The 1,153,433-nt window shown below is 37.5% G+C and overlaps 3 protein-coding genes, 1 non-coding gene and 1 pseudogene across 5 annotated transcripts; 1 reads left to right on the forward strand and 4 right to left on the reverse strand.

Annotated features, from left to right (window-relative positions):
* Window positions 1–85,055: 85,055 nt before the first annotated feature.
* Window positions 85,056–125,063, reverse strand: LOC133066831 (small ubiquitin-related modifier 2-like; annotated as a pseudogene).
* Window positions 125,064–249,274: 124,211 nt separating this feature from the next.
* On the forward strand, window positions 249,275–859,013 carry UNC13C (unc-13 homolog C). 2 transcript variants are annotated; one of them, XM_061158385.1, is made up of 32 exons: window positions 249,275–252,269; window positions 392,182–392,204; window positions 392,781–392,845; window positions 474,536–474,614; window positions 475,646–475,651; window positions 476,805–476,876; window positions 489,214–489,433; window positions 511,703–511,930; window positions 512,937–513,078; window positions 547,148–547,317; window positions 550,008–550,123; window positions 552,228–552,391; window positions 573,721–573,877; window positions 584,906–584,974; window positions 588,569–588,658; window positions 595,059–595,187; window positions 642,964–643,097; window positions 661,331–661,416; window positions 729,791–729,917; window positions 739,644–739,740; window positions 740,374–740,517; window positions 749,076–749,153; window positions 753,175–753,252; window positions 768,635–768,723; window positions 781,740–781,889; window positions 786,409–786,532; window positions 788,275–788,331; window positions 793,805–793,885; window positions 807,822–807,969; window positions 854,501–854,593; window positions 856,101–856,260; window positions 858,728–859,013. In XM_061158385.1, the coding sequence occupies exons 1-32, from the start codon at window positions 249,278–249,280 to the stop codon at window positions 859,011–859,013; spliced, it is 6,654 nt and encodes a 2,217-aa protein (XP_061014368.1). In that variant the 5' UTR covers window positions 249,275–249,277. The 2 variants fall into 2 exon arrangements, with proteins under 2 accessions (XP_061014368.1, XP_061014367.1); XM_061158384.1 differs by lacking the exon at window positions 475,646–475,651 and having other exon boundaries at window positions 249,278–252,269.
* On the reverse strand, window positions 521,772–521,843 carry TRNAC-ACA (transfer RNA cysteine (anticodon ACA)). The gene has a single exon. It is a non-coding gene; the product is annotated as a tRNA-Cys (tRNA).
* Window positions 859,014–965,134: 106,121 nt separating the features above from the next.
* LOC133067216 (large ribosomal subunit protein eL31-like) lies at window positions 965,135–965,549 on the reverse strand. The gene has a single exon (XM_061158386.1). It carries the CDS (start codon window positions 965,543–965,545, stop codon window positions 965,165–965,167), a length of 381 nt encoding a protein of 126 aa, XP_061014369.1. The 5' UTR covers window positions 965,546–965,549; the 3' UTR covers window positions 965,135–965,164.
* A 7,459-nt stretch (window positions 965,550–973,008) lies between these two features.
* On the reverse strand, window positions 973,009–974,349 carry LOC133067219 (coiled-coil domain-containing protein 117-like). The gene has a single exon (XM_061158387.1). It carries the CDS (start codon window positions 974,347–974,349, stop codon window positions 973,516–973,518), a length of 834 nt encoding a protein of 277 aa, XP_061014370.1. The 3' UTR covers window positions 973,009–973,515.
* Window positions 974,350–1,153,433: the final 179,084 nt, after the last annotated feature.

Raw genomic sequence — 1,153,433 nt, forward strand, 5'->3', positions numbered from 1 at the left:
GATTCTTTTACAGCTGAAGCATTAGGGAAGTCATCTCACAAATGTGTACGATAACATAGACTTGAACTATGTATTCTTCAGAGCTATGAAGAAGGGTGCTTTCCCATCAAATAGAGACGAATGTAATCAGACATTGAAATTAGCCTATCCACCCCAGCTCTGACTGTGGGTGACCTTGACTGCTCCAGAGTCCCTCTAGGCCTCTTAAGAAGAATAGAGTTGTCTAGACACTGTAATTTTAAGACAACTTTGCAGACTCTCTCTTCTCAGAAATGTCACCTCATCTAAGTAGCAAATATCTAAACTTCACTATTAAAAAGCAAATATTTTCTGTAAGAACACTGTTTCCTATTCTTCAAAGCTTCTTGTATGGCTATTAAAATTGCTGTAATATTCATGCTCCACCTACACAACTTTTAATAGTAATTTATACTTGAACGATTTCTGTATTTGATGTTTTCCTAAATGATAATTTTCATGAAATCACTCTCTCCATGTGTTAGTTACAGGGTTAAAGTATAATTGTAAAAAAAAATACCTTTCAAGCACAACTTTCCAAACCTGTGGAACACAGCAAAAGCAGTTCTAAGAAATAAGTTTATAGCAAGACAAGTCTACTTCAGGAAACAAGAAAAATCTCAATCTAATCTTAACCTCAAGGAACTAGGAAAAGAACAAATAATCCAAAGTTAGTTAAGGAAAGAAATCATAAAGATCAGAGCAGAAATAAATGAAACAGACTTAAAAACCATAGGAAAGGTCAATCAAATTAAGAGCTAGTTCTTTGAAAAGGTAAAATTGATAAGCATATACTCAGACTCATCAAGAAAAAAGAGGGCCCAGATAAATAAAATTGAAATGAAAAAGGAGATGTTACCCTGCAGAAATACATAGGATCATAAGAGACTACTACAAACAGTTAGATGACAACAAAAAGGACAACCTAGAAGAATAGGATAAATTCCTAGAAATGAACAATCTCCCCAGACTGAATCTGGAAGAAATACACAAAAGGTACAGATTAATAACCAGTAATGAAGTTGAACTAGTAATAAAATATCTTCCAACAAGCAAAAGTAGAGGACCAAATGGCTTCACCAATGAAGAGGAAGGGAGTAAGAAGCTAAGGAAAATAAGAAGATAATAATTTCCAAGGAAAATAGGGAATCAGAGCAAAGAAAAAGAAAACCCCCAACCTCTCACAACACCCTGCTATGAGAGCTGCAAAACCTAGCAGTCTTAGGGATCTTAGTGTAAAAGTAAGTCGGCCCCCAATCTCCATCACTCCTGAGGGCTCCAAGGTATTCCAGCCCAGAACAATCACTGCTTATTATGGGTAAATAAAAGATGATGAGATGTCAAATGCACTCTGCTTAAAAAGACAGAAGCAGAAAGTAGTAGCAGTTTTAACAAGTTCTAAGGACAGAGTTAAATAGTAAGTTTCATTTATCAGGAAAATTCAATATTGGGGAATATCTCATTCCCAGAGATACCAAATAAATGTGATACAAATGAAGATTATTAAGATAGTAATGAGAAGTGCCACATGGGTTTTAACATTCTGCTGCTATAAACACTACTCCTAACTTTGTATTAGTCCTTCTAGTATTACAACTTTTCTCTTTTAGCATTGATGCTTTTGAACTGTGGTGTTGGAGAAGACTCCTGAGAGTCCCTTGGACTGCAAGGAGATCAAAGCAGTCAATCCTAAAGGAAATCAGTCCTGAATATTCATTGGAAGGGCTGGTGCTGAAACTGAAGCTCCGATACTTTGACCGCCTGATGCTGACTCATTAGAAAAGACCTTAATGCTAGGAAAGATTGAAGGCAGGAGGAGAGGGGGATAACAGAGGACAAGATGGTTGGATGGCATCACTGACTCAATGGACGTGAGTCGAGCATGCTCCAGGAAATGGTGAAAGACAGGGAAGCCTGGCATGCTGCAGTCCATGGGGTCGCAGAGAGTCAGACATGACTGAGCGACTGAACAACAACAACGGTATTACAACAAAAATCACCATTCAGAAACCATTTGCATTTGAACTCCATTTTTGGCTTGACACATGTGTGCTTCTCAGAAGTAAGAAGTAGTAGAAAGGGAGTGCTCATGGTCACACTGCTCCAGAGGAAACTGGGCATTTTTGTTTACAAGCAGTGTGCACTTGCTTCCTGCCCGAGGGCTTGTCTTTCACACTTTGAACTTTACCTAGGATGCTGCAGTCAAGGAAATTTCTCTAGACTGCTTAAGAAGAAATGTAGCAGAAACAAGTTTGGAGAACACCTGCCAGGGAATTAATATATTTGTAATGATTAGCTAAAATTCTACTAAAGATAAATAATTTCTTTGGTGAGTTATTTATATCCCCATTACTCTGGAAAATGATCTTCTCTGACTTGAATCACTGTGACACTGTCTACCCAATAATTGGCCACTTTATATTACCCTGTTTTTTTTTTTTTAATCTCTTAAAATTATCTGCTTTGCATTGATGTCTCCCTAATGAAATGATACAAATCCCCTGAAGACCAAGACCAGTCTTTGCTAAGTGTAGCGCCTGGCCCACAGTGGGTTCTTGACAAGTATTTTTTAACCACACTGATTCTGGTGCTTCTTCCTTCTACATTCTTTGTGAAGGACAGGAATCATTTCTTAATCATTATTATATTCCCTACAGGTCTGAAGCACAGGGCCTTGATTACAGGAAAACAGTAAATACCGATTGAATAAATTATTTTCTTTATAAGTTCTGTATTCCAAAGGGGAGAGAGTTGCTTAAGGGTATGAAATTTAAGTTAGGTTAGAATTAAACATGAGTCACTTAATCCTTCTGAGCTGCAGTTTTCTCATCTATAATCTGAGAATAATAATGATACCTAGATCAGGGCATTGTGAGGGTGGAATGACAGCAGGCTTATAATGTAGAGCACAGTGTGGTATTCAGTAAGTTACCATTATTTTTATTTACTTTAGCTCTTGTACTTCTAGACAGTGGTTACCCATATTTTAAATTGTTCCACCATCATACTTGTGTTTTATTCTTATTCCAATAAAATTCCTTTAAAATTCAATAGATTTTAAATCCTTCCAAGGCAGAGACTTCTGTCTGATTTGTCCATTGCTGTTTTCTCAGTGTTCAGAAAAGGGTTTAAGACAGGCAGAGTAACTATTCCAGAATAAATGAAGAAGTGAACGGAAGTATAGAGTCTAAAACTCACATCTAGTAAAGCAAAATCTTTACAAATATGAGCACTAACAAAATACAAGGCATTTGGAGTTTAGAAAATCAAATAAGTCAAAGCATTTCATGTATTAAAACCCTTAATAAGTCATAAGATTCCTAACACATCCAAATTAGAAGACAAAAACCACAAAAGCCAAAGCCACAAGAGATCAGATCTCAACCAGAGTTCATCCTGAACCGTCTAGATTGCTAAATGTAGTGAAAACAGACCTCGTATTCAGCGACCTAGATCTGGGGTTGCTCCACCACTTGTTTATTACCTTTATTTCCAGATTATAAAGGTTACATGTAGTAAAATGAGGATAGTATCACCTGCGTTGCCTATATCTCAGTATTCTTATGAGGAATAAATCCAGTGCTGCAAATAAAACTACATAGGGATAAATATACACACTATTCTATCATTATGGAGCTTCCCAGGTGGTGCAGTGGTAAAGACTCCACCTGCCAATGCAGGCGGCGCAAGAGACTGGGGATTCAATCTCTAGGTCAGGAAGATTCCCTGGAGGAGGAAATGACAATCTGCTCCAGTATTCTTGCCTGGAAAATTCCATGGACAGAGGAGCCTGGCAGGCTACTGTCCATGGGGTCACAAAGAATAGACTGAGCAATTGAGCACACATTCTATCATTATACCTTGTATATAATGCTCATATTATAAACTCCTATAACCTAGAATTTCAGACAAGAAGTAGTTTTGGGGATCATTAATCTGATAGCACTCACTTATAAGAAAACTAACAATGAGAAATGTGATCTAGATAACTCAGAATCAGTTCTAATTCTGAGATTCTGAGACACTAAGCAAATTGTACAGTGAGAATAAGTAACAGATTAAAAGGTTGCAAATCTCAAAAGTCACTTTTTTTCATACTTTTCCCTCTCTTTTTCTTTTGTGGCAAAATTATAAAAATAGCCCCAGAAACTTGGTGCCTTGATATGAAGAGAAGAGAGAGTAAATCCATGTTTCTGAGACCCTGTACAATTCTCCAGAAATCTCTGATTGAAAATAAGCCTCCAAGAAAAAAAAAAAAAAAAAAAGCCCATTGTAGAATCTCAAAGTTAGAGGAAAAGTCTGTGATGTGGAGAAGAAAGTCATGCCCTTGACTGAAGCATACTGTCCTGTTTCAAATAATTATATGTCTAGACAAGTTGTAAAATCTTTGAAAAGGGATTACAAAGCTCTATCACAGCCCTCAATGTATAATTATTGTATCCCAAATTTGAATGACTGAATGATATTTTGGAATGTCTAAAACAAGACTGTGGATAGATGTTTACATGCCCTTGAATGATCTCTAAATGTGGTTTAATTAAAAACAGTTTAAAATAAACACTTCCACTGGTTGGGATTTTAAAAAAGAAACATTTCCACAGACTGGGATAAAATTACAGATTATATTATAAATGTTTAAATAAATTTCCCTCATTTGGATCTAGTCATGGTACTAGAACAACATTTTTTATTATGATAGTGTATTTTGTTACTTATATAAGGAATACAATTAATATTTTATTATATAAGTATAGCTATCAAAATTATCATATAAACACACACATATATACAAATTTTACACTGAAATGACTTTCAGATAATTTCCACACAAATTTTTGACTGCAGCCTATCAAAATATCACAATCACTTCTCAGAGTGAGATAACTAGCCTTCAAGAAGCTCACAGGCCACAGGTAGAAAACTCTTGTAAATGAATTACTCACTTATATAGTAATATATATGTATATATTATATATATATATCTGTTCAGTTCAGTCACTCAGTTGTGTCTGGCTCTTTGCGACCCCATGGACTGTAGCATGCCAGTCTTCCCTGTCTATCACCAACTCCTGGACCTTGCTCAAAATCATGTCCATCAAGTTGGTGATGCCATCCAACCATCTCATCCTCTGTCATCCCCTTCTCCTCCTGCCTTCAGTCTTTCCCAGCATCAGGGTACTTTCTAATGAGTCAGTTCTTCTTATCAGGTGGCCAAAGTATTGGAGTTTCAGCTTCAGCATCAGTCCTTCCAATGAATATTCAGGACTGATTTCCCTTAGGATTGACTGCTTTGATCTCCTTGCAGTCCAAGGGACTCTCAAGAGTCTTCCAACACCACAGTTCAAAAGCATCCATTCTTCGGCGCTCACCTTTCTTTATGGTCCAACTCTATCATCCATACATGACTACTGGAAAAACCATAGCTTTGACTAGATGGACCTTTGTTGGCAAAGTAATGTCTCTGTTTTTTTACTATATTGTCTAGGTTAGTCATAGCTTTTCTTCCAAGGAGCAAGCATCTTTTAATTTCATGGCTGTAGTCATCATCTGCAGTGATTTTGGAGCCCAAGAAAATAAAGTCTCTCACTGTTTCCATTGTTTCCCCATCTACTTGCGATGAAGTGATATGACCAGATACCATGATCTTCGCTTTTTGACTGTTGAGTTTTAAGCCAGCTTTTCCACTCTCCTTTCACTTTCATCAAGAGGCTCTTTAGTTCGTCTTCACTTTCTGTGATAAGGGTGGTGTCATCTGCATATCTGAGGTTACTGATATTTCTCCCTGCAATCTTGATTCCAGCTTGTGCTTCATCCAGTCCAGCATTTTGCACGATATACTCTGAATTATAAGTTAAATAAGCAGGGTGCCAAAATAACAGCCTTGACATTATTTTCCTTTTGGAAAATATCCTTTTCCTATTTGGAACCAGTCTGCTGTTCCATGTCCGGTTCTAACTGTTGCTTCTTGACCTGCATACAGATTTCTCAGGAGGCAGGTCAGGTGATCTGGTATTCCCATCTCTTGAAGAATTTTTCATGGTTTGTTGTGATCCACACAGTCAAAGGCCTTGGCGTAGTCAATAAAGCAGAAGTAGTGTTTTTTTGGAACTCTCTTGCTTTTTCAATGATCCACTGGTGGTTGGCATTTGATCTCTGTTTTCTCTGCCTTTTCTAAATCCAGCTTGAACATCTGGAAGTTCTCGGTTCACGTACTGTTGAAGCCTTGCTTGGAGAATTTTGAGCATTACTTTGCTAGCATGTGAGATGAGTGTAATTGTGCAGTAGTCTGAACATTCTTTATACATACATATATATATATATGTATATTATATATATGTATATGTAATTTATATATATGTATATAAATTACATACATATATATATATGTATGTATTATGTATATATATGATTTTCCTTGGTGGTTCAGACAGTAAAGAATCTGTCTGCATTGCAAGAGACCCAGGTTCAATCCCTGGGTGGGGAACATGCACTGGAGAAAGGAATGGCAACCCATTCCAGTATTCTTGCCTGGAGAATTCTATGGACAGAGGCGCCAGGTGGGCTACAGTCCATGGGGTCGCAAAGAGTCAGACATGATTGAGACTAACATTTTTGCTTTCTTTTATATATCCCACTAAGTTTCCCAGAGTGGCTTTACTACTAGGTAATATCATAGCATAATGCTTTGGATATGTGTTCCAGTTTCAGTTTAGTCACTCAGTCGTGTCTGACTCTTTGCGACCCCATGAACTGCAGCACGCCAGGCCTCCCTGTCCATCACTAACTCCCGGAGTTCACCCAAACCCATATCCATTGAGTCAGTGATGCCATCCAACCATTTCATCCACTGTCATCCCCTTCTCCTCCTACCCTCAATCTTTCCCAGCATCAGGGTCTTTTCAAATGAGCCAGCTCTTTGCTATGTAAATAAGAGTGAGCTATGACCTACAAAGAACAGCTGGTGTTTCATCATCTTTCCCATCCTTTTGATTTTTATCCCTTTCTACAATGATAGTCTCTAAAAATGCCTTTCATATACATATATACTATTTTATTATTTTAATAATATAATGAAAAAATAATTTTAAGGAAAAAATTATTTTAGATCTAGTAATCATTAAAGTATTATAAAGCTGGTTTTGATACAATTTGATTATATATAAAGACAAATTCAATTTATACCTAAGAATGAAAAACATAGTATTAAATTTAGATGTTATTTCAATATTATGCATTTAAATATGTATTGCAATTTAGGTACATATCAAACAAGACCAAAATTGCATTTGTGACATACTGCTTGGATTTCTTACCTTTTATTGGGCTTCCCCGGAGAAGGCAATGGCACCCCACTCTAGTACTCTTGCCTGGAAAATCCCATGGATGGAGGAGCCTGGTAGGCTGCAGTCCATGGGGTCACGAAGAGTCGGACGTGACTGAGCGACTTTACTTTCACTTTTCAGTTTTATGCATTGGAGAAGGAAATGGCAACCCACTCCAGTGTTCTTGCCTGGAGAATCCTAGGGATGGGGTCGCACAGAGTCGGACATGGCTAAAGTGACTTAGCAGTAGCAGCAGTATTGGGCTTCCCTGGTGGCTCAGATGATAAAGAATCTGCCTGCAATTCAAGAGACCTGGGTTTGATCCCTGGCTTGGGAAGTTCCCCTGGAGAAGGGAATGACAACCCATTCCAGTATCCTTGCCTGGGAAATCCCATGGACAGAGGACCCTTGTGGGCTATAGTCCATGGGGTTGCAAAGAGTCAGATAAAACTAAACGACTAACACTTTCTTCTTATGGTTAATAAAATCAAATGTTCATTTTTTAAAAATAATTTCCACATTTTATTTTTCTAAATAAGAAAGGTTTCTGGCTGTTACTTCCAAATGGTTTTTAGTCATTCAAATTCCATGAAATTTGTGAATATTTTTCCTTTCTAGAAAAAGCTATATTGGATAAAATGATTTCTCATTTTTAACAATGATTTTTAAAGTTCTAAGTAATAACTTGATTTTCCATAAAAGAATCTTTATCAAATAAGTGCCTTTACAGATTGAAGGAACACCTTCTTATAGTGAATAGGCAGAATACTTACTGTTGTCATTTTCACTGACACAGAATTTCAACAACAGAGTTCTGTGCTTCCTTTACATACCCAATTATTGACTCTGTGTGCTTAGTCACTCAGTAGAGTCCATCTCTTTGTGACCCTTTGGATTGTAGCCCTTCAGGCTCCTCTGTCCATGGGATTTTTTTCAGGTAAGGATACTGGGGTGGGTTGCCATTTTCTCCTCCAGGGGATCTTCCTGATCCAGGGATCAAACTAGTCTTTTGCATCTCTTGCATTGTAGGCAGATTCTTTACCACTGAGCCATCAAGGAAGCCCCATATTCAGTAAATAAATGGGAGTTTCCAACTGTATGACTTGGCACACATTTAGGCTGTGAATAACTTGACGCAAAGGGTGAGAGAAACTGAAACTCTCAAGCCAGTATGTGTACAAAGATGGTCATTTTCTATGCTTTGACGTGAAAAGCATGGCAAACACTGAATTAAGTGAAACTTGTCTAGGAACGTAAATAAGTTAAAGCTGTAGAAGGTCCAAACCATTACAGAATTAGGAAAACCATACTGAAAACTAAGAAATAAATCTTCTGGTGGTGCAGTCATGCTGACAGTCACTAACTGTTGCACAAACTCTCATCATGGGCACCTGGGAGCTCCCAAATTGTCCCATTTTAAAAAGAAATTTTTCTAAATAGTATATATTTAAGTAGAAATAGCAAAGGGCTACCTGTTGTAACAACTTCCTGATCACCTCCCAAAGCCAGAGAGGCTCTTAACATCTGCCCCTCTTAACAAGCGAGACAACATCTACAAAGCTGTTAATTACAGCTGGTGAAGGATGGGTCTGTTTTTTCATTGTTTGAACCCTGGTCCCTAGCACAGGCCTGCCACATTAGGGAACATTTAATAAACATTTCTTACGTGACTGTAGTCAACCTTGAAAAAGCAGCAAGAAGAGTTCACTGGAAACTAGAAGAAACTTTAAGAATGAGGCATTAAACTCCTATATTGCTGATGAGGAATTGAAGGAAAGGTGATGTGATTTTCCTAGAATGAGAGTCTTCTTGTTTCTGGAGTACTTATGTTCTGGGGACAGTAATTCCTCCAGTTTCCCTATTTGTGTTCCACTCAAATGTATGGGAAAATATAGGGTTTCTGATTCTAGATTGATCACTGGAGTCTATCCAGCACACCACCATCTCCATTAAATTAAAAATGTACTTTATTGGGAAAGAGGCAAGAAATATAATAGGAGTTATAAAAATCTTTTTCCTCCATTAACAGCTAGCAAATATTCTTTGATCCTCAGTTTTCTCATCTGCACAGTGGAAAAAATAATTACCTTGGATAATTGATGTGAAAAGAGGTGAGTCTATACAGAAAATGCTTATAATTATTTGTCCATAATTGGACTCAGTGAATATTTACTGAATGAATGAATGAGGAAAGAATCACTGTGATTTTACACTGTGGGCAGAGAATGTGACTGCCACTTTCTAGCAATGCCTTTCTTTCTTCTAGAATACTGTAACTACAATTTATTTTCTCAAAACTCATACGAATATATACCAGAGCCATTGGCCATGAAAATGTTTAGCTGGCTATCATTACCTCTAAAATCTGTGATGATACTTTAATCAACAACTTCAGGTAAGATTAGGGTTTTCTGGTTTAGCAAATAAATATACAAGATGTCCAGTTAAATTTGAATTTCAGATAAACAACAAATAACTTCTTTAGTGTAAGTATGTCCTAGGCAACATTTGAGACTGCTCGTAATAAAAAAAAGTTGGTTATTCTACAGGACATGCTTATAAAAATTACTGTTTATCTGAAATCCAAATTGAACTGGGTATGCTGTAGGCATTTTAGGGTCACTGGCAACCCTAAGTTACAGCCAAAAGGGAGCCTTGAAGATCACCATCATCTCCCTCTCTTCTCCTACAGACAAGAGAATGAAGGTTTGGAGAAATTGTTTTCTTGGTCAAAGTAACCCAAGCAGAAAATAACTGAGTGAGACCTATAACCTGGTCTCTTAACACTCCTTCTATTATTCTCCTCCTGCACACCATGATGAAAACAACCCAACCTTCCTCATCAAAAAGTCTTAGTGACCAGCTAAGTGAAATTCTTTATGTTCATAGTTCTTTAAAAAAAAGAGAGAGAAAAGCAAAAAGTGAAGTAAAACAACAACAATGAAACCTCTTATGCATTCAGGCGCCAATGTGGCCTCCATTGCTTTTAAAAGCTGGCCTTAGGTTGAAGATCCCACATGCCACAACTAAGTCCTGGTGCAGCCAAATAAATAAGTAAATATTAAAAGAAGAAGAAGAAGAAAAAAAACATGCTTCTTAGTCCTTTCTCCATGATTATGATACCAGGCAAGCACAAGAGAAGACAATACGCCATTACAGCCCCCATCCTCTCCTCACCTTCGCCTTCTTCCTTGTAACAAGTTGCTTTTATCTCTGACATGTCTGATCTGAGGCAAGCAGAATAATAAATATGATGCAAATATGGTTTTGTGGCTGGTGTCTACTGGACACTAGAATTGTTTACCTCATCATAAATAGCGCTTTTCAGGGACACACCCTGACACTGAATCACTACCTTGCCTAGGAGGAAAGTAAAAAGAGTGTAGCAGTTAATAACACAAGTTTGGGATAGAACAGATCTGGGTCTGCATCTTAGTCTGCCTCTTACAGTTATGTGGCCTCTGAATCCATCTCTCTTTTTTTTTTTTTTTTGAAGATTTTTTTTTTTATGTGGACCATTTTTAAAGTCTTTATTTGAATTCGTCACAATATTGCTTCTGTTTTAAGTTTGGGGTTTTTTGGCCAAGAAGCACGTGGGATCTTAGCTGCCTGAATCCCATCTCTTAAGCAGAAAAGAATTCCACTTACTTTCTTCAAAACTATAGTCAGGTACTCTGAGGGCCACAGATAAATTAACCCCATGCTGCTTTCCTTCAAAGAAGATAACTTGGTCATCTTGAGTCCAGACGAAGTTTTGTTACCAAGTTTTCAGTCTAGGTTAGAAAAGCTTGGGGTATTAAAATTCATCAGGTTGTACACTTTAAATGAGTGTAGCTTATTGTATATAAATCATACCTTAATGAAGTTAAAAAAAAACCAGACTGGAGATAAGAATAAAATAGCTTGGTGGATGTCTTACAGATAGGGAGTCAATGGCAATAAACTAAGAGAAGATAGAAGTGGGGCTTTATGAAGCAACAAAGAATAGATGTGAGCTAAAGAGAAAAGTACCCGGGGTATGGGGAGGCCAGCGTTAGAGCTATTTTAACCCTGGGAAATGAAGCAAAGTACCTCAGGTTCATGCACAGCTGGTCTCAGCAGAAGCCTTATGGCCCCAAACATTTCTGTTTGCAGATGTTCCCAAAACAAAAGATCTTATTTTATCAACAGATTGTAATCAGGTCATTCCTTAGAAAAGATAAAAAATTGTTTCTTCAAAGTCAAAAGCTGCCCAAGGTGTATTTGAGTAACACATAAAAATCCACCTGGTTTACCCAGTGGAGCATGACAATTTCAGAATTAACCCGTTAACCATCATTAAAGCCAAGCACCACGCCCCCCCAATGTTATTATTGAGTGATTAACTACTTAAGAAACTCTAGAAAAAAATGTGTTTTAGGTAGGGAATAACTTAGTAAATAAACTCAATGGTAAAATAACCCAGAGATCAAGGGATGAATTAGACAGACATGCAAAATAATCTCTGTACTTCACTCATATGATCTGGAATAAACATAAAACCAAACAGCAAAGAAATCACATCCCTACCACTACATGGATGAGGTTTCCATCACAGCTTGCAATTCTGCCAGTCTTGTGAGTCAAAGATTACAAGGTATTATCTTCAAACTTCACCTCCTTGCTTATTAAACTGCAGAGCAACAGATTCAAAACAGCCCAATTAAATGCCAGAGTGTCCATTTGCAGTCATTGTCAAAGAGATGTGTTTGGCCAGAAAAAAAGAAATAGAAGAAAGGTAACTCATTTATTTCAGGGTGGCTCCTTTACTTCTTTTTTAATTTATTTTTTATTTGAGTATAGTTGATTTACAATGTTGTGTCAGTTTCAGATGTACAGCAACAGCAAAGTGATATATAAAATCTGACTATGGGACTTCCCAGGTGGTACAGTGATAAAGAATCAACCTTCCAATGCAGGAGATGCAAGAGATGTGGGTTCTAGCCCTGCATCAGGAAGATCCCCTAGAACAGGAAATGGCAACCCACTCCAATATTCCAGTATTCTTGCCTGAAAAATGCCATGAACAAAGGAGCCTGGCAGGCTACAGTCCATGGGGTTGTAAAGAGCAGGAACACAACTGATTGCATATGCAATCTGATTTTAAATATATATATATACATATATAAAAGAGTATATGTATATATTATTTTTCAGATTATTTTCCTGTATAGGTTATTATAAAATATTGAGTATATTAATACTTTCTTGTGCTATACTGTAGGTCCTTGTTGATTATTTATTTTATATATAGTAGTATGCATGCATGCATTACTCCCAAATGCCTAATTTACCCCCATCTTTCTCATTTTTGATAACCATGAATTTAATATCTATGTCTGTGAGTCTGTTTCTGTTTTGTAAATAAGTCCATCTGTATTAGATTCCACGTGTAAGTGATATCATATATTTGTCCTTTTCTGTCTGATATTATCACTTATTATGATAATCTCTAGGTCTCCATCTATGTTTCTGCAAATGGCACTATTTCATTCTTTCTAATGGCTGAATAATAGTCCATTGTGTGACTGTAACACACCTTCTTTAGCCATTCACCGGTTGATGGGCATTTAGATTGCCTCCATGTGGTGGCACTAGTGGTAAAGAACCCACCTGCCAAAGCAGGAGACATTAGAGATGCAGGTTTGATCCCTGGGTGGGGAAGTTCCCCTTGGTATGGCAACCCACCCTAGTATTCTTGTCTGGAGAATCCCCGTGGACAAAGAAGCCTGGTGAGCTACAGTCATTGGGTCTCAAAGAGTCGGACATGACTAAAGTGACTTAGCACAGTCCTGGTTACTGTAAATAATGCTGCTATGAACACTGGGGTGTATGTATCTTTTAGAATTGATTTTCTCTCCATAAGGAAATAGAGCTCCTTTACTTTATTTATATTCAGTCAGTGAAGAACTTCATGGAACTCAAATCCTCTTGTCTAAAACCTTATTTTTAGACTTTAAAAAGTGGATTTTTTTTCTTTTTAATTTATGCCACATTTAACTCTGAATATTTACAGTCCAAGTTATTGTTTTGTTTTGTTTTAACCTAGAGATTTCTATGCTTTTGAATTGTGGTGCTGGATAAGACTCTTGAGAATCCCTTGGACAACAAGGAGATCAAAATAGTCAATCCTAAAGGAAATCAACCTTGAATATTCATTGGAAGGACTGATGCTAAAGCTGAAGCGCTGATAATTTGGCCACCTGATGCGAAGAGCTGACTCACTGGAAAAGGCCTTGATGCTAGGAAAGATTGAGGGCAGGACGAAAAGAGAGCAGCAGAGGATGAGATGGCTAAATGTTATCACCAACTCAATGGGCATGATTATAAGCATACTCCAGGAGATTGAAGAGGAGAGCGGAGCCTGGTGTGCTACAGTCCATGGGGATGCCAAGAGTCAGATACAACTCAGTGACTGAACAACAACAAAAAGGTATCTAACATGAGCACAAAGTATCACTTTTCTAGTCTACTTTTTAATAAATTCAAAAAATATTTAATGAGAACCAAATGTATTCAAGGTGGTGGACTGATCTGTAGAGAATACAAAAAAAGAAAAACACAATCCCTAACCTTGAAGTATTTACAACCAAGTCATTTTATGATTAGGGCTTCCCAGATGGCTCAGTGGTAAAGAACCTGCCTGCCAATGCAGGAAACGCAGGTTTCGATCCCTGGGTCAGAAGGATCTCCTGGAGAAGGAAATGACAACACACTCCAGTATTCTTGCCTGGGAAATCCCATGGACAAAGGAGTCTGGCAGGCTATACAGTCTATGAGGTTGCAAAGAGTTGGACATGACTGAACACATGCATGTACACATTTTATGATTAGTTTTAACTAAGTATTCCTGTCATTAGACAAAAAAATTGTTTTGATGTGTATAAACTCTGAAAACCTCTTTCCAACCTTGAGCCATATTTTTCTTTCCCATATCCAAATGCAACCTAAAACTACCTATTTCTTTAAATTAATTCACTTATTTTTAAGTACTAAATTAACTTACTTAAGTATACATTGTTATATAACTATCTTCTTTAAAATTATCTTAATCATTAAAAACTATATAAAATGAGGGGATTTGACATGCTGCTTAGATTTTTTTCAAAATATACATTAAAATAAATACATGTCTATTAACATCAATGTTTACTGTGTACTACCTAAACTTACACTGGGAAACATGTCTCTAAATCCAGTCCCAAGTGAAATCTCTTCCTCTGCCCACTCATAAACCTCATTGCAACCCAGGTAACTCCTTACACGCCAATACTGTTAGTTGATGATCCCACCTTCCAATAAGAAAAGAGCTTCCTCTCATCACTTCAACAAACCATATCTTTTCCTCATTTTTAGCTTATTTCTCTAAGATATTCATAGTAATCTCCTATGATAACATCTTTATCATTACCCCAAATTTCATCTTCTGTCACCGCAGTTACTCCTTCTATTAGCTCTTATTTCTTGTTTTCAGGTGGTCTCCCTTTTCTTTGGCTCCTTTGCCTTTACTTAGATGCATTTGGTTTAAAAATATTTATTGTCTATTGTGTGTTAGAGACTATGCAAGATTCTAGGAATATAGACAAGAATCTACAAACCTCGAGGAGTCGCAAGTATGTGAGGAGACAAGGACGTCCTGTGTCACCAACCATGTCATGAGTGCCTTGTAAGGTAAATGCAAGAATGTTTGCAGAGGAAACACAAGTGGAACTTGAAGTCAAAGGTAGAAAGGATTCTCCCACGGAGGTTAATATCTAAACTCAAATTCCAAATATTATATACTTATCAATATTATACACATGCTGGTTTTGTGAGCCAGGGAAGTCTCTAGTTACTTTAAGCTTTATTTTCCTCAACCATAAAATGATAATGTTGTCTACCTTACCTGACTGTAATAAGATTAAGGGGACAGCCTGTACTCAGTGGTGAGGGCCCAGAGTTAGTGAGCTTGGATTCCAACGCCAACTCTACTACTGCATGTCCTAGGGTAGATTACTTTATAGCTGTGTATTGGAGTCCCATCAATAAAATGTAGATAAATAAAAATATCTATCTAATAAATAATAATATCTAATATCTAATCTATAAATAATATCTATTTTAATATCTATCTAATGGATGTGAAACTTCAGTGGGAAAATCCATGGAAATCATTAGATAGTGAACATTCAATAAATGTTAGCCACTCTTATCAGAACGCTTTTTAAATCTCATTATCTGTATATAAATCCTGTTAAGTAAGCAGCAAAACAATAAATATAATCCTCATTTATAATCCTTTACTTTATTATTCATAATTTACAATAGATCTGATCTATTAAGTGAATTAAGCAGAGGAGACTAAAACTTTAACGGTACCAAACTGGCTAAGTAGAAGAAAATCTACTCTCTTTCCATGTGTTAGGAATTAAGCCAAACTCACCCCAAAATTCATATGTTGAAGTCCTAACTCCCCAAACCTCAGAATGTGACATTACTTGGAATAGGGTCATCGCAGATATGATTAATTAAGTGATGATGAGGTCATACTGGATTAGGTTGGATCCCAAATCCAATATGATTCTTACAAATCCTTATAAAACAGGGACATTTGGAGAAAGATGCACACAAGGAGAGAGACACGTGAGGGTGAAGTCAGAGATGGGGTGGTATTCCCACAAGAGAAGGAATGCCAAAGATTGTCAGCAAACCACCAGAAGCTAGAGGAGAGGCATGGCATACATTCTCCCTCACAGTCCACAGAAGGAACAACCCTGCTGACACTTCAGTTTCAGACTCAGAACCTCTGGACTGTAAGATGATACAGTTCTGCCATTTAAGCCACTTAGTTCGTACTACTTGTTGCAGCAGCCCCAGCAAACTAATATACTGTCTGACACATCTTGTCTCTTTCTAGTAAGAACATAAATCTTAATAATGTGTAGATCAATTCTGGAGATATATGCTTAAATTTTAGTCTGAATCACACAATTGGTCATAAACCAAATTCTGTTCTCTACTTCTTCTGTGTAATACATCTCTTTTCTACCCACATTACAGGTTCCCTGAAGAAAGAATATATTCATTAATTCAATAGGTATCTATTAAACTGAAAGTCGCTCAGTTGTGTCCGACTCTTTGCAACCCCATGGTCTATACAGTCCATGGAATTCTCTAGGCCAAAACACTGGAGTGGGTAGCGTTTCCCTTCTCCAGGGGATCTTCCCAACCCAGGGATCAAACCCAGGTCTCCCACATTGCAGGCAGATTCTTTACCAGCTGAGCCACAGGGGAAACCCAAGAATACTGGAGTGGGTAGTAGCCTATCCTTTTCCAGAGGATCTTTCCGACCCAGGAATTGAACGAGGGTCTGCTGCATTGGAGGCAGATTCTTTACCAACTGAGCTATGAGGAAAGCCTTGATTAAAAACTCTACTAAATGGAAAATGAAAAAAAAAAATAGGTTCCTGATCTTTAGGAATAAACAACCTATGAGTCAAGCCACAGGTAAACAATAATTGATGCAAAGTAGACTGAGATGAGTATTCCTGATATACAAAAGCAAAGAACGCTTCACTCCCATGGTTTTGTATGGCTTATCCCTTACACCTAGGCATCTCTTTTAGAAAAATTCTGTTTTCCCACAGGCCAGTTGTCTCTTTTCCTAGGCCTAACATCTATTTCCCTTCTCCCATCTTCAGCACACACTGACACTGAAGTCAGTCCACTGCCTTTATGATAATCCTTTCCTCACAGAGTAAACAGACGGAAGGCACTCCCATAAGCAGGCATATGAACCTATGCAGACAAGTCCTATTTGGAGAAGGCTCCCTAATACCCATGACTGCAGTATTTTCCAACTCTGCCCACAAAACAGGGATGCTTCTGCCAGGGAAGCCTTTAAGACCACCCTCTGATATTCATGGGCTTCCTTGGTGGCTCAGATGGTAAAGAATCTGCTTGCAGTGTGGGAGACCTGGGTTGAATCCCTGGGTCAGGAAGATCCCCTGGAGAAGGAAATGGTTACCCACCCCAGTATTCTTGCCTGGAGAATTCCAATGGATACAGAAACCTGGCAGGCTATAGTCCAGAGGGTCACAAAGAGTTGACAAGACTGAGCAACTTTCACTTTTCTGACATTCCAGAATCCTAGCAGAAGCGTAGCCAAAACAGACATATCCAGAGACTTAGAGAGAGAGAGAATACCATAGTGGTTTATAGAGAGTGGTAGAGGAGGGCCACTACTTGAGGATCATAATCCAAAGGAACCTTAGCATTACTGGAGTAGTCAGTTCTTTAAAAAGATATTTCTGGGACTTCCAGCTCATTTCAGCATTAATTCAAGACACAAAGATGAGTCATTTGAAGCTATTCTTCTCACCTTTGTGGATTTTCTGTCAGGAGCAGACAAATCCTACCTCTTTTTTTTATATTCTCCTACCTCACCTCTTTTCACCATTTTCCCTTGTCTTGGCTCCTCCAGCCAGATCACACCCCCACCTCTTGCCTTAATTACCCTTTCCAGGACTGACTCATCTGTAAACAAGGTGGTGGTGTCATCACTGGGTACATTGAGAAGTGGGATGATCCTTGAAGTCAGACAGATCTAGGGATATAATCCTAGCCAAGGGAGTTAGACTTATTTACCAAGTCTCCTTTTCCTAATAAGACTAATGGTGGGTGTGTAGATAAAATGAGATCGTGCACGGGAAAGTCCCCTGCACAACACCACTTCTCAACATACTTGAGAGGAAGAGTACCCGATGATGACACCACGACCTTGTTTACAGATGAGTCAGTCCACCACTAAAAACTAAACAAATCAAAAACAACTTAGGTCCAACCACAGGGGTGATTAAGGTGCCATATCACTCTTTAATCTGAGAGTAAAAGTGCAAATAGATTATCTCTACTTAATCTACAAAACCTATCCATTACCTGTGTGAAAGGAGCATGCATGGACAAGAGTGTTTTCTACGCATCAGGACTGAATACAAAAATAACAGCAAAAAGTCTAGTGTAACACTGGTGTCATGGAACAAGATGGCTAGTACCAAGTGAGATTTCTACACTGCAGTGATTTCAGTGCAGTGGATGTCACAAGAGGTGGCTGAGGGAGACAGGGAAGGGGTGGGCTGGCTACAGGTCAATAGAAACCAGGCAAATATAGCACTTTCTGACATAACCTGGCTTCTGCTTAGTCTTAAAAAATATGTCCCTGGCAAGGGGGATCCCTCTTGTCACTTCTCTGTTGGGTTTCTACTGACCAAAGAAGTCATTGTCAGGTGATATCAAGAAAGTCTGTCTCTGGGGCATAAATAAATGCCCAACACCCATAGTTCACGGGAATACGAGAGCCTGAGAGGCCTGGAATCGATCCAACCCATTTTAACTAGCAAGAAACTACCTAGTAATACCTTGTTTGTATTTCTTGGAGGAGGGACACAAGAAACACTTATTTCATTCCACACAATAATTCACCACAATCAGAGGGGGCACAGCAAGGGCAGCACCATCTCCCAGCTGCTGATTACATCAAAGGCTTGCAGCACAAATTCAATTTTATGATGTTAATCTTGGCCTGCCACTCAGAAATTTTCTCTGAGGGATATGATTTTTCTCTGGATTTCGTTTTAAGAATGATTTTCTTCACCCACAATCAATAAAGATATGTTTTCATCAAAAGACTCTATCTTGGTAGAATTCAATTGGCTATTTCAATCCCTTTTGGTGACACAATATTAATTAAAATAGTTTATGTTGCACTTCAACTGGAAAAAGAGTCAGTGAAAATAGCAGCTACTCAGAACACATGTTCTATACGCATCAACATGGAGGGCAGAAAATAATTTTCTCTTTCTCCAGGCGGCCGGCATTAGCTATTCAAGAGAGTTGCTCTGACTTAGTTTATCTCTGTGTTATCACTGAAATAATAATAATAAAAAATAAGCTCTTCCTGTTTGTATAGTTTGCTCAACAGGAAATCAAAATACACATGAAGAAAATGCTTCAAATTCTCACCTCCTAGTGCCTCAGGAAGAGCGAAATAAATGTCTGTGCCCACGCAGCATAATGAGATATTAAGAATCACAGTCACTGTTTCTCTTAATTAAAAACAGTTATAATGCTATTAAAAATTCTTTTTATTTTCAATTTCTAAATAATGGTTGCAACTGAATGCATTTTCTTTCTAACAAGGAAACATAGAACAAGTATGGAGGTTTTCACACTTAAAAAAAGGGATAGAATAATGAAATATATTACAGGAAATGAATTCGCTTTTAACAGTGATTTTTAAAGTGGCAGTTAATTCACTTAACAAAAACATTTATCAAAGTACCTACTGTGTGCCTGACTCTGGTCACCACTTGAGGCTGAGAGAATCTGAACTTGAGGCTGGAAATCTAAATTTTAACCAGTTCTCCAAAGATATTCTTAAGCACATTTGAGGCAAAGGAACTTAAATCAATCTCATCATTGCCCCTGCACCACACAATTAATGGAATATACAAATTAATTGGTAAAATTAAAGAAATATTCACTGAATAAAAGACCAAAAAGAATAGATCCCTCAAAAATTGTTGCTTGGGGCCTGATCTGCATGACCACGTGAGAACATCAAGACCTAGCTGGCCTAATTTGGGCCTTCCACAGCAAAAAGTCCTCATCTGGCCCCTAACCTACTATTTTTCTCTGCAGTAACTATAGTTTAAAGTAGTTAAAGTCTTTTTCTATCTACTGCCATCTAAATGACACAGAGAAAGACATCTTCCCTGTTCTGTAGCACTTTGTAAGAAAACTACCTGAGGTCTTTCCTCAGAAATCCATGTGGGGAAAGGGCCTAAACAGGAAAACTCTTAAGTATTCAGTCATTGAGCAAATATGTACATTGTTTGCAAGAAGGAATAATTCAAGATGATTAAGGTAGAATTTTGAGGCAAAGTCTTCCACATTTCAAAGAATTTTAAGAGCTAACGCTACCAGAGAAAAATCATAAGAGGGTACAGTCCTTTAACAAATTCCTCCCAAAATGTTCAAGTTGCATTTTGGTATTCCAAAAGAACTAACACATTATCCAGATCCCATCCCCTAAAAATGTTTTTCTAAGACTCGCTTCAATTGCTCAGAGTGAAAACAAGAACTGGAGCAGGAAGCAGGGTCTAAAATGGTCTGAGATCCTATCATGTAAACACAGGAATGCTAACCTTTGTCCATCAAAGAATTCTTGGTGTGGTGGAACTCCTTTAACAGAGCCTGGTCTTAAAACATAGGTGGACATTGAAAGTAAACATTTAGTGGCTGGAAAATAGGGATAATAGAGGTGAAACTATAAATAACTTCATATGTCATTCTGAACAACAAGACTGGTTTGCTTTTTATGATATACTTGAAAACATGAAGTCCCATCTACACTCAAGCCTGGATTTCTGTTGTATTTTTCTCTCATCAAGAGACTAAGATGAATGGAGGGAACCAAATTAGTTGATTGTCACCTGTGCATCAAACAGTCTTGTGTTTTCTAGGCAACTAAGTCTCCCAACAAAGTTGTGATGTAAACACTCTTATGGGAGAGACTTGAAAATCAAATAAGGACCTAATAATGTAAAATAATGGGCTTCCCTGATGGCTCAGTGGTAAAGAATCTGCTTGCTAATGCAGGGACATGGGTTTGATCCCTGGGTCAGGAAGGTACCCTTGGAGAAGGAAATGGCAACCCACTCCAATATTCTTGCCTGGGAAATCCTATGGACAGAGGATCCTGGTGGGATTCAGTCCATGGGGGTTACAAAACAGTCAGACATGACTTAGTGACTAAACAACAACAATGTAAAATAATATACAACCCTCATTTTACGTTTGAGGAAACCAAAGCTCAGAGAAGCAAAATAATTTGCCAGCATCCTGTAGCCAGTAAAGGATGAAACAATATGTGTGAAGATTTGTATTTATCATGTTCTCTCACCCTATGAGACCTTCACACAAAAGTTTCCTTTGGCCTGGAATGCTCTTCCTCAGCATTTCCTCCTGGCAAACTCCTATAAAAATGGAGCCTTCAAAACTGAAACTAAATTGTAGCTCCTTTGAGCCTCTCCTGGGTGATATACTGCACTCCTCAATGTCCAGCACTTCCTTTTCTACCTTTCCAGAGCTCGGATCACTCTGCTCTAATTCTTCCTGTGTCAGTTACCTGAACCATACTATGAATGTTTAGAGGGCAGGAAACTGTTCTTTTTCCTTTGCATTTTGCTTGCAGGTAGTTTTACATGTAACAAAAAGTTAAAAAAAAAAAATGTTGAGGGGAATGTCAAAAAATTAATGTATTTCTTATGAGTGAATGTGGTATGGCTTTAAAAGTCACCTCTTTTTCTTCTCCCAGACAAGTCAGGTTGAATGTTAACTCTGAGGTCTGCACAAGGAGAGAAAGGGAGAGGTAGAAAGATATCTTTGGCTATGGACTTGTCTGTAATTACTATTGAAGCAACCTAAAATCTTATCAGCTTTCTGGGCCCTGAACTCACCTCTCACTAGGAGGAAACACAGTAAATTCACCGTGAGATTGAATGGTTCAAATAATGACAATTCCGTCATCCTGTACTTGCTTAGTTTTTATACACTCATGCTGCTGCTGCTGCTGCTAAGTCGCTTCAGTCATGTCCAACTCTGTGCGACTCCATAGATAGCAGCTCACCAGGCTCCCCCGTCCCTGGGATTCTCCAGGCAAGAACACTGGAGTGGGTTGCCATTTCCTTCTCCAGTGCATGAAAGTGAAAAGTGAATGTGAAGTCTCTCAGTTGTGTCCACTCCTAGCGACCCCATGGACTGCAGCCCAGCAGGCTCCTCCGTCCATGGGATTCTCCAGGCAATAGTACTAGAGTAGGGTGCCATTGCCTTCTCCATTATACACTCATACATAGGATTTTACTTTTTCCAGATGAAATTTCATTTTGTTAAAAGTAAAAAAAGGAAGTGCTAGAAAACCAAGATAGATTCAGGAGTCTCCAAAACTCATACCCTTAGCCACTGCACTGCAGGGGCATTGCCCAACATGTTAGGGAGCCCTTTGGAAATGAGAGCAAACTCTAGATGAGATGTTGGTCTAGAACAGTGATATCTAGCTCTAGAAATGAGACGCTGCCTTTTATAGAAGAATTCAAAAAGATCCAAATGTCCTTTAAGATCAACATAGTTTCCTTACTTTGAGGAAAAAAATTAATGTAAGTTAAAGGATTTGTTGGTACCACAGAGTAAAGCTGGGGACTTGCCAGGTGTTCAGAGACAGTCTGGTAAGAGAACTTACATATATTCTTTCCATCTTTATCCCTACCTCATTGCCTTGTCTCTCAGAACATAACTTAATCTGATAGTGTTAGACTAGGGGAAAAATAACTATACATTCAGAACAGAGCTTCCAGAGAAATGTCTGACAGAATTCTTAATAAGAGATGCTGCATATTGTACCATTATTAAATAACATAAAAAATAAGTAAATTGTCAAGTTACAGATATATTTGAAGGAAGCAATCTTTAAACTTTGAAATATTCCTAATACAACTATTCTCAAGGTTGCACTGTTATTTAATAACTTATATATACTTCTATTCCAGTTGGCCTCTATAAACTAGAACCTTAGAATTCTAAAGCATTCACTTCATTGGATAGACTGTTAATGCAAGTTATCACACACAGGGAGAGGCTTATACTTTAAGTTGATATTTTATTGATAAAGTAATTATAATTTACAAAATCTTCCCCAAAAGTGGTGAGGATATTAGAAGTCAATAGAGCCCCAATTTTTGTGGTTTAAAAAATAATAATCATAAGTTTACTAGAGGATTTCATGGACAAAGTTTCCCTTTCTCCTCTCACCCTTTGCATTCTTTACAGAAAACACTACGGGTACACTGTAATATTGAAGAAGCTAAAGGAGAGCTAAGGAACAAAAGTCACAAGACCGAATTAACCACAAATAATTGCATGCCAAAAGAAGCTGCTTTCTTCTTCCCTGATCTTTAAAAGGTGAGAATTCAGGAGAGAGACTAACCCACTGTTTGCTGCGGGCGGGAGAAGTGGGGGTGAGGGTAGGAAAGGGGATGAAAGAGACAGTTTCCAAATCCTTTCTTCAGATAAAACTATCCCCAACAAGTGACCTAGTTTTCAAAGATGACCTTGAACTCCTTTAGCATAAAACTACAAGGGGAAGGAACAGAAAGCTAACTTTGTTTCACAGCAACCTTCTGATTGCGTCTTCCTAACAGTTTCGAAATGAACACAGAAACGCTATAATGGATGAGGAGGGGGTTAGGGAAGCACCTGTCCGCAAGGGACTATTGCCAGTACTTCACCTTGGCCAGATTTTTCGTCAATGCAGACATCCCTCCCTGGATTTTCCTGTCCCTCGTCCTACTTTATAAGTGATAAAAGTGTGGTGTTCACAACCCTAATTGCTGGCGCAGCCGCGGGTGCACATCAAGGAAAGTTTTCACCAGATTCCCTGCCCCGACAGGTCCCAAGCTGTCACACCCTCTGCTGCCGGCGTCCACCGGATCTTTTCCCCAGCTACTCGACTCAGCTTAATGAATTCAAGGACTCCAGTCTGGGAGACGTCCGATTTCCGAGTCCCAAGAGACTCTCTCAATAGTGAATGGCGAGTCTGGGAGATCTCACCTACCCCGCGCCATCCAGCCCCCGCCACCACACTCGAAAGGACCGATTTGACAGGTGCATGTCTTCGGTCACTACGGATGCGACAACAGGACGAGAGAGTAGAAGAGGGAGTTTTCCACGTGCAAGAACTCGGAGCAGAAAAAGAGATTATAACTACTGCAACACGCGCTCACCTTCCTTCCCCGCCCCTCGGGATCCAAACCCTCGACTTGAGAGCGGAAAGCCAAGGGCAGCACGAGTCCGGGGCCGTCCGGGGCCTCCGCCTGGGACAGAGGAGCACGAGCCGAGCCCGGGGCGGCTGCTTTAACCCAGACTGGGTGCCGCAGCTTGACGGAGGGGTAGCAGGACACCGGGGCGGCCTTTCAGGAGTGGCCACGCCCTCAAACCTGACACCTGGCCCCACCCGAGAACACGCCCTCCCCCGAAGCCACGCCCTCTCCTCCCGCCCCTCGCCCCTCGCCCCTCCCCTGACTCCTGCCCGAACTCTGGCCACCTCTAGCCACTGGCGCCGCCTGGTCCGGCCGCTCCCTCCATCTCTCACGGGCGGTGGTGGCAGGAACAGGCCGGTCTGCGGGCGTCGAGGTGTTCTGTCCTTTCAGGGCTGGAGGGAGTCAGAGTTAGGACAGGAAAATCAAGGTAGGCCAGGTGATATGGACCCTCCCCGGCACCGATGGAGACTGGGAGCCGCAGGACCTTTGTTAAGGGAAGGGAGGAAGTTCCCCTCCACCTAGCAGAGAAGAGTGAGAGTCCAGGGAGCTAGGAAGGGTGGAGAAATTCACCCTTGAAACCGGAGTCCTGACCTGCTCTTGAGTGTGCAAGTCAGACTACTGACTGGGTAATTTAGAAAAATGGGAGGGACAGTTTGTTTTCCTCAGGTTTCTTGGTTATTTTACTTTTTCATCCAAACCTGTGGGCAGTGTAGTCCTGGATTCCAACACTCCCAGAAGCAGGTGGGGAGATATATTTTTATTTACTTATTTGATGTGGATCATTTAAAAAAAAACTTTATTAAATTTATTACAATATTGCTTCTGTTTTAGACTTTGGATTTTTTGACAGGAAGCATATGGGATTTTAGCTCCCCACCCAGGCATGGAGCCCAAACCACCTGCATTGGAAGCGTGGAGTCATAACCTCCCAGGAGAGAAATCCCTAATGGGGTGAGATTTTTAATCACTCCCTTTCACTTATACCTACCTGACTTCCCAAATACTAAGGATATTTGGCCAGGCCCAAGTCAGAGCACAAGTTCTAGGTCTCCTCTGAGATCTAGAGGTCTGAGGTCAGACTTCTCATACCCTGGATCTTCCTGTGTGAAACCCTGAAGAGGAGGACACTCCTCTCATCTTCCTCCTATGCACCAGGTTAGTTCCTAGTCTTGGTTCATCTGGAAGCTCACTTATCCCAGCAGGTTGGTGTTCCTGCTATTCACTCCCAAGTTGCCTCACCTATTATAGCACTTGTCACAACTTAGTGCAATTACTTGTTGCATTGGCCTCCCTGCTTGACTGTAAGGTCTGTGAAGGAAGGGACACCAAACATGTAGTGGATACATATAAAATACTGTTGACCCATGACATGTACCTAACGATTGCCTGTTAAAGTGACCCCAGCCTCCAGTTCTTTATGAACTTCCATCACCTATCCTTAACTTCTAAGTCTGCAGAATTTTATTTCAAAATTAACATTCCCAATGCTACTGCCATTCCCAAATCTTCATCCTACCAGTTGAGCAGAACTTCAAGCTTCATAAAGATGTAGATGGAGAAAGAAACTTAGACTTGGTTCCTCTTGTCTGAGCTCTGCCATAACTTAACTCAGTGGTTGTAAAGGCCCTCAACCATTCTGGGTCTCACATCAGAGCCTTGGATACTTTTAAGGCCAATGAAAATTGGGGGAAGAGGAAAAATGAAAAAAAAAAAAAAAAGCTTTTAGGAAAAAATAACCTCAGTAAAAAAATTAAAAATGAAATAAATGAGAAAATTAAATAAAAAATGGAGAAAATGTTGATAATATATAATATCAGTTTAATGGTTTTTATTGCTAGTGTAGTCATTGACAGCTTTGAACTTTCCAAGCCTTATAATCACGGAAACCAGTAAGAGTTACAGAAATCTTCCCACTTTTTCACATTCTGGAAATGGTAACTGGTTTATTGCAAGGAATCATCCTTTCCCACATGACTTAAATAAGACTTACCTTGTTTATCTATGACACACACCCTCCAAATTTCCATTCTTTGCATCATAAATGATTAGCTGAACCCTGAACCATTTGTGCTAACTAACCAATCTGAACAAAATATCTGATACCTTGACTTGATCAAACTTTAGTCCCATAAAAATTTTCTTTTGAATAATGTCTCTCTTTATCTTGTTTTTTTATATGACCTTGTAAAATGTAATTTTTTAATACAGGTATGCCTGAGGAATATTGTGGGTTCCATTCCAGACCACCGCAGTAGAGGGAATCACACATTTTTCAGTTTCCCAGTGAGTATAAAATTTATGTTCACAACATACTGTGGTCTATTAAGTATGTGATAGCATTATGTCCAAAAAAATGTATGTACTTTAATTAAAAAATAACACTTAGAAAAATGGTACTGATAGACTTGCTTAAGGCAGGGTTGTCTCAAACCTTCAATTTGTAAAAAATGCAGTATCTGTGAATCACAGTAAAGCAAAACAGTCTAAAATGAGTTGTACCTGTATCGTTTATAAGGAAAGGGCCCCTCAAGAGCAAAAGGGCCCTGTGTCAGTTTCCTGGCTGTAAAACAGAGGCAAAATCTTTTTTGACCCCAAAACTAGTGAATTCAGAAGCTGAATTTCCAAAGAAAAGCAAGTCAGATCTTGACCTCAAGTCTAGACCTCAGGAGGAAAAGCAAGCCAGCATCTGAGAACCAAACTGGGCACTGGAGGTGACTTGTGTGGCTAACCTGGGTGTTGTTGTTGCTGTTATTTTTTAATTTGAATTTGAATGTACACCAACTCTGTAGTCTTCATCATTTATATTACCTATTTGATCATTGAAAGCATTTAAGTTTGTGTCTCTAGAATGCTTTTGTGCTCTCAGAAAAGTGCCCTGAATTACAAAAATATCTCCTCCCTTTCCTCTACCATGTCAATAGGGATAGCCAGGCAATAATGTCTGTTAATATCTCTACTGGATGATTCAAGTGTTTGAATGAAAGGACAAATATTTCATTTATAGTTGAAATGTGTTTCTTTGGTGATAAGATACTAACCAGTGCAACAGTCTCTCCTTTTGAAGCTCTGAAAGATTTTTACCAGATAAAATAAATATCCCTGGAGGGTTTGTGGTAATTTAACTTCAAATCAGAATAGATTCTCTGACATGTTTTAGAAAATGAGTAGAAATAATACATAAGGGAATTAGTTTGGCCAATTCTATGAAATAATAAAAAATAACTTGTGATGGTTTGAATACATGTCCAAAACTTCTGTATTACCCCTCCCTCTCTGGTGGAGCCTATTTCCCCGTCTCCTGAGTGTGGGCTACATTTAGTGATTGGCTTCTAACAAACAGAATGTGGTAGGAATGGTGGAGCATAACTAGCAAATATACATGGTAAAATGACACTGGCACTTCCACCTTGCTTTTCCTCTCTCTTGTATCTCTCTCTGGAGAAAGCCTGTGAACATGTTATTAGGACATTCAAGGGACTTTATAGAGAGATCCATGAGGTTAGGAACTAAGATCTCCTGCTAATAGCCGTCAAGAAGCTGAGGCTGCCTCGTGTGAGAATGCCGTTTTAGACGTGGATCCTCCAGTCAGTTGACATCTTAACTGCAACCTCATGAGTGACCCTGCAGCAGACCCACAGAGTTCAACCATCCCTGAATTGCTGACCCACAAATACTCTGCAGTAATGGTTGTTGTTTTTAAGTCACTATCCTATAGTGATTTGCTATACAGCAGTAGAAAACTAATACAGAATTGATTCAACAATCTTCCCTGACATTAACATCCTAAAGATAATGCTAATAATACCAAGCATTTTTGGAGTTTTCTGCTTTATAATGGCTTATATATTTTCCAAAATCCTTTTGATAAGCTGAACCACATGGACATTTATCATTCTTCTCAACTAGCCAGTATTCATCCCTGTTTCCTATGTTTGGAGAACTCTAACCCTCCTTGTGAAGCAGAACCTACTATGTCTTCATGGAGAATCTGGAAAACAGTGCCTTGCTTACTCTGTCACTCCGTTACATACAGGTTATGGACACATGTTCTGAGTTGTGCCAATCAGATTCACAGCCCCAGACAAATACCTCCACAGCCACATCTAGTTCCCAGAGGCAGCAGTGAAGTGCTTCTAGCAGCTGCATCCAACGCACAGCAGCAGAGACATCAGTGTCTGTGCCTAATGCAGGTGGCTGTGATGCTCCGTGGTACCATGGCTGTGGAAGGATTTTGGACTTTATCATGATTGCATAATATCCAAACTTAGTTTTACACTTTCAGAGACATTTCCAGTATCCTTTCCTCAAACCTTTTTCTGCTTAGAATAGCAAGTATTGCTTTCTCTTGCACATAACTAGAAATCCTGACTGATACAAGCAGATTCTGTATCCATTTTACAGATGAGAACTTTGAGGACCAAAGTTCTTAAGTTATGTGTCCATAGATACAAGTAGCAAATGATAGAATTGAGACACATTGATTAGTCCAGATTAGGGTAAGCAAACAGATAATTAAATTTTACATTTAAAAGATAAAGGACTTGTGTACTTTAAAAGAAACAAATTAATTATGCTCATCTTTAAATCAGATGAAATGCTACTTCCTTGCCCTGTCCCTAATATTAAGTGCCGATATTATGGCATCAAATGCCTTCTTGCTTCAGGAATGGACTGTGTTCTTCCAGACTTCCTTGATATTGTACAGATACTTCTTCCTGCAAGTGCGCTTCTCTGTCCATCCCTGCCACCCACATGTTTTAGTTAGTTTGCATCTTCTTACTTCAAAACCCAGATTTGGTGATGATTCATCTTTGCAGCCTCTCCTGAGCCCTCCAGAAGAGGTAATTATTCTCACCCACTCCTCATGCCCTCTCAGAGTTCTGTTTCTATTCATGATAAAATGTTTGCTAAGCTTGTTAATCTGTGTTAACAACCCTAACACATTCCGACAAAAGAAACAGAAAGACTCCCAGCTCTGCCGACAATGAAGAGAGTCTTGAAAAAAATGGGGCTTAGAACAAAGTCTATTTATTGAACATGGACCCTAGGGCTTTAATGCCATCAGCTGTAAGAATGCTGACAGCTAGGTGTACAATCCCATATAAGACACTGGGGATGTTTTCTCAGATAAAAATGAATGATTCTAGAAAAGTCTTTAAGGAAATGACATTTAAAAGTTTCTCAAGTAAAAGAATACCCATCCAACGATGAAGGTCACTACTTGACAAGTCCAACCCTTACACAAAGAGTGTCTCTTTGGTTTTAGTACCTTACTTTTACATTTTAACTTAAAAAATTGAATTATATAGACTCATGTAGAAACCTCCAATACAAAGCAATAGTAAAAACATTTCAAGTCACATTAATAATGACATTACCCAATACCAAGGATAATAAGCAGATTCTAAAGTCTTCCAGAGAGACTTCCCTGGTGGTCCAGTGGTTAAGAATCCACCTGCCAATGCAGGGAACACGGGTTTGATCCCTGATCTGGGAAAATCCCATGTGTTGCAGGGCAGCTAAGTCCGTGCGCCACGACTACTAAGCCTGGGTGCTGCAACTACCGAAGCCCAGGTGCCTAGAGCCCGTTCTTTGCAATAAGAGAAGCCACCGCAATAAGCCCACACATTGCAGCAAAGAGAACCCCCGACTCTCAGCAACTAGAGAAAGCCCACACATAGCGACAAAAACCCAGCGCAGCCAAAAATAAATAAATAAATAAAAGTTTTAAATAGTAATAAAAAAATCTTCCAGAGAGAAAAATAAAGGTCATTTGCAAAGGAAGAAGAATAATTGTCTTAGGGCTTCCCTGGTGGCTCAGTGGTAAAGAATCTGCCTGCCAATGCAGGAGACATGCTTCCCATTCGCAGTCAGGGAAAATCCCACATGCCCTTGAGCAAAGCCTGAGTGCCACGACTGTCGAGCCGGCGCTCTGGAGTTCAGGAACTCCCGAGCCCTCGCACTGCAGCTACTGAAGCCCCCACACCCAGAGCCCGTGCTCTGCAAGAGAGAAGCCCCCATAATGAGAAGCCTGTGCACCACAACTAGAGGGCAGCCCCTGCTCACTACACCTGGAGAAAAGCCCATGCAGCAGCTAAGACCCAACGCGGCCAATATGAAATTAATTAATTAAAAAAAGAATAATTGTCTTAGACTTCTCTGGAGCAATGCAGGATATTAGAAGACAGTGTATCAAAATGGATAGTAAAAATTTAGCATTTACTGTTGACATTTCACATACATTCTTTCCTTGCATTATAATCCCCTAAACCAAGATGGTATAATGAAAACTATGATAATACCTGGCAATGGCAAAGACTTTAGAAACTTAAAATGTGCCCTTCTGATCAGTCATTGGGAGGAAAGTTTGAACGGTTTTATGCTGTTCAACTAAAGCCCTAACTATAAAAATTATAGAATTTTTAACGTTATCAAGCATAGTGTGACATTTTAACTAGGAGAATGGAAGTGTATGTGTCTCTGTGTGTGTATTCTTTTCTGAACTGTCAGTGAGATTGAAGATCCTTGGGTGACTTTTAAAGAAGTTATAAGCCTGTGAAACAAGGAGCTTAAAAGATGATGGCAGATTCTTGATTATAGCAGTGCCATTGAGCAACCCTATAATAAAATATTTTAGGTGAAAAGTAACATTTAGACAGGTTATTTTTTCTAGCACTTGCTTTCAAGGTCAAATATATTTCTTCTTCCTGTTTTGGAAGTGCTACACTGAAAGTAAAATGAGAAAAGACAAGTAAATGTATTTTTTATGATAGAATTCTGAATCTTAAAAAAAGCTAGCTATTGAAGCAATTTGAAGTTGTTGCTACAACGGCGACCAAATCTAGTTATTTTCCATGCTCTAAATGCTTCGTACAAAAGCAGAATAATTACCTGGGACAGTGTTATAGAATGAATGACCCAGATGCACTTTGGATTTTGCAGTGTCCTTGTGAATTCTGCTCAACTGTCTATATAATTGATTGCAACATTGTGTACGTAATTGTCAGCAGTTGGAAGCTTCCAGAAGAAAAGCTGTCCCATAGACTTTAGCATACTCTGACATGAAGGGAAGGTTAATTCCCAGAACTTGATTATATTAACATCTCAGTAAGAGTCAAGGAACAGAGTGGTCTGTCCTAGTACTATATATATTATTCTGGGAGAAGCAGTTCACAAACAAGAACTGAATTCCAATTTGTAATACCAACAATGACTTACATTTGGATGATGCGTCTTCAGTAAACTTTCATACATATTATCTTAACTGATGCAGTGAAAGGACAATATAGCAGAAATGGAAAATACAAATAACGGAGAAAGGACATAATATAGAAGTCATTTGCTTTTGACTTTGTATAACTTTTGGCAATTCTGCATGATGTCATTTTGAGGTGAAACTTTGTTGTTATTCTAAGCAGTCATTTCCTTTGAATTATCTTTTATGACTTAGTCCCTTTGATTTAACCCAGTTCATTCCACAGATAATATTAATTCCCCTCAGTTTTCAACTTTCCATTATTAAAAAATAATTCAGATTACTTTTTTTTGCTCATCTGTTCCATCTTTTCATGCTTCCAAGTTCTTCAGTTTACTCTGCTCCCACCCATGCCCTGTTTTGTTCTAAGTTTCTACTCCCATTATTTACCTCTCTGTTTTGTGGTTACAACCCCCATTCTCTCCTTTTATTGCACATGTTAAAATTGTGATTATATATCCATTTGCTTATTGATTCCCCTCCTGCACTATTAGAAGCTCCATCAGGTCAGTTCAGTTGCTCAGTCATGTCTGATTCTGCAACCCCGTGGACTGCAGCATGCCAAGCTTCCCTGTCCATCACTGACTCCCAGAGCTTGCTCAAACTCATGTCCATCAAGTCAGTGATGCCATTCAACCATCTCATCCTCTGTCATCCCCTTCTCCTCCTGCTTTCAATCTTTTCCAGCAGGGTCTTTTCCAAGGAGTCAGTTCCTTATGGAGTCAATTCCTTATGGAGCTTAGAAGCTCCATAGTAGTACTTAACCAGTCAGTTTCTTTCACCACTATACATTCATTTATAACAAGAGTGCTTAGCTTAGCATATAGAAAGTTCTTAATTAAATGTAGAATAATAAAATGAATAACTAAATTTATATTTCCAGTTAGCCAATTGTAAAAAAAAAAATTAGAGATGCTAACTCATATCTTACAAAAAAAAAAGATGAATTAAAGATTTAGAAGTGAAAAAAAAAGGAATTTCCAAACTTTTCTAGGTTAGGTTTTTATAAATATTTTAAAACTATGGTGTGATCAAACTTTGATGTAGCTTTTCTTTGTGATATTTCATCCTCTGCCACCTCTTCTGCCATTTAACCTCCCCCTCCCCCTTTCTCTACACCTCTGCCTTCTTTTTGTTCTGCTTTTAGAATGAAAATATAAAAATCATATTCATTTATTATCTTTAAAAAATAAAAAAAGGCTATTAAGAAAATGAAAGTCTATTCATAGTCCACACACCCATATACCCTTTTCCATCCCAGACAAACCAAGGTAATCATTTTAACTGTTTTTCATTTGATAAAAACATTTTGTGTATGTTTCAGAAGCTGGAATTATCTAGGAGAATTATCTAGGAGAATACTAATAAATTTTATTGTATAATTAAAAATCACCCACACATCAAATCCATTGTAAACATAGTTATAATAACAAATGTGGAAAAATACTTCCAAGTCATGTTGAAACCTTTAGGATTTATGGTAGATCAAACATGGAAGATATTCTGTGTCACTCTTTCATTGAGGGATAGAGTTTATTTCCCATCCTCTTGTATCTGAGCTAGCCCTGTGACTGCTTAACTGAAAGAGGATGGCAAAACTAACACTGTGCCAGTTGGGGCCTAAACCTTAATAAGGCCCAATGAGATCCCTTGTGGGCTTTGGGGAGTACTGAACTTCTATGCAAGAAATCTGACAACTTTGCTGGAGTGAGTGTGTGAAGAGACCACATGGAGAAGCCACATGGAAAGGAAAGGCCCTGAGACTAGACCCGGAAAGGGAGAGAGGACCAGGCATCTGAGTGTCCCATTCCAGGCTCTAAATGAGAGGGATCAAAACCAACTGGAGAATAATAAGGGGGCTGTCTTAGTCCATCTGAGCTCCTATAAAAAATGCTAAAGACTGGGTGGCTTATAAACAGAAAGCCATGTACCCCCCAGTTCTGGAAGTACAAGATACGAAGCAGCGGATTTGCTGTCAGGTGAGGGCCCACTTCCTGGTCCGTGAACCATGCCTTCTAGCTGTAACTTCAGTTTGTGGGAATGGTTAGGGAGCTCTGTGCAATCTGTTTTATAGAAACACTAATCCCATTCTTGAGTAGTGCATCATTAGGACCTAATCATCTCCCAAAGGCCATCAGTTTGGGCAGTAGGTTTCTAGATAGGAATTTGGAGCAGAGGGCACAAACATTCAGTCTGCTGGAATGAAAAACCTAAAATATGTGTCATTGGCCTTGGGACTGAATTAGGAGCCAAAGCTGAAAGGACCTCGAGGAGGTTGTAAAAGTTGGTTTGATCATAAACTGAATTGTATTTCCAACACAGTGTTCAGAAAATGGTATGGATGCTAAATAAATAGCTGATGAATAGACATATGAGGTCTTATAAACAACTAAAATACCTCAATTTAAAAATGGGCGTTTCACCCAGAACACAAAAATCCAGTAGGTATATAAAAACCTGCTTAGTCTCAATAACATTCAAAGAAGTGCAAATTAAAACAGTGTCCTGGTTCGGTATTTGTTTTACCTACCAAAATGGCTACAATAAAATAGAATGATCCTAGGAAGGTATGCATTCTTACTAGTGAGAATAGACATTGTGAAAAGGTTTATTTGAAGGGCAGTGGAAATGGCAACCCACTCCAGTATTCTTGCCTGGAAAATCCCACGGATGGAGGAGCCTGGTAGGCTACAGTCCATGGGGTTGCAAAGAGTTGGACACGACTGAGCGACTTCACTTTAGCAGTACACACTAAATGCCTCAAAAACACATATGCTCTTGAACCCAATAATTTAAATTTTAGAAAAATTTCCTGAGAGAATAATTAAGAATTACACTGAACTTTTAGCCAGGAAGGTGATCTCAGTGTAGTATTTTTTTTATAGTAAAGTTTGTTTATGATTGTCTGACTCTAGGAGTTGAACTGCTATATAGCAAAAGTGATGTTGCAAAATTGTATTAATGAATTTGAAAGGATGTTCATATCATTAAGTTAAAAAAAAACAAGTAATGTAATGATGTGTTTGGTATGATCCCATTTAAAAAAATATTATATAACAAAAATATACTATTGTATAAATATATAACCTTAAAATTCTTCTTGTATATGTCATGTATAAGACATATTATATACACAATATATGTTATACTGCATGTGTCATGCATATACCAGATCATTCAGGGTCTTTAGTTCCTAATAGAAACTTGGTTATTTCCCTGAGAGCAGCATGGAGCCATTGTAAGATTTTAAAGCAGTGTAGCAATAAGATCTGCTTGTAATGATTGCTGTGTAGAATATTTCAGAGCTGAGCAAGAGAAGCAGCTATAGCACAGTGACTAAAAACTTGAACTCCAGAGCAAGACAGTCTATAGTTAAATCCAAGCAACACCACTTAAAAGCTGCGTAACTTCAGACAAGGTATTTAATCTCTCTGGACTCCAGATTGATTCTTCTATAAAATGGTGATGACAATAGTACTTACCTCCCAGGAAAGTTATGAGGATTAAATAATGCTATATAAAGTATTCAGAGAAGGACCTAACACAGTCTGAACTCTGTATGTTATTATAATTCCCTTTTGAAAAATAAGGAGGCTTACTGAGTTTAAGTAACTTGCTTGAGGCCATCCATACAACTACAGTCTTGTAGTTGTGGTGTAGCTTCAGTTGATGATGGACTGGAATGACCACACATTCCCTATCTTATAGTATGGAGCACCATATTACCAATTAATATCCCTAAAAGACAACAACTCTACTGAAGATACAATAATAAATCATGATGGTACTTGTATACATGTACTTGATTCCAAGTACAGTAAAACATGAGTGAAGTTCTATTAGTTTTTTGGGACAACTGCACATTTTATGTATTTTTCATCAACATAAAAACTAACTACACACTGAGTCTTATGCCTTAGAGGGTTTTACCTAATCTATCTGATTAGCTCCTTCCAATGCAGTGCCTCTGCTCCCGAAGTGAGGAAGGTGGATGGATTTTAAATGGGGGACAGTAACATAGCGATGTATACCCTCTTCTAGGATTCAAACCTACATCTGCCCAACTACAAAGTTTATGCTTAGTCCATTGATTTACAGGCTTTCACTTCTATTAAAGTATATTGCTGTGGTCGATTTAGGGCTCTTGAAATAACATTAATGAGAAGTTCAAATCTCCTTGGTGTCACAGAGTGACATTTCCAGAAATGGTATATTAACAGACCTGGCTGTTGACAAACTTGTCAAGTAGAAGCAGTTGGTATGGCCTTACTCTTCGGGATATTTCAGTCAGTTAATTTATCCTGGTTCTCCCTTCAACTTGTCGTCTCCTTGAGAGAACACTTGTTTCTAACTTTCCTCATGTTAAATCCCGTTTCATCAGAGAGGGCCTTGTGACCCAGTTTATCTTAGTAACCAGTGCTGGGAGGCAAATGAGGCTGATGAAGTGAAGTGAAGTGAAGTGAAAGTTGCTCAGTTGTGTCCAACTCTTTGCGACCCCATGGACTATACCGTCCATGGAATTCTCCAGACCAGAATACTGGAGTGGGTAGCCTTTCCCTTCTCCAGGGGATCTTCCCAACTCAGGGATCGAATGCAGGTCTCTTGCATTGCAGGTGGATTCTTTACCAGCTGAGCCACAAGAGAAGCCCAAGAATACTGGAGTGGGTAGCCTATCCCTTCTCCAGTGGATCTTCCCGACTCAGGAATCAAATCGGGGTCTCCTGCACTGCAGGCAGATTCTTTACCAGCTGAGCTATCAGGGAAGTCCAAATGGGGCTGATGGGTTATCGTATTCTTTTGTGCATTCAAAAACAACAATCAATAAATATTTAGGCTCTTAATATTCCCTGCACAAATATTTAGTGAATGTTATATTTTAGGGGCTGGAGAAAAAGCAAAGAATAGTCTGTAAATTCTTAGTATTGTGTGCCTAAGATTGTTTCAAACTACATTGTTTCAACCTGATAGTGTGAAAGTCCAGGAAAAATTTCTATCCCATCAGTCTCTTCGCTCTAGTGCTTCTTTTGTACTCCCCCTAGTACTTATGTTCTCTCTCTTAAATAAATAAATAATTTTTTATTATTTATTCCCCACCGTGTCATAGGAAACATCAGAGGTGGTGAAGTTTTCTGTATCCCTTAGCAGTGGATTAAGGTATTTTTAGCTGGTGCACTAACTGATGGCTATGCTTACTACCTTTATCTCTCATCCCTAGAGGGAAATATTCTAATTCCTAAAACTATATCAAGATCTTCCTAATTCTAGGCTATCTTTCCTTAGTAGATTAGTTCTTTCTTCTCTACTTGTTTCCAGATAACAAGTAAACCTTAGTTTGAGTTTCTCAGGGATCTAGTACTTATGCAGGAGTCCCAAAATGTCAGTGTTTTAACCCAGATTCAGAATCTTATGGTGAGATCTCAGATATCCTGCTGCTGCTGCTGCTGCTAAGTCGCTTCAGTCGTGTCCGACTCTGTGCAACCCCATAGACGGCAGCCCACCAGTCTCCGCCATCCCTGGGATTCTCCAGGCAAGAACACTGGAGTGGGTTGCCATTTCCTTCTCCAATGCAGGAAAGTGAAAAGTGAAAGTGAAGTTGCTCAGTAGTGTCCGACTGTTAGCAACCCCATGGGCTGCAGGCTACCAGGCTCCTCTGTCCATGGGATTTTCCAGGCAAGATATCCTAACAGGGCCCAAATAATGAGAGTCACATCAGAAAAGCACTTCAATTGGCTGAATTGCCTAAGACCACTGTTGGAAGCAAAGAAAAGTGATTATTATAAGAAAAAAAAAACACAAAAAAACTAATCAAGTTAAGAAGTCCCTGCTTCTTTTGTAGGATGATAGATGTATGATCAGGCCATTCAAGCTGGCTCTTCTCTTGCTTCACTCACACGACTAGTCGATCCTCTTAATTATAGGGCTTAATGAGTCCCTCATAACTGATGAGCCCACTTGATGTCAGTTTCACCCTATAAGTGGTAGTCTCCTTCTCCCATGAGTAGCTGAGGCTGATGCCATGTCCTTCCTGTGTACCCTGAGGTGCACACAGTGGGATGTCACTCTGGGACCCTTTGTGTACGATCTCCCTGTCCAATAAATCACTGATGTCTCTGTTGCTATCCCTGCAAGTACAAGACTTGCAGGCCTGTGGAGCTCAGCCCAACAGTAGAGCAGTAAAGGGCTGGGAAGACTATCAGGTGGTCGTTCTCCATGGGGGCAGTACTGCCCTTTGGGGACATTATGGTTGTGACAGTACCTGGAGTTGCTCCGGCATTTAGTTCCCCGGGCCCCAGAATGCTCACCGTGTAGCAGAACCCGGATAAACAGCACTATTAATTCATTCTCTTGCCCAGGGGAAGGAAACACACAGTGAAAGCTTTCCCCCGAGGTCATATGCCCAGTCAACACCAGAGCTAGAACAGAATTTGTGTTAGTGACCTGGGTCCTTGGACTCTTTAATCATTAGAAATTGACAGGAAGCCAGATGAGAACTTTAGGCAAGGCTTTTTTGGGACTCTTACTGAAGCACAAGGGAGCGAAAACAAGTACCCTGTTTCCCAGGGCTCTAAAGGGGTAACACAGAGGCAGGCAGACAAGTTGGGCAGGAGGTGTGGCTTATATCGTGGTCTGCTCAGCCCCTTGGTGGTCTGTGGGCAAGGATATGCGCAGGACCTGCTTTTGCTCCCTGCATCTCAGCGTGGCAGTTGGCTTGTGACCTTTTTGTATCCTGTTGCTCATAACTGCACCAGATGCACGTGTGTGCAGTTGTATTTAGCCCCTTGTAGTTTCTTGTATTCTGTTGCCCCAGGATCATTCGTCCCTGAGTGAGCACTCTGGTAAAGAGTCCCAGGTCCCAGCCTATCTCACTTGGAACTCCACTGCAGGGCTTTTTCCACCGGAACCACTTTTCTACATAGTTGCTCCTCATGCAGCCAAAGCAAAATTGTCCCATTGAGATTTTCTTTAAGGTGTGATATTTTGGTTTTCTTCAGATGTTATTTCTCACACTCTAAATCCTTCTTTGGGGTGGTTTTCAGTGACATTTCAAAAGAAGCTTCATTACTCTGCAGCTGTATGAGTTTTTTTAGAGAGGGATACTAGTTATGTTGCTTATCCGCTCAAAAATCTTTTATTAAAATTTGATCTTTATTTCCCTACTTAATCCTAATAACTTTTGATTATATTAGAAAATCAAACCTACCTCCAAATGTATAAAATGTGCTGTTTTTAATCATCGAAGTGAAGGAAGGTGCAGGTTTCATTCAATATATAACATTCATTGCAAATGTATCATATTCCAGTGTTATGTTAGATTCTATGAGAACAGGAGCCATAATGTCAAAGGAAAACAATTGATTCCCCCCTACCCTCAGACACATGAGACAGTGAATCCCGTATAGTGGTTGTAGTGACATGATGGGATTCATATGAACGTCAAGAAAGGGCAGATTACCCATCTGTGGGTAGTGAGGCCTTCTATGGGGTTGATAACTCCAGTCGAGATTTGAGAGGTAGCCAGTAATAATCAGAAGTATAGTAGTAAGGTGGGGTTTGAAGAATAGGAGATAGAAATCTTGTCAAAGAGACTGGTGTCTGCAAATCTTGGGTTAACAAAATGTGTCACAACTGTGGTGAAACAAATAGTGTAGTTTTGTAGAAACACAGATAAGCATTTTTGTCAGTTGTGAAATAGAAATGGAAGGGAAGGGATAAAGAGGCGAGGAAGAGACTGGATGATGCAGATCTTTTAAGCCAAACCAAGGAATGTGAGAACCATTGAATGGTTTTCAGAAGAGAATTGGTAATTCCCAAAGTAGATTTTTGTAATAAATAATTGTTTTTATTTATTTATTAAATATTTATTTTTGGAATTAATAACCAGCTTCTAAAAATTAGAACCTCATAGACCAAGACTCATTAAATATAGAGAATATGGTCTGGCATTCTTACTGAAATTCATCACATCCACTCCCAGCAATGGTGTAAACATATTTCTGATCCTGGACCAATTTTGGCCCATATCCTCTCCCCCATTCCGTACTCAGTGACAAGGCACTCTCCCCAACCAGTACTTCTAATCAGAGCTTATCAGTCCTGGGGACAGATGTTGTCATAGTAAAGAATGAGGAGACATTAGTTCAGAGTGCAGGAAGGCAGCATCAAAGAGGGGATTTATTGCATTATCACATGCATAACACAATTGTTATTTTATATTGTTATTACATATATATAATAAATATGTTATTATATATTGTTATATATATAATATATATTGTTATACAATAATATATAATTGTTATTAATATAAATATTAATAAAAATGTCACTTTTCCTGCCATTGGACCAAATGATGAGAGATATATAGTGCTACTTCTGAATGAATGTTGGAGATGTAATTAACAATGTTTGGGGTGGGGGGGGAATGTGCTTTCACAAATTGCTAAAGAATAGAGGATAGATGACCAAAATGTGTCCACTGGAGATATATGTAGTAACTGAAGAGGTGTTTTTGAGTGCTGACAGAGGAATGTTTTGTTTGTAACAATAGCACTGTATTGACATTCCTCTGTGTTAAATTAAAGCACCAGCCATATTCACATGCTTAGTTTGGAGAAGCTGTTATATTTCACATACTGACATAGAAGTGAAAACTCAGTTTGAGCTTGAATAAAATAGCAGTGACACATTCATCAGACTGACTATAAAAATAGTACTAAACACAGCAGTAGTCAAAGAGTAAATGTTTTCTCAAGATAGAAAAATTTTGTCCTTATTTAAAATCACATGGCATGGAGACAGGCAGCAGAAGATTAAAGATACTGGAGAAGGGAAAATAAATAGGATTTTTTTTTTCCTGAGATAATATGAAAGAATGAAAAAAAAATACATTGAGACATGAGATTGTAAAGGTAACTGGGAGAGAAACAGAACATCATTGTTTATTTGTGCCTCCTCTATTTTCTAAAATAATTTGAAGTAGCCTACCAAAAAAAAAAAAAGGACAGAGGAATAATGAAGCTAGTAAACAGGGAAAACTAAGGACTTAGAAAAGAGGAAGAAGCAAATATGATAACCATGAGAGCTAATGTAGTTGGAGTGATCCGGTATCAAATTGGGCTCTGAAGTTTTTGGTAGTCTGGGCCAAGGAGAAATGTGATATGTTTCTAATTATCTCTTGCTAAATAAAAAGACACCTCAAACAGACTTTGAGCATTAGAGCATTAGAAATTGTTTATCAGTAGCTCACGGCTCTGTGAGTTTCCTGCAGCTCCGCGGGGAAGTTCTGGCTCTCCACGTCTCTTGCTGCTGTTGCAGGTAGTGCCTGGGGCTCGAATCATCTGAAACCCAGCTCCTTCACTTGCATGTGCTGGGAAGACAAACAGCAGGGCTGGAATAGTGAGGGCTCCTCAGGCATCTCTTATCTCTGCCTGGTCTCTCTAACAAACAACCTCAGGGTAGCTTCCAAGGTACGCGGTTCAAAGAGAGGCCAGCAGAAGCTGTATTTTATGACCTAGCCTTGGAAGTGCTCAGCCTCACTTTCTCTGCAGTTCTTTAGAAACAAGTCTCCAAGGCGGGCTTGTGTTCATGGGGAGGGGCATTAGACTTCTCTTTTTGAAAACAGAAAATGACAAATAATCTGAAACATGTTTTAAAAATACCACAAGGTGTAACAGGTTTTTCATTGTCGAAAAGGTAGTGGTGGTCTTTCTTTCTGTTAAAAAGGTAGTAGTATATCAATTGTTCAAGCTCCCACTTGACGTCAGTCTTTTGTTTTAGATGAAGCAAGGGAGGAGACCTTGAAGCATGAGAGCAGAGATGAACAGAGGATGAGATTAAGGAGAAAGGTGTGTGTTTGAAATATCTCTTCATAGGAGCATATAGCAGCAGCACAGTAGAGCCTTGCTTCTCAAAGTGTGGTCTAGGACAAGTGTCATCTGCCTAAGAGAGCCTGTAAGAAATGCAGAACTTGGTCTCTGCTTCAGACCTACTGAATCAGAATGGCAGCTTAACAAATTCACAGGGACTTCCTCTGCAGAAAATGACTGCTGAAGAGGTAAAAAAGAATTGCTGGGTAGTGAGGAGGGACAAAGTATTGCTGTATACACACCTAGAGCAGGCCATGTGTCCTCTTTTCTAGGACTATGACAGAATATGAGTGAGAAAAGAAAACTAAATTCATCCGAGGTTGAGAATTCCACACATTCATTGACCAGGATGTCTCAGAAGACTGTTGCATGCTTAGGCAGAATTGAAGTGGGAATAAGATCTAAATGGGTTGGGGAGAGCTTGGGTGCAATTGGAAGATGAAGGTTGGAATAAGACTGGAGAGCTATTCCTGCAGAAGTATGAACAGAGTATCCAAATAAGCCATAGCTAGAAAGGAAAAATACCAAGTTAGTTTTCAGAAAGAGATAAATATTATTTTGGTGCACTGGAATTGTATTGTATGGCCTGAAGCAAGTAGACTTTTGACTGAGACATTCACTCACTTTGTTTTATAGAAATATCTATAGCAATGACATTTACTATTTTGATAAACATCCTATATGCAGTGAAGGGCAGACAGCTGACAGACTGGTATCAAATATCAGTAAATTGCAGCCCATCATCACTGATATTTCATATTGTCTTATATGTGTGGTTTGTATTAAAAGTATAGGGCTTGTGAAGTGTTGAGTTCCTTGGAGAAGTGGCTGATACCAATTCTAGGCCAGAAAGTGCATAAAATGTGTCTGGCATATCTTATCCTACTGAAAAACAAGGAAGCTATTAGAGACTGGGTTCATATCAAATGGACATGAGAGCCAATTTGAAGGGAGTTGAACTTGCCAAAGATGGGGTAATATTAGCAACAAAAAAGAATGATAATGGGTTGAGATACATCAAATATGTTAAAATCCATTAGTTCTTAATGATACTCACACACAAAAACTCTCATTAGTCATCTTTGGAAGATGCTATGAAACCGACACTATGCTGAAAACTGGTAAATGAAGTAAAGCAACTGAGCTTTTATATTACATTTCTTATAAAAATAGTTTCTTAAGGGTGCAAAATAGTTAATTTGGAAAAGACTTTTAAAAAGAATTTCAGTTAATGCATATGGAAGCAATGGTAGAAATAGAATATCACCATTGAACTCCTAATGAAATAATGGATTTAGGCCATGATCATTAATGGCCCTTAAAACCATTAGGTGAATTGCTGATGGGAGGCTTTATAAAGGTGGATCAGGCTGACAACAGCAAACCTACTGCCCAGTCTTAATGTCACAAAAAAGAGAAAGAAGTAGACATTATGTTTCTCCTAGCGGAATTATACAGTACTCCTATAAAATAGTCATGCTATAAACCTGGGCTGAATCTGGCCATAATTTTAGCTTTCCAGAAAATAGCTTTCCAGAACCAGACAGATGTGAAAAGTCCTCATAGGGAGGCAAGGAGCAAAGTTTAGCTTATTTCTTCAAGAAATAAATTGTGAAGGAAGAAAGACAGTGAGGGAAAATTACAGATTTAAAAGATATGTAAGAGACTTTGGATTTCAGTTTTGAAACTGAAACTGTTTACCTCAAATTGGGGCTTGGCCCATATGCTGGAACTTGAACCCAGCCAAAACCCTGCTTGGAACTTGAACCCATGTGGCTAGGACAGGAACCCAGCCAAAATCCACGGTACCTGGTTTCAAGACCTAATGAAACTCACGTTCTTGATGTCTCATCACAGAAAGAATTCAGTGAGAGACAAAGTGATAGGTAAGAAATGGATTTATTCAGATTCAGAGAAGAGCACACTCCACAGACAGAGTGTGGGCCAATGCAGAGGGTGAGTAGAGGAATGTGGCCTGGTTAATGTGGCCTGGTTAGGCTGGGTGATTTCATATGCTAATGAGTGGGAGGAGGATTCCAACTATTTTGGGAAGTTCAGTTCAGTCACTCAACATGTCTGACTCTTTGTGACCCCATGGACTGCAGCACGCCAGGCCTCCCTATCGATCACCAACTCCCAGAGTTCACTCAAATTCATGTCCATTGAGTCGGTGATGCCATCCAACCATCTCATCCTCTGTCATCCCCTTCTCCTCTCGCCTTCAATCTTTCCAGCATCAGGAGCTTTTCAAATGAGTCAGTTCTTCACATCAGATGGCCAAAGTATTGAAGTTTCAGCTCCAGCATCAGTCCTTCCAATGAATATTCAGGGCTGATTTGCTTCAAGATAGACTAGTGGGATCTCCTTGCAGTCCAAGGGACTCTCAAGAGTCTTCTCCAACACCACAGTTCAAAAGTATCAATTCTTTGGCGCTCAGCTTTCTTTATAGTCCAACTTTCACATCCATACGTGACTACTACATAGCTTTGACTAGACCTTTGTTGGCAAAGTAATGTCTCTGCTTTTTAATATGCTGTCTAGTATGGTCATAGCTTTTCTTCCAAGGAGCCAGCGTCTTTTAATTTCACGACTGCAGTCACCATCTGCAGTCATTTTGGAACCCCCCAAAATGAAGTCTGTCACTGTTTCCATGGTTTCCAGTTCCATCTATTTGCCATGAAGTGATGGAACCAGATGCCATGATCTTCTTTTTCTGAATGTTGCATTTTAAGCCAACTTTTTCACTCTCCTCTTTCATTTTCATCAAGAGGCTCTTTAGTTCTTCTTCACTTTCTGCCATTAGGGTGGTGTCATCTGTATATCTAAGGTTATTGATATTTCTCCCAGCAATCTTGATTCCAGCTTGTGCTTCATCCAGCCCAGCATTTCTCATGATGTACTCTGCATATAAGTTAAATAAGCAGGGTGACAATATACAGCCTTGACATACTCCTTTTCCTATTTGGAACCAGTCTGTGGTTCCATGTCTAGTTCTAACTGTTGCTTCTTGACCTGCATAGAGATTTCTCAGGAGGCAGGTCAGGTGGTCTGGTATTCCCATCTCTTTAAGAATTTTCCACTCTTTGTTGTGATCCACACAGTCAAAGGCTTTGATATAGTTAATAAAGCAGAAATAGATGTTTTTCTGGAACTCTCTTGCTTTTTTGATGATCCAGCAGATGTTGGCAGTTTGATCTCTGGATCCTCTGACTTTTCAAAATCCAGCTTGAGCATCTTGAAGTTCAAGGTTCACATACTGTTGAAGCTTGACTTGGAGAATTTTGAGCATTACTTTACTAGTGTGTGAGATGAGTGCAATTGTGTAGTAGTTTGAGCATTCTTTGGCATTGCCTTTCTTTGGGATTGGAATGAAAACTGCCCTTTTCCAGTCCTCTGGCCACTGCTGAATTTTCCAAATTTGCTGGCATTTTAAGTGAAGCACTCTCATAACACCCTCTTTTAGGACTTGAAATAGCTCAGCTGGAATTCCATCACCTCCACCAGCTTTGTTCATAGTGATGCTTCCTAAGGCCCACTTGCTTCACATTCCAGAATGTCTGACTCTAGGTGAGTGATCATACCATCATGATTATATGGGTCGTGAAGATCTTTTTGTGTACTTCTTCTGTGTATTCTTGCCACCTCTTCTCAATACTTCTGTTCTGTTAGGTCCATACCATTTCTGTCCTTTATTGTGCCAGTGTTTGCATGAAGTGTTCCCTTGGTGTCTCTAATTTTCTTGAAGAAATCTCTAGTCTTTCTCATTCTTTTGTTTTCCTCTATTTCTTTGCACTGATTGGTGAGGAAGGCTTTCTTATCTCTCCTCACTATTCTTTGGAACTCTGCGTTCAAGTGGGTATATCTTCCCTTTTCTCCTTTGCTTTTCACTTCTCTTCTTTTCACAGCTATTTGTAAGCCCTTCTTGGACAGCCATTTTGCCCTTTTGCATTTCTTTTTCTTGGGGATGGTCTTGATCCTGGTCTCCTGTACAATGTCATGAACCTTTGTCCGGAGTGCCTTTCTTCAGGCACTCTGTCTGTCAGATCTAATGCCTTGAATCTCTTTGTCACTTCCACTGTATAATCATGAAGGATTTGATTTAGGTCATACCTGAATGTTCTAGTGGTTTTCCCTACTTTCTTCAATTTAAGTCTGAATTTGGCAATAAAGAGTTCATGATCTGAGCCACAGACAAAATGTGGTCCACTGAAGAAGGGAATGGCAAACCACTTCAGTATGCTTGCCTTGAGAATCCCATGAATAGTATGAAAAGGCAAAAAGATAGGACACTGAAAGATGAACTCACCAGGTCGGTAGGTGCCCAATATGCTACTGGAGATCAGTGGAGAAATAACTCCAGAAAGAATGAAGATACAGAGCCAAAGCAAAAACAACACCCAATTGTGGATGTGACTAGTGATGGAAGCAAGGTCTGATGCTGTAAAGAGGAGTATTGCATAGGAACCTGGAATGTTAGGTCCATGAATCAAGGCACATTGGAAGTAGTCAAATAGGAGATGGCAAGTGTGAACGTTGACATTTTAGCAATCAGTGAACTAAAATGGATTGAAATGGGTGAATTTAACTCAGATGACCATTATGTCTACTACTGTGGGAAAGAGTTCCTTAGAAATGGAGTAGCCATCATAGTCAACAAAAGAGTCCTAAATGCAGTACTTGGATACAGTTTCAAAAATGACAGAATGGTCTCTGTTCGTTTCCAAGGCAAACCATTTAATATCACGGTAATCCAAGTCTGTGCTCTGACCAGTAATGCTACAGAAGCTGAAGTTGAATGGTTCTATGAAGACCTACAAGACCTTCTAGAACTAACACCCAAAAAAGATGACCTTTTCATTATAAGGGACTGGAATGCAAAAGTAGTAAGTCAAGAAACACCTGGAGTAACAGTCAAATTTGGCCTTGGAGTACAGAATGAAGCAGGGCAAAGGCTAATAGAGTTTTGCCAAGAGAACACACTGGTGATAGCAAACACCCTCTTCCAACAACACAAGAGAAGATGCTACACATAGACATCACCAGATGGTCAATACCAAAATCAGATAGATTATATTCTTTGCAGCCAAAGTTGGAGAAGCTCTATACAGTCAGCAGAAACAAGACCAGGAGCTGACTGTGGCTCAGATCATGAACTCCGCCCTGTTATTTACCTGGGGCCAAACTATGGTGGAGGTAATGAAGATCATGGTGACCTCCTTCAAAAGGTCCCATGCATGTACTGCTACACTCAGTGCCCCCAACGCTGCAGCAGGCCACCACCAGCCCATGCCTCTGCTGGAGACTTACTCCTGGACAAGTCTGGATCAGTCTTTTGTGGGGTCCCTGCTCCTTTCTCCTGGATCCTGGTGTGCACAAGGTTCTGTTTGTGCCCTCCAAGAGTCTATTTCCCTTGTTCTGTGTAATTTCTGGCAGCCCTATGGTGGGGTAACGGCCACCTCCTCCAAGAGGGCTTAAGCCACACCCAAGTCTCCTGCACCCAGCCATAGCCAAGTCTACTGCACCCAGAGCCCCTGCCCCTGTGGCAGGCCACTGCTGACCCATACCTCCACAGGAGATGCTCAAACACAGTTCTGTCTGTCTCTGTGGGGTCTGTGGGTCCTGGTGCGCCAAAGTTTGTTTGATCCCTCTGAGCATCTCTGGCAGGAATGGGGCTTGATTCTAAATGTGAATTTGCCCCTCTTACCGTCTTGCTGGGGCTTCTCCTTTGCCGTTGGACATGGGGTATCTCCTCACAGCTGCTCCAGCGCTGCATAGCCGCCACTCCAGCGCCTACCATCTTGCTGGGGCTTCTTTGCCCTTGGACATGGGGTCAGCTTACATGAGCAGAAACCACTAGTTCAGTTTAGTTCAGTCACTCAGTTGTGCCTGGTTCATTGCAACCCCATGGACTGCAACACGCCAGGCTTTCCTGTCCATCACCAACTCCCAGAGCTTGCTCAAAATCATGTCCATTGAGTCAGTTATGCCATCCAGCCATCTCATCCTTTGTCATCTCCTTCTCCTCCTGCCTTCAATCTTTCCCAGCATCAGGGTCTTTTCCAATGAATCAGTTCTTTGCATTAGGTGGCCAGAGTATTGGAGCTTCACTTTCAGCATCAGTCCTTCCAATGAATATTCAGGACTAATTTCCTTTAGGATTGACTGGTTTGATATCCTTGTTGTCCAAGGGACTCTCGAGAGTCTTCTTCAATTCCACAGTTCAAAAGCATCAATACGTCAGTGCTCAGCTTTCTCTATGGTCCAACTCTCTCACATACATGGATAATTTTCCATATAAATTATGGATAAACATATTTTTGACTATATGGGTCTTTGTCAGTAATGTCTCTGCTTTTTAATACGCTATCTAGGTTTGTCATAGCTTTACTTCCAAGGAGCAAGTGTCGTTTAATTTCTTGGCTGTGGTCACCATCCACAGTGATTTTGGAGCCCAAGAAAATAAAGTCTGTCACTGTTTCCATTGTTTTCCCATCTATTTGCCATGAAGCAATTGGACGGGGTGCCATGATCTTTGTTTTTTGAATGTTGAGTTTTAAGCCAGCTTTTTCACACTCCTCTTTCACTTTTTTCAAGAGTTTCTTTACTTTCTTTTTGCTTTCTGCCATTAGGGTGGTGTCATCTGTATATCTAAGGTTATTGATATTTCTCCCAGCAATCTTGATTCCAGCTTGTGCTTCATCCAGCCCAGCATTTCACATGATGTACTCTGCATATAAGTTAAATAAGCATGGTGACAATATAGAGCCTTTATGTATATTCTTTTCCAATTTTGAACCTCCTTTCCCAATTTTGAACCAATCTGTTGTTCCATGTCTGATTCTAACTGTTGCTTCTTGATCTACGTACAGATTTCTCAGGAGGCAGATATGGTGGTCTGGTATTCTCATGTCTTTAAGAATTTTCCACAGTTTGTTGTGATCCACACAGTCAAAGGCTTTTGCATAGTCAATGAAGCAGAAGTAGATATTTTTCTGGAATTCTCTTGCTTTATCTGTGATCCAGTGGATGTTGGCAATTTGATCTCTGGTTCCTCTGCCTTTTCTAAATCCAGCTTGAACATCTTGAAGTTCACAGTTCACATACTGTTGAAGTCTCACTTGGAGAATTTTGAGCATTACTTTGATAGCATGTGTGACGAATGCGATTGTGTGGTCGTTTGAACATCCTTTGGCAATGCCTTTCATAAGGATTGTAATGAAAACTGACCTTTTCCTATCCTGTGGCCACTGCTGAATTTTCCAGATTTGCTGGCATATTGAGTGCAGCACTTTCACAGCATCATCTTTAGGACTTGAAATAGCTCATCTGGAATTCCATCACCTCCACTAGCTTTATTCATAGTGATGCTTCCTAAGGCCCGTTTGACTTCACACTCAAGGATGTCTGGCTGTAGGTGAGTGATCACACTATCGTGGTTATCTGGGTCATGTAGATCTTTTTTATATAGTTATTCTGTGTATTCTTGCCACCTTTTCTTAATACTTCTGTTCTGTTATTGTGCCCATGCCCATCTTTGTGTGAAATGTTCCCTTGGTATCTCTAATTTTCTTGAAGTGATCTCTAGTCTTTCCCATTCTATTCTTTTTCCTCTATTTCTTGAATTTTTTATTTAGGAAGGCTTTCTTATCTCTCCTTGCTGTTCTTTGGACCTTTGTATTCAGATGGATATCTTTCCTTTTTTGCCTTTTATTTCTATTCTTGTCACAGGTCTTTGTTAGACCTCCTCAGACAACCATTTTGCCTTGTTGCATTTCTTCTTCTTGGGGATGGTTTTGAGCACTGCCTCCTGTCCAGTCCTCCGTCCATAGGTTTTCAGTCACTCTATCTATCAGATCGAATCCCTTGAATCTATTTGTCACTTCCACTGTATAATTGTAAGGGGTTTGATTTAGGTCATACCTGAATGGCCTAATTTTCCCTACTTTCTTCAGTTTAAGTCTGAATTTTTCAATAAGGAGTTCATGATCTGAGCCACAGTCTGCTCTTGGTCTTGTTTTTTGCTGACTGTGTAGAGCGCCTCCATTTTTGGCTGAAATAATTATAATCCATGTGACTTTGGTATTGACCATCTGGTGATGTCCATCTGTATGGTTGTCTCATGTTGTTGGAAGAGGATGTTTGCTATGTTTGTGTTCTCTTGGCACTAGAAATCACTAGAACTGGAGATAAAAACACTTCCCTGTTAGTCCAGTGGTTAAGAATCCACCTGCCAATGCAGGGGACACAGGTTTGATTCCTGGATCAGATTCCACGTGCCTCAGGGCAACGGAGCCCATGCACCACAACTGCTGAGCCCGCCATGAGCCACAACTACTAAAGCCTGCATAGACCAGAGCCCTCACTCTGAAACAAGACAAGCCACCACATTGAGAAGCCTGCACATTGCAATGAAGAGTAGACCCTGCTCGCCACAGCTAGGGAAAGCCCTTGTGCAGCAACGAAGACCCAGTACAGCCAAAGATAAACAGATTAAAAAAAAACTCTTAAATGGCAGTTTTGATGAATTCCTGAAGGCTAGGCGCTGACTGAGGGTGAGAAACTACTGGATTCCCAGGCTTAGAGATTCCTTGTATCAGGGGAGAGGGGTTTACCTCCAGAAACCTACTAGTTTTCAAGGTATACAGATCTGAGAAAAATTTAACTTTGGTCAGGGAGAGGGAAAACCATTTGGAATACCCAGAGAATGGGCTCCATAACAAAGATCTACCTGCCTTAATTTAAGCAAGGGAAAATCCTTTTATCTGAGCCCGGGGCAGGGTGGTAAAGCAACTCAAGCCCCTCCAACTTTTCTATCTCATCTAAAATAAGAAAAAAAAAAGGCAAAGAAATTTATTGTGAAGGTCACAACCAAGGGTTGCAGGCCCACTAAAACCCTGAGATATAATTATAAGATTATAGCACACTTTACCCTCCACACCTTACCACTGCATCAACAGGGCTTCAGTATAACAGTGGGTTGTAACTGAGAGCTGCAAGATACAGACTAAATTTTAGAAACTGTACTTAAACCCAGAAAACAAGAGAAGAACGGCGGGTTGGGGGGGGGAGGTGCGGGGGGGACAAGAACACTACAGGAAACCCTTGGACTGCAAGGAGATCAGATTAGTCAATCCTGAAGGAAATCAACCCTGAATATCCATTGGAAGAACTGAGGCTGAAGCTGAAACTCCAACACTCTGGCCACCTGATGCAAAGAGCAGACTCACTGGAAAAGACACTGATGCTGGGAAATATTGAAGATAGGAGAGGAGGACGACAGAGGTCGAGATGGTTGGATGGCAACACTGACTCAATGGACATGAGTTTGAGCCAACTCCGGGAGATGGTAAAGGACAGGGAAGCCTGACAGTCCATGGGGTTGCCAAGAGTTGGACATGACTGAGTGACTGAACAACAACGGAGGAAACCAAAGCCTTTGACATCTGTGGCTATCACAAACTTTAAAAAGAGCGCAACTCCTCACTAGGTCAACGTCAAATCTCATACTAAAGCCTATTCATTTTCATTCCCATTACTCACTATATCCTGTCCTACTTTCAGTAGGAAATTGCAAGGTATGCCAACAAGACCAGAAAAAGAACAATCTGAAGAAACAGCAAACATCAGAACCAGGCTCATAAATGACATAAATTTTAGAATGATTATATAGGGAATTTCAAATAATAATGATTAATTGATTAATATGTGAAGAGCTCCAGTGGGAAATGAAGACAACATGCATGAAAACATGCAATGTGTAATGTTATAGATATAGAGACTCTAGGTAAAAATCAAAAAAGAATGCTGGAAATCAAAATTACTGTAACAGAAATGAAGAGTACCTTTCATGGAATCATCAGACTAGACATGGCCAAGGAGAGAATACATGAGCTTCAAGATAAATCAATAAAATTTCCCAAACTGAAATTCAAAGAAAAGAAGAATTAAATAGATAGTTAGAGATATATAGATAGAAATATGGGTTTCCCTGGTGACCTAGATGGTAAAGAATATGCCTGCAGTGTGGGAGACCTGAGTTCCATCCTGAGTTCCAGGAGGATCAGGAATATCCTCTGAAGAAGGGAATGACTACCCACTGAGGTATTCTTGCCTGAAGAGTTCTATAGACAGAGGAGTCTGGAGGGCTCAAAGAGTCGCAGAGTCAGACACGACTGAATGATTAACATACAACATTGCACAACAAATAGATATATCTATATATATCTCCAAGAACTATGACACAGTTGCAAAACATGTAATATGTGCATAATTGGGAATATTACAAACACTAGAAAGAGAAGAAAGAGAGAAAAGGACATAAAATGGTTGAAAGTTGTCCAAAATTAATGACAGAAAACAAGCCACCACAGATTCAGTAAATATAGAGGATGCTGAATAGGATAAATATAAAAAAATAAACATATTCACATGGTATAAAATTAAATACAGGTTTTTGAAAGAAGTCAAAGTATAAAACACCTTACCATTAAAGATACAATAAGAATTACAGTGAAATCTTGCCAGAAAGTATGCAAACAGAAAGTGGAATAAAATAGTCAAAGTGTTGTCGTTGTCTAGTTGCTCAGTCGTGTCTGATTCTTTTGTGACTCCGTGGACTGTAGCCCGCCAGGCTCCTTCTGTCCATGGAATTTCCCAGTCAAGAATACTGGAATGGGTTGCTGTTTCCTTCTCCAGGGTCTTCCTGATCCAGGAATCTAACGAGCTACTCCTGTATGGTAGGGGGATTCTTTACCACTGAGCCAACAGGAAAGTCATGAAAAGTGTTAACTGAGCAAAGAAGCACTAACCTAAAATTCTATATTCAGCAAATATATCCTTCCAAAGTGAAGAAGAAATACTTTCTCAGAAAAATGAAAAATAAAGAAATTTATCTCTAGTAGACCTGCCCCGCAAAAAGTGTTAAGAATACGGATCAAAGAGAGCTCACATTCATTTTGCGACAGTTCAAAAAGAGAAACTTTGGAAATACTTTGGCTGTTTGCTCTAGACCTTACCAGTCTTCTGACAAGATTGAGAAATTTTAATTTTAGGTCCTAGGTGTTTACCCAATTGAGTTAAAAATGTTTATTCATGCAGAAACCTACCTGTACATGTTTTTAGCAGCTGTATTAATAACTAAAACGGTGGGAATGTAAATTGGTGTAGCTAATATGGAAAACAGTGTGGAGGTTCCTTCAGTTCAGTTCAGTTCAGTCGCTCAGTCGTGACCGACTCTTTGCGACCCCATGAACTGCAGCATGCCAGGCCTCCCTGTCCATTACCAACTCCTGGAGTTTACCCAAACTCATGTCCATCGAGTCAGTGATGCTATCCAGCCATCTCATCCTCTGTCATCGCCTTCTCCTCCTGCCCTCAATCTTTCCCAGCATCAGGGTCTTTCCAAATGAGTCAGCTCTTCACATCAGGTGGCCAAAGTATTGGAGTTTCAGCTTCAGCATCAGTCCTTCCAATGAACACCCAGGACTGATTTCCTTTAGGATGGACTGGTTGGATCTCCTTACAGTCCAAGGGACTCTCAAGAGTCTTCTCCAACACCACAGTCAAAAGTATCAATTCTTCAGCACTCAGCTTTCTTTATAGTCCAACTCTCCCATCCATACATGACCACTGGAAAAACCATAGCCTTAACTAGACAGACCTTTGCTGGCAAAGTAATGTCTTTGATTTTTCATATGCCGTCTAGGATGGTCATAACTTTCCTTCCAAGGAGTAAGCATCTTTTAATTTCATAGCTGCAGTCACTATCTGCAGTGATTTTGGAGTCCAGAAATATAAAGTCAGCCACTGTTTCCACTGTTTCCCCGTCTATTTGCCATGAAGTGATGGGACCAGATGCCATGATCTTAGTTTTCTGAATGTTGAGCTTTAAGCCAACTTTTTCACTCTCCTCTTTCACTTTCATCAAGAGGCTCTTTCATTCTTCTTCACTTTCTGCCCTAAGGGTGGTGTCCTCTGCATATCTGTGGTTATTGATATTTCTCCCGGCAATCTTGATTCCAGCTTGTGCTCCTTCCAGCCCAGTGTTTCTCATGATGTACTCTGTATATAAGCTAAATAAGCAGGGTGACAATATACAGCCTTGACATACTCCTTTTACTGTTTGGAACCAGCCTGTTGTTCCATGTCCAGTTCTAACTGTTGCTTCTTGACCTGCATACAGGTTTCTCAAGAGGCAGGTCAGGTGTTCTGGTATTCCCATCTCTTTCAGAATTTTCCACAGTTTATTGTGATCCACACAGTTATAGGCTTTGGCATAGTCAATAAAGCAGAAATAGATGTTTTTCTGGAACTCTCTTGCTTTTTCGATGATCCAGCAGATGTTGGCAATTTGATTCCTTAGAAGACTGAAAATAGGCTACCATATGATTCAACAGTCCCACTCTTGGGTATCTATTTGGAAAAGATGAAAACTATAATTTCCAAAGATTGCTGTACCCCTTTGTTTATGACAGAACTATTTAAAATAATCAAGACATGAAAACAATCTAAGTGGCCATCCACAAAAGACTGGCTTAAGAAGATGGGGTATATACATACCATGGAATATTGCTCAGCCATAAAAAAGAACAAAATATTACCATTTGCAGCAATATGGATGAACCTGAAGAATATTATATTTAGTGAAGCAAGTCAGACAGAGAAAGAAAATCATTATATGATATCACTTATATGTGGAGTCTAAAAAATAATACAAATGAATCTATATACAAAGCAGAAATAGACCCATGGACATGGAAAAGAAGCTTATGGTTAACAAAGGGGGAAAGGAAGGGGGAAGGGAGAAATTAGGAGTATGAGATTAACAATATAAATTACCACATATAAAACAGACAACAAGGATATACTGTTTAGCACAGGTAATTGTATTCAATATCTTATAATAACTTATAATAGAAAATAATCTGAAATATGTATATACACACATGTATATATATATATATATATATATGCATGCACACACACACACATATATATGTGCACACACACACATATATGCACACACACACACACACACACACACATATATATGCACACAGACACACACACACACATATATATATATGCACACACACACACACACACACACAGAGCTCTCCTGGTGGCTCAGATGATAAAGAATATGCCTACAATGGAGGAGACCTGGATTCGATCTCTGGATCAGGATGATCCCCTGGAAAAAGACATGACTACCCACTCCAGTGTTCTTGCCTGGAGAATTCTGTGAACCGAGGAGCCTAGCGAGCTCCATGGGGTTGCAAAGAGTCGGACACGACTGAGCAGCTAAGAGTTTCACTCATATATACACATATAACTGAGTCACTTTGCTCTACACCTGAAACTAACACAATTTTGGAAATTAACTCCAGTTCAATTAAAAAAAAATCACCAAAACTGAAAGTTAACTGAGGTGTTCTTCAATAGATAGATGGATAAACACCAGTGATTCATCCATACAATAGAACATTATTCAGCAATAAGAAGAAATGAACTATTTTGCCATGAAAAGACTTGGTAGAATCTTAAATGAATATTGCCAAATGAAAGAAACCAATCTGAAAAGCTTCCACACTGTATGATTACAGTTATATGACATTATGGAAGGAATCACCATACTGTTCTATATAGTGGTTGCACCAATTTTATATTCCCACCAATAGTGTAGGAGGGTTCCCTTTTCTCCACACCCTCTTCAGCATTTGTTATTTGTAGATTTTTTTTAAGGATGGCCATTCTGATTGGTGTGAGGTGATACCTCATTGTAGTTTTGATTTGCATTCCCAAGAGGAACAATTTTTGTTTTGTATTTCCTTTCACTTACATGTGCTAGTTAAAAAAAAAAAAAAAAAAACTTCTCTGCATATTATACCATTTGGATTCTATCAATTTGGATTTATTTTGACTTCTTTTTTTTATTAAGTATAGGTCACATGTTTCTGTTCTTTGGATATCTACTGAGTTTCTACTGCCTACCTGACATGAATGATACATGGTAGACACATTGAAGGTTCCTAAGCAACAGTTAACTTGGCTGGACTCATACTACATACTCTGTCCCTCTGCAGTCAGTAGCTGACATTTCTTTCAGATGTGTAGTTTCCACCATTTTTTTTCCCCCAACTAGTATCTCTGTGGTCTCTCCTGTGACTCTTAGTTTAGCCAAATTTCAGGGCAATATTGGTTGTCTGGGAAGATCCCTTGCAGGAGGGCATGGCAAACCATTCCAGTGTTCTTGCCTGGAGAATCCCATCGACAGAGGAGCCTGGCAGGCTGCAGTTCATAGGGCCACACAGAATTAGACACAACTGAAGCGAGTTGGCACACATTGGTTGCATATTTTAGGACTTGTGCCTTACGTGGCTCTTCCCTTCCAAGCTCTTCTCAGTAGTTTTCTCTTTACTCTCCAAACCCTGAACACTGGCCTCTTATGCTTCAGAGCAGTAAGGCATCAGTGTTCTGATGTCCCAAGCTGCTATGCAGATTGCGGTTGTCCTCAGGCAAGAAGTTAGAAATTCCTTAATCTCACCAGCTGCAATTTCTGTTTTTCCAGAGTAGACATCCTTCCAATTTCTTCCTGCTTTTGGTTTTCCTCCAGTGTCTCCAGAAGGGTTTTCTTCTTTTACATAATTCTGTTCAAAATTTAAAACTTTAATCTTTGGATAGTTTGTCTATTCAAGCTACTTACTCTACCATTATCAGATGGAACTGTTTATGGAGGGCCAGCAAAGTTTGACCCAGTTTAAAATGAGAAGTGTGTCCTGTTTCTTGCTCATCCTATTGCACAAATATTCATTTAGTGCTTATGAAGTGCCGTGAGCTTTTCTTAGTTATTTGTGAATGCTAACTCATTCATTCCTTGAAAACAGCCCCTGTGAGATCTGCTGTTATTACTCCTATTTGCCAACAGAAAAATTGAGTTAAAGAGAGGTTAAGTTACTTGCCAAAGTTCACACAGCCAGGTAATAGGTTAAATGCTGAATCCAGCTTAGTATGTAGCCTATTCATCTTCTTTTATTAAAAAAAAAAAAAGAAAAAAAGCAAGAATTCATGCAAGAATTCTACCCCTGAGATCATACCATAATGCTGCCCTTTATAGTCTATGGGAGTAACAAAAGGGAAGACAACATCAAGATATCCTTATTAATTTTACACCTCGTTTTGGTATATCATGTTTCTTATCTCTCAGCCCCCGTTTACTCACCTGTGAAGTGAAGTGAAGTGAAATATACTGTTATTTAACAGTATAGTCCAGAAAGATCAGGAGTCTCATCCACCTGTGTAATTCCTCTTTGTCTCCACTAGAGGGGGAAGTGATGCCAGACAGTCCTGGTTAAAAGACCTGAAAAAGAAAATCCAGTGTAAAAAGTTTATTAAAAAAAAAGAAAAAGAAAAAAAAAAAAAAATATATATATATATATATATAATGTAATACTAGCTATTATATAAAGTAGGGTATGTGGAACAGCATAAAGAAGAAGAGAAATATCACTGTTGTAAATATTTTCATTCCTTTTAGCTGCCTAACTTGTGACCCTCCTTTGCTGTAGAGGTAGAAATGTTGGTTTCCCAACATTCCCTCCAGCTGGGGTGTGGGCGAAGGGCAGAAGCTTTTCTCCTGACTGGGATTTGAAGGCAAAGAAAAGCATGTGCAGAAATATTTTAGGGAGATTGTACAGAGAAAGGAAGATCCTGTTAAGCAGGGGAGGCTTGGAGCTAGCAAGCTGAGTATGAGTGTGTATGACTCACAGGCTTGTGAGGCTTCGACATATCTGTCTTCCTAGATACCGCTCAGATTTGTCTCCTTCTGTTTCCTCCCCATGCCACTGCTGACTTCCTTTCTCACCTGCACTACCGTGCCAGCTTCTTAACCTGCATCAACTTAAAAACTAGTCACAACCTAAAAATTGAGAGTTATGTTTTATTTGGTGGAAATTTTTAGAAACTCAAACCCAGGAGACAGCATCTTGAGTGACTCTGAGAGAACTGCTCCAAGGAAGTGGGGCAGGAGTCAGGTTATATAGAAGTTTGCAATAAGGGGCAGGTAGTCTGAACACCAAAGATTATTGTTTATTTAGGAAAACCAGATAATCTCAAGTTAAGGAATTTAGTGCTTTTCTATGTATGGGAAGATGCAAGAGTCTGGGCTTACTGAGATCATTCCTTTCATATGCTTCTTGGCTATCTGGAGTCAGTATCCTGCATTATTTTACATCCCTGCCCCTCTGCCCGGCTCCTCAGCGCTTGCAGGAAGGAGTGGCTGCAGCTCGATGGCTGCTATGCAATAGACATTGTTCTTCCTGGCTGCCTTCCTGGCTCAGAAATTCACACTTGGAGGGCCAGAATCACTGATGACTGTGATGTCCTTGTTTACTGATATGTCAGGAAATACTCCATTTCTCCCTGGATCTAGTCTTCTTTCTCCGAGTTTCTATGAATGCCAGACTGATTTTCTGTGGCACAAATTAGATTATCTCACTCTTCTGCTTAAAAATCTCAATGATTCCTGATTTTCTTTGGAAAAATGTTCCATCTTGTGTGATTTGGAAGATGTTTTCATGATTTGACTTCAGTCATCCTGCATAGACTTACCTTTTTTTAAAATTTGAATTAATTTATTTAATTGGAGGCTAATTACTTTACAATGTTGTGGTGGTTTTTGCCATACATCAACGTGAATCAGCCACAGGTGCACATGTGTCCCCCCCATACTGAATTCCCCTCCCACCACCCTCCCCCACCCATCCCTCCAGGTTGTACCAGAGCATTGACTTTGAGTGCCCTGCTTCATGCATTGAAGTTGCACTGGTCATCTATTTAATATATGGTAATATACATGTTTCAGTGCTATGCTCTCAGATCACCCACCCTTGCCTTCTCCTGCATAGTCCAAAAGTCTGTTCTTTACATCTGTCTCTTTTGCTATCTCTGCATAGACCTTTCATTCAGCCTTCCCATCTTGCACTTTATGCTCTCATCACATTTAACTGTTGGCAGCTACACAAACTGATCATGCATTTTATTACTGTGCATTTAAACATCTCCCTTATCTTTAGATCCACAGTGCTACATATAATGTACATGATAAGCATTTACAAATATTTATTGAATAAGTGAACAGTACATGTTTACATGTTCTCTGATATTGAATCAAGATGAAAAGAAAGAATTTGCGAGATTCAAGCATATCCAAGAGGTGATGAAATTCAAGGTTATAATAATCCTAATAATGATAGTAACATTATTACTGACAATTAGTAACAATAGCTAGCATGTATTGAACACTGTCTATGTATCAGACTTTTTGCCATAAGATACATTGTAATATCCCTTTAGTCCTAGCCACAGTCCTCTGAGGTAACTACTACTATACCCATTAAATAGGAAAAAAAATCTGAGGCATAGGCACAGTGTAGTTAAGTAACTTGCTTAAATTTATCAGGCCTGCCAAAGACGGAGACAAAATTTGAATACAATCAAACTAACACCAGAACCTGCTTGTTATACTACTTTGGAGCATACTTTCAATTCTGTGACATAAAAGAAATTCTGGGTAACTTCTGTGATATAAAAGGAAAAGGCATTTGTTTTGAAAAATTTGAGGAATTGTAATGTCAAGGTGTTAAATACTAACTAATCCGGATTTGTTTCTTATTACTTGTTAATTGTCTACATTCCCCTACTAGAAAGAAAACACCATAGGAGAAAAGGAACTTGTCTCTCTTTCACACTGAACACCAAGTCTCTAGAAAGTGTTTAGTATATGTAGTAGACATTTCATAAATATTAAAGGAAGGAAGTAAGGAAGAAAAGGATTACAAAGGATCTGTTAAAATTACAAAAGATCTGTTTGAGGCACTGCCCTTGTTTTACCAAATGTATTTTAAGTTCCTTAAGTGTATGTAATATTTTTTGCTTTTCCCATCAGTTAGCCTGGCATTGTGCATAGTAGGTGTTCAATAAGTAATTATTGATTGAGTGAAGAGTGGTAGAAAAATTAATGAGACACTTAATGAAAGACTTGGAAGTGAGTACCTTTTCAGGTTATCTCTGCTTTTCAACATTTTGGGCAACTTTACAACTCAATTAGTTTAAGAAAGTTAATAATAATACAAACTATTTTGTCCATAGAAATGCAAATTAGTTGTGTCTGGTGGGATGTAACTGATTATTGGTCAATTCTATTTTAGCATTCCTTGTCTCACTATATATATATGTTCTTTGAATTCTTTTTTGAACAGGTTATGAAAACATACTGGTTCCCACATTATTTGGAATGTTTTTCAGCCATGTAAAAGAATGAAATTTTGCCATCTGCAACATGAGTGGACTTGGAGGGTATTATGGTAAGTGAAATAAATCAGAGAGAGAGAGAAAAAAAATACTCTATGGTATCACTTATACATGGAATCTAAAAAGTAAATAAACTATTGAACAAAACAAAGCAGAAAATGATTCACAGATGTAGAGAACAAACTGGTGGCTACCAGTGGGGAGAGAGAAGAGAGGAGGGGTGAGATAGGGATAGGGAATTAAGAGGCACAAACTACTACATGCAAAATAAATAAGCTACACCAATATATTATACAGCCCAGGGAATATAGCCATATAATAAATAAATGGAGTATAACCTTTAAAAACTGTGAATCACTATGTTGTACACCTGAAACTATGTATATAGTTGTTTAGTTGCTAGGCCCTGTCCATCTCTTTTTGCAGCCTCATGGATTGTAGCCCACCAGGCTCATCTGTCCAGGGGATTTCCCAGGCAAGAATACTGGAGTGGGTTGCCATTTCTTCCTCCAAGGGAATCTTTCCAACATAGGAATTGGACTCACATCTTCTTCATTGCAAGTGGATTCTTTACTGCTAAGCTGCCAAGGAAACTTCATGTATATGAATTGTACATCAACTATACCTCAATTTTAAAATTTTTAAAAATTGAGCTAAGTAAAATATTTGATAGAGGATATTTTTATATCTATATGAGAGTCATGAATATACCCTCTTTTAAAAACTGTCCTTTGACAAGATGAAAAACACATATTTCTTTTCATTCATAATCATGTTGCTTCTTAGAAATGAACATTGATGGAATTTGTGGTATCTCTAGATCCATTCAATTATGAGGATTCACTGTGAACAGTTGTGTTTGGGTTTTGTATTGTGTTGTCTTCCCAGTTGAGGCCCAACCTCTTTAAAGTTTCTATTCTTTCACAACTTTTAAATAAGTGATAGGTACTTAATATCTTGCTAGATGCATTAGGCCTATCTGTCCACTAGGTGTCACCCTAACAACTTAGGATGCAAAGAAAAGAGTAATCTTTCTTTTCTAAGTAGGTTATTTTGGGTAGTGGATATATAAACGGTCCCATCTCTTCATGGCAAATAGATGGGGAACAGTGGACACAATGGCAGACTTCATGCTTTTGGGCTCCAAAATCACTGCAGATGGTGACTGCAGCCATGAAATTAAAAGATGCTTACTCCTTGGAAGGAAAGTTATGACCATCCTAGGCAGCATATTAAAAAGCAGAGACATTACTTTGCCAACAAAGGTCCGTCTAGTCAACGCTATGCTTTTTCCAGTAGTCTTGTATGGATGTGAGAGTTGGACTGTAAAGAAAGCTGAGCACTGAAGAATTGATGCTTTTGACTGTGGTGTTGGAGAAGACTCTTGAGAGTCCCTTGGACTGCAAGGAGATCCAACCAGTCCATCCTAAAGGGGATCAATCCTGAATGTTCATTGGAAGGACTGATGTTAAAGCTGCAACTCCAATACTTTGGCCACCTGATGCGAAGAGCTGACTCATTTGAAAAGACCCTGATGCTGGCAAAGATTGAGGGCAGGAGGGGAAGGGGACGACAGAGGATGAGATGGTTGGATGGCATCACCAACTCAATGGACATGAGTTTGGGTAAACTCCGGGAGTTGGTGATGGACAGGGAGGCCTGGCATGCTGCAGTCCCTGGGTTGCAAAGAGTCAGACAGACTGAGTGACTGAACTTAACTGATATAAATGGTTGATATTTTATGCCTTAATATAGGGGCTGAGGCAGGCAAGATTCGAGACAAAACTCAAGACTTCGTGGTTGTCCATGTTCCTGCTTAAGGCACTTTTCCACACAACACTGAATTTTTCTTCCTCCTAGAGTTAAAATATGCCTTTTTTTAGAAAATATTCTTTAAAATAAAAAATATATTCATTCACAAATAAGCATAAATATTTGTCATATGCTAGATCATATAAGAGTCCTCGTAATTCTGGAGCAGCATCCCTTTGACATCCATGGTGACAGTCATTGATTGTGGACAAAGACTCTCTCCTGGATCAAAACTTAGTCCCTCTCTTCTAGTCTGACTAGAGGAGCAAGCTAGGCCTTTTCCTTGGGCCGTGTCTCTGGCCTGTTTTGTCCAGGTGTAGCAAGGAATCTACTAACTCAGTTTATCGGGAATCTCACACCCTTGATATCTGATACTCTAACTTTCCTTCAGCAAGAATCCTATTAAATTGATTTTGCAAGAGTTCCCCTACACTTTATTCCTTTGGTTAATTTTCCATCCACTGACCTTTTCATTCTGCTCCTTGGCTATAAATTTTCAGTTGTTTTTGGTATATTTGGAGTTGAGCCCAACCTGTCTCCTCTTTTGTGATAGTCTTGACAGCTATTGCGGTAGCTGATGAATGGTTCAGGACTTCCTTTACATTCTAACAAGTGTCAGACTAACACTTTAACACTTTTTTCTTTAACAATTATAGACAGAATTTTACAATCAAACCCCAGGACAGGGTCATCTCACAAATAAAACAATAGGTACTTTGCATTCATTAGTCTCTGTTAATACCGACAGTGTTTTCTGTTGTCAAAAATTAACAACATTTCCTTATGCTCCAGTTTCCTCTTCTCTTAAGGATTCACTTGTCTTAGGCTTTAACTGGGGTGTGTATGTGTGTGTATGTGTGTGTGTGTGTGTGTGTGTGTGTGTGTGTGTGTGATGAGAAATTAGGATGGGCTTCTTCATCAGAGGTTTTCACCACATTCCAAAATTTGTACTTTGATGCAAATGATACCAAAGATAACATGTAATTCATTTGTTTCTAAGAGTTCATTCATTAAGAAAAAAAAGGAAGTAAAAAAATACAAAAAAGAAGGAAGTACATATGGATAGAGAATTCCAATGTCTGTAACATCAGGTAATTTAGATGTCTGATTTAGATGTTGATTAAATTCTCTTGAGTTTTTTGACATTTGCTTCAGATCCATAGAAAACCCAATCCATATAAGTTTAAGAATGTTTAGGTAATTTGATGAAGTAGGAACTTCGTTTGTTTCTCTCCAAAACCTGGGCTATAATATTCATGTCTCTTTTTGCCAGCTACATACAGTAGGCAGGGAACTAAAGTAAATTGACTTTGACTTATTGTGATTTAGTAAAACATCTGAAATGGAAAATTTATAAATCTTTATTTTAGAGGGAAAACTTGTATTTGTTTGGTGGCCCAGATAGTAAAGAATCTGCCTGTAATGTGGGAGACCCAGGTTTGATCCCTGGGTCAGGAAGATCCCCTGGAGAAGGGGATGGCTACCCACTCCATTATTCTTGCCTGGAAATTTTCATGGACAGAGAACACTGGTGGGCTACAGTCCATGGGGGTCAGATGTGACTGAATGACTAACATTTTCACTTGTATTATTTGGGCTTCCCTGGTGGTTCAGATGGTAGAGAATCTGCCTGCAATACGGGAAACCTGGGTTCAGCCCCTGGGTTGGGAAGAGTCTCTGGAGAAGGGAATGGCTACCCACTCCAGTATTCTTGCCTGGAGAATTCCATGGACAGAGGAGCCTGGCGGGCTACAGTCCATGGAGTTGCAAAGAGTCAGATATGACTAAGTGGCTAACACTTTCACTTTGTATTGTGTAGAGCAATGATTCTTTTTTTTTTTTTTTTTTTAGCAATGATTCTTATATCGATATACATTAACTGGGGTTTTTGTTCTTACCATATATTTTAACACAGTTAATTATATATAAAATTATCTAGCAAACATGTGCAAAGTAACTATGCAGTCCCTAATTCTCTAATAGAATTCATTACCTGTCTATTACTATACCAGAGGGAGCCACTAGGTGTCGATCTGACACAGAAATGATCTAAAAAGGCCCTTAGAAAACAAGTGAGCTAACTGTCAAGGTAGAAAGATGCTGTATTTTGCCTTTTTCAGTATATAGGTGAATTTTATGTTTACTCAGCTCTTTGCTATCCATCTGCCTGGAGAAATACTACAATTATTTTACTGAAGTAAAATTATTTTACCACCAAGAGAAATGTAATAAATGTCTTGATATCCAAAGTAGGGTTATTTTATTTCTTACAGATATAATACAAAAATATAAATTTTTTTTAGAACAGTGATAAAAAGAAAATCCTTGGGTGTAACAAAACTATGCAGAACACATATGAGGGAAACTTTATAGTAGTCTTGAAAGACATAACAATAAACTTCAGCAAGTTAAAAGCCTCCTTTTTGGATGTGATGTATTAGTGACCTGTGGATGTCAACACATGCATTTATTACTATCCCAGTTGAAATACTACAAGTATTTCTAGAGCAATATAGATAAATTCTAAGATTCATATAAAAAGTAAATTTACATGAAAAAAAAACATGAAAATTCTTTTGTTTATTTATTTTATTAAAAGGAAAGAATAATGAGGTGGCCTAATGCTGTGCTTAGTAGCTCAGCCATGTCCAGCTCTTTGCGATTCTTTGGACTATAGCTGGCCAGGCTCCTCTGTCCATGGGAATTCAGACAAGAATACTGGAGTGTGTTGCCATTTCCTCCTCCAGGGGATCTTCTGACCCAGGGATCAGATTCACGTCTCCTGTGTCTCCTGCCTTGCAAATGGATTCTTTACCCGCTGGGCCATCAAGGAAACCCCATCAGATATTAAAGCATACCATAAAGCCTCTTTCTCATGGGTTGGGAAGATGCCCTGAAGGAGAGCATGGCAACCTACTCCAATATTCTTGCCTGGAGAATCCCCTTGAACAGAAGAGCCTGGCGGACTACAGTCCTTGGTACTGCAAAGAGTTGGACATGACTGAGCGACTAAGCACACTTAAAGGCTCTATAATGAAAACATATGGTGTTGCGGATGGTAGATAGACCAATGGGGAGAACATCAGATACCGAGAAAAAGACCAAAGTCTGTACAGAGGTATATTATATGTGTGATCACTCAAACTCTGAGGAAAAAGATGGGCTTTTAAATAAATGGTATTGTGACAACTTGATGGTCATTGGATCACGCCTTATTTCATGCACAAGAATAAACTCCAGTGGATCAAATGTATCAATGAAAAAATATCATAGAAATCAAGAAAACCCTAGTGATTCTTCTTAAACTTTATAACTAAGATAAACTCCTGAATATGAATTCTTCCCTATGATTACAAATTCAGATAAAATAAAAGATAGATGAGTGTGATCCCAAAGTATGCTTTTCATGTCAAAAAAGAGTCATAGGTAAAACAAAATGACAACACACTGGGACATAACATTTGTAAAAGGGTAATTGTATATATTTTTAATGTATAAATTTTATTTAGAAAAATTTTAAAGACCAAAAACAGAAGAAAAAAGACCAAACCTTCCTGTGGAATGCTGGACAAAAGATATGAGTACAAAGTTCATTTAAAAATATTAACAAATAGTCCTTAAATATATAAAATATTTTCAACTTCATAACAAGGGAGAGGCAAATTAAAACACCACCAACGTATCATTTTCAAATAGCAAGAAATAAAAAGTTTGTGCACTTTGCTAGCACGGCCGTAGAGAAACACTCATATTGCTGGTGGCAATAGTGGACCCTTATAAAGGGGAACTTGGCAATGTTAGGATGCAGCCTCAAAAACGACAGAATGATCTCTGTTCATTCACAAGACAAATCACTCAATATCACGGTAATCCAAGTCTATGCCCTGACCAGTAATGCTGAAGAAGCTGAGGTTGAACGGTTCTATGAAGACCCACAAGATCTTCTGGAATTAACACCCAAAAAAGATGTCCTTTTCATTATAGGGGACTGGAATGCAGAAGTAGGAAGTCAAGAAACACCTGGAGTAACAGGCAAATTTGGCCTTGGAGTACAGAATGAAGCAGGGCAAAGGCTAATAGAGTTCTGCTAAGAGAATGCATTGGTCATAGCAAACACCTTCTTCCAACAACACAAGAGAAGCCTCTACACATGGACATCACCAGATGGCCAACACTGAAATCAGATTGATTGTATTCTTTGCAGCCAAAGATGGAGAAGCTCTATACAGTCAGCAAAAAAAAGACCAGGAGCTGACTGTGGCTCAGATCATGAACTGCTTATTGCCAAATTCAGACTTAAATTGAAGAAGTAGGGAAAACTACTAGGCCATTCAGGTAAGACCTAAATCAAATCCCTAACAATTATACAGTAGAAGTGAGAAATAGAGTTAAGGGACTAGATCTGATAGATAGAGTGCCTGATGAACTATGGACGGAGGTTTGTGACATTGTACTGGAGACAGAGAGCAAGATCATCCCCAAGAAAAAGGAATGCAAAAAAGCAAAATGGTTGTCTGAGGAGGCCTTACAAATAGCTGTGAAAAGAAGAGAAGCCAAAAGCAAAGGAGAAAAGGGAATATACCCATTTGAATGCAGAGTTCCAAAGAATAGCAAGGAGAGATAAGAAAGCCTTCCTCAGTGATCAGTGCAAAAGACAGAGGAACACAATAGAATGGGAAAGACTAGAAAATTAGAGATACCAAGGGAACATTTCATGCAAGGATAGGCTCAATAAAGGACAAAAATGGTATGGACCTAACAGAATCAGAAAATAATAAGAAGAGGTGGCAAGAATACACAGAAGAACTGTACAAAAAAGATCTTCATGACCCAGATAATCATGACGGTGTGATCACTCACCTAGAGCTAGACATCCTGGAATGTGAAGTCAAGTGGGCCTTCGGAAGCATCACTAGGAACAAAGCTAGTAGGGGTGATGGAATTCCAGTTGAGCTATTTCAAATCCTAAAAGACGATGCTGTGAAAGTGCTGCACTCAAGATGCCAGCAAATTTGGAAAACTCAGCAGTGGCCACAGGACTGGAAAAGGGCAGTTTTCATTCCAATCCCAAAGAAAGGCAATGCTAAAGAGTGCTCAAACCACCACACAGTTGCACTCATCTCACACGCTAGCAAAGTACTACTCAAAATTCTCCAAGCCAGGCTTCAACAATATGTGAACCATGAACTTCCAGATGCTCAAGCTGGTTTTAGAAAAGGCAGAGGAACCAGAGATCAAATTGCCAACAGTCGTTGGATCATCGAAAAAGCAAGAGAGTTCCAGAAAAACATCTATTTCTGCTTTATTGACTATGCCAAAGCCTTTGACTGTGGATCACAATAAACTGTGGAAAATTCTGAAAGAGATGGGAATACCAGACCACCTGACCTGCCTCTTGAGAAACCTGTATGCAGATCAGGAAGCACCAGTTATAACTGGACATGTAACAACAGACTGGTTCCAAATAGGAAAAGGAGTACATCAAGGCTGTACATTGTCACACTGTTTAACTTATATGCAGAGTACATCATGAGAAACACTGGGCTGGAGGAAGCACAGCTGAAATCAAGATTGCCGGGAGAAATATCAATAACCTCAGATATGCAGATGACACCACCCTTATGGCAGAAAGTGAAAAAGAAGGAGCCTCTTGATGAAAGTGAAAGAGGAAAGTGAAAAAGTTGGCTTAAAGCTCAACATTCAGAAAACTAAGATCATGGCATCTGGTCCCATCACTTCATGCCAAATAGATGGGGAAACAGTGGAAACAGTGGATGACTTTATTTTTCTGGGCTCCAGAATCACTGCAGATGGTGATTGCAGCTATGAAATTAAAAGATGTTTACTCCTTGGAAGGAAAGTTATGACCATCCTGCTGCTGCAGCTGCTAAGTCACTTCAGTCGTGTCCGACTCTGTGCAACCCCATAGACTGCAGACCACCAGGCTCCCCCATCCCTGGGATTCTCCAGGCAAGAACACTGGAGTGGGTTGCCATTTCCTTCTCCAGTGCATGAAAAAGAAAAGGGAAAGTGAAGTCACTCAGTCGTGTCTGACTCTTAGCGACCTCATGGACTGCAGCCTACCAGGCTCCTTTGTCCATGGAATTTTCCAGGCAAGAGTACTGGAGTAGGGTGCCATTGCCTTCCCCATATGACCATCCTAGACAGCATATTAAAAAGCAGAGACATTACTTTGCCAACAAAGGTCCGTCTAGTCAAGGCTGTGGGTTTTTCAGTGGTTATGTATGAATGTGAGAGTCGGACTATAAAGAAAGCTGAGCACCAAAGAATTGATGCTTTAGAAATGTGGTGTTGGAGAAGTCTCTTGAGCGTCCCTTGGACTGCAAGGAGATCCAACAAGTTCATCCTAAAGGAGATCAGTCCTGGGTGTTCATTGGAAGGACTGATGTTGAAGCTGCAACTCCAGTACTTTGGCCACCTGATGCAAAGAGCTGACTCATTAGAAAAGACCCTGATGCTGGGAAAGATTGAGGGCAGGTGGTGAAGGGGACGACAGAGGATGAGATGGTTGGATGGCATCACTGACTCCGTGGACATGAGTTTGAGTAAATTCTGGGAGTTGGTGATGGACAGAGTCCTGGCTTGCTGCAGTCCATGGGGTTGCAAAGAGTTGCAACGACTGAGTGTTTGAACTGAACTGGCAATGTTTAATAGAACCATACATAAATTTATCCTTTGACCTAGCAATTCTGCTTCTTGGAATCTACACTGAAGACATACCTCTGTTAATATGAAACAAAATGTGCATGTTATTCATTTCAGTATTATTTATAAGCACGAAAGATGGTAAATAACCTTGATGCCCATTCATAGCAAGTAATTGAATAAACTATGGGACATTTACACAACGGAGTTATTTGTTCAATTCAGTTCAGTCTCTCAGTCATGTCTGCATCTTTGTGACTCCATGGACTGCAGCACGCTAGGCCTCCCTGTCCATCACCAATTCCTGGAGTTTACCCAAACTCATGTCCATCGAGTCGGTGATGCCATCCAGCCATCTCATCCTCTGTCATCCCCTTCTCTTCCTGCCCTCAATCTTTCCCAGCACCAGGGTCTTTTCCAATGAGTCAGCTCTTCGCATCAGGTGGCCAAAGTATTGGAGTTTCAGCTTCAGCATCAGCCCTTCCAGTGAATATTCAGGGGTGATTTCCTTTAGGATGGACTGGTGGGATTTCCTTATAATCCAAGGGACTCTCAAGAGTCTTCTCCAACACCACAGTTCAAAGGCATCAATTCTTCCACGCTCAGCTTTCTTTATAGTCCAACACTCACATCCATACATGACTACTGGAAAAACCATAGCTTTGACTAGATGGGCATTTGTTGGTAAAGTAATGTCTCTGCTTTTTAATATGCTGTCTAGGTTGGGCATAACTTTCTTTATAAGGAGTAAGCATCTTTTAACTTCATGGCTGCAGTCACCATCTGCAGTGATTTTGGAGCCCAGAAAAATAAAGTCTATCTCTGTTTCCATTGTTTCCCCATCTATTTGCCATGAAGTGATGGAACCGGATGCCATGATCTTAGTTTTCTGAATGTTGAGTTTTAAGCCAACTTTTTCACTCTCCTCTTTCACTTTCATCAATAGTCTCTTTAGCTCTTTTTCACTTTCTGCCATAAGGGTGGTGTCATCTGCATATCTAAGATTATTGATATTTCTCCCTGCCATCTTTGATTCTAGCTTGTGCTTCATCTAGTCCAGCATTTCTCATGAGGTACTCTACATATAAGTTAAATAAGTGAGGTGACAATATACAGCCTTGACGTACTCCTTTTCCTATTTGGAACCAGTCTGTTGTTCCATGTCCAGTTCTGACTGTTGCTTCTTGACCTGTATACAGATTTCTCAGGAGGCAGGTCAGGTGGTATGGTATTCCCATCTCTTTAAGAATTTTCCACAGTTTCTGATCCACAGTCAAAGGCTTTGGCATAGTCAATAAAATAGAAGTAGATTTTTTCTGGAACTCTCTTACTTTTTCAATAATCCAACTGATGTTGGCACTTAAGGGATTATTTATAGTCAAAAATTAAAGAAAGAAGAGTTGAAGAATCTGATATGAAATGTTTCCAGATGTAAATTAAAAAAAAAAAGAAATACTGAGGAATATATATAGCATGCTAACATTTATATAAGAAAGAAGAGAAAATAAATATAAATATACTTTTAAATTAAAAGAAATATAGAAATTATAAACTAAAAACTCCTAAGAATGGTTACACAAATGGGAACAGTGGGAATGGAATAAAAATGAAACTTCTCTTTTCCGTTATCATATTGTTTTAACCTTTTGACCAAAGTTTTGCAAAACAACTGATTTGGATTCTAAAAATATTAACGTTATTAAAGATGAACATGCTGGCAAATTATTGCAGTTTAAAGGAGACAAAAGAACATTTTTTTAAAGACAAGAGTGCATAAATTATAAAGAAGAGCTCTTCAATTTTATTTGATGCACTTCAGTGAAACTTGAACTTTAAAAGGTATTAAAGTATAAGTTCTTTATGATGCCTCCAGAGAACATGTTTAAAGAGCATCAGTAACCTTTCTCTATCCCACTTCATTTTACTGATCCTTTTGACTAGTTATCAATTCTATATTAATGTTAGAAGGCATGGGGAATAGTCTTCCAATAAGACAAAAAAAGAAGCTTTGCTGTTTTGTCAGTGAGATGTCCTCTTTTCAAGTTTGCTCTCAAGTATTTGAAATTCAGTATAGTAGTCCCCCGTTATCCATGGGATTCTGTTCCAAGACCAGTAGATGCCTGAAACTGCTGATAGGACCAAACCCTATATAACATTGTGTTCTTTCCTATATATACATACCAGTGATAAAGTGTAATTTATAAATCCCACACAGTAATATATTAACAACTCTAACTAATGATAGAACAATTGTAACAATATATTGTATTGAAAAGTTATGTGGAGGTGGTCTCTCTCTCAGCTTCAACTCTGCCAGAAATGTGACAGCAGCTTCTTCACAAGGCTTCACTACTGCCCAGAAGGACACACAATGTAAAGCTTACAAATGGCTTATTTCTGGCATTTTCCATTTAACATTTTCAGACTGCCTTGGGTCTGAAGCCGTGGAAAGTAAATCTCAAATAAAAGGGGTACTACTGTAGATAAATTAACCCATTTTTTAAAAGGCAAATGACTTCATTTGTACATGATAACCATGTTGAAATTATTGCTTATATTGAGAACAGAAGTGGTGTTTGAGTTGTAGGAAAGAACACATTAGTTCAATGTAAGGGCTTGAGAAAATTTCTGACTTTCCTCAAGTGAAAAAAATATATCTTGTATAAAGTTTGAAATTAAAATCCATTGCTGGAAAACATTTGAGTGTAGGAGAGTTTGGTAAACTACAATACTATTGCCTGATTCCTCCTCCATGTCTGAGCTCTTCCTTAAGGTAAAGACAAAGCTTATTTGGTGATATTTGCAAAATAAATTTTCTACTTTAGAAGAGTATGACAAATAAATGTGTTAAGACCCAGAACAATTCATAACAACTATTAGATAAATCTTCTTTTTAGTTTTCAGTTGTCTAATTCATCAAATTAAAGAAAATTTTGGCTCTTAATTACGTCTCAAAAGAAAAACCATAACTCCATTGAAGAGTTTAAACTATATATTAGTATTTATTGTGGTAAATTTCAGATATGTACACAAAGTAAATAATACAAGTAGATATTAATATAATTAACCTACATGAACCCCTCACCCAGTGATAATGATTTTCAACTTATGTGAATAATCTTGTTATGTCTATACTGACCACTATATCCCCTCCTCTAAATTATAATAATGCAAAACACAGACATTTGCTCATTTCAAGATCAGGTTATACATTATTAGGATCCTTATCCTTATTCCTATTTTTATAACATGGGCTGTGTGCTAAGTTGCTTGTGGTGTCTGATTCTTTGCAACTCTATGGACTGTAGCCCATGGACTTGTAATCCACCAGGCTCCTCTGTCTATGGGATCCTCCAGCAAGAATACTGGAGTGGGTTGCCATGCCCTCCTCCAGGGGATCTTCCCAACCTAGGGATCGGATATCTCCTCCATTTGGAGGCAGGTTCTTTACCACTAGTGCCACCTGGGAAGCCCTTATAACCTGGGTATACCTTAACATATAAGCATTAGTAGATCTCAGCACAATGAAATAATACATTGCATTTGAACAGTTCTTTAGTTGATCAAACCTTACTAGTACCTTGTGGCATGTATCATCACGTGAACTTGGCAGCTACCCAAAACCTGTTTTCCTGGTCAGATCCTTGGCTCTAATAACTAATATGATTCTTTTAATTGTATAATAAAATGTGTCAGTTTGGAATATTTGCATAGCTTCATGAACCAATATTTTACCAATGACTAGAGTGTTACATTATAGAATCATGCACGAGTAAAAGACCTGTTCAAAATGTAAGAGAGACCAATGGATTTTAACACAATAGAGTATGAAAGTTCACGATCCAGCTTCATATTTCTCATTGCAACTAGACTAGAAAGTTGCCATCTCTGAGTCTTGGTACAGTGTCAAAGAAGAATATCTATAATTATCTGAAAGGCTATTAATGTGCTATTTTCTTTTCCAACTACATTTCTGTGTGAGGCTAGGTATTTTCTATATACTTAAACAAAAACAGTGTATTAAAGCAGATTGGATGCAGAAGCGAAAATCAGAGTGTAGGTGTTTTCTATTAAGCCTGACACTAAGGGATTTTTCAAAATTGTAAAACAATGTCACAGTTTTCCACCAGTTATTGAAAATATTCTGTTTTTTAATGTTAAAACATATTGATTTATTATCATTATTTTAAAGTAAATAATAAATGTTTTAAAATCCTCAGTTTATTGCCTAATATAGTTAACTATTGATAAATATAACTCATATAAACAAAGATTCTATGTTGTCCTCAGATCCACTGAGAGATTGCAAAGATGAAAGAAATCTCCCCCTTTATATACAATACGTAATCCTCAAGTAAAAGGAGTTGACAGCATCATTTGTCACACACTGTTTATCCTAACTTAATGTGGTAATTGGGGTGACCATTTGTCCTATTGAATTAGCTTTATCCAGGGGAAAACCAAATGTCCTCTCATTATGACAGGAGGTAATTTTGCTAGTTGAGGTGGATGCATAAGGAAGTTGGGCTACTGATCTCTCCCAGAAACTGGGAGATAGGGGGGCTATCTCCCTTGATGTTAATATCTCAGAAGATGGCTTGAGGTCCTTGAGAAAGACATTCCTAGATCATAAAGCTGACAAAATGTCAGTCTAGTCTTCAAAGGGACCTATGTACATTTCACAGAGAGGAGAAAATACTTAGATTTCTAAAGTAAATCAAAGAAAAAGGAGGAATGGGAAATTTCTTTATTTTCAACAGAGGGAAAAAAGCCTCTTTTATTTAATTTCTGTTTGTCCTTACAGTGTTTACAGTCTGGTTACTTCGTGCAGTGGTTCATGGTAACTGAGTGGAGAGGGGTCATGGAGAGAGAGGGAACTCTCTACTCCTATCTCACAACCCCTGCCTCTTTTTTCTCCCCAGTTTGCCATTTTCTCAAGTTTCTGAATGTTTAACTTGGCACTCATTGGCCAAGCCATGACCTGAAGTGATGACACCCTGCAAGTGAAGAGGAGTCTCTTCTTCAGGATCCTGACTTGCTGAGAGATCCAGGAATAGCTTTCTCAGCTTCCTCTTCCTTGATCCCAAGTTTACAAGCTCCAGGTTAACCTCTGGTTAATAAATACCAGGTTAATAAAGGAATAGAATGTCCCTCTAATCATTATCTAAATTATTTCTTTTTTGTCCTCCCTTTTCAAAATTATTATGTTATAGGTTTTATTTAAAACTGTTTTGCTATACAGAACTCATTTCAGGTATGGGCCAAGATAAGGTATGGTTCAGATAATCACATTAGTGACTGTGTCTGGAAAAGCTTTCTTCTCTTGCTCCCTGGGGTGCTTGCACTGTCCTGATTTTTCTCCTGCTTCACTGGCTACCAATTCTTGGTCTCCTTACAGGCTGTTCCTCTTCTACCTAGACTCTCACATTAAGGAGAGTATCTCTGTGGAGTTAAAAGTTTTCTCTTTATTCATTATCACCCCACAGATAGTTGCTTCTAATTCTGTGCATTTAATCAGTATTAATCAATACTGATATTGATGAATCTAAATTTATATCTTCAGCTCTGATCTCTCCTATGAGTTCCAAATTTCATATGCAATATAGCTTACTCGAAGCTCAGCTAAACAGCTCATAAGCAATTCATACAATATGTAGAAATAGAATTCTTCATGTCTCTCAGTTCTACCCTCTTACCAGGCTTCTTAATTTAACAACACCATTGTGCATTCAATGGTCCAATCAAAACACAAAAGAAAATAAAAATCTAAGAGTCATTCAACTGATGTGCATCGTCCACACCAAGTCCATTAGCAATTTCTGTTGATTTTACTTCTAACATGTGTTTTTTATCTGGCTCTTCTCTCAATTCTTATAGTTACCACCCCAGTCCTGTCCGTACCACCATCCTTTCTCAGGAAAGGATGAGAAACTGCCTTTCAACCAGTCTCCCTGCTTTCATTCATTAACCTCTTCCCCCGTATGTCAACTACCATAATTTTTTTAAGAATGTGAATCTTATTCTATAATCTCATGATAAATCTTTAAGAATTATAAATTGCATTTAAAATTAAATTAAAAATCTCTATAGGAATGTTCTTCATACTTTTGGTTCGAATGCCCTTAGGTATTTTTAAATGGACAACTTAAATTTTGGAGAAAAATTCCTTTCATTTAAAAATATCACTATTTTAAAATAAAAAGATCACAAAATTCTCTTAAATATATTGAACTAATTATTAATTATAACCAGCAAAATCACTTTGTAAAATCATTCCTTAATGAGACACACAGGACTTTTTTTTTTCAATTATATATTTCTGTAGAATAACACTTTTTATAGCTCAAATAAGATAGGGGTCACAGTTTAACATTAATTCCATTCCTAATGTGTATTTTTTTTTTTTTTGCATAGCCAAATTTCACAGGTTATTCAGATATGCCTTGATAAGCATAATAGAGAGATGAACCCTTAAGAATTATCATCTATGGTTGTATTTGTACTCTCATTTCATGATTAAAAGTATTAACTTATCATTATGCATTTGATGGAAGAGTCATATCCTATCAACAACTAAGAAAGAGGAATCCATCCTAATTGACCAAAGTTGATTTTCTGTAGTTCAGAACAAGTAATTTGGGAACATTTTGTTTCACACTCATAATTAAGTAGATACTAGGAATGCAATTTAATCAACTTTGTAGAAATTAACAGTAAGAAAAGAAAATATTAATCATTATTAAGTACAGTATGTGCTTGTAAAAGGTGTACTAGTTACAGGAGACTCTATAACATAGTCTTGTTAATTTAAATCTCTTGATGAATCATGAAAATATATAAAATAGTGAATATGTAGTTGTGTAACAATAAGCAGGAGGTTTGCCTGGTAAGGAATCCACATGGCAATGCAGGAGATATGGGTTTGATCCCTGGATCCAGAAGATCCCCTGGAGGAGGAAATAGCTACCCACTCCAGGATTCTTGCCTGGAAAATCCCATGGACAGAGGCACCTGGTGGGCTACAGTCTGTGGGGTGACAAAGAATCGAACATGACTGAGTAATTAAATAACAATAGCAACAACATTAAGCAGGCTGCTTTCCTCCAAGTAAAATACTAAGTGTGGCTTTATATACTCAGTGATGTTGCAGCAGCAGTCCATCAGATATTATATTTTGAAACTCTGAATAAATATTTAAGAATTTTAAAAGCTTCTATCTTATTTCCAATATATGAATATTTTTCTTTATAAAGTAATGTTGATTAGAAGCAAATTTTTTAAGAAAATCATTAATCTTTTCCTTAAGATCATGCACAACATGCCATGGAGACACAGACTGCCTCATGGACAGGTAGCTGTGTGTACCGCTTTGGCTGTATGAACAGTGCTTAGCCAAAATATGGCTCTCCTTAGATCTTTATCCAAACTGGGTCTTCTGTAAAATGGAACATACACTGATTCTTTGAATATACCTCATATACAGATTTCAATGTATATGAAATATATTTTCTTGATTCATCTATAAGATTTAAATTAACAAGACTATGTTATAGAGTCTCCTGTAACTAGTACACCTTTTACAAGCACATACTGTACTTAATAATGATTAATATTTTCCTTTTTTGCTGTTAATTTCTACAAAGTTGATTAAATTGCATTCCTAGTATCTACTTAATTATGAGTATGAAACAAAATGTTCCCAAATTACATGTTCTGAACTATAGAAAATCAACTTTGGTCAATTAGGATGGATTCCCCTCTCTTATTTCTCTGCAGTTTTCTTCCTAGAAGGGCTGATAGTTATTTTCAATTGATACCATGTTATCTTGTATAATTTTCCCTACTTAAAGGTCAATATCTCTTTTAGAAAATTTTAACAATTAAAAATACATATTTTTTTAAATAATGTATTTTTCCCAGAAAAAGTTAAATAGAATTGGATAATGATTCTGAAAAGCTCAAATGGTTTCAACAATTTTTTTTTTTTCAAATTATATACTATGCCAGTGTAGTTTTCTTTTTCTAGTTTAATTCTTTTGAAAATCCTGATTCAAATTGCAGATGCAGTCACAGCAGGCTCTCTTTCCAAGGTATGGGTCAATCCATCAGGACATATGCAGTTGCCTGTTTTCAGAAAAAGTCTCAGCAAGAAATGGCCAATGGAGTTTTATTCATTCAAGGCAGAATTCAGTACAACAGCTTGTTGTTTTAGGTTATACTTAGTATATCACCTAGAATTTAGTGTATTGGTCCTAAGATACTAATATATAAATAATACTATTTATATTTATATAATATATTTATATTTATAATACTAAAAACAAAACATACTATTTTATTTTTTATTTTTCTACATGACAAACAAGAAGTGCAGAAACTCCTGTTTATTTTTTCCCTTAGTCATTGCCGTAGCAAAATGCTACAGGCTGGGTGGCTTAAGCAACACACATTTATTTCTTACAGTTTTGGAGGCTGAGAAATCCAAGATCAATGTGCTGTTGATCAATTCAGTTTCTGACGAGAGCTCTCTTCCTAGTGGCAAAGGGCCACCTTGGCAGGCAGGATGGGGAGAAGGGAAGAGGGAGGAGGGTAATGGGTGGGAGTGAGGAGCAGAGGATGGAGGGAAAGAGGAAGAAAGGAGGAGAGGGAGAGAGAGGGAAAGAGAAGGGGAGAAGAGGGTGAAGGGCAGAGAGGGAGGGGAAGGAGAGAAAGAAAGATTTTTCTCTTATAAGACCACATTCCTATTGGATTAAGGCTCCACCCTTATGGTCTCATTTAACCTTAATTATTTCCTGAAGACCATATCTCCAGATATAATTAAATCGAGGTTAGGAATATTAACATATGAAGGGCTTCAATGTACCATATGTTGGGATTGCTGTAGGCATTGTGGGTTTAGAGGCAACCTAAAGAGTCCATGCTTTCATGCATTTTAAAGCCATTATGGGGCGCAGACAATAAACAAACAGAACAACATGGTATCATTAGCAACCCTGACTGTGGAGAAATAATAGAGATAGGAGGAAAGAGAGCAATGTAGATGAATATACATGCCATCTAGGATAGAGTGGTTAAGGACATTTTCCGTGGATAAAGGAGACATTTGAATAGGGACTTGAATCTGAGGGAGGGAGCTGTATACCTATTTAGGGAAAGGGCATTCTAGGCAAGTGGCAGCGTGACTGTGGAGTTCTTGAAGTGGGAGCATGCTTGAAGTATTTGTGGGATATTTGTGGAATAGCAAGCAGGTCAAACTGGATGATTGAATAAACTAGAGAAAGAAAATGTAATTGAAGAGAGAGCCAGAGGCCAGATCATACTAGGTTGTAGGGCATGATATCTTAGAGTTTCCTTTCAGTAGGTAGGAAAAAGCCCTTAGGGGTCAGGGTTGATGACTGGTTTGAGAGTAGGCGGTAGCTGACAGTTGTGGAGATAAGAGGCTATAGCACTGTTGGCTATCGCAGTCATCCATCCAATCTAGAAGACTCATCTCTGCCTCACTCTTACTCATCACTCACAACCCCCCTGCTTCCTGACCTTTGCTCTGATCTCTTTTAGACATTGTACCATTCCTCTCTCCACTCATTTAATCTTTTGTGATCCAGCTTCTGTCATTGACTGATTTCATCCAGCTTATTTTATACTCAGAAAAGCATTACAGGTGACCTCTCTTTATGTCTTTCATATAGTTTTAACATTCCTGGATTCTGCCAACTAAATAAGTTATTCTAAGTCTAATTCCTAAATGTGTATGATTCTACCTTACTAAAGTAACACTTTTCTTATCTGGAGATTCTGACTCCAAAGAGTCAGAATGTAAATGGAATTCAGAAGAGAATCCAGAAAAAAAAAAAATGCCTGTGGGCTGCCAGAAAATGGACTGGAATTCATGCCCTAAAGTCCACATTTTTTCTTCTTATAGTCTCATCTCCACAAATGACCATTAGAAGCGATATATGATAAATGTCCACGTGTCACTGAACCAAACTTGGGTCCCCTAGCCCATGCACACTAAAATCTATCTACAGACGCCAGATTGTGATGAAGGAAAGTTTGTTGCAAGGTGCAAGACAAAGATTATGAGTGGCTAATGCTCAAAAGACCTGAATTTCCTTATGATTTTCCAGGGAAAAGTGTTTACAGTGTGAAGGTAAGGGAGAGGGTTGTGGGGTATATGATCAGTTCATGGACACTTTCCTGACTGGTTAGTGATAAGGTAATCAGAAGTCAACATCATCAACCTTATAGTTCCAACTGGTCTGGGTCTACGTGCTGTGCATGTGGGCAGCATACAGTTAACTTCTTCTGCCTGGTGGGGGTTTTAGGATCTGCAAGACAACTCAAATGATATGACTCAGAATATTATCTGAAGCCCTTCTGTGCATGCATGCTCAGTTGCTTCAGTCATGTCCGACTCTTTGCAACGCCATGGACTGTATGTAGCCTGCTTGGCTCCTCTGTCCACAGAATACTCTGGGCAAGCATACTGGAGTAGGTTGCCATGCCTTCCTCCTTGGGGAGGAACTAAAAGTTTTTGATGTTGTTTAATGGCTAAACTAAATAATAATAAAAAGTACTATTTTTTCTTGTTTCATTGTTTTTATTTCTGCATTTTATCACTTCCCTGGTTAAATTTGTTCTTTGCAACCCAGGGAAGGCTTTAGGAGGCTAAAGCTGATTGACAAACAAGAGGCAGGTGAGGACATGGGGAGGGGAGGGGTGCAGTGGTCTGTCCCAGAAAGGCTCCAATGGGTACTGCTCAGTCAAACATGGTGCTCAGTGGCAGGGAGTTCCCCCCCTTTTTTGTTTCTGGTGGTCTCCCTTATTTTGCCTCTGAGCTAGAAGAAGAATTTATCTATCCCTAGCTGGTAGAATGAGCCTCTCATCTCACTCAATTTGATGTAGGGTGAAGTCAGTCTCACAATGTGAAAACTGCTTTATCAGCAGGAAATATTGAGGACACCTGAGGGAATAGGGGTATCTGACATTTTTTAAAGTATAGACAGGTCCTGGAATGGCTGGAGTTGACCAATTAGAAAGCATTTCAAACTCTTAAACTTGCTGTTATTTTTCTCTACTCCTCTTTCTTTCCACTGGCCACCTTCCTCTTTGTCTCTTTTCTGTCTGCCTATGTGGGGAAAGGAGAACATGTGTTTTGTATCATCCTGTTTATTCTTTGGGAATTAGAAACAAATTTGTGGAAATAATAAAAAAAAAAAGAGAAAACTGCTTCAAAGTGTCTTACAAATGCCTGCTAAAGCATTAGTCTTTATATTGGTGACAGCATAACATTTATTTAAGTCTAGCGTCTATTTTTAATGTTGCAGCCTTGGCACCTTGAATTAATCAAGATTAATGAATTGGCCCTGTGAATAGTGACAGCATCTGAGGGACTACTGTGTAGGCTCTCAATGAATGCCAGTTGAATTCAGTTTCAATAATTGTCCCATTAAATGAATGACACGAGTCCTGAGAAAGGCAGCTTATATATCTGGCTCATGACTCCAACAGCTGTGAAAGGATAGGAAGGCCCTTGGTGGACGCCTTAAAGACAATAAAATGAACGTCACACTCAGATTTCCAACAAGTCTCTGGAGTCCAACACATCTAGCTGGCAACCGGCTGGAAAAGTGGCAGTTTTCAGCTGCAAGAAGCATAGTTCCTGTAAGTCTCAATTTTCTTACTTATAAATGGTAATAATGATTAGCATGTGCTTAAACTTTGACGAGAGGCCAATGCCCTGGGAGCCGCCCCCTGCCCTCTCTGGCTATGCTTCTTGGCAAGGTGTGAAAAGTTGGTAGGGCCAGGGAGATGTCTCCAGGCAGAGCCTGCAGCACCCCTGCTCCACCCCAAAGACTAGCTCCGAACATGTAGAACCCAGAATTTCCCATTCATAGGACTCCGAGCCTGCTTTCAGAGCCTGCCTGAGGTGGCCAAGAGGTCCTGCTTAAGGAGGGGTATGAACAGAATTATGTGATCCGCTAGAAGGCTGGCCACAAATGTGCATTTTAGACGTCTTGTGCAGTACTGGTAAGAAGGTGAGAAGAGGGGTGACCTGGAATGGGTACCCCAGGGATCCTTGGGGATCCTGGGGCAGCCGCACACCTGTGTAAAAGTCCAAGAATGAGAGGACTTGAAATTTGAACCTGGAATTCTGGTAGTTATGATGCACATTTTTTCAAAGTCACGTTAGAGTGATGGAATATATTTTATTTAGCAGATTGCTTGATTTATTTTTAAAGATTATTTGTAATGTGAGGTAATTGCAGATTCACATACAGTTTTAAGAAATAATGTAAACGTATGTCTTGTACATTTTGCCTAGTTTCTCCCAATGATAACATTTTGCAAAAGTATAGCATAGTATCACTACCAGGATATTGACGTATATACAGTCCAAAGATATTCTGATTTCCCCAGTTTTACTTGGAATTGTTGGTATGTAAGTGTGTATTAAGTTCTATACATTTTATCATGTGTCAATTCATGTATTTGCTATTACAGTCAGACACTGAACACTTGTAACATCACAAGGATTCCTTGTGGATTTCTTACTTTTAAATACATAGAACATTTCCAGCAAGTGAGGGGGAGTAATATTAAACTTAAATGTTTGGCCTAGGCTAAATTTAGAGTAAAGTAATATCAATACATCAAAATGGAGGATACTTCTGAAAGGGAAAACTCTTCTTGAAACAAAATGCTTGTATTAACCCAGTAATTCTGCTGGGAAAGGTTTTCCTCCCTCCTGCACTTACAGATGGGGGTTGTAGGGAGGCTGTACCAGAAACCACGGCCTCCAATTCCTGGGACAGGCTGGTTCTTTGCCCTTTATTGCTCAGTACCCCACGTCTATATGGGGCTTCCCTGGTGGCTCAGTGGTGAAGAACCTGCCTGCCAATGCAGGAGACGTGGGTTCAGTCCCTGGGTCAGGAAGATCCCCTGGAGAAGGAAACAGCAACCCACTCCAGTATTCTTGCCTGGAAAATTCCATGGACAGAAGAGCCTGGCAGGCCACAGTCCATGGGGTCACCAAAGAGTCTGACGTGACTTGGTGACTAAATGACAACTACATCTATATGTTATTTACCCAACACACCTCTTGTTCTTTTATTGCTTAATATTCTGCATCTGTGAACATAAGAAAGCTATTTTATGGGGCAACCCTCTTATTTTAGTAAAGTCTTGGGCTTTCTAAAAGGCCTTGTTTTCAGAGTGTGTAGGAGGGTTGAGGACCATCCTGTTATCTTATTAGGAACCTATAAATATCTCAGGGTTACCTCTACCCTGGAAACAGACTTTTAGGCAACTAGGCCAACTCACATTCTATTGGGGCAGTTAACAAGGCAGAAATGACTTCTATTACCCGATGATGGCAGGAGCTATCACTAAAGCTAGGACCTTCTGGAACACATCAAATGAGAAAAATTGCTGTTGGTTATAGTCAGGATTCAGGTTCAGAGCATTTCTACCCCTGACCTTCCTGTAGCTTGTCCCAGGTGCTCTGAGGCCTGTCCTGGAATCCCTCTGATGGTTGGCAGGAGCCTCTGTTCTGCCTCCCCAACCAGATACAGCCTGTTGGCGGGCTGGCTCTCCAAGCTCTTCTTTTCCGGTCTTTTGGTTTCTAAGTCTCTGCATTTTCAGTAGTTGGTTGACTCCTAGCAGGAGCCAAGACCTGATCTGGGAATGAAGCCAGGACGCAGGGCAGTCAAAAGGCAAAAACTGGCTGTGAAAATAGACCGAGTGCTTCCGCAGGGACTCTGGGGCGTTAGCAATGTTCTGGAAGCGAACCGCTTGTTTATTTTAGGGTCCGTGTTATCGATATATATAAACATGTTAGACAAATGATTGGGGCTCTGGAGGTAATGCAACTGTGAGCATATGTTGTCGAAGTTGCCAAGAACATCAGTGTGGGCAGTGGGATTCCACAGAAAGGAGTGAGAGGGAGCAGGGAGTACTTGTGTTTGCCTCTTGAGCATCGTCAAAGCGTATAGAGGGGGGATTTGTTTCAGTCTTACAAACCTTTTCTGTTGCTTTAATTTTTTAAATATAAGAAGGTTATAAGTAAAATAATTATTTTACCATTCACAGAAAAATCACAATTAACATTTTGGCTTAGTTTCTTTTATCTATATATTTATCATAAATTATACTTGAATTGCAAGTGTTTGATCATTATAGAAACTATGGAAAAATAAAAAATAGACAAAATTAAGATGATTTGTAGTTTTACTCATAACACTTCGGCATTTGCTGTGTATTGTTCTAAAATGTGTGTGTATGTGTGTGTGTACCATCTGTTAAAACGTATGCTATATATACTTTAATAAAATTGAGTCATAGTATTCAGCCTATTTTACAATCTTCCTTTTCTACTTAATGATTTATCTTGAACACTTTTCCATATTCTTGTAAAACATGACTTTTAATGATTAAATAATATTCCATCATATAGATGTACCGTAATTGACTGAACGGTTTTCTTATTTTGAATATTTAAGTGGTTTCATCTTTGTAGAATAGGAGGTGGCAGGAATTCAGCTTTTCTGCATGTGGTATCAGATGGACTTTCTAAAAATGACTCTTCATTCTGTCTGTTGCTTCCAGCTCCTGCTGTTTCTGGAAACTTGCTGTATCAACCATCTCTCCTTTTCTCATTAAGGGCATGAATCTTATCCTCTTATGGTAGAACTAAGAGTGTGGTTGCAACAAGGCCAGACAAACTCAAATTTAAATATTTTTTCAAGATTTATTTGCTTTTTACTTGAAGGATAATTGCTTTAAAGAATTTTGTTGTTTTCTGCCAAACATCAGCATGAATCAGCTACAGGTATACATATATCCCCTCCCTCTTAAACCTCCCTCCCATCTGAATTTAAATCTTACCCTGCCATTTGCCAGCTGTCAAAGACTGAATTACCTATTATTTAAAATTGAATTATTATGAGAATTACATGAGACAGTGTACCCAAATGTATGTAGCTGTTGAGCTGATAATAGTATTACTTACTGACTCTTCTTTGAGACATATCTGTTAAAATGCTTAACAGGGCAGACATTGTGATAGGTATTGAAGATACAAAGACGGGGAAAATAAGCATAGATCTAGCTTTGTGGCTGTAACAGTTCAGCATTATAGAAAATCATCAAACAATGAAGTTTTAAAAAATTCAAAATTGCAGCCGTACCACATGCTAGTAAGGAGAGAGACCTGGTTGTCATGAGCTCTGTCGTCCAGAATTTGTTATGGCCATAGGGGCTCTTGTGTGTTCTGGAAAGGGCTGCAGAAAGATTGGTATCCACCAGAAAATATTCTATTTGCTCTAAGATACCTTTTTTTTGGGTCTTCTCTCCCAAATGAGCAGAAACTGTATGAATGTGACTTTGCAGTGATAGGGTACAGGTGGCAACCAGCAGGACATGTCTTTAACTCTTTCTTGCCTATGTGGCATGGCCTTTGATGGCAGTATCTGTGTACTTACAGCCTTTGACACGTGCCCCCAGGATAGGCCTTTGTAATGTGCTTCTTTGCCGGATGCCTGTTGTCTCCTAACCTGTTTGCTCTGCCTCCCTGGCAATCTTGATATTGCCAGAGCTTAGCAGGGTACCTCGCTTATGGTTGATTCTCACAACACGCATGGCAGGTTGACTTAGGAGCAATATGATATCTCAGGGCAGAGTTGACAACACGTGCCCAGGACGATGTAGGAAAGAAGGAGGGGGTTTCTGGTCCCTGCATACACCAAAGCCCTAAGACAATTCCTTTGCCTTTAGCTTCAAGGGACTCTTGAGAGTCCCCTGGACCGCAAAGAGATCAAACCTGGCAATCTTAAAGGAAATCAGTCCTGAATATTCATTGGAAGGACTGATGATGAAGCTGAAACTCCAATACTCTGGCCACCTGATGTGAAGAACTGACTCATTGGAGAAGACCCTGATGCTGGAAAAGATTGAAGGCAGGAGGAAAGGTGATGACAGAGGATGAGATGGTTGGATGGCATCACCAACTTGATGGACATGAGTGTGAGCAAGCTCTGGGAGTTGGTGATGGACAGGGAAGCCTGGTGTGCTGCAGTCCATGGGGTCACAAAGATTCAAACATGCCTGAGTGACTGAACTGAACTGACCTGAAGTCAATTCCATGTGAAAAGGAGTGGGAAGAAAACGTCAAGGGGCAGCTGCTAGAAAAGGGTTCAGTGAAAAAGAGGAAGGGGGCTTTCCAGACAAGGAGACTTGATGTACTGCACAGGTAAGGAAGGATGAGTGACATGGCCTGAGATAGAAGTATTGAGGTATGGCTGTGCCAGCGGTAGGGAGAGGCAGGGGGAGGGTTGGTAGGTGGATAAAGAGGAGGTGACACTGGGAAAGTAGTTAGAGCTGGCTTGTGAAATGTCTTCTGTCATTTATGTTAGAAACAAATTAAAAGAAAGCACACACAGAGACTGGAGAAGAGCAGGGCTTAAAAAATACAATTTAAATACTGTTAATGATCTGACAGCAAAGAAAAATAACACAGCAAAACAAATCCTCCCAGATGTGATCAGCATGCTTAAGGATCTTTAACTTTACAAGCCATTCGGAAATAAAACTTCCCGGGTCTGACATCCTTGCTTGTGACCTTGTAATTGCAGAGCTAATAACTTTAATGCTTGAAAATAAAGGGGTCTTGAGACCAGAGAAATACAGTATCATCTTTTTTTTTTAATTTTTGGTTCATTCTCATATTTTTGTATTAAAATATATAAGCAATAAGATTTTATACTTTACTCCACAAATAAATTCCTGTTGTTAACAAATGTCTTCATATACAGGTTAAAAATATATTTGTATAAAATTTCAAGTTTATGCAAGAAAGAAGTTTATTACCTGAATAAATAGGTGTTCGATATGCTTGCTTCCATTCTGTATCTATGGATTACATATAGTTTTTGTGTGACTATGTTCCGATGTGTAGAACTGAGGTTCCCCCAGACTCACTTCATTATTTCTCTTCCTAATTCCTAGAAACACACGTAGGGCCTTGTATCTAATTTTGGTCTCTTCTCTGAGGATTAAGAATTCAGATGCAGACCTCAGTCAGAACAGATCACACCAACCAATGGACAGTCATATGGATTTTGCCACCAAGCATTCTGATTTGGTGCCAAACTTGCGGAAAATAGGTGTATGTATCAGAGTCCGAGAAAATAAATGTCTCACTCAAGTTAGGATAGTTTATTTGCAAGGGGCTAATTACAAAAGCTTAAAGGAGTAAAGGTCATATCAGAATTTATTAGAGCTGAGTAACCCCTTTCATTCCCAGTTTTGCATTTCATTGTCTATTTGGAAAACAAAATAACAGTGTACCTGCTTGCTTACATCACTTATTTATGTACAAGTAAACTGAATCAAAAAGGGGGAAATAAAAGACTAAAGAAACCTACCATAACAGTCAGAGTGTGTTGAAACCAAATCAGGGTTTTTTCCATTTAGAATACATTGCTTTACTTGCGAGCACAGGTAGAGAAAAGTAGCAAGTGCTTTCTCTGTTTACTAGACACCTCTACCTGCTGTTAGAATACACTGACAACATCTTCATTCTCCATTTCCAGCTCTGCAGGTGTGTCTGTTTTATTGATTGGCCGCCCACCAAATCAGGAGCTGATCTGCCTTATTGAAAAGTCCTGTTGTTCACAATATGTTTTCATTAGTTTATTAAGTGGTCTAAACATTTTGATTTTAAACTGCACTATAGTGGCTGCCCTGCCACTTCAAATTAGCTTGATCCTCATTCTCAGTCCTGACTCCACACATGGGCTTTTTATTGGCCAGGTGAATGCTGGAGTAGTTTTAGCTGCCCTTTTCCAAAGAGATGCCAGGCAGCACCAAACTAGCATACAGATGGCACTCGGAGACAGCAGGAGAGGGAGATGACAGTCTCTTCTGAAAGTTAGAGTGTTTCGCTTTTGTATTTACATGTTTGAATATAGTTGGAATTGGTTTTTATGTGTAGTGTGAGGTAGGGATCCAGAGTCACATTTTTATATGGAATGTTCCCCCAGCACCATTTACTGAATAGTTTACCCTTTCCCCACTGATTTGCAACACCATCTTTGTTAGCAATCACATTTTTTATGAGTGTTGGTCAAATTCTGAGTTCTAGATTGTGTTCTATTGGTCTGCTTTACTTTTTTTAAAAATCAACGTATAACATTTATATCAGTAAATTACTATCAGATCTCTAATCTTACTATTTTGTTGGGTACTGTTTTCTTTAATCATCGGTTTTATGGAATATTTTTCTGTTTTTGTTTTTTGCTGTTTTGTGAAACATTTTAAATTAGCTTATTTTCTATGAAAATACCTTGTTAGGATTTTGATTGGAATTACATAAATTTATAGATCAGTTTGGAAAGGATAAATATATGTAAATATTACCTTCCTGTCTATAAGCAGAATATGTTTGCCCATTATATGTCTTCTTTAGTACTTCACTGAAAAAGAAAGTGTTAGTTGTTCAGTCATGTCCAACTCTTTGCAACCCTATGGACTCTAGCCTGCCAGGCTCCTCTGTCCATGGGATTTTCCAGGCAAGAATGCTGGAGTGGGTTGCCATGTCCTTCACCAGGGAATCCTCCTGACTGAGGGATCAAACCCGCATCTTCCGTGTCTCCTGCACTGCACTGCTATTCTTTACCTGTTGAGTCATTGAGAAAGCCCAGTACTTCACTAAAGTGTTATAATTTTTCTATAAAATTATCACAGATTATGCCATTGATTGATTGATTCATTGATTATTTTCTTGGAAGACTTACTTTTCAAACCAGCAAATTTGCCAGCATGCTTGTCTCATTCTTGATTTTAAAGAAATTAAAAAAAAAATTATTATTGTAATGCTTACTGTAGGTTTTTCTAAATATGTTTTTTTAAATCAGGTTTGAGTAAGTTCTCTTCTAGAATTTATTTTTATTGAATAGATGTTAGATTTTATTGCATGGTTTAGCTTATCTGTTGACACAGTATTATCATTTTCTTCTTCTAACTTTATGTGGAAAATTTTACTAGCGATTTTATATATTAAAACACTATAATATCTCTAGGATTTAAACAGCAGTTTATTTCACTCCAGAGTTGTGTTTTTTCCACTACATTTTTGCATCTCTCAATAAAATCAACTCTTATTCCTTTTAGCTGCGTCCTGAGAGCTCCAGCCACAGGTTTGGCTAAAAAATAGGCATTTTTACTTTTTCAAAATATAATTTGGATGGATTTTTCTAATTTCTTATTTCACATCCTTTTTCTCAAGACATTTTTATTAAGCATAAATCTTTAGGCAACCAATAACCTTTAAAGGAATCAGTTAAAAATTAAAGTTATCTGGGAGCCAATATGTGGAAATATCATCTTTTAAATGCAATTTTTAAGAAGTTTAGAGCACATGTAATAAAAGAGTATGTTCTATGAGATGCTTTAGGAATAGAAGGTTTAGGATTATGATTTTAGACAGTTATTTTCTTAATAAAATCTTGTAGTCTTATTTAATGGATACAGACACTGGAAGATTCTCAGGGGTCTTAGGTGGATCTATACTACTTGCCTGAGATAGTAACTATGATTGTCACTGCAGCTGATTAATTTTCAGGAAAGAATTGCATCTCCACATTGCAGAGATATTGTTGCCATGGTGATGTTATGACATCAAGATTTGCACAGAGGGTGCTGCGGCTTTTTACCTATAGTTTATGGCATGAGCTGCATAAAAACAATTTTAGAACTATTTGAGGAAGATATATATATATATACATATATATATGTTAAAGCCAGGATGAGAGTATAAAGCTGTTCTTTAAGATAGTGACTGTGACTATCTTAGTTCCTTTTTCTATTTTGATGTACATTGTAATAACCTGATCATAAGTGAGAACATGAGAATTGAGAACTGTATACTTGCATTTTCATTAATTGAAGCTTTCAGTAAAGTACTTTCTTTCACTGAAAATGTAGTCTCTTATTCCTGTTGAGCAGGAGAATTGGAAGCATTGGAATGTGGAAAGAATATTGACTTTAGAATGAAAAATAGAAATTAAAGTTCAATCCCACTTTTTATTATGTGACTGCATTTAATCCCTCTGAATTTTGGTTTATCCTTCAAAAAAATGTGAATAATTTCTTTTGTTGAGAAGATTAAAAAAAAAAAGACTGTCTAGATATCAGGTTTCTGGTAACACACCACCCTGATTTACCTCTGGGGAAACTATTCTCTACTATCCTTAATCCATGCCAACAATTTTCTCAGACCTTGACTGAGATTGTAACTCATAACTTGTGACTCTTGGTCATAGCAAATGATCTTGAGTGGATTTATGACATAGGCCAGGCTGTTGAGAATCCTTCTTGAAACTTCTGTCAAATATATTGAGAGAACTGTACTCTTATCAGGTATAGATACTTAGCTGATAAGCTATAAACTTGAGTTGACCATATCTTGATTACCAGTTGAGGATATTCAGCCTGAAAATGAAGTTTATGCATATGAAACCACTAGGTGGTATTTCAAGGGCTCTGAGGAGCTCTGGTTCTTTATGTCTTAGCACAAAAAAATAATTCAGTGAGAGCCAAAGTGGTAGATAAGAAGTGATATTAGAATAGGATGCTTGTGAGGCATCCTACGGGAGAGGGGTGAAAGGATGCCATGTCTTGAGTACTTAGTGGGCTAGAGTTTTATAATCAAAAGAAAAGTGAAGAGGGAGAAAAGACTGCCTTCTTCCTCATTCTCAAGTGGACATCATGCTTCATCATCAGCTTTTCCTCCATCAGGAGAGGGGTTTTCTTGTCCCTACATGGTCAAGCGAGGACTATCATGGCACTATGGAAAAATTATTTCAGGTCTAAATACAATGAGGGTCTTTCACTCTGAAATGTTACCTTTCCATAAATTACTGTATTTTTATGTGTGAAGAGAGCATGCCCTAGCAATCATTAACTTACCAAACTCACTGGGTAGGGTGTGGGTCTCATGTTACCATTGTTTTATTGTTTTGGCGCATGTCTGATGCTTCTGTTGCATGGTTTTGTTGCTGAGCAAGCCTGCACAGTTTTGTGGTTGAGCAAACCTGCTTTCTTGAGTAATCATCAACTTATAGGGGCCTCCTGTACTTTCCTCTTTACTTACAATCCCCTAGAGATATTTACTATTTAATTACCTACTTTGTCCCTTCACTCTGTGCCTATCACATAGGGAAAGTGATCTGAGAAAGAAACACGGCACACTTTGACAACGTGAACTCAGCAACATCTGATCTTTAACTTTTCAAAAATTATGTGAGCTGATATATTGATTAAACCAAAATCAGTTGGTCTTCTATAGCTCAAAGCTAAAAATAATTCTGAATACCAGAACCATCAATATACTTACATATATGTTATTTTAAATTAAAACCTACTAAATAACTAAAATCTTTCTCATAACTAAAATGATCAAAGATTAGCTGTCCACTGACTTTGATGTCACATGCTGTTTAGATGTTTCTCAGTTGTTTTTTGTTGCTATTTTAATATTTCTGTTTCTGAATAATATATGAGGTCAGTTATTTGGTAAATATAATTGACTTTTTAAGTACTCTTTCTCTTTAATTTTTTTTGGTGGGGCTTATCTGTTTGCATTTTATTTATTTTTTAACAATAAGTAACAGAACCATGTGACTAGTGATATTGTTCACAGTGGGATCAATGGATGAGACTGGACTAAAGTTAGAAGTTTAAAGGTTATATGTTACATGTATGTGGAGAAGGAAGAGTCCTTGAAGGAGAATAAGAATGAAGGCAAAGTGTATAACTTCATAGAGTAAGGGAAGTAAATGAAACATGTCATGAATATGTTAATATTCTGCATATTTAAATGTAATACAGAGACCCAATAAATGGTGCCTGAAAATTTTCCCTTGAGATCAGCATTTACAAGGCTTTTAGTAATTAGTGAGAGCAATTCCATGATATTTATTGAGAAGCTCTATATCAGTGAAATGAAAAGAGTGGATATTAAAAAATGGGAGTTGAAAAGTAGAGATGACTCACTGAACAATCATGAATAGGATGAGAAGAAATACAGTGAAAATAGGAGACCATAGGATCAGGGAGAGTTTAAAATCTTTTCAGAAAGAAAGACCCTACATATACTGATAAGTGAAGGAGAAGAAGCCAGTTTAAAGGAGAGGTAATATATAAAAGAGGGAACTTGATAAAGTTAGTTCCCAGCTGAGAGAAAAATGAGTAAGTGCCAGAGAGCATATATAAATGTGTCAGCCTTGAACTGGCAAGATGCCACCTGTGAAATCAGGAGAAAGAAGGCCAAAAGTGTGTCTTAGTGTGCACCAGTATGTTGATTATAAATCAGAAAGCTGGGGCTGATTACCACTGTTAATATAAATTTTATGAGTGAAGTAGGAAGCAAGATTGTATATGAGAGAATGACATTTGGCTATGATAAAAGAGAAACAGAGCTGGATGTTTTTTAAAGATGGCAGGACGGATTTTATTCAGGCTACTGCAGCAGTGGAGAGACTTCAGTGTAAACTGAGCTATCTTTGCTGAAACAAAATGTGAGAGGCTTTTAAAATCCTGGAGTGTGCTAATGGAATGTAAGGGGGTGGATTGGTCAATGTGATTAGGGTAGCTGTGTTTGCTAACTGGCACCTAAAAATGTTAGGCTCCTACCCAGCACTGAAATTAGAAGACAGGGGCCTTATCTTTTTCGATGATCACATTTCAAAGATATGGCTCCCAGGTCCTTGAGAAAGACATTCCTGGGTTGTAGAAGATCTGTCTCAAAAGGATAGAGAGAAGATTTATAATTGTTAATTGTCTAGTAAATTCTCTAAGAAAAAGGAGATAAGAAGCTCATAGTGAGGACTTGACTGAAACTACCAGCAAATTCTTTTGGAGCATTGAGCTTTCTCAGGCAGGCATTTCAAAGGCATTTCATTAACCTAGGGACATGACCTTGAGCTGATAGAAGCCTTGCTAGAATTTAGCCAAGAATAGAGTGCTTGTCACCACATTGCTGTTTGACTTTCTCAAGGTCATATTGATGTGCATGATTCAGATGTACATCCAGGTGATAAAGTAGCAAGAGTGATACATAAACAAGAATAAGAAATTTCATAGAAAGCTCTCTAGACTGATTATATAAAAACTGACTCATCATATGAAAAACTGACAGAATGTTCAGTTTAGAGCCATATGGAAAAATGAAGCAAATAGGTAAAAATACACAGCTACATGACTAGAATCCTAAAAAAAAGAAAAGGTAGGACAGAGCTGCAAGTCAGGCATGACTCTCAGACTTTACCTGTAGCCTTCAACAAAGTCTCATAATACAGAATTGGTTATTTAATACCAGAGCATGTTATTTCATCATGCATTTAGTGTTTTAATCATCCATGAGGTTTATTAAATGCCTACTATATGCCAAGCACTGGTCTAAGGATGAAAAACTCAGTGTAAGTAGTTGTAACTATTAATTGTGTGCTGTATACATTTATGTTTAATATAACTGTCAGTAAACTGTATGTGATTCCATCCCTGAGGTTGTGAAGCTCTGTTAATAAGTATTTTTATTTTCCATAAAGTCCTGAATTCAAGGAGATCTTTTAGGTACTGTTAATGAGACATTTTTGAAATGGAGCAGATCCAACTGACATTTATAGGCAACACCATCATTCCTTTAATTGGGCAGAATACTTATACTGAAATGATTTCATAAAATCTTTGCTTTATGATGATGTTTAGAACATGTAACTAATGAATTCATGAAGTCAGTCATTTTAGTTCACTTGGGCTCCTGTAACAAAATACCATAGACTCTGTAACAATAGAAATTTATTTATCACAGTTCTAGAAGCTGGGGAGTCCAAAATCAAAGTCTTTCTTGGCTGATTCAGCGTCTGATGACGGCTGGCTTTCTGGTTCATAGACAGCCATCTTTTTGTTGTGTTCTACCTGGCATAAGAACAAAGGATCTCTCTGGGGTCCCTTTTCTAAGGGCACTAATTCCATTTATGAGGGCTCTGCCCTCAAGCCCTAGTCACATCTAAAAGGTCCCTCCTTCTAATACCACCACCTTTGGGGTTAGGATTTCAACATATGAAATTTGGGCTATAAGCATTCAGTCCCTAGCGTTTTGTGATGCTCTTCATTTGTTTAAACACAATTAAAATTTTACGGTGGACACTTCTTGTTTGTTTGTCTATTTATACTTATTTAACAATTTTTACAATTATTAATGATTCCATGAAATCCTGATGTTATAAACTTAGCTTGAATTTCAAGTCTATGAACTTGGTTAAGTTACTTAATTTACACATTTTAAAAAAGAGAGTTTTAGTATTTAGCTTGCTGAGTGGCATGGAGATTAAATGAAATTGTCTTTTAGGTTGTTCACACAGTCAAAGCCAGGCATATGCATGTACTAATATATGGATAGTTTTTCTTTAAGACATTTTTAGGTAGTATTTATATACCTGAGTAAATTGCTGAAGAGCTCATTGGAACTTTAAAGGATAGTCTTAGTAACTAATTTTCCCTACAACCCAAGCTTGCTCATGTAAAGGAAAAGTAAGATCTGATTCAGATGAACACACATGCAAGCACATCCAAGGCTCATGAACCTTGATTTCTGTTTAAATGCTGTGCCTCTCATTGGCTTATGCCTCTGACTCTCTGAGATGTTCATTTTTTGGTAGGAACTACTTGCCTGAAGTCATGTACAGAGAATTTATTCCCCATCGAGGTCATTTAGCAGGGGATATTTGAATCACAGCAACTTAAGGTTTCATTATTCCAAGTAATTTTGAATTTCAGATGGGAGCCTTGAAACTAAGAAACACTTATGAATTTTAAAAGAATTACTTTGCTGTTGCTTTTATAGTCACTGTAATAGGCAGTATTGTTAAGAGGAATTTGAACTAATTTGCATTAAAAAATGAGCTATTTCTATTTTACTCCCCTGAGGGACAAAAAAGATTGGGAAATAGCATAGGAGGGGGGAAAAGGAAGCTAGAATGGAGGGAAGATAGTAAAGCCAGGAGGCTAGAGCCCAGATTATACCTTTTTTTAAAAGTTGGAAATTGGTAATAAGAAGAAGGGGAAAGAAGACAAAAAGACTAAGGAAGGAGAAGGTGTTTGAGAAAAAGAGACTGCCTGATAAATGTTGTTGTTTGTGTTTCTGTGATATAAATATTTCTGATATCTCACATGTTTAGCAGAATTTGCTAGGTACACAAAAAACTGAGTGAATGAATTTTGTAGAAATTAAGGATGACTGTTGGTTTCCCTATTTGGATTGGCACCAGGCAACATGAAAACAACATGCAGGAGATGGAAGGGCTTCTCTAAACTGATTTAATATTGGGAGAAAAAGCTTGAAGTCAGATTTGCAAACATAAACTCCCGGGGATTTTCATAAATCCAAGAGAAGACAATGTGATTTTTTAAGTTTCTTGGAAGGGAGATCTAGTAAAATATTCTTGTAAGTCTTTTGAGCAGAAAAACCCCAAGTGACCTTTATGTTAACCCCAGGCTTTGTGCTGCCTGAAACCAGTAAGACTCCAAGAGTCACTGGGCATCTATTATTAATCTACTGCTGTTGGCAATGGCAGTCTGCTGGGGAACATTATTTAGAGAAAAGATCCTATTTCTTCCTCATATTTTGGCAGAAGACTAGTAGGAAAATTACGTGAAAAATGAAATGATTTAATATAAATGTTATATGATAAAGTGGCTTTTTTTGGATGACACTTGTATTATCAGGCTGAAAGTACAGGGTGGTGAGCTGGTATGAAAGTTTTCTTCTGTATTTCTTAAAATAATAAATTCAAAGTTATTTTTAAAGTAACTTAGTCACCCAGAATTTATTTCATTCCCAAAGGCAGTTCATAAATTAAGATTTATACTTAACATGCTGCTTTCTTAATTTGGAACACATTAGTATAAGAAAATGACACATTATTTTGGGGCTTCTAAATTAGCTCTTGCAGAAATGGTATTTTTATGCTCATATGAATGTTGTATGTCATTTTAATTTTTTTATTTTTGATATGTACATCTATAATATTGGTGATTAGAGAGAAATAAGAATAGGCAATGTGCTATCTAGTATTCTATCAATTTCAACTCTGTTTTACAATGTATTTACACACAGTGAGAACAGAAGGTAACAATGTAAAATACTATAAGACTTTGGCATGCATTTTGAATTATTGCTTAGGAATATTATAAATTAAACTATGCTTGATTTTACTTTAGCTTTGTGACATGATATGAAAATTTATAACTTTCAGTGATAAAAATAACTCAGTTGTGTATCATACATTATCTCATTTTTTTCTTCATAATGAGATTTGGAAACAAGCTCAGAAAAATAATGCTTCTTTTTTGGTCTGTGGCCTAATAGCTAACATACTGCCTCTTAAATTTTACAAGTGTAAGTATGCATAGAGTACATATTCATGATTTATTTTAATCTTCAAAAGAATTGATACATAGTTTGGAATAAGTACCCAGCAGAAATCAGTCAGAGTTGCATGATCTGAAGTATAATTTTATGCCATAAATACATTTTATTGGAGACTAAAGTATTAAGAAGTTCTTATATGCATTTAGAAATATATGTGGGTAATGATGTTTAATAGTTTGTCTGCTAAATTTAAGTACTGAAAATTATTAGCTTTAATTTTTTTCCCTCACTTGAATGCTGTAAATGAGCATGTACCACTCGCAGAACAATAACGCTAGTCACCATGCATTCATCAAAGTACTTAATGAACACAGTAAAACTAAATAAAATAAAGAAGAACCCTATATAGTCTTTATAATATTTTGATGTTATTTAAAAAATCTGAATATTTAAAATTAATAAAGTTGTGACATATAGCAAATAATTTGTACAGTTATTGATTTCACTTACTAGATGAATTGATTCTTTTTTAGTCTAAACTTAACATATTACCCTGAGTGCCTCACATCAAATTACAAACACGAATTGATGTTCTGAGCCAGTTATTTCCAGATTTTTAAATTTCACAGACTGGTGAAATTAAAAGGAAAACAAATCAAGAGGTTGGCACAGGTCTGTTAGTATTTCCTATTGCCAGTGAGAGCATTAAACAAAACAAAATTTGCAGTTATCATTATGTTATAAAAGAGAGGATACATGAATACCCCACCCCACCCCACCCTAAAAAAAGGCAAAAAGTTATAATCTCATATAGGAGACATCTTTGAGAAGGAAAGTTATAAAACAAATTATCTTTCTTGCTCTCATATTGATTTTTTTCATTTTTCATGCTATGAACTTCCAATCTCATGTTCAGAAAGCTTCATCTAAATGGGCATCCAGGGAATATGATTCTTGGCTCTTACCCAGACTCTGTTTTTATCTCCCTGGCCAGAGTCTTGGCATCATATCTCATTTCCGATAGCTGTTTGTGATGTCTTTCTACTGCATAATCCTTCTGATTCCACTCCTGGTTTTGGTGACCTAGGTTTTATATTGATATAAAGGTTTTGGGTTATGCACATGCCCTTGGCTTTGTCATTCTCTGTTGTTTAGGGTGAGGAATACCTGTGCTGTCCCATTGCCCCTTGAAATCCTCACCCTAACTATGATGTTTCCTACTAACTAAAAATTCAGACATGATTTTCCCCACCTGGGACAAATTTCAGTTCTGCTAGTTATGCGGCACTGTGCATATTTTCTTCCTGAATATTAATGCTTCCTTGCTGCCCTTGACATTTTTTAAAAAAGAATATATTTTGTTCAATTCTATGAAATACTTCACTAGTTGTCTTGAGTTTTGAAGATGTGTAGGACTTTTTTCATTACCTAAAAAATAATTTACTGAGGTGAACCTCACGAAGTTTCAAAATTACAGGAGGATATTTTGAGGATCCTCCAGCAGGTCACTTGGAGTTAAAGAGAACCATAGAGGACATTGTTCCACTATTCTACTCACAATGCACAGTGATAACAGCTGAATTAAATGGCCTCCCAACCTCTATCTGGATAGTTCTAATCATAAAGAGGTCATCACTGCATAAGAATGGACATCATCATTGGAAATTTCTTTCTTACAATGGCCTAAAGTCTGTAAGTCTGTATCTTTTCTTAATAATAGCCCTTGAGTAATTTGATTATAGCTGTTAAATTCTCCAGGAGTCTTTGCTCCTTCATGTTAAATATCCCTAATCCCTTCAACCATTTACATTTCATATGACATATTTTTCAAATCTTTAATCTCTCAGACTTAATTTTCCTATATATGTTGACTATTTTGACAGTGTCCCAATTCTCATTGACTCCCAAAGCTGGATACAAGCCCTGAAAAAACAACCTTACAAAACAGAGAATGATGGACTATTTCCTTTGGGTCATCTGGACAGAGTAATCCTGTTAACAGAATTGAGATTGGATTAGATTCTTTAAGGTGTTCACATGAATTTTTTGACCAATTAAAGACTTAATGGATTTAATCTTCAGATTTAATCTTTGCTGCTATTATTTCTAACCAGTTCTTGTACCTTTGAATTTCTGAAGCAAAATTTGAGGTTTTAGATTTATCTTTGTTAAAATTGACCTTGAAAATACATTTTACATTCACTGTAAGATGGAGATGTGTCACATTATGGAATGAGATCACTTTTTTTACATTTGATTTTTTAAATTTGTTTGGTAAAAAAGGGGTAAATTGAGGAAGAGAATTACTATCTATTGTTGAGAAAAAGTAAAATAGTAATGACAATGGTAATGATAATATTAAAAATTTTAAACACATTCTCTGTGTAGAAATTGACTGAATTGACCATAGTTATATTGAGAAGAGATCTACTGAGCACTTTTGTGTAGGAAAAATAAGAAGAGCTTATTGCCTTTGCCTTTCTGATTGTTCATTTCCACTTTGAATAGGCAGAAAATTGTTATCAATATAGAACTCTTTCTTTTTAAAAGACTATTTAATATTGGAGTATCTGATTAATAGTGTGATAGTTTCTGGGGCACAGCAGAGTAACTCAGCCATACACATATATGTATCCATTCTCCCACAAACTCCCCTCCCACCCAGGTGCAACATAACATTGAGCAGAGTTCCATGTGCTATACAGCAGGTCCTTGCTGGTTATCCCTTTTAAATACAGCAGTGTGTACATAACAATGTCAAACTCCCTAACTACCTCTTCTTCTCACCTCCCCCGCCCCTCACATAACCATAAGTTCCTTCTCTAAGTCTGTGAGTCTGTTTCTATTTTGTAAATAAGTTCATTTGTATCATTTCTTTTTAGATTCGGCATGTAAGGGATGTCATAAGATACTTCTCCTTCTCTGTCTTACTTCACTCAGTATGACCCTCTCTGTGTCCATCCATCTTGCTGCAGATGGCATTATTTTCATTTTAATGGCTGAGTAATATTCCATTGTACATAAGTACCACATCATCTTTATCCATTCCTCTGTCAGTGAACATTTAGATTGCTTCCATGTCTTGACTGTTGTAAACAGTTCTGCAGTGAACATTGGGGTGCGTGTATCATTTCGTACCATGTTTTTCTCTAGATATACGGTTGTGAGTGGGATTGCAGGATCATATTGTAGTTCTGTTTTTAGTTTTTTAAGGAACCTCCATATTGTTTTCCATAGTGAAACAAAAATGAAAGTGAAGTCACTCAGTCATGTCCAACTCTTTGCAACCCCATGGACTGTAGCCTACCATGCTCCTTCATCCATGGGATTTTTCAAGCAAGAGTACTGGAGTAGGTTGCCATTTCCTTCTCCAGAGGATCTTCCCAACCCAGGGATTGAACCCAGGTCTCCTGCATTGTAGCCAGACATTTTACTATCTGAGACACCAGGGAAGTCTAGATCATTCTCCATAGTGGCTGTACCAATTTACATTCCCACCAACAGTGTAGAAGAGTTCCTTAAATGATCATTTTAAATTTTATTTTTTATGATATATATTTCTATTTTCTATTACATATACATTCAACTTAGCTTTTAAAATAAATGTGTTAAACATTAAATTGAATTTGTTCAAGTACTGTATATTTGAGCCCTCCCACCAAGTCTATACTTTTTCATTAATTCATATTATTGGTATAGTTGTCTGAAAGTCATGAATCCAATTAAGTATATTTTATTATTCAGGCCATGCTTTTATACAAGGATATAATTGGAAACTTTATGTTTGTAGTCTAAAAGATAATGGTGTCCAATAGGCATCTCAAATATAAAATTACCCAATTCAGTACTTTTGCATATATTACACATTGCATATATTTTTATTTTCTATAAGTTCATTGGACTTGTGTTCTATTATAATCAAAATATAATATCTTTATCAAAATTGTGTTTTTATTAAGTATTCTCTAGAAAACAGAGCCCCAGGCAACAAAATGATGCCGCCTAACGAGATGCAAATACACATGTGGTGAGACAGAGGGAAAAAGAGAAGAGAGGCAAAGAAAGACATGAAACACAGTGAGCTGGAAACAGATCCAGCAGGTTGCTCAATGGGCATGTTTACTTGGTATTCACTGTTCGGAGGATCATAAAGAGGAGTCACATTTCAGTGTAGTCTATGGAAGAGAGTTAAAAGGGAGAGATGCATCTACCTAGCCCTGTGTTCTTCTGCTTTGCATTTGTTCAGGTTCAGCAACACCAAGTCCTCACATTCCTGCCAGTTCACCTACCATGTGCCTCCAGCTTCATTCTCACCTGGTAGATAGATCTGCACTAGCAGGTCCATGGCATCAAGTCTCAAACTTGGAAATAAACCCAGTATTAGCCTCCTCAGACTGCTGTAACAAAATACTGTAGACTGTGTGGCTTATGCTCAGTCATGTCTGACTCATTGTGGCCCCATGGACTGTAGCCTGCCAGGCTCCTCTGTCCATGGAATTTTCCAGACAAGAATACTGGAGTGGGTTGCCACTTTCTACTCCAGGGGATCATCCCAGACCAGGGATCAAACCTGTGTCTTTTGCATCTCCTATATTGACGGAGAGATTCTTTACCACTAGAGACCTGGGAAGCCCGAGAGAGTGGGTTACAGGACAGAAGTTTGTTTCTCACAGTTTTGAAGGCTGGGAATTCCAAGGTCAGGGTACCAGCACGGTTGTGTTCTGGTGAGAGCTCTCTTTATGGATTACAGATGGCTGCCTTCTTGCTGTGTCTTTACTTGGCAGATAGAGAGCTTGAGCTAGGTCTCTGGTGTCTCTTCTGTTAAGGGCAATAATCCCATTGTGAAGGGCCACCCTCAGCACCCCATCTGTATCTAATTACCTCTCAAAGCCCCATCTCCAGTTACATCAGGGCTTAAGGCTTCAGCATATGAGTTTGGGGGAGACACAGTTCATTTTACTGCATCGACACGTGCTCACCACCCACGTTCATGTTCTCCCCTCATTTAAGATACTTCCATTTCATCCCAACATCCCCCAAACTTTTAACTTGTTCTAGCAATCTACTCTAAAGTCAGGTTCAGAGTTTCGTCTGAATATCATCTAAATCAGATAGGGATGAGAATTAATATACAGTTCATCCTGAGGCAAAATTCTTCTCCAACTATGAACCTGTGAAACCAGACAAGTTATGTGCATCCAAGATACAATGAGGACAGGGATAGGATAAATATTCTCATCCAAAAGTGAAAAAATTGGAAGAAAGAATGAGCTGACAGGTCCCAACCAAGTCCCAAATCTAGCAAGGTGAGTTCCTTTAGATTGTAAGTCTCAAGAATAGTTCTCTGTGGTTTGATGCTCTGCCCATCAAACCCACTGAGGTGGCAACATCACCCCCATGGCTCTTTGGGGTGGCCCTGTCCCTCTGACTCAAAATTCAGCAAGAAACAATAAAAATAATACACATTGCTAATTGTGTAATCAGTGCAGTCTTTTGGAAGAGCCGCTTTGCAATGCAAATCAAAAGCCATGCAACTTTGCATATCCTTTGATTCAGTAATTCAAATTCTGGCTATTTTTAATAATGATACTTCTTTGGGCTTCTCTTGTGGCTCAGTTGGTAAAGAATCCACCTGCAAAGTGGGAGAGCTGGGTTCAATCCCTGGGTTGGGATGATTCCCCTGGAGAAGGGAAAGGCTACACACTCCAGTATTCTGGCCGGGAAAATTCCATGAACTCTCATAAGGTTTTGGACATAACTGAGTGACTTTCACTTTAATTGTACAAAATATTTCAATATAAGAATGTGTATCACAGTTTGTATATTATAATGAAAAAATGTATAAACCCCCAAAAAAACCCAAGATTGATGTAGTCATTCAGTAGACTAGAATGCAGCCAAAAGGAGTGACGATAGCATACTTAGATAATTTAATACCCTGAAAAAGATTCAACGTAAAATAAATGAATGAGGCAGTTACCAAACAATATTCCAATTATGGTAGATGCTATGAGTACCACAGCTGTATAACTTTACCCTCGCTATTTTTGGTGTATGCTTGATATACTTCCAGTTGCCAGCATCTGCTTCTCTCTGCTTGAGTTTTCTTCTTCCATGTGCTTATCAGGCCAGAGATGCTGAAGAATTATGCCCCCGGGTGAGCACTGGCACACATTGACGGAGTTCATGTATAAATAGCTCAGGTCACACCCCTTTGTTGAGACAACCTTGAGACCCTTGTCCTATACATACTGATCGTGGGAGTCTGAGTTCCTTCTTGGAATCGGCTCCTGTTGCCCACAGTGGTCACCTCCTGGTAACATCCTCTGAACTGGCTGCTTTCCCTTTTCTGTCTCACTCTTTTACGCTCCTACGTGGGTTTCCTGACATCATTCAAATGAACCACTACCACTCAAATCCTTATCTGAAGGTCTTCTTGTAGGGAAATCCAACCTAAAAACAAATTCAAACAGAATTTAAATTGAAAATTGTATATCTGTATAAATCTGATTGGAAATATGTAGATTGAATTAGCAATATTATTACTGGGGATGCTGAGACGATAGGTGGGTCTTTTCTTCCTTTTTACTTTTTTATACTATCTTTAATGAACCTAGAAGAAGGGAAAAAATAAAAGTTATTTTAAAGAAGAAAAATTAACAAATACTTTCTCCCCTGTTCACTTTTTCTCAGTCCCATCCTCATTTTAGTCCTTTCAAAGGAAAGCTCTTAATATGAGTTTCACTGATATATAGTGCAAAGACTTACTGCATAATTATATAATGGTTTTCACTCAAAGAAATATTAAAGGTAATACAGACTTCAAGCAGTTCCTTCAGCAACTCAATTTCAATTTTAAACTTTCAGTATTCTCTCTGCCTTGACTACATCTTTAAATATTTCAGAGCTAGGAAATTCTCTTTTTCACCAAAAGAGGGTTTGACCTGCAGAATTTTAGGTATAGATATTCATGAAGAATACTTTCCTCCTAGATTATATTATTTACCATGAAGCAATCCTAATTCCTTCCAGATGAAAAGGTATCAGCCCCTATGATGAACTTCAGAAATGGCCATTTTCACAAAAGCTGAAGGGCAGTTGTTTAACTATCACGTAATTCTATTTGTAGAGATGGAGAGAAAAGTAAATTCTCCAGGCAAAGCTTTGAACCTGTGAAATGAGAAGTGTAAAGAGTAGGAAAAGTCATTGACCCAAGTATCAGGAGACCTGATTTCATAACCTTGGACCAGCTAACTATTTGTTCAGATGTGAGTGTGGTAAAATTCAAGCAGAGAGAAAACGTTAAGTAAATGAAAGAAATGAATTCATGTCTACTGGGAACAGACAAGTTACAAAACAAGTAAAGTGATCAGACTTGGACTTTTTGTTTTCCCACATTTAAAAAAGACAGGGATATTGAGAAAGATGTCTACCTCAGAAAAGGTGGAGGAGGCGTGACTGATGGGTAACAAGTACACGTGGCCTCAGTTGTGAAGGTGTGGCGGGAACTGTGGGCTGTGGGTGATTGTGCTATTAATGTTAAGAGTTTGCTAGGGTTGCCACAATAAAATATCACAGACACAAACAACAGAAACTATTTTCTCCCAGCTCTTCAGACTGGAAGTCCAAGATCAGGGCTTCAGCAGCTGTGGCTCTCCTGCGTTCTCTCTCCTTGTCTTGCAGATGGCCTCCCCCTCACTGTTTCTCTGTGCACAGGTCCCTGGTGTCTCTCCTCCTTCTAGAGGAAAGCCAAGGAATGATAGTCTCAGGTTTTGAGAAACACTGAACTCTGTAATTCAATGATCCATTAAAATCTATTTTGAACCTTTGTGTTTTTCTTGATATAGCTTTAAAAATATAGATCTAACATTACGTTTCTATTTACCTGTCTGTTTTCTTTTGAATTGTAAATATAGAAATTTGCTAAAAATTGGATCCACTTAAAAGTAAGTTGACTATGAAACATCCACACAAGAAAACTGTTTACAGATTAGGGCAAAGGAAAAATGTGAGTAAATTCCCCAAAGTATAAATCCTGAACCTACTAAACAATAGGGCAAAAATCAATGACTGAAAGATGGTAAAAATGAAACAGCAAAGAGCAGGAAGACAGTAAAATAACCACAAGGAAACCATTTTTTTAAAGAAACTCTTCTTAAAGCCTAGGTTAAAATGGCAAGTTAAAAACTATGTGGTAGACAAGGGTAATTAAAAAAAAAAACTTTTCAGTTGTCATTCTTAGTTATTCTGAAATTAGGATATTACAGTTATAATAGTAGATTAATATTTATTAATAAATGATAGTAAAGACAAAACATTTTAAAATTTTGTTATTTTTTGAAAGAAAAATCAAAATATACAAGCTGTACATTCTGAGAGGGCAGATAAATTGAAATACTGAAGAAGTAAGAATAAAGAAATTAATGAAGGTAAGAGCAGAAATTAATGAAATGGAAATAAAAAATACTGTCATCAGAGTTTTTTATTTGAAAAGGCAGTCTAAGACAATACGAATATGCAACCTCAATAATGAGGCATTTACTGAGATAATAATTTCACCATTTTAAATGAATACTAGCTATACATTTGTACCAATGAATTTGAAAATATAAAAGATATAAATAAACTTCCTGAAAAAATAGCAATTTGGAGTCAAGAATAGGTAGAAACTATAAAGAAAGATAGTCAAAGGGCTCTTTTCCCCCACCTCCACTCTGATTTGTAGGCACAAGATTCAAATGTTTGGTAAGTAAATCCAATACAAACTTCAAAGCATAAGAAATTGAGATTTTTAAGCTATTGTAAAGCATAGATAAAGATATACAAATTAGCAATTCATGCTATGAAAGTGGTATGCTAGTAGTTCCACAAAAAAAGAAATTTGCAAACTTATTTCATAAATGAACATAGAAGCAAAAATATTAAAAATAAGCATCTAATCTAGAGGAATATTAAAATAATGCTATACCATATTTCATAAATGCAGAGTTGGTTTAACATTAAGAAATCCACTGGTAATTCACTGCATTAGTCATTAAGGAGAGAAAATATATGATAGATGCTAGAAGGCATTTGATGAAGTTCAACATCTGTTTCTGGGGAATATCTTTAGTAACTTTGAAATTAAAGGAAATATGCTTACTTTGAAAGGTGTTTGTTTTTATAGCTATCAGGATTCCCTGATAGCTCAGTTGGTAAAGAATCTGCCTGCAATGCAGGAGACTCTGGTTCAGTTCCCAGGTCAGGAAGATCCACGGGAGAAGGGATAGGCTACCCATTCCAGTATTCTTGGGTTTTCCTTGTGGCTCAGCTGGAGAATCTGCCTGCAATGTGGGAGACCGGGGTTCGATTCTTGGGTTGGGAAGATCCCTGGAGAAGGGAAAGTGTTCTCACTCCAGTATTCTGGCCTGGAGAATTTCATGGACTGTATAGTGGCCACTACTGAGTGACTTTCACTTTCTTTTGTAGCAGTTAACAGTAGAAACCATACTCATGGGGAAATGCTGGAGGAATTCCCAGTAAATTTAGGAAAAAGAGAAAGATGTCCACTCTCATTACTATTATTTATCTTCAGACTGGAGTTACAGAAGAGGAAACGCAAATTAACAATGAAGAGTAAACATGAGAAAATGTGCTTGTCTCTCATACTAATAGGAATGAAAGCTAAAGCTGCCATAAAATACAATTTTTACATATTAGGTACAACATGAATGATGTTTGATTTTGATGAAATTGCTCCCATTACCTATGCCCTTCTTACACCTTCAGAGGTGACCATATCCTGCCCTCTCTTTCTTTGTGCCCCCAGCTTCTCTATGGATTAGCGAAAAGGACTTTACAACTAATTCTTTATACTTTCAAAGCCTCAAGACATCTGCTGAAAGTCAGTGGATTTATCTTCTGGAAAAACAGATGAATCTGAGTAATTGAGTGGGGGTGGTGTCGGGGAGCACTCTGGTCCTGTGGATGATGGCTGTTTTTTCCCTGAAATATGTTAAGAAAAAACACACCTTGCCACTGTGAAGATTGATTTCCTTTCTGCCCATTAACATGATGTGTATCCTATTTTCTGTAAAGTAATAGCCCTTATGTTATTTTGTGAAGGTGTACTCTTTCCCTCCTTGTTGAAGGTTAAATTACACATCTTTATCACATTAATCTGTCTATGAATAGAAAATGACCGAGTTGCTGCTTTCTGATACCCAGAGATTTCCATTGACCACTTGACTGTATTTGCAGGCAGGCAGGGTCGGGTGGAGGACATCTCAATGCATCCCCACCTCAGGATCCATTGGAAAAGCAATTATATCATATGCTTCAACTGATCAACAGAAAACTGAAGCCAGGGTCCACTCGAATTGGTAGTCTATGGTTCTTTAATAACAAGAGGACTTGTTATTTTTTAAAAAAGGAAAGAAAGTAGGTAGAAGAATCCATCTGAAAATCAGCTCCTGGTTTATCTTTCTTAGATCTGAAGGCTGAATGCTGGGCTTGTGTTAACCATGCTGCAGGGGCTGGAATAGCCTGCGTACCCTGCCCAAGCAGGGTTTTTATCTGTGCTTAATATGCAAAGTATTCTTGCTTGGGAAAGTGCCCAGTCCCCCAAAAGCCATACCCAAACATTCCTACTGTTTAAACCATAGGAAGTTAGCATTGTTGACTCTGCTTTTGGCCAAACCATAAAGAGCTAAAAGTGACCCATGTGGTGTGGAGAGATGAAAATTAGTTAAATTCTGAGCTAGAGACTCCATTCCATTACTCAGAGGAGTGGAAAATCTTTTTTGAGGTTTTCTATAGAGACTTCACTGTGGGTCAGATTTAAAAACAATAACCGTTAAGGTCAGAAAGCTAAACTGATGATTCACCGTTTTGGATGAGAGATGGGCAGAGATCTTGGATCAGGGTCTGGGATTTGAAGATACAAAGTTTAGGGCAGTGTAAAACCAGCGAAGCCTGAAGGACAAGGAAGCCTGGCGTGCCACAGTCCATGGGGTCACAGTCTGACACGACTGAGCAACTGAAGTGAACTGACCAGCGACCCCTGCAGTTACAAAGCACTACCACATGGGGGCAGCAAACCTTTGCTATCATGAAGTGGCAAGTGCTACTTGCTTCAAGGGCCTGTGACTCTCAGATGAGATAGCAACATATCTAATGAACTACCTAAAAGAAAGTTTTGCTACACTGGCATGAACATTCATGACTTTTTTCTTTAGATGGCATCCTAGGAGTAGAAGAAAATCATTACTATTTCCCTCCACAATTTCACACATTTGTTGTTGTTCAGTTACTCACCCATGTCTGACTCTTTGTGACCCCATGGACTACAGACAGCATGCCGGGCTTCCCTGTCCATCACCAACTCCTGGAGCCTGTTCACTCATGTCCATTGAGTCCGTGATGCCATCCAACCATCTCATCCTCTGTCATCCCCTTCTCCTCCTGCCTGCAATCTTGCCCAGCATCAGGGTCTTTTCTAATGAGTCAGCTCTTCACATCAGGTGGCCAAAGTATTGGAGCTTCAGCTTCAGCATCAGCCCTTCCAATGAATATTCAGGGTTGATTTCCTTTAGGATTGTCTGGTTTGATGTCCGTGTGCTCCAAGGGACTCTCAACAGTCTTCTCCAACACCATGGTTCATCAATTCTTTGGCACTCAGCCTTCTTTATGGTCCAACTCTCACATCCATGTATGACCACTGGAAAGACCATAGCTTTGACTAGATGGACCTTTGTTGGCAAAGTAATGTCTCTGGTTTTTAATGTGCTGTCTAGGTTTGTCATAACTTTTCTTCCAAGGAGCAAGTGTCTTCCATTAAAACTCCATTGTGAACTTCTCAGTTTCTCTCAATATTAGAATACATGTCTCCTCTCTTGCAGGACTTCCAGGTGGCTCAGACAGTAAAGAATCCACCTGCAATGCAGGAGACCTGGGTTCAATCCCTGGGTTGGGAATATACCCTGGAGAAGGGAATGGCAACCCACTCCGGTATTCTTGCCTGGAGAATTCCATGAACAGAGGAGCCCGGTGGGCTACAGTTCATGGGATCGCAGAGAGTCAGACACAATGGAGCGACTTTCACTTTCACTTTCCCCTCTCCTTGAAAACAGCTCATGAGTAATGTTTGGGGGTTATTGTATCTTTGTTCCAAATACTTTAATTCTCTCAATATCCCGATTATGTGGAGACAAATTCTTTGGGTTCTTCTTTTTTGTTATTGTTGCTTAGTCGCTGAGTTGTCTAACATTTTGCAACCCCATGGACTGGACTGTGGCACACCAGCCTTCCCTGTCCTTCACTATTTTCCAGAATTTACTCAAATTCATGTCCATTGAGTCAGTGATGCTGTCTAACCATCTCGTCTTCGCTGCCACATTCTCCTTTTGACTTCAATATTTCCTAACATCAGGGTCTTTTTCATTGAGTCAGCTCTTCACGTCAGATGGCCAAAGTATTGGAGCTTCAGCTTTAGCATCAGTCTTTCCAATGAGTATTCAGGGCTGATTTCCTTTAGGATCAACTGGTTTAATATCCTTGGTTTAATATCCAAGGCACTCTCAAGAGTCTTTTCCAATACCACAGTTCTAATGCATCATTTCTTCAGTGCTCAGCCTTCTTTATGGTCCAATGCTGACATCTGTATATGACTCGTAGAAAAACCATAGCTCTGACTATATGGATCTTTTTCTGCAAAGTGATGTCTTTGCTTACTAATAAGCTATCTAGATTTTTCATAGTTTTCCTTCCAAGGAGCAAATGTCTTTTAATTTCATAATATAGTTTCATCTAAATTCTTCTCCCTCAGTAAAACAATGGAAATATTTTATATTTTAAGTTTACCAAGTCTCACCCACCAAAAATATCTTTTTCCTGCTTTTCTTCTGTCATTCAAGCAGCTAATTGCTATCTTTATATAATACTAACATACATCAAATGTTGCTAGCTGTTATCTCCTGATATGCATCCTCTCCTTTTCTGCAATGACAATTCCTGAGTTTTCGCTCTACATACTTTTCACCTCTCTTCTTTTCCCCAGTAGCTTTAATGGAGATGGCCTGAGCCATGTGGATAAATATATCATCTCACTGATGGTAGAGCAACAAGTTTAGAGAGTCCTTGGCCATCTAGTTTGCTTTATTGGAATGCTTGCATCTGGATATTTAAAAGAAAATATACCCCGCCTTATTTAAGACACTATAATTTGGGGATTCTGTTATAGCAAGGGAGCCTATGTTGAATTAATACAAGCCTCTGATAGGTGCCTGGTAATAGTTGAACACTTTATGTGCGTCACACTTAATTTGCACAATCACTCTATAAGGTGGGTCTTATCCTTACTTCTATTTTACAAAAGAGTAAACTAAGGACAGAAGATTAAGAAGTTTGGCCAAGGTCACATAGCTAATGGGTGAGAGAACTAATGCCTCTACTCTGAACTAGCATGCCGTAGCTCCACCCCTTCTTTCATTCCTCACCTCTAATTAAGACCAGGGCCTGAGAATCACGCTTGACAATAATTTCATAATTTGTTCCTTTCCTTTCTCTTCATTCCTACTACCACCAGCCATCCTTATTCTCCCTATTTTTTTTTTCCAAGCTGCCAGTCATATTCTCCTCTAATTCTGATTCATTCTCATTTAGCCTACAAAGTTACCTGACCCCAAATAAACTTGACTGTTGTGTGTTGCCTTTGAATTCTTTGTCAAATTATTTTACAAAAGCCTTCATTTGTGATATGGGTCCTGGAATATCTTTTCTTTTTCCTTTGTGCAGTTGTAAAATACAACTTCCCTGGTAGAGTAAATATAGCTTCCTAGATGGCTCAGATAGGAGAGAATCTGCCTGCAATGCAGGAGACTTGGGTTTGACCCCTGGATTGGGAAGATCCCGTAGAGAAGGGAATGGCAACCTACTCCAGTATTCTTGCCTGGAGAATTCCATGGACGGGGAGCCTGGTGGGCTACAGTCCATGGGGTTTCAAAGAGTCAGGCAGGACTGAGTGACTAACACACACACACACAAAATATAATTTTACAATCAGTTATTTACTTATTTTTCAATTGAGGTATAGTTGAATTACAGTATTACTTTTGTTTCAGGCGTACAGCATAGTGATTCAATATTTTTACAGAATTTACTCCTTTCAAAGTGATTCTAAGATAATGGCTATAGTGTACAATATATCCTTGTTTCTTTTCTGTTTTACACGTAGTAGTTTGTATCTCTTACCCCTAACTTGCCCCTCCCGTATTTCCTATCCTCACGGTTATCCACCAGCTTGTTTTCTTTGTGAGTCTGTTTCTGTTACGCACATACATTCATTTGTATTATTTGTTTTTTTGCCCCACTACTGCTGCCAAGCCCTCCGTTCCCTCCATTCTCTAGGTTCCAGTGATACTTAATTGACCTTCCATGCTGATGTTGTGCTCAGCCATGTTTATTATTGCTTTGGAGCTTTTTTTCTTGCTGGGAATCTTGCTTCTTGATATCCCCTAGTTGACTTCTTCAGCTTCAGCTTATGTCTGAATTTTGGGACGCATGCCCTGACTCTGCAAGTCTGTGCTGACTGATCAATTCCATAGCAACCTCTGCTCATTTACATTCAGCGTAACGTTCTTCTTTTATGTCTTTTATGTATTCCTGACAAGGCTATGAGCCCCTTGGTCTATGTTGTTTATGACTGTATTCCAGTTAAGAGCACAGAGGAGGTCTTTAATACATATATTTTGAATAGCTAAATCTGTGGATGAAATTGGAAGGGGCAGCAGTTGATGAGACTCTCTAGGGCTGAGCCTATGGCTTTGGTTCAGGTCTGAAGTTTTGAACTTCAGAAATTGGAAATGTTGATGACTTGTGGCTTCTTCATGCTCACCCAGCGTCTTGATTGAAACAAGATGATACATCAAGCCTGTTACCAGTGGAAGGCATTCAGGTTAGGACAGTGATTGTTAGGGTTATGAGTGCTTCTACTTTAACTCTTCAATTTGCCTCCCCTTCTCTCCCTCCGCCCCCCACTAAAAAAATATGAAGGAAACAAATTTCTCTGCTGCTGGTTTCTGCAGCTGGTGATATTGGGAGTGTTCATGCAGTGGGTGTGTGGGATGGATGAGACGCAAATATCCCACTTTCAGGATGAACCCACAGAGCAACTGTTGGAATGTGCTCCAGTGTCCTCTGATCTAAGAGTCAGGAAATCTGGATTATTGTTTATGCTTCTAGACTCACAGCCAGATCTCTCAGAGAGCCAGGCATCTACCTCAACATTCAGTAGGACTGGCTACAATGCACCAACTCCCTTCTCAGAGGAGGGGAAGACTAGTGGTGATAGGAACAGCATTTTTGGTAGGAAGTGGTGGGATAAGGAGTGAAGCTTTTGATGAGTTGGAAGGGGAAATGACTCTAGGCCACACTGAGTGCTTCATATTGAGTTGGCCAAAAAGTTTGTTTGGGTTTTTCTGTAACATCTTATGGAAAACTTGAACTTTTTGGCCAACCCAATATTTTGTCTTAAAGTGACCACCATTCATAGCTTATTCTTTCTTTTCAATAAAGTTTGGTGTGAGGGAGTAGTGGCCAATGGTAACCATGATCTAGGTTCAAGAACTTCAAAGCAGGCTAGTTATCCTTTGTTCTTACCCCTTAGATTTAGATGGTTGCTAAGATCTTTAAGTTCTGTATGTAAAGCACCATTACTGTCTGTCTCTTATATTCCATTTTTACAGGCATCACTGGTGCAGGCTCCAGAGACTCAAGAGTCATCAGGATTATTATAACAACTTCCTTTCCAGTCTCCACATCTCTAGGTGGGGCATCTTCTAAGCGACACTACACACCCCAGCTCATTCAGTCCTCATAAAGGGCTGTATAGACCTGGTCCCAAACACTGAATGTTCCCTGTTACCTTCAAGATAAATTTCAAATGCAAATAAGTCAAAATTCTCACAATCTGGATGCAGTGTACCTTTCTGATGTCTTTTCTCCTTATTCCTCTAGGCTGACTATACCTGTAACTGACCTTATTGAGAGCACACATGTGAAATCCTAATTTGTTCTTTGGCCACTTTCCTCAGCAAGCTAAAGCTCTGTAAATGGCAGTTCCATCAGGTTCCATGACTTCTTGTCCACTCTAGTTCTCAAAAAGTCCCATCTAGTGCAAATTTAAACTCTCGTCTTATCTCCTCCCTTCCACGTAACACAGGCTCCATTTCTGTCCTGCAGGATCTTGAGGAGGGTGGGACGCCCCCTGTTCCTGCTGTCCTCTTTCCCTTTCTCCCCTGACTTGGAATCCTCTGGTGTTAAGGACCAGGGAGAGGGTCAAGGATGAGTCTCCCTTTTCCTGTGTGTGACCTTCCCTCTGGGTCATTCCTGTTACTATAACACCAACTCACCATCAACACTATCCCTGTTTTAGACCACTTAGTGTTAGCTCTGGGGAGAGGGAGCTGTGAGTGTCGGGGCTTCCCTGTGGAGGGGGGCTTCTTGGGGAGTCCTTTCTGGGTCTTCCTTTGCCCACTCTGTCTCAGTCTCTGATGAAGCAGCATCCCTGTGGACTTTGGGGCTGGAGTGCCGTCATGTGTTGCCTGCAGAATGGCTACACTTGGCTCAAAGTGTAGTCGTGCAGCGAACAGCATTCACCCTTCTGGCTGACTGAATCTCTTGAAGCAGAATCTCACTGGGCTGAGGGAGAATTGTGCTTCCCTGTGTCCCCATCTTGGGGAACCGAGGGGAAAAACAGTATGAAACTCTTGCCCTGGCCCATAACTCACATGTCTGACATGTTCTCGGGTGTCCTTCCCTCACGTTGCACATTCCACTGCTTGTGTAGGTTGATGGGACAGTTATTATGAGGTGCCAGCTGTAGGGTAGATGAGATGACTTAGTTATTACATACTTCCAAAAAGCTTTAAAGACGTATCAGCTCTTCCAAGAGTTTTCAGAATATTCTTATCAACTGTTAGTTCTTAACTTTAAGTTCTAGTTCCAATTCTGGGAAAACAGGAAAAGTCTATTTTTTAAATAAATTCTAAGATAGGTGTATTTCTCCTAATAAAAATAGCTAAATATAATGAGCATTTAAGATCCTAGGTACTGTACAAGCACTTTAATTTCATTCACTTCTCTGACACCCCAATGGAGGATGCATTATTAGTATTGTAGTTGTTTTATAGATGAAAGCAATTGAGGCTTAAGTCAGCTTTAGTTCTTGGGTCACACGTATGGGAAGCAGCAGTAACAGGACTGGGAAACAGGACTTTCTAACTTTAACCTGTGTGACATATTGATCCAAACACATAGTTCCATGAACTAAGTCTTTACTCCTGTTGTTGAAATTGGACTTGAGAGAGTATCTAGTTAGATATTTCCATCATGCAGAGGAGAACCTTCCCCTAGAGGGCAGGCAAATTTGTCAAGGTCACACAGCAGAACTTTCCTCAAATGCTTTTGTTACTCTCTGTATCCAAACTCTGGGCTTCCCTGGTGTCTCAGTCAGTAAAGAATCCCCCTACAATGCAGGAGACACAGGTTCTATCCCTGGGTGGAGAAGATCCCCCTGGAGAAGGAAATGGCAACCCACTCCAGTATTCTTGCCTGGAGAACTCCATGGACAGAGGAGCCTGGCGGGCTGCAGTCCATGGGGTTGCAAGAGTCGTTCACGACTTAGCAACTCAACCACCGCAGCCATATCTAAACCCTAGGTGGCCTTTAACACCTACCTCCAGTCCCACCCCATCCCACCTCCCAAAGCCTTTCCTGTCCAGCCCAGGCCTTAATGGTCTCACATTCTTCTGAAACATGTACCACTTCCTCAACCATGCACTCAATACTTCCACGTACACAGTTTTGGCATTTCCTTAGTTGCCATGTAACTAATTTAAAAGATCATTTCATATGCACATGACTTTCTCCTTTACATAGTTAATGACAATACTAACATGAGTATTAATTTTAAAAATTTTCCCTCATGTTGCAATTTAATTCAGTTGCCAGTTATCAATGAGTGGCTCTTTTGGGAGCAGGGGCTCAGACATGCCAATGGAGTCTTGATGAAGATCATACAATTTCCTGTTTTGTTTACTCTCAGTTTTAAAAAGCTGGCCTAATAATATTCTATGAGTAGCTACAGCCCTCCTAGTGACTGAAACAAAACTGCCTGATGTTCCTCTCTGCAGCCATGGTAGCTGCACAGACCCAGCTGATCTTTATACATACTTTTTAAAAAAGTGGTATATACTTGAAAAGAATAATAAAAATGGCTTTAAAAATGTGTTGAGCACCTAACATGATGTACCTAGGGATGAGTAAAACAATTCCTAATCTCAAGGAACTTTCTTTCTACTTAGTAAAGAACATTATTTAAGTGTGCAGATTTTATTGTTAAGAGAACAAGTTGTACAAATGCTATAGCTGTGAAATTTTAAAGAACAGATTGCATCTGGTTTGAGGGGATTTGGGAGACTTCTTAGAGGAAGCATACTTAAGATCGACCTTGTAGGTGAAGATGGGGATTTATGAGCATGAAGGCCAAGGGAAAAGAGGGAAAAGCAAGAAACAGCAAAGAGAAAGGCAAGCAAACAGCATTTGGGTGCAGAGCTTACTGTGATCTCCCTTGGGTATGGTGTGTGACCCAGCAGGTTGACTGTGGATCACAGTTTTATTTTGTTTGACCAGCATAAGATTATTTTTTTCCAGTTATAATCTGAATGCTTATAGATGGATCTTGCCTAGATATCATTTCTCCTTTCTTCCCTAGACCCTGAAGGCTTCTGAGTAAGTCAAGCAATGGGAGTATGCTGGTAAGGTGGCTGGGAGCCCAATGTTATGTCAGTGTAAAGATTTTCTTTTTTTTTTTAATAAATTTATTCATTTTAATTGGAGGCTAATTACTTTACAATATTGTAGTGGTTTTGCCATACATTGCTGTGAATCAGCCACGGGTGTACATGTGTTCCCTATCCTGAACCACCATCCCATCCCTCAGGGTCATCCGAGTGCACCAGCCCCGAGTACCCTGTCCCATGCATTGAACCTGGACTGGCGATCCATTTCACAGATGCTAATACACATGTTTCGATGCCATTCTCCCAAATCATCCCACCCTTGCCCTCTCCCACAGAGTCCAAAAGGCTGTTCTATACATCTGCGTCTCTTTTGCTGTCTCACCTATAAGGTTATCATTACTATCTTTCTAAATTCCATATATATGCCTTAGTATACTGTATTGATGCTTTTCTTTCTGGCTTGCTTCACTCTGTATAATAGGCTCCAGTTTCACCCACCTCATTAGAACTGATTCAAATGTATTCATTTTAATGGCTGAGTAATATTCCATTGTGTATATGTACCACAGCTTTCTTATCCATTCATCTGCTGAGGGACATCTAGGTTGCTTCCATGTCCTGGCTATTATAAAAAGTACTGCGATGAGCATTGAGGTACACGTGTCTCTTTCGATTCTGGTTTCCTTGGTGTATATGCCCAGTAGTGGGATTGCTGGGTCGTGTGGCTGTTCTATTTCCAGTTTTTTAAGGAATCTCCACACTGTTCTGCATAGTGGCTGTACTAGTTTGCATTCCCACCAACAATGTAAAAGGGTTCCCTTTTCTCCACACCCTCTCCAGCATTTATTGTTTGTAGACTTTTGGATAGCGGCCATTCTGACTGGCATGAAATGGTACCTCATTGTGGTTTTGATTTGCATTTCTCTGACAATGAGGGTGTTGAGTATCTTTTCATGTGTTTGTTAGCCATCTGTCTGTCTTCTTTGGAGAAATGTCTATTTAATGTTCTTGGGCCCAGTTTTTGATTAGGTCGTTTATTTTTCTGGAATTGAGCTACAGGAGTTGCTTGTATATTTTTGAGATTAATTCTTTGTCAGTTGCTTCATTTGCTATTATTTTTTCCCATTCTGAAGGCTGTCTTTTCACCTTGCTTATAGTTTCCTTTGTTGTGCAAAAGCTTTTAAGTTTAATTAGGTCCCATTTGTTTATTTTGGCATTTATTTCCATTACTCTGGGAGGTGGGTCATAGAGGATCCTGCTGTGATTTATGTCGGAGAGTCATGCAGGAGAGACTCAAGTTTTTGAGTGAAAGAGTGATGTGATTGGAGCTGTACTTTGGGCCAATGGATCTGGCAGAAAGACCTATTGAAGCAGGAAGAAGTGAGGATCAAGAAATCAGTGTTCCCTCAGGTCCCTTACAGGCACAGGAAACTCTACATCTCCAGTAGTTCTTGTGGTCTGCACTACACGATTTAGCAACATCTTGTGTTCTCCGTTTTTTGGTTTTTTTTATTGGAGTATAATTGCTTTACACTGATGTGTCAGTCTCTGCTGTACGGTGGAGGTGTATCAGTTATCTGCTGTGCTCAGTCATGTCTGACTCTCTGTGACCCTGTGGGCTGTAAGTCACCAGGCTCCTCTGTCCATGGGGACTCTCCAGGCAAGAATACTGGAGTGGGTTGCCATGCCCTCCTCCGGGGGATCTTCCCAACCCAGGGATAGAACCCAGGCCTCCTGCGTTGCAGGCAGATTCTTTATTGCCTGAGCCACCAGGGAAGCCCAAGAATACTGGAGTGGGTAGCCTGTCCCTTCTCCAGAGGATCTTTCTGATACAGGAATCAAACTGGAGTCTCCTGCATTGCAGGTGGCTTCTTTACCAGCTGAGCCACCAAGGGAAGCATGAATCAGCTGTATGTATATGCATATCCCTTCCCTCTTGGAGCTCCTTCTTGCCTCCTTCCACCCCACACCTCTAGGCCATCACAAGCACTGAGCTGAGCTCCCTGAGCTATACAACATGTTCCCACTAGCTATCTATTTCACACATGGTGATGTATATATGTCAATCCTAATCTCCTGACTTGTCCCACCTCCCCTTCCCAGGTGGTGCCAGTGGTAAAGAACCCACCTGCCCATGCAGGAGTCATAAAAGAGGCAGGTTCAATCCCTGGGTTGGAAAGATCCTCTGGAGGAGGGCATGGCAACCCACTCCAGTATTCTTGCCTAGAGAATCCCATGGAACATAGGAACCTGGTGGGCTACAGTCCACGGGGTCACAAAGAGTTGGACGCGACTGAAGTGACTTAGCACAGACCCCTTCCCCACCTCTTCCCCTGCTGTGTCAACATGTCTACTCTCTACATCTGTGTCTCTGTTGCTGCCCTGCAAATTGGCTCATCTGTACCATTTTTCAAACACTGTGGAGATTTGGGGTCATGCTTTGTAGCATTTGTGTGTCTGACACATGCAGGTAAGTCTGGTACAATTGTTTTACTGGAGACCCAGTGTTACTCCTCTTGAACAAGGAGTGAGCAAGGGACATTAATTCACATGCCATGTCAATTCAAATTATTAAAGAAGTTCTTTCAGGTGTCTGAGCACAGGGCATGTGTTCTAAAATGCTTTTGTTCAGTGCTGGGTGCACATAATGACCTTTTATGCTAAATAATCTTTAATGTTCAAGATAAAATACCTTTTTTTTCTCTAGTCCAGCATACATGTTGTGATCTGAATTATTCATGAGTGTTTTCAGCTTTTGCTTATGTTGCATTCTGAAGTTCAACGTGCACAGACACCTTAGTATAATGCAGTGCTAAGCTCACTCATTAATACATTGGAGTCTGTTTTCCTGATTCAATGGAACGTTAAACCTTTAAGCTCAGGTACTAAAACTTTGTGTGATTAGAAAGACAATATACTAATTGTAAAAACAAAACTACAAACAAATTCAGAGGCGTGTAAGACGAAGAAGCCTTCCTATGATTAAGAAGAGATAATCACTGTTAACTGATTCACCATTTGTTTCACCATGGGATGGATGGATGGATGGATAGATTAGGTAGATAGGATTCTTGATGCTTTGAACAAAAGAGTAAACAATGGTGTTTCTATAAGTCCAACTATAGTATATATATTCTTCAGGAATCATTGAGGCAGTTTATTTCACTTTAGGACTGTATCTTGGTTTAAAATTCAACAGCTTCGGTGGGGTATATTTCTTAACTGTGGCTGTTAAAGCGCTACTCACTCTCTAGCTGGTAAACCATTCTGTGCAATAATTTAAATCAGTGGTTGAGTTAACCTGGTAGATAACTTACTGGGTCCTGGAGATTCTGAAGCTGGTTTTCCTGGAAAATTTAAGAGATTGTCAAGATAAATTCCCTCTGGGGTAATATGGTAGCATACCAAAAAGTCCAGGTTAAACAATTCATTTTAAGGTGATTATTGAATTTGACTAGATGACTCATGCAAACATCTTTCAGTCTTCCATGGTAATGTATAGCAGAACTGGAAAAGACTCCTGCTCTCCTTGATCTAACTCTCTCCAGTGTCTGCTGCCTCATCCATCCCTTCAGTGCCATTCCTTCTCTAAGGTGAGCAGAAGCTCTTAGGATCACAGGGTCAGAACCTACTTCAAGGAATTTCTGCTCTGAGTGTCAGAGGATTGTTTAGGCTTAATCCAGCTTAAACTTAGGTCAATGCTCATAGAAATTAAAGAGAGAGGACTTTGCTTCCTCCAGGACTAGGATAGATGATGGAGAGAGACCTAGTTAAATAGAAAGGCTAGTGTGTTTTGCTGGGGTGGTAAAGAGAGAGAGGGAGGTAAGAGGGAGAGAAAGGGGAGGTGAGAAGGAAAAAAGGAAGAGGAAAGAAGGGAGGAGGAATTGGGGCCAGGGAGAGAAGGAGAGAAACCAGAGGAGGAGGAGGGGATGGGAAGGAAGGAGAGAGGGACACAGATGAAGGAGAAGAAAATGGAAGAGAAATGGAGAGAGAAGAGAGAAATGCTCACCTTTTAAAACTGTATGAGGTTAAAAAGGTGTGAGAAGTAATGTTACGTAAGTGTAGAATCAGATGAAGGTTACAACATGTGTACCTGTGTAAATGATTCCCAGTAAAGACACAGAACATTTTCTTTCCCTCAGAGAGTCTCTTTACTCAAGCTCCAGTTAAATGTTCCACCCTCTGTACAAATCTGGTGATTTCTGTCACTGTAGATTAGTTTGATTGTTAGCTTTATGCAAATAGAATTATATAGGCTGTTCTTTTTGGTATCTGGTGTCTTTTGCTTCATATAAAGTTTGTGGCATTCATTCGTAATGCTGGATATGATTGTACTTTATGAATATGCCACATTTGTTTACCCATGAAACTTGTCTTCTTGTTTCATTATGTGATATTTGATTTTTCATTTTGTGTTCCGATAACTGCAATTTCAATATCTGAACTGAGCATAAACGTGCTCACAAATGATGAGGGACCGTATCATTTGGAAACAAATGATAATTGAAATGTGGAGTCAACTTGGAAACTTCATCTGTGCCCTTTATTATCAGCTTCTTGTTACCAAATTTTAACCAAAACTAATAACCTCTAAAGTGCCCAAATCTTCTCGGTATTACTGCTTCACATTTACATAGGGCTCTATGGCTTATGGGCTTCCCTGGTAGCTCAGCTGGTAAAGAATCTGCCTGCAATGCAGGAGACCCCAGTCTGATTCCTGGGTCGGGAAGATCCCAAATTTTACCTTTGTGATGTTTTCCTCTATTGGATTTCTCTGGGACTATAATAAGAATGACTAATTCTCATTCTAATTTCTGTCCATAAGGACCAGGTCAGGGTTTCAGTGCAGCCAACCCGACTGCCCTGCTGACCTAGTCTGTTTATATCTGTGTGCTTTCTTTCTGTGCTGACCTTTGTTCACTGTTGGTTGGTCTTTTCAGTTCAGTTCGGTTCAGCCTCTCAGTCATGTCTGACTCTTTGTGACCCCATGGACTGCAGCACACCAGGCTTCCCTGTTCATCGCCAATTTCCGGAGCTTCCTCAAACTCATGTCCATGGAGTCGGTGATGCCATCTAACCATCTCATCCTCTGTTGTCCCCTGTTCAGTAAATCTTTAATCCAACTTTCTATTGATGGGCAGGGCTGTATCCCCACCCTGTTGTCTGACCTGAGGCCAAGCTGTGGTGGAGGTAATGAAGATGATGGCTTCTTCAAAAGGTCCCACTCAGACACTGCTACACTCTGCCCCTGACCCTGCAGCACGCCACCACTGACCCACGCCTCTGCCGGAAACTCCTGGACACTCACAGGCAAGTCTGGGTCAGTCTCTGGGGGTCACTGCTCCTTTCTCCTGGGTCCCGATGCATACAAGCTTCTGTGTGTGCCCTCCAAGAGTCTATTTCCCCAGTCCTGTGTAAGTTCTGGTGGCTCTATGGGGGGTTAATGGCGACCTCCTCTGAGAGGGCTTATGCCATACCCAGGTCTACGGCACCCAGAGCCCCTGCCCCTATGCAGGCCCCTGCTGACCCGTACCTCCGCAGGAGACACTCGGACACAGTTCTGGCTCAGTCTCTGTGGGGTCTCTGGGCCGTGGTGTGCACAAGATTTTTTTGAGCCCTTTGAGCACCTCTGGTGGGTGTGGGGTTTGATTCTAAACGCAATTTTGCCCCTCCTACCGTCTTGCTGGGGCTTCTCCTTTGCCCTTGCATGTAGGGTATCTTTTTTTGGTGGGATCCGACATTCTCCTGCTGACGGTTGTTCAGCAGCAAGTTGTAATTTTGGAGTTCTTGCAGGAGAAGATGAGCGCACATCCTTCTATTTCACCATCTTGGAGAAAATCTTTTACACGTTGCTTTTTAAAAGAAAGGAATTCTCTGTTTGACTTATTTCACTAAACATGATACCCTCTAGATCCACCAGTATTGTTGCAAATTGCAGACTTTCATTCTTTTTATTGCTGTAAAGCATTTCATTATGTGTGTGTGTGTGTGTGTGTGTGTGTGTGTGTGTGTGCGCGCGCGTATGTGCACTAAGTTACTTCAGTTGTGTCCTACTCTTTGCAACCCTATGGACTGTAGCCAGCAAGACTCCTTTGTCCATGGGATTCTCCAGGCAAGAATACTGGAGTGGGTTGCCATTTCTTTCTCCAGGGAATCTTTCTGACCCAGGGATTGAACCCACGTCTCCTATGTCTCCTGCATATGCAGGTGGGTTCTTTACTACTGAGTGCCACCTGGGAAGTATATATATATATGCCAAATCTTCTCTATCCATTCATCTGTTGATGGACACTTGGGTTGCTTCCATTTCTTGGTAGTTGTAAACAATGCTGCTATGAATGTTGGTGTGCATGTCTCTTTTTGAGTTAGTATTTTAATTTGTTTTAGGTGCATGCCCAGGAGTGGAGTGGGTGGATCATATGGTAGTTCTAGTTTTAGTTTTTTGAGAAATCTCCATATTGTTCTCCAGTAGTGACTGTATCAGTTTATATTAAAACCAATAATGCAGGCAGGAGGATTTCCTTTTCTCCACATTCTCACCGTTAGGTATTTTTAGGCTTTTTGATATTAGCCATTCTGACAGGTATGCAGTGATACCTCACTGTAATTTTGGTTAGCACTTCTCTAATAATTAGTGATGTGAGCTTCATATGTTTATTGGTCATTTACATGTCTTCTTTGGAAAATATCTATTCAGGTCTTCTGCCCATTTTTAATAGGGTTGTTTGCTTTTTACATTGATTGTATGAGTTGTTTCTTAAAAATATTGTAAATCAACTATACTTCAATAAAAATAAGTCAATTTAAAAATAAATAAAAGTAAAGAATATTTAAAAGCTATTCTAAAAAAGGAAATGAAAGCTCTAGCTGCATTATCAAGATATTTTCAATCCAGTATAGTTCTGAACTCACTTAAGGAAAAAAGAGATTTGTGTAAGTGTCCCTTTGTATTACTGAAGGACTACTTAGTATCTTGTCATGGAATTGAAACAAGAGAGAAAGGGACAGGGCATAACCTTTTAAAGTATGACATAGCTATTGAAGTTATGATAAAAACTGGTTAGATCCAATTAGGTTCAAGATGGTAGAAGACTCGACTTTCCAGTGGACCTTGAGCCTTATTATATGCTCTTTGTAATATATGAGATAAATGGCACTCATAGGCACCATGGCAGTTCTGAGGCCAAACATTAAAGGCCAAAACGTGAGTGGTGGTCCAATTCCTGGAAATCTCCACTCCTTCTCCAAAATAGTTGGAATAATCCTTCCCCTCATTAGCCTGTGAAATTACCGAGCCCATAAAAACTAACCACCCAATATTTCAGGCCTCTCGCCTGCTGAAATGGCCCACATCTGTCTGTGGAGTTTTTCTTCTAGGGCTGTTCTCGCTTTTTGAGACACCATATTCTGTCTATAAAATGTGTATCTCTCTCAAAAAATCCACTCCTTTCCTATCACTTTTTTCTCTCACTAAATTCTTTCTGTAATGAGAAATAAAAAATCTGAGCTTCATTAAGTTCTGAGACCAGGGATATGATTTCAATTAAAAGACATGGATTCAAGTCCTAATCTGAGTTGTACAATTTCAGAACCAACAAATAAATGAACCTCTAGAGAAATGAATGCACTTTTTCATATTGTGTGGTATCTGGAAAGGTGATGACCTCTAGAAAATGTGTTATGTTAAAAAGTCTTTGACCTACATTTTTAAAAACTTTTTATTTTGTATTGGGATATAGTTGATTAACAATGTTGTGATAGTTTCAGGTATGGCTTTCATTTCAAAGCTATTTTTTGCTTTTTAACAATTAAATCAAATCTGGTCATGGTTCCCCAGGAAAAAAAGTTGCCTCCAAACTCTCTTTGTAAAGATGACATGCCTTATATATTTTGATTGCCTTGCTAAGAAAAGCATATTGAAAAGTAAAAGAAAAAAATTTTAGCAAGAAAAATATTCCTTCATGATTCTAAATAAATGAAATTTTCATCAAATATTTTTAGCTATAGCATTTATGTTAATAGTTATTTATAGCTTCTGTCAGTAAATAATGAACTTTGTGCTTGTAGCTTTCTTGTCTTTCTGTGACTTTTTGGAAAGTAAATCCAGATTCAAATATAAAATATAAGGTATGCTAAAATTTTAAAATAAATTTATTATACAGAGCATGTATGTGCATGTATATATGTTATTTTTATCTGTTTTCAGGCAACACATTTTATCAAGGATGACTGGTATTCTTGTTTAAACCATGCAATTCCTCTACTAAGGTAAAATGGACAAATACTGTTCCACTTTACAGATAGGGGATGTTGATCCTAAATGGCTAGAAAGAGATGAGGCTGTGGTTGAAATTCAGCCCCTCTGAAAGATTTTTCAGTACTCCTTCTTATGCACATTTCTTTTTTGCTTATCTTTTTCCGTTTTGGGCATAGTCACCCAAGGAGAGGACCAGGCACAAAACCAGGAACAGAAAGGGTCTGCAGAGGGCATAATACGCGCTCTGGATGAGCAGTAATTTTTATTTGGATCTGAGAATTAGAAATCTGGCTGAAAAAGCTGGATGGATTATAAAAGTTGAACAAAACTAGATGGCAAATCAATATTCATCCAGAAGAAACTTTATTGACTAATTACTTAAATTTCAAAGAGGTTAATTTGTGTTGCAGCAGCTTGGAAGTTATTTTCTGAAGAGCTGAAGGACTAGCCCTGTAATGTTTGAACTGCACGCTTGGTTTTCAGAGACGGTTGTGTGCAGGGCCTTAGAGTAGGACCATGGGTCAGCATTTCCATGATAGCCTGAAAGGACTTGAGCTTCAAGAAGCTTTTGTGAGGTCAGTGGGGGGCTCTCCTAGGACCAAATCCTGACCTATGATTAGAATAATCCAGTCTTCTCTTGAAATGAGATTTCTAACAGGGATTAACCAGGGCCTCTTTTTCCTCTTTTTAAAAGCAAACTGCACTGTCATCCTTTATGGAAATTATCTCAAAAGAGGGGCTTGAGAGAGAGTGCTTCTGTTTAAGAAGTTGCTGTAGATAGTATATAAAATACCATGCAGGTCCCAACACCATTGCTTATCACTCTCTTTTAGAGAACATCCAAGGGAGTTTTAGAATAACAATGGCTTGGTTTTAATGTTCATGAATAAAAGAAGGAGCCTGTAAGAAAGTGTCTTAGTTTGGAAGGCAATAAAGAAACATATCAAGAGAGAAAAGGAACTTGAGACTGATTTGGAAGTGGAATAGAAAAGAATCAATCCTTCTTCTGTATCACCCCAAGTAATGTTGGCTTTGCCAAATGCATCACAGCTTGAGTCAAGTTTCTGTAGTGTCTGGGCTATGGCAAGGAAGAAGCCCATCCATTACAGGCAGAATCGACTCCCTAAGTCAGTTGGAGAAGTTGTATGTGTGTGTGTGTGTATGTATGTGTATGGGGGAATTTAAATCTATTTTTTTCTGTTTGCTTTGCTCTATGAAGAAGAAATGAAACTTATTTAAATGTCTAAGTTCTTCTAGTGTCTCAAAGTTGCCATCAATTGCATGATGATTGAAGAGAAACTTCTTACTCAAGTTTCCATGGTTAGGCAATGCTAGGGTTGAAATTGTGTTTAAGCCTGTGGAAAAGTATCCTACCCCATTGTGAAAATGATCATTTTAATTATCTTAAAGTTAAAAAGCTTTGCCTTGTATTGGGACCATAACTTCTGATTCGAAGACATTTGAAATCAAATTCATATAATTGTTAAAAAGTTTTGCTCAGCCACTTTCAGCCACTTTAAAGCAGATTAACATGAATGAGAAATAGTGTAAAGAATATCCTTTAGAGAATAAGTAGGTGCTGTCAACCTCTAGATCCCCTTCCCAGGTCACAGTTTAATTATCCAGTAGTGGGCATCTGACGTAAACTAACAATCAGAGCTTTTAACCACCTGATTAGGAAGCCTCTTTGTCATTTTTCTCTTGCTATGGAAATTGTGAGATTTGAAAGTTGATTTGTCACTTGCAATCAAATTCTTTACCAATGCATTTATTCATTTGGGGAGTATTTAGAGGGCTTATGTTCTCAAAAATCTTTCAATGGCTTCCAATAAGTGGATTATTTCTATATGATAATCATAATTAGAATGTACTTTTCACTGCATAAAACTATATAGGATCTTGTTAAAATATGACTATATCCGGAAGAACTCTATACCCAGCCCCTAACCTCTGTGATTACTTTAACACTAATTATCTTTCTGTTATCTAGTCAGTAACCTCTTGAAGTGTTGATTCAAAAGTCAGCACAAGGACTCCCTGGTGGTCCAGTGGTTAAGACCTTACCTTTCACTCCAGGGGGTGTGGGTTCAATCCCTGGTCAGGGAACTAAGATTCCACATGCCTGATGCCCAAGGAACCAAAACATAAAACAGATGTAATATTGTAACAAATTCAATAAAGGCTTTAAAAAAAATGGTCCACATTACACCCACCAAAAAAAAAGTCAGCACAGGCCAGTTTTGAAGGAAAAGAAAGGCCAGAAACAAGCCTAGGAGGTAGAGATGGTTCAAAGGCTGAACAAATAAGAGCACATTTCTCAGGGTTTTGGATGGAGTCACAAGCAAAAGATAACTGCCTTTGTTGCATCAGATTCAAGAGTCACTTTAATTTTCTTATCCCAAAAGAAAAGAGTAAAATACTGATGCGGGTCTATCGTATGTCCTCTCACAGAGTTGTTGCTAAAGCAGTTAAATGCACAAATGACAGAAATGATAGATTCTGGTCCCATTGTTGCTATTTTATGCAGACAGAGTATGTGTTTTCCCAAGATTAGATTTTTATGACAACATTTTTTTTTAAGTCATAACACAAAACTTTTTTTTTTTTTGGTCAAAGAAGATATATTTGGTTTTGACTGTTGCAGAAATCTCAGAGGAAAAATTCCTAGGCAGAATTTTACTTTTAAGAAGTATATGAACCTGAAGAGTAATTTTATTTTCTTTCCAAATAGGTTTTGTTTTTGACTTTGAAAGCCTCAGACTTCCATAAAGCATTATATTTGGAATAAATATATAAAATATTCCAAGGCATTGATATTTTATAAATATATAAAATATTTCAAGGTATTGATATTGATATAATTATTGATAAATAATTCTGAACAAAAAAAATCCTAGAGAAAGTCTGAGGATAGACTTCTTCCATTTTCTTTCTCTTGTTTCCAGTTTTCCAAGTTGCCTTGACTCAGAGGTCAGGGGAAATGCTTCAGGTCTTGAGTACATAGGGGCTAGGAACCACGAGACCAACTGAGACCATCATGTCAGTAAAAGAGCTTCACACAGTGCTTAAAGCTGGAAGCAATCGTCCAAATCAACTGTATAATCCTGTCGTTTTCCAGATTGAAAGCTGAGGTGCAGGGAGATGAAGGGACCTGTCAAGGTCATGATCAGCTAGTGTCAGAACTGTGATCCAAGAAGACTTACTCTCCATTCAGCCATTCTCTCAGTAATTTTCCTGGATCCTTTTTATTTCATCTTTGGTTTGTTTCCACTCCATTTCCTCCACTGGCCCCTGATCTTGATCAAGTTATTGTTTTAGCTTCAGTCCTGCTGTTTGGTTGTACTGAGTGGGATTTCCCCACCTCGAGTCTTGGCATTCTCTGAATGGTTTCGATTCAGAGGTACCTCCAGAGGTTTTATTTGCTGATGACCTTGGGGATTCCCGCTCCACCTGCTGGCCGTTACCTGCTGTGGTCATGCTCTACCACACCATAATTTATCCAGTTATGACTTCCTGCCAGGCAGTACTTTGCACTTGCCTAAAACAACCTCAAGTACTCCACATGACGGCTCTTTAAGATGAATATTTTACCACCTTGCTGTTGAGGAAATCAACGCTCAGAGAGGTTAACTCATGTCCCCATCATCTCATACTGGTGAGTGTAAGTCAAGATTAAAACCCAGGAACGTCCAAATCCCATTCTTTTTCCACGACACCCCTCAGTCCCAGTCTAAACTGCTTACAGCTCAGATTTTAGTGTCAAATCATTGCAAATTACTCTACTTAGAGCACTCTAGTTCCCATTAATCTGCTCTGTAAAATATACTTAATTATGTGTTAATACGTGAGGCTTCCCTCTTTGGGCTTTTCCACCACTAGGACTACCCTGCTTTATGCCCTTAGATATTCTGCCCTGTTATGTGTTCTGGATGTGGGAATGGGGACAGTTAAATGTCATGCTGTTGGCTGAGACAGTTACTCTGTCTGGCTGAAACACTGACTTCCTGACTGAAGCTCCAGCTGAAAACAGACTGTCCAAATGGCGAGATCATAGAATGCCCTGAATGTTTGACGTGACGCTGTTGAATATGTCTGTAGTCTTCCCTACTCCTACTTCTGCAGCTCAAGGAACACATAAATTCCCTTTTAAATCATTCCACCGTCGTCATCATGGTCAGGAGAGGTCATTGACAGCCTTTCTTCCAACAGCTGCTGGAGGACAGCTACTGTCTTGTTAGCTAAAGCAAGTTGCTTCCGCTTGCTTTGCTCCACCTTGTTGACAGCTGCTTAGATATAAACGTACTTAGAAGGCTCTTGTGTGACAGTCTTAACATTATACCTATTCTGGAAGGATTCTTCACTGCAAGAATGGAAAAGGAGGGAAAGTTAGTCATTGAGTGTTTATTATGTGCAGAAAAATATGCTACAGTTCTTCACATACATTACCTCAACTGACTGTCATAATAATTGTATGAAGTATGGGGTTTTGCGCTCATGTTAGAGAGAGGTTAAATCACTTATTCAAGATCACACAATTAATGGGTATGGCTGATGTTTGACTCTAGGTGAGACTGACCCTATACGTATTACCAGGCTGCCTCTGAATACTCCTAGGTCCTGGGGTCCAAACCTCTGTCATGGCATTCATCATTACTCTCATCCTACAAGGCTTAGACAGGACCCTGGTTTCAGAAATTCTAACAGTCTTCCCTAAGCTTTGAAAATTTTATCTCCATTTAACAGAGTGTGATTTACATTGCTACACAAAGACCACATGAGGAGCCTGTAGCTTCCTGTAGTTTCCCTCGTCCCCTCGCCTACACGGTGTCTGGGCAGTATCTCGGTGAAGATGATGCTTCTTGTTGCAGCGTGCCCCTGGTAGGTAGGGAGGCCAACATTCTTTTTCATTTGGCACAGAGTCAGTATATTCTTCTACCTAATGGTTTTATATATATATATGTGTGTGTGTGTGTGTGTGTGTGTGTGTGTGTGTGTGTGTGTGTGTGTGTTAAGTCCCAAGGGGGAAAAAAAAATCCAGCTGACTAGAGTAGCTAACTAATTCTTTCTCTGAATTGATAGCTCCAAACCTGACTTGAAGGAGAATTTCATTCAAATCATTATTCTCTTTCAGCCTCTTTCTCTCTTCCCATCCCTATGCTCTCCTGCTTTTATCCCCTGTGGCCAGCCCAACCCAATACCTTAAGCCCACATTGCCAGTATGCACCCAGTCTTCTTTTAAAGATATTCTTTTCTAAGAAGTTGATGATAAATGACATTTTCTTTTCTTTTCTTTTTTTTTTTTTTTTTTTTAGTAATTCAGGTCATCTTGGTAAACTTGAATTTCTTTTTCTGAAAAACAAGAACATTAAACTGAAAATATTACATGATTCAATATGTCTCTTAAACTGGTTAAAAGAGTTAAAACCTTAAAGAACAAATTTTATTCTTTACTCTGCATAAAATTTCAGCAGTGCCCTCACCAGCCACAAGGTACCACCTCTGTCCACCAGTGGGAGGCAGGGAAGGGTTGCCATTTCTCTCAGGTTTGTCCGTGTGGACCCTCCTCTTTCTGTTTCCTCTTCATGGACATCCCATTCTCTCCACAGTCCTCTTATTTGCTTCTCAGTCACCCACTAGTTCTCTTTGCTGACCAGGCAGAAGCTTCTGCCCCAGACTTTCTCCTGACCCCCTGACTGAGGTTTGTTCGAACTTGCTACCAACTTCACTAGACCATATTCAGTTCAACAAGTGTTGGTTTTGTGCAAACGTGTGTAAACCTGTGATGCTTGCTGTGTTTCCATTCTAGGAATACAACCTCACTAAGGAGAAAGCTTTATAGAAAGAAAAGCTTAGAGTACTTTTATTCATCCTTCTCTCCTTTTGAAGGAATTTTGCATTTTTCTCAATATCCAAAAAATAATTTTAAAAAATAAGCTTTTTCTATATTAATAAAAATCTTGATAAGAAAATGTATATATTACATCTTTATATACTTATATAATTTAAGGCTTCCAAAAGAGAAGAGTAATATGCTTATCTACTAGGTTTTATATTTTATATAGTATTTCAAGTGTATTCATGTCTTAGGCATGAGGTTTAGAATTCTAAAAATCTCCATTTTGCATTTAAGAAATTTGATAAGATATAGCAAAAAGTAGGGTTGGATGATTGAAGTTACACAGGAATTATGAACAGATTTATTCATATACTTTATGCTCATTAAAATAATACACTTAAGGCAGCATATCAAGTAAAGAGAAAGTAGTAGTTGGGTAATGTACCATTCCTTGCTCAAAGAAACTCATTATAGGATTTTACTTTTCTGAGTTTTAATGTAAGTAAGGAAGTGTTGCTCAGTTGTGCCCAGCTCTTTGCGACCCCATGAACTGCAGCCCACCAGGCTCCTCTGTCCATGAGATTTTCCAGGCAAGGATACTGGAGTGGGTTGCCATTTCCTTCTCCAGGGGATCTTCCCAACCCAGGGATCAAACCCAGGTCTCCTGCACTGCAGGCAGATTCTTTACCAACTGAGCTACAAGGGGAGTTTTAATGAGATACTTATTAACTTATTTAGCTTTATTGTGTATTATATGCAATTATCCTCCTGTATTGGTACAAAAGCAGTGGAGTAGAATTATTGATTCTTGCCTTCTAGGTCCCACAGTGATTCCAAAAGCACAGTCATAAATAACTAAGATGAAACAAATAAAGCAGTGGAAAGTCTTCAGCGTAGCTAAGTAAATATCTCTCAGCCTTGTTGGATTATTCACTCTTAGTTGTTTCTGTGAACATTTTAGGCCAAGACACATCTTAGAAGCTATTTTTTCGTAAGACTCCTCTTCCTTTTCTCCTAAAAGACTATTAAATACACTTTTAAAGCTCAGGGTTACTGTGCCTCAGATTTCTTTATGTCTCATTGGCACCATTACAGTACATCACCTCCAGTTCAGTGTCCCTTCCTGCGTGAAAACATTCTTGAAGTACCCATTAAATTTTGGAACTTCCTGCTTGGAATCCCACTTATCTTATTTTAACTTCAGGTGTGATCACCCTGACAGTTACCCTATTCATCTTTATTATAAGTTTTTCAAACACTCTACTCCCTCAACTTTGTTTATCCAGCAGCATCTATCAGGGATGTTGTAGACAGTGGCTATTTAAAAAACATTGGCTGAAAAGAATTCTTGAGCTGCTGATTGGCACCACTGTGATAGCAATGGAAAGTCAATATTTATTGTTCAGAAAGTAATGACCAAAGCCTGTCATTTGTCTAATCTGTGATTGTTTCTTTTCAATTTCATAATATGTTAGATTGAACCATATTCTCTTGCCATTTTTGCAGTTTAAAAATTGACAAAAGTTGAAAATATTGACAATTTCATGTAATTCAACTTATGTTTTTACTCATAGTTCTTTTTTCAATGTTTTATGGGCTTTTGCATAACTTGTGGACACTGAGATAACAACTATTAATTTTCCAGATTCCAAGAAGATTTTTTTATAGTAGAGAATCTCATTTGTGAGCATTCAAACCACTGTACCTGAATAGTCTATATATTTTCCTTTTGATTTTTTTTTCCAAATAAGCTCTCTCTATTGTGATGAAGTTAATTTGTCTTCACAATTTTTAAAGTATATGGGATATTATATGAATAGGAACATTTTCCTTTTCTGAAGAGCTTCAAAATCAGTGATCTTTATTTTATTTTTGTTCATTTAAAAATTGTTCAGGATATATAGAAAGAATGGATTTGTTGTCATTCAGTTATATTTTTCCCCTTTTGCATACAATGGAGATTTGTTTGGGAAAAAATATACAGATATTGGGTTTTGTGCCTATCCAGTTTGACATTCAATCTATTTTTCCAATCTTAAGCTTCATGTGTCTAAACCTGAGTCACTGATCTACTCCCCCAAACCTTCCTTATCTCAACTAATGGCAACTTCATTTTTCCAGTTGGCCAGGCTAACTATCACAGTCATTACAGGATCCTCTTTTGTTCACTTTCCACATCCTATTAATCAGAAATTCCCCTTTGACTCAGCCTTCACTTCTACTTCTCCCATCCTGGCTCTGTCTACCGTTATTTCTCCTCTCATTACTTGTTAATATTCTTGTTCACTTATTTTTCATTCTCAAAATGTAGTCAAAGTAGTGATTTTAAAACATGAGTCAGATCATGTTGCTGTTTTGCTCAAAACCTTAAAATGACTCTGCATTTCCTGCAGAGTGAAAGCCAGAGGCCTTACAATGATGTGCTTCCTCCCCCTGCAGCCCTCTCTGAGTTCTCCTTTTTCATTCGATGTCAGCCACTCAGCCTTCTTGTCATCACCTGAACATGCCAGGCACTCTTCCACTGAGGGCAAAAATCCAAACAAGTTCTCCACACAGAAGCAGGTGCTCAATTAGTATTTATTTAATTAAGTGAGTTGAAGTTAGTTTCAATCGGTAGCTATTATGATAAGATTTAGGGCCTTCCCTGGTGGCTCAGACAGTAAAGAGTCTGCCTGCAGTGTGGGAGACCCAGGTTCAATCCCTGGGTCTGGAAGATCCCCTGGAGAAGGACATGGCAACCCACTCCAATATTCTTGCCTGGAAAATCCCATGGATGGAGGAGCCTGGCAGGCTACAGTCCATGAGGTTGCAAAGAGTCAGACATGACTGAGCAGACTCACTCTCACTTTCGTGATAAGATTTAGGGGTGGGAATGCCAGTCTTGTTTTGCTGGAATTGTCATCTCATGGCATCTGTCAGTACACAAGCTCCTTCCCTCTTTCAAATGTCTGTTTTTGTTTTTTGTTTTTTTCCAGTTGATAATGTGGACTTGGGAGGTCTTCCATGATATGTTTTGAACAATAAATAAGATTTGGAACAGCATAAATATCCTAATTATTAGAATTACAGGAAGCACGTTGTTTGGGCAATTGACCAATGTAGGATGGGTTTCTTAATTCTATAAAATGATTTGGAAGAATTGTCCATAATCAAATTAGAGATTTATAAGGATGAATTTATTTACAGTTATCTCCAGGATACCACTTACTTGATTTTAAATTTAAAAGTTAAATTATGAGATAAATGCATAGCTACAAGTTTTTAATTTTGTATTTCATTTTTAAGTGTGGTAATATTGACAAGCAGCCTGAATGTTAAGACCTTTATTTTTGAGCACTGGTAAATAGATTAGAACACCATCTGCAAAAGCTTGTGAAAGGTTTACTGTGTTTTCACAAATGACATTTCATAGCAATAGCAAGTAATTTTGTTTTTTCAAAAAGGATTATAAAGCACAACATTTATCTTGGCTTCTTTGATGGCCAATGTAAAAATCTATGTTTATTTTTGTCTATGCTAGAAGTACTTCATATATGGAGATAGCTTTCTTAATTTATGAAATTGATATTTCCCAGGAGACAATATGAAACATATTGCATTTAAAGGTTTTATATTGTTGTTGGCCAGTGATTTGTTAATAACAACTGTGTTTTAATCATTAGTGTATCTTCCAACTAAGATAAACATTGAATTTTTGATTAAAAATTTTGTGTATAGCCTAAAAGGTTTTTTTTTTTAAACAAGATCCACAGGCTAACATCAACTCAAAGACTGAAAGGCAGCACCCCCTCCCCCAACATTTCCACTATGCATGCTTCTATTCCTTTTATATAAGTGACAAAACTACAAAGGTTCAAACAGTGTTGCAAGTTACTAGCTTCTCCTTATTAGTTTACCATGTCTACATTTTAGAAATAAAGATCCTTCAACCAAAAAATTAAATAACTGGGATTTGTATAAGGCTTGAGCAAAATTTATATTTATTAACTGAAGTACATATAATACTCTGTTTGTTTCTTGTGTGCAACATGGTGATTTGACATTTGTGTACAGTGTGAAATGATCACCACAGTAAGTATAGTTGCTATCAGTTATCACACAGAGTCAATATAATATTATTGACTGCATTCCTCATGCTGTACATTACATCCCCATGACTTATTTTATAACTGGGAGTCTGTGGCTCTGATCCCCTTCACCTATTTGTCCTCTTCCAACCACTTTTATTGGGGTTTCCTGATGGCTCAGCTGGTAAAGAATCCACCTGTAATGCAAGAGACCCCGGTTCGATTCCTGGATCAGGAAGATCTGCTGGAGAAGGGATAGGCTACCCACTCCAGTATTTTTGGGCTGCCCTGGTGGCTCAGCTGGTTAAGAATCTGTCTGCAATGTGGGAGACCTGGGTTCAATCCCTGGATTGGGAAGATCCCCTGGTGAAGGAATTGGCTGCCTGCTCCAGTATCCTGGCCTGGAGAATTCCAAGAACCCTGGATAAGGGAACAGCTACCCATTCCAGTATTCTGGCCTGGAGGATTCCGTGGACTGTATAGTCCATAGAGTTGCGAAGAGTCAGGCATGACTGAGTGACTTTCACTTTCAACCACTTTTATCAGACTTATTTCATTTAGTGTAATACCCTTAAGGTCCATCTGTGTAATAAATGGCAAGACTTCCTTTTTTATGGCTGAGTAACATTACATTGTGTATGTATATCATGTCTTCTTTATCCATTTATCTATCTATAGACACTTAGCTGGTTTCCATATTTCACTATTATAAATAATGCTGCAAGGAATATTGGAGAGCATATATCTTTTAAAGTTAGGGTTTTTTTTTTCTTTTGGTTAAATACCCAGAATTGGAACTTCTGGATCATATGGTAGATCTATATTTACTTTTTTGAGAAGCTTTCATACTGTTTTCTGCAGTGGCTGTACCAATTTAGATTCCTATCAACAGAGCACACGTGTTCTCTTTTCTTCGTATCTTTACCCATAGAGTGCCTTTATTTAAACAAAAGGCAAAGCACAACTTAGTGAAAGCGGTTCTATGGAAGCTAAGAAGGTAAGTTTATTCCAAAGGACACAGGTGCCAACTGAAAGAGCCTACAAAACTACAAAAATTTGAGTCCCCCCCCCAAAAAAAAGCAGTGTTTGACTACAACCCAAAGTATAAAGCGAATATCTATGAGTTCATATTGACAAAAGGAAATAATTGAATTATAAGTGTGGTGGTTGGTGGGAGACAAATCTCCATGCAGAAATTTTATAAATAATTTATGAAGGTACCATTTACTCGATGGACATGGGTTTGGGTGGACTCCGGGAGTTGGTGATGGACAGGGAGGCCTGGCGTGCTGCGGTTCATGGGGTCACAAAGAGTCAGACACGACTGAGTGACTGAACTGAACTGATGAAGCTACTCCACCCGGAAGGAGTGGGGAGTGTAATTCTCCATTCCTTAAGTACAGTTGTACTTAGTGACTTCTTTCAAAGAATACATTATTTAAAAGAGGAGGGGTTAACTTTGCAGTGCAGAAAAATAATAAAATGCTATTCAAGCCAGATGATCACAGTCAATACCACCGGATATGTCAGTTTGATAGTCTTTACTGCTGGTATGATGTGATGAATCTGATTTTTCTGGTTTTCCTCCCCTAAACCCATAGCTCTACTCTGATCATGATTAAAAGCATTATAGGGGTTTTATGTATCATCTTCTCAATTTTGTAAATATAAACCTGTTATGAAAGAAAGTTTATTTAAAAACTTGACTACATTAAAAATGTTCATTATCATCTACAGCCTTATAATCCTTTCTTATTTAGTATGTTTATTTTTCATTCTGCTCTGAACAGTATTAAATTGATAATTATAATGCTTCCAAATTCAATTATGTATACTTTCCCAGTGAACATTTTCATAGAAAAAGCTTTTTTTAAAAAATTATTATTGTTAGGATTATTTCTTTAAGGTATTTCCCTAGAAATGAAATTACTGGGTCAGTGGCTTTTTGACTTTTGATAGATAAATGTAGAAGATTCAGGTATGATCTGATATCATTTGAATCTCAGTTGATATCACTGAATGCTCATATATATTGACAAAATAAAAATAGTTTTCATAAAATATATCTCAGAATTCTTCTAGAAACATAATTAAATGTATCCCAGCCTAAGTAAGCTGCATATCTAACTAATAATACGTATAATCCTTTGCAGATGAGTTTTATACTCTCCAGCTGTCTGTGAGATTAGAAAGTGTGCAGATAGCTAAAGAATGAATAGTTTTTTGTGATTCTTAGGTATTATCGATAAGAAGTCTTAATCCATCTCTGAATTCATTATATCATTAATATTTCTACCAGTTTTGTAGTGTCTACTATAAATTCTTCATAGGTTTATGAAGTCACTGTTCTTTAATGAGCACTGAAAGTGTCAATTAAGACTTTTAATCAATCTATTGTTTAATCTTAATGTCCTTAACAAATAGAGTTCTAGTAAGACCAAAAATTAAGAATGTCTGAGTCTGAGGGTGAAGTTGAAGCTATTTAGTGCTGTGTTTTTCAATTTTTAGTATTTCTTTGAAGTTCTTCAGAGCTCTGCAAATATTTTATTTGATTTTTATTTAAAAATACATCTGAAACAAATTAAAATTTTAGTCAGAAAAGTAACATATGAACCTGAATATTCTAATGTCAAATATGACATATTAGTCACCACCATCAAGTTAATTTGAATTGCCAATGTGATACTCTTTTGTGCAGTCCCAAGAACAACAATTTTATTGAGTATCTTATAAAAAAGTTGTTGACTGAAGAGTGTAACTATCATTGTTTCATTTGGTGTTAGATATTTTTCCTTAAATGTGAGCAGTATATCTCTACCCATATAGTATAGCCCATACGTGCCAAACCAATTAAGTGACAGTAAGTTTAGATCTAATAGTGAATTGTGTCAATGTTTCATTGTAGTTTTAGTACTCTTAGTTGGGTGCTATTTTGCACTTCTGAGTTAGTTTAGTAGATTTCCCTGAGCTTTCACGGATTTTTTTTTGTTTTTCAAAAATACCACTTATAGATACTTGTATATGAATCAGTATTTTCTTCCTAATGCTGGATACCAGTATGGATGTTATTACAGTAATACTTTGGAAGCTGAAGTAGACGACCGGTTGTATCCTCAAGCAATTTAGCAGATGAATTCCTTCCTAAATTTCTACTCTATCCTCCTTTCTTAAGTGAACCAGTTTCAGGGCAACTGAATATTTTTCAGGGATGACAGTCATCTGAAAAATACTCATTTCCCAGCCGCCATAAAGGTGTGAGGGGTATCTGCTGGGGACTTCTAGGAAGTCTGGTTTGCCTAATATAGACACTATCCAGTGTTCCTTTGCATTTCTTTCTTTCCCATACCTGAAATGTGAATGTGAGATAGCTATCTTGCAGCATGGCCATAAGCATAAAAACTGCACCCTAAGGACAGTGAGTAGACACATTGAAGGTACTCGGAACACCAATGACATCATAAAACTACTCTACCAGTCCTATAATGCCTACCTCCTACCTTTTTGTTAAATGAGAAAATAAACTTTTATTTAGGAAAGCCAAATAATTAATTTGTTTTGGTTTTTGTTACATGTAATTGTTTAAAAACTTAAAACTGCTGATGGAGTTCAGCCTTCTCTTTTTTTGTACAAGTAACTGATACTTTATTTTTCTCCTTCACTTTACAACACTTTATCTAACTTTATTCTCCTTCATGGTAAATCAGGTAAAACTGTGTATTTATTTACTGTCTCTCTTCCACACTAGAATGTAAGTTCCCTAAGGGTAAGAACTAGATAGTTCTTGTCCATTGCTACATTCCTGGTACCTAGCACACAGCAGACACACTTGGTGTCCTTTGAATAAATGCATGAATCAGTGAGCTCTCAAAGGAGTCCAGTAACTAGATTAAGAAATGTAAAATAGGGATTAAAATCCAGTTGTCTGATAACCAGCTCAGTAACCATTCATTGCACTACTGCCTTGGGTGCTCTTTTAAGTCCTTGGATAGCCATGATAATTCTGTACACACATTAAAAGAGCAACACATTACAATCCAATTGAATATACTCAGTATGTCATCAAACTCTTATAGTATCGCCTCTTCCAGCTTGTCATTCATCTAATACAATTTTAGACACTTTTCCTGAATTGCCATGACTAGAAAATCTCCCTTAAAGGGCTCTATACATGATCTGTTTCTTGGTAAATCACAAGACACCTTCACATATTATTCTATTAATAATATGCACAATAATTTAAAAAATCAATTTAACACTTTCCAAATTTATTTTGGTGCTTCCCAGGTGTTGCTAGTGGTAAAGAGCATGCCTGTCGATGCAGGAGACATAAGAGATGCAGGTTTGATCCCTGGGTCAAGAAGATCCCTAGGAGGGAGATCAGTAGCCTTGCCTGGAGAATCTCATGGGCAGAGGAGCCTGGCAGGCTACAGTCCATGGGGTCTCAGAGTCAGACACGACTAAAGTGACTTAGCACACATAAATTTATTTTCTCTCTGAGTATCCTGTCTGTCTTCATTCTGTGGCTGACCCCTACTAAAATCCCAAGGAATTAGTGTTGTACTTTGAAAAACTGAGTCTTGACCATTGTAGTTTTAGTGAGGTATTTTATGTCCTTCAATTTCTTATGATTAAAGTCTTGATGAACATTGGTCTGATGATGAAAACCCTGCTCTGCACAAGTGTTCTTTTTTGGAGATAACTTTTACAGCTGTGAGATTCATGCTGGTCAGTTCAATATGAGAATTTCTAGATTATTTTCTCCTGCTGGCTCTTACAATCCTAAAAATGTAACCTATTCTTTTTTTACATAAAGCTGATGATCATTATTACCATCATCATTGCCATCTTCTTCTAATATTAAAAGTGCAGTATTATTTTTAGACAAGTCTTGTTTATCTTTTAGACGTGGCCATAATAAAATTATTTTAAATGATTCTTGCCCACAGACACAAATGCACACACAGACACACATGCACTTCCCCCCTACCCCAGTAGCTGCATCTTCACGTCTACTTTGAAATAACACTTTCCTAAATTGGCTTGCTCCATGGCAACCTAAACAGGGAGGTCACCATGGACTCTTCTGATCCCCTAGTGAAGGGGAAAAGAATAAAAAAGCTTCATCTTGCTGAAGGAACAGAGTGTTGACTGGGTTGTTTTTAAGTTAGCAGGTTTCAGGAATAGACAGTCCATGTATCTTAAGAACGGAGAAGCTTTTTTTTTTTTTTTTTTGTAGACCAATAATGACTTGAGAGAGGATTTTGTTGATCTTTAGATGAGCAGTTAGGCAAGAATATCCAGGGATTGAAAGAAAGAAAGAAAGAATGTAAAGTCCTCAGTCGTGTCCGACTCTTTGTGACCCCATGGTCTGTAGCCTACCAGGCTCCTCTGTCCATGGGATTTTCCAGGCAAGAGTACTGGAGTGGGTTGCTATTTCCTGCTCCAGGGGATCTTCCCAACCGAGGGATTGAACCCAGGTCTCCCGCATTGCAGGCACACTTTACCGCCTGAGCCATTTTCCAAAATATTGTTAAAGACTTCGATTTAATCAGACACATCTGAGTTTTAATCTACTACTCTCCCAAATTCAAAATGTTGATTATCTCAAGGCTCCATTCTTGGCTTTTCTTTGTTCTTTCCTAGAACAGCACATTTAAATATCACCTGATGACTCTTAGGTGCACATCTCTAAGCATTTCCTGACTTACAAATCCAAGTGCCTCTTCACCCTTACATCTCTCTTTCGAAATCTAATAGACAAGTCTAATTTAAGATTTTTAAACAGAAGTCTTAATTTCTATGGCCTGCTTTCTCCTAACTTTCACCATATCAGGAAGGGTCAAACCCAGTTGCTCAGGACATCAACCAATCAAAATTTTGACTTCCTTTTTTTCCTTCTGTTCCATATGCAATTCATCAATGAATCCTATTGATACTTCTTCCAAATATGTTCAAATCTGAAACCTAAAACCATTTGCCCTGATAAGTTCCAATCTAAGCCACTTTTGTTTCTCTTCTGGACTATTACAACAATTTTTATATGGGTGTCCTTGGTCCATCTTTGTCCTCCCATGGTACATTTTCCAAATAGCCAAATGTGTGAATGCCATTATATCACTCTCCAGCCTGCAGTGGCTTCACAGGTCAATGAGTAGAATGTCCAAGTTCCTACCATAGTTTGTAAGTCTCTACATGATTCTCTGACCATATCTCCTATCTTTATTCCTATTGCTCACTACATTTCTGCAACCTTGGCTTCTTTTGTTTTTGGTCCCTTAAATACACCATGCTTATTTCCTCTTGGGGCCTTTGTACTTCTTATTTCCTCTGTAACAGTCTTATTTTCATCACAGACTACTCAGATCAATGTCACTTCTCAGAGAGTTCTCTAACACTAGTAGGATTTTATGTATACAAAATCATTCCACTCGTTTGCATTTCTGTACTTACTTCAACACATATTTGCTACCTGCCTGCCTATATCCACTGTATATATCTTTGAGGTCAAGGAATTTGATAACCATGCCTAAGAAAGAACCTCTCATAATAAGTGCTCTGTAAGAACTTGACTGAATAATATGAATCCTTATAACACTTCATTGTCATCTTTGTCTCTAATCTCTTCCTTCGAATGACTTTCCTTCAAAATTAAGCTTCATGAAACATTAACTTCTTGTGTTCAAGAGCACATAATAGATTTCTCAGAGAATAAATTTCCAAACTCCTCTTCCTGAAATTTCAAGACACTAATTTTCTTAACCTACTCTTCATGAATATTTTTACCCATGAATTTGTAAACTTTTTATTGCAAATGAACCCTGGGCTGGAAGACTGAGTTCCATGTCCCTGAGAAAGTCTCTTTCTGGTCTCCCATCTTTGCTGTATCTAACCAACTATAAATTCTCACCCAGTTCCACACAGTTCAATTCCTCCTCCCGCCCTGCACTGAGCACTATTCCAGCTTATAGAAAGCTCTTCTGATACATATATCTCTTATTTTTATATTGTTATCAGATTATATAATATATCCTTATACTATTTTATTTATGTGTAGATTAACCCCCTGAAAGATTGAATCTGAATATAAGGGAGCCTTCTCCATGTGGCTCAGTGGTAAGGAATCTGCCCACCAGTGCAGGAGCTGTAGGAGAAACAGGTTCAATCCATGAGTCAGGAAGATTCACTGGAAGAGAAAATGGAAACCCACTCTAGTATTCGTGCCTGGAAAATCCCATGCCCAGAGAAGCCTGGCGTACTACAATCCATGGGGTCACAAAGAGTTGGACATGACTGAGCAACTGAGTACGCACATCTATCTCCTAGCATGATGTTCCACAAAGAGTTTATCTATTTAATTCTGATTTTACTACAGTTCAGTTCAGTTCAGTCGCTCAGTTGTGTCCGACTCTTTGCGACCCCATGAATCGCAGCATGCCAGGCTTCCCTGTCCATCACCAGCTTCTGGAGTTTACTCAAACTCATGCCCATCGAGTCGGTGATACCTTCCAGCCATCTCATCCTCTGTTGTCTCCTGCTCCTCCTGCCCTCAATCTCTCCCAGCATCAGGGTCTTTTCCAATGAGTCAACTCTTCGCATCAGGTGGCCAAAGTATTGGAGTTTCAGCTTCAGCATCAGTCCTCCCAATGAACACCCAGGACTGATCTCCCTTAGGATGGACTGATTGGATCTCCTTGCAGTCCAAGGGACTCTCAAGAGTCTTCTCCAACACCACAGTTCAAAAGCATCAATTTTTCGGTGCTCAGCTTTCTTTATATTTCTTTATAGTCCAACTCTCACATCCATACATGACCACTGGAAAAACTATAGCCTTGACCAGACGGACCAGCGATCAATGCAAAGAAATAGAGGAAAACAACAGAATGGGAAAGACTAGAGATCTCTTCAAGAAAATTAGAGATATCAAGGGAAAATTTCAGGCAAAGATGGGTTTGATAAAGGACAGAAATGGTATGGACCTAACAGAAGCAGAAGATATTAAGAAGAGGTAGCAAGAATACACAGAAGAACTGTATAAAAAAAGATCTTCATGACCCAGATAATCACAATGGTGTGACCACTCACCTAGAGCCAGACATCCTGGAATGTGAAGTCAAGTGGGCCTTAGAAAGCATCACTATGAACAAAGCTACTGGATGTGATGGAATTACAGTTGAGCTGTTTCAAATCCTGAAAGACGTTGCTATGAAAGTGCTGCACTCAATATGTCAGCAAATTTGGAAAAGTCAGCAGTGGCCACAGGACTGGAAAAGGTCAGTTTTCATTCTAATCCCTAAAAAAGGCAATCCAAAAGATTTTACAACACATGGTATCAGAAAAGCATTTATTTACTGTTAATTCCTACTTATTACAAAAAATATAAAAAAGCAAGAGTGATAACAAAAGGCAACTAGTATTTGATTTCATTGTTAGGAAAATAATAGGGATGGTGGTGAGGGTTATGCAGAACTGCAGTCACATAACTCACCTAGGGAGGGTCACCACAGCACATGTCCAGGGAATTATTACAGCTTAACAGTGGAGGCCCACTGTTCATTGGACCTGATTTTCCTTTTTCAGAGGAGGACCAGAAATATATATCCTTTATGTTGAAATACCCGATTCTTAAAAGTTCAAAATATCTGAGGCCCAAGTATATAAACTTTATTTTGTAATTTTGCAATGTTGACTCAAAAATTATTCTGTATTGTCAGTAACTGAGTTCCAGGAATCTGCACTTCATTCTCCCAACTTTATCTTCATTCATTTGCACTTGGCAAATATTTATTTTTTCTCCTTTCTAACACTAGTCTTAATAATTTATCAAAGATATTTTAAACATTTAGTATGTGTCTTCTGATGACAAAAGTAACATACACCCTTAAAGGAAACTTGGAAAATACTGGAAATTTTCTTTACATAAGAATATAAGAATAATTCTTCTATACAGTGCTATCATTTTTATGTATTTTCTTTAGTTAATCTATGTTATATTCAGTTAACATAATAAAGTCATTGGGTTTAGTTTTTATACAGGAAATTCTCCGTAAAATTAAAAATTCATGGTAAGCATTATTCTAGTATCTGCATAAATTTCTGTTGCTTGGATTCACCATAATTTATTTAGCTACTTCTCTATTGTTGGGCAATTATATTGCTTGCAGTGTTTCTCCCATAATGAATAATGTTGCAGGGAACAGTTTTGTACATAAATGTTCATCTATATGTCTTTGAATTATTTTCTTAGAAATGAAGTCAATAGATTCAAATATATGTAAATATTTTTAAGGCCAAGTTGATTTCTAAAAATACTTTGCCAAATTATAATGCTGCCAGCAATATGAAAGTGTATGTTTTATTGCATCCAGAACATTTGGATATTCTCATTAAAAAATATTTTAAGATACTTGGTAATTCCATGTTTCTCTCCTCTCAGGTCTTCTCTCTTGCCACTGACTTATCTCCACATGTGATCTTTGTTTCTTTTTTAAAGTGAAAATTGGGATTTCTGTCCATCTACCTACAAAATTATCCATAACCAGGCTCATTCTTATTCCTCCCCACTTGCCTCAATAAAACAAATTACCTTTTCAGTTTAGTTTAATACCTCCACTTGTCCTTTATTTCTCATCTCTTTCTATATCCTCCAAGATCATACTCTCTTAGCCACACTCCTGTCTTCAATATTTGCAATATCTTGAAAAAAATATATCAGTATATTCAATCTCTCTCTTTTGATTTTTACATATTGCTTATAACAGTTATCAATTTTGTTTTCTTAAATATTCTTCATTCTAGTTTTTCCTTTTAGTTTTACTCTTATTTCTCTACTTTCTTTTATAGCCAAGTTCCTTTGAAAGAGTGGTCTTAATGCACAAACTTAACTTTCTCCACTTCCTGCCTTCTCTTGGGCACCAATCTTTCCCAGCATCAAAGTCTTTTCCAGTGAGTTGGTTCTTCACATCAAGTGGCCAAAGTATTGGAGCTTCAGCTTCAGCATCAGTCCTTCCAAAGAATAGTCAGGGTTGACCGCATTTAGGATTCTCCAGCACCACAGCTTGAAAGCATCAATTCTTTGGCACTCAGCCTTCTTTCTGGTCCAACTCTCACATCCATACATGACAACTGGAAAGACCATAGCTTCGACTATTTGGACCTTTGTCAGCAAAGTGGTGTCTCTCCTTTTTAATACATGGTCTAGGTTTGTCATAGCTTGTCTTCCAAGGTGCAAGTGTCTTTTAATTTCATGGCTGCAGTCATCATCCACAGTGATTTTGGAGCACAAGAAAATAAAGTCTGTCACTGTTTCCATTTTTCCCCATCTGTTTGCCATGAAGCGATGGGGCCAAGAGACCAAATGCAATGACAGATGAGGACCAGAAAGTAGTTGAAACTCACAAGTATGATTTATTTATTCAACTTATATCAAATACTTCCTACATGCAAAGCACAGGCAATACAGTGTCTCAAGGTATAGGTGTAGATAATTCATTGTCAGTACTAGAAGAAACAAGAAGTTTGTAGTTATAGAAAGCAATGCAGAAACAGAAGGTCAAGGGTCTCCAGGTAATTTAGGGGGACAAGGATGCATGTTGACCATAGCCTAAATGCATCCCAGTATCAAGAGCAGAAGGAAGGCAACTGAAACTCATTTTGGAATAATACAAGTATGAAGGAAGGAAATAATGGTGTAAGAGGTATACTAGGAGAGATAGGAAGGAAATTCAGAAGCAATAGAAGCTTTGAAGGTGGCAGTGATGAAGCTAGACTGGTGGGACAAGTGTTCTAATAAGAGTATCTTTGAAAGGCGCCAGTGGAGTCACATAGTTAATCCAAAGTTTTACTCTTTTTCAAATAAATAGAAGATAATACTGATGCAATCAATTGTTCGCCTAAAAATATTCTCTAATTCAGAAGATAAAGTCTTCATAAGAAATTCAAATAAGTTATGTTGATATATAGATATTAGTCTCTATTTTAAAACTCTAAATCTAATGCAAATTGTGTGACATCAGATCAACTCAGACTTCAAGATTGCCTTAACCTCAGCAGATGTAAGATGTTAGAATTTCCTGGTGTAAATAAAAGGGTCCAGACATATTGTTCTACATCACTAGATTTTTTCATGTTGCCTATCATGCTAATCTCTCAAGAGAAAATGATTTCCATTTTAATTAAGTTTACAGAATTTGAAATCCAGCCAGAACAAGACCATTTTGATCCGAGTCACTGTGATGATACCTCCATGTGAAACTGGATAACCACAAGGCTGACCAGATAAACTCGCCTTTCTTCAATCCTATCACCCTCAGCCAAATCAATTGTATGGCAGTCCTTATCAATTGCCCATCTTGTCTACTATGATCAGTCCAGCTATTGCCCAGTGACTCTCTCTAGTAATGTTTCGTAGCCTGAGGGCAGGCAAAGGAAAACAGGCTGTAGGCATGATCTGGTATTAGAAAACTGGAAGTGGAGGAGCTGTGTTCATGGCTGGGTCACATATAAAATCATATGTGCAGCCTAACTGCGAATGAGAAGGTATTTAGTGACCAAAGGCCTCACTGAGAGCTGTCTTGGTGGTCATGGTCATGAAAGAAAAGGGAGATAATGAAGTTTCCACCTGAGATAGGGATTGCCTAGTGTAGATCTTGGAACTACATAAAAAAGGAAATATAATAAAAATAGAGACAGTATTATGCTGGGACATAAAAAGGTTAAAAATGATTCTCAGTAGTTCATTCACATGAATATCTACATACCTAAGAATTCTTAATTGATTGGTTGATTGATTGGTTTATTTGACTAATAAAAGCCAGAGAATAGAGATTTCAAATCTTAAAGACCTAATAAGGAGACCTTTCGTTGGGGGATTAAGAAGGAAAATAAACTTTTACTCTAGGACTTGAATCTTGAGTCTACTGATTCAAGGACTTAAATGGTCATCACTGCTTCTTACAGGTGGCAGTACCTGGAACTCAGGAGAAACTGGATTTTTGTCTGTTTTTCTGTTTTTCAACCGAGAACCCCAGAGTTGCTCTTTTTCAACCAAGAACCTCAGAGCTGATCTGTCTTCTCCCTTATTCAAAGCCTGTTTCTGAACTTCTAATCAAGCATATGAACTAATCAATATACTCCATTAATGTCATTATTTTTAACTTAGGGTGTATTTCTATTTTTGCAATAAAAGAACTCCTGAGATTGGGTGATATTTACTGGCCTGAACAGTACATGATTTTGCCTATTTATTGATGGTTGGTATATGTGTATACACACACACACACACACACAATGCTTTCAAAGGAAAGAACATATTTAATTTTTATAATAAATATTTGTAATAAAAGATCAGCATTTAGCAGACTAATAGAATAGATAACACCTAAAATGGGGGAGAAAGCTATGTAGGACTAGTTCTACTTCAAATTTGCCTCAGAACTTGTTGGGGACCTTGATCAGGTTACTTAATCTCTTTATCTGAACCAGTTTTCTCATCTGTTATGTGGGGATAATAATAGCTCTGGCAAAAGTAACTGCAATCATTAACTGAGGTGATGCATGGGAAAGTGGCACATAACTTTGCTAGTGGTTAGAATTCTGTAAATAGTCATCATTTATTATTATCCAAATAAGCAGTCAGGTCTTTCTCCTTTACCAGAGAGCAGAGATTATATCTATATTCTTTACCCCTGAATCTCTAGTCCTAAGCACGATGCTCATATAAATGGTGCTCAATAAATACTTGTTGAATAAATGAGTAAAATAAAAGCCAAACGATAAAGGGAAACATTAGAGGTTATATCACCCCATCATTCAGTGTGTTTCTGATTTTGTTCTGTTTCATCAGAACCAAGAAATTTCTAATTTTCACAGGTAACGTTTTTTATTATTTCTTTATTGATTTTTTGGCCTGTTGGGTCACCGTTGCTGTGTGTGGGCTTCTCTAGTTGCAGTAACCTGGGACCGCTCTTCATTGCAGTGCCCAGGGTTCTGGTTGCAGTAGCTTCTCTTGTTGTTGAGCATGAGCCCTAGGCACAAGGACTTCAGTAGTCGCAGCACATGGGCTCAGTGGCTGTGGCTCGTGGGCTCTAGAGCGTGGACTCTGAAGTTGAGGCGCCTGGGCTTAGCTGCTCTGTGATATGTGAAATATTCCCTGACCAGGGGTCGGACCCCTGTCCTCTGCATTGGCCTTGGATTCCTATCAACTGGACCACCAGGGAAGTCTGGTAACATTTTTAAAAATATAGGTATGGACGTTTTAGGATTTGTTTCAGTTACACTGAAATATTTGAAACAGAAGGAGGAGGATGTTTTTCCTTTATGCAGTTGACTCTTCTATTACCTGGTAGCACTTCTTATCATGAGTGTAAATACAGGCCTAGGTCCTTGGCAATGGACTCTGTGTTCAGTGTCAGTTGTGCACTCATTATCGATGAGCCTGCGCAGGAACACGCTTGTATCCTTGTCGCTGGAGTTTTTTGTGCTAGTGCTCTTGTCTGCCTTCTTTGTACCCTACCAAACTTGCAGAGACCTGCATTTAAAAGAGACTTAGGCAGTATTGGAAAGCTTTTAGATAATGGTACACACAGAAGTTAAAATACGCACTTAGAGTTAACAGTAGAAACTTAATTCTAGGGGTCACAAGAAAAAGTGGCCAGGTTAGCAGTGCATGACCAAGTGGGGCATGTCCACTGTGCTAAAAATGTAGAATAAAACATTTGATTTTATACATGGTTTCAAAAATTCCTATTTGAAAATACTTAATACTTTTTAAAACATTACAACACAAATCTCACATGTTGATTTTTAGAACAGTAAAAATATAGTAGCAAAATAGTGACATATTAGACAATTTTATCATTAACCAAACAGTGCTAATAACAGGTTTAATCTGTGGGAAGCATGTTTATATCCATACATAAATGTTTTATTGAAAACTCACAAGGTGTGTGAAAATTCAAACACTCAAGCAGTATTCATTGTAAAGTAGGTTTCTCATCTTGCTTCCTAAGTGGCCAAATCTCACTCCTCAGAGGAAACTGCCATTACTAGTACTATTTGCATTCTTATAGAAATACCTAATGAATATAAGCATATTTATGTGTGTATATTTTTAAAATTGTACATAAGAACATTTTCTGCACTGTCCTTTTTTTAAAAATCACTTTATCTTGGAAATCTTATTCTATATCAACACATATTAAATTATATATCTAGCCCTGAAATATGAATCCAAATTTAGTGGAAACCCTGCAGCACCAGGACATGGTTTTAGTGCTGACAGAGTCTAACTCCCCCATTTTGTGGTGGGAAGACAGGTTCAAGGAGGTAATGTGACAAGGAGAGTGTGACGGAGAAGGAAAACTTTCTCAATCCTGTGACTCTGTGTTATCACCTAGGGGTTGTTGTTGTTGCTTAGTTGCTAAGTCATGTCTCTGCCACCCAATGGACTGTGGCCCACCAGGCTCCTCTGTCTTTGTTTTCCAGGCCAGAATACTGGAGTGGGTAGCCATCTCCTTCTCTAAGGGATCTTCCCGACCCAAGTATCGAACCCACATCTCCTTCATTGACAGGTGGATTCTTTCCCACTGAAAAGTGGTATGTCTGGAAAGTTCACAGAAATTCTAGATTTCCTTCTAGGTGAAATATTGAAAGAAAGAGAAAAAGATTACAAAATAGTAACTGTGGTGAGTCAGTCAGTGTATTCAATTGAGAAAAGCTTAGAGGCTCTTTGCTAAAAGTTTTGGCTGAAGCAATTTTTAGTTCTGATTCAGTTACTGATTAGAAACCTGGAGCAGATATTTGAGGCCTTGGAAATTAGATGCTGCTACAATTACTAGCTTTCTGTCTGCCAGCAAAAGGGAGAGGGCCCCCTCCCCCTCCTCTAGCCCCACAGGGGACTGAGCCCAAGCGAACCCATGCCCATTCCACAGAGGCTTGTTCAGTTCTGAGCCTGAGCCCTGGGGCCCAGTTCAGCCCAGTGCACCAGTCTGAGCTCCTGGGGCAGTTTCCACAGAAATGTTCTACCTAATTAGGCAAAATATTTTACAAACTAAAAAATCTGTGGGGATATTGCTTTATCAAACACATTGACGAGACAATAATTTTCTATATTTACATTTTTAACACCTGACTTTCTCCTGGGGCAAATCAACTCATCCTGATCCATGCTGTAATTTCTAGCTTTTAGATAGAATTAGCTAACCATCTAACTGCTTCTAACAAAGTAACCATACTTTTCTATGTGAACTTTTCTTGGTATCTTTAGCAAAGCACCATTTAAGTTTACATATAATTCTGAACTTGGAGGTATAGTGTCTTTCCAATAGAGTGCTATAGTTTATTATAGCTAGGATTTTAGTATATTGAACATATTTGATGAAGACAATGGATCCTGACTTTGAATTCATTCTGTAGATATATTAATACTTGGCATCAGTCTCTGTGCTGGGATGAGGGTAGGCAGGGTGGTTGGGTAGAGTGAATGACTAATATAATACAGTTTCTATACCAAGGAGTGCACACTAAAGCAAAGATTTCAACCATGAATAATAACCTATAATACAAAGAGAACACCCTTTATTTCCTAAGCTTACTGGGTTTTAAAAGAAGAGTACAATAACCATACTATAAAGGAGACAGGTCTCAGGGATTATAGAGGCCCAAGAGAAATTCTAAGGCATAAGCCTTATCCCAAAATCAAGTAGATTAAGGGAAAATTAGAGGAAAATAGAGCAGCATACTTATTAAACAAATGGAGAAGAAATACATTTTTACATCAAGTAATGAAAAGCACATAATAATTGAAAACATTTACAAATGAAACTACAAACCATAATTTTTTAAAGTTTTCGCTTACATATATAAAATTTTCAAACAATCAAAGAAGAATACAGACTAAACACTGGGAAAATATTGTAGCAACTATGAGCAACAAAGTTTTTAATATTTCTTAAGATGTTCATATAAATAAAAAGCCATAAAGAACTTGAATGACAAATGGACAACAAACTTAAGTGAATATTTCAGAAATGAGGAATATAATTAAAAAACAATATTTGAAAACCATGCTAAATTTCACTAGCAAGCAAAGTAATACAAATTGAACAACAAGGTTGAATCATAACTTTCTTTTTACATCAGCAAAAATTTTAAAATAATATAAATCCGTGTTCAAACACCATACAATTACATTCATCTCACACTTGAGCAAAGTAATGCTCAAAATTCTCCAAGGTAGGCTTCAACAGTACATGAACCGAGAACTTTCACATATTCAAGCTAGATTTAGAAAAGGCAGAGGAACCAGAGATCAAATTGCCAACATCTGTTGCACCATAGAAAAAGCAAGCAAATTCCAGAAAAAACATCTACTTCTGTTTCATTGTCTACACTAAAACCTCTGACTGTGTGGATCACAACAAACTGTGGAAAATTCTTCAAGAGATGGGAATACCAGACCACCTCACCTGCTTCCTGAGAAACCTGTATGCAGGTCAAGAAGCAACATTGAGAAATGGACATGAAATAACAGAATGGTTCCAAATTGGGAAATGAGTACATCAAGGCTGTATATTGTCACCCTGCTTATTTAACTTATATGCAGAGTACATCATGAGAAATGCTGGGCTGGATGAAGCACAAGCTGGAATCAAGATTGCTTGGAGAAATATCAATAACCTTAGATATACAGATGACACCACCCTAATGGCAGAAAGTGAAGAAGAACTAAAGAGCCTCTTGATGAAAGTGAAAGAGGAGAGGGGAAAAGCTGGCTTAAAACTCAACATTCAAAAAACTAAGATCATGGCATCTGGTCCCATCACTTCATGGCAAATAGATAGGGAAACAATGGAAACAGTGACAGACTTTATTTTCTCATTTGGCTTCAAAATCACTTCAGATGGTGACTGCAGCCGTGAAATGAAAAGACACTTGCTCCTTGGAAGAAAAACTATGACCAATCGAGACATCATATTAAAAACCAGAGACTTTCTTTTGCTGACAAAGGTCCATCTAGTCAAAGTTAAGTTTTTTCCAGTAGTCATGTATGGGTGTGAGAGTTGGGCCATAAAGAAAGCTGAGCTCTGAAGTATTGATGCTTTTGAACTGTGATGTTGGAGAAGACTCTTGAGAGTCCTTGGACTGCAAGGAGATCCAACCAGTCCATCTAAAAGGAAGTCAGTCCTGAATATTCATTGGAAGGACTGATGCTAAAGCTGAAACTCCAATACTTTGGACACCTGATGTGGAGAACTGACTCATTGGAAAAGACCCTGATGCAGGGAAAGATTGAAGGCAGGAGGAGATGGGGCAACAGAGGATGAGATGGTTGCATGGCATCACTGACTCAATGGACATGAGTTTCAGCAAGCTCTGGGAGTTGGTGATGGACAGGAAAACCTGGCATGCTGTAGTCCATAGCGTTGCAAAGAGTCAGACACGACTGTGCCTGAACTGAACTGAAATCAATAGTTTCACACTGTAGCATATTAACTATTTCTTGAATGAATAAACAAAAGGATGGACTGATGAATATTGGAGGAAATACAAGATGCAAATTCTGTTTTTACTATGTTTGAAATTTACATGTACAATAAAGGCATATCTCTGAAAAATACTGATGGAACAATATCCATGGCTCTTCTCATTTTCCTTATCTGTAACACTGAGAAAAAAGAATGCATTAATTTCAGTATTCCTTCCTTTTATTTAAATTATCTTTCCAAGTTTACTTTTGCCCCCAAATCTCTATATTACTTATACTTTTAAAATAAAAACCTATAAAATAAGGGCTTCAGAATAAGTAACATAAATTAGATGTAAGAAAGAGGCAGTAGAGCAGGGTAGTCTGAGGTCAGGACTAGTTACAATTCAGGGAACAGTAGATGAGCTGACAGCCCAGGACAGAGATCTCCAGAATAGTTTAAGTCGTTGTCTATGTCTAAGGTTGGAGGGTGGACTAGGGAAGCCTGCCTTAAGAATACAACCCAAGTCACAGCCTGATGGCTAGGAGTTCAGGTCAGTTGAAGGTGGGACAAAATGATATGCCTGAAAAGGACAACTTGAACAATGAGAATCCAGTTATGACACTCTGTACATTCTGTACTTGAATCTAAAGAGTCAGCTGATCTGAAATGGAAAGGATGGAGGGCAAGTAGCAGTGAGGAGGTGTTTCAGGAGAATGAGAGGATGGTCATGTCCCAGGTCTCCAGAGGGTCGCTGGGATGAGCCACCAAGTGAGGGTCCTTGGCTTTGCACAGGAAGGAATTTAAGGGCCATCCATCATAAAGTGCAGGCTTCCTAGGTGGCATAGTTGGTAAAGAACCCCCTTGCCAATGCAAGAGATGCAAGAGGCATGGGTTCGATTCCTGGGTTGGGAAGATCCCCTGGAATGGGAAATGGCAACCCACTCCAGTATTCTTGCCTGGAAAATACCATGGACGGAGGAGCCCCATGGGCTGCAGTCCACGGAATCTCAAAGAGGAGGACACGACTGAGCATGCATGCATGCATAGTAAAGTGAAAGAAGGTTTCTTTAGAGAGAATCAAATTCCATAGGCAGAATGCAGTCCATACTCAGAAGGTGAGAGAGGTCTGAAATGGGTTGGTTAGTTTCTATGGGCTCGGTAATTTCACAGGCTAGTGAGTGGAGTATTATCCAACTGTTTGGGAAAGGGTGGATATTTTCAGAAATTGGGCCATCACCCACTTTTTGGCATTTTATGTTTAGCCTTGGAACTGTCATGGCGCCTGTGGGTATGTCATTTAGCTAATGTATTATGTTGAGTGTAAAGTGAGGCTCAAGTTCTACTGGAAGTCAAGTCTTCTGCTATCTTGGGCCTAATTGCTTCTAGCTAGTTTGTCATATCCTCAATGGCTATGTCATTCTTTTAAAGGTTGTGGCCTGCCCCCTTCTCTCCTGTCTCAGAAGGAATCAGAGAGAATGGAAACTGTCAGGACTTGCAAAGTAAACTGAGGCCTATCAGTAGTCAGAGAGTTGAGATGCAGAGCTGCCTGTGTGGTCAAGTATTCCGAAACTCTACATGGTGTTGTGAAAAGTGTGCTTCTATTTCAGAATTAGTGGGGTTGCCTTCTGAAAATGCAGATTGCCCAGCTTAATTCAGAAGTGTTGAATCCCTGTCCCCCAGGGTAGGCATTTTATGCATCTTCTCAAAATGATTCTCATGCACTTTAACAAACATCAGCATGCTTAAGAATCAGCAGGAAATTTCTAAAGAAGTGATGTATTCCTGGATTCCAGGACTGGAGATTCTGACTCCCTGCACCTGGGGAGTTGTCTAGATATTTGCATTTTTAACAGGCATCTTCAGGCTTGGAAGCAGGTGGTTTACAGATCGCACTTAGGGAAATAATGGTAAAGGTTCTTTGAATAAAGTTAGAAGTTAGTGGGGAGACAAAGTCATGATTAGATATTAGGTGGAGCATTACCATGATGTCCTAATTTCTTATTTGTTTGTTTACTTATTTACTTATATGCTACTCTAGTTCTGGTGAATCTGTTTAACATTTAAATAAATATGAGAACTTTGTGAGAGAATCTTGTCCTCTCTTATCTCCACACCATCATTACTGGTTATCATGTAGGTTGTAAACATGCAAAGAAGTGACTTGTGGACTTACTACTTGAGTAAAAAGTGGTTTCATGCAATTGTACCTCCTGGAATTCTTTAACAGGTGTCTGCAGTTAATGTCTGAGTGAGAAGCAGCTGCCCCAGCAGCGTCAAACACCCTCCTTCCAGCTGGCTCTGCCTTAAAGTTAGAAATGGCAGTCGACTACCAGATATTTCAATAAGAAAATACAATGAAGAAAGAAAAGAAAAATGGAAGTTGAGTTCTCTTACAGTCCCCAGGATAGAACTTGTAAGTGTATCAGTTCTTAGATAGCAAGAGGTCATTAATTGTCCTTTGTCTGAATGCAGGCTTAAAGTTGGTGAAAATTTTTGTATTTTAGGAAATGTAACTCAGTGGTAATTCAGACTGTGGACAGAAAAATCACACGCAGGATAGGAAGGGCCTCTTCTCCATCTCCTGCCCTTTTTCTCACCCTACTCCTCACCTCATGTACTCAAGTTTTCTCTAGCAAATTGGAAAGTAAGATGAGCAATATATACAAAGGGAACCAGCTTTGTAGGCTTAGGAAATAAAGGATTTGGGGCTATGTAAAATTCTTGGCTACTTTTGTTAGGGGAAGCACACTGATTGAAACCGCCCACCCTGGTCAGGTACCATAGTAACCATTTGCATGAGTTGTTTTATGGCAGGAGATCCTGATAAGGAATATGGAACTAATAGGCCACCACCAGCCGGAAGAGTTCAGGAAAGATCGAGAGGAGACACTACCTGTCCGTCCACTTCCCAGAATCCCTCCTGCTAGCATCCATCTTGGCTGAGCGATGCGTGCGCCACCAGGAAAGACTCTGAATTAGAATGATTGGCCAAAGACTACCCGGAAACTAATCCCATCACCATAAAACCCAAGACTGCGAGCCACGCGGCAGAGCAGTTCTCCTGGGTTCCCTTACCTACTGCTCTCCACCCGGGTGCCCTCTCCCAATAAAATCTCTTGCTTTGTCAGCATGTGTCTCCTCGGACAATTCATTTCCGAGTGTTAGACAAGAGCCCAGTTTCGGGCCCTGGAAGGGGTCCCCCTTCCTGCAACACTTTCACTAACTTTGCTTGTGAAATTGTACTTTTTAATCATTTGTTTTGGCTGCTTTCATTGATTTGGAGAGTGTTTGTCTTTTTCTTTTTTTTAATTTGGTTGCTATTTCCTTTTTTGCCCTTTCTAAAGTTTTACTAACTTAAAACACAGTCACCTGTCTTAACTGGGAGAAGAGGAAGAGTGAAAGGATTTTTGTTCAGTATTGTTTAGTTTAGCACATTTTAAGAAGAGTAAAATATTCCTTGGGCTGGGTGTGGTGCTAGCGGCAGAATCAGAAGAAAATAACCTAGTTGGAAAGTGAGATTCTCAGGGGGAAAAATGTGAATATGATTACAATAAATTCTACTTGCTTGCAGCAAAGGTTTTTAAAATTGTTTTTTAATGAGGATGAATGATTATTCCTTTTCAACCCTGGCTTATTGGGATATTTTGCCTGCTTATGAAAGCCACTCAGTTGTAGACGCAGCAGGGACTCAAATCAGCGGTGTATTGAGGCTCTGCACTTGATACTCTCACCAGTGAAGCCGCAGCTCAAGGGAGATGAGCAGGTTTTTGGCCTCAGGCCCAGTTGCCTTCCTCCTGTTGTCAACAACTTTTTATCTCCTGACTAAGATTCTTTTTATTTTCTCACCCTCTTGTCCCAAGTCACACTTATTAGTAGCTTGTTAACAGTCTTTGTGGTTGAGACAGAGGTGAAAACAGCACCTCAACCTTCAAGCTTTCAGAGGGTGTGAATGACTCTCCCTTCCCCTCGGAGGAGCCCAGCCCGTGACACTGATATCTGTGTCTTGTTTGTGTCTGTCCCCTGTTATAGCCAGTGAGTGCCGAGCGCAGGGACGGTCCAGCCCTGTAGCTGATATTGCACACTATCTGAGGTGACTGGAGACCGAACACTCTGACTGCCCGGTGACTACTGAGCTTGCAGGGACTGAAAAGCTGGCTGTATCCCAAGACAAACACTAGTGATAAAAGAAGGGCCATGAAGCCAGATGCTTCTTCCTGCAGGTGCCTGTCATCAGAGACCCTCCACCCTGCACTCCATGGAATCTGTCTGGTCATTATAAGTCACAGGTTTCTGAATTCTTTGGGGGCCATTGCATAGAGTACTCATAGAAAGATGGGGACACAAGGGGATTTTTGACAGTCACAGCATATGTACTTCCCTGGCTCCACACGAGGGAGAAGTAAACAATGGACTTCTTTTTCTCTCCAGTCTTTGATTCCTAGCCCGTGTGGGAATATCAGAACTCTAGCATTTGTGTGAATTGTATGCTATAGAGTTGAAGCAGGTATTTTTGAACTTGCCATTTTTTTCCCTAGAGTTTTGCAAATCTCATATTTTCATGGCAGCACAGTCTAATTGGTAAATGTGGGGGCTCTGGGTTCTGTTCTTGACTTGGACACTTAATGGCTTTGTGACCTTGGGCATGTTATGTACCATTGTGATATTTCACTCCCTTCATTAAAAAGTGGAGTTTAATAGTAATGCCTCATCTGTGGAGTTGTGTGAGTGAATGGAGCAGCAGGGCTCTCTTGCTCAGAGACGAGTCTGACACATCATAAACAAACATGTTAGCACTTGGTAAGCACGCAGAAGGGTCTGCTTATTTTCCTAAGAGACTGCGCATGCCTCAGTGAACCAGTTCTCTTAGGGTAGAGCTTCCCTGGTTGGGTAATGAATTAACTCCCTGATTGGAATTAGAGAGAGATTCTCAGAGGATGGTTCCTTGTAGCTCTTGGGTGCTTATTTCTAAGCAGAAGGCAATTGAAAACAATGCAAAATCATCAGTGTTCTAGGCCAGCACATGTCCATTTCTAATGCCATCCTGTGATGGAACACACTGCAATCATTGTGATATCCCATGAAGATGACACAGTCATCAATTCTTTGGCACTCAGCCTTCTTTATGGTCCAACTCTCACATCCATACATGACTATTGGGAAAACTGTAGCTTTGACTAGATGTACCTTTGTTGGCAGAGTGTCTCTGCTTTTTTAATATGCTATTTAGGTTGGTCATAGCTTTTCTTCCAAGGAGCAACTGTCTTTTAATTTCATGGCTGCAGACATAGTCTGATGTGATTTTGGAGCCCAAGAAAATAAAGTCTTTCATTGTTTTCATTGGTTCCCCATCTCTGTGCCTTAAAGTGATGGGACCAGATGCCATGATCTTAGTTTTTTGAAAGTTGAGTTTTATCAAGAGGCTCTTTAGTTACATTTTGCTTTCTGTCGTAAGGGTGGTATCATCTGCATAGCTGAGGTTATTGATATTTCTCCCAGCAATCTTGATTCCACCTAGAGCTTCATCCAGCCCAACACTTTGCAGGATGTACTCTGCATATAAGTTAAATAAACAAAGTGACAATATACAGCCTTGACACACTCCTTTCCCAATTTTCAGTCTGTGTTCCATTTTTGGTTCTAATTGCTTCTTGGCCTGAATACAGGTTTCACAGAGGCAAGTAAGGTGGTCTGGTTTTCCTATTGAAAGGTTGTTGCTGAACGATAAGACGCGGGATTCTTGGCCTCCGGAGGAGACGAATTCAATCCGGGGCCAGAGACGAGGCTGGATCGCTCAGAGATTTTGTGTAATTAAGTTTTATTAAAGTATAAAGGAGATAGAGAAAGCTTCTGACATAGGCATCAGAAGGGGGCAAAAGAGTACCCCACTCCTAGTCTTTAGCTGTATGTTATATAGTCACTCACAGTCTGTTAATGAAAAGAAAGGAATGTCATAAAATTTAGAATGGCACCAGATAATTCATCCCTGGCCATAAAACGATTGACTTGAATCTTGTAGAAGGGCAGAATACCAACAAATAGTTTCGTTTACATAGATTAGGGAAACAATACCTGAGTAAGTAAGTTAGGCTGTTTGGCAGAACCAACTTGAAGATAGAGTCTGGGGTACATTAACGTAGCTTAAGACAACATTTCCATAAGAAAAAGAAATGTATTGGTTAACTCAAGGTTTGAGAGTAGTTAGCTTCAGGTGAGACCAGGTGTCATGGCAACACAGCATTTTAAGAGAAACCTCCTTTTAAATTTGTATAGAGAAGAAAAAAATATTGTTGGTTTTTTTCCTCCTGCCGCTTAAGAGAGATAAAAATGTCTGGCACTTGCAGCTTCTTTCCTCCATTTGGAGACCCCTGGCCTTCCTGCCTGTTACCCTCTCACTATCTTGTTAAGAATTTTCCACAGTTTGTTGTGAGCCACACAGTCAAAGGCTTTAGCATAGTCAATGGAGTAGAAATAGATAATTTTTTACGGAATTCTCTTGCTTTTTCTATGATCCAACAGATGTTGGCAATTTGATCTCTGGTTCCTTCACCTTTTCTAAATGCAGCCTGTGCATCTGGAAGTTCTCGATTCACATACTGTTGAAGCCTAGCTTGGAGGATTTTGAGCATGACCTTGCTAGCATGTGAAATAAGTTCAATTGTGTGGTAGTTTGAACATTCTTTGGCACTGCCCTTCTTTGTTATTGGAATGAAAACTGACCTTTTTCAGTCCTGTGGCCACTGCTGAGTTTTCCAAATTTGTTGATATATTGAGTGTAGCACTTTAACAGCATCATCTTTCAGTACTTGAAATAGCTCAGCTAGAATTCCATCACCTCCACTAGCTATTTTCATAGTAATGCTTTCTAAATCTCACTTGACTTCACACTCCAGGATGTCTGGCTCTAGATGAGTAATCACCCTATCATGGTTATCTGGGTCATTGAGAATTTTTTGGTATAGTTCTTCTGTGTATTCTTCCACCTCTACTTAATACCTTCTGCTTCTGTTAGGTCCATATTGTTTCTGTCCTTTATTGTGACTATCTTTGCATGAAATGTTCCCTTGTTATCTCTAATTTCCTTGAAGAGGTCTCTAGTCTTTCCCATTCTATTGTTTTTCTGTATTTCTTTGCATGGATCACTTAGGAAGAGTTTATTGTCTCCTTGCTATTATTTGGAACTCTGCATTCAGATGGGTATATCTTTCCTTTTCTCCTTTGCTTTTCACTACTCTTCTTTTCTCATCTATTTGTAAGGCCTCCTCAGACAGCCAATTTGCCTTTTTGCATTTCTTTTTCTTGGGCATGGCTTTGATCACTGCCTTCTCTTGAAGAAGGAATTCACAGGGCCTGGACTCCATCTCAGGCCTGTCTGTGCTGATCGTGCTCGGCCACCTCTCCAGTGGACTGTGAACTCTCTGCTTAGTGCCTGTGGGAACGATAATGGAAGGATAAGACCCCCTCCAGACAGGGGAATCTTGAAGATCACATCCAGGTTACTCATCACCTAAGAGAAAACAGACACTAATCACCCCTGCCTCCGGACACTATCTATCAGAATGTAAGCACAGGCTTATCGGTTATTAACTATTTGGAATGTAACTGCGGGCTTATTGATTATTGACTGTTTGGACACGTACACATGGGGTAGGTGGTGGGTTTGGACACGTACACATGGGGTAGGTGGTGGGTTTGGACACGTACACATGGGGTAGGTGGTGGGTCTGGACACGTACGCATGGGGTATAAAAGATTTTCACAAATGCTGGACGGGGTCCTTGGCTAAGAGGAGACTCTGCCTTGGGCCCGCCGGCATAATAAACTGCACTCCACTATCTGCATTGTCCTTCTGAGTGAGTCTGTTTCCCGGAAAGTGTGGCTATAACACTCTACAGTATTACAAACTTCTGTCCATAGTTCTTCAGGCACTCTATCATATCTCATCCCCTGAATCTATTTGTCACTTTTGCTATATAATCATAAGTGATTTTATTTAGGTCATACCTGAATGGTCTAGTGGTTTTCCCTACTTTCTTCAATTTAAGTCTGAATTTTGCAACAAGGATTTCATGATCTGAGCCACAGTCAGATCCTGGTCTTCTTTTTGCTGACTGCATAGAACTTCTCCATCTTTGGTTGCAAATAACATAATCAATCTGATTTTGGTATTGACCATCTGGTGATGTCCATGTGTAGATGTTCTTGTGTTGTTGGAAGAGGGTGTTTGCTGTGATCAGTGCATTCTCTTGGCAAAATTCTGTTAGCCCTTGCCCTGCTTCATTTTGTACTTGAAGGCAAAGCTTGCCTGTTACACCAGGTATCTCTTGACTTCCTACTTTTGCATTCCAGTCCTCTATGATGGGAAGGACATCTTTTTTAGTGTTAGTTCTAGAAGGTCTTACAGGTCTTCATAGAACTCTTCAGCTTCAGCTTCTTCAGCATTACTGATTGGGGCATATACTTGGATTACTGTGATATTGAATGGCTTGCCTTGGAAATGAATTAGGATCATTCTGTTGTTTTTGAGATTGCACCCAAATACTGCATTTCAGACTCTTTGGTTGACTATGTGGGTTGACTTTTCCATTTCTTCTAAGGGATTATTGCCCACAGTGGTAGATATAATGGTTATCTGAATTAAATTCACACGTTCCTGTCCAATTTACCTCACTGATTCCTAAAGTGTCGATGTTCACTCTTGCCATCTCGTGTTTGACACTTCCAGTTTACCTTGATTCATGAACTTAACATTTCAGGTTCCTATGCAATATTGTTCTGTACTACATCAGACTTTACTTTCACCACCAGATACATCACAACTGGGGATTGTTTCTGCTTTGGTTCAGCCTTTTCATTCCTTCTGAAGCTATTTCTCCACTCTTGTCCAAGCATATTGGCCACCTACCGACCTGGGGAGTTCAGAGTTCATCTTTCAGTGTTGAAGTGGTTTGCCATTTCCTTCTCCAGGGGACCACATTTTGTCAGAACTCTACACCATGATCTGTCTGTCTTGGGTGGCCCTACATGGCATGGCTCATAGTTTCATTGAGTTAGACAAGGCTTTGATCTATGTGATCAGTTTGGTGTGTGAGTCAAGAAGGCGAAGTAGGAGGGTGTGCACTCATCTTCTTCTATGAGTGTTCAGGATTCTCCAGTAGAGGTGTGGGTCGACAGTGGCCTGCGTGGGGTCAGGGACACTGATGCCACCAGTCCTGGGAGGCACAGCATCCTGGCATAAGTCATTTTCAGGAGGTCACCAAAGGAAAATAACAGTATTTTGCATGTTCCAGGTACTCTGCTAGGCTCCAAGGATGTGATGATGAGCAAAATGATATAGTTCCCACCCTTTTAGAACTTGGTCTAGTGAGGGAATCATTGCTAATCAAATAATTGCATAAATGACTAGTAACTCACAACACTGTACAGCAGTTAAATGTGTTATGCCCTGAGGCTTAACTGTGGGGAGTGTCTAAGGCAAGAGGCTCCTGTAATCTGGGGCTTCCCTAATAGCTCAGCAGTAAGGAGTCTCCCTGCAATGAGGGAGAGCAGGATTCAATCCCTGGGTTGGGAAAATTTTCTAAGGAAGTATTATTTAGTTTAATTGTGAAGGATGAATACAAAGTAGATTAAAGGGCTGAGGTGTCTTCTAGTAGGGAGAAGAACATATGAACTGGCCCTATGGCAGGAGGGGAAAGACTCCCTGGGGTCAGAAAGTCGTGAATGCGTCGCTGGAGCACAGATAATGAGACATCTTCTGTTTTCTGGGACAAGAGACACATTGTTTTAGAATATTTACTCTGAATGTGAATGGGAAAATGGAGTTGATGTTTTTATAGCCTTTTATTCTGGAACTTCGTATTGCTACTGTAAAAATTAGTTCTGATATTGGTAAAAGCTTTCGAAGTTGCTTGGTGGTCTCTTTATGCACATTAGAAAAAGTACTCCATTTATAGTCAAAAAGTAAAATGAGTTATCATATTATTTATCTAACTCTCATTAGAGGAAAGTTATATCCATAATTTTATGTCAGTAAAAGACATTTCATTTTCAAGATGACTCTGAGCCAAGCAAAGCAAATATAAATATTCTGGTTAGCATTAAAGTTGGCCAAATCTCTGCAGAGACTATATATTTCATATGAAAGGAAGTCAACCTACTTAAATATCTGTTATCTCAGAGCTCTCCAATCTAATAAGTTCTTCAGTGGGATATCAACTTTCTAAATGCCAGGACAAATTACAGCTATTTATGACTTAAGATTCTCTGGGCTATAAAGGACTCAAAATGCTTGCTCTCTCACTCTGACATGTAGTCAGTGGGTGGATTTATAGTGCTTTGGGTCCATATATGTATATATATATATATATATGATTAATGAGAATGTTATAGTTATAACCTCATATTTTCATGGCACTTAAAATTTTCTACAACATTTCCATATTTCTTATTGTGTTAAAAGTACAGTTTTAGAACCAGAATATATCTGTGATTTAAATAATCAGACTTTAATGGTTATTTAAAGGTGTTTTTAACAGAAAAAGCAATGAACTGTGTTCAAATTCAAGCTCTGTAATGTATTGTATTAGATGAGTGGCTTTGGGCAAGTCATATAAACTCTATAACACAGTCTCCACATTTCTATATGGGGGTGCATGCGTGAGTGCTCAGTCCCTTTAGTTGTGTCCAACTCTTTGTGACCCTATGGACTGTAGCCTGCCAGGCTCCTCTGTCCATGGGATTCTCCAGGCAAGAATACTGGAGTGGTTGCCATGCCCTCTTCCAGGAGCTCTTCTCAGCCCAGGGATCAAACCAGCATCTCATGTGTCTCCTGCTTTGCAGGCAGATTGTTTACCGCCGAGCCACGGAGGAAGCCCCTATATAGAGGTAACTAGTACCAAATGTGTGAGGCTGGCATGAGTAATAATTGAGGGCACATATGAAACATTTTCCCAGATGTTTAATCTTTACAAATATTTTTTAAAATGCCACACTTGTTCACACAAAAAGTAAGACTTGAAAACTTGAAAAAAGTTCCCACCCAGGTGTTACTGGCTCTAGTTGACAGGTGATGGGATGGAAGAGAATGGGGCGAGCCACTTGTTTAAGACCACTTTCCAGTAAAAACAAGTTCTCCTGATTCTTGGTCTTTCATATTTCTCTCCATTCCTGTCCTTCTCCTTTGGAATTTCTTTGCCTGCCCATGTTCTCTTCTTCAGAGACTTATTCCCTTTCATACTAAGCAGAAAATAAATAGTATCCATGAGTTTTATTAACAAGACCCTCTGACCTCAAATTACCACTTTTATGTCTTACAAAAGATATCTCTAATCAGAAACTATCAGCTTACAATAATACAGCATGCAATGTTGCAAGGGAAAAAACTAAATTGGACATCAGGGAATTTAAGTTTTAGTCTTTCAATTTCAGTGATTAATTGTATGATTTTTAAAAAGACGCTTAACCATTCTATGCTTTATCAAAAAGATGATATTGGACTGGGATATAGCTAGAACTTTTCTACCCTTAATATTTTGAAAATTTATGCACAGATGTAATAATTAAAGTGCTTGTTACTTACCAGGAGCCATTATCAATAGTGAAATGTATGAGGTGCATCTTTGTAGCTGTGATTCACTAGGCCATTCTATACATTGTTCTGGAGATATTCTCTTTTTATTAAAATATTTCAACTTTAGATTTGTTGGGACTTTCTATGGGAGTTGATTATTCTTGTGTATGTGTACATTTGTGAAATATGTGCCAAGTCACTTCAGTTATGTCTGACTCTTTGCAACCCCATGGACTGTAGCCCTCAGGCTCCTCTGTCCATGGGGATTCTCCAGGCAAGAATACTGGAGTAGGTTACCACGCCCTGCTCCAGAGGATCTTCCCAACCCAGGGATTGAACCTGCCTCTCATGTCTCCTGCATTGACAGGTGGGTTCTTTACCACTGGCGCCACCAACACTGCTCTTTCTACTCCATCTTTACTGAGCTACTATTAACCTATAACAACCAAATCAAATGACATCATTTCTGTGATGCTTTCCAACTCATCCAAGTGAAATCAATCACACCAAAAGCACTTAATTACTACCCACCAAGTTGTTTATGTGTCTGTCTCCTATGCAAGACTGATATATTCTTATAATCTAATATAGAGCCTGGCACAAAATAGATTCTCAATAATTATTTGCTGAACAGATGAAGAATGATTTAGTAAGGCTCCATGCGTCTGTCACTGAATGTGCTAAAACAGAGCAATTTTCACATTATCCCAGGATTGTCTTCATTGCATGTTTGACTATGTGTGATGTTTATGGTGGAAACAGTAACGAAGAAGCTTGTGACAATCTGGGTAACTTTGATGACTTGCAGGACCTGACCCTGTGACCTTCAGCTGACACTCAGAAAGTAACTGTGTAATCCCATGCTTTGCATTTTCCTTCAGTGTGAGCTGTCAGGACAGAGCACATGTTATTTAAATTGTTTTCTGGTGGGAACTATCAAAATGTGGAACTGCAGAGAGTAGGATTTTGTTGAAAGAGATGAGCCCACAGAAAGCCCAAGGCATGTGAAAGGACAGCATGGTTTTTCCTTGGAACTATAACCTTGAGAATCTTCCCTTGGTTTATAAGTCCTCAACAGCTGCTTCTCAGGAACCCTCCCTGCATGCTGACCAGATCTGTAAGAACTGTTGTGCTAGAGTTAATTTACAACAGACTGGTAACCAATAGCAGTTTTGGACTAAGTAGATTATTATAGAGAACTACTGTAAAGTATATTCAACAGAGGTAGCATGGCATAATTCTGTGACAACAGACTACAGTTTTTCTGGTTCTGTCATTTACTAGCTGGGTGAACTTGCAGAAGCCATTTTATTGTTTGGAGGCTCAGCTTGTCATTTATTAAACAAAACTAATGATCTCTTCCTTTCTGTTTCATGGAATTGTGGTGAGGCTCAATTTAGAAGATAGATGTGTTTCAAAAATGTAGGATGCTATTATTTACCTCTCCCGTTTATATTTTACCTTCATAAATGAAGAAAATGGTGACAGACTGTACTATAATTTTAGCTTGTGGTTGGGCCAATGTTTAGTTGGATTAATTTGTGCAATAACACCAGTCTGTGATCTTGTGCTTAGCTTAACCTAAACAATTATTTAATTTTCACTGCAAATTTAGATGATTGCCATACATACAGCATGTTAAAAAGCAAAAGCTCTTCTTTCCTACTCTCAAAGAAAGCCTATGTTTAATTTGACTAAGTCATAGACTTTAGCATATTGGATCATCTGAATATGATAACAATCAAAATATGACTTCTTTAGACCCTAGTTAATAGACTCTTTGATTCAAAGCAAATTTTGCTTATAACTAAGAATTCCAAGGTGATACGAGAATTGAGCTTTCATTAGAAAACTTGGCTTCACAGCTGTTCTAGGCCAAATATTGAACCAGAGTATTATTTCAGTCATTGGTTTTTATAAAGAGAAAGTAGCACTTAGTTTCATGGGGAATGTCCCAGAATAAGTGGAATTTGTTTGCATTATTCTTCTTCAGTGAAGGGATAAATGTCACCCAGTGATCTGATTAGGTAGTAATGAACTTTAGCATTTACATTAGATTTTTATTTCAGACAGCCTCTTGTAGGGTAGAAAACTTCCAAAAATTGTAATCATATCTTTTTACCTTACAAAAGTTAAACCCAGTCTATAAAGAGGAGACAAAAACAAGACACTTTTGTTTGGGGCCTGTCAAGATTTCAAATCCCAGAGGGTTTGTGTTTGGCAATACAGCCTCTCCTTCCCAAGGGAAAAGCTTGTTTTCTTGGTGGCTATTAGCATTTGCCACACACCTGAAACTGGAAGGACTTCTGAGGTGAGGAGAAAAAATTAATTTGAGAGCTTTGATATAAAGTCCCCCTCACCCCCAAAAAACAAATAAAGGCCCTCAGCTAAGTAGGGCAGAGTGTTTTTGCATTCTAAATTCTGGCTTTTCTTAAACTCCTTGTAAAGGCAGACTAGCTCTTTTGTTTGGATTTTAAACATACAGCTTGCCTGGTAAAATTACAAGCTCTGAGAGTCTGGCTGCCTCATTTAATTTGTGGCGTCAGGGGAAACAATCCCCAGTGAAAACATAAACACCAGACTATTATTTACCAGTGACACTGGCTCTGGGCCTAATCTTCAGGTCTCTCCAAAAACTATTTTTTTTTTCAAGAATGACCTTCCTTGTTTAGATCTGATGAGAAAGTCTCCATGTCTGACCAGATGCTTTGTTTTTGTCAACATTCCTGCCTGGGTCTGTCAAATATGACATGATTTCACAGATCAGGCTTCCTTACCTGGAATCAAGGACTTGGTACCCTTGACTAGAACTCACAGACATTGGGGTCATCTCCATGGGAACACAAAGTACTTTAAAATAACACCTGTCTGGGAGCTTTGAAGACACATTTATGAGAACAAATGCATTTGACCAGGAACAATACTATTATTGTTGATGAGATAGTTTCAGTTCAGTTCAGTTCAGTTGCTTAGTCATGTCCGACTCTTTGCAACCCCATGTACCGCAGCACCCCAGGCCTCCCTGTCCATCACCAACTCCTGGAGTCCACCCAAACCCATGTCCATCGAGTTGGTGATGCCATCCAACTATTTCATACTCTGTTGTCCTCTTCTCCTCCTTCCCTCAATCTTTCCCAGCATCGGGGTCTTTTCAAATGAGTCAAAACTTCACATCAGGTGGCCAAAGTGCTGGAGTTTCAGCTTCAACATCAGTCCTTCCAACGAACACCCAGGACTGATCTCCTTTAGGATGGACTGGTTGGATCTCCTTGCAGTCCAAGGGACTCTCAAGAGTCTTCTCCAACACCACAGTTCAAAAGCATCAATTCTTTGGTGCTCAGCTTTCCTTCTAGTTCAACTCTCACATCCATACATGACCACTGGAAAAACCATAGCCTTGACCAGACAGACCTTTGTTGACAAAGTAATGTCTCTGCTTTTTAATATGCTGTTTAGGATGGTCATAACTTTTCTTCCAAGGTGCAAATGTCTTTTAATTTCATGGCTGCAGTCACCAGCTGCAGTGACTTTGGAGCCCCGAAAGATGAAGTCTATCACTGTTTTCCCATCTATTTGCCATGAAGTGATGGGACCAGATGCCATGATCTTAGTTTTTTGAATGTTGAGCTTTAAGCCAACTTTTCCCCTCTCCTCTTTCACTTTCATCAAGAGGCTCTTTAGTTTTTCTTTACTTTCTCCCATAAAGGTGGTATCATCTGCATATCTGAGGTTATTGATATTTCTCCTGGCAATCTTGACTCCAGTTTGTGCTTCTTCCAGCCCAGCATTTCTCATGATGTACTCTGCATATAAGTTAAATAAGCAGGGTGACAATATACAGCCTTTTCCTATTTGGAACCAGTCTGTTATTTCATGTCCAGTTCTAAGTGTTACTTCCTGACCTGCATATAGGTTTCTCAAGAGGCAGGTCAGGTGGTCTGGTATTCCCATCTCTTTCAGAGATAGTTTATTTATTTATTTATTTATTTTTGGATAGAAACATATGAATCTTACAGACATTAAAGCAGAGGTATTTTTGGAAGGATATAGAGGTGACCATATCATTAATTTCCCAGAGTATAACTAGTACATACAGTACAGAATGATAATCTTGAATGGAGGTTCTGGGACTGTGAAAAAAGCAAAACAACAACAAAATAGCCAAAACCAGAAGCACAGGATTTGAAATCACAAGCCTGTGATTATTTCACATTACTCCTGGGACCTCAGTTTTCTCAGCAGTAGGGTGGGGGTATTTTTTTGTGTGTGTCTGTGTGTGTGTTTTATTCTGTGTATCAAAATAAAATGACATAGTGTATTTTAAAGTGTTTTATGAATATCACAGCAGTAAGATATTGCTATTATTATGATTACTACTAAGCCTATTGGGAGAGGAAGGAGAGCACATAGAGAAAAATGTAAGTATTTGTTGTATCCTGAGTCCCATACTAGATATTATGCTATCTGTTAAGAATATAAGGACATATGATCCAGTCCTTGACCTGAACAAGCACGCCTGGTAGGGGAAGTGGCCTTGTAAAAATATAATTGCAAGGCAATGTAGTTGACAGAATAATAGAAATAGCTACTGGATCCTGGGATGAAACCAAAATGTAAGGGAGTAGTTTGATTTAAGTGAGTCTGGAAGGACTTTCAAAGGAAAAGGACACTTAATCATTTGAAGCTTGAAGGATTAGTAAGTTTCCTTCTACCTCCCGTGGGGAAGAGGGTATTCAGAGAGAAGAGTGTTGGAGGAATATAAGAGCAGGGCAGGTTTAGGATCAGCCATTAGTTTGCTATGCCTGGAGCTCTGCTTCTCTGTGGGGTAAACAGAGTGAGCTGAGGCCAGACAGGGAAAAAGGAGGCAGATTGTGGAGGGTCTCTTTCCCTCAGTGATAAGCACTTCCCTCTAGATAAGGGCTTTAAGCAGGTAAGTGGCATCCATTTATTTAAGTGAATACTTCTGTTGCGCTTTTTGTGTCCTGGGCATTGTTCTAAGAGTTTATGTGTTAATTTATTTCATCTTTATAACTGTCAAGTGAAGTAAAAACTGTTTTTATTCGCATTTAACTTCTGAGAAGAGTGAGGCGAAAACAGGATAAGTAACATTCCCAAGATGACACAGCTCATAAGTGATGGAACCACGATCCAACCCAGCTTCTGAAGTCCACAGACTTAACCACTCCAGTATGCTGTCACTCTGGATTACTTCCCTGCTTTAGAAAGATCACCCTGGCTTCTGGGCAGGGAATGGATTGGGGAGGAGGCAAGGCTACAGGCGAGGAGACCAGTGGGGATAGAGATATAAGAATGGAGACAAGAAATTGTGTTTCAGTGAGAGGGAATGGATGAGTTCAAGGGATGTGTTTGTGGTACAACTGATAGTAATTGGCGTGGCTGACTGTGGAGTATAAGGGACAGGGAGTTAAGGATCTCAAGTTTCGGGGCAAGTGATGATTCCATTAATAAGACAGGAAGAACTAGACTAAGACTAGGAGGAGAAAGAAAACTGATAGTGTGAATTTTGAAGCAACTGTGGAAAATGCAGGTGGCCAGGTATTGAACACAAATGGCTATAGGGGCTGGCATCCAAAAGAAAGGTCTAAGTCTGAATTTTAGATTTGGGAGTCCACGAAAGCTATGGGTATATATGTGAATGCCCAGGGACATTTCTAATGGATCCCTACTGACTTGATCCAGCTTAGGTGATTGAGTTTGGCTGTGGGCATAAAGTGACAAGAGCAAAGGTTTTGGAATAGAACACTACGGAAAGCCAGTTCTTGTGATGTCTTCAAGAATGATGGAATGAGCAAAATCCTGTCAATGTTTTCTGCCAGTAGTTACTTGAAATTAGGTATATGTAACTCCTCAGTTAGAGCTTAACAACTGCAGAAATAATAGTTTGCAAAAAAGAAAAGATAAAGTATGTCTGCATGCTGAGTATTTTCTCACTGAGATAGAATATCTGACTATTCGAAAGGAAAGTTCTTGAAGACTCCCTTGGGAAGATACTTGATTATATCTGCTTTTAGTTTTGTTATGAGAGTGTCACTGTAGGCGCTTGCAGTTGGGATTTATAATATAGGGTGGTTTTCAGGGAAATGGCTTTCTCGGTGCAGGCTGCGGTCCATTACTGGAAGCACTGCTGTTTTTACAGAGTACCCGGGAGGTTGAACTTTCTGTTTTATCCATTGTATAGGTAATCTTAATGTACAAAAGATCCTTTATGTCAGTGGATTTCAGGAAGAGGTCATGCCCTTTATTTTCTGTTTGGGAGGACTTCCTGCTGAAATTCAGCTTGGATGAAAAGGATAAGGATTACTTTATGGCAGGAGTCATTAAAGAGAAGGATCACACACTATTTTTTTTTTAATTAGTGTATAGATGCTTTACAATATTGTGTTAGTTTCTGCTGTACAATGAAGTGAATCAGCCCTGTGATAGTTGCTTGGTCATGTCCAACTCTCTGCAACCCCCATGGACTGTAACCCGCCAGGCTCCTCTGTCCACGCCTTGAGTATCTCGGCACTCGAGTCCCCAGAGAGCAAAAGCAGATGCTACCAGTCATCTTAATGGCCGGGCTCTAAACTCATGCATGTCCCTGCCATTGCGTTTTGTCTGTCAAAGCAAATCACAAATTCTCCAGGCAAGAATCCTAGAGTGAGTTGCCATTCCTTTTTCCAGGGGATCTTCCTGACCTGGGGATTGAACCTTTATCTCCTGCACTCCAGATGGATTCCTTACTATCTGAGCCACCAGGGAATCCGCTATATGTATACATAAATCCCTTCCCTCCTGGGTGTCCCTCCCACCCGACTTCCCCATCCCTCCACTCTAGGTCACCACGGAGCCCTGAGCTGAGTTTGTGCTATACAGCAGGTTCCCGCTGGCTGTCTGTTTTACATCTGAAAGTGTATAGATGTCAATCCCAGTCCCCCAGTTCATGCCCCCGCCATGTCCACATGTCCATTTTCTATGTCTACATCTCTATTCCTGCACTGCAAATAGGCTCATTTGTAGCATTTTCTAGATTTCATGTATGAGGAAGTCTAGAAAATGTACAGTTAATGTTAATCTACAATATTTGTTTTTCTCTTGACCAGGAAGGAGGCTTTATTGAGTTTACAACATTGTGCCACATTGTTTTGAAATGCCACTAAGGAACATGATGTTGCCAGAGATTTTGGATGCGTGTACCTGCTCTAAGTGATATTAAAACATCTAATACTGATGTAAAATGACAGAGGGAGAAACCATTTCCAATTAGAAAAATTTACATATTTAGGTATATAGTTAACTATATAGTGGAGCAACTTAAACCCGAACGATTCTTGCAGGTTCATGTAGTGGGGACAGACTACCTGAAATGGGGGCTTTGCTCTCCCTGTACTACTTAAGAATTATAGGAATGTTAAAAGTCTATGCATTTGAGTATTTCAAGTACAGCACATTTGATTATAAAAACTTTAGAGACTGTCTCCATTATAATAAGTTATCTGACATCGTACCCATTGGAAAGTTTTAGAAACCAGCATTTCCCAGCTACAGCTCTTCATTCTGAAAACTGGTTTTAACACTACAGCTAAAGGGAACAGAGTGGAATTTCTATGAGAAAAGTATTAAAAAAAAAGGCAGAGGTTAATGGCGACATAGAAGGGGAGAAGTGTAATGTCATGTCATTTGTTTTGGTTATAAGCTAGCCAAATTATAGAGACTTAAAACAATAATAGCTTTATTTCTTATCATTCTGTGGGTTGGCTGGTGATTCTTCTGCGCCAGCTAGCGCTACTCAGTTGGCTGCATTCAGTTGGCAAATGGGCTGTGCTAGACTGTCCAAGACTGCCTCTCTCACATGTCTGGAGCCCTGATGCTGACTGTCAGCTGGGCTAATCCGTTCTCCAGGGTTTTATATGGCCTCTTTTTCCACTTAGTATCTTATCATCCAAGATTTTTCCATAAGACCAATCTTTCCAGCAGGAGAGTGTGGGCTTCCTTATAACATGGCACTCGAGTCCCAAGAGAGCAAAAGCAGATGCTACCAGTCATCTTAGTGGCCAGGCTCTAAACTCATACATGTCCCTGCCATTGCATTTTATCAATCAGAGCAGATCACAAGGTCAGCTGGAATTCAAGAGAGGGGAAATAATCATCACTTTTGATGGGAGGAGTAGCCGGTTGCTGTAAGGATGGGTGGAACTTCTGGAGACAATTAACCACATCATTAAAATAGATTTTCGGAGATGAGGGCTACTATGGTTCCTTTCAGGGCAGTGCTGAACTAAGTGTCTGGATTACTGGTGCTGAAGAAGAACCGTATTGGTTCATCTGTGCAGAAAAGAGTGCTTCTCAGTAGTTTTGTTGGATTTTCTCTTTATCTTTGCCTTCTGAATTCATACATTATATTTATTACCTGACAGAACCAATAAAATGTATAGGTTTTTCTAATGTTTTCTTTGACAACTACTGAGGATCCACTCACTGTTAGGTCAGTGCTGGAAAGCACATGCATGATGCCAACATAATGCTGCCCTTGTGCATTTTACTTCTGAGATCTTAAGATGCTTTTCCAGTGTTAAGATTTCTCAAGCAATGAACTGAAAGTAAGATTTAAACCCAAATAAAGTTATTGTCAGCCTCTGCAGAGAACACTTTGTCATGGTGAATAAAAAATACTATCTAGTCATTGTCTACTGGGTTATTTCTAAATTGAATGTGCCTAATTGGAAAGGACACTTAATTAAGAGGTTTCCTGGAGAAAAAACCAGCAGGTGCCAACTGTCTAATGGCACTCAATAACAATGACTTCTGATTAAGTGAGCTGAGCTTGCCGTGTCAGGAAGGAAGTTGTTTTTTCCTTCTTTTGTTCATTAGTCATAACCTGTCTATCACAAAGTATATGCCTCTGTGTAAACTATCTTTGATGCCTTGTTCTTAATCATGCATGCTTTCCTGTGTGACTCAGGGTGAGGAGTTGATTTACAGGTCACTCAACTTCCAGCTAATAATGTCTAGCCTAAGCTTTAAAGCACATTGTTGAGACAAATAAACCAAAGTGAGTTGTGTGAAAGATTTTAGGATTCTCTCCTTAAGAACAATGGAATCAACTGAGTTGTTTTGGTTAACACCATTTCTTATTTTGCTTGTGAGAAGTATGTCTAATGCCACATCTGACACATACACTACATGTAGAGTCAGGTCCCTGGCATTATGATGTCACTGATTCATGTAGTAGAACCAGGTCACTGACTAAAATGCAGGTGAGTAACAAGATCATTAACCTGAACTGGAGCAGCGTCAGTATTTTTAACCCTCCACAACATGCACCCTGTGGTGCTCATACACTAGGCGCTGAACTAACAGTGCTGACCTCAGAGAGTTAAATGGCAGACACAAATGTTTCACGTTGAAAATACTATTCACGAGTGCTCTGTACTAAACTAGTCTGTGTCTATACTTCTGATTTAAAATTAACGCAATCTGTGTAACTACACGTACTCAGTAAAGACTTGACAATTTTAATAGGAAGATGAACATGGAAGTGCTGTTTACCTAAGACACAAACTCTCCCCTACCTGGATTGCCATGACTCCCATCTCTGCTCATACTGTTCCTAGCAATCTAAGCTTGTCTTCTGAGTTGCTTTTTCTGTCTTTTCTTCCTGTCACTCCACTTTGAATATTAGCATTCCCTTAGCTTCTGTCCTGAACTTCCTTTTTTATTCATTTTGCTCTGTGGGCACTTGTGTTCATTCTTATGGGCTTCTGACTGGTAATGCCCATGTATATTTATCATCAGGTCAGATCTCTTTTCAGAAGTTTGAAACCGAAGTATCTATCCTGAGCCTTTCCATCCAATTGTTAGAGAAGAGTCTCACAATTAAACACATCAAAAGTAGCGCTCGTTACATTTTTCACTAGACCTTCCTCTGTTCCCATCCCCCAATCCCCATGACTTCCTGCCCTTCACTTAGTCATCTGAATCTAGTGATACCCATGGAAGACATTCCAGATGTTTCCCTCTCTTCACCTCTCCTGTCTATAAGTGACTTGTGCTTAGTCACTCAGTTGTGTCTGATTCTTTGTGACCCCATGGACTGTAGCCCACCAGGCTCCTCTGTCTATGCAGTTTTCCAGGCAAGAATACTAGAGTGGATTGGCATTTCCTTCTCCAGGGGATCTTCCCAGACCAGGAGTCAAATCTATGTCTCTTGCATTGGGCAGGTGGATTCTTTACTACTGAGCCACCAAGGAAGCCCCATAAGTGACTAAAATCTGTTAATAATTTTTCTGTAAAGTCTTCCAAAAGCAATCCATTCCTTCCTTGCTAGCTCTAAAGCTACTGCCATAGTTCAGATCCTCATCATCTCAGTCTGAACACTATAATAACATCCTAACTAGTCTCCCTGCCCCTAATATATACTCCATACTGCCCCATACTCCCCTACCATGAGGACTTTATAATGCAAAAATCTCATTACTTTATGGTCCCGCTGTTATAGCTGTTGTATCCAAACATTGCAGGTAATGGGCTTCATCAGTAAAGGAAAAACTTAAACATACATTCCTAATATATGTATATTTATTCAGTTATAACATATCAACATGTATTACTACAGAAATAGATTTCATTATAAAGCACACACAAAAATAGAAATTAAGCATGAGATTAAAATAAATATAACTATACATTCTAATGCTTACTTCCTATGCTCCAGCGTGGAGTGTATTAGCACTGGTGGTAAATACATCCCACAGGCAGACCTCTGAACTATTGGATAGTTCCAAAGTTGTTTTTTAATTTTTTTTAAAATTGAAGTATCATCAATTTATGATGATGTGTTAGTTTCAGGTGTTTAGCACAATGATTCCTTTACAGATTCTTTTCCTTTATAGATTATTACAAAATACTGAGTATAGTTTGCTTTACTATACGATTAGTCCTTGTTGTTTATCTATTTTACATATAGTAGTGTGTATTTGTTAATACCAAACTCTTAATTTATCCTTCCACCACATTTCCACTTTGGTTACCATAAATTTGTTTTTTTATGTTTGTGGGTCTATTTCTGTTTTATAAATAAGTTCATTTGTATATATATATATTTTAGATCACACATATAATCAGTGTCATATGATATTAAATGTCTGTCTTTGTCTTCAAAATGAATGAAATAATGCCACTTGCAGCAACATGAATGGACCTAAGGGTGATCATACTAAGGTGGAGCCAGTTCCACAGTTTTAGGTCTTACATGGTCTGATATCTCCCTGCTCCTTCAGCCACTTGCCTTAACCCACTGAGCACACTCTGTGTTCGTCATGCTGAGCCCCTGCATCCCCCTGGAGCACCGTGCTGGCACGTGCCACTGCGTCTTTGCTCCCTCTGCCATCCCAGCTTGGAGTACCCTTCCCAACCTTGTCTACTGGGTGATCATTTATCAAATACTCATGGCACATCTCCTAAATCTTTTCATCGTTGAAGTCTCTCCTGCAATTTTACCCAAGAATTCTCTGTACAGAACCTCACCAAGAACATCATTTACACAATCTCACTGTACTTGCTTGTATCTATAACAGTCTACTGATACTTGACCTTCCATTCTTGTAACAGAACCCTTTTCTCTGCTGACCTAAAATGAATAGACTGCCAGTTATTTCTCTAGCAAAGAAGGGTTTGTTTGGGTCCAATGAAGAATTGCAATTCAGAGTCTGCAATGATGCTGAGCCACATGTAAGTCCTCACACAACAAGGAGAAGAGAACTCACTTAAAGAGGGGGAAAGGAAGGTGGGAGGCTAGAGTAAACAAAGAGGAATTGGAGGAATTGAGAGTTCAAGATATAATAGCTTTTCATTGGCTAAGTTGTGACTGTCTCTCATTGGTGGAGCTCTTGACAAGCAGGAAGAGGAAGTCTTTCTTCTTTCTGTTGGATGCTGCTATTGGTTTAAGGCATGAGGTCCATCCTCTGGCCTCCTGACTATTTTAACTGAGGTTTCTGTTTATTAATTTTTATATTTACCACTTTTGGTCAAGATCTTACTTTGAAAGCATCTCTGATTAAAAGTTAGGTTTTCTGGTTTCAATGACTTTTTTTCCTCAAGGCCAGAAGGAACTTTCCTGGGCATAATGCCCCATGTTTAAGGGAAAGTGTGCAGACTAAAACCTATTGAGGTCACATTTGTGTAACAAGGGGGTATAGGAGGGAGAACTCTCAGGCACATTTTATCTAAAGTCCAGATGTTATCAGGATATAAACAGTGGAGAATACAAAGGTTCTAATAGGCCTAGTCTGGATATGTTGGGAAAACTCGCATCAGATGTCATCTGCTTCTGTTCTTGGAAATCTTCACTTTCAGTCATTGGATGACATGCAGGTCCACTCGGGGTTCTTTCTTTAGGTGTATGATGTGAATCCAAGAGTCTATTCCCTGGAACTTGGTAGCACAGATGTTGGTTAGCAGTACCAGATAGGGACCTTCCTAGCAGCATTGAAGAGAGTCTTTCCAGGGGTGTCTTTTCCAATAGACAAAGTCTCCAGGTTTTGAAGTATGATCCTTAAGGTCTTCATCTCCCAAGAATACACTGTGAAAAGATGGCTCTACCAAAGCATGTAGAATTTTTAGTAAAGACAATCAGGCCTTTCAAATATTGAACCATTTCTCTTTTTATTAGTTGAGGGTCAAAAGAGGAAGGGGTCAAATACATTGGGTGTCCTGTAACTATTTCAAAGGGTGAGAATTTATGAGTTCCAAAAGGGGTAGATCTGAGATTCAGATGGACCAATGGCCAAGGTAATTGGAGGGCCTCTAAATTTTGTCAACTGAGTCTTATTAAAGCCATTACTGTGTTCAACTAAACCAGAGGACTGAGGGTGGTAAGCACAGTGAAAGTATTTTAAAACCAGCCAGAGAATGCAGATTTATCAAAGTACCTGGCCTGTAAAATCAGGTCCTTGATCACTGTGGATGGAGTTTGAGAGGAATTCCCCAAATAGGGATAATCTTTTCCAAAAGGACTTTATCCACTGCGAAGGCAGTATCCTGTTTGCCAGGTAAGGCTTCCATCCAGTGTGAAAACATACAGACCATGACTAAAACATATTTCTATTCTTGAGATGGAGAAAATTGTATGACATCCATTTGCCAGATCTTGAATGGTTCATTAGACAGTTTAATGTGTCTGGGAACAGGCTTACCTGGATTGTGTTTTGAATAAGTGGGATGAGTGAGGTAGGCACATTTTGTGGCATTGTTAAGGTTTGTTTCTCCATTGATATCAGTTCATGAATGCTATCACTTTATCAATAAACCAATTATTTAATGCCTGTACAATGATTAGGACTGGGAATGTTGGAGTCTCTACTAGAGCTGGGTTGTTATTTGATCCAAACAAGAGTATTCTCTTTTTATCAAAACAACTGATGAATTTTCAGTCTTGTTCTTTATTTTCTAAAGGCAATTTTTGGGCTTCTCTAACCAGTTTTTCTAAGTTATCATTTGGGGAATTATCCCACTGGACCATGACAGAGGTTTGACTGCTATTGGTTCCTTTAAAGGCAGTGTTCCTTGCAGAAATGTCTTGACTAAAGTTATTGAAGTCTTAAAATTGGGTTGATTGAAGCCTCCAACTTAATTTCTTTTTTAAAATATTTATTTATTTATTTATTTTTCATTTATTTTTATTAGTTGGAGGCTAATTACTTTACAATATTGTAGTGGGTTTTGTCATACATTGACATGAATCAGCCATGGATTTACATGTATTCCCCATCCAGATCCCCCCCTCCCACCTCCCTCTCCACCCGATTCCTCTGGGTCTTCCCAGTGCACCAGGCCCGAGCACTTGTCTCATGCATCCAACCTGGGCTGGTGATCTGTTTCACTATAGATAATATACATGTTTCGATGCTGTTCTCTTGAAACATCCCACCCTCGCCTTCTCCCACAGAGTCCAAAAGTCTGTTCTGTACATCCAACTTAATTTTTTTTCAAAATTGTTTTAGCCATTCTAGTTCCTGTGCTTTTCTATGTCCATTTTAGAAAAATCTAATCTCTATCTGTAAAAATTCTTGCTGGAATTTTGATAGCAATTGTGTTAAAACTGAGTATCAATTTGGGGAGAATTGGTATCTTTTTTGTATTACATCATCTAATCTGTGAACATGGCATATCACTCCATTTATTTAGATCTTTGATTTGTAGTATCAGTGTTTCTATGATCTTCAGCATAAAATTTTATACAAGTTTTTGGATTTACACCTAAATATTAAAGTTTTGGGCTTCCCTGGTAGCTCAGCTGGTAAAGAATCCATCTGCAATGCAGGAGATCCCAGTTCAATTCCTGGGTCGGGAAGATCCCCTGGAGAAGAGATAGGCTGCCCACTCCAGTATTTTTGGGCTTCCCTGGTGGCTCAGTTGGTAAAGAGTCTGCCTGCAATGTGGGAGACCTGGGTTTGATCCATGGGTTGGGAAGATCCCGTGGAGGAGGGAATGGCAACCCACTCCAGTATTCTTGCTTGGAGAATCCCCATGGGCGGAGAAGTCAGGTGGGCTACAGTCCATGGGATCACAAAAAGAATTGGGCATGACTAAGCACAGTGCAGCATTCAAGTTTTGAGCAACTATAAATGGTAATGTATTTAAAATTTTGATGTCATATATATATATTGCTAGCACATTAAAACACTATTTTATAGAAGACTGATTTTTTTGTGTGTGTTTATCTTGTATTCTGCAACCTTGATTTACTTATTATTTCTAGAAGGTGCTTTAATTTGGTAGAGTCCTTGAGATTTTCTATATAGACAATCACATCCTTTGTAAATAGGAACAATTTAACTTTTTCTTTGAATTATTTATGTCTTTGAATTACTTTTTTTTTTTTTTTTTTGACCTCATTCCACTGGTTACAACTTCTAGTACCATGTTGAATAAGAGTAGTGAAAGCAAATACTTTTGCCTTGTTCCCCATCATAAGGGAAGGCCTACCAATCTTTCACCATTAAATATATTGTTTGCTATAAGTTTTTTAAGATAATCTTTATCAGGTGAGGAAGTTCCCCTTTCTTTCTGCTTTTCTGAATTTTTACTATGAATAAATGTTAAATTTTGTCAAATGCCTTTTTCTGCATCTATTGATATGATGATGTGATTTTTTTCCCTTTGACTATTAATGTAGTTGGTTACATTTTCAAATACTGAACCAGCCTATACCCCTAAAATAAATACTAGTTGGTCAAAGCATGTAATTATTTTTATGTATTGCCAAATTCTGTTTGTCTATATTTTGTTAACAATTTTTACATCTAAATTCCTGAGGCATATTGTAGTTTTCTTTTATGGTACTATCTTTTGTTTGATTTTGATATCAAGGTAATCTCAGCTTTGTAAGGTGAATTGAGAAGGGACTTCTGGCAGAAGTTATGTAGAATTGGTGTTAATTCTTTAAAAGTGTGGCAAAATTCTCCAGTGGAACTGTATGTATTTTTTTGAAATTAAATCTTTGTAAATGTTTTAATTAATAAATTCAATTTCTTTAATAGTACAGAGATATTAAAATAGTTTATTTCATATTTGAAGAGTTGTGGTACTTTGTATTTTTCAAAGGATAGGTATATTTCATCAAAGTTGTCAAATTTATGGTGAAAAGTTGTTCAGAGTATACTTTAATTATTATTTTGATGTCTGTAGAGTCTGTAGTAATATCCTCTGTTTTAGTTTTGATGTTGGTAATTTGCATATTCTCCCTTTTTTTGTCTAAATTTTGACTAAATTGTCTTGCTAGACGTTTGTCAATTTTATTGATATTTCCAAAGACCAAGTACTTCATTTCATTATTTTTGTCTATTGTTTTTCTTTCTAAAATTTCATTTCTGCTCTTTATGATTCCAATCTTTCTACTGACTTTGGACTTATTTTGCTCTTCCTGTTTTAGATGGGAACTTACATTATTAACCTGAAACTTCTTTTTAATTGCATGAATTTAGTGCTTTAAATTGCAATCTTAATGCTGCCTTAGCATTTTCCTGCAAATTTTGTTATTTTATACTTTACCTTTTACTCAGTTCAATGTAGTTTTAAAATTTCCTTTAAGATTTCTTTTTTGACTCATTGACTAAATTGTATTGTTCAATCTCTAAGTGTTTGGAGATTTTCTTGTTATCTTCCTCTTATTGGTTTCTAGTTTGAGTTCATTGTGGATGGAAAATACATACATATAACTGTAATTCTTTTAACTTTGTTGAGATTTACTCTTCAGTCATAATATGGCCAATTTTGATATATGTTCTATGGGTTCTTGAGAAGAATGTGGTTTCTCCTATTACTGGGGGGATTGTTCTACAAATGTTAATTAGGTTCTCTTGGTTGTTGCTGTCACTGAATTATATATATTTGCTATTTTCTTATTTAGTTGCCCTATTAATGGAGGGTGTATTAAAGTCTACAGTTAAATTGGACTTGTCTGCTTCTGTCTTCAGTTCTCTTAATTTTTACATGACTTATTTTGCACAACCATATTTGGTGTGTATATTTAGGACTGATGTATCTTCTTGGTTGACTGACTCTTTTATATTTATGTAATGGTTTTCCCAGTGTCTGATAGTTTTATTTGCTCAGAAGTCTATGGTTTTATATTAATATAGCCACTTTTACTTTGTTTTGATTAATGTTTACAATTCAGTTCAGTTTAGTCACTCAGTAGTGTCCGACTCTTTGTGACCCCATGACTGCTGCTCACCAGGCCTCCCTGTCTATCACCAACTCCTGTGTTTACTCAGACTCATGTCCATTGAGTCGGTGATGCCATCCAACCAACTCATCCTCTGTCGTCCCCTTCAAGGAGATCCAACCAGTCCATCCTAAAGGAAATCAGTCCTGAATATTCATTGGAAGGACTGATGTTGAAGCTGAAGCTCCCAATACTTTGACCACCTGATATGAAGAACTGACTCATTTGAAAAAGACCCTGATGTTGGGAAAGATTGAAGGCAGGAGGAAAAGGGGACGACTGAGGATGTTTGTAATTATCTTGTCTATACTTTTACTTCAACCTGCCTATGTTGTTATATTTGAAATAAGTTTCTCATAGACATCATATAATGAGGTCATATTATTTTAATCCTCTGTCAATATGAGTTGTTTAATTGTTATAGTTAGATAACCTACATTTAATATAAGTTTTATATTTAGTATAAATGGCTCATCCTAAGATGGCTTCAGGCTTCCTAATGGTTGTTGTTTCTTAAAGCTCTTAAAAGGAAAAAAATGCTTACTATTCTTTGAGAATTATTTTTTAAAACAAAGCCTAGTACATTTTCTGCTGTATCTTCAGGTGGAATTAAACCTCTAAATAATGAAAAATACAAAAAGCTCCAAACTTAACCTCAAATATTTCATACTCCAGAACCCAAGGACAGGGTATATTTTTATAATAATATATATAAATGATATATAAATATATAAAAGTAATAATATAAAATAAATATATTTTTATAATTGTCAAAAAAAGAAAAAATGTATTAGTTATTTTTAGTGATTTTATTATTTGGATGATTTAATTTATTTACTCAACTTTTATAAAATCATACACAGATCCTAGTTGTTTATAATGAAAATTCTAGCTTATATTTGGATTGTGAGTGAACAAATGGAAAAGTTTATCTTTTCTCCTTTGTATCTTATCATTACAAATGTAAATATAAAACTTGGTCTCAGGTTTACAGTGATCACTTCCATGTAATCAACAACTATATGACCTTCTCTGAACTCTTTAGTCTATACTCTAATTAGTTCCAGGTTTGTACATTGTCCCAGGCTTGCAAAGTGAAAATGTGGAAAGGAGATAGATAGAGGATTTTAGACTCTAAGCTCCATTAAGGCAGAGGCTGTATCTTTTTTTTGTTTGTTTCTCCCCACTTTATACTAAAGCATAGCATTGTGTAGCCCATAAGAGATGTTTGATTAATGTTTGTCAAATAAATGAATGAACCAATGAAGTAGAGGGTTGATTTATTAACCATCAACTCAATAATAGTCCTCAGTTGTTAGAATATCCTTTTCTTGCATCTTTTGTCTATACCAAATACCCATCCTTCAAGGCATAATTCAAAGTCCAATTCCTTCTCAGTGTTTTCTGAATCTTCTCAGCCCTTCCCAGAAGTAGACAGTCTCTTCCTTTCCTGAAATCGTACAGTTTAAAATTCCACTGATAACTTTCTACTTCTTGTTGGAGATGTTCATTCATGTGCGTTCTTAGGATCTGGCAGATTTCTTAAGTTAAGAAGGACATCTGTGTCCCTTTGATCTTGTCACCACAGCTCTTGTTAGTGTTTTGTGTGCCCCAGGGGTTCTTTCTGAGTGTCTGCTGCAGAAAAGTGTGACCACGTGAGGTGGTTGTTGTTGAGGAGGTATTGTCTGGAATTGTTCCATGATGATGGTAAAGAACGGGCAAGATGACATGACCTTTCAGCTTTCACTGCAAAGAACAAATGGGCAGAAAAATATATAGAACCAGAACTTGTGTTTAGTATCACAATGACTTTGTCTTCAGAATTATATCAAGATACAAATTTTGGAAAGTGACAGCTAGTACCTTCTGAATTAAAAATCAGCTGTCGTTTTAACTTTGTCAGTGGAATGGATTTGCTATGCAACTCAGTAGTGAAAGTACCTGAATATGTTCTAAAGCTAAATGAACAAGAACTAAAAGTAACAAAAAGAGAGTACAGACCAAAACCAAAATATTGATTTAAAAACATTTTATCTCTTGAAAACTACCCAGGTGAGAACTATCTAGGCTAACATAATTCTTGCTTGCTTACTCTTTTTAACTTTTTAAATTACCAGTTTATGGAATGTAAATTTTTGAAGTTTCCATTTAAAGATAGATAAAAAAATGATACTATCAAAAGAAAGTATTGTGAAAGCTTTACTGAAGAAAGAGTTATCATAGGTATTAAAGACCAACAGAAGTAGATTTATTATGTTCTATAGCAATCTAGGGCCACAGTCCTTTTATTTTATGGGGTCTTAAATTAAAAAAAAAAAAGAGGGAGGAAGACTGAAATGACTCTAGAGGATATGAAGAAATTAGGAAAATGAAGAAATGGCCTTTTCTATTTCAGGGGAGAGAGCAGCTCAGGGGTGGCATTAGTCTATAGCACTTTGTTATGCTTACAAATGACACATTTGTGTTCCAGGAGGCTTTTAGGAGACCAGCTAAAGCAAGTGCATTTCCTTCATAGTCATATTCCCCAAAGTTTTATGTCTTTATGGAGCAATACTTTTTGATATATTACAATGAAATTTAATATAATAATTTGATGGAAAGAACCCTGGAGTTTTCTCCATTCTCTGATTCTCTCTGTGAGGAGAATATGAGAAGATGATGTTTTTCTCTGAATCTGTTTCCTAAACTGTAAGATATGACCAATAGACTGAATATCTAAGGTCCCTTTTGTCCAACTTTATTTAACGATTCTTTATATATGTATTTAACAAGTGTGAAACTCTCTACCTTTTCTCTTAAACCCCGTTCAGCTCAATAAACCTGCAGTGATGAGTGGCTTGGCAGAAGAAATGCCTCCCAGGAGGTCAGTGTACAAGCTAAGTTGGAGGGACTCAGATCCATCTTGGCTCTTTTCAACATTTTACCCTGATTTCACATCTGTTTTCTCTGTGAAGGCTTTCTGTTATATTTTAACGCAGTACTGTGAATAACCATAACTTTTTGGGGATGCCCACTGCATGGGTTGACCATATCTTCATGTTGGGCCAGGGACAGGCATTGTTTAACTCTACAGATTAATTAAAACTCACTAATTAATGAGGTGACCCCTTTCCCTCTCCAGAATACTTTGATTTAAGTGGTAAATTATATGGTCACTGTATTTCTTACCACAACTTTGTGAAGAATATATTGGCCTCCTAATCTCAGAGGTCAGGTAATGGTAGCTGGCTTTGAGAGTTTAAGCTTGCAAGCCATGGAGCCAGGATGAAGATTCAGTTCTGTCTGATGCCAAAACTTATGTTTTTAGCCGTTACACTTCAAGGACACCTTTTCCCACTAAATGCTAGAAAAAAATTACATAAAAATGTGACATAGAAACGGGTACCATGTCCTTTATTTTTTATAAGTACAAATCAGCTTTATACCTAGGACATTTTTCCTGATATTAAACTCAAATCCATCTTGTTGCAAGTTCAAGTGATTTCTTTGGCTGGAGGAATCAGTTTTGGCTTGTGTCCCAGCAGAGCTACAGACCAGCTGGTCATGAGGATTTTGTCTTTGTTCAAGGTGTTATTTATCCCTCAAGTCACTGTAAATGTAACACTTTGGTTGCAAAGAACAAAGGATAGAGGTTTCAAGGGATGCTGTGCCCCTTCAGTTCACATATCTACTCTAGAGCAGTGTGAGGGCTTGGGACACGTGGAAGCTTGAAGTGGTAGGCTAAGGTCATATTCCGATGGCAAATGATTGTACATCATTTGTACATGAGTACATCATTCCTTGACCAGTCACTTCTCTGAGAAGAGAAGAATCCTTTCTAAAAAGTGTTGATTCTGAAGACCTTGGTCACATGGCCTGGAAGACTGTGTCCTATGTCCTAAAGTTGTGCAGATGTGAATTAAAGTGGTAGTTTCATAAAATAGTTAAGACGTAAAGGTGATAATGGTCATTAAGAGGATGATGGTGTTACTTGTTAGGACCGTATCATTGTCTCAATTAGATGAAAAAGGAAATAGATTCATATGGCTTATGACTTACCTTCCCAAAGTTACACAGAAATTAATAAGCTAGAGCTTGAACTTAGATTTTCTAACTCTAAATCATTCTCCTATTCATTCTCTCTTTCCTCATCAATTCACCCTCCCATACATCAACTCATGTATATTATCAGTTTTCAGAAAAAATGTACTGAGTACCAACTACATGTTTAAACAGGGGTTCCAAATATTAATGCCTGTTTGAAACACCTTGTGAATCTTTGGAAAACACTAATTCCTGTGTATGCCAACATAGACATTCTGATTTAATTGCTGGGCTGTGACCTGGGCATCAGAATTTTTAAAAGCCTCCCATTGGATTCTAATGTATAACCAAATCAGGAATCCACTGAGTTAGGCACTTGGTTAGAAACTAGGAATTAAAGAAGACCTGAAGCATTGCAACAAAATAGGGGATTCAAAGCCTATCCTTCTTATTCCAAAAAATCATTAAAGCACAGGGACCCATGCAGTTCATAGCATCCAGGATATGGATAATAAAACACTGCAAAATTTTATGGTCTCTCAAAATGTCTGATTTTTTTGGGAGGGCAGGGAGAGGTTTGTCAAGGAACATGGGAAAATGAAAATAAGATTTTTGGAGTGCCTTGTATTTATGCCAAGTGCAAAATGTGAAATTTGTGTCATTTCTATGTTCAAAACATTAAGCAAAATAGAAGATGCAAGTAGAGCAAATTGTTACTGAATTTAGCACCTCACAACAGCTCCTCTCAGGGGGTAATTTAGGCTTCTTTTTATATCATGGCTCAAACTTTGATGTGATGAGAGGATTTTGAAATTCACTTTGAGAATTCCTTTTCTCCCTCAGATTCACACAGTTAAATGATCAGAGATCACATTTAATTTCTATGTGGAAAGCCTTCATTAACTTGATGCAAAGCAGGCACTCTTGAGTCCTGAGGGAAATGAGAAACTGATGGCTTTCTTTCTAAGAGCATGATGAGAAGGTGGGGACCTTGGCTGTGCCGACAGGTGGCTGCTGGGTGGTGCTCTAGGGGTTTCCCCTTAGGAGGGCCAAAAGTCAAGTCACATTAGTAATGAGTCTCCCAATTCTGTCCAATTCAACCCTAAGGAAACTTTAGATTCAGGGATATTTCTGGAATAGCAAAATTATAGCCTTGTCCAAGAGTATTATAGGACAAGTAGAATAAAGATCCTCCTTTTTGGATTTGGCTAAAGCTTGAACAAGTTTACTCTAAAAATGGATGCATTACAAATTGGGGGCAGTTGCTCTGTGGCAGGAACTGGAGGCCATGACTCAGAGGCACAGTAGATATTTAGGTATTATCTACCTGTCCCATAGCATTTGTTAACACTTGCCAACACATTAGATACTCATTTTTGCCATACTTTCTGGTCTCCTGCTAAAGGATGTCTAAGACATCTAGTGATGATAGGTTTCCTCATCACAAATCCCTCCTTGCTCTTATATCCCTTAGAAGCAATGTCAGAGGAGAGTCCAGAGTTTCTTGTCAATGAGACTTCAGATGCCATAAGCAATTGACTGGAAACAGAAACCTGCTGTGACTCTGAAGGCATGCACTGCAGGCCAGGTAAGTATGCAAAGCTCCAGCTTAGACCAAAAGGAGCAGCAGGGCAGCACAGCTCTCCTCATCCCCTACCATCATCTCCTTTCTCATTCATCCTTTCCCATCCATCCCTTAAAGAGCCTGACTTTCTTGTAGTGATGGGTTGTAGGAGGAATAACTGCCATGTGCCTGCCAGTTTTTTGTTTTTTTTTTGCCTGCCAGTTTTACGTGCATTATCTCATCTATCTAAGTCACCTGTCAGAAGCTATTATCATCACCTTAGCCAAAGACTGCATCAGGTGTTTTTCTGCCATGTTCTCAAAGCATACTTCATGTCTGAATCTATGCTGATACAGTGTTTTTTTTTCTCTTTGTCTCACTAGACTGTGTGCTTCTTGAGGGTGGAGGCAATGTTTCTCTTTGAAGTATTGCTACTTAGCATAGTAATTTCACAGATCCCTGAGTTGGAAAGATCCCCTGGAGAAGGAAATGGCAACCCACTCCTGGAGAATCCCATGGACAGAGGAACCTTGCATGCTACAGTCCATGGGGTCACAAACACACACAGGAGTTTGAATAGGTGTTAGTCTGTTTTAAATTAGTGACTGATAGTTGCAAATAAAGGATTAACTTAATGGAAGTTTAAAAGTAATTTTCACAAGGTATAGATTGATTATTTATTGATAATTATTTATTATCACAGAATTATACATTGATTAACCTGGGCTTCAGATACCAAAGCTTTAACTTCAGGCCTCAGGGCTTTTCCTGATAACAAACAGCCTCTTTTACAGATGATGAAATCCAAAGTTAGATGTCCTCATATGTTTTTACAACTTGCTCTTAAGTGAACTTTCAGGTTTTGTCTTCTAACTGTGAACTTCAGATGGAAGTTATGAGATAGATTTGTTACAGAACAAATTTGGTATACAAAATTTGTTATAGAACAAAAAATATTTAGATGGCTGCCAGGATCAGCTTAGGAAAGAACAGTCAGACTTCTTTTCAGTGGTTTGGTTTATGTTTAGGGATAGGTAGTTGTCACTCAAGTTGTCACTGAGTTACAAAATGCTATGACTGAGCTTATATTTCTAAAAGTATGATAAATGATGTGCTTCTAGCCTTACTTGGACTGCCAGGGTACTGTTATCTTGTTACTTTAAAGATAGCTCTTATTATTTATGGTCATATCAAAGCCAAAATCAATGGTTAATGTCTAAGGTCAAAATCATCAAGATATCAGCATATTTTTGTAGTCCAGTTATGATACTAGACTGGCTGCCTAGGACAGCTGAAATTCAGCTTTTTGGTTCTACTTTCGATATTTTGGAAAATGTCAGAGGAGAACTGGAACATGAAATGTTCAGCCACAGAAGCACCAAAATATCAGTGCTATAATGTGGGAGGGCTTCCCTGGTGGCTCAGAGAGTAAAGAATCCGCCTGCAATGCAGGAGCCCTGGGTTTCTTCCCTGGGTTGAGAAGATTCCCTGGAGAAGGGAATGGCAACCCACTCAAGTATTCTTGCGAAGAGAATCCCATGGACAGAGGAGTCTGGGGGTCTACAGTCCATGGGTTTGCAAAGAGTTGGACAGGACTGAGCGACTAAAACTTTACTTTTATTTATGCTGTAGGAGGTAATTTCAGGTGGATATAAATTTTGAGCAGGAATTATCTAGATAATATCTTTAATTATAGTATTTCACCTGTGTAGACAGAGATGCTGGACTTGTCTGTGAAGATTTCTGCCTTTTTTTAAAAGGAATTATCTATTTGACTGCACTGGGTCTTAGTTGCAGGATGTGGGGTCTATTTAGCCTACCAGGGATCAAACCTGGATCCCCTACATTGGGAGGCTGGAGTCTTGGCCACTGGACCACCAGGGAAGTCCCTCTGCCTCTTTTATATGATGGAATCAAAGGTATTTTTTTCCCAGCTAGCAAAAAGTCATAATAGGAAAAGAGCAAACTAGAAATTGTTTTTAATAGTGAACATGCTGAATTAAGGAATACAACATTGTGAGAGACAGGCTTAGTAAGAGACATACTTTTTCAGTTGCTGTATTCCTGTTATTTCATTGTAATAAGAGGGACTAGGAAATGAGAAAAGTTGAAACTGCTCCAGCCAAAGTGATGTGGGTAATTAGAGCACTCTCCATTCGGCTGAAGCACAATCAAAGTGACAGGGCTGTTGAAATTCCATCTCCTAAACATTTAAACGCCACAGAGTATTCTCTATAGAAATCTGGGGGCAGTTGTGATGTGGTGGTGTATAAGTGAATGATGGCAGCTGCTCAAGAATACAGGGAGGGTGGAGGGAGCTGAGAGAGAGAGAAGAGGTCGGTACAGAAAATCCTGAGGCTTTATACACACACAGTCAGCTCGGTGGTCGGCAATACTGCAGCCACCTACTTGTCCCCTTCTGCTGCCTTCTAGTCCTGGTCATTTTAATCAGATTTCACCCAATTAAGAATATTAAGGGATGGGGTGTTGGCACAGCAAGGCACTGTGTGGGGTGCTCAGAATGTTCAGTGATCAAAAATGCCATCTGGGTCCAGCCTGTCTTGGAGTTTGCCTATAAAACAAAATGGAGGGGTAAGGAAGTTTATGGGACTGACACTGGTGTTATTGAAATGACAAGTCTTACACTGTGTAAGTAAAAGAAAGCTTAAGGATTGGGACAAAATTGGGAACTCAAAGGGATAGTTCATTGAGTTTGCAGACTGGTCACAGTGGGGCGGTTGAACCATAAAACCAATGAAAACAAGCAGAGAATGTGTAGTTTGAAGAATCAGAGGTGTTGGCAGTGTTATGAGATGGTCTAGGGACTGGATGGTGGAAGTATTGTCCTCTAGCAGGATGGAAGACAAGATCATCCAAACTGAGGCTGTTGGAGAACTGAGAGGCGGCCTTTTTGGCTGGGTTGTTCATGGGCCAGAGAGTGTGCTTGTGTAGACATATATGCCCTGCACGCCAGGCTTATACAATACTCGAGGAGGCTCCAAACACACTGGTATTGCCTTCATAGAATGTTTTATCACTAAAATAAATGTCAAAGAATATATGCTATTACACTGTTTATTACTACATGTATGTTAGTTATGACATCCTTACTCTGAAGTTCTAACACAAGCAAAATGAGAATTTACAGAAATGAGAATGTTCTTAAGGTAGTGTTTGTGAAGATAATGTAAATACTTTGCTTGTTAGACTTTAAGAAATCCTCACAACATAGTGAATGCCCTGAATGTAATTCATTTTATGATATAATTGTACTACAATAGAAAATTCTCCCCTACTCCAAGCAGATCATTTCATTTTATACCTCAGAAATTCTCAGTAGCTTGATATAAACACTAATTCCTTTCTTGTGGTTATTGTTTAACTTTCAATTATAGTGGCATATTAAATGAATAAAGGAAAGAGAGGAATTTGCCTTAATTTACCTTTGGTTCAAGTCAGCTCACTTTATTTCTCTTCCTTAGAAGGTGCCAGAAACAGTGCGAAGCCTTGTACAGAAGGTAGCAGCAAACACCAAACAGTCCCTGACCCCTAGGAGCTAAGTGGGAAAGCCACAGGCATCAATAAACGATCTCTTAGGTAGCTAACTATGGTTAACTATTACAATGTCAGGTTAAACAGTTTGCTTTGGTGGGTGGAAAAGACAGAAACTGAGGGTGATCTTGTTCCCTGTTTTCAGAGCACTTTTAAAGGTAGTCAAACAATGCTTAAGTTATGTTTCCCACATAGTTTAGTTGTTATTGGTCAGTCACTAAGTCATGTGCTACTCTTTGTGACCCCATGGACTGCAGCACTCCAGGATTTCCTGTCCTTCATTATCTCTTGGAGTTTGCTCAAATTCATGTCCACTGAGTCAGTGATGCTATCTAGCCATCTCATCCTCTGATGCCTCCTTCTCCTCCTCTCCTCAATCTTTCCCAGCATCAAAGTCTTTTCCAATGAGTTGGCCATAGTATTGGAGCTTCAGGACTTCCAATGAATATTCAGGGTTAATTTCCTTTAGGATTGACTGGTTTGATCTCCTTGCAATCCAAGGGACTCTAGAGAGTCTTTTCCAGCACCGCAATTTGAAAGCATCAATTCTTTGGTGCTCAACTTTCTTTATGGTCCGACTCTCATATCCATACATGACTACCAGAAAAACCATAGCTTTAACTATACGGACCTTTTTTGGCAAAATGATGTCTCTGTTTTTTAATATGCTGTCTAGGATTGTCATAGCTTTCTTTCCAAGGAACAAACATCTTTTAACTTCATGGCTGCAGTCACCATCTGAAGGGATTATTTTATGTTCTGCAACTTTTTATCTCCATATGAAAGAAAAGTGTTATGGCTTTAAAGGTCAAGTCCTGGAGGCAGAGTCTTGAGAAAGATCTATCATGTATATTTAAGGTTATAGTCAACATTCTTTTAGACAAAGGTGCAGAGCCAGCATAATTAAGCACAGGCAACAGAACACAAGGGTTAGAGCTAAAGGAACGGATCCAGTATGGAGTCAGGTTAGTTCTTCTCTGTTACACAGTGTTTAAAGGATTGGGATTATGTTTTTAGACTCAGAACCACTTCAAGCATGGACAGCTCTGGAGACATATAATGATCTTTCTACTCAAAAGTTAACTCTACAAATGACATTATTTCATTCTTTTTTATGGCTGAGTAATATTCTATTCTATTCTCTATATATGAATAGTATATGTTCTGTTCATCTAACAGATCTATTCATCTGTTGATGAACACTTAGGTCGCTTCCATGTCTTGGCTGTTGTAAATAGTGCCCCTAGGAACACTGGGGTGCATGTATCTTTTCAAATTAGAGCTTTTGTCTTTTCTGGATATATGCCCAAGAGTGGGATTGCAGGATTATGTAGAAACTCTATTTTTAGTTTTTTAAGGAATCTCTATACAGTTTTCCATAGTGGCTGCACCAGTTTACATTCCCACTAACAGTGTAGCAGGGTTCTCTTTTTCAACACATGCTTCAGCATTTATTATGTGTAGAATTTTTTATAAGAATGCCATTTTGATTGGTGTGAGGTGATGTCTCACTGTAGTTCTGATTTGCACTTCCCTAATAATTCACATTGTTCAGCATCCTTTCTTCTGCCTGTTAGCCATGTATATGTCTTCTTGGAGAAATGTCTATTTAGATGTACTTCAGTTAGAAGAAAAGTTAACTCTAAATTTCAGATGAATTCAGCCTCATGGTTCTACATGACTGCCTAATTTACAGAATTATTTGTCTCCTGTTTCCTTCACTGTCAAGGTCAGAATGCCTGTTTTCTGTTGTTGACTTTTCACCTGGTCTTAGAGGCTTTGGGCTGCCTGTCAGAGAAAGAGCTCATACTCTGAAGGAGTAGAATGCCTCTGATGTATATACTTCACCTTACTGGTGAGGAAGCAGAGTTCTTGGCTTGCCTCATCTTTTGATGATCTCTGGTAAGACTTGAGCTGTTTGATCCCCATCACAGGGTCCTCCTGCTGCCCCCTCCTGCTTTCTTTCTTTCTCTAGCTTGTCTTCATGCTGGTGGCTTCATCAGTTAACTATCACTATTGATTTTCCATCCACACCTAGCAGCTTCCCCCCAGTTGTGTAAGGATGAGGCAGCCCTCTTTGGGTTTCAGGGCTCAGACAAAGGTTTTCTAACCCAGTTTGATAAGTTTTTGTATGCTGTGTTACTTGAGAGATTTTACAGCAATGTTCTGTGTATTAAAGTCTGATAACAGGAAACAGATTCAAGTCGCAATAGTAAAATAGAAACTCACTATGGTAAAAAAGATTGGTGTTGCTCAGAATAAATCTTATAGCCAAGTTTTTCATAGAGTGAATTTCCATTTCCATTTTTCCATGGACTTCATTATACAATCTGAGCTGGGTATCACCGTAAAAAAATTAAATCAAAGAAGCAAATCTTTAGAGATCATGTTTTAGAAGAGAAAAAATTAGGGCATTTTAATGAATGTGGTGAAGTAGTTAGAAGGCAGCATTTAAAACTCCCTGGATAAGCATTGAATTTTCCACTTTAAAAGATAGTTTATACTTAAAGAGACTTTTGAGATCACCTTTTTGCCCTGGCTAACTGCAGGCTCTAAGGTGATATACTATCCCTAAGTAGTTGTACTATTTTCACCAATTTTGTGCAATTACCCCAGGGCCATTTGCTTTTGAGTAGAATCAGATCTAGGTAAGGATTCTCATGCAGTTGTCACCTCAGACAGATAATAACCTCTGTCTTTATCTGTTCCATATGGTGACAACTATCTCAGAGGGCTGTAGCGAGAAGTGTTTAGGATCCTATAGCAGAGTTCCAAATACAGAACCCACCCCTTTGCCTCTCTCTGCTCTAGATGGTAGCTTGGCTTTCACAGGATCACAGGAATATAACACCAGTGTTCCTTATTCTTTAAAAAATTATTTTGTATTCTGTCATGTTCAGAGTTTAATTAACTCTTTTAGGCCATTAGTGTACCATTTAAGGAAAGCCTATCTAAATAAAAGATCCAGGAACCATACACTGGAAAGTACACATAGACTGTGATGAAAATACAGTTGAGATTATTATGAGCATGTGTCAGTACAATGTGAAGAAAGGCTGTGGTCTCGAGCTGACTCAGCTGAAAAGGTTACTAGTCACTAACCAACCACCCAAACAGTTTAGATTCTGAAATAAATTATTTTTAGAGAATGGGGCATAATTTGTCCAGTTTTATCACTTTAATAGTCAACCCTTTCATATCTATTTAAACTGATGCTAATGCCAAATCAAGTTTGTCCATTGAGTTACGTGCCATAGACATATTGATCTTCTCTGAAGCCAAGTTCTCACCCTCACATCTTCCCTAGTTTTTTTTCCTCTGGCAGTTTTCACCTCCAGCTTTATTAAGATATTATTTGACACATGACACATGTAAGTTTAAAGTGTATATCAAATCAAATATGATGATTTGATATACTTATATATTGCAAAAAGATGACCACAATAAGGTTAGTTAACACTTCCATTACCTCACATAATTATCATTTTGTGTGAGTCTGTGTGTGGTGATAACACTTAAGATCTGTTCTCTTAACAATATTCAAGTATGCAATACAACACTGATAACTATACTTACCACGCTATACATTGTATCTCCAGAACTTATTCATCTTACATAACTGAAACTTTGTACCCTTTGACCAATATCTCCCCATTTTCCTCACCCCCATCCCCATGGCAACTAGCATTGTATTCTCTATTTCAATGAGCTCAGCTTAAGATTCCATGTGTGTGATTTCTTACATAATAGGTAAAGAATGTGATGTAGGTATTTTAAATTATCCTTTGTTATGGAAATCACAAAATTATTTTGAAAAGTGCAAAAGTCTCTCTCTGTGTGTACGTATTCCTTTGCCTAAGATGTATAGACAAGTAAAATTCACCTCTTGAGTGACTGCTACTTTCTAACGGCCCCCGTGTTTCCCGCCCTCAACCTTTCCTTAATCCCTGCGGTTTTGCTGTGGCCAGCAGGCAGTGAACTATTCCCTGGATCTCTGAGGCGCCCCCAGCAATGGAGCACAGCCCAGTGCAGAGAATACCTGTTCCTCTCGGGTCCTGGCCATCAATCCACTGAGGCCTCAGTGATGTCCTTCCTCCCCCAGAGGACTCGACTCTGGCAGTCCTCCTTTCCACGTTGTTTGTTCAATCTCCTAGGAAATCAACAGCTTGCAGGAAGTTGCCACAGTTGAAGCTCTTTCGTCTGAAAAACAGTGCCCTTAAGTTCTTCATGATGAAGGTAAATTAATAAGTGGGCAGGGGATGCTTTTATCATGGGCACACAGTGGTTAAGAACAGGTTTGCAAACTGCATTTGAATCTTGATTTTGTTACTGTGTGACATTGCTAAGCCTTCATTTCCCTAATAGTAAAATAAAGAAAAAACAAGATTATTGACAGTATTATATTGGTTAATGTATGTCAGTGCCTAGCATAAAACACTGTTTTTATCTTTGGGTAATTTACTCCTATAACAAAACAGGCATTGTGAAAGCTAAAAACCTTGTAGCTAGTGTCTTATTTACCATAAATATATACACTAAAGCTCCTTATGCAAGCATGTAGTGTAACAGAATAAATTGTATTTTGGATGACACATCAGCCTGAGGAATCTATAAACCAGCCTCACAGTGTCAAGAATTTGGGAGAAAGTAAGAAGTCATAGAAATTACAAACCTGCTTGCTACTCTTCATTTTCCCTCTTCCTTATTTTTAATACCTTTCTTATTTCTTCACTTTTGTTTATATTATCAAAATTTTCTGTTTATGTTATCAAGCTTTGGGAGTAATCTTTTATCTGTGTATTTTGTCACAGCTCTCGATTATTGCACAGTTCTAAGCATTTTGCTGGATTATGAAATATCATTTTCCACATTAGCAACTTTAATGAGGAAATCAGACAAATGTATAAATCATTCATGAAAAATAGAATAGAAAGCTGGATTGAAAGCTACTAATGTGCTAATTGTTTTTAATAAATAAATAATTTGCTAATTATTTTTAGATATTGACCTTTTAGTATACTGATGATATTTGAGCAAGTTAATATTTTGGTGTGTTCACAGTCTCATTATAAATTTACAACTTCTTTCAAGTAAATCAGTTGATAGTTAAAATTTTATTTTCACATGTGTGTATTGCTTGAATGTGAGTTTGTTACACTCCGAACCTACTCCAGTTTTTTGCAAGCACATGTCTAATTCCCTCAACTGTGATGTGCACCTTAGCAAACTGAGTGGCAGTCACGTGTCTCATGAAGCAGACAAACTTACAAGATGCTGACTGTTCCATTTCAGTGTTGCAGTATTCATTAACCGCTGACTGCAAAAAGAATCCTGCATTATTAAAGAGAAGAGAGGAATAGATTGGAGCAAATGACAGAGTTTTTAGTGTCTTATTTTTTTTGCCAGACATAAAATGGAATCACAGAGGTGAGCTTCTGCTTTAGTTAATTCTTCCCTTGGTTAGAATATCAACCTTTTTCTTCTCTGCTACCCTCATCAGAACCACCTGAAGGGAATAACTAATAAGAATTCATCTGCTGTCTTTTGTACATGACAAAATTCAGACTACCTAGAAATCAAAGGGAGCGGGTTATTTCCACCAGCAAAGAAGTCATAATAGAGCACATTAGAGTAGTCCTTTCCATTGCCTGATTTTCCATATTGGCTTATGGGGGTCAGAAGGCTGATTTTATTGTCCTCATTCTAAACTGACAGAAGCTGGATTATGTTTTCATGGCCCTACAGAAGGGTTCTGGGCTTGCAGAGAATGCTTTTGAAACAGGTTAGATATGCCAGCAGGGGGCAAGCATTAGCTGTGAGAAAGGCTCAGAGAGGCTTTATTTTTCATGGGGCAAGTGCTCACACACTCTCCCTTATAGGCACTCACACACTTATATTTAATTATTCTGAGCCTTATTTTTAAAGGTTTCAATTGTCAAATTTTTGCGTTATATATAGACCCCCAACTTGTGTCTTCAGAGTCACCAAAATTATACCCAAGACTTCTGTTGTAAAAATGTTTTAGTTTAGGGATAAAGAGCTTGGCAGAACAGGAAACATGAAGCTGGAAATTATGTGGAGCCTGCCTGAATTTGAATCCCTAAGTGACCCGAAGCAAATTTTGTAACTCCTTTGAGCTTCAGTTTTTTTCCGTTGGTGAAACAGGGATAAGTCTACCTACCTGACTGCATTGTTGAGATGCTGTATGAAGTGACATATGTAAGCTCTGTAAGGCACATCATAAAATCCTGGTAAATATTATCTTTCCTTTGCAATGAGTACAGACCCTGGGAAAGAGTAGACACACACGAATAGTGATAATAACCCATTAGAAAAGCCTGCTAAGAATGGATTTGGGAAGGCTTATGACAAGATGAGTCTGCAGAACTGAAGGACAAATGAGATGCTCAAGTAAGTCTGATGCATATTAATATTTCAGTTAGTAAAGGTGGAGCTACAGGAATATGAAGCCAATGACTGAAGTTCACTGTTCACAAACCTAAAATGACTAAGAAATTGTCAGGGGAATTGAGTGCTGCACATGGAAATGGAAATAAAACAGTCTGGATGGTTTTATATCCAGAAACATAATTTACAGTCAAGCAATTGTGTCAGGACAGAGGGATTTTATGCATCTATTTTAGCACCCAAGTTCTTGCTGGCAGGATTTAGGGAAGAAAATATCTTTTGGAGTTTGACAAATCACAAGCAGACCTAGACCCATCTGTTCTGGAAGGAAGTCTTCTTTATCCATTGCTCTTTTACAGTTTGGAGGATTGACAGATGAAAGATGTGAGCTTGGGGGAGCAAAAATGGGTTACAATTGCAGGAAATAAAATCAGAAAGAACCAACATATTTATGGAGTAGAATGAGCACTGAGAATTCCCCCTGAGAAAGACAGTCTACCTCCTCATCCTGAACTAGGTATTCAGGAAACCACTAAATCAAACAGCTTGATGAAGAGGGTTTGGAAGCAAACAATTTTGCAGGAATGTTCATTCACTTGCTGAAAAGAGTCGATACGGTTGATCTGTGTTCCTAAATCCTGAACACTCTGTGGAAGTAATATTTTATGTCCAAGTATTTTATTTAGTACAAATACTATTTTTTTTAACAGCAATTTGTACAGAGTTGTCCCTATAGGTATCTAAGAAAACTAGATAAAAAAAGATTCTTCGAATAATTACCAAGTCTCCCATATTTCTCTATGCTCTGAGGATATGTAAGGCATCACAATGAAGCAAAATAAATTCTGAAGGGATGCTCAGGTGTTCTTCTGAGGTATTTAAATGTGAAACTTAATAAAACATGCTTGAATACTTATGCGAACTAGAAATCTATCACATTAAACAAGGACTTCACTTTCATTATTACAAGTATGAAATGCCATACTTTTCTACAACGCCAAATAGTGTTTTAGAAATAACACCTTATCTTGAGTCAGCACTAGGTGAAGTTTTGACAAGTAACAAATTTACAACCCTTGGGGACCTCACAGTTTCTGACAGGTGCCAGTGTCACTGGGGGAAGAAGTCAGTGCAGCTTACAGCCATCTTGTCAGCTATAATCACCCACGTGTGTTACAAGCTACGATGATTTCTGGATTTCTCCCTCTGTGGAGACAGCAACTTGGAAAAGACACACCCCTTCCAACTAATGGTGGCGATGCATTCGTCATTCACAGTACTGTTGTCATAATACAGTTGGCATTAAGATTTTTCTATGTGAAGCTTGTTAAATGTCACATCAGGACCATCCAAAGTCATGTCTCACAGCATTTAAAGATGATTTATGCCTTCGTGGTCATCCTAAAGGCAGTTCTAGCATCATAACTTTCAATTCTCATTAACAAACTGATACTCACTTCTGCAATAGTACACTGTTCAAACCACACCTGATGTACCTAAATGTTGTAATTAACATAATTTGATATTTTAATGACAGTTTTCATCAGAAATCTGTGATATTGTTGAAGTGAAGAGTCTTATACAAATAAATTCCCATTTAGGGAAAAATTTGGTTTCTAATCTTAAGACTGGCATAGTTTTGGATATGTCCTGCCCCCAGATGCATGTTTTTTAAGCAGGAAAATGCAATTGTTCAAGAAAGTGTGGCTAATGACTTTATGTTTTCTCTCTGATGGTTCAAATAATTTTTATTCTTATTCATGAAGGTATATAAATATTTGGTATTACTTTCACACAGGCAATACAGCCCCAAATAAACTAGTTCTTTTACAATGTGATCACTAGACATAAGACAACTCAAACTATGTTTTATTATATAAAATGTTAAATCTACGATAAGTTGGCAGATTATTATAAACTCCCATGTGCCTATCAGCTGGCTTTAGTGACTATCAAAAGCCCATGACTTGCAGCTCTACCCCATCCACTCCTTCTCAGCCTGTCTTATTGGAAATGAATCTCAGACGTTATATCATTTCACTTGTAAATATTTCAGTATACATCTTTAAAATATGTGAATTCTTCATAACACAATCTTCCATACTATTGCTTCATAGTATGACTGAATCTCCATTTGAATGTTTTAATTTTCAGTTATCTCACAAAGGTTTTCTTTCCCCATCTCTTCCTCCTCTTTCCCTATCTTTTAATCAGAATCCAAACAGTATTTAAACATTGAATTTATATTACATCTTTTAAGGGCACTTTAATCTATTGATTTCCTAATTTTTTTTTGAAATTTATTTGTTGAAGAAAATATTGAAGAATTTAGTTGTATTATAGACTTCTCACTTTCTGGATTTTGTTGATCAAATTCCTCTGGCATAGTTAACAGAATCTATATTTCCTAAAAGTGAAAGTTGCTCAGTTGTGTCTGATACTTTGTAACCCCATGAACTGGGGCCTGCTAGGCTCCTTTGTCCATGGTATTCTCCAGGCCAGAATACTGGAGTGGGGTAGCTGTTCCCTTCTCCAAGGGATCTTCCCAACCCAGGGCTCGAACCAGGGTCTGCTGTATTGCAGGTGGATTCTATACCAACTGAGCTACCAGAGAAGCCCTGTTTCCTAAAAATCAGTAGTTAAATCCACTGGCTTGATTAGACTCAGGTTCAATCTTCTTTGGCATGACTATTCATAGGTGGTTGTATATACTTTTTCATAAGAAGACATATTCTATATGATTGTCTCTCTTTTTGTGGTGGTAACAGCTGTTGAAGTGCAATGCCACCAGTTTTTCTATGCCAAAATGCTCCCATTTTCTTTAGTTATCTGAAGTTGTCTTTTATAGTGTATTTGTCAGGAAAAAAAAATCACAATAATAATATTCCTTGAATTTTATATATTTAAAACAGTTTATACTTTTTTTTTTTAAATCCTTGAAAAGTCAGTTTGCCTGAATGTCAAGTTTGTGGGTCATATTTTCTTTCCTGAAGTTTTTTAATTCTGTTATTCCATTGTCTTCTGGTACAAAATGTTGCCAAGAGTCTGAAAACAATTTGATTTTTCACCATATAAGTAACTCGGTCTCTTTGTCTGAATGTCCAAATAATTTGCTAGAATATGTGCTGGTATTGATCTTCATGGCTTAATTTTCCAAGGCAGGAAGTAGACTCTCTCATAACAACAGATTTCATTTTTCTGTTTGTTTTAAATTTTAGGAAACTTTCCTTCAAGATTTTACATTTTTTTTTTTCTTCTTCAGGTCCCCCTGTTACATGTATGTTCAATTTTCTTTGCCTAGCTTTCAATTTTCTTTTGCCTAGCCATCTTATCTTTCATTCCCTTTACTGTTTTACATTTTTTTATTAAAAATTTTTACTCCTTTTACTTATATTTCTCTTAAGGTAATGAGATATCTCTAAACTCTGTTTTTTCATTTTTGAAGTTTTTTTTTTTTTTAAGTAATTTAAGAAAATATAGTTCTCCCATCCAAGTACTAACCAGACCCAATCCTGCTTAGCTTCTGAGATCAGACAAGATCACGAGATCGGGCGCGTTCAAGGTGGTATGGTCATAGGGAGGTGGGAGGGAGGGTCAGGACGGGGAACACATGTACACCCATGGCTGATTCATATGAATGTATGGCAAAAACCACCACAATATGGTAAAGTAATTAGTCTCCAATTTAAATAAATTAAAAAAAAAAAAGAAAATGTAGTTCTGATTCTTTTCTGAGTTCTATAAATTTACTGTGATTTTTCTTTTTTTTTTTTTTTGAGAACTGTGATTTTTCTAATTCTAATTTATATTATTCTTTCATATCTTATATCACTTTCTTAAAATTTATTTGAGCTTATTTGAAATGCTAATTTACTTTTTAAAATCTGTTTTGTGGGCTTGTTCTTATGTCATGTTTTTACTTCTGAGGGGTTATTAGTCTCCCTCATATACACATTGTTTTTTCATGTAACAACTTTGTATGGAGTTTGAATGTGTTCCTTTTCTGTTCTTCATTTTCTCACAAAGGTAGTTTTTTTTTTTTTTTTTTTTTTCTTGAAAGTTTTATTGCATATGAAAGTCACTCAGTCTGTCTGACTCTTGCAACCCCATGGACTCTGTAGCCTGCCAGGCTCCTCTGTCCATGGGATTCTCCAGGCAAGAACACTGGAGTGGGTTGCCATTTCCTCCTCCAACAAAAGTAGTTTTTAAGAACATATTTTAAAAAATTCATCTTGAGTTGGAGTATGCAGTTGCTGTTTTCAAGTGACCCACTGTACTTTCAAATGAATGCCTTTATTTTGGGGTTCACCTGTTCTCAAGTTTTTCACATTCCTTGTGGCTTCTGTTTCTTCGAATACAAAAGATGATACCAGAAGGGTCTTATAGCCATTTATATTTTAGAATGAGTATATCTTGTTAGCTGTTCTCGTTTATTGGTTGTCTGTGGGTTTATTTTAAAATGTTTTATTTTTAATTATTTATTTGGTTGCACAGGGTCTTAGTTGTGGCACACAAGATCTTAGATGTAGCATGTGGGTTCTAGGTCCCTGGTCAGGGATCAAACCTGGGTCCCCTGCACTGGGAGTGTGGAGTCTTAGCCATTGGACCATCAGGGAAGTTCCTGTCTGTGGGTTTTGGTTTTACTATCCTAGCTATTCTGTCTAATTTTAAGTGGTGTTCTCTTGAGTTAAACTTAAAGGACAAAAGTTTATCATGCAGATTAAGGTGGAAGCAGAAGTAAAGAAGCATTGTTGTTTAGTCGCTAAAGTTGTATTTGACTCTTTGCAACCCCATGGACTGCAGCATGCCAGGCTTCCATGTCCTTCACTATCTCCTAGAGTTTGCTCACACTCATGTCCATTGAGTTGGTGATGCCATCCAACCATCTCATCCTGTGTTACCCTCTTCTCCTCCTGCCCTCAATCTTTCCCAGCATCAGGGTCTTTTCCATCGAGTCAGCTCTTTGCATCAGGTGGCCAAAGTACTGGAGTTTCAGCTTCAGTATCAGCCCTTCCAATGAATATTCAGGGTTGATTTCCTTTAGGATTGAGAAGCAAAAATTATGCTTTCTTTGCTTCAATGAAATATTTTCTCTTCTTGAATATAAACTATATTTGACATAAGCTAATTTGTTAGGATTGTTTTAGTAGCTTCATGGAGATAGTCATAATATAGAACTGTATCAACCATCATAGGTTGTTTCAAGAAAATCAATCTGTAGTCTCTATAAAGTCTTTGTTCTTAAATAGGTAAGTAGCTTCATTTTTTTCCCCTATAGCTTCTATATCTCAAAATATTTTGGTATTTAATTTGGAGAAACTACTGAGAATTAATAATTATATCTGGCTTTTGATTAGTTGTACCCAGGGACAATGGTAATGTTTCTGATGATAAAATGAGATTGTCCTCATGGCTTTGGAGACTTGCCTCTGGATTGTTGTCATTGTTCAGTTGCTAAGTCATGTCCTACTCTGAGACCTCATGGACTGTGTTGCCTGTCAGGCTCCTCTGTCCATGGGATTTTCCAGGCAAGAATACTGGAGTGGGTTGCCATTTCTTTCTCCAGGGGATCTTCCGGGACTAGGGACCAAACCTGCGTCTTCCATGGGAGGTGGATTCTTTACCACTGAACCACCAGGGAAGCCCTGCGTCTGAATACAGAGAAAAAATGTCCTTGCACTTTGAGCCCGAGGAGAACATTATCTAACTCATCACATGCCAGAGGGTGATTTAGAGAGAACATGAGACTGGTTATGCTGTATTCTAGATAGTTATTTCTCTATGCAACCTCAGTGGCTTCTGATTATTTTTGTGAGAGCTGGTTCCTAAGTGAGTTTTAAAATTGAGCTCCCAGTTGCCTTTAGTGAATTTGGCAAGGGTCTTTGACTTGGAAGTCGTGTATCAGTGAGAGTTTGACACCAGTAAGGACAGTAGAAACATGAAAAATAGTGAATACTTCTCAGGATGAGGAAGAATCCAGGGAAGATGGTGGGGAAAGCAGAAACACCTGGGACAGTGACTGACAGAGGCAAGTGAGTCTGTAAAATCACTGAAACTCTACGGAGGAGCTTTTGAAATCAAGTTTATAACTAACAATAGCCTGTGGAAGTCATTGATACCAAGAAGCAGCAGCACCGTGAAGGATGTTGGGCTAACAAAAGATCCTAATCCTAGGGTTTCACAAGGTGTCGTATTTGGGTCTCTCCCTGAGAAAAGAGGAATCAGTCCTCTTTTTGTATGTAATTGGAGATTGACAGAAGATCCATGTTTCTTATCTCTTTGAGCCTTGTAGCAAGAATCAAAAGCTGATGGCAAATAAACTGCAAAGAACCCAAAGTTCTGTTTTGTTTCTGCAGGGAAATTGTCTTAAAATTGTAAGTTTTTACACACAGCTCCAGATTTCTGGTCCATCTTTTTTAAAAAGAGCAGATATTACTGTCTGGTGTCTCGTTATTCCTTTTATAGGGCTTGTACACTGCCATTTCCTGCAGTCCTTATTTCTCCAAATTTTATCACACTCAACTGATGTAAAACATCAACATGACCTTCTTAACTATTGTAATTATTTGTGTTTGCCACCTCTGTTCTACAGGGAAAGAGTTTACCAGGACAATTTATCCAGAGATCTCAGTAGAAGCCAAGGGAAAATGCTTGCAAATTGATCAAGAAGAAATGAAGAAGAGTCAGAGCAGGACAATTGATCATTGGGAATATGCCTATAAAAGATAAGAGCAGGGAGGGAGAGCACTTGAGAGATATGAGGTATCTCAGGGCAACCCCTGGTCACACTCTTAGGAGCTCAAACTGGAGGTGTTTCCAGCGTTGTAACCTGTACCTCAAGTGGCAACTTGATAAAGAATTTTCCAAATGTTAATACGTAGTTTAACATAATACTCACTTCAAGTAGCAGTATTTTTGAAAGTTGAAAATAGCACATATTGTGAAATTTCTGATGTTAACCATTTTTTTGGCATACCATTCAGTAGTGTTAAATATATACATATCATAGTACAACAGATATTTAGAACATTTTATCTTACAGAACTGAAACTCTATACCCATGGAATATACTTCATTTTCTCCTTCCCCAGGCCTTGGTAATCACCAGTCTACTTTTCATTTCTGTGAGTTTGATTACTTTAGATGCATCATGCAAGTGGTATCATACAGTATTTGTCTTTTTGAGACGGGCCTATATCACTTAACATGAAGTCCTCCAGGTTTATCCATGTTGTAGTAAGTGGCAGGGTTTCCTTCCTTTTTAAGATTGAATGATATCTTGTTATATGTATATACACTCAACCCTTGAACAATATGAATTGTGTGAGTCCACACATATATGAATATTTTTCGATAAACAGGTCACTACAATACTACACAATCCTTAGTTAGTTTAATCTAAGAATGCCGAAGTCCAGATACACAGGGTCAACTGTGAAGTTGTATAAGGGTTTTTGACTGCTGGGGATCAGTGCCTTTAACCCCAAAATTGTTCAAGGATTAACTGTACTATGTTTTCTTTATCCGTTTATCCACTGATGGATATTTGGGTTGCTTCCATCTCTTAAGTGTTGGAATAATGCAGCAATGAATATAGACGTGTGAATATCTCTTTGATATCCTACTCTGAATTATTTTTGATGTGTACCCAGAAGTCAGATAGCTGGATTGCACAATAATTATATTTTAAAATTTTGAGGAAACTCCAAACTATTTTTCATAGCAGCTGCACCATTTTATTTTCCCACCAACAGTGCACAAGAATTATAATTTCTCCACATCCTTATAAACACTGTGGTGTGTTTTGTTTTGTTTCATTTTTTGATAGTATCCACCCTAATGGATGTGAAGTAATATCTCATTGTGGTTTAAAGTTCTTTAATGATAATGAGCATATTTTCATATGCTTGTTAGCCATTTGTGTATCTTCTTTGTCGAAATGTCTATTTAAGTCATTTGTCCATTTTTTTTTAATTGGGTTAATTTTGTTGTTGTTGCTAGGTTGTAGAAGTCCTTTATATATTTCTAGATATTAAATCCTTATCAGAGAAAGACATACAGACCAATGGAATAGAAGAGAGCTCAGAAATAAATTCTTGCATATATGGTCTGATCTTTGAGATGAATGTTAAAATTGCCCAGTGGAGAAACTATAGTCCCTTTAACAAATGATGTTAGGAAAACTAAATGTCCACTTGCAGAAGAATGAAGTTGGACTTTACCTTATACCATATACAAACTTTAACTCAAAATTGATTAAAAACCTAAACATGAGACCTAAAACTATATACGTTCTAGAAGAAAATGTAGGGGGAAAGAAAGCTTCAAGACATTGACTTTGGCAGTGATTTCTTGAATATGACAATATAAGAACAGTCAACAAAAGCAAAAATAGACCAATGAGACTAAATCAAGCTTAAAAATCTTCTGTACATCAAAGAAAACCATCAAAATACAAAATGTTGTATGTTGCAGAAAGTATTTGCAGGTAACACTATTTTTAACTTAATATGGGATCACTTATCAATGTAAAAAGTCTCCACTAGCTATTAGAATTTCAGGTATTGTAAGATGGTGATCTTTTATTTTAACAGAAGATCTTCCTGGTCTTCTTTAAAAATACTTTTTTTTTTTTCAAGATATGTATTTGGAAACTGGAAAAATCTATCTGTATGAGAAAGACTACTATCTCCCTTTTAAATCTTCTATGAAGCAGCAAGATATTTCTTCCTTCTACAACTTCCAGAAGTATAGCATCTTCTTCTCCAGAACCCACAAAAAAGATAATGAAGATGTTGATAACAATAACGGCTAATATTCTATCAAGAATTTTTACATTTTTCATGCAGTTAACTCTCACAACAAACACACAAACAGGTAACTGCTCTTTATTTTCCCTCATTTCATAGATGTCCTAAAATCAAAACTATCAGTGTACTTAAGTGTTGTGATGTCAGAATTATTATAAAAAGACTGTGGGTTCATTGTCTTAACTTCCTATTTCTCCCAAGTGATACACTTTATTAATTTAGAAGATAGCATTGGTTACCTGAGAGCCTTTTCTCAGTTGAGTTGCCAAAGTAACCACGGAGTTGCTGAAGGAGAGGTGAAAAAGGGCAAAGACATGGAAAGTGAAAAGCTCTGATGAGAAGCTGCATGAAGCTCACAGCTGACACAGAGCTAGTCCTTCTGATAAGAGAGCCTTTCTCCCTGGCTCGAAATCAGAGAGCAGGGCTTTGTTTTCGCTCTTTTCCTTTCCGGCTCTGCAGAGTACATGAATGTGCTCTCTGGAGATAATAACCAGGAAACTGCAGAATATGAAATGGCATGAAGAGGAAGGCTATGAGTCCAATCATACTAAATAAAATGTGTATCTATTTTTGATACAAGTATTTTTGACCATTTCAAAGAAATGTGGGGTTTTTTTTTTTTAGCCAATGAAATTATTTTGTTTTTGGATTCTGATTATTAGTATATTCTCTTGTGTTTAAAATGTGTACCAGTTCCCAGTCTCCTGACACCTCCTTCCCTTTCCTGGTCTTACACATAAACACACAATTTCCTATTTCACTCTGCTGTTATTGCTAAGTACTAAAAATGTCTTTTATATCCATACTTCTTGAGGCAGTACTATGTCTATGTTATGCTTCATCAAATTCTTCACCATTTGTTCGCCTTTAAAATTAAAGTCCAGATATTCCCCTCTGACTTAGGTTCTCAGAGGTAGCTGATATCATCCATGGTGGTCATGTCTTTTTCTTTAATTTTTTCATAGTATTTCCAGCTCCCGCCTTAAGGCTGCTTCAAGGAAATATTTTATTGTACATGGTTTGCATATGTCATACATAGTTGTTTAAGCTAAGTGGAAAGGACTTTTAGTGTAAGACATGGATCATTGCTTATAACCAGAAAATGGGCAATCAAAATCTCTTTAATATCAAATATGGTTTAGTATCAAATATGGTTAGAAAAAGGACATATCTTCAGACATTTAGAATCAATGCAGAATTGACCAGTAATGTTTCCCATCCTTACTGAAGCTTCTACTGAGGTCATTTTCACCATCCTTAGAGTCATCAGCATATATTAAATAACTCCTGAAATGCTGGCAAGTAATATGATTTAAAATTTTACTTCTTAATCTTTGCAAGAGAGGGAAAGAAATCATTGCTGTTTTTTGAATAAAGTAAAACCCAAGAATCATTTATTTATCACTATTATACATAAATGTTTTATCTGAGACATTTATTCCTCCTAGTATTGAACAAGATATCTTAATTTATATAAGAGCTTTATTATCAAACATGTAAAAATGTCTAGTGGGCATAAAATGTTTAGTAAGCAAATGTAACCCATCAAAATGATAATTTTTATTTTAGTAAAACCAAGTTGAAATTTGCAGATGGATATCAATAAAGAATAGAAAAGGTAGTGTCACATTATCTTGACTTATCTATGACATGTATGTAGCTTATTAGTTAGTATTCATTGATTTTCTCTTGGTAAAGTTAAGTATGTCTATCATTCTCATATATAAAATGAAAGGGAAAAGTACTAATTAACTGATATGTTCCTCTCTGTTTTAACTTTCTCTGAGTTTATTATTCTAACCACATGGTTCATTAGTCCCACAAAAGTGTGATTTTAAACAATTGGAGAAAAAAAGGAATACAGGTATTGAGCACATAGTATATATAAACACAGGAAACTGAAGCTTAGGGAGGGTAACAAAACTGATATAAGATCATACAGGAAGAAAGCAGCAGAGCTATGAGTCACAGCTTTGGTATTCTGAAACTTTTATTTAAAGAAAAAAGCATATTAAAATTAAAGAAAAATTAATTATCTGAAAACTACACCATGATGAATGTAAGGCAGGCTCGTAACAGCAGAAAATGATGACAATAATATCTGTTAAGAAGTTTGATAACCTATTAATTCAGTTCAGTTAGTCCCATGGACTGCGGCATACCAGACTTCCCTGTCCAGCACCAACTCCTGGAACTTGCTCAAACTCATGTCCATCGAGTTGGTGATGCCATCCAACCATCTTATCCTCTGTTGTCCCCTTCTCCTGCCTTCAATCCTTCTCGGCATCATCAGGGTCTTTTCTAATTAAACATGTTAATTATTACTAGCTAATATTTATGAAGTCCTACTACATGTCTTGTGTTTACCAAACTGCTTTACAAGGACTATCTCACTTGATTCATCCGCAAGAGTATGAATTGGGGTTATTTTTATACAATTTTACAGATGAAGTTAACTAAAACTTAAAGAGGTTAAGAAACTTGACCAAAGTCAGGAAGGTAAGTATTAATACATCTTAGGGCTAATATTAGAAATCTGGCACTGTGATTCCAGACTCAGAACTTTTTGATGTTGTGTTGTATTACTAAATCCTAGTTCCCTGAAATGAACAAAAATCAAAGTAATAAGGAAATGAAAAACTTTCTATTCATCCAAATGCTGTGTCTTTTTAGCAGATTAGAACACCTTCAAAGATACCTTCATCCGATGACTTATTTGCTTGAGTACAGTGTTGACACTAATTTTACAGAAGGAAAATAAAAAAACTAGCACATCAGAATGAAAATATAGATGGTATCATGCCAAATAGCATTCAATATTGAATGATCATTACTCAAAGTCTAATGATCATTACCCAAACAGAAATATTCTAAGAGAGCATCTGTTTCAATAATTTTACTCCCTTTATTTATTAAAAAATTTTACAAAGTTTGTCGTCGATTATGGTGTTAGTTTAAACAAATACCTGTGAGCTCCTTGCCTTGAAACCAGTCTTAAAATAGGAGTTAAATGGCTGACTTGTAACCTAGTCACCATCATTTCCAAGTTCTGTACAATCAGGTAGGTCAGAAAAATAGTCTTTTTGAATTTGTTTCATCATTTTAGTATGAGACCAATAACAAGACCACTATGTATTGCAGGTTTTTAAAAGATGAGTATAGAATGACAAAAGTATGTAAAAAGACTTTGTAAGGGTGTTAAACTTCAGACATTTTTATGATGTGATGGACTCCCCACTGTTGTAATATGCAGTTAGAAGGTTTAATCTGGCACATAAATATGAGACAGCTGGTGTGAACTAAGGATGCCATTTGACCAAGGAACAGAACAAAGCTAATTGGCTACACGGGAACTCAACCCATGTCCTTAGCCTCATTAACTGTGATCTACTAACTAAGCCCACTGTTACTCACACAACCTACCTTTCACGAGCCTGGATTCATCTGGGCGTTGACGATATAAAGATGAGTGACCCTGATCTCGGTCCTCAAGGGACATTCTAACATGCAGTGCCAGGCAGATGCATAAATAAATAGGTAGCGTACTTTATAATAAACTAATGCCGTAGTAGAGATTCCTAAAAATGCTAAGAAGGCCCAAAGAAGAAAACCACCAACATTGACAAAGGAAGTGTGGTATTCTCATCTTGTTATTGAATTTGTAGGACCCAACATTTTTACATCTCAAAACACTTGCTGCTGCTGCTAAGTCGCTTCAGTCATGTCCGACTCTGTGCGACCCCTTAGACGGCAGCCCACCAGGCTCCACCGTCCCTGGGATTCTCCAGGCAAGAACACTGGAGTGGGTTGCCATTTCCTTCTCCAATGCATGAAAGTGAAAAGTGAAAGTGAAGTCGCTCAGTTGTGTCTGACTCTTCGCGACCCCATGGACTGCAGCCTACCAGGCCCCTCTGCCCATGGGATTTTCCGGGCAAGAGTACTGGAGTGGGTTGCCATTGCCTTCTCCGCTCAAAACACTTAAGTGCACTTAAATCTATATGTTAAATAATTTCCTCATTTGGAGATTTCAAAGACACATTTTCCTTTCTTCCCACTTTTCCTTTCCTCCCTCCATCCCTCTCTCTCTTCTTTTTCCTTAATAGTAAACATTTAATATATTACAGCATCTGTGGGTCAGAAATTCAGGAATATCTTAGCTGGGTGTTTCTGCCTTAGGGTTTCTCAGGTGGCTTCATTCAGCATGTCAGCAGGACTGAGGTCATGTCAAAACTTGAATGTAGCTTTCAATTTCAGCTTTCATAATGGCTTGTGCACATGACATTTGGCAGGGAGTCTTGGTTCTTATCCAGCTGTTGGCATGAGACCTTAGTTCCTGGCCATGTTGACTTTCTCCTAGGCTGCTTGAGTGTTCTCATGACATGTTAGCTGGCTTCTCCCAGAGTGAACAAGAGGGAGTGGGCGAAGGAAGGCTGTGGTACTCTTTGTGACCTAACCTCCAAAGTTATGCACTGATACTTCAGCTCTAAGGTATGGTTTTTAAGTGGCCCATAATTTAATGGAAAAGTTTAAGAGTAGAACTTAATGTGTGCTTTACTATCATGAAATCAACATTTTGATTCTGCAAATCAACTTAGTGTGTACTTTACTATCATGAAATCAATATTTTGCAAATCTTTGCAAGTTGCAGTGGATGGCTTATTCCAAAATATTCATTCCCCTATATATTATGCAGTTATACAGAACTCGAAACTTCAGCTTGCTATTTTAGGTCTAATCAAGTTTATATCCTCAGGCGTCTTGGCAGGTCATCAGTGTTTCCAGTTCATTTGAATTGATACAGAGAGCCAATGATTGGTCACAGTTTTTTTTTTTTTTTTTAATATTTAGGTCCTGTGATTGGCTCCCAGTTCCCTGAAACAAAGAGTGAAGACTTCTGGAAAGCTGAAAGTTCAGTTCAGTTCACACAAGCTGATTTATGCTTTTTCAAGAATTCTTTTGTTGCTTAAAGCCAAGTGCACTGGCAATAAGAGAATTATACAAAAATGGCCCTTTTACTCAATCTTTTTTGTTTAGTCAAGCTTTACTACCAATAAAAAATGACCGATGAGCCAAACAGCTTGCTTTTCTCCCACCTGAGCCATAAATGAGACAAATGATCTGGCCTAGCTTATGTCCTGGGATATGGGAGATGAATAGTACCCTCGAGGTTTTATCCATTCTGAAATTACAGCTGAAAGAATTTGAAGAAAATAATTTTATTGTCAATTTGTGAGTAAGTTTTGGGACATTATATGTGGAATTGTAGGTATATACATGGGAATCAGTCGTTTACTCTCCTGTGTTGTTTACTGCCACTAATCCAAGAATTCCAAAAGCTCTTTGCAGAAATTAATGTGTCTTATTGATAAGCATATGCAGGACTCTAACTCAATGCTGCATTTATATCATAGTGATTATATATTATTCAAATCAGATACTCAGCAGGTGAAAACTACCCATCAAGTGCCAAGGAAATTCTCTTAGGGAACGTGGTGTCTTTTCAGGTCAATGAAGTCATCAAGGTCTGTCATTCTTTCCAGTTGTGACATATTTTACTAGCAGCTGGTGTCCCTCAGATACATGATTCCTGCCACTTTCAGAGATGTAAACCATTTCTGTTTTGAAATATATAACCAGAATGTTGATGATTAAAGTTAAGCAATGTATTTATCAGCACACACACACACTGGCTTTGGAGCATTCCTCTTAAAAACAGACCGACAATTATTAACCCTGTTCTTGTTTTCTCTGTGAGTATATTTGAATTAGGACAGTATTTTTCACACCTCTTTTCATTATACTACGTAATATGTTCCAAATACCATTCAGAGTTAAGATCCTCTTACTTGTATTTTCTTCTGTATGTTTAAACATTTAAACCACTGATGTGTGTGTGTGTACATGTACATGTGGTCGCTCAATCATGTCTGATTCTTTGCTACCCCATGGACTGTAGCCTGCCATAGTCCTCTGTCCATGGGATTATCAAGGCAAGAATACTAGAGTGGGTTGCTATTTCCTCCTTCAGAGGATCTTCCCAACCCAGGGATCGAACCCTGTCTCTCTCATCTCCTGCACTGGCAGGCAGATTCTTTACCACTGACATTATATCCCAGTTTATTGAGGACTTATATATATATATTGCACTAGGCTGGGTGCTGGAGGCTCCCAGCTGGTGATTGCCTTAGCACTTTGTTCTGGGTAAGGCACACCAGAACAAGAAGAAAAAGTACTCTGTGAATAGGTGTTCTTTCCTCTATGTATTGAAGGACACTCTTCAAAACTGTGTATTGGCTAGCCTGAATTTTTCTGTATAAAAGTCAGGTTTTGCCCTACAATCCACTTTCAGGTCCAAGAGTTTTCCTTTGCTACTGTTGAATGCTAACAGCCGGGGGCAGCAGAGCTTTGTCCTGGCAGCCACTCTGGTGGTGCTAAAGGTGGGGATCACACTGCTCCAGTGTTTGCCCCCTGATGCAGCTCCTTAGACTTCGAGCAGCTGCTTGAGTCCATTAACAGTCACTTAAGCAGCAGGTAGAGAAAGCTGTGCTGCTGTGAATTAAAGGTGGGACTGAGAACTGGGAAGGGCTTGGCTACCAGCACCTGATACACACACACACACACACACACACACGGTGTTAAATTTAGGGACAGTTTTTTTAAAACAATCATAGAGATATTATTTGGTTGTCATATACAGAAGATTGAATGGTTTTTGCCATAAGTTTTGCCAACAATGTGATATCAAGCTTAACTGTTCGTTTTGCTAGCAGCTATTCATTGTATAGCAAATAATGTAGGCAAAGTAGTCATTTCTAAAGTTGATCACTTTAGAATTGCCATCCTTAATGAAATAGCTATTCTTAAATGCACTGAAAAGTGGCATACAAATCTGTGTCTGTGCTTCTTATATTGTTTGATCTCAGCTGATAGTTGAATGTTCAGTCCTGGAACCATCCTCCTATTTTCTAAAAAGCTGAGAAAAGTAACTAGGAGAAAGCCAGCAGACCAGATGCAGTCTAAAACCTACAAATTATTCCAGGACTTAAGCTTCTTGAAGGCTCTATTTTAAGATCCAGTACTTTTCTGTGTTTGTTTCAACAGGAGGGTTAGAGGATAGAAAATGCTTTATTGATAGAAAGTGGGAGCTGTTACTCCCCCCACCTCCTCCACTCCTCAAAACTAAAAAAGAAAGCGAGGCCATTCAGTTCCTTGCCAGATCTGTAAAAAGCTCATATCAAATGGGAAGACATTATTCCTAAGTGAGAAGCAAAACCTCCGTATCACTCTTAAGTTTTCTACCATTTCCCACTTTGATGTGTGTGTGTGCGTGTGTGTGCGTGTGTTTAATTCAGATTTTTGAGCAACCACCTTCAGATAGATTTCCACACATTAAAAAGAGGAAAACCACCTGAACTGAGATCTCAGCATCTCCTCCCTGTGAATAGGGGGTTCTGTTTAGCTGCTTCTTGGTGGCTAATTGGGAATTATACTGCGTGCAGTGTACTTCTCACAATCCCAAGCAGAGCCAGCTACATCTACACCAGTGATTACTACACTATCTGTTACCAAATAGGCTCCAAACGCGGCCAGCCCAACCGACTGCAGGACTGGCTCCTAGGTCATCCCTCAGCGATACCGAGAAAATCGGGCAGCGGAAGCGCCAGCATTAGAGGCGTCTTCCCTGGAGATGAAGCTGCGCCCCACACAGCTAGTTGTCAGTGCGGTGGTGACGGCCACACCTGGCAGCGGCCACCGCGCATCTCTGGAGAGCAGGGGCTGTGGCTCGGCCCGGAGGCGCTGCCGGGTGCAGCGGCCGCGGCGGCAGAAGGAGCCGAGGCGCTCTGGGTAGAGGAGCCTGGGGATCGCAGCGTCTGTGCTGCATTCTCCAGAGCGGCCGCGGCAGCGCTGGGGAAGTTCCCAGCACGCACTCAGCCGCGCTGCTCCTCAGCCTCAGTTGTTGATGAGCCTGGGCGCTCCTCAACGCGCGGGGAGACAACCCCTTTGGCTTTCTTAGAGACAGAGATGAGAAATGAGCTGCCGAAGGCATCTGGCAAGGAGGAGACTGGAAGGCAGTTTGGTGCCAGCAGCGAAGTTGTAGAATTGCTTTGGAGGCTGCCCCGGGAGCACGAGAGAATTTGACCAGAACAGACACCGTTGCAGACCCCAGGCGTGCCTGATTGCACTTGAGTCAGATCGCTGGGACGCAGCCTTCGCTCCAACTATCTGTGGCCGACTAAAGGGAAGGAGACTAGAAACGGGATTGCAAAGTGATATTCCTGAAAGGAAAACACAGGCACTCGAGAAGGAGGGGCGGGGGGACAGCCCAGCTGGCGTGTGCGTTTTTTTTTAAAGGAGAAACCCTCAGGTATGTTCTCTCTTCCTCCATCAGCGCTGCCTCATCTGCATGGGATTGTGTGTGTGTCTTTCCTGGTCGACTCTTGTCTGCACTTTAATTCACAACCAGGGGGTTCTCCTAGTGTAGTAGATGAATTTATCAATGGTCAGCTCTCCTGTGTTTAATAATACAGTTGGCTCTGTTGAGGATTATAGACTTCTCCAGCATTGCTTTATTTTAAATGCAGAATGATAAATGATTGCTTAGTTTCTGCTCAACTTTCAGGGGAAGATCTGCTCAGGGAAAAACAAAGCTGAGATAAAAGGCTAGGGCATTTTCTAAACCCTTGGGATTCAGGGGAAGGATGAGGGCTAAACAGTAAAGAAAAGTTGAGGGCTTCTAGGAAGGGGTTAAAAGCCAAGATGTCATAGACTAGCATTGTTGTCGCCCAGGTGTTTTTCCAGCTCAGCATCCAGTCTGGAGCGAACTGAGCTTTACCAGTGGTTCTGCATTTCCAGCTCTTGATCAGTCCTTCAAGATAAAGGTCCTGCAGATTGGCTTTCAAAAGATGAAATGCTTTAACTGTGTACTTGGTTCTGTGTTACAATTGTTCTACCCTGCCGAAGGAGGCAGTCTTAAAAAAAAAAAAAAAAAAATCATTTTGCTCCAACAGCTTGAGTAAACCCTAACTTCTTCAATTACATCATCGATACACTTGTATAATAAAGAGAAAAACAGATTATGGTAACAATAGTAATGCTGACTGCCTTTAGTACCTAGGCTGAGATGACAAAGCTCAAAGTCACTTTTCCTTATTAGGCTTTTAAAGGAAAAAAGGAAAGTGGTGGGTGGGTAGCACACATAAAATGAGTTTTTGAAAATACCCTGTATTTCTTTAATAACCTAAGACTGTAAGTTTATCTCATTTTTAATTAATAATAAATTCAGTGCTTTAAAAATAATCCTGACATCTTTTATGCTTAAATATAGTATTATCATGAAAGAGGGTACAATTAGTAGTACATTAAACATATATGTATTTTAATTCAATGAGCTTTACTAGAAGACAGAAATGAGAATGATAAAGTTTGCTACTTTTTAATATATCAAAGTATTTTATTTTTAAGTGTTTTGTTAATACAGAGGCTCATGCCAAAGCTGAAGCTGTAGGACACTGATTTTTAATTATTGGTCCTACTTTATTATGGTTTAAAAGTACAAATGAAATAGAAATAAATGGGATTTAAATGACAATTTATGCATACTGTAAAGTAAATCACTACCCTGCTCTCTTAAAACTAAAACCTCATTTTTGCCAAATGGTAACCATCTGGAGTGCTGATTCGGGCCACCTAGCAGAATGAGGAAATTAGTTGTTTCAGAATTCCACACATTACTATAATAAAAACATCAAAATATGGTAAGCAACTGCCATCAATTCCTGGGTCAGAGAAGTGATTTGGAAGGTGGACAAAGAGTTGAATTTATGAGTGGAAAAATTGTGTATTTCTTCTATGTTGACATCTTATGGGGAATGTTATAATATCTATAGATGAAACTATAGCAGCAATACAACAGTAGTTTTACTGAGTCCATTAAATGATTATTTTTCAAAGAAGTGAGTAAACCAAGCTAAGATAATTTAAAAGAATATTAGAACTCTCATTTACAAAGTTTCCTTTTCATACTACAATGGAGTTCTGTTGAAAAAATAATTTTTATGAATTATTTTTATCGGAGGGTAGTTGCATTGCAATATTTTGTTGGTCTCTGCCATACATCAACATGAATCAGCCACAGGTATCTATTTCTCTCCTCCCTCCTGAACCTCCCTCTCATCTCCCAACCCATCCCATCCCTCTGGGTTTTGGAAGAGGATAAACAGGTGTGGTTTATTTCCTAGTATTTGATTATTCATTGTTAGGCTTCCATTATAGAACGCGGTAACTTCTTCCAGAAATTGTCATCAACATGTGATTCAGTAAATCCATGCCTCCATGAAATATGAGGTAAACATGTTAGATAAGCCTAGAGAATCCACTTTTCATATGTCTATTATTAACAAATTACTTACATTTCTAGGCCATCTACCCCTTTCTGTGGTTGTTAGTCTTAAATAATGAAGTAAATGTGTGATGCATAGATCTACTTGTTTAAGAGCACGTGGAACATTGTAAACAGATGGCAACTGTGGTGATTCCTCTTTCAAAGACAAATTGTATGAAGTATATGTGCGCGCGCGTGTGTGTAGGGGTCAGCTGAGAAGGAAATAGCTTTTGCGTCTTTGATGATTTAGGACAAATCTGTGATTTTGAATATCTTTTTGCCAGTGCTCCATTTACTTTTATTCCTATTGACCTGCTCAGTTAACGCAATGCATACACCCACCGTGAGTTCCCTTGGGCATTCTATTACCTGTACGTTGTCTTCCACTTTTAATACCATCAATTTCTATTATCCCTTCTTTCCATTCCACTCTGTCTACTATGGAAGAACTTTCTCTAGAATCTCTCAAATGTGAGAATCATCTTCCCACCTGAAAAAAGAATTGTCTTTCAGCTAGAAATTTTGAGATTTTAGAAATATATATGCCAAATTTATTTCTAAAACACACCTTTACAGGTAAAAACTCACTTTCTAACTGTATTATGACTTAAAACCTAATATCAACTTGCTTGAAACCATACATTTAAAACGTCATTCAACAACAATTTTAAGTTCAAGGCATTAACTTTGCATCTGTCTTTGTTGCTGCTGTTGTTACAAATCCTTCTGTCTCTTAAGTTTTCTGTGCTTGGATGGCTAAGCTCCAATTCCCTTCTAGCTTAAAAAAGGGGGGATTTATTAATAGCCCTCTCAGTCTGTAGCTTTTGAGCATGCAGAAGACTGAGCTCCCACTTCTGTAATCTCTATGGAGATAATGATGCCACAGCAGTGCTTGCACCATTTGTCTTTTAAAGCATAGTTAGGAGGACAGGTGGCATTGTAGCCTGGAGATTGAAAGTCCTCCAGAGGAGAAGTAGAAATGAAGACACACAATTACTTCTCGTTCTCTTGTGAAAATGATCCAAGAGGCATGTATATTTTGCATATCCTCATTACATTGTCTAGTTTGGCCTCAGCATATAGAAATTATTGTAATTTTGATATGGGAGACTATTTTGCATTATTTTGTCTGTTTAGAGAATTAAGAAACTATTTTGTGGAAATAAATGTTGGTTAGCAAGATATAAACCCAATTTAAACAATTATACTCGGGATTCTCAAAGTATTTAAAAAAGTGAAGTATAAAAAATGTAATCAGAGAAGATGGGTTTCTCTCTAAAATAGTTTGTTTCCCTTACACTTTCACAACCTCATCTTTGTCCTGTTTCTTTTCCCAACAGACAATCTCCATGGCCCAAGTCCTGTGTAAAACACCTTTTTATCCCTGAGTATTCTGGCTTTTGAATATTTGGGTGCAGTATGTCTTCTTGGTAGACAAAAAGTGTTTTGGGTGGATATACTTTGTTTCACGTATTGTTCAAGTTGAAATAGCCTACTCTAGAAGTAACTTTCCCAGGCTTTTTATACTTAAGGAAGGGGAAGAAAAGAAAAAGAGTAAGCTAGGTATAACTATTTCTATTGTATAGATGTTTCTGTTGTACGTGCCTGATGACTTAGGCATGATCACTAAGTTGGGTTTCTGAGACAGGACACTGTAAATTTGATCCTAGAAAAACTGAGGGAAGAACAAACATGCTTTGAATCATGTCATTGTGAAGTGGTATGTAACTAAAAAACCTAAACAGTTGCTTTATTTATGGGAACTACTTAGTAAAAATTGCTAATCAGATAGAGGACTGAAGCACACATTCTAATGAGAGTCCATTGCTTTTTGCTTTCTAGTAGAAATGACTGGAGTCAGTTAAATCCAAGTTCAGTCTCTAGCTGGCTGGGTAAACTCAGGCTATCATTTCCTAGTGTTGATTTCCTCCTCTGTAATGAAGACTTATCTGATGCTCCTGGAGAATCAGTTCTCAGACTCTGAAATTCTATAAAATCTATGTAATGCAGACTCCATACGGTCAACTCCATTTGAAATGTAGCTACCGAATTACTTGACTCCAGTTCATTTTTCCCAAGGCTTATAAATATCATTTACCTGCTTGATAAGTTGAAGAACCTGTATGGATCCTTTTTGCACTTTTAAGAAATCTGACAGCTTGTTTTCCTTCACACAACTAGGTTATGGTAAATATTGTTTTATTAATATTCCATATGACCTCATATTTTGTATAAGGCCCTGTATTTGAGAGTCATAAAATATTTGCTGCAGCTTTGATAGATGGTGAAATCCTGCCACTTTAACAAGAAATATGGCATTTGGATACTTAGAATGATTTTGAATCATTCATAGAACAGTTTTGTTGAGAGGTTTTAAAAATAAAGTGAGTGCAAATACCCTACTTAGTCATTTGAATAGATTTACTGTCCTTCCAGCTGTCTTCTTCTGTATGGGCACACTCATGAGAACATGCTAGAAAAAAGGGGATTGAGGGGATCTCTCATGGCTGAAGGCAGAGCATAGGAGATTTTATATTTCTGTCTTAATTTCCAAAAAGATTGATTGGCAAGAGGCAAAATATATAAATTAATTTCATACATGTAAAAATAAAAATTTAATTCTAGTTGCTTCTTAGAAAGTGATTGATAGGATACCCGAGTGTCACAGTATTCTTGGACAATAGGTGAAGAACATTTTTTTGATATAGTGAGTGATAAGACATATAATGTTTGATGGATAAATACAACAAGTTACAATAAACACATACACCAGTTGCTATCTTCCTCCTCTTAGACTTGAGTGGGAGCATTCTCTTGATCCTCTCTGTCTAGTCACTATTTTGGTGAACTGAATTTATTTAGTGATATCTACTACCTCATTGAGGGGAATTACACTAAGGTGTTCCCCCCAAAATTGAGAGATGCAGCTCTTCCAGTTTCTCCCAAACAGCTCCTTTTCCTGGGTTCCCAACCTCTCAGGCTCAAATCTCAAGTCATCATCACTGCCTTATACTCCCTCACGTCCTATATTCAGTTACTAATCACATGTTTTCTCTATATCATTTCTAGCTGTGTATTCTTTCCTTCCCCTGTTGGCACCACCTTAGTTCAAGTTCCTGTCACTTAACAATCAGAATACTGCATTAATCTTCCAATTGTTCTGTCATGAGCCTCTCCTCTGAGCATCTGTTCTGCATACTACTGCCAGATTCCTTGTCCTAAAAAATGCCTGGACCATGGCACATGTCACTTTCTGCTCAGAAACTTTCAAGGACATCACATTGTATATGAAATGAAACCTAAAGTATGTAGTGTCAAAAAAATACACCTTTAACAACTACATGCAGGAATGCCTTTTCAGCTTTACCTTTTAGTTCCCGATCAGTCTCTGCCCTAGTTAAACAGATTACTAATTAGGAGATTGGGTTTAGCATATATACTATTGAAACTATGTATAAAGTAAATAACTGATGAGAACCTAGTATATAGCACAGGGAACTCTACTCAATGCATTGTGGTGACCTAAATGGGGAGGGAATCCAAAAACGAAGGAGAATATGTTTATGTATAGCTGATTCACTTTGCAGTACAGTATAAACACAACATTGTAAAGCAACTATGTTCAGATAAAAATTAAAAAAAAAATCAGATTGCTCACAGTTTCCAAATACTGAAATTTTATAAAATTCCGTAGTACTAAGTTATTTGTATCATTCATTTACTAATACATCATATACTTTCTCATGAGATTTCACCTTTGGTCTTGACCTGTAGTTTAAACCTTTATTCTTGCACACAACTTGAAAAAAATTCTAGCAAGACTATAAACACATTAAGTGTGTAAACTTTGACAAATTACTTAAATTTCTGCTTCTTAACTTTATAACCAGAAAATAATGGCACCTTAAAGTGTATTGCTTCATAGAGTTTTCAGGAAGATTAAATGAGATAATATAGATTAAGTGTCCAAAGAATACTGGCTATTCTCAATTGTAGTTATGTTCATACTCCTAACTACCTTGTATATAAAATGTGCATACTTAGTAAATTTGTTTGCTATTGTGCTTAATTTGAATTCTATAATATTATCAGTTACTAGAGGGAAAGACTAGTAAGGGGAGGCGAGAGGGTGGTATACAAAATAGAATATAACAACAACAAAAGACTAAAGTCAGAAGGAAAAATTCAAATTTCCACAGTGACTTAAGATAGTAATTTCCTAGCAGTTATATTTAGAGTAAACTAGAATGGCTTTGGATACTCCAGTTTTTTTAAATCAAGGGTCCTGGGATTCTAGCATTCTTTCGTATATTTTCCATGATACCCAAAGGGAGCAAATACTAATTTTCTATTTTAGAGCAGATAGGGGTTTCATGAAGAGTCTAACACTGTAAAATGGTCCCAGGAACAAGAAGAGAGATCAGAATATGACCAGTGACCCTAATTTATTCTCATTGTTCAAAGGTCTGACTTTAGGAGGAACTCTGTAAATCTCTGGTGAATGTCAAGATCTTGTATCCTAGCAGCTCGTGAGCACAAGGACTGAAAAGCAGAAGACATGTAGCTTCAAGAGAGATGCAAGATGAACAGTTAAAACAGGGAGCTGCCTGACTTTATCTAGGCCAGAAGCATGTCTTAGTATAGGTCTTTGTCAACTCCCTGTGATATTTGTCTTCCTGTTCTTAATCAAGTGTTCAGAGACTAAGGACTACTTTTTCAGTTTGATGTTTCTAGTCACAGTACTTTCCTCATTGGCTCTAAGTCCCATATCCTCCTTCACTTCTTTTTATCTTTTTTTTTTTTAAATTGGAGTGTATTATAATGTGTTACTTTCTGCTGTACAGTAAAGTGAATCAGCTGTATGTATACAAATATCATATATTAATGCATATATGTGGAAAATCCCTTGATCTAAATCTTCCCCTTTTAACTTCAACTAATAAGCCAGGATGTGGTCTGCCTCTCTCCTATTTAGGCCAGTGGGACACCCAATTTGTGTCCACATTATTGGTCTTTACCATCCTGGCTTCTGCTTTTATGACATCCAGCTCCCAATGGCTTTAGCGATAGCCACAATTATGTGAAGAAATCCAGAGAATCCCCAATGGTCCTTTTTAGTTTTCTAGAAGGAATTCTTAGAGCATTTGTTTATTCCAAGATGGGAGGCAGTATAGACAGCTGATTATAGACAGCTGTTTTTACTTGTGAAAATTTGTTAGAGAAAAATTTCCACCCAAAAAATACCAAATGAAGAGTCTGAGCAAAACCTGCATTGAATTCTTTGGCTGATCTTGAAATCTCAATAATGATGGTGAAAGGAGGGGATGTCAGTTAGCAGGGGCAAAGAATAGCCAACTTTAGAATCTGTGGAGAGAAAACTTGAGCCTGGCTTTGAAAGTATTCTTTGTGAGTTACGAGCTATATATATGTACATATATATATAAAGTGAAGTCAAGTGAAAGTTGTTCAGTTGTGTCTGACTCTTTGCGACCCCATGGACTATTCAGTCCATGGAATTCTCCAGGCCAGAATACTGGAGTCGGTAGCTATTCCCTTCCCTTCTCCAGGGGATCTTCCCAACGCAGGGATCGAACCCAAGTTTCCTGCATTTAAGCCCATATATATGTATACATATGCCCATATGTATATAAACTTATTTATTTTTTTATTTTTGGTTGTGCTGGGTCTCTGTTGCTGCACACGGGCTTTCGCTAGTTGTGACAAGCTGGGGCTACTCTTTGTTGTGATGCTTGGGCTCTAGGAACACGGGGTTCAGTAGTTGCAGCTTGCAGACTCATTAGTCATGTGAGCCTAGTAGTCTTGGCACATGAACTTAGTTGCTTTGTGGCATATGGAATCTTCCCTGGGCCAGGTATCAAACTTCTGTCCCTTGCACTGACAGGCCAGTTCTTACCCACGGTACCATCGAGAAGTCCATGAGTTACTAGCTTTTATATTGCATGCATGCGAAGTCTCTCAGTCATATCTGATTCTTTGCGACCCTGTGGATTGTAGCCTATCAGGGTCTTGTCCATGGGATTCTCCAGGCAAGAATATTGGAGTACATGGCCATTTCCTCCTCTAGGGGATCTTCCAGACCCAGGGATGGAACCCACAGTCTCCTGCATTGGCAGGCAGATTCTTTACCACTAGGGCCACCTGGGAAGCCAAGGTTTTAGGTTATCTTTCTCTTCAGGCACTTGACACCATAGCTGAGTTGAGTTCAGTTCAGTTCAGTCACTCAGTTGTGTCCAACTCTTTGCGAACCCATGGACCACAGCATGTCAGGCCTCCCTGTCCATCACCAGCTCCCAGAGCTTACCCAACTCATGTTCATCGAGTCGGTGATGCCATCCAACCATCTCATCCTCTGTTGTCCCCTTCTCCTCCTGCCCTCGATCTTTCCCAGCATCAGGGTCTTTTCAAATGAGTCAGTTCTTCACATCAGGTGGCGAAAGTATTGGAGTTTCAGCTTTTTCAACACCAGTCCTTCCAATGAACACTCAGGACTGATCTCCTTTAGGATGGACTGGTTGGATCTCCTTGTAATCCAAGGAACTCACAGGAGTCTTCTCCAACACTACAGTTGAAAGGCGTCAATTCTTTGGCGCTCAAGATTTCTTTATAGTCCAACTCTCACATCCATACATGACTACTGGAAAAACCATAGCTTTGACTAGATGGACCTTTGTTGGCAAAGTAATGTCTCTGCTTTTTAATATGCTGTCTAGGTTGATCATAACTTTCCTTCCAAGGAGTAAGAGTCTTTTAATTTCATGGCTGCAGTCAACATCTGCAGTGATTTTGGAGCCCAGAAAAATAAAGTCAGCCACTGTTTCCCCATCTATTTGCCATGAAGTGATGGGACTAGATGCCATAATCTTAGCTTTCTGAGTGTTGAGTTTAAGCCAACATTTTCACTCTCCTCTTTCACATTCATCAAGAGGCTCTTTAGCTCTTCTTCACTTTCTGCCATGAGGGTGATGTCATCTGCATATCTGAGGTTACTGATATTTCTCCTGGCAATCTTGATTCCAGCTTGTGCTTCTTACAGCCCAGTGTTACTCATGATGTACTCTGCGTATAAGTTAAATAAGCAGGGTGACAATATACAGCCTTGACGTACTCCTTTCCCGATTTGTAACTAGTCTGTTGTTCCATGTCCAGTTCTAACTGTTGCTTCGTGACCTGCATACAGGTTTCTCAAGAGGCAGGTAAGGTGGTCTGGTAATCCAGTCTCTTTCAGAATTTTCTACAGTTTATTGCTTGACACCATAAACCTTGATTAATTTCTCTCATAGTTGGTTCTAGTTGTCTGTAGTACAGGTCCCACCCCAAAGCTATTAATTGCTGATTTGTGTTTGGAATATAAAGCTTTCCTCTGTGAGAAAGGAAGAGATATTTCTTAGAATGCAGAAAATGTTAAAAGTCCACAAGACATAACACAAATTTCAAATCTCAAAATGTAATTAGAATTATAAAACTCTGGATGTGGTTTTAAAAAAATTATAGGAATACCAAGAAAGTACTTGTGAAAATACTTAAAATTTCTGGATGCCTATTTTTAAATTGTTTCTCAGTTAATCCACATATTGTCTCACTTTTCATTGTCAACTCTGGCTCTCAGTTCAGTTATCTAAAATGCCTGGAGGACAGATTTATTGTAGTGCTAAATACTAAATGAAAATGAACCAAAAAATAAATCCTGTTCATATTTTCTAGCAAAAAATGTGTTACTATATGTCTGTGAATATTAATGAGTGTTAAAACCAAACTATCATGAAACTAATGGAGAGATACTATGAACTCCTTTTAATCAAGAATCCAAACACTAGTGAACAGTAAGCTAATTTGTGACAATTTGTGTCACAATTTGTGACATCCTTAGAATCAGGATGGATAGAATAGATATTTATAGGTTATAATGCTATTCAAACATTAATATATCTTATTTTTGCAATATTGTACAATAATGATATCATTATTATGACATGGAAGATACTCAAGGTTTCCCCCTAGTGCTTTCCACATTATGAAATATTAATTTATGCTTATCATGATTGATTTTTATTTAATACATTTTAATTATTTGAAATCAATAAGAAGATATGTTGGATGAATTGTCATTTTCTATTTAGGTAAATAGCACAGTCTCAATGATGAGGGATGACTGTCTGGGTAATTAGAATCCTATTTATTTGATTTGAGAGGTAGTAGAAATGACTTTGGAACAGAAGTTAATTCCTTTATAGACTGATTATCAGCACTAAGGGAACTATTATGTCCCAAGATCACAGACCTAGATCTCAATATATTCTCTTCATGCAGAAAACACTCAGTCATAAAGAGAGATATAAAAATATTATTGTGCAAAAGCCATCTATTTTCTCAAGAAAGCAATTCAAAGCCAGTATCCTCCTGAAGGGAAACTAAAATATCAACTCCATGAATGAAAGACAGTACATTTTTCGTATTTCGGAGTACCAGCAGGCTTCTCTTAATTACACTTTGCTTAGATCACAACTGAAATTAGTCTGTGGGTCCTGAGGACTCAGCAGGTAACTCAGGAAAAAGGTGGGGCAAGGGTGTCACAGACAACAGGAGAAAGCCAAACTTGGATTTAAAACATGTCCACACAATGCACATTTCAGAAATCCCGGGACAGCAAGGTGACTTTGTCTACATTCCTTTTTCTTGCTGTGTGCCTTAGGCTGCCTGAGAGACAGCTCCTGTCCCTTTCTGATTGAGAGGTGTATATCCTGCCCCTTGAACTGTTGCCTTTGTCTTAACTAGGCAAACTACACAAAACTTGTAGTCTAGGGAATTCCTCTGGGTTGATTACAGAGCTGTGAACAGGTTTTGCAGAAATGAAGCAAGTTCAGTTTTAGACAAGAGGTGTCTGGGGGGTTTTACCATGTAGTGACCTGTGCAGAGAATGAAGGACTTGGCTTTCCCAGTACCTCTCTCCCTCACCATCAAGTTGGATCTGAATTTCTAGTGCCTTTCTCTTCACAGGCTGGTGAGCTCCTTGAGGACAAGGCTGGTGTCATTTTTATCCTTACTGTAAAACTGGTAGAATGCTTACAGACATTAGTTGCAAAGGAAAGAAAGAACTAGTAAATGGAAAGGGTTCAGATGGGGTGTGAAAATAGCAGTTTTCTGTGTTCAAGATTATTAACAATAAATGATAATGCTTAAAAGATTCTTTCTTGGTAGCTCATTTCAAAAAGAGGGGATGACGTAAATTATGATTGTTGATCAGAGAGAATATTCCAGGCAGTGAATGTTGTGGGTCAAGAGGAGATAACAAAGTCGTGAATGGAGGGCAGCAAGCTGTTGTGTTGCTATTTAAGAAGATTTCGGTCACTTTGGTAGGCTCTGCAGGAGGAATGTGCAAATGAATAAATAGAGGATCTGCCATCCAAAGCTCTTACATCTATTGGGGGCGGGAAAAGTAAATACAAATTATTATACAGAGAATGAATTAAGGGTAGGCTGCCAAAGTAGTGAATGTGAATGTGGGCTAAGCACAAACTACAAATGGAAGGAATGAATTATAAGACTCCCCATTGCAACAGTAATGGTCTGATGAGGAGGAAACGAAAGTATATTCTATTCAAGCAAAGAGGTAAAGAAATATCTTAGGAGAGAGGATACAGTAATGAGTAGGGCTGTTGGGAGGTCTGAATTTCATGGAGTAGGCATCAAGGAGTCACTTTTTGGTGAAATAGGTTGGGTAGAAAATACTATTGTTTATTAAAATTGCTTGCTTAATTAATTCTCCCTGTTAATGCATTTATTATTATCAACTTATTAATGAATAATTTACTAATTCTGATTTTACAGAGGTTCTAGTGGCTCAGAGGCAAAAATTTCATGTGTCATTATAGCAGGTGCAGGAGACGCAGGTTTGGTCTCTGGGTCGGGTGATTCCCCAGAGGAGGGCATGGCAAACCACTCTAGTATTCTTGCCTGGGAGAATCCCATGGACAGAGGAGCCTGGCGGACTACAGTCCATGGGGTCACCAAGAGTCAGACACCACTCAGCATGCAGGCAGGGGCTGTTTCTGTTTTGCCCACCATTGTGTCCCCAAACTTAGTGCAGGTCACAACCCATAGCTAGTGTTCAATAAAAATTTGTTGGGTGAATGAATAAAGTACTGATATCTTCACACTATTGGTATTTTTAAAAGTTTTGACTCCATATCTGTAAATAGATTCCTTTTGAATATATCTTTTAGTTTTTAATCTGCATAGAGCACCATGCACCATGCAGGAACTGGTGTTGTAAAGAATTGTCTTTCAAAGAAGAAGCCTAGAGCCTTATTAGGGAGAGAAGATATAGGCAGGTACCGTCTTGGTGTGAGTAGAACATTAGAGGATAAATTGAGCTGTTTCTTTAATGTCAGCATATTGTTCAGTATTTTGGAGTCTGTTGAATAAGTACCTTCTCTCCAAACTGTGATCAGATATATCTCACCTGAACATTTTGGTTCAGTCTTCATTTATCAGTGAAGGCAAGGTTATGCAACCTTAATTACAGTCTTGGGAACCTGTCAGCAAATTCCAATTAACAAGTACTGCTTAATTGTTAAAGAAAAATTAGGTAATCTTTCTTGGTTTCTGCCTGAAATAATATCCTGGTAAGAAATTCAGGGATATAAATACAAAAATTATAAATTAGCTAATCATCAGCCCAAACAATTCCTAAAGACACCAAGGTAGGGCAGTAGTCTTAAATTAAAACTGTAACTCCTCAGGCTTCCCCTGTTTTGCCATTAAATCTATAGATTTCTTCTTTGGCAAACATAGGATTTGTACTTTGCTTATTATGGAATATAAAACCTGTTTCTTTTTCTTTTTTTTAACTGTTGAATACAACACAACCCAAATACAAACTACAGGGAGAATCATTTCTTATGTTCAGAGGTCCCTTAATTTATATACCATATAGGTTTTTAAATTATCTGCAAGTTAATATCAATGTTAAATTTTCTAGGGAGCTAGTTTTTTGTTTTCTGGAAAACTGTGCAAAATACCTTTGTAAAGCACGTATCAATCCATTGCTTGCTTTTTAAGTATTAAATTGCTTATATTGACACATAACTGGACTTTTATTTTTTTTTTTTAAACAGTGACAGCATGGTCGCTGTGTCTGTCCTCTGTTTTTAAAAGGAGCTGTCCTAGGTAGAAGGCAATGGCACCCCACTCCAGTCCTCTTGCCTGGAAAATCCCATGGCCGGAGGAGTCTGGTGGGCTGCAGTCCATGGGGTCGCGAAGAGTTGGACAGGATTGAGCGACTTCACTTTCACTTTTAACTTTCAGGCATTGGGGAAGGAAACCGCAACCCACTCCATTGTTCTTGCCTGGAGAATCCCAGGGACGGGGGAGCCTGGTGGGCTCCCGTCTCTGGGGTCGCACAGGGTCGGACATGACTGAAGCGACTTAGCAGCAGCAGCAGGAGCAGTCCTAGGTAAGAAGATGTAACACTGCAATAGCCCAGCACCTCTGTTTTGGTGGAGATCTCTGGAATTTTTACAATATGGAAATCAGGGGAAACATTGGGCTGAAGAATCTAAGACCACATTCATGTTTCTTTCTGTGATTCTGACTGCTATCCCTAAGCATGGTTTTGAGGTAGGGATTACTTAAATGGGGAAGGACACATAAAGGAAGAACAGACCAGCTTGTCCAAAGAGCAAACAAATCATAACAAATATGAAGTATCTCCCCCTCCTCTCCTTAACCCAATTCCCCTTCTTGCCTTCCCTCCATTCTTTTTAGAAAAAAAATTTTTTCCAACTGTATATTAAAGCATACCTGTTTTGTTTCTCATTTCCTTACATGTTTGGAATGTTTTAAATTATCCTAAATAAGCAGATAATTATTTAATGAATCCACAGAATCATCTGTGAAAGAGAGACCAAGAATAAATAAAGAATGATAGAGCTTTCAGGAGAACCCAACAAAAGATTAGGAAGGTTAAATATAGAGCAAGAGGACAGGGACTGCCAAGCCTTCTGCTGGCCAAAAAATTGATGACAGAACTCTAGTTTCAATGAGATATTCAATATTTGTTTATAAAGGATTTATTGGAGGCCCACCTAAGTGTTATGTAATAAAATTTTAAATCTTTTTTTTTAATCTTTCAATAGTGATATATGCACATATCTTTCTTATCTCATACCCTCTTCCAAAAATTGTTTTTGTCATAGTTTTCTTTTTATTGTATAAATGATTCAAGTTGAACATGGCCAATAAACAAATATTTTAAAGGAAAAAAATACTAGATGTGTTAGAAGTAGTAAATTATTTTCTATTTATTTGGTAAGATTTTAGGGCCATGAAGTTTTATGTTTAAGAAACAAAAACAATATAACTCTTATCCTTCTACTCCAGAATGCTGATGTTTTGTTAGTCTAAAATTCTTCCAAATATCTAAGAAAAGTAAATAATTTACATAGCATCAGTTATTAACATCTATAGTCATTAGATTCTTTCCTGAAAATTGTGGTAGGTCAGGTAAGACCTGAGTAATTGAATACTTGAAGGAGGCCTTGAGAAAATGCAGCAGAAAAGGTAAACAAAGATAAGGCCAAGTTGTTGGTAACTGAATATGTACACTTCACAAACATTATATATGTTGGGCTAGGCTTTTCTGTGCCCCTCAGTTCCAAGGCTCAGACCAAGTGACTGAGAACTTCATCAGCTGCTAGGAAATATTTGATTTAGAATAATGTTCCATATTTGGACACAGCTGGGATCTTGAAGAATCTGCCTTGGAGATGCAATTTCTAATAAAGATCCATCAAGACTTAATTCTTTAAATTCTGTACAATGTATCAGTACAGGGCCTTTTTAATAGAATATTTATTACATTTATATTTAGTGTATTAAGTAGTATATTTAAATAGACAATCAGGCAGTTTAAATTCAAATTATGTTTTCCCTAACATAAGTATGTACTTTTTATATTTTCCAGTTATCTATATAACAACGTGTTTCAATGTGAAAGTTTTGGCGTTTCATATTTTGTACTCAAGTGTAGGCACTCCCACTCTTTAGACTTGTGGTGCTGGGCGGGATGCTGGATTGTGCCAGGCCATGGCTTTCTCCTCTCTATAGCAGGAATAATTAATATATTTTTAGCGAATTGTTTCAATGATTTAGCACGGTAATTTTTAAAATATTCAACATAGTGCCCAGAATAGAGCAAGCAAATACAAAATGGCAACTGCAATACTGTTATTGATATTTGCTACCTGTTACCTGTCTGTGCTATATATGATATCATATTGTGACAATAAACATAATATATTTTGTAGACCTGGAGTCAGTTAACCTGAAGACCAAAACTAGGGCATATTCTGGGACAATGTGGAAATCTGTGAACTGATGTCTGGGTCAGTCCAGGAACTAAGAGCCATTCCAGGGCTTGACTCTGGATTTGTTCCTTGTTCCTGAAGTCCTCACACTCTGGCATCCATTATGGTCTGCACTGTGTGCCGCTCAAACACTTTTGCTTCATTTGTCAAGTTCACCATCTGGGATAGCTTGCTGATCTCTTTTCCTGGGGAAAGTTACATGAAGAAAGTTATTGGAATGAGCTGGAGCCCTTGTGATTGCAACTGCTCTCAAGACCACAACATATCACCTTCCTCCTATATATAGCATTTGATATGTCTCCTACCTGATGGCTAGCACTTCTCCTGGTCTAGCTGGCTTACCTCCTGTGGTGACCCAGATTACATCCCTGAGTAACCTGAGATCTCAGTCATTTTGCCATTCTTATCCATTCACCGTCAAGTCTGGCAGGTATTTGTGAAGATTTTCCTCAGTTGCTTATGGGTGCCAGATGTGTTCCTCCTTGTCTACATAGTGTAATTTCAGCCCTACATTCTCCTAATGATCAGAGTCAATTCTTCCTGCCACAGGTTTAAGAGATGGAATGGAAACCATACCTTAAGGTTTCTTAGTTCTTCACTGTGTCCCAAAAGTAGCAGTGCCCCTCTGGGAGTCAGATACTCTATAAGCAGGAAAAACTAAGTTGTGGAGTTGCAAAGTACAGTTGTTCCATCTGGAACATTGAGAGAGTTAATAAGCAGGGATGCTCCTTGGTTTCCAGACCACTGTGTTCTATCTACTGGGGATGCAATACCGTGTGATGGCCATGGATGTAGAATGTATGCTTCATTCTGCAGTATGGCATCCCATCCCATCAGGGTATCATTTCTAAGTTGGCATTTCAAATGTGTTTTCAAAGGCTCTTATTATTAAAATTATTAATCTGGAAGTTTCTGGGTTTGGATGTGGTGTGTCATGGAACACGGAGTCCTTGGTGAGGACCCTGCTGCTGCACAAACACTACTGTAAGGTAATACCCTTGGTCTAAAATGAAATTATGTGTGTGGAAAAGGCACATCTATATCTGCAGTTGTGTTGACTCCAGTTAAACTGAAGCAGTGCCCTTTCCAGAGTAGAGATTCAGAGTAATCAATTGCTACCAAGTGGCTAGTCGATCTTCTTGAAAGATGTTGCTGTTATTAGGTGCTCAGCATTGATCACTGTTGCTGGTGTGCTGGGCATTCAGCAGCAGCAGTACCCAGCTTAGCCTTGATCAATAGGACCCCAGGCTGTTGAATTCATGCATGATTTCTATTTCATCCTCAACTGATCATGATTGTTTGCTTGGCTATTCTTTGCTACTTCCATGGTGCATACTATCTGGTGGACCTTAGCAGTCAACACACAGTATTTCACACTTTGAACTCTTTCTTTCAAACCATCCACATTTCTCCTCTATAGTCTCTTTGACCCTGATGTTCTAATTTTTCTTCTTGCAGGCTCCTGAGAAATTAGGCAAGTGGTTCACCACTGCTCATGAGTCCACGTATATTTTTACCATGGGCCACTTCTCTTTGCACCCAAAGTGAATGATCAGGTAACCTACCCCAAATTTTACCCATTGGAAAGATTTTTCCCTCTCTGATGTCTTTCAGTGCTATTCTGAGTGGGATGGTGTACCAACAGTCCATTTTCATGGAATACCCACATGTTCAGATACCCACACATTAGATAATCTGTCCATGCAGTAAGGAAGACTGCTTCAATAGCAATCAAGTCTTTCCTATCTAACTGTATACATCCACATTGATCTAGTACTCACAGAATCCAGTTCATAAGTACTGTGTCAGTTCCTATATGATCCTATTGGTGCATGTATGTTGGTGAGGTTCTTCAGTTCCTTCAACAAAGTCTTTTCCCTCCCTTTACAGACTCTTTTGTTTAGCTGCTTGTGTTGTTTCTTTTTCCTAGTTATTGGTCTGGGGGTCCATGGGAATGTTTTTGGTAGGTCTTGGAGGGTGCACACATTTTCTTGCAAGTTTTCAAGCAAGAGTGGAGCACTAGCTACTAACAGGGGAGAGCCACTTCTTGTCAGAGGATTCAGGGAAATGTGAGGATTGAAGAGTTTCCAGTGAATTAACCCAGATGTCCCCAGCACATGACTCACAGTCCCATTTTTTTCCCCCAGCTAAGGCCCCAATCTTGGCACAGCCAACCTGTCTAAATTGAGAGTTAAACCTTCTCTGGAGCTCTGCCACACTTATGATCAATTCCTGGGTCTGATGCTCAACTTTTTCTGCATCTGTTGCGAGAGGTGAGAATTTCTTTATCTGATGACATGGATGTCTGCTGTTGTTACCTTTAGTTTTAAATTGGTGGCATCACTTTAAGCCTTTCGATGTCTTTCTCCGTTGCATTAAGAGGCTTCAGTAGCTATTCCATTCAATGGCACTAATCACTTCCTCTCCCAATCTCTCAAATACCTCAATGTAGTACATGCAAGTTCTTTCCCTTCCACTGGTATTCACACGTTGGTCCCCCACTAAAAGTGAATGTGTTAGTAATTGTTCTGTTCCAGTATACCACAGGCCATCAGTTTTTGACGTGGCATCAGTGATTAGGTCCTCATTGCCAGTCCAACAGAGAGGATTTAGATAAAAGATCTCATTTTAGAGTCACTTCCCCAGTGCTCCCTTGATAACAACTTTCTTAAGTCAGGTTTTCTGGGAAATACATTATGAAACAGAGATATATGTGCAGAGCTTCTTTTGAAAGAAGCTGAGCCATGATGTATTTGCAACAAAGACCTCAGCCAATCCTAGGCCTCTGATACTAGGATGGCCCCTGTGTTAAAGTAAGAGGGCTAGGCATTTGGGAACTCCAATCAATGAATCATTGCATGTGGGCTGACCCAGGGAAGGGATAATAACCCCTTGGCCTCTGCCATTCTTAGAGAGTGACTCAGCTGTGTGCCTTTGGCAGTTGTATGAATGAGTGCCTTTGTCTTGGAGCGGGTGTTTGTGTGGCACACCACAGCTATGCCATACCAAATCTTCCCTTTAATGCTGAGAGAGGACTTGGATGGGAGGTTGGAAAGCAAATGTTACGGTCGCAGTTACTTTGATTTTATTTTATTTATTTATTTAATTTTTTTTTCTTCCTTTATTTATTTATTTATTTTTTCAGTGGGTTTTGTCATACATTGATATGAATCAGCCATAGATTTACACGTATTCCCCATCCCGATCCCCCCTCCCACCTCCCTCTCCACCCGATTCCTCTGGGTCTTCCCAGTGCACCAGGCCGGAGCACTTGTCTCATGTATCCCACCTGGGCTGGTGATCTGTTTCACCATAGATAATATACATGCTGTTCTTTCAAAACATCCCACCCTCACCTTCTCCCACAGAGTTCAAAAGTCTGTTCTGTACTTCTGTGTCTCTTTTTCTGTTTTGCATATAGGGTTATCGTTACCATCTTTCTAAATTCCATATATATGTGTTAGTATGCTGTAATGTTCTTTATCTTTCTGGCTTACTTCACTCTGTATAATGGGCTCCAGTTTCATCCATCTCATTAGAACTGGTTCAAATGAATTCTTTTTAACGGCTGAGTAATATTCCATGGTGTATATGTACCACAGCTTCCTTACCCATTCATCTGCTGATGGGCATCTAGGTTGCTTCCATGTCCTGGCTATTATAAATAGTGATTTTAATATCAAGGACATGTAAGCACTCTGGGAAAACCCTTCTATGTCCTTCTATCTTCTATGACACAGAAATTTACTCAGAAGACTTTCTCACTACTAATTTATTTAAGTTATTTTAGATAATATTTTTAAATGTATTAAAAATTAACAGATTGTGGTTCCTGGGTGTCAAAGATTGTCTCTCTAATTTCCTATAGCGTTGTTTTGAGTCTTTACTTTTTGGCTATCAAGTCCTATCTAGTTATCAAGTCCTAGGTGAAGGGTCCAGACTGAGTTAGGGGGCCAGATAAACACAGAATACAACCAGAGACTGAATCCTAGTATAATTTTATGGGAGGGAGGAAGGCTTACCATCATTTGTTAGCAGGGGCTTTTGAAAACTTGAATTTGGAGAGACATTCTATATTGTTATGTCTGTGGTTATTTGAGATACAAAAAAATTTTTGTATTTCCTTTGTAATTCCTTCCTATTTTCTTATTTCAATTACATCAACACCTAGGCTTGCCGTAGTTCAAGTTACCAACTGCTTCTTGGGCAATGATTATTCCCAGATGCTCTTTGAGGTAAGAGCTGGCTGATGCTAAACATGTTTTAGTTTTAAACTAAAGAGACTTTCCATGTATAATTTACTATTCCATAATACAAAATATAAGAAACTTTTAAAGAACTGAACCTGTTATGTTAATTTCTTTATTGGGAGCATGTATTGCCAGTTATTATATGGAATGCGGTCTATTTTTGCCTAAAAAGTTGAAAGATGTCTTGCTCTTAGGGAGTTTAAAATAATTTTTTTATAGATTTACTTTAAAAGTACCCTGTGATATAGGAAAAGGATGAAATTTCAGCTCTATTTATGAGACATTAATTTTAACTTTAAAGTGCCATACCCATTTTGCTTCCATGCTCTAAAGCGTAAATAATTGACTTTCACCCAAGAGTTAAAATCAAATGAAGTTCCACTGATTGAGGAGAATTGCACTGGACCTAACACTCTCAAAGGGGAAGGGAGGGAGGATATTAATTATGTAAGCATCTAAGTTTTGGTCTGTTGGCACATTGGACAGCATTCATTAAAATTTAAAATTCTCAGTTTTACTACAGAATAAGGACACATCTATAGTTATGTATAATCAGTGAGGTTAGAAGAACAGCTGAGAAATCTTACCAGTAGTTAAGTGTAAAAGTCTGTGGTGAGGATTACACAAACATGTTTATATATGTTCTTTAATATGTAGAGTACAGTGAGGGGAAATTTTACTACCTCCATGGAAATACTTAATTTTTTGTGGATTTTTGTTTTCTAAAAAAGGTATTGATCTTAAGTGAACATGAATGAGGGCCTGAACCAAGGCAGTAAGTCCTGGAATGAAAGGCGGTCTGGCAAATGAGAGAAATAGTCAAGTTTAGGACCATAAAATTTAGAACCAGGTAGAAGTTTGGAGCAATTTAATAGAGGGATTAAAGATGAACCTAGAGTTCTAGTCCATATACCTAAGAGAATGTTGGTTTTGCTAATTAGTATTGTATGAGAAATTTAGAGAACTTGGTATTTCATGAATGAAGATAAATTTGAATATATTGACTACTGAATTCAAATACTGAATGGAGAGGGAGGTGGGAGGGAGGATCGGGATTGGGAATACATGTAAATCCATGGCTGATTCATATCAATGTATGACAAAACCCACTGGAAAAAAAAAATAATAATAAAAAAAAAATACTGAATGGGAGATTTTAATAGTTATTCAGACCAAACTGAATGGAATTAACAAATAGGAATTAATGCAAAGATGAGAAGCTAGGTGCAGACGTACTGATTTGGTTACATAAAGTTAGAGAAAAGGGAATAAAAGAAGTCTGAAAAGAGGGTGAGAGGCCAGCAAAGGACCTTGTTAGGGCCTCTTTATAAGGAAGAACACAGACATTTACCTATGCTGGTGTCTCATCATCCCTTAGACAAAACTTACTGTGGCCTCAGACCCAGGCCTAGAGAATAGTCAGAAACACAGAATCTGCTTCTTCCGTGGCCCTGTGGTCTCTTATTTCTGCTTTTGACACCCTGTGTTCAGCTTTTCTTTTTCTGAAAGTATGTTTTCACTGCTCAGTTTTTCCAAAGATCAAAAGTTGATTGCTCAGGTCACAACATTGTCACTTTCTTGTTGAAATGCCTGAAAGGATCTGACAAAATCTCCATGTTCCAACTCCCAGTTCCCAAGATATAAAAACTAATTGGCCAAGTATCCATCATGTAACCACTCTGGCCAAAATAACCATGTCCAGAGAGAGGCTGTATTGTCATGGAGGTGTAGAGAATGACGTAAAGAAAGGCTGAGTGGTTATTGGTTTCAGATGCAGCAGATAGATTAGGGAATATTAAGGTTTGGTACAAATGTGCACAATTAAAGAGAAATTTTAATAGAGTTCTGAGGCTGAAATTGGGACAGCAAGAGGTTGAAGATGACTGACTCATGAGGAAGTAAAGACCAGGACTCCTCTGAGTTAGGTGAAACGTGCAGTAGCCTGAGGAGGTAACAACACTGAAGGAAAGCTGAAGTCTCTTTTGTTTGTTTTTTTATTTACAATTGGGTAGGATATAAACATGTTTATTGCTTAGGTTGAATAAACCCAGTAGAGAGAAAGAGAATTAAGATAGAAGCCAGGGAAGAGATAATTGCTGGAGCATGATTCTAGAGGTGGTGAGAGATGATGCAATCAGGAGCACAGGAGGAGATATGACCTTTGGAAAGAAGACATTCTCATATCCACAAGATGTGCAGTGAACATACAATGCTGAAGTAAATCTCTCTCTCAGTGCTTATTGTAGTTGTTCCAATTGGGTGACATTAAACTTGTGGATAACTTCAGTCTGTCTTCAGTCAAGGAGGCATTCTGTGTCTGCTAGATTTCCAAGCAGTCATGAGAATCGAGGTCTAGCCTTTATGATGAGACTGGATGTCAAAGAAACTTTTCTTCCCTAAACAGGATGTCTTTCTGTTTACACATTTATGTCTTTGAGTACACAGCCCAACTGCCTTTTTCAACATTGTACCCTCTAACTGAGGCAACTAAAAAAATGCTAATTTTCATACTAAAATCAATTAAACAGGTTTTCACCATTCCAGGAAATTGACTCTCAAGCGTAATTTCCATCATCAAAGTACTTGCTATATTTTTTCCTAGAATGAGATTTGTAAGCAGTAAAATACATAGATTTCAGGTTTATAATTTGGACTTCCCAGGTGGCGCTAGTGGTACAGTGGTATAGAATCTGCCTGCAATGCAGGAGATGCAGGAGACACGTATTCAATCCTTGGGTGGGAAGATCCCCTGGAATAGGAAATGGCAATCTGCTCCAGTATTCTTGCCTGGAAAATTCCATGGGCAGAGGAACCTGGCAGACTACAGTCTATGGGGCTGCAAAGAGTCAGACATGAATGAGCAACGAAACACATACAAAAAAATGAACATACATACTCTCTCAAGTAAGATAGAGACATTTCCATCACCCCAAAAGTTTCATTATGTCACTTTCAAGCCAACTCCCATGCTTCACAGGCAACAACTTTTCAGATTTACGTTATCATAAATTAGTCTTGCTTTGAACTTCATATGAATGGAATAAGAGAGCATTTACTCTTTTGTGTCTGCCTTCCTTGCTCATCATGTTTTAAGATTTGTATGAAATAGTGCTTCATTTTTTATTGTTGTTTAGTGCCCCACTGTTTCAATATACTGTAATTTGTATATACTTTCTCCTCCTGATGGATATTTTCCCACCTTTTGGCCATTATTAATAAGGCTGCACAGAAATTCTTATACAAGTTAGTTTGAAGAAATATATCTTAATTTCTCCTGCATAAATACTTAGGAATGTAATTGCTGGACTTTATTATAAGTGTTGGTTTAAGTCTACCAGAAACTACCAGATAGTTCTTAAAGTGATTATATTCTTTAACATTGTCTTCTTTAATGCATAAAAATTCTAGTTACTTTTCATCTTCTCTTAAATTTGGTATGTAACCAGTCTTTTAAAATTTTATCCATTCTCATCTGTCTGAAATGGTATCTCATTTTTGGTTTTTAATTTGCATTTCCTGATATTTAATGTTATAGAACACATTCCCTTACACCTATTGGCCAGCTTTCTTGCCTGGAGAATCCCATGGACAGAGGATCTTGGTGGGTACAGTCCATAGGGTCACAAACAGTTGGACACAACTGAAGCAACTTAGCATGCACGCACACATTGACCAGTTAGAAATCAGTCTGAAATCTGATTACTTAACCCTTTGTGTTGCTTTTAAGGATATGCTCTTGCCATTATAGATCAAAAGCAATAAAAGGAGCAAAATAAGCTAGCAAGTGCCTAATCATCTATAAAGAATACTTTGTGAACAGATTTTTTTCTTGATACACCCAAGATGCAGAGCTCTATAGATTTCATTAATTAGACATGTGGGCATCTAATCAATGTATCAGTTTGCCAGCAATACTCATAATTTCTTGTTATATTCAGTGTAATTTTAGCATAAGGCATAATTGTGGCTGAAATATTTACTTGTATAAGCAACTCTTGTAGAAATACAATAATATCTTATAAATCTGAACCTTGCTTTTTTAGAATGTGTAATAATTACTTCAGCCAGGAGGGTATTAAATTTGTATTAAGAACAGGATAAATCCATTTCCCTGCCACCCTACTAACATTTAGGTCAAATTCCGTTTATGGTTTAACAGATTAGTAATAGTTCATAAAATATTGGTACATTTTTTATTGCTTTTTTCCCCAATAAAAATTAAACAACTATTAAATATTGGGTGCCCTGATACATTCTATTAGGGAAGATAGATGCAAAAATGAGAGGTTATATTACCTCATGCTATTGCAATAATACATGTAACACAGTGTAGTATAGTGTATCAGTGGTGTTCATGTGAGCCCATGACGCAGATGAAGGGGCACATTAATTGCTACCTGGGTCATCAGAGAGACTTCTGTAGAGTGGTACTGCTTGACCTGGACCTAGAATCCAACTTGCTAAGTAGGGAATTTAAGATACTCTGGATGTCTTCATGAATTTTGGCTTAAAGAACATTTTGTTGGAGTAAGGGAGGGAATGATAAGGAAGAAAGTGGATATTAATGAAACCAGACACTATGTCCCACCAAGAAATGTGACAGATGTGTTCACTCTCATTATCACATCATCTCACACATCTTGTAAACAGCCCTAGGGACATAGATAGTATAATTCCTGGTTTATATGCAAGGAATGTGAAATCTCTGTGGTCCCAATCCCAGTTTCAGAAATGTTAAAATATGTTTGTCTTAAAATCAATAAAATACAATAAAATCATTATTATAAGTTTTTATCCACTCCTTTAGAGTATGTAATATTTTAAAAGAAATAACTTTTAACTCTATATAACACTACACATTTTTATCTTTCTCACAAGGCTTCAGAATTGGTATGATTCTTAGTCTCTCATGAAAAACATCGGGCAGTTTGCTCTAGACTAAATGGATGCAAAAGAGGAGCCATGTTAGATTAGGACTCTCTTTTCTGTCTTACAGTCAGGAAGGGCATGGGGATGGAAGAAAGATCTACTCAGATCACAAGATTACTGTTATTTATTAAAAACATAAATAATATCTAACATTTTTGAGTATTTCTACGGTTCTAGGCACTCCTCTCATGATCTCTTACTTAATCCTTACAGCAATATGAAGGAGTCGGTACTGTTATTATCTTATTTGTCAGATGAGGAAACTTAGGAACAGAGAGGTTAAGCAGTTTGCTCACTGTATACAGAGAGCCAGGATTCACAGTAGACCATCTGGTCTGGCTTAAGCCTCCATCCCATGCCCCTTCCCGAATGTAACAAATAGTATATGTTGGAGCTCAGCTGGGCACCAAATGGAAAATGCCTTCTATTCACCAAAGATGGAAGTGCTCCCTGATAGAACTGCAGTCATCTTATTTGAACAGTGTGCTGTGTATGGTTTGGGAGCCACGCTTACATTTAAATTCTACTCCCATCACTTGAGTAAGTCATGAGTAACTTCCTTAGGGTCTCTGAGTCTCAGTTCTCTTTTTTTAGAATATGTGTGCTTAGTTGCTCAGTTGTGTGACTCTTTGCTACCCCGTGGACTGGAGCCCACCAGGTTCCTCCCTCCACAGGGATTCTCCAGGCAAGAACATTGGAGTGGGTTGCCATGCCCTCCTCCAGGATATCTTCCCAACCTAGGGATTAAACCCAGGTCTCCTGCATTGCAGGCAGATTCTTTACTGACTGAACCACCAGGGAAGCCCGTTTTTAGAATAAGAATAATATTTTACCTTAGGAGGATTTAAGGATTAATCATCTTAAAATATTGAAGACAGAGTAATCATTTTCTATTAGGATGAAAACAGCAAAAAAGTGCTTGGGAAGCTCAGGTGGGGGCATGTAATTTGCTCCTACAGGGACTTGGGCCCCTGCCTTAACACAGGTCACTCGGCTGGTAATGTGTCGCCAAGCGACCTAGTAGGACAGAGACAAGGGAAACATTAGAATTAGTGGCAACTTTTGCTCCAGGATGGTGTTTTTCCTCAGTGACCTTCCTTTATACAGCTTATGTGTCTAGTAAGAATTCCAGTACATGATGAAAGTGCTCATAAGATTTTCTTACCGAAAGCTCTGTTAATATCAAAAGACCTTCTAGCTCCAGAAAATTACTGATGTTGACCATAGAGAATCAAGGTCAAAGTCAAATCACTTAAAGATGGATTTGGATTACTGCTTCTGAGAATGTTGACATAGTAGAAAGATGCCAAATCTTCTTGGATGGATTGCCTTAGAAGAAGGCAGTGCAGCACAGGCAGGAAAAACAGTGAAGCTGGGGCAGGAGACCTGCCCAGACCTGTATTTTTGTTCCAGCTCTGCTGTTTGAACTCAGGCAAGGGTTTTGACCCTTCTAGGTTTTCATTTCATGTTGTGCACAATTTGAGGATTAGTGCTGTTTGAACTGTACTCTCCAAGTCCTGGTACCTGTAGAGGGTCTGTATGGGCAGTAGCTAGTGTGGAAGCAGCAGGTAAAGTGAGTCTCCAGCACTGTTTCTTTAATTCAACCAAAGAGGCTTGGCTTTGATCAGTTATATTCATTGAGTTTCCGTGTCTGCTTTAGTTGGGGAAATAAGAGGGGGTGGTGAAATCTGAGGCTAAAATCCAGGTAAACTAAAGCAATATGTCTCTGAAATGACATCATTCTAAGTTGCTCATCTGTAGCCAGTGTACCTGTGTTCTGCCTACTGTCCACACCAGTGGGCAGAAGTTACAAAGACTGGGAAAAAAAAAGTTACAAAGACTTGCTCTCCAGAGGAGTGTTCTGTAGCTGGGAACAGGGCCAGGCCATGGCCAAGACAGTCAGTGGGCCAGGCTTATTCAAGGCTGCCTAGGGGCTCATATCTGCCCTCTTCTATTACTTGTCTCCTTTGATGGGAAATTCTCCCCCATCTCATGCTTTTCTGTGTTCTCTCTGCTTTTCCCTCCTACTCTTGAGGAATGTATTCATAAACCTTTCATACCAAGACAACACAAAGTGACTTACATGCCTTAAAACCTAAGAGCCCCTTGGTGAAATTTGCATTTCAACAAGGACCAAATGTAAAACAAAAGTGACATAGCTTCTTGAGGCAAGAGTTCTTCAAATGTATTACATAGGTGACCACTTTTTTCTTTAGGGTTGGTTCTCAGGGGAAGTAGAGCGTAGTGTTTATGAGAATGGACTCTGAAGCCAGTCAGTTTGGATTGCATTTCTCCCTGTGTCACTTCCCAGCTGTGTGTCCTTGGCCCAGTTACTTGGGTTCTCAGTTTCTTCATCTGTAAAATGGGGATCAGTAACAGTACCCATTGCAGATATTATAAACAAACATTATGTAGTAATGTCTACAAAGGAGTCAATAGAGTATGGCATTTAATAAGCGTTTTGAAAATGGAAAAAACATGTACAAGAGGTATTTAATAAACAGTTTAGAAGAATAATGAAAGACTAAAGATCATGATTTGGAACATATGAAAAAGAGAAGATAAAGAAACTATTATGAAAACAATTAGTTCTTGATCTGTCTTTTAAATGATTGAGGCCAGATTAGCTGGAGAACCAGAATAATACAGATGATCTTACTTACAAAGCAAAATCGAGACACAGGTGTACAGAACAAACATATGGATACTAAAAGGGAAAGTGGGGAGGTGGGATGAGTTGAGAGATTGAGATGACAAATATACACTATTGTTACTATGTATAAAATAGATAGCTGGGAGCCAACTGTATAGCACAGGGAACTCTATTCAATTCTCTGTGGTCACCTAAAGGGGAAGGAAATCAAAAAACAGGGGATATATGTATACATAAAGCTCATTTCACTTTGCTGTATTGCAGAAACTAACACAACATTATACAGCAACTATACTCCAATAAAATTTTTAAAAAGAGAGAGACAATGAAGGAATAAACTATTGTATCTATGGCATCATGAAGAGGCCTGGAGTAGAGGGTATGAAATAATCTGTACCCAGAGAATAAGAGGGAAAGCTATATTTAAGGAAGATAAGATGGAAATTAGTTCAAGGGATGGTTTGGAGTGGTAGATGATATTACTTTAGGAGGCCAGTAGGCTATCACAATATTAAATGTCTGGAGTAAGGAGAATGTACATTATTATAGTGAAGGGACCAAGTTTGGAGTCAGGAGACCCAGGCAACACTTTGGCATCTGTGAGACTCATAATCCACAATCCATACCCATACACTGTGGATAATATCCTCATAAGGTCATCAAGAAGATTATGAGTTGATAGACACGAAAGTATTTCATAGATTCCAAAGTGCTTATAGAATGATTGGTACTAGATGTCATTGTGGACTTCTAAACCAAAGTAGCAGCAAAGGAGGTGAGTGAAAAATTGTAGATGGGCTATTGTTTGATAAAAAAAAAAAAAAAAAACCCTCACAAAATACCTTATTAGCTAGAATAAAGAGGGTATGAATCATTTGGCATTCATTCTTGGAGAAATGGGTCTTTCTGTTTATTAAAAATCATTTATTAGCTTCAGATAAACCTCTTAATCACTTTCTAGTTTGCTCATTTTTGTTGAAAAAATTTTCTATGTATTGGTTTCTTGTTTATATCTTAACATAAGACACAAAAATGAATAGTTCTCAGGGACACTTCACATGCATTATTGTGTTTCAGCAATTTTCATTGTCATAGTCAGACATGTGACCATAAGTTACATATATGCTGCTGCTGCTGAGTCACTTCAGTCATGTCCGACTCTGTACGACCCCATAGACGGCAGCCCACCAGCCTCCCCTGTCCCTGGGATGCTCCAGGCAAGAACACTGGAGTGGGGTGCCATTTCCTTCTCCAATGCGTAAAAGTGAAAGTGAAGTCGCTCAGTCGTGTCCGACTCTTCACGACCCCATGGACTGCAGCCTACCAGGCTCCTCTGTCCATGGGATTTTCCAGGCAAGAGTACTGGTGTGGGGTGCCATTGCCTTCTCCGAAGTTATATATATATATATATATATATATATACACAAAATTATTTTACTCCCTCATATAAAAAGATATATATGATGGTTCTATTTTTAGCTTTTTAAGGCATCTCCATATTGTTCTCCATAGTGGATATATCAATTTATTAATCCATTCCTACCAACAGTGCAAAAAGGTTCCCTTTTCCCTACACCCTCTCCAGTATTTATTGTTTGTAGATTTTTTGATGGCCATTCTGACTGGTATGAAGTGTTGCTTCTTTATCATTTTGCTCTGCATTTCTCTAATGATTAGTGATGGTAAGCATCTTTTCATGTGCCTCCTGGTCATCTGCATGCCTTCTTCGGCACAGGAAGCTCAGCTCAGTGCTCTGTGGTGACCTAGATGGGTGAGATGGGCAGCAGGCAAGTCCAGGAGGGAGGGGATATATGTGTATGTATAGCTGATTCACTTCATTGTGCAGCAGAAATTAGCACAACATTCTAAAGCAACTATATTGCCAATTTTAAAAATAAAAATAAAAACAACAAAAATGAAAGATATATGACAGGTATAAATCCAATAAAGACATTCTAAGGGAGGCTTTTAAAAACCTGATCTTTTTATTTTCTCATCACCTGCCTTGTCCCAGCCGCACTGCTGTTCCCTTCCCTCCCATCAGCTCCTTGTGACTAATGGTGTGACTAGCTTCCCCTTCCACCTCCAGCTACCCTGGCTTGTTACTTTGCTGTGCTCTAAGGGTCCTGCTCATGGAGTTGTGTGGTCAACACACAGGTCAGAGCTACTTTCCACAACACACAGGTCAGAGCTACTTTCCACAACATGCAGTCAGAGCTCCTTCCCACCGGGCCCTCTGGCTCTGCTGACCTGCCCCTGCACATGGTTAGGTTTTGCTGTCTCTCTGCAGCAGCCCCTCTCCCTTTCCATCTCATGGGAAGTATCGTCCAGCCAGCTATTTTTCAAATCGCCAAGAATTTACTGTTGAACAGATATTTGGTGAACTGTGTTCACATATTTCTCTTTGACTTATTCTTGGAAAAATGTCTTTTAAACCAGCAATCAGACAGTACAGGATATTTACTGTTAAGGTGCTGTAATGAGAAACAGAGGCTTTCTTGCTCTCCTCTGGTGGGGGATTAATGATCATCCTGACAGGGTCCTGCGTGCTTAACACAAAATCAATGCCAACAACGGAGCAGTGAAGAGATTTCCCTATTGGGCTGGTAGCAGGGATTTAGCAGATAGTAATAAACACAAGGTCAGAAACTCAAGTGGCAAGCCCTGAGGTTCCTAGGCCAAAGGTGGGGATTCAGTTCAGAGTCAGGGGCTGAGAGAGGTCATGCTGAAATAGAGAGGTTGGAACTTGGGGAGGCAACCTGGCAGGTCCTCTTTCTCAGATCACCCTCTTTCTCTTCTCTCCCTTGCAAGTTAGCATTCAGATACCCAGGTCACCTATTTTATTGCATTTGATAAGGAACTTCGAATTGTTTATTGATCTGAAAAGACTTTAACTTAATTTTGGTAATGATTTAGCAATAAATTGCTGACTTTTCAAAGGTTCAAAGCTCTTTTGGCCCACAAGGACACCTACTGTTGAAGTCATATTAAATAGCTTTTTTACAAAATGGACTTATTAACACACTGGCAAAAAATATTTTAATCCCCACGAGACCCTAATATTCAGTTTGGAGTTGATACATTCTCAGTCCAAATCTGGGGCCTGGAGTCAAATCTGTGTTGCTTATTAATTGCATGTACTAAGTCAGGTCTCCTTGAAAACTCTAAAACCTCAGCTTCCTTTTCTGGAAAATAATAATACTGACTTCACCCAATTATTATGGGATTAAAATGAAGTGAGGTAAATTTTAGAAAATTATATACACAGTGCTTGGCACATAGTAAAAGTCATAATTAGACTGCTTTGGGTAGAATAGCCATTTTGACAATATTAATTCTTCCAATCCATGAACACGGTATGTTTCTCCATCTGTTTGTGTCCTCTTTGATTTCTTTCATCAGTGTTTTATAGTTTTCTATGTATAGGTCCTTTGTTTCTTTAGGTAGATATACTCCTAAGTATTTTATTCTTTTTGTTGCAATGGTGAATGGTATTCAATGCAATCCCTATCAAGCTACCAACGGTATTTTTCACAGAACTAGACCAAAGAATTTCACAATTTGTATGGAAATACAAAAAACCTCGAATAGCCAAAGTAATCTTGAGAAAGAAGAATGGAACTGGAGGAATCAACCTGCCTGACTTCAGACTCTACTACAAAGCCACAGTCATCAAGACAGTATGGTACTGGCACAAAGACAGAAATATAGATCAATGGAACAGAATAGAAAGCCCAGAGATAAATCCACGAACCTATGGACACCTTATCTTTGACAAAGGAGGCAAGGATATACAATGGAAAAAAGACAACCTCTTTAACAAGTGGTGCTGGGAAAACTGGTCAACCACTTGTAAAAGAATGAAACTAGAACACTTTCTAACACCATACACAAAAATAAACTCAAAATGGATTAAAGATCTAAATGTAAGACCAGAAACTATAAAACTCCTAGAGGAGAACATAGGCAAAACACTCTCCGACATAAATCACAGCAAGATCCTCTATGACCCACCTCCCAGAATATTGGAAATAAAAGCAAAACTAAACAAATGGGACCTAATGAAACTTAAAAGCTTTTGCACTACAAAGGAAACTATAAGTAAGGTGAAAAGAGGGCCCTCAGATTGGGAGAAAATGATAGCAAATGAAGAAACAGACAAAGGATTAATCTCAAAAATATACAAGCAACTCCTGCAGCTCAATTCCAGAAAAATAAATGACCCAATCAAAAAATGGGCCAAAGAACTAAACAGACATTTCTCCAAAGAAGACATACAGATGGCTAACAAACACATGAAAAGATGCTCAACATCACTCATTATTAGAGAAATGCAAATCAAAACCACAATGAGGTACCATTACACGCCAGTCAGGATGGCTGCTATCCAAAAGTCTACAAGCAATAAATGCTGGAGAGGGTGTGGAGAAAAGGGAACCCTCTTACACTGTTGGTGGGAATGCAAACTAGTACAGCCGCTATGGAAAACAGTGTGGAGATTTCTTAAAAAACTGGACATAGAACTGCCATATGACCCAGCAATCCCACTTCTGGGCATACACACTGAGGAAACCAGATCTGAAAGAGACACGTGCACCCCAATGTTCATCGCAGCACTGTTTATAATAGCCAGGACATGGAAGCAACCTAGATGCCCATCAGCAGATGAATGGATAAGGAAGCTGTGGTACATATACACCATGGAATATTATTCAGCCGTTAAAAAGAATTCATTTGAACCAGTCCTAATGAGATGGATGAAGCTGGAGCCCATTATACAGAGTGAAGTAAGCCAGAAAGATAAAGAACATTATAGCATACTGACACATGTATATGGAATTTAGAAAGGTGATAACGATAACCCTATATGCAGAACAGAAAAAGAGACACAGAAATACAGAACAGACTTTTGAACTCTCTGGGAGAATGTGAGGGTGGGATATTTCAAAAGAACAGCATGTATACTAACTATGGTGAAACAGATCACCAGCCCAGGTGGGATGCACGAGACAAGTGCTCCGGCCTGGTGCACTGGGAAGACCCAGAGGAATCGGGTGGAGAGGGAGGTGGGAGGGGGGATCGGGATTGGGAATACATGTAAATCCATGGCTGATTCATAGCAATGTATGACAAAACCCACTGGAAAAAAAAATAATAAAAAAAAAAAAAAAAAAAAAAAAACTACAAAAAAAAAAAAAAAAGTCATAATTAAATATTATTACTAAAGTGTCTCATAACATAGTCTAGCATTTTAATCTCTCTCAAAGATTTCCTGCCCAAAACTTTACATCTTACCCCCAAACATCATTACTGAAAACAGTGTGCATGCATGCTAAGCCTCTTCAGTCGTGTCTGACTCTGTGCAACTCTATGGACTGTAGCCCGCCAGGATCCTCTGTCCATGGGATTCTCTAGGCAAGGGTACTGGAGAGAGTCGCCTTTTCCTCCTCCAGGGTATTTTTCCGACCAAGGGGTTGAAACTGTATCTCTTATTGCTCCTGCACTCGCAGGCAGGTTCCTTACCAGTAGCACCACCTGTATGAGCGTGTGATTAAAGGGCTTCCCAGGTGGTGCTAGTGGTAAGAAGCCTGCCTGCCAGTGCAGGAGACTCAGGGGACATGGTTCAGCCACTGGGCCGGAAAGATCGCCTGCAGGAGGGTTGCATGGCAACCCACTCTAATATTCTTGCCTGGAGAATGCCTGGGACAGAGGAATCTGGCAGGCTACAGTGTATAGGGTTGCACAGAGTCATACACGACTGAAGTGACTTAGCATGCACACATGTACGTAATTAAAGATAATACAACTGGAGGGTAAATATGAGATTTTGAATTCAAGTAGTTAAGTATCATATGATACATATTCTCCCCGCCCCTCCTCAACCCCTTCTCCTCCCATATATCTTTTACTGATTTTGATTCTATCCTTATCTGGGCTACTAACTTTTGTTTTTAAATAGATCTTAAGAGAAGAGAGGAGATTTGTGGGCTTGTATGTGGTGCATTTTAGGACATGTGTCCATTACCACTGGTAACATTCATTTTGTATGCAGCTTCATTGACCCCAGGTTTAAGGACCAACACATCTTTTTGCTTTAGTTGTTTTTCATAAAGCTCTGGTGGAAGCTGTTGAGAGAGAGGATAGCATGGTGCTGCTCACTAGCTGTGTAATTTTGGCTGTGTCTCTTAATCTCTTTGAACCTCTTGTTTTCTCATCTCTAAAATGGACATAATAATGTCTTCAGAGAGTTCCTGTGAGGGTTATTTTGGATGGTTTAAGTTTCTGGAGGGCTTCCCTGGAAGCTCAGATGGTAAAGAATCTGCTTGCAATGCAAGAGACCCAGATTTGATCCCTGGGTTGTGAAGATCCCCTGGAGAAAAGAATAGCAACCCACTACCAGTCATATATGGATGTGAGAGTTGGACTGTGAAGAAAGCTGAGCACCAAAAAATTGATGCTTTTGAACTGTGGTGTTGGAGAAGACTCCTGAGAGTCCCTTGGACTGCAGGGAGATCCAACTAGTCCATCCTAAAGGAGATCAGCCCAAGGTGTTCATTGGAAGGACTGATGCTGAAGCTGAAACTCCAGTACTTTGGCCACCTCATGTGAAGAGTTGACTCATTGGAAAAGACCCTGATGCTGGGAGGGATTGGCGGCAGGAGGAGAAGGGGATGACAGAGGATGAGATGGCTGGATGGCATCACTGACTCAATGGGCATGAGTTTGAGTAAACTCTGGGAGTTGGTGATGGACAGGGAGGCGTGGCGTGCTGTGATTCATGGAGTCACAAAGAGTTGGACACGACTGAGTAACTGAACTGAACTGAACTGAACCAGTATTCTTACCTGGAGAATTCCATAGACAGACAGTAGCCTGGTGAACTACAGTCCATGTGGTCTCAAAGAGTTGGACATGAATGAGCAACTAACACACACACAAGTTTCTAAAACATAACAGGTGCTCATTAAATGTTAATTTCCTGCTCTATCCTGGTCGCTTGCTTGAAGGAAGTTCTGCAGGTGATAATTTGAGACTCACCAGCCTTGTTAAGGGCTTCCCAGGTGGCTCAGTGATAGAATCTGTCTGCAATACAGGAGATGTGAGATGGATTTCTGGGTCAAGAAGATCCCCTGGAGAAGGAAATGGCAACCCACTCCAGTTTTCTTGCTGGGAAATCCCATGGACAGAGGAGCCTAGTGGGTTACAGTCCACGGGGTCGCAAAAAGTGTTAAATGTGACTTAGTGACAAAACAACAACAAACTTTGTTAAAGTAACTATGGCTTTGTAATGAAATTGTAACAGAGACTGAGAAAGAGAACCCAGTGACTGGGAAGGTGAGATTTCTATATTGGAAATTTGGCTCTGGACCATGTAGGTATAAAGCATTCTCTATTTCCCCTCCAACTGCTTCTTTATAGTATTTTTTTCTTTGTTTGTTTTTCATGTCATCCTCCAACTGAGTAGGATTCCTAGGTTGCCTCCCATTTCTATCTACCTTAATTTTCACAGCAGATGCCACATGATGAATCTTCTGTGAATACTTCTTTCATCTTTTCAACACACTTCTTAGTTCTAATGGTAACCAATATGTGCTGGACTCTGCACTGTTTTAGATACTCTTCTAAGAAATTTACATGTGTTAACTCATTACAGCTATCCCATGAGGAGATACTATTTTTGTCCCAGTTTAATCACTGTACAAGTGGTTCCCTTTTCTCCACATCCTCTCCAGCAATTATTGTTTGTAGACTTTTTGATGATGGCTACTCTGACTGATGTGAGGTAATACCTCATTGTAGTGTTGATTTGCATTTCTCTTAAAATTAGTGATGTTGATAATCTTTTCATATGCCTCTTGACCATCTGTATGTCTTCCTTGGACAAATGTCTGTTTAGGTCTTCCATCCATTTTTTTGGTTGGGTTGTTTGTTGTTTTTTTGATATTGCACTGCATGAACTGTGTATATTTTGGAGAAACTAACAATATTGTAAAGCAACTATACTCCAATAAATAATAAAAATAATATGGAATAAAAAAAAGAAAAAAATGTACAAGTGAAAGCAGTATAGAAGTGACTTTCTCACGCTCATATGGCTAATATGCCTCATCTAGAAGCTGTCCTGAAAATAAAAAACCATTAGTGTCCCCTCATCAAATGGAGCTTCTGAACCTAAGTTTCAGAGATTTCCACATTCTATTTACATTTTGTCCATGCAGACTCACCCTCCTTTAGTTCCCATCTCTTTCCAAGGTGGGTGCTTTTTTATTTTTAACATGATGTGAATGTTTGTGATGCCTACCTTCTGCATATACTGATTTTCTTTATCTGGATCTAAGGTCAAGTTCAGCTAGTTAGTTCAGTCTTCTTGGAATCTTTATAATCCATCTTCAAAATTATGGGCTTGTTACTTGTTCATTCATTCATTTTTGCATGTATTTATTTATTTGCCCAACAAATATTGTAAGTTTAATATATATCAAGCATTTTGAATATTTAAAGTTAAATAGATCACAGCCCCTGCCCTCTCAAATCACATTTTAGATATAGACACATAAATATTTCACACAAATAACTGTTATATTCTAAGAAGTACCATAGCAAATGTGCATTCAAGGCATTGTGGGAGCACAGAGGAGGAAGTGCTGGAGCCTAAGGAGGTCAAACAAGGTGATGCTAATCCCTGCTGGATCTTAAGATGTTTAGTTGCTTTAGAGACATTCATGAATAAGATGTGGGGATAGAGGGGACGGGAAAGAAATGGAACCAAAAGGAAAAGCATGGACAAAGGCACGTTGGTGAGGCAACAATACAATGATCACAGAACTGTTACCATGTCAGTGTGTCTTAGGCAGACATGCTTCTGGAAGGGACAGGGCATGAAACTACTGAGACAGTGATTTAAGTGGAAGGATTTATATCTTTTAAATGTATTAGTTTTAAGTAAGGTTGATTTGAGAGAAGAGCCAACTTAGAGTTAGGAAGACCATATAGGATACAATTGTAGTAGTCCAGATGAGAAATTGTGGAGTTCAGCACTGAGGCATCACTAGTGAGATGAGTGAACATATCTAGGGTATGGAAATAGGATGGATCATATTGAATCTAGAATGATTTCTGGGTATATGTCCTGGGGAAGTCAATAATTAGGATATGATATTAAATTGAGATTAATCATTCAAGAAAATGACTAGGTGTTGGATGGAGTTTATATTTGGACAACCAGCTGATGATATTTAATAAGTGACTGAAATGTGAGTTAATTTCTAACTTTCTGTGAGTTTGGAGTTAAGTATGGATCACCAAGATTGTGTTATGAACACAAGATCTACCCTCTTAGCAAAATTTTGGGTATGCAGTATTATTAACTAAATGCTCTGTGATGTGCAGTAGGTCCTCAGGGCTTATTCAACTTGCATGACTGAAACATTTTACCTTTTGGACCAATTCTTCAATAACTATTTATTGAATGTTTTTATGTATGCTGGGTTCAGGATGTTTGAAACCGGACAAGTCATTCTTACCATTAAATAGGACATAGGCCAGGGGATGGAAACAGGAATGAGAGTACAGTAGGGAAGAATATGTATTGCTTATGCACTGGCTTGCAGGAAAGTGTGGCAAAGAGAAAAGCTTGGTGTGGGTGGTCAGTGAAGTCTTCACTGAACAAATGATTCTGAAGCTGAAACACAAATTTTACAGACAAGGAAGGCTAGACATGAATGATATTCTAGGTGTAGAGAACAGAAAAATTATTGAGGTGTGAAAGAGAGTAGAGCCTGTATTGAATAACAAGTTATTCCATGTGGTTAGATTACAGAACAAGTGAGTTCATCTCTGCAACGGTGTCCACATACCGTCAGGTTTGCATTTTGAAGCAAGGCATCATTGCAGATTAAATTTTCCTGTTTAAAATTGTTCCAACCATTATTGTCTTAGAACAATAGCTCTGAACTAGTAACACAGGTCAGGAAATCTAAACACAATTTCATGAAAATATTAAGGGCATTGACAAAATTGCTGCTTTCATCTAAAAAAAAAAAAACATGTATTTGTTTCAAGGTTTGGGAAACCCAGGATCTTAGACAGAGGGATTAGTAGAACAATTTATTTTACTGAAGTTGGCTTTAAAATAATTTATCTACTCTGCTGCTACTTAACTTTCCAATACGTCTTTTTTTTCCCCCCACAGGAGAGATTGCATAGGGGTACAATAAATGTTTTTTGAATTGAATTCAGAAATTAATTTCTTGACATTTTTATTAGTAGAAAACAGGTCCTGGCATGTAATTCTGAATGAATGACAAATTGTCTCAGACAAGCAAAATTTGACTCTGACTGTTTATGAAATCCAGAAGACGTGGATTTAGAGTCTGTCTCTCTCCATCGTTTTGCTTCCTTCTTGCATTGCAGTGCCCTGTCTCTTATGAAGCTTAGCTCCTGGCCAGAGAACGCATTCCCCAACTCCCTGCAGAATCCTAGTGAAGTGAAATTGGCAGATTTCCAAATGGAGGGAGCAGATAAAGAGCCATCAGGCTCCTAAAACAATGTGCAGTTTTATGATGTATTCTTTAAAGAATTAGAGCATTTATCTACTTAAATCCATAGTTTGATATCAACAAAGATTTTTGGTCATTACTATTACTCTGTGATATGTTTCAGTGATGAAATAGTTCAAGTCAACAAAATTATATGTGAATACCTGTTACATACAAGGCATAGTGCTGGTAAACCAGCAAAATTAATGTAAACTGTTGTCGTCTTCACATAAGTCAAGAAGCTAACTACTACAAATATGACTTAGTTATGTGGTCATTTACATTATAAAACACCAAATCATAGGATGAATTATATATCCAACCAATTTTTTATTATCTTTACACATGTTTTATTTGTGGTACAATCTTTTTCTGTGATTTGGCACTCTATCTTCAGTTAGGATCTTAACCCTAGGGATGGGTTTCCTGCACCTGCCACAAGTCTGCACTGGTTGGTTAGGGTGGCTTTGCTTTTCCAAGCTACATTCTCTAAGAATTTAGATGTATTATCCTTATTTTAAAATATAAGATTTTCCTATTGTGTTTTTGTTGTTATTATATAATTGCCTATTTTTTTCAATTCATGATACTCAATTCAAATTTGATAGACAAATTTGATGGCTATACAGGATGTATTTTCTCTTGGTATTTATATCATCCTATGAAATATTTTCTTACTTGGATTATTTTAATCACTATTTAAGAAACTATCAATCATTGAATACCTAGAAAAGTAAGACTATTTGAATAAGAAAAAATCTTACATGAATAATATTAATTCAGTGAATTTTAAATGTTTGAGGTGGGGCAAATATATTTAAATTGAAATGTAGTATTTGTATAAGTAAATGTAATTTTAGGAAAAGATACAAAGTGGAAATGATAAGCTCATATAGTGAATATATAATAGTTATTAAAATTTGCTTGTCACCTTAAACAAACTTTTCTAAATAATTGCTATTACCTTTACTAATATTTTAATTGTGTCTACCCGTAAATGATTTAGGAAAAGGAAAGGCATAGTCATATCAATGTATGGCAAAACCAACACAATATTGTAAAGTAATAAATAAATAGAACTGAAAAAAAAAGAAACACAGTTATCGGTTCTGCTTTCCTTACCTAGTTGTTTTAAAAGTGTGTGTTGAAATTCAGATATTTCTGTGTCCCCTCTGAAATTTTTCACACACTGTGTATCTTGAATAGTTTTGAAAACTGTTAGCAATGGGCTAAATCGAGGATCTAATTCTGATATTCACTTTGCAATTCCTTTTTTTAGGTACTGCCTGAAGTTACGTGGAAATGAAAGAGACTCATGAAACCCCTCCTCCAAGAGAGAATGAATGTCTTTCATAAATGGAGCCTGGCTTCTGGTTTTCCCAGGATAGTGACACTGTGGCAGCCCCAGTGGCCCTTCCTGCTATTTTCACTGATTCACAGAATATCTGAACAGTGATGCTGGCCTTGGATTTACAGAGTTCCATCCTGATACATTATTTACTTCCCTGGGACAGAAAAGCTTGCACTAATTGCTCTCCATGGTGGCTAATCTTTTCAAGAGCCTGATTTTACCTTACATCCATAAGCTTTGCAAAGGAATGTTTACAAAGAAATTGGGAAATACAACCAAAAAAAAAGAGAATCGTCAGCCAAAAAAAGATCAAGACCTTCCTGTTGCTGGCCAGACCAAAACCCCCAAATTTTCTAACACCTTGAAAAGCACAGTGAAGAAGCTTGCAAAGTGTTCATCCACTCGCAACTTATCCACTGAAGAAGAGGAGGCTAACAAAGAATTTTCTCTCTCCCCCACATTCAGTTACCGAGTAGCTATTGCCAATGGCCTCCAGAAGAATATTCATGTAACCAACGGTGATCATGAGGAGCTCCTTCAGGAGTTATCTTCCATTGAGAGTTCCTACTCAGAATCACTCAGTGAACTAAGGAGCAGTACAGAAAACCAGGCACAGTCCACACGCATGATGCCAGTTAGACGCAACAGAAAGAGCTCCAGCAGCCTGGCACCCTCAGAGGGGAGTTCCGATGGGGAGCGCACTCTGCATAGCTTAAAGCTAGGAGCTTTACGCAAACTGAGGAAATGGAAGAAGAGTCAAGAGTGTGTCTCCTCGGATTCAGAGTTGAGCACAATGAAGAAAACCTGGGGAATCAGAAGCAAATCTTTGGACAGAACTGCCCGAAACCCAAAGACCAATGCCCTGGAGCCTGGATTCAGTTCCTCTGGCTGCATTAGCCAAACACAGGATGTCATGGAAATGATCTTTAAGGAACTTCAGGGAATAAGTCAGATCGAAACAGAACTTTCTGAACTCCGAGGGCATGTCAATGCTCTCAAGCACTCCATTGATGAGATCTCCAGCAGCGTGGAGGTTGTGCAAAATGAAATTGAGCAGCTGCGGACAGGGTTCGTCCAGTCTCGGAGGGAAACTAGAGACATCCATGATTATATTAAACACTTAGGTCATGTGGGAAGCAAGGCGAGCCTGAGATTTTTAAATGTGCCGGAAGAAAGATTTGAATACATTGAAAGTGTGGTGTACCAAATTCTAATAGATAAAATGGGTTTTTCTGATGCACCAAATGCTATTAAAATTGAATTTGCTCAGAGGATAGGACACCAAAGGGATTGCCCCAACGCAAAGCCTCGACCCATCCTTGTGTACTTTGAAACCCCTCAGCAAAGGGATTCAGTCTTAAAAAAATCCTATAAACTCAAAGGAACAGGCATCGGAATCTCAACAGATATTCTTACTCATGACATCAAAGAAAGAAAAGAAAGAGGGATACCATCCTCCCAGACATATGAGAGCATGGACATAAAGCTGTCTACTCCAGAGCCCAGACTTAAGAAGAACAGTTGGCACTCTCCTGATGACAGTGATGGAGAGCTGGGATCTGACCTCAATAGAAACAGTTATGCTGTGCTTTCCAAGTCAGAGTTTCCAACAAAAGGAAGTGCTTCCAAGTCAAGTTCAAAGTCACACAATGCTAGAGCCAAGAATAAAACTGCTAGTAGCAGCAAAATTGCAAATAAATCAGAATATGATAAAATTTCTTCACATTTGCCAGAATCGGATAACTTGGCCAAACAAACCACAACCCATTATGCAGATGTGACACCTCTCTGGCACTCACACAGTGATTTTTTCACTGCTAAATTTAGCTGTTCTGAATCTGATTTTTCCAAATTGTGTCAATCTTATTCAGAGGACTTTTCAGAAAATCAGTTTTTCACTAGAACTAATGGAAGCTCCCTTCTGTCTTCTTCAGACCGGGAACTTTGGCAGAGGAAACAGGAGGGCACCCCTACCATATATGACAGCCCTCAGGATCAGGGTTTGAACGGGGCTTCTCAGGGTGTCCAAGTGCAGAGTGAAATTGAGAACACAGAAACTGTGGACAGTGGAGTGAGTAATGGCATGGTGTGTGCGTCTGGAGACCAGAGCCACTACAGTGATTCTCAGCTCTCTTTACATGAAGATCTTTCTCCATGGAAAGAATGGAATCAAGAAGAGCAAGGAGCCGATTTAGGTTTAGATTCATCTACCCAGGAAGTTTTTGACTATGACGCAAACAGTCTATCTGATCAACAGCTTGATGTTTACCATAAAGACCTGGAAGACTTCGGAAAGGGACACAGTGACCTTCAGGATGACTCTGAGAGCTACGATTTAACCCAAGATGACAACTCATCTCCATGCCCTGGGCTGGATAATGAACCACAAGGACAGTGGGTTGGCCAGTATAATTCTTATCAGGAACCTAATTCTAATGAGCTCTACCAAAACCAAAACCAGTTGTCCATGATGTATCGAAGTCAAAGTGAACTGCAAAGTGATGATTCAGAGGATGCCCCACCCAAATCTTGGCATAGTCGATTAAGCATTGACCTTTCTGATAAGGCTTTCAGCTTCCCCAAATTTGGATCTACACTACAGAGAGCTAAGTCAGCCTTGGAAGTGGTATGGAACAAAAGCACGCAGAGTCTCAGTGGGTATGAGGACAGCGGCTCTTCCTTAATGGGGAGATTTCGGACATTATCCCAATCAACTGCAAATGAATCAAGTACAACCCTCGACTCTGATGTCTACACAGAACCTTATTATTACAAAGCAGAGGATGAAGAGGACTATAGTGAACCAGTGGCTGATAATGAAACAGATTATGTTGAAGTAATGGAACAAGTCCTTGCTAAGCTAGAAAACAGGACTAGTGTTACTGAAACAGATGAACAAATGCAGGACTATGATCACCCTTCATATGAAACCCCTTATGAAACCCCACAAGATGAGGGTTATGATGGGCAGGCAGATGATGTGGTTGGTGAAGGGGGATTGGAACCCTTAAATGAAGCAGTGGCTGAAATTGAAATGAAAGAAGATGAAAACCAAAACATCCCTGAACAACCAGTGGAAGTCACAAAGCCAAAGCGGATTCGTCCCTCTTTCAAAGAAGCAGCTTTGAAAGCCTATAAGAAGCAAATGGCAGAATTGGAAGAGAAGATCCTGGCTGGAGGTATTTATGTTTAACTGCTATATTATGAGCTCACTGGGTTGTGTTCTTTAGAACATGTTCTGTGTTTACTCTTGGGAGAAGGAATTTAGTTTCAAGGAATTTGCATGTTTATTCTGAGAATCTTATTTTGCTTGGCTCCCCCAACAAGCTGGGCTTGACAATTTAAAATCAAGGTGCTTTCAAATAGGTCATACTAAAATAAGCACTATACTCTGTGGATCAAGATTTCTGTGCTAGGATTAGTCAAAAAATGCCCTTCATATTTCCAACTTAATGGCATCAGGTATCAAAGGAAGGGTGGATGAAATTAAAGAGCAGCCTGGGGTCTACATTTTGGTTCTGTTAAGTTTTATAGGGATTGGGAGAAAGATAAACTTAATCTTAAAGAATTAAGAAAGATAGATTCCTAGATTTACCACTCCTTTCCCCATCAATTCTGTGCTTTGGAGCATGGCAGCAGGAAGAACTAGGTCTACACAGCCAACCCCATCATGAACCATGGAGGACCACAGCTTCACTCACTACCTACTGATGCAGCTAAGGGAGGACATTAAAGTCCTATTCTGTCCCTGAATGGTCATAAGTCACTCTTTTAAAGGAGTCAGTAAGGGGATAGAGATAAGTATCTTCCTTCAAAGAATGGAGTAGAAGTCTCTTGACCATTATGGAAATGAAAACAGTACCTTACCTAATAATTTTCCTTGACCTCCTGGGGGAACAATTTTGGATCATATACTTTTGAAAAGTAACTGCATATAAGTAAAAGTTTTGTTGACTTTTAATTTCTCAACCAAACTTTATCTCAATCCCTTAACATTTACTTTATTTGCATGCTTATTTCTTTCTGTCTTTAGGGGAGTTTGATATAATCTCAGTTTTAATTGATCATATGCTGTTAATGGTTTCTTTGAATATGGAAATGTCATCTTTAAAATACTCTACATAATACTTCATAAAGTTATATATTTATATGATCAAATATCACTTGCTATTATAAAATAATATATAATAATTTATCTGGTAGCTGATATGGCTTCATTTTCTGTGATCAGATACTACTTCAAACTGTTCATGTTCTGGCTAACATGGGTGGATCATTGACTAAACAGATACCTTCATGATTAAAATATTTTAGGCCCTAAAACAATTGAAATAACTATTAGGGTTCTCTGCTCTAAAATTCTGTTCATATAAAACGGCATATCTTATGTAATTTTTTTAAGAACGTAAGTCAAGGGCATCTTGGGTACATTGGCTGTGTTTTTTGGTTGTTATTTTTAAAAGGAAGAGTTCTCAACTATTTTTAAAATTGATTTGAAAGGGCAAAGTAGTCAAAATTTTATGTAAATGTAACACATACTGGAATATCTTATTTTGGAGTGACTTTTAATATTAGATATTCTTATTACTGAAACTCAGTTCATAGTTCAAAGCCTGAAATACAGGTCAGGCTTTTGACATTATATTTTACTTACTATGGATTCAGAGAGATCTACTCAAAAGCATATTAAGAATAATCAGTGTGTAGGTGTGTGTGTTTGTTGTGGTGCAACACATTAATGTTTCCATGCCAATTGGTTAAAGTATCCAAAATGTTAGGCAATATTATAAATACAATGAAACTATATGCTTCCAAAAGAAAAGTGGATCTTCATCAACTTATTAAAAAATCCCAAATTAGCAAACTTTTGCAAGGTAGTTTGTTACATATAATGATTATTTACATAGCTAAAATCCTAGTCTTTCAATGGTACTTATCCTCAGAAAACATGAATTCGTTTGGTTATTCACATAGCACCCACTTCGGAATCCTAAGGTAGGTAAAAACAATTGTGTACCACATACCTAACACACCAGGTGTGTCATACCTGACACGCTGACTCCAGAGGACTCAGACCACTCTACCATCTTGGAACTTGGCTTGTTATCCTATGAGCCAACTTCGAATGGAATCTGTTGGATATCATTTATCCTACAGGAAATCATACATACATCTTTAAGATGCTCTCTGATGGCTTGAGAGGCACCAGATTGACTCCCCAGGAGGTTGCAGTAGCCTAGATTTTAAAGGCCATCTCTTTTCTCTTTGGCAGCAGCCAGGCAGTTGTCCCCCTCCTGTGACACCAATATGCCTCATGAGGAAGGGCAGCCAAGGGAGGGCATTTTTCAGGCCCCTTCCCGGTTCAGAGCATCCCATTGAGGTACCAATTGTCGTGGTGGATTCTGTGCCCATGGCCATCTGCTTACTGGGCTTTGGGCAGATGCCAGCGTATTTTTCTCTTCATGACAATGCAGTCACAATTGGGTAGCAGTGCTGTCTTCTCTCCATTACTGACCTGGCAAGATTGGACCTTAGATCTCTTGCTGTAAACAATGTGGGAGTGGTTCTCCTGACAGAACTTGATGGAATTGTTGGCTTATGAATTTGAATCATTATTTCAACTTCTGTCTTCAGGGTCCTGGTAAAGAGGGACTTTTTAAAGACCCCAGTGTACATGGATGTTTGATGCCAGTTTATATGAGAATCTTAACTTTGAACAGCAGGCCAATCAGAAGAGAGATTTTAGTCTACGTGTAGCCAGAACCTCCATGAGGCCATATTCTTCCCTTGCTGCTGGACCCTATGTGTGTAACTGGTCTGAAACACATCATGATGGTGAATATCTGATCCTCTCCCCTTAGCCTTTCACCACCCATCAACTGGAATTAATTAATATCTCCTCTGAATTTCCCTATACCTATTTCTTGGAGCTCTGGTATCCACCTTTATAATGATAATTTATCTGTATTCCTTATGTTCTCTTCTAAGCTGTAGTCTGAGGGTCAGAAGTCTTGTCTTGTCATCTTTTCATTTGCACTGTGCCTAGGCGAGTGCTTTATACATAGATGTCACTGAATACGTTGGATGAATGCCTACATCAAAGGAAGCAGGATACTGAATAAAAAACACAAGCTTTCACATAAAATCCAAATCCAAACTGTGGCCTTTAATGATAAAGGCTAAATTGTGCCTTTATTTCCTAGGGGTTCAGAAGTATGATTAGAGATACAAACTTATTGTTGAGCACTATTATATATCAGGCATTTTCCCAGCAGTTTATCTATCTTTTTATTCCTTTGCCTCCTACAGCATCACTAAAAATTTGATTCCATTATTATCTCATTTTACAGGTGAGGAAACTGAGATGCAGAAAGCATACATAACTTGTTCGGTGTCATACAGGTAGTAAGATGGTGAATACATAATTAAATAGATGGTTAATTTGCTTTTGAGAGCAACCATATGCTTACTCACCTCAAAGATTGTTTTGTTCATGTTTTAAGGTGGAGAGAAATGATTAAAGATGGAGGTAACCTTGGCCACAGGCAGGGCTCATTCCAACTAAAGGATTTTCACAAGAAAATAGAAATAATATGAAAAGCACTGAGGTTTTATTGTGAAATAGCTCATTCTCAGTTTTTCTAGTCCAAATGCATGGTTCATCTTATAAATCAAGGCCTGTAGAGCCCCAAAAATACTGTACAACAGATATTTGAACAATGATGTTCTAAAGTCTGAGTGCAATTTACCAGGAATTAGATTCTAAAGTCAGTTTGAACTAAGTTTTTCAAGAAAAATAGTAAAAAATGTTTTGTTTTGAAATGTCATTTCCAGGCTGCCTGTAGGTTCCGGAAGAGGCTGCTGCTAGACAAGATTGTAAAGTCCATAAGTGAATTGCCCTTTCCATTGCTATTGTAATGCCAGAGCCTGCCCCAGCATCTGGCATATTTATATATGCTAGACTCCTCTCTAGTTCCGTGGACAATTCTTAGAATTCAGATAAACTTTAATTTTCTTTCTTTCTATTGAAAAGACTTTTAAAATTAGATATATTTTAATATAGTACAATGGGAAGAATGTGATAGAAAACTTGACTTTTCTCACCTTTGGCTCAGTTAATCACATCTTTCTTTCTATGATGATATTAACTTATACATCGCTAAAAACTTATCTCAATTTACTTAAATTCCAGCTTTAATGTTGAAGAATAAATATTTCAACTAAGTTTCGGAGGTTTGTTGGCCCAAATTTATCTATCAAGAGGTGCTTCTTAAACGTTTGAACATCTCTGAGCCTCTGCTGCAGAGAGCCCAGCTCAGGAGCTATGAAGTCTGCCTTTTTGATGCAAGTGAGCATCATAGCACAGTTGAAGAGTCTGCTAAGTACTGTGTAGCAAATATTATACCTGCACACGTAGGATTGTTTCATCTCCTCTTTTCTAATTGGAAGAGACAGAATCAGTCTAAGAAAATGTGTGAATAATTTGCTTAAAATGAAGAATGATTTATAATTCTCCAGAGCAGTAGGTTATTACACTTATGAGGAAGTTTTGGTAATTTCTACACATTAAAATATAGAGAAGCACTATATATAGTCCTTGAAATTTAAACATCCTTCTTCAAGGCAAGTATAACAGTACTAGTGATAACAGAAGGCAGCCCGTTTGTAAAATGTTCTATTTAAAATCAGTGCATAGCATTACATTTTTGGTTTAGTATTGTTTGCTTCCAAAAATTTGACAATAACCTAAAATATTAAGTGATTGTCTTGGTTTTTGAGACAGGCTATGATCTATGTGGGGAGTGAAGGGGCCAAGGATCCTTACAGGCAGTGGAAACAGCTAGCATCTCTGCTTCTTGCTAGACAGAAAGCCAAAAATGCCCAAGGGAGTAATTCTTCTAGGAGACAGGATTGGTGCTCAAAAGAACACATGTGTTTATAAATCTCTTGAGTGGGGAGACAGGTAATGGTGGTGTGTACAAGAAGATAGTTCCAAGTGGACCCAAAGCTATTATTCTGATGTGGTATGGAACTAAGAGATAGGAACAGAACCAACACATGCATAACACCTTCCAATTCTATTCACCTCTAGAATCTTTAAGTACATATTTAATCTTCATTGTCTAGTATTAGCCCCACTTTACAAATGAGGTGACTGAGTCTTAAAGAGGCAAAGGCAGGTCTGAGGCTACACAGCTAAGAGTATTGATGGAAATTGATGTACATATAACAGAATTCAGCATCTGATGCTCTTTCCATGACATCCCATTGCAGGTGTGGGTGAGTCTTTTCATGAAGGGACATAGCTTATATTTTTAAGCATGTGACTAGGTTGTGCTTTTAAAATCAGCCAGTTTTGTGTTGGCTGCTGTAGTAAATACTGATCTCTGTTAACACAAACTGAGTGATAATAGTTTGGGATGAGACAGTATCATATTTTTAAAAGTTTAGAAAATCTGGAAGGGTGACACTTCTCACATTAAAAGACTTTATTAGAAATGAAGGAGTGCCAGTGATCAGAGTTTTTGAGGAATGAAAGCATTTTACTGGAGGTAGAGAAGAAATTCACAAGGATACACAAAGGTCAGCTTTTAACAGCAACAATGAAATTCTAGTGTTCAAAGATTTTGCTTATTTATAATTATTAGTGGCTCCAAACTGTATTCCTGGAACATTTGTCTTTGTAGGGAAACTAAAAATATAACACATTTTCCAAGGAAATATTAACTGATGATGAAAGAATATGATTTCCAGATTATACTAAGAATATTGCTTCAAAGCCTGCAGTATAGATTTCAAACTCCAGGGATTCAAGGAAGGGTATTATGCCAAAATCTCAGATGCATAGTTTTATTTTTTTTCTAATGTCATTGTTCATATATTTTTTGCAAGTTCAAATAAAGAGCTTCTATAGAAATTGTGAATCATGTGAGACTTTTCTGTGGAGTGTGGGATAAAATAAAGAAACTCTGGAGTCTGGTGTAAGACACAGGGAAATATGGCCTAGTCAATTGTTATTGATTAGGTTAGAGTTTGAGGTGCTGGGATCTGACTAGATATACCCACTGGGGTAACTCAGGCTCTGGGATAAATCTCAGGAGGAAGTGAAGAATGAAAGCCCAATGCATTAGAGGAAAATCTCCTACTTGGAAAATATACCTCAGGCTACAAGTGACTACTAAGGCACCTAAGAGTCTAACTCTGGGCATCAGCTGGGGAGGTAGAGAGCAGCCAAGAACAGAGAGAACTGGGGACCTGAGGTGGGCAAGAATTTTCTCCAGGAAGGCGTTTTTTTTTTTTTTTTTTTTTTTTTACTGGACCTTGGTTACTTATTTAGGGATTAGGAAAGGATCTAAACATCCCAGAATAGGAACTATTCAGAGGAAAGCAAATCCCATAGGGATTGATATACGAGATTGGTCATCTAGAGAGTGACCCAAATGTCTGAACCTGGGTCTGTAGTCAGTAATGAGTCTCTAATACAGGTAAAAAAAAATAGCTTGATTGTTCCCCTGGCATCTAAGGACTGAGCCCAATTTGCAAGCAGAGTGACCTGATGCTGAGTTACCCTGGGTAACCTGGGTAACCCTGACCACAAATAAAACTGGTCCCTATGATAAGGTATTATTAATAGCTTAGGTTGCCTCCATAGACTACAAGACCAGAAGGAACTAAATGCATTCTTTCTTCACCATGGTTTATTCCAACCTATGGTATGCATTTTCTTATTCTTTTTAAAAGGAAATTGTGTTATGGAATCTTGTTAACTATCTCATTCATCAAACTTGGTTCACACTGGGTCTCAGCTACTTCCAAAATAAAAGAAACCCTTAGAGGATAAAAATGTATAACATTCAGCAGATTCTAACAACTATGATATGACTCTGTAGTCAATCCCAAGCATACTTTGAGCAGTGTTACTTAAAATAAATGTCTCTCTCTACTCCCTCCAGCCATCTTCACTGCCCCAACTTATCCCTTACTTCTTCTCCAATTCAACCATGATTACTACTTTAAAAAGGATAGAACTAATCTCCAAGTATGAAACTTGATGTTTATGTGGGTGTTTTTTATTGTAGTGTTGGCACACACAAACACACACATTAATTTTCTTAAGAACCCCATAAGATAGGTAGCTTGATAATAGATAACATTTACTGAGTGCTTTGCTATGTGCCAGACACTTTTCTACATATTTTACACTATATTAAGTCATAGAGTCCTCACAATAATCCTATGAGATGGATACTGCTATTATCTCCCTTTTATAGATGAGAAACAGAGATAAATTTACCTAAGGGGAGGAGAGAAAAAGAAACTAAGAGTACAAGAGCCAGGATTTAGAGTTAGCATTTCTTTTCCAGATTCTATGTGCTTCCTCACTGCTGCTGAGTTTAAGCTTTCAGAAATTAAGTATTGCTATTCAACTTTATAAGATGGAGATGTGAGCTGGTAAAATGTTGATTTACCTGACAGCATGGATTTGTCAGCAGATCTGCAATTACTAGCTGTTCTCCCAAATCATAAGCCAGCACTCAAGCTATCAGACCATTCTTCCATTTTACATGACATTATTACAGGCAACATGATTATCCAAGTATCATTTCTATGAAACTCGTGATAAAAGATATTGGTGGTTGCACGTAATAGTGGCAACAAGAAATGACAGATTGAATATGATCTTACTTCCCAGAGATGTAGGTTAAGCTTCCTCTTTCCTTAATGCCTTTTCTGATGCTTAATGATGTCTTGTGGAAAGTCCATGGCTTTCATTTTCTATTTCCGTTCTTTAGTGATTACAGTTAAAGACATACACACTCTTATGGGCATGCACACACAGAGATGTGAATTCACTTAATGTTAACAGGGTAGTATTTTACTATCTGAGGAAGATCAATAGGATAATTCCCAAGTTGATCAATGTTCTCTTTGCAGTTTCTAAACACATAAAACAACTTTTGTGCTTTTCTTTTTTTTTTTTTTAAGAATTAACTCTCACAGATTTAATTCTCATAAAACATGAGTGAGATAGCCAACCTCTTCAAGAATCTGTTCCCTCAAGTTCATTACTAGTAGTTATGTAGGTTGTAAAACTGGCAAGTGATGTGACCAAGGATCAACTCCAGGACTTTTGAATCCTATTCCGATGCCTTGTACACACAGCATACCCTTAGCTACTTACATACCTTTATGCTTCTTTCTTCTGGACTTGAGAACACCTAGTCTTCAATTCTGGAGAAGGCAATGGCACCCCACTCCAGTACTCTTGCCTGGAAAATCCCCTGGATGGAGGAGCCTGGTGGGTTGCAGTCCATGGGGTTGCTAAGAGTCGGACACGACTGAGCGACTTCACTTTCAATTTTCACTTTCATGCATTGGAGAAGGAAATGGCAACCCACTCCAGTGTTCTTGCCTGGAGAATCCCAGGGACGGGAGAGCCTGGTGGGCTGTCGTGTATGGGGTTGCACAGAGTTGGACACGACTGAAGTGACTTAGCAGCAGCAGCAGCAGTCTGCAATACAAACTTTTGGAGCTGTGCCAAGGGTATCTCTCTGCTGAATCTTAAAGTTAAGGTTTCTCAGATTTTAGAATACATGAGGATCACTTGGAAGCACTTGGTGAAAATATAAATTCCTTGATCAAATCTTTAGTTAATCTCAATGCAAGGTGAGTCATGGATCACATTAAGAAATGCATATCAGTTAATAGTTAATAATACTGCTTTTGTCCTTTTGGTTTTTGTTGAATGATTTCATATGTTCCATTGGCTTGAGTTGTCATTTTTGTGTTGATGGTCCTAAATCAGTGTCTTTGGGCTAACTCTTCCTTCCCCAAACCTAGACATTTATTCTCTTAGTCATTAGTTCACCCACTAGTTCCCTCATTCTTTAACAAGTATCTAATTGCCTGGCTAGGCATCTGGGTTATAGCAGTGACAAATCTTATTTGGTCTTTGTCCTTGTGAAGTATGTATGATGAATTTAAATTTCAAAAGCGTACAAATGCGTCATTTTAAACTTTGTGGGAGAAGTAAGTAGAAAGTGCTAAGACAGCATCTTATTTGAAGTTTAGAAAAGTCTTCCCTGAGGAAATGGCATCTGCCCTGAAGTTGAAAGAATGAATACCTTGAACTAGGCTAAGGGAAATACAAAAAGCATCCCAGGCAGAGGAAGTGGATTGAGCCAGAATCTTAAGGCAGACAGTGGCGTGATATATTTGAGAAAATTAAGGAAAGCCTGATGTGGCTGGAGTCTATCAAGCAAGGCAGAGAATGGTATGAGACAAATCTGGTGAAATATCCAGAGCCCAGATGTTTTCTGAGTCTTGTAGAGCAGTTGGGACTTTTTCTTTTCTCCTAGTTACCATGGATTGACCAAAAGAATGGAGGACTTGATTCAAATGGGATATTCCATAGGTCTCAAACTCATCATTCCTAACAGCAATTTTCATCCTCTGTCTCCTGATCCTGCTTCTCCTCCTGGATTCCCTCTCTCAGCACATGGTACCATACGCTGTTTGCTCAGGTCAGAGAACCATCGTTCTTAGACGCTTCCTTGTCACTCTTTAGTAGACATTTGTCTTCCATTTGGCTGCTCAGCATCTGAATTCCTTTCTTTCTGATATTCCTGATGCCTAAGTCCTTGGAGGGAGGTAGTGCCCTGTGTCCTGCTTCTGAGGCTGGAGGTGACTGGAAATGTACCCTCCCTTCACTTAGCAGCCCAGACTTGAGCACAGGACTTAAGGCTTGGTTAACTGGAAGCTTCCACCAAGGATTTGGAATTTTTTTTTTTTTTAATTTTTTTTTTTTCCAGTGGGTTTTGTCATACATTAATATGGATTTGGAATTTGAATCAGTCATTTCACAAGCCCCGACCATTTGACCTTTTAACTATCTCTCAACCATAGCAAATTCTTTCCATCTCCTTGTCTCTACCCTAGTTCTAGAAACCATCACCTCTTGCCTGGACTATTACTAGAATCTCCTAATTATCTTTTTGCTCTAGTCCACTGTGGCCCCCACAGTCCATCACCTTTTTGTATCCAGAGATACATATGAATCCACAGATCTATTAAGAACATCTTTGTAGTACTTTGAGGAGGAGGTCCAGGCAAGCAGTGGGCTCATTGTGCTGAAAGTGCCTATTTGCTTGCTGCCTCCCTCATAGGCAGTGAGTTGCTGGTCATTAAAAGTTGTGCTGTGTGCCAGGCATCTCTCACAATATCCATCAATGACCACCAGTGAGGTAGCCAAGCAGAGGGTTAAACACGTGGGCCCTGGAGTCAGCCTCCAAGCTGTCTAATCTTAGGCAAGTTGTTTAATTTCTCTGTGGCTGAGTTTCCTCCAACTCAGCAGATAATAATCATATCTCCATGTACTAACAATAAATAAATAAAAATACAGTAGGCTTTCAGCCAAACCAGCAAATATAAATAGGGAGCCAGTCTACCCCAAAAGCAAAGAGATTTCTTACTTTGATCTTAAACTGTTTCTGAGAAATTTTAGCCAGAAGTCAAATGGTACTATTATCTTCTTTCTTTATTTTTGGCTGTGCTGGGTCTTCGTTGCTTTGCAGGCTTTTCTCTAGTTGCGGCGAGTGGGGTCTACTCTTCATTGCAGTGTGCAGGCTTCTCATTGCAGTGGCTTCTCTTGTTGCGGAGCACGAGTTCTAGGGCAAGCAGGCTTTAGTAATTGCAGCTCCTGGGTTCTAGAGCATGGGCTAAGTAGTTATGGTGCACAGGTTTAGTTGCTGCACGGCATGTGGAATCTTCCCCACCCAGAGATTGAGCCTGGGTCTTCTGCATTGGCAGGTGGATTCTTTTCCGCTGAACCACAAAGGAAGCCCCAAGTACTATTACTTTCTTATATGTTTCCTAACTGAACTAAACCATTTAGAATGCATTTTGGGGCATGATCAATTATATGATTATTTTTGTGGTTTGACTTCTTGAAAGACTGAGCCTCAGCAACTTGGCACAAAGTGCTCAACACAGTGTTAATAACTACAGTTATTGATGTTTTCATGGAACACAAAAACATGCAACTGCTTGAACTGTCTGGCTGGTTAACTGTTTTGCCTCAGGGTAATTTCAGCACAGAGAACCAAGGAAATCCAACAGCATTTTTTGAGTATTAGAAGTGTGATGAGCTCAGAATTAGGGCTTTGGGATGGGAGAAAACACAAGACACAAAGGCTTAGATTTGCTCCTTGATAGGTTACAGTCTAATTCAGGTCAATTCAAAATTATTTCTTTTAGGGATAGCAGATGCAAATTAGTATATATAGGATGGATAAACAATAAGTTCCTACTGTTTAGCACCATGAAATATATTTAATATCCTGTGATAAACTCTAATGAAAAAGAATATGAAAAAGTATATGTGTATTTGTATAACTGCATCATTTTTCCATACAGCAGAAATTAACAGAATGTTGTAAGCCAAGGATACAGTAATTTATTTTTTATTTATTTATTTATTTTTTATTAGATGGAGGCTAATTACTTCACAACATTTCAGTGGGTTTTGTCATACATTGATATGAATCAGCCATAGATTTACACGTATTCCCCATCCCGATCCCCCCTCCCACCTCCCTCTCCACCCGATTCCTCTGGGTCTTCCCAGTGCACCAGGCCTGAGCACTTGTCTCATGCATCCCACCTGGGCTGGTGATCTGTTGCACCATAGATAGTATACATGCTGTTCTTTTGAAACATCCCACCCTCACCTTCTCCCACAGAGTTCAAAAGTCTGTTCTGTACTTCTGTGTCTCTTTTTCTGTTTTGCATATAGGGTTATCATTACCATCTTTCTAAATTCCATATATATGTGTTAGTATGCTGTAATGTTCTTTATCTTTCTGGCTTACTTCACTCTGTATAATGGGCTCCAGTTTCATCCATCTCATTAGGACTGATTCAAATGAATTCTTTTTAACGGCTGAATAATATTCCATGGTGTATATGTACCACAGCTTCCTTGCCCATTCATCTGCTGATGGGCATCTAGGTTGCTTCCATGTCCTGGCTATTATAAACAGTGCTGCGATGAACATTGGGGTGCACGTGTCTCTTTCAGATCTGGTTTCCTCAGTGTGTATGCCCAGAAGTGGGATTGCTGGGTCATATGGCAGTTCTATTTCCAGTTTTTTAAGAAACCTCCACACTGTTCTCCATAGCGGCTGTACTAGTTTGCATTCCCACCAACAGTGTAAGAGGGTTCCCTTTTCTCCACACCCTCTCCAACATTTATTGCTTGTAGACTTTTGGATAGCAGCCATCCTGACTGGCGTGTAATGGTACCTCATTGTGGTTTTGATTTGCATTTCTCTGATAATGAGTGATGTTGAGCATCTTTTCATGTGTTTGTTAGCCATCTGTATGTCTTCTTTGGAGAAATGTCTGTTTAGTTCTTTGGCCCATTTTTTGATTGGGTCATTTATTTTTCTGGAATTGAGCTGCAGGAGTTGCTTGTATATTTTTGAGATTAATCCTTTGTCTGTTTCTTCATTTGCTATTATTTTCTCCCAATCTGAGGGCCCTCTTTTCACCTTACTTATAGTTTCCTTTGTAGTGCAAAAGCTTTTAAGTTTCATTAGGTCCCATTTGTTTAGTTTTGCTTTTATTTCCAATATTCTGGGAGGTGGGTCATAGAGGATCTTGCTGTGATTTATGTCGGAGAGTGTTTTGCCTATATTCTCCTCTAGGAGTTTTATAGTTTCTGGTCTTACATTTAGATCTTTAATCCATTTTGAGTTTATTTTTGTGTATGGTGTTAGAAAGTGTTCTAGTTTCATTCTTTTACAAGTGGTTGACCAGTTTTCCCAGCACCACTTGTTAAAGAGGTTGTCTTTTTTCCATTGTATATCCTTGCCTCCTTTGTCAAAGATAAGGTATCCATAGGTTCGTGGATTTATCTCTGGGCTTTCTATTCTGTTCCATTGATCTATATTTCTGTCTTTGTGCCAGTACCATACTGTCTTGATGACTGTGGCTTTGTAGTAGAGTCTGAAGTCAGGCAGGTTGATTCCTCCAGTTCCATTCTTCTTTCTCAAGATTACTTTGGCTATTCGAGGTTTTTTGTATTTCCATACAAATTGTGAAATTCTTTGGTCTAGTTCTGTGAAAAATACCATTGGTAGCTTGATAGGGATTGCATTGAATCTATAGATTGCTTTGGGAAGAATAGCCATTTTGACAATATTGATTCTTCCAGTCCATGAACACGGTATGTTTCTCCATCTGTTTGTGTCCTCTTTGATTTCTTTCATCAGTGTTTTATAGTTTTATATGTATAGGTCTTTTGTTTCTTTAGGTAGATATACTCCTAAGTATTTTATTCTTTTTGTTGCAATGGTGAATGGTATTGTTTCCTTAATTTCTCTTTCTGTTTTTTCATTGTTAGTATATAGGAATGCAAGGGATTTCTGTGTGTTAATTTTATATCCTGCAACTTTACCATATACATTGATTAGCTCTAGTAATTTTCTGGAAGAGTCTTTAGGGTTTTCTATGTAGAGGATCATGTCATCTGCAAACAGTGAGAGTTTCACTTCTTCTTTTCCTATGTGGATTCCTTTTACTTCTTTTTCTGCTCTGATTGCTGTGGCCAAAACTTCGAACACTATGTTGAAGGATACAGTAATTTAAAAAAAAAAACAATAAAATCATTTCTTAAGCTAATTGTTTTAAGAGGCACTGTGGCTTGTAATCAAATATTTTTATTCAGTTATTTATTATAAAAATATTCATTAGCACTTATCTGAATGTATACAGTGAAGGACATCATAATTATAATTAGGAGAGGACATAGAAAAGATAAATCATCAGATAGCTAATGACAATTGCTATTTAATTATTAATTAATTCTCATTTAACTTGTAGCTGTTATTACTACTAGTAAACCTAGAAAATAAAAGGGAATCATCACATAAAGATAGCAACTAACATTTATTCATCTCAAACTATATGACAGAAGTGAATTCTTTGCATTCAATTTTCACCTGAAGTCTCCACAAACTGTTGAGTGCAGCAGTGTTTCTGGAGCTTCAGGTCACACATCTGAGCCTTCCCCTGGTTTTGGCTGCAGCTGTCATGGACCACAGCATGGTTGCTCAGCCTCATCTTTCACTGTCAGCCTCCCACCTCAAACAGGTGCCTTCATTCTTCTGAATTTCTGCTTTGGAGTCTCCCTGATGTTCAGGGATTCCCATCAGCAGCCCTCACGCAAAGGTGTTGTGGGGTTATTAGGAAAATGCATCAGCCTTCTACCTACCCTTCAGGAGACCACAACTCTGGAGGGCCTCACTGAATCAAGCCCCTGTTGTCTACAATAGCAGCCCTAGTGATGTACCCTTAGACTAGACCCTACTTTTCTACCTCATTCTTACTGCTTCTCCTTTCTGCTTCCAGGGACCACCTCCCAAAGAAGCTACTTATACCCTCATGTCCTCATCCTAACCTCTACTTTTGTGGAAACCTAAAATAAGACATGCAGTCATGACTATTAATGCCCTCACTTTACTGAAGAGGTAACAGAGATTCAGGCCATTAAGTTTAGTGTCATTTACCTAGCTGAGTCACCTTAAGCTGAGCCAGGGTTTGAATGATCACTCTTAATTATTATACCACCTCTTGTGAACAATAGGAAGATACTGATATTTATGAGAAAGGCCTCACTAATTGTAATCAGAAGGCCTAGGTTTGAGAGACCTTAGAAATGATTTTAGACAGTGATGTGAAGTGGGTTAGAGATTAGTGTTAGTGACAGCACTGAATGAGTAAACATACTTCTGTGTATGTTGAAGACAATCAGGGCTAGACTGTGTAGAAGTGGGGCTTGCATGCTCATCTTCTTATCATTACCACCCCCCACCAGTCCCTGGCTTCCAGTATCCTGGGCTGGCAAGTTCTGTGTCCACTGCTCGCTGCCTCATTATCCTCTGCCCTTCCCAACACTGCTTTGTAGAACAACTCTGGTATTTATTGTAATTGATTTTCAGTTCATTAACTGCATCTCCTGGGGATGTTGGCATTTTTCCGCCTTTTCTCTTCTGTGATACAATGACAGGTTTTCTTGCTGATAAAGCCATTTAAGGAATTGGCAAACAGGTCAACTATATAGTTTCTGGGTAGGTGAGTTTATCCAGATATCCTGAAATCTCACCATTTCAGTAACAGAGCACACATAAGGCCAGGCTTGAATGAAACCATCTTTAAACAATTTGAAGTTTCTACATTTTTGAGGTGGAGTTAATAGGATTGATAGACATGTAAAGAATCAGAGCAATATTTCTGTGCAAATATTTTGGAAGGAACACAAGTGTGTGTTTGCCTGACTGAGTGTGTGTAAGTGCATAATGACCCAATTGGGCAGGTAACAAATGATTTTCACTGGTGCCTTTTATAGTCAATACAAGAATAAAAACCAGATACAGTAAATCTTTGATCTGGCTCCATAAATTTGACCACAGTCCCAGTCAAGTATGTTATAAAATAATGTGGATACATTATTATTCAGTTCAGTTCAGTTCAGTTGCTCAGTCATGTCCGACTCTTTGCAACCCCATGGACCGCAGCACTCCAGGCCTCCCTGTCCATCACCTACTCCTGGAGTTTACCCAAACTCATGTCTACTGAGTTGGTGAAGCCATCCAATCATCTTATCCTCTGTCATCCCCTTCTCCTCCTGCCTTCAGTCTTTCCCAGCATCAGGGTATTTTCAAATGAGTCAGCTCTTCACATCAGGTGGCCAAAGTACTGGAGTTTCAGCTTCAACATCAGTCCTTCCAATGAACGCTCAGGATTGATCTCCTTTAGGATGGACTTGTTGGATCACCTTGCAGTCCAAGGAACTCTCAAGGGTCTCCTCCAACACCACAGTTCAAAAACGTCAATTCTTTGGCACTCAGCTTGCTCTATAGTCCAAATCTCACATCCATACATGACTACTGAAAAAACCATAGCCTTGACCAGATGGACCTTTGTTGGCAAAGTAATGTCTCTGCTTTTTAATATGCTGTTCAGTTTGGTCATACATTATTATTAAAACCAATTATTAAACAAAACACATTTTTGCAAATCACTGATGAACTTTGTCATACATTTTGTTTGTAACAACTCTAAATTATTTCATGGGTCCTTGATTCTTATGGTAAGTTGCTTAAGTAACTCATTTTTGTTTCCAAAACTTAACTAGTCAATGGAGTATTAATTAGAAGGATCTCCTTTTCTCATGAAAAAGACATGGTTCTATGCATCTTCCAGGCTGAGAAATATTACAAAAGTGCTAAGTAGTAGTATTGAGCTATAAATGTATCTGTGTGTCGTTGCTCAGTTGTGTCAGACCCTTTGTGACCACATGGACTGTAGCTTACGAGACTCCCTGTCCATGGGATTTTCCAGGCAAGAGTACTGGAGTGGGTTGCCATTTCCTTCTCCAGGGGATCTTCCTGACCCAGGGATCGAACCCGGGTCTCCTGCATTGCAAGCAGACACTTTACCCTCTAAGCCACCACGGCAAACCTTGAATATATCTATTTATTACTATATTTATTACTGTATTTATTACTACAATTTGATTCTGTTGGTGGCTTTTGTTTCTCTGGCATTGTTCAGTGTGAGTATAAATTATTTAGAAAGAAGAAGCAGTTTGTGGATAAAAAGTTATTTCCATGTCAAGGTAAATCAAATCAGGTGGACAAGAAAACACTCTTCTGATTACAAGACTGAATAAACATGGGCGATGCTTGGAAACTTGGTCCAACCTCTTGGACTTTCCTGTTGACAACTCAGGTTTGAAGCGTAAATAACTTTCCAACAATTCCTTATTTATCATACTCTCTTTAGCACAAGGTACCCAGTTTTTGGAAAACTCAGACTCTCATTTATTTATTTTTGTTGAAATATAGTTGACTTGCAATATTGTATTATTTTCAAGTAAACATCACAGTTATTCAAAATTGATACAGATTTTACTCCATAAAGAGTTACTATAAAGTACTGGCTATATTCCTTGTGCTATACATTATATCCTTGTATCTAATTTACTTTATACTTAGTTGTTTGTTCCTCTTAGTACCCTTCATCTATCTTGTCTATCCCCCCGCCCCTTTCCCCACTGATAACCACTAATTTGTTATCTGTCTGTTTCTATTTTGTTATATTTAGTCATTTGTTTTATTTTTTAGATTCTACATATAAGTGGAAAGACAGTATGCTGTCTTTTGTCAATGGTTTCCTTTGCTATGCAAAAACTTTTAAGTTTAATGAGGTCCCAATTGTTTACTTTTGCTCTTGTTTCCTTGGTGTGATGAAACAGATCAAAAAAATATTAAGTTCCATGTCAAAGAGTGTATGACCCATGTTTATTTTCATCTGGGAGCTCTATGGTTTCTGGTCTTATATTTAGATCTTTAATCCATCTTGAGTTTATTTTTGTATATGGTGTGGAAAAGTGTTCTAATTTTATTCTTTTACAAGTAACTTTCCAGTTTCCCCATCACCACTTATTGGAGAGACTATCATTTCTCTATTGTGTATTCTTGCCTCCTTTGTCATAGATTAATTGATGATATGTGTATGGGTTTATTCCCAGGGTCTCTATTTATACCACTGATCTTGTGTCTGACATATAGGTGGAAATAAAGAAGTATGATGCTGCCTGCTTTATTTTATTTCTTAAGTTTTCTTTGCCTATTTCAGGTCTTACATGGTTTTATACAAATTTTAAGGTTATTATTTGTTCTAATTCTATGAAAACTGTCATGATGGTTTGATAGCGATTGCATTTAATTTGTAGATTTCTCTGTGTAGTACTGACATTTTAATATTGATAATATTAATTATTCCATCTTGTGAAATGCTGGGCTGGATGAAGCCCAAGCTAGAATCAAGATTGTAGGGAGAAATATCAATAACTTCAGATATCCAGATGACACCACCCATATGGCAGAAAGTGACGAAGACCTAAAGAGCCTCTTGATGAAAGTGAGAGAGGGGAGTGAAAAAGTTGGCTTAAAGCTCAACATTCAGAAAACTAAGATTATGGCATCCAGTCTCATCACTTCACAGCAAATAGATAGGGAAACAATGGAAACAGTGAGAGACTATTTTTTTGGGCTCCAAAATCACTACAAATGGTGACTGCAGCCATGAAATTAAAAGATGCTTGCTCCTTGGAAGAAAAGCTATGACAAACCTAGACAGCATATAAAAAAGCAGAGATATTACTCTGCCAGGAAAGACCTGTCTAGTCAAAGATATGGCTTTTCCAGTAATCATATATGGGTATGAGATTTGGACTATAAAGAAAACTGAAGGCCCAAGAATTGATGCTTTTGAACTGTGGTGTTGGAGAAGACTCTTGAGAGTCCTTTGGACTGCAAGGAGATGAAACCAGTCAATCCTAAAGGAAATCAGTCCTGAATATTCGTTGCAAGGACTGATGCTGAAACTGAAGCTCCAATACTTTGGCCACCTGATGCGAAGAACTGACTCATTGGAAAATACCCTGATGCTGGAAACATTGAAGGTGGGAGGAGAAGGGGTCAACAGAGAATAAGATGGTTGGATGGCATCACTGACTTGATGGACATGAGTTTGAGCAAGCTACAGGAGTTGATGAAGGACAGGGAAGCCTGGTGTGCTGCAGTCCATGGGGTCACAAAGAGTTGGACATGATTGGGCGACTGAACTGAACTGAAAATTAATTATTGCAATCCATGAACATGGACTAACTTTACAATTATTTGTATCCAGACTCTTTTAAAATGAAACATTAGAAAACAAAGGAAGACATGTAGTTTTAATGTAGCATTTCTTAGACTAATGGGTCTTAGGCTTTAAGGAACATCCTCAATGATTTAGCCGAATTCTGTCATTTGAGAGTGGAGGAAAATGAGAACCTGAAGGTAATATGTTTTGTTTAAGATCACACAGTGATGGTGCTCAAGAGCCTACTGCAAACTGATTTGCCTCATGTCCAGTTCAGTTTAGTTGCTCAGTCATGTCCAACTCTCTGCAGCCCATGGACTGCAGCACACCAGACTTCCCTGTTCATCACTAACATCCAGAGCTTGCTCAAACTCATGTCCATCAAGTCGGTGATGCCATCCAACCATCTCATCCGCTGTTGACCCCTTCTCCTCCCACCTTCAATGTTTCCAGCATCAGGGTCTTTTCCAATGAGTCAGTTCTTCGCATCAGGTGACTAAAGTATTGGAGTTTCAGCTTCAGCATCAGTCCTTGCAATGAATATTCAGGACTGATTTCCTTTAGGATGGACTGGTTCTATCTTTGAAGTCCAAGAGACTCTCAAGAGTCTTCTCCAACACCATAGTTCAAAAGCATCAATTCTTTGGCCTTCAGTTTTCTTTATAGTCCAAATCTCCTACCTATGCATGACTACTGGAAAAACCATAGTTTTGACTAGACAGACCTCTGTTGGCAAAGTAATGTCTCTGCTTTTTGATATGCTGTATAGGTTTGTCATAGATTTTCTCCATGGAGCAAGCATCTTTTAATTTCATGGCTGCAGTCACCATTTGCAGTGATTTTGGAGCCCCCCAAAATAAAGTCTGTCACTGTTTCCATTGTTTCCCCATCTGTTTGCCATGACATGATAGGGCCAGATGCCATGATCTTACCTTTTTAAATGTTGAATATTAAGCCAACTTTTTCACTTTCCTCTTTCACTTTCATCAAGAGGCTCTTTACGTCTTCTTCGCTTTCTGCTGTAAGGGTAGTGTCATCTGCATATCTGAGGTTATTGATATTCCTCCTGGCAATCTTGATTCCAGTTTATGCTTCTTCCAGCCCTGCATTCCACATGATGTACTCTGCATATAAGTTAAATAAGCAGGGTGACAATATACAACCTTGACATACTCCTTTCCTAATTTGGAACCAGTCCATTGTCCCATGTCTGGTTCTAACTTTTGCTTCTTGACCTGCATAGAGATTTCTCAGGAGGTAGGTCAGGTGGTCTGGTATCCCCATCACTTTAAGAATTTTCCACAGTTTGTTGTGATCCACACAGTCAGAGCCTTCAGTATAGTCAGTAAAGCAGAAGTAGATAATTTTTCTGGAATGTTTTTGCTTTTCCTGTGATCCAATGGATGTTGGGAATTTTATATCTGGTTCCTCTGCCTTCTCTAAATCCAGCTTGAACATCTGGAAGTTCTCGGTTCAGGTACTGTTGAAGCCTGACTTGGAGAATTTTGAGCATTACTTTACTAGTGTTTGAGATGAGTGCAATTGTGCTACAGTTTGAACATTCTTTGACATTGCCTTTCTTTGCAGTTGGAATGAAAATTGACCTTTTCCAGTCCTGTGACCACTGCTGAGTTTTCCAAATTTGCTGGTATATTGAGTGCAGCACTTTACCAACACCATCTTTTAGGATTTGAAATAGCTCAAGTGGAATGTCATCACCTCCACTAGCTTTGTTCATAGTGATGCTTCCTAAAGCCCACTTGACTTCGCATTCCAGGATTTCTGGCTCTAGGTGATTGATCACAAAAGGATGCCACAATTAAAAAAGCTACTCCCTTAATGATGGCATAGATTCAATTAATGTAAATTTGAGTCAGACCCCAATGCCTAAATTATAGGAAGAAACATAGGTGCAAAATACTCAGTGAAATTCTCTTTGCCAACATTAGAATGAAAATCTGAAAATACAAAAAAGAAAAAATACTAAAAAATGTTGAATAGGTTAGAGAAGCATATATATGTATATATCTTAATTTCTAATATTCTAACATTGTCTATTGGGTCATAACAGAAATGATTCTTTTGATCACCTTTCTAACTTTATGATATTGTCATGGAATTTTGGGTCTTGTAGTTCTTGAATACAGTTGCTCAGAGGCCTAGATGCATGCCAGGAACACCTCGGTGAATTTTACATATAAAGATTCTTATGTCTCACTCTCAAGGATTCTGATTCAGTGGGTCTGAAGAAGGATCTGGGAACGTGTGTGGTCACAGAATGGCCCTTTCTAATCCAGTCCCCTTGTTTCACAGATGAGAAAAGTTGAGACTCAGATATTATCTACCTAGGTAATTTTATATTTCTTTCTTTTCTTTTTTGAGCTTCTTTGGTATATGTGACCTATCTGACATTTTACTGATCATTTTTGTGATCTGGGAGAAGCATCCAACAGGAACAGCTCACTATTAAAGTTTGTCAGCATACACAGTGGAGTGTCATTATAGGGTCATTAACCTAGTTCAATTCCATGGGCAGAGAGAAATTTTTGAGAAATAGAGACAACGATGGAGAGAAAGACAGAAAATAATTTAAATACTACAAGTGGTTTTTCCTGCCTATTCATTCAATGATCTTTTGCCCCTGAGTTGACATCTCTGGCTTACTATCTGCTCCAGGAGGCTGATCCCTACCTATTGCATCCAATCGCCTCTACCAAGGAGGCTTCTGGTCAAGTTTGCAGAAGGCCTACTGGCAAAGAGGAAGGAGGTCAGGGTGCCTATCCTCACTTTCTGCTTCTGTGTCTCAGTGTAGTTGTAGTTGCATCTCTCCAGTTCACAGCTTCTGTCAGACACCATAGCAGCTCGAACTGGTCTCTGAGCATTGGATACACTCTTATGTTCCCTTTGTCCTTAAGCCCTGGCACAGTGACCATTTCCCACTGTATGTAGTCCCTGGAGACCTTACCATCCCTTTTTGCTCCTTTAACTCAGCTTATAACTCTGTTATCTGTCCCTTTGTTAAAGACATTCCTTTGACCCATTGGCATTAATTCTGCTTTCTACAATTAACTAGATTAATACAAGATGAAAAATAGAATTGTTTCCCTGAGTAATTCTTGAATTCCTTTGTGGTGTCAGTATCTCCTTGAACTAAAAAGGATTTATTTTTAAGAATACAATGGTGTGAAATTCTGTTTTCCATATTTACTTGATTTACATTGCACATCACTGTACATTTTATCATTTTTGAATATATATTAGTCTATAAAATTGTTAACACAAAACTATGTGCTTTATGACTTATCTAAGATGTTTTCAAAAACACTTTAGATTACATAGAATTTCCTCCTTAGAAATTGACTTCAGAACCTCCTTCCATGGTTAAGTACAACTTCACTGTATATGTCATAAAAAAATTTAAAGTTGGGAGGGAGACCATAGAGTAAGAAAGCCAGGCCAGAAATAATTTATCTAATTCTCATGACCTATAGGTGAGTGTACTCCAGAATCTGAAACAAGCACTTAAAAATGCCCCAGACTAATGTAAATATGAATATTTATAAATAATAATATAAACTGAAGCAACCATTTTCAAGGACAATTTAACAATAAATACCAACATTTTCAGTAAATACACCCTTTCTTTTGTTATTTCTTCCTTTTTGAATGACCCTCTAGCTACACATGTGTAATGCTTTGCACTTGAACATATGCAGCACAATATGCAACCTAAGCATTGTTTGTCAGATGAAATGCAGTATACCACATAAATATCCACCAAGAAGACTTGTTAAAAGCATATAATGTATCCAGACAATGGATTACTTTGTTGTCATTATAAAGAATGAGGTATATATAAATACTTGCATATGGTAAGCTGAAAAAATTCCAAGATATAGAACAGCATGTGCTATATGACCCTATTTGTGAAATATTTCCCTATGTTTTTCTATTTCTTGGTTTTAAATCATAAGCATGTATTATTTATATAATAAAAACAAGCCATAATTCCTTAATGGTAATGGTGAGAACACTTACTGCTAATTCACATACTGATAACTGACTTCACAGGAACTTATCATTACCAATTCAGAGAAACTTGTATAGGGAGCTCTGTTCAAATTCTTTGCCCCTATACCAACTGCTTGAAATCTAAAACCTATTTCTGGGTGTGTGCACCTTTGTCACTAGGGAGGTAGCAAACTCTGACTTTACAGAGAAATATCTGTGTGCGTCATCACTCAAAGGGGAACATGGAAGCTGAGTTCTGTCAGTGATAAGAAGGCTTTTGTCATCTAAGATGTCAGTGATTCAAATGAGAATGTATGACAGCATGATGCCAGGAAGCAGAGAGAGTTCAGGATAAGACTCCAAAAGCCCGGGCAACTCACAGAGAGGTTTCATACAGAAGGAAGGTATTAAATCAAAGAAAGCAGGATTTACATTCTTAGATGAAGTCATCGGCTGTCCAGGAAAGATAGAAAAGATGAAGATGTGGTCATAAATTCCTCTGTCTTAAAAGGCAGGTTGGGTAGTAATACTTGAGTAGTTTTGTAGGCTGGCCATCTGGGACTTGAGTTACAGAGAATTATTGTTGTACTAGGGACTTGAAACAAGGTAGGAGGTTGGTTTCTAGACCATAACCCTTTCTTTGCAGGGATATTTGTCTCTACCTACCTTTGGTCTTGTATTCACTCCCAATGAAACTTAGAAATCAAACTGTTTTATATCTAGATGCTACATCAATAGTGTTAGAACACTTGCTGAAGTCATGGGAATGTCTCATATGAATTGGATGATTTTTTTTCTTAAAGAGAACACTGCATCCCCAAACAGGCCAAACTAGTCTCTAGTGTTAGAAATCAGGTTAGTGCTTATTCTAGCAAATCAAACTCAGGTCTCCCACATGACAGGAAGATTGTTTATCATCTGAGCCACCAGAGAAGCCCAGATAATCTGTATTTGTTGTTCCGTCACTCAGTCGTGTATGACTTCTTGCAACTCCATGGACTGCAGCACACCAGACTTCCCTGTCCTTCTCCATCTCCTGGAGCTTGCTCAAACTCATGTCCATTGAGTCAGTGATGCTATTCAATCATCTCATCCTCTGTTATCCCCTTCTCTTCCTGCCTTCAATCATTCCCAGTATCAGGGTCTTTTCTAATGGGTTGGCTCTTTGTATCAGGTGGCCAAAGTATTGGAGTTTCAGCTTCAGCTTCAGCATCAGTCCTTCCGATGAATATTCAGGACTAATTTCCTGTAGAATTGATTGGTTTGATCTCCTTGCAGTCTAAGGGACTCTCAAGAGTCTTTTCCAACACCACAGTTCAAAAGCATCAATTCTTTGGCGTTCAGCCTTCTTTATGGTCCAACTCTCCCATCCATACTACTGCAAAAACCATAGTTTTGAGTATATGGTTTTTAATATGATGTTAGCATATTAAAGTAATGTTAGCAAAGTAATGTCTGTTTTTTAATATGCTGTCTAGGTTTGTCATAGCTTTTCTTCCAGGGAGCAAGCGTCTGTTAATTTCATGGCTGCAGTTACAATCTATAGTGATTTTGGAGTCTGTCACTGTTTCCATTGTTTTTCCATCTATTTGCCATGAAAAGATGGGACTGGATGCCATGTTCTTAGTTTTGTGAATGTTTAGTTTTAAGCCAGCTACTATAATCTGCTATATTATAAAATAATCTCCTATAAAATATTATAAAATAATCTGCTACTATATTTCAAATGGGTTTCCCAGGTTGCACAGTGGCAAAGAATCTGTCTGCTAATGCAGGAGACACAGGAGATGCTGGTTTGATCCCTGGGTGGGGAAGATCCCCTGAAGTAGAAAATGGCAACCCACTCCAGTATTTTGCCTAGAAAATTTCATGAATAGAGAAGTCTGGCAGACTATAGTCCATGGGATTGCAAAGAGTCAGACACGACTGAACATGCATACTATATGCTATAGATGCTTGTATGACTATCAAATTGTACACTCATTTCAATGCATAAATGAACTAAAAGCTGCTTTTGCTAACTAGTAGATGCTAAAATGGGGCTTCCCCGGTGGCTTAGTGGTAAAGAATCCATCTGCAATGCAGGAGACACAGGTTTGGTCCCTGAGTTGGGAAAATCCCCTGCAGGAGGAAATGGTACCCAATCCAGTATTCTTACCTGGAAAATCCCATGGATGGAGGAGCCTGGTGGGCTACAGTCCGTGGAGTTGCAAAGAGTCAGACACAAATGAGCACAGTATAGCAAAGATACTAAAATAGCAAAGTAACTATGGATGTTTTCTAATTGTTTACCCAATGACAAGCTGAGCCTTTTATATCTATTTTTTTATTTCTGCACAATGACAGATAAGGAAAATACTATTATCCCAATTTTATAGATTAGGAAGGTGGAGAATAGAGAGCTTGATCTACCTGCCTAAATTATGTTTTATAGAGAAACTGAGAGTAGAAAACCTAGGTCTTTCTGTCTAGAAAGCACTTACTTTTAAACATTTCACTGTGGTGCCTAAAAAAGCAAAAAGTGAATTTTTTGCATCTTTTCATGTGCCTCTTGGCCATCTGTATGGCTTCTTTAGAGAAATGTTTACTTAAGTCTTCTGCTAATTTTTTGATTAGGGTTTTTTCATACATATATTGAGCTACATGAACTGTTTGCATATGTTTGAGATTAAAGCAAAGGAGAAAAGGAAAGATATACCCATTTGAATGCAGAGTTCCAAAGAATAGCAAGGAGAGATAAGAAAGCCTTCCTCAGTGATCAGTGCAAAGAAATAGAGGAAAACAATAAAATGGGAACGACTAGAGATCTCTTCAAGAAAATCAGAGATACCAAGGGAACATTTCGTGCAAAGATGGGCACAATAAAGGATAGAAATGGTATGGACCTAACAGAAGCAGAAGACATTAAGAGAGGTGACAAGAATACACAGAAAGTCAAAGTGAAGTTGCTCAGTCATGTTCGACTCTTTGCGACCCCATTGAATGTAGCCTACCAGGTTCCTCCATCCATGAGATTTTCCAGGCAAGAATACTGCAGTGGGTTGTTATTTCCTTCTCCAGGTAAGCTTCCCGACCCAGGGATTGAACCTGGGTCTCCCACATTGCAGGCAGATGCTTTACTGTCTGAGCCACCAGGGGAGCTCCCAAGAATACACAGAAGAACTGCACAAAAAAGATCTTCACGACCCAGATAATCACGATGGTGTGATCACTCACCTAGAGCCAGACATCCTGGAATGTGAAGTCAAGTGGGCCTTAGGAAGCATCAATACGAACAAAGCTAGTGGAGGTGATGGAATTCCAGTTGAGCTATTTCAAATCCTGAAAGATGATGCTGTGAAAGTGCTGCACTCAATATGTCAGCAAATTTGGAAAACTCATCAGTGGCCACAGGACTGGAAAGTCAGTTTTCATTCCACTCTCAAAGAAAGGCAATGCCAAAGAATACTCAAACTACTACACAATTGCACTTATCTCACACGCTAGTAAATTAATGCTCAAAGTTCTCCAAGCCAGACTTTAGCAATATGTGAACCGTGAACTTGCAGATGTTCAAGGTGGTTTTAGAAAAGGCAGAGGAACCAGAGATCAAATTGCCAACATCTGCTGGATCATTGAAAAAGCAAGAGAGTTCCAGAAAAACATCTGCTTATTGGCTATGCCAAAGCCTTTGACTGTGTGGATCACAATAAACTGTGGAAAATTCTGAAAGAGACGGGACTACCAGACCACCTGACCTGCCTATTGAGAAACCTATATGCAGGTCAGGAAGCAACAGTTAGAACTGGACATGGAACAATGCCTGATTCCAAATAGGAAAAGGAGTACGTCAAGGCTGTATATTGTCACCCTGCTTATTTAAATTATATGTAGAGTGCATCATGAGAAATGCTGTGCTGGATGAAGCACAAGCTGGAATCAAGATTGCTGGGAGAAATATCAATAACCTCAAATATGCAGATGACACTACCCTTATGGCAGAAAGTGAAGAAGAGCTAAAGAGCCTCTTGATGAAAGTGAAAGAGCAGAGTGAAAAAGTTGGCTTAAAGTTCAACATTCAGAAAACTAAGATCATGTCATCCAGTCCCATCACTTCATGGCAAATAGATGGGGAAACAGTGGAAACAGTGGCTGACTTTATTTTTTTGGGGCTCCAAAATAATTGCAGATGGTGACTGCAGCCATGAAATTAAAAGATACTTACTCCTTGGGAGGAAAGTTATGACCAACCTAGACAGCATATTAAAAAGCAGAGACATGACTTTGCCAACAAAGGCCTGTCTAGTCAAAACTATGGTTTTTCCAGTAGTCATGTATGGGTATGAGATTTGAACTATAAAGAAAACTGAAGGCCCAAGAATTGATGCTTTTGAACTGTGGTATTGGAGAAGACTTTTGAGAGTCCCTTGGACTTCAAGGAGATCCAACCAGTCCATCCTAAAAGAGATCAGTCCTGGGTGCTCACTGGAAGGACTGATGTTGAAGCTGAAACTCCAGTACTTTGGCCACCTGATGCAAAGAGCTGACTCATTTGAAAAGACCCTAATGCTGGGAAAGATTGAGGTCAGGAAAAGGGGACAACAGAGGATGAGATGGTTGGATGGCATCACTGGCTCAATGGACGTGGGTTTGGGTGGACTCTGGGAGTTGGTGATGGACAAGGAGGCCTGGTGTGCTGTGGTTCATAGGGTCACAAAGAGCCGGACATGACTGAGTGACTGAACTGAGATTAATCCCTTGTCAGATGCTTTGTTTGCAAATATTTTCTCCCATTCTGAGGGTTGTCTTTTCATCTAGTTTATGGTTTCCTTTGCTGTGCAAAAGCTTTTAAGTTTAATTAGGTCCTATTTGTTTATCTCTGTTTTTGTTTTCATTACTCTAGGAAGTGGATCAAAAAAGATCTGCTGTGGTTTATGTTTTTTTTTTAAGTTTTATGTTTTTTTGAGTTGCGTTTATACATTAAAATATTTGGGTTCCTTCTTGAGCACTTTGATAAACAGAACAGATGTTTTTGTGATTCTCTCGATATAATAAGTTAAATTATAAATAAGATGAATATCAAGTTCTCTTAAACATCCCAACTCTGTTTAGAAACTTGACTAAATTATCTTTGAGTAAATAGATCACAGTTCCAACCAATTAATTTTGATTAAGTTTAGAATCCTCTGGCTTCTAATTTTGCTTAGTAAATTAAATTGTCTTAAATTTCTTCTTACATGTTCATTACCTCCCATCTGTGACCCTACCATATACCTCCATCATCTCTGCTCTGGGTTACTGCAGTGGCCTCTAAATTAACCTACCTGCATCTGCCTTTCTCCCCTTGACTCTTGCCGGTAGCCCGGGTGAGGCTGATAATGATAAAGCATGTTATCATGTCATCCTCTGCTAAAAATTGTACTAATGGCACATCATTTTACTCTGAGTCAGAGCCAGAACCCTTACCTCGGTCCTATATCGTCTTCTGCCCATAACCTCTATGAACTCTTTTCCTTTTCCTGCTCCTGAGCCTCTTATTCACTCTGCCACACTGAATTCTTTGTGTTCCTCTAGTTCACCAGAGCATTCTGCTTCAGGCTAGGGTAGACGCTTGTCTTATCAGACACTAAGACAAGTGAACACAACTAGTTTATTCTAAAGGTGATGCCAAGTTAACACTGTTTGGGAGAGAAGAGATAAATCCGATGGGTAAGAAGCCAGTTGAAGGTGTGTGACTGCTGTGATCATGTGGGCTAGACCCACTGACTAACTCTAGGACCTCTCTGCTTTAGATATAGTCTGTGAACCAGCAGCATTGGCATCATTTGAGAATTTGTTAAAATGAGACAGTCAGATCCCACCCTAGACCAACTGAATCAGAATCTATATTTTAACAAGGAGCTTGGGTGGTTCATATGTCCTAACAGATGTTTGAGAAACACGCTCTAGGGGATCATGTACAGCATGTCTCTGAGCCTCCCTTCGGGGACTCAGGGGACTTGGGAGGAGGTTGTCATCACTTTAGCTGTCATTGGCTGAGTCCTGGTTTCAGAGCCATTCATTTCTGGATTGTCTCACACACTGGCTGCACATGCTCTATGGCCTGAAAATAGGGACTTGCAGAAAGTGAATCACAGTAGTTTGCAGTATATTGTCTCCAGATGTTCCGAAGTACACACCCAGACTGTGGGTAGGGTACCAACAGCATCTGCTACCAAGATTTCCCTCTAGCTATTATCTCAGCCTGAAATGCTCTCCCCTCAGGTATTCACATGGCTAAATCCTCTCCCTCCTCTAAGTATTTGCTCAAATTTTACTGTCTCACTGAGGCTTTCCTCTGTTTAATTTTCTACCTGCGTGTAGGAACCCAGAATTCCCAATTCCCATCATACTGTGTTTCCCTGTTTTTCAATTGTACTTACTCTAATTCACTGAATAATTCATTTATTTATTATGTTTATTGTTTGCCTTTCCACTGGAAAGTTAGCTCTATCACAATAGGAAACTTTGTTTTGCTTACTTATTTGAATAAATAAATTTTCCTATTTTTGAGTATAAATAAAATAATATATGTAAACTTTTCTGTCCTGCATTTTGCTTATCATAAATATTTGCCATATGATGAAAACCCATAACAAATGTCATTTTTATTGGCTGCCAGATATTCTATCATCTCTATAAATTATAATTAAACATTCTTATAATGTTTGGCATTTCTTCCCTGTTTTCTCTTGGTAATTATAAATAATGCTGGCATGAGCTTCTCTGTGCATAAATCTGTTTCATTTTCAATATAATTTCTTCAGAATGGATTCCTAGAAGTCAAAATATTAGACAAAAGCTAAAAATTATCAAGACTCTTGATATGAACATACAAAGTTTTCTTTATTTCTGTCCCCAAATGCCTCTGCTCAGTAATGAATGAATATACCTGAATTGCCACCTCCTTTCCATCAACCTGAAGCAAGATAGTACCGTGGTTAAAAGCGGGTATCTGTAGACAGTAGTTAAGAGCAGGTTTCTGGAGACAAACTGGTTTGGATTGAAACCACTTCTCTGACTTACCAATTGTGTGATTTTGGACAAGTTATTTCACTTACCTGTGCCTCACTTTCTTTATCTGTTAAATGGGAATGTTGCAAATAATGTTGCTTACCAAACAAGGTTGTTGTAAAGATTAAATTACTTAATGCTGGTAAAGCACTGAGGTGGGTGACTTGAACATGATAAGCAGTATGTAACTATTAGCTTTTATTATATTGCACCTTTTCAATATAATAATACATTGATGAGTGAATAAAGGACACTTTGCTTATGCTCTATATGCATTTGAAGTTCGGTCTTGTGGAAGTTGAAAATTTTCCTTTATATTTGGCGTTTATGTTTTGTATTTGAGAATTTTATGGTCTCAGTGTTTTTTTATTGGTTTACATAGTAGGGATATTGATTTCTTATATTTGGGGTGAATATTTTTCTAACTAAATATTTGCTCTTTAATCATCTATCTTTAATATCTATGAATTGTGTATATTATATGATAGTGTATTAACATTTTCCTATGTCTTCATTTTTTCTAAGTTTAGAAGGTTTTTCTCATTCAGAAATGAGAGAGAGATACACCTATATTTTAGACTTAATTTTTATTGTTAGTGGTTTATTTTTTCTTCCTTTATCTCCCTACAATGCATTGTACTGTCTTTTAGGAACTAAGTTATAACTTGGCTTTTATTTCTGATCACTTAAATTAGCCTGTCATTTTTGAGGGAATTTGAATAATAACAGAGAAGAAATTGGACAGATTCTCTTACTCAGTCATCAGAAGCTGTGGTGAAAACTTTCATGGGAGAGCTCTTTTTCAGCGTGTTCACAGAAGCCCCATGAAGCTCCTCCAGGCTTCAGTGTAAACTCCCCGCACTCTTTCTAATTGGCAGGGACTACCTCTAACTCTTTCATAGTTGAGTTGAGACAGTGATGCCCAGAGAGTTTTAACCTGGGGGAAGATTCTGAGAGGCTATGGAATAAGTGTTCTCACATGCACACAAAACATCTGGCTTGCTTTATATGAATAATTTGATGCCATCTGTCACAGAGGCTGTTGCTGGGCACAGTTCTGGTAATGGAACATTTCTAGTACTTCATCCCTACTGAAGCTTATCTGCCTTGGGAGTACAGTGCTCTCAGTGGTGAAGAGGATTGTATGTAAGATTTATGAAGACTGCAATATTTCAAAACTTGGTCTTTTACTTCTAATTTAGCACGATGGAGTTGGGGCTTGGTATTATAAGAGTTGTGTGGTTTCAGGCGTTGGAGCTCTTAGATCCAAATGATTGCCAGAACATTTGCTCTTATTTTCAGTCAGTTTCATTTTTTATTGTCAAATAAAAACAATTGGAACTTATTGGATAATAGTTGGAACATTGATAAATGTGACCTTATCATTGAAAATGCAAGTTTGTAGTTATAACTTTAATAGTGATTTTTTAAAAACCAGTAGAATATAACCAGGCTTGTTTTGTCAGAGCCTCACCAACATATGCTGTCAAACATATTTTTGTCAGTCAATAGTTATGACATATTTTAATTAATTTTTATTTGCTTTTCTCTTGCTATGAATTAAATCAAGCATCTTTCTTTCAGTGAGTTATTTATATATCTGTTTCTGTAAACTACCTCTATTAATATGTTTTTGTTAGTTTTTTTTAGTTAATAAATTAAAACCTGTTAAGTGTTCAACTTTTAAAATATTTTTATGTTGATTGTTACTTCTTTAGCTGTGATTATGTTGCAAATATTTTCTCCTAGTTTTATACTTGTCTTTACTTTGCTTATTGTGAATTTTTGCCATATCAAACTTTCATACTTATTTTGTCACATTTGCTAATCTTTTATTGCATGTGGACCCCAGTTAGAGTTAGAATAGTTTTCCTTATAGTCAGATTCTAAGGGAATGGGCCTATTTATTATTTCACCTATTTCATTCACATCCTTGATTCATTTGGAATTTATTCTTGTGTGTGGTTTAAGGAGTAAATCCAGTTTCATCATTTTCTAAATCACTATTCGGTGTCCCAGTACTAATTATTTAAAAGTCTGTTTTTTAAGCTAGTGGATTGAATTGACACTTTCACAATACAGACATACCTGTGAGATATTGTGGGTTTGGTTCCAAAGCACAGCAGTAAAGTGAATATCACAATAAAGGAAGTCATACATGTTTTTTGGTTTCCCAGTGTATATGAAAGTTAACCTATTAAGTCTGCAATAGCATTATGTCTATAAAATGTACATACCTGAATTGAAAAATACTTTATTGCTAAAATATGCTAACCATCATCTGAACCTGCTAGAGTGATAATGTTTTTTGCTTGTGCAGGATTTGCCTCGATGTTGGTGGCTACTGACAGATCAGGGTAATGGTTGCTGAAGGCTGGGGTGCCTGTGGCAATTGCTTCATATAAGACAAAAATGAAGTTTGCCACATCAGTTGACTCTTTCTTTTTTGAATACCTTCTCAGTAGCATGTAATGCTGTTTGATTGCATTTTATCTATAGTAGAACTTCTTTCAAAACTGGAATTAATCCTCTAAAGCCTTATTACTGCTTTATCAACTAAGTTTGTATAATAGCCTAGATCCTTTGTTATCACTTCAACAGTCTTCTCAGTATCTTCATCAGGAGTAAATTCCATCCTGAGAAACGACTTTCCTTGCTCATCTATAAAAAGCTACTCCTTATCCTTTCAGATTTTGTCATGAGATCTGTGCAATTCAGTCACATCTTCAGGCCCCGCTTCTATTTCTGGTTTTCTTGCTGTTTCCATCACCTCTGCAGTTATTTCCTCTACTGAAGTTTTAAACTCCTAAAGTTATCCATGTGGGTTAGAATCAACTTCCTTCAAACTCCTGTTAATGTAGATATTTTGACCTCTTCCCATGAATAACAATATTCTTAATGGCATCTAGAGTGGTAAATCCTTTCCAGAGGTTTTCAATTTACTTTGCTGAGATCCATCAGAAGAAATTTATGGCAACCATAGTCTTACAAAATATATTTCTTAAAGAATGATTTGAAAGTCAAAATTAGTCCTGATTCATGGACTGCAGAATAGACGTTATGTTAGCAGGCTTGAAAATCACATTAGTCAACATTGTACATCTCTATCAGAGCTCTTGGGTGACCAGGTACATTGTTCATAAGCAATAATATTTGAAAGCGATCTTTTTTTCTGAGCAGTGGGCCTCAACAGTGAGCTTACAGTATTCAGTAAATCATGTTATAAACAGATATGCTGTTAGTCAGGCCTTGTTATTCCCTTTATAAAGCACAGGCATAATAGATTTAAAATAATTTTTAAGGGTCCTAGGATTTTCAGAATGGTAAATGAGCATTGATTTCAACTTCTGATCACCAACTGGGTTAGCTCCTAACAAGAGAATCATTCTGTCCTTTGAATCCTTGAAGCCAAGTGTTGACTTTGCCTCTCTAGCTATGAAAGTTTTAGAGGGCATCTTCTTCCAACATAAGGCTGTTCTGTTTCATCTACACTGAAAATCTGTTGTTTAGTGCAGCCACCTTCATTGATGAGCTTAGCTAGATCTGGATAACTCGCTGCAGTTTCTGTATCAATATTTGCCATTGCATCTTGCACTTTGGGGTTATGGAGATGGCTTCTTTTTTTTAACCTCATGAACCAACCTCTGTTAGCTTTAAACTTTTCTTCTGCAGTTTTCTCACCTCTTCCAGTCTTTAAAGAATTGAAGAATTAGGGCTTGCTCTGTATTACCCCATGGCTTAAGGGAGTGTTGCCACTGATTTGATCTTCTATCCAGACCACCAAAACTTCCTCTGTATCAGCAATAAGGCTGTTTTGCTCTTATCATTTGTGTGTTCACAGAAGTAGTACTTTCAGTTTCCTTTAAGAACTTTTCATTTGCATTTACAATGTAGCTGTTTGCGGCAAGAGGTCTGACTTATATAGCCTGTCTTGGCTGTAGACATTCCTACTTAACAAAGCTTAATTATTTCTCACTTTTGATGTAAGTGAGAGATGTGAAACTCTTTCTTTCACTTGAACACTTAGTGGCCATCGTAGGGTTATGATTTGGTCTAATTTCAATATTGTTGTTTCTTACAGAATAGGGAGGCCGGGGAGAGGGAAAGAGATGGAAGAACAGCTGGTTGGTGAAGCAGTCAGAACACACACACAGCATGTAGCAATTAATTTTACCATCTTACATGGGCATAATTCAGGGAGACTTAAAACCATTACAATAGTAGCACCAAAGATTACTGATCATGGATCACCAAAACAAGTGAAATAATAGTGGAAAAGTTTGACATATTTTTAGATTTATCAAAATGTGACATAGAGACACGAAGAGAGAAAATGCTGTTGTAAAAAGGGCACTGGTGAGACTTGTTCAACCTAGTGTTGCCACAAATCTTCAATTTAAAAAAAAAGCCATATCCTGTGAAGTACAACCATACAAAATACAATAAAATGAGGTGTGCCTATGTACTATACAGATATCCTCCAATTTATGATGGTTTGCCTTAAAGTTTTTCAACTTTACCATGGTTCGAAAGTGATACACATTCAGTAGAAACTGTAACTCCAGTTTTGAATTTTGATTTTTTCCTAGGCTAGCTGTATGCCGTACTCTCTCACCATGCTGGGCAGTGGTAGCAAGCTGCAGCTCCCCGGCAGCCACGTAATCGTGCGGGTGAACAACCAATAGACTTTTTTTTTTTTTTTTGAGGGTTTTTTTGTTTTATTTAAAATAATGTTAGTCTTAGGCACCTCATTTTAAAAGAATCATATATATTATAGTAGCAAATTAACGTGGAATTAATAAAAATTCAGATTAGGAAATCTAAGGAGTTTGTTTTCCTTATGTCAATATTTATGTAGTGTTTTTTTTTTTTTTTATTGGAATATAATTGCTTTACAGTGTTATGTTAGTTACTGCTATACAAGGAAGTGAATCAGCCATTTGCATACATATATCCCCTCTCTCTTGAGTCTCTCTCCCGCCCCCTCATCCCATCCCTCTAAGTCATCAAAGAGCTGAGCTCCCTGTACTGTAGAGCTGCTCCCCACTAGTTACCTGTTCTACACGAGGTGACGCATATATGTCTGTGGTCGTGTATATGGCATTGCCACTCTCCCAATTTGTCCCACCCTGTGTCCACATGTCCATTGTTTATACCTAGTCAACCAATAGACTTTTAACCACACTATACCCACACAACCATTCTGCTTTTCACATTTAATACAGTATTCAGTATATGACATGAGGCATTCAACACTTCATAAAATTTTGGGTGTTAAATGATTCTACCCAACTATAAGCTAATGTAACTGTTCAGATCATGTTTGAAGTAGCCAGGCTAGGCTGTGATGTTCAGCAGGAGTGGTATATTAACTGCAGTTTTGACTTAAGATATTTTCAGTTTACCATGGAGTTGTCAGGATCAATAATCCCATTATAAGATGAGGAAGATCTGTATTAAAATTTTATATGTACTTGGGCTTTTCTTCCCCTGAACTTTCTATTTTTTTCCCCATTGTTCCATCTCTCCATTCATTGTGCTATAGTACAGTCTTTCAATGATAGAGGCTTTGGTATATATTTCAGTATCTGAAAAGATCTGCCGATAACCGGATAGCTACACAACCCATGGTTTCTCTCTTTTTGACATTCTATTCTGTTTTGGGTTTTGGGTTTTTTGTTTTTTTGTTTTTTTCACATGAAAAATCCAACTTGTTGAACTCAAAAATCTTGTTGATATTTTCATGGAGATTTTAATATATTACATATGCTATAACATAGTTGAATGATAAATGACCATGATATGTTCATAGCATTGAGATGTATTATCCAAGAATACCTTTCTATTTGTCAAACTCTATCTTGCATTTTAGTATATAGCTCTTTACATGCTAAAGTTTATTTTGTGTTTTTTTTCCCCTTCTTAGATTGCACAAGTTGTGCTTCACCAATCCCCTACTCCACTTTTTTCTTTTTGGTTTGCTTTCATTTACGATTTAAGACAATGTCTTCAACATAATTGTTTATTTCATTTTATAGTTATCTAGTAATAGAAATAGGATGCTCAGTGAAGTGGTTACTGTCCAAATAAAAGGATATTATTGAAAAAAAAAGATATATAAAAAGAAACATTGAAATTCAAATGATTCTTAAACTTTGTCATCCTTAACCTGGACTATATTCTAGGAACATTGGACTGATTGATAGAAAAAGGTAAAAACAAACCCCACAATGAATAGTTAGCTCAACTTTAGCTCAACAATATTTTGTCACTTCTTTTTTTTTAATAAAACTTTCTGGGGTATATGTTTTCCCACCCACCTATGATTTGACAACTCTATTCTCTAGATCTCCACATATCCAAAAGATACTTCCATCACAGTATCCATCTACTCTTTTGCTCCTGTTAATCTCTTCTTAGACTGTAAACTCCTGATGTAATTGACTGTGACTGATTTATCTTGCATTTTTCTATTAAAATGCCTGTATTAAGGTCATACTCTATTAAATATTAATTGTATAATTTTGTTCAAAGGTAATTTTGTGAACATATTTAAATGTGGTGAATCTAAGGCTTTGTATTTTAAAAGTTCTTATACTTTTGCAAAATCAAGAAGTTGGGAGCATTAAACTGGATATTAAACATCACCCATTGTTTATAATTTAAATTTGAACATGTGAACCAAATTTGATACTTTTTTCATTCCTTTATAACTTTACATCTTCTCTCTGTCAGTTCTATAATATACTAAGTCAGCTATTTGCCAACATAAAGGCATATCACAATAGCAATTATTTACCTGAAATATGTATTTTCCTTCAATACCCTGCCATCTAGATGAGAGTTCAAATGAGATTTTTACCAATATTTTTTATTTGGTTATTATTCTATCTTGTTGATTTTTAATGAAGGCTAGGCATAAACTCAATTGACTTTTACATAGTTGATTATTGTTTTCATTTAATGCCCATGAAGTTCACTACCCAACAAGTTGGATAATCTATTGTGATGTCTGAAACAAGAGTGGCCTGTGTTGTTTGATCAAGGTTGCTAGATTGTTTTATTTATTTTCCTGTTTTGTAGTTTGTAGATTAACAGACATTATTTTAGGAGTTGAACTTGGTCATGCTACATTATAAAAGTCATTCTTTGTCTACAGAGGCAAATTGGTATGGCTAAATTCATTAAGACATGATACCATGTAATTAATTCATTTTAACAAAATACTCATACATCAATTATAAATTGATTAAAACAACTCACTGGTAGTATATAAACAAAATATAAATGGAAAGATCACGCTTGTGTATACTTTGGTTTTCTTGACTACTAAATTAGCTGTTTGGGAGTTGTTCCTTACCAATTTTATTGTTATATTTTGTCCTATCTTCTTTCCGTAATTTCTCCAGTAAAGTTATACCAAACTGACCTTTTGTTTATACTTTGGTTATTTTTTATCTTGGGGAAATGCATTTCTTGAGATTCTTTTTTAAAAAATTTCTTCTTTTGATTTTTTTATGCACTGCTACAGAACACACAAGCAAGCACTGTTGTTGTATTGATGATAAATTTGCTTGGTTCTTCAAACTGATCAACTGAAGATTTTAGTCTGTAACCATGTCTAGACAAAATGCAAATGTAGGTATTTGATTTTTCTTTCTTACTGTCATATGTATTTGAAAAGTGTTGAACATATTTCTCTGAGTTGTTTTATAGAATTAATTTTCATGGCTTTATGATATCTTTGCATAGGTGTTATTTGGTTTTGGGGAATAATTTTATTCTTATGTACATTTTCTAGGAAAATGTTAATAGTCAAATAACAGAATGAAACAGAGTTACAATGACACTAATACAAACTGAACCATGAAACTGAAATATCTATTTTGCTTCCAGTGAATACAATTTATAAGTAACAAGGAATTTTTTAAATTGAAGTGTAGTTGATTTAGAATATTGTGTTAATTTCTGCCATACAGCATAGTGATTCAGTTATGCATATATTTATATTCATTTTTATATTATTTTCAGTTATGGTTCATTACAGGGTAATGGATGTAGTTCCCTGTGCTATACAGTAGGACTTTGTTTATCCATCCTATATATGATAGTATAGAATAAAATATAATAATAGTTTGCATCTGTCAACTCCAAACTTCCACTCTATCTCTCCTCTACTCCCTTCTCCTCATTGGCTACTACAAGTGTTCTCTATGCCTATGAATCTGCTTCTCTTTCATAGATAAATTCATTTGTGCCATATTTTTAGATTCCACATATAAATGGATATTATATGGTATTTATCTTTCTCTTTCTGACTTATTTAGCTTAGTGTAATAATCTCTCGTCCCATCCCTATTGCTGCAAATGGTATTGTTTTGTTCTTTCCATGGCTGAGTAGTATTCCACGGTATGTATGTACTATATCTTCTTTATCCACTCATCTGTTGAACATTTAGGTTGTTTCCATGTCTTGGCTATTGTGAGTAGTGCTGCAATGAACATAGGGGTGCATGTATCTTTTTAAATTGTAGTTTTGTCTGGCTGTATGCCCAGAAATAAGATTGCTGCGTCATATGGTAGTGCTATTTTTAGCTTTTATATAAACCTCCATACTGTTTTTCATAGTGGCTGCATCAACTTACATTCCCACCAATGGTGTAGGAGGGTTCCCTTTTCTCCATACCCTCTCTGGCATTTGTTATCTGTGGACTTTTTAATGATGGCCATTCTGACAGGTGTGAGATGATACCTCATTATAGTTTTGACTTGTAATTCTTTAATAATTAGCAATGTTGAGCATCTTTTCATGTGCCTATTGGCCATCCACATGTTTTCTTTGGAGAAATGTCTATTTAGTTTTTCTGCCCATTTTTCTACTAGGTTGTCTATTTTTGTTATTGTTGACTTGTATGAGTCACTTGCATATTTTGGAAATTAATCCCTTGTCAGTGTGTTGATTGCAATTATCTTGTCCCATCGCATAGGTTGTCTTTTCATTTTGTTTATGATTTCCTTTGCTGTGCAAAAGCTTGGAAGTTTCATTAGGTCTCATTTCTGTATTTTTACTTTTATTTCTATTGTCTTGGGAGACTGACCTAAGGAAACATTGGTGCAATTTATGTCAGATAATGTTTTGCATATGTTCTCTTTTAGGAATTTTATGGTGCCATGTCTTATGTTTAAGTCTTTAAGCCATTCTCAATTTATTCTTGTATGTGGTATGAGGGTGTATTGTAACTTGATTGATTTACATGTGGCTGTCCAGCTTTCCCAACACTACTTGCTGAAGAGACTTTCCCATTGTATATCCTTGCTTCCTTTGTCAAAGATTAATTGACCACAGGTATGTGGGTTTATTCTGGGTTCTCTATTCTCTTCCATTGTTCCACATGTCTGTTTTGTGCCAATACCATGACACTTTGATTACTCTACCTTTGTAGTATTGTCTATAGTCTGGGAGGGGTATACCTCTTGCTTTACAACAAGGAATTTTAGGACAACTGAATGATGGAAGAGGAGAACTCCCCTAAGTTATCATAGGAGAGTTGTGGGTGCTCTCCCCACATCTGTTGGATGTTCTCCACTAGCATCTATTAGTCTCTGTATGATTTTCTTGACTGCAGGAGCATGCAGGAACCATCTGGAGACAGGGTATTCACATCTTAGAGGAGCAATTGACTAACAGCTAGAGGGAGATGGTAGACATAGCCCCAGCTTCCCTGAACTTACGTGGGCCAGCTCTGGAGTGTGTTCTATACCACTTTCTATGCCCGACAGGAATAAGCTCCAGCTCCTTTTGAAGTTAGCTTTTCTGTGTTGGCTTTCTTCATTGACCTCTCTCACTTCCCAATTCTCTGCCCTTGATTGTTAACATTGCCTCCCAGGTAAACTGCTTGCCCTTACATCTTACTTCAGGGTCTGATTCTGGCAGAACACAATCTAAGGTGGTGAACAATGATTGTTTCCTTAGAATTCAGGTTCTTGGAAGACACATCAACTCTACTCAGTATACTTTGGTTGCAACAAACAGAAGAAACACTTTCTTTCTGCTCTTGGAAGCTTGCATACCTTTTGCCCTGGATCAGAAGTTTTTCCTACTAATTAATTGGGCAAACATCATCTCTCTTAATACCATATTTCTCTCTGTTAAAGTTGAGTTGGAGCACAAAGACAAGCCTAAAGGCCTTTGAGGAAGTAGATAATCCTTATGTCCAAGGCAAAATCTTAAAATCTTACCTCTCTTGTTAGGAATATAATACAGAAATCACCTTGGGTACGCCAAAGGGGGGTAGGAAAAAGAGGGAAAGATGGTGAAGAGAAGAAGGTATGAGTACCCCAACATGGGGACAAGAGAACATAGAAGAGGAAAATCTTGTTCCACAATATCTTTTCATACTCAATGGCCATGCTCAGTTTCAATGTTGTTTAGTTGCTAAGTCATGTCCAACTTTTTTGCAATCGCGTGGACTGTAGCCCACCAGGCTCTTCTGTCCATGGGATTTCCCAGGCAAGAAAACTGAAGTGGGTTGCCATTTCCTTCTCCAGGGGATCTTCCCGACCCAGCGATTGAACCTGTGTCTCCTGCATTGGCAGATGGATTCTTTACCACTGAACCACCTGGGAAGCCTCTGCTCAGTATCAATACAGACCAAATTGAGTTTCTAGAATGATTTAGAGGCAGGAAGTGTCAAGGAGGAAAGAAAGAGAAGGGAGTGGGAAGTGAATGAGGTAGAGATCTTCTCACCCTGTCCTCTTCCCACAAGTATATCAGTTAAATCAGGGTTATTGATGTTTATAAAAATTAAAAATACATCTTATAATTTAGGCCTCCTCTGTAACACACTGGTGACTGAATTCTTAGTTTATGCCAAGATGGGGAATGACTCAAGGTGATTACATACATCTTTTAACAATTCCCATTCTCTGTTATTCTCCTAACAATTTAGAGGTTACAGTTTCCTGAAGAAGGTGACCTGAGCATCACATTCTAGACTGTTATGGTTCTTCACTTCAGCCCCAAACTTCTGCCACTCCATTTTCCTTCTCCTGCTTTTCATAAAATTCAATCTCTAGGGAAAGAAAAATGCCCTTGTTACTGTACTGTGAAATGCTCTTTCACACCACTGAGCTAGTGTGTGTACCCTTCCTCTTTTTGAAATGTGCTTTATCGTCCATATGAAAGGGACGTTTACTACAAGATGGTACTTAACATGGTTCCTTGGGCCAGCAGCATCAGGATGGCCAAGGAGCTTGTTAGAAATGAAAAATGTTGGCCCCCACCCAAATATACTGAATTAGAAACTTTGCACATAGAACCTAGCAGTAGAGTTTAACAAGACCTTCGGGTAATTCTGATCCACCATAAATTTTAAGAACCAAAGTACTTTATATAATGATTGGTTGCAAATACCAAGGCCTGAGACAAGGAGGTCCTTCTATAGTTTGAAGTAAAGCTGGCATCCCAGTTCTTCCATCCTGATTCCTTTTGCCAAGAGACAAAATTGTAATTAGGAAGACTCATTGGTTTTGCTCCAGCAAGATGTTGAGAGGGGAGAGAAAGGCCTGTGCTTTCCATTAGGGATAGGCCCCGGGAATCTTGGTAGGGATGGATGAAGAGAAAATCTGTGGTTTTTGGTTTTCTCCCTCCTGGAAAACAGGATATTTCCTATTCCAAAATATCTCTTCCACACTGACTGAAATTTCACCAGCTTGAGTTAACAAGAAAATATTCCTGAATAGGTTAAAGAGTGTGTGGGCAGATGATTTGTCATAAGCTTAATATGAACTAGCTTAATTAGCTTTCATTCTGACCTGGCTGAGATGCCTAGAGAAAATGAGAGTTTTGATTTAGGGGAAGAGAAATTTCAAAGTCAGACATACACGAAGTTGAATAGGAGCTGTGGGACTTTATAGTGGGGAGGGGTGAATGATGGGTAAAGATTTAGGCAAAAAGGGCCTTACTGAGTTTTCACAGGGCACCAAGAAGGATGAAGGAGGTGCTAAAGATAGAAGCTAAAGCAATACTACCTGTTTCTCACTTTTATTTTCAGTTCAGTTCAGTTCAGTCGCTCAGTCATGTCTGACTCTTTGTGACCCCATGGACTGCAGTACGCCAGGCCTCCCTGTCCATCACCAACTCCTGGAGTTCACTCAAACTCAAGTCCATTGAGTCGGTGATGCCATCCAACCATTCAACCATCTCATCCTCTGCACTTTTATTTTAGATTCCTCATAGAAGTTACCGGTAATCAGTCAAGGATAGCTGTCATGCTTCTGTTTCGTGGTGTTTTTTTTTTCCTTTTCCTGTCTTTTAACATTTCTACTTCTCCCTCACTCATTTTCAACTTCCTGGGTTCAGGAGATAGGAGTGTAAGAAAGCAGACTAGTATTTTTTTGGCTATGGCATATTGGAACAAAAACCTTTAAAGGGGATTCTCTGATGAATGAGTTCTAGGTACTTAGGAAATACTACAAGAGTAACTTGACCTTCAAAAGATGACCATTCTTTGTATTTTGTGTGGAAGAAATGCTGTGCTTCCATTAAATGCACAAGCATTTTGTGTGTGTGAGCATAAAGGTGAGAATGGATCCACGCAGATAATGTAGGGGATCCCAAGATGAGAGACACAAAGGCTGCCCTGAAGAGGCTGTCATGGAGCAGGGTGGGGGCAGTATGTAAATAATTGTACTGCTGCTGCTGCTAAGTCGCGTCAGTCGTGTCTGACTCTGTGCGACCCCATAGATGGTAGCCCACCAGGCTCCCCCATCCCTGGGATTCTCCAGGCAAGAAGACTGGAGTGGGTTGCCATTTCCTTCTCCAGTTCATGAAAGTGAAAAGTGAAAGTGAAGTCGCTCAGTCAAGTCCAACTCTTCACGACCCCATGGAATGCAGCCTACCAGGCTCCTCCGTCCATGGGATTTTCCAGGCAAGAGTACTGGAGTGGGTTGCCATTGCCTTCTACTACCTGGAAATAAGGAATTTTTTGAGGAACAAAGGACAATAGGAGTTTTATGGATAGAAAAATCACTGTTTGTTTCCACCCATGAATTTCTTTTTTTGTTAAAATTTTCGTAAATAATGTTTTATTGGAACCCAGCTACACCCATGTATTCACAACTTTGTCCAAGGAGAAGTTAAATATGAGAGGCAGATACTGCATGGTTCACAAACATACACAAAAATACCATCCAGCCCTTTATAGAGAAAGATCACCAACCTCTGTTCTATACAGTTCCAATTTTTCACCATTTGAAAATAATACTCTCATGACACCTACATGAATAAATTTTCCTTCTTTTTGATTATTATCTTGGAATAAACTCCCAGAAGTGAGCATGAGCCAGCAGGTATGAGCACTTTGATGACTCTCTAGATGTGATGCTAGATTGTTTTCCACAATGATTATACCAATTCCCACTGGCTCTGGGGGTGTATGAAAGTGAAAGTTGCTCAGTCAGGTCCAATTCTTTGTGACCCCATGGACTATACAGTCCATGGAATTCTCCAGGCCAGAATACTGGAGTGGGTAGCCTTTCCCTTCTCCAGGGGATCTTCACAACTCAGGGATCGAACCCAAGTCTCCCCCACTGCAGGAGGATTCTTTACCAGTTGAGCCGCAAGGGAAGCCCAAGAACACTGCAGTGGGTAGCCTATCCCTTCTCCAGTGGATCTTCCTGACTCAGGAATTGAACCAGGGTCTCCTGTATTCAGGCAGATTCTTTATCAACTGAGCTACCATGAGGATGTCAATTTTCACTCCCTCTCCTCTGATGACATCCTACCTCAACCTTGGAATGACCTGGGGCTGTGAGCACCTGGCCACCCATGAATTTGTGAGATCTGACTCATAGTCAAGTGCAAAAGTTGCTGGATGGATAAGAATCAGTTGCTTTTTATGTTTAACTTCTCAGCATCTTTCTTCCTTAAATTTTCTTTCCTTCCTTTATATTCTTAAAGTATATGGCTTTTGTGTCCAAGTTTTGGCAAAATTGTTCTCATAAAAGAAACTTTGCCTACAAAGGTGAGGTACAGAGAATTATTTGGAGACACTACCTCAAGGTCATAGGGCCAGTTCATGGTGACAGAGAGATCCATGGTTCCAAGATCTTGCCATGATTTCATTTCTGTTATTTCCTGCCTATGGATATTGGATTGGCTAAAAAGTTCATTTGAGTTTTTCTGTAGATGCTATAGAAAAATCTGAATGGACTTTTTGGTCAACCAAATAGATCTACAGGCTTTATCTAAATGTGGCCAGTTCGTTGCTAAGAAGATAATGAAGCAAGGATCACATCCTTGAAACTTGAGAAAATAGAAGAGGGTATGAGGAGATCTCTCTCCCATTCACATTTAGGGTAGGGGTCTGGCAGGTCAGTGTCTTGAATTTCCATTGTGCTCTCCTTCATTAGGATCAGCAGAGAATAAACTCATAATGAGACTGCACTGTTCCATTCAGTATGTTCCTTTTCACGGCAGGTAGGAGCAGTGAAACACATGCAATGTGGCTGATTTCCCAAGAGATGATGCTAACATAAGCCAGGAGCTCATTCAGAAGAATTAAACGGAAATCTTCCCAATACATATTTACTCACATCTGTCACTTCCCTCCCCCCATTTCCTGTGCTTCTTGATCCTCTGCACTCAATCTGTCAGTGGGAGCCAACACCTAAAAATCTTGTTAAGAGCAGTTAAACAGGAACCACTCAAGATACTGTTTAATTTACTTTTGGGAAACAGGCTTTAATTGGAGAATTCCCATCTCTTTGGATGCAATTGCCAAAAGCTTAGAGGTTTTAATTTGCTATTGTTGACCATCACTAGGTGAGAAAGCTTTCAATGAAGAAAGCTTTGAATTTAGTTATCAAAATTGAAGAGAGATGAGGATATTTGAGAAGTGGAATATATAAACAAACAAATTCATTCTGCATGGATTTCTAGCCAACTAATAATAATTTTATAATAGAAAACTACTTGGGTTTAATATTCATTCATTCCAATTTCATGGTACCTTTGGAATTCTGAAATAGTATCTAGGCCTCCAAATTAGATATGCAAACTACAGTCTCTTTCTCCAGGCTCTGGACTGCACCATGAATGGTGATTGGTCTTTCTGTACAGGATCTCACCTTCTATCCTGGATCAGAGAGAGAAATACTAGGTAGAGTCAGGAAAGCCTGCAGGGGCACGCCTCCCTGTTGCTGGCCTGCTTTCCCAGTCCTAACAAGGGGGCCAGCTCCAAGATACATTCTCCAGATCTGCACTGACACCTACTATCTCTGTCTTTGATTTACCAACAGTCTCAAATCCCTTAGGTCCCCAGCTCCATTCTTCTATTTTTTTTTTTTTCCTGCATGCCAGGATTTCTGGTGCCAACCCTCACTGTTCACCATTTTCTCAGTGCTCATTTTTGCTTCCGAGAATATTTTTCCTTAATGATGAGCCCTGGGAAGAGAACTCAGAATATTCAGTCTGAGTGGGCCCCCTCTTCAATGTTGGGATAATGCTGGCTGCTGGTTTAAACAACAAAATCTCATGGCTTAATATGATTCATCCGTTGTTCACAGGACAGCTCAATGCAGATTAAGAGGCTATGTTCCGAGTAGGAAGGCACATGTCTGGACACCTCTTTTAGGGTGACTTTATGATTTCCAGTTAGTGGGAGAAAATCCAGGAACCTCACAGAAGCTTTTAGGGACCAGCTCATTACAGCAGCCAGAGCTAGTCCTAGGCCCCAATATAACTGCAAATGACCTGGGAAGTGTACTCTTCTTCTGCAGACAGAAAGAGGTAATGCTATTGGTGAATATCTAGCCTCCCTCTACCTTCTGTCACTAAATGACTTATTAACTTCCAATAAGGGAGGTAATATTAAGTGATTATGATACTGTCTTATGGGGAACAACAAACACAGTTTGAATTTAATTATTTTCTTCTGAGTGATTAATTAACTATACCCGCAAATTTTTACTATTTGCATGAACACCCAGGTAAAGTTCTGGAGATCTGAATTACCTTATCTCTAACTATGGCTTTCACAGTATTTGAGCCAGTGTTAAATAGAAAAATAAAAAAGGCCAAAGTGTCTTTAAACCAATTACCAAAGTAAAGCCCAGAGAAGCTTCTGGGAATAATTTATTTCACTTTTATGGTCAGTGTCAATAAAAGATAGATCATCTAATTTAATAAGTAAGCAGTTGTGGATTCATTAAGGTTAGGTCTAAGGCTTTTCCTGTATGTATCATGATGTTCAACAGCTTAATACAAAACAGATACTGGATAAAGATTAACTTCTTTTCTGTTAGCTAAAGACTGATTTCTCCAGTGAATATGGGTCATCATTTAAAAACTTTTCTAGTAGAGTTGGGGCTTATATTTGTTTGAAAAGTGAAAGTGTTAGTCGCTCAGTCATGTCTGACTATTTGCAACCCCATGGACTGTAACCCGCCAGGTTCCTCTGCCCATGGAATGCTCCAGGCAAGAATACTGGAGTGGGTTGCCATTCCCTTCTCCAGGGCATCTTCCTGACCCAGGAATTGAGCCCATGTCTCCTGCATTGCAGGCAGATTCTTTACTGTCTGAGACTTTAGAGCAAACACATCTTGTCTCCACTGTTTTCAAACATTTTTTTTTTTCCCGAGGTTTGAAAGTTCATGTTTAAATTCAGTGCGTCTGCACACTTGTGTTAAATAGACATGGAGAGAAGTGCTAAGAGCCAGGGCTTTCATTCAACCTCCGGCGCTCAGCCCTGACCCAAGGTAGCTGGAGGAATCCTCAGAGTTTCTTGCTTGAGGAAACAGACCTGCAGAGGGAGGTTTGTGATGCTGAGAGAGCACACTCTGGACATACAGGTGGCCTGTCCAGGAAGTTAATGACCAAACGACAGAGCATTTCTTTCCTATCAGAAGTGGAAACCAGAAATAGGGTCAATTGGGGGTGTTTCAGTCCTTGAAATTAAGGAATAGAGAGAAGTCCTTGGCAAGGTAGGATTGGGATGGCCACTGAATTTTGTCTGGCACAGTATTCCAAAAAACAGAGCTTCTCTTAAGAATTATCTATCTGTTTTTTAAGAAATCTCCACACTGTGATCACGGGCATCTAGACATTAATGCTGAAGAGAAATACAGACATTTGCATTTGGTTGTTTCAGACCTATCTAGGATAGGTTTTGCCATGCTCATTCAAGGCATTACCGTACTCACTCCATCTCAGGCTTGCTTGCTTTGACAATCTTTTAGCTTATAGTCCTGGCCAATGCTGATAGCTCTCAAGGTAAATGACTTTCTAAGATTATTAAGAGTGGTTCTTCCCCATACTCTGCTTAGTTTAATTTGATGACTATTTAAATGATGTTGTCTCAAGTAATTACTTTTACCTCAAGGAAAACTGGAATATCTATGTAACATTAATGAATATTTAGATCAATGCCATATTTAAAATTGCCTTTTAATCATTTACTTAACTTCTGAGACAACAAATGTATCTATTCAGTTGTCTTTTAGGGTTACACAAAACCCACCTCGTTTTGGATTCTCTATTGTCAGAGTTAATTAATGTCTTATATTGAAAAATTGTTGAAATATTTGACTTTCTTCAATTGATTTTTAAAAAGGCCCTTTCTCCTAGAGAAGGAGAATTCTTTGTTTCAGCCTATAAGTCATACTGTGATAGTTGTAAAAGTTGTCCCTGTGTTGATGCTGTGTTTTGAATACTGTTCTAGGAAATAGCTGTAAATGTTGACACTGCATAGACAAAACTAAAAGGGAATGGAAGTTTTATACTTTTGACAGATAAATATGAGTGTCAATGGTATGAAGTAGATAGTAAGTCCATAATGAATTGCTTTTATCTGTCTGGAGTTAGTAGGGGATGTTTAGACTTATGTGTCACTAATCCTCAGCTTTTGGATAGTTCTCAAGTCCCTGGGCCTCAGCTTTTCCTGGATTAGAATGAAGATAAGGCTCCCTGTGCCCAACAGGTAGAGTGCTGTGAATCACGTGGGATCAATACATGTGAAAACACACTTGTAAAAGTGCTTACAGTCTGACTCTTTTCTCAAGTTAAGGAGTTGGAGTATTGTCAGATGAAATGCAGGAGGTCCAGTTAAATGTAAATTTCAGATAAAAAGTAATTTATACTTGCTTATATAGTAACTCTAGATTGGAGTTTGAGAAGCTGCAAAAGACAGTTTCCATCACTTTCCAAAGGAAAGAAATTTTCTGTCCCTTCCTGACTCCAAATTGGTGACTGAATTTCTGGAGGGCCTTTAGGAACCCTTTCTTCAGTCTTAAGGAAAGCCTTGATAAACTGTTCTGACTGTTGCTGCACTGCAACATGGGTGATTCAATAGCCTCAACTGCTTGAAAAAGTTTTAGAAATGACTCAGATATTTTGAAATTGCAGTGCAGTTAAAAACTATTTAATTCACTCCTCTTAGAGATGAAGACTCAAGCCCAAAGTTGGGAATGGATTGCTTGCCATCAGACAGATAGCTAGCTAGAGTATGAACCACAGCTAGAACTCCCTTTCCCTGACTCCTAGGCCACTGTTCTCTGCACCGCCCTGCCCAACACCCCCCCACCCCCCACCCCTTCCTGTGTTGAGGGGCTAAATCCAGCAACCACCTGCTTTTATAAACAAAGTTTTATTTGGAGCTCAGGGTCAAATGACCGGGGCCATTTGTTTATGTATTGTCCATGACTGCTTTCACTCTACAATGGCAGAGTTGTGTAATTGCAACAGAGACTATATGGCTGGCAAAGCCTGATGTTTATTATCTGGCTCTTTATAAAAATAGTCTTGATAGCTGTTGAAGGAGAAAGGTTTGTCATCCCCTCATAGTTATAAGGAGACAGGGGGTTGCTCTTCTAATTATTGCAGGCAGACCATACTAAATGTAAAATTTCCTTTTCAAAAATGATAAAACATAAGCTGCACATACCATGAGTGAATCCAAGAATCTGCTCTAACTGTAGGAGCACTGAATTTCTTTAAGGTGTGCTAGAATTGTCAGAAAGGAATTGCTTTCTCTTTTTATTTTTGATCCCATAATGAGGGCAAATTACATTATTAGTGAATAGTATTTTTTGAGAGGTCTTTGTGCACAGGGCATTATGTCTGTTTTACAAATTCTAAACTAAAGCACAATGCATGGGTTTTGCCATTAAGGTGACAACATGTTAAAAGGGGGCACTAGATTTATTCTCTATTATCTATCACATCTTAAATGATGCTAGAAACACAATGGGATATGCTATACATTTGGATGTATACACATGCAAATGTGAATACACATTTGGATGCTTGCACATTAGAGTTTCTCTGCAGAGACCAGACTAAGGGAGGATAGGAAGCAGCCCTGGAAGCTGGCCTTGTCTCTGTTTCATTTCTCAATAAGACAAGGGCCATTATGGGAAAGAGCAAGTTCTCCATTAGGTTGGAAGTGTTTAAACAGCTGCAGAATGAACATCAGAAAGGCATGGAAATAAGGGCTGGATGCAGAGGCTATGAGTATCCCTTTCTATGCTGAGATTCTATGATTAGCAGCTTATGGCCTTTTAGGAGCCCTTTAACAGTGTCCTTTTGATCGCGGTCATTGGTAGTCATCTGTTGGTGCAGTCCATGCGGACAGACATGAATAGCATCTCAAGTGTGTCTATGAACAGTGAAGTGCTGTACATATTTCCTGAGGAGACTTTATTTTTAAAATTTATTATTTTCTGCATAAAAATAATCCTGGGCATCACAGCCTTGACTAAATTCTCTGATGCTTCTGTTGAAAATTACATATGGCTTGATGCTTTGCCAAGTTTGCTTCAAACAGTGTTTTGAAACTACAACTGTCTTCTTGCCACCAGTTTTGCATCCACAGAGATATTTCAACAGAAAAGAATGATTTTTTTCCAAGACAATTCAGAAAATCATAGATGATTTGAAATCACACAAGGTACACCATGAAGTCTGATCATGTTTTGAGCCCTTGTGAGGTGGACCTTTCTCCTGGGGATTCTGTGGTACTTGGAACTGATTTTCTGTAGATGAGGAGGAGTCCTACAGGTAGGAGGAGAAATAGCCTTCAACCTTCAGTAAAAACCTTTCCCTTTTCTTGACATCACAAGCAAGGAAGAAAGTCAGCGGTTACTGACATCTGTTTCCTGCCACATACTTTATGTATTATTTCATTTAATCTGCAGAATGAGTTAACTATTGTTCACCTTCTGGTTTCAGTTCAGTTCAGTCGCTCAGTTGTGTCCGACTCTGCAACCCCATGAACCACAGCACGCCAGGCCTCCCTGTCCATCACCAATTCCCAGAGTCTACCCAAACCCATGTCCATTGAGTCGGTGATGCCATCCAACCATCTCATCCTCTATCGCCCCCTTCTCCTTCTGCCCTCAATCTTTCCCAACATCAGGGTTTTTTCAAATGAGTCAGCTCTTTGCATCAGGTGGCCAAAGTATTGGAGTTTCAGCTTCAGCATCGGTCCTTCAATGAACACCCAGGACTGATTTCCTTTAGGATGGACTGGTTGGATCTCCTTGCAGTCCAAGGGACTCTCAAGAGTCTTCTCCAACACCACAGTTCAAATGCATCAATTCTTCAGTGCTCAGCTTTCTTCACAGTCCAACTCTCACATTCATACATGACCACTGGAAAAACCATAGCCTTGACTAGACGAAACTTTGTTGGCAAAGTAATGTTTCTGCTTTTTAATATGCTGTCTAGGTTGGTCATAACTTTCCTTCCAAGGACTAAGCGTCTTTTAATTTCATGGCTAAAATCACCATCTGCAGTGATTTTGGAGCCCCCAAAAACAAAGTCAACCACTGTTTCCCCATCAATTTGCCATGAAGTGATGGGACCAGATGCCATGATCTTAGTTTTCTGAATGTTGAGCTTTAAGCCATCTTTTTCACTCTTCTCTTTCACTTTCATCAAGAGGCTTTTTAGTTCTTCTTCACTTTCTACCATAAAGGGTGGTGTCATCTGCATATCTGAGGTTATTGATATTTCTCCAGGCAGTCTCGATTTCAGCTTGTGCTTCCTCCAGCCCAGCGTTTCTCATGATGTACTCTACATATATGTTAAATAAGCAGGGTGACAATTTACAGCCTTGACGAACTCCTTTTCCTATTTGGAACCAGTCGGTTGTTCCATGTCCAGTTCTAACTGATGTAAGATGTTAGTTCTAACTAACATTTACAAATGAAGAAATTGAGTATCAGGGAGATTATGTGATAATATTAAGGTCGTATAGCTTGAGTTGCTGGCATTGTGGTTTAGGTCTGCTGGATTCTAAAGCCCCTGTTGGATGGTTTTGCTATAGGATCTCCCACCAGCAATGAGGAATCCAAGTAATTCAGACTTGGGGCTGTTCTGATTTAGCCATGAGTATTTATAGCCTGTTTTGACATCAGTCCAAATGTTTCCTATAAGCCCTTGCTGTGTTCAAGGCACTGTGCCAATTGTTACAAAAATTCAGAAATACAAGGCTACCCTCAAGGACTCAAGGATCTCAGAATCTAGTTAAGGGTAAAAGACTTGACAATATAAAAAGATAACTAAAAATGGAAGGCAACCCATGCCAAGAGCTGACTAAGTGAAATATGTAAGTGTTGCAGGGGTTAGAGAAGGCAAGTCCCTTTCAGATGTAGGTGAAACCCCCAGGGAAAGTAATTTGAGTCTGAAAGTGGTGTAAGACATTGTTACAGCCACCAACCAGGTGAGGTTGCAGCATGGACATCACATTTAGCCTACAGACCTATTTTGATGGCTTGCGTAGTTTGCAGTTTTGTGTTGTTTTTAATTTATATCAGTTCATATACAAATCTGTTTTTTGGTATTTCTCAAAAGAAATTTTCAAAAGATGTGGGCCATCCATGTACACATGGCAAAAGTTAGATTGTGTGTCTCCCAGTTTTCTGGCCTTTGCTTTCCCAGGAGTTATAAATATTCTGCTTTTCCCACATACATGTCTTTCCTGGCCCAATGGGTGTTTGACTTTATAACTCCTGATCAACATTAGGAAAGTTAGACCCAGGGTGTGGAACGATTTCTAAGAATCCAACTAATTATCCATAGGATGAATTACACCCCCAAACTTATAACTATTAGTTTAGTTTTCTTTTTACTATACTAGGCCCCATTATCATTTGTGAGAATCAGTTCATACTTTAGTAGAGAATGTGGACTTAAAACAGGTACACAATTAATTATGCCACATTTATGGAACCAGGTGTGTCTGGAAAGTCAGAATTTTTTAAATCTTAGAAAGGTAATGCTATTAATCTATCAATGATCAACTATTATGGAACAAGTTCAGCAGGGTCTGGAGCAGCTTCCTAAATTAAACTAATATTTCTACCATGAACTGTGATTGTTAAACCTAAGTGATAGAAGTAAAAAACTGTGAAATTCGGTTAGAATTTGCTATCAAATCAGGTCAGGTCAGGTCAGATCTTGCAATAAATTTGTCCCATTTCTAAACTTTTGGGATTTCAGAATTATAGATAAAGGTGTATAAATAGCTACAGCTATCTTAATACTCTTGTGTTTGTTGTCTCAGTTCTCCTATGTATAAAATGAAGATAATAATAGTTTCTACTTAATCAAAGTTTTGATATAACGAACAGTGGCTAGAACATAGTAAGATGTATGAAAGTAATGATTATTATTATTTTCTTTATTCTCATTTTTGTCTAAAATATTGATTTCCTAAATCAGATTCATGATTTGTTTTTCTGCAACCACTTCCTAAGTGTCCACTTCTAAGCATGTAGAAGCACTTTGTATAATCAGTTGTGAATGGCTCACCCTGACCCAGTGGACAGGAAATGGTGACCTATAGGCTACACGTGACCTGCTACCTCTTTGTAAGGGCTTTGACCCAAGAATGTGTTTTTACATTTTAAAATGGATAAAAACAAAGGTCAAAGAAGAGCAATGTTTTGTAATGTGAAAAATTAAAAAAATATATAACATTCAACTTTCAGTGTCCATACACCAAGTTTAGTAGAAAGCCATATGCTTTAATGGAGCCGCTGAATGGTGGAATTGGGGAGATGCAGCAGATGCTGTGTGTCCTGCAAAGCCTGAAGTATTCATTGTATGACCCTTTACAGAAAAGGGCTCCCAACCCCTGCTCTGAATTAGCTCTGGTCACACACTCTCTGCTGCTCTCAGCTTCTCTGACTCCTGACTTGGTTGCCCATCCCCAGCCACATCTTGCCTTGTGAAGCAAACCCATTTCACTCGACTTGGTTTCCTAAGATGACCTTGGATTTGCTTCTGTTGCAGTTGAGGGTATTCCACTTCTCTGTGACTCTGCTCAGCCTTCTTCTTTCTTCTGTTATCATTTCTACCAGGAACTTTATATCCCCATTTTTTCCCAGTTCCAGAAGTGAAAATCAGGAGTCTGATCTGTGGCTCATCTCTGGCAGATCCATGGAAGGAGAATGGGGAGCTATAGGGTATTTGCTCCGGCACAATGCAGTCTACAATTTTAGTTGTTATTTCAAGCATTCCTCTGCTGCTAAAACCCCACCCAAAATAAGCCTACTAGATTCTTTGTTGAAAATCTGTCTTTTCCATGCTGTAGGTATTTGCCCCTGAGTTTATCTATAGATAAAGTTGGTGATAAACCAAAATCTAGGGCAACCCAGAATCTCCATCAGAGTGTCTAGAAAAAGCCTTGATAACTGTTTACATCCACTTCTTACTTCAATGGAATCACTAGGGCATGGGAAAGTGAAAATTGTCCCCTAAACAGCCTGGCAGTTTGCCATGTCACTCTTACGTGGGACTTGATTTGCATAGACAATATGGCGGGGGGCACTTTTTATCCCACCCTTTCTTTCCAGTCATTACATTTTCTTTTTCATACTGAGGTGATTTTAATGGAGAGTTCAGCCTGGGGTAGGTGGAGGTAAATTGAGAAAGGGATTTGAATTATCTAGGAACTCTTAACAAGAGAGCTTTGTTTTCATTTCTCTTGGGTAATGTGCACTTTTGGGTCTTTCATGTTGATCTGTATAAAAGAACATTTTACTACTTGTAGGTATAATTATGTAACTGAATGATGAATTTACCAACCAGCTCTTTAGAGCTTGCCAACAATTTAAATAACCATAATCTACTGTGTCTTCCTATTTACAGTTCTTTAAGAATCAGTCACCGTGAAGGACTTATTGGTGATGTTTAGTATCTTTTAGCAACTTTTTAGTATCATCAATATTGCTTAGTTGGGGGCCAGGCAGACCTGTTCTCTGACATTTGTTTATGACATGAGTCTCTATTTTCTCATTGGTAAATGTCATAAATTTTTTTTTTTTTTGGTTGACATATAGGTGCTTCCCTGGTGGCTCAGATGCAGGAGACTCAAGAGACATGGGTTCCATCCCTGGGTTGGATCCCTGGGTTGGAAAGATCTCCTGGAGAAGGAAATGGCAATCCACTCCAGTATTCCTGCCTGTAGAATCCCGTGGACAGAGTCCATGGGGTCAGAGAGATTGGACATGATCGAGCAACTAACACACACACACATAATTAATTTACAGTGTTGTGTTAATTTCAAGGGTATGAGCAACATTAGTCAGTATATGTTCTTTTTCAGATTCTCTTCCATTATAGGTTATTGTTTACCTATTTTATATATAATAGTGTTTATCTGTTAATCCCAAACTTCTAAATGTAACTTCCCTCCTTTCCCCTGCTTAACCCTTTAGTAACCATATTTTCTTTCCTATGTCTGTGAATCTATTTCTGTTTTGTAAATAAGTTAATTTGTATCATTTTTTCTGGATTCCACATATAAGTGCTATCATATGATGGTAAATGACTTAATATTACTCATAGAGTAATGAAAGCACTCAGGAAGACAGTATTAAATGCTATTTCATTTGCAACTCAGACTAATGTATGAGCTTTTCACATATGATGGTTGGTATTATTAAAAGTACTGAGCAGCCATTGTAAAATATCAATCTGGCCAGTTGTATTGCCATTTATTAATTCAAAGAATTAATGTGCAATTTAGATGAATTTTAAAAAGCATCAGTGTGTGCACATATTTAAAAAAGCATCAACATGTGTCTGTGTAACTGCTATCTCCAGAGATATAATAGTGTCAGAGAATAATTTTCAAATATTAAATATATAAACATGAAAAATGATTTGTTAAAATCTGAAAACCAAGTCTTAGGATCTTAATGACCATCTAGTTTATTGGCCTCATAGTATAGGTGAAGGTGCTTAGTAATTTTCTTGAAATCACACAGCTAGTTCATGGTAGAGTCCATGAATATTGTCTCCTACAGTTCTAGGCCACCTTTTTCCTTCCCTCACTCAGATCTTATATTTAATTGCCTTTAAAATGTGTCCTCCCCTTTTATCTGTAAACATGGAAAACATTTAGGAATTTTTTTTTCAACTTCTTATTTTGTATTGGGGTGTAGCTGATTAACAATGCTGTAATAGTTCCAGATGGACAGCAAAAGGACTCAGCCATACATATTCATGTATAGGAAAATTGTGTTTTTTTGTTTTTTAATGCTTACAGTTCCGAGGAAAACACCCAATTTATTGGGTAGTGAAATAGAAGTAGCTCAGTTTTCTACGAGGTGTCCAGAAGGCTTCCAGCAAAGGAGGAAAAAAGTCTGTACTTTTACTTCATAATGAGTTTGTGTCAATGTAAGAAAACACTAGGAATTGGAATTTCTGTCGTTAGCACCTCCCTCCAACACATAGACATGCACATCTTTAACTTTACTACCTTGTTCTGTTTTAGGTCTGATCCTTGTGAGAATATCCTTGGCTGTAGAGGAGGGATGAAGGGAAAAGAAATGGATGTAGCTGAACAGATATTTCTACCTGCTTTCTTTCCATGAAAGTTTAACTTAATGTTATATACTCATTTAGATAAATGATTATAAAAGCTCATTTTGTATAGTCATCTTGTATTTTCAATATATTTTCCTAATCTACAGAATGGACATTTTATTCCCATATTTATGATGATAATTTGAGAGATGAGTGATTTACCAAGGGCACATGGTTAGTCAGTGGCTAAACTGGATTTCAGATTTTGGTTTTTGGGCAATAAGCCCAGGGTTCTTCAGAAAAAACCATAAGTTTTTTATCTCTTTATCCATGGCTCTCAAATAGCATTGGAGGTAAAGGAAAAGAAAAGAAAGAGGACAGAATGTCCAGCATGCATATGCTATTTCTCACAGATTATCTTTTTTAGAAAATGCTAAATACATTTTGTTAATATACATTATTAAATATTAAATTATTAAATATTTTAATGCATCATCTTATTTTCAAAGTGTACTTTTTTTCAGCAATATTCATTCTTAAAATACTAATTTAGTAATTGGCACAAATAGTAGCTCCTTTATTGGTTCCATAATATGTAATTTAACTTAATAACAATAATTATAGACCAGCTTGCTAAATAAGACATTACTGCCTCTGTTCTTTTTCTATTCTGTCAGTCTATTCTTTTTGATCATTTCCAAGTTATTAATGTATAACAGAAAGGGGGTAAAGATTTGATTTTCTCAAAGATCCCTTTTTGTAATCACATTTTATGAGCTTATGTATTGTCTTTATAACTCAGGAGCAGTGAATGTGCAGGCAGACCCACCTTCTTTTCTTCTTAAATTGTTTTATTTAAACTACTGATTTCTGGCTTTGCAAATTCCCAGCCTCATGTCTGGATTATTTCCACCTATTTTTCTAAATTCCAGAGTCTAAACCTGTACTCCCTACTGCCATTGACATTTTTTAGGCATATAAAGAGATGCATCTAAAATATGATGCTTTAGAAAGTTTGAAAGTAAAAGGAGAGAAAAAGAAGCATCATACAAATTCTTTACAAATGATAGCTATTGTGGTTATATTAATATCAAGATAAAGAAGATATTCAGGCAAAAATGAATATTAAAGAGAGATAGTTCATAATGGTATAAGGTCCATTCACCAGATAAATAATTTTAAATTTATATGTATCTAATAATTTAGTTTAAGGAAAGTTATGACCAACCTAGATAGAATATTAAAAAGCAGGGACATTACTTTGCCAACAAAAGTCCGTCTATTCAAGGCTTTGGTTTTTCCAGTGGTCATGTATGGATGGGAGAGTTGGACTGTGAAGAAAACTGAGCACCGAAAAATTGATGCTTTTGAACTGTGGTGTTGGAGAAGACTCTTGAGAGTCCCTTGGACTGCAAGGAGATTCAACCAGTCCATCCTAAAGCAGATCAGTCCTGGGTGTTCATTGGAAGGACTGATGCTGAACCTGAAACTCCAATACTTTGGCCACCTGATGCGAAGAGTTGACTCATTGGAAAAGACCCTGATGCTGGGAGGGATTGGGGGCAGGAGGAGAAGGGGACAACAGAGGATGAGATGTCTGGATGGCATCACCGACTCGATGGGCATGAGTTTGAGTAAACTCCTGGAGTTGGTGATGGACAGGGAGGCCTGGCGTGCTGTGATTCATGGGGTGGCAAAGAGTCGGACACGACTGAGAGACTGAACTGCACTGAACTGAATAATTTAGTTTTTAAATATATAAGCAAAATCAACAGGAATAGATGAAAAAATGTACAAACTTACTATTAGAATGATATATGTTGAATTCATCTCTCTCTGTAACTGATAGAACTACCAGAAAATAATTAGTAAGGACATTAAAGATTTGATAAACCCAGTCAACACTTTAGGTCTAATTGATGTATTTATAGCACCTAAACCTCAAAATGCAGAATACCCATACAAATTAGAGTATGTTCTTAGACCACATGAAATACAGCAAGAAATAAGCATTGAAAAGACTCTTTAAAATCCACATATGTTTATAAATTAAAAAGTACACTTGTGATATAGCCAACAATTGTGAAATGTAGATATCATAGCTTATTTGGTTAATAAACTATAAAAATTAGGTTATGAGAATTAGGAAAATTTAAACTGATTCAACACTGGGTATATTAAGGAATAATACAGTTATGTTTTGAAACACAGTCCTTATATTTTTAAGCTATTTACAGATGACATATTTACCAGTGATTTGCTTCAAAACAGTCCTGAGAACAGAGAAGTAGACTGGGAATAAAGATGAAAATAATATGCACATGAGCTGATAATTATTGAGTCTGATTTATGAGCTCTTGGCGGATTCATTAAAGTATTATCTCAGTCTTTATATGTGTTATAAATTTTCCACAATTAAAAGTTTAAAAAATAATGCATATAGAAATAACCTCTGAGTCAAAGAATAAATTCCAGTGAAAATTAGAAAATATATTAAACAGAATGATAATTTAAAATGCTGTATAAACACTGCAGAATGTAGTGAAGCTAGGTTTTGAAATGCTTTTATAATCTCTAATGAATATGTTAGACCAGAAGACTGGCTGAAAATTACCAATATAAACATTCATTTTGAGATATTAACAAAATCTCCATAAAAAATAGAAATAAAGAAAAGTGTACAAATTAATGGCAAGAGAACAAATATAAAGTTAGAATTAAGAAAGCCAAAATTTAGTTCTTTGGAAAAATTAAGAAATCTGCTAATCAAAAAAAAAAAAAAAAAAAAAAGAAATCTGCTAATCACCTGGTGAAACTGATCAAAAACAGAGAAAAAAACAAAAACAAAGTGAGGAATTAGAAGAAGCATTGCCATTAGTTTTTCAGACATTTAAAAGATTGTAGCAAGATATTATGAATCTTAGAACTTGAAAATGTAAATGAAATAGAAAAATATTAGGAAAATACAATTATTATAACTGGCACCAGAAGAAAGAGGGAGTCTGAATAGCCTGGTAACAATGAAAGCAATTAAATCTATACTTTATATTCTCCTCACAAGAAAAACTCCAGGCTCAGATAGCATCACTGGAAAAGTATACCTAACTTTCAAAGAACACATAATGCCAATTTTTCACAAACTCCTCTCAAGTCTTGAGAAAAAAAGGAAACATTCCAGCTAAGTTCATTAGGGTAGCACATCTTTGACACTAAAACCTTCCAAGGGCATTATGGGAAAAAAGAACAATAGCATTCATGAATATAAATACAAATATTCTAAGAGATATTAGTAAACTAAATCTAACAATAAATAAGAAAGATAACATAAGCCAGCTGAATTTCTTCTAAGAACACAGATTTCATAACATTCAAATAGGAAGTCGTAGCATTCAACATTATCACAATGATGGGAAAAGTCATATGATCACCTCATTAGATAAAGTTTGTAAAGTATTAGATAACTACCAACAACTGTTTTTGACTAATCTCTAGCAAAATGGTAAAAAGTGAACTTCCTCAGTCTGAAGAGTACCCATAAAACAATACATTTCAGTCATTTGTAGGAATGAAAGGTTGAAAATTCCCCTAGATCAAGAACAAGGCAAGGACATATGATATCACTTCTCCAATTGGACATTTTCTTTTGAAGATCCTGCATGTTGAAGTAAGACAAAATAAATATAAAAGAATTCTGTTATCTTTCACAGGGGATATAGTCGATAATGTAAAAAATATAAAACACACCATACAATTCACCTATTTAATGTATATAATTCAGTGAATTTTAGTTAACAGCTGTTTTAAAATGCAAGGATAAAGATTATTTAATATATTCTTTTGGCGATACAGAGGATAGATTTTTTAAATTTTTTATTAAATTTGTTTAAGCACTCATGAAAGTAAAAGAATTGTTCAGTTCAGTTCAGTTGCTCAGTCGTGTCCGACTCTTTGCGAATCCATGAACTGCAGCACGCCAGTCCTCCCTGTCCATCACCAACTCCCAGAGTCCACCCAAACCCATGTCCATTGAGTCAGTGATGCCATCCAACTATCTCATCCTCTGTTGTCCCCTTCTCCTCCCACCCTCAATCTTTCCCAGCATCAGGGTCTTTTCAAATGAATAAGCTCTTCACATCAGGTGGCTAAGTATTGGAGTTTCAGTTTCAACATCAGTCCTTCCAATGAACACCCAGGACTGATCTGCTTTAGGATGGACTGGTTGGATCTCCTTGCAGTCCAAGGGACTCTCAAGAGTCTCCTCCAACACCACAGTTCAAAAGCATCAATTTTCCGGGCTCAGCTTTCTTTCTAGTCCAACTCTCATATCCATACATGACTACTGGAAAAGCCATAGCCTTGACTAGATGGACCTTTGTTGATAAAGTAATGTCTCTGCTTTTTAATATTCTGTCTAGGCTGGTTATAACTGTCCTTCCAAGGAGTAATTTTTATAATACTTGGAAGGAGTAATCCTTCCAAGTCTCTTAATTTCATGGCTAAAATCACCATCTGCAGTGATTCTGGAGCCCAGAAAAATAAAGTCAGCCACTGTTTCCACTGTTTCCCCATCTATCACGTGAACCACAGCCTTGTCTTACTCAATGAAACTAAGCCATGCCGTGTGGGACCACCCAAGACGGACAGGTCATGGTGGAGAGATCTGACAGAATGTGGTCAACTGCAAAACGGAATAGCAAACCACTTCAGTATTCTTGCCTTGAGAACCCCATAAACAGTATGAAAAGAATTGTTAAAAATGCTCTGTACCTACTTTGTAGATTAAATTTTGTTTAATACTTGGTCAATTTTATTCCATCTATTCTCATCATTTAGTTGATATATTTTAAAGCAGTTTCCAGGTGCCAGATAATTTCACTTTTAAACACTAATTTGTATCCCTAAATAGATAAAGTTTGTCAAGACATTCTTCATAAAGAAAAACAAAGTGAGAGGATTTGCTATTTGAATATTAATACATATAACAAAGTTATAATAATAAAGTCAGAGTGGTATTGATCCTAGGATTAAAAATATAGACCGAAGGATGGGACTGAAGAACTTAGAAGTTGATCAATAGACACTTTATTAATCACAAAATAGTTCCCACAGAGCAGTGGGAAAAGGATGGTATTTTCAATAAATGCTGCTGGGTAAAATGATTATGTAGGAAAAATAAATCTCGATTCCATCCCATCCTCATGTCACACACAAAAATAAAATTATTAGGCAAAACAATAAAGATCTAAAAGATCATCTAGAACATTATCTTTATGACTTTGGGTTATGAAAAGATCTCTTAAAATACAAAGAGACACTAATTACAAAGAGAAATATTGATAAATGGGACTGTCACTAAAGTGAAGACATTCTGTTTGATAAATGTAAATAAAAATGTAAAATAAAAATTAAAGTAAATCTATGAAGAAAACAAACAAAAGATAGCATTAAAGGGGTAAAACAGGGGGTCACAAAGTGACAGAAAATACTTGCTAAGCGTTCATTATGGACTGAATTGTGTTCACCCCAAACCCATATGTTGAAGCTTTAACCCCCCCAATGTGACTGTATTTAGAAATAGGACCTCTAAGGAGGTAACTGAAGTTAAACTGGGTCATAATGATGGACTCTAATCCAATAGGACTGGTGTTCTTATAAGAAGGGATACTAGGAGTATGAACAATAAGAAGAAGGTATTTATGTGAAAGTCAGGAAAAGATGTCTCACCAGAAACCAACCCAACCAGCACCTCAAAATTGGACTTCTAGCCTCCATAACTATAAGAAAATAAATTTCTGTTATTTAAGCCACCCAGTCTATGGTATTCTGTTATGGCAGCTCTAGAACACTGCTAGAGCATATATTTGACAAGAGAGCTTGTATCCAAAGTGTATGATGAATTTCTACAAATTAGGCAACCCAGCAGAAAAATGAGCAGGAGAGATGAACAGGCACTGAACAAAAACAATGGTCAAGGAAGTGATTAACTTAGAAGTCAGCTCTATAGTTTTTGAGGAAGTAGGAGGAGATAGTAATTTGGAGGAAGCACAAGATAAATTTCAAGGGTACTGGAATGTGGGGGGTTATGTGGGCATTCACAGTATGGTAATCTTTGTGTTTTGTGTAATCTGATTTCTGTCTGAACAATTAAAATGCTTTAAAACAAAGTAGAATTACAAAATAATTATGAAGCTATTAGTGGAGAACTCTGGAGAGTTGTTTAGCTGCTTCTTTATTTATATCCCATATAGGATGGCACGTTTTAATAGAATCTGCATGAAGAGAGACATGTTAGTAGTATGGAACATCCAAAACAATCTTTTTAAGATGTGTTTCTAAGATTCTCAGAAGTGATGTTTCCTATACCCTTAAGAGTCACGTGGAATAACCAAAACTCTACCAACAAAATGATAAAATCACGGCTGGTAGGCCACTCGAAATAAAATGCTAAGTAAAGGGCCTGAAGATTAGATGGGTTTGATACTCCCCCTAACAAAGTAAGAATATAAATCTCTGCTTGGCTCTTGTGTTTGTTCTGTAACCTCCCTAAAATGAGAGTTTAAAGGAGGGAGAGTTGGGGTGATGAAGAAAGGAATCATAAATCCGCTGAAAGGTAGCTCTATGCTCCCGCGGAAATTGTCTTGTTTTTATAGGTTTGAAAAACTGCCATTGACTTCACATGCACTATAGGTGCTGCTGATTTTCTAGCTCAGGGCTTGTCAGTTTCTGGAAGCACTGTTTCCTTTTCTCCTAGCAACGTAAATTGAACTTATCTGATTCAGACAAGTGCCATTCACCTCCTCTCACATATTTTTCTTATCGTTCCCATGCCAAGTGCTATTTTTATAAATGCTGCTCCACACAGTGGAACAGGCTTAAAGTCTGATTGTCTCTATGTTAAATATTGTAATATTAATTCTAACTCCCAGAGGTGAAGTGTTTGTCTTAGCATGTGCTTTGCTTTTGGGAGAGGGCAAGAGAACTTTTTTTTTTTTTTTTGGTAGAATCAAAGAGTCTTAAATTTTAGAGAGCCCATGGAAATCCTCTAGCTCATTAGATATGATGGATTTTAGCATGTACTTTAATACTCTTGATGTCTGAGGGCTCATTATCTATGAAACTGTCTGCGTTTTTGCAAAACTCTATATGAGAAAGTTATTCTCTGTATTAGGTTGAGATGTGCAACCTTGAATTTTCCACTCTTTCTTACCTCTGTTGTCCTATTCTTTTATTTGCATTTTTCCCCATTTTTATTTTATCTCCGTTTTTCTCAGTAATGAACATCTCTTAACTAGCATATAGACATTGTCAGAGCCCTTACAGTCCTCAGCTGTGCAGGTTGCAGACTTAAATCAGTCTGAAGAATGTTACTACCACTGGTGGATTTCCTGTGCCCAAACTGCCTCAGTTACCACCGAGAGATGCCTACAGAGCAGTTCCTTTCGGCAGAATCTTGTTTTGGCACAAAAGAGAATTATTACAGATTAGACCTGGCACCTAAGAAGCCGAATTAAAACAACTTTCTGTTTCATACTCTTCAAGCTCACTTTCTGTACTGACCAATGCTTTTATCTCTGCTAGAAACTTCCCTGACTGAGGAAATAATCAAATAATTTCCAACTGTAATCAATTCTGGTTAACTTGGATATTGGGAGGGAAACAGTTAATTTCTAGTATTGTCTCTAGTCAAAATATAAACCACATGGAAAGAATGTGATTTCGTTTACTTAAAATTGCATCCAATATTTAAGAAAACATCCAACTATTAAAATGTATACAAATGATACCTGTGTAGCTTAGGGATCCAGACTATTACATGTATCTTTTGATTTTTAAATGGCCTTAAAATGGGCTCCTATAGTGTTTGCATCAAGTGAATTTCCCTTTTTGAAAAAACACACTTGGCAGAGATGTAGAAGCAAATATGGACATGACATGTACATGAAGTAGCAGGCAGTAGTGTCCAACTGTTTGCAACCCCATGCACTGTAGCCTGCCAGGTTCCTCTGTCCATGGAATTTTCCAGGCAAGAATACCAGAGTGGGATTCCATTTTCCACTCCAGGGGATCTTCCCAAGACAGAGATGGAACCCATATCTCCTGAATATTGAGCAAGCAGATTCTTTACCGACCAAGCCACCTGGGAAGCCCAGAAGCAAGTATGAGTTCCTTCTTTTTCTTTATTTTCTTTATTCAGTCTCTACAGTTGTCTGCTTTCATAGCCTTAATTTGTCAGATTCAGTTCCCAGGGATCACTCCCCACCCTAGCACACACACACACACACTCAGACACGTGGTGGTAGAGCATCTGACTGCACACACGTCTTTGTCTATACCAATGGCCTTCAGTTTGAGGTCACTTTTTCATTCTTAGGAAGACTCGGGCAGAGGGAGGACATCCTAGTCTATGAAGAGAGGGCAGCATTCTTAGACAGCATTGTCAAAATATGATTGTCTGTGTAGTTCCAAACTATAAATGCTCTTATATGGGTAGGGAGTTTTGCTGATTCATAGAGACATTATTTTTTTTTCTCATAGGATATTATTCTTGTTGTTATATGTTGTTAATACTGTTGCTTAATCAGAGTTCAGCTACTATGAGGTTTACCTATCCCTGGGCTGTAACTTTTATCATCTCATGGTACTTCCTTCCCCCAAAATATTCTCTGAAGTTTACATTTTGACATGGGAATTGGGATTGTTGTTCAAGAAAAGAATGAACTCCCTCTGTATCTTTTAATCATTAACTTCTAAGCATATAGAGAATGGGGACAATGTCATGTGTAGTGACTCAGCACTCATAATTGCAAACAATAATGAAGATTTAAACATTTTCTTCTTTTCATGAGTAAATCACTCTTCCTTCTTCCACTGCTGTGGCGAGGAAAAAAAGAAACTAATTTCACACCAGTGAGACAGAAGAAAATTTGGGATCAACCCCACCTGGCTTTGGGACCAGATAACTAGGAAAGAAACATCATGAAAGTTCCAGAAACTTGATACTGAAATTGGCAATATTATGGTTCCATCCTATACTGTACCTCCATACTCTTGACCGTTCTCCTATGCATCATTAACATGTCTCCCCTTCCCAGCACCTTCCTGCCCCTGTGGGATCAGGGCCACAACAGGCAGTGAGACTTCCAAATGCAGTGTTTTGATCCTGAGTGGAATGTCTGAGGATAGCAGCAGAGCTCTGACCCGTATTGCTGGGGAGGACTTTGGCCCTGACACAACTGCCTGAGGCACACATGTGTTTCCTTTGCTGATGTACAGAAGAACTCTGACATTGGCTAAAGTTCTTTCTCTGAGGATATGTATCACCTGCAAATGTCAAGTGATAATTTTATGCTAGCCAAAGGGAAGTGGCTCACTGAAAAATGGAACCACTTCACGCCTGTGGGATAACAATACATTCTATACGGGCCTTGGGGCCTTGTAGGCTATTTAGAGGGTTTCTTTAGATACTGTTTAAAAAAAAAAAAAAAAGATTTGTCAGTTAAGACCCTGCTGTTTCTGTAGGGAAAAAAAAAAAACCAGCATTTGTAAAAAGGCTTAAGAATGAAGGGTTAAGAAGCTCTGTCTACCAGATACTGAGTGTCCTACTTAAGATAGTAAGAGCAAATGCGATTATAATACCATATGACAATGCTTTTTATATTTGCTTATAATCCTCACAGCAATCTTTCAAGATATTAACCCCAGTTTACCCAAGATTAGCCTAGAGAAATTATATGACCATCCATATTTTGAAAGTAGCTGAGTCAGGATTGAAGCTCACACTCGCTAGCTCAAGTTCATATTCTTATCAATTATATTCAGCCAGTTATCAAGAAGTTCGTTCTGAACACTGTCCAACTTTGTAATGCTTGATAAATCTGAAGGATAGGGGTTACCCTCCCCACTCTTCCAGCTGGATGTTGATAGTATATAGAGCTGGTGGTTAACACATTATTTGACTGCTCCTTGTGGAAAAGGTGGAAGCTTCAGCCTGGAAGCTCCCATCGCTGGACTAAGCCTTCTGATACTTAGGCAAGTGCTTCAGCTCTGAGAAGAAGCAGATTGGTTCTGTCCCTCCACGATGGCACATGTGTAATGTGACTGGTGCATGTCAGTAGGGACCTGATGATAATGCCCTAGGAGCACTAAGGGGAATTTGGAGCTTGCATACATAGGAGTGAGAATGCAGTTGGTGGCCACATTAGCTTCGGTTCTGTAAGCTTTAAGGATCATCCCCAGATGGCTAGGAATCACCTGCTTTCTACCAAGGCCATCCGGGGTTGCTCCAGCAGCCCCCCACGGTCCTCCTCCCTGGGTCTCTTCGGACTTGCCTGGCTAGCTCTGAACTCTTGCTTTGTGGCACTGGTTTGGTCCTGCCTCTCATCTTCAGTTTAGCATTTGCATTTGTCTCTCCTGCGCTAGAATTTCCTCTTTCCTTCCAGGACTGTCCCTTGATGTGTCCCTCCAGCCTTCTTACCTTGTATTCAGGTAACATCCCCTCCCTAGTTCTGTCTTTATAGAACCTCAGCACATTTTTTTTTCCAGTTATTTTTCCCATTTATTCTTCCAGATGGATTTTATAGATTGTTCATAGGTTCTAAATCATCTGTTTATATTGGAGTTGCTTTAAACTTATGCATTTTTTTGGGAAGACTTGATACATTTGTAATGATGAATCCTTCTATCTTCACTATTTTATATTTTTACATTTATTTGAGATTTATTTTTGGTCTCTGTAAATTTTTGTAGGCTTTGAATGTATGTTCTTATATATATTGTTATGTTTATTTTTATAGGTTTTGTATTTTTATTGCTGCTTTGAATTGGGAATGTTTTCAGTATCTTTTCTGGATTTTGGTAGTATAGAAAAGCTATCAGTGTCTAGACGTTTATTTTGTAACTTGTCCTCTTCCTGAAAACTTTATTAGATTTTAAAGTGTTTTGTTTTGTTTTTTTAGTTGGTAGGCTTTTCAGGAGACATCACTTTGTTGCACAGGTCTTAAAATTTTCCACTTGGCTTGGTTTTTGCTACTGGCATTTTCCTGTTGAGATGTATTCCTTAATTTTTAGTATTCTCATCACTGGAAAGCTTTACTTATTATATATCCAAATATATTTCTTTCCTTACATATCAGGCATTTAATATCAATATTGGTTTGAATTAAAATCTGATTTACTGTACGTCCTAGATTTGTGGATTTTGATGTGAAATCTCTTTCCTAGGAGCCAGGGAGAGAGTTGTTTCTTTTTAATTTCTTCTTCCCACATTGCCACCCTTCGAGGTCTTGGCTGTGATATTCCCATCCCACTGCCAGGGTGTGAGATCTCAGAAAGCCTCTTCTCTGAGCTGTGCAGTTTAGGATGCTACCTGAACAAACATTTTAAGGATGACAGATTGTGGTATCATGAAGTCAAGCACTTAACATGACTTATTTTTACTGTGAACCTCCATAATCTTAAAAATTAGGGGCTTGTATGGGGGTGAGGGGATTAGTGAAATAAATGAAGGAAATTAAGAGGTACACATGTTCAGTAACAAAATAAATGGGTCACAGGGATGAAATTACAGCATGGGGAATATAATCAATAATTATGTGTGTATTATCTTTGTATTGTGCTTCCCTGGTGCCTCAGCAGTAAAGAACCCTCCTGCCAATGCAGGAGACATGGGTTTGATCCCTGGGTTGGGAAGATCTCCTGGAGGAGAAAATGGCAACCCACTTCAGCATTCTTGCCTGCAAGATCCCATGAACAGAGGAGCCTGGCAGGCTACAGTCCACGGGATCAGAGAGTTGGACATGACTTAGTGACTAAACAACAACAAATATCTTTGTATGGTAACAGATGATAACTAGACTTATCATTGGTGATAATTGTGTTATGTATAGAAATATAGAATCATTGTGTTATGTACCAGGAACTAACATTGTGATGCATCTCAGTTGTACTTCAAAAAACAAGCCAACAAATACACTCATAGATAAAGAGAAGAGTTTTGTGGTTACTAGAGGCAGGGAGTCAGGCAGAGAGAATTGGATGAAGATGATTGAAAGGTATAAACTTCTGGTTATAAATCAGTTCTAGGGGTGTAATGTACACATGATTTATTTAATACTGCTGTGTGTTATATATGAAAGTAATTAAGAGGGTAAATCCTAAGAGTGCTCATCACAAGGAAAATATGTTTTTGTTTCTATATGATATTATGGGTGTTTACTAAACTGATTGTGGTAATCAAATCATTATGCTGTGCTGTAAACTCATACAGTGCTGTATGTCAATTATATCTCAGTAAGACTGGAAGAAAAAAAAAGAGAAAGGAATGACATTAATAGCTGAAAGTATTTCAAGAATTAACAAATAAAACAATAGAGGCTACTATTGGGATGATCATTAGGGTCACAAAACACATTCATTCAACAAATATTTACAGAGTATCTGCTATAATTTTAAAAAGTAATGATAGTAAATAAACTATCAGTATTTTATAATAACTATATCTGGTACAATCTAAATATTTACATACATTACTGTTGAGAAGATCCCCTGGAGTAGGAAATGGCAACCCACTCCAGTATTCTTGCCTGGAGACTCTCCTGGACAGTGGGCTACAATCCATGGGATTGCAGAGTCAGACGTGACTGAAGCTGCTTAGCACAGACAAATATCTGGTACAATCTAAACCTTTCCATACATCATTCCATTTACACTCATGCCAACACAGTTAGGTAGTGTTATAATTCCTCTTTTAAACTGTCTCTTGAAGAGGTTTACAGACTTGCTCAAGGAAGCAAGTGTTGGAGCCAAGTTGTAAACCTGGAAAATCCCTTAATAATCTAGAACATTGCTTGTTGCAAGTGATGTGAAAGTTGAAAAGAAGTGCTCAACACCTTCAATATTGAGGGAGATAGCCATTTTGATAATTAATATATAATATGGAAACTGAAAGGTGAAAGTGAAAGTTAAGTCACTCAGTCGTGTCTGCCTCTTTACGACCCCGTGGACTGTAGCCCACCAGGCTCCTCCGTCCATGGGATTCTCCAGGCAAGAATACTGGAGTGGGTTGCCATTTCCTTCTCCAGCGGATCTTCCTGACCCAGGGATTGAACCCAGGTCTCCTGCATTGCAGGCAGACGCTTTAACCTCTGAGCCACCAGGGAAGTCCTACGTAAACTGAAGTATACAGTAAAGGAAAATATATACAAGGTGTAATGGGATTATAAGTTACCTATGATGTCATCACAGATTTGTCTTTTTAGCATGAATTTTGACATTAATTCATTGGAGACCTCACTGGAGAATTTTTTTTTTTTAATTTCCAGCTATTCTATGACAAAGATAGGAAAAAGTTCTCTTTGTTTAGAGAGTAAGTATCTGATTGTATCTTCCTCTCAGGGAAAGATGAAATGATCTTGGAAGAACTCTCCTAGCTTCCAAAATTTCAGTTCCCTTTGGTATCCATTCAGTTATGCTCAATGATGCTAGATTCCTTAGGGTCCTATCCTTATTTGGCATAAATTCTTGATTACCAGTCCTACTCCAACTTAATATTTATGCTTCTATAATTAACCCCTAAGGCTATTTTTATAGAATACTGCAAATTATGAGTAAAATGTTTTTTTAAAAAAAATGTCAATCTTAGCTGTTTTGACAATACAGTCAAAAACTGTTTCCAAACAAATAGTTGAGTCATTCAAATATGTTTAACATGTTTATTTCTTATTGCATAGATGAAATGACTGAATTAATTTTTCACTTTCCCCAAGGCCCTTTAGTTTCAAATCTATTTGTTGATATGGCTAAATAGTTAAGCTAGTTGTGTTTGCTTTGCATCGGTGTTACTCTTTATATTGTCCTTTGCTTTTATCTAAAGGCATAATTTGATGATTAGCAATTAATAGAATGCATGGGTTATAGCCTTTGTCAAGCTGGTTATTAATGATGTTCTCATGAAATGAAAAGCTTAAAGGGAACATCTTTTATTTTTAAATGAGTTTTTAAGATCTTGTTCATATTGGTGGATAATTAGCAAATGCTGTGGATGCTGCAATGGTCTGACTTAGCATGATCTGAGAGTCCTTGCAAAGCTGTATTCAGATTCTTCCTGCTATAATGTAGGTATATTCTAGACTTGAGGTGACTGCCTTTTGCTGCTATTGAGCATATATGCTCATGTTAGTATGACCTTTTTTCTGTTCTTAGGAAGGAAAGTAGTCGCATTCAGCTTTATAAATACATTGACATTGTCCAAGAATGTTTTGATAACTAACACCTTCTGAAAATGAACCAGCCAAGGTTCATCCTCAAAATGATATTTTCTTAGTTCAGGTCCTATGGCAAAAATAAGTAAATAAATTTTAAAAGTATACTTAACCACCATAGAAGTTATAAGAACACGCCTTGGATCTCTGACTGTGAGGAGCCCCAGATGCTGGACTCTGAGAGCCGTTACTATGTTTCCACTGAGGTCAGACTTCCCCAGGCCAATGCCTGAGCAGGACAGACAGGCAAAGGCAGACCTGCTTTCTGGGTGTTGGGGTGGAGCTCCTCTAACAGGTGATTCTTGATATAAGGATTCTCCAAAGTCTTTGCCAGACTCTCTTAGAACCACATGGCTGTCTAAGACAGCTCCACCCAACCTTCCTTCTCTCTCTTTCACCTGGGCTCCAGGTAGGTTCTGCACCTCTGCTTGACAGGTCTCTCGGCCTCTTCCATCTTCCTCTTTATTTTCCTTTACAGATGTCAACCTCAATAAATATTTATGCAGCTGATCAATCCCACCTGGACATCTGCTTCTAGAAAGACCTGATTAGCACCTAACCTTTCAAGCTGAGACAATATTAAGAGCTTAGGTTTAAGACCAATTAGAACTCAGGAAGTTGTATATTTTATAGCAAGTTTTGAGGCAACTGTGTGCTTGTGTCTTTAAATAAGCTAGACCCATAGAGTGAAACTTTAAAACAACTTTATTTTTGTCTCCTACTGTTCCTTCAAACTTGTTTGGGGGAACTTTCTCTTCCTGCCCTCTTAGATGAAAATTTCAGTAGGTACCATTAACTTTTATGTTCTTTTTAGTTAACAGAAAAGTTTTTCTGCACATTTTAGCTTATCAAACATCTCAGTTTATCAGTTGAAGTGCCCATTCCCATGTAATAATCAAAAGGTCTCTGAAAGTTTTATTAAAGTACTTCCTCTCCTTTCGTTTAGGCCTATGGATCTATATCTGAGTTTTGGCAGGTAAACCCTTCATTACTGGGGGATTCTCACTCTTGGTCTCTTGATATGGCCAAATACAAAACTTTCAGTTATCTGCTTAAATTCTCTTTCCTCTTTGAGGAATCTATCCAGAGAGCTTCAGCATATTTATGGTGAAGTCCTAAACACTTTCTGATGGCTGTCTTAAATAACATCCTGAACAGTGACTCTTTCACAGGTATATCCACATCTGCTCCATAGGAAACACTCACGTATCCTTCGTTCAGCAAACTCTTGGCATGCAAGCTGCCCAGTACTGCAGGCTCACTGAAGTATACCGTCCCCTTCAACAGATAGACTGCCATAGTCTTTTCCTTTAGATTTCTGAGGCATCTTGTCTCTTAAACTCTGGGGGATACAAATCAAACTGTCAATCCCATTTAGGACCTTTTTCCAAGGCTGAGAGATGAGAAAGAATCTCCTTTATATTTCACATAGGTTGTGGCATGATGGGGTGTGAAGCAACATTCACCCATATCCCTCTAAATTCTAAGCCTTCCTCTTAACCCCTCCAATCTTTCTTACAAGCTAGAGATGCATATTATGCTTCATGTCACTAAGCTAGCATTAAGCAAGCTTCTTGCAGTGTTAGGCAACCTTTCCTGGTTTTGCAGTTCTACTTTGGAATATGGCAATAGTTGGAACCTATTCAATAGATTGATATTCAAATGATAGTACAAGTACCAGTAGCATCCTCACCTGGGAGGCTGTAAAAATATTGACTTTCAGATCCCAACCCAGAACTCTACCTTTTAACCTGATTCCTAGGTGATCTGTATTCACAGTGACTTTGAGAAGCACTAGCCTAGAGAATGCAGCTGAAACCAGTGAGAAGTATCCTATTTTAATATTCTACCACGACTGTAGTTTCTGTTTATTCAATAAATATATATTGACTATGTTAGGTATAAAAGGACTTCCCAGGTGACTCAGTGGTAAAGAATCCACCTGCCAATGCAGGAGACACAGGTTCAATCTCTGGGTCGGGAAGATCCCCTGGAGAGGGAAATGGCAACCCACTCCAGTATTCTTGCCTGGAGAAGCCCATGGACAGAGGAGCCTGGCGGGCTACAGTCCATAGGGTCACAAAGAGTCAGACACAACTGAAATAACCGAGCATGCATGCATACTGAATTTTAGATGAGGAAAGATTATGTTTTGAATTGAGCCTTGAAAAACACATAGCACTTGGCCACGTATGGTTGAATTGATCCTTTGATATGGGAAGATTAGAGTATATAAAAGCACAGAGGGGCAATTCATAGGCACATATACAGAGACCATCTCTGACTGAAAGAGTGTATAAGTGGAGGTGATCCTGGGAGCCACACTAAGGAAGATACATCAGGGCCTTGAATGCAGAGTCAGAGTTTATACTTCATTTAGAAATGAAGTGAAGGACTTCTCTGGTGATAGAGCAAATGCTTCTCCTCAGCAACTACAAGTGTGTTAGAGAAATAGCTTGAGACTTTAATGGCTTCTGAATTTAAAATCCGGCTGGGGTGAAGTGCACATCTAGAGATCACTGTGCTAGGTTTCGTGATCTTTGATGCCGCTCATTTGTCTATTGGAAAAAATAATAATAATCTGTGATAGATCAAGTAACTGTGGTCTAAACGACTCCCAGGGAAATATTAAAAGGGGGTCGTGTCAGTGCAGTGTTTGGGAGCCTGCTTTGGAGAAGTGCTGATTTTTTGCTCTGCTGTCCAGGAAAACTTTCCTAGCGATAATATTTACTGTCTCCCAGTGTTTCACCCTCATTCTCTCTCAGTGTGGATGAAACCCCTTCTCAGAGCCAGTAACATTACAAAAAGACAACTAGATATATGCCTCCTAATGGGAGATCTTATCACTACTCATGAGGTAATCTTACCAAATAAATTGTCCCTAAACGTGATCAAGGCTCTAAACCCAAATACCAATCTACTGAAAATACAGTGAAATAGAGTTCCATTAAAAAAACAACACTGCAGGAATAGAATCAGCAAAACCCAGACTATGGGAAACTCTATAGTTATAGAAAAGATTGTCTCCTCATCATCTTTACCTATTAAAAATAAATAAGTGCAAGAAGAGAAAGAGGAGGTAGGGGAAGAAAAACCAATAGGTTAAGAGACAACAGGTCAATCACAATGTGTAGACTTAATTTGAATCCTGATTCAAACAAACATAATTTTTAAGTTATTGTTAAAATGACTTTTAAAGTTATGATACTTGAGACAATTGGAAGTTTTTATCTGTTTTGATATTAAACAAATAGTTATTAAATAAAATGTGGATAAAGCTCCATTCTGATACAATATCCACTCAGTTGCCCGAGTGGCCTTTAGAAATAGTTGTATTATGACAATTTCCTGCTTTCAGCATTCAAAAATGACATAGACTAAACAACAGTTCCTTACCATTGTCTAAAATTTAATATGGTCTAGTTCCTGCCTTCCGCTTCAACCTTACCTCATGCTCTTCCAGCCCTTGTTCACTCCTCCAGTCTCACAGACAGAGGTATGATGAAACCCTCAGTAAGGGAGATCTAAAATAAAAGAAGAAAAGGCCCTATGTATTTCTCTATGTACATATAGACATGCAAATATATTTTAACTATCTAGAAATATATATGATGAATTAATAATTATATTTGTGTTTTTTGGTGGGGGGAGGTTTGGATTGAGAGGAAAAATGTTTACCTCCTTTATTGGTAATGTTGAATCCAGTTCTCTACCTATACAGGAAAAATGCTCTCCTGTTCTTCTTCTCACCCTACCACACTTCATATCTGATCACCAAGTGTGTAGGGTATTTTTCCACACATCAAGCAATTCTCTGTGACACCTGCTGGGTGTGTGTGTGTGTGTCTGTGTGTGTGCGTGAGTGCACATGTTCGGTCGCTCAGTTGAGCCTGACTCTTTGTGATCCCAGTGACTGCAGCCCACTAGGCTCCTCTGTCCTTGGGGTTTTCCAGGTAAGAACACTGGAGTGAGTTGCCATTATCTCTTCCAGGGGATCTTCCCGACCCAGGAATTGAACCCACATCTCCTGCATTGCAGGAGGATTCTTTACTGCAGAGACACCAGGGAAGCAGGTGTCCCAGAGTTCAATTCAATTCTGACACTGACTACATGGAGCTGGTATCAGGTCTCACAAGTGAAGGCTCAGTCCCCACTTCAGATACCAGTTGCAAGTCTCAGGTTGTCTTCTGCTCTTCTGACATACCAACTGTAAATTGGGATTTACGGTTACAGAATCCAACCCTTTCTTGGGTGCAATAATTTGCTAGAATGACTTACAGAACTCAGTGAAACCTGTTTCCTGGCTTGTTATAAAGGACATGAATGAAGAGGCAAATGAAAAGGCATATAGGGAAAGTCCAGGAGGGTCCTGAGTGTGGGAGTTTCTGTCTTCCTGTCTTGGTGGAGTTGGGCTCCACCACCCTCCTGACATGTAACTGTGGTCATCGACCTGGAGGCTCTCTGAACCCTCTGTAATTGGGATTTTTATGGAGGCTTCATCACTTAGGCAAGATTGATCATTAACTCAATCTCCAGTCTCTTTCCCCTTCCAAGGGATGAAAATTCCAAGTTTCTAATCATGGCTTGGTCTTTCTGGTGACCATGCACCATCCTGAAGCAACCCAGGAGCCCACCAAAAGGCAGCTCATTAGAACACAAGACACTACAGCACTGAGGAAATTATGAGAGTTTTAGGAGCTTTGTGCCAGGAACAGGGGCAGAGACCAATGTAAGTGTTTTCTATTTTTCCATACTACCTTAAAAATAATCTGAAGTATCACCTGGACAATTAAGTCAGATTTTTAAAAAAGTTTAGTTAACAGTGTTTCCCTTCTTCAAATGTCCTAAATAGAGACTATTAGACCCTTCCATGTTTTCACTGTAGTTTGGTTATAGCCCTCTCTTAGCATTGCTTGTATCCTACACATATTTATGGAGGACCCCTATAATGTAGTTTATAAAGGTAGTCATGCTCCCTAAAGGAGTCCATTCTTTCTGATTGTTATGGTGACCATTTCTCTTTGAAAATAACCTGTTAGCCACATGTATTATTTGTTAGTTTGCTTTTTTCCCCACTTTAATCATACATCTCAGAAGTTTTCCTATGATAGGAGATTCTTATCAAATGTGTAAGAAAATGGTTGTTTTCGTGGGGAACTTGGGACAGATCTTTGTAAGAAGATTCTGAGATTCTGATAGATTACTGTACCTGGGATTGTGTGTAGTTTTATGACTTTCAGTCATTTTTTCTGAATCGTGTATAGTTTTATGAATTTTCAAACATTATTTTCTAAATTCCTTTAACTTGTAAAGGAATCCAGAGCCCAGAGTAATTTACTGTTTTACAGGAAGAAAATCTCAGAGACCCTGAAATTCCAGTAACTTACTCTTCTTCATAGCAAATTCTAGGAGTAGACCCAGAGGGAGCTATGGCTTCAAGTCTATCTGTAATTTATCTAGTGATTCATCTGTCTGTTCACCTGATCATCCCTTTTGGTTCACAATGGATTTGAAATGATTAATTTTATCTAGTAATGAGACTGCTATTCTAAAATGACTGATATGCCATCTCTAAGAGGGATTCATCAAAATAATACTGAGATCATTGTTGGAATAACTTACTTGCAAAATGAGTGTTGTGATGGCAACAATACTCATTCGTATGTAGGGACACTGGAATTAAAAACAAAAATGAAGTTTCCCTCCTGTAGAAGCTACATTTCATATATGCTAAATGACTATGAAAATTTCTCTGCCATATTGGTCTAAACTGTACTCACTGTTACAGAAAAATATAGAATCAAGTGTTTTTACCAGTTCAGTTCAGTCGCTTAGTCATGTCCGACTATTTTCTATCCTATGGACTGCAGTACACCAGGCTTCCCTGTCCAACACCAACTCCTGGAGCTTGCTCAGACTCATGTCCATTTAGTTGATGATGCCATCCAACCATCTCATCCTCTGTCGTCCCCTTCTCCTCCCGCCTTCAGTCTTTCCCAGCATCAGGGTCTTTTCCAATGAGTCAGTTCTTCCCATCAGGTGGCCAAAGTAGTGGAGCTTCAGCTTCAGCATCCATGTTCCAATGAATATTCAGGACTGATTTCCTTTAGGATGGACGGTTTGGATCTCCTTGTAGTCCAAGGGACTCTCAAGAGTCTTCTCCAACACCACAGTTCAAAAGCATCCATTCTATGGCACTCAGCTTTCTTTATAGTCCAAATTTCACATCCATACATGACTACTGGAAAAACCATAGCTTTGACTAGATGGACCTTTGTTGGCAAAGTAATGTCTCTGCTTTTTAATATTATGTCTAAGTTTGTCATAGCTTTTCTTCCAAGGAGCAAGCATCTTTTAATTTCATGGCTTCAGTCACCATCTGCAGTGATTTTGGAGCCCAAGGAAATAAAACCTGTCACTGTTTCCATTGTTTCCCCATCTATTTGCCAAGAAGTGATAGGACTGGATGCCATGATCTTAATTTTTTGAATGTTGAGTTTTAAGTCAGCTTTTTCCCTCTCCTCTTTCACTTTCATCAAGAGACTCTTTAGTTCCTCTTTGCTTTCTGTCTTAATGGTGGTGTTCTTTGCATATCTGATGTTATTGATATACCTTTTTACCAGTACAAAGATCAATAAAAAAGCCATGGCAGATTCAGTGACCTTAGTCAAGCAGAGTAGCCTGGGATAGTTCTGAGATAGCTGGGTCTGGTGATTGCCCCTACAACTTACTACCCTTTATCTTCCTGGAACTGTAACAATCATCAGATCCCCAAATCTTCATTCATGTGCACATTCCCATTTTTGCATGGGTTTTGTTTAAGATTATAAAGAAAATACTGCATACCAGCATAAGATAGATATGTCACAAAGAATTGCACTTTTCCAATTTTATTGGAAAATCATAAGGCCAGTGATTATACACACACACACACACACACAGAGTTTAACCTTTCCATAGGCACATTTTAAAACTATCTTACCAGGAAAGATTTTTAACCAAGCAATTTAATGTTTACTTTTTGATCATTTGCAAATAATGAACTTCTACAAGAGATTTCCATCTTTTTCATCAAACACCAGTAAACCCCTTAAAGGTCATTTTAATTTTATAATACACTGCCAGAGAAGATCAGCAAAGTTTGAAACAGCTGAAGATTTAGGTCCGTTTGCAATTGCCTCTTTAACTTGGAGCTAGAAAATGAGTTGTCATTTCTGTAATTTTGCAATTTGTGACTGCCTTAAGTGTTTTATTGACCTGAATCACTCTGAGAAGTCTTATCAAAGCTCAGCAGTCTCTTTTTCTTTGACCAAAGATGTCCAAAGAATTTGACAGCACTTGATGAACTGGTTGAAGATTTTACTTGGAAAAAAGCAGTTTTGTCTGAGTAGAACCACGATAAATGACCACAAACCCAAACTTCCAAACCCCGCTTCTCTGTGATTTGGGTGCCAAAATTTTCCGGGGTATTTCATTGTTAAGAGGCTGTAACATCTAAAAAAGGATAGAATGTCCCTTTCCTTTTACAGACTTCCTATGGAAAAATCTAAACTGTGGCTAAATCTAACAATCCCCCTGTTCCTACACTGTATTCTACACCTGGGCTACTGAACTTTGCATGAAAAGAAACCAGACCTGATTGGTGGTATCACTGTAAATCTATGGCCACACAAATATTGGTGCATTTCAGGGCTCACACGTGAGTCTCCTTCTCTTCTTCATTTACACTCTCTCCCTGTGTGATTTCATCCATTCTCATGGTTTTCTTTAAATGCAGTTTTTATACTGAGAACTCATCTTTAGCTCGAATCTTCACTTGGAGTACCTATGCATCCAGTTATCTATATATCAGCTGTTTCATACGTATCTCAAAATTAACATGTAAAAAAACCCTCAAAATTTAAAGATTTATTGACAATCAATTACCATTAGTTGAAATGTATCACTTCTTCTATCACTACCTCATGATCTACCCCATTACTCTTTGGGGACTAACTGTTGTTGTTCATTCGCTAAGTCATGTATGACTGTTTGCAACCCCATGGACTGCAGCACACCAGGCTCCTCTGTCTTCTACTGTCTGCCAGAGTTTTCTCAAATTCAGGTCCATTGAGTCAGTGATGCTAACTACATATCTTTTAAACCACATGGCTTTTAAACTGGTTTCCCTGCTTTCATTTTTGCCTACCCTTCATCAACATCTTCCCACCAGCCTCTTTTCCATACAGTGGGAGCCATTAATTTAAAAATACATTTACTGAGTTATAATGTATAATACACATATAGTAAAATGCATGGATATTAAGCATTACACCCAAATAATTAGCATCCAGATAAAATAGGATGTTATTAGCATTCCAAGATGAGTATTGGTTCTTAAATCTGTTTCAGTTTTTTTGTAATTTTTAATCCTAGAATTTCATTTGATTTCTTTTATGTATATTTCTATTTTATGGTGAAATTCTGCATCTTATGAATTTCCTTCAATACATATATAATACACTTCTTAAAAATCTATCTTTCATATTCCAGTATCTCGATAAACTGTGTTAACTTGTTTTCATTGTCCTTTTGTTCTTTTCAAAAAGCTTTTTAGTTATTTGGTTCTATCTCCTGACATGCTTGGTAGTGTTTATTATTAGTAGTAGTACTGAATCATTATTATGTGTAAAAAAGTGTATAGTTTTAAAAATGGTCTTATCTTTGTCTACTAAGAATTCATTTCTTTTCCAGAGTACAGATGGAATAGGTTCAAGCTTTGCCGCATTAGAGACTGGTTTGTTTCCAATTTTTATCCTACTCCTAGAGTAGATTTCTTCAGGGATTTCAATAGAAAATTTGAGGCCTCTAGCAGTTGTTTTGGCCTGTCAGGCTGCTATAATGAATTACCATGAACTGGGTGATTAAACAAACAAACAAACAAACATTTATTTCTCACAGTTCTGGAGGGTGGAAATCCAAAACATGGTGCTGGCAGATTTGATGTGTGAGGGGGTGCATTTCCTGGTTCACAGATGGCTATCTTTTTTGCAATGTCCAAAAATGGTGGAGAGTAGAAAACAGAAGAAAGCTATTTCTTGACCTTTGTGAGGTCAGTAATCCTTTTCATGATCGCACCACTCATAACCTCACCTAATCCTAATTAACTTTCAAAGACCCTACTTCCTAATACCATCACATTCTTGGGTAGGGATTTAACATATGTATTTTGAGGGACACAAATAGTCAGTCCACAACAGTAGTGTTCCCTTTCCTTGAAGGCTCCTGAATTTTAATTTTTATCTACCCCAAAACTGAAATATCTGCTTAGCATTTCAGTCTCTTAGCAATTACTTTCTGTTTGGTTCTTTGGTGTCTCACTTGCATTTGTGCAATTTAGGGATTAGCAGATGCTTCTGGGGAAATAGCCTATAGAATTTCATTCTTCATGTAATTTTTTTTCCTACAGTCTAGAATCTTGTCATGCCAGTTACCAGTATTTTGGTAATTATTCAATGCCTTCATATAGTTCTTTATTATTTTTTTAAAACAGAGTTTATATTTCTTCCTAGTATGGGAGTTAGTTTGATATTAAAATTCTCCATTTTAAATGCAAAAATCAAATCACATCACTCCTTTGGTTGAAACTTTCCAACAATTGTCCATTGCAAGTAGTGTAAAATATAAACTCCCCTCTATGATCTAAAATAGTGCAAACAATCTGCATTGAGTAACAGAATTGGATACAAAACTAAGATCTTTTGATTCCCAGTCCAGGACTGCAACAATTGTGTCTCACAAAGGTGCTTTGTGGTGTGAAGAGCATAATTTGCATTTTGATGCATTGACTGGGATTCCTCCTACCTCCTGGTTAATTTAATGTAAGACTTGGTTATTTGTGTGTTATTTCTATTTCTGGAACCTATCACAGAGCCTGCATCATAGAAACCCTTCAGCGTTATGAAACTGAACTAAGAAACTTTTCATGTTTCCCCAAAGTTTGTATCATTGCCAAAATTATTTAAAAAGTCTTTAGCCTATCTGAATCTAGCCCTGTATAGTGAGAGATTTAAATCTCAGTCTTTTGCTATCTTCCCCTCAGTGCACACACACATACACACAAACATACATACACATACACACTTTCCTTTTTTTCTAAAATTCTCACTTCTCCTAACCCTTTTCATTAGCAGTTAATTATTATTCAAAGAGAAATTTATAAGTATATTGAAAGTCCTTAAATCAAATGTTTCCAGGACTAAGTTTTATAATTCTGTTACTCGAGACCACTACCTTCATGCTACATGTAAGGAAACTGAAGTTTGTGCAGGTTAAACGACTTGCTTAAGGTCATTGGCTTGACTTGAGCACAGGAGGACAGCAAAATGCCCGTTTTCTGATTCACAGCTTGTGATTATTTTTACAGCCTGTCTTTGCCATGTCGATATATTAAAATAGAGATTTCCTCCTTTGGTCTGTGGTTATTTCCCCTGTGGATTATAATTTTTCTTTACAAATATTTTTAAAGCTGGAAATCTTACATTGTTTTACTAAATAAAATTGCATTCATCATTCCCATATGTAGACAAGATAAGTGGAGTTTGTGTAGATCAAGGGTTATGGGACCTGGAGTTCATACCATTTGTCTTCCTCATTCTCTCTCCACTATTCACTCTCCCTTGTGGAACAAGAGAACCAAAGAACAGAATTTTAAAAACACAGGTCAGGTGAATCAGTTCAAATTACTAAACCAGCTACCTTTGTTTAGTGTTTTTTGCATAACAGTTTTGGGACATATATTATTGCATTTAATGCCCATGACATCCTCTGTGAAGCATCTGAGATATGCTGAGATCTACTGATATTAGAGATGAGAAAATCAAGACTCAGGCTAAGCAATCTTCAATAAATCATAAAAATTAAAAAAAAAAATGAACACAGTGACACCAAAGTATTATGTCTTAGAGTTCAGAATTCTTTCCTCCACATTTAGGGGCAATGTGTATAAACTTTGCGTATATCCTTCTTAATATAATTACCTGGGAACTGGAGGCTCAGTGTAACGTAAGAGTGTTGGTGCCATTATAGAGTATTTTCATTAAAATTCAGTTTTCCAAATTTCAAAGAAAATGTTATAGAGCATCCGGAAGTACCTTGAGAGCCTCATGTTCTGGATAAAGAATTTTCAAGTTGAAAATTTCACTGCTTTTGTAGAACTTGCTCCTGTGTATCTGTGTCATGATTCCCAGACCGATTACTCATCCTATTAATTCTTGAAGCATGTGTCTGCACAACTGGGAATATGCTGTCCATAGGGAAGTATTCTGGTCTCCTTTTGGGGAGTGTAAGAACAAAATAAATATTTTAAAATGACAAGCAAACCCTTTTCTGTATATGTCTAATATCTTTTTACTTTCTCAGCTTAGAATATTTTTAAAAAGCCACAGACTTTTACATGATTAAATTAAAGGGTTCTGAGTGCCCATTCTACTCCTGAGCAGGCATCTGTCTTTCCTACTCTGCATCTTTGTTTACCCGTACTGTACTAGTATTTTAAAAACAGAAACCCTGAGGCTGTTCACTTAATCCTGATGTCTCTTGTTCCATGGAATAAAAAAGAAGAAAATCTTGTGAGTTCTTTTGGAAAGCAGTATTCTCTGCCTCTGTGGGTGCCATTGCACTGGTGTCGTGTTGACAATGCACGACAGATGCATTGTCATGATGCATTGGCCAGATGCAGTTCATGTCTCTTGCTGGAAGCCTGTAGATGGCTTTGGCAGATTAATACTGTTGTTCTGGAAGGAAGGCAGTTTCTGTCCTCTGTGACTGAAGTTCATAATCTGACACTTGCTCAGGGTGCATATCTACAAAAGTGAAACATTTCCACAGTTCTTTGCTCTGCGGTGGCATTGCACGCCATTACAGGCCTGGGGTCTGTCAATTGTGGTTATTTGATAACTTGTTCACAAACACATACACACCTAGACTCACACTCTCCTAACACATTTACCCATATACTCACAGACACAGAAGCATACACATGCACTTGTGCAATCTCATGCACACATGTCGTGTTAGTCCCTCAGTTGTGTCCAGCTCCTTGGGACCCCGTCGACTTGCCAGGCTCCTCTGTTCCTGGAATTCTCCAGGCAAGAATACTGGACTGAGTTTCCATTCCCTTCTCCAGCACACATATAAATACCTATACTCACCCTTTCCCTAAGGGGCGTGTGCCAGGTGACCAGGCACAGTTCATTATCATCACCTTCATATTGAGGCTTTGAGAGTGGAAACCCTACCTTCTTAGACACAAAGCCTGCTCTGTTTCCTGACACAAGGCAAATACTATTTCTTCCAAGCAAAGACCATACCTGGTGGTGTGTGTAGGACATTTTATAGTTTACAAAGTGTGTGGAAATAAATTCTATGAAAACACAATTGTATTATTTTCCTTTTAGAAATTAAAAAGAAAATAAAGTTCTGGCATTCATGGACATGCCCAAGTTCACAGAGCTTTTACATGACAATACTGTCTCTCATTCTCTCTCTTTTATTTTTCTCAATCTAGGGTGTTTATTTAAAAAATAATAAAAATTATTCTGACATAAAAAATTATTCAGACAGAAAAATGCAGAAAAACAATGTACTCATGCATCAACCACCTAGTTGAAGAAATGAAATATTGCAAATAGAATTGAACCATGTGTGTGTCTCTTTATCCCCCTTTCTTTCTTCCTGGTAAGTAACCACTATTTTGTATCTGGTGTTTATTATTTTTTTACATTTCTTTATATTTTTACTGCATATGAATGTATTTTTAAACAATTCTAGTGCATCTTCTTACAAGTTTTATAACTTTTTGTTGTCTCAATTTTGTCATGTGTGAAATTAAAAGAATGGTAACTTTTTTATTTTAATCACAGTAGGTTTTTAAAAACACCTTTAAAAAATTTAAAATAATGCTGCTATAAACATTCTTACACATAGGAGCATGGAAGAGAGCCTCTAAGGAATATATAGAATTAGTGAATTGCCCAGTCATGGAAATGCATGTCTTTAGCCCAACTGGATATTACCAAATTGCTTCCAGAAGCTGTACCGAGTTGCGTTCCCATTGGCAGTGTATGAAAATGCATAAGAAGATACCATATCCCTGCCAACTTTTTACATAATTTATGAATTTCTGCCTGTCTAAATGAATTGTTAATTCACGTTTTGTTGTTTTTTTGGTTGACTGTCTTTTTATTGCTCAGTTGTAGGAATTCTTTATAATCCCTATTTAAATCAGTTAATTGTAGTTTATCATAACCTGTGATGTTTTTCTTTCACTCATTTAGAGTGACTTTTGGTTAAGTTTTCTATTTAGTGCAGTAAAACTTGACATGTTCTTTCTTTATGAGATGTGTCTTTTGGGATTTTGTTGAAATTTTTCCATACTCTGAGGTCATATACTCTCAGATTTTCTTCTAAAAGTCCTAGAATTTTAATTTTTATAGTTTTCTAATTTTGACATTTAAAAGGAATAACAAGAGATAGAAATCTAATTTTATTTTTTCATTTGTGTGTATAATTATCTCAGCATAATTCACTCAGTCTTCTTCTCATGGATCTGCAATGCAATCTGTCTTGTACCTAGTACACATTATATATGTATATATCTATATCTATATATAGATGTTAATACATACAGGATCAGTTGGAGATTCTAGCTTCTGTTCCATTAATACATTTGTTTTCTAAACCAAATCCTGAATCTTTATTACTTTATGTTAAGTATAATATGAAATAATATTACGGTTTTCATTGCTTGTTGTTTCTAAAGCAAATTCTAAATCTTAATTACATTTTTCTTCTTTAAAAGGTAATTTATAAAAAAAAAAAAAGGTAATTTATAAAAAAAAAAAAAAAGGTAATTTATTTATTCTAATTGGAAGATAATTAGTTTCAGCTCAGTTCAGTCACTCAGTCGTGTCCGACTCTTTGCAACCCCATGAATTGCAACACGCCAGGCCTCCCTGTCCAACACCAACTCCCAGAGTCCACCCAAACCCATGTCCATTGAGTCGGTGGTGCCATCCAGCCATCTCATCCTCTGTCGTCCCCTTCACCACCTGCCCCCAATCCCTCCCAGCATCAGGGTCTTTTCCAATGAGTCAACTCTTCGCATGAGGTGGCCAAAGTATTGGAGTTTCAGCTTCAGCATCAGCCCTTCCAATGAACACCCAGGACTGATCTGCTTTAGGATGGACTGGTTGGATCTCCTTGCAGTCCAAGGGACTCTCAAGAGTCTTCTCCAACACCACAGTTCAAAAGCATCAATTCTATGGCGCTCAGCTTTCTTCACAGTCCAACTCTCACATCCATATATGACCACTGGAAAAAACCATAGCCTTGACTAGACAGACCTTTGTTGGCAAAGTAATGTCTCTGCTTTTTAATATGCTATCTAGGTTGGTCATAACTTTCCTTCCAAGGAGTAAGCGTCTTTTAATTTCATGGCTGCAGTCACATATGCAGTGATTTTGTAGTCCAAAAAAATAAAGTCTGACAATGTTTCCACTGTTTCCCCATCTCTTTGCCATGAAGTGATGGGATCAGATGCCATGATCTTAGTTTTCTGAATGTTGAGCTTTAAGCCAACTTTTTCACTCTCCTCTTTCACTTTCATCAAGAGGCTTTTTAATTCCTCTTCACTTTCTGCCATAAGGGTGGTGTCATCTGCATATCTGAGGTTATTGATATTTCTCCCGGCAATCTTGATTCCAGCTTGTGCTTCCTTCAGCCCAGCATTTCTCATGATGTACACTGCATATAAGCTAAATAAGCAGGGTGAGAATATACAGCCTTGACGTACTCCTTTTCCTATCTGGAACCAGTCTGTTGTTCCATGTCCAGTTATAACTGTTGCTTCCTGACCTGCATACAGGTTTCTCAAGAGGCAGGTCAGGTGGTCTGGTATTCCCATCTCTTTCAGAATTTTCCACAGTTTATTGTGATCCACACAGTCAAAGGCTTTGGCATAGTCAATAAAGCAGAAATAGATGTTTTTCTGGAACTCTCTTGCTTTTTTGATGATCCAGCGGATGTTGGCAATTTGATCTCTGGTTCCTCTACCTTTTCTAAAACCAGCTTGAACATCTGGAAGTTCACGGTTCACGTATTGCTGAAGACTGGCTTGGAGAATTTTGAGCATTACTTTGGTAGCGTGTGAGATGAATTCAATTGTGCGGTTTGAGTTTGAGCATTCTTTGGCATTGCCTTTATTTGGGATTGAAATGAAAACGGACCTTTTCCAGTCCTGTGGCCACTGCTGAGTCTTCCAAATTTGCTGGCATATTGAGTGCAGCACTTTCACAGCATCGTCTTTCAGGATTTGAAATAGCTCAACTGGAATTCCATCACCTACTCTAGCTTCGTTTGTAGTGATGCTTTCTAAGGCCCACTTGACTTCACATTCCAGGATGTCTGGCTCTAGGTGAGTAATCACACCATCATGATTATCTGGGTCATGAAGATCTTTTTTGTACAGCTCTTTTGTGTATTCTTGCCACCTCTTCTTAATATCTTCTGCTTCTGTTAGGTCCATACCATTTATTAGTTTACAATACTGTGATAGTTTTTGCCATACATCAGTATGAATCGGGCACAAGTATACATGTGTCCCCTCTATCCTGAAGCCCCACTCCCCACCCTGACACTCCAGGTTGTCACAGTTAATTACTTTATATTAAGGATTACATAAAGTAATATTTATCATGGTTTTTATTGTTTTCTTGGATATTTTCAGCCATTTGTTCTTTCCTAGAAATTTAAGAACCTGCTCAAATTTGATTAAAAAAGGCTTGATGGACATTTTGATTGTCACATTATTACCATTACTCTATATTGCCCTTTTTGTACAATAGAACTTCATTTTTTTAATCTTTTTTTTTTTTTTTTCAGTTTATGACCATATGATTTTGGTCACCTCAAGGAAGTCCATTTTGGATCCTAATTTGTGGCTTTTTAATGTATCTAGTAAGTTTTAAGGCCACTGATAACTGCTTCATGGTAGAGAGTATGGATTTGAGTAACTAAAATGATCACTGCCACCATACTTTATTTTTTAATTAATTTTTATTGAAGTATAGTTGTTTTACAATGCCGTGTTAGTGTCTGCTCTACCACAAAGTTAATCAGCTGTATGTGTACATTTATTTAGTAGCTCAGCCATGTCTGACTCTTTGTGACCCCATGGACTGTAGCCTGCCAGGCTCCTCTGTCCAGGTTATTCCCCGCTCAAGAATCCTGGAGTGCGTGGCATGCCCTCCCCCAGGGGATATTCCCCACCAGGGATGGAACCCAAGTTTCCTGTGTCTCCTGTACTGCAGGCGGATTCTTTATCGCCGAGCCACGCTAGAAGCCCAGTTGGTAGTGTATTTCCGATCAAAACCAAGCTTTTAGGTTTTCTTCACTCTTTGTTCGGTATCCCAAGGTCCGTAATTATCGCCATCAGTTTTTCCCACCCGGTGTTGACCTCCCTACTCCCGGCAGGCCTGCCCACCTGAACCTGATGCCTGTTTATGACCTGGGCTCCCCATTGTCCCCCAGCCAGGCCCTATTTCAGAGAAGGCAATGGCACCCCACTCCAGGACTCTTGCCTGGAGTATCCCATGGACAGAGGAGCCTGGTGGACTGCCGCCTATGGGGTCGCACAGAGTTGGACGCGACTGACGCGACTTAGCAGCAGCAGCAGGCCCCATTTCTCTCTGCTCGCTTCCCTCTCAGACCCTGCCGCGTCCTCTTCCCTGGAGCCCCGGCACCTGTGGGTAACGACCGTGATGGGAGCCACCTGGGGCCTCCCGGGGAAAGCGTGGGCAGGAGAGCCCCTGAAACAGGCCACGTGGGCCTGAGGCGGGGCGGAGCAGTGCGCATGCCCTCTCGGAGGACCCGTGGGCGGTGTCAGGGTAGAAGGAGAGCCTCCAGGAGGGGGTCTGGGGGAGCGCAGCGGACCCCGGAGCAGGCGGTGTGGTCACAAGACGCCTGGAGGAGGCCGCAGCAGCTCCTGGACAGAGAGTAGGTAAGAAGGCAGCCCTGGAGGACAGAGAAAGCCCCTCCTCTCGCCTTTTACCCCGTGACTCAAGTGAGCCCACAGCACCCCAAGTGAATGAACTTAGTTCCCTTAGGACAGACCTCCTTCACTAGCGGGGTGAGAGTCAAGGCAATTGGATGAGCCTCCCTCCCCCCAACCCCCAGACCTGATGCCTGAAATTATTTTAATAGCAAATAAGGCCTTTCACTTCTGTACTTAAAAGACTGAATTATACAGAAGACAAATATTTCCTGACCCAATGAGTTCGTAAAGTATACGGGACGAAAAAGACCGATGTTTGGAGTCTCGTCTGTTCCCTTGGGCTGTTAACCTGAAATCTGAGTCAGGGAGAAACCGGATAGGTGTTGGGGTGCAGAGACCCCATGGTAGGCGGCTGTGACGTCAGCTGTGATAGGGTCGCTACCTGAGTTATTTCATGTGCATGAGATCAAGCTCAGGACACCGGTATAAGAGAAACATTTCACAAATCGCTGTGCTGCAAAAGTAATTTCAAGCATTGAGTTACTCAAAAGATGCTTAGTGTTCATGAGCATGAACTTAGAGAACAAATATGCTCACGCCAAAAGGGACAGACATAAATGTGGGGTTTTCTTTAATTATATTTGTTCCTTGTTAAATATAACAGACACTGCTTCTCTGAGTGTCTAGAGAATATGTTCCAGGGTAGCAAGAACTCTTTTTTCCCCTTTGACTTAAATCTTTTTCTCCATCTCCTCGTAGTCCCCTGCCAGCAGTGCCAGAATGGCCCAGGTCTGTCCGCCGGGTGGGTTTATGGGGCTTGGAAGTCTTTTTCAGCTGTGGGACACGGATTCCTCAGCCCTTTAAAAATAATCTAAGGTACATACAGTCGTGGTTAAAATAGTGACTCAGCCACTAAGTGAATGGATTTTTTTTTTTTTTTTTTTTAATCCATGACAATCATGCTTGAAAATTATCTAATTGTTTTCTCATTCCCTAAGTTGTGAAATGGAGTCCACTGGAGCAGTCTAGGGAGGCCCTTCCATTCAGACAGCACTTTTTTTCTTTAGTGTATTTTCATGTTCATTGTCTGCTTTGATTCAACGCTAGTAAAGTAGGGCACATGTCATTCTGCTCACTTGACAGACCCGAAAGATAAAACAGGACAGGGCAAAGGTTTGCTTTCCTCCCAGAGTAAATTAGGAGCAGACCTGGATCTAGAAGTGAGGTCGGCCACGTTGGGTGGTCTCCTGACCCCAGCTTCACACAACTTCAGACCCTTGTATCCAGGACTCATGAGCTCACCTGAATCTCACTAGGCCTGAGTCAGGTGAGCTGTGGAGGTACCCCCTCCACTAGGTTATCAGTCATCCAGCCAGCACCCTCCTCCCTCCAGATAGGATGGGGGATGGACCCTGAACCAGGGGTTAGGGCAGGAGGAGCTTTGCATTTGTTCAGGTAAGGTTCTTAAAGTGGAACTTTTAGTGAACAGTATTCTCCAAACAACATGTCAGTGATAGACAAAATTTTCTAAATAGTAAAACATTACTGTTAATTAGAAATTAATGTATCAAGGTGCTTCAGACTTAGAACATGACACTTCACTCACAGAGGGGCTTTGCTAACCATCCTGTGGCCACGGTGGCAGAGTCAGGGTCTCTGTTCTGTCCCTCTCAGACCTTTGTTCTGTGTCTTGATCAATTCTTCTGTCATTCTCTGTCCTATGTGGGTATGTTTGTGCATGAGGATAGAAAGGGTGGATAGATATGTATAAATTTACTGCAGTGTATACAGTACCTGATTGATCTGTTATACGGTCTTTGCTATCCTGCCTACAAATCTCTACACACTTTCTTTCCTCCACTCTATGCAGCAAGTTTTTGTCTTAGACCATTGACTCCATTAGTTATTAGCCTCCCTTTCTGCCTTTCCAGGAGGGAGAAGTTGTTTACCTTTCAAGAAATATTATGGTTTAGGTGGAAAAGATCTGGTTTACCGTGGAGTCCTGAGAGGAAGATCCAGGAAATAAAATAACCCTGTATTTCTGACATTTCCTAGCTGTCCAGAGCATCTCTGTACAGCTGACATAATTTTTCGAAGGATACAGGTTTTTAATACATCACTATAGTGTGAAACATGTTAGCATTTAAGATATTGGTTTTTTCTGCATAGAATATGACATATACTTATTTTACATGTTATCAGATTTCTAATAACTCGGTTCACCACTTAAATTTATTGGAAAGAAATTTTAAAATGTGTTACTAGCTTGACACTCCCGACAGACACAAGTGTTTCTGAACAAGTGGAAAGATACCTCTTGTTCTTGCACAGAATGACTGAACATTATAAAGATTTCATTTTCCCCGATTAATTTTTTTATTTTAAAATTATCCAGTTTTCTTGAGATATGATTGACATATGGAGCACTATGTAAGTTTACATCTGTACAGCATATGATTTGACTTACATAGAATGTGAAATACCTCAGTAAATTTAGTTAGCATCCGTCATTCCTTATAGATACTAAAAAAGAAAAGGTTTTCTTCCTTGTGGTGAGAATTCTTAGGTTTATTAACTTCAAACATACCATACTTCTCCTGTGGGTTGTCTGATTTTGTTTTCTGTTGGATTTCACATATGAGAGCATACATTGTATGTCTTTCTCTGTTTTAGTTCACTTAGCGTAATGCCTTCAATATGCATCTGTGTTTTTGCACATGGCAGAATTTCCTTTTTATGGCTGATGGGTGCTTCCCTCATAGCTTAGTTGCTAAAGAATCCGCCTGCAATGCAGGAGACCCTGGTTCGATTCCTGGGTTGGGAAGATCCGCTGGAGAAGGGATAGGCTACCCACTCCAGTATTCTTGGGCTCCTTGTGGCTCAGCTGGTAAAGAATCTGCCTGCAATGAGGGAGACCTGCCTTCAATCCCTGGGTTGGGAAGAATCCCCTGAAGAAGGGAAAGGCTACCCACTCCAGTATTCTGGCCTGGAGAGTTCCATGGACTATGCAGTCCATGGGGTCACAAAAAGTCAGACCCGACTGAGCGACTTTCACTTTCAGTTTTCAGTATTCCACTGTGTATATACCACCCTCGTGGGTTGTTTCCATGTCTTAGCTATTGCAAGTAATGTGGCTAAGGACATCGTGGTACGGATGTCTCTCTGACGTAGTGCTTTTGTTTCCTTAGATGTATTCCTAGAAGTGGAATTGCTGACTCATATGGTAGTTCTACTATTAATTTTTTGAGGAACCTCTGTGCTGTTTTCCATAGTGGCTGCACCAATTTACAGACATCCCAACAATGCATGAAAGTGAATGTTACTAAGTCATGTCTGACTCTTTGTGACTCTGTGGACTATACAGTCCATGGAATTCTCCAGGCCAGAATACTGGAGTGGGTAGCTGTTGCCTTCATCAGGGGATCTTCCCAACCCATGGATGGAACCCAGGTCTCCCACATTTCAGGCTGATTCTATGCCAGCTGAGCCACAGGGAAGCTCCCAACAATGCGTAAGTATTCCCTTTTCTCCACAGCCTTGCCAGCGTTTGTTAGTGCTTGTCCTTTTGATGATAGCTGTTCTGACAAGTGTGAGGAGAAGACTCATTGTAGTTTTCATTTGCATTTTCCTAATGATTACTGTTGAGCACCTTTTAACCATTTTAATATGTTAACCAGTTGTGTATAACTTCCTTGGAAAATGTCTTTTCAGGTGCTTTGCCTATTTTTAAAAATTGGATTATCTGTGTTTTTGCTATTGAGTTGATTTTATATTTTGGAAAATTATTGAAATTAAAATGTAAAATTATTAAAATTTCTTGTTTCATATATGATTTGCAAATATATTCCCCCATTCTGTAGATTGTCTTTTCATTTTGCTGATTTATTTCTGTTGCTCTGCAGAAGCGTTTAGTTCATTGTAGTTCCATTTATTTTTTATCTTGTTCATGGCTTCGTTGTCATATCCATAAAAGTTATTGCTGAGACTCATGTCCAGGAACTTTTTTCCTGTTTCCTTCTAGGAGTTTTATAGTTTGCTGTCTTACATTTAAAATTTTAATCCATTTTGAATTAGTTTTTGTGAATGATGTAAGATAGGGATCTTGTTTTGTAATTTGCATGTGAATGTCCGAATTTCCTAGTACCGTTTATTGAAGAGACTTTTTTTTTCTCCATGAGTATTGTTTGCTATCTTGTCAAAGATTAGTTGGCTATATGTGTATGACTTTATTTCTAGACTCTTGATTCTATTTCATTCATTTCTGTAAAAACAGAATTAAAAAATGCCAGTACAATACTATTTGGATTACTATAGCTTTAGAATATAGTTTGATATTAGGAAGTGTGATGCCTCCTGCTTTGTTCTTTGTTTTTAACATTGCTTTGTCTATTTAGGGATTTTTGTAGTTCCATATAAACTTTAGGATTGTTTTTTCTACTACTTTAAGAGAAAAACAGCTTAAAGGCAGTCACAGGGTAAAAGACACCAACAGAGCCACACTCCAAGAAATACTAAAGGAAGTCTTTCAAGAAGCAGGAAAATCATACTAGATAGAAACTTAAATCCAGACAAAGAATGAAGAAAACTGCTAGCACAAACTACATGTAAGATACTGCCTGTTCACAAATGGTTCACATCTATTAGGAAAGTAAGAAGCTGGGTAGAACAATTTATCATTCAACAAAACCTGCCTGATGAAATTATTGAATTTGTTTAGGGGTTAAAATAATGTATTGTTTTTAAACAGAGATCTAAAAGACTGAATTAAATAAGTAGATTATACCTCTCTGTCCTCTTCTCAGAACTTTGCCTCATAGCCACCTCTCAGAATGTTTATTTTCTTCCCCATGTCCAAATAACATGCTTATACTGCTATTGGTTCTCAATATTAATCATCCTTTGTAAGGTGATCTGGTGGCAAGCTTGAATTTTCTTTGGTTTATATCCAAAAGTATTTCAGATGTCACTTTCTGAGACTCTTGTCTCTGAGGCTCTTTACTTTATGTAGGGAAGTCTCAAGTTCTCATAACTACAGAACCTCTGTAGTTCTGGGAGCAGCTGGGGAAAGGGTTCTTAAAGTTCAGGGTTCATATATAGGATTTATTTAACTTTGTTCTTATCTCATTCCTAGCATTTGCCTGGATTTTCTGGGTCCATAGACTCTCAGATTCAATTTATCATGAGAACAAACCTTGGCTCTCCTTCCTGAAGCATGACCATTGGACTCTGCTTTAGAATGAATAGGATCCAGAGGTCCAAATACTATATTCAGATAGTCAGCCATTCTCTTGCTTTCTCCCTCTTTCTTCTGGTGCACACTCATTATTACCTAGTCTTGGATATGTCAGAGGTTCTTATGACTAAATCATGTTTCTTTCTTGTAGTAAGAAAGAAAGATCCTACTCACATAAGGATCTTTCCTATTGTTTCTTTCATTCTGAGAGTCTTCCTATATTTTAACTTCTTACACTTTAGTGCAGTCACAAGAGAGAGAAGAGATACATGTTTTGGGCCAATTCATCAAGTTTAAACGCAAGTTCCATGTTGCATTTTAAAGCCCTTGGGTGAAGGGTTTAAATAAAATAACACCCTCTACTACAAATGACAAACAAACAAAAAAACCCTACCAGTTTGTAATGAAAAATACAGAGAGGAAAGTCATACTGACTATTGTAGAAATCGTGAAAATCTGAATCACGGCAGTGATCAGACTTAGCAGGAGAGTGTGAATGTGAGAGGAGTTTAAGAAGTTGTTTCAACCAATTCAGGTGACTTACTGAGTATAGGGGGTAAATATAATGAAAGAATAAAAAGGGTAGGATGACTCTAAGACTTTGGACTTGATGACTCAGTGGAAGCCACTGCCTTCCTTTAAACAGAGAATCCAGGAGGAAGATAGGCAGAGGAAAAGGTCAGCTCTCTTTTGTTTTTTTAAATTAGAGGTGCCTGGGGCTCACTCAAGTAGAGATGGTCACTAGGTAGATACTTTGTTCTTGAAGTTTGAAAGGCAGTGATTGCAATTATGCTAGTGTTATCCTGAATAAAGTACTTGTAATGAGCTCAATAATTTTATTTGTTGGTATAGCAGTATTTCTTGATCCTTTGACTCCTTGAGCATATATAAGTAATACAGTTATTCCATCTGGGAAGCATCTGCCTTTATTTAAAATAAGGGAGAACTGTAAGACCTTTGAGACTCATGTTTTTAGAAATAGAAAATGATATATAGAGCAGAATTTGAAGGCCGAAATTTGGGTTTGTCAGAGTGGATAATTTCCTTTCTTATAAAAGTGAACCATTACTGATCCTAATTCCAAGTTGAAGAGAAGAAATATTAAGACAAGAACTTGAAATATCCCAGTGACCACATAAATTCCTTTAAACCTTAAAAATATCAAGTGAGGATATTCAGGAGTGCTGTTAAAAAGTGATTCTGATTTGAGAGTTTGCACAGAATGACTTGTGATAGACTAGATCAGAATAAAAGTAGCATATAATCATTTCACATACAGTCTTGTTCTCTTATTTTTCTCTTTAGTTTCAGCTAAAAAGTCATCCTCCTTTCTTCAAATCAAGTCAGTCCCTTATTTTATGTTCCATGTGATATTTCTATCTCATCTTACCCACTTAATTTCTTTCTGGAGGCTTCTTTTCTTCCATTCATCTTCCGAAAAGACATTTAATAGATAATCTACCGTAAGACTAAGGCTTAAATTGGCCAAAGTATCAAAAGTAGTAACATGGGTATACCTAGAAATTATCATAGTAAGTGAAGTAAGTCAGACAGAAGACAAATATCCTATGATATCTTTTATATGTGGAATCTAAAATATAATTTTTTTTTTTGCAAACAAGATGCAAAGCACAAACAGGCTCACAGACATAGAAAGCAAACTTATGGTTATTAAAAGGGAAAAGAGGTAGGGAGAGATAAATTATGAGTATGAAATTAACAGATACACACAACTACATATAAAATAGTTAAACAAGGATTTACTATAAAACACAGGGAACTGGATTCAGTACCTTGTAATAACCTGTAATGGAAAAGAATCTGAAGCTGTATACCTGAAACTAACAAACTATTCTAAATCAACTGTAGTTAAAAAAAAATACTAAAGGCAGTTGGACAATAGTCAAAGTTGACTGAGGGTGCACTGGCAGTTGGCAGGCAGGCAAGATGGAAAAAGCACCTGCCTTATTTTTTTTTGAGCTTTCAGACTAAGCTCCACATAGCAGCATACTGATTTCCAGGGAACTCTCACTTACTTATGTTCCTCTACTGTGTGTACTTTGGAGAAGGAAATGGTAACCCACTCCAATATTCTTGGCTAGAAAACCCCATGGACAGAGGCGCCTGGCAGGCTACAGATCCTGTGGTAGCAAAGAGTCGGATGCTACTGAGCACACACACAACACAATTGTGTATAATGAGAACTACTCTTAGAGTGAAGCTGCATTCCTGGAAATGCAAATTCTCCAAATTTTGTTATGCAGGTTCCTATGCAGCAGCAGCATCTGACCACACTGACATCAAATACATTCTTCTGTAGAACGATATCAGAAAATTAGCACATGAGTTACAACACCTGTTTTCATTGATGTGAAAAAAAAATTGTGACTAATATTTTAGACAGTTTTTCTTTACTTCAGTTCTTAACCCTTATTGCAGTTATAGACATGAGCCATTGACTGGATTTTTAATGTTTAATACACTAATAGTTGAATAGAAGAAGGCTGAAAATAAAGGCTATCTAGGCACAAGGGGGTAAAAAGGCTGTAACCAAAAAAAGGATTTATATTTGTATCTTAAATGAAAATCACATATAAATATGAACATTTTCAAGCCCGTTTAATATAGTTTCTCATGCACTGGTAGTACTGTAATGTACTGCTTGATAGACACAAGTATGTGCCAGGCATGAAGGTGGAATGTGGAGTCCCCTATAAAGGGGACCACCTGGTTTCCATTTTTTGAAGGAGCTCAGAATCTGCAGGAGAGGCAGTGGAAGAAGGCAGTCTTCAAAATTTACGATATTAATTCAACCTTGGAACCCAGCTGAGAACAGGAGCAGCATTGGCTTTCCAGAGGTACTGCTGTTTTCTTACAAAATGAGAACGCAGCTATATCTGTTGAAAGGGAATTAATGTGATCTATAATACTTAAGGGAAGTTGAGTCCTTTCAGGCTTTTATATTAAAGAGCATTATACCTATTACTCTGCCATGGTTTTATTCTCTTTTAAGGAAACATGAGAATAGATTAGGTCATCTCTTCAGGTCTCCTTATTTTCAGTCTATGATTACATAAAAAGGGAAAAAGCATCCGTGGAAGTGAAACTTCCCATTAGAAGAATTGAGTTGAGTCTTGAGAGGATAGAAGTGCTAATATATTATGCTAAAAGTTACTAACAACTGATACGAGTGGAGAAGAGGGAAAGGTGGATTCTTGGACTTTGATGCCACACGTTGTAAAACAGGAAAAAAACAGATGTCAGAGGAAATTTTTGAAGAATCAAATACAACAATTACCCAGTTTTTTTCCTGCTGTGTAAGAATGACTTTTTGTTTTGGTTCTATAGCACATTTTTGGAGTTAATAATTTGACAGTAGTTTTGATATTTCAACAGAAATGCACTTTACTAAGTAATCCTTTTATTTAAAATCTCAAACAAGATAGGTCAAGAAAAAAATTATTGGCTATAACAATCATAGTATATAGTTGGTTTTTTTCAAAGTCTCAGTTTATACCAAGTTCCCTTAAATTGTTTCCCCATAGCATACAGATTCACCTCCAAAGCTGGAAAATCAGTGGTCAGAGGAACAAGCTTGTCTTTTAAGCTGTAACTTGATGTTTTCTTTCCATTTCTATTCTTTTGTATGAAAAATAGAAACTACAGATTAAAAAGAGGTAAATTTATTCAGTCAGCTGAATTTCTCTCCATTGATTGATTTAGCAATAATAAGAGAAGGAGTCTACTATGGGGGGGTACCACAGGTTCGAACAATACATTAGACAGAGGCACTCAGCAAACTCAAAGGAGAAAGTATCCTATGTAGCTGGTCCATCTTGGGATGTTTATCCATTTAGCTGGGAGGAATTCTGATAAATGGAGATAGATCCAGAACCTGGAACATGGGCAAACTTTCAGGTTCTTTATCGAGAATGGTATGATAGTACTTTCCACCTCCACATGGGGATACCCTACCCACCTCTATCTTGTGCTCCCCTGATTGCATTAACAGGTGTTTCCTACTTAAGATAAAAAATGTTTCTTACCTGTGCATCTCAGCCTCCAACTAATGGTTTACAAAAGCAAAAGCTAGAAATAGCAGCTTCCCTTTATACAAACTATATTTTCTGACCAAAACAAATAATTTTGTACTTAGTAATCTTTAGAATAGTCAGTACCTCATAAGCTCTAGGTGTATGCACTTCTTGGTAAGATGTGGAATCAGTATGGAGCAGTGTGCTTTCTGAGTTGCACGGGTTGGTGTTGTGGTATTACTGTTGACTATTCCCCTTCCCCCTGCAGAATCAGATAAGACAAAGGATGACAGTTCATTCCTCATCAAAGTCACTTTGGTGGCTACACCATCTTCCTTGGGCATTAGCAGGGGGCAAAAGGATACTCTAAACATCTTCAGGTTTGGTTGCAGTGCCTTCTTTTTAAAGTGGAAATATCAACAGACAGTTCCTAACCTGGAAAACATCACAAGAGACAAACAGTAATTTTCAAAGATTTTATACCAGGAACAATACAGAAAAATGTCATCATTATTTGGTTTGTTAGGTTGAATGAGGTCTGAATGCAAAATCAATTTCTGTGTCTTTAGCCTGGGAGGTGAGATTGCTTTCTGTGTTTTGAAGATCTAGGGTGAAGATACTACAGGAATTAAAAAATGTATTTTGTGTGGTAGTCGGTTTCAAGGTGATCAAAGAGAGGCTTCCATTCATTAGGAAAGCTATAATTGAACGTTATTTGAACATTATAGCTCTAGCCATATGACATCTTTTTGTGAAAATTAATGATTATTAGTTTTCCACACCATTGAGCAAAGCCTGGAGTAAAGATCAAAGTTGTATTTTTGTGAATTTTCTTCCTCATGAGCTTTAGTGCCTAATATAATTATACCCTCTTGTCGTGATTTCCTATAACTGATTAGCCTCATGAGTGACTTCCATTAGAGATTACCAGGCTAACAGGCAGGAATGGAAAGTTGACTTAAGTCCTGAAACTTCAGACGAAAGTAATTAGTTGCTTTCTGAAAACTTGCACACCAGTGCACTGTCTTTAATGCATAATATCTATTTACAGAGTTTTGGGTAGGTTGCTAGATGTGGGCTTTCCTCGTGGCTCAGCTGGTAAAGAATCCTCTTGAAATGTGGGAACCCTGGGTTGATCCCTGGGTTGGGATGATCCCCTGGAGCAGGGAATGGCTACTCACTCCAGTATTCTGGCCTGGAGAATTCTATGGACTGTATAGTCCATGTGGTGTAGGGAGTCCAAAAGTTGATGCCCATTCCAGTTGATGATGCCTCTTCACCTTCCAGCTGTTGGAGTAGCATGTGATGCATGCCCCAGAATTTGAGAGACAACATTCTACCTTCTCTTTTCCCTGAATATATACCAGAATTCCTGTGTTGGCAAATTAAATATATTTTTACTTCTGATTTGATACTTGGCGGAACATCCTCCTGTCTGTATGGTATGCTGAGTTGGATATAGAAACTATAGGCTCTCACAGATCTTCCTTAACAACTTTGCTGAGAATTTTGTAGGCATCAAATCAGTTAAACATAGAACAATGTGACCTTGCTAGAAAATGACTTTAACTTCACTTTTTATTTCCTTGTAAAATATAATGTCTAAACCCAGTGATTTTCATCCTTCTCTTGAAAAGAACTGTTTTTGTGGACAAAGTCTTACTTGGAACCCTGGTTACAAAGCAGATAAGATCAGAAATGCTGTAGTTGAATCAAGTGTGGTGGGTGTCCCAGATGCCAAGCCTCTTTCTCACTGCTTGAAGTCTCTTGGGAACCCAAAGGCTTCTGGGTACACAATTTGAAAATCAGCAGGCAGTATGATCTCTAAAAGTCCTCTCGTTCTGAGATGATAAGATTTTAAAAAGTAATTATTGTTTTCATGTTATTTTCTCTGTACTCTGCTATGCCAGTAATTGATGGGAGAGGTTGCTGTCATCAAAAGATGGTACGATTTCAGCAGATGGGAAGCCAAAAAATAATGGAAGTTATGTAGGAGCCAGCCATGGGCAGCAGAGAGGAGTGTTCTGTTTGGTGGTGAATAGTGAGACATGAGGGGAGAAATTGCTTTTCCTTAAAGATTGCTTGGCTCTCCAGTCTCATTCCCTTCCTTCTCTAGGGACAGTCACTATAAAAACTTTCATATGTGTCCTTTTAAGCTATGTTGTCATATTTTTACTATCCACAGATACTACAGAAGTGGAGCTTTGTTATCTGAACATTTTAATATGAATGATGCCATACTAGATAATTCTGCAACTTGTTTTTTAGCTCATAACCTATTCATATTGATGACTGTTGGTCTAAGTCATTTATTTTAAGGTATTTTGTCATGTGAATATATAAAAAAGTATCCATTTCATATTACTTAGTATTTATATCTTTTTTGCCTATTACCAATAATTTTTAATAATAGTCTTTCTACATGTAGTCTGGTAAATATGTGCAAGAATTTCTTCACATACCTAGAATCAGAATTGTTAAGCAAAAGGGTAAGCAAATGTTATCATTACTGATATTTTGTTCTCCAAATTGATCATATAAATTTTTACTACCATTGGCACCTCATGAAAGTGTTCATCCATAATAACAAAGCAGTCTTAGATGCTAATTTTTTTTTTTTTCTGTTTCAGTGGTTGGGAAATAATACAGCATTGCCATGTTAATTTAAGCTGTCTTCATAGCTGATGACTTTGAGCATCTTTTCCCATGTTTAGTGTTAATTTAGATTTCCTTTTAATGAACTGCATGTTGGAATGAGTTTTCTATTTTTCTACTGGGTTATTCAAGTTCTTTTATTAAGGATGCCAAGCTGTTCTGTGTATTGCAGATAGCTTCTTCAGCTCTTTGTGATATTTTTGTTATTGGTTCTTTCACTTTTAAGGTGATATATTTAGCATTCTTATACTTTGACTTATGCTTCCTGTGTCTTATTTAAAATTTTTCTTATGGGAATCTACATTAAATATATTCTATGTTACAAAATATTTTATTCACATGCACTCATCTCACATGCTAGTAAAGTAATGCTCAAAATTCTCCAAGCCAGCCTTTAGCAATACGTGAACTGTGAACTTCCAGATGTTCAAGCTGGTTTTAGAAAAGGCAGAGGAACCAGAGATCAAACTGCCAACATCCGCTGGATCATCAAAAAAGCAAGAGAGTTCCAGAAAAACGTCTATTTCTGCTTTATTGACTATGCCAAAGCCTTTGACTATGTGGATCACAATAAACTGTGGAAAATTCTTCAAGAGATGGGAATACCAGACCACTTGACCTGCCTCTTGAGAAACCTATATGCAGGTCAGGAAGCAACGGTTAGAACTGGACATGGAACAACAGACTGGTTCCAGATAGGAAAAGGAGTACGTCAAGGCTGTATATTGTCACCCTGCTTATTTAAACTATATGCAGAATACATAATGAGAAACGCTGGGCTGTAAGAAGCACAAGCTGGAATAAAGATTGCCGGGAGAAATATCAATAACCTCAGATATTCAGATGATACCACCCTTATGGCAGAAAGTGAAGAGGAACTAAAAAGCTTCTTGATGAAAGTGAAATAGGAGAGTGAAAAAGTTGGCTTAAAGCTCAACATTCAGAAAACTAAGATCATGGCATCTGGTCCCATCACTTCTTGGGAAATAGATGGGGAAACAGTGGAAACAGTGTCAGACTTTATTTTTTTGGGCTCCAAAATCACTGCAGATGGTGGCTGCAGCCATGAAATTAAAAGACTCTTACTCCGTGGAAGGAAAGTTATGACCAACCTAGATAGCATATTAAAAAGCAGAGACATTGCTTTGTCAACAAAGGTCCGTCTGGTCAAGGCTATGGTTTTTCCAGTGGTCATGTATGGATGGGAGAGTTGGACTTTGAGGAAAGCTGAGTGCCGAAGAATTGATGCTTTTGAACTGTGGTGTTGGAGAAGACTCTTGAGAGTCCCTTGGACTGCAAGGAGATCCAACCAGTCCATCCTAAAGGAGATCAGTCCTGGGTGTTCATTGGAAGGACTGATGCTGAAGCTGAAACTCCAATACTTTGGCCACCTCATGCGAAGAGTTGACTCATTGGAAAAGACCCTGATGCTGGGAGGGATTGGGGGCAGGAGGAGAAGGGGACGACAGAGGATGAGATGGCTGGATGGCATCACTGACTCGATGGACATGAGTTTGAGTAAACCCCAGGAGTTGGTGATGGACAGGGAGGCCTGGAGTGCTGCGATTCATGGGGTCACAAAGAGTCGGACACAACTGAGCGACTGAACTAAACTGAATTGAATATTCCATCATGTGTACATGTACCACATTTTCTTAATCCAGTCATCTGTAGATGGTCACTTGGGTTGCTTCTATATCTTAGGTATTGTAAATAGTGCTGTAATAAACATTGGCATACATGTTCCTCTTTGAATTAGTTTTTTTTTCTAGATATATACTCAAGAGTAGAATTGCTGGAAAATATGGTAGTTCTATTTTTAGTTTCTTATGAAACTTCCATAGTGTTTTCCATAGTGGCTGCACCAGTTTACATTCCTACCAGTAGGATACAAGGTTTCCCTTTCTCCACATCCCCTTCAACATTTGTTATTTATAGACGTTTTGAGGATAGCTATTCTGACTAGTATGAATCTATTCTGATTTTGATTTGCATTTGCCTGATGATGAGCAATATTGAGCATCTTCTCCTGTGCCTGTTGGCTATCTGTGTGTCTTTTCTAAGAGAAATGTCTTCTCTGGAGAAATATCTATTCAGTTCTTCTGCCCATTTTTTAATCAGGTTTTTTATTTTTTGGTGTTGAGTTGTATGAGATTTTTATATATGTTGGATATTAATCCTTTATTGATCATATCAGTTGCAAATATTTTCTTTTTTTTTGTTTCTATCTTTTTATTAGAGTTTTATAGAAAGACTGTCATTCCATTGGTGATAGCAATTGAACAATACTCATAGAACATAACTTCTTGAGTAACTAATAATTATCAAAGGTTATAGTTGTATAATATTGAGAAGTATAGAACAAAATACAATTATTGGAGGACAATTGCTCTAAAATATTTTCATTTTGTTGATGAAAGCTTTTATATTGCAAAGGAAACCAAGTTTAATTAGGTCCCATTTATTTTTTGCTTTTATTTCTCTAAAAGGTGGATCCAAAAAGATATTGCTATTATTTGTGTCAAAGAGTGTTCAGTCTATGTTTTCCTTTAGGAGCTTTATAGCATCCAGTTTTGCATTTAGGTCTTCAGTGTATTTTGAGTTTATTTTTGTATATGGTATTAGAGAATATTCTAACTTCATTCTTTTAAATGTGGCTGTCCAATTTTCCAAGCACCACTTATTGAAGAGACTGTCTTTTCATTGCCTTCTTTGAAATAGATTAATTGAGCATAAGTTAATGGGTTTATTTCTCAGCTCTGTATCTTATTCCATTGATCTATGTATCTGTTTTCATAACAGCATCATGCTGTTTTGCTTATTGTAGCTTTGTAGTATAGTGTGAAGTCTAGGAATATAATTCTTCTTTGGGGAAAACCAGTTATGCCAACTTTATTAATTCCTCATGGTTTTGTACTGCTGTTTCTTTGTATGTAAGTCCGCATGTATATGTGTGTGTTTGTGTATTTGGGGGCTCTCTGATTCCAATGTTTTACAAATCTGTTTTGTGACAGTATTACTCTGTACCAATTTTCATAGCTTTTAAATTACCCTTGATATTTGGTAGGGCAATGGTATTGTCTACTCTTTTTCACACTGTTGGCTACTCTTTTTTTTAAACATAAATTTTAGATGTGTTTTATAGAAGTCTGTGAAAGTATCTTATTGTGGTGTTGATTCCATTGCACAGTCTTTACATGTTAATTTTAGGAGATTATATCTTTAGATACTGAGTTTTCTTACCCATAAAATTATATAGTTTTCTATTTCTCCATGTCTTTTATCTCATTCAAAAATGTTTTTATAATTTCCTTTGTAATGATCTCGAACTTGTTTTGTTAGATACTTCCTGTGGACATAGTATTATCCTTACACTACTGTGAATAAAAATTTTTGGTATGTTTTCCCTTGCTGCTGTTTAGTCACTCAGTCATGTCCAACTCTTTGCAGCCCCATGGACCATAGCAGGCCAGGTTTCCCTGTCCTTCATCATCTCCCAGGGCTTGCTCAAACTCATGTCCATTGAATCAGTGATGCCATCCAACCATCTCCTCCTCTGTTGTCCTATACTCCTCCCGCCTTTAATCTTTCCCAGCATCTGGGTCTTTTCCAATGAGTCGGCTTTTCGCATCATGTGGCTAAAGTATTGGAGCTGCAGCATCAGTCCTTCTAATAAATGTTCAGGATTGATTCCCTTTAGGATTGACTGGTTTGATCTGCTTGGAGTCCAAGGGACTCTCTAGAGTCTTTCCCAACACTACAGTTCAAAAGCATTAGTTCTTCGGTACTCAGCCTTCTTTATGATTAGTTGGTTCTCATTAAAATATAAGTATAGTGTTTCACTTTTTATGGTAATTTTTACATAGAGTGACTACAATGGACGTTCTTGCTAGTTTTAGTAGTTTTTCTATAGCTTCTTTTGGACTTTTATGCAGTTAGTAGTAGTGTCTTCAAACAAAGACTTTTTGCCTTTCTTTGCTTAAGTGTGGTTATTGGAATACTGTGCTAAATTGTAGAAATTGTAGCAGGAATATGTATCTGACTCCTGACTTCAAGTTTCATGATTTGTGTATAGTGTGTTGTGTTTTAGTAAACATCTTTTATCAGGGTAAGGAAATTCCTGAAGAGTTAGTTTAATATGGATTTGCTTTCTTTTGTTTCTTTGTTTTTGGTAATTGATGAATCTTTAATTTTATTTGTTTAATGTATGTAGTGAGATTTTTCTTTTTTCCTTCAATACTTTAATGTGGTCAATTATACTGATGGGGTTTTTATATCAACTAAATTGAGTTATAAGCTTTCTCTGTAAAACACAACCATTTTTAAGACTTATTTTCATTTATTTTAAAAAGAAAATTTGTCACAACTGCAAATAGAAAATGTACACTTCCTGTTAATGCTTACTTACATAAAATGACAAATTAGTATCCCTGAATGCTAACTCTGCTTTGGGGGGTCTTATATATGCCAGCTGTCCTGGTCCTGACTTCTCAGAAATAAAATCTCATGTCATAGCACATGGCCTCTGGGGAAATGTAAAACATATCCATTTTAAGTGTGTAATTTGATGTGTTTTGACTGTTTACACCATGTAACTCATTTCACAATCAAGACAGAGAAAATTTCCAGCAACCTAGAAACTTCTCTCATGCCCTTTGCAGTCAATTCCTCCAGCCTGCTATACTAGGCAACTGCCTATCTGATCCTAATTACTATACATTCATCTCGCTTCCTCTTGAACTAGAGTGGAATGGAATAATACAGTATACATATTTTTGTGACTGATTTTTTTCACTTAGCGTGGTATTGTTGAGATCCATCTATGTGCTTGTATGTAACAGCAATATATTGATTGTTTTATGGATGTAGCAGAATTTGATTACTTGTTGTTCTGCTGGTTGATGTTTGTGTTGTTTCTTGTGTTTAGCTATTAATAAGGCTTCTGTGAATTTTTATGTTTAAGTCTTTGTGTGGACATAGGTTTTGTGTTTTTTTTTTTTTTTCAAGTAGCAAAATGCCTGGGTCATATGGTATGTTTGAATATTTTGGAAGTAACCTGTTTTCCAAAGTGATTTGTAGCATTTTACGTTGTCACCTAGAGTATAGGCAAATTTAAGTTGCTTCACATATTTGTCAACACGTCATTCTTTTTGATTTTAGTCATTCTACAGGATGTATCATAGTATCTCATTATGGTTTTAAATTTGATTTCCCCAGTGATTAATGATGATCATCTTTTTGTGTGCTTTTTGGTCATTCATATTTTTTTTTGAAGTGTCTGTCAGCTATTTTGTCCAGTTTTAAATGGGGTTTTCTTAGTGTTTTAGATACAAATTCATATTTTTCTCAGTCGTAGCTTTTTCTTTCACTTTTTTTTCTTTCACTTTTATTGAGTATTTCAAAGAACAGAACTTTTAGATTTTAATGAAGTACACTCATTTAGTTTTCCTTTGACATTGATGTTTAAAAATTGCTTAACTTAAAAAATAGATTTGTAGGATATGTTGAAAAGACAATGTAGAGGTCACATGTATCCTTCATTTATTTTCCTCCAGTGGTTATCTTAGAGTATAGCATCAAAACCAGAGTTTTAGCATTGGTACTTTCTGTCTCTCTCTATATATAGAGAGAGATATGTCACTTTATCACATTTTGTAGATCATATAGCCATAACTGTAATCAAGATATGGAACTATGCCATCACCAAGATTTATCTCTCATGCTTTCCCTTCATAGTTAGTTTATGGTTATTATGATCCATCCCTCCCCTCCTCAGCTATTTACAACCCCAGGAAACAACTAATCTGTTTTCCATCCATATAATTTTGTCATTTCAAGAATATTATATAAACAAAATCTTAATTCTTAAATTATGTTTGGATAATAGTGTTTTTTTCCCCCACCACTGAGCATAATGGGCTTGATCTATTTAAGCCGTTGTGTATCAACAGTTTGTTTGTATTGCCAGAGTAATACTGTATGATATAGATTTATCAGTTTAACTAGTCAGCTATTGAGGGACATTTTGGTTCTTTCCAGATTTGGGCTATTAATATAAAGCTATTATGAACAACCATTTGTAAGTTTTTATGTGGACATGTTTCATTTCTCTAGGATAAATGCCCAGGGGTGCAATTGCAGGTTATAACTATATATTTAGTTTTATAAGAAACTGTCTAACTGTTTTCCAGAGTTACCATACCATTTTAGATTCCCATTGACAATGTACGAGAGATCGAGTTTCACTGCATCCTTCCTAGCATTTGGTATTGTCAGTGTTTTTTATTTTGGCTTTTCTGATAGGAGTGCAGAAGCACTTTGTCATGGCTTTAATACGCATTTCCTGAATATCTAGTGAAACCATCTTTTCATGTTTTGTTTTTTGTCATGTGTCCTCTTGCGTGAAATGTCTGTTTCTATCTTTTCTCCATTTTCTAATTCTTTTTTTTTTTTTCATTTTCTAATTCTTATGTGTGGCTTTTATAGGGTGTTTTGTTTTTGTTTTGGGGTTTTTTACCATTGGATTTTGAAAGCTCTTTATGTTATTTCAGGTACTAATCATTTCTTAGATATGAAATTTGCATATATGTTCTTCCAGTTCATAGCTTGTTTTTTCATGCTTTTAACAGGGTCTTTCCGATAACAAAGTTGTAAATTTTGAATAAAGAAAAGTTATTATTTTTTGTATCATACTTTTGGTATCATGATTAAGAACTATTCAGAGTCCTATGCCTTTTAACATTTTTTCCTAAGTTAACTAAGATTTTTGTAATTTCAGAGTTGGACACAACTGAATATTACACACACATACAACTTAAATGTGTGATTTGTCTTGAGATAATGTTTTCCTAAGATGTGAGGTTAAGGCTGAGGTAGTGGTTTTGCTTATGAATGCACAATTGTTTAAGCACCAGTTGTTGAAAAGTCTATCCTCCATTGAATTCTTTTTGCATCTTTGCAAAAAATCAGTTGTGTAGGTCTATTTCTGATTTTTGTGTTTTGTTGCATTGATGGAGAAGGAAATGGCAACCCACTCCAGTGTTCTTGTCTGGAGAATCCCAGGGATGGGGGAGCCTGGTGGGCTGCCATCTATGGGGTCGCACAGAGTTGGACATGAGTGAAGTGGCTTAGCAGCAGCAGCAGCATTAATTTATGTTTCATTCTGTCCACTGATAACACATAGTCTTGGTTATTATAACTATAAAATAAGTCTTGAATTTGAGTAGTAGAATTTTCATCCTTGTCTGCTTTGGTTTAGCTGTTCTAGTTCTTTGCTTTCCATATAGTTTTTAGAGAAATCTTCTGTGCACCTACAAAAACTTTCTGGAATTTCAAGGATTGAATTAAATATGTATTGAAATATATATTCAGTTCTTATCAAAAACATAAATAAAACTTTATAAAGTTTTATATATATTTGTAAAGACCTGACATCTTACTGTCTTAAAACTTCCAGAAATCAAAGTGGCAAAGTAGGAAGATCCTGAGCTCATCTTCTAGATGAACTCACCTTCTAGATGAGCTCATGGACATCAAAACTACAACTGCATATAGAATAACTACCCCTAAGAATGACCTGAAGATCAATAGAACAAATTTTCTACAACTAAGGCTATGAAGGCCACATTGTGACAAATAGGAAGGATAGGGATGCAGTCTAGTTAGAAACTGCACCCCGATGGAACAACCCACAAATAGGAGGAGATATCACAACCACAGAGATCCCTCCACAGAAGCAAGGAATATAAGTCCCACATCAGGCCTCCCAGCCTGGGGACCTGCATTGGAAAGATGAGCTCTCATGATGTCTGGTTTAAAAAAATCAGTGAGATTTTCCAGGAGAGCTAGAGAGCTGTGAGACTGCTCTTGAAGGGTTTGTACTCAGACTTGCTCACTCCAAGCCCCAGCACAAAAGCAGCAGCTTAAAAAGAAGCTGGGTAATTTGAGAAGGGGGCTTCCCAAGTGGTTCAGTGGTAGAGAGCCTGCCTGCCAATGCAGGAGACACGGGGAGATGCAGGTTTGATACCTGGGTTGGGAAGATCCCCTAAAGGAGGAAATGGCAACCCACTCCAGTATTTTTGCTTGGAGAATTTCATGGACAAAAGAGCCTGGAGGGCTACAGTCCACAGAATCACAAAAAATCAGATGGAACTGAACATGCGACAGGAGCAGATTTATTGACTAACTTTAAGGTATCTGCCAAAGGGGCAGAAATATGGTAGAACTTTCTATAGGAAAAGAAATACTGGTGGGCACCATTCTTTTCTCCACTCTTTCAGCTAGCTAGCCTGGCACTGCAAGGTGCCATTTCTGTGCTGTGAGCCCTGCCACAGCATTCCCTTGAGGACCAACCACTGTTCAACCTCCCTGCAGCTGGCCTCTCCACAAGGCTTCTGCCCTGTTCTACCTGGTGGGCCACTTTGGCCAGTCCTGGTAAACTTGTAAAGTGGTTCCTGCTCTGGGACACGTGCCGCATGTCCCAGCATGCCTTCAGGAGCTGTGGCCAGGCTTTGCACCCAGTAATGCTAGGGGACACACATCGGCATGCTAGCAGCATTCACTGCCAGGCTTCACGGACAGCTGTGTGGAGTGGCAGGCCCACTCACAAGCGTGTCCACAGCAGTCGCTGCCAAGCCTTTAAGACAACTATCCAATCCCACCCACCGGCACATTCGCAAAAATTATGGCTCAACCACAACTGGAGGGCACGTATAGCCCACACAGGGGATACTCCTGGAGCACATGGCTCTGGGACCTGGGGGAATTGTGCCACTAGGCTCCATGGGACATGTTCTACATAAAGCCGCTCTTTCAAGATCTGGAGACATAGCTTATAAACTTAATACGTAGAAGCACACACAGAATTATGCAAAATGAGGAAACAGTAGGAATATATTTCAAACAAAAGAACAAGACAAAACCACAGAAAAAGAACTAAAGGAAAGAGAAGCAATGTACCAAGAAGAAAGTGTTCAAAGTGTTAGTCATCAAACTTGTTCATCAAACTTGGAGTTCATCAAACTTGGAGTTCACCAAACTTGGAGAAGAATGGATAAACTAAGTAATAACTTGGAACAAATGAAATATAAAAAAGAATAAGTTAGAACTGAAGAATACAATAATGGAAATGAAAAGTACACTACAGGGAATTGACAGCAGACAAGAGGATGCAAAAGAATAAACAACAATTTGGAATACAGAGTTGTAGAAATGACACAATTGGAACAGCAAGGAGGAAAAAGAAAATTTAAGGGACCCCTGGGGCAACAATAATACTAACATTTGCATTGTATGCATCCCAGAAAGAGAAGAAAACCTACTTGAAGAAAAAATGGCTGGAAACCTCCTTGGTGATGGTTGGTGGTTTAGTCGCTAAGTCATGTTCAACTCTTGAGACCTCTTGGACTGTAGCCTGCCAGGCTCCTCTGTCCAAGGGGATCCTTCAGGCAAGAATACTGGAGTGGGTTGCCATTTCCTTCTCCAGGGGATCTTCCTGATCCAGAAATTGAACCCAGGTCTCCTGCATTGCAGGCAGATTCTTCAATGAGTGAGCTACAAGGGAAGCCGGAAACCTTAACCTGGAACAGAAAACACATCCAAGTTCTAGAACAGAGTCTCAAGCAAGATGAATCCAAAGACCCACATTAATACACCCTATAATTAAATGTCAAAAGTTAGAGACTCTTTAGTTGCATGAGAAAAACTAGTTATATACAAAAGACCCCTCATAAACCATTAGCTGATTTTTTAGAAGAAACCTTGCAGACCAGAAGGGAATGACAATATATTCAAAGTACTAACAGGAAAAAAAAACAAACAAACCATAAATACTCTACCTGACAAGGTTATCATTCAGAGAGAAGGAGAAATCATTTCACAGATAAGCAAAAGCTAAAGGAGTTTTTCGCCACTAAACTGGCCTTACAAAAAAACGTAACAAGAATTTCTTCAAATGGAAAAGGCAAAGCCATAACTAGAACCAAAATTAAGAAAAATCTCAATGGTCAAAGCAGACTTTGGAAAGGCACATATAAATCAAATATGAAGGTTTAAAGACAAAAGTAGTAAAATTTTACCTTAAATACACAAACTACTAAAATATAAAATATCAAAAACATACCATGTGAGGGTACAAAAGTAGTGCTTCTAGAATATACTCAAATTTAAGGTGCCATCAACTTTTGGGGTGGGATTTTTTAAATTTATTTTTCGTTTGTTTTTGGCCATGCTTTACAGCTTGTAAGATCTTAGTTCCCCAACAAGGGATTGAACCTGTGCCCTCCACAGTGAACGCATGGTGTCCTAATCACTGGACCACTAAGGAATTCCCCTATCAAATTGAAATAGACTGCTATATACATAGGTTGTTATATGTGACCGTTAGGGTAACCACAAACCAAATACCTGTAACAGGTACACACAAAAAAAAAAGGAACACAAACGTAACATTAAAGAAAAAGATCAAATCACAAAGGAAGAGAAAAGTGAAGAAAAACATAAGGAAGCTGTGGTTCATATACACCATGGAATATTACTCAGCCATTAAAAAGAATTCATTTGAACCAGTTCTAATGAGATGGATGAAACTGGAGCCCATTATACAGAGTGAAGTAAGCCAGAAAGAGAAAGAACATTACAGCATACTAACACATATATATGGAATTTAGAAAGATGGTGACGACAACCCTATATGCAAAACAGAAAAAGAGACACAGAAGTACAGAACAGACTTTTGAACTCTGTGGGAGAATGTGAGGGTGGGATGTTTCGAAAGAACAGCATGTATATTATCTATGGTGAAACAGATCACCAGCCCAGGTGGGATGCATGAGACAAGTGCTCGGGCCTGGTGCACTGGGAAGACCCAGAGGAATCGGGTGGAGAGGGAGGTGGGAGGGGGGATCGGGATGGGGAATACGTGTAAATCTATTGCTGATTCATGTCAATGTATGACAAAACCCACTGAAAAAATAAATAAATAAATAAATTAAATAAATAAAAAAAGAGCAAAATACCCTTCTCCCCTTAGGGTTCCCTTTTAGTAAGAATTTTGATTCAGAACAAAGTATAATTGCACATTAATTATATTAGAATGTTTTGTTCCAAAATGATTTATCTGACACTTAGTAAAAGTGATGAAAGATTAAAAAAAAATTTATTCAAAGAATAAACATATGTATATCATGATACAATCTACAAAGCCAATCATGTTTATGCTTGGTTATGGGAGAAAGTCAAGCTTGTGTCATTGTGAAGTTTAAGTGGCATAGGATAGTACATAGACTTTACAACTAAATGTTTCTGCCAATACAAATGTACAACGTAGGAGTATTTTCAGAACATTGCTTACTGAGTTCATAAGATGATTTTTTAAAAGGTCATATTAGAAATATCCCACCCTCACATTCTCCCACAGAGTTCAAAAGTCAGCATGTATACTATCTATGGTGAAACAGATCACCAGCCCAGGTGGGATGCATGAGACAAGTGCTCCAGCCTGGTGCACTGGGAGGACTCGGGGGAATCAGGTGGAGAGGGAGGTGGGAGCGGGGATCGGGATGGGGAATACGTGTAAATCCATGGCTGATTCATATCAATGTATGACAAAACCCACTGAAATGTTGTGAAGTGATTGGCCTCCAACTAATAAAAAAAAAAAAAAGATTTAAAAAAAATAAATAAATAAAAGGTCCTATTAGCTCAAAATGTCTGGTATTGGAGGAATACAAATCAAGCTCCAATAAAGCTTTTATTCTTCTTAAATAGACATTTTAACCTTATATGCCAATATGTGGACATGTGTGTTTGCCTGTGTGTATGTGTATACATATAAATATATGAACATATTTATGATAAAAAAAAAGAAAAACAATGTACAAACTGACATTAAGTACATAACTATCAGTAATTAATGTAATGGGATTAAATGCTCCAATTAAGGCATAATATTATATATATATACACACACACATATATGTAGATGTATCACATCTTTATCCATTCCTCTATCACTGTCTTTCAATCTGAAGTGAGTCTCTTATAAGCAGCATATATAGGTCTTTTTTTTTTTTATCCTTTAAGGTCCCCTATGACTTTTGTTACTATTACATGTATGCGTGCATACTCAGTTGTGTGTGATTCTTTGTGATCCCATGGAACTGCAGCCTGCCAGACTTATTTCTTAATGGAATTTTCTAGGCAAGAATACTGCTGGGGATCTTCCTAACCCAGGGATCAAACCCATCTTTCATGAGTCTCCTGCATTGACAGGCAGATGCTTTACCACTAAGCCATGTGGGAACCTCCGTGGGAAGCCCCATATTACATATAAACAGTATATGTGTTTTGCATGTGTGTGTGTGGTGGAATATTACTCAGCCACAAGCAAGCATCTAGTCTTGTCATTTACAACAAGATAGGTCAATCTGAAAGATTATTATGCAAATGAAATGTCACATAAAGTTAAATACTGTATTTCATTTATTATGTAGAATGTAAAAAACAGGAACAGTGGATTCATAGAATCAGAGAACAAACCGATGGCCCCCGGAGGGAGAGAGGTAGGTGGTTGGACAAAATAAGTAAGACGAATTAAGAGGTATAAGCTTCCAAGTATGAAGTAAGTGATGGGAATGTAATGTAAAGCATAGAGAATATAGTCAGTAATGTTACAACTTTGTATGGTGACAGAGGTTACTAGACTTACAATGGTGATCAATTCATAATGTATATAAATGTCTCAAATCACTATGTTGTACAGCTGAAAATAGTACAGTATTGTCTGTCAACTGTACTTAGATTAAAAAAGGAAAATACTTTCAATTCATGAACATGGTATATCTTTGTATATATTTTATATATATATATATATATGTATATATCTTTGCATGTATTAACATATTCTTAGGGTAGAGGTTTTAAGTCTCTGACAATGAACATGGTATATCTTTGTATATATTTTATATATATATATGTATATATCTTTGTATGTATTAACATATTCTTAGGGTAGAGGTTTTAAGTCTCTGACAATGAACATGGTATATCTTTGTATATATTTTATATATATATATGTATATATCTTTGTATGTATTAACATATTCTTAGGGTAGAGGTTTTAAGTCTCTGACAATGATTATGGATTTCTCTACTTTTCCTTTCAGTTGCGTAAGTTTTTACTTCACATGGTTTGCAGCTCTGTATTTAGTGCATAGTTATTTGGGATTGCTACAGCATCTTGGTGGATGGACCTTTATACCATACTGTATCCTTCGGCCTCTGTTTTCTTTGCTCTGAAGTCTATTTTATTTGATATAAACATAGCTACTATTGCTTTCTTTTGATTCATGTTTGTATGGTATATCTTTCCATCTGTTTACTTTCAGTTTGCTTATATCATATTTGAATTGAGTTCCTTGTAGGCAACATTAGTTAGGTCATGATATTTTATGTACTCTGTTAAACTCTTTTATGTGACATATTTAAACTATTTGCATTTAATGCAAATATTGATATGTTAATGCTTAAATCTTTCATTTATTCTTGTCTTTTGTTTGTTCATCCCAGATTTCATTTTTTTTTCCTGCCTTGTTATAGATTACTTGTACCCTTTTTTAGGTTTTGAGTGTATCTCTTTGCAGAGATTTTAAATAGATATTCTAATTGTTGATTTATGCATATGTTTTCAATTGCTGCCTTAAAATTACCACAAACCTGATACAAATTTAGAGTTTTGAAGGTGAAATTTTGATACAGGTAGCACTGGGCTAAAGAAAAGTTATCAGCATAGCTGTATTCCTTTCTGGAGGCTTAGGGAGGAATCTTTTTCATGGATTTTTCCAGATTCTAGATGCCACTCATATTTCTTGGCTCATGACCATCTTCTTCCATTTTCAAACTAGCAGCTGTGTGTTGAGCTTTTTCATACTGCATTACTGTGACTTTGTTCTTCTACTTCCCTCTTCCATTTTTAACAGGTCCTGCCTTTGTGATTACATTGAACCCACCAGAAAACCCTGAATAATATCTAGGTTAAGGTTAGCTATGAGTAGTCTAATTCCATGTGAAACTTTATTTCCTCTTTTCTAAGTTACATAAAATATTTGGATTCCAAATTTCATTACATAATCATCTTGGGGACCATTATTTTGCCTACCACATATTATTCATACATAATTTATCAAAGCCTGCTGGTGCATACATTTAACCAATTCAAGCTAAATGCAGTAATCTTATCTCCCTCTGTTGCTTTACTCTCACACATTTAAAATGTCTTAAATATTTCTTCTGTATACACAGAACCACATTATTCATTTTATTTCAACCATCAAATAAAATATATAAAACTCAAGAGGAGAAAAGTATATTGTAAACACCCATAGTTTGCTGTTAACATATTCTCTTTTTTTCTAGATGGTCCAGGATTCCTTTTGTATTTACTTTCTGTTTGAAGAGTTTTCTTTAGCCATTCATCTAGAGTAAGTTGGCCGGTTAAAAAGTTTCACTGTTTTCCTTCATCTGAGAATGTCTTGCTTTACTCTTTAGTCCTGAGGATATATTTTCACTGGATTTGGAAACTTGAGTTAATAATTTTCTTTCTTATTTCAGCACTTAGAAACTGTCATGCCATTCTCTTTTGCCTCTCTGGTTTCTGATAAATACATTTTCATTCAAAAATTTATTTTTTTATTTTAAAATTTTATTTAATAATGGATATTATATATAATATACATATTATATATATAATAGTTAAATATTATAACTAATATTGTGTTTCAGGTGTATAGCAAAGTGATTCAGTTATACATACACTTTTATCTATTATTCTTTTCCCATTTAGGTTATTACAGATTATTGATCAGAGTTCCCTGTACTATACAGTAGGTCCTTATCTATTTTAAATATAACACGTGTACATGCCAATCCCAAACTTTGAGTCTGTCCCTCCCTTCCACCTTTCCTCCTTGGTCACTGTGTTTGTTCTCTTAGTTGGTGAGTCATTTTATATTTTGATAAATAAGTTCATTTGTATGAATTTTTAGATTCCACTTATAAATGATATGTCTTTCTCTGACTGACTTACTTCACTTAGTATGATAATCTCCAGGTCCATCCATGTTGCTGCAAATAGAATTATTTCAATCTTTTTAATAATGACTGAGTAATATTCCATTGTATATATGTACCACATCTTTATCCATTCATCTATTGATGCACGTTTAGGTTGCTTCCGTGTCTCGGCACTGCTTTGATACAGAAATAGCGTGTAAATTATAAATAGCACTGCTTTGAACATTGGAGTGCATGTATGCTTTCCAACCATGTATTTTTTCTGGATATATGCCCAGGAATGGGGTTGCTAGATCATATGGTAGCTCTATTTTTAATTTTTAAGGAACCTCCATACTATTCTCCATTGTGGCTGTACCAGTTTACATTCCCACCAACAGTTTAGGAGTGTTCCTTTTTCCCCGCATCCTCTCCAGTATTTATTGTTTGTAGGACTTTTTGATGATGGCCATTCTGATCAGAGTGAGGTGATATCTCACTATCATTATAATTTGGTATTCTTTGGAGAAATGTCTGTTTAGGTCTTCTGCCCAATTTTTGATTGGGTTGTGTTTTTGTTTTGTTTTAATATTGAGTTGCATGAACAGTTTGTAAATTTTAGAGATCAATTCATTGTCATTGATGTGAATTGTCATTCACACCATTTGCAAATGTTTTCTCCCATTCTGTGGGTTTTCTTTTAATTTTGCTTATGGTTTCATTTGCTGTGCAAAAGCTTTTAAGTTCAATTACCGCCCCCCCCCCTTTTTTATTACCATTATTCTAGGAGATAGATAGAAAAAGATATTGCTGTGATTTATTCACAGAGTATTCTATGTTTTCCTCTAAGATACTTTCATAGTATCTGGTCTTACACTTAGGTCTTTAATCCATTATGAGTTTATTTTCATGTATGGTGTTGAAGAATGGTGGTGTGATTATGCAGGTTCTCCTGTTCCATCTTCAAGTTCACTGATGTGTTTTTTCTCTCAAATGAATGTTAAATCTATCTGCTTCATATTTTATTTGTTGTTACATTTTAATTCTAAAATTTTCATTTGTTTCTTTTTTATATTTTCAGTTTCTTGCTGAAACTGTCTACTTCTTGAATAAAACTTTCTATATTTTCATTTGTTTCAGAAATTTATGATTATATGATGAAACATGTTCTGTTGACAACTTTAAAATCCTTGTCAGTTAATTCTAAAACCAGTGTCACCACATTGGCATCTGTTGTCCTTATTTATTCAGTTGTAAGGCTCTCGGTAAAACAGGAAACCTGGACCTCTGAGGTATTATATGACTTTGAATCTTACTTAAATCTTGTGTTTTAGCAAATGTTGTCTGACTGCTTCAGTAGTTGTGTGTGAGTTATGCCTTATTTCTGCCAGGTGAAAGTGGAAGTCCAAGTTCTCTCAGTTTCCATGGACACTGAGGTGGAGAGATTTCTTGTTACTCCTGGACGAGACTGGGAGTTGCTTACACCACCTTGGCTTAGAGGGAAATGGGTGCCTAATTGTTGCTTCTTGTGTGGCCACCACTGACATTGTGGGGTGACCTTGTTATGGTTGGTCAAGTGGTGAAAATCCTCACTCCCCACTTACTACCACTTCTTTTGGGGAGAAGTTCAGGCTGCTTGTGTGGTTTCCAGCTCCCCTTCTATGACGGCTCTCCAGACAGTGTGGGGAGCTGGAGCATCTCATCGCAGCATGGCTGGGGTTAGATGTCTAGGCATACCTTTTGGCCTTTCCTGACAGGAGTGGAAATAGGGCCACAGCTGGTTCTGTGATATTTAGCTTAAGTGGGTTAACTAGTCTGTGAAATGTTTGCTGTTTTGCTAGCCTGTTTCTTTCCTGGTCATTCTGCTAGAGAGAGGAGCCTTTCCTTGTTGGTAAAATTAACATTTTTGGGGTACTGGCTTCTCCAGTGTTTCGTTTGGGATATTTGAGTCAAAAAGAACACTGAGAGAACTTATCACCATATAGTACTTTGATGCCAAAGTTTCTAGCCTATATGCTGTGTCTCCAACATTTAGTATTTTATATGTATATTCATTTTATATATAATGCCCAAAGTTTTTAGCTATATTTAGTGAGAGTGATGGGGAAAGTAAGGCTATCTGTTTTTTTTCTGGAAGCAGTTGTTCAGTTGATTTTACATTGTTCAAGCACTATGTTACCTTGGGGATAAGCACAACTTGGATAAGTTTGTGCATCCATGCCCCATGCACACTACTTTATAGAATACAAAAAACTATTGAGAACTTTATGAACTCATATGTGATACTGGTGTATAATCTCATGTACTGTCTTTTTCTTCAGGTTTTTATTGGAGTATAGTTGATTTACAATGCTGTGTTTCAGTTCTACAGCAAAGTGATTCAGTTATATAGACACACACACACTTTTTTCAGATTATTTTCCCATATTGGACATTACCGAGTACTGAATAGTTTCTCGTGCTATGTAGCAGATTTTTATTAGTTATCTGTTTTAGTATAGTAGGGTGTACATGTCAGTCTCAATCTCCTATTTTACATTCCCTTCCCCTTATCCTCTCGTAACCATAAGTTTGTTTTCTACTTCTGTTTTGTAAATAAGTTCATTTGTACCCTTTGTTTAGAATCTACCTGTAAGAGATAGAATATGGTATTTTTCTGTGTCTGACTTACTTCATTTATTATGACAGTCTCTAGGTCTATCTATGTTGCTGCAAATGGCATTATTTTGTTCCTTTTTGTGACTGAGTAATAGTACAGTGTTATCTCTTTCATCCGTTCCTCTGTTGATGGACGTGTAGGTTGCTTCCATGTCCTGGCTATTGTAAATAGTGCTGCAGTGAAGATTAGGGTGCATGTATCTTCTCAAATTGTTTTTCTGTGGATATATGCCCAGGAGTGGGATTGCTAGATCATGTGGTAGCCCTATTTTTAGATTTATAAGGAACTTCCATACTGTTCTTAATAGTGGTTGTACCAATTTACATTCCCACCAACACTGTAGGAGCGTTTCCTTTTTTGCACACCCTCTCCAGAATTTATTATTTGTGGACTTTTGATGATAGTCATTTTGACTGGTGTGATGATACCTCATTGTAGTTTTGATCTGTATTTCTCTATTCGTTAGTAATGTTGAACATCTTTTCTGATGACAATGTCAAACCTCAGAAAATTAACTTGGTACATTTCCTTCTGTTTCCATTCTGCATATTCTATGTGATTATAGAAGTCCATCTTACTTCTGTAGCTAGGTTTGTTTTATCTGTTTTACACAGACTATAAAACCTGGTATTCTTTTTTGAGGAGATTTTCATACTGATTCAAGTATTCTTTAGTAACTATTGGTTTATTTAGTTTTTATATTTTGTATAAATATTTGTAATTTATCTTTTAGAAATTCATATTTTGGTAATTTAATGTCTTTAGAAAATTACCCATTTCTTTGTTTTAGCTTTGATTGACAAAGATATGTATCATATACTCTAGCTTTTTAAATGTCTACTTCATCTTTGGCTATATCTCTTTTACATAATATTGTTCAAATGGATATTACCCTTAGTCAGTCTTGCTCAAGGTTTATACTTTTATTAAAAACCTTTTAAAACATCTTTTTCATACCTACATTTTCAGAAAATAATTTTGCATCATTATTTCTAATCTTTGTTATTCTGACTTACTTTCTTTGGGCTTATGCTATGATTCTTTTTAGCTTTTTGAGTTCATTTTTGATTTCTTTTAATTATTTAATACATTTAGTTCTGTAATCATATCATACCAGGTTTATCACACAAATACATGTGTCTGTGTATCTTTGTATCTGTTTAATATTATTTTAGTTATGCATATTTAATGATTTCCACCATTTTTTTTCAATTTTTTTTTCAATTTCTCCTTTATTTATTTATTTATTTTTTCCAGTGGGTTTTGTCATACATTGACATGAATCAGCCATAGATTTCCACCATTTTTTTCACCTCTGTAAATGTTATGGGGAAATGTTGAATGAGCTTCCAAGTGTAGGTTTTTTGTTTTTTAAATTGCTAACTCATTGTTGATTTCTTATGCAGTTGGAATTTATGATAACATTTTAGTGGAATGTGTTGAGATTTCTTTTGTGGCAAGGTACATCATCAATTTTTATTAGTATTTTATGTGAAAAGAATAAATTATTTAATTTGATGTGAATTGTGAAACCACATTTGTATAGGCCTGAGATTCAGTGTTTCATGGGTAAGTTTTTTATGTCTTTAGGTGGATTGAAAACTTCCTTGTTTCTCCATTCCATTAGATAATTTTTATCTCATACATTTATATTGTATGAGTGTATTTATACTGAATTGACTTCCTGCTCTATCCAGGCAGCTCCAGAAACATTGTTTTTTTAGCTATGCTTGTGCACAGATTCTGTGATATGGGCTTAAGGTTATATTTCACTACCACTCATGGAATTTTATCTTTATTTTCAATTTTGGCATCCTGAATCCCTAGCACAATGCTTAGCACTTAGGGGGCACTCTGTCAATACTTGCTGAATGAGTGAATGAAGTGTTATGATGCCTCTGTAAGGTATTTTGGCTTTTGTTCCATTCATAGTCACTGTTGAATAGCTTCTTCTTTTGTAGTTATTAGGAGATTGTTCTTCTCTCTGAGTTTGGATATGCTTTACAGTTTTAAAAATTAAGTTACTTAGCATTTGTGTATGCATGTGGAATTGTGGTATATGTGGGTTAGATAGGAATTCCCTTCCATGTCATCTTGTTATGCCTTGTCCAGAGGACTAGTTTGGAATTTTTAGAAGAGAAAATTAAATTCTGATCATGTTGTATATCAGTGTCTTTCTCAGAAACCACCTGAGATTCCACATTGCAATTAGGGTATAAACTCCCTAATAAGATATATGAAGACTTTCATACTATGACTCGATTCATCTACCTTTTATTTCTTAGAATCCTTCACTCTCATATTGCCATGTTTCAGTCCCTATAGCTCTGTATTCTTTCTCAATGCCTATTAAAATGCTTTTCCCTTTGCCAAGAATGCCTTCATCTGACAAACACTTTGTTATAGTGAAAATTTGTTATACATAAGAAACCAAAAGCCTGGAATTTAGAGTTAGAGGCTTCAGATACATGCTAGTCAAACCTTACTTCACTTATGAGAGGGAAAATTGAGGGCAGTGGAGGTCACATGTTGCCTAAATCACATTCAGATTTCCTTCTCAGAGATGCTCACACAGGAACTTCTGATGGGCTTAAACTTACATCTTGTGTGTTCCTATATGCTAAGTTTTAGTTTCTTAGGTTCTCTTGCAGCATGTTGGATAGAATAATCATGTTCACCTGATAAATGTTTTTTTAAAAATATTTTTTAATTTTTACTTTTTTATACTTGAATTTGAATTATATTTAGTTATTTTATTCATCTGAAACTTCATGATATATGTATGAGATATAAATAAGTATTATAAATATTTACCCTATGTCCTGAGAAACATTTATTTATTTAGAATTTTTATTGGACTATAGTTGATTTCAATGTAGTGTTTTAGGTGTACAGCAAAGTGATTGACTTATTCATATATCTATTCTTTTTAAAATTCTTTTCCCGTTTATGTTATTACAGAAAATTGAGCACAAGTTCCTTGTGCTATACACTAGATCCTTGCTAGTTATTTATTTTAAATATAGTAGTGTGTATATAAGAATCCCAGACTCCCAATTTGTCCCTACCCCACCTTTTTCATTTGGTCACCATAAGTTTGTTTTCTAAGTGTGAGTGTGTTTCTATTTTGTAAGTTCACTTGTATCATTTTTTAAATTTTCTACATATAAGGGATATCATACATTTCTTTATCTGACTTGTTTGCTTCTTATGACAATCTCTAGATGCATTCATGTTGCTGTAAATGGCATTATTTCATTCTTTTTATGGATGTGTAATATTCCATTGTATATATGCACCACATCTTCTTGATTCCTTCATCTGTCAATGGACAGTTAGTTTATTTCATGTCCTGTCTGTTGTAAATAGCACTGCAATGGATACTGTAGTGCATGTATCCTTTCGAAGCATATTTTTCTCTGGGTATTGCCCAGGAGTGGGATTGCTGGGTCATATGGTGCTTCTGTTTTTAATTTTTCAAGGAACCTCCATACCCCTCTCCATAGTGTCTGTACCAATTTACATTCCCACCAGCAATGTAGGAGGGCTCTCTTTCCTCCATACCCTTTCCGGCATTTATTGTTTGTAGATTTCTTAATGATGGCCATTCAGGCTGCTGTGAGGTAATATCTTTCTGTAATTTTTATTTGCATTTCTCTAATTAGTAATGTTGAGCATCTTTTCATCTGCCTCTTGGCCATCTGTATGTCTTCTTTAGAGAAATGTCTATGTCCTCTGCCCACTGTTTTGCATCGTTCCATTATGAAAATGTTTAATTGAAGAGAGGATATTTTTTCAAAACTCTAAGTAGGACTATATCATTTAAATGTCTAGCAATATAGCCTTTCAAATGCATAATTCTTCATTTTACAATAACGCTCCTTCTTTAAAAATTTGTCATAGTTTGTCATAGATTTAAAGTACAATGCACCTAATCCTATTTAAGTATTATACACTATATGTAGTGTAAGTGAACCAGATCTTTTCTTAAATATCTATTCTTTCTAAAGTCTTAACAGTTTTTTAAAATATTTTATTTTTTACTTCTTTTTTTTTCCATTTTGAACTTTTTATTTTGGATTGAAGTATAGCCAGTTGACAGTGTGCAGTCATTTCTGGTGAACAACAAAGGGATTCAGTCATATGTATTCATGCATCTATCTCCTCCAAACTCCACTCCCATCTAGGCTACCACATAATACTGAGCAGAGTTCCATGTGTTGTACAGTAGGTCTCTGTTGGTTATCCATTTTAAATATACCTGTGTGTACATGTCCATCCCTAACTCCCTAACTTTCCCTTCCCCCACCCTCTGCTTCCCAACTGTAAGTACATTCTCTGTCCATGTGTTTCTTTCTGTTTTCATTAAAATTTATTTGTTTTATTGAAGGATAATTGCTTTATAGAATTTTGCTATTTTCTGTCAAACTTCATCATGAATCAGCCATAGGTATACACATATACCCTCCCTTTTGAACCTCCCTCCCCATCCCACCCCTCTCGGTTGATACAGAGCCCCTGGTTGAGTTTCCTGAGCCATACAGCAAATTCCCATTGGCTATCTGTTTTACATATGGTAATGTAAGTTTCCATGTTACTCTTTCCATACATCTCACCCTCTCCTCCCCTCTCCCCATGTCCATAAGTCTATTCTCTATGTCTGTTTCTCCATTGTTACCCTGTAAATAAATTCTTCAGTACCATTTTCCTAGATTCTGTATATGTGTTTTAGAATATGATGTTTATCTTTCTCTTTCTGACTTACTTCACTCTGCATAATAGGTTCTAGGTTCATCCACCTCATTAGAACTGACTCAAATGTGTTCCGTTTTATGGCTGAGTAATAGTCCGTTGTGTGTATGTACCACAACTTCTTTATCCATTCATCTGTCAATGGATATCTAGGTTGCTTTCATATTCTAGCTATTGCAAATAGTGTTGCAGTGAACAATGGGATATATGTGTCTCATTCAATTTTGGTTTCCTCAGGGTATATGCCTATGAGTGGGATTGCAGAGTCATGTGGTGGTTTTATTCCTAGTTTTTAAAGGACTCTCCATACTATCTTCCATAGTGGCTGTATCAATTTACATTCCCACCAACAGTGCAAGAGTGTTCCCTTTTCTACACACCCTCTCCACCATTTATTGTTTGTAAACTTTTTGATGATGGCCATTCTGACCAGTATGAGGTGATATCATATTGTAGTTATGATTTGCATTTCTCAAATAATGAGCTACATTGAGCATCATTTCCTGTGTTAGCCATCTGTATGTCTTCTTTGGAGAAATGTCTGTTTCGGTCTTTTTCCCACTTTTTAATTGGGTTTTGTTTTTTGGGTATTGAGTTATATGAGCTGCTTGTATATTTTGGAAATTAATCCTTTGTCAGGATTTCATTTGCAATTATTTCCTCCCATTCCGAGGGTTATCTTTTCACCTTGTTTATAGTTTCCTTTGCTATGCAAAAGCTTTTAAGTTTAATCAGGTCCCACTTTTTTACTTTTGTTTTTATTTCCATTACTCTAGGAGGTGGGTCATAGAGGATCTTGCTTTGATTTATGTCACTGAGTGCTCTGCTATATTTTCCTCTAAGAGTTTTATAGTTTCTGGTCTTACATTTAGGTCTTTAATCTATTTTGAGTTTATCCTTGTGTATGTGTTAGGAAGTGTTCTAATTTCATTCTTTTACATGTAGCTGTCCAGTTTCCCCAGCACCTTTTATTGAAGAGGCTGTCTTTGTCCTGTTGTATATTCTTGCCTCCTTTGTCAAAAATAAGGTACCCATAGGTGCATGGGTTTATTTCTGGGCTTTCTATCTTGTTCCATTGGTCTATATTTCTGTTTTTGTGCCAGTATCATACTGTCTTGATGACTGAAGCTTTGTAGCATAATCTGAAGTCAGGAAGGTTGATTCCTCCAGCTCCATTCTTCTTTCTCAAGACTGCTTTGGTTATTCAGGGTCGTTTGTGTTTCTATATGAATTGCAAATATTTTTGTTTTAGTTCTGTGAAAAATGCCATTGGAAATTTGATGGGGATCGCATTGAATCTGTAGATGCATTTGGTGGTATAGTCATTTTCACAATATTGATTCTTCCTACCCACAAACATAAAATATCTCTCCATCTGTTTATGTTATCTTTGATTTCTTTCATCAGTGTCTTATAATTTTCTGTGTACAGTTCTTTTGTCTCCTTAGGTAAGTTTATTCCTAGATATTTAATTCTTTTTGTTGCAATAGTGAATGGGATTGATTCCTTAATATCTCTTCCTGATTTTTCATTGTTAGTATCTAGAAATGCAAGACATTTCTGTGTATTGATTTTGAATCCTGCAACTTTGCTAAATTGACTGATTAGTTCTAGTAGTTTCCTGATACTATCTTTAGGGTTTTCTATGTACAGTGTCATGTCATCTGCAGACAATGAGCTTTACTTCTTTTCTGATCTGGATTCTTTTTATTTATTTATTTTTTTCTGTGATTTCTATAGCTAGGACTTCCAGAACTGTGTTGAATAATAGTGGTGAAAGTGGACACCATTGTCTTGTTCCTGATCTTAGGGGGAATGCTTTCAGATTGAGAACAATCTTTGCTGTAGGCTTATCATTACGGCCTTTACTGTGAGGTAGGTACCTTCTATGCCCATTTTTTGAAGAGTTTTAATCGTAAAGGGGTGCTGAATTTTGCCAAAGGCTTTTTCTGCATATATTGAGATTATCATATGGTTTTTATCTTTCAATTTGTTAATATGGTGTATCACATGGATCGATTGGCATATATTGAAGCATCCTTGAATCCTGGAATAAACCTAACTTGATCATGGCGTATGAGTTTTTTGATGCTGAATTCTGTTTTGCTAAAATTTTGTTGAGGATTTTGGAATCTGTGTTCATCAGTGATATTTGCCTGCAGTTTTCTTTTATTGTGTGTGTTGACTTTGTCTGGTTTTGGTATCAGGGTGGTGGTGGCCTCATAGAATGAGTTTGGAAGTGTTCCTTCCTCTGTAATTTTTTTGAAAGAATTTTGAAAAGGTAGGTATTAACTCTCTCATAAATGTTTGATAGAATTCTCCTGTAAAGCCATCTGGTCCTGGGCTTTTGTTTTTTGGGAGATTTTTTATCACAGCTTGAATTTCAGTGCTTATAATTCGGTTGTTCATAATTTTTATTTCTTCCTGGTTCAGTCTTGGAAGATTGAACTTTTCTAAGAATCTGTCTGTTTTTTCCAGTTATCTATTTTATTGTCATATAGTTGTTCATAATAGTCTTTTATAATCATTTGAATTTCTGCATTGTCTGTTGTAACCTCTCCTTTTTCATTTCTAATTTTGTTGATTTGATTCTTTTCTCTTTTTTTTCTTGATGAATCTGGCTAAAGGTTTGTCAATTTTATCTTCTCAAAGAACCAGCTTTTAGTTTTATTAATCTTTACTATTGTTTCTTTCATTTATTTCTGCTCATACCTTTATAATTTCTTTCCTTCTACTGATGTCATGCAAAAATGGGCTCAGTAAAGGACAGAAATGGTATGGACCTAACAGAAGCAGAAGATATTAAGAGGAGGTGGCAAGAATACACAGAAGAGCTATACAAAAAACATTGCCCAGAAAATCATGATGGTGTGATCACTCACCTAGAGCCAGACATCCTGGAATGTGAAGTCAAGTGGGCCTTAGGAAGCATCACTACGAACAAAGCTAATGGAGGTGATGGAATTCCAGTTGAGCTATTTCAAATCCTAAAGGATGATGCTGTGACAGTGCTGCACTTAATATGCCAGCAAATTTGGAAAACTCAGCAGTGGCCACAGGACTGGAAAAGGTCATTTTTCATTCCAATTCCAAAGAAAGGCAACCCCAAAGAATGCTCAGACTGTTGCACAATTGCATTCATTTCACACGCTTAACGCTCAAAATTCTCCAAGCCAGGCTTTAGCAATACATGAACCGTGAATGTCCAGATGTTCAAGATGGTTTTAGAAAAGGCAGAAGAAAACAGAGATCAAATTGCCAACATCTGCTGGATCATCAAAAAAGCAAGAGAGTTCCAGAAAAACATCTATTTCTGCTTTATTGACTATGCCAAAGCCTTCGACTGTGTGGATCACAATAAACTGTGGAAAATTGTGAAAGAGATGGGAATACCAGACCACCTGACCTGCCTCTTGAGAAACCTGTATGAAGGTCAGGAAGCAACGGTTAGAACTGGACATGGAACAACAGACTGGTTCCAGATAAGAAAAGGAGTACATCAAGGCTGTATATTCTCACCCTGCTTATTTAGCTTATATGCAGAGTACGTCATGAGAAACGCTGAGCTGGAAGAAGCACAAGCTGGAATCAAGATTGCTGGGAGAAATATCAATAACCTCAGATATTCAGATGACACCGCCCTTATGGCAGAAAGCGAAGAAGAGCTAAAGAGCCTCTTGATGAAAGTGAAACAGGAGAGTGAAAAAGCTGGCTTAAAGCTTAACATTCAGAAAACTAAGATCATGGCATCTGGTCCCATCACTTCATGGCAAAGAGATGGGGAAACAGTGGAAACAGTGGCTGACTTTATTTTTCTGGGCTCCAAAATCACTGCAAATGGTGATTGCAGCCATGAGATTAAAAGACACTTACTCCTTGGAAGGAAAGTTATGACCAACCTAGACAGCATATTAAAAAGCAGAGACATTATTTTGTCAGCAAAAGTCTGTCTAGTCAAGGCTATGTTTTTTTCCAGTGGTCATGTATGGATGTCAGAATTGGACTATAAAGAAAGCTGAGTGCTGCAGAATTGATGCTTTTGAACTGTGGTGTTGGAGAAGACTCTTGAGAGTCCCTTGGACTGCAAGGAGTTCCAAGCAGTCCATCCTAAAGGAGATCAGTCCTGGGTGTTCATTGGAAGGACTGATGTTGAAGCTGAAACTCCAATACTTTGGCCACTTGATGTGAAGTTTTGACTCATTTGAAAAAACCCTGATGCTGGGAAAGATTGAGGGCGGGATGAGAAGGGGGTGAGAGAGGATGAGATGGCTGGATGGCATCACTGACTCAATGTACATGGGTTTGGGTGGACTCCGGGAATTGGTGATGGACAGGGAGGCCTGGCGTGATGGTTTGTGGGGTCGCAAAGTGTCAGATGTGACTGAGCAAGTGAACTGAACTAATTTTGGGGTTCTTTCTTCTTTTTCCAGTTGTTTTAGGTGTAAAGTTAGGTTGTCTATTCGATGTTTTTCTTGTTTTTGAGGTGGGATTATATTGCTGTAAACTTCCCTCTTATAACTGCTTTTGCTACATCCCATAGATTTTGAGTTGTCGTGTTTTCATTGTCATTTGTTTCTCAATTTTTTGAATTCCCTTTTGATTTCTTCATTAACCTGTTTGTTATTTAGAAACACGTTGTTTAATCTCCATGTGTTCGTGTTTCTTACAGTTTATTTTCTTGTAATTGATATCTAGTCTCATAGCATTGTGGTCAAAGAAGATGTTTGATATGATTTCAGTTTTCTTGAATTTACTGAGGTTTGAAATGTGATGCAACATGTGGTCTGTCCTGGAGAATATTTCATGTACTTGAGAAGAAGGTATATTGTTTTGCATTTGGATGGAATGTCCTGAAGTTATCGATGAGATCCATCTCATCTAATGTATCATTTAAGACTTGTATTTCCTTATCAATTTTCTGTTTTGATGATCTGTCCATTGATATAAGTGGGGTGTTAAAGTCTCCTACTATTATTGTATTACTGTCAATTTCTCCTTTTGTGTCTGTTAGTGTTTGTCTTAGTTATTGAGGTGCTCCTATGTTGGGTGCATAGATATTTACAATTGTTATGTCTTCCTCTTGGATTGATTCCTTGATCATTATGTAGTGTTTTTCCTTATCTCTTGTAATCTTTATTTTAAGGTCTATTTTGTCTGATATGAGGATTGCTACTCCACCTTTCTTTTGCTTCCCATTTACATGGAATATATTTTTCCATCCTCTCACTTTCTTTTTATATGTATACTTGGGTCTGTAGTGGGTTTCTTGTAGATAGCATATATATGGGTCTTGTTTTTGTATCCATTCAGCCAGTCTGTGTCTTTTGTTTGGAGCATTTAACCCATTTACATTTAAAGTAATTATTGATATATATGTTCTTATTGCCATTTTCTTAATTGTTTGGGGTTGATTTTGAAGATTTTTTTTCCTTCTCTTGTATTTCTTGACTACATAAGTCCTTTTAAAGCTGGTTTGGTGGTACTCAATTTTCTTAACTTTTGCTTGTCTGAAAAGCTTTTTATTTATTTCTCCATCATTTTTGAATGAGATCCTTTCTGGGTACAGTACTCTTGGTTGTAGATTTTTCCCTTTCAGTACTTTAAATATATCCTGCCATTCCCTTCTGGTTTGCAGAGTTTCTGCTGAAAGATCAGCTGTTAAGCGTGTGGGATTTCCCTTATATGTTACTTGTTGCTTCTTCTATGCTGCTTTTAATATTCTTTCTTTCTGTTTAGTCTTTGTGAGTTTGGTTAATATGTGTCTTGATGTGTTTCTCCTTGGGTATATCCTGTATGGGACTGTTTTTGTCTCTTAGACTTGGTTGACTATTTCCTTCTCAATATTGGGGAAAATTTCAATGATAATCCCTCCAAAATTTTTCTCATACCCTTTCTTTTTTAATTCTTCTTCTGGAACCCCTATGATCCAAATGTTGGTGCATTTGATATTGTCCAGAGGTCTCTGAGATTGTCCTCAGTTCTTCTCATTCTTTTTACTTTAGTCTACTCTTCAGAAGTTATTTCCACCATTTTATCTTCCAGCTCACTGCTTCTTTCTTCTACTTCAGATATTCTGCTATTGATTCCTTCTAGAGTATTTTTAATTTCAGTAATTGTGTTGTTTGTCTCTATATGTTTATTCTTTAATTCTTCTAGATCTTTGTTAATTGAATGTCACATTTTCTCCATTGTGTTTTCAAGGTTTTTGACCATCTTTACTATCATTATTCTGAATTCTTTTTCAGGTGGTTTGCCTATTTCCTCTTCATTTATTTGGACTTTTATGTTTCTAGTTTGTTCCTTCATTTGTGTAGTATTTCTCTGCCTTTTCATTATTTATTTTTTAACTTATTACGTTTGAGGTCCCCCTTTCCCAGGCTTTAAGGAAAGTTGAATTTTTTCCTTGAAGAAGGTTGAATTCTTTCTTCCTTTTGGTTTCTGCCCTCCTAAGGTTGGTCCAGTGGTTTGTGTAAGCTTTGTATAGGGTGAGATTTGTGCTGAGTCTTTATTTGTTTTTCCTTTGATGGGCAAGGCTGAGTGAGGTGATAATTCTGTCCGCTGATGATTGAGTTTGTCTTTTTGTTTTGTGTGTTGTTTAGATGAGGCATCCTGCACAGGGTCTTACTGGTGGTTGGGTGATACCCAGTCTTGTATTCGAGTAGTTTCCTTTTTGTGAGTTTTCACTATTTGATACTCCCTAGTGTTAGTTCTCTTAGTAGTCTGGGGTCTTGGAGTCAGTGCTCCCACTCCAAAGGCTCAGGGCTTAGTCTCTGGTCAGGAACAAAGATTGCAGAGTGGTTTGTGATGGTATTAAGTGAGATTAAAACAAATATCCAAAAACGAGAGACCAAAGATGAACTCCAGACAAATGGTAGTTAAAAATCAGGCAAATAGTAATTAAAATATTGGAATATACACATATACATATACACTCATCAGCAAAGTGAAAGCAGTCCAGCATAAATATAGTAGATTGACCCAGCAACCAAAGGAAATAAAAAATTATATTTACCAGTTAAGAACAAAACTAAATAAATCATAAACTGGAAAGTAAACTAAAGCAAGATGCCGAGTGGAGAATAAAGCAATGAAAACAAAACTATCAGATAAGTTGAAAGGAAAGGAAAGAAAGAAAAGAAAGTATAGATATACAAAGTTAAATAGAGGTAGATAGATTTATATCCATTAAAGGTTAACTGCAATTAGGCAAAGAAAGGAATAAATGTAGAAAAAATGTAATAGGTTTAAAAAAATAAAATTATAAAAAAGAGAAAAGAAAAAAAAAAACTCCATAGAACTGCAAAAGCCCAACATAGAGGCAGAGGTTTATAACAATAAAAAATGAGACTGAGAAAAAAATAAAGCTCGAAAGCTTAATTGGATTTCTTAGCGCCAATAAAATTGACAACTACAACGTGGGGAGGGGGTGAGGAAAAAAAAGGAAAAAAATCCAAAAGAATCTACAGAAGGAGTCAAAAAATAAGAATAATAAATGTTTTTATTGAATCACTGCTATGAGAGTCCTTTCCCTTGCTGGGAATCACAGTCCACGTTACCTCCCTAGGAGGAGGCAGCTTACCTGCTGTTGTGCAGCTCAGATTCTAATCTGGTCTCACTCCTGTGTGTCTTGCCTCCAAGGTCCACAGCTCTCAGAACTAGTGCATTTTTTTTTTTGGGAGCTCTCAGTGGCTTTTTATATATTCCATAGACACAGAGTCTGCCTAGTTGATCGTGTGTATTTATTTAATCTGCAGCTTGTACAGCTGCTGGGAATGTTTTGGGTCTTCTTCCTTAGCCACACTGCTCCTGGGTTTCAGCTGTGGTTTTTTTCCCACCTCTGCATGTGGGTTTGCTCCTGAGTCGCCCCGGAGGATTTGGAGGATTTGCTCCTGTGAGGGCCAGTTATGGAGGTGATGCAGCAGTTTGGGTCACAGGGGTTCTGGCAGCACCAGGTACTCAGGGGAGTTGGTGGCTAGGGCAGCAGGAAATACAGTGCTCTAGAAGGGTATGGCAACCAGTGTTGGCCAATACACTCCAGTAGTCTTGCCTGGGGAACCCCCCTCCCTGACAGAGAGGCCTGGCAGGCCTCTCTGCTGCTGCTGCTAAGTCGCTTCAGTCGTGTCCGACTCTGTGCGACCCCATAAACGGCAGCCCACCAGGCTCCGCCGTCCCTGGGATTCTCCAGGCAAGAACACTGGAGTGGGTTGCCATTTCCTTCTTCAGACAGGCCACTCTACGGGGTTGCAAAGGGTCGGACAGGACCGAAGTGACCCTGCACGCATAGACGCAAGACTTTTTTTTGCCTGTGGCAGCTCTGCCCCAGTGAGATCTGAGCGCAAAGATGGTGCAACTGCTTGGCTTGCGGAGACCCTGGCGGTGCCAAGTGTGCAGGGACATGGACTGCCTCCGCCACAAGAGATGTGGCCCTAACAGAGTCTTTTTTTGAGCCTCTTGTAGCTGGCCATCAGAAGGCTGCTTTTGCCAGTCTTTCTCCATAGTTCCTCCCATTCAGGCACTTGAACTAAGTTCAAGGGAACTTAGAGGGTTCCCTTGCCTGGGATCCTTCTCTGTTGTTCAGCATGTCAGGCACATCGAGGGGCCCCCTGGGTGGGGTCCTACTCTGTAGTTCAGCACATCAGGCACTTAAAGGAGCACCCTGGGTGGGGTTCCACTCTGTAGTTCACTGTCTCAGGCATTTGATGAGTTCAGCTGGCATGTGGGGAGAGAAAGACTATGGTGATGGCTCCAACCCCTATACGTGACTCAGCAGTATTGCCTTGCTTCCATGGCTGCCTGGCTTTCCTCCACCAGCATTTCCCGCCAGGATCTCCTCCCTCACATTTCCTCAGTCCACCCCTCTGCATTCAACAGCAGCCCTCACCCTGGGATTGCTCCACAATCGCTAAACTCCAGCTCTCAGCCGCTGCACCTTCCAGGGGTCCAGTGTTCCTGCCTGGATTGTGTATGGCTATGGCAAGGACTGTCTGATTCTCATTCCGTTTCAGTTCAGTTCAGTCGCTCAGTCGTGTCCAACTATTTGTGACCCCATGAACCGCAGCACGCCAGGCCTCCCTGTCCATCACCAACTCCCAGAGTCCACCCAAACCCATGTCCATCGAGTTGGTGATGCCATCCAACCATTTCATTCTCTGTCGTCCCCTTCTCCTCCTGCCCTCAATCTTTCCCAGCATCAGGGTCTTTTCAAATGAGTCAGCTCTTTGCATCAGGTGGCCAAAGTATTGAAGTTTCAGCTTCAGCATCAGTCCTTCCAATGAACACCCAGGACTGATTTCCTTTAGGATGGACTGGTTGGATCTCCTTGCAGTCCAAGGGACTTTTAAGAGTCTTCTCCAACACCACAGTTCAAAAGCATCAATTCTGCGGCACTCAGCTTTCTTTGTAATCCAACTCTCACATCCATACATGACCACTGGAAAAACCATAGCCTTCACTAGATGGACCTTTGTTGACAAAGTAATGTCTCTGCTTTTTAATATGCTATCTAGGTTGATCATAACTTTCCTTCCAAGGAGTAAGCGTCTTTTAATTTCATGGCTGCAGTTACCATCTGCAGTGATTTTGGAGCCCAGAAAAATAAAGTCAGCCACTGTTTCCACTGTCTCCCCATCCATTTCCCATGAAGTGATGGGACCCGATGCCATGATCTTAGTTTTTCCATTCCATTTTAGGCTGTCACTTATCAGCTGTTTCGCTCTCAGCCTTAAATGTTTCTCCTTTGCCTCAGATAGTTACCCTGATGTGGGGATTGGACCACTGCTTCAGTTTCCCCACCCGCAGGTGGGGAAAGTCCAGTCCTACTGACAGTCCTGTTTCCCCCCACTAGTTCCTCATCCTGTCAAGTTTTGCATTTGTTCTATATATTCTTTTCCGCTGGTCAGGTACTCCTGTCCACTCTGAGCTGGTGTTCTGCATATACTTCTGTGTCTGAAGGTATATTCCTGATGTATTCATGTAGAGAGATGTACTCCACTTCCATCTACTCCTCTGCCATCTTGTTCTCTCCTTTCTGTTTAAGTAACTTCATTTGTATCATTTCTTTCTAGATTCCACATATAGGAGATGTCAGATCATATTTCTCCTCCTCTGTTTGACCTACTTCACTGGGTCTGGCAATCTCTAAGTCCAAATCCTCTGCCCATTTTTTGATTGGATTGTTTGGTTTTTTGCTTTTTTTTTTTATATTGAGTCACATGAGCTGTGTATAACTTTTGAAAATTATTCCCTTGTTGGTCACATCATTTGCAAGTATTTTCTCCTGTTCTGTGGGTTGTCTTTTCATTTTGTTTATGGTCTTTGCTGTGCAAAAGCTTTTATCTTTAATTAGGTCCCATTTGTTTATTTTGTTTTTATTTCCATTAGTCTAGGAGGTGGGTCAAAAAACATTTTGCCGTGATTTATGTCCAAGAGTGTTCTGCCTGTTTTTCTCTAAGTGCTCTATATTCTCCAGTCTTATATTTAGGACTTAAATCCATTTTGAGTTTATTTTTGTGTGTGGGAGTAGAGAATGTTGTAATTTCATTCTTCTATATGTAGCTCTCCAGCTTTCCCAGAACTATTTATTGAAAAGACTACTCTTTCCATTGTATATTCTTGCCTCTTTTGTCATAGATTAGGTGACTGTAAGTACATGGGTTTATCTCTGGGCTTTCTGTCCTGTTCCACTGATCTGTGTTTCTGTTTTTATGTCATTACCAGTGTTTTGATAACTATAGCTTGTAGTGTAGTCTGAAGTCAGGGCACCTGATATCTCCAGCTCCACAAGATTTCTTTCACAAAATTGCTTTGGATATTTGGAGTTTTTCATGTTTCCATATAAATTTTGGGCTTTTCTGGTAGCTCAGAAGGTAAAGAATCTGCCTGCAATACAGGAGATCCAGGGTCAGTGCCTGGGTCAGGAAACTCCCCTGAAGAAGGAAATGGCAGCCCACTCCAATATTCTTGCCTGGAGAATCTCACCAACAGAGGAACCTGGTGGGCTGCAGTCCATGGGGTCACAAAAAGTCAGACACAACTGAGCAGCTAACACTATAAATTTAAGACTTTTTTTGTCCTAATTTTGTGGAAAATGCCATTGTAATTTGATAGGGATTGCACTGAATCTTTAGATTACCTTGGGTAATATAGTCATTTTGATAATATTGATTCTTCAAATTGAACAACATGGTATATCTTTTCATCTGTTGTGTCATCTCTTATTTATTTCATCATTGTTTTATAGCTTTTGAAGTATAGGTCTTTTGCCTCCTTGGGTAGGTTTATCCTTAGGTATTTGATTATTTTTGATGCATTAGTGAGTGGAATTATTTCTTTAATTTCTGTTTCTGACCTTTCATTGTTCATGTTATAAATGCAACAGGTTTCTTTGTTTTGTATCCTGCAAGTTTACTTAATTCATTGATAAGCTCTAGTACTTTTCTGGTAGCATCTTTAGAATTTTCTAAGTATGATGTCATGTCATCTGCAAGCAGTGACAGTTTTACTACTTTTCCAATTTGTATTTCTTTCTTTCTTTTCCTTCTCTGATTCCCATGGCTAGGACTTCCAAAACTATGTTGGAAAAAGTAGCAAGAGTGGACATCCTTGTCTTGTCCCTGATCTTAGAGCAAATGTTTTCAGCTTTTCACCTTTGACTGATGTTGGCTGTAAGTTTGTTATACATGGTCTTTGTTATATTGAGGTATATTTCCTCAATGCCTACTTTCTGGAGCTTTCATCATAAATGGGTGCTGAATTTTGTCAAGTTTATTTTTTTCTCCATCTATTGAGATGGTTATATGGTTTTTAGTCTTTAATTTGTTAATCTGGTGTATCACACTTACTGATTTGCAGATACTAAAAAATCCTTGCATCCCTGGGATAAATCCCACTTCTTTGTGGTGTATGATCCTTCAAATGCATTGCTGCGTTTGGTTTGCTAGTATTTTGTTGAGAATTTTTGAATCTATATTCATCAGTGATACTGACCTGTAGTTTTCTTTTTTGTAGTATCTTTGTCTTTGATTTCAAGGTAATGATGGCCTCAAAGAATGAGTTTGGGAGTGGTCTTTTTTGTAATATTTTGAAAAGGATAGGTGTTAATTCTTCTGGAAACATTTTATAGAATTTTCCTGTGAACCCAGTCTGGTTCTGAACTTTTGTGTGAGTTTTTTATTCACAGTTTTAATTTCTGTCCTTGGATTGTCTATTAATATTTTCTATTTCTTCCTGGTTCAGTCTTGGAACATTGCATCTTTCTAAGAATTTGTTCATTTCTTCTAGGTCATCCCTTTTATTAGCATATAGTTGCTTGTAGTATTCTCTTTTAACCCTTTGTATTTCTGTTGTGTCAATTGTAACTTTTCCTTTTTAATTTCTAATTTTATTAATTTGAGCGCTCTCTTTTTTTTTTCTTGCTTAGGCTAGCTATGAGTTTATCAATTTTGTTTATCTTTTCTAAGAACCAGGTTTTAATTTATCTTTCTTATTGTTTTCATCATCACTATTTCAATTTTTTCTGCTCTGATCTTTATGATTTCTTTTGTTCTACTATCTTTGGCTTTGGTTTGTTATTCCTTCTTTAGTTGCTTTAGGTGTAAGTTGTTTATTTGTAATTTTTCTCATTTTCTGAGGTAAGAGTGTATTGCTATAAACTTCCCCTTTCAAACTGCTTTTGCTGGATTCCTTAGGTTTTGGATTGTCATGATTTCATTTTTATATAACTCAAGGTATTTTATATTTTGATTTCTTCAGTGATCCATTGATTGTTTAGTACCATATTGTTTAGCCTCCCTGTATTTGTTTTTTTACAGATTTTTCGTGTAGTTGATTTCAAATCTCTTAACATTGTGGTCGGAAAAGATGCTTGATCTGATTTCAACTTTCTTAAATTTAATGAGGCTTGCTTTGTGGCCCAGCATGTGATTAACTCTGAAGAACATTCTATGTACACTTAGTATATTCTGCTGCTCTTGTATGGAATTCTCTGTAAATATCAGTTAAGTCTTTGTTGTCTCATGTGTCATTTAAGACCTCTGTTTCCTTATTGATTTTCTTTCTGGATGATCTATTCATTAATGAAAGTGGGGTGTTGTTTATAAAGTTTCCACTATTATTGTGTTACTATTGATTTCTTCTTTTATGGCTATTAGTTTTTGCCTTATATTTTGGGGTGCTCCTATATTGGGTATGTGTATATTTGCAATTGTTATATCTTAGATTGATCATTTGATCATCATGTGATATCCTTCTTTGTTTCTTGTAAACAGCCTTTAAAGTCTATTTTGTTTCATATGAATATTGCTACTCCAGCTTTCTTTTGATTTCTATTTGCATGGAATATACTTTTACATCCCCCACTTTCAGTCAGTGTCTGTCCCTAGAGTTGAAGTGGGTTTCTTGTAGACAGCATACATGCAGGTCTTGTTTTTGTATCCATTCAGCCAATCTGTCTTATGGTTGGAGCATTTACATTTAACGTAGTTATAGATACTTGTGTTATTATTGCCATTTTGTTAATTGTTTTGGATTTATTTTGTAGGTCCTTTTTCTTCCCTTCCTCTTTTATTCTCTTGTGATTTGATGACTGACTTTTAGCATTGTATTTGGATTTCTTTTTCATTTTTGTTTTGATTATTTAATGTAGATTTTTGGTTTGAAGTTACCATGAGGTTTTGATATAGCGACCTATATATAAACATAATTGCTTTTTAAGTTGCTGTTCTCTTAATTTCAAATGCAGTTCCAATATTCTGCATTTGTACTCTTCTCATGATTACTGATTTTGTTATCATAGTTGTGTTTGGATGATTTTCTGCCTTTATGTTTACCGTTACTGGTGAAATTTTCTATTCATTATTTTCTTGTTTCTAGTTGTGGCCTTTTCTTTTCTAACTGGAGAATGTCCCTTAGCATTTGTTGCAAAATTGGTCTGGTGGTTCTGAAGTCTCTTATCTTTCGTTTTTCTGTAAAGCTTTTGATTTCTCTATGAATTCCAAATTAGAGCCTTCCTTGGTAGAGTATTTATACTTTATATATATTGTGCCAATCCCTTCTGGCCTGTAGAGTTTCTGCTGAAAAAAAATCAGCTGATATCATTATGGAAATCCCCTTGTATGTTATGTTGCTTTCCCTTGTTAATTTTATTATTTTCTCTTTGGCTTTAATTTTTGTCGACTTGATTACCATGTCTCTCAGGATGTTTCTCTTTGGGCTTTTCCTGCCTGGAACTCTGTGCTTCCTGGACTTGGGTTTATGTTTCATTTCCTATGTTAGGGAAGTTTTCAGCTGTCATATCTTCAAGTATTTTCTCAGGTCCTCTCTGTCTCTCTTCTCATTTTGACCCTGCCATGGTGGTGCATTTAATGTTGTCCCAGAGGTCTCTGAGACTGTCCTCATTTCTGTAAATTCTTTTTTATTGATTCTGTTCTGCAGCAATGGTTTCCACCATTTAATCTTCTAGCTCACTCATTTTCCTGCTTTGTGTATTCTGCTATTGATTCCTTATAGTGTTTTTCATTTCAGTTATTATTCATCTCCATTTGTTTGTTCTTTCAATCTTCTAGCTCTTTGTTAAACATTTCTTGCATCTTCTCAATATGTGCCTTTCTTTCCTCAGTATTTTGGATCACCTTTAGTATCATTACTCTGATTTTTTTTTTTTTTTCCCCAGGTAGATAGCCTGCCTTCAGTTGACTTGGTTGTTCTTCTGGAGTTTCATCTTGTTCCTTCATCTTGGACACATTTCTTCTGCTGTCTCATTATGTGTAACTTTCTGTGATTGTAGTGTTCATTCCTCAGGCTGCAGGGTTATAGTTGTTCTTGCTTCTGCTGCCTGCCTCCTGGCGGATAAGGCTGGTCTAAGGGGCTTGTGCTGGCTTCTGGTGGGAGGAACTGGTTCCTGCCCACTGGTGATTGGAGCTTGGCCTTGTTCTTCTGGTGGATAGAGCCATGTCAAGGGCTATGTTTATCAAGCAGCTGTGGGCTCAGGAAGACTCTAGTCAGCCTTCCTCCTGAGGAGCGGGCTGTTTCCCAGCCTGTTGGTTGTTTGGTCTGAATCATTTCAGCCTTAAGGCTATTGGGTGGGCCAGGTCTTGGTGAGAAGATGGTGCCCTTCTGGAGGGCTCTTGCCAAAGAGTACTCTTCAGAACTACTGCCACCGGTATCTGTCTCATTGCAGAAAGCCTCGCCCCACCCCACCGCGAACCTCTGCTGGAGACCCTTCAGTGCCAGCAGGTAAATCTGGCTCAGGCTTTTATGAACTCACTGCCTTTTCTCCTGGGGCCTGGTGCACATGAAATCTTGTGCATGCCCTCCAAGAGTAGTTTCTGTTTCTCTCAGACCTGTGGAATTCCTTTGATAAAACACTACTGGTCTCCAAAGTCAGATATTCTGAGGATTCTTCTTTCTGATCATAGGCCTCCAGGCTGGGGTGCCTGATGTGAACCCTGTGGGAGAACCTCTGTGATATAGCTGTTTTCTAGTTTGTGGATCTGCCACCTGGCAGATATGGGTTTGACTTTATTGTGATTGCACCCCTCCTATCATCTCATTGTGGCTTTTTCTTTATCATTGGATATAGGATATATATAGGTAGATTCCAGTGTTTTTGTTTTCTTCTCAGTGGTTGTTCAGCAGTTCTTTGTAGTTTTGGTATTTTCGTGAGAGGGAGAGAACTCAGGTCTTTCTACTCTGCCATCTTGTTTACACCTCCCTAAGCCTGGCGTGCTGCGATTCATGGGGTCGCAAAGAGTCAGACACGACTGAGCGAATGAACTGAACTGAAGCACCATTTTAGTAACTAGCGTTTATTTCCTTGATAGCAATATGTCCTCTCTTATTCACTAAATTCTTATGTATAAGGGTATATTACTTAGCCATACTGTATGTTTGGTGGTGGTGGTTGGTGGTTTAGTTGTGAAGTCGTGTCTGACTCTTACAGCCTCATGGACCGTAGCCCACCAGGCTCCTCTGTCCGTGGGATTTTCCAGGCAAGGATGCTGGAGTGGATTGCCATTTCCTTCTCCAACTTTATGTTTTACTAATCTTTTATTCTATTTTGCCAGGATGATATTTTAGCTGTTAAAGACTTTAATATGTGTGTAATCCATCCTCATTAATCACCTTTAAAAAAACTTACATGTCAAACAAACAAACAAAATTACATGTTTTTACTTGTTTGTTAACCTAGTTACACTTAAAATAGGATAATTTCAAGTTACAACAACTTGCCATTAGGATTTAACTATTAAATCTGTAAATCTGTTAGAAAATAATTCACCCTCCCTATATCAAAAGATGAAATAATAATTTTTTAAAACAGATTTTTAAATATTTCAGTAAAGTGGTATAGCTTATGTAAGGTTGTACATTCTGTGCTCAGCAAATGTTTACTAGACATCTCTTATGTTTCAGGAATGTAATGGGAGTTTAAAAAGTTAAACTATCACTGAGGCATTGTCTAGAAGGATTTCAGATGAAGAAACTGAGAAAAGTTGAGGATTAGCCAAGGGGAATATGCACTGTATAGTACTTATGTATAAAGATCATGAATCCCTGAAAAGTGATAAGTTTCCAGGAAAGGGGTTATGTTTCAACTGAGTTTTGAAGACTGAGAGGCAGTTAGCTGGACAATGAAAGTGATAACTTGTTTTAGGGGAAAGAAACTGAAAATGCAAAGGCTCACATTTAAAAGAGCATGGGATGAAAACTAAATAGCAAAAATTTACTTGTGGCCAAAGTATAGGATGTGAATCAGGACTGGTGAGCCATGAATTTGCAGTAGACAAAGATCTTTTTTTCTCAAGTGGGCAATGGGTGAAATTAGTGGGTTTTTAAAGGAGAATGGAGATGATCATATTTCTATTTTAGAAAGGTTTTAAAGGGGATAAGAAAGGAGTCAAAGAGAACAAAATTGGTTAATTGATAATTAATAAAAATATGTATTCAGTGAAAATATGAATGAACACTGAATGAAACAATGAATGAAAAGTTAATGAATTACTACAGTTAGCAGCTGAAAATTAATAACTTCTGAAAGATTACCCTTATTCAGTCAAATGATTGATATAGAAGCCAGTTAGAATGGGGGACTATTTCAAAATACTAGATATATGAAATCAGACTTTGATTAATCATAATAGTTTTCCAGGAAGTTTGGTTTGACTTGTTTTCAGCGTATAATACTATAATTCTGAAAAATAAAAACTTTTTATTTTACCTTCAAGCATTTATGTTCTTTATTTCTGTTTTACTCTATTGGTTAGGATTTATGGAAATAAATTAAAATATTGTAGTGGACATTTTTGCCTTTTAATAACAGGGATATCCTAATATTTTACACTTAAGTTGATTCTGAAAGACATTTTTCAGCATATGAAACTTAACTCATTCCAGTCTAAATAGGTTAAAAATTATTTGGAAGGTTTTGAAATTTTATCAAATAGCTTGTATGCGCCTACTTAAATGCAGATATGTATTTTATGATCACTTGATGTCATTTTATAGTAGTCAATGATTTTTAAATCATGCTTTTGAAAAAATCTTCATGGCTATGATATTTTATTTTTCTGATACAGTGCTGAATTTTATTTTCTGTATTTTGTGAAGTATTTAAATATTTATGGCCATATTGCTTTATTATTTTATATTGTGCCTACTGTGCTTTATATTCAAAGATATAACCATGGGATAGTGTAAAATCTTCAAAATATTACACAAAAATATTTAGTTATATTGACTGGTTCATATTTCATGGGTCAAGAAAACAAATAATTTCAGATTTTTATCAATAAAAATCATCATTGAATTACATGTCCTTGAGCAAATCGTTCTCTCTCTGGGACTCATCTGTGAAAATAAGGGGTCTGGGATATAAGAACTGTAAGGTTCTTAGAACTCCAGTTCTAGCTTTCTGCAAACTTGTGTTCACATGGAAATCCCTCTGGCTTTATGCTAAAAAACAGTAGCTGTGTAATTTAGAAATGGGCCATGCTATGATGACCCTTGAATATTTAGACTTGAGTTTCAAAAAGAAACAAAAAATTTGAAAAATCACAAGTCCATCATTCATCTACTTAGGCCCATGAGCAATTGAAACTGAGAAATACTGACTTTGTGATTTTATCCTAAGTTATACTGGAGAACCATGGACCAACCATCCCTCACTGTTTTGTTCAACTTACTTGAAACATTGAATCCAAAGAGCAGCAGATGGGGAGTCAGAAGCCCTGGATTTATATCACTCTGTAATTTGGTGGTTTGGGAATCTTAAGTCATTTAACCCCTTCAGGCATCAGATTTCTTATTTGCAAGGTGAAATATACTTAATCTTTTAGTTCTAAAGTTCTATGATATGAGAAGCAATAAATAATCCCATAATAAAAATTCTTTAATTTGTATAGTCACCTGGGGTTTACTTTCACATATATTGATCTTAATTGATCCTCTTCACAAAGTTTGGAGGCAAAAAGCAAAGTATTAGTTATTAATTATTATTAATTATTTCAGAGTTAGGTCTAGACTCCAGACCATTTGGTAGTTTGCCCAGTGTGCTTAGCAAGTAGTGGAGTCCCAGCTGGAGCCTAGGCATTCTGATACTTCAACTGTTCTTTTCTTTTAATGACACATTGTCTTTTGTTAAGCTCTGTAATCACCCTTTTATACTTTTCAAGCATTCTGGCACATTTTCCAACTCTTTAAATTGCAGGGACCAGCTATCCTTCTTCCCTTGGGGTTCATTTATAATTTTAAACTATATAACATTAACGCTTTGTTCATGTATATGTTTAAATGATTTCTTGAAAAGTACTCCATCTAACATTTATTCCTTCTTTTCCTGATTCTCTTTCAGATAGCAGTTCTGTGGATGAAAAGGTTTTAAATCATACTTTTTCTTCCCTCGTGAGGGATCTTGTCTTTTTGTACATGTTTGTTTGTGACATATTAGACCTGTTTTGGTTCTTCGGTTTTAGTTGTGAACTGTGCATGTTATCCCAGCTTTCCATTCATTGGTTGTCCTTTAAGTGTGCCCCAATCTGTTGCTTTTATGAAGAGATAACACCTTGCCAGCTTCGCTTACTATAGCTTACACTTGCCAACCTAGGGGTCTGCTACTGTCAAATGCACCATCTGTTGTTAAGTCTGGTGAATCATGATCTCTCTGACTGATTCATGATCTTCACTGCACATACCAAGTTTTAAGGGCAAATGGTATTGGAATATGATATTTTCCTTGACTCTGCCAGTGCTTTTGTTTGAATGCTGACAGCTAATTTCAAAACCTCCACCCATAAAAACACAGTAGCTTTGACTTGGAGCTGACCCTGCTTAGCATCTGTCATACTAGGTGTTACGTGTCTAGTGCAGTTGACGCGTGTTCCAAATTCATGTGTACATAGCTATAGGATGCTAAAAGTCTGTTTCTTTTGTTTCTCTCCATTTTCATTTAAGGCTCGGATAGTAAGTGGCAATGATGTGGATGCTTCCAAATTCTCTGCACTACAGGCCTTTGGTGGGTGAGTACATTCATAACCTTCCTAATTCATTCCATTCATCAATGTTTCTTGGCTGTGCTCTCAACATAGGTATTTTGAGTGCAGAATGTTGCATGATGGTATAATTAGCTTGCCTTGCTGTTGCTTTCTTCTTGCAGTAAAATAGTTTTATAGTGCTTTTTAAAAAGTATATAGATTTGTGTATATTTAAGTTTAATTATGAATAAATGTATCTGTATATAAAGAAGAAAATTGAAATCACCTAGCCAAAATAGATCATTCCGTAGACAAGACATAACCATATAATTTTAATTACTAGTACAGTTAATACAGTGTTTTGATATGCTTGTTTGCACTTAATGACATTTGCATGAGAATATCTTTCTGTTTCAATAAGTCAATCAATGTAATCATTTTCTGCAATTACATTTGATGGGTGTATAAAAGTATTTAAAATGTGACCACAAAATAATGTGTTAATTATATTTTCTATGTAAAACACTTAACAAAGATCTACTTTAATGCCCCTAAAGATACAATTTGGCTCATGTGTTGTTAGGCCTTTTTCTGTGTGGTTGCATATACATGCATATATATATCCATATATACATGAATATACATATATATGTTGTATATATTTTTATAGAATAAATAGTTTTGTATATCCCTGTACATTGAACATAAATGCCAACACACGGCCATTCTATAAATAAACAGTAACTTAGTGTTCATTTAATAGTGGGTATCATCATAGTTCTTTCATAAATAATGACTCATTTGTTCTTTACAATGGCTCTTTGAGGTAAGTACTATTTTGACCACCATATATATAGCAGTTAAAAAAAAAAGGACATTTCTCTTCGTACAGCTAGTAAGTAGCAAAGTGAGTGTTCAAACCCAGTTAGTTCCAGAGTCTGTGACCTTAATCAGTAATACTGTCCTTCATCTTCAACTTGTGGGTTTCTTTTTCCTTACCGTTTCTTTTTTACTGCTTGACAACATATTAGTACTTTGGAAAACTTTCCACCTCATTATTTATACGTAATGGAAATTTTTCAAAATATTTATATAATATTTGTTCATTCTTATATTAATTTTTCCAGAATATTTCTAAGCATCATTATTGTAAATGATACTAGAACAGACGTATAATCAGTTTCCAAAGTGTAGTGTGTGGACCAAAGCTTATGCACAGGATAAAAAAATTGTTTTTTAAGTATTGCAATTTGAACACATCTGTGTATAATAAAAATAGAAGCAAAATTTAGATATATGTTTTAGGTTGTGGCAAAGAAATAGTCTCAGTTATGTTTTATAGTATTTTCATTCCTTTAAAATGAATCTTGTTAAGTAACATCCACATGCTATTTACTGTAACCCATATGAAAAATTTTGTTTCAATTTTAAAGCTCCAACATAATAAAATCATTTTATTTGGATTTTTCAAATAAGTAAGATATTTGCTATATATACAGTCCTTTTGATGCTCTTTAAATACATGAGGAATTGCATTTATATTGGAATATCACAATAATTTAAATCTGTTATGAAAACTGACTGTGGCAAAAGCTCACTATGGATTAGTTATAGAAAAGTCAGGTAGTAAATGGATTATCCTCTCCCCACTAAACCATATATACTTTCTTTAATTACTAAAAAGTGACAGTGTGATACATCAAGTGGAAGTATTTATCTTAGAAAATAAGTTGAATTTCAATTTAATTTTGGAAAAAAATTGTATGTCATAGTCTTAGAGACTTATCTGAGTTTATGATATTACAGTTCTTGCAGTTCCTACCTTCCTGTGGCATTCATCACTTAATAACAACTTGCTTTCCTATCTCACGTCTGAATATGGACCTTCATCATTGTCAGTGCAAAAGAGTTAGTCTACCTAAATGTTTTGTTAAGTGTATGCTGTGTAAATGTCTAGCTACAGTAGTTCATCTTTGCATTTTGATCCTTTCCACATTATTTTTCTAGAAACGTCCTCCTTCATGGACTTAGCAAGGGATTTTGGAAATATGGTGGTATGGGAAAGGGGTGATAATTTTTAGTCATCAGAAAGAGAATTTTCTGTTACCTGAAAATAGATTGCTCCTGAAGAACTTGAAGAATACATTTAAATGCAAATTTTCAGTCAAATTGTCTTCCAGAAATATTTGTTTCTTATTTTACTTTCCCTATAAGTATTTAAATATATATTTTAATAAAGCAAATTGTCGCTATAATTCTTAATATTAAAATTTCTATTGTCTTGGGAAACTGAGACTGGAGCCGACTTTGAAAACAGGGAGTCGTTGCTGTTTCGGGACAAGGCTGCTGCATCCTTCACCCTCTGCCTTCAGCACTCCTGGTCAGTTCAGAGACAGACCATGGCCATCCTTCCCTCTCACATCTCAAGTGTCAATAACAGTCTATATACAATGAATATACAATAACAGTCTATATACAATGAATCCAGGTAACGTAGTTAACAATACTGCTAATTTCTGTTCATCTCTCTGTACAGTTCCTGTAACTGTTGCTGGAAAAGACATGCCAAAGTCTTATTTTTCCTATCTGTCACAGTATAATTCAGACAGGTTCTGGGAGAGGAATTGGGAGAGAGTAAAAATGGACAGAAAAAGAGAGAAGGTTGTAAATATGCTTGTTTCATGCCAAAGTTTTATTTTTCCTATCTGTCACAGTATAATTCAGACAGGTTCTGGGAGAGGAACTGGGAGAGAGTAAAGATGGACAGAAAAAGAGAGAAGGTTGTAAAGATGCTTGTTTCAGTGAAATCATACATTTAACATTTTACATTCTAGTATTTTTGTGAGTTTGGTAGCTTTTGTCATTATGTAAGCTAAGGGTCTTACCAAGATACAAAAATACGAGACCTATTGGGAGAAAACCATCTCAGATAAAGTGGAGAAACAACAGGGGTAGGCAGGAAGTGCCTTGAACCATGATGCAGGTCTGATAACCTGGGAAAGGAGAAGGAAGGAAGGAAAACTAGGCATGAGAAGCCTTAAACTGACTGCAGTGAAACTGCATGAGACTACAGCGAAGTGTCAGTCAGCGGGGAGTCCCAGAGAACAGGCTGGCTGTCAGAGGAGTCCCACCCTGAGCATCCGCGGCTGGTCTGTTATGCCCATTCATTGGGTGGCAGCAGCTTGGGGAGAGAGTGGCCTGGGTAAATAAATGCTGCAGTTGGTCCTGGAGGTGTGTTAACTGAAGGCTGTCATCCAACTACTCCTAGAAGATTTCTCTGAGGAATATCTGAGTGATATGTGCCCGTGGCTGCCTGGCATCTGATAATTTGACATCACTTGAATGTCAGTTTGATGCCACTTCTTTAATCAGTGACAGTGAATGAAGGCACGTAAGTACCTTCATGAATCACTTTCAGAGTTAGACTGCCACTCCCTTGGGGCTTTAATTGCATTTGCTTAAGTTCACTTTTCCCTGGATGTTTGTAGCCAGTTTTATTTTATTTTATTTTTTTTTTGAAGTTTAGTTGATTTACAATGTGTGTGTTTCAGGTGTATAACAAAGTGAATCAGTTATACATATGCGTATAGTAATTTTATTTATTGCATACTGGGGAGCATTTCAAGGCCTCTCTCTATACTTTTTCCTTCCTAGTCTAGAGGTACCAGTCGTGTCGCCACCAAAATTCAGGAAAGTCTATAAAACAGTGATGGGGGTAGCAGGAAAAACACATGTAGTTTGAGAGAAGAGAGACTCATTTTTGTTCCCTTCTTTCTTCAGTCACCAAACTTTATCATGGTAGTTCTCATGGAAATAAATTCTCTGAATCTATGTTAAGAAAGATTTATATTCTGCCTGTGCTTCTGAGCTATGCTATAGCCACTCTCCTTAACCCCAGGAACCTGGTGTTTGCTTTCTAACCACTACTAGGATTATTGAACCTGTTAGAAAAGAGGTGATGTTGAAAGAGGTAAGAAAAAGAGAAAAGGGAGACATACTATTGAAGAGCAGTATCTTTTCTATATGACAAATAGAAAAAGATTAGCTTCTGTGTTGACCTCCCTTTCAAACAGATAAAATTGCTTTAAAAAATATGAAATGTGCCAAGATTTCCAAGGTTCAATTATTACCATGAACAAATAACTTAGTGAATGTGAGCAAGTCAATCATTAGTCAGAATTCTGAACAGTTCCTTTGTATTTAAGTTTACCTTGATTAAAGTCATGATTTTTGTTGTAGTTGTTACACTGGACACAAACTAGGTTGTACAATATATGGATATAACAGGTTTAATATACTGTTTCATATTTGTCATAGTTCTCACATTGCTTTTATATTCTCTATAAAGTTTAGGATCCTATATTCTGTCCTCATGCCTTCTTCCCCACTGCTAGTCTCGACCTCCATGTTTTGTCTGGCATGAAATTAGTCACATAATGCAGAAGCTAAGATTGTTCTTACTCTTAAGGAGCTCTTAACCCATCTTGTCTCATAGTTACCCTGGTAACTGAGAACTTTTTTTTTTTTCCCTATCTAGCCCATAAATTAATTTCTTCTGTGCCCCCTCAGGTAATTTCCTTTCTTTTAAAGGAAAAGGCCAGAAATTCTCCTAAGTCTAGACAACAGTTCTTTCCACTGCTATAAACCCTTTGCTAGGTCAGTGGTCCATCATGCATAAATATCCTTGCATGCTGTCAACCAGGCTTGCCAAGTACAAAGCAGTAAATGACAGCCCTCACATAACTTTGCTTCACTCACAATAGCAAATCACTCTTTGGGACAAAATAGAAGCCTTTTTCTTTCACTTTCCAGTTAGTTGTTTTCATGGAAGAACTCTATTTCCTCCCAGGGGATTTGGTAAAGGAGGGCACTATAGATTTAGGGAGAACTGAGTTAAGATTCAGTTCAATTCAGTTCAGTTGCTCAGTCATGTCCGACTCTTTGTGACCCCATGAATCGCAGCACGCCAGGCCTCCCTGTCCATCACAAACTCCCGGAGTTTACCCAAACTCATGTCCATCGAGTCGGTGATGCCATCCAGCCATCTCATCCTCTGTCGTCCCCCTCTCCTCCTGCCCCCAATCCCTCCCAGCATCAGGGTCTTTTCCAATGAGTCCACTCTTCACATGAGGTGGCCAAAGTAGTGGAGTTTCAGCTTCAGCGTCAGTCCTTCCAATGAACACCCAGGACTGATCTCCTTTAGGATGGACTGGTTGGATCTTGCAGCCCAAGGGACTCTCCAGAGTCCTCTCCAACACCGCAGTTCAGAAGAGGGCTGTTCACTGTTACATATGGGTCTGCAAACAGATCTGCTTTCATAATTCAGAGTTGTACAGCAATTCAATCACCACACCTGTACCTTTTTCAACTTAGGTTGCCATCAGCCTCGTTTTAGCTTTCAATACATTTTATCTAGGCAATTACAAGGTTATCTTCTAACTGATCTTCCTGCATCAATTTATTCTTCTACATTAATTCCAGTCTGTATGTATGTGGTTAAAGGCTAATCTTCTTAAAGTGAAAGTGGCTCAGTCACGTCTAACTCTTTGTGACCCCATGGACTGGTTAGTCCATGGAATTCTTCAGGCCAGAATACTGGAGTGGGTAGCCTTCCCGTTCTCCAGGGGATCTTCCCAACCCAGGGATCAAACCCAGGTCTCCTGCATTGCAAGTGGATTCTTTACCAGCTGAGTCACAAGGGAAGCCCATCTCCTTAAAGCACAGTCCTTTTCTACTGAAATATGTCTAATGGATCCTCATTTCCGCAATATAAAGTATGGCTATTTGTACATGGCTTTGAATGTCCTTCCTGATTTCTGTTTATCTCTTTTTACAACAAAGTAGTATTACTCCCTTTTCTTATATGTCATTCCTATGGCATATATTAATTTCTTAAGTTACATAACCTTCACAAGATTCATATCCTTGACTACTTGATTTTAAGCTCTCTAAAGGCACAGAGTCTGTCTTTTGTTATTTGGGTTTCCTTTTATAAAGTTTATGATAGTGTCTTGCCCATTTAGGACCTCATTCATAAGTTCATTTTGGTTTAGAATGACAGTCTCTTAGATCATTGCTTAGAATTATTTTGTAAGAGACTTGGGTCTATCATATTTTAAGAAAAAAGTATTCTTGAAATAACTGGATTGAGGAGGAGACACGTATGAGTAGTACTGAGTTTTTAAAGAAACTTAAACATCTCTCAAACTCAGCGTTACTAAGCTCTTAACAGAAAAAAAAAAAATCACCAGGCAATTTTTCTCATAGAAAATATAACCCCAGCTGATTAGGAGGACACTTTGCTTTGGATTATGAATCTTCTTTTCTATTTTGGAGTAATGTTTAAAGATTCTGCTGAGAAAATTTATAAACTATTACTCTAATTATGCTAAGATAAATTTTATCCCTTCTATCAGAAAACCTCACCACTTTACAACACTCTAGATATAAATTCACACTGTATTAAAGATTTCCTCTAGTAAACTCCATACTTGCAAGGAGAATTTTTATGATTAATCATTGAGTGATCTTTTTCACCTTGTTCTTTATAAAAGTAATAAACGGAGTCATCTTGCTTAATCCATTATAGAATGAATGAAACCTGGCATCTCATAACTAATGTCAGACATAGTTATGCCACTGCATAGTGATATCAGCTAGAAAATAATCCCATGTGAGACTGGGGTCCTCTAGTGCTCAGCACTCCGCCTGCAGTCCTCTTGCCAAGCAGACACATTATATTTTATAACCAAGATCTAGCCTAAACAGAGAACCTCTTAGCTAGGAAAGCTGACATCAGTAAGGCCATCAACTTTCTAAAACTCATTTATCAAAAAATTATTACTAAGCCATTAGTTTCCTGTGGCAAAAACAAAGCAAAACAAAAAACACCAAAAAACCCCCTGCCTATCTAACTTTGGCCTACAACCAGCTATGAGTTTCCTAGTTCATGTTGAGCTAAAATGCTTCATTAGACTCGTAAGTTCCTCAATATCTCCAATGAGAAAATCTTAGTTATTAGAGAGTCCATTTTTATGTTCACCACAAAGCCCAGCCACTAGGCTGACTCCTTCAATGTATGGAAAACCACCAGGTTTTCCTACAAAACTACGAAATACCAGGACCACATCCTTAGACTCTGTTAATAGGAAATACATGTTAACATAACATCTGTGGAAGGAAGATTTGTTATTGACTGCAGTCTGAACCAGATTTATGAACACCATAGTTTTCTTGGAGTAAATTATAAATAATTTCTTCTAGGTGTATTTTTTCCTACTTAGATGTTGGCAAATAATTCATAGAACTCATTCAAAGGATTAAGAAAATGAAATTGTTACCTCATTACTACTAGCTTATAGTTCACAAAGATAGAGATTGACACCTTTTTCATCTTCTGGCCTAGTTTGTAGCTTAACATTTTTTCTGACTCAGTAGTAAACTACAAATGCAGAAGGACACTCAATGCAGGGATACTGTGTAAGACTCTCAAATCTGGTCAGGATTTTAATGAAAAGATTCCTCCATCCACAAAAGACCTGATGTCTACTCTAAATGAGACCATTTTCTGTGCTGATAAAGCAGTGCATAGAGTATTCCTTAGCCAGATTATACTTGCATATTCTTATGAACCATTTAATAATACAACTTCAGGATCATTCTGGGTTGCAGGGTTTTATTCATCATATAACTTTCTCTATGGCTCAAAGGGTAAAAAAATCGCCTGCAATGCAGGAGACACAGGAGACGTGGGTTCATTCCCTGGGTCAGGAAGATACCCTGGAGGAGGAAATGACAACCCACTCAAGTATTCTTGCCTGGGGAATCCCATGGATAGAGGAGCCTGCTGGTTTACAATCCATGGGGTCGCAAAGAATCGGACACAACTGAGCAATAATATCATCACATAAAGGCCGCTCTCGTTTTTAAGAAAGATAGGTTTCCATTTCTGATTGAGAATATGCTTATGCTCCTTCATCCGTATCAGCTCTGGATGCAGCCCTTCATTCAAGGGAAGGAAACCACAACCACTACCAACTCTGAAACTTTGCTTTCCATAATTGTTTCACACAGCACTGGTTGGCTCCTCAGAAAGGGCCTGCTTTCCTATTTAACTTTCAGTGACTGCCAGTCAAAAACATACCCAACAAGAAGTCTGTCTTTCCCTAGTTTCTGAAAGCCTAATCCCAGCTCATTGTACTTGAAGTGGTCTTTAAATAAATCCCAGATAATGCACACTTTCCAAAGACTAGCTTTTGGTAAAGCCACCTCAGCTTTAGGGATTGAAGTTGCAATCTACACCCTCTAGCCCCTGAGGCCATATCTTTTCTCACCTTTGTGATTCCCATTCAGAAATGCTTTCCTTCTTCCAGACTCCTCATCTGAAAACCAAAATATCTTTTCAAGCTGGTACTTGCCATCCTCTCTTCTAACCTCAAGTATTGCAGGAGGACCCACCTCATTAATGTAGCAGTTCCTAGAGATAATCTAGCCTCAGAAAAAGAAATTCCTAGTTAAGAAACCTTAGGAGAGCATATTTGTTGGAGAAAAAAATTGCTATGTAGAAGCATATATTTCTAAAGCTTGATTTGTATTTAATTTGCTTATTGAACATCTGTGTTTTACTGTGCATTTTCAGTTCTTTAAAACAGATCTTTTGAGTTAAGTCTCTGGCTTGGCTTAAATTCATTAGAAAATCAATGAATCTTTAAAGATACACTAAATAGAATCAAGTTTAATGTTCGAATGCCTTCCAGTTATTTTATGTATTTGAAAAGCAACGAATTAAAATCACTGATAATCCTTATGAATATAGTAACTGGGTAGTCAGTTTTAAAACAGTGCTCGTTCAGTAACTATGGAAAATATCATCTGTTACATTGAGCAGAAAAAAAGGCTTGTGTTAGAAAATTACCAGTTATTAGTCAAAAAGCATTGAAAATAATGCCTCTAGGTAACATGGCAATTATGATTACCATGCATCCTTAACCTGAGGGTTCTTTCCAAAGATTAATTGATTTGACTATTCACTACATCTAACATACATAAACTATCTTAGGGGGAAAAAATGAGCTTGATCATTTTATATGCCAATAAAGCATATATTGAATGGTGTTTTAAGTATCTTTTAATAAATGAATACCTTATTCTATGAAGGTAAGTAACAGGTTTCCTCTTACAGACAGATATTTGTTGTTGTTTAGTCTCTAAGTCAAGTCCAACTCTTTTGGGACCCTATGGACTATAGCCCACCAGGCTCTTCTGTCCATGGGATTTCCCAGGCAAGAATACTGGAGTGGATTGTCATTTCCTTCTCCAGGGGATATTCCCAACACAGGGATCAAACCTGTGTCTCCTGCATTGGCAGGAGGATTCTTTACTGCTGAGTCACCAGAGAAGCCCAAAGGCAGACAATAGAGGAGAGCAAAAAAAAAAAAAAAAAAAAAGGAAAGAAAAACACAGTAATAGTCACTGCTCACCAAAATAATTTGCTTTCATAATCTCATTTGAAGTAAACAAGTTTGCTTAATCCCCCATATGTTCTTAAATATTGAGCAGCTTGTTAATCGAACCATGATTTTCAGATATAACCAATTCTAAATTGAAGACTAGTAGGAGTTGAGAGTCCCTTGGACTGCAAGGAGATCCAACCAGTCCATCCTAAAGGAGATAAGTCCTGGGTGTTCACTAGAAGGACTGATGCTAAAGCTGAAACTCCAATACTTTGGCCACCTCATGCAAAGAGTTGACTCATTGGAAAAGACCCTGATGCTGGGAGGGATTGGGGGCAGGAGGAGAAGGGGATGACAGAGGATGAGATGGCTGGATGGCATCACCAACTTGATGGGCATGAGTTTGAGTAAACTCCGGGAGTTGGTGATGGACAGGGAGGCCTGGCGTGCTGCGATTCATGGGGTTGCAAAGAGTCAGACATGACTGAGCAACTGAACTGAACTGAGGAGTACGTCAAGGCTGCGTATTGTCATCCTGCTTATTTAACTTATATGCAGAGTACATCATGAGAAACGCTGGGCTGGATGAAGCACAGGCTGGAATCAAGATTGCCGGGAGAAATATCAATAATCTCAGGTAGCAGATGACACCACCCTTATGGCAGAAAGTGAAGAACAAGTAAGAGCCTCTCGATGAAAGTGAAAGAGGAGAGTGAAAAAGTTGGCTTAAATCTCAACATTCAGAAAACTAGGATCATGGTATCAGTCCCATCACTTCATGGCAAATAGATGGGGAAACAGGGGAAAAGAGTGGCTGACTTTATTTTTCTGGGCGCCAAAATCACTGCAGATGGTGACTGCAACCATGAAATTAAAACATGCTTGCTCTTTGGAAGGAGAGTTATGACCAACCTAGACAGCATATTAAAAAGCAGAGACATTACTTTGCCAACAAGGGTCCGTCTAGTCAAGGCTATGTTTTTTCCAGTGGTCATGTATGGATGTGAGAGTTGGACTATAAAGAAACCAGAGTGCTAAAGAATTGATGCTTTTGAACTGTGGTGTTGGAGAAGACTCTTGAGAGTCCCTTGGACTGCAAGGAGATCCAACCAGTCCATCCTAAAGGAGATCAGTCCTGAGTGTTCATTGAAAGGACTGATGCTGAAGCTGAAATTCCAATACTTTGGAAATCTGATGTGAAGAGCTTATTCATTTGAAAAGACCCTGATGCTAGGAAAGATTGAGGGCAGGAGAAGGGGACGACAGAGGATGAGATGGTTGGATGGCATCACTGACTCAATGGACATGGGTTTGGGTGGACTCTGGGAGTTGATGATGCACAGGCGTGCTGCGATTCATGGGGTTGCAAAGAGTCAGACACAACTGAGTGACTGAACTGAGGAAGATACTGGTCTTTATTCCTTCTTAACACTTAAAAATAATATAAAATAGAGGATAAATGTAAGGAAACATTTTAGATATTTAAAAAATAGGGCTGATGTTTCAAATTCATTATAACAACAAATACTTTCCCTAGTGTTAAGGTATAACAAGCCCATATCTAAGCACTATGTGTGATTTTCTTTAAACCTCATCACAACTTTTTGAGGTAGATGTTATAATTATTTTTCAAATGAGGTTACTGAGGCTTAGAGATATTTAACATGGTCAAAGTGAACTAATGATCATTAGAGCTGAGGTTTGAACTAGGCCTATGTTATTCTAGGACTTGACCACTTTACTAGTATGCCACACTAATTTAATTTGCAAATAAATGAAGCTTGAGTCTCCATCAATTCTTTGTAATTATATATTTTGAACTTAATGTTACATTATGTATTGGTCTGATAAGGTTTCTAAGTAGGTGTATCAAATAAAAGTTGTAGATACATTTCTAGATTCCAGGAAAGTATTTGCTAAGGGTTTCTAAAATATCTTTTAGGAATATATATTTCATAATATCACTAAGATAAATTAATGATGAATTGAATGACCAAACCCAAAGTGTGATGACTAGTGAATCAGGTGGACTGTCTTAGTGGGGTGCTTTAAGAATTGACTTTAGGCTTCCCTGGTGGCTGAAACAGTGAAGATTCTGCCTGCTGTGCAGGAAACGGGAGACACAGTTTTGATCTCTGGGTTAGGAAGATCCCCTGGAGGAGGAAATGGCAGACTAATCCAGTATTCTTGCCTGGGAACTCCAGTGGACTGAGGAGCCTGGTGGGCTACAGACCATAGAGTCACAGAGTCGGACATGACTGAGCACCGGCACTTTGATTATTTTTAGTTGAACTAAATGGAAATGTGAAAGATCTGATTGTAGGATTTGTGGGTGATATTGTTGGTCAAATAGTTAGTGTTATTAGATAATGGAATTAATATCTAAGATTTTCACATATTACAACTGAATTTGGTAAGATGAAGTTAAAATAGTGTATGAGTCAGGATAAACCAGGTTACTATGCAATAAGTCACCATCCTTCTCAGTTTTTTTTTGTATTAATCAAATAAAGATTTATTTCTTACCCATAGTACATTTTCAGTGCATATAAAACACGGAAGGAGGATGCACTTGATAGCTATCCAGGGAACCAGGCTGGCAAATTGTCAACACATGTTTTCATGGTTTCACTGTAAGGGAAGTAGGCAGTGACAAACGGGGCTCTTACTCTTAAAACTCTTTGTTGGACGTGACATGTTTCCTTTCTGTTTATACTACAATAAACAAAGCAAATCATGTGGCAATGGCTAGTTTAAGGGGAGGGTTGTTGTGCTCTTATCATGTATCTGAAAGAAGAAAAGACCTGGAGTGTTTCTCAGCAGCCTAATTGTCACATTTAGGGGTAGGCGGGGGGCCTTGAACTCAGACTCTGTAAAAGAGAGGAAATACAGTTTCACATTGACACATGAAAAAAATTCAAAGTGTTCATTGAATCTAGTAGCAGATTAAGTCAGATTGTGACGGTAGCATGGTGAGCCTGCAGAGCAAGTCCCTAGAGAGCTCAGGGAGAGACGTGCAGAATCCAAACAAGACGGAAGGCCCTGTGGCATTCCCAGCTCCCCTGCATCTCAGGACTGTGCACTCAGTTCAGGGACCAGCACCTGCACAGCGTGTAGGTAAAATAGAAGGTTTGTCGATCAAACAAGTGTGCTGAGAAGGGATCTCAAGTCACACCATATGAAAAACCATCAGTGAGCCAGGGACACTAAACCTGAAAAAGGGAAGGTTCTGGAGAGAATGTATTCAAGGTCTTCAGATATTTAAAAGATTAGATGTGGGAAAGTGATTAAATTGTCCCAGACTTCGCAGAGGGAAAATCATGGATCGCTGGTGAAATTATGAGTAGGCAGTCTTCTTAATAGGAGAAGAAATTTCTAACAGTAAGATTTTGTGAAGAACAAAATTCTCTGTTTCCAAAGATATTTAAATAGTTTGAGTGATCGCTTGTTAGAAATGTTGCAAAGGAAATATAGGTATCAGATGCTTGATTCTTTAAAAATTCTTCCAGTTTCAAGAATATATTACCTCTTATCCTAATATCCTAATATAATCTTGGTATACAGATGTTGCTCTGTAATGAGCCACCCTGCAATTCAGTAGCTTAAAACAATGATTAACTGATCATGTCTGCATTCACTTATGCACATATGGTCTGCTGGACAGGGGCTGATTCTCACATGTCTATGGGTGTCTGGCTATTATTTGGGCAACAGAAGGGAGTGGGCTATATGTCACTTTTCATCCAGCTGGCCAGATGAAGGTTGTTCATATGGCAGAGACAGGATTCTAAGAAAACAAGTGGAAGCAGCAAGGCAACCTTAGGCCAGGCTTGAAACTGACAACCTGCACTTTTCCTACAGTCTTTTGTCCAGAAAAAGTAATAGTCAGCTTAGACTCAAAGAACATGGAAATAGACCCTGACTCTTTATGAGAGAAAAGAATTCAGGACATTTATCTGATCTACCATACTTATGTTTGCCTATAATTAAATATTATTCAAAATTACACACTTAGAATTTGAAGAAAATAGAATGCTATTTCATGTGTTTACCTTCACTTATAAAATGATATTCTCTCTACTTGGAATAATAAAAATAAAAATTACCATGAAAATAGCAGAATCTAATTTTTGGCATTAAACCAATTACCTCAGCTATAATACAGGGTTAAGGGTGACTTCACTTTTCCAGTGGATAAAGTTCTCTGAAAATTTATTAAAGGAAAATAGTTCTGATTTGGAGTTACCAGGAAAGATTTTATGAGGAGATGACATTGAAATGGGATATGAAGTTTGATAGGATTTCAATATGTGCATATAGAAACATCAGAGCAGAAAGCAGTTCAAAAACTTAAATAGCATCACAGGCAAGAAAATGTATGGACAATAACATGTCATAGTATATGCAGGAGAAAAGTGGAAGATGGGTTTGAACAGGTAAGTTGAAATTTTGAATGCCTGACTACAGATATTAAATATATTAATCTTTTGAATAATATATCTAACTTTGAAGTTCTGTGTCTTGTTAAAATGACTCAGTTGTTCTGGGAGCATAGTGGTTGAACAATAACTACTAGGTGATGACAATGAGGGGAAGAAACTATGAATTTATATTCAGAAGCCTTTATAATTTTCATTAACATAGCAGACTCGTCTGCCAAAAGTATAAGAAGCTTAATTTTTAAATGCACGTTAGTCTTTAGAAGCAAGTGCACTCAGGCATGGCAGACGTGTCTTTTGCTTGGAGTCCTTTTACATAACTCTGTCAACCATGATAAACATCATTGCAAATCCTGCTCATTATCTTGATGTTTAGATTCTAAGGTCCTGGGTAGGAAAGGCCAAAGCAGAGATGGATAGAAGCCTTTGCTGCTCAGAATGGTCTGAGTGTAAATCTTTTCACATAGTGTCACATCATCCACCTTATCAACTTAACATATAAATATTCCTTCAGGAAGCAATACTTGAAATACTTGTTCCAGGTGACAACTACAGAATCTCATGTTTCAGAAGAATCCCCAAGTTTAATAAGATGCAAGTGTTTGTATCAAGTATAGTAAGTCCCCTATATATAAATGAGTTCCATTCTGAGAGTGAATTCCTAAGTCCAATTTTTTTGTAAGTCCAACAAAGTTAGCCTAGGAACCCAACTAACACAATCAGCTATATTGCACTCTACTGTAATAGGTTTCTAATACTTCTCATACAACTAATGCATAAAACACTACAAAATAAAATATTTTTAATCTCACAGTACAGTACCTTGAAAGGTACAGTAGTACAGTGCAACAACTGGCACACAGGGGTTGGCATAGAGTGAATGGGTAAGAAAAATTATTGATTGGAGGAGGGAGAGAAGGTGGGAGATAGTAGAGCAGCAGGATCAACAGCAATAGGAGATGGAGGTCAAGCTGCAATTTCACTTTAGCCTGTTGTTGATGGCACAGGTTCTGATTCCTTGCTGAATTCAATTCTGTCTACCTTTTTGGAAAAAATGATCTGTTGATGTCTGGGGAGTAGCCCATTTTTCCTCTTCATAGATGACACAGTAGCACTGGATTGCATTCTGAATGGCTGCTGCAACCTTGTACCAGTCTACATTTGGATCCTGTTCCTCAAAAACAGTGCCTCCTCAAATAAACTAACTTGCGTGATTGGACCTGTGAACACAGTCTCACATCTTCGAAAGTTCACAACTTAAAGGTTCATATGTAGGGGACTTACTGTATAGAAAGGTTAAAAAAAAAAAAAGACATAAAATTTCTTCTGGAAATGCAAATTAATCCAAGTATACCATGGGAGAAGTACAGTGTTCCTTATAAGCTTCACATAGGTAAAAAACAGAAATGTCAGAAGTTAGGAAATATAGTTGGCCTTTGAGTTTGTCTCACTGGAGATGTAAGTGCTTAGGAGTTTAAAAAAAAAAGTGGGCTGAAAATATTTGCTATAGCTATCTTTTGCTGGATTTGGGGATTTGGGATTTTTGTTGATTTACGTATTTCCTTTTCTCTATATGTTCTATACATTTTTTAATTTTTCTATAATAAATACATATATATATATATTCTACATTTAAAAGTACAGGAAGGACCAGAACCATGAATGAAACCTCAGATTATATACAATAGAGTATATTGTCTGGATCAGAACTGAGAGTCAGATTTGACCAACGTGGTAAAATCTGTGAAAACTCTTGCCCATGTGTGCATTTGCCTTCATTGATTTATACAGAGTTTGAGGGGAGTACTTGTAATTGAGGGTTTAGACTTAGATGTGTTCGATGGGAAGACTGCATTAGCAGTAATGAAAGTGATCTGCAGCGCAATTCAGAGAAACACAGGGCGGTTTATGTGAAAAGTCATCAAAAGTGAAAAAAAAGTAGCCTGACATGGCAATTCAGCCTGAGATCTGAACAGCAGAGAAAGGTGTGTGTGTGTCTATGTGTGTGTGTCCTTATCCAGTCTTAAAAGTTGTATAAGTAGCTCGGAAGTAGGAAAAAGGATACATGTGACTTTGGCATCCAAGAAAAACTGCTGAACCATCCTGCTCCCTCACCAACTGGGTACAGACAGCTCCGAGGGTACAAATTTAGAGACAGAAGAGTCAGTAAGGGTATGATATTTTCAGTTTTCCTGTTTAGCCACTGGGACTTAAGGAGGGGAAAATCCTGCATCATCTCTGAGCTAAAAGCTGATGTGGTGTGACAGTGAATACCCAGGATTTGGAATTAGAAGTCCTAGTTTTAAATCTTGACCACATCACTTATTACCAGGTTGAGTTTGGGAGAGTCATTTAATTTGTGAGTCATTTGAAAAATGCGATTGTAACCATACCATGTAGCTCTCAAGATTGTTTAATATATCTCAACTTTTTCACCTAGCACATGCACACATAATCATTTTATGATACATTAAAGGAAAAATAAAAGCTTTGCTTATGATAGCCAGAGATGGTGTCTCCTGGGACTGCAGAGTTTTGAGGACATAGAGCTTTCATGCTAACCCCGGGAAAACCCTGGGCAAACTGAGATGAGATGGCCACCCTAGTGGGGCTGAGGGACTCTGGCTGCCCCATGTGGCCACTAAGATTAGTGTACCTGTAATGCATGTGTAGCCTCACTAGAAGGTTCGTTAAGAGAATTAAATTAGGCAATATACTTGTATCTATGCAACTCTGCTCCTCTAGGCTCTGCCTGAGAAAATGCACAGATTCATACTTAGAGAAGTAGTTATCTATTTCAGCTCTCTGCTCAGCATTTTTCATTAGACATGATTGCCTCTGGAAGACACAAAGGTCATATCTCAAGAATAACAAAGGAAAAGAGAAGAGAGGGGTCTTAAGAGAGAATGGAGATCAGAACGGATCCATTTCTGATCTGAACTTAGAGTGAGAAGGAGAAGCTTGGGTAGAACAGATATATTTTCTCTTGTCCCTTTAAGGAAGCTAGAGTAAGTAGAACTCAGCTGGGCTACATCTCGTTTCTAAAAACCTTTGATATTTTACTGAAAAGGTGGTAGATACTTCCTTCCTTTTAGCATATATTATAGTCCATGTCTTTGCTTTTATTCACTAGATATTAGGCTTATCATCTCAACTGAGATAAGTTTCTTTTTTCCTGATGCTGAAAGCTGGGCCTTGAGCAGAAATGATGAACCTCTTGGAGTCAGCTGAAAACAGATCTTACCATGACTTAAAACTCAACACTTCCTGCATCACACCATTGAACACCTCCTTAATGGCAATGTGTCTTATTAATATACTTTAGTTATTTCATGTTCACAACTGAGCAGGCTACAATAGAACTGTCTAATAAACATTCTGATATGATAATTTCTAAGTTCCTCTAGCATTGAAATTGTATGGAGATTGTTAGACCAGATAATGTAAACACAGTAAAAATTTGACACAATATAAATATCAATAGATTTGAGTAGAGGAAAGACTTAGAAGGAGGACTGTATAATTTCAGAGATAAGTCAACACATTTTACACCAAGTGCAAAAGCATTGTTTATGATTAGAGGATGTAAAACATAAGGCCTTCTCTCTCTTTATGCGTGTTGCATTTAGCTGAGAAATTAGTTGAGGGGATAATACTGGCATGTGAATTATAAGTGATCATTGAAAACAGGAAAGAAAAAACAGGTGGTCTTGTGGCTAAAATATATATGAATGATCTCTTGGTATTTAAGTTCTACTTCACAGTGACTTGGACATGGGAATTAGGGATCCGTTTTGGTAGATGAATAGGCTGGTCTTGAGAGGTAATACTGGGACACCAGATCATCCAGTGCCAGATTGGGAAGGACCTTGAACATCAGTTATGAAGCTTGGGGTTTTTGTTTTCTAAGCTACTTTTCTAACTCCAAATATGCAAAAGATGTGCTGGTTCACCAGAATCAGGGGAAATGCCAAATGCATCTTCTTCCCTAGTATATTATGTTATCTGCATAGCTTATCCTTAGAGAAAGTTTTAGACAATCAGGAATCAGGGAGGGCATTTGAACATTTTTTTTAAAATTTGTATGAAGATTGAGTTTGAAATTGTGTACAATATATACTGGAAACCAGACAATTGGAAGACTTGAAATATTATGGATAAAAAGCATAAGAACTATTTTATGAGAAAATAAATGATGAGTTTTACTCTAGGCATATTTAGCTGGGGGAAAATATGAAGTGGTTAGTCAAATATAATGTTGGATAGTTTTCTAGAAATGAGGGACTGGATCATCAGTGAAAGTTTGAGATTGGTATATAGATTAGAGATTAAACTCTGCACAAGTTGATAGTTAAATGGAAATGGCACAGATAGAATATAGAAAACTATGAAGAATGACTAGGAAGAATGTTGTTAAATCCTCATGACAATGCATGCTACTACTTTTTTCCTTCTTTCAAATAACAGAATGTTAAAGTACAGTCTCGTGTTAAGTGGTTGATCGCTCCAGGATATCCTTGATTGATGTGTTCTGAGATCTTACAAAGATCAGGAGTTATTCATCCTCTTTTTTAAATTTAGAAGTGAAATTCATGAACTTTAAGTCTGGTATAGGATTCTGATGTCTGGAATTCTAGCTAAATAGGTATTCAGCAGTACATCTTTGGGCAGGTTTATTAACATCTATAAATTTTTTTCATTCATATGAATGAATAATTACAATGTCCACCTCATTTCAGTGCTATGTGTATTCAGTGAATTAGTGTATGTAAGCATTTCACACAATATATAACATACAGAAAACAAATGTTCATTACGTGCTAGTCATTAATAATCATGGAATGATTTCAGATATGCTTCAAAATCTCTGTCTTTGAAGGCTTCTTTATAGTTTAGATTATAAACATCGAGCTTCTTTAATGAGAACTGAAGTGCTCACATCAGTGAATACCCTTTGTAACATGAGTGGATTCAGATTGCTGACTGTGATATGTCAGCTTCATACAGTCTAAGAAAAGCCAATGTGGGTAACAGGACACACCCCTAATTAAAAAGAGCTTTGCTAGTCCACACTTGATGGGTTATTATTAATAAGTCTTTTGATCTATATTTAATTTCAGAGTCATTCAATAAATTAAATAATAACAAATAAGCTGGTGAAGTTGGGCAAAGAAAATGAGGTCTTATATTGGCATTAGTCATAAAGCCATGACTTAGAACCTGGCATATATGCCTAGTGTGATAGTGGTGAACAACTTACTGAAGCTAATGATTTTATTATCCAGGGAAACTGCAGCTAATCTAAATTTAAATATTTATTAAATATTTCAATTAACTTGGAAAATTAATAATACTGTCACAATTTCTCTCTACAGTGGGAATACATGTCAATATTTTTATAGATTGAAAAATGTTCCTTTTTTGATATTCTTATGTTTTGTTTTCTATTGGATACAGTAGGTATTTTGCTGATTATCACTAGGAGTTTGACTTTTCCACACACTTCCAGGTCTCTGTCATAGAGAGATTTATGTTTTTGTCAAAGCATACATCTTATGTTGGTTAACAAAAATTTTCAGTTCTATGTTCTTTAGTTGTTAGAAAGTGACATACAATAGTCATGTTGTTATCATTTGTAAGTTTGTGTGTGTGTATGAAAAGATGCTTTTAATATTTTTTTCCACACAACAGTGGAAGTGAAAGTGTGGGTTACTTAGTTGTGTCCGACTCTTTGTGACCCCATGAATGGTAGCCTGCCAGACTCCTCTGTCCATGGAATTCTCTGGGCAAGAATACTGGACTGGGTTGCCACTCCCTTCTCCAAGGGATCTTTGAGACCCAGGGATTGAACCTGAGTCTTCTGCATTGCAGGCAGATTCTTTACCATCTGAGCCACCACAGCCAGTCATACAACAGATAACAATATATAACTCAAAGGGCTAAGGTGAACCCAGGTGTTTAGTTCACTGCAGGGCTCATCACCTGTGATTGCAGAATCTAGAGACCAAATTCTGTTGTCTTGTGCCTCTGTGAAATCACGAATGGACAAAACAAAAGGCATTCAGGAGATTGCCTGTGCCAGTCTTTGTAGTGAGAGAGACATTTGAACTGTTGTGGCCTTGTGCCAGAAGATCTCCTGGCAAGGATATTTAGGTCAGTTCCAGAAAATAGACAGTTCCTAGATATTACTGTGAAAGGTCTCCTGGGGTCTCTAGACTCAGAAATCATCTCCCACCTCCTTCCTGCATCTAATGCAAACTAGTTAATTCTGGTTAACATGTTCCTTAGTTTCCACTTAATTCATTAGTTTTCTAATCTCTTACAGAGCTATATTCTTAAATATTGTACTCCTGATTTAAAATAATCTCCTAAATTACCCTTTATTGAAATTCAACAAGATTAAACATGAAGGGGAAATCTAAAGAAAACAGATTTTGAACAATTCAAGTCACTATGTTTAATTTTAACTTTTCAACGTTTGTTACTTGAGCAGGTAAGGGATGAGAGACATCTAGATAAAGTTATGCCATATTTTAGGATTTGCTTCTCTTTCTCTGTCTCTCTCCAAGGTAGTCAGAATAATGACTCTGCAAAAATCTATATATTCTAATTCATGAAACCTGTGAATATATTGGGCTTCTCTGGTAACTCAGCTGGTAAAGAATCCATCTGCAATGCAGGAGACCCCAGTTTGATTCCTGGATCAGGAAGATCTGCTGGAGAAAGGATAGGCTATCCACTCCAGTATTCTTGGGCTTCTCTGGTGGTTCAGAAGGTAAAGAATCAGCCTGCAATGTGGGAGACCTGAGTTCGATCCCTTTGTTGGGAAGATCCTCTGGAGGAGGGCATGACAACCCACTCTAGTATTCTTGCCTGGAGAGTCCCCATGGACAGAGGAGCCTGTTGGGCTACGGTCCATGGGGTGGCAAAGAGTCGGACACAACTGAGTGAATAAACACAATATAGTAGCTAAGACAGTAAAGAATCTGTCTGCAATGTAGGAGATCCAGGTTCAATCCCTGGGTCAGGAAGATCCCCTGGAGAAGGGTATCCATTCCCTTCTTGGGATGACCAGTATTCTTGCCTGGAGAATTCCTAACTTACTTAACAAAAGGAACTCTGTGGATGTGATTGAATTAAGAATCTTGAAATGAGATTATCCTGAATTATCTGGGTGGAACCAGTGTAATTATAAAGGTCCTTTTAAAGGAAACAGAAGTGTTAGATTCAAAAAAGGAGATGTGATGAGAAGAAAGGAAGCAGAGGTCAGAATCATGTAAGGAAGGGGCCACAAGCTAAGGAATCAGGAAGCTTCAGCCTCTAGAAACTGGAAAAGGCAAGGAAATTGATTCTCCCCAAAAGCAAACAGTAGGATCACACCCTGCTGATACCTTGGTTTTAGAACTTTTGATCAAAACTGTAAAATAATGCATTTGTGTTATTTTAAGCCACTAAATGTATAGTAAAGGGCTTCCCAGGTGGCTGAGTGGTAAAGAATCTGCCTGCTAATGCAGGAGATGAAGGGGACATGGGTTCAATCCCTGGATTGGGAAGATCCCCCAGAGAAGGAAGTGGAAACCTACTCCAGTATTCTTGCCTAGGAAATCCCATGGACAGAGGAACCTGGTGGGCTGCTCTCTCGGGCAGTCCATGGAATTGTGGAGCTGCTAAGTCGCTTCAATCATGTCCGACTCTGTGACCCCATAGATGGCAGCCCACCAGGCTCCTCTGTCCCTGCGATTCTCCAGGCAAGAATACTGGTGTGGGTTGCCATTTCCTTCTCCAGTGCGTGCATGCATGCTAAGTCGCTTCAGTCGTGTCTGACTCTCTGCGTCCCTGTGGACAGCAGCCCGGCAGGCTCCTCCATCCACAGGATTCTCTAGGCAAGAATACTGGAGTGGGTTGCCATTTCCTTCTCCAGGAATTGTGAAGAGTCAGACACAATTTAGCAAATAAACAACACTACTACCACTGACAAAAAAATTTGTAGTACTTTGTTATAGCGGCATATAGGAAGCTAGTACCCTGTCCCTCTGTTTTTTAAGATGGTCTAAATAATTCTTAAACGTTATCACCAGAGCACTTTGCATCTTCTGAAACACCTGCTGTTGTTCTTTTCAGCTTCCTGTCTTCTATCTTATCCAGAACTTGTGCAAATTTTGTAACAGAACCTCTTGTGCAAATGTACCACTATGGCTGAGGATTGAGGTTGCTTCTGGTATCAATCTAACAGAAGCTATTCATCTAGTGTAGGCTAGGTGCTCAGTGATGTGCTAGGTATTGTCTTAATGTACTGTATCCTTTTTTATCTAACAGGTTGCATTGTCTTTTGTAATCATGTGTTGAGTAATAAACTTGGAGAGTGAAGTTACTTGCAACCTGAAAAATCAATTATTATCTTGTTCATTAACTAGCATAGGAAAGGAGTTTATTTTCCGAGCTGGAGAATTATATTCTCAAATGCAAATTATAAGACCAGTTTATTTGGTAAGTTATTATTCATAAAGTTATTTGCTTCCTTAAAATATCAGGTGGACACCAAGTCAACACCTGAGATCTAAATGAAAACAGTCATTACAAGTGGAAGCAGCCTTTGTTCTGTCAGTCCAGCAGTTTCCAGAACTGCCGCCCACAGAGGGGCCACTTTCACTAACAATTGTGTATGTGTGTTGTCAAATTTGAAGTACAGTCTCAAGTGGTCTGGATTGTTGTACACTACTTGGATTTGATTTTTCTTAGCAACCAATTCAGTTGGCACTGAAGTACTAGAAACAATGATAACTGTGATTTCCAGACAGAAAAAATTCAGGTAGCTCTAGTTTAGAATGGTTTCATCATCATATTTTACAGATGGGTGTTTTAAGTAGTGAGAGACCAATATATCTACCTTTGGGTTTTTGTATATCATGTGCTGTTAAAATAATTTATTTAAAAATGGAAAAACAGAAAAATTACTTACCCAGAGATAGAGTGGATATTTGTGTGTGTGTTTTGTTTCTGTATTTTTAAATAATCCATACCCATTTCACAATTTTGAGCTTCAAAAGTGGAATAAGAAGTCCAAATTCACATACTTTCTTTCTCAGTATTTCCTTTCCCACTTTTCAGGATTAGCCACTGTTTACAATTTATTGCATATTCTTCTAGAAATGTATTTTTCTCTCCCTCCTCTCCCCCTCCTATATATAAAGTAAAACTCTTTGATTTCTTTCATCTGTGTTTTATAGTTTCCTTTGTATAGGTCTTTTGTTTCTTTAGGTAGATATACTCCTAAGTATTTTATTCTTTTTGTTGCAGTGGTGATGGTATTGTTTCCTTAATTTCTCTTTCTGTTTTCTCATTGTTAGTGTATAGGAATGCAAGGGATTTCTGTGTGTTAATTTTATATCCTGCAACTTTACTATATTCATTGATTAGCTCTAAGCTGTGCTACACATACACAATGGAATATTACTCAGCCATTAGAAAGAATACATTTGAATCAGTTCTAATGAGATGGATAAAACTGGAGCCCATTATACAGAGTGAAGTAAGCCAGAAAGATAAACACCAATACAGTATACTAACGCATATATATGGAATTTAGAAAGATGGTAACAATAACCTTATATGCAAGACAGAAAAAGAGACACAGATGTACAGAACAGACTTTTGGATTCTATGGGAGAAGACGAGGGTGGGATGATCTGAGAGAACAGCAGCAAAACATGTATATTATCAAGTGTGAAACAGATCGCCAGTCCAGGTTGGATGCATGAGACAAGTGCTTGGGGCTGGTGCACTGGGGTGACCCAGAGGGATGAGGTGGGGAGGGAGGTGGGTGGGGGTTCAGGATGGGGAACACATGTAAATCCACGGCTGATTCATGCCAGTGTATGGCAAAAACCACTACAATATTGTAAAGCAATTAGCCTCCAGCTAATAAAAATAATTGGGGAAAAAAAAAGAAGTAATTGATTGCCTTAGTCTGGGGTCCTGAGAGAATGAAAGGTCACTGCTGAAGGATATGCAGTTCTTTTTAGGGGAATGATTGTGGTGATAATTGCATGACTCTTAATATACTACAGTTGTACACACTAAATGGGTGGCTTTTATGGTATGTGAACTATATTTGAATAAATTTATTATAAAATAAAACTGAAATTATTTTGTGTAATATTTATAAATCAAGTATTTTCACTTAAATGTGTTACCAGCAATACATAATTATATGCATATATTTTCAATATTTCTGGGAGGGTGTGCATAAAAAGCTGTAATAAGTGTTAACTATGTGCCAGGTACTGCTATTTTTAGTCCCATTATGTCATTTAATTCCCACAACTGTATTAGGTAATCCCCATTATTGTCATTTTACAGGTAAGGAAGTTGAGGGGTAGATATTAAATCCAAGGCACGCAATGAGTAAATGGTAGAATTGTATCCTAATCCTAGCCCTGTCTTATTTCAGAACTTAGAAATTGCAGACATTTTCTCATCAGATAAAAGGTTATCATCTTTAATGTAATATTGCATATCATTCAAATATAGTGACACATAATTTAAGTAAATTTTATCATTAAATATTAAGCTATTTCTTTCTCATAGTTATAAATAATGTGCCTTAAAAATTATTTCACAAAGATAAGTTACCAGAACTATAATTGCTGTATTACTAAATTGCCCTCAAGGAGGATTTTATTACTTTCTTCATGAACTGTTATATATTATTTATATTATAATTTTCTCTCTTGTTAATCTGAAAGGTCACAAGTGTACCTCATTTAAAAAAATTTTTATTACCAGTGAAGTCAAACATTTTCTTGTTTCTTGCCATTTGTATTTTTTATTGTGTGATTGTTCTGTTATTTACTTTCCCTTTATCTTTCAGAGTGAACTGTCTTTTCTCTTAGTTTATGGGGATTCTCTATATACTGAGAGTATTTTTGACTATATATCACAGTATTTTCCAGCTTATAGTATTTTAAATACTATTTATGATGTCATTTTGAAGAAATTTTGGTCTTGTTTATCAATATTATCCTGATTTTTGTCTTTGTATAAAATTATAAAACTATTCCCTATACCAAAATTATAAAATGATTTTTTTCTAATCTTTTCAAACAACCATTTGTATCTTTAGTGTATATCAATTTATTTGAATGTATGGTCTGAGATGAAAGAAATTTTCCCTCAACTATTTGTGTATAAAGAACATTTATTGAAGAACACATTATTTTTTGCAGATATTTGAAATTTGAATATTTATGCAAAATAATATGTATTTGTAACCAAATCACTTTGGTTGTTTCCAGACTTTCCATTTTCTATCAGTTTTAGGGCTAATTTCACAGCTTCTTAAATTAAGTATAGGCAATTATGCAAGGAAAAAAGTAGCTTAAAGATTAGAAATGAAGACATAAAATTATCTGTGGAAGGAATGATAATATAGAAAAGCCTAAGGTGTCTACTAAATTACTGGAACAATTATCAAGGTAGTAGAGATTAAAGGTTAATATATCCATAGTCAATTTTATTTTTATATGCTATAAGCAAACTATTAAAAATGAAATTTTTAAAATGTCATCAAATTGTGTCAAAACATATACATAGGAGTATAAAATTTAAATAATATGCAAGACTTGTGGCCAAAAACTTTCTAACATGGTTGAGAGAAGGTAAATAAATTGATATGTCATATTCATGAATTTGAAACTACAAAACTATAAAAATGTCACTGTTTTCCAATCTGATTCTGCTTCAACTTCAGTTATAATCCCAGGAATCTAACTTTTAAAAAAAGAAATTGACAAATGATTCTAAAATTTACAGCTAAATGTGAAGTAGTTGATATTCAAAGCAGTCTTAACAAAGAACAAGTTTAAGCACATATGGTACTTGAATTCAAGATATAGTAGAAAGCTGTAAGAATCAAACAATGGGAACTGGCATAAAAATGAAAAATATATCAATGGAATGCATAGGGTCCAGAAATTCAGCCATGTAAAAATGCTTGTCTGATTTTCAACAAAGGTGACAAAGTAGTCCAATAGGGAAAAAAGTCTTTTCAACAAGTGGTGCTGAAATAATTGATTATCCATATAGGGGGACATGGAACCTCCACTTCTAACTCACGCCTTACAAAAGTTTTAAAAATGTCATATATTTAAACATTAAAAATTAAAAAAAAAACTTTTTTAAATGGAGTCATGGAAGAATATCTTTATTTCTTTAGGTCACAGAAAGGGATAACTATTTAAGAAGTTAATACACTGAAGTGAAGTGAAGTGAAAGTCATTCAGTCAAGTCTGACTCTCTATGACCCCATGGACTATATAGTCCATGGAATTCTCTAGACCAGAATACTGGAGTGGGTAGCCTTTCCCTTCTTCAGGGATCTTCCCAACACAGGGGTTGAACCCGGGTCTCCTGCATTGCAGGCAGATTCTTTACCAGCTAAACCACAAGGGAAGCCCAGTTAGTCTTCACCAAAATTCTGCTCATGAATTGATACCATTAAGAAAATAGACAAGCCATGTTTTAGGAGGAAACACATTTGACACATCTGACAAAGGACTGGCACGCAGGTGATACAAAGAAATCCTACAACTTGAGATTAGTAAGTTAACCCAATAAAAAATGAGAAAAATATTTCAACAAATACTTAACAAAAGAACATATAGGGATAGTCTATATACACATGGAAAAATGGGCAACGTCATTAGCCTCATTAGCCTTTAGGTCACCTGTGAATCTAATGTTAATTCAGAAGAAGGGTAAGCATGATAGACCCTGATAATAGATTGAAGGCCCATCTTGATAGGTTACTTGGAGAATTTCCTTGCCATTTGTATTGATGTTGTTCCTATCAAAGAAGTAGAATCTGACAGATCCCAACAAAGACTGTAGGCATTACTTACATTTTCTTTTCCATATAGATAAAAATTGTCCTTTTAAAATAGCCTGATCTGAGAGAATGTTTGTCTCGGTAAGATAAACAGGTGGTCCTTGAACAACACAAGTTTGTACTGTTTGGGACCACTTATACACAGGTATTTTTCAGTTGTAAATACTGCAGTACTCTAGGGACGACAGTTGGTTGAATCTGCAGATATGAAAGACCCCTGGATGTGCAGGGCCAGCTATAAATTATATGTAGATTAACTCCCCTCTTGTTCAAGGGTGAACTGTATTTGATGGACTAATTCACAAGCTTATTTTGTCGAAATGTATCTGATTAATAAGCTCAAGTTTCTCTTGGTCATTTTGATTTTACTTGCTAATGGAATTATGAACAACATTTTGGAATCCACCCTAAGAATGGGATTTTTTTCTAGGTAGAAAAGCTATTTTTTTTCCTTTTTTTTTTCCTTCAGTATTTTAGCATTACTAGCCATCTTACTAAGCTCTCTTATCAATTTCAATAATTATTCAGTTGACTTCTGGTGTTTCCAGAAGCATTCTCTGTAAATAATGGCACTGCACTTAGAAAACTCAGTACACTTAACATGACCTGGAAGTGTCCTAGGCTGCCTCCCTAGACTCATCTCGTGCCCCTCCTTCCTTCACCCCTCCACTCACTGTTACAGCCTGTTTTGTTTCCTCAAATATGACAGTTCCACTGTCCAGCATGAGGGCTTTAAACTTGATATTCGCATTGCCAGGTCTGGTCTTTGTGCACTTCTCACCTCTCCTCACCAACTCCTGTCTGTAACTTAGATCTCTGTATGAGACCCTTCTTCCAAGATGCTTTCCCTGGCCCTAGAATTTATATTAGGTACCCCTGTTCTCTCACATAATGGCCAGGACTTTTCCTTCAGGGAGCATTTCACGGTTTGTGTGAATCTGTATCCTCATTGTGATGATGTGTTTGATATCTATCTGCTTTCCGACAATGTTGTAAGTGTCATATCAACAAGAAGGATATCTTTTTTTTGTCAATCACTATATTCCTACATCTAGCACAGAGTGTATTGTACAGTAGGAGTGCCATAAAAACTTCTTAAAAAATTGAATGCTATCAAAACCAGTTCCTGTTTTTTTCAGATAAGAGCTTGCTGTCACCTGTCTCTTTAGAAGGAAGGAAGAAAAGGTTGTCTCTATCATGATATTCATGTCTGATAGTGACTAAATAGGCTTCCACTTGAGAAGCATTTGTATTTGAGAAGTACACATGTTAATGAAATAGAGATTTTGGCTAATGATAGAATTCTCAGACATAAAACTACAGGGTGCTTAGAGAAGGAAAAAATGAGAAAAGCAATCATTTAACTCAGAGTTGCACAGATGACTGTCTATTTCAAGTTCCACATTTGACAAAAGATAAGATCTCCTAAGATATAAATGGTATGGAGGGAATATAAATATAGAAAAGGAAATGATCTATACAACCAAAGTACATTTCAAACAAAGGCTATTATAATTATATATGGTGCTGTGAGACCTTTATGAGATTGACAGCATTGGAAACAGTTTTTCATTGCCCTTTTCCCTAAAATGGCTAATTTTTCTGAGAGAGACAGCCATTTCACTTGAACAAGTTACAGGATTTTGTCTGTGATAATGTGTAACCTGTACTTGAAGCTCGTTGGATCTTAAGCAATGGTGCTCAGAAGGAGCGGTGCCCTGTGGAGAGAGCTCTGCAATGAATACTCCTCAGACAACCCCTTTATACTAGATTTTTTTTTTCTTCTGACAACAAAGATACCTCCTTCAGGAATCCCCATTCTTTCACAAATACCTAATGAGTAAATTGGCCTAGCCTTACAGATGATACTTGATACTCCGATGTCTGGAGTTATAAGCCCCTGTTTCAGTTAGATTCTGAACAGGAAGATGGCATTACAAAACAGAACTGAGGAGGTTTGCTTACAAAGGGACAAAGTTCAAAGTGCGAACAGGGGAAACCCAGGAGGATGGGGATATGCATGATACACAGTAAAACAAACCCATTTTAAGTGTATAATTTAGTGAGTTTTGTCAAATGGACACATGTTCATTTAAACAGCAAACAAAAATTCAAAATATTTCTATTGCAAGACATTCTCTCTTGTCCCTTTATAATCAATCTCTAATCCTAGGCTGTGGGCAGTAACTGAGCAACTTTGTCACTATAGATTAACTGTACCTGTTATTGAATTTAATATAAGTGCAGTAATATAGTAAGTACTTATTGACCCCAGATTCTTTAGCTCATAAGTGGTTGATTGTATTGAGACATTTTTTCCTTTGGCTATGTATTGTTCTACTGTATGAATATAACACAGATTATTGGTTTTCAACTGAAACACACCAAGAATGTTTGGAGGTTTGGGAATCTTTTTTGCCACTTTTTTTTCATTTATTTTTATTAGTTGGAGCCTAATTTACAATATTGTAGTGGTTTTTGCCATACATTGACATGAATCAGCCATGGATTTACATGTGTTCCCCATCCCGATCCCCCTTCCTGCCTCCCTCCCCATCCCATCCCTCTGGGTCTTCCCAGTGCACCAGCCCTGAGAACTTGCCTCATGCATCCAACCTGGGCTGGTGATCTGTTTCACCCTTGATAGTATACTTGTTTCAATGCTGTTCTCTCAGAACATCCCACCCTCGCCTTCTCCCACAGAGTCCCAAAGACTTGGAAGAAATTAAAACTTGTACAAGGATAGTTTAGAGGATTTAATGCCATTTTTATTAAATCCTCTAAACTATCCTTGTACAAGTTTTAACTTTTTCCAAGTCATTTTATATATTTTTAAATTTTCTGTGTAGGGCATTTTATGTCCTATCTAAGAAATATTTTACCACTTTGAAATTATCAAGATTTTCTTCTGCAGTGTCCTTTAGAAATTTTGTAGCTTTAGCTTTTACGTTGATGCCTGTGATCCATTTATAGTTAATTTTTATGTATATTATAAAGGTAAGAGATAAAATTTACTATATATGAACATATAGTTGTTCTAAGATCATTTATTGAAAATACTACACCCATGGAATTTTCTTGGTGATTTTGCTGAGAAAGAGTTGATCTGATATGGGTGAGTCAATTTCTGGACTCTATTCTGAGCACTGATCTATTGATAATTGTATTTTTTTTTAATGCCAGTATCATACCATCATAATTGCTTAAGCTATCTAGTAAGCCTTGAAAACCAGTAGTATATTTCTCCAATTTTGTTTTACTTTTTCAAGATTTTTTCATCTAGTATAATTCCTTCCAGTTTAAATTTTTACAAGCTCTTAAACAAGAATTGCCAGGATTATAACTGATAACACATTAAATCTCTTGTCCAATTGCTGGTTGGTTGTCATCTTAAAATAATGAATGTTCTGATCAAAGAACAAAAAATGTCTCTCCATTTATTCAGGTTTTCTTCAATTTATCATGACACTTATTTGTGTACAGTTTTTGCAAGTATTTGCCAAATTCATCTCTTAAATATTTCATGGTTTTGAGTGCTGCTATAAATTATACTTTAAAAATTTTACTTTCCATTTTTTGTTTCTCAGAATTAGAGGTAGAATTTATTTTTGTAATACTAATCTTGTATTCTGCAACCTTGCCAAAATCACTAATTAGGTTTCATTTTTGTAGCTTGCTTAGGATTATCTGTGTACACAAGCCTGTTTTCTGCATATACAGTTTTATTACTTCCTGTCTAAAAATGGATTTTGTTTGTTCTTCCTGCCATAATGCAATGACTGGGATGTGCAGTACGGTGTTAGGTAGTAGTGACAGAATCATCATCCTCATCTTGTTCTGTCTTGAGGGGAACCATTCTGGCTTTCACCATTAAACATGTGAACGGTAGGTTTCTCATAATTGCCCGTTATTAAGTTCTTTTCTATTCTAAGAGTTTTTAATTGCTAAAGGTATGTTAGATTTTGTCAAATACCTCTTCCAAAGTCCTGCAGTAAAATAAGGTGAGTAAACCTCCATTCTTACTGCTTTTTGAGAAGCAGTATTTCACCACAGTGTCAAACCTTGTGTGTCAGAAGAGAAACATGGCCTCAGTGACACTGAGCGGAGTACCTTTGAGGACGGTCATTTTACACAAAGTGGCTGAGTCAACGTGTGTGTGTGTGTGTGTGTGTGTGTATGTTCAGATGTTATTCTTTTTGGTTCCTATGATTTCATGTTCTTAATGTCATGTTACATGGGTCTTGATACTTAATATTCTCTTTCATACTTATTCAAAATGTTATTAAAATTACTAGTAAGAGCAATACAGCAACACTTACCAGAACTTCACCCTATTTTCTAGAGATAATTTGAGGTGAAGTTGTTACATAGAAAATGGTAAAATACTGTCTCTATTTCTGTGACTTTATTTTAGATATTTAGGTTGTCATATTTAAAATAAATAAATGATAGAGTAGAATATAATGTAAAACAAAACAATTTGCTTTTATACAAATTACAGTTTCTCCATAAATAGTATTTCCATAACTAGTAAGCTACCTCATTTACATAATCAATTCTCACTTATTTGTAGAGAGATTATTCATGGCATAATCTCTTATATTTAATCTTTTACTGTCAATTTTTAATCATACCTTTGTCATTTTAATTCATGCCAAATTCAACAGGTTTGGTTCAGGTGTGATAGAATCATTGTGTTATTGACTATGATGTAGTATAACATCAAGAGATAAAACTAAAATGCTAAGATTAAAGCCAACTTGCACTTAAAACAACTGAAAATATATAAATAGCATATGATTATGTTTTAGTCTCAGATTCTTAAGGTAAAATGAAGCCTGGATCATACATTAATTCCATAATTATTTTTTGAGTTTGCTCTCAAGGAGTTAATATTAACTATTTAAGTAAAAGTGAAAGTGAAGTCGCTTAGTTGTGTCCAACTCTTTGCCATCCCATGGACTATAGCCTATCAGGTTCCTCCGTCCATGGGATTTTCCAGGCAAGAGTACTATTTAAGGGAGATATACAGAGAAGTAATTACAACAATCAATAAGAATTTTAGTGGAAAGTGGACTAAAGAAAAAAGGGAGAAGGATACATCAGGAAAGTGGTAACAAAGCTGGGACCTCCTGAGCTAAGTCTGGAGAAACAAATAGGGATTTCCACTTAAGACTAGACAGAGGTATATGTTTTCACTGCCAGAAACACTCAAAAGAAATGAGGTTTAAATAAATACAAGAAGTCTGGGAAACTACAAGAATTTCAGTATGGAGAAAATCAAGGTAAGGTGGAACTTGCACAAAGGCAAGGAAGAGATGTAGGAAAAGTCCATATCATGAAGGACCACATAGTACGTTGAAGTGCATGGTATTTTACAGGACACTTTTGAAACTCCTGTGGGATTTCAGTCAGTAGCATTGACAAAGTAGATCTAGCTTTTAGGGAAATCAACCTAGTATACTACGGAAAATGTATTGTTGATTTGTGAGAATGAAGAAGGGAGGCCAGTTAGAAAACTGTAAAAATCAGGATTAAAAAAATACAAGCTCTGGTCAACCACTTGTAAAAGAATGAAACTAGAACACTTTCTAACACCATACACAAAAATAAACTCAAAATGGATTAAAGATCTAAATGTAAGACCAGAAACTATAAAACTCCTAGAGGAGAACATAGGCAAAACACTCTCTGACATAAATCACAGCAAGATCCTCTATGACCCACCTCCCAGAATATTGGAAATAAAAGCAAAACTAAACAAATGGGACCTAATGAAACTTAAAAGCTTTTGCACTACAAAGGAAACTATAAATAAGGTGAAAAGACAGCCCTCAGATTGGGAGAAAATAATAGCAAATGAAGAAACAGACAAAGGATTAATCTCAAAAATATACAAGCAACTCCTGCAGCTCAATTCCAGAAAAATAAATGACCCAATCAAAAAATGGGCCAAAAAACTAAACAGACATTTCTCCAAAGAAGACATACAGATGGCTAACAAACACATGAAAAGATGCTCAAGAGAAATGCAAATTATCAGAGAAATGCAAATCAAAACCATAATGAGGTACCATTACACGCCAGTCAGGATGGCTGCTATCCAAAAGTCTACAAGCAATAAATGCTGGAGAGGGTGTGGAGAAAAGGGAACCCTCTTACACTGTTGGTGGGAATGCAAACTAGTACAGCCACTATGGAAAACAGTGTGGAGATTTCTTAAAAAACTGGAAATAGAACTGCCATATGACCCAGCAATCCCACTTCTGGGCATACACACTGAGGAAACCAGATCTGAAAGAGACACATGCACCCCAATGTTTATCGCAGCACTGTTTGTGATAGCCAGGACATGGAAGCAACCTAGATGTCCATCAGCAGATGAATGGATAAGGAAGCTGTGGTGCATATACACCATGGAATATTACTCAGCCATTAAAAAGAATTCATTTGAACCAGTCCTAATGAGATGGATGAAGCTGGAGCCCCTTATACAGAGTGAAGTAAGCCAGAAAGATAAAGAACATTACAGCATACTAACACATATATATGGAATTTAGAAAGATGGTAACGACAACCCTATATGCAAAACAGAAAAAGAGACACAGAAATACAGAACAGACTTTTGAACTCTGTGGGAGAATGTGAGGGTGGGATATTTCAAAAGAACAGCATGTATACTATCTATGGTGAAACAGATCACCAGCCCAGGTGGGATGCATGAGACAAGTGCTCGGGCCTGGTGCACTGGGAGGACCCGGGGGAATCGGGTGGAGAGGGAGGAGGGAGGGGGGATCGGGATGGGGAATACGTGTAAATCTATGGCTGATTCATATCAATGTATGACAAAACCCACTGAAATGTTGTGAAGTGATTGGCCTCCAACTAATAAAAAAAAAAAAAAAATACAAGCTCTAAAAAACAAAGCAGTGGGGATGAAGAGAAGAGCATATATTCTGTAGTTATTTAGGTGGTAAAATTTAAAGGACCTGGGCTAATTAAATATGGCATTGAAAGGGGGGAGAACAAATCTTGATTTAAATTCCCTGTAAATCTGGATGTAGAAAGGAAGAGAACAGTTAACATATGTTAGGAAGGGTATCAGCCCCTAAAGTTATAATCAGATACCTTGGAACTTAGTATATCACTCAGGGATAGTAAGTATGTCAAAATTTAAATACAAAGGTCTAGGTCTTTATAATGGTGAAGACAGCGAGGCATCTGCAGAAGTCAATTGTATCTCATTTTACAGTGCCTGTAGGATGTATAATCCCCTGTCACTAACATGCCCTGTGAGATAAATGTTATCACTCACATCTGAAAGGATCTTCTCAAAGAGATTGTCTACCCAAAGTTACTAAGTAGCAGAACTAAAATTTGAACCCAAGTGTGCTGAAATCCATGTAATTTCCAGGATTTTAAGAGAAAATGTTATCAGAACTCAGTGGAGGGAGAAAATGACAACTGTACTGAGCTTATGATGTTAGGATGAAAGGATGTCTTGAGATCATCTAGTTTCTGATTCTGTCCTCCAGTATTTTCCTTGAGTATAATCCATCACCCCAAACTGGATCTAGAATTTTGCTAAGAAGTCAGTGATACAAACCTTTGTCCTTAAAGGTTATCTTCATAAAAAAAATTCATGCCACAGCATGATGCACATCATGTTTTACAAGGTTGTCATATGTATCAGTTGTGAAGGACATTATTAACTAATAACATTGTTATCAACAGCATGCCCCATTCACTTTCAGAAGAGTTTGCCAGTTAAGGTGAACTTCCATAGGGAAACTCAGTTCCTATAGTAACTGGATCGCTGTATCCAAATTCATTTGAAAATGACCTTTTCTAAAACATATACTTTTTTATTAAATTACTGAGGGCATCTACTTTCTCACACTGTGTAATATAAAACACTGAGTTAATTGTCAAAAGATCGATTGTAAAGCATGAAACTAGAGCAAAGTGGGGTGGGTGGCTAGACTCTGCTGTCCAATATGGTAGCCCCTTACCACAAACAAACATCAAGCGCTTGAAATATAGCTAGTCCAAATTGAAATGTGCTATAAGTATAAAATACATACTGGATTGTAAATAATTTACAGGATATAAAATGCAAAATATCTTAATTTTTATTGATTACATGTAAAAATAAAAATTTGAATACATTAAGTCTAATAAAACATATTTCACTTTATTTAGTATAACTACTGCATTATCTTTCTTTTGAATGATGCTGAGGTCTAGAGACAGGATCATTACTTTATGTTAAAACCTGGTGCATTATCTCTTCTCTGCCAAGGTGGGATGAGATTTTGTTGATTTCTATGGGTATAGAAGTGTTGGTTGCAGTCCTACCTTGCCAGTCATCCCTCTTTGTTTACATGTTCAAACATCCTCTATTTACATGTTAAAACAGCAATTAATTAAATTTTATTGTAGAAAGAACTATCTAATACCCAGTAACCCCCACATGCAGAACTTATAGTTAAAAACTTGAGGTGAGGTGAGGTGAAGTCACTCAGTCATGTCCGACTCTTTGTGAGCCGGTGGACTGTAGCACACCAGGCTCCTCCGTCCTTGGGGTTCTCCAGGCAAGAATACTGGAGTGGGTTGCCATTTCCTTCTCCAGGGGATCTTCCTGACCCAGGGATCGAACCCCGGTCTCCCACATTGGAGGGAGACGCTTTAACCTCTGAGCCACCAGGGAAGCCCCTTAATTAGGCTTTAATTACATGCTCAATTGCTTAAGCTTTGATGCCCAAGTGGGATCATAACAGCAAAGATTAACATTTATATTTATAAAAGGGTTATTATAAGAGCTTAAGTATAACAAGTCATGTGTTTAATCCTCACAGAAGCCCTGTCAGAGAAGTACTGTGAGTAATGTAATTTTACAGATGAGCAAAATGAGGCACAGGGAGGTTAAACATGTGGCTCTGGCCTCACAGGTAATGCGTCAGAGACAGAGATTTGAATCCAAGAAGCCTGACTTCAGAATCTGGTTTCTTTCTTCAGCATCAGTAGCCCAAGACACAGCTCACTGGAATGGATTAACTCCTTTAATATCTCCAGCATTCAGTTAATCTAGGACTCAGTCTCTCCCAAGTTCTGTTTGTCCAAAGCACTAAAGACCCAACTGGGCATGTGTGGGAGTCATGGCGCCAGCCTCCCAAAACCACACGATTCAGAAGCTATTATTTCCTCTGAAGTAAGTGCGTTTCTTTATCTAAAGTAGATTCTCCTCTAATTTTTTCTAGTCATGAACAATTTTTTGTACATGTAGGTAAAGCAAACGAGAGTTTCACTAAGATGCCAAATAACTAAAGTTCACAGACTTTGACTCTCAGGTGATTTAGAGGAAACCTCACATGAGATTAAATTTTGCTTTTACTGAATGTTGCAAAATCCTTTTGTCAGGCTCAAGCCTACTGACCCCACATGTTTGTACTTGCACTTCCCAAGTTTGTGATTCCAGGAGCAATGAGAAGCAAAATGATGTATTTTTTCTTTATTTTCTGCTCAGTTCCTCAGTTTCCCAGGCCTTGGCTAATCTTCATGATTCCAATGGGACCAAAATATTTCCTTTGCATCACTTATTTTCTTGCTGCAGCTGAAAATAACTTACCATGGACAAAGAAACTATTGATTAGTCCTAGATGAGAAACAGACTAAAGAGTGAAAATTTTAAAACAACCACAAGAGGACCAGAACCCATGGAAGCCAATCTAGCAATAGTAGCAATATCTTATTTGCCCCGAAAGTACCCATAAAAACCATAAACCGAAATCCATAGTTTTGAGATGAGTATCTCCTGATGATGAAAGAATCTTCTTTGCTATGCACCTAATATCAATTATAGTCACATTACTTAGAGCCTGCTTCTCTCAGTAAAACTGTTTACCTCTCAAATGCTAGTTCATCAACTAAGCTCCTTTATGTTGTTTAAAATTATATTCAGTGGCATAATGACCAGTAGGGCTTCCCAGGTGGCTGAGTGGTAAAGAATTTGCCTGCCAAGCAGAAGATGCAGGTTCAATTCCTAGGTTGGGGAGAACCCCTGGAAAAGAAAATGGCAACCCACTCCAGTATTCTTGCCTGGAAAACCCCATGGACAGTGGAGCCTGGTGGGCTACAGTTCATGGGATCACAAAGAGTCAGGCACAGCTTAGGGACTAAATAGCAACAATAAATGACCAGTAATCTTTGAAATTCCATTTCTCCATAAGCTTTTTTTTTTTTCATGTTGAATTCCAAGTTGCCAGTACAAACATTATTTCTTAATATCTAGATGAGTGTTTGATACCTTAATGTAGGGTTCTCTGGTTAATCTGGTATAGAGCACATAGCTTAGACCAGAAATAGACACGAATCTCAACATTCCTGCTAAGTCTGAATATAAATATTGGAGAATCATACTATTATTTTATTGGCTTTGGCAGAGAGCCAACTTGGGTGTTAATTGAAGAGAGAGTGATAACAACAGCAGGGTAGGATGTAAGCCTATCAAACCACCAACTTTCAAGGAGAAGAAATCTGGGGGAAAGTAGGAGGCAGAGAAGAAAAGGGGAGAGTAAGATCATTACCTTAATGTATAGACAGGACACGGAAGTCTTATTTTAATGCAGAATGATCCTAGGCTATTATAGCTGACCTGACATTTAGAACTTGACCAATTAAAATTCTTTGCTCATCAAGAAATGAGGATGTGTTTGAACAGGGAGGCTGTCGGAAGAAAAGAGGCACCTGTCCCCCAAAACCCTGTTGTTGTCCAGGAGCTCTTACCATTCCAAGGAGATAAACAAAAACAGAGTAAGCATTTAGAAAAATGTTAAAGTGATTTACCAACATTCAGATCCGTGACAAGGGGCCCATCTGATTAGGTAGGGTTGTGAAGCATGTAGTACAAACTGCATACTAGTTATGAGCAGGAAGACCACAGAGTGGTTTATCATGGATAGGATTTTTAAAAACTAAATCTTGCCATCACTATAGTTTGCCTAAGAAGTAGGCAAACTTCTTTGCCTTTTGTAGTAGTACAGAACATATTTTTAGTGCCTAAAATAATGTCTGCCATATTTAGGTTTTCTCTTCCTCTACCCCTTAGACAAACTGCCCTTTACTCAATGTCAGTGTTTGCCCTTCATTTCACTTATGTTTTTGTAATGGCCTTCATTAAAACCTCATAGAATCATAGATTTTAACATCCTGAAAAGAATCATAAGGCGCAGACAGTCCGACATTCTTTTTTAGCCAGAGTCTTCAAACTGTAGATTTTTTTTTCTCTTTACTGTAAACAGAACTTTATAGTAGTTGTTTATCATGATGTATAACAATGTATTTCCCACTTTTTAGTAGCATATGTAGATCACACTGTAGACTTGAATCTTCTGGAAAGTAAGAGCCAGTTTCACTGAAGGTACTGGGATTATTATCTTCCATCAGAGACTTATATATGCCTTTTTACTTGGGTTATCCATTCTGATTTTTAATCTTTTTGAGTTTTGGGATCTTGCTTACTTTGGCCCTATAGTCTGCAGTCACATTTTATAATACCTTCTTTAACTCTTATTCACATTTTATAATATTTCTGCAGATATTATATATAAAAATAGGGCTGGGACAATTGTTGAAAGATGAATCCCTGTATCAAGAAATTCTTAAGGAAAAATTATAATTCTAATAATTCTTATTCATACTAAGACCAGAAAGAATGAAAAAAGTATATTGGGCTGTCTTTCATAAAAGTTTGCATTGAAGAATAGATTTCACATGACCAATCAATACCGTAAACCACAAGTATGGTATAGATTTAATATTTGAGAACTAAGACATCATATCTAGAGTTAAAATTTTGATTCACCATGCAGTCATGATCTCCACCTTGTTCTTTAGAGTAAGAAGATAGATGTTTTATGGGATGTGTTTTATAGTAAAAGAAGCAGGGATGCTACCTATGAAGAATCATCAAATTAAGGTGAAGAGAGTTTAACAGTCTTTATCAAATGAATACCAATAATTCTGACAGATACTCCTAAGCTATCTTTAAACTGGCAAACTGGATATATGAATAGATTGCTTAACTCTTAACATCTCAAATGAATACTTTTCTGTGGTTATATTCTAGGAATCTGAAAACTTAGAATGCTTCAAAGGCATTCTAAGTGAAGATCTGCAAAACTATATCTATCTAAAAGTAAGAATGAGTATTTTTGGATAATATTATGCATTTGTCTCAGGGTTAATATAGCTAAAGAGAACTGATCCTACATAGGTACTGTTTCATTAAATAGTGCCACTACTGGCCTAACTAATAATAGTGAAAAAAAATTATGGTGATGGTAATATAACAGTTACCAGAGGTACCATATGTATAGACTGGGATGATGACTACATCAATTGATTGGGTTCTACCTTGATACTCAAAGAGAATTTTTACAGTTCAGAATTTCATGAGTGCCTCCCCCCGCCCCCTGCCGCCACACACATATATGGGCTAAGGCAACTTCCCATCCTCTTGAGAAAGAGCTACATATTGCTACTTATATTAATATGAGCTGATATATAATAAATAGATAACCATATTATATTTATGTTGTGAGTCACCAGTCTCTCTTGCTTAGAGATTGAAGAGCAGTCCTAAACTAATTCAGAGGAAAAGCAGAGACAAGCAGAACTTGATTTTTCCACTTTTACTCCAGTGTGTACTCTCTTCTATGGGTCTGTTTCCTGATAAATTAACTCTAAATTTTTTTTTAAGCATCACGTGTATAAACTTTTAAAAAAGAGAATGTGATTTACAGCTAATCTTTCAAAAGAAACAATGGGTGCCAGCAGAAAATAACATCTTTAAATACTATTTTTTTTAAAAGTCCACATAGAATTATATCTTGTATAACTGTATAACCAGAGAAATTATCCTTTAACATAAACTGAAAAAAGTGCAGTGGTATATCTTTATTGCAAGGAATGTTAAAAGTTCTTTAGACTGAAGGAAAATAATTCCAAATAGAAGCATTGACTTTAGGAAAAACCAAAGAGTACAAGAAAAGGAAAATATACATAGTTATGAAAGAATATTGCTGGTTTAAGTATTAATAATACCATGTGGGGTCCATAACATATATAGCAATAAAATAAATACCAATGATATAGTGTAAATTGGGTTAAAGTATTATGTTTCATTCATCATTAAGTAAGTGATATAAGTCCTAATTTGAAGTTGACTTTAATAAGCAAGTTTACAGCTTTAATATCTAGAGTTACCACTGTAATAGAAAGTAACATACAATACAAAGAAGCTAATGGGCTTCCCAGGTGACGCTAGTGGTAAAGAACCCACCTGCCAATGCAGGAGACTGAGACATGGTTCTGATCCCTGTGTCCATGGGTTGCAAAGATTTCCCCAGAGAAGAGCATGGCAACCCACTTCTGTATTCTTGCCTGGAGAATCTTATGGACAGAAAAATCTGGCCGACTACGGTCCATGACATCGCAAAGAATCAGACACAACAGAATGACAATACAAAGAAGCTAGTAGAGAAGCAAAATGGCATAGCAGAATTTAAAATCTGACCCAGAAGGACACGAGTAAGATGGAATAAAGGGGAAAAATAGATGTGGCAGTGGATATCACTACTTTCTGAATTTAGGCTAACTGGATCCAGTCATGACTGTGCTCTTATTGATCTATATAATCAGGGGATAGCAACTTGTCTTTAGAAAACAAAACATGATTTTTAAGAAATGTTCTTTAATACATTATGATTCTTCAATCATTTCTTTCTGAAGAAACAAGTATCATTATTTTCCTTGCCTGAATATTTACATATATAATATCAAAGTTATTAATGGCCAGTATATTGCTGGTTTGTGCTAAAAATAAAAAATTTATCAATATTTAGAGACTTTATAAAGTTAAGAGATGTGAATTATTGAAACATTATAGAGAATATGAGCAATGAATTGTGTTTTGAAATTCAGTTATTCACACTATGAATATTTATTGAGAATGTAATGTATGCTACTCTTTGTGCTTGGATCCAAATGTAGTGAGATGAAAAACATTTCAGCCTATTACTAGAGAGCCATCATTGCAGACAGTGGTAAGTATTAGAGTAGAGGTAAATTCTCTATAGAGCAGGGGCACAGAGAGAGGATTGGTTGGTTTTATTCAAGTGAGACATGGAAGTCTTCACAAAGGACAAGACACATTAGCTATATCTTAAATGATTTGGCTTGGAAATTAATATTTATTTAGAAAAATACAGGTAGATTTGTAACTTGAAAAAGTATCATCTTAAAATATATGACCATTTTTAGCATAATAGTCTATGAAATATTGACCATGCATTTTCATCACATGAAGTACTGTGTCTGATTTAGTGTGTTTCTTTTGTTTCTGAAGTAACAGATGCTAATAAATAAGAAAATTAATAAGAAAGCAAGTCAAAGTGTTTTCCTATGTTGAATTTTCAAATTTTCTGCTTGATTCATTATCCATTTTCTTTCCAGTTTGAATTTATTTCACTCAAAGCAGATGGAGAAATTTTAAAAAGGTTTCTTATATATTTGACATTTGAAAAATTATGTGTCTTACACAGAATAATTGTGTAGAATCAGTTAAGTATAGTAATACAGAAATACTTTCTCCTCAATTATACAGCATATTTCAGGATTCTAAAAGCAAATTTATCACTTTATATCACAGAATATAACTTTTCTCAAGGGGAGTAATTTGTATTATGATATTTATATTAACTGACAATAAACCCACACTGTGGGAAAAACATTTATGGATTGGGAGTAAAGACAGGTCAGTCTTCACATAAGAATAATTTAATATCTTTAAGATTTTGGAGAAAACATCTATTATTTTGTTCAAAAAGAGTGTCTTTGTCTTTTAAAGTACTTAATGCACATTGCTCTTAATCACAAACTACTGTGATCTACGGCACACACTAGGAACAGTATCATTTTTACATGAACAGTGTTGGTATGGTGTTTATATACTTTCCCAAGTGGCTCCGTAGTAAAGCACCCACCTGCCAGTGCAGGAAACAAGGGTGTGATCCCTAAGTCTGGAAGACCACCTGGAGAAAGAAGGGAAACCCATGCCAGTATTCTTGCCTGGGAAAGCGCGGGACAGAGGGGCCTGGCAGGCCACAGTCCAGGGGTCGCAGAGAGTCAGCCAGACTTAGCAACTAAAACAACAAACCATGTATAAAAAGGGGTACATAATCATTTCTGAGAGTATTTTTGTTTTGTTTTGTTTTGTTTTTGTTTTTTTTTTATTATTATTATTTTTTTTTCCAGTGGGTTTTGTCATACATTGATAGATAATCAGAATTCTGCTTTAATTTAAAAAATACTTTTCCTAAAAGGAATCCAGATAGGAAAAGTATTTTTTAAATTAAAGCAGAATTCTGATTATCTCTGAAATTTTTCTTTTCCTCTCCATCACTACTTCTTGCCCTGACCTGGACATCTACCATAGTCTCCCTTGCGGCATCTGTCTCTACATTCATTCTTGACCACACCAAGATGTTCTCCATACCATGGACTATTTCAAAATACATTATGAATTGTTTAAAATTCTTTAGTGGCTTCTGTTGCTCTCAAAATGAAGATCAAGGCCATCCATAAAGTGGCCTGACCCTTCTCCATAATGCTAAGTCCTGCTTTTTGCATTCTAGTTGCACTGAATATTCAGTTTCTGAAGTGTGTCTAGTTCTCTTTACTCTTGGTCTTTTGTCTCTGATGCCCTCTCTGCTCAGAGTAGCCTGCTTGCTGCTTGTCTTTGTCTACAAAGGTCACTTCTATTGTCAGTCAGCATGTTCTCAAGGAAAGACTTTCTGAGCTCTGTAATGATGTGACTCTTCTATAATAAGTCTTCTATAATAAGACTCTTCTATAATGGCACCATGTATGTCTGTTTTACATCACTCAGCCAGCTATATTTACACTTTATCAATATAATGATTTGATCCATCCTCTCTCTCCACTTCCCTGGCAAAGGGCTTCCTTGGTGGCTTAGAGGGTAAAGCATCTGCCTGCGATGCGGGAGACCCAGGTTCAATCCCTGAGTCTGGAAGATCCCCTGGAGAAGGAAATGGCAATCCACCCCAGTACTCTTGCCTGGAAAATCCTGTGGATAGAGAAGTCTGGGAGGCCTCAGTCCATGGGGTTGCAGAATCAGACACGACTGAGAGACTTCACTTTCACTTTTCTTCTCTCCACTAGGTAGTTAGGGGCACCAGGGTGCAGATTGTATGTTTCTGCTTACCAGTGGTTCTCCGCTATCTAGCAGGATATGCCTGGTACAGTGAACAGGATATGCCTGCTCAGTGAACAATTGTTTACTTTTCTGATATCATTTCTAAACTAAGTAAAAAGTCATTACGATGGAAATTAATAAGAAAACATAAACACCTTGCTTTGGATAAATCCCAAATTTAAGTAATTTTCCAGTTGTGATGTGTATAAAAGCAAGCAAAATACTTGCTGAACTATTATCTCACCCACAAAATAAAAATAGGCAAATAGTAATAAGAGATTTTGTCTTTCTCAATCTATGTAATTGTAATAGAATTTGCAAGAAAGACTGTTACATTGATAATGGAATACAGTTGTCTTGACTTCTTTTTGTGAGTGGTAATTTACTAAACAACTTGAAGTATTGTTTACTTATCGTAAGTGCAAATGTGAATGGAATTTGGAAACAGGTTGCTTGATTCCAGAGCTTAAGTTATTATTAGAGTGGTGCTTTGCTGTAGCAATTGTGTGTGTGTAATATTGGCTGTCATTTGTTAAACATCTGTCATGTGCCAGGCTCTCTGCTATGAGCTTTATATACATGATGGCTCTTGAGCCTCATTGCTGGGTAGGTTTGTATTATTATCTCCGTTTGTTAGATATACTCTGTGTAATTGCGTGTATTAGAAATTTGGAATTGATTATCACAAATAGGGGTAATCACTAATGCTTAAATATTTTAATTTTATTGAATTATAGCAGCTTTACAATGTTTTATTAGTTTCTACTATAAACCAAAGTGAACAAGTTATACACACACACACACACACACACACACACACACACACATATATCCCCTCTTTTTTTTGGATTTCCTTCTCATTTAAGTCACTACAGGGCACTGAGCAGTTCCCTAAGCTGTATAGTAGGTTCTCATTAGTTACCTATTTTATACATAGTATCCATAGTATATATAATGTCCAGAACATGGAAGCAACCTAAATGTCCATCATCAGAGGAATGGAAAAAGAAGATGTGGTACTAATGCTTAAAAAATCTTAAGTATTATTTTTCTAAATAGGAATTTTCATCAGGAAGCAGTGTATGTCTTCTCTCTTGCACTGTTGCAGTTTGCAAATTCTCTACCAACAGGGCATGTGTTTACATAATACTTATTCAGTAAAACTACATTAAAGGTCAGGGTTGTTACTGATTTGAAAGATTGTTTTGACGAAATTATATTAAAACATTATCATTAGAAATCTTAGTAATATCTTCACCCAAAAATAAATAAAATATCGGGGACATCCCATTGATTACTCTGAGTACCAGTCATCTGTTCTCTACGTACGAGAAACTCATTTTCTTTGTCCCATGGATCAATGTCTGGATTGAGGGTAGAATGTATAAAAGTGGCTTAGGAAAATTTTTCTTCTCCTCACCCAGAAAATAAACATTGCCTCAGCACACGAGGGAGAAATGAGTTGGGAGGATGTGGGTGTGCAGCTTGCCTGCACATATTCTATTTAGAATTTCTTTTCTTATAAACTGAGCTCTTTGCTGTTACCATTTTTAAAAATTCAATTTATTTTAATAGCTCTTTCAAGAAAAACAGCACCTTCGTAGCATCAGTTGCCTACTGAATCTTCTGTAACTATTAGGAAAATGAGCTCCATAAGTAGTAACTACTTCAGTAGAAGTTATTAGGAAATTTCAAGAGTATATTAAGGTGGAGAGCTTTGTCAACAGAGGCGTAATGAAGGCAGCAATTGAGGCAATTTTTTTTTTTTTTGGTATTTTGGGCAAATAGAAGCAAGATAATTAAGAGAAAAATTGAATTATCTAACTCAAGAGGTTTTCTGGTCATGAGTCAATATTAGTTGTAGCAAAGTGCTGATAAAACTATGTGCAGATGAATTTTTCAGTGTCATCCACTGCTTTGTTGTAGCATCTGTATTTTTTGATGCCACTAGATACATATTTCCATATGTATGTAATAAAATATACATTTAAGACATATGTATATATTATACATAGTTTAAAAAGTCTGTTTTGAAAAGAATACTATTGCAAAGGTAGACATGATTTAGATAATTTTGGAAAACCATAAAAATATGATAGCATTTCAAATAAATAGTCTTTTTAGCTAATGTTTTTGCATTTGTAAGAAGGCTTAGGGGGCAGAACTCACTCCACAGAATTTTATGAAAATGCCCAAAGTGGCAGTGCCTCATGCCTTAGGGGTATAGGGTAATATTTAAGTACAATGAGGTCAAAAATAACTGTTTATGAATATATATTTATATAACCATTAAGACAGAGATAATTAACCATATGAATTGATTAATGTTACTTCCTGCTATAGGTTAATGTCTGTGTGCCCCCAGAATTCATATATTGAACCTTATCCCCAGTGTGAGCGCTTTTGGATGTGTGGACTTTGGGAAGGGACTCGGTCATGAAAGCAGATAGTTGTCTTTATAAAAGAGACCCCCAAAGGGAACCCTTACCATATGAAGTTACGGCAGAGTAAAAAGCTGTTTATGAATTAAAGTTCTACCAGCTTCCTTATCTTGGACTTCCCAGCCTCTGGAACGGTAAGAAATAAACTTAATTGGCTTATAAGCCACCCAGTCCGTGGTGTGGTGTTACAGTAGCCCCAGCTCAATAAGTGGGCTCTTGCAGTGATCAACCGCTGCACAGTCAGTGACAGAGCTGAGACTCCTACCCAAGACCTACTAACTTGAAAGCTGTACCTTCTACAAAAGTTTATTTGAATAGCTGGCAATACAGACACACAAATCTTCAAATAGCAGCAAAAGTACACCACGATAAGAAAATCTCCCAAGCCTCTAATTCTAGTCACCCATTTCTAAGAGGCATCCACGGTTACCCGTTTACTAGTGATATTCTGTTTCTGCAGGCATCTTAATGTACGTCACTTTGTGTGTGAAAACACATCATATATGCTATCCTGCATTTTTAAACTTTGTGTAGCAGAGAATTTCTTCCATACTAACAGATATAGCTACCTCATATATTGTAGAAGGTATCATATCATACCTATGATATTATATATCATAATATTCTTAAGGGACATTTAGGTTGCTTTCAGTCTTGTTTTATTACCAGCAGTGCTACAAAGACTATTATTTTTATATATATATCGTTTAGTAATTCTGTTTCAGGTGTCTCTTATAGTGGAGTTGAATTCTGCTTTTTGACATAATGTTAGAATATTTAAACCATTTATATTTATTGATAAGCTGGCTTAATTCTATCATGTTTTTCATTTTTACATTTTCTCCTTATAACCTGTGATTTCTTTGTTTGTAGTCTGTCTGTATTTCTCTAGTATTCAGTAAAGTTTATCTTTTTATCTATAAATTAATTCTCTAGAATTTGTGACAGTATTTTAAGTATTTCCTATGATAAACAATGATAGAATTAGCTTAGTACACATGAGTTTAGTCCTTTAATATTCTCTACCACCCAAGTGTGGTTTTATTACTTATTTCTTTTAAATATTAATAACTTTTTAACCTAGGTATAAATGCTATCCTGGTCCATGACTATAAAAATAATGATTTCAGTCAGCTTGAACCACTTCTCACCTCAGTTTTCTCTTATTCCAATTTTTGTCAGTTATATCTTTTTTGCCCCATCTGGGCTTATATTTGTATTTCTTTCTGCAGTTGTGGTGTTAATGTCTTTGTGTAACAGGTAAAATAACTCAGCGTTCCTTCCTGCTCCTTTTGCTATAGTTTCTCCATTCACCTCTCAGTTGAGATTCATTTACTTTTTCCATGAAGGGCTCTTGTAACTGTATTCTAAATTCTCAATATTCAAGAATAGTTTATTGCCTTTGTCATTGAACAATAACTTGACTGGGTTATTAATCACAACTCAATGCAGGAAACAAAAGCCATTTTAAGTAGCCTTCAGAAATATCTTGCAGAATAATACAGAACATACCCAACAGCAGAGTTATTACCTCAGAGGCAAACACTGCAAATGCTGAATTAAATCTGTAAACCTAGAGCTGCAATTTGGAGCTTCATTTCAGTTCAGTCACTCAGTCATGTCCGACTCTTTGCGACCCGATGGACTGCAGCACATCAGGCTTCCCTGTCCATCACCAACTCTCGGAGCTTGCTCAGACTCATGTCCATCGGGTCAGGGATGCCATCCAGACATCTCATCCTTTGCTGTCCCTGTCTCCTCCTGCCTTCAATTTAGAAGGCAATTTAGAGCTTAGGAAGCTGGAATTAAGTTGCCACCACTGCTGATAACATCATACCTGTCTTAGAAACCTAAAGAATAAAAAAATGAAACATTGCAGCAGAAAAACTGTTACCTTGCTTGCTAAAAAGAGACAGAAAATGAATTCGGCAGTTCTGCCCTCTAAATCTTACTGGAGTTCATTTGATTGGTGGATCCTAATTTGAAATAATAATAGACATATCTGCATGAAAGTCTGGGGAGTGGAGTTTTTACCTTCCCTTATCTGCTCTCCTGGAATATACACTAAATGGAAAATGGCATGAAAATCAAAGTAACCAGCTCATTGTACCCATTATCTGGGTTAAAATAATATTTGTGTCTTTTTTTCTTTTCTTGAGGAACTTATAAGCAATTCTATATTCTGTTGTAAAGGAATCTTAGCATAACTTCTCCCCCATCTTTGCCTACTTACTTTATGTGTTCTTTAAGGTTCAGTAATATTAAGATATACTTCTAAATTTATTACTTCTGGGTTGTCTTCATTCTGGAAAATAATGTATATTCAACATATTTTGAAACACAATATTTATGGAATATTATATCTTACATTATAATTATTATTACTACAGTTGTTCCCCTTTATTTGTGGTTTTGCTTTCCATAGTTTCAGCTACCAGCAGTCAACCATGGTCCAGAAATGTTAAGTGGAAAATTCCAGAAATAACCAATTTAAAAGTTTTAAATTATGCACCGTTCTGAGTAGCATGATGAAATCTTGTGCTTTGTCACTCCATCCCACTGGGGTCCCTCACTGTGGGTAATATCTATTCCTGATACCCAGCCCTGGACGTCATCATGGCTTAAGGATCACCTGAAGTAGATGGTCTCCTTCTGACATATCAGAAGGTTATAGTAGCCTACAACTGTGTCATTCATCCCTCTTCATCTCATCATATAGGCATTTTATCTCCTCAGATCAACACAAGAAAAAGGGTAAGTACAGTAAGACATTTTGAGAGAGAGAGACTACGTTCCTGTAACTTGTATTACAGTATAATTTTTCTATTTTCTTGTTATTACTGTGCATAAGTTATAAATTAAACTTTATTACAAGAAAAAAAAACCCAAACATAGTATATATGTAGTGTTTGATACTGTTCTCAGTTTTAGGTATCCACTGAGGATCTTGGAAGGTATCTCCCATGAATAAGCAGGAACTACTGTATTGTTAGTATTTTACTCCTTTACCTTTGGAGTATTGAATATGTATGTATGGGATCATTTTTTGTTGGCCTTCCTACATGCCTTTTTATTTGTAATTTATTATGTGCTGAAATTATTTCCACTGTAATTTGCTCTCTTCTCTCAATCTTACCCTGTTTTACTCTTTCTGTATTTTCAGCAGTGCCTGTTTTCTTTTGGTTCTAGGTAATTATTTCTGTAATTGGTTTTTCATCTTGGTTTCCTTCCTTCTTTAACACTCCTTCCGATGATTTATCTCCCTATCTATCTAATTGCATTTTCTCTGAGCTTTTGTTTGTTTCCCAGGAAGTCTTGTTTTATAGAGGTCGTCGTTTCATACTACTTCTGAAATACAAGATAGCGTGCTTGTCACAGTTTTCATTTCTTCAGGGGAAACTTTTTATACCTTGGTAACATTCTTTCTTGTCACTTATTTTTCCTGTCCCTTTTCACCTTTATTTTTGTAGTGTCTTTGTGTCAATCTTGTGGTAGTGTTCCATTATTATTAGTATCCAGTCATTAAAAAAAAAAGACCTGAGTCCGTTTTGGGTATCTACCAATAGAGGCATGTCACAGACAACAGTAGATTCTCCTAACTCACAGCTGCTACCTGATGACAAAGCTGTGCATACCTTCAGCTTTTACTACCAGACTGCTCACGATGTACCCTTTCTTCTTCAGCATTTTATTCTTTATTATATCTGTGTATTTCCTCTTTTCGGTTCTTCCTTGGTTTACTTTATTACAGTGTAGTGTCAATGGCATATCTTTTTGCCACTACAAAGAATTATTGGCTCTCTTACTCACAGTGGCTTATGTAATTCTGACCATTATGGCCTATTAGTTGCATCTAAGAGCTGTTAGCTGTAGGGCAACTTTCTGTTTCCTTTTGTACCTTATTCAACCTTCACTTCATTTGGCAGCGCTTTCTCATATGCTGTGGTTTGAATTACAAATGTCTCCTGGTTTTACCTAATATCAAATTTGCTTCTCTCTCTTTTTGTCTCATTAATTTCAAATGAAAAGGGAAAGGAGGCAGTGTTATTTATCTGTTTTCAAAATAGAAACCTAAGCAACTCAAAGCTCACACTCTAAATTACTCTGCTATACTGCTACATTACATTCTCAGTGCCCCACTACTATTTTTATGAATCATCTGTTATCTTAGGTTCATGATCATTACAACTGGGCCTTCAGGTATTTACAAAGTTGTTTTATTCTTCTGCTTTGGGAGTGCTAAGTGAGGTGATATTTAATATTTTAATATGTGACAAATGAGAAAAAAGTTAAAGTTTTGGCCTTTTAGAACAATCATTTTTGTAAAAGTTCTGATCAGAGTCTTCACATAGGAATCAGAAATTCGGCCTCACTCACTATTGGTAAGTAATGACCACATGATATACTTGCCATGATATCCACACTTCATGACTCCCTTCTCTGCGTGCGTGCGTGCTTAGTTGCTGAGTCATGTCCAGCTATTGCTATCCCAAGGACTGTCGCCCACCAGGCTCCTCTGTCCATGGAATTCTCAAGCAGGGGTACTGGGGTGGGTTGCCATTAGTGTGAGCAGATAAGACACAAGTTTCCTACCATACTTGTACATGTTGACCCCTCCTCATTGAGGAAGCAATATCTTGGTTTCAAAGGCTTACCTTTTTTGCTTTTTCCTTACAGCCCATCACTTTCCACCATTTAATCATCTTATTTCTCCTTCTCTTGTCCACTTCTATCCTAGACGTTCCATCTGTGTTGAGTCAGCTGTCAGTCTTACTGCTTCTCGGTGTTTCCTCCTGTCCATCTACCAAAAAAAGTACACTCGCATCCTCTGGCCATTTAATCAGCTCTCCCACATTTATTTTACCCTTTACAAATAAACCAGTTGAAGAGCTAGATAATCTATTGGTGCCTGCCATTATCTCCATTTTAATGATAAGGAAATCAAGGCAATGAAGAGGTCAAGTGATCTACTCTTATCTCAGTATAAGGACTTCTCTCAAGGGAATTTCATCTTCCTGTGAAGACTTTTCTATTTATTTGGATGGTATTGATTCCTAAATGTACATATCTGGACTTGATTTCTGATTCTCACTTAGGTCTCCTTTATTATTAATGAATTAAAAATGAGTATCTTACACAAATGAAAATGATATTTAAAACTACATTAAGTTTTCTTCACACTTTTCATACAGTATACACACATGCATATATACATATATATATATTTTTTTTTTAAATAGTTTTCCTCTAGCAGCTATAGTCCTGCGTGCCTGTTTCCTAAATGTTAGTTATTGTTGTATTGTTTAGTGGCTAAGTCATATCCAACTCTTCTGACTCCATGAACTGTAGCCTGCCAGGCTCCTGCAACCATGGGATTTTCCAGGCAAGAATACTGGAGTGGTCTGTCATTTCCTTCTCCAGGGAATCTTTGCCACCCAAGATTCCATCCTGCATCCCCTGCATTAGCAGGCAGGTTCTTTTCCACTGAGCCACCAGGGAAGCCTTCCTAAGTGTTAAGATCCTGCTACTCCTGGTAAATTCTTCCATATTTGCTCACAGAGAGTGTAAATTCTCTGAGTGATCTTCATTTAAATGAGTGATCTTCATTTAAAATCAGTTTAATAATACAACTCAACATGGACTGCTGCTAGCCGTCCTATTTGCAGACTCTTCTAAGTCTAATCATATTTTCATACAACTGCTACAAACATGCATAAACAATTTATCATGTCACTCTTTGGCTCAGAAGTTGTGGTAGTTCTCTATGAATATTGGAGAATATTCTTTAATCATTCATTAACACTTGGTTATTAACCTCTTACAGTGTTTCAGGAACTGGTGAAACTGTCACAAGACAAATAAGACCTCACTGTCATAGAGAGAAACAAATAAATATATACTATATATTTCTAATATATAGTATATATATATATATATAAAATGTAATATTTCCAATATAAAGAGAGAAGTCAGGGATTATCAGATAATGTAAAGTGCTATGGAAAACAAGATAATGTGCTGGATTGTGACAGCATAGCATTTTGGATTGTTTCTCAATGTAACACTTGAATTAATACTTGGTTATTGAGACCTGGCCTAGCAAATGGAACAGAGGAGGAGAAGAGCCTAATCTAATAGGGGAATAGAAAGCAGGCTAATGTGGTTCAAATACAATAAACCAAGAGCAAGACTGGTTGAAGATGAGTTTGAAGAAGTAAAGGCTAGAAAACTGAGGACCAAGCAGACCTTCCTACAAGGTGTGAACTATATTCTATTAGGTTGGTGCAAAAATAATTTCAGCTTTGCATTGTTGAACTTTGCCATGTGATCTTGGAATACATTTTTTAATAAATGTGGTTATGTTATACATCATTTTAATGCACATTTCTTAATTTTTTTTTGCTAATGACTTACTGTGCATACGTGGTCACTCAGTCGTGTCCGACTCTTTGCAGCCCCGTGGACTGTAGCCCACCTGACTCCTCTGTCCATGGGGTTTTCCAGGCAAGAATACTGGAGTGGGTTGTCATTTCCTCCACGAGGGGATCTTCTGACTCAGGGATCAAATCTGCATATCCTGTGTCTCCTGCATTCCTGGCAGATTCTTTCCCCAAGGAGCCATCAGGAAAGCCCAATGAATTACTACTTTCTGTTTATTGTATATGTATTTTAGACTATGAAAAAAATGTTAAGAGAAAAAGCAAATTCGAGTGATTTTCTTATTGGAATTCAAAATGGGTCATAAAGTAGTAGAGTCAACTTGCAACATCAACAACACATTTGGCCCAGGAACTGCTAATGAGCAAACATTGCAGTGGTGGTTCAGTAAGTTTTGCAAGAGACAAGAGTTTTGAGGAAGAGGAGCACAGTGGTCGGCCATCAGAGGTTGACAATGGCCAACTGAGAGCATCATCAAAGCTGATCCTCTTACAACTACATTAAAAGTTGCTGAGGAACTCAAACATCAATCATTCTGTGGCCATTTGGCATTTGAAGCAAATTGGAAAGGCGAAAAAGCTCGAGAAGTGAGTGCCTCATGAGCTGACAGAAAATTTTTTTAAAAGTGTTTTGAAATACCATCTTCTTTTATTCTGTGCAACAACAAACCATTTCTCAATCAGATTGTGATGTACAATGAAAAGTGCATTTTATATGCCAACCAGAGGCAACTAACTCAGTGTTTTGACCAAGAAGAAGCTCCAAAGCATTTCCCAAAGCCAAACTTGCACCCAAAAAAGGCTTATGGTCACTGTTTGGTGGTCTGCTCTGGTCTGATCCACTATAGCTTTCTGAATCCCAGTGAAACCATTACAACTGAGAAGTAGGCTCAGTAAATTGATGAGATGCATTGAAAACTGCAACGCCTGCAACTAGCATTGATCAACAGAAAAGGCCCAGTTCTTCTCCACAACAAAGCCTGACTGCACATTGCACAACCAATGCTTCAAAAATTGAACAAATTGGGTTACAAAGTTTTGCCTCATCTGCCATATTCACCGACCTCTCCTGACAACTTTTTGCAGGGAAAATGATTCCACAACCAGCAGAATGCAGAAAATGCTTTCCGAGTGCTTGCCAAATCCTGAAGCATGGATTTTTATGCTGTTGGAATAAACAAACTTATTGACAAAAATGTGTTGATTGTAATGGTTCCTATTTTGATTAATAAAGATGTGTTTGAGTCTAGTTATAATGATTTAAAATTGAGTCTGAAACTGTAATTACTTTGACACCTACCTAATAAGTGTCGTGGGACACCCTGAGGGGATTTTAATTAGGGAAGCTCACTTACATGCATAGAGATCACTGTGGAGCTCTGTGTAAAAGTTAGGAGACTGTACAGTAATCCAGTCTGGGGGTGGGGCAGCAACTGAGGATGCTGTTGCTTTATTAAGCTCACTTCTTGTTTTTCCTGATACATGCTCTTAATTTTCATACTTTGCAGAGGGATGATTCATCACTTATGATAATAACATCATATTCTGTTTGTCAATTTTTTTATTACCAATGTTCTTTGATTTTCAGTAGCAAGAATAATACTGGTCTATAATTTATTCATAAGATATTTTTTAATGTCAAATCAAAAACAGAAGTTTTAAAGCTGAAACTCTTAGATAAACACATAATGAAAAGTGAGGCTTTAAGGTACTTTTCTCCATTGACTTCCATGTGAGAATCTGATAATTTTGCTTATCAAAATTGCTTATTTCTACAGATTTTGGCAAAATGATGCAACTTTCTCTTGAAATCAAATTATGTCAAAGCTACTTTTTGAATTCTGGATAAAATGCTATGAGGTTCATTTATTACTATACTATGAGTCAAGTGTAGGGTAAGGGGATGAAATGGGGTTGAAAATTATTAATACAAACATAAATATGTATTTTAAAGCAACTTTAAACAGTGAATACATTTATTGGAGAAAGGTTAAAAACACCATCAAACAAAAATCTTCAGTAAAAGACAAATAGGAAATTATGATACACTCCAGAATTTAAAGTCCCTCCCTGTATAATGATTTCCTTGAGGTGCTCCATGCATTGAGTTCAGTTAACCTTTCAGTATGAGAGTTTTGGTGTGTGTTTATGATTTTTTGATTCTTGCTCACAAATCTTTGTTGTTGATGTTGCTTCAGTTTTTTCTTTTTTTTTTAAATTGGAGAATCAGGTTTACAATGTTGTTTAGTTTCTGCTATACAACTTGAATTTTATGTAAATGTATATCCGTTCCCTCCCAGCCCACCCCCATCCCATCCATCTAGGTCATCAGAGAGCACCAAGCTGAGCCCCCTGAGCTATACAGCAGATTCCCACTAGCTATCTATTTTGCACATGGTAGCGTATATATGTCAATCCTAACCTCCTAATTCATCCTCTATTGCACATGTAAGGGAAGTAGAATTTCAGTCTTGTTTATTCTCCAGTCTGTAACTATGCTATAAACAACTCTGCAGGAAAAGGAAAAAGCATGTGCCCTCAACAGGATGTTTATATTCTACATCACTAAGTAGAAGCTTGTCTGGTAGAAAAAAATGTAGGTGTGGAGAATGACAGTTGATCATTTAATAATACAAATACTACAGTTCCAAGGTACCATTTCATTGTAGCTTTGGTATTAAACTGGTGTATAATAACAGTGGTTTTGAAGAAAGCCATGGGCATAACAATCCTTTCTTTCTTCATCCAGTAAATATGAATAGCCAACTCTACACTTGTTGACCACATAGGTAGAGTATTGGGAAGAGGATGGAAGTAGGCCCTTGTGCACCCTAGATGGATCAATTAATATACCATTAATATCATGAAGGTTCCCATGTACAAAGTGAGTCAAACTTCATATAATCCAAACTTCTTCTCTGAATATTCAAAATCCTCTTCTATTTGCTCTTCAGTCTTCATATTCTTAGCAAATCAATATCATAGCCATTCTTTTCATACTCTTTTCAAGGATGTTTATTGATGTCATTTTTGTTTTGAGTGGCAGGGTATGAGAAGGATTATAGGAAAGTGAAGTCAAAGAAGAGAGTGCTAATGACTATAGAGAGGGCATTTTATTGCAGTTGCTTAAAATTGCTCAAATTAACCTCCTGCTTTATAATACACTGAAGATGAATTAATTGAAAGCAAGCTACATAGCTTGTTCTCCAAATTCACCTTATTTTGTCTCATCGATGCCATTTGCAAACGCCTGTGTTCTCCCCTCTTCATACAGTACTGCATGGTCATGACCATCTTCTTTGTTTCATCCCAGATTAACCAACTCTAAGCACACTTCTCTGTAGTCATTCAAGCAGATGATGATTCATTGTGGTGGGAAAGCTCTTCTATGAATTAAAGATGAGGTTTATCTTTCTCCCCACCCAAGGTATGGCACACACTCATTTCTAAGGAAAATATAAAAATCATCCTCTTAAATGTGTTATGAACTTGTAAGAAAGTAAGTAAAACCCTCTTAAGTTTCCTGTGGAACTGCAACTCCAGAGCAACAAGTAGACGTAAAGTATCACCTGCTCCGGGGGTGTCTGCTAATCCTGGAAGCCTAGAGCTTTAGCTTTGACAGGCCGTAGGAGAAAAGGCCATAGAAGAAGTGGACCTCTAGCCTCCATTAATGAGACTTTGTCGAGGAGATCCACATGCACAGAAAGCAGACCTGGCAGGACTCATCTTACACTCATTTTTGCAGATAATAGAAAAAGAAGATACAGTCTCCGACTTATTTACTAATGTAATTGTATTGGCCAGATCATGCCAGGAAAATAAGAAGCAGAGAAGTTACAGGCCATGCAGACTCGTGTGTACATAGAAAATTACTAACTTCAGCATAAAGCATTTTGATAAAAAGATAATGTATCATGATCAGGTTAGGTCTATCCCAGGAGTGCAAGTTGAACAGTAAACAATATAACCTACACATGCTCATTCAGGTAGAAAATTTTATGACTATTTTACTAGATGGTGAATAATCATTCAATAACATCAAAAACCCATTAGTGGTTTTGAAAAAAAATCCTATTCAATTGAGAAGTTTCTTAACCTGATGAATTTATATAATAGAAACCTGTAGGAAATGGTATGTGTGTGTGTGCATGCGCATACACCTGCATGTGCTAAGTCATGCCCAACTCTTTGTGACCCAGTAGACTGTTATTCACCATGCCCTTCTGTCCATGGGATTTTCTAGGTAAAAATACTGGAGCAGGTTGCCATTTACTTGCTTAATGGTAAAAAAAAATTTCCTCTAGGCCAGTAAGGAAGAAATGAGTCTGTTACAGCACCACCTCTACTCAGCATTGTTTTGAAGAGTCTAAACAGACCATAAAAGAAAAAGAAATAAAACGTATAATATTTGGACATAGAAAACAAAGCTTCCATTATTAGCAGATTATACATATAAATTGTATATATATATGTATATGTTGTCTACATATAAAATTCAAGTATGAAATATTATTAAGTTTAATAAGCCTGTTGGGAAAGAATATTGGATTGGCTTAATATTTAAAAGTTGACTGCATTTCTGTAATATTTATTGGCAACAAAGAGTGAGAAATCAAGTCAATAAAAAGGAAGAATTTACAATACTAATAAGAGTATAAGGACCATAGGAATGATGTAAAGGATAATATTTGTGCCATTTACTGAAAAACACAAAACTTAACTGAAATGCACAAAAAGGGTATAAAGAGAGATATACCATGTTCATGCTTAGGTGATCCAATGAAAGCTATCAATTATCGGTAAATTGACCAAGTTAACATAATTAAAAATCTCAACCAGTTTTGAAGTTTAGTTGAAAAGGTGATTTAAAACATTCATGGAAGACAGAAATAAAAATAAGTTCACACAGTAATTTAAAAAAGTAAACAAGGTAGAGAGACTTATCCTGCCAGTTAAATAAAAATTAGTATAAACTCTAATAATAAAAATAGAATAGTCTGTGTAGAAAGCAAAGGAATTATTATCATAAAATTTAGGACAGTTGTCTCAGGAGGAGAGGGATAATGTTGCGAAAAGGCAAATAATTTTGGAAGCATTTTTTGAACTAAGTAAATACACAAATGTTTGTTTTAATTTATCATGTATAGTCAGCTACAGTATTCATTTCAGTTCAGTTGCTCAGTCATGTCCGACTCTTTGTGACCCCATTGACCACAGCAAGCCAGGCTTCCCTGTCAATCAGCAACTCCCGGAGCTTGCTCAAACTCATGTCCATAGATTTGGTCATGCCATCAAACTATCTCATCCTCTGTTGTCCCCTTCTCCTCCTGCCTTCAATATTTCCCAGTATCAGGGATTTTCTAGTGATTCAGTTCTTCAAAGCTTGTGGCCAAAGTATTGGAGTTTCAGTGTCAGTATCAGTCCTTCCAACGAATATTCAGGATTGATTTCCTTTAGGATTCACTGGTTTCATCTTCTTGCAGTCCAAGGGACTCTCAAGAGTCTTCTCCAACATCACAATTCAAAAGAATCAATTCTTCGGCACTCAGCTTTTTTTATAGTCCAACTCTCACATCCATACATGACTACTGGAAAAACCAAAGCTTTGACTAGAGGGACCTTTGTTGGCAAAGTAATGTCTCTGCTGTCTTTTTAATATGCTGTCTAGGTTGGTCAAACTTTTCTTCCAAGGAGCAAGCATCTTTTAATTTCATGGCTGTAGTCACCATCTGATTTTGGAGCCCCCCGAACAAAAAAGTTCTCATTGTTTACATTGTTTCCCCATCTATTTGCCATGAAGTGATGGGGCTGGATGCCATGATCTTAGTTTTTTGAATGTTAAATTTTAAGCCAACTTTTTCATTCTCCGTTCAGTTTCACAAAGAGGCTCTTCAGTTTCCCTTCTTTTTCTGTCATAAGGGTGGTATCATCTGCATATCAGAGGTTATTGATATTTATCCTGAAAATCTTGATTCCAGCTTGTGCTTTATCCAACCCAGCATTTCGCATGATGTACACTGTATATAAGTTTAGTAAGCAGGGTAGCAATATACAGTCTTGACATACTCCTTTCCCAGTTTGGAACCAGTCTATTGTTCCATGTACAGTTCTAGCTCTTGCTTCTTGACCTGCATACAGATTTCTCAGGAGGCAGGTAAGGTGGTCTGGTATTCCCATTTCTTGAAGAATTTTCCACAGTTTGTTGTGATGCACACAGTCAAAGGCTTTGGCATAGTCAATAAAGCAGAAGTAGAATTTTTTCTGGAACTCTTGCTGTTTTGGTGATCCAACACATGTTGGCAATTTGATCTCTGGTTCCTCAGCCTTTCCTAAATCCAGTTTAAATATCTGGAAGTTCACAGTTCAGGTACTGTTGATACCTGGCTTGGAGAGTTTTGAGCATTACTTTGCTAGCGTGTGAGATGAGTGCAATTGTGCAGTAGTTTGAGCATTCTTTGAGATTGCCTTTCTTTGGGATTGGAATGAAAACTGACCTTTCCAGTCCTGTGGCCACTGCTGAGCTTTCCAAATTTGCTGGCATATTGAGTGCAGCACTTTCACAGTATCATCTTTTAGGATTTGAAATAATTCAACTGGAATTCCATCACATCCACTAGCTTTGTTCATAGTGATGCTTTCTAAGGCCTGCTTGATTGTATTCCAGGGTGTATGGCTCTGGTTGAGTGATCACACCATCATGGTTATCTGGGTCATTAAGATCTTTTTTGTATAGTTCTTCTGTGTGTTCTTGCCACCTCTTCTTAGTATTGTCAGCCTCTGTAAGGTCCATACCATTTCTGTCCTTTGTTGTGCCCATCTTTGTATGAAATGTTCCCTTGGTATCTCTACTTTTCTCGAAGAGATCTCTAGTCTTTCCCATTCTGTTGTTTTCCTCTATTTCTTTGCATTGATCACTGAGGAAGGCTTTCTTATCTCTACTTGCTATTCTTTGAAACTCTGCATTCAGATGGGTATATCTTTCATTCTCTCCTTTGCCCTTAGCTTCTCTTCTTTTTTCAGCTACTTGTAAGTCCTCCTCAGACAACCATTTTGCCTTTTTGCATTTCTTTTTCTTGGGGATGCTCTTGATCACTGCCTCTTGTAGAATGTCATGAACCTCTGTCCATAGTTCTTCAGGCACTCTGTCTATCAGATATAATCCCATGAATCTATTTGTCACTTCTACTCTATAATCTTAAAGGATTTGATTTAGGTCATACCTGAATGGTCTACTGCGTTTCCCTGCTTTCTTAGCTTTAAGTCTGAATTTTGCAACAAAAAGTTCATGATCTGAGCCACAGTCGGCTCCTGGTCTTGTTTTTATTGAATGTATAGAGCTTCTCCATCTTTGGATGCAAAGAATATAATCAATCTGATCTCAGTAATTGACCATCTGGTGATGTCCATGTGTAGAATTGATTTCTTGTGTTGTTGGAACAAGGTGTTTGCTATGGCCAGTGCATTCTCCTAGCAAAACTCTGTTAGCCTTTTCCCTGCTTCATTTTGTACTCCAAGACCAAGTTTCCCTTTTACTCCAAGCATCTCTTGACTTCCTTCTTTTGCATTCCAGTCCCCTTTAATGAAAAGGACATCTTTTGGGGCATTAGTTCTAGAAGGTCTTGTAGGTCTTCGTAAAACCATTCAACTTCAGCTTCTTCAGCATTACTGACTGGGACATAGACTTAGATTACTGTGATATTAAATGATTTTCCTTGGAAACAAACAGAGGTCATTCTGTCATTTGTGAGACTTCACCCAAGTACCGCATTTCAGACTTTTTTTTTTTTTTGACTATGTGGGCTACTTCATTTCTTCTCTAGATTCTTGCCCACAGTAATAGATGTAATGGTCATCTGAATTAAATTTGACCATTCCAGTCCATTTTAGTTCACTGATTCCTAAAATGTCGATGTTTACTTTTGCCATCTCCTGGTTGACCACTTCCAATTTACCTTAATTCATGGACCTAACATTCCAGGTTCCTATGCAATATTGTTCTTCACAGCACTGGGCTTTACTTCCATCACCAGTCACATCTGTAACTGGGCATTATTTTCACTTTGGCTTTGTATCTTCATTTTCATTCTTTCTGGAGTTATTTCTCCACTCTCTTCCAGTAACATATTGGGCACCTACCAACCTGGGGAGTTCATCATTCAGTGTCATATCTTTGTACCTTTTCACACTATCCATGGGATTCTAAAGGCAAGAATACTGAAGTTGTAAATTATTCCTTTTTGTTGTTGTTGTTCAGACAGTTGTGTCCAACTCTTTGCAACTCCATGGACTGCAGCATGCCAGGCTTTCCTGTCCTTCACTATCTCCCAGAGTTTACTCAAACTCATGTCCATTGAATTGATGATGCCATCCAACCATCTCATCCTCTGTCACCTCCTTCTCCTCCTGCCTTCAATCTTTCCCAGCATCAGGGTCTTTTCCAGTGAGTTGGTCCTTCATAGCAGGTGGCCAAAATATTGGAGCTTCAGCCTCAGTTTTTCCAATGAATATTCAGGGTTGATTTCCTTTAGGTTTGACTGATTTCACCTCCTTATTGTCTGATGAACTCTCAAGAGTCTTCTCCAGCACCATAATTTGAAAGCATCAATTCTTCAGAGCTCAGCCTTCTCTATGGTCTGACTCTCACATCCATACATGACTACTGGAAAAACCATAGCTTTGACTAGACAGACCTTTGTCAAAAATGTGATGTCTCTGCTTCTTAATACACTTTCTAGGTTCATCATAGCTTTTCTTCTAAGGAGCATCCATCTCTTAATTTCATGGCTACAATCACTGCCCACAGTGATTTTGGAGCCCAATAAAATGAAGACTATCACTGTTTCCTTTGTTTCCCCATCTATTTGCCATGATGTGATGGGACCAGATGCCATGATCTTCATTTTTTGTTTTTAAATTTTATTTGAATTATTTATTTATTTTACTTTACAACATTGTATTGGTTTTGCTATTGAGTTTTAAGCTAGCTTTTTTACTCTCCTCTTTCACCTTCAACAAGAGGCTCGTTAGTTCCTTTTTACTTTCTGCCATTAGGGTGATGCCATATATTGTAGTTACAGTGATTGGTGCTGATTCAGTTACTAACTGTCATTTCCAACAATTTGTCCTTGTTCTGCTTTCCAGAGCAACAGAGAATGGGTCTCTTTTCTCTGTCATTAAGCCTGTCTTTAAACATTTAAAAAGCCTGGTCATATCACCTTTGAATTTTCTCTGCTTTTTGCAAAATATCTGTAGTGCTTACTGCCAGGAACTCAGGTGACCTGGAGCAGAGGCAGGAGCATGGTGAGTTGCCAGGTCTCCAGAATAGCCAATTTGAGGAGCAAGCCACAAATGAAAGAGTTGACGGTTTAAGCAGGAGTTGAAAACCAGAGAAAGTGATGATTCTCCCTGTCCCATCTACCCTGTGAAACACTGATCTGGGGCCACCGGGATCAGTGCAGACATGAGAGTCCTCATAGCTGAGGGAGCCCAGTATGAAGGGTTCCAGCAGTTTTGTTGACTGTGGGGTGTGGGTTCAGCAGGGAGGAAAAGGAGGAAGGGTTAGAGGTGAAAAAGTACTGAGTCAGAGTAGGAAAAGAAGTGTCTTTACAGTTTCCCTCTCCCTATAAGGAAAACTTGAGAGGAAACTGAAGGACAGAGAGAACAGATTTGTGGACATAGCTTGGGAAAGGGAAAGTTGGGATGAACTGAGAGAATAGCACTGATGTGCACAAAGTTACATGGGTAAAATAGATAGCTTGTGGGAAGCTGTCCTATAGCACAGGAAACTCAGCTTAGTTAGTGCTCTGTGATGACCAAGATAGTTGGGATGGTGGGGGAGTGGGAGGGAGGCTCAAGAAGGAGGGGAGATATATATATGTGTATACACACACACACACACACGCTTACAGCTGATTCACATTGTTGTTCAGGAGAAACTAACACAACACTGTAAAGCAATTATATTCCAATTAAAAAATAAAAAAGACCTAGGAAAAGACCTAGGAAAAAGTCCCCAGTTCTGTCAGTGTCAATATGTGAAAGGTTGTGACCTGCTGGGGACCTGAGTCCTTGAGTCCACCTCTCTCCAGAGACAGCAGTGCATTGGCCCTGCACCAAGTCTTGTTTGGGGAGAGCAGCTTCCCCTTATAAGAGCTGCCACTTAGAGCCTTCATAATTGTCTGTGATAAGGCCTGAAGAACACACATGGGTGTTTAACTAGGAGCCAGACTCCTTACTTACAACGATTTAGAGTATGATTTGGTAGGCAGACCTCCCTTCTTTCCAAGCCCTTTTCTCCGAGTGTGAGTGTGTTGTAGGACAGAGCAACACAGGGAGGAAATGTATTGGAGCATTCCTTTAAAATTTCGTTAAATCAGTTTAAGTTACCACTGTGTTCCTGAGAATATGTGACTGGTGTAAGATAAAACCAGGCATATCTAAGGATAGATTTTTCTAGCTGAACTATTAAGTTCTAACTTTGAAGAGTCAGGGGTATAATTTAATTTTCAATCAAGCATTTGCTGTCATCTAAGTGGTAAAGAATCTGCCTGCCAATGAGGAGACACGAATTTGATTCTTGGGTCAGGAAGATCCCCTAGAGAAGGAAATGGCAGCCCACTCCAGTATTCTTGCCTGGGAAATTCCATGGACAGTGGAGTCTGGTGGGATACAGTACATGGGGTTGCAGAACAGTTGGACATGACTTAGTGACTAAATAACAACAACAACAACAATAAAAGTAACAATATCATGGAATCAGTGATATTAAAGTGTTAATAACTAGTAGATTGGGTTTAGAGTGAATATTCAGTTTTCTAGGAGTACCATTATTTTTGGGTTCCCTGGTGGCTCACATGGTTAGAAATTTGCCTCCACTGTGAGAGACTGTGGGTTTGATCCCTGGGTCAGGAAGGTCCCCTGGAGAAGGGAATGGCTACCTGCTCCAGTACTCTTGCCTGGAGAATTCCATGGACAGAGGAGCCTGGCAGGCTACAGTCCACAGAGTTGCAAAGAGTCAGACACGACTGAGTGACTAACACACTGTTATTCCTGATGTTAGACTCTATAGAAAACTAAAAAATTACCTTCCTAAAAATATTACCAATAATTATTTTTCTGATTTTTTTATTCTGTAATAGTATCGCTCCTTCTCTTTGTGCTCTTTGTTCATCACCCTCTTGTTGTGCGTAAATTGATCTTCATAAGGCTCTTACCCCTCATCCTCCAATAACATTAAGTTCTCATTTACATAAGTAGAAGTTATTTTCCATAACAGTAAAGGTTTGCATTTTTTTCCTATTAGGATTATTATACACTCATCTCCACCTTCTTGAAGCAGTTAAGTGTAGGCTAGCACCCCTCACAGAAAATGGTTAACCACTTGCAGTAATAAACTGTCTCTGTTTAGACATTTGAATGTTAATGGTTATTACAGCTTGGACCTTGAATCAATACTCACAGTATTTAAGGACTCTATCACATTGCTTCTACTTCCTAAGACAGAGCAGATCAACCCCACAGTTGGGACATAAACCAAGATGAGGTGAAGGAAGTTCCAGTGAGAATTAATTCTGTCTAGACCAGACAGTAAATTGCATTAAAGTTATTTCTGGCACTTTTCAGCAGGTGTAATATAAAAATGGAAGTCTCCATTGAAGCAGTGGTGCTTCTAATACATATAGTGAATATAAGGAGTCAACTCTTAGTGTGGTCAATGAAACAACCTGGAGAATTACAGCAGAGTGAAACTGCAAGGCAAGGCTCTTGGCTTATGAAATTTGCTCTGGCAAGAACACAGTTCATGAATGCCAGAAGCCTATGACATGGTGACCTTCAGTTATGTTTATAACTCCTAATGTAAAGCATTCTGCTGGGGCTGTTAAAATATAACCCACTTCTAATGGAAAATAAAACCCAAGGTATCTGAAGTAGCAAGAATAACTTGAGCCCTAAACAAAAGTTATGACTAAAATTTTGGTTCTCACAGTATGAGACTTCTAACTCTCATACAATATAGTGTGCCAATTTAAAGTAGCAGTGCCACCTTGTTGATGTTGTTGGTGATGATGGTGATCATCAAGAATTAGAAAAGAGAAAGGACAGGAGTGAAGCAGAAAAGAGAGAAGGATTGGGGAGGGATAGAAAAGAAGAAGTTACAGAAACAAATATGCCCATTGGAATTCTATTATTAATCAAGTGTTTGAGGAAATGGGGTAATTCATGTAAGTTATTTATCAAGAAAATGGAAATGTCCATTAAGGATACCTAAATAATTAATATTTTATTTGAATAATTAACTATCTAAAAGTATCATGTACTTCTCTGCCTTCTTAAAATAACCAGTACATAATATTTGTCTTTTCTTGAGATGGCTCAGGTCACCATTGTGAATATCAACCACTGAAGTGGTTAGTGGATGCAGTGATTAGGAAAACTGACTCTGAAACCAGACTCTCAAGTTCAAAACTCAGCTCTGTGATTGGTAGTCATGTGATTTGGAGCAAGATAATTAACATCATGGTGTTCCAGTGTGCTAATTTATAAGGATAATAGTAATACTATCTCACAGATTTATTGGATACATTAGATGAGTTAATGCATGTAAAGCAGCTATAACAGTACCTGGCACATAGTAAGAACCCAAGAAATAATTGCTATTATTGAACAGTAAATGCTTGTTTACTCATCCATTCATTCATTCCCACAATATTTATTTATTGAACAACTATGTGCCAGGCATTGTTCAAGGCATTTGGAGACAAAACAAGGTCCTGCTTCTTGTGTAGCTTGAACTCTTGTAGGCATGATAATAAAAATTAAACATAAGTAAATAATGTGGAAGATGGTCATAATAACTATGGACATAGAAAAAATAAAGCTGGATAAAGGGAATTGAGAATGCTGAGGTGGAAGTGAATTTTGGCAGGGGAGTAGAGGCAGTTTGCATGTTGCAGTATTAAATACAATAAGATTAAATAAGTCTCATTGAAAAGATGAGATTTAAACAAAAATATATCCCATGCAGTAAATATCCCTAAGTTATAATATTTTGAGTTTTTGTATTTGCTTCTCAAGGGCTTCCCATGTAGCTCAGTGGTAAAGAACCCACCTGCCGATGTAGGAGACTTGGATTCTGTCCCTGGGTGAGGAATATCCCCTGGAGGAGGAAATGGCAACCCACTCCGGTATTCTTGCCTGGGAAACCCCATGGACAGAGGAACCTGGAATCCCATAGTCCAGGGGGGTGCAAAGAGTCAGACACAACTGAGAACACACACACTCAAGGAAAAAAATATTTTTTTCTTTTTTTTTTTGTTCTCTACCTATGTGTTATTTTGGCTGCAGTGTATTTATGCTTATCAGTGTTTGTCTACATGGTCAAACAAAAATGGAGCAAGAAGTCTTACTTTGTGTGATTCAGGGTCTCCAACAGAGAAGCAGATGCCTATTTATGCAGAGTGATTCCATGGTTAAAAGGCAAGTCCCTGGATCATGAGTACCTGCCCTCCCCCTTCTCAGGACTCAGGGCTCCAGGGACTCATATGCTGAAAGCAAGCATCCCTGGGATACTGCGCACTGTCTTCAACCCTCGTCTTGAACCCACTCTGCCCTTGTCTCACTCCACTCTAAATGTTTAGCTGTATGGAGGTCTAGTTGCTTGAGGAAAGAGGGTTTAAGGGTAGAACTAGAGGTTTAATGGGGTAAAAGTCCTAGAAACCAAAGAGGAAAAAAAGGTATTTTCTAGCTGTCTTAATTTTGACATTAGAGGAGATTATAGGTCCCTGGGAGTCCTAATTCTATATTCCAGTTATAAACTTTCCTAAATAGTTCCGAGATAGAGTGAAGAGTCTGTCACATGTTAATCAGTACATGTTTATTTTATTAAAAGTGTGAGTAACTGGTTTTATAATTAGACTATTATTATTGAAAGCAATTCCCTGGTATTTAGTAGCTATATTAATTTTGAACAAATCATTTAACTTCTCTGAACCACGGTTTCATCTTCTATAAAATAAAAATAATAACTCCTACTTAAAAAGTTACTGTATTACAAAGACTACTTAAAATGAGTCTGGTGCAAAACCTGCCCTGTTGCTGGTGTTCAACAAATTGAAGAAATGTTTAATGTCATGTATTGAGGAAAGCTGAGCACCGAAGAATTGATGCTTTTGAACTGTGGTGTTGGAGAAGACTCTTGAGAGTCCCTTGGATTGCAAGGAGATCCAACCAGTCCATCCTAAAGGAAATCAGTCCTGGGTGTTCATTGGAAGGACTGATGTTGAAGCTGAAACTCCAATACTTTGGCCACCTGATGTAAAGAGCTGACTCATTGGAAAGACCCTGATGCTGGGAAAGATTGAGAACAGGATGAGATGGTTGGATGACATCTCCAATTCAATGGACACGGGTTTGGGTGGATTCCGGGAGTTGGTGATGGACAGGGAGGCCTGGCGTGCTGCAGTTCATGGGGTTACAAAGTCGGACACGACTGAGCGACTAAAGTGATATTAAACGAAAATTCTCTAGATTGTAATTTTTTTTTTGTCTAGCAAAACAAGGGTTAAGTTTTCTAATCAGCAATTTTATCTTGGTTCCTTAAATTGGTTGCTTTGTCACTAGTTAGATGATTAATGCTTCATCTATGAGCATGATCATGAATGAAGGTTGTGTGGCATAAAATATTTGCTTTTATAATAAAATGCAGTGATGTTCCATAATTTTTTCTCATGATGACAGATTCATGCATCTATGATACAAATATTTCCCCCTTCATACTACTTGGTACAGCTTTATGTATTATGTATAAATCAGTGTTTTATAATTACATATATTCATACATAATCACATCTCAACAAGTTTATATGTCTCCTCACATGTGTGTGTGTGCTCATGCTCAGTTGTGTCCGAGTCTTTGCAAACCCATGGACTGTACTCTGCCAGGTTTCTCTGTCCATGGGATTTCCCAGGCAAGAATACTGGAGTGGGTTGCCACTTCCTACTCCAGGGGATCTTCTTGATCCAGGGATTGAACCCACATCTCTTAAGTCTCCTGCATTGGCAGGCAGATTGTTTACCACTGCACTAGCTGGGAAGCCATATGTCTCCTTAAGACTAAGAATAACCTTACGTTAGGTCCTCCATGTCAGAAACTGTGAAAAGCCTGATACTTTACCTTACTTACTAGCTGACAAGTTAGCCCACCATAATTTCACACTTGCTGGCAGAAGACAGGAGACTCCTGGATCAGAGATATGAACATAGCTCAAGGCACAGCATATAGCATGAGCTTCATGTTTGCATCCATTTCTCTTGTCCCCTAAGCCTACAGGGGCAATGTGGTGACAGACCTAGATCGATGCAAGACACACAGTGGATTTGTGTCAGTTTTGAGCTTAGGAATCCCCAATCTTTTGGAAAAAAAAAAAAACAAGCCAAATTTTGCCCCAGAGAGAGACATTTTATTTACTATGCTGGTCAGCACACAAATCTGTTTTCTACTTCAGAAGAGTGCAGTATCTATATACTCCACAAACTCTGTAAAAGGTTAACTCAGAAGCCAGTGCCTCCACTTCCAGAGTGTACAGAAATGCAATAAACCCATGAAAAACTGTCTCTCAGCACTCCACAGCACTTAGTAGTCTAGATACAAAGTAGGAATTCAATAAATGTTTAAATGAATGAATCTGACCAGAGAATCATGAAGTCATTGCTAAAACTGACATGACCATTTATTTATGTGTCCTCTGTGCTGATTTCCCTGTCACTTGAGTTTCTGAGGAAGACACTAAGAACTCAAATATTTGTATAAAAATTATGTTTCCCAATACTACGGGTCCACATCAATCAAAGAGATGAATGGGAACAGAGGAATTAGTTCAGTTAGTAAATTGTCAAATTAATATTACCAATAAGGAGTTCCTCATTGGTTATATTAACAAGAGTTATAGTTAGCGGTATGCTGGTGTTTTACAACTGGCTCACTACTAAAGGAACAAGGCCCTAATTTGTATTGTTTGCCTATTTTCCTGGTATAAGTTATCCTACATAGACAGTTTCAAGCTATTAAGGTGACAGTGCTGAATGTGGAGTTGGGGAAAGACGTATACAATCTGGACCAGCTCCATTACATCACTGGTTGTATTGGATAAAATGAAAATAATAGAACCAAATACCCTTTCTCCCAGCTTTCAATTTTTTTTTTCCTCAGTGTTCTCCCTCAATATAAAAAGTGTAATGAAACTTGTAGGGATATATCACATTTGATAAATCTGATCCTAGTTGTTTTTTTCTAGAGAAAATCAAAGGGATTAAGTTTACATGACAGCTGCCTAGCCTGTGAGCAGGATCAGATCAGGATGTTACTCAGCTTGCATCCTGTATAGTAGTATTTTGATGGGTGCAAAAGTCTGTTTTCCCTGATACATTGCTCTCAGGTTATAAGGTAAGAGTTTATAGTAGACTACTCACTGACTTAGCCACTTACTCTTAAGACCCATGTATTTTGTATGGGAGTCTAATTGTCAACGTCTCAACTGATTTATCTTGCATAGGGAGGCAAAATGACCAAGTTGTTATTATAGGAATTAATGTATCCTTTGACCAGCTATTGCCTATTCATTAAAGGTGCTGAGGTCTTATACCAGACTTCTAAGGAGAGATGTATGTGATGGATGCATAGACAGCCAGGCATGTATCTAAAGGAAAAATTCAGGTGGACCTCTGTATCATCTTTGTGTTAATGACCATAGTAAGAAAAATGACCATTTTCAAGTAAGTATACGTAAACATCACTGGCCAGATGTTTCTTGCCCAAATCCAGAGACTCACATACAGTAATCGAAAACCAGCTCCAGTATATCAACATATATTGAGAGAAGATCATTGATACGCCAATGGTAAGGTGCTCCTCATAGGAGCCAGGCAGGTTCAATAAGGTCTTACCACTTTCTGCTTCTCCACTCAGCACAGTGAACCCCTCCTCAAATCTATAGACTTTGGTTTCCTCCTCCTCCCTTCCATTCTAATTATGCCTGTGTTTGTTTGTTTTAAATACTGGATTTAAAAAGTGTTTCTGTAATGCTAGTTTGACAGCCTGCTAGCAGAGTTGATGACACATTAGGTTAAACATAGATGGATTTTTCTTTTCTAAATAGCTGTAATCACCTTTTAGTTGCATGTGTGCTTTTTAAAGTTCCATTTCAATTCCAGTAACTATACCTGAAAATGCAAGGCAGATCCATCAGGACCAAACAGTGCTTGCTTTCTATTTAACCTCTGATTGCATTGGGTAGGCGAAGTACTCCTATGATAAGAACAGTAAGAATAAAGTTTTTGATTAGAAAAATAATCATTTGTTTTTCAATTTTCAGAGAAGCATAGTTGCTAGAATAACAATATTTGTTTCAAATCCTGAGGCAGACAAGAGAACTGGGACAATATTTTAATTTCTAATTACTCCAGATTCTCAGTTTATGTTCATTTGTCTTAAAAGGAATACCTAAAAATAGCTGAAAAGAATCCTTCCAATCGCTGATTTTACTGTTTTTGCATGATAGTATGTGTGAAAGTGACAGCCACTCAGTCATCAAACTATTTGCAACCCCGTGGACTGCAGCCTACCAGGCTCCGATGTCCATGGGATTTCTCTGGCAAGAATACTGGAGTAGGTTACCATTTCCTCCTCCAGGGGAACTTCCCGACCCAGGCATCAAACCCAGGTCTCCTGCATTGCAGGCGTTTATTTTTTTTTTATTAACCATCTGAGCCACCAGAGGAAGTAGAATGTGTACCAAGACTAATATGTGTCAAATCTTAAATACTATAGATGAAAATGAAATTGTATATAGTTCCTATTTTTTGAGAAGTCTGCAATCTGAGTGAAAATCAGATATGATCAAATGATTATTATTATAAGAGGAGTAAATTCAGTACCTTAGTAGCATAGTCAAATGGTTCTTGGCTATTAAAATTGTTTAAGATCACGAAGTTGAGTTTCATTAACCCTATAGACTTCTGATTTCTTGTACAACCCTGGGCCATCACTCCTGAGTACCTTCATGAGTTGAAGAGGACTTTTCAGCAGATGGATGGATAGGTTAGGGAAGCCACTTCTGAACTTGCTAAGCATAAAGGGGTTATGCTTGAAACTATCTTAGATGTGAGAATGTTGCTGAGCCTAATGGTGCCAGGAGTTCTCCAGCCATAACATGAGATTGTATATCCAGAGAGTCAGAGCACAGACGAAGCTATTGAGAGAGAAGTAACAGACTTGGAGTCAGTGACCAGGGAAACATTTTTAAAAATAAGTGCTTGATACCACAATATTCTATCCCTGCATTTTTGTTTCAGTTGGAATCTCTCCAACACCCACTCCATGGTTGGCAATTCATTAAACCAGTACTTGTGTGTATGCGTATATGCATGACCTCAGTCATGTCTGACTCTTTGTGATCCCATAGACTGTTGCTCACCAGGCTTCTCTGGCCATGGGATTTCCCAGGCAAGAATACCAGAGCAGGTTGCCAGTTCCCTATTCCAGGGGATCTTCTCAACCCATGGATCAAACCAGAGTCCTTTGCATTTCCTGCATTGGCAGGCAGATTCTTTACCGCTGCTCCTCCTGGGAAAGCCAAACCAGTACTTGATATATATTTATTGTCTTTCTAAAAGTATATTTTAATTGTATTGAAAGGATTCTGTAATATCTCTTAAAATAGTGAGATAACCATGGGATAACATCCCCAGGGCTTGACTCGGTTGTGTTTTCTGTGAATGGGGTACCTCCTTAGATACACAGAGCTTGAGTTTTCTTTTTTAATTTTTCCCCCTTGGTCTTTCTTGGTATACCTATCAAAGTTAGACCACTGGATAAGATGTGTCTTTATTCTGAGCTAAACTCTGGGTCATGTTCTGTGTTTCTTTTAGCATAGGGTAAACTGTAAAAAGGATTCAAAAACATTGAGAATAAGAGGGAACTTGGGCTGTAAAAGCTGGGCAGCAACCTAATGGCTTAGTTTCTGCCTTCAGGCACTACCAGTTTTCATTAGTGATGGGAGAGAGATTGTTTTAAAAAAAAAAAAAAAGCTAATTTTCCTTATTGATAGGAGACAGATTGTTAAAAATTTCAGGGGATTAAACATGCGGCATATTTTTAAAGAACAGTATGATTAAAAGGAACATGAGGCTATGAGGCTTTAGCTTTGAGAAATGTAGTTCTTTGCTATTGGATATTTGATTGTATTTAATGGCTTTCAAGTAAAGCATATTACAAGAACCTGGTGTTTCATTAACTTACAAATGATTGTACTTTATAAACTATGTATGAGTGAATGTTGAGTCTTTCCAGAGAGATTACTAAGAAAATTAGCTTCAAACCAAAGAACGTTAATACATACAATTTCATATTTACTATAGTTTTGAGCCACAGAAGCCTGGTTTAGCAGTTTAAAACTAACACTCTAAATTGAGACCCTGTGTGGTATGAATTTTAATTAAATGAACATTATTTTCATATCATAACAATTGCTTAGTTATAAGTAAGTTTGGGGGCTGTGTATTTTACTTGTTTTCTGTTGTGTAGCATGTGATGTTCCGAGTTTAATCTAGGTGCAGATGATGTTAACAGGGATAAGAAAGGTTTCTGGTGTAGGGAATTGCAAGCTTTAGAAAATACTGTTGGCTCTTTGATAAACACTCTGTGAAGGAAATGAGCCCTGGAAGGTACATATAATAATTGAGTTGTTAGAAATTAATCCCCAACACCTGGCATTGTCCCTGTAAGACTAACGTTAAGAAATTTTCAGAAGCACATTTAACAGCTGCATTTTAGCTTTTCACTTCTCTAACTCATTACACTGAAACCTAGGACTGTTTGGTTGTTTTGCTATGAAAAATAGTTTTAATCATTGAAACTATAACCTGCAATCCCCTTTACTACCAGAATGGTGACTCTTACACATCCCCTTTATGTCTTTAAAAACTTAAAAATGACATTAGCTTTTGAAAAATAAAGTAAAAATGAATAATGAGGTAGTTACCACTTCTGAAACCATGTTTCAAAAGAACAGAGATTTGAAAGAAAAAGCCTGCTTTAAAGTGCTAAGGAGCATTGCAGAGTGGCAAGAGGTCAATGCCTAGGAAAGGAGAAAGTAATTTAGTAGAATACAAAGGCGGCTCTTGACAACGAGACCATTTACTCTTTAAAATATTATAGCAGTTTGAATTGGGAGCTTTACCAGCGTCACAAATTGGAATGAAGGGGTTGCAAAAGAAAGTGGTAAAAACCACCTCAGTCAAGACCCTTGTTAAAAAGTCCAGAATTACTTCAACAGTCTTTCAGACCATCTCTCTGTCTCCTTGATCCGTCCTCTAATCCATCACGAACCGCACTGCCAGACCAGTCTTCTTAAAACATTGCTTTCGTCATGTTAGTCTCATGGCTACATACTCACAGCAAGATGGATGTGACAGTTCTGTCCAAGATGAACTGCAGATAAGGAGGTTAGTAATTAGGAAGTCAACAGAATGCCAGGTGTAACAGGGTAAAATTCACAAGAATATTGTGGTGATCCTGATTTAAATAAAATGAGAGGGGATGTGAAGAAGGAAGAGAGACTGTGACAAATGGAAATGGACAAGGCTTGATACCTCTTGGATATGAGAAGCAAAGAAGATAGAAGGGCATCAGTGATGGTCTGGAGCCCCAAGAGTGTCTGGCTTGGTACCACAAGCTGCTTTCCTGGACGAGCATTTACACGCCTTGCAGCTCGGTTTCTGCATGCCTAAATACAAGAATGATGGAATGTATAATTTCTCAGGTTGCTTAAGTTTTACAACTTGGGTTAGCGGTTATAAAGGATTTTAAGACTCTGCAATTGAGCAAGTGGTGATAGTCCAGAAAGCAGAGAAATCAAAAGGAGACATCTAAAAAAAAAATTGCAGGAAAGATAATTGGTTCTAAAATGGAGTCTTTACGTGAGAGTGCTGATAGGTTTGTGGAAATATTCACGAACTCTTAAAAGCTATTTATTGGTGTCACTGTGCTCCTGAACAAACATGCTCTTGCCTCTTTTGGTGAAGTTAATTCATATACATGTTTAGTATGAATTAGAGAAAGAATGAAAGAGTGAAAGCAAGAATGAGAAAGGACACCATTTAGAAATGATGACAACTCAACATGCTGGTTCACTATCTTGTTAACACATGCCCAGGATGAGTAAGAGTTGGAAGATAAGAATATGCTGTAACTCATAGTTTCATTTTCCTCTGGCCGTTCAGTTGCAAACAGTATTGTCCCACTGCACATAATTTTCTGTATTTTTCATAAACCATGGCATCTAAACTCAAACCAAGTGCAGTCAACCCCTTGCTGTCTGCAGGAGATTGGTTCCAGGGCCCTCACAGTTACCAAAATTTGAAGATGCTTGTGCCCTGTATATAAAAAAAGGCTTAGTATTTGGTTGTAACCTATGTACATCCTGCTGTATACTTTTAATCACCTCTAGATTACTTACAATAGCAAGTAGAATATAGATTTCCTTCTCCAGAGGATATTCCTATTCTGGGGATTGAACTGAGTCTCCTGTGTCTCCTGCATTGCAGGCTGATTCTTTACCTGCTGAGTCATCAGACTCCAAAATGCTATTTAGATAGTTGTAAATGCTATGCAGATAGTTGCTAGCACACAGAAAATTCAATTTTCACTTTGGGGAACTTTCTGGATTTTTTTCTAAATATTTTCAATCTGCAGTTGATTGAACCTAAGGATATGGAACTGGTAGATCCCTAGGACTAGCTCATCTCATTCTCCATCAAGGAACTAATGATACTGCAAGGTAAAAAGAAATATGGCTGTACTTGTTTTATTGAGATATTGTGTTGATCTCTAATGTAGTTCCCTCCACCGTGATCATCAGTGGTAGTTTATAGAACTAGATATGGCTTTCCATAAAGACAACCATCCTACTTTATGCCTACAGTTCACAGAATCCAGAAAATAGTGAAGAGGAGTCTGGAATGATTAGTACTAGGGAGAAGCTTTATGCTTTGAATTTTATTTCTAAGTCAGAACTTAAATAATTGAGATGATAAAAGCAGTGTTTTTCAAGATTAGAACTAGCAGAAAAAATGAACTTGGTTCAAGCATCTATGAGACCTTTGTCCAACATAAATAACTGAAACCAAGATTATATATGAGGGTTGCTGCTGCTGCTAAGTCACTTCAATCGTGTCCGACTCTGTGTGACCCCATAGAGGGCAGCCCACCAGGCTCCCCCATCCAAGGGTTAGACAAGGAATAAACCCAGCCAAGATGCATGCTCATCAGGGCTGAGGCACTAACCAAAATAAGATCAGAGGAAAGAAGCCTAAACCCAAGCTGTGTCAGAAGTTAATGGTGCTCAGAATACCACACAGGGTGCAATTGCAACTTTGGCTTGCTGCCCTTTCCTTTAATTCTTTAAGTAGATAGCGACCCACAAGTGTGTGTCTGCTAGAGACTCTGTTACTAATATGTTCCCTCGTTGAAGGAATATAGTTTAGCCAAAGGGCAGCAGTGGGCCAGCATACCTTCAATCAATTTCAATGATGTTCCTATTTAGACAAATCTATAATGAAATAATTGTTACCAATAATACATAATCTACTTACACATGTTTTCTCAATCAGTCCTCCCAACAAAGCCACTGTGAAGGTAATTTTTGATTTTTTATAGATAATCGAGGTTCATAAAGTTTAAAAAATATTTACTGGTTGAGTCAGTAGGCTCTTACCTTCTTCCAGTGACTAAGCCTTTGCCTGCTAACCTACTTTAGTCTGTGGTCCTTAACTTTTCCCCTGGTCCTCAGGCTTCTGTCTCATACTTTGCATGTATTATTTCACAGATAAGAATCTTTGGTTCCAAACCAAGACCATGGATAACTTAATGTCTCATCTCTCTAGTGGCAAGGCTTACTCACTTGACCTTCCATGTTTCAGTTTTCTTTGTTCCATGCCAGAGTGGGCTACAGGGAAATAAAGGTTACTAAGTTTTATTTCTCATTTTTTTTGAAACCTATATTTTATCAGGGACATCCACATAAACAAACAAAATTCTGTTTTACAGGGATTATGGGAAAAGACTTAGAACAACTGTTCTCAAATATTTTTCTGCCTCAGTTCAACCAAAGAGTAGAATAGCATTCTCTCAGTGACAAATATTTAATTTTAACCCATACAGCTGCTGAGAAGTCCATCTGAAAAGCAGGAGTCATGATCCTACCCCATCTTCATCCCCTTACTCCCAAGTCCCTCCCACTGAGCATCCCTGATGTTGAGGTTGCAGTCAAGTAGAGTTGGTTGAGATGGGGAGGATGCACTTACACCTGCCTTAAGGGTTGATGACTGTTACGTTCAAGTTTCGTTTGAGAGGTCAGTCAGTGTCAGCTCATGCCACTGAGTGAGGAGACCAGTACCAGTAGAGGAAATAACAGAGTAAAATTAGACCAGTAGGGGATTGTGTAATGTCTCCAAGGATCTATAAGGAGTTCAAGATGACTAGAACAAGGAAGTGTAGGGAGAAGTCAAAAAAGATGAGACTGGAGGAGAAATCATACCTTAGTGAGTTCTGATATCTTGTGGGCACTGAGGCATATTGAGTGTAAAAGATGACATTTTCAAGTTTGTGTTCTAGAAAAATCACTCTGTTAATGATGTAAAAAAAAAAAAAATGGGCTGGCAAAAATTTTCAGAGATTAGTTAAGGTAGTAAAGCCTGGGCTTGGGACCGTCAGTGGGAAAGTTCAGGAGAGAGGCACCTGCATTTTATACTTTAGAACAAATGGAGATGCATGCTAATAATTGATGGTGTTTCAAAAACATTGGTAGCCAAGTAGCAGTTGCAAGAGATTATAAGCCTGAATTCTTGTTAAACTTAGTTTAAAAGTGCCCTGGGAAAGCATAATCATTTTATTCTTATTGCTAGTGATATGGCTGGACAGTTGCTCCAGTTTAGAAAAATAAGGATGATTTGAAGAAGGATCACACAAGATATAGTAATGAAGCACTATTATTCATAATACCCAATCACTGTTGCTCTTGATGGCTTAAAGGACAATAATTTGGAAAAAGCTCCAATGACAATTCTGAGTTGAAGAGTAATTCTGAAAAGCTGGACTCTGAATAATAATTCGTTTTGTTTAAATTTTCCTTTTCATATGTAAGAAAAATATATGTGACATATGACAGAAATCTATGCCATAGAGTCACTTAAAGAGGGCCCTTCAATAAGTATAAAATTTAAATTATAATTTCAAGGAGAGCGTGGTGTCAGAGATTAATTTCATTTTTCCCCAATGGTGTATAAAATAGTATTTCATCTTATGACAGATAGTATCTTAGTTTTGATGAGATAAAGAATCAATAAACCTTTAGGAATTGCTGATTAACTGCCTGTGGGGAGTGAGTCATCAATTACACAAACATAAACACTCATTTGTTGTTGACAATAATGGAAATCTTTTCCAGAAAATGAAGAAAAGGAAAAGAAAATATCCTGAATGACATATCCTAATATGCTGCAAGTGAATAAAGTATATCATGGTCATCAAGAAAAGTGTTAAAATGGGTGTAAAATACATCACATTAATCCAAAAAAGCAATATTGGCCATTGTATGTTTATCATTAAGTAAGGTAATAAATGCAGAGAGTTGTTTTTTAAAGTCTTAAAGGGTGTACAGCTGTACTAGAGGAGAGGGAATTAAAATGATTTAGTTAATCTTTTACATTGCCTTAATATTCCATAATGCTAAAAAAGATTGATTATATAACCCTGCCCAATAACTGCCTTGGAAACATAGAAATAAACAGAAGTATTATGTTTTTTTTCAGGCTTATAGTCTTCAATTAATTTAACAACTCCTTTGGATATAAGCAGAGTCTACCAATTTTCTGATTTCTAATGGAAATCAGCAAGTCTCCAAATATTACCAATTAAGCATCAAGCATCCATGTGTGGAAATAGCACATCTTTGTCCTATAATCAGAAAGTGCTGCTTTCAGGAAACCTGCTTATAGTTTTCATGCATTACTCTCCTGGTGTCTTCTCAGAGTTCTTTTTCAATCTGAATAGACTCAGTATATTATCAGGTCAATGTTGGAGTAAAAATAACTGCTATGTATTTAATAAAATCAGCTTTACCTCTTCTACCTGTGTTTCAGATTTCTTAAAAATTACTGAATACTATATATATATATCTTTTAGAAATTTTGTATTATTTTTTTCTGTAATGAAATAACTGAACCTGACTCACGGTATATAGCCATATATTTTTATACACAGATTTTATTAAACTCAGTAAACTCCTTTTAGTATAATTACGTGAAGAGGAAATAAAATCATGAAAAATATAAAGACTTTTTAAGAGAAAAAATATTGAATTAGAATACATCTCACTTAATTTAGCCTATAAAATTATATCCATTGTCTATTATATGTGGTTATTGACTGACGTTCCAGATATTTCTGTGGATCTCCCAATGCCTTTGTCTCATTTGTAATGTCTGGAGTCTAAAAACTCCTTTTTCATCAGGGGAACACTTGAATAGCTAGAGAGGAACCACTTGGGAAGGATTGGGACTATTTTATACAGTGATAGAGGGCTTCTAATCTGAAGATAATGCCCTTTGAATACACTTCTTTAATTCAAATACTAGAAGCACCTCTAAATCAACTGGGACAGGCCTCTGAATTCTCCTACAAAATATATACTATATATATATATATATACATACATGTTATTAATATCAATATATATTATAGTATATGGTTATATATTATATAGTTATATTATTGTATGTTATATGTAATTATATTAATATAGTTATATATATCTTTATATATATATACCTTATTAAGAATGTGATGTTCAAGGCAAGACACTCCCACAATGGATATCAAGCTCTACCAGGTATTTCTAGGCCTGGGGAAGTTGCTCTCCTTAAGATTTAATAAGGGTAAAATGGGATTAATGGGAAGCCTCAACTCATATTGTTGTAAATGTGGAATTGTGTAATCATAAAAGCAGTAGAGTATGATAGTGCTAACTCTGACTTAGATCATGATCCTTAGGATGATTCTGAACTATTCTGTGCCTTTGTTTCTTCATCTATAAAATGGGAGAAGTAATTGTACCTATTCCTCAGTGGATTTTTTTGAGAATAAAATTACATAATACTGGTAAAGATTGAATTTGATGATTAGTATTATATCTGGCTCCTGGTAACCACATTTAAATGTCAGCTAGAATTAGCTAGTTTGTTGGCTGCTTTAGAGACAGCATAATCCAATTAGCTATTACAGAAAGGGGTGAAATCAAACAGCTCTTCCCTAAAACTAGATTTCCCTTCAGAATTACCTGCTTGCTGTTGCCCCTACTGATAACTGCCTCTGACCTCCTCCTCATCCAGCCTAACTCGTTCCTTCTGGATCTTAACTGATATCCATGAACCTGACCTCTTGCCAAAAAGTTGATTATTTCCTTACCTACTGTGTTCTTTCCATGTTTCACCTTTTTTCGGTTGTTGTTATTTGATCACTCCCAGACCTCTCCTGGTTAGGAAGCCTCTCTGTAACTACTATACAAATATTTGACATTTGTATAGCACTTCATGGTATTTACCAAGCACTTGTCTATTCACAAAGTGAGGCTGTTAGGGCAGGATTTTTTTTTTTTTTAAGTTTGAAATAAGAGCTTTATTATTACTTGATGGATAAGCTCATTAAAGTATGTTTATCCAAACTCCTTAGAATAATGGTAAAAATGTAAAATAAGAAAACACAACCTGATGAAGCTGCCTGTGAAGCTTAAGAGAATATATTTAACTGCATTGCAGTTATAAAAATTATAAAATATAGGTTTAATGAAATTAAATAACAAGCTCAGATGAGACAGAGGAATTTTGGATCCATGTGTTCTGACTTTGGCTCAAATTTGGCCTCAGTCCTTGTGTATCTCTCTTCTGATGAGATAAGCATAAGGGTGAAGTATGAGATTCAAGAACATATATGTGCGTTATTGATTCCTGAATTTGTGAATATATACAGTTACTCCAAATTCTAGATGGGCTTTGGAATTTAAGTTCCATGGGAAGGAAAACACAAAGAAAATAAATAATCTGTTATTGATAGGAAGAAAATACATGACTCGTTTATATAACACTTCACGGTTTTATAAATCACTTTCTCAACCATTATCACAGTTGAATATGTTTCTTTACAAAGTTATTAAAGTCACATTATTTAGGAGTCAAAACATTTCAAAACACTTGGAGGCAGTGAGTTTCTATGTAATGTGGTGGAAAGACATTTATTGACGAACATTTTATGCCATTATTATTCTGTTCACAGAGGAGTGAAAGTAGAAACTGCATGGAATCAGAGTCTTAGTTTGGACCAAATGAAACTGGAAAAATGCTCTGGAAACCCACTTACATAATCCTTTCCCATCTATTTATTTATTTTTTTTTTACCATGTATTTAGTGTTTGCTATGTGTGTGGGAGGGGGGAGGTTCAACATGAACTAGCAGGGAGAGAAGAATATGGGAAGAGGATAGGAGGGAAGCAGGATGTCACGCTGAGATAGCAGTGGTCTTTCTGAAGATGTGTTGAGGAAAAAAAAGAAAAAATACACTGCCCTTCTGTACTCTGCAGTTTCTTGGAGTTCATGAGAGAATGTTGCCAATGAGTCTTTTGTGATCTCAATTCTCGCTCTTTGTCACCGTGACTATCACAGCCCTTGACCTAGAGAGTGTCTTCTGTACTCAGTCATGTCTGACTGTTTGCAAACCCATGGACTGTAGTCTGCCAGGCTCCTCTGTCCATGGGGATATTACAGGCAGGAATACTGGAGTGGGTTGCCATTTCCTCCTCAGGGGATCTTCCCAATCCAGGGATCGAACCCAGGTCTCCTGCATTGCGGGCAGATTCTATACTGCTGAGCCACCAATCAGCTGCTCTAGAGTGTCAGACAACAGAAGCTGTATTAACTCCTTTTTCACAGGTTCAGTGGTGGACCACTTAAATGTTAAATGTCATCTCCAGCTACCACACCCTGTCTCCCCTCCCATCTTTTATTCCTTCCTATTCTTTCTTTCCTCTTCCTTGGTCTCTGCCCCATAGTTACTCTTGTCCTGTATTCTGTGACCTACAGGTAACTTTTATTTCAAGTGCATGACCTTAAGTATACTCTGTTCATCACCAACAGTGACACAACCATGTGCAGTGGTTTTAATATATTTCACGTGTATTACTGCATTTGGTCCTTATTTTCAAACATGTAAGTTATGACATTATTACTGTTTATTACCATCTTTATTACTGTTTTGCTCTGACTACTATTTTATATGAGTTGGATGATGCATTTTTGTGAATTGTCCAAGATCACCAAATCGGAAGTATTAGAGTTCAGACTGTTGGCTACTAAGAGATACAAGACAAAGGTTTGCCTTTGTTAAATTAAGCAGCAGGAATGAAAAGACAATCTTTGTGTCAGTGAAAACTGAATATTAAAATGCTGATAACCTATTATTGGCTGTTGTAGCCTATTTCAGTGGCAGAGCTGCCCAGCTAAAACACTGTGTCTGCATTGTGGTATTTCTGGTGCAAAAGCTGGCTCTCAGCTAAAGGTTAGCAGAAGTTGTGCAGTTCAAGTGAGCAGAAGGGGAAGCTATCATCAATGATGTTAGCGCTTTTTTGGTTGTATAACAAGACTGGCTTCAATGCAAGAAAAATAAAATTCAATCTATGAAATTTATTTTAATAAACACATATTAATATATTTTAAAATTATTTTAAATTGCAGATATAACACATGCTTATTATAAAAATGTTGAACATTACTAAATTTATAACGTAGGGCATCTTCTCTCTTTCATCCAATTTTATTCCACAGAGGTAAGTATGGTTATCAATTTGGCGAATATATTTCTAGACATTTTCCATGTGTATATAAGCACCCATGCATATGAGGGTCAATAGGAAACTTAATAATATGGAAATATGCTTTCTTATTGATTCATATCAATGTATGACAAAACCCACTGGAAAAAAAATAATAATAAAAAAATATATGCACATGGGTATTTAACTCATTTACTTTAATGATTGTATCACTTGCATTGTGTAATATTCTATAATTCATTCAATCAGTATACTGTTACTGAATATTTAGGTTACCTAGCTTTTGTTGTTAGTACAAAAAGTTGCAGTGAACATGCTTATACAACATTTAATCTTGTGCATTTATCTTTGGATAATTCAGATAAGTGGAAATTATGGTACTGGGATAATCACTAGTATTTTAAATATGTTGGTACATTCTTAAGATGCTGCTTGGGGTTCAATCTGTGAAGACACAATGTACACACACAAAAATAGTATTTTTACAATAAAGTATTTTTTTTTTAATCATTGCAGACAGATCAAACTTTCACCAAAACTATTTTGATTCTGTTTCTTCCACTAGGTGCAAAGTTCCATATACCTAACAATTTTAATTATCCTTTCTGTGGTACAATAAAGCAATGTGTCAAACCAGGCCATATATAATTCTTCAAAGTATGGAATATCAGAGATGGAGAGTATCACTACGTGTGATAGTTGGTGTCTTGTTTTTGGGCAAGGTCCTTGAGTCTTGGATCTTTGCTGCTGTCTTAACCAGTATGGTAATCCTTTAACCTTTCTTTCACAGCCTTTTTACTACAGACAGTGGAATTTTTTTTAATAGGAAGTCTATTCCCCATTGAAATCATCCTTTTTCCCCTCTTTCAGAGCTGGTCGGGGACTTTATGGTATTGACAGTATGCCAGATCTCCGCAGAAAGAAAACTCTGCCTATTGTACGAGATGTGGTGAGTCACTCCTGTTTAATTCATTTTGACTGCATGCGTTGTCTTTATTAGATGTCATATTGTCCTTCTCGTTAAATGCCTAGCCTGTAAATATTTCATAGCATAAAACACAGAAGAAGTTGGATGCTAGCAGCATTAGGCTTGTTATTTCTTTAAAGTCTATTAGATGGAGGAAATAGCTCTAACCTTTTGACAGCTTTTGATATTAGGTGAAATTACAGATTGAGTTAAAATAGTGCTATAATTGAGCAAAAAGGAAGTCACATAACATGCCAAGCGGGCTTCTGCAATTGGGCTTTGATGTGCTCAATTTTATAGATGACCACGACTTTAATTTGCAGTGGAAGGCTGGATTTGAAGTCCTCACCTTAGCCCTATAATCTTTAACATTTTATAAAGCAAGCAGAAAATGTTAATCAGTTCTTTATTCTTTTATGTTAAGATCAAATCTAACCAAATTAATAAGCTGTTTCACTCTCCAAAAAAAAAACCATGGCTTCCAGGTCATTAAAGCCTATATTAGCCCTGAACATAACTCTGAATAACGAACTCTCCTATAAGGAAATATGCTGGAGACTGCTGAGAAATGAAAAGAATGAATAATAGTCTGTATTAAAGTCTAAAAAAATAGCCCATCAACAGGAAAAAGAAATGTTTTCTATCATTCAGTGTTTTCATGTTTTGGAGGCATACTCTTAATGGTTTATTACATGAAAATATATTTCTTCTAGAGAAACTGAAGTTTCCCTTTTATAACAATGTACACAGCTTCTTGATACTGGTAATTTTTAATTTTGCTGTGAAAGCCTTTATCTGAAGGTCATCACTTTAGCTTTAAATTAGAAAAGACAAAATCTTTCCTGGAAAAATCTTATGCTGGAAAGCATGATATGTCTGTACAGTTAGCTCAGATTTCTGCCATTGTAGTGTGACATCATTTTTTAGCATTAGGCTTATTTAACATTATTATGTTCTTTTCTCATATGTCTAATTATTTATATTTTATTTTCTCTATCACTTGGACTCTTCAGGCCATGGTAAGTGATTTTAAATGTATTTAATTACTATTTGGCAGTCTTCTCAAATGTATACTGCTCTTATTTATTTATGTGATCAAAGAGAACATGGTGGGGAAATAAAAAGAAACATACAAGAAGTTTGGGTTCTATAAGAATTTAACATCTCAATTCTGAAAGATAGAACAACTTATGTAAATAGCAAGTGCAAATATGGACTGAAATAGACTAAAAACATAATTTGAGGGACAGTAGTTGTCAGAGATAAAAGACTATCTTTGGAGATAAGTGCCCTATAAGTTTACATGGTAGGGTTGGAGACGGATGGAAAGTCACCTCCCCACTTAGGTCTGTACTGACCTTAACTAGGCACAGTGTCTTTGTGGCTCCAAGTAGATATATTTCTGACCAGATGAATTATTCCACTCTGACTTCCCTTTGTTCCTAATGGGGGAGAATATTTAATATTCCCATGTAGAACTGATTTCCACAGTTCCCTATAGTACCATTGAGTATATTATACATTATGTCATGTATGTTTCTAGTGGGAGCAGTATAATGGTTCTATTTTACAAGGGAAACTAAAGGAATGTAACTCTTATTTAAAATCACCTAAGTTACCAGCATTGAGTGAAGAAGACAAATCTGGGAATGATGATCTCACTTGATAAAATGGATACTTGGTAAGAAAATGCATTGGCTAGATATGGAAGCATATTTCAGGAAACTGTAGACAATTCAAGAATCATCTAATACCTGTTGTGATTCAGGGCTATCAGAGAGGTCAGCTGGCTCTGTGTCAATGGTCATGTTTTATGAAGGCATGTGATTATGGTCCTCTTGGAGAAAAACAATGTTTTAGAAGTCTCATGCTAGCCTAGAAACCTTGGGTTACTCAGCCTTCCTTACTGGGCCTCAGTTTTATCATTTGTAAAATGTAGGGTCTAGGTTTGATGATCTAAAAGGGACTTTTTTAGCTTTAATATTCTGTGATTCCACATTCTGGATGAATTGGCTGACTACTGAATATGGTAGGTCCCTGTTACCTAAAGTATGAATAGTGATAGTCTATACTCTTACATCTTCATCTTCTGCTGAGTAATAGGTGAATAACAGTCACTTCATGTATCAGTAACTCACAATTGTTTTTTTTGTTTTGTTTTAATTTTTTAAGACCCTGGCTGCCCGGAAATCTGGACTCTCCCTGGCTATGGTGATTAGGCCATCTTTAAACAATGAGGAATTGGTAGGTGCAGAGTCAGCTACTAACTATGCGTTGATCATAGTCTGGGGAAAAGCATTCTGCTTGGGCCGCTTGTTTGTTATGTTTATTCCAGAGTTCTAGGAATAACTGGGAACATGCAGAAAGTCTCACCCTGAACAAATTTCCTCAAAGCCTCAGCTGCACTATCATACAAATTATCCTGTGTTGCTCAAATATTCATGTACCTTCCATCTTTACAAATGCTATTTCATCCAAACACAGTTTGCTTGTTATAATCCACCTGAAAATTCCTGCTAAATTTCTACATAGACCACATGTTGCCTCGTTTTTGAGGCTTTCCCAAACAACCCCCTCCTCTTTTGGCTCAGTTATTTGTTTCTTCCTCTGGGCCTTCCTAGCATTTAATCACAGCCTCCAGAGGATGGTATGGTTAAGAGTGAAAGCTGCTTGTGGTGAGTCCCATTTGGAGCACTAAATTAGCTTATTGTATCTGGCAAGTTATGTAACTTCTCTGGGCCTGAGTTCTCTCATGTGTATAGTGATGTGATAATAGTACAGAAGATGAAGGGATGGGATAAGTGTTTAACATGCTTGCACAGGCTAGGGTACAGTGTACAATAAATACAAGCTGGCGCTTTTATTATTTTTGTTAGTACAATTTGATTATTTTGCATAAACCTTCCCTTTTGACTCCATGGGGGTAAGAACTGTATCTTGTTTGATGTTCTTGTTAAATGTTTTCATCCCTATTGCTTACTACATAGTCTGACATGAGATAGATGCTTTGTCAATTCCTTATTGAATGAAAGAACCAACATGATTAGAAGGTAGAAATAGATTACAAGTATCTAGATCAGGGATTCTTGAATTTCACTCATTAGAATTGCCTCTGTGTATGTGTGTGTTGCTCAGTCGTGTCCTACTGTTTGCAACTCCATGGACTGTAGCTCACCAGGCTCCTCTGTCCATGGAATTCTCCAGGCAAGAATACTGGAGTGGATTGCCATTCCCTTCTCCAGGGGATCTTCCCGACCAGGGGTCATACTCAGGTTTCTCCTGCACTGCAGGCAGATTCTTTACCATCTGAGCCATCTAGAATCACCTAGGGGAGCTTTCAAACCCTGATGCCTGAGTCTCACTCCCATGAATGATTTAACTGGCTTCAAGTGTAACCTGGATAGAAGGGTTTAACAACAACAACAACAACAAAAACACTCCCAGGTAATTCCAATGAGCAGTGGATGTTGTGCCATGGTAACTGCATCCTGCCAGCCACTACGCTGGGGCTTGTATCCAAGAATATTTATCTGTGCCCCCCTTTATTGCAACTGTGTACTCTACCTCCTCCAACTTTAGAGACTTTGTCTTTCTTAGAGAATAAAAACATGGCCACTATTGCTTGTTTTAAATTTCTATATACTTGACATGTAAACACCATTAATTACATTTATATTTCTCATTTTCTTCTTCTTTCATTGTCATCTTCCACCCAAAGCCAATCTTTCCTAGGTCTGCATCAGTAAACCCTCCTCAACCCAATATATATCAGCAGGAGTACACATCTATTTGAATATCTGGGTGCTATAGTGCGTTCAGAACATTTTGTATTGTGCCATGGTATTTTTAAAACATGACTGCTTTCCCAGGGGCTTATTTTTATCTATTGGGTTTATGATACCATGTAATACTTCCAGTGTAGTTTGGATACAAGAGAAAACAAACATTCTCTGATATATGAAAAAGCCTTGTATTGCTAACTGAATCTCAGAGTATCCAGTCTTTTGCTTTAGAGGAAATAATCAAAATGGAAGGCTTTTATTGATAGACATGTTTTAAAATATGGTCTTTGGTTTAAAGCACAAATACTCATCCCTATGAAAAGTTAAGAGGAAAGTAATAGAAATTAGAGGAATGCCATTACATTTTCTGATGCTCTGACAGAGAGCACACCCTCACTGTAAGGTTAAAATAGCTATTGATCAACTGTTCCTTTACTTAAAAGTATTCATTTTCTTTAGTTTCAGAAGGCCTCTGTAAAAAATTTTTCTGTGTGAGTGTTGGGTGGATGAACCAAGCCCAACAGTTCCTGCTAAAACTCATAAAGCCCATTTCCCTGGGGCCAGTGTCTCAAAAAGCAAATGAAATATGACTTCCATACAACAGGCATATTAAATGTCATTCTTGACAAGCTGTCACATTAAGTTGTTACAGGGGCAGCTAATATAAATGCTGGAGTGAATAATTTCTAGTTCCTGGTGCCGCAAGTCCCAGGCACCCTCAATGTGAAGCATGAAATATTTGCCTTTACATGAAGAAAAATGACTCGGCCATGCGGAAAATGGTAGCCTTCTATTTTAATAGCCCTATTCTATTTGAATTAAAGAGATGTACAGTAAAAAGCTCAGTCATCTCTTCCAAGGAAGGAAAGTGCTTTAAAATCTGAGGCAAGTTGACAGTGGGTAGGCCAGCACCATCTCCATTGACACACAGTTGGCAGTGGGCAAATCACTGCCAGGTGCTCCATCCGTCACCAATTCCCACTCACCACAAGGAGATACTGGGGTTGATTGGGAGTCTCAGTCTATTTAGCCCTTAAGGCCTACAATTTCTAAATAGTTCAATCTGGTTGTATAACACAAGACAGAATAACAATCTGGTATTCATACACAGTAATCTGCCTGGCACTGTACTGCTTAGCTTTGTACTTGCTTTCTCAGTGATAATTTCCTAGGTTTGGACCCAATAGTAGCACAATGAAAATAAATCCACTCAACATTTTAAGAAATATGGATTGCCTACTGTGTTTCAGGCATTGTTTCAGATTTTGGAAATAAGGCAGAGAACAATTCATCTAAAAATCCCTGCCGCCATGATGCTTATAATGTAGTGAAAGGAGAACTGAGGTAACAGTCACCCAAGGACTGTTGCCATGGTTCTTAACAGAAGCTCTTAGTTGGTGGGGTATTTAAATTAGATAGGCTTAGATGATGGTTATAGGAAACTCAGAGTGAAGAACCCAAATCACCAAGGCTAAAAGAGATTCTCGAACATGGTTTGTTCTATCTGGGTTGATGGCCATGTTTAGGAGGCTGGCCTAAGGACATGCTTATAGAGTGTATGAATTCTCATTAAGGGTTGATTTGTCTAGGGATATAGAGGTCCTTCTTCTAATACAGGATTCAGGCCAAAGTAAAGAGACTGGCAAGAACTAGGTGTGAGAGTGATCAGGAAATCAGACCTGGGTCCTATTCCTAGCATGACGCTAGAAGGATACATGGGAGAAGGAAACAGGTCAGAACCACCTGCCTAGTATCTGGGATTCAGTCTGGAAGTTGAAGGCTCACAGTTCAGCCAAGGAGTCTGGGGTCCTGCTCAGAAACAGGAATCCTTTCAAACCACGTGAATGATTGTTGAAGTGATGTGACTTGAACTTGAATCTCAGCTCCACCTCTTACTGCTTTGCAGAACTCATTTCTTGTAGTTATACTTTATCTCCCTGAGACTTGTTTACCTCATCCTTAAATTAATGCAATAATACTTATTTCACAATGAGTGAGAATTAAGGAAATGTCTTGCGAGGCACAGCAATGGCCATCAGGGCAATGAGGTAGGAACTTAAGGTGAAGAAAGCAGAGTACATGCTGAGCCCGTGCATCCCTGTCGCCTTTGCAACTGAGGGACAGGTTGCAGGGAGTGTTCACAGGGGCTTCGTTACAAGTAGTGCTGCTGTTGGTCTTGCTTCCTGCCTTCTTCAAGAGCATGGTCCTAGGCTTGAGAAAAGTGTTGGTCCAAGCCCACCATTTATTAACTGAAGGAACTTGGGCAAGTTACTAAAATTTTCTTGGCTTCAGTTTTCTCATATATTTGCTAATTATGTAAAATAATGTTTGTACCCACATTCATTAGTCAAATGGCTTATGGTTTACCATGTCTTTGAACAATCATGGCATCAATAATAAATTGTTAAGCTGGAGAGCTTTCTTTTTCATCACTTCTCTGGGATGATCTATGTGAAATGAGTGTTGCTATCCCTTGAAAGACTGACAAAATTTGCCTCTTAAAAGCATCTTGTAGTTTTGTTTTGGGTCTTTTTTTTTTTTTTTTGAAGGTAGTTATTTGACTACTGAATCAATTTATTTAGTGTAACAGTTCTATTCCTGTTATTTGTTCTTGAGTCAATTTTGATAATTTATATTTTTCCCAAAGGTTGTCTTTTTTCCTAAATTTTCAGTTTGAATACCATCAAATTGTTCATGTAATTGTATCATTCATAAAAGCTTGAACTGTTTTTATCTTACTTGTACGTTTTTCTCTTTTGTAAATCAGTATACAAGAGATTCTCTGGCATTTGTTGACTCCATATTGTTGATTTGCTTTCTATTTCATTTATTTCTGCTCTTGTCTTATTCGAATTCATCTTCTACTGTTTATATTTATCCTGAAGCTATTTTTCTCACTTAAGCTGAATATGTAGTTTGTTAATTTTTATTGTTGCTGTTAACTATTGTTGTTGTCCAGTCGCGAAGCCCTGTTTGACTCTTTGCAACCCCATGAACCACAGCATGCCAATCTTCCCTATCCTTCAATATCTCCCAGAGTTTGCTCAAACTCATGTCCATTGAGTCAGTGATGCCTTCCAACCATTTCATCCTCTTTTGCACCCTTCTCCTCTTGCCCTCAATCTTTCCCAGCATCAGGTTCTTTAACTATTGCATACACACAAAATACATACAGCATCAACGAAGTGAAAAACAGTACAAACACCTGTATATCCGTCACTTAGCTTTGAAAAGAGAATATTTCCACCCTCTGTGTATTCCTTTCTCATTTTCTTCCTCCTTCCAAACTTCAAAGATTTTATATCTATCATTTTATTGCTTTTGTTTATATTTTTAACCACATGTGTATAACTTAATTTTCTTTTTGTCTTTTCTAACGTATGCATTTAAAACTATCCATTTTCCTCTTAGCATACTTTAGCTGCATCATACAAATTTTGATATATAGTGCTTTTATTGTTGTTTAGATAGAATTGTTTCATAAATGGTCCAGTGATTAATATTTTGACTCATCAGTTATATGGAAAGTGTTTTAATTAATATTCCAAAGATAGGGCTTTATTTTGTTACTGCATTGTATTCAGAGGAGATGGACTGTACTTCAGTCTTTCTTATTTGAGGATTGCTTTATAGCTTAATATATGATCAGCATTGTAGATATCCCATTGGAGCTTTTTTCTTTTAGTACATAAGTTTTGGAACTTCTATATCCCTAATAATTTCTTTCAACTTTTGCTAGTGATCCTAGTAATCTTTTAATGCTTAATCTTTTTAATGCTTTTTACTTAAAAATATTCTATGTGATATTAATACAGCTACAATAAATTTTAGTTCAGTTGGTAAAGAATCTGCCTGCAATGCAGGAGACCCCAGTTAAATTCCTGGGTCAGGAAGATCTGGTAGAGAAGGGATAGGCTACCCACTCTAGTATTCTTGGGCTTCCCTTGTGGCTCAGCTGATAAAGAATCCACCTGCAATGCAGGAGACCTGGGTTCGATCCTGGGCTTGAGAAGATCCCCTGGAGAAGGGAAAGGCTACCCACTCCAGTATTCTGGCCTGGGGACTATAGTCCATGGGGTCGCAAAGAGTTTGAGATAACTGAGTTGTTTTCACTTTCACTAAATTAGGTTAGTAACCTCCTTGATAGAACCTTTTCTAGCCCTTTATTTACATTTTATTGTGTCTTTATTCATATCTTATAGAAAAGCAACTTGATTTTAAAATTTAATTACAGAATTTTCATTTTTATGGGTGAATTCTATATTGTGGGTGAATTATTTCTATTACTTTTTTTTAAAATTTACTATTTCTCTTCATTTTACTCTATTTCCTTTCTAGGTCTATTTTCTGTAGATTGAGTTTTCTTTACTTTCCCTGCTTTCCATTAAATAGATTGAAGTTATCTATACTATTTAAATGAAGTAGATAATTTTTTTAAATATTTACTTAAAATACTTTTCATTTTTTAAAGTTGATCAATAGTCCTGTCTTAAATACACACACACACAAACACACACACATATATATAAAGATCTGAAAGCACTTAGGCTTTGGTTACTACTGTCAGTGCCCACGTTAGGTAGGAGGCAAGTCTGAATGTCATCTCTGAAAATGATATGAAAAGCCCAAGGTCAAAGCCCATGGACTCTTAACTGGATTCCAAACATATCTTCTAGGTTTCCAAAGAATCCACTTTTGTAATTTTCTCATTAAGTTCCTTTTTAAAAACTTTCTGAGATAACTGGGGAATCTGTTTCTTTTGAGCCTCTTCTATATAGTAAAATGTTTTATTTTTTTCCCACAAAAAACAGGAAAATGCTTTTTGTTTTTTTCTGGCTAGGTTGCCAGATTAGTTTTTCAATATATAAAATGAATATACTGATATTTCTAGAAGATTGTTGGGGAAATCAAATGAGATAAATTGAGAGCACTTCAACCATTGTGGACACATGGTGAAATGTGAGTGTTACTTGCTTAGTCATGTCCAACTCTTTCGACCTCATGGACTGTAGCCCACCAGGCTTCCCTGTCCATGGAATTCTCCAGGCAAGAATACTGGAGTGGGTTGCCACTGCCTTCTCCTGGGGCTCTTCCTGACCCAGGGATTGAACCTGGATCTCCCGCATTCCAGGCACATTCTTTAGTGTTTGAGCCACCAGGGAGCCCCTTAGACACATAAATATGTAGTAAATATTAGTTGTTATTATTTATGATTGTCTGCTTTCACTACACGGCTTTCCATTGATGCATGAGTGACTTTCTTAAGTTACTAAAGAGAACGGTAGAATAGGTTCCCTTTAAGAGAGATGCTCACCCCTTTCCCTCTTTTCCTTTTATAATATCCTAATCCTTCTCCCTCCTCTTTCATGACCTCTATCAGAAGATTTATAAAAACTCAGTCTCTGCCCCAACTGATGAGAACTAGACTGTTCCACATTAAAATGTCCAAAGTTTCCCCCAGTAGAGAAATTCACATTATTTTTGGCCTCTTATATTTAATAAGTTACTCATCTTATACCACTTTCTTTATAGATACATATTCTTGAAAGTTTGAATTGGAGAAAAACCGATACTTATAGGACATGATGAATTTGTCCTAATTTGTTTTCAGATCAAATTCCTTGTCATGTCTTGGCATGAAACAAAATTATCTTTTAAAGTGTGTATCCTGTATTGTCCTCTTCTTAAATTATTGAGTCATCTGTTTTATCACTGTTCTACCCTCTTTATTTGGAATCAATCTCTTACTTACTAAAGTCAGTGGTAATGTGAATAAAAATAAATTACATAAAGTGTTCCATGTAGAGGCATATAACTTTTAGTCTCTGTACTTTCTGCTATAAAAATTTTGCCTGAGTAATTTTACCTTCTGGTGTCAATCTTATGTAATGATTAGTCTGATTAAAAAATCAGTCAGGAAATTATGTCTGTTTTTATGCTCAGGAGCTTATTCTACCATTGTTCTGTCCTCATAACAAATTTCAAAGGTCGCATTCTATCTTAACTTTTGCTCTGCAAATCTTTCTGATGCTTTTGTCCAGAAATAGCAAAATGATACATAGAGGGCAGTAAATTGATTTCTTTTCTAAAAAGCATGCATTAAGCACATGAAATACGCTTCAAAACAGAAAGCATACTTTTTCCCTAGAATGATCAAAATGTGATTGTTTTTAAGTATAGGAAAATGATGGTTTGCATATTCCTATGAGGGAATACGAAAAGAAAAATAGTACTTTATTAGTTAAGTCACTGGTTAACATGGGGGCAGGGGGAGAGAAAAGGTATGTGGCAAATGGAGGCAACCAAGCTTTGTTCCTGTTGTAAGTGTCAACAGTTGGTAGATTGGAATTTTGGTGGCCCCAAAACACAGGTAATTGTTCTCGGTAGGAGGCTTGATTGCCTTATTTCTTGGACTCATTCTAATTTCCCCATATAGCTGTCAATAGGAAAGGCAATTCCAGAGCCCTAATTTTTCAGGAAGTGATTTAGTAGAGCAACTTGCTTTAAATTCCAGTTTCTCAGAGCAGGAATTTTTAACAAAATCTGTGTCTAAAATATGAGCATCTTCCCCTTTGTAGTCCATAGGTCATACTTAGTTACTAAGTCTTATCTGAGTGAAAGTGTTCCTTGTTCTCATTTCTACAGATCAAGGCACTGTTGAAACACAATAAAATTGCCTTATTTTCTGGAATCACTTCAGTAGTATAAAAGTAAAGTTTATTATTTTTTACTTCTCTGCAAAAGCCTGATATCCTGGCTATAAATATAAAAATTACTGGAAGACTATGGGTCAACCATGCCTAACTTTGAAAGATTATGCTATTTTTTATTTTAGTGCTTTTTCGGTTTATAAATTACTTTTGCAGTGACCATAGATTTTATTATTATCAGAACATACATTTTAGCTAATAATATTACATTGACTGTACAAGATTTGAAAAGTTTAGAAGCATTTAAAATAGATTAGTGGCAAGTCTCCCAAATCGCTGAATCCACTCTGTCCCTCAGTCCTAATTCCAGTAATTAGGATTCTGCTTGTTCTTTGAACCATCTTCTCCATATGTCTGGTTCCTTGTTTACCTAGGCCAGAGACCCTCTCTTGATAACATAATTCCCTGTTCCCATCCTTTCACATCAGCTAGCATCCTATTAGCTACACCAAGTTATCTTTCTATCTACTCTGAGTGCTGGTATGCATGGATATATATGTGTATATATTTTATCTTCCTGTTAATTCAATTCTTAATCCAAGGTAAGTGGCAGACTTTCATTTCCCATGGCTCATTTTAGGGTTTTCCTTTATTTTCTTCTCTTTTGTTTTTATTCCGTGCCCCATATCCTAAGTTTTCACCTTATTCCACAAAAGCTATGTCCTTGTAATCTTATTTTATCTGCTCTTATTTTGCTGCTAAAAATACACTCTTTTCCTCAGTATACCATATTCCCCTGAGATGATCATATCAGATGTATTTTTCCATGCTTTCCTTAGCTATTGATTTCCTGAATTTCTATATTGACCATCATTCTATCTTATGCTTTGCTGGAATAAGAAATATGTTCATAAACCATTTATTTTAGAGTGATTTTCAGCTTAGTAAACACATGCCCATATCCCCAGAATCAAGAATGAAAAACTCATATTATCATTTTCTTGAGACTGGGGACATATACCCTCTCCCTCTAGTGAATTATCTAATATTTTTGTCCAGCTTCTATTGCTTTCAAATGTTATGGTTTATTTTAATGCCCTATTCAATTGATTTTTCATGTGCTGTCTGATAAATTTTCCATGTTTCTTCTTTTTTGAAATTAGCTTCTCTTCTCATGAAATGGACCATGCCTCTTTAACCAAACCAAAACAAACATTTCAATTTCAATGAAACCTTCTCAGCTGTCTGTCAAAACTGTCTTTCACTTATTTTCCTTCAACATGTGTAATATTTTAGCAAGTGTTCCTTATATTAATATTCTTATTACAGCCTAAAGATTTAGAGAACTAACTGTATATCACTTGAATTCAATAAAAAGAAAATGGACATGGGGATTATTTAAAATGTGTTAATCATTAAATCTAAATTATGTGGATAAATTCATATTAAAAAGCAACTGCTTGTCTAACTCTAGGCTTCCCTGATAGATCAGTTGGTAAAGAATCTGCCTGCAATGCAGGACACCCCGGTTCTATCCCTGGGTCAGGAAGACCTGCTGGAGAAGGAATAGGTTACCCACTCCAGTATTCTTGCGCTTCCTTTGTGGTTCAGCTGGTAAAGAATCTGCCCAACTCTGCTTTCTAAGTTAATATGTATCTCTCTCTTTTCTTGTGTTCAGTAGCAGACTCTGTTCTTTTCATACCCAGTTTCCAGTTAGAATTGTTGTTTTTTTCCCCCTACTAAGACAACAAATTATGCAATTGCAAATATCACTGAACTCCATTCTTGTTTGTTTGTTTTTTTAGCTAAACCAACAATTCTGTACTATGCACACGCACACACATCACACAGTCCCCCAGGCCCTCAGCTCAGTTAGAACATAAAACTGTCTATGTAGAACTAATGGTATATTTCTTATGCCAAGAATCATTCAGTTCACTTCAATGATATTGAATATCACTCTGCTAGACAGTAAAGGGGAAGCAAAGATGAATAATACATGCTTCTAATTCTAATAGAACTCTTAACAGTTCTTTTCAAGACATGACATCTTCATTACAGAATGAAACCAAGAGATTTATTGACTCAGATTATCTTTATTGAAAAGTGATGGATCCATTTGTTCTATGTAAACCCTAACAAAGGGTTCCCCTACTTGAGAAGTTCCCATATTTTGAACACACTTTTGGTCTGCAGACTCACTTGAAATGTAAAGAACTTTGATCAGACCCTCATTGAGTAGCAAGGCTGGATCTTGTTTTTCAAAAGATAGAAAAATTTTTAGTGAAGATTAGCTTCCTGGTAGGGAAACTCCTTGTACCATTACCAGAGATATTCTGGGGAAACGCCTGGTGAGGGGAATTACTGATAAAAGGAAAAGTGCTGTTTCCATACTTTGAAATTGAAGAATAATAGATAGGTAGCCATTTCAACACTGTGGGAAGATACTCTGAAATGAGATTTAAGGATGATTAATGAAAAACACAAGCACTTCCCTCCTAGTGTTGCTTATCAGCTAGACTCCTACAGGATTAACGTAAACAACTATTCATCAGGCATCAGGTGGTTGTGGGGATTGTAAATGTAACTTCAGAGAGTGCTGGTCTTTCTCCCCAGTGAGTCACCGGCAGAGTGGGAAATGAGAAGCAAAGAGACTCATCTAAACAAATCTGCAGTATGAGCACTCATACTTAGCATTTATTCAGTGTTTGAAGTCTATGGGCTATATTTGTTACTGTCACACAGTTTGATCATCAGCACACAGACAGGTAGAGCAGGAAACTGAGGGTTAGAGAATTTAAGTCTCTCCATAGATTATGAGACTCTTAAGTAGCGCAACATTCATTTCATGCCATGAAAAGGTGTTGTACCCTAACACCCAGAGACAAGACAGCTCCTGCCTTCTGAAGCCCATTTCAACTGTCATGCGACAGAGCCTGTGCTCAGGAACTCGGGCCTCCGGGCTCCTTGTTCAGTGCTCACTTCACCAATGGCTTCCGTGTACTGTTAAAAGTTATCTCCGTTCAGTCATCTGTAAAGATGTGGATGGAGCTAGAGTCTGTTATACAGAGTGCAGTCAGACAGAAAGAGGAAAACAAATATTATATATTACTGCATATGCATGGAATCTAGAAAAATGGTACAGATTAATGTATTTACAGGGCAGGAATAGAGATGGAGACATACAGAATGAACAAGTGGACATGGTGGGGAGAGGAGTGGAATTCATTGGGAGATTAGCACTGACATATATATACACTACCATGTGTAAAATAGATAGCTAGTGGGAACCTGCTGTGTAACAGAGGGAGCTCAGCTCTGTGATGACTTGAGGGGTGGGATGGGGTGGTGAGGGAAACCAAAGAGGGAGGGGATACATGTGTACATACAGCTGGTTCACTTTGCTATCCAGCAGAAACTAACATAACATTCAAAAGCAATTATATCCCAGTAAATTAAAAATATATATAGCTCCCTTTAAGGCAGTGAAAGCAGTTCCCTGGAGAAAGATCTACAGAAGTATACTTCGGAATTAGGGAGGGTGTCATATTACAGAGGATGTCATGTTAGAATCAGGGAAGTGAGGCCTGGTTAAGATACAAAAGAGGAGTGAGGGGTGTTTATAGAAGTTTAAAATCAGCATTGAGAAGACTTTCCATGACTTTATAATTTTACCAAGAACCAACTTAGACCAAGGATAGTAATATAAATTCCTTTTGACTTTTGAATTGATATTTCCTGAATATCTATCTCAAGCCATAGACTAGATTAGGCTCTGAGGATTGATCCAGCAGTGAGCATGATGTTCATCATCCTTGTGCTCATGAAGTAACAGGATAGAGGATGTAGTCTTTATCGAGAAACCAGAGCTCTGTGCTGCCATGAAAGAACCTCGCACAGCAGTGGAGCCCAGTCCAATGTGAAAATGAGGGAGTTTCTGTATTCAAATTACTGAATTGGGCCCTGGAGCATTGAAGGAAGAATACTTGAGCAGAGTCACTGTGATGACTGCCATCACTTAAATCAATAATTAAAGAGTCCTCTCAAAATAGCATTTTCAGGAAAAAGTGATAACATGGTTTGTTTTATGTTGGACTTCTCCAGATCCATTGATGTACCTTACATTGGTAACTTCTCTCACCTTCCCAGAAAATACATGTCTTCAAGAAGACCCTACAGGCACTGATCTACCCCATGTCCTCCACCACCCCGCACAACTTTGAAGTCTGGACAGCTACAACACCTACCTACTGTTACGAGTGTGAAGGGCTCCTATGGGGGATTGCCCGGCAAGGCATGAAGTGTTCGGAGTGTGGAGTGAAGTGCCATGAAAAGTGTCAGGACCTCCTGAATGCCGACTGTTTGCAGAGTGAGTACTCAGGTGAACAAACAGGTGTGCAGAGCTGGTCTCATCCTATGTGTTTTCAGCCCTTGCTAATTCTCAACAAATTGTATTCAGTCACACAAAGTTATACACACTGCCCATCAATCACCTAACTGACTTTGTTGACCCTGGCTCTGTCAGATTCCTCAGAATAACTACTTGGAGTTTAATGGCACTTGGCCCAAGTAGAAAATTTCAAAGTGACTTTCAATCTGCGTTCCTACTTTTATCTCATAATAGCCCCACATGGTCAGTGGGAACGTGTAAAGTCATGTTCCTCACACAGGGTTGATGCATCCCTGAGGTGACAGCAACTGGAATTCTTTTCCAAGCCTGCTTGACTTCTGCCTTCTGCAAGCAAGCCCCATGCTCTTCTGCAGCCCCTGTGCAGACCTTGAAATTGGGAGGTCGTGTATCTGAATGTCAAAGACAAATCTAACTTACCAGATATATGACCTGGAAAAAGTTTTTCTAACTCCTCAGGGTTTCATTTTTCTTACTTCAAATAAATAAGAATAATAAACTTTACCATAGTGGTTTATTTTGAAGACTAAATGGGAAAGTTGCTGCTAAGAGCCTGGCACATAGTAGATGCTCAGTGAATATTAATGGCCTCTCCACTCATTTACATTTCTGAATAACTACATGTCACTTTGACTTTTATGACAGGTTATCTTAGATTTTTCATTTCTGAAAAAAGAAAACCCTTTATACTGGTACTTTAAATAATAAGTCCTGAAATGCCAAAACTCTAAAACACATATTAATAACGTTTAACTGCTGAATTGATTTGTCTGCTGACTTTAAATAACTAAAAATGTACTGCTGAAGAACTCTATTTAAGCATGGACTTTTATTTTCAAATGATGTGTTTTTCACATTTAATATCATCCCCTTTCTTTATTATTTATTTGAATATGGTCAGTGTAAGGTGCATGAGTTGCCTGAAATTGAGGGAAGACAGAGGAAAATGTCAAAATAGAGATTAAATCATAAATGTTGGCATGGCTGGCTGTTGTAGTAACAGTTCACACACATTGTACGCTTTCTTCTTCCTGATTAGTATTCTCCCTATACAACCAGATCAATTGAGACTGTTAATGGTAATGAATGTGTTTTTTAAAGCAAAATAGTACGCCTTTAAAACATAAAATGTATACTTAGGAATGAGTGCTTATGAGGAAGGGAAACTGACTCAGTATTACCCAGCCAAGTTACCTGCAATATCTCATCCTACAATTACAATTTAGTCTACCTCTTTTAAAAGTGAATTGTGAACCAGTGTCAAGAAACAACCACATTAGGGCAGTGATATTTTGAGAAAATAGGTAGGAAAAATATTGCCATATAGAAACTATGGTTTAGATCTCTTAAAGAAAAAAATGTAGGTCATACTTAAGAAATGAGCTCATTCTTCAGGTCTTTCAAAGACAAGAGATGCCACCCACTCATAAGCTTTAGAAAAATTTTCATAGTCTGTTTCCATTTCTTCAGATAGCATGCTTTATTTGGTAATGGTTAAATACATGTGGCAAGCTTTTCATTGAAGTTATTCATTAAAAGGTATGTGAATTGGAAGAATCAGAGACAGTACAAAAAAATGAAAGCACATGTGTATCCCCCAGGAAAGGGATATTTTCCTTGATAACTCCTTCTATTTCCCTGAAACTCACATTCTCACACTGAATGGAAAGAGGTTTTGCTAATACAGGAATTCAGCTCCACCACTTACCACAATAACTATCAATAAAATTTAAAGTTGTCCTAGCAAACTAATGTTCAAAATTCTCCAAGCTAGGCTTCAATAATACATGAACTGAGAACTACCAGATGTTCAAGCTGGATTTAGAAAAGGCAGAGGAACCAGATACCAAATTGTCAACATCTGTTGGATCATAGAACAGGAAAGAGAATTCCAGAAAAACATCTGCTTTATTGACTATGCCAAAGCCTTTAAGTGTGTGGATCATAACAAACTGTGGAAAATTCTTAAAGACGTGGAAATACCAGACCACCTTACCTATGTCCTGAGAAATCTGTATGAAGGTCAAAAAACAGCAGTTAGAACTGGACATGGAACAACGGACTGGTTCCAAATTGGGAAAGGAGTATTCCAAGGCTGTATATTGTCACCCTGCTTATTTAACTTATATGCAGAGTACGTCATGAGAAATGCTGGCTGGATGAAGCATGAGGTAGAATCAAGATTGCCAGGAGAAATATTCATAACCTCAGATATGCAGATGATACCACCCTTATGACAGAAAGCAAAGAGGAACTAAAGAGCCTCGATGAAAATGAAACAGAATAGTGAAAAATCTGGCTTAAAACTCAACATTCAAAAAACTAAGATCATGGCATTTTGTCCCATCACTTCATGGCAAATAGATGGGGAAACAATGGAAACAGTGATAGACTTTATTTTCTTGGGCTCTAAAATCATCGTAGATGGTGACTTCAGCCATGAAATTGAAAGACCCTTACTCCATGGAAGAAAAGCTATGACAAACCTATACAGCATATTAAAAAGCAGAGACCTTACTTTGCCTACAAAGGTTGGTCTAGTCAAAGCTGTTTTTTCCAGTAGTCATGTATGGATATGAGAGTTGGACCATAAAGAAAGCTGAGTGCCAAAGAATTGATGCTTTTGAACTGTGGTATTGAAGAAGACACTTTTGAGAGTCCCTTGGACTTCAGGGAGATCAAACCAGTGAACCCTAAAGGAAATAAACCCTGAATATTCATTGAAAGGACTGATACTGAAGCTGAAGCTCCAATACTTTGGCTACCTGATGCGAAGAACTGATTCAACTGAAAAAGACCCTGATGCTAGAAAAGGTTGAATGCAGGAGGAGAAGGAGACGAGGGAGGATGAGATGGTTGAATGGCATCACCGACTCAATGGACATCAGTTTGAGTGAGTTCTGAGAGTTGCTGATGGACAGGGAAGCCTGGCGTGCTGCAGTCCATGGGGTTGCAAAGAGTAGGATACGACAGAGCAAATGTACTGAACTATAGAATTAGTGATATTTACTTAAGAAACTTCTCTTTTCATTACTTTAAGCAAAAAAGTTTTTATGGTGGCACCTTGTTTGCAATACCTCCATGTGTGCCAAAATCAGAAGAAAACAAGAGAATAAAAATTTAAAGAAGTGAGAGTTGGAAAGCATACTTAATGCATTCTCCTGTAAACATAGGAGGTTCTTCAATTTCCTTCTCAAAATTATCATTCAATTTGTTTGAATACCCACAGAGAAAATTTAACAGTATGGCAGGCAATTTGTATTAGAAAATTTTAGCTTATAAATTAAAATTTGAACCAATTTTAGCAACTGGTTCAAAATAACCTCTAGTAACTTCTATTCTTTTAAGCCAAATCTTACCTTTGAAGAAAATATTTAATAAATTGTCTCCTGTCTTGTTTAATAGTTTTACAAGATAATAATCATTTTTAGATTTCTAGAACCCTCATTATTTTGCTAATTCTTTTCTGAAAATGTTGCTGTCTGTCAGTATACATACACACATACACAGAATAAAACAAAAGGAAGCAAAAAGTCTATATTTGGGTCTGACCAATGACCAATTAACAATAAAGGACATTTAAAGTTACTTCATTTGAGTTTGGTATTTCAGTCTTATGGAATATTGGGTCTGTGACTTATACACTTGCAGTCAAGTGAAGTTAGAGCAGGTGAAAAACCCACCCACCGTTGCAGTACCTCCACGCATGTTCAGAGATTCATGGAGATGTCAAATGAGTTCCCCAAACAGCCTCATCTCAGTTCATGTCTGGCTTATTTTATTTGGAAGTTCTACACTTCACTGCCTTCCTGGCTCAAGGCTACCATCCATGTGAAGTAGAATGTAGAAACAGAGACTAGCAAAGAGAAACAGAGAAATGCTTGAGAGAAGAGCACTGACCTGTCATAACCCTGTTTGCTCCAGGCCAGTAGGAGTGGCCAGATTTCATCTGCTTTTTCTTAAATTAACTCATTTGTGTCCTGTTACTTGAAAATACAGTTACTGTTTTTTGGAAACAGCATTTGGTGATAGAAGAATTGAAATGCAGCTAATGGAGAAATAGTTTCTCACCCTGGAGGATATTAAAAAAAACTACAATGTTGTTTTGGTTTCTGCCATACAATAATGCAAATGAGCCATAATTATACATATATCCCCTCCGTCTTGAGCCTGCCTCTCCTCCCCTCATCCCACCTCTCTAGGTCATCACAGAGTGCCAAACGGGGCTCCTTATGTTATATAGTAACTTCTCACCAGCTATCTATTTTGCACACAGTAGTGTATGTATGTTGATGCTACTTTCTCCATTTGTCTCCCTCTTTCTCTCCCCTGCTGTATCCTCAAGTCAATTCTCTATCTCTGCATCTCACTCCTTCCCTACAAATAGGTTCATCAACACCACTTTTCTAGAATCCATATATATGCATTAATATACAGTATTTGTTTTTATTTTTTTAATTTATTTATTTTAATTGGATGCTAATTGCTTTACAGTATTGTAATGATTTTTGCCATACATTGACATGAATCAGCCATGGGTGTACATGTGTTCCCCATCCTGAACCCCCATCACATCCCTCAGGGTCATCCCAGTACACCAGCCCTGAGCACCCTGCATGTATTGAACCTGGACTAGCAATCTATTTCACATATGATAATATACATGTTTCAGTGCTATTCTCTCAAATCATCCCACCCTCACCTTCTCCCACAGAGTCCAAAAGATTGTTCTTTACATCTGTGTCTCTTTTGCTGTCTCGCATATAGGGTTATTGTTACCATCTTTCTAAATGCCATATATATGTGTTAGTATACCGCATTGGTGTTTGTCTTTCTGACTTACTTCACTCTGTATAATACGCTCCAGTTTCATCCACCTCATTAGAACTGATTCAAATGCATTCTTTTTAATAGCTGAGTAATATTCCATGGTGTATATGTACCACAGCTTTCTTATCCATTAATCTGCCGATGGACATCTAGGTTGCTCCCATGTCCTGGCTGTTGTAAACAGTGCTGTGATGAACATTGGGGTACACGTGTCTCTTTCAATTCTGGTTTCCTCATTGTGAATGCCCAGCAGTGGGATTGCTGGGTTCTATTTCCAGTTTTTTAAGGAATCTCCACACTGTTCTCCATAGCAGCTATACTAGTTTGCATTCCCACCAACAGTGTAAAAGGGTTCCCTTTCTCTGCACCCTCTCCAGCATTTATTGTTCATAGACTTTTTGCATTTTTACATTTTTTAAAATTTATTTATTTTAATTAGAGGCTAATTACTTTATAATATTGTAGTGGTTTTGCCATAAATTGACATGAATCAGCCATGGGTGTACATGTGTTCCCCATCCTGAACCCCTCTCCCACCTCCTTCCCTATCCCATCCCTCTGGGTCTTCCCAGTGCACCAGCCCTGATCATACTGTCTCATGCATCAAACCTGGACTGGCAATCTGTTTCACATATGATAATATACATGTTTCAGTGCTATTCTCTCAAATCATCCCATCCTCGCCTTCTCCCACAGAGTCCAAAAGACTATTTTATACATCTGTGTCTCTTTTGCTGTCTCGCATGTAGGGTTATTGTTACCATCTTTCTAACTTCCATATATATGTGTTAGTATACTGCATTGGTGTTATTCTTTCTGGCTTACTTCGTTCTGTATAATACGCTCCAGTTTCATCCACCTCATTAGAACTGATTCAAATGCATTATTTTTAATGGCTGAGTAATATTCCATGGTGTATATGTATCACAGCTTTCTTATCCATTCGTCTGCTGATGGACATCTAGGTTGCTTCCATGTCCTGGCTATTATAAACAGTGCTGTGATGAACACTGGGGTACACGTGTCTCCTTCAATTCTGGTTTCCTCGATGTGTACGCCTAGCAGTGGGATTGCTGGGTCATATGGCAGTTCTGTTTCCAGTTTCTTGAGGAATCTCCACACTGTTTTCCATAGTGGCTGTACTAGTTTGCATTCCCACCAACAGTGTAAGAGGTTTCCCTTTTTTCCACACCCTCTCCAGCATTTATTGTTTGTAGACTTTTGGATAGCAGCCATTCTGACTGGCATGAGATGGTACCTTATTGTGGTTTTGATTTACATTTCTCTGATAATGAGTGATGTTGAGCATCTTTTCATGTGTTTGTTAGCCATCTGTATGTCTTCTCTGGAGAAATGTCTGTTTAGTTCTTTGTCCCATTTTTTGATTGGGTCATTTATTTTTCCAAAATTGAGCTGCAGGAGTTGCTTATATATTTTTGCGATTAATTCTTTGTCAGTTGCTTTGTTTGCTATTATTTTCTGCCATTCTGAAGGTTGTCTTTTCACCTTGCTTATAGTTTCCTTCGTTGTGCAAAAGCTTTTAAGTTTCATTAGGTCCCATTTGTTTATTTTGGCTTTTATTTCCATTTTCTGGGAGGTGGATCATAGAGACATAGAGGGTTCTGTTGTGATTTATGTCAGAGAGTGTTTTGCCTTTGTTTTCCTCTAGAAGTTTTAAAGTTTCTGGTCTTACATTTAGATCTTTAACCCATTTTGAGTTTATTTTTGAGTATGGTGTTAGAAAGTGTTCTAGATTCATTCTTTTACAAGTGGTTGACCAGTTTTCCCAGCACCACTCGTTAAAGAGATTGTCTTTTCTCCATTGTATATTCTTGCCTCTTTTGCCAAAGATAAGGTGTCCATAGGTGTTTAGACTTATCTCTGGGCTTTCTATTTTGTTCCATTGATCTATGTTTCTGAATTTGTGCCAGTACCATACTGTCTTGATGACTGTAGCTTTGTAGTGTAGACTGAAGTCAGGCAGGTTGATTCCTCCAGTTCCATTCTTCTTTCTCAAGATTGCTTTGGCTATTCGAAGTTTTTGTATTTCCATAAAAACTGTGAAATTATTTGTTCTAGTTCTCTGAAAAATACTGTTGGTAGCTTGATATGGAGTGCATCGAATCTATAGATTGCTTTGGGTAGTATACTCATTTTCACTATATTGATTCTTCCAACCCATGAACATGGTATATTTCTCTATCTTTTGTGTCCTCTTCAATTTCTTTCATCAGTGTTTTATAGTTCTCTATATATAGGTCTTTTGTTTCTTTCAGTTCAGTTCAGTCGCTCAGTCGTGTCTGACTCTTTGTGACCCCATGAATCGCAGCATGCCAGACATCCCTGTCCATCACCAACTCCCGGAGTTTACTTAAACTCATGTCCATTGAGTTGGTGATGCCATCCAGCCATCTCATCCTCTATCATCCCCTTCTCCTCCTGCCCCCAAACCCTCCCTGCATCAGGGTCTTTTCCAATGAGTCAACTCTTCGCATGAGGTGGCCAAAGTACTGGAGTCTCAGCTTCAGCATCACTCCTTCCAATGAACACCCAGGACTGATCTCCTTTAGGATGGACTGGTTGGATCTCCTTGCAGTCCAAGGGACTCTCAAGAGTCTTCTCCAACGCCAAAGTTCAAAAGCATCAATTTTTCAGTGCTCAGCCTTCTTCACAGTCCAACTCTCACATCCATACATGACCACTGGAAAAACCATAGCCTTGACCAGATGGACCTTTGTTGGCAAAGTAATGTCTCTGCTTTTTAATATGCTATCTAGGTTGGTCATAACTTTCCTTCCAAGGAGTAAGCGTCTTTTAATTTCATGGCTGCAGTCACCATCTGCAGTGACTTTGGAGCCCAAAAAAATGAAGTCCGACACTGTTTCCACTGTCTCCCCATCTATTTCCCATGAAGTGATGGGACCAGATGCTATGATCTTAGTTTTCTGAATGTTAAGCTTTAAGCCAACTTTTTCACTCTCCTCTTTCACTTTCATCAAGAGGCTTTTAGTTCCTCTTCACTTTCTGCCATAAGGGTGGTATCATCTGCTGTAATTGACATCTAATTTTACCACATTGTGATCAGAAAAGATGCTTGGAATGATTTCAATATTTTTGAATTTACCAAGGCTAGATTTATGACCCAGGATGTGATCTATCCTGGAGAAGGTTCTTTGTGCACTTGAGAAAAAGGTGAAATTCATTGTTGTGGGGTGAAATGTCCTATAGATACCGATTAAGTCTAACCAGTCTGTTGTATCATTTAAAGTTTGTGTTTCTTTGCTAATTTTCAGTTTAGTTGATCTATCCATAGGTGTGAGTGGAGTATTAAAGTCTCCCACTATTACTGTGTTACTGTTAATTTCCCCTTTCATTCTTGTTAGCATTTGCCTTACATATGCGGTGTTCCTATGTTGGGTGCATATATATTCATAATTGTTATATCTTCTTCTTTGATTGATCCTTTTATCATTATGTAGTGTCCCTCTTTGTCTCTTTTCATGGCCTTTATTTCAAAGTCAATTTTATCTGATATGAGCATTGCTACTCCTGATTTCTTTTGGTCTCCATTTGTGTGAAATATCTTTTTCCAGCCCTTCACTTTCAATCTGTTTGTGTCCCTAGGTTTGAGGTGGGTCTCTTGTAGACAGCATATATAGGGATCCTGTTTTTGTATCCATTCAGCCAGACTTTTTCTTTTGGTTGGGGCATTCAACCCATTTACATTTAAGGTAATTATTGATAAGTATGATCCTGTTGCCATTTACTTTTTTGTTTTGGGTTCCAGTTTATATACCTTTTCTGTTTCCTGTCTAGAGAAGATCCTTTAGCATTTGTTGAAGAGCTGGTTTGGTGGTGCTGAATTCTGTCAGCTTTTGCTTGTCTGTAAAGCTTTTGATTTCTCCTTCATATTTGAATGACGTCCTTGCTGGGTACAATAATCTGGGTTGTAGGTTTTTCTCTTTCATCACTTTAAGTATGTCCTGCCATTCCCTTCTGTCTTGAAGAGTTTCTATTGAAAGATCAGCTGGTATCCTTATGAGAATCCCCTTCTGTGTTATTTGTTGTTTTTCCCTTGCTGCTTTTAATATTTGATCTTCATTAATTTGATTAATATGTGTCTTGGGGTGTTTCACCTTGGATTTATCCTGTTTCAGACTCTCTGGGTTTCTTGCACTTGGGTGGCTATGTCCTTTCCCATTTTAGGGAAATTTTCAACTATTGTCTCCTCAAGTATTTTCTCATAGCCTTTCTTTTTGTCTTCTTCTGGGACTCCCATGATTCGAATGTTGAGGCATTTAACATTGTCCCAGAGGTTTCTGAGGTTGTCCTCATTTCTTTTAATTCTTTTTTCCCCCTCTCTGCTTCATGTATTTCCACCATTCTGTCTTCCTCCTCACTTATCCTATCTTCTGCCTCAGTTATTCTACTGTTGGTTCCCTCCAGAGTGTTTCTGATCTCAGCTATTGCATTATTCATTATTGATTGACTCTTTTTTACTTCTTCTAGGTCCTTGTTAAACATTTCTTGCATCTTCTCAATCCTTGTCTCCATGCTATTTATCTGTAACTCCATTTTGTTTTCAAGATTTTGGATCACTTTTACCATCATTATTCTGAATTCTTTTTCAGGTAGACTCCCTATCTGCTCCTCTTTTGTTTGGCTTGGTGGGCATTTATCATGTTCCCTTACCTGATGAATATTTCTCTGCCTTTTCATCTTGTTTAGGGTGCTGTTTTTGGGGTGGCCTTTCTGTATGCTGGAAGTTTGTGGTTCATCTTTATTGTGGAGGTTCCTCCCTGTGGGTGGGGTTGGATGAGTGGCTAGTCAAGGTTTCCTGATTAGGGAGGCTTGCTTCGGTGTTCTGGCAGGTGGAGCTGGCCTGCTCTCTGGAGTGCAATGAAGTGTCCAGTAGTGAGTTTTGAGTTGTCTATGGGTTTGGTGTGACTTTTGGCCGCTTGTATTGTAATGCTCAGGGTTATGTTCCTGAGTTGTTGGAGAATTAGCTTGGTATGTCTTGTTCTGAAACTTGTTGGCTCTTGGGTGGAGCTTGGTTTCAGTGTAGGTATGGAGGTTTTTGGATGAGCTCTTTTCAGTTAATGTTCCCTGGAGTCAGGAGTTTTCTGGTGTTCTCAAGTTTTGGATTTAAGTCTCCTGCCTTTGGCTTTCAGTCTTATTCTTACAGTAGCCTCAAGACTTATCCATACTGCACCTATGATAAAACATCTAGGTTAATGGTGAAAAGATTCTCCACAGTGAGGGACACCCAGAGAGGTTCACAGAGTTACATGGAGAAGAGAAGAGGGAAGAGGGAGATAGAGGTGACCAGGAGGAGAAGAGGGGGAATCAAAAGAGGAGAGAGCAATCTAGCCAGTAATCAATCCCCTGTGATCTCCACAGTCTGGAACACTCAGAGAGGTTCATGGAGTTACATAGAGAAGAGAAGAGGGAGGAAGGAGATAGAGGTGACCAGGAGGAGAAGAGGGGGAGTCAAAGGAAGAGAGACAGATCTAGCCAGTAATCAGTTCCCTAAGTGTTCTCCATAGCCCAGAACACCCAAAGAGATTCACAGAGCTGGGTAGAGAAGAGAAGGGGGAGGGGGGAGATAGAGGTGACCTGGGGGAGAAAAAGGAGGGTCAAAAGGGGAGAGAGCAATCAAGCCAGTAATCACACTCCTAAGTAAAAATGGGTACTGAAGATTGGATTCTTAAAGGTACAAAATTGATAACAAATACCAAAAAGCAAAGGTTAACAATCTAGAGGTTAGACTCTCAAAAATACAATATTAAAAAAAAAATTACAAAAATTATAAAAAATATATATATATGGAATTTGCTTTAAAAATAGGGTCTTTTTTTGCAAGGTAATAATAGGTTATAAAAATGAAAATTAAAGGAATAATAAAAAACTTAAAAAATTTTTTTAATTAAAAAATGATAATAGTAAAATGTATCTAGGAATTTCTCTGGACCTGTTCAGGGCAGTGTGGGGTCAGTTCAGTTTCAGATAGTTCCTTGTTCCAGCTTACACTTCTTCTCAAGGTCTATAGGCCCCTTCCAATGTAGTCAGTGCTAACTACAGGGTTTTAATCTGTTGCACCTGTCACTTCCAAAGCGGTTACGTCTTCTTTATTTTGGCTTCCTCTGTTTGCAAGTCTCTTCAGTATCTAACTTAGGCCCTGACACAAGGGGGTGAAGGTTGTCACTTATTTAGGCTCATTTGTTCAGTTGTGCTGTGGGGAGGGAGGAACACTGCAAACAAATATCACTGGTGTGTGTGGGGAGTGCTCCCAGTGTCTGGGCCACGCTGGGTTTGCCCCCGCTCACATGTGTGTACTTTCCCAGTTTATACTGCTCAAGCTCCAGGTTGCTCTGCAGGGGAACTGTCTTAAGTGGGCCCTGGGTTTCGTGCACTTCCCAGGTCTAAGTCGCTTAGGTTCAGGTTCTCAGGTACTCCACAAAAGCACAGACTTGGTTGGGCCTGTGGTTTGTGCCCTTCCCAGGTCCAAGCAGCGCAGGCGACCAGGTGTTTGGTGAGCACACCCTCCCCAGGTGGGTGGTGTGTCTTATCGCCTCACTGGTCCCAGCCCCTTGGTTTCCTGGCTGCACAGCAGGAGCACCATCTCAGGTGTGCCATGTGTCTCCTCTAGGGAGCTAATCTCTGACTGTGGCCCTCCTGACCAATGTCAACCCTCCAGGATCCCAGGAAGACTTGGTTAGCAACTGGGAACCTGCTCACAGTTTGTTGGAGGATGCCATCTCTGGGGTGGAGATTGCCCCTCTTTCCGGCTCTGGCTGTCAACTGCCTGCCTCTCTACCTCCAGCGGGGGGAGGGGCCGGCCTGCAGCCAGTTAGCTCTCCCCTGGTTTTCACTTGGTCCTTTGTTCTGTGAGCAGGCTAGGTGATGCCTTATAGCTTTTTTCGGGAAAGTTCTCTCTCTCTTTTTTTTCCCCCCTCTCTGGCTATCCCACAGTTTGGGTTGCTGTCTCACATTAGCTCCCTCAGATTGTGCTCAGGACATTCAGCCCTGGTCCTTACCCTAAGCATGCAGCCCCTGTCTCCCTCTTCAGCCCCCGCTCGCTGCTGGTGGATGCGAGCTTCTGGGCTGCTTCTCCCCTGGGAGTTGCGGTTAGGTGCATAATCTGTGTTTTTTTGTTTTTTCTCCCTCTGAGATTCCAAAACTCCCCACAGACCTGCCAGTTTCCTGGTGCTTGGAAACTTATCCTCCTTCACAACTCCCTCCCCGGAATGGGTCTCTGTCCCTAACTCTTTTGTGTCTCTTTTTATCTTTTATATCTTGTCCTACCTCATTTCAAAGAGAATGGGCTGCCTTTCTGGGTGCCTGGTGTCCTCCGCCAGCATTCAGAAGTTGTTTTGTGGAATTTTCTACTTGTTTTTCTCTTCCTGATTTTCTTCACTCTGTATAACAGGCTCTAGGTTCATTCACCTCGCTAGAACTGACTCAAATTAGTTCTTTTTTATGGCTGAGTAATATTCCATTGTATATATATATACCACATCTTCTTTACCTGTTTATCTTTCAGTGGACATCAGGGTTGCTTCCATGTCCTGGCTATTGTAAATAGTGCTGCAGTGAACACTGGGATACATATATATATTTTTGGATTGTGATTTTCTTAGGCTATATGCCCAGTAGTGGAGTTGCTGGGTCATAGGCTAGATATTTTTCCTAGCTTTTTAAGGAATCTCCATACTGTTCTCCACAATGGTTGTATTAGTTTACAGTCCCACCAACAGTGTAGGAAGTTTCCCTTTTCTCTGAAACCTCTCCAGCATTTATTGTTTGCAGATTATTTGATGATAAGCAATTATGAATGATGTGAGGTGATACATTATTGTAGTTTTGATTTGCATTTCTCTCATAATTAGTGATGTTGAGCCTCTTTTTTATGTGTTTATTGGCCATCTGTATATCTTCTTTGGAGGAATGTCTGTTTAGGTTTTCTGCCCATTTTTTGATTGGGCTTTTTTTTTCTTGATATTGAGATGTATGAACCACTAATATATTCTGGAGATTAATCCTTTGTCAGTTGTTTCATTTGCAATTGTTTTCTTCCATTCTGAGTGTTGTCTTTTAATCTTGTCTATTATTTCCTTTGCTGTACAAAAGCTTTTAAGTTTAATTAGGTCCCATTAGTTTATTTTTGTTTTTATTTCTATTATTCTAGGAGGTGTCACCTCTAGGAGGTTACACCCTGAAGGTGTAACCCATAAGGACCTTGTCCAAACAGTTATGGTGGCAGTTTTAAACTAGGAAAACATGAAAAAAAGAAGTGTATGTTGGTTGGGATGAGGTCGTATGTGGAGTGAGACACATGTAAAAGAGATTTCATGCAAGAAATATTTCCCTTGATTACCTTTTTAAAGTAGAAAAAAATAACTTCAAAATCAGAAGAATATGCAAGTAACCATGAAGCCTAACCCAGTTGGCCAGCACTTTCTTACACATCTCCAAAAAAGAAATCCCAGAGTCCCACTGAAAAAAACATTCTACCTAGTTTTAGTTCCTAACTGGAAATTTCAAGTATCTGCATAAAAAGAGAAAGCATTTCATCAAGAGTTCAGGAAAGCAGCATCTTGTGAGATGTATTATTTTGTTGTGTGTTTCCCGCTAACATTATGTTAAGCTTCTGTGCACTAATGCCTAGCCATTGTGACTTCATAACATTGACAAAATCTGGCTCGTGCATTCCTGTCTGCAAACTAGTGATTTTTTGGGGGTGAGGTATTTGTGTTACCACATTTTCCAACCATGCTATCTTAAGACATATGTTATTTGTATAGGTTGAACAGCTACTGTGGGTAGGAGCTTTATTCTGGGCTTTCAGATCTAGAAAAAAAGGTTATCAGTGTTGTCCCTGGGTTCAGACATATTTTCTACAACTTAGGTGCATAAATGTGAACACATATCTTGGAAACTTTTTACATTTTGCTTTGTCAATAGCAATTATACAAAGTATGTTTACATAATCAGTACTTAAGAAGCTTTGTATTTGCTGCTTTAGGGTGAAGACCAGTCTTTGTTTCCCCATAATTTAGCACACGTGTAAGCACAGCTAACTGCATAATAAATATTGGGAAGCAACAAATGAGGACATGAGAGCGCAATTAGAAATAGCATGAAATAGTTTAGAGATCATTCTTCCATAGAACCATAGATCATTAGGGGAGCCTTTGAGATCCATGAATTGGAAGAATCCAAGCTACTGATTTTACTTAGTGCAGACAGCTCAGTATCTTATATATATAAAAAAAAAAACCAAATGAATAGGTAGGGTTACAACTAAGGTCTCTGAACTCCTAGCCTAGTGATCTCTCCTAATTATAAAGAAATGTGCAAAATGGATCCCTAGAGGGGGAAATGGAAAGTTGTTGAATTTTATTTCTAGTGCTTTCCTCCTCTCTCTGTCTTTTAGACAATCTGTGATGCCCAGGCCTTCCCTTCCAGATGACTCTCTAAGACTTCCCTCTATGGCCAACCCACCAAGCTCGAGGTTTACCCATTCTCTATCGTCTCTATCTACAGCCACAACATACTCACAATGCTGACTTTTCAATACTAAATAGGGAATGATTTGATAAGATAACTTGGATAAAAGTGGAATCAATAGTTAAGTTACTTTAATACAGTGATCAGTTTCTTAATCCAAAGGAATAACCTCATAATGGATCATTTTCAGGGTATGTGGGGGTACAAAAAGGGTGACTATACCTCATTTAATGTGACAGATGGAGAAGGCAATGGGAGCCTATTCCAGTACTCTTGCCTGGAAAATCCCATGGATGGAGGATCCTGGTAGGCTACAGTCCATGAGGTCTTGAAGAGTTGGATATAACTGAGTGCCTTCACTTTCACTTTTCACTTTCATGCATTGGAGAAGGAAATGGCAACCCACTCCAGTATTCTTGCCTGGAGAATCCCAGGGACAGAGGAGCCTGGTGGACTGCTGTCTACGGGGTCGCACAGAGTCAGACACGACTGAAGCGACTTAGCAGCAGCAGCAATGTGACAGAAATATTCTATGTAACCTAAGAAAAAAGGCTATCTATCTATATGTATCTTTTTGGAGTCCTGAGCTACTTGAGAAAGATCTGGCTTCTAATCCTGTCACTAGTAAGAGTTTCCTAAAACCTCTCTGAGCACCATTTTCCATATATGTGAAAAGGATTAATAATACCTGTCAATGCTCTCCCATTAAAGATCACTAAGAACACTCCTGTGGTTCTGAAAGTTCAGTTTATTACCCATGGCTTTGATGGAGAATGAACACCAGGGTGAACCACAGGGCATTTCAGTAAGAGAGTGTTAAAAAGAGAGGATTTCTCTGGCTCAGGTGTTGCCTTATAGTGAGGACAATCCTGTTATTGTGTACATAAAAGAAAAAAATCTTATCTATAAGAAAGCAGACAAGAGAGACTAATAGCTGAATTTAGTGAAGAAGCAGTAGTCACTCATATGTGGAGGAGGAAGTTTGGTATTTTGTGGTCACACAGTGACCTGGTTTTCAACTGTGCTTAGAAAAACTTACAGAGTGGTCTTATTTGTTTAAAGAGGGACCATGTGCAAGGTTGGTGACCTGTGAGAATCCTTACACCCAGCTGGAGAGCAAGATTGCCTAGTGGTGAGCGCTGGGACAGCTTCCAGCCACAGTGTGAACCAGTTGTGTTAGCCAAATTTCTAGATGTCAGAGGCTATTTAAAAATAGAGAAAAAGAAAAAAACTTTTTTGTTTAATTTTGTTTAATTTTTTGTTTCTATCCATTTTCTTTCTTTCTCTTTTTGAAAAGGATTTGAAGTAATCCATGTAGCTAAGTGATGAGACCAAAAACTTCTGTCGTCTTCCTATCCCTTCCTTGCTCCCTTCTTTTTCTCTTACACAGTAAAAATGTTTTTTAATTTGCCCCTTCTTTTTTTTTTTTTAACAAGTTATTTGTTCCCGTAATCCCTATAGATAGTTTTAGACTCGGAAATTATTGGGAAATCTCGAGAAAGCAAATATCTAAATAATGCTTAAGAGATGCAGTTTTGATACACAATTGTGAGAGTGCATTCCTGATTTTGTGGAGGATTTTGAGACACAAATGTTTCTAAACTTCTAAAAGATTGCATTTACTAAAAATAGGATGATGGAATTTGGTGGGTTTGGTCTAGTGGAGAGGGCAGGAATGGTTGCTTCTGTTTGTTTGGGGCTGTAGGTTTGATGACAGTGAAGTCACTTTGTAGAAGGTGGCAGTTCCTGGAAAGGGGGCTCCCAGCCCACATTCCCCACCTCCAGGAGTGGGAGATGATGCTAGGCTGGATCTGTGCTCCTCCAGTTACCCTCTTGTTAAACATCAGTCCTTTGTTGTGTGGGAGAAATCATGCGGAGTGTGTGACTTTGATCTTACAAGAAAAAGGAGGTGGCTGACTTAAAGACGTGGGAGTCGCGAAGCTGTTCCTTGAAAGATTGAAGGCATGGTAAAAGAGGAGGGTTAAGATTATCTTGGTTGTAAAAACAGCTAAAGGGAAAGAGTAGGAAATGCCAACTACATGCCCACCTATGTGATTTCATGGGAGAGGAAAGCAGGGACGACAAAAGCAGGTCCACCTACACAATTTTACTGGTAAAGACTGTAAAAGCAGTAAAGTTTATCAGAGTAGACACTCTTAGGGAGACACATGGCTCAGTGTCAGATCCTAAGTGCAGGGTTATTAACCACTTGCAATCTCTGGATTCATCAGCTTCAAATGCAGGTAAAGGGTTAATGGATGTTAATAATAAATTACTATTAACATTCTTGTTATCATTATTCTTTTCTGCAGTCTCTTTGGACTCTGTTGTCGTTGAATTCCAATCTAGTGAATAGTTAATAGAGCATTTAGCCTTGGCAGATGCTGAGCATGACACTGTCAAGGGCAAAATTTTCAAGGAGTTGCTTCATGGGGCAAGTGAAGTGCAAAACCCTGTAATTTCTTATTAATGTGAAATTCTTTAATAAATGCTATACCCACACCTTTGTCCTGAAATCCCTGTGCTTATTCAATTATTAGTATTGAAACTATATCAGTATCTCATTTAATCCTTAAAATGACCCTGTAAAGGAAAACAGTAATGTTATTTCCTTCTTTTTCTCAGATGACAAAACTAAAGCTTACAGAAAGAATTAACTAGCCCAAGTTCAGATCATAAGCAGCAAATCAGAATTTAAATAGAAGGCTGACTCCTTCTGTAACCACAGCACCATGAGCGCTATGCTCTTTGGTCTTATTTAAAAGTAGTTTTCTTGATTTACTTTTTTCACTGGTATTTGGACTTATGCATTTGCTTTATGTTATTAAATGCATGAAATACATATGCCAACCAAATTCTGCTTTTATAATGGTGGGCACAGATTTGTCTTCTGAAAATTCTAAATCTGAAGCTAAGAGCCCAGTGTATTTTGTCTTTTCATAAGATATGACAAAGAATGTCTGACATTTTACATAGCAACTCATCCTTGTTTCTTCCAATATTTTTGGCCTTATGGTCACAGTGTGCAAGAAGTTTATAGCATATTAAATTAAACCCAGGGCCAAATTGGATACCCAAATATAGTAATTGTTTTCTTTTAGATTCCCCCAATAAATGTTTTATCTTTATTGAGTGTATCTTATTTTCCAAGCAGTGTACTAGATACTTGGAATACAAATAACTGAAGTTGGCTTTAAAGACTAGTATGTAGAGGACGTGTGTATATAAAATCTGTATATAAAATCAATACTGACAGAAGTAGTCACATCAGTGTTGATTGAAAAATATTGAAGAATTCTGTGAGGCAGTTGCTTGAAATCGGCCATGTTAGGAATATTTACAGCACAGAAATCTGCAAATGCTATAAATCAAGTTTGGCTTTTGTTGTTTTGCTTTTTTCCATGGGGGAGGGAAGAAAATGTGACCACTGAATTTAGAAAGCCAGGATTTCTTTTAAAGAAAAGATAATATCATATGCTGAGAATGGAGAGTAATGGAGAGTGAAAATGTTTTAGAACAGCTGTTGAAAGAATAGGAAAGAGAAGAGACTGGGGCCAAGGTGGGATGATGCATTTGTCACATATATATATAGATAATTATTTGGAAGGAAAACTGAAATTATAAATTACCATATAAAATGATGAAACTGTTACTTTCATATGCAATTTAGATGCTTTGGGTAATGAATAAAAATGAAAGAAAAATGACAGTTTCTAACTAATTGGCTTTATTCCATTAAATTAGGCTTAAGGGCATCATGTGAGATAAGTCTGCCTCTGTCTAAGGTTGAATTCCCTTGCAGTCTTCTGCATAATTGCCTTTTCTGATCTGTCAATTAAGTGTTTTTAAAAGTAACAAATATGAGTTCCATTTGGATAATGTATTACACTTTACAAAGTGCTTTTATTATGTAATATCTCCTTTGATCTTTATTGTTGATCTCTGGTTGACTTATTACTATATTTCAGTGAAGCTGCTAGATCTTCTACCACATACTTTGAGGGAAGACTCATATAGATACAAATCTGTTTATCTCTGATAACTTGGAGATAAAGATAATAAGCCCAAAGGAAAATAATAAACCAAAGAGCTGGAAATTTATTTAAGAAATAGTTTCATTAGAAAAATAAGATGAAATATGTGGGTTCAGTAAATGATGGGGCAATGAAAAGTCATTGTAGATGAGTTACAAATTTGTGAATTGGTCTGTATCCCTAAACTAAATCAAAGTTGAATCATTTTTCAGATCAAAAGCATAGACGTTATGTATCTTTTCTAGAAATAATAGATAAAAGGCTCAAACATAAGTCTCTACTAACTTGCTCTCCCAGATTGGTGATTTTGCAATTTATGGGTCTGTCTGTTGTCTGTAAATATTAGAGTAGATATGCTACTCCAACATGAAGAACATTGGTGAATTACTTCAAAGTTAATTGTCAAGCTTTTCTAGTTGATTCTTCAAGAGAATTTAAGCAGTGGTGGTGAAGTAGAGAGGCTTGGTTTCTTAAGAAGAAAATTCTTTTGACATTCTAGCCTTGAATTTGGTAGTTATTATTAGGATGAACATTTATTATGTGGATGGCGGTAAATTGGCTCTGCCTGAATTAGAAAAATAATCCAAAAGTTAATGCATTTAACTTTTGAGGACTTTAACATTTCAGATATGCAGATGACATCACTCTTATGGCAGAAAGTTGATGAGGAACTAAAAAGTCTCTTGATGAAAGTGAAAGAGGAGAGTGAAAAAGTTGGCTTAAAGCTTAACATTCAGAAAACTAAGATCATGGTATCTGGTCCCATCACCTCATGGGAAATAGATGGGGAAACGGTGGAAAGAGTGTCAGACTTCATTTTTTTGGGCTCCAAAGTCACTGCAGATGGATTGCAGCCATGAATTTAAAAGACGCTTACTCCTTGGAAGGAAAGTTATGACCAACCTAGATAGCATATTAAAAAGCAGAGACATTACTTTGCCAACAAAGGTCCATCTGGTCAAGGCTATGGTTTTTCCAGTGGTCATGTATGGATGTGAGAGTTGGACTGTGAAGAAGGCTGAGCACCAAAAAATTGATGCGTTTGAACTGTGGTGTTGGAGAAGACTCTTGAGAGTCCCTTGGACTATAAGGAGATCCAACCAGTCCATCCTAAAGGAGATCAGTCCTGGGTGTTCATGGGAAGGAGTGATGCTGAAGCTGAAACTCCAATACTTTGGCCACCTGATGTGAAGTGTTGACTCATTGGAAAAGACCCTGATGCTGGGGGGGATTGCGGGCAGGAGGAGAAGGGGACGACAGAAGATGAGATGGCTGCATGGCATCACTGACTCGATGGACATGGATTTGAGTAAACTCCGGGAGTTGGTGATGGACAGGGAGGCCTGGCGTTCTGCTACTCATGGGGTCGCAAAGAGTCGGACACGACTGAGCCACTGAACTGACTGAACTGAACTGAACATACTTTTCTAGAGCTTTGAAGGCATTAATAGACATAACAAGCATAGTTGTTTAGAAATGAAATATTGGGGGAAGCCAGTATTTTAATCATGCTTCTAACCCTTTGGACATTCTTTGAATCACCTTTGAAACCAAATTTTTGAGGCACTTTGAATCTTGCAGGTGACTTTTTCAAGCAACTGTTGTTTTTTTCTATTTAATGATTATTCCAATACTTGAAGTAAAATATCTCTTTTGGGGAGTTGCAACTATGTAGTTTAGCCTATGCTAATTTTACTCTGTGAGAATTATGCTCTATGGAATGAAGCCATTATTAACAAATTACAAGAATGCTTAGAGGTACATAACTCACAAATGTATAGTTATTCTAGGGCATGTTTTAACAGATCACTATGGCATTAAGTGGTCATGTATGGATGTGAGAGTTGGACTGTGAAGAAAGTTGAGCACCAAAAAATTGATGCTTTTGAACTGTGGTGTTGGAGAAGACTCTTGAGAGTCCTTGGACTGCAAGGAGATCCAACCAGTCCATCCTAAAGGAGATCAGTCCTGGGTGTTCATTGGAAGGACTGATGCTGAAACTGAAACTCCAGTACTTTGGCCACCTCATGCGAAGAGTTGACTCATTGGAAAAGACCCTGATGCTGGGAGGGATTGGGGGCAGGAGGAGAAGGGGATGACAGAGGATGAGATGGCTGGATGGCATCACCAACTCGATGGGCATGAGTTTGAGTAAACTTCGGGAGCTGGTGATGGACAGGGAGGCCTGGCGTGCTGCGATTCATGGGATCGCAAAGAGTCAGACACGACTGAGCTGAACTGATGGCATTAAGAATGTCCCTTCAAATTATATCTTAAACAGAATACGTTAATTTTTAGTATTCTTTTTCACATATGTGGTTTAAATCTTCAAACGTTAAAAAAAATATATAAAGACAGGGAAACTGGTCTTTCTACCAATAGAATATGCATCTCTTTTACCATACTTTAATTACATCTTGATTACTACCAATGCACTTTTACCACTTTAGAAAACAAATGTTATATTTTCAAATAATGAAAATGTTCACTAAAATATTGATGTTAAATTTTATATGAATTTGTTATAAGGAAAGTTCATAGTTGACCTTCCCTTTTAGTTTCTGTGTTTAAATCAGGCACACACCATTTACAGAAGTAGATTCAAAGAACATTAATGAGACTATCCTTTGTGGTTTGAATTGTGTAGATAAATCATCACATTCAATCTCTAAACAATTTTATGAGCTATTAGTATGCCTATTTCATAAATACAGTGTTTCAAAAAATATAATACAAGTTTGGCAGTATTTATAGTCTTGGAGATAAAAATTGAAATGATTACTACTTACAGCCACAATATTCTTTTCATTATATCTCAGTTGCTTCTGTACCAAAAAGTGTTTGGTTTCAGCAGCGACAGTCTCTCTGGACCCTGATACATGGTCTTTTACTTTCCTATTTCACAGTCAGTAAGGAACCTTGAGAGTCAGAATCAAGGTCCACTGTTTGCTCATGGAATACAGAGCAACCCAGAGGCCACAGAGAGCATTAAGACTATCGGACTGGTGGTTGGAGAAGCTGAGGGACTCGAGGATTGCCTGTTGGAAATTCTTCACTGCCAGGATTTGTTAACAAGAGTTTATAACACAAAGATAGTTTATAGCCCAGAAAATTGAGACCAATCATAACAAATATATGTCCTAGAAGTAAAAGATTACTTTTTGAGTAGAAAGTGAAAATTCAGCCTGTTTAAAAAAGTGGCCATATCATAGAATGAGAGTGCACATCTGTGGTCCATGATGTAGGGATAGTGCAGCCTGGTGGTTTCTAAATCCTTTTTAAATACAATCACTTTCATTCCAAGTAAAATCTCACCCTATATTTCAATCTAATGGATAGTGGTAGTTTTCATTTTGCAAGGAAAAATGTAAGCTTTTAATTACGATAAATTTCATGAATTAAAAATAAGCACTTTAGGTGAATGCAAGTATTTGAAATGTTGATTTTTGAGTGAAATTTGCCATAAGTATCTGTTTCTCAATTTTGTCTTGGTTACCCAGTGAGTAAATATGTGTGGTATGTAACACATTTGATTGTGTGTGTTCCTTTGGTTTGGAAAGTTGTTTTTAAAAATTCAAACCAAATAATTGCACAGCTGTGATTCAGTTCAGTAATATAACTAAAAAACACTGGGATTGTGGATGTCCATTACCTACAGTAGCATTAGGGCTAGTCATTCTGAATCTCAGCATGGTGCTTATTCTCCTGATATTTTCTGAAAAAGCTGCCCTGATTCCTGAGAATTAGAGCATTCATTCATTCTCATGTTCTTCCTTTTTTTCTGACCCTCCTTCTCTTGGTCTATGAAAAAGAGCTTCATGTATATTTACATCATCATCCAATTTTCTATTATTAGGAGCAGCAGAAAAGAGTTCTAAGCATGGTGCAGAAGATAAGACTCAAACCATTATTACAGCCATGAAAGAAAGAATGAAGATCAGGGAGACAAACAGGCCAGAGGTGTTTGAAGTAATTCAGGAAATGTTTCAGATTTCTAAAGAAGATTTTGTGCAGTACACAAAGGCAGCCAAACAGAGTGTACTGGATGGGACATCTAAGTGGTCAGCAAAAATAACCATTACAGGTAAACATAGTCTTTTTGAAAATTTTTATTCCACCTTGAGATTTTTATATATCTTAGAAATCACTGCTAATAAATGTTATAGGCAAAATAAGGAGATTTTTTCAGTCTTGTCAACTTTGAAGTCTAATTGAAACTTCAAATTTCTAAAAGGTATGGTAGATAATTGAAGTCATTTCAGTCCATGTCTCATTCTAATCAAAAGTCATGTCTAATCTAATCTTCCTCTTCTAGGGGAAGAAAGTTCTGTTTTATAATATATTTGTCAATACCCTGCAGTTTATAGGAGATTAGTTTTGTTGCTGCCTGACACAGATAAATGACAAGAGTAGACAGTAATCTCTTTAGTCAATTTTTCTTAATGAGAAAACAAATATCATTTTACTTACTCCTGGATCAATACCCCTTATCCATTTGATCCTTGACTCAATGCAATTTGAGTGTAGTGATGTCTAGTAATTGGAACTTCTGAAGTTGCTCATAATAGTAACAGCAACTGCATAGGTTCTTATGTGAATATTTACCAAGCTTTTTAACTCACTCATATTGTATTCAAAAGGTAAAATAAAGAAGCTTCTCTTTAATACTGATAGTAAACTCATGTACACAAAAACATTTTAAATCACAGACTTTGAACTACATTGGATAATTCAAAATATTTACTGAATTAATTAATTAATTGGCTTAATGTTTGTGCATTCTCATTTGTCTATACATACATGCAGTGACATATGAGTATATAGCTAATAAATATATGTAGAGGTATGTCTACAGCTACTGTTCATTACAGGCAAAAGGAAATATTAGCCAAAGAAAGGTTTTAATGTTGTGTGATTGATTCCTTCATTAAACATTTTGTTAAATCCTGTTGTTCATGAAACTGAAAGCAATGGGTATGTATGTGTCTGCAAACCCAGGGAACAAAATAATAGAAAACATTTCCTTCATTATCAGTTTTTTGTTTCTGCAAAAATATTTATACTAAAAGTTTTAATTTGGTTTATTTCAGTGGTTTCTGCACAAGGCTTGCAGGCAAAAGACAAAACAGGGTCTAGTGACCCATATGTTACAGTTCAAGTGGGAAAGAACAAAAGAAGGACTAAAACCATTTTTGGAAATTTGAATCCAGTATGGGATGAAAAGTTTTATTTGTAAGTATATAATGGAAAACTATTAAAATATTGAAATATTTGAGGATAAATTTAGAAGCATGCAAAATATACAAGCAATAATTATTTCATGTTTTAATTGTATCTATGCAGGAATTATAAAAAGATGTTGTGAACTTATTTAATACTCTTATAATATTTATTATTTGTTCCTCATCTTGAGAAGCAAGTGAATAAAAAGAATATTACAAATAAAAAAGGTGGCACAGCTGGGGTTAGTTTGCAGGAGAAAAAAAAATGATTGCAACATGATCTGTAACTTGAGTTGACCCAGTATAGTGAGGAATTTACAGGCTTGATTCAGCAATATCTTGACATCTGAAGATTTATGACTGAAAACAGTAGAAAGACTGAGCATCACATGCCCTATCACACCCATACCAGCCTATACTGATGAAATGGTTGATGATAACTTTTAGAACCTCTCATTTTCTGTGCGTCATTTATTTTTAAACCTTTTATATCCTGTACCAAATAGCAAGGCATCATTTTTCTGTCAAGGGTTCTTTTCTTTCTGTCAATCCTTCTTGAAGACAGATAAGATGACTTCTGGTTACTGTTTGTTGGAAATGAAAATGCCAATCTATGAGTTTAAAAGTAAACGATGCTTTTCTCTTTCCTTCTTTCTTTGTTAGTGGTTTAAACATGGATCTCCTTTACGTGCTAAGTAAGCAAACACAACCCATAGAGATTGTCTGGCAATGTGGGAAATAGTGTGCATGAAATAAGAGCTTCATGTGTATATTGGCTCAGAAAGTATTAAGAAAAGGAGGTGGGGGAAAAAAAAAAAAAGAAAAGGGTGTGGAAAATGAGTTGGCACCCAATAACAGAGGGTACCAGAGAGAGTGTTAAGAGCTTTCTGTGACTTCTCCCTTCAGACTACTGGGAGAAACCATTTTACTATCTCTTTGTTAACAGAAGATAAGAAATTGATTGATAGTCAAAAATTCTTATTCCTAAGGCAGTCAAGTAAGTGAATAAAGCAGGATAAGGACCATAAAGGAGAGGGAAAGGCACTGCTGCAAACTTGAGAGCTAGTGACTCATGGGCAAGAAACATCTCCATTGCCATGCTCTCTTGTGGGTGCAATGTAGCCAGAGCTTCGTTTTGTAGGAGAAACTGAAAATTTGAAAGTTCAAAACCAGCAAAGTGAATCAGTTACACATATACATATATCAACACTTCTTTCCCCATATAGGTCATTATAGAGCATTAAGTAGAGTTTCCTATGTTATACAGTATATCATACAGTTTATCATAAAGCTTTACTTTATAATAAATAAAGTCTTAATATCAGGCAGTCCTAGTTGTCCAACTTTTTCTTTTTTCAGTTATTTTATATATTTTAGAACCTTTTAATTATTTTCATGTGTATGTTTTAATCAATGTTGTTTTTTCATACAAAGTAAAGCCTGGGATGGTTTTGATTGCTTTATTTTCTTGACTAAGAGTTCCAGTATAATGCCAAGTAAAAATGATAAAAGCAGACATCCTGGCTTTGTTCCTGATACTAGAGGGAAGAGGTTCCTTTCTTGATGAGCTCTGATATTAGCTGTGGGCTTGTAGATGCCACTTTTCCAGTTAAGACAGCTTCTTCTACTTCCAGTAGGCTAAGAGTTTTGATCAGAAGTCGATACTGCATTTTGTCTAAATTTTTACTGCATACTGAGATGATTGTCTGATTCTAAATGTCATTTTGAAAAATGTACTTGGATGATATTGTTCCTTTGTGTTTGTGTTTTCGTTGCTTTCTTTTCATAAGAAATCTGTTGTCTTCTTTGCTTCTTTGTTCCTCTGTACGTGTTATCCCCCACCCCCACGATTGCTTTTAAAGTTTTGTTTTCTTTACTCACCTGTACAATTTGATTATGGTCTTCCATGGTTTAATTTTCTTTGTGTTTCCAGTGCTTAGGGTTTATTGAACTACTTGATCCCATGAGTCTGAAGTTTTCTTTAAATTTGGAAAGTTTGGCCATTATTTCTTCAAATATTCTTTCTGTTTCTACCTTCTGGAGGTCTCACTTACACATATATAAAGCCTCTTGAAGTTGTCCCACAGACCATGGATGCTCTACCCTCCCCCTCCACCCCCTTTCCTTCTCTGTGTTTCACTTTAAATTATTTCTATTGCTGTGACTTCTTCTTCTGTAATGTCTAATCTACTCTTAATCCAAACCACTGCATTTTTCATCTTAGATGTTTTAGTTTCCACATCAGGAAGTTCAGATTGAGTCTTTGCATCTTCAGCAACTCTACTTAACTGTTTTAAAAATTAAGATGTTCTTGGAGGAGGTGAAGTTCATAGGAAAATTGAAAAGCCCATGTAGGGATTTCCCAATATACCTTCTACTCCTACACATGCATAGTCTCCCTCTATTATTACCATCTCCCAACAGAGTGTGGGTGTATTGTTACAACTGATAAACCTACATCAACACAAGATAATCACTCAAAATTCATAGGAGACATAAAATTTCCCATCGTGTTTATATTCTATATATTTGGACAGATGTATAATAACATGTATTCATCATTATGGTATCAGGCACAGTATTTTCACCACCTTAAAAATCCTCTGCTCATCACCTGTTCATTACTCCTCACTCCACCAATTCTTGACAACTACTGATCTTTTACTGTCTCCAAAATTTTGCCTATTCTAGGAGGTCCTTTTATTTTGAGTTATACAATATGTATCCTTTCCAGATTGACTTTTTTCCATTTAGTAATATACATTTAAGGTTCTGTGTTTTCTTTTCATGGTTTGATAGCTCATTTCTTTGTTAGCACTGAGTAATATTTGTCTTGATGTACTAGAGTAATATTATCTTGAATTTGTCCATTCACCTACTGAAGAACATCTTGGTTACTTCAAAGTTTTAACCATTATGAATAATGGTTCATAAAAAACTTATGTCCACATAAGAAAGCTGCTGTAAATAACGCAGGTTTTTATGTGGACATAAGTTTTCTGCTCCTTAGGGTAAATGCCAAGGAGTATGATTGCTTGATCATATGGTAAGAGTGTGTTTAGTTCAGTAAGAAACTGACAAACTGTCTTCTAAAGTGGCTGTACCCTTTTGCATTCTCACCAGCAGTCAGTAATAGTTCTTCTTGCTCCATATTTGCTCTAGCTTTTGACATTGCCTGCATTTTGAATTTTGGTTGTTCTGATGGGTGTGTAGTGATACTTTGCTGTTGATTTATTAATACTGTGATTTTCATTTAAGACATACTTTATGGGATATCTTTTCATTTGCTTATCTGCCATCCTTTTTATTTTCTTTGATGAGGTGTCTGTTAAGGTTTTTGGCCCATTTTTCAATCAAGTTGTTTATTATTATTTAATTTTATTATTTCTTTGAATATTTTGGATAATAGACTTTCACCACAGGTGTGTCTTAAAATACTTTCTCCCCATCTGTGGCTTGTCTTCCCATTCCTCCACTACTGTCCTTCTGTACTTAACTTTCTGATTCATGCAATTATTCTGACAGTTGTTTTTATGCTCTTAACTGCCAATTCTATCATCTGTGTCCATCCTTGGTTAGTTTTGATCGACAGATTTTTTTTTCCTTATTTTGTGTCATGTTTTTCTGCCACTTCATGTGCCTAATGGTTTAAATTGGATAACAGACTTTGTGAATATTACCTTGTTGGTTGCTGAGTACTTTTAACATCCTCTAAATATTCCTGAGCTCTGTTCTGAGATGTAGTTAAGTTACATGAAAACCCTTTAGTTCTTTAGGTCTTGCTTTTAAAATTTATTAAGTGGAAATGAAACAGCACTCAACTTCAGGCTAATTACTCCTCAGTGCTGAAGCAAGACTTTTCCATATCCTCTGCCAACTGACTCATGAATGATAAACTTTTCTTATCTGTGCAGGAGACATAAGCACTACTTCTGGCCTTGGTGAGTGCTGGGCATTGTGACATCTAATTATTTTGAGGATGGCTTCTAACCTGGCCTTTGGTAGTTTTATCACATGCATGCACTTATTGCTCAACTGATTGCTCCAGATGAGCCTGTAGCAGATTGGAAGTTGTTTTTTTTTGTTTTTGTTTTTTTCAGTTCAGTCCTCTTCTTTTTGATAGTATGATCTGTGACTTCTAACTGCTTTGGTTTCCTCAGATTTTCAGCTCTGTCTTTCTCACTCAGAGAGTCCAGAGGACTCCACCTGGCTTTCCTCTCCTTGCACAATGGCCTGGAAATTCGCTCAGGGAAGTAAGCTGAAGTAATGGTGAGGCTCACCTTGTTAATTTTGGGGTTTTTTTTTTTTTTTTTGGTCTTCTTGAAATCACTGTTGACAAATCTTCAGTATATTGAAAAACAATATTTCAAATATTTTGCTCACTTTTTGACTTATCATGTGAGGGTATATCTCTAGTCCCTGTTACTCCTTCTTGACTAGAATGGAAAGTCTGGAACTTTGAATTTAACTGGTTAGCAGAACAAAATAAGATAGTGTGAGAGCCAACACAGAACATGTGAAACAGGGTGCAACATCCGGATATATGTGATTCGTAGGTTGCCAGTTGCAGTCTATGAAACAAAGCAGCAGTCCCCAACCTTTTAAATAAAGCATCCTTTAATGTTGTAGTATTATGTCGGCAGCACTAAACAGACATTACTACAGAAATGCTGTAGTTGAAATAGTCTAGTTTTCTAATCTTGCAAAGGGCCTCCTTTGACAAATCATCTGAGTAATGATACATGCTTGCAGTGAGAAAACTGCCCCAAATCAAGATAAGTTCCACCCAAAAGAACTAGATATGACAGCGTCCAGTGCTCATTCATGTCAGGAATAGTGTTTGTCCCCACTGTACAGGTCAGAAAACGTCATGGTTCATGGGCTGAGTATATTGAAATAGGTAGTTAAAATATGAGTTTTTGATATGCTATGCTGATTGGCAGTTTTTCATGTAATTTACTGTATGCTTGGTTTTCCTTTTGATAAGAGACACCACATACTGGCAACAACAATATATGTATTTTTTAAACAGCCTTCTTTTCAAGGAAGAGGAAATTTAAATTTATTGTACCCTGCTGTATATATATATAATTATATATATATTTCTTATTTTCACTTTACCATCAATATTTATGAGCTGTAAGTGAAACTATGCTCACAAATATTTTGTTTCTTTCCTTCTAGAATGTAAAATATGAATGTCTAAATTTTCAACAGTAATTAATTTTATTGCCAGCTACCTGAACGCAAAGATTCCACTTTTATTATTGATGTTCTGTATCATTGGTTCTAGAAATACTATTTTGAATCTACCTGTGCATGTTTTCATTTGACCATGAAAATGGTGTGGAAATTGCAAATTTATCTTTCTTTATAAGGGACTTTCTTTGGCAGGAGGAAATGAGTTCATGGTGATTTTATGTGCAGATTTTGAAAAATGCACACATGTCATAGATGAACTCATCCATGCCTCCCACTAACCTGACAGTTCTTCCCTGTGAACTGGAGTGTAAAAACGTGTCCTGAGGTTCTGAAAATAGGATGGCTTATTAATGGTGTAACTTTAGCTTGCATTTGGGGCAATTTGTTTAAATTCTGAACTTTAGCTTTTCTAATATGAAAAGCTGAGATAATACATACTTCATAGGATTGATATATTTCTTGAGATAATATATAGAGAGCTTTTGTTACCTGTTAAGCATATTCAAAATAGCAGTTGTATTATTACAATTATTAACATTAGTGACATCATATCCTTTGTGCCAAGGATTTAGAGCAAACATAGCAGTAATACTTTAATATTGAAAAAGTTCCAGTCTGAATAATGAGACCAAGATTAGTCTGATGAACAAGGTGCTGTAGGAAAGAAGTACTGCTGAAGTAAGAATTTAGAGAATTGAAATTGAGTGAAATATTGAGAGATGGTTTTATCCAACTCCTTCATTTTATTGAAAAAAATCAAAGCTTACACAGGTTATAGTACAGTCAAGTCTACAAAGGAGCCCCCTATTGTGAAATCAAAAATAAGATACAAGTAGAAGTACAGAGGTCTGTTTTTACCCACATCCAAATTCTTCCTTCGGAAAAAATGCAATTGATCTGAACCAACAAGGCAGTCACAAGCTGGTAAGACAAAAATGCAAATGAAGTAATTTTTCAATTTTTTTGCTTGAAAGCTTAATTGTTCTCCCACTAATGGCACTTTGATGCCCTCAAGAGATTAATGCCAAGTGATTTCAATTTTAATTCTACCTCTCTTACCGTGGGTTAAAAAGAGAAGTTGGAAATTTTAATCTTCAAAAGACTATGAATGTGTGATTCTAGATTGGGACACTCTAGAGAGTGTTTACAGGGAAAAGAGGCATGACCAGTTAAGCCCTTGCAGAAATGTGGGAGAGTAGGGGTTGTAAATGTATAATTTTTAAAATATCACATGAGAGTTAATTAAGCTAATATATATAAAAATTCTTTGAAAATGATAATGGTATGTAAATCTAAGGTGCTCATTATCTTTGCTCTTGGATCCTAGTAATTTATGTATTTGATCATTACATAATTAATTATGACATTTTATTTTATTTTCCTGTGCTACAGTTAATGAAATGTTTATGCTTATCATAAACCATTCCCTCAAGAGGAAAAGGAGTCAGTCTCTCCAGTGGATTCTAGAGAGAAAATGGCAGTATTGTCTGCTCCTTTGAATGAGAAATTTTGTGATTAAGAGACATAGATTATATGTTATATGTTGATACTGTGATTTCTAGAGAAACCTATAGTTGATCCATGGTGCCTCATTTTTGCTAACATAGGAAATGAAAACAAAATGTCACGCTGACTACCTCTTGGAGGGGCAGTAGCAGGCAGGTATTAGCTATCTTGTTTTGACTGGTAATAACCATTAGAGTAAAGAGTTAATTTAATAAAGAGTCTAGTCAATGCAATGCCTATGGTTTGGAGAAGGAAATGGCAACCCACTCCATTGTTTTTGCCTTGAGAATCCCAGGGATGGGGAGCTTGGTGGGCTGCTGTCTATGGGGTCGCACAGAGTCAGACATGACTGAAGCAACTTAGCAGCATGGTAGGTGTGTGGACATGCCCTCATTCATTCATGGTGATGTTGAATAGACATGGCAGTGGTGTTTAAACATTCTACTCATGTATTGTCTGAACAACCAGCTCCACTTGCGTAGTGGGGTATCAGTTAAATTCTACTTCCATTTCCTCATATGCAAAGCACTGTACTGGGTCCATGGGAAGCACTGACTTGAGTAATTATGTATTATATTAAAAAAAAAAAAACTCTCTGGACTTAAAGTTTATGAACCTAAGTTCCAGAGCCCTTCTGGATTCAGTATGCTTCTTAACCACCAGGAAATGCCTCAACCTCTTTGAATCTCAGGTTCACAATGGGTTGTGGTTGTTCAGTTGCTCAGTCATGTCTGACTCTTTATGACCCCATGGGCTGTAGCACACCAGGCTTCCTTGTCCTTTGCTATCTCCCAGAGTTTTTCAAACTCATGTCCATTGAATCTGTGATGCCATCCAATCATCTCATTCTCTGTTGTCCCCTTCTCCTTCTTTCAGTCTTTCCCAGCATCAGAGTCTTTTCCAATGAGTCTGTTCCTTGTATCAGGTGGCCAAAGTATTGGCGCTCCAGTTTCAGTATCAGTCCTTCCAATGAATACTCAGAGTTGATTTCCTTTAGGATGGACTAGTTTGATCTCCTTGCTGTCCAGTGGACTCTCCAGGGTCTTCTCCAGCTCCACAGTTCAAAAGCATCAATTCTTCAGCACTCAGCTTTCTTTATGGTCCAACTCTCACATTCATATGTGACTAGTTGGAAAAGCCATAGCTTTGACTATACAGACCTTTGTTGGCAAAGTGATGTCTCTGCTTTTCAATACACTAGGTTTGTATATTGTGTCTAGGTTTGTTCACAGTGGGCATTGAGCACAGAAAGTATTCCCCACCTTGACTCAGTAAAGTTATTGTTATGAAGTAGTATTATACAGAAGCTCCTTTAACTCAGAAGTATCAGAAACTCATAATGCTGTTATTTATAGAGGTGTGATCGCCTTGGCCCTCACAGCATATGCCACCTGTGTTCAATTCACAGCGACCCAGATGGAGCGGCACGCTGAGTGCCTCAGGCCCAGGACTCTCCACCATGCCATGCACTGCTCAGCCCAGGGCTGAGTATGAATTAAGCATAAACTAATCTCCATAGGAGATAGCATTTAAATACTGCAATCATATAAAAATGTCTTTAGAGCATGGCCGGTTCATATTTTAAAATGACAGCCTGAATGTAATCAGGGATTTGATGTATTGCCTGGATTACTAGTGCAGGCCTCTTCTGGACTACGTGGGAAGGGAGCATTTCCACAGTCATCTGAGCTGGCTTGCAAGGATGGTATCAGCATCAGGAAGTCATTTGTCAAGAAGATAGTCCCACATTTGTCCAAAGCAAGGAGCTTAGTCACAATTTACAGGGTTACAGATTTGTTTGCTAATCATTGTCTTTATTGTGGCACCATGGGGATATATAACCAAAAGAAAAGAAGGAAAGAAAGAAAATAAAGTCACTCAGTCATGTCCGACTTTTTGCGACCCCATGGACTGTAGCCTATCAGGCTCCTCTGTCCATGGAATTTTCCAGGCAAGAAGACTAGAGTGGGTTGCTATTTCCTTCTCCAGGATATCTTCCCAACCCAGGAATTGAACCTGGGTCTTCTGCATTGTAGGCAGACGCTTTACCATCTGAGCTACCAGGGAAGTCCATATAACAAATATTGCCTTTCATTTGGTAAATATGGTTGAGCCAGTACCCATCTATACACAGCAGAGCTTATAGAATAGCACCTACTTCATGAATGATTTGTACAAGAACTTAAATGTTTGGTAATAAGGAGAGGAGCAAGTATAGAAAGAAGATTGGGTGAAATTCAACGAGGTTAGAATTGAGCTTAGAGCCACCAAAAAGAAAGGATTTATAGTCAACAAACTAAAATTTCAGAACAGGACAGATCCTTGGAGATACTGCTGTGATGTTCTATAGGCTAAGATATAGGGGGCCATGTATTTAGTTTTATAGTGAGGATCAAATAGAATTCAGACAAAATGCCCCAAATATCTAGGGAGTAGGGAATTGCAAACGGCAAGCTCAGAACAATGGGGGCTATTCTGCAGAGATCCCTCTTGGTGAGAAGAAAGGGTCTACATTTAAACTGACCCGTAGAAAAGACATCAGGAGGAAGCAAATGTTATTATGGACACAGAGTGCCCTTGTAGGAATCCAAGAAAAGCCAAACAGTAGACGTCCAAAGGGACAGAAATTATTGTGACCTTTTAGTTTCTTTCTATTTTTCCCTCTGACATTTGTCCATCTCTGCCTGTTTTTCTCCATCTCTGCCCTTCATTATATTTTCCCCCCTCTCTCTCCATTTCTGCCCTTATTTCCCTTCTCTCTCTCTGTCTTGCTTTGCCCAGTCTATCACTGTTCCTCCTTCTGTCCCTTTGCCCTCTCTCCCTTCGTTTCTCACTTCCCTGTACTCTGGTCTCATTGCTGATCACTGCTCGGTCAGTCAGTTCAGTCGTGTCCAACTCTTTCCTACCCCATGGACTACAGCACGCCAGGTTTCCCTGTCCATCACCAACTCCCGAAGCTTGCTCAAACTCATGTCCATGGAATTGGTGATGCTATCCAACCATCACATACTCTGTCATCCCCTTCTCCTCCTGCCTTCAATCTTTCCCAATATCAGGGTCTTTTCCAATGAGTCAGTTTATCGCATGAGGTGGCCAGAGTATCCGAGCTTCAGCTTCAACATCAGTCCTTTCAATGAACATTCCGGACTGATTTCCTTTAGGATTGACTGGTTTCATCTCCTTGCAGTCCAAGGGACTCTCAAAAGTCTTATCCAATATCACAGTGCAAAGGCATCAATTCTTCAGTGCTCAGCTTTCTTTGTAGTCCAACTCACATCCATACATGACTACTGGAAAACCATAGCTTTGACTAGACGGACTTTGTCGGCAAAGTAATGTCTCTGTTTTTAATATACTGTCTAGGTTAGACATAGCTTTTCTTCAAAGCAGCAAGCATCTTTTAATATCATGGCTGAAGTCACCATCTACAGTGATTTTGGAGCCCAAGAAAATAAAGTCTGTCACTCTTTCCATTGGTTCCCCATCTGTTTGCCATGAAGTGATGGGACCAGATGCCATTATCTTTGTTTTTTAAATGTTGAGTTTTAAGCCAGCTTTTTCATTCTCCTGCTTCACTTTCTTTTTTTTTTTAATATAATATCATAGTTTTATTTTTCATTATTTGAGAAACATCCATATTCTTTTCTGTAGTGGCTGCACCAATTTACACTTTCACTAACAATGTACAAGTGTTCTTTTTTTCCACATCCTCATCAGTATTTGTTAGCTCTTTTTCTTTTTTTTTTTTTCATTTATTTTTATTAGTTGGAGGCTAATTACTTCACAACATTGCAGTGGGTTTTGTCATACATTGACATGAATTGACATGAATCCTGCCTCACTTTCATCAAGAGGCTCCTTAGTTCTTCTTTGCTTTCTGCCATAAGGATGGTGTCATCTGCATATCTGAGGTCATTGATATTTCTTCCGGCAGTCTTGATTACCGGAAGCAGGGTGACAATATACAGCCTTGACGTACTCTTTTCCCGATTTGGAACCAGTCTGTTGTTCCATGTACAGTTTTAACTGTTGCTTCTTGACCTTCATACAGATTTCTCAGGAGGCAGGTCTGGTATTCCCATCTCTTTAAGAATTTACAGTTAGTTTTGATCCATACAGTCAAAGGCTTTTGCATAGTCAATAAAGTAGAAGTAGATGTTTTTCTGGAACTCTGTTGCTTTTTCGATGATCCAGCAGATGTTGGCAATTTGATATCTGGATCCTCAGCCTTTTCTAAACCGAGCTTGAACATCTGGAAGTTCACAGTTCACATACTGTTGAAGCCTTGCTTGGAGAATTTTGATCATTACTTTGCTAGCATGTGAGATGAGTGCAATTGGGCAGTATTTTGAGCATTCTTTGGCCTTGCCTTTCTTTGAGATTGGAATGAAAACTGACCTTTTCCAGTCCTGTGGCCACTGCTGAGTTTTCCAAATTTGCTGGCTTATTGAGTTTAGCACTTTCACAGCATCATCTTTCAGGATTTGAAATATCTCAACTGGAATTCCATTACCTCCACTAGTTTTGTTCGTAGTGATCCTTCATAAGTTCCACTTGACTTAACATTCCAGGATGTCTAGCTCTAGATAAGTAATCACACCATCATTGTTATCTGGGTCATGAAGATCTGTTTTTTACAGTTGTTCTCTGTATTCTTGCCACCTCTTCTTAATAGCTTCTGCTTCTTTTATGTCCTGACCATTTCTGTTCTTTACTGTGCCCATTTTTGCATAAAAAGCTCCATTTTTATCTCTAATTTTCTTGAAGAGATTTCTAGTCTTTCCCATTCAATTGTTTTCCTCTATTTCTTTGCATTAATCACTGAGGAAGGCTTTCTTATCTCTCCTTGCTATTCTTTGGAACTCCGCATTCAAATGAGTATATCTTTCCTTTTCTCTGTTGCCTTTAGCTTCTCTTCTTTTCTCAACTGTTTGTAAGGCCTCCTCAGATTACCATTTTGCCTTTTTACATTTCTTTTTCTTGGGGATGGTCTTGATTCCTTTCTCCTGTACAATGTCATGAAGCTCTATCCATAGTTCATCAGGCACTCTGTCTATCAGATCTAGTCCCTTAAATCTGTTTCTCACTTCCACTGTATAATCATAAGGGATTTGATTTAGGTCATACCTGAATGGTCTAGTGGTTTTCCCTACTTTCTTCAATTTAAGTCTGAATTTGGCAATAAGGAGTTCATGATCTTAGCACAGTCAGCTCCTGGACTTGTTTTTGCTGACTGTATAGAGGTTTTCCATCTTTGGTTGCAAAGAATAGAATTAATCTGATTTTGGTTTTGACCATCTGGTGAGGTCCATCTGTAGAGTCTTCTCTTGTGTTGTTGGAAGAGGGTGTTTTCTATGACCAGTGCGTTCTCTGACAAAACTCTGTTAGCCTTTTCCCTGCTTCATTTTGTACTCCAGGGCCATATTGCCTGTTACTCCAGGTATCTCTTGACTTCCTACTTTTTTATTCCAGTCCTCTATGATAAAATGAATATCTTTTTTTGCTGTTAGTTCTAGAAGTTCTTGTAGTTCTTCATAGACCCATTCAACTTCAGCTTCTTCAGCATTACTAGCTAGGGCATAGACTTGCATTACTGTGATATTGAATGGTTTGTCTTGGAAATGAACAGAGGTCATCCTGTCATTTTTGAGATTGCACCCAAGTACTGCATTTCAGACTCTTGTTGACTATGATGGCTACTTCATTTCTTCTAAAGGATTCTTGCCCACAATAGTAGATATATGGTCATCTGAATTAAATTCGCCTATCCCAGTTCATTTTAGTTCACTGATTCCTAAAATGTCGGTGTTCACTCTTGCCATGTCCTGTTCAACCACTTCTAATTTACCTTGATTCATGGACCTAACATTCCAGGTTCCTATGCAATATTGTTCTTTACAGCAACGGACTCTACTTCCATCACCAGTCACATCCACAACTGAGCGTTGTTTTCACTGTGGCTCCAGCTCTTCATTCTTTCTGGAGTTATTTCTCCAGTGATCTCCAGTAGCATATTGGGCACATACAGGCCTGGGAAGTTCATCTTTTTGTGTCCTATCTTTTTGCCTTTTCATACTGTTCATGGGGTCTCAAGGCAAGAATACTGAAATGGTTCACCATTCCCTTCTCCAGTGGATCACGTTTGTCTGAACTCTCCACCATGACCTGTCCAGCTTGGGTGGCCCTACACAGCATGGCTCATAGTTTCATTGAGTTAGACAAGGCTGTGTCAGTAAGTTTTCATTAATTAGCTTTCATGTGGTTCCTAATAGCCTTGGTCTTAACATCCTGTGTCTCCCACTTCTAGTACTCAAGAGTTTGCTGTCAGGGAGCTTCTTTGGACTTTTAGGCAATTAGCCTACTCATGTTTGTGAAACAAACTATACAAGTCATATTGGTCTCCTGATGACTAATTTGAGCCTGTGGATTGAGTCAATTCCCTCTAAGTAGAATATATCTAGTAAAGGCAGATGGAATCATCTAAATTTATGTAGTGTTTTCAAGATTCAAGCAGTACAGCCAGTCAACCTCTATTTGATTCATCCGCTTGCCCCCTGGATGTGCCCCACTTGTGGACCAACAATTTTGAAGGCAGACAGAAGAGATCCACATGGTTGGGCTAACTGCAGCCACACTGGAAGCATGCAGCTCTCTACTGACCTAGAACCCTACAACACTAAGTCCAGCTTTCCAGGCATTTCTGTGTGTGTCAGTATCAGCTCCAACTGTCTTTATAAAAGTAATTCATTCAGTGAACATTATGTGTGAGTCACTCTCCTAGGTGCTACAGACACTGAGATAAATATGAACAACAAATCTAATTAGGTCCCATCTGTTTATTTTTAGTTTTATTTTCATTACTGTAGGTGGATCAAAAAGGTCCTCCTACCATTTTTATCAGAGTGTTCTGCCTTTGTTTTCCTCTAAGAGTTGTATAGTATCTAGACTTAAGGTTTCGCAGGTGGTGCAGTTGGTTAAGAATTCACCTGCTGTTGCAGGAGACACAAGAGACGTGGGTTTGATCCCTGGGTCAGGAAGATCTCATGCAGGAGAAATGGCAACCCACTCCACTATTGTTTCCTGGAAAATTCCATGGACAGAAAAGCCTTGCCTTCTTTGTCAGAGATTAGGTGACATTATGTGGATTTATCTCTGGACTTTTTGTGTCATTTTCCATTGATCGATATGTATGTTTTTGTACCAGAATCATACTGTTTTGATTACTGTAGCTTTGTAGTGTAGTCTGAAGTCAGAACACATGATTCTTCCAGCTCCATTTTTCTTTCTCAAGGTTGCTTTTGCTATTTGGGATCTTTTGTGTTTCTATACAAACTAATTTTTTTTTTCTTATGCTGTGAAAAATGCGTTGGTAATTTGACAGGGATTGCATTCAAACTGTAGATTACTTTGGGTAGTGCAGTCATTTTAACAATACTGATTCTTCCAATCCAAGAACATGGTATATATCTCTCCATCTGTTTGTGCCACCTCTGATTTCTTTCATCAGTATTTTGTAGTTTCATAAGTACAGGTCTTTTTCCTCCTTACGTAGGTTTACCTCTAATATCTTATACTGTTTGATGCAATGGCAAATGGAATTGGTTCCTTAATTCCTGTTTCTGATATTTTGTTGTTAGTGTATAGAAATGCAAGGTATTTCTGTGTCTTAATTTTGTATCCTGAAACTTTGCCAAATTTGTTCATGAGCTCTAGAAGTTTTCTGGTAGTGTCTTTAGGGTTTTCTATGTGTAGTATCATATCATGTATAAAAATGCAAACTGCATATAGCAGCAGTTTTACTACTTCCTTTCCAGTTTGGATTTCCTTAATTTATTTTTCTTCTGTGATTGCTATCGCTAGGGCTTCCAAAGTTATATTCAGTAAAAGTGGAGAGAGTGAACATCCTTATCTTATTCCTGATCTTAGAGGAAATGCTTTCAGTGTTTCACCATTGAGAATGATGTTGCTTTGGGTTTGTCATATATAGCCTTTATTATGTTGAGGTGTGTTCCCTCTATGCCCACTTTCTGGAGAGTTTCTTTTTTTAAATCATAATTGGGTATTGAATGTAGTATTTATCTTTATTACATTCAGTCTACCAGTGATAATATACCACTTCACACACAGTGTAAGAACTTTACAAAAGTACACTCCCTGTTGTTTCTTCCAGACCTTATGCTATTATGGCCAAGTATTAGCCAGGATGTGGAGCAACTGGAATTACTTTATTGCCATTGAGAAAATAAAGTGGTATAATTACTTGAGATATAACTGACATACAAGTAACTGCATATATTTCAAATGTATAATTTATTAGGTTTTGGCATCTGTTTTCATTCATGTAACCACACCACCACAATCAATATAACTGGAACATCCATCACCTCCAAAAATTTTCCTGGACTTCTTTCCCATCACATTCCCCTATTATTTCTCTTTATTGAAACCCTCTCCCCTGGCCAACCACTGATTTGATGTCTTATATAATTAGTTTGCATTTTTATAATTTTATATAAGTGGATTTATACTGCACATACTCTTATTTTTCCCTGAATTCTTTCACTCAACATAATTATTTTGAGATCTACCTAAGTCACTGTATACACCAATATAGTACATTTCTTTCCATACAAGAGTATTTCAGTCTATGCATATGAAACTCATATATTAATGAATGCTTGGGTTTTTTCAGTATTTAGCTATTATAAACAGAGCAGCTATGAAAGCTTATGAGTAACTCCTCAAATGGGCATATGCTTTCAAGAAAGAAATAGTTTTCTCAAGTTGTGTGTAATCACACCATTGTGGTTATCTGGGTCATTAAGATCTTTTTTGTATAGTTCTTTTTTGTATTCTTGAAGTTATAAGTAGTAGAGCCAAAAGCAGAGATTCTACCTGCCCTCCCCCCCACCCCGCCCACCTGATTGCTTGACTCTCTTACTCAGGCCTTCTGGAAGATCTAATTGGTACATAATAATGTTATAAACTTTTCATAGCTACTCATTGATTTCTGTATAAAAAGTCATTACTCAAAATTAAAGCAATGTGCCATCTTAGCAAGTCTACTTTCGGTGACAGGTTTCCTTGGTAGTTATACTATACTTTAGAGCACTTTTGATAAAGTCCTTGATGATTTTCATGCCTGTTTTATATAAATGTTAGTGTTGTTTTCCAACCTAAGTATTGAGTTATTTGATGGTGAGGACCTCCTAAAATAATGTTAAATATACAGTAAGCGTAAAAATCTGTTTAATGGTTATTTCCAAATGATAACTTCTAAAGTGAATTTCTTACCAGTGAGTGTGTCTATAAATGTTTATAACATGTCTTTAAATATTTATAGACATAATTGTTTATTTGCACTATTGTTTCACCCTTATTTTTCCCTCCTTCCTCTCCATTGGGAAATATTAATTTTCCCAAGAAATTCCAAAGCTATGTCTTTCTTCTCTGTGTCAACAATTTGAGCATTATTTGGTGAATTCAGGTATTTACTTTTTTTTAGCATCACCAGTATGTGTTTTCCTTTCAAAGGAACCCTTGCCAATGCAGCTTGTCTTCATGATGTGTTTTTTACTTTCAGTTTTATGTCTCTGCCTAGTAACTTTTAAATACAGTTGGATTTGAAGGGATAGTAAAGGGAACAAACTGTGTTTTAACTTATTTAAAGCCTTGAAATAATCAGTAGAATAACATTTTGAGCTTTTACTATGACCCAGTTTTGACAGAGCTAAGGGTAAAATTAAGAAAACACAGGATGGAAAATTACCACTAACTCTGAGGGGACATTTAGCATATCTTCTTGTTAGAAGATGATATATAATCCCTTTTTGATATTATAGATTTACTATTTTATGAAACCTTACTATTATAAAATAATTAAGTTCGTATGTTGGGATAATTCCATCAAAAATGAGACACTATATATTTTTTCTTAATATATATGTTTTATTGAAGTATAGTTGACTTACAGTGTTTCAGATGCACAGCAAGGTGATTCAGCTGTATATACACACATCTGTAATTTTTAAGATTATTTTCTATTATATGTTATTATAAGATATTGAATATATTTCTATGTGCTATACAGTAAACCTTTGTTGCTTGCTGCATATATATTTTTAAATTAAAAATCTAGCATTATATTCATAATAAGTCAAACAAGTGAAATAAAATGTCAAATTTTTTTGTTAGGCAAAAATTCATAAGTTTTCTAAAATATATATATTATATTTATATATCAGTATATAAAAGCTTTTCTACTACTCTTGATAAAGGCTTAAGAAAGAATATTAAAAAAGATGGAGAAAGTGGTAAACATAAACCTAATTAAATGGGGTCACTGAATATGAAATAGAAAAAGTGAAACAAACTAGATAAAAGTAAAAGATCATTATTTAGTCGAGTTGTTTTTAAAGATAGCTTCTCATTAGAAACCTATTTGGGACTCTGGAGAAAAAAAAGAAATACCTGGGCATTTGTATTTTTCAAAACATTTCAGCATAATTCTGATATGCATCTGAATTTTAAAAAGTGATTACAGGTTTTTCTATTGTAGTTTTGGTGATACAGTTCTCTTATTTTTCTGTTGACCAATCATGATACAGTGATATTAAGTGAGTAATAGTTACATAATCACAATAGTGAGAGATGTTTATCAGTTTTCACAATCAGTAGGCAGACTAAAAATAAAAAAATAATTACAACTGCAAGCCATAATGGCAACATGATTCCCCAGCAGTATAGACTACATACAATTTGGGGGTGGGGGGGGGGTCAAGCAGAGTTACGTGGAAATTGAAAGTGCCTGCATTGCACATGTTTTCATCCGCCTAGCTAGTTTGTGTCTTTTAGTTGGTTCCTTTGATCCTATTACTGTTTTCTTAATTGTTTTAGGTTTATTTTCTGTAGGTCTTTTCCTTCTCTTATGTTTCTTGCCTTGAGAAGTTCCTTTAGCATTTGCTGTAAAGCTGGTTTGGTAGTGCTGAATTCTCTTAACTTTTGCTTGTCTGAAAAGCTTTTGATTTCTCCATAATTTCTGAAAGAGAGTCTTGCTGGGTAGAGTATTCTTGGTTGTAGGCTCTTCCCTTTCATCACTTTACATATATCATGCCATTCCCTTCTGGCTTGTAGAGTATCTGTTGAGAAATCAGCTGATAGCCTGATGGGAGTTCCCTTGAAAGTTACTTGCCATTTTTCCCTTATTGCTTTTAATATTTTATCCTTGCCTTTAATTTTTGTCAGTTTGATTACTGTGTGTCTTGGGGCATTCCTCCTTGGGTTTATCCTTCCTGGGACTCTGTACTTCCTGGACTTGGTTGACTGTTTCCTTTCCCATGTTAAGGAAGCTTTCAGCTATTATCTCTTCAAATATTTTCTCTAGGATCAATGCCATTATCCAGTGACTACAATTTAGTAATCTTGAATATCTTTGTTATTTAGTTCTTTTATTTGCCTTCTTATACCACCATCACTAATTTCTTCAGTATCTTGATTATTGATCAGACTAGGTTTTATAAATGCACTCATTTTTTAATCTCATAGAATTTTTTGTACTTGCCAAGTACAAAGTGGATTTTCAGTTAGGACATAAACAAGATTTTGTTATATGGAGCTAGTAGTTATGGCTAGATCAAGCCACGTGAAATTTCTGATAATTTTTTTGACCTATAAAAATTATAATTTCATATGGTTCAGCCTATACTAATATCTTCTTTTGAAATTAATTCTATCTGAATAATCAGTTGTACATTTATATCATCTGGAGTATAGTGTTTTTTATACTTTTTTTTGACTTAAGCTATGTTTGTAGTTGATTCGTTTCCCAGGTGACCCAGTGGTCAAGAATCTGCCTACCAATGCAGGAGACTCAGAAGACATGGGTTCAGTCCCTGAGTCAGGGAGACCCACCTGGAGCAGGAAATGGCAATCCACTCCAATATTCTTGCCTGGAAAATTGCATGGACAGAGGTGCCTGGCAAACCACAGTCCACTGGGTCACAAAGAGTCAGATATGACTGAGCATGAGCATGCGCGTGCCTGCACACACACATAGTTCATTAAATTGGATCCTTTCGAACGTCTGAAAATATTCAAATGGATGTTTTTTAATGTAAAGTTTTAGCTAAATGTTCACAGTTAAGTAGATCCAAATCTAATTTTCAAGACATTTGAGTTTATGTTTTAATGATGAAAGGTTGTTACTATAATGAGGACCAAAGTCAAAGTAACAGAGGTGCTGTCGAGTGGCTTCTTGTGGTATTTCTTTTCTTTTTGAATTGCATCTCTTTGTATTTTCCATAACCTCCAGCCAAAGAATCCAGAGAGGTCTGACGTATACCCAAGATAACTGTTTATGAGTTCTTAAGCTCAATTGTTGTATTCCTGATAATTGGTTGAGCTTAGATTTAAGTGGAAAAGTTAATTGGAAGGCAGCCTTTCCTAAATTTCTTCTCTTTTTTTTTTAGCAGTGCCTTGGTCATTTGTGCAGAAGTCTTCCACAAGCCTGTGCACTGTGCTGTGTTGCTGATGTTTGGATTGAGAGGGATATTAGCTAATAGTATTTACCTTCATGATCACTGCTTCTGCTTCGAGTGTGGTATTCAGATAAGGTCTGATCAGGCAGTTGGTATAACTGCAGTTTGCTGCTGACTTTCCAGTTATTGCTCCAGAGTTCCTCTAGAGAATAGCAGTTGTTCTTTTCTAGCAAAGAGTGAAGGGGAGAATTTAAGAGAAAGGTTACTTAAGTGCCTATAAAAATTCATGCTGACTGATTCTGTTCTCTTGCCAGGGACAAATTCTGGCTATTTATTTTAACCCTTTGTCTCTAGCAAGAAATAATCATAAGCTCTTTAGAGGTCTCTTTGGAGGAGGGAATTTTTCATTGTTTTTTTTTTTTCTCCTTTTCAATTGAACTGGTGTGGGAAAGAGGAAAATATTGCACACATATTATATATACATATGTCATTCATATATAAAAGATGTGCTTCCTAAAAGTCATTATAATATGAGAAAGTATATTTAAATTTTCTGATTAGCAAAGATTGAAAAGTGATAGTATTCAATACTAATGAATGTATAGAGAAACAGGTGTAAGTGTAAGCACATGTATGCTTTCTGCAGAATATTTTAGTAATGTGTGTATATGTTAGTTGCTCAGTTATTTCCATCTCTTTGAAACCTCATGGACTGCAGCCTACCAGGCTCTTCTGTCCATGGAGTTTTCTAGGCAAGAATACTGGAGTGGGTAGCCATTCCCTTCTCCAAGCCATCTTTCCAATCCAGGGATCGAACCTGGGTCTCCTATTTTGCAAGCAGATATACAGATATGTGTAACTGACATAATTTCCAAACTAAAAAATCCACTGTTAATTTCTCAGACTAGAATATTTTTACGGTAGCACTGCAGTAGTATATTGGAAGCCACTTAAATAGCCATCTACTATCTACTATAGGGGATGAATTCAATTAGGATACATCATATAATTGAATATATCATATAATCATTAAAAAGAATGATGTACATGTGTATATGTCAGGATGGACACAATTTATAAAGATACTAAATGGTGTGTGGAGTATGATCTCGCATTTGTAAAATTAAATACAATTATATAGATCAAGTATCAAACCTTTTAAAGGTTAAAAACTAACATTAACAATATATTTCCATTAAAATATTGACAGTAACATTCAATGAGTGAAGTAGGGCACTGAATACAGTGTGATATAAATTGTTCTTATTGCAGTGGAAATTGGTAGAGGGATGCTCCGTCTTTGTGAAAAAACAATATAGTTTTAAAAGTTTTAAAGCATCCATGTATGTATACAGAGTGGCTATATAACATTAATGATAACAAAATGGTTCATATTTTAAAACACTGTTATCTTTTCAAAGCACTTATATACTCATAATTTTCTTTCCAAATCACTCATTGTGTTATTACAAAAAATATTTATTATTCTCTATCAATTTCCTTTCCTCAAATAAGGAAATTAAATGATACACTCTTAAAAAATGCTTTTAGCATTAAAGAGTTTTATCTATGACAATGCAAATGTTAAGAGCTGTCAGGGAAGGACAAGCCAATGCTAAAAGGAGTACGAGAGAGAAGCAAAGAAATACTTTGAATTAAGCAACATATTTCTTTATGGCATTTTCTACATGAGTTTAGCATATATGCTGGTCATTTACCTGTTAGCTATAACATTTATTCCCTGCAATATCTTTGGCATGCTCTTTATGTCAGGGAACTGAACTCTGAAGGCCAGATTTCCCTGCTGACTAGATTTGGCTATGAGAAAGCATTGCCGTAAGATCAAAGGTGGGTGAATGGAAAAGCCAGAGCATGTTTTTTCCTTCCCTCTCTGCCTTGCAGAGCATCAACATAATGCCTGAGTCTCTTCCATGTTTCGGTCTCCTGCTGGATGGGACTTTGCTCTGTGGTTTCAGTTCCTATCTATCTTTCCCCCCTTGTGTGAACCTTTCCACTGTTGGTGGGAATGCAAAATGGTGCAGCTGCTATGGAAAAGTTTGTGGAGTTTACTCAAAAATTTGGAAATAAAACTAGCATATAATTCAGCAATCTGACTTCTGGGCATATATCCAAAAGAATTGAAATCACAATCTCAAGGAGTTATTAGTACTTCCACGTTCAGTGTTATTCACAATAGCCAGGATGTGGAGACAGCCTCTCTGTCCAACGACAGGTGAGTGAATGAAGGAAATGTGATGTGTGCATACAATGTGATGTTATTCATCCTTACAAAGGAAGGAAATTCTACAATATGTGTAGTAAGGATGAACTTTAAGGTGTTATGCTAAGCCAGTTACAAAAAGACAAATACTGCATTATTCCACTTTTATGAGATATCTGAAATAGTAATAGTAACAGAATCATAGACAAAAACGATAGTTTTGGAGGCTATAGAGAGTGAGAAATGGGAGTTTACTAATCAATAGGCACAGAGTTTCAAATAAGTAAGAGAAGTTTAAGGATCTGCTATACACTGTGTACTTACACCCAACAATACTGTTCAGTTCAGTTCAGTTGCTTAGTCGTGTCCAACTCTGCAACCCCATGAATCACAGCACGCCAGGCCTCCCTACCATCAGCAACTCCCAGAGTCCACCCAAACCCACGTCGATCCAGTTGGTGATGCCTTCCAGCCATCTCATTTTCTGTCATCCCCTTCTCCTCCTGTCCCCAATCCCCCCCCCCCCCAATATCAGGGTCTTTTCCAATGAGTCAGTTCTTCACATCAGGTGGCCAAAGTATTGGAGTTTCAGCTTCAGCATCAGTCCTTCCCATGAACACCCAGGACTGATTTCCTTTAAGATGGACTGGTTGGATATCCTTGCAGTCCAAGGGACTCTCAAGAGTCTTCTCCAACACCACAGTTCAAAAGCATCAATTTTTCGGTGCTCAGTTTTCTTCACAGTCCAACTCTCACATCCACACATGACCACTGGAAAAACCAAAGCCTTGAATAGACGGACTTTTGTTGGCAAAGTAATGTCACTGCTTTTTAATATGCTGTCTAGGTTGGTCATAACTTTCCTTCCAAGGAGTAAGTATCTTTTAATTTCATGGCTGCAGTCACCATCTGCAGTGATTTTGGAGCCCAAAAAAATAAAGTCTGACACTGTTTCCCCATCTGTTTGCCATGAAGTGATGGGACCGGATGCCATGATCTTAGTTTTCTGATTGTTGAGATTTAAGCCACCTTTTTCACTCTCCTCTTTCCCTTTCATCATGAGGCTTTTTAGTTCATCTTCACTTTCTGCCATAAGGGTGGTGTCATCTGCATATCTGAGTTTATTGATATTTCTTCCGGCAATCTTGATTCCAGCTTGTGCTTCTTCCAGCCCAGCGTTTCTCATGATGTACTCTGCATATAAGTTAAATAAGCAGGGTGACAATATACAGCCTTGACGTACTCCTTTTCCTATTTGGAACAAGCCTGTTGTTCCATGTCCAGTTCTAACTGTTGCTTCCTGACATGCATACAGGTTTCTCAAGAGGCAGGTCAGGTGGTCTGGTATTCCCACCTCTTTCAGAATTTTCCACAGTTTATTGTGATCCACACCGTCAAAGGCTTTGGCATAGTCAGTAAAGTAGAAATAGATGTTTTTCTGGAACTCTCTTGCTTTTTCGATGATCCAGCAGATGATGGCAACAATACTGTACCTTACCCTTAAAATTTTGTTGAGGAGGGAAAAAAAAATCTAATTCCCTAGTGGCTCAGTGGTAAAGAATCCACCTTCAGTGCAGAAGACATGGAGACATGGGTTCACTCCCTGAGTTGTGAAGATACCCTGGAGAAGGAAATAGCAACCCACTCTGGTATTCTTGCCTTGGTAATCTCGTGGACAGAGGATCCTGGCGGGCTACAGTCCATGGAGTCGCTAAAGAGTCGGACATGACTGAGTGGCTACTGTTATTGAAATACTCCGGTACTATCATAAAGACAGACGTATAGATCAATGGAAAAAGAAGAGAGACCCCTGATAAAAATTTTCATCTAAAACATTGTTTTAGTAGTTGAATAAAATTTTACTATATCAGTATGCATCAAGTATTTAATTTTCAGTGTTTTGATAATTAGGCTAACTAAAATTTTCCCTATTTTAGAGATTTGCAGTAACTTGTCCTTTGCTATTAAAGCAAAATATATCTTTGAATTATGTAATTAGCTATATTAGTTAGCTAGTCTAGTTAAAGCCTTCTAAGTGCCCAGCATAGTTCTGTTTTTTATATATTTAATCATGTTTAAAAGGTTATTATTGATGTTCTATAATAGTTTTATAGATTGGCCTGGAAGGCCCAATGTAATCACATAACTTGCCTAAAACCATATTGCTAGTAAGTGGCTCACATGGAATTTAAATCAGGGAGATCTTTTTTTCAAGTTGGTTATGTTATTACTCCATTATGCCTATGAACACTGGCTTGAAAGTAAAGTGAAAAAGACAACTTACCATATAAATCATAGACCTTGGGATATCAGAGGTAGAATAAGACAACCATAAAGCAATGGCAACATATGCTGTTCTGGCTCATTACAGTTACATTATCTTTTGCCCTAGGTGAGTGATGATACTTTCATGATTATCTGGGTCATGGGGATCTTTTTTGTATAGTTATTCTTGCCACCTCCTCTTAATATCTTTTGCTTCTGTTATGTCCGTACCATTTCTGTCCTTTATTGTGCCCATCTTTGCATGAAATGTTCCCTTGGTATCTCTAATTTTCTTGAAGAGTTCTTTAGTCTTTCCCATAATATTGTTTTCCTCTATTTCTTTGCATTGATCACTAAGGAAGACTTTCTTATCTCTCCTTGCTATTCTTTGGAACTCTGCATTCAAATGGATATATCTTTCCTTTTCTCCTTTGCTTTTGGCTTCCCTTCTTTTCACAGCTATTTGTAAGGCCTCCTCAGACAACCATTTTGCTTTTTTGCATTTCTTTTTCTTGGGGATGGTCTTGATCCCTGCCTCCTATACAGTGTCAGTAACCTCTGTCCATAGTTCATCAGGCACTCTGTCTATCAGATCTAATCCCTTGAATCTATTTGTCACTTCCACTGTATAATAGTAAGGGATTGATTTAGGTCATACTTGAATGATCTTCAGGTTTTCCCTACTTTCTTCAATTTGAGTCTGAATTTGGCAATAAGGAGAAGCATCGCTATGAACAAAGCTAGTGGAGGTGATGGAATTCCAGTTGAGCTATTTCAAATCCTAAAAGACGATACTGTGAAAGTGCTGCACTCAATATGCCAGCAAATTTGGAAAACTCAGCAGTGGCCACAGGACTGGAAAAAGTCAGTTTTCATTCCAGTCCCAAAGAAAGGCAATGCCAAGAATGCTCAAACTACTGCACAGTTGCTCTCATCTCACACGCTAGTAAACTGAAAGTGAAGTTGCTCAGTCATGTCCGACTCTTTGCGGCCACATGGACTGTAGCCCACCAGGCTCCTCTGTCCATGGAATTCTCCAGGCAAGAATACTGGAGTGGGTTGCCATTTCCTTCTCCAGGGGATCTTCTCGACATAGGGATTGAACCCAGGTCTCCCGCATTGCAGGCAGACACTTTAACCTCTGAGCCACAAGGGAAGTCTCACACATGCTAGTAAAGTAATGCTCAAAATTCTCCATGCCAGGCTTCAACAGTATGTGAACCGTGAACTTCCAGATGTTCAAGCTGGATTTTTTTTTTCATTTCTTTTTATTAGTTGAAGGCTAATTACAATATTGTAGTGGTTTTTTGTCATACATTGACATGAATCAGCCATGGATTTATAAGTGTTAAAGGCAGAAGAACCAGAGATCAAATTGCCAACATCTGCTGGATCATTGAAAAAGCAAGAGAGTTCCAGAAAAACATCTACTTCTACTTTTTTGACTATGCCAAAGCCTTTGACTGTGTGCATCACAACAAACTGTGGAAAATTCTTCAAGAGATGGGAACAACAGACCACCTGACCTGCCTCTTGATAAATCTGTATGCAGGTCAGGAAGCAACAGTTAGAACTGGACATGGAAAAACAGACTTGTTCCAAATAGGAAAAGGAGTACGTCCAGGCTGTATATTGTCATCCTGCCTATTTAACTTATATGCAGAGTATATCATGAGAAACACTGGGCTGGATGATGCACAAGCTGGAATCAACATTGCTGCAGGAAATATCAATAAACTCAGATATGCAGATGACACCACCCTTATGGCAGAAAGCAAAGAACTAAAAAGCCTCCTGATGAAAGTGAAAGAGGAGAGTGAAAAAGTTGGCTTAAAACTCAATATTCAAAAAACTAAGATCATGGCATCTGGTCCCATCACTTCGTGGCAAATAGATGGGGAAACAATGAAAAGAATGACAGACTTTATTTTGGGACGCTCCAGTGTCACTGCAGATGGTGACTGTAGCCATGAAATTAAAAGATGCTTGCTCCTTGGAAGAAAATTTATGATTAACTTAGACGGCATATTAAAAAGCAGACATTACTTTGCCAACAAAGGTCCATCTACTCAAAGCTTTGGTTTTTCCAGTATTCATATATGGATGTGAGAGTTGGACTATAAAGAAAGCTGAGCACTGAAGAATTGATGCTTTTGAACTGTGGTGTTGGAGAAGACTCTTGAGAGTCCCTTGGACTGTAAGGAGTTCCAACCAGTCCATCCTAAAGGAGATCAGTCCTGAATATTCATTGGAAGGGCTGATGCTGAAGCTGAAACTCCAATACTTTGGCCACCTGATGCGAAGAGCTGACTCCTTTGGAAAGACCCTGATGCTGGGAAAGATTGAAGGCAGGAGGAAAAGGGGACAACAGAGGATGGGATGGTTGGATGGCATCACCAACTCACTGGGTATGAGTTTGAGTAAACTCTGGGAGTTGGTTATGGACAGAGAAGCCTGGCATGCTGCAGTCTATGGGGTCCAAAGAGTCGGACAAGACTGAGCCACTGAACTGAACTGACTATCTTTTGCCCTACAGATCATTGACACGCAGTTTCTTTATCTTTGGACAATTTAAAACAAAATGTATGTCACCATTTAAAGAAAAGTCAGATTTAGAAAGATAATGCCTTGAATCCAATGTCCAATAAATGTCAAACATTTTTCCAATGTGAATCTTTTCCCCAACTTCAAGCACATGGTTAATTTTCAGCTATACCAGTAGCCACTAATTGGAATATGCACATTTGTAATAGTTAAAGAAAATAATAAAAGAAGAGTATGATTTCTTTGACCAATGATATTTTCTTATATTTTTGGTAAATTATTTTTTCATATCTAATTGCTCTAGTGCTAGGGACTGGAAAAAAAATGATTTTTAGGGAATTTTCATACAGAGGTGATCTTTTATCAGGTATTGAGAGGCAGGTCCAAAGACATCCTTGCCCTATGAAACACAACAAAAATAAGTCTGAGCTGGTAAAATATATGGTGAATCAAGGGAGGTGGTGAGTAGAAACCACCCTTATTGCACACAATCTTATACTCACACTCGTTTATGTTTCTCCTAATTTTTGAGACAGTAATTTGATCCTTCTGTTTTCTATATATGTCGTTGCTTTTTTTAAAAATTATATTTGGCATATAAATTTAAGGAACAGCAGGTTGATTTGATACATGTATACTATAATATGGTTGCCATTGTAGCATTAACTAGCTCCTCTATCACATATCATGGTTATCATTACCTTTTTGTCATGGGTATAATTAAGATCTAATCTCTTAGCAGATTTGATGATTATAATATAATATCATTGCCTATATTCGTTATACTGTGCGTTCGATCTTTAGGACTCATTTAGCTACTATTTTGTACTCTTAAATATCATCTCTCCTATTTCCCCATCTTCTAGATCCCTGGTAAGCACTATTTTGTTCTTTCTAGTTTGTTTTCTAGATTTCACATATAAGTGATCTTATGGACCTTCCTGTTTCTGATCTCTCTCCCTAAGTGGTCTCTCTCTTCACAGCAAAATTGACATGAAGAATTTTTCTAAACAAGCAAATTTCTTACTTTTATTACTTTAACATAACTAATATTTAATCATCTTTTTTCTTTCTTTTTTTTTTTTTTAATTCTCTTTCTGAGAGTTGCTTGTGTATAGAAACACTACCCATTCTTGTATGTTGACTTTGTATCCCACTAGTTTTAATAAGGGCATTTATCATTATACTTCTCTTCTAGAACTGCTATTGCTGCTCTATATTTTCATTTTCTTTTTTTTTTTTCCATTTATTTTTATTAGTTGAAGGCTAACTACTTTACAATATTGTAGTGGTTTTTGCCATACATTGACATGAATCAGCCATGGATTTACATGTATTCCCCATCCCAATCCCCCCTCCTGCCTCCCTCTCCATCCCATCCCTCTGGGTCTTCCCAGTGCACCAGCCCCGAGCACTTGGCTCATGCACCCAACCTGGGCTGGTGATCTGTTTCACCCTTGATAGTATACTTGTTTCAATGTTCTTCTCTCAGAACATCCCACCCTCACCTTCTCCCACAGAATCCCAAAGTCTGTTCTGTACATCTGTGTCTCTTTTTCTGCTTTGCATATAGGGTTGTCGTTACCATCTTTCTAAATTCCATATATATGCATTAGTATACTGTATTGGTCTTTATCTTTCTGGCTTACTTCACTCTGTATGATGGGCTCCAGTTTCATCCATCTCATTAGAACTGATTCAAATGAATTCTTTTTAATGGCTGATTCCCTGCTGTATATGTACCACAGGTTCCTTATCCATTCGTCTGCTGATGGACATCTAGGTTGCTTCCATGTCCTGGCTATTATAAACAGTGCTGCGATGAACATTGGGGTGCACATTGGGGTGCACGTGTCTCTTTCAGATCTGGTTTCCTCAGTGTGTATGCCCAGAAGTGGGATTGCTGGGTCATATGGCAGTTCTATTTCCAGTTTTTTAAGAAATCTCCACACTGTTTTCCATAGTGGCTGTACTAGTTTGCATTCCCACCAACAGTGTAAGAGGGTTCCCTTTTCTCCACACCCTCTCCAGCATTTATTGCTTGTAGACTTTTGGATAGCAGCCATCCTGACTGGCGTGTAATGGTACCTCATTGTGGTTTTGATTTGCATTTCTCTGATAATGAGTGATGTTGAGCATCTTTTCATGTGTTTGTTAGCCATCTGTATGTCTTCTTTGGAGAAATATCTGTTTAGTTCTTTGGCCCATTTTTTGATTGGGTCATTTATTTTTCTGGAATTGAGCTTCAGGAGTTGCTTGAATATGTTTGAGATTAATTCTTTGTCTGTTGCTTCGTTTGCTATTATTTTCTCCCAACCTGAGGGCTGTCTTTTCACCTTGCTTATAGTTTCCTTTGTTGTGCAAAAGCTTTTAAGTTTCATTAGGTCCCATTTGTTTATTTTTGCTTTTATGTCCAATATTCTGGGAGGTGGGTGATAGAGGATCCTGCTGTGATTTATGTCAGAGAGTGTTTGCCTATGTTCTCCTCTAGGGGTTTTATAGTTTCTGGTCTTACAGTTAGATCTTTAATCCATTTTGAGTTTATTTTTGTGTATGGTGTTAGAAAGTGTTCTAGTTTCATTCTTTTATAAGTGGTTGACCAGTTTTCCCAGCACCACTTGTTAAAGAGGTATTTTATCATCTTTAATGTCAAATAATACTTAAGACAGCTATTAAAATAAGTTTATCTTCAATATTATTTCTTGTGAAGGAAACATTAGAGATAAAAAGAGAACAAAGGGCTTTGAGGTATTAATGATCCAATTGTAGGGCTGTAAGGTGGGGCAGAAAAATTGGTGTATCATATAAGATTGATGTATCTTTGTCCTTTGGTTCTCTGATCTATTACAGTAGTAGAATAGAGCTACAACATCCGATTACTGCATAGAAAACCATAAGAAAAACTTAAACAAAAGGAATATGTTGAGGACCAGTGTTTTTTTTCTTTCTTTCTTTTTTTTTTTGGTCAATTCAGATTCCCATAATTAAATGGCCTTGATAAATGTAGTAGGAAAAGTCACTGTTCACTGGCACTGGTTTTGAACTTAGAGTTTGTCTATCTGCTCTGATGCAATTGAAAGATAATAGGGTTAGGGCTCTTGATTCAATAACAAGACACCTATACTGTGATGGAAGTGGGTTACATAATTCATAATAAATCATTGAGAGGAAATGTGTGCCTCCAGTGTCTCACATATTTCCATTTGGTGGATCAGAGTTTAAGGAATTAAGCTGTAACTAGAGAATTTAATTACTGTTTGAAAGGCTGCTGCTGCTTTGCCTCTGGATGGCTCTTGCAAGTTTCTGGCTGATGATTTTTTCAATCAATTCCCTGCCTTTCAGCTTGAGCTGAAAGAGATTATTTATAATTGTTTGATTTTTTTAAAATACAATTTTATTGATTATAACAAGAAAAGATAAAGACTAAAAAAAATTTCACTAATCTTACCACCTATATTTTGAATATAACCTTACAGATTGTTTCAATGCATATATATGTATATAAACTCACATTTATATATACATTTAATATCTATCTTATGTGTCTATTAACAAAATTTGATACAATGACATTTAAAATATTATAGAAATTTCATTTACTATACTTAAAATATATAGCTAGAATTTTACAGATTCTTAAATAATATGATTTTAATTGCAGCTTCATTTACTATTGTTTTTTTTCTTGGTATAGTTGCCATGTGAGATTATTTTAGTTGCTTCATTATAACTAGTTCAACTATAGATACAGTTCTCATTTTTAAATGACTCTTTGCTCATATACTACTTTCATGACTTCCCATCAGAGGATGACTGTTTGAGCAAGAGCTTGTTGTTCTATTGAAATCAGGCTTTATTGGCTTTATGAAATTCATGAGCATCTCTTTAGGTAAAACAATCCTTCTCAGAATAGGTTAAACTTCGATAAGTTGGGTTTGGGGGTTATTTTTCTTTGGTTTTTTAATTTGCTTTTTGTCTTTGTTTTGCTTTAATTATAGGAGATATGTATTTGGACTATATCCAGGAAACTAAATCTAAAAAAAAAAAAAAATTGCAGTGAGACCATTTGAAAATTTAGTATAAGTAATTATAAAGAAATTAGCCTTTTGGATGGTTGCCAAATAATGATTGGCAGCGCAGAGATTAGGGTACCTGCAAATTGAAAACAGAAATAAAGACAAAACAGAACATAAACACACATAATAATCCTGAGTTCCAAAGAGTGAAATGCTTTGCTTTAATTTCGGAAAGAATAAAATAACTTATTCCCATGGAAACAAAGCCATTCCTGTCTCTAATAATGAAAAAACATAAAATTGGGCATATTAATTACTCTTTAAGATACACATTGTTTTTAGTTAAGAAAAACGTACAATGCAAATTGTCCTAACAGTACTTACTTTACTTACCAAGAGTTTGTGAAGCAAAATACCTTATTCTCCTCTTATAGGAAAGGCAAGTCACAAGCTGGTGAATTAAGACAGGAATCTTTGTCAGCTAATTAATCAGGGTGGAAATGATCTAATAGAGTAAGATTTAATGGAGTTATATGTGATAGATTTTTCTCTTGTGTGTAAAAAGTCTTTCTGTCAGATTTTCCTATATGAGCATACAGTTTCCCATCCAAATAATAAACCTTTGTATTTTCATAAAAGTCAAAGTTTGTGAAACACATGCTAAATAGTTAAGGAATGACATAAAACACAGCAAGTATAAAAATAGTAAGAGTTAATAATTAAGCATTTTAAACCATTTTGTATATAATCAAACAAAATGAACTTGGTAGATTTTTAAATTATTTTCCCACCGATTCAGTTAGAATTTTATTAAACTTCTTATTAAGCCATGATGGTAGTTTAGTCAAAAAGAGATTTATTTCATTCGACAAGAATTCCAGGTATAGGCGTTTGAGGGCTAGTATGGAGAAGGAAATAGCAAGCCTGTCCAGCGTTGCCTGAGATATCTCATGGACAGAGGAGCCTGGTGAGCTACAGTCCGTGGGGTTGCAAAGAGTCAGACACAACTGAGCAACCAAACAACAACAACAGTGGTGACTATTATCCCTTCAAAGTGAAAAGCTTAATCTATGTTCCTCATTTATCATCTTCCGTGGAAGATGTTCTACATCCATGTTCCAGAGGAATAAAAGAAGAAAATAGAAGAGACAGAGCCAGAAGCCTTCTGCGTATATTTCACTGTAGAACTGTGCCAAGTGGTCATCTCTAGTTTCAGGGGAGACTAGGATATTGCACAGAAGCAGGAAAGGGAAGGAGGGCTTGAAAAATTATTGGCTGAATGAACTTATGGTATCTGTCACCTTCCACCTCTTTGAGCAGTCAGTATTTATTCATGATATTTCCATCTCTGTATGTACTTTAAATGTAATGGATCCATCCTCTGTCTTCCAAGGTAGGTAGTCCCCAAATTACATCCAGTTACTGGGTTTAGTATGAAGTCTAGGCTCTTTGGGTAATCTCTTTATCACCTCCAGGTTTGGTTCTTTGTCATTCCTAAGTCTATAAATTAAAGATACATCATCTTCTTCTAATATCTCCAGTGTATTAGTATAAAGAGGAAAGAAATTAGGATAAAAGCAGTTTATCCTAAAAAAAAAAAAAAGTCTCATTCAGTAACAGGGAACAAGGGAAGCATATGACTGTCAGTGGTACATAGCAAATATAGAGTCCTGCTCAGCAGGTTACTCAGGATTTCCTGATACTAGCAACAGAAGTCATTCCTTGGCTAGCCAATCTGGCAGGTCGTAGCACTTCTTGGTGAATTTCTTTTATATATTTTCTCCAAGTCCTTGGTTCTACATCTGGGGGGGCCTTCCTTGACCAATGTGCCAATGCCTGCATTCTACGCAGATGCTGTGTAAAATGAAAGTAAATGAAAGAGGGCTCTAAAAAGATTTAAAAGGCGTTGTGTATCTACAAAACCATAAATTGGGACCATCCTAGGAAGTCCAGGTTTATGGTCTTCCTAGCTGGGAAGAGGTTCTACTTGGAGTCCACTTCCTACTGCTGTGAGTTCAAGGACCCAGAAATTACTTTAAATAAAGCCTGTAGCAACCCTGGGGCACATTTAAAAGTACCATGCCCTGGAAGTTTTATCAGACTTCCAGGATGTGAGCTTCAAGACAATTTTTAAGTAACCACATACCCCTGGAATATTTACCTCATTATCACTGGCTCCTTTGTTCTGACCAATTCCTCTCTCTTAACCTAATGGCTGCTGCCTGCCTCTACCCCTATAACCCCTGCCTCTAGCCCTGTAACCCTGTATGCCAGGGTGCAGCACCATTCATCTGATCTTTTCCATTAAGTTCCCTTTCATTGTCACTTAGAGACTTCCTAAAGAAAGGTGTTTGAAATACCCTGGGGTAACAGTTTTATCTATTTTTGAAGCTGCACTCAGAAACCTCTGCTTGTATGCATACATTTTGTATACAGAAACAGCTGGCAGTCCTCAACCTGTGTAGTTCCAAATTGTGATATTCTCAGTTGTGTGGGACACAAGCAGAGTGACCTCTTTCAGAATAGCTGTGTTCCCTTGCATCTCTGCTTAGAGGAGTCGAGCTATAGTTTGAGTGCATCTCTATCTACCACAGTACATTTGTGAAAGCAGCAAGACTTGATGAGCATATGCCAATATTCTGAATTTTACTCATACCATTCATACTAATAAAAAAGTTTGAGTTGGTATGTGGTCACGATTCCAAAGTATAGCAAACAACAGTTTGACCAGCTGTTTTGCTATTGCACTCCAAAATGCAGTGGCTCTGAAGCCTGAGGTAATTAAACCTTCAATGCTTGCCCTCATCATCTCCTCCACAAAGTCAATTCCACATTTTAAGTTCTATTATTGTAGCTCTCTTCATTCTTTGTAAACTATTACATTATTCATTATTGTTCATTGCAGCCAACAGAGCCCACTCTAGTTTATGCAGGAAAAAAAATTATTTCATAGACTCAGATTGCTCAAGAATTTTTGGAGAGGCCAGAGGCCAGCCTCTAAATCAATTGTGCAAAAACAATGTCCAATTATATCATGAGGCTTCTTTGCAAAAAAAAAAAAAACCACACACACAATTGTCACTATTGATCAATTATTTGTCCCTCAGTACTAAATACCAGAGACTGTATGACAAAGTGTTAAAGACCACCACCCTTGTTGCTAAAAGAATTAAACCCCACAATACAACCACTGCCTCACTTTGTTCAATTTGAATTCAGGTATTGCTTGAATTTAGGTCAAACATCTGGACCATAACTACAAAGGAATCTAAGAATGTGATTTATCAAGCTTAAGTTTTGAGAAGATGAGGAACATAAGCAGAAATATAGCCAAAATAGAAGGAGAATTTTTAGAGATTTTGGGCATCCTTATGTCATGACTTGATTTAACAATATCTTATATGCTTAACTGAGATTTTTAACTTATTAGGCAGACTATGTAATGTCCACTTTCTCAACACCCATTGCAATTAAATTAGCTTTATGATACATAATTTTCTGAGCATGGACATGTTGCCATAGATAACTGTTGCAAATAGGAAATATATCATAGAGAAAGCAGCCCACAGATTTCTGACCCATATTCAGTTATATGTAGTTCAGTTAAAAGAAATAGAATGGAATGGGGCAGGATTTTCTCTTATTAACATTACTTAACAATTGCAGCCTTTTTTCAATATCTTTGATACCTGCAACATCCAATGGATGGAATGGTCCATGGGAAATCTTATTTACTATGCAATGTGGTATGCCTTTCTGGATTAGATAAGATTTAAAACAAATTGCTAACATCAAATGACATTTAGAGAAGTTAGCAATGGTTATTAACTTGTCCACATCTATTTTCAGTGAATGCCATAACTCCACAGATCGAATCAAAGTCAGAGTGTGGGATGAAGATGATGACATCAAATCCAGAGTGAAGCAACATTTCAAAAAGGAGTCAGATGATTTTCTGGGGCAAACAATTGTAGAAGTGAGGACCCTGAGTGGAGAAATGGATGTCTGGTACAATTTAGGTGACTATCTTGTATCTACTTGAAACATGTTAAATAAAATTCCAGAATATCTGTGACAGGTATTATATTCCCATATTGGTAAAAATAACCAGTGTTTTTCTAGAACATTTACTTGGCCTTTAGGCAGGTAAGTTTCATTAGAAAATAAGGTGATAATTATTTAAATTCAATATTATTGAAAGATACTGGCAAATTTGAGATAAAACAGTCTTTCAAGGAATCAAATGGGTGTCTTTTAGGAGAAAAATATTATTCCATTCTGAATTTTTAGTTCATAAAGTATAGCTTCAAAAAACTTTGCCAAATGTATAGAAAACAAATAATCTATGACTTAATAATGTCTGACTTATTTCTTATTTTCTTTCAGTCCCTTAATGAATTTTGGCAATAAACAAAAAGTATATTTTAGATATCTTTCAAAGATGATATGAAAGTAGGCTTTAGTAAGGCAAAGCTTTACCCATATGCTTGTTCTGATGGTGAAGATATGAGAATGTTTAATTGGCATAATTTTAAAATGGAATTTTATTATTGTACCAAGAATTAAATAAAGATAAACTTTAATTTGACTTTTCCCACAATTGAATAATAACCTAGAATCTTTAGTGCTGACTTAAATAACAGTAAAAAGATATGGATCACTTCACTTTCTGTAAAGGACATGATCTAAAAATATATTATTGGGAATTTTTTAATTACATTTTTAAGATATGGTGGTGAATCTAAGAAAAGTTTACACACTTCCAGGATTATGAAATGTTTGATTTTAGGATACCTGTATATTTTAGCACATTACAGAGTGCTTTTCACTTTTAGAACCTACGTGCTTCAAGTAATACAGCAGTTTGCAAAGTTAAGGGATGAGGTTACAGAATTGATGGCTGTCTAAATTAAGAAGGAGAGAGATGTAACTGAACACAAACAATTCAAGCTAGACTAAAAGCTCGTTATCGAAAATATTTTATTTTGAAGAAATCTCTCTTAAAAGTAATGCTTCTCCACTATTGGCATAGAGTTTTTGCTTCATTTATAATGATAATTCTCCTGTATCTTGTTTATACTATTAAATAACTTTATACATGAAAACAGAAATGTTAGGAAAGGGTAAATTTCAGACCGTTAACTCTGCACAATGATCACAAGTTGTGATCAATTAATTGACTATACATGCACTTTTGTTTTCCTGTGATAAATTAGCATGTCGTTGAATTGAGTTGTAATTCAGAAGAGAAATTCCTCAAATTATTCTTTTGACAAAATGTACAAGGGTATAGTCAGTTTGCAAAAGAATTTGAGTGTGCTTCTAATAAAATCTGCCACCCAGCTCTCCTGCAGAAACTGTCCTTCAGTGTATGGAGAGAAAAATACGATGCAGCCCAACATGGATGCCTGTGCCTGCTCATCCTCAATTCACACTTTTGTGCCATCATTACTGGTGTTTAACCTTTAGAGGGAAAACAGGTTTTAGCTTTGTATAAAATCCACAGTGGGTTCAATCCCCATTAGTAACATATTTTCATTCTTTGTGCAGTGTTACTCCTTCCTCAACACTCAGAATTCATTTCACCATGCAGAGGAGGAGTTAGCCAAAAGTTCTGGGCATCCGAGCAGAGCCTGTGTCCCATGAATCCATTGTGATGATGGTACTTAAAATGTTCCCCTGTGATCCTGGGGAAAGGTCTGTGACAAAGAGGTCTGAAGACCTGACTTTCTCTTGGCTACAGCAAACAGCTTAAGCATTTGTTGAGAAATCAACTCTCCTAGCCAGTAGGAGAAAGTCTCATAATCCTAGCATTAAGTGAAGACTCTTAGCAACACAGTGACTATTAACTATTAACCATGAAAAATCAGCAGACATTCCACAAGAACAAAGTAGACTTCATGATTTAACTGTATCTTATCTGGCTAGAAATATAGTGATGTGTAGAAAGAGGGGCAATTAAAGAAGTCTTCACCACTGACTTGGTGTGGCTCTCCATTTTCATCTTTGGTTTTTTCAGATGGATCAGCTTGCTTCTTTATGTGTTTCATCAGGGAAGTGGGTATCAGTCATAGGTCCCCTACCTAAATTCACACCCTAGAAATTTGTCTAAGTTTATCTTTCTCTCAAAGCTACCCCTAAGTTCATATTAGATGCATATATACACATACATTACACACACATTATTTGAATTGACTACATATTGACTCCATTCAAACAAAGAAAGAATCTAACACTTGTAAGTAAACACAGGTTGTAGACTATAGGTCTTCATGAATCACTGACAGAGAAAACTATTAACAGATGTTTTTGTTAGAGCTTTGACTCTTTTTTCAAGGACAGAAAGAATGGGACTTCTTGATAAAGTACTCTCCTGATTAATTTTATCTTTGAGTTATTTTGCTTTTAATTGCACAAATAATTAATTTTTATCATCTTAACTGATCTAGTACATGGAACTTTATATCAGAATGGTAGAATCATCTGATTAAGCTTTGCTATTTGAAATACTTATATCACATTTTGACGATCTCAATGACATATAGGCGCATTACTTTAAATTGTATTTAGCAGAATCAGTATTGTTAATCAAACCTGATCTAGAAAAATGACTTTTAGCAATATAAGCCTTTTTTTAAGCTTTTGAGAACTTGTATAAGAAAAATGATATTGTCAAAAATGACTGACCAATTACTTTCTGCTTTATCAGAGAAACGGACAGATAAATCAGCTGTGTCTGGGGCCATTCGACTGAAAATTAATGTGGAAATAAAAGGAGAGGAGAAGGTTGCTCCATATCATATACAATATACATGTCTACATGAGGTAAGTAACTTGAGTTATATTAATAATAAGACCTAGATAAATTGCATTGATTAGAGATAATGCAACAAAATATTTGTTTTTTAAAAATAGAATTGAATTAGGTTTGTGAAGTTGTCCCTGAAGTTCTTATTCTTTACAATAGCAAGTGATGTGCTAGCGTATCACATAGCCTATATATTGCCCCCTGAAGAGAGGGCTGGTTGTCTTAAAATGAGGTTTAGAACAAGCATATGAGGCAAGTTTTAATAAACAGGCAATGAGATGATAATGAACAAGTAGAGCAAATTACCATCCTTCCAGGGAGGAAGAAGACTGTTAGAAAGCATTCATTGAAGAAATAAGTCATGATATTTTGGAAGCATTAAATCTATAGTATCAATACTGTAATAATGAAGGAGAAGATCCAAATCATGCTAATTTTTGAGAACTCTGAGTTAGTGCTCAGGTTATGTTGAAGATTTAATTAGGACTATTGTGTATTAAATATGGAAAATCTGATGTTGTAGAAATGTTGTTAGGGAGCCAATGTAATTAGCAGTAAATTTGTCTGTCTTTTTCTGAGTATAACAGACGACTTCATACATACTGAACCCTCCTCCATTTTAACTACCCTTTCCACAAACATATCTGGGTAGCAAGTATCAGAATGTCGGTTTGCACCCATGAATAGTAGAGAATATATTATCCAAAAAGAGGAGCTTGGTTGGCTTAGAAAGAAGTAGAGAGCACTCAGACTGAATCAAAAGGGCAGATGCTCTGGGCCCCTCGTGCCTCAGTGTCCCTGCACAGGCAAGCAATCTTGGGCTTCTACCAGATGCTTTGCAACTGAGAGCTTAGTTTGACATGTCACTGGAGCTTTTCCATGATGCAAAAGACACATCCCATGTATCAAAAAATATGTGGTGAAGCTGAGGACTATACCTTTCCCCCTGTTCAAAGAGGTACAGAGAAAGTACCTTCCTACGAAACAGAAAGGTAGCTGGGAGAATCATTGCTCTTTGCACATGATTTTTCCTAAGTATATCTCTGAAAATGTATGTGTAATTATTTGCATCTCCCTTTCACTAAAGAAGGAAACAAGGAACAGTATCTAAGTCATTTACACATTGCACATAATTAGAGATAGAACCAAGTAATTAGAGATGGAACCAATCTCCTGAGTACAGACTAGCCAGTGATAATCCATCAAGGAAGGTGGTTCACCAAATGCAGTGTTCTGTGACAGCCTAGAGGAGTGGGATGGGGTGGGCGGTAGAGGGAGGCTCAAGAGGGAGGGGAGATATGTATACCTACGGCTGATTCATTTGATGTAGGACAGAAACCAACACGATATTGTAAAGTAAGCATCCTTTAATTAAAAATAAAATTTTTTTAAAAAGTGGTTCAGTTTGTAGACCAATAGCAATAAATCTCAAACTGGCAGGATAGGGAGCCAACTCTGGCCATAAAATGTGGGCAGAGATTTGGAATGACAGGAATAGTGTCTTGCTTTGCTTTTCAGAGTCTTTTCTGTGGGTCCAAGAACCCAAAGAACTGAAATCCAGTTCAGAAAGGGTCCTTCAATAACCCATGCTGCAGCAGTTTCTAAACTTCTTAGAAGCAAAAAGGAATTGTATGTAGTGATTTTTTTCATTACGAAATTGTAAAAATATTTGTTTTCCACCTGAATTCATTGTCATGACTTGTACCATTTTGCAGCCAAAGTGCTTTAGTTTTATTTGCATACCTAGATTTTGTATTAACATAGTCAAAACACATTATTCATCCAGAGCTTTTTAATTTACTCAGAGCCCATGAATGCAAAATATGTGCTAGCATGTAGAAATGTTTACTTGCAAGACCATTTCCTTCCTTCTAAAATGATACAATGTATCTGAAACATTTAAATCATTGATTCTGTATAGACCTAGACAGAAATAAAATCAGAATTTGCATTAAGATGAGATTCAGTAAAATGAAAATCTGAGATATTGCTATTGCTTATAGATTCTGATGAAACATTAGATGCAATTACAATGTAAGTATACAATTTACGGAAAGTTACAGTTAAATATGTCAGGCCTAGTCTGAGAAAACTGAACGTTTGAAAAACACTTACTTTTAGAATTTGTTCCATTACTTGACTGAAGTGAAAGCTAATGGTGGAGTGAAAATCCCAGAGGTCAAAGGGGATGAAGCCTGGAAGGTTTTCTTTGATGACGCCTCTCAAGAAATAGTTGATGAATTTGCCATGCGTTATGGGATTGAATCCATTTATCAAGCTATGACGTAAGTACTACAGAATCTTTGCATGTTCAAAAGTCTCTGTTGAAATCCAAAGGGGAACTCTTTCTTCAAATCAAATGAATTTTTAATTTAATAGATAATTACAGTTTGGATGTAATTTATTAGATGCTGGCTACCCTCTCTGTTGCAGCTATAAAGTATTAAGGATTTAGTAACTACCATCATCTTCTCAAGTCTTAGTCCATCCCCATGTGCTGTTCCTTGACTAAATTAGCAGCATCTGGGAACTTAGAAATGTAAATTTTCTACCCTACTTTATATCTTCTGAATCAGAAACTCTGAAGATTTTAATATGCCCAACAAGTGGTTCTCATGTACTCTAAAGTTTGAGAACCATAGCCTTATTTGATATTTGAGCCTGATACTAGAGCCTGATGATTAAAATGTGTTGTCTAAGGTTACAAAGCTGGTTAACATCACAAACACTTCTAGAGTCATTATGGTGTCTTAACACTAACTTTAGACTATATCCTTCTTCCTTATTTTTATTTCAGTGCTGCTAATTTTGTTAATCCAAACACTACAGTAAATAAGGTCCTTTAAAAGTGATCCGTACAGACACACACCCTTTAATGAGGAGTTTCAGTAACAATTTAAAGTTGAATTATTGCTTGTCTAGAGTTAATCTTTTGAAACCTAGTGTAAGTTTATAAGTGCATTTTGTTCAGATATAAGCCATATATAATATGTAAACTATTTGTATATAGGGCTTTAGTAAATATCCTGTAATGCAGGAGTCGCAGGAGACATGGGTTCATTTCCTGGGTTGGGAGGATACCCTGGTGGAAGGCACAGAAACCCACTCCAGTATTCTTGCCTGGAGAATTCTGTGGACAGAGGCCCTTGGTGGGCTACAGTCCATTGGGTCACAAAGAGTCAGACATGACTGAAGTGACTTAGCATGTGCACATGTGTGTGTACACACACACATGCACACATATATAAAAGGACTATTCTTTCATATTAAATCTTCAAGATTTATTGCTCATAGAATTTAATGAACAGTCATATTGCTAGAACATCATATAAGAATGATTTTTTAAAACTTTCTGATAGTGTATGCTTTTTCAATTTACAGAATGTCCTAGTGCTAAATATCAAAAGCTTATAGATTCTTAGGCATGAAAAGTACTTAGGGGTCAACCAGTTGAATCTCTCTCTGAATCAGGAAACTCTTTTTGCATCCCTTACTGGTTGTCATCATTGCTTTTTTTGCTCCCCTGCAGTGATAGGGAACTCAATTCTTTTTTTCTTTAATTTGAAGATAGTTGATTTACAATGTTATGCTAATTTTTACTCCCTGGCAAAGTTTTTTTTTAATCCAGTCAGTAATACACATGTAAACATTTTTAAAACATTCTTTTCCAGTATGATTTATCCAAGAAGATTGGATATAGTTCCCTGTGCTATACAGTAGGACCTTGTTGTTTATCCATTCTAACTATAATAGTTTGTTTCTACTGACCCAAACTCCTAGTTCATCCCTCTCCCTCTCTCCTTTGGTAACACAAGTCTATTCACTATGAGAGTGTGTTTCTGTTTGGTAGATAGGTTCATTTGTGCCACATTTTAGATTCCAAATATAAGTGATATCATAGGGTATTTGTCTTTTTCTCTGTGACTTCACTTAGGATGATCATCTCTAGTTGCATCTGTGTTGCTGCAAATGGCATTATTTCATTCTTTTTTAGTATTCCATTGTGTATATATACCACATCTTCTTTATCCATTCTTCTGTTGATGGACATTTAAGTTGTTTTCATGTATTAGCTATTGTGAATATTACTGCTATGAACATAGGGATCCTTGGTGAATTGTAGTTTTGTCTGGGTAAATGCCTGGGTGTAGAGCTGCTGGATCATATGGTAATTTATAACTTTAATTTTCTGAAGAACCTCTATACTGTTTCCTATAATGACTGTACCAACTTATATGCCCACCAACAGTGTAGGAGGGTTCCCTTTAATCTTAATGATGGCCATTCTGAATGGTGTGAAGCGGTACTTCATTGTAGCTTTGATTTTCATTTCTGTTATAATTAGCAATTTTGAGCATCTTTCCATGTGCCTAATAGCTATTTGTATGTTCTCTTTGGAGAAAAAATGTCTTTTGCCCATTTTTCCATTGGGTTTTCTTTTTTGTTGTTATCTTGTATGAGCTATATACAGTATCAGTAGTATATTTTGTAGATTAAGCCCTTGCATTATTTGCAGATATTTTCTCCTGTTCATAGGTTGTCTTTTCATTTTTTTTGTATGATCTCCTTTGCTGCATGAAAGCTTGTAAGTTTAATTAGGCCCCATTCATTTATTTTTGTTTTTATTGCTATTGCCTTGGAAGACTGACCCAAGAAAATATGGTACATTTTATGTCAGAGGATGTTTTGCCTGTGCTCTCTTCTGGGAATTTTTTGATGTCATGTCTTATGTTTGCCTTTAAGCCATTTTGAGTTTATTTTTGAGCATGGTATGAGGGTGTGTTCTAACTTCATTGATTTACATGCAGCTGTTCAACTTTCCCAGCACTACTTGATGTAGAGACTGTCTTTTTCCCATTTTATATTTTTTCCTCCTTTGTTGAAAATAAATTGAACATATGTGTGAGTTTATTTATTTCTGGGCTTTTTTCTCATTGATCCATATGTCTATTTTTGTACTAATACCAAACTGTTTTGATTACTGTGACTTTGTAGCACTGTCTGAAGTCTAGAAGAGTTATGCCTCCTTTTTTTTTTTTTTTTTTTTTTTTACTAGGATTGCTTTGGAAATACTGGGTCTCTTATAGTTCCATATACATTTTTGAGTAATTTATTTCTGTTCTGTGAAAAATATCATGGGTATTTTGATATTGATGGCATTAATCTCTAGATTGCTTTGTGTGGTATTGCCATTTTAACAGTATTAATTCTTTCAATCCAAGGGCAAGGGATATATTTCTATTTCTTTGAATCCTCTTTTTCTCCCCTTTAATAATGTTTTAATGTTCTAAGCTTAGAAGTCTTTCACCTCCATGGTCATGTTTATTTCTAGGTATTTTATTTTTGGGTGCAGTTTTCAAAGGTATTTTTTTTTAACATTCTCTCTGATATTTCCTTGTTAGTGTAAAGAAATGCAACTGATTTCTGAATGTTTATCTTGTGTAGTACTACTCTGCAGAATTCATTTATTAGATCTGGTAGTTGTTGTGTGCAGTCCTTGGGTTTTCTATATATAGTGTCATGTTATCTGAATATAGTGACAATTTTACCTCTTCCCTTGCAATCTGGTTACATTTTATTTATGTTTCTTGTCTGATTTCTGTGACTAGGATTTTCAATATTATGTTGAATAGAAGTGGTGAGAGTGGGTATCCTTGGCCTGTTCCAGATTTTAGCATGAAGGTTTTCAACTTTTCACTATTGAGTGTTATATTGGCTTTGGGTTTGTCATAAATGGCTTTTATTATGTTGAGATATGTTCCTTCTAAACCCACTTTGGTAAGAGTTTTTATCATGAATGGATGCTGAATTTTGTCACTTTTTTTTTTCTGTATCTATTGAGATGATCATGTGGGTTTTGACTTTTGCTTTTTAATGTGATATATTACATTGACATGTACGTGCTGACTCATTCTTGTGAACCTGGAATGGTCATGGTGTATGATCTTTTCTGTGTGTTGAATTTGGTTTGCTGATTTTTTTTTTTTTTTTTGAGAATTTTCATGTATATATTCATCAAAGATATTGGCCCTGGAATTTTATTTTCTGGTGGTATCTTTGTCTGGTTTTGGAATCAGCATGATGGGGGGCTTCATAGGATTCTTTGAGAGTATTCCCTTCTTTTCAACCTTTTGTAAGAGGTTTAGAAGGATCAGTATAAGTTCTTTGTATGCTTGGTAGAATTCTCGTAAACCATCTGGTCCTGGACTTTTGTTTGTACGAAGTTTTTTCATTTTTAAAGATTCTATTTTATTTTTAATTATTGGTCTGTTCAGATGATCTGTTTCTTTTGATTCAGTTTTGGTGAGCTGTATATTTCTTGAAAGTTGTCCATTTCTTCTAGGTTGTCATATTTGTTTGCATGTAATTGTTCATAGTATTCTCTTAGGATGTTTTGTATTTCTTCAGTATTGACTGAGTTTTCTCCATTTTTGTTTCTTATTTTCTTTATTTGGGTTCTCACTCTTGTCTTCCTGGTGAGCCTGGCCAGAGGTTTGTTAATTTTGTTTATTGTTTCTAAGAACCAGCTCTTGGTTTTATTGATTTTTTTTTCTGTTTTTTTTTTTTTTTAAATATATATATATCTATATTTTATTTATTTCCTCCCTGTTTATTTCCTTTCTTCTGCTGACTTTAGGTTTTGTTCTTCTCTTTCTAATTCTTTTAGGTGGTATGTAGGTAGGTTAGGTTGTTTATTTGAGATTTTTCTCGTTTTTTGAGGAAAGCCTATATTGCTATGGACTTCCATGTAAGATCTGCTTTTGCTGCATCCCAGATTTTGCATGGTTGAATTTTCATTGTCATCTGTCTCAAGGTATTTTTTAATTTCCTCTTTTATTTCCTCATTGACCCATTGGTTTTTCAGCAGCATATTGTTTAACCTCCATGTAATCTTTTTTTTCCCCCTCATTTCTTTTCCTATGGTTGATTTCTAGTTTCATGCTGTTGTGGTCAGAGAATATTCTTGACACAGTGTCTGTATTGTTAAATGTTAGTTTAAGAACTCAGTTAGTTTGTTGAGGTTAGTTTTATGCCCTAGTAATGCAGTCAGTCCTAGAGAATATTCTATGTACAGTTGGAAAGAGTATTTATTCTGTTTTGTTTTGTTTTTGATGTAATATCCTGAAAATGCCAAGTCTAACTGTTGTATCACTTAAAATTTCCATTGCTTTATTGATTTTCTGTCTAGAAGATCTGTCCATAGGTGTGAGTGGGGTATTAAAAGTCTTCTACTATTATTGTATTTCCATCAATTTCTCCCTTTATGTCAGTTAGTATTTGTTGTATGTATTTGAGTGCTCCTATATTAGGTGTAAATATATTGACAATGTAAAATCTTCTTATATTGATCTTTTAATCACTATTTAGTGTTCTCCTTTATCTTTCTTTATGGCCTTTGTTTTAAAGTCTATTTTGTCTGAAATGACTATTGCAGTGGCTGCTTTCTTGTCATTTCTATTTGCACGAAATATCTTTTTTCCATCCTCTTACTTCCAGTCTATGTGTCTTTGCCCTGAGGTCCACCTCTTACAGATAGCATATTGCATTGGTTATTTTCTCTTTTTTTCATCCAGTCTTCATCTTTGTATCTTTTGATTGGAACTTTCAGTCCACTGACATTTAAGATAATTATTGATACATCTGTATTTATTGCCATTTCTAGTTGATTCTGTTTCTTTTCTATTTCTTTTTCTTTTTGTGGTTTGCAGTTGATTCTGTTTTTCTTTTTGTGGTTTGGTGATTTCCTTTTACTTTATGCTTTTCTTTTCTTTTTGGTTTTTGAATCTTTTGTGTAGTTTTGATTTGTTGCCCTATTTTACAAGTATGTTAACCCCTTCCTGTGGCTTCCTTGGTGGCTAAGACAGTGAAGAATCTGCCTGCAATGCAGGAGACACGAGTTCAAACCCTTTCCTGGGCCACCCAGGTGGCACTATGGTAGAGACTCCACTGCCAAATAGGAGTCTCTCCATGTCTCCAAATAGGAGACATAGGGGGCACGATCTTCCTGACCCAGGAAGGAAGGAAATGACAGCCTACTGGAGGAGGAAATGACAACCCACTCCAGTATTCTTCCCTGAAAAATCCCAAGGACAGAGGAGTCTGGTGGGCTACTGTACATGGGTTGCAAAGAGTCGAACACAATGGAGCATGAGCGTGCAGCCACTTCCTATAACTATTTGGTTTAGACTGATAGTCATATAGTACGCTCATATTCTTAAAAAAAAAAAAGGAATTTACACATTCTGAAAAAAGGATTTACTTTTTTTCATTTTATTTCTCTCCTACACATTTTATGATTTTGATGTTCTTTTTTACTTCTTAGTATTTATCCTTTTGCTGTTCCTTGTTTTCACAATAGTTTTTTTTTTCCTCCTTAAATCTGGGTATTGGCTAATTTAAGTGACTCAATTTCTATTTATAATTTCCTCCATCCTATACCTTCTTGCTGATTTTCTCTATAGAGAAGACTTTTCAGTATTTCTTTTAGGGTAGATTTATTAATAGTATTTCGGCATTCTTTTAGTTTTTGCTTGTCTGAGAAATTATTTTCTCTCCTATTCTAAATGATAATCATGCTGGGTGTAGTAGTCTAGGTGGAAGATTTTTTCCTTTCAAGACTTTGAATATATTTTGTCACTCCCTTCTAGCCTGCAGAGTTTCTGTAGAGAAATCAGCTGATAGTCTTATGGGGGTTCCCTTAAGACTGTTTACTAATTACTAATTACCACTCTGTTTTTCTCTTGCTGACTTTAGAATACTCTTTTCTTCTTTAACTTTGCCATTTTTCTTATTGTTTGATTTAGGGTTATTTGTGTTAATTTTGTTTGGGTTAATTTTGTTGAGGACTTTCATGCTTTCTATACCTGGATATTTGTTTCCTTCTTTAGGTTGGGAAGTTTTCAATCTTAATTACTTCAAATACCTTTTACTTCTTTTTTCTCTTTCTTCTTCTGGAATCCCTATTATGTATAAATTGGCATGCTTTATATTACCCCGTTGATTTCTTAAATTGCTTTCATTTTATTTTTTACATGGTTTTCTGTCTTTTTCTTTGATTGACTAATTTCCATTATTCTGTCTTCCATATCACTGTTCTTTTTTCTGCATTATTCATTGTGCTATTTATTACCTTTAGCTTAGCTTTTATCTTGGCAAATGAATTTTCTAATTTTTCTTGGCTCCTCCTTATAGTTTCTAGTTACTTTTTTTTATAGCAATCTGCATTTCTGTCAATAACCTTTCTTAATTCCTTCAGTATTTTCATTACTTGCTTTTTGAACTCTGTGTCTATTAGATTGAAGAAGTCTGTTTCATTGTTTGCCCCTTCAGAGGAATTCTCTTGGTCTTTTAACTGGAAATGGTTCTTCTACTTCTTCATTTTGCTTATATTTCTCCTACTCTGTGAGTTTAAGAGAAACAATTATCTACTGTTGTTTTGGAGGACAGTTTGCATGTGGAAAGATTACGGTGTCGCTTGTATGGATTTATTTTATTTATTTATTTTTTTGCTTGTATAGATTTAATTGTTTTTGGCATGGGTGCTGTTTTGGCTTGGATGCTTGCTGTCTCTTTCCTCAGTGGGTGCTGGCCATTATCTCATTGATAGAGGGTGGGCAGGCTCATGGCCCGCGTGTACTCCTGGGGAGGTGGGGAGGGTGGTTGGCACCCAGCACCAGCACCTGCCTCTGGAGTCTGAAATGCCAGTGGTGGCTGTGCCTGACCCTGGAGCTCGTGCAGGTGGTGGCCTGCCACCTAAGAGTGCTCCCCCAGAAAAGGAAGCCCCTACGTCTGTGCACCTCCAAACAGTGGTGCCTTGCCTGTCTGGTGGGCTCTGGCTCCTTCCGGCATGCCACTCCCTTGGTTGTGGTGCACCATACCCAACCCCTTCAGGCTGTCTCCGCACAACCAGTCCCCGTCTTCTTCTAGGGTCTGACCTCCAAAACTCAAGCCTCAGCAGCCAGCCCCCACCCATTCCAGCAGATGAGTATCTCAGGCTGGGGAGGGCAGGGCAGTGACATCTACCATCTGTGCAAGTCTCTTTCCACTATGCTCTCCATAAACTAGTTCTACTCTCTTCAAAGGCTCTGAAGCTCCACCTCTCTCCTGGCTAGTCTTTCCACCAGTGAGGGGACTTCCCAGGATGTGGAAGCTTTCCCTCTTTCACAGTTTCCTCTCTAGGGGCACAGGTCCCATCCCAACTCCTTTCTCATTTTTTGAATGTATTTGTGGGAGAAGGTGAGCACCATGTCCTACTCCTCTACCATCTTGGTCCAGTCTCCAGGAGCTATTCCTTTTGAGGCAGCCTATTTTGAAACTGGAAAGCCGCAATGAAGTCTGTCCCATGTCAATGTCTATAAGAACTCATCAGAGCAGCTCGTGTAACATTTGAATTCAATTAAAATATAACTATGATTTAATAGTCTAAAGTAAATGAACTGCACTGCCAAGAGAACTATGTTTAAAAAAAAACATAGAAAAATCTTTTGGAAAGAATCCCAGTAAAAAAAAAGTATCAAGTTTAATTTATTCCAAATATCTCTGTGAACTGATGTCAGATTTCTTCATTGCCATGTTTCTGATATTCTGAGAAGCACAATCATATTACTACAGAGAAAAAACATAAATGTATGATAGTTTAAAAGAGAAGAATCATCCATCCTTCAACTTACCACTTTTATTTTTCTACTACCTTTTTAACTTAAGTAAACAATAAAAATATTTTTGAATGCCTTTTTGGTATCTAGTGACTTGCAGGTCAATTTGGACCTTATCATATTTAAAATACAGTGTGATAAAGTCTCTGCCCACATTGGAAATACTCTGAAGCAGAGGTTGGCAGTTTTTTTGTATGGGTGTGAAAAGCCAGAGAGTAAATATTTTCAGTTCTGTGTGTCCTACAGTGTCTCTGACAGCTGCTCAATTTTGCATTCCTAGTGCAGAACCAGGGTGGATACTAAGTAAACAAAATGGCATGGCTGCACTCCAATAAAACTCTATTTTAAAAACAAAAGCCATCAGCTGGGTTTGACTGTGGACTTTACCAATTGCTAACTTCTCATCTAAAGAGAGTAAGGTAGATAAACATAAGAGAAAAGAATACCTGCTTTTTGTGGGAGAAATTGACAAGTGAACTTTGACAGTAACAAAATGTGGCACATTATATCTACCGATGATTACACATTTAATTTGATATTGATATTTTTATTTATTATGTTTCTTTTAACATTAACCAAGATGACCTTGACATTTCCCTCGACTTCACAAAACTTTAGACAGGTTTCTTTATGCCTCTAGGCCTGGGGTCTCCCCCTCATCTTGGCTCTTCCAGAATCTGAAAAGTCTAACCTCAGAGACCCCTGCCTTCTCTTTCCTCAGAGCATTTATTTTAGAAAATTTGCTATATTTCTTTTCTCTGTCCCTTTAAGATATAAAAAAATTTAAAGCCTCTTATCAGTTTTTCAAGCCAGGACCAACTTTTTCATGTACTTGGGAGCCATCTCTTTAAAATGTCCTCATATTACTCAGATATTAAAAAAAAAAAAAAAAAAAGAACACATTTGAGTCAGCCCTAATGAGGTAGATGTACCTAGAGCCTATTATACACAGTGAAGTAAGTCAGAAAGAGAAAACCAAATATTGTGTATTAACTCATGCATATGAAATCATCAGTACCATCTTTCTAGATTCCATATGTTAATATAAAATGCCCTCTTATTTTTAAAAACACAAAATTAAGAAATTCAGCTTCGAGGAAAAAACATATGACTCTCTATATAGTAAGGATACTTATACATTTTGGAAAGGATAAAACTGCTTAATTCTCCGCACTTCACTAGATACCACTGGATCAGAAAAAATCTAATAACAATTTCTCTTGCTATTTGAAGTCCCTCTATGTTTAGTCAGATCCCCAGGTAACTTCATAATCTTACTGTTTTATTAGAGATTGTTTGGTTTCTTTCAAGCATACTCCCATTTCTTTGAAGATGGATTTGGAGCACAAATAAATAAAGAGGAAGTATGTATTAAGTCAGAGAGTCCCGTTATACATTATTAAATTTTCCTCTTACATATTTCTCATCATAATAAGGAGCCTGAATCTATTTTGCTGGTAAATAACCTGAACATTAATACCGAACTTTCCAGTCCTCCATGGTACCTCCTGCTTACTGTAAACACTCTTTCCTTTTACCACAGAACATTAGCTATGAGGGCACAGTGTATTAGCCCTATTTGTTGCAAAAAAAAGTCTCTTTTGTTTTGGAGCATTCATGAGAAGGAGGAAAGGGATTACAATTTCCTGTTTGGACAAGTGATTGATCAAGGACCTGGAGGATTTGTTCCCACATGGTAAATGCAGCCACCCATTTAACGGAAGAGCAGTTTTCCAATTTGTGACAGTAAGAATGAGAGTCTGTTCCCTTTTTCAAAGCTATTCCACATGTTTAGCATGAGACTAGGCATAAAACCTTTTTTCATCATTTGGGGAGTTTTAGAATTTTTTTTCATCTATTTATTCAAGCATATGTTTTTAATAACGTTCTGGCAGACCAACTGTTTACCCCTGAACACAATTAAGAGAATTTAATGTCAAGCATTAGGGAGTAAATTGTCCTCTAGTGGTGATTTATGTCAAACAAATACATTTTAACTGAGTGTTTAATTTGAGCCTTTCATTTATTTTAAAATGAAGCCCATGATGTCTCCCCAGATTTTAGATTCTATTAGATTATAGTCATGCCTTTATAATACCAATAAGAGAAAAGCACTAGGTTGTTGTTTTTTGTTTTTTTTACCTTAGTATGCTTAATAAACAACCTGTACTTTGGTACTGGTCATCCTAATCTATTTCATATTTGAACCAGAGCTGTTAAGATATACTTTACTTTAAAGTCACTAGTCATTAGAGCTGTTTGAACTATGAGCCTGCTTTCTAAAGAGAGTGCTGCTTAATTGAATCATCGATTCTTTTAAAAAATATTTATTGAGTACCTGTTATGTGCCAAAAGTTTTCTAGGCACTGAGAATATATCAGCAAGCAAGAAGTTAAGGTCCAGTTTCTCACGAAGCCACTTTCCAGAAGATGTAATTCATTTATCTGATAGACACTGTCTGAGCATCTAAGTACAAAGACTTGTACAGGACAGTGGAAATATGCCAATATCTCTTCATCCCCAGTGAGGGAGAAGAGGAAGAATAAATCACCTAATAACAAGACAGTATAATGAAGGCATGATTGTGTGCTGTAAGTGTGTACCCATGGAGGGACCATTCCAGGCACAGATGAGGAAAGGTTTCAGATAACGCTGAGAGGCAGGCAGCATGAAGGCGTCATGCTTACTTACTCTTCAACTTCCATCATTCCTCTAAGCCGTATACATTTCATACTTTCCTGTCCCTCCCCACTGGCCTGGTGCTCAAACTGTCCATAATTGAGCTCAAGCAATCCACACTATTTATGAAAAGCTATGATGCTTTTGGCCAAAGGAGAAGTGATCTTTAAAGGTTTCAGCCTCCTCGTTACTGATAATGATGAGTAAAATCATTGAAATGCATGCTAGTCTGAATTTTTAAGAGCAAATGTGATAGGTATTATTTTGTTTGCATGCGAAGTTGCTTCAGTTGTGTCTGACTCTTTGCAACCCTATGGACTGTAGCCCACCAGGCTTCTCTATCTATGAGATTCTCCAGGCAAAAATATTGACATGGGTTGCCATGCACTCCTCCAGGGAATCTTCCCAACCCAGGAATCGAACCCACATCTCTTACATCTCCTGGATTGGCAGGAAGGTTCTTTACCACTAACACCGCCTGGGAGCCCATGAATATTATTTTAGTGTATTTCAGTGTATTTCTAACATTAGGGATATAGGTAGTCTTTCCTTTCATCTTCCCTGGTAGCTGAGATGGTAAAGAGTCTGCCTACAATGCAGGAGACCTGGATTCAATTCCTGGGTTGGGAAAATCCCCTGGAGAAGGAAATGGCAACCCATGCCAGTATTCATCCCTGGAGAATTCCATGGGGAGCCTGGCAGACTACAGTCCGTAGGGTCGCAAAGAGTGGGACATGACTAAGTGACTAACACACACGTCCTTTTGTCTTTTTGTCTGTTCCTTTTGTCTTATTATATTGCTTCTCTGAAATCTCCTCTAAGATGCTAAGAATCACTGCATTTTGGTGCTTCTTTCCAATCATTCTGTTCTCATTTTCATAATTGATTTTTCAATCTTTTCTATCAAAAGCATTTCCCATTCTTTGAAACCATAAGATGGGTGTGATTAGGGACTTTGCTGGAGAAGGCAATGGCACCCCACTCCAATACTCTTGCCTGGAAAATCCCATGGATGGAGGAGCCTGGTGGGCTGCAGTCCATGGGGTCGCTAAGAGTTGGACACGACTAAGCAACTTCACTTTCACTTTTTACTTTCATGAATTGAAGAAGGAAATGGCAACCCACTCCAGTGTTCTCGCCTGGAGAATCCCAGGGACAGGGGAGCCTTGGTGGGCTGCCGTCTATGGGGTCGCACAGAGTCGGACACGACTGAAGTGACTTAGCAGCAGGGACTATGCTATGCTACTTGTCCATGCTCAGTCATGTCTGACTCTTTGAGACCCTATGGACTGTAGCCCACCAGGCTCCTCTGTCTATGGGATTTCCCAGGCAAGAATACTGGAATGGATTGCCATTTCCTCCTCTAGGGGATCTTCGGGACCCAGGGATCAAGCCCTGGTCTCATGCATTACAGGCGAATTCTTTACTGTGGAGTCACCAAGTAAGCCTATGATTAAGGACATTGTCGATAAAAAGACAGGAGAGTTAGATGATTGTCTTATTTTCATCAAAACAATAGCAAGTGAACTGAATCCGGATTTATTATTTGAAATCCCTGGTCAGGAAGATCCCCTGGAGAAGGAAACAGGAACCAACTGTTGCAAATCCAAGAGATTGCAAAAGGGTTGCATATGATTTAGCAACTAACAACAACAATTTCCTAATATTTTCTCAATAGTATTTTGAATGGTTGATAGTGTTGTAACAGTTGTGTCAACTGAAAAAATACCAGTAGCTGTCTCATTATAAGCAATTTAAGCATCATTTTGGGGTTTGTGACTTTTAACTTTCCCCATGGCATTGAAATTCCATTCATTAAATTGGTTTGACACTAAACCCATTTTCTTACAAAAGCAGTTAAGTCTTTTTAGCATTATTAATCCATTGCTTTCAAATCATGTCTCCCTGGGGAAAAGTTGAACATTTTGAGAGATTACTCAGTAGTAATTTTGACATATACTATTTGAAGATGGGCTGTTTGAGGGAGTGGATTGCTGTAGAGATATACTGTCATTTTGAATGGCTAATTGTGCCTATAATCCTGTTCCTGCTCTTCCTCTTCCCCCTAGGAATAATTTATGTTGTATGAGAATGGCAGCCTTAAAAGGCAATGGTGGTGGTTGTTCCGTCACTCAGTTGTCCGATTCTTTGGGACCCCATGGACTGCATGCAGCACACCAGGCTTCCCTGTCCTTCACTATCTCCCTGAGTTTGCTCAAACTATTGTCCATTGAGTCAGTGATACCATCCAACCATTTCATCCTCTGTCGTCTCCTTCTCCTCTTGCCTTCAGTCATTCCCAGCATCAGGGTCTTGAGTCGGATTTTCAAATCAGGTGACCAAAGTATTGGAGGTTCAGTTTTAGTCCTTCCAATGAATGTTCAGGACTGATTTCCCTTAGGGTTAACTGGTTTGATTTCCTTGCTGTCCAATGGACTCTCAAGAATCTTCTCCAACACCACATTTAAAAAGCATCAACTTTGGCACTCAGTCTTCTTGATGATTCAACCCTCACATCCATACATGACTACTGGAAAAACCATGGCTTTGACAAAAGGGACCTTTGTAGGCAAAGTAATGTCTCTGCTTTTAAATATGCTGTCTAGGTTGGTCATAGCTTTTCTTCCAGGGAGCAAACGTCTTTGTATTTCATGGCTATAGTCACCATCTGCAGTGATTTTGGAGCCCAAGCAAATAAAGTCTATCCCTGTTTCCATTTTCCCCCATCTATTCGCCATGAAGTGATGGGACCTGATGCCATGATCTTAGTTTTCTGAATGTCGAGTTTAAAGCCAGCTTTTTCACTCTCCTCTTTCACCTTTATCAAGAGGCTCTTTAGTTACTTTTTGCTTTCAGGCATTAGGGTGATGTCATCTGCATATCTGGGATTTTTATATTTCTCCCAGAAATCTTGACTCCAGCTTGTGCTTCATCCAGCCTGGCATTTCACATGATGTACTCTGCATGTAAGTTAAATAAGCAGGGTGACAATATACAGCCTTAACCTATTCCTCTCCCCAGTTTTGAAACAATCCATTCTTCCGTTTGCAGTTCTAACTGTTGCTTCCTGACCTGCGTACAGATTTCTCAGGAGCCAAGTAAGGTGATCTGGTATTCTGATCTTTTGGATAATTTTCCACAGTTTGTTATGATCCACACAATCAAAGGGCTTTAGTGTAGTCAATAAAGTAGAAGTAGATTTTTTTTTCCCTGGAATTCCATTCTTTTTTCTATGAACCAAGAGATGGTGGCAGTTTGATCTCTGGTTCCTCTGCCTTTTCTTAATTCAGACTGTACGTCTGGAAGTTCTCAGTTCACATACTGTTGAAGCCTAGCTTGGAGGATTTTGAGCACTTCCTTGCTAACATGTGAAATGAGCACAATTTTACAATAGTTTGAATGTCCTTTTGCATTGCCATTCTTTGGGATTGGAATGAAAACTGACCTTTTCCAGTCCTGTGGCCATTGCTGAGTTTTCCAAATTTGCTGGCATATTGAGTGCCACACTTTAACAGCATCGTCATTTAGGATTTGAAATGACTCACCTGGAATTCCATCCCTTTCCCTAGCCTTGTTCTTAGTAATCCTTCCTAAGGCCCATTTGACTTCACACTCAAAGATGTCTAGCTCTAGATGAGTGATCACACCATTTTGGTTATCCAGGTCATTAAGACCTTTTATGTACAGTTCTTCTGTGTATTCTTGCCACCTCTTCTTAATATCTTCTGCTTCTGTTAGGTCCATACCATTTCTGTCCTTTATTGTGACCATTTTTTCATGAAATGCTCCCTTGGTATCTCTGATTTTCTTAAGGAGATCTATAGTCTTTCCCATTCTATTGTTTTCCTCTATTTCTTTACATTGTTCACTTAAGAAGGTTTTCTTATCTCCCTTTGCTATTCTTTGGAACTCTGCATTCAGCTGGTATATCTTTCATTTTCTCCTTTGCCTTTTGCTTCTCTTCTTTTCTCAGCTCTTTGTGAGGCTTCCTCAGACAACCATTTTGCCTTGTTGCATTTCTTCTTCTTGGGGATGTTTTTGATCACTGCCTCTTATACAATATTATGAACCTCCATCCATAGTTCTTCAGGCACTCTGTCTATAAGATCTGATCTCTTGAATCTCTTTTTCACCTGCACTGTATGAGGGATTTGATTTAGGTCATACTTGAATAGCCTAGCGGTTTTCCCTACTTTCTTCAATTTAATTCTGAATTTTGCAATAAGGACCTTATGATCTAAACCACCGTCAGCTCCCCATCTTGTTTTTGCTGACTGTGTAGAACTTCTCCATCTTTGTAAAGAATGTAATCAGTCTGATTTCAATATTGACCATCTAGTGACGTCCATGTGTGCAGTCATCTCCTGTGTTGTTGGAAGAGGGTGTTTGCTATGACCAGTGCGTTCTCTTGGCAGAACTCTGTTAATGCCTTGCTTCATTGTGAAATCCAAGGCCAAACGTGTTTGTTCTTCCAGTTATCTCTTGACTTCCTACTTTTGCATTCCAGTCCCCTATGTTGAAAAGAACATCTCTTTCTTTTTTTTTCTTTTGGCAGTAGTCCTAGAAGATCTTGTAGGTCTTCACAGAACCATTCAACCTCATCTTCTTTGGCATTAGTGGTTGAGGCACAGACTTGGCAATGGTTAGAGGCAAGAAAGTTTGCCTTGTCAGTAACCCTGCATGAAGAATGGGCACACACAGACTGAGAGGCAAATACTGCCAAACTGAAGACCAGGTAGAAGTCTGTTAGCTGAAAACTCGCCAAGTGCAAAGGATGCCACAGTATAAGTCCCCTCCCCCTATTTCCTGGTCATCTCAACTATCCATTCGTGCTGATGAATCAAATGCTGTTGGTAGGGAAGATAATGTGTATGACTAGGCTGGATGTGTTCTCTGTATTCAGAGATTCATAGCACATTAGAGACTGTAAGAATTAGATCTTCTCATAGTCCTTTGATTTTTACAGATGGATTGACTGAATCTGTGCATGAGAAAGTTACTTTTCTGAGGTCACCGCCTGAACTAGGGTTAGAATGAATCATCTCTACTCCATGGTACCTATAACTCTTAATTGGCCATTGATTATCCCTCCCTAGCCCAACCACTTTCCTCCACATACCAAAAAAAAAAAAAAAAAAGCTTTTTGTTGACTATTTCTGCAAGATTTCTTAGAAATGTAGCCATTACTGTAATGAATATCTTTACTTCTTTGAAGTTCATCTCTTTTTTCTTTTTGTCCTTCAGTCATCTAACAATTATACTTTGATGCATACTACTACCTATATTATATTGGCTGCCTAACCATTTATCATTTATGGTTAAATGCGAAGGTGAAAAAGAAAGTTCAGTATAGATTATTGTTTTGATACCAACAGCTACTGTCTTTAACTTACTGTATTCATAGTCATATTTTCTAAAGAAGTACAGGTATTTTTACCAGCTAGGTAAAATATTTCTTAGAGTGACTTGGAAATTCTGTTTCTGGGTTTCAGTGTTAGTGTTTTATTTTTTTAGTTAATATCAAATGCTTAAACTTTTAATCCTGGTATTCCAACTGATTGTTTAATTCCTGAGTCACTAGTTCTGAAGAATATTTGGTTACAACTTCTTTTTAGTGTTGTATCTTTAATTTTTAGGTATATTGAGACATGTTCAATGAAATTCTGACCATATTTAGGAGGGTCATATTTATGACTTCAATCTCTTTTCCCTTTAACAAACAACAAAAATTTTGTTGTTTGTAATTTTAACCAACTGACAAGAAAAGCACCATAGTCATGCTAATTTGATATTGAAACTGGTATAAAAATCCAATAAGATGAACAGTATTATTTAGTGAAATGTTAAAAATTTTCCTCTTTGCCCTTTGATTTTTCACATCTTTACCATTTTCATCCCTATATTTTCCATTGGAAGTTATGAGACATCATTTTATTAATATCTTTAAAATTAATTCTTGATATTTATTTTTAATCTTTATTGGGGTACAGTTTACAATGATGTTAATTTCAGATGTACAGCAAAGTGAATCTGTTATACATATCCATACATCTACTCTTTTTTTTTTTTTTTTTACATCTACTCTTTTTTTTTTTTTTTTTTACATCTACTCTTTTTTAGATTCTTTTCCAAGTACTGAGTAGAGTTCACTGTGCTATACAGTAGGTCCTTATTCATTATCTATATTATATATATTGTACTGTGTGTGTGAATCCTGTTCTCCCAGTAATATATTTTATTATAAAACTGACTTCTATTTCTTAGTAATTTTATAGTGTTTTTTTGCATTTAATCAGAAATGAGGTCTATGATACATTTTGAAAGAAAAGAGTATCTTATGTATGATTTGTTTAACTTCATCCATAAAAACCTTATTTAATGATATTGTAAAGTATAATATAGGTTATACATTGTATACTTGAAAAGTTTTACTGTTTCATTAAAAAAAAAGAAAAATATAAAGAAAAGTTAACCTTAGTCAAACAAAATTTAAAAGGAGTTGTATTACTTTCTTTCTTATTGGTGCTAAAAGTTATATAAAGACATAAAAATCAACAATAGAGCAAAAGTTGAATTAACATTTAAAATATGTATGTATTTTTCCAATTAGGGCAATAAAACATGCTAATAGTAAAGTGTTTTTAAAAGTACAAGATATGTTTTTTAATTACAAAAATATGTAGTGCCACCCAGAGACAACATTTTGACCATTTTAGTTAATAGTATTTCCTTCCAAATTCTTGGTTATTTTTGCTGTTTAAGTGTGTGCGCGCACATGTGTATGTTGCGATAATAACATGCATGGATGTTTGCATCCTGCTTGTTTGGCAACTTCCGGCGGGGATTCTTTGAATCTAAATTAGTATTTGTAAACCACCAGGATGGTACCAGTATTCACCTGCAGATCCTATAATGGTAAGTGATCCTTCAAAAATATTCCCTCTGTGCTATGACTTTATTCAAATGCAATGTGCTTTTAGATTGAGCAGAGATATTTACCTGCTCCTATTGGTGGGCTCTGTGGAAGAGCCAGATGCCTTTTCCTGGATAATGTAAACAACCTGTGAATTCTTGTCTTGCTAGAGCAGAACATCAAAGGCTGTATTTAATCTCCAGGGTGTACTCTTCTCCGTGTTCTTCCAGCCCTTTGTTCTAAGTAGCTTCAAATCCCATTGCCCGTCCCCTATCGTGCAGGCTGTGTGGCAGTCTTGGGAGCTGTGTACTCTTCAATGGGCATAGACTGAGAAGGTGTGGGAAACGAGAGGCAGGTTCACCGCCTTGGGAAGCCATTACCACGGAACAGGACAGTGAGTGACAGCCTTGCTGGCCAGCCGCCCAGGGCTCACATTTCGGATGTGGGGGGTTGTCACAATGTATGGTTCCTAGAAATATCCTCCCGTTTCTTCCTTAGTCAGGTTAAGAGTTTAAGAGTTTAGACACTAGTCAGTCACTGAATACCTCTCAGGCTATTCAACTGCTGTAAGCTTAGGCAAAGTCCCTCCCAGGTATAGGAAAGCTTTGATTGCCACACCTGATTTTTTGCACTGCTATGATTTCACATCCTTTTTTGGTTTTTGTGGCTATTTCTACAGGAGATCACAATAGATCATGTACAGCTGACTACCTCCCATCAGACCCCACAAATCATCTCAGTTACACTTGAATCAGGAGGTAAAATATTTCTGTCAGGTCACTAAGATGAATGCATGCCTAATCCTCAGGAAAATTTAAAATATTGCTCTCAGGGTACCAATTATAAGCAGAATACAATTCACCTTCAGAGTTGTGATCATTATGGCATTAACTGCTATGCACTTCAACTCAATGTTCACAGAGCAGTTGGATGTTGTAATAAACTGTCATACTCAAAGTAACCAAGCGCACATCCTATACACTAACTCTCCTTACATGCCGATAACTCATCCTGCTTTCACTTGGCTTCATTAAACACTTAGGGACCAACTCCTGTGTACAAGAAAACATTATGCTAGAGGTGAGCCGGATGAAATGACAACTAAGTATTCTGGAAGAAACAGATACATACACAATACATAATATACAATATTAGAGAGGGAGGAGAATAAATTAAGAGAAGGTCACCCTGGTAGTTAAGAGAGATGTTTCTGAACTTGCATTGCTTGAACTCTAATCCTTAATCACCTTACTTGCTCTGTGACCTTAGGGAGAAAAAAAATCAGAAAAGGAAAATCTGTTTAATTACAACAAGTACAGAGGGGGAATGAAACTTTAGAAGCCCTGGCCAAAAAAACCATAACATTCCTAAGGCTACCTGGTTTACATGGTGTTCTTGTGCTATTGTTGGCAGAAGCAGCAGCTTTCCACCTGGTATTCATACTCCCAGAGGTCATTATACATTTTCAGATATATCATGGCTAAACTTCAGTTCACAGTTGTTTGTTAGGAAATTCAGATTTTAGAGAAATATTTGAGGTTTTTATATTTGGGAGATAAGAAACAGTGTGACTCTGTGATTTTTAGATCATCTCAAGGTGCAAAATATTTTGTTCCTTCTGACTATGGTATGTAAATACCATAGGGCAGAAAGGTCATTTTTTGCTTCTACATCCCCTACGTTGTTGTTCTGCTTCCAATACCTACTTTTCAATCCATCTTTACACCGCTTCAGTGTCATCTTCCCAGATTCACCTGATGGTATCACTTCCCTCTGCGGAAATTTCAGCCAACTCCATGAACTCCTTAGCTAAAGATCAACAAAATATGGTGTTGATCCATTTTTCCTTGATCATTTTCTGCTACTTTCTCACTTTCCATCATTTTTCCTCTTGATGCAACCCCCAGTCACTCCACTAACATTGATTTTCTTACAGTCACATGATGTTTATTTGTCAAGTCCAATAGTTATTTTAGGTTCTTATAAGACTCTTTCAATGCACCTATCAGCATCAGTCATCCTTAACCCTTCAAATCTCCTATTCCATGGGTTCCCTAATTCCACTGGCTTAGCTTTCCTTTAAACTGTCATTTTAAATTTTATCTCAGCCCTAGAATTCACTTATTTTTCTTCCACCAGTTCAATATATGTCAGTATTCCCTAGGTTCCATTTCCTGACACTGTTCATTCTACTTGATTTCCCTGGATAACCTTATCCATTCTCATGGTTTTGAAGTGACCCCCAGATCCCCAGGTCTCCAACAACCTGGTGGGCATTCTTATATGAAAGCTCTACAGGTGCTTTAAACTCAATTGAATGCATAATCCCCACCTTAATTCCTTTTCTTCTTTTTAGTTCCAACTCATTTGGCAGAAGCATCATTCACTTAGTCACCCAAACTAAAGACTTGGAATGTAACCACTTCTCTTTCTTATCTTTCACTCATCAAGAACTGAGTCCTCACAGTTTTTTTCTCTCAAAATTCAGATTGTCTAAGTGGTAGACAAATTACTGAGATATGAGGGCAAAATGGGATCAGATTATGTACTGAAATTTTCTTTATTCCATGGATGTTTTATCTTTCCACTTTTATCACAAGCTGTGCTTTCAATTTTTAAGTCTTTTGTTAGAGTTCAAATGAAACAGGTTTTCATGAGAGAAGTAACAGAATTGAATACTTGATGCTTCTGATGTCTGTAAATGATACTATTATTCAAGGTTTAAAAGAAATGATCTTTAAGCATAAAGCTGGCATAATTTAATTTGTCTTCACTGTTTGTTTGTTTGCTTAATTAAATCCAGGATTTAGCAAAATCTCAGAAAATAAAACTGCTTGTGGAAACTACTCCTTAATGACAAAAGCTCACAAACTAGACTCAGGTCAGATGTTAACTTGACTTGTTTAATCATCGTGCAATGAAAGGAGGGCTTCCTGTTTACCTTATTGATGTGAGAGGAATGCAAGTGTGGAAGAACATTCTGGTTGCAATACAACACTTCAGGAACTAAACTCATTAGGGACAGAGTTGCCAGAGATGATAGACTCCTGGGTTATTGCTTTTCGACAGTGTGAGATTCCACTGGAGATAGCACTTTTTGTGTGTACACACAGCACTCTCCAGTTGAAAGAAATTATGCATATGTCCGCATGACAAATCACATTCTAATTAAACCACTTCACATTTGTGAATGAGAAATTTTTAAAAGGCTGGAATTGCATTCTCTTTCAGTTAGGGGTTGCAAGAGTTTTTTCTCCTTTTCACAGATACAGTCGAGGAATTGTTTAATTGCTGATGTTAGAGGATATGCTGCTATGTGAATTAATTAGGTTCTGTTTTTAAAGCGCTTAATGTTTTTGTCTTACAGGCATTTCTCCTGTCTGTCTTCTAAATACATGTGCCCTGGTGTCCCTGCTGTAATGAGCACCTTGCTGGCAAATATAAACGCTTTCTATGCTCACACAACCCTTTCAACAAATGTGCAAGTTTCTGCCTCAGATCGATTTGCTGCTACCAACTTCGGAGTAAGTATTATTTTTTGAACTAAAAATTTCTCATAACTTATTAGAGTTAGATTTTCAAGGAGTTTTGGATTCCACATATCTTAGAATTTTGCTGCAGAATATACATCTTAGGGAGAATCTCAGTGCGTGCTCATTCACTCAGTTGTGTCCAATTCTTTGTGACCCCGTGAACTGTAGCCCACCAGACTCCTCAATCCATGGGATTTCCCAGATAAGAATACTTGAGTGGCTTGCCATTTCCTTCTCCAGGAGATCTTCCCGATCCAGGAATCAAAGTGGAGTCTCCTGCATTGGGAGGCGGATTCTTTACCACTGAGTCACCAGGGAAGCTCTTGCTTGTCTCTTAGTATGATAGACTGAAGTTTAAAGTTTGATAGTCAGTACGTATCTTCATTAGATTAAATCTTCATATATGTAATGGCTTTTCCAATGTAGGAAAACATATTTTGTAATAGAGTAGAATAATTTATAGGAAACTTCCCCATGAATGCAAATTTTCAGATATTGTTCCCTGGTAAATGTGAGCTCAGATGGCTTCTCTAGAGCCTTTGGGGTTTTCATTTACACTTCTTATGGATTTCTACTGGTACTAATGGATAAGGACATATTACCTAAATGAAAATGAAAAAGTGTTAGGTGTATAGAGCCTGAGAAAACTATCTGTACCTAATTAAGACTGTCCACCTGATATATTCAAATGCATTTAATAACATGTTGAAAAGCAAAAATGCAGGATCCTAAGGAGTCTCAAGTATTTATCTGTTGTACCTGATGCTGGAACCCATTCTCTATAAGCATAATGAAATTGAAATTGACAAGATTGGAAATAAGATATAAATTTATGGTAATCCCAGTAAAGTGATAAAGATCTAAACCGAGAGTTGGTGGAGATGGGATTGGAAAGAAAAATTACAGAGCTTTTCAGAGCATAGAATCAACAGTTCTTTGTGTCTTTAGGCATGTGAGCAGTGAGGGGAAGGGAAAGATGCCTGAAATATTCCCCAGATTTTCAGAAGGGCCTTTGGTAGGCAGTAGCTGTCAATAACCATGTAAGACAAGTAGTTCTATACTTATTTGTTTGTGGAGGAAACTAAGATCCATTGTAGGAGAGTGGTTTCCATGACACCAAAGTTTCTCTTTTCACTGTGCTTCCAAATTGATTCACTGAATAGATTTTTATTATTGATTATGTTGTTAGAAATCAAATTTTGAGGTATGTATCATAGAGTGGAAACAAATGAGACCTAACAAACAAAAGATTGTAAAGTGCTGCTATGTCTACTCTTGCCTTGTCCTTCACATCTAAAAGAAAGTGCATGAGAAGTGTGTGAGATCAGTTGGAATGGATTAAAGGAAAAGGTAATTATTATTTATTGACACATCAAAATAAATACTAATAGAAGAGAACACTTTCTGGGTTAGGAGTCATGGAGTTTGAGTTTGTATTCAAATTTAGCAAGTCAGTTCAGTCATTTAAACCTCAGTATCTCAGTACATTCAGTGAGGATAAAATTTTTGCTCTAACATGTTTCTCAAGTTTAATATGGAAATCAAATGAAGTAAAAGATAAACTAGTTTTTAAGACTTCAAAGTTCTCTCTATGACGATTTCATCTCTCCTGACTAACTACGGTATATACAATACAACATCAGCTGCCTTTGTTAGACAGATCGACTCTTCTAAGAGCTGGCACCAAAGAAAAATCCCTAACCAGCTCAACAAAGTACAGTTATGGCATTACCAGATCACAGAACAGTTTTTGTTATAAAAACCTCATCTTGATAACAATATTCATTGTCTTGGGATTTTACCTGTAACATAAAGCATTTGGTGTTTTGAAATTGTTTTGCTTTTAATATTCTGCCTGGGTATACTGTAGAGAATAAGCCAATCTGTGGAACACTGAGCCTGTCTACCTCTGAGTAAAAGCTGTATTTATATGATTAATTTCCACTGTAAAAACTACCTGGAGGAAAATGAGATAGCATGCTTCATGCTGGCCAAAGAGAGGAGCCAAAGTGATTTCACTACTTTGTAGTGTTCTAGTAGCAACATAATTACTAAAAAGTTCATTTTGTGAGTCAAATAATTTAGAAGACTGTCAAATAAGAAGTCTTTTTTCAGACTACCATCTTGATAACTTGGTAATTTGATACATAAATTTGGCTAGATTTTTCTCTACCTATTGAAAAGAATCCAGTTTGCTCAGGAAAATACATACACGAAAGTATAACGTTCCCCGAATCCACTTGTCCTGAAGTTCTTATTAATCTGATTTCTGAAGCTGATGCTGTCAATTGTGACTCAGATAGAAGCACCATTATAGAGCCCCCTTTTTATCTTGCCCAAAGGTGTAATCTAGACACATTTAATCTCAAAAAAAAAAAAAAAAAAAAAAAGTGGAAAAGCTTTCTTACCTATAAGGATTGTAAAGCAAACATATATCTAAGAAAAGAAAATCACTACTCTTCCAAATCCAGACTTTTTGTGTGCAGTGCTATTTAAAGTCATGGTTTAGATGAAAAATGTTTAAGAATAAAGTGAAAACTATAGAACACGTGTGTGAAGAGGAGGGGCAAGCAAAGTTTACTGAGGAAAATTGTTAGACAAATAGGATAAAAACAATAATAAAAATCTGACATTATGAAAGACAAGGTAAAAATATTTTAAGAAAAGAGGAGTGTATTGCTTTGTCAACTGTTGCAAAAAGTCCAAGTAAGATCCAGAAGGAAATGAGGTTTTGGCAGTTAGGAGGTCATTGCTAAGTGAAGTGGTTGAGATTAAAGCCTAATTTCTTAGAAATCCTCAGTGAACGGCATGTATGAATAGTGGTATAAATTAGGGTTTGTTTGTTCCCTAAAATATAATGCAATCATTTAAAAAATCAAGTTGTTTTTATTTCAGTAACTTAAAAATCAAGTTTTTAAAGGAATGTGTATATAATTGAGCAATGCCCATGAAATAATGACAAATAAAAACATATACATACAAAACTCGTCTATACTCTAATTCCAACATTGAAAACACACACACACATACATATATGTACATACATAGTTACTGGTTTAGAAACAAGCCTGAAAGAAAATGTACCAAAATGGCAGTGGTGCAACCACTTGATAGGGAATAGCTAATATATATATATATATTTTTTGGTGTGTGTGGGGGGGGGGAGTTGTATTCATCTTTATATTAAAGTTGTACATTTTTCTATATTATATTTTTAATAATGAAAAAATAGAGAAAATGTGTGAGGAAATTGAGACTAATCTGTTAAGCAACTTGAATGAGATGGTATGAGAGATTGGTTAAGATTGAAAGGCTTTATCATTAAAAAAACATGTTATTTTTACTGTCTGGTAGGGTAGGAGTTTTTAGTGTTTAATAAGATACACTGAACATATTTATACATTGTTAGGACAGGAACTAGCTGCAAGAGTGATGTTGCAAATTTATCAGATGGAACATAAGTGATTCCATAACATTCCAGAGGACAAAGAAGTAAATGTGGTCAAGAGGACTGAAGGAGGAACATTCTTTGAAATTAAAACAAGAACAAGTTCTGCTCTGAAATTTGAGGGAATGTTGTGTGAGTCCTTGTAGAGAATGCTAAGTTTTTGATATACAGAGTGAAAATTTGATGAAGTCAACATTTCCCTAATTACATTACGTTACAGCGTTTCCTATCCTTCTCTGTCTACAGGACAAGAAATGTTCATGTATAAGATAAGGCCTATGATAAAGATGTGTGAGCTAGACGTGGCTGGAAAATGTTTGGTTAAGCTCCTGAAGGGAATAGAAAGACGAATGCCTCGGAGCCTCGTAGGACAAGTTCCTAGTAAAGCAGAAAGTCTCATTTGGCGTTATAAAGCATAACTCTGTTGTCATAATTCATGTGGCTGTGCATTTTTCTCAGAATTTCTCAGCATGCAGATTCTGATGTAGTAACAGATTCAGCATAAGGCTGAAATTTTGCCAAAAAAAGAGGCAATGGAAGGGTTAGGCAATCAAAAATGTTGAAGTGACTCACTGTGGAATCTAGGTTTGATAAGGGGAATCATGATAGTGACAGAGACAAAGGATTTGGATAGAAACATAATGCTGCTGCTGTGCTTAGACTCAGCTGTGTCTGATTCTTTGCAACCCCATGGACGGTAGCCCTCCAGGCTCCTCTGTCCATGGGGATTCTCCAGGCAAGAATACTGGAGTGGGTTGCCATGCCTTCCTCCAGGGGATCTTCCCAACCCAGGGATGGAACCCGAGTCTCCTGTGTCTCCTGCATCCTTTACCCACTGAGCCATCAGTGAAGTGCCATCTTCCATATCTAGGAGAAGACTGTTGAAAATTGAGTGTTAAACAGTGGTGTCCTAGAGCTAGTTTGTGCCTGCTGACTGACAATGATTGCTGAATTTTAAAGAGTATTGCAAGCTGGTTATTGAATATAGCCATCCTTGAAACTGGAAATACGAAGAGCATTTACATCATGAAAATTGGTAAATGCTAAAAATCAAGGCTTTATTCTTTTGAAAAAAAATGGTTTTTCAGCACACCCTTGTGTGCAAAGATTGCTGGGAGTCAAGAAGATCAAAGAATTTGATTGAACAAAAATATCTTCATTGGTGTTGAAAACACCATAGGGAGAACAAGAGTTGAAAAAGAAGAAAAATTTCCATTGGGTGGGAGTCCATTTTTCAACTCTGAAGAAAATAATTTAGGAACTTTATTTAGTGAGTATTTTAAGACTGTAGCCCATCAGGTTCCTCTGTCCATGGGATTTTCCAGGCAAGAATACTGGCATGGGCTGCCGTTTTCTTCAGGGGATCTTCCCAATCCAGGGATCAAACCCATGTCTCCTGCATTGGTAGGCAGATTCTTTAACACTGAGTCACCTGAGTGGCCCTATCTTAAGACACAAATAGCAAATAAATTATTAGTAAAATTTATGTTTATTTAGCCCAATTTTTTTTCTTCAGCGTAGACACCTTCTTTGACATAGCCAGTACCCCACAAAACAAATACCCTGCATCACCAATGGAATGAACATGAACTTGGGCAAACTCGGGGAGATGGTGAGGGACAAGGAGGCCAGGTGTGCTGCAGTTCATGGGGTCGCAAAGAGACCAGCACAATTGGGCAACTAAACAGCAACAACAATCCCTTATTATTACATGTATTCTTTTATTTATTCACTTATTCATAAGATGCATGTTTATGTGATACTTCACGTAAGGCATGATGGCTGGTAGTAGAGGGACTGAAAGATAAATGTTGACCTCTGTTCTCTGAGGCTTATACTCTAATGGGACAGTCAGATAACTGTGTGTGACAAAAATCATAAATCACTCCCCAAATGGGGTGTCAAAGGAGCTCGTTTTTATAAATGTGCTTTGAGATTGAGGAGGAGAAGGTGATTGATACGCTTCAGAGGCTCATGGCAGCTTGCCAAAAGGAACAGGACTTTTAGGGGTGAGTAGTAGTTTTCAAAGTCCAAGAAATAGTAGGAAAACTACCTGGGTCTTCAAAGTAAAGACAAGGAAAAGATGCAAAAGTAAGTTAAAAGGGTGTGTAGTGTGCCTACTGAGGAGCACAGATAGAATAAAAGATGGAAATATAAGAGATTGTTGTGTTGCTGGATTGACTTTAGATGACTGAGGGCCTTTTTAAAGCCCACTAGGGCTTCCCTGGTGGTTCAGATGGTAAAACATCTGCCTGCAGTGCAGGAGACCCGGGTTCGATCGCTGGATTTGGAAGATCCCCTGGAGGAGGAAATGGCGACCCACTCTAGTACTGTTGCCTGGAAAATTCCATGGACGGAGGAGCCTGGTAGGCCACGGTCCATGGGGTTGCAAAGAGTCGGACACGACTGAGTGACTTCACTTTCACTTTTACTTTAAGATATTTGGACTTAATTCTTGAGGAATTCATGTAGAATCTGTTTGAATTTCTGACTTAGAAAGTTCACTCTGTAAAGGAAAGTTTGGAGGTGAAAGAGAGCATCTGTATCAGGCAGGGATTCAGCTCTATGGTGATGAATGGAAACTAGACGTGTGGTTGCAATCCCTATGTGACATATACACATGTCAAACTCTAACACGGTTCACCTGAAACTTACATAATAATTTAAAAAGGCAGTTCTTCCTCCTGATCACACAGCCATGTTCCAACATGTATGTTCCTTTTCCAAATCCCTGAGAAACCTGAAATATCTGATAAAATGACAAGCAATGCTTGCAATCATAGAAAATGAAAAAAACAAACAGAAGAAAAAAACATGATGTCTAAAACAAATTGCAAAAAGAGAGAGAGAAAAGACCTGAGAAAATATTTGAAGAGGTAATAGCTGAAAACTTCCCCAACATGGGGAAAGGACATAGTCAGCTAAGTCCAGGAAACCCAGAGAGTCCCAGGCAGGATAAACCCAAGGAGGAACAGACCAAGATACATAGTAATCAAACTGACAAAAGTTAACAAAGATAAAATATTTAAAGCATTAAGGGAAAAACGATCAATAATATACAAGAGAAGTCCCCTCAGGCTATCAGCTGCTTTCTCAACAGAAACTCTATAAACCAGAGGGAATGTTTTTGTTGATGGAAGGGTATGGTATCTTTAAACTGATGAAAGGGAAGAAATACAACCAAGAATATTCTACCCAGCAAGACTCTCGCTTAGATTTGATAAAGAAACCAAAAGCTTTCCAGACAAGCAAAAGTTAAGAGAATTCAACACCACCAAACCAGCTATACAACAAACGCTAAAGGAACTTCTCTAGGCAGGAAATAAGAGATGGAACAGATCTACAGAAAATAAACCCAGAACAATTAAGAAAATGGTAATAGGATCATACATATCAATAGTTTCCTTAATGTAAATAGATTAAATGCACCAACCAAAGACATAGACTGGCTGGGAGGATGAAAATGTGCACTTGTTTGTGTATGCACTTCCACTTACCATATCACTCTGCTTGACCCACCAAATTGTATGTAACTATTTTATATTGCTAAGTTAATCATGTTCCCCTTATGGCTTGCAATTGTAATTATCTTTTATTTTTGTCAGCCTATTGATTGTGAAAACTGATAAACATCTTTTACTATTGTGAAAAAAAAAAAAGGAACCTAAAAAAGAAAAGAACTTTAAAAATAAAAAAAAGAAAATTGGAAGTAAGACTCAGAGTCAAGAAGAAGCCTATCTAAAGTTTAGTCAAACTGAGCAAAACATTAGGCTTTCTTGCTCAGTGGATGATAATATCTCAGTGCTTTGCAAGTTGCCTATTAAGTGACTATATACTCTTTGAATTTATGTCATGAATTTATGTCATTTATTAATTAGTGTGTCATTGATAGCATTGTTTCATTCGCATTTTATAATTTTATGGTATCCCTGTGAATATCAGTATTAATCTCAAATCTACAAGGAATGCAAATATGTTTCCAATATATTCATACAATTAGCATTAATTAAATTATCAAAAATTTATCAAAATAGCCTATTCATTAATTCTACTTGAAATGTTTCTGTTCAGCCTAAAGAATGACTGCTTTTGATATAATCTAGAAAATACTTTCTAGAAAATACTATTTTCTGGTCCAGGTCAGAATACATTTATCCTATTCTCGTAAATTTTGTAAAAACCTAAGAGCAGGTTGAACATGTAGCTAGGGCTCATCCCTGGGAAGCTGAATCAAGTGAAGACCCCCAGAGCTTAAGCATCATTAGCTCAGGTAAATCTACCACTGCTTTTGGAGTGAGATACTGAGAGGCAAGTGGATCCAGAGAGAAGCTGGGGATGATGCAGAGGCTCCTTATCATCCTTACACACCTTCCTTATAATCCTTCCACGATTCCCAGGGTCCTAGGGAAACTTACTAAGAGTATCCTTGTGGGATAACAACTGCCTCCCCCTACAAAATAACTCCCTATTTCCTTGGGCCAAAAGTGGCCCACCAGCTGGTTTTGTATGGCTTATAGTTAAGAATAGCTTTTACATTTTTAAGTAGTTTTAAAAAATCAAAAGACTACCATTTTTTGATGCATGAAAATTATATGAAATCTACATTTCAGTATCCATAAGCAAAATTTTACTGGGAAACAACCATGCTCATTTATTTATATATTGTTTGTAGAAACTCTTGTGCTACAATGGCAGAGTTTAGTAGTTGTGACAGAGACCACAAAGCTGCAAATACTTACTGTCTGGCTTTTCATAGGCAGTTTGCTGACCCCTGGTCTGGAGTTATTCTTGTCAACTAATTAAAACTTAATTTTTTGTAACAGACAATGCTTACTGCTAATGTTACAGATTTGGTCCCTACCAAATACCAGGCATAATATGGCAGTTTCAGGAACGTAGCATGCCCCTTGGGAAACATTTTTTAATCACACAGTCTTTTCTTATTTCTCAAATCACACCATGAAGGTAATAGGCCCCCTCTGCTCTCACAAAGCCAGTCTCACTCTAGCTAAATAGAAATATGGTAAATAAAATTAAATTTCAAGCTGTCCTGCTGTTTAAAAAATGTCTATGAAAATTCAGTCAGCAGCACACTTTTAATTTCATATCATCTGATATTGTTTGGGATTTAGCAACAACAAGCCTGGTGGTTTTCTCCCCAGTTTTCTATTTTCTTTGAATGTAATTGTCCAGCTGGGCACTGAAGACCACGGTAGGAAGACTAAATGCATAATCTGTATCAGTCAGAATTTTGTTGAGCTGTGTGAAACAGACTAAACAAAGTTAACTCAATATTTTCTTCCCATGTAACCTAAGTCCAGAGGTGGTAAGGATTTCAGGGCTAATACAGATGCTCAGGATTGCAGTTTTGAAAGGATGGACAGCCAGAAATAAGGGTGAAATGTCGGAGCTCCTAGCTTCCCACCTCATCCTTCTTACCATTTGTTTAGCTTTTATCTTACAGCCTCAGTATATTTGACCTTCTTGTATCTAGTCTGAGTTTAAAGTGGAAAAAGGAGGGACACACAAAGGGCAAATGGAAAAATGGCCTGACAAAGAATTACATGGCAAACACTAATGTTATACAACAAACTCTGCAGAACATTCTTTTAGAATCTTTCTAAATAATAATTCACTGGTAATATTTTGGCTAGTTCTATCCCCTTTAATAAGCTAGATACATTTTAGTGGCCAAAACTTTGCTACATGGTCATTCCTAGGGTTAAAAAAAAAAAAGAAAAAAAGCCTGGGAAGATGAGTGTTTCATAAAGGACACATTTGACTCTTGAGTTTCTGTTAGGAAGGAAGAGAAGAAGAATGGATATTGGACAGATGGCAAGATGAGTTGGTCCCAGTGTGTTTGGGTCATAGCATGGTTGACTAGAGTCATGTCAGCTGTCTTAATGATTCATACCAATCACAGAGGTCACATAGAGCATTCAGAAAATGACACAAACACGTTGATTTTTATGATCATTGAATGATTAACTACTGTGACCTAAACTGATGATTGTACTGGCTCTTTTATTTTTCTGTTTTGATTGAGAGTCACTGACCCACATCAGTGGGTGATGGGGGGTTAATAAAGGGCCGTATAGGTCACCTCCTCCCCTAGGAAGGTATGTAGGGCATAAGAAAGAAAAATCCAAGACATTCATTGCGTTTTTTGGCAGCTTTCCTGGAGAATCTTACTTGCCTGATAAGATGACAAGCTTCTGGAAGACAAGTTTCATTTCTTAGGCTCCTTCATTGCTACCACAGGGGTTAGTTAACACAGAAACCATACTCAAACTTTGTTCACTGATGTATAAACCTGATAAAAGGCAGTTTATTCAGAAAATTGAAGTCTCAACTTAGGAACAATTTATCAACTCCTGTTAATATTCAGCTCATTTCATCAAGATCGGTGACTCCAAGGAATATGAGTTATATACCCCATAAATCTACCTTTTATGTGAAACTACTGGGAAAATTTTCTAGTTTTGCTAATATATTGCAGAGTGTAATGTAGTATTTACAGAATATTAATGTAGGGATAAGCCTTTAATGTCATTAACCATCTCCCTATATTTTTTTTTTTCATTTTTGTTTAGGAATTAGGGACTCAGAGTGGTTTTTGTCGACCTATAACTTTTTTGTGTGACTTTGATTGTTTTTACCTTATCTAATTTGTTTAACCAACACACCTATATCTTTATGATTATTAGCAAAACTACACAATTATTTCATCTATCATCTTCAAATCCTTCTCTGAAGAGGTCAGTCCAACCCTGAACAGCATCAGAGGAAGGCATCAGTAGTTTTTGTTCACCTGATTTTTATACTTTTTTTTTTTTTAGCACTAAGTCATAAATATACTGTAAAGGCAGTCGATCCTTTAAGATTCTGAATCTATTACCAAAAGGGAAATGCTTTTTGAAATTGATTTTGACAAAAAGAGCAGTTATCCCCACTTACATAGATGGGAGAAGTTTAAAAAACTATGGTTTAATTTTGGAGAGATGGTGTGACATGTGAGTGTTGCAGGAGGTTGGGTTATATTTTTCTTCCTGACTCATACTGCTGGGTTGTCTGGACTTTCTAACACAACTCTCTGGATACTGTCTCATTCATCAGAGAGAGGCAGTGTGACTTACAGAAAGAGTGTGGATTTGGTGTCAGAGACCTGAGCTTGAATCACAGCTATTACACATACCAGCTGTATGATCTGGGAGAAATAACTGACAATTTTTGACTTTCCTTCCTATAAAATGGTTTTCTGTGGTGGCTCAGTGGTAAAGAATCTGCCTGCTGATGCAGGAGACATGGGTTTGATCCCTGGGTTGGGTAGATCCCCTGGAGAAGAAAATGGCAACCCACTCCAATATTCTTGTCTGAAAAATTCCAAAGACAGGGGAGCCTGGAAGGCTACCGTGCATGGGGGTGGGGGGTCACCAAAGAGACAGAAATGAAGACTAAACACCACACCTTCTATAAAATGGGGACCGTAACTCAGACAAGTTTTGTTGTGAGGACTATATTTGGAATGATCATTGATTTCCATTTTCCTATTTTGTGTTTGCTTTGTACAGAGGGAAAAATTCATAAAACTACTGGACCAGTTGCATAACTCTTTAAGAATTGACCTGTCAAAGTATAGGGTATGTACAAAATTATTTGCCTAAAGGTTAAATGCTGTGCTTGGCTCAGATCATTTCTTGTCATATTGTAAAAAAGTTATCCACTGTGTAAGAGAGAAGTAAAGATAATAATCTTGGAATCTTGTGTCCTGTCATAGTAGGCAATCTGCTAAATAATCAAGTAGACATCCCTTGTCCAGGTACCTCACTCCACTTCAGCCTATAATACTCTGTGTGTGTGTGTCTGTGTGTGTGTACACATATACCTTTAAATATTTTAATAGTCATGAGATTGAGTGGCCCACAGCTACTTCACGAAGTAGAAGTATGTGGCCCAGGCCTCATCTTGAAAGCTCCCCCTTCTTATGAGATATCCTGCTGATACTTCCTCGGCTTCTGAGATTAGTCACTGCTTAGTTCACTCCCAGATCAATACAATGTGTGTTTGTGAAGCTTTCCAGAGTTCATTGTGAACAGTTCTATACTTTACCTCCAGGTGAAACACACACAAACACACACACACAAATATATTCATGTATGTGTGTGAAAACACACATTATTTTAGTTACAGAATACCTTAATTACAAAAAAATTAATTGCAAGATTTATTTACCAAAAAAATCTGTACTAATAGCTATTGTATTCTTTACTTAATGGTTTATTCTAAATGTGTTTACCTATGTTCACATATGTATCTCTTCAATATTCATTTTTAGTCTTTTATTGAAGAATCTTTTTAATGCACGTTTCTGGAAATTATAATACCAGATTTTGTCTGATTCATCTATCATGTTGGAACTGGGGCCAACACTATGAGAAGGGAACAGCTATGTCAGGCAGTGAAAATGACACTTGGGGACAAGAAGGACCTTGAGGCCACCACATTCACCATCACTTTGACACCGCAACTTTGCTTGAGTTCTTGACTATCTATTAAGAAAAGTTACCTGTGGTTTTTCTGATGACTCTTTAAGAAGCCTATCTGAAAGCATGTTAATATGAGAAATTTCTCAATGCTAAAATCTTTTCTTTAATATTTTATTTTTATTTTTTTTTTTTTTATTTTTTTTATTAGTTGGAGGCTAATTACTTCACAACATTGCAGTGGGTTTTGTCATACATTGATATGAATCAGCCATAGATTTACACGTATTCCCCATCCTGATCCCCCCTCCCACCTCCCTCTCCACCCGATTCCTCTGGGTCTTCCCAGTGCACCAGGCTCGAGCACTTGTCTCATGCATCCCACCTGGGCTGGTGATCTGTTTCACCATAGATAATATACATGCTGTTGTTTCGAAACATCCCACCCTCACCTTCTCCCACAGAGTTCAAAAGTCTGTTCTGTACTTCTGTGTCTCTTTTTCTGTTTTGCATATAGGGTTATCATTACCATCTTTCTAAATTCCATATATATGTGTCAGTATGCTGTAATGTTCTTTATCTTTCTGGCTTACTTCACTCAGTATAATGGGCTCCAGTTTCATCCATCTCATTAGAACTGGTTCAAATGAATTCTTTTTAACGGCTGAGTAATATTCCATGGTGTATATGTACCACAGCTTCCTTACCCATTCATCTGCTGATGGGCATCTAGGTTGCTTCCATGTCCTGGCTATTATAAACAGTGCTGCAATGAACATTGGGGTGCACGTGTCTCTTTCAGATCTGGTTTCCTCAGTGTGTATGCCCAGAAGTGGGATTGCTGGGTCATATGGCAGTTCTATTTCCAGTTTTTTAAGGAATCTCCACACTGTTTTCCATAGCGGCTGTAATAGTTTGTATTCCCACCAACAGTGTAAGAGGGTTCCCTTTTCTCCACACCCTCTCCAGCATTTATTGCTTGTAGACTTTTGGATAGCAGCCATCCTGACTGGCGTGTAATGGTACCTCATTGTGGTTTTGATTTGCATTTCTCTGATAATGAGTGATGTTGAGCATCTTTTCATGTGTTTGTTAGCCATCTGTATGTCTTCTTTGGAGAAATGTCTGTTTAGTTCTTTGGCCCATTTAATACACCACATTAACAAATTGAAAGATAAAAACCATATGATTATCTCAATAGATGCAGAGAAAGCCTTTGACAAAATTCAACACCCATTTATGATTAAAACTCTCCAGAAAGCAGGAATAGAAGGAACATACCTCAACATAATAAAAGCTATATATGACAAACCCACAGCAAGCATCACCCTCAATGGTGAAAAATTGAAAGCATTTCCCCTGAAATCAGGAACAAGACAAGGGTGCCCACTCTCACCACTACTATTCAATATAGTGTTGGAAGTTTTGGCCACAGCAATCAGAGCAGAAAAAGAAGTAAAAGGAATCCAGATAGGAAAAGAAGAAGTGAAACTCTCACTGTTTGCAGATGACATGATCCTCTACATAGAAAACCCTAAAGACTCTACCAGAAAATTACTAGAGCTAATCAATGAATATAGTAAAGTTGCAGGATATAAAATTAACACACAGAAATCCCTTGCATTCCTATATACTAACAATGAAAAAACAGAAAGAGAAATTAAGGAAACAATACCATTCACCATTGCAACAAAAAGAATAAGATACTTAGGAGTATATCTACCTAAAGAAACAAAAGACCTATACATAGAAAACTATAAAACACTGATGAAAGAAATCAAAGAGGACACAAACAGATGGAGAAACATACCATGCTCATGGATTGGAAGAATCAATATTGTCAAAATGGCTATTTTACCCAAAGCAATCTATAGATTCAATGCAATCCCTATCAAGCTACCAACGGTATTTTTCACAGAACTAGAACAAATAATTTCACAATTTGTATAGAAATACAAAAAACCTCGAATAACCAAAGTAATCTTGAGAAAGAAGAATGGAACTGGAGGAATCAACCTGCCTGACTTCAGACTATATTACAAAGCCACAGTCATCAAGACAGTATGGTACTGGCACAAAGACAGAAATATAGATCAATGGAACAGAATAGAAAGCCCAGAGATAAATCCACGAACTTATGGACACCTTATCTTTTATTTAATATTTTAATAATTATATCTTTCCTTTTCTTCAGAATTCTGAACATCTGCTTTTATATGACATTTCTCACCAAACTTTTTGTTTAAATCCCAAATACTTTTTGTAGAGAAGTACAGTGCAGTCTAATTTTTATCTTTTTAACTTTTAAAAGTTTCTTTGTAACAAAAAGTAAATGTAGCACATGTAAAGGCTCCCAAAAGTATTTTCAAAAAAATAACCCATCTTGAGAAAAATATAAAAAATAATTTTCAAATAGATACTGACCTTCCCTCTTTCAGTAAGAATACTATTTTATGAATCAAAGATGAGTAACCTAATAGTGCCACATTAATGATATTATTATGTACATTTTTATTACATTATGGGAATAAATAGAAGAATGACTTTCTAAGACTAAGACAAGACTATCCCCACCTTTTTTACCCTCTGTAATATTTTATGGTAAAAATGTTGTGAGAATACTGTGGTGATACTTTATAAATTTTGCATGATTTACTTATCATTTTATTTTTTTCCACAGAAACCTAGTTTATTTCCCACTGGAGGCTTAATGCTGGGAATTTACCCATTTCCTGTTTTCTAATTAACCAGGAACACTTTCCTGCCAGCAATGCTGAGAGACTGCAAGACCTGAAATCAACTGTTGACCTGCTAACAAGTATCACCTTTTTTAGGATGAAGGTACGTCATTTATTTTGTTGTCACTGTCTCCACGTGACACTCGTTTATTCCCTGGTAAAGTCTGGTTTTACCTGTTTCTTGATAAGTATTGTTCATCCCCGGTGATTAAGATGTGGTGCCTTTGCCCGAGTTAAATGAATCTTCCAATATAAAATGTTGAGAAAAGGATTATCCCAGATGCTTAGGATATTCTGATACATTTGGCTCAAATTTAATTTTAAGTTAAATCCATCTCAAACAAAGCTCTCCAATGAGTGGACATGGCACTTACTTAAAAAAAATCTCTAAGAACATTAAATGGAAATGATGTTCACTTTGCATTTCAGCTTTAACTTAGCTATTTTGCTGGACTTCTTTTTTCATATGTGTGTGTGTGTGTGTGTGTACGTGTGTGTGTGTGTGTATGCATACATGCTCAGTCATTCAGTTGTGTCTCTTTAAGACCCTATGGCCCGCAGCCTGCCAGGCTCCTCTGTCCATGGGATTTTCCAAACAAGAATATTGGAGCAAGTTGCCATTTCCCCCATAGGGGATCCACCCGACCCATAGATCGAACCTGGGTCTCCTGCACTGGTGGGTGATTTATCTATCTATCTATATCCAGAGATATGTCCATATATATATATGTCCATATATATACATATATATGTGTGTGTGTATACTAACACATGTATATGTGTATATATATATATATAAAAGTGATAAGTCGCTCAGTTGTGTCTGACTCTTTGCAACCCCATGGACTGTAGCCTACCAGGATCCTCAGTCCATGGGATTTTCCAGGCAAGAATACTGGAGTGGGTTGCCATTTCCTTCTCCAGGGGATATTCACGACCCAGGGTTCGAACCCGGGTCTCCTGCATTGTAGGCAGACGCTTTACCATCTGAGCTACCAGGGAAGCCCCATATATGATAATCTCAGTTATATACATATGTATATATATTTATCTCCATATAGTCAAAGCTATAATTTTCCAGTAGTCATGTACAGATGTGAGAGTTGGACTGTAAAGAAGGCTGAGCATCAAAGAATTGATGTTTATAAGCTGTGGTGCTGGAGAGTCCCTTGGATAGCAAGGTGATCAAACCAGTCATTCCTAAAGGAAATCAACCCTGAATATTCAATGGAAGGACTGATGCTGAACCTGAAGCTCCAATACTTTGGCCACTTGATGAAAACACCTGACACACTGGAAAAGACCCTGATGCTGGGAAAAATGGAAGGCAGAGGGAGAAGGGGGCAACAAACGATGAGATGGTTGGATATCATCATCAACTCAATGGACATGAGTTTGAACAAACTCCTGGAGATAGTGAAGGATAGGTAAGCCTGGTATGCTGTAGTTCATGGGGTTGCAAAGAGTTGGACATGACTGAGCAACTGAACAACAAATATTTATCTATGCAATTGTTCCAGCTTCTGGAAAGTTAAAGTGATACCCAGTCCAGGCTCACTAGGAATGTTTGCTCATTGACAAGTGATGCCTGCCATTGGCATTGAGTGGGTGGGGAAATGGAAATGAGAGTGGGGAGTGCCAGCACAGTGCTCCAAACCTTCCATTCTTCAGTCAACAGCCTTGTGGTGTTCAGGAAACAAAATCTTCTTAAACTTGTAGCTCCCTCCTCCCCACCCTCACTAATAACTAATAACCTTGCTTCCTATTTCACTGAAAAATGAGGAGCACCTACTAGATAGCTTCCTCAAGCTCTGTCCACAGACACCCGCCACCACCACCCCCCCCCACCATATGTCTGCTTACCTACACCTGGGTCCATATTCTAATCTTTTTTTTTTTTTGCATTGTTATTGCTTAGGTATTTGTTCTCCTAAAAAAACAGCTATATATTTTCTACTCATGCAATTAATTTCCTCCCCTCCTGATGCCAAAAATTTGGTCTCTGTGCACTGGTACTTAATGAAATCTCTGAGACAGTTTTTTGTAAAGTAGAAAAGAATTCATCAAGTGCTGTGGGGGGTAGGGGAGAAGGTAGGTCCGATGTTGCTGATTTGATCAGAGTGTGCTCAGGGCCTGTGCTTCTTTGATTTTGTCTCAGGTAATCTCTTGAGTTTCTCTGGTTCCTTTCATCTGGCCTCAGGTGGTCGTCTCTAGAATGAATAGTGCTGACATTTAGATTTTAGTTCTATAGAGTTTACTGATTTTGTTATGTGTATCCCTTGAGGTTAATCCCTTACAATTATACAATGGAAGTATAGATTCAAGGGATTAGATACGATAGACAGAGTGCCTGAAGAACTGTGGACAGAGGTTCCTGACATTGTACAGGAGGCAGTGATCAAGACCATCCCCAAGAAAAAGAAATGCAAAAAAGCAAAACGACTGTCTGAGGAGGCCTTACAAATAGCTGTGAAAAGAAGAGAAGCGAAAAGCAAAGGAGAAAAGGAAAGGTATAACCATTTGAATGCAGAGTTCCAAAGAATAGCAAGGAGAGAGATAAGAAAGTATTCCTTAGTGATCAATGCAAAGAAATAGAGGAAAACAATAGAATGGGAAAGACTAGAGATCTCTTCAAGAAAAGTAGAGATACCATGGGAATATTTCATGCAAAGATGGACACAATAGAGTACAGAAATGATAGGGACCTAACAGAAGCAGATGATATTAAGAAGAGGTGGCAAGAACACACAGAACTGTACAAAAAAGATCTTCATGACCCAGATAATCACGATGGCGTGATCACTCACCTAGAGCCAGACATCCTGGAATGTGAAGTCAAGTGGGCCTTAGGAAGCATCACTATGAACAAAGCTAGTGGAGGTGACGGAATTCCAGTTGAGCTATTTCAAATCCTAAAAGAAGCAATGGAAAGAGTGAGTGACTATTTTTGTGTGCTCCAAAATCACTGTAGATAGTGACTGCAGCCATGAAATTTAAAGATACTTGCTCCTTTGAAGAAAAACCACTACAATATTTTTTATAGTTACTGTGTGTATGTGTGTGTTAGTTGCAATTAAGATACAGAAGTCCATAACCTTCCAGGGTTCCCTTATGTTTCCCCTTTACAGTCAGCCTCTCTCCCACACCCTGATTTGTTATTGTCCCCCTATAGTTTTACCTTTACCAGAATATTGTGTAAATGAAATAATAATCTTTGTAGTGTAACATATTGGCTATTTATCCATCTTGAGTTTATTTACAGTTCATCCTTTATTTATTTATTTTTTTGGTGAGTAGTAATCCTTTGTTACTACATGTAACATGTATGTACTACATGCATTTGGGTAATCTTTAGTTTTAGGTCATATCAAATAAAACTGTCAAAAATATTCATATATGTTTTTGTGTAAAGATAAATTTTCACTTTCCTTGGATAAGTAACAAGGAGTGAGATTCTTCATTATTTGTTAAATGTATGTTAAACTTTACAAGAATTGCCAGTTGCAGTTGTTCTACATCTTCTGGTGAAGCTCTTGTCATTTTCCATGATTTTATTTTATTTTTAGCCACTTTACTAGGAATAAAGTTGTGTCATATTGTGGTCTTAATTTTTTCCTTCTATAAAATTATAATTAATAATGTTGATGTGCTTTCTTGGGCTGATTTGCCAGTTGAGTGTCTTTTGTGAAAAACCTGTTGAAATCTTTTGCCTATTTTTCATTCTTACTGTTGAGTATTAAGTTCTTTATATACTCTGGATACAAATATTTTGTAAGGTACTTTATTTCCTGATATTTTCCTCCTGTCTGTGCCTTGTCTTTTCATTCTCTGACATTATCTTTGCATATCAAAAGTTTTTAATTTTGATAAAATCTACTTTATCAATTTTTCTAATTGGAGATAGTGCTACTGGCTAAGAAGCTAAGGTCACAATGAAATTTTTTTATTTTTCTTCTAAGTGTTTTATTTTACTTTGTTTAGTCCTGTGTTTCATTTTGAGAGTTTTTTTTTTTTAATAAGTGAAGTATGAGTCAAGGATCATTTTTTTTGTATATGCATGTTCTGTAGTTTTCATACCATTTCATACCGTTTATAAATATGCTCATCCCTTATACATTGAATTGCTGTTGTATCATTATAAAAATTCAATTGGTCATATTTGTTTGAGTCTGTTTCTGGACTCCGTGATTTCCAAATTTCTATACTTTAATCATCACCATGTTATATTGTTTACTGAAGCCTTATAGTAAATCTTAAAATTAGATAGTATGCATCTTCCACTTTTTTTGTTATTTTTCAGAATTGTTTAGATTATATTAGTTCTCACTGGGATTTTAATTGGGATTGCATTAAATCTAAAGCTCGGGATTTTAATTGGGATTGCATTAAATCTATAGCTCAATCTACAGAAAATTTTAAAAAATTAAAATACTAAATCTTCAAATCTATTCTTCTTTGGAACCAACTCCAGTCAGATTTTACCCCATCACTTCATCAAAAATGATCTTGTCCAAATCACCAGTGACTATCACTTTGCTAAATCTAGTGATCAGTCATCAGTCTCCATCCTTCAGTGTTCAGTATCACTTAATATATCTTATCAATCAAGACTTTGATAAGATAAGACTTTGACTTATTATCAAGACTTTCTCCAGGAAAGTCTTTCTTCTCTAGATTCCAGGACACCCCTCTTAAACTTATTTTTCCTCCTATCTCACTGGCTGTTTTGTTTTTTTTTTTTTTCCTTCTTCTTTATTGCTTTGTCCTTTGTCATTTACTTAATGCCATATGGCTAGAATTACCCAGGGTTTACTTTTTGGAACCCTTCTCTTCTCTGCACTCATCTAGTCTCATTTCTTTAAATTCTTCTCTAAACTAATGATTCTCAAATTTTACCACTAGCCCAGGCATCTATACTACTCCAGGTTCATCTACTCAGATGTCTATTTGAAATCTACTTGTATGTGTAACAGGCTTTTCAGTATTAACCTGTCAGAAACTGATCTTTTGATCATCCAAACACAGACTTGCTCATCTAAGTTAAAGCCACTTCCATTGTACCAGTTATTTAGGTTGAAATTTTGGTGTTGTGCTGCCTCCCACAGGCCAGCTTGCCCAGCTTGCCCAGCTTTAAGACCAAAGAAAGAGCCTGGAGTCAGCAACAAACATCAGTGGTTTAATTGATAGGGGGATCTTACTTGTCTGAAGCAAGGTCTTGGAGTGACATCCCACTGCATATCCCAGATAGTGGACAGAATATGGTGGTCATCTTCATCCTGGGAAGAAAGTGGCATTACCAGATATAAGGGGAATTGATGTCCCATTGATTCATCAGTTTCCAGAGAAACCAGCAGAGGAGCATGTCCTTCACCACCCCTTTGATAAGTTGTTATGGTGACTAAAGTTAGATGAATCATTAGATGGTGCCTGGGGAGAGTATACAGGAGATCAGTCAGGTAGTAAGGTGTAGCTGAAATAGACACTAGTGGAGCAGTGGATGTACAGAAAGCAAGAGCCATCTTGGGGGACCTGATCATACACTTCCAGTTCTGACACTTCTCTTTCTCTCACATGAGTCATCCAATTTGTCAGAAAATCCTGTTACCCATTCCTTCAAAAATTAACCAGAATAGAATTTCTTCTAACAACTCCTCATAGCTTTGCACAATCATAATTTAAGTGCTGTCCTCTCATGACTGAATTGCTGCACTGTTCTCATTGCTGGCCTTCCTGAATTTTTCCATAGCCAGCCTTAAGGCGGCATAAGGGAGCCTTTTCAAGAAGAGTGTTAGGTCACTTTGCTCTTCTGCTCAAATAGTCCCCTTGCTTCCTACCTTGCTTAAAGCTAAGTTCTAGAATAGTCTATGATCTTTTCACTGGTCCCACCCTCTTCTCTGAATTCATCTACTATTGAAGTCCTTTTTATTAAATTCTGTTCTATTGAAACCTTTTCCATCCCTCTTTGTCTATTTTTCTTTCAGCATGCAGTACCATTTAATATATCTTATTGGTTTCTTTTATTTTCTACTAACATTTAGTTTCATGAAGAAAGGGATTTCTGTTTCTTCTGTTCCCTGCAGTATTGCCATTGTTTGATGTATAAGTGAAAGTGAAGTCACTCAGTCGTGTCCGACTCTTAGCGATCCCATGGACTGTAGCCTACCAGACTCCTCTGTCCGTGGGATTCTCCAGGCAGGGGTACTGGAGTGGGTTGTCATTTCCTTCTCCAGTCTGATGTATAGTAGGTGATAAATATTTGTTGAGTGGTTGGGTGGAATGAATGAATGATATTGTGATGGGTAACTTTACTATGTTCATTTTCTCTGAGTTGTTATATTAAGAAGTTAAGGTGAGTGTTTATACCTTTAAAACATTTCTAAGACCACATTTTTCCTGAATACAGAAAAGTCAACTAAAAGTGTTTATAGAATATTGCTTGACTATTTTTATATGGTTAATATGGTGTTCTACTTTTAAATTTAAGAAAATAATTTGTATACCAGGTTCTGGAGCTGCAAAGCCCCCCTAAGGCCAGCATGGTGGTGAAGGACTGCGTCAGGGCTTGCCTGGATTCTACGTACAAATATATTTTTGACAACTGCCATGAACTCTATTCCCAGCTAATAGACCCGGTAAGAAAAAAACATGTGTCTATTTTCTGTTCTAATGTCTGCTTCCATAAGTAAGTGGGAAAGTATGTTCATTCAACTTACGTTACCTGCAGGTTGTTAGAATTCCCATATCTTTTCTTCACATTTGAATGTCACTTTAATGTACATGAAATAATCCACTCCTTGCGATAACTTGTTATATTAATGGTGGATATTATTCAAGGTTTCAAGTGAGGAGTCAGTTTCAAATAAGTGGTTTTCTCAAAGTCACACAGTGGGAAAGTGGAAGATTTGCTACTAGAATTTAGGATTTCAACTTCTGCTCCTGTGTCCTTCCCCTAACTCATCCTGCCTTATCATTTCTATCTCACAAAAATGGTAGGTGGGGACATATTTATAGAACACGCGGGTAATATACTCACATATGCACATTTATTATTAAGAAATATTTCTAAATACAAATGAAAATACAGAAAGTAAACTTGCATATACTTAGCACTTAGATGACCAGTTGTTAGCATTTAGTAATATTTGTTCTGCTCTTTATTGTTTAAAGTTTTAAATTGGCATCTCACTTTGTAGTTCTTTCAAATTTCATTCTCCTCCCTTCCTCTTCTTACAGAGGTGAGCACTATTTTAGTATAAATGAGTTGGAACATCTTTTCATATATGCTCAGTGAACAATTCAGTTTTATTTTCTGTGTGTTGTCTATTAATTCCTTGCTGATTTTTCTCTTGGCTTGCTTACCTTTTACTCATCGATTTTTATAAAATTCTAAAATGTGTTTTGGATGCTAATCCTTGTTGATTATGTGATTCATTTATTTATAAATACAAGGTATATTATGTGATATATCTTTTTGTTGCATCAAAGTTTTTTAATACACACTATGTTTCATATATATTGCTATTACTTCTGTAGAACTGTTGTTTGGGGATGACTTTTTAATATGATTCTATTGCCTATTCGCTTCCCTGAAGAAAGCCATTGTTCCAATAGATATTGAAAACCATTACCCGTGGAACTTCTTGGTTGCTTAGAGAAGGGCAGAGTCTAAAAAGTGTATGTTGGATGAAGGCCAGGAGGATTCTTTCAGACAAGGTTTCATGCTCGGATTCTTAGAGTGTTACTCTTTCTGGGTCAGTAACTCCTTAGCCTAATAGGAGAACAGAGTAAAGCTGGAATCTGTCATTGTATAAGCAAAACAACATTTAACTGCATAGTTGTTCTTAACTTTATAATTTCTGTTAAATGTGTGCTATTAGCAGTTTGGAAACTTGGTTCCCTGGGATTTCGAGGGATTAAACTGTCCCTGACTTCACACCTCCCCTTGGGTGGCTTTCTAATGGCCTTCCTTTTTCTACTCTCTGTTCTTTATCTTCTTCCCACAAAACTCTTTCAATTCTTCCTCTGCATTTTCAACATCACTGTCTTTATTTTACCCAAAATATAAAAATTAAGCTTTTTATTATACCATGTTAGTTATTCATACATAACTTCATAAGCAATCTTACCAGACTTTATTATCTTTAATTTCTTCCTACAGTTTCAAACACAAACTGGTCCCTTCTCCCGAGCCTTAAATTCTATTATTTTCTGTAAATTGATCATCTTCTTTTACATCCATGCATTTATCCTGTTCTATCTGCCGAAAATGTTCATCCCCCATCCTCTGTCTTCATCAAAATCCAATTTAAATATGACCTCCTTTCCTACTAGTTCACACTCAATGGATGAATCAAATCATCAAAATAAAGTGACATGCCTTAATATCTTTCAAATGTATTAATAATAATAATAAACAAGTTTTATTTATATGGTGTCTCAGATGGTAAAGAATCTGCCTGCAATGCAGGAGACCTGGGTTCAATCCCTGGGTGGTGAAGATCCCCTAGAGAAGGGAATGACTATCTCCTCCAGTATTCTTACCTGAAGAATTCCATGGATAGAGGAGTCTAGTGGGCTACAGTCCACTGGGTCACAAAGGGTCAGATATAACTGAATGACTAACACACGTTAGAGAAATATGTGCAATTCCCATAAAGCAAACATACCCCTAACAAAAAGCAAATAAATTATCACATAAAAATTAATATAGCTTGGTACCTGACTTGGCTTTAAAAAGATGTTTACCTGATTTTCTAACCTTGTATTCTTGTTAGATGCATATGGCGTTTGAAAATCAAGACCAAAAGAGGTGCTGTATCACAGGGGACTCTCAGTGCTTGCCTAAAACCTCTTGCCATTGTATGGGGTCATGTTGCAGAGGCCTGGATGACAGGATGTGGAAGGAATTGAGGGAAGTCCCGTCTAGTCCCAACCTTTAAGCATAAGTCCACAATGCCTTCTTCTCCATTATCTTTACCTACCTGGATTGCTTCACCTCCCAAACCCTTTTCTGGCCAGCTTGAGCTCACTGACCTTTTCTTCAGAAAGCCTCTAGGACCTCTCCTGGCTAAATTAGAAGTTGCTGCTCTCTGGTCTCATAATATACCCTGACATGTCACCACCAGCATGCTTATGATGATGCATGTATTAGACATATAATGTAACATTTGTCTGACCTGTGTTCCCCACTAGGCCACAAGTTTCATCTTTGCAGCCCCAGTGTTTAAGCACTGTACCTGACACAGAGTACAGTTGATAAAGTAATAAGAAATACATTTTACAAAAAAAAAGAAAAAACACTCTGTTAGTTATTTATATTCTACTTCAATGACTGCACTGTAAGTCTGAGACCAAGAACATAATCTCTGATATTAGAGCCCCTGAGTTCAAATCCTGGCTTGTAAAGCTGATTACAGTAAAGCTGGTCGCCTTAGATAGGCTAGCCTCTACAAGTCTGTTTGTTCATCAAGATATCCGTTTAGTATTTATGCCACTTCTGTGTTTATCTGAGTTCTCTGTAGATAATGTCATGCCTGAAACCAAAAAACAAGAATTTCAGGGTTGTTAGGCACAGTATAATTCTGCTTATTTAAATGTGGAAGCTTACTTTCTTTCTCCAAAGGGGTTTTTAAGAACCATATACAAATAGTACTTAGAATAAAAATGAAAAACAAACAAGGGAAAAGTTGAAATTGTTGCAGTTAGACAAGATAGCTGGAAACGGCTGGCTGCATTTTCTCATGGAACAGCGTTTACTTTGACTTAATCACCAGGCCCACGTTTGTCCTCAGTTCAGCATAACTAAGGACTCAAGTGTGGCAATGTGGGCATAGAAGATTGACCTCTTGCATAAAGATACATGAGGGATCAATTTATAAACTAGCCCAATGTTCTAATTATTTTTTAACTAATAATGAGTTTTAGAATCTTCTCACAAGCTTATTAGCTTTTGAGTAACCATTTTGATAAATTACCTCTTTGTAGCTTATGTTTATTTTAAAAAATAGAATCTCTTTTTTTCCTGGTTGCTATTCTGAGGTTACTTAGTTCTTTGTCAGCTTTTGATATTGCAAGTTTTTCACAATCCATCAACTTTATCTTTGTCACAGTGTACGTATGTTAAAAAAAAATTTCTCAATCTTAATATAATCAAATTGACCAATTTTTCTATTTAAAATATGATCTTTGAAGTATTAAAAAGTCTTTCCCACTCACTCCCACATACAAGATCTCCTTATGTGAAATTTAACAAAATGGATGTGTTCTAGCTTAGTAGTAATTTTTGTTAATATTATCCAGCTAGTTCCTTTGCTGCTGCTCCTAAAGCAACCTTCAGATCATTGCTTTTCTTTTCATATAGATAACTTCCAGAAGAGGATGAGCCAAAACATCATCAAGTCTGTTTAAAGCATCTGTTTTTGGTTTTTATTTTTGCTTTTTTTCTTGAAGAAATTGTCATTTGTTTCCTGAGGTGTCCTCAGAACCTACACATCAAGGCACTAGTGCAGAGTCCCTTTGTTTCCCTCCAAAATCAAATTTCCCTGCCTCTTACCTTTGCGATAATCTCTGTTATGAATTTGTTATTAGCTTTCTGGTTGATCTTTATGAACATTTATAATACATATCTATTAACCATTTGTGGTACCTGTCTCTCTCACATACTCCAGTGTACAAACAAGCAGTGCAATGGTGTGGTTACATGTACTAACTCCAACAACCTTTAGGTATTTGAGAGGAAATCTGTAATTTTTAAGGCTTGGTGTTACTTTTTTGAGAACTATGCATACTGATACTTTGAGGTACATTTATTGATTTTTTAATGGCTACCTATCACATAAATACACCACAATTTAAATATCAGCTTCAGTGTTTCACTTTTACAAAAATAGTGCAGTGAATATCACTGGGCTTTTAAAGAACAGAGAAATGACCTCCTTTCCTCTACTTTTCCGCTTCTACTATAAATAATGCAGACTTGACTGTAGCATGTGGTCACAGCACCCTCTTATTTTTTCACATCTTAAAATGTCCTACAACTTATCTGATGTCCATAGTAAACACTGAGTTTAATGGGAATAGAAACTCTTATATTATTGAACTTATAGTACATAATGCTGTGCCTTGCATATAGTAGCAGAAATAGCAAAGAACTACTTACTTAATAGTAAGTCTGCGCAAAAATATTTGTGCATGTGCAGCATAAGTATACTGCTGTTCATTTCAAAATTTTGACCAAGATGTCTTCTGAAAAGTGAAGTTACTCAGTCGTGTCCGACTCTTTGTGACCCCGTGGACTGTAGCCTGCGAGGCTCCTCTGTCCATGGGATTTTCCAGGCAAGAGTACTGGAGTAGGTTGCTATTTCCTTCTCCAGGGGAGAAGTCTTCTGAAAACTCCATAGAAGAAAGAAAATACCCTCCCACGATACCTTAATTGGAAACTTATATGAATATATACATATCAAGTTTAAGAAAGTCTTCCTTGATTTGTAGATATGTACTTCTTCAGTTCTTTTAGTCAAAACATTTGCCATAGATGTTTTTGTTTTCCTATTGTTTTTGCTCTAGATAATTAAATAATTAATAAAAGGAAAGTTTAAAATGTAGCTTTGAAATTTATAGGTAGAAAAATCCCAATTCTGTAATTCTTAATTTGAAATATTATTTAAATAATAATCCTTGAAGAATTAGCTAGAAAGTGTGCCTGACTTTTCTTATATTTTCCCCCTGGCAATGGACTTTTTCTTATACAATCAGTAGCATTAGTTTGGGGGATGGTGATCATTCTGAAAAGAAGATAACTTTTCACTACCTCATGTGATTATTATCTACACACTAAAACTGAGTAAATACAGACACACTTTAATCTTAATTTTTCTTCAAATATTATAAAATGTGTAAAAGAAAGTTTATGAAAGGAAATTTCATAAGTATAAGCTTCATAATATATAAATTCTTATAAAAATAAATTGTTCAAAATGAGTGGTATCCTATTTATTGTGTGAGGAAAACAGGAACATAAGAAATCCAAAGCATAAAGAATTATTAAATAGTTATGTTTCCATCAATGTGTATTTTAGTTTTTCTGACCTAGGTCAATAAATTAATCGATAAGTGAAACCTTAATAAACTCTAAAATAAACAACATGCAGAGTAGATTTTGTCAGTAAGACTAATATAATTTTGATTCTAAAATTGAACTATGATAATATTTGAAAAGAAAATTATAAGCACATCTTGAAAATAAAAAGTGATTTAAACATTGCAAATAAATTATCAGATGGCATATTTAAAATAGAAACAGGTCAAGCAATTTTATCTCAGGAATGCAAGGATGATTTGACATTAGGAAAAAAAAAATTATCAATATGAATCACTGTAGTAGTTAAGTAAAGGAGGAAGATCATATATTTATGTTATATATGTAGAATGAATATATGGTGAAATTTGATGCCTCTTTATGATCAAAGAAGAGACTCTTGAAAATTTAGGAATGGAACAGATTTTCTTTTATTTAAGTTTACATTTTAAAAAATTGTGTCAAATGTTAACATGAAATTTAGGTACATTTAAGAAAGAAATAAGTATCCTATTAATACTGCTGTTTAACATACTCTTGAAGAAATAAGGGAATATAAATTAGAAAGGAAAATAACTGTTGTAATTTATGAGTCATATGGATAGGAAAACTAACAGAATCTACCAAGAGCTCTTGGCTCACATAAAAATAAATCTTACTTAACAAATACAAGAACAATAGAATTTCTTTACACTAAAAATTGTGTTATACGTATTACTAGGGAAAGGAACAGACAATTTAGAATGTTAGGAAAAGTGTCTCATCATATGGAGCTAGAGGAGTGTGGGGAGCTGTGGGAAGGACTGGTTTCTTAGTTAACACCATATCCAGTGTGAACTTGAGAGGATGAAAGAGGCAAGTGTAAATGGTAGTAATAATAACAATGTGTGTGTTTAGTCGCTCAGTCGTGTCCGACTCTTTGCGACTCCATGGACTATAGTCCACCAGGCTCCTCTGTCCGTGGAGATTCTCCAGGCAAGAACACTGGAGTGGGTTGCCATGCCCACCTCCTGGGGATCTTCCCAACCCAGGGATCGAAGCCAGCTCTCCCGCATTGCAGGTGGATTCTTTACCATCTGAGCCACCAGGGAAGCCCCAATAATAATGATAGTATAGGATAATACCTTTCTGATGCATGTAGAAAAGACTTCTTAAAATTCCAAAGCACAAATCTTAATTTTCTTGATTTTGAGCTTCTTTATTTTTTTAATTTTATTTATTTTTTTAACACCAAAAACATTTTGTATTGAGGTATAGCCAATTAACAATGTTGTGGCAGCTTCAGGTGAACAGTGAAGGGACTCAGGCGTACATATAAATGTACCCATTCCCCCCTAAACCCACCTCCCATCCAGGCTAGCACATAACACTGAGCAGAGTTCCATGTGGTATACAACAGGTTTTTGTTGGTTATCTATTTTAAATATAACAGTGCCAAAGCACAAATTTTAAATAGAAAAATTGATCAATTTAATTATTTTAAAATTGGCAATTTCCTATAAATGTACACTGTGAGAAAAGTAAAAGGTTGTGAAAGATCTTTGCAGTGTCAAAAGCTGACATAGGACTAAGGAATTCCAAAATAACAACCAGGAAAAGATAAGAGATTCCAATTAAATAGGCACCAAAAATGAACAGGGAATTTATAAAAATGCTTACTCAAGAGGCTTATAAGCTTGGAGAAGTTCCTTAAACTCATTATTAATTTAGTCAAAACAATATTGAACTGCTATCTTATATCCAGAAGGTTGGCAAAAATAGATAATGCCAATGTTCATGAGGAAATGGAGACACTGGAGCCCCCATGCACTTTTGGTTAGCATGTAAACTAGGACTTAGGAAGCAGCAATCCTGATATATCTATAAGTTAGACATATTTGCACAAAGACCCCTAAGGAGATATTTAATAGAATGTTTATTCAAACATTGTTTTTGATACTGAAAAGTTGGAGGCAGTCTATAAGTCCTTCATTAGAGAATAGATAAGTAAAACGTGGTGGATTTACTCTATATAATATCATGAGACAGAAGAAATGAGTTAAGTGTTTACGTAGAAACATGGAGAGAAATTAAAAACATACTGCAGAGTGAAAAAGAAGATACAGAAGGTGATGTATAGCATAATACTAGTTATGTAAATTTAAAGTAAACACATACCACAACAATAAACATTCTAACGATCAGAGAAATAAACGCCAAACATAATAGATGATCTTACATAGATCAGGAGAAAATAGGATTTTGAAATGGCGATTAAAAAAAAAAAAGAATAGGTGGAAGAATCGATGGACTGATAGACAAGACAGATGGGTATATGAATCACGCATGGTCATTATATATGTACTTGAGATTCCAATGTGTTCCTTACCTCAAGTCAAAAAATAAGTTGACTTTAAATTTCTGAAGAAAAGTATTATCTCATTGTGATATATTTGGAATCTAGGACCTATCTTCATAAAACCTTTAACTGAAATAAATTTGGCATCTAACAAGTATAGAACTGAATTAGATTTATTACCAAAACTACCTGCTTCATATGGTTATACAAAAAGCTAGAAATGATGACCCTGGCACTGCATGATGTTGTAGCCATAAGGCTCTCCTGTTAGAATCTATATTGCATTATGTGATCTTTGTTTTAATGTGTTCCCTTTTAGAAACCTTTATTCTTTAAAGGTATAACTTCATTCATAAATAATTATAGGTGAAAATAAATCATTCCATGACGTGTTTCTTGGTATTTTTTTTTTTTTAACCACCTTTAAGGTGTTTGGAATACGATGTTTCATTGAAGGTTTATACATGGGGTCAAGTCATCTCACTTACAACTTATTCTTTCACTCTGTGATCCTACAGTTACCTGGGAAATCAATGGGTCTTGAATCTTTTATTTTTAAAACACATTTTTTATTCAGATGGGGCATTTTAGTAAATCAAATTACTTGAAATTCATGAAAAGTTCAGTAAACATAAAGACAGAAGCATACATTTTCTTAACACTTGCTTGATTCTAGTTCAGTCTTTCTCAAACTGCCCTGATCCTAAGAATCACCTGGGAAGTTTGACCACCTCAAACCCAGTGAAATAGGTTATCTGTGAAGAATCCTAGGAGTCCATATTTCAACAAGTTCTTCAAGAGATTTGACATTAGGCAAGTATTAAATAATATGTTATTTGTTACTAGCCCTGGTTTTATTTTTTGCTTTAGAATTTTTCCTTTTTGATAAATATCTAGAGAGAAGGAAAATAAAGTAAACTTCAATTAAAAATTGAAGTGCAAAAAGTGTTATAGTATGTAAGAAATCTGCTTATGGGATATTTTTGCCAAATAGTCTGTGTTGTGTTTCATTACTTAGACTGCTCTTTCCCAGATGCCCAGAATTTATAAAATCCTTAATATAATTCCCTTTTAAGAGAAAAAAAAAAATAAGTAGATGTTAGTGATGTTACTGAGTCATTAGTAAAATAATATAGCTATTAAGATCATAGAAGAGACAATATGGTGAAACAGATTGTAAACCCCTCTGGAGCAGTTTTGTCATTATTGCCCAACAATGAATTCTTCATATGTGGTATAGCATTCACATATAACAGATACTCCCAAAATACTGAATATAGTAGTTGTGATTTTTGTTTATAATACATGTAGTTAAAACTATAAGGCTTTAAAAAAAAAAACATTGTGGCTCTGCTACTCACTAGATTTAGCAAAGCAATCACTAATAAACCAGTTTTCCTATCTCTAAAATAAACATAATGATATTTTTTTCTCTCTAGTCCAAAACCTAGTGAACTTTCATTATTATATTTTTGTGAATGAATGAGTGACCTTTAAGTCCTTTAAAGGGCTTCTGTGGTGGCTCAGATGGTAACGAATCTGCCTACAATGCAGGAGACCCAGGTTCAATCCTTGGGTCAAGAAGATCCCCTGAAGAAGGAAATGGTAACCCACTCCAGTATTCTTGCTTAGAGAATCCCATGGAGAGAGGAGCCTGACAGGCTGTAGTTTGATACTTTTGGGGTTGCAAAGAGTGGGACATGAGTGAGTGACTAAGACATCATCAGAAAGTTATCTGTTTGAAAATATCTGATAAATTAGGGCTTCCCAGGTGACGCTAGTGGTAAAGAACTCACCTGCCAGTGCAGGAGACAAGAGATGTGGGTTCAGTCCCTGGGTTGGGAAGATCTGGAGAAGGGCATGGCAACCCACTCCAGTATTCTTGTCTGGAGAATCCCATGGACAGAGGAGCCTGGCGGCTACATGTCCAAAGGGTTACAGAGTTGGACGTGACTGAAGTGACTTAGCATACACACACATCTAATAAATTAGAAAACAATGCAAAAACATAATTAAAAGAGAGAAATATACTGAAGACAAAATTCAAGTCAAGATCTCATTATTTACTGAGTGATTTTTACAGAAATACAGACTAGGTTGAAAGGCAAATGTGAAATTCTAAAGGAACTCTGGGCCATCTGAAAGGACTTTTACATGATAACACTTTGATGTATTAAAAAAAAAAAACATTATGTGTAGCCTTCCAGTAAACATTGATATTGTTGTCCTCATTGCTTTGATTTTATTTATATGATTTTTTTTTGTAATAAAGGGTTTGTGTGTGCCTGTGTGCATGTACACACACACACACATTTATATCTATATGCATCCATCCATCCATTTGTTTAGAGCCAGGATATACCCTCCTGATACTTTTATCATATTACTTGTTTTGGAACATCATAAGCAACAATATACTCACAGAAATCAAATGGTGTTACATTAATAAAATGGAATATAATATATTGATGAGACAGTCTCCATTAAGAGATGCTGACATTTAGTAGCAGGTTTCTCTTAAAGCTCCTAATCTTCAGAACAGTTTCAAATGGGAGACATGAAACAAAATACAACAAACTATCCATTGTTCTAACTTTTATAGTACATGTGTAATTTAACCATCACCCATGACTGATGTCTGTTCACATACTCTGGTAATCCAGTTTCCCTCACTGTATGCAGAGCAAGTTAAAGGATAATGGAATCTCACATAGAAATGAATTGGTTCCTTTTTATGTTTCATTGCTGCATTTTATTTTCCTCAAATGTATTACATGGCTCTCCACAGAGAGGTTTGGTTTCCTTACCATGCTTTAAAATATCTTATTAAAAATTCAGTTTTTATTCCATTTTATTCCTTTTAAAATTTCATCAGATAAAAGTATCAAACTTTAGTTACTTGCTTATTCTGACATTGGTGAAAGCGGCCAAAGGGAAGCATTCTAAATCATATGGAAGATTGATTCTGATTCTAAGTTCTATGTCCCATATGGAGAAAAAGGTTTAGAAGTTACACATTCATTCACAAGTATACAGTAACTAAAATTTGTTGAATTCTTGTTATGTTCCAGGCACTGTTAGAATAAGGAAAAGAGCAGTAACAAGAATAAGGAAAAGGACAGTGAATAGCCATCCTTCTCATGGGGTTCACAGTCTAGCCAGAGAGGTAGATATTAAAAAATAACTAAACCAATAACTAAAGTGTCAGGTGTTCTGAAGGGAATATACAGTGTGCTGCTGGAATATAAAACAGAAAGAACCATCCTAGTCTTGGACACAGAAAAGAATACAGCTTATAATAATGTGATTTCTGGATACCCATCACGGAAGATCATTCTCTGGAGGTATTAATTCTAGAGGTATGTATCCAGAAACAGCAGGGAAGTATTTCAAGATAAAAAATAATTAATAAAGCATTCCCTTAACTTTTGTTCAAAATCACATATAGTAGGCAGTGTCTGGAGTACTGTAAGATGTTTCTGTTTTTCATTTCAGCAAAAGAGCTAAAATACACTGATTTTTGTTTGGCTTCAGTTGCCTGCGTCTACTGATATTATCTTAACAAGGTCACCAAGTATATAGACTTTGCCTAAACTAGCGATAAATTATCTACTCTTATTTTACTCGACCTCTCAATAACACTTGTTACTGTTGGCTACTCCGTCTTTTCTGAAATGCTACTTTCTATGTGGTTAATAACCATCTATATTTTTTTCCTCCGTCTTCACTGGCTGCTCCACTTCAAACTTTTTAGCACACCCCTTCCTCTACTAGGTCTTTAAATGTTGGAGATTCCAGGGCTCTGGTCTTGGCTCTTACTCTCTGGCTGCACTTAATGATTCAGCCAAGTGCTTCAAACACAAGGTTTTTGTGTTTGGGGATCACAAACGTGTTGGGGAAAAAACCTGTTGGGATCACATCAACCTATTGGGAAAAAAACGGCTTGTGTGTGGGCCAGAATGAAGGAGGTAGACCCCTTTTCAGTTCTGGAAATAGTTCTCATAATTTCTAGAGATGAATAAATGGTCCTGCCTGCCTTATATCAGCAAAGGATCTTGCTTTGACTTAAGTGATTATCTTAGGAAGAAATAAAGTTTTGAAATCACATGCATCTGTATTCAAATAAAACCTTGTCTCCACCATCAGCTTAGAAAGATATGAGTCTTGGGCAAGTTATGTAATTCCTTAAAGCGTGAATTTATTCATTTGGCAAAAGGGGATAACAATACATTTCACAGGATTGCTGTGAGGATTAAATGTGATAGTGCTTGTGAATCACCTTACTCACAGGTATTCAAAAAGATCTTTTTATTATATTTATTTTTATTGATATATAATTAACATATAACATTATTATACATGTAAACATTAAGTTTATAACATACTGATTTAATATTTGTATATATTACAAAATGATCACTATAGTAAGTCCAGTTAACCTCTGCAACTATGAAGAGCTACAAAATTTTTTTTTTCTGGTGATGAGGACTTTTAAGATTTATTTTCTTTTGTTGTTGTTGTTCAATCTCTCAGCTGTGTCTGCCTCTTGGCCAGTCCAATATAATATAATGTCATTGGTAATATTGACAGTTACTTCTTCCTTTAAAATTTGGATGTGCCTTTTATTTCTTTTTATTGCCTAATTGTTCTGGCTTGCACTGCAATACTGCAGTGAATAAAAGTGGTGAGTATAAGCATTCTTGTCTTATTCCTGGTCTAAGAGGAAACTTCAACTTTTCACCATTGAGTATGATGTTAGTTGTGGGTTTGTTATATATGACCTTTATTATGTTGATACACCTTCCCTCTATACCTAATTCATTGAAACTTTTATCATAAATGCATGTTGACTTTTGTCAAATGCATCTTTTGGATCTGTTGAGATGATTGTATGATTTTTATCATTTGCTTTTTTAATGTGGTATATCATGTTAATTGATTTGCAGATACTGAACCATACTTGCATCCCTGGGATATTCCATTTGCTTTTGGTATATGATCCTTTTAATGTATTGTTGACTTCTGTTTGCCAATAATTTTTTGAGGATTTTTTATTTCTATTTTTGTTCCTCAGGAATATTGCCTGTAATTTTCTTTTCTCGTGGTAAGAGAATGAAGGTGTGTTTCCCTCTTTTATCTGTGCAGTGAAGTGCAAGGATGATAGCCTGCAGAAACTTTTTCTTCCAATGGTAGTGCCTCATGGGACTCAGGAATGCCATTTCCACTGGCCTGCAGAGCCAGATGATCAAGGGACATATTTGATTCTACTTAAAAATCAGGGTTCCAGACATGTATAAAAGGCTCCCTCAGGGAGATATTAAAGCTGTGGAATATGGGAGAGGAAAGGCATGAGGGTGGCATCTGCCAGAGTAAGAGAAAATAAAGGTCACTAGAAAGAAAATAAAGATGGTAACCACTAGCTTTAGCGAGAGAAAATAAAGGTCACTAGTAAGAAAATAAAGATGGTAACCACTAGCTTTAGCAAGGCAGACGAAGAGCACAAATATGGTGCCCCACTGTTTAGAGGATGAAAATGGCACCCACTGGAGGAAAAATAGCACCTACCAGCTTTAGCAAGCGAGAATATGCAAGTGGCACCCACCAGCACCTCCATTCCCAGATAGTATCCAAACAGTTCCTAACACTCTTGAGATTAGCAAGTGGATCTCATTGACATAAAGTCTGGATGTTTTTCAAACGCTCCCTCTGTGCTGGGTCTTTGGATGAATGAGTCTGTACAAAAACCCTTCAAAAATCATTTCTCAGTTTGCTATAACCCTTTGCTTAGTCCTTAACTGATAGGATTTGAGTCCTATCAGTTTTCAAAGCCAGATGTTACGGGGGCTCATCTTTCAGGTGCAAGTCTTCAAGCTCTGGTGCCTGATGTGAGGTATGAGCCCTTCATTCTTCAGAGAGAAGCTTCATGTTTTTGAGTTCCCTGATGATTGTGGGTCACTGAGCTGGGGGGGTAGTGTTTACCCCCAGTTTACTGAAATTGTGTCCCAGCCTCTCTACCTGTCTCAGTGTGATCCTTTTCTCCTTTGTGGAGTTGAAAGAGCTCCTCTGGCAGTTTTCAGGTCTTTGTTGGAGAAATTTATTTCATATGTAACTTATTGATTGAGTGTGTCAGTGAGGAAAAGTAATTTCAGGATCTTCCTACATCATCAACTTGCACTGCTCTTAGGTCTTCCTTCTTTTTAAAATTCTGTCTGCAGAGTTGGCCCTTGAACAACATTGGTTTAAACTGCATAGGTCTTCTTAAGCACAGATTTTTTTTTCCAATAAATTCATACTCCTTTTTTTGTTTTGTTTTGTTGAATTTTTTGATTGTAGTACAGTTGCATTACAAGATTGTGTTAGTTTCTTGCTCTACAGCAAAATGAGTCAGTCATATGTATACATATATCCACTCTTTTTTTTCAATTTGTTTCCCATTTAGGTCACCACAAAGCACTGAGTTCCCTGTGCTATATAGTAGGTTCACATTAGTAATCTGTTTTATACCTAGTACCATAAATATATCAATCCTAATCTACCAATTCATCCTACCCTCTCTTCCCCTCTTTGTAACCATTTTTGTTCTCTACATCCATGACTATTTCTGCTTTGCAAATAAATTTCTCTCTACTATTTTTCTAGTTTCTACATATAAGCAATATTATATGACATTTTTAGTCTCTTTCTGACTTACTTCACTCCATATGATAATCTCTCGGTCCACCCATGTCTCTGCAAATGGCACTATTTCATTCCTTTTTATGGCTGAATAATATTTTATGGTATATACTACTGTATCTTCTTTATCCATTCCTCTGTCAATGGACATTTAGGTTGCTTCCATAGGTCATATGATAGCTCTGTTTTTAGTTTTTAAAGGAACCTCCATACTGTTATCCACAGTGGCTATACCAATTTACATTCCCACCAAAAGTGTGGGAGGGTCCCCTTTTCTCTACACCCTCTCCAGTGTTTATTATAGTTTGTAGATGTTTTGATGATGGCCATTATGAACAATGTAAGGTGATATGTCATTGTAGTTTTGATTTGCATTTCTCTAATAATTAGAGAAGGCAAACATCTTTTCATTTGTTTGCTGGCCATCTGTATGTCTTCTTTGGAGAAATGTCTGTTTAGACTTTCTGCTCACTTTTTGGTTGGATTGTTTGTTTGCTTTTTATAATAAGCTGCATAAGCTATTTGTATGTTTTGGAGATTAATCCCTTGTCAGTTGCTTCATTTGCAAACATTTTTTCCCATTCTGAGGGCTGTCATTTTGTTTGTGGTTTCTGGTTTTGTGTAGAAGCTTTTTTGTGTGTAGAAGCTTTTAAGTTCAATTGCATCCCATTTAGTAGTATAGGATCTGAGTTGTTTAATCCATGGATGTAAAATTGCCAATAGAAGGGCTGACATTAAAGTTATAGGAGGTTTTTTGACTGTGAAGGGGAAAGGGACCCTTAATCCCTGCGTTGTTCAAGGATCAACTATACTTGTACGTAATTTACTGATGGAAGCAGAAGTTTGTGCTATAGTAGCTAGCACTAAAACACAATATTTGGTTCATTGCCTCTTTTACTCAGTCTGACTGCTTGCTCTATAAGGAAAGAGGAGATTATAGCACACAAAATACCCAGTTTGCTGGACCCATCAGGCTTACTGTGAAATGTATGTGCAATTTCTCTCTATCTGCTCACAAAGCATCTTTCAGGTATTTGGAAGCACTGGAATATACTCTGATTAAGCTTGACACTGAAACTCATCAAAACCATTTTAAAGATATTGTCTTCATATGTGCTTTCTAGATAGAGATACACAGACATACATGTCTACAGATATGTGCATCATCCCCTTTGTTGTTGTCATTCAGTCACGTCTGATTCTTTGCAACCCTGTGGACTGCAGCACCCCAGGCTTCCCTGTCTTTCACTACCTCCCAGAGTTTGCTCAAACTCATGTTCATTGAGTTGATGATGTCATCCAACCATCCCATCCTCTGTCACCACCTTCTTCTCCAGCCCTCACTCTTTCCTAGCACCAGGTTTGTTTCTAGTGAGTTGACCTTTCACATCAGGTGGCCATAGTATTGGAGGATCATTCCATTATTTTACGCAAATAGTATACTACATGTGTTTCACTTATGTGTCTTTGAGATGGATTTATATCAGTGACTAAAATATTCCCATTCTTTATTCCATTGAGTATATATTTCACAATTTATGTAATCTGCCCCTTTTGGTGGAAATTCAAGTTATTTCTAATGTTATTGCATGCTTAGTCACTCAGTTGTGCCTGACTGTACCAAATTATCTTCCAAAGAAGTTTTATTTGAATTCACTCTCTAACAACCACCGATGCAAAGGACATGAACCTGGGCAAACTCCTGGAGACAGTGACGGACACGGAGGTCTGGCATGCTGCAGTCCATGGGGTTGTGGAGAGTCAGACTAGACTGGGCGACTGTAGCAAAACAATATACCACAGTGCCCTTTTCAAAATTCTTATTAATGCACTGTTTTACCAAAGTTTTTTCATTTCTTAAGTAGGTATAAAGGTTTAATTTACTATATTACTGTAAATCAGAATTATATAGTTTGAGGAGAAGGGTTTCCTTATATCTGGAAAACACAAATTTAAACCAGGAATTTTTTCAGTGATCAATGCAAAGATATGGAGGAAAACAATAGAATGGGAAAGACTAGAGATCTCTTCAAGAAAATTAGTGATACCAAGGGAACATTTCATGCAAAGATGGACACAATAAAGAACAGAAATGGTATGGACCTAACAGAAGTAGAAGATATTAAGAAGAGGTGGCAAGAACACACAGAAGAACTAAACAAAAAAGATCTTCATAACCCAGATAACAATGATGGTGTGATCCCTCATCTAGAGCCAGGCATCCTGGAATGTGAAATCAAGTGGGACTTAGGAAGCATCACTATGAACAAAGCGAGTGGAGATGACGGAATTCCAGTTGAGCTATTTCAAGTCCTAAAAGATGATGCTGTTAAAGTGCTGCAGTCAGTATGCCAGCAAATCTGGAAAACTCAGCAGTGGCCACAGGACTGGAAAAGGTTAGTTTTCATTCCAATCCCAAAGAAAGGCGATGCCAAACAATGTTCAAACTATCACACAAAAATATCAAACAATCACATTCATCTCACACGCTAGCAAAATAATGCTCAACAATACGAGAACCATGAACTTCCAGATGTTCAAGCTGGATTTAGAAAAGGCAGAGGAACCGGAGATCAAATTGCCAGCATCTGCTGAATCATTGAAAAAGCAAGAGAGTTCCAGGAAAACATCTACTTCTGCTTTATTGACTATTCCAAAGGCTTTGACTGTGTGGATCACAATAGACTGTGGAGAATTCTTCAAAAGATGGGAATAACAGACCACCTGACTTGTCTCCTGAGAAATCTGTTTGAAGGTCAAGACACAACAGTTAGAACTGGACATGGAAAAACAGACTGGTTCCAAATCAGGAAAGGAGTACATCAAGGCTGTATATTGTCGCCCTGCTTATTTAACTTATATGCAGAGTACATCATGCGAAATGCCAGGCTGGATGAAGCATAAGCTGGAATCAAGATTGCCGGGAGAAATATTAATAACCTCAGATATGCAGATGACACCACCCTTATGGCAGAAAGCAAAGAAGAACTAAAGAGCCTCTTGATGAAAGGGAAAGAGGAGAGTGAAAAAGTTGGCTTAAAACTCAACATTCAGAAAATTAATATCACAGCATCTGGTCCCATCACTTCATGGCAAATATGTGGGGAAACAATGGGGAAACAGTGAGAGACTATTATTTTGAGCTGCAAAATCACTGCAGATGGTGACTGCAGCCATGAAATTAAAGGATGCTTCTTCCTTGGAAGAAAAGCTGTGATCAACCTAGACAGCATATTGAAAAGTAGAGACATTACTTTGCCGAAAAAGGTCTGTCTAGTCAAAGCTATGGTTTTCCCAGTAGTCATGTATGGATGTGAGAGTTGGACTGTAAAGAAAGCTGAGCACTGAAGGATCAATGCTTTTGAACTGTGGTATTGGGCAAGACTCTTGAGAGTCCCTTGGACTGCAAGGAGACCCAACCATTCCATCCTAAAGGAAAGCAGTCGTGAATGTTCATCGGAAGGACTGATGCTGAAACTGAAACTCCAATACGTTGGCCACCTGATGCGAAGAGCTGACTCATTGGAAAAGACCCTGATGCTGAGAAAGATTGAAGGCAGGAGGAGAAGGAGATGGCAGAGGATGAGATGGTTGGATGGCATCACCAACTCGATGGACATGAGTTTGAGCAAGCTTTGGGAGTTGGTGGTGGACAGGGAAGCCTCGTGTGCAGCAGTCCATGGTGTTACAAAGAGTTGGACATGACTGAGCCACTGAACTGAATTTTTTCAGATAGAAACCCTAAATCTATAACCATGTTCTCCAATTCACTCAGTCTTATGAAGCCATCAGGTTTCCCTTTAGAATTCTTTAATTTACAGCATTATGGTCTGAAAGTCAGAAGCTTGTATTTATACAAAAATCCTTTGTATAAATCTTCCTGAAGAGGAAGCATTTTTTCAAAGGCATCAGAGTAAAACCATAGCTTTCTATAATTGAAAGACTTAAGGAGACATGTTTAAAATCTGATTACAGTGCAATTGACAAAGAAAGTTATTGCTGTGACATAACAACAGTTTTAGATAATAACTATAATATTTTACTAGGACTTATCAGATTTTTAGGAACCCCATATAATTTCCAGAATATCTATATTAATAACATTTATCATACACTATAACCTAAGAAGATTTATTGCTCATTTAACAATATTTCTCATGTAATTTAACATACTAGAGGTACCTAATTAATCTAATATCTCTCTTTGGAATGTTTCAGGGACCTTTGAAGCATCACAAAGTTAGCTAGAGGTCAAAAGGAATTTGATTTAAGAAGTTTTATCAAAATACCCAAAGGGATATAAAACATTTGGTGAGGTAGGATCATAGGTCACAGTGAAACAGTAGTTAATCATTTAGCCAAAGTGACAATAAAGATTTCAAAGACAAATACATAACTGATCATTTACAGATTTTAAGTTTCTTTGCATTTTATCAGAGGCATTTCAGCATTAAAACAAACAAGCAAACAAACTTGTTCTTTTTAACAGAAAAGCCAAATTCAAGTTTTGCAGCAGCTTGCTTTCAAAATTTGTTCACTCAATTTATTATAACATAGTCAATCCCGACCGTGCACAAAACTCCTTTCTCTGAATCCAGTTCCCACAAACCTTCCATCACTTTCTTTATCCATCCAGAAACAATCAGTTTTAAGACAGACATAGATTCTTTTTTCTTAATAAAGTGTAATTCCATTCCTCATACCTACTTTCCTGAAAACATATCCTATTTTCCTTAAGCCACCATGAACTGTCTTTTTACATCAGCACTTCCCCTACTTTGAGATTATGTTAAATATATTATCTTATTTTTTTGAGCAGAATTTTTGTAATTTCTTCATATTTAAATTTGTGACTCACCTGGAATTTATTTTGATATTAGGTGTGATGAAAATCTTGTTTTAAACTGATGTTTTACTACAACCTTGGAAATAAAAGTTAGGTGTGAACTATAGTGCAGAATCAAATCAACCAATGATATATTTGCTTTCTATTCCACTTAATTCTAAAATACAGCCTGTAGTATTATAAAAATATTTTTGTTTTCTTATAGTATCTATAACATGTCAATCTGTAAATTGTCTTAATGAAAAATAGTTGTATATTTAAAAGTCAGTTGTCAAGCTCAGCTTTAAGAATAAGTTGATTTTTTTTTTCTGTTCTAATCTTGTGATCTAAAATTCTAAAAAAAGCTAGTACTGCATATTTTATATAGCTCTTTATACAGTGATTAATATTTTAAAAGACAAAGCAGAAACTAAGAGAGATCTCATCAAGCACGTGCATTAAAATAGAAAAAGAAAAAAAATTCAAGCTCCCAGAGTTATAAAAACAGATAAATTAGGAAGTCTAAACTTTTTAGGAGAAAGTGACTCGAGGAGATAAACACTGACAGTCAGGGGAAATACAGACAAAAATTAAACTATGGTTTGCATATAAGTTCATTTTGTTCTTAGAGTAGCATTTTCTTACAAACTACACTTTCCTTTCAAATATATATATATAATTTCAGTCTTCAGTCAGTTAATCATCAAAAGCCATGTAGGCTTTGCTATGCTAATTATGGTCTTTCTGAAAGATAACTCTTTTTGGTTGGATATAAATAAAAGATGGAGGGAATTCTGTATTCAATCTATATTCAGTCTGGATTATTCTGATAATCAAATGTCGAAAAATTAACCATGTGAAACTGTGGTGTGATGGGTAGTTGAAGATATTGAAACACCAGGAAATGTGGTCAGTATTAAGCTAAGGAAAGGCCAAAGATGAGTTTTTATCCCCATGACCACTGTCTCCACATGGAGCCTAGTTTAAGCCCCTTAATTTGCCAGCCAATGCAATAAATGATTATATATTTCCTGTTGCATATAAAGCGTTAAGCTAGATGCTAGTTATGCCAGGATGAATAACTCAAAGCTTTGCTTTCAAAGTTTATTTTCTACTGCAGCTTTCACAAAGGGTAGTCATAGACCTATGCAACGACATCACCTGAGAGCTTGTCACAAATGCATATCCATAGGCCCTGACCAGGAGTTACTAAATCAGAAGCTCTGAGGGTGGGGTCCAGCAATCTGCTTTAAAAAGCCCTGTAGGTGATTCTGATGCTTACACCTGGTTGAGAATCCCTGATCCACATAACTCAGACAAGTAAGGGGGCAATTAAAATATAATGTGGCAAATAGGCTGAAAGGGAAAAGATGGGGTGTTCTATGAGCATACAGGAAGCTCAAATAATGGCCTGGGCTGGAGTGAATGGGAAAGAGGGGATCAAGGAAGGCTTTCAGGAAAAGTGACTTCTAAGAAGACGGAATAAGTAGGACCTGAGCAAGCAGGTGGATTAGGTAAAGAAGGATAGCCTGGTGAGGGAAAGAAGGCAAGAGAGAGTGTTACAAAGCAGGGAGGGTCCCACACATGTAAAACCTCAGAGCTGTATAAGAGTTTACTCCCTCCCAGGAGTGAAGGCTGGAGCAACTTTGACCAACCACAGTGCAGAGCTGATCATGAGGCTTGATCAAGGGTCACGAGTGTCACAAATACTAATAACAGTAATACTCACTCTAAAAATAGCGAAAGTAGCTCTGGTGATAGTAAGGCTGAGGGGAAAAGCAGATGTTTTGTGAGACAAGTTAAGAAATTTGGATTTATCCTGCAGGACATGTGAAGCCACAAAGAATTTTAAGTAGGAGCATCAGATTTATGCTTTATGACAATGGATCTGGCTGCAGAATGGAGCATTAATGGAGGGATGAGACTGGAAGCAAGGAGAGGCTATTTGAGTAATCTGGCTGGCTTAAGTTTTCTAATAGAATCTGACTTATTCTTGCTAAAATTATTTACAAAATATGCCTTAGGTCTTTGGCAGATGTTGAGTAAGAATAATGCATATTGAAAGATTAAAGTCTTACCTCTTAAATAATGGCTTCCAGTTCGGGAATCAGTGACATAGTGGCTGTTTATAGAATATAAGGGGGAATAGCAAAGCTATTTTTAGTTATTATAAAGTTCAGTAAGAAATATACACTTGTGTGAAAGCAAATTAAAATTTATATTTCCTTGTTTTTGGTCTGAAGTGATGTCATCTCAGTATAGGTTCTGTGGTCATTTAATGCTTATTTGAAACTCCATTTTAACCTTGGCATATCACTGGAGAACAGAACATGAGAAAATGAGATTTTGCTTAACTGATACAATAGAAAAGAAAAAGAAATAGAATATGTGGGAGAAACTAAATGCATGTATCTTGCTATTTAAATATTACAAAGTGTGGCATGTTATCTATGTGGTAGCTGGACCTAAGGGAATTAGGGAGCTAGCCAAGCGTTAGGCAGAAAAATGATCTGAGACAAAAAGAAGAAAATTACATTGCATGAAAATAGTTCAGGTTTTGAGATTAAAAAAATTATGTTTTATTTATAAGTAATTATACTCAGAGTTACTATGAGAGGGAAAAGCTGCAGCTTCCATGAAAGCCATGGAAGTTCCCAGTATTTGAACAGACCCATTTCAGTGTTCACTTATTTGTCCTTTTTTTTTAAATTTATTTTTTCATTTATTTTTATTAGTTGGAGGCTAATTACTTTACAATATTGTAGAGGTTTTTGTCATACATTGACATGAATCAGCCATGGATTTACATGTATTCCCCATCCCGATCCCCCTCCCACCTGCCTCTCCACCCGATTCCTCTGGGTCTTCCCAGTGCACCAGGCCCGAGCACTTTTCTCATGCATCCAGCCTGGGCTGGTGATCTGTTTCACCCTAGATATTATACATGTTTCGATGCTCTTCTCTCGAAACATCCCACCCTCGCCTTCTCCCACAGAGTCCAAAATTCTGTTCTGTACATCTGTGTCTCTTTTTCTGTTTTGCATATAGGGTTATCGTTACCATCTTTCTAAATTCCATACACTTATTTGTCTTGATGTCCGGTAGCCTAGTGTGGTTTGATGAGTTTTTGTTCACATTCAAATTTGGTTCCTCTCGTTTTCTGAGTGGCGGGTGCTTTTGTAATTGGATTGAGCAAATGATAGTTTGTACTTTTAGTGAGGGACAATATTAATTCAGTTTAATAACATTCTTTTGTGGAAACAAACTCATATGAATCTAAATAAAAAGTTTAAAACCTATAATGAAAACAGAGGCACCATATCTAATGTTCACCTCGGGGCACTAGAAGCATAACATGGCACTGATTGTACTTTTTGTGTTCCCCGTTAAATGACTTAATGGACCTTATTAGATGTAATTTGTCTAGAAAGTGCTGGTAGCACACTTATCTAGTGATTGATTCTCACTGAGCAATAGTCGTGTGGACTAAATACCATGAATGAGTAATGGTGGCGAATGTGAACCACTTTTACTAGGACTTGAGAAGACTATAACTGGGTCACAACCACCATGCAGGGTCCTTCCTGTGTTTCCATACATTGTGGCTGACTCCAACGCTGTGCTTGGAGCAGTAGCTCTGATTGAATTACAAAGACTCTAGTCACAGAGATAGTGCAGCCCCACCATCATTCTGATATGGACAGTTTTTTTTTTTCCTCATTGTCCAGCAGAGGAGATCTAAACCAGAGAGTTAAACCGTTCCCCATCAGAGCTGCAGAAGCGCCTGCAGCCTTGGGTGGTCCTAATGGTCCTCTCAGTCCTTCCCTGCTTTTATTCCTGACCTCACTGGATGTAAGGACTGCCCTGAGCTCTTTTGCTCTGCACCATCCTTCCCTGTCTTATTGGTAGATCTTCAGAGGCTAAGCTCACTGAGTCCTCAGAAGTCTCACCTCCATCTCTGTAGTACCTTGGGGTAGGGCGAGTCTCTGGTAATGGCCCAAGGGCTCTGCACTGAAGTAGTTTCTCTTCTTATTTATCTAAATTTTAGTCTTGTATTTGTATAATAAGTTACCCTTTGTATGACCTAGGAATTTGAGATAGCCTAGACGTTCTTGTTGATTTGCAATTTTAAATCAATATATGCCAGTTACGGATGCTGGGAGACCAGGCTTTCTGATTGAAGAGTCCAAGTCTTTCTGGTCAGTTCTCATGTGACCAGTTTTTGAGGACGCCCACCTGCCCTGCCCCCTACCCCAACATATGACCCCCAAAAGCAGTTTATACCTTTGTGAACACTGTAGAAATATTCTTTAGAACTTCTTCAGTTAGAATTTGTCTTCCTGAAGGCTCAGTACTTAAGACTACTCGTCTTATTCAGTTATAAAAATATCATAGGTTTTTACAAGGAAAGAAAAATTTATTAGTTTCATTTCCACATTTTGAAGATATTTAGGATCATGTTAATTTCTCTAACATTTGAGGCACTTTAAAGTGTTCTAAGAGAATGACTTAGTTGTTCCATCCAGATAAAGCAATTTGAGACATTACCTATGTGTGTTTTTTTAGTTGCTGTTTTATGAATGGTTTCCTTTAAAATCATCTATCCCTCAGATACAAAGATCTTGTTTTTATTTTAAAAGCATCTTTATTATGATTATTATGTTACTCTAAGTTAATTACTGATGTTTTATCTACATATAATTTTGTTGATGCATTTTCTACCTGCTGTACAACAGATTTTGTTCCGTAACATGGCAAAATGTTATAAAGAAGCTGTCAGCTTAGGGTACTTATGTTTAGCCCATCCAGATTTCCCTTATGGCTTTACAGATGCGGATTGTAATCCTGCTTTGTATTTTCCCTGGGATTCATTTTTCATCTCAAAGTCAGATCCCCAGGATAAAAAATGTTCTTGTCTGAAAACATTTTGTATTTTACTTATGTGCAACACACACACACACACACACACACACACACACACACACACACACACACACACACACACACACACACACACACACACACACACACACCCCTACCTATATGTGGTTGTTGTGATTCAGTCTCTAAGTCGTGTCCAACTCTGTGACCCCATGGACTGCAGCACGCCAGGCTTCCCTGTCCTTCACTGTCCCCAATGTTTGCTCAAATTCATGTCCATTTAGTCAATGATACCATCCAACCATCTCATTCTCTGTCACCCCTTCTCCTCTTGCCTTCAGTCTTTCCCAGCCTCAGGATCTTTTCCAGTGAGTTGGCTCTTTGCATCAGGTGGGCAAATTATTGGCGCTTCAGCTTCAGCATCAGTCCTTCCAATGAATATTCAGGGTTGGTTTCCTTTAGGATGGACTGGTTGGATCTCCTTGCAGTCCAAGGGACTCTTCGAGAGTCTTCTCCAGCACCACAGTTCGAAAGCATCAGTTCTTTGGCGCTCAGCCTTCTTTATGATACAGCTCTCACATACATTTGTGGTACCTGTAGTTGTTTAGTTTTGATATCTTGGTTCTATAACATTTGTTTTACTTTATATTATTTTTATTTTTTGCAAGTCTTAGCTCACCTGTTATACCACAGCCTTTTGGAAAGAGGGTTTGATTCATTTGAAGAATCCCTTTCTTCCCCACTCCCCAGCCTACACACTGTGCCGTGCCTATGTTATCTGCTCAACAAATAGTGATTGAACAAATGAATTCAAAATAAATACTTAAAGGTTCCTAGAGGGAAAATGCAAATAATTCAGCAAGTCATAGCTATTGTGACTGGAGTAATTAAGGAGTCAGTTGTTTTTAAGTGTCATATGAATTTAAATAGCCATATTTGATTAACCGTATTAGAAAGCATAACTGGAACTTAGGCCATTGAAATTGACCCTGCACTAAAGCTTTCCCTCCTGACCAGGGCCAGGGTCCACTAGGATAAACCCCCCTAGATAGTGCAAGCATCGGGCTAGCACTTAGGTTTTATCCTGAAGACACCTCGCTTGCCTTGCTCTGGTCCCAGCCCTGCATTTCAATGAACCTTAGTAGAAATTTCTCAACACTGACACTTTGTCTTATATTTTTGCACCCCTGTTGTGTTGGGGTGACACTACTGACTATCTGAGAACACAGCACCATCCATAGAATAGATTATTCACAAATCTACAAAATATTGTTTCTGCTATTGTGGGAATCGAGATGTTTCCTTCGACTCCATCTTTTTCCTTTGTTAACTTCTCAGATGTCAGACCGTCTTTCTGTGTGTGTTTGTGTGTCTGTGTGCTTAGGTGCTCAGTTGTGTTCAACTCTTTGCGACCCTGTGGACTGTAGCTCACCAGGCTCCTCTGTCCATGAAATTTTCCAGACAAGAGTACTCAAGTGGTTGTCATTTTCTCCTCCAGGGGATCTTCCCGACCCAGGGATTGAACCTGTGTCTCTGGCGTTGGCAGGCAGATTCTTCACTGCTGTGCCACCTGGCAAGCCCTCTTCTTTTCTATAATTAAATCATATATTGTCTCCTCTGTGAAGTGACTCTTAGTGCTTTGAATAGTCATTTATCCTGATGAAACTGGGTTCAAACAGTAGAAAAGCAGTAAAACGTAAACAAGTTAATTTTTCTAAGCTTCCTTTCCTCTCCCAGCCCCCACAACATGGTGATGCTAACACCTAAGTCCTGTTTATTATAAACTGTTTAATGAAAGCCTGCTATATTCCTGGTATCTGCACTAAATACAGGTAACTCATTCAGTATGGGAGATTTGACCTTTTGTTACACAGAATAGATCTAGGTCAATACTTAAGTAATTAAGTGTGATAGTTTCTATCTTGACTGAAGTGCTCCTGTTTCAGTAACTGAAATAGAGTAGGAACTCATTAAATAGCAGATTTTAATATTATCTTTTCTATTATTATTCAGGCTGAGGAGTCTATTTTGTGAAACCCAGAGCGTGAATGAATGAATATGGCATTCCTGTGTTAAACAACTATAGATTCATTTCACTGTATTATTGATAAAAGAAGACAATTAGAATCATCCCTCCCTAAAAGAATGGCTGATCTAATGTACCTAATCCTGTGGACAGAGGAAGCTGGCAGGCTGCAGTCCATGACTGAATGACTGAGCACACAGGCACACTTATAAGGCCTTCCCAGAGCTACAAATGCAGAATAATAATTAATTTTGTCTAGCCACCACACAATAAAATTGAATATCTTTGTGTTTTTGTACTCATAAATTATAGAAATAGACTTTGTGGATTAAAGGATTTTTAGCCCAAGAGGAGTTACATTTTGAATATTGGTACTCACCAGTTGAATGGTAGGGTGTTACATTCTTACTTTAGTGTTAGCAGTATTAACCTTGGGATAAGGTTAATTTGGAGATTTTTCTCCATCAGCGAAGGTACCCCCATTGCTTAAGCCCTTTCCTTTCTCCACTTCCTTCTTGTGTATAGCTTAACAGCCACATTTACAACTAAACTGTTAATTGACTTTTAAGATCACTGTTCCCCATGTAACATTAAACTTATAAGTAATGATTCAAGCATTACAGACAAGCCATACAATTTAAAAATATGCACCACAAATTTTATGTTTACCCACTGAATTGATAAATCCAGCAGGAAATTCTAGATGGGTACTATCAGCTGTAAAATTAAAGATAGGGTATGAAGAAAACACAGTCTCCTTTTGGTAATTTGCAGGTGGGTGATCTGGTTTGAAAGAACCTTAGATTCGCCTTTTATGTTTTTTGTTTAAGGCAATTTCCATGATTTGTTACTTTACTAATAGACAGGTAAACAGTGAAGAAAACTGAAACTCAGATCAGTCAACTCACATGCGTAAAAGAGGAGAACAAAAAGATATGAGGGCCTGCCTGCTCTTCTAATTACCCACCCTACCATTTTCTATTTTTAGGAACAATGACAATTGACTGTATTGGAAACTCTGATTAGTCAGGGATCCTCAGTTGTGTTGACTACATACTCTCCTTGTGTTTTTAAGGGTGGTAAGAAAAAATAGGCAACTTTCATATGAACTCATTGATTCTACTTAGTGACTATTGTTGAGTTTTTGTATTATTACCACTGATATATTATGGCACTGCTATAGATCTAGCACTTGGCATTCCTGTAACACTTAGTATTTTCTTAGTACTATGTTAACTACTTCTATCTCTCTACACACAGATTAACATAGACACACACACACACACAAACAGTATGGTGATTTGTGGTGCTTACTCAGGAAGTGACATAAGTGAACTGATAGACAATCTACTTACTGACCCCATTTAGCATGACTGTTAAACATGAGAAATAGTCAGTTTTAGAAATGCAAAGCTATAGTAACTGTCTATTTTTGCTAAGTCTAGTAACTATTTTTGCTAAGTCTAACATAAACTTTGGAAACGAAATACTCTCAAGTAATTTAATTCACTACATAAAATCAATAAAATGAGACACAGATATTTGGGCATGGAGTAAAGTTTGGTTACTTGTCATTAAGCCTAGAGAATTTGAGATCTTTAAAGTTTCTTTCAACTCTCAATCTCTATATGAGCAATCTGACAATTATATCATGATGATATCTGCAGATACCCCCATGCCAATTCTCATATTACCCCTGTCTACATCTTGACTTTCAGCCTCCTTTTGACAAAACATGAATTTGATGTTATCTAGTTGAATAATTCTGATTTCTAAACTAACATCCTGTCATATTTTTATTTATGGATTTCGGTTTATAAATCAACATTCCAAAGATTATTTACAGCTTTTTGGCCTCTGGTAACAGTCTTTGACCTCAGTATCTGGATAATGTATAAGGACCTAAATTTCTTGCAGGTACAAAAAATAAAAAGAAAAAAAAAGAAAGAAAATCCCACTGACATAAGCTTAAAAATTAAAACATGAATCTTGATTAAAATGTAAATTTTCACCAACCGTTAATTTTCCTGTTTGGAATAATTATCAAGCATTTGAAGTAAATGTATAGGATAGATGTTCTTAGATTTAATTAAACATATACTCTACTCATTGCCCATACTTACCATCAACATAGCATCCTATTAAATTTTCAAATTGAATAAACATGCCCAATTCATCTCAAGACTTTTTTGACTGGTGTGAGGCTTATCAGCAATTTTTAGTTCACTAGTGTATTGTGCATAAGATATCGTATTATAGAAAGAAGTAATTAAATTATAGATATTACTATTCTGTTTGTCTAATCTTATTTCGATATATAATTATTGAACTTACAGGATTTGTCTCTGACTTCACTACAGCTTTGTTTAAAATAAAAGACTCCCTAATAATGGTAATATGTCACATCAGTGGGTTCTATCTTATTGATACCTTCCTCAGCTAAAAACCATACAGAGAAGAATCCATTCCCTTTTCCTTAGGAACTCAGATTACTTTTAAAATTTTATTTTGAAAAAGATCCTAAGTAAAAAATAGTGACCATTTATGTTTTAAAAAATAATAATAATGGATGCTTAGTAGTTATAGCCCAGATTTAGAAAGAGGTTACTTTGATAGCATCTGGTTCTCAGAAATAACCACTGTGGTGAAGCTTATATTGAGGATCTCTTTGCTTTTCCATATAGTTTTACCACATATGAACATTTCTCTAAATTAGTTAATACCTAGTACTGATTGCTTTTAAATGGATAAAAGAGTAATCATACTGAATATATCCTGCTGTGTCTTGATCTTTCTCTTCAGTATTATGTTTGAGATTCATATATCCTGGAGTGTGTAATAGCTCGTCTTAGCTTGGGTGCTCTGGAAAGAGAATCTGAGGTGGGGAATCACATGCAGAGTTTGACCTAAGAGTGCTCTAGAGCAGAGCTGCCCACTGGGACTTTCTGGAATGGTGCCTGTGCTTCATGTCTAAACTGCCTCTTTTGGTAGCCATGGCCACAAGCCATGGATGACTTGAGTGATTTAGTTAATCTAGTTTAAATGCAAATGTAAGTATCTATGTGTAACTCATGGGCTTATGTATGGGACAGAAAACTCTAGAGAGATATACCTGTAAGGAACTGGGAAAGGCAGGATCGAGCAGAAGGAGAAGCTGACTTGCCATGTAGTTACACCTCAGACCTCACCCAATCCTCAGAAAGGTCTGGAGCAGGGAATGGCTCTTTCAGAGTTGTCCCCGGTCGAGGCAAAGCAGCTGAGCTTGAGTATCACAGCATAAACCAGTCATCGGTGCTGCCTTCTAGAAAAAGGAGAAATCGTGGGTGAATCAGTTTCTTGCCTCTAAGAGCAATTCCCACTGAAGTTGCACAACTAGAAGCCTTCAACAGCCAGTATTATCAGTAGCAAAGGGTTTAGTGCCAGGCCCTAAAGAGGGAACCTGAGCAGAGCACCATAATACCCACTATGCAGTTGGCCCTTCATTGTCAGTACTCTATTGAAATCTCATTTTATAAATCAATTTATTTGTATATTCTATAGGTAATGGAGAGTTGGGGTATTTCCAGTTTGGGGAATTGTGGCTATTATAAACACTTTTTTATATACAGAACTATTTAGTTCTGTGTATGCCTCCTAGTGAATAAATGCAAGGATTTCTGTAGGATATATGCCTGTAAGTAGAATTACAGAGAATTAGGATATGTGCATAATTTACTTTACTAGAAAATGCCAAACTGTTTTCCAAAATGGTTATGTATTTTACAAATTATAGCCCTTTCATTCAATAGTTCAGTTCTGTCAATTGAGGTTTATTCAGATATCTATTCTACTATTCAGAAGACAAGCCTAGGATCTTTGATATCATTTCCCCCCTGAATAAAGTATTAAAATAACTTTTAAAAAAATTTTTGGCACATCCAGCCAAGGGAAACCACCCTTAAAATAATTTTTACCCTGCAGAGGTTAGCAGAATTCTGAGAACTCTATTGAGTTGTGCTCTTATATAACATTTTTCTCTTAACTGTGGGCAAAACCTGTGACTTGCGTTTAGCCAGTGGAATATGGCAAAAACCTAAGACAAAAACCTAAACCTGTGATTGGATTATATGTCAAAAATAAAGGGTTTTGCAGATGTAATTAAGGTTCCTAATCAGTTTGACTTTGAATTAATGAAAATAAGTATTACACTGGGTATTACCTGACCTAGACAGGTAAGCCCTTTATAAGGAAGATTGGACCTTTTCTGAGGTCAGAGAGATTGGGAAATCAAGTGCTATATATTCTATAGATATAAGGAAATGAATTCTGCCAACAGTCATGCAGGCTTGCATGGGAGCTCTGAGTCTCAGACGAGCTCCCAGTTCTGGCCAGCACTTGGAGAGCAGCTCTGTGGGACGGTTGAGCACACAGTTACCTGTGCCTGAACTCCTGACCTATGGAGACTGTGACAATAAATGTGTGTTGTTTAAAGTTGCTCAACTTGTGACAATTTGCTACAAAGCAATAAAAAACAAATATACCCACTTAGCAGCAAAACTTCTTTCTTTTTTTTTTTCAACCACATCCCTTTACTTCCCCCATCTGACTATTCGATTTCTTGGGTCTTTTGTATTTGGAGTGAAAGACTTTATTATTTCTATCTTTAAGAGAATTCTTCATTCATTGAAAAGAGGCACTGAGACTACTTCAAATTTAAATTGTAACATTGTATCCAGTAGTAACTTCTTCCTTTTGAAGAAATTATATTCATTTTCCATGAATGAGTGTACCCATAGGAACGTGTTTGAGAGAAATTATGTATGTCAATTTCAAGGACTAAGTATCTAAAAATTGCTTTCCGGAAACATCTAAGAATTACTTAGCTTAAGAGAAAACATAAAGCTTTTGCAGACTCCTTTAAAGACAGAAAAGGTTTTGAGAAGGTAACAATGACAGAAACAAAAGAAAAATGTGGATGGTGCCTGAAACATAGGAAAAAAAGATGGAGAATTTAAATTTATAAAGAATGATGGGCTTATCACAGATCAAAGCAGAATGATTAAACAAACTTAAATTAAAATAGGAGTGATATATTTTATTCATACTCCCATACAGTTGATGAAAATGGATGCTCTTGCCACAGTTGTGGTTCTCTAGAAGTAAAACTTAGCAGAACTTGTAGGTAGTTTATATGAGACATGATCCCAGAAAAGAGAAGTTGAGTGTGTAGGGAAAATGAGATAAAGAAGACAGAGAAGCAATAAAGGTACCTCATGAGTTGATTATCTCTCAGTCACCTGAGGCTCTGTTCCTTTGAAAGTCCATAGGGAAATTACAGGGCACGTACCTCAGAATTGTCCTAGGGGGTGATGGGGAGTTTGGTGGGTTAAATGGTGTCACCCAAGACCTCAGAATGTGAATTTACTTAGAATAAGGACCTTTGCAGTGTAGCTAAGGTAAGCATTTAGAGATTAGTGTAAATCCAGTGACAGGTGTTCTTGTAAGAGACAGAAGACAGAGTAACACATAGAAGAGGCCATGTGAATATGGAAGCAGAGATTGGAGTTATTGTATCCACAAGCTGAAGAATATCAAGGGTTACCCCCTGTCATCAGAGTCTAGGAGAGAGGCATAGAAGGAATTCTTCTGGCAGACTGCAGAAGGAAACAATCCAATTGGATTTGATTTTGGATTTCTCAGTTCCAGAGCTGCGAGAGAGTAAATTTCTTTTGTTTTACATCTGCAGTAATTTGCTACAGGAGCCACAGGAAACTATTACAGGGAGGCTGAGCTGTTGACCTCTCACATATCTGGGCCACATCTGAATGTGATGGAATGCCCTTCTGTGACTTTATAAAAAGCACCAGGCATCTTGTCAGAGAAAGGTTGCAGCAAATGTTTGAGGTGGGACCCTGGTGACACATGTGAAATTACGCACTGTACTTGCATTGAAATCAAGTGGGCTTAGAAAACATGACACTGACGTCCACAAGCATCTGCTTCACTCTTCCAAGCAGAAATTCAGAAAACCTGATCCCTTCTGTCCTGTGATTCTACCATCTGAAATGTGGTACTAAAGTGGCTGTGCTTTTGCATAGAAAACTGGAAGGGAAAAGAACACAGAGGGTTGTACGTGTGTGGTTTAAAGGCTTAAGCGCTTCTGTTGGCTAGAACTCAGTCATATTTCCCCAAGTACCTGCAAAGGAGGCTAGGAAGTATAGTTGTCCCGCTTATCTGATGCTCTATGATTAGTAATACCGAATCTCAACTGTTGGGGGATAACATTTAGTTTGCTCATGAATCTGCAGCTTGGGGAGGGCTCATGTCTGCTCTTTACAGCACTAGTTGAAGCAGTTCATCTGGGGCTGGAGGGTCTACTTCCAAGACGGCTTACACACGTGGCTGGCAAGTTAGTAACAACTGTCATCTGGAAGTTTGGCTGAGGCTGTTATCTTGGGGCCTTGGTTCATTTCCTTGTGGGCCTCTCCAAGGATTCTTTACACTTCTCTCAAGTGAGAATTGCACTCACACACTCACTTCCAACACTTTGCAAAATTCTCATACTATTCCAGCATCAGGCTCATACTTGAGATTCAGGATTCCTTTAAATCACATCCAGATGGAGATGAAGCTCCTTGGGTCCTGTTTCTGAAGGGTGGTTCCTCTTGATCTAAATACCCGGAACTGAAGAGTCAAATTGCCTGCCCCCTCCCACATGGCTAGTAGACAATAGTAAGATAGAGTGTAAGCTTCAACAGTTACTTCTGTTCAAAAACAGGAGAGAGGTAAGAGTCATTTGTTCATGAAAATACCGAAATCTAGGGAGAAACTTGTGCCAGTAACTTATTGGTGCCCAATCCTGCTCTCGAGGGGTTATTCTCTCTGACTTTTGGCTCTGAGCTCTTGACCTTACCCTTGAGTCATCTATCCTGTTCCATAGGGACTAGCTCATCATTACCTATGAGGAGACTTCTAGCTTGCTTCCTGCCTATAGAAGTTTGGAACCCAAAGGCCTCTTTTCATTTCACACTGCCAATCTTTTGTCCAAACTGATATAATTTACTTCAGATATCTGTAGAAATTCTATTAAACAAAAGCAACACCCATGCTTCTAAGACCTTTACCTTGGAGTAAAAGTCATGGGCTATAGGACAATGCAGTTAATATTCTTAAAAGTTGTTTTGTTTAGATGAAAGGAACCACAAAGCACATCTATAAGATTCTTACAAGCCCCCTTTTTTTCTAGCACAAAAATTCTCAGAGGAACTTTCTTAAGGTACTCAGAAAGTCTACTGCATACATCTTAAATATTTATAAACCTCTCAGAAACCTTGCTTTGGACTTAGCTATTTTGCGCAACCATAGAGTCATGCTAATAAAGTACCCCAGATTTGATACATTCCCTGAAACTCTTTCTCACATTGAAAATTTTGTCCTCTGGAGAGATTAAGGATGAGAACATTTTTGTTTTGAACCCAAGAAGTCCTAGTTCCTTTATATATCCTCCGAGTTCTGCTTGGAAAATGATTCATTTGTTTTTTAGTCCATCTCTCTTTCCAGTGTCATCTTATTCTATGTGATGTTGAGAAACCACTTGACATACTCATTATTCTGCTGAATCTACCAGTTCACATTATATTTTCTACTTTCTGTATTTATTGCAGGTGACAACATTGACAAATTTTCCTTGCTAAATAACAGGAGTCACCCTTTTTCTGGCCTAAAATAACAATTTCCTCACTGTCCTTCAAGTTCTCACCAGCAAGTCTTCTGATTTCACTAATAATCTTCTTGAAGCCCTTCTAACTTCTGCCTACCATTCAATCCCAGATCAATGCCACAGGTTTTAGGTTTTTAACATTAACACCCCACTTCCAGCATTAAATTCTATTCTGGTTGACAAGCCACTATAAATCTTAATGGCTTAATAAAACAGTAACAGTATCTTAGTTTGCTCACAAATCTGCCCTGGTCATAGGCTTGGGTGCATCATCTCTGCTCCATGCTGCTCCGTCTGATTGTGCCTGACTGGAGTTGGAGGATCTACTTTCAATACTCATATGACCAACAAGATATGCTGCTGTCAGCTGGGAACTGCAGATCTATTCTTTTCCACATGGACTTCTCCATGGGGCCACCTGGGTATCCTCACAGCATAGTTGCTAAATTATAAGAGGAGCTGGTGCAAAAGAGAAGAAATGGGAGTTGCTAATTTCATCAAATCTCAGTCTGGACACATGCATAGGTCATTTCTGCCATATTCTTTTGGTCAAAGTCACCCGTATACAAAGGAAGACAATATAGGCATACTTTTTAATGAAAGGATTATCAAAGAATTTAACGGCATCTGTCGCCCTCCACAGTAGTTAAGCTGTGTACTCAAGGCAAAAGGGAAACAAATCTGGTGAATAGTTGTCTTTTTTCTGACACAACGTATTCTATCCTTTTTAAATGGTAGTCATATATTCAGTGAGTATGAAGTTACAATTATACAAGGTAAGTTTTAGAGATCTGCCATACAGCACAGTGCCTAGAGTTAATAATACAGTTGTTTGTTGTTGTTGTTTAGTCACTGAGTTATGTCTAACTCTTTGCGACCCCATGGGCTGTCCATGGGATTTTCCAGGCAAGAATACTGGAGTGGATTGTCATTTCCTTCTCCAGTGGATGTTCCTGACCCAGGGATCGAACTTGAGTCTGCTGCATTGAAGGCAGATTCTTTACCATTGAGCCACCTGGGAAGCCCCAATAATGTGATGGTGGTTGTTCGGTCACTAAGTCATGTCCAGCTCTTTGCAACCCCATGGACTGGAGCATACTAGGCTTCCTTGTCCTTCACTGTTGCCCAGAGTTTGCTCAAACTCATGTCCATTGAGTCAATGATGCCATCCAACCATCTCATCCTCTGTCATCCCGTTCTTCTCCTGCCTTCAATCTTTCTCAGCATCAGTGTCTTTTCCTGTTTCCAATGAGTCACCTCTTTGCATCAAGTGGCCAAAGTATTGGAGTTTCAGCATCAGTCCTTCAGTGAATATTCAGGGTTAATTTCCTTTAGGATTGACTAGTTTGATTTCCTTGCCATCCAAGGGACTCTCAAGAGTCTTCTCCAGCACCACAGTTTGAAGACATCAATTCTTCGGTGCTCAGCCTTTTTTTATTGTCCAGTTCTCACGTCCATACATGACTACTGGAAAAACCATAGCTTTGACTACATGGACCTTTGTAGGCAAAGTAATGTCTCTGCTTTTTAATATGCTGTCTAAGTTTTTCATTGCTTTACTTCCAAGAAGCAAGGGTCTTTTAAATTTCATGGCTGTAGTCACTGTCCACAGTGATTTTGGAGCTCAAGAAAATAGTCTGTCACTGTTTCCATTCCATGTCTCTGCTTTTTAATACCAATAATAAAATTGGGTATTAAAAATTTTGTTGAGAGGATAGATGTGGTGTCAAGGGTTCTTACTGTGGGAGAAAAGGATGCAAGGAAACTTTTGGAGGTGATTATTAGCTTTATAACTTTGCTTTTAGTGATCATATCATGGATATGTACATATGTTCAAACTCATCAAACTGTGCACATCAATAAAGCTATAAATTAAAAAAAGGCTCCAAGTATTTATAATCAACTTACTGTCAAGTGATCAAAATTTAAGTGTTCATCTCTATAAATTTAGTTACAGGCATGTAATCATAGAAAGTCTATTAAAATGAAACTCAGAGATTGTGGTCAATTTTTAAATACAAGATGAACAAAGGATTTTTTGTACACCTTTAAATGACTGGAGGTTTATAACATTTGTAGAGATCTGATATTTAGACGTTTTTCCTTATGTTGTACTGAAATCTTCTCTATTGAAAGTTTTACTCACAAGTACTAGTTTTATTTTCTTGACCAAACAAGACAAAGTCAGTTTCTATTCTAATCTCTTTCTATACCACAGTCCACCATGTATTTGAAGTCAGCAGTCATGGTACTCCTGAGTATCATCTCAATGCTAGTAGTTCTTTTAAATATTGGTATCTTAAATTGAAAATAAATGCCTTCTAGACCAAACACCTGAGTTTGATCTCAGTACTACTAGTTCTTTAAATGTTTATATCTTAAATTGAAAATAAGTGCTTTCTAGATGTGACCAGTTTACATTTTTCCTTTTTAATGCAAGTTTAATTCGTGTAAAGAGAAAGGGGAAAACAATTTATACATTAAAGTGGTAATATTTTATGTTCATGAAACTGTCTTATGCATCTCTCTTGGGATTCGAACAAGAACCTTGTCAATTAGCAGAGCATTTACCATAAATTTAATTAAAGGTGAGTATTAATTTCTTACAGTAATAAATGTCTCTTACTGAAAATGTTCTACCCATATAACTCACTATAACTATCAGAAAAATAGGATTAAATAGATATACTCTGATTTTAATATTAAGCATCCAAATTTGAAGAAATTAATTCCTTGCCCACGTTTAGACAAGTTGATGTAAGTTGGTAACAAAATACCAGTTTCTCACTTCATGTTGTTATTATTTTCTGTTATTTCATGCTGTTAAGTAATTTGTATATTTAAGGTCTACATTCAAAGTTATGACAATTTGTAGTTCTGTATGTAGATCATTAGCCATTTATAGTCTGTTGAAATTCAAGGAACCGTTTAGAGATTTTAAAAATCACTTAGAATATCCAAACTTTTAAGTGCGTTTTTGACAGTTTAACTATCAGTATATCTCAGACTTACTGAAGCTGAAAGGACCCAGTGAAGATTCTCTGTTTTATTGTTATACTGTAATACAAAAATTCTAATATTTTTAGAATTCAAGGAAATTGAATAATTTCTAATAACTTTAGAAAACAAGGAAATTCCTCCCCCGCCCCCAACTAGGTTAACATATTTCTTAGGTTTATAGTTACTCTTATTAAGAATACCAGGTGCTCTATTTTTTTCTTCAATTAGCAACCATAAATTAAGTTTTTTGGATATAACAATAATTCCCTAGGGAGAGTTAATTTAAAAAGTAATGTTTACAAAAGGATTAGCATAGCAACATATCAACACCTGGAAGGAGCACCACATGAATATCCTAGAGGTTATTCCACCTCCACTTAAAATTAGAGAGCTATGTAGTTGGAAATTTGTCATACATAAAGATAAAGCAGAAATCTTCTCTTACCACACAGAATGCAAAATCTAGCAACCTATGACCAGTATTAGCATCTGAGAGGTACTGTATCATTCTTCCTTAAAAAAAAAAAAAAGGCCTATTTTTGCCTGACTTACTGACAGTTTAGTAGTGAACTCTGCCTAGGAATGTGAGAATTTCAGAAGAGCAGAGCTGTATGTATTAAGTCCAGACTCCCAAGTCATAGCTCTAGTTATCTTGACTTAGTAGATCTGCACAAGGACTCTAAAATCAAATGTTTGTATTTCTAATAAACAACTGAGGCGATCTTGATGTAGATAACCCATGGATCAGACTTAGAAAAGTACACATCAGGGGCAGCTTTGCATATAGTCTCAGATTTCACTGCTTGCTGTGTGATTCTTTTAAGTTTTCTGCATAACTTACAATTCACAATTTCCCAAGGCATTTTTGCTATGGATTTTAAAAGCTATTTGTATAATAAATTATGGCAGTTGGAATATAAACTCTGCCCCAGCTATCCCAGAAGGGCAAAAATGGCACACCTTTATCTGTGATGAAAGTAAAGTCAGGTTGATGCACACCTAGCCAGAATAGTCAGGGCTATTCATTCCATGTATGATCACAATCCAGCTCATTAGCAAATCCAAGCACTGTCTCATTCAGAGTAATTTCTAGAGTCTCTACCATTCATGACCAACATTTAAGTGACTTCCTATATATCAGTAAAATTCAGTGGTGAAGAAGGCATTTTTGACAGTGGTATTAAAAATTAGTAGTGGAAAAACCTTTGAAGTAGGTAGATAAAAGGTGTTAAACTTGGAAATGGTCTAAGTGAGGGATGAATTGAACTCTGCTATAGGCAAAAAAAAAGAAAAAGTAATAGGAAATATTGGCACCACTTTAAATGAATGCCCCATTTTTATTAGATCTTAAGATGTATAAGGAGACTTAGGTCTTCAGTTACAAATGTGAATTTTCTATGTAGCAGTGACTTTTAAGCTTTTAATTAGATAGAAGGGTCATAAGCCCTGTGGATCAATAACTTAATTTGTCTTTATGCCTTAACAAACAAAATCCAACTCTGTGTTCTGCTTTTTAACTGAGTAATTTTTAACTTTAGAAGAGAGGTTGAGTGAGGTAGTCTCTCTTTTCAAGGTCTTAGTTTTCTGATTTTGTGACAACCTATGATCTTGTCGTTTAGTTGCTAAGTTGTGTCCGACTCTGTGACCCCAGGGACTGCAGCATGCCAGGCTCCTCTGTCTTCCGCTGTCTCCTGGAGTTTGCACAAACTCATATCCGTTGAGTCAGTGATGCCATCCAACCATCTCACCCTGTTTCCTGTCCTCCTCCTGCCCTCAATCTTTCCCAGCATCAGGGTCTTTTCCAGCGTGTCGGCTCTTCGCATCATGTGGTGTTGGAACTTCAGCTTCAGCATCAGTTCTTCCAATGAATATTCAGGGTTGATTCCTTTAGGATTGACTGATTTGATCTCCTTACAGTCCAAGGGACTCTCAAGAGTCTTCTCTGTGACCTTGGGACTACTTTAAACTATGTCAAGCTCAGTTGCCTCATCTGTTAGGCTGTTTCCTCATCTATAAAATGCAGTAAATGTTTCTGTAGCCTTTCTAGTACTATAAAGACACTGACTCAAGAACAAAGAAAAGAGATACAGCGATGTGGGTAGGTCTATGAGCTCTAAGCTGTTAAGAAGTGAGCACAAATGATATGCATTTACTTATGTGTTGATTTAAACTTCTTTATCTCTTTCTTTTATCTTGTCTGTGGACAGTCTAGTTGATTTTACTCCAAATGCAGGACTCTGGAATCCAGTTGAATGCCTTTGTGCTGAAAAATGATTGTAGCAGTCTCTGGTGTGGTAACCAAGTTTCTCATACAGTTAACAGTTAATACATGTTCAGTCTTTCTCCTCTTTTATTTTCTTCCTCTTCTAAAGGATGCAAGCCTCCATGAGATATTTTCACATCCTCTCTCTTTGTTTTTTAACTTCCTATCTACCCCTTCACACCATGATCAGAGATTCACATCATTTTCCTTAAGTGTAATCAGATAAGAATTTAGCCTTCCAGAATTACCAAGATAAGCAATTTTAGTGAAGTCATTCAGGATACTATAGTATCATTTTGATGGTTTCCTATATTTGAGCAAGCAGAGTGGGAGTCTATGAAGTGTTGGGAACTGCACTCTCTGGATTTCCTAGTATGTCCTTGTCTGGTTGTCCATCCTGCCCAAAATTGAGTGGAATTAAATCAACACTAATTGGGAGAAACAAATAAAGGGATTGCAGTCATATGAATTGTAGGGACTAACTAGAAACTTCAGTAAGAACTTTTGGGACATTGGATACTAATAATAAAACAATATCGATTAAGAAAGTTCTATAAGTTAGGAGTTTGGGATTAACATTTATGCAATGTTCTACGGTAAAGCATCTGTCTACAATTCAGGAGACCGGGGTTTGATCCCTGGGTTGGGAAATCCCCTGGAGAAGGAAATGGCAACCCACACCAGTACTCTTGCCTGGAGAATCCCATGGACGGAGGATCCTGGTAGGCTACAGTCCATGGGGTCACAAAGAGTCGGACACGACTGAGCGACTTCACTTCATTTCACTATATAAAGTAGATAAACAACAAGGACCTATTACATAACACAGGGAACTTTATTCAATGTCTTGTAATAACTATAATGGAAAAAATCTGAAAAAGAACGTATATCTATATTTGTATTTATATATGTTGTTTAATCTTGATTCCATACACCTCAAACTAACACAACATTGTAAATTAACTGTACTTCACTAAACATGGTTAAAAAAAGAAAGCTCTAAAATGGAGGGGAGAGCAATTGGCAATTAAGTTAGAACCAAACCTTCTTTGTGCCTATAGCTCTCAAACTGCAGATGAATGCTAAGCAGCTGTGAGAGTCTCAAGAACACAGGGCATGTGCAGGGATTTCACATAAGCACTGATAACTTTATTTTCTGAAAGTATTCATTCTCATTCAAGATAGAGAACTCAGAATAAAAATCAGCCCATTATTATTGGTGGGAAGTAATGTTTGTCATCTGTGTCTATAAGCTACATAACCAGGTCTTGGAGTTCAGAATATAAAGAGCAAACCAAAGCTATATGTTTTAAATGTGATCTAGGTGTTCTGTTTTCAGTAACAAAGAGGAGATCAGAAAGAAGTTAACCCTCAGTTTCTTTATCTCTGAAGTGAGGGTTTTAATGTTTGGCTTTGATATTTGAAAATCATTGAAGATCAGCCAAATGAGAACTAACAGAGGCTGTTTATTCAGATCTTGCTAAAACAGGCAGCCAAACTCACTTTTATGTGGCAGAGACTCAAAGTCAGGCAGGAATGTGAAAAAGCTTTATAGTGAAAGGCAAGGGAAGTTTCAGGTCTAATATGACTGGAGTTTGTTGGCCTGAAGAAACTGGGAGTCACCTAACTAGAAGAAGGCTCAGTTAAATGGCAAAAAATAGATTTTGTTTGTTAAGGCATAAAGATGCAAATTAAGTTATTGATAAACAGGGTTCATGATCCCTGTGTCTAGTCAAAAAGTTTGAAAGTCATTGTTACATGGAAGCATTAGTATTTCTATCTGATGACCTAAGTCTCCTTATATATCTTAAGATCTAATATAAATGGGGCATCCAAGTTAAGGTGGTGCCAACATTTCCCATTACTTAATAAAAAAAAAAAAAACTTTTTTGCCTATGGCAAAGTTTAGTTCATCACTTAGACCATTTGCAAGTTTAACACCTTTTATCTACCTACTTCAAAGGTTTTTCCACTATTAATTTTTAATACCACTGTCAAAAATGTCTACTTCACCACAGACTTCTACTAATGCATAGTAAGTCACTTAAGTGTTGGTTGTGAATGGGAGAGACTCTGGGAAGTTACTCTGAATGAGACTTAGTGCCTGGATTCTCTGATGAACTGGATCGTGATCCTGCACAGAATGGATAGCCCTGAGTATTCTGGCTACATCTACATCAACTTGAGTTTACTTTCATCACAGATAAAGATGTGTCATTTTTGCCTTTCTGGGATAGCTGGAGCAGAGTTTATATTCCTACTGCTATAATTTATTATATAAGTAAATTTTAAAACTGATAACAAAAATGCCTTGTAACAGTGTAAGTTTGAAGTGAATATAAAGCGTAAGGAAGCTGGGATCATTGACCAAGTCCTAACCATTCTGGGCTGACTGTTGCAGAGGTTGTGGTTTGACTTCCAGACTGGTTGCTATGGAGATTGTGGGTCAGATTTCTCTCATGTGTAGTCTTAAAGACCATATTCAGTCTTTAAGGCTGACAGTTTTGTTGTGAGGATTGACCATGGAGTGAATTGGAAAGAAGCCTCTGTTGCTGCTTTCGGAGGTGGTAGAAGTATTATTAGACAGGAAAGGAAAAGTATGAGCGTCCCTGGTGGCTCAGTGGTAACGAATCCATCTGCCAATACAGGAGAGTTGGTTTCAACCCCTGGGTTGGGAGGATCCCTTGGAGAAGTAAGGGGCAACCCACTCCATTATTATTACCTGGGAAACTCCATGGACAGAGGACCCTGGCAGGCTACAGTCCATGGGGTCGCAAAGGAGTCAGAGACGACTTACTGACTAAACAACAAAAAGGGGAGGGAATATTATCTGGGGGAGAGAAGCAATAAAGGTGACTCCACTGATGCAAAAAGCGTTCCACCTGCTTTCCCTGGGCTATCGGAACTGTACCTAGAGTAATCGTGTCTAATCCTGCCTAAGTGTAGGCCAGTATAAATGCTCTTCTTTCTGGATGATAAACTGTCCACATTGCTTCACAGACATCTCAAAACCCCTGAACATCTGTAGCTTTATGTTCTGCTTCCAAAACCATTTAAAAAGTTCCAATTTTTCTAACCTGTCATCTACTAGGGCTAACATGTCCTTATCTCCGAAGTATGAGAAGATAAACAGCCAACTCAGAGTCAGAGGAAATTGCAAACTTATTATATAAGAGCTATCTAATTCATGTTTTAATATTATCAATAATTTGCCAGCCTTTTGTTATATTTTAAAGCTTATTTCTTTTTTAACACTCAGGCTCACTACTATTTCATTTTCTTTTGTGTCTTTTTATCCACTCTGTCCTGATTTTCCTAATTCCTATCGTCTGTAAGCCTTGTTGCCAAAACTTTCAAGACATCACTTACCTGCCTTGAACAAAAACCATCTTGATCTGTACGCTACTGCAGTCAGCCACTGCATGCACACAGATTCTGTAAGCTCTTTGCGGAGATGTCACAACTTCATTATCTTACCTGAGGAATCTTTTCTTAGCTCTTCTCAACCTCCACTCTGGAGCCCTTTAGCTCAGTTGTGTCTGACTCTTTGCAACCCCATGGACTGCAACTGGGGCCCTTTATCTGACCTCTATTCCTGCCCCCATGACCTGAACACCTGGACACAAACATCCTCCTCCCATTGTCTGCTGCCCTTCCTTTCTCCTCCCTCTTCTTTCTAGATCTACTCCTCCATCGTCCCTCTCATTTCTCTTCTTCCTTCCTCCAGACCATAATACATATTTGTTTCAGAGCTCCGGCCATGCTTGTCAAACACTTAAATCCCTTTCCTATGCATGGCCCTCCAGTAGTAAATTCAGGACTGTTTCCTTGATTTCTGAATCCAGTCCTGGAACTCATGATGGTCCTAGACACTCAAGAACCCACCCTCACCAGCGCTCCCCAGCTCCCTGGCAGATCCACTCTGGGTCCAACTCAAAGTCTGCTCTTGTTCCTTGCAAATGCTGTTTCGAACTTTTGCTACTTCTCTTATCTCGAGATAAAAATTCCTTGCTCTCCTTCCTCATCATCAATGAGATTTACCTGCAAGACTCTTATCACCTGACCATGCTCTTCATTTACATTTGAGGGTAATCCTCCCACATTAACTCTGGACACCAGTTTCTCTCGTTTCCGTAGGGCCTCACTCCCCTATCTGTGCTTCTCTTTCATAAAATGATATTTTTTTTTGAGACTTTCTCCCCAAGGTTTTGCCTCTGGCTGTGTAGTCTCCTCTCTTGCTCTCTTTGAGTAATCTTGTTTACCCCATAATTTTAGCTACTGCACACATGCTGGAAGTCCTCAAGCTGTGTCAGTAGTTCAGGGAGCTTCCTAAACTACTGATCGGTTTACCTGGTTACCTTCTGGATAGTTCCATTGACTTCTCCCTCTCTCTCTTTTTTCTCACCATTTATGTAATGACTTATATTTATTTTACTTAACTATTTCCTAAGTATTTTCATAAGCCTGTCAATTTTATTTATTGACTATTTCATAAGTATAACTTTATTAAACTTCCTGCTACTGCCAAATCATTTTTTTAAAAACACAGCTATAATTATGCATTCACATGTTTAAAATCATATAATAGTCCTCATCAAATTTAGTATAAATGCAAATTCCTTTGTATGAAAAAAAGGTCCTTCAGTATTTGACACTTGCATCTCTCTAGCCTTTTGGTTCCCAAAGTATACTCAGAGGAACACTTTTTCTGTGGAAGGTTTTACAAGATGGAATGTGGGGAATAGGAGAGGGGTGAAGGGCTCTATCAAGTTCAAGCATTTGAGAGAGTAATGTTTAGTTGATAACTTTCAGAGTATTGATTCTCAACTGGTGTTGATTCTAAATAGCACCAGAATTTCTTGAGACTTCATTATATATGCAAAGTCTTAAGCTTCACCTTAGACCTGCTGAATCAGGAACTCTCGGTATAGAGCCTACCAGTCTGTGTTTTAGCACACCTTCCCAGTGATGCTAAGAAACACTAAAGTTTGGAAACCACTGTCTTAGAGATGCATATTAACATCTTACTACAGTAAGTCTGGGAATAATTTATTTGTTTAAGCAAACATTTCCTCAATTTGAACATGGACCATGTGTGTGTGTGTGTGTGTGTGTGTGTATAAGATACTCATTAATATCCTTAGAGAAACTTGTCAAAAACCTGAAGCCTTACATTACTAGTAATTCTCTATTTAGCCTTGTGTTCTTTTGTATTTAAATATCCTATCCTTGCATCATTTTTCTAAAATATTCCCCCAACCCTTGTCTGGCCAACTCCTTAGAAGAGGTATTTCAAAATATGCATATAGAACAAATACATGGGATAGCACAGAAATACTTAATAGCAACCTTAGAAGTGTTGCTCCCTCCTACTACCATGAAGATATCATTTGTTATTTCAGAATTTTTTCATGTAATGTTTCTCTCTGTATATCGATCTCTTCTTAATGGAGTATCTTCATATTTTCTTCTTTGATATTGTAAAGTATAATGTACATCTTATCAGCTTGTCTGTACAAGCTTCTTGTATTGGAATATCCTTTATAAACATAACAACTAGAAGCTTTTCTCAGTTGATCCTACATTCTGGTAACTTTCTACTTTTAAAAAATTATCTCCCCATTATGCTCTCTCAGTATTTCTTTCACATATCTTTCCTCAATTTTCTGTTAACAAGATAATGTTTAGTCACTATAAAACTAATGACAATGTTAAAATTGACATACTAAGTCATAGTTTTATAAACCTATTGTATTTTATTTGTTTAGGTTAAATTATATATTGTACCCATATACAATATAAATATGTATTTTAAATATTTTTTATGATAAATAGTAATTAATAGAGGTATTAGTAAGTAATTAATGTACTTATTACTAGCTTTCAGAATTTCCACTGCCATTACATTAATTTTTCTAACCATAATTTCAAATGCTTTAGTAAAATTCTCAAATAGTAATAAAGTGTTTCATGGTGGCTTAGTGGAAGAATCCACTGGCCAATGCAAGAGATGTGGGTTTGATCCCTGGGTCGGGAAGATCCCCTGGACAAGGAAATGGCAGACGACTCCAGTATTCTTGCCTGGGAAATCACATGGGCAGTGGAGCCTGGCAGAACACAGTCCATGAGGTCACAAAAGAGTCGGACATGACTTAGCAACTAAACAACAACTTAGAACAACTGAATTCCTAAGCAATCAAGTGAGTATTCTCATGTATTGGACTGGTCAAAAGGTTCGTTTGGGTTTTTCCACGAGACATAAGAATGTTTTGGCCAACCAAACACATGGTTGTACTCCATCCTTTTAAACATGCAGTCTATTAAAATGCACTAGTAAAATGCATAAAGCATGGTTTGTGATATCAATATGTGATACATAAAAACTAATGACAGCATTGTTTGGTTTATTCTGATGCATGATATAGAATTTTATGGAAAATAATGTTACCAGCTATAATCCTTTAGTGGTATTAAAAAAGGAATGGAAGTATACTTTGTGACAGTTAAGGGACTTTGGAGTTAATGCGTATTCAACTACTTTGGTCTTTCCCCTTTCCCAGTTCACTCTTTGCAAAATGATGATAAGGGCTCTGGTGTTAGACATGTCTCATAGTCATTTACTTTTATTTGATCACATTACTTGAAACAAGTTAGGCATATAGTTTGGCTGTATACACATCAAGATGATTAATGATAGTATTCTCATACAGTTCACCATGGCCATCAGAACTAATTTTACTTACAATCTTTACAACTCACCAGGTTCTCTGGATTTCTGACTACATCATAGCGAAGGAAGTCTATTGAGTTTAATGAGTAAATAAGTACATTACTGTGACCATAATAAACTCCTGTTCATAAAAGAAAGACAAGTTTCCATAGACGATATAACTTAATAATTGGAGAAGTTAGACATTTGTTTGCCTGTATTGCTGCCTTTTTCTTCTTAAACATTTTCTGATGTGCCTTGGTGTACCTGAAGAATTAAAAGAGAAAGGCTGCAGAGTTTCAAGTGGTTCTCAGGGGCCAGATGCATAAGGTTTATTAAGATCCTTTGAAGACTACTTTTGGTTCATTCTGGCAGTTTGAAGTAATATGTGCTAGCCACTAGTCTTTTGACTAATCTCAGTCTTCAGCTTTTAATATGTTACATTTTGAGCTTAAAGGTAAATTAACAGCCCTTGGAAGTACCCTCAGAAAATTTAAGTCCCTGAAGGTACATCATAGTCTTTGTATGAGGTCTGTAATGATACAGGATTATATTTAACTTCAGTGAGAACAATAATAGTGTGATGACTCATCTAAATCTGGTTACATATGTTGGGCATCATTAGAAGATATGCATATAGCCATTCAGCAGAGGGTGGCTGATCTTTGGAAATGACACGGTAGTTGAGTAAAACAAATGATTTTTGTTGTTTAGTTACTAAGACATGTCCAACTCTTTTGTGACCCCAGGGACTGTAGCCTGCCAGGCTGCTCTGTCATGGGATTTTCCAGGCAAAAATCCTGGAATGGGTTGCCATTTCCTTCTCCAGGGGATCTTCCTGACCCCAGGGATTAAATCCACATTTCATGCATTACAAGTGAATACTTTACTACTGAGCCACCAGGGAAGCCAAATGATTGGACCAAATAAAATCTAATCCACCTTTTGTATGAGAGACCATGAATTTCCTGAGCTACCAATTAGAGTTTTCAAATATCCTGGACCTACAAGCTTATAAATACTTCAGCAAAAATAGTCAAGGAAGCCATATGCTTCCCACTTATATACTTGAATGAAAATTGTCTGTCTCCATCTTCATCTTTTTTCCTAATTTTAAAAAGTAAATGTAAAAGAAGTGCCATAAGAATACCCAATGAAACAAAACAACCAGAATAATTGACCTGTATGTTTGAAAGAATTGCATGTGTTGAGTATGAAGTTTATATGTAAAACATTCAAGAGTGTTATACTATTTTGATCTCACTGTAAATTTAGGTCATTCAGACAACACTCCTTCCAGAGGTGACAGTGGAGAATTCATTCAGTATGATAAATTAAGGATTCCAATATGATTTAAATATACCTGTATGCACGTAAAAGAATACTTACAAAGTTAGAGTTAACTTAAATGTATTTGTGAGTGGAATGAGAGAGTTCTGGTCCGTTCATGTAACTTTATATCTGTAGAATTTAACAGTACTGAGTTTGTAACCAGACAGCCTTTCTTGAGTTCTGCCCACATAAACCAGTGTGACTTTTGAAAAAAATACTTAGGCAGGATAAATTTTACACACACAGCATTGTACACACAGAATTCAACCTTTTGCCTTGGAAAAAGTCACATTAAAGGGATAAACTCTATAACAATAACTCCTAAGATCATAAACTGCAATAGAGGAAGATAAACCTCCATTCCAGAACCAAAGCATTTAGAAATTCAAGCCTGGCCATTGTGACTTTACCCTGTGGGATGCCATTCAATGAAGAGAGAAAACCTGAATGTGCTAACTTTGGCTCTCATGATCTGAGAGTTGTTCATAACTCTCTTTGTCTGATCTTCCTGTTTGACAGTGATTTCTAACTAAAGTCATGCCCTTTAACCTTTTGTTTTGCATGTTGCCTGACTTTCTGAGCAGAGTAAGAAACAGGACGTTCCTCGGGAAGATCAGGGACCAACCACCAAGAATTTGGATTTTTGGCCCCAGCTTATAACACTGATGGTGACAATTATTGACGAGGATAAAACTGCCTACACTCCTGTCCTGAATCAGTGAGTACATTTTTTTTGTTAATAAATGGATTTTATGCAGCTAAAGTTAAAAAAACATAAACTATTTGAAGTACAGCTTATACTCTCATGACAATGACAGACTTGTCCAAAATTAAGCTATAGAAAGAAGTATTTTCTACTTTTATCAATAAACATCAATTCAGTGATAGTATGAATTTTTAGTTTCAGCCCCATAGAGTGTGATTATTTCAATATGGAAACAAATATTTCCCCCAAATTTATTTTCATTTGATATAGAAAAATTTCCTCTTTCTACTGTCTTAGAAAAATGCTATTCCCCCCAAACTTAAAAGAATGTTAAAGAGCTCATATTAAACATATTCCATTGTGACTTTTTAATAATAAGGATTTGGCCCCAAGTGTATACTTTCAAAATAGTTGTGTATGCTGGATTTTAAAAATATAATGCAGTATTTAAGAGAACAAGCCCATTTTCTCAAATAACCTAAGCCTATGCTGTCATGCATAGCATTTAGAAATTCTATGCAGATGAATTAAGGCAGGTAGGGTGATTGCAGCCATGAAATTAAGACGCTTACTCCTTGGAAGGAAAGTTATGACCAACCTAGACAGCATATTAAAAAGCAGAGACATTACTTTGCCAACAAAGTTCTGTCTAGTCAAGGCTATGGTTTTTCCAGTTGTAATGTATGGATGTGAGAGTTGGACTACAGAGAAAGCTGAGCACAGAAGAATTGATTCTTTTGAACTGTGGTGTTGGAGAAGACTCTTGAGAGTCCCTTGGACTGCAAGGAGATCCAACCAGTCCATCCTAAAGGAAATCAGTCCTGGGTGTTCATTGGAAGGACTGATGCTGAAGCTGAAACTCCAATACTTTGGCCACCTGATGCGAAGAACTGACTCATTTGAAAAGACCCTGATGCTGGGAAAGGTTGAGGGCAGGAGGAGAAGGGGATGACAGGATGAGATAGTTGGATGGCATCACCGACTCTGGGAGTTGGTGATGGAGAGGGAGGCCTGGCGTGCTGCCGTTCATGCGGTTGCAAAGAGTTGTGTATGACCGAGTGACTGAACTGGAACTGTAAAGGTAGTAAAGCAGGTGAATTAAAATTCATGGCTGTTCTAGAAGAGTCTGAAATGAACAACTTACCAAAATTCCACCAGCTATGAAACCTTGGGCAAATTATCTAGTTTCCTTGGGTCTAAGTTTCTTCATATATAAAATAAAGGCATGAATTACATAATTTCCAAGACCCAGTCCACCTTTAATGTTGCACCTTTAGGATTTATTCCACACCCACACACTGAGAGCTATACAACCAAAATAACAGCTGACTCTGCCAATCAGGCATTTGCAGTCTGCTTAATGAAGAGAGTATTTTGACTTATTGGTCATACCCGAAATGCTGTAGGAATAGCAGAAATAGACAAACCATGAAGTACATTCAGGCTTAATATGGTTTTATTATTTCTCATTTTCTATACTGGTCAAGACAGGGTCAAAAAGCTTGTGTGTAATCCAATTGAAATTCTAGCTATAGAATAAATACATGTAAATACTCTAATTTTTATCCTTTTATGTTTCTTTACTACCGACATTCACCTGCCCCAAATTTCTCCTAAATGTGGAGAAAGTGGTTCTCTCTGGTGTGCAGATAGCATCATCAGGCTTGCTTTTACACTTTTGTTTTCCCTTTTTCCCTTGTAGCCACCTTTTCTGCCTGATGCCAGAGTGTATCATATTGAGTATCTGTAGAGACTTTGCTCTTTTATTTCTTCTGATAGCTCAGTACTAGATCTTTTCTTTTAACATATAACACCCTCATTTCATCTTGGGTGGCTTTGAGCTGTTTTCTCATTTATTCTTTGGACTTTTCTTGAAGACAGAGTAGATTTCCTAGAGGCAAGGAGATTAATAACTTCTTTCAAGACTGTGCCCTTGGGCTGGGGTAGGCCACTTGATAAATGACCGTGAAATGAAGACAAATATCTGCTGAGAAATGCTAATTAAAAGTTATTTGAAAGAATTTATTTTTAATCAAAATTTTTTTACATTTACCAAATATCATAAATTAGAACATGATATTAAAAGATACATTATAGAATCATGGAATCAAAGTTTCCCAGAGTCATCTTTAATCATATACCATTAAAAATATACCAAGATTTATAGTTCCTTTTTTGTTACAGTATTAAAGGAAGTGGAGGGAATATATTTACTTATGCCAAAAATAAATTTTAAATTATGTGCTAAATTGAGTCTTCTAAGTATAAAAATGAGCCATGACACAAAGAAAGATATGTCTTTGCTTTACTTTTTATTTACTTATAGTGTCAGAGTTTAGAGTCACTTTTTTTTCTATGAAAACCTAGCTTGAATAAATCTGAATGTCATCCCTCTCTTAGGAATCTGTACTTTATGATTATATTTACTCAGATTTTGATAATTTTCTAAAGACTTTTTGCTTACTAAGGATTGTTCCTTAAGGAATCAAAATTCCAAACTGTTCCAAAATTCCTTAAGGCATTTGTTTCCCATATCATTAAGGCTATATTTTAAGTGAACTCACTTGGACAGCAAGGTGTGACCTTAGTGGCCGATGTTTATTGTTGTGCATTCGCTCAGTCATGTCCGACTTTGCAGCCCCATGAGCTGCAGCACGCCAGCATTCCCTGTCCTTCACTATCTCCTGGAATCTGCTCAGACTCATGTCCATTGAGTCAGCCAATGTTTGCAGTTGTCTAATTTGATGAGATTTCCATTGATGCATGTTTATTTATTTGCACGTGTATCTTCACATTTGTTGTTGTTCAGTCTCCCAGGCATGTCTGACTCTCTGCAGCCCCATAGACTGCAGCATGCCAGGCCTCTCTGTCCCTTACCATTTCCCGAAGTTTGCCCAAGTTCATTTCCACTGCATCAGTGATGCCATCCAGCTATCTCATTCTCTGATGCCCTCTTCTCCTTCTGCCCTCAATCTTTCTCAGCATCAGGGACTTTTCAGTGAGTCATCTGTTCACATCAGATGACCAAAATACTGGGTTTCAGCTTCAGTATCAGTCCTTCCAACAAGTATTCAGGCTTGATTTCCCTTAAGATGGACTGGTTTAATCTCCTTGCTGTCCAGGCGACTTTCAGGAGCCTTCTCCAGCACCATAGTGCAAAGGCATCAATTCCTTGGCATTTCACCTTCTTTAAAGTCCTGCTCTCACAACCGTACGGACCACTGGGAAGACCGCAGCCTTGATTATATGGATCTTTGTCAGCAGAGTAATGTCTCTACTTTTCAGTACACTGTTTGTCATGCATAGCTTTCCTGCCAAGAAGCAAGTGTCTTCTGATTTCATGGCTGCAGTCACCATCTGTAGTGACTTTAGAGCCCAAGAGGAAATCTGTCACTACTTCCACCTTTTACCCCTCTATTTTCCATAAGGTAATGGGGCCAGATGCTATGGTCTTAGTTTTTTTTTTTTTTTTTTTAATATTTAGCTTTAAGCTGGCTCTTTCACTGTCCTCCTTCACCCTCATCAAGAAGCTCTTTAGTTTCTCTTCACTTTCTGCAATTAGAGTGGTATCAGCATCATATCTGAGGTTATTGATGTTTCTCCTGCCTATCTTGAGTCCAGCTTGTGACTCATCCAACCCAGCATTTCTCATGATGTGCTCAGCATATAGATTAAACAAACGGTGAGAACAAACAACCTGTCTTACTCCTTTCTCAATCTTGAACCAATCAGTTGTTCTATACTGGGTTCTGACTGTTGCTTCTTGGCCGGCATACAAGGTTCTCAGGAAACAGGAAAGTTGGTCTGGTATCCCCATCTTTTTAGGAGCTTTCCACAGTTTATTATGATCCATGCAGTCAAAGGCTTTGATACATAGTCAGTGAAACAGAGATAGACGTTTTTCTGAAATTCCCTAGCTTTCTCTGTGATCCAGCGAATGTTGACAATTTGATCTCTGGTTCCTCTTCCTTTTCTAAATCCAGCTTGGACATCTAGAAGCTCTTGGTTAGCATAATGCTGAAGCTTAGCATGCAGGATTTTAAGCATGACCATACTAACATGGAAGATGAGGTCAATCATTCGATGGTTAGCACATTCTTTAGTACTACCCTTCTTGGGAATTGGGATGAGGATTGACCTTTTCCAGTCCTGTGGTCACTGCTAGGTCTTCCAGATTTGCCAACATATTGAATGTAACACCTTGATGGCATAATCCTTTATGGTTTTGAATACTTCTACTGGAATTCTGTCACATCCACTAGCTTTATTAACAGCAGTGCTTCCTAAGGCCCACTTGACTTTGTTCTCCAGAATGTCTAGCTCTGGGTGGCTGACCACACCATCATAGCAATCTGGTTCTTTGGATTTTTTTTTTGCATAGTTTTTCTGTGTATTTTCATCTCTTCTTGACCTCTTCAGCATCTACTGGGTCTCTAGCATTTTTGTCCTTTATTGTGCCCATCTTTGGGCAAAATGTTCTCTTGATATCTCCAGTTTTCCTGAAGAGATCTCTAGTCTTTCGCTTTCTGTGTTTTTCTTCTAGATTTATACACTGTTCATTTAGAAGCCCCTCTTGTCTTTCCATGCTGCTCTTTGGAAATCTGCATTTAGTTGGATATACCTTTCCCTTTCTCCCTTGCTTTTCACTTCTTTCTTTTGCTGTTTGTAAGGCTGCCTCAGATAACCACTTTGCCTTCTTGCTTTTTTTTTCTTTGGGATGGTTTTGTTCACTGCCTCCTGTACAACATTACAGACCTCTGTCCATATTTCTTCAGGCACTTTGTCTACCAGATCTAATCCCTTGAATCTATTCATTACCTCCACTGAATATTTATAGGGAATTTGATTCAAGTTGTACCTGGCTGGCCTCATGGCTTTCCCTGCTTTCTTTAGTTTAAGCTGAATTTTGCTGAGAAGCTTGATGATCTGAGCCACAGTCAGCTCCAGGTATTGTTTTTGCTGACTGTATACAGTCTCTCCATCTTTGGCTACAAAGAATGTTCAATTTGATTTTGGTATTGACTATTTGGTGATGTCCATGTGTAAAGTCATCTCTTGTGTTGTTGAAAAAGGGGATTTGCTATGACCAGTGCATTCTCATGGCAGAATTCATTTAGCCTTTGCTGTGCTTCATTTTGTTCCCAAAGGCCAAACTTGCCTGTTACTCCAGATATCTCTTGACTTCCTACTTTTGCATTCCAATCCCCAGTAATGAATAGACCATCTTTTTTTTATGTGTGTGTGTGTTCTAGATTTTCTAGGTCTTCATAGAACTGATCAACTTCAGCTTCTTAGGCATCGGTGGTAGGGGCATGGACTTGGATTATTGTGACTTTGAATGGCTTCACATAAATCTTCACATTTAGGCATCACTAGTTATCTTACTGGTTAGAAAAGCACAGTGTTTCACAAAGTAGAAAGTCCAGATGACTGACATTAGGATCAAATAGGCTGCTAGCTGTGTATGCAGATTCTGAGCCCCATCCCAAATCTATGGAGTTAAAATGTGAATTTGGCCCAGAAGTCAGCATTATTAATAAAATATTCCTTGTGTGTTCTATATACATCAAAGTATAAAAGCACAGGCCAATTTATGAAGAAAACATGTCTGGCTTAAACAAGTTTTGTTTTTATTTTGAAGGTTATAGCAAGGGAATGAATGATTTAAAAATATAGGCCTTATTTTTATATTTTTCAATATAGTTTAGGGTTATGGATATAATTAATTAATGAAGTACTCAGGGTTATTATGAATAAAAACATTGCAGGCTTTTGCTTATTCTAATTTGATACTAGTTTATAATTGTATAATGTAATCATACAGGGAGACATTTGTTTACTTTGTACACTAGTATGTATTCAGGCATATATATTAGTTGACTAAGTGAATAAATTAAAGGAAATCTCTATGTATACTTGGCACAGTGTCTGTTCTCATCATTCCTACTCCACTAATTAATTAAGATACTATTTTTTGAGGAATATTTATTCACCTTTTCAAAATTATTTTTTATGAAGTAGTTTTCCAGATGCCTATAGAAATCTCACTATTCCATTGAAACTGAAAACTATTAAGCAGAGTAGTTTTAGAACTTCGGGTGTGGATCTCTCCCTTTTAAACAGATATATTGAGGTATCAATTCAGTCGCTCAGTCATGTCCGACTCTTTGCAACCCCGTGGACTGCAGTACGCCAGGCTTCCCTGTGTATCACAAACTCCCGAAGCTTACTCAAGTCCATAGAGTCGGTGATGCCATCCAACCATCTCATCCTCTGTTATCCCCTCTCCTCCCACCTTCAACCTTTCTCAGCATCAGGGTCTTTTCAAATGAGTCAGTTCTTTGCATCAGGTAGCCAAAATATTGGAATTTCAACTTCAGCATCAGTCCTCCCAATGAATATTCAGGACTGATTTCCTTTAGGATGGACTGGTTGGATCTCCTTGCAGTCCAAGGGACTCTCAAGAGCCTTCTCCAACACCACAGTTCAAAAGCATCAGTTCTTCGGCACTCAACTTTCTTTATAGTCCTAATGAGCTATTAGGGAAAATTAAATACTCATTTCTCATTTATTGTCTTTTTAAAAATCAGTCTAAAATATCCCCAATATTTTGTAAACATTAACTACATTCTCTATTCTCTATTGTCTAATCATTAATTGTTTGGTTTGGTGTTGGGGGTTGGTGCCTGAAGGGTTCTACTCAGTTCCAGAGTCATGTTTACTGAGTTAGTAAAATTTGCCAATTCCATACTTGTCCTTCTGCTTTGTCTTTAGCCTTATTCAGATTTTTCTCAATGATAAGTGATACCCCCTTCTCCCATCCTAACATGCAATTGAAACGAAACAATAGATGATTACTTTGGTTTAGTAAAGTAACATCCAAAAGCTCCTTACCATAACAGGCCATCTAAAAGGTTATTGTGAAAAAAAGCAGAAAATTGCCATTGTAACTTTATTGGCATCAGACAGGAATGATCATACACAATAGGTGCTTTTTCACTGAATACAGACAGATAAAATGACTGCTGAATCATAGTGAAAGTATTTAAGGGAACTAATTCTAAGCAGTCTTAGTAGCTATGCCTCATTCTTTGACAATAAGAGATTCATTCATAAATATGCATTATATTTGGGAAACAACTTACAGACAAAGGAGTCTCCCTCCACCGATGCTTGGGCACTCAAGATGTTTGTTTGGAATTACCCAGTGGGCATTAAGGTCTTTACTTTTACTGCAAATCTCATTTTATTATAGTTATTTTGTAAGCCATCTTAGTATTTTTGAATACAATGAATACATCAGTAATAAGTAAAAGAAAGAGGACTATGTTTCAAGTATGCAAAGATAAATGTGACTTGAGTGGCTTAGTGATCTAACATTTTTGAGTGAGAGAGACTGATCTCTGAGACCTTAGAAAAGTTTTGCAACATTTTTCAAACTGTTTTCCACATGTGAAAAATCGGGAGGTAAAAGAGAAGACATAGGACCATTATCAGAATTGGAGGAGATGAAGCTTAAGAGCACTCAGCCAGTGCTGGTATTGCTAGATACTCAGCAAATGCTAATTCCCACCTCTCCTTCACTGCCTCAAGCTCCCTGACCCTGACATGAATCTCAGAACTTGCTTTCCCCCCAAGTCTGTAATCTGGACATAATGAAGTAGCTTGAGAAACAAGCTACAAGCTACAAGAAGTAGCTTGATCCTAAGGCAGTAAATTTCATTTGCTATTCCCTGCCCCAAAGACATTACCCAATTTTTTTAAAGCTTTAGCTGGCCATTTCTACCTGCCTCACTACTACCAGGTAACATCTTCATTGTCTTACAAAATGCTGATTTTACTAGTTAAGCTAGATGCATCCCAAATTTTATTTTTCATATTTAAATTAAATATGTATTTAAAGATCCAAATTCATTAAAATAATGCCTTAGGTTGTAGATATAAAAAGAAAACAGAAGTATAAAACGTTAGTTGTATTTAAATGACATTAGTGACCCACTTTGTTGTTGTTGTTACAAGAGAACTTAAATACAAAAGGAAAAATGATCATCACAGGAAATGTCCAATAGTAGTTGAGTTCACATTACAAATGCTTAAGCTGACTTTCACCCTTAACTGCAATGGTATGATGTGTTTCAGTTGCTCTTTAATTTGTAAGGCTACTTTGTAATTTACTAGTAGAGTCCTATTTAATAAAGTTCATTCTTCTTGGCTGTTCTCTCTCTTCAAGGTAATGGCAGATAATTGCACTAAGGCATGTCAAGTTCTCATATTAACAAAAGCTGAATTTTAAAAACTAATAATGTTAAAAGAGCAGAGAGAACTAAGTGTCTCAACTTCTGGCTGTGACAGTGAAGTTTCAGTTGCAGACAGGACAGATATCAGAACCATTGCTTACTCATATGAAACAAAGAACACATTTTTCTTCAAAGTCAAACTTTGCATATCAAAATAATACTTCACATATAATGAATTCTAATTGTTATCTGTTGTGACTAATGAATCAGTATTATCAGATCTAACAGTGGAAGACTTTTCCTTATTTCACTAAGAGATTTGCAAGATAATAAATTGAATTATTAAATTGTGTCTCATAGGATTCAAGGTTTAAAACATTTATGCTTTGCATTAATTGCTGCAAATTAAAAACGGGAGACATTCAAATAATGTTGAAATGGATCAATTATTTCATTAAACCTCTTTTTATAGATGATAGACTAAGTAAAGTCATGATTGCATGGGAAATGAAGAGGTGGAGCTATACATTCTAAAATTCAATTTGTACCAATTTTACTTTTAAAATATAAATAATGAAATATGAATATTTAATACACTATATTATACATGTATTTGTTTTAACTTTTAAGTATATGTTATAATTCCTAAGAGGTTAGGAAATGGTCATGGCATGCATACATGCCAAGTCACTTTAGTTGTGTCCAACTCTTTGTGACTTTATGGACTGGAGACTGTCAGTCTCCTCTGTCTATGGGATTCTCCAGGCAAGAATACTGGAGTCGGTTACCGTGCCCTCCTCAAGGGGAATCTTCCTGACCCAGGGATTGAACTGTCTCTTGTTTCCTGCATTGGCAGGTGGGTTCCTTACCGCTAGTGCCACCTGAGAAGCCCAGGAAATGGTCATGGAAAGTTAAAACCTCTTTCAGTCAAGCTTGTATCATAGTTTGGAATTTATTTATCATTAGCGTATAAATTGTTAATATATGGCTAGAGATTGCTGAAGTTTGGGAAACCAGTTAACTCCTGTGAGTATATAACAATTTCCCTCTTCAGTCAAGTTTATTGCTATTAATTTTATTAGGAATTTTTTTTTCTGGAAACTAATAACTAGCAAACACAAATGTAAACTTGCATTCATTTGATAATTTTTTTTCACATTAGAAATCAGTAAATCTAAATATTTTCTTGCATGTCTCATTTGTGGTAAAATTTTCATTATAATTAGCAGTAAACATTTATTAAGTGCTCACTGTGGGCCAGTGGCTGTACAAAGTATTTACATATAAAGTTTCATTTAATCCTCAGAACAGCCCTAGAGTCCCAAATTGCACAGTTATCATCCCCATTTGACAGATGAGGAAATTGAGTTTTAAAGAGATTACTCAGTGCTCCACTGGGTAAATTAGTTAAGTAACAGAGAAGAAATCAAGTCTCTGTCTTTTGAATTGCATTGAGGCTTAACCACTACATTGTACTTCTGTGAATTGTGCACAGGAAATAGCCAGTTCTGTGTTAAATTACAGAAAATAAGCCTCTAGCAAATATGCAAATGTATAGACTTCTTAGCCAGCTCAAAGAAAAGGCAGAAATCTTCAACTGTGGAATGTATTGGAAGAAAACAACTCCTCCATTTGGTTTGATACAGAGAAGACAGCACAGATATAGCATATACAATTTGATGCCATAGTGAGATTGTGTATATCTATAAAGGAAATTTGAACACAGTGCAAAAATACACTGTTATGGAAATATTATTTTGTGGCCCCTTAAAAATTAGAAACATAAAATCTTGCCAGTGTTTACTCAGAACTTGATAAAAAATCTCTTATGAGAAATACTCTGTGTCTCTCCTCTTACTCCGAGTTCTGTTTTGCTTCTTTTATTGGTTGTATATAGTTGTGAATTTTTCTCCCCTTTTTCACTGAGTAGGTAGGAATAAAGAAGTTGTTTCAAAAACTATTAGCTTTGTAGATGTTCTTACCAGGTTACATCCTGGCTTGTAAAATTGTTTAAATTACTGGAGAGTAAATTTAAGTACTTACAAATAAATAGAGAAATAAATATATAAAAGTATGTGTGTATATAAATGTACAAGTACAGTAAGAAGACTGTGTAAGCACAATTAATATTATTTGTTAGTGAAGAGATGCTAGATGGAGAATTGTTTTCTAATGTCAGCCAAAACTGCTTAAGGAGAAAAAAAAAAAATCATGGTATTTTCATCAGTACTGAACTATAAAGCAAATGTCAATAAAATTAGATAAGTTAAATCTTGTGGCAACAGTAAAATGATAGAATTTACAGTTTTACACAGTATAAAGGCACCAACACTATCACTAACTCTTAATATTGGGAGCTACAATTCACTTTTTAGTCGCTGTAAACTTGTCTTTGCCCTTATCCTTCACAGTAACTTAATCATTGCTAATTCTGCCTTGGGGCTTCCTTGGTGACTCAGTGGTAAAGAATCCAAGAATCTGCCTGCCAATTCAGGAGACACGGGTTCAGTCCCTGAGTCTGGAAGAACCCCTGGAGAAGGAAATGGCAACCCACTTGGGTATTCTTGCCTGGGAAATCCCATGGACAGAAAGAGCCTGGTGGGCTACAGTCCATGGGGTTGCCAAGGAGTCGGTCATGTCTTAGTGACAAAACAACAACAAATACAACAAAAGACTTTAGCTGGAAGAGATACCGAGCTGTACTTTCAAGGAACAGAGAGAGTATTTATGATCAGATGGAAGCTGAGGAAGAGAGAACAGATAAGAGACAATGATCAGAAGACGTGGGACATTAGATATGTTTAGAAATTATAAGTCTAGGTGGCAAGAGCATGGAAGGCATTGGAGAGTAGAGACAAGTTATCGTGGGGGTCAGGTTGCCATTGGCCAGGCAAGTCACCTTAATGGGCTGAAGTTTCTCTGGGCTACTGAATGTGTGACAAGCAGCTGATGGTTTTAAAGTAGTGATTTGAAATATTACAGCCTATGTTCTTCCAAGGTAAATTAGGTGGGAGTATACAGTATGAATTTGAAGAGTAAGAAATGGAGGTAAATAACAGATCAACTAACAGATTACTTCAGCTTTTGAGTCGTGAGACTTGAATTGGGGATGAGATGGTAGGAACAGGGCAAGGATAAATTCTACAGCCACATCAAAGGAAGAATCCACAGGAGAGAAGAAAGAAGATGCTGTGGGTTGTGGCAGACGTTGATGACCAAGTTTGCTCTCTGGATTCAGGCAGGGTTGACTCATGAAATATTTTATTTAACTAGGATTTCTGTGAGACAGAGCCAGAGAAGTGTTTCCAAATGCACCAAAAATACCATAGAGGGGTAGTAAAGTAAAATAAAAATACAGACTTTTAAAGAACCTGTGTAATTATTAAGTAAACAAAGGATCTTTGAGTAATTATTTTTTAGCACAAGGATATATATTATTTCCATCGGTAATAATAAGAAAACCAAGTTTGAAGCTGCCCTGTCATAATACACAGTAAGCAAAACTTCTAATGATATCTCAAACCCCAAAGATTATCATCTGTATGGAAGGAGAGCTTGGCAAGAGATTTAAATTAAAGCTTGAGATTTAAATTTAGACTGTTGCAGAAAATATGAAGCCAATCATTTGAACTGTAAATATTTTAAAGCAAAATCAATCCATTTAAACAAAACAAAAGAGCTAGCTGTAAGGACATCATAAATGTTTGGGAATTTCTATTATTGTCAAAAAGAATGAAAAAAATGCAGTCAAGAAGCATAAGCTCTATATCTGATTCTGTCATTGATGTATTTCATGTTTTAGGACATGTTTCTTGGTATCTAATATTCCTAAGTGTAAAATGAGTATAGTCAAAGTTATATTTGTTGTCTGTATGAAAAAAAATTGAATATTTGCTACTTGTTTATTGGAGAGCTCATGAGCTTTGGAAAATCAGCTCAAGGCTCTAATTCTGACTACCAGCTCTTCATTTGTAAAATGAGAATAACAACAACCAAAATGAATTTTGTGAGCAATAAATGAATGTTATTTAGCTTTTTAAAATAATCACATAGTATTTAGTAAAATTCCATTTGATTTTATTTCAGGATGCATGTAAATGTTCATATTTTTAAAAATAATCATCTTCAACTTCACAGGCCTATTTGATATAGAAAATGAAAGTTCTAATGTTTGTGTATCATTTCTTGTGAAGAAAAGAAAGAAATAAAACCAAAATAAGACTCCCTTTACCCATGCCTTACAAATTTTTAGTAGTTGGGCGTATTGTTTCCAACTACTATTTTCTGCACATGTAAGCATAGAAATTCATTTAATAGTATTTATTTTTATACTTTTTTTTTTAAACAAAATACAGGCTCATAGTATGTATACTAATCTGTAATTTGCCTTGTTTGCTTAAACTGCCTGACATTTATCTTTTCATGTCAGTACAGGCAGACCTATCTCGTTTTGTTTAATATTCTGTTTAAATATTTGTTTAAAAAATAATTTAAAAAATATTTAAAATATTAAAAAAAATATTTGTTTAAAATTCTGTAGTTTCATATAACACCATGATGATGCATCCATGGAGGGGGAATCCTGAGACACAGGAGAGAAGGAAGTGTAAATAACTCAGGTATTGGAATAGCATAAAAACTGAAAACTTGTAGAGAGTCAGGCTTTTGGAAATCTGATGCAGACATCCTGAATTTTCTTTTCTTTTCTTTCTTTTTTTTTTTTTTGCTTGTTTTCTAGCCTGAAATGCACTTAGTAAAAAAAATTTTACTATTATTTTAATTGACATTTCTTTGAATATTAGAATGGTAAGAATCTCTTATCTACGTTTGCTAGGTTTTGTGGGGTGTTTTTTTTCCTTTTTAGATCTTCTATTAATCACAGTCATTTTTCTAATATTTCTCTTTTTCCTCAGATTTATAACAGTTTTTCTTTTATTAATAGTATTATCCCTTTGCCTTTTATATATCTAGTGTATATTTTTCTAGTATGCTGTTTTTATTTTAAATGGCAGTTTGGTTTTGGTTTAGGTTTTTGTTAAATCCTCAACAGTAATAATGAGAACCCTTAAACCTTAGTTTCACAAGAATGAAAATCAAATTTGACATTGCTTATGCAACTGAGACAATCCTGACACAAATAGCTTATTTTTAGATTCTCTGTTTGGAAGTTATCTGATTAAGAAGTCTAGATTAAAGGAAAATATTTCAAAAGTTGCTTTGAGAATCTTTTATTATGTTAATTACAGCCATTAACTGGTGTGCATAGCTTATCTCTTCCACCAATTAATCTTTATCCTCCTTGAAAAGTACATACAAATCTTACTTTCTTCAAGTAACCTCTGTGAATGATTGTACCAGATATTCTTCTGCATCATATACTCTTAGCTTTATTGTGTCGAGTAATTTGTACTTAGCACTAAGTAAGTACTATGTGCCTTTCCATTGTGATCCATGTGTTTTCTTTAACCAAAGTATAGTTAATTTACAGTATTGTGTTACTTTCTGGTGTACATCAGAATGGTTCAGTTATATGTATGTGTATATATATATATATTTATAAATATATAAAAATTTCAGATTCTTTTCCTTTATTGAATATAGTTCCCTGTGCTATGTGGTAGTAGTCCTTGTTGTTTATTTTATGCATAGTAGTGATCCTTGTTTCTTAAGATCACATCAACCCAAATGTAGACAGCAGAATATAAAAACAAGTCACTCAGGATATGTTTGGCTCTTGCCCTTGTTCACTGGTCTAACTCCTCTGCATCCTTTCAGCTACCGTTGCTGTTCTGCATTCTCCTTTTCTATTTACTATCCATATTCCTATTCCTCATGTTGCTCTTCTTTGATCTCATGGCAGTCACCATCACTCACAGCATACATCAAGTCTCCTGTCACTACTGCTGCTTGATAACAGAAGTTCTGAACCCTCTCTTGCCAAACTTGTTCATACTGCTGCTTCCCATCTCTGTGCAGGCTGCAGAGTGACCCTCCATTGAAGATAAGCTGCTCTCACAGCCCCTAAGCACCAGTAAGGAGAAGGAGGAGTTTTCTCCAAACTCCTGGTTTTCCAGAACTACTTTTTTCCACAACCAGCTCAACCTTCTCAGGCTTTAGCTTCTTTGTGGGACTTATCAAACGTGTGTGTGTGTGTGTGTGTGTGTGTGTGTGTGTGAACATAATATATATGTGTGTGTATATGTAATGTATATATTTGTTTTTACTGTCATCTGTACTACTAGGTTGTAGACTTCTGAGGGGCAAGGATTGTGTGTGTTTTATTTAGTACTTAGCCTTCAATTAATAGTGACTTATTAACTAATGTTTCTTATTAAATGCTAAACATGTTAACACTCATTTTTATTATAATACCTCTTATTTTACTGATATAAAATTTTTATAATTTTTTCTGAAATAAGATATTGCAAACTTGATTGAAGGTTTATTTGTACATATGCCTCTTTGAATTCAATTCCCTTCTCTACTTGCCCAAACCTAACTATTAGAACTTTTTATCCCTGTGAATTTCTTTGTATCTTTATGATAGATTCATGCACATTGTTACATGTATCAGTTTTTATTCTTCTTTATTGCTTAGTGGATTCAATTACGAATATAGCTCAGTTTATTTATCCATTCATTGACTGAAAGGATGACTTTCAACATATATAGTTTTTGTAAAAATATGTCCCATTTCTCTTGGATAAATGCCTGGAGTTGGACTGTTGATAAGTGTATATTTAACTTGATTGACAAACTGCTCTCCAAAGGGACTGTCATACTTTGCATTCTCAGCAGCTTTATATCAGAATTCAAACTTCTCTGCGTCTGTACACTTTCACCAGCCCTTGATATTGTTAGGTGTTGTTTTGTTTTGTTTTATTTTGAGCTGTCTTAGTAGACATGTAGTGATGTCACATTATAATTTTAATTTGGAAGTACCTAGTGACTAATTATGTTGAACATATTTTCATGTGCTTATTTTCCATCTAATTATATTCTTTGCTCAATTATCATTCAGATCACTTGCCCATTTTTTGTTGGGTAATTTTTTTTTCTTATTATTGGGATTTGAAAGTACTTTGTATGTTCCAGATATGTCCTTTTTCAGATATGTATTCTGCAGGTCAATTGCCTTTCTTCTCATTTTGTCAATAGTATCTTTAGAAAAGCAGATTTTAATTTTCATAAAGTCCAATATATCAGTATTTTATGGTTTGCACTTTTTGTGACAGATCTTAGAAACCATTGCCTGATCCTAGATCATAAGATCTTCTGTGTTTTCTTTTAGAAAATCTTTAGTTTAGGTTTTATATTTAGCTCTGTGATTCATTTTGAGTCTTTTTTTTTTTTCCCTTGTATGATGTGAAGTTTGGGTCGAGCTTTACTTTTTTTTTTTTTGCATAGGGATATTTAACTACTCTAGCAGACATATTGCAAAGACTACCTTTTCTCCATTGAATTAATGTAACATTTTATTGAAAATTAATTGACCTTGAAGATACAGTGTCTTAATTACTATAGTTTCATTGTAAGCTATAAAGATAGGTGATGTAAAACCTTCAGCTATTTTAATAAACACCATTTTTGCTCTTCTATTTCTTTTGCTTTACCATGTAAATTTTAGAATGAACTTGTCAATTTCCACAGAAAAAATTCTGCTAGAATTCTGCGTGAGATTGCATTGAATCTGTAAATCAGCTTGGGAGAATTAATATTCTAATGACATTAAGTATATCAATTCATGAACACAATATATTTCTCCATTTATTTAGGTCTTATTTGATGTTTCTCCTCAGTACTTTGCAGTTTTCTTTATACAAATCTTGTACACACATATTCTTAGATTTATACCTAAGTATTTAATATATTTTGGTGCTATTGTAAATGATACTGTTATTTTAATTTCAATTTTCAATAGTTCATTGCTAGAATATAGAAATACAGTGATTTTTGTATCTGACTTTGTATTCTGTAACCTTGCTGAACTTATTTAGTAGCTATTTTATAGTATTTTGAGGATTTATATTATTGTTTTCTCCAAATAGAGTGTTTCTTCCTTTGCCGTCTATATACCTCTTTTATTCTTTTATTTGGCTGTGTGCAATCTTTAGGAGCTCCAGTACAATGTTTAGTAGGAAGAGTGAGAGTAAAAACCATTGCCTTGATCCTTGTATTAGTATGATGTTAGCTGTAGGTTTTTTGCAGATTCTCTTCATAAGGTTAAGGAAATTTCTTTTAATTCCTAGTTTTCATAGTTTTGTTGTTTGTTTTGTTTTTAAGCATGAACAAGTGTTGAGGTTTGCCAAATATGTTTTACTCATCTATTGAGATGATAAAGTTTTTCTCTTTAGTCTGTTAATATGATACATTAAGTTGATTCATTTTTCAGTGTTGAACCCATGCTGCACTTCTGGGATAAGTATCTTGGTCATGATGTATTATCCATGTATATATTGCAAGATTGAATTTGTCACTTGTTTTTGAGGATTTCCAAAATCCTCTTTGGAAATCCTGTCTTTGTTTTTTGTATCAGACCACCATACACTTAATCAATACATTCTTTTTTCTGGATTCAAAAAAATTAACATAATAAATTTTCTCATTTTATGAGCTTAATCATTCTAATTATACATTTATAGTGTTGATGCTGTGCATATATTACATAAAAATTAACATACTACAAATTGTGGAATGTTTATAGCTTTCTGCAAATGAAACCTTTTGAAATACATTACTTGTTTAAGGTTATTTTTATATTAATAGAGTAAAATTTATTGTTGAAAATTAATTTTGTGTATATGTAGGTTATATTAATTTTTTGATCATAGAAAGTGTTCAGAGTTTAAGTACTTAATAAATATACTTCCACATTTAAGTTTTAAAGTATCAGTTGAAATTATTAGATAAATTGATAGATGGGAGTTGGAAAGAACATTTGATAAAATACACTTTGCTTTGGTGAAGTAGTATGTAGGAACCATGGTCTTTTCTTTGTTGAGGTTATCCTGAGGTCATATTTATTCATTTAATAATGTATTAATTTATTTATTTAATTAATTTAATAATAAATTTAATTTATTTTAATTTAATTAAACTTAAATATTAATATTTAATTTATTATATATTTTTTCTTTTTTTGATTTGAACTCAGATATAAATGAATGTGAGAGCTTCTTTTGTTACTTTACATGTATGTGTCTCTGTGTGTGTGTGTGTGTGTATATATATATATATACACATCCTTATATACATGTACATACATTATTATGTATTATATATTATATATAAATATTATATATGTATTATATGTGTATATATGTAATATATATGTATTATATATATTTGTTTATATGTATATAGATATATGTGTGTGCATTTTATAAATAATATGCATAAAATTTAATATATATATATTTGTCAGAACAGAACATACTTTCTTATGTACTATCAGGGGCTGAGTGTTTATAATGAATGAAATTATTTTCACTGAGCTTACATTACTTTGAGCCTTATCATGAGATTGAAAACACATACAAACAGAATTCATATTCAGCAGCAGTAGGAATATTGTCTTTGGCTTAAGCTTGTTTGATCTAAAAAAAACACAGCCTGCCTGGTAATTCTGAAATCCTGACTAATGGGGTCTACCATGGACCATTTCACCAGAGGAGTAAGGAATCTTGATGAAATAATTTACTTTAAGCAAATATAGAATGGAAGCTACAGTCCATGTGGTCACAAAGATTTGGACACAACTGAATGACTAAGCACAGCACAGAATGGGAGCATTCAAGTTTGCTTCAAGAAGAATGGCTGTTGTGATAAAAGCAACACTCATGTGTAGTTTTTTTCCATATGATTGAAATTGATAAAGAGAAATCTCATAAGTAAAAGTATTTAAAACTATATAATAATGATTGTGATATATGTGTAATATAAAGTGTTTTCTTTTCTCAGTCACATGTTTTTTCTTTTTGATCTACTAATGTATGTGTTTGGTTTTAGGTTTCCTCAAGAGCTGAACATGGGAAAAATAAGTGCTGAAATTATGTGGACCCTTTTTGCTCAGGATATGAAATATGCACTAGAAGGTAATTACAAATATTTAAACTTATTAGAATATGCGTTTTAGTTAAATTCTGATTTTGTGTTCTTAGTTTTAAATGTGAAGAATCGATGCATCAAAACATTGATTGTTGTGATCAGTTTAGTTCTAAAACATTTCTGCATTGTAGAAAGATAATGATCACAAAGTATTTAAAACTACTGAAGAGATACATATATTTTTAATCAAATGGTTTAAGATGCAGGATAATAGTGAATATTTAATTTGTAGGACAAGGTTTAGATGTAGGAATACTTTATGGCATAAATCAGATCACATCAAGAGGGTGGATGAGTGATATTTGTTTAGGTATTTGTCTTCATAGACTTAGAAATTGTATCTTAGAATGGGCAGGTTAAAATCTGGCCAAAGTTGGTACAAGGAAAACGGCAGAACACTTCACTAGAAATTCCACTTTCAATATACTCAAATCACAGACTGTAAAGCAAGGCAGATGCAGCTCTCAGCTGAAAAACTGTTAAGTTTCTTTGAGCACCCAACATTGTGTTTAGGGGTGAAGATAGACTGTTTAACCAGCCTGGGGTTCCTGCTCTCTAGGAACTTAAAATCTTGTAGAAAGTTTTCTTTGCACTTATTCAGTGTATATTAAGGCCCTAAATGCTAAATACCCAGACTACACTCAGTATGGAAGATACAACAGTGAACAGGCTGGCCATGGTTCCTGCCCTCGACAATGTTATGGAGGACAGCGGCAAATATGCAAACGGTCACCATGTGGGATAGTCAGGTGTTGGAGAAGACTCTTGAGAGTCCCAAGGACTGCAAGGAGATCCAACCAGCCCATCCTAAAGGAAATCAGTCCTGAATATTCATTGGAAGGACTGATGCTCAAGTTGAAACCTCAATACTTTGGCTACCTAATGTGAAGAACTGACACATTTGTAAAGTCTCTGATGCTGGGAAAGACTGAAGGCAGGAGGAGAAGGGGATGACAGAGGATGAGATGCTTGGATAGCATCACCAACTCTATGGACATTAGTTTGAGTAAACTCTGGGAATTTGTGATGGACAGGGAAGCCTGGCATGCTGCAGTCCATTGGGTTGCAAAGAGTTGGACATGACTGAACAACTGAACTGAACTGAAAGATGATGGGCTATCTAGAGGTGAAACTCTGAAGTCAGACTTGGGACAAGGGGTAAGGCAGGTTTTCTAGAGGAACCTCCCCTGAGGAGGTGTTATCTTGACAAAGAACTGAAGTTATAAGTAGGAGTTCACTTTGGGAAGGGATGAGCAGGAAGCATCTCTGTCTGTTCCTGGTCGAGGACAGTGCATTAGCAAGTAGGGTGAGCACAAGGTGTATTTGAGAAGAGAATTTAGCTGATTCTGTGAGCAAGAGGTAGCAAGAAATGAGGCTGGAGGAATTGGCAGGGACCAGCATGCAGTGCCTTATGGGCCATGGTGAGGAATTTAATTCTCTGATAATAGAAATAAGAGCCCATAGAGAATTTCAAGAGGGATGTCCTATTCACATAGGCAACTAAGAACAGACATCAGCATGGAAGATGGATTGGTGGAGTCGGTGCTCACTGTGCCACTGTTGTTGTTGTTTAGTGTTACTAAAATGTAAGCTTGCTACTAGGCCACACAGAGGAAACATACTGTACTTTTCCTTATTCAAAAAAGAAGGTACCCAATAGATTTTAATACTTGTTTTCTGGTAAAATCTAATTAAATAAATTAGGGTTTATCCTTAAAATTACATCACAACTTGCTCAGAGATACAAACTCCTTTTTCTGCAGTGAAGCATTCCTTTTTTACTGTATTAATCAATCCTGCTTTCTCTACCTCTGCCTCCTCTCAAATACATCCTTTTATACCACTCTGTTTTGGTTGTCTCTTTGGGATCCAAAATGCATCTTAAGCATCTTCAATCAGGCAGTAACCACCAGACCACTAGACCAGTAAGTTTCTTCAGAGAGCATTTACTCCCCTAGTCCTACCCCTGACACGTCACCACCCTCCTGATTGCCTATTCAGTTCAGCTCAGTTGCTCAGTCATGTCAGACTGTTGGCGACCACATGGACTGCAGCACTTCAGCGTAGAATTGTTAATCTCCCCCGTCAAACCCTGCTTCTTTCCCTTGCCTCCCGATTACAACTACTGGCACCACCATCCATCCAGTTACTTAAATCAGACACAAAGAATTATCATGGATTCCTTTACTTTACTCACACACTTGAAGCTCATTCCTGTCTTCAGGCATTTTTTGCCAGCTGGTGTAATGCCTGGATTTCTCTTCCCACCATCTTCACCAGCAGCCCTGTGAGGCTCAATTTAATGGCACTTTCTCAGAATCTAAAGTCACCTCCATGAATAGCCTTATTTTAACCCTCTGCCTAACAACTAATTACTATCCTATTTATTTAGTTACTTAGGCTTACTTCTTATCTGTCTTCTTTACCACCATGTATATTTTTTGTCTGTGATTTTTATCAACATATCTGTATTGCCTAGAACGATGTCTAGTAAATAGAACCTACTTAATCTCTATGTGTTGAGGCAGTGAAGCCTTTCCCAGGTAATCCCAGCTCAGTGGAGCAGTGGGTGGGGAAACTTCCGCTTGTGATGGTTTTCTGTGTGATGTTGGGTACACTCTAAGACAGCAACACCTTTGTGTTTCATTGTCCTCACCTACAAAATGAAAAGTTCACACTGAATCAGAGGCTGGGCAGTGGGTGGCGGGATCCTGCCCACACTTCACGGGAACTTGACTCTTTGGAACTGCTCCACAGTGGTTCTGCCACCAGGGCATGTTTTGTTTGGGCAGGACCTCTATCTTTGCTTACATAACAACATTAGTGCAGCTACTGGATATTTGATTTTATGTTCCCCTTGCTTTAAAAAAATAAATAGTAATTTCAGTCAGCTAAGTAAAATATTTATGTTAGGAAAGTAAATCTCAAAAATTCAATGTTTACTTGAAACAGCAATGAAATTAGGAATGCTACACGTAAAGCACCATAACTTTGAATGTTTATTGACTAGAGGTTAATAGTTTTGTACAAAAACAGTACCCCAAAATGCTGAGATTGTATTATTGAAAGTCAGATCCAAAGTCAATGGTAATTAATAACCCTGTGGCTATCTTAGGTTTTTGGAGACAAGAATCTTTTTCTTAATGTATTTTTTGTTTGTTTGTTTGACTTTCTATTAGCTGCTCTATTGAGATTTAATTCACATCCCATGCAGTTCATCTGCTTAAGGTGTCCAGTTCACTAGTTTGCACATTCACACATACTCTAAGGAAGTCATGAGGAATTGCAGTTCCTGGTTTATGTATTATACCTTCTTCCATACCACATGAGAAGACTTTTGAGTGCAAAGATTGTATTTGTTATCTTTGTATTCACTGAACCTTAATGGAAACTCAGTCTGTGTTAGTTTACTTGAATTACAGATAAGACAACCCTATAGAAAGAACCTTGGAGACAAGGCTGAATACTTAGGTTCAAATTTAACATTTGTAGTATTGATAGATATCTGAGCCTGGAAAACCTAGTTTCCAAGAGTTTTCTCACTCAAGAGCTACACCAGCTTGGCAATTAATGTATAACCTCTCCAAATGTGAATTTTCCTTTCAAAAAGAGGTAATATGAGTTCCTAGGATAGGGTGAGGTTTACATTATACTTTAAATGTTCTTTGACAACTGGAAGGTAGTATGCTAGTGGGAGGATACCGTTATTATTATAATAAGGAAAAAAAATCTGTAAAAATCTCAAAATAGTCTTCTTTAGGGGTCATTTAAGGTTTAAAACTTCTGGCAAAGTGTTTACAAATCCATGCTCATCTGTTCCCTATCTCTCTCTCCTTCCCTTTCACCATTTCCATCTATAGATAGCTTCTTATTGTGCCCTTTAAAAAATAAATGTGACATGAATAATATTGTTGGAGGAAATGAAGGCTAGGACTACCTCACAGAGTAGAGGGCATAACTTGAAAACCTTCTCCTGGCAGGCTCTCTGTACATGGGAATGTCTTACTCTCCCTATTTGCCTTATAGAATGTTGTAAAATTAATTTACTGTGGACAACTGCTTCAGGCTGTTGACCTAGAAAGATTCCATGTTGTTATATAATTTAAGCTACATAGTTTGTCTTATGATTAAAGCATCTGAGCTCATGTTGTAAGTAAAACCTCGATGAAGTCAGGTCAACAGAGAAGAATCAGTTAAAATTTATAGACTTCAGGCTTTTTGATGCAGCTTTTTGCTTTACTTCATAAACTCATCAGCTGCTACAAAAAGAATAATCTAATTTAAAAATGAAGTGAGTTTTCTCCCAACTTTACTCACTCTATATGAGACATCTTATTTTGTTTTCCTATTTGATATTAATCATTTATAAGTTTGATAAGCAGAAATTGATCATTATGGTGATAATTTGCTGAATAAATCAGAGTAAATTATTTTACAGATTTTTTTTAAGATGTACTTTCTGGGAAAAAAAGTAGTGTAGTAAGAAAAAATGGAAGAAATATTGCATCAAATGAAATGTTTGATGAAATATTTCATTTTATAATGAAATGGAGTTGGTTTTGCAGTTTTTTTTCTAAATAAGTTATTCTAAAGACTCTTATAGTCTTTAGCTTGACTGGTAAAGTTCTAAGATTGCAATAAGTTAGATCTATATGTGAATTTTGGCTCCACTAGTTTCTATTTACTTATTATCTATAATTTTGGATAATTTATCATAGTAAGTCTCAGTTTCCATATTTTAACATTAGGGACAAAAATACCTACCTTATAAAGTTATTTTAAGGAGAAGGGGAGAAAGAGAGAGAGATTTGGGGGTGAGAAGGGGCTACTTACTGAGTGTATAATAAATATTCAAATATTAGCCATTATCACAATCTCGAGGATTAGAATTTAGTAAACCAAAACTTGCAGATAATTTACAATACTACCAAAATGTCTAGATACCTAAAAGTGACTGAAAGTTTTAATTGGGAATTCCAATTGGCAGCTGACGTTGTATCTGTCATCTTGGTATGGGTAGAACTTGGTTGCCTGGCAATTCTTATATCGGGGCAGTCCAGTTCAGGGCCCTAAAGTGTGTAAACATATGTTGGTGTTTTCAAAGTCTTTATTAAAAGAAACCCTGCTAGGCCCCAAGAGAGAAGCCAGATGGTAGATTGGGTCCACAAACATTCAGGTGGTTTCTAATTAGCAATTCTGTAGAAGAGTGCTTGGGATTCTTTAAGTTGGGATTTGTGGCTGGGCTTTAAACTGTATCCTGAAATTACATCTACATGTAAGGGTGAGTGGGCGGGATGGGAGAGGGGTGTCTAAGTCACTTACCAATTTCTCAGATGAATCTTTGAATAGAAAACTAATTATAAAAATCATTGAAAATAAATTAGTTAAAAATGACTGTTTTAGTTAATTAACTTAGGCAGAAATGGAATTAATTATAACATACAAAATACAATCATCTTTCACCTGGCCTTAGTAAAATCTCCCAGTTCAGAGCTCCTCAAACTTTAATGTGTACACTATTCCCTGAGAACCCTGTTAAAATGAAAGTTCTGATTAAGTAGACCTTTTGGGGGGCAGAGTGGGTGGTTCTCTCCATTTCTAACAAAATCTGAGATGTACCAGGCATCTGGTTAGTGTACCTCACAACTAGTAGCAGCAAGGCTTCAACACTGGGCAGTGGTGGTGGTGGTCGTGGGGTGATGGTGGTATTAGTTCTGGACATTCCATCTTTTTATCACCAATTTTTCTTGTCTGCTGCTTAGTTATCATGTTGGTCCTCACCAATGGGTGAAGATTATCAGACTGCCTTTGTAATTTTTCAGTCTCATCATCTTAATAAGTACAACTGTGCTGTAAACTTTGCTCTCACTGTTTCCACATACTGTCTTCTCTTGGTGTGTGAATTTGAGTATTTGCATAGTGAATATCTTTAGAATGTCTTACTCTCTTATTTTGGGGGCCTTCACTCGAAAAGTATAATTTTTTTTGCCCTTCACCCCCATACAGTTCCCAGGCCGCCTTGTACATTAAAGAACATTGCCCTTGTCCTTGTAGGCACAGAACAATGAGAACACAAAGTTTGTAGTCACATCTCTCCTGGCCTCACTGACATAGGTTCTACTGAGAGAACTGATCTGTTGGCCCCTGAATTTCTGTAGCCTCCCTTAAAATAGTCTTGTCCTTAACATCTTTCTGGTTTACCTCATACCTAGTCTACCTCAAACTGTTATTTCATACTTGTCATCTTTCTTGTCTTCCTATCAGCAATTTTCTGCTAATTTTCAAGTTTACTCTCACAAATCACTGATTGTCAATTTATCTTGATCTTCATTTTTTTGGTGGAAAAGATTAGCTTCTGACTAATTTCCACAGTCAGTAATATCTCCCTGGAAAAAGCTGATTGCTTTCATCTCCTGTTTCCTACTCTTAAGCTTTCATAATGGTGTTGGAATGACAAAGATTAAAGCAATGCCTCTGTATTCTTCAAAGACTCTGGATTGGCAGCACTTTGTAAAGGCTCTCCTGGGTCTCTTTTTATCACCATAGTAGATCTCAACCTGTTTGATGTCCTTTGCTGTTTCAACACTCCTCATAGGTACAGACATTGCCGTAAATATCAGAGATGTTGATGTTGCTAAACTAAAAAGAGATGACAGGTGGCTTTCCCTTATTCTATTGAGACTCTTCACTTTTGCCCAGAAACAGAAAACTGTTGAATGACTCAAAGAAGTATCACAATACTTACTGATAAAATATTAGCTTTTAATGGATAATGTCTTAAATCTGAATAAATTATATCCTATATTTCGTATGACTAATAAGTTATTTTCTTGTACTGAAAACTGTTTTGTTCAGATTAGGTAATTTGGCAATAGCTACAGTTCAGCACTACTTTAGGACAGTTCTACATTCCTGATGTTATAAAATAGCTTTATAAACAGTACTGGTTGCAAAGAGTTAGACACGACTAAGTGACTGAACTGAATTGAAACAGTACAATTGCTTCAGCTGAAAATTCAGTTCAGTTCAGTTGCTCAGTCATGTCTGATTTTTTCAACCCCAGGGACTGCAGCACACCAGGCTTCTCTGTCCATTGCCAACTCCTGGAGCTTGCTCAAACTCATGTTCATCAAGCCAGTGATACCATCCAACCGTCTCATCCCCTGTCATCCCCTTATCCTCCTGCCTTCAGTCCTTCCCAGCATTAGGGTCTTTCCCAATGAGTGAGTTCTTTGCATCAGGTGGCCAAAGTATTGGAACTTCAGTTTCAGCATCAGTTCTTCCAATGAATATTCAGGAATGATTTTCTTTAGGATTGACTAATGAAAACTAGGACGTCATAGTTGACCTCTTCTCTGAATCCTATTAGCAAATTTATAATAAAAGCTCTATATATGAGTGCTTTTTAAAATTTTTCTGAGATTCTTACTTTGGTTCTTGTTCAGATACATTATCTTTCCTGCTCCCGCTTTCACGGTTAGGATTCTTCCTTTGTAGATGCCTCCCAGACCACTGGAAAAAGTCCAAATTTCTTAGCATGATTTATGCCCATTCCCTCCTCTCCTTTCTGTACCTGATTTCAGCCCTCATGCTTAATAGTTTCCTCTATACACATACTGTATGCTCTAGCTACATGCAACTGTTTAAAATTTCCCTGAAATCCTTCTATGTTTCTGCTTTAGTACATGTGCATGATGCCCCCCATCCCTTTTCAGGCTTGTTCTTACTTGCCATTCCCAGCAAAGACTCATGCATTCTTAAAAGTCCAACTCAAGCATTACTTCTGTCAGGTCTTCCCTGAGATTATTGGGGATAAGTACTCCTTAGTTATTTTCCCATTATACTTCCTACTGTACCATCTATCCTTGTATTATATATTACAAATACCTCACCCACCATGCACTAAGCTTTTATTTGTCTTTGTATGACTCTCCCTATTCTCCCTCCCATTCACTGACCCTTAATAAAAATGTTGTGAATCAATGAATGCAGGCAGGAATATAAGCCTATGGCTATAAACAGACAAAAGCAAAGATATAGGTTCCATTCCCAAACTCTAATTTCCAGTCACAATTCAGCACAATCACACGACCTGATATAACCACTCACATAAAGGAGAAATATTTTCTAAGTATATTGTTGTTCAGTCGCTCAGTCGTGTCTGACTCATTGCAACCCCATGGACTGCAGCATGCCAGGTCTCTGTCCTTCACCCTCTCCCAGAGCTTACTCAAACTCATGTCCATTGAGTCGGTTATGCCATCCAACCATCTTGTCCTCTGTTGTCCCCTTGTCTTCCTGCCTCCAGTCTTTCTCGGCACCAGGGTCTTTTCCAATGAGTTGGCTCTTCGCATCAGGTGGCTAGAGTATTGGAGCTTCTACCTTCAACATCAGTCCTTCCAATGAATATTCAGGATTGATTTCCTTTAGGATTAACTGGCTTGATCTCCTTGCAGTCCAAGGGACTCTCAAGAGTCTTCTCCATCACCACAGTTCAAAAGCATCAGTTCTTCAGTGCTCAGCATTCTTTATGGTCCAACTCTTAAATCCACACTGGACTACTGGAAACACCATAGTTTTGACTACATGGATCTTTGTCAACAAAGTAATGTCTCTGCTTTTTAATATGGTGTCTAGGATGGTCATAGACATAGGTCATGACATGGTCATAGGATGGTCATAGCTTTTCTTCCAAGGACCAAGCTTTTCTTCTAAGGACCTTTAAATTTCATGGTTGCAGTCACCATCTGCAATGATTTTGGAGCCCAAGAAAATATAGTCTGTGACTGTTTTCATTTTTTCCCATCTAAGTATGCAGTCCCAATATTCCCCCCACAGTTCTGGAAAGGTTTAGTACTCACACATGTGGGAAAAATCCTAAATCCCTTTCATTTACCCGCATGAACTGTGTCTCTTTGTATGTGTGTGTGTGTGTTGCTCATACATTTGTGTGTTGTAAGAGAAGTTAGGATTACAATGAAGTACAGCTTTGCTTCCCTGACAAATTATGAAATACCTCTTCAATCACACTCTATTTATCAGTCCCCACGTGGTTTTCTACCAACTAATTTGTTTTGACATATCTTCACACAGAATTTCAAGTCTAGATTACTAGACAACAAATAAAAACAAAAACAAATAGTTACCAATTCTCAGTGCTCATTATTGCAAAAAAAAAAACAGTTCTATTCATTCAAATTATGGTTCATGAACTGAAATATTTCTGGATGGATGTATCAACTTAGATGTGGCAGTTTATTTGGGAGAGTCTATTATATTATAGTATATTACATTACATTACATTACATTATATTTGCCCCATACCCCCCAAAATAAAGGAAAAAAATATTTGCTGGTACTTTTTAAGTTTTCCTGATTCCCTAGGCCAGTAGTTCTCAAAGTGTGGGTCCCAGAACAGTAAGTATCAGTGTCATCAGGAAAAAATGTTAGAAATGCAAATTCTTGGATCCGCCCCACACCTGTTGTTTCAGATTGAAGCCCAGCAATGTGTTTTTTGTTGTTTTTTAAAATAAGACCTCCAAGTGATTCTGGTGCATGCTAAAGTTTAAGAACTTCTAATCCAGGAAATGTATAATCCACATAGCACCTTCTTCCATTGATGACCTGAATACACAATGATATTTTTAATTATAGTTGATTTACAATGTTGTATTAGTTTCAGGTATACAGCAAAGTGATTCAGTTACTTTGAATATATATATGTGTGTGTTTTCAGATTCTTTTCCATTATAAGTTATTACTAGTTATTGAACATAGCTCTTGTCTATACAACATAGGTCCTTTTATTTATCTATTTTATATATAGTAGTGTGTATCTGCTAATCCCAACCTATTCAGTTTTCCCTTTGGCAACCATAGGTTTGCTTTCTATGTCTGTGAGTCTGTTTCTATCTTGTAAATATGTTTATTTGTATCTTTTTTTTTTTTTAATTCTGCATGTAAGTGATTTTGCATGATATTTGTCTTTGACTTATCTCACTTGGTATGATAATTTCTTAGATATATTATTATCTATATCCATTTGTCTTTTGATGAGCATTTCAGTTGCTTCCATGTCTTGGCTATTGAATTATATAATGCTGCTATGAACACTGGGGTGTGTGTATCTTTTCAAATTAAAGTTTTTGTCTTTTCTGGATGTATGCCCAGGAATGGAATTGGTAGATTATATGGCAACTCTATTATTAGATTTTTTGAAGGAACCTCAATACTGTTTTCCATAGTGGCTGCTCCAATTGACATCCCCCCGAAAGTGTAGAAAAATTCCCTTTCCTCCTCCCCTCTCCAGTACTTTCTATTTGTAGACTTTTTCATGATGGCCATTCTGACTGGCAAATGCATAGTGATTTTTTAAGATATTTAAGTAACTCCGAAGAATGTGTCTTATAATGAAAAGATAAAATGGAGAACTAGTATGGTTGCATCAACTATGTAACAACATATTAGGAAAGAAAAACAGGTTCAAGGAGCAGACTGATCTGTGAATATCATTTTTATTTTTACATTTTTAAGTAAAGAGAAAGAAAAGACTTAAAATAATAAATTTTAAAAGAAGATAATTTAATAGAAATTTTCGAGATAATGAAGGGACAAAGGGAATGGACTGGTCCAAATTCATTAGCTTGAAACTCAGTGGGAATAACATGACAAGAAAGATATTGATACAGTTCTTAGGTTAACCTAAGAAAAGTCCATGGAATATTCAGTAACATAGAAGAAGATGAACCTCCATTATAAAAGAATGAAAAAGTCACTTATTATGTTTAATGTCCTAATAAAAAGAAAACCAGAAACATATACACCATTTATGTCAAGTCATTTTTCATTTTTTTGCCTTGGAGTCAAATTTCAACAGGGGCAAATAAATTTCCTGTTGTGTTTACACCTTCCTTTAAATAGAGAGAAACTCAGTGCATTTTTAGACATTTAATGTTTTTTTTGTACTATAATCCTGCAAAAGCCAAATGTTATAGAAAGTGGATAACTATTAACAGCTTTACCATTTGTTTACATTTTATTGTTCTTATCCAGGTGACTTTAACTGGGGATTTTGGTAAAGCTTTGCATAACAAAATTTCCCACATTTAACTATACAGCATGCTTCGTATATATTTTACAGAATATTTTTAAGTAGAATGACCTTACCAGTGACGGTCTCAATTATGTGAAATTCTGAGCTCTCTGGGGAAAGGGGCCATGTTGACAGTATTCAATCCTCAGCACATATCTGGCTTATTAGTCATTCAGTGAAAATCCAAAGTGCATGAAAACAGTGTGCATATGAATATGTGTGTGGGTTAACTACAGAATTCAAAGTGATTTTCATCTTTGTTAATGCCAGGGACTGCACATTGGTAAAACTTTCTGTATGCTTCCAGTGCATTCTATATTAAAGTGCATTATTCATTACTTGAATTGTCCATATTGATATTTGGACAACAGCATGGTAAAGCTTCAGTTCATCAAGATCTCTTTCATCATGTAAGCCTTTGAGATTCAACCCTTAGCCAAAGGCTTTCCAACATATGACAGTCTATTTCACATTAGCAAGCACAGCACACAAAGCATATGGTAAAACTCTACTTCTATGAGATAGAGTCAAGTTTTATCCATCAAACAGATTTCACAGGCTGGTTAATACAAATCAGCTGTCAAGCTATTCTCTAAGGTCTAAAACCTTTTTAGCTGCCATCCCCCATGGAATTTAATGGGTAAATAGAAATCATTGAGAATAAATGTTTAAAAAAATAAAAAAACAACAACAACAGGGCAAGATCCAGGTAGACAAATATATTTCAGCTCCACCTTCCTCCATTTGTCTTATTCTTTCCTCGCACCCCCCACCTGACTTGACCCCATCTTTATTATCCTCTCAAACATCTGGTACACTCAGAACTTTCCAACAGATTGAATATACTAAGGTGTTTGGGACATCTTGCTTATCCCTTCCAAAAGACCTGAAATCAGAGTAAGGAAGTAAAAGAATTAAAATTTAAAAATGGGAGGGGTAGGGATGGCAAAATAAATGCTTACTCTCGTGAACTGGAAGTGGGTACAAACAACAGGAAATAAAATGGAAACTAGACATGAAGCTTACCTGACTCTGCTTTTCACCTTCCAAATATGTTATTTCCCAGATACTTAGAGGTTTCTTGCCTCCTTTCATCTTTACTTCGAAGGAAAGCATCAGTGTTCATTCAAATGACCTAAACTGGGGCACCTTGAGTCCTGCTCACACTTAGAATAAATGTATTTTGCAGTTTCTTCCTCTCTGGAAGTTCCCCCATACCCCTATGATTAGGCTGAAACTACTTGTTTTGTATTTCTGGAGTAGACAAAGAGGGTAAGCGATGTGGGTAATTAATCTAAGACACATCTAAACTATTTGGCCTCTAAATAACAGGAAAGGAAAAATAGGTATTCAGAAGTGTTTATAATGCTATTATTAATCTCACCCTGTAACCATCTACTAACTAGTCTTATAACTGATATCAGTAAAAATTATTTAAAATATGCTGATCTGAGTACTGTATTGTGTTCATTAGATAGTTGTTGTTCAGTTCAGTTCAGACGCATAGTCATATCTAACTATTTGTGACCCCATGGACTGCAACATGCCAGGCTTCCCTCTCCATCACCAACTCCCAGAGCTTGCTCAAATTCATGTCCATCAAGTTGGTGATGCCATCCAACCATCTCATCCTCTATTGTCCCCTTCTCTTCCCGCCTTCAATTTTTCCAAGCATCAGGGTCTTTTAAAATGAGTCAGTTCTTTGAATCAGGTGGACAAAGTATTGGAGTTTCAGTTTCAGCATCAGTCCTTCCAATGAATATTCAGGACTGCTTTCCTTTAGGATAGACTGGTTGGATCTCCTTGCAGTCCAAGGGACTCTCAAGAGTCTTCTCCAATACCACAGTTCAAAACCATCCATTCTTCGGCTGGGGGAAGTTAGACTTTGTCCCTTCTGCAATATCTTATTGATCACACAGTTTAGCTATATTCAGTGTAGGAAGGGATGTACAAGACCATGAACTCCAGTAGGTAAGGGTCACTGCTGCCATTTGGAAGGCTGGCTTACTCACAGAGTTAGTATTTGCCTCTCTGATCATTTATTGATAATATTAGAATTTTTTTATATTAGGACAGGCTTTTATTTTATTGATTTTTAAACAAAAGTTGCAATCAATAGGGATAAAACCAACTTCTTCCTTTTACTGCTTTCCTTTAGCTCCTATCCCTACCACAAGAAAGAGGGTTAGGATGAATCACTTCTTGAGGTTTTTTGAAGACAAATTCATTTCCAAGATGCTAGGGCTTTTGTTGGTAGCTCTCTCTAGTTTCCAAGCTAAGCTCCTCAGGGAAGGGAAGTCTGCCTCCTTGAGATGAAATAAACCCCACATTCCCAAGAAAGGCACTCATCTATCTCTTGCTTTCTTTTCATTACAGAACAGTGATTTTCATCCCTGGCTGTAGTTAGAGTCACCTGGACTAGATCCTAAAATGGAAAAAAAAAAAAAAATACCCCAAGTTTATAATCTTATTTAGCAATCATCTATTTAGCACTTACTAGGCCCTTCTTTAAAAAATATGCAAATATTAATTTATTTGAACTTCATAACAAGCCCAAAAGGAAAGTACTATTGCTTTAGCTCCATTTTATACATGAAGAAATTGAGGCACAGAGAGGTTAATTATTTTGCCGAAAGTCACACAGCAATTGTTTAGAGGAGACCAAACTTCAGGGAGTTCTAGTATATATCCAGGATTAAATACCACTACTCTTAACTAAGTTTTTTAAGGCTTTTGAGAATCTGATGAAATATGCAAGCTCTATTATCAGAAAGATGCCCATAACATATACATGAAAAATGCACATATATCCTTTCAGGGATATGCATGTAAATCCCCCACAGAATTTTTGTTAGACTTTTCCCAGGGACCCAAGAATACCAGATTAACAACCTTTTCTTGTTAGAGCACTTGTTTTCCCTGATCTCCTTTAGGCTGGACTGATTGGATCTCCTTGCAGTCCAAGGGACTCTCAAGAGTCTTCTCCAACACCACAGTTCGAAAGCATCCATTCTTCGGTGCTCAGCTTTCTTTATAGTCCAACTCTCACATCCATACATGACACTGGAAAAACCACAGCCTTGACTAGACTGACCTTTGTTGGCAAAGTAATGTCTCTTCTTTGTAATATGCTGTCTAGGTTTGTCGTAACTTTCCTTCCAAGGAGTAAGCGTCTTTTAATTTCATGGCTGTAATCACCATCTGCAGTGATTTTGGAACCCAGAAAAATAAAGTCAGCCACTGTTTCCACTGTTTCCGCATCTATTTGCCATGAAGTGATGGGACCAGATGCCATGATCTTAGTTTTGTGAATGTTGAGCTTTAAGCCAACTTTTTCACTCTCCTCTTTCACTTTCATCAAGAGGATCTTTAGTTCTTCTTCACTTTCTGCCATAAGTGTGGTGTCCTCTGCATATCTGAGGTTATTGATATTTCTCCCGGCAGTCTTGATTCCAGCTTGTGCTTCTTCCAGCCCAGCGTTTCTCATGAGGTACTCTGCATATAAGTTAAATAAGCAGGGTGACAATATACAGCCTTGACGTACTCCTTTTCCTATTTGGAACCAGTCTGTTGTTCCATGTCCAGTTCTAGCTGTTGCTCCCTGACCTGCATACAGGTTTCTCAAGGGACAGGTCAGGTGGTCTGGTATGCCCATCTCTTTCAGAATTTTCCACAGTTTATTGTGATCCACACAGTCAAAGGCTTTGGCATGGTCAATAAAGCAGAAATAGATGTTTTTCTGGAACTCTTATGCTTTTCTGATGATCCAGCGGATGTTGGCAATGTGATCTCTGGTTCCTCTGCCTTTTCTAAAAGCAGCTTGAACATCTGGAAGTTCACAGTTCATGTATTGCTGAAGCCTGACTTGGAGAATTTTAAGCATTACTTTACTAGCATGTGAGATGAGTGCAATTGTGCGGTAGTTTGAGCATTCTTTGGGATTGCCTTTCTTAGGGATTGGAATGAAACCTGACCTTTTCCAGTCCTGTGGCCACTGCTGAGTTTTCCAAATTTGTTGGCATATTGAGTGCAGCACTTTCACAGCATCATCTTTCAGGATTTGAAATAGCTCAACTGGAATTCCATCACATCCACTAGCTTTGTCTGTAGTGATGCTTTCTAAGGCCCACTTGAGTTCACATTCCAGGCTGTCTACCTCTAGGTGAGTGATCATACGATCATAATTATCTGGGTCGTGAGGATCTTTTTTGTACAGTTCTTCTGTGTATTCTTGCCACCTCTTCTTAATATCTTCTGTTTCTGATAGGTCCCTACCATTTCTGTCCTTATTGTGCCCATGTTTGCATGAAATGTTCCCTTGGTATCTCTAATTTTCTTGGAGAGATCTCTAGTCTTTCCCATTCTGTTGTTTTTCTCTTATTTCTTTGCATTGATCACTGAGGAAGGCTTTATTATCTCTCCTTGCTATTCTTTGGAACTCTGCATTCAAATGGGTATATCTTTCCTTTTCTCCTTTGCTTTTAGCTTCCCTTCTTTTCACAGCTATTTGTAAGGCCTCCTCACACAGCCATTTTGCTTTTTTGCATTTCTTTTTCTTGATTCCTTTCTCCTGTACAATGTCACGAACCTCCATCCATAGTTCATCAGGCACTCTATCAGATCTAGTCCCTTAAGTCTATTTCTCACTTCCACTGTATAGTCATAAGGGATTTGATTAATGACCTGGCAAGTGCTTAGAACTGTAAATCCTTAGGCCCAAACCCTAAACCCACTGAATAAGAAACTGAGCATAAGGTTCAACAATCTCTATTTTAACAAGACTTCCAAATCAATCTCATGTGTGCTAAAGTGTGAGAAAACACTGTTCTAGAAGGCTGGTATGTGAAAGCAAATGATTAATCAATGACCCTAGCTTCATGGTTCTGTAAATACATCTTACTGTTTTTGCTTCATGATTAGGCAGATAGAAATTTTCTTCTGTTAAAACTTGATTTCTTTGGGAACAATGATCATCAAAGGAAAGTCCACCACTGGTATTCATAAAGTACATGCAGCACCTAGGTACTTAGTCGTGTACAACTCTTTGTGACCCCACAGACTGTAACCCACCAGGCTTCCCTGTACTTGGGATTTTTTCAGTAAGAATACTGGAGTGGGCTGCTATTAAAAGTGTTAATTAATAATTATACAAATAAATATATAATTATAAAATTGAATCAGGATCATGGGTGAAATGTATATCTGTTCAATTTCAAAGATGTGTATTAAAAATGAACCTCTAGAATTGAAACCTCCTCACCTAAATTCTATTCATGTCTTGGCCATTGTCATTCTGAAACCTTTTGGTGGCATTTTGGGGAGCTCCAAAGAGCTGCAGTCCTTTAGGTCTCAGCAGTGTCCTGAAAACTTAGTGGACTATAGTTTTATATTCAAAGGAAAACTGGGGAGAGGAAAAGACCACCCTCTTTCTCATTCTTGAATTTATGTCATCATCAGCTTCTCCTGCAGGTAGGGCAGGGGAGTTTTCTTTTCCACATATGGTCAAGCTGGGACTGTCACGGAACTACAGAAAAATTATTTCAGGTCTCCGTACAATGAGGGTCTTTACTTTGTACTCTATATCTCTTTTCATAAATTATTTTTTATGCGTTCAGAGAACACATAAAAAATCCCTGTGTGTTTGTGTGCATTGCGCAGTTGTGTCCAACTCTTTGCAACCCCATGGACTGTAGCCCACCAAGCTCTTCTGTCCATGGCATTTTCCAGGCAAGAAGGAATACTGGAGTGGGTAACCATTCCTTTCTCGAGGATATCTTCCCAACCCAGAGATCGAACCACAGTCTCCTGTATTGCAGGCAGATTCTTTATCATCTGAACCACAGGGGAAGCCCGAGAGCATCTCCTGCAGGCCCTTACCTTATTGAACTCACTGGGCAGGATGTGGGTCTCATGCCATCATTGTTTTACTGTTTTGCGGCCTGCCTCATGCTTCTGAGGCATGGCTTTGTTGCTAACCAAGCCTGCATTCTTGAGTAATTAACTTTCAGGGGTGTCTCATAATTTTTCCTTTACTTACAATTCTGTAGTGGGATTAACTCTTTAATTACCTACTTTGTCCGTTTACTCTGTTGGACTTCCCTGGTGACTCAGACGGTAAAGAATCCACCTGCAATGCGGGAGACCTGGGTTTGATCTCTGGGTTGGAAAGATCCCCTAGAGGAGGGCATGACTACCCACTCCAGTATTCTTGCCTGGAAAATCCCCAGGGACAGAGGAGCCTGGAAGCCTCAGTCAATGTGATTGCAAAAATTTGGACACGATTGACTAAGCACAGCACATCAATTCCAGCAAAATATACCATCATTTGTATAGGGTTTAGACTTCCTTATTTTTTTCACTCTACCACCATGTACAGACACACAACACCCAGATATCCATAAACAAATGATACTTCTACTTCCAAAACATATCTAGCTTTGTATAGTTCTATCTCCACTACCTCCATTTAGTTCTAGCTACAAACCTTCTTTGCTTTGACAGCTGCAATAACCCCTAAACATTTTGCACATTTTCACTCATGCTTTCCATTGTGCTCATAGCATCCAGACTGACCCATCACATTTAGATTAGATCTGGACATTCTCTGGCATATAAAAGCTTCTCAAATCTTCACCTTTCAATAGACTAAAACACTTTTTCTTAAACCATGGCTTATATCACACTGTGTTATTCGACTCTGTTCACCCTCCAACATCTCTTTTTTCCTCTCATTTATCTGTAACCACACTGTTCTCACACTTATTCGTCAGCTGGGCCAGATTTTCTTCTTTAGCAGAGCACTCACATTGGCTCTTCCTTTCACTTGTGAAGCTCTCCCCTGCTTTCAGTATCACGAGGTCCTTCCCTCTCTGCATGTCGCAGTTCACATTTCATTCCTTTTCATGACCTGCCCTGACCATCCCATCCCCTACTCCACTCCCTCAAAATCCACCCCCGCTTTTCCTTTAAACACTTACTGTATCAATCATTTTATTTAACCTAGTTGTTTGTTCATTTGTTTACTAATTTTTTCTTTCTCTTATGGAACTTTTTGTGTTTGGGTCATAATCCAAAGTAAAAACTACATTTTTACAATAACACAGTAGATACACACAGATACACACATATAACCGAAACAAAAGTTTCATGGTCCGTGGAGTCTTGACAAAGATAGAGGTAATGCAAACTCTCAAAATTTATTTCTTATTCTATTTTTTTCAGTTTCATATGTATATATATGTATATAATAAATAAAATCATATAATACATATAATTTATTTATAATGCTCAGAATTGACTTCATGACCCATTGATGACTTGGGCCAGCAGTTTAAAAACACTGTTCTTAAACTTAAAAACAAGCATCATGGATTTAGATACCTTATACTTCCATTTGTAAATGATCCTCACTCCTAGAACATGGTAGGTAGTCAGAATCTTTGAATCATTTAAAATACACTACAGTAAGACTTAAATCCCACAAAAGATTATCTGGACTTATTTCCATATTCATGAATTTTCAAATACCAATAGAACATAGACATAATGTCTCCAATAATAATTGGGAATTTGACATAATTTTGGTCTTGGTTTTGGGTGCCTACCTCTTTATTTTTGAATATCTATAATGAGAATGTTATATTTAAGCATATTTTATTTCTCCTAAAACTAATTAAGATATCAGTGGTCAATTACCATATCCCCTGGGAAAGGTATTTTTGAATGGAGCACTTGAATGTGAAGTCTGTAGTAGGTCATAATTGCCAGGAGGAAAATGTAGTCAAGAGTTGAGTCAAGAAAATAAGGTGGATATTTGCTGAAAACAAAGAAGTGTGTTTGCATGTGTCAATAACATAGTAAACTATCATTTATATGAAAAGTATGTATTTAACTCTTGATCGCCACCCGCTCCCCACCCCGCCTGCCTGTGTTGTTTTCCTGCTATTAATATTCAACCACACCTCACCTGGGAAAAGATAAGGAACAAGAAGAATTGATAAAGCTTCAAGTAGACTTTTCTTCCCTTTTAGCAGTTTTTGTTAAAAAAAAAAAAAATCAGAAAAATAACAAATGGAAAGTAATTGTTAAAATTATTTTAAAAAGACTCAAACAGGAAATATAAATATTTAAATATCTTGACCATAAGATTCTAATTTCTGCCTTGCGGCCCCTGGTAGATATTAAAGAAGACAAGACTCTTTAGCAATACATGGACATTATCTAAACTACTTTTACTTGTAGAACTTGTAAATTTAATCTCCTCATTAAATCAAATGAAATCAATCACAAATGCAGCAGCACCTGCAGATGTACAGATCCAGCCACAGAATACAAATATCTATAACTTCTGAGGTAATATTTTGATCATGAATCCTTGTCTTTATTTGGAATTCCCAAAGCCCAGCCATTGAAAATGTTTTGGTAACAAAGGAAACCTGGGAAGGTGATGGCATTTGGTATAAAACCAGTTTCCAAAACCTTTCTCCTGATAAGGAGCCCAGGGAACCATGCTTTTGCCATGCATTTTATTTGGAGACATTCCAGGGAAAGCTCTGAACAAATGATCACCTGTTGGTTTTCTTGGGATGATTGCTAGTTACAGACTGTTTTGCCTGGTTATAATTTGAGAAGGGGAAAGGCCCTGTGTAAAGTCCCTTTGTCATTTAGAGCAGAGCTTGAAAGCATAATAGACAAGATGCACATATTTTTCACTCTATTAAGAAACTACGTGTGGGTGGATTGTGGTGGTGTAATGCCAGACTTATATCAACCCCGTAACAATGGACTATTCAAGATGGAAAAGAGCTGAAATAAGGGACAAGAAGAGAGCATTTCTAGAAGCTTAGTGGAAGAGGAAGATAGAGATTATACCTCTGGACTGTCTGATGCTAGAGAGAACAGAGCAGGTTGGAACATGGGGCCACTTTGGAGAGAGAACGGAGATGTGTCATGTAGAAGGGGGGCCCACTGGGCTGTGCTCTGTCTTGGGAACCCCTCCTCCATCTGTGCACGAGACTTCAGTGCACTGTACACTACTTGTCATTGGAGTGCTCCAAAAGGCTAATCCTGACTTCCAAATAGGTCAAAATAGAGCTGAGGCTGACAAGCTACACAAACAGTGTGTGCTACATACAGGAAGCTCCAGCCATCTCTCTCACAGTAGGAACAACTTTAGCTTTAAGAGATTATGAATGGAAATATTTTAATATACTTTAAAATACTAATTATTATAATCTTTTACTATTAATATAAGATTTTAAATAATAGCTTCTTTTAAAAGAGTGAAGTCACTTTGTATAAACTTTAGTACCATCACTATGATAAAAAAAAAAGTCTTCACATATCATACCTCAAAAATCCCTGTGTAGATAGAAGAGTACCACAACATCATTGCCAAGAACCACTGCTCTGTCTTAGAGAAATACAAAGGCAGAAAGGAAAATGAAAGATGAAGACAAGGTGATAGGGTGGAGGTATTTGTGAAAATTCTTTAGAAGCAAAGAGAGGGAACCAGTGATAAGTCACAGGCAAGCAGGAGAGCTCCAAACATGGGAGAATCACCGCACAGGTGTAAGGCTAAAGAAATACTATCCAGAGAAGTTGGAGGAGTAGCAGGACACTGACCTCTGGTCTGAAGGAGTACCGAGTCGTGAACCCCAGCCCACGCCAAGCACTTGCTTTGGCCCTTCTTACTCTAGTGTTGCTCCTTTCTGAGACAAAGGTGCTAATGCTGGGAGGGGGGCTAGCACACGTACAAGGAACAGAACCAGCTCTAACCTAAACCTCAGGGCTTCTGCTCCAGCCTCTTCGGACCACCCCTGTACCCCTGATAGGGTAGTGTTGGCCACTGAGCATAGAAGAGGGCCTGACTCACATCTGACTCTAGCTCAACCCCACCTCCCACCAAGGTGATAGCTTGGTAGAAAGATGTGGCGTACATCCATGTCTAATCCAGCTCTCCCATCAGAACCACAGGGCATACACAGACAGCATAGGAACACTCCTACACAAGCACACTCCTTCAAGATTGGAATAGGCAATTTCTTAACCTAATTTCACAGAGACAGAGAAAGTTAGGGGGGAAATGGGAAGATAGATCTTTTTTAAATGGAAGAACAAGAAAAGCAACAAACCGGAAAAAAAAAAAAAAAACAGATAAAAAATTATCAGATAAAGCGTTTCAAAACAATAGTAATAATAATGCTAACTGAACTAGGGAAAAGAATAGATGAACACTGATAATTTTACCAAAGAACTAGTGAATATAATTTTACCGAAAACTAGTGGTTCTTACCATAGAACCACCCAACCATATAGTACAATACCTGAAATGAAAAACACTAGAAGGGATTAAGAACAGACTAGGTAATACGGAAGAACGCATAAGTGATCTGAAAGATAGGATAATGGAAATCACTCAGTCAGAACAGCAAAAGGAAAACAAATTATAAATAAAATAAGGACAGGTTAAGGGACTCGGAGACAATGACAAGTGTATAAATTTCAAGTTATTGGGGTCCCAGAAGAAAAGAGGGAGAGACGGATCAAAATGTATTTGAAACCTTCCCAAACCTGAAGAAGGAAACAGATATCAAGGCACAGGATACACAGAGAATCCCAAACAACATGAATCTAAAGAGGCCCACACAAAGACATATAACTAAAATGTAAAAGTTGAAGAGAATTCTAAGGGAAACCTGGCGTGCTGCAGTCCATGGGGGTTGCAAAGAGTTGGACATAACTGAGCGACTGAACTGAAAAGAAGCAAAAGAAAGAGAAAAAGAGAGTCATATACAGGGGAACCCTGGTGAGATTATCTATTGATTTTGCCGTAGAAAGTTTGCAGGCTCTAAGGGATGGTGTGATATTCAGTTCAGTTCAGTTCGGTCGCTCAGTCATGTCCGACTCTTTGCGACCCCATGAATCGCAGCACACCAGGCCTCCCTGTCCATCACAAGCTCCCGGAGTTTATTCAAACTCATGCCCATCGAGTCGGTGATGCCATCCAGCCATTTCATCCTCTGTCATCCCCTTCTCCTCCTGCCCCCATTACTAAAGTGCTAAAAGGGGAAAACCTGCAACCTAGGATACTCTACCCAGCAAGATTTTCATTCAGAATTGAAGCGAGGGTAAAGAATTTCTTGGACAAGCAAACATCTGAATTCAGAATTCCAAAGAAATAACAACATCTCAATGCAGAGTTCCAAAGAATAGCAAGGAAAGATAAAACCTTCCTAAGTGATCAATGCAAAGAAATAGAGGAAAACATTCGAATGGGAAAGACTAGAGATCTCTTCGAGAAAATTTGAGATACCAAGGGAACATCTCATGCAAAGATGGGCAAAATAGAGTATAGAAATGTTGTGGACCTAATAGAAGCAGAAGAGATTAAAAAGAAGTGGCAAGAATACAGAAGGACTATACAAAAGAGACCCAGAAAACCACAGTGGTATGATCACTCATGTAGACCCAGACATTCTGGAATGCAAAGTCAAGTGGACTGTAGGAAACATCACTATGAACGAAGCTAGTGGAGGTGATGGAATTCCAGCTGAGCTATTTCAAATCCTAAAAGATGTTGCTGTTAATGTGATGCACTCAACCCGCCAGCAAGTTTGGAAAACTCAGTAGCGGCCACAAGACTGGAAAAGTTCAGTTTTCATTCAAATCCCAAAGAAAGGCAATGCCAAAGAATGTACAAACTACTGCACAGTTACACTCATCTCACACACTAGCAAAGTAATGCTCAAAATTCTCCAGTCAGGCTTCAACAGTACGTGAACCATGAACTTCCAGATGTTCAAGCTGGATTTAGAAAAGGCAGAGGAACCAGAGATCAAATTGCCAACATCTGTTGGATCATAAAAAAAGCAACAGAATTCCAGAAAAACATCTACTTTTGCTTTACTGATTAGGCTAAAGCCTTTGACTGTGTACAACAAACTGTAGAAAATTCTGAAAAAGATGGGAATACCAGACCACCTGATCTGCCTCCTGAGAAATCGGTATGCAGGTCAAGAAGCAACAGTTAGAACTGGACATGGAACAACAGACTGGTTCCAAATTGGGAAAGGAGTACATCAAGGCTGTATATTGTCACCCTGCTTATTTAACTTACATGCAGAGTATGTCATGCAAAATGCTGGGCTGGATGAAGCACAAGCAATGGGAGCTCAAACCGGGGTCTGGTAACACCTAGAGGGATGGGATGGGGAGAGAGGTGGGAGGGATGTTCAGGTGAGAGGGGACATGGGTAAATTTGTGACTGATTCATTTTGTTGTTTGGTAGAAACAAACACAATACTGTAATGAAATTACCTTTCAATTAAAAATATTAAAAAAAAAACACAATGAGATATTATCTAATACCTGTCAAAATGGTTATCATCAAAAAGAACACAAATGTCAAGGATGTGAAGAAAAGGCCCTAGTACATTGTTTGTGAGCTATAAATTGGTGATGGGGGAGCCTGGTAGGCAACAGTCCATGGGGTCGCAAAGAGTTGGACACGACTGAGCAACATCACTTTCTTTCGTTCTATGGTTTCTTTTGGAGAAGGAAATGGGAACCCACTCCAGTGTTCTTGCCTGGAGAATCCCATGGACGGAAGGGCCTGGTGGACTGCGGTCTATGGGGTAGCAAAGAGACGGACACGACTAAGCAACTAACACACACACACAAATTGGTGAAATTCTATAGAAAACAAGATCTAAGTTTCTCAGAAATCGAATACTAGAACTCTCTTATGATCCAGCTATTCCAATTCTTGACATGTACTCAAAGAAACAGAAACAGCAACTTGAAAAAACAAGCACCCCAGTGTTCATAGCAGCATTATTTACAATAGCTAAAATGTGGAAGAAACCTAGTGTCCATCAACAGATGAACAGAGAAGATTATATATAGATATATATAGATATAGACACACACACACACACAATGGAATATTATTCCAAAATTTAAAAATAATGAAATCCTAGGTTCAGTTAAGTCACTCAGTTGTGTCCGACTCTTTGCAACCCCATGAATCGTAGCTCACCAGACCTCCCTGTCCATCACCAACTCCCGGAGTCCACCCAAACCCACACCTATCGAGTCGGTGATACCATCCAACCATCTCACCTCTGTCTTTCCCTTCTCCTCCTACTATCAATCTTTCCCAGCGTCAGGGTATTTTCCAATGAGTCAGCTCTTTGTATCAGGTGGCCAAAGTATTGGAATTTCAGCTTCAATATCAGTCCTTCCAATGAACACCCAGGACTGGTCTCCTTTAGGTTGGACTGGTTGGATCTCCTTGCAGTCCAAGGGACTCTCAAGAGTCTTCTCCAACACCACAGTTCGAAAGCATCCATTCTTCGGTGCTCAGCTTTCTTTATAGTCCAACTCTCACATCCATACATGACACTGGTAAAACCACAGCCTTGACTAGACTGACCTTTGTTGGCAAAGTAATGTCTCTTCTTTCTAATATGCTGTCTAGGTTTGTCGTAACTTTCCTTCCAAGGAGTAAGCGTCTTTTAATTTCATGGCTGTAATCACCATCTGCAGTGATTTTGGAACCCAGAAAAATAAAGTCAGCCACTGTTTCCACTGTTTCCGCATCTATTTGCCATGAAGTGATGGGACCAGATGCCATGATCTTAGTTTTGTGAATGTTGAGCTTTAAGCCAACTTTTTCACTCTCCTCTTTCACTTTCATCAAGAGGATCTTTAGTTCTTCTTCACTTTCTGCCATAAGGGTGGTGTCCTCTGCATATCTGAGGTTATTGATATTTCTCCCGGCAGTCTTGATTCCAGCTTGTGCTTCCTCCAGCCCAGCGTTTCTCATGAGGTACTCTGCATATAAGTTAAATAAGCAGGGTGACAATATACAGCCTTGACGTACTCCTTTTCCTATTTGGAACCAGTCTGTTGTTCCATGTCCAGTTCTAGCTGTTGCTTCCTGACCTGCATACAGGTTTCTCAAGGGACAGGTCAGGTGGTCTGGTATGCCCATCTCTTTCAGAATTTTCCACAGTTTATTGTGATCCACACAGTCAAAGGCTTTGGCATGGTCAATAAAGCAGAAATAGATGTTTTTCTGGAACTCTTATGCTTTTCTGATGATCCAGCGGATGTTGGCAATGTGATCTCTGGTTCCTCTGCCTTTTCTAAAAGCAGCTTGAACATCTGGAAGTTCACGGTTCATGTACTGCGGAAGCCTGGCTTGGAGAGTTTTAAGTATTACTTTACTAGCGTGTGAGATGAGTGCAATTGTGTAGTAGTTTGAGCATTCTTTGGGATTGCCTTTCTTAGGGATTGGAATGAAACCTGACCTTTTCCAGTCCTGTGGCCACTGCTGAGTTTTCCAAATTTGTTGGCATATTGAGTGCAGCACTTTCACAGCATCATCTTTCAGGATTTGAAATAGCTCAACTGGAATTCCATCACATCCACTAGCTTTGTCTGTAGTGATGCTTTCTAAGGCCCACTTGACTTCACATTCCAGGTTATCTGGCTCTAGGTGAGTGAGCAAACCATCGTGATTATCTGGGTCGTGAAGATTTTTTTTGTACAGTTCTTCTGTGTATTCTTGCCACCTCTTCTTAATATCTTCTGTTTCTGTTAGGTCTCTACCATTTCTGTCCTTTATTGTGCCCATCTTTGCATGAAATGTTCCCTTGGTATCTCTAATTTTCTTGGAGAGATCTCTAGTCTTTCCCATTCTGTTGTTTTCCTCTATTTCTTTGCACTGATCACTGAGGAAGGCTTTATTATCTCTCCTTGCTATTCTTTGGAACTCTGCATTCAAATGGGTATATCTTTCCTTTTCTTTCAGCTTCCCTTCCTTTCACAGCTATTCATAAGGCCTCCTCAGACAGCCATTTTGCTTTTTTGCATTTCTTTTTCTTGGGGATGGTCTTGATTCCTTTCTCCTGTACAATGTCACGAACCTCCATCCATAGTTCATCAGGCACTCTGTCTATCAGATGTAGTGCCTTAAATCTATTTCTCACTTCCACTGTATAGTCATAAGGGAGTTAGTTGATTTAGGTCATACCTGAATGGTCTGGTGGTTTTCTCCACTTTCTTCAATTTCAGTCTGAATTTGAGAATAAGGAGTTCATGATCCAAGCCACAGTCAGCTCCCAGTCTTGTTTTTGCTGACTGTATAGAGCTTCTCCATCTTTGGCTACAAAGAATATAATCAGTCTGATTTTGGTGTTTTCCATCTGGTGATGTCCATCTGTAGAGTCTTCTCTTGTGTTGTTGGAAGAGGGTGTTTGCTATCACCAGTGCATTCTCTTGGCAGAACTCTATTAGCCTTTGCTCTGCCTCATTCTGTACTCCAAGGCCAAATTTTCCTGTTACTCCAGGTGTTTCTTGACTTCCTACTGTTGCACTCCAGTCCCCTATAATGAAAAAGACATCTTTTTTGGGTGTTAGTTCTGGGAGGTCTTGTAGGTCTTTATAGAACTGTTCACAACTTCAGCTTCTTCAGCATTACTGGTTGGGGCATAGACTTGGATTACTGTGATTCTGAATGGTTTGCCTTGGAAATGAGCAGAGATCATTCTGTCATTTTTGAGATTTCATCCAAGTACTGCATTTTGGACTCTTTTGTTGACGATGATGGCTACTCCATTTCTTGTAAGGGATTCCTGCCCACAGTAGTAGATATAATGGTCATCTGAGTTAAATTCGTCCATTCCAGTCCATCTTAGTTCACGGATTCCTAGAATGTTGATGTTCACTTTTTTCATCTCCTGTTTGACCACTTCCAATTTGCCTTGATTCATGGACCTAACATTCCAGGTTCCTATGCAGTATTGCTCTTTATAGCATCGGACCTTGCTTCTGTCACCAGTAGCATTCACAAACGGGTGGTGTTTTTGCTTTGGCTCCATCCCTTCATTCTTTCTGTAGTTATTTCTCCACTGATCTCCAGTAGCATATTGGGCACCTGCTGACCTGGGGAGTTCATCTTTCAGTGTCCTGTCTTTTTGCCTTTTCATACTGTTCATGGGGTTCTCAAGGCAGGAATACTGAAGTGGTTTGCCATTCCCTTCTCCAGTGGACCACATTCTGTCAGACCTCTCCACCATGATTGTCCGTCTTGGGTGGCCCCACATGGCATGGCTTAGTTTCGTTGAGTTAGACAAGGCTGTGGTCCTAGCATTTGCAACAACATGAATGGATCTGGAGAGTATTATGCTTAGTGAAATTAGTCAGGCAGAGAAAGACAAATACTATATGTTAGCACTTATCTGTATAATTTAAAAAATAGAACAAAGGAATAGACAGAACAGAAATAGACTCACAGGTAAAAACAGCAAACTAGTGGTTACCAGAGGGGAGAAGGGGAAGGGGGAATGTTAACAAGTACAATCTGCTCTGTATAAAATAAACAGTAGAGATATATTGTATAGCATGGGAAATATAACTAATATTTTATAATAATTAAATGAGTATAAGAATATTAAACCACTGTGTTGTCCACATGAAACCTATATTGTAAATCAACTATACTTCAATTTTTTAAAAATTGGATTTCTCAAAAAAAAAGGATCATCTCTTAACCAACATAAAAAATCCTACAGGTACTATCTGTCATGAAAGATCATATTTAAAGACCCAAAGGCAAGCAAGACCTAGAATACTGAGTTATCCTTTTCTCAATATTTGTAGGCTCTCTTAGTGATACTTTCCAGAGGAATTTCTCCATCTCCTGAGAAGTTATTCTACTTCAGTTACCTTTGTATTGTGCTCTATGGAACACTAGGTCAAAACGTCAGTGACTGCTTTGGTAGTAAGCAAAGTGCTAGGAGAGAAAGACTTCAAAACAGCTAATTTTCCTCCTGTGTGCTGCAGTATGTTTCTTAGGTATTTGTTGCTGTGGAACAAATGATTCCTAGAGTTAGTGTTTAAAATTATGAAAATGTATTATTCCAGGCAGTTCTGTAGATCACGTCTGAAAAGAGTGTCTCTGGGATGAATCACAGTTTTGGCTGGGGGTGTTTCTTTCTGGAGGCCCTAGGGGAAAATCTGTTTGTTTTTTTATAGCTTCTAGAGACTTCCCACATTTCTTGGCTTATGACCACTTTTTGTCTTCAAAGTCAGCAATATTTATCCAAGTTTGTCTTATACTGCCTCACTCTTTTAAGTGCCCCAGTGGTTACATTAAGTCTATCTGGAAATTCAAGCTCCTTTCTCTATCTTAAGGTCATCTTATTATTAAAGTCTTATTAGTATGAGACCTTATTAAGATCATACTTAATTGCAACCAAAAATTTTGAGGGGTGCATTATTAGTAGTCTTAGCATGGTTCATCTGTGACCTCTACTTTAGGATCTTCTTTTAAAAAAATTATTTACTTTATTTATTAACACCAAAACCATTTTGTATTGGAGAATAGCCAGTTAGCAGTGTCATGATAGTTTCAGGTGAACAGTGAAGGGACTCAGCCGTACATATACTTGTATCCATTCTCTCCCAAACCCCCCTCCCTTACAGGCTGGCACATAACATTTAGCAGAGTTCCATATGCTATACAATAAGTTTTTGTTGGTTATCCATTTTAAATATAGCAGTGTATACCTGACCTTCCCAAAGTCTTTAACTATCCCTTGCCCCTGGCAACCATGAGTTTGTTTTCAAAGTCGTATGAGTCTCTTTATGTTTTGTAAGTTTGTATCATTTATTTTTCGAGTTCACATATGAGGAATGTCATATGATAGTTCTCCTTCCCTGTCTGACTTACTTCACTCAGTATGCATTCTCTAGGTCCATCCATGTTGCTGCAAATGGCCTTATTTCATTTTTTTAATGGCTGAGTAATACTTTATTGTATATATACACCACATCTTCTTTATCCATTCCTCTATCAGTGGACACTTAGGTCATTTCCATGTCTTGGCCATTGTAAATAAACAGTGCTTCAATGAACATTGGGGTGCATGTATCTTTTTGGGCCATGTTTTTCTCTGGATATATGCCCAGGCATGGGATTTCAGGGTCATATAGTAGCTCTATTTTTAGTTTTCTAAGGAATTTCCATACTGTTCCCCATAGTGGCTGTACCAATTTACATTCCCACCAGTAGTGCATGAGTGTTCCACTTTAGGCTCTTTTACAAGGCTGAAATGAAGGTTTCATTCAAAACTATGGTCTCATCTGGAGGCTCAACTGGTGAAACACCTTCTTTCAAGCTCTATCATGAGGTAGTTGACATATTTCACTTTCTCAAGAGCTGTTAGACTGATTGCCTCACTTCTTCCCTGGTAGTTGCTTGCTAGGTGGATGGGTAGAGGGGTGGGCTCTCCAACATGACATGTGATTTTATCAAACCCCTCAAGCCCAGAAAGCAACAGTCTATAGCAAGTGGAATTTGTAGTCTTTTATAACCCAACCACAAAAGTGGTATCTCTTAATTTCTACTTTATTCTGTTAGTTAGAAATAATTCATTAGGTCCAGTCTACACTCAAGATGAGGGGATTACCCAAGGGTGTAAATAGCTGAAGGTAGGGGTCATTTTGGGGTTTAGAGGAAGTCTTCTGCAGAATGCTAAGTAACAAAGTACACTGGCATTTGTCAGATGAGATGAGTACAAAATATGTCTCTACTACCAACCCTTCATGTGACATCCAGCAATTTTTCATAGTAACTCTGTGCCTCAGTTTCTTTGTCTGATAATTACACTCTTGTGAGGATTAAATGAGATACATAAGCAAGATGGTTAGAAGATTACCTGGTATCTATGAGTAAGTACCCAGTAAATATTAGCTTTGGTGATGGTGATGATTTACGTCTTTACTTGAATGGTGCTCATTGATCAAACATGAGTTGAGAACTCTTGAAATAGTTTCTAAAACCCTATCTAAATTAAAGATTTACATGTTTCATGATCTAAAAAGTCTATTTGCCAACCCTTAGAATATATAGAAAATATAACATTTTATTAAACACCAAAAGATAAAGACAGGATGATTTCTTCTTTCTCTATTAAAAATATATGTTATTTTTCTGATTGAGAAAAAGCATTATGGGAAATTTGAAAGATATAGAGAAGCACACAAAAAAAGAAAGAATGAAATAAATAAGTAGATGTTTTTTCAAAAATTTGTCATACAAATAATACTTGTATAACTTTAATTTTTGCATTATAATTAATCAAAATACTTTTCATGTGAAAATGTGATACTGCATCGTATCTTACTTTTGCTTTGTTCCCGACTTACTTATTTATTGACTATGCTGGGTCTTTGTTGCTTCACATGGGCTTTCTCCAGTTGTGGCAAAGGGAGGCTACTCTCTAACTGCCATGTGTGGACTTACTGCGGTGGCTTGTTGCCAAGCATGGGCTCTAGTGTTCACAGGCTTCAGTAATTGTAGCACGTGGTCTTGGTTGCTCCTCAGCATGTGAAATCTTTCCTGACCAGGGACTGAACCCATGTCCCCTGCCTTGGCAGGTGAATTCTTAACCACCAGAGAAGTCCTTGATTTTTTTTTAAACAATGTCAAGTGATACTGACTTTTTCCACCATATATTACAAGTCTTACTAGAAAGTGTATATGGTTATATATTCTAAGCCCCTGCACATCTGAAAATATCCCTCTGTTGTACTTGAATGACTAAGTGGCTGAGTATGTAATTGTTGGGTCATATTTGTTTTCTCTCAGAGCACTAAACATTTCTCTATTGCCTCGTGGTATTCAGGCTTATAACAAAGGAATATAAGACCAGAATGCCTTTTTTTCCCTGCTCTGTTTTGCTTCCACCTAGGTACTTATTAAATACTTGAAATGTCAAATGTTGAAAATATGTGGAAGGGCCTTTTCCATTGTTAATTCTGCCTGGTACTCAATGGGTCCTTAAAACCCTGATCACACACAGAATGACATACAGAGTCCCTACCGTGGGCCGTAAAGTTCTACGCAGTAGCTGGTATCTTCCTCTGAGCTCATATCAGCACTCTTAGCTTGTCACTTTGACGCAGACACTCTGGCCCCTTGCCTTTCTCCAATCATATCAAACATATTTCTCCCTTAAGTTCTCTACATGTACTGTCCCTTCTGCTTGGCAGTCGATCTGCTTCAGGTCTCTAGAATGGAAAGCCTTGACACCTTATAAAATAGGAAAATTTATCCACCCCCATTCTGTCGTCCTCGGGCATGCTTATTTGTCTTTTGCTATTGCCCCTATAAAATATAAGTTCCATAAAAGCCCTTCTGTTTTGTCAGCTGCTATAACACCAGCAGCTACAAAAGGGTGGTGAATCAAGTCCTGGTGGGTCACTGCCTCGCTGTTACCAGTTTTTTCCTCCTATGCCTCCTTTCTTTTTTGGGGCTGCATGTTTCCGAAGTCTTATGTCATTTCTTGAAGTATCTTGCATACAAAGCCATTCTTCCCTGGACTCTTGGCTCTTTAATGCTTTTGTAAATAAGAATGAAATACTCAAAGTGCTTTGATATATTTACAAGGCCGTGTATCCATCATCATAACCTAAATTTAGAATATTTTCATATTTGCAAAAAGAAAACTTGAATCCCCTTATCAGTCACTCCCTATCTGCCTACACTCTTTGACTTATATACATTAAATAGATGAACTTTGGTTGTGTAACTTACATCTCAATAATGCTCTTCTAAAAAAAGTGATTTATAAGCAGGAACCTCATATAGGTGTTTTTAATTTTTAGGCAGAAAAGAAAAATAGAGATGCCTCAAGGGTAACAGGTTACAGGACTATCCTTAAATTAACTTCCCATGTGGTCCATCTTTTTACCTTTTAAAAAATGCGACAGTTTATAACTTTAACACATTGTCCATTATTTTTCTTAAGTCATAAGTTATTACTCATGACCCATAAAATATGGTTTCATGTAAATAAATATGGAAACAAAAATTGCATGTAAGCTTAGCATATTAACTATAACTAGAGATGTATGCATCATTTCTTTTTGTCAAATTCTTTCATGTAGATGTGCAGACAGGTAATTTCCACTCAAAATAGGTACTGTTATAATTTATGAATTTTTTTTACTTGTAATTTTAATTAGCTTTCCTCTCAGTTAAATTCTACCCAAGTTCACTTACTTCAGATTTTATCATCTACTAATTCTTATTCTTTATCTCTGTGGGAAATTGATAGTGAAACTTTGAAGTCTGTTTAATGGTAGCATTGCCATTTTGCTGTTCCTTTAATCTGCTTCTGTTTGTCTATAGAGAAATATGTCCTGTCACTTTAAAAGTAAGTATTGGAAATTGAAAAGTAGTAAAATTGTGGCTAAAAATATAAGAGATTTTATTTAGATAGTAAAAATTGTTTTTTAATGGTATTTTATCTTTTATAATTAAAGAAAGGAATATGATACACTGAATTGTACACTTGTAATCAAAATACTTTATTACCAAAACAATAAAGCTATTTGAGAGTATGAACAAGTATATAACTAACTGTTATAACATGCTTTGTACCCAGGAGTTTCTTTAACCGTAAAACAGTCTTCAATAGTAAGTTGAATATTTGATGAGTGAAAGTCTCAAATTCTATATTCACTTTTCTTGTGTGAATAAGGAAAATAAACTATGTACACTCTCCCCTTTTAAATTATTGTTTATAAATTCTTATTCTAATTACGATGATAAAGAATTATTACATTTAGCTTTGAAGTCCTCAAATTATGATATCTTAAACATTTGATTAGTGCTTGGTAACCAAACCCAACTGGAATCAGTTGTCAAAATTTTTAGATGATTTGGGATAAAAATGTATAGAAATCTTAAAATTATATTTATTAGTCTTTGCATGATCCTTTTCATATTGAACTCTGCTTTTCATTTATAAGTTTAAGCTTTTTTTTAAATGTGCTCATACTCATTAGCCTGCTAAGCTTCTCAACATACTATGAGGTAAATCAGTGTTAAATATGAATAGAAATTGAGGTACACAGAGGTTAAATGATTTGTCAAGTCATATTTCCTATGTCATTGCCTTTAAAATGTTATCTTGCCTAAATTTGCATTAACTGAATACAACTGTTGTACGGAAATTGAAATCACATTTTCTTACACTCCATGAGCCCGTGAGATTGATAACTACACTAAATACTGTCTCAGGAATTTAAAGAAGGAGAATGAGCCTGCTGGGTAATAGAGGTCTTTCATTCTCTTATTCTACAGAGAGACTCTGGAACCTGGCAACTCTATTCATTAGCTAGTGTAACTGGGAGAACAGATGGTGTGTGGGCTTGGACAGATTCTTTCCTACTTAGTGATCCTGGTCTTTCCATGGGAAATTTCACATATGAAGCATGCTGCAGATCCTCTTTAGAGAAAACCTGGACAAAAGAGAGTAACACCCTAAACAGTATTTTATTCTTTTGCCTCTTATTGCCCTTGCAAACAAATGGATTACCTACTACTCGTGGAGGAATATTCAGTGTAATTATTCCTAAGAGAATATCATATTTGGGGTTTTATTTTGAGGAATGTGTTTGGTTTTGTTAAATTACATATTCAAGAAAAAGCTGACTCCATTCAGCTTTATAAATCAACAAACTTTCCAAAATACACAATTAAAATTTTTACATTTCAGATCTCTTTGAATATTATATAACCATATTAAAGAGCCAAGTTTACTTCTCTGAATCACAGTACTTTTCCAGGATTTGTCCTCTGTCTTTATATGGGTTCTTAGAACTTACCTCCTCTTTCTACAATGTCTGAATATTTGGAATATCTAATAGAATATCAAATAAGTAATATCATGTTTTGTCAGGATGTGCCACTAATATGCATCCATCTGGTTTCATTTATTTTGCATTCCTTTATTTAAATTCCAAAGTTAATGAAATGAATTTTTGTTTCACAATTCTTGCAGGATCCACATTCTGTAAAACAAATCTATTTAAAATATGTGCTGCAATCTATGTAGAATGAATTGATTTCAACTGAGGAAGTAGTTCTGAAAATGGTTGGTTTTATATTTTGCAAATTACTTTCTTTAGTAAAGTAGGATTTTCTGGAATTCAGAATATCCTGTAGTTATGTTGATTATATCTTCTTAACAAAATAACAAGACACATGGTCTGACAAGTAAGAGTATTTGCATGTAAAGTGGAACAACACATTTGAAACTAGAATAGTCGGAGAATCCAGGCTTTGTGGTCTCCATAACTGTAATGCCAGGAAGTACCAGATAGTCATTTGTTAAGATCATTAAAGAAAGGTTACTGCAAAAATATTCTTAATATGTAAATTTATCTATAATTTGCATTTAAAAAGCCTGGCTCAGCAGTTAAAAATCCATCTGCAAGTCAGGAGCCACAGGAGATGTGAGTTCAATCCCTGGATCAGGAAGATCCCTTGGAGAAGGGCATGGCAACCCACTCCAATATTCTTGCCTGGAGAATTTCAAGGGCAGAGGAGACACGCAGGCTACAGTCCACAGGGTCACGAAGAGTCGGACACGACTAAAGTGACTTAGCATGTATTTCTGACATCCACAAAATTACTTATTTGACTGCCTAATAAGCTAATATTTATTTTTAAAGTATAGTTGATGTACAATATTACAAGAATTACAGGAGTATAACATAGTGACTCACAAATGTTGGAGTTATATTCCATGAACAGTTACTGCAAAATACTGACTATATTCCCTGTGTTGTATGATACATTCTGTTAGTGAGCTAATATTTAAAACGTCTGTTTGTGTCAGGACTGTGGTAGGTACTTGAGACCAAAAAGAGGGAATCCCTGCCCTTATGAGTTCAGAGTCTTGTCAAAGACACTTTGATACTTGTCAAAGCAAATATATTTATGCTTCTTTAGGGAAAAGTAGTTGTGATATCTGCTATTTATACACACACACACACACACACACACACACACACACACACACACACACACACATATATAGTGCTGTTAGAACATTTGAGAGGGGCATTTATTTTGTCAGGCAATTCAGAAAAATGTTCCCTAAGGAAGTGATAGTCCAGCTGACAACTCAAGAACAGGCAGGAGTTGTCCAGTTGAAAAGGGATGGAAAGACCAGTTTTAATGAAAAAAATTTAAACCAGTAAACATGGAGCAAAATCTTTTCTTTTAAATTACTGATTTTAAATATCATTACTGACCCTCCAAGTCTATAGCTTGTGAAATAGGAATTTACATTTTTTGTTGGCTTCCTGCAGTGAAGAGTATTTGGCTTATGTGTGGATGTGTTCACCAGTTCAGCATGTATGGAAACACACATGCTTCTTCGCCATGATTAAATGAGTTTCTTTTTGGATAATTGTTCTCAAGAGTTAGCACTAAGCCTAACTATTTTCTGTGCTGGCAAGTCCCCAAAAGGTTCCAAAAGAGGAAATGTCCTTCTTTAGCTCTTGGATTCTATGTGTGATGTTTTAGTCACGAAGTAATTTCCAGCTGGCAAGCTTGACATACATATTCAATAGCAGCTAAATATTGTTGTTGTATCTATTACATAAGCTGCAAAGAAACTCAACAGATGCTCCAAAATTTATAAAAGTTGTAATTCTCAAAACATTTGGTGTTTTTCATAAAAATCTGACTCTCGTTTATGATTGATTTGATTGTTCACATTTCAGCCCTTCCCTTCCCCAGATCCATACAGTTTGCTTATTTTCTGGGCCCCAATATGTTCCATCTTCAGAGTTGGGCTGTTTTCCCAGAAGTCAGGCCATGAAAGAAGTTGAGTGATAGGGAAGCTTTTATGAAGAAAATCAGACCAGTTGGAATTTAAGACCTACCAGAAGAAGGTCAGTTTTTCCAGCACTGCCCAATTGTAAAAAGAACACTCATAACAAGAAACATCAAATGATCATTCAAGTTCACACCAGGTGGTTAGAACACAGCTGATACGCATGAACCACTTTCTCCAGAATCTGTCCAGTATAGTTTGTATTACACATTTTATCAACAGGTAGATGCCATTCTAATGGCAGAAAGTGAAGAGGAGCTAAAGATCCTCTTGATGAGGGTGAAAAAGAAGAATGAAAACGCTGGCTTAAAACTCAACATTCGAAAACTGAAGATCATGGCATCTGGTCCCATCACTTCATGGCAAATAGAAGGAGAAAAAGTGGAAACAGTGACAGACTTTATTTTCTTGGGCTCCAAAATCACTGCAAACAATGACTGCAGCCATGAAATTAGGAGATGCTTGCTCCTTGGAAGAAAAGCTGTGACCAACCTAGGCAGCATGTTAAAAAGCAGAGATATCACTTTGCCAGCAAAGGTCCCTATATTCAAAACTATGGTTTTTCCAGTGGTAGTGTATGGATGTGAGAGTTGGACCATAAAGAAGACTGAGTGCAATGGAATTGGTGCTCTTGAATTGTGTTGGAGAAGACCCTGTAGAGTCCCTTGGACAGTAAGGAGATCAAACCAGTCAGTCCTAAAGGAAATCAACCCTGAATATTCATTGGAAGGACTGATGCTGAAGCTCTAATACTTTGGTACTGGGTGAAGAAGTGACTCATTGGAAAAGACCCTGATGCTGGGAAAGATTGAAGGCAGGAGGAGAAGTGGGCAACAGATGATGAGCTAGATAGATTGCATCACCAACTCAATGGACATGAGTTTGAGCAAACTCCGGGAGATAGTGAAGGACAGGAAAGCCTAGCATACTGCAATCCATGGGGTCACAAAGAGTCAGACACAACTTATCAACTGAACAACAACAACAATACATTTTATAGGATATTGCTTAAAAATCATCCCTTTAAATCCATGAAATTAAAAACATTCTTTTGCTAAACTACTGGGCTTCCCAGGTGGCTCAGTGATAAAGAATCCACCTGCAATGCAGGAGATGCAGGAGACAATCTCTGGGACAGGAAGATCCTCTGGAGGAAGAAATGGCAACCCATTCCAGTATTCTTGGCTGGGAATTCTCATAGACAGAGAAGCCTCGTGGGCCATAGTCCATGGGGTCACAAAAGAGTCAGACACAACTTAGTGACTCAGTGACAACAACAAAGCAACTAGCAGGCAGCTCTATATTTTAGTGTTGCTCCAATTTGGGTGTAATGAAATGAAAGTAATTACTCCTCTGTCCTTACCTTTTTATCTTATATTCTTTGACTGTCTAAAACGCAGAAATTTGTCTAGTTAGCAAGGGTGAGTGTGCTTATAAGTAGAAGTGGGGCAAATAATTTCCAAGCAATAATCAGCTTAATCCCTAAACAAAGTATACGATGGGGTTTACACATAAGGAAAACCTTTTGGCTTTCCCAGCCAAAAAAATAAAATAAAGTGTCATATTTTTGGCCAGCCTAGATGAGATTTTCAGGTCAAATCACCAAACCAGCAGCTATGATCCCCCAGCAGATGCTAAACTTACATAGAACTTATGACTAAAGACTTAAAAATTCAGTTGATTTTCCTATGAGTATCTCCTAATGGCCCCAACTCTTCTACTGAAATATGAATGGAAGGGGACCACACTGTACAGATGCCTATATGTTGGCTTTTCTTCTAGTAGAAAATGTGCCAACAAAAGAATTGTGTTCTAAACCTTCAGTTCCCTTGTTTCCAAGGCCTTGTTATAAGTGTGAGCATTTTTTAAATTTAGATGTAAATGTGGCTGAACCCCCATTACTAGTCAACATGAGCCATCCTTTTTCTATTCCTGGATTCATATACTCAGAATCTTCTCAATTCTAAAAAAATAAGTAGAATATACCTTCAGATCCCCTGGAGGGAGGGCATTGCAACCCACTCCAGCATTCTTGCCTAGAGAACCCCATGGACGGAGGAGCCTGGTGGGCTATGGTCCATGGGGTCCACACCTTAATGCTTATACCCTTGCAATAAAGGCACACTGATTTGATATTCAGGTGCAATTTTTCCATCTTTTGAACTACTTTCATCTACCTATCTGTGAGTTACAATCAGTCTTTCTAGAGGGTTGATGGTTGGGAAATCAAATCAAGGATTTACCTTTTTTCCAAAACTGTTATTCCTCTATTGTACTTGACAGCCTCACTCTAAGCCCTGGAGCCCTGCCCACATCCTCAGATCTGACTAGGTGATCTACTTCCCTTCCTCCCATTCTGCAGGGTCAAAGCTCTATCAGTTTTCACCTTTAAGGGCCCTCTTCTTTTCTCCCTTTGTCAATCTTCTTCTCCCTTCTCACTCATAGCTGCCCTAGTTCAGGACATCATTTTTCCCATGGATTCCTTCCTAGATACCAATCTTCTCAAATTGCCTCTCCTGCTGCTTGAGGTCTGTCTAAATTTATTCCCTTTCCCTTGCTGTCTGCCTCTCCTTTCTTCCCTCCCTACTTCTCACTCTCTTCCTCTCCCCCTCTCCTCTACATGGAATTGTTCTAAATGTAAAACACTGTGATATAATTTCATTAATAGCAATATTCTATCCAATACCTTTGCATTGAAAAGCTGCCTCATTCTTCATGAATGCCATTTATGTGTAGGTATATTATTACTCCTAAAGGAGTAGTTGGAACTCACTGCTTTTATCACTTTTCATTAACCTAGGTAATCTAAAGTTTGAATTAAAATATAAAATAAAAACAATAATTCTCTGCTTCATGGTGCATGAAAACTGGCTCCTTTGTTGATAATTTTGAATTTTGAATTAATTTATGTTTTATTGTTCAATAATCATAACAGAAGTGAATTTTTAAATTAGCCATGATCCTTATCTCCATTTTATACTGCTACATATGCACACAGAGTTTTGTATAATTGTAATGATAGCATAAATGTACTTCTGTATTTTTTCATGCTTTTTTAGAATTTTGTCATATTAATAGAGTCTCAGAATCATTTCAATAGTTGCATAATATTTTACCACATCCATAAACCTCAACTTTAACCAACCTATTTTTGGATAATCAGTTAATAGTGTTCTTTAAATTGCAATGAATAATGCTACAGTGAAATTGTTTTTGTATTATGCTTTTCCTTCCTTATGTTTATATCCTTGAGGCAGATTTCCAGTAGAATCATTGATGTCAACACTGTAATTAATACTGTGTATATTTCTTGAAGGGTATTGCCAAATCATGTAGCAAAGTTTTCAACATTGTGCGCTGTCACCAGGGTCTGGGTATACTTGTTTAGCCCATCTTTGACAGTAGAGATTATTGGAAAGGCTTCAGGTTTGCTGCTAAAATAGTTTCAAAGTGGTACATCACTGTTTGTTTATACTTTGAATTTCTTCCATGACAAAGGAGTTGAACATTTTTTCATATGTTGACTAATTTTACTCATTTTTTTAAAATTCATGTCCCTGTCTTTTAAATATTAGTCTTTAATTCAAAGAATACTATTTTAATTTTTAATCTCTATGGCTTCTTTATAAAATATAGCTTTTAATTTTTAGAACAGTTGCTGCATATTTTTTTCAGAGTGTTTTCCATTTAAGTTGCATTAGTTTTGTTATAAGGGGTTTTTATATCGTATAATCTTTGTGGTTTCTTTTAGTTTCATTGCTCTCCAGAAAAATATGTTGTCAATTTCTATATGATTGCTGTATATATATCAATTCTTTAATCCCTTAGGTCTTCATTTTAGTGTTAAAATCTATTTTATAATAGAAAAATGTCATATATTTTGTGGCTGTAGGAATAATTCATTTGGACAGAGGAATAATTGATGAGGCAGAAGAGATAGTATATGATTGCAACCCTGAAGTCTCTGAGTGGGAGAAATCGGGTATTACCCAGTACACAGGTGGACGGGTTAGTTTCAGGTCAGAGTAGAGATAGTTCAGCCATAGTAGCAGGAGAAGAGGAAAAGTACACAGCTATAAAAGGCAGGATGGTAAATGTGGTAGTGGGACCTAAGTGATCAAAAAAGTGGAAAGAGAAGAATAGGAATATAAAATAATACTCTCAGAGCATAGGGACCAAGTACTTAGTGAACTGTGGAGATGGCTGTCTATATATGGACATCTTGTTATTTTAACGTTCATGGCCATTACTTTAGAGAACAACAGCCAGCATGATCTTGTTTTTTCTAGTCCTGTTGAGACACTGGGATTCAGGCACAGAATAGATAAGGAACTAGATTTACCAAAGTTTGTCCTTCTCCAGGAGAATATGATGAGAGGCCAAGTGTTGATACCTGAGAAAGTATGTGTAAAAAAGAGATTATAGTCATGGACCATAGACTGTCAGGTAGATAAAGAGAAAAAATTATAAATGAGGTAATTTATAGAGAAAATATGGCTCTCAGTGCATGTAAGAGGAAATGAGATAAGGTAGTAGTCAAGGAGCATGTTGTCTTTCAAAGAGGAGAATGCTTCAAGCTGAGATTTGGAAGGAATGCCCTTGTTGGTAACATGATCTAAGGTAAGACCCTGGCTAGGGTTTCCCTAGTGGCTCAGCGGTAAAGAATCCAAAGGATGGATGTGTGGGGGAGAGGACAGACCCAGGGGAGAGTGGAGCTAAGAGCTGAGAATGAGGACCCTAACTAGGCCATCTGCATAGTTACTAAGATCACAAAAAACGATGACAGTAGTGATTGTGAAGAGAAAATAGCAGTGGGCTAAGAAATGTTAATTCAGTATTGATAGTAAATTCCAGTAAGTTTGTATTATTAAGGATTTCCATTGATTATATTTGAAAGTATCTGCTTCTATCTTACCAATACCAGGTAGTGTCAATGCACTTAATCATTATCCATCTAGTAGGTGAAAATATCTTGGGATTGAATTTTCCTTTTTTAACAATAAGTACAGTTGATCATCTTTCCTGTCCAGTCATTTGTATTTTGTTTCCCATTCATGAACTTGGCCATTTTTCTGCTGATGTGTATTCACCTTTTATTAGCTGCTTGAAAAAAAATCTTCCTGGAATATGAAAACTCCTCCTGAGCTATCAGCTGCCTTGCAGTGCTTACCAGTTATTTATATTGATACTTTAGTGAAATATTAATAAGATTTTTCCATTCTTAAAAAATAAACATTATAATTAAGGTATATATTTAGTAATTAATCATGTGGATAAAGCATCAGATTAATGTATTATTTATTTGGATTGTATTCTTCTAAAGAATGAAAATTTATTGTATAAAAGTTAAATATTAAAAAAATTTTTTTAAATTTTTTCCCCTAATTTATTATTTTATTTTATTTTTTTTCCATTTATTTATATTAGTTGGAGGCTAATTGCTTTACAATATTGTGGTGGTTTTTGTCATACATTGACATGAATCAGCCATGGATTTACATGTTATAGTGGCTATAGTTAATACAAGGAAAAAGACACTGCTCAAGTTTAAAAACCTTTACTTGACTTCATTGAATAGCTTAGGTTCTCAATAGCAACCCTACACATAGATAGGCAATACTGCTTCAGATAAATTTGTTGGATTTTTCAGTAGAAAATGAGAGTTAAATTAATGTAATGCTAAGAGAAATGTAGCTTTATTGACTATTTTCCTGTCTGATGAAAAGGTGTTAAAAACTCACAAATGGAATGCTTTTAAAGGATAAACAATTTCAGAGGTCTTCACACATTGATTTCCTCTATATCTTAAAACTTCTATAATGACATGCTTCACTAAAATTTTCATTTATTGTCTAGCTCAAAGGATAATGGAAGCTGATTTGCTGTACAGTGCAATAGAATTTCTCTATATATTAAATTGATAATACTTATCTGGTGGCAACATTCAGTGTCATGCAGTTGCAGTATGTTTTCATGCTATTGTTATCTACTTTTGGAATATGTCTGTGAGGTACTTCAGCTTGAAAGAAGCAATAAATGAACCCTCCACCCCCAAAAGACAACTAATGAAACAGTGAAGGGAATAGTATAAATTCCCAGAGTTCAAATGAACTGTACTATTCCATGACTCCAGTCATTCTCAAATTATCCTATTTATATTTGGTCACCAACAATACATCAGAAGACAAATAATTATACATAGTGGTCTTCATAGTTATTTAGTGAATCTTTTTAGCCCTTGAATGATTAACTCCAATTCATTTATTCAAAGCTTTTTTAACTCTGGCTTTTTGTAAACACAGATGTAAACACAGGGTTGATATGACCAAAAAAAAAAAAAAAGATCTCAGCATTATACTTGATTTGAGTGAGAGCTAGTAAAAAAATAGGAGTCATTAGTATGACTCCCAAGCTGAGTAAGAGGTCAGCATGGACTAGTACTAGCAAGTGATAACTTCTAATATGTTTAATTCTAGTTTCTGAAGAAGTAAACAGAGTCAGAGACAGTTGTGGAAATGGAGGATAGGTTAAAAACAAAAATCTAATATGCGGAATTAGAGTTTACAGAGAAGGAAAAACAAAACAGTTCAGTTGCTTAATTGTGTCTGACTCTTTGCGACCTCATGGACTGCAGTACGCCAGGCTTCCCTGTCCATCACCAACTCCAGGAGCTTACTCAAACTCATGTGCAAAGAGTCAGTAATGCCATCCAATCATCTTGCCCTGTGTTGTCCCTTTCTCCTCCTGCCGTCAATCTTTCCCAGCATCAAGGTGTTTTCAAATGAGTCAGTTCTTCGCATCAGGTGACCAAAGTATTGGAGTTTCAGCTTCAGCATCAGTCCTTCCAACGAATATTCAGGACAGGTTTCCTTTAGGATGGACTGGTTGGATCTCCTTGCAGTCCAAAGAACTCTCAAGAGTCTTCTCCAACACCACAGTTCAAAAGCATTCATTCATTGGTGCTCAGCTTTCTTTATAGTCCAACTCTCACATCCATACATGACTACTGAAAAAACCATAGCTTTGACCAAATGGACCTTTGTTGGCAAAGTAATGTCTCTGCCTTTTAATATGCTGTCTAGGTTGGTCATAGTTTTTCTTCCAAGAAGCAAGCATCTTTTAATTTCATGACTGCAGTCACCATCTGTAGTGATTTTGGAGCCCAAAAATATAAAGTCTGTCACTGTTTCCATTGTTTCCCGATTTATTTGCCATGAAGTGATGGGACCAGATGCCCTGATCTTAGTTTTTTGAATGTTGAGTTTTAAGCCAGCTTAAGTTTTAAGCTGGCTTTAAGAAAATAGTAGAACTTATATTTAAGAACTAATAAAAGAAAATTTTACAGAAACAAAAGATCTCAGGATACAGATTGACAAAGATAACTTAATACTAGAAAATCAACTTGAAACTGTGAACTTTGAAATAGATCCTGATAAAATTATTAGATTTTAAAGATAAAGGAAATATCTTAAGAGTTCCAGTCCTAAAGTGAATAGTACCCTTATTTTTAAAAGCCCCAGAAAACTCATTAGCCCCTTCCACACAGTGAAGATAAAAGAAGTCACATTCTACAAGTCTAAAAGGGCCTTCACGATGCTGGAGCCTTGATCTTGGACTTCCTAGCTCTAGAACTGTGAGAAATAAATGTTTGTTGTTTATAAGCCACATCGTCTTTGGCCTTTGATTATAGTAACCCATGGAGAAGGAGATGGCAACCCATTCCAGTACTCTTGCCTGGAAAATCCCATGGACAGAGGAGCCTGGCAGGCTGCAGTTCATGGAGTCACAAATAGTCGGGCACAACTGAACGACTTCACTTTCACTTTTTAGCAGCCCAGACAAAGATAAAAGGCTACTTTATTATTGAAAAATCCATTAATATCATATATCATATTAATAGATATATGAAGAAAAAGCATTTGATAGTATCCATAGATGCTGAAAAAGCATTTGACAAAATTCAGTGCACACTGCTAATAAAACGTTCAAAAATTAGAAATTGATGGATATTTCCTTATCAAATTTCATAAAAATAATTCTATGTTTATACATCTAGATGCATATGTGTATGTATATTAAACGTAAGTGTTTATACATCTAGATATATGTACATATGAAACACATAATTTATACAAATTTGGCAAAATTTTGATGATTGTTGAGTCTGAGTATAGAATATATGAGAAATCATACTATTCTTTCAAGCTTTCTGTAATTTTTGCATTACATTGAAATAGAAAATTGTAAAATTCACTATCTCTGAATAATGGAGATAAAAAATAGACTAAACAATGTCATTTTCTGCTATCCTTTTTAACCAAGTTATTGTAATAGCATTTTAATATGTTAATTCTTTTTCAACCAACAATCACTATTTACTGTGATTTATAAAGTATATTTCATTGATGGCACATTTATACAATGTTATCTCACTGATTTTTCAAAAGAACCTGAAGGGGAGATAGAGTTCCAGTCCTATTTTACACAAGAGGAAGTTGGGGCTTCAAGGAGTAAAATGGTTTGCCAAGTTGACAAAGTCAGTAAGTGATAGATTCAAGATGAAGATCCATGTCTGTCTCTCTTACTCTCTCAGTTCTATCCTTCAGCGCATTCATTTAACCCCAAAGACAGATTAGTCTTTCTATATACTTTTGCTTAATTTTGGGAATTATATCCAAGGCTTCTTTGGTATTCCTAAAGCACAATATGTGGTTTGCACATCACAAACAATAATATTTGTTGATTTGAGTTAAATTACAATGTAATATGAGTAAATCCAGAGGAAATATTAAGTCTGTGCTTACTTAGTTCCCTGGATATATTGATTCTCTTTGTCTTTACTTTTACCCAAAGAGTAAAATCTGTTAGCTGACAGAATGAAAAATTTAGATAAATTAATATGAGCAGAAGATTGATTATATAAAGGTAGTTAAACAAAATATTTGACTAAAGAATTTTGACTTTTAGGTGGGAATTTTATTGATGGTAAATTCAATAAAGATGGGGGGAAAGACACAAGATGCTTATGTCTTTCATACTCTGTTTTGAAGAATGTGGCCTAGATATAGTGCAGTTGACATCATATAATTTGTGTGTTCATAAATCCTCCAGTACATGGGGTACTTTCAGTCACTGACCATTGCCTAAAGGACAAGGTATATTTTCCCTGCGTACACACTTTATTGAACTATAGCATACATAAAGTATGCAAATCACAGTTTTCCAGCTAGATAAATTTTCGCACAATGAAGTTACATGTTAACAGAACCTCAGAAATCCCGATCATGTTCCTTTCCAGTCACCTAATCCCTCTGATAGTTGTTCACTACTTTAACTTCTAACATGATACGACTTTTGCCTGTTTTGAAACTTCATTTATATCAAACCATAGAGTACATCTATTTCATGCTGGATTTCTTTCACTCAATATTATTTTCTTGTGAGATTTTACCCTGATAGTTTGTTCATTCTCAACACAATGTGATATGCAAATATACAAATATGCCACTGTTTATTTATAAATTTTACTGTTGTGATATATTTGGGTAGTTTCTGGTTTGAAGCTATTAAAGTGCTGTTATGAATGTTCTTATACATGTCTCAGTGACTATATATGTATGTGTATTCTGTCATGAATATGCCTAAGGAGTGGACTTACTGAGTCATAGGGATGCATATTTTCAGCTGAGTAGATATTGCAAACAGGTTTTCCAAAGTGGTTATACCACTTACCTGGCCCATCAACAGTGTATACAAGTTCCAATCGCTCCATATCTCCAACTTCCTATTGCCTGTCTTTTTTTGATAGCCATTTTGATAGGCATATAATCATGGTATAATTAAAATGGTAGTTTAATTTTTGCTTTCCTGATGACTAAAAAAGTGAAATACCTTTTCATAAGGTTTTTGATCATTTGGATATTTCTTTTGTGGACTATCTTGTTGATCTTTTGTCCATTTTTTACCCTCTGAGCCAGCAGGGAAGCCCTTTTATCCATTTTTTAGCTGAGCTCTCTGACATTGTCTTAAAATTTAAAACTCATTATACGTTGTACATATTATCCTTTTGTTGGATATTTGTATTGCAGATGTTTTCTCTCAGTCTATGGCTTTCTTGCTCTCTTAATAATGTCTTTTCTTTATTCAAGTATAGTTGATTTATAATATGATATTACTTTCAAGTGTATAGTTTATAGATTCAGTACTTTTATCAGATTATACTTCATTAAAAGTTATTACAAAATAATGGCAATAATTTCCTGTGCTATATAATTTATCTTTGTGGCTTATCTGGTTTTTAGTAGTTCTTATCTCTTAATCCCATACCTCAAATTTGCCTCAAATCCCCTTCCCTCTTCCTCTGGGTAACCACTAATTTGTTTTCTAAATCTGTGAGTCTTTTTTTCTGTTTTGTGTATAGATTCACTTATATTATTTTTTTAGATCCCACATGTAAGTGATAACATACAGTGTTTGTCATTGAGTCATTGACTTATTTTAAGAAGCATAGTATTTTGTAGGTTCACCTATGCTGCTACAAATGGCAGAATTTCATTCTTTTTATGTGCTCAGTTGCAGCCAACTCTTTGTGATCCCATGGATTGTAGCCCACCAGGCCCCTCTGTCCATGGGATTTCCCATTCTTTTATAGCTGAGAAATATTCTATTGTATGTATAAACCACATCTTCATCTATTCATTTGTTGATGGGCTCTTGGGGTGCTTCTGTGTGTTAGCTATTGTAAAAATGATGTTGTGAACATGTGGTACATGTTTCTTTTTGAATCAGAGTTTTCATTTTTTCTGGATATATGCCCAGGAGTGGATTTACTAGATGATATGGTAGTTCTATTTTTAGTTTTTAAGGAACTTTCATACTGTTTTACATAGCGTCAGCACTAATTTACATTCCCATCAGCAGTGTACAGGGTTCCCTTTTCTCCACATCCTCACCATCATTTTTCATTTGTATATATTTTGATGATAGCCATTCTGATAGCTATGTGGTTGTACCTTGTTTTTATTTCTATAATAATTTCTATAATATTTATAATTTCTATAATAATTAGCATTGTTGAGCAGTTTTTCAAATGCCTGTTGGCCATATGTATGTCTCCTGTGAAAAATGTCTGTTCAGGTCTTCTGCTCACTTTTTTGATTTGCTTTTTGATGTTGAATTGTGTGAGCTGTTTGTATATTTTGGATATCAACCCCTTGTTGATCAAATCACTTGCATTTTCTCCCATTCAGTAAGTTGTCTTTCCATTTTGTCAGTGTTTCTCTTTGCTGTACAAACGCTTTTAAATTTACTTAGGTCCCATTTATTTGTCTTTGCTTTTATTTCTTTTGCCTTAGAAGACAGTCAATAAAATACTGCTACAATTTATGCCAAAGCACGTTCTGCCTGTATTTTCTTCTAAGAGCTTTATAGTTTCTGGTCTTTGCTTTAGATCTTTTATCCATTTTGAGTTTATCTTTTATTATGGTGTGAAGAAATATCCTAATCTCATTCTTTACATGTAGTTGTCCAGTTTTCATAGCGCCACTTATTGAAGAAACTGTCTTTTCTCCATCATATATCATTACCTCCTTTGTTGTATGTTAATTGACCGTAGGTTGTGGGTTTATTTCTAGACTCTGTATCCCATTCCACTGATCAATATGTTTCATTTTATGCTAGTACTTTGCTATTCAGATTACTATAGATTTTAGGTACAGTCTGAAATCTGGGTGTGTGATACCTCCAGATTTGTTCTTTTTTCTCAAGACTTCTTTGTCTATTTGGTGTTTTCTGTGGTTTCATATGAATTTTAGGGTTATTCTAGTTCTGTGAAAACTGCCGTAGTATTTTGATAGAGAGTGCATTAAATCTATAGATTGTTATGGATAGTATGGTCATTTTAACATGTCTCTGAATGATTTCTTTTGAGATATAGAAGTTATTAACAGTGCAATTTATAAGTAACCTCTTTTATTATTATAACTGTTTTTGTCCTCTTTGATTAATTTTTGCCAACTCAAGATTATGAAAATAATCTCTTTTTTTTTCTAAAAGCTTTATTTTTTTACCTTTCAATTTTAGACCTACAATCCATCTGAAATTCATTTTTTGTGTATCAACCTCCACTTGATGAAGTTATATGATATAATAGAAAGATCTCATACTCTCTTAAGGTCAGATAGATGTGGAGAATATAACAGAAGTATGTAAAAGTGTATGCCCAATAAGACTTTTCTTTGTGTACTAAGCATAGCTTTTAAAAACAGTATTAAATAAGGATATTAATTTTATTGGCATGGAAAAATATTGAGTGAAAGGAGTAGGTTACAGAACATAAAGCATTTATACAAATTACATGCACACATATAATTTAGATAATTGCATTTAAATAGGAATGGTTTTTCATGTTTATTTTGAATTACAATGGTAATCCTTACTTTTCTTTGAGCTTTTCTGTATTGTTTGATTTTTTTTCAATGAATACGTATCTTCATTTCAAAAATAAACATGAAAAGCCATTCTTATTTAAATGCAAGCAAGTACATAGGGGAGAAGAATTATCCAAAGATACCCACAGTAACCTTTTAGGTTTTTTCTTTCCATCATTTTTCTTGGCATAGATAGTGGCTGTTTTATCCTTTAGTAAAAATTATAATTCCTATTTAATTAGTCTTCTGAACTTGGTACAAGTCTGGCCTGGGAGAGAGAGAGGCTTTAACAAAGGAACTCTTTTTGGCCAATAAATAGGTTTACTTTTATAATGAAAAATGATTCATGATCAAATGTATCACTTTTGTGGTTTATTTACATGCTTTATAAAAGAAGGAACCAACTCCTGCATATCTTTACATGTTTATTAGTAGAGCCAGTTCAGCTGTATGTACTTTGCCTTTATGTCAAAAACATGACAGTATATACAATTCATCAGTCTTCTGCAAATTTTCCTCTCATGATTCTGTAGATGTTGTTTAGTTATCCCATAGCTTCTGGGGGATGGAAGAGTCACAGGTCAGCCTATTTTAAGTAATTTTATGTATTTGTTGTTCTGTTTAGGAGCCTAAAAGTTTTTCCTTTATTTTGGTCTTGTAACAGTTTTCGCAGATGTGTCTATTTACTAGTACTTAGATGTGAATATCTTTTCACTACCAGAGATTTTCTTAACTTGCTTCCCTTTCCTTCTCACTAAAAGCTTATTCTCTTTAACTACACAGCTTATTATTGATTCTATTCCATTCATTTGACTTTTTTTGGTGGGGGGGGATTTCTATAGTCTCTGACTACTGTATCAGTCATTTTCTAATCTTCTGCTCTGAGAATTATTCCTGAATTCCAGAGAATTTTACTAAGCTAGCCTTCAAACTACTGATTTATTTTCATAAATTGTCTTTTTTGCTCTTTCCTTTATCAAGTTGTATTCCTTAATAAGTTATTAATTTTTGAAAATATGGGTACATGGTTAAAGCAGTAAAAAAACGTATTCTGTGAAAAGTTTCTGTTTGATACCTGACAAGTTTACCACTATTTACAGTTTCTTGTCTATTTCCAGAAACATTTTAAGCATAAACATGTATATATGAATGAACCATTTCTCTTTTCTCCATAAGTGATCATGTATTTTCCATATTCTTCTGCAGCCTGCTATTTTACTTAACAATGTAACTTGAAGTTTGTACTATATAAGCACATTTATATCTACCTCATTATGATAATTTTTAATATATTATTTTCAATGGAATGGATATATAAAACAGACTTAATTCTTATATCAATAAATATTTATACTATTTTTAATATTTTGCTAATATAAATAATGGAGCATATCTTTTTTGTTTACATGTGCAAATATATTTAAACAGAAAATTCTTTGAAGTTGAAGTGCCAAAAGACTTGTGCATTTAAAATTTTTCTAATTTTTCCCTAAAAAGCAAGACAGTACATTTTCTATTTTAGCAATCTGATAGGAAAATACCATCTCATTAATTTTCATTTCTTTAAATATAAATGAAATTATGCATTTTGTACATGTTTAAGGCCCTTGTCTTTTTTGTAAAGAATTCCCAAGAAAATCATCAATAATGTTAATAAAATAACCATTACCACTAATAAAAAATTAGAAGTAATCAAATGTTTCGGATGTTTTAATCACCTCCAGCTAAAATATAGATTAGGTGAAGCATTTTTTAACTGTATCTGTTGGCTTCACTTCCTTGTAAGTAGATGATGGCAACTGAAAAAGCAAAGACAAAATAACTTAGTTGAAATCTACCAAAAAGATAAATCCCTACTTTTTATCTTATAAGTTGTAAATAATTGATAGAAATCAGTTTTATCCTAAAAAAGAACTTCAACTACAGGTTACATTTAAATAAGTAATGAGAAAATATACAGTAAACTGCAAGAAATGAAGTTCATAAAGATCTGAGTCTTTTAAGAAAAAGCTACAGGCAATGATTTTGCAGTATAAGTTATAACCTGGGAAATACATGAAACTGATTAATTATGAGTGGTTTTTATGAGCTATGCATATGGAATAGTTATGTGCATATTTTATTGACAATTCTCAATAAAAAATTATTGATATGCATGGTGGTGGTGGTTTCATCGCTAAGTCATGTCTGACTCTTGCAACCCCATGGCCTGAGGCCTGCTGGGCTCCTCTGTCCATGGGATTCTCCAGGCAAGAATGCTGGAGTGGGTTGCCATTTGGTCTTCCAGGGAATCTTCCTGACCCAGGAATCGAACCCAGGTCTCCTGCATTGTAGGCAGATTCTTTATGGACTGAGCTATGAGGGAAGCCGCTCATATTGTATATGCATGGGGCCTTTTATTTTCATGCAGAAATTTGGTTCTTTTAAGACACAGTAGTGGCTTTTCCCCATGGGGAGCTTCTTTTTTTTTTTTGAAGGTTGTTTTAGGTAAAATTTACTCAGGTACATTATCATCTCATTTTTAAAAAAACTTTGTTTTATATTGGAGTATTGCTGATTAACAATGTTGTGATACTTTGATGTGTACAGAAAAGGTACTCAGTCATACGTATACATGTATCTATTCTCCCTCCAAACTCCCCTCCCATCCAGACTGCCACATAGCATTGAACAGAGTTCCACGTGCTGTACAGTAGGACCTTGTTGGTTAGCTGTTTTAAACATAGCCGTGTGTACATGATGATGCCAAACTCCCTAACTATCCCTCCCTCCCAGCCTCCCCACATGTTAACCATAAATCATTCTCTAAGTCTATAAATCTCTTTCTGTTTTATAAATAAGTTCATTTGTATCATTTCTTTTTAGATTCCACATGTAAGCAATGCCATACGATATTTCTCCTTCCCTGTGTGATTTACTTTACTTAGTATGGTAATCTGTAAGTCCATCCATGTTACTGAAAATGGCATTATTGCTTTATTTTTAATGGCTGAATAATAGTCTATTACACACACACACACACACACACACAATCCTCTTTATCCATTCCTCTGTTGGTGACATTTAGGTTGCTTCCCTGTCTTGGCTGTTGTGTACAGTGCTACAGTGAATACTGAGGTACATGTATCCTTTCACACCCCTGTGGGAAGCTTTACACCAGCAAACTTTTAGGTTGCATCCAGTGTTGAACATGTCCTCTACCAGTCTGATTGATGACCCATTGTTCTGAGCGTGTCTGAGAAGAAAATGAAGGCATAGACATGGCCAAAGATCTGGATACAACCTTTACATTCTTTTGTCTATTTATTCATTTATGGTTCTAAGCAGACAAGGTAGTGTGGGAATCAAACATTTACCTTATCTGCTGTCTTATCTGTTCTTAACAACTTTATCTAGGCAACGAAGAGGTAAGAGCCAAGGTGGTATGTTAGAAAGACACAGAACCAAAATTAGACCTTATGCTGAACTGTGGTGTTGGAGATCTTCTCTTGAGAGTCCCTTGGACTGGAAGGAGATCAAGCCAGTCAATCCTAAAGGAAATCAGTCCTGAATATTCATTGGAAGGACTTAGGCTAAAGCTGACGCTCCAATACTTTGGCCACCTGATGTGAAAAACTGAACTGAAAAAAATGCAAAGAACTGGAAAAGACTCTGATGCTGGGAAAGATTGAAGGCAGAAGGATAAGGGGGCAACAGAGGATGAGTTGGTTAAATGGAATCACCAACTCAATGGACAGGGTTTGAGTAGGCTCCAGGAGTTGGTGATGGACAGGGAAGCCTGGCGTGCTGCAGTCCATGGGGTCGCAAAGAGTTGGACAAAACTGAGTGACTGAACTGAACTGTCCTGCTTCTACTAGTCATCACTGCAACCACCATGTCCTGCTAGGTCCGCCCATTGCTTGCTCCACTTCAGTGGCTCCTCTGTATTCTCCTGTTTCCACTTTTGGTCTCCTACAATCTGTTCTCCAGATAGCAACCAAAGGGATGTTTTATAAACATAAAATGAGACCAAAAACCTGCAGTGTCATTCCATACCTCTTAGGAGGAGAGGACCTCATAACAGGTTCCAATCCTCTGTGACCCAGCCCTGGCTTCTCTCGCACCACTCTCCATCATTCTTCTTCAGCCACACCGGCTTCTTTGCATCTCTTTGAACTTGTCAGGCATACTCTTTGGCTTGAGGACCACTTACTTGATGTGTTTTTCCACCTGAAATGCTTTTCCAGGAGATGGCAGCATGGTTTGCACTCTGACTTCATTCAGTTGTACTTTCATGTTACCTCAGTAAAGATCTTCCCTTAGCACCCTACCGGGAAAAAAAAAAAAAAAAAATGTATGTTCAGTTCATATACTCCCTTATTCTGCATTTTATTTTTCCAGAACACTCAACCACTACTTCACATTGCATTGAGTGGTTTTTATTGTCTGCTTCTCCTCACTGTATTATAAATTCCAAAATTGCAGGACAGCTCTGATTTCTTCTTTGCTGTACTCTCAGTATGTACTATCTGGTTCATAGAAGATAATCAGTAGATGTTGGATAAATGAATGAAATCCGCATTTTGGTCTCAAGTACTAACTTCCATAGAAATACTCTGTACTACTTCTGTTGCTAAGACTGTGGGTAAAAATACAATGTAAGTGAAGCTTGTTTTTTGTTCATTTTTCATACTCTTGCTCCATGACTTGTCAATGCCAATAGCTTCTTTGAGTACCTATATTTTACCATTATGTTTCAGCCTGTTGGCCATCTTTCTGTTTAAAAATACTTTCCCATCACATCTCATTCTTTCCTTTTAACTATCCATCTCTAGTTTCCTAGCATAAGATTATGTGCTGTTGACTTTGTATGGCTTCCTGAATTTCCAAGGCTCAGACAAATCATGCAATATTCTTCCAGGCCGTACATAAAATGGTATGTTCTTCTTTATGGGTGTTTGGGAAGAGTAGCTCCACACTCCAGCTTGCCTTCAAAACACTTCATAGATGTAGAAGTCTGTGTCACAGATGAAGATTATAGAGGAAATGTTGGTGGTGTACTCTTGAACTTTGGCAAAGAAACATTTGAAATCAAAAGGTGATTGAATGCAGAGCTCATCTGTGAACAGATTTCTTTTGTAGAAATAGAGTAATTTCCAGCTGTAGATGATACTAAAAGAAGTTCAAGACATTTTGGTTCCGCTGGAGAGAGCCAGTCTTACTTGAAACCCTCTAGTTTAGATTTATGGGTTGTAGGAGCTATACCAGAATTTTAAGAGGATACATCAGAGAGTGTGACTGTGAACTATGTCTGACATTATACCATTCCTGGTATCATTTACCCAGGGAACTTCAATTCATTTTGGGATTCTGCTGAGATACTGGTTTTAACTGTGAGTAGGACTACCAGCTACACATGTAAACATGCTTCTGGCATCGATTTCAGTGGTCATGGAGAAGGACAATATTTTATTAATTTTGCTTGACTTTTTTAAAAGCTCACTATCTTCTTTCTTACCCTACAAAAATTAATGATACTTGTTCCTTCCTTGTCATTGATTCTTCAGAAAGTTTGCTATAATAATTGATTATTATGGCTACTCTTTTCTTTTGTTTGCTGGTTTCTTTCTCTGGAAGCTTCACATTGGTCCCAATTGCTTTTTTTGTTTTTTTTTGCTAGTGTTGTTATTATGTTTAGTCATTTATTTTTTAAGTTTTCTTTGACATACTTTGTTAATATGATAGCTTACTTCAGCAGCCAGAATTTACACATCTCCAAAGATATGCTGATATTACATAACCTTTATAGAGCTGCTCTAAAATGGAAAATTATAATTCTTATTTTCTCTCTCTTTTTACTTCTAGTTACATGGTTTAGAATTCTCAGTGTATGAAGAAGAGCTCATGATCTCCATCTGTATACCATTAATATGCACCTGTGCTTATCTCTGATAGATGTTTATATGTGTGCATTGTTTGTAAAAGTCTGATACATATTTATATTTGCTGAGCTTCTGGCTGATAAGGTTTAGGCTTTGTGAGCTGACCATATTGCACAAAAAATCTTAGGCATTGAGTTCCTAATCCTGGCTTTTTATTTGATATTCCTCCCAAACGTTCTATATCATTACCTCTTAGAGACAGAGCAGCCTGCCAAACACTTAGAGGGATGTTTAAGATAGCCCTACAGAATTGAACTACCAACTATGGGACAATACAGAGTGTTTATGCAGTAAAATGACATCACAAATTAAGAAGCAGAAAATGACACTGTGAAGATTGATGGTAGCAAATTTGCTTTTAGCATGAGAATGGATTATCTACCACACCTATAAATAGATAAATAATTGTACATTTCTGGATTATACATAAAATCCCATGCATCCACTAACTTTCAAGGAAAATCTATTATTTTAAAGTAGTAAATTCTAGTAAAAGCAAATAGGAATAGCCTTCAAAATTGCCAAGATTTTTCCTTGTACAATTTTAATGAAGCACTTTTATTCTGGTAGTAAAATATTCATCTCATTGAAATTCAAAGACTGTTTTTTTATAAAATTATTACACTGCAGTTCAGAAAACTAATTAAATGTTTTATTTTGCAAACATAATGAGCGTGTTAAATATTTGTTGCCAAAATTAAAAATGTAGGAGGACTGATCAGTCCTTCGGCATTCTTAATTTTGTCAACAAATTTTGTTGTTCACATCATAAGAGATAAAGGCGGTTGTGTGACTGTGGTCTACCATTAAGCAGAAGATGCTTTCTTATATCATTGCTGGTATGTGGTAATTATGATGTAACTGTTCAGTTCAGTTACTCAGTTGTGTCTGATTCTTTGCGACTCTTATTAACCGCAGCACGCCACGCCTGTCCATCACCAACCCATGGAGTTTACCCAAACTCATGTCCATTGAGCCAATGGTGCCATTCAACCATCTCATTTTCTCTCATCCCCTTCTCCTCCTGCCCTCAATCTTTCCCAGCATCAGGGTCTTTTCAAATGAGCCAGCTCTGCGCATCAGGTGGCCAATGTATTGCAGTTTCAGCTTGAACATCAGCCCTTCCAGTGAACAACCAGGACTGATCTCCTTTAGGATGCACTGGTTGGATCTCCTTACAGTCCAAGGGACTCTCAAGAGTCTTCTCCAACACCACAGTTCAAAAGCATCCATTCTTCGGTGCTCAGCTTTCTTTATACTCCAACTCTCACATCCATACATGACCACTGGAAAAACCATAGCCTTGTTGACAAAGTAATGTCTCTGCTTTTTAATATGCTGTCTAGGTTTGTCATAACTTCCAAGGTGCAAATGTCTTTTAATTTCATGGCTGCAATCACCATCTGCAGTGATTTTGGAGCCCAGAAAAATTAAGTCAGCCACGGTTTCCCCGTCTATTTGCCATGAAGTGATGGGACCAGATGCCATGATCTTAGTTTTTTGAATGTTGAGCTTTAAGCCAACTTTTTCACTCTCCTCTTTCACTTTCATCAAGAGACTCTTTAGTTCTTCTTCACTTTCTGCCATCTGGGTGGTGTCATCTGCATATCTGAGGTTATTGATATTTCCCCCGGCAATCTTGATTCTAGCTTGTGCTTCCTCCAGCCCAGCGTTTCTCATGATGTATTCTGCATATAAGTTAAATAAGCAGGGTGACAATATACAGCCTTGACGTACTCCCTATCCTATTTGGAACCAGTCTGTTGTTCCATGTCCAGTTCTAACTGTTGCTTCCTGACCTGCATACAGGTTTCTCAAGAGGCAGGTCAGGTGGTCTGGTATTCCTATCTCTTTCAAAATTTTCCACAGTTTATTGTGATCCACACAGTCAAAGGCTTTGGCATAGTCAATAAAGCAGAAATAGATGTTTTTCTGGAACTCTCTTGCTTTTTTGATGATCCAGTGGATGTTGGCAATGTGATCTCTGGTTCCTCTGCCTTTTCTAAAAGCAGCTTGAGCATCTGGAAGTTCATGGTTCACGTATTGCTGAAGCCTGGCTTGGAGAATTTTGAGCATTACTTTACTAGCGTGTGAGATGAGTACAGTTGTGCGGTAGTTTGAGCATTCTTGGCATTGCCTTTCTTTGGGATTGGAATGAAAACGGACCTTTTCCAGTCCTGTGGCCACTGCTGAGTTTTCCAAATTTACTGACATATTGAGTGCAGCACTTTCATGGCATCATCTTTCAGGATTTGAAATAGCTCAACTGGAATTCCATCACATCCACTAACTTTGTTCCTAGTGATGCTTCCTAAGGCCCACTTGACTTCACATTACAGGCTGTCTGGCTCTAGGTGAGTGATCACACCATCGTGATTATCTGAGTCGTGAAGATCTTTTTTGTATAGTTCTTCTGTGTATTCTGCCACCTCTTCTTAATATCTTCTGTTTCTGTTAGGTCCATACCATTTCTGTCCTTTATTGTGCCCATCTTTGCATGAAATGTTCCCTTGGTATCTCTAATTTTCTTGAAGAGTTCTTTAGTCTTTCCCATAATATTGTTTTCCTCTATTTCTTTGCATTGATCACTGAGGAAGGCTTTCTTATCTCTCCTTGCTATTCTCTGGAACTCTTCATTCAAATGGGTATATCTTTCCTTTTCTCCTTTGCTTTTCACTTCTTTTCTTTTCACCGCTATTTGTCTGGCCTCCTCAGACAGCCATTTTGCTTTTTTGCATTTCTTTTTCTTAGGGATGGTCTTGATCCCTATCACCTGTCACAAACCTCCGTCCATAGTTCATCAGGCACTCTATCTATCAGATCTAGTCCCTTAAATATATTTCTCACTTCCCACTGTATAATCATAAGGGATTTGATTTAGGTCTTACCTGAATGTTCTAGTAGTTTTCCCCACTTTCTTCAATTTAAGTCTGGATTTGGTGTAAGGAATTCATGATCTGAGCCACAGTCAGCTCTTGGTCTCATTTTTGCCAACTGTATAGAGCTTCTCCATCTTTGGCTGCAAAGATTATAATCAGTCTGATTTTGGTGTTGGCCATCTGGTGATGTCCATGTGTAGAGTCTTCTCTTGTGTTGTTGGAAGAGGGTGTTCGCTATGACCAGTGTTTTCTCTTGGCAAAAACTCTGTCAGCCTTTGCCCTGCTTCATTCTGTACTCCAAGGTCAAAGTTGCCTGTTACTCCAGGTGTTTCTTGACTTCCTACTTTTGCATTCCAGTCCCCTATAATGAAAAGGACATCTTTTTTGGGTGTTAGTTCTAAAAGGTCTTGTAGGTCTTCACAGAACCATTCAGCTCTTCAGCATTACTGGTCAGGGCATAGACTTGCATTACCATGATATTGAATGGTCTGCCTTGGAAACAAACAGATGTAACTGTAGTTTATTTGAAATATTTCCTTCTAATATATCATTACACCTTATGAGAGGAATATATGAAGACATGAGAAAAACAGGCATATGGATTTTGGAAAATAACAGCTCACTTTTATAGAATCATCCAAGTGGTAATTACTCCTGAGAATATAGCTGAGAGCCTACAAGTATGAAACAAGGGTGATAGGAAAATAAACGGTAATGTTAGTCAACTGCAAAATACATGTATTTTTATTTCTATGATTATTTCCCTTTCAAAGCCTATATACTGTTTTCTTAACATGAACTTAACAGTCTGATTAACTGATTCCCTGTGTGATGGTGGATCAGTTCACAGGAGTCTGCCGGAAGTAGGCTAATACATAAAGTAAAGGAATGGCGTGACTGTGTGTGTATGTGTGTGTATTCATGCATGTATGAAGCAAATTAGAGAGCAGAATAGTTTGGGGGTTAATTAATAGGCACATCTTAACCTTTGAAAAGCCTTTGTGTGATGCAACAGAACGTAGCTTCACATAGCCTAACTCCATAACAAACAATTTAACACAGTGACAGCTTATTTATTTCTTGCTTGTACAAGTCAAAGAAGGTGTTTCTGAATGCACAGCTGTCTTCTGAGAAGTGGTTCAAGGACCCAGATTCTACCCTTTAGCAGCTCTACATTCCCCAAGAACCTCGGAATCCTTGGCAGGATCTTCTGCATCTGGCCAGCAAATGAGGGAAAAGAGAGCAGAGCAGATTTCTCAGGAGGTGTTTTAGGACAAAACTGAATATGGCATTTATTACTTTGACCCACAAGTCAGTCATAGGCCAATCTATTGCAGGAAAAGTTGGGAAACGCAGTCTGTTTGTGTGCCTTGGAAGAAAAGGACTTAGTTCTATAACCAACTAATTAGTTAAACCTGCCACAAATCCTGAGGTTCGTGATGATTATCACTATAAGTCAGTGCTGAAAAAAGTTTAAATTCTACTTAATATTTTCTCCTTAAGGACAAGCATCACATGTGGACCTTATTTATATAGGTGTGTACCATTTCCATTATCAATTGCATTTTTCTTAAGCTCAAACTTACCTCACCGACTAATTCAGTAAACTGAAAACCTCTTGCTAGATAAGCTGGAGTGCATAATCCGTGTGAAAATGTCAATTACTCTTTTGTTGAATTGGCAGAATGTGAAAACAGATGGTACTGGTCTTCTGTTTCTGTCCACAGAGCAGTGAATACCAGTTGATGGTGCATGAAAGAGATGCAACTTAGGAAGATAGAAACTAACTCCTATGAGCATGAGAGCAATTCTGTAAAAAGAGAACTATTAGCAGTTCTTCTAAGTAAAACCCTGTTTGAGTTATCATATAACATACATTCTTAGGAACTAGAATGGATGATCTCCAGACTAGAGCAAAAGCAGATTTCACCTTTTTAATAGATAGAAGATAATTGGTCGCTTTCCTATCTTCTTTCCTGTGTCCATTCTCTATAAGAGAGACATGGTAGGTGGGGGAGAGGGCGAAGGGGAGAGGGTGATGGCCAAAGTGTGGCTACAGAAAGTTAGACAAGCAGAAGTGTTCCTTTCCTGAAACTGTGGGAACAGCAGGGATGAGGGCGATGTGGAGGGTAGAGAGCTTGCAGAGTCCAGGACAATGGGTTTGAGGAGGACTGTAATTTCTGAACAGAGTGCCCAAGTAGGGAAAAAGGTAAAACTGCTGCAGTTATGGAGAAACGAAGCGTAAATAGGTTAAGCAAATAAACTGAAGGTCTTGTCTAGAAAACTGACTAGGACACTGCTCACAGCTGGCATTTACCTGCTTACCAAAGCACATCTTATCTCTGATCTTTTAAAATTTCTGTTGAGCCATTTTTTTTTCTTTTAGCAGTTACATTCTTTCTATCCAAACTTAGTTTATATGCATTCTTTTTTTTTCATTGAGATATAGTTGATTTACAATATTATGCTAGTCTCAGGTATAGCACTTAGTGATTCAGAATCTTTACAGATTATATATATATTATATTCCATTTATAGTTTTTATAAAATATTGACTATATTCCCTGTGCTGTACAATATATCATTAAAGTCTATTTATTTAGACATAGAAGTCTGTACCTCTGAAACCCCTCCTCCTATCTTGCTCCTCTCCACCTCACTCTCCCTACTGGTAACAGCTAGTTTGCTCTTCTGTGTTTATTGACTCTTTGTTGCAATCATTTGTTTTATTCTTTAGATTCCACCTGTAAGTAATAACATATGGTATTTGTCTTTCTCCATCAGACTTATTTTCTAAGCATGATAACCTTCTAGGTCCATCCATGTTCTTGCAGAAGCCAACATTTCATTCTTTTTATGGCTGAATAATATTCAATATTCAACTGTATTCAACACATACACCACATCTTCTTTATCCATTCATCTGTTGATGGGCACTTAGGTGACTTGCTTATTTGGCAAGTATAAATAATGCTGTTGTGAACACTGGGATTCAGGTATCTTTTCAAATTACTGTTTTCATTTTCTTAAATGTATACACAAGAGTGGAATTGCTGAGTCATATGGTAGTTCTATTTTAGTTTTTTTGAGGAAACTCCATTCTATTACCTGAGTAGTTGCACCAATTTACATTCTCTCAAACCATATACTAAGGTTCCCTTTTCTCCACATTCTTGACAACATTTTTTATTTGTGGTCTTTTTTAATATAGCCATTTTGACAGGTGTGAGGTGAATCTCATTGTGGATTTGATTTGCATTTATCTTATGATTAATGATGTTGAGCATCTTTTCCTGTGCCTATTTCTATCTCTGTCTTCTTTGGGAAAATGTCTATTCATGTCTTAATTGAGTTGTTTGGGCTTTTTTTTTTTTTATGTTAAGTTGTATGAACTGTTTATATATTTTGGATATTACCCGTTATCAGTCACACCATTTGCAACTATTTTCTCCCATTCAGTAGGCTGTCTTTTCATTTTGTTGATGATATATTTTGCTGTGGAAAAGCTTTGAAATTGAATTAGGACTCATTTTTAAATTTTTGCTTTTGTTTCCTTTGGTTTAAGAGAATGATACATAAAAATCATTACTATGATTTATCTTGTAGAATGTTCTACCTATATTTTCTTCCAGTTCTGTGGTTTCTAGTCTCTTACATTTAGTCTTTAATCCATTTTGAGTTTATTTTTATATATGGTGTGAGAAATGTTATAATTTCATCCTTTTACATATAGCTGTCCAGTTTTCCCTTTACTGATTATTGTGGATATAGCGGATTTTACTACTTTTGTCTTTTAATCTTCTTACTAGCTTTGTCAGAAAAGGGAATGACAGCCCACTCCAGTGTTCTTGCCTGGGAAATCTCATAGACAGAGGAGCCTGGTGGGCTACAGGGTCGCAAAGAGTCAGACACGACTTAGCAACTGAGCATGCGCTAGCTTTGAATGGTTCATTTACTACCTTTTCCGTATAGTTGGGCTTCCCTTGTGGCTCAGCTGGTAAAGAATCTGCCTGCAATGCAGGAGACCTGGGTTCAATCCCTGGGTTGCGAAGATACCGTGGAGAAGGGAAAGGCTACCCACTCTAGTATTCTGGCCTAGAGAATTCCACGGACTATATAGTCTATGGGGTCACAAAGAGTCGGACACGACTGAGTGACTTTCACTTTACCTTTACCTTTACCTTTACCAAGGAGCTTTTTCTTTTTTGTAATTTTTCATGTTTCTCATTGTGGCCTTTCTTTTTCACTTATAGAAGTCACTTTAACATTTCTTCTAAAGCTGGTTTGAACTATTTTAGCTTGTCTCTAAAACTTTTGATTTCTCCATCAAATCTCAGTGGTAGATTATCCTTGATTGTAGGTTTTTCTCTTTCATTACTTTAGTTTCAACTGAAAATCAGCTCATTGCCTTATGGGAGTTCCCTAATTTCTTTTCCCTTGCAACTGTTAATATTTTCTCTTATATTCAGCTTTTGCCATTTGGATTACGTGTGTCTTGGAGTGGTCCTCTTGGGGTAGATCCTGTTTGGGACTCTGTGCTTTCTGCACTTGGAGGTCTGTTTCCTTTTCCAGGTTAGGGAAGTTTTCAGCTATTATATGATGTCTTCACACATGTTCTCTGCTCCAGTCTCTCTCTCCTCTTTCTGGGCCCTCTGTCATGTGAATGTTAGTACATTTGATTTTATTCCAGAGATTTATTAAACCTCCCTCATTTTTTTATTCTTTTTTTTCTGTTGAGCTTCAGTGATTTCCACTGTTCTGTCTTCCAGCTCACTGATCTGTTTCTCTGTATTATTTAATCTACTGTTGATTCCTTCCAGTGTATTTTTCATTTAGTTGTGTATTCTTCATCTCTGTTAAACAGTTTTAACTTCTCACTCTGTTTTTCCATTCTTCTCCTGAGTTCTTTGATCATCTTTACAATTATTATTTGAACTCTTTTGCAGGTAGATGCCTATCTCCACTTAGTTCTCTTTCTGGGGATTTATCACATTCCTTTATTTTAACTCATGTTTCTCTGGCACCTCATTTTGTTGATTTGCTGTTTTTATTTCTCTGTATCTAGGAGGTTATGTTCCCTGACCTTGGAGAAATGGCCTTTTGTTGGAGACATCCTGTCCATCAGCCCACTCCCCACTGGTCACCAGAGCTGCCTGCTCTAGGGGTACCGTGTGTGGGCTGTGTGTGTGGATCCTTCTGTTGGGGAGGGTAGACTACTGGGGCAGGCTGGCAGGCATGACTGGCTCCAGGTCCAGTTGTTTGCCAGGCGCAGGCTTGCACTGAGGCTGCCAGCTGCTGATTGCTGGGCTGGGTCATGGGGTGGCTGTTTTTCAGAATTCATAGGGTCCCCGGTACTAGAGCGGTCTCACCGGTAGGTGGAGTTCGGGTCCAGGATATCCTAGGTTGTCCACCCCACACATGGGTGAAACCAGGTCTTGGGACTAGTGCTGGCTGACTGGTGGGCAGAGCAGGCTAGTTGCAACGTTCAGCAGTCCCAGAATTGGGGTCAGACTGCTAATGGTTGTGGCCTGTTCCTGTCACAGCTGGCTGGGGGGTCCTGAGTGTCCTGAAGCTTGTCTGAGCTCTCTAGTGAGTGGGGCTGGTGGGAAGAATGGCTGAAGAGCCCAAGATTTCTTAGAACTGTTTACCTGCTGCTGGGGTGAGGGGCCAACTGGTCCCGGGCTGTTGTTGGACTCCTGGTGGGTGGGTTTGACCCTGCCGTGATGGGCTGCAGGACTCAAGTTGACCTTGGGCTGGTGTCTGCTCACTGGCGGGTGGAGTGAGGCCCTGGTCCTAAGCAAAGCAGGCTTGCTGATGGGGAGTGGGGGGGCAGGGCACCTGGGATTCTGGAGCTGGTGCCTGCCCACTGGTAGGTGAAGCTGTGTCTCGGGGTCTCTAGCTGCAGGGCCCTGGGGGCCCCAGCATGCTGGTGTGTGGGGCCAGATCTTCAGCCCTCTGGTGGGCAGGGCAATGTCCAGGGGTGGCTCTGGGCTCGGGGACTCTTAAGGAAGCTGTTTGATGATGGGTGGGGCTGTATTTGGCACTGGTGAGTGCCATGAGACCTCCCAGCACTGGTGCCCTTAGGCTAGTGGGTGGGGTGGGGCTGGGTTCCCCAGGCTAACAAGCTAAAGGGAGGATTCAACAATATTGGTTGCCAGCACTAATGTCCACATGGTACAAGGAGGTCCCCAAAGTGACTTTAGCCAGTGTCTCTGTCCCCAGGGTGAGCTCCAGTTGCCCCCCTGCTTCTGCAGGAGACCCTCAAAGATCAGCTGGCAGGTTTTACCCAGGCTCCTTTCAAATCTCAGTTTCTTTCCTGGGTCTGTAAGTGTGTAAAATTTTGTGTGTGCCCTTTAAGAGTGGAGTCTGTTTCTCATAACCCTCTGGGTCTTCCGAAAGTTAGCCCCACTGGCCTTCAAAGCCAAATGTCCGGGGGCTCACCCTGGCACAGGATCCCTGGGCTGGGGAGCCTGATGTGGGGCTCAGACCCCTCATTCCTTAGGCAGAACCTCTGCAGTTGTAATTATTGTCTGTGCATTGTCCACCCAGGGGCATGAGGCCTGACTGGACCATGATTCTGCCCTCCTACCTCCTGGTTGTGTTCCTTCTTAGCATCTTCAGTTGTAAAAGGTCATTTATGATAGATTTGAGTCTTTCATAAATAATTATTCTATAAGTAGTTGTGATTTTGTTGTGCTGGTGAGAGTTCAGCTCAGGGTGTTCCTTCTTTGTCATATTGGGAACTCTCTCATCTACATACGTTCTTAATATTTAAAGGATTAAAAAATAAAGCTATATATGAACTTTTTTGAATATGTGTTCAAAATGAACATAATTTGGATATGTATTTTGTTAAAAATTAATTTAAAATAAACTCTATAAAAATTAAAATTTTAAATGTTTTCCTATTTTGGGGGTATAATTCAAATATAATTTTCAGAAAAGTATTTCCTTCTAAAATATACAAACATATATATTAAAATGAGGAAAATGCAAGTCATTATTTCATATAAACTTTTACATAAATCACTTGAATAAAGCTAAAATTTAATGAGTTAAATCTCATAAATCTAAACTTCAGACATTTTTGTGTATGGTGTTAGAAAGTGTTCTAGTTTCATTCTTTTACAAGTGGTTGACCAGTTTTCCCAGCACCACTTGTTAAAGAGGTTGTCTTTTTTCCATTGTATATCCTTGCCTCCTTTGTCAAAGGTAAGGTGTCCATAGGTTCGTGGATTTATCTCTGGGCTTTCTATTCTGTTCCATTGATCTATATTTCTGTCTTTGTGCCAGTACCATACTGTCTTGATGACTGTGGCTTTGTAGTAGAATCTGAAGTCAGGCAGGTTGATTCCTCCAGTTCCATTCTTCTTTGTCAAGATTACTTTGGCTATTCGAGGTTTTTTGTATTTCCATACAAATTGTGAAATTCTTTGGTCTAGTTCTGTGAAAAATACCGTTGGTAGCTTGATAGGGATTGCATTGAATCTATAGACTGCTTTGGGTAGAATAGCCATTTTGACAATATTAATTCTTCCAATCCATGAACACGGTATGTTTCTCCATCTGTTTGTATCCTCTTTGATTTCTTTCATCAGTGTTTTATAGTTTTCTATGTATAGGTCCTTTGTTTCTTTAGGTAGATATACTCCTTTTATTCTTTTTGTGGCAATGGTGAATGGTATTGTTTCCTTAATTTCTCTGTCTGTTTTTTCATTGTTAGTATATAGGAATGCAAGGGATTTCTGTGTGTTAATTTTATATCCTGCAACTTTACTATATTCATTGATTAGCTCTAGTAATTTTCTGGTAGAATCTTTAGGGTTTTCTATGTAGAGGATCATGTCATCTGCAAACAGTGAGAGTTTTACTTCTTCTTTTCCTATCTGGATTCCTTTTACTTCTTTTTCTGCTCTGATTGCTGTGGCCAGCACTTCCAACACTATGTTGAATAGTAGTGGTGAGAGTGAGAACATAGGCAAAACACTCTCCGACATAAATCAAAGCAAGATCCTCTATGACCCACCTCCCAGAATATTGGAAATAAAAGCAAAACTAAACAAATGGGACCTAATGAAACTTAAAAGCTTTTGCACTACAAAGGAAACTATAAGTAAGGTGAAAAGACAGCCCTCAGATTGGGAGAAAATAATAGCAAATGAAGAAACAGACAAAGGATTAATCTCAAAAATATACAAGCAACTCCTGCAGCTCAATTCCAGAAAAATAAATGACCCAATCAAAAAATGGGCCAAAGAACTAAACAGACATTTCTCCAAAGAAGACATACAGATGGCTAACAAACACATGAAAAGATGCTCAACATCACTCATTATTAGAGAAATGCAAATCAAAACCACAATGAGGTACCATTACACGCCAGTCAGGATGGCTGCTATCCAAAAGTCTACAAGCAATAAATGCTGGAGAGGGTGTGGAGAAAAGGGAACCCTCTTACACTGTTGGTGGGAATGCAAACTAGTACAGCGCTATGGAAAACAGTGTGGAGATTTCTTAAAAAACTGGAAATAGAACTGCCATATGACCCAGCAATCCCACTTCTGGGCATACACACTGAGGAAACCAGATCTGAAAGAGACACGTGCACCCCAATGTTCAGCGCAGCACTGTTTATAATAGCCAGGACATGGAAGCAACCTAGATGCCCATCAGCAGATGAATGGATAAGGAAGCTGTGGTACATATGCACCATGGAATATTACTCAGCCATTAAAAAGAATTCATTTGAACCAGTCCTAATGAGATGGATGAAGCTGGAGCCCATTATACAGAGTGAAGTAAGCCAGAAAGATAAAGAACATTACAGCATACTGACACATGTATATGGAATTTAGAAAGGTGATAACGATAACCCTATATGCAGAACAGAAAAAGAGACACAGAAATACAGAACAGACTTTTGAACTTTGTGGGAGAATGTGAGGGTGGGATATTTCAAAAGAACAGCATGTATACTATCTATGGTGAAACAGATCACCAGCCCAGGTGGGATGCACGAGACAAGTGCTCGGGCCTGGTGCACTGGGAAGAACCAGAGGAATCGGGTGGAGAGGGAGGTGGGAGGGGGGATCGGGATTGGGAATACATGTAAATCCATGGCTGATTCATATCAATGTATGACAAAACCCACTGGAAAAAAAAAATAATAATAAAAATTAAAAAAAAAAATAAACTTCAGACATAAAAATATTGACAGTTCTAGAATTCAAAACCATCTAGTTGGCAGAAAACCAATATCAGGCTTCCTATATGTACATGGAAAACTACATATATACAAACTTTGCAAGTAATATAAATCATTGATTATTCAAAATATCCCCCTAGCTAGTAGTAGATTTGGTTTGCATACTGCATTAATTCATGAGCACCTTCAAATGCATGAATTGGACCCAAAGAAAATGGGTGCTTACTGATACTTTCATATGCAATATTCTACTGCATGTATGCTATCCAGACAAAGAACCTGGTGGGTTGATTAGTTTATCCTTTCTCTTACACACATGCTTCCATAGCTTAAATTCCTTCCCGTATTCCAAATCTGTAACTATTTCTGTTGTCAACAATGGCAATCTGCAAACCTTGGTAGTATTTGGACACTGTCACCTACGGTTTCTAGAATAGAGAACAAAAGATATTCCAGTGTTCCTATGGGCTTTAGAGAGTATTAATCATAAGAGCAAGTGGTGTTAGTCACAAAGACAAATGTTTAGTTATGGCTTGTTCTGTGCTAGTACCAAGTGTGGGATCCCCAGTGATAGAGGAAGCTACAAGCTATTTAATTTTTGAGTTTGTATTTGGGATGAGTAGAATCCTCTTTATGTGTGGACTGCTAGGGCAAGAGTCTTCCCTTATCTGGGCTTCAGGGTAGTAGTGTATTAAATTCCGACCTATAAATTTATCAAATACATGTTTACTCTTATGGTATGGAGGGATACTAGACATCCAAAGGGAGAAGGATAGGGAGAGAACCAGCAGTGAAGGGGGAAAGGGTGAAATAAATTTGGAAGAAACTGAAGCAAAACATCACCTAATTCATAATTTTGCCTAGGAGTTTGGTCTGTAGGTACTAATATATTACTCTTGTTTATGTGTATAAATGTATGTGTTCTCCCTCTCTGCATTTTTCTTGGTTCTGCAAATTGTCTTGAATTATTGTTTAAGTAATTTGAGAATGTTCAGTTTGGGGTGGTGTTACCTCTTGCATTTATTATTGAGATTTAAGTCCCTCTGGAGTCAGGTTTTGAAAAGCAGGGATGCCCTCAGTTACTTTATAACAATCTAATTTCTTCCATAAGTGCTTTTAGCCTGAAATATTAATTAAAGCATGTTCCTATTATAAATCAAAGCCCTTCGCTTGAAGGAGATTCACAGAACCTCAATTAGAAATTCTCAGAGGACACTTTCAACCTGCATATAGTTAGGGATATTTTGGGTTTGGTTGTATCTATACTTAAAGCCAGAATTGGCCAAACTTCATATTGAATAAAGATAAATGTGTCCTGTAACACTACTTTTGTCTCTATTTCCCAGTTTTGTATGTCCAGATCGAAATACAGTTTTAAGTTATAGTTTTGAGCAAGAGATTTTTAAAAGTTACGTTTAGAAACTATTGCTATATGGGAAAATAATCTTTAAAAAGTGTTGATATATGTATATGAATAACTGATGCACTTTGCTGTATACCTGAAACCGACACAGCATTGTAAATCAACTAGACTCCAATAAGAATTTTAAAAAGAAAAGAAAATCCTGCTTAAAGAAATGGCAGAAGAGTCACAGAGTACAAAATAATTTTAGCTGAACTTAAAAGGTGAAGAAAAAAACAGCTATCTTAGAAGTTAGATATATTTCTTCTCCTTAATTCTTTAAGTATTAAATATCCAGGCCAGAAATGTGATCTACTCATTCACATTTCCAGTATTAATCAGGAATTATGCCTCCTAGTTTGGTTCATGTTTTATTCATACTTACAGGTTTTAATTCTTTCTGGCACTTTAGTATCAGGCTAAAAGTAGTCAAAATATGAAAACTTGCAGATAAATAGAAAAATGTTAGTATGTTATCACTCTTTAACTCAGCAGAATATTCACCTTTTCCAGGAAAGCACATTAGAGCATTCACATTTCTACATAGGACCAAACAGATGATTTTTGCATTTTGTAAAATTTCAGGTCTGTCTTTAGCAATTCACTTTGCCTTAACCTCAGATATAATGTTTTCTTCCTTTCTGAAATATGAATAATAAAAGTAGACTGGAACACAGCATTGTTGGCAAACCACACGTTATTAAATGTTTGATTTTATCTATTACAGAACATGAAAAGCAGAGGTTATGCAAGAGCACTGATTATATGAATTTGCATTTCAAAGTGAAATGGTTTTATAATGAATATGTGCGGGAACTTCCTGCCTTCAAGGATGCCGTTCCTGAATACTCCTTGTAAGTAGTGATTTTTTCACCCCCAAGTTTATTCTCAATTCATAGTCCTGTAAAATTACACCTGAATTATGCAGCCCTAAAATCTCTTCACATAATCTTCATTTGAATGCAGACATTTCTGTTATGAAATTAGCATTAAATGATTTGCATATCTTTGGGAAGTATATTTAATTGAATTGTGTTGCATTTTTCAAGTATGTCTTACTTGGATATTCAAGTCAAAGAGAAACAAATACATAATACATAACAGCTCACACGATGAAAATGATTTCTTGTAAAAGTGCTTGAACTTGGATTTTGTTAGTAAAATGAAGGGAGCTTGTGTATTGATCTATATAATCCAGATTTCTCTTTGTTTCAAACCTAAACATGTCTTAGAAATTTATATTTCTAAAATAGAAGTCACTGTTAAACAGGTAACATTGTCATAAGCTGTTTTTATCAAATACAATTATTATCACACCATCAGATTTATAATACTGTACATTTCATATTTGTCAGAATTCCATTTTATTCTGTTGAGGGGGGTCTGCCATATCCTAGGCACTATGCCAAGAGTTGTAGGAAATGGAGAAAAAAATAAAGACCTCACCTTGAAAGGAACTTATACTCAAGGAGACATGGACAAGAACAAAAATCATGATAAAACAAGGCAAATTGAAATAAGTACTAATTCAAGTAGTATAAGCAAAATGCAGTGCGGTCTCACAAAAGAGATATATTACCCCTATTTCAGTGACTCTACACAGTATTTATGAATAAGGTAACATTTAATATAGACTTTGAAAAGTTGGTCAGGTTATAACAAGAAAAGGAAAGAAAAGTTCTGAGGGTAATTATGGAACAAGGAACACATGGGCTGTGGCCCATGGGAAATAGTTTAATTTCAGTGAAGAACACAATATTTTTACAAAATTAATAGTAATGTAGGAAAAGTGCTTTTGACTAGATTATATAAATACAGTGGAATTTTTGCTACTTTCATTAGGCATTGTGGAGGTTGGAAGAGGCAAAGAACGGACGGGGTAGAGAAGAGATTTAGGAGGTAGTGAGGAATGTAATGATAAGATTAGAACACCCATGTATATAACTTTTCTCATAGAAGTTTATAAGCTAGAACGAGATACCAAGAGAAGTAAAAAGTTTACACATAATAGTGTGACTGTAGTAAAAGTGTGAAGGTTGAAGATGTGTGGGAGATAAATTTCAAAGAGAATTTACAGAATTTGTCAGCTAAATACACTTGAGGATAGAAGAAAGAGTTAAACATGCAGTACAAGTGTCTAAGTGTTGGTGACATCATTGACTGGGAATAGGGAAATAAAAAGGGGAGCTATTTGCCAGAGATTTCTGCTTCTGGCTCTGTCTGAACTAACTAAAATCAGACTAACATGCTCACTGAAGACCAACTATGAAAGCTGAATAAATTAAACAGCATCAGAGAGCAATTAAGGCAAGTCACTAAGGACTGAGGCACTAAGGCAAATCAAGGATTGAGTCACTAAGGTCCCTGAGGAAAGAAATGCACTGAGATGAACCCTGTGTGTGTTGCAGTTTCTCCCCAGTCCTCTCCAGCTACATGCATTTACCAATTTGCCATGCCAGTCATGGTGGTCAAACAGAGAACAGTAACCCAGAGTTTATAGTCATCTCCCTGGGCTGGAAAAACAAACATTGTTGTTCAGGGCTATAGAGGCTGCTTGGTCTTGTGGGACCAAGATCTCAGAATAAAGGGGACTACAGAGAAGTAAGTACACCATGTTGTATGCAGTTTCCTTTTGAGGTGTTCTCTGATTCCTAATCTGCCCTTGTGTGGAGAGTGAGGCAGAAATCGAGTAGAGTGCAAGCACTAAGAGATTAAAAAGCTATGTAGAGACTTTAACATTCTCACAGTGTTGGGGAGACAAAAATTAGAAGGTAAGCCTTTCTAAGAAAGAAGAAGCACTATAAACATCCCAGTTTTTCAGGTGAGATCCCTGAAGGACCTCTGTTCTAAAAATAAGGGCAAACTGGAAATAGACCAGCCTACAAGCAAAAACTTAGATCTGCTCTAAAGGAAATGATAAATCAAAGGTTCCACAATTTTTCATAGACAATGAACAATGTTTAAAAGGTTAAAGATTGCCAGACAATAGGACCAAATGACTAGAATCCAAGAGAAAAAGAAATATTAGCCTTATCAGACATAATTTGGTATGTCCTTCAAATTGTGGGAGGACTTCAACAGTAAAAAGGAACCTATAAGAAGAATAAATTGGACATCATAAAATTGAAAAAGGAAAAGTTAGGAATGTAACAGATGGACCTAATGGCAGAATATACACAGCAGAGGGCCTAAAATAACTGAGCCATAGAAACAAAAAATACAAATATAGAAAAAAATAAAACAGGAATATATGGGGCAAATTATAAAAAGGTCTGGTATACAATGAAATGGGTCCCAATAAAAAGAGAAGATAGAAAGTATAAATAGTATTTGAGCAGTGTGTAAAAAGATACTAGGTGTGGATTTTGCAAAACTGATGAAAAGTTTGAAACTAAAGTTCAAGAATTTTTATAAATCCTAAGAAGGATAAATGCAAGGAAAACCACCTGCAGGCACATCGTAGAAAACTGCTTAAAATCAAAAAGAAGTAAAACTTAAGTGTACTGGGGTCAAGGAAAGGAAGACACTACCTTGAAAAGAGCTGCAGTAATACAATTGACTGATTGTTCAACAGAGGTGACTGAAACCTGAATACAATGCAGTGATATCTTCCAAGTGCTGAAAGAGAGCAATTAGAATTCTACAGGCATCAGATATATCCTTCAAAAATAAAGGAAAATAAAAACATCTATACAATATAACTGGGGATCTTCCCAACCCAGGAATTGCACCCAGGTCTCCTGTACTGGAGCCAGATTCTTTACCAACTGAGCTGCAAGGGAGGCCCAGCTGAAAAGCTAAGAGAACTCATTTCCAGGAGACTCTCATCAAAAATATACTCTAAGCCTTCAGACAGGGGAACTCAAGATAAGAATACAGTAATAAAGAATTGGAAGTATTAGAGAAGATGAACAAATTAGTACTTTTAAAGCACATTAGCAATACAAAATTTTAAAAATCTGTAGAATAAAATATGTATAGAATTAAAATAGAGGACAAAAACAGCATGAAAATGTAGAAGACTGATAGACTGAGTTAATATAAGGTCCTCGAATTGTTTGGAAGGTGTAAATACTCATTTTAAAAAACTTTTACTATGTCTTGGGTGTGTGTGTTATAATTTATAATGCAAGCCCTTAATATATAATATAATACTAGGCATCAAATAAGATTATGGGGAAGGAGGAGGGAGTAAATAAAAAACTACTTAAAAGGCAAAAAATGAGAAAGAAAGGAATGAAAAACTAGTAGGAAACTGGGGGTGGGTATGGAAGTTGATAGATTTAAATTTTAATGTATCAGAAAATTAAGTGTAAACTTTATGTGCAAGTAGACTAATATTCTAGCCAACAAGTATGGTTCTACTAGATAAAGTAGTAAAACCCAAAATATCTTTCTTATAATTTATTCACCTAAAGCATAGGAGTCTAGAAATCTTAAAGGATGAAAAAATAACTGAAAGGAAAATTATGCAACTATATTAATATTTTAAAAGTAGATTTTAAGATAAATACTTTGAGAGAAATTTTTCATAATAGTTAAGGGAACAATTCAACAAAAAGACGTATCATTTCTAGTGGAAAGATATTACATGTTCTTGGATTAGAAGAATTAATATTGTTAAGTGGCCATACTATCCAAAGCAATCTACAGATTTAATGTGATCCCCATCAAATTACCCATGACATTTTTCACAGAACTAGAACAAATAATCCTAAAACTTATATCGCACCATGAAAGACCCCGAATTGCCAAAACAATTCTAAGGAAAAAGAACAAAACTGGAGGTATAACCCTCCCAGACTACAGACAATACAACAAAGTAACAGCAATCAAAACAGCATGTTACTGGCACAAAAACAGATATATGGGTCAATGGAACAGAAAGGAGAGTCCAGAAATAAACCCATACACCTACAATCAATTAATCTTCGACAAAGGTGGGAAAATATACAAAATATAAAGACAGTCTCTTTAGCAAATGATGTTGAGAAAGCTGGACAGCTACATGTTTATCAATGAAGTTAGAACATATCCTCACACCATGCTCAAATATGACACCATAAAACTCTGGAAGAGAACACAGGCAAGCATTCTCTGACATAAATCCTATCAGTGTTTTTCATTAGGTCAGTCTCCTAAGGCAATAGAATTGAAAACAAAAATAAACAAATGGTACCAAATCAAACAAGCTTTTGCACAAAACAGAAGTCACAAACAAAATGAAAAGACAACCTATGGAATGGGAGAGAATATTTGCAAACAGCATGACCAACAAGGGATTAAATTCCAAAATACAGAAACAATTCACATGACTTAACAACAACAACAAAAACAATCCAATCAAAAAATGGGCAGAACAAATAAATAAATATCATTTTTCTATTTGTTCAAGCTTAAAAAAATTGGGCAGAAGACCAAAATAGACAGTTCCCCAAAGAAGACATACAGATGGTCAATAGGCACACGGAAAGATGCTCAACAAAACTAATTAGAGAAATGCAAGTCAAAACTACTGAGATATCACCTCACACAGGTCAGAATGGCCAACATCAAAAAGTCTACAAATAACAAATGCTGAGAAGGTGTTGAGGAAAGCGATCCCTCCTACACTGTTGGTGGGAATGTACATTGGTTCAGCCACTATGGAAAACAGTATGGGGATTCCCTAAAAAGCTAAAAATAGAGTTGCCCTATGATTCAGCAATCTCACTCGTAGGCATATATCTGGAAAAAACTAACTTGAAAAGATACATTCACCCTCAAATTCATAGCAACAATATTTACAATAGGCAAGTCATGGAAGCAACCTAAATATCCATTGACAGATGAATGGATAAAGAAAATGTGGCTCAAATATACAATGGAATATTACTTATCCATAAAAAAGGGTGGAACATTGCCATTTGCAGCAACATGAATGGACCTAGGGGTTATCATACTAAATAAGTCAGACAGAGAAAGAAAAATACCATATGATATCACATTTATGAAATAAAAAATATGATACAAATGGACTGATTTACAAAACAAATGCTCGCTCATAGACACAGAAAGCAATCTTACGGTTACCAAAGGGGTAAGGTGGAATAAGGATAAATTAGAAGACTGGGATTAACAGATACAAACTACTATATATAAAATAGATAAACAAGGCCCTACTGTTTAGCACAGGGACTATATTCAGTACCCCATAACAAACCAGAGTGGAAAAGAATATGAAAAAGAATATATAATGTAATATATACAACTAACTCACTTTCTTGTACACCAGGAACTAACACAACATTGTAAATCAACTGTACTTCAATTAAAATTTTTTCAAAAATAAAATTTTAAAAGATATATAATTTCTCAATTTGTATGTATTAAATGACATGTCAGCAAAATATATAAAGCAAAAATTGTCAGAAATAAAACGAAAAATAAAATCTACAATTCTATTTGATTACAATTCTTTCAGAAACTGAAGAATCAGACAAAAATGTCATTAATAAAGACATTTCAAAAGCATGAATAAAACACTGAGAGACATTTATCTACCCAGATATATCTCTATGTGCTCACCCAGATTTTCCACAAATTTTCATAGATATAATTTACACACACACACAGAATGCCTATCTATAATTTATAATTAACCAGCAGTGAGAAAATACACATTTTTAACAGACACACATGGTGCACTTACCAAAATAGACTATCTGCTAGACCCAAAAGCAAATATAATGAATTTTAAAAGCTTAGACAATATACTGTATATTCTTGGACCACACATAGGAAATTGAGCAGACACTCTAGATCATTCATAAGTCAAAAAATAAACCACGGTGTAAATTACACAGTTCAGTTCAGTCTCTCAGTCGTGTCCAACTCTTTGCGACCCCATGAATTGCAGCACACCAGGCCTCGCTGTTCATCACCAACTTGCGGAGTTTACTCAAACCCATGTCCATCGAGTCGGTGATGCCATCCAGCCATCTCACCCTCTGTTGTCTCCTCCTCCTCCTGCCTTCAATCTTTCCCAGCATCAGGGTCTTTTCAAATGAGTCAGTTCTTCACATCAGGTGGCCAAAGTATTGGAGTTTCAGCTTCAGCATCAGTCCTTCCCATGAACACCCAGGACTGATCATGAGGATGGACTGGTTGGATCTCCTTGCAGTCCAGGGGACTCTCAAGAGTCTTCTCCAACACCACAGTTCAAAAGCATCAATTTTTCGGTGCTCAGCTTTCTTCATAGTCCAACTGTCACATCCATACATGACCACTGGAAAAACCATAGCCTTGACTAGATGGACCTTTGTTGGCAAAGTAATGTCTCTGCTTTTTAATATGCTGTCTAGGTTGGTCATAACTTTCCTTCCAAGGAGTAAGCGTCTTTTAATTTCATAGCTGCAGTCACCATCTGCAGTGATTTCGGGGCCCCCCAAAATAAAGTCAGCCACTGTTTCCACTGTTTCCCCATCTATTTCCACAGTATTTTTAACTAATGATAAAATATAACATGTCAAAACTTGTGGATTACAGCTAAAATGGGAAATAGAGGGAAATTTATGGCTCTAATTCTATAAAAAGATAGGAAAAATTATAAAATCAGTGATATAAGTTATCAGAAGAAATATCTAAAATCAAGAGAAAATAGAAAAAGAAAATATCAACATGACCTGGGATAAAAATAAAGTAGAAAATTTTTATGTGCTCAGTCCTTTCCAACTCTTTGCAACACCATGGACTGAAGCCTGTCAGACTGCTCTGTCCATTGAATTTTCCAGGCAAGAATACTTGAGTGACTTGCCATTTCCTACTCCAAGGGATCCTAACCCAGGGATCAAACCTGCATCTTTCCTGTCTTCTGCTTTGTTAGGCAGATTCTTTACCACTGTGCCACCTGGGGTTAAAACGCCAAGTGTGTTTTTGAGATGATAAAAATCCAAGAAGCCTTAGCAAGGGCAGTGCAAAAAAAAATATGTCACAAATTACCATTGTCAGGAAACGATATCACAAAAGATCCTAAAAAGATAAAAATTATTAAGAAGAACATTTATGGTAGGCCATTTAAAAGTTAGACAAAATGTATAAATTCCTTTAAAACTAAAACCAAACTAGCATAACAAAAAATATAAAATCTGAATGGGTCTGTAAGTATTTTAAAATTTGAATCCTTAATTAAAGCTCATGTCACAATTAAAACTCCAGGCCCAGATGGCTCCAAATGGAATTCTTCCAAATGTTTAAGAAAGAATATCACCAATGTAACACAAACTGTTCCAGAGAAGGCAGGAATACTTCTCAAACTATTTTTAAGGTCAGCATGTCCTCACTACTAAAACTCATTGAGAACACAGCAAGCAAGAATAATTACAGGCCAGTTTCTCTCTGAACATAGTTAAAAAAATAAATGAAATATTAGCCAATATAAAAAGTCTAATATAAACATGACAAAGGGGAATTTATTCCTGGGATATGAGATTAAGCATTTTAAAAGCAATGAACACAATTCACCACATTTAAATTATGGAGAAAATTCCGACAATCATTACACTAAACTTATAGCAATAATTAGATAAAATGGAACATTAATTAAAAATCGAGGAAACTCCCTTAATCTAATAAAAGAAACCCCCTGCATTTAAACAAACTATACAAACATACTTATGGATAAAATTTTGAAAACTTCCCCATGAGATCAAGAATGAACAATTATGAAAAATGTTATATATATATATATATATATATATATATATATATAGGTAGGTAGGTAGATAGATAGATATAGGACTTCGCAGGTGGTGCAGTGGTAAAGAATCCACCTGCCACTGCAGGAGACACAAGAGACATGGTTCAATCCCTGGGTCGGGAAGATCCCTGGAGGAGGAAATGGCTACCCACTCCGGTATTCTTTCCTGGAGAATCCCATGGACAAGGAGCCTGGCGGGCTATAGTCCATGGAGTTGCAAAGAGTCAGACATGACTGAACACACACACACACGTATATATATACCTGAATCACTTTACTGTACAGTAGAAATTAATTCAACATTATAAATCAACTATGTTTATACACATCGAAATTTTTTAAAAAGAACAAAACTGATAACTGATAACATCACTTTTATTTAACATTGTGTTAGAAGTCCGAGGCAGTACAGTAAGACAAAAGTCTGATGATTGTAAAAGCATATAATGATGCTGTCAATATGTTTTTGTGACATAATTATACATCTAGAAAATTCAAAAGAAACTATGGGAAAACTAATAGAATCTAAAATGTGAATGTAGTAATTAAGTTCATTGAATTTCTATATCATAGCCACAATTAGAAAATTATGTATACACAATACCATTTAAATGACATTAAAGCCATGATAAAGACTTGTGATGAAAGATGTGCATGCCCTCTATTCAGGCAACTATAAAATATTACTTAGAGATACTTAAGATGTAGTCAACAAAAATATACAATATTCCTTACAAGATGCATTATTGTAAAGATGATAGTTCTCCCTTCATTGATTTAATACAATCCCATAAGGAGTGCAGCAGCTCTTTTTGTGCAGAATGATAAGTTTGTTCAAAAAAGTGTAGTACATAGAAATACAAAGGGCCAAGACTAGCCACAGCAACCTTGAAGAGGAAATAAAAAAGTTGGAGAACTGCACTATCAGTTGTGAAGACATATTCAAAAGCTAGTTATTAATTGTATAGTGTTGTGTGCAAGAAATAGATGAATGAAATAAAGTAGTCTGAAGATAAATTCACTCATTGCTGTTAATTTATTTGCATCAAAGATGCCAACTCAAAGCAGTGGGGGTAAGGATGACCTTCTAAATAAATGGTGCTAGACAACCATACATCCATTGTACTTCCATATGGAAAAAAGAACTTTGAAACTTAGACCATTCACAAAACCCAACTGCAGGTTGATTGCAGATCATGGAATACGTGTAAATCTATGGCTGATTCATATCAATGTATGACAAAACCCACTGAAAAAAATAAATAAATAAAGGAGAAATTGGAGGGGAAAAAAAAAAAAATTTAAAGGTGAGCCTGCAGGATCAGTTACAGGAGAGGAGTTGTGGTAGATGAAAGCCAGATGGCAAAGCCCTGAGAGATAAGAGAATGACACAGCAGGGCACACAGCATACAAGATCTGCGTTTTACAGGATTTTGAATTGTAAAGAGAATCATAGAGTGAGAATTGGGAACTAATCATGAAACAGCATGAGAAGGGTCAAGAGAAAGGAAGGGATTAATGTAAAAGGGAAAGTTAGATAGATAGATATTGGCTACCCTGCACAGCATGCAGGATCTTAGATTCCCAATCGGGGATCGAACCCATGCCCCCTGCAGTGGTAGCTCAGAGTCCTAACCACTGGACTGCCAGGGAATTCCAAGAAGGGGATATATTTAATAAGTGAAGATAAAGGTCTTCAAGGTAGCAGAACTAGAAAAAGAGAATGAAAAGAGGGTTTTGGTCCTGAATTACTCTCAGATAAGAAAAGAGCAATACTGCATTTACTGTTAATTATGTGTGAATGACATCTTTTATAGTATGTCATAATATTTATTTTTTTCAGGTGGTTTGAACCTTTTGTCATGCAGTGGCTAGATGAAAATGAAGACGTGTCAATGGAGTTCCTACATGGAGCCCTGGGAAGAGACAAAAAAGATGGAGTGAGTTTAAATGACTTTCAGATTGCTTATTTTTGAGATTCATTCACACTGCTCACTTTTAAGCTAACGGGAATTATTAGGCTTATTGCTATTAATTAACATTTATTTTAATTCTCTAATTACCAAAATATAATTAAAACACAATTTTAAAGGCTAAGACCCCTAGGGAATTGCTTTAAAAAAAATCAATCACCCCTTTGCCCCAAGATTCTTTACTCCTTGAATTGGCATGAATCTACAAGTTCAGTAGGCTTATACAAAGCTTCCCCATTGCTCTGGAACCTTTCCAGGATTCCAATATTAGGGACAGACACCCTCCCAATCCCTCTAGAGTAAATCAAATGTCTCTAGCTACAATCAGCTTGCTAAACCATCCTAATGCCTGTGGGGAATGAGAAATTGAAAAAAAAAAACCACTCCCCCAATTCAATTAATAGTAACCTGCCTCATGATACTAGTTTTACTACACTTTTCAGAAAAGGAGATGAATGATTTTAAAATGAACAAGGATTTTCTCATTGGGAAATGAAAGCACATGATATAGGAGATTGAGTTGTTTTGAGAAGTAATGAAGATTCTTTCCACAGTCCATCTAATATGCTTTGGGAATGGTTTCCTCTTCTCTCTTCTCAGTTCCAACAGACATCTGATCATGCACTCTTCTCTTGCTCCGTGGTTGATGTCTTTGCTCAGCTTAATCAGAGCTTTGAGATTATTAAGAAACTGGAATGCCCCAATCCAGAAGCATTATCTCACTTAATGAGAAGATTTGCAAAGGTAAGTTAAATGGAATGAATCCTTTCTTTGCTGGGACAATGTGTGTGTGTGTGTGTGTGTTAGTCACTCAGGTCATGTCCAACTCTTTGTGACCCCCATGGACTGTAACCTACCAGGCTCCTCTGTCCATGGAAGTCTCCAGGCAAGAGTACTGGAATGGGTTGCCATTCCCTTCTCCAGGGCATCATCCCGAACCAGGGATCGAACCCAGGTCTTCTGCATTGCAGATGGATTCTTTACCACTGAACTACCAGGGACTATGGCATGTTATTATTTTCCTGCACAGAATCTGAAAGATGCTGTTATTTTATAGCATTAGTCTTGTCTGACCACTACCCCAATTCAATTTTCTAATCCCAGCAATAAAAAGACTGTTTCAAGTTTGTCATCTGACTGTCTTTTTGCCCTTTTTTCTTAAATATAGATTTATCAACCTAAAAAATCAAGTTGCTATTCACATGAATGACTCAGTCATTTGTAATTGATGAGACTACTATGGGTGGCCCAATTAATTTATATTTCAGCTTTGTAGCAGAGAATAAATCTTGGAATTTCATATTCAAATGGAAAGTGGTTTTTTTTTTTTTTTTTTTAGCAGTAATACACTGTAGTACAAAATATGTTGAACTTGGAGTAATGAAAATTGAGTTCTAATTTCAAATCAGCCAGTAACTATAGTGTGAGCAGTTCCCTTGATTTTTATGAATAGGCTTTTGTTAGTTGATTTTGAGCAACCAGATTTCTCTGACCTCTTCCTCCTTTTATTGTCTAAGAAGGCTTATAAAGTACTTACTACTTTGCAAAAGTTTCAAGGGAAATATAAGAACTAAAAGATGCTGTCTCTGTCCTTCAGATCTCAAAGACAGACAGACAGACAGACAGACAGATAGATAGATAATCAAGATCACTTGACATGAGCTAATTGGAAGGTGGCATAAAGAGGGATATTCATGAAGAGGGACAATTCAATCTCAAGAACAGTGGAATTCACAATAAATTGAGCAGAAGGAAAACTAATGAGAACTAAAATAGACAAAGTTTCCCTGGGAAAAGAGGGCTCATTCAGCCTAAAAAGGTAATGTTAGAAAAGTGTCATAAACCATGGGAATAGCAGGAACAAACAGATAGGAAAAGCTGAACTGGCATGTGAAGAATGGGGAGAAACAAGCTGGCAAAAAAGAAAAAACAAAAAACAAACAAAAAAAGAAGTTCTAGGAGAGGCAAAGGTTGGGAGAGTGAAGATGTGTCCAGGTGTCCAGATCTTGAAAAGCTCTGCTTCCCAGGTTGAGAAGTTTAGATTTAATCTTCTGAACTATTTAAGAAGTAGTAAATATCTGGAGATTGTGAATGAGAGTTTTTGAATACAGAGATTTTCATTATCAGAGATTTTGAATACAACAAATGTAAGGATGGAGGGCAAGGACCTACCCAGTCCTATGCCTGATGGCCCTGTGGGTGGATAACAGTGGACGTCTTGGCTGTTTATTTGACAAGGGCTTACTCATCGCCTCATTTGCACACTTTACCAGCCACTTTCAGAGATGCAGTCATGAAGAAGAACAATCTCTGACTTTAGAAAACTTATCATGAGATGGCCAAATCTGTAGACAGCTGTGAAAAAAATCAAATGCTATAATCAGGGTATCTCAGAGGTTGAAAAAGGTCGTGTGTGTGTGTGTGTGTGTGTAATTTTAAAAAATAAAGTCCAAAGCTCAGTGCACTTGTTTACAATATTTAAGATGTATTAATTTGCCAGGGTTGCCTTAAATAAAACACCTCAGAATGGTGATGTAAACAGTAGAAATTAATTATCTCCCAGTTCTGGAAACTAATTCAAGATCAGAGTGTCATAATGTTTGCTTTCTTCTGAGGCCACTCTCTTGACTCCAGCAATAGACTACCTTAGTGTGTCCGGACACAGTCTCTCCTTTGTGTACATACACCCCTTGTATTTCTGTGTGCACTCAGTTGCTCAGTCCTGTCTGACTCTTTGTGACCCCATGGATGATAGTCTTCCAGGCTCCTCTGTCCATGGAATTTTCCAGGCAAGAATATGGAGTGAGTTACCATTTGTTTCTATGTGTGTCTAAATTTTCTCTTCTTAGAAAGACACCAATCATATTGGATTAGAGCTCACATTATTGGCCTTATTTTAACTAACTGACTTCTTGAAAGATCCTTTCTCCAAATACATTCATATACTGAGATACTGGGAGTTAGTGTTTCAACAAATAAATTTCAAGGGGACACAATTCAGCCTATAAAGGATACACATATTTACCATGCCACTGCTTTTTTTTTTTTTTGTCATGGCACTGCTTTTAACCACAGATACAAACACAAAGGGAGATTACTTCATTTGCATTATCACAAAAAGTCTAAGTTTGAGATCCTTTGTGAATGCAAGGCATGAGGCACACCCTGTCATTGGCTCTGGTTCTTAGAGAAGTGTAAGGCTTGTTCACTGACAAATGGATTAGGAAAGGGCTTCAGCATCTTTATTAACTGTAGTAGGACAGTTAATTGATGCTGAGGTAACTAGGAAACCAAGAAAGTGTATGATGTAACACAACAAAGACTGACTTCCTGTTCACCAAACTTCAGCCTTTGGTAAAAATAAATAAATAACAAAGCCAGATATACTAGTCAGAGTGGTAAGGACAGATTTTAATCAGTAGTAAACTACTGCAATGGGGGAGAGTCCAGACTGAAACAGACTGTTTTGATTTGTCCAGCCATCACTGGGTGTTTCAGAGGCAGAATGTAGGAACAGGGAGAGCACAAGTAGGGGCCCAAAGAGCAGGAGAGGGGCGTGATCCACGGGAAGCCCACCTAGTTTGCTAACTGGTACTTACTGAAGTTAGGCCCCTACCCTTCCACAGAGGCTGGGAGACAGGACCCTATCTTCAGGTGTTGGCTAGAATAAATGGTAAATCTTTTGGCAGCCTTGGGTTTTTTCAGGCAGGCACTTTAAGGAATGTGGGGTCATCCAAGAGGTGTGTCTTTGAACTCTTAGAAATTTTGCTACTGTTTTGTTCAAGTCTTGATAAGTCAAGGTTAAGGCCCAGTTGAGAAGGGGACTCAGAGGAGCCTGGGCAGAGCTTGCTCAATAGAGAATCTTTGTCGTCCTCCACTATTCTGTGACTCAGGACTTCTAGCTTGAGAGGTCCCACTAGAGAAAGAGCATAAGATCTATAGAGGGCTGTGGAACTACAGTTGGAATGTTAGGCTCGTGTCGTAAACAGTCTTAAAGAGCAGGGAAAGTGGCTGAATTTCTTTAGTAAAAAATGAGGAGCCCATGAAGGTTTTTAGGCAGACAAGCAGCTGTCACCCTAAAATGTTGTAAAGTATTTGTCTGCCATGAAATACTTTGAACTCCAGTCTTTGTATCTACTAACTAGGAAGACTAAGGTAACCTCCCACTTTTAGAGATAATAGTTAAAAATCATTTATTGCAACTTTCTTGAGAAGCTGATTCTAATTTCCCACTATGGGGAAATTTGCAGTGAATTCTGCAGAAGAATTATTCTAAAAAATTCTCGAAGTCTTTTCTTGACTAGCAGCTGTGTTTTGGATGACTGCCAAGAAAAGAATGAAATAGGGTCATTAGGGACAGTGTTTTTAAAAGTATGTCACATGCTATTTCTGAAACTCTGTAGTGGAAGCAGGGTCAGATAAGAATTGCACATATTACAAAAGTGGAATTCACAGAGTAGTCAGGTTGTGTAAGATGGGGACAAAGAAGCCCAGAGTGTAAGGGCTGTCTGAAGCAAGAGGAGAAGAATAGGCTGCATGTGTCACTGAGGAAAGGTGAGATTTATTGGCACAGTAAAATAATTTCAGTGAAATAAAGACACTTTTAACCCATGGACATTCAGTACTAACCAGTTGCTATCATAGGGAGATGAATTATCATAAGGAATGAAAAACATTTTCTAGGAAAATAGAAATTGGCAACCTTCAAGGAAAAATAAACTTTTATTAGCATGATTATTTTTAAAAAATGGGACTTTGTGGTTAATCTAATTAGCTGTTTCACAGGAACCACAGTCTACTGAAGTTTATTTCATCAGCTGTGACCATTGGTCTTGAAAACCCTATCCTTCTTAGGACTGGGATCCTTGTATCAAGAGATACTGAAATCCTATTATCTTTCTGGGACATAGACTGATTTAAACCATCCCCTGGAGGAAAGACACATTAATGATGTCTTCAGACATTTAAGAGGAGTTAGCACGGTCAACTGGATCTTAAAAACATGATTTGTTTTCACTAAAGCATATAAAAGACTGAATCAGGTGCCAAGCAAATCCTTTAAGTTCCATAGCAGGTACATTCAGGAGCTGTGCTGAGTGGGAAAATGGACACATGGTTGGAGAATATTCCTATGGCTGTCTTACTGCTCTTGACAAGTATGGGTACTTCAGTTTAAAGAACAGTGAAGTAATATTTTCAGTACTACTTAAAAACAAATCAACAAATGTTAATTGACTCCTAACTAAGAGTTGTCAATATTATGGTGATTGAGACACAAATATTCCTTGTGATCTGGTAACCTAATCCTAATTGTAAAAATAATAATGATAATTCATTGAGCACCACTATGTGCTAATCACTTTACATGTATTGTCTCACTTATTCTTTACAACCACCTCAAGAGATACATACAATTATTTTTCCTAATTTTAATATGACAAAACAAGCTCAGAAGGTTTAAACAATGCAAAGACTAGAAATGATACGAATGGAACACTTTCATCCACCAATCTATATTACCTTCACATTCCAGTGTTATCAGAAATCAATTAGTAAGTTGAAGAACAAAATCTCACCATTCATGTTTTTCCTTTAAGCCAAACCTAGGCTTCCCTAGGGAATTCTGTCTTATGTTGGATACGTTAAAATACAATGTGTGAAGCACTGAAGTGGCATCACTAGTGCCATTTAACAAATACTGCAGCCTTCTTGTCCTCTATGTTGCTCTGATACTGTAAAGCTCCATGCATGAAATGTGACTGCAGAGATGCATTTGGTCCAGGGTTCTTGTCTTCCTGATTATAAGAGTATACTCCTAGATGTCCCTCCCAGTAGTACTGACAAGATATTTAGTCTACTTCTACAACCCACTCCAGTATTCTTGCCTGGGAAATCCCACACACAGAGGAGCCTTGTGGGCTACAAGTTGATGGGGTCACAAAGCGTCAGACATGACTTAGTGAGTAAACAATAACAAACCCCAGAATTGCTGACTCAGTAGACCTGGGACTGGACCAGTGAATTTTTTTTAATTGATTTAATTTTTTTTACTTCACTAGGTCTTTGTTGCTTTGCAAGGCTTTCTCTCTGGTTGTGGTGAGCAGGGGCTACTCTTGGCTGCGGTGGCTTCTCCTGTTGTGGAGTGCAGGCTCTAGGGTACATGGCTTCAGTGGTTGTGCCACATGGTCTTAGTCCTTTGCTGAATGTGAAATCTTCCCAGACCAGGGATGGAACGCACGTTCCCCACATTGTCGGGTGGACGCCTGTCCACTGCGCCACCAGGGAAGTCCTGGGTCAAGGAATTTATTTATTTATTTCCAGCAAGTTCCTAGGTAATGCTTATGATGATGTTGGAAAAATGCTTGAGATAGATAAGTCTTAACTAACTACAGTAGATCCTTGAACAACATGGGTTTGAACTTTGGGAGTCCAGTTTTTAAATAGTAAATACTACAGTACTATATGATGTGTGGTTAGTTGAATCCAGGGATATGGATGAGCTGTGAATACAGATGGCTCAGACAGTAAAGGATCCACTGCAGTGCGGGAGACCCAGGTTCGATCCCTGGGTTGAGAAGATCCCTTGGAGAAGGGAATGACTATCCATCCAGTATTCTTGCCTGGAGAATTAGACAGAGGAGCCTGGCAGGTTATAGTCCATGGGGTGTGAAGGAGTTGGACATGACTGAGCAACTAACACTTTCACTGTAAGCTACAAGTCAGTTTTTCACTGTGCAGAGAGTTGGTGTCCCTAACTCTCTGGTTGTTCAAGGTTCAGCTGTATTCACTAATATTAATTAAGAAATGTCTGATAGTGATTTTTCTTTGTTAAATAAATTAGAATGACATTGAAGTTGCCCCTGAAATGTACATGAACACATTTAGGTGTACTTTGTATACTCACAAATAAATGGATTTTGTCATAGCCAGTGTACCGACATTTCTATGAGCACAAGGCCTTAAACTACATTGTACATGACAAAGCCCTTTTCCTTAAATGCAACCTATCCTGACTTGCAAACCTCCGGCATTTGTAGGTTATTAGACGTGAGATCCTAGGATCAGTTGCCTCCCAGCTGGAATTCAAGGGAATTACTTCATCATTCCTATGAAGCAGAGGCAAGAATTAGACCATGTGGAGACACTGAGAATAATCCAAAATGGCCGTCTGGATTCCCTTGCCCAAACTAAGTCTTGAACATATGATAGTCTGAGATGCAATAAGCTCCTAAAGGCAGGCTTCTGTTGGTTTTCGATTTTGCAATATAGTGAGTTGATTCCTGCAGTTGACACTCATAAGAACCTGTAAACTGAGAGTAGTGTTCATATGTATGAATAAATCAGCACTCATTAGGTAAGTCCCAAAGTACTTTTCAACATGAAGTCTAAAATAAAATTTGAACAGATGCATATAGAAAATACTTTAGTCTGATCCACCACCTGTTTTCCTAGATTTGTTAGTCTACTTCTTGATAAGATGTTATATTTTTAGAAGCCAACTTTTCTATTTTAATTGATGCATGTTTTCACTTTTGGTGGCTCAGTTGGTAAAGAATCTGCCTGAAGTGCTGGAGACCTGGGTTCTATCCCTGGGTTGGGAAGATGCCTTGAAGAAGGGAATGGCAATCCACTCTAGTATTCTTGCCTGGAGAATTCTAAGGACAGCAGACCCTGGCAGGCTACTGTCCATAGGGTCGCAAAGAATTGGACATGACTGAGCAACAATGCTTTCTTTTCTTTCCATGAGCTATTGGTTTTCTTTCTGCTTGTTAGCCCTAATTTCAGGTTTCAGGTTTTCACTGTGATGTTTAAAGTCTATAAGATGAGTTCATAGTCACGTTCTGTGATTTCAGGTCTACAAATTATACATCTCTCCTTCAGCTTAACTCCTTGGACTATCAGCCCAAGTTGATTTTGAGTCACAAAGAAAATTCAGAACAATGTGTTGTACATAAAAAAGCTTTTGCGTCTTTGCTTTTCTCTGAAGAGTTGACCTCTATTTATTGCTCTTGTTGCTTTCTCTCTTCTAAGAAAATCAGGTCCACTTTGGACTTAAAATAATTCAAACTCTGTAAGTAATAGCAGTAGCCTGCAAACACATCAATATCTGTTTAAGTAATTAAAACAAAATGCAACTAACGAAATTTGTTCATTTTCCCTTTTTTTGCCTAGTTAATAGAAGCAGAGGGCATCCTTAGGCTCAGTAAGAGTTATTAGATAGAGAAGGAAAATGTGGAATTAGGATTAAAAAGGCCAGGGAGGGGAAGATGAGGCAGTATTTTTAGCAAATATTGCATCAATAAATAACTTACTATATTAATGGTAAATTAATAGATACTGTGATGCAACAAAAGCTGAAATTTTGGTCTTAAAAGGTGTTCTTTGTTATTAGTAAGGCTTTGTATCATTGAAAATATTCATTGCTAAGTGACACATATGGGTATGTTCTGACACCAGTCATAATTCAGGAATATTGTAGAAGGTTTAAAAAAGAACCACCACAAGGAATTTTGTCACGGTAGAGTTGTGTGTGTGTGTGTGTGTGTGTGTGTGTGTGGTGTGTTGGGATGAAGGGGAGATGGCAACTAGAAATCATGCCAGATGATGAAAGCACAAAGTGTCAATTATTCAGAAAGAGAAAAAAGTCATTGGGGGCATTAGGTAATAAATATCCAAGCATAGTGGAGGTACCACCAAACCATATATCTCCTGAGTCTTAAGTTAAAAATAAATCATTTTGTGATGGAGCTGGTTGTATTAAAATAGAATGGATGTGTGTGGACTATCTTCCAAATGTACTCAGAAATATTACAAATTGTCATGTAAATATAAGTTTGAAATCTTTCTTTTGGCAAAGGTGTAGATTTAGTCACTACTATGGCCCTTGTTTATGGGCTCGGACACGACTGAGCAGCTGAACTGAACTGAACTAATGGCCCTTGTTTGGCTTCCCAGGTCAGTGGTTAAAAGAATTTGCCTGCTACTGCAGGAGACTCCAGTTCCATTCCTGGGTTGGGAAGATCCCCTGGAGAAGGAAATGGCAATCCACTCCAGTATTCTTGCCTGGGAAATCCCATGGACAAAGGAGCCTGGTGGACTGCAGTCCATGAGGTCACAGAGAGTCAGAAATGACTGAGCAACTGAGCACACATGTGACCCTTTTCATCTGAAAAAGTCTTTTGAAGTTTTCTGATTAACATAACCTGGATTGTGTGAGTTTGTGGGGATAGATACATATGTAGATATATATGTACGTATAAAGTTTTACTTACCTGAATAAATGTCTCAATTTTTTTTCCTAGACCATCAATAAAGTACTACTTCAGTATGCTGCAATTATATCAAGTGATTTCAGTTCATACTGTGATAAGGAAAATGTGGTAAGAAAAAATGTCTCTATTCTCAAATAGTCCTCAATTGAGAACTGATATAAGTAAGCAAGGGAAGCTGTTTTCTTTGTGTTTTCATATAGATGATAAAAATAGATATCTCAGGAGACTGTTAGAAAGCTTTCTAGTAGTCCTGAACTGGTATAAAATAGAATTCAGAGGAAGGTTGAGAGCATCTCAATGCCAGTCAGCTTGTGGTTTTCCATGACGATGAGTAAGACTCATAAAAACAGTTGAAAACCCACGTCATTGTAAACACTGGAGCTGGGACCTAGGGGTTAAAAAGTTCAATGTTCACACCAAATAATGTAGTTTTGGCATCAATACCAAAATTAGTATAATTTATTCTTTTAGTTTTCAAATAAATTGAAAAGAATAAAGTAAGGAGTGATACTGATCTATACTCTGAATTATTAACTTATCCTCTTATTTTTTGGATGACTGACAAATGTTGATAACATCTAAGCCAATATTACAGATTAATGAAAGGAATAAAGAGAAGTGAGATAAACCAAAAGTAATTTGGAATATAATCAATGTTATTTTATGGTGGAAGGTAAAATCTTTCTATTCACCATAATAATTTTAGGAGAAACATGTTGGTAACATTATAAGAATTTTTTAAAACACTTAAAAATATTTTAAAAGTCAGTACTAGTACTAGATTTTTCAAGATAAAAATCAGGGGTTATTTTCCTCTGTCAAAAAATCAGTTCCTACTATCCAACAAATCTTAAAGAGAATTCTTGCTGAAAACTCATTGACCTCTTGCTGACAGCTCATTAAGATAAGTCAGCCCTAATGGTTCTTGAGTGTACCAGAAGATTCTTCTTTCCCTTAAGTGAAAATGCTGCCCAGAAATTTTATTGAAATGCCTGGATGTGTCAGCAGCGATTTCTAATTGCCATTGATTACAAATATTCTAATAGACAAGATAGAGTATTTATTTATTGAAAGCATCTAGTTATAATTAAATTTATAATACAACTGAAAAGTAATATGTTGAAAATCAAAACAGTGCCAGATAATTTCAGAAAAGATTCTGACTTCTTTGGTATCAAAAATTGAAGACTTTGAAAGGTAGCTATGAATTATCCAGGCCAATTCCTGTCATTCAGAAAGGAAAAATAGCTTTAAAAAGCCCCTGTAGATTTCTATTTTATGTTTTGACATTTATAGTTTATTTTTTAATATGAAAAATATAAATCAGCATTATATCATCCTCTATATTTTTCTTTATATTCTATACTTTTCAAAATGAAATTTTTATAAAGAAAGAAAATCATTGAAATATTATAGCACACAAGCTTACTTTTCTTTCCTTAATGCTTTTCTTTCCTAATTACTGATGTCTTGACCAGTCTTAGACTCTCATTTAAATGCCAAGTGTTATTTTAGCTTTTCCGCAAAAGGATATCAGTCAGCTACTTAGTTTAACCTGTCAGCTAAGAAAGATTGAAGAAGTGCTTTTGCACGTTTGTGTGTGTGTCACTGTTGTTACAGATATAAATTTTTAAATATCTTTAAATATCAAGAACATTGAAAGTTAATTTTTGTTTTCTCTGTATACTTATGACAATATTCCCATTTTATCTGCAAATAGCACTAGAAACTTTTAAAGAGAGACGCCTAAGAGATGACCGTGATATTTGCTTTCCCAGGGGCTCAGAATTAAAGATGACAGTTAAACAAAATATCTGTGGCAGAATAATTTTTTTTTTTCCTTCTGTGACATTTTAAATTTGGAATGGGTCACACGTTTTTAATCCATTCTTCCACATTCCACATTATAGCAAAGCAATATTATCTAAATCAGAATTACTTGATTTATTTTAAAAATCTTTTTCAATTCAGAAACGTAATTTGGTGGGATCTTAAAAAATACAACCAACTAGTGAAATCAGGTTAATGTTCCCTTTACTGTGGGTATTTTAGTTGTTTATTTGTTGTTCATTTACTTGAGAAGTAAGTAAAAGCTGTTCCCTGATTAAGGTAGTGTTGTGTAATTCAATTCTCAGTAGTGATTTGATAAACTGATTCAATAAAATTGAAATTTGAACATGTCAAGGTCAGCAGAACCTTAATCAAAGAGGAATGTCTCATATTTATTTTTATCTCCCTCTGGATAACTGCATCTCTTTTTTTATATGTAGCCTTACTCAGGTCAATAGCAATCTATGCCAAGTGAGCCCAATTGTCTTTGTTCATTTTGCTTCTTAGTAGCTCTTTTCCATTGGAAATTATTTCATTAAGAAGGCCTGGAGTTGGTTTAATGTGTAAAACTAGAACTAAAGTCCTATTATGTGTGTCAAAAAAAGAGATATGCTTGAATGCTAATATCAAATAATCAGAGTCTACCCAGATAACTTAGAACCATGGAAAGCAGGATGATACAACCTTACCCATAGAGTCTTCCTGCTTCTCATTAAAAGCTGTGCTCTTCCTTAGTTCTTTCCCCTCTGCAATGAAAAAGGAAAAAAAAAAAAAAACAATGACCCCGTCCCCTAGTGGATAAAGCTCTTTTGGTTCAGTTTGTTGACACTGGGTCAAGAATCTGAAATCCTGAAAATCTGATCATATATGCTACAGATAGGACTAGACTTGGATCCAGAGACTCTCAACTGGCAATTCAAATCAATTTGTAGAATACTGTGATTCAGCTTACTGAACAGAATCTATAGGAGATAAATCTGTGTTGTAAAAATAAAATATTTAAGTGCCTGAAATTAAGAGAATAAGTTCTAAATTGTTTTTGTAAATTCAAGTTAGGATGTGGTCACTTTAAGAGTCAATTAGAAAGCTCTTCAAAGGTGTGTAATGTGGTTGAAACAGTGATAAAATCTTTCCACTGATGAGCACTAACACCTCTCTGATGTCCTGGAAGTCCTTTGCAGGTTTCTCTCTGATTCATTATTGGCTCATTTCCCAGCACCTTGGAAGGCATATCCATTTTCCTTTCTTTGACTCGTTTCTTCCCCTGATATGCTGGTTCTTCAGAATCAGCATGTAGCAAATGTTAAGTTATTCCATAACTATGCTGAATTCTGTTATATATTAATTTCAACCATTCTGAGGACACATCTAGCCCTTTCACAAAGCTTTACATCTTTATGTTATTGTTATATCTCTGCCTCCTTGAAAAGAAGTCAAGGAACATTTTTAAAGCATGTATTATGTGTGAGGCTCTATGCAGCACTCTGGAAGAGAAAGCAGAAAAAGACACAGCGGTGCATACAGTGCTTTTAAGGTCAGCCGGCAAGACAGTCAAAAGCAACTCAGTTGTGAAGTTAAATAAAACAAATGTCAAGTGAGTGACAAAAGGATACAATCTGGGAAAATGAAGGCCCTAACCTGAATGATGGATGTGACTCAAATAGGAAAAGAGGTTCAAGCGAAAGGCCCACAAGCTAAGCCAAGCCACCAAGCCTGGAAAGCACAGGCATTCGGTGGGGAAGAAGCCTGTTGGAGCTGCGAGTTCATCATAATGTAGGAGAGGGAGATGAGAAGAAAAACATGGCTTGGAGCTGTATAACTAAGGGCCTTCAATACCAGAGTGTGGACTTTAGTGATAGTAAGAATTTATTAAAGGTTTTTGAAAGGGTTGTTTTTGTTTGTTTGTTTTCATTTTTGAAACTTAGGTGATATTTTAGCTTTTGAAACAATGAAAACACCAGGATAGTTTAAACTAGTGTGTTTTTCTTAATGTAAATCTTTAAACAAAATCTGAATTTGGTTAATTTTGAAGTATAAAATGCCACATTGCTAAGAGTAAATCAATTCTAGTAATAAGTCTCCAATGGTTTACTAAGTACAATATTAAATCCCATTGCCCAAAGTGGCTATATATTCCCTCTTCTATGATTAACTGTTTAAAAAGTATTATCTTAAAGTGGCATAATTGTTCTATTTGCCAAATAGAATAGGGTTTCAGTGATAGCTGTATATTATTACATTGAAGGCCAACCCATTCAGTAATTTAATGAATTTCTTGTTTTGTTTGTCTTATTTAAAGCCCTGTATATTGATGAACAATATTCAACAATTGCGGGTTCAGCTGGAAAAAATGTTTGAATCCATGGGAGGAAAAGAGGTAAGTATATTTGTATGCCTAGAGTTGCTAAATATCTCCTTAGAGATCATTAGCAGCATATATTTCTTTGCTACAGAAAGTGACATAATCAAGTTTTTACATTGGTTCACTACAGAACAGGAAATGCTAACAATCTAAAATACTATTAACAGCTAAAGTGATCATTATCCACAACAGAATAATTCAGTAAATACAGCAGAAGTGTGACTAGGAGAAGGAAGATGGTCAATAACTTTTTGTAGTGTGTTTGTGTATATATATATTAGTCATATATGCACAATTAAATATATTTATGTATATGCTAATGATCTGTAAAGTTCCACCAGTGCAGATGCCTTTTACTGTTCTGTTCAATGTCAACTTAATACTGATTTTCTTCTGCAGTGTGCTTTGCAGCACTAGTGGTTTTTGATGTATCGCTGGTTTATTTTTCACATCTCAAAAATCTGTGCCAAAACTGTGTTGTGTATTGTGTCTGTAATGTGTTGTGTCTTTGTCTAACATCTCTGACCTGCAATTCCATGAGCAGAAGAAGGAAGGAGAAAGATTCTTTTATGAGGTTTGTGATAGTAAGCATCTTATCCTTTACCTGGCTGTTTCCCCTCCAAATCCAAAGACCATTGCACTTCCTACTTGTTCTCATTTGCTTGTTTGGATCAGGCAGACCGTGAAACATTAGCTGAGCTGCCACAGTCTTGTATTTCACAAACCAACATGAACATCTGGGGGCTTGAGGACTAGAGACGGTGCCGCAAGGGAAGGTCAAGCGGCTGTCACTCTCCCACCACCTACTCTGTAAATCAATCCCGAGGGCGGCTAGGATGAGGGGATATTTTTGTTTACAGTTTTATTTACATGGTTCCTAATTATTGTGGTAAGTGTGTGAGATGTATGTAAAGCTAGGTTTGATTTCAAAGCCAAGGTCTCATTCATTTCTAAATTGATAAGGCTGAAGATGCTTTTTTTTGTTTGTTTTAAATTGGAGTAGAGTTGCTTTATGATGTTGTGTTAGCTTGTGCTATCCAGCAAAGTGATCAGCTATACCTATACATATATAACCTCTTTTATGGAATTCTTTCCTGTTTAGGTCACCACAGAGCACTGAGTGAAGTTATATTGTAGGCTCTCATTAGTTATCTATTTTATACAGAATATCAATAGAGTGTATATGTCCATCCCAATCTCCCAATTTATTCAACTGCCCCCACTTCACTTCACACATGACGTTTGTTTTAATCCCATAAAGACATGTATACATTTTCACCCCAATGTCTTTTTCATTATTCTCGAGCCTCAGTCTTTAGACTAATGAACTATTTAGCATTCTACAAATAAGAAGCACCAGGATACATGGATGAAGGTACAAAACTTCAAAAATGAACTTTTCTGAGCTATGCCACCACTGCTGTCTCAGTCTAGTTTATATAAAATAATGCTTCATTCCCCAAAGTGTGGTAATGGTTTTTGCCTGGTTTGAGGGCATCAATCTCATTTTTAAAATTCTTTTGCTGAATCAGGTGAGCACTTGGGGCTCATAGCTGGAGAGTCCCTTTCAATTTAGTGATGTTTTATATTCAGACTTTAAGTCCACTTACTGTTTTGAAAAGTAGTGAAGAAAATACTGATTTTTTTTTTTTTTTTTTGTGGGAAATTCTGTCTTGCTTTAGTGAATTTTAAAGACCAGAAATCATTTGAGGATAGAGTTATATTTGAAATGCCACATTTCCAGAAATTTCTCCTAATACTGCTACTATAGCATTACTATTTTGTGGTTGAACTCTGTGAGAGATATACTGCTGAGCTGAATGTTAACCAGACAAATTATGCCTGGATTTAAAGGAAACTGTGTGGGCCAAGCCACCTGCTAACCAAAAAAGCTGCGGGGCGGTTTGTTCACCAACCAAAATTGACTGCTTGTTTCAGATAAAATTGCCCATTTGAAATGTACAGGTTTTCGTGTGATAAATTGAGTTGCAGATCTGTGACTATATCACAGAACTGTATTGGAGAAAATGATGGAAGATGAGCTGAGCTGGGTGCCTTCTCCCTTTATAACTCTTGCAATGCCAATTGTTAAACTCCTCATGCAAAATTTCAAGCGAAAATCAATTAAACAAATTAAATGAATGTCTAGCTCCTAAAAATGGAATTTGTTAGAGGGACAGCATTGACCCTAGCTCCTTTCTTTTCCTAATTTAAATATTTTTTCTCCCTTCGCTCCCTCTCTTTACCCTCTTTCTATGTTCTTCTGTCTCCCTTTCTATGAAGTTTCTTTTCTGTTTTTCTTTTCTATTTTCATCTTGTGCTGCCAAGAAAAATCTTTAGGCAGGACATGCCAGCTTTGTGTATGGGTTGAGGAAATGTGAGGAAGAAGCTTGACTTGAACCCAAGTCTGAGCGTAGCAGGCAGCCTCCCAGAGAGAAAGTATCTATCTTAATACAGAATGATGTTAGAGTTGCTGATTGCTACAGTGAGTATAGAGTGCTTTCATTCTAGTTTTCTATATAGCAATATTTAAATGGTTCCTTAACTTGAGTCTTTCATTAAGATGAAAAAGGATTTTATTGAGAAAAACAAATTTGCCTTTTGATACTCAAAGTAGACACAGCACTTAATATAGGCATGTTTGGTGGCCTTTAATGAGAAGACAGTGTGTTTGTACTATTGCCAATTCCCAGTTGTTTCGTCACAGTGGGACTGGTTATAAAACCTCGACTATTTGCTAAGGAAAACTTTCTCAACTAGATTTTATCCTTCTTCTAAGAGTTTCTTGTTACTCTGTGCCCCACCATCTGTACTAGGCTGTGCACTTCTTGCTACAGAAAACTAATTAGCAAATGATTGCTTGTGCATTTTGCTCAAAACAGTTTTTGATGCCGTGTGTCCTTTAGTTGGCTTCTGACAATAGCGTGGCTGGCCTCTTGGACCACCTGTAAAGTGCCAGCCACTTGCAGGCCTGCTTGCATGACGCTGTAGCTCTCTGTCGCTTTGACCCAACCACTGTTGGGGCAGTTACTCTTTCTTTGCAGGGTCAATCTCTTTTCCCCCTGAAAACAGAAAGAGTGTTTAAAACTTTTTTTTTTTTTTTTTTAATTCACTCTCTGCGTGGAGTCCAAGATGGAAACATTGCCTAATGCTGTGACAGTCTTGGGGGTCATGCTGTTGACACTAACTCCAAATACAGCCACTTGAGCAGTCCTACAGTAGCCTGGGGGTCCTGTAAGCACATTCTTTTCCAATGCCCTATTTAGAAAAAAGAATCAAAACAGAAGAGCAACTACTAAATTTCTGCTCTTCTAGTCTCTTCTAGTCTGCATACAAATTAAGAGATCATGCTTTGGCTTGATGACTCTCTGATTACTCTTGAAAATAGGAATTTTAAAAATTCACATAAACTATGAAGCAAACATATCCTTTAGGAATGAGGCCCAGAGTTGTGTTTTTTTTTTTTTTTTTAAGTGCATCCCAGGTGATCTTTTATGTTCATACAGTTTTATGAATCACTATAGTAAAACAGATAAAATAACCAAACTGTGGTAGGGACTGATTTGAGCTAGAAGTTAAATCATTTACACCACAGTTCCCGTATGGTATTACTTGTCCCTGTGTAACACTAACAGCAAAACAATCATCAAAATGCCAGTTAATAATTTTCATGTAGCCATTAACAATTGTTTTATCTTTCTCGGGCTTTCTTTCTGTAATAGTTCAAATAGCTCAAAAATAAAACAGATATATTTTTGTATATATCATTTTAATAGTTTAATTTTGTCATGAGTATAACTCAGCATATATCAATTGCAAATAAATACTTAGTCCTATATTCAATTTTTTGTAAAAACATATTGCTACAGTCTACAGAAGGGACTTAGTTGTAGTTGCTTGATCTGCAATCTAATTTGCACAAGTACATGAAAAAGAAAATCAGATAATCCCAAATTTAATTTCTTTCCAGAAAGTTATGAGATATTGGTTATTAACTTGCATTTTGGTAATTGGTTTAGAAGAATTATGACCATGCTGTGTAAGCAGAGGGTGCATTACTCCTTCACAATATTGCGATGATAAAATAATATTGAATAGTAGAATCTATAATTATTCATAGGCCTGCTATCCTATTAACTATACTTCAAGTTCTAGAAGTTAGCCATTATTAATACATTTAGGAGAAATGGAGGGCAGGTATTTACTTAGCTAAAATTTCTCATTCTGCTGACCACAGAGCAGACCCAGTAAGTGTTACAGCAACGTTATTGTTATTGATATGTCTCGGAAGGATTAAATCTCTTGCCTCATCTTACCTTGTTAAACTTTCCTGAACAGGGCTTGGAATCAGGGACATAATCCACCTATCCTAAAAATGTACATATTTTAATGAGCAATTTAATTATCTTTTGTTGCAGAGATGCAAACTATATTGCTCTTCATTTTTTAATGATGAATTCGATGTGTCAGTTAGAAACTGAATCTGACTGTCTAAAAGTGAACACATGTAGGTGATTGAAATTCATTGTAAAACTTACTAGCCATACAGATGCAGCCTTCAGCTAAGCAACCTCTGATCAGAGAGGATAGAAATTGACTTCTGTTCTATTTCAATTAGCAAAGTTCTTTCATACTTTCTGGGCTACAGGGGTTGAAGACCACTGCTTTAAGGGAAATAATACTTCGTGCCAGTAGTTTTTGAACATTAGCAGGTATGAGAACTGCCCAGAGAGCTAATTATAACACACATTGCTGAATTCCACCCTAGACTATTCAACTCAGTAGTTCTGGAGTTGGGCCGCATGACTTATATTTCTAACAGATTCCCATGTGGTGCTTATGGTACTGGTTAAGAGACCACATTTTAAGAATTAATGCTCTTTGCTTTTAGGATAGCTACCAGATACTTAGGAAATGGCTCAGAATACCCTTATGCCTTATCTGTGCCTGACTCCTAACCCACCTACTTAAAATATTTTGAGTTTTGAGAACACATTGGACTCAGTGTATTCGAACAGATCTTGATACAGCATGCAATAGGCAGTGAAGTATTTGGATTAAAAAATATAATAATCTCAAAATATAGAGATTATAAGACTGACTAACTTTCAGTCTTATACAAATATCCAGCATTTTTAAAACTCTGGACTTCTGTGCTGACATTTTATATATAATTTTATTAAAGGAGGTGTTATAGTTGTAAAGAGGCTAAAAACTTTATGTTCAGGTTTCTGATCTTGTCTCACCCTTTCTCAATGTAAACAGATATAATGCTCTAGTTAATACGTTAAATGAGAAGCCATCCATGATTTCTCTTTTCCAGAAGTACAAAATAAATTAGAAAATAAAATTATCAAAGTAGGTACTAGATGTCATTAGATAATAAAGTAGTCAATTTTAACTAGTCATACTATGTCTTCCTGTTAGTTCCAAATTATTACATAAAGCAAATTTGCCAAGTTCATCCCATGTAATTGAAGTGTCTACTGGTGTCTGTTTTCTGTAGGATGACAGGAGTTGAGATAGGAAATAAAGATATTTAAATAACTGCTCTTGCTGTCAAGGATCTTCTAAGAAGGAGTGAGTCCATATAAAACAACAGTCAGAGCAGAGCTCCCTGTTGGACTCAGTGAAAGGGATTCTTAGAAGACAAATGCTTCCTGTTCTGCCTGAACCACTATAAGTACCTCTTATCCTTGGGGCTGACTGCCTCAAGAAAAACAGAGATAAGAGCTTGCTGAACATGAAGAAGAATGTACTCCTTGATTAATTCATTCATCAAATTATTGATTTGCTGAACACCTATTATGAGCTGTATATTTTTACTAGACTACAGAGGTAATAATAATTAATAAAATGTAGACTCCCACCCTCAGAAAACTTTGAATTTATTAGGGAAGTCAGAACAATTAAAAAGATAAGGTTTACTAGGGGAATCCCCCTTTCTAAACTTGCAAATACATGTTTCAAAGGAGAGTTGTAATTGTTACATCTTCAGTTCAGCTCAGTCCTGTCTGACTCTTTGCGACCCCATGAATCGCAGCACTCCAGCCCTCCCTGTCCATCAAAAATTCCCGGAGTTTACTCAAACTCATGCCCATCGAGTCGGTGATGCCATCCAGCCATCTCATCCTCTGTTGTCCCCTTCTCCTCCTGCCCCCAATCCCTCCCAGCATCAGGGTCTTTTCCAATGAATCAACTCTTCACATGAGGTGGCCAAAGTACTGGAGTTTCAGCTTCAGTGTCAGTCCTTCCAATGAACACCCAGGACTGATCTCCTTTAGGATGGACTGGTTGGATCTCTTTGCAGTCCAAGGGACTCTCAAGAGTCTTCTCCAACACCACAGTTCAAAAGCATCAATTCTTCGGTGCTCAGCTTTCTTCACAGTGCAACTCTCACATCCATACATGATCACTGGAAAAACCATAGCCTTGACCAGACGGACCTTTGTTGGCAAAGTAATGTCTCTGCTTTTTAATATGCTATCTAGGTTGGTCATAACTTTCCTTCCAAGGAGTAAGCATCTTTTAATTTCATGTTACATCTTATCCCACAGTAATTCGAAGGATCAACTCAAACTAGCTTATTATTGTGTAAATAAAACTCAAAGGTGAGATGTATTTGGCTGAATTCAGTAAAAGTAAGCAAGTATTTCTAGCTTCAAGAGTAGAAAACTTGAATTTTAAGTGCTGGCCCTTTATTTTGGCAGCCTGAAGATACTACCTGGTTTCTTTCTCCTCCTAACCACTCTGCAATTAGAGTTAATAAATTAGAATTAATAGAAAACTAAGAGAATGATGAGGGCCAAAAGGGCAAATCACTTGAGGCGATTTAATAAATATGATTGATTCTAGCACTACTACTACATAAAGTTCAGCTAACTGCTAAGCTGGCAATATTAAGGAAAGGTGCTCCCTTGGAGGCTGAGAGGCTTCTGGGTGGAAGATCCATGTCAAAATAAAATCCAGACCCAAGCAGTTTCTTCTTGTTAACCTCATTTCCCAGCTCATTCTCCAGACAGCACAGGGTCACCCCCATGCTACTGAGCATCTTTTTAACTAAACTTCCTCTGAACTTTAAGAAAACTTCAGGGGAGAGAATGCAAGCCATAGCCAGAAGGGAGAGAAACAGAGTTTCACTTTAACTGCCATTTTCTATAATAGACCCATTTTATTGTCCTATTGAGGATCCCTTGCAATTGTTTATGACTGCATCAACGAGCCATACATCAATGCAGAAACTTAGTAAAACTTTACTTCTCTAATCCAGCCAATTGTCCTTCTTCTACTTGGCAGAGTGGCCGTCAGGCACCTCATGCAGATGGCTCCCTGAAGGTATTCTGCTGACTCTGACAGGTCCTCAGCTCAGTTGATTGAACAGCCTCTATTCACACTGCTGAAGAGTGGCGAGATTCAGTAATGTGAACAACTGAAAGGCAAAGACGGAGTGAGACAGGGCAAAGAGTGTTTACAGAAAAAAATCTGAACGTAAAGTTTGTGTCTCATTTCTTCTATTCCTGACACCCCTACTCTGTCCTGATTCATAGTCAGCCAATAGGTAGAGCTAATAAGCCCCATATTCCTTCCCAGTCAGGTTATTGTGCTTGCTTGTCTTTTTAATGACCACAGTCAGAGAATTTCTTAAAAGAATATCGTTTCTTAGATTGCTTTTTCATCCTCCTGTGGCCTCCAAATGGGTCAAGTGAATGACACATCATCTAGACCTTGATTATCCCCATTCGTAAGAAAGAAATAACTGGACTATAGAATTTCTGAGGTTCATTCTAGCCTAACAATGTGTAATTATAAGGAAGAGAACCTTGTTAGCAACCCATAGAGTATAAGGTTAATGTATGTATCGTAGGTGAAAAGGAGAAAAAAAAAGTTTTAAAGACAAGAATGTCATGTCTCTCATATAAGACTTGAAGTTATTTTTAAAAGTTCAGATAAATAGAAATAGAAAAAAATAACAATTTGCCATATTTCATTAACTCAAATCTATATTGAATGAACTATACAAGATGAGGCATTTTTTCCCTTCAGTTGTCTAGTCTGAAGAACCTAACTTAACATATCTCAAAGATATTTAGTTGGTTTGAAACACAGTGACAGTTGGTTTTACTGCGTACTCTTCTTAATTAGAATGTGAGACAGCTACTGCTGTTCTTCCACTTTTTGAAAGCACGAAGTTAGGAGCATGAATTTATATAATTGATACCTCTAGCATAACAGTTCGTTCACATCTGAATGGCACAAAAATGTCATAGTCTATTTCTGAAAACAATCTTATAAGTTCTTGGGGAGGTTCTCTCACAAGAGGAATGAAAAAAGAAAGTAAAGACAGAGTTGCATTGGTAGATCTAGGGCATAATTTTTTTTTGCAATGGAGGAACCATGTGTTCTTTATTTCTGACAACATACCATAGTATCCATGCCGAATGCTATAGCTCTAGAAAGTGATTTAGAGCATTTCAAGGAGAGTAATTTCCTGCTGAATTCACTAGGGAATTTTCACTGATTTCTCAATCATCTATTTTCAGTTGACCTAGGTAGTTTAGGGTGGATAAATTCTGGTCAAGTAGAAGGACTGGAGAAAAGTGATATTTTCAAAATAAAAGAAATAGCAAGAGTCCAGATAAGGCTGTAAGAAATTCCTTGAAGCACTTGCCTGGTTGAAAGTCAGTAGAGGGGTCAGCAGGTGCCATGATCAGATTTTGGCTTTATTAAAACAACTCTAGGAACAGTTAGGAGGATGGAATAGAAGTGAGAAAACAGCAAATAGAACCTGGAGATGATTGCAGCATAGCTTGGGTGAGAAAAATTCTGCATCAGAAAATGAAGAGGATAGGACAGATGGAGAAAACATTTCATAAATGTTATCAGTCATATTTGATATTCAAGTAAATATGGAAGGAAGAAAGCAGGGGAGAGTCAAAGATGGCTCTTCAGAATTCTGCCTTAAACAATTGCATGCTATCAATCAAATCAGAGGCAATAAGAAGGGAAACTAAGGTTGGTTGGGCAGGTAACAATTTCTCTTTTTGATAGGTTGAGCTTGAAGTCATCAAAGTGGAAAAGGTTAACAGGAGAGGATATACTCAAGCATCCTGTTACAGCTGTTGGTGATGGTTTGGAGATTATTATCATAGAGATGGGAGTTGAAACCATAGGCATAAATGTGATGGCTCAAGAAGGGAAAGAGTGGAAAAAAGAGGACTAGGAAGGAAAAATTGAAGTCATTAATATATAATGAATATACAGAAGAAGTGAAGTCAACCAAAGAGATAGACAAATAGGCAGAAAAATAGGAAATCTAGGAGAAGGTAGTCTCTGGAGAAACAAGGAAATAAAGAGGTTGAAAGAGAGTAAACAACAGTGTGAATGTAGTTTGAGTAGGATAAATAAAGTCACTGGTCTTAGCAAGAAAGAGATCACTGGTGATATGTGAATATTTCAGTGGAGTATCCAGAGCCAAACCACACTATAAAGGATTAATAAATATTTAAGAGATAAAAAGAGAGTTAATTTTACACTTATGTTGTGCAGTTTGAAGGTCAAGAAAAGAAAAAGATACTAGCTAGATGTCAATGAGAAAGTAGTTACAAATAAGTTGGGCTTTTCTTTTATAATTTGTTTACCTTTTATGTTAATATAAATGCTATTTAAGTATGATTTATACATTGGAATAATAAAAATAATAATGGAAAAATGGAAGATAGACCAGGATATTTGATGGAAACAAAATGCAAAAAAAGAAACTCAAGTTGAATAACATTCTACATTTCCTTTTTTTAATAGAAATAATGGTGAAGTTCACATTTACTGAAGGATTTTCTGCAAAAAATCTTGACAAGGGTGTGACACCCACAAGACTAATGACCAGATTTTGAACACTGTAAAGATAAGGGCCAGGGGACCTTCCTAATCTACATTTCTTTCAATGAGCAAATAATAGAACCCTAATGCTGATGAACTGAACATAAGAAAGGGCAGTTTAGCAGCTTGTACAAAAGAGAAAGGAAATGACATAGTAATAAACACTGTGGAAAAGGAATAAAATTTCCACTAAAGACCCTTAACTTCTTTACAGGAAGCCTTTATTTTTCAGTAGTTTGTACTGAACTATCTAAAGAATTTAAATTCAACTTTCCAACCCACTAGTTGTACCTTTAGTAAGAACTTAATGGTTGGTTTAACAATTACTGTTACAAGAGGTTGAAATAACATACAGTCCTATTAGGTCCCTTAGGGAAAGAATTTATGCTAGAAAAAGAAAATCTAGTGGGGATATGGTAACCATATTTTTGGAACCAAGAAAATATCAGGATATAATCTGGCATGGTCTGGCAATGACTCAAACACTTGAATTTAGGACTAACTTGGTAGCTCTAGAACATGTGGTTGCTAAGGAACGAAAGATTTCAAATGCAAAAGTATTCTGTTAATAAGTCGGTGCAAAGCATCAATCTAAGAAAGAGCACTCTGCATATCACAGTTACCTTTGAAGGCATTTTTTCATGCTTCTTGCTGCCCAGGTAGTAGTGAAGTTTGCATTTACTGAAGGATTTTCTGCAAAAAAAAAAATCTTGAAGAGGATATGACACCCACAAGACTAATGACCAGACTCTTTGATACTGTAAAAATAAAGACCAGTAAACTCTTAGGCTTCCAGGGACAGATACCCAGAAGAGCAAGTTAAGTCAGGTAGAGTTTAGTGGAAGAGAGAGATTTATAGAACAGTTAAAGGGGAATCTTGTATAGACAGTGATAATGCAGAACACAATTAGTGCACAAACGAAAGTCACTGACTGCCTGGGGTTAGTGACACATGGGGTCAGATTTGCAAAAGAAGGTGATAAGCAAATTGTCTTTTAAAGAAAAGTGGAAGTGAGACTTGAGGACAAAGAACTTCAAAGATAACCTTGCCTACTAGCTATCTCTTCCAGAGAAGTCATTAATATCACCACAGCTCAATGCTATAAATAATCTCAGTGGTGTGAAAACTCAGATACCACATAAGCATGACCATGGTTCACTCAGACCTTTATTTTTTTTTTTTTTTTTTTTTTTTATTTTTTTTTCCCAGTGGGTTTTGTCATACATTGATATGAATCAGCCATGGATTTACATGTATTCCCAATCCCGATCCCCCCTCCCACCTCCCTCTCCACCCGATTCCTCTGGTTCTTCCCAGTGCACCAGGCCCGAGCACTTGTCTCGTGCATCCCACCTGGGCTGGTGATCTGTTTCACCATAGATAGTATACATGCTGTTCTTTTGAAATATCCCACCCTCACCTTCTCCCACAAAGTTCAAAAGTCTGTTCTGTATTTCTGTGTCTCTTTTTCTGTTCTGCATATAGGGTTATCGTTATCACCTTTCTAAATTCCATATACATGTGTCAGTATGCTGTAATGTTCTTTATCTTTCTGGCTTACTTCACTCTGTATAATGGGCTCCAGCTTCATCCATCTCATTAGGACTGGTTCAAATGAATTCTTTTTAATGGCTGAGTAATATTCCATGGTGTATATGTACCACAGCTTCCTTACCCATTCATCTGCTGATGGGCATCTAGGTTGCTTCCATGTCCTGGCTATTATAAACAGTGCTGCGCTGAACATTGGGGTGCACGTGTCTCTTTCAGATCTGGTTTCCTCAGTGTGTATGCCCAGAAGTGGGATTGCTGGGTCATATGGCAGTTCTATTTCCAGTTTTTTAAGAAATCTCCACAGTTTTCCATAGCGGCTGTACTAGTTTGCATTCCCACCAACAGTGTAAGAGGGTTCCCTTTTCTCCACACCCTCTCCAGCATTTATTGCTTGTAGACTTTTGGATAGCAGCCATCCTGACTGGCGTGTAATGGTACCTCATTGTGGTTTTGATTTGCATTTCTCTAATAATGAGTGATGTTGAGCATCTTTTCATGTGTTTGTTAGCCATCTGTATGTCTTCTTTGGAGAAATGTCTGTTTAGTTCTTTGGCCCATTTTTTGATTGGGTCATTTATTTTTCTGGAATTGAGCTGCAGGAGTTGCTTGTATATTTTTGAGATTAATCCTTTGTCTGTTTCTTCATTTGCTATTATTTTCTCCCAATCTGATCCTCTATGACCCACCTCCCAGAATATTGGAAATAAAAGCAAAACTAAACAAATGGGACCTAATGAAACTTAAAAGCTTTTGCACTACAAAGGAAACTATAAGTAAGGTGAAAAGACAGCCCTCACTCAGACCTTTAAAACCACGCTTTATCTGGCCTAAATTTTGGAATTCCCCAACTTTTCAAAGTGTGGATAAAATCTGTTGTGAAAGTTGTACTATAAATTCAGATTTTGACCCAGTATTCTTAAATTTTCATGGAATATGTTCCTCTTTACATGGAGTCACTTAATATTTTATTTCATTGCCAGCCAAGGTGTTCACGTACACCTGCTAATACAGTTTATAATTTTAAAAAATTTTAACTGTGGCTTTTGAATGCTTAAAATTTATTTTTTTTTGTTTCTCTTTTTGATTTTAATAATTCTAGATGACAATATAAAAATGTGCAAATTATTTTTTGATGTTATATTCCTTATGGAACTAGGTTAAGTTTTAAACATTTATTAAAAAAAAAAAAAATTAGGTAGCTTTTTATCTTTCCAAAGTGGCCAGTAATTTGTAAAATATGCTATGGGGAATTTAGGCAATAAATAATCAATATATAATAAATTAATATATATAAGAAATTATTATTTCTTATAAAATTTAGAGAGTTTGTAGGAGTAAGGAAAATTTTCTCAATTCAGACACAAACAAATGCAGAAAAACTCAAGAACTGGTAAATTTGCTGGCCAGAAAGATTGTTTTATAATTAGATGAGTATGATATTTATACCCATTATTATTACAAAAGATCTTCAATTTACATATTGGCCTCAAAATTACTGTTTGTAGTTAGTGGTTTACTGGTGTGCTTTAAATAAATATCAAAATACTTAACTAAAACCAAACTTTTTCTTTTTTTTTTTCCTGTTTATATGACAGAGGCATTCTGGCTTCACCCACTTAAAAACTCATGCTTCTCTCAGGAAATGAAAACTGTCAGCCAATGTTTAAATTGCTATAGTTTGACAGTTTCAGATTTTCAAGTAATAACCAATTATTTGCTAGGAAATTTCCACTCCCCAAATACCTAAGGTAGACTAAAATGATTCATAGGAAAATAGATCATTTCACCCAACTGAAGTATTTAACCATTTTTGTATGACTTTAAAGTCATTATATTAACAGGTAACTCAATGTGTATATCAAACTAATATGAGAACAAAATATACACTTTAAATAAGAAGCAGCCCAATTTCCTGAAGAAAACCATGCTGTTGAAGGTGGCAGTTCTGTGGGGGAGGGCAGAACAACCACCTATCCCCCCAGCAAGATTTACCAAGGAGTGGGGGACCTGGAGAAAATTCTTTGGGAGGTCTTCTCTCATTTTCTGTTGGTGAACATTTTTATCCAAGTGAAGTTGGGTTAAAACTGATAGGATAATAGCGAAAACACATGATTCAAAAAAATAATCAGCTTTCATTGTTCCTAGGATTGGGGTGAACAATCCACATATGTTTTCTTGGCTAAGGGTTGGGAGATACAGTTTATTACACTAATTGTGTTTAAATGCATATCAATGTCAGAGCTTTTTAAAAATAGGCAATATCTATTTTTTTTCTGAATTACTGCCTTGCTACTGGTTATAGCTGAATGGAACTCCCAAAGTATGAGGCTTAGGGTTATTTATTGTAAGTTTCCAACTTCTAGAGAAATCTGTATGTGTTAAGCTTGCTCATGCATGTGTGGATAATCTCTAATGACAGAGGCAGGAAATGATATAGACCAGAAGAACAGCATTGACTTAGGGGCAGAAACTAACTAATGCTAAAATCACCTAGATTTGAGTGAAAATTGACATCAAGGATTGGTTCGATATAAACAGTAAAGTATCAGATTTTAAATGGAATATTTGGTTTCTATTTTGTTTTTAGTCATGTAAGTATAACATAGAGCAATGCAGCTGCTGAGTGTATAGATAATACTTCTTCCTAATAGTTTCTTAGTATTAGAAGAGTTTCTTGGAAGACTGTAGGATTTATGATCAGTGTATTCTATTAGGGACAATTTTTGATCCTGGGTTAGCTTCCATGAGTTTAAATTGATTTGTGTCATACATGTATTTGGTGTTCTCAGGTTCTTTTATTTACAGTAAGTCCTTCTTTCATTTACTCTACTTCGAAAGGTTGTCTTTATCCTAAACTCCTCTCTTCAGCGATAGACCAACTTGAGCAAGAACTATAGGTACTAATGGTAGGAAACTGAATTTCTGAAGACTCAAATGAAGATTGGTTTAAATTTCAAAGAATATTCTAGGTTTCCCTTTACATGAATTTCTATCAGCTAGATACAATACATCTGTTATATGTCATTCTATTTTGACAACTAGCTTGCAAAAATATAATTAAAAAAGGATAAAATTTTCTAAAATGCTAGTAAAGTTTGTGTTCATCCATCACTTTAATTATAAAAAATTCTGCCACATTAACAGTTTGGTGTTTTGTTTGTGTTTACTTATAGTGTAAGTTATTTTCTAATATCGATTAATATTATTTTAGAACTGAAATCAGATAAAAAGAATTTGGCTTTTACATTGTAAGAATAAGCATAATATGTCATCTTGATTTAATTATTTTTTACCCTCACCCCACACAAAAGAAAAACTTTAAAAAAAAAAAATATATATATATATATAATAAAATGGGAAACTTGAATCTTGAATTCTGAGTTAAAAATTGGCATCTAGGAAGAAAAGTTAGGCCTGTCACCTATAGAGAAACACACTGGAGCAATAGGATAATTGTTTATTACTTTTAATTCTGTACTTGAAAAAATATGAAAACTCCTTCAACTAAGGCACAACATAATGTACAAAAATTAATTTTTAACAATTTAAAAAATTTTTCAATGGTTCTATTTATTTACAGGGATATTACAGATGAAAATGTTTTCAAGCAACACACATGTTCAACTAACATATGACCAGTTTTCTAAGTCATGAAATTATCATGTTCTGTAATATATTTTGTCATGCCTTGCATCCCACTGCTATAACCAACAAAGGCTTTGCTCTATAGCTCTTTTTTGTATGCATGCTATGCATTTTAATCAGTTTTTTATAGTAAAACTTTTAATTTAATTAGAATTTCTAAATTTTGCATTTGATTTCAAAGATTAAAGAAGAAAAAAGGATATGTATGCCATATTGTTTGAAGTTTACCTTATAATAAGCAAAAATACATCATGCTTCTAAGAAATAAAAGCCATGCTTTCTCAGAACTCCAAAGTAATATTGTTTATGATCTCTTTGCAGTTAGATCCTGAAGCTAGTACTGTTCTAAAAGAACTTCAGGTTAAACTCAGTGGGGTTCTGGATGAGCTCAGTGTCACTTACGGTGAAAGGTAAGTGGCCTAAGTAATTACTATCCAAATGTATTATAATCATGTTTTCAGTGCTGTCTCTCTCCTCTAACTTTAAGACTCAGTTTAAGCATCACCACCCCTGGAAAATCTTTCATGACCCTGCAATTTTATAGTGATGTCTTGCTGTTTGCTCCCCAGAACTCTGAGTATCCTGCAGTTAGGAGCACTTAGAACACTACGCTCTAAGTTCTCGTTCACTGGCCTGTTTTCCTCTCATTACTGTATGTTTCTTAAGAGCAGAAATGACATTTCATTCCTCTTTGAAATTCTAGTTTTTAGAGGTTAGCAACTGGCTGGCAAAGGAATAGAGGAAGGAAGAAAGGCAGGGAGAAAATCTTTACATGCATGACAGGGATGAGTTGTATTCATGCCATACATATCAATGTGGTTCCAAAGAACTGAACTCTTAACCCCATAAATGAATTAAGACAGCCTGCTATGTTTTAGGCTTTAGAAATGTTAATGCAGTTAGCTCATGGGAACATGAGAACATGGGAACACATCTATGTTATGTCTTTTTTTCCCATTAATTAAGTTTGCTTATTAATGGTGTGGTTCTCAAAGAATGAGAAGTTCATTCTATATAAACTTCATTTTGGTCTTATAGGAAAAAGCCATCATCTCATCAGCAAATGTTAAAATAGGAAATTAATCTCTTATCAGTCATATCAATTGCAATATTTTCTCCCAATCAGTAAGTTGTGTTTTCATTTTGTTGATGGTTTCTTTTGCTGGGCAGAAGATTTTAAGTTTAATTAGGTCTCATTTGTTTATTTTTGCTTTTATCCTTTACTTCAGGAGACAGATCCAAAAAATACCACTGTGATAGTGTTCTGCCTTTCCTTTCCTCTAGGAGATTTATATATAGCACACTGTTTTGGGGTCTTTAATCCATTTTATTTTTGCATATGGTGTTAGAGAATGTTCTAATTTCATTCTTTTGCATGTAGCTGTCCAGTTTTCCCAGCATGATCTGTTGAAGAGACTTGTTTATTCTTGACTCATTTGTCATAGATTAATTGACCATAAGTGCATGAGTTTATTACTGGGCTTTCTGTCCTATTCCATTGACCTCTGTGTCTGTTTTCATGCCAGTACCATATTGTTTTGATTACTGTAGTATTTTAATATAGTCTGTAGCATAGTCAAAAGTCAGGGAGCATGGTTCCTCCAGCTCTGTTCTTCTTTCTCAAGATTACTTTGGCTATTTGAGAGCTTTTGTGTTCCCATACAAATTTCAATTTTTCTTTGTTTCAGTAGTGTGAAAAATGTCATTGTTATTTTGATAGGGATTGCATTGAATCTTTAGATTGCCTCAGGTAGTATAGTCATTTGAACAATACTGTTTCTTCCAATATAAGAATATAGTATATCTTTGCATTTATTTGTGTGATTTTCAATTTTATTTCATCAGTATCTTACAGTTTTTGAAGTATAGGTCTTTTGCCTTCTTGAGTAGGTTCATTCTTTGGCTGGTTTGTTTGTTTTCTTGGATATAATGGTAAATCAAACACATCTTTGAAGAAGTTTATTACTTTCATACAGAATTTGCTTTAAGTATTAGTTCAATAAATATTGACTTGTTATTTTAACCTATGACTTCAGTTCTCAAATAAGATTGAAATTTATGCTTGAGATGGCTAGCTATCTCTTTGGAGTCTAGTCATGACTTATTTGTGTATTTTGGAAAGACACATGCTTAATAGATATCTACTGATTAGTTTTGCCACTCTTAAATCAGAAAGACTAAAAAGAAGAAGACACAAAATATCATACTTTTTCTCAAATGTAGGAATGAAACAAAGTAAACTCTTGTGCTTGGACTCCTCTTCAGTGTCAGAGGTGTGTTCTTCATCTTCAGGGAGAGCCCCTTCACAGTTTAGATGCTGAGCCAGATGCAGTCTTGATGTATTGAGCTTTTAGGCTTCCCTTATAAAAAGATTATCATATTCTGTTGCCATGGATTTATCTCCCACACTACCAATCAAGTCTGTATCTCACACTTAGGGTGGGTAGGAAGTCCATAAGGATCAGTCTGATCATGCAGTAGAGTCAAACTGGATAATTTCAGTCTGAATCCACCTTTCTTTTAGTGTAAATTAGTGGTTGCGAGTTTTAAAATTAAGTGCATAATTAATTGCCCCAAATCCATTTCATCTGCTGTTATTAAAACCCACAATTAAATTATTCTACTCTATGTAGCTGGCAGGATGATTGTTCAGGAAAGCCAGGGCAAAGCCAAACCAAACATCTGAAGCCTGAGTCTCTGGGTTATAATACACACATAGGAAAACCACCTGGGAACTGAGACTAAGTGAGATAAAACTTCAGTGATATCTTAATGATGTTTGTAATGATTTCTAAACCTTTGCCACTCAGATTTCTGCTTACGCACATATTTTGCAGTTTAGTTCTTTGGTTTATTCAGTTCAGTTCAGTTCAGTCGCTCAGTCGTGTCTGACTCTTTGCGACCCCATGAACTGCAGCACGCCAGGCCTCCCTGTTCATCACCAACTCCCGGAGTCCACCCAAACCCATGTCCATCGAGTCGGTGATGCCATCCAACCATCTCATCCTCTGTCGTCCCCTTCTCCTCCTGCCCCCAATCCCTCCCAGCACCAGGGTCTTTCCCAATGGGTCAGCTCTTCACATCAGGTGGCCAAAGTATTGGAGGTTCAGCTTAAACATCAGTCCTTCTAATGAACACCCAGGACTGATCTCCTTTAGGATGGGCTGGTTGGATCTCCTTGCAGTCCAAGGGACTCTCAAGAGTCTTCTCCAACACCTTCTTTTAATCTTTGGTACCAGTGGCTAGCTGGGTTAAACAAATTTTAAAAATCAGGAACATTTCATAGGAATTCTGTGTGTGTTCTGTGGCTTCTCAAGTGCTCCTAGAGTCTGTCATTATCTGGTACTGTGCGTGTGTGTGTGTGCGCACGCGCAGTCGCTTCGGTGGTGTCCAACACTTTGGACTATAGCCCGCCAGGCTCTTCTGTCCATGGGATTCTCCAGGCAAGAATATTGGAGTGGGTTGCCATGCTCTTCTCCAGGAGACCTTCTCAACCCAGGGTTTGAACCAGTGTCTTCTGCATCACAGGTGGATTCTTTACTACTAAGCCACCCAAAGCCCTACTGATTAATAAAAACTTTTCAAGCAGAAAATGGATAGAAAAAAGACTCTTTAGGTGACTTTACCAAAAGTTGATAGAGACAAAAGATTTTCAGGTCAGATGCTAATGTTGATTCAGCCTGGATTAATGGTAGGGTAGAAGAGCATTCTCTCTTATTCTCTGGTAATCCTTCCTCCATATGTCTGATCCCACACAGAGCTGTCTTCTGGTGGGTGTTTACCATATGGGTCTGTTGTAGGAGCCTGTTTGTACATTTTTGGATCATGAGTATCATACCTTCTGCTCAAGCCTCCATCTCAATTCACTTATTTAAGAATCAGTTCTAAGAAAGTAGCTATTTCAGAGGTGCTTAATACTACAGTCAGAAGGATCACTGATGAGCTAGTGGTAAATCAACCAGGTCAAATGTTTTCCAACATGATTTACCTTTCCTGTATAATTGCTCCAAGTACCTACCACTACTTCTTGTTGCTGTTCAGTCACTAAGTCATGTTCAACTCTTTGCAACCTCATGGACTACAACACACCAGGCTCCTCTGTCCTCCACTATCTCCCAGAGTTTGCCCAGGTTCATGTCCATTGAGTCAGTGATGCAATCTAACCATCTTATCCTCTGCCACCCCTTTCTCTATTTCCTTCAATCTTTCCCATCCTCAGGGTCTTTTCCAATGGGTCGGCTCTTTGCATCAGGTGGCCAAAGTATTGAAGCTTCAGCATCAGTCCTTCCAATGAATATTCAGGGTTGATTTCCTTTAGGATTGACTGGTTGGATCTCCTTAAAGTTCAAGGGACTCTCAAGAGTCTTCTCCAGCGCCACAATCTGAAAGCATTAATTCTTTGGCATTCAGTCTACTTTCTCATCATGCACGATTACTGGAAAACCATAGCTTTGACCATGTGGACCTTTGTTGGCAAAGAAATGTCTCTGCTTTTTAATATGCTGTCTAGGTCTGCCATAGCTTTTCTCCCAAGGAGCAAGTGTATTTTAATTTCATGGCTGCAGTCACTGTCCACAGTGATTTTGGAGCTAAGAAAAGAAAATCTGTCACTGTTTCCACTTTTTCCCCATCTGTTTGCCATGAAGTGATGGGACCAGATGCCATGATATTCATTTCTTGAATGTTGATTTTTAAGCCAGCTTTTGCACTCTTCTCTTTGACCCTTATCAAGAGGCTCTTTAGTTCCTCTTTACTTTCTGCCGTTAGAGTGGTATCATCTGCATATCTGAGGTTGTTGATATTTCTCTTGACAATCTTGATTCCAGCTTGTGACTCATCCAGCCCAGAATTTTGCGTGATGTATCTGCATCTAAGTTAAATAAACAGGATGACAATATACAGTCTTGATGTACTCCTTTCCCAATTTTGAACCAGTCCATTGTTCCATGTCTGGTTCTAACTGTTGCTTCTTGACCTGCATACGGGTTTCTTATTATTATTGCCTGGTAAATCCTTTTCACCATTCCCAAGATATGATAATTTCCCAAGCTTTTAATTTGCCCTCATTATCCTAACTGGCTTTTTTCTTGCCTGCTTGTGTGTGTATTATAATTATACTTATTGTTGAAGTTGAGAGTAACAGACAACACAGAGGACTACTGGATATGCTCAGAGTCTCCACTATTTAAATCTCTTACTGTTTTCTGCTGTTTACTTAGGAACTACCAAAGTTGGTGTAGGAGGATATAAAGAATGAAAACAATAATACTAAGGATCACACTTCACAGACTTAGTTAAATATTTTTTTAATCTTTCTTGAGTGCCTGCCTATGTTGGGTTAAAGTGTATTTAATAAGAACCTTGATGTTGAATTGCATTGATTTGCTGTTGTTGTTCAGTCACTCGGATGTGTCCAACTCTTTGCCACCCCCTGGACTGCAGCACCCAGGGGCAGCTTGCCTGTCCTTCACTATCTCTGGGAGTTTGCTCAAACTCATTGCCAATGAATCAGTGATGCCAACCAACCACCTCATCCTCAGTCACCCCCTTATCCTCCTGCTTTCAATCTTTCCCAGCATCAGTATCTTTCCCAATGTGTCAGTTCTTTGCATCAGGTGGCCAGAGTATTGGAGTTTCAGCTTCAACATCAATCCTTCCAGTGAATATTCAGGACTGATTTCCTTTAGGATGGATTGGTTGGATCTCCTTGTAGTCCAAGGGACTCTCAAGAGTCTTCTCCAAAACCACAGCTCAAAAGCATCAAGTTTTTAGCACTCAGCCTTTTTTCTGGTCTAATTCATATCCATAAATGATTACTGGAAAAACCATAGCTTTGACTATACAGACCTTTGTTGGCAAAATGATGTCTCTGCTTTTTAATGCACTGTCCAGAATTTTCATAGCTTTTCTTCCAAGGAGCAAGTGTCTTTTAATTTCATGGCTGCAGTCACCATCCACAGATATTTTGGAGCCTAAGAAAATTGTCTGTCACTGTTTCCATTTTTACCCATCTATTTGCCATGAAGTGATAGGACTGGATACCATGATCTTCAATTGTTGAATGTTGAGTTTTAAGCCAGATTTTTCACTCTCCTCTTTCACCTTCATCAAGAGGCTCTTTAGTTCCTCTTCACTTTCTGCCATTAGAGTGATATCATCTGCATATCTGAAGTGATTTATATTTCTCCCAGCAAACCTGATCCCAACTTGTGCTTCACCCAGACCAGCATTTTGCATGATATACTCTGCATCTTATTTAAATAAGTAAGGTGACAATATACAGCCTTGACATACTCCTTTCCCAGTTTTGAAACAGTCCATTGTTCCATGTCTGGTTCTAATTGTTGCTTCTTGAACTGTATACCAGTTTCTCAGTTTCTCCAGTTTCTCAGGAGACAGGTAAGGTAGTGTGGTATTCCCATCTCTTTAAGAATTTTCCAGTTTGTTGTGATCCACACAGTCAAAGGTTTTAGTACTGTCATTGAAGCAGATGTTTTTCTGGAATTCCCTTCCTTTTTCTGTGATCCAACAGATATTGCCAATTTGACCTCTTGTTCCTTTGCCTTTTCTAAATCCAGCTTGTACGTCTATAAGTTCTTGGTTCACGTACTGTTGAAGCCTAGGTTGAATGATTTTGAGCATAACCTTGCTAGCATGTAAAACGACTGCAATTGTACAGTAGTTGAACGCTCTTTGGCATTGTCTTTCTTTGGGATTAGAATGAAAACTGAGCTTTTCCAGTCCTGCAGCAATTGCTGAGTTTTTAAATTTGTTGGTATATTGAGTGCAGCACTTTAACAGCATCATCTTGTAGGATTTGAAATAGCTCAGCTGGAATTCCATCACCTCCACTAGCTTTGTTTGTAGTAATGCTTCCTAAGGACCACTTGACTTTACTCTCCAGGATGTCTGGCTCTAGATGAGTGATCATACTATCATGGTTATCCAGGTCATTAAGACCTTTTTTGTATAGTTCTTCTGTGTATTCTTGCCACCTCTTCTTATTTGCTGTTAACTATCAGTATAATATTAGTTACTTATGTAGATTGTGCAAGGAGAAATATTTCTTATTACTCATATTAATATTATTGCTTCTATTGGTTAATAGATTAGTCCAGTGTAACACCTTGGGGTTGATTTTGCTTTTGTTGATATTAAGATAAAGTAATTGTTGAGCTTGAATGCTTTTGTAAAAAAATTTATTATAGTTGCTTTACAATGTTGTGTTAATTTATGCCAAACAGCAAAGTGAATCTGCTTTAAGTATACATATATCCCTCCCATTTTGGATTTCCTTCCCATTGAGGTTACCACAGAGCATTGAGTACCCTATGCTATACAGTAGGTTCTCATTAGTTATCTATTTTATATATGGTAGTGCATACATGTCAATTTTGATCTCCCAATTTAGTCCAGTCCCTCCATGCCACCTTTGGTGTTCTGTATGTTTGTTCTCTAGGTCTATGTCTCTGTTTCTGCTTTTCAAATAGGTTCATCAGTACCATTTTTCTAGATCCCACATAATGCGTTACTATAAAATTTTCCTTTTTTTCCTTTTCTCCTTCTGACTTCGCTGTGTCTGGCAGTCTCTAGATCCATCATGTCTCTACAAATGACACAATTCCAGTCCTTTTTATGGCTGAGTTATATATATCTCAGCCATACACACACACACACACACACACACATATATATATATATACCACATCTTATGCCACATATATATATATATATGCCACATCTTCTTCATCCATTCTTCTGTTGATGGAAACTTAGCTTGCTTTCATGTCCTGGCTATTGTAGTGCTGCAGTGAACATTGGGGTGCACATATCTTTTGAAATTATGGTTCTTTCTGGGTATATGCCTAGGAGTGGGATTGCTGGGTCATATAGTAGTTCTATTTTTAATTTTTTGAGGAACCTCCGTAGTCGTCTCCATAATGATTGTATCAGTTTACATTCCCACCAGTAGTTTAGAAGGGTTCCCTTTTCTCCACACCCTCTCCAGCATTTATTGTTTGTAAATTTTTTGATGGCCATTCTGACCAGTGTGAGATAATAGTTTAGATTTGCACTTGTCTGATAACTAGTGATGCTGAGCATCTTTTCATATGCCTGTTGTCCATCTGTATGTTTTGTTTGGAGAAATGTCTGTTTAGGTCTTCTACCCATTTTTTGATGGTGTTCTTTGTTTTTATATTGAGCTGCAAGAGCTGTTTGTATATTTTGGAGATTAATCCCTTGTCAGTTGCTTCATATATTTTCTCCCATTCTGAGGGTGTCTTTTTGTCTTATTTATGGTTTTCTTTGCTGTGCAAAAGCTTTTAAGTTTACTTAGGTGCCATTTGTTTATTTTTGTTTTTATTTTCATTAGGAAGTGGATCAAAAAAATTTTGCTGTGATTTATGTCAAAGAGTATTCTGCCTATGTTTTCCTGTTAGAGATTTAAAGTGTCTGGCTTTACATTTAGGTCTTTAATCCACTTGAGGTTATTTTTGTGTATGGTGTTAGGGAGTGTTCTGATTTCATTCTTTTACCTGTAGCTCTGCAGTTTTCCCAGCACCACTTATTGAAGTGACTGACTTTTCTCCATTGTATATTCTCCATTGTATACAATGTATATACATTGTCTATTCTCCTCCTTTGTCATAGATTAGGTGACCATAGGTGTGAGGGTTTATCTTTGGGCTTTCTGTCCTGTTCCATTGATTTGTATTTCTGTGTGTGTGTGTGTGTGTGTGTGTGTGTGTGTGTGTGTATGTAGTACCATACTGTCTTGATTACTGTAGCTTTGTAGTACAGTCTGAAGTCAGGGAGCCTGATTCCTCCAACTCCATTTTTCTTTCTCACAGTTGCTTTTGGCTATTTGGGGTCTTTTGTGTTTCCATACAAATTGGAAAATTTTTTGTTCTAATTCTGTGAAAAATGCTATTGGTAACTTGATAGAGATTGCTTTGAATCTATAGATTGCTTTGGATAATATAGTTGTTTTCACAATATTGATTCTTCTGATCCAAGAATATGGTATATCTCTCCATCTGTCTGTGTGGTCTTTCTTTCTTTCATCAGTATCTTATAGTTTTCTGAGTACATATCTTTTGTCTTCTTAGGTAGGTTTATTCCTAGGTATTTTATTTTGTTGTTGTTGTTCCAATGGTAAATTGGATTGTTACCTTATTTTCTCTCCCTGATCTTTTTTGCTAGTGTATAGGAATGCAAGAGATTTCTGTGTATTAATTTTGTATCCTACAACTTCATCAAATTCATTGATTAGTACCAGTAGATTTCTGGTGGCCTCTTTAGGATTCTTTATGTATAGTATTATGTCATCTGCAGACAGTGACAGTTTTACTTCTCTTTCAATTTGGATTGTTTTTCTCCTCTGATCACCATGGCTAGGACTTCCAAAATTATGTTGAATAATAGTGGCAAGAATGGACATCCTTGTCTTATTCCTTATCTTAAAGGAAATGCTTTCAGTTTTTCACCATTGAGTGTATTGTTATTAATAGCTGTGGGTTTGTCAAATATGGCCTTTATTATGTTAAGGTAAGTTCCCTCTATGCCTACTTTCTGGAGAGCTTTTTAATTGTAAATGGGTGTTTAATTTCATCAAAAGCTTTTCCTGCATCTATTGAGATTATCATATAGTTTTTATTCCTATATTGGTTAGTGTGGTGTATCACACTGATTGGTTTGTGTATGTTGCAGAATCCTTGCATCCCTGGGATAAATCCCACTTGATCATGGTATATGATACTTTTGTGTGTTATTGGATTCTGTTTGCTAGTACTTTGTTGGGGATTTTTGCTTCTGTGTTCATCAGTGATACTGGTCTGTAATTTTTGTGGATGTGGATGTGTGATATCTTTGTCTAGTTTTGGTATCAGGGTGATGGTGGCCTCATAGAATGAGCTTGGGAGTGTTCCTCCCTCAGAAGTTTTTTTCTGTTGTTGTTGTTTTTTTCCGGAAGAGTTTGAGAAGGATGGTTGTTAGCTCTTCTCTAAATGTTTGATAAAGTTTACCTGTGAAGCTATCTGTTCCTGAACTTTTGTTTGCTGGAAGATTTTTAATCAGTTTCAGTTTCATTGCTGGTGATTGTTCTGTTCACATTTTCTGTTTCTTCCTGGTTCAGTCTTGGAGGGCTGTGCCTTTCTAAAAATCTGTCCATTTCTTCCATCTTATTGGCATACAGTTGCTTGTAGTAGTCTCACTATCCTCTGTATTTCTATGGTATCAATTTGTAATTTCTCCTTTTTCATTTCTATTGGGTTGGCCAAAATATTTGTTTGGGTTTTTTTCTGTAAGATGTAATGGAAAAACTGGAACAAACTTTTTGGCCAGCCCAATAATTTTATGGATTTGAGGCCTCTCCCTTTTTTCCTGATGAGTCTGGCTAAAGGTTTATCAGTTTTGCTTATCAAAGAACCAGTTTTTAGTTTTATTGATCTTTGCTATTGTTTTCATTTCTATTTTACTTCTGGCCTGAATTTTATGATTTCTTTCCTTCTGCTAACTTAGCATTTTGCTGCTTGTTCTTTCTCTAGTTGCTTTAGGTGTAAGGTTAGGTTGTTTGAGATTTTTCTCATTTCTTAAGGTAGGATTGTATTTCTATAAACTTCCCTCTTAGAAAAGCATTTGCTGCATCCCATAGGTTTTGGGTCATTATGTTTTCATTGTCATTTGTTTCTATGTATCTTGATTTCCTCAGTGATCTCTCGATTATTTAGTAACATATTAGCTAGCCTCCATGTGTTTGTACTTTTTACAGTTTTTTCTTGTAACTGATGTCTAATCTCATAGTATTGTGGTTGGAAAAGATGCTTGTTGTGACTTCAAATTTCTTACATTTATCAAGACTTGATTTGTGACTCAAGATGTGATGTATCCTGGGGAATGTTCCATGTGCACTTGAGAATAAAGTGTATTCTGCTGCTTTCAGGTGGAGTGTCCTATATATTTCAGTTGTGTCTGTCTGATCTAATGTGTCATTTAAAGCTTGTGTTTACTTATTAATTTTCTGTCTGGATGATCTGTCCATTGGTATAAGTGGGGTGTTAAATTTCCCCACTATTATTGGTTTGCTGTTGAGTCCCCCTTTTATGACTGTTAGCATTTCCTTTAATGTATTGAGGTGCTCCTGTGTTAGGTGCATAAATATTTATTATATCTTCTTCTTGGATTGATCCCTTGACCACTATGTAGTGTCCTTCCTTGTCCCTTGTAACAGTCTTTATTTTAAGGTCTATTTTGTCTGATATAAGTATTACTACTCTGCTTTCTTTTTATTTCCATTTGTATGAAATATCTTTTTCCAGCCCCTCACTTTCAGTCTTTATGTGTCTCTAGGTCTGAAGTGGGTCTTTTATAGACAGCATTTATATCTAGGTCTTGTTTTTTAACCCATCCAGCCAGTCTGTGTCTTTTGATTAGAAACTATTTATATCAGGTAATTATTCACATGCACGCTTAGTCATGTCCGACTCTTTGCAACCCCATGGACTGCAGCCTGCCAGGCTCCTCTGTCCACGGGGATTCTCCAGGCAAGTAGAATGGAGCGGGTTGCCATGCCCTCCTCCCAGGGGATCTTCCCAGCCCACGACTGAACGCAGGTCTCCCGCATTGCAGGCAGATTCTTTACTGTCTGAGCCACCAGGGAAGCCTGATACATATGTTCCTATTACCATTTTCTTAATCGTTTTGGGTCTGTTTTTGTAGGTCTTTTTCTTCTCTTATGTTTCCCACCTAGAGAAGTTCCTTCAGCATTTGTTGTAAGGCTCTTTTGGTGGTACTGAGTTCTTTTAAGCTTTTGCTTCTCTCTAAAGCTTCTAATTTCTCCATCAAATCTGAATGAGATACCTGCTGGGTAGAGTAATCTAGGTTGTAGATTTTTCCCTTTCATCACTTCAAATATATTCTGCCACTACCTAAGGCCTGAAGAGTTTCTGCTGAGAAATCAGTTGATAACCTTATGGGGAGTCGCTTGTATGTTATTTGTTACTTTTCATTTGCTGCTTTTAATAGTTTTTCTTTGAATATAATCTTTATTAGTTTGATTAGTATGTGTCTCAGCCTATTTCTCCTTGGGTTTGAGACTCTCTATGCTTCCTGTATTTGATGGCTGTTTTTAAGCTAACTAAGGTGTTTATTTACTCTTTCAATAAGGTTTCTAAAAAGCTATACCTTTTTAGATTAACATTTAAAAATACATTAAAATGTATAACTTTTTGGTAATTTTTAAAGTTGAACTAACATCCTTTTCTTGGACAACCAGCTATCACCAGCCTTGTTAGGCTTGTCACCTCTACTTATAAATCTTATATTTTGCTACAAAGATGAGTTTGTCTTACAAGCTGTTCATAAGCAGCTTTTCTGGTTTCAGGATATTTAGCTTAAGTTCTCTTCATTAAATGTTTAGTTAAATCATTATACAAAAGGTAAAAGAGGTAAACTTTGCTTTTTATTACTTTTAATCATTCTTTCATCATTCCTTTATAGTACTTTCTCTATAGAGCCAAAGGTTGTTTTAAATTTCTATCTCTTATACTTTAAATGTTAAGTAAATGCTTAATTTTCTTGTGGTAGTAAAATTTAAGGATGATTTTGTCTAGTTTTACTTCAAAGTGTTCATAGATTATGAAATATCCTAGGTGCAAACTAAGTGCTTTTATTTAAGCTATGCCTTGATTTATCCAAGCCCACTTTCCAGTTTGCTTACCTTGACAACTTGTCTCCTCTCATACAGGTAGTGTTTGTTAATACTGGACTAAGCCTAGAAGTTGGCTTGCCAACGTAGGGTTGACAGATAAAATATAGCATATGTCAAATTAATTTGAACTCCATATTAAAAATAGACAATCTTTAGTATAAATATGCCCCAAATATTATGTGGGGCATACTTACACTAAAAAAAAATTCACTACCTGAAATTAAAACTACCCAGGCATTCTGTGTTTTAATATGCTAAGCCAGGCTAGAGGTAGAGGCCAGATAATGGAAGAGGAGCAGTCAGTGCGGTTGGAGGAAAGCCAAGAGGGTTTGAGTCCCAGAGGCTAACTGAAGAAGGAGTAACCAACTGTTAAAAGTCAGTAAGAAAATGTCATTTAAAACAATGTTTCGAAAAAAAAAAAACAATGTTTCGAGAAATTCAGCTGTTACTGGGAGAGATGGGGATCAAATGATCCCCCATTCAAATTAATTCAACCCGAAAAGCATCTTTCTTATCTTCTTTACATATGAGGGTTCCAAATAAGTTTTCATTGCAACAAAAAACTTTGCAGCTGAACAATAATCTTGAAAACTAATGAGCAACGGAAATCATGCCATTGGAAATAAATCAAACTCCCTGGGACGAATTTAATAGACACAGGCAAAGGAAACCATAATTATTTGCTTTTATTCCATAATTTCTATTCTTTATTTTCAGTTTCCAGCTTATCATTGAAGGGTGCATAAAACAAATGAGTTTTGAACTGAATCAAATGAGAGCAAATGGAAATACTACATCTAATAAGAACAGTGCAGCAATGGATGCAGAGATTGTATTAAGGCCTCTCATGGACTTCTTGGACAAAACGTAAGGATTCTACTCAATTTTCTCTTTATTCACTGCCCTAAGTTCAGCAGATGTGGATTTGAGGTGGGGGGGGGGGAATAGTTTTCCTCTATGTAGGACAGTTTTAAAGGGCTTCTACAGAAATAGATCAATTCATTAAAAAAAAAAAAAGCATAACACTTAATTCATTACTAGATGGGAAAATAGAAGGAATGACTATGTACAGAGGAAAAATGGAGAGGAAATAAGTGTTGGTAACTAAGGAGGCTGCTATTCTGAGGCACAGAGAGATTAGGATTTTCACGCTTCTCAGATAACATTTGGACATGGAGATAGATAGAAGTGAGTCCAGAATATCCAAGTTCATGTCGGAAACCTGCTGAAGAAGATAATAGCACAAATGTGACTAGAATTAATTCAGCTCAGAGACGAGTTGATTACTGCCTCGTCCCACCTTCAGCAACTATTTACTTAGTGTCCATCTGCATCAAATTCTATAATCTAGACACTGGACAGTGATGATGGAGAGTCAAAGTACTTGATACCATGGAGATTTCAGTTCAGTAGTGGTGGGAATGGGTGGGAAAGGAGGCCTTCATGACCAACTAAGATAGTGTTCTTAACTGAAAAGGTTGGCTTGTTTCTCTTTCTATTTGGTCCCTCCTCTTAGCAGTTCTAATTTTGTAAGTTTGGAGTAGGTACCTGTGTTTTCAAATGTGTCCAAAATTGGAAACCATTGATCCAAAACAACAAGGGGTATGATTTCTTCAACAGTGATACTTGAAACCAGAACTGAAAGTAGAAAAGAACATAATTTTGAATGCCTACCAAGGGATCAGTGTAATATCTACTACTTTACATGTATTACCTCATTTAATATTGTTGTGACAAATTAATTAATACCAATGAAACCAAGATAAATAAGAAGGATACATTACCTTTTGTTAAAGATAAGGACAGCAAAGAAGGAATTCAGTTCAGTTGCTCAGTCATGTCCGACTCTTTGCGACCCTATGAATCAGAACCTTTTCTATGTATTAATAACTTCTACTTCAATTCCATTTCCCTTTGCTTATAACCTTACTGCATAAGTAAGGCTAATGTTCTTATCACTTTAATTTTAGTATTTGGTAGAAAAAATCTTATTTTCTGTTTGCTATGAAGAAATATACAGAAGAGAGGTGAATAGGTAATTAGGTGGCTTAGCGAGAAATAGGTAGGCAAGTGGTGTAGAAGAAAGGAGGGAGAGAAAAGGAAGAAAGAGAAAAAGCCATCTTCATATCTTTAGGTTCTTAACAGACACTTTTACTCTTATCACCTAATTTCTTAACAACTCCTTGAAATTTTTGTCATGACTGTTTTCTGTGGATGAGACATAATTGATTCACAACTACCATTTAGTTGTGACTGTGATGGTGAGTGGAGAACAGGATAAAGCAATCCTGAGCCTCTTAAAACTCCTACCAGAATGCCTTCTGTTTAGAGATTTCCAGTCAGCAGTTTAGAGGTACATGATTTATCACTGGCAGAACTATTTATTTTTGCATATGCTGCAACCAAGAGTTGTGAAACATACAGAAAGTTTTAAATTATCCTAGTACTGTTACCTGCTAGGGCTTTCCTAGGTGCTTTAGTGGTAAAGAATCTGCCTGTCAATACAGGAGACACAAGAGTTGCAGCTTTGATCCCTCAGTAGGGAAGATCCCCTGGAGAAGGAAATGGAAATCCACTCCAGTATTCTACTAGTTAAGGGACCCTGAATCCATTTCAGCATCCATAAAACAGCTAATACGTAAACTAGGTTTCAATTATTGTTTTAGTCAGTCTTAAAAGTCTCTTCTATACCTAATTATACTTTATTATATCATCATATGTAATCTCCTCACATTCTTAGTAGAAAGAGACTATAGAAATAGAAACACGTCAGTGAACTTTAAAAATCTATGATTTTAAAATTTGAGGAAGAGAGAGGCATGGAGAGCTTGGAAATGTGGGGGCTAATACAGAATGTATAACCATAAATCTACTTATTAGGGGACCTTTTTAAAAGTCATACCAATTCTGTTCTCAAGGAACTAACAGTTTAGAAAGAGAAAAAGAAAAGTATAGCAGATAAATGCAATAAGGGATAATACAGTAGTCTCCTATTCAGATGATCAGCAGAAATATCATTTGTGTTAGGTCTTCTTTAAAGGCAGATATGGTTTGGATGTATGAAAATGGGAGATGGGAATTCCAAGGGAAGGGAAAAACAGCTGGATACATTTTTATGAAAATATGGTCAACTGTATGGCAAGGTATCTCTCTTATCAGCAAGTATACATAACATTTGAAAATTGTCTGGTTAAGTGGTTCTGTGATCAGTCAAAATAGTTCAGGTTCCAAAATATATGTGTTCAGCTTACATTACCAAGTTGATTAACTCTGACTAAATTAAGGAAGCAATTGCTAGATTTCCCCTCTATTTTTTGTTATTTAAAATGAATGATTAAGGTCAAAAGTCTCCAAGGTGGTTTTGAGATGATCCCCTTAAAAACTGTGTTATATTATAAATGTACAGACTCTCTTTGTGTAGCCTCCCTAAATATTATACAACACTGTATTTCTTTATGCTTAATTTTCTCCACTAAGACCTCACTACTCTATAAAACAAGCTATAAAGGCCATTTCCAGCTAATAGAAATCCCACGCAGAGCTGCAAACATGTCAACAATTTTATTCCTATTGGTTCAAGTCCAGTTTAAACAGGGTTAGATAGCACACCAAGTATGTGAGCTGACCATAAAAACAAGATCAGTTTTTAAACTCAGACCTTTAGCAAATGGAAATGACACAGCTGTTGCAAAATTGGCACATTTGTTGTCTCTCAAATCATCCAAAGAATTTCTCTGAGGATAGGTTCTGTTATTTTTTCATGACATATCATCTGGTTTCTACCCCGTATCCATATAGTGAATATCCATCCGTCTACTAGCCAGCTATAACTACTGCCTCTGAACAATGGGTTCCAAACTTGTGGGGCTACAGAGTTCCACAGCTATGCCTCCAGGGCCCCCCAGCTCGCCCCTTCTTCCGGGGTAGGTCACTTTAATGTATTTTTATATCCTAGATTCTACACACAGCAGTGTCAGGAGAGATACTTCTATGTGAAAATGAGTTTGGGAAATCTCTTCCTTTGCTTCTCAAACATCACATGCATTTAAATATTAACTCCTTAAGTGTTAGTATTAATTATACATTTAAATATTTAAAAGTCAATTCTGTCTCTATCAGATCCCAGTTTGTAATTTCTGCATCCAACCATTCAGAGTACTTAGTAGCACTATAGAAAGTTCATTAGGCTACCCTGAAATATATGATCCAACTCTGGCACTCTGTACAACAGGTTTGATAAACTTTTATTAGAAGAGTCTCAGAGTTCAGTGTCAAGTTATGGAAGTTACAGTACTTCCCATAAATCTTTGTGCAGCACTGTGCCTTCAGGTACTGCTGGGCCTTCATGCACAAGTGCGTTTACCAAGGGTGGCATGGGCCGTTGGACAACTTACTAAATCTCAGCCCTCACTCACTTCACTTCCTTAGACAAGTCCCTCCAACCTCTCTGAGCTGGTGTTTGATTTCTGAAATGGATATACTAATCCCAGAAATATCTGCAGAAGAGGTTTCTAAACTAAAGTGCTATATAAATGTTCAGTGACGTTACCATCATTATCTCACCATGAGAAGAATTGGTAAATACTTTAAGCCTATCACAGTTGGTGAATTGGGAATCTAGAAAATCTGAACTCAGAGAACAAATTTGTGTTTGTTGGGAATGAGTAAAGCCTAAGGATACAAACTTCCAGTAAGGTAAGTCCTGAGGATGTAATAGATAGAATGTATATATAGTACAGTATTTATAGGAAACTATACTATATCATGTATTTGAAAATTGCTAAGGGTGGATAGTAAAAGTTCTTACTACAAGCCAAACAATATAACTCTGTGAGGTGTGATAGATGTTAGCTAAACTTACTGTAGTGATCATTTCACAATATGTACATTTATCAAATGATTGTCTTGTGCTCCTTGAACTTACACAATATTATATATCAATATCTCAAGAAAATTGGAAAAAAATAGCAGTAAATTTTGCTTTTGAGTGAATCATATGCATGTTTGCCGTGTCATTGTGCAGATCCAATGCCAGTGACGAAAATGTGCTTCTTTGGTATTTGGCCTGTACCATGAACATGGGGCGTGTAGTAAAAACAACCCTGGAATGCAGGAAAAAAATCATGTACTTTGGGAGCCTTGATGTCAATTTGGGAAGCAATTTAAGAGAAGAAATACTCTGAATTAATTTTCTACCGAACAATGAATTATACAAAATATGATGAAATGGATTTTAGATATTATGTATTTTTTTCCAGTAAGTTTATCATCTGAAAATTATAAAGGCTCATTCAGGTATCTGAATCTCAGCCCTGAAAAATGTGATCAGTAAAATAAGGTGATACCTCAATGAGAGACTCCTAAGCGATTATGTATTTTATTTCAGATTAAGTCTCTCAGCAAAGATCTGTGAGAAAACAGTCCTGAAGCGAGTATTGAAAGAGTTATGGAAGCTAGTTCTTAACAAAATAGAAAAACAAATTGTTCTGCCTCCTCTGACAGATCAAACAGTAAGTATTCAAACTCATGTTTGATTATACTTCCAATAACCCATCTGATTGGTTTTTGTTTCAATGAGTGGTTTTGATCCAGATGAAATAGTAATTAAATTCATTTTGGGGAAAAGGGTTTGGTATACAATGGCTTAGCAAGGATCATTCCAATGACATTTCCTTATATGAATCCATTTTATTTTCCATTATGGCTTATTACAGGATGTTGAATATAGTTTCCCTGTCTTACACAACAGGACCTTGTTGTTTATTGATTCTATATATATAGTAGTTTGTATCTGCTAGTCCCAAACTCTCAGTCCAACTCTCCACCACCCCCACTACAAATCATTTTTAAATAGTGGAAATAGCAGTCAAACTTCACACTTGCTTGATATTTCATCAAAGCCCAACTTATGGGGCTGTCTCATCTACACAAACCTCACCCCAGAGAAACAGATATATGCTCGAATATGCTTGCTGTGTTTCTTCCTACAATTTTACAGTTTAAGAAGATAACTCTAACCCTGCTATCTGGAATTTTCTTTTTAACCTTTTGCTTTTATCAACCACCTTTGCACTTGGTGGTAAATATAGGTGTTATCTTTCAGTGGATTTGATGAACATGATTGTATCAGACACAGTGAAATAAAAAGGAACCAGAAGGATCAATGACAGCAAAGTCAGACAGTGATCAAGTGCATACACCAGCTAACTCATAACTCAGTTCACATATCCTGAGCCAAACAAAGAAAGAAATAACCCTAACAAGCACTTGCAATAGAACAGTTTTTCTTCTTTGACTGAGAAAGACAAGCTGATATAAATAATGAGCAATTATAAACTAAAATATATATTGACACTATTAATCATGCATACTCAGTGAAATTATATAGAAAACATTTTCTTGCAAAGGTGTTCCAATGTGCAAAGATTAGTGTTTGTTGATTTGCCACCAGACAGTGTTAAATATAAATTACTTTGACTTTTGCTTCATGCCATGAGTGTGTGTTATAATCATAACCTACACATATGGGTAGCCAAATCACACTTAGAAACATACACGCTTACATCTCTTATTCTCCTATAATACATAATGCATTTCTTTAACATCAGGTAGCTTTCACTTAATTGGCCAATAGGGGAGGCTGTCAGGGCAACCTGCAAGTTGGGTCGCTTTACTTACACACTTTATTTACATTCTAGGCTACTAATGAGTATTCTAGTAGTGCTTCCAATGTTTACTATGATGTTTTTACAGCTCTCCCCAGGGCTTTGAGGTGCTAGGGAAAAACCTCTGGCTGAGGAAGGAATTAAGAAGGCAGGGCTCTGAAAGTTTGGATGGCATGTCAGGAGGACCAGCTCCACCTTCTTCAGCTCTGGATCTTGAAATTTTGCATTAACTTATTTTAAGGGGTGGGGAGTGGAGGGAAGGAGTTGCCTCTGCTACATATAAATAAATAAAAGGTAAGCTCACTGATGTAATCCACATTGTACATTAAACTGGCTGCCAGAGCAGTAACTCGGACTGAAATTTCCAGAAGTGGAATGCTTGTGAGGACAGTTGTATTGCCAGAAACAACCCTAGATATCTGCTAGGCGTCCAGATCCAATTTGTACAATAGACCAATTTAGGGCATATGAAATAAAAGTCACAAACATAATCAGTACAACAGGGAACACTGTCTATTAACTACATTTCTACTTTGTTACAGAAGATCTTACAAGTCATCTTTCTCCTTTTCTATGTGTGTTCCTAGGGACCCCAGATGATTTTCATCGCAGCTAAAGATCTGGGACAACTCTCCAAACTGAAGGTAATAAAAATAAACAAATGACTAGTTGTCTGTGAAAGGTAGTGCTATCTACTACAGAAGGACTAAGGATGTGTGTCTGAGATCTCACCATCTGTTTTAAGAAGAAATCAGAGTAAAACAGAGGGACTGAATTGTGCTTTCTTCTTCTTCCCACACCCTATATTTTTTTGTATTTTCCAATTTGCAGGGCAGCTGGGAATTTTTGACTGTGTTGAAGCATCAGGAATACTGCTTTTGAAATAAATTAGAGAGCATATTTTCATTTTTATAGTGAACTGGCTTTGTATGAAGAAAGGCAAAGAGTGCTCTACAGAAACCCAGTAAAATCTGGAGAACTCTTTAGGCAAGAAACCTAATGCAGGAAAATAAACTTATCAAAGCAGACATTGAGCTTGTCAAGATAATCAACCCCGTTATAACAAGGATTTGCTGTATAAACAATCCTACCTTTTAGTATTGCTTGAGAGTCACAGGACTTTGCAGTTGTTTAGAGAACTTCAGATTTTTTTCTCTCTAGAGTAGAAATTTGACTGGTTAAAATACATATTGTTGTTCTGTAACAGACTTTTTGCACTTAGCATAATGTCCTGCAGTTTCATCAATGTTGTGTCATATAACAAGGGTTCCTTCCTTCCTTTTAGAGGCTGAATAATATTGTAAGTACATACCACCTTTTTTATACATTCATTTATCAATGGACCACATATAGGCCAAAATTGTACCTGTAGTTGAAATATATATGTTCTTGTTCTATTTCTACCTATGAGAATGTGGTGTAGCATAGGGGTAGGTTCCAGATATTGACCACATTCTACCTCAGCTGCTTCCAAATATGTGACACTGGCCAAAGTACTGAACATGTCTAATTTTCAGATTTGCCACTTGTAAAATCCAGACAGTGTTAACCCTTGGTTCATAGATTTGTTGTGAGGATAATGTATTCATTATCTTTGCATGGTAACTGCAAAAGGGCATGCCTCTTCCCCAGGCTGGCAGCTCAGGGTTACATATCATCGGGGCTGTTTTGTGTGTACACAACAGGGGAACGATCATCCATGTGACTGCATATTTGCTTACTGAGTTGAAGTAGGTGCCCTATAATGGCAGTACCTTGTTATATATCACCTACTTTGTCCCCTTCATCAGAAAAAAAGTTAGAAGCCAATAATCCATTTAGAAGTCAGAACCATCACCTGAGATTGTTTCTCACAAATATTCAGTGATGGTGGTGTTTCAGAGGGAAAGTAGAAGGTAGATGTCATTGTGAAACTTTTGTTTTGGATCTCTGTTGTGTTCTTGATCCCTCTTATTACCTCCCTGAGATTTCTATCCCCTCTTTTGAAAAATGGATTTATACGGCATTGAAGTTTCTCATAGAAAACCTGGAAAAGTGAAACATCACAGTGCCTTATTACAAAAGAAATGGCCTTGGCAGTGTGTGTAGCATCTGTGTGACATCAGGAAACAGATACTGCATCTCCTCCAGCTTCAGCTTCCTGAGTTGAATGCTTTATCAGCTATAACTGTTTCAGTTTCAAGTGATGGAAAGCCAGACTAACAGAAGCAAGGAAGGAATTTATAGCTCCATGAAATTTTACAGTTCTGGGCTAACTCTGGTTTCCATCATTGCTTGATTAGGAAGTCAAACAATGTTACAGAAGCCAGTTACTCTCTTTCAACTCTGTTCTTCCCTTGTTTGACTTACTGCCTTAACAATCCTCGTTTCCTGTTTGTAAGACAGTTCTCTGCTTATATCTAACATTTTTGAACTTGAAATTTTATAGAAAAGAACACCCACCTTGATGCAGGGATTTCTAGCAAAGTTCACAGGCACATCATCAGTGCTAATGCAATATTATCACCATTCCCAAGCCAACCACCGTTCCCTGGGGGATGACATATGCCAGTGGGCTTAATTCACATACCCACACCTGAGCTGAGGAGTGCTGTCAACACCATTCAAATCTTATGAACACAGAGAGAGAGAGATTGGATCCTCAGGGGGCATATGTATGCTACCTGGGAAACGTCAGAGTCCACAGAAACCACAGCACTTATATCACTTTAGTGGCCTCAGAATTTCTTCAATTCAGGGAATTCTCTTGATTACAATAAACTAAAAGCATATCATGGATAAAATGTCCTAAAAGCATTAATTCATTAAGACTGAAATAATCCGAAGGACTAGAAATAGAATCCTGTTGTTCATAGATGATAGAAAAACAACTTAGTTTTAAAACATATTTTTTCTATTACTGTTCCTTGAGTTTTTAAAGTTATTCGTCCATTTAGTTATTATTTGAATTAGTGAGCAAAAGTCTTCTATATTGTTATGTAAAAGATTAAAATTGTAGCCAAAATATAGAACTACCATTTTTTGATTGAAGTATAGTTGATTTACTATGTTGTGCTAATTTCTGCTGTATAGTAAAATGATTCAGTTTTATATATATACACACATTGTTTTTAAAATTCTTCGCCATTAGTGTTTACCAGAAGATATTGAGTAGATTTACTTGTGATATACAGTAGGACCTTACTGTTTATCCATTCTCTATATAATGGTTTGAATGTGCTAACCCCAAACTCTAAATCCATCTTCCTCTACCTACCTCCCCCTTGACAAACACAAGTCTGTTCTCTGTGAGTCTCTTTTGTAGATAGGTTCATTTATGCCATATTTTAAATTCTACATGTAAGTGACACCTTATGGTCTTTGTCTTTCAGATTATTTCACTTAGTACATAATATCTAAGTCTATCCATGTTGCTGCATCATGTACATGTACTACATCTTTTTTAAAATTAAAAAAATTATATTGGAATATAGTTGATTTACAATGTTGTATTAGTTTCAAGTGTACAGCAAAGTGATTCAGTTATACATATATGCATTATTTTTCAAATTCTTTTCCAACTTGGATTATTGAGTAGTGTTACCTGTATTATACAGTAGGTCTCTATCAGTTATCTTAGTAATGTGTATATGAAAATCCCAGACTCAGTTTATCCGTCCCCGTCATCTTTCCCCTTTGCTAACCATAAAAGTCTGTTTCTTCTGCCCATTTTTGTTGAGTTGTATGAGCTGTTTGTATATTTTCAAAATTAAAATCTTCTCAGTTGCATCACTTGCAAATATTTTCTCCCATGCTGTAGGCTTTTTGTCTTGTTTATGGTTTCCTTTGTTGTACAAAAGCTTGTACATTTGATTAGGTCCCATTTGTTGATTTTTGCTTTCATTTCTATTACCTCAGGTGAATGACCTAAGAAAGCATTGGTCCAGTTTATGTTAAAGAATATTGGCTGAGTTCTCATCTAGGCAGAACTGCAAATTTTATAAAATTGTTTTCCCATATTTTACTAGAATGTTGCTTCCAATGTTTTTGTTTTTATTTCAAATCCTGGGTCTTTTCCTTTTTTGTTTGTATTAGTTTGAAAGCAGATTGGATCCACAGGTAAAGTGTCAGTATTAATGAGTAAATTCAGCAATTCTGTACAGAAATATTAACAAATGACTACCTTACTTAAAAGAACACAGAATCAAGGAACATAGAACAACAAAGGAAACTAATTTCTTTTCTGCATGTGACTATGATTTAGAATTAATTCATTAATCAAGGATTTATCCAGATTTTTACATATTCTGTACTACTTCATCTCCTGGAACTTTATAATGTAAGTTATTGTAAGTATGCCCAACTTATTACTATTTTATTGGATCAGATTTATCTGGCATAACATTTTTATGGACAGGTGATACAATATCAAAACCAGTTAGTAAAAATACATCTGAGACAATGAACTTCCTGCAAGCAAGCAGTAACACATTAACAGGCTTTTTCAGAGACTACCTTATTTGCATAAGCCTGTTAAATTCCAGAAAATCATTTATTGTAAGAATTGTATTTTTCTATAGCACCAACATTTATTATTTATTAGCATCTATTAAAAAATGTGACCACACCAAAAAGCCAGAGAGATTTATTTACTTGCCTTCAAGCATTTCTCTCTATAATTTGGCAAAAATTTCCCATTATTCTTTGAGTCTCAATGGGTATTTAATATCCTTATTTTTAAAATATTAAATGGACTCATATGTTTGTGGTGAAATCCCCACATCAGAGAAAGATGCAGAAGTATATACCATGAATCTAGCATTATACCAAGTTTTGAACAATATCCAAGGGAATGTAATTCCATTCAAGCATATGGAATCATTTTAGATATTCTGAAGTACAACTCAGTTACCAAAAACATATTGTGTGCCTAGCAGGTGATAATTGCCAAGACAGGCACTGAAAGTCTGCAGAAGTGAGTAAAACATAGGAATTATCTTCAGAAAGTCATGGCACCTGCTAAATGACAGAGTAACATAAGGACTGGAATAGAAAGATGAACCACTGGATGTGACTGTACAATTTGTACATTTCACGAAAGTGTCCCACAAAGGGAGTGAATGACAACTGAATTAGGGTCCATGATCCACTTGCTGTGCCCCATAGAAAAGGAGGTGGTTTTTATTACTGAACAAAGACACTGATCCCTTGACCAAGCCATGCATTCTCAGAGCTATGTTCACCCATATTGACTTTCCTTCTGATTCACAGAGACGCACTTATCTAAGTTAGAAATTAAGCTCCGGAGGACAAAAGTCTTTCTTTTATGAAACAATATATCTCAGTCACCTAGAATGGTACTGGCACATAATAAGCACTCGGGAAATATTGTTGAATGCTGTTGACTAGAATAGTGGATACCCTGGGGAGATTGTATCAATCTGTGGGTTAGGAATTTAAAAATTTTTCTCCAGACAAGTTTTCCTTTCTGTTGTCCTCCACTTTCTACCATCATTTCCCTAAATAACTTTAGATGAAGACAGAGTTCATAGTGAACCATGAGGAAAATGCATTGTTATTATGGAAATCAGTCCCAAAATATTGAAAACTGAATTTAAAATATTAAAAACCTCCAGAACTGAATTCAATTAACAGGGAATTTTCCTGTTAATTACTGAGCATTAAGGGGATCCTAGAAAGTGAGTGCATTGTGCTTAAGGTAGATTTTATCAGTAATAATTGAATGAGGCTAAAATTTACCTCCTAAGTCCTTTCCAAGGTTGACCTTCTTCAGTGTGACAGAACAGAAAGCAGGGATTAATGTGGAAAAGCTTGGACACACATTTTCCAGGATTATCCCCCCCCCCAATAACATTAGTTTGCAAGTGAAAAATAAAGCCATATATGAATCAAAGTTCTGCTTTTTAAGTTAACATGTAGTATTCCTTCTTTGGGCAAAATGAATTTTTATTAAATAACTGACAGAATTGTCATTATCATCATCTAAATGTGTTCATATGAAAAAGTTATCTCAAATGGGAAATATCTGCATACAAGGATTATACAAATTTTGTTTGAAGACAGTTGTTAAACAAATGAACTGGTAATTTTATAAGAAATTGTTCACCTGTTTTCCAGGAACACATGATTCGAGAGGATGCCAAGGGTCTGACACCAAGACAATGTGGTATAATGGAGGTGGTCCTAGCTACCATCAAGGTAAGATTATAGAGTCCCTGGATATGTACCCTCAGAGAAGTATGCTCCAGATGTCTGTAGGGCTGTACATCCATAGACATGGTAGACAGTTATATACAAACATTCTGGTAGTGTCAGACTTAGCCCATACTATGTCATTATTATATCCATATTACTCTACCCTTAGAGTTGCTTTCTTTGTCTACCTTTAGAAAATGGGTAAGAAATCTATGTTGTAACAGATGTTTTCAAAGAAAGACATGTACCTCCAAAGTCCAGTTAAATATCAATATATTCAGGGGACTTAGGGTTAATAGAATTTCTGTTTGTGTTTTCAATGCTTGTTGAAATGATTTTGGAAAATCAATTTTCTCTTCTCTCTTAGTAAAGATAATAATTTAGTTTTCTGCTGAAAACCCAAAGGTATTGCATTGTGCGCATCAATGTCTCATAGCTAAAGTTTGACTGAAAGTTATTGTGAGTGAATGAGTGAAGTCGCCCAGTTGTGTCTGGCTCTTTGCGACCCCGTGGACTGTAGCCCACCAGGCTCCTCCATCCATGGAATTTTCCAGACAAGAGTACTGGAGTGGGTTGCCATTTCCTTCTCCAGGGGATCTTCCCAACCCAGGGATCGAACCCGGGTCTCCCGCATTGCAGGCAGACACTTTACCATCTGAGCCACCAAGGAACCCAAAAGTTATTGTAGTGTGGGTTAAATATAGGTAGATCTCAAAAGATAACATCAGAGTTCTTTGTTTTCATATGATCCCTTACAGATTTATATACATACATTTAAATGTGAAAGTTTATTAAAAAGTGAAATATTAATCTATCTCCTAAATTTGGACTGTGTCCAATGTCTGAACACGTCATGGGGGGGAAGCACCTATTATCAAGGAAGTGTAAAGAGCGTAGCAGAGAACTGTGAGTTACCACAAGCCATTTCCAAGCACAGAATAATCTCACTGGATAGAAACAGATATTACAACAGGAGTCATTAAAACACAGAGTTCTGTTTGTATGACAGTCGGACACTCCACAAAACTATTACCTCATGATTTTTGCAGTTTCAGCAATAAGAGAACATCTGCAAAATAAAAGTTGCGAGGTGACAATTTTGTGACACTTGGTAGAAAATGGAGTGTGTGAGTTTTGGTATTGAGATGACAGAGGTGCACTTTCTAAAGATGCAGCCAGAGTATGGGCTGGAAGTATATAAATATTGTGCAAAATTATTTTTAAAAATGGAAAACAGGAAAGAAAGGAAAAATACAAAACCAGCTCTTTTTAAGAATAATTTTCAAAAATATGAGTAAGAAATGATTGCCCTTTGGAATTATACCAGCACTCATGGCTACAGAGGAAAGTGCTAGTAGAAAAGAGTAACTCTGGGGCACACACTGAACAGTTAAAAAAAATGTGGTTATATAATCAGAATTCAGCCCTTAATGGATTTTATTAGGTCAATAGGTGACTTTAAGAGAGCAAGAAAAAAAGTGTTCTGTGAAAACAGATAATGGCCTTCATTGTACTGACAGACCTGGCCCATGTCCCCTAACTCCAACTTTTCTCTAGTTCTTCTTGATGGGGACAGATGACCACCTCCTACAAGACTAGTTCTACCCAAACTCTGGGACAATCCTGATCCCCAAGCAAATCCCTTTGGTCTACATGTTGACAACTATACTGTCTTCCTGCCCAGGTCACTGGTGATAGTACTTTAGTTCAGCCTCAGTGACCAGACACTTGCCTTGCCCTTTTAAAAAAAGCCTACTGCCTGATATCTAAGATCCAGTAAGTGGGTCCATGTCATTATCCTATTTCCCAGGACTGGAGTCTGACCTTGGTCCTTCAGAACCTGGGGTCAGGTCTTAAGTCTCCCTACTCCCCAACTTTTCCTCTGGGGTCTCCATGCTACATCCACTTTACCTGCTTTTAGAGCCTCTCATTCCTGTCCTCTGTCAAGAGAGTCACCTAATATTTCTTCCAATGGCCCTGAAGTCAGTTTGCCAAAGCTGGGACTCCTTTTTATCTTTTCTGATTCTGAGATTTACCCTGATTATACTACGAGGCACTGCTTCTAATGGTGACTACAAAAGAATTCAAGAGAAAGAGGACTACTACTTAAAAGAATTGTAGTCTCAAGAACTAGTGATTCAGTATCTGCTGGGGGCTCAGCAAAGGGAATACTGTCAGGTGGAGACTTCATGGGAAAGATATTCTTATACTGAAGTAGTAGACACTATCCAGGCTAATTCCCAAAGGCTGCCAACAACATGATCCTTAATTCTTCTTTAGGTGAATTTAAGCGAATAAGCTGAACATGAGAAAGTGAAAATTGAATGAAGAGGATGCTATGGAGTTTGTAGACTGTAGCTGAAATAGTGTTGTGCATTCTTTCAGTCATCTTTCACATACATACATCCTCTCACCTGATTCTTATAAACATCCTGGGTGTTAGGTACACTAAGAATGATGATTCACATTTTACAGATGAAACAGCAGAGGCAAAGCAGGTGTAAGTCCAGAGTCACTTGTAATTGGCAGAGCTGAGAAAAGATGCCAAACTCTAAAATCAGTGCCCTTGCGTCTATGTCTTCTTATTTCACTAAATGTTAACAAGGTGTAGGAAAAGGCAGTAAGCCAAAATGGGTAATATTCCTACAGATAGATTAGTTCTTTCTAAATTAAAATACCATGTTTCAATTATTTAGATTATTTTCTAACAATTTAAAATAATATGAACTCATTCAACCTCTACACAGGCAATGATGAAAATATTAACTTAAATACTAAAATTCTAATTAGACTGGGTTATTTTGTCATACTAGTCACAGGTAGTTTCAACTATAAGTCAAAAGTATAGACCATGGCACAAGAAATAGTTACCAGGATCCACTGCAGCTAGCATGGTTGGCCTTGGAGGCATTACATTTGCCTGCCAACACTGAGCCAACAGCTCTGAAACAGATAGCCAACAACTTAATCAGCATGCGCAAGCTGCTACAGAGGCCAATGCAGAAACCCTATTTAAAGCTGAGCTTTGGAGTCTCAAACTCATATCTCAGGAAGACTCAGGACTTACAAGAGATTCCCTGAAATGTGGGTTTCTTTCCAAGAAAAACAGAAGAGCTTTTTCTGACAGCATGTACTCTTGACTGTATCATGAATCTCTAGACTTGTTTTTTTTTTTGTTTTTTTTTTTTTTTAATTTTGAACCATCCTCTAGTTATTTTCTGATGAAGTTCAAAAAACATAGGGGAAAAAAAGTGGCTGGTTTTATTTTTCCCAACATTCTAAATTACCCTGGAAAACTTGTTATTTGTACCTAAACATGACACTCTGAAATGTATGTGGCAAATGTTTGACATCATGCCATGGAAACAACCTAAATGTCCTCAGCAGAGGAAAGGATAAAGAAGATGTAGTACATATATATATACTCAGTCATAAAAAGGAACAAAATTGGGTCATTGGTAGAGATGTAGATGGACCTGGAGACTATCATACAGAGTTAAAATAAGTCACTAAGAGAAAAACAAGTATCATATATTAACACAAATGTATGGAATCTGAAAACTGGTATAGACAGCCTTACTTACAAAGCAGAAGTAGAGAATAAACATATGGATACCAAGTGAGAAAGAGAGGGTGGGATGAATTAGGAGATTGGGATTGACATATGTATATATTTACATTATTGATAATATGTGTAAAATAGATAATTGAAAACCTACTAACTAGCACAGGGAATTCTACTCAGTGCTCTGTGTAGAGCACCTAAATGGGAAAGAAATCCAGAACAGAGTGGGTATGTGTATATGTCCACTTTGCTGGACAGTAGAAACTTACACAACATTGTAAAGCACTCCAATAAAAAAAAAAAAAAATGAATTAGGGCCCTCTAGAAATCTGCATTTCTTGGTGTTCAGGGGAGAATGTGGACTAACTATGAATATCTATTCAGATACAGCCATGAAAAATCCTAGATAACACCACTTCTGATACTCAGGATTCCAGACAAATAACAGGACATGGGATATTATACCTCTCAGGCTCTCACCCTGACCAAGTCCTACACAATCCTGGTATCCATTATTCAAGAGTCAATTTTGATGGCTGTTTCTTACTTAGCATGTTGTTTTTTATCATTTGTAAGTATAGTTTTTGCATTATTTAAACTTCAGGTGCTCATGGGAAGAACAAAACAACCTATCTAGTTTGGAGTACTGCAATTCAGAAATCATTATTTGAGAGCTTACCGTATATAACAAAGATGATAAGATGTAAAGAGGTGACTGAAAATTAAAGCGATCTTGCTGTTAACTTGGGAACAGAAACATCTACAATCCAGAAAATATGAAGGTTACTGACAAAGTACTGGGAAGTGCAGACAGTGTGATAAATTCTCTGTGAGTGGCTAGAGGAAAGCTTCCTGGTGAAGGAGGTTTCAGATCATTAAATGAGAAAGTCATCACAGGCTTAGAGCAAAGCTTGAGTGAAATGTGACTGAGGTATGGGGTAGCCTAAAAACTTCAAATAGGCTAATGTAGAGGGAGATCAAGATTGGTCGAGAAATAAAGGGAATATATAGAATAGAAGAGACATTGACTTGGACCCAAAGTGGTGAGGCATAAACACCAAGAATCTGAACTTCAGTTTGTTGGCAAAAGGGAGGAAGTAGCATATTATGATCCAATGTGTAACAGAGGACTCCTGTTGTCTTAAAACATAATTTCTTAAATAACTATCAAGTAAGTCTTTAAAGCAACCTCAGTTGTTAAAAACAAGTGATGATTAACTTTGCAAAACAGATCATCTGCATGAATTTTCCAGAAGTCTGATACTGGTATTAGGAAAGAGAGTGATGATGGGTAATTTCTACCAAAATGGTACATGTAACAAAAGTAGTATAATCTCCCAGCAGACTTGTAAAGAAACATTAGCATATTTCCATGAGCCAGTAAAAACAGAGTGCAAAAGATCTTCAAATATCTGGCAAATGGGAAGAATTAGAAGAATTTAGCATTTTTATTGGGATTATAAAAGGGATGGCTTGTTAACCATGCAGACAGTATCCTGAATTTTTAGTTAGTAGTTCTATTATTTTTTTCTCACAAATCACATTAAGCTCTGAAATGTTCTACTTTTCTATTTTTTTGCACTCTCATGAAGAATATAAGAAACACAAATATCTATGGTTGTATTTTAAGATAAAATGATACCTCATACAAAGCTCTTTCGAGCCCCTCATCACTCACATCATTCACCCATGTATTAGTGAAGCAATGTATTCCTGTATGAGGGTGGGAAATCTCTACAAACATCAGAAGGTGGATCTAAATGTAAAGAAAATATCTGAAACTACATGAGGAATACCACTGATAGAGTATCAGAATAGTGGGTGATTGAGAGAGAAAGACTAGAGTATACAAGTTACTGTCCTCTCTTGTGGGAGTACTATTAGGACTTAAGAATGTATTGTCGAAAAACAAAATGAGTTATCACATATAAAACAATGAAAACAGTTCCTATTGTATAGAAAACTCTTCATAAATGTAACCATCATACTACCTGTGTACATGGGTGCTCAGTCATGTCTGACTCTTTGCGATCCTGTAGCCTGCCAGACTCCTCTGTCCAGGGATTCTCCAGGTGAGAATACTGGAGTGGGTTGCCATTTCCTCCTCCAGGGGATCTTTCTGACCCAGGAAGCAAACTTGCATCTCCTTTTGCCTGAGGATTGGTTATTTTGAAGGAGCTTCTTTCCACTGGTAAACCCAAGACCCCACATATTCTAGTAAAACTAGATTTTTTGTTTGTTTTCCTCCTTTCCTAATAAACCACTCATTCTCTCTCAATGATGCTCTTAAATCTGACTCTTCGCCCCAAGTAACAGTCCAAGTCCTGTCCTCCGTCCTTTTGGTTTCCTGTGCTCAGCATTTTCACACTACAAGGGCACAAAACTCCTAAGATTTCTGGTGCTTTCTGAGACTCCCCTCTAGGAAGCAGTGCTATTCTCTTTCTGCAGGAGTTTCTAGATTTAAAGGCAGGGAAGGCCCGTTGAAAATTAAGTAATGATATGTGTTAACTTACAAAAAATATCATGTCAGAGATGGAATAGGGTGATACAGATGCTACTGGGCTTGAGGAGGGTACACATGTAAAAGTGGGAAGGATTTAGGGGAGTTAGCAACTACCATGAACTCCAGAAATCAGGGAAATATGAAAGACTGATGCAAAGAACAGATGACAGCTCACTGGCTGGAAAGGAAAGATACTAGTTTTCTTTGGAGGGAGACTCATGGCTTGAACATACTCAGGGAGAAAGAATTTGACCATGAAAAGGCACAAGACCAGAAGGCTGGAAGTCAATGATTAGACCACTCAGTGGACTGGACTGGATTTAACTGGAAATTTGCATAGTGAAGCAGTGTAACATTGAGGCTACAGGAAATGTTGGGGTTGAAAGTAGATGATACTGAAAATATTAATACATGGCATGCTAAAAGTACCATTTCAGCAATGGAAGTCTTACAGGAATGTGCAGAATGGATTGACTAGTTTAAGACTGTAATCACGGAGATCAGTTATGGTTATTTAATGCATGAGATGACAAGGACTATCACAAAGATGGTAATCTTAGGAGTATAAAGTGAAAGGTGGCTATGAGTGACTCAGAAAGGCCCAGTCACTGGAACTTGGCAACTAAAAAATGAGGCAGGAATGATGGAGGAGCCCAGGGTGACTCAGTTTTAGCCAAGTGGTTGAGAAGCTTGGTCCCACAGAGAAAAATAGCAAACCAGTCAGGAGGGTCATTTTCCTCTTTCCACCTTGGTGTTAGATATAGTGACAGGAACATGGAAATAAGTATCTAGTAAACTGCTGGAGACAGGGGCTGGTGCTTAGGAAAAAAAGCAAGGACAGAATCTGGGGAATTATTCTCACAATAAAGCTTATCTTATAAATAGAAGGAACTCTATAGTTCACAAAAATCTTCTAGACAGTGTAATTAATTTCATCTTTATGACACCATAGTCAGGCAAGATGGCTGTTTCTGTTCCCATTCTACTGAGGAATTAACCAATACTCTGTGAGGTTACATAACCTATGCAAATCACACTGCATAGAGGAAAGACAAGGAGTGTTTTCTAGCGCATTTTTGAGTAAAGAACAGGTCAAAGAAGTGAAAAGGATTCTAACATCTTGAAACTGAAAACAGAAACTGACATGTCCCTTTTCCTGCTCACATAGAAACATGTTACCTACGGTAATGTTGGTCAACTGTGCTATTCTGCACTGCGCTTAGCCCCTCAGTCTGACTCTTGCGACCCTATGGACTGAAACCTGCCAGGCTCCTCTGTGCATGGGGGTTTTCCAAGCAAGAATACCGGAGTGGGCTGCCATGCCCTCCTCTAGGAGATCTTCGCAAACCAGGGATTGAACCCAGGTCTGCCACATTAGAGGCAGATTCTTTACCATCTGAGCCACCAGGGAAGCCCAAGAATACTGGAGTGGGTATCCTATCCTTCTCCAGAGGATCTTCCTGACCCAGGAATCAAACCAGAGTCTCCTGCGAGTTGCAAGCTGATTTTTTACCAGCTGAGCTACTGGGGAGCCCTCTGGCCAACTGACCATCCCTTAATAACGGCCAGTAATGGGACCTTACTAATTCACATGTAGCAGCTTCAGGTTTTAAGATACACTTCTTATAAAATATTTTCTTTATATCAAACTGATATCTGCTTCCCCAGTGCTTCTAATTATGAATTGGTTCTCCTTCTACCCTTTAAAACTACTATAAAATAATTCCATTTCCTTTTCTATGTCTTCCCCTTTTCAGTGCCTTTCAGACATTAAAGAAAACGATCATGCTGCCCCAACTTATCTACAGCTGTTTATTGAATAACATGCCTTCTAGAGCTTACAAAGTTCTGGTCATGTACCTTGAGGCAGTTTCCATTTTATATTTCTCATAAAATGGTGATGCCAAAGAACCAACCTCATATTCCAGATATGTTCTAATCAGCAGAGAATGCTGACAACCCTTTGTCTTGACCTATCATGATATTAACACATGATCAGATTTCATTAGCTTTGATAGCTACCTCATCAATTAATAAATCATATTAAATTTGAGCATGAGGAAAGCTTTAAGACTCTAAAATTTTACTGATGTTAAGCCATGTTACCCCCATTCTTTACTTTGCAATAAAAGTTTTATTGTGAATACAGACCTTTTCCTTTTCTCCTTGTCATCAGGTTGGCATTTGCATAACCATAGAAATCATTTCCTTTTCTCCGTGAAGGAGGAGCCCATGGCATGTGTTATTTATCTGTGTTCACTGAACCACTGAACCGAGGCTTTCGTGCTTAGCTTCCTGCAACTTGTTTTCTCTCCTAACATTGCTACCTCTGGCCTGAGTTTGTCTTACAACATCTTCTATTATACAATGCACTTAAAGGCAAAAAAAAAAAAAGACAAAGGCACCATTTCTGCCCTTATAAATCTTCTACTATTCACTTACTGTCCTGCTAGAGCTGTTATCAAATGACGCAAAACACTTCATGGCTCAAAAGGAACAAGTCAGCTCTGGATCATAACCTGAAACTCTACAGAGACCCTCAGGCTTTTCTCGGGAACAAGCTCATACCTTATTTATGTTTTCACCATATGATTAGTTCCCCATGTATCGAAAGCCTACAAAATAATGCCTTTTTAGTGAAATCATGTCTTCCTATAAAGTTATTAGAGAGTTTCAAGACAAATACTGTACATAGTTTATGCTCTTATAGCCTAACTCTAGTTCAGTTTTTACATCAAGTCTTCTAGGCCCTCAAAAATACCTCAATTATTTTAAGTCCAGTTCCATTCTTCTATCCTAGAGTTTCCTTAACAATATTCCATGGAACACTTGTGTGTCCCTGAGAGTTAGTAGATGTCCTGTGTGATAGGTGTCCTATAGTCTAATAATTTTAAGGACAGGTATGTTAGTGAAAGGTCAAACAGTTTTCCCTACCACCGTGAATCGCACAGCCTTTAATGTATTAAAAAGCATTGTGAAATCTCTTAACTTCTCAAGGCTTTCTACTTCCTAAAGGCAACTTGTAACTTTCAGGAAGCACAAGGTCAGTAATGACAATAAGTAAAACAGTATATTTTAAACTGTACCAAAGAAACGTGAGAACTACAACGGCAGGTATCCCCCACTACAGGAAAGGAGAGCATTTCTATGAAACCTTTCATTAGCTGAAATGACATAGGCAAGAAGCAATTACCTTAGGACTCATCCTGCTAAGGGATGCACAAAATAAATCGAGATCAAGCACAAATACAGTCCAAAACCATGGCAGCTTGGTGCTCAGACGCTGGGTGTAATTCCTGGGTTAGGCGCTGGGTGGTACCACGCTCACTACCCAGGATGTACACTGCCTCTAAGAGCTCACTGCTGTTTTAACATCTCCTCTTTTTTCCACAAAAGTGAAAATCATTTTCATGTATTTTTTGGTTCGCAAAAACAGTACTAATGTAGGTCATCTACAAAAGTGAAGTGGCATAAAGCCAATTTTCAAAGAATGGGGAATACCTGTACTTCAGTTCTTCTCAAGCAGTTCCTCTCAGTTACTTAGTGGGACTTTCCCCTTTCTTTAGTCCATGGTGGTAAATTATCGGGTGGCTGCTGAATTGGAAAATGGCAGTGTTAATAAACAAGACACCATAGGTGTCACCTCTTTGAAAGTCTTTATTGATTCCTTCAGCAACAGCATTATTTCCCAGTCCTATTGTCTGTCTTTTTAAATTCTCTTTATAACACCTCCAACATATCATTGGAGTCATTCAATGACAATAACATTTCCTACTTGATCACAGTCCCTTTGGGAACAATCTCTAGGCCTCTTTTGTGTCATATCCTTGGCGTAAGTTCTGGTTCTCAACACAGATTTAGTAAATATTTGTTAAGGGAGAAGAGGAAGAGAGAACGGCCAGGAAGGTCACCCCATCACTGATGCTCTGTAGGGTAAGCCACAGGCGATGGGCCCTCCTCACAAATTAGACAGTAATCTCTATTAAGGTTGTCACCATGCTGCTTTACATATACTGTGAAAGATCATTTGTTTTAAAAGAGTGTATGCTCACTGAAGAAAGCAAAGGGGAAATTTTTTTAAATGCCTAGAGACAAAATGACAATGAAAATATGATGACCCAAAACCTATGGGATAGCAAAAGCAGTTCCAAGGGGGAAGTTTATAGTAATACAATTCTACCTTAGGAAAAAAGAAAAATCTCAAGTAAACCTAATCTTACACCTAAAGCAACTAGAGAAAAAAAAGAATAAAGCCTAAAGTTAGGAGAAAGGAAGAAATCATAAAGATCAGAGCAGACGTAAGTGAAATAGAGACAAAGAAAACAATGGCAAAAATCAATGAACCTAACAGTTGGTTCTTTGAAAAGAAAAAGAAAATGCATAAACCTTTAGCCAGACTCATCAAGAAGAAAGTGAGAGGGATCAAATCAATAAAGTTAGAAATGAAAAAGGAGAAGCTGTTACAACTGACATCACAGAAATATAAAATACTACAAACAACTATAAACCAATAAAATGGACAACCTAGAAAAAAATGGACAAATTCTTAGAAAGGTACAACCTTCCAAGACTGAACCAGGAATAATTAAAAAATATAAACAGACCAATCACAAGTTATGAAATTGAAACTGTGATTAAAAAAATACAGAAAAGGGGTCCCCACACACAACTGGTGGTAATGTAAATTGGTACAACCAGTTATGGAGAATAGTATGGACATTCCTTAAAAAACTACAAATGGATCTTCCATATGATCCAGAAATCCCATTCCTGGGCATATATCTGAAGAAAATCATAATTCAGAAAGACACATGTACCCCAGTGTTCAGTGCAGCATTATTTACAATGGCCAAGACATGGAAGCAACCTAAATGTCCATCAATAGAGGAATGAATAAAGAAGATGTAATATATATACACATATGTGTATATACACACACACACAAATACACTATGAAATCATACTCAGCCATAAAAAGAATGAAAAAATGCCATTTGCAGCAACAGGGTTGGCCTAGGAGATAGTCATACTGAGCGAAGTAAGTCAGGTAGAAAAAGACAAATATCATATGATATTGCTTATATGTGAAATCTAAGAAAATGGTCAAAGTGAACCTATTTACAAAACAGAAATAGAGAAAGAGAGTCACGGATGTAGAAAACAAACTTGAAGAAGGGAGGAAGGGATAAACTGGGAATTCGGGATTGACAATATAAACACTGCTATGTATAAAATAACTAATAAAAACCTACTGTACAGCACAGAGAACTCTTCTCAGTACTCTTTAATGACCTATATGGAAATAGAATATAAATGAGTGGATATGTGTATATGTATAATTGATTTACTTTGCTATACAACAGAAACTAGCAACATTGTAAATCAACTATACTCCAATAAAAATTTAAAAAATCAGAGTATAACTGTGACATTCATGCAGTTATAAAACTTGTCAAAAATATTATTTAACTCATCAATTAATGAGACAACCAGTAAGATCTTACAATTGGCTCAAAGAAGAATCCCAAGAGCTTCACATAAAGGCAAGCAATGAGGAAAGTTGAAATAAATTTGAATAGAGGCAAAACAGATCTGGCCACAAAATGGTGATCAGTTGCATCCCACCAGAAATAATTAATTTGCATCTCTTTGGACAGGAGTCATATGTATTGTTATCCACTTTCTACAATTTACAGAGTTTTACATAGCCCAGGTGACCCTAGTGGTAAAGAGTCCCATCTGGCAATGCAAGAGATACAGGAGACTCAGGTGCGATCCCTCGGTCAGGAAGATCCCCTGGAGGAGGAAATGGCAATCTACTCCAGTACTCCTGCCTGGAAAATTCCATGCACAGAGGAGCCTGGCAGGCTACAGTCCGTGGGGCTGCGGAGTGTCAGACACAACTGAGCAACTGAGCACACACACAGCTCCAAGACAGTGAAAAGTGAGGATAACTCAGATAGGTATCACAGACGGAGCGCTCTTTGAACATTTTTGCTCATTTCAAAGTTTTTTGAAATTTTTTCTGACAACTACATATAGTCCCAAGAGATCACGAAACATCATCTTAGTTGCAGCTCATTACTTTTATTGTGCTTTACTAACAAGCCTCCACCACTTATGCTCAGGTATGATAAGATTGGAGCTTGTCTGGGAAACAATGAATGGATGAGTGCTTTCCCCTCCTGAGAAGCCACCAAGTCTTGGTTCAGTCTATGCTGCAGCTCTTTGCAAGTAGGGTGTGTTATCTCATCTGATGCTTCCCTGGTTCATTAGGTAAACAGAGCTCCAGAGCTCACCCCACCACTCCTCCAGGAAAAGCAGTCAATTCCAAGCAAAACTCCCCTCTCAGTACATTCATTAATACTTTTCCACTTAAGTATCGTATCACATCTCCTGAAGAAAGGAATTCTGATATCTTTTCATCCCCCAAGGCAACTGAAACAATTCTGGACTCTAACTCCACAATAAATGCTTTCTATATGTCATAATATCTAATATTTATATAAGATCAAGGTATAGAAGATGTTTAGATATTAAATCTTTGTCATCCCTTCAAAAATAAGAAAAGACTTTCCCCATTTTTCTCTGTCTCCTCTTCATAACCATTGGTGGATTTAAGTGCAATTTGTGTTTTCACAGTGCACTCAGCTAGAATGGAATGGAATTGTAAGTGACCATAGGTTTTTCTTTTTGAGGAAGGAGTTTGTGATTGTAGCACAGATTCTTCAATTTATATCTCCATTGCCTACTTTCTCAGGCCTGTGCCCTGAATTTTCTCAATATTATAGTCTCTAAAATTATGACCAAATGCCTACAAATGCTCAGAATATGTTTCTGCAGAGGGAAGAAAACTGAAGTAATTTTGAATTTTCGGTTGACATGTTTTACCTTGGAAATCTCTAAGTAGGCTAGACCAACAACACACAGGAGAGTGTATCAGAATCATTTGTTGAGCTTTTTCAAAACACGCCGTTCTGTGAGGACCCTAGATCCTAGTGAGCCAGGTTGCCGTGTGGGTGAAGTTCAGCGTTGTTGGTTCAGGGAGAGAAAGACAGGCCCATTTATCTAACCTTAACAGGATACAATAAACACGCTGTCTATAAATTGCTGGGAAATAGCATCCTTAGCTCTATCATATATCTTGAGATAGATAATCTGCCCTCTGAAGTGATGTCTGTGCTTAATACTTGCAACCATGAGAAACTCTAACATCCCCCAATGACCATATTTATTGTCAAACATATATCTTCTCTATTATTTAACCTATAAATATGGTGATGTTTTGAGTTTGTTGGATGACTGTGGCAAAGAAAAATAAGAAGAAAGAAACTGTTTTATTACATTTCTCAGACACAGTTTAGGGGATGCTGAACTTCTAAGGACCACTCTGCATCCTCAGGGTGGCCTATGTGTATGTACCACTGTGCGATTAGATCACACGGAAGGTGGGAGCAGTGGGCCCTTGGCCTAGAATTGCAAATCAGCATCTGGAAAAACAAGTGACCGGAAGTTACTTTATTTGTGAAATCTGGCAATGCTGGATATTTTTCTCATGCTCTGGAAACAGAAGTCAACAATTAAGTTGACACATTATCTTAAACCTAGCATTCTGTAAGCATTTGGCCTCTATATCTTCATGATCCCATTTAACTAAAGTTTTAAATGAGAGCAACACTTGAGATACTAAGGTAACCTGAACTACATGGCAATGACTTGGTAATGGCCATATGGTACTATGTCTTTGGATCTATCTTATGTTGATCATACTGTATTATTCCATCTGAGCCTCATGATTATGGCCATAAAATCCCTCATCTAATACTTCTTTCTAAATGCCTCTGCTTACATTGTTTTTCTTTTCTTTTTAGCAATACTTTCATGCAGGAGGAAATGGCCTGAAAAAGAATTTCTTGGAGAAAAGCCCAGATCTTAAGTCTCTGAGATATGCTCTCAGTCTTTATACCCAAACGACTGATGCCTTGATAAAGAAATTCATAGACACCCAAACCTCACAGAGTAAGTAACACATTTGACATGAACAGAGGTAAACTGAATACAACTAAACTTCAATGTAGAAATCATTATAAATAATATCTGTAATTTGACTATAATAAATTAAAGCATCAATATGAAGATGATTATGATTTGTAAAACAATTACTCAATTTTTAGAAACTTATTTTATAAATAATTTCAATAATACTGAGATATGCTTAATACTAAAACTGTATGGAAGAGTTGACCTTTGCTGTTGATTTTAATTTCATAACATTTAGTAAACCTTTGTTGTGAATAACCATAACTGTGATATTCTCAAATTAGTACAAAATAATCAGTGTTTATTGGTCTCAGTAACTTCTAAAATACAATAATAATTCCTCAAATCCTAACTTCAAATGAAAAAAATCTCCTGCTCTTGGGTTATCAGGGGGGAAATCTCATTTGATCTTAATTTTATAGAAGAAAATTCTAAGTCTTACTTTGAAGAGGGCCAAGTATGTTAGTGGAAATTCAGATCTATTTCATATGGCAAAGTTCCCACCTCATAAGCTTCTAGAATATTACTGTTAAACAACCTGTCTTTCAAGTTGCTTTGTGATTTATTATATTTTAGTAATTACATGCATTGAAGATCTGGAATTTCTGAGTGATTACTAAAAATGTCACTCTGAGTCAAAAAAAAAAAAGTCAATTGCAGGCTCAAATTCTAGAACATAATAAATTGCACCCCACTATAATCAAAATAAGGAGGAAGACACAACTTCTTTCATGAGAGATCCTTCCAAAGGAAGCACATAGATTTTTTTTTTTTCTTGATGAAAATCCTTCAGACTTATCTGTGTTTCATCATGGATATTTTCACTTTTCTAACTACACTGAAGATAATACCAAGGTAGGTGCTAGGTAGCTGCTTGACCTGTCTAATACTTTGTGCTTTCTGACAGTGTCCAATAAATGCTACAAACACTCCTCTTAATTCAATCTTCAAACCCAGATTACATCTTAAGATGGTTCCAAAAAGGATAAAAGAGTTGAGTCGTAAAGCCTTGTCAAGAGATACATTACTCTTTGAATCATGATGCCTCAAGGTTTTCTAAACTACAAATATGAATGCAAGTCTAACACAACTCATCATAATAGTGTTGTTGCTTTATTCTCAAGAGAATGTGAGTTTAAAAACTTAGCTTTGCTTTTGTAGGTATACATTATGTGTATATACATACAACCCATGTTTCAGCATAGATGTCAAACCAAAAAACTACATATGAATATCAACTTTGGTGTATGGAATTTGGCACACATGTTTGTTTTGTATGAATTGTATGGCAACATTAAAAATATATGGGGAGTGGGGGAATAAGAGGATTCGTTATCCCAATAATCCCTGACTATGTAACTTACTTTAGTCTTGGTCTTTCTTTTTTACTTCCCTTTTCTGGCTTTTTCTAGTAATGCAATTTTTTTCTGCATAATTGAAATTGGTAAGCTTTAGATATGAAATGGCTTTGCCTTTTCTCTGATAGTTACCTTCAAGCATGCTCCATGGAAACTATTCCCATCTCCTCCTCTGTCCCTCCCTTGTCATCCCTCCAGCTGGTCCCAGCCCACCATGATCAAGTCCACAGGACCTGAGGTATGGGGGGAGTTTGATGTGCCCTCTCCTCCCCTTCCCCATCATCTTCTAGATACCTCTCTGCTTCAGGGTATTGGGGGAAGAAACTGAAGGGGAGGAGGCAATGTCTTTAATGTCCCCTTACAGTTGAATCCATATGCTAACTTTCCCAGGGGCCCCATGCTAGGGAACCTCCTATCCGCTCAACCCCAGGTCCCTTCAGGGACCCCTCGGTTGCTGCCTCCTGCAGCACATGCCATGGCTTCTTGCTCCTTGAACATCTTCTCCTAGTGTCCAGCCCTCTGGGATGAGGTCCCAGCAAGAAGACTGATGACCAGCTTCTTCCCATAGAGCCCAGTGGAGCTCATATGTTCTTTCCACATTTTTGGTGATCATGAGGACTTCCTCACTGTCACCTGCCATCTCTCTAAAACTCCCGTCTCTACCTGCTCAGATAGTTGTTTATACTTTTAAATTGGAGGAGAAGGGGAAGGAAGAAATACTGCTGCCTAATACAGCACAACCCTTGTTCAATCAAAAATGAGGCAAGCCAGGCTCACCAATTAATGGATGCAGTGTTTCTGAGTTTCTACTTCTCTCTTTATTCTATCACAATCCTATCTCAATACTCATTACCATACACTGAATAATAAAGTGAGCAACAATACTATATCCTTCATAAAATATGAAAAGGAGAGATAAGAGGAAACTTCACTGAATATTAGAATTCTTTATAACACAACCAAAAATAGAACATATTAAAGGACACAATCTCCATTTTCTGTAACAGACCCTAAATGACTTCCAAATGCCTGAGGCCATTCCATGTTCTCTTTGTCTTCTAAAGAACCTTAGCTTCCTCAGGTTCTTTAAATGACAAAGAAACATGGAAAAGTTGACTTCTAAAGAGTCTTATTTAAATGGACTGGTCTTATGAACAGTTTGACTTGGGCTGTATTAAAAGAGAGGAACTTGGGTGCCACTCTTATATCCCTGCAGATGAGTATTTACAATTATAGTAGGATCAACTCTCCCCCTTTTTATATTCCTTATCATAGTACAAGGAAGAGTCCAAAATGATCAGATGGAGTTTCAGTTTCCAGTTTAAACACTATTGCAATTAAAATAATTTTCTAGGATTTGGCACAGTATCAAATACCCATGAAGATTTATTATATTTAATTTTTGCTAATCTTATGTTTTGTTAATAAAATTTAGAAAGACCATGCTGGTGTTATGGCGTCTTTCAAATATAAGATATGAAATGGGAGGTAAAGCTACACATTGAGAACCCCTTCCACCGTCTGCCTAAGGTGCCCCATCCGGGGTGAGCTCGGGTGTCAGACAGTTAATATCCCAGGAAGCAGCCCTCAGCCAATGGAAGATAGGAAGTTGGCAGATAAGAAAACAAAACTTGAGCTTCCTCAGTTGGGAAAACTCTAACATGAGTTCCACACAAACTCCAGAATTGCCCTGTGAGGTGAAGCTCCGTCCTCTCTGAGAGGACGCCTTCCTAGGTGGATCCTTTACCATGGAATGCTTGTCTCAGCTTTCACTCCCAGGGGAACCCAAATCCAGGGTCACGCTACTGGAAAGTAGGGAGCCAGATTCCAGTTCAGCTACTCTAGATCTATATCCTGTGATCTTAACCACCATGCCTGCATCATCTTGATAATAATTAAATTATAAAGGTTAAATACCAAAAAAAAATAAAAATAAAAATAAAGGTTAAATACCCTGAATGAATTTTTCCCCTTTACTTGAGCTTTTTCTCTCACAAATCCGCAAGTTAGGAATACAGAACTAAGTAGAGAAACAACTTATAACACAGTGAACATTATTTGAAAAATATTCTACGTTATGATTGATAAAATGCAAACTGATTTTTTTTTCTTCTTAATTTCTAACTCATACATGTGCAAGTATTAATGAATTATCATTCAAGTGTTAATCAACATGCTGTGTAAAAGACATTGAAATCCTCTAGAAATTTAACTGTGCTTTTTAAAGTATCCATTTTTTGTTCTCATATTCTTATAAACTCTTCCCTTAGTCCATTTTCTTCTTTCCTTTTCTTTTGTTAAAATGCTCTTTTGCATCTCTTTCTCCTTTCTGCATTATCCTTGTGTTAGAAAGTTAATTGTAACATTAAATATAAGGAAAAATGAATAATTAATTGGGTTATGTTTTTCACTGTCTTCAAACTGAAAGATATACTTTCCTTTTAAAATATTTTTAATTTAACTTTTATATAAATGGGTTTGTGGTACAGAAAAACACTCTGTATCTTGTTCACTTATTCTTTTTTTTATTCTTTATTTTCTCTTTTTCAATTCTCTCTGTTTTTACCTTCTCTTCCTCTTTCTTTGATCTCTTTTTAGAATAGATTTAGATGTCCTCTTTTTCCAGTAATAATAATAAGAAAAAATGATAAGGGGTAGAGTTTCATTAGAAATTTATGGGCCAAAGAGTCAATTGAACTCTATAAATTTGGAAAAACACTCTTCTTTCTCTTCCAAATACTGAAAAATAAACAAATTCAAAATGGATAGATAAGTATTCTTAAGTCCTCAAGTGAAACTGACAGATTAGTTTATAAGAGTAACACGTTTATTAGTCTAGCAATGTACTGCAGTAATGAAATACCACTATACTCTGTGAAAGTGCTGCACTCAATATGCCAGCAAATTTGGAAAACTCAGCAGTGGCAGGACTGGAGAAGGTCAGTTTTCATTCCAATCCCAAAGAAAGGCAATGCCAAAGAACGTTCAAGCTATTGCACAATTGCACTCATCACACTTGCCAGCAAAGTAATGCTCAAAATTCTCCAATCCAAGCTTCAACAGTATATGAATCAAGAACTTCCAGATATTCAAGCTGAATTTAGAAAAGGCGAGGGATCAGAGATCAAATTGCCAACATCTGTTGGATCATCGAAAAAACAAGAGAATTCCAGGAAAACATCAGCTTATGTGTTATTAACTACTCCAAAGCTTTTGACTGTGTGGATCACAACAAATTGTGGAAAACTCTTAGAGCTGAGAATACCAGACCACCTTACCTGCCTCCTGAGAAACCTGTATGCAGGTCAGGAAGCAACAGTTAGAACCAGACATGAAACAATGGTCTGGTTCCAAATTGGGAAAGGAATGCATCAAGGCTATATAGAATCAAGATCGCCAGGAGAAATATCAGTAACCTCACATATGCAGATGACACCACCTGTCAGAAAGTGAAGAGGAACTACAGAGCCTCTTGATGAAGGTGAAACAGGAGAGTGAAAAAGCTGGCTTAAAACTCAGTATTCAAAAGCTAAGATCATGGCATTCAGTCCCATCACTTCATAGCAAATAGATGGGGAAACAGTGACAGACTTTTTATTTTCTTGGGCTCCAAAATCACTACAGATGGTGACTGCAGCCACAAAATTAAAAGATGCTTGCTGCTTGGGAAAAAAGCTATGACAAACCTAGACAGCATATTAAAAAACAGAGACATTACTTTGCTGACAAAGTTCAGTCTAGTCAAAGCTATCATTTTTCCAGGAGTCATGTATGGATGTGTGAGTTAGACCATAAAGAAGGCTGAAGGCTGAATGTTGAAGAACTGATGCCTTTGAGCTGTGGTATTGGAGAAGACTCTTGAGAGTCCCTTGGACTGCAAGGAGATCAAACCAGTCAATCCTAAAGGAGATCAATCCTGAATATTCATTGGAAGGACTAATGCTGAAGCTGAAGCTCCAATACTTTGGCCACCTGATGCGAAGAGTCAACTCATTAGAAAGGGCCCTGATGCTGGGAAAGATTGAAGGCAGGAGGAGAAGGGGATGATAGAGGATGAGATGATTGGATGGCATCACTGATTCAATGTACATGAATTTGAGCAAGCTCTGGGACATGGTGAAGGACAGGGTAGCCTGGCATGCTGCAGTCCATGGGGTTGCAAAGAGTCAGACACGACTGAGTGACTGAACAGCAACAAATACCCTGCATTCACTTTGAACAACAACAAATACCCTGCATTCATTTAACAAATATTTACTGAGTATCACCTCTGAGGTCACGTACCATAGGGCATATATTCAAAGCTGAACCTAGTGCTATGTACACCAGGTGCTCTACTATGGAGGTTCTCATGCAGAGGTGATTTTGTCCCTGTGGGGCATCTGTCAATGTCTGAGGAGCTTTGATCCTTTCACTGGGAGTGGTGTTTGTTACTGGTATCTAGTGGATGGAGACCAGGGAGGCTGCTAAACATCATACAGTGTACAGGACAGCTTCCTACAATAGGAAGTTATCTTTAAGTCTCTAGATGTCAGTAGTGCTGAGGCTGGGACACCTTGCTCTAATACTAGACTGAAACAATGTGAGAAGTGATGTAACATAAATCATGTTAGAAGAGGGAAAAATTTGACTCAGGTAGACAAAGAAAGGTAGAATAGTCAGTGGAAAAACTGAGTCATGAAAGTAGAAAGAGAAAGGTATTTTGGATGAAGAAACTGTCCAGGGAAGAATATACTTGCATTCTTAATTTTAAAATCCCAATAGGTCAAGCATATCCTCAGTATATTTTTATGAGGAAGCAATGTTTATTTTGTTTTTAAAGGAAAATTCACCATATCACTACTTATATTTGACCAATAGATAGTATAAGGAACTCTAAGGCACTTTTTAACACTACTTTGTGTAACATTAGTAGAACTTCTATTCATATTTGTAATAATTACCAAACTCTTCCTCTTGAAATTGACCCTATGGTTTAAATTGGGTAGTTACCTTGAAAATTTATACTTTTTCCTTGTTGTTGTTTCTCAAAGATATGCTACTTACAGTTTTAGAAGCTGGTACAGAATTCATTTCTTGCATCTTAATTACATTATTCATCATCGTTAACAAAAAAGCTTCTCTAACAGCTATTTCATTATACCAAGGGCTCTTCGAATATTTCATACAGTAGAAGACAGTGAAAAATGTACAAAACTTTAACATATTAAGTAGAATTTTTGCAATGGATAACAATTTAGAATGAGGCACAGAATGATTAATTGCTGAGCTATCCTAGGTCATATTCTGTTTCCTTACCTGAGCATTTACCACAGTTTGAGGAACTTAAATCTAAAAATCTTTCCAAAGGGAATTTTTTTTTCTCTAAGTTACAACTGGATCATAAAGCAAAAAGAAATGACTGTATAAATTAAAATATATGAAATTAAATGTTTTTATTCTATACTCTATCTTCTTAACTCTTTATGAGCAATATCTTTGAGTCCTTGCTTACTTGAAATTTCTTAAAATTTAAATACCATTTTGGTCATTATAATAACCTATTTTCTGCTAAAGTATAGTATATTTTCATGTAAAATGTACATCAGATAGCTACATTTTGAACCTATAAATATGCTTCTATATGTTAATTATATACAAAGCATTATCTCTAATCATGTTGTTCAAATTATAAAAGATATGTTCATAAGAAGAAAAGAAACTCTTTGTGAAGTGGTTTACTATAGAAAAGATCTCTTCTAATCAGAAATGTCAGACTTAACATTAATGGTATTTAGTTGGCAGAAGAGCTGGCATTGAAATAAAGAGATTAGTTTTAAGGTCAAGGGCCACAGCTAGAACTTCACCTTGATCCCACCTATGGAAAATGCTGAAGAATGCCTTCAGGGTATGTGGGGAAATCATATTAAAATCCATTCAGCCATCTTCAATTTAATACTGATTTGAAACCATAGTCAGACCTGGTTTCTCATTTTTGTTAATCAGGCTGTCAAAGATCACCAGATAACCAGAATCCCCTCCAATAGACCTATGCCATCGTCTTACCCGTGGAACAGTGGGATTCCACTAGCTAGTACTGCCTTCCAAGATGAGGGGTTAGCATTTCTTGGGGGATACAGTGGAAAAACTGAGGAGGATTTGTGTGATTTGGCTCTTCAAACACTGCAGTTGGTCTGAAGACATTCTACTCTAGATGAGGCTCTTCCGTGCAATCAAAAAGCTGTACATAAAAAAGCTTTAACAGGAGTGGTGATGTGATATGGTTCTGAGAACACTCAATCCTTTCCCAGGGTAGAAATGTGTTAGATAAAGTGACAGTAATGCTGAGCAATCAAAAACAAGTTGGCCACCACTGTGCTAGTCTTCCCAATAATCCGGCCAGGTGAGTAACTTCATCCACACTTGTCAGGGTAAGAAATGAATCACAAATATATTAAGAAACTTGCTAAAGTCATATAGGTGAGCGGCAGAGGCAACACCCTTCCCACTGTATCACACTTAATTTAATCAGCAAAGCAAGCAGAATCTGTCATTATGACTTTCTACAACTCAAGCTCTCTTCTCTGTAGTTTTGAGTAACTGGAGTTGCTTCATCCTCCTTACCTCTCATTCTGGTATGACTAAAGCTCCCTGCTGCCCAGGAGATAATCTTTCAGCTGGTATTGTTTTCATACCAGCAAGAAAATCTCTCCTCAAGAACATCTTCCTTACTTCCCTAGTTTCTTCTCATTCTGAACCCCCGTACTGGGCATACTTAGTGGCCAGAGAATCTTTTGAATGTTAATTGGAAGTAATTATACCACAGGAATCTAGGTTGAAATTAAGCAAATGCATTCTGCTTTCAGAAAGCCCTTTCTATTAATATATAGCCTGATTTCTCACCTCTAGAGTCCACTCTGTGTGTGTGTGTGTGTATGTGTGTAAGCACAAAGCTGTTGCTACTTTGGTCTTCTCTCTCTTTTCTACTCTTCTCACCCTTGGGCCCACCAGCAGAAATACCATTTTGTAACACTCCCCTTGCACATAGAGCCATATCATGATTGCTTATCTACATTTCTCTGCTCTCCTAATGTAAACCTTGGGAAGATGGGACCTTGCCTACTCATCCTTCAAATCTAAGTGCTCCGAACAGTGCTAGATACAAAGTAGGTGAATTTAGTGAATTTTAGAAAAAAATAAATGCTTGGAAGTTAAGTGCAGAAAATTTAGAATTATGTGATATGACATAGTCCTCATATTTGAACTGATGCAATTACAAATCTTTATTGAAAGCAAGTGTATTTATAGCCAAAAGGAGAGGAAGAGGGAGAGAAAATGAGGGAAGGAGAAGGGGGGAAAGAGAGGAGCTCACAGTTTGATGGCTGATGATGTTCAGTAGTTTCTGTACAGGCAGAAGATAGTAGGTGCCACTGGAGAAACTCAAAGGGCTATATAAAGTTAGATGGAGAGACTTAAGGTCACAACGAACTCATCTTTAGGAGCATTTTCTATGTGCCAGGCTTTGTGCTAAATGCTAGTTAAACTCCAGTGAAAGACTGTGCTGAATATCTTTCATTTGCCACCCTCCTCTCTCCCTAGGAGGCTGGGCTGTATGGATTACAACTATGGATTCTCTTACTGTTTGGTTCCCACTGGGTTCAGTCGGTAGGGAGTCCATGCAAAGCTCCCTGGGAGGAAAGAGTGAAGTCAGATCCTCCTTCTCTCTGATTCCTCGGGGCATGATCCATTCCTTGATTCAGACTGACTTTGTCCTTTGACTTTTGCCTTCCCTAGAAAACTCTCCCTTTGGATCCCAGCAGCTACTTCTGCCCCTCAGGCTTCAGGGACTATGGGTATTAACAGCCCCACTAGTCCTTGTGTTTTCCTTAACCCCCACGTAAACCTTCATAAACAGCCTCTTTCTCAAACCTTCCAAAATGACCCTAATTTGAGTTTCCATCTGTTTGCTAATGATACCGCAATGGATACAAAGGCAAATATTCATGGCTTTGCTAGGTTTTTCTTCCATGCCAAGTCTTTCACTCGGATCATCAAAGACAAACATTTTAAAATAAACAAGTCAAGCATCAGAATAATTTTCTTTGGACTGAGAAAAATAACATTTCATTTTGATGACTGAGCTGTCCAGAATGAATAAAAGAGTATATTAGCTTTTCACTCACAAGGATATTTCCATTATACTGTGGCCAAGTCATCAAAATCCCAGCTCCCACTCTTTCATAGTGCAGTTTATCTGACCCAGAGTTTCATCTCTGAAAACCAGAAATCAGATTGAGACAACTGGGAGCCACTGGTGAAATCATTTGCAAAATCTAAGCATCCTCACAGCACAAAGCAGGTGTTTGTTATATGTCATGTAATGGGGAAATTATCATTCTTTGTACATTCATCTAAGTGTGTGTGTGTGTGTATTTCTAGGTCTGAAAAAGAGTTCTTTCATCGTTACTTCATTCACTTTTAACACAGATAGTTGGAAGATTAATTTTGCTATAACACTACCCACACAACCATGTGTAGGGGAGGGGCATCTTTTCATTTCTCAATTCGGTGAGAACTAGATCTCATTCCAAGACTATGCAGAATATCAGAGGTATCAGAACGCTGCTTTCTTACTTAAAGTGCTGTTAGTTGTTTCTTAAAGGCTAAGCTGTATTTAAATAATTCTGATAGTAACATATAGACTTTTCTAAAATTAAACAAAATAAAAATTACTTTCTCTTTAAAACAAAACGACAAAACACGTGACATTTGGCATTGCATTCAAAGATCTAACTAATAGCCATTCATACTTGCATTTTACTATAGTTTGTGTGTGTGTGTGCATGCTCAGTCATGTCCTATTCTTTTGCAACCCTATGGAGACCACCAGGTTCCTCTATTCATGGGGTTCTCCAGGCAAGATTATTGGAGTGGTTGCCATTTCCTTCTCTGGGGATCTTCCTGACCCAGAGATTGAAGTTGTATCTCTTGCATCTCCTACATTGGCAGGCAGATTCTTTACCAACTGCACCACCTGGGAAGCCCTTACTATAATTTATAGGCATCTTTAAATAAATTTTTCTTACTTGAGTCTGAGAACAGCCCTGCGGAGTCAGAGGTCACTTGATGGTCTTTTGAGATGGTCATTTCACCCAAGAGCAATAGATGCCATTGAAGTGATGAAAGCAAGGGTATGGCATGGAGAAAATAACTGAAGGGAGACAAGACAAAAGCAGGCGGACAGGTTGGAGGAGGCTAGGCTAGTGGGAATAGCTATGGAGACATGTGAGTAGGTTTAAGGTGTAGTTTAGCACTATAATAGGCATGATCTGGTAAAATAAATCTTGTCAAATTAATAAAAATTTAGGATAATAAATTTATATGGTACCAAAGTAAAGCAACTTTTAATTCTCTATGGTGAAATTATGGTTGTTTTCTGCCTGCTTGTAATTTTCTGTACTTTTTAAATTATCAAAAAATGTCCAGATTTTTAAAAATCATAATTTAAAAAGAAATACATGAATAATACATGTTGATATGCAAAGTACATTAGTTTCATTGACTACCAAGGTATAATCAGTTCCAAGTGGTAGGTTTTGATGTCTTTCAGGGCCTTGGATTGTAAATCTGTGGGCTAAAATAAACAGCCCAGTTCAACCTTTGCTTTAGGAGTCTAAATATCTCAAAAACTGCTCTGGAGGTAGAATTATACGGAAAATGCAACATGTAAATATATATGTTATATTTGCAAACATATATATGTTATATGTGTACATGTAGTTTAATGATTTGTAAATCTTATTTTATGAAGAAATCGACCAGAGTAAATGTGTAATACATTGACTAAAGTTAGCAAGTGCTAAGTCAGTGTTAAAACAGGTGTTCTTAAAAATATTAACACTTTTTTATTATGGGTAATTGTGATACTCTTCAGTGATTTTGTTACTGCTGTTATTTTTAAGACTGATTAGAAAGTGAAACAGGTTAGAATCAGGTTAGAATGCTGGGAATTTTATGGAAACACTGACAAACTGAGATGTCAGAAAAACTTTCTTCAAATCACTGAGTCAAGAAAGCAAAATGCAGTATGATTTCTCTGTTTTCATTCACTAAGATCAAGTTTTTGTGACCAGTGGGGTCAGTGGCATTAATTGAAAATTGCAGGCTCTTGCTTCTCACACCCTTTATAACTAACTTCCAAGAAAAGACAGGGGATGTTTTCTCCTTCAGTTATTCCTTGGCACCAGAAGGTAAGCCTTACTATTCACTAAGTGTGATTTAACTTAGAAAAAGAAATAGCAATTGTGTTAAGTGGCATGGAAATAGTAAATCTCAATCTTTAAAGGTTTATTTTTTTTTTTATTTTTTTATTTTTTTTTCTGATTTTATTTTATTTTATTTATTTATTTTTTTAATTAGTTGGAGGCTAATTACTTCACAACATTTCAGTGGGTTTTGTCATACATTGATATGAATCAGCCATGGATTTACACGTATTCCCCATCCCGATCCCCGCTCCCACCTCCCTCTCCACCCGATTCCTCTGGGTCTTCCCAGTGCACCAGGCCGGAGCACTTGTCTCATGCATCCCACCTGGGCTGGTGATCTGTTTCACCATAGATAATATACATGCTGTTTTTTTGAAATATCCCACCCTCACATTCTCCCACAGAGTTCAAAAGTCTGTTCTGTATTTCTGTGTCTCTTTTTCTGTTTTGCATATAGGGTTATCGTTACCATCTTTCTAAATTCCATATATATGTGTTAGTATGCTGTAATGTTCTTTATCTTTCTGGCTTACTTCACTCTGTATAAGGGGCTCCAGTTTAAGCTTGTATAAACCTCTGGCATAAAGGTCACTGCTTATTTATGGAGAAGAAGGGGCAAGAAATCAGTGTGTTAGATAACACCGGGGGTAGGGAACAGTAGTCATGGCCCAGGCATTTGTCCTACATCTGCTTGGCTATGTGACCTTGAGACAATTCACTCAACTTCTTTAAGCCTCAATTTTCCCATCTATAGAATGGATAACATAATTCATTCCAAAAGTCCTTTGGGTTACTGGGAGGATCACAGTGGTAATACACATGACACACAGTCTCTCGGTGAATGTTTATTCTTACTGCATCATTATTATCAGATACACTGTCTGAAGAGTACATCTTATTCTACAAATGTGAACAAAGAGGAACTTTCTTAGGAGGCAGCTATCTGAGCAGGGAAGCCAGGAATCAGTCAGTGCTCCTCTGGGAGCTGTACCTCCAAGATACCAAGATGCTCTCTGAGTGACTGAGAAGCCTACCATACTGACACCTGAAGGAGTCATACCTGCAGTTTCTATGAACTTCTCCATATGTGCCATGGTTACCAATAATTGTATATTTTTTGAATCCTTGCTATATGCACAGAGCACTACGTTGGGTAGGAGACACATGTGGAAAATTCCCTGCTCCAGGAAGCTTACAGTGAAACTAAAAACAACTACATAAAAGGGAAAAATCACCAGCCCTCCAGGCCACTGAGTTTGAGAACCACCAGAGTAGAGTCTGTAGGGAGGAGTGAATGGAGGGGAGATGGAAGAAGTAGGTTTTGATCAGGACTTAAAGAGCTTTGAATGTTAGGCTCAAGGGTGTAGAGATTGATTTGTAGTCAGTGTGAGGCCCAAGAGAAATCAATCTAAAGTAGTCATGGTGTGCCATCTGCTTTTGCATAGGAGGGAGGGAGGAAGGAGAGGAGAGAACTTTTTAGAAAATAATTTTACAGTTTTAAATATTTATAGTCTAAGTACTGTAATAGCAGGAATAGACAAAAGGGAAGAATAAGATTCTACAGGTCAATACAAACCAAAGCAAGCAAAGGAGAAAAAAGTGGTAAACTTAGGTAACTTGTAGATTGGTGAAACCTTCCACTGAACGAAGTGTAGAAGTATTGATAGGGAGCTGTGATAAACTCAATTTTACTTATTTCTGTCAGTGTTACTAGTGGGACATACAAGGAACTATGTCCACTGGAGAGATGGAAGAAGTATGATGACAGCGGTCAGCCCTGCAACTCCGTTCAGGAGGTGATGACTGAATCCTGGGGAGGGGGAGTGTGGTGGAAGCTCTGAGGAGGGCACACAGCAAGGGAGGATAATTGAAATCATGGAGAAGCTACCACTTCCAGGGAAGGCGTGGCCAGAAACAAGATGAAGATCAGGGCAGGGTGAATATCAGTGCCATTTCAGCACTTTTGCTACCCGTGCCTTAAAGTCTCTAATTGAGGCTGAGCACTTGAGAAGGAACAAGTCTGTAGCTCCTTGTGAGTCCTGTGGGTAAATCATCATGCTTGTGATGAAGGCCGACTAGGAAACAAATAATCATGACCGTCACTGCTATTAGCCTACCTAGTGTTGAACTCTGTAATGGCCTTCAGTACCATTGGAAGAACTTAAGGGTGTTGGCTATTTATATGTACTTAAGAAATGTCTTACCTCACTTTGGGTTTTCTTACAATAAATGTGCGGTTCTCACATTTTAGTGCACATGAAAATTACCTGCAGGGCTTGTTAAAACACGGACTGTTGGACCTCACTCTTAGAATTTCTGACTCATTGGGTCCCAGGCGAAGTCTGAGAATTTGCATTTGCAACAGGTTCCCAGGAGCTGCTGATGCTACTGGTCCAGGAACCACACTTTGAGAACCATTTTGAAGCCTTGCACAGAAACACACCCTATATAGTGAGGCCACCCATAGCTCATTTAAGGCATTGACTACAAACTTTAACTGCAGGCAGTTTTTTTAGTGTTTTCAGACTGAAACCTGAAGAAAGGTTAGAGTCAATAAAAATGTTCTTTTTCCAAATGAAAGTATGTGTTTTACAGCCTCGAAGATCCTCAGGTAGACATTACACACACGCACACACGCACGCACACACGCATGCATACACACGGACAGACGCGCACGCACACACACACACATGCATGCGCGCACACACACACGCACACACACACACACCCCCAAAAAGGTAAAATATAGAAAAAATATTTTCCTATTTGCCAGAGTTGACATTCAGCCTTGCATATTTTCCTTACATTCTCCTCATATTTCAGCTTTCAGTTTAAGTGGCATTGCCTTTTTAGTGTAATAGAGGAACCTAGAAACTTGATTACTGCCTGTGATTCCAAACAAAAGGGGTTATTTTCAATTATTTTCAGTTCAGTTTTTATGAACAATCTTATGTGACTTAAAAGCCAATTTTTGTGGGAAAACTTATCTGTTTACCTATATGTTTATAGTGCAAAATTCTGTGATAGATTTAGAATACATTAGATCCTTCTAGCTCTAAATTGCATTGCTGTCTTGTAGTATACAGTTACACCTCGTTTCATTTTCCACTTGAAGTCACTTCATTCCTTTGGTTTACAAACACCTTGAATTCTCTTTAACTGAAAAGATGAGGTAACTTGATAGAGCATCTGCCTTAGCAATAATAACTCCCAAGGTAGATCAAACTAAACAGAGCAAAACTATAGACAGCATGTCCTACATCATTTGAGAAAGGAAAGAACATGGGTTTGAAAGGCAGGAAAGCCACTATGAAGAAATTGAAAAGAATGGAAGAATAGACAGATGTACTAGAAATACAAATGAGGATCAGTTTTTCTTTTCCTTTAGAGAAAACCATTTGGAAATTAGCAGGTAGATGTGACAGTTACTTAGATGGCAAGGCTAGCGAATCCTAGAAAAACATGGTCCAAATGTCCATTACTTAAAGCATGCCTGAATATCCTCTCAGTGACCCTATAAGCAACATGAGACTATACCCATTCTCAGAAGACAGGGCTGCGATTGAGTGACTTGTAAGAGTTACATCGAAAAAAAAAAAAAAAGAGTTACATTGATATTGAGTGTAGAAATGGTCTCAAATCCAGATTCTTCAAAATACAAACACAAGGTATTTTCCACTGCCCAACCCACTAACCAAAGCTTTCACTTAAAAGTTGATTTTTCAAACATTTAGAGTAATGCTCTGGACATACGAGTAAAACCAATTTTGGTGCGTAGTCATTTCTGTCATTAGCCGACTGTTAGTTACTTATACAAGCAGCAGAACTAAAATGTAATAAAGTCTAATAGAACCTCTTTTTATTTGTGTGGGTAAATAGTAACAGAGATAGTTAACTATAGAAATTAATTCAACATCTGCCTAAATATTTTCCCTGGTCATGGGGAGTGTTTGGGAGGTACAGTTAAAAACAGTATTTCCTCTCAATCTTCGGGAAGACAGGGACTAGAAAGGTAAATAAACAGAAGAATCAACTATTGACTCAGGGATATAACTAGGCGGGCAGATTGTTAAAGTTGTCAATCAATAATAATTTACTGGCAGCAAGGCACTTATTTATCAGTTCACTTATTCATTTAATCAGTATTTAATCATTCATAGATTCACTTTACACACCATATGGCTGGACGCTACGCAGATAATTTATTTCCTTCCAGCCATTATTTTACTACCATTATAAATGGTATAAGTCTATTGATTGGGATTCAAACTTAGATTTCAATTTCTGACTTTTGTGTCATTCTGATTTGATACAATAACCATGAAGTGACATGACAGACAGATGGCAGAATGGCAGAATCTCCTACTAGTGCTGTTCAGAAAACCCATGAAATATTTATAAGACCTGAGGTTTTATGTGCTCAGAGTCTATTGTGCTAAACTACATTTCTTTTCAGTTCTTAAAAACCAGCTAGCAATTAATGCAACTTATGCAAAATGGCTGGTGTAAAAAGGCAATCTGAACAGAACACAGCTTTGCAATATTTTAAAGATTATGTAGTTTTATAACTTTTATAAAAGTATAGGCATTTCTGTTAGGATGGGGTTCAACCCTAGAGGTAGATGTACCCTGTCCCTTTCCCCAGGCAACCAAGCTTCCAGGGAGGGTGAGGGAGGGTAGGATGATTCTGAGTCTCCTCCTTCCAGTTCCCCATTTTCTGTTTCTCCACCCTGCACATCCCCTGTATACGCAGACAGTAAGTACCTTTTTACTCTAGTCAGGTAAAAAAAAGACCTCTTCATGTAAGTTATTGATATATTCAGTAACAAAATCATGAAAAACAAAAGTGAAAGTGTTAGTCGTTTAGTCATGGCCAACTCAATGGTCTGTAGTTTACCCAAGCTCCTCTGTCCATGGAATTCTCCAGGCAAGAACACTGGAGTGGGTAGCCATTCCGTTCTTCAGGGGATCTTCCCGACCCAGGGATCAAATCCAGATCTCCTGCCCTGCAGGCAGATTCTTTACCATCTGAGCCACCAGGGAAGCCCAACAAAATCATGAAGGAGAATCTAACTGGACATTGTTTAATGATTAATTGAGGCGTCTTAAAAAAAGAGAGAGAGAGGAGAAAAAACAGAGATGATATTAGTTGTGTGTTTGTTATACAGCTTTTAGAAGATAATAAAATTGGTCCTGGGCACTGACCACAGGTGAAACACTTTAGCCTTAGGAAGTTGGATTTTGTCTAATTCCTGGATCAGGCTGAATCAAAGACTGAAGTCCTAGATAAGATGGTGCAGTGAAGAGTCCTAGAACCCAAAGCATTATCTGCTCAAATACAAAGGAAACGCTAATATTTAGAATCTGTTTATTTTCTGAATTAAATTGAACTTTCCTCTGCAAGTATGTGGTCATGTTATTAATTTCTTCAAATCCTGGCCCTGCCACTTAGTAACTCTCTAATGACATTGGGCACTTCATTCATTTATCTTTGCCTCAATTCTGTCACCTATAAAATGAGGATAAGAATAGTACCAAGGGCTGTGGTTGGTGAGAAGACTAAGTGAGTTAATATATGTAAAGTTCTTAGAACAATGTCTAATACCTAGTAAGTACTTTATAACTGTATTCTTAATTACAGAACTAGTGATAATTTATTGTTTTGTTTAAAGTAATTCATTTGTGTTTTCAACTTTTATTTTGCCAAGAAAACTATCTGGAAATACACTTCTTAGCATTCACAATACACAATACAATACACAAATGCATCACTTAAGGGTATAACATTTTTCTCCAGAAATACGCAAAATTCTTGGACAGCTTTTTATTCTTTAGTTCATTTGAAGAGACTCAATTTTCAAATGACTTATACTTGATATTGTATAGAAATGTAGTCTAATTGAAAGATAATCATCTATTTCACTTATTATTCACTTGATCTCTTGAAAAAACAATTAGAGTGCTAACAGTTTTTCTTTTCTTATAGCATAACAAATATTAAATATAAAAATGGATTTAAGAACATTTTTTCTGTGAAAAAAATGTCTTTACTGGCAGTGATAGTTGTCTATTGAGTGTTTGGTTTTAAAGTTTTGACTGAACTAACTGGAAGTTTTGGTCAAACATCCTATATGACGGAGTCTTGCTGAATTGGACTGGGTTTGAGATAACTTAGTGTTAAAGTTCAAGCCAGAAATATGAGTTCCATTTAAGAGATTATATTTACCAGAGTGCTTCTTTTCAGTTCAGTTCAGTCACTCAGTCGTGTCCAACTCTTTGTGACCCCATGGACTGCAGCATGCCAGGCCTCCCTGTCCATCACCGACTCCCAGAGCTTACTCAAGCTCATGTCCATCGAGTCAGTGATGCCATCCAACCATCTCATCCTCTGCCATCCCCTTCCCCTCCCACCTTCAATCTTTCCCAGCATCAGTCTTTTCCAATGAATCAGTTCTTCGCATCAGGCGGCCAAAGTATTGGAGTTTCAGCTTCAGCATCAGTCCTTCCAATGAATATTGAGGACTGATTTCCTTTAGAATGGACTGTTTGGATCTCTTTGCAGTCCAAGGGACCCTTAAGAGTCTTCTCCAACACCACAGTTCAAAAGGATCAATTCTTCAGTGCTCAGCTTTCTTTATAGTCTTAACTTTCACATCCATACATGACTACTGGGAAAACCATAGCTTTGACTAGATGGACCTTTGTTGGCAAAGTAATGTCTCTGCTTTTTAATATGCTGTCTATGTTTGTCATAGCTTTTCTTCCAAGGAACAAGCATCTTTTAATTTCATGGCTGCAGTCACCATCTGTAGTGACTTTGGAGCCCAAGAAAATAAAGTCTGTCACTGTTTTCATTGTTTCCCCATCTATTTGCCATGAAGTGATGGGACTGATGCCATGATCCTAGTTTTCTGAATGTTGAGTTTTAAGGCAACATTTTCACTTTCCTCTTTCACTTTCATCAGGAGGCTCTTTAGTTCTTCTTCGCTTTCTGCCATAAGGGTGGTATCATCTATATATCTGAGGTTATTGCTATTTCTCCTGGCAGTCTTGATTCCAGCTTGTGCTTCATCCAGTCCAGCATTTTTGATGATGTACTATATACATTAAGTGAGCAGGATGACAATATACAGCCCTGACGTACTCCTTTCCTGATTTGGAACCAGTCTATTGTTCCATGTCCAGTTCTAACTGTTGCTTCTTGACCTGCATACCAATTTCTCAAGAAGCAGGTCAGGTAATCTGTTATTCCCATCTCTTGAAGAATTTTCCACAGTTTGTTGTGATCCACACAGTCAAAGGCTTTGGCATAGTCAATAAAGCAGAAGTAGATGTTTTCCTGGAACTCCCTTGCTTTTTCGATGATCCAGGGGATGTTGGCAATTTGATCTCTGGTTCCTCTGCCTTTTCTAAATCCAGCTTGAACATCTGGAAGTTCTTGGTTCACCTACTATTGAAGCCTGGCTTGGAGAATTTTGAGCATTACTTTGCTAGTGTTTGAGATGAGTGCAATTGTACAGTAGTTTGAGCATTCTTTGGCATTGTCTTTGAAATGAAATTGGCATTGAAATGAAAACTGACCTTTTCCAGTCCTGTGGCCACTGCTGAGTTTTCCAAATTTGCTGGCATATTGAGTGCAGCACTTTCACAGCATCATCTTTTAGGCTTTGAAATAGTTCAACTGGAATTCCATCACCTCCACTTCCTTTGTTCGTAGTGATACTTCCTAAGGTCCACTTTACTTCTTTTAATGGCATATAAATAGTGCTAATTACGACTGTGGGCATTCTTTCCCCTATAAATCCTATAGTAAAAAGAATCTTCCTTTAACTAATGGCAAAAATGCTTCCCTATTATTTTTAGATAATTTGTCTCCATATAACAGCTGATTACAGAGACCAACCAATTATAACGTTTTTACTTTTGTGGGTTTTTTTTCATATGTTAACTAGAGTTTAAAATAAAAATATGTCAAATGACTTTGGATTCACACTTACTCTGAGGAGCTGCCTGCTGCTATGCATGTATGCATACACATACACAATAGAAACTCAAGAAACCAAACAAGAAAGATCTCTAGTGACATGTGGTATGATCACATGTGAGGCACTGGACAGAACTGGATGCCCAGAGAAAGGCAAGGACCAGAGCAATTCTACCAGGTTCACTAGGAGATAAAGACTGGAGGACAAACCCTTTAAAACCAGTATCCTCTGGTAGAAAGGCATCCACAGCACCTCTAGGCTGGAGTCCCTGCTGCTTCAGACCCTCTACACACCAGGAGTTCATCTAGTCCAAGGTTTGGGCCCCTCAGTTTATGAACCCCACACACCTGTCTGGGGAAGACGTATGGAAGGAGAGGGAGAATTGTGAGGCAGGGAGAATCATCATATCTCTGAGGCATTGCTGAAGGGGGCAAAAGAGCCCAGACCACATGAAAGGTAATAATTTGGTTATTTTTGAGAATTGCATTTTGATCTTCTCATGAACTGGCAATCTGTTGCCTAACACATAAAAAGAACTCAATGTTATTTGAGTAAGTAAATTACAGAATGACATGTTAATACATTATATTAGAAATATCACAGGAAATTGCCTACACTAATGATGATTCTAAGTGTTAGAAAATCAAATACATTATGTAAAAATTTCATTCTGCCTATACAAAAAATACTGTTGAGTTGGCCAAAAAGTTTCTTCAGTTTCCTCTGTAAGATGTTTTGGAAAAATCCAAACTAACTTTTTTGGCCAACACAGTGTTATGTCTGGCCAATAATATAAGTCATTTTCCAATTTCATCTAATTTTTATGGAACAAAATACTGATTTTTTAGAATACAGTTATCCAGTGTATTCCCACAAAGTAGAATTTGGCTTAACATTAAAAAACAATTACTAACCACTGCAACTAGCCAGTAAAAGAATGGGATGCCTTCTTAGTAACGTCTACATGATAGAAAATAACCAAGCTAAGACCAGGCAAGACTTTCCAGGCATGTCATAGGAAGGACTCCTGTAATGAATGGAAGATTCTAACTTCTAAGGTCCTTTTTTAATTCTAAGATTCTGTAAGACTGTTTCAGGATTTTAGACATTCAGAGTAAAAAGCTATCTAAATACAGTTTTATATTCTCCAGAGACGTTTCCATGCATTGTATGTTTGATTTGGGTGGGTTGAATTTCTGTTAAATCATGCCAAAGAAGCAGCACTAGAAAACATTTATTAATTTTTTCCTAAAATAATTTAGTTAATATATCCTGATTTAGCTCAAGTATTGTAAAAATTCAATTTGGTGTTATAATTTTTACTAAATTCCTAAATTGTTCCTTCCATTTTTAGAAAGACTTGGCTGCTTCTCTATAAGACATGAAGCATTAGCATAAAGATTCATCTCCTAAAGTTTACATCAAAACATCTATGAAATTTATTGCTGAGCAGACATACAGTAGATATTCACTGTGTCATAGTGAGCCTTTGAGAGGACACATGGGTTCTCCTCAAGCTGATAAACTACAAAGAATGGCTATTTGAATCATTCTATTTAAGAGCTACCAGATAAAGACTATCTCAGTGTTTCCTAATTGTTTCTTAGGATAATGATAGAAGATACAAGGGAAAAAAGTCCAGCAACAAAAAATAGATTATGTGGTCAATTTAGTTTTGTGACCTCTGACTTTAAAAAATTAAGCAGTTTTCCCTCATTTTTAATTTCCCAGTATGCATTATGAAGAGGACATAGTGTGCAATATTTCCACACATATTTGTTCATAGAAATCTCTTATTTACAAAGCCCATTTTGTATAGATGAATCATAATGCCATTTATAAATATTGATTAAAACATATGCATGCACATATACTCATGAATTTTTAGAATTTGTTTTCTTTCAGAAATGATGGCATGGGTATTTTTTTCTCTTCATTGTTGTACCCCTGGTGCCTGGTGCTCAATATTTATTGAATGAAAAAAATCAGCAATTATGCTAGTGCAAAAAACCCCAAAATAATCCATTCTATTATTCTTCTCACCATTTCCCTTCTTCCCACTTAACCCCTCTCATAATAATAAGACCATAGTGTATTAGCAGATTTTAGAGTTGTTCATGGCTTTACTTGAGCCTCACAAAAACACAGGTAGAGATATCTTGTTGTTCTTATCTTATCAATGGAGAAAATTGAGGTTCCAAGAGGTGAAAAACTCACACAAAGCCTCATCACTAATTATTAGGACAAAAATCCCTGTTTCAGGTTTGCATAGCCAGTCAGTTCTCTACTACCCATCAGCTCTTATGGCAGCCTCAGAGGTCAGATCGTAAGAGACAAAGCTGAGCAGTTCCCTCCGCATTGGACTCCTCCTCCTTCCCCTACTTCTACTTTGACACTGTGTGTTTTATAAACCCCCCATGTAACTTCTATTTCTTTAGTATCTTCTTTCAGTCATTGTTACCATTTTTATCTTCAATAGTATAACAGGTACAAACCAACACCCTAACTCTGGTAAGACTGTCCAAGTTTTGAAAAATAAGATTCTTCTTTAATATTAGACCATTATGGATCCAGGGCCCTGGAAGAATTTCAAGAGAGCAAGTATTCCTATAGTAATCAAATGTTAAATCACCAAAACACATTTTTGTCTACACTGTTTTTAAGAATCTCCTTTAGGTGGCCTACATCAGTGTTTAATCTCTTGTACAGTGAAAAATCCTTCCCCATATCTAAACACATTTTCTCTGGATATGTGTTAAGCCTATTTTGTCTGTTTCTATTCCAAGTGGAAATGAAGGACATCAGTTTTTTTTTTTTCTTCCTGTGTATTACTTATAACCTAAAGAATAAATAGACCTCTCTTTTTTGTCTCCTACCTCTCTTCAACCATTGCAAATAAACTTGAAGAGAACATTAAATACATATACTATTTAAATTAGAGACTTTAAAATGACTAATTTCCTCTCTTGCTTTTAAAGTAATTGAGTGTTTTGATTATTTTTGTTTTTAGGAAGAGATTTCATGGGTGTAACTTAGCAGATGTATAATCATTGTTTAACCCCTTGTTCTATTAAATGCTTTGAGACAAGGAGAATAATGGATGCTATGCCTACCAGAGTAAGTCTTGGTCTAATTCACCAGAGCATAACAGGCAAGCTAGGGCCATTAAAGGGTCACTTCAAAGCAGCACATCTTAGTGTGGAAATGTAGATGGTTCTGGACTGCTCCTTGACCTCATTAGAGCCAGGCCTCTATAAATCCCAGATGAACAAAGTTGTTACCCAAGGAGAACTGTGTGAAAAAGAGAAGTCTAGAGATGTATGTATCTCAGCTGAGGCATATGCTTTAGAGAGGCAGGGACTTTTCATATCACTGAAGGCAAAGAGTTAGGCTGTGTTCAGGTTATGGGGACAGCAGACCAAAGAGTCAGAAACATAAAGTCTAGTTTGAGAACAGAATGAGTTCAGGCAATTAGATTATAAAATGCCTCTGAGATTTCTTCATCCATAGAGAACTTTCATATTTTTGAATACATAATAACTATAACACCTCAATGCTCATTACAGTTTACTTTTTTGTGCCTTATTTTTTCAAGTGTTTATGGATAAACAACAGCTCTGAATCTGGAACATCCTTCTCATCTAATCATCTTTTTCTTATACAAGTTTTTTTTTTTCCTCTCCTTGAGAAAAAATGCCTCACCTCTTTTATATGTTAATTAAACTCCATAGATTGATCATTTATTCATTCATGTGGCTAATGTTAGCTAAGTGTTTATCATGGGCCAAACACTATTCTAAATGTTGGGGACATAACACATGACACTTCAATCCTGCTCTCAGGTTATCTATCATCTAAACTGATTAGGTTAGGTTAGCCTGAACTACTACATTCCTCCTAGCAATTAACTCATTAGTTTAAAGAAATGCTTGGCATGTCATGCAATGCATATGAGTTAAATAAGTCAAATAAACAACACAGTTTAATGATCTATATGTCAGGAACTCTGCTAGATGCTACAGAGAATCCAGAGGGCAATGTAATAGGGTTTCTAAAATTAAGAAGAAAACCTCCTAGGGGAATAGGCCACTAACAAAATCACTTAATAATCCAAACCAGGTCTTTCAGCATCACAGGGCAATGCTGTGGGTTTAGGGGAGGGAGAGAGCACTTGATGGTAGGAATGAGCTGAGGAGACAATGGAGGAACAAAGACCTAGGTTGACATTGACGGATTAGTAGGAATTGTATAGCCATCAACAAGCAGAGAATCAAAGAAAAACCATAAACCTTGAGCAAAGTGGTATAGCAATTGCCTTATTTGTATCCCTGTCTTCTACAGACAGCTAATAAAAATTAATTGGCTTTCACCGACTGTCAGCAGAAAACAGTAGTAAAAGTTTTGGTAATCACAGAGAGTACAAGACTTCCTGATCATTATCACTATGCTCTTTCATTTTGAGGATACAGTGGAAGAGTCCAGACACCCCTGTTCCTCCCTGTCAGTGCTGTTCAGTTATAACCTCAGGCAGAAGGAAATACAGTCACCCAGGTGCCATTCCAGGGCTACCACCATCCATTTAAGACCGTTCCCGCTCGCAGTAGAGACTTGGAAGCAACAGTTGAGACAAAGTATGGATGAGAAGTGCCTGGTCTTTGCAGTCTGTTGCCGTGGTTTCCAGTCCTTCCCCCCATCAGTGAGAGGACTGACCTGCATCCCCCTTCTTTTCTATGATCCCACAGCTGGCTCCCTGGTCTTATGCCTGCTCTCCTCACTAGCCCTTTTCTTGGCTGGTTCAGCCAAGTTTACACTCAACAGGCAGTTCTTTCTCCATCAACTAACAGCTATTGAGAAGAAATTAGCTCCTTATCGGCCTCTGAGTACCAAGAAAGCATCCAAAGGCAGCTAAGCCATAGGTGGTTTCCATGGAGCTTTGCAGCCTGGAGGTAGAGGGGACACTTCACCTTAATTACCATAATAGCTCTTTTACACACCACTCAGAATAATGAACACAATTGTTTCTAGCTTTCACTGAAAACAATAGATTGATTTCACTGGGCTGCAAGTGAGATGGGGTTAAAGCAAGCTGAGAGTGGCAAGAGCATGCTCCCACTTGCAGCCAGCCTCATAGAAATGAGACCCAGGAATAGCCTTTAAGTGTCTCCCATTGTTCCACCGTCAAGTAGGTAGCATGTTTTAAAACTGTATTTTTACTTTGAGAGTATGTTTTTAAGGGTTTTTTGTTACATTTTTATTGTAAAATAAATGAAGAGAACCACATTAAATGAATATAAGAACCACAAAGTTTAACAAAGACAACTTTGCCAGCCCCCCCAGAAACTTCATGCTCCCTGCCCCAGTCACACCCTCACCCCTCCTCCAAAGGTAACCACTATCTTGACTTTTATAGTAATTAGTTGTTAGCATCTCTTTCTAGTTTTATACCCAAGAATGTTTCATTAGACATGAGAGTTTCATCTCCTGCATTCTTTTCAATTTGGATGCCTTTTAAGTCCCTTTGATTTGTAAATTCCTCCTCCATCTTTTTTCTTTACAATTTATCTTTTGAAGAACATGGGTTGCTCAATTATATTCTCCCACCGTTTGGATTTTCCCAATTGAAGATGTACAGTGTGGTTCAGCATATTCTCTTGTATTCCCTGCATATCAGCCACTGGGTCCAGAGGCTTGACTAGACTCAAGTCCCACGCCTTAGGCAAAGCTGTAGATGGAATGAGTGTAGACTCTTTGCATAGAGGCTGGGGTGCCCCTGCCCCTTCAGTCTTCACTCTGTTCTCTGTGTACTCCCCTGTTCTTGGGTTGGGGCACCCCCACCCGCTCCCCAAGTCCCAGCTGCTATCTCAAATTGGCCCTCGGGACTGTCCAGTGAGTACCCACTGGATATTCTGGAGCTCTCTGGTTCTCAAATCTGTCAGATGTCCCCCTGCTTCTCTTCCAAACAGGCATCAATTACACAAAAGCCTGGTGTCTGTTGGTGGTCACTCCTTCATACTCATGGTTAGGGATTCGGGGCTCCCTTGGCACTCATTATATGGTAAACGCTTTCCTTGGTCTTCTGGTTTCACCAAGTGGTTTCTCTATAAGTCGTTTTGTGGACATAGGAAGATTCAAAAATTAGGCTGACTATTCTGAGCCATCTTCCCAGAATTCTAGTATGATTTTTTATCATATGGAATGTATCTTTGAAACAATAGATCCTTGTGTTTTAATTAGAAAACTACTTGATATTCATAAAATCACTTTACTAGCAACTTTGGGAAAACATGCTTATTCTGTATATTGAGAGATTTTTATCTGTTTTATTTTGGTTTTTTTTTTGGTCATTCCACAGTTAAATTGCTGCCAGAACCCTATTTGTAGCTCTGAACTCATTCTTAGCCATACACACAAAGTCACTTCTTTTGCTAATATTTCAGTCCAGATCTATAACCATTCTCACCCCCAAACTCCTTCACACATAAATAGTAACGACACAAAGAAATTCTCTGTTTAAATAGACTTTGTTGAAAGCTCACTCCTGAGCATGGTTTTATTTCTACCTGACTTACTAAATACAGTGTTCTGACTATCTTTATTACCAAATTCCAAGTGTTCTTTCCCACTTATTCACAGGTCCTTTGATCTCTTAGCACACAGACGCCTGATTCCCAGGTTTCCAGACCTTTGATTTGCTTCTGATGCTTTAACAAACCTCAGCTCATTGATCTGAGACCTCTGCACATCTCTTCATGGAGTTGGTCTTTTCTTAATCCTACACTGGACTGGCTGGCCCCATTGTCATTCATGCCTTGACATTGTAAATACCACACTGTATATCATCTGGTGGCCTGCTTTTTCCAGTAAAATGATACAAAACTTCATTTGTCATTTAAAACTCTTTGAAAGGATCAATTTTAAAGAATGCATCATTTCCTACCATAGGCTAAACTGTAGTTAACCATACATCTAACACTTGGTTACTTTCAGTTATTTTTCAATTAAGAAAAGCAACTAAGTTTTCAATTGCATGTACTTTTGTACCAGAAAAATAATAGCAGCTACAACTCTGAGTTTAATTGCATATTTGCTTGTAGACACTTTACACTTGACTAGGGTGGTAGAAGTTTGGGGGGATCACTTTTATCTTTATCCTAAGGGCTTTCCCTTCTTCTGACTTCCTGATTCCCCCAGAATAAGCTCTAGTTCTATATCTTTTTTTTTTTAATTCAAGTAAAGTTGATTTATAATATTGCTTTAGTTCAAAGCATACAGAAAAGTGATTCAGTTTTATATATATGGGATACTCAGGTGGCACTAGTGGTAAGGAACCCACCTGCCAATACAGGATACATAAGAGATTTGGGTTCAGTCCCTGTTATATGTTTATATGTGGATGTGTGTGTGTGTATTTCAAATTATTTTCCACTTTAGGTTATTATAAGATACTCTAGAGTCTATTCCCATGCCCTCTGTGTGCTGCATTACTGAAGTCCCATGTAGTTTGCAGTGCTGGGGTAGGCCTGGTGGTCACACACAGTCATCTATCAAAATCCCCATCCTAAAGAAGTTTATAGTTTACTTAATTGGAAGTACGTGCATTTTGTATACAAATAACTGTAACCAGAATAGAAAATACTAAAAGTTTTAAGTAGATTATAAACACAAGTTATATCAAAGGAGAGATTATTTGCTGGTGGAGGGCTTCCTGTAGGAAATGGCATTTGACCTCAGCCTCAAATCCTGCCTTTACTTTTCTTTTTTTAACTTGAAAATATAATACATGGAACTTGACTTTTTTTAGGGCAGTGGTATTCAGTTCTGTGGCAAATGTTGCATTGTGAATTCAATCAGTGTTAGGCGCTGACAGAGGACTAATTTTAAATAATTTAAACAAAGAGGGAAATGAATTGTAAAAATGCTGGCAATTCTGTGGTGAGAACTGAGCCACATGGTGCAGGGAGATATCAGACCAAGGAAATTACTGGAAGCTAGTATTTAAATGCCTTCAGAACTCTGTCTCTTCTCTGTGTTTCTCCATGCATGTCTGCCCCTTTTTCAGAGTAGGATCCAACGTTTCCTTTAAAAAGAAAAGCAATTTGCCATTCTCTACCCTACCATGGAGTTTCTCAGCATTGTTGGAATTTATGAAGTTGTTAGACTGGTGGCAGTTATAAAGAATAGTCATGAAATTGCTTCTGAGCCCCTTTGCTTTTTTCCTGATGGTTTCAGACAAATAGTTGATTTTGTATTTTTATGTGTGTTTACTTCAAAGCATAAAAATCTCCTCAAAAGCATTTATTCTCTAGGGGGAAAAATGCCAGTATCTCTTCAGTTGTCAAATTAGTAAGTTCAAGGCTTACCAAGAAAATAAGCATTAACAGAGTATATATGTAAATAATTCTTCTTAATTAATCTAAGGCTTAGGTCAGTCAAAACTAAAATCAAATTAATATAGTCAAGATAATTTCCTTTAAAACAAGATACATTGATATTTGCTATAAATATAAAATGGATTTAAGAAAATAAAGTAGATCTTATTCAAAATAGAAAAAAATGTAAAGAAAGGAATTAACATTCATAAGCACCTAACATGTGTTAGACGGTAAGTTTGGCCAGTGTTACCTCATTTTGTCCGTTTCATCTGGCGAATGAGATGTGATTATTTTAGCTCCACAGATAAAGAAACAGTCTCAGAGATGCGAAAGTGGTCACCCAGTGCCAAAGCTAATAAACAATGGAGCCCAAAGTCAAACCCAAATCTTTCTAATTACATATTCAGAATAAAAATTACAGGAATCTTCAAGTAGAGTTTTTAGGTAACTATTTTTTTTCCACTTCTCTATAACTAGAAAGTGCAGTGCACTCATTTCATGGGTTTTTGCCCCCACCAACACCTAGCAAAGTGGCAGGTTTAATAAATTAGTGACCAAATGAAGAAATCATGTTTAATTCATTTGTTTTTAAATTCTATACAGTAACTCAGTATTTATATATCCATATTTCATAGTCTTATTCAGTGCCATAAAATGATCAGCAAGCAAAACAGACTAAAGTAAATAAAGAAAAGGAAAAAAAGAAAACGCAGAGGGTTTCCTGTATTTAAGAACTCTAACTACGTTTACTGTACTTGCTAGGAAGTAGAACCATATCTAGTGTATTTCTCTTCTGAAATGTTATTCATTCTGCCCATTACAATTCTGTCCATTTTGTTATACTGCCTCACTGCATTGCATTAGATTAGACCAGTTCTTGATGAAAAGGTCAGAGCAATATATTACTGAGCGCTGGCGCCTTTTCTGCAGAGGAGTTCATTTGTGTACACCCACCTCCTGCAGAGTAGCCTCCTCTAAGTAATGGGGAGAGTTACCTTTTCCTATTAGAACACTGGCCTCCAGTTCTTTAACCTTTGGACCTGCAAGGAAGTCTATTATATTAAATGATCTCTCAGCTATATACTCTGAACCTAGGAGCTACTACTATGGTTATCTCTTGGATCTGTTTTCATTCTTGTCCATAACAAAACTGATTTTTTTTTTAATGCCTTTTACTGCTGCTTCTTGAGAATATTCTGCTGGGTGAGCATTCTTGACTAATTACCCTAAAGAAGTCAGTACTGTCTTCTGCTGTCATCTAAGTACCTATTAGCAGATCACTGTGGACACCACTCCATCTACCCATCAATTGCACATTACCAGCCTTCCTCTCAACACTTTCATTACTTGCTCACATGCTGTCTTCAGCCATTTGTTCATGATATCTGCTTGGTGGGGTGGGTCACATCCTGGTCAAAATGGCAGCCACATCAGTAAAGTATGTAAGGAGAGCACAGCATTTTAAATCAGTGAATTGAATTCACTATCTGTACTTTCCTGCTCTACTCTTCTGATTATTTTTTATATATTTAAACACTTTAATTAGCAAGTGATAGATTCTCACTGAGAACAAATCAGTATGATGGAAAAGCTAATACATATACTCAGCCAACTCCACCCCTCCTGTGTGCACTTTTATGTTTATTCTCCCAGACCTTTTAATTATGCACATGTAAAACTTACTTTCTTCTTTCTCCCCCTCAAAACTGGGTGATGTGCATACTATTGTGTTATTTGGTTTTTCATACACATCTTTTCATGTCTTATATACAGATTTCCCTCCTTTAGAATGGATTAATAATATTGCATAAGATATCCGATGGTGTACTATTTTATTACTTATAAACATATAGGTTGCTTCTAATTTTTTTAGCCATTATAAAAATGTTTCCATGAAATCTTTAGTCATGCACTTCCTTGTGTATTTATACAAATATTTCTGTGTGACGGATTCATAGGAAAGAAATTGCTAGGTCAAAAGAAGTGATTTAATATTCTAATAAACAATGATAATACAGAGGACTTTCTATATGCCAAGTGCTTCTGTAAGTTCTTTACAGGTAATAACATTTAATCTTTACAACAATTGAGTGAGGCAGGTACTACTGTTATTCTTATTTTACAGATGAGGGAACTGAAGCACAAAGAGGTTCAGTAACTTAACCAAAGTCCTCAGCTAATATGTGGTAGATCCTGAATTCAAATCTAAGGAATGTGGCCTGGATTCTTTCTATGCACATCATCTCCAAAACTTGCTTTCCAATTAATTTTTATATTAGTTATCCTGCCAGCTTTGCCAAGTGTGGATATTATTAAAATTTTTAGATACAGTTTAATTTTTTTTATTTTTTTTAATTTTTAATTGAAACTATCTAAATCTTGGTGTAATTTCATGATGTAATAAAGTTCAGTCAGTAGAATAAACACAAGCGTACAAAATGAGGCAGAATATTAAGTGCCAAAAAGGGTGGTATGGATAAGAACAGAGAAGTGGCTGCAAGTGAGAGTCGACAGTGTGGGCTGGAGTGACTGGGAAAGCCATAGAGAGATGGCAGAGCTTGGATGGAGGGTAGTACTTACATATATGGAAGGCTTGCAGAAAGGGATATTGCTGAGTTAGTGTGGGGTGAATTTGATCACACTTGATGGAGGCAGTATTTCTAAAGCCAAGAGTTACTCAGGGAATTTGGAATTTCCTGTCAAAACAACAGGAATCCTTGGTTCTAGGAGAACAAGAGTAGTAAGATGAAATCTGTATGCTGGGAAATTTTGTCCTGCTAAGTGATATAAAATATAATAGAATTGGAAGGTGACGGATATATCTAGATTTGGTGATGAGGTTCCAGACTAAGGCACTGGAATACTGAAGTACAGATTGAATCAAATAAACTCTGTTATGAACGATGAACAAGATGAACTTATTGGTTAGGATCAGCAAATAAAGCAGAAAGGGTAAGTTTCATGAGGTTTTCAATGATTTGAACTTGGATAGCAGAAAGAATAGTGTCATCTGGTTAGAAACAGGGATGCTGAGAACTGGAGTTGGTTGAGAACACCATATGTTAGTTTTTAGAGTTGATGAGATTAAACTAGAGGGAAAACATCTAGCAAGGATATCCGTTAGACAATTAGAAATGGAGTTCATTTGGAAGATGAGGATAAGGACTAGAAATAAAATTTTTAAGTTTAATAAAGATGAAAGCTGAAACTGTAAAACTATAGAGAAAGGGTAATGAGAAAAGAGAGCAGAGAGCCACAGGGTGATACTGGGGAATGGCCCATAACAAAAAACTGAAAGAAGAAGGTGGCTACAAAGATGGCAGAAAAGGACTGAACCAGAGAAGGAAACAGTGAATCAAGAAAGTAGACAATGAAGGAAGCCAAGGGGGATAAGACTACAAGGAGGTAATCAACCATGTCAAAGCTAAAGACATGGAAAAATGGCACAGAACTGGAAAAGCATATATATTTATATAGTTTAAAGAGAGATCACTGGGGACTCTCAAAGTTTCCAGTAGAGTTTGCTATAAGATGACAAGAGATGATTTAAAACTTGATTGTACATAAGTGATTAAATATGAATGGTACATTCAAGAAATTTCATAATTAAATATGAGGAATAAGATCACATCTAAAGAAGTCAGAAGGTCGATGCATAGGCTGGTTGAGTTTTTTTTTAAGTATTTCTGAGTTAATCTCTGGGGGAACTGGTAGGATCCTGAAAGGTTAAGTTACTTTTATTCTCATTATCAAACTCTATATGGATATACTGCTTCAACCTCTGTAATCAGTAGTGAAAAATTCCTATTTATTGATAAATTTTGTGTTTTAGCCAATATGAAATAAGAATTTATTGACACAAGCTTTAAAACATTGTTTTAACTAGTTTCTTCTGTTTTGATTATAAAAATAATAGATACATATTGGAGAATAGGAAATATAGAACTTGAAAAAGCAAAAAATTTATAATTTAATAAACTTTTGATATATTTTCCTGCAACTTCATTGTATCCTTATTTTAAATACTTCAGAAGCTTTATATGAAGTATGTATCCCTTTCATATAGCATTCCTACATAAGTATTTTATATAACTTCTTGTCAATATGTCATGCTTATATCCAATCATATAGTTCATAATTTATATATTTCAAAATTACAAAATACTTAAGTTTATTTCTCATTTTAAGTCAATATTTTAAGTAAATTTAAAATACTAAAAATTTACTAAAAAATTTCCAGGTAAACTTCTTTTGTATTTAGAATTATGTTTTGAATAGAATTCCAGAGACAGAATTATGAAATCCAAAGTTCTGAATAACTAGAAGGCATGTAATACCCAAGTAGCTTTCCAACTATAAATTTGTTCCAATGAAAAGTTGATTAGAATATTGGACTCTTCCACAAAATCTCTAGTACAAGGTGGTTGTTTTTGTTTAAAATGTTTGTTAATATATTAGGTAATATAATTAATTTGATTACAAAAATAAATATTTTCAATATTTATTAACTAGCTGAATTTCACTTTTTGTGAATTGTCTATAACCTTTTTTCATTTTTAATGGTGCTTTTGAGTTTATCAATTTGTGTTTCTTTCATACATTAAAGATAGTAACCCTCTATATCATTTGTTGCAAATATTTTTCACTCAACTGATTACATGCATAGGATGTCTTTTGACCTTCAAATATTTTCAGATGTTTGCCTTTGTGATTTATATCCTTAATTTTAAGCCTGTGGAGACTTCCACATGTAAATATCAAATAAAATTCATCTATATTTTCTTTTCTCAGTTGGATTTTTCAATTTAAACTTCTTAATTTATCAAAATTTGTTTTCAGTATATGATATATAATAAGGCTATACAGCTTTTCTCCAAATAGTAACTGATTCTCCCACCAATTATTAAATAATTCTGCTCTGTCCCACTGATAATTCTTTTGCCATTGTATCTTAAATTTATTGGAATTCTGTTTCTGGACCTTTTCTCCTTTTCTGTCTGACCATTTATAGCCCAGGATTAGACTAATCTATTTATTATTGCTTAATAAAGTATTTTAATATTTATGAGAATAATATATTTTCATTTCTCTCTTTTTAAAGTCCTTACTTATTCATTGAGTGTTTTTAAAAGTTCGTAGTAACTTTTAATAAGTTCTGTTTTTAGTAAGTCCTTAGTTTCTATTGCCATTACTTCTCAAATTAGCTTTGAGTTGTATAAAAAAAATTAAGTATTTGGGATTTTTGATGAAAATTGCAGTACATCCATAACTAAATATGGATTAAGTGATATCCTTAAGGCATTTTATCTTAACTTTAAACTTTATTCATTGTTTTGTGCCTAAATCACATTTTTGTTTTATCACATTTTAATTAACTTTATTTCAGTATATACCTTTTTCTTATTTTTTCTGGCTGCTTTGAGAATGATATATTGTCATCCAAAATCATGTAACTTTGTTTGTTTTAATCTCTCAAGGAACATTCTTTTCAATTTGTCAAGTTTATTTTAGTTATTACAAAAAAATTAATGTCACCATTTCCAGAAACTATATTGTATTTTCTGTTTTTAATCATTGCCTTTATATAAACTTTCAGACCGTGTGTTTATTCTTATTTTGTATAGTCTTATTCTGTTTTCAGTTTTGAAAGGGAATTTCTAATGATTCAGTTGCTGTTTTAAAAGAAATGTTCTTTATCTCAGCTAGGAACCATCCTTCAAATCTGAATAACTAAGATTTTATCATGAATGGGCACTGAAATTTATCAAATGCTGTTTCAGAATTTATGAGATATTAGATATTTATTAGATATTAGTTATATTTATTAGAATACTTAAAACACCATTTCTTGTTAAGATAAACCCTACTCTGTGGTAGGGTTGTATTTTTATCAATATTTCATTGAGAATTTTTGTAATTACATGTATAAATTGGTTTAGTTAGGTTTTATTTTTATACTACCCATGATTTGTCTCAATGTTATATATAAAACTAACTATGAAGATTACTATCTTGTCTTCTATTCAAAAACAATAGAATTGAAAAAGAAAAACCAAAGTCCTTATATGTAGACAACACAATTACTTCCATAGAAAACATAGGGAAATCTATAGCAAAACTACTGGAACTAATAAGAATTTTCCATTAGATTGTTCACTATAAAATCAGTATACAAAGTCAGCAGCATAACTTTACACAATTAATAGCTAACTAGAATATGAAATAAAATAGAAATCCATTTAAAATAGGAATAAAACAGAATACATATAAATTTTGCAAAATATGTATAAAATCTCTAGAAGTATTTGAAATTTTACTCAAGGCAAGATTTGTGAGGAGAAGGGGATGACAGACAATGAGATGGTTGGATGGTATCACTGACTCAATGGACATGAGTTTGAGTAAGCTCCGAGAGTTGGTGATGGACAGGGAAGCCTGGCATGCTGCAGTCCATGGGGTCGCAAAGAGTCGGACACGACTGAGCGACTGAACTGAACTGAATACCCACAACCACAAACTACCAGAACCTCTATAATTAAGGAATTGCCATGAGCTGCTACAAAACAAATTTAAACTCCATAGTCATCTATTCAGGCTTCCCTGGTGACTCAGTGGTAAAGAATCTGCCTGCAATGCAGGAGACCTGGGTTCGATCCCTGGGTTGGGAAGATCCCCTGAAGGAGAGCATGGCAACCCACTCCAGTACTCCTGCCTGGAGAATCCCATGGACAGAGGAGCCAGGCAGGCTGCAGTCCATGGGGTCACACAGAGTCGGGCACAATTGAGGCGACTGAGCAGCAGCAGCAGTCAGCCATTTACATAAATTGTTTTCAGCTATTTGCACATTTTTCCTGCAAAGAGAGTAACTTGCCTCTGTAGCTACTGTATTACAAGAGAGAATACTTCTGTGTAATGGAAGCCAGACACAGATCAATACCCGTTTATTTGATAAAGAAAAGCTATTGGGTTGACTATAAAGTTTGCTCAGATTTTTCCATAAGATGTTATGGGAAACCTGAACAAACATTTTTTTGGCAACCCAATACATTAAGTATGCCTATAATTTTATTACGTTGCCACTGATTCACTTACACAACACTAAAGCACTAAAACCTAGAAAACAAAGTTACTTTCCCATTAAACAGTTCATCCCTTCCTAACACTTACCTTCCTGTTCAATACACACATTATCCAAATTTCTGTTCTGTCTCTCATGAAGCTCCTTCACTATGCACATACAGAGCTCAACACTGGGAATGTAAAATTAAGACTATGCTTATTCTGATAAATTCAAATCTAATAAAGGAGGTGTATCTATCTGATATCCACCTGATAGTTTAATTGGTGCTACTGCTCAGTGACATGCTTCCTACAACACAGCTTCCCCAGTCTGAGGTTCTTTTGGCTGAAATATGTCTCCAAGTCACATTCTGTGAGGAAACTGTATGTGTGTGTAAAATAAATTTTCTTTGCTCTTGAATTTTTGAAAATTACTTTTTGTTTCATTCTTACATGAGAAACAACTTTCCTAGATTTAAAATTCTGTGAGCATAGACCCTCTCTCTCATAACTTTATTGCCATTGCCCATTTCCTTCTGATGTTTATTTTGTGAGGAAAAATATAGGCCAGCTGAAATTCTTTGCATTTTTCTTCTTGGATACATTTCTTCTTCCTCCAATTCCTTCTTTTCTCCTTCTGCTCCTCCTCTTTTCTCCTTCTCTCCTTCTCCTCAATTTCTTCTCTTTTTACCTGGATATATATGTATATAGTTTGTGCTTTTCAATTTTCCTAAAACAAATTGAATTCTTTAAAAGTTGAGAGCTGTTTTTAACCTCAAGAAATATGCTTTTCTTATACATTTGATTGTCAATGGTTTCTTCAGGAGTATCATTTTCAGCAGTATGCTTTGACCTCCATCTTCGAGATATTGTTACCTTGTGTTGTAGGAATTATTTTCCCGAAGTCCCTTAGCGTGCTTGGTCACTCAATTGTGTCTGACTGTTAGCGACCCCATGGACTGTACCCCACCAGGCTCCTAAGTCCATGGAATTCTCTAGGCAAGAATACTGGAGTGGGTGCCATACCCTCTTCCAGAGGATCTTTTCAACCCAAGGCCCCCTGCCTGGGCCCCCTGTGTTGCAGACAGATTCTTTCCATCTGAGCCACCAGGGAAACCCTTTATACGTTCCACTTCAGTTCAGTTCAGTCGCTCGGTCATATCCAGCTCTTTGCAACCCCATGGACTGCTGCATGCCAGGCTTCCCTGTCCATCACCAACTCCAGAAGCTTGCTCAAACTCATGTCCATTGAGTCAGTGATGCCATCCAACCATCTCATCCTCTGTCGTCCCCTTCTCCTCCTGCCTTCAATCTTTCCCAGCATTGGGGTCTTTTCCAATGAGTCAGTTCTTCGTATCAGGTGGCCAAAGTATTGGAGTTTCAGCTTCAGCATCAGTCCTTCCAATGAATATTCATCACTGATCTCCTTTAGGATTGACTGGTTTGATCTCCTTGCACTCCAAGAAACGCTCAAGAGTCTTCTCCAACACCACAGTTCAAAAGCATCAATTCTTTGGCTTATTTTCAAATAAGAAGATCAATTCAGGTCATACATTTCAGGTAAACTGGATTACCCTTAGCCACTTTCCAAAAATCTTTGGTTACAGATAGATCCAAGCATTTGAAGCTGGGGGGCGGGGGGTGCAGGGCATAGCCCCTAGCCTTATCTAACCTAGCTGTTTTTACTATTATGTTTATTGATGTCAGTGACTACCAAGAAGAAAAGATATGCCTAAAGCTCTCATCCCTAAAAATGGATCTTATTTTCATCTCTTTTACCAATAGTGATTTCCATGGTGTGAATACATACTGCCTACTACTGTATGGGAGTAATCTTTTTCATCTGATTCTCCCCCAGGTAGTAGTGTTTGCTAGCAGTCATGATGCTAATGAATAGATCTTAAAAGAGAGATGCTAACAGATCAAGTGACACAGATAATGATTAGACATAATTCTTAGTCACTAGTCAGAACTGAAAGTTTAGTTTTCTGATTTTTGCCACTTCTGAGTTTCCACTTAGGAAAAAAAAAAAAAACACTGATTGTCATATCTACATCCTACCTACTTGCCAAATTATACTATTCATTGACAGTCTGTCCCATTGTGTGAATTCCAAAAGACCTTTTTAGAGACAAGCTAGTTTGTCAGTGGAAAGAGAACTTCAATGAAAATACTGAGACCTACCATTGACGCTGCCCAGCTATGGAAATTTGTATGAGACACTTAGCCTCAACTCCCTTACCTCTAAAACAAAGATATTGACTCAAATAGTTTCAAGACCAACACTATTTCTAACATTAAAACTATATATTTTTCAATATTAAAATATTTCAGTTTAGGATAACTAAACTTTTAGTAACTACTTATAGGATTTGACACATTTCAAATTTTAGTAATCACTGATTAATTTTTTTAGCAACACTTTAAGGATGCTGTAGCCGTGGAAACTCACTGATATAAAGTAACACTATAAAAATGCTTCAATTAACAGTAAGTTTAAGGATAAAACACAGAAAACTTTGAAACCATAAGGGTCCCTGAAGACAATATTAATTTAAACATACATTTGAATGATTACTGTGGGACTTAACATAAACAGTTGCCAATGAAAGCCAAGTATTATCACACAAAAAACATAATCTTAAAATATATAGATATTTTCTCTATGTTCCTGAAAGGAACATTTACAGAACATATTCTGCATGTTCCTTGTCTTCAATTTCTGCCTTTCTGCCTTTTAGTTCAGCAAGACTTTAAATGCCATTAATAACAACAACAAGAGAGAGTTTACTTTCTCCCCTTGATGTAAAAAAGGAAAGGGGGAAGGGGAACGAGTAGAAGAGAAGCTATTTCATGAACATCACAGCATGTCAGAGATCTGAGGTCAAATCTCAGTTTTCCGTTTACTGACTTTGACAGGCAACTAACATCTGTGCCCAATTTCACCCATTGTGTAAAATGTACACACTGCCTTTATGTGATATCAGAGCAAGATCTTATCCTTAAAGTATTCAGCACGATGCCTGGCACACACAAGTAGTCAAAAATTGTACCCATTATTGTTATCATTACTATAAATTACTTCAAATATAAATGTTAAATGACATGGAGATAGTGAGCAAAGAACAGAGAAGGAAAGCACAAGAAGGGATACGAGGAGGAACAGGGTTTAAGTCAAGCCACTTCCTGGTTTCTTCTACTCCCACCACCTGGGATAATGTCTAACAACCTAGAAGCATGAACGGAGGTGAGTTACTCCCACCTGGAGTCCTAGACTTGAAGGCGGGAGGAGCAGTGGGGCAGGTCCGCTGATTCTAAACTGCAACACCGCCAGAGTGGTCATTCCTCCTTAGTTCTCCACACCTTTTTTTTTTTTAAAATAGAGATTATATTAAAAAGTACTTTAAAATTTGGTTCACATGTCCTAAAAATTAAGGGAGAATTTTTTCCCCCCACATGATTGTTTCATAGCTCGGTTCCATTTCTCTTCTCAGATTTATCTGTTTCACAATATAGGGTTAAGCCTTCAAAATAATACACAAAAATAAAGTCAGCACCTTGACATCAAGATTTAGATCCACACCTTTTTTGAGGCTCCCAGCAGAGTCCCATGAGGACAGATTCAAACCCCTTTGTCAGGGGCTTAAGCAGTTTGGTAAACTTATACAAATGACTGGAGCAGCTGTGATATTTTTCATCTAATATCCTACAGGATACTAATTGAGACTTGGAGGTAATTATCAATTTAAAACACTACATGCATAATCATTACTAGATGCTTTTAAAATTATTCACTCCTCCACAGAATGTACTAAACTTATGTTAAGTGAGAGATTCATCCTATTAGGGAGATTATAATAATACTATATCATAATCTTATGGTAATCAGGATCTGTTATCAAAAAGTTTTTTTTATCAAAAGCTGCTCTTCTAAAGAGAACTTCAAATAAAACAATTAGTTCTTTAATTCTGCTTCCCTTTGCCAATGTTTACTCATATGAGCATGACTCATTCCCAGATAGAGGTTGGTATTCATGATCCAATAATGCTGGTGACAAAGGATACATTCTAGGAGCCCGTTGATTGATTTGAGGCACAACAGTCTAATTTCTATGGGTTTAGAATAGACAAGATTATGTAACAGGCATAACCTCTGATTAAATTTTCATTAAGTTGAAAATTGCTCATAAAATTGTTAAATAGCTGAATAAAAAGCTCCGTGTTAGATTATTTTCATATTTCATCCCATCAAAATTGAAAATCTCTTATGTTGCCTTTTTTCCTCTTTTTGGAAAATAACTGCTTCATTGATATATTCTTTCTTCAGTTTGAAGATGCTTTGTTCAATTCCATTTTTATTCTGGGATGGGCAACCAACAGATCTTGCCATGCACAAATGTCAGATGGGTCAGATCAAGGCTATAGCAAACCAACCCCACCAAATGGGAAAAAATATCTACTGCAAAATATCTTACCGAGTTAAGCAGCTTCCATAGTTTTAGCAACTACAAGTATATTAAATGAATCAACTCAAACATGTACAATCTTCACTTTGCACAGTAATGTAGGACCATAAAAATAACTGTGTAAACTGAAACTGTTCAAAGCAATCTTGATTAATAGTAGAGAAAATTATAAGTCTATGAAGATTTTTAAAAATATTTTGTCAAAAGAAACAAAACCTTTTGCTGTCAGCTATAAATATATGAATAAGGAAATTAAATGTGTAAGGAAATAAAAAAATAGTAAAACATTCACTTAATATGTTGCAATTGGAAACATTAGAAACACTGAGAATTAAACCATTTCATTTCTTTTTAAAATCTTATCAAGAGTAGTGTGAACAGTGCTTGCTGTTTTCTTCTCATCATATAAATATAAGGAACGAGCATCTCTTCTGTGCCTTGGCAGATTATCATTCTACAGTTTGGATCAATCACTGACAATTTATCCTTCCTACTTTCCATACTGTAACTGACATATCTCAGAGTTCCTTTAATGTGAAGTTTTTCTTCAATGTCACCTCCATCAGGACATCTTCATCATCTTTCTCATTTATGTCAATAAGGTCACTTTGATTAAGTTTCTTGTCTGCCTCTCTAGGGTCCCTCCATTGGCAGTAATGTCAATATTCCCAAGGTCAGTAATTTTTTTCTATTAATTCATTTACATTCTATACAAATTTCACTCCAGTGTTATTACTTTTTGTTCCTTCGTTCCACTTTTTTCTTGGCTGGCCAGTTCCCTCTTTTGATTATCCAGGTTTTAAAATGTCACGTGGGTTTAGGAAACAAGGCAGCAACACAACTATGCACTTGTTGTGTGTGAACTGAACAGGGGCACCAGTGACCAATCACCAGACTTTAAAAGAAGTGATGTGATTGGTCAGTGATGATAATACCTATCAGTTACTTATATGGTGATGTGTGGACTAAACTACTAGCGGCAAAGTTTGTACTTTAGGCAATGACACATGTTTAATAGGCCATGACAACTGAAATTTGAACGTGTCATTGAGAAATGGGTGTTATTTAACTAAACTGTAAGAACTGAAATCTGGGCATATCACAGAATATAAAAATTGTGCAAAATGAGGATTGCTCCCATATTTGATCAGTGACTAAATATAAACTAGCTATTTAATAAATGTCAAAAGTATGTTATTTATTATATGAATTAGAGATAAGTAGTATGGATTATTAATATTAATAGAGGTTTCCTGCCATTATAGAATATAGTTAGAAAGAAAAAAATCTGCTTAATTTTCTACAATACTAGGCATAACATGGGTGCTGTGGAGTGGTATAAACACCAGGCCATGGAAGCACACACCCTGAATTCTCAGGTAACAATTATGAATAGCCTGACTATTAAACAATACTTACAATAATAATAAAACCTTTTAAACTAGTTGCTTCTACTGAGAACTGTCAGAAAACTGTCACATTTTTAATTCCACTTTTTAGGGGTGTACCACATTAAACAAGCAACTCTCAAGACTATGCTTGACGTGATTGAGCAGTAAATTGCACATTTTCTGTTAAAAAAAGGAAATGTTTGTTTTCTGCCAAATACTTACACCCAAGGGTTTCCTCAAAATTGTTTGAGGATTGCTGAGGACATAAGTTTGGTTTTCAACATGTTTTTTTTTCCCCACCAGTGGAATCCTTCAGATTTTTTAGAAAACACACACAGGCACAGAGTTAGGATGTGCAAGTGGAAGATGAGAGAGCAGCAATTTGGGAAAGGGAAAATCTTACCTATGCATTTAGAGTACCTTTTAAAAAGTTTTAGGCACATTTCTATAGCTGTTAGTTGTTTGCAAACAGCATAAAATTTCTCCTCCGTAACTAAAAGCATATATTTTCCGAATTCAAGTTTTATATATTTTCTAATAAAAATCAGATTCTATAACAACACAAAGCCTTTAAATTACCTTGGTAAAATTCCTGATTAGGAACTCAGATGAAGAAATGGCACCTCCTGGTGAGTGCTTTGATGGAAAGCTTTTCTCATTTACAAACTTGTTGAATCAATAACTTATCTGACCATCACTTGTTTACTCTGGAAACAAACCAGCCATTGCTACATGACTGCTTATGGTAATACTGACATGACCACCCATAAAAGTCTTGATCACAAACCCACATACTGAGCAGGCTCTGATCTTTAGTATAACAACAGAGACAAATACACAACCTGGATGCATTTTCACTCTCTCTCATTTACTGTGATTTCAACAATAGTTAAACAAACAATATAACCTTTAGCAGTCAAGAAAACTCATTTCACAGAATTCTTGGTTAACAAAAGGTTTTACATCATAATGGGAAAGAATATCCCCTATGAGGGCTCTTAAAAACCTTCCATCTCTAGTGTACTCAACTCAGAAAATTTTACCAAAGAAACTAAGAATTCCAAAGTTGTTGGGGAAAACTCTAGTCACTCTGCCTTTGTCTTACAGCAGTATTTGATTTAGATAACTATAGTGTCAATGGATTTTCTCTCTAATTTTCTATGAACCTTCAAGGTATTTAATAACTTTGGAATACTCCCCAGAATTATTATTATCATAAACCTGGATTCATTTACCAGCAGCTCTTATGTGCAAGGCATATAATATCTTACATATTTTTCAAAATTATCCTTTTTTAGCCTCATTATAATGTTGCCAGGTAGGTGGGATTATCGACACTTTACAAACAAGGACATGCAAATTCACAGTTTTAAACTGTTAATGTGTGACAGACAGATTCATGATCAGGGAAGTCTGGTTTCATTGCCCAGGGACTTTATACTTTGTTATACATGTCTTATAACTCAAGGGGCACCATAAATGTCATGGTCTATGTATAATGGTGTTTGAGGAGATCAAAAATATAACCGCAGATTATTTCTAGAATAGTAAAAAAAGAAATGAAAATATTTTAGTGTAGAGGTGTTTGGACAGAGCTTCATTGGATAGTGGAGGAAGGATGTTCTAAACATTTGTTTTCAATTGATGAAGACATAAAGAAAAGTTTGAAGAAATTAAGCCAAAGACAGAGTGGACCAGAAGCGCTGATGAAGAAGAGGTCATCAGAAGCATCCTAGCAAAGGGCTGGGTTTTGGCATTTGACTCAAGGTATAATAGGATGCAAGTGGGAGGTTTTCCAAAAGGGATTGCAGTAATAAAAAATGATCTTTTACACAGATGAGACAAATTCTTTCAAAACCTAAATTTGACTATGCCACCCATAGCCAAAATCTTAAAAGACTTCTCAGTAGCTCCAAGATTATGTCTAACAATTTTTAAATGACATTCAAAGTACCAACATTTTCTCTAACATTCCCTGTTGTTACTTCATCCATGCTTCATACATCCTGAACTCCTCACAGATTCCAGGACACACCATTCTGTTCTACGCATCCACATACGGGCACATGCTATTTCTTGCTTCTCTGTCTAAAAAAAAAGTGAATTTCAACTAAACCTTCAAAAGCCTCTTAAAGTATTTTCTCCCCTGAAAAAATCCATCATGATAATGGTTGTTAAACAGTGAATGTCCATATTTTACATCTTATCCCCCACAAAGATTGTCTCAATGTTCAAGACCTAAGAATATTGAAGAAATACTAAAGACACTTCCATTAAAGTTATGAGCAAATCAAAGATATTAACTCTATTAGCCAAGGTCACAGAAGGAATCAGATGGCACACCCAAATTAAGATTATTTGAAAAAGATTCAATGGAGAAACTACGGACAAAAAATGGGCAGGATATAAAGAGACCAGAAAGAGTAGTAAACTAACTGCACTGAAACAAATAACAAGGGAGGAAAAAGCTCCGAGAACCAGGAATGAGACTGTCACCTGCTGAGGGTTGATGAGGGCAATGTTGGCTTTTTGGTTGCAGGATTCTTCCAGCAAAATGGTGACACCATAGGAAGGAAACTAAAGAAATCAATATCTGACCTGGGTCTACTCCCTCTTCCCCATATCTTGCCAGGACTTCTCATCATCTATAGAGCATAGAGACCACTGTCTTGTCCATCTAGGGGCAGAGGACACAGTGGAGAAGGGTGAAAAATGAATCTGGAGAGCCAAATGAAGGATAACAAGCATATCCACTTTTAACACTGTCACGGCATGTAGTATTAGAAATATAAGCCGATAAAATTAGCCAAGGCAAATAGTAAAAGGTATAAAAACTGGAAAGGAGAAGTGCAATTCATTGAAAATAATACATGTGTATACTTACAAAACTCAAAACGAGTCATGAAAATATTTCATTAAAAATTCAGTTGACTGAATTAAAAAATATACAAAAATCACTAGCCTTCCTGTTATCCAATATAATGGAAAAGGGGTCTGATTTAAAATAGAATGAGATGTAATAACTAGGAATAAGCTTTTTAACTGTTCAACATTCACATGAAGAAAAATGTAAAGCATAATTGGAATACACAAAAGGAGACTTAAATAATGGCAAGATAGATTCTATTCTTCATATCATAAGGATGTCACCAGTTTAAGGATGATGTCAAACTATTTTATTTTCCCAAAAAGTACTATCAGTCCCTCTTGAGTCCTACTTTTCTACTGCATAGGCACCTCCCTTACTGATATCAACATCCGGGTACACACCATGTTAGTTACTTGCACTGTTAGAAGGTTATTCAGGTTTTTAAGACCTTGTTCTGCTCACATTAAAGTTTTAATTAGTTATTGGATTAAAAGCTCTCCTTCTCTCTCTACAAAGAGGAAAACAGTGACTATAGCAGTAGGAGGAGGAAAGGAGAAGGAAGCCGTGGCTTCTCTGATATGCACTGTTCTTTTTTCTCCTGGAGGCAATTTCCATGATACTGAGGAAGAGAGAAAGAGAGAAAAGAGACAGATCAATCTTTATTTAAACCAACACAATATTGTAAGGCAATTATCCTCCAACTAAAAATAAGTAAATATAAAAAAAACTGCAATGGTGACCATTAGTAGTCATTATCTATCTAAGGGTCACTGTCTACTCAGTTAGTAGAACTTTTCCAGATGCTCCTCTTAGGGGACGTACAAGCTTGGTAGAACTGGCTGGTGTGAAATGTATTTTCAAATAGTTCCCCAGGGCATTGATGAACTCTTTCAAGACTCAAGACCTGGCCACTTTTTCCTACTGCACCCCACCTGGGTGTATGGGCACACACATTCCTTTGAGATGCTTGCCTCTTCACCATGTCGGTGACAATCCCTGATAAAACCAGAGCCTAGGTCACACTTTCCCTCTCTTGTCCCCGAACGCTGGCACTTCAAGCCCATCCAGGAGCCACCTCCCATATTTCTCAGCAACTGTGACCTTAAGCAGAGAGGGAGGTCCTGGCACACACGGGGGCTTGTCCCCCACTCGGCCATGCTCAGGTTATACTGTCTGCTAAGTAGGCAGCCAATTAAAAAATGAAATGCTCATCTAGCTGGCACTTTCAGCAAGTACTTTAGGAGTACTTCTCTTGGAATTTTCTTCACTTCAGGAAAAGGAAACACTTCTCACAGATCAATGAGCAGCTCCTTGGCTAATGCCCAAAGTGATCACTTCCTGTCTTTCAGTCCTTTTAGTAACAAATGGTTGGGGCAGGGTGGGGGTGAGAGTGGTGCTTGTGGTGAACCAGATTTTCTCAGCAGATCCTGTTAAGAGGTTCTGGCTGAAATGCAGTGATTTTTTTTCTCAAGTTAGAAACTGGAAGTCTCTTAGAATCTCTTCTTTTCAGCTTAGTCATTAGCCATTTATTTCATGAAAATAAGATTCTTATTAATCTCATATATATTGCAGATGGTTAAAATCTCTATGGGGCAAAATGAGGTTCCACCTACATTTGACAAATACCATTTCTAGAAATTATACTATAGATAAACTTGTAAACATGAAAAGTAATTATTCATTATAGATCATAAGAGCAAGAGACTAGAAACAACCAAAGTGTGTTTAGATAAATAATGGTATGTCCATATAATGGAATAAGGGCTAAATATTATTTTAAATATTTTAATGTTTCCATTATTTGTAAGCAGATTAATGATTTGTTTTTTAAGCAAGTATTCAGGAAATCTTGACTTTGCAGTTAATGCTGTGATAGTCCAGACCATATTAAAGAGTGGGACATAGCTTTGTATATGTGGAAATGGAATGATCTTAATACATTTTTTAGGTAAAAGGACAAAGGTAAGGCAAAGGATAATTACAGTATGTGTTTCTATTTGAGAAAAAAAATGTATATGTTTATAGATGATATGTTAATAGGTGTGTGTATGTGTGTATATGAGGTTGATGCAGTTATCCCTATTTTACAAATAAGAAAACCAAGACTTGAGAACATCGCAAATTCCCATCACAGAACCAGGTGTGGCATCACAAGCACTTTCCAATACAACATTCTTAACCCTTGACTAACCTTTATCAGGGTGGAGTTGCTTATTCCTTTGTACATCATCAAATTATAAATGCACCTGTTTAGAGTACATCACACGATATGCAGCAGTGTGTGTGTATTGCTCTCCCCAGTCCTGAGTGCGGGCCTCGTGAGGGCAGGTGCTCTGCAGAGCCGTCTCTGTATCCTTGCTGCTCTGGCGTGGCACACCTAAGAAAAGCACTTCAGAAAGGAATGAAGGGCAGTGACACATCTTCATACGTAAGTGACGAGGAGAGCTCTATTAAGTGCCTAGAGTAAGGCAACTTCAAGTTGTTTTTTTCTTTTTAACAATAGTAATACTAATAGGATGCCTTATGGTATCTGAAGACTGTGTGAAAGTTTAGCTAAATGGGCTAAATATGATTATACCCAAGACTCAAACTTGCATAGCAAATTTAACTTAATCAACATGTATCAGTATCTATTATGTGCTGTTAACAAAAAGAACCATTTGTTTTCACGATCACACTTTAAAGTCACCGATGCACAGAGTGTCAGTGTCCCTTATTAAGTGGTCTGAAAGGTCAGGCCAGTAAACTTTTGCTGATTTGCAGGTCGCCCCTCCAAAGATTCAGTGGGCCAGATATCTGTTCATGTGGACATCACCACCACTCCAGGAACCGGAGAGCATAAAGTCACTGTAAAAGGTATATTTTGGTTTCAGGTAGATCAAACAGCCTATAAGAATTTAACCTCTCAAAAAATAATTATATCCAAAATGTTTTTTGCTGGAAACCCTGTTTTTAAAAATCGATATTAAATTATTTTAGGGCATGCTTAGAATACCTTTATGAATCTGAAACTTTTTATTTTAAACAAAGAAATTAATAGCATAGATATTTAACCTATATTACTTGAAAAGTCTAAATGGTTTAAATACATTGATGATTACATTTTAGAACTGTATGACTGTGTTCTCTATGGTTGAGGCTGTGGTTGCCTCCAACTTACCAATGACATTTTAGATGTTAACTCAGTACATTCTTACTATCCACATAATCTACCTACTTTTTCTATGTGATTTCCAACAACTGATTTGATTTTTTTTTAATGGGTGGTCGAATCAATTGGCTTTATATTATAAAAATGAAATCTGAATTCAGGGGTCATTTTGAAGATGTAATTTAATGATTAATACTTTGCTCAATAGAACCATGTTCTATTTTTATATTATCATGGACAGTCACTTTAAATAGTATCTATTTTAATCAAAACCATGGCCTTCTAATATATTTCAAGTTTCACTACCTAAAGTTTCACTACCTAAACTAACACTGTTATGGTATATAATAGATTATATATGGTATTAATAAGCATACAGATAAGTGGGCATGACTATATATGCCAGTGTTGTTAAACATTTTTCAAAAAATATTTTGCTGATGTATACCAAATGCTAGAAGTTTTATGAACCTCCTGATTTAGCAAATTTAATTATAAGACACCTCCTTAAGGATACCATCACCATCATCAAAGAATGAACAAAGACGTATGTATAAGAATATTCACTTAAGTATTATTTATGATGCCTGAAATTAGGAAACTGCCATAATATGCAACAAGTGATTTGTTGAATATTTAATGAAATCTACACATAATTAAATATTTTCTGTTGGAAAATATATAATGAATTACAATGCTATCCATGATGGACTTAAAAAAATGAAACTATTTTTAAGACTGCAATACATTATGATCCTATTCTATATATAAAGATTGAAAGCATCACACCAAAATATTAAGTCATTTCTTCTGAGTGATAAAATTATAGATTTTTCTTTTAATCTATTTTCTGTATGTTTTCTAAATATTTCATGAGCATATCATAATTTTAATATGAAAAGCATAATGTTTTCACCTAAACAAGAGTCATAACTTTTCAGTAATAACAATTGTCATTTTAATTACAGCTTTTTGCCATCCCAACACCACATGGCTTAGAGCTGAAAGCCCTATCAAGCATGCAGTCCAGAGAGAAAATTATTTTTCCTAGTCCTCGTCAGTGGGGTTAAGGTGTTATTAAACGCAAATCACAGCTTCATACATCATTTTTAGAAATAAATATCCACTTTAAAGATCAAAGGAAAAGCCTAGGATTCCACACATGGGTTTGCTAACACTTTATATTCCTTTCCTTTTCCTTCTGTTTTTTAGTGATTGCTATTAATGACTTAAACTGGCAGACCACGGCAATGTTCCGCCCCTTTGTGGAAGTCTGTATGCTGGGACCCAGCCTCGGAGACAAGAAGAGAAAACAAGGCACAAAAACAAAAAGCAACACATGGTCACCAAAGTATAATGAAACATTTCAGTTGTAAGTTACAACCCAGCTCCATTTTTCAACCAGGCAATAGGCATCGTATAGCTACACTTATGAGGGACTCGCAGAGTAGGAAGGGCCCTGGGCTTTGCTAAGGAGAGTAAAACCTATAGGTTTAAGGATTCCTGTTCATCACTGATCCAAGGCAAATGAAGAAAACTGTAATAGGAGGGCTTTGCTCTCATGGAAGTCACACTCTAGATATTAAGAAAATTTGATAAACAAAATCATAAACAAATAAAAAGCTGTCATATGATAGTTAATACCAAGCATGGTATTAAAACAGTGTGATTGGGTGGTCTGTTGGCTGCTAAGGTGAGGTGTTCAGGGAAGCCTCTCTGACTGTTAAATAGGAACCTGAGAAAATAATGGGGCTAGTTGTAGCCAGGTTATTACACCACTGCAACTAAAGGAGAAGAGCTGTTACTAAAATTGGGACTGTGAAAACTTCATATGTAGTCACTCACTCACTAGGAAAGTGACCTTCTGTGGAGACAAACAGCTTACTTGAGGAGCCTCACAGGCAAGAAGCCAAAGAAATAAAGCCTGCCCTCACTCGCATCATTATCTCTGACTCCAATGATGCTCTCCTTTGGCTAAACCCCACTGGAAGCCAGAGCACAGAGAAACTCAGTGGGTGCAGTCCTTTCAGGTCAGCATCCTCCTGCAAAGTACAAGGAGAAGAATGCAGAGTTGATCCAGGTGGAGCAAATGGAAGTTATCTGGCACTGAATGAAATCAAGGATGACTCCTAGTTTTTGGCATAAGCAGTTGGGTAGATATTCACTTGCTGAGATGGGAGAGTAGGGACAGGCCATGAGGAAAGCAAAGATTTTCTTTTAAATCTATTAATTTGGAGATGGGTATTGTACATCCGAGAGGACATATCAAATGTATGGTTAGATATAAATTGAGAATTATCTGTATATAGATGTAATTAATTCTACAAATCTAGATGAGCTGACCTAGGGACAGATAAGAAGCCGAGGGGAAGGGAACATAAGTCAAAGCCCTAGGGACTTTCACACACACACACACACACACACACACACACACACACACACACACACACACACGCACACACATGCATGCATGCACACTTACCAAGCTTCCCTTACTGCTTTTGTTCTTTGTTATTTCGCATTCTTGGTTTCCCAGAGACCTTTCAGCACTGTTTTCTGAATAATTAACTCTTAGCACTCATTAAAACTTAACTATCCTACTACATCTATTAAAAGGGTTCTAATAATGCCTGCTAACAAACCAGCTCACAAGAGTCCACCTATCTACTCCTCCAAATTACACAAAAACTTTGATCCACTTAAAAAGTCTTCCAAAAGGTTCTAGAAATACCTGAATAATGCAAAATTCAGATATAATGCGATGAGCTATCAAAACCACAATTCTGGGGAAAAGGCAGCATTTTGACTCATTTTAATTCACAGGAAGTCCCAGAGCCTGTCATATTTTGCCATTCTATTCTTCACCACCCAGGATTCCATTTTCCTGAGTGTCATTTCAGGCTGTCTCTAAAATAAGTACACAGGTTAGTTGTCCATGTCTCCTGGAAGCGAAAGTCTGACTTGGCAAAATATTTGATCAGAAAAAAGTCACTTAGAAAAGGAAGGAATCTGGAAGCGTGTACCACTGAGGAATAGAAGTATGTTCATTAGAAAGTCAGGACTATCTGAGGAGGAATTAAAATAAGGGACAGGGGGGATTGTCCTCGGCATTTCACCACTCAGCCTTCTTCATTAGGTTCAGTTCTGCGTTGACAGGCTGTCTTGGGTCGTTATTAGAAGAGGCCGGCCTCAGCCCCAATCTTGACAGGTCTAACAGTTGCCATACGAAAAAACTGGCATTGAAGCGCCAGGCACTGCTGGAACTGATTTACTCTGGAGATTTGTATCCAATTTAGCATGTTATGAATAGTGCTTGATAGTCTGAGCAGTGTATTTCCCTGAGAAAAGGCTCCTACATATAATAGCTTGTCCAGGAGTCTGAGGTAGAGAAAGGAATTGGTAATAATGGATGTTGAAACAATGGCATAGAAACTCTTCCAAAAGGTACCCCTCCCCCCAGCCTAGCTTCCATGACCCTTAGTAACCCCTCCTACCCCTATATCACTGGGGAGACTTTGCCTGCAATGATTAATGACAACATAATATTTTAATTCCAGTTTCTAGTAATATCCTTAACATCAGGGAGCAGTCAAGCATTTTTAGATTGATTTCCCATTTCTATCTAGGAAAAGAAGGAGTTTTTAAGTTAGGTTGCTGAGTAATAGCAATGTAAATACATTCTAAGGAAAATGTAAAGAATATTTGCAGAGTTAAAATGCAATGATACTTTATTTGCCAATACAGCATTCTAAACAATGTATAAAATTTTCCACAGTCTATTACAACCATATTGATCCCTATTTGAAAATGCTCAAAATCGCTGTTTTTAATCCACACAGCACTCTGAGTAAAGAAAACCGCCCAGGAGCCTATGAACTCCACCTTTCGGTTAAAGATTACTGCTTTGCCAGAGAAGATCGAATTATCGGAATGACAGTAATTCAGCTCCAGAATATAGCCGAAAAGGGGAGCCACGGGGCATGGTATCCCCTTTTGAAAAATGTCTCTATGGATGAAACCGGTTTGACTATCCTTAGAATCCTCTCTCAGAGGACCAGTGACGATGTGGCTAAAGAATTTGTAAGACTTAAATCTGAAACAAGATATGCTGAAGAGAGTGCTTGAAACAATACCATACCCCAAAATAGCATCTCTGAGAATTCACAAACTGTTTGACTACTGCATGCATGTGCAAATACAGGGGAATGTTTATTTCACTACATTTCAGTGTTTGCCAGTGCTCAAGTACAATGTCTACAAGGTATGTGGGAAAACTGCAGAACTTTTATACTAAATGTTCCATGAAGTGCCAAAATCATGATGTTCAGTGAAATATCCAGAGTATCTTTTAAAATGTTTATTTCATTACCAATTTCTCATCCATTAAACATACTAAAACATAGTCTTTTGAGTTTGTCCATTAGTTATCCTTGTTATGTTGGTTTATATATCTGGTAGATATGAAAGCATTTGTTACTCAAATTCTGTTTTATTTAGACTTACCTCATAATAGATGTCTTACAAATACCCTTTTCTACCATGACTAGACATGCAGTTACTTCTAGAAAGCATTTGTAATTTTATAGTTGCAGATATATTGTGATGATTTTTGCATACAAAATAAAATAGAAAAGGTGGGAAATATTTTATGCTGACCAGTTTCCAGCCTTTCTGAAATATCACTGTGAAGAAATGCTCTTAAAGCAAACTTATGCAAAGCAATGCTAAATAGTTTGTTAACATGTTTGATATATCAACAAAACTTTGTTCCTTAAAACTGCCAAGGTCACATCACATTTGTAAAAAAAAAAAAAAAAAAAAGGTAAGTTGAAACATTTGCCATCTAGCATTATGTCTTGGCTTTACCAAATTTCATTCTTTAGAAAATCATAGGATTACTGGTTTAGAAGTACGATGGAAGGGTTGTTTCTTAAAATTACCTATGATAATTAACTATACTGTTAGTGTTTTCCTTCTGACAGTTATGACTAACTCCTTCTTTACTGAGTGCTATAATCAGTTAAATGTTTCCTTTTTAGAAATATTCAACAATTTGTACTGAATGCAGCATTATTATATATTGCACTGGAGAAAAAAAGTCATGTCTTCAGCTATTTAGTGAAAAAGTGCAAAATGAAGTCTGAACAAATTGCTTACAGTTTTGTAATTTATGTTATTTATAAGCCCAAGATGCATACAATGCAATAGGAAAACAACTTATTACAGCTCAATAGACAAAAATATAACTAGGTTGGATTTTGAATATGAAATAGTTTATAAATATTTGCACTTTCTCTATTTTTATGGTTTGACTTTTTAGAGTCTGTACCTAAATAGTTGGCTGTAGAACAGTACTTTGTAATTGTAACTTATGGTCATAACTGTTAGTGGGCAACATATACATGCAGAATAAAGACCCTGTTAACAGTGACTGCTTTGTGAACAAGCTGGTCCAATATGTTAAGAACAAGTGAAAAGTATCATGACTCCCAGAACCATGCTGTTACTGGGTATGAAACCACAGACAGCAAGATCCACTAATTTATGTTAAATTGATAGGCAAGTGCTTTGTTAATAATGTCTTCAAATGCATAGTACAATGCAATCCTCTGGCATATGCATTAATAAATGAATATATATTAAGCACATGTAATACTTCATTGTATCTTCTGCCTTTTTATTTCATATATGCAACATCATTTCATTATTTAGGAATAAGAAATCCAGATTCTTTTTACTGGATAGAACACTCTTCACAATGTTTAGTTCTAGTATCTCATGAGAATTTGAGGGGAAAAAAATTCCAATTCTGTTCCTGAAAAAAGTTGCACTTAACAAAATAATGAGCCTGAAAATAGGGGAAAACTGTTGTATCTACCTGTCTGCATGTCTCTGAATACTGTTAAGCTATGAAAAAATTCAACATTCAAGATATAGACAAGCAACACCATTAAATAAAACTGTACATAACAAAAGGTTTCATTATTTTATTGAAGAATTCATTCAAGATTTAAAACAATTTTACAGAACATTGACTTGAGAAGTACATTAATGTCATAAAGCACAGCATCATTGAATAAATAGCAGTTTGGGTGTGCATTGATCACACAAAAAATTATGACCTAAGTATATTTCCAGTTTTTGTTTAATTGGATCTATTCAGTCTTTGTGTATGTGTACAATATGTATCAAACACTAATGGTGATGGTGTGAATTGTGTCTATATATTAATATCATAAAGTACCAGTACTAATTTTGAGATGGTTAGAAATCCTACAGTCTTTGTTGTTTCTCCCAAGATATAAGTATTGTCTCTGGCACAAAGCCTGTAGTGTTTACATAACCGAATTAGTCACTCTGAAGTTCACAGCAACATCCACCAACTATAGGCTTCATTAAAGTGTGAAGCAATTTTTTTATTTTAGATAAAATGCACAAAGTTTGACTTTTCATCTACAGATGATACTTATGGTAGAAGTTGACACATGAAAATCAAATTTTGCTAAAAGGAGGTGTTTAAAACCACAGTGAAACATTTATTATTTAAAGGGGTTTTCATGAATTATTCAGAGAAGGTAATGGCACCCCACTCCAGTACTCTTGCCTGGAAAATCCCATGGACAGAGGAGCCTGGTAGGCTGCAGTCCATGGGGTCGCTAAGAGTCGGACACAACTGAGCAACTTCACTTTCACTTCACTTTCATGCATTGGAGAAGGAAATGGCAACCCACTCCAGTGTTCTTGTCTGGAGAATCCCAGGGACAGGGGAGCCTGGTAGGCTGCAGTCCATGGGGTCGCTAAGAGTCGGACACAACTGAGCAACTTCACTTTCATGCATTGGAGAAGGAAATGGCAACCCACTCCAGTGTTCTTGTCTGGAGAATCCCAGGGACAGGGGAGCCTGGTGGGCTGCCATCTATGGTTTGCACAGAGTCAGACACGACTGAAGGGACTTAGCAGCAGGAGCAGCAGCATGAATTATTATTTAAGGTAAGCCATCAGATGTCCTTATAACAGCCTGCTCTAATTCATATATTTCTAGGATAATTTATATATTGGATTTCCCTTAAATGAGGTACATTTATGAAAGACAATCCTAGCTTAACATTTTGCATTTGGTCTTTTAAAAAAATGTTTGAAATGAAATTTACTTCATTTCTCTTATATAAAGATATGGCTACACTAAGCACTTTTAAGGACTAATATAGTAGCTTCAATCTCATACTCAATGAAAGGTAATCATAATTATGTAGGACTCAGAGAATAACCCTGGTTAGAAGTCTGATTCCCCTGTTACCATTTGGCAGAATATGGGGATGCAGAGGGAAGCGACTGCCTTTCCTGACATTTGCTGTGTTTAAAAGCACTCCAGTCCCTTGTTTGAAACAGCTGGTTCCTTGCTCACTCAGTCCCAGCCCTCCACAAGTGGGTAATCTCTCTTGTTCAGGCATCTGGTATTTGTTTTTCAAAGTAAAATACTAGGGTATACGACTTGATGGAGACTAAGCTCCAATTTGTGAATATCATATGATATTTATTTTAAAATATATATTTTTCACATAGCAATTTGAAATCAGGATACATTTTATAGTCATTGTCATGCTATAGATTAATGAGTGTTTTTCCCCCTTTTTAAATAGTAAATAATGGTTCATCTTGCAATGAAAAACTTCTTATAGGCAAATGTAGAAATAATAGTAGTTATTTTCTTTTTAACAAATCATATATATTTTAATCTGCATACACTAAAATTACTATGTCAAGAAGCAACAATTAGAACTGGACATGGAACAAAGAACTGGTTCCAGATTGGGAAAGCAGTACATCAAGGCTGTATATTGTCACCCTGCTTATTAAACTTATATGCAGAGTACATCATGCAAAATGCCAGGCTGGATTAACCACAAGCTGGAATCAAGATTTCTGGGAGAAATATGAATAACCTCAGATATGCAGATGACACCACCCTTATGGGTGAAAGCAAAGAGGAACTAAAGAGCCTATTGATGACAGTGAAAGAGAGGAGTGAAAAAGTTGGCTTAAAACTGAACGTTCAGAAAACTAAGATCATGGCATCAGTCCCATCACTTCATGGCAAATAGATGGGGAAATAATGGAAACAGTGACAGACTTTACTTTCTTGGGCTCTAAAATCACTGCAGATGGTTACTGCAGCCATGAAATTAATAGATGCTCCTTGGAAGAAAAGCTATGACAAACCTAGACAGCATATTAAAAAGCAGAGACATTACTTTGCAGACTAAGGTCCATCTAGTCAAAGCTATGGTTTTTCCAGTAGTCAAGTATGGATGTGAGAGTTGGACCATAAAGATGGCTGATAGTGAAAGTTGCTCAGTTGTGTCTGACTCTTTGCGACCCTGGGTCTCCTGCATTGCAGACAGATTCTTTACCAACTGAGCTATCATGGAAGCCAAAAGAAAGCTAAGGGCTGAAGAATTGATGCTTTTGAACTGTGGTGTTGGAGAAGACTCTTGAGAGTCCCTTGGACTGCAAGGAGATCAAACCAGTCAATCCTAAAGGAAATCAACCCTGAATATTCATTGGAAGGACTAATGCTGAAGCTCCATTACTTTGGCCACCTGATGTGAAGAACTAACTCTTTAGAAAAGACCCTGATGGGATGCTGGGAATCACTGAAAGGAGGAAATGGGGACAACAGAGGATAAGATGGTTGGATGGCATCACTGACTCCATGGACATGAGTTTGAGCAAGCTCCAGAAGTTGGTGATGAATTGAACTGAACTCTGTTGGTATACATTCCTGTTTTGACATTTCATAGAATCGTGTATCAAGCACAGCCAGCAGTATACAGGACAGCTCAATCATCCTCCAAAATTTCATTATCCAACTACTTTTTAAACAAACTCTTCTTCTACATTTAGCTCCTGACAGCCCTGATCTATTTTCAGCCCCCCTGGTTTTATGTTCTCCAGAATGTCATTGAAATGGAATCATAGTAGGTATCCTTCTGGGCCTAATTTCTTTCATTAGGCATTATTCATTTGAATCATCTATGTTATGGCATATATCAACTGTTTTCACTGCTGAGTAGTACCCAATTACATAGACATACAAGAGTATCTGTTCAATTAACAGTGCAATCACATCTTGGTTGTTTTCGGTTTTTGGATGATTATGCACAAAGCTGTTATAAACATTTCTGTACAGGATTTTATATGCCTGTAAGTGTTTATTTCTCTTAAAGGAACACATACTAATGGAGTTTATGGGTCATATTATACAGCTAACTTTATGAAAAAGTGTCAAATGATTGTATCATTTTATATTCCCAGCAGCAATGGGTTCCAGTTGCTCCAAATCCCTGAAGCACTTGATATTGTCAGGTCTTTGTTTTTGTTTCTATTTTAGTTTGCAGTCTGTTGATCAATGCTGTTGAGTATAAGCAAAGTACATTTGTTTATTTCACATCCATATATCATCTTTGGTGACTGTCTGCAAACTTTCTGTCCATTTATTCAACTGGTATTTTGTTTTACTATTGTTGAATTTAGAGACATCCTTGTATATTGGATATATAATCCTTTGTCAGATATGAGACTCTCAACTATTTCACCCCAGTCTGTGGCTACTCCTTTCATTCTCATAACAGTGTCTCTCAGAGAACAAAAGTATTAAATTTTGAAAAGTCATTTAATTTGGTTCTTCTTTGTTTCTTAATGAGTCTTGCTAACGGTTTGTCAATTTTGTTTATTTTTTTAAAAAAAACAGCTTTTAGCTTTGTTGATTTTTGCTATAGTCTCTTTAGTTTCTTTTGCATTTATTTCTGCCCTAATTTTCAAATTAACAAAATTAGAAATAAAAATGGAGAGATCACAACAGACAACACTGAAATTCAAAGGATCATAAGAGACTACTACCAGCAGCTCTATGCCAATAAAATGGACACTTGGAAGAAATGGACAAATTCTTAGAAAAGTATAACTTTCCAAAACTGAACCAGAAAGAAATAGATCTTAACAGACCCATCACAAGCAAGGAAATTGAAACTATAATCAGAAATCTTACAGCAAACAAAAGCCCAGGACCAGATGGCTTCACAGCTGAATTCTACCAAAAATTTAGAGAAGAGCTAACACCTATCTTACTCAAACTCTTCCAGAAAATTGCAGAAGAAGGTAAACTTCCAAACTCATTCTATGAGGCCACCATCACCCAAATTCCAAAACCAGACAAAGATGCCACAAAAAAAGAAAACTACAGGCCAATATCACTGATGAACATAGATGCAAAAATCCTTAACAAAATTCTAGCAAACAGAATCCAAGAACATATTAAAAAGATCATACACCATGACCAAGTGGGCTTTATCCCAGGAATGCAAGGATTCTTTAATATCTGCAAATCAATCAATGTAATACACCACATTAACAAATTGAAAGATAAAAACCATATGATTATCTCAATAGATGCAGAAAAAGCCTTTGACAAAATTCAACATCCATTTATGATTAAAACTCTCCAGAAAGCAGGAATAGAAGGAACATACCTCAACATAATAAAAGCTATATATGACAAACCCACAGCAAGCATCACCCTCAATGGTGAAAAATTGAAAGCATTTCCCCTGAAATCAGGAACAACACAAGGGTGCCCACTCTCACCACTACCATTCAACATAGTTTTGGAAGTGCTGGCCACAGCAATCAGAGCAGAAAAAGAAGTAAAAGAATCCAGATAGGAAAAGAAGAAGTGAAACTCTCGTTGTTTGCAGATGACATGATCCTCTACATAGAAAACCCTAAAGACTCTTCCAGAAAATTACTAGAGCTAATCAATAAATATGGTAAAGTTGCAGGATATAAAATTAACACACAGAAATCCCTTGCATTCCTATATACTAACAATGAAAAAACAGAAAGAGAAATTAAGGAAACAATACCATTCACCATTGCAACAAAAAGAATAAAATACTTAGGAGTATATCTACCTAAAGAAACAAAAGACCTATACATAGAAAACTATAAAACACTGATGAAAGAAATCAAAGAGGACACAAACAGATGGAGAAATATACCGTGTTCATGGATTGGAAGAATCAATATTGTTAAAATGACTATACTACCCAAAGTAATCTATAGATTCAATGCAATCCCTTCAAGCTACCAATGGTATTTTTCACAGAACTAGAACAAATAATTTCACAATTTGTATGGAAATACAAAAAACCTCAAATAGCCAAAGTAATCTTGAGAAAGAAGAATGGAACTGGAGGAATCAACCTGCCTGACTTCAGACTCTACTACAAAGCCACAGTCATCAAGACAGTATGGTACTGGCACAAAGACAGAAATATAGATCAATGGAACAGAATAAAAAGCCCAGAGATAAATCCACGAACCTATGGACACCTTATCTTTGACAAAGAAGGCAAGAATATACAATGGAAAAAAGACAACTCTTTAACAAGTGGTGCTGGGAAAACTGGTCAACCACTTGTAAAAGAATGAAACTAGAACACTTTCTAACACCATACACAAAAATGAACTCAAAATGGATTAAAGATCTAAATATAAGACCAGAAACTATAAAATTCCTAGAGGAGAACATAGGCAAAACACTCTCCAACATAAATCACAGCAGGATCCTCTATGACCCACCTCCCAGAGTATTGGAAATAAAAGCAAAAAATAAACAAATGGGACCTAATTAAACTTAAAAGCTTTTGCACTACAAAGGAAACTATAAGCAAGGTGAAAAGACGGCCCTCAGATTGGGAGAAAATAATAGCAAATGAAGCAACAGACAAAGGATTAATCTCAAAAATATACAAGCAACACCTGCAGCTCAATTCCAGAAAAATAAATGACCCAATCAAAAAATGGGCCAAAGAACTAAACAGACATTTCCAAAGAAGACATACAGATGGCTAACAAACACATGAAAAGATGCTCAAGAGAAATGCAAATTATCAGAGAAATGCAAATCAAAACCACAATGAGGTACCATTACATGCCAGTCAGGATGGCTGCTATCCAAAAGTCTACAAGCAATAAATGCTGGAGAGGGTGTGGAGAAAAGGGAACCCTCTTACACTGTTGGTGGGAATGCAAACTAGTAAGCCACTATGGAGAACAGTGTGGAGATTTCTTAAAAAGCTGGAATTAGAACTGCCATATGACCCAGGAATCCCACTTCTGGGCATACACACTGAGGAAACCAGATCTGAAAGAGATACGTGCACCCCAGTGTTCATCGCAGCACTGTTTATAATAGCCAGGACATGGAAGCAACCTAGATGTCTATCAGCAGATGAATGGATAAGGAAGCTGTGGTACATGTACACCATGGAATATTACTCAGCCATTAAAAAGAATTCATTTGAATCAGTTCTAATGAGATGGATGAAACTGGAGCCCATTATACAGAGTGAAGTAAGCCAGAAAGATAAAGACCAATACAGTATACTAACGCATATATATGGAATTTAGAAATTTGGTAACGATAAGCCTATATGCAAAACAGAAAAAGAGACACAGAAATACAGAACAGACTTTTGGACTCTGTGGGAGAAGGTGAGGGTGGGATGTTTTGAGAGAACAGCATCTAAACATGTATATTATCTATAGTGAAACAGATCACCAGCCCAGGTTGGATGCATGAGACAAGTGCTCGGGGCTGGGGCACTGGCAAGACCCAGAGGGATGGGGTGGGGAGGGAGGTGGGAGGGGGGATCGGGATAGGGAATACATGTAAACCCATGGCTGATTCATCTCAATGTATGGCAAAAACCGCTACAATATTGTAAAGTAATTAGCCTCCAACCAATAAAAAAAAATTAAATAACAAAATTTAAAAAAAAAAAGGAAAAGCAAAAAAAGAAAAAAATCATTTATATTTTTTCTTTTATGGATCATGGCTTTGCTTTTTAAAAATTCCTTACCTCACTCAGTCACAAACATTTTCTCCCATGTTTTATCCAGGAAGTTTTGTAGTTTTAGATTTTACTGTTTGGTCTATGATCCATGATCCATTTTGATATTAGTTATTTAGTTTAATTATAGGATGTGAGGTTTAGGTTGAGGTTTATCTATTTGATTATTTTTAACTTACTAGTTAATTTGCATAGGGAAATAAAATTGTTCCAATACCACATGACACCATTTATTGAAAAGACTATACTTTTTCCTGTGAATTATCTTTGTACCTTTGTCATAAGTCAATTAGCCAAATGTGTGTGGGTCTATTTTTTAAATCTCTATTTCCTTCCCTAGAGAAATTCCTACCTCTTTGCCAATCTGACACTGTTTTAATTACTGTAGCCTTGTATTATCTTAAACTGTGAGTTTTCCATGTTTTTTAAATTATGGTCAGCTGTTCTAGTAATTTTGCATTCTTTAAAAAATTAAAGCACTATTGGAATTTTGATTGGGATTTTACTGAACCCACAAATCATTTTGAAGACAGCTGACATCTTAACTGTGAACTGTCATCAATCTAATGAATACAATACTGGTCTCCATTTATTTAGATCTTCATTCATTTCTCTCATCAGTTAGTTTTCAGCATGAAGATCCTACCAAGTACTTCTTCTGTGTGTGCATGTATGATAGTGTACACAGGAACATGAGAATAAAATTCAAATTTAAATTCATTTGTGTATAGAAATTGATTCTTGTATATTAGCACAGTTCCCATAACCTCACTAATCTTCCTTCTTATTGCAGGATCCGTTTGGTAGATTCCTTGGGAGTTTCTACATTGACAATCATGTCAGAGAGGCATTTTTGTTTCTTTCCATTTGCGTGCATATTATTGCTTTTCTTTCTTTAATGCACTGGCTATAGCTTCTAGTACAATCTTGTTTTCTTTTCTTTTTTTTTTTTTTTAAGAACAAGGAGGAAGTGTTTATGCAGTTTTAATCATATCATATACAATATAAATTTGTAGCACTGCTAATGACCCTAGAAAGAATTCAACTTCAGTGGTCTCAAACTATTTATAATAACTGAAATCCCTCTATAATGTATTCACACCACAATATATAAGGAAGAGGCACAATTTTTATTTTTTATATTAGTTTTATCCATTTGTTAATACATAAGCTTCCTATTTTAACCTGTTCTCATAGCATACACTATTACAGCTAGAGCTGAAGATAGGCTTGACCTGCTCTCAGTCTCAGGGAAAAACCATTCAGTCCTTCACCATTAAATATGACGTTAGTAAGTGTTTATCACTCAGTCGTGTCTGACTCTTTGTGACCCCATGGACTGTAGTCCACCAGGCTCTTCTGTCCATGGAATTCTCCAGGCAAGAAAACTGGAGTGGGTAGCCATTCCCTTATCCAGATGACCTTCCTGACCCAGGGACTGAACCCGGGTCTCCCTCATTGCTGACAGATTCTTTACTGTCTGACCTACCAGGGAAACCCCAAATATAAAGTTCCTTCCTAGTCCTACTTTGCTGAGAGTTTTTAATCAAAAATGATTTTTGTATTTTGTCTAATGATTTTCTGCATCAATTCAGATAATCATATAATTTGTGTTCTACAGTTTGTGAATATGGTCAACCACATAGACTGATATTTTAATTGTTGAAGCAGCTTTGAATTTCTAAGATGAGCCCCACTTGGTCATGATGTATTGTCTTTCTGCATATTGCTGAATTCAATCTGGTAATATTTATTGACTATTTTACATGTATATTCATGGATTCTATTGATCTATAGTTTTATTTTCTTGTAATGTTTTTATCTTAGGATGTTTTGATATTAGGATACTTTTGGCCTCCTAAAGAGTTGGAAACTGTTTCCTCCATTTCTATTTATTTTATTAATCTTTAAAAAGAACTAGCTTTGATTTCATTGATTTTTCTCTTTTTTTTTCTGCTTTACATTTCATTGTCTTCTGTTATATCTTTATTTCTTCCATTTGTTTGATATAGGTTTAATTTTCTCATCCAATTTATTAAAGTGGGACCTTAGATTAATGATCTGATACCTTTGTCTTTTAAAATGTAAGCACTTAATGCCACAAATCTTCTAAACACTACTTTAGCTTCATTCCACAAATTTTGATAAGCTATATTTTGTCTTTATGCAGTTAAAAATATTTTCCAATTTTCATTGTGACTTCTTTGACCCATAAGTTACAAATTTTGTGTCTTATTAAATTTCCAAATATTTGCAGAATTTTACAAATATTTTCTCTTACTTATTTCTGCTGCTGCTGCTGCTGCTAAGTCACTTCAGTCGTGTCCGACTCTGTGTGACCCCATAGACAGCAGCCCACCAGGCTCCCCCGTCCTTGGGATTCTCCAGGCAAGAATACTTATTTCTAGTTTGATTTCATTATACTTGGAGAATACACTTTATATGATATCAATTCTTTAAATTTGATAAGATTTGTTTTATGATCCAAGATATGCATGGTGAATAGCATATGCAGAAAAGAATCTACTTTATTATTATAATTTTATAATCATAATTTTAGCTTAGAGTTATAATTTTTAAGGCACCTATGAAGAAATCTAACAAAGTCAAGTTGATAGAAGTATTCTGATCATCAATATTTTACTGATTTTGTTTCACTTTGAGAAGAATGTTGAAATCTCCAAATATAATTATGAATGTATTTATCTTTTCATTCCTATTTGCTTTATTTTGAAGGTCTATTGTTAGGTGCAGGTATGTGTGTGTGTTTAGTCGCTCAGTCATGTCCAACTCTTTGTGACACCATGGACTGTAGCCCACCAGTTTCCTCTGTCCATGGAATTCTCCAGGCAAGAGAATATTTAGGTGCATATATATTTAGGATTATGATGTTTTCTCATTGGGCTATGTAATGTTCCTCTTTCATGCTGGTAACTTCCCTTATTCTAAAGCCTGCAATAACTAACAGTAGTATAGTCTTCTTTAGGGTTTGACTGGTGTACCTTCTTCCATTGTTTTCCTTTTAAACTATCTGTATCACTATCTTGAAAGTGTGATAATAGTAGCTAGCACCTATATGATATACATGGGTCTTTTTAAAAAATCTAATTTGACAGTCTTTATGTGATACACTTTGACCATTTAACAAAGCTAATTAATTAGATTTTTTTAAATTGCCAAAAACCTGATATGAGATAGCGGAAATAAAAAGACTCATAATGTATTGGTCTTTTGATTTCTTTAGGTTGTCAGACAGACTGAAGTAAGTCAGACAAAGACAAGTATGATATTGCTTATATGTGAAATCTTTTTTTAAAAATGGTACAGATGAACTTATCTATAAAACTGAAATAGAGTCACAGATGTAGAAAATAAACTATGATTACCAAGGGAGAAAGGCAGGGAGGGATAAATTGGAAGATTAAGATTGACATACACCTACCACTAAATATAAAATAAATAAATAGTAATGACCTCCTGTCTAAAACAGGGAACTCTACTCAAAACTCTGTAATGACCTATATGGGAAAATAATCTAAAAAAGAGTAGATATATGCATTATAAGTGATTCACTTTTCTATACAGCAGCAACTAACACAACAATGTAAATCAACTATACTCCAATAATAATTACTTTTTTAAAGAAAAAGTCATTTAGGCTACAAGTTTGAAAGGTTTTACAGACTCAAGTTGTAAGCATCTACACTTGTATTTCTTGAAAAAGATGTGATAGAATCATAAAATGTAAGAGCTGAGAGTAATCATGGAGATAATTTAATCAAAATTCTTCATTTAAGAAACTGAGACCCAGAGGAATATAATGACTAGCCTAATACCAACTAGTTAGTAACATAATATGATACTGGAATCCTATGAGCTAATTTTCCTCAACTTATCTTCTGTGCCTCACCTCAATACCTTGTCTGGGGCACTTCTACTTACTCTAAAATCAGTCCTCCAGGGCTGCCTCCAGAAAGCAAAGGGATGAAGTTTAGCCAAACTGTGATTTTATCCCAAAAATTGTATCTATATTAGCCAGTTAATTCTCACATTTTTTTTAAAGCAATGATATTAGGTGGAGATCAAACCAGTCAGTCCTAAAGGAAATCAGCCCTGAGTATTCATTAGAAGGACTGATGCCAAAGCTTCAATACTCTTCACCTGATGTGAAGAGCTGACTCATTGGAAAAGACCCTGATGCTGGGAAAAAAATGAAGGCAAAAGGAGAAGGGGACGACAGAGGATGAGATGCTTGGATGACATCACTGACTCAATGGACATGAGCTTGAGCAAACTCAGGGAGACAGTGATGGACAGAGAAGCCTGGCGTGCTACAGTTCATGGAGTTGCAAAGAGTTGGACACGACTTAGCAACTTAACAGCAACATTAGATGGGTGGGTATTCTCTCTTGTAAATGTAGCATTATAGAAAAGGGAGGTTAAAATCATTGATAAGTGCTAATCATCTTTCATTTTTATTTATACCCAGATGATTTGATTTAATTTTAATGAATCATATCCTGTGAACATGGTTTTAATTTCAGTTTTATATATGAGAAAACTAAACCTTGGAGAATTTAAATCACTTGGCAAGATTCATATACACTCTTACCTGTTTATGCTCACATAAATATATGGACACATTCATAGCCAATTATAAAATGTATTAAGAAAGATGAAAAACGTTCCATTCACAGCAGCAACAGAAAGTTTAAGGTGCTTAGGAAGAAATCTAACCATGTATAAAGACTTGTGTAAGAAAATTCAAACTCTATTAAAGGGCATAGATGACAATAGAAAATAAAACAAAACATAGGTTTCTTTATGAAAGACAAGGCTTGATATTCTAAAGATAGTATTGCTTTAAAATTAATCTATCAATGAGTTTCATTACATTTTAATTTTAAAAAACCAATATATTTTTCTAATTGACTACAAACTAATTTTCAAATTCATATGAAAGCAAAAGAATAGCCAAGGCAATTTTGAAGAATGATCAAGTACCCACCCAGCTGTGCACTTCTAACAGGTTTCATGATTTGTCATAATGCTGTAGTAAATAATGTATGTTTTTACATAAAGGTAGATAAATAGACAAATAAGTAGAATAGATTCCCTAGAAACAGATCTATGAATATTTGAGAATTTGATGTCATGTTGCATAGTGTAGACTTTTTAAAATATATACATTATATATATTTAATAAATGTATATATTCTGTATCTGTAAAGAAATAGATTAAACTAGATCTCAATGCCAAACTAAAAATGAAATCCAGATGAATTGCACACCTCGTAATTAATAGTCAAACTAATATTTTAGAAGAAAAATATTAACTTCACCACAGAGAAATTAGGAACAATTTTTAAAACAAACTTTCAAGCACAAAAGAAAAGATAAATTTACACATAACTAAAATTTAAAACTTTTTAATGACTAAAGGAAGAAAGTTAGGTGAAAGTCAAATAAAAAATATCTTAACAAGCTTAATTAACTCAACTACATTATGGCACAAATTTTTAAAAATTACTTAAAATCTGTTAGAAAAATGCAGGAAATTATCACTAAGCAATTCACAAGAGAGAAACACCAGTGACAATAAATATATTTAGAGATGTTTTCTCTCAATAGAAATATTTTTTTTTTAAGGCAAAACATCTCTCTGACTGGAAAAAAAATGTGAAAAAGTTGATCAAGAATTAACATGATAGTTTGAACAATCCCTCATCCATGTCATTAGCAAGATTTAAGAAGACGTTGCATCCATGGCTTCCCTGATGGCTCAGTGGGTAAAGAATCCACCTGCAATGCAGGAGACACAGGGAACTCGGGTTTGATTCCTGGGTCGGGAAGATCCCCTGGAGGAGGAGATGGCAACCCACTTCAGTATTCTTGCCTGGAAAATCCCATGGACAGGGAAGCCTGGCATGCTGCAGTCCATGGGGTCACAAAGAGTCGGACACAACTGAACAACTGAACTGAACTGGCCCAGCACTATGAAAACACTGTGAAAGTAAGTGTAAACATATTCATGATGATCCTCTCCTTTGTTCCTCTCCTTTCTAAACTCTCAAGGCTAAAGCTTTACAGCTTAAAGAGATAGTGTCCATCCAGTGTGACTTCTCTTTGAGAGTTCAGAGAAAACCTTCTGACAACTAGATGTTTCCCAGTGGTGCAGCACCAAATAAAAGTTCGTAATAGTGGCTCTTTAGTACCAAAAACTCTGTCCTGGGGCTCCATCTCTCCATTCTTCAACATATTGGAGGCATTGACTATGTTTTACTGAAGTTTTTCTTCTGAAATGATTTGTAAATATTCTTCTCAAATAATTTATACTCCATTTAAAATTATGTGAATGACTTACAGCTTTTTAATAATAGTCAAGATTGCTGGGAGAAATATCAACAACCTCAGAGATGCAGATGATACCACTCTAATGGCAGAAAGTGAAGAGGAACTAAAGAGCCTCATGATGAGGATGAAAGAGGAGAGTTAAAAAGCTGATTTAAATACTCAACATTCAAAAAACTAAGATCATGACATCTGGTCCCATCACTCGTGACAAATAGATGCGGAAAAAGTGGAAACAGATATTAAATCACTGTGAATGGTGACTGCAGCCACAAAATTAAAAGACACTTGTTTCTTGGAAGAAAAGCTATGATAAACCTAGACAGTGTATTAAAAAGCAGAGCCATCACTTTGCTGACAAAGGCCTGTACAGTCAAAGCTATGGTCTTTCCAACAGTTGTGAACAGATGTGAGAGACCATAAAGAAGGCTGAGCACCAAGGAAGTGATGCTTTAGAATTGTGGTTCTGAAAAAGACTCTTTAGAGTCCCCTGGACTACAAGGAGACCAAACCAGTCAATTCTAAAGGAAATCAACCCTGAATATTCATTGGAAAAACTGATGCTGAAGCTCCAATATTTTGGCCACCTGATGTAAAGAGCCGGCTGTCTGGGAAAGACCCTGATGCTGGGAAAGATTGAAGGCAGGAGGAGAAGGGAACAACAGAAGATGAGATGGTTGGATGGCATCACCGACTCAATGGACATGAGTTTGAGCAAGCTCAGGGAGATAGTGAAGGACAGGGAAGCCTGGCATGCTGCAGTCCATGGGGTCATAAAAATCGAACATGACTTAGCAACTGAACAACAAAATAGTCATTTATAACCATTATTACCATACATGCACAAAATAACTTTTAACTCATAATTACCAGTCAAGAAATTTAACACACTTATTTCTGGGGGATTCGGATTTTTTTGTTTTCTTCTACTTTTCAGTTTCCTGGCCTTTTGCAGTCTTCCATGTTTTTTGGAGAAATTAACTCTAAAATATGAATATTTCCAAGATCAAGCGGTTTTCATTTCATATTTGTTATTATAATTATTCTTTAATAAATTATTTATGTTTACCTCATCAATATTTCTGCCTTGAGTGGTTAGTTCTTTTAGTCAGTTGACCTTTGTGTTTTATTGGTCTCAATGCTTAATAACTAATTACCATCATTAACTGAGAGCTAGAATATACCAGTCACTATTCTAAATGCTTTAAATGCATAAACTTATTTAATATTCACAGTACCATTATGAGGTTGGTACTATAATAACTTTTGTAAGAAAGGTTATGGCTTTCTTGATAAGAAAATTACGGCTTGGAATGCTTAAGCAAATTTCCTAATGTCATGAAGTTATTAAGGAAACCAAGATCTAAACCAGTATTGTTTGATTCCAATTTTAAGTACAAGGGGAAAGAAAAAGGGGCAATGATATAACTATTATAAACAAATATTCACTTAACAATACAGACTATATTAAAATATATTTAAGCAACAGCCTATAAACTAGATCATTAAAAAGACTGAAACCAGAAAATAAACTTGGAGAATTTAATGTTATGCCCATCTCAGAAATTTATAAATTCCTCCAGAATAGTCATTGACATTAATGATCTCAACAATACAATTAGTAAATCCAAGATATTAAACACATATAAATAAGAGAATTCTATATCCTACATACAAATAATATGAGTAATATGAATTGTTTTTGAGCAAACAGCACAGAAAAATAACTACTAGCCTATAAAGGTAAATTCAAAACATTCCAAATGATCACTAGCACACTGAATATATTCTCTGACAAAAGCAATAAAAGTATGAATTATTTAAAAAGTACAAGCTAAGAGTTATGTGTGTTTGAAAATTAACATCTTACCAAATAATCTTTGCCCTATGGAAACAATAAAGGAATATTTGAAGCTGAATTGTGGTAACACTACATGTCAGAATTTGTATATGAGAGCAATACATGGAAGTAAATCTATAGCCTTAAATATATTTACTTCAAAAATAAGAAATTTCTAAAAATATAAGTGAAGTATCCAACTCAAGAAGTTGTAAGACAAGTAAGAAAATAGGCCAAAGCAACTAAGAAGAAAGTTATAAAATTAAAGTTAAGAAAAAAAATTAAAATATCAGAGACCTGGATATTCCTCACAAAAAAGTCCATATTCAAGTTTAGCAAAATCAAAACCTGGGCCTATGAACAAATTTATAAGATAGATAAACCTGTGGCAAGACTAGTGAAGAAAAATAGGAGAAAAGATCCTAGTGCATAAATTACAGAAAAGAAGAGCTATGAGCCCAAGAGAAATATAATAATAAATGGAATAATGAACAAAACTGCTCTAAAAACCAGATGAGGCAGATAAAAGCATGGAAAAATATAAAAATGCCAAAACTGACCAAAATATGTATAGAACACAAATAAACTCTAAAGTGCTCTTTTTTAATTGGATAATCTATTGAGAAATTCACTTTCCAAAAATGCCAGTGAGTGTGTAAACATGAACAGCTAATTGACAAAGCAATAAGACTGCACTCACAAGTTCCACTCACAAGTTCTATATCCCAAAGAAGCTGTCACATAGGTCCAAATGTGTGAAATAGACAACATGGACGTTTAGCACAAGGGTAGAGTTTTAAATACACTGAATCATTTCTGTACTCTATTTTACACTACTTTCCTAAATTAACTTGAAATGGATAAAAGTCTTAAACATACGACATGATACTTTAAAAGTCCTACATGAAAATATAGGGAAGCAGCTCCTTAATACTAGTCTCAGTGATGATATTTTGGATATAACACCAAGAGTACAAAACAACAAAAAGTAAAAATCAACAAACAGGGCTACATTGAACAAAAAACTTCTCCATTGCAAAAGAAACAATCAACAAAATGGAAAAACAACCTGCTGAATGGGAGAAAATATTTGCAAACCATGTATGTGATAAGAGGTTAATGTTCAAAATATATAAACAGATCATATAATTCAGTATCAATAAAAAAAGATTAAAAATGGGGAGAAGTCCTGAATAGACATACAGGACATACAGGTAGCCAATGGGTACAATGAAATGATACTTAATATTTCTAATCATCAGAGAAATGCAAATTAAAACCACAATGAGATATCCACTCACACCCATCAAAATGGCTGTCATTGAAAAGTCTACAAATGGCAAGTGGTGGCAAGGATATAGAGAATAGTATATTGTTGACAGGATTATAAATTGGTCTTAGCTACTGTGGAAAACACTATGGAGGTTCCTCAAAAAGCTAAAAATAAACCTATTATACCATATGGTCCAGCAATTCCACTCCTGGTTAAATACCCAGACAAAACTACTAAAAGATATATGCACACGAATATTGACAGCAGCATTATTTTTAAGAGCCAAGACACAGAAAAGACCCTGATGCTGGGAAAGATTGAAGGACGGAGGAGAGGGGATAACAGAGGATGAGATGGTTGGATGACATCACCAACTCAATGGACATGAGTTTGAGTAAACTCCAGGAGTTGGTGATAGACAGGGAGGCCTGGCATGCTGCAGTCTGTGGGGTAACAAAGAGTCAGACATGACTGGGCGACTGAACTGAACTGACTGAACTGAAGACATAGAAGCAAACTCAGTGCCCATCAACAAATGAATGGATGAAAATGTGATATGATGCTTGCGCACGTACACACACACATACACACACACACACCCTGGAATACTACTCCGTCATTAAATTAAATTCTGCCATATGAAACAATATGGTTGGACCTAGAGGGTAGTATGCTTAGTGAAATAAGTGAAACTGAGGAAAGCAAATACTGCATGTAATCACTTCTATGCAGAATCTAAAACACTGAGCAAATACATGTAACAAAACAGAAACAGATTCATAGATATAGAGAGCAAACAAATGGTTACCAATTACGGGGGCATAGGAGTATGGGATTATGAGACATAAAATACTATGCATAAACTAAATAAGTATCAAGAATATATTGTACAGTACAGGGAAATACAGCTATTATTTAATAACTTTAAATGGAGTATAAGCTATAAAAATATTGAACACTATGCTGTATACCTGAAACTAATACAATATTGTAAATAAGAAAAGTGAGAGAAACTAAGTATACATTGTTCAAATGAGACACCCAAATGGCCAGCAATTAAATAAAAAGTTGCTCAATATCACTAATCATCAGGAAAATGCAAATCAAAACCACAATGAGGTACGACGTCATACCGGTGAAATGACTTTTATCAAGACGACAAGAGTTAACAAGTGTTGACAAGGATGTAGAGAAACGGAAAACCTCGTGTACTGCTGGTAGGAATGTAAATTCATACAGCCACATGGAAAACAATATCAAGTTCCCTTAAAAAATTAATAGAACTACTGTATGATTCAGCAATCCCACTTCTGGGTATATGCCCAAAGGAAACAAAAAGAGGATACCAAAAATATATATACATGTCCATGTGTAAACATTATTCAAAACAGCTGAGATATGGAAACAACTTACCTGTTTCTCAAAGGATGACTGGATAAGATGTGATATGCACATACACAATGAAATATCATTCAACCATGGGAAGGACTTTCTGCTATGGATGGATCTTGAAGAAATTATGCTAAATGAGGTAAGTCAGACATAGAAAAACCAATACTGTATGATACCACTATACATGAAATCTTGAAAAAGTCAAACATTATAAACAGAGAGTGAAATGATGATTACCAAGCGCTGGGGGTATAAAGTAGCAACTAGTAGTTGAATAAATTCCAAAGATCTAATGCTTAGTTTAGTGATTATAGACAACAATATTGTATTATAAACCAGACATTTTAAGAGACTAAATCTTAATTATCCTACCACAATAAAGAAATGATAATCATATGATGTGATAAAGGTGATAGCTACACTGCAATCAAACTGCAAAGCACAAATGCATCAAATCAATATGCTGCACACCTTAAACTTACCCCATATTGTATGTCAAGTGTTTCCATTAAAAATAAAAGAAAGAAATTGAGCAAATCCAGAACACAAGAGTAAGAACTAAAATCAAACATAGGTTGAAATTTAAAAAGATACTGACACACTAAAATATAGTAAAAAAAAATACATAACATTTGAATAATACACTTAGACTAGAGAGAATTGATGTCACTCTTGAAATCTGAAAATATTATAAACAGTACACATATTATCTCAAGCTTATATGGGATATTTTTAAAATATGAATCAAATATTCTGCCAAAAAGGAAATATCATTAACTAGGTAGGGAGGAAGGGAACAAAGAGGAAACATACAGGCCATAGTAGCCTTACACTAAAAGCTAATAAAATAAACTGCAATGCCCACTCTTTGGAAAACTGAAAAGACAGGCAAAATAATAAACAAAATTGAGAATGCAAAATGTACAACTTTTTAAGAAAGAAAAATAACAGCACAAAGGCTTAAAATTATAAGAAATTTATAAATCCATGGTATTCAATGTGAAAGCATGGATGAAATGTCCACTTTTCTGGCAAGCTTTTACTTATCAACCATATTAGGATAAATACCATTAGCTTCTGTAGCAAGCAATGTGAAGACAATAAAGGTTTATTTCTTACGGTAAACTGGATGCAAGTTATTTGATTCCTGGGCAACTTCTCCTTCAGCAGTGATGTTAGCACACTTCCTCCACTTGCAGTCATCTAGACAAGACAGAAGATAATCATGGATGTCACATGAAGGATTTTAAGGCAGTCATGGAAGTAGTGGCACACGGCAAATATATATATATATATATATACACACATTCCTATAATTATTACATGTCACAAGTAACAGACTAGTAATCTAAATTTTAATAATTAAAATTACTTTAAACTATTCAATAGCATTGCAAAAAAATATATATGGAATAGATTTCTCCTCAGAAACTGAAGATCTACTATTAGGAAATCCATTAATAAAATGCATCACATTGATACACAAAATTTAAATGATTCTCTCATTAGATGCTGCAAACTATGAAATTTAATAAATATACTAGATAAAAGTTTAGAGAAAATAGGAGTAAACCATTCTTACCACAAGAAATGGTCCCTTTAAAATGACTGAAAAGACAAAATTTTTAAATTTCTACAGTATTTAATCATTTTCTGGGATTTTTTTTTTCCTGTTGGCCCTTCTATTGTTTTATTGAGGTATAGTTGATTTTCAATATTGTATTAGTTTCAGGTGTACAACATAGTGATTCAAAATGTTAATATACTCCATGAAAGTTTCTTTTCTGGAATATTAAAAGACTGCAATAATGCATGAATCAAAGGAAAAAGGAAGTGTGGTTCTCTGCTTCATTCATAAAAATTACTGAAGTAGCAGCAAATTTACAAAATAATGGTTTTGTTGTTTTATACAGCCACTAAAGTTGATGGCTATGGGCATGATGCAAAGAACTGACTCATTTGAAAAGACCCTGATGCTGGGAAAGATTGAAGGCAGGAGGAGAAGGGGACCACAGAAGATGAGATGGTTGGATGGCATCACCAACTCAATGGACATGCGTTTGAGCAAGCTCCAGAAGTTGGTGATGGACAGGGAGGCCTGGCGTGCTGCAGTCCATGGGGTCGCAAGGAGTCAGACATGACTGAGCGACTGAACTGAACCGAACTGCACTGAACCTCGTAAAAGTCTGAAGCACTAAACTCAGCATCAGTTCAGTTCAGTTCAGTCATTCAGTCGTGTCCAACACTTTGCTATGCCCAAAGCTAAATTCAGAAACTTCTCTTCCAACTCAACAACCTTAACTCTTTTCTGTCACAGTATTTATCTTCTTTTGACTTAGGTCAGCCAACAACTTGGGGGTCAAAATAAGGCAATCTCCCTAATCTCCCATATCCAATCCATGACCAAGTAGTATCTACTTAAGCTTCTGGGTATCTCTAAAATTTGCCCACCTCTTCTTTCTCTGCTGTACCAGCAAGGTCTACACAACTGTCACAGACCTTATGTACTACTATCAAAACCTACAAACCTTTCTCCCTGAATCCACTTTGGCATCTCCTTCAAGCTACACTGTAGCTTTGCAGGCAGTGTGACATTTTAAAAAGTCAGTATCATCATACAAGTCCTTTGCTTAAAACAGTTTAATGATTTTCCTTTGTTTTTGTGATAAAGCTCAAAATAGATAACAACCTAAAAGAAAAGCTGTTGTCTGATGCCTCTTCATCATTGTATTCTGTGCTCCAGATTCTCTTTATGTTCATCAAATGCACCTTCTGCATTTCTCCTGGAGTCTTGGAAGAGACTGTTCCCTTTCCCTGAAGTCCTTTTCTTCCCTTTTCTCTTTATTCCACACTTACCATCCAGTCTCAGCATCCTTAAGCATCTCAAATGTTTTTTTTTATCAAGGAACGTATCTGATAAAGATTCAGTTGCCTCAATATCTCATTATCATATATTCTTATTTCTTCCTAGTCATCTGCTATTTCCTTTTAATATCTCTTTGTGTCATATATTTTTCCTCATATCACCAAATCACAATGGCAATTACCTATTTGTGTGGTTATTTGGTTATTTACCTGTACCCTCTCCCAAAACACACACTACATGCTCTAAGAGCATGAATTTTATATATTTTGCTCATTATTGTATTCCTATGCTGTTCTTTAAAAAAGGGGGGGGGGTCTTAATATATGTGTATATGTGGAAAGAGACAGATTAAATAGCTATAATAAACAAATGAATATATAATATCCTGAAATATTAATAAGTGATAGAATCATGGATTATATTTTCCTTATTTTACTGTCTGTGTTTTGTATTTCATACAATTATTATTAATAACAATTTATATACATATATATTTTTATTAAATAAGCTTACTTCACAAATTTGGAAAAGTTTTAAAATGCAGTAAATATTTCAAATTCCAAAAAACATGACCCAGAGTTTATCTGTTTGAGAAAATATTTCCTTTGCATTAAAATATGAACATACACATATTTGCATAGATCTATTTCATTAAATTGGCTACTTCGGGAAGAACAGGAAAGGAAGTAACTGGAAGAAATGAACAGGTAAAGTTGAATAAAAGCAAAGACAACGTAGCAGTGTATCATGATCCTAGGAGGAACATGACCCTAATTCAATCTCTATAGCATTAATAATAATTTTCAAAGATACTTTTTAAATCTTGAAAACTAGACAACTGAATGCTGTCAGGTAGCTAAGAGGGTTTAATTGAACCAATGACACTATCTCTTATTTCTTGATAGCAGTAGCCTTCGCAAAGGCTAAAGCATTTATAGAAAAATTGAATGGCCAGAAAAGTCCACAAAAATGTAAATTTCCTGAGAAAATAAACATCTGTTAGCCTAGTCTTGAACTGGAAATAGAGAACTCAAGTATTCTCAAGTAAAGCCTCCAGTATTCGTACATGTTCCACAAATGCATCTTTATCCAACATGCTCATAAAAATTAAAAAATAAAAGGACTCCTAGAATAAAAGAACCATGTAAAGCTTCAAAAAGTGCTTAGTGAGACTGAGATCCTGTCTGAATACACACAGTTTAAAATACCCCTTTAGGGAGGAGCCAAGATGGCGGAGGAGTAGGACGGGGAGACCACTTTCTCTCCTACAAATTCATCAAAAGAATAACTGAACGCAGAGCAAACTTCGCAAAACAACTTCTGATCGCTAGCTGAGGTCATCAGGCGCCCAGAAAAGCAGCCCATTGTCTTCGAAAGGAGGTAGGACAAAATATAAAAGATAAAAAGTGAGACAAAAGAGCTAAGGACGGAGATCCGTCCCGGGAGCTCTTAGGCGGCATTGCTTGGGGTAGGGTCCGGGCCTGAGTGCCCTGAGGACAATCGGAGGGAGCTTCTGTGAGTTGCCAACATGAACTGTGGGAGACCAAAACAGAGAGAGTAAATTAACCGGCCGGAACACACTGCCGGCCGTTCGCAGAACAAAGAGACCGAGAGGGTCCAGAGAGGAGCTCGCAGGCTGCGGACCGGCCCAGCTCCGCCGGAGGCAGGAGGCAGGGAGGAGGGGAAAGTCGCGGCGAGACACAGGGCGCAGGCACCCGACCGGCGCGGGCGGGGACTGGGGCTGGGGACGCGGAGGGCAGAAGGCGCGCGCACCCGACTGGCGCCAGCGGAAACTGAGACTGGGTCCGCGGAAGGGAGTGGGCGCGCCACACCTGGGGAGGGGTGCGCCCACCAAGCCCCTGGCTGCCTGGACCGCTCTGACGGGGAAGGCACTGAGAGCAGGCGCAGCTTTTCGTTCCGCGCTTTTGTGGAACACCCGAGGGCTGGAACCTCGCGCAGCGCGGGGCGCGCTCCATATAGAACAGCCGGGAGCCTGAGCGGCGCAGACGGAGAGGGCAGCGTCGGCGTCCCCCCGCGCAGTGCCAGCCCGTCCCGGAAGCGCAAGCCCCTCCCCGCGGAGCGACGGAACTAGCTACCTGAATAAGAGTCCACCTCCGCCCGCCTGTGTCAGGGCGGAAATGAGGCTCTGAAGAGACCGGCAAACAGAAGTCAAATAAACAAAGGGAACCGCTTCAGAAGGGACTGGTGCAACAGATTAAAATCCCTGTAGGAAACATTGACTACACCGGAGGAGCCTGTAGATATCGAGAAGTGTAAGCTGGAACGAGGAGCTATCTGAAACTGAGCCGAACCCACACTGACCGCAACAGCTCCAGAGAAACTCCTAGATATAATTTTACTTTTTTCTCTTTTTTTTATTTATTTTTTTATTTTTTTCTTTTTTTTTTCTTTTTTCTTTTTTATTTTTTCTCTTTTATTTTCCTTTAAAATCCCCTATTACTCCCCCATTACTCCTTAACTTTCATTTCCATAGACTTTTACGATTTTTTAATTAGGGGGAAAAAAAATTTTTTTTTTCTTTCTTTTTTTTTTTCTTTCTTTTTTTTCCCTTTCTTTTTTTTTCTTTCCTTTTTCTCTTCTATTTTCTATTTTTCTTTTTCTTTCATTTCTTTTAAAGTCCTCTAGTACTCCTCTACTACTCCTTAATTTTCATTTCCAATACACTATAACCTTACAAAAAAAAAAAAGAAGAGAAGCCCTATTTTTAAACCGAAGATTATTCTCTCCCAATCTTGACTCTCTGTTTTCTACCTCAGAACACCTCTATTTCCTCCTTTCCCCTTCTCTTCCCAATCCAATTCTGTGAATCTTTGTAGGTGACTGGGCTACGGAGAACACTCTGGGAACAGACAGCTGTGTAGATCTGTCTCTCTCCTCTTGAGTCCCCCTTTTTCTCCTCCTGTTCATCTCTATCTCCCTCCTCCCTCTCCTCTTCTTCATGTGACTCTGTGAACCTCTCTGGGTGTCCCTAACGGGGGAGAATCTTTTAGCCATTAACCTAGAAGTTTTCTTATCAGGGCTGTACAGTTGGAGAAGTCCTGAGACTACAGGAAGAATAAAACTGAAATCCAGAGGCAGGAGACTTAAGCCCAAAACCTGAGAACACCAGAAAACTCCTGACTACAAGGAACTTTAAGTAATAAGTGACTGTCCAAAAGCCTCCATACCTACACTGAAACCAACCACCACACAAGAGCCAATAAGTTTTAGAGCAAGACATACCACGCAAATTCTCCAGCAACGCAGGAACATAGCCCTGAACATCAACATACAGGCTGCCCAAGGTCACACCTAACACATAGACCCATCTCAAAACTCATTACTGGGCACTCCATTGCTCTCCAAAGAGAAGAAATCAAGCTCCACGCACCAGAACACTGACGCAAGCTTCCCTAACCAGGAAATCTCGACAAGCCAATCGTCTAACCCCACCCACTGGGTTAATCCTCCACAACAAAAAGAAACCAGACCTCCAGAATACAGAAAGCCCACTCCAGATACAGCAATCTAAACAAGATGAAAAGGCAAAGAAATACCCAACAGGTAAAGGAACATGAAAAATGCCCACCAAGTCAAACAAAAGAGGAGGAGATAGGGAATCTACCTGAAAAAGAATTTAGAATAATGATAATAAAAATGATCCAAAATCTTGAAAACAAAATGGAGTTACAGATAAATAGCCTGGAAACAAAGATTGAAAAGATTCAAGAACTGTTTAATAAAGACCTAGAAGAAATAAAAAAGAGTCAATTACAAATGAATAATGCAATGAATGAGATCAAAAACACTTTGGAGGGAACCAAGAGTAGAATAACGGAGGCAGAAGATAGGATAAGTGAGGTAGAAGATAAAATGGTGGAAATAAATGAAGCAGAGAGGAAAAAAGAAAAAAGGATCAAAAGAAATGAGGACAACCTCAGGGACCTCTGGGACACTGTGAAACGCCCCAACATTCGAGTCATAGGAGTTCCAGAAGAAGAAGACAAAAAGAAAGGCCATGAGAAAATACTCGAGGAGATAATAGCTGAAAACTTCCCTAAAATGGGGAAGGAAATAGCCACCCAAGTCCAAGAAACCCAGAGAGTCCCAAACAGGATAAACCCAAGGCGAAACACCCCAAGACACATATTAATCAAATTAACAAAGATCAAACACAAAGAACAAATATTAAAAGCAGCAAGGGAAAAACAACAAATAACACACAAAGGGATTCCCATAAGTATAACAGCTGATCTATCAATAGAAACCCTCCAGGCCAGAAGGGAATGGCAGGACGTACTGAAAGTAATGAAAGAGAATAACCTACAACCTAGATTACTGTATCCAGCAAGGATCTCATTCAGATATGAAGGAGAATTCAAAAGCTTTACAGATAAGCAAAAGCTGAGAGAATTCAGCACCACCAAACCAGCTCTTCAACAAATGCTAAAGGATCTTCTCTAGACAGGAAATGCAGAAAGGTTGTATAAACGTGAACCCAAAACAACAAAGTAAATGGCAAGGAGACCACACCTATCAATAATTACCCTAAATGTAAATGGGTTGAATGCCCCAACCAAAAGACAAAGATTGGCTGAATGGATACAAAAACAAGACCCCTATATATGCTGTCTACAAGAGACCCACCTCAAAACAAGAGACACATACAGACTAAAAGTGAAGGGCTGGAAAAAAATATTTCATGCAAACGGAGACCAAAAGAAAGCAGGAGTCGCAATACTCATATCAGATAAAATAGACTTTCAAATAAAGGAAGTGAAAAGAGACAAAGAAGGACACTACATAATGATCAAAGGATCAATCAAAAAAGAAGATATAACAATTATAAATATATATGCACCCAACATAGGAGCACCACAATATGTACGGCAAACGCTAACGAGTATGAAAGAGGAAATTAATAGTAACACAATAATAGTGGGAGACTTTAATACCCCACTCACAACTATGGATAGATCAACTAAACAGAAAATTAACAAGGAAACACAAACCTTAAATGACACAATGGACCAGCTAGACCTAATTGATATCTATAGGACATTTCACCCCAAAACAATCAACTTCACCTTTTTCTCAAGTGCACACGGAACATTCTCCAGAATAGATCACATCCTGGGCCATAAATCTGGTCTTGGAAAATTCAAAAAAATTGAAATCATTCCAGTCATCTTTTCTGACCACAGTGCAGTAAGATTAGATCTCAATTACAGGGAAAAAATTGTTAAAACTTCAAACATATGGAGGCTAAATAACACGCTTCTGAATAACCAACAAATCATAGAAGAAATCAAAAAAGAAATCAAAATATGTATAGAAATGAATGAAAATGAAAACACAACAACCCAAAACCTATGGGACACTGTAAAAGCAGTGCTAAGGGGAAGGTTCATAGCATTACAGGCTTACATCAAGAAACAGGAAAAAAACCAATTAAATAACCTAACTCTACACCTAAAGCAATTAGAGAAGGAAGAAATGAAGAACCCCAGAGTTAGCAGAAGGAAAGAAATCTTAAAAATCAGGGCAGAAATAAATGCAAAAGAAACTAAAGAGACCATAGCAAAAATCAACAAAGCTAAAAGCTGGTTTTTTGAAAAAATAAACAAAATTGACAAACCATTAGCAAGACTCATTAAGAAACAAAGAGAGAAGAACCAAATTAACAAAATTAGAAATGAAAATGGAGAGATCACAACAGACAACACTGAAATACAAAGGATCATAAGAGACTACTACCAGCAGCTCTATGCCAATAAAATGGACAACTTGGATGAAATGGACAAATTCTTAGAAAAGTATAACTTTCCAAAACTGAACCAGGAAGAAATAGAAGATCTTAACAGACCCATCACAAGCAAGGAAATCGAAACTGTCATCAAAAATCTTCCAGCAAACAAAAGCCCAGGACCAGATGGCTTCACAGCTGAATTCTACCAAAAATTTAGAGAAGAGCTAACACCTATCTTACTCAAACTCTTCCAGAAAATTGCAGAAGAAGGTAAGCTTCCAAACTCATTCTATGAGGCCACCATCACCCTAATTCCAAAACCAGACAAAGATGCCACAAAAAAAGAAAACTACAGGCCAATATCACTGATGAACATAGATGCAAAAATCCTTAACAAAATTCTAGCAAACAGAATCCAACAACATATTAAAAAAATCATACACCATGACCAAGTGGGCTTTATCCCAGGAATGCAAGGATTCTTCAATATCCGCAAATCAATCAATGTAATACACCACATTAACAAATTGAAAGATAAAAACCATATGATTATCTCAATAGATGCAGAGAAAGCCTTTGACAAAATTCAACACTCATTTATGATTAAAACTCTCCAAAAAGCAGGAATAGAAGGAACATACCTCAACATAATAAAAGCTATATATGACAAACCCACAGCAAGCATCACCCTCAATGGTGAAAAATTGAAGGCATTTCCCCTGAAATCAGGAACAAGACAAGGGTGCCCACTCTCACCACTACTATTCAACATAGTGTTGGAAGTTCTGGCCACAGCAATCAGAGCAGAAAAAGAAGTAAAAGGAATCCAGATAGGAAAAGAAGAAGTAAAACTCTCACTGTTTGCAGATAACATGATCCTCTACATAGAAAACCCTAAAGACTCTACCAGAAAATTACTAGAGCTAATCAATGAATATAGTAAAGTTGCAGGATATAAAATTAACACACAGAAATCCCTTGCATTCCTATATACTAACAATGAAAAAACAGACAGAGAAATTAAGGAAACAATACCATTCACCATTGCAACAAAAAGAATAAAATACTTAGGAGTATATCTACCTAAAGAAACAAAGGACCTATACATAGAAAACTATAAAACACTGATGAAAGAAATCAAAGAGGACACAAACAGATGGAGAAACATTCTTTAATTTTAATTTTGTCTCCTATTTGAGACAGGAGACCTGTCTCAAGTAACATAAGAAGCTTGATGCGGAGGGTGTGTGATGTATGTAATGAGTGTTACAACTCCTAAAGAACAGAGCATGGCACTTGCTAAAGGTCATCTTGGAGAAAAATATCACCCAGCATTTTGAGGCTAGCTTTTCATATATGTCACTCAGACAGTTGGAGTTATACTGCGTCTTTACTGCTGAAGAATCATGAACAAACAGGATGAATAAATATTTAACAAAACTTTCAACAGCTAATTAAATTACTCATTGAACAAATACAAACATACCTATTTCCTTATCCTGTAAGTATTAAGTCCTGTTTTTTATTTTTTAATGGCTCCTAGTACATTCAATCATTGTGTGACTCTGATGAACCTTTCATGTATATTTATAACTTACAGAAGACGTTGTGCTGAAATCTGCCACCATGCAAGGGAGAGAATTTGAGGTCTGGAGATGGATGTCTTTTTTTTTTTTTAAACACATTTTTTTCTGGACTCTATGGTTGTTCAATGAACACAGAATTTTGGACATAAAACTGCATATATTTCCCACTGGACAGCCAGCTCCCTATCCACATTCTCAAGCCTCCTTTCTGGATGAGGAATTTCACATACCTTTATCAAATAAACTGTCTCCTTTGAAACAGATAAAACCAGTCTGATTTAAGAAATCTACAGCAGGCACTCTTTAAGCCCCGACCCACCTCCTTCAAGAAAGCCTTCCATCATTATTAATAAACCCATCCACTCTTCAGATTCACAAATTCCTTCAGTTTCCTAAGACCTGTCACACAAAGTGTTTCAAGGAGTTCTTCAGACTTTCTGCCATGCTCAGCCTCTATACAAAGCACAGCTCACTTATTTTTGAATGAGGGAAAAAGAACGCTTTCAGAGAATAAATGTCTTTCAAATGTACTCATGAAATTGTAAACATCTTCTCAAACTGATTAAACAAAATGTCCAAGCAGGAGCTGACTTCAAGCTCTGTCCTCAGTCTAGAAGGCCCTTGTCCTCATCATTTCTCGTCTAGTTAGCTCCCAGCAGCCTGCCTTTAACTCAGGTCCATATTTTTGTAGGAAACGTCAGTATCTTCCCCAACACAAACACACCCAGATGGCCCTTTCCTATCCTATGCCCGTGTTTACTTACCTATTTCCATTATCAAACCTTGACTTCTGTATCCTTAGGGTTTGGAAGCTCAAAGTTTCTTGAATGTATAAGCAAATACATATCAAATGAAAAGGTCAGAAGCTCCCCTTAAATGCAGCAGCACAGAGGACAGGACTAAAAGAGCCCCAGAGAGTCCCACTTTCCCATATCTAAGTACAGTATCCACAGATGACCTGACAAATGTCCTCTGAGAGATCTCCTAAGACTCACTATTTGGCAGCAGGGGCTATAAATCTCTGATATGAGTTATAAGTTTCAAGAGTTTTCAGTTCAGTTCAGTCACTCAGTCGTGTCTGACTCTTTGTGACCCCATGAATCGCAGCACACCAGGCCTCCCTGTCCATCACCAACTCCTGGAGTTTACTCAAACTCATGCCCATCGAGTCGGAGATGCTATCCAGCCATGTCATCCTCTGTCGTCCCCTTCTCCTCCTGCCCCCAATCCCTCCCAGCATTAGGGTCTTTTCCAATGAGTCAGTTCTTCACATCAGGTGGCCAAAGTATTGGAGTTTCAGCTTCAGCTTCAGTCCTTCCAATGAACACCCAGGACTGATCTCCTTTAAGATGGACTGATTGATCTCCTTGCAGTCCAAGGGACTCTCAAGAGTCTTTTCCAACACCACAGTTCAAAAGCATCAATTTTTTGGCACTCAGCTTTCTTCACAGTCCAACTCTCACATCCATACATGACCACTGGAAAAATCATAGCCTTGACTAGACGGATCTTTGTTGACAAAGTAATGTCTCTGCTTTTTAATATACTATCTAGGTTGGTCATAACTGTCCTTCCAAGGAGTAGGCAATTTTTAATTTCATGGCTGCAATCACCATCTGCAGTGATTTTGGAGCCCAAAAAAATAAAGTCTGACACTGTTTCCACTGTTTCCCCATCTATTTCCCATGAAGTGATGGGACCAGATGCCATGATCTTAGTTTTCTGAATGTTGAGCTTTAAGCCAACTTTTTCACTCTCCTCTTTCACTTTCATCAAGAAGCTATTTAGTTCTTCTTCACTTTCTGCCATAAGGGTGGTGTCATCTGCATATCTGAGATTATTGGTATCTCTCCCAGCAATCTTGGTTCCAGCTTCTGCTTCCTCCAGCCCAGCGTTTCTCATGATGTACTCTGCATATAAGTTAAATAAGCAGGGTGACAATATACAGCCTTGATGTACTCCTTTTCCTATTTGGAACCAGTCTGTTGTTCCATGTCCAGTTCTAGCTGTTGCTTCCTGACATGCATACAGGTTTCTCAAGAGGCAGGTCAGGTGGTCTGGTATTCCCATCTCTTTCAGAATTTTCCACAGTTGATTGTGATCCACACAGTCAAAGGCTTTGGCATAGTCAATAAGGCAGAAATAGATGTTTTTCTGGAATTCCCTTGCTTTTTTGATGATCCAGCGGATGTTGGCAATTTGATCTCTGGTTCCTCTGCCTTTTCTAAAACCAGCTTGAACATCTGGAAGTTCATGGTTCATGTATTACTGAAGCCTGGCTTGGAGAATTTTGAGCATTACTTTACTATCATGTGAGATGAGTGCAATTATGTGGTAGTTTGAGCATTCTTTGGCATTGCCTTTCTTTGTGATTGGAATGAAAACTGATCTTTCCCAGTCCTGTGGCCACTACTGAGTTTTCCAAATTTGCTGGCATATTGAGGGCAGCACTTTCACAGTATCATCTTTCAAGATTTGAAATAGCTCAACTGGAATTCCATCACCTCCACTAGCTTTGTTCATATTGATGCTTCCTAAGGCCCACCTGACTTCACATTCCAGGATGTCTGGCTCTAGGTGAGTGATCACACCATCGTGATTATCTGGGTCGTGAAGGTCTTTTTTGTATAGTCCTTCTGTGTATTCTTGCCACCTCTTCTTAATGTTTTCTGCTTCTGTTAGGTCCATACCATTTCTGTCCTTTATTGAGTTCATCTTTGCATGAAATGTTCCCTTGGTATCTCCAATTTTCTTGAAGAGATCTCTAATCTTTCCCATTCTATTGTTTTCCTCTATTTCTTTGCATTGATCGCTGAGGAAGGCTTTCTTACCTCTCCTTGCTATTCTTTGGAACTCTGCATTCCAATGGGAATATCTTTCCTTTTCTGCTTTGCTTTTCACTTTTCTTTTCACAGCTATTTGTAAGGCCTCCTCAGTGCTTCTTCAAGAGTTTTATCTCTTGATTATTTCCATGGCTTTTTGGACAAGTCTAGTTCATTCAAATTCCCAGCTGCCGATGTAGTAACATTTTGATTCCAATCATGTGACCTATAGTCCTTCAGGATGACTCTCTCACCAGGAAAAGAAGCCTGAGACTTTAGGAAGCCTCTCATATCTGAAGTTCAGCTGGGGTGAAGGAGTGAGTTGGAAGAGAAAGGAAAACTTGCCTGCCACCCTTTCTTTTTTCAAAGTTCCAGGTAGGCTGTCCCGTCTGTTCTACATTAGGCATAATAGTACATCCTCCATGGACTATCTACTTCTCTAGTAACAGCTTATTTATCAAGTTAATTTTTAATCTCCAAATTATAATAATAAGTATCTTATTGATGGGCAAATTTGCTCCCACGAGTATAATAAGGTACATGATAAATACTAATTATGAGTTTGGTGTTATATGAACTACTAACTCTTGTTATTTTTGTTAATAATGGCTTTGATATTTGCGTTCTCTTCTGAAGTCACATTCTCTGCTCCTAGCCTAGAACATGACAAGTGTACTACATTGTTCTCCATTTATTCTGTTTTATTTTGAATCCAACCTGAGGGACTACCTACAATCCTTATCTAGAATTCAATGCAGGCAGAAATTTGGCACCACACTGGGCGTAAGTCCACTTTCCGTACATTTATTGTTTGCTTTAACCAGGCTGATCTCCTCATTGTACTCTTCACTCATTTCCCACCACTCATATGACACTGAGTCCCACCTCTGAGTGTTTGTTCAAAATGTCCTGTCAGCTGGTTACACCAAACCCCATCTAATCCTGTTAGATGATCCATTTATCTGGATCAAGTTTCCACCCACTTGGCTCAATCTTCCCCAACCACTTTCAAACTGAGTAGACAGATACCACAGCAGTGGTAACCAGAAGTAAGAATATTCTGAGAAACTGAAAAAAGACCCAGAGGACATTCTGTCTGCACAAAGAACACTGCTAGGCTTGCCTATCATGGGTTTGGGAATTCATTTTCGCATCCAAATCAAGAAGTCAAATTTTCTCACGTTGGTGAAACTATAATACACAGTTGGAAACTGCTAACATTCACAATTCCAGTCAAAGAACAAAATACTCAATGTCTGAACCAAATACAAATCTAGAAACTTAGCCTGATAAAATCAGGTTTCAGAAGAGGCAGTGTGAGTCAGGCAGTTGGGTACCACAAACATATAAGGCAGCCCTGTGTGTGTGAACTGACCATCACACCTATGGGGCTGCTTCCCAGGCAGCTCAGTGATAAGAATCCACCTGCCAATGTGGAAGACAGAGGAGACACAGGTTCAGTCCCCAGATCAGGAAGATCCCCTGGAGAAGGAAATGGCAACCTACTCCGGTATTATTGTCAGGATAATCCCATGGACAGAGGAGCCTGGAGGACTACAGATCATGGAGTTGCAAAGAGTGAGACATGACTGAGTGACTGCACATGAATACACACATCTAAGGAGTCAGATAGAGTCCAGATGTTCTCACCTTCCTCATGGAAAGGTGTATGGGAAATAACATGTAGCTGACTAATGTAATGTTCTCCACCAAAGAAATGATAGATTACTTGACAACTACTTTAATTTTTAAATATAATAGGAGTCAGAACTTTCAAGGATTTTAGTTCTTTATTATATCAATGACACTTTTTGTTCTGATTCTGCTTCTAGGTAGCTATATACCTGGAGCAAGTTATTAACCTTCTCTTTGCATCAGTTTTACTTTCAACTCTGAGATTAAAAAAACATGGTAAAGGGGAACATTCCTCTTAGGGGCAAAATGCTATTCCTTTTTTTCTTAGATTGTTATATTAACTCACATCAGTTCTATGAAATCACATCCAATCATAAGTCATGATGGAATCTACCTACATTTAACTTCCCAAAGATTCTCACAGTTATGCAGAATGACTGAGAAAATAAAAATTGCCTAATCAAGATATTCCATAATATTCCACTTTGACTCAGTGTAAAGACATAAACTTAACATGTTAACATGAAAAAAAAAAGTCTTCTTTGTCTAATTTTTTATTAGAAGGAGCTAATATTTTGAAAGTACTTTCTTTTTTTTTTTTATAAAGCATACTTATTAACTTGACCTCCCCACAATAAAAGAAAAATGCCTTAGTTTATTTTAATCTTTCAGTACAATACTACCTATTTGGTGCACTGAAATTCTATGTTTAGTTTGTCTCTAAAGGCTTAAAGAAGAAACATTACTTTACCAACAAAGGTCCATCTAGTCAAAGCTGTGGTTTTTCCAGTAGTCATGTATGGATGTGAGAGTGGGACTGTGAAGAAAGCTGAGCGGCGAAGAATTGATGCTTTTGAACTGTGGTGTTAAAGAAGACTCTTGAGAGTCCCTTGGACTGCAAGGAGATCCAACCAGTCCATCCTAAAGGAGATCAGTCCTGGGTGTTCATTGGAAGGACTGATGCTGAAGCTGAAACTCCAATACTTTGGCCACCTGATGTGAAAAACTGACTCATTGGAAAAGACCCTGATGCTGGAAAAGATTGAAGGCAGGAGGGGAAGGGGACAACAGAGTATGAGATTGTTGGATGGCATCACCGAATCAATGGACATGAGTTTGAGCAAGCTCCAAGAGTTGGTGATGAACAGGGAGGCCTGGCGTGCTGCAGTCCATGGAGTTGCAAAGAGTTAGACATGACTGAGCAACTGAACTGAACTGAAAATTCTTAAGGCTGACTTTTTACTTCCTATTTGGGGAACTCATCATCCCAGTAATTTTCCAGCAATGCAATTGTATTCACAACTTGAATGAATGACCATACAGAGTACTGTTTCACAAGGAAGCTCCTAGAGTGTAGAGTTAAATGCCCAACTAAACAGTAAGTTAATATGGACATGAAGATGAAGTTCTCCATCATAACTTAGTAAACCTAAAACTTTGCAAACCTTTGCGTACTTCTTGGACCAATGCATTTCCTTTATTAACAGTGGTAGGGGAAGTCTTAACAGCCAAGACAAAAATAATGTCAATCTTTACCTTATGCTATGGCAAACATGACTTCAAAATATATCAAAGATGTAAAAGTTAAAGCTAAAAAACTTATCAAAGAAAGTCGGATAAAAAGGATAAAATCTTATTGACTTTGGTAGAGAATATCTGTCGGACACAGAAACATGATTCACAAAAGAAAAAAGTTGATAATTGGACTAAATTAAAATTTAAAACTTCTGCTCACCAAAAACTACCCTTAAGAAAATGAATAGGCAAGAAGCAGAAGACGAAGATGAAATTGTATGTATGTGTATATGTATTCAACTTGTTGATAAGACAAACTAATTAAAAATGAGTGAAAGTTCAATGACACAAACATGATACACTGTATTTTTTTTAATGGAAGGTTTATATAGATCATTCTACCCATTCTTTACCAAAGAATCCATCATTAACTTATCTCAATAGCTTTGTAGAATGTAAAAACTGTCTCATAGAGCACTACACAAAAGTTGTTTGCTATTATAAATCAAACTCTGAGTGTGTGTTTGTAGAAGCAGAGGGATATTTCTGAGGATAATGGGAATCTCTGTAGTTTTTAGAATTATCTTAGTCAAATTTTAAGGACAAAGAAATTCTTCTTTTGTAGCAACATTGTTATAACATAAATCATAAAACTACATGTGTATATTCTTAATTATATTTTTAATCAACTTTATTAAGGTATAGTATGTTGGTGGTGATTTAGTCACTAAGTTGTGTCAGACTCTGGTGACCACACAGACTACAGTCCAGCAGGCATCTCTGACCATGAGATTTCCCAGGCAAGAATACTAGAGTGGGTTGCCATTTCCTTCTCCAAAGGATCTTCCCAACCCAAGAATCGAACCTGCATCTCTTGTGTCTCCTACATTGGGTGGCAAATTCTTTACCACTGTGCCAACTCTGTTTATCCTAAGCATACATTTAACTGTATAAAAATTTCTACGTTTCTCAAAGTGGTTGTTATGATTTGACATTTTTAAAAACAATATATGAAGTTCTGATTGCTCTATATCCTTGCCAACACATTATTATCAGCTTTTAAATTTCAGTCATTCCATTGGGTGGGCAATCTTCACATCTTACTGAAGATTTTACTTTGCAGTTCTCTAACGGTAAGTGATAAAAAAGCATATTTGTATACTCCTATAAATGTAAGATTAGCTCAAATCTTTTGCTCATTTTTAATTAATTTGTCTTATAAATACACACACATATACAGATACATACACACATATATTCAATTTCATCTTTGTCTTCTGCTTTTTGCCTATTCATTTCAAGGGTATTTTTTGGTGAGCATAGGTTTTAAATTTTAGTTCAGTCCATTTATCAATGTTTTTCATTTGTGAAGCATATTTTCTGTGTCCTAACAGATCTTCTGTTCCAAGGTCAAGAAGATTTTATCCTTTTATGCTACTGTTTCTTTGATAAGTTGTTTTAGTTTTAACTTTTACATCTTTGACACATTTTGAAGTCAGGTTTGCTTATAGCATAAAGGTTGCAGTACTTTTAAAAATTATAATAAAAAAATACATACATTACATATACAATATGTGTATTTCTCGACTTTCTCTCCTGTTTCTGTTGTGTTCCCTTAATCTATATTTTTTCTTATACTAATACCACACTATTGATTGTTATAACTATGGAAATCCTTTAAATCAGTATGTCATCCTACTCTTTTTAGAAATTATTTAGGATATTCTAACTCCCTTGTATCTTCTCTCTTGTCTTACATACTCATGTAAATTTTAGAAGCAGCTCAATTTCTACCAAAAAAAAAGACTACAAGTATTCCAACTGGCACTGCGGTGAATCTGCCACAGCCTTTTGAGGGGAACTGACAGCTGAATAGTACCGAATCTTCCAATCCATGAATATTTATGTTCATTTCTTTCAGCAATATTTTGTAGTTTTCAGGATATAGGTCAAGCACATATTTTGTTAAATGTATCCTGTCACCTACAAATTGGCACTTGCCATCTACCTCTACAAGGATTAATTTATGAGCTGCTACAGCTGCTGATCTTCAATTCCCCCTGAAAGGAGTTCCCAGGATGAAGAGCACAGATGAAACACTCTGTGCTCTGGAAAAAACTGGAAGACCAGGTCTTCAGATAATTCGATATTTTCAGGGGACAGTTTTATAAGCCCAATTCTTGTATCTCCTCATACATAGAAAGGTAGTAAAATCCTTCATGGTGATGTCTGCTCCAGAAACCTTCTGCAAAAAATATATGCTTAATTGCATGTACTCCCCCTTTACCAAAATCACATATATACAGACCATCCTCCTACCTCTTTGGAGCAGTTTCTAAGAGCTATCTGAAATGCTATCTCCTAGGCTTCATTCTTCCCCAACTTAAACTTAACTCACAACTCTCAGGCTGTGCATATTTTTTCAACTAACAATCCCTGATGAGTTCTTGCTCTCTGATGCCACTTTAAATGGCAATTTTTAAATTTTTATTTTCCAACTATTCTTTGCTAGACTACAGAAGTATATTAAATAATCATTTTTATATGTTAGAGACTTCCCAGATGGCTCAGTGATAAAAGAATCCACCTACCAAGGCAGGAGACATGGGTTCATTCCCTGGTCAGGAAGATCCCCTGGAAGAGGAAATGGCAAACCACTCCAATATTCTGGCCAGGATAATCCAATAGACAGAGGAGCTACAATCCATGGGGTCTCAGAGTTGGACACAACTGAGCATGCTCACGCACAAGTTAGATGTGCATCCTGACAAAAGTTTCATGCCATACTTTTTATGTTCTGTTTTCATTTTAATTCAGTTCAAAATATTTTCAATTTCCCTCATGGAATCTTTATTGCCCCATGGGTTATTTAAAAATAGTAATTTCCACAGACGTCTTATTTTTCTCAAGTCTGCATTGTGCTCACTTCACCACACTGCCAAGTACTCAATTCCCCTCAGGCTGTGAGCCAACAGTCAGGAATACAGAGAATCCAAGGTCACTAAACTTTCTAATTCTTAACAGGCATGTAGCAAAAACCAGCAGAAATCCATGAGCCATCCTGAACCAACACTGAACCATCCTTTCTCCTTTAGACTCATTTGGAAACAATGTCACAGCAGGAAATAACCCATTCAATGGGGATGATAGCACAGAGTCAATAAGAGAAAGATTCACAAAAGACAGAGTTAAGAGAAAACACAAAGGATGTTGAGGCATCCTGGGACAACAACAGGAAGCAAGTATGGGGAATGGTCACTTGATGTTACTCAAAGTTTCAAGAAGGGCCAGCCAACAGGAGTTGCGGCCTCAAGCAGAGACACACAGAGAGTGGACTAAAGAAATGAACACTCCAGACTCTCTTTCTTCCCATGCACCAAACTCCTTTTGGTTCCTCCCACTGGCCAGTTCAACCAATAGCTGAAAGGCAAGAGAGCCTGGTTTATACAATCCATGGAGGTCAGCCACCTGATCACAGGAATAAGGGAAGGCTGAGAGTGCAGACTGAGAGGCAGATTCAGAATAATCAACAAGTATATCATGCTACAAATTTCTGTGCATCAAGTTTCAACCTTTATTATTGAAATCGCCAGCACTGAAAGAACAGAGGAGATCATGAGATGGCTTCTGCAGATGAAACGTACAAACAAAAGATACTGTGTCTCTGCTAGCACTAATGACATCTATTTTTCCTGCCTGCTCTCAGGGTCCTGTTAAATCCGGCTGATTGACACAAGGATTGGAAATGTAATCCTAAGTGACATTTACTCCTCCTTTAAAAGCTGCTTAGCACCAGTCTGCAGGGCTATTGGTTCATCCTGCAGTTACCTCAGGAAAAAAAAAAAAAAAAAAAAAAGCCAGACAATGATGGCTGAACTCCTAGAAACAGCTGGATAACTAATATCCGGGTGTTTTTCAGGACATGGGGAAACCTTGATTGAATATGTCAGTGGGCATTAGGCTTTTACTATAGCTTTTTTCATCCCTCAAATGGATTAGAATTATCAGGCAGATGCCAGCACACACACCTAGCACAAACTTGCTCGAGGTGTGGCCTGGCCCTTCCTTTAGGATCAAATCTTCTGAGCAGTGATCCATCTAGTATTAGGTCTAATTCAATCCAGCTACTGACAAGTAGATTCCTTTCTGGGAACTGGGTACTTGTGCAATTAGAAGAGGTCTGTTTGTAACTGCTAGAAGTCAGGTTTTTCCAGTAATGGGTATTGCTCAACTCTGACTTTTCTTTAAGATGGATAGGTAATAATTGACCACAAAAAGTACCCATCTGTATCTTTGAGGTCGTCCCTTTTCCAAGAGTTAACTACTACCATGGCCTTAGCAATTTGTAATATATATGTGTGTGTATATATACACACATATATATTTATTTGGAATTAAGAAATATTTTCTTTGTAGCCATAAGCATCATTTGCTGGGGTGGATGATAGTGTGTGATTAATCTGCAGGTTACTATAATCACAGAAACTGGGAAATTTTTTAGACAACTGAGCTATTTTCTTTCCTTAATAATAATTGTCTTGTTTAAAAAGCACATATTATATGCCAGAAACTGTGCTAAGTACTTAAGTATTTTATATTTTTAATTCTTGTGAAATAAATAGCATTATTGAGGTAGGACAGAGACAGGCCCTTGGACTGGACGCTTGGTGTCTGTTGAGTAAAATTGAAGCTTTGTTCTCACCCAGACACTCCAAGGACAAAGCTAATGAAGGAAGCTGAGCCCTGCTGAAGTTAAGAGATAAGAAATATGATGACCACTCCTAAGGTCACGGATCTTCCCTGTCTGCACACATACATGAAGCCTCCTCAGTTCAGTTCAGCCGCTCAGTCACATCTGACTCTCCATGACCCCATGGACTGCAGCACACCAGGCTTCCCTGTCCATCACCAACTCCTGGAGTTTACTCAAACTTATGTCCATTGAGTCAGTGATGCCTTCCAACCATCTTAGAGGGTCCAAAAAGGAGGGGGTGCCACCATATAATAAGCATGGATATGCAGCCACAGGCCTCTGCAGTGGGATCCGTCTTAGCAAAAAGTTGCACATGGGGCATGCTGGGGAGGGTCCTAGGACCAGTCAGGTGTGAGGAAAAAAGCACAAAACACCAAGATATTGGCCAAATGTAAAGAAAGATCTGGAAGGACAGCCCTACATAAGTGACTTAAAAATCACCTCTTTACTGCTCTCTTCACTAGAGAGGATGCCCACATGCTCTCTTCCATATGCTTGGGTGTGTATTTCTACCTAGCTTCTGACTTGAATAAATAAACTCTTTCCCTGTGTGCTCTCGCATTCGTTGTGCTGTGTCTCTCCAAATAAAACCTGTACCCATTTTTACAGTTTCTGCCTCCTTGAAACATTCTTTGCTTTCAAGTGGGGGAAAGTGCTTTGCTGCTAGGCTTAATGCCTGGTGGACTAGCAACTAGGATTCCTGGTTTTCTCACCAGGTTTGATTCCTGAGCAGGGTCTAAGATCTTCCGTCAGGACTACTCCATCAGGTGAGGCTCTGAGATCTAGCAAAGCTGCGTAAAGTCACACACTCAGTAAATGGGAAAGGCCTATGAACACAAGTTAGTCTGATTCTGACACGCATATTCCTACCTGCCGTGTTTCTTTGTCCACCTAACAAAACAGAGCGCCAATTTATTAGCCTCTCGGGACTGGATTTGTTGGAGGGTGGAAGCCAATTCTGACTCCATGTTGGAATTGTTTCTTTGACTTGCTTTTCATTGCTTTTGTTACTATAATCATACAGAATGGTTTGCCTCAGAGAATCCTGCCCCTCTGCCTGACTGTTAAACTAAGTGCCTTGTTCAGAACCCTGTCCACCTGTGGATGGCAGGAAGGAAGAAATTAACACATCCCCTGCTCGAGGCTTCCCATTCTAGGAGATGTTTGCAAGATTAATGGCCTTTTTACTTTGCTTTCCTCAAGCCCCCCTCATCTCTAATACATAAAAGAAGCTGGCATCCAGACCCCAATAAGATGGTAATTTTTTGAGCCCTGCCATTTTGTCAGGCTGCCAGCTCCCCAATTAAAGTTTCTTCCTTGCCGCAACACCTGGTCTCAGATTCATTGGCCTAATTGGAGAGCAGAGCAAGTTTGTACTGGGTAACAGATTCGTTGTGCACAGGGAATGTAACTGTGTTTGCAGACGGTAACCCACCATTCACACATTAGGTGGTGTTACTCTCTCTTTACCACAAAGCCTAATTAGCCTTTTGTGACCTTGAATTCCAAAAGAGTTGTGAGCTCACAGTGGGATTTGAATTTTTCATGTCTGTTTGAGGGATCCCTTGGGTTTTCTTTGGCCAGTTTGGGGATAATGCATCTTCACTATGGATGTCCCAAGTACTGACAGCCACTTAGCTAGAGGAGGACAGGAGGGGGTTGCTAGTGGTGCAGAGAGATGATGTGAAAGCATGTTTCTCTCAATATATTTCCTTTTAAAAAAATACTGACATAAATGAAGTGTCAACTTCTAGGTGGCTAACCAAAGCTTCCAGAATAAGTATGGAGGTTCTGAATGGAGTCAAACTGAAATTATTATTTAAGAGCAAGTAAGTCAAAAAAAGAGGGAAAAAAATGTATATTAATGCATGTACATGGACTCTAGGAAAATGTTGCAGATGAACCTGTTTGCAAAGCAGACAGAGAGAGACATAAACATAGAGAAAAACGTATGGACACCAAGTGGGGAAGGGTGGGTGGGAATATTTGGGAGACTGGGGCTGACATATATACACTGCCATGTATAAAACATATAACCAGTGAGAACCTGCTATACAGCACAGGGAACACTACTCAATGCCCTGTGGTGACCTAAATGGAAGGGAAATCCAGAAAAGAGAGGATATACGTACGCTGATTCACTCTGCTCTACAGCAGAAAATAACGTACCATTGGAAAGCAACTACACTCCCATAAAACGTAAAAAAAAGAGCAAGGCTGTTAGAATGATAAGAAGAAGCTCTACTGGTTTCAGACACTATTAATTAGCGCTGGGATCCTCAGGGCTTTCTGGCCCAAGTGACAAAACTAACAAAAACAGACATTGACAACAGAGGTTGTGTAAATTTGTAGGCTGTATAGTGGTATCACACTACATATGTAGAAGAATATAGTATTGGGTTAATTTCTAAACAAGAGCTTAAGGTATGGAATGAATTTTTATTATTTTATGTGACATTTGAATGTTACAGAAATGTCCTGGAAGCCAAACGCTTTCCAGAAATCTCTGAGTTAGAAAGCTCTAGAATTCATGTCAGATCCAGTGCTGAGTAGATCAAGAGGCAGACAGAGGGGAGAATGACAAATCCATCATTACACACTCAAAAAGGCAAACTAACTTCCACTGCTTCAGAAACTCCTTTAGGAAAGCATCCTTCCCACCTTGTTTACTTTCTCTGCCACTGACACACTTCTTGATTAGTTAGAATCTCCTAAAAAAAGGTTCTATGTTCAGCACTCAGATACCACTAAAGATGCCAATACTTGTAAAAGTCTCCCTCCAGACAAACAAAGTTAGTATAGGTGATATAATCCTAGCTGAGCTATTTAAAATCCTAAAAGATGATGTGGTTAAAGTGCTGCACTCAGGAAAACTTAGCAATGGCCACAAGACTGGAAAAGATCAGTTTTCACTCCGATCCCAAAGAAGGTCAATGCCAAAGAACATTCAAAGTGCTGTACAACACTGCTCACTTCACATGCTAGCAAGGTTATGCTCAAAATCCTTCCAGTTAGACTTCAACAATATGTGAACCAGGAACTTCCAGATGTTCAAGCTGGGTTTAGAAAAGGCAGAGGAATCAGCAGAGATCAAATTACCAACATCTGTTGGATCATAGAGAAAGCAAGGGAGTTCCAGAAAAAACATCTACTTCTGCCTCATTAACTACGAGAAAGCTCTGACTGTGTGAATCACAACAAACTGTGGAAAATTCTTAAAGAGATGGGAATATCAAACCACATTACCTGTGTCCTGAGCAACCTGTATGCAGGTCAAGAAGCAACAGTTAGAACTGGACATGGAATAATGGACTGGTTCCAAATAGGGAAAGGAGTATGACAAGGCTGTATATTGTCACCCTGCTTATTTAATTTATATGCAGAGTACATCATGTGAAATGCTGGGCTGGATGAAACACAAGCTGGAATTAAGACTGCCTGGAGAAATATCAGCAACCTCAGATGTGCAGAGGATACCATGCTAATGGCAGAAAGAAGAGGAATTAAAGAGCCTCTTGATGAGGGTGAAAGAGAAGAGTGAAAAAGCTGGCCTAAAACTCAGTATTCTAAAAACTAAGATCATGGCATCTGGTCCTATCACTTCATGGCAAATAGAAGGGGAAAAATTAGGATCAGTGACATTTTCTTTTCTTGGGCTTCAGAAAACTGGGCGTGGTGACTGTGGCTGTGAAATTAAAAGATGCTTGCTCCTTGGAAGAAAAGCAATGACAAACCTAGAAAATGTACTAAAAAGCAGAGACACTGCTTTACCAACAAAGGTCTGTATAGCAAAAGCTATGGTTTTTTCCTGTAGTCATGTACAGATATGAGAGTTGGACCAGAAAGAAGGCTGAGTGTTGAAGAATTGAGGCTTTCAAATTGTGGTGTTAGTGAAGACTTTGAGAGTCCCTTGGACAGCAAGATCAAACCAGTCAATCCTAAAACAAATCAATCCTGAATATTCATTGAAAGGACTGATGCTGAAGCTCTAATACTTGGGCCACCTGATGTGAAGAGCTGGTTTGTTGGAAAAGACCCTGATGCTGGGAAAGTGTCAGGGCAATAGGAGAAGGAGGCGACAGAGGATGAGATGGTTGGATGACATCACTAACTCAAAGGATGTGAGTTCAAGAAAACTCTGGGAGATAGCTAAGGACAGGGAACCCTGGAGTCCTACAGTTCATAGAGTTGCTAAGAGTCAGGCATGACACAGCGACTGAACAACAACTGATTGAAACAGAAATGTATTTGTTAGAATTCATGAATTAACAGTGTTATTTTAAAAACAAACTATTGGTTCCCATTGGAGGTTGCCAGGACATCACCCTATTAATCTGAAAACTTGGAAGTTAAAGGAAGAAATCAAATGTTGATCCTGCCTTTCTCTATGAACTATAGTTAAGATTTTAAAATGCTCTTCCATCCCAGAGGGATGGGATGCACAGGGAGGTGGGGGGGGGGGCAGGTTTCAGGATGGGGAACACATGTACACCAATGGCAGATTCAAGTCAATGTATGGCAAAACCAATACAATACTGTAAAGTAAAATAAGAAAAAGAATAATAATAATAAAAGAAAAAAAAAAGAAAAGAAAAATAAATAAATAAATAAAATGCTCTTCCACTAATACATCCTGTGACCTATATAAATTTCTTCACCTCTCTGCACCTTGTTATTTGTCTCTAGATGAAGATAATGCCACCTACCTCACAGTGATAGTTAAGAACATTAAAATATACAATGTATGTAATGTTTCCTGTTCAGGGAGTTATCTTCTCTACAAAAAGATTGCTATACTCCTTAAGGACAATTAACCTTTAATGTACTTCTTTTGTATTCTCCAGTTCTTCAGTTTATCACTAAACTACCTACTCCAGGGCCTACTATATCTCAAGCACTGTGTTAGAGGTGAACTGTGAAGGTGATTAAGACATTCTCCCTGACCCCAAAGAACTTTTAATCTAGTAAAACAACTACCTAGAAGATAGCTGGAGCTCATTAAATCCTTGTTGAATAAAACGGAAATTTTCAGACTAGTTTAGATTTCAAGAGACTGGTGGCTCTTTTTCACACAAGCTTCTTGTCTTATAAAAATAAAATAGGAAGACAGCAGCAGTCTTGGTACCAAACTACCAAAAGATAATAATAAAAGAAAAGCTAAAAAAAAAAATCACAACAAATCTACAAAAAGAACAGATTTAATATTACTTAGATTTACAGGTAAAACTGTCTGAAGAATATATGTGTGTTTCAGTCTTACCCAGCCTGCCAGCAAATAGGCACCATTAAGCTATTCTGGTCATGTTAAATGTTTAGGACAAATGGGGCAAGAGTGAAGATTAATGAAGACAAATAACATTTGAAATGGCAGGATCTAACTCTAGGTAAGCTGCCCTAGAGATGACAGCTGAAATTCACTCATACCCCAAAACTACACCCAACAGCAATTCATCATATGCATGAAATGAGGTGAGAATTATTGACCCCGGGTGTGCACATTCCTCCTGGGGATCTCCTACAAGCAGATGGCAAGCTGAATGTGAAAATGTATTCCACTCTGGGTAGAAAGGTTTCTATTGTAAAAAAAATATATATCAACAAGGCTAGTACCCCATGAAAAATTCTGAGTAACAGTGATAGAAACAATTCCTTGGTTTAGTATCTCCTGTTATAACCAGTTGCAAATTAATTTTTAATTACATACCTTTTTAGAAAGAATTACCAAATAAACACTGGGAAGAGAGGAAAACAAAAGAATGCAAAAACAATGAATAGATAAACATGCAAAAACATTTTAAAGGTGCTGCAAATTGTTCAGTGGACTATCAATTGCAGTGTGTGTGTGTGTGTGATCTGTAACCACGTCTATGGTGACAAAACCAACTTAAATTCTTATTCTTAGACCAATGTTTCTCAACATTTTTCACAAGAATTCATACACTGAAAATGGGAATGTTTATATAGCGCTAGATTACTGAGACGATTGGCCAGGAAATGCTATTGTCTGCATCCTGCCCAGATGACCCATGACCTGTAGGGATAAATAAGTGTCCAAATACTGCGGTAATGTGTTCACTGCACACCATGCGCTGCTGTCTACTACTCCTAGGCTAAGGGTTTTCAAATGATGGTCTTGTGGGCTCTGATATCCAGTCCGAAGGATACTGGTTAGGTAGGTCTCCATACTTTCAACCTGGAGCAATTTTACTTGTTTTTTGTTCTGTTAAAGAAAAAATTCCACTGCAGGAAAAAAAATATTATTTTGAAAATTATTTATTTGGTTTCAAACCAAGAAATTGAATTTTAAACTAAAAGCAAGTTAGGACTAGATGGTTCATTACAGCAATGTTTCTCAACCTGGTCTGTACAATAGAATCACTGAGGGAGGCTTTAAAAGCACTGAGACCTGGGCCAGAGTCTCAGAGATTCTGAATCATTCATAACTTATCTCGGACATTTACTACTGCTTAAACTCTCCCTCGGTGATTATCATGCTTAGCCAGATTTGAGAAAAACTGAATTAGATACAGCTATTGGCCAGGTAGAAAAAGTCCTATAATAGGAGTCATTTGAGACCCAGATATGCTTGTTCATTTTATTTACCAGTTGCAAATCCTAATTATCTTATTTATTCGATATAAGACAGTAATGATAACACTTATAATTTGCTGTGGGTTTTCTAAACTAAGAACTTTAACTGGGAAAAAGACAAAGTGGTCAATGATACGAAGAAGATTTGGAGGCAACAGTGTGAGTAAAGAGCCTAGTGATTGTGCTTTCATAAGAAGACAGAAAAACTTTAGTGCAACAAGAAAAGTCATAAACTGGGGAGGAGTGGATATACTGAGACTTCATTTTCATCTGTTTCTTCCTCGCATTCTCTCAGACCTCCACCAGTGAAAGGCAAAGGATCAAGGCCACTTAAAAATGGAAATAAAGAGAAAAGGCAGCACAAAGCTGGAAACCTTAAAAAGGAAAGAAAAAAAATGGAAGTCAAGGGAGGCAGGAAAGAGAAAATCTGAAGCAAAGATTTGGTGCAGCTGTTTTGCTTTCTAGAAGCCTAGAATTTCTGGTGAAAAAGAGAACCCAAGAAATAAATATAAAGAAAATCTGTAAAACTTCTGGAAGAAGAGAAAAATCAGCTGTGACACCATGTACAAGACACTACGTATGAGATCATTGTTCTTTTTCACTGGAAAATAAACTTAAATCCAAAGCACTAATTTGCTGAAATAATTAAAAGTGACCTTTCAAAAAACACCTTCTGTGGGCCAGATATGCTCTTTGAGGTTTTATATAGATTACCTTTTATATGTGAATTTATGTATAATCAACATTTACATATACTAGCTCTAGTTTTTATTATTTAAATGTCCTTAAAGGTATCATTTGCACTTTATAAAAGAAGAAATTGGAACTGAAGGAAGTTAGATATCAAGGCTTCATGATCAGAACTCAGGATGGAAGTTATTTGAATTGCATTGTTTGCCTCCAGTGTCTACTGTCTTTCCTCAGCACTTGATCATGCTTAGGAATTAAAGCATTTGACACAGCACTGAGTCAGTGGTAAACACATCAATATACGTACTTTGGGAACTACAACAGTAGGAAGAAAAAAACTCAAGATTTTTTAAAATTCTCTTTAAAAATAAAAAGTTTGCTGTAAGAGCAATAAAAATATTATTTTAGAAAAAAATAAATAAAATTTTAAGATCTGGACCCAGAAATACAAAGATGGAGTAAAAATTCTGACAAGGGAGGCAGAGATTAACTACTGCCAGATACTTTTCACTCAGGGGCAAGTAATGTTTACAAAAACCATGCATAGTGGAAATAGATATGGAAATAAAAGGAATATAATATGTAGTAAATTAAAAAAAAAACACATCTTTTTAAAACAAGTTCATCACTGATCTTACTAAGGGGGAAAAGGAGCAAAATTTTGTATAATTTGGGTTTTAAGAAACTACTAAAGACCATAAAACTACTGAAGACCAAGCTCCTGAAGACCATGAAATGATTAGAACAGGCAAGTACATGTGTTCAGGGCTCAGAACACAGAAGAGGAAAGCGGCATCAGAGCAGGTAAAATATACCCTAATCAACTCAGAAGCAGAGAAGGCAATGGCACCCCACTCCAGTACTCTTGCCTGGAGAATCCCGTGGACAGAGGAGCCTGGTAGGCTGCAGTCCATGGGGTCGCGAAGAGTCAGACATGACTGCGCGACTTCACTTTCACTTTTCACTTTCATGCACTGGAGAAGGAAATGGCAGCCCACTACAGTGTTCTTGCCTGGAGAATCCCAGGGACAGAGCAGCCTGGTGGGCTTCCGTCTATGGGGTCGCACAGAGTCGGACACGACTGAAGCGACTTAGCAGCAGCAGCAGCAACTCAGGAGAGTCTCATGTGGGAAAAGAGAATCTCAAGAAGGGAACTCAGATGGAATAATTGAAAATGAAGATGTGTTTATAACACTGAGTTGGGGAGAAGAAGGAACACAGGCAGTTTCTCTAGGAAGATGAAGACCATTTGATAAAGAAAAAGAAAAAGAGAAATCAGTACTACCTTTATAAAAGAAAAGAATATATATATACACACACATATGTATATACTGATCAATTAGCAGAATGAGACAACTTTTTCAGAATGATGGAAATGCTTTTCTTTTTATCATGTTTGCTGTAGCTATATAACTGTATATTTTAAAACATCAAATTTTCCACTTAAAATTGAACAGTTTTAGTATCTGAAAATTATACCCCTAGAAGGCTGACTTTAAAATCAATTAGGAATGAAAGAAAGTGGACACAAAGTTTTCAGAGAGACAAACACATGTGAAGAACAGGCATCTGTGGTACTGCAAGATTTAAAGGAAGGACGTCTTCCAGGAAGAAATCAAAAAACAGAACATGAGGTGGCACCGGTGGAAGAAGAGAGGATCTGTAGAAAATCTTGAAGGACTAGAAACCATTATAAAGCAGAAGAACCACCAAGCAGAGTGATTCTCCTTTCTACCAAAAATATCATGTCATCCTAATACATGGGCGTGTACCTATCAACTGGTAGACATACTAGGCCACTGGGGGCACTTCACACTGGGGCTACAGAAAGACAGGCTAGGGCACACTTTTTATCTTCCACACATTGTGGATTTTCAACAGATAAGCAATACCTAGGTTAGAAGTTTATTATGTGTCTAATTTCTCAAAAAAAAAAAAAAAAAAAGAAGAAAGAAAGAAAGGAAGAAAAAGAAAAATGATTCAAGGATATAACATGCTCCTACCTAGTATAAGAAATACTGTAGTTGGGGGAGAGGAGAATTCAAAACTTAAAAAACAGATGTAGCTATATGGGGATCCAAATAATACAAATGTTTATATCAACTCAAAGAAACAGAACATGTTTATTCAAAAGCAAAGTGACACAGTAATACTAAGCATTAATTGGAGAAAAATAGACAGTGAGAAAAACACTGCTTTACTGACCTTATGACTTTTCTTTTTCCCCTTCCCAAAAGATGATATATATAGTATACAGAGTAAACAAATTTCTATGGTTTGAGAAAAAGTTAAACCATGAAGAACAAAAAATCCATGAAAATGGAATTAAAGGAGAAAATCCAAAGGCTTTAGGAAGAAAATTAGGTATTATAAGTCTCTACCCAAAAACAAAAATAGAACTACCATGTGACCCAGAAATACCACTACCGGGCATATACCCAGAGAAAGCATAATTCAAAAAGACACATGGACCCCAATGTTCAATAAGGCACTATTTACAATAGCCAGGAGATGGACATAACCTAAATGTTCATCAACAGAGGATAAAGATGTGGTCAGTCAGTTCAGTCACTCGGTTGTGTCCAAATCTTTGTGACCCCATGGACTGCAGCATGCCAGGCTTTCCTGTCCTTCACCAACTCGCGGAGCTTACTCAAAGTCATGTCCATCGAGTTGGTGATGCCATATGTATATACAATGGAATATTACTCGGCCATATAAACGAACGAAATTGGGTGATTTGTAGCGATATGGAAGGATCTAGAGACAGAGTGAATGAAGTGAATCAGAAAGAGGAAAACAAATACCTAGTATTTGTTTTATGCAGGTATTAATTATTATATATTAATTATATATATTAATTATTATATATTATATTAACATATATATTATATTATATATTATATTATTATATATTAATAACATATATGCAGGTATTAATGCATATATGTTATATCTGAAAAAATTGGTATAGACAATTGTCTTTGCAAATCAGAAACAGAGACACAGACATAGAGAACAAACGTCTGAATACCAAGGGAGAAACAGAGGGGTGGGATAAATTGGGAAATGGGGATTGACATATATACACTCCTATGGATAAAATACATAACTAATGAGAATCTACTGTATAGCATAGGAAACTCTCCTCAGCATAGGGCTGTGGTGGCCTGAATGGGAAGGAAATCCAAAAAAGAGGAAATATGTGTATATACATAGCTGATTCACTTTGCTATACAGAAGAAGCTAACACCACATTGTAAAAGCAACTATATTCCAAAAAAAAAAAAAAATTTAAGTCTCTACCCATTTCAGAGATGGCACATAAAGCATAAACCGAAGTAGAAAATTAGAGAAGACATATTAGACTGTTTGAACTTGAAACAAATAAATCACAGAACAGTACGGAGAGGGAAGTGTGAAGAGAATGTCTATCAGTCTAATAAATGGTATCCTATTCAGGATCCTGCAAAATAACCTTCACCAAAAAGGCTGTTGATGTGTTTATGTAATAGGTCAGCTTTTGTACTTATCAAGTTGGATGTGGAAACAAAATTAAATTCAGAGTAAACAGTAGTTCCTTGAAGTGTATGGACATTTGTGGAACTTCAAGATCATTTCACAGAAAATACTTATCAGCACTGAAAACTATAAATATGCATAATAAATGGAGGCAACTAGGCCCCATGAATTCAATCATGGCTTATGCAGTGGCTGGTTCTCTCAAGAAATAACCAGAAGGTATAAGAAGCCTGTCAGAGAGACAGGGATAAAAGGGCAAAAAACAAAGCTATAAACAGCTGACTTGAAGAAACAATTGGTGGAGGAGCTAAAAAAGAAAATGTGTTGTTTTTGAAGTGAAGTGAAGTCACTCAGTCATGTCCTACTCTTTGTGACTCCATGGACTGTAGCCCACCAGGCTTCTCCATCCATGGGGTTTTCCAGGCAAGAATACTGGAGTGGATTGCCATTTCCTTCTCCAGGGGATCTTCCCCACCCAGGGATCAAACCCAGGTCTCCTGCATTGAAGGCAGACGCCTTACCCTCTGAGCCACCAGGAAAGTCAAGAAACAGAAGTACATAAAGTAGAAAGAGAAATCTATTCATAGGGAATTTACTAGCAGATAGAAAATGATAAAATGGTCCTAGTGCCCCTTTCATTCATATATACTAGTTGTGGACAGATCCTACCAACAGGACTCCTTATCGTACTATGGAAAAAAGAGCTAGGTGGCAAAACACTTGATGAAAGGTGGGTAGCGAATGGCAGGCTGAGCAAAACCACTGTGGAGTAGTTGAGAGTTTCTGCATGATAAGAAATAAATAAATAAACCCAGAAGATACAACTGTAGATTCTGATTCAGAGTCAGAGTCTACTTGCCAGTTTTGAAAGACCAATAAAAAGAATTTTCACCAAAGAGGAAACATTTTTCACATAAAAACAAGGCAACACAGAAAAATAAAATATACGACATGGTTGAGGATACAGCCTGAGGATTTAGAGAGACAGTGAAAAACTATACAAGGAAATCTCAAAGGAGATTTTCAATATAAGATTTTCAACTCATTGAAGAGATACTGAAGGCAAAGCAAGAGAATGTTCAAACTACCATACAATTGCACTCATCTCACACACAAGCAAAGAAATGCTCAAAATCCTCCAAGTCAGGCTTCAACAACAGATGTGGACCATGAAATTCCAGATGTTTAAACTGGATTTAAAAAAGGCAGAGGAATCAGAGATCAAATTGCCAACATCCACTGGATCACTGAAAAAGCAAGGGAGTTCAGAAAAACATTTACTTCTGCTTTATTGACTATACCAAAGCATTTGACTGTGTGGATCACAACAAAGTGTCGAAAATTCTTCAAGTGTTGGGAATACCAGACCACCTGACTGGCCTCCTGAGAAATCTGTATGCAGGTCAAGAAGCAACAGTTAGAACCAGACATGGAATGACAGGCTCGTTCCAAATCAGAAAAGGAGTACGTCAAGGCTGTATATTGTCACCCTGCTTATTTAACTTATATGCAGAGTACATCATGAGAAATGCTGGGCTGGATAAAGCACAAGCTGGAATCAAGATTGCCGGGAGAAATATCAATAACCTCAGATATGCAGATGACACCACCCTTACGGCACAAAGCGAAGAACTGAAGAGCCTCCTGATGAAAGTGAAAAAGAGTGAAAAATGTGGCTTAAAACTCAGCATTCAGAAAACTAACATCACGACATCCAGTCCCATCACTTCATGGCAAATAGATGGGAAAACAATGGAAACAGTGAGGAACTTTATTTTGGGGGGCTCCAAAATCACTGCAGATGGTGTCTGCAGCCATGAAATTAAAAGACGCTTGCTCCTTGGAAGGAAAGTTAATGACCAACCTAAACAACCTATTAAAAAGCAGAGACATTACCTTTCCAACAAAGGTCCATCTAGTCGAAACTATGGTTTTTCCAGTAGTCATGTATGGATTTGACAGTTGTCCTATAAAGAATGCTGAGCACTGAAGAATTGATGCTTTTGAATTGTGGTGTTGAAGACTCTTGAGAGTCCCTTGGACTGCAAGCAGATCCAACCAGTAAATCCTAAAGGAAATCAACCCTGAATACTCATTGGAAGGGCTGATGCTGAAGCTGAAACTCCAATTCTTTGGCCACCTGATGTGAAGAACTGACTCCTTGGAAAAGACCCTGATGCTGGGAAAGACTGAAGGTGGGAGGAGAAGGGGAAAACAGAGGATCAGATGGTTGGATGGCATCACTGACGAGATGAACTGAGTTTGAGTAAGCTCCGGGAGTTGGTGATGGACAAGGAAGCCTGGTGTGCTGCAGTCCATGGTGTCACAAAGAGTTGGACACAACTGAGTTACTGAACTAACTAAAGAACTTACTAAAGATATTATAATGTTCTCAGGAACTAAGGGAAGTTTAAGTGGTAGTTCAGAGCAGGACTGTCAGCTGGAGTATACTGCTTTGAAAAGTCTAGTTCAAACCAGAACAAAGTCCTGAGTTTCAGAGAAGACAGGAAAAGAGAGCACCATCAAGACAACTCCACTGAGAAGGCGGAGTCCCAAAGTGCTGAGACTCTGAAGACACCAGAACACAGGATGAACCCACTGAGACTAGAAGGGAGAAAGTACCCAATTCTCAGCAATAACAAAGGGCCTATGAGCTGTTCTTACTTTAGTCTCACTGATATTTATGATTTTACAAGAATTAAAATCCCATGAATTAGAGAACCTCCAGAATTTCTCATTCTTGACATCCAAGGGAATTACACATGCATATGTTATGCATATGTATATAGAGGACCTGTGTAAAGTTTCAGGGAATAGAAAAGTAAATAGATAACTGTGTGGTTAGGTGTCACAACATCTAAATCAAAAAATTTCATTTTGTTCACTATTGTGCTTTCAGTGAATGAACTAAATAAATGCCTCACTCTGAATAATTATTTTATGAATGAACAAGTAAACTTATCTTTTCTTGTAGCAGTGCTAGCAATAGAAAAAAGTCAAGCGTTATTACCACCAAAAAAAAAAAAAGTTGACAAGTTCACAAAAGAAATGCATAAGAATATAAACATGTAAAAGGAAGGACTTCCCAGGCAGCACTAGTGGTAAAGAACCTGCTTGCCAATGCAGGAGATATAAGAGATGCAGGTTCAATTCCTGGGTCAGGAAGATCCCCTGAAGGAGGGCATAGCAACTCACTCCAGCATTCTTGTCTGGAAAATCCCATGGACAGATGAGTCAGGCGGGCTACAGTTCATAGGGTCACAAAGAATACAGGTCATTCAGTCACAACTGAAGCAACATAACACGCATGCGCAGGCACACACCAGATAAGAAATCATGAATACTCAAAAGAGGAAGATAAAATAAAGTTGAAGGAAAAACAACAGCATTTTGAGAGCTTAGGGTTTATCAGAATCCAACATGCAATATTTATGAATACTTTGGGATGAGAGAATTATGAGATGTGCCTATGACTAGCTACTAAATGAAGAACGTAAAATAAATAATGTAAGATTTAAGAGACTCTTTTTTGTCTTGAGACACTGGATTCTCAAGAGACCAGAGGAGCTTGTCCAGCCAATGATGAACTCATGAGATGTTGTGGCAGGCTCTATGGAGGAATAGAAATTTTGGAGGGTGGTAGAACTAAGTACCTCTATGCCACCTTTCAGCCATGGCTCTAAGTTTCTGTTCTTAAATCCAAGTATTATGCTTTTCTCTGTTAAAATAGGGAACAAAAGAATTGTATGAGAAAGTAGATTTGAAACCTGTCTCTGTGGCAGGCTGAGCCAATTTGGATATGAAAGTCATAGTTCGCTTATTCTTTTAATGCAAAGATTTTTCAAAGAAAATGAGGGAAGAGTCGATAATGTATCTGCTTATTAATAAACAGTAGTGAATGCATTGTGGTTCCAGAGTCACATGGATTGCAGATAGTAAGTCTGAATATGCATGATGCCTTTGTTCAAAAATACTTTTTCTCACATTTATCAGCCACTTTCGTCTGAAATGTAGATATCCCTGCAGGAATGCATTTACACAGACAGGGCTTAGGAGTTTAAAAGCCTATTAGTCATTCACCTCTAAATTTTATTTCAATCCCTAATTCACATATTAGCTTTAGGAATAAGAACTTTCATGGGGTGATAGAAAGATACTCTATCTGTAGGACAGAAGAGCATTTGAAGAAATGTAGTAATTAAACTACAAACCAGCAAAATACAAACTCTGACCACTCTGAAATTTTCCCTAGAATTCTAGTTACAGTCAGCACTTAGTGGAATATTGATACAGTTTGGAGGACAAAATTTCTAGTTTCCTAATTTCTATACAGTCTTCTCAGTGTAGACATATTTATCTATTTCTTTTTTTTTTAATTAAAGTATAACTGATTTGCAATGCTGTGTTAGTTTCAGGTAAACAGCAAAGCAATTCATATGCATATATTCTTTTTCAGATTCTTTCCATTATAGGTTATTACAAGATATTGAATATAATTCACTGTGTTACACAGTAGGTGCTTGTTTAACTATTTTATTTTTATTTTTTTTATGTTTACAATTTTTTTAAAATTATTATAGCAGAAACTCCAGATAATAGCTAGATTGTATTTTCTACACTGATATAACCATGACAGTATCTTTTTTTTTTCTCTCCCTCTTTATTTATTTATTTATTTTAATATTTATTTATTTTTATTAGTTGGAGGCTAATTACTTCACAACATTGCAGTGGGTTTTGTCATACATTGACATGAATCAGCCATGGAGTTACATGTATTCCCCATCCCGATTCCCTCACCCACCTCCCTCTCCACCCGATTCCTCTGGGTCTTCCCAGTGTACCAGGCCCGAGCACTTGTCTCATGCATCCCACCTGGGCTGGTGATCTGTTTCACTATAGATAATATACATGCTATTCTCTCCAAACATCCCACCCTCGCCTTCTCCCACAGAGTTCAAAAGTCTGTTCTGTACATCTGTGTCTCTTTTTCTGTTTTGCATATAGGGTTATCGTTACCATCTTGCTAAATTCCATATATATGTGTTAGTATGCTGTAATGTTCTTTATCTTTCTGGCTTACTTCACTCTGTATAATGGGCTCCAGTTTCATCCATCTCATTAGGACTGATTCAAATGAATTCTTTTTAACGGCTGAGTAATATTCCATGGTGTATATGTACCACAGCTTCCTTATCCATTCATCTGCTGATGGGCATCTAGGTTACTTCCATGTCCTGGCTATTATAAACAGTGCTGCGATGAACATTGGGGTGCAGGTGTCTCTTTCAGATCTGGTTTCCTCAGTGTGTATGCCCAGAAGTGGGATTGCTGGGTCATATGGCAGTTCTATTTCCAGTTTTTTAAGAAATCTCCACACTGTTCTCCATAGTGGCTGTACTAGTTTGCATTCCCACCAACAGTGTAAGAGGGTTCCCCTTTTCTCCACACCCTCTCCAGCATTTATTGTTTGTAGACTTTTGGATAGTAGCCATCCTGACTGGCATGTAATGGTACCTCATTGTGGTTTTGATTTGCATTTCTCTGATAATGAGTGATGTTGAGCATCTTTTCATGTGTTTGTTAGCCATCTGTATAACAGATGGCTAACAGATGTATAACAGAACTAAACAGAGTTTAGTTTAGTTCTTTGGCCCTTGTTTAACTATTTTATATATAATAGTAGTGTTAGTCTTAATCAAATTTACAATTCCAAAGCAGTGTAGTAACATCCCTTTTTTGCCTATCACTCATTTGGGATGGGATAAATACACTTATCCATGGAGATGAGTGACCAAAAATGATAAAGGAATTAACAGTTTTTAAAACACGCACTATTGTACTGTTTTATGGGTCATGAAGCAACAGTTAGAATCATACATGGAACAAATGACTTGTTCAAAATTGGGAAAGGAGTATGACAAGGCTGTATATTATCACCTTGTTTATTTAACTTATTCACAGAGTACATCATGTAAAATGCTTGACTGGATGACTCACAAGTTGGAATCCAGATTGTCAGAAGAAATATCAATAACTTCAGATATGCAGATGATACCACCCTAATGGCAGAAAGTGAAGAGGAACTAAAGAGCTTCTTGATGAGGGTTAAAAAGGAGACCAAAAAAGCTGGCTTAAAACTCAACATTCAAAAAACTGAGATCATGGCATCCAGTCCCATCATCTCATGGCAAATAGAAGGGGAAAAAGTAGAAGCAGTGACAGATTTTATTTTCTTGGGCTCCAAAATCACTGCAGATGGTGCTGCAGCTGTGAAATTAAAGACACTTGTTTCTTGGCAAGAAAGCTATGACAAACCTAGACAGTATATTAAAAAGCAGAGACATCACTTTGCCAACAAATGTCTGTATAGTCAAAGCCATGTTTTTTCCAGTAGTCATGTACGTATGTGAGAGTGGGACCATAAAAAAGTTAGTGTCAAAGAACTGTGGTCCTTTTGAATTGGGGTGCTAATGAAGACTCTTGAGAGTCCTTTGGACTGCAAGGAGATCAAACCAGTCCATCCTAAAGGAAATCAACCCTGACTATTCATTGGAAGGACTGATGTTGAAGCTCCAATACTTTGGCCACCTGATGCAAAGAACTGACTCCTTGGAAAGGACTCTGATGCTGGGAAAGATTGAAGGCAAAAGGAGAAGAGGGCAGCAGAGGATAAGATAGTTAGATATAACATCAGTGACTCAATGAAACTGAACTTAAGCAAACTTTGGGAGATAGTGAAGGACAGGGAAGCCTATGTGCTGCAGTCCATGTCGTTACCAAAGAGTTGGACATGACTTAGTGACTGAACAACAACAAAATCTGTCAATTTGGCAGTTAGAATCATGCAGACATACAGTTTTTCTGATCTGGACTGACAAAGCCTTCATAATCTGGACTCTGCCTCTTTCCAAACTACCCTATTTCACTTGCCCTCTCTCTTACTCTGTGGCAGTCAAATGGCTTTCCTTTTGCTCAAGTACCCTAAGCTTGTTCCACTTCGGGACTGGGCCTCACACTTGCTGCTTTCTGTGCCTAGAGTGATCTCGTTAACCTTCACAAGTTTGATTTCTCTTTCCTTTCATTCAGTTTCTAGTCAAAAGTCACCTACTCATATATGTTGACCACCCAATATCCACAGCTCCCACCTGGCCCCTTCACTCTCTAATCTTTGCCCTACTTGATTTTTTCTTCAAGGCACTTGTGCTGTGCTATGCTAACTCACTCAGTTGTGTCTGACTCTTTGTGATCTCATGGACTGTAGCCCTCCAGGCTCCTCTGTCCATGGGATTCTCTAGACAAGAATACTGGAGTGGGTTGCCATGCCGTACGCCAGGGGATCTTCCTAACCCAGGGATGGAACCCAGGTCTTCCACATTGCAGGTGGATTCTTTACTATCTGAGCCACCAAGGAAGCACTACATAAACTTATTTTTTTGTATTTAGAATCTGTTTCCTCCCAGTTGAACACAAGCTTTGGAAGGGCAAAGTATTGCTTCTCTCTTGTAATCCCTATGTTCCTAGCACTTTCAATAGTGTCTGGTACAAAATGGATGCTTGAAAAAGGTGTGTTGAATGAACAACTATAATTCTAATTTTCAAACAATAGTGTGAAAAAATGATGCAATTTTTATAATGTTACAAAGCACAGACACAATAAGCTATTGTTCAAAGTGGCATTTAAGTGATTTCCATCTAGTACTGTCTGGCCACAAGCAAAAGCCTCTAGGTTTACTGAAACACCCAGTCTCATTGCAAGCCTGACTCATATTTTTTACATGACAAAGAAAAATGCTGAAAAATACTCAAATTGAGACTGTTCAGCTAGCTATTATTGCATGAATATCTATAGCCAAGCATAAGAAAAAGAAGATAGGCATACTTACTTTTTTTTTTTTTAAACCATGAGTGGGACAGGGAGTTCTACGGTCATTAATGGAAAACTTCAAGAGACTTATAAGGTGAAGTTGCTCAGTCTTGTCTGACTCTCTGCGACCCCATGGACTGTAACCTACCAGGCTCCTCCATCCATGGGATTTTCCAGACAAGAATACTGGAGTGGGGTGCCATTTCCTTCTCCAGGAGATCTTCCTGACCTAGGGTTTGAACCCAGGTCTCCTGCATTGTAGGCAGACGCTTTACCGTCTGAGCCACCAGGGAAGTCACCAAGAGATGTATAAGTCCCATCCTAAAAACAAGAAAAAAAACTGGGAAATCCACAGAATCATATATTTTCTTAAGCCTACCAAAAGCTAAGGTTTCAGAAAAATTGAGTGTGCTGAGTTCCAAAGGAAAGATGGAACACAAGAACTGTTTCACATTTGACTAAACACAAGAGAAAAAGGTAACCTGCCATGAAAGAAAAGAAGGAATCAGCAAAATAAGCAATCCTTTATGGCTGACTGTGGATTACTATGACAATTTATAATCCCTGGAAGCGCAGATACAAGGGGTACCTATATTCATTCACAAGCTCTTTTTCATAAGCCCCCACTAGGAGCTCACAAAAGAAGACAGGGGTCAGAGCAGGATGTCCAAATGAGCCACCTTGCTGGAGCACAGACACAAAATGCGCCCATTCTCTGAACCATGATGTGAAACACAAGCCTTCAGCAACGGAACAGGTTTAGGAAATCCTACTGTCCCCAGCAGCCAGGGAGGATAGAAACAAAAGTTCCCTGCTACTGAGTGTAGAGAGAAATCCCTACTGTGGCCCATACATGCAAAGTGGTCATGAAATTGGAACATAAACACTGAGAAAAACTTCATGGCACCCCAAATCCAAGGTAGTGGCAGCCGACTGCTAGAAATATTTAATAGCTACTGTGTACTGAATGCAACTATAGCAACAAAAACTCAAACCCAGCGCAACTACTGACTAGATTCACTCAACTTCCCAGACTTGACTTGACAGAGGAAGAAGTCAGCCAATTTCCAGGCATCAGATCAGTTCAGTTCAGTTCAGTTCACTCAGTCATGTCCAACTCTTTGCAACCCCTTTGACTGCAGCACACCAGGCTTCCCTGTCTACCACCAATGCCTGGAGCCTACTAAAACTCATGTTCATCACGTCAGTGATGCCATCCAACCATCTCATCCTCTGTTGTCCCCTTCTCCTCCTGTCTTCAATCTTTCCCAGCATCAGGGTCTTTTCCAAGGAGTCAGTTCTTCACATCAGGTGGCCAAAGTATTGGAGTTTCAGCTTCAGCCTCAGTCCTTCCAATGAACACCCAGGACTGATCTCCTTTAGGATGGACTGGTTGGACCTCCTTGCAGTCCAAGGGACTCTTAAGAGTCTTCTCCAACACCGCAATTCAAAAGCATCAATTCTTTGGCACTCAGCTTTCTTTATAGTCCAACTCTCAAATCCATACATGACTACTGTAAAAACCATAGCTTTGACTAGAGGAAATTTTGTTGGTAAAACAATGTCTCTGCTTTTTAATATGCTGTCTAGGTTCGTCATAACTTTTCTTCCAAGGAGCAAGCATCCTTGTATTTCATGGCTGCAGTCACCATCTGCAGTGATTTTGGAGCCCAAAAAAATAAAGTTCCTCACTGTTTCCACTGCTTCCCCATCTATTTCCCATGAAGTGATGGGACCAGATGCCATGATTTTAGTTTTCTGAATGTTGAGCTTTAAGCCAACTTTTTCACTCTCCTCTTTCCTTTCATCTAGAAGCTCTTTAGTTCTTCACTTTGTGCCGTAAGGGTGGTGTCATCTGCACATCTGAGGTTACTGATATTTCTCCCGGCAATCTTGATTCTGGCTTGTGCTTCATCCAGCCCAGCATTTCTCATAATGTACTCTGCATATAAGTTAAATAAGCAGGGTGACAAGATACAGCCTTGACTTACTCCCTTCCCGATTTGAAACCAGTCTATTGTCCCATGTCCAGTTCTAACTGTTGCTTCTTGACCTGCATATAGATTTCTCAGGTGGTCTGCATGTCAGGTGGTCTGAAGAATTTTCTTGAAGAATTTTCCACAGTTTGTTGTGATCCACACAGTCAAAGGCCTTGGCATAGTCAATAAAGCAGAAGCAGATGTTTTTCTGGAACTTTCTTGCTTTTTGATGATCCAATGGCAATTTGATCTCTAGTTCCTCTGCCTTTTCTAAATCCAGCTTGAACATGTGGAATTCCATGGTTCACATACTGTTGAAACCTGGCTTGGAGGATTTTGAGCATTACTATGCTAGCGTGTGAAATGAGTGCAATTTTCAGTAGTTTGAGCATTCTTTGGCATTGCCTTTCTTTGGGATTGGAATGAAAGCTTACCTTTTCCAATCATGTGGTCATTGCTGAGTTTTCCAGATTTTCTGGCATATTGAGTGCAGCACTTTCACAGCTTAATCTTTTAGAATTTGAAATAGCTTAAATGGAATTCCATCACCTCAATTGGTTGTGTCTTACTCTTTGTGACTCCAATGGACTGTATAGTCCATGGAATTCTCCAAGCCAGAATATTGGAGTGAGTAGCTATTCCCTTCTCCAGGGGATCTTCCCAATCTAGGGATCAAGCCCAGGTCTCTCACATTGCAGACAGATTCTTGACCAGCTGAGCCACAAGGGAAATCCATTTCCAGGCATAAATATTATTTATTTCAGTTTATGCCCTTCTTCTATACAACGTTTGGCATTTAATTGAAAGTATGGCATACAAAAATGTTAAAATAAAAACCACCCATTGTCAAGTGAACAAGCAGTCAATAGAACTAGACCCCAAGATGACCCAGATGTTGGAAGTTTCAATGACTTTAAAATATCTATAATTAATATGCTAAATAATATAGTAGAAACAGTTGGCAATATGTGTGAACAATGAAAAATCTCATCAAAGAGATAAAACCTTTAAAAAAGAATAAAATGGAATGCTGGAAATGTAAATAGATTGTATTCTACCGAAAGTATACATCACTTTTAAATTTTTTTAGCTAGTAGAAAAGTTTAATGGCATATATGTATACCTTAGTTTTTATATATCTTTATATAGAATAAATGTCATATTCCAAATTTAGACTTAACCAACTCTTAAAAATCAAACATTTGTGTCTGATACTGCTGTTTATCTTAGTCACCACCAGAAATGCAAGCCCCTCAAAATCTCCCATTATGTGAATTCTCACCCTGGGAATATTTTACACAGTTATGAGAAAATTTATGTTTCCTCTTTCCCCGAGCTCCTTCTCCTGAAACCGTTAAAAAGAGATGAAGTTTCATCTCAGCTACTTACTATGTATATGGATTTGAAAATGGTAATTTGCCTTTGTGTTTTAATTTCCTATCAGTATAATTAAAGATAACTACCAGCTCACAAGTTGTCAGAATAATAAACAATATTGTCCAAAGGATTTTATATAGAAGACACCCAATAAATGGTAGCTATGATTACTATAACTTCATGCTTGTGTTTACAGTAGTTCTTGTATACTTGAACATGGGGAGAAAGTTCAACTATGTCTGTGGAGCATATAGTCATCTGTAACTGAAGCAAGGGACGTTTGTCATGAGTGTGTGCATGCTCAGGTACTCAGTCATGTCCGACTCTTTGTGACCCCATGGGCTGTAGCACTCCAGATTCCTCTGTCCATGGAATTTTCCCAGTAAAAATACTGGAGTAGGTTCCCATTTCCTGCTCCAGAGATGGGGACCCACTCCATGGGATCTTCTGGATCCAGGAATCGAAACTGGGTCTATTGCATCTCCTGCATTGACAGGTGGATTCTTTACCATTGAGCAACCTGGGAAGCCTTTGTCATGGGTGTAAGAGTTAAATTCCCCTGGATTCATGGCAACATAATCAGAAGAATCACATAAGGCTTCCGGTTCCTAGTTTCCTCAAATGTAAAATGACGGAGCCTAATAATCTCCAAGATCTCTTCAAATTCTAAAATTCTACAATTCCAAGCCTATGGGAATCCTTAAATTGTGACTTCTGATAAGATTTAGGAGTTCTCTTTCTCTTTGTAACTCAAATAAAATCTTTACTATTCATTCCTACCATGAGTTAATATATAGTGTAAAGGAGATATCTATAGGAGATAGGCTAAAATCTGGTATCTATCAATGGATGAATGAATGAAAAAATGATACATCTATGCAAGCATTTAATGTTCACATACATTCATTTTATCACACAGCAAATAGCTATATTATCTTGTCTTTTATCTTTCATGCCCAGGTTCTATCTCTGTTTATTCTGTGTTATTTTTCTGATGTGAATTTTTATTTTGATCTTCAGCAAAGAACCATGGTCATTAACCAATCACCACCTAGCATACACCTGAATCTCCACTGAAGATTTTCATCTGTAAAACTTTGTTTACTTTTGTACATTGAGCAAAATATTTTTTCATCATCGGGCTTTATTCTTGAACTACAGGCAGAAACAATAATAAAACTGATATTCATCACATGATAGATTAACATGGAACATTTGTTGTTGCCATCAAGAAGGCTCGCTGGGTTTGAAATTATTATAAGCAAGATATTCCAAAAAGGGGTGGTATCAGAATATTTAGTTTTTAAAACTTCACCATTATGGATACCAAAAGACTTTGGACTAGTGTCACTCTGGATTTCCAAATAATTACAGGAAAGGTAACATTACAAGAAAGGTTGTCATTTTTATCACACAGACTTTTATGTAGGATGAACATAAAAATACTTGGAAAGAACTGAGTTTTAGCTAAATTGTTTGTATTTTACTCAAATGTCATGTAAGCTCAACTCCACCAGGGAAAACAATTTGATATTAAAATTAGGTGATAAAACTGCCTCTAACTCCAGGAAAATTACAAACACTAGCAACATTTTTGCCCTCAGTCAGTCTCTCCCATCAGTAAGCTTCCATAAGCCTCTTATCCTTCTCCATCAGAGGACAGACAGACTGAAAAACACAATCACAGAAAACTGACCAATCTGATCACATGGACCACAGCCTTGTCTAACTCAATGAAACTATGAGCCATGCCATGTAGGGCCACGCAAGAAGGATGAGTCATGGTGGAGAATTCTGACAAAACATGGTCCACTGGAGAAGGGTGGCGCAAACCACTTCAGTATTCTTGCCTTGGGAACCCCATGAACAGTATGAAAAGGCAAAAAGATAGGACACTGAAAAATGAACTCCCCAGGTCAGTAGGTGCCCAATATGCTACTGAAGATCAGTGGGGAAACAACTCCAGAAAGAATGAAGAGATGGAGCCAAAGCGAAAACAACACCCAGTTGTGGATGTGACTGGTGATGGAAGAAAGGTCTGATGCTGTAAAGAGCAATATTGCATAGGAACCTGGAATGTTAGGTCCATGAATCAAGGCAAATTAGAAGTGGTCAAACAGGAGATGGCAAGAGTGAACATCAACATTTTAGGAATCAGCGAACTAAAATGGACTGGATTGGGTGAATTTAACTCAGATGACCATTAATCTACCACTGTGGGAAAGAAGAAGATATGGAGGAGCCATAATAGTCAACAAAAGAGTCAAAAATGCAGTACTTGGATGCAATCTCAAAAACAACAGAATGATCTCTGTTCATTTCCAAGGCAAACCATTCAATATCACAGTAATCCAAGTCTATGCTATGACCAGTAATGCTGGAGAAGCTGATGTTGAACAGTTCTATGAAGACCTACAAGACCTTCTAGAACTCACACACACAAAAGATGTCCTCTTCATTATAGGGGGCTGGAATGCAAAAGTAAGAAGTCAAGAAATCCTAGAGTAACAGTCAAATTTGGCCTTGGAGTACAGAATGAAGCAAGGCAAAGGCTGATAGAGCTTTGCCAAGAGAACACACTGGTCATAGCAAACACCCTTTTCCAGCAACACAACAGAAGACTCTACACATGGACATCACCAGAAGGTCAATACCAAAATCAGATTGATTATATTCTTTGCAGCCAAAGATGGAGAAGCTCTATACAGTCAGCAAAAACAAGACCAGGAGTGACTGTGGCTCAGATCATGAACTCCTTTTTGCCAAATTCAGACTTAACTTGAAGAAAGTGGGGAAAACCACTAGACCATTCAGGTATGACCTAAATCAAATCCCTTACAATTATACAGTAGAAGTGACAAATAGATTCAAGGGATTAGATCTGATAGAGTGCCTGAAGAACTATGGACAGAGGTTCATGACACTGTACAGGAGGCAGGGATCAAGACCATCCCCAAGAAAAAGAAATGCAAAAAAGCAAACTGGCTATCTGAGGAGGCCTTACAAATAGCTGGGAAAAGAAGAGAAGCCAAAAGCAAAGGAAAAAAAAGAAGGATATATCCATTTGAATGCAGAGTTCCAAAGAATAGCAAGGAGAGATAAGAAAGCCTTCCTCAGTGATCAATGCAAAGGAATCGAGGAAAACAATAGAATGGGAAAGTCTAGAGATCTCTTCAAGAAAATTAGAGATACCAAGGGAACATTTCATGCAAAGATGGGCACAATAAAGGACAGAAATTGTATGGACCTAACAGAAGCAAAGATATTAAGAAGAGGTGGCAAGAATACACAAAAGAACTATACAAAAAAGAACTTCATGACCTAGATAATCCCAATGGTGTGATCATTCACCTAGAGCCAGACAGCCTGAAATGTGAAGTCAAGTGGGCCTTAGGAAGCATAACTATGAACAAAGCTAGTGGAGGTGGTGGAATTCCAGCTGAGCTATTTCAAATCCTAAAAGATGATGCTGTGAAAATGTTGCACTCAATATGCCAGAAAATTTGGAAAACTCAGCAGTGGCCACAGGACTGGAAAGCGTCGGTTTTCATTCTAACCCCAAAGAAAGGCAATGCCAAAGAATGCTCGAACTACCGCACAATTGCACACATCTCACACACTAGCAAAGTAATCCTCAAAATCCTCCAAGCCAGTCTTCAACAGTAAGCAAACCATGAACTTCCAGATGCTCAAGCTGGATTTAGAAAAGGCAGAAGAACCAGAGATCAAATTGCCAACATCTGTTGGATCATGAAAAAAGGAAGAGAGTTCTAGAAAAACATCTATTTCTGCTTTATTGACTATGCCAAAGCCTTTGACTATGTGGATCACAACAAACTGTGGAAAATTCTTAAGGAGATGGGAATACCAGACCTCCTGACCCACCTTCTGAGAAATCTGTATGCAGGTCAAGAATCAACAGTTAGAACTGGACATGAACAACAGACTGCTTCCAAATCAGGAAAGGAGTACATCAAGGCTGTATATTGTCACCCTGCTTATTTAACTTCTATGCAGAGTACATCATGAGAAATTCTGGGCTGGAGAAAGCACAAGCTGGAATCAAGATTGCTGGGAGAAATATCAATAACCTCAGATATGTAGATGACACCACCCTTATGGCAGAGAGCAAATAACTAAAGAGCCTCTTGATGGAAGTGAAAGAGGAGAGTGAAAAAGTTGGCTTAAAACTCAACATTCAGAAAACTAAGATCATGGCATCCTGTCCATCACTTCATGGCAAATATATGGGGAAGCAATGGAAACAGTGAGAGACTTTATTTTGGGGGGCTCCAAAATCACTGCAGATTGTGAGTGAAGCCACAAAATTAGAAAACACTCGCTCCTTGGAAGAAAAGTCATGACCAACCTAGACAGCATATTAAAAAGCAGACACATTACTTTGTCAACAAAGTTTCAGCTAGTTAAACTACGTTTTTCCAGTAGTCATGTATGGATGTGAAAGCTGGACTATAAAGAAAGATGAGCGCCGAAGAATTGATGCTTTTGAACTGTGGTGTTGGAAAAGACTCTTGAGCATCCCTTGGACTGCAAGGAGATCCAATCAGTAAATCCTAAAGGAAATCAGTCCTGAATATTCATTGGAAGGACTGAGGCTGAAGCTGAAACTCCAATACTTTGGCCACCTGATGCGAAGAACTGACTCCTTGGAAAAGACCCTGATGCTGGGTAAGATTGAAGGCAGGAGGAGAAGGGGACAACAGAGGATGAGATGGTTGGATGGCATCACTGACTCGATGGACATGAGTTTGAGTATACTCCGGGAGTTGGTGATGGACAGGGAGGCCTGTTGTGCTGCGGTCCATGGGGTCGCAAAGAGTCAGACACAACAGAGTGACTGAACCTGACTGAAGAACATTTATAATACAACAAACTAGTCTGTACAGTGGAAAAAGTGGTTAAAAAAATATTCATTTCAAGATCAAGTAACTTGAAGAGAAGTCCAAGATGACAACACAGGAAGATTATTCCAGTATGATAGAATCTCCTGGCTAAAGTCTGAGAGCAGAAGTGATTGTGGAACTCCCCTGCCCCCTGCCTGGGGTTGGAGAACACCAGCAAATCAGGCTTTCTCCTGTTTCCAACCTGAGGCTAGTACATGTGCATAGACAAGGCAACCTACCCTTCATCGCTGAAGCCTGTAGACATATACAGTCAAGACATTTTCACACTGTCTTTTCTTTTTAAATAAAATTTTAATTTTAGAAAAAATTATAATTATAAAATCAATGTGAAGATAGCATACTTACATATACCATACTCAGTTTCCCCTATTATTAACATACTACAATATATTTGTCACAATTAATGAAACAACATAAGCCAGATGGCATATCTTGCTTCTTCACCTCTCCAACTGCCTTGCTAAAGCCAGCAGGTGTGCACAATCCATACAAGGGACATGACTCCATCATCTGGCCCTGGTGGTCAAGGGGACTGATGTTCCTGAACTCCACAGGATGTAATAACTGGAAAGACTGTTCTTGCCAAGCCACCACCCCCATGGCACTTCATAGAGGACAGACTAAAACACAAACTCACTCTTTCTGTGAAAATAGTCAGTTTGCTAGAAGCACAGACTTTGAGTTTCCCACACATCTAGAGACTAAGGAAGCACTCTCAGGTAACATAAGGAGACATCATCCTCACAAATATCCCAGGTCTCACTATAGTTCAATGAAATCTCCCAGAAAGGAGCTTACATACTCTTCTAGAGCCTCAATTTTCACAACTGTCTCCCAGAAGACATCTCCAGATTTTGACTTGAGACCTGAAGCCCTCACAGAACAGCATGTATTTATACAGTTTAAAAGTCATTTAAAAGTTGCTTCCCGAGGTTCTGGCCAATCAACCTGAAACTACAATGAAAGTGTTAGCTGCTCAGTCGTGTTAGACTCTGCAACCCCATGGACTGTAGCCCACCAGGCTCCTCTATCCATGGAATTCTCCAGCAAGAATACTGGACTAGGAATGACCATCTGCCTGCAGTCAGTGATTACCTGCTCTTACCTGGAGAAGATTCCCTTCTCCAGGGGATCTTTTTGACCCAGGGATCAAACCCAGATCTCCTTCATTGTGGCAGATTCTTTACAGATTGTGCCACCACATAGGAAGCCTAGGTGTTAAATGAGATTCTTCCAGTTGAACACTGACAGCTCTTGGGACACCCTCAACAAATGGAGCGCATTAAGAATAAATCGGGCAGTATAGACAACCTCAAAAGTCTGGAGACAACCAAGGGTAAGGTTAAACAAGGACAATTATAATGTACACAAAGCGACTTCTTCAAGACAAAGAGGTAGCTGTTTCATCAAATACAAAGAAACAGACACAGAATCTCAAGCAAAATGAGGTAACAGAGAAATATATTCCAAACAAAACAAAATCTCAGAAAAAGACTTTAATGATATGGAGATGAGGGACTTAAAAAATAATTTAAAATAAAGATCATCAAGATGCCCACTGAACTAGGAAGAATGGGTGAACACAATGAGAACTTCAACAAAGAGATAGAAAACATAAGAAAGTATCAAACAGAAGCCACAGAGGTGAATACTACTGATAAATGCACTGGAGAGGTTCAAGAGCAGACTAAATAAAGCAGAAGAATGGTTCAGCAAGATTCAAAATAAAGCAATGGAACTCACCCACACAAAGCAGCAAAAGTGGGGGGGGGGGAGAATTTAACACATGAAGATAACTTAAGGAACCCCTTAGACAACATCAAGCAGAATAATATTCACATTATAGAGATCCCAGGAGAAGAAGAGAAATGAGGGCAGAAATATTATTTGAAGAAATAATGGTTTAAAAAAAAAAAAAAGCAAAGGTAAGGATAGAAAGGAAAAGAAAGGAAAAAAGGAAAAGAAAAAAATGGCTGAAAATTTACCTAACTTAGGGAAGAAAACAGACATCTAGGTCCAGGAAGAGCCAGAGGTTCCAAATGAGGTGAAACCAAGGATATTCGTACCAAGACAAATTATAATTAAAATTTCAAAAGTTAAAGAGAAATTTCTAAAAACAGCAAGAGAAAAACAAATTACATTTATAAGGAAACTCTATAAAGTTATAAGCAGATTTCTCAGCAGAAACTTTGCAGGACAGAAGGAAGCAGCATGACATATTTAAAAGTGATAAAAGGAAAGAAAAACTTCCAACCAAAAATACTCTATTCAGCAAGGTTATCATTTAGATTTGAAGAAAAGATAAAGAGCTTTTCAAATAAGCAAAAACTAAAGTAATTTATCACTACTAAATCAGACTAACAAGAAATTTTACAAGGAAAGCTGAAAAGAAATGGAACAATAACAAGAAAACATAAAGGTAAAAATCTCACTGGAAAAGGTAAATTTGTAGCAAACACTGTAGATTAATTACTTATCAAGTGACTAAGGAGGCTAAAAGACAGAAGTAGTAAAATTAACTAAAGCTACAATAATTAGTTAAAAGATATATAAAACTTTTAAGTGTGAAAAGTAACAAAACTAAGATGTAGGGGGCAATAAAAATGTAGTTTTGAAATGTGTTCAAATTTAAGTTGCTATCAACTTAGACTGTTATATACATAGTAAAATATATGTGAGCCACACAGTAACCACAAAGCAAAAACTTATAGTAAATACACAAAAGAAAACAACAAAGGATTCTAAACACAGAGCTAAAGAAAGGGGTCAAACTACAATGCAAAGGAGAAAGAAGAAGGGAACAGAAAGGAAAACAAAAATAGCGAACAATAACAAAGTGGCAAATATATACCTACCAATAATTACTTTAAATGTAAATGGGCTAATGTAACAAATGACAGAGAATAGATAAAAAACAAGACACATCTATAGACTGCCTAGAAAAGATCCACTTCAGAAGTAAGGACACTTAGAGACTGAATTTAAAGACATGAAAAAAGATACTCCATGCAAATGGAAACGAAAATAAAACTGGTGCAGGTACACACATCAGAAAAATAGATTCCAAAACAGAAAGTGTAATAAAAGACAAAGAGGGACATTATAATAATATAGGGGTCAATTCAGCAACAAGATAAAACATTTATAAATACATAGGCACACAGTAAAGAAACTATAAGTATCTAAAGCAATTATTAATAGACATAGAAAGGGAGAAATTGACAGCAGTACAGTAATGGTAGGGGATTTTTACACCCTACTTATACGTATAAATGTATACTTATATTTATACATTTATATATATATAAGAACCAAGATTTTATATTTACCTATAAATATAAAAACTAAGAAATGCTTCTTTAAAATAATAAAACTGACAAGCCTTTAGCTACACTCACCAAGACAAAACTCAGAAATGAAAGAGAAGCTCCAGGACTTCCCTGGTGGGCCAGTGGCTAAGACTCTATGCTCCTAATACAGGGGCTCAGGTTTGATCCCTGGTCAGAGGACTAGATTCCACATGCCTCAACTAAAGATCCTACATGCTGCAACTGGGACCTGAGGCAGCCACATTAATAAATATTTTTTTAAAAAGAAAGAAGCTCCAACTGGTATCACAGAAAGTTCCAACGATATCAGTATCATAAGATAATGCTTTGAGCAATTACATGCCAACAAATTGGACAACCTAGAAGAAAAGAATACATTCCCGGAAATTAATAAAAGCAAACAAATTGAAAGTGAGAAGAGGTTTCATAGTTTTACAGAAGGAAATTTATTTCAGGCCATTCTCCTCTTAGTTTGTGAGACCTATGATAAAATGCAGTAGCGTCCAATTTATACCTCACGCAGGACCTTATGCTGAATAATTTCATAGACACAATGATAGAATATATAAATTAGAAGAGGTCATGTTTCCCAGAGACTATAAATTTTAAGAATATAGTAAGAGTCAAATACCATATTTTTTTTGATGGCTTACCAAAAGTAAGTACTTAAAATAGCATAACGTAGCTACAGTTATTTGATTTTAAATTGCTTTATTCCTACTTTCACAAAGCTGAATGCTAAGAAAAGAACATCTAAGAGCCAGAGACAATATATTTAGACTCTCAGGGAATCAAAGGAAAGAAAGCAGAAAAAGCCATGCCCTGAGAACTTCTTGAGGAAGGGTACTAGGGGATACTGATACAAGACAACCAGAAATGCAGATGAGCAACAGGGGGAAGCAGCGCCCAGTGGCCAAAGCCAACTCTGGCAGATCCAGAGAACTCTTGAGCAGCTCTATATCCTACACTATGGTTCTAGAGTTAACAGGATTAATATCCTGAAATGATCAGAGAAGTCAGAAGTAATCGTCTCAATCTAGAGTTTCTGACATTGGAAATGAGAGTAATCAATCTATATTCAGTAATTCAAAAACTATAACAGAAGTAGTATCACATAAATTATACTATATATTCAGTAGATACAAACTTTCTCAGTGTATACCCATATAATGAGAAACACTAAAAATTGTCCTTGATAGTAAAAAAATGAATTAAAAATTTTGAGATATCTGGAAAATATCTAGACAGGGAAATGAGGGCCAAAGGGAATATGTGATATTTTCCTCTCCTACTGCCTTTGGCTTTGTCATTTTTCCCTGTGTTCTCTTCCTTCCATCTTTCCTTTTTTTTTTAAACTCTTTCTTCTTCTATTCTTCTATTCCTTTTGTATTTGTTTTTAATCTCTCTCTAACTTTTACTAGCTAAAGATCAACCATCTGTTTCAGATCACTGGCAGACCATGAATGAAAACTGTCCCCTTGAATCTCCTACAACCAGTACCAACAAATTTTCATGTTTCTTATAGCCCACAGTGACACATAGCTGACACAACACACAGCAAAAAATGCTTTCACTTGCAAGTTCATCTTTTTGCTACAGATTTTATAGGCTTAAGAAACTAGCTGGTTGGGGCTTCTCTGGTGGTCAGGTGGTTAAGAGTCGACCCGGCAATGCAGGGGATGCCAACTCAATCCCTGATCCAGGAATATCCCACATGCTGCAGGCAGCTAAGCCCATGTTCTGCAACTACTAAGCCAATGCTCTAGAGTCCAAGAGCCCCAGCTACTGGATCTGTATGCTGCAACTACTGAAGCCCATATGCCTGGAGCCCGTGATCCCCCAAGAGAGAAGTCAACACAATGAGAAGTTGGTGCACCACAACTATAGACAAGCCTGTGTGCAGCAAGGAAGACCTACCACAGTCAATAAATGAATAAACAAATCTTTAAAAAAAACAAGAAAGAAACACACACGTCTTTCAAAGAGGTCACACATCTGGCTTGTTCCATCTTCTACACAGCCTCATGCGTGTGAAGTCACTTCATTCATGTCTGATTCTTTGTGACCCAATGGACCATAGCCCAACAGGCTCTTCCACCCATGGGATTCTCCTTGCAAGAATACTGGAGAGGGCTGCCATTTCCTTCTCCAGGTGATCTTTCCAACCCATGAATTGAACTGTGTCTCTTAAGTCTTCTGCATTGGCAGGCAGGTTCTTTACCTATAGCAACACCTGGGAAGCCCCAGATAGCCTGATGGCCTGAGTGAAAGTCATTCACTGAGATTTTCAAGAAAGTAAGCTCACATTTACCTTAAGGAACTAAATTAACCCAAGAGACCAATAATAAAGAAAGAAATAAAAACTTGATGTACCTCAATTACTATACCCTCTTTTGAGTCATAGTTCTTAGTTTCAGGTCCTGCCCTGGTTCTTTTAATTCAGGTCTGGGAATCACTAATGTCTTATTATGTATCCACATTTCACTTCTCTTAGAGCTTATTTAAATGCACCAGTCGTGGCATGATGTTATGATTTCTGAAAGAAATGGCATAGTATTTATCACTTAGAGGAGCTCCCTTCTGATCAGTGATATTGTGGCAAGATACAGCTGTTACAATGAGAGTGTAACTCAGTCCCTGCAGATGTCTCCTGAATAGACTGATGCCTGCTTAGAAAGTAGCTCGGTCCTTTCCTCTTGGGCCTAAAGAGGATATCCTCCCCATCCCAACTGTGACATTGGTCATCTCTTCCAAAGAGTACAAAGGTTTCCACCATCTGTTGAATATGCATTCCAAGCACACACAGAAACTGATTATTTGAGAGACATGGGGTCTTGTTTGGAGCAAGAGTGTTCTGAGGCACTTTAAAATTTCATTGTACCTTGGATCATTCATTCTCACTAAGTGAGGCTACTTCAATCTTCAGGCAGTGAGTGATGGACACTTTTTTTGCAAGCTAGTTATTCCCTGTATCTAAATTCCTATTGCTGTTGATCATGTCTTTCTCTTCTACTCCATGACTAAGCTTTTTACTTACCCAATCCAACCCAAATTGAATTTATTACACCACCTTTTTACTTTGAAATAAGGTCCCATTGGTCAAATTCGATTCATGTGACTTCAGCAGATACTTCTAATAGGCCAGTAGAATCCAGTAATTGGTATAAATTAGAAATCTGTATCACACATTTCAAATTTCAGAGATTAAAATTAGCAGCATTAATCTTGAGTACTCTGTATTTTTCCATTAATGTTGCCCCTGGCTCTCCCATATATTTTCATTTGGGCCATTAATGTTTTGTCACTTTGCTGCTCACAAAGCACATTTGTCTTGTCCCTTTCTTCTTACAGAACTGCCTAGATCTACTCCAAGCAATAAATGTGAAAATGCAAAGGGTAACAAAAAGTACATCATCATTACTAGTAATAATTTACGAAAAAGTTCAAACCCACAATTTCTCAAATCTTCCAGCTCTAATATGTCACCCAGCACTCAGAACAAGGCTTTGCATTTCTCACTCTGCTTTATTCTCGGTGGTACAAGATACATTGTCTCCTATCTTCTTCCAGTCTCATCAGTAATAACAGAAATCTGCGCTTTCACATTTGTAGTTCATATCCAGGCCATGGATGCAGGGTGCCTAGGCAAATATGCGGAGATTTGAGAGAAGCACTTTAAGAGTTTATGTTCCTAAAGGACAAAGGAGCATCATGGGGGAAAACTGCATCCTAAGAAATAGAAGCTGAAGCACAAATCTTTGATTAAGTACAATAGACCAGACTGAGAAGAAAGATTCAGGTCATCCTACAGTTTTAACCATGAGCTTCTAAGATGCAAATAGAATGATGCTATTAAACATGCTTTGAGCTCTCAATTCATGATGCCTACTTGGTAGGGAGGTAGTTTTAAAGCTAGGGGGTAAATAAACAATTACATACAAATCCAATTAATTATAATTTTGATAAACTCTACAAATAGTAGCATGGGGTCATTAATATGTAATTTCATGCTATAAGATTCATTATTTCCTTAGTAAATATTAGCACCTACTTGGGTTCCACACAGGGCTACTCCAGTCCTCAGGCTAAGTGAAATACAAAATGACATCACATGAGATATCACCATCCTGCCTTCACCAATCTTTTGTAGCCTCAGTGATGACACCAATAGGTGGAAACAGCCACAAAAGTCAAGCCCTTTGCAGTGAGTTCTGTGCAGCTTCAGTGCTCTCATCTCGGACACCAGCTCTCTGACACAGACAACCTTGACAGGCAGATAGGAGCAACTACCTTTAGGTTTTGATAGCAGTGCCTTTGAAGGGCATCGGTGTCATGGAAGAATAGTCACCATTAAAGCTAAGAAACCAGGAAGTAACAAATATGACTATGGTTAAGAAGTAGTTGTGATGTTTTATTTCCTGAAGATGACCAGAATTTTTTGAAAGAAAAATCAATCTAACGCTGATTAGGTAAACTCAACCAGGAAGTATATGGTTTTATATTAGGTATAGATAGCTTCACTTTTATATCCTATCTGGTCTGACATAGAAAACAAAAGATATAGAAAATATCTATGCATGAATATCAATAATAGAGTTAGTAAAGTAATGTAGTTTTGAGTAAGGGATGATTCTATACATGCCTCCTGCTGATCCAAAAGAGTGAATCTAGTATAAAACTGAAGCCAGAATGGCAGATTTTGGAGCAAAGGATTTCCTATAAATTACATATCTTCCCCCCCTCCCCAGCCCCATCAGAGAATACTAACTGGTTACAAGCATATTATCTGTTTTCTAAAATCTCTGTGCTTTGAGGAATATGTTGGTGTATATTATAAGAATATATGATATCACTTATATGTAGAATCTTAAAAAAAAAAAAAAAACTCATAGAAGCAGAGACCAGAATGATAGTTACCACAGGTAGAAGGTGGGAAGTGGGGAGTGGGGTAAATTAAAGATGGTCAAAATATACAAACTTAACAACTATAACATAAATAAGTTTCAGGAGTGTAATGTACAGCATGGTGACCATAGTTAACAATACTGTACTGTGTATTTGAAACCTGCTAAGGAATAAATGGAGAAGGAAATAGCAACCCATTCCAGTATTCTTACCTGGAAAAATCCCATGGACAGAGGAGCCTGGCAGGCTACAGCCCCTGGGGTTGCAAGAGTTGGACACAACTTGGTGACTAAACCACCACCAAGAGAATAAATCTTAGAAGTTCTCATCACAAGGGGAAAAAAATGTGTAAATATGTGAGCAGAAGGTAACTAAATTCATTTAATTAAAGCAGAGTGAGAAGTGCAAAGCCTTATAACCATTTCACAATTTATACATACATGTATTGCATCATTGTGTTGTACCTCTTACATTTATGTTGACATTTATATCTCAGTAAAGCTGGGGAAAAAAGACTTTTTCACCTAAAAAGTACAAACCAAACAGCCTTAGGAACCTCAAGATTCAGAAGCAGATTCATTGAAATTCAATGTGTTTGTCACTGGTTTTTCCTCTACCAAGTCGTCTAGACCAGGCATGTCCAAAATTGGTTGCGTTGCCTGTATTTGACCAAATTAACCCTTATTTTCAAAAAAGACACTTTAAAAATTTCTTAAAAAAAATCAGTTTAGATATAATACTAATGTGAAAACACAAGTAGGCAGCAAACAGAAGCAAAACCAACGTTCTTTCCATTCTAAGTATAAGCTCCCAGTCAGCTTTGAGACTAAACTTACAACAGTCTACATCCAACAAGAGTGGGCTCCAAAAACATGGATTTGTCAAGATTTTAAATATAGATCTATATCTATATTCACTACTTTTACCAAAGAACATTGTCCTAGTATACACTGTAACTTGAGATAATAGCTAACCAATTATATAGTCGTCAGTACCCTGAAAATGTCACCATCTATAATCTAAAGACAAATCTCTGCAATGTTATAGTGAGCCATGTAATTCTTTATCCTCATATGATAAATTTCATAAAATGTAATCTAAAAAATGAAAAATCTCTTTTGGGATTCTTTATTCCCCAATGCAAGCCCACAAATGGTCATGACTTTGCAGTCAGCACTTGATCTACCTGAAGCAGTAAACACGTGGCTGAAATTACTGAATACGGGATAGTCACTAAAATGTATTTCAGGCTATGATGCTTTCAGAGAATACATAGATACATCACTGAAATTTTGAAGACACAAGTATTAGAATAAATTACATAAGCATGGGAGGTTTATTATACAGTTGGATGAAAGAACATATGTTTCTAACATCTCAGCATATGGCATTTGTTAGGTTCTGTTCAATAATGCATCAAGAACTATCTTTTTGTGACACGCTAAATGAAAAACTACTCATATGCACACATTCTCAACAGTAAATATATTCTTTTTTTTCATTTATTTTTATTAGTTGGAGGCTAATTACTTTACAATATTGTAGTGGTTTTTGTCATACATTGACATGAATCAGCCATGGATTTACATGTATTCCCCATCCTGATCCCCCCTCCCACCTCCCTCTCTACCAGATCCCTCTGGGTCTTCCCAATGCAAAAATCCTTAACAAAATTCTAGCAAACAGAATCCAACAACATATTTAAAAAATCATACACCATAACCAAGTGGGCTTTATCCCAGGAATGCAAGGATTCTTTAATATCTGCAAATCAATCAATGTAATACACCACATTAACAAACTGAAAGATAAAAACCATATGATTATCTCAATAGATGCAGAGAAAGCCTTTGACAAAATTCAACATCCATTTATAATTAAAACTCTCCAGAAAGCAGGAATAGAAGAAACATACCTCAACATAATAAAAGCTATATATGACAAACCCACAGCAAGCATTACCCTCAATGGTGAAAAATTGAAAGCATTTCCCCTGAAATCAGGAACAAGACAAGGATGCCCACTCTCACCACTACTAGTCAACATAGTTTTGGAAGTGTTGGCCACAGCAATCAGAGCAGAAAAAGAAGCAAAAGGAATCCAGATAAATATATTCTTTAATTTTAAAAAATACAAGGCCTTATGAAAAAACACAAGTAGAACCACAGATAGAATTGTACTTTAACTAGAATCTTTAAATGATAGATTAGATAGGTAATACAAATTCATTCAGTTATTGATCTACTCACTTGTTCCAAGGTAATATTATACCCTTTTATTGCATAAGCAAGCAACTGGAGCCAAAAGGTTATAACCTCTCCTACCTCTTCATTCCTCCAGAATGATCCAGTCAACCCCATTTACTTTGCCACCCCACTTTGTCCTTTCATTTCATTAAAAGGCAGTAGAATTTATAGTAGTTATTAGCATTACTACTGATACAGTAATAACATCTACACTTCGCTTCCACCATATGGAAAAGAATGATTTTCACCATACTGACATCTCAGAACTCTCACAATATACGCAGACACACATGTATACACAGACGCACACATACACACATATACATACACACACACATACATGAAATGACTGTATGTTATCAAGTCTGATACAAATATGAGCTATTAATAGTTTTTCTATTTATTTTAAACTGTGTTTACTGTGTGTTCCAAAACTCTGAGGCACCCCAAAATTTTGTATCTACTCCTTTTCTTCTGAAAGTTTGGGAAACAACTATTTATTCCTGGGAATTAAGCTATTATTAATTTCCCTTGATCAAAAAAGTTATCACAGAAGTAGGTAAGGATGGTGCAAGTTTTGCAGTCCTCCTACAGTCAGGGAACCACGTCACTCACAGCCTGACTAAGCACATCAAAGGAGCAACACCCTCCCCACCATACATCTGCTGTCCTGAGATCAATTTCTCCAAGTCTTTCTTCACAGTCTTCACCAGAAATGACTGTTGCTTCTTCAACAGGCTTAAGAAAAAAATTCGTATTGCACTCAAATATGAATCTGAATGTACTTGGATAAAATAGATTTAGCAAATAATCAGAGTATAAATCTGAATTATTCCACACTTAATAGTGGAAAATACAGGAAACTTGTCATAAGATGCTGTTAACACATCCACTCATCACCTCTGGATGACTACCCAACTGTTGGTACATTATCTAACCATACTACAATGTTCAGCACTTGGTAAATACTCAAAAACACTATCAATTTGTATCATTACTGCAATAATCAAAAAAACTCTGAACCTCAGCTTCACCATATTGAAAAAAAGGGGAGGAAATGATCCCCTATGCATTGTAATCTAAACATAACAATTACAACTTGACTGCAAGAACCTTTGCACATTAAGGTACTTACACATCCCCTAACCACAAAGTCTCACAATCGCTGGATGAGACAGGCAGGGGAGTTATAAATGAAGTCATTGTCCCACATATGTTGACAGAGAAACTAAAGCCACAACCAACAGCAAAATGCACAAAGAGAAGCCAGTTCTCTGATTTTAGCACAGTCTCCCTTCACCACACTTACTTCCACAAAGTATTTACAGCCAATTATCGGCAGATTTATAACAGCCCATTAAAATGTTCTAATTTTCTATAAGCATGCATAATTTTAAAAATACATTTGCTTAATTCTTTTTCCATAATTATAGATGAAAATTCTTCCCCTGGCTCTTTAAGTTATGATTCATGAGGCTTGTTATTGGTTAACCAGTTAGGCAGAAAAGGCTTGATAGCAGATCATTAACAATAAGAAATCCCCATCAATACTGAATCCATGGAGAATTTCAACTCAGGGTGATTACAGTATTTTATATATCATACTACAGCATAATATAATGGATTACTATATATTTTTATTCATTTTAAATATAAAATATTCATTAATTTTGCTCAAACCTGCTCATTTTTTTCTCAACTATAAATGGAAGGGATAAAATAAAATTATGTCTAATATCACCTTCCCAATCATCACTCAAGACAAAAACTGAAAGTATTTTTACATACAGTTTTAGATTATCTGAATAACTTTTAAAGTGAAAATACATTGTCTATGTGCTACTACATGCTGTATTTATCAAGAAATTAAGGCAATGCAGAGAAAAATAAATCCTGTCATAGTCCTATACACAGTAGAAAATAGGGAAAAAATGTTATATACCCTCCCAGAGTACTTTTTAAGTTACTTTATGTGATTTTACTTTTCTATTCTAGTAGAAAAACGTTGAGAACTCTATCAACACTGTTTTGACAAGTTTTGAAGAGGAAGCAAAAACTCAAGCACAAAAGAAAATTTCATAGGACTAAAAATAAAACTGGTTTGGGCTGTTCTCAGAAAATAATGGGGCAATTTATGACAATAATACTAGTGTTTCACTGGACACAAATGCAGGAATGAACCCTTTTCTGTAATGAAAAGAAGGAATATGGTCATTATCCTATGGGAAAATGCATGGTGGGAAGCAGACATTAAACAAGTAATAACAATAACAACCATATACATCAAATGGGATAACTGTTATAAAGATTAACAGATATATGCTACTAAATATAAGATAGATAAATAAGGACCTACTGTATAGCACAGGGAACTATATTCAGTATCTATACTGAATATAATAATAGTCTATTATGGAAAAGATTCTGAAAAGTGTACGTATATGTAATATATATATATAACTGAATCACCCTGATGTACATCTGAAACCAACACGACACTGTAAATCAACTGCACTTCAATTAAAAAAAAAAAGGTACAGGGCCCTCAGAACCCATGTGACCTTCATTTGCTGTCTCTAGTTTCTGCATGCCTGCTTTATTTCTCTATTACAAACACCAGCTTTTTCTCTTTCTAGGTTCATTCACATAGTATAAGGTGACTTCTTAATAATGACATTTTCTCATGACCTCTATTTTAAGAAATCAAGTCAGGAACTGAGGTTTGGATCTTAGTTCTAATTGGAGTTATTAGAGAAGTGCTCTATATCAGCCAGAGTCCCAACAGAAAACAGAAGGCTTACTCGGCTGTTATTTTTCAGCAGAATTTAATTAAGGGCATACTCAGAGTGATGGAGGAAAAATTAAAAGAACCAATAATGGAGATTAAGGTACCCAATATCTAAGACTTAAAAAAAAAAAGAAGAAGAAGAAACAGAATTGTGGGTAGGAAGATGAGAGATGGGAGAGAGGCAAAAGAAGAATAAGCAGCATACAGTCTAAGTGATCTAGCTGGTGTGGATTCCTTGCTTTTCATTCAACTATTTCTGACCAAGAGGTAAATCACTGAACAGTGACTCAAGAGTGCTAACAACTGGCACATTTTTTTTAATTGAAGTACAGCTGATTTTCAATGTTTTGTTAGTTTCAGATGTACATCAAAGTGATTCAGTTATATATACATTATACATATATGCACACTTTTCAGAATCTTCTCCATAATAGATTATTATTATATTCAGTATAGATACTAAATATAGTTCCCTGTGCTATACAGAGGTCCTTGTTCATCTATTTTATATTTAGTAGTATATATCTATCAATCCTTTATAGCAGTTATCCCATTTGATGTATAAAGTTTTTACTGTTATTACTTATTTAATATCTGCTTCCTACCATGCATTTTCCCATAGGATAATGACATTATTCCTTCTTTTCATTACAGTATCTCCACTGCCTAAGCTCAGTACCAGTCTCCAGCGAGCACTCAATAAATATTTAGAAATTAATGGATGCATCAATGAAAACATGGGCAAAAGTCCTTTCTTATAATATCCTGACAATTAAACTCAAATTATTTTGTTTTTAATTATTTGGAAATAACTTCAAAATAGAAAAAGGTTGCAAAAATATAAAAAAATAACTCCTGTAAACTGTTCACTCAGATTTATTAGATTATCTATTGATAATGTTTATTCCATCCAAATTTGACTATTTGTGCATCTGTGTTCTAGATATGCATTTTTTTGAACCATTTGTTGGTAAGTTACATGTATTATGGCTTTTTACCCACAAATAACTTGAAATTCATTTCCTAAGGATAAAGACATTAAATGGCTACAGTACAGTTATCAACATTAATATTGATAGGATAATTTTACCATTCAAATTCCAATTTTGTCCACTGACTTCTCTTTAGTTTTTCTGTCTCAATTAACCTCCATTAATCTGAAACATTTCCACAGCCTTTTCTTGTTGTTTTGTCTTTTACAATATTAATATTTTAAAGTAATATAACACCTTCTTTTAATGGAAAGTTCCTCACTATTGGTTTGGCTGATGTTTCTCCAAGATTACATTAAGATTAGGTATTCTAACTCAGAACACTATGTAGGTGATGTGTTCTGAAAGTTTTACAGCTGAGGACTCAGCATGTCCATCTGCCCTTTATTAGTGATAATTAATTTTTGATCACCTGATCAAGGGGTTGGCCAAATTCACCCTGGTATAATTACTATTTCCTCTTAGAACCAATAAGCACTCTTAGTGGGGGACATTTAAAGAATAAACAAACTTGCTGTCTCCTATCAAAAGTCCTCCATAGATTTATCATTTCTTTTAGTGTAAGTGAAATTGACTATCTTTTTATATGCTTATGGGTTAATTTTTCTCTTGTTGGGAATTGTCTTTTATCCATTTTTCTCTTAGATTTTTGGTTTGTTACTTCTTTATTTTAAAAAGGCAAATAATTTTTATCTCTATATAAAAAGGCCTTTTGGTTTAGAGATCTATTTTTCATTTCTGCTTTCACTATATTTTGAACTGTTACTAGCAGTATTTATACTTAATACATATTTCTATTTTATGTAACCCAGTAATGTTTCTTTCTGCTTTAGTATGCATAATTTCTGTTAAAGTTCTATATGTTAGAAAAGAAATAATATTTTTTAGTATTGGGTTCAATTCATACTCAATAGACCTTATGTTACTGAGATGTTTTATATCCTTACATATTTGTCTGTTTAGCCTCTTACTCAAAGTGGTTTTAGTATCTACTATTACTATATTTCTATTTATATCCCCTTGGATCTTTTGTGATTTTGTTTTATGTAGGTGTTCATGCATTATTTTATGCATAGATATTCATAGCTATTAAATTTTTTTTTCATAGCTATTAAATTTTATTTTCGTATGTCACATTAAATGTTTTGGCTGTTTTTCACTTTATCTCAGGTCAGGATTACAATAACAGTTTTCTTATTTTTTCCATTTACCTGGTAAATATTTGTCCACCCATATAATTGTATTGCCTTTATGAATCACTGCTCTTTGGGTATATCTCATGTCTGATACAGAGTTAATGTTTTTCTTAACAAACCAATTTGAAAATTTGTTTTTAACAGGCGAGTTAAACCCATTAACTCTAACTTTTATAGTTAGTGTCAGTTCTATGAGACCATATGTTGTAATTACCGTGAGTATTTTGTACTGTTTACTGAACTTTGTCTCTATTTGTTGTGCTCTCTACTTTTTAAAAACTTACCTTGTTACCCAGAAAAGATTCTATTATTCTGGTTACCTTATTTAATACCTTTTTTCCCTTACCCTTTTGCTACCTGATATGTCAGTTACAGACGGTATCATATGACTTGATCTGTCATCTGTAAAACATTCGGTGACCCTATTCTTATTTCCTCACTTATATGCTCACTGTTTCCTCATTTTGCCATAACATGCAATGTTTATGTAACATACAAGTTTATGTTTATGCAAATGTTAATTTATCCACACCCTACTTTAGTTCTACAACTAAATATATGAAATACTATGTCTTTTTGCCAAAGTTTTTCTGTTTGGATGAAGCTAGTTCTCCAGTATACTTTTCTAGAAGGCATACGTGCACAGAATTTCCTGAGTAGAGTTCTGGAAGAGTCAAAATCAAATTTCTGCAGTCTTGATCTTTGAAGAACATCTTGGTTCACATATAATACCCTTGGTTTAATTACTCTTTACCCTATATATTCCTTCCTGTGTTATTAGTGATTGTTGTCATGTATTTTAATTTTTAATATTTTAAGCATTTAATATAATTCTTACATATATTTAGTCATCTTCACATTAAATTAACATGCACGTTTACTTTTTTTATCATTTTCCTTTATTATTTCTTGTATCTTGGAACTTTAATCTGTTCTCATATTTCTTCTGCCTGAATAACAATCCATTAGTATATAGTTTAGTGTGGCTGTATTAAACATGGCTCTCAGTTTTTGTCTAATAATATGTTTACTTTCTTGTCATTTTTGAAAATGAAATGAGCACTGAATTGAGAACTCTAGTTTGGAAGTTATTCTAACTCAGTAATTTCAAGATTCTATTTTCCTCTGGCTTTCATCTATTCATAAATCAACTATCATTCTTATGGCTACTCCTTTGTTGTTATTTCATCTGTTTCTCTAGCAACTTTAGAGATATTTTATCTTTTTTCAGAAAAGAGGTATTACTATAAAGTACTTGATGCAAAGAACTAACTCCTTAGAAAAGACCCTGATACTGGGAAAGATTGAAGGCAGGAAGAGAAGGGGACAACAGAAAATGAAATGGTTGGATGGCATCACCGACTTGACAGACATAAGTTTGAGCAAGCTCCAGGACTTGGTGATGGAAAGGGAGGCCTTGCATGCTGCCGTCCATGGGTTGCAAAGAGTCAGACACGACTAAGTGACTGAACTGAACCACAACTACGTTTTACACTTATTTGATGTACTTGGGGCTTGAGTCTATGCTCTTGTGTCTTTACTTAGTTTTACCCAATTCTATCATATTTTTCTTCATATATTAACTATTTCTGCCAATTCTTTGCTGTTTCTGATAACTTTAATTTTATATATATGTTATACCTTATAACTATATTATGTATGTCATATAATTGTTTGCATTTTTATAGTTGGATAAAACCATCTATGGATTTTTAAATTTTGATTTATCTTTTAAATAAGATAAATTGTACCTAATCTACAGAGCAACCCATTCACAGACTTTCAGTTATATTTTCTGAAATTACTTTCAGTTATATTTTCAGTTCTAGACTGTTGGTCTTTACCATGTATTTCCTTTTTGTACAAATAATCCACCTAAACTCTTCATTAAATCTTTTAATTCTTGAACATATTAATCAAAATCATATTCAAATTTGTCTGATAACTCTATTACATGAAGTCTGTTTCTGTTACCTATTATGTCTTAAGGATTTCAAAAACTCTTGTGTTCTATCTATTTTTTATTGAGTCCTACACATTATAAATGAAGATCAGGAAAGATAATTTAAGATGCTACATGCTGTAAGTTGCTTCCTTACCGAGAGGCCTTAGTTTTGTTAGAGACAGCATAATCCAAAATGATATTAATTTAATTACAAATTGAAAGAATGTAAAGCTAGGTTTCAGTCTGCTGAAGACAGAACTATTACTTGTTCACTATTATTCCTATGATATAGCATTTTGAAATTCTAGGAGTCTGGGATGTTTGCCAGAGACCACTCCTTGTCAAGCCCTAAACTAATGATGTTTCCTCTCTGAGTCATATTGCCACCATGTCTTCTCTATCATATGCTGATATTTTTCTCAAAAAAGGTAATAAATCACTTCTGGTCCCTACTAAGAACACATTTATCAAATAACCTCTATGTCTAAGCAATCTCCAACCTCTACTCCTTAAAGAAAATATTTATAGGAATAGTTATATAGAAATCCAATATTTCTTAAAATTTACTTTGCATGTCACAGAAAATAGATTATGAGTCTACTATTCATAAGAAGTGTGATTGGTAAAAATCGGAAATTTTTTTCACTACAATGTACTAGATAAGAATAATCCAGTTAGCGATACGAAAATTTTTTATTTTAAATTTTGCATTTAATCTGAAATTTCAGATTCATAATTCAAAGGTTTTTAAAGTTCGTTTCACTGAAACAGAGAAAGAAATCATTAAGGACACAGAAAAGTTCTGCTTAATTTTCTCATGTTTTTTCTCCTGTTTAACTGAACTAAAATCTTTACAGGGAAGGGATTTTATTATCATCATTGCTTACAGCATTATCATAATTACATTCATCATCATCACTGACACAAAGAATTTTAAATATATAACCACAGTCTGGAAATTAAGAATCTGTAAGCAAAACCTATTTTAAAAATCAGACACAAAATAAAAAGTTATTGCAGCTTACATGGTCTATTTAATTTAGCATGTAAGTCACTGTCTTTGAGGGCTAATATAAAGTCAATCTGTTCCATTCAATTCACTCAACAAATACTTATTAGGCACTTACCATGTGGCAATGACAGTTCAGTGTACTGAGGATATAGTGGTAAACTCAAAGTTTCAGCCCTCACAGAATTTACATTCTTGTTAAGAGAGAGGCAACAAATAAAACACAAAGATAAGTACAGACACACGTTATGAGAAGACGACCAAGGCTAAGGAGAAAATTAAAGTAAAAGGAACTCAGAGGAGTGAGCAAGGAGGGGTGTTGTTTTATTGCCCAGATGATAGAATGACATTGTAAAAAAGATCTGAAGGGACTGAGAAAGTGAACAATGCAAATATCCAAGGAAAGAGGACCCAAGGCAGAGAAAGAGCAAGTGCAAAGGTGGAAGAGCTTACTGAGGTGGAAGGATGCCTAGCCTGTTCAGGAAGCAGCATGAAAGCCAGAACACACATGCTTTAACTGAGGTTAGAATGGAAAGGGTAAAACTATTAGGCTTAGGGCGTCAGAGGTTATTATAAAGACTTGGACTTTTATCCTGAAATATAGGAAGCCATGGAGAAGTTTTCAGCAGGTAAGTGACATGATCTGACTTACATTGTTAAAAGACCACTCAAATTTCCATGTTGAAAGTAAAAGGCAGCAAGGTGAAAAGACAGCCCTCAGATTGGGAGAAAATAATAGCAAACGAAGAAACAGACAAAGGATTAATCTCAAAAATATACAAGCAACTCCTGCAGCTCAATTCCAGAAAAATAAATGACCCAATCAAAAAATGGGCCAAAGAACTAAACAGACATTTCTCCAAAGAAGACATACAGATGGCTAACAAACACATGAAAAGATGCTCAACATCACTCATTATCAGAGAAATGCAAATCAAAACCACAATGAGGTACCATTACATGCCAGGCAGGATGGCTACTATCCAAAAGTCTACAAACAATAAATGCTGGAGAGGGTGTGGAGAAAAGGGAACCCTCTTACACTGTTGGTGGGAATGCAAACTAGTACAGCCACTATGGAGAACAGTGTGGAGATTTCTTAAAAAACTGGAAATAGAACTGCCATATGACCCAGGAATCCCACTTCTGGGCATACACACCGAGGAAACCAGATCTGAAAGAGACACATGCACCCCAGTGTTCATCGCAGCACTGTTTGTGATAGCCAGGACATGGAAGCAACCTAGATGCCCATCAGCAGATGAATGGATAAGGAAGCTGTGGTACATATACACCATGGAATATTACTCAGCCGTTAAAAAGAATTCATTTGAATCAGTCCTAATGAGATGGATGAAACTGGAGCCCATTATACAGAGTGAAGTAAGCCAGAAAGAAAAAGACCATTACAGTATACTAACACATATATATGGAATTTAGAAAGATGGTAACGATAACCCTATATGCAAAACAGAAAAAGAGACACAGATGTACAGAACAGACTTGGATTCTGTGGGAGAAGGCGAGGGTGGGATGTTTCGAGAGAACAGCATTGAAACATGTATAATATCTAGGGTGAAACAGATCACCAGCCCACGCTGGATGCATGAGACAAGCGCTCAGGCCTGGTGCACTGGGAAGACCCAGAGGAATCGGGTGGAGAGGGAGGTGGGAGGGGGGATCGGGATGGGGAATACATGTAAATCCATGGCTGATTCATGTCAATGTATGACAAAAACCACTACAATATTGTAAAGTAACTAGCCTCCAACTAATAAAAATGAAAAAAAAAAAAAAAAGAAAGTAAAAGGCAGGATGTGAGGCAGAAGAAAGCCAAGAGATCAACTTTGAGGCTATTGCAATAGCCCAGTTAAGAAATAGTGGTGATGAATTGGAATGTTGACATAATAATGGTGAGATGTGGTCAGATTCTAAATGTTTTCTGAAGATAGAGCTGACAGATTTTGCTGAGAAATGCAATGATAAATGAATTCACTGTTTTCAGCTAAGGCGAGAAAGAAGGATGAATATGTTGTCGACTGAGATGTTAAAGACAAGGCATGGTGTAGCTTGGCTCATTATTAGAAATGATAAATTTTAATAGCTGTGAGTTATCAGTAGGGTGATGCAGAGCACATCGTAAAATATATGTATCTACATTCTAGGAGAGGTTGAGATATAAATTTGGAAGTCACCAGCTGATGTAATGTCTTTACAGTTGGATAAAATCACCTCATTAGGGAGTATGAAAAGAAAATAGTAGAGATCTGATAACTGAACATTTGAATATTCCAATATTCAGAGGTCTTGGAAATGAGGAAAATCAAACCGAAGCTTAACCACCAGTCAAGTACCCAGAAAGCCAAGTGAAAAAAAAATATTTTTAAAGGAAAATAAAGTGATCAAATAATGAAATAATGTTGATGAATTAGGAAGACAAAGACTAGGAATTGACCATTGTGTCTAACAACATAGTAGTAACTTTCAAGCCTTCTATAGAGTGGTAGATAGGCCTAATTAAAATGACTTCAAGAAAGAATGGGGAAAACAAGACTATACATATTGAGGCAAGTACAGGCTACTGCTTCGGATATTTTGCTGTAAGAAGCTTAGAGAAACAGAACAAGAATGGAGGAGGAATGTGAGGCTAAGCATATTTTATTTTTGACTGAGAATATTATTGCTTATTTGAATAAAGCAGTAAAGGGGAGAAATCAATGATGCCAAAGAGACAGCCAGAATGATCACTTGAATCACATCCTTGAGAAGGGATGGGATCCAGTGTAGAAGTAAAGAGTTGACCCCAGTAGATATAGATACAGGTATAGATAAAGAGATAGGTCTAGATATGTGATGACTATTACAAAAGACGTTAACTTCTTTTTTTTTTTTTTTTCTTTTTTTGCTGCACTGTGCAGTTTGTGAGATCTTGGTTCCCTGACCAGGAACTGAACCCATGCCCTCAGCAGTGAGGATGCCAAGTCCTAGTTACAGGACCACCGGGAAATTCCTGAGAATAAATCTTCTAACAGATAAGCTTTTTCTCCATATTTTATCATGATATCACTTATATGTGAAATCTAAAATACAATACAAATGAACATATCCATGAAATAGAAATAGACTCTCAGATATAGAGAACACACTTGTGGTTGCTAAGGTTGGGGGAGAGAAGGATTGGGAGTCTGGGGTTGGTAGCTGCAAACTATTACATACAGGATGGATAAACAAGGTCCAACTATATAGCACAGGGAACAACATTCAATATCCTGTGATAAATCATAATGGAAAAGAATATGAAAAATAATAACAAGTCACTCTGCTATACAGAATAAATTAACACAACATTGTAAATCAACTATAACTCAATTTTTTAAAAAGAGTTGGCTTTCAATAGAGGCACACACAATTGACCAATTACAGATACAAAGCAACATATATGTATACAAAAGCAGTCAACATTGTTTTAGCTCTGAAAAATAGGAAAAGAATTGGATTTAGCCAGTTTTCAGAATTTTCAAGAAGCATACAAGATAGAGTCCACGAAGGCATTTGCAAAATGGTGATTATGATAATAGAATATAAATTCTATGTGGAAGTTGAAGTGAGAAGATGTGTGTAGAAATATTGAAGAAGTACTAAAATCAAGAGACTACAAATCCTAGCAAGGCTTAAAATTAGGGGGGTCAGAGCACTAGAGAGAGTTAAATTGGAAAAAGAGAAACAGTATCTGAAGAATATAATGCTTAAGATTATGGAGGAGTGCAATCACTGGTAATACCAACATCTACATTATGACCACAGAAGTGAATGCCTGAGGGCTGAGACAGGGTTAAGAGCATGATCACTAGATCACAATCAAATCAAGGAACTTAGATGGTAGACATGTGGATAATGAAACCACTTAGTATCTAGCAAATTCATTCTCTCTCTCTGTCTTTATAAATGTGTGTATGTATGTGTGTGTGTACAGTATATAATTACATACACACACATTCCAGTATATGTGTTCATAAATACACACAGGAGAGAGGGAGAGAGAGAATGAAAAAGAATGAATCTGTTAAACAGAAGGAGTTTAAAGGTGTATGGAAGAGAAAGAGACATGGAGTGCTATAGAAACTTGCAGCAAAGCATGGTAATTAACAGCACAATCTGATAGCTTGAACCTCAAATCTGAGTATTTTTAATGAGAATGGTCTGAAAGGCACCAAGAGAATATGTAACTATCTCCAGGCCTTGTGGCAGAAAAGAACAGAGGGAAAAACTCCTCCTCCTTCAGAGGCTTCATGGGAAGGAGTTCTTCAGAGAATGACAAGAATCAGAGAGCAAGAAGGTGAACAGGTTAAAAATGCAGAGGGCTTATTAATAACAGAGTCCCAGAGTTATTTATTAGAAGGTTTGGGGAGTAAGCGCTAGTGGTAAAGAACCCACCTGCCAGTGCAGGAGATATAAGAGACTCAGCTTCAATCCCTGGGTTGGGAAGATCCCCTGGAGATGGAAATGGCAACCCACTCCAGTATCCTTGCCTGGAGAATCCCATGGACAGAGAAGCCTGGCGGGCTACAGTAAATAGGGTTGCAAATAATCTGACATGACTGAAGTGACTTACCACACATAGGTTGGGGAGTAAGAAAGGAGAGAGATTCATAAAAAGTAAAGAGATTTATTGGAATAAGAGATGAACATGGATTATGGGGAGATGGTTTGGAAATGTTGGGGTTCACAGTAACTGATATAAGCAAGAAAGAAGGGCACAATCTGTTCTAAATCCTTGAGCAGGATGCAACGAAGAGGCAGTGAGTGTCAGTGCAAAAGGAGGGGATGGTTCTTAGAATATTTAAAGACGTGGGGTCCCCTCTTCATTCCTAACGTAACAGTGTGAAAGTCAGAGAAGAAATCACATTTAATGAGACAATCTAAAACACATGTACAGAAAAAATATGGTCTATCCAATAAGAGTTAAGGCACTTATACAGTTCAGTTTAGGCCAAAATATCATAGGGTCTGTGGAAAATCTAGTATTAAGATTTGGGTTTAAAAAAAAATTACAAAAGGTATTTTGCCCTCTGTGGCATCAAGCAAATAAAGCAGTTTCAATTTTCATCTCATTGTCAGACTCTCCACCTGTGGGTTGGGTACCTAAATATAACAAATGCTTTTTCAATCATCAACATAAAACATCCACACTGCAAACACACAGAGAATCAACTTTGAATTGAAGCTAATTCTTAAAAAACATTAAGAACTATAGAACTCTCACCAATCCAGACACTAGGCTTAAGCTCTTTATTTCATATGACATTTGCAACAGTTGTGTTACACCCGCTTTTCAGAGGAAGAAACTGAGGCATAGAGAAATAAAAGCTGTCCTTGGTCACACAGTGAGCAAGTATTGAAGGATGGAGCGTCTGAGCTGAGAATACTATCTGAAAACAAGACCTGTGATAGGCTTCTGTAGTATTTCTCAAAGTGCAGTCGTGAGGCCTGTGAATCTGTAAGAAGTGCAAATTCGAGGACCCACCCCAAACCTATGAATCAGAAGTGCAGGGGGTTGTGTCCAGGCAGCTGTATTTTAATAAAGTTTCCAGGTGATTCTGATGCACATGGAAGTTTGAGAATCCCTGTTCTAAAGTAGGGAGAAATTAAGTATCAAATTATTGAGAGCATGATCAAGTGCAGGATAACTACTGTCATTCTAGATTCTTTAAACTCTCTCACAGGGCTGTGTGTGTGTGTGAAGTGATTGTGTGTGTGTGTGTGCATGGTGGTGTATGTGTGTGATTGTGTGTGTGGTGTGTGTGTAGTGGTGGAGTGTTTGTGTAGTGGTGTGTGTGTGTGTGTATGTGTAGTGGTGTGTGTGTGTGTGTAGTGTGTGTGTAGTGTGTGTGTAGTGGTATGTGTCGCTGAGTGTGGGGAGGTGGGATAGGGCTGTAGTACTAACTAATCTCCCTCCTTCATAAAATTTTCAGGATTATCATTAACTTCAAAATTGGTTGAAGACTGCTGTCGTCAATCAATCCAATAATTTGGAAACATATCTAGTTTACTGTTTGGACATTTTGAGGATTTGAACATTAGCACAACTGTTGTCCTTATTTTCTAGTCTATTAAACACATGAAGAAACAATAACTTACTCTTTGACACATTAAATTCTCATTCTCACTACAAAACTCTAATGACTTTTAAAGATGTATTGCATATTATAAGCCTTTCAATTTTACCAGAAGCAAGACTTTGCAAAACAGGGCAATTATGTTGTGGGGTTTAAGACAAGAAAACTGTCAAGACATTCATCGGATTCTGTGGAGGCAGAACACCTTCTTATAAAAGATGTTCTTGCTGCCACAGAGCTGTTGCTAGGGGCAGCTAAACTGCTGAGACAGCCACTTAATCTCTTTCAGTGAATAGAGAATCGACAAGAAATAGAGCAAAATTGACATTTTTGCAGTACATAAATAAATGAATTTCATAGACAATAGATTTTCACAAAATCATAGCAAGATTCCTCTCATCTATTTCCACATTTTCCACTCAAAACAGAGACTATCACAAAATCAATTGTTGTTGCCGTTCAGTCGCTAAGTCATGTCCGACTCTTTGCGACCCCGTTAACTGCAGCACACCAGGCTTCCCTGTCCTTCACTATCTCCCTGAGTTTCCTCAAACTCATGTCCACTGAGTGAGTGATGTCAACCAACCATCTCATCCTCCATTGCCCCCTTCTCTTGCCTTCAATCTTCTGCCGAATCAGGGTCTTTTCTAACGAGTCAGCTCTTCGCATCAGGTGGCCGAAGTATTGGAGCTTCACCTTCAGCACCAGTCCTTCCGATGAATATCCAGGACTGATTTCCTTTAGGATTGACTGGTTTGATCTCCTCGCTGTCCAAGGGATTCTCAAGAGTCTTCTCTAGCACCACAGTTTGAAAGGATCAGTTCTTCGGTGCTCAGCCTTCTTTATCGATATTCACTCCAAAACTTTTTCTCTTGTACTGAGGGCACAATGAAAAACTAAATCCACCAGGAAAGAAACCGCATGAAGAGAAAATCCTGCATCTGCTTTTCATTTTGTAAAGCAGGGCTGGTGAGAACCAAGTAACTTCGTGCATTAGTCTGCCTCTGCTAATTTTTCTTTTAGCCACTTTACATCCACCATATCACATGTACCTTCATTATAGAGGAATTGATAAAGGTATAATTAACTTTATTTTATAGAGGAAGAAACCAATCCCCATTAGAAGTTAAACAAATAGACATATCTAATGTTATAATGCTGTGTTTAAGACTTGAGTTAGAAACCAGTTCTACGGATTGTTACCTCTCTGATTCTGGCCCAATTTCGTCACTTAAACTTCTGAACATGTCTAGGAAGAGTTCATGCCACTCCCACCTAACAAATAGTTGATGATCTAGATGATAATTCTTAAACAGTTCAGGGTCACTCTTTCAGTGGGCCCATGAGGGCAAACACCAGTATGTTATTAGCTTTTTCATTTTCATCCACTCCTGAGTGGGTAGCGAAGTGTTCTACAGGCTATATGATACATGGTGTAGGAGGTGGCAACAGACTGAATGCAGAATCAGGAAAATTCAGTTTTCCTCTATTAAGCTGTCACTAAAAATAGTTATAAAAATGTAAAAAATGCCAACCATTTGACCTAAATTGTTTTCTCCTTTGATATTTTATATACAGCCCTACTGTATGTAACACAGTGGTAGGACAGAGATACTCAGTGATGAATAAAATAATAGTCCTTATTCATATTGGGGATATAAAACAATAGTCAACCTCTGGTCCATATGTATTACAAACTTTGATATGTCTTTAAAGAAAAAGAAGATGCTTTAAGGTGGAATAATGAAGTGAGAGAAATATAGAATAGGAAGGCTGTACAGAATGTAAGGAGGAATCACCATAAAATAAATGAGAGAAAGGATATGTGAAAGAGGAAACAGCCCATCTTTATGATCTTAAGGTAGGAAAGAGCTTGAGGAACTCAAGGAAAGGAAGCTGGTGTATAACAAGCAAAGAGGAGACTGGAAAGAAAGACCCTGGAAAGTGAGGCAGGGGTCATATCTTACAAGCCATCATCGATCATGATAAGAACTTTTAAGTTTTATTCTATGTGCAATATGAAGTTCTTAAAGAATTTGAAACACTGAGATGCCACCTGCCATGTGTTGCATGGGCAACATTGTTTAAAAAGTAAATGTATCAGATTGAAAGAACATATTGATCAAAGAAAACCAAGAGAAATAGAAAGGAAAAATCAGTGAATCCACAGGTAGATCACTAAAAGCTCGCAGAGAACCAGGCAAAGTAAGGTGGGACCGGGTTCACTATAGAAGAATCACTTTTCTTTGAGCAATAAAGTGAAGTAAACACACTTGGAGTTTGACAAAATAGGCCAGAATCCACTTGAGTCTGAACTCTCCAAGCGTCTCCTCAGGTTATCTCAGAAAAAGAATTTTATCTCAATTCCCAGAACATTATAATAAAAAGAGCATCCAAATGAAATAAACAGTAATTTTAGGTATAGAAATGTATGGTCTGATTAGCTCCACATGGGAGGTCTTAAGAATGCAGGAGCAGTGTGAGTTTATACAAAAAAAGTAAAAAGTAAAATTTTTTTAAGTAAAAAAAAAAAAAGTTTAAAAAAAGTAAAATTAAGTAAAAGAGATGATGGTACATCATCTCTGGTGAGAAACCTTGGACAGATAAATGAATTATATTTGTATTTTTCTACACATTGACCTTGGAATAGAATAGTTTTAACACTTGTGGCTTAGACTGTTCTTTCTGTTCTTGCTCTCACTCAGGAAAACTGGATTTAGGTCAATAAGAGACAGGAATAAAGCCCTGAGTTAACAACCTGACTTACACATTTACAAGTTCACTGCCATGTGAGAACAGCCTGAGGAGAAGGGAGCAAAGCTGGAGAAACTCATCAGGAGGCTGTTATAGCAGTCAAAAAGAACGATGATGGAAGTCTGGATAAAATGGTGATGATGAAAAGGGAAAGTTACAGATGGCTGTGAGACAAGGAGTATGTAAAAATATTTACAAAACAACTGACAAAGGATTAATCTTCAAGCTACACAAGCAGCTCACTCAGCTCAATATCAGAAAAACACTCCAATCAAAAAGTGGGCAGAAGACCTAAACAGACGTTTCCCCAAAGAAAATACACAGATGAATAAGAAACACAAGAAAAGATGCTCAACATCGCTCTTTAATAGAGAAATGCAAATCAAAACTACAATGAGGTATCATCTCATACCAATCAGAATGGCCTTCATCAAAAAATCTACTAACAATAAATGCTGGAGAGGGTGTGGAGAAAAGAGAACCCTCTCGCACTGTTGGAGGGAACGTAAATTGATACAGCTATTAAAAAAACAGGAATAAAAGTATCATATGACTCAACAATCCCACTACTGTGCATCATAATCATAGAAAGAAATCATAATTGAAAAAGACACATGCACCCCAAAGCTGATCGAGCACTATTTACAACAGCTAGGACTTGGAAGCAACCTAGATGTCTATTGACAGATGAATAAAGAATTTCTGGTACATATACACAATGGACAGAGGAGGAGATGGTTGGATGGATCACTGACTCAATGGACATGAGTTTGAGTAAGTTTTGGGAGTTGGTAATGGACAGGGAAGCCTGGCATGCTACAGTCCATGGAGTCACAAAGAGTCGGACACGACTGAGTGAACTGACTGACTGACACAACAGAATATGGTGTATGTGTGTGTTATGGGCTCAGTCATGTCCGACTCTTTGTGACCCCATGGACTGTAGCCCAGAAGGCTCCTCTGTCCATGGGATTTCCCAGGCAAGAATACTGGAGTGGGTTGCCATTTCCTTCTCCAGGGGACCTTTCTGACCCAGGGATGGAACCTGGATCTCTGCACTACAGGAGGATTCTTTACTGTCTGAGCCACCAGGAAAGCAGTATTTCAGCCATAAAAAGGAACACGTTTGACTCAGTTCTAATAAGGTGGATGAACCTAGAGCCCATTATATAGAGTGAAGTAAGTCAAGTCAGAAAGAGAAAGACAATCATATATTAATGCATATATGTGGAATCTAGAAAGAGAGTACTGATGAACCTGTTAACATTTGCAGGACAGCAATGGAGACATAGAGAACAGACTCTTGGACACAATGGGGGAAAGAGAGGAAGGGACAAATTGAGCAAATAATATTGAAAGATATACATGATCATATGTAAAATTAGATAGCCAGTGGAAATTTACTGTTTGATGCAGGGATCTCAAATCTGATGATCTGTGACAACCTAGAGGGGTGAAATTGAGTGTGATGGAGGTTCAAGAGGGAGGGGACATCTATATATCTATGGCTGATTCATGTTGATACATGGCAGAAACCAGCACAATACTGTAAAGCAATTGTTCTCCAATTAAAAATAAATACTTTTTTTAATCAATGGAGTTTTTAATATAATGGATTTTGTGAATGGTGAAGAAGGGTAGAGATAAAATATGGGTCACAGAAATCTGGTTTGTGCAGCTGAGTAGATGATGATTCCATTTACTGAGGTGAGAAGAACTGTGGGGAAAATAGGTCAGGTAGGACACTACAAAAAAGATTTTATTTGGACATGTTCAGTTCAGTTCAGTCACTCAGTCGTGTCCGACTCTTTGCAACCCCATGAACTGCAGCACACCAGGCCTCCCTGTCCATCACCAACTCCCAGAGTTGGACATGTTAGGTTTAAGTTATTTGGGTGCTATGTCAGTGGAAACTGTCAAGGAGGGTACGTAGAATAAAAATGAATAGAGCACAGAGGTAAGATCTGGAATGAAATATACATTTAAGAGCCATTGGTATATATATTTTAAGACCTCAAATATCAATAGTCCCTTAACATCTTCCGAGGCTTACAAGGTCCCAGAGGCCTAATCATGAGTTTTCCTGGTCTCCCCAGATATGGTCCCGAACCCAGTGGGAAAGGCTCTGAGGCAGCTAGTTCCCATAGCAACATAGAGCTGCACCAGCTCTACCTCACCTAGCCCTTAACACAAGATATTTCACTTCCTTGACAGACAGCAGAATTATTCAAGCAAGCCAATTGCATCCACCCCAGAATAAACCCAGGATATACCACCATCCTGTGACTACAAAGCCTGCCTCCTACAGCCCCTACTTGTCCATTCTATTCCCTTGTCCAAACCCCATGTGATTTTACATAGTCCCCATGTCCTCCTTCATCAAGGTGTGAATATACGTGTCTAAAAAACTTCTTCCAATCTCCTGTTCAGTGACCAGTGTCATGTATTCAGCCATCTTAAACTATTTAAGACTGCGGATTCCTCCTTCACCAACAAGGTAAATACGTGATCAGAATAGTATATAAATGGCATTTAAAGCCACTGAGATAGGTTAAGTCACACAGAAAGAAATATTAAAGAGGAAAGAAAATAGGGCCTGGCAATGAGATCCAGGAGGAAAAAATGAAACTCACTCAGTTGTGTCTGAATCTTTGCGTGTCTGACTCTTTGCGACCCCATGGACATGGAATTTTCCAGGCAAGAATACTGGAGTGGGTAGTCATGCCCTCCTCCAGAGGATCTTCCCAACCCAGGAGTTGAACCCAGGTCTCCCGCATTGCAAGTGGATTCTAAATCTTAATTAGGGCTTCCCAGGTGGCGCTAGTGGTAAAGAACTCATCTGCCAGTGCAGGAGACATAAGAGATCCACGGGCTCAATCATTAAGACACAAGACATAAGGTTTGATCCCTGGGTTGGGAAGATCCTCTGGAGAAGGGAATGACTACCCACTCCAGTATTCAGGCCTGGAGAATTCCATGGACTATATAGTCCATGGGGTCATAATGATCCAGGGGGAAAAGCTGAGAAATGTCTCGAGAGGTAAGAGGAAACCAGTAAACTGTAGAACCTGGAGGCCAAAGATAAGAATATTTCAAAAAGAGAGGAAAAAAAAGTTACTTTTAACACTATCATAAAAGTTACAAGACAAAAATATGTTAATGGATACATGATATAAAAAGAAAACAGAGTTGACAAAGAGTAGGAGTAAAAGTGTAGAGATGCTGTATGTAGCTGAAGTTAAGCTACTATCAACTTAAAATATACAATTAAAACTGCAAGATATTTTATGTAAATCTAAAGCTAATCACAAAGAAAAACTGCAATAAGTATAGAAAAGAAAAAAAAAAATAAAAACAGTCAAACAAAGTATTAAAGAGTCATAAAGTAATGAAGGAAGATAACAGGAGAGGAAGACAAGAACAAAAGGAATGCACAGCAAGCAGAAAACAATTAACAAAATGGTGAGAAATCCTCAACTATCAATTAATTGTAAATGGATTAAATATCCTGATCAAAAAGAATAGAGTGGCTGAATGAATTAAAGATAGCAGTATACTATCTACAAGAAACTAAGTTCAGTTTTAAAAACACATATGCTAACATTTGCTGCAAATCCTATCCAAAGTAATCTATTGATTCAATGTAATTCCTGTAAAATATCCAATGACATTCTTTAGAGAAATATTAAACGCAATTCTGGAATTTCTATGTATCCATAAGGAATCTGAATAGCCAAAGCCTTCTTAAGAAAGAAGAACAAATCTGAAGTCATCATACTTACTGGTTAAAAATATATCACAAAAGTAACAAAATCGAAACAGTAAAGCACTGGCATAAAAACAGACATATTGACCAATGAAAGAGATTAGAGAGGCCGGAAATAAATCCACACAAATAGAGTCAATTAATCTTTGACAAGGTGTTAAGAACAGAAAATGGGGAAAAGGATAACCTCTTCCATCAATGGCGCTGGGAAAACTGGATACTTAAATGAAGAATAATTGGGCCCTTATCTTATATGGTACACAAAAATAAACTCAAATCAGAGCAAAGACTTAAACATAAGACCTAAAACTGAGAAACTACAGGAAGAAACAGAGAAAAGACTTCTTGACATTGGTCTGGGCAGTAATTTTATTTTTTTAATGACACCAAAACACCAGCAACAAAAGCAGAAAAAGAAAAGTGGGATTGCAGCAAACTAAGAAGTTTCTGCACAGCAAAGAAAGCCATCAACAAAATGGAAAGGTAACCTATGCAGTGTGAGCAATATATTTACAAACCATTTATTTGTTAGAGGTTAATACTCAAAATACATAAGGAAACTATACAACTAAATAGTTGTATTTTTGTTCTTGCTTTGCTATAGTTGTATTTTTCTCTTTGACAAACAGAACAGAGAGACGAACAGAAATCCAAACATTCCAACATAAATCTAAATTCAAAAATGGACAAAGGGTTTAAATGGACTTTTCTCAGAAGAAGACAACAGACACATGGAAAGGTGCTCAACATCTCTAATTATCAGGGAAACAAAAATCATAAAAGGTATCACCTAATACCTGTTAGAATTGCTATCAAGAAATCAAAGATAAGAAGTGGTAAAGATGTACAGAAAAGGAAATCATAATATAGTCCTGGTGAGAATGTAAGTTGGTACAGCTATTATGAAAAACAGTACAAATCTTCCTCAAAAAATTAAAAGCAGAACTACCTCATAAGCCAGTAAAGCGACTTCCCAGGTATATGTTGAAATTAAATGAAACCAGAATCTCAAAGAGATATGTGCACTCCCATGTTCACTAAAACATTCACAATAGCCAAGACACAGAAACAACTTATTAACAAATGCCCATTAACAGATGATGGATACACACACATACACACATGTGCTATACATATTATTTTCAACCTTAACCAAGAAAGAAATCCTTTTCTGGAGGACGATATGCTAAGTGAAATAAGCCAGACATAGAACAACAATGTTGCATGATTTCTCATATCTACAAATAGTCAAACTCATAGAAGCAGAGAGTAGAATGGTGGTTTCCAGGGGTTGGGGTAGGAGAAAACAGAGATATTGGAAAAGGGAAACAAAGCTTTAGTTATGCAAAAAGATTACGTTCTAGAGATCTAAAGTACAATAATCTGCCTACAGTTAACAATATTGCACTGTATATTTGAAATATGATAAAAAGGTAGATCTTAGATTTTCTCACCAGAAGGAAAAGGTGGTAACTATATGAGATGATAGATAAATTAATTAGCATGACTGTGGAAATCATTTCACAATGTACACATGTATCAACCCAGCAAATTGTGTGCCTTAAATATACATGATTTTACTTGTCAAAAAAAAAATTTACCCAGCTGCAGTAAGTAACATGGAAGTCATTGGTGAATTCGGCAAAAACAGGTTAAAGGGAGTAGCTGGCCTGCAATCAACTGAAATGACCTGAAGAGTAAGTGAGACATAAGGGTGTGAAGATGTAAAGTCCTTTGAAAGTTTTAGTGATAAGGGGGAACAGAAAAATGGGTTACTAGACAGCAATCTAGAATTAAGGGAAGGAACTTGTCTGAATTCTGGGAGAAATAATTTAATAGGGATAAGCTTGATAACATAACAGAAAGAAGGGATATTTAAGAAAAAGAAGTCCTTTCTTGGGTGGAATAGAGTACTTTTGGAAAAAAAAATGGTCTTTGGAAAAAACACAAGAATTCATCATCCTTGTAAGAGGAAGAAAATTTTTCGAAGCAAGTGTGGATCCTGAAATTTTCTAGATGATATAAGGAGGAAGAGAGGATTCTTTTCTCGTGATTCCTATTTCCCCACTGAAGTTGAAGCAAATATAGTAGTGACTCAGAGTAGGAGCTTGAGGAGGGAGGGGCGATATAAGAGTTCATGGGGAGAGTGAGTGAAGAGAGAGCCCATTTGAAAATTATGGTAGAATCTCAGTAGTGATTCTCAATTAAATCAGTCCCTAATTGCCTGTAAATTACAACTATAACAATAACTGCTACAATTTTGTAAACATCTACTATCAGTTCACATGTATTATCTCTTTTCATTTAAACTTAAAGTGACTTAATGATGTTCAAATCATTTTCCACATTTTAGATGTAAGGAATTTGAAGCTTAGAAAGCTTATAAGTAACAGGGAAGTGAACTGAATTCAGTTCCATCTAATGTAAATGATATCACACCATAACAGTGTTTCTCAGACGTGAGTAGTGTGGATATAATATAAAGGGAAACAACTCCAGGCTCCTAGCACTTACTGAAATTATTTTATTTTAAAAAAGAATGGCATAATGCCTTTTGCAACAACATGGATGGACCTAGAGACTGCCACACTGAGTGAAGTAAGTCAGAGAGAGAAAGACAAATATCATATGATATCACTTATATGTGGGATCTAAAAAATGGTACAAATGACCTTATTTACAAAACAGAAATAGAGTGGCATATGTAGAAAACAAACCTATAGTGACTGAGAAAGGGGAGCAGGAGAGAGAAAATTGGGATATTGAGTTTGTCACACACACACACACACTACTATATTTAAAATAGATAACTAATGAAAACTGCTATATAGCACAGGGAACTTTATTCAGTACTCTGTAATGACCTATATGGGAAAAGAATCTAAAAGAGAGCGGATGTGTGTGGATGTATGACTGATTCATTTTGCTGTCCACCTGAAACTAACACAACATTGTAAGTCAACTAGACTCCAATAAAAATTTTAAAATAAATAAATATGCACAAACATAAAAATGAGAATAAGCACTATACTTATAATTCTTGTATAACTAGAAAGTCATATAAAATTTATAAATTACCAACAAAAACTGTAAGACCAATTAAATTCCAGTATCAACAGTATATTAAGTGATACTTGTAAAAATGATTAATTTATTATAAACATAATAAAGTAATACTGTTTTATGCAATGTTTAATTTTTAGAAATCTTTATATTTTGAACACAACAGACTATCACTTAATTGCCATAATTATCATTATTTTTCCTTTCTAATGATGGACTCATTTCTAACAATCAATTATTACTTTTAATACTGAATTCTTTGCTAATACACTTAAAAATACAATATTGAAAATAATTAAAGAAAATGTCTTCCATCATGTGAAAAAAAAGAAGTCTTCATTGAGTCTTCACTGGAGTTTGGGTGAAACTCCAATACTTTGGCCACCTGATGAGAAGAACTGACTCATTTGAAAAGACCCTGATGCTGGCAAAGGTTGAGGGCAGGAGGAGAAGGGGATGACAGAGGATGAGATGGTTGGATGGCATCACCGACTCAATGGACATGAGTTTGAGTCAACTCTGGGAGTTGAGGATGGACAGGGAAGCCTGGCATGCTGCGGTTCATGGGGTCACAAAGAGTCAGACACAACTGAGCAACTGAACTGAACTGAACTTCATTGTGTACTTACTCTGCTAACAACTAACAACAATTTTAAGATAATACTTATAAAGGTGATATACATTTACTATTTTTAGATATGGTTCTGACTACCTGAGTGCAGGTACAGTTTAGTGAATGAATTATTTCACTGGCAAATTCTCAATTCCAAATACTGTGCTCCCAAGTCATTCGATCTTCTGACACCAGAGCATTTGCATACTAAAATACAAATGCAGGCACTGAAATTGTACAAAAACACTACTTATCAATTCTTTAAGTAAAGGCAGTGAACATACTCATTTGAAAGAATACAGGGTACCTATGGAATAATGGCAACTTCCTAAATCTAAAGTCATTACCCATCATACAACTATCACAGAGAGAAATAAAGTGAATAAAATTGTCCGTAAGCCATGTCAAGGCAGAAATTGGGAGACAAAGACTACGTAATTCAATACACATGTAAGTAAGACAAATATCTGAAACTAGTGCTCAGTTTTGAGCTCAATCAGATAGAGACTGAACAGAATAGAGAAGAGAGTATTGGGGGCCCTAACCCTGGTGGAATACAGATACAATCAACCCCAGAGGAAGTCACATATTGAATGAGGGAAACTAAGAACAAAGCGAGACTTTGAGGATCAGAATGGTAGCTGCATCATGTGGGGCTAATGGCAGCAATCTTGGGGAAACGTATTTCTTAAGGCTTGTAAAGAAGCAAGCTCTGGAAATATGACTCTCACAGAAACAAAATACAACTATAAAATTAAAAGACATGTCCTCCCCTTCTGTCCTCACCCTTCCCCTTGGAAAAAAATATCTACTAAAGATTTTACAGCATCAAAAGAAGAGGGTGCTCTTAACTAACACATCTAGGAAATCACCAAAACTTAAGAGTAACAGACAGAATCCTCTGTTATTGCTAATGGAGGAAAATGTAAAACCTTTAAAATAAATGACAAATGGCAGAAGTCATCACTACAAAGTTATTCTAAGGAAAAAGCAAAAAATATTTTAGCTGATAAAAATATCCATCAAATACATAAACACAAAGCAACAAAAGGTTGAAACACAATATCCCAAGCTGAATTAAATATCTTAAAAGAAATATCTGCATAGATTTTTAAAGGTTTGAATTAAACATTTAAATCTCTGAATGTAAATGGACAAAACAGGGAAGCTATGGAATGATAATTAGTTGAACTCAGAAGGAAACTGAAGAAAAACACAAAACTATCTCTTTAAAAAGGCAAAACCTAAGACTTCTACAAGAGAATAAGTACAACTGAAATATAAATAAGGAAAATTGAGAAGAAATAGGAGAATATACAAGAAAATTAAAATAACATAAAGGGAGGAGTAAAAAAAGATTCTAGAGATGCTGATAAATATGGTAAATAAGCAAATTTCTTAAAAATATTGGTATCACTGAAGAAAACATAATGAAATAGAATACTTAAAAACATAATTCAAGAAGCTTTACAGAAATAATAGGAAATTTAAATCTACATGCCAAGATGACCTTTAAAGATGAAAAATATAATCTGGTGAGCCTTCAGGCAAAAGGATTAAGTGACTTAAAAAAGGGAAAAAAATAAAATCAGCATCAAATATCTCAATGACAACAAAGAGCAAGATCAAGGTGCAGCAGTGCTTTGAAGCAACTCAAGGAAAGAAAGGATAAGCTGAAGACTTTTTTAATCTAACCAAGTTGTCCATCAAGCATCAAGATTTAGGAAACGGTTTAAATATCAAGGACCTCGTGGAATACTGTATTCATAAAACATCCCTGCAAAATCTACTATAAAACAAGCCTCATGCCAGAAGAGATGATTAAGAAAAGGATGGGACTGTACTCAATATATTTAAAGTAAATGTAAAATAATAGTAGAGGCAAGGCTGGAAAACACATGTAAATATCACAATTCAAACAGGAGAGGAGACAGAAAAGAAAAAAAAAGGAAAGTTACATAAACACGATGACTGCCCACAGGAATGTGGACAAAGAACGTCACCTGCCATTCCAGTGTACAACAAATGTTGCCCACCATCAAGCCATCACCCACCACAGCTGCCCTGATGATGTGCTCTGAAGGAAATCAGGATGGCGACAAACAGGATACTGGACATAGTTATGATGAACATCTAAGGATTAATTTCAATGAGTCCAGACTTTTGCATCTTCCCATGCATAGAAAAACAGTAAACTCATTAACCTGAAATGTTGGGGGTGGGGCTGTGATTAGCATTAATCTTTTGGCATTTGTTCAAATAGTTTTATTTTTGTTCTTTGTTTTTGGCAAAAAAAACTTCCTCCCTTACCTCCTCTCCCCAGAGCCATCTGAGATGCTGTCTCTCGCGCCATAGTCCTTTTTAAGAGCCCTGAATAAAACATAACTCACAACCATCAACAGGTATGAAGCGGGAATCAAAATATATTCCTCTAAAGTTGACAAATGAAATCAAACCCAAACCAAAGCTCAAATAAAGAAAAGGGTACTAAAACTACCATTAAAAATGTTAGTATAAAGGAATAACAAGCACAAAAATGCAAATTTGCCAATATAAAGAAGAATTTTTGAAGGAGCTTATAAAAGCCTATGTCTTGTGGTCTTTTCAAATGAGTCAGCTCTCTGCATCAGGTGGCCAAAGTATTGGAGTTTCAGCTTCAACATCAGTCCCTCCAATGAACACCCAGGACTGATCTCCTTTAGGATGGACTGGTTGGATCTCCTTGCAGTCCAAGGGACTCTCAAGAGTCTTCTCCAACACCACAGTTCAAAAGCATCAATTCTTTGGCATTCTGCTTTCTTTATAATCCAACTCTCACATCCATACATGACCACTGAAGAAACCATAGCCTTGACTAGAGGGACCTTTGTTGGCAAAGTAATGTCTCTGCTTTTTAATATGCTGTCTATGTTGGTCATAATTTTCCTTCCAAGGAGCAAGCATCTTTTAATTTCATGGCTGCAGTTACCATCTGCAGTGATTTTGGAGCCCAGAAAAATAAAGTCAGACACTGTTTCCACTCTTTTCTCATCTATTTGATGTGAGGTGATGGGATCAGATGCCATGATCTTAGTTTTCTGAATATGGAGCTTTAAGCCAACTTTTTCACTCTCCTCTTTCACTTTCATCAAGAGGCTTTTCAGTTCTTCTTCACTTTCTGCCATAAGGGTGGTGTCATCTGCATATCTGAGGTTGTTGATATTTCTCCCAGCAATCTTGATTCCAGCTTGTGCTTCATCCAACCCAGCGTTTCTCATGATGTACTCTGCTGCTGCTGCTGCTGCTAAGTCACTTCAGTCGTGTCTGATTCTGTGCGACCCCATAGACGGCAGCCCACCAGGCTCCCCCGTCCCTGGGATTCTCCAGGCAAGAACACTGGAGTGGTTGCCATTTCCTTCTCCAATTCATGAAAGTGAAAGTGAAGTCGCTCAGTTGTGTCTGACTCTTAGCGACCCCATGGACTGCAGCCTACCAGGCTCCTCCGTCCATGGGATTTTCCAGGCAAGAGTACTGGAGTGGGGTGCCATTGCCTTCTCTGGATGTCCTCTGCATATAAGTTAAATAAGCAGGGTGACAATATACAGCTTGACATACTCCTTTTCCTATTTGGAACCAGTCTGTTGTTCCATGTCCAGATCTAACTGTTGCTTCCTAACCTGTATACAGGTTTCTCAAGAGGCAGGTCAGGTGGTCTGGTATTCCCATCTCTTTCAGAATTTTCCACAGTTTATTGTGATCCACACAGTCAAAGGCTTTGGCATAGTCAATAAAGCAGAAATAGATGTTTTTCTGGAACTCTCTTGCTTTTTCAATGATCCAGAGGATGTTGGCAATTTGATCTCTGGTTTCTCTGCCTTTTCTTTCTTTTTTTTTTTTTTTTTGGCAGTTCAGTAACTTTATTGGACCATCAGCAATTAGTTCTTGTCCACATTGACTGTAGATTTTTGAAGGTGGTGACAGGCACGTAGGTAACCAGATTGTAGAGCTTGTTTGGCGAGTCTTCGTCTTCATTATGTTTTCTGGACAACCGCACACGGATCCGGTATGGGACATTCCTGATTCCTTTGGTCCAGACGGCTTTGTTGAGCCTGGTGTCGATGCGCACGTCCGGAGTTCCCATCTCCTTCATGGCAAACTTCCGGATTTCTTTGAGTGCCCTAGGGGCACGCTTCTTGAAACCCACTCCATGGATGCGCTTGTGAATGTTGATGGTGTATTCTCTTGTCACCACCTCGTTGATGGCGGACCGGCCCTTCTTCTTCTTGCCGCCTTTCTTTGCGGGAGCCATCCTGCAGGGCTGTGGTTGAAAGCTCCTCTGCCTTTTCTAAAACAGCTTGAACATCTGGAAGTTCACAGTTCACATATTGCTGAAGCCTGGCTTGGAGAATTTTGAGCATTACTTTACTAGCGTGTGAGATGAGTGCAACTGTGCAGTAGTTTGAGCATTCTTTGGCATTGCCTTTCTTTGGGATTGGAGTGAAAACTGACTTTTTCCAGTCCTGTGGCCACTGCTGAGTTTCTCAAATTTGCTGACAAATGAGTGCAGCTCTTTCACAGCATGATCTTTTAGAATTTGAAATAGCTTAACTGGAATTCCATCACCTCCACTAGCTTTGTTCCTAGTGATGTTTCCTAAGGCCCATCTGACTTCACATTCTAGGATGTCTGGTTCTAGGTGAGTGGGAGTGATCACACCTTCGTGATTATCTGGGTCGTGAAGATCTCTTTTGTATAGTTTTTCTGTGTATTCTTGCCACCTCTTCTTGATATCTTCTGCTTCTGTTAGGTCCATACTATTTCTGTCCTTTATTGAGCCCATCTTTGCATGAAATGCTCCCTTGGTGTCTCTAATTGTCTTGAAGAGATCTCTAGTCTTTCCCATTCTATTCTTCTCCTCTATTTCTTTGCATTGATCGCTGAGGAAGGCTTTCTTTTCTCTCCTTGCTATTCTTTGGAACTCTACATTCCAATGGGTATATCTTTCCTTTTCTCCTTTGCTTTTCACTTCTTTTCTTTTCACAGCTATTTGTAAGGCCTCCTCAGACAGCCATTTTGCTTTTTTGCATTTCTTTTTCTTGGGGATGGTCTTGATTCCTGTCTCCTGTACAATGTCATGAACCTCCGTCCATAGTTCATCAGAAAATAAAATTTTATAATAACAAAAGCCATAATTTATAATAAATATATAATAGTTATTAGTCTATACACCAAAAATTAATAAATAGAACAATCTACAGCAACAGCATTTATAAATATAAACTACAGCCATACAAAAAGGAGCTAACAGAAGCACACTCATCATAGACTTTAATATACTATACTTAGCCCAACATAGGTTAAGTAGAGAAATATGTATGTTAAGTCACTTCAGTTGTTCACATGTCCAACTCTTTGCAACCCCATGGACTATAGCCTGCCAGGCTCCTCTGTCCATGGGATTCTCCAGGCAAGAATACTGGAGTGGGTTACCATGCCTTCTCCAGGGCATCTTCTCCACTCAGGGATCGAACCTGTGTCTCATGTCTCCTGCACTGGCACTTTACCACTAGCACCACCTGGGAAGCCCCAGAGAAAATATAAAATACTCAAATAATTATTGTTAAGTTAGACCTCATGGATATATATATATATAATTTCATAACCTTAAAAAGGTATACCTTCTGAAGTATACATGAAACATTTATGAAAATCTGATCCCCAAAATGTCTCAAATAGGTCCAGAAAATAGAAATAATAGAAACATTATCTCATCAAAATGCAGTAAGACTAGGAATTAGTATGAAATTTTTAAATGTTCTATCTCAAAATTGAATAGCTCTCTGTTAAACAATTTGTTGAATAGGAAAAGGCACACCAAGAGAAACAATTTCTAAGATTAATGATGATGAAAGCCCTTTGCATCAGTACATGTGGGACAAAACATGAGAACTGATCAAAGAAGAATGCATTATCTCATACACTTAAATATACATTTCAAATGAAAATAAGTTAAATTCTCAACTCAAAGTAACATCTTAAGTAAAAACCTGAATGAACTTTTCAGCCCACCCAATAATTGGTAAAAGAAGAAAAAAAGTCAATCAAAGGAAAGCCTAAGGAAATGAAAATGTGATATAAAAATTAAAAAACAAAAATAAGTATAATACATCAAAACATTAGTTCCTGGGAAAAAAAGTAAAAGAATGGAACTTATATTAACTATGCATACCAAGGAAGAGTCCTACAGTTAGAGAAAGGCACAGAAGACAAGTCAAAAATGGAAACTCATGATGCATTAATATGTGACTGGGCATTTAATGGGATGTGGCTGAGACATTCAAAAAAGCTGAAGTTTGAAAGGAGGAGCTTGATCAAGTCTGTATATAAAATGGACAATGAACGCATTGACCTCAACACATTATTCAGTAATGGTACCTTACGACAACACCAGCACCATTCACTCAGCTACTTACTGTACACAGTGTGAGTGTTGGTTTATACTAGGCCACTGATTTATACATTAACTATGAAAAGACTGGAAGACACATGTAGTTACACACAGAAGAAAGTACTTGCATTTGCATGGGAATGAAATCTCTACATTAACTCTTTATTGTACATGACGGATTTTGAGATTGCTAATGTGAATGCCATTCAACTACTTCTACCATGGGAACAAGTAAAAGGATGCTTGTTTCACTTTTCACAATCACTGTGGTGCAACAGTCTTCTTTGAGTCTAACAGGTGAGTATATGACAATACTGTTCATACTGTTCACGGGGTTCTCAAGGCAAGAATACTGACGTGGTTTGCCATTCCCTTCTTTAGTGGACCACGATTTGTCAAAACTCTCCACCATGACCCACCCATCTTCAGTGGTCCTTCACGGCATAGCTCATGGTTTCACTGAGTTAGACAAGGCTGTGATCTATGTGATCAGTTTGGTTAGTTTTCTGTGGTTGTGGTTTTCATTCTGTCTGCCCCCTGATGGATAAGGATAAGAGGCTCATGGAAGCTTCCTGATGGGAGAGACTGACTGTGGGGTAATCTGGATGATGCTGTTAAAGTGCTGCATTCACCATGCAAGCAAATTTGGAAATCTCAGCAGTGGCCACAGGACTAGATGAGGTCAGTTTTCATTTCAATCTTCAAAAAAAAAAGCAATGCCAAAGAATGTTCAAACTACCGCACAATTGCACTGCTCACATGCAAGCAAAGCAATGTTCAAAATTCTCCCAGCCAGGGTCCAACAGTTCATGAACCAAGAACTTCCAGATGGTCAAACTAGATTTACAAAAAGGAGAAGAACCAGAGATAAATTGCCAACATCCATTGGATCATTGAAAAAGCAAGAGAGTTTCAGAAAAACATCTACCTCTGCTTTATTGACTATGCCAAGCCTTTGATTGTGTGGATCACAACAAACTGTGGAAAATTCTTAAAGAGATGGGAATACCAGGCCACCTTTCCTGTCTCCTGAGAAATCTGTATGCAGGTCAAGAAGTAACAGTTAGAACCAGACATGAAACACAGACTGGTCCCAAATTGGGAAAAGAATGCATCAAGGCTGTATATTGCCATCTTATATATTCAATTTATATGCAGAGCACATCATGAGATGTCTGGCTGGATGAAGCACAAGATGGTATCAAGATTGCCGGAAGAAATTTCAATAACAGATATCAGAAATATCAGAAATACAGATGACACCATCCTATGGCAGAAAGCAAAGAGGAACTTTGCTTTTAAAGAGCCTCTTGATAAAAGTGAAAGAGGAGAGTGAAAAAACTGACTTAAAACTCAACATTCAAAAAACTAAGATCATGGCATCTGGTCCCATCACTACATGGCAAATAGATGGGAAAACAATGGAAACAATGACAGACTTTATTTTCTTGGGCTCCAAAATCACTGCAGATGGTGACTGCAACCATGAAATTAAAAGATGGTTTCTCCTTGGAAGAAAAGCTATGACCAACCTAGAGCATATTGAAAAGCAGAGACATTACTTTGCCAACAAAGGTCCGTCTAGTCAAAGCTATGATTTTTCCAGTAGTCATGTATGGATGTGAGAGTTGGACTACAAAGAGAGCTGAGAGCCGAAAAGTTGATGCTTTTGAACTGTGATGTTGGAAGACTCTTGAGAGTCCCTTGGACTGCAAGGAAATCAAACTACTCAATCGTAAAGGAAATCAGTCCTGAATATTCACTGGAAGGACTGATGCTGAAGCTCCAACCCTTTGGCACCTGTTGCAAATAACTGAGTCATTGGAAAAGACCCTGATGCTGGCAAAGATTGAAGGCAGGAGAAGAGGATGACAGAGGATGAGATGGTTGGATGGCATCGCTAACTTGATGGACTTGAGTTTGAGCAAGCTCTGAGGGTTGGTGATGGATAGGGAAGTCTGGCATGCCGCAGTCCATGGAGTTGCAAAGAGTCGTACGCAAGTGAGCAACTGAAGTGAACTGATATGACAATGGAAAATACCTGTAAATGTGCATTCATGTTTTGGGGACTTCAATTTGTGTCCTTTGGAAGATTTACATGAAGCTTTTGAGTGTATTATGGAGAAGGGAGAATACAATTTATATGACAACAGATTATGTTAAGAGAGTGTATATTCATGGAAAGCATATTAGATGTAGAAGACAACCAGTGGCTCCAAGATTTCCACCAGAACCTTGGAATGTCTGTCAAGCAGAACTGAACAGCAAACGCAGGACTAACAATGCAGTGGAAGGCTGGTACGGGAAATCTCAAAAGCTGATGGTAGTGCAGCATCCTTGGAGATTTATTGAAGTGTTAAAGTATGAGCAGCAAAGCAATAAATAAGTTATCACTGGGTCTTTAACGATCACACTGAAAAATGGCCATCAATTTCAGGACAACACTGACAAAAGTAATTTGTATAACCAAATCCGTTAACGATGTAGAGGAGGAAAAATTTCTTCTATCCCTATAGATTCTTTTGTTTGGTATAATAATGAAATTGACATAAAATGGATTAATAAGAGCAAATCAATCTAATTTTGTATATACAGAGGCCCCTTAGCTACGGGACCTAAGAAGTGACTGAGGCACGCTGTTCACCCACCTTTTTAGTAAAGAATCAGTTGTTTGTGAAGATTTGGCAAACCAAAGGTGTTTCTGTTTGGAGCAGAAAATTAATGAAGAGTAACAAAGTCTGTTTGTTTACAGAGCTTTCTCAGCATCAAGCTCCCTACCTCCAGTCTTCCATCCTCCTGGCACAGGAAGGATCCCTTCCCATAGGAGATTTATTTTCCACTTCCAGGGAAACAAAGGAAGCTCAGGGTGTTCTTTTTGCACCAGCTGTTTCTCAAATAACTTTAATTTAAAATAATCAATATGCCATCTTTCCATATTTTGAGGTGGCCTGCCCTAAGCCCCATCAACAGTTATAATAAAGAACATTTTGGAAAGACAAAATACTAATGACCATTTGGTATGGACCAAATGTCTCATCAGATGTTTGGGACAAGACCAAATGTCCTACAGGGATCCTCAATTGATATAAAGAATATTTTGGAAGAGACATTTAATTTATTTATTTATTTTTTCCAAAACACTTAAGAAGTTTTATTGAAAACAATAAAATACAGAAACACCAGATTCATTTTAAAGTAAAACTGACAGCATCTTCCAGAACTTTCCTAGTATTCCACCATTCTTATAACTATTTAAAAAACAAAGCCAAGTTCCAGATCCAAAATAATCAATGAACCTGCTGGTAAACATTCTTCTCATGGTTAGAGCTACCACCCTACTTTTTTTGTTTTTTTAAATTGGACATTTGCACCTTTTCAAGAATGAGTAGCAATTTTTTATTAATATCTGTGAGAACGGGACTTTCTTTTAATTAAAAAACAAAACCACACACATCCTAATCAAACTCAGAGGAAATATACATTTGTTCATTAAAGCTCACCTGCTTTAGATAAGCTTTTCTCATCACACATTAGCATAGTAAGCCAATGTTTGATCCATGCTGTATAAGTTTTACAAAATGAAAAGACCTGTTAATTCCCGAGGGAAACCTTAAGGCAAAAACAGAAGCCTTACCCTACAAAAAGGGAAACAAAGCAAGTCATGGGGCCTGTGGAGACGGCTCAGATGAGTAAGCACCACAAGGATGAAGAAGAAAATTTTTGTATAAATGAATGCGAGTTTAAAAAGGCGCACTGAACATCCATGTTTCCCACAGAAATAATAATCATGTCAGATAAAATGACTCCTGAAACAAGTTCTGCCTGGATTTTAATAAAGGAATCCTGCTAGTTCTCTCCTACATATAGCCATGGTATCAGAGCCTTGTTCAGAGGGCTCTTTCCTACTGTTCACTGTACAGACCTGGATCCCAGGCCTGTCCAACACCCCTACAGAGGACAGTGTTAAGTGTGTGTGTGTCCTTCTTTGGAAAACTGTCATCTCTTCTTCACCCCAACACTGGGACTAACTCCAAATTCCAGGCAGTCACTTCCTCCTTACAAGCTGTAGCAGAACTAACTTTTTAGCTGGAGACTTCTTTAAGGCTACAAATGTTACAAGTTGGTCCCATTAAACAATGACCTAGAGGCAATTCTTGACATGGCTGAGTCAAACACGTGCACATTTCAACAGAACAGTTTACATTCATCTCTAAATCTGAGATTAAGAAACTAGTAGCTGGTTTCCAACTGGTTTCAATACTGGTTTGAAGTCTGAATAATTTTACTGTGTAGACATTAAATATTTTGTTTAAATATTAAACATTAAATCTTTTCCTGACTATCCAGACAGAAATAGAAAAAGCAGGAACTACAGGCAGGAGAAGCAACAGTCCAGTTAACAGACTTGTGACTTCTATGCCATCTGTAACAAGGGGAGGGACTTCGGCATGGGTTTCAAAATTGCCTGGGAGCTGCCTCCTAAAGTCACCTCTACTTGGCATAAACCATTTTTTCTACACAAGGTATGTGATTCCTACAAAAGAGAAGAAACCCAGGAAACAAAAAGAACTGGGGTGGTCTCCTGCTGCCTGATAAAAGGGCCAGTATACACTCATTTAATAAGTTATAGTGGGTATTCTGTACCACTAAAGGGACGGTCACTTTACTTTGTACTACTGAGTCCTTGCCACACAGAAGAGCTGTTCCTGAGGAAAAAAAAAAATACTTCAATCCTGGTTCCTCTCAGAGGACACCTTGAGCCTGGGTAGGGTCCTCCAGATGATGATTTCTGGCTGGCAGGAAGCTATTCTCTAGTAACTTCTAGGCTTACTGCACAAAGAGTTGAAGCACCAGGCAAACTGGCTATTTCAGTAAATCTCAATGTCACTTGTATGTGCCCAGTTAATTATATCAGTCAACATTTCCTAAATTAACATTAAAAAAAACCCCACAACTTGCTTCTACAGGCACATTTCTTTAACTACTGAAATAATATGCTGGGCTGGGCTGATACGGCACTTCCTCAGGATTACTTGAGGATGCTTCTCCCAGAGCCAGTTCGCACATTGGTTACCTTGCAATCTTCTAAACTATCAAAGTTAATTAGGCTGTAAACATCACTGAAGAGCTGGGTTTATCAATTATGCAAGGGAAACCCAGGAGCAACAGTAGCACAGGGTAAAAAAAGCCTCGGAGGAAAAACCTTTTCGTTGTATTTTCCATTGCCTCGTCAGAGGCAAGGAGAGGAGCCACAACACTACTGGCTATTTAATCAATAGAGCTACACTGAACTGACAACTAATATACAAGTTTCAGAGCCTCTGTTAAATTCCCCAGCAATAGGCCTAAGCTACTGTCATCTTCCTCTTCCCCAGTAATATCTAGTCACCATTATAAACAGAGCTCATTTATCTGAAGATGAAATTGTGGCTCAACCGTCAGGGCACACTTGTAGTAGGGAGAGCACTCTTTTTTTTTAATGCATCTTTTTCAACCCAAGTGTCTGAATATTCTCCAAGTATCTGAATGACTGAGACAATGTGACAGATGACTTAAAAGTCACATACAGCTTCTATACTTGACTCTGCAGAATGTACTCTCACATTGCTTTAATAAGCCCCCTAGAAAACTGCTTTTCCCTTGAGACCAGTTTCCTTGGCAAGAAGTTGAATTTCAAGAAATGGCTACCCAAAATCAGAGTCCCACCCCAAATCACAGGTGGAGGTATTACACCCGTTTCAAAACTTTCAAGTCCCTATACTGTACAAGCAGGCTCATGACTGAACACATAAGCCTCTGCAACATGACAACTTTAGTGTAGAAACTGGTTTCTAGAGTTCCATCTCCTCTTCTGTGCAAGCAGCTGTCTCCAAACTATTGTGAACAGGCAACCCTGTTGGCCGAGGTTCCAAGAACAGTTCAGTTCTCTGAGGAAACGCAGTGCCAGCAGCTGCGTGCTTAGTTGGGCTCTCTCCTGGGTAGTTCTTAGCATCAGATGACGGCTTTGGCTTATCAGAAAGGAGTCCAGGGAGAGGTTTCCAGAGCACAAGCCCCATGGAAGGACGGCTCATGGACTCAATCATTTTCTTTGTAAAGATTTCATCAAATTCCCTCTTTAAACCTGTTTTCATGGTATCAGAAAGGACAAGGCTGGGGAGACGATTAATATTTCTGTCAGCTTCAACTTCTTCATCTTCGTCAATTATTCTGTCCTCAATTTCCTGAAGCCTCCTTCGGGCAACTTCACACTGTGGTTCCCCCGTTGTCTGATCCATCTCTTCACAAATAACATCTAACAGGCCAGGTGCAGAAAGGCCACCAGTGCACGGATTTACTCCATGACCCTCTGTATCCTGAAGTGCACAAAGAATCCAGTCATTAGGACCAGCACAGAGCCCTGCTTCAGTTAGCCTTTTCTTTCTTACTGGACAATCCTCCTCCTCCTCCTCTCGCTTGTGTTTCTTTCTAGAGTGAGCTGAAATACGTCCGCGCGCCGCGCTCCCGCCTGAGCTGCTCGGGGTGGCGCGAAGTCCCGGCCGCGGGACCAGCTCGGCGCCCTCCGTCCCCGGCGGGAAGGCCCGACCGGCGAAGGCCGGCGGCGGCTGCAGGAAGTCCGAGCCACCGCTCAGGGGAAGGCCGCTAAACGGCCGGCCGAGCGCCGCCATGGCCGGGGAGACGAGGAGACTGCGCCCGCGGCCCCGGGCCCGGCAGCAGCGGCCACAGCTACTGCCGAGAGGTAGCCGCCTCTGAGCCCGCTTCCTGACCCCACGTCACGCCTTCTAGAACCCTCCACCCCCGAGACTTTTAATTTAAATGTACATTGTATAATACCAATTATCAGTGGTAAGTGTCTTCTGTGATTGTTGTTGTGGGTACATAGGAAAATGTCTTTGTTCTTAGGAAAAAGATCTGAAAAACTTCAGGATGAAGTGTATTGATGTCTGCAATTTATTTTCAAGTAGTGCAGACCCCCCAAAACATGTGTGTATGGACAGGAAAAGAGTAGAAAACAAACGCTAGAAAATGCTAACAATTACTGAGCATAGGTAAAGGGTATGTGTGTCTTTATTGCGCTACTTTTTCAACTTTTCTGTCTGTTCAAGTTTTATTAAAAGTTGGAAAAATTTTAAAGGCGTTTGCTTGCTAAGTGAACATGGCCTTCAAACTCAATAAATCTGCTAAGTTTTTATTTTCTGCAGTTTTTTGCATTCTTATACCACCTGGTTGCTATATGACTAAAATAAACTCAGCCACTGAAGAAAAATAAGCTAGCCACATGACACAAAAGCCAGAAAAGCTTTGCCACTGAGTAGGGAAAAAATTACCGTCATTAAACTTATTGGCAAGTTATATTCTTATAAATTGTTATTCTCCTAATACAATGTAACCATTTATTGCTCTGTGTCAGCATCTAATAAAAGGGAAAGACAAACAGGCAGAATTGATGCCCAATTACACTGGGGCAAATTTTTTATGCTCCAAGAGTAACAATATGTCAAACATTAATAAAAGAAGATACAGGAGGTATTTTTTCATAATTTACCAGACAGGAGAGGACATTATTTCCTTCTATTGCATGATTAAGTTTTGTAGGAAACATATATTCAGGTTGATAGGTCTAACAGACAGCTTATACAAGGTGTATAAGCAGTCCTCATGATTACAATCACCCAAGTCTCAAATTGAACTAAAATGACACATGTAGAAAGGGGCAGAAAAACCAAGGTTATGGCTTTAGTTCTGCTTCCAAATAGATCAATATTGGCTGGTAAATCACTTTCCTTCTCTGAGCTTCAATGTCCTCTGTAAAATGAGACACTTGAACTGAATTAAGATGGTTAAAACTGAAGAATCAAGGGCCATTTATTCTTCAAGGACTAGGTGGTGAGGAGCCAAGTTTAAATCATCAGTTTTTAAGAAATAAAAACTCAGTCTGATGTAGATATTATTCTTTAGAGCCCAATGAGGCAGAGAAAGGAGGAGGCCAGGATATCCATAAAACTGATGAGCCCCAGGGAGTCACTCTCTTCTCAACTACAGGCTGCACTCTCTGGGAAGGACCACTTGGCCAAAAGACCACTCTGTCAAAGTTCTGGGAAAGGAACAGCCCCAGAGGAAGGTTGGAAATTAGATTGAGTCAGCAAGGCAGCCTGACTATTATTTAATATGATCTCTTATCCAGAGCCACAAAAACTCCTTGTAAATTCGATGTGGTTAAATGTTTTTATTATTAATTCTAGGAAGAAATAATATTTTGAAAAAAGGTGGCAAAACAGAAATTTGAAAGGCCTCCACAAAACCCCACAAAGAGGAAAAGAGTAATGCTGAAGAGGTAAAGTCAGAAAAAAAAAAAATTGGAGTTTTAAGAAAACTTTGCCTGAACTTTTGAGGACATATTGTCTCCTCAGTGAGGTGCTAGTTAAGGCAAACACAGTTAAGACCATAGCTGAGCAGAATGCTTGGGAAATGGATTATCTGATTAAATAATTTCAAAAACTTGTCAGTCTCTCAACTCTTCACTAATTAAAGTACTTTTCTAAAACACAAAGGCAAGTTTATTCTTTCCTAAATAAGAACAGTGTTGGACATTACTGAATCTTCCTTTGATCATTTTAGACCCTTCAATCCCTCCAGGTCATTATTTTCAACATCATTGATCTGCATAGGGACTAAAGACAACAGATGTGCCAACATTGGGCTGAATCCATCTGGGCTCATGCATCCCTGGAAGATGCATTCCTGGAGGGAAATAAATCCTGAATACAAACTATTTTCTTACTCTTTGCCTCCTTTTTATGGAATACAAATGTGGCCAAAAATAAAAACAAAAATTTGTTAGTTGAGGCTTTTGATTAGTTTCAGTTCCTGAGACTACACTCTTTCAACATAGAAATTAGAGCAACATCTCTTTGCTCATATATTTTCAAGAAAGTTCCTGAAGCCTATCACTGACAGTTTTTAAACTCTTAAGAATTTGGAAGCAGAAATTCTACTTATAATTGAACTTCCTTGAGTTTGCAGTCACAGTGCTTCAAATTCTAATTCTACTGTGAAACAAAGCTAGATTGAAAATTTTAGGATAAAAAGTTTATTATTTATGCTGGGTAACTATTCTTAAGCAGAGTTTTTAAAACAAAATAGCAAGTTTTGTTTAAGATGTTCATGCTTCTGGGAGCATTTCCTTGCATTCTGCCACTGGATTATTTGTTAATAGATCAGTGTCCACAAATTTTCAATGGCAACAACATTAATTTCTGGTTTGGAAAACAAACTAAGCATATAAAAATTATCAGTTTGAGAATAAATTTTGATTCTTAATTAGTATCTGAGTTTGAGTCTTTTCTTGAAAGTGAGATAACAACTTGCTCAAATTCCTTGTTTAAAAAAAATGAAAATGTCATGTGAACAGTCAACTGATAAAAGCAGGCTACATGTCCTGGGATGATTCACAGAAGTACTGTCCATGGTGATTATGGATCAAGGTTATGTTCAAGATACACTCTGTTATGGAGAGAGGAGGCATGCATGAGCCAAGTACAGTAGTCCTGATCTCCCCTTATTTGTGCTTTCCCTTTCCACAGTTTCAGTTATTCACTATCAACTATGGTTCAAAAATATCAAACAGAAAATTCCAGAAATACACAACTCATAGGTTTTAAATCATGTGCTGAGTAGCATGATGACATCTTGAGCCCCCAGGTCTTTCCCTCCTGGGACATGACAGTGTATCTACACTGTATACACTAACTACCCACTGGCATAGGAAAAATACATAGTATATACAGGGTTCAACAGTTTCAGGCTGGGGGTCTTGGAACATATCCCCTGCAGTAAAAGAGGAACTACTGTAGCATAAAATATCACTCAACAAGGGTTATCTAGCTATTGCCACAGCCAAATGAGGTAATGAAGTCCAATAATGAGCCCTGCTACAGCATTATCTCTTGGAAACCAACTGGCCACCCAGAACTCCTTCTGCCCCCGCAAGCATAATCATTAATATTGACGGAAATCACCACGCATTCCAGACAGAGCTTCAATATGCACTGCTACCCAAGGCCTTACAGAAAGAGCATCATATACACTGCCCAGAGCACACTACACACCCTCACATCAGAGCAAGAAACTCACTTTACAACAAAGAAAATAATGCAGTGGGCAGGTACACAGCCATGAAATTCTCTGGTACTTACTTCACTCCACAGAAATTGCTGACATAATAGTATGATCGGATGGCCTACTGAAGGTGCTGCAAAGCCCTAGAGGAGGGACTATATCCTGCCAGCAAGGGGAACCAAATCCTCCAGTATGCTAAATCAGTGACCAAAGCATGGTACATTGTCACCATAAGAAAGAATTTATATGTTTCAGAATAAAGGTGCCCAAACAGTGACGGCCCCCTCCACCATCTCCACCAGTGGCTCACATGGGGAATGTGTGCTCACCACACATTTGGCTCACCGCAGACTCTGGGTTCTGCAGGTTTAGAGGAAGAAACTTCCATCAGTAGATATAACAGAACTCCCATTGGTCATAAAATATGGTTTCCACTCAGGCACTTGGGTTACAATGGGTGTGAGGAACAGCAACAAAACAAAAGAGGGAGTTGCCATCTTTTTTGCTAATTGACCCTGGCTTCCCTTGAAGCTCAGTTGGTAAAGAATCTGCCTGCAATGCAGGAGACTTGGGGTTGATTCCTGGGTTGGGAAGATCCCCTGGAGAAGGAAATGGCAACCCACTCCAGTATTCTTGCCTGGAGAATCCTATGGACAAAGGAGCCTGGCAGGCTACAGTCCAAGAGTCAGACTCTTGGACTCCTAGTTGGACCCCTACAGTCCAAGGGGTCGCAAGAGTCGGACATGACTTACCTACTAAACCACCACCACCAACAAAGGGACAAGGATTATTGACTTAGGTATTAAGAAGAGGTAAACAAGATTGGGTGCGTACAGAGTGGTATGACCATAGATAGATGAGTTTATTTGCCAAACAGAAATAGACCCACAGTTGTGGAGAACAAACATATGGATAGCAAGGGGGAGTGGGGGATGGGATGGATTGGAGGTGCGGACTAACATACATACACTACTGTGTATAAAATAGGTAACAAGTGGGAACAGACTGGATAGCACAGGAAACTCTACTCAGTGCTCTGCGATGATCTAAATGGGAAGGAAATCCAAAAAAGAGGGGAGATGTATCTACATGTGTGACTGAATCTCACTGCTTCCAGCAGAAACTACCACAACACTGTAAAGCAACCATTCTCCAAGTAAAAAAGAAGAAAGAAGAGTAGAGCTGCTATTACACACTGCAGCAGGAAGAAGCTTGTGGCCCTCGGGCGAAGGCTGTGTCAGAGCATTCCCTCACCTTTTGATCACAAATCCACTACCACAGCCAAAACCTTAGAAAGGCATGGCTGAGGGACTGGGTCCCCTCAGGGATGAAGGTCACCTGCAAGGAAATCCCCTCAACTAGCCCAGGGACTAACCAAGGGTAAGGGATCTGGCACAGATCCTGACAGAGTTTAACTTCAAGCCCAACTATAGCAAAAGGTGCCATTTCTCCCATTCCCTTTGTTTTACAGGTTCCCACTGATAAAGTGGTCCACCAGAGTCCTGAGGGAGAAGGACTGTTCCCAGAACTTATGGGAGACCCTGAATCCAAGGGCAAGACGTGGACTGTCGAGAATGCAACACTTCCCCCACCCACTTTACAACTGAGAGATTTATTTCTCCCACTGGCCTCAAACAATGAGATTCCTGCTTCCCTAGTCAGTCCCTACCCGAGAACTGGTTGACGTGGGGACGTCAGGGCCCAGCACTTCTGCCCCAAAAGAAACAACTCTGAAGGGGGCCTTCTCGGCTTCAGAGCTGAGTCGTTGTGACTGTATCACAGCCCAAATCTTCCTAGTTCCTGCTTCCTTTCTTTCCTCAGCTGGTGTTGACCCCATGACTCTTCCCTAATAAATTTCCTATACCCTTATTTCCATCTTAGAGTCTGCTTCCTTGGGTAAACCATCTATAATAATAACCTTTTCCTTGGGAAGCTGTTATATACACTTGCTAGATTTAAAGAAGAAAAAAAAAACAAACTCACTATTTTACTTAGGCCATATTTTTTTTCTGTTTCCATGCAGTATTTTTCCTTTCTTCTCTTAAGGTCTTCTAAAGAGCAAAGAAAACTTTCCCCTCAAGTGTATTTATAGTCTAAAAAGAGCTGAACTATACAAGATTATTTTTTAAATAACCCTTGATTTTACCAATATAGTCACATACTTAAGGGGGCTAAAGAATGAAGACAAATAGTATTTTTAAAAAAAAAAACTGATGATAAAATGAAATGTTTTGAATTTTGTGTCAAATAATTTGCTAGAATGTTTATGGCACATAACCTTAAATTTATCCACTATATCAGAAATCTAATGAATTTTATACTGGGAGCAATTTTAACATACCTCCTTTCTTGTTTTCTCCTGTCTTTGCTCATCTTCCATCTTTAGAATCTGTTTCAAGTCTACAGTCCTAGTAACTCTGCTGTCCTACCTGTCATTCTTTATAACTGAAATTAATTACCATTCTGGATTGCCAGACTGCTGCATTCACTATATGCTGACCTGAAGTATCTGCTCTTCAGATATGCAGTATCTAGCAGTGTCCAGTAACTGCCTTAATTGTACACTTTGTCCTGGCCAAGCATTTTTCTTCCTTATTGTAATACAGAGGAGTCATAGTTGCCTCCAAGTTAGGTTCTAATATCAATCTGTAAGGCAGAAAATATGCTATTATTACCCTCGAAAATCCCATGAAATCAGAGGGGAAAATATCTCAATAAATATATCACTACTGTTTTTTCTTCCCACTTTCTAGTCAATAATCCTGAAGGGTTGGCCATTCATTTAAGGAAACACTTTGTCCCCTTAAAACAACACCATGATGAAACACTAAATTCCCACTTGGCTTAAAGGCATAAGAAACTTAAGACTCTAAAAGGCAAAAGAAACCTAAGGTCCACTGAGTGAAAGGCCATTTCAGTTCATTGAGGGAAATAACTGATGTGCTCACCCACACAATGTAAATAGTTATTTTTCTTTGATATATTTTTCTTTCTTGGTTCACTTTTTAATTTATTTTTTAACTGAAGGATAATTGCTTTACAGAATTTTGTTGTTTCCTGTCAAACCTCAACATGAACCAGTCATAGGTGTACATGTATCCCCTCCCTTTTGAACCTCCCTCCCTCTCCCTCCCTATCCCACCCCTCTAGGTTGGTACAGAGCCCCGGGTTGAGTTCCCTGAGCCAGACAGAAAATTTCTTGGATCATTTTTGATGATCATTTATACACATGAATTCTTGTAAATGAAATGCGAGCATCAGTAGATCTGACAAGGATAGAATACCCAGGAGATGAACTCCCCTAGCAGCTGTCAGACTCTCATTGGTGCAAATCCAGCATCTTGCTGAAACCTTATTCCTGAACCTCTTTCATATGACTGTTTCAATTCTTCCAGATTATTTCAGTTTATATATCTCCACCCACTAATCTCCACCTGTGTATAATAAGGTACATAATTCCACCCACTCCAATTCAACCTCAGCCTATACCGTGTTTTTAACTTTTCTGTTCTATATAAGCATTAGCCACCTCCCTGCAAAGGAGGCTCAGATCCATTTAGCTACTAGATATTATTTTCCTAATTTTATAGTTGAGGAAATAAATATTAGAGAGGTTTATATTTGCCCAAGGTCAGACAGTTTCGATGCTGAAAACCTTCCAGAGTTCTCTTCGGCTTTTATAACAGCACTTTTGCTATGCTGGAGTGAAGAGAACAAGCTTTGTTCTAAACATGTGTCACTAAGTCACAGAACCGCCCTGGACACCCAGCATTTTACCATATGGTTGGCAAATGACTGGAGAAATGGCCAAGTGCCTAAGTGATAGCTGGGTTCTACAGAATGAAAGATGGCATGGCTGCTCTTTGGCAAGAAATGGGTGCTTTCATCTCATTGCAGTGGCCCTCAGCACTCTAGTATGCTCATCAGCTTTACTTGATTCCTAAAACATGAACACCTAAAGGACCAAATTGTAAAGCCATTTACAAATGCCATTCCTATTTTACTGACAAGTCTTCAGGGAACCTATCCTAGTGACCCAGGAAAAATTCAGAGAAAAAAAAACTTTGATTTGGCTTGACATAATTATCAAGTGAAAAAATAATCTGCCTATGAGTCAACAATTTCTGTGTCCCCAGCATTTCTAAAAATAAGCCACTAGGCAACCCAAACTTGGAATGGAATTGAAATTTGACCCACTTAAATGTATTTTTGTTCACTAGTAAGGGTGAGAATTTTTAGAAATGATGATTTCTATGTGCTCATAAAGTACATTCATTAGTATGTCTCATTAAAATGTTTCAAAATTTTTCTGCCTGTCTAATTATTAAATCATAATGAAAAGTAACTACTCAATAACTCACTAGAAATACTCTTCTCCAGTCACACATCACTGGATGTGTGAAAATTTGAGTGAATTTTTTTTTAATTGTTAACACTGATTTATAACATTATATGTTTCACATGTACAGCATTATATTTTCCATCTATATACCCTACAACCAAACTGCTTCCCACCAAAAGTTTATTTTCCATTCATTACCACACAGTGATCCCCTTTATCATTTCACCCTCCTCCTCACTCTTCATCTTTCCTCTCTGGTAACCACTACTCTATTCTCTGTATCTACATGCTTTTGTTTAGTTTGGTTGGTTCATTTATTTTGGTTTTGTTTGTTTATCATATTCCACATATGAGTGAAATTGTATGGTACTTATCTTTCTCCATCTGACTTATCTGAAAGAGATCATTTAAATGCCATCTAAGAAGGCAGAGTGAGAAGGCTCCCAATCACCTACCCACTGCCTACCCATCAAAGGTATTCTGATGACATCTGCCAGAACTCATCTGCATGTGGATCAGGAGGACAGTAGAGTTATTCCTGCTCACTTCTACACCATGTACTCTAGTTTACCACTGTGAGTCAAGGAAGAGATGAGAGAAAGTGTGATGGGCTAAAAACTCTCAAGAAAGAAAGCACAGCTAAGGCAGATGGCCAGAAGAGGTGAGGCTGTCAAACTGCATTTTTTTTTTTTTCTTTCATATACTAAGAACCTTTCTTTCTTATAAATATCAGCCAGCTTTCTTTTCAGAGGTGAAAGAGGGAATTGGGGGATAAAGTCATGTGCTGATTAGCATAGAAAGAATAAGTTCTAATTTAAAAGCTCTTTTTGAAGATGGCAGAGGAGTCGGTGGACGTGGATACATCAGGAACACACCTTCAGACACAAAAGTGCATACAGAACACCAGCTGAGAGCAGGCAGGAGAACCTGCCCAGAGGAAAAGGATGTACAGGACCACACAAAACTCCATAGGATGAAGGAACTAATGGGGGGAAACAGGAGTGTTAGTAGGACTGGACCTGCCCTTGGCAGGTGGGGGAACTGAAGCAGGGGTCGAATCCCCACATCGGGGCAACTGGTCTGAGTCAGAGGAGAAACATTTAAGGATGAGAGTGAAACAGCTGATCAGTGGCAGCCTGAATGGAATGAGAATCAGGCAGTCCTTGCCACAGCCATACATACCCCGGGCAGGGCCGCAGGTCCCCGGGAAGGCACGGAAGCTGGGAGCTGGATTTTAGGGGTTGCAGAGCAATCCCAGGGCCAGGGCTGCTACTGACTACAGAGAGATGATGGGTGGAGGGGATGTGAGAAAAGAGATTATGGTGAAAAATGCCTGTGGAGGAAAGCCCGGCAGCCATGGAAGCAAGGCAATACTGCTGAGTCATGCATAGGAGGTGGAGTCATCACTATAGCCTCTCTCTCCCCACACGCCAGCATCCACAGCTAAACAACAGAGAGGCTGGCCTATCAAAAGCCTGATGCGCTGAACTACAGAGTAGGACCCCATCCAGGGTGCCCCTTTAAGTGCCTGATGCACGGATCTACAGAGTAGGACCCCAGTGGTGTGTGTGTGTAGGGGGTGGGGAGGGGGACCCCTCTATGTGCCTGATGCTCTGAAGAACAGAGAAGGGCCCCAGGCAAGGGAGCCCTCTAAGTGCCTGAACGGGCAGAGCTGCGGAGAAACACTGGAAAAGAGACCTTCTGATTTCCAGCTACAAGAGGTTTGAAAAAAGACCCTGATAGGGCAGAAGCACTCAGCAGAAGACTCCTGAGACAGAAGCAGTCCATGTCCCTGCACACTTGGCACCACCAGGCTACCTGCAAGTCAAGCAGCTGTGCCACCTTCACGCTCAATTCTAACTGGGGCAGAGCTGCCACAGGAAAAAAGTCTTGCATCTATGCCCACAGGGTCTCTTCGGTAGTGTCCAACTCTGCGACCCTGTAGACTGTGGCCTGCCAGGCCTCTCTGTCAGGGAGGGGGGTTCTCCAGGCAAGACTACTGGAGTGTATTGGCCAATACTGGTTGCCATGCCCTTCTAGAGCACTGTATTTCCTGCTGCCCTAGCTGCCAACTCCCCGAGTACCTGGTGCTGCCAGAACCCCTGAGACCCAAGCAGCTGCACCACCTCCACACCTGGCCCTCACAGGAGCAGACCCAAGTCCTCCAGGGCCGCCTCAGGAGCACACTCCAGTGGGCGACCCACATTCAGACGTGGAAATAAAACCATAATTGAAACCCAGGGGCAGTGTGGCTAAGGAAGAAGACCCGAAACCTTCTCAAAGCTGTACAAGATGCAGATTAAACCCACACGATTAACTAGACAGACTCTGTGTCGATGGAATATATAAAAGGTCATTGAGAGCTCCCACAAAAGAAAATGCACTAGTTCTGATAGCTGTGGACATTGGAGGCAAGAACACATAGAAGTAAGACCACATAAGAATGTGAGCTGCCCCCACAGCAGGTCCAGAGATCAGCACAGTGGAGGAGGGCATCCTAGGGAGGTGAGGTGGACTGTGACTCCCTGCGAGGGAAAGGGACTCTGATAGCAGTGACTCAAGAAAAACACTTATTATTCTTATGTTTTGACTTGTTCTGTAGATTCTTTTGGATTCCGCCCCCCTCTTACCCCCCTTTGTTGTAGTCATTGATTTTATTGGCACTACAAAATCTAATTAAGCTTTTGAGCTTTTTTTTCCCTCAGTCAAATTTTTATTGTTGTTATAAACATCTGCCTCTACATTGGGCTTTTGCAGTTCTGTGGAGTTTTCCTTTTTCTTTTTTTTCCTTCTCTCTTTAATTTTTTAAATCCATTATTATTTTTTCTACATTTATTCCTTTGTTTGCTTTTTCTACTGTTCTTTTCTTGCAGTTAATCTCTAATGTAGATAAATATTCTTTATCTACCTCTATTTAACTTTGCATATCTATTCTTTCTTTTCTCTCTTTCCTTTCCTCTCAACTTATTTGTTAGTTTCATTGCTTTACTCCCCAATTGGCACCTTGCTTTAGTTTTGTTTTCCAGTTTGTGCATTAGTTAGCTTTGTTTGGGTAGATATAATTTTTGGTTTCCTTTGTTCACCAGGTCAATCTATTGAACTTTACTTTTGTTGGACTGTTTTGATTTTTCTTATGAGTGTATATGTATATGTGTATATTCAATCACACTTTTTATTATTGTTATAAAACTCTGCCTCTATGTTGGGCTTTTGCAGTTCTGTAGAATTTTCCTTTTTTCTTTCTTCTTCCATTTTTTTCTCTTTTTTATAATTTAAGTTTTTAATTTTTTAAATCTATCATATTTTTCTACATTTTTTCTTTGCCTTTCCTACTATTCTTTTTGCCTTGCAGTTAATCTTTCATGTATATAAATCTTCTTCACCTATCTGTATTTAACTTTGCTTATCTATTCTTTCTTTTCTTTCTTTCTTCTCAACATTTAGTTAGTTTTATTTTCATTGCTTTCTTCCCCAGTTGGCATCTTGTTTTACTTTTGTTTTCCCATGTGCGCTTTGGTTAGTTTTGTTCTTAACTGGTAAATATAAGTTTTGATTTCCTTTGTCCACCAGGTCAGTCTACTCTACTTTATTCTTGTTGGACTTTTTTTTTACTTCTCTCATGTGTGTAGATGTATATGTGTATATTCCATGATTTTATTTATTATTTTCCTGATTTTGTAACTGCCATTTTTCTGGGGTTCATCTTTGGTTTCTCAGTTTTGGATATTTGTCTTAATTTTATTTAATCCCATAACAAACCACCTGTGGAATCTTCATTCCTGACCAAAGATCAAGCCCTGAACCTTTGGAGTGGGAGTACTGACTCCAAGACCCTAGACTACCAGAGAACTAACCCAAGGGAGTATCAGATAGTGAGAACTCACACAAAGGAAACCACTTGAATACAAGACCCGGCATCACCCAACCACCAGTAGCACCCTCTGCAGGATGCCTCATCTAAAAAACAAACAAAACAAAATGACAAACCTAATCATCAGCAGACAGGATTACCACCTCACTCAGCCTTGCCCATCAGAAGAAAAACAAACAAACAAACAAAAATTTGAACAAATCTCACCCTATACAAAGCTTACACACACTACTGGACCAACCTTAGGAGGGCAGAAACCAAAAGGAAAAAAGAATTCAACCTTGAAGCTTGGAAAAGACCTCAAACACAATAAGTTAAAAAAAAAAAAAAAAAAAGAAAGAAAGAAAGGAAAGGCAGAGAAATACTACACAAATGAAGGAACAAACTAGAAACACAGAAGTCCAAATAAATGAAGAGGAAACAGGCAAACTACCTGAAAAAGAATTCAGAATAATGATAGTAAAGGTGATTTTAAAAATCTTGAAAACAAAATGGAGAAAATGCAAGAATCAATTAACATAGACCTAGAAGAATTAAAGGATAAACATACAGAGACAAACAGCACAACTACTGAAATTACTCTAAAAGGAATCAATAGCAGAATATCTGAAGCAGAGGAATGAATCAGTGATCTGGAAGATAAAATGGTGGAAATAACATCTGAAGAGCAGAATAAAGTAAAAAGAATGAAAAGAACTGAGGATAGTCTCAGGGACCTCTGGGAGTATATCAAATGCACCAACATTCAAATCATAAGGGCCCCAGAAGAAGAATAGAAAAAGAAAGGGTATGAGAAAATTTTTGAAGATGTTATAGTTGAAAATTTCCCCAACATAGAAAAGGAAATAGTCAAGTCCAAGAGGCACAAAGAGTCCCATACAAGATAAACCCAAGGAGAAACACACCAAGACACATATTAATCAAACTAACAAAGACTAAACACAAAGAAAGAATGTTAAAATCAGCAAGGGAGAAGCAACAAGTAACATACAAAGGAAACCTCATATGCTTAACAGCTGATATTTCAGCAGAAACTCTGCAGGCCAGAAGGGAATGGGAGGATATATTTAAAGTACTGACAGGGAAAAATCTACAACCAAGATTACTGTACCTGGCATGGATCTCATTCAACATTGATGGAGAAATAAAAAGCTTTTCAGACAAGCAAACGTTAAGAGAATTCAGTACCACCAAACCATCTTTACAACAAATGTTAAACAGACTTATATAGTCAAGAAATACAAGAGAAGAAAAAAGATCTACAAAATCAACCTCAAATTATTATGAAAACGGCAATAGGAACATATATATCAATAATTACTTTAAATGTAAATGGATTAAATGCTCCAACCAAAAGACACAGACTGGCTGAATAGCTAAAAAAACAAGATCCATATATATGCTGTCTACAAGAAACCCACTTTAGACCTAACGACACATATAGACTGAAAGTGAGAGGATGGAAAAATATATTCCATGCAAATTGGAAGCAAAAGAAAGCTGGAGTAGCAATCCTCCTATCAGACAAAATAGACCTTAAAATAAAGAAGATTACAAGAGATAATGAAGGACACTACATAATGATCAAGGGATAAATCCAAGAGGAAGACATAACAATTTTAAATATCTATGCACCCAACATAAGAGCACCTCAATACATAAGACAAACACTAACAGACATAAAAGGAGAAACTGACAGTAACACAATAATAGTAGGAGACTTTAACACCCCACTCACACCAATGGATAGATCATCAAAACAGAAAATTAATAAGGAAACACAAGTCTTAAATGATATGTTAGATGAGATGGAACTCATTGTTATATTCAGGACATTCCATAAAAATGCAGAAGAATATGCCTTCCTCTCAAGTGCACAGACTGGTTCCAAATAGGAAAAGAAGTACATCAAGGCTGTATATTGCCACCCTGCTTATTTAACTTATATGCAGAGTACATCATGAGAAACGCTGGGCTGGAGGAAGCACAGGCTGGAATCAAGATTGCTGGGAGAAATATCAATAACCTCAGATATGCAGATGACACCACCCTTATGGCAGAAAGTGAAGAAGAACTAAATAGCCTCTTGATGAAAGTGAAAGAGGAGAGTGAAAAAGTTGGCTTAAAGCTCAACATTCAGAAAACTAAGATCATGGCATCCGGTCCCATCACTTCATGGCAAATTGATGGGGAAACAGTGGAAACAGTGGCTGACTTTATTTTTCTGGGCTCCAAAATCATTGCAGATGGTTATTGCAGCCATGAAATTAAAAGATGCTTGCTCTTTGAAGGAAAGTTATGACCAACCTAGACAGCATATTGAAAAGCAGAGACATTACTTTGCCAACAAAGGTCTGTCTAATTAAGGCTATGGTTTTTCCAGTAGTCATTTATGGATGTGAGAGTTGGACTATAAAGAAAGCTGAGCACTGAAGAATTGATGCTTTTGAACTGTGGTGTTGGAGAAGACTCTTGAGAGTCCCTTGGACTGCAAGGAGATCCAACCAGTCCATCCTAAAGGAGATCAGTCCTGGGTGTTCATTGGAGGGACTGATGTTGAAGCTGAAACTCCAATACTTTGGCCACCTGATGTGGAGGGCTGACTCATTTGAAAAGACCCCGAAGCTGGGAAAGATTGAGGGCAAGAGGAGAAGGGGACGACAGAGGATGAGATGGTTGGACGGCATCAGCTGCACAATGGATGTGGGTTTGGGTGGACTCTGGGAGTTGGTGATGGACAGGGAGGCCTGGTGTGCTGCGGTTCATGGGGTCACAAAGAGTCGGGCACGAGTGAGCAACTGAACTGAACTGATATATAACACAATTTCTTTATCCATTGATCCATCAATATACATTTAGTCTGTTTCTATATGAATAATGCAATGAATTTGGGAATGCAGGTATTTCTTTGAGGTACTGAGGTATAGTGTTCTCCTTAATGGCTTTACCAATATATATTCCCACAAACAACATACAAGGGTTCCCTTTCTATGCAGTCCTAACAACCACTTGTTATCTTTCATCAGTTTGATAATTATCCCAACAGGGGTGATTTTTTTTTAACATTTACAAGTCATGTGTCTATGTTATAAAAAACATTATAGACAGATATTAAATTTAGATATATATTATTTCCAAGGTTACAAAATAAATAGTTCATTTCAAATTTTGAAAGGTTTACACTTAGAAGTTTCATGTTTATTGAGATTATAGCTATCCTAGACCTCAATCTGTAGTTTATCTCAGACAAGTCAATAAGCCCTACTGTATTTAGAAATAATTAAAATATCCTTCCTGAATCTGCTCTTCAAACTAATACTTTATTTCCTTCATCTCCTCTTTAGATAATATGGGTTAGAGTTTCTTTGTTCAGGGTTAATATTACAACCGTTTAACACAGCATATTGTGGACACTAACCAATCAGAACCAGATGCCAACTAAACAGAAAAGATGCAGATGAATCAGAATACATGCCAACCAATCAGAACAGACAGAAGTGAGTGCTAGAGGACAGTCCTAGAAGCTTCCCCTGCCAAGCAAGACATGACCTCCCCACTCATTAAACCACAAGAGATAGCCAGAAGTTCACAGAAGGGACAGGAGGTTTGGGGTAGCAACCAACAACCAATCCATATGAGAATATTTTGGTATTTTAACTTGGCTAGCATAACAATGCACTCTGGCTGAGTATCAGGTCTGCCTTCACCTTACTTCTTCCTAAAGTCCTACAGGGTTGCTCTAGCTTTCTTTTTAAATTTTACAACTGTTGAGTTATGATTAAAGTGATAGCCGACTTTGAGAAGTGTTGCTTAAGTGGAAATTAAAGAAGACGCCAATGAGAAATAGGCCAGTCCATCATTTACAACCATATGTGTATGTTCAGTGGCTCAGTTTGACTCTTTCACAACCCCAGGGACTGTAGCCTGCCAGGCTCCTCCACCCATGGGATTTCCCAGGCAAGAATACTAGAATGGGTGGCTATTTCCTCCTCCAGGGGATTTTTTTGACCCAGGGATCAAACCCTTATCTCTTGTGTCTCCTGCATTGGCAGGTGGGTTCTTCACCACTGCAACACCTGGGAAACCCATTTACAATCATGGAAAATTTCAAATATTGCAGATGTTAGGTGTCTCTGGGGTATGAGGCATAACTCAAAGTGAGAGCTTGCCAGGCACAATGTACAAGAGCTGTTAGACTGTGTCTCTTACAACCAAGTGATTTTCCCTTTCTTCAATTCCCCCAGGAGGTAACTTGTTTTCTGGAGAAATTTAATCCAAGCATCTGAGAATTCAGGATCAGTGAAGCACAGTAAAAGTCCAGATGCAACTCCATACTAGAAACAGGAAGATTCAGTTGAAAGTATTGTATCCAGTTCCCTTCCCTCACCCAAATTCTGACATATTCACAGACAGGCCTTTGGAGGGTTCATCTCTGGAGAAAAGGTTGGTGGGAATATAAAATGACACAAACACTTTGTGAAATAGTTTGGTAGTTTCTTAAAAGACAAATATACACTCATCTTTTGATATAGCCATTCTGCTCCCCTAGGAGCTTCATGTATCTGCTCAAAGACTTGTACATTATGTTCATAACAGCTTTCTCTGTAATAGACAAAAACTGTAAACACTCAGAATGTCCATCCAGAAGTAAATAAACTGACAGATCTATATAATCAACTACTGCTCAGCAGCGATAAGAAATGCGCTATTGGTATATGCAACAACATAGATGAATTGCAAAAGAATTATGTCAGATGCAAAAAAGCTACACAAAAAAGGAGTACATACTGTATGTGCAGAGGTGGAAAACAAGGAGGTGGGTAGAAGCAAAGATCACCGAGGGGCATGAGGAAATTTGAAAGGTGATGTTTATGTTCACTACCTTTGGTGTGCGGATGTTACCATTGTTTGAACACAATTACATTAAATTGTGTATTTTAAGGGCATACATTTATCATATGTTTTAAGCATACACAGCTTATGGTATATCAAGTATAATGCAGATAAATAATAATTATAGCTCAAATAAAAATTAAGAATGAGTGGAAACCCAAGTATACTCCTATACCTTCATGTCTTTAAAATCCGGAGTGGTATTTATTACAAATTGTCACAGAATAAGGTTGTCCTCTTTTAATGAATGATATGATGGTTTTTAGGTCTTTGGCATTATTTTTAAATTTAATTATTATAGAAATCTTTTAGTTCTATTATTTGTTGCATGCTTCAGCTTGAATGTAAAACTGCAACAACAGTGGACAACTGCATCCAAAAATGAACTGTAATTTTCTAATGCTTTTTAAAATAAACTTTGAGAAATCAACATATAAAATTTACAAATCCAAAAAAAAAAAATTTACAAATCCAGAAATGATGGTTTTGCCTTACTTTATGACATTGGTAACTCCAGAGCATGCTGATGATTATGACCAAAGTTGTTTTACTTTCATTTGAATGCCATGACTCCTCTTTTGAAAAAGTACTTTAAATTTATGTTTTACGTCCGGTTGAAATAAAATATAGGTATGTGGTATTTGTTACACTAGTGAATCACAGCTACTAGAAGATAATTTTTATAAATTCATTAGGAAAAGGCTGAAAACATCCCAGTAGTTGCAGCATAATTCAGTTCCTTTACTACTTTATCAATTTCATTTTGAATAATTTATCTTTGCTTGGATTTGTAAATCATCTATAAAATATTGCTTAGTATATCAGAATTTTTACCCCAGGTTTATTTTTTATAAGCTCTCTAGGATCACAATTCAATTCAGAGTTTAGTACTGGGTGCATATCACAATAGCCTGTTAATACACCAATCCCAAGACCCAGCTCACAGAGACTCTGATTTAACTGGCTCAGGCAAGGTCCCAGTACAAGTATATTTTTTTAAACACCCTAGGTGATTCTGATGTGCAGCCACCACCAAGAACCACGACTTAACATTCTCTGTCAGTGTTTCTCAAACTTGTTTGAACATAAGAATGTTCAATGTGGTATTAAAAAAAAAAAAGAAAAAAAACTGAAAAATGTACTTTCAAGAGAATGAGAAGATGAGCCACTGACTGGGAGAAAATATTTGCAAAGTGTACATCTGATAAAGAATAGTTATCTAAAATATAAAAAGAACACTTAAAATTCAGTCATAAAATAAACAACCCAACTGAAAAGTAGACCAAAGACCTTAAAAAACATCTCACTGAGAAGATACACAGATGGCAAATAAGCATATGAAAAGATGTTCCACATCATATGTCATCAGGGAAATGCAAATTAAAACAACAAGACATTACCAAGCGTCTATTACAGTGGCAAAAATCAAGAATTCTGCCAACACCAAACACTGGTGAGGATGTGGAGCAACAAAAACTCTCATTCACTGATGGTGAGGATCCAAAATGGCACAACCACTTTGAAAGACCATTTGGAAGTTTCTTACAAAACTAAACAACCTTTATCATATGATACAGTAGTCACGTTAGTCAATATTTATCCAAAAGAGCTAAAAAACTTACATCCACACAAAAAGTTGCACATGAATATGTGTAACTATGTACATAATGTGTGTAAATACAACAGCTTTATTCATAACAGGCATAACTTGTAAGCAACGAAGATGTCCTTTAGTAGGTAAATAAACTGTAGTACATCTAGGTGATTAAATATTACTTGGTATTGAAGAGAAATGAGATATGAAACCATGAAGAGGCATGTAGGACCCTTGAAAGTGAATTACTAATGCAAAAAGCCCGTATAAAAAGGCTACATATTGTATGATTCCAACTATATGACATTCTGGCAAGAGCAAAATTATGAAAACAGTAAGAAGCTCAGCTGTTGCCAACAGTTAGGCAAGGGAGAGAGAAGTGAAAATGTGGAGGACAGAAGAATTTTAGGGCATAATTATTATACATATTATAATATACATATTATATTAATATACATATATAATATACATAGTATATTAATGTATAATGTATACATTATATATGTATATTAATATACATATACATATTATAATGATAGATACATGTCATTATTTGTTTGTCCAAATCCATAGAATGTAAAATACCCAGAATGAAACCATAATGTAAGCTATGAACTTTGGATGATTATGATGTTTTAGTGCAGGTTCATCAATTGTAACAAATGTACCACTCTGGTGGAGAGTGTTGATAATGTGAGAAGCTGTGTGTTTGTGTTTGGATGGGTGGGTGCCTGTGTGTGGGTGTGGCGGGGTGGATGGGTGGGTGGGTGCCTGTGTGTGTATTCAAACAGAAGGTGATATCTGTAAAATATCTGTACCTCCCACTCTTTGCTGGGAGCCTAAAACTACCCAAAAAAATGAAGTATTTTTAATTCTATTCCAGAATACCAGAGCCTCAAACCAGAATCAGGAGTTTCAGGGAAGGAAGGAGGAGGATCAAGAGGCCCAGAATGAAAAACAATGCTTCAAAAGATGCCAATGATATCATGACAAATCTCAAAAAGATTAAGAAAGAAAAAGGAAAAAGGAAATTAATTCTTCTACCTCATCATTTCCACTTCCAATGTATCACCCTTTATAAAAGAAAGAAAGAAATCTGCTAAATATCTTTGAAATTATCTCAACTTATGTTCATCACCCCAGTATTCTTGCCTGGAGAATTCCACGGACAGAGGAGCCTGACTGGCTACAGTCCACGGGGTTACAAAGAGTCAAACACGACTGAGCAACTAACACACACACACACACACACAAATATCCTTGAGATACCTCAACTTATCTCCATCACCCCTCAATGCCTATAGTCCAAGCTCCTGATATTAAGCCTCAGTGGTACGGCAATATCTTCCCATGGAATATCTGGCTTCTGCTCATCTTCCTCCAACCTATTCTCATTAGGGCCAAACTTATTGTTTGAAACACCAATCTGATCATGTCACTCAGGATCTTAAAACATTTCTCAAAGCTTTTAGGATCAAAACAAATTTTTAACACAGCTGCAAACCTTTGTGGTCTGGCTTCCACCTCCCTTTCCAGCCTCATTTTAGACTTATATTCCCCTTTATTCCCTCTCATCTGGCCATACAAGCCTTATTTCAGTGTTTCCACACTGACTAAGTGCCCTCCTGTCACAGGCTATTTGCAGATGCTGAGCCCTCTGCCCTTCTACCCTGACTTTACCTAGTTACTTCCTATGCATTTGTCAGAGCTCAGGCAACAGCCAAGTCCTGGCATTTCTCTAGTAGGTCAAATCTCTCAACTTCAGGCTTTCTAGAACTGGTCACAATTGCATCACTGCATTTATATGTATGACTTCATTTTTGTTTTTGCCATCTCCCGATTGACCATTTCACAATGAACTCCCTAAGAATGGCATGTTACTTTTTATCTCCAAGGTTCAAACTGCGTTCAAACTGCCTGGGTTCAAACTCTAGCCGTCTGGTCTGGAGACTTCTGTTATTTGTTCTTTCTTGCCTCAGTTTCCTCATTTATTAAGGCCCATATGTGTAGATGTGTGTGTTCGGTCACGTCTCACTCTTTGCAACCCCATGGCCTGTAGCCCATCAGGCTCCTCTGTCCATGGGATTCTCTAGGCAAGAATACTGCAATTTCCTACTCTAGGGGGTCTTCCCAACCTAGAGCCTGAACCCGTGTCTCTTGCATCTCCTGCATTGGTAGGTGGAGTCTTTTCCACTAGCACCACCTGGGAAGCCTAAGGTCCACACTAGTATCTATCTAATTGCGTTAGTTTATTAAATTTACATGTAAAGTGCTTAGCACAGGACGTGTCTTATTATAAGTAATAGTAGTAGTAGTATTACTGTTATTGTGCACATTGCTTAGCACAATACCTATTTGTGGGAGACAGAATACTGGCCCCTAATTCTAGGAACATGTAAGTATGTTACCTTACAGAAAGGACTTTGTAGATATGATTAAGGTCACAGGCTTTCAAATGGAGAAAACTTAGATTATACAAGTGGGTACACTCTAATCACATGAGACATTAAAAGCAGAGGGAATAGATTAGAGAAATCAAATGGAGGAAGAAGGAGATATCATGAGAGCAATTCAACCTGCCATTGCTGGCTTTGAAGATAAAGGAAGGGGCCGTGAGCCAAGGAAAGCAAGTGACCCCTAGAAGGAGGGGGACAGCCTCCACATAATACCAAGCAAGGAAATGCCCTCTCAGTCCAACTACTATAAGAAAATAATTCCCTCAACAATTTAATAAGCAGAAACTGGAGTTTCCCTGAAGCCTTCAGAAAGGAATACAGTCTGCTGACATCTTGATTTTAGTCCTCGAGACCATAGCAGACTTCTGACCTCCAGGACTATAAGTAAGGTTTCTGCGGTTTGAAGCCACTACGTTTGTGGTACTTTGTCATGACAGTGATAGGAAACTAATACACAGGCCCCTAGCAGATACTCAATAATAAGGAATAAAATAAAAAGAAATAATTCTGATCTGTGCTGGAACATTGGAAACCTACAGTGTTTTACATATCATTTCATTTAATTCTCACAAATACCTTGTGAATTTGATGTGAATTTTCCTATTTTTGAGAAAAGGTGAGTAAAGCTAAAGATAATTTGTCCAAGATCACTCAGTCTTTTCCCTGATCTGACTTCAAGGCTGAAGTTTTTCCTCTCTACATTACATCTTTACTAACCAAAAGTTTTAATTTGATTTATATACCACTTGAGTTTGCAAATCACTTTGTATCTACTTTATCCTCTCAATTAAACTCTAGTAAATCTAAAATCTCTGACCTTTGCAGTATGAATGAAAATGTACTATATAAAATGTGTGATACAAGCTAAAAATAACTCATGTATTTAAGAGCAATAACTAAAATTCATTAAACACTCACCATTCACTACTACTATTTTAAACATTCATGTGTGTTAACCTAATTAGCCCAACTATCAGTGTGATGACAATTACTATAGTTAATTTCCAATTGTCATTTTTGCTTAAGAGCAGTTGATTTTTTTCAGATTTATATAGTGATGCTAAGATAAATCTTTGATATTATTTACTCTGACAGCAGAATTAAATCAAATATTATTATTATAATTTTCAGCTCAGGTGAAAAACATATTAAAATTAAAAGGCAAGAGACTTCTTCAAACCTTGTTTCTTTTCTTTTTGATAATGCTTTTATAAAAACACCTTGCATTTGAATAATGAGTTGTATTTAGATGGTAACAGATGTCCATGGAAGAGATATGTCCCCCAGACGTAAGACTCCCTGTAGAGACACTTAATTTGTAAATGTTTAATCACAATTTAAGGTGTTAATTGGCACAGTGAAGAATTCTTTCAGGCAAAATTATTTTTATTACTTCAGACTTAGATACTAAAATGGAAACTGGATAGAATGGAAAATGAATACATAATTTTATTGGCATGCATTCAAATTATACCAATTGTAAAAGTTCTTTTAATGCTCCCATACTGCTGTCATTTGACTTTGGTATTACTAATACACTATATTATGAACTCGAAGACATTTTTATCAAAAAATTAAAGATAAGATAGTTCCGTATGTGTACACACACAAATAATCAACTTAAATGTCTGCCACCTCACTTAGAGTGAAGACAAGACACAAACATTAACTATCATAAAGGGTGCTTTACTTCAAAAATTTTCTGCCAGTATTTTCCCTCCTAATCATTCCCTACTTTTCTTATGAACCAAGAACTTACAGATGTACAAGCTGAGTTTAGAAAAGGAAACGGAAGTTTAGAAGAGGAAACAGAAATCAAAAAGCCAACATTCGTTGGATCATAGAGAAAGCAAGGGAATTTTAGAAAAAACATCTACTTTTGCTTCATTGACTATGCTAAAGCCTTTGACTGTGTGGATCACAACAAACTGTGGAAAATTCTTAAAGATGTGGGTACCAGGCCACCTTTCTTGTCTCCTGACAAACCTGTATGCAGGCCAAGAAGCAACAATTGGAACCAGACATCAAACAACCAACTGGTTCAAAATTGTGAAAGGAGCACATCAAGACTGCATATTGCCATATTGTCACCTTGCTTATTTAACGTATATGCAGAGTAATACATCATGCAAAATGCTGAGCTGGATGAATCACAAGCTGGAATCAAGACTGTCAGGAGAAATAGAAACCTCAGTATACAGATGATACCAAGCTAATGGTAGAAAGCAAAAAAGAATAAGAGCCTCTTGATGAGAGTGAAAGAGGAGAATGAAAATCTGACTTGAAACTCAACATTCAGAAAAAATCATGGCATCCAGTCCCATCACTTCATGGCAAACAGATGGGGAAAAAGTGGAGACAGTGAAAATTTTCTTTTCTTGGACTCCAATATCACTCTGGACAGTGATTGCAGCTAAGAAATTAAAAGATGCTTTCTCCTTGGAAGAAAAGCTATGACAACCCTGGATAGCATGTTAAAAAGCAGAGACATCATTTTGCCAACAAAGGTCTGCATAGTCAAAGCTATGGTTTTTCCAGTAGTCATGTATGGATGTGAGAGTTGGACCATAGAGAAGGCTAAGTGCTGAAGAATTGATGATTTCGAACTGTGGTGATGGAAAAGACTCTTGAGAGTCCCTAGGACAGCAAGGAGATCAAATTAGTCAATCCTAAGGGAAATCAGCTCTGAATATTGGAAGCTGAGGCTCCAATACTTTGGCCACCTGATGCAAAGAGCCGACAATTGGAAAAGACGTTGTTGCTAGGAAGGATAGAAGGCAGAAAGAGAAGCGGGCAATAGAGAATTAGGTGGTTGGATGACGTCACCGACTCGATGGACATGAACTTGAGTAAACTCCAGGAGATAGTGAATGACAGGGAAGCCTGGTGTGCTACAGTCCTTGGGGTTACAAAAAGCTGGACATGACTTAGTAACTGAACAATAGTCATTCTACATTCAGTAACACTCAATTCCTCACCTTTTCCACACATACTTTTCTCAGCATTTCTTTTGCCTAAACTGATGGTCTTCCTTTCCTCTACATAAACAAATCACAGCTCAGGTATCTTGGTCCAACTCAAATACTGCATCTTCTGTGAAGATGTCCAAGTATTGTCACATTTATCTGTTTTTATGTCTCCACCTTGGACTTAAAGTATTTATAAGTCAGGGATCAAGAACTGAAGATTTCTGAATCCCTGGAATCTGGAATTCTTGGTCCACACACAGTATGTACTTAACCAACACAAATATTGATCAAATAAGTGTTTTGTGATCAAGTATACAAATGTGTTTACTCATTCTTTCATACTTTCAATAGAAATGTACCACATGCTTTACTGATGCCAAGCAACTTGTCATGTCATGCATGATACAAGAAAGAGATACAAAGAAGATAATGACATGCCCCTGCCTTTAGAGGAGGTAGACAGTCTTGTGAAACTCTAAGAACAAGAACTCCATGCACAATGTAACAAGATCCTTAATGGAGGTTACTGCTGTTTATTAGGGAAAGAAGTTGTTTTAAATCAATAAACTGACTCTTTACTACTAGATAACCTGGGAGAAGTTGTTTGGGGGTCCTCTCAGTCTCAGATATTTGTCTGTAAGGTGTTAAAAAAAAAAAACATTATACGTATAAGGCAAATATAGAACTATTAACACCAGAAACTTAAAATGCTTTAAAGATTCCATGAAACTTCAAAGATGACATTGTTGAATGAACAAGAGTGTCCATATGTACCATTGTTCACAGCCCATAGCCATTATGGAAATTATTATACCAAGAGGTGATATTTACTGGAGTTTTCATATTATGAGTAGTATAAATACCTTTTTCTCCTGAGTCAATTCTCTACAACTTGTTAAAGAAAATTAGCAGAGATAAAAATGAAATCAGTGGAATTTGCAATGCAATTCTAAAATTCTGAGATCAGGAGGAACAGATGTAATTTCATAATTGATTTTAGAACTGCAATGGGTGAAAGATGCATTTCTGTAGGTGAGAAAGATGAGCCATATACCTTATATTCCAAATGTAACTACTTTTTCATAGTTCAAATTACAGTATATTAATACTAGTCTAAGAGTTCTCAAAATAGAATAAATTTATATGTATAAGAAGGAGGAAGTTAAGGAAATAGGGACAATAAGTTCTAAATTAATATCACACTTCTGTAACATTTATCAGCAAAAATATACAGCACGTTTAATAAAACATACAACACTCTCAAGCTACCTCTTCACTAGTATAGCTCAGTGACCCAACATTACAAGATTCTATTTCTTAATTTCATCTATCACCTGAAGTCTGACACCTGAGGAGAATAAGGTGTAGCTTTTGGCAGTTTAAGAGGAGTTTGTTCTTCTATCACAAAGAAGGATGCCACAGCAGTTGCCACACAAAATTTTAAATATAGCAAATGAGCTCATGTTTCTCTTCCAATAGACCGTTTGCTTATCCTAAAGAAAGAAGAGGATCTGTGCTTTTTCCCCTTATAAACTTGTATCTTTCTCTATAGATGAGCTAAAAGACAATACTACTCAAATGACCAAATAATTGACACTCAGGCAAATAATATTCAATAATGGACAGAATCATTTCTCACTGGATAAGTAGAGCTACACATTGGGGTTTTAGATTAAAAATTCAAGTCTTTTTTCTTTTCAAAAATAGTTTTTATACAATTTGAGAAGGATTTTGTTTTTCATTTACATATAGTCCACCAAACTTGTCCAACAGAACAATTATCTTCAAATCATTTAGCTACTTCTTCTAATATTTAAATCTGTATTTTAATTTCATAAAAATTTCTATTTTAAATAGCATAAAAATTTCTATTTCTATACTCCACAGGTAATTTTTATCAATTATTATTGGTTTCCTATTATGGTAGGCCACTGAATGCTTACCTACATGCCACACACTATTCTAAGCACTCATATATAGTTTTCATTTAACCCTGACCTAACCCAATGAGGCAAAAACTAGTATTATCCCCATTTTATAGATGAAGAAACAAAGGCACTAGGAGATTAAGCAAATTGTCTTAATTTGTACAAGTAAGCCATAAAGCTGGGATTTGTACTCAAACTTCAATGAGGCACATTTTACAGTGGCTTCTTATGAAGAGTATTTGGGAAGTATATTTTTGAGTACTTATATGATTGACAGTGACTTTATTTTACTGTCATGCTTGAATGATAACTGGATATAGTATAATAGGTTGAAGATATTTTCATTCAGAATTTTTAAAGACATGGATTATAGTGTTGCTATTGGCAAATTTAATGTCATTTGTATTTTCATGTGTCCTAGTTTCTCTGTCTGAATTCTTCAAGAATTTTATTTCGGAAAGGAATGTCACCAAGATGGTAACATATTCGGTTGGCCAAAAAGATCATTCAGGTTTTTCATAGGATATTGTGGAAAAACCCAAATGAACCTTTTGGCCAACTCAACAGATTGTTTATGCTTTCACTATCATCTCACAAGAACCATTAGTAACTATGCAAGGACAAGATAGCACTGAGAGAAGCCTAGAGCAGGAGAGTGAGGCCAAAGTACCTACCACCACCATGGTAACGAAGACAGGTTGCATTAGAAGGATAAAAATTGCTACATGCTGATTGCATTGCCACTCCCCCCAAGTTGGCACAAAACCATGCAGAGAAATCTCCCCCAAGCCTACAGTTCCTCCACTGAGAAAAAAGAGCCCCAGGGAGACACTCTGCTCCCCTACCACTTTGGGTCACTTCCTGGAAGCCTGAGTCTCATCCCATAGGGATTGAAGGGAAGTCTGCAGGGCTTAACCATGGGGAATCTGATCATAATGAAGAAGCAGGAAGGGGCTAGCAACAGCCAGCACTCAGACTCAGATCTACCTGCAGAACCCAAATAAAAACCCCAACCACAAGCTTTGCTTATCTGCAGAACCAAATTCATGGTGCACTGTGACCAGAGAACTATAGCCAGGATCACTGCTCAGTGTAGCCCCTGTTTGCATCTGACCAGAAAGACTTCCAAGAGCACCTGAAGGCTGCATAGTCCACTAGATTAGAGAGACAAACAGATGGAGCTGACTGCCCACCGAGCCCACAGATTCCCCTGCCATACCCATGAAGGGTAATTAATTAATAGCCCCTCCTACTGTTGAAGGTAGCTCCAGGCCCCTTCTATCCAGAAAGGCTAACAAGAGCATGTGGAAACTGCATAGGCCACAAAATCCTCAAGCAGAGAGGATGGCATGCAGATATGCAGAGCAAAACAAGTAGTCTTGTTCAGCCAGGGAAGTTGGCTTGGATCAGCTTGAATCACAAGACACAGAGAACCTTATTGGCTCTCTATCTTGTGCCTGGGCAGGGAAACAAACTCATAACCACACTCATTGCTTAAAGAATACCTTCAGCCATTCTAACCAGGGAATCTGACCAAGGCACATGGGAAGCTGCACAGACCATCCAATAGCCCTGTTTTCAGTGACACTTGAACATAGAGTACAGCCCATATGGCTATCCCCATCTCCAAAGCAAAACTGGTGGCCTTGCCTGGCCAGGGAATTCAGTAAACACTCTTGACTGATTTGAGTCTGCAAACAGCTGTGCAGGCACTGCACCCTCTTCTCCTGCCCTACCAAGGCAGGAAAGCTAATTCATAGCACCTACTTGAATAGGTGTTGAGTATAGTGTCATGTCCTAATCAGTTGATCTGAACAATACTATAGAACAAATGGACATAAAAGACATATCTGGAACATTCTGACAAAGGCAGATTACACATTCTTCTCAGATGTACTAGGAACATTTTCTAGGATAGACTACACATTAGACTAAAAAACAAGCCCTAGCAAATTCAAGAAGATTGAAATCACACCAAATATCTTCTTTAACCACTATGGTATGAAACTAGAAATCAATAACAGAAGGAAAGCTGGAAAATTCATGAATACATGAAAATTAAACAACATGCACCTGAACAATCAATAAATAAACCCAAGCATATTTGGTCAACCATATTTGATAAAGGACTTAACGAATATTCAAATGGAGAAAATACAGTCTTGTCAATAAATGGGGCTGGTAAAATTGGATATTCACATATAAAAGATGAAACTAAACTCCTATATTACACCACTAACAAAAATTACCTCAAAATGTATTAAAGGACTAAGTTTAAGACCAGAAAGCATAAAAGTCCTAGAAGAAAACAGAGGAAAATGTTCCTTGACAAGGGTCTTGGAAATGATTTTTTGGATATAATACCTAAATCACAAACAACAAAATAAAAAATAAACAAGTGGGACCACATCAAACTAAAAAGCTTCTGCATAGCAAAATATACAGCCAACAAATTGAAAAATAAAAGAACAGAATGGGAAAAAAATTTTCAAACTACATACATCTAATAAAAGATTAATATCCAATATATATGGGGAACTCATACAACTCAATAGCAAAAGGAAAAAAAATCATATAACCCAGTTTAAAACTGGACAAATGACCAATAGATGTTTTTCCAAAGAAGATATATTAATGTCCAATAGGTATGTGAAAAGATACTCAACATCACTAATTAGGGAAATACAAATCAAAACCATAATTATATCTTACCTCTAAGATTCAAAAAGACAAGAAATAACAAATGCTGGAGAGGATGTGGAGAAAAGGGAACATCTGTACGTTGTTGGTATGCTTGTAACTTGGTACAGTCACTATGGAAAACAATATAGAGATTTCTTAAAAAGTTAAAAATAGAACTACCATATGATCCAGTAATTTTACTTCTAGGAAAAAGGAAACAAAAACACTAACTCAAAAAGATATCTGTATCCCCATGTTCACAGCAGCATTCTTAACATTTAGCCAAGATATGAAAGCAAAGTGTCCATCAATGAAGAAATGGATAATGAAGTCAAGATATATATATCATGGAATACTATTCAACCATAAGACACAAGGAAATTCTGCCATTTATGACAAACTTGAGGGCATTATGCTAATTGAAATTAGTCAGACAGAATATAAATAGATAATAAGAAACTACTGCATAGTACAGGGAATTCTACTCAATACTCTGTAATGGCCTATATGGGAAAAGAATCTAAGAAAGAGTGGGCAAATGCATATGTATAAGTGATTCACTTTGCTATACAACCAAACCTAACACAACATTGTAAATCAAGTATCAGTTCAGTTCAGTTGCTCAGTCGTGTCAGACTCTTTGCGACCCCATGAATGGCAGCACACCAGGCTTCCCTGTCCATCAAATATACTCCATAGGGACATAATATACAACATGACAACTATAGTTAATGCTGCTCTATGATATACAGTTCCCTGATACCTCAGTTGGTAAAGAATCCACCTGCAATGCAGAAGACCCCGATTTGACTCCTGGGTCAGGGAGGTCCACTGGAGAAGGCTCCCCACTCCAGCATTCTTGGGCTTCCCTTGTAGCTCAGCTGGTAAATAATCTGCTGTAATACAGGAGATCTGGGTTAGATCCCTGGGTCGGGAAGATATACAGGCAAACCTCAGGCATATTGCAAGTTAAGTTCCAGACCACCACAATAAAATATATCACAAAAATGTAAATTATACAAATTTACTGGTTTCCCAGTGCATATAAAGTTATGTTTATAATATGCTGTAGTCTATTAAATGTGCAATAGCATTATGTTTAACAATGTATATACTTTAATTTAAAAATATTTTATTATTAAAAAATGTTAACTATCATCTGAGCCTTCAGCTAATTGTCATCATTTTGCTGGTGGAGGATACTACCTCAGTGTTGATGACTGCTAACCAATTAGGGTAACGGTTGCTGATACTGGGAAAGGTTGTGACAATTTCATAAAATAAGATGACAATGAACTTTGCCACACTGACTGAGTCATCCATACAGAAAAATTTCTCTGTAGCATGCAATGCTGTTTGCTAGCATTTTACCCATAATAGAGCTTTCAAAATTGGAGTCAATCTTTGTAAAACCTGCTGTTGCTTTATCAACTAAGTTTATGCAATATTGCAAATATTTTGTCATTTCAACAATGGATTAAGTTCACTATCTTACATGGGTGTGGTTATGGTGCCCTACAACAATAATAGTAACATCAAAGTTGACCATAAGAAACAATATAAATTTTGAAATATTGCTACAATAGCCAAAATATGACAGAGAAATACAAAGTGAGCACATGTTTTTAGAAAAGTGATAACAGGCTTGCTCAATGCGGGGTTGTCACAAACCTTCGATTTGTAAAAAATGCAGCATCTACAAAGCACAATAAAGTGCTACAGAACAAGTTATGTGTGTATATAAAAGTTATTGAGAGTTGGTGCTAAGAGTTCTTATCTCCAGGAAAAAAAAAATACACATATATAATGTTTTGGTGAGATGGTGGCTGTTAACTAAGCTTATTGTGATAACCTTTCACAATATATGTAAGACAAACAATTTTACTGTAACACCTAAACTTACACAATGCCATATGCCAATTATATCTCAAGAAAACTCAAGAAAACAAATTACATCTTTATTCTTGGTATTTCAAATTTCACACATGAGAGCAGTCACTGGGCTGGGAATTTGCTGGGCCTTGGCAATGTAAAAATTCATGTCTTTTTATCCTGGAAACAGTCTAGCAATATTCCTTTGACAACTTCCTTTCTAATATTTCTTCTGATCTCCCTTTCTGAAACTTTCATTAGGTGGAAATTTGTCTAACAAAAAAAAAGTTATCTTTAAAAACCTATTAATCACATTTTTTATGAACATTTAGCTAGTAGACATACTATTTTCTAAAATGTCTACTGAATTTTTATGTTTTAGAGCCTATATTTTTAATTTCCAGGAACCCCTTCTGGTTCCTTTTATGTAGAATACTATTCATCTCATTGAATGAACAAATCCTATTCTGGTTCAGTGAATACTAATTCTATGGTTTTACATTACTTTTCTGGTTCTTTTCTTTTTCCTCCACTGTTGTTTCCCACCATTTATTTGATTTCTTTCTTTCAGATTAAAGGTTTATCCAATATGCCCTGGACTAAAAAGTTAATTGAAAGCTCTGATTTAGGATGGGTGGAGCTTTTAGACTAGTCATAATTAAAGGGTGATGATGATGTCATCTTGTCTTCTTACTGGAAATATTGTGAACAAATATCAAGTCCTATAAATGTTTTCTGCAAAAAAGAATCTCCAGGGAAAAATCCTTCTAGTCCCATGTAAAGAAGTAAGGATGAAGAAGGAAATGGGGTACTCAAAATATTTACAATTTGGGAATTCACAATTTGGGAAGCAACAAATCAAAACACCCACCAATCAGGCAGTCTGAGCAGACCACTGCTGTGCATATATTATCTTTTTAGCTGCAAGGGTCAGGAAAATGATCATGTTAACAAAATGAAAGAAGTAAGGCCTCACCCTTGTACCTCAGGTGAATAGAGGGGAGAATTTACAGGGAAGAGAGTGTAAATAAACTTGATGCTGAAATTCTGGAGATGGACAAAGGAAATGGGCCCAGGATTTTTTCACTTGGTTTGCAGACTGAATGCCCATATTTTCAGCTGTGCATCTAGTGACCTCTCCTCTATCTCTAGTATTTAGAGTCTTTCTGGCTCTGCTTCTCAGTCTCCTCTGAGAGAGGGAGGAGGGATAGACAACCGTGTGGGTTGGAGGGTGGAGCTCTAACCATGTCTTACACAGATTTTCCCATAATCCCCATGGTCTCTCTCCACAATCCTGAGTGTATAATATCTTAGTTCTGGTCAGAACATTCATTGACATCAACCCTACAGCAATTTACATTTGACTTTCCTCATCTCTGTTTTCACATATTGTAATGCAAGCTTACAGATATCAGCTTGTTTTTTTTTTTATTGGAACAGCTATTTTGCTTCTGTTTCTTATTCAGCTCATTTAAAATAATTTTCAAGAAAACAGAGAAACAGAAACTACTTTACTATTTTGAAATCAGTATAGACCAACCTGAGTACCCTATCTAGGCCCTGTCACAGCATTTTCTTCTCTTTATGTGGTACTGGAATTTTTACGTACATGATTTATTTCTACTACTAGACCTCATAGTTCCTAAGAAAAGGCTATCTGACTCTTTCTCAGGGCTTAATTCAGTGTATTTTTTACATATTAGGTTCTCGGTATATATTTGTGGATTGAATGTATGAAAACAGAGAATCAAAACATTATTTTCCTTAATCTTTTTCTACAAATTCTTTTTCTAGAGGGTATACAGGCTTGTTGGAGTTAAATAAAAAATATTTGACTAATACTTAGCTCAGCTCTAGCATGAGGACACACATTAAAAAAAAAAAAAAAAAAGATAAGACAGAACAAAGCAAAAGTACAATCAATGCCCTCAAAGAAGTTATCATCCTTTAGGCATTATAAGATTCACAAGAGAATACCTAGAGAAGACTAGGAAACAGTACAAAAAGAAGCACTGCACTTTAACAATATAAATGCAAAATTACAGGGGTCAGATCTAGAATTCTGTAGCAGATTCATAGTTTTAGCCATCTACCTCTTTATTACGGGGCTTGGCAGGTGGCTCAGTGGGAAAGAATCCACCTACAATGTAGAAGACATGGGTTAGATCTCTGAGTCAGGAAGATTCCCTGTCCTGAAGGAGGAAATGGCAACCCACTCCAGTATTCTTGCCTGGAAAATTCCATGGACAGAGGAGCCTGGTGGGCTATATGGGGTCGCAAAGCCAACACAACTGAGCACACACGCACACACACCTCTTCATTATAGACCCACCTCCTTTGCTAAATTATTCTAACATATTCCAGAATTGGCCTACCCACTTAAAAATTTCCCAGGGAAGCTGTTTAGGAGCTAAGTCTCCTGATGAAACCAAAACACCCTTTTATGAGCAATGAATTTTCACTGCTAGGAACAATTGTCATTATCCAGTTGGCATGCTCACTAGGTTGCATTATTTATGACTTTATAAATGCTTCCTCCTATTTCAAATGTCTCTGAGTTACCTTCATCAATAAATCAATAAATCATGTCTATAACTAGGAAATTCTCCTTGGGTACTTATTAATAGCAAGCCAGTTTCCAAGGAGCCAAAAATTCAGAAAGCCAAAGAGCCTTGGAACACTTACTTATTTTTCTCAAGTTTGAGAAAGTTACTAAATTAATTTCTAAAGTTCCTTCTAAGTCCAGGTTTCTGTGACTAGATAATAGACACACACACACACACACACACACACACACACATATATATATATATATATATATATATATATAAATGATGGTCATTTGTCTACTTTTGAAATATTTGAATTTCTTATAATAAATTTACTGTCAGCAGAATCACCCATATTGGTCTGATATTCAAATAAATGATACCCTTTTATTGAAATGGAGAGATGATTTACAGAGAGATGATAAATGTAGACAGATGGACAGTCAGACAAGTGAATTAAATTGTTTAACAGGTAAGAGCTTCACCTCTGGAAACAGAGAGACTTGAATCTCAGCTCTGTTACTTGCTAAATAATGTTTGATAAATTACTTTGTTTCTAGGCTTTAACATTCCCATCTGTAAAGTGAACATGATAATACCTGTGAAACTCACCATAAGTATTAAATGACATATTGCATATTAGGTATATCATTTTGGCACATAGTAAGTGCTTAGTAAATACTAGCTCCCTAATTTGATCAAAACTTTCAAATGTCCCAAAATGCAAATCTTTATGAAAGTGTATTATGTTCCGGGCACAGATGATGTAATATCTTTTCCTTCCATGGACCCCTGAAGAAAAAGACTGGTAGGATGTAACAAATACTGTCCTTTCACCAGACAGAAGATGACCTGTGCTATTTGTAACATAACCTCCTTTCACGTTCCCAGTTACTTAAATTTCTAACAATTTCAAAGAACTTGGATTTTCATTAATGTGTCATTCTATGCTGTCCCTTCAAGTCTTTGTAAGAATTTTCTCTGACAAAAATTTACCACCTTTCTTGCCTATAAAGTGAAAGTGAAAGTTGCTCAGTCGTGTCCAACTCTTTGCAACCCCATGGACTGTATAGTCCATGGAATTCTCCAGGCCAGAATACTGGAGTGGGTAGCCTTTCCCTTCTCCAGGGGATCTTCCCAACCCAGGAATCAAACCCAGGTCTCCCACATTGCAGGCAGATTCTTTACCAGCTGAGCCACAAAGGAAGCCCAATATTGGAGTGAGTAGCCTATCCCTTCTCCAGGGTAATCTACCTGTCCCAGGAATTGAACCAGGGTCTCCTGCATTGCAGGCGAATTCTTTACCAACTAAGCTATGATAGGACTCTTAAAAACTTTGTAAAAATTTTGTAAAAAACTTTGTAAAAAAACCAACTTAGGTACTTAGTCCTCCATGAACCCTCCCTCTCACTTAAAAAGTAAAATTGTTCACTTCCTCTTTTATTCCACCAATGCACTTGTAAATACCTTGAAGTACTCTAACTCTGTTTCAAAATTATATGTGGACCTAGGAATCTTTCTGACTGGTCCATGATCTTGTTGAAGGTAGAAGGTACTATGTCTTATTTCTCTCTGCATTGCTGGTACATAGCACAGAACCTAACATCACTCTGAGCTAATATTTCATACTTTCTATTGCTAATTTCTTTCCCAAAGAAGTAAAACCCTGTAAAACTTATTCTTCTCTTGTTTTAAAGTCTACTTAACTTGTTATCTTCATTTTAGAGCAATCTAATTAGATTTCAAGGTTCTATCACATGAACACATATCAGAAAATTGAACTGCTTTCTTAATTAATGTGCTTCATATTCCTATCTATATAACTCTTTCAAATTGTTTCTTTTTACCATCATTCATCTTTGACTGGGCTAAGCAATACTAAAATGCTATTCCCATAGACATATAATTTTCTGGGGCAGTACTCAGAATGAAGAAGACACGTCCCTTCAGTACAGCCAACCATTTACCAATTAGTTAACTGAGGCTCATTGTCCTGTCCCTAGAAACTACAAAATCATTACTATCAACAGCCCCCATGGGAGAAGACGGATTATAAAGAGGCCCATTCAAATCCCAGAGATGATCTGTGCATGAAATGGGGCAAAATAGCCCAAAGGCCTAGTGTTTTCCTTTGTGTTTTGGCAGCAGTTAAACCATAAAAACAACAGTAACAGTTCTGAGTTGGAGTCTAATGTTAATATAATGAAAAGTAAATATAAAGCTTATACTTGTGTGCTAAATATCAAATACTAATGGAACCAACTGTCCCTACTGACCCTGGAAGGATACCACCAATACATTTTCCTGTCCTTTGGAAAACAAGTACCTCATGCCACCTTCATCCTGTATGGTTTCTTTTCTAGTCACAGGCAAGTTTTATCACAAAACTTGCATTACCTCCAATGCTCATAAACCTCTATCCAGGCCACAGTCTTGTCAAAAATATTGAGAGGGTAACAGGCAGGAAGGCCAGGGGTCTCCAAATGGAGGAAATAGGCTGCAAGTGTCTCTTATAATTCTGTGTTGCCATGAGGACACCTGGTTCCACCAGAACTTAACTGTTCTCAAACCTTGAGCAGTTTTTCTTATGGAAAAGTTTTTCTTAAGCTATGTTAATGAAACTATGTATTTGCTTTGGAATTTGCCTTTCTTCAAAATGGTTCCACCTAAGGCTAACTTTTTTTTCTTTTCTCAAACTTTGGGCTGATAATAGCTCAACAAACCAGTATTCATATCAATTGTTTTATGGCTGGGGGATGACACACCTCATGCCATCCTATCTCAAAAATGCATATTGTGGGAGAGGGGCCTGGTGAAATTCCATCAGCCGTGACATGTCTCTCTGACCTGATTAATCACTTTCTAACAGACGTAAAACATCCGGCTAAAGACTAGCAGAGGGGCACTCTCCGTCCCCTTCTGATGTCTATGTCAGAAGTTTTCTCTGTTCCATTTCTTACTTTAATAAAACTCTGCTATACAAAAGCTCTTGAGTGATCAAGCCTGGTTCCTGGTCCCAAAGTCAAATCTTTTTCACAGATCACGTATCTGCCACTGTTCACGGTAAGCTATCAATAAGGCATCCCGAATGGAAAATCATTCACACGATTACACTATTCCTATTATCTATTGAATTAAATTCAAACTTTTCATTCATCATGCCCAGTTTCTGTACTTTAGTATTTGTGCTCAGCACCTAGATAATATATAAATTATATCAAATATACTTTAAATGCATTGCTGAGTCCCTAAAACTAAAAAGGAAATTTTCCAAAACACAAAAATAGCAAAGACAGAAAAGCAGAGACTTGAAATAAGAATGATACATGATCTCAGAAACTAGGACTATCTCGGAACAATGTTGTTAGAAACCAGAGCTCTAGGGACTGAGGGCTTAAAAGAATAGTAGGCATGGGTTTGCCAAAGTATATGCATATGTGAGGGAAAGCAGAATCTGAGACCTAAAGTCAAGACCCAGAAAGGACAATATAGTCAAGGAATGGTAGGAAAAAACTTACCTGCCTTCAGTAATGGAAACCTGTTCATCTCTGCTAATGCCGTATCAAAAGTAACAACAATAAAAATAGCCTCCCCCCAACTTTATTAACATGAGCCTACCATCGCATGGACACAAAATCCAAATCTGTAACATCTTCACAGTAGAAAAATGTCTGATTCAAACAATAAAGTCATCCTTAAAAGCTCTCAGAAGGTGTTAGAGAGAAACATCAGATAATGTACAATGAAATACACTTTGACTGCAAATTTCACAAGAACAAAAACTGTGAAGTTAAATAAATAAGGATGATTATGTTCAGAAGTGTTAAATTGAGGGACACAGACCAGAATGCAGCCCAAATTCAACTCTGTTGAAACATAAGGTGGGCAAGTTTTTAGGAACTGGGGTGGGAGGATTGTAGGCAATCTGGATTTGCTAATTAGGTTTACCCAGAAGAAAACTAAACTTTCTAGTATCTTTAGGACAGAGAGCACTTTCACAACTTGCAGTAAGGCAGACCCAGGAGTTAGAGTTCCCCTCTCATGGGGACCAGCATCCTTGATGATGACATTTCAAAAGGATCAAAAGGATGGTACTTGAGAAAGACACCCTGATTTATCAAATTGTCAAAAAGATTTTTAAGAGATTTACATCTCAAAGGGATAGAGAAAGGATTTACAATTATCAGTATTTTTCCAAACTGTATGCTAAGAAAAAAGTGGTCAGGAACCTAGAGTCCAAAAAAAAAAAAGTTTGATGAAACTGAAGCCTTCTTAATAACTAGAGATGAGATGGATAAATCTACCTTCAATGCATGAGATTCAACATCTCTCCATAACTGATAGATCAACCAGACAAATATTTAAAGAATAAATAAAACACCTAAGCAACACACTTAGCATTTTGATTTATTGGCACAAGTAATAATTCACATAGAGTATTTATAAGTATAGATCATTTAGCAGACCATAAAGCAAGGAATTTCAAAGTCAGTATTATATAATTTGCTTTCTGATAACAAAGAAATTATATTAGAAAATCAAAATATTTTTGATATCAATAGTTTTAAAAGGATCTAGTGTTTGCCAGTGAGGACATTTGGTTAGAAGCTTAGATTTCTAACTGGTAACTGGATGTATGGATGGACTGAGTGGGTCATGTCCAACGTTTTGTGACCCCATGGACAACAGCACACCAGGCTTCCCTGTCCTTCACTCAGACTCATGTCCATTGTGTCGATGATAACATCCAACCATCTCATCCTCTGCTGCCCTCTTCTGGGAGTCAATTAACCAAGATCTCTTTACTCCTTTAATAGGTATTATTTTAATACGAGAGTTCTTGGTATATGACATTCCAAATATTTCTATTCAAAACTATCATTCTAGCAATATTTTCCCAACTGAATCCTTGAACTACAGCCTAGTTCGATAATATATTATTATGCAAATATTCGGTTCTTAATGAGGCATCCATCCTCTCTTTCCATGCCACTGTCAAAATATCACCATCAGAGAGAAGTGGAATGGCTCTCTGTGGGGAAGGAAAACAAACCAAGTTCCTTAATTTTCATAAAAATAATTGACATTAAAATTATGTAGACCTTGCTTCAAATATCAACACAAAATGTCTGTAACAAATCAGAAAACTTTCTCTTATGCTAACTATAGCTTCGGTCAGTTCAGTCGCTCAGTCGTGTCCAATTCTTTGCAACCCCATGAATCGCAGCATGCCAGGCCTCCCTGTCCACCACCAACTCCCAGAGTCTACTCAATCTCAAGTCCATAGAGTCGGTGATACCATCAAGCATCTCATCCTCTGCAGTCCCCTTCTCCTCCTGCCCCCGATCCCTCCCAGCATCAGGGTCTTTTCCAATGAGTCAACTCTTTGCATGAGGTGGCCAAAGTATTGGAGTTTCAGCTTCAGCATCAGTCCTTCCAATGAACACCCAGGACTGATCTCCTTTAGGATGGACTGGTTGGACCTCGTTGCAGTCCAAGTGATGCTCAAGAGTCTTCTCCAACACCATAGTTCAAAAGCATCAATTTTTCAGTGCTCAGCTTTCTTCACTATGGCTTAATTTCTATCAAATGCACAAAGCCTTCTCCTTTCCCACTGGACTCACAGCTAACCTATGTTTGTGAGCCTCCCCCAAGTCATGCAGATCCACACTAAAAAATGAAGTTTGTGCAAATGTGATGAAAACTTGGTGTGAACCATAAACTCTGCTACAAATTCTGTTTCCCTCTCCACCACTGGCTGAATGGAAAGGAGGTCACACGTCAGCAGAAGACAGAGTCATAAGGTGAGTTTAATAACTTCCTCAAATTATCACCTAATATTACATTATCTGTTCCTCTGCTCAATATCTTTCACATGATAACTTATTATTTAGAAGATGAAGGCATGCCTCATCTAAAGTATTAGTATACTTCCATTTATCCATACTAAAAAATGAAGTTTGTGCAAAATGTGATGAAAACTTGGTGAGAACCATGAACTCAGGTACAAATTAGTGTTATTAATGAACTCTCATGTTTCATTCTTTCATTGCCAGGAAACTTGGAGCTAAATGTAAATGCAAATCCTCACTGTTCTTTAACTGCTTAACATTATTTTAAGCTGTACTAGTAAGTTTTTTTCATCAGCTTCAATTCTTTTGGAAATTGGGTAAGATAGTAAATATTGTGAGTGAAAGGAGTGCAATTCAAATTATGCCTCTGATACGTTTTTTCACCCCTCTCATTGCTGAATCCTACTTAAGCTTCCATACCTAATACAAATAGCATTTCTTCTATGAAGCTATCCCCCCATGACTCCAAGCTTACTATATTTATCCTCTTGCCTTTCAAATCTCTTACTGCCCTTCCTATCTATAAAGTGTGTCTATACTAATTAATGTTTCCCTGAAGCCCCACTTAACATCAAAATTAACACAATCTCACCCTGCATGGGAGCAGCAGCACATTCAGCATTCCATAAAAAATAAACAACCCGCCAGGCACATAGGACATGCCCTTTTCTGCATCACACACCCATAGCCCGCAAGACAGGAACTAAAGTGCTTGTCATGCAATTCAGCCAGTGAATACACCATTTCCTTTTGTTCCATTATAATTCTCAGATTCAGAATAAAATCCTCTAGAGATCTTCTAGAGAGTACTATGTCTTCTGAAGATCCTAGTAAAATGCTGGGTAAAAAGTAGATTAACTGACTGTGATTCATAGGTTAAGACATAGACCAGTCTAGAAGACTAATTCAGGAGTGACTAAAATCAAAGTCCAAGGATTTTGATGCCTATGCAGGAATCACTTTGCCCAAACCCTAAGACTCTAAAGTGCTGGCTCTGCATCCTTCCCTTTCATCTCAGATCTTCCCCATGGAGAGCAAAACGGAGTGAAAGAGAGTAAGTTCTCGAGTCCTGGCAGAAAAAGTTTTGAATCTTGGATCTGTTCGAATGCATGCCACATTTCCTAATCTTACCCAACCTCCCCCAGCTTTATCTTCTCTTAGGAATGATGGTTACTAACATCAAAAGTTGTAGGAGGAGCAAATATGATATTACAGATGAAGCATACAGTACAGTGCCTTACACAAAGGCTCACTCAACTGTATTTTCCCTTGTCCTTTTCTAGAGCCATCTATTTCCTCATCTTCACTCTCCTGGTTTACCTTCTATCCCAATGTTCATATACACTGAAATGTATGATTTAAACACTTCAGGGCTACCTTGGTCCTGATATAACACTCTCCACTTGAACTTAGAATTTCATAGTCTATGAATCCTCACAAATTGAAAAATTGCAAGGTATTTAATCAGGTCTGTGATTATCCCAGTTGTTAAATTTTATACAGCTGAGAAAATAACAAGAAATATTTCCTTGCAAGTAACCAAGATAGATCTATATCTATTCCTGTCTTAGATGCAACTACTTACCGGAGAAGACAAGGGGAAAAGGAAGAGCCCATTGTTATACTTCAAAGCTCTACAGTCTGTGTAGTGAGAATTTCTTAACTACATTCTGAAGCCTAAAGTGAAACCAAAAGGAGAGAGAAAACAACCATGGAAATCAATCTACTTAAAACAATCTTTAACAATGTTAAGATTCATTATCAACTGGCATGAGAGTTGGACTATAAAGAAAGTTGAGCGCTGAAGAATTGATGCTTTTGAAATGTGGTGTTGGAGAAGACTCTTGAGAGTCCCTTGGACTGCAAGGAGATCCAACCGTCCATCCTAAAGGAGATCAGTCCTGGGTATTCATTGGAAGGACTGATGCTGAAGCTGAAACTCCAATACTTTGGCCACCTCATGCGAAGAGCTGACTCATTGGAAAAGACCCTGATGCTGGGAAAGATTGAGGGCAGGAGGAGAAGGGGACGACAGGATGAGATGGTTGGATGGCATCACCGACTCGATGGACATGGGTTTGGGTGGACTCTGGGAGTTGGTGATGGACAGGGAGGCCAGGCATAAAGCAGTTCATGGGGTCGCGAAGAGTCAGACACGACTGAGTGACTGAACTGAACTGAACTGCGTTGGAGAAGGAAATGGCAACCCACTCCAGGATTCTTGCCTGGAGAATCCCAGGGACGGGGGAGCCTGGTGGGCTGCCGTCTATGGGGTCGCACAGAGTCGGACACGACTGAAGCGACTTAGCAGCAACAGCAGCAGCAGCATGTAACTAGCCACATATTACAGCTGATCAATAATTTCACACATGCTCATCCAGAATGGTCTTTTGATGTTTCCTAACCCTTAAAACAACATTTTGAACAACAGTATTCAAAGAAACTGATTTTGACTGTGCCTTCTGACTATTGTTTACTATTCCCAAATTTAATATTTGGGAACATATACATATATGTTGTCAAATCAGCAATTATTTTAATTATTTCAAATGCTCTCAACCTGTATGAAATACTTCTCTCTGTATTAAGCACACTGAATTCAGACTCCTAATGAGATGGTAGATAAGTGAAAACAGAATAATTATCTGCACTTTGAAAACTGGAAATACTGTTTCAAAATCCAGACATGTAATTCCTAGAAGTACTAATGATAGAACGGTAAGAGTTAGAAAGAATATAGTTAAGATAGCTTTTAATGATGCAATTAAGTCAACTTTCAATGAACTATTCTGAGCCTTCACACCTGTAATCATATTAACTCGAAGGAAATGTGCACAATATTATTTAAATCCCAACTCCAGTCTCTGGACTGGAGGACTTGGCATTTGAGACAGTGTTAGCCTTTGCTAGTGGAGCCTGAGCCCAGATACAGGCTGCTGAAGAGCACCAGAGCCTCAAAGTGACAAATGCAGCTTTTGTGTCCATTTAGTGGGGAGGGATTTTGGCTTTCAAGAGGAAAAACAAAAAAAGGCAAGAGAGCTAGATAAAGAAAGGATTAGGATGAAGACCGATATGACATATGAAGAAAAGAAGGTTATGAGATTGTGTGCTTAAAAATCTCTAGTCTTTTTGAAGTTGATTAAGCCTTCTCTCAAGGTCACTCAACCCTTACATCCCCACCTCCTTAAACCCACTGCCACGGTCAGAGAGCAATTCCCCAAGGCTCTTCTTACTAATTTCCCCTATCTCTCTCTAGTCATATTGCCTTTTCTTTTTATTGCTTCATAAGCAAGCAATGTTTGCTAACAAAACATTTCTTGTGCTTTCCTGTCAAGGCTTGGCCAGCTGGGTAAAAAGGTCATCCAATCTCAGACCCAGCCTGCTGCCAAGGGATCAACTGTTCATTGAAAAGGTATGAAGAAGCCTGAGAGTAAAAATCAATAAGACTGGGAAAGAGAATATATGGGAACTCTCAGTACTTTCTACTCAATATTGCTGTGAACCTAAAACTACTCTAAAAAATTGTCTATTAAAAAAATTGATAGCACTCAGAGTAGCAGCAATTCTGAAAGTAAAGGAGAATTTTGCTTGCTCATGCCTGAGTTAATAGAATATTTTTTGCTATTTGTGATCATGAAAATACTTAACTGGCTATAAGTACAGACCCTACATATTTTGCACAACTTAAAGCCAAAGAAAACATGATAAAATATAGCACATCTCCTCTCCCCACTGATTGTTCATTTGCTATTTTTCCACCCACTTCTGTTAAGTTTCCATTTAACACACAAAGGCAACAATATGGGGTAATTCTGATCAATGGGTTAAAAAAAGAATTCCAAATGGAAACCAAAAAGTTCCTTGAGACAAATGAAAATGGAAACACAACATACCGAAATTTTATAGAATGCAACAAAAGCATTCCTAGAAGGAAGTTTATAGTGGTAACACCTATGTTATGAAAAAGGAAGTTTCAAATAGCTAATTTAACATTAAACCTCAGCTAACAAGAAAAAGAAAAACAAACTAAGCTTGAAGCTAGAGAGAAGGAAAGAAAAAAATATCAGAGCAGAAATAAATGAAATAAAGACTAGAAATAACAATAGAAAAAATCAATGAAACTGAAAGCTAATGATATTGACAAAACTTGAGCAAGACTAGCAAGATAGAGTACTCAAAATCAGACATGAAAGTCATTAAAAGCAATAACAAAGAAATACTAAGAATCATTAAGAAATGAATATGAACAAGAGAAGCCCAACAAATCAGACAACCTAGAAAAAATGGCTAAGTTCCTAGAAACATACCATGTACCAAGACTAGATCATGAAGAAATAGAAAATCTGAATAGACCAACCATGAATAAAGAGATTTAAACAGCAATCAAAGGTTTCCAATATAGAAAAGCCGAGATGGCTTCACTGGTGAATTCTATTAAATATTTAAAGAAGAACAAACTCCAGTCTTTCTCAAACTCTTCCAAAAAATTGGAAAGCAGAGAATACTTCCAAATTCACTTTACAAGGACAGTATAACAAAGCCAGATGAGGACACTACAAGAAAAGAAAATTACAGGTCAATATCCCTGATGAATACTCAAACAAAAATTTTCAACAAAATATTAGCAAACCAAATTCAAATCTCATTAAAAGGATTATATGCTATATTAAATGGGATTTTTTTCCTAGGATATCAGACAATTCAGTATACACATATCAAGCAATGTGATACATAGCATTAACAAAATGAAGGATGAAGATCATATGATCATCTCTATATATGTAGAAAAAGCATACAACAAAACTCAGTCCTTCCACAGTAAAAACTCTCAACAAGTTAGGTAGAGATGAAATGTACCTCAACACAGTAAAGGCCGTATATGACAAATCCACAGCTAACATCATACCCAATGTTGAAAAGCTGAAAGCCTTTCTTTGAAGATTAGGAATAAGACAAGGATACTCACTCTCACCACTTCTATTCAGCATAGTACCAGAAGTTCTAGCCAGAGAAACCAAGCAAGAAAAAGAAATAAACACCACCCAAGCTGGAACAGAAGGAGCAAATCTGTTTCTCTTTGCAGATGGATCTTATATAAAAAATGCTGAAAACTCCACCATATAACTAATAAGGTCCAAGATAATGAATTCAAAAGTCAGTTTTATTTTTATATTTTATAAAATAAAATTTATATATTTTTATATTTATATTTATTTATATTTATAAAATATTTATATATTTTATTTTTATATACCAACAACTATCTGAAAGATAAATTATAGAAACAACTCCATTTATAATAGCAACAAAAACAACAAAATATTATAGGAATAAGTTTAACCAAGGAAGTAAAAAAATCTATACACTGAAAACTGTAAGAGAAGGATGAAAGAAATTGAAGAACACATAAATAAATGGAAATAACTTCTGTATTCATGAGTTAGAAGAACAAATATTTTAAAATGTCCACACTACCCAAAGATCTACTAAGTCAATGCAATTTTTATCAAAATGCCAACAGAATTTTTCATAGGAATGCACAGCATGTGACTTCAGTTGATAATACTGTATGATATAACTATAATTTGCTAAAAGGGTAGATCTTAAGCATTTTCACACACACAAGAATAGCTATGTGAAGTAATACATATGCTAATTAACTGGATGGTAAGAATCATTTCACAGTGTTTATCAAATGTTTATCAAATAATCATGTTGTACATTTAAATATTACCATTTCGTTTCCAGGTATATCACCATAAAGCTGGGAAGTGGAGAAAATGAACTGAGGCAGAGATTATGCTGCATATTTATTAAAAACTGCCCTCTTACCCAGATCAGAATACCTGGCAGTGACTAACCTATCAAGCCTTTTCCAATACATTTGTAGAAATGCAAAATAGTATTTTCTTACTCACGCTGATTAATTGAGCATAAAATTGAACACTGCTCTAAGTACAATGTCTAGTACTAGATATAGGTTAACGAGTAAGGTATGATCTATCCCCAAAAAAATTCACCCACCACCTATCAGGCAAAACAGAAGGCATTCACAGATAACCATAATTAAAGATGAAAATGGCATGTGGCATGAAAGAAGGGGAAAAAATGTCACAGGTGTCTAGAGAATAGAGGGGAAGCTTCCACTGAGTCCCAGAAAATATTTCATGAATATAATAACCTTTGAGAAAATACTTCAAGGATAGATCCAGATATTGTCCACAATTACAATTGTCCTCAATTTTCTACGTTGAGGGAGAATTATATACCCCTGCCCCTTTGTTGTTGCCGAAATACAGCGGATTCACAATGCTGTATTTGTTTCATGTGTAGAGCAAAGTGATTCAGATTAATATATATATATATATATATATGTTAGAGACTTTTCCATTGTAGGTTGTTATAAGATATTGAGTATAGTTCCCTGTGCTATAAGTAGATCCATATTGGTTACCTATTTTGTATATAGCAGTATATATTTTAATCCCAAACTCCTAATTTATCCCTGTCCCCTTTTCCTTTGATAACCATAAGTTTGCTTTCTATATCTGTAAGTCTATTTGTTCTGTAAATAAGTTCATTTGTATCATTTTTTTTAGATTCCATATACAAGCAATATCGTATATTTGTCCTTCTCTGCCCGGTTTACTTCACTTAGTTTGATCATCTCTAGGTCCAGGCATGTTGCTGCAACTGGCATCACTTCATTCTTTTTTATGGCTAGGTTATACTTCATTATGTATATGTACCACATCTTCTTTATCCATTCCTGTCAATTGACACTTAGCTTGCTTCCATGTTTTAGCTATTGTAAATAGTGCTGCTATTAGAATGCATGCATCTTTTTTAATAATCCAGGTAATATTCAAAAGAATTACAATCGTTCTCAGTTGCCCAGGTTGAGGGAGAATTATATGTTCCTACACATTTCAATTCAAAACGTATGCATGATTTGCTTTGCCACAAACTGAAGTGGAAGTGTGCATGTATTTTCCTTAGCTCTTTCTCCTTTGTGTTTGGGACAGATATTCAAACAGACTGCTGCATCAGCCATCACATCCCAGAGTAATGTCCACTGAAGCCTCTCCTTTTCCCTTTCGGCTCCTCTCAGCTACTGCCAAGATCATCAGCCCAAATAGAGAAAATTTCAAGGCCACAGATAGTCATTTTTCCCTCCTCACTAACAGTCCATGTTTGCTAACTCACTTGCCAACATTTTCATTTTTTCAGGACTAGACTTGCTATATTTAGGTGATATGCTGACCCCAAACCCAACCTGCCACCAAGAGGGTTCCCTGCTCACTGGAAAAGAACAAAGGGTAGACCTGTCCTAACAGGAGAGAAAAAAGTACTTTGTTGTCACTAAGACTTGGAGAGCGCTGATGACTGCAGCATAATTTATTCTACCCTGGCTGATTTAGCAAGATTTGAATATGTGGCAGGAGAGACATGGCAGATAAATGAAGAGAATTCTGAAAACCTTTATGAAGAAGAGCAACAGTTTAAAAGTGTTACAGCTTTAAGGCTTATAAAAAGAAAGTGAAGCCTGCTGTGTTTGAATCTACATCTTAAGAAAATTTGCAAGTTCTTCTACCCAGTGATATCTATTACTAGCTCAAGTAATTTTTTTTCAAATTTTCAGTGATTTCTCTACCTGCTTTTATTGCTTTTATTTAATCTCACACACAAAAAAATTGACTGGATATTATTCCCTCATCTCCAGGTGACATTTAAAGATTGAATTAAATCCAGCAAACTCTGATTTATGTGGCTCTGATAAACCATGACATTTCCCAAATGAGTCTATAAAAAATGCATAGATGATAGATTCTCCTGATGCTCTGAGGGTATGATGATTTCTGTACTAAAGAAACACATAAATTCTACCTTTTAAATTGTCATCGTATACCTATATTCTCTTGATTTAGGGAGTAAGATGACTATATTATGAAAGAAATGTTGTTCTTCAAATTTAGAAACTATTCTCTGATTAAGAAACCTTCGGTTAAGAAACTAGCCTCTTACAGCCACTTTTGCCTTCTAATGGAATGCATACAATTTACAACTGTTTTATAATAGTTCTATGGCAAAGGAATGACCACATGTATCCTAAAGCTTTCATTCACCTTTCCTTTGTAGTAAATAAAATGTATCTTCTCATATAGGCTGTTGATAGCTGGGGCTTTCACCCACATGATCTCATTTCATTCTATTAACAGCTCAGTGTCATTGCACTCAGTTTCTATGCTTGCTCCTTGGAAGGAGAGTTATGACAAACCTAGAGTACACTGCATGCTGTCTCTTCAAACATGTCTAACTCTGTGCGACCCTATAGACTGTAGCCCACCAGGCTCCATTGTCCATGGGCTTTCCCAGGCAAGAACATTTGAGTGGATTTCCATGCCCTCCTCCAGGGGATCTTCCCAACCCGGAAATCAAACCAGCATCTCTTAAGTCTCCTGCTTTGCCAGGCGGGTTCTTTTGTTTCTTGGAGAAGGAAATGGCAACCTACTCCAGTATTCTTGCCTGGAGAACCCCATGGACAGAGGAGTCTGGCAGGCTACAGTTCATGGGATTGCAAGAGTCAGACATGACTTAGCGCTCTTTCCTTTCCTTTCTTGACTGCCAGTGCCACCTGGGAAGCCCCATGACAAACTTAGACAGCATATTAAAAAGAGATGCTTCTGGTTCAAGATGGCAGAGTAGAAGGACATGCACTCATCTCCTCCTGTGAGAGCACCAAAATCACAACTGGCTGTTAAACAGCCATTGACAGGAGGATGCTGGAACCTACCAAAAAAAAGATACCCCACATCCAAAGACAAAGAAGAAGCTGCAGCGAGACTGTAGGAGGGGCACAATCATGATAAAATCAAATCCCATCCCTGCCATGTGGGTGATCCACAAAGTAGAGAACAATAATACAAAAAAAAAAGTATCTCACTGTTGTGAAGGTTTGGAACCCATGTCAGGCTTCCCAGCCTGGGGACCCAACAAAGGGACTGGGAAACCCCAGGGAATCTGATCTTGAAGCACAGCGGGATTTGATCACAAGACTTCCACAGGAGTAGGGGAAACAGACACTCCAGGCTTGGAGGGCACAAGCAAAACCTTGTGTGCACCAAGACTCAGAAGAAAGGAACAGTCACTCCACAGGAAACTGAACCAAAACCACCTGCTAGTGTTGGAGGGTCTCCTATGGAGGTGTGGGTCAGCAGGGGCTCATCACAGGGATGGGAGGACTAGCAGCAGCTGTCTGGGAAGGTCCCTTTTGGCCTAAACACTCTTGGAGATCACCATTAACCCTACCTGCATGCAGGTCAAGAATCAACAGTTAGAACTGGACATGGAACAACAGACTGGTTCCAAATCAGGAAGGGAGTATGTCAAGGCTGTATATTGTCTGCCTGCTTATTTAATTATATGCAGAGTACATCATGCGAAATGCTGGGCTGGATGAAGCACAAGCTGGAATCAAGATTGCCAAGAGAAATATCAATAACTTCAGATATGCAGATGATACTACCCTTATGGCAGAAAGCAAAGAAGAATTAAAAAGTCTCTTGATGAAAGTGAAAGAGGAGAGTGAAAAAGTTGGCTTAAAGCTCAACATTCAGAAAACTAAGATCATGGCATCTAGTCCTATCACTTCATGGCAAACAGATGGGGAAACAACAGAAACAGTCAGAGACTATTTTGGAGGGCTCCAAAACCAATACAGATGGTGACTGCAGCCATGAAATTAAAAGATGCTTGCTTGCTCCTTGGAAGAAAAGTTATGTCCAACCTAGACAGCATATTTGGAGAAAGAAATGGCAACTCACTCCAGTATTCTTGCCTGGAGAATCCCAGGGATGGAAGAGCCTGGTAGGCTGCTGTCTATGAGGTTGCACAGAGTCAGACATGACTGAAGCGACTTAGCAGCAGACAGCATCTTAAAAAACAGAGACATTACCTTGCCTGCAAAGATCCATCTAGACAAAGCTATGTTTTTTCCAGCAGTCATGTATGGATGTGAGAACTGGACCATAAAGAAAGCTGAGAGCTGAAGTATTGATGCTTTTGAACTGTGGTGCTGGAGAAGACTCTTGTGAGTCCTTTGACTGCAAGGAGATCCAACCAGTCAATCCTAAAGGAAACCAGTGCTGAATATTCATTGGAAGGACTGATGATGGAGTTGAAATGTTGGCCACCTGATGCAAAGAAATGACTCATGTGAAAAGACCCTGATGCTGGGAAAGATTGAGGGCAGGAGGAGAAGGGGACGACAGAGGATGAGATGGTCGGATGGCATCACTGACTAGATGGACATCAGCTTGAGCAAGCTCTGGCATTTGCTGATGGATAGGGAAGCCTGGTGTGCTGCAGTCCATGAGGTTGCAAAGACTGAACTGATACTGATACTGATTAACCCCACCATAGAGCATGTAGACTGGGTGCCTCAAGCCAAAAACTACCAGGGAGGAAGTGTAACCCCACCCATCAGCAGATAATTGGATTAAAGTTTTACTGAGCAAGGCGTGCCCACCAGAATAAAACCCAGTTTTTCCTATCACCAGTCCCTCCCATCAGGAAGCTTACACAAGCCTCTTAGCCTACTCCATCAGAGCACAGACAGAAGAGGCAAGAAGAACTACAATCCCACAGCCCCACAGAGACTAAAACAAAACCACATTATAGCAAGTTAATCAGCATGAAAAAGCAGAAATGTCCCTTCCAGATCAAGGGACAAGATAAAACCCCAGAAAAACATATAAATGAAGTGGAGATAGGCAACCTTCCAGAAAAAGACTTCAGAATAATGATAGTAAAGATGATTCAGGACCTCAGAAAAAGAATGGAGGCAAAGATTGAGAGATGCAAGAAATTTTACCAAGGGCCTAGAAGAACTAAAGAATAAACAAACAAAGATGAATAATACAGTAGAAGGAATCCATAGCAGAATAACTGAGGCAGAAGCACAGATAAATGACCTGGAGGACAGAATGGTAGAAATCACTGCTGCAAAACAGAGTATAGAAAAAAGAATGAGAAGAAATGATGACAGCCTAAGAGACCTCTTGCACAAAATTAAATATATGAACATTTGCATTATAGGGGTCCCAAAAGGAGAAGGACCTGAGAAAATATTTGAAGAAATAATAGCTGAAAACCCCCAAACATGGAAAAGGAAATAATCAACCAAGTCCAGGAAGCAGAGAGTCCCAAGCAGGATATACCCAAGGAGGAACACACTGAGACATATAGTAATCAAACTGACAAATATTAAAAGCAACAAGGGAAAAACGATAAATAACATACACAGGAACTCCCATCAGGCTATCAGCTGATTTCTCAACAGAAACTCTATAAACCAGAAGGCAATGGCATGACATATTTAAAGTGATAAAACGGGAGAACCTACAACCAAGAATACTCTACCCAGCAAGACTCTCCTTCAGATTTGATGGAGAAATCAAATGCTTTCCAGACAACCAAAAATTAAGAGAATTCAGCATCATCAAGCCAACTTTACAACAAATGCTAAAGGAACCTCTCTAGGCAGAAAACAAGAGAAGGAAAAGTCAACCTATAAAAAATAAACCCAAAACAAGAAAACAGCAGTGAGAGAATTTTTTTTTTTTTTTTTGCTCCAGAATCACTGCAGATGATGACGGAAGCCATGAAATTAAAAGACCCTTGCTCCTTGGAAGAAAACCTATGACCAACCTAGATAGCATATTAAAAAGCAGAGACATTATTTTGCCAACACAGATTCATCTAGTCAAAGCTCTGGTTTTTCCAGTAGTCGTGTATGGATGTGAGAGTTGGACTATAAAGAAAGCCAAGAGCCAAGGTATTAATGCTTTTGAACTGTGGTGTTGGAGAAGACTCTTGAGAGTTCCTTGGACTGCAAGGAGATTCAACCAGTTCATCCTAAAGGAAATAAGCCTGAATATTTATTGGAAGAACTGATGCTGAAGCTGAAACTCCAATACTTTGACCACCTGATGCGAAGAACTGATTCATTTGAAAAGACCCTGATGCTGGGAAAGATTGAGGGCAGGAGGAGAAGGGGATGACAGAGGATGAGATGGTTGGATGACATCATGGACTCAATGGACATGAGTTTGAGTAAGTTCCAGGAGTTGGTGATGGACAGCGAAGCCTGGAGTGCTGCAGTCCATGGGGTCTCAGAAAGTTGGACACTGAACTGAGCAACTGAACTGAATTGGAAAGGATCATACATATTGATAATTACCTTAAATGTAAATGGATTAAATGCACCAACCAAAAGAAGTAGGCTGGCTGAGCAGATGTAAACATGTGCATGTATGCACTTGCACTTACATCACTCTGCTTGACCCCCCAAATTGTATGTAATTATTTTACACTGTTAGGTTAATCATGTTACCATTATGGTCTGCAATTGTAATTGTCTTTTTTGTCTGGTTATTGATTATGAAAACAGATAAACATCTTTTACTCTTGTGATTATGTAAGTATTACATACTTAATACCATTGTATCATGATTGGTCAACACAAAAATTACAGAATTCTGTATCACCAAAACTACCATTTAATAGAAAAACCTATAATCATTTTTTTAAAAATCCAGATGGGTATCAGAATTATCTTGGAAGTTCTTGAAAATACAAATACCCAGTTACTGTTCTTATTTTTATTTTTTTTGTAGAGCTGCAGATACGTTTCTAATGAGCAGCCATGTTTAAAAACAACTGGACTATACAAAAAGCTTTTACTTTTATCTAGCTTGTTTCATTTTTTCTATTTCATACCCAGTGCTCTCGTTTCATTTAGTTTATGTTTTCCAATTTCTCCATCTCTTTTTTTTTAATGCTCTTTCTCAGGCCTTTATAGACTGTAGTAGAAAAGCTATTGTATACATATATGTAAGTAATATATAGAATATATAATTTTAGAAACCTTATAAATTTCTGCCTCACTAAAAAACTTATGACATTTTGATTCCACTTGTTTGACTTAGTATGAATAGAATGCTAGATTTCTAATTTAAAAAAATAGATATGCAACAAGCAATAAAGGTTTACTATATAGAACTGGGAACTATAGTCAGTATCTTATAATAACCTATAATGGAAAATGATCTGAAAAACAATATATGTGTATAACTGAATCACACACACAAAAAAAAGAAATTCTGCTTTTTGAAATTTAGTAATATTTATCTTTTTGCCAGTTTTACTAAATGTCCTATGGACATCTAATAACAGCACCTGAGACACAAAATTTTAAATATTTTATGTCAAATATTATTAATATAAATTAATTAAATATAAATATATTTAAATTATTGATTACATCATTCAAGATGCTCCTATTCTTAATTTTTATGCACTTGAAAAAAATTCTCAGAGAAATGTTAATATGTCTCACTATGATTATATATTTTTTCTTTTCCCTATATGTCTTCTGATTTTGCTTTGTATATCTTTGTTGATATAGTGTCCAGTGGTTTATCATGTCTATCTTCTTTGTGAATTATAGCTTTTATCATTAAAAATATTCATCTTTGCTTCAGTTAAAATAAAAAATTTTTAAAAAAAAGCAGAGCCATCACTTTGCCAACAATGATCCATATAGTCAAAGCTATGGTTTTTCCAGTAGTCATGTATGGATGTGAGAGTTGGACCATAAAGAAGGCTGAGAGCCGAAGAATGGATGCTTTTGAAATGTGGTGTTGGAGAAGACTCTTGAGAGTCTGTTGAACTGCAAGGAAATCAAACTAGTCAATCCTAAAGGAAATCAACCCTGAACATTCACTGGAAGGACTAATGCTGAAACTCCAATACTTTGGCCACATGATGCCCTGATACTCAGAAAGACTAAAGGCAAAAGGAGAAGGGGGTGGCAGAGAATGAGATGGTTAGATAGCATCACTGACTTAATGGACATGAAATTGAGCAAATTTGGGGAGATAGTGGAAGACTGAAGCCTGGAGTGCTGTAGTCCATGGGGTCGCAAAAAGTTGGACATGATTTAGTGACTGAACAACAACAACCATCTCCGCAGTTATGCTTTCTGATGGCCCATCAGGTTGTCCTTGCTCCTCTTGATCTTGCTAACCCCAGCTACAGAGCCTTCACTGCCTATCCCATCTGTGCTTTGACATCAACATGCTCCTGAGTACCTGTTTTATATCTTTTTCAAGTGACATCAAACCTGGTCCCTTCCCTCTCACATCTGACCTTGACTTTCCATGTGGTATGAAGCCCTAAGTGCCACACTTTGTAGAGAATTCAGTATCCTTCCACTTTCACATTTTCCATATTCTTTATATATACATATATGCAGAACTAACAACAATGTTTTTTATGTCTATTCTTCCCACTTAGACGGATGGCATTTTTTTTTGTTTGTTTCTGGGTTTATCACACACATAACTGGTCATAGTGCTATCCCAGCAACCCACAAACACATTTGACAACCTGTATTTTATAGATGAGTCCTCAGTTTAAAAGTATGTATTGAAACAAACAACAACTGTAAACATCCCCTACCCTCAAAAAATGCACCATAATTCAGGAACAACCTGCATGAGGGACATCAACACATGTTGTCTTAACAGAAGTGATTCTACTTGACCAGATACATCCCAGGCAGTACAGCAGTCAAAAGATCCGTTGGTATATATGTAGTAAATTTGAAAAAGCACATGTCAGTGTAGCAATTCCTTTTTTTGCTAGCCAAGTCATCACAGTCACTATTCTTGGTCCTAATCTAGAGATTTAATAAGAAAAAGATTTTTAAATGGTCCCAATGTTTTGTAAGTCTTATGGAAAAACTCAAATGGAGATTATCTGGCAAAATGAACCTAAAGCTTTCCCAATGCATGATGAGCCAGTGCCTTTTATCATCTAAGAGAAATTTTGTTGTTGTTGTTCAAACACAGAACTCGTGCCTGGACTTCTCTTGTATCCGGTAGAGGATCTATCATAAGGCCAAGTGCTTAGATCATGGCTGAGCGGGAGAATCCTGGACCGTAAGTCAGACCACACACTTCCTGCTCCAAACCCTGCCTTTACCTTAGTACAGTCTTTTATCATAACTTCTCCCGACCTCTACCTGCTCATCTGTGACATGAGGGCAATGGCCTAGATGACCTCTTCCAACTCTGCCTTGTTGGAAGTCTCCTGAGCTCCTTCAACCCATGCTGGATGATAGGAATAGGCTTATGTAAATCATAAGCCTATTCTTAAAACCCCAGGTCGACAGAGCTCCTTTTTGCAAATCTGCTGGTAGGCTTCACAGTCAGTCAGAGATACCTTACAAAAGTAAAATAACTATAAACAGTGTAGAAAATGAGAATAATATCCTTGTCAGAGCCAGTGGGTTAAGCCAAGCTGGGGGAATTGCTCATTGCAACAGAGTATGAGAGCAAATGAAGGTGAAAGAAATTGAAAAGAAAAGAAAAAAACAAAACAAAACAAAACTGCTATTACCATGGGCCACTGGCTGTATCAAACCGTGACAAGCCTCCTGACCTTGACTCTCCCTGCCTCAGCCATGCTGCCTGTGCTAAACTCAGCAGCCCAATGTGATAACCGTGAGCCTGACTTGGTTCTGTGAATAGTCACTAGTCAGTTTTCACCACTTTCAAGCAAAGAGCTAGTGGCTTCAGAGCATTCAGTTTTCTTGCCAACCTAGTTTGTTCCTCATCTTTAGAAAGAAAAGAAAAGAAAAGAAAAAATTGGCCTTACACAATAATCAAGTGATATGAATAGCTATACTCCTCATGGAGCTCCCATGAAGTTATTAATCCCAGCTTTCCATTTTCTTATAAGCTATCTGTCGACTAAAAAAAGATAAGCAATGTGAGAAGTGTGAGTTAAGCTTTATTTGGGGAAAAATGAGGACTGCAGTTTGGGAGACAGCACCTCAGATAGCTCTGAGAGACCGCTCCAAAGAGGCAGTGAGGGAAGGTCAATATATAAGATTTTGGTGAAGGGTGAGTTCAATGCACTCAAGCACTTACTTTACAAAAGGTTTTCTGCTAGTCATGAGGAACTGATGTCACCATGAAGGGATTTAGTGCTTTTCTTGGTATGAGGAGATGCAAGGATTGGGATCATGAAATCAGTTCCTAAAAATATCTAGCTATCTAAAGACCTATTCTGCCAGTTTCCCTGGAGCAGAGAGTGCCTCACTCTCCACCCTGAATTCCCCTCAGGGAGTGTCAAAGATCAGCAGCTGCAGCAGCCCAGGCAGATGGCAAATGCCCTTCTTGTTGTTGTTCAGTTCAGTTCAGTCGCTCAGTCGTGTCCGACTCTTTGTGACCCCGTGAATCGCAGCATGCCAGGCCTCCCTGTCCATCACCAACCCCCAGAGCTTACTCAAACTCATGTCCATCGAGTCGGTGATGCCATCCAGGCATCTCATCCTCTGTCATCCCCTTCTCCTCCTGCCCTCAATCTTGCCCAGCATCAGGGACTTTTCCAATGAATCAACTCTTCGCATGAGGTGGCCAAAGTATTGGAGTTTCAGCTTCAGCATCGATCCTTCCAATGAACACCCAGGACTGATCTTTATGATGGACTAGTTGGATCTCCTTGCAGTCCAAGGGACTCTCAAGAGTCTTCTCCAACACCACAGTTGAAAAGCATCAATTTTTCAGTGCTCAGCTTTCTTTATAATCCAACTCTCACATCCATACATGACCACTGGAAAAACCATAGCCTTGACTAGACGGACCTTTGTTTGCAAAGTAATGTCTCTGCTTTTTAATGTGCTATCTAGGTTGGTCATAACTTTCCTTGTTCAGTCACTGGCAAATGCTCTAGGCAAGTGCCAATTTGTAGTTGACATATCAAATAAGTGTTAAGTTATTAAAAAGCCAGACATGTGATTATCCAGACATGAGGGCCCACCCAGGACCTATAAAGAAAGACTGCTCCTCCCCCAGTGTTTCTGTTTCTTCCAGGACTACTGATATCCTTAGTTATAAAAGCTAAAAGCTTTAGCGCTGTTACTGAACTTTCCCTTCTCTGACCCCCAAATTTAGTCAGTTGACCCAATCTCTCAGTTGTATGTCTGAAATGTTTTCGAAATTCACTCCATCTTCCCTACTTTTGCTAACTTTTCTGTTCATCCCATACTTCACCAGGCCTAGACCATTAAAAAAAAGACTTGTGTTTTTCCCTCCCTACTTAGTCTATCCTTCCCATGATCCATCTTCCTTTGAAATAATCTTCTTGAACTTCCTGTCACAGCTCTACTTGAAACTTAGAATTATTCTCTTAGCTACAGTATAAAGTCCAAATTCCCTTGGCCAAGCATTAAAGCACTTGTTGGCTTCTATTTCTAAAAATATATTGACCATAAAATACCATTTTTTGGTTAATTAGCTGTCATAGTTAATTTTATGTGTCACTTTGGCTAGGTCATGTTACCCAGATATTTGCTCAAACATGATTCTAGATTTTTCTATGAAGGTATTTTTAAATAAGTATTAACATTTAAATCAGTAGTCTTTGAGCAAAGCAGATTATCCTCTGTAATGTTGGTGGTTCTCATCTAATCAGTTGAAGGCCTTAGGAGAATAAAGAATGACCTTCCAGGGTCAAAAAAAAAAGATTCTGCCTGAAAACTGCCTTTGATCTCAAACTGCAATACAGCAGCTCTTACCTGGGTCTACAGCCTGCCAGCCTCCCCCATAATTTTGAACTTTCCAGCCTCCACAATTTTGTCAAATTATCCCTTAATAAATCAATCAATCTCTGTCTCTCTCTCTCTTTGCCCCTCTTACCATATTGGTTTCATTTCTCAGAGAACTATGTATTAGTTTAATGCAAAAAAAGATTCAGCTGACAAATGTTTTCAGGTAATGCTACTGTGAACAAGAAAAAAAAAACACACTTTTGAATAGTGAGTCTTCTAAAATCTAATAACGTTGTTGTGTACACCCTAAAGCACTAAGTCATGCTACTCTGTGCCCCCAAAACATGGAGGAAGAAAAACATTTCATTGATAAGCTGGTTGTAGTTTAAACCAGGTTGGGAAAAGAGGGTGTCATAGCCCTCTTAGGGAGAGAACACCTCCTGACCAAGCTAACTGCCTGGTTATGGATGCTGAGGCTCCACCTTCTGGCAAAGCTCAGATGCTAGAGGTCTAGACAATGCATTCAATTGTTCTACATGATAAATGAATTGGAAACTTGGAGTTGTCTTTTGCTGTCAATGTGAAGGACTTAAGAACCTTTGGACCTGTGTGTCTAAATGAACGCAATTGGGGCAGACCTGGGATTAGAATATGACTCCTATGCCAGGCTGACCTCAAAGCTGAGGATGCAGATTAAACGTGGAAGAAGAGCCAAAGTCACAGGTGACAAGAAAGACTAGAGATAGAAAAGGAGTTGGAAAAGGCAGAGTCTTAGAGGAGGCTATCATCTTCAAGGTGAACACTGGAAAAGAGAGAGGGGATTCGACACCTCTGAGAGGAGAGAGAAGAAAAAGGGCACAACAGCGAGGAGGGAAGTTGGAGGAAGGTTAAACTCTTCATCTTCTTAGGTGAGTGGAAGGCCTAGTGGGAGGGAGAGTAGGCTTCAGATTCAGGGCTGTGATATGACCCTGGCTCTTACTATTCGCTTAACTAAGACAAGTTACTTTCCTCCACTGTACTGAGGTAAAGCATGACAATATAGAAAGAAATCAATGAAGGTTTATTATCATTACATTGCTCCTGTAATGAAGCTCTAGCCTTATTTATTTAACAAAGTGTATGTAGTACTTACTATTTATTAATATGTGCCAAGTACTGTTCAACAAGCTTGACAAATATGCTTGACAAGCATCATCAGAGCAACCCTATCAGGTAGGTGTGATTATTAGATTCCACTTTACTGATGAGTACATTGGGCCAAAGAGGTCAAGTATCTTTCTGAAGGTCATAGGTGGTATACACATTAGATAAAATGCTTATTTCTAGATGTGTTAGAAGCAAGCAGCTTCATCCTCAACCAGAGGCTCAGTGCACTGTACCATTAGTTGTGAACTCTGATAAGTAAACTGGAACCAGAGAGGTCAAGTTTCTTTCTACACACACACACACACACACACACACACAAATTAAAGATATTAAGCAAAATTATTTTAACAGTCTCTAACATGACATCTAAAAGTCAAAATGCAACTAGGGATTCTGTAGTATATTTCTGGCATTCTGTGAGCAGAAATCCTCTTATAATATTAAGTCTGCTGTCCAATTTTTAGCAGTTACATAAGTTTCTTGAAATCCACAATAGGTAAAAATAAAGACTTTCTACTCTGCTAACACATAAAACAATAAAGTTTATGTTTTAGGAGGAAGCATATGCTCAAATTACCTTCAAAATGTGGTACCTAAATATGGTTTACCTGTATGTAAATTCACCCATGCAGGAATCAAAAAAGACTACAGAACAAATTAGGACATTATTAAAAATTACAGTGGTTGTAATCCTCATTTTTTATTCCACTCTGAAAGTTACAAGTACTTCCACATACACACATTCTAATCTGACTGATCCCATGGTGGGCAGCTGCAGGGCACAGCTTTGGGATCAGGAAGTTAGTTTGATGCTTCTCCTCCTTGAAGCTGACTGCTATGTAACGTTGAAAATTTTTAAAAATACGTCATGACTACATTTTTGTCTCAACTCCCAAATGAAGAGAACAATGACTGCACCAAGTTTTGTACAATTCAGTTCAGTCACTCAGTCATGTCCAACTCTTTGCAACCCCATGGACTGCAGCATGGCAGGCTTCCCTGTGCATCAATTAAAACAATACATTTAAAAGTTTTCAACACCCAGCCTGTCTCCTTTCAGGAAGAAGAGTAAACTACCATCTACTGGGAGTTAAGTTCTCCTGGTCCATCTCAGCCCACCCCACTCAGAGATAACAAAATCACCATCCACATTGTTCATATTCTTGTAAAGAACTGTTGTGATCTTGAAATTTTATTACTTGTGGGAAAGAAAATGACTACTTCACAATGACTTTTCCTAGTAGTATGTCTTGATGTCTCTAAACCTCTCTCCTTCAAACTGAGATAAAAATTCAGTCTCATTTAGAAAGGCCATAGGTTGGAATTTTACATCAAAGGGCACAGCAAAGGGGCCTTTATACCTCACATTCATGCTGCAGATCCAGGACTATTTGGACGGTATCTTTAAAATTTTCTTGAGGGCTAAATGCCAGGCAGTATCCTGGATTGAATATTAGAATAGAAAAAGGGCATCAGTGGAAAAAGTAGTAAAATATGAAGAAAGTCTGGAGTCTGATACTACAGTTAATTTTTCACTTCTCACAAACATACCAGTGTTATTCAAGACAACAATGTTAGGGGAAACTGGATAAGAAGTATATAAAAACTCTCAGTTCTATCTGTGCAACTTTTTCTGTATGTCTAAAATTATGTCAAAAATCAAGGGAACCTGAGTTTCTTACTGTTGGAAGAGGGAGCTGCAGGTATGTAAAGGGGAAAGACTGCAATGCAATGTCATCCATGGTGCTGGACCTGTAGCCACAGGAATTTGTTCAAGCAATACCATGGCATGTTCATCTTAACCATGGAAAAACATTTGCTTTGTTCTGAGGGCAGCTGATCAAAGGCTGTGATGAGGTTTCCTGGGACTTTTGCCTCTACCGGCATCTAAGTGTGCTGGGCACACTTAGGGGGCTGTCTGAATCCCACATGCAAATTTGGGTTAAGTTGGTCAGAAACACCACATGCAGGGCCAGAGCCCCAGCTGTCTGAAAGTGAGGGGAGGCTTTGGGGGCTGTACCTCGTCAGCTGTCAGTGATGGAGAGGTGGGAATACAGTCAGTCACCAAAGAAATAGAGAAAGGGAGGTACAACGTATGGATTGAGTTCATCTGATCAGTAGTTTACCTATAAGCAGAAAATAAGCCCCAAGGAATCCGATGGCTAAGGGGGAAAGAGCAGGCTCTTAAGGAGCTGAACTAGCCAATCCTCCAAAAAGTCCTTACTAATGACTCAAAGTCAGAAAGCTCACTGCATAAGCCAAAACCCCAAACTGGTGATCACAGAGTCAGCACAGTTTATACAGAGAGAGGACTTGGGATTCTCAGTCTCCTTCCCAATACTTCATGAGACCTTTAGCCTACCCCAAACTCACCCCAAGCCATTGTGTGAACTCAAAAACATCTCAGCCCTTTGGACCTCAGGTTGCTTATCTGTACAAGAATATTAGTCTTGTTGATCTCTGAGGTCCCTTCTAACAGGGACACACTGTAGTCTGTGCTTGATACACATATTTGTGAGAGCATGAAAAGTCACATCAGTAATATATTCTGAGAGTCTGCCCTGGAAATCTAGGCACAGGTGATACAGCCGTGGTTGAAACAGGCAAAGGTCCTACTCTCATGGAGCCTTATTCCAATACAAAAAACAAAACAGATAAGCAAATTTACAGTGTAATGCCAGGGAGTGACAAATGCCAGGAAGAAAAATAAAAAACAGGGAAAGGTATGGGTTATTTCTGTTTCAACAGCCAAGGAAGGCCACTTTGAAAGGTAACATTTTAGCAGAAATGTGAATTAAGTGAGGGAGCAAACTATGCAAACATTTAAGAAAGGTAATTCTGAGAAGAGAGAAAGAATCACGTGGGCAAAAACTCTAACATACAAGAAGAGTTGGAATATTCAAGGCTGGTGTGGCTGGTGCAGAGAGCAAAAAAGTGGAGGGAAGAATTAGGAGGCTACTAGTACAGGTAAGAAATGACAGTAGCTTGAACTAGAAGCATAGAAATGATAACTTTATATACCAGCCACTTTTTTAGTACTTGTCTTAACTCATCTAATCCTCATACAACCCTGTGAGGTTGGCACTTTATTAACAGATGAGCAAGGAAGAAAGATTAAGGAATTTGATCAAGGTTACACAGCAAGTGAGTAGAGGAGGCAAGAGCCAATGGAACGGGGCAGGCAGCCTGAGGCTGGTAAAGTGAAAGTGAAAGTCGCTCAGTTGTGTCCAACTCTTTGCAACCCCATGGACTATACAGTCCAGGGAATTTTCCAGGCCAGAATACTGAAGTGGGTAGCCTTTCCCTTCTTCAGGGGATCTTCCCAACCCAGGGATCGAACCTAGGTCTCCCACATTGCAGGCGGATTCTTTACCAGCTGAGCCACAAGGTAAGAAGAGCTCAAAAGCATGGTACATTTTACACGAAGGTTTAACAGGACTTACTCTGGGATTGGATATGGGGAGTGGGATAAAGAGATGACTCAATCTTCTCCAACCTGCAAATACTTATTTGGGGTGATACACTCACAAGAGAGAAAACAATCAGTTCTTTGTGAGTGTGAGAAAGAGTCAACTAGGCATGTAACAAAGGGGTGGGCACACCAGCTGCCACCTTAAAAAGGGATTCAGTTTCATTGCAATTGGCAATCTCCATTGCAGAACTCCACACATACACAAGACTTGACTGGCAGCTTCAAGGGTAGGGCCCTGCCTCCCCCCGCTATACAGATCTAAACCACATATAATACTGGTACACACCTGCAAGCATTGGATCAGTCACTGCTGAGCATGAAACAGCCCTTTCTTATACAAAGATGTCTTGCTAATTGTTGGTTTCCAGTGTTATCAAAAGCCAAAGAAAGATATAAATCTAGGCGATGAATCTTGCTATATAAAAAAGATCTTTAAAGACTCTGTTCTTATGGGAAAAGAAAAGAAAATGCAAGACACCACACTGAACACCTGGGAGTGCTTTCCCTGAACTCCTGGGTATCAGCAGAAAATTCAATAAAATTCCTCAAAGCAGATAAATGGCTCAGTGTCAGCATAAAGCAAGGTTGGTAAAGAGATTTCATTTTGAATGCCATCTCCAAGGCTTGTTAGTGGCTGCCTAGCAGTTCGGTGATAAAGCAACATGATCAATTAGTGATGTCTGCCAAGGTGTAGAAAGAATGGATGCATGAATCTCAAGTATTTCCATCTTTTTTCCATAGGGAGAATTCTAACTTCTGAAGCTATTCAAAAGTATGGACTTAGTTTCCCTATTACTGAAGTACATGTCTAAGGGAAGCTGCTGGGTTAGTCATCATTAGTACTTCCTATGACTCCATCAGCAGAAGGTAGGCATATGGGGTGATCTTAACTATCTTCTTTATATTTTTATGCATTGCCTGAATTTGCACAATCTTATCATGTTATTTTTGTAATGATAAAAACTCATTTTAATTTATTTAAAAATTAAGTATTTTGAGGATAAGCACTCTCTTAATGTTAAGTCTGAGTTAGAAAGATTATAGGGACAATAATCCCTCTCTAATGTTAGTACCCCTTGTATCAAGTTTTTTAACACAGGAGTTTTATCTCTAAGACTTTTCATGAAATGAATTCCATTCACAGTGTAGAGTACCCCAAAATCAGATCTGTAAGAGACAGTTTGAAAAGGTAGACAGGATTTGGGAGAGAAAGTACAAATCAGAAATCAGGAATAGAAAAAGAGGACAAAAGTAGAATTTTTGCAAGGAAACTTTAAGAGAAGAACAGAAAGCTAAGAGACTATCACGTCAGACCTAGATGACCCTCCGATTTGGCGAGAAGGGTAGGAGTGAGAGGTCTGGAGTCGTGCATGAAGGTCTCTGGGCAGCACTATGGCCCACACACCCCCAAACATACAGAGGTTCTCTGAGCCACAGTCAGGCACACAAGCCCCAGAGAAGGGAACCCTGGATCTGCTCCTTACTGGATGTGTGACCTTGGCTGAGTCACTTAATCTCTTCGTGCCTGTTTCCTCACTGGTGAAATGGGGGTCACGACTACATCTACATCAAAGGGTTGCTGTGAGGACTGAATGAGTCTGTCCAAGTAAAATGCTTAGAACAGTGCATGGTACACAGTAAGTAAAATAAATGCTCAAAGGATTTAGGCTTGTTAAAAACAAACAAAAAAAAGAACTTTAGAAATAACTAAAATCAGTAAATTAAGAGTCTCCAAAGCTTTTTCCATCTCAAACATCAAAAATGCTTTTGTTTCTGTGGTTAGGGTGGGATCTAGGGGACAGATCAACACTGTCACAAAATAATAGTCTGAACAATTAAAGCAGACTACATTTGAAAAACACCAAGGGGCATATTATTTGCAGAAAAACTAAATGAATTGATAAATATCCTATTGAAATCCTCAAAAATTCTAGTAAGTAAAGGAGAGTAGGAAGAATTTAATTGTACATTAACCATTATCACTAAATTAAGACACATGAAACAATATTTCTTTTAGTTTGCTGTCCTAAGTATTCTAGGTTAGTAAACACATGAAACCATATTGATAATGGTTTTCATAAGTTTATTCATTACTTGTGCCTGATCTTATTTTTTCCGTAATTCCTACAGTTTTTAAACCATCTATCTCCTAATAAAATAGGGTTTTTAAAACAACACTCATGAATAGGGCATGGCTAGACTTAAACAGATGTTGAAGCCAACCTTTCTGAATGTTATCTAACGCAATATGGCTTTTAATCTTTTGGGGTTTTTAGATTTTTTTAATTTAATTCTACAGACAGACTTTTACCAGGGCACCTCTGGAACATTATTTATGCTATTCTTCTTGAGGCATAAAATGTAAAAAAATATACTAGAAACTCCTCCCAATTCACTGTTGGCCCTGACTCCAAATCCATCTTTGTGCCAACAAAGCAGCTCTACCTTGATAGAAAGAAGCCTGGTCTTGGGTTATGGTGATCTGGGCTCAGATCTTAGGTCCATTATCTTTATACCATGATCATTACATTAGGTCTTATTACCTGTGTGAATCCACGCAAGTTCGTCAGCTTTCCACAACCCATTTTTCTTTAATAGAGTTTTCTTTATGTTAAATAGAAAACAAAGTAAAACCTAGTATTTGTGACAATTATATGAATTAACATATACAGATAAGACTGATGTTAGACAGTATATTGTCCCTGATCCTCTCCTCCTCCCACCCCAACTCCTTGCAAAAAAAAAAAAAAAACCAAAACAACAACAAAAAAACTTAACAGGCTGAAGAAGGATGAGAAAATACCGAGCCAGGGAGAGTTCAAGAGGAGATAAAGTACAGCCACAGATAAAGGAGACCACTCTGTCTTCCTTCCACTCAGGAATCACAAACTTTGAGGATGCCAAGTGTCTAAGCGGGTTAAGAAATATGGAGAGTTTGGAAAGGTTGGTCGTTTTCCCTTTCCCTCCCATTTCTCCAGTCTCTCACTGCTTTTCTCTCACCTCCCTCTGCTCACCCACAACTAGGCTTCCTCACATCCCTTCCTTCCCTTCCCTCCTCCTCATTTTGGGTAGAAGTTGTCTTCCGTGGCAGATCATTTCTCTTTGGAGACTAAAGCAGATCCACAGTTGAGATCAGAGGAAGGGAGTGAAAACCCTGGAGTCTTTGCCAGGCTGCAGGGAGGGGCAGCAGACACCTCTGAGTCAGTGTGAACTCGGTCACACTTCAAACAGAGCAGGATACAACACATTGAAATAAGTCGGAGGTAAATTGTTACATGTGCTGGGGGAACCTAAGTCAGGGAGGTAAAGTCACTCTACCCAGATGTCAGGAAATTGCAGCTAAAGCACAGATGCCTGCAGCTCCCAAACTGAGATGGACAGCAGGTTACGGAGACCGACAAAGCCACTGCCAACACCACTGCGTGTACCCACACTGGTCAGCATCCACCACAGCCAGAGAAGAATGCTTACATCCCTTTCTTCCAAATATCACATAGGAACTGTCTTTACCATGCTAGCAAGTGTAGTTCTCAGGCTTGAACAAAATATCATAGTTGGAACACTACAATAGAGCAGAGACCATAAAGGGAGAAGGCATGGGGTTCAAGGCCAAGAAACAACAGCAGACATAAACCCACATTATGTTATTCTAGCTACTTGTTGGTTGGTTTGTGTGTTGATGGCTTAGCCAAAAGAATCAAGAAGTCAGGAAGCCAAGGTAACAAAATCTACACCTTGGCTGGAGTGTTCCTTGTATCAGTACTAAAGGACTGATTTTTTTTTTTTTTTTTTTTAAGAATTTTACAATTGCCTTATATATAATGAATCTAGGAATGGGGACTTTTTCTTGGATGATACAGTTTTTGAAGTTCATTTTTAAAAATTTTAGCCAGAATCTAGTTAGGTTCTGTTCCCATTCACAGTGAAAGGATGGGATGGGAAATGCTATTTATTTTACATCCTATGGTTAGGCAGTTTTCAAGAGGAGCTGACAGTCAATTCAGCACTGACACCTAAAGCTGTGAGCCAAAGCTCCTCTAGAAAATCTGGAAATGATTTATCTTCTTTACTGATCAATATACAAACAGAAAGCCAAGCAGTTAAAGATTAGTACCTAAGAAAGGAACCTCACAACCACTCATATTGAAAGTAATATGAATTGCTCCTGCAGATCCCTAAAGTTCTCTTTTACTCAACAGTTTACTCAACCAACTTTAAGTTTTTAAAAGTAGGCCAAATCATCATTGAGATTCATCAATTCAGCTCACTAATACAAAGGCATTTAATTAGTCCTTAGAAACAGATGGAGAATATACAGTTGTTAACTCTCTTTAATGTTCTCTTCCCTCACATTCTATTTTATTTTTATATGTGCTAATAGGAATTCTACAGCTTTCAAGATGGGTTCATCTATACATATTAGTCCCCAGTTTAACTGTTGGAATGAGGAATAAGATCGTATCATTAAGTACATCCGAGAGAAGAAAATTTTCTTTAAACAAACCCCAGAATAAGAATATGAAAGATATCAATACATCTTAACACTTCGTAACTGAATATTTCAAAACCCCACCATAAACAAGGTTTAAAAAGAAGTGGCAGGTTGGGAGAAAATGTTCACAACATAGATAACGAACACTTACTATCATGAGTTCAATTTTTAATTACTACAAATTAAAAAATGATAACAATAAAAAGGGGCACAACAAGAAAACAGGAAACTCATAGAAAAGCCCAAAGGAAGGACCAATAAACATGTTAAAACGTGCTCAATATTATAATGTAGGGAGATGTAAAATAAGTAATTTGAATTTCATCCACTTTGGGAAAAAATATAAAAATACACAATACTGAGGCCTACTATAGATGTAGAAAAATAAGGTTGTTTTTTTTTTGCTTTTTGGTTTTTTTGGTTGAGGCAGTATAAACGAGAACATTCTGAAAGGCAATTTGTCAGTGTCTACTGATATTTTAATTGTATGCAATTTGTCAGTATCTGTTAATATTTTAACTGTATATTCATTCTGACCAGGAATTGCACTGTTATTTTACATACTTAGACACATTTGCAAGGAGACTTCATTTCAGTATTCTTTGTAACAACTAAAGAAAACAGTAACAAATACCCCTCAGTAGGGGAATGGTTAAATAAATACATAACCAACAGTATACAGTATGAAAAAGGAGTTAGACCTAGAAGACAAAGTTGAGTTTTTCAAAAAATTGTGAATAATCCATATGACATGATGCCTTTTGTATTTAAATGTGGAAAACAGCACTTGGTTTTCTATTCTTTTTTAAAAAATAGAGAAACGACAAAGATGACACTGATTTCTGACAGACAAAATAACTCAGGTCAAAGAGATCTGGGAGGGAGGGTTGGTAACAGGGAATGTTCCTTTTTATCTATTCCAGTCGAACCGTTCACAAGGACACAGGAGTCATGTATTACTTTTGTAATTAAAAATAATTTCTACAAATTATCAAACAAAAAATAAAAGAACAAACATTAACATTTCTACACTCACCAAACAGAAACATTTATCTGATTCTCTATTTCTATCCCCTTAGTGCCCAGCAATTTCCTATTTAATAGCCCAGCTTATGTGTAATTTCATTTACAAAGCCTTTTTTGACAGATCTCTAATCAGAGATATTCAGCTCTCAAATCCATCTTCATTTCTCTAATATGGTTTTAACCCATTGCATTATATAACAATTAACTCACTCCTTCATTTTCCCCAAAACAGTGAGGTTTTCAAGGGAAAAGAATCTGAATCCATGGTCTCTAACGTGAGGTCTGTCTGGTCCAGGAAAAAAAAGAATAAATGAAGTCAGTGTTTAGATTTCCTCTCTGCTGAAATGTCACTAGAAGCAGCCCTCATCTTTCTAAATTCCTAACAAGATTTAACTCAAGTCATACTTCTCTTCTTTATTAAACTCACTTAACTTTCTAATCAGAACTGGGGGTATAAAGGTTTAAGTTTATTTCCCATTCTTACCTGATTTTTTTTTATCACTTTCTACCTTCACTCTCCTATTTGATCTTACTGAATTAAGACAAAATATTGTATAATGTGGTCAAGAGAGTGAGGCAGTCCTTAAAAACCACCACCAAGCCATGTGAATCTAAATCTCCCACATCTATGACAGTGTCTCTCATGTAGTATGTGCTTAGTGAATGAATGATTGTAAATTACAATACAGCCACAAAGTCACCACAGGCCTCAGATTCTCAAAGAAACATTCCCTGATCCTCAATCCACACCAACACCCCAAGGATGAGATCCTATGAACGAACTAACAATTCCTCTATGGATAATATAAAAATCACACATTCCATGGACTATAATAAGGGTACCTTTTAGGGACACATAGTAAAAAGGGACCCCCATCTAGACTCTGAAAAGCTTCACTTTATATTATTTACAATTTAAGCAGTACAGTATAGTAGTTACAGTGATGAGTTCGAGAGTCAAACACATGAGTTTGAATCCTAGCTTCTCCACTTACTCACTGGGTCATCTTGTTTGGAGGGAGCTACTTACTCACTCTGCCCTTTTATTAATCATCTATTTTTAAAAAATGAGAATTAGAGCATCTGTCTCAAGGGCTGCTAGGCAATATTGCAGACAAGTACCTAGAATAGAACCTCCCACCTATTTCAATGAGACCAGCTATTATTGTTCCTATTGTTTCCTGGTTTTCTGTCTCACAGCAGAACAAAAACAGAATATCAGAAGAAGACTAAATATGTAAGATAAATCAAACACTAAGGATAGAAAAGAAATTTCTAGCATCATAAAGCCTATTTATTTGTGGTCCTATATAGATCCACATTCATCCATAGTCCTAGAAGTGCTGAGAGAATTACAACCAGAGTATACACTACTGCCCACATTAATACACAAGACAGAACATCTAGGATTCTGTTTATACTATTTGAAAAGAGAGGGAAGTGTGCATGACAGTAGTTTTTAAATATGTATTTGAGTGACTATGATAATAATTTCCCTTAGGAAGAAACTTCTGTTGGCTGCAGAAATGTTTAAGTCATTCTAAGAGAGGTAGCTCAGTTGCTATAGGACGTGGGTTTCAGCTGGTCCCCAGAGTAATAGCTAGGAATCAATGAACTAAGATGGACTGGAATGAGTGAATTTAACTCTGATGACCATTATATCTACCACTGTGGGCAGGAATCCCTTAGAAGAAATGGAGTAGCCATCATAGTCAACAAAAGAGTCTGAAATGCAGTAATTGGATGCAATCTCAAAAATGACAAAATGATCTCTGTTCGTTTCCAAGGCAACCCATTCAATATCATGGTAATCCAAGTCTATGCCCCCTCCAGTAATGCTGAAGAAGCTGAAGTTGAACAGTTCTGTGAAGACCTACAAGACCTTCCAGAACTAACACTGAAAAAAGATGTCCTTTTCATTTTAGGGGGCTGGACTGCAAAGGTAGGAAGTCAAGAAACACCTGGAGTAACAGGCAAATTTGGCCTTGGAGTACAGAATGAAGCAGGGCAAAGGCTAATAGAGTTTTGCCAAGAGAACACACTGGGGTTCTAGCAAACACCCTCTTCCAACAACACAAGAGAAGACTCTACACATGGACATCACCAGATGGCCAACACCAAAATCAGATTGATTATATTCTTTGCAGCCAAAGATGGAGAAGCTCTATACAGTCAGTAAAAACAAGAAGGGAGCTGACTGCGGCTCAGATCATGAACTCCTTATTGTCAAATTCAGACTGAAATTGAAGAAAGTGGAGGAAACCACTAGACCATTCAGGTATGACCTAAATCAAATCCCTTATGACTATACAGTGGAAGTGAGAAATAGACTTAAGGGACTAGATCTGATAGAATGCCTGATGAACTATGGATGGAGGTTTGTGACACTGTACAGGAGACAGGGATCAAGACCATCCCCAAGGAAAAGATATGCAAAAAAGCAAAATGGCTGTCTGAGGAGGCCTTACAAATAGCTGTGAAAAGGAGAGAAGTGAAAAGCAAAGGAGAAAAGGAAAGATATTCCCATTTGAATGCAGAGTTCCAAAGAATAGCAAGGAGAGAAAAGAAAGCCTTCCTCAATGATCAATGCAAAGAAATAGAGGAAAACAACAGAATGGGAAAGACTAGAGATCTCTTCAAGAAAATCAGAGATACCAAGGGAACATTTCACGCAAAGATGGGCTCAATAACGAACAGAATTGGTATGGACCCAACAGAAGCAGAAGATATTAAGAAGAGGTGTCAAGAATACACAGAAGAACTGTACAAAAAAGATCTTCACGACCCAGATAATCATGATGGTATGATCATTCACAGTCACCTAGAGCCAGACATCCTGGAATGTGAAGTCAAGTGAGCCTTAGGAAGCATCGCTACAAACGAAGCTAGTGGATGTGATGGAATTCCAGTTGAGCTATTCCAAATCCTAAAAGATGATGCTGTGAAAGCTCTGTGCTCAATATGCCAGCAAGTTTGGAAAACTCAGCAGTGGTCACAGGACTGGGAAAGGTCAGTTTTCATTCCAATCCCAAAGAAAGGCAATGCCAAAGAATGCTCAAACTACCGCACAACTGCACTCATCTCACATGCTAGTAAAGTAATGCTCAAAATTCTCCAAGCCAGGCCTCAGCAATACTTGAACTGTGAAATTCCAGATGTTCAAGCTAGTTTTAGAAAAGGCAGAGGAACCAGAGATTAAATTGCCAACATCTGCTGGATCATCGAAAAAGCAAGAGAGTTTCAGAAAAACATCTATTTCTGCTTTATTGACTATGCCAAAGCCTTTGACTGTGTAGATAACAATAAACTGTGGAAAATTCTGAAAGAGATGGGAATACCAGACCATCTGACCTGCCTCTTGAGAAACCTGTATGCAGGTCAGGAAGCAACAGTTAGAACTGGACATGGAACAACAGACTGGTTCCAAATAGGAAAAGGAGTACAACAAGACTGTATATTGTCACTATGCTTATTTACTGATATGCAGAGTACATCATGAGAAATGCTGGGCTGGAGGAAGCAGAAACTGGAATCAAGATTGCCAGGAGAAATATCAATAACCTCAGATATGCAGATGACACCACCATTACGGCAGAAAGTGAAGAAGAACTAAATAGCTTCTTGATGAAAGTGAAAGAGGAGAGTGAAAAAGTTGGCTTAAAGCTCAACATTCAGAAAACTAGGATCAAGGCATCTGGTCCCATCACCTCATGGGAAATAGATGGGGAAACAGTGGAAACAGTGGCTGACTTTATTTTTCTGGGCTCCAAAATCACTGCAGATGGTGACTGCAGCCATGAAATTAAAAGACGCTTACTCCTTGTTAGGAAAGTTATGACCAACCTAGACAGCACATTAAAAAGCAGAGACATTACTTTGCAAACAAAGGTCTGTCTAATTAAGGCTATGGTTTCTTCAGTAGTTATGTATGGATATGAGAGTTGGTCGGTGAAGAAGGTTGAGCGCCAAAGAATTGATGCTTTTGAAGGTGGTGTTGGAGAAGACTCTTGAGAGTCCCTTGGACTGTAAGGAAATCCAACCAGTCCATCCTAAAGGAGATCAGTCCTGGGTGTTCATTGGAAGGACTGATGTTGAAGCTGAAACTCCAATACTTTGGCCACCTCATGCGAAGAGCTGAGTCATTGGAAAAGACCCTGATGCTGGGAAAGATTGAGGGCAGGAGGAGAAGGGAACAACAGAAGATGAGATGGTTGGATGGCATCACCGACTCAATGGACATGGGTTTGGGTGGACTCTGGGAGTTGCTGATGGACAGGGAGGCCTGGCGTGCTGCGTTTCATGGCGTTGCAAAGAGTCAGATAGGACTGAGCATGAGCGACTGAACTGAACTGAACTGAATGAGTCTTGCTCCTCCCAGAAACTTTCTCTTGGAAATCCATCTTGCCTGAGGGGAGCATGCACACCCAGAGGAGGGTCCCAGGGTAGGTCAGGTGTGGAAAAAGAAACCAGATAATTGGCTAAAGATAAACAAAGACCTGGAAGAACTGACCTATATAAATGACTTAACCCCCTCTTTGCTGTTCTCCTCCTAACTAGGGAGGACACCCACACCCTCTCTCCCTGGGTATGCATCTCTGCCTTGCTTCTATCTCAACTAAACTGTTCCTGTCTGCTCTTCTACTTGTTGTTGCGCTTTGTCTCCAATAACAAACCTTGTAGCTGCATTTATAGTTTTTGCTTCCATGATAAATGCATTTTTTACTGCGGGCAAAGAGCCAGGGAAAAAAAGCTTCTAGCTCCTCACCGTTGTTGGTCTGGTGGTTTAGGATTCCCAGTTTTCATCCCAGCTACCCAGGTTCAGAACCTGGTCAGGGAATTAAGATCTTGCGTGGCCCCACTGATCACTGCAGCCTCACCAACATCACTTTGTCCCAGTAAGAGAGGTATTTGGTTTGGGTATTAGGACCACCACACAGAATCACTTTCTAAATAAGTGTTCTTCCCGAGCCCCATTCCTTTAATACTTGGTGTTTAGCCTTTCCTCCTGCATCACTTTATATTTTCTTGGCCAATGTTGCATCTCAGCTCGTAAAACATCAGTTGCCTTCTGTATCCAGCCTCCTTTCCTTCTGTTTGCTATTTCCTGCTTTTAATGACATCGAGGACTGCACAGATGCCAGTAATGACTTTCTTCCCCCTCTTTATGTAGTTCAGGTCTCCAGACAATAATAGGCTTCCAACTTCCAATCTACAGAAACTATGAAAATGGGAGCCACAGGAGCAAAATGGGGCATCATCCATCCTGTTCTTTCTGCTATTAGAGTAGATGAGCAGCCCCTTTCCCCTAAAACAAGCTTCTGCCTATGCGTTAGGTTCAATCCCCCTTCGCTTCTGACAATCTGTTCACTATTGATTCTCTTTCCTTAAACCTCAGTTTTAGAAGTTGTGTTAATGATTCCCAGTCTAGGGCACATTTTCGTCACTGATCCATGCTAAGTTCCTATTTATTTGTGTTCTCTCACCACATTCACGTTTCCATCTCCTCCCCACCCCACACTGCCAGCAGCCAATATGCTGTATTAGTCAAGATTCCTCAGGAAAACACTATCAAATAGGAGGAGACTCTGTGTGTGTGTGTGTGTGTGTGTGTGTGTGTGTGTGTGTGTGTGTGTGTGTGTGTGTGTGTGTGTGTGTGTGTGTGTGTGTGTGTGTGTGTGTGTAGAGAGAAAGGGGAGGGAGGCAACAAGGGCAAGAGCATGAGCTCAATGAAGGGCAGGCTGAGTCTGTTTTTCAAGCCTTTTGTAGGCTTGTTTCCTTTCTTTTTTTTTTTTTTTTAATTTTTGGCTGGAGCCTTCATTCCCCAACCAAGAATCAAACCGAAGCCCCCTGCATAGGAAGACTGAGTCTTAACCACTGGACTGCTGGGGAGGTCTGGAAGGCTGAGATTTTATAGAATTGGCTCACACAACTGTAGAAGCAGGTAGGGCTGAAATCTGCAGGCAAGTCTGCAGGCTGGAAACTCAGATAACAGCCAATGTTGTAATCTCGAGTCCAAAATCTACAGACTAAAAGGTCAGGCACAGTTTCCATTTCAAGCCTAAGGAAGAATTGCCTCTTTAGGAAATCTGTCTTTCCTCTTAAAATCTTCAAGACTGGATGAGGTCTGCCCACATTGTAGAGGAGAGTCTAATTTACCTCCAGTTAACTGATCTTAAGTGTTAATCACATTCACAAATACCTTCACACAGACATCTAGACTAGTATTTGACCAGTCAGGTACCATAGCCAAGGTGACAGAAAATAGACCATGACATGTGGATTCCAAAAAAATGTGTGCTATTATGCATTTTAGATTTACATAAATAATACTGTGTTAATCATTCATAACAGAAGCAGAAGAGATTAAGAAGAAGTGGCAAGAATACACAGAACTGTACAAAAAAGGTTCTAATGACCCAGATAACCATGGTAGTGTGGTCACTTACCTTGAGCCAGACATCCTGGAGTGAGAAGTCAATTGGGCCTTAGGAAGCATTGCTAACAACAAAGCTAGTGGAGGTGATGGAATTCTAGCTGAGCTATTTCAAATCCTAAAAGATGATGTCGTTAAAGGGCTGCACTCAGTATGTCAGAAAAATTTGAAAAACAGCAAAGGCCACAGGACTGGAAAATATCCAATCCCAAAGAAGGGCAATGCCAAAGAATGTCCAAACTACAAAAAAATTGCACTCATTGCACATGCTAACAAGACTATGCTCTAAATTCTTCAAGATAGGCTTCAGTGGTATGTGAACTGAGAGCTTCTAGATATACAATCTGGATGTTAGAAAAGACAGAGGAACCAGAGATCAAATTGTCAACATTTGTTGGATAGTGGAGAAAGCAAGGGCATTCTGGAAAAACATCTACTTCTGCTTCATTGACTACACTAAAGCTTTTGACAGTGTGGAAAATTCTTCAAGAGATGGGAATACCAGACCACCTTGTCTATCTCCTGAGAAACCTATTATGAATCAAGAAACAACAGTTAGAACTGAACACGGAACAACTGACTGGTTAAAAATTGGGAAAGAAGTACATCAAGGTTGTTATTTGTCACCCAGCTTATTTAACTTCTACGCAGAGTATATCATGTGAAAGGCCTGACTGGGTGAATCACAAGTTGGAATCGAGATTGCAGGGAGAATTATCAACAACCTCAGATATGCAGATGACACCACTCTAATGGCAGATAGTGAAAAGGAACTACAGAGCTTCTTGAGGGTGAAAGGAGAATGAAAAAGCTGGCTTAAAACTCAACATTCAGAAAACTAAGATCATGGCATCTGGTCCCATCACTTCATGGACAATAGATGGGAAAAAAGTGAAAGCAGTGACAGATTTTATTTTCTTGGGCTCCAAAATCACTGTGGACAGTGACAGCACCCATGTAATTAAGAGATGCTTGCTCCTTGGAAGGAAAGCTATGATAATTTTAGACGGCACAGACCCATATAGCCAAAGGTATGGTTTTTACAGTAGTCATGTACAGAAGTGAGAGGTGGACCATAAAGAAGACTGAGTGCAAAGGACTGGTTCGAATTGAGGTGCCAGAAAAGACTCTTGAGAGTCCCCTGGACTGCAAGCAGATCAAACCAGTCAATCTTAAAGGAAATCAACCCTGAACATTCATTGGAAGGACTGATACTGAAGCTGAAGCTCCAATACTCTGGCCACCTGATAGACAAAGCAACTCATTGGAAAAGACCTTGATGCTGGGAAAGACTGACGGCAAAAGGAGAAGCGGGCAGCAGAGGATGAGATGGTTGAATGGCATCACCGACTCAATAGATACAAATTTGAACAAATTCTGGGAGAGAGTGGAGAACTGGCATGCTGCAGTCCATGCGGTCACAAAGAATCAGACACAACTTATTGACTGAACAACAACAATCATTCCTACTCAAGGCAGAATCCACTGTCATGTAGCATCAGCATCACCTACAGTCTTCATACAAATACAGACTCTCAGGCCTATCCCAGACCTACTAATGCAGGTTAGAACCTGCATTTTAATAATCTCCCTCTTAATTCCTACTCAACTCAGAGAGCTATTAAGAAGGCTAAATTGGATGAAGAGCAATTTTACTCTTAAGTATATAGAAAAATAAAATGAATTATACATTCCAGGAAATAAGAATTGCCCCAGTCTTATTAATTATGATATGTAAATTAACAATAGAATGAATAAATTGTGGTATACTTACACGTTGGGATATAACACAGCAGGACCCTGTGGGGCCTTACCAGGATAGGCCTTCCCCCAAATACTTTGTTTTGACTCCTCTCTGAAGTGCTTAGATAATCGCATTTGATGCACATTTCCCGAGTTGTTTTGTAAATGTAAAAAACCTCCCCCCTTCTCCAATAAATGGAAGATGTTAACTACTTGACAACCATGATCACATGACCCCAGGCCTCCTGGAGACTAATGACTGATAATGTTAAACCCAGCGACACTACCTGGCTATCTCGCATCAGCCAATAAGAGAATCATGCACAAGCCAATCACAGACTCTGCAAACCCCCTCCCTCACTTGACTTTTAAAAGTGGTTTGCTGAAATCATTCAGGGAGTTTGTTTGATCTCACTGTGCATCGGAACCATGAGCTTGGATTAATAGGATCACTATGCAGTCAGAAAATATACAAGATGTAGCTACATGCACCGACATGGATGAATCTCACAAAAATTAATGCTGAGAAAAAAAGACTACACAGAATATATTCTGTATGATTTCACTTATATAAAGTTCAAAAACAGTCAACATTAATATGTGGTAGTTAAGGTTGTACATATCTATCAGGATAATGAAGAAGGGAATTAGAAAGTAATCACAAATTGTCAGATGGCAGGTTTAGGGGCAGGGGGAACTGATACTATTTTATTTTTTGAACCTAGCAGTGATTATATAGGTGTGTGCTTTATAATACTTCATTAGACTGTGCATTTCTGTGTTTGTGCACTTTTCAGCAAGTTTTATTTCACAATGAAAGAGAAGAGATTAAGTACAATAACATGTACAATATGATGACATCCAATAAATGACAGTTATATCCCAAAACTTACCTGATTTTCTCTGCATGGTTGAGAGTGGTTGAGGTCAAAGAACTTCCTCAGGGATGTGTTAAAATTTTAATGTCCAAGTTTTATACTGCCACCATAGAAAACATCACTTGGTAAACAGGGCAGTCAAAGTCATTTTTGAATATTCAGAAGCAAACCTGGAACACGGTTCAGGGAAAAAGAGATAAATTTATAAATTTTCTAAATTTCTCTAAACCAGAGAAGAGCAAAAATTCAAGGGAGTGGGCTGGAAGCTTATCAGAAGAAGAATGTCTCAAGAAAAACAGAAAAACATCTAGAAGACATGTGTATTTCTCCCCTCCCACCCACACCCACCCCCTACCCCAGCAAGGGCTCACTTCCTAAGAGGAGTGATAGATGAACTTTAGGACAGTGTCCAATATTAATTTGTTGTCTGTTGACCAGATGACAAGCTTATTATATGATTATGCGTTAGTCAGTATGGTACATTCATCAGTGATTCCATTTCCAAAGTTTCACTAAAGGTTAGTCACACATGACAGCCTTATGATAGGTGGTGTTGTAAGGAAAAGGCTTCCCTGGTGGCTCGGTGGTAAAGAATCTGCCCGCTAGGGTTTCAGGAAATGGATGCCTTGTCACCTCTACTTTCTCAGCATCTGGCACGAGAATTCAATGTTTTCATCAATAGTCTTACATAGGTGTCAATTAAATACTATAAATGATGGCCATTTCCAAGTGGACTGGTGGAGCTCTTAAACTATGACCAGACACTGATGTTCTCCAGAGGATGCCATAGTCACTCAATAGTGCTATGGATTCCTGAAAAGATGGAACCACACACAATTATGGCAATTCATCCACAATAATCCATGATTGGTGATGTGGGCAAGTAAATAAGTAATTCAAAGTTCAATTAAAAAACCTACAGGTGACTTTGGTCTCATAAGAAGAAAGCCCTAAAATCATTTTAGTGGCCTCAAAAATCCCAAGTTAAAGGCTCTCTGTGTAACCTAAGATGGAAAACAAAGAACAGAACACATGGGGTATCCTGTTAAAGACAAAAATTGGATCTGACAAGTATCATCCATGCTACCCAGAAAACTTTGGTGTAGTCAAGTCAATTCCTGAAGTCCCTCCGTTTACTCCCATAACTTTCTCCTTGACCTGGAGAGACTATATCAAAGTCTTGGCCTTATGTTTATAAACATGTGTCCTCATTGGTAACTCTTAGATCTCAAAAAATAAAAACATATTGAGAGAACTTCAATCTCCTAGAAAGTTTCCTCAAAGTGAAGTGGGAGAATAATTTGGTTCCTCGGGGATGAAGAGGGTATGCTGCTGCTGCGGCTGCTGCTGCTAAGTCGCTTCAGTCGTGTCTGACTCTGTGCGACCCCATAGACGGCAGCCCACCAGGCTCCCCCGTCCCTGGGATTCTCCCGGCAAGAACACTGGAGTGTGTTGCCGTTTCCTGCTCCAATGCATGAAAGTGAAAAGTGAAAGTGAAGTTGCTCAGTAGTGTCCGACTCTTCGCGACCCCATGGACTGTAGCCCAGCAGGCTCCTCTGTCCATGGGATTTTCCAGGCAAGAGTACTGGAGTGGGTTGCCCTGTCCTTCTCTGAAGAGGATATAATGCAATGTAATCAACCAAGCAAAGAGCTTTTCTTCCCTATACCAACTACCTCCCTCTCACACCCTCAAGCATACTCTCTAAATGCTGATGACCCATGTGAGGCAAACATGGTGAGGCCGTGACCCTTCTGGAAGAGACTGAAGGAGGAAAAACAGGGTTCTGTCACTATACACTTAACATCCCTACCTTGTGCTTCCAATCTATCATGTCAAAAAAAGTTTTTGGTTTTTTTTTTTTTTCTCCCTGTTTATTAGTCTATCTTCCTTACGTAAGGGTAATGAAAATTTAACAGTAACCTCTGAGATTCCAGAACTAGAGGATACAATAAATACAAAGGTCCATCACTTGTGTTTTTTCTTCTTTAACAGGATCTTTTCCCCTGGACTTTATTACTGAAAACCATACAATTATCCCATCTGCCCATCTCCTGAGTTACCAATCTTTTGGTCCTGTGTGATACTTGTATGTTCAAGCTGTGATAGCCTCACACTGTTTCTATTTGTAAAAAAAAATGTCCTGAGTGCCTCAAAGGTATATTTGTTCATGCACACAATTTTTAAAAGATATTAAGGGACTGAATAAAAGAATAATAATCTAGACAGCCCCAGGCACATCAACTTTTAATAGGGAAAAACTCTCATTTCCTAACCCTGTACAGCCTCCTCAGGAGAGGTTTAATCAGTCAACTTCAACATATTGTTGAGGTCTCTACCATCACTGGGGATCAGACAAAAGCCAGGAGTAATAAAGTTAAACTTTAATGTAAAGCTAATGGAAACTGAACTAAGTCAAAAAGTGCATTTAGTATAAGAATCAAACAGCAGACTTCAAACATGGTGGCAGAGACAGTTATATCAAACACCATGAACCCTGAGGGATGGGGTGGGAACGGAGGTGGGGGGCTTCAGGATGGGGGGACACATGTGCACCCGAGGCTGCTTCATGTCAATGGATGGCAAAAACCATCACAATATGTAAAGTAATTATCCTCCAATTAAAAATTAATAAAAAATCATAATAACACAACACCACCAACAAAATGACAATTTCCCAAACCCAAATTCATGGAATATTGAGATCTAACAGAAAAAGAACTTAAAATAGCTGTCATGAAGAAATTCAACAACCTACAAAAAAACTCAGGAAGTCAATACAAAGATCTCAGAAATAAAGTTAACAGAATATTTTGCCGAAGAGAATGAAATTCTAAAAGAGTACCTAACAGAAGTTCTGGAATTGAAGAACTCAATAAATGAGATGAAGAATGCATTGGAAATAGAGCAGATTATATGGAAAAGAGAATTAGTGAGTTCAGGGATAGGCATATAGAAATGATTCAGGTGGAAGAAGAGAGAACTGCACTCCTTTTTTTTAAGTGAAGAAACCCTTTAAGAACTATCTGTGCTGATTATAAGTGCCAGCTTAAGAATAATGGGTATTCCAGAAGAAGAGAAGAAAAATGCATCAAAGAGCATACTCAAAGAATAGCTGAGAACTTCCAAAACCTAAGGAAGTAACTGGGTATACACATCCACAAAGCCAGTAGAACTCCTTTCTATCTCAACAAAAAGATCTTCTCCAAGATACATATTAAAACTTCCAAAAGTCAACAATAAAGAGACTCTTAAGGGCAGTGAGGGGGAAAAAACAAAAAACAGTAACCTACAAAGTTACCACACAATTCAACTGTCAGCACATTTCTCAGCAGAATCTCCATAAACCAGGAGAGAATGGATTGACATATTCAAACTATTGAAAGGTAACAAATCCAGCCAAAAATACTCTATCCAGGAAAGTTATTCTTCAAAATGGAGAAATACAGGCTTTCTCAGAAAGACAAAAGCTGAGGAAGTTCACCACTGCTAGACCTTCCTTACAAAAAGTGTTGAATGGAGTTCTTTAAGTTGAAACAGAAAGATGAAAGTACACAAAATTCTGATTGAGGTGGAAAATATTCAGAATACTCTTAACTTTTAAAAAATAGCATATTAAACTCTAAACTATGGCATAAAAGCTTTTTTGAAAGATCATTAACTATAATTCTATAACTTGATAGGGAAAATCACAGCATAACATAATAATCTGTGACATCAAAAATATAAAAGGAGAAGAATAAAAGGGTTGAGCCTTCATAAGCAAGTGAAGATATATTTCTAATAACAGAAAAAAGACTATTTTATCTGAAAAGTTTTATGTAAACCTGATGCAAGCAAAAATCTAAAGCAAAACAAAACATTAATAAGGGAAAGACTAAGCAGATCACCATGAAAAACCACCAACTGACAAAGATAGGCAACTAAGGGGGGAAAAGGAGACACAGAATAAATAGAATGAAAAATAGCTATAACAAACCTTTATGTATCAATAATCACCAAAAATGCAAATGAATTGAATGCACCAATCAAAAGGTAAAAAGTGGCTGGACAGATGAATAAATGAGACCCAACACAATGTGCTGTCACAGGAGATTCATTTAAGCTCTGAAGACACACATAGATTCCAAGAGAAAGGATGGAAGATGACATTCCAAGTAAATTGAAGTGAAAAGGCAATAGGTATAGCCATACTTGTATTGGACACAGGCATCAAGTCAAAAAGAATAACAAGACACAAAAAAGGTCATTACACAAAGGGGTAGATATATTAAGAAGATATAACAATTGTAAACATATATGCTTTTAATACCTGAGCACTGAAATATATTAATTAATAACAGATCATAAGGGACAAATAGACTACAATAAAATAATTGTAGGGCAATTTAATACCTCATTATCATCAATTGATAACTCATCCAGACAAAATTAACAAGAAAATGTTAGAATCACGCCACACTGTAGAACAAATGAACTTAATAGACATATACAAAATATTTCATCTAACAGTAGCAGAATACACATTCTTCAAGTTCACATGGAACATTGTCCAGGACATATAAGCCACAAAACAAGTCATAGCTGATTTTAAAAGACCGAAAGCATAGCAACTATCTTTTCCAACCACAACTGTATGAAACTAGAAATCAACAACAAGAAGAAAGTGAGAAAATACATAAATATTTGGGAACTAGAGAACACACTGGCTCAATGAATAAATCAGAAGGGAAATTAAAAAGTATCTCAAAACAGATGAAAATGAAAACATAACTATCAAATATTGTGGGATGCAGCAAAAGCAGTTCAGAGACGAAATTTTACAGTAATAAAATGCCTATATTAAGAAATAAGATAAAAAAAGAAATTAGAAGCATCTCAAATAAACAACCTAACTTTACACCTCAAGAAACTAGAAAAAGATGAACAAGTTAAGCCCACAGTTAGCGGAAGTTAAACAGTAAGATTCAGAGTGGAAATGAATGAAATTGAAATCAGAAAACCAATAGAAAGGATCAACAAAACTAAGAAATCGTTCTTCAAAAAGAAAAAAAATTGACAAATTTTTAGCTTAATCAGAAAAAAAGAGGGAAGACTCAAAGAAGTAAAATTAGAAATAGGAGACACTACAACTAAAATTACAAAGATACATAGAATTATGAGATTAACATGAAAAATTATATGCTGACAAATTACATAGCCTAGAAGAAATGGATACATTTCTAGAATTATACAACCTACCAAGACTGAATCAGGAAGAAATAGAAAATCTAAATAGACTATAACAAGCATAATAAATGCAATTCATCAAATCAATAAAATAAATGATAAAAGCATATGATCATTTCAATAGATACTGAAAGAGCAACTGAGAAAATACAAAATCCTTTTCTCATGATAAAAGTCCTTAACAAAATGGGTATAGAAGGAACATACCTCAATATAATAAAGGCCATATATGAAAAATCTATACATAACATTATAATCAACAGAGAGAAAGTTGATTATAGAAAGATCATTCTGTTCCTAACAGAAAGATCAGGAACACTACCAGACTGTTCACTCTCACCACTCTTTGTCAATATAGTACCAGAAGTCTCATCCAGAGCAGTTGGGGAAGATGAAAGAATTAAAGATCTGTACGATTAAAAGCTACAGAACTTTGCTGAAAGAAATTGAAAAAGACACAAACAAATGGAAAGATACACCACTTTCATGAATAATCAAAAGAATTAATATTATTAGCTCAGCTGGTGAAGAATCCACCTGGAATGCAGGAGACCCTGGCTAGACTCCTGGGTTAGGAAGATCCCCTGGAGAAGGGACAAGCTACCCACTCCAGTATTCTTGGGCTTCCCTGGTGGCTAAGTCAATAAAGAATCTGCCTGCAATGAAGGACACCTGGGTTCAATCCTTGGGTTTGTAATTGTAGGAAATTAGCCGTAGAGATCTAATGCACAGTGCAATGAATATGGAACATTATAATTACAGAATATAATACTGATACATTGGCAATCACTACAATATATAAATGAATCAAAGTGAAATGCTATATACCTTAGACTTATACAATGTGACGACACATCAAATTTATTCAATTAAAAAAAGAAAGGAAAAAATTTTATAGCAGGAAACCATGCACGTAGAAGCAGAATTAGAGAATGGAAGGAACCCTGGAGTAGAAGTTTAACGCTTTAGGTCTAGACCAAGCTCTTCCAAGAACTGGCCAGTGTAACTTTGTGAAAACCATATGACTTCCTTACCTTTCATTTTTTTCTTATTCATGAAGTCAGAGTAACAGCATTTACCTTGAGGGATACTATATTTACTAAATAAGGTTACTGATGTGAAAACCTCAGTATGTAATAAACACCCAATAAATACCCGGGAATCTAGATCTAGCCTTTCTGTAATTCACCCAGTATTCAGTTAAGGGTCAGATCCTCTGTTATCCAACTTTGTGGTACCAGAATCTTGTATCATAGAAAGGTATCACACACCCCCTAGAGAATCTTTCACACCCTGCACCATACTTAGCTAATCTGAAAAGCCTCACAGGTCTTTGCCATAATTATGCCAGTTGCCAAACTGGGTGACAATCAGTCTTCATTTCTTTGTAATTTTCACAGGCCCTAGTTAACACAATGCTTGGAGCACAAACAGACTTGTGATATATGTAGGAAATAAATGAATGTATTTAAGGGAAAACTTACAGAACTCTGTTACTCAAAACAATGAGCTAACAAGTGATGAGCTATTCAAGCCAACAAAATCATTTGCCTCTTAGGTATGATTTTGCTGGCAAATCTAATTTAATGTAAAAAGCATAATTTTCTAGATGACTAGGAAATGAAGCATCCATAAAAATGTAATCAAGATATCACTTGTACTTAGAGGGAGTCATCAATAAAAAAAGCAGTAGGTATGTTGTATTATACATCTGAGGTCTTAACAAATATGATGCATTCTACATTTTTACAAAACAAATCCTTTTCTAGGTATTTATCTGAGGTAATCATAAAAATCATATTTAACAGAAAATAAACTATTTCTACTTGCAAAATGGTGATTTTCTTTTAGATATCACCCCAAGACAACAATATAACAAGAAACATAAATGGAAACAATTCTTAATGAAACTAGGTTAGTCAACCTCAAAGACAAAATATATCAAAGACCTTCCAAATACCCTAAAGTCAAGCAAGCAAGAAAAACAATTAGGAGAGAACATCTCAGGCTGCAATCTCAAAGAATGGTGGCAGAGATCAAGTGTTCAAATAGATGGAACACCCAAAAGGCAAACCCAGTAGTGTCTGGAGTTTAACAGCAGTGATTTGATCTGTTTCATGCCTGTCCGATCCCAAAGCTTCCAATTCTTGATGATCAGAGAGAAGTGAAGGCCAAAAAATCCCACTTACATGCACTGCATGTTATAAGAAACTTCTACTACAAACCAGTAAACTTCTGGGGGCCAGCCTAAAACATCAAGATGGTTCTTTCCCAACATGAATCTCTTGCAAATAGGTACTGCAGAAAGAAAAGTGAAAAAGAACCAGCACTAGAGCTATACAAGAATGTCACAATTTTATTTTAATGTTTGGAGCAAAAGAATAAGAAAAATGAATAAAAGAAAATTATAGAAAAAGAAATTGCCACAGAGGAAACAAAAATCAAAGAGACGAACTTAATGAGAAGTGCTGAAATAACTACCTCCTTAAAAATAGCTCAACAGATGTATAACAGCTATGGAGGGTAAGCGATAAAGACCATTGAAAGAGAAAAAAAAAAGTAAAAATCATATGCTGAGGTCAGAAATAAGGCTGGAGGGAAAACTCAAAACTGTTATAGAAATGAATATCACATGGGGATGAACATAAAGCAGAGCAGACACTGTTAAGAACAGGATGAGAGAGGCAAGAAAAATAAGCAAAATGAAGTGACAAAGAGCTAAAAATAGATAAAATAATGGATATGAATACAAAGAAGTTTTAATACCTAAATCCTTTTTTTCTGAAGGAGATAATCCCAATGACAGTTCAGGAAAAAATGCATACACACAAATATGTGTATATATACAAGCAGCTGTGCATTTCAAACTGTAGTAAAGCAACACTTTTTAAATTTGCAAATTGTTTCAGGCTGATATACTTATTTAAAGTAAATAATGACAACAGCAATGTCACAACAATGTCAAATAGCTATAAAACTTTCCAATTGCTTAATCTTGTTTTCTCCATTTATCTGATGGACAAACAATCCATAAACCAGCATTGATCCACAGACCATACTTTGATTACCTGACTTATATTAACACATAGGTGAAGAAACTGCCTAGAATTCAGCACAGAGATAATGAGATAGAGATTGAAATCTTGAAAGAAACCATAGGAGACAATCAATGGTGGACAGAACGAGAAACACGACTATTAGTTAGAGCTCCTGCGAGAAAGAAAACAGTGAAAAGAGAATATTTGAAGAGGGACTGCCTGAGAAGTTTTTATCATTTAGTGAAACTTGCAAATTTTCTGATATGAATCACAAATCGAAAGCAAAATGAACAAGAAATCTACGTCTTGCTATACCTCTCATACTGAAAATGGAGACCACCAAAGACAAAGAGGTATCACAAAAGCAAGCAGAGACAAAGATGGTAGATCTACAGAAAATCTATAACTACACTAAGTAAAATACAGGAAGATACTAGATAGTATTTTAAAAACAAAGAGAAAAAGGTTATTTTCAAAGTTGAGAGAAAATTACTGTTAACCACAAATTCTATAACTACTTAACCAGTAATGAAGGAGAGCAAAATTAACAGTTTTCAGACAAACAAAAGTTAAGAAGAGTTTAATAGCAGATTCTAAGGGAATTGCTAAATATATATTTCAAGAAAGAATTATTAAACTCCCAAAGAAGGACTGAAATGAGATAAGAAATAATGAGCAAAAATGTCATAAACAACATACAAAAATGGATTGTATGTAAATAATATTATTTTAAAATAATTTCATAACTTGGACAAGAAAGGAAACAAAATATGGGCCAAAAATAACATGCACACACACAATCTTATTTCTCTCAATTGAAAGTATAAAGTTTGGAGTTCTCTTTTGGCACTTGATGGCACATAAGCAAATAAATGAAATTGTTACTTTTATTTATTTTGTAAATTTTTCTAACAGCCATTGGAAACTGATCAATAACCAAATAAGGTAGGAGAAAAGAGCAAGCAGTAGGTATGTAATACAGATTGTTGTCATTTAGTCTCTAAGTCATATTTGACTCTTTGCAACCCCACAGAAGTGTAGCCCACCAGGCTTTTGTGTTCATGGGATTTCCCAGGTAAGAACACTGGAGTGGGTTGCCATTTCCTTCTCCTGGAGATCTCCCCGACCAAGGGATTGAACCTGTGTCTCCTGCATTGGCAGGAGGATTCTTTACTACTGAGCCACCAGGGAAGCCCATATATTATATATATAGATACACACATATATATATATAATTTTATATATAACTAATATGGTATTTTCTAATTATTTAAGGCTATTGCAGCTTAAAATGGTAAAACACATTGCAATTTGTAAGCATAAGTACTAAAGATATATGTATGCACTGATGTTTTGCTTCAAAGTCTTTTTGTTTCTTTTTTTTTTTTTAACTTTTTATTGGGTATGCCAAAAGGTTTGTTCAGGTTTTTCCATAACAGCTTATGGAAAATGACTAGGAAAACTTTTATTTTGAAATAACTTGAATAAAGTTCTAAGAATCCAGAGTTACCCTTTACCAAGCTTATTCATTACTAACATTTTTATTCTTATTTGTTATTTTTTCTTAAATAGCTTTGTATAGATAAGATGCCTTGCATCTCCGCATTGCATGGGCAGAGCATTTGGGATGGTTTACAAGATGTCTAGCTCAAGAACGCTCTCCCTCAGTCGGTGTAGCACTTTCTCTAATATGTAGCCTTTTTGCAGGGGTCAAGGAGAAGAAATTTTTTGTCATTCCATTTTTCAGTATTGTCTGGCAGGGTTTGAAATTTCCCTTTTTTCTTTTTTCCTTTTCTAGCCAGTTCCCAGAGGATGATTTCCTCATTTTTATTCTCTTTTTCTCCTAAAGTATTTCCCTTTTTAAGACTACTTCTTAGTGGGTTATAATGGGGTGGGGAGGCTCAAAAGGAAGGAGAGATATATGTATATACTTAACAGGTGATTCAGATTGTTGGACAGCAGAAACAAACACAACATGGGAAAGCAATTATCCTCCAATTTAAAAAATAAAAAACAGTTTTAAAAAGACTTCTTTCTAAAACCCAGCACACACATTTTTGGTTTCTTTCTTATTTCTTTTTTAATTGGACGATAATTGCTTTACAATGTTGTGCTGCCTCTGCCATACATCAACATCAATCAGCCCCAGGTCCATGTGTGCCCCTCCCTCCTCAAGCCCCCTCCTGTCTCCCACCCCACCCCACACCTCGAGGCTGTCATAGAGCACTGGCTTGAATCCCTTCCCTAGGTCAGTGCATTCATCTCCTGTAACTCCTTTTCATTACTGTCAACTTTATGTATGAAAATACGGGACGTTCTCTTTCTAGAAGGGATTTCATAGCACCATCTTTCTTTCTTCCACACAGTTTTTCCAGAGAGCTTTGTACAAAGGCTTGGGGCAGAAACTTAAGACACCATTCTACTGAAAATTAGTATTTATTTTTCTGTCTACAGGTAACTTGAAGTTTTAGTGTATTTGGATTCCAGGTACTCTGAAGGTATTGGAGCTGTGTGGTTTTCCCTTTTCTTCTTATTGATCCATTTAATTTTGGGCAGTTAGGGAGAGCTTCAGATTTCAATAATTTCCATTACCTACAATGACTTCTGGGAATTATTGCCCAAAATGTTGCTTAAATTGTAGGTAATATTGCTTATTGCAGTTGCTGTCATATGATTTCATAGTACATAAAAAGTTAGAAGTTAAAGGAAACCACATAGAAATCCCACAATCGAGTTTTCTAAATTTTTTTCATTTGTAAAAACAATATGGAGTTTAAAAGAAAACAACTGCCTTTGCTATTAGCATAGTTGCCAACACCTTTCAAGTTAGGGTTTCAACATAACCACTAGCTATCACATTTTAATTCCCAAAGAGAAAGAATAAAGTATCAAATTAAGAAAAAGTCCCTAGAAGGAAATATTTTTCTAATGTCCTTAATTTTTTTTCTCCTTCTATCCACAAAAATGTTATCATCAATTAGCACTTATCTAAGGAACGTGTTTTGGAACCACTGAATTGGTTCAGACCTATCTTTTGTGAGATGGACCCAGAAAGGTTAGATATTCCTATAAGGTCTGTGACATTCAGGGTTTTTTCTCCTATATCATGCTGACTTTTTTATGCTGTAGTACTAACAGTGAAGACTTTTATAAAGGCTGAATGTGCTTTCTGTTTTGCACATCTATTTGTTTCTGGGTCTTTTTTGGTTCCTCACTAAATCAGTTCATATTGCCAAACTACTCCTTGCTTGCTCATGCACACTACTGTTTCCCTGACAAGCTTACTGAAAGATTCCATCAGAAAACTTTTTTTCTTACTTAATTCTGACTAATGAGCTAGAACCATAAACCTTTCAAACTTTCAATAGGGGAAAAAAACATATCCTGCCAATTTAACTTTCACAGAACATTATAAAACTATATTTGGTATAAAATATATGACAGCTTCTTGCACTGAGAGTTAGGATTCAAGATATCTATTTGCATTACTAGCGATGTAACGTTGCTTTGTTTGTCAATGAGGAGTAAGAATAAGTTCCTTTTGCTTCATGTACATCTTATGAAACATTTTTATTATCTTTATTTGCATAGAGGGATAGAATTAATCATACGTTGAAAGCTGTTTAAACGCTTCACCATCACTCAAACTGTTCCCAAATGAGTCAGAAATTTGTGCTCTCCAAGCTAGGTATCCAATATATTATTTCAAGTCTCTTAATGCCTTATATTTCAAAATTTCTAATGATAAGATTGCACACTGCACAAATATCTGTAACAATGGAGTATAATAGTTTCCAGGAAAATTATCTAAGGATATGTCTCAGTCCCTGGCAACACTGCTTTCCTAGATATTTTATATAGAATATTTTATAGTTACTTTGTTTTGCATGAGTAATCAATTCTTTCAAGTCATAATAATCACCATCAAGTAGCGTTTACTGGATATAAACATTCTATCAAAACTATAGGGGTTTCCAAAGATTAAGAATTTCTCTTTTTTCCTTGTAATTCAAACTTCATGTTGGTAATATGTTCTTAGTAGTAGTTGTTTACAAGCTGGTTTACAAGTGGTTTACAAGGACTACCTAAGTCTAAGCACAGCCCCCCAACAGATTTAGTTCCTGAAATTTCTTCCTTATTTAAAGATGCCTGTATGTTTAGGCTTGGGTGGTCATCCCAGTTTATAAACTACTACCGCTGAAAACATATTAACTAAGGGTTTCTCTGGTGTCTCAGATGGTAAAGAATCTGCCAGCAATGTGGGTTAGGAAGATACCCTGGAGAAGGGAATGGCTATTCAGTCCAGTATTCTTGCCTGGAGAATTCCACAGACAGAGGAGCCTGGTGGGCTACAGTCCATGGGGTTGCAAAGAGTTGGACACAGCTGAGTGACTAACACACACACACACAGACATATTAACTAAAGAAACATACATTGCTTATACATACTGTACCCTGGAAAAACACTAATGCTCATTGTAGCAAGGTTTAAAGATCTTGATATTTTATTTTTAAAAAAGAAAGGCAGAGGAAAGCCCTTTTCAACACTTAGCTAAAGCCAAAGGTACTAGAAGGGGCAGAAGAATGGATCCCATCCTTAAGTGTAAAGAAGAAAAGTTTACAGAACCAAGAAAAAAAGAGAGAAAAGTAATTCAGAGAGTGAAGACTAAGGTCACTGAAGAGGTTGTACAGAGAAGATAACAAAATCAGGAAAACAGAGAAAAGTGAAATGTGGATAGAATTAGAGATACTGTTAGGAAGAACTAAACATTTACACTGGGAACCTATTAGCCTCAGCAATTTATGGGCTGAGAGACAAAGACTGTAGTGCAGAAATGGCTCTCCAGTCCTGAGAAATGATGATCATTCTCCCTGACTCTTCACTCCATAGGATATCAGGGCATGAGACCAAGTGGACCGGACTTGACACAGTTTCATCAAGTTCCATAAGATATCTCCAGAGATGATGTTATCTTTAAAGTAAGTATGTTGTCAGTTCCTTCCTCTCTGAAACTCTGTTACATCCCAAACCACTACTGGGGAAAAATTTTCATACACACAGGCCAGTTTCATAATTAAGCTAGTCAAGTTCTGGTCCATTAATAACTGCCAGTTAAACCACTGGAAGGAGTTAATATCTGAATTACGGAGAATAAAAATTAAAGGATGAAAGGTTAACAGGTATGGTTTCACACCTGTGTTTGTCTGACAGAGACACAGAGGCAGCACTCAGCATGGGCATGGAAGACAGGCAGATGAGCTCTATGAGGCTGAGAGCTGTACCCCACTAGCCTCGTGCTTCCACGTGGTTGCTCCTTTCTATACTCCACTCCCCAACCAAGGGCAGCACTGGAAACAACAGCGCAGGCTGCGGGGACGGTAACAAATCAAGGCACTTTGGGCTTCACCATCTAAGTAGCAAGGACTACAGCATTGAAAAAAGTAATGTCCCATCTATTTTCTCTTATCCATCAAGTGGAATGAAGCTGACTTCAAACCTCTATTTTTACATGGCTAGGAGAATATATTTGGAGCTTACTCTTCATGTTTAACCTTCTCCAAGACTGCTCCTAATATCTAAACTTAGGAGTGAAAAAATTCTCACCTTAGACTCTGTAAGAAGCCTTCCATAAGAAATGTGTTTTTTTTTTTTAAAATGACACAAAGGAAAATATCCTTTGTCTTATGAGGCTCCTTCAGTTTCTCTCCATTGGTTTACAACCCAGAAGGGCCAACAGCTTGTTAAATATCCTGCTCACAGCTGAGAGTTCCACCTCCACCTCCTAACATGAATAAGCTTCCCTGGTGGCTCAGATGGTAAAGCGTCTGCCTGCAATGTGGGAGACCCGGGTTCGGTCCCTGGGTTGGGAAGATCTCCTGGTGAAGGAGATGGCAACCCACTCCAGTATTCTTGCCCGGAGAATCCCATGGACGGAGGAGCCTGGCAGGCTACAGTCCATGGGGTCGCAAAGAGTCAGACACGACTGAGCGACTTCACTTTCTTTCACTTTCACAGACAGCCAAATGAAGCAAAGGGACTTAAATGGGGAATTAAAGGCTTGAATGATGATTCAGGAACGTTCAGTGTTTTGGGTACGAAAAACCTGAAATACTTAAAGAATAAAGACATAGTCAGGCAATAGTCAGATTAGAGTCAGGGAAGAGAATCTTGTAGAAAAAGAAGACAGGGGAGATGGGAAAGATGATGTCTCTTCCCCCCAAACCATCTCTAATCTCCATCCTTCCCTTCCATAAATTTGATGTAAAAATTTAAAGAGGAAAGAATATTAAAGCCTTTTTTCTGTACTTTCTGCTTTGTCCTGTATTTTTTTTTTTTTAACAAGTATGCTTTAAAGTGAGTGAAAGTCGCTCAGTCATGTCCAACTCTTTGCAACCCCATGGACTGTAGCCCACCAGGCTCCTCTGTCCATGGGGATTTTCCTAGCAAGAATACTGGAGTGGGTAGCCGTTCCCTCTTCCAGGGGATCTTCCCAGGGATTAAACACAGGTCTCCCATACTGCAGGCGGATTCTTTACCATCTGAACCACCAAGGGAAGCCTGAGCATGCTTTAAATCTTATACTAATTCTGCAGGTATAAACTGTACATAATTCTTCTCTACATTCATCGTAACTGCTTGCAGAGAGCAATAGCTTTAGCAGGTTCATTCATAAGAATCCATTACTCATTAACAAGTTCACACAAATGAAATAATGCTGGGATGAAGGTGAACAGCCTAAAAATGGGTAGTCAAATTAGCATCCCTGACAGCTCAGGCTTCCCTGATAGCTCAGCTGGTAAAGAATCTGCCTGCAATGAAGGAGACCCCAGTTCGATTCCTGGGTTGGGAAGATCCCTTGGAAAAGGGATAAGCTACCCACTCCAGTTTTATTGGGCTTCCCTGGTGGCTCAGACAGTAAAGAATCTGCCTGCAATGCAGGAGACCTGGGTTCGATCCCTGGGTTGGGAAGATCCCTTGGAGGAGGGCATGGCAACCCACACCAGTATTCTTGCCTGGAGAATCCCCATGGACAGAGGAGCCTGGTGGGTTATGGTCCATGGGGTTGCAAAGAGTAGGGCATGACTGAGCAACTAAGCACAAGTACATTGAAGCAAAGCTACAACTATAGAATTCAGTGGAGAGTAAGAGGACTCTAGGGACTAGGCAGCAATTTCCATCCCAAAGTACCACCAAGGCACATGGAAAGATACAAACAATGTCTATCTGGAATTTCCAGAGGCTGTCTTAGCAAAAGGGTACTCTATCCATAGAGTACCATAAGGCACTAGGCAAATTAAGTCCACAGGCAAATTTCCAGCAGGATTTCATCTGCATGAAAGTAGAGCCAAGCTCTGAATAAAGGGAGTAGGAATCAAGAGAGAAAGCAATCTCAGATCAGTTGGGAACACAGCCCTAAGTGTTGAAACCAGAGGACAGGTAAGTGGGCACAGTGAGTCAGCAAGCCATCCTCCATCCATGCTTTCCTCTTGCTCCTTCTATTCCCAATCTCTCTTTCTCCCACAACTCAAGTCCCTTTTCTTGTTCTCTATCCCTGTTAGTCTGAATTTTCTAAGCCTGACACTCAAAACTTTTCAAAAATGAAAAATTCAAACTAGGATTTCCAAGTAGCAACCTAGTTATCTACTTCTCAGTATTTCCTCACTACATGGGAGGCTGATAGAAATGTTCGCATATTCCCATCTTATGAGGAACAGATCTAATTTCCCTCATAAATGGAAAAACTATAAAAAAAATTCTTACTTATAAGTAGGCATGTCAATCAGCCCATCATAGAAGATATAACCAGCCCAAATCAGAGACAACTTCCCAGTTTTGGCAAGAAAATGCAAATGATACACTTGAAATATTCTGTCTCGAGCCTCAAAGTTCATCCAGTACAGACAGGTGAGCTCTCAGAAATAAAATATCTTCCTGCCAAGTTGATGGATTTTTATTAAGGTTTTTCTCCAATGGCATTTTTAAGGCTGAAGATAAATTAATAGTTCAGTTCTCTTTCAACAAATTCAGAGGAACAGCTCCAGATTTCAGGAAATATACGGATCTGAAAAATGTGTTTATATATTGTGTATTTGCCTCAAAACATTTGGACAGTAATGGATCTCAGATTACAAGTTTAATTTAAAATTACACAATTTCTCAAATTTCACAAAGTCAGAAGGAACCACTGTAAAAAAAAATACATAGATCCAAAATGGCTCCACTGCTAACTGGAAGTATGAACTTGTAGCAGTTAAGTCTCTGAGTTTCCCTTTATTCACTTTTGAAATGAATTTCACAAGCACCTTAACTCACAGTGCTATTTTTGATTATCTAAGTTGATCCACTTCTCATATATTGGAAGTTCATTGGCAGGGAAATCAGGAGAGTCCACACCAGTCATGATTCTGACCTCATGACTGACCTCAAGAAAACTGACATACTAGACTCCTCCCTCTCTTAATATCTACATCTAATCAAATTCAGTCTGTTCCTTTTTAATAGTCAGTCAGTCCATTCAGTTGCTCAGTTGTCTAACTCTTTGCTCAGTTGTCTAACCCCATGGACTGCAGCACGCCAGCTTCCCTGTTTATCACCAACTCCTGGAGCTTGCTCAAACTCATGTCCATCAAGTCAGTGATGCCATCCAACCATCTCACCCTCTGTCATCCCCTTCTCCTCCTGCCTTCAATCTTTCCGAGCATCAGTATCTTTTCCAATGAGTCAGTTCTTCGAATCAGGTAATCAGGTGGCCAAAATATTGGAGCTTCAGCATCAGTCCTTCCAATATTCAGGACTTATTTCCCTTAGTATGGACTGGTTGGATCTCCTTGCCGTCCAAGGGACTCTCAAGAATCTTCAGTTCAGTTCAGTTCAGTCACTCAGTCATGTCCGACTTTTTGCAACCCCATGAATCGCAGCACGCCAGGCCTCCCTGTCCATCACCAACTCCCGGAGTTTACTCAAACTCATGTCCATCAAGTCGGTGATGCCATCCAGCCATCTCATCCTCTGTCACCCCCTTCTCCTCCTGCCCCCAATCCCTCCCAGCACCAGGGTCTTTTCCAATGAATCAACTCTGCATGAGGTGGCCAAAGTATTGGAGTTTCAGCTTCAGCATCAGTCCTTCCAGTGAACACCCAGGACTGATCTCCTTTAGGATGAACTGGTTGAATCCAAGAATCTTAGTAGTTCTCAAAGTCTTCCCATTGTCTTAAAACCCATTCATCACTTTTTACCAGATGCAATGATCTCAAAATGATTTCTCTATCTCAAGTGTAATACCTATATGTCATCTTTTACACTGCTTATTATCATGAACTCTTCTTAAAATTCTTCAGAGGAACCCAGGTCTTTAGGATGAAATACAAACTCTGCAGTATGACCATAATCTAGCTGCTAACTACATTTCCACAATTAACTCCCATGGTTTCTCCTCTTGCACTGTGCTCTCCAGTTACACAGGACTTCTACAGTTCCCAGAACCCATCCTTCCCTCTTAATAAGCACATACCTTTATATCTGCCGCTCCCTGTAATTAAATCTCCTTTCCTTATCCCTTTATCTACCTAGCCAACTCACACTCTTTATTCAAACCTCACTAAAATTTTAACCCACTCCAGGAAAACTTTGCTAATTCCATAGTCTGACTGAGGGGAGACTATGTTCATGTTTGTGTTTCCATAGATAGTCACATTTCCTTCTGTATTGTCCTGTTTATTATTGCACTGTCCCTATGCCCAGCAAAGAGTGAGCATTTTGAGGGCAAGTCCTATAGCCAGGATTTCTGAATTTTTAGAGCCTAAAGCCAAATCTTCCATACAGCTAACACAGTTTTAAAAGGATTTTATAAATAAGGTGAATGAGTAAATTCAATTTCTAACTTCTCATCAGTAAAGTAGAATTATTAATCTGCCTCACCACATGAAAAGATACTCAACACTGCTAGTTACTGCAAATCAAAACTACAATGAGGTACCACTTTACATTAGTCAGATGGCCATTATTAAAAACTACAACCATCAAGTGCTAGAGACAGTGTGGAGAAAGAGAATGCTCCTACACTGTTGGTGAAAACACAAATGGTATAGCCACCATAGAAAATAGTATGGCGTTTCCTCAAGAAACTAAAAATAAAGGTACCATATGATCCTGTAATCCTGTAATCCTCTGATATATGCTCCAGACAAAGCATATATCCAGACAAAGCTTTAATTAAAAAAGATACGTGCACCCCTGTGTTCATAGCAGCACTATTCACAATAGCCAAGGCATAGAAACAACCTACATGTCCATTGACAGATGAATAGATTAAAAAAGTTATGGTACACACACACAATGGAATTTACTCAGCCATAAAAAAATGGAATGATGCCACTTTCAGCAACATGGATGAACCTAGAGATTATCATATGAGTGAAGTCAGAAAGACAAAGACAAATACCATATGACATCACTTACATGCGAAATCTATAATGTGACACAATGAACTTATCTATGAAACAGAAACAGACTCATAGACATAGAGAATGGACTTGTGGTTGCCAAGGTGGTGGTGGGGGTGTGGGGTGGGGAGAATGAATTGGGAGTTTAGGATTAACAGATGCAAACCATTATATATAGAATGGATAAACAGTAAGGTCCTACTGTACAGCACAGGAAACCGTATTAAATACCCTGTGATAAACCATAATGGAAAAGAACGTGGAAAAGAATGTGTATACACACACACACACACATATATATACACAACTGAATGACTTTGCTGTACAACAGAAACTAACACAACACTGTAAGTCAACTATACTTCAATAAAATACACTTTAAAATATGCCTCAAATATCATAGCTATCAAATTAGATGATATTCAAACTTTGCTTAAAATTAATATGCCAAAAATAAATAAAATTAACATGACAAAGAATGTTTGCTTCTTAAAAAACAATACTCTGTTTTTAAAACCTCAGTTCTCTTGGTCCTAGTCCTTCCACCAAGCCTGCTCTTTCAATCTCCAATGCTGGGATACTCCCTACTGTCCTTTTACTCTCCTTGTGCTTCTGCTTCTTGCTTGTAAAGGACTTGCTGGAGAGAAATTTATAAACAAAATGATTAGCTACATTATAAATTTATGATCTTTAACATCAGCTGGGCCCTCAGTACCTCTCAGTTCCTATAATTTACTCATTTTTCTCATTTCAAAAATCAGCTGTTAAAATGTTTATTATTCTCCTTAAGTCCTCTGAACCACATTCCTCATTCTCAGTGAATAACCAAGTCCAGAAATTCACCAAGGCCTTAATTTGGTCATTTGTCATTCCATCATCATCCAGCCTTAATTCCAAGCATATTTTCCTCTCTCTTTTTTTTAAGAAGCATACTTTTCTCTTTATACTTTAATCTCAAAAATCAGATTTTCATCTGCTCCAAGTTCAACACTTCTACTAACTTAGCAGGAATATTTTATATTGCTTCCTTGGTGGCTCAGATGGTAAAGAATCCACCTACAATGCAGGAGACCTGGATTTGATACCTTGGTGGGAAGATCTCCTGAAGGATGGCATGGCAACCCACTGCAGTACTCTTACCTGGAGAATCCCCATGGACAGAGGACACTGGTGGGCTACAGTCCACGGGGTCACAAAAAGTCAGACACACTGAGTGACTAAGCACATACACATATTTTATATTTAGCTATTTTCCTACTTTAGATCCATGATTGACGTAAGTTGGCTAATACGTAAGCTGCAAAAACAAAATTGGAAAATCTTTGTCAGATTCCATTATTCAAATCAGGATACCTTCAGCTGAAATTAAAATCAACTTACAAATCTACCAAAAAAAAAAAAATCACAAGGTAAAGTAGAATAGATTCAAGACTGATTAATCTACCATTTCAACCACATCCAAGACCCTTATGTTTTCTGTTCTTTGACTGCCATGTGAATTCTGGTTCTCTTTGTAGCTGTTAGTGAGTAATAAGTTGGGGCTATAGGTTCCTCATTTATGTATGAGGAAAAGAAAGACCAATTTCCCATAAGACTCTCTGAAGAAAACTTTCCCAGAAGACTCAATATACTCTTCCTTGCATCATTACATTACATATCCTTTTCTGAGTCATTGACAAGAGGGATGAAAATACTTTTGAGTCAAGTCCACCACTAGAGCTAAGGACCATTTTCCAAAGCACATTAGGAGGAAATAGAAACACTATCAATTTTTCAAACACAGTGACCATTACACCAACCAAATGACTCTCTCACACACTTAGGCATTCTGCCAGCAGCTCCCCCTTATAGCTTTGGTGAACAAGATCTCCTCAATCTCACCAAGTTCTTGCCTTTCTCCTTTTGAAGCTCACAGCCCACAAAGCCCTGTCGTAGAATACAGCACTAATTCTAAAGCTACCAATATTCTCCAGAAGAACGGGTTCTGTTAAAGTAGGTGTAAATGCTTGTATCCTCTTCAGTCATCTTTATATCTAAATTTCCTACACTCCACACATAGGATTAACAAACAGCTGCATATCCTTAACCCTGGGTTGAGACTGTCAACTGGGAACTGAAGTACTTTTATCCCCACAGGTGGTCTCTCTCTGGGCATTCAATCTGGGCTAGACTAGGGGACACACAACATATTGTCCTCCTTCAACATGTCTCCTAAGAAGTTATGTTTGAACTCCTTCCTCCATCACATACAAAGCCTTTGTGTAGAGTATCTCGTGCAAATAGATTTCTTACCAGCTTCCTATTAATTTCTCAAAAGTACTCAGACTCACCTGCCCCCATACGTGGAGACAGTCTAGGGAAACCAGTATGCAGTGATGGGATATGATAAGCTTTGGAATGAGACAACTTTTGGCACAAACATGCAGTCAATACATCTTAGGTGAATTAGCATATGAATATACAAATGTATTTCACTTCTCTCAGCCTTACTTTTCTCATCTAAAAAATGAATTAAGAGGCAACCTCACATGGGCAACTCATTTTGGATAAGTCACTTTACCTCTTTGAGTCTGAAGTTGTCTCCACTACCAAATGCAGTTTACAGGGAGCATAGCACAGGGCTTCTGTGAGTATCAAATGATGTATGCAAAGTATCTAAAAGAATGCCTGACCCACTGTGGGTCCTGGGGAAGTGTTGTTCTCTTCCCAATCTTTTTAGATCTCTCAGTCAAAATGGAATGTAGTAGGGAAGATGTAACAACAGCTGTAAGTTATTAATTGTTGACTACATGCTAGTCACAGTGCTAAGCTATTAATACTCAAGATTTTGTTTAATCATCACAAGAACAGTCAACAGCAGTATTAATGTCCTGTCTTTTACAGATGAAGCAACTCAGACTCAGAAGAGGAGTAGCTAGTACGAAGTTGCATACCTATCCTTGGAGTCAAGATCCAGATCTACGACTTTAACTTCGGGGCCTTACTCTTAGTAATCATACCATCAGCCTCACTAAGATAACTCCATCCGTGTCAAAGCAGGTGCAAAAGAAACAATGGCAACTTAGGACTCTTCTGTGCATACATTTTTAAAGTACGAAAATTGGTTTATAAAATTGTTCCCTTCAGTGGGTCTTTCCTCTGAAAAAGGAATTATAGTTTTCCGTTTTACCTTTTTTTTCTGTTTTAAATATAACCACCTGTCCTTGAGCCACTTGCCAGAATATTTCCTAAAAACATTCTCTTCTCAAGCTGTGTGACCTTAAATAAGTGACAGGCTCCCCAGACTGTGTCTCTTCATCACTAACATTGGATTCTTTTTTTTTTTTTTTCTAACATTGGATTCTAACAGCATTTCCCTCACAGAAGTTTTAAGACTTTACATAATAACATATTTGCAAAATATTTTGTCAGCATATAATACATCCCCAATGAATAATAACTTACTTGTGACTCAAATGTTGCCTGGAGTTACTAGGTCTCTTAAAATCTAGGTATGATTCACAAAAACTCACTCTCTAGTAGCAGAAGTCTCATGTTGTTGTTGCTTAGTCACTAAGTCATGCCTGACTCTTTTGCAACCCCATGGATTTTGGCGTGTCAGGCTCCTCTGTCCTCCTACGCAAGTCTCATGACCTTCCATTATCTTTTCAGACTCTTAGGAGGGCAAGGAAAGCTTGCATTCTTATTACTTCTGGCCCCAAATTCTTATCGAGCTAGCTCAGTTTGTGAGTTGCTTTGTGTCCCAGGCATTTTATGACTATTCCCAATTTCAACTACTGCAGCCATGGGGTCGCTAAGAGTTGGACACGACTGAGCGACTTCCCTTTCACTTTTCACTCTCATGCATTGGAGAAGGAAATGGCAACCCACTCCAGTGTTCTTGCCTGGAGAATCCCAGGGATGGGGGAGCCTGGTGGGCTGCTGTCTATGGGGTCACACAGAGTCGGACACGACTGAAATGACTTAGCAGCAGCGGCAGCAGCAGGCATGGACTTCCCAAGGTGGTGCTAGTGGTAAAGATTATACCTGCCAATGCAGGAGACTTAAGAGATGCAGGCTCGATCCCTGGATCAGGAAGATCCCCTGGAGGAGGGCATAGCAACCCACTCCAGTATTCTTGCCTAGAGAATCCCATGGACAGAGGAGCCTGACAGGCTATAGTCCATAGGTCACAAAGAGTCAGGCATGACTGAGGTGACTTAGTACGCATGCAGGCATGGGACTCAGTTCTTTCAATTGATTAGCAATCTTTTTTTTTTTTTTTTTTTACATTCTGTATCTCTTTTCACACACACACAGAGCCACTGAACCCATCACTTAGACAAGTCTTTTTACTGTGAGTAACAGATGGGATTTATACTGTAGCAAACAGAACTTTAAAAATCTGCATTAGCCATCTTTGTGCTTAAAATGTCCCTTGGCCTGTTTTGCAGTTCGGGCTTCAACAAACAGAAGTGTTGCTTCTTTGTCTTCTCTGTTTCATCTCCTCTATGGTCTCAAAATCCTGGACTCCAGTTAGTTTCTAAATAGAAAAATTTCTCTCTTCTTTATAGCCCTGTCTCTTGCTAACCTGCTCTCCAAAAGTAACAATTTCCACTCCAGCTGTGAATAATTTTTTCACCGTCATTAGAATGAATCATTTATCCATCCTTGGCCCTTGTTCTCAGACCTTCTGGCAGCTTTATGCCATCATCGAAATTTCAATTTGACAGTATGGTTAGGATTTGAGGAATAGAAATTGAGACTTCTTTGAAGTCATTCATTAGCTAATTAATCCTTTCAATTAATATTTACTGAATTTACTTGGTTCCAGACACTAATAGATTCTGAGGCTATCTTGGTGAGTAAGACAGACTTTGCCACTGTCCTCAGAGGGCTAAAGATATTGATAAATACAAAGTTTTTAATTAGAATCATTTAAAGTGTGGTAGATACCATAGAAAAGGAAGAAGAGAATACCATGGGCTTATATGACAAAAAGATGGTCATGAATTTAAAAGAAAACAAACACAGGAAGAAAAGAAATGGGAGATTTACAAAAGACCCAAAATGAATAGATAGAAATTACAATACCTAAATGTATTATTAGGTTCAGATAACAGGTTAAATATTAAAGAAGAAAGTATTAGTAAACTTGAAAATATAGCAGTAGAAATCATCCAAAAGGAGCCCCAGAGAAAAGAAAGACTGAAAAAATAATGGAGTCTCATGATAAGATGAATAAGTTATGGGAATCTAGTATACAGCATGGTGACTGTTGTTACCAATACTATATTGTATAATTGATAGTTATTAAGAGAATAGCTCTTAAATGTTACACACACACTCTCTAAATATATTAGAGAGTGCAAGTATTAACTAACTTTGTTGTGGTAATCACTTTGCAGTATATGCACATATCAAATCATCACATTGCACCCTTAAACTTACACATGATACATGTCAATATCTTAATAAAACTGGAAAAGAAGAAAATAATGGAGGTTCAATCAGTGACTTCTGCAACATTTCAAGCAATGCAACATATATGTGATTAGAGTCCCAGAAGGAAAGGAGGGAAAAACAATTTTTCAACAGCCAATTTTTTTTTCCCCAAATTTGATTAAAACCATAAAATCACACAGCCAAGTAGCTCAATGAAACTCAGGCAGGATAAACACACACACACACACACACACACACAATAACACCAAAGCATATCATAATCAAAGTGATTAAAACCAGTAATAAAGGGAAAACCATAGAAGCAGATAACATTGAACACATTATGATAAATGTAAGAAAGAAACATCACATATTTCAACACAGAAGCCATTCCAGCAGGAAGATAATGAAACAATGCTAAGGTTCTAAAAGAAAAAAGCACAACCATACACCTAGACTTTCACCTTTAACAAAAGATACTTCTTACAATGAAGGCAAAACACTTTTATACAAGTAAGCCCTGAGAAACTCTTTCACAAGTGTACTCTCAGTACAAGAGATAGTACAAGAATTTCTCCATGAAAGAGAAAGTTAAAACAGACAGACAGAAAAGAAAGAACAGAACTTGAAATAATGAATGATAGTTCCATTAATTAAATACAAACCATATTATCACATTAATATCTTTGGGAGAGAATTAACTGTTTAGAGCAAAAATTACAATACATTGTGAGGTTTATAAAACATGTAGAAGTAAAATGTATGACAAAAAGTGGGAAAAAAAAGATAAAAAAGGGAGAAAATGGAAGGATACTTTTACAAGTTTTTAATACATGAAGTGAGAAAACATTTTAATATTTGAGGGTAGACTGAAAAGTTACAGTCGAACATTCTAAACCTATGGCAACCACTAAAAAATTTGTAAACAAAGAGATATGATTAATAATTCAATAGTGGAGGTAAAGTGGAATTCTAAAAAGTGCTCAGCTAATATAAATGATGATAGAAAAAGAGGGAAAGGAGGACACAGAACAAATAAGCAGGCAGAAACTAAGAGTAGATTTAAACCTAACTATTTAGGTAAGTATACACAAAATATAAACATGCTTAACACTCCATTTGGAAGGCAGAGATTGTCAGACTTGATGAAAAAGCAAGACCCAATCATAAACTATCTACACAAAACCAACTTTAATGACACAAAGTTTAAAAGTAAAAGGATGGGAAAATATGCTTTATGCAAAAATTAATCATAAAAAAGCTGGAGTGTCTATATGACAAAAGGTAGATTTCAGATCAAGAAATATTAAGAGAAAAAAAGTAGGATATTTCATCCAAAAGACACAATAATCCTAAAATACATGCACTCAATAACAGAGCTTCAAAATAAATCAAAACTAACAGAACTTAAAAGAGAAATTGTTCTAAATTCAACACTCTTCTTAGTAACCAATGGATCAAATGAACAGAAAGTCAGCATAGAAAAATAAGACACAAACAGTATTATGAATTGTGACCTAGATGGCATTTACAGGACACTCCCTCCAACAACAATGGAATATACATGAAACATACGCCAGAACATAAAATATTCCGGAACATGAAACAAGTATGAAGAAATTTAAATGGAATAAAATTGTGAAGACATTCTCTGTTCACAATAACATTGAATCAGAAATCATTAAAATAGAAAAATTCAAAATTATTTAGAAAGTATTAAACAACACATGAACTAAAGAATAATTCAAAAGAGAAATATAAAATAGTTTGAACCGAATTCAAATGAAAATGCAGTGTATCAAAGTTCATGAACTTCAGTTAAATCAGTGTTTTTAAGGAAATTTGTAGCTTTAAATACTTAGATACCTTAGAAAAGTTCTAAAGCCAAAATTGTAAGTTCCTGCCTTACTAAGATAGAAACACAAGAGCAAACTGTATTCCAAAGAAGTAGAAGAAATTAAAGAGCAGAAATCAATGAGGTGGAAAACAAAAATTATATAAATTAATAAAATAAAAAGCTGGGTTTTTAGGAAAGATTGACCAAAATGATAAGACTTTGAGCTTCCCTAGTGGCTCAGATGGTAAAAGATCTGCCTGCAAGGCAGGAGACCCAGGTTCAATCCCTGAATCATGATGATCTTCTGGAGAAAGGCATGGCAACCCCCTCCAGTATTCTTGTCTGGGCAGAGGAGCTTGGTGGGATACAGTGCATGGGGTCACAAAGAGTTGGACATGACTGGGACTAACACTTTCACACTTCAGCTAAACTAAGAAGAAAGAACAAATTACAAATATAAAGAATTTAATAGGGCATCACTACATATTATTCAGATATTTCAAAGATATTAGCAGAAGGTCACTAAATTTTTCATGCAAATAAACTCACTAACATAGATTAAAAAGGTAACATTTCTTGAAAGGCACAAAACAGTAAAACTGACAAACATAAAAAAATTCAAATTACCCTATATCTACTGCAGAAATTGAATTTATAATTAAAAACCTTCCTTCTCTCTAAAAAGTATCTAATACCAGGCCAGGTGGCTTCACTAACAAATTTACCAAACAATTTCTTACAAAATATGGAGAATAAAAGAATACCTCCCAACTCATTTTATGAGGCTGACATTACTTTAATACTAGTCAAAGATATTACCAAGAAAAACATTTATATCTCTCATGAATGTATTAGACGCAAGCTTAACAAATTAGCAAATAGAATCAAATAATACATTTAAAAAATAATAAATCATGACCAAGTAAGGTTTATACCAGAAATGTGAGGTTTGTTTAACATTTGATAATCTATTAATGTGATTTACCATTTTAATAGCTTAAGTGGGGAAAAAGAAAAGCTCATTTTAATCACTGCAAAAAAAAATTGACAAAATTTAATACTGATTTATTACAGAAAAAAAATTAAACTTCTAAAAATACACACAAACTTCTTTATGCTAATAAAGATCATCTACACAAAAGAAAATACTCTAAAACTAATATCATACTTAATGGCCCATAACTGAATGCTTTCTTTCACAATTGAAGTAGGATATCCACTCTTACTGCTTTGATTTAATGTTGTACTAGAAGAAGTGAGGTCACTCAGTCGTGTCTGACTCTTTGCAACCCCATGGACTATAGGCTATCAGGCTCCTCAGTCCATGGAATTCTTCAGGCAAGAGTACTGGAGTGGGTTGCCATTTCCTTCTTCAGGAGGTCTTCCTGACCCAGGGATCAAACTCGGGTCTCCCACATTTCAGGCAGGACACTTTACCATTTGAGCCACCAGGGAAGCTGCTGTTGTACTAGAAATCTAGTTAAGTCAGTCAGTAATTAAATAAATAAATGTCAAACAGATTGGAAAAAATAAGTTTTGAGCTTTTTTTTTTCAGATAATTTGATAATTTATGTAGAAAAATCATAAAAAACAATCTAAGCAAGAAAAGTCACTAGAACATTAGAGTTTAATAAGCATGTAAGATGTAAGTAAGGTCAATAATCAAAAATCAACTATATTTCTACATGGTAGGAATGAATAGTCAGTAATAAATTGTCTTAAGTACCTTTTATAGTAGCATCAAAACATGAAACAAAGATACATTAACAAAATATGTACAAGATCTCTACAATGAAAGCTACAAAATATTATTGTTCAGAAGTTAATGAAGATCTAAATAAATGGGGAGATATACCATTGCTATTGGTATGAAATTTTTTTAACTGCGGTCTAGTTGATTTACAATATTATTTTCAGGTGTACAACTTAGTCATTCAGTATTTATATTAGTGATTCAGTGATTATACTCCATTTGAAATCATGAAATAATGGCTCTATTTTCCTATGTATCTACACAATGACTTACACATGAATGTTCATGGTAGTTTTATTCCTAATAGCAAAACACTTTGAAAACAATCATATTTTTCAATTAACAATGGAGTATGAAGGCAAAGAAAAATAGATACAACAGTCATGTGATCTCTCTTGTGATGGTGATGTTTGCCAAACAATGTGAGTGTGTCAGATGTCACTGCGCTGTGCATGTACAACTGGTTAAAATGGTGAACTTCAGATTAATCTTATAATTTTTAAAAACCAGAAAATAAACCAGTTTGTACTTCATAGCAAACAAAGAGAGAGATGTGAGTAACACAAAAGCATCAAGAAAGAGAAAAGGCAAGGCTGAGGACACAAAAGGAATTCTTTAGAAATTAAGTATTTTTTTCACAAATCCAGCCAGAACTATCATGAACATACAGGGCTTCTCAGAAACAAATGTCCGTTTTCCTCCTTTATATTCCAATTCATTCATTAAATAGTAACGTAACTATTCAGAATTTCAAATGAGGAAAGTTCATAGTAGCGTCCAGTAGGATGCTTAGCTATCCACCCTTCCCCCAGAACAGATGACCAAGCTGTGCCCCCTTATTCTGGGATGCATTAAACAGATGCTCTATAGTTCTCCTAACGTCAGTGGCTCTTACCATGATGCCTCTTCAGAGAAGCTCCTCCCTTAACTAACCCTCAGATATTCCTCGTCTGGGTCTGGATTGTTCTTCACTGACTTGCAACCATCTCATTGTTCTGGCCTGAGTTCTCTGTGACTGCACACCCTGTGGGTTCGACTCTGTTCTCCGTTCCATGTTTCTCTCCTTCACTAAATATGTCTGAAAAATATTCACCAATCCGCTTCTTAGTGTTTCCTTCTTAAATGACAGTCTGAGGATTTTTTTTTCCCTAATTATTTTCAGAATGATAATTGGACTTAATCTCACCAGCACCCAAGTGTCTTCGTTAATGAATTCTATTCTGCCTGAAGCCTTTCTCTATACCAATCATGGTTTTCCTTCCTTCCTCAATCCAGAGCTTTTCTATTTTTCTACCTGTTATATATAGCCTAAAAATTGTGTCTACCTCAGAGTTATTAAGAGGTTTAAATTAGATAACATAAGTAAAGCACTTAGAATACCGCCTGACACAATAGGTTAAGTGTCAAGCACTACATTAAATATCAAGCACTATTATTTCTTAGGCTCCTCTTAATATGACGGGAAAGAGAAATATTTCTCTCAACATCATTATGTCTATTCTGTTATTTTGACTGATCTTCAGTTGTTTCACCTACCGTTCAGCCCACTATCCCAGGTTAGCAACACCCTAAGGAGTAACTTGAACAAAAGTAGGCCTTCTTACAGCATTATTGAATGTTCTGAGAATATCTATGCTTCTTGCATCAGCACTGCCTATCTGCATGACCTTCAACAAATTAATTATCATAAAATGTCAGATTCCTTATCTACCAAATGGAGATGAGTGTGAAAAGCCTTGAATTAGCAATTTTTATTAGGTCAAAACTATGGGACATAATGAAAAAAGAAGAAAAGAATGATCCATATGAAGGAGTCACAGCTGAACAAGCACACAGCCCTACTTATCTGTTGAAGAACAATATTCTGCATCTATTGGTCTCACTGCTATGTTGTTCAAAACTGTTCCATACAATTCCAATCTATGAGCTAGACTTCTCCATTTTGTTGTCATTGTTGTTCAGCTGCTAAGTTGTGTCTGACTCTCTGCAACTCCATGGACTATAGCCCACCAGGTTCCTCTACTATCTCCAGGAGTTTGCTCAAATTCACATCCAAGACTTTTCAACAGCTTAAGAAAAATAACACAGATGAACAGTACAGTGGAGGTATTCCAACAGAGGATAGATATTCACTGAACTGAGATAGTGAAGAGTCTCAGACTTCAGATCTTTTAATCTTGTGAGGCCAGAATTTAATTAAACTCGTTCATGGAAGACTGGAACCTAGCAGGATCAAATCATGTTTTAAGATCCCTATTATAAGATATTTAGAATTCAGTTAGTCCTTGATACACCAGACAATATTTGGGGCTCTTTGTGAAGAACGTGGCAGAACTCCACAGATCCACATCTATCTTTGCTCTGAAAGCTCCACTTGAGTGGGAGGGAATAGGCAGGGAACACAACCCCAGCCAATATCTATTTGCATTTCATGGTTAGAAAAAAGAATTGAGAAAATTAAATATAGGATAATCTATTTCAATTCCTGTAAAATCTATTTCAAGACCACGGAGTTCAGGCTTATTTTACAAGCTGTTCCGATTAAAGATTCTCTAGCATCTCCTTTTCCCAAAAGTCTCACAGAAAGACTCAGCATATATCTGATTCTTTCCTAAAATTAAATTTGTGAAAGAAATGCACTCAAACCCTTTTATTTTTTGAACTCCCTCCTTGGTTCTTTCTCTGGCAATATTCAACAAACCCAGAAAATCATGTAAGCACACAATCATGTTTTACAAATCGTGGAGATCTATTCTACAGACTGAAGGATTTTTTAAATGAAAACTTTTTTCAACTACTCTTACGAACTATAGGACTTCCCTAGTGGTTCAGACAGTAAAGAATCCACCACCGATGCAGGAGATGTGGTTTGATTATTGACTCAGGAAGACTCCCTGGAGAAGGAAATGGCTACCCACTCCAGTATTGTTGCCCGGAGAATCTCATGAACAGAGGAGTCTGGTGGGCTATAGGATCACAAAGTGTAGGACATGACTGAGCAACTAAGGATGCACACGCTCCTATGAACTGTACTTAAGGCTATCCTTATAAATCTCTATGTAGGATGTACCTAGTATGCACTATTGTAAGTTCCTAGTAGCTATAATGGTTGATATGGGGCATCTTCCACAAAGTAAGTTTTCTGAGCGAAGAGATCATGTGATTGTTTCACATGAGAAAGAGAACAAGGTATATATCACCTCTTCCATAGCATAGCTTCTACACATAAAAGCAGAATAAAGAGAAGTCTTGAAAATTTTAATTAAATAACACACGGCAAAAAAGAAAACAAATCATTTAATTAGCATCATTACCAAGGTAAAACAAAGTTCTTTGTTCAAACTAAACCAGGTAAAAGCTGCTGACTGATATTAGAGAAAGTGTAGTTACTAAGCTAACTTTTCACAGAAGAGGACATTAAAGCACCCAAATCACAAGTTGAACATAGAGACTAGACTCAGGTAAAATGAGGCTGTGGTTTACTCCTTTTACTGGAGTCCCAGTTGTGTATAAACATCCCAGACCAGATGTTTATACACATCTAAAAATGTGACTGCTCTAATAAGTAGACTCAGACAAACCTAGGGGTAAATGACATGCGGGTGGCCCTTACAATTCTGGCCAAGGATTTTTCCCTTAGGTCCAATATATAAACACTGGAAATAGTATTTATTTATCATTTAAGGACAAGTACTATAAATAAGAATGACTCAGGAAATCAAATGAACAGTCATCAAGAGGTGTTGCATGGAAATAGCTCTGTAGACTATTAAGTGAAGGCCCATAAAGGATGCCAGTTCAGTTCAGTTACTCAGTCCTGTCCAACTCTTTGCAACCCCACAGACTGCAGCACGCCAGGCCTCCCTGAGTTTACTCAATTCCCAGAGTTTACTCAAATTCATGTCCATTGAGTCAGCGATGGCATCCCACCATCTCATCCTCTGTCGTCTCCTTCTCCTCCTGCTTTTCAATCTTTCCCAGCATCAGGGTCTTTTCCAAGGAGTCAGTTCTTCACATCAGGTGGCCAAAGTATTGGAGTTTCACCTTTAGCATCAGTCCTTCCAATGAATATTCAGCACTGATTTCCTTTAGGATGGACTGATTGGATTTCCTTGCAGACCAAAGGACTCTCAGGAGTCTTCAACATCACAGCTCAAAAGCATCAATTCTTCAGCATTCAGCTTTCCTTATAGTTCAACTCTCACATCCATACATGACTACTGGAAAAGCCATAGCTTTGACTAGATGGACCTTTGTTGGCAAAGTAATGTCTCTGCTTTTTAATATGCCATCTAGGTTGGTCATAACTTTTCTTCCAAGGAGCAAGCATCTTTGAATTTCATGGCTGCAGTCACCATCTGCAGTGATTTTGGAGCCCCCAAAAATGAAATCTGTCACTGTTTCCATTGTTTCCCCATCTATTTGTCATGAAGTGGTGGGACCGGATGCCATGATCTTTGTTTTCTGAATGTTCAGTTTTAAGCCATCTTTTTCACTGTCCTCTTTCACTTTCATCAAGAGGCTCTACTTGTTCTTCACTTTCTGCCATAAGGGTGTCATCTGCATATCTTGAGATTATTGATTGCATATCTTGAGATTATTGATATTTCTCCCAGCAATCTTGATTCCAGTTTGTTCTTCATCCAGCCCAGTGTTTCTCATGATGTACTCTGCATATAAGTTAAATAAGCAGGATGACGATATACAGCCTTGACGTACTCTTTTTCCTATTTGGAACCAGTCTTTTGTGCCATGTCCAGTTCTAACTGTTGCTTCTTGACCTGCATACAGATTTCTCAGAAGGCAGGTCAGGTGGTCTGGTATTCCCATCTCTTTCAGAATTTTCCACAGCTTGTTGTGGCCCACACAGTCAAAGGCTTTGGCATAGCCGTCAATGAAGCAGAAGTAGATGTTTTTCTGGAACTCTCTTGTTTTTTTGATGACCCAGTGAATGCTGGCAATTTGATCTCTGATTCTTCTGCCTTTTCTAAATCCAGCTTGAACATCTGAAAGTTCATGGTTCACGTACTGTTGAAGCCTGGCTTGGAGAATTTTGAGCATTACTTTGCTAGCCTGTGCAAATTGTGATGATGAGTGAGATGAGTGCAATTGTGTGGTAGTTTGAGCATTCTTTGGCATCGCCTTTCTTTGGGACTGGAATGAAAACTGGCCTTTGCCAGTCCTGTGGCCACTGCTTCATTTTCCAGATTTGCTGGCATATTGAGTGCAACACTTTCACAGCACCATCTTTTAGGATTTGAAATAGCTCAACTGGAATTCCATCACCTCCACTAGCTTTGTTCATAGTGATGCTTCCTAAGGCCCACTTGACTTCACATTCCAGAATATCTGGCTCTAAGTGAGTGATCACACCATCGTGATTATCTGGGTTGTAAAGATCTTTTTTGTATAGTTCTGGAAACTTCAATCTGAGTCAACTCAAGAAAGAGGAAGAACATCCTTTAATAAAGGGAGAGGAGATAAGAACAAAGTCAAGGCAGGTCCTCTCTGTATTCCATGGGCTTTAGACAAACAAAATTGATCTGGAAGTAAGATTTTCCATTGGAAATCGAATTTCAGAAGTAGAAAATACACCTATCTACAAAAATGTGACCCCATCCCTTCCACCATTTTGGTCTGGGTCAAGAGAATATTCTTTGGAGGAGACATAGCCCAAAAGCAAAGATTCATAATATTGGTATCACAAGCTATGAGATAAGGAATATTCAAAAGTTCAAAAATTAAGCAACAGGAGAATTAGGGAAATAGCTTTGCCTGTCAACCTCTGAATTATTGCCTCAGGCTATTTAGAATTCTAATAAAAGTCTACGCCTAGAAATCTTAAAATATATGGTGCATTGGTAAGCATAACTCAGTGTAATAGATCATTCCAAGGCTATATAAAGCCAGTTAGATGAATATGTATTTCTTATTCTAGGTATTTTATGGTGGGAAGAGACAACATGAATGGTGTGTGTGTGTGCTCAGTTGCTCAGTAATGTCTGACTCTTTACAACCCCGTGGACTGCAGCCCACCAGGCTCCTCTGTCCATGGGATTTTCTAGGCAAGAATACTGGAGCAAGTTGGCATTTCCTATTCCAGGGGATCTTCCTGATCCAGGAATCAAACTCATGTGTCTTGCATCTCCCACACTGGAAGGTGGATTCTTTATTATTGTGCCTCCTGGGAAGCCCACATGAAGGGTAACATGTGTTAAATTAAAGAAAGAGCCCTCTTTTATTGGGATTGAACTGGTTTTCCAGATTGGAGGTTCTCAAACTATAATGTGAATCAGATTTATCTATGGATAAACTTTTTAGATACATTTTAAAAATTCACATCTTCAAATACAGCCTTGTTGAGATTGAAGCCCAGAAATATGTGCTTTAAGAAATAGTCTATGTGACTCTATGGACTGTAGCTCTCCAGGCTCCTCTGTCCATGGAATTCTCCAAGCAAGAATACTGGACTGGGTAACCATTTCCTTCTCCAAGGGACCCTCCTGACCCAGGGATTGAACCCAGGTCTCCTGCATGGCAGGCAGAGTTTTTTTTTTATAATGTCTGAGCCAGCAGGGAAGCCCCGAGAAACACACAGGTGATGTAGGCAGCTGGTGGCCCACACTCTGAGAAGTAATACATTGTGCATATTCTCTGTGCCACATCAGTTATCCCTAAACTGGAGGAGGTCTACCAACTTCTTCTACACAACACCATTAAAGTTTAAACAGCTTCCAGAAAGCTGTGTCTTAATACATTTTGGCCAGAAAATGTTGTAAGTTCTACTAGAGAAGCAAATAAAACAGTACTTGACCATGAGAAGTGTAAACAATGTGATTGAGAATTAAAAGGTATTAGAGGTTTGCTTAATAATATCTGTCTTACTGATTGTGTGATCAATTCAAGTGTAATCAAACACTATCATATCAAAGAGAGTTTGGTAACCAAATCATTCTGGAACTATTGAACAATGCAAAAATCTTTACTCATGACTTCAGGCTGCTGCTTTTAAACATTCCAGAAGTTATTTGACAGATTAAATGATCCTAACCATTCACACAAACAGCCTACCTTTTCGTAACTGCCCTGTCTCTACTAGCTCACCCTCCTTCAGGCTCCACATCAGCTTCCCAATGGTCCTCTACTTGTCCCACATGCATCAAACTTTATCATGCAAATCAGCTTCCCTGTCATTCAACATCCCCACCCTTAGTGGAACTTCTGCCCACACAATTTCCTTGCTATTCAAAGCCACTACCCACCAATCAACCCATCATGCTCCCAAGTCTACTCAGCATTTGCAAATCCTACTCCATTTCTCTGTCCACGTGATAAACTCAGTTCCCTCCAACCCATTTCTGGGTTGTGTCACAGACACTGGCATCCTCAGGCCATCAGCCTGGCAAGTAACCCCCGGGCAAAGTTCATAAAGGTAGCCTTCTGATGAAGGAAGGAAGGACAGGCTTGTTAAAAAGATGTGAATACAGAGCAGCAGGGGTCCTCAAGCTAATGTCAGGATAAGGACACAGGACCACTGGTGAGTGGAGACTAGTGAATACAATTCTGGCCATCATTAGCCCACAAGTGCAAACAGAAGTCCTCACTGGGCAAGCCTGAGTGAATTGTTTTTAATGTGAAGATAAATTCATTTGATAAAATATTTTTATTTTCTCTTCACTAATCTACTTCATTAATTAATCTATATTTCATTAATTAATCTATATTAACCCTGTGAAAATTAGCATTGAAAAAGACCACTTTGGGCTAAAAAGAATTTTTTTAACTCTGTGAAGAAGTTCAGGCTGTCTGAAAATTTGCTGGCTCTAATCAAGCCAGCTTAAGAGGGAGCAACGTGTCACCAGAGGTCAGCTGGTTCTAACTTCTGAATTTTTCTCCAAACTCCTTTTAGTATTTCCCCAATATGCTCTAGGTTTTTGTCCTACTAAATATAATGATTTTGATATGTATTAGCCTTACAATTTTTGAAATATTGGAAATCTCTCTCAGATATTACTATCTTTGGAGATTCTATATTTTCTGCCATTGATCTAATATATCCCTTTCTTCTGTTTACCTGAACAATCTTAGCCTTACAAGGAACTTTTCTTACTCTTAAGGACAAAAAGAAATAAAGTGAAGCAGAGCCTTCCCTGCTGGTTGTCTAAGCCACTAACAGAACAAATCAAGAGCAAAAGGTTGAAAATAGCTGCTCTATTTCCTGAAACAAACAGTTCTTCATACACTTGAAAATACATGTCTCTCATTGACCTTCTATTCCCCTGGCCAGCCCACCAACTCATAAAATATGAACCATTTATTGCATAGATTAAAACATATGTTTGGTCAAAACACATTTCCCAAAACCTATCTGTGTATTCAAAGAGTTTATAGAAACAACTGAGCTGGCTTAGAATAAGCACACATGCCATCTTTTAAGACTGAAAGTTTCATGCAGAGTTTGTTATGTTTTCTCTCAAATGTTGCCTTCAGTTTATAGTTGGTATTTTTTCTAAAGTGCTAATTGTTGCAGATAGGGTAAGCTATCAGTGAGTATTAACCAGTACTCTTTTTGCAGAGGAACACTAGCTTAAACACAATGGTTCAAGTAATCAAATCTTAAGAACACAGGTAATGTTTGCTTCCAGATCAGCTGCGTTTATGGACTCAAAGAGCGCTAGGACTTCATCTCCTGCTCAGCTTCCCTCTGAGCATTGGTCCCCTTCGCTCAGACAGAGAACATAGTTGCTGCCTGCTCTGAGGTTATATTCTAAGAGCTCACAGTCTAAGGAGGAGAGAGTTACAAGTTTACTATGATTGAAATGACCAGAACAGGGATGACTAGTTCCTCAAAGGAAGGGAGGAAGTGCCATCGAAAGGATGGGGAGGAGGGAACAAGCTGGACAGAGGGAAAGCCATCAGGACAATTGCCTAAAATAAGGTCTTGTGTCTGAATAATCAAGCGAGATTAACGGACCAATCAGCATGAATTTACCTTGCCACTCTGCCACAGCTGATACATATGTAGAACAAGATTAAAATATTAAAGCCTGAATATATATATACATTCCTTTATTACTCTTAATGAGCAATATTTGGGGAGTTTGGTTTTGTTTTTTTCTAGATTCTTGAGTTCTAAAAAGTTGTGTATCTTTCCATCCATTGCCTGGCAGAAAAAGAGGAAGCTGACTAGAAGGTACAGAGGCAGATATTCTTGTTGTTCTTGCTTAGTCGCTAAGTTGCATGACTCTTCTGCAACCCCATGGACTGTAGCCAGCCAGTCTCCTCTGTCCATGGGATTTCCCAGGCAAGAACACTGGAGTGGGTTGCCATTTCCTTCTCCAGGGGATCTTCCTGACCCAGGGATCAAACCTGTGTCCCCTGCCATTAACAGTTGAATTCTTTACTCCTCAGCCACAAAGGAAGCCCTGATTATTAGACTCACATACACCTCTTACAAAGATAATTCATAAATCCAACATCTACTTTCCTTAGCACTGGAATATGGCTCCCAAAACTTTCTCACTCTCAAATTCTAATATTTAGTTCAACTGATTGCTTCTCCATGGTTAATTACTTAATGATCAGTTATTTTGAAAACAGACTCTCATTAACAATTTATAAACTCATCAGTGACTTTATATATAATGTATTACAAGGTCATAGAATCCCTTTTCACAAAATATTACTTTATAAAAATAGCTACATAATTAACTGTGATAATTATTTTTTAAAACCACAATTATAGGGAAAAAAACATGTCTATTAAGAATTCAACTTCCTTTCTACACAAAACTCAGGTTTGTATGAGCACAATTTTTACAATATTGCAAAAGGTGCAATAAAGTAGATATATGTACCTGTACTTAGTTAATAAAAGCTACAACTATTTTGTTCATGTGCTTCTCCAAAACCGATCCATGATTTTCTCTGCTAGACCTGGAATAAAGGAGGAAAAATCAATTTCTAGCATCTGTCACAGAAAATCCACCTACAAGCCCACTATTTCAGAGAGCCACTTTGGTATATTACTGCCCATACTCTAAAATCTGGTGTAAGAATTTAAGGGACTGGTATGATTTGTGTGTTAAGTGAGGAATAAGTCTTTATTCTGTAAATGGCCACCTGGAAAGACTGGCTATATATATATTTAAAATTATAGATTCTTTAAAATAAATATCACTGTATTCCAGCCCGAGAACAACTGCAAAACAAATGCTTGGTTTTAAATGCATAAAACTGAGCTTCCTAATGACAGCCCCAAAAAACTTAATGAAACACAAAAAATGTTTGAATGCAAACCCTGAAAGTGATTCATAGAGAATTTGAGAGTGAAAATGAATCTGTGCTATTTGTTCTGTGCTCTAGAAAACAATCTTTGATCACACATGTAATAAAAACATAGCTATAAAATATGAATGTTTAAACTAGGCCTTTCCTAAGCCCCCCCGCCAAATATTCTTTGGTTCTATAATTGTTTATGCACGATTCTTTATCTCTGATTTTCTTGTTTAGGAACTAGAAATAAATTCAACTATTCTTAGAGACAAAACGTAAAGCTAACTTTATCAATTTTAGTTTTTGTTTATATCGTCATTACACAATGCCACTGAAGTATATTTAATAAAAAAAAAATGACAGCAATACATGTTTTGTCCTCTTTGGTTTACTTATTTACAGGTGGCACTAATGGTAAAGAACCGCATGCCAGTGCAGGAGACATAAGAGATGCGAGTTTGATCCCTGGGTTGGGAAGATCCCCTGGAGAAGGACACGGCAACCCACTGCAGTATTCTTGCCTGGAGAATCCCATGGACTGAGGAACATGGTGGGCTACAGTCCATGGGGTCACAAAGAGTCGGGCACAATGCATGTAGACCTAGAATCATGATCCTGTTGGGATTATGGAGTGAGAGATGAGTTTGAGAATGATGGGAAAGGGAAGAAAAAGAGGAAGAAACAAAAGTCCCTGCTTTATTTGGGAATAAATGGTTTTGATTTTGACAAACTTACAAAACACACAGCAGTTTCTCAGTGAATCATTTAGTAAACTACTGACTAAAGTATACCTGTATTTGGAGATAAATTCCCTAAATTAACATAAAATTAATCCCAGGATTCAGAAAGTATTTTAAAGGAATTGAGCCTAAAATTTTACATTTAAAAAAAAGCACACACACAAAAAATCCTTTGTGTGGAACATTTCAATTTTAAGGTGAACCTTGCTAGCAGATTATGTTTGCACAGTAGCTTGTCAAAATAGTGGCTTATAAGAAAAAACTTCCTAATAAAATAATGCAGAAAAACACATTATATCAAATCTGCCGAACAGGATTCTCATGGGTTTCTGCTGACTGACTGCTTAGCACTGTACCAGGTTTTATGCTTACTTAGGCATTTGCTCCAAATAAATATAAAGCAGAAGTGACACCAATTACCAATACTTGAATACATAGAGGAACAAGCAATGAATTTTCACTCCCCAAAGCATCAGAATCAAAGCAGAGGTGACAAATGCATAGGCCAAGCTGCACATGTGAAAACTAAAATCAATAACCACTGGCTAGCTAATTTTGCTCTGTTTCCCAGTATGGGTTCTTCACCTCTTCTACCTTCCTGAAGGCTCAGCACAAATCAAGATGTGTGACAGTGATGATCTGAAACCAGTCTGAATATCAGAACAGCTGCCCGTGGGAATCTGGCCTCAGTCACACCTTAGCAGGAGTGCCTGGGAAATCCCATGGGCAAAGGAGCCTGGCAGGCTATAGTCCATGTGGTCATAACAGTCAGACACAACTTAGCAACTGAACAGCAACAACAAAGGACAGACTGGCACTGATCTAAATCCCTGGAGTTTGGCCAGAGAATGAGCCGTTTCAGGCATCCAAAGGCAGGATGTTCCTTAGCCCACAGCCTCCCACCAGATCCTCCAGAATCAGTTGACTGTTACCCAGGGGACCGGCTACCGAGAACAGTGGTCCACAGTTGAATTTTTCAATCCTGTTCCCTCCCAGAGACTGGAGCTTCAGCCAGGGAGGGGGAAAGGGTAATCAACTCATCAAGTCCTCTCTGCCTTCTCGCTCAAAGTTTCCCAAAGCTGTGATCTCATGTCTTATAGCCACACCATAAAAACACTGTGTGTTAGTCGCTCAGTCATGTCTGACTACTACTATCTTTGAAATAGGTTTTTTCATAGTGTGGTGGTAAGATTTTGTCTCAACCTTTCAGGATGAAAGAGAAGCATGCACACTGACATATTAATTTTATGTTAAAAAACAAGAGAAAGTGAAGTTGCTCAGTCGGGTCTGACTCTTTATAACCCCATGGACTGTAGCCTACCAGGCTCCTCCATCCATGGGATTTTCCAGGCAAGAATACTGGAGTGGGTTGCCAGTTCCTTCTCCAGGAGATCTTCCCGACTCGGGGATTGAACCCGGGTCTCCCACATTGTAGGCAGATGCTTTACCATCTGAGCCACGAGGGAAGTCCTAGAAAACTTACTCTAAGGCAATTATTGGAGATTTGATGGAAGCTCTATGTAAAGAGTGCTAATTAAATTGTTATTTATGAGGGCAAAGACTTGAAAACAAAATAGTGATTTAATAAATTGTACAAGACCAACAAAATTAAGTATTACTAAGCATAAAAAATACTAAAATACTTCTGAACAATAGTTAACACATAGGAAAATGTTCATAATTCAAGTGAAAAAGCTCAGAAGCAAAAATTCAATACAGTTTAATTCTTTCAGAAATACATATTTCAAACACATTTGTGCATAAGGAAAAGACTATAAACACATACACAAAATATTTAGTATTGGGACCTTCTGTATAACAGAATTAATCATTGATTCAATTTGTGTCTATTAATATTTTTTCAGAATTTTCCAATCTATTTTAAATGAACCTGACTAATGATTGGCACATGTTATTTTTTCATTATTTGTTTAATGAAAATAGTTTTTAAATAGGGATAAGAAATTACTCTCAAAACAGAAAAAATTCAGAGACCAAAATGTCATGCTTTCTCCACAAGATTTGTATACTGGGAGCTGGATGCAGTACCCTCCCAAATTCAAAGGGGAAACCTAGAAGCCAGGGCAAAGGAAGGGTGGGTTCTTCACGTACTACCCAGGCAAGCCTTCACCTGCTCTCTGCAGATGCTGCCCTGCTTCCATCAGCAGTGCCTCAGGTCCAGTGCCTATGCATCCAGAGATTAACAGAATTCAAGAATTCTTCTGGAGACTTCTGCTAAGATTACAGCATTAATTGTTGCTATGCAATTGTCTTTTGTAGGAAAATCCAAGATTTTCCTACATAGAAACAGACTTCAGTGGTGATATACAAGCTTTCCATTCACACAATCAAAAAGAGTGTCAAGTAGATAGTCATCTACCACAAGATACACTTCTGGCTCCAAGGATATTTTTCAGTTGCCTATCAAAATAACCTTATAGCTGTCCAATTAGATTTCTATGTTCTTAGCCCAACCCCAGGGCCAGAGAGAAGTGTCGGGAAGCTTAGAAGGACAAATCCGTATCTGACTAGAATGTCTGTCTGCACTAGGCCTGGGCTGATTCAAAAGACTCCTGGCATGCCCATGTGAAATGAAGTCACTCAGTCGTGTCCAACTCTTTGCGACCCCATGGACTGTAGCCCACCAGGCTCCTCAGTCCGTGGAATTTTCCAGGCAAGAGTACTGGAGTGGGTTGCCATTTCCTTCTCCAGGGGCTCTTCCCAACCCAGGGATCGAACCAAGGTTTCCTGCACTGCAGGCAGACGCTTTACCATCTGTGACACCAGGGAAGCCCCAGCATGCCCATGAAATCAGAGCCAATAGAATTCCCTTCATGTGCTGTTGAAAACACTCTCCAAGCTCATGTTCCTTAATACCTAGCCCCCCAGCACCACCCCAGCAATGCTAGATATAAAATCACTGCAAATGGTGACTGCAGCCATGAAATTAGAAGATGCTTGTTCCTTGGAAGAGAAGTTATGACCAACCTAAATAGCATATTAAAAAGTAGAAACATTACTCTGCCAACAAAGGTCCATCTAGTCAAAGCTATGGTTTTTCCAGTAGTCATGTATGGATGTGAGAGTTGGACTATAAAGAAAGGTGAACACCAAAGAATTGATGCTTTTGAACTGTGGTGTTGGAGAAGACTCTTGAGAGTCCCTTGGACTGCAAGGAGATCCAACCAGTCCATCCTAAAGGAAATCAGTGCTGAATATTCATTGGAAGGACTGATGCTGAAGCTGAAACTCCAATACTTTGGTCACCTGATGTGAAGAACCGACTCATTGGAAAAGACCCTGATGCTGGGAAAGATTGAAGGCGGGAGGAGAAGGGGATGACAGAGGATGAGATGGTTGGATGGCATCACCGACTCAATGGACATGAGTTTGAGCAAGGTCTGAGAGTTGGGGATGGACAGGGAGGCCTGGCGTGCTACAGTCCATGGGGTTGCAAAGAGTCAGACCTGACTGAGTGACTGAACTGAGCTGAGGCATGATGACCTGATGAGCCTGGGAATTTTCCAGATATTTAGAAATGACCAGACATGGAAAATACAACTCTTCTTTCCATTAAGCACACCAGACTTCCCCACACCTCCAAATACCCTTATCTACCCAAACTGGTTGCTTGGAAGCTTTGTAGACCTATCCTAAATCAATCCAGACTTTGGGCTTGACTTCAGTGGTCCTGGGGGGCTCTAGGAAAATCTACCATGATACTTTCTGTGTGTGGTTATAATCCCTATACTAAGAGATGTACTAAAGGGTACACACATCTCCCTGAACACTATGGTATCAAAGATTTGGGAACATCATTTGTGGCCAATCACTCAGTAATGCCAATCCAAGGGAAAACTCCACAAAGGTAAAGCTTATTTAGGCCCCTGCTCACCTTTCCTTTAGTTTCTTATGAATTTTCTACTTTATCTACATCCTCCAATCAGCACTAATCTGGGTGCAGCTCTACCTCAGCATTTTTTTTCTGAAACAGGATTTCTCAAAAGCATTTCTTTCCCAGAGAATTCTTTGACCAACTGGTTTGGCAAAACTCAGAAAATTACATACTCTACCTGGAGATTAATACTGAACCTTGGCATATGTAAGACATAAAAGCCATAGTAAAGATTTTGTTTAATCCTATACTCCCCAAATACAGTTGATCATAGAACTGGTCACCCATTCTCATACAAAAACCCATGTTAGCATTCAGTGGAACTAGCATTTTGTAGAACATTGTTTCGGAAATGCTTTAAGAAATATTCTTTAGGTAATAATGATTCCTTTTCCCCAGAAGTGTGTCAAAGGATGTTTTTAAGACTAAATCATGCCTTCCATACAAATACAAAATATATATCACATATTACATTTAACTTATTAGTAAGGGAGCCAATAAAATATTACAATAAACCCAAAGGGAGTAGATATACAAAACAAGAAGGAACTCTGAAATGAATTTTAAAAAAATGTAAAATGGGCTACCTATGTGGCAACATAGTACTTTCCACTTCCATGGGCAAAAATCATTTGTATGATCCTCAGTTTGCCACAATTTTCAGGGTTGTAAAATAAAACATGGTAAGACAGGGTGAAAGAGTTAGGCAAGACACCCACGAATCTTCCTTTGCTCTTTTCAACATCTTTCACAGTTTCTCCTGACAAGTATTTTATTTTTAATGCACAACTTCTAGAGACCAAAAACAAGGAAACACACATAGGCAAAGGAGAAGATTTAAATACAGGGTTCTGATCACGCTGGAGTCCTACCATCCGAGCAGCCAGTGTCCACAGTTTCTAAATGGCTTACTTCCCTGATGGATATGGGATTTCCACGCTACCTTTTTAAATAGACCACATAGTACAACTCACACTCAAATCTCTTTGCTCAGGGCCGCAGTTTTACTTTTTTCCCCCATATGACTATTTCCCAAATACTCTGAGATAGCTGGGTAACTTCAGATATTTTAGATGAACAACTCAACATGTTCCAAATTAGCATATGGTACCAGATTCCCCTGAAGTGTTCCCAGTCATGTGGAGATCACTACTGTGTGTGGCCACAGAGGACTTTTAATAGAAGCATTACACAGGGATTTTTTTTTTTTTTAATTTTAGGGCTATAGACATCTGCTGAAGCAGAAGAAGGTCTAACATGATGCCGGATGAAGTCCTTGCTGTGGAACACACTTGAAAATGTGGGAGAAATCTCATAAAGCAACTGTCACTTCTTTTGCAAGTTTTGGGACTCCCAGGGAGACCGCATATGCTGTATTGCCTACTGCTCAGCTGAAGCAGAAACCCCATATGTGTAGCTCAGGGTGTTTCAAGCTACAATAAAGCGCTCAAGTGGAATAATGATGGTTGCCATTTGTTGCTCATGATAGAATACTAACTTCACTCTCACAAAACTAAATCCAAGCAGTAAACTCCTTAGTAAGGAAAAAAAAGAAAACTTTTTATATTGTCATTGGTATAAATAGTTAGGAAATGTTTTAATATATTTCAAATATTTGTGAAGAATATGAAATAGGAGTTGAATATCACATCTTGTATGTGTGGTTTCTATTTTCAACATATACATATTTTAGTACTTAGACAACTGATCTCAGTCAATTAATGTCTCTTAAAGGGAAATAATGGTTACTAATAAAAGGTTGCTTTATTCTGTTATAAAAAAAAAAAAAGCTCCTTGGTACTACTGAATGGAGCTTTGCCTCATTATCAGTTAGGAGCAGAGAGAAGTTTCTAAGTTAGGAAATCTTTTTCTTTTTGGCATAAAGCCTTTTGTTAAATGACTAGTGTTTTGGTGGGGTTTTTTTGTTTTGTTTGTTTGTTTGTTTTTCTACTTTAAGAATGTTCAAGTTAAGCCCAGGTTCCCTTTCAGATAATAACTTGAACATCTCTGCTTATAACTAGTCCTGTCCCTTCTGGTGTATCCACCAGAATGTAACCTCCTCAAGGGCAGGAACTGTGCCAACTGTATTCCCATATTTTGTCACGAAGGCCTAGCAGAGTATCTAGAATATAGTAGTCACACAAATATTTGAATGAGAATGTGTAATGGAATGATTTCTTGAGTGGAAATTATATACATTTGTATTATAAATAAGAATGAAACCTCAAGCCTTGGGCTGGAGCTATTTAAAAATCCCTAATACCCATATGTGTGTGTATGCTCAGTTGGGTCCAACTCTCTGCAACCCCACGGACTGTAGCCCACCAGATTCTTCCATCCATGGGATTCTCCAGGCAAGAATACTGCAGTGGGTTATCATTTCCTTCTCCAGGGGATCTTCCTGGCCCAGGGACTGAACCCACATCTTCTGTGTCTCCTGCTTTGGTAGGCAGATTCCCTACAACTGAGCCACCTGGGAAGCCCTAATACCCATATAAAAAACAGCTAATTATATCCTTCCAGTTGGCAGAGCCCTGGTAGGGAACACAATACAAGGAAAGAGTTGGAAATTTCACCAAAGAACAAAGAATAGAGAATGAAGGTAAACAATCTATGAAGCCGAGCGCCAACAGCCTCACATACGTTATATTTTTAAATATTTTAAGACTTTTTACTTTATGATTTTCAACAAATCAGTATTATGTGAAACATTAGAAACACATACAAAGGAAAGTCTAATCCTACAAACACCCCACCCCACCCAGCTGTCCTACGTTTTGAGATAATCAAGAGAGATCATCTAGTATGTGTCCCTCCATATTTTCTCCTTGCTCAAAAGTTCACATATTTATAAAACTTATTAGATGTTTACTTTTTAAAAACCAAAATAGCATTACATTTCCCAAATTACTCAGGACCTTGGTTTTTCTAATAGCTTTTAATGAGTATTTTCCATTCATACCAAACTTATTTTTCTAATTTATTTAGGCATACACTGAAACAATGGAAAAACTCCCTATTTTTTTTTTTTTCAGGAAGTTAGCAGTTACCTAAAAGACATTGTGCTAAGCAAATTAAGCCAGTTACAGCCAGACAAATATTACATGATTCCACTGACATAAGTTACCTAAATTAGTCAATCCCATAGGAACAGACTAGATTATGACTTGCCAGGGACTGGATGACAAGAGAAACAGGGAGTTGCTGACCACTGAGTAGAAAGTGATCACTGATGTGAGATGAGGAAACTATACAGTGTACTGATCGGAATTCTATAATCCCCTCCTTGGACTTCAGACACTAGCTGCAAATTCATGTGCCCAACACACAGTGAGGTCAAGCAAACTGAAACGTCAGAGTTTGGAGCAGAGAAAAGTTTACTCAAGGCCATGCAAGGAGATGGGTGGCTCATGCCCTGAAAAGCCCCAAACTCCCCAAAGGGTTTCCACAAAGCACTTTTAAAAGCCAGGTGAGGCAGGTGGGTCACAGAGTCTGTCATCAGCTTGTGCACAATTCTCTGAGTGGCTGATGGTGAGATAGCAGGTGGTATCAGAGAGGTTAACATTATTAGTCCTTAGGGTTCTGCAGGCCTAGGGCTATGTGCTCATGGTTGTCAAGTAGTTAACATCTTCCATTTGTTGGAGAGGGGGAGGCTTTTTACATCTGCAAAACAACTCAGGAAATATGCATCAAATAGTGTCATCTAGGTACTTCAGAGAGGAGCTAAAACAGAGGATGGGGGGAAGGCCTGTCTACACCCCCAGCTCTCCAGCTCCCGGAAGGCCCCAAGGGTCCTGCTTGGAAACGCAGCCTGTTTCCTGTACTACTGACTGACTGGCTACAAATCAAATGTTCCCACAACCCACTCTGTGGGTTCAATTCATTTGCTAGAGCAGCTCACAGGACTCAGAGAAACATTTTACTTACTAGATCACTAGTTTATTATAAAAAGAGAAATAATGAACAGCTAGATGGAAGGATGCAAGAGATGCAAAGAGCAAGTTCTGTGAGAAGGGGTGTGAAGCTTCCTTGTCCACTGGGAGCACAGCCTTCCGAAATCACCAGTGGTCACTAGTCTGGAAAGTCTCCAAATCCTGCCCTTTGGAGGTTTAACGGAGGCTTCATTATATAGGCATGATTGATTAAGTCATTGAGTGTTGGTGATTATGCAACCTTCAGCCCCCTTCCTCTCCTCAGACATCAGGAGGTGGGGTTGTAAATCCTTTAATTACAAGGTTTTTACCAGGCAACAGGTCCTATCCTCAGGTGCTTTCTAAATGTTACCTCCCTAACATAACAAAGGACTTCCTTGGTGGCTCACAGGGTAAGTTCAGTTCAGTCTCTCAGTCAGGTCCCACTCTTTGTGATCCCATGAACAGCAGCACACCAGGCCTCCCTGTCCATCACCAACTCCTGGAGTCCACCCAAACTCATGTCCATTGAGTCGGTGATGCCATCCAACCATCTCATCCTCTGTCATCCCCTTCTCCTCCTGTCTTCAATCTTTCCCAGCATCAGGGTCTTTTCCAATGAGTCAGTTCTTCACATCAGGTGACCTAAGTATTGGAGTTTCAGCTTCAGCATCAGTCCTTCCAATGAATATTCAGCACTGATTTCCTTTAGGATGGACTGGTTGGATCTCCTTGCAGTCCAAGGGACTCTTAAGTGTCTTCTCCAACACCACAGTTCAAAAGCATCAATTCTTTGGTGTTCACCTTTCTTTATAGTCCAACTCGCACATCCATACATGACTACTGGAAAAACCATAGCCTTGACTAGACAGACCTTTGTTGGCAAAGTAATGTCTCTACTTTTTAGTATGCTGTCCAGGTTGGTCATAACTTTCCTTCCAAGGAGTGTCTTTTTATTTCATGGCTACACTCACCATCTGCAGTGATTTTGGAGACCAAGAAAATAAAATGTCTCACTGTTTCCATCGTTTCCCCATCTATTTGTCATGAAGTGATGGGACCAGATGCCATGATCTTAGTCTTCTGAATGTTGAGTTTTAAGCCAACTTCTCTCTCCTCTTTCACTTTCCTCGAGAGGCTCTTTAGTTCTTCTTCACTTTCTGCCATAAGGCTGGTATCATCTGCATATCTGAGGTTATTGATATTTCTCCTGGCAATCTTGATTCCAGCTTGTGCTTCATCCAGCCCAGCATTTCTCATGATGTACTCTGCATATCAGTTAAATAAGCAGAGTGACAATATACAGCCTTGACGTACTCCTTTCCCTATTTGGAACCAGTCTGTTTTTCCATGTCCAGTTCTAACTGTTGCTTCTTCGCCTGTATACAGATTTCTCAGAAGGCAGGTCAGGAGGTCTAGTATTCCTATCTCTCTAAGAATTTTCCACAGTTTGTTGTGATCCACACAGTCAAAGGCTTTGGCATAGTCAATAAAACAAAAGTAGATATTTTTCTGAAACTCTCTTGCTTTTTCAATGATCCAGCAAATGTTGGCAATTGATCTCTGGTTCCTCTGCCTTTTCTAAACCCAGCTTGAACATCTGGAAGTCCATGGTTCGTGTACTGTGGAAGCATGGCTTGGAGAATTTTGAGTATTAATTTGCTAGCGTGTGAGATGAGTGCAATTGTGCGGTAGTTTGAACATTCTTTGGCATTGTCTTTCTTTTGGATTGGAATGAAAACTGACCTTATCCAGTCCTGTGGCCACTGCTTCACTTTCCAGATTTGCTGGCATATTGGGTGCAGCACTTTGACAGCACCATCTTTTAGGATTTGAAATAGCTCAACTGAAATTCCATCAGAGGGTAAAGCATCTGCCAGAAATGTGGGAGACTTGGGTTTGATCCCTGAGTCAGGAAGATCCCCTGGAGAAGAAAATGGCAACCTCCTCCAGTACTCTTGCCTGCAAAATCCCATGGACGGAGGAGTCTGGTAGTAACAGTCCATAGGGTCACAAAGAGTGGGACATGACTGAGGGATTTCACTTTCACTTTCTCTAAGATAACAAGAGACACCTTCAATTGCTCTCTTCATAGGGGAAATTCCAAGAGTTTGGAGAACTCTGTGCCAGAAAGGAGACAAAGATCGACTATAGTTGGCTCTGTATCCATCGGTTCCACATAGAGGATTCAACTAATCTCAGAAGGAAAATACTCAGAAAAAAATTCCAGGAGTCTAAAAAGCATAACTTTAATTTGTCACACGCCAGCAACCAGTTACATTTATATCATATTAAGTATTACAGGTAATCAAAAGACGGTCTAAAGAGGATATGAGTAGTTTATGGGCAAATCCTTGCCATTACATGTAAGAAATGTAAGCATCCTTGCATTTGGGTACCCACAGGGGTCCTGGAACAAATTCTCCATGAATATGAAGGGATGTACAGCTGAACTTTGAACAATCAGTTTTGAACTGTGAAGGTCAATCTATACACAATTTTGTTTTGTTTTGTTTTTCTTTTTCCCCAGTAAATATGTACTACAGTTCTATACAACTCACAATTGGTTGAATCCACAGATGCGGAACTGCAGATAAGAAGGGCTGACTACAAAGTCACATGTGGATTATCAACTGTACAGGGGGTTTGTGACCCTAATCCCTGCAATGTTCAAAGATCAACTGCATGTTTATTGTAAATTGCATCACACTGCCACAATATTTTTTAGCTTAATGGAAACCTGTTTCCATTGTCTTTTGTATCTGTCTTTTCCCTGTAGGATAAAGTTTCTGATGCTAACCTATTTTGTTGAAAATATCAATATTCTTATTTATTGCTGAAGAGTATATTCCATTTCATGAATACACAAGAAAGTGATTACTCACTAATTAGTGGTCATTTTTGTTGTTTCCAGTTCAGGTTAACAGCGCCAGTAAAGCTGCCATTAACATCTGCTAACACATGTTAGCATGTGTGGAAACTAACAACAGAACAGTCATCTTATGCTGGGAAGGTCCATTCAAGATAAGACACCCTCCCCCGATTGAAATAACCAGCAGTCACAAGCAGTGATATTCCAAGACAATTGAGCTATGGCACACCCAACCCTAATCACCATTTGGGTGGAACATTAACCAAAGGATGACCAGAAGGGACCATAAAAGGAGCCCAGGTTCTCTCCCCTGGGGCAGATCCCCTCTTGGTTTTGCCCACCACTCCCTGCAGTGAACTCAACAAATCTCACTTTCTACCCACACTTCTGGTTCAGTTAGTTCTTTTGTCACTGGCATTGCCAGCCCCATTGCCACCCTCTGAAGCACATACATTTTCATTTCTCTTGGGTAAACACCTAAGAGTGGAATAGTCATGGTGAATAAATCAGCTAGTAACTAGACTTCCCTGATGGCCCAGCGATTAAGACTGTTTCCAATGCAGGGGACACATCTTCCATTCCTGGATTGAGGAAATAAGATCCTACATGCTCCAACACCAAAAAAAGAAAAAAAAAAAAACCTGCTAATAACACTTTCACATAATTCTTGGTGTGCACAAATGTTTTTAATTCCTTTAGTTGTGAAACTGCTGGGCCATTTGGCAAAAGTATCTTTAACTTCACAAGAAACTACCAAACTTTTCTAGAGTAGTTGCACCATTTTGCACTCCCTCCAGCAACCTGCAAGACTTTTTCAGTCATTCCCCAATGTTGTCAGCACTAAGTGCTGTAACTCTTCCTTGGTTCTTCTAGAAGTGGGCCAATCAGAGAATGGGATTCCTGGGGGGCACATCTTAACTTGCTTGGATGATCTTGAAAAACAAGCATATTTCTATCATTTCTCCCACAACAATCACTCAAGGCTTGGTGCAAGAAGAAGACACATCATCACCACACACATCCGTGTGCTGCCTCAGGCCCATGAGGCCAGTGATAAAATGAAAAGAAGGGGAGTCAGCACCACTTTACATTCACCTACATCATCCACAGAACTCCCAAGTAGCACTCTTTCCTCTCATTTAATGCTTGCTATTTTGCTCTAATCAGTTGAAAGTTATGACTGGGCCATGGAAGACCTGGAAAAGCCATTCTTTAATCTCTGTTGATAATTAAAAGCCATTGTGTAACAGTTGTTTTGGTTGTTGTTGTTTAGCACTTAGAAGACATTGCTTCTTTTTCTTTGGGAACTTAAATGGCTGTCCTGAAATGAGGACCCTTACATTAGGTCTTCTTACATATATGAAAGCATTTTCTAATAGGTTTCCCAATGGGGTAATGATGCAATACCTCACAAGTCATCTGAAATCCCTCTGCATGGTTTGCCTAAGTTGTGCAGCAGTGACTAGAAAATAATTTAAGCAGTGGCATCCCCCAGCACCACCACCCCCAACCTCCACTGGGAGGCTTTACCACAAGCACCCATCCTGGCTCCTTACGCCTAACCAGGGAATTCAGTAGAAAAGCTACCTAAGTTCAGTGTTTCTAGGAACTTCCCGACTTGCAGGAAAAGCGTTCCCTCATCATGAAAACTGAGCCAGGTAAGAAGGAAGAACAAGGGTAGAAATCTTAAAGGGAACCCATCTCCAACCCCAGGTCCCTATCCAGCTTAGCTCAATTATACTTACTTGAGATTTTCAGTGTGATTGTCTCTCACCATCCTGCCTTTGAGGTGAAAGAGGCCTAGTGGGATCACAGAGCCAAGTACTGTTCCCAAGACTTGCATGCCAAATATTGGCATTTTCCTCTCTCCCTGAGGAGGTCTGTATGTCTGGAAAGTACTTTGATGAGTCAGAGATCACACTGAATTTCAGAGCCAGAGGTGGAAAGGGAGTTCTATCCAATCGCCAGCCCAAACTTGGCTGAATCTCATTTACAGACCAAAGAGTGCTCTACCTCAAGGACACAGTGAAAATTCAAGTGACGCCTGGATGGTTGACATAATGAAACAGACGCACCCCACTCTTCACTACAAAATCACTTTTTGTGGTTTATTGTAAAAGAAAATTTTAGGCATTAAATGTACAAAGAACATTTTATCTCCTGTGTTTCTACCATTCAGCTCAAAAAATAAAACACAGTCTATCCATTTGAAATCTCCCATGTGTTCCTCCCTGATCCATCACCTTCTCCCCCTCCCCACCCCTATCTTTAAAGGTTTGTTGTTCAGTCACTCAGTCGTATCTGACTCTTTGTCCTTCACTGTCTTCTGTCATGTCCTTCACTGTCTTCTGGAGTTTAAAGGTAATTACTCTCAGAGTTTATCATAGTGCAAAAAAATTAAGAAATGCATGGTGATATGTATGGATCACTAGGCAATATGTTTGATATGCTTTTAAATTTTACATTCTTGATGTGATGCTATATATAGTCTTCTCCAACTTCATTTCTTTGGCCAATTTCTGACTTATACACAGTATTCTATTTTATGGTTATACCATAATTTTGTATTCATTCTCCCACTGACAGACAACTATGTTCTTTCCAGTTTTGTTTTTAGTTTTTAATTACAAAAATAGCAGCTGTAAGTCCTATTCTACATATCTCCTTGTGTATCTGAGGGAGAGTCTATTTAGGGTATGTATTGATGGGGTCCAGAGAAAGCCATCCCAGAATGTGCCACTTTGGCATGTGGCTTATTTTGTGCTAACATCAACCAAGCCCCAATGGGCTCAAGAAAACCTCTTTACATCCCCCTTATAAGAATTTAGATGAGGAGGCTGGTTCAGGAAAAGAATTCCCACCAAAGGTAACTACAAAGAGTATGGGATAGTGTGGTAGGCTGTGCATGCATACTGAGGTGTTCAGTCATGTTCAACTCTTTATGACCCCATGGACCACTGCCCACAAATCTCCTTCTGTTCATGGGATTATTCTGGCAAGAATACTGGAGTGGGTTGCTATTTCCTCCTCCAGGGGATCTTCCCAACCCAGCAATCAAACTAGCATCTCTTGCACTGGCAGGCAGGTTCTTTACCAATGAGCCACTTGGGAAACCCCATGGTAAGGTGCGGGAGCTCAATAGGACTTCTTTGTTCAAAGTCCTTTCTGTGCCCTATTGTTTCTGTAAGGAATGGAAAACATTTGTTCACCTAATATTTGCTCTTCCCATCTTCCTCCCCTTTGTAGTTTCAGACACCTACCCACCTCTCCTTAGCTCAGGATGGCATATAAGCCTCAACTGTCTCACTGTCTAGGAGCCACACTTTTGTCTATGTGGGTGCCCATACATACAAAATTAAATTGTCTTTCTCTTGTTACTCTGTCTTATGTCAATTATCAGACCAGCCAAAACAACCTAAAAGGAGAGAGGTAAATGCTCCCTCTCCTACAATATCTAAAAATGGGGCTGCGGAATCAGAGGATAAACACTTTGAACCTATCCAGATTGTCAGATTGTACCCCAAAAGGATTCTGCCATTTTATATTTATACCAAGATTGCAGAAGAGTTCCTATTGCTCTGTAGTCTATTTGCCATTCTGATGGCTGTGAAATTGTATGCATGTGTAGTTTTATAATTTTCCTGATTAGAGGTATCAAAGCAGAAGTTGCATGATCAAACTTAAACAGGTAAGCAGACTTCATTTGAGGCTATGTCAATGATAGAAAGAATGCAGTGTGAACTCAAGCCTGCTGAAACAAAGGGCAGGAAGATTTTTAAATCCTGAGGTGAGCCAGCAGAAGAATACTAGAGCACATCAGGAAGGAGGTCAACCAATGGGATGTGTCCAACACATTCAGTTATCTCCAAGTTTGCAATTGTCTTCTCTATGATTGGTCCATTTTGGGCTTCCCTTCCACAGAGATGAGGGGTCAGGACACTGTCTCTCTTGATGCTTCTGTTTCCAAGGCTGACCCCCCCAGGGCCGTAAGAAAGACATCTTTAGCTTACAAAACTACCAAGAGGCTTTTTAAGAACACTTACATCTCAAAGGCACAGAGGCAGAATTTACAATGAGAAGTTTCAGAAGCCTAAGTTTAGTCAAGCTAAGGGAACATCACAGCCGTCTTGGTCAGAGTTTACCAGCCCTTCAGTTTCTGATTGAGGATTGCCTGGTCTTATTTTGTGCCATTAATCTTTTGTTTCCTGAACTGCTAGTATTAATTATTGTAAGAGCTCTTTACATATTCTGGATGCTATTCCTTAATCTGTTTATGCATTACATATCTCTCAGCTTGTGGTTTCTCCTTTGATTTTCTTTATAGTATCTTTTGATAAAAATAGTTTTCAATTTTGATGTATTAATAGCTGAAGTGAAGTGAAGTGAAGGTCAGTCATGTCTGACTCTTTGCGACCCCAAGGACTATACAGTCCATGGAATTCTCCAGGCCAGAATACTGGAGTGGGTAGTCTTTCCCTTCCCCAAGGGATCTTCCCAACCCATGGATCGAACCCAGGTCCCCCCGCATTACAGGCAGATTCTTTACCAGCTAAGCCACAAGGGAAGCCCAAGAATACTGGAGCGGGTAGCCTATCCCTTTCTCCAGTGGATCTTCCCAACCCAGGGGTCAAACCGAGGTCTCCTTCACTGCAGGTGAATTCTTTACCAACTGAGCTATCAGGGAAGCCCAATTAATAGCCAAAGTTATCCAATACTTTCCCCTCTGAACTTTATTTTTGTGTGTTAAGAAACCCTCTCCTATCCTCAAGTCATAAAAATGATCTATTTTACTCTAAATTCTGCTTTCCAAATTTAGATCACCTACTGATTAGGTCTGGTATATATGACTTTGGAATACCACTTGTTAATAAACAAATTTCCAGTGGTGCTAGAGGTAAAGAACCAGCCTACCAATGCAGGAGACAAGAGTCGCAGGTTCGATCCTTGGGTCAGGAAGATCCCCTGGAGAAGGGCATGGCGACCCACTCCAGTATTATTGCCTGGAGAATCCCCTAGACGGAGGAGCCTGACAGGCTACAGTCCACAGGGTCGCAAAGAGTAGGACATGACTAAAGCAACTTAGCACACATGCAGATTTATTCACTGGTTTATTAAACCCCATCAATATATTTTTCTCTACCTACACCAAGGTTTAAACTTATCACAAGGTTTAAGCTGAAACAAACAAATCTTGATATCTAATAGGTCAATGCTCCCAGCTTCCCTCCCCAATTTTCTTGCCTTCAACTGTGTTTTAGATGATTACTTTGTTCTTATCTTTAAAATATTTCAAGAACACGTTGAGATTTATTTCACTACTTTGGGGAACATAATTCTATCAAAAATTATTTTGGTAGAGAACAATGTCCTATGTGTACAAGCACTATGGAGGACAGGAGTGGAATAATAGGAAAAAATACTGAGAATGCCCATGGTCCATCTCATCTACACCAACACACTGACAAGTCTGACCCTTGATTGTACAAGTCTGATCCAGGCCCTTCAGCATATTCCCATCTATCCATGCTCAATGCGCACCTAATTCTTTCTTTTCTGTATTCCTGTGCACATTTTTGGAAAGATCCTCTAGGAAAAAAAAAAGAGAGAGGGAGAGAGAAAGAAAGAAAGAAAAAGGCTTTAATATGTATCACTGAAACTCAGCAACTCAGGAAAAGACTAGAGCTTGGGAAGGAATTCTAGATTGTGACTGTTTCCTTAGACATACACTCTCAGGCATCTAATTTGCTCATTAAAAAAAAAAAAAAACCTAACCCTTCCAAAAGGTTTTTTTCATTAAACTACACCAACTACTCTTTTATCCTTCACCACTAGTAATCTTCCAATGCTATGCCACTGCCTGAAAGGAAATAAAAAGACACAAAAATCGTTATAATAATTGCCACATTCTCAGTAGCATCAGCTTCTGAAAGTTTCCTCTCTTGGCATGCACAAGTCTGGCAGCAGAAACTGATGAATTAATTATAGGCATTCAAAACCTTTATTCCCCTTTTAGAAAAGGTGAGGTGAGGGGCAAATTCGGTCACTGTTCAACAATAAATTTTCCTTGAATGACCATACAATCTCAGTAAATATCAGATCACTGCAAGGTTATTTTGGCAGCCCTCTGTCTTTTATACATTAATGTCCCTTCCCCTGCCTTGGGCTCTATTTCCCTAAACACTTTAGCCCTTTATTTTAATAAAACCATATAAACTGTGGATTACACTTTTAAAGCAGCATATACAAGCGTGAGCTCTGATAAGGTGTTTCAAATGCTACTTACAGCATGGTGCAATTTCTAGGCCATAACTAGCCTCCTTTTCTATTCAGATTATTTTTTTCTCCCTCTCTAGGGAATAAATAGGACAACATAAAGCTCCCTACAAGGCAAAGATGATATGATCAACTTTAGCTAGCTCAGAATGCAATTTTCCACCACAGCATTATAAATTAATAGGATTCTCAACCTGCCTGACTTCAGACTCTACTACAAAGCCACAGTCATCAAGACAGTATGGTACTGGCACAAAGACAGAAATATAGATCAATGGAACAGAATAGAAAGCCCAGAGATAAATCCACGAACCTATGGACACCTTATCTTTGACAAAGGAGGCAAGGATATACAATGGAAAAGAGACAACCTCTTTAACAAGTGGTGCTGGGAAAACTGGTCAACCACTTGTAAAAGAATGAAACTAGAACACTTTCTAACACCATACACAAAAATAAACTCAAAATGGATTAAAGATCTAAATGTAAGACCAGAAACTATAAAACTCCTAGAGGAGAACATAGGCAAAACACTCTCCGACATAAATCAAAGCAAGATCCTCTATGACCCACCTCCCAGAATATTGGAAATAAAAGCAAAACTAAACAAATGGGACCTAATGAAACTTAAAAGCTTTTGCACTACAAAGGAAACTATAAGTAAGGTGAAAAGACAGCCCTCAAATTGGGAGAAAATAATAGCAAATGAAGAAACAGACAAAGGATTAATCTCAAAAATATACAAGCAATTCCTGCAGCTCAATCCCAGAAAAATAAATGACCCAATCAAAAAATGGGCCAAAGAACTAAACAGACATTTCTCCAAAGAAGACATACAGATGGCTAACAAACACATGAAAAGATGCTCAACATCACTCATTATTAGAGAAATGCAAATCAAAACCACAATGAGGTACCATTACACGCCAGTCAGGATGGCTGCTATCCAAAAGTCTACAAGCAATAAATGCTGGAGAGGGTGTGGAGAAAAAGGGAACCCTCTTACACTGTTGGTGGGAATGCAAACTAGTACAACTGCTATGGAAAACAGTGTGGAGATTTCTTAAAAAACTGGAAATAGAACTGCCATATGACCCAGCAATCCCACTTCTGGGCATACACACTGAGGAAACCAGATCAGAAAGAGACACGTGCACCCCAATGTTCATCGCAGCACTGTTTATAATAGCCAGGACATGGAAGCAACCTAGATGCCCATCAGCAGATGAATGGATAAGGAAGCTGTGGTACATATACACCATGGAATATTACTCAGCCATGAAAAAGAATTCATTTGAACCAGTCCTAATGAGATGGATGAAGCTGGAGCCCCTTATACAGAGTGAAGTAAGCCAGAAAGATAAAGAACATTACAGCATACTGACACATGTATATGGAATTTAGAAAGATGGTAACGATAACCCTATATGCAGAACAGAAAAAGAGACACAGAAATACAGAACAGACTTTTGAACTTTGTGGGAGAATGTGAGGGTGGGATGTTTCAAAAGAACAGCATGTATACTATCTATGGTGAAACAGATCACCAGCCCAGGTGGGATGCACGAGACAAGTGCTCCGGCCTGGTGCACTGGGAAGACCCAGAGGAATCGGGTGGAGAGGGAGGTGGGAGGGGGGATCGGGATGGGGAATACATGTAAATCCATGGCTGATTCATATCAATGTATGACAAAACCCACTGGAAAAAATAAATAATAATAATAAAAAATACTATGAGAAGCAAATAAAAGATACAAAAGTTACAAAGAAAATAAATAAATAAATAAATAAATTAATAGGATTCCTTCAACTCTCAGAGCCAGCTCCTGGAATGCTGAGAATCCCTCTGAGCTACTCTTGAGCCAGTCTTTGAAACTTTCATTATGAAACTCAAAACTTCAGATGACATCACACCTAACATTCTACTGCTTATGTGTCTAGTAAATAATTACCAGGAGTGCTTTCCTCTTTACTAAAAATGGGATGGACACCCTCTTTGTCACCCCTTAATTCCACCTCCAGGGATGTACACAGGGAAAGAGTAGATGGATTCAGAGCAGGAACTCAAGCCAAACTCCTTAACCTCAAATCTCCACTTTGTCATTTACAAAATGTTTGACCTTGTATAACTTACTTAGCTTCTCTATGCATCAGTTTCCACATCAGTGAAATAGAGATAATAGTAATAACTACCTCCTAGGTTTACAATAGGAAAAAATAATTTAGTATATATAAAATACATAGATACTGGCATACAGTACCCTGTAGATAAGAGCGTGCAGTTATTTAATAAGCATAAGCACATTCTTCAAAACATTTGAGAGCAAAAGTTCTTTAAAAATAATCTAGATTCCCATTGATTATCATTTAGTGAAATCAATAGCATACTACTGAGAAATCCTTGAAAATTATGAAGCAGAACCATATCACTTTAAGAAAGCCTGGCAGCATGGTGTTCATATCAAGTCAATAAAGGAAGATACGCTCTTTAAAAGTATATTGACCAACTGGGAAAACTCAGACTCTCAGCATGGATGGTCATACTCCAGAGTATAATTTTACTTATTCTGGAATAGGAGTGGAAGAAATTCAGACATTTAAAGACTCAAAGTTGTCTCCCATGTACCTTTTCTAACAAAATCACTTGAGGATGCATTCCAGCCAACACAGTAAGAATTTCAGAACAAAGGAAAACATGGTATTCAAAAAGCTGTGAACCAAACCAAAAGCAGGGAGAAGGCTGAAAACTTCACAGATCTTAGGAAAAAACTGAACTGCAGACCTAAAAAAAGTCAAAACATGCCTAGAATCAAGTCTTTTAAAAAGTAGCTTTAACAAATATCTCACTTAAGATTTAACAATAGCCTTTCAAAAGGCACAAAAATTGAAATAAAAAACTGAAGGTGGGGCTTCCCTGGTGGTCCAGTGGTTAGGAATCTGCCATGCAATGCAAGGGACACTGGTTCAATCCCTGTTCCAGGGAGATCCCACATGCCCAGGAGCAAATAAGCCTGTGTACCACAACTACTGAGCCTGTGCTCTAGAGGCCTCAAGTCGCAACTACTGAGCCCACACACCACAATCACTGCAGCCCATGTGTCTAGAGACTGTGCTTCAGAACTAGAGAAGCCGCCTCAATGAGAAGTCCATGCACAGCAATGAAGAGCAGCCCCCACTCACTGCAACTAGAGAAACCCCACACGTAGCAATGAAGACTCATCACAGTCAAAAAATAAAACAAATATATCTTTGGGGGAAAAAAAAACCCTTAATGGGGACAAAAAGCCAAACAAAAAATTTGTGGTGGTCAACATATAAAGCAAACTAAAATGTAACAAGATCTTTAAATCAAGTGAAAGCATGTAAAACAAGATCATTCTTTTACCTTTATGCTTAGGATTCTTCTATAAGCAGCAGACCTTTAGTCACCTCAGAGTCTATATTTTCAGAAGGCTCATAGCACACTTTTATCATTTCAGAGTGAATAACTATACAGAGTTATCATGTTTATTGATCTTCAGGTTTTAGAATAAACATATGGACAAACACTTCATTATAGTTGCAAAATGTTAAGCACAAAATATATCTTGTCTTTTCTTGGCCAAATGGTGTATTTATATGAATTACAAAATAGTATCCCCTCTGTAAGACACTTTACTGCAATAAGTATGTGAAATATGATAAAGAAACAGCACCCCTTGGAGCTGTCCACAAAACTATCAACTGTGGTCCTGGATAAATTAACACAACTCAAAGAGTAAAAGCCAAAAAGGGAAGATTGCTAGAAATGCACACTTATACATTTTACCTACAAGCGAGTCAAGACATATATTTAATTTATTGGAACAATAAAACTATGCTTCAGTTTGCTATTTATAGTTATTAAGCAAGTGAAAGAAGCCAATATCTTTTTTACTAAAATTTGTAAATTGGAGGAGAGATGGCTATTACTGTCTTTGAGCTAAATTTATTTTCTAGTGTTGGGATCCACTGATAAATCTATAACAGAGTTATTGGTTATTATTTGGAGTTATGAAAGTAGCTATCTCACAAGAATAAAGAAGAGAATTGGTCAAAAACTTCTATATGGGGACTTCCCTGGTGGTCCATTGCCTAAGACTCTGTGCTCCCAATGGAGGAGGCTGGAGTTTGAGCCCTGGTCCAGGAACAAGATCCCACATACTGCAACTACAGATCCCACATGGCACAACTAAGACCCAGTACAACCAAATAAATAAAAAATATTTTTTAAAAAATACTCCTGCATGTAGCAAGAGTGATTGGGTAAAACACTAACTTTTCATTTATCATTAAATACTGTTTTATCATGCATTTAGATTATTTTTATACAGTTGGCCCTTGAACAAAGGTGAGGGGCACCAAGACCCTATACAGGCAAAAATCTATATGTAACTTTATGGTTGACCCTCCATATCCACAATTATGTATCTGCAGATCCAATCAACTGCAGATCCCAGATGTGTTTAGTGAAAATGTTCTGCATGTAAGGGAACTCGGGCAGTTCAACCCTTTGCTTTTCAAGAGTCAACTGTCAGCCTTTTAAAGAATGATTCTGCATATTTATAAACATACATATATTGTATAGTACATACACAATTTTATAAAGGCTATTATCAACCATTACTTTTACTCATCTCTGGACTATGAATTAAATAACTTATTTTATTTTGGCTTTTGCCTATTTTCCATTTTTCCCAATAGGCTTGTAAACTAGGTCATTTTATAAATCACCATCATCAAAAATTAAAATACTCTCATTTTAAGAAATTGATAGTAAACTCTCACACCCCTTCTCTCTGCCTGTATTATCTCCCTGCTCTTCTTGCCAATGAAACTACAACTTGTACATGAACCAAACCAATGCCTTGTGACCACTGTACCAGAACAGACTTCAGCACTGTACCTTAAACAAGTTGACAGTGGAAGGCCAGAAAATGTCATTGTTAAAATGTTTAATCTATATCTATAATGTATCACTTCATAGTGGGATAAGATTGCATTTTGCCAAGTAAACATACTCTTCTCTTACTAGTGGATCTGTATTGAAACAGTACTCTGAAGAAAAAGTACAATTTGTTAATTTTTTATACAACAAAAATACAGGACTCATCAGACTGTCAACATCATGAGAGCACACTCAGTATTTACAATTAACTTCTCCTTGTTTTCCAGAGGATCTACAATGGTATTTTCCAAATAAAGGCACTAAGTTGTCATTAAATTTGAAAAATGAACGAGTAACTGAGATAATGAGAAATCCAAAAGCCAAAATTGAGTATTCCTCATGTCTGGGCAATATATTCATACTCTGTGGCTACAGAAACTAAAAAGACTTGCTCATTTTGCAATGGCCATCTTTTCATTTTTTCGCCAGGAAAATTTCCACCACAAATGTGCTTGAAGAAACCTAGCCTAGCCTGAAGTTCAAATATGACTCTAAATGAACAGCTAGGAACTGTCTTGGCATTTCTTAGGCACCCACAGTACCATATACTCTTATACTAGGTGTTGTAAAGAGAATATTTCTAATTAAAATACACAAGATGCCTTGTGTTTCCTCTTGAGCATTACAACTCTGTTTGGAAAAGCATCAGAAACATAGAAAGCTTGAGAAAATTAAGCCCCAACAAATTAACACATCAAAGAGAACAGATTGCAAATGAATTTTGTACATGACAAGGGTACACTGATGGAGAAATGAACCACAGGGGTGAACTCCTGTATCTCAGAGGCAACTGAGGATAACAGTTAATGGAGAGCATCTCGTTACAGATTCTGGAAGCAAAGTAAAAGGTTCTATAAACAATAATCCAGTGAGACCATTGCATTTCATTCCCAAGGATCCTCTTCACAAACTGTCCCAGACCCAAAGGGAACTTAAGCCACTGAAGAAATCATTTTGATGCTAAAATACTCCCAAGTCCTCTCTGCAGAACCATACTCCTCACTGCCACCAACCCAGCTCCCAGCGAGCCTCTAGGAGTACAGACCTGCAGCAGAACCACACATTCAATCAATGGCTGAAGATTACAGAGGGAAGGGATAGGGACGTTAACTTATATTTATGACATGTTTCTACTTATATTCATTTCATCTTAAAAATCACCTATAAGAAAGCTAACATTAGCTCATTTTACACATAAAGAATCAGAGTTTCAGATTAAAAAATCTGTTCAATGACACATCTAGGAAGTGGTGGTCCTAGGAATCTAGCTTCGAGACCTAGAAGCTATGGCAAAGAGCCTTCACCCTGGGAGTTTGGGGGTAGGTGTCCACCATCCTCATAACCGGCCATGTTTCTTTGACTCTGAAGAACCTTACCCTCAATTGGCAAGAAACTGCAACGACACACCACACAAAGATGGAATTCAGCAGGAGAACTTTGTAGAAGCTAACACTGGCTCCCTTACACCAGGATATCCAAGTCACTGGAGGTCAGTTAACTCTCAGTCTCACTTTCCATCTTTAACATGAAGGAACGGGATTTGATCATCACCTTTTGACTCTGCACTTGTCCTTTGTATTAAGTAAGTCTCAAGTGTGATAATCAAATACTGAGCACTGATGGAAGAACACTTCAAAATGTTCTTTTTGTCCCTGTGCTTACTGGAACTGATCCTGAAACATGTCAAGCATCAGGTAGTCAAAGCATGAGTCAGTGAAGGTCAAAATAAACTGAATTCCAGGAGCAGCACTAAGACTTAACTTGGAAAGAAAACTGGAAAACATTTAGGTGCCTTAATATGCAAGCAATCAGTCATACAATGAAGTTAATCAGATATTAGTAAATACAGAGGTTTCCCCTTACCCCATCCCCTCACTGATATTTATTCTTAGAATAGCTCATAGACCTCAAGTGTTTCCCCTCTCTCTCCCTACAGCTACAGATTTTGTTACAAAGGATACCTTTCAAGGACTGGGCAGTTACATGTTTCAAATTCTAAGTTAATAGTTCTTCTCACCTATGGGAGAAGACCAGGTGGTCCTTAGAATTTGAAACTTCTACATTGAGTTTCTAGTTATTCAGGCTAATTCTTGTTTAAGAGGGGGATTCAGGATGAAGACCAGCAGGGATGAAGTTTAAGAGAGAATGGAGTGAGTGTGGTTATGATGGACACCATGGGCTGAGACTTATATAGGATGCTGCTGCTGCTGCTGCTGCTAAGTCGCTTCAGTCATGTCCGACTCTGCGTGACCCCATAGACGGCAGCCCACCAGGCTCCCCGTGTCTGGGATTCTCCAGGCAAGAACACTGGAGTGGGTTGCCATGTCCTTCTCCAATGTGTGAAAGTGAAGTTGCTCAGTCGTGTCTGACTCGTAGCAACCCCATGGACTGCAGCCTACCAGACTCCTCCATCCATGGGATTTTCTAGGCAGAGTGGGGTGCCATTGCCTTCTCCCATATAGGATGCTACCTACTAGCAAATAAAAAGATTCTACTCTTGTTCTTCCATGGGCATGGCTTAAAGTGAGCTGTAAGCAGAGGACAACAGCAAGGAAGAGACAGAGAACACTGCTGTGCAGTGGGGAGACATATGAACAGGATTGGCCTGGAAACTCGGATTCCCAGGCACTACCCAAGTTCCATCATGGGCTGTTTTTGTGACCTTGGCCAAGTTATTAATAGTTCATCTCGCTAGGTCTTAATTCTCCCATATAGAAAATCATATAAAGAGCTTCATGCTGACATCTAAAGTTCTATAAACTAAGAAATGAAAAAGAAAATGTTAGGCCAACTCATTTATTTTTATGTACCTCCAAATGTCAGTCACTCTTTCTTCCTTTATTGTCCCCTAAGAGTCCCAGATGACCAGTCAGCTTTCTTATTGCTTCCAGCACTATCAAACATTATTTAAGATTTCTCTGTCCCCAAACTGGCTACAGAGTAATATCTTCACTCTGCACTAAACTTCCTGTTATCTAAAAAGCATTCCAGTCTTTTATTTTTACTGTTATTAGAGGAACTAAATATCCACTCACAAAAGTTGCAGTGTAAATGTCCCTTACTCCTTTTAGAAATGGTATCTGTATATCCCAGTTGTTGTTCAGTAGCTTTGCAATCCCATGGACTGCAGCAAGCCAGGCTTCCCTGTCCTTCACTATCTCCTTCCCTAAGAGCTCTTATAATTTTTTCTTAGAAAAAAAGCATTTCTTACATATTCCTACTCTGCATGAAGACCCCTTCTCTCAAGCATGTAGAACTGAAGTTAGGACAGAAATATAGGGAAATTAACAGGCAGCCCATTCACAATCAATGCTTTCTCAAGCACTCCAGATAAGGTGACATTGTGGAGAACTAAGCTTTACTATCCCTAAGTTTGTCAAGGACTTTTTCCTCATAAGAGAGAATACCTCTGTAGAAATGTCTGGAAGACCCTGTCTGGAAAGGGCAAAAAATCAGCTACCAAAAAAGATCTAATTGACTTCAATACAGTCTCACTTCTAGGCATGAAATCTTCTAGAAAAATTAATAAATTGAATCAGTTTTGTGGCTTTGGGAAAAGTGTGTTTCTCTTGAATGTTTATGAAAATTCCATCCCTTTGATTCTTTTTACATTCCTGGTGCCCAGATCCAGGTAGAATGAGAAAAGCTATTCACTCCTGAGGCAATGTTTGCTTGACTTGATGGTTCCCACTTTTTCTTCCTAATTAAATAGCACCATCTTTACATGGAGCTAGCCATCGGCTGCCTGGAGGATTCCTGGCTCTAACCAGTCACCATTTTCTCCCAACTCTCCAATACTTCCAATGGGGCAATGCAGCCTAGGAAATGATCTCTTCCCACCTGATGGGGAAAGAGTCACAGGTTCTGACCTTGGTCCTGTCATGGTCACCATGTTCAAGTAGTTTGGATGAAGGCTTACATGGCAAGATGTTTAATTTGCAGCTGATACAGATCTTTAAGCAGAATCCAGATTCCCAAGTATCTCTCTTGTTACACTGGAAACATGGATCAAAACCAAGAGAAAGAAATTAAGCATTAGTTTGTGTAGTTTTCTTTATCTAGGCTTAAAAAAATTAAATATAGCTATTCATGTCAAATAATACCTCGAAAGTTTTGACTGGAAATTGTTCATAAATCAACAAATATCATAATCTAGCTGCTAAAAAATGGTGTGATCTGGACTGCACCAATAAAATTGTAATGTTAAGATGAAGAAAAGGAAGGAAATGGTTGAATGCCAGGTCCTATTAACACAAACAACTTGCCCAAGATCAACACATGATTGGACCACATACTGTATTCTCTCCTGGAAGCTGCAGTTTTAGAGAATCAACAACAAACTGGGTAGCATACAAAAATATACATCTGGACATCTGGAACATTCAAGGAATCTAAAATGCATATGTTAGAGATTTCAGGGTAATTAGAAATTTTTCCTGGAGGAGACATATCTGAGGATGAGCTGCACTACATCAGTGCTACCACAGAGGAAGGAACCAGAGCCAGTATACGGAAATTCTGTGGAGGCAGATTCCAATTCAATCTGGGCCCTCATAAAAAGCGATGGACTGCATTACAAAGCCCAAAGTTCCCTGGCAAAGTACTTAAGCAGAGTCTGCAAGGATCACTATCAGGAATAGTGTAAAGGAATCCCCAAATGGCAAGGAAGTTTGAACTCTATTTTCAAAGTCTTTTTCCATACCAGAGTTGTGTGATGCAGCATGGGAGGAAGAGAAATTCGATGAATTCCAGTTCCAACTCTACCACTATTAAAACAGAACTTTAGTTAGGAGACAGTCTTTCATCTAGCCTACTTCTTCCATTTTGCAAATGTAGAAAGTCAGGTCCTATGAACACAAACGACTTGCCCAAGCTCACTCCATGAAAAAAACAGTAGGTCTAGGTCCCCAGATCAAGTCTCTCTAGGATAACTTACAGTCACTGATATTGATGCCTCAAATTGAGAATAAAAAACATATAATTTAAAACTAAGTGAAAAAATGCTTCTTATATGAAAAATATGCTTAGAAAAAAAAACAGAATGGAAAGAAACACTAATAGGTATAGTGCTGAGAGATAAAATGGTTATTATTTTCTCCTCTGAATTCCATAATTTAATTTGGTGTAGGTGTATAAATTTTACTATAAAGAAAATATAAAAGAGAGCTGTTCTAATTTTTGAATGGATTCAACCCTGTTTGGTGACAGCAGAGAGCCAAGTAAGTAATGAAAGCAATAGCCTTCATGTGTATGTTGAAAACACTTAAAGTTACCCTCTCGGTAAATTTCAAATACAGATCTTCCTTTATTTATGATGGGATTACACCCTGATAAATCAATAAATTCTAGTTGAAAATACCTTAAATCAAAAATGCATTTAATATACCTAACCCTCCAAACCTCATAGATAAACTTAGCCTACCTTCAATGTGCTCAGAGCACTCACTTTAGCCTACAGTTGGGCAAAATCATCTAACACAAAGCCTATTTTATAATATAATTAACATTTATTCCATATGTAGGTGACTTGTCACACTGTAAAAACGCCAACAGGAGGAGGGTCATCACTTCTGAGGTCAATGGAAGCGCTCCCCACCCAGTTCAGCCTGAGGAGGCCCCTGTTTCATTTGTTTGGACTCTAGTTGCTTTTGTAGTTCACTCCTTTGGTCTCTTCTTTACCTCATCTGAGTGTCACAATAGCCTGCTGGAAGAAACAGCTTCCTGAATCCATGGATTCACTATGCTTTATTTCCTTCCTTAAATTATTTGACTCCTAAGAATACAACTTGCTAGTTATGATTTCATGCAAAGCCCCTTTCTCCAGCTCCTCACCCCCAAGCAAAACACAACTGCTCTACAGTTTGGGGGCTTGCTGCCAGGTTACTTTCCAGAACAGCCTCTCCAGGCATCACCCCTGTGGTGCCCATGAACTCCTTCGTGTTCACATCACCACCCACACTAGGCATCACATACCCTCATGTTTGCCTACATAAGGAAGAAGCGGCACATTGTTGTTTTGACTTGTATGCGCTACTGACTCTCTCTTCACAGTTTGATCACTTTCTAAACCTAAATCTAAATCATTTCTATCTTATAGTACAGTTCATTTTCCCTACCCAGCACTTGTACACCAGGCTTGCTGCCTGCATGCTCAGGGCTCTATTATACCAGACGTTCTGTTGCAGAATGACAGAGGGGGGCTGGTTCTTTTCCTCTCCTCTCTGCATACCAGTCCTCTTCCACACACACACAAACTTATGCTGTTTATGTCAGTATGTGTTCTCACAGACCTGGGCTCTCCACTTGAAACCCACCTTTAAGACAGTGACCTTCATCAGCATTTTTTTTTATACCTTTGGAACACAGATCAGTGACTACAGAGATCCTGACTTTATTAGAAATAAGCAGCTTTCATCTCATTGTCTTATAAAATAATTGTTTGGACAACTTAATATGCCAGACAGATCCTCCTTTAGCTCCCAAAAGGCAAGATTTACTTCCTTTTAAAATCATTTCTTAGATTATTTCTGAAAATACCATTTTGATAGAGTCTGTACTATGTTCCTTTGCTCTCCCCCATCCTCTGTGTATTCTTTCAATTACCACTCATCTTACTTACCTCTGGATTCCCTGGTGGTTCAGATAGTAAAGAGTCTACCTACAATGCAGGAGACCTGGGTTCAATCCCTGGATCAGGAAGATCCCCTGGAGAAGGGAATGGCAACCCACTGCAGTATTCTTGCCTGGAAAATCCCATGGATAGCGGAGCCTGGCAGGCTACAGTCCATGGGGGTCACAAAGAGTCGGACACGATTGAGCGACTTCACTTTCACTTTACTTACCTCTTGACACCTCAAAAGTCCCCTGATATCATACATGACTTTCTCATTGGACACTCCTGAGGTGCTTTTGTGATGGCTAGGTCTCTGCAGGTCAGTTTGAACTAGTCCATGATGTCTTGAAAGTCTATGATGTGCTTCTAGGAACTTCCTGAAGGATAGGAAAGCTTTCTAAAACATAAGGAACAGCTTCTAATTCTGGTGGCTCCATGTGGTATCCCAAAGGTATGATGGACTCACAGAATTTCACAGGTGGAAACAACGGAGTTCTATTCCTTCATTTGAAAAGAATGATACTGAGGGCCAGAGAAGTTATTCAAGTTCTTAAAACATAGAGCATTCAACCAGAACACTAGCATCCAAGTTGTTCTGCCTGCTACCGCTTCCCTGGTGGCTCAGACGGTAAAGCGTCTGCCTGCAATGCGGGAGGCCCGGGTTCAATCCCTGGGCCGGGAAGATCCCCCGGAGAAGGACATGGCAACCCACTCTAGTACTCTTGCCTGGAAAATTCATGGACAGAGGAGCCTTGTAGGCTACAGTTCATGGGGTCGCAAAGAGTCGGACACGACTGAGCAACTTCATTTCACTTCACCCTGTTAATAGTAGGCAAGAAGAAAGATTTTAAGGAAAAAAATGCTATTCAGGAAGACCTTCTCATCTCCAGGTCAGTTGTCCCTAGGCAGCCTGAAACTTGAAAGGATTGGCTGCCAAACCCCAATTTGTGCTAGAGATCCAGAGGGCCCTGCAGTTCTGGGGTTTGGGGGTTGGGGTCAGGCTGGAGTCACTTTCACAGCATCAGGAGGCTGCAGCCAGGCCCTGCTAGCTTCCACATTGGAAAATCTCTTAAGCAGAAGTCATTTATGAAATTTCCAAACAGCATACAATCTTATGTTTGATGTGTGAGCTCTGGTTTGCTTTATTTGTCAGTCACCCTGAAATGCAGGCTTTATGAAAAGACAGACATATATGCTTTAATTTTTGAAGGGAGACTGCCATGGATAGCCAAGGATTAAAACTAAAGCTGGCAAAACTCACAACAGCAAGACTGAGCTCAAGGCCAAAGAAAAGCCTTCTGCAGGAAATATCCTAAGGCTACACATCCAGTGCCAAAGCTTTGTCCTTATGGAAAATTTTGCCTTTGTAGCCTCCAAAAGTAATACTTAGGACAGTGTCTCCAAACGGAATCCTGCTGTTTCCTAGGATTCATGGAAGATTCACTTGAAAAACGAAGAAATTACCCTCAATACTAGTCCTCAGAGTTTTATAAGATACACACTAACTGAAGATTAAACACTAACTGCAGGGAGCCGGCCTGAACGTACAGGCCCCTTACGGCCCTAAGAGAGAACAAAGGGTCTCTCTCTGTCCTGCCACCCCTTCTTGTTAAAGTATAGACTGGCATTTGTCTCCTTCAGGGAAAAAACACACCGGTGACCTTTTTGCCTGTTTTTCTGGTGCTGATAAGCTCATCATGCTCAAAACCTGTTTTCATCTAATGTTCTATTGATGAAGCCTGTTTTCTATCTAATGTTCTAATGATCTTAATCATGTTGGGCGCTAGGGTAATTAATGCTTTACTGATCTTAAGTGTGGGAATTTAAAACATCTGTAGCTCTGCACGTATGCAAAAAACCCTCGATCTATTCTTAGTAACTCCTGTTAGCGTATATATAGGCGTGGTATTCTTCAATAAAGTTGGCGGAGTCAGACGCAAGCGGACTCTGTCCCTCTCAACCCCATCTTTCTCTTTCTGAGTCTTCTTTTTCCTAGGTACTCTGGTAACTGCGTTCTTGACTAGTTCGTTTGCCGACAGGCCCTGGCAACTAACCATCCCAGGCTACGTGTAAATCCATGGCTGATTCATATCAATGTATGACAAAACCCACTGAAATGTTGTGAAGTGATTGGCCTCCAACTAATAAAAAAAAAAAAAAGATTTAAAAATAAATAAATTAAAAAAAAACAAAAACCTCCTAGCTATTGGCCTCCTAGAGAAACCTGCCACCCTGAAAAGCTGCCTGAACCAGGCAGGCATGAAAAGCACTGCTTAAAGTACCACCAGCAGAGAGAAAGAAACCAACATCTAACCCGAGGAAAGGGGGTTTTGATGAGTGACCACATGTTAATATCAGGATGATTGTATCCAACACCAGTGTGTTTTTCACAAGCTAGAAGATAAGCACAGTGCTACCAAGTAATGGAAAAGCTGCAGTATTATTTCTAAGTCCAGTGCTGACACTAACACCTGAATTTCCTCAAGGATTTCTGCTGATAACTTGGGGAAAGAAAGTAACATAATGCATCTTCTGTAGCCCCTCAGCAAGACTGAAAGCCAAATGACTCAGACAGTGAGAATTCTACAGAGAAATCCCAGGAGTCTTTTGTTACTGTTGCTCTGAATCCACCACTAGTGAATGAAACAAACAAAAAATAATAATGAATTTCCAGGGCTTCATAGCTCTGATTCTGATGAGGCAATACAGAAAGAAAAGCCTAAATAAAGTAGAGAAACTAAACAAATCCTTCCTCTTTGCTTACTCTCACCCTAGGTTAACAGCCTGACAGCTATTAAGATATTGGACAAAAGGGATGATGATTGCAGCAAGCAGTTCCAGAAAGTCAGGATAGCCAGGAGTCCACCAATAACAGCAATGGAGGAGAGATTAAAGAACTCTCAGAAGAGATATTTCTTGCTGCTTTTTTAGTCCTTCCATGAGAAGGAAGGATCAAGTTCATCTTTGAAGTCTGGCAATTTTCTTTTTCAAACTCTTTTCCCATTTCGGTTGTTATATAACATTGAGAGCAGAGTTCCCTGTGCTATGCAGTGGGTCCTTGTTAGTTATCTATTTTAAATATAGCAGTATGTACATGTCAACCCCAAACTCTCTAACTAGCCTTCCTCAGACTGCAGCCAGATTCAAGAAACATTTTTTTCTTCCCATGTATTAACAAGGCACATGATAGTTCTACAAAAATAAAAGCTTATCCAAAGGAAATTAACTACTTGGGATAATTCAGGCACTAATCATGGACTTGAAAGAAAATTGATATTTTTCCCACACCAACTTTTGGAGTTCAAGTTTTTGCATCCACAAAACCTGTTTGTAAGCTACAGAGGAAGTTGAAGAGCTCTACTTAGAGAGATTGGTCCGGCTGCTATTTCAAAATTTAGAAAGATCTAGAGGCTACTGGAGCTTTAAACTCTTGTTTTAATTCAAATATATGGAAATAAACATTCAGAAAGCGTGAACCATGGAAACAAATGATGAATTAACAAGAAAGATACTTTTGTGGGAGCATCTTAAATGTGAAAACTTGCCAACAAAAGGTTTTGAGGAGAGATGAATTGTGGGTACTTGTCTCCTCTGCTGCCAAGAATGAAGACCCATTTTCCAAGATCTTTATTTCATTTTTCAAACAAAATATCATCCAGTGTTTACCTGTCTGGTAGCTATTCAGTCTGGTCCCCCCCTTCTCCTCTCTGGTATTTTCTTTTCCCTCCTCACCTGTTTTATGAAGGTATAATTGGCATATGACAATGTATTAAATCGTGTAATGATGATTTGAAATGTGTATTGTAAAATCATCACCATGATGTTTAGTTAACTTACAATACTGCACAGTTATTTGATATAAATGTTTGAGTACGTGATGAGAACTTTTAAGATCTACTCTCTTAGCAAATTTCAACATATTGAGTAGGACAAAAAGTTCATTCAGGTTTTTCTGTAAGATTTTATGGAAAAATCTTAACAAACTTTTCGGCCAACACAATATAATACAGAATTGTTAACTGTGGTCACCATGCTGTATATTATATGTCTATCCCTAGGTTTCCTTTGGGCTCCCCCCGTGGCTCAGCGGTAAAGAAACTGTCTGCAATGCAGGAGACCTAGGGTTCGACCCATGGGTTGGGAAGATCCCCTGGAGAAGGGCATAGCAACCCACACCAGTACTCTTGCCTGGAGAATCCCATGGACTGAGGAGCCTGGCAGGCTATGGTCCATAGTGTCGCAAAGAATCAGACATGACTAAAGTGACGAAGCACACACAGGTCTGTCTCCTTTACAACTGGAGGGCTGCATGTTGTGACCACCTTCATGATTTCATCTACCACCTACCCCTAGCAGGCACATATCTTTGAGAGTTTAATGATCTCACTTATATGTGAAATCTAATAGCATTTGTCTTTTTCTGACTTGTTTCACTTAACATAATGCCTTCAAGGTCCACCCATGTTGCAAATGGCAAGATTTCCATTTTTTAAGACTAAGTAACACCCAACTGTGATTATGTGTATACACACACCTACATACCCCACATGTTCTTTATTCATTCACCCCTCAATGGACATTTAGATTGCTTTCCTAACTTGGCAATTATAAATAATGCTGCTATGAACAAGGGAGTACAGATTTCTCCCTGAGATAGCCTAACCACATAGTGCTATTCAACTGGAGGTTCTGAACTTGACTGTGGGCATGAAAGCAACTGCTGAAACTAAGTCTTATATTAATCTAGCATTACAGTAGCTGTTACTGTTAGTAACCCTAAATGCTGGTTGCCACACTGCTGAATAGTCCAACGTGTGATTCTGCAAAATTTAAAGCTACTTGAAGGACTGAAATTCTGTCTGATATACTAGTGAAAGCTGTACACTTTATCTTTGTTTAATATGAACATAATAAAGTACACAAAATTAAAATCACTTAAGAGGCATTTTAAGCTTGTTAAAATGAAGATAATTACATATTGATTTTGTTACAGTCATTTTTTTCCCATCAACCAAAATGTATCCAAATTCTAATTCCCTTAGAAAAAAATGTATTTAGAAGTTAGGGCCAGATCATTTTTAGCTTAACTGAATGTATCTAATGTTTATCTCAAGGTAAAGAATTCAGCTTTTTTTGCATTTTTTAAAAATCACAGCATTTACAGTATTCTCATGTTTTTAATGTACAGTTTATATAACAAAAATTTTAATAGTTATTCTAAGTTTTAGAATGCTTCTCCTGAGAAGCTTACGTTGAGAAGTGGAAAATAGTCATGTTAAACCATCCAGAATAAAATAATCCCCTGAATATTTATATAACACCTACGTTCTTCTATCATGTAGAAATTTATAATGTATATTTAATTATAATTACATAATTATAGGTTATTATGTGAATTCATTTTCCCCTCAAAATTGATTTTGGTCTTATCTTCCTTATTGGGACAGAAATTTCTTACAGCTAAGAACCTTGGCCTGGTTCTATCACTGTTTTGTTAATTGCATCATTTTTTAATCACTCTTACCTAAAAAGTTGGGCTTTGCTAATGCCTAATGCATTCTGAAATAACTGCCATCTTGCAAGATTATCAATGCCCTTACAAAATTTCAGTTTAAAATATTCAGATGCAAATAAGGTAGAATGAGACAAACTTGCTCTGAGAACCTCTGTTTTAATGATGTTACCCTCCAGAAAAGTGAAAATGAAAGTCACTCAGTCGTGTCTGACTCTTTGCAACTCTATGGACTATTCAGTCCACGGAATTCTCTAGGCCAGAATACTGGAGTGGGTAGCCTTTCTCTTCTCCAGGGGATCTTCCCAACCCAGGTACTGAAACCGGGTCTCCCACATTGAAGGCGGATTCTTTACCAGCTGAGCCACAAGGGAAGCCCTACCCTCCAGAAGCCTAATTCTATTCATTCTCTGCTCCTATAAACTCCATGAAAGCAGGCAAGAGATGGGAGCTGGGAGGGGGAGGTCTTCTTTATTTCTACCTTTTCAATGCCTCATACATTTCCTGATACTCTAACACCAACATAGCACTAACTTCTTGTGTGTACAATTAAACATCTCATATCACTCAGGAAAATACAACTAGAAAGGATTCTTTAAGTCTAGAGTCTTCTCGTAGCCCTATGAATCTGATAATCAATTTTCCAGGTATTATTAAGCTCTACAATTTAGCTCTTAAAATGCAAGTTTATACAAAACTAAATCCTGGATCAGCTTTCAGTTTTTCAAGGCACATATACAAACTTACTTTTACAGCATTTACAGACACTTTCCATATTCAAATTTTGTGTGGTCTAAAAGGTATATGAATAGATGGTCAACATCACCCATCAAGGAGATGCAATCAAAAGCCCAGTGACATATCACCTCATACCTATTAGGATGGCCACTAGCAAAAAACAAAACATAACATGTTGGCAAAGATATAGAAAAACTGAAACTTACACACTGTTGGTATGAGTTTTGTTTTTTTTTTTTTTAATGGTACAGCCACTACAGACACCAGTATGGAGGTTTTGCAAAAAATTACAACTACAATATGATCTGGCAATCCCACTACTGGGAATGTATCCAAAAGAAGTGAAACCAGAATCTCAGAGAGCAGTACTCTCAAGTTCACTGTTAACACTAGTCACAATAGTCAAGATGTGGACACAACCTAATGTCCATCAATTGATGAATGGATAAAGAAAATGTATATATATATGTACTCGCTCAGTCATGTCCAACTCTTTGCAACCCCATGGACTGTAGCCTACCAGGCTCCTCTGTCCATGGAATTTTCCAGGCAAGAGTACTGGAGTGGGTTGCCATTTCCTTTTCCAGAGGATCTTCCCAACCCAGTGATCGAACCTGGGTCTCCCACATCTCAGGCAGACACTTTACCGTCTGTGCCACCAGGAGGCAGTGATAATGAAATATTAGTGAAGTCGCTCAGTCGTGTCCGACTCTTTGCAACCCCATGGACTGTAGCCTATTCAACCTTAAGAAAAGTGGGGGGGAGGGGGGGGAGGCGGGGAATGGTGCCCTATGCAACAAGATGAATGAGCCTAGAGGACATTATGCTAAGTCAAAATGGCCAGGCACAGAAGGATAAATGTGCATTGACTCCATTATGTGATGTAGCTAAAATAGTCAAACTCATAGGAACTCATAGGAACAGTAATAGCATGATGGTTGCCAGGGACTGGGAGGTTGAAGAAATAAGGAGTCACTGTTCAATATGTATAAAGTTTTAGCTGTACAAGGTGAGTAAATTCCCAAGTTCTGCTGTAAAATATTGGGCCTATAGGTAATGACTGTGTGCTTAAAAATTTTGTTAAGAGGGTAGATGCCGTGTTAAGCATTCTTACTATGATTTTTTAAAGGCTTTGTGTGACCTGACACTACAATGGTAAGGATCATAAGGCAAGATATTCTCTTACTGGATTTGAAATACATCAACAATCTAATAGGTAATTCCATGTTTCCTTGAAAAATACAGCAACTGAGCAAAAGGCACTGAGTACAATTAATATGTGTCACTTTCATCAAGCCAGGGTAGTCTGATGAACCACTCTTCCCCTCACATTTTCTGTTAAAGGACTTTCATTTTTTTAGATACTGTGTGACCAACATTGATAAATCCTTATTTAACAAGTCCATTTTCTCTACTGGAATGGTTTGAATTATGTCTCCCCAAAAGATACAATAAAACTCTGGATCCACATCCCAGAATGTGACATTTAGCATTAGTGTTCTTATAAAAAATGATTGGGTTCAAATAACATGATTAGGTTGGAGCATAATCCAGTCTTACTAGAATACTTACAAAAAGGAGAAATGTGGGCAAAAACCAGATACACACAGAGGGAAGGAGAGATGAAGGCACAAGGAAAAGATGGACATGTGACAGGGTGGGGCGTCCACAAGCCATGGAACAGCAGGACTGCTCACACGCCAGATGCTAGAAGCAGCAAAGAACACTTCTCCCCTGGAGACTTCAGAGGGGACACGGCCCTGGAGACACCCTGATTTCAAACTTCTAGCTTTCAAGTCTGTGAGAATAAATCTCTGTTATCTTAAGCCTCCCAGTTTGGGGTATTTTGTTAAGGTAGACCTGGGAATCTAATACATCTACACTTAACATGCACATCCTTTCTTATCTTATTATACTTTCATTATAGAACATTACCTGTTTCAAGGCTTAGCTAGACACAGTTTCAATCCCTGGGTCAGGAAGATCCCCTAGAAAAGGAAATGGCAACCCACTTCAGTATTCTTACCTGGAAAATTCCATGGACAGAGGAGCCTTGTGGGTTACAGTCTATGGGGTGGTAAAAGACTTGGACACAACTTTACTGACTAAACAAAAACAAAGTTGATCATGTGTGTAAATTGGTTTCTTTCCAACGACACAGAGGAAGGCATAAGTATCTGATCTTTCATATACCTCCCTCCAAAGAAATGCTCTGAAAGTCATATGCCTCATTCTCATCCTTTAAACCATTCTTTACTGTGTTCTTTCGGGACCTTGGGAAGAGCACAGTTGTTCAGTTACTCATGAGCAACTCATGTGCTCAGTCGCTCAGTCATGTCCCACTCTGCAGCCCCATGACAGTGTTGTGTTAAATGTTGTCTTCAGATTCCTCTGGCCATGGAGTTTTCAAGGCAAGAATACTGGAGCAGGTTGCCATTTCCTCCTTCCTGACCCAGGGATTGAACCCTCATCTCTTGCATCTCCTGCATCGGCAGGTGAATTCTTTACCACTAGTGCCACCTGGAAAGCCCATTAAACTATACGAGACAGGCCAAAATGGTTTTTCCAAAGCCCCATTACTCTGTCCAAAATTAGATTAAGGGAAAATTGAGTATTACCCAAACTGTTCCTCAGACCTTTAATGATGACATTTATTCCCCTTTTCAAAAATCCAAACAATTTTGGATACCCAGTGAGAGCAGAAATAAGAAAGATTTCCTCAAGGTCAACATTCAAACGTTCAACTTAAAGAGTCTATGTCATAGGGCGTAGGCATTCTGATCTCTTTTGCTTACTTACCCTAGAATAGAAATTATCTGCAGAGATGACATATAATCTTAATATTTGTTTTCTCACATAAGGCACTAGGAAAATTTTCCCCGTCTCCTATAAGAAATATTAATATAGCAAGCATAAATAATTTCTGGGGCTCCCCTCATGGCTCAGTGGTAAAGAATCTTCCTGCCAATGCAGGAGACAAGGGTTTGATCCCTGGGTCAGGAAAATTCCCTGGAGGGAGAAACGGCAACCCACTCCAGTATTCTTGCCTGGGAAAGATCATGACAGAGGAGCCTGGTGGGTTACAGTTCATGAGGTCACAAAAGACTTGGACACAATTTAGTGACTAAACAACAACAACAATTTCTAAGCAGAGAGAAAATAATTTAAATATATTACAGAACACAATCTTTTCATTGAAATATAGTTGACCTTCAACACTGTGTTAGTTTCATGCGGACAACATAGTGATTTGGTGTTTTTGAAGGTTATACTCCACTATAGGTTATTAAAGGGGTTCCCTGGTAGCTCAGATGGTAAAGAATCCACCTGCAACGCAGAGAGCTGTGTTCGATCCCTGGGTTGGGAAGAACCCCGGGAGAAGTCCATGGCAACCCACTCCAGTATTCTTGCCTGGAGAATCCCCTTGGACAGAGAAACCTGGAGGGCTACAATCCATGTGGTCGCAAAGAGTGGAACATGAGTGGGCAACTAAGCACAGAACCTAGGTCATAAAAGACAGTGGGTACAATTCCCTGTGCTACACGGTAAATCCTTGCTGAATCTGTCAATTCCATACCCCTAACTTGTCCCTCCCCCATTCCTTCTCTCCTTTTGTAACCACAGGTTTGTTTCCTAGGTCTGTTAGTCTGTTTCTGTTTCATATAAACATTCACTTCATTTGTGTTATTTTTCAGATTCCACATATAAGTAATATCATATATTTGTCTTTATCTGCCCGGCTTTATGTCACTAAAACATAATATTCTCTAGGTCAATCCATGTTGCTCCAAATGGCAGTATCCCACTCTTTTCTACTTCTGAGTAATAGTCCATCATGTTTGTACACACACACACACGTCTTCTTAATTCAATCTTCTGCTATTGGGCCTTGGAATGCTTCAATGTCTTAGCTATTGCAAAGAGTCTGTTGAGGAGCAATATGTATCTTATTATTTTCTACAGTTCTATTGCCTGATGCTCAGTTGTCAGTTACTCGAATGACTGAACACGTTTTTTTTAATAAGCCCATCTCTAAGTCATATAGAAAGTTAGAGTGAGTCCTGAGCAAGTTTCCAGTGAATAGATAACCTTACTCGTGGCTTGGGTACAGTACTGTCTTCAGTATCAAAGGGATGTCCCTCCACAGAGTAATGTCTTGGTCTTTCTTGGACTTTTTCTTCTCATTTTCAACCTTTGCCCTTTTACTACTGACACATCAAATCAAACTGGATCATGGAAGGCCATTCCTGTCACTTTTACTCTATGTCAAACTCATTTCTTGACTATAAGATCAGTCACTGAAAACACTCATATTCAGGCTTATCCCTAAAATTCTGGGTTGCAACTCAAGTTACATCAACAAATATCTATCAAGCATCCAAGAGAACACTTTGTAAGTACTGTGAAAGCTATAAGATGAGCTCATTGTGCTCAAGGTGCTTACAATCTAGTTAACTTTGGAAAATCTAAGTGGCAGTAAGAGATTTCAGTCAAACATTAAGAAAATCATCATTTAGAACAATCCTTCTCCCTTCTTCTTTGCAGTCCTTTTAAACCAATTCAAGAACAACTTTCCACAGGAAGTTAGTTTGTCTGTCACCATACCCCAGTATACAACATCCAAGAGATGCCTCTTGAGCTGATTTAGTGGAGTATAAAAAGCCAACATTTTGTACAAACAAATCTGAGTTAGAATTCAGATTCTGCATACCCTGATAAGTCTGTGACTTTGACAAGTCCATTTTTCTCAGCCTTGGCTTCCTCATCTATAAAACAGGCAAGGTGACGTTTACCACATGAAGTGATGATGAGACAAATAAATCAACATTTTCATGTAATCAGCACAAAGATTTTTGTAATGATTTTCCTTTACATTGAGATGTCTTCACTCAGGTCACTGGAGATTCTGTATCTTAGTAATTTTTGTGTTAATGTGTTTCGGTTCTACTCCCCTGTCCTGGGTGCTACGTCCATTAAGAAAGAAAACACCTCTTAAAATCTCCAAAGTACATTATGGCCAACTCCATCCACACTCACATACCTCCTCTGGAAAAAAAAAAATAATTTTTAATCCTTTTAGGATGAATGATTTCTTCTGATGTTGTTAGTGCCAGTGACAAACCTAGAACTTCAGAGAACAAAGTTCATACACATCACAGTAGCTAAAGTTGAAAAATCAGCCCCACTGTGTCTTCACTTCTAGTAAACAACCTCTCTGCTAAAGAACTCTTATTTTCATCTCATTTTCATTTGTATTGCTAAGCAACACCCTGTACCCCCAGTCTTATTTCTGGTTCTGCATTTATTGTCACAGACACCTACAAAGTTATAGCCCACATACTGGAGTATTTTTAGGTTTCATTTGTGAGTAGTCATATCTGCTATCAAGTATCTCAATTCACAATAATGATGCTTCCTACTTGTAGAGAATTTATCTTCACTGGCAAACACATTATGAACATTCTCACCTATTTAATGATTACTGAAGTGTTCACTGAGGTTGCCTCTGGTGATCTCAGCATAAAGGGAGATGGCTCACTCAGAGCCCACCCCACAGGAGGTAAGAAGACTCAGAGCAAAGGTCCATTCCAGGTCTCTCACCCCACCTACAATTTGGGCTCTTTGACAAGTGATGGGCCTCAGTTTTCTTATCTGTAAAATGCAGAGATTTTGCTTATTTCCATGCAATTTTAACATTTCACATCCCACAAGGAATTTTCTTGCTTCTGGCTGACTTGTGCCCTTTTTACAACCAATTAATTTTGAAAAGTGAAACAAATAGAAATTTGACTTATGTTTTATAAAAACTGGTGGAATATACAGATGAAGCCAGTTATTTAGAAGCAGCTTTACAAAAGAAAGAATTAAAAGAAGGTATTGTTGACTCAAAGTTTTTATTTTACCTTTTAGCCCTGTCATACCATGATCTTTAGGATCAGCAAATACCTAAGAATATTTAGAAGATGCTGTCATCTTCTCAGATGATCATGGGATTTTAAAGTCAAAGAGACCTTCGAGACCAAGAAGCCATAAGTCACAACTAAAGGAACATTTCACAGGAGGACCACAGTTGGTGATACAGGATATGGCTGAGAATCAGGAATGTGGCCTGCAGGCTACACCAAAAGACAGTTTCCTAAGTGGCCAGAAAACTATGCAGGAGAGCTTTGGTTAGAGTCAGAAAAAGAAACTAGAAAGTGCAGCAAGAGGCTAAAATATACATGCAACTGCAACCTCCCTAGTTGGTATATATTTGTTTATTTATATCCTATCTTGTTCCCAGGAAAGGTTTCAAGCAGTTTAACAGCCAAACAATACAGCAATTTAAATAAACTTTAAAAAGGAAGAAAAGTAAGGCAGAGAATATATACAAGTAGGAGGTGTATTAATTCATAGTTTCTAGTGCTGCAGAAAAACACATTTATCCATTCTAAATAAGGAATTTCATTGTCGTGGCAGGAAGCATGGGGCTTAGCACAGTGCCTGGCACACAAAATACATTCTGTGAGTTACTCTTCACATTACTAACGTTATTTGAAAATTAATAAATGTTATTTATTTCTTCTTCAAATAAGAGGTCAAACTTACCCTGATGTTCCTACCTACTTCCTCCCTACTTCCTTTCTGTCCCCAAATGCTCTAACTTTATGAAATAATAACTAAAAATATAAAGAGCCTTCTAGGTCCTGGAGTCAGTATCTGCACTACTGGCAATACAGCCGGCTCCTAGCACAGCTGTGGCCACATTCCTCATCTTTTTTCCTGACTTCCTTCTTCCCCTTTTCCTAGGGGTGTTGTATGCCCAGGGCATCTCTTCAACTCTGCTGCACCACCATTACTCTGAACTGCACACACAAAGTTTAGGTCCTGCAAGGGCTACATTTTCAAATGGATCAAAGCTTAAAAACAAAGGCATTAGCTTTTTAGAGTATAAATCCAGTTGCCAATGGGTAAAGGGCACAAGAGGTTTGCTTTTTCAGAGAGATATATAGAGAAGAAACTGTGAATAATCTCTCATTAAATACAGCACAAAGTTCAGAGTACCAGCTGGAAGTATAATCCAAGTATTATAGGACCCACATGGCAGACGTCATTTAAAATGAATCTGTATCCCCTTAAAACTGAGTTCCCTCACCAGATTTATGATTAATCTATCCAAAACTTTATTCCCTTTCTCATTCCACCCATTCCCCCTCAGGACTGAGGATTATAAAAGTGGGGACTGAAACAAATCAGGACCCTGTAGGGCCTTCCCAGGTATAAAAGTTTCTCCATGTCCCCAGTTTTTTGTTTGTAGAAAAAAGGATTTGGTCTCCTAGGCCTTCCTCTGGGATCCAAAGAGCAGACTCAGCAGTTAATGATGAGAACAATAGAGTCAAAGGACTGCTAGTTCCTCCTGAAGGGATGCGGATAACAATCTGATGCAATTTTTGAGTTGTCCTGCAAAAATTAAAATGCCATGCAGAGGAGTATGGTGATTACATGATGACCACAAGCATGTAAAACTTAAGACTGGTTGGAACAGGAAGTCTGAGGACTGAAATTCCCAAAACATCACCCTGTTACCTCATGACCAACCATTCAGAAGGTCCACAAGCTGATCAGACATCCTATGACCCTTTCTCCTGATACTGTCTTTAAAAATCCTTGCCTAATCAACAAAGCTAAAAGCTAAAAGCTGGTTTTTTGAAAAAATGAACAAAATTGACAAACCATTAGCAAGACTCATTAAGAAACAAAGAGAGAAGAACCAAATTAACAAAATTAGAAATGAAAATGGAGAGATCACAACAGACAACACTGAAATACAAAGGATCATAAGAGACTACTACCAGCAGCTCTATGCCAATAAAATGGACAACTTGGATGAAATGGACAAATTCTTAGAAAAGTATAACTTTCCAAAACTGAACGAGGAAGAAATAGAAGATCTTAACAGACCCATCACAAGCAAGGAAATCGAAACTGTAATCAAAAATCTTCCAGCAAACAAAAGCCCAGGAGCAGATGGCTTCACAGCTGAATTCTACCAAAAATTTAGAGAAGAGCTAACACCTATCTTACTCAAACTCTTCCAGAAAATTGCAGATGAAGGTTAGCTTCCAAACTCATTCTATGAGGCCACCATCACCCTAATTCCAAAACCAGACAAAGATGCCACAAAAAAAGAAAACTACAGGCCAATATCACTGATGAACATAGATGCAAAAATCCTTAACAAAATTCTAGCAAACAGAATCCAACAACATATTAAAAAAATCATACACCATGACCAAGTGGGCTTTATCCCAGGAATGCAAGGATTCTTTAATATCCGCAAATCAATCAATGTAATACACCACATTAACAAATTGAAAGATAAAAACCATATGATTATCTCAATAGATGCAGAGAAAGCCTTTGACAAAATTCAACACTCATTTATGATTAAAACTCTCCAGAAAGCAGGAATAGAAGGAACATACCTCAACATAATAAAAGCTATATATGACAAACCCACAGCAAGCATCACCCTCAATGGTGAAAAATTGAAAGCATTTCCCCTGAAATCAGGAACAAGATAAGGGTGCCCACTCTCACCACTACTATTCAACATAGTGTTGGAAGTTCTGGCCACAGCAATCAGAGCAGAAAAAGAAGTAAAAGGAATCCAGATAGGAAAAGAAGAAGTGAAACTCTCACTGTTTGCAGATGACATGATCCTCTACATAGAAAACCCTAAAGACTCTTCCAGAAACTTACTAGAGCTAATCAATGAATATAGTAAAGTTGCAGGATATAAAATTAACACACAGAAATCCCTTGCATTCCTATATACTAACAATGAAAAAACAGAAAGAGAAATTAAGGAAACAATACCATTCACCATTGCAACAAAAAGAATAAAATACTTAGGAGTATATCTACCTAAAGAAACAAAAGACCTATACATAGAAAACTATAAAACACTGATGAAAGAAATCAAAGAGGACACAAACAGATGGAGAAACATACCGCGTTCATGGATTAGAAGAATCAATATTGTCAAATTGGCTATTCTACCCAAAGCAGTCTATAGATTCAATGCAATCCCTATCAAGCTACCAACGGTATTTTTCACAGAACTAGACCAAAGAATTTCACAATTTGTATGGAAATACAAAAAACCTCGAATAGCCAAAGTAATCTTGAGAAAGAAGAATGGAACTGGAGGAATCAATCTGCCTGACTTCAGACTCTACTACAAAGCCACAGTCATCAAGACAGTATGGTACTGGCACAAAGACAGAAATATAGATCAATGGAACAGAATAGAAAGCCCAGAGATAAATCCACGAACCTATGGACACCTTATCTTTGACAAAGGAGGCAAGGATATACAATGGAAAAAAGACAACCTCTTTAACAAGTGGTGCTGGGAAAACTGGTCAACCACTTGTAAAAGAATGAAACTAGAACACTTTCTAACACCATACACAAAAATAAACTCAAAATGGATTAAAGATCTAAATGTAAGACCAGAAACTATAAAACTCCTAGAGGAGAACATAGGCAAAACACTCTCCGACATAAATCACAGCAAGATCCTTTATGACCCACCTCCCAGAATGTTGGAAATAAAAGCAAAACTAAACAAATGGGACCTAATGAAACTTAAAAGCTTTTGCACTACAAAGGAAACTATAAGTAAGGTGAAAAGACAACCCTCAGATTGGGAGAAAATAATAGCAAATGAAGAAACAGACAAAGGATTAATCTCAAAAATATACAAGCAACTCCTGCAGCTCAATTCCAGAAAAATAAATGACCCAATCAAAAAATGGGCCAAAGAACTAAACAGACATTTCTCCAAAGAAGACATACAGATGGCTAACAAACACATGAAAAGATGCTCAACATCACTCATTATCAGAGAAATGCAAATCAAAACCACAATGAGGTACCATTACACACCAGTCAGGATGGCTGCTATCCAAAAGTCTACAAGCAATAAATGCTGGAGAGGGTGTGGAGAAAAGGGAACCCTCTTACACTGTTGGTGGGAATGCAAACTAGTACAGCCGCTATGGAAAACAGTGTGGAGATTTCTTAAAAAACTGGAAATAGAACTGCCATATGACCCAGCAATCCCACTTCTGGGCATACACACTGAGGAAACCAGATCTGAAAGAGACACGTGCACCCCAATGTTCATCGCAGCACTGTTTATAATAGCCAGGACATGGAAGCAACCTAGAAGCCCATCAGCAGACGAATGGATAAGGAAGCTGTGGTACATATACACCATGGAATATTACTCAGCCATTAAAAAGAATTCATTTGAACCAGTCCTAATGAGATGGATGAAGCTGGAGCCCCTTATCCAGAGTGAAGTAAGCCAGAAAGATAAAGAACATTACAGCATACTAACACATATATATGGAATTTAGAAAGATGGTAACGATAACCCTATATGCAAAACAGAAAAAGAGACACAGAAATACAGAACAGACTTTTGAACTCTGTGGGAGAATGTGAGGGTGGGATATTTCAAAAGAACAGCATGTATACTATCTATGGTGAAACAGATCACCAGCCCAGGTGGGATGCATGAGACAAGTGCTCCGGCCTGGTGCACTGGGAAGACCCAGAGGAATCGGGTGGAGAGGGAGGTGGGAGCAGGGATCGGGATGGGGAATACGTGTAAATCCATGGCTGATTCATATCAATGTATGACAAAACCCACTGAAATGTTGTGAAGTGATTGGCCTCCAACTAATTAAAAAAAATAAAATAAAATAAAATAAAATGAAAAAAAATAAAAATAAAAAAAATAAATAAATAAAATTCTTTAAAAAAAAAAAAATCCTTGCCTAAAATCCACTGTGGAGTTCAGGTCTTCTGAGCCTGAGCTGCCCTGCTCTTGCTTGTTCAAACTGTTCAGTTGCTCAGTCGTGTCCAACGCTTTGCAACCCTATGGACTGCAGCACGCCACATTTCCCTGTCCTTCACCATTTCCTGGAGCTTGCTGAAACTCATGTCCATTGAGTCAGCAATGCCATCCAACTGTCTTGTCCTCTGTCATCCACTTATTCTTGTGCCTCTATCTTTGCCAGCATCAAGGTCTTTTCCAATCAGTCAGCTCTTCGCAAAAGGTGGCCAAAGAATTAGAGCTTCAGCTTCAGTCCTTCCAGTGAAAATTCAGGATTAATTTCCTTTGGGATCGACTGGTTTGATCTCCTTGCAGTCCAAGGGACTCTCAAGAGTCTTCTCCACCACAGTTCAAAAGCATCAATTCTTTGGCACTTAGCCTTCTATGTGGTCCAACTCTCACATCCATACATGACTACTGGAAAATCCATAGCTTTGACTATAGGGACTTTCGTTGGCAAAATGATGGCTCTGCTTTTTAATATGCAGTTTGGGATGGTCATAGCTTTTCTTTCAAGGAATAAGTGTCATGGCTGCAGTCACCATCTGCAGTGATTTTGGAGCCCCAAGAAAATAAAGTCTGTCACTGCTTCCATTGTTTCCCCATCTATCTTAGTGAAGTGATTGAACCGGATGACATGATCTTTGTTTTTTGAACGCTGAGTTTTAAGCCAGCTTTTTCACTCTCCTCTTTCACTTTCATCAAGAGGCCCTTCAATTCCTCTTCACTTTCTGCCATAATGGTGGTGTCATCTGCATATATACGGTTATTGATATTTCTCCCAGCAATCTTGATTCCAGCTTGTGCTTTATCCAGTCCAGCATTTCACATGATGTACTCTGCATATAAGTTAAATAAGCAGGGTGACTATATATAACCTTGACATACTCCTTTCCCGATTTTGAAGCAATCCATTGTTCCATGTCTAGTCCTAACTGTTGCTTCTTGACCTGCATACAGGTTTCTCAGAAGGCAGGTAAGGTGGTCTGGTATTCCCATCTCTTGAAGAATTTTCCACAGTTTGTTATAATCCACACAGTCAATTTTAGTGTAGTCAGTAAAACAGAGTAGATGTTTTTCTGTAATTCTCTGATGGATATTAGCAATTTGATTTCTGGTTCCTCTGCCTTTTCTAATTCCAGCTTGAACATCTGGAAATTCTCGGTTCACATATTGTTGAAGCCTAGCTTGGAGGATTTTGAGCATTACTTTGCAAGCATGTGAAATGAGTGCAGTTGTGCCATAGATTGAACATCTTAGGCATTGCCCTTCTTTGGGATTAGAATGAAAACTGACCTTTTCCAGTCCTGTGGCCACTGCTGAGTTTTCCAAATTTGCTGACTTATTGAGTACAACACTTTTACAGCATCATCTTTTAGAATTTGAAATAGCTCCGCTGGGATTCCATCACCTTCACTAGCTTTTTTCGTAGTGATGCTTCCTAAGGCCCACTTGACTTCACACACCAGGATGTCTAGCTGTAGGAGAGTGATCACACCATTGTGGTTATCCTTGTCATTAAGACCTTTTCTGTATGTTTCTTCTGTGTTTTCTTGCCACCTCTTAATATCTTCTGCTTCTGTTATGTCCATACCATTTCTGTCCTTTATTGTGCCCCTCTCTGCATGAAATCTTCCCTTGGTATCTGTAATTTTCTTCAGAAGATCTCTAGTCTTTATCATTCTATTGTTTTCCTCTTTCTTTACATTGTTCACTTAGGAAGACTGCTTGGTGTACTGCAAATAAGCCCTTATTTGTTATAAACACTCTGAGAGTTTGGCTTTCCACACCATGGGCATATGACCTCTTGATTGATAATAAAAGACAATGTTGATTTCACAATTTTAAAAAATGAAAAATTTAAATCTATATTGAAAGGCTTAACTACTTAATATAATACTTTAAATACAATAAAAGTATTTAAAATTCTTTGGTTCATCTTGGCTATTCTCATTCTCCTCTTGATGACAATACTTCCCCTCAAACTGTCCAACTTAATCCCAAACAAAAGACATTCCTGAAACAGTGATTTCCTGGTCCCTTCCACTCTCTAAGACTCTTTCTCTATTCCTTAGCAAAATTAATATAACAGAAGGTCAGTAGCCCAGTCTAAAGACCCTAAAGTTCCTTTAGAAATGTGGCAAGGAAGGAGGAGGAGGGAAAGAAGAGAGAGGAAAGGAAAGAAAACAGAGAAGATCTGGCCCTGCTCTAAGAGTGAAATTAAGATTGCCACTGAAGAGAGCAAGAAAGATGATGGGATCTAGAGCAGGACTTCCCAGAACCAGGACCACACAAGATGTTTTACTCATAGGGAAAAAATGTACCAAAGAAACTCCAGCCTCAATTTCTTAAACAAATGGAAAGTGATGACAAGTAGTTGAAAGTTAAAAGCAGGCATGCTCTTTGGGTAAGAGCACGTAAAGCCATACTTGAGCCTCCATTTCAGGTAGTATAGAAGCCAGTACATCTCAGAGCCAGTCTCAAGCAAGGTCAGCATTGAGCTGTTAGATATCCTAAAAGGATTATCTCCCCACATTCTTAGAACATTTATTCCAGGCTGTATTTCCAAAGACAACTTTGACATCATGCTGTCCTCTTGCCCTATAGACCTTTTGCTGTCCACAGCCTTCCTCCTTCAGATGCCTTCTAGTGTTTTGCACATGTACTCATTACCACAGCTGCTTCAGATCAACATGAGACCCCTCAGCCAAGTGTTTGTCTCAGGTGTGGAAGTAACAACCCCACCTTTACTTATTAGACAAGGACATCTTCCAGAGTTACCTGCTACTGGCAAGGGCAAGAACACTGCTCTCTGAGAATATTAGGAGCTATTTTACATTATCACAACACAGAGCTACAGCTCAATATGTCTAGACTTAAGCACCTGGAAATTTTACCCCCTACAAAAAGCAGTATTTGGGGGCTTCCCAGGTGGCTCAGTGGCAAAGAATCCATCTGCCAAGCAGGAGACATGGGGTCAACCCCTGGGTCGGGAAGATCTCCTGGAGAAGGGGCCACTTTAGCATTCCTGCCTGGGAAATCCCATGGACAGAGGAGCCTGGTGTGCTACAGTCCATGGGGTCACAAAAATGTCAGCCACGACTTAGTGACTAACCAGCCAACAAATGCCTGGAAATTTTACCCCCTCAAAAAGCACTATTTAGTTGTGATGTCATTCAGCCATAGGTATTCAACAATGTTTACATTTTTTCCATATTTCTTTCACTTTTTCACATTGTCTTTTTGATGTCCAGTGGTTATATAAAGAACAAAAAACAATCTTTATTGCAGCAGAAAAGCAACTCTTTGCAAACTTTACCCAGTCGTGCTACAGCATAAAACTACATGAATTAAATGAAATTCAATAACCACCAGCATTGAAACTAAAGAGCTTCCAGGATACAAATCAATACCTCTGTAGTTCAGGAGCTATTTCTACCCATAGTCATGTTAAAATCACCCAATATTGATTTTCATTTCCAGTGATGATAGAGAAAGATAAAAATAAACTTCATTCCTATGGAAACAAGATAAATCTAGATAAAATATTATTTTTCTTTAGGACTAATCAAGAAAATGCTGTTGAACTGAATTCCAGAGATAAAAACTATTTTCGTAAGTGAGCAGAGAGTTTATCAGCTTCTATAACCAGGGAGAGCATCTGATTTGGGTAAGAGCAGTGGGAGAGCAGGTATGTGCTAGCCTGGGGACTTTGTAGAGGTGAGTACATTGGATGGCAGTACCAACCAGAATCTGAAAGAACCCAAAACATAAACAAATCACTTGACCCAGTAACTCTCCACCCCAGACACAGCAGTAAATGCAGGACTATGAAGTAGAAAAAAACAGTAATCTTACACATTTTCAGAGCTTCAATCCTATGACCCTGCCAGAAATAAACATAAAGGTAGACCAACATCATCTGGTGTTACAGTCTAATCCCATCCCAGAGGAACTACTGGCCAGATCAAAGAGACAATACTGGTACAGGAGGTTGGGGTTTGGGTTTAACAGAGAAGAATTCAATTCAAGTTGCTACCTGCCCAGTACAACTAGATTGCAGGATGAATCTAAATGATTAGCCCCTTAACCTAGCCATATTATGGATAAAGGCCTTCATGCTTTAGAAACTATTTAAAACAAAAAGAAAGAAATGAAAAATAGCCAGGATATGAAAGCATCCTAAACTTCCCTCATATTTTGTGTCTCTTGCACTGGCAGACAGATTCTTAACCACCCTGCCACCTGGGAAGTCCAATATGAGGTTAAGCCTAAAGAGACATTGAAATCTTTGGCATGCTACTAGGAAGTGGGGTGAAACAGCATGTGGACAAAGACATACAACCCTCTCAGTTCTCCCAGCCAAGCTTAGCTTCCAGTCAATTCCCCCGTTGAATGCAGCTACATTGTGAATTTGGATGCATTCAGCACAATAATGCATGGTCAACCCATACACTTCTGACAAACATTAACTTGATAATGTTTTAAGACACTAAGTTTTGTACTGGCTTGTAACAAGAGATTATTAATACACTGAAGGTAAAAATATCAGTCAATATGACTATGATTCAATAGGTGTTACCAAAACTGAAGCAAAGAGATAATAGGTAGAGAAGAAATAAGGCTCAAGAACCCCAAGCTGGATAAATACAGAGAAAAGCATACCTAGAAATATTATAGTCAAACTGCTAAAAAATAGAGAAAATGTCAAAAACACTCACAGGATAAACAACAGCATTACACAGATAAACACTATATAGAGAACAAAAGCTAACTTCTCATCAGACACATGAAGGCCAGAAAGCAATGGAAAGGTAACTAATGGCAAAAATATTCCAGCAAATAAAAATATTTATGTGCCTCTATATGCACATATACATATATATGCATGTATATGGGATATGTGTATATCCACACAGAATTTTTTTTTAAATGTCAGGTTGATTGAGATGTAATTTACATACAGTAAAATTAACTCATTCATCCTTTTTAGGTATAAAGTTGGAAGAGTGAAAAGTTTATAGTTCTGTAAGCAACTCATTCCCTTTTGTTGTCAATCACTACTGCCACCCACAACCAAGCACTGACTGATTTGATATCTATCCCTATTATCTGGCCTTTCCAGATGTCATATAATGTAATCTTACAGTATGTAACCTTTTGTGTTCAAGTTTTGTGGGTTTTTTTTTTAGCATAATGCAGATAACACTCATGCATGGTGTTGCCAATATTACTAATTTAACTTTTTTATTATTGAATAGAATTTCACTCAATGAACCACAATTTGCTTATTCAATCACCAGCTGATGAGAATTTAGATCACTTCTAGTTTGGGACAATTATGAATTAGACTGCTGTAAACATTTGTCTACCAAGTTCTTCTGGTGACGTTTTCCATTTCTCTTGAGTAAATACCCAGGAGTAAAACTGCTGGGTTACATATAAGTGTATGGGTGTGCTCAGTCACATAGTCGCACCAACTCTGACCCCATAGACTGTAGCATGCCAGACTATGTTTAGTGGTATAAGAAACTGCCAAACTGTTTTCCAAAGTAATGCTACCATTTTTAATTCCCACTAGCAAAGTCAAAGAGCCATGAGACTTCCAGTTGGTCCACATCTTCTTGGTACTTGTGTTTTAACTTTAATTATTATAACAGATATGTTGTGACATCTCATTGTGGCTTTAATTTGCAAGTCCCCAATGACAAGTGATGTTAGCATTTTTAATTATTTTGTCATCCCTCTCTGGAAATGTTTCTTCAAATCTTTTGTGATTCTTATGGGGGTATTTGTTTTCTTACTGAGTTGTGTAAATTCTATATATGTATGCTGGTTATGTATCCATGGTCAGGTACATATTTTATAAACTTTCTTGAAGTCTGTAGCTTGGTTTTTTTTGGTTGGTTGGTTGGTTGGTTTTTTTTTTGTTTGTTTGTTTGTTTTTTAGTCCTTCAAGAAGAAAGTGTTTCATTTTGATGGACTCTAATTCACACCATTTTTGTTTATGGTTTCCATTTTTAGGTTTTCTAAGAAGTCTTTGCCTAACTTAAAACCACAGAGATTCTTTCCAGGAAATTCTATAGTTTTCAGTTTTGCATTTAGGTCTGTGACATACTTAATGTTAATTTTTATAAATAAGGGGTATAGGTCAGGTTTCTTTTTTTAATATATGGATGCCCAAGTGTTTTGGCACCATTTGTTAAAAAGACTATTTTTTCCTTATTGAGTTACCTAGTCACCTTTATCAAACTTTTTGAAAAAAATTGATTGTAGCTGTGTAGGTCTATTTCTGAATGTCCTATTCTATTCTAATGATCTGTATATCTCTTTTCACCAGTAACACAATATCTTGATTTCTGACCAAATAAGTACAGCAAATGGTGGGTGTAAAATAGAGTCAAATGTGTAGCAACAACAGCATTAAAAATGAGAAGCTAGAATAAATAGAGCTACATTTTTACAAAGTTCACACACTGCAATCTTCTTAAAGGTAGACTAACCCACTCCACTCTTCTTGGCTGGAGAATCCCAGGGATGGGGAAGCTTGGTGGGCTGTCATCTATGGGGTTGCACAGAGTCAGACACAACTGAAGCGACTTAGCAGCAGCAGCAGGATAAGTTAACTCAGCAAGAGGAGTATTCTCAGCAAAGGGAATAGCAAAAGTTTTGAAGAAATAATGGTATTGGTTCATCTGTAGAATGAAAAGAAGACCAGAAAGGTATGACATAGTGAGCAATGGGGAAACTACAGAAGGTTAAGAATGGAGAAGTGTTCCAAGAAAAAATTATCCTGGGTCTTAGAGACTGTGTTCGGTATTTCAGATTTTCTTCCAGTTCAGTTGCTCAGTCGTGCCTGACTCTTTGCAACTCCATGAACTGCAGCATGCCAGGCCTCCCTGTCCATCACCAACTGCTGGAGTCTACCCAAACCCATGTCCATTGAGTCAGTGATGCCATCCAACCATCTCATCCTCTGTCATCCCCTTCTCCTGCCCTCAATCTTTCCCAGCATCAGGGTCTTCTCAAATGAGTCAGTTCTTTGCATCAGGTGGCCAAAGTATTGGAGTTTCAGCTTCAGCATCAGTCCTTCCAATGAATATTCAGGACTGATTTCCTTTAGGATGGACTGGTTGGATCTCCTTGCAATCCAAGGGCCTCTCAAGAGTCTTTTCCAACACCACAGTTCAAAAGCATCAACCCTTCAGTGCTCAGCTTTCTTTATAGTCCAACTCTCACATCCATATATGACTACTGGAAAAACCATAGCCTTGACTAGATGACCTTTGTTGACAAAACAGTGTCTCTGTTTTTTAATATGCTGTCTAGGTTGGTCATAACTTTCCTTCCAGATGCTGTAGAATTCCCTTGAGGTTCTTATATGCTAAAGTGTGTGTGTGTTAGTCGCTCAGTCATTTCAGACTCTTTGCGGCCCCATGGACTATAGCCCGCCAGGCTCGTCTGTTCATGGGATTTCCCAGGCAAGAATACTTGAGTGGGTTGCCATTTCCGTCTCCATTTATATGCTAAAGAAATTGTGTAACATTTTAATTGTATCTCTCTGGATATTGTGGGCAGAATGGATGAGGATTGGTGGAGACAGAATACAAACAACAGAATTCACTGGGAGACGAGCTTAGTAGTCAGGAGGAAGTGTCATGGCTTCCAGAAGGTAGGTACACTCGAAACAGAGAACAGGGTGGATTTGGGAAATGGAATTGATGAACTTGATAATAGGTTGACTGTAAAGAATAATGATGGAGGGCAGGGTATCAAGAATGACTGTCCAATGACTGACTCCTGCAGCAGGTTGGTTGGTAGGAAAGATAAGTGATCAGGAAAAAGGACTGATAAAAAGACAGAACACTTTCTGGGATAGTTGGATTTGGGAGAACTACACACTCTTCCTCCTTGTGTGCAAGATACAGTGTAGCCCCAGAGCAAGCAGAACCATGCTGGAACTGCTAGGGGTAGGCAGCTGTGGGCACAGCAGCAGAGGTTCCTCGGATCGAGAGCATCAGTACTGTCCTGTGATAACCAGAAAGCCCGGACCACGTGCCCTCTACACAGCCTCAAGGGCAGGAGTAAGGGTTTGAAAAGGAAGACAGTGATAATTTAAACTGAGAGCCCTGTTTGTAAGCACATGCTATGCTTCTGAGAATTGCCAGAAATATGAGAGTTTTGTGGCAGTGAGGCGCTAAGATTTAATAAGTACATGAACCACTGACTTAAGCCAAACAGATATTTCTGTTGTAAGACTGGTAGACTCGGCCAAATCACAATATAATACCACATGTGAGTAAAGAGAATTTGATTCTTGGAAAGCAAGTTTATCCTGGAAATAGTCGTGTATTGAACAAGGCAGAGTTAATAAAACAGCTTTAGGGCTTACTATCCCGGGTCCTTTAATTTGCCTGAAATGCTTTCGGAAAATAGAGAATATTTTTTAAAACTCATTTGTATTCCTTCAATGTTGACTGTTTTTAGTCAAGAAAATGTGACCATACTTAAGAATTTTTAATAGAACTGAGTATTTTTAATCCCTTAGGATCCCCACTCCCCCCCAAAAAAAAGTTCTGTGGAATAAAATACCCCTTCTCAGACTCCCTTGGAATAAAAACTTATTTAGATCCAACTGTTTCTAAAAGCTGTACTCTTTTACAGACTTCTTATTTCCTATTGAGGTAGAGCAGGTTAACAATGTTGTAACAGTTTCAGGTAAACAATGAAGAGACTCAGCCACACATATACATGTATCCAGTCTCCCCCAAACTCCCCTCACATCCAGGCTGTCACATAACATTGACCAGGATTCCCTGTGCTACACAGTAGGACCTTGTTGGTTATCCAGTTAAAATATAGCAGTGTGTACCTGTCCATCCCAAACTCCCTAACTATCCCTTCCCCCAGTCCTTCTCCCTAGAAACCATAAGTTCTTTCTGTTTCTTTAAAAACTGTACTTTTAAAGAGAACAATTATATAAGTAATTATTCATATGTACATATAAAGAAAGCATTCATTTGGTCAGGACTATTAGTAATAAATTGAAAAAGGTGTCTGATGTAACAACACATTTTTATTCTATTTCTTTATAACATTTGGTACAGTGCTACATAAGAATCTGACGTTGGTGATGTTATAGGTGAAATTGCGTCCCCACCAAAACTTTTTAAAAAGTTTAAAAAGATTTGAAGTCTTAACCCCTGGTACCTTAAAATGTGATCTTATTTGGAAAAAGGTCATTACAGATACAATGAGTTAAGATGAGGTCATACTGGAGCAGCGTGGGCCCCTAATCCAATATGACTGATAGCCTTATAAGACAATGGCTGTGTAAATAGAGAAACACTGATGAATTCCATGTAACAAAGGCAGAGACTGGTATTATGTACCAACAAGCTAACAGATGCCAAAGATTTTCAAACCACCAGAGGCCAGGAAGAGTGAAGGCGGGATTCAGTGGGAACGTGACGCTCTTGACACCTTGACTTCGGATTTCTGGCCTTCAGAACTTTGAGACAGTAGCTTTCTGTTGGGGTAGGCCACAGAGAGTATGGTCCTTCGTTAGGCAGCCCTACTAAACGAATGCAGATGGTTGGAGGCTCTTCACTTTCACTGAACCCCTTGCATCATCCTGTCCTGCCCCAATTCCTAAAGTTCTTGTGAAGCCACCTGAGAAATTTTAATTATTCCCAACACTTCAGTGGTGGTGGTGGTTTAGTTGCTAGTCGTGTCCACTCTTTCACAATTCCATGGGCTGTGGCTCACCAGGTTCCTCTGTCCATGGGATTTCTCAGGTAAGATTACTGGAGGGGCTTGCCACTTCAGGGGATCATTCCAACCAAGGGATCGAACCCATGTCTTCTGCTTTGCAAGCAGATTCTTTACAACTGAGCCACCAGCAAAGCCCCCAATTCTGGGTAACTCCCAGTTCAGTTCAGTTCAGTCACTCAGTCGTGTCCGACTGTTTGTGACTCCCATGGACTGCAGCACCTCAGGCTTCCCTGTCATCACCAACTCCCAGAGTTTACTTAAACTCATGTCCATTGAGTCAGTGATGCCACCCAACCATCTCATCCTCTGTCATCCCCTTCTCCTCCTGCCCTCAATCTTTCCTAGCATCAGGGTCTTTTCCAATGAGTCAGTACTTCGCATCAAGTGGCCAAAGTATTGGAACTTCAGCTTTAGCATCAGTCCTTCCAATGAATATTCAGGACTCATTTCCTTTAGGATTGACTGATTTGATCTCCTTGCAGTCCAAGGGACTCTCAGGAGTCTTCTCCAACAGCACAGTTCAAAAGCATAAATTCCTCAACACTCAGCTTTCTTTATACTCCAACTTTCACATCCATACATGACTCCCAGTAAAAATATAACACGTGTCCCTCATCATGTAACTTTGCAAGCACTCTCATTAGAGTAGATGCCAATGCTTCCTTACTCCACTGATGAGCTTTTCCATGAACCTGCTTTGACCAGTGAAACGAGGAAAGAAGAGCCAGTGAGCTAGTTTCAAGCTAACCCCTTAAAGAGGCCTGGCAAGACTCTTACAGTCTTCTTGGCACTTCTGCCATCCACCATGGGCCACTAGCCAGAGACAGACCTGAGCCCAAATCACTGTCCATATCAAGGCACATACAAACCAAGCAAAATCCAAGAAAGCTATATTAGCAAGACCAGTAAACCCATAAGTGAGAATTACATATGTATTTTGGTAAACCTCTGAGCTTTAGGGGTCTTATTGGATGTTATTATTAATAGCCAAGTGAAACATTCACATAATCATAGCTTTTACTCCATGTTTGGGCATCTGCTCCACATTCTAATTTGGTTTCCTGAACTCTAAGCTGAAATATTTAGATATTCCTATCTATCTGTTGCCCCTAAATCCTTAAAAAAAAAAAACACAACTGCCCACCCACCTCTGCATAGCCTTCAGTTCAGTTCAGTCACTCAGTCATGTCCAACTCTGCGACTCCATGGACTGCAGCACACCAGGCTTCCCTGTCCATCACAAACTCCCAGAGCTTACTTAAACTCATGTCCATTGAGCTGGTAATGCCATCCAACCACATCATCCTCTGTTGTCCCCTTCTCCTCCTGCCTTCAATCTTTCCCAGCATCAGGGTCTTTTCCAATGAGTCAGTTCCTTGCATGAGCTGGCCAAAGTATTGGAGTTTTAGTTTCCGCCTGAGTCCTTCCAATGAATATTCAGGACTGATTTCCTTTAGGGTTGACTGGTTGGATATCCTTGAAGTTGGATCTCCTTGCAGGGGCAAAATAGCATTTAGAATCAAACCCCTTACCCACCAGAGGCAGTCAGAGGGCTCAAACAAACCTTGTGTGCACCTGGACCCAGAGACCAAGCAAGAACTGTGTTTGAGTGTCTCCTGCGAAGGTACGGGTCAGCAGTGGCCTGCCATTAGGGGCAGGAGCTCTGGGTGCAGCAGACTTGGGTATGGCATAAGCCCTCTTGGAGGAGGTCGCCATTAACCCCACCATAGAGCCGCCAGTACTTACACAGGACTGAGGAAACAGACTCTTGGAGGGCACAAACAGAACTTTGTGCACACTAGAACCCAGGAGAAAGGAGCAGTGACCCCCAAAGAGACTGACCCAGACTTGCCGATGAGTGTCCAGGAGTCTCCAGCGGAGGCGTGGGTCAGTGGTGGCCTGCTGCAGGGTTGGGGGACTGAGTGTAGCAGTGCATGCACGGGACCTTTTGAAGGAGGTCACCATTAGCTTCATTACCTCCACCATAGTTTGGCCTCAGGTCAAACAACAGGGAGGGAACACAGCCCTGATCATCAATAGAAAATTGGGTTAAAGATTTACTAAGCATGGCTCTTCCCATCAGAACAAGACCCAGTTTCCCTCTCAGTCAGTCTCTCCCATCAGGAAGCTTTCATAAGCCTCTTATTCTTATCCATCAGAGGGCAGACAGAATGCAAACCACAATCATAGAAAACTAACCAAACTGATCACATGGACCACAGCCTTGCCTAACTGAATGAAACTATGAGTCATGTCATGTAGGGCCACCCAAAACAGACGGGTCATGGTGGAGAGTTCTGACAAAAAATGGTCCACTGGAGAATGGAATGGCAAACCACTTCAGTATTCTTGCCTTGAGAACCCCATGAACAGCATGAAAAAGCAAAAAGATAGTACTCTGAAAGATGGACTCCCCAGATTGTTAGGTGCCCAGTATGCTACTGGAGATCAGTGGAGAAATAACTCCAGAAAGAATGATGAGATGGAGCCACAGCGAAAACAAGACACAGCTGTGGATGTGACTGGTGATGGAAGCAAGGTCCGATGCTGTAAAGAGCAATATTGCATAGGGACCTGGAATGTTAGGTCCATGAATCAAGGCAAATTGGAAGTGGTCAAACAGGAGATGGCAAGAGTGAACATCAACATTCTAGGAATCAGCAAACTAAAATGAACAGGAATGGGTGAATTTAACTTAGATGACCATTATATCTACTACTGTGGGCAGGAATCCCTTAGAAGAAATGGAGTAGCCATCATAGTCAACCAGAGAGTCCAAAAGGTAGTACTTGGATGTAATTTCAAAAACAATAGAATGATCTCTGTTTGTTTTCAAGTCAAACCATTCAATATCACAGCAATCCCAAGGCTATGCCCCAACCAGTAATGCTGAAGAAGCTGAACAGTTCTATGAAGACCTGCATAGCCTTAATGAGGTCAATTAGTTAAGGGTATGGGGCTTCCCTGTTAGCTCAACTGGTAAAGAATCCACCTGCAATGCAGGAGAGCCTGGTCCAATTCCTGGGTCAGGAAATCCCTGGGAGAAGAGAATGGCTACCCACTCCAGTATTCTTGGGCTTTCCTGGTGGCTCAGTCAGTCAAGAATCCTTGTGCAATGCAGAGACCCAGGTCTGATCCCTGGCTTGGGAGATCTCCTGGGGGAGGTCAACCCTCTGCAGTAGTCTTACCTGGAGAAACCCCATGGACAGGGGAGCCTGGAGGGCTACAGTCCACGGGGTAGCAAAGAGTCAGACATGACTGAGTGACTAAGCGCAGCAGCACAGTGAAGAGTACCCTCCACCAGAAAGAGAATAGGATGAGAGCTCTACTTAAGGAGAGATCATCTCATCCCTTCCTCAAGGAAACTCTCACATTCCAACAGAACAGGTGCACTGTTTTTACATTTCTCCATTTCCTTCTTAGGCATCTCAGAGCACCCCTCCCTATTTCAAGACAGGGTAAGCATTACATATATACTCATAGACTGAAAGAAATGAATTTTTGTTCCCTCATTTCATATTGTCTTTGCCAGCAGCGTACAACACAACAAGCCAGCAGGAAAGGACCTGACAGCAGCAGTTAGGAACAGAATTATGCATCAAGCCATTCCCTACATTCTAACCCAGAAAGAATGAGATGGCGCCGGATGATAATTCCTGATTGACAGAGCAAGTTCTAAACTGGTATCTCAGCCATGACAGGTACACAGATACTCATGCAGATTCAAATGCCCTTTGTATAACCTCTTTCACAGCAAAAGCCAGGTAAGGTGACTTGGAAGAAAAACTGCCAAGTTTGGCAGGGCAATCAGTGAGGAAGGCTCCAGAGCGAATTTCATTTCTCAGCAGAGGTGAAGTCAATCCAGTTCAATCTGACTTTCATAGGACATTACACACAAGGTTTTTGTAGGTATATTCAAAGTAGAAAACACCCACAGGTCTTGACCTTAAAGCCTGTTTTCCTTCCTCAGGACATGAATTGAGAAGCAGTTAAGTCTCCCCTAAAGAGGGTCAGCGGGTAAAGCTATAGAGGAAAACACAGTTCAGAATAAGGGTCACAGCACTAGATCACTTTGAAAATGAAACAGAACATAGGTCTCCCACAAGGGAGTCTGCACCTGCACCAAGGGACAGAGGTTCAGGAGAATGCCCAGCAGTGGCCATTTAAGTAGTCACAAGCTCGAAGATAAGACCTAGCCGTACTAAGCAGAGCTGGAAACGCGATGCTCCCTTCCCATGGCCTGGGAATAACACTAAGTTCCATTTGCTCAGCTTCATGGTACATCACTGTTTTCACATACATTCATATATGACAGCATCTGGTCCTCACAAAAACCTGGTAAGGTAAGATCAACTACTGTATTAGTCTGCTATGCTGTGCTTAGTCGCCCAGTCATGTCCAGCTCTTTGCGATCTCATGGATGGTAGCCTGCCAGGCTCTTCTGTCACTGGGGATTCTCCGGGCAAGAATACTGGAGTGGGTTGCCATGCCCTCCTCCAGATCTTCCCAACCCAGGGTTCAAACTCAGGTCTCCCTCATTGCAGGCAGATTCTTTACCATCTCAGCCAATCTTTAAGAGCTACTGTAACAAATTATCACCAACTGGGTGGTGCAAAACCAGAAATGTGTTCCCTCACACATCTAGAGGCTAAAAATATGAAATCAAAGTTTTGGAGGGCCCTTCCTTGCCCCCACCAGCTGCTAGTAACCACAGGCATTCTTCGACTTGCGGCTGCATCGCTCCAGTCTCTGCCTCAGCCTTCATAGGACCAGGTTCTCCCTGTGTCTCTGCTTCAGAAAGAGAGTCCTCTGCTTCTTGTAAGGCTAGAAGTCATGTTGGATTAGGGCTCCCCATCGTGATTTTACCTTAACTTTATTGTGTCTGCAAAAACACTATTTCCAAATAAGATCACATTCCCAGGAACCACTAATTAGAGAACTTTGACGTATCTTTTGGTGGAACACAGTTCAGTCCCTGAGAGTTAGGCCCACTTCACAGATAAGAAAAACGAGTTTTTAACAAAGGCCAAGTGACCGAAGTTGACACTATCAGCAATAAGCAGGAGCTAGGACTTCGACCATGTCTGATTTTTTTAAGTAAAAAAAAAATCAAAGTGAAAAAGGAAAGCCTTTTTAAGAGTAAAAACTTCTATTATCAAGTGACACTGAACTAGAAAAATATAATCAAAATTACTATCTAGAAAGCAGTTACAAAAAATCAGAACTATTCTACATAAAAACAACCAGTTTGAATACAATTGAAGTGACATTTACAAGAAAAAGATAAAATATACATAAAATAACTAATAAGGACCTACTATATGGCACAGGAAACTACACTCAATATTTTGCAATAACCTGTAACAGCAAAGAATCAGAAAAAGGATACATACGTGTATGTGTGTGTGTGTGTATAATTGAATCACTTTGCTGTCCAACTGAAACTAACATAACATTATAAGTCAACTATACTTCAATTAATAAATAAATAAAAAGAAAAAAAAGATAAAACACCTAGGAGCAAATATAAGAATGTGTGTCTGGTCCAACATAATGGACTACACACATATTTGCTGTTCTAAATCCTTACTAAAATGACAATAAGAGAATAAAAATACATTACCCACCTAGATAAAGAGTAGGAGAAAAGAAATACATGAGAACTATCAGAACTGTCAACCACAGCTTTAAAACTTAAAAATAGATATTAAATCATCCTTACTGAGCTAAACTGATTAAGCAGAATGACTTTGGAAAGCCAGCCCTAAACAAGCCACTTTACATTCTAGGACCATAGAAAGTTTCTAGAACTGGATGCACCAAATGCCTTTGAAAGGATCCCTCCTTCTAACACCAAAGAACTGGAACAGCCTTACATTTTTTAGGCCACAGAATTATTTAATTAAACTGTATCTATCAAAACTGTAAATGCATGTAACACTGACTCAGCAATAACTAATTTTTTCTTATGAGTGTACTCACATATGTATAGATGTGTAAAATGATTTTTAGGGTATCATACTAATTAAAAATTAGAATTAAACTATTAAATACAATAAACTGATATATTCATAATGAAACATATCAAATGAAATATTTTCAGATAGTTTAAAAAAGAGAGAGAGAGAGAAGTCTGCATGTGCTCCTAAGAAAAAAATTTCCAAGTTTAAAGGAGTTAAAACTCAAGTGTGTGGTATGCTCCCATCTTAGCCCATTCACCTGTGGGAAAAGATTTGATCTCAGTCCATTTAGCTTTTCGCTGGAACTTGGTCTATAATGAGGTTCAACAGGTAGATGAACCTATCTGTCTATTGGACTTTGAAGAAGGCCTCAAACAAAAAAGAAAAGAAAAGGGGGCCTCTGAATGAAAACCAGCATGAAACCACAAGTCCAGCAGAATGGATCAGACAGGACAACAAGACCTGTACATCCAAGAAAATAATAGTTCCTGGTCTAGGATGAGGCTGTGTGACCACTCCTGAATCAGTCTCTCCTCCACCTACCCTCAATCAAACCTCACCAATTCACAACTACACAAAGAGAACAAGGGGAAGAGACACAACTGTGTGGTCAAAGCCCAGCAGCTCTGCTATGGGTAACCCTTTGCAAATACCTGACCCTGTAGGAGGACAGAAGCTCCCTCTCTTCACACCTGAGGGTTAATACCTAGACATTTTCATAGGAGGCAAAGAACCTGGTCAGCCCAGGACCACAGCCTGGTCAGGAAATAAAGGGCAGCAGGTAGCATCTCTGATCAGAATAGAGAAGCCATTCTGTGCACATCCATGCCTGTTGGAAGAAAAAACTGGACTTCTTGTTAATCAAGCAGGAGATTACTCAGAACATAAAACTTGTCACACTTATAGTCATGTGCAGTAAAATAATGGGATGTAAAATAAACAGCATAACTAGAATGCTAGCTCTATCTTGCATTTTCCCCTTTCAAATCTACTATCCATTCTTTTTGTTCTGCTCTATGCTTAGTGAGATTGGCCTATGTGGACTTAATCAGCTGGTTCCCTTCTATCAGGATTCAGGTCAGGTTTGGCCTTGGCAATCCCAGCTAGAGGTCACAGAAACGAAGGGGAGTGAGGTCAAAATATTTATTTCCCTAGTTTCTTCTCATGCAAGGTCATGTCAGGCAGAGGATACACCTCCATCCAACATCCCAGTTCCTCTTCAGGGAGTTCGTCACCTGACTCTCCTCCCAGGCTCCAGTAACATTCCTTCCTCTCACACCTTCAAGCCAAGGGACAGTAACTTCCAGATGTCATTCACTTGATGTTTCACACCATCCCCTGTGATTTCTCAACACCCTGTCCATAACTTCTAAATAATCTATGTGTTAAACTCACCTCAAACTATCATCTATTATTGTTGGGACCCTGACTGATAAGTGATTTTTTAAGGAAAAAACCAAAGTTGTCTCTCTAAATAAGTTTCTGAAAGAATTTTTTATCACATGTGATGTAAAAATTATGGGGAAACATTGACCAATATTAGAGACATCAACAATGTTTCATAGAAATTCATTCATTCAATCTGTAAATAATTGATAATATACTAGTACATACCAATAACACTTCAAGATGTTGAGGAGAAACCATTTAACAAATAGACCAAACACCTAATGTATCTTCTTTGTTACGACATTAGAAACCAACTGAAACAAAAAGGCTAGGCAGTCTAAGAGCTTATATATATATATATATATATATATATATATATATATATAAAATAACAGGACAGTGGGAAGGGAAAGGTTATTTTAGGTAAAGTAGTCACAGAAGGCTTCTCTCTGCAAGAAACATTGAAATATAGACATAGGTGAAGTGAGGATATAAATGAAATAATTATAGAGAGAGAGTGCTCAAGGCAGAAACAAGGGGAATAATATTATCATATTTGTATTTTTTAAAAAATCACTCTATAAAGGAACAGGAAGTCCTAGTCAGAGCCAACAGGTAAAAAATAAAAGGCATGCAAATAGGAAAATGAGTAAAATGGTCTGTTTGCAAATAATATGATCTAAAGTATTTAGAGTATTTAATTAGTACATTAAAGATCTAATGTATTGGAGTATTTAGGCATGTACAGAAAATCCTAAATACTCACAAAAAAAATTGCTAGAAGCAATCAACAAATTCAGTAATGTTACACACTATAATATCAACATTCAGAAAACAGCTGTATTTCTGTATACCAATAGCAAAACATATGAAAAAGAAAATAATCCCATTGACAATACCACCAAAGCAGTAAAATCATCAGTAATAAATGTAATCAAGGAAATACAAGATCTCCATGCTGAAAACTACCATCCTTTGATGAAAGAAATTGAAGGCACAAATGAATGGAAAAATATCCCATGTTCGTAGATTGGCAGAATTAATACGATTAAAATGCCCTTGTTGTTTAAAGCAATCTACAAATTTGATGCAATCCCCATCAATATTCCAGTGGCATTTTTCACAGATATAGAACAACCAATCCCCAAATCTGTATGGAGCCACATAAGACTCCAAATAGCCAAAGCAACCCTTAGTGAGAGGAGCAAAGCCAGAGGCATCACACTTCCCAGTTTCCAACTATACTACAAAGCTATAGTAATCAAAACAGTGTGGTACTGGCATAAAAATAGACATATAGATGACCAAAAGAGAATAGAGAAATAAATCCATGCATATATGGTCAATTTATGACAAAGGATACAAGAATATACAACAAAGAAAGAACAGTCTCTTTAATAAATGTTGTTGAAAAGACTGGACAGTCACATGCAAAAGAATGAAACTGGATCACTATCTTACACTATATACAAACATTACCTTGAGATAAATTAAAGACTTACATATAAGATCTGAACCTGCAGAACTCCTGGAAGAAAATATAGGGATAAATCTTGACACTTGTCTCCATAGCTAGACATGATATCATGTCTAGCAACAAGATAAAAATAAGTGGGACTACATTAAACTTCTGCACAGGAAAAAAAAAAAAATGAAAAAGCAACCTGTGGGATGGGATAAAATATTCACTAATCAAATCTGGTAAGGAGTTAATATTCAAAATATATAACAAACTCATAAAATCCAATAGAAAAAAAAATGTCTTTTTAAATGGGAAGAACTGATTAGACCTTTTTCCAAAGAAGCCATACAGATGGCCAACAGGTACATGAAAATGTGACCAACATCACTAGTCAGAGAAATTCAAATCACAACTACAATGAAATTATCACCTCATACCTGTAGAACGGCTAGCATGAGAAAGAATTAACAAATGCTGCTTGGGGTGTGAAAAAAAGGAACCCCTTGTGCACTGTTGATGAGAATGTAAATTGGTACAGCCACTATGTAAAACAGTATGGAAGTTTCTCAGTCAACTCAAAACAAAACTACCATAAATTCCAGTAATCTCACTTCTGAGCCTATACTCAAAGAAAATGGAGACAGGATCTTGTAGAGACACCTGCAATCCTATGTTTATTGCACCACTAGTCACAACAGCCAAGATAAAGAAATAATGTAAAAGTCCATCAATAGATGAATGGACTACACACACAAAGTGTAATATCACTCAGCCATAAGAAAGAAGGAAACCCTGCCATTTGTGACATCAGTGAACCTGAAG

The sequence above is a fragment of the Dama dama genome, chromosome 12 (genome assembly GCF_033118175.1).
Source record: "Dama dama isolate Ldn47 chromosome 12, ASM3311817v1, whole genome shotgun sequence".
In the NCBI taxonomy this organism is placed as follows: domain Eukaryota; kingdom Metazoa; phylum Chordata; class Mammalia; order Artiodactyla; family Cervidae; genus Dama; species Dama dama.

Bases quoted from the DNA above. Each gene is read 5' to 3' on its own strand.
- LOC133067219 (XM_061158387.1), bottom strand. From the start codon at position 974,349: ATGGCGGCGCTCGGCCGGCCGTTTAGCGGCCTTCCCCTGAGCGGTGGC.
- LOC133067216 (XM_061158386.1), bottom strand. From the start codon at position 965,545: ATGGCTCCCGCAAAGAAAGGCGGCAAGAAGAAGAAGGGCCGGTCCGCC.
- UNC13C (XM_061158385.1), top strand. From the start codon at position 249,278: ATGGTGGCTAATCTTTTCAAGAGCCTGATTTTACCTTACATCCATAAG. The intron at 739,741-740,373 runs GTGAGTTTAAAT...CTCTCTTCTCAG, and splicing joins GAAGAGACAAAAAAGATGGA to TTCCAACAGACATCTGATCA. The intron at 740,518-749,075 runs GTAAGTTAAATG...TTTTTTTCCTAG, and splicing joins TAATGAGAAGATTTGCAAAG to ACCATCAATAAAGTACTACT.